Source organism: Stegostoma tigrinum, chromosome 22 (assembly GCF_030684315.1).
Source record: "Stegostoma tigrinum isolate sSteTig4 chromosome 22, sSteTig4.hap1, whole genome shotgun sequence".
NCBI lineage: Eukaryota > Metazoa > Chordata > Chondrichthyes > Orectolobiformes > Stegostomatidae > Stegostoma > Stegostoma tigrinum.
This window is the reverse complement of record NC_081375.1, coordinates 29,625,484-30,778,916: the sequence shown is the minus strand read 5'-3', so window position 1 is coordinate 30,778,916 and position 1,153,433 is coordinate 29,625,484. Positions and strand designations below refer to the sequence as shown.

Genomic DNA, 1,153,433 nt, shown 5'->3' with positions numbered 1-1,153,433 from the left:
GTCCTTTAATTGCCTAAGTGACTGTCTCCCAGACTATTGTTTTCTAAAATTTTCCTTACCACTGAATGACTACTGTATACCTGCGAAGTTCAAAGCTCTCAATCTTTTTCAGACAAGTATGTAACATTTGGGATTCTTTAGATCTCTGAAATAATTGTTATCTCCATTGTTTAAATGTAGGTTGGATACACTTTCAGGATTAATTGTGCTATAATATCAAACAAAATCCTGTTCAGTATTCACATTACTTGTGTTGTCTTAGATTGCAGGCAGAGCTTGTGAGACTGATCTTGGAAATGTTTCCTTGAGAAAAGATGATTACTTTCAAACACTTTTGGCCTAATATTGAATAACTTGTACCATTTTCAATGCCAGAACTATTCTAATGGGGATCCCTTAGGGGACAATTCTGTCTCTTGAAAGGGATGTCATTATTTAATTGTATATTATCTATGAACTGAGTTTAACATGATAAGCAGAGTTGAAGCCCTAGAGCGAGATGAGCTGAATGTTAACATGATAGCCATTGCCTGTTCAGAATTCAAGTGGAGCTACTTTGAAAGAAATTGTGTTCAAGGTGACAAAGTATGAAGTTCAGAATATATTTACCATCAGTGGAGATGACTTGAAGTTTATTCTTGTTTGAAAAAAATAATAATACCCTTGGGTTCTCAAATCCCTTTGGGCTCTTTTTAAGCCAGTGTTACATTGGCAGGAGGGATGCTATGATACAAATAACGCTCTTGCCCACTGAGTGCATGCCCCTGTCAAAATATCTCATCAATGTTAAAGAAAAAATTATAATTAGCCATAGTGGTCCAGGGTGTTAAGATAATCAGTGCTTATTTTCTGTCACTCGGTGGTAAATAATAGATGAGGTAATTGGCTTTCGTAATTGTAGCAACTGGGAGCAAAGCTGTCATTTCAATTTTCCCATTCTGTCTCTATCTTTTGATCCTGGATCTGATGTGAAAGAAGTGTGATTGGGGTGGTCACAGGCCTGTCAATCTTCCTTAAAGCGCTATTTGTAATTCTGCAATCTTTGGGAGCGAACAGCTAGAATTGTGTGACCCTCAGTGGTTTAGACCTAAATAGCCTCTGCCAGCTTGGAGAGAAAAGTTTGAACAGCAGTGTCCCTTGACAGGGAGAAAGTGGATAAATATGGCCATTAGATCTTGGACAAAAAAATACCCACTGCATGTGACTGACTCAAATAGTCAAAACAATTCGCCATCTGTCTCTTGCAATTAGGCTGAAGAAAAAACAAAATACCCATTTCTGTCAGATATAAAGCCTAATGTTTCTAATAGATTTAAAGCGTTATAAAGCACTGCAATATGCAATAAAGCATTCATTGTTTGGAATCTTTGTACGTCAATGTTCTCTGGCTAATCACTTAAAATTTTTAACAAGCCTGTATTTGTCAACTGTAAACTTTATAGCACAGTACACTAGAAATAAATGCTTCCACAATTTTTTGCTGGTACTTCCTCAAGTAACCTACTAGTTTGTGCTTAAAATCCATGACATTTTGTTTTTGTGAGGCAACTAATGGAGTAGTGTAAATTGACCAAGTTCTGGAGATAATATATCTCTCCATCCCAAAACTTGTTGGCTAATTTCCACAAAAATGTAGTGTTGCCATACTCCAGGAAAATTTGGCTGATTGTTGATTAAGCTTTCAGTGTTTGAAGGCCAGTAATGCCAAAGAATCAAAATCTCGTAAGTTATCACCATGATTAAATACTTACTACTTTTCTGAACCGGCACCTTCCCCTGCAACCGCAGGAAATGCTACACTTGCCCCCACACCTCCTAACTCACCCGCATCCCAGGCCCCAAGATGACTTTCCATACTAAGCAGATGTTCACCTGCACATCTGCTAATGTGGTATACTGTATCCGCTGTACCCATTGTGGCTTCCTCTACATTGGGGAAACCAAGCGGAGGCTTGGGGACCGCTTTGCAGAATACCTCCGCTTGGTTCACAATAAACAACTGCACCTCCCAGTCGCGAACCATTTTAACTCCCCCTCCCATTCCTTGGATGACATGTCCATCCAGGGATTCTTGCAGTGCCACAATGATGCCACCCGAAGGTTGCAGGAACAGCAACTCATATTCCGCTTGGGAACCCTGCAGTCCAATGGTATCAATGTGGACTTCACAAGCTTCAAAATCTCCCCTTCCCACACTGCATCCTAAAACCAGCCCAGCTCATCCCCACCTCTCTAACCTGTTCTGCCTCTCACCTATCCCCTCCTCCCACCTCAAGCCGCACCTCCATTTCCCACCTGCTAACCTCATCCCACCTCCTTGACCTGTCCGTCCTCCCCGGACTGATCTATCCCCTCCCCACATCCCCACCTATACTCTCCTCTCCACCTATCTTCTCCTCTCTCCATCTTCGGTCCACCTCCCCGTCTCTCTCTATTTATTTCAGAACCCTCTCCCCATCCCCCTCTCTGATGAAGGGTCAAGGCTTGAAATGTCAGCTTTTGTGCTCCTGAGATGCTGCTTGGCCTGCTGTGTTTATCCAGCTTCACACTTTGTTATCTTGAGATTGACTGCATATTCCTTTAAGGAGTAAATTTCAGTGTTATCCTCCTATGAGGCAGGGATGTGCGAACAGACAATGAATATTAGAGAGTAATACCTGGGTGCAAAATGCTGGGAGAGGCAGACATTCCTAGATTGTGTTCAAAAGAATTTCCAACAAGAAATGAGGCATTTCTAGACCTGAATCTTGGGAATGAGTTGGGGCATGTAGGCCCAATGACAGTGAGGGAGCATTTGAGGTTTAGCATGACGGTGAAAAATGCCATTGGTCAATCCAGGGTAAGAATAATCAGCTGGTGGAAAGCTGACTTTAATGAGGAATGGAACAGGACCAGTTAGACTAGAACCAAAGTTTAGCAGGAAAAAACAGTAGCTCAGCAATAAGCTGTAATCAAAGGGGAAGTGGTTCAGGAACTGTCAAAGTACATTCTCTCAAATGGGAAAGGTGCAATAAGTGAATTCATAATTCCCTGGATATGAAAGGCAATAGATTTAAAAAGAAGAAGAAAAAGTCTAGTTGTAAAAGGTGTCTAGTAGCTCCTACAATTGAGAACCAAGAGGAATATAAATGATTCAGACAGGAGGTAAGGGCAACAAATAAGAAAAACAAAATCAGATTATGAAGAGACACCTGTGGTCAATATAATGGGAAATCTCAAAGTCTCTTAAGTTTGTAGATAGTAAAAGGGTGGCAAAAGAGGAAATAAGGCCAATTAGGGACCAAAAGCAGATTTTTCACTGAGTGGTAAGTAGACGCTTTGCATTGTCTTTACTCAGGGAAGATGCTGCCCAGGTCATGGTGATTAGAGGAGGGATGTCAGTCCCTAGACAAGCTTACTATTGATAAGGAGGAGGCACTGCATTGGTCTTTGGTGCTTAAACTCGATAAAGTATCAGGACTGGATGAAATTAATCCCGGGACTTTGAAGGAAGTCAGAGTGGAAAATACAGAGGCACTAGCTATTATCATTCCATTTTCCCTAGATTCAGGGTGGTGCTGGATAGCTGGAGAATCACAAGCATAATGCCATTGTTCAAAACTGGTTGTAAAGAGAAGACCAGCAATTACTGAATGGTCAGTTTGACTTGTGTGGAAGGAAAATGTCTAGAAAGAATTATTCGGGGTAGAATTAATAGTCAGAAGGAATAATGTGGGTTAACTCTGAGGAATCGATATGTAATTAAGGGAAATTATGTCTGACTAACTTACTGGGTTATTTTCAAGAGATAAGAGGGATGAAAGGGCATGACTTTTTGTGATGCACATGGATGTCCAAAAGGCTTTCAATACAACAATACGCAACAGATTTGTGAAGAAAGTGACAGGTCATGGAATAACAGGGACCTTATCAAAGTGTGTACAAAATTGGCTGAGGAACAGAAAATAGAGAGTAATGATTATTGAGAATGCTCCAAGCTTGAGGATGGAATATAGTGGAGCTCCCCCTAGGTTCATATTAGTGACCTATCTTTCCCTGATTTATATTAATGATCTAGATCATGATGTGCAGGGGATAATTTGAAAGATCATGGATGATACAGAACTTGGGAGAATTGTGAAGAGTACTGTTTTGAGCAACAAAAAGGCATTGACAAGTTGCTGCATTGGGTGGCTATGTGTCGGAAGAAGGTCACTGGAGTAGTGTGAGGCGACTCACTTTCGTCGAAAGAACATGGTGAGACAGCACAAAATGTAGTATTCTGAAAGCTGTGCAGGAGTGAAGACATTGTTGTACATGTACATAAGTAATTAAAGGTGGCAGGATAAGCAGAGAGAGCTGTTAATAAAGCATATGATACTCCTGGCTTAATTAATAAGGGTATAGAGTACAAGCATGGGGAGCTTATGCTGAACTTGTATAGGACATTAATTGGCACTAGATGGAGTATTGTGTGCAGTTCTTGAGATTACACTTTCGGAAGGATGTGAACAATGTTTCCTCACGCTGTTCCAGACATGAGAAACTTCAGTTATGAGGATAGCTTGGCAAACTTGGGAATATTTCCCTTGGAAAGGAGAAGGCTGAGTGGAGTTTTGAAACAAAATTTCAAAATCATGAGGGGTCTAGATAGAGTAGATTGAGAGAAACAATTTCCACTCAAAAATGGATACGTAGAGGGCAAGGTTTTCTAAGGTTTTGCAAAAGAAGCAAATGCAAGATGAGAATTTTATTTAATCACTCAGTGAGTGGTATGGTTTGGAATGTCCTGCCTGAAGTGTGGTAACAGGCAGGTTCGACTGAGGTATTCAAGAAAACAATGGGTAACTATTTAGATAGAAATAATGTGCAGGATTAGGGGGAAAAGGCAAGAGTTTGGCCGTAAGTCAAAATGCTAAGAGCACACATCATGGGTCAAATAGATGCACTATAGTAATTCAGTGCTTTAGTGACAGCATGGCTTGATAATAGTTACCAGCTTTAAATAAAATTTGCAGCCTGTTGGTCCATTGTGTATAATAGGAGGTTTGCAATGGTCATAAGATTTAAAACTACTACAAGTGGTTTTTTTTACAGGTCTCTGCGGTGATCTATTAACATGCAGACCGATTGCTGATCACGATTGTCCACTGCAATTTCCATTTCATCTTTTATTATGGGCCGAGTTTGATGTTTCATACAGGAAAAGTTTACACAAAGGAAGAAAGGGAGCACAGTTGAGGAGGATGGTGAAAAGTACAATTAATATATCAATGTAGAATTGTGTCTTCAGTTAAATATTGTGGCCAGGTTTAGAAAAGGAATCTAAATGGGCTGTTTTTAATTGAAATAATTAGAACCTCGCCTTTTTATTCTGAAAAGTGATTTTTCATGTGGAAGTGTAATTATTTGTTAAATTAAACAACCTACTTTGTTAATTAAGATTGGATGTTAAATCTGTATTTGTTGCTTATCTAAAAATAGATTTGCCATGCTGATGGCATTACTCAGTAGACAAGGATTTTGTTTTAAAAATTGAAAAGTAAGTGATCTTGTAATGTGGTACATTTATGACTGTTGGGTCTAGTTGCCACTTTAAAATGGGATCTCCAGACACACTCTTGTAGCTTTCAATCTCCCAACACTGCATGGACATTGAAATTATGCTGATGCACTTTTATGATCTGTAGTATGCACCAGCTAAAGACTACATTTGAAAGTTTCACAAAGTCATGAAATTCAGATCTCTGAGGACACAAATTCCATTAGCACCCATGGAGGCATGAATTAATGCTGACAAATGCAGTGAGAATGGTTTTTTTGAGATTGACTGACTTTAAATTTTACATTAGAGCTGTGAGTGATATGATGTCTGCGTAATTGTAAGTGCGTTGGATACTTATGCCACACAAATAATGTTAATAAAGAAATCCATAGCTTTCAAGAAGGCTACATATAGCGGTGCCTCATCATTTGCAAATACTGTTGGAAACTTCTCCAATGATGGAATTCTAATGAGTGAATGTTGTTTATCAGATTCTAGCAAAGACTTTGTATGACCTGCTTAATAAATTCTGATATTTAGTTTTCAGTCGGTGTGTGAAAGTTTCTGTGCTCACCTAACTGAATTATTACACAGAGGAAACTATTATTTGAATTTCAGAGCACATCATTGCAAGGGTTACACCCTCCTATCAGAGCAACCACAACAAATTTAATTTATATGCAAATGTTTCATTACTTTGTTGATTTATTTTGAACCAAACAAACTAAAGGGTCTGAAGTAACATGAAGCTGAAGGCAATTCCACTTCTCAGCAACGTTGACCAAACCTATGACATTTGCCTTAGTTTCGTTCAGGTTGGAAAATCTGTTATTTGGAAAATAATTACAACACAGAATACATACACATTCCTGATATAGATAAGGATTACAAAGAATGTAACTTCTAAGCAAATCAGAAAAAAGAAGCAGTATTGGAGTTGAAAGGTTAAATTCTGCTACTTGTGGGGCAGATATTGTTTTCTTTATCACCTGACTAAAACGATGACATTATGTTTAGCACATTTTGATTTTTAAATAGGCATTTCTAGTTTGTCCAGCCTGGACATTCACGAGAATTTTGCATTTCTATTTGTGGTTTAAAATGTTGTCAAGCCTCAATTGAAGAATTGTAAAGCCTCTTTTCACAGCTACAGAAGGAATTAAACATGGCACGCTGAGCTATTATATGAATATTGTTCTAGAAACATGAGTAGAAGTGAAGGAATCATGGCTCACAGCAATAAACAGGGGTAAAGTTCTGAAAAGCATCAACTATAATGAAAAAGAAAATAAGTGTCTTATTGGTAAAATGTCACACTTCTTCTGGCATGCAGTGTTTGCAACAGCAGAGATAATACTTCACACTAAACATGGAGCAGTTTTCCTAAAAAAAAACTGTAAATAAGTAGGAATGCAATGGAATAGCCGAGAATGTTGAAATAATGGCAGTTGCATTTAACAAAGAAAGAAAGATGGATTGATATAGTGCTTTTCATGACCACAGGGCCACAATTTTTGAGTTGTCAACACTGTTGTAATGCAGGAAATGCAGGAACCAATCTGCCCACAACTTGGCCTCACAAACAGCATTGTGATGATAATAAAGTAATCTGCTTTTGTAATGATGGTTTGAGAGCAAATATTGATTAGGAAATTGGAAGAAGTCCCATGAATAATGCCATGAGATCTTTTAATATCCATCTAAGAGCGCTCAACGGGGCTCACCTCAGCCAAGAGAGAGCATTATTAATAATGCAGTTCTTCCTTGCTGCCTGATCAAGGGGCAGAAAAGGGTCTTTCAGTGCATCAAGTCCATGCAAACATTTGGTAGAGCAAGCCAATCGTTTCTATTACCCTGCTCTATCTCCAAAGCTCTGTAAGCTTATTTCGCTCAAGTGCCTACCCAAATTCCTTTTGATCACTTCAGCTTTCAATACCCTCAAAGGCAGTGAGTTCCAAGTAACAATTACTTGCTGGATAAGGAAGTTCTTCTTCACTTCCTCCTTTTTATCTCTGACCCAAATCTGAGCTGTGTGCCCCCAAGTCCTTGTACCATCATCTCATGGCAATGCATGAACCTGTCATAATCTTGTTTAACTTTCTCAGATTTCTCTTGCTCCAAGGATATTTCATCAACACTTTCCCAAGGACCCTCACATTCTTCCTTAAATTTGGTAGTCATAAATGGATACAGTACTTAATTGTGACATAAATAGAGCTTGAAAAATGTTGAGCATAATAGCCATGCTTTTGTACTCAATATATTTATGACAGCCATGATGCCATATGCCTTGTAAACTATTCTCTGAATGTATCCAGTCATCTTCAAATTGAGGCCACTGCGTGTCTAGGACATAATTCTTTCCTTCTTTCATGTGCTTTCGGAATGTACCATTAAGTATATTTTGCCTCCTCCACATCTTTGGTCAAAATAGAGAACTTCATATTTCTCAGTAATAAATTACGTTTGCCACTAATATCCATCTTTGTTGTATTAAAGGCAAATCATATTTTCCTTACACATTCAAATTTTGAGCGATCAGCAAGTTTTTAAATCTTTGCTTTGTATTGGTGGTGGGCTCACCAGTTCGTTCTGTTATGTGTTACATTGCTAATTCTTTTCACATTTTGACATGAATAAACTCACTCTTCTTAATTCAAGAAAGTCTGATTGAATTGGTCCTTGTAAAATGTAAGTTTATTTGGGTAGCCACAAGGGAAGGCATCCTTTTAAAACCAAGAAGTCGATTGAATAACAAAAGTGAGCGTGTTCACCCCCTGAGATGAGGGTTTAAAAGTTACAGATATTCCATCTGGAACTGAAACAAATTGGGGGAAACTTGGCCATGGACATGTTGTAACATTCCAACAGACAAATTATATATAAATATATATATCAAAATCAAGTTATGGTCTGAGCACTGACCCTGAAGAAACATCATTATCTACAATCTTCCAGGTTGAAAAACAATAAATTTCCATGAAACATAATATTTTGTCCCTAAGCCATTTTTTCAAATCCAAGCTGAAACTGACTCTCCTATTTCATTAAGCCTCAAATTTTGATAGCTAATGTTCATTGTTCTTTTCACTTCTGAACTAGTCTCCAGACTCTGAGGTGAGAATGTTACCCACTGAGCCATGACTGACAGCTGTGTTTGCCTTCTTATAGCTCTCTTTGCCACTCAACTGTGAAATGCCAATATCAGCAAATGTGAAGAGGGGATTTACCTGTATTGATTCCCTCTACAGGTAGATATAGTTCTGGATTATTAGGTATCAGCACATTCAATAACTCTTAAAATCGACAGAATTAAATGTAAAGTGAACCAAAAAAGAAGGTACTTCAAAAAAAAGAACCACAGAATCAGAACAGGCTTGAATAGGAACACCAAAAATATCAATTAATGAAGAGAGAATATATTGAAGCAATCAGATATTGAGAATATTTTGAAATTTTTTTCAATCTATTTTTGCAGGAACTGATCCCTATATATTTACATTTGCAGGTTTATAGATCCTGTTTACACCTTATTTGGAAAAGGGAATATGTGCAATTTGTGTTCAATCATATCTTTTGCGTTAAATTTGAATCCTCCTCCTTTCTGAACTTCCATGTTGTGCTAATTTACCTGATCACTCAGTAATTTGGGTGAATTTAGTTTGAGTGATTTTGATTAGATAAAGAGCAAAATAACAGAGGTAAATTAGTAACCAGAGGACTGAAAAGGGTAAGATTTATTTTTCCTCACAGAAGCACATTGAGACATTAGGCTCTCAACCAGAAATAGCAGTGGAAGCAGAATCCACAGAAGCTTTTAAAAGAGAAATGAATGAGCAGTCAAAAATGATGTAATTACGTGTATGAGGAAGGAGCAGAAGAATAAGGCTAAGCAGATAGCCTTTTTCAGAGAGCTGATATAGGTGTAATAGACCAAATGACGACCTTTTGTGTTGCAAAATTCTATGGTTCTACGTAGGAGATGTGAATTTCACTTAATCTATCGTGCTGTGTGAGGTGAGAAATGCAGCATGACAGCAGCTGCTTTTCTGCTACTGCCTACACAATTGATCAAAAGTGTCTCAGTGAAAATGCCTTGCTCAAGTCTGTTCCAACTAAAATAATTTTGTGTGAAAGAACCTTGAGCTGCTTTGTCTTAGAAATTTAGAAATGATGTGCCTTATGATTGGTGATTGGACTGACTTTGACCAACAGGCCAAATAGCGCTTGGGTATTGCTTATTTTTTCATTTCCAAATCGTGTTCTTGCAGCAGATATTTTATATTTATATCAAATGGAAATGTAAGTGAAAGTTTTCTAAGGCTTTTAAAGAACACGAAGAGGTTTTGTTAATTGAGAACTGGTCCATTCATCCTGCTTTTTCCATGGTGCATGTACGATTCCCTCAAAGATAAATGCCTTCCTGTCCAGTCCTGATCTTAACACTTACTTTTTACCCCATATGACTCAAGAAATTGAATAATACCTCAATACCCTCGAATCTCAATGGGTATTTTGAATGGCTAGACTCGTCCATATTGTAGGATTTTTAAGAAATCAGCCAAGAAGTAGTAAGTCATAAGGTCAGTAAGATTATCAGAATTTAAAACAAAAATCAGGAATTAGAATTCCACTACCTAAACAGCCTGATGTTGATTTTGACCTGTTGACATGCTGCGCATTCAATTTGAATTCAGGATGTCTCTGATTATGCATAGGTGTCATGGTTAGCAAGGGTTAATAAGCAGTGATTCTTAATGGTTTAGCATACGAAGCAAAAGTGAAGACAAAAGGGCAACTTCAATTGACAGGAAGGACAACTTTCACATTGGCTCATATGTTAATGTCAACAGCATACATATGGCCAGCTTGTCATTGCATTTACACTGCTCCATTTTCAGTGAGCTTGTGTACTTCAACTGGCCGTGATCAAAAATCCATTTCAACAGCGTAACTTATAGGGAAGCTGTGTATCTGTGCAAACGGTGCCAGCAGACGTGCATCTCCTTCACTGATCGGATTGAAGAATACTTAATGAGGTGCATAGGATCTGGACTAGAAATTGCAAGAGAATGGTAAATCATGCATGGAAAGGTAAGAAAAGAGTAGGCGAAATGAGGTATTTACAAAGATGAAAAAGACATAGAAAATAAGATGTACAAAATCTTTTTAAAAGATTTTTGCAAGTAATTCAAACTTAACGGTCCAAAACTCCCTGCTTGTAAAAGATTTTCTAGTTTCAGCATGATTCATTGGCAGGAATTAAGACTTAACATGTTGTTTTAATGATTTACACTCTGGAAAAGCGAACACAAAATCCAGGCTGACAGTCCAGCCCAATACTGAAAGGCTAAAACTTTGCCTGAAATGCCATCGTTCAGGTGAAATGCTAAACTAATTTCATAGAGTCAAGGTTGACACCTCTGTGAGAATTAAAACCGTAACACCCAAACGGGAGTACCTCACCCCATAATCTGTAAAAGGAGTATGAAAAGTGGTGTAACCTGCCTTTCAGTAACTTCTAGTGGTTAAATTTAAACAAAAAAGCCTGACACTCACTTTAAAATCACAAGTAACAATTTACATATCTAACTAACTGAGAACAAGTTAACTAATTAACAAATCAAATAAAACCTTTCTAACCACTAACTATTCTCGAAAAAAGTATAAAGAAATTTCTGCTTTTGTAAACCCAAATGGGCCATATCAGTTTAAAGTCATGCCTTTTGGAATGAAAAATGCACCAGCCACTTGTACAGTCTGCAAATTAAATGCTTGTAACATCAGATTCCAAAAAAAAAATAACCTGGCATTTGTGTCCTTAAATCTTTCCACCAAATGTCAAAGGATTGTGATCAGTATACAAAATTGTTTCTGATGCATTGTTTGCAACTTAAAAATTAAAACATTGCAAGACCATTACCAAACTCAATAACCCTTTTTCAATGGTTGAATATTTTTTCTCTTTGAGATATTGAGGTTTTTTTTTTGAAAAATAACCAATTGACCTTTCTATTCCACAAATGTCTTTCTGTAGCAACACAGCTCCAAAACCTAAATCACTTGCTATGACAATGACTTTGAAGATTTTTTTAAAAATTGGCATGTCTAAAACTGGTGCAGTAGTTAACACTGCTTTAAAATTCTCAAGTGTCTCCTGGTATTGCGCTGCCCACTGAAATTTCGTGTTCTTTTTTAACAAGTCCATCAGCAGTGGCACCATGCCAAAAAAGTTTGGTACAAATTTGAATCTGCTCAATCCTAAAAATTGTAGCGCCTCCTTCTTTATGGTTGGTCTTGGAAATTCCTAGATGGCCTTTGTCTTCTTGTTCCTCGTTATTATCCATCCATATCTGATGTTGATGCTGAAGAGCATCATTTCCGCCTTCACAAATTCTGTTTTTGCCAAGTTTATGAACAACTTTGTCTTCCCTGTAATCGCTCAAAGTCTTCTGTCAAATGCTCCATGTGATCTTTTCACAAATGAATGAAGATCACTAAGTCATCTATATAGACAGTACTGTTAGTCAATCACGCAACAACTCTGTTCATAAGCGTCTGAAAAGTGGCTGGTGCATTTTTCGATACAAAAAGCATTACTTTAAATTGATATGGCCCATTTGGGGTTCCAAAAGCAGAAACCTCTTTTGCTCTCCCTGACAAAGGTACTTGTCAGTAACTGCGAATTAAGTCCAACTCTGTGATGTAAGTGGCTTGTCCTATTTTTTCCATGCAATTGTTCAGCCTTGGAATTGAGTATAAAGTTAGATTTGGTCACAGTGTTGACCTTCTGATAATCTACACAGAATCGTTCAGTACCATTAGGTTTGGGAACCAATACGATCAGTGAACTCCACTTGCTTTGACTTGGCTCCGTGATGTCTTCTTGGACCATCGCTTCCATTTCCCTTTGAACCTTCACTGTTTTGAGAGGATTAAACTGGAAGAGATGTTGTTTTATTAGAAAAGAATTCCCTACATCAACCTCACATACAATCGTGTTAGTCCTCCTCATTCTATTTCTGCATAGGTCCTCATAACCCTGTAACAAGTCTTCCAATTCATTTCCCTGTTCCAGGGACAGGTAGCTCACTACCGTATCCCATTCCTTAATGACTTCCTCATTATTCACTTTATTCTGAGACACATTAAAATCGAAATCATCTGGATTTGATTCCTCACTCTGAGTGGCACTAACTAATATGTGTTTCTCCAGTTCCCTTTCCCAGTCATAGTAATGCTTAGGCATGTTTAAATGACATACCTGATAATATTTTTTTCCCTATTTGCCATCTTTACCAGATAATTCACCTGAATTAACTTCTTAATCTGATAGGGACCACTAAACCTTACTGTGAAGCGATCTCCTACCATTTGTAACAGCACCAATATTTCACCCCCACGGGCAAATGTATGAATTGTAGATTCCCTATCTGCTCTTGCTTCATTAGGTGCTGTGCCACCTTCAAATGGTGTCTAGCTAATTCACCTACTCTGTTTAATCTTTCTCTCACCTCAGGTACATAACCCAACAGTGGGCTCTCTGGCTTTGGACCTGTCAATTTTTCCTTAATTAATTTTAAAAGCCCTCTTACTCCATTTCTGAATACCGATTCAAATGGAGTAAACTGAGTCAATTTATTTGAGGATCTCTCATAGCTAATAATGTAAATGGAATACCCATTTGGTCATCCCAATCATTTGGATAACTCTGCCAATAAGCCCTGAACATCGTCTTTAGGGTCTGATGCCACATTTCCCGGAATCAGGATGGTACGCAGTTGATTCAAAGTGTTTGATGCCTCAACTATCCATGACCTCCTTAAATAATTTGGCAGCAAAATTGGACTCTTGGTCTGACTGAGTCTCTCTGGGTAGATCATAATGGGTGAAGAAAACAAGCAACTTCTCAATGAAGCTTATTGCCTTGACATTCCGTAATGTTTTGCCCACAGAAATCCGGTAGACACATCCATTATGGTTAGCAAATTCTGGTTCCGACTTTTGGTTTTAGGGAGGGGACCTACACAATCAATTATAACACACGTGAAAGGTTCTTCAAATGCAGTGCTGGTTTTATCATCGCCTGCTGCTTTCCTACCAGCTGACATGAATGACAGGCAAAATTCAACCACATTCCAGACAATAGGAATGTTTCTGTATCTTAATCTAAGTCTCCCTCACTCCTAGATGACCTCCTACACCTAATTTGTTGGCTACCCGCATTATTTCCTCTCCAAATTTTACTGGCAACACAATCTGGTGAACTTCGGTCCATTTCTCATCTGCACTAATTTGCCAAGGTCTCCATTTCTGCTTTAATATTTTATCCTTAAGTTAGTAGCATTCTGAAGTACATTCTGAGTTTTATTTCCAAGTAGGCTTTACGATATGAATCCTTTATTGTCTCATCTTTTTGTTGTAGCTCCATTAATCTTCCAGAACGAAACATCTCTGCCGGATTCTCTACTTACTTAAGTTTTTCCTTTACTATCTCATGAAGTAGAGTGTCAGCTAACTGGACCTCAACTCATTAACCTTTCTCTTTTGTTTTTCCTCCTTGTTTTAGTTTAGGCCTAACAGTACAGAAAATGCCAGGATATTCATGGTTTACTTTCAGCTATTACAATGGGCATCACTCCCACCTGTGATCCAGATATATTGTTGCCAAGATTAAACTGTACCAGTATCACTTCCATGATCTTGTTTGGACTTTCTAGCCTTATCTTACACAGTGGAACAATACTTCTCTTTCTATTTATTCCACAGATTACCATTCTCCCACGCAATATTTCAGAAGGCGTGCAAATATTTTCATCTGTTACTATTAGAGATTGGCCAGTTCCACTATATCTCTCAACATTTTAACCAACTCTCCCTGTTCTTCCTTAGTAAACCTTACCCATACAGGTGAAGTCTTTGAAAAGATTGGGCACTATCTTAATATACAGCCCATGACTAGGCTGAGTATTGTCTTGCATCTCCTCAACTTCTCTTGGGATTTCCTTCACTACCTTAAACAATCTCACTGGTTTAGCATATTTACTGTATCACTTTTCTCAGTGCTCTTCTCAAACCACCAGCACTGAGACTTTGTGTATCCTACCATATTACAGTGAAAACAACTGAAGTCTGTCAACTCTTTTCCATGCTCTTGGAATTCTTTTTTCACACTGTTCCCAGTGTGATCTACATTTTGTTTTTCATTGAAGGATCTCCCTCTTTCCCAATTTCTATCCCTCAAGGAATGAAACTGCTGTAGGAAGCAAGATTTCTATTTATGCACGAGTGCGTATTCATCCTCATCTCTGCAGCTCTTCTCGCTGTTTTAACCTTCTGTTTCTCAACATGAGTTCTTATCACTTCTAGAAGTAAGTTTTTAAACTCCTCCAGCAGTTTAATACCTCTAAGATCCTCATATGTCTTTTCTATCCTTAATGCTCTCATCCAATTATCAAAGTTGCTCTGTTTAATTCTTTCAAACTCAATATAAGTCTGATCGAGTTACTTTCTTACATTTCTGAACCATTGTCTAAATGCTTCTGGTACCAATTTATAGGCACTCGAAATAGCCTGTTTTACTTCTTCATATTTTCCCAACACCACCTCTGAGAGCACTGCAAACACCTCACTAGCCTTCCCTACCATCTTGATCTGAATCAACATTGCCCATTTAGTTTGTGGCCAGTTCATCTGTTTAGCCAATTTCTCAAAGGAAATTAAAAAGGCTTCTACATCCTTTTTATTGGACTTTGGAAAGTTTTTGACATACTGACTTTCCTGCCTTATTGTCAACTTCTGTAGTTAAAACCCTCTCTCTTCTTTTCTTTTTGTTCAGCTGGGTACCTTCTTTCCCTTTCTTTCTCTTCTGCCATGGTTCATCTTTCCCTTTCTTTGTCATCTAACTCCAATTGTCTCATTTGCAATTTATTTTTTTCTAAGCCCACTGCACTTGACTATCCCTAAATGCTTGACTAACTCCATTACCGTTTCAGCTTTCTTATTACCCTTAGTGAAACATAATTATAGCCTGTCTGCTAATTTTAAAAGTGTCACCTTTTTCTGTCCTTCTAAACTTCCTTGGCAAACTTGGAAAGTGTCATTGACCCCCAGACCCTCTTTAGCAATGCTAAGAGCCATTTCCCCACTTTTGATTCAACCAACAAGCAGCCGAAATTAAACAAATTTTTCACTTCTCACCTAAATTTTATTTAGAGATTTAGGACAATAGTTCCCAGGTCTGTTAAAATCTGCTGGGACCTTTCGTATCGCAAATCAGTTCAAATCTGTCCAAATCCCAGTCGCGAGCCTGCAATCTGTAATAAGGTGGAGGTTGACCCCACTGTGATAAAATCAAAACCCCCAAACAGAAACACCTTGCCCTATAATCTGTAAAAGGAGTGTGAAAACTGGTACAATCTGCCTTTCAGAAACTTCCAGTAGTCAAATAAAAAAAAAATCCAGACATTCACTCTAAAATCATCAAGTAACGGTTTACTTATCTAAATGTAACAGTGGGCAAGTTACTGAACTATTAACAAACTGAATAAACCCCTTCTAAGTGTTAAATATTCCTGAATAAATCAAGATTCTGATAGCTCACTGTCCCATTTATATAAAATAGAAATAGAATTTTATCTCTGGAAATTACAGCCAGGTCATGTCTTCTGGAGTGTTCCTTGCGTTTTCCGCCAATTCTTCTGTCAGGAATGCCTTCTACATCGATTTTTCTGCCACGAATATTAACCAGTTGTATCTTTGTTATTTAGGTAGTGCTATCTCTGAGACATAGAGAAAGCTGTGAGAGCCTGTGATGTTTTCTTGGAGAGCTGAGGGTATTAGCTCTGGTGGATGGCAGTTCGCTCTGGGGTTCTGTCCAACTGCCCCCTTCTTTTATACCCTTGATGACATATTGATATTTCTTACAATAAGATTTGTCTTATGTTATAAAAATGATCAGATGTAAGCTTAATAGACTTATTGGTATCTAAGTGCCTGGTTCAAATTGATTGGCTATATTCTAAAGCTTGTGGTCTTGGTAAAAACTGCTGCTTGACCTGCTAACTGTACACTCTTTTGATAGAAATGTTTAAATTCGGGTACTTGCAAAATTTCAAAATGTTGCACACAGACATCCATTTTAAATCTCTAAGCGTAGAAAAAATGAATGATTTTTTAAAGGGACTGTGCAATACTTCCCCTCTGCCCTAGCGTTTTATAAGCATCAAATTCTAACTTTTTGCCTCCCAATCCATAAGTGCTCTACCTAACTTCACGACACTTCATCCTTGTTTGTCCCCTCAGGGGTAAAATGCTCCATTTTGAAGAAGAGTAGTGGGCTGCTGCCCTGATCTCCTGGCTAATATTTATCTCACAATTTCAGCATCACATTAGAAGATGTGACAGCTTGCCGTGCCAAATGACTACATTACAAAAATAAATGTTCTTTGTAAAGCACTTTGATACATCTGGAGGTTAAGGAAGGTGTTATGTAAACCTAAGTCTTTCTTTTGGAACAAAATGCTTGCACTGCAATGTAGACAAACCCTAGCTTTTTTCTGTTACATTTAATGGGTTTAGATCCTGTAAATATTGCAACTTATCACTCTTTCACTGATTTAAATAGCAGATCCTTTGAAGTGTTACTGTCTGTCAAAACCACTGAAGGAGCAGGGAATTTTGAATAGCAGATTCCCAGTTTCCACTTTAGTTGTGCGTGTGCGGTCGTTGGAGGTCCCATTTAATCTTTAAAAGACAATCAGTGATAATAATTTCACTATTATTTTTACTCATGTCTCAATACTTCATTGTACTACAATATCCTTTATGAAGTAGGGGCACTAAAGACTGCAAAGAATATTATTAGACTGGCCTTATTGCTGATTGAGACAACTTCATTTTTCTGGACATGTCATACAATGTCTTGCAGTTTAATTTCAAAATTTTTGAGTACATCATTTTTATTGAGGTATGGTAATTGAAAAAGACCTTGTCCTTCCCAGAAATTAAGAGGTTTCCTTCCTTATGAATAAAGGGATTCTACAAATTCAAAGCACAGGCATTTCAAAAATCTTTGACTGTTTAAAGCTCAATATCCATTTCAAGTATGCAAAAGATGCAGAAAAGTATGACCTAAATTTATTAACCTGTTCTAATACTTACGCCAGCAGATGGGTATCCAGCTGGTGAAATGTCTTAAACTAAATTTAAATCTAATAATATATTTTCTGATTTTCTTTGAAGAGTCTTTGAAAAACCACAGATGCGCAGCACCCTAGAAGCATTGGAACAAATAGCAGCAGTATTTTTTAAAGTAATGAGATCATATGTTTGACCATTGACTTTGCTGAGAAGCAAACTTTCTGTTTCAACTCCTCAGGGACTAAATAAACATAAATAAAAGTTGGTAAATCGTAATTTGTTTATGCAGGAACTCAGTTGGATAAAATCAGTATGTAAATCATACTGGAGTAGAAGTGTGTTTTGAAAATCATTATCAAGATAAATAATCTCAACATCTGCACAAATTGCTCATTCTTCATGGAAATGTAAGCAGAATGCAAAAATGTTAATTTCCTCTTTGAATGTTTGGATAGAAAATGCTCTCAAAAGAAGTTCACCTCTTCAAAGATTAATGACCTTCTGCTATTAAAACAGTATAGGTAACAGTAACCACCTGAATTGAATATCTGACAACAGGAATATCTGAACTATAGATTGTGTTGGAAGAAGCATCATTTTTCTTTCATTCATCTTTCCCCCACACTCCAATTTCCGCAATAGCCTGCATCATCTTTCGTGTCATCCTGCAGTTTCTTTGCAATCTCGTCCTGTTTCTTTCACCATTTTGCACATCCTTCAATCTCCTTCACACATTATGCTGTTTTCTCTCCAGTGGTATACAATCAATTAGGGGTGTCTTTCTCCGGCGAAAGTATGATGTGGTTTTGTTGAAAAGAGGTTAACCATCGATGATAATCTTAATATTTTAACTTTAGAAAGTAAAAATTAGTTCTGTTATGACTGTGACGGGAGAGATGTGTTGATAATCAAGTCCCCACTGTTTCACTAGTCACATCATTAACATGTTAAGGCAATCATAAAAATGGTTGATTAATTCCTTTGTGCACTGATATTGAGAGAGGGATACATATTTACCAGTATTCCTTAACAAGCTTAAATTTAATCCGTTTATTGTAAACAAAACATACTCTGAAAATAATTGTCAAAACCGATTCACAACTAAGCTATGATGAAGCTAATAGTAAACAAAAAGGGACACATCCTCATTGACCAATGGTCTCTCAAAGGAGGAATAAGACACCGTGATTTTTGTAGACAAATCTAAACTTCTGACAGCCATAGACGATGGAAAATCTTTCATACAGTGCCTTAGTTTAGATAGAAATCTATTTAAACTGAGACCTTTGAATAGAGGTCACAGCTCAGTTTTTTAGAGTTGGCAAAGATGCTCCAAACATTGAAGTTTGAAACTTTCAAAAAATTGGTTCCAAAATTCAACCAGGAGACAGAGACAGAGCTGAAGCTTTTTCACATACTGACTGCTGTCCTTCATTCTTCTATTTGATAGCTCTGAAGTCTAACCAATTCCAGCAGATTTTAAATGAGAAATGAATTGTTTCTGTTGCCAATAATGCTTTCATGTTTCCAATTACATTTTATTCCATGTACTTACTTTTCTCTGAGTAGTGTGTTATTCTTGTATTTGTGTGTTTCGTCTGTCTGCCACCAATTTTGGTTATTACACCTGGTTTTGTCTGATATTTAAATCACATCAAATTGGTGAGTGTTGAAATTCCTTCAGGAGTTCCTAAGTTGCTTTGTGAGAACAACACCTGGGTTGCCTGGCACACATTAAAAGACAACATCAACAGAGCCACCTTGTTTGTGCCTAACAATTCCCTGGCACTCACATTTACAAGTACAGATTAGACATGTGCTTAGACAAGTCAGACAATCTTGCTTGCATTACCTCTACTTCAAAAAGCAAAGTACATATTGCATCATCTGCTGCAGCTATTAAGCCTTCAACTCCCTCCACTCCGCCTCCTGAACACTTTGGCTGAGACTCTTCACTTTGCGACAGAGTTTTGAAGGGCACAACTAATGTCTCACTCTCCATATCCATCTTGATTCAAGACTACATCCATATGTTCTCCATGCTTTCATCACTTCAACCAGTTTATGCATTAAAATACTTTACCTAAACATTCTTGGTGAGACAGATAAAGGGACACAGAATTTGGTTTGAGATAGTAAGAACTGCTGATGTTGCAGTCAGAGATAACACACTATGGGGAATGGGCCATTTCTGAAGAAGGGTCCCAAATCGAAATATCAGCTCTCCTGCTCCTCTGATGCAACCTGGCCTTCTAAGTTCTTTCAGCTCCATACTGTATTATCACAGAATTTGGTTTGCAATTCAACTCGATTTTATTATTAAAAAATTGTTGTTAAAACCATGCTGTTACCATTTCCAAAATTCTGACAATATTTACTCTTTACCACCTCTATCTATGTGTGCAAAGAATATTATTATTATTTGATCTTAGTAGAATAGTAGGTTGGCACAACATTGTGGGCCAAAGGGCCTGTACTGTGCTGTAATGTTCTATTACTCACAACTATCCACGTGTTTGAACTGGGTAATTGCAATTTCTTACCTCTCTGAAGTATGGTTGGCTGTCTTCCACAAAAAGAAGGCTTTCCACAAGGGTCTCCCAGGTCAGGATGGATCTTCTCCTGGGCCGTTGGGTTATCGCACGTTCTTCTGCCATGAGTCTTGTTGTGCGTCTTCACTGAGGGTGTGGCTTACAGGTGTGTGTTTTATCTCCCCTTCCTCCAGACCTTTCAGAAAAGTTTGTAGCCTTTGGCCAATTGTGTCATAAGTGGGCTTCAAAGTTTCCAGTGGGGTAGCACCAACAACATTTACTGTTGCCAAGCCAGGGAAATATTAAGTGCACATTCTCAGGCATTGGCTGGAAGTCAAGGTGTCAGGAAGTTGGATTGATACTCCTCCAATACACAACCCTCAGGTTGGTTGTAACTGGTTCACCCAAACCATTGAGACCTCATTGATCTTGGTTTACACTATTCCCTCCATAAATGCTGGCTGAATTTCAGTGTGGAATCGTAGAATCCCGTCAGTGTGGAAGCAGGCCATTCAGCAGACTGAGTCCACACCTATCCTTTGAAGACTATCCCACCCGGACTCATTCCCTGCCCTATCTGTGTAACATTGCATTTCCTATGGCTAATCCACCTAATCTGTACATAGTTTGGCCAATTTTCTGTCAGGTGCAATTTCTCCAGCTGTGAGTCAATTTAAACGGTCCAGTTTTGGACCCATCATGATTTGACATGCCTGGGTCAGAATTAATCCTGTATACACTACTGATTTTGGACACGTTTCCTGTTGTATGTGTTGCCACTACAGCACCGAGAGCTCATGAAGGAGATTATAGAAATAGAATTCTTCCCAAAGATCAGAATCGGAATCCTGCTAAGGTTTCAGTCAAGAAGTGGAGTTTTCAGCAGGTACATATTTGGTGTCAGAAGAGAGCACTACATAGTCCTTCCCTTTGACTTTCACACACCAACTTCCCATGGCCGTCATCACCTTTCCTTTTGTTCTTCTGGAAACATGTGGTACTTGGTGCAGATGGGAATAGGAACCTCCAGAAATTGAGGAGTAGTTTCCCTATGTTGTTTGCATTTAGTAACCAAGGAAAACCAGGCCACTGTAATCCCACTGGGAATAGGGTGAAGTGAAATCCTGATTGGGAGGTTAAGGTGTAAGTGGGTTTCACTATGACACCAGCTTTGATACTTCATTATGCTGAAAGTCATGACGATTTCAAAGTTATCATGTTTGCAGATTTATCAGAAAACACTTGAGTTTATTGTTCCTTCCCTAAAAATGGCAATGGGTTGAAATTAATTTCAGGGTTGCACAAAAGTTTAAAGCAAAGTTGCCTAATGACTCCAATAAATCTCAATGAGCAGGAGTCAAATGAAACTGCAAGACAAGCACAAAACAATGAGTTGTGGTGACTTGTGACGTGGAGTTTGAACAATGCTGGAGATGCATAAATCTGCACCTTTTTTTTAACTGGAAAATGTGATTAATATGTTGTTGGTTCTGAGACGTTGCCTGTCAATGGAAATCACAGATGGTTGCAGTGAGTGTGCGTTGTATTCTGCTTTGTCAGATTGCACTTTATCTCATCCAGCTCATTCATATTCATGCTGTTCCGTGAACCAAATAAGTAATTGCGATAAAAGACCACCATGTGGGGGGAGGCGGTGGGGGTTTCGGGGGGTGGCGTTGGTTAGCATTAGAATTAATCATGTTTCTAGTTATTGTACATGTTTCAGAGCTGTTTATATTTTGAAGGTTAGTCTGTGAACCAGGTAATAACATTCATGGAATATGATCATTCAGAGTCTGGTGATGCGCCATTGAAACAACAAATATCTGATTCTATCATTGGGGCTGTCGGTTATTGCTGTACCCTGACAAAAATGCATACTTGAAGAAAATGAAGGTTAAATAACTGAAAAGCTTCTATGTTTCTAAACTTTCAGAATGTAAATACAGTATACGGATTGTAGCTATATTATTGGCAATTAATTGTTTTTTGGATCTTTGCAGTATTCTGCTTGCTGTGATTATCGACTACTCAAGTTGTTGCATGTATTCACAATGTTTGACTGAAAATAACGAAGGTTGATATTTGCAATAACTTCAACTTCAACTTTTACCTCTATTACAAATATATCAAGTACATTCCAACCAGATAAAAAGAAATATGGCTAGGCTGGAATTCTGAAATGGAAGTTGATTAGTAGCCAGATATTCAGTTCTTAATGTTTCACTTTGGGTGCAACATTTCTGTATCTTTCTCGAACAGAAACTAATTTCCTCATTGTACATTTGACCTTCCTTTGCTGATTTGTTATGAGGAGAGAGTATTTTGAGATTGATATGGAGTACACGACGTTCCCTGTTCTGGGCAGAATTGCTTATCTTTGCTGATAATTGTACTCGGCCACTCCAACTGAATATTCTTTTTAGCCTTTGTTCTGTGCATTTCAAATAATTTGACAATCAAAATTAGTGTAGAGTGGATTGCCACAGGCAGAGAGTGTGATGAAATAAAATGGAAGGAGGAAGCAGGGTAAAAGCTTACCCACTTGAATGTGAAACATATATTTCAAAGGAAGTAGATCTTGAGAAATACAAATTAATTCACAGCTCTGGAGGTTGAATTAGTATTTTGGTGTTCACTGAGGTATTGATACTTATTGGCTATGGGGCCTGTTAAATTCTATATCTCCCTCTGGATTTCTCTGGGATTTTTGTCATTTTTCATCATGACAGCTTGCTTGTGGTTTTTATGCATCATTGTCTCTGATTTGTGGAATTGTTCAGATGGAGAAAGACATCCAAACTTGTTGAGATTGCAACTGAAATTTGCTCCCATTGCAATTCAATTTTCCTGTTAAACTCCTCTATGCTTGGCTGAGCAGGGCAGCAGGAAATTCATAGACCCTCTCCAGACTGGCAGGCAGAGGTATTGAGCCATTTTTTAGACAATCAAGTGGCCATCACTTCTGTTTTTTCATAACCTGAACTGATTGCTGACAATGTCAGGCTTGTTTCCTGAATAGTTATACAGTAATATATTCTGAATACTTAGCATTCCATTCCAGTAGGTAGATATGTATTTCAAACAGCTATATTTGAATTCCATTTAGACTCAATGCGCAGTTTGATTTTTCTTTTCTCTAGCTGCTATTTATGACTTTGTAACAATATATTTATACAACTTAATTGAGCATGATTATAATATGTAAATATTTAGTAGTACTTTCAGCAAGTTGCAGAAGAGAAATCATCATTGTTGTATTTTAAAGCAAAGGTCATGTCAACTTAGGTCTTGAAAGATGCCACACAGTTAGTTTAAATTGTTTTCTTTTTCTTAGCTTGAGGTGGATATGTGTCATTCTCTTCTATTTAAAAATCATTTTTGTTTCTTTTGTAAGTTCCGATAACTGGCAGTTGCACTTGTTTAAATGACAATGTGAATGTACTATGTGGTGGCTACAGAAGTATCTGTATGAGTCTCTGGGACAAGAATATAAGAACCAGCATATTGTTTATGTTGTTACAGTCTGTTTAACTTGTATCAGTAATGTTTGTCATACATTCAGACAAAATTTAAAATTCGTGATAGTTGCAAAGAGAATGGTCTCACAAAATTCCACTGTTTCAAACAAGTGTCTTTTTTTACAACACAAGAGTCACCAAAGCAAACACTAAATATTATCTATAATAAAAAAAAAAAGGAGATTCTGGAAATCTGATCCAAAAACAAAAATTGCTAGAGAAACACAACAGGTCTGGCAGTATCTTAGAGAGAAAATCAGAGTCAGTTTCAAGTCAGTGAACTCCTCACGGAACAAAAGTTATCTGTTGTATGTTCTTCACATGCAGAATGAACTTGAGATAAGCATGAATTAACAGGAAAAGTATCATCAAATACAAACCATAAATGACATGCTAATAGGCAGACACAAACAAGACAGATCTCACAAATTTTCTCATCAGCTTAATCCACTGTCGTATGAAATTGGAGGAAAAATAAATCATTCAGCCCCTTAAGCCTGCTCTGTAATCTCTGTGAGTCATAATGTTTTTCATACTTTGCTTTCCTGACAAGGAATTTCAGTTAATCTCCTTCAGGAGCTAGTCAAATGGGTGCATTTCTAGATAGTCCTGACAATTCACTGACAGTGGTGACATTGTTTTTAGCAAAACAGAAGCTTGTATGTCACTTTTGTAGATCTCATCAAGGCATTCAACACTGTGACCAGGGTTGGACTTTGGAAAATCCTTAAACCTTGGAAGTTTAACCTGCCCCTGATCATAGTGAAACAGTTTCACAAAAATCAGTAAGGTCAAGTCAAACAGAACAGCTACCTCTTGAGCCTGTTCCAAATTTCTTATAGAGGAAAGCAAGAATATGTACTTGCCGTGATTTTATTCACCGTCGTCTTTAGCATGATGCTGCAGCAGGCAACAGGGGTGTAAGGAAGGTGTTCATGTCTGCTGCTGAATGTCAGGCATCCTCAGGCTCACACAAAGACATAAGTCAAATTCATCCAGGAACGTGTTTCTGCTGGTGCCTTTGCTCTCTTGGTTCACAGTCAGTCAGGCCTGCAACATAAAATAACACACTTTTCTAAGGCTGCACAAATCTTTGGACTCAAATTAATTTTAGAAGAAAATAAAGTCTAACATTAGTCTGCATCCCAAGAAGAATGTAGACTACTAAGCATTAACACTGAGGGAACCCAAACTGGAAGCTGCGAATCAGTTTACTGATATGGGTGATTGTCATCTCCTTTGTTGCAAAGTGGACAATAGGCTTTCTGGAGCAAAAAAAACACATTTGTTGGACTCCAGGAATGAATATGGAGCCTCCACAGTCTTTGAGAACAGACCAATCTCAAAGTGAACAAAGCTGTAGATTTCAATACCCTTCTGTATGATGTTGAATCATGGCTTTGTGCCATCACCATTTATACCCTCCAGAGCACTTCCAACCCTGCTCGCTCTGCAGCATCCTCAAGGTCCACTGACTCAACAACACCACTAACATTGAAATCTTGGGAACAGACACCATCACCAGCATTGGGTGGGTCACATTTCAGGGATAAATGACAGCTGCCTGTGCCTCTCTATGTGCCGTATCTATCATTGCTAGTGAGAAGTACAGGCCATGGATTGTGGTGCTTGGAGGTCCTACATCAGGACATTTGAGACTGAGCAAAGAGGCAGCATCATAGAAATGGAGGAGCAGCAGCTCCTTGCTTGCTCTTACTGAGAAGAACCTGCTGGTCACGATAATCATGATGAGGAGCGGGTGTAGGCTACTAAGTCCTTCAAACCTGCTCTGTCATTTAATTTGATCATGGCTCATCCTCTAGTTCAGTGCTGTATTCCCACTTTCTCTTTATATCCCTTTAAGATCTAAACATTTATTAATCTTTTTCCTGAATATACTTGGTGACCTGGTCTCCACAGCTCTCTTGGGCATTGAATTTCATAGGTTGGCCACACCTGAATGAAAAATATTTTCTCATCTCAGTCCCAAATGGCCTATCCCATATCCTGAGGTGCGAATCCTGCTTTTGAATCCCCAAACCAGGGAAACATCATTCCTGCATGCTGACTGTTCAGCTCTGTTGAAATTTCATATGTTTCAATCAGATCCCTCTCTCGTCTTCTAAACTCAAGTGAATACAGGTCCAGTAAAACCAATCCCTCGACATTCAACAGTTTTGCCATCTCCGGTATCAGCATAGTAAACCTTTGGTGCACTCCCTCCATGGCAAGTGTACCTTCTCTTAGGCACGGAGACAAAAACTTTGCACAGGACTCCAAGTGCAATCTCACTGAGGCTCTGTATAACTGCAGGAAGACATTGCTGCTTCTGAACTCAAATCCTTTCGTAATGAAGGTCAATATACTATTTGCCTTCAAATTGTTTTGCTGTATCTGTCTGTTTACTTTCTTTGATTTGTGTACAAAGCTACCTAGATTCCTTTCCACATTCACATTTCCCAATATATCACCATTTAAATAAAACACTGCCTTTCTGTGTTTCACAACAAAGTGTATAACAACACATTCATCCATGTTATACAGCACTAGCCACCGTTGGATCTGGACAACAAGGACACCAATGTCAGATTCCTACTTATTGACTTTAGCTCCACCTTAAAAGCCATAATTCCAACAGAACTCATCTCCAATCTGTTAGACCAAGGGCTCTGCTCCCCGCTCTGTAACTGGATCCTTGATTTCCTGAAGACAATCAGTATGGATAAGTGACAATGCCTCCTCCACAATAATCTTCAACACTGGTGCCCCACAAGGCTGTGTACTCGGTCTCTTACCATACTCCTTATACATTCAGGACTGTGTGTTCAAATGCAGCATTACTCCATTTACAAGTTTGCTGATGATACCACTGTTGGAACTTAAACAGTGAGATAAAGTATAGGACAAGACAGAGAGCTGAGTGATATGGGGTAAAGACAACAATCTCTCAATGGCAGCAAAATGAAGGAGCTGGTGATCGACTTCAGGAAGTGGAGTGGAGGATACACTCCTCTCTGTATCAACGGTGCTGAAGTTGAGATGGTCAAGAGCTTCAAGTTTCGAGGAGTAAATATCACCAACAAGCTGTCCTGATCCGTCCATGTCGATGTTACAGTCAGAAAAGCACACCGATGCCTCTACTTCCTCAGAAAGCTAAGGAAATTCGGCATGTCCACAATGTGTCTAACCGATTTCTATAGATATACTGTAGAAAGCATCCTATGCGGATGCATCATGACTTGGTATGGTAACTGCAAGAAATTACAGAGAGTTGTGAACACAGGCCAGTCTATCATGCAAACCAGCCTTCCCATCCATTAACTTTGACTATATTTCCTGCTGCCTCGGGAAAGCAGCCAACAAAGTGAACAACTCCTTCCAAACCAGTTATATTATCTTCTGCCCGATGGAAGCTCTGTAGCTGTAAGACTCTGTAGCTGCAGTATGTTCTATTACTCTGTTTAAGTAAGTAAAGTACAATTTGCCTTGATACATGCAAAACAATACTTTTCACTGTATCCTGGTACATGTGACAATAATAAATCAAATGAAATCAAAATTATTGGTGCAACCCTCCTAAAGTAAATTTACCTGCAAATTAATCCGAACAGAGACAGGTAAGCATCGATAAATCCAATTACAAACAACAAGCGTGGAAAACAATTAGCAAACCATTTTGAGATAACTTTCTTATATGAAGGGCCATTGCACAAATGCTTTTTATCTTTTGATTGGATTGTTGTTCTGACCATTTATGCAATGTACAAATTCTTGGATAATTTAAAATCCCATGATGTTTGAGAAATGAGAATAATTCCAGGGGATAAAAAATTGAGCAAAGAGGCAATTGAACAGGATACCTCCTTTCAAAAGTGAGGCCCCATGTGCCTAAAGCGCTGTTAAAATTGTCAACCGTAAAGAAAGGCTTTGAATCATGCAGTTTTGTTAATTGAAATAAATAAGTAGCAACACATCTGTAATAATGAATCTTTAATACTTCCCAAATAGCTGATTATCTATTTAACTCATGCAGCACTGTTGTAAAGTTCATTTAACAAATTTTGCAGAGTATGAAAGATATTGAGAGAAGGTCAAAGGTTTTCTTTTCAGTCTAATTTTAGGATCAAGCCATAGATGCTTTGTTAGTGCAAAAATAGAAACTCAGATTGTTAGTGATCGATGATGGGACCAAATATATAAAGGAGTCAGTGAGCCCAGGAAGAGGGATGAGAGACTTAATCTTCATTCTGGGTCATTGCAGTAGTGAAATGAATTTCCATGCACCACACTGGCATTAGCCAACCTAGGCTGGCTTTGTAATGAAACAGTTCATTTAAGTAATTTGGGTGACCATCTGATGTATTGTCAGGGAGAAGGAAGAGGAAGCAATCTTCAATGGAATGGCTGAAAATATATGCCAAGTTTTCTTTTTTAATAGATTCAGTATGCATTGATTTCTGTTTCTTGTATTACTAAAACCCTTCAGCTATCCTGAGTAATGTTTAATACAAGGGTTGCAGAATATTGAATATCTTTTGTTTCGCAATTAATGTAAATTATTTTGAATACAGTGTAAGGGCTTCATATATTATATTTGAAATATAAAGTGGAAAATCAGATATGTGGATTGCCTTGTTGCAGCAAATAAACTTTTTTTACAATGCAAATTAAAAGTTAAACTATGTAGTGTTCACTCATTGGTTGCACAAGAGTATGGAAGACATGGAGAAGCAGGATTTGATACATTTGTTTCATTAGCTGCCATCAAGTGTCTATGGGTTAAAAGAGGAGCAGCCCAGCAGTTTGGCATTAACGAGTACTTTGGCACAGAAAACAGAGTCGTGGCACTCAAATCTCCAAAATCCTAAGAGCCATGTTACATCTCTGTCACTCATTTTCCATCTGAGTGGAAGATCTAATAGCACAAAGGAACTGAAGAAAGAACTTCTGCTTTTAGAAGAAAAAAGGTAGGTCCAGCTTAATGGCTTTTGAATTGAGGATCACCACAGTCAGCAATAACATGGTATCCTCATTAAAAAAAAACAACAAAAAGAAACTGTGTAAAAGTCATCTTGTTCCTTTTGTGGTTTAGACTCTTGATCCACAGACTTATTCTTTTTTGCCAATATTTTCCACCCATGATATTCTTGAAAAATGTTTGTCTTGTCTGTCTCCAACATCCTATTTGTGACTGAACTTTTGAATGTTGGATAAAGAAGGTATAGTTAAGTCTACATATTAGTAACTAATACTCTACTTTTCCACATGTTAAATTATCGTTTTTTTAAAATAATAGGTAGGTTTCTTCTTCTTTGGTTAGGTCACAGTCAGGCATTTACCATCCTTGTGATTAAATTGGCCATTATTAAATTTGTGACAGCTCGTGGAATGCAGTGGCTTGATTTCAGTGCTTTTCCCATCAGGCTTTTGACAGCAAATTTATTATTTAAGTAATGCTCAGATATTTGGGTGAACATACATTTGACATCTTCCCTATTTCACTAGCACTTTATTTCGCAATTTCTTTAAAGTGGAAAGAACAATTGTGGAGCTAACAGTAACTCAGGAGATAATCTTTAGCAGATCGATGCCTGAACCCTCGTGGGAACTCAAAGTAAACTGACAGCAAGGAGCCTGATATTGTGGCTCCTTCTGAGACTAGTACCATAGATTCTGTTTACAGAGCTATAATACAGAATGCACATTTGATCACTTTGACATGTTTATGAGCTTCTGAAGAACGTAATGTAAAAGTAACTGAAGAAAGATCAATGTCTTCTCTCTCAACTGGCACTAGTTGACCTCACTGAATATTGCCCACATTTTCTGATTTTATTATTGAAGCGGAGGCTGGTTTTTCAAATGTTTAATGAAGTGATACTTTTTTTTTCCAGACTACAACCTTTTCAACAATTTCCAAATGATATTTTAGGAGTTGCGAATTTTGTTTATGAAGCAGGTAGCGTGTGTTTGAGTTCAGGGTGCGGATATGTGGATGTGGATACAACAGAAAGGTTAAATGGGTGAGGGAAACTTTATACCAATTTGAAAAAGTGGGCCCTTGTCTTTTGGGAAATTGGTGAGGCCTTTAACCTGGCTACTTTGCCAGTGACCCTTCCCTGTTTTCACTTCAGATGGTGGACCAGCCCTGAAGGATTTAAAAATCCCAGATGATGGTTCTGTTAGAATGGGGCACATTTAGAACATCAGGAAAATTCCCAACTCCTAATTCCTGAAGAACATCTGGTCCAAGGTATCCACAATCCTGGAAATGGCAGGAGACCAAGAGCAATTCAAACATTTGAAGAAGAGGCTGAAGCGAGGACAAGGATATCATAGCATTGTTGGAGTGCTGAATATTCATGGCCATGAATTCCAGTCAATACACTGGTCTAGATTTTTGAGGAGTTTTAGCACGAATATTAATCAATTATTCTGAAATTAGTTAAATGATGCCAATCAAAAAATCTAGACTGTTGTGTCTCATACTTTTTATAACTTGATTGTCAAGATGCTTTATATAGCATTTTTAAAATTTTGGAATATCTTGACTCCCAAACTGGCTGAAATCTTGATTAATTTCTTTAATACTAAATATGTTTATTTATGTAACATACTATATTGCAATGTGCCATCAATAACAATATATGGATTGGCTATAACAGTAAATAAATATGTTTTAAATTGCAACCTCAGGAAATGCTACACTTGCCCCCACACCACCTCCCTCGCCCCTATCCCAGGCCCCAAGATGACGTTCCATATTAAGCAGACGTTCACCTGCACATCTGCCAATGTGGTATACTGCATCCACTGTACCCGGTGTGGCTTCCTCTACATTGGGGAAACCAAGCGGAGACTTGGGGACCGCTTTGCAGAACACCTCCGCTCGGTTCACAATAAACAACCGCAACTCCCAGTCGCAAACCATTTCCACTCCCCCTCCCATTCTTTAGATGACATGTCCATCATGGGCCTCCTGCAGTGCCACAATGATGCCACCCGAAGGTTGCAGGAACAGCAACTCATATTCTGCGTGGGAACCCTACAGCCCAATGGTATGAATGTGGACTTCACCAGCTTCAAAATCTCCCCTTCCACCACCGCATCCCAAAACCAGCCCAGTTCGTCCCCTCCCCCCACTGCACCACACAACCAGCCCAGCTCTTCCCCTCCACCCACTGCATCCCAAAACCAGTCCAGCCTGTCTCTGCCTCCTTAACCTGTTCTTCCTCTCACCCATCCCTTCCTCCCACCCCAAGCCACACCTCCATCTCCTACCTACTAACCTCATCCCACCTCCTTGACCTGTCCGTCTTCCCTGGACTGACCTATCCCCTCCCTACCTCCCCACCTATACTCTCCTCTCCACCTATCTTCTTTTCTCTCCATCTTTGGTCCGCCTCCCCCTCTCTCCCTATTTATTCCAGAACCCTCACCCCATCCCCCTCTCTGATGAAGGGTCTAGGCCTGAAACGTCAGCTTTTGTGCTCCTGAGATGCTGCTTGGCCTGCTGTGTTCATCCAGCCTCACATTTTATTATCTTGAATTCTCCAGCATCTGCAGTTCCCATTATCACTTTTAAATTGACTGTTGTAATGTTAAATTTCTCTCATCTCATATTTCACAGACAGAGTTCCAGTCCAATAAAGTGGGGAAAATGATGAACCTCTGATCAGTGAACATGAGCAAAACATTGAATTTGATTTTTCTGAGATATATCAACACCAGTGGTGGGATACCTAGCTAATCACACCAGAATGGTGTATTATAAAAGCCAAAGAATACAAGTGTCAAATTTCACTCTTGGCTCAGGCAATTAAATAGTGAATGTGCAATAACCAAGTGTGAAGCTGGATGAACACAGCAGGCCAAGCAGCATCTCAGGAGCACAAAAGCTGGCGTTTGGGCCTGGACCCTTCATCTGATGAAGGGTCTAGGCCCGAAACGTCAGCTTTTGTGCTCCTGAGATGCTGCTTGGCCTGCTGTGTTCATCCAGCTCCACACTTTGTTATCTTGGATTCTCTAGCATCTGCAGTTCCCATTATCTCTGATCACAAACAGTGAATGTGCATCAGCTTTTCAGGCTATGTAGCGGTCCCTCATTTTGAAACTGTAATGCCAGCCTAAATGAGCTCTCAACATTTTGAAAGAGTTTGAGGACACAAGCTAGGGAAATCATGATAACATTCAAAAACAGGTTTGTCTGATTTGTTTATAGATGAATAAATCTGGGACTTATTTTATCATTACCTCAAATGTATTGCTTTTGCTCATCAACATTAAACTATTCCAGAGACAGGAATGTGACCAGTTAGTCTCAATATTGAAATGTATAATAATATTTATAAACAGGCAGTTTTTCTGAATCATAAATTTACTTCATTATCTAAATCAAATTTGTAAAAAAAAACTCTAATTAATTTTAGTGGCTGAGAGACAGCTTACTATCTTATCTTGTGCGTACTAAATACCAAAAGTGTTCCAAGTGCTTTCTCAAAATCTTGTCTGTGGTCAATACCATGGGATATCCACTGGTGATTGTTATAAGTTATGTACAGAAATGCCTGCACTTACACAGATAAACATTAGCAAGGGTTGAACAAGTGAGATGGTGAAGGAGAAAATAGCAGGATTATTCAAATTACTTTGTGCCACATTAGGGAAGAAGAGTCATTGAAATAATGCATTTCCAATGGCCAACTCACCCTCTCTCCATCCTGAATCCTTTATGTTTCCAGCCGATAGTTATGTATAATCAGCAGCCACAAATAGGCTCTCGACTGTAAATGTGTTACAAACAAATTATTGTGTAGCATTCAGATGTTTTTTTCAAAGCAGAAGTTCTGAGAAAACTGAAGGAGAATGCAAAATAGTGGCATGCACCATAATTGAGATATTCTCTTATCTACAAAATTATTCATTGTATTAACATGTCAATTCAATGTACAGAAGAATTCATGCAGTAGTAATGGATAAGCACACCACTATCATCACCCTTTCGCTACCACTCCCACTTTATCTGCAGCTCCCCCTACTCCCATATCCAGTCCTGAAGAAAGGTAGTATCTTGACTTCTCTTTTCCTCCAGATGCTGCCTGACTTGCTGTCTTCTTCCAGCCTCCTGTTTGTCAGGTTCGGCCACAATGTTGGGCTGAGGAGTGCCTGTAATTTTGTACCAAAGTGGCATCCAAGCTGTCCACACACATTTTGACCTGAATGCCATTTTGGGGCATTGGCACTGGCATTACAAGTATGGACAAGGAGAGTGGAAATTAGATAGGCCATGGTCCCAAACAATGATTGAATCAATACTTCAATTGTTATACAATGGGTTGGAACCCCAAAAATACTACTGCATTTTTAGCCCTTATTTATAAAATGTGTTTTTTAGAAAGAGGACTGCAATGGAGACATAGTGACTGCTGGTGTAAATTCAGAGATTGGCTTGCTCCAGTGTGGAACCAGTGGACTGTTACACCAACAAGTGTCAAACAAACTTCAAATAGAAAGAAAGCGATATTAAAAAGCCCCTACCGACCCCACTCAGTATAGAAGAGCTGCAGATATTTTGTTTTTCCCCTTCCAAGAATATATAAAAGAGGCACCAAAAGAGAGTTTAAACGCTAACCTGTATGTTATTATTAAGTCGATATGAACCAGAGTGTGTCTAATGTGCTGTGAAATTCACAGCTGAAGAATCCTCACTCCTGCACTACCCAATCTGCCCTTGATCTGTCCAATGCATCGGAGACCATACTGCAAACTGTGAATATGGTAACAACATTGAAAGAAGGGAGAGACCTTGGATGGTGAAGAGGTGAGCGAATGTTACATCTCCTACATTTTCATGGGAAGGGTGTAGGAGTTATGGATGACTGAAGAGTGGATCAGAGTATTTTGAGTCTCCAGTCACCGACAACTCCAAATTGTGATGGATGTGAAATGGTGAAAGGAGAGCGGTGGACATAGTTGGTGGTAGCCGCATGCTGAAGAAGACAGAACATGAGGCATCAACTCTTTGTCTCTCCAAACAGATGCTATCTAACCTGCTTTGGTTTTTCCTGCTTTCTGTTTTTATTACAAATTTCAATCTTAAGTATTTATTTCAATTTATCTTTCCACGATAAAGTATCACTTCATACTATGCATGACTTCCAGGGGAAGAGGACCAAGCAGTCATTCCACTATCAAATCTCTAATCTTTGGTGCCCTACACTAGAACATATGATTGAGTGGCTCACAAAAGCTGCACAATACTTAAATTTTGCAAAGTACTGCTGATGAGGCATTTAGTGTTTCTTAATGCCATTTTTAATCAGACATGGGAAAGCAGGAACTCAACTTGAAATGGGGCTATAAACTATATGGTGCAATGTAGTTGTTGCTACATTGCCCGTGTGTTTAATAAAGCGTTTAGTCTTCACCGGTAATGTGGAGATATCCATTTTTTATGGTTGGCAGGATTTCAGATAGAATTCAATTTGTAGGTGGCAGACTTTATCACATTTTGAGTCAAAACCCTAAGTGTCCTACTGTTTCTTAAGACTAGGAAGTTAATTTGATGCCAGTTGCAGTGTCAGACTCCCTTTCTTTACCATTAGTTTTCTCGTACTTTTGGGACATAATGCATGCATATTTTTAGACTAATTTCAAACACATCTTAAAATTCTGGCATCCTTAATTTTCAAGCACTTACCTCTATAGCTATTTTTTAATCAATTATACATGATAACGACATGAAAGAACATTTTAGCAGTGCTGTGATAAGGAATATTTTTGAAGCCTTTAAAACATATAGACATGCCACTATCAGGAATTAAATGGTGAAACATGAACTTCTGTCAGTCGTTAGTATGAGATGATATGTTTCCAAGCATACATCAAGAAATTCAAACAGATACAGGTTGTGGTGCTGGAAGATACCCACAGTGTGTGTGATATGGGATTGGCTCCAGAAAACTAGAAATAATAAATATTATTCCCGTCATTACAGAGGTCAGAAGTGCAGCTCTGGGAATGATCTATATGCTAACTTGGCACTATATAAATGGAGACAGATGGGATTCTTGTGAAGTGGAATCAATTCAAGAAAATCCAGTAAAAATAAAGGTATGGGGTGGGTTGATTTTTAGCCATCATTCTCCTGTTTTCATACCTGAAAAATAGGCAGCTGCCAATTGAAAATTAGGTTGGGGTGGACCATGGATGATCGATAGCCTTGGCCCACCAGATATAATTTTCAAGATAACGAAATGTGAGGCTGGATGAACACAGCAGGCCCAGCAGCATCTCAGGAGCACAAAAGCTGACGTTTCAGGCCTAGACCCTTCATCAGAGAGGGGGATGGGGTGAGGGTTCTGGAATAAATAGGGAGAGAGGGTGAGGCGGACCGAAGATGGAGAGAAAAGAAGATAGGTGGAGAGAGTATAGGTGGGGAGGTAGGGAGGGGATAGGTCAGTCCAGGGAAGATGGACAGGTCAAGGAGGTGGGATGAGGTTAGTAGGTAGGAGATGGAGGTGCGGCTTGGGATGGGAGGAAGGGATGGGTGAGAGGAAGAACAGGTTATGGAGGCAGAGACAGGTTGGACTGGTTTTGGGATGCAGTGGGTGGGGGGGGGGGGAAGAGCTGGGCTGGTTGTGTGGTGCAGTGGGGGAGGGGACGAACTGGGCTGGTTTTGGGATGCTGTGGGGGAAGGGGAGATTTTGAAGCTGGTGAAGTCCACATTGATACCATTGGGCTGCAGGGTTCCCAAGCGGAATATGAGTTGCTGTTCCTGCAACCTTCGGGTGGTATCATTGTGGCACTGCAGGAGGCCCATGATGGACATGTCATCTAAAGAATGGGAGGGGGAGTGGAAATGGTTTGCGACTGGGAGTTGCAGTTGTTTATTGCGAACCGAGCGGAGGTGTTCTGCAAAGCGGTCCCCAAGCCTCTGCTTGGTTTCCCCAATGCAGAGGAGGCCACACCGGGTACAATGGATGCAGTATACCACATTGGCAGATGTGCAGGTGAACCTCTGCTTAATGTGGAAAGTCATCTTGGGGCCTGGGATAGGGGTGAGGGAGGAGGTGTGGGGGCTTGTGTAGCATTTCCTGCGGTTGCAGGGGAAGGTGCCGGGTGTGGTGGGGTTGGAGGGCAGTGTGGAGTGAACAAGGGAGTCACGGAGAGAGTGGTCCCCAATGGACCACAGATATAATTTTCAGGTCAGCCTGTAATTGATCCAGCAGCCTGATTGCCTGAAACAGGCAAGAGACACCCTATAAATATGTCTGATTCAACGAATATGTTGCAGAAATTTCCTGTATTTCTTGTGTGCCTGGAACTTCTGCATGCTGCTTTTTGAGGTGCTCGTGGCTATGTATTGTCATAGTTGAAGCACAGAAATTGATGGATGTATACTTCACTAGCTGCCACCATCAAAGAATATCTTTAGAGCCTCCACTTGCCCAGTGGGAACCTGTTCTTCTGAAATTTCAAGGTGTCTGTGCAGAGTTTCCAAAGATTCTGGGCATTCTTCATTGCTGCTGTCTGACTGAATGCAAATGTCATTATAGACAACTTCAGTACTCACCTGTATTTTAATTTTGAACAGGAAAATTGTTGATTCATTTGTTTTCAACCTCACTTTTTCTCTCTCTTTCTTTAAAATCATATATTTTTTCTGTGTCTTCTGCTCAGAGCTCATAACAATGGACATTGAGGTTCTGTATTTTATGACATATTGTCATACCTGTTCCTGAAGAGCATGCTTCGGAGGATTTCTCCTCCGCCAGTGCTCTCCCGATTTTTCAGGTGCCAAGAATATGCTTAGCAATGTGGAAAATGCCCTCCTCAGGAGGGGTATTGAACTTGTGGATTCTTATGCCAGTGAAGGGGTTTATTAGCTGTTTTAGGAATGATAACAGTTCATCATAATGAGAATTGAAACTGGCTGTTACTTCTGTTCCTGCTCATACAATTGTTTACAAATGTGACATTTATAAGATTGTTATGATTTGGGATTGTCTCTTTAATATAGGGTGAAATGGAGGAATGAAATTCTGCCAGAGTGGTTTAGTTGCTTTAGGTACAAGACACAGGCAAATCAAGGGACGTTCTGTGAAGGTCGAAGATTTCCATTCCTGCGAACAATGGCAATAAATTCTATGCTGACAGTAAATGGACTGTTAGTCTCCAAATCTCTCAAAGAGGTGAAAGCAAACACTTTTTTTTTATAATTTAAACTATCTTTTTAATCCTATGTTGGAATAGAGTTAGGGGTTCAGTAGATCGCTCATTGGCATTTTTTTGGATACATGGCCCATGTGATTGCTACTGCCATAGAAATGTGTTTTATGAGTTGCAGAAATCTGGTAAGTAGGTATAACAGGTAATAAGGAGGCCAAATGGTATTTTGGCATTTAATGATAAAAGAATGGAATGTAAAAGTCGGGAAGTGTTGTTGTAATGGTATAAGCATTGGTGAAACCGCATCTGGAATAAAATGAAGAGTTTTGGTCCTGTTATTTGAGGAAAGTTAAAATTCCTTGGAGGCATTTTATAGAAAATTTGCTGGATTAATTGCAGAGATGCAAGGCTTGCTTGACGAGGCGAGATTGAGCACTGCTTTGATTTATAAGGATGGGGGGAGATCTAATTGGTGTATATAACATGTTAAAGGGAATTGCCAAAGTAGACATAGCATGAATGATTCCCCTTGTGGGGTAATCTAGGAAAAGAGGCCTTTGTTTTAAATCTGCCACCTTTCAGCCTAAAACTGAGGTGAGGAGGAACTACTATTCTCAAAGTGTCATGAATCTGTGGAATTCATTACCCCAGAGAGCAGTGGACACAGGGACATTGAGTAAATCTAAGGAAGAGATAGACAGATTTTTAATTGGCAATGGATTAAAGAGTCATGAGAATGGACAGGAAAGTGGAGTTGAAGTTGAGATGAGATCTCCCGTGATCGTCTTGGCAGATCCAGCATGAGTGGCTTCCTGTGATTGTCGAAAATTATTTTATTCACATTATTGATCACCTCATTTAAATAATTATATTCAGAATCATTTAGGTTTGTGGAATACACAAAATTTTGTGATGAATAAAATTAATCTTACTGGAAAAATATTGACAAGACATGGATAAAAACTAAACATTTGGCAGGTGGTTGATAGTAGGATGTTATACACGTTAATGCTAAAATAATAGATGTAATTATTGATTGAAATTGCATATTTTTAATTGGCTTGGATTTGCAAACAAGATTTCACTGTAGTAGTTGGAATATTATGGCCACGTTGTTCACTAACCATAGAAAACAAAGGTTTGTAGCCAATCTCACACACGGGTTTGATTCCAGCCTCGGGTAACTGTCCGTGTGGAGTTTGCACATTCTCCCCGTGTCTGCGTGGGTTTCCTCCAGGTGCTCCGGTTTCCTCCCACAGTCCATAGATGTGCAGGCTAGGTGGATTGGCCATGCTAAATTGCCTGTAGTGATCAGTGGTGCATGGTTATAGGGGGATAGGTCTGGGTGGGATGCTCCAAGGGGTAATGTGGGTTTGTTGGGCCGAAGGGCCTCTTTCCACACTATAAAGAATCTAATCTAATCTAATGTCTGTGACAGGTAGGACTTGACCCCGAAGGTAAGGACCCAAAGGCAAGAGCAATACCACTATGGCCAGATTTCCAATAGAAAACAACTACGTGATTTTCTTTTTAATCAACTCAGTTAGAGATCTTAAAAGAACTGACCATCAAAGTTTCTATAGGTATGTAAAAAGAAAATGGTGAAAACTAATGTAGGTTCTGTACGGGCAGAAACAAGGGAATTTATAATGGGGAGCAAAGAAATGGGCTGATTAACTAAATTAATACGTCTATCATTGCAAAAAAGGACACAGATAATGCAGCAGAAATGATGGGGAACACAGGGTTTAATGAGGGAGAGGAATTGAAGCAAATCTATATTAGTAGAGAAATGATCTTTGAAAAATTGATGGGACTGAGGGAGATAAATACCCAGGGCCTGATAATCTATATCCCATAGTATTTAAAGAAGTGATCCTTGAAATAGTGGACGCATGAATGGTCATCTTCCAAGGTATTTTAGCCTCTGGAACAGTTCCTGCTGATTATAGTGTAACTAATATAATTCCATTATTTAAGAAGGAAGGTGGAGGGAAAATTGGGATTTATGGACCAGTGATCCTGACAGCAGGATGACTAACATCAGGGAAATGCTAGATTCCATTATCAACAATTTTATACCAGAGCACTCAGAAAACAATGGCAGAATCAGAGGTAATGGGAGCTGCAGATGCTGGCGAATCCAAGATAACAAAGTGTGAAGCTGGATGAACACAGCAGACCAAGCAGCATCTCAGGAGCACAAAAGCTGATGGTTCGGGCCTCGACCCCTCCTCTCTGATGAAGGGTCTAGGCCCGAAATGTCAGCTTTTGTGCTCCTGAGATGCTGCTTGGCCTGCTGTGTTCATCCAGCTTCACACTTTATTATCTAGGCAGAATCAGACACAGTCAGCATGGACTTTGAAAAGAGTAATTAAACTTGACAAATTCTTCAAGGATCTAATGAACAGATTTGATCAGAGAAGCTGCTGGGTGTTTGTTTCTTTGGATTTTCAGAATGTTTTTGACAAAGTCGCACATAAAAGATTAACGTCTAAAATTAATGGACATGGGATTGGGGTTGGTATATTGAGATGGATAGAGAATTGGTTTTTGGTTAGGATACAACACAGGAGTAAATGGGTCTTCTTCTGAATGGCAGGCAGTGACTCGTGGTGGACCACAGACATTGGTAGTAGACACCAGCTAATCACAATATATGTTAATAATTTAAGTGAGGGAACTCAATCTCAAAATTTTCAGATGACACTAAGCTGGGGTAAATGGTGTGCTGTGAGGAGGATGCAAAAATATTTCACTGATTTTTATAGGCTGAGAGAATTAGGAGGGATCTCAGGGATCTCAAAGAATCCTTCAAAATTCTAACAGGAATTGATAGAGATACAGGACGAATGTTCCTGATTGTCCAGCTCAATATTTTAATCATGCCTTCCCCCCATATTTCCTTGATTTTTTTCAGCCATGAGACCCATATCTACTCTTTGTGAAAACACAATGTTTCGGCCTCAACCATGTTCTGTAGTAGAGAATTCCATAGGCTCAACACTGTCTCAATGGGGTAGTCCAGAATTAGGGATCTTAGTTAAGGATAATGGGGTAAACCTTTTAAGGCTGAGATGAAGAGAAATTTCCTTACCCAGAGGAAATTGAACTCGATGATCGGCCATGATCAGAATGAGATTGAATGGCCTACTCCTGCTCCTATTTCTGAAGCGTTTCTGTTTCTAGTTCCTGGTGATATGGCACTGATTCAAACTATCTTCCTCCCTGGCACAAACAGCAAAAGATTACTTCATTCTTCAATGCCAGAGCATTTAAAAATGAAATTATGACGATAAAATATTGTTTACATCCTATGACATAAAAGTTGTCATGCTTTAATTTTCATGGCAACTATGTAAAGCTGCTAAAAGATCCACAAATGAACAGAAAGCATTGATGTTAAATGTTGATATTACTCTATGCCATACAGTTGTTTGATGACTATTATATTCTGAGGACCGCATTAGACATTTCTCACCTCCATTTGCACCATGTCAGAATGGATGCCAATCTATGATGCTGCTAGTCCAAACAAGAATTAAACACATTAGCATATTTAACAATATATCAAAGTATCCAGTTGCACTTAGTTTCTTTAAATAGAAGATGTGGTAAACTTGAAGCATCTCATATTGATGAGAAGTATCACGCTGATACATCATATTCATCAGCATTGATACTTATCAGCTTACATGTTTATAAGGAGCAATAGTAAATTAGAAAGAGCAGTTGATCAATAACAGCAACAGTTTGTATTTATATGGCATGTTTAGCCAAGTAAAATATCGCTAGCTACCTGGTGGAGCATTATCAAGCAAACAGCACCAAAAAATATATTCATTGAGGTTCTTCAATATGATTCTAAGTCCCAGGCTCAAGGATTCAAATGGCTGGCTCCTATCTTTGATGTTTCCATGCTATCATAGACCTGTGGAGCTTAGCAGGACTTGAACCCTGGCCTCCCTGTCTTGAAGTAGGGAAATGGCCACCATATCACAAGAGCTCCAGAAATCTGAGGTTAAAAGAATGATTTACATTTGAGCACTATTGAAGAAACTGAATCAATTTGCAAGAGGAGAGCGAGGAAATTTAAATCCTGATCTAAATTGATAGGATGGCTGTCCATGAAATTTGTTTAGAGTCAGGGAAAATTGACAGAAAACAATTACAAATGATAGAATTACCAAACATTTATATTTAAGACACAGCAGTTTCTCACTCACTTTACAATGGAATTGATTGCCACCGAAAATAGAAATCAGCCAAGAATGGCAAGGAACTTTATTTAAAAAAAACAATTTGGAAAAGAAGAATTCAGACTTGCAGGAGATAAAATGAGGACACCTTAAAATCTTGAGCAACGGGGTTAACATCTGCCTACTAAAACAAATTGTGTGATGCAGTCGGTGGACAGTGCGTTTTGGCACGGTAGATATTTCTCAGTCCTATCTTTCCCTAATTATACTGGTCTGAATCACGATTCTGCTGCACACTGAAAGCGCCAAAGAGAATGATTTCTTCAGTAAAGTTTGAATTCCACTTCAGCAGAATTTGTTAATTTTGTGTGTTGAACACAAAACATTGTTTCAATTTCAGCCAATTTGTACAAACAATCAGGAAATAAAATAACTTAATTTCACAGAAAGCTCTTTTGACTTTTTGTAAAAATCAGTTTTCCAACAGAATTGAGTGTTTTTAATCTCTTGCCTCTATTTTCTACATGGCTAATTATCTGCTTAGTTTTGATTTTTCCTATCAGTAAGACTATTGCTTTAATCCTGTGTGGTTTGAAGCTATGTTCATACAAATCCTAAACTCAGCAAGAAAGATGTGGTGGTATGTTAAGGAAGATTGATATCAGTGATGGGTGCTCTACAAAAAGGCCCCCTCTGTTCTGTCACTTTTCTCTTAGCTCTGCAAATGTAGAAAGATGTTTTACAAACTGAAAGGTGCTATTAATCAATCCAGCTCAGGGGAGATTAAGACTGTCAAGTTCAAAGCATCAAACGCCGATCACCTGGATTTGATATAGTTGCATCTCTTTCAGAAAACAAGCATCTTTCACAGATGAGATATCCATCATTGTCAGAAAGCCCCAAAGTCTACAAATTTCCAGAATGATGTCCTCAGAATTGTTCTAAGATTTAATAATTCAGTAATAAATTACATATCTTTTGACACTTGATGTATGTATTTCGTTCTTTTTATAGGAATAGCCAAGCTGCAATACTTGCTTGAAATTGTATTATACTAAAATTTCCCTGATGCCATTATTTCCAACATGGTGTAAAGTTGTTGCAGTGCATTCAGATGTGGACCCTGATTTTAGTGTTACCTCAATCCCATGAGCATCAACATATTTAGTAGCTATAGGTCAGTGTACTGAATATTCCAATCTCTGTCAAAACTGACAAATGCCAGAGGTGAGATGTATGACCCATTGCTTTAAGGATGGAATGATTCACTTAGCCATTTGACTAGCAAGTAACAACAGATCCCACTGTTTTGCTACAATTTAACTAGATATTCACCTCATTAATTTTAATTTAAAATTGAAAGAGAAACAGAAAATTGGAAATGAAGCAATTGGGTTTTTCTCTGTGAGGTCTAGCTGGTTTTATCACCACATCTTACCAAACTCACCTCATTAACTACCCACCCTACCACAGTGTTCTCTTTCTGTCTGAATCTAATCCCATTCTACTGCTCACCTTACCCACATAATCTCACCATTGCTGGGAAGTCTGGAATAGATCAGCCTCCTAGTGCTGTCTCTTACAGGGGCATCGTACACCCGGATGAGAATTGTTGATCTGGAGTTGACTCAGACATGGCAGAGAAGGGAAAATTGGCACCCTGCTTTGTGGGTATGGTCCTGGAGATCCTGGTGAAAGGAGTAGTGCAGAGTGGGACAGCCTCTCCCTCAGCACCAGCAGAGGAGACCTTGTCTGAGATTTCAACCTGGGTCAGTGCAGTCTCGGCCATCTGGAGGAAGGCAAAATAATGTAAGAAGAAAGTCAATGACCTTTTCCACTCTGTCAGCCTGTCATCACCTTCCTTCCTCTACCTTACACTCACTAACAATTTACTCATGATGTCGAGAAAGACCTCAATTGTCTACTCATGTGGTTCCGCTAGACTTATCACCATATCCCATGTCATTCAGGCTGCTATAAAATGCAGCCATGTATAAGTATTTGAAATTTACTCAGCTGAGTCGACGGAATGTCTGTTCCGTTCAGGCAAGTTTGGATGACAAGTAACTAAATCTGATGTAAATGGCAATATATGCAAGATATTCCACTTTCTGAAACTTTAGTTAAAAGCTTAGAAATATAACGATGTAATTGCATATCAAATTGATCATTCAGAAATAATCAATCAGAAATGTGGTTTCAGTGCACACGACCACCAAATTAAACTGAATTATTAAATTTAAATTTAACAACACACTTGGTTTTGATATAAAGGTCTTTCTCATAAAATAAGTCAGGTTTTGGATATGGGTGCGGAATGGTCTTGTGTGATTACATTAAGAATCATAATTGTGTGTTTTTAGCCAACTCATTTACTGTACAGTACTGGAACTAAAACTGTACCATTGAAGGCAATAGCACTCCATGCATATTACAGTTGGCTACAATGCTTCAACTGCACCTATTCAAGTACCAGTGGGATTCTTGGTATTCTTTCTACATTTGGGCCCAGTATCAACTTAAACAACACAACACATTTTGTAGCATCTTTAATTACAGAAAACACCCCTCGACATTTCATAAAATCACGAATTGGCGAACAAACACAGTTGGGATCCTAGTCGATGGTAACCAAATCCCCAAATTAAATCTGGCTTGATAGATCATAAAAAATACTCATCATAGCTTAAGTCAGTGGTTATGTATGTTGCATATTAGGTCCAAGTTTAAAATCTTGAAACATTCACACTGCAAACTAATAAATTGCTTTATTCAATGGCAATGAGCAATCAGCAGGAGAAACTGTGATCTCTCAGTCTAATTCAGCTGGCTGCTAAGCTTGATCTAATTAGCAGAGTTATATTTACTTTTGCCAGGATGAAACTTAAAACAGTACAGCACAGTGCAGGCCCTTCAGCCCATGATGTTGTGCTGAAATTTTACCCTTAATTAAACTTGATTAATTAAGGCAAAACAAGACTCTTTGGATACAAAATTTTGGGAATTCTACTCAAGCAAAGATATACATTACAAATGTGTAGCTATTATTTTTAGAGATCCAGCTAATTGTGTATTCCGCTGAATTATAGCTTTCAGAATTCATCCCATGAGGCCCCTGATCTCAGCTTCAAACCCCTTTTGTGGAGATTGTCACATGTGGTTCATTGTCTCTGGATTTCCCCTGTTTTGAGTAGGAATGAAAACCCAGCACCGCATTCAACCCCTCTATGACCATCACAACCTGTCAGAGTCAAACTTTTTCCTCTTCCTCTTCCTCCGGTACATTGATGACTGTATCGGCGCTGTCTCTTGCTCCCCAGAGGAGCTCGAACAGTTCATCCACTTCACCAACACCTTCCACCCCAACCTTCAGTTCACCTGGGCCATCTCCAGCACATCCCTCACCTTCCTGGACCTCTCAGTCTCCATCTCAGGCAACCAGCTTGTAACTGATGTCCATTTCAAGCCCACCGACTCCCACAGCTACCTAGAATACACCTCCTCCCACCCACCCTCCTGCAAAAATTCCATCCCCTATTCCCAATTCCTCCGCCTCCGCCGCATCTGCTCCCACGATAAGACATTCCACTCCCGCACATCCCAGATGTCCAAGTTCTTTAAGGACCGCAACTTTCCCCCCACGGTGATTGAGAACGCCCTTGACCGCGTCTCCCGCGTTTCCCGCGACACATCCCTCACACCCCGCCCCCGCCACAACCGCCCCAAGAGGATCCCCCTCGTTCTCACACACCACCCTACCAACCTCCGGATACAACGCATTATCCTCCGACACTTCCGCCATTTACAATCCGACCCCACCACCCAAGACATTTTTCCATCCCCTCCCCTGTCTGCTTTCCGGAGAGACCACTCTCTCCGTGACTCCCTTGTTCGCTCCACACTGCCCTCCAACCCCACCACACCCGGCACCTTCCCCTGCAACCGCAGGAAATGCTACACTCGTCCCCACACCTCCTCCCTCACCCCCATCCCAGGCCCCAAGATGACATTCCACATTAAGCAGAGGTTCACCTGCACATCTGCCAATGTGGTATACTGCATCCACTGTACCCGGTGCGGCTTCCTCTACATTGGGGAAACCAAGCGGAGGCTTGGGGACCGCTTTGCAGAACACCTCCGCTCAGTTCGCAACAAACAACTGCACCTCCCAGTCGCAAACCATTTCCACTCCCCCTCCCATTCTCTTGATGACATGTCCATCATGGGCCTCCTGCACTGCCACAATGATGCCACCCGAAGGTTGCAGGAACAGCAACTCATATTCCGCCTGGGAACCCTGCAGCCATATGGTATCAATGTGGACTTCACCAGTTTCAAAATCTCCCCTTCCCCTACTGCATCCCTAAACCAGCCCAGTGCATCCCCTCCCCCCACTGCACCACACAACCAGCCCAGCTCTTCCCCCCCACCCACTGCGTCCCAAAACCAGTCCAACCTGTCTCTGCCTCCCTAACCGGTTCTTCCTCTCACCCATCCCTTCCTCCCACCCCAAGCCGCACCCCCAGCTACCTACTAACCTCATCCCACCTCCTTGACCTGTCCGTCTTCCCTGGACTGACCTATCCCCTCCCTACCTCCCCACCTACACCCTCTCCACCTATCTTCTTTACTCTCCATCTTCGGTCCGCCTCCCCCTCTCTCCCTATTTATTCCAGTTCCCTCTCCCCATCCCCCTCTCTGATGAAGGGTCTAGGCCCGAAATGTCAGCTTTTGTGCTCCTGAGATGCTGCTTGGCCTGCTGTGTTCATCCAGCCTCACATTTTATTATCTTGGAATCTCCAGCATCTGCAGTTCCCATTATCTCAGAGTCAAACTTTTCCTGATTTCATGATTGACTCTAGCTGTTGATAGGTATGTTTGGCTGAATTTTATTTACACCTTCTCTTTTCACCTATGTATCTCGGGAATGAATCTTACATTTTATTTTGCTAAATCCAAATTGCATTAATTTTTTTGGGAACTTGAGGTGCAGCACTAAAATGCATAAATGTGCGAATAGAGATGTAAACTAGGGTTTTTCACCATGCTGACACATGTTGGATGTCAAGCTTGTTTGGAAGGGTTTGTTAAGATAGGAGTCTAAATATCAATGAGGAGAGCTTTGGATTTCATAAGGCACTTATCAATCAATGATGGCTGTTGACTGGCATCTCCCTGCTGCATAGTGAGAAACTTAGTATTTCACTTGGGGAAAGCAGAAGAGGATGGGTCAAGGTGGTATCTGTTGAGATGGTCCTCATTGCACTTGTCTCCTGATTCTGTCATTTAGTCTCAGAAACTTTTCTGATTTAGTCCACTGACAGGAAAACAATAGCATTGTTTTCATACTCTTTCGTAGTCTGATGCTGAACAACTCACTAATGACTAGGTCAGATTCTGCAAGGCTGCTATATACAGTCAGATAAAACTTTTCAAAAATTCCTTTCATTAAGCGGTTTCAACAGCACTTCCTTATTACAGAAAATAGTTTCAACTTAGATATTTAACATTAAATGAAAACCCGATCCTTCTAATCTGATCATTGATTCCTTAATCTCTGGATTACTGCCTGAGCCACGTACCAATTGGCATAGGGATAAAAAAGTTAGGGAAGTAAACATGTGGCTAAGGGATTGATGTGGGAAAGAGGGATTCCATTTCATGGGGCATTGGCATCAGTTTTGGAACCGGGGGAATCTATACCATTGGGACGGTCTCCACCTGAACCGATCTGGAACCAGTGTTCCAGCGAAAAGGATAAATAGGGTGGTCAGTAGGACTTTAAACTTCTGAGTTGGGGGGAAGGGAAAGCGAAAGCGAAAGCGACAGGGAGTATGAAGTTAAATGGAAAGAAAAGCAGCAGGATAGCATGTGTACAGGTGGGTTTAAACTCGAGGCAGATGAGAAATACAGCAAAAAGGAAAGATAGCTAAAGACATCTTGGGATTTCCAATATCTCTAATAATGATAAGAAAGTTAGCATTAAGGCACTTTACTTAAATGCTGGTAGTATTCGCAACAAAATAGATGAATTAACAGCACAAATCCTCTTGAATGATTATGATATGGTAGGCATCACAGAGTCGTGGTTGCAGGGAGTTCAGGACTGGCAGTAAAGCATCCAAGGATTTACAACTTATCGAAAAGACAGGGGAGTGGGTAGAGGGGGCAGGGTTGCCCTGTTAGTTAAGAATGAAATTAAATCTACGGCACAGAATGACATAGGCTCAGAGGGTGTGGAGTCTGTGTGGGTGGAGTTGAGGAACCACAAAGGCAAAAAACCATAATGGGAGTTATGTACAGATCTCCTAACAGTGATCAGGACCAGGGGCGCAAGATGCACCGAGAAATAGCGAGGGCATGTCAGAAAGGCAAGGTCACGGTGATCATGGGGGACTTCAATATGCAGGTGGACTGGGTGAATAATGTTGCCGGTGGGTCCAAAGAAAGGGAATTCGTGGAATGTTTGCAGGATGGCTTTTTGAAACAGCTTGTGATGGAGCTCACAAGGGAGCAGGCTATTCTGGACTTAGTGCTATGTAATGAGCCTGACTTTATAAAAGATCTTACAGTAAGGGAACACTTAGGAGACAGCGATCATAACATGGTAGAGTTCAGTCTGCAGTTTGAAAGAGAGAAGGCAAAATTGGATGTAATGGTGTTACAGTTATATAAAGGGGCATGAGAGAGGAATTGATGAAAATCGACTGGAAGCAGAGCCTAGCAGGGAAGACAGTAGAGTAACAACGGCAGGAGTTTCTGGGTGTAATTGAGGACACAGTACAGAGGTTCATCCCAAAGAAAAGAAAGATTATCCGGGGTGAGATTAGACAGCCATGGCTGACAAAGGACGCCAGGAAATGTATCAAAGGAAAAGAGAGAGCCTATAAAGTGGCCAAGAGCACTGGGAAATCAGAAGATTGGGAAGGCTACGAAAACAAACAGAGGATAACAAAGTGATAATGGGAACTACAGATGCTGGAGAATCCAAGATAATAAAATGTGAGGCTGGATGAACACAGCAGGCCCAGCAGCATCTCAGGAGCTCTCTGATGAAGGGTCTAGGCCAGAAACGTCAGCTTTTGTGCTCCTGAGATGCTGCTGGGCCTGCTGTGTTCATCCAGCCTCACATTTTATTATCAGAGGATAACAAAGAGAGAGATAAGGAAGGAGACGATCAAATACGAAGGTAGGCGAACTAGTAATATTAGAAACGATAGTAAAAGTTTCTTTCAATACATAAGAAACAAACAAGAGGCAAAAGTAGACATTGGGTCGCTCCAAATTGATGCTGGAAGGCTAGTGATGGGAGTCAGTCTTCACAGTGGAAGACATGAGTAGTATCCCAACAATTAAGGAGAGTCAGGGGGCAGAGTTGAGTATGGTAGGCATTACGAAAGAGAAAGTGCTAGAAAAGCTAAAAGGTCTAAAAATTGATAAATCTCCTGGCCCCAATGGGCTACATCCTAGAGTTCTAAGGGAGGTGGCTGAGGAAATAGCGGAGGCGTTGGCTGTGATCTTTCAAAAGTCACTAAAGCCAGGGAAAGTCCCAGGTGATGGGAAAATTGCTGTTGTAACCCCCTTGTTTAAGAAAGGATCAAGACAAAAGATGGAAAATTATAGGTCGATTAGCCTCACCTCTGTTGTTGGTAAAATTCTAGAATCCATTGTTGATGATGAGATTTCTTAATTCTTGGAAGTGCAGGGTCAGATTAGAACAAGTCAGCATGGACTTAGTAAGGGGAGATCATGCCTGACAAACCTGCTGGAATTCTTTGAAGAGGTAACAAGTAGGTTAGACCAGGGAAACCCAGTGGATGTTATCTATCTAGACTTCCAAAAGGCCTTTGATAAGGTGCCTCATGGGAGGCTGCTGAGCAAGGTGAGGGCCCATGGTGTTCGAGGTGAGCGACTGGCTTGGATTGAGGATTGGCTGTCTGACAGAAGGCAGAGAGTTGGGATAAAAGGTTCTTTTTCAGAAAGGCAATCGATGACGAGTGGTGTCGGGCAGGGCTCAGTGTTGGGGCCGCAGCTGTTCACCTTATATATTAATGACCTGGATGAAGGGACTGGGGGCAATCTGGCGAAGTTTGCCGATGATACGAATATAGGTGGACAGGCAGGTAGTACTGAGGAGGTGGGGAAGCTGCAGAAAGATTTAGACAGTTTAGGAGAGTAGTCCAAGAAATGGCTGATGAAATTCAACGTGAGCAAATATGAGGTTTTGCACTTTGGAAAAAAGAATACAGACATGGACTATTTTCTAAACGGTGAGAAAATTCATAAAACAGAAGTACAAAGGGATCTGGGAGTGCTAGTTCAGGATTCTCTAAAGGTTAACTTGCAGGTAGAGTCCGTGATTAAGAAAGTGAATGTAATGTTGTCATTTATCTCGAGGGTTGGAATATAAAAGCAGTGATGTACTTCTGAGACTTTATAGAGCTCTAGTTAGGCTCCATTTAGAATACTGTGTCCAATTTTGGGCCCCACACCTCAGGAAGGACATACTGGCACTGGAGCTTGTCCAGAGGAGATTCACATGGATGATCCCTGGAATAGTAGGTTTAACGTACGATGAATGGCTGAGGATCCTGGGATTGTATTCATCAGCGTTTAGAAGGTTGAGGGGAGATCTTACAAGATAATGTATGGCTCAGAAAGGGTTTACGCTGGGAAGTTGTTTCCATTAGGTGGGGAGAGTAGGACCTGTGGGCATAGCCTTAGAATTAGAGGGGGTAAATTTAAAACAGAATGAGGAGACATTTCTTCAGCCAGAGAGTGGTGGGCCTGTGGAATTCATTGCCACGGAGTGCAGTGGAGGCTGGGATGTTAAATGTCTTCAAGGCAGAGATTGATAAATTCTTGATCTCACGAGGAATCAAGGGCTATGAGGAGAGTGCAGGGAAGTGGATTTGAAATGCCCATCAGCCATGATTAAATGGCGGTATAGACACGATGGGCCGAATGGCCTTACTTCCACTCGTATGTCTAATAGTCTTATGGTCTTAATTGTAATTGGACTCCACCAAGATGCAAACCTTTCAAATAGCTTCTTCAAGACTTGGCTCTACTTAGTACAGAGACAGAATGACAGCTTCAACCATAATTTAGACTGACTTATTTGATCTTATTTGTTACTAGAGTGAATAGTCATGTTGATTAGCACAGAAACAGGATAGTGTGATCACAATGAGTAGGCTTTATGTAGATAGTCTTTAAAATACCTTTGCAATATCTTCAGGACAAGTATTGTCTTCTGATGTCCTATTTAACAAACCCTCTACTACCTAGATTTTATAAAGCATATTATTGGGAATACCAACAACAAAGCTACTTTGCAACAATGAATTTGGGGTCATGATTGAAATGTAATTCTGAAGAGGACATACCTCCTCCTTACTGTTCTATATTGCCATCAGTTTCCTCTCACTCATTACTGAGATACTCCTTATACATACAGTTTTTGTATTCTACTGCGAAGGTAATGCTGTCCTTGCAAACAAATGTCACTTCCGGTAACAATTACTTCGACTCTACAGAACAACAGATATTTGGCCCATTGTATTTGTGTCTGCTTGCTGGAAGAACTATTAGTTAGCCCTACTTCCTTGCTCTTTCTCCATTATTCTGTACTTTTTTTTCCCCTTTTTTAAGTGCATTCCTAGTTTCAGTTTGAAAGGTGCTACTAAATCTTCTTCCATTGTACTTTGAGGCAATAGATTTCCACACAATTTGTTGGTTGCCAACTCCCTAACTAGTAAAAACTACCTCTGCCTATCTGCTCAAACAAAACCGGTCTTAAATTTATATTGCTCCATTGTGTGCATATCTATATATGGTCTCCTTTATTAGTGTGACTGAGATACACGTGGTGTCAGACTGGACTGATTGTCTTGCATTGCCCATCTGTCTGGTATGTTCAACCATAATGGCAAATTCATAGACTTGTAGTGCTGTCCCTCCTCACTCTCGATATGATCACAGAGGAGCTATTATCCAGATGATTGCCAACTGGAAAAGAAAATAAGGGAACATAATTCTCATGGATTTTCACACAGCAGGAAGATTTTTGCTTTGGAACATTCTTTGTTCCACTGTTCATGGTAGGCCTGTTATTCTTTAATTTGAGAGTGACTGATTCAGCTCACATAATCACTGTAAGCTCTATGCTTTCAATTTGATGTTTCTTGTTGCATTTTGCAATTTTCCTCTACCCCAGCCTGTCACAGAGAGCTTTTATTCTTGCGTGAAAGGAGGCAGCGTAAATAGTTGGCATCTGTTCATACAATTGGGAGGATTGAAAGAAGAACTTAGAAAATTCCGAGCAGAAATATCAATTTGTGGAAAAATAATTAGGAGAGTTTTTAGGAGGAAAACTTGAACAATTTTAATGAAGGAATGAGGCTAGTGACTCTTAAAGTGATGTAACCCTTTGAAAAGTAGTAGGAAAAGTTTTTTTAGTGTTTTTCAGATAAGCATTGAAATAATGCAATTCGTGACAATTCAGATCAACAGAATGTAATTAAATTCCTTCTACATGATATTGTTATGACAAAATGATACACAGCAATTCTGTTGTTGTCTCCACTAATCAAAGCCACAATAAATCTCCTTTTTGCGTTTTTAAATGAGATGGTGAATTAACCAAAATCACAGTATAGTTATTGCATTTTGTTAGTGCAGAAAATACTTTTGTTTGGATTATAGAAGTGAGACAGTGGTCTGTGTGTAATGTAAAGGACCTTGTTGTTCTTTGAAGAATGTCAGGCAAGGCTTCTAGTGTCCTGGACAAATTTCATCACCTCTCAGTGCAAGACCTGGCTGCACAGAAGCTGACTGCTGTGTTTACTTCCAAAAGAAAGTCAAATAATATACCTTAATGACTGTGAACTACTTTGAGATGTTATATATTACAGAAAAGTTGCTGCATAAATATGAGTTTTTCTTTCAATCCTGATAGCTTAATTTCTTTCCAACTGAGATGAGTCTTGTGGATGATTCCATAGCCTTTCTGCATATTATTTGTTATAAGGTGATCAGAACTGAACATTGGACAGAACGATATCCGACCAAGCCAGAGTAAAATGTCTTCAGTATTGAATTTTATTGATTTGCTTGTGTATTCTACATTCTATTAGTTGTTTTACACTGAGAAAGAAGTTCTATCTTGAAACATTAGGCCACACATACCTGTGATGAGAAAATTACTAATGATAACTTTCCTTGTTCATAGTCCTGACAAAGATAAATAATATATCACAGAATTTTGGTCAGGTTTGTTATTTTCTGGGGAAATCTGCTTTGTTAAAAGGTGAGGGACTGAAAGGAGAGAGTTTCACTCTTACATAGGAAATAAAGATACCAGCTTGTTTATCATGTACTTATTAGGCTGTAATTAGCCATAAATGATACCCTAATGGGTTTCATTAGAGATGACTGCTGTGGTCCCTTAGCTGTGCTACTACAATGAGATCCCGATGAAAAACATTTACCACTTGCGGTGACACAGATAGTCACACAGAGTGCACATTCAAATGAATGTCTTCTGAGGAAATTTCTCTAACCTGCCACAATATGACCTGATGTGTTTATGCTTATTCTTTGAAAGCAAATGCAGACGTTAGGTAATTTTATACAAGAGAAGGAGAGACTACCATGCAAAGACAAGACACTGGGGATTCTAAAAAAGTGAAATAAAACACAAAATGCTGTGAACACTCAGCAGGAAGACAGCATCCATATCCATGCTGAGTGATTTCAGGATTTTCTGTTTTTGACAGAGCCAGTGTTATTTTGGATATCACATTATTGCAGAAGGAAAGTGTATTTTCATATTTTGATTTAAACATCAAAACTTGTACCTGTGGAGATCTTATGGTACAGTAATAGTGCTCATGCCTCTGAGCCAGAGGTTAATGCCCACTCAAGGGCTTGATGGCAAAATGATATGTTCACAATCTGTCCAAGAAGGTTGAGCATCCTCTTGTAAATCATTCCAATGTACTCCAATGGCAGCCAGTCCTGGTCAGCTATGGGATGGAAAGACAACTGGAGCATCTGTCATCACTGTTCATTACTCTGGGTACAACATATATGTAAAAGCGCATATTGCTACTCAAACTCCTTGGTGTGGTCAATTTTCTTGTCTGCTGGACATTTGGCATGGATCATATTGATACCAATAACATGAGCTCTACTCTGTTTTGAATGGGATAGACTTGGGACCTGCCTTCTTATCCTAAATGTGGTGAAGGGCGAAGCACTGTAGGCGAGACCTATCTTTGGGAGAGAACAGAAAAAGTTTGTACATCAAACAAAGTTAGTATATTTTCCATATTGGCACTTCAATCAAGTCCAGGATGTTGAACTTTTGAACTTTAATTGGCTAGTTGCAAGTTCTACACTGGTTCAGTGAGGAAAATTAACAATAAGAAGATTTGGAACGAGAGTCTATTTCTCCATTGAGCACCATTGATCCAATTATATTTAATTAGGTTTGCTGAAGAGCAAACAGTTATTTGTAGTACTGCAGTTGTTTTATACACAGCCTCAGAAACACAAGAAAGTTTTCTACAACATATCTGGCAGTCTTCTACACGGCACAAAACTTCGAAGAAATTTGTAAATTGACTTGTCCGTACATGGGATGACACATATTGCAGCATTCATTATCTTCATATTAAAATATTAAAATATTTCTCCATTGTCATATTGCAATGCATACTTGCCCGTCACTGACAGAGGTAGCTGTATAAATTGACATATAATTACTGAGAACTTTATTTAAGAGGTTGTCAATGGAAAAAAGCTTTCAGATAGTTAAGTCTAACTGGGGATATCAGAGATGATGGGAACTGCAGATGCTGGAGATTCCAAGATAATAAAATGTGAGGCTGGATGAACACAGCAGGCCAAGCAGCATCTCAGGAGCACAAAAGCTGACGTTTCGGGCCTAGACCCTTCATCAGAGAGGGGGATGGGGGGAGGGAACTGGAATAAATAGGGAGAGAGGGGGAGGCGGACCGAAGATGGAGAGTAAAGAAGATAGGTGGAGAAGGTATGGGTGGGGAGGTAGGGAGGGGATAGGTCAGTCCAGGGAAGACGGACAGGTCAAGGAGGTGGGATGAGGTTAGTAGGTAGCTGGGGGTGCGGCTTGGGGTGGGAGGAAGGGATGGGTGAGAGGAAGAACCGGTTAGGGAGGCAGAGACAGGTTGGACTGGTTTTGGGATGCAGTGGGTGGGGGCAAGAGCTGGGCTGGTTGTGTGGTGCAGTGGGGGGAGGGGATGAACTGGGCTGGTTTAGGGATGCAGTGGGGGAAGGGGAGATTTTGAAACTGGTGAAGTCCACATTGATACCATATGGCTGCAGGGTTCCCAGGCGGAATATGAGTTGCTGTTCCTGCAACCTTCGGGTGGCATCATTGTGGCAGTGCAGGAGTGCAGGCAGTGCACTGCATCCCTAAACCAGCCCAGTTCATCCCCTCCCCCCACTGCACCACACAACCAGCCCAGCTCTTCCCCCCCACCCACTGCATCCCAAAACCAGTCCAACCTGTCTCTGCCTCCCTAACCGGTTCTTCCTCTCACCCATCCCTTCCTCCCACCCCAAGCTGCACCCCCAGCTACCTACTAACCTCATCCCACCTCCTTGACCTGTCCGTCTTCCCTGGACTGACCTATCCCCTCCCTACCTCCCCACCCATACCTTCTCCACCTATCTTCTTTACTCTCCATCTTCGGTCCGCCTCCCCCTCTCTCCCTATTTATTCCAGTTCCCTCCCCCCATCCCCCTCTCTGATGAAGGGTCTAGGCCCGAAACGTCAGCTTTTGTGCTCCTGAGATGCTGCTTGGCCTGCTGTGTTCATCCAGCCTCACATTTTATTATCTAACTGGGGATAGATGGATTTGGTGGAATGAATCTCAACATAACCGAATCCTTTATCATCAACTGTGAGATTCAGCAAAGAAAATTTAGAAAACACAGTCTTTTACCAAATAATAAAATCTGAATTTCTATAGGCAGAGTTTAATTCTGTGATGCCTGTGAGCATGTAGTTTTGCCTGCATCATGCCCAGGTGGAAAGTGATTAAAGATCTATTACATTGACTCTGTATATGCGTCCAGACTGAAGAATGCTTTGGGGTATTTCTGCCTCTGTGACAACCTCTTTTGTGTGCAGCTGAATTCATACCACCAATGTCATTCCCAGTGGGAAACCCCCCAATGTTATTCTTCTGAAGGAAGAATTGAAAGAGTTGCAAAGTGGAGGAGTGATTGCACCTATGTCTATTAACTAGCATCCATCTCCAAAAAGATCTACCTACCTACAGTTGACATATTACTCAAAGAAGTGACTTCAGTATCCCAGGATGGGTTGCAACAGCCAACCATATTGAATAAGTCGGGCTTGAATGGTTGGCTGATCCTTATTAGCTAGTTAGTGGCACTAACCCAAACACAACATATCAATTGCAAACAATCTGTGCACCATCTTATGGGATGAAGGTGAATTCATTGCAACAAGTGCAGAAGTGGTTGACAAGAATGGTTCCAGAAATGAGGAACTTCAGTTATGAGAATAGAATGAAGAAATTGGGGCTATTCTCCTTGGAGAGAAAATGTCTAAATGGAGACCTCATCAAGGTTTTCAAAATCATGAGTAGTCTGGATGGAGCAGATACGGAGAAAATGTTTCTGCTGACTAAAGGAACAACAACAAGAATATCTAGGTTTAAAGTGATCTGCAAAGGAAACAAGGCTGAAGTGAGGAAAAATGTGTTACTGAATGAGTAATTAAGGTATGCAATGCACTGCTGGAGCTGTGGTTAAGACAGATTTAATTATGGCATTCAAGAGGGCATTGGTTGATTATTTGGATAAAAGTAATGTGCAGGGAAATTGTGAGAAAGCAGGAGATTGGCAGTGGGTACTGATGCTCTTTTAAGAACATAAAACATAGAACAAAGAACAGTTCAGCGAAGTAATATGCTGACCTATTGTTCTACTAAGATCAATCTACCCTGCACACCCTACATTTTACTATCCTCCATGTGCCTATCCAAGGGTTGTTTAAAAGTCTGTAAAGTATCCGACTCCACAGCCACTGCCGGCAGTGCATTCCAGACGTCCACCACTCTCTGCATGAAGAACCTACTTCTGACATCTCCCCTACACCTTCCTCCAATCACCTTAAAATTATGCCCCCTCGTAATAGTCATTTCCACGTATACACATGCACACACACATCTCATAACCGTCAACAACCTTTTAAGACCAGATTAAAAGGATCGATGATCAATGCCAAGAAAAAATCACAAATCATCTCATGAAGGTAATCATTCTTTAAAACACTACTAGCTGCAAATGTACTCTCGGTACATGGCTCTGCAAATGTGCAGTAGAGCAAGGCGTTTGACAATGCATCGCATGGTGGGTAGCTGAGTAAGGTTAAAACTCATGGGATCTAGGGAGCTCTAGCTAATTGGATATAAAATTGGCTTTACAGTAGAATACAGAGAGTGGTGGTAGGGTGTTGTTTTCAGTCTGGAGGCCTGAGACTAGCAGTATGCCACAAGGATCAGTGCTGTTACTGTGCTGTTATTTGCAATGTTTATAAATAATTTGGATGAGAATTTATGAGGTATTTAGCACGTTTGATGGTATAGTGGACAGTGAAGAAGGTTATCTGGGAGTGCAGCCAGGTCTTGATCAACTGGGCCAATGGGCTGAGGAATGGTTGATGGAGTTTAATTTATATAAATACAAGGTGTTGCATTTTTGTTGCTCAAACCAGGGAAGGGCTTATACCGTCAATGATAGGGCCCTGGTAAGTGTTATAGAGCCATGAGATTAGGGGTACAGGTTCATAGCTCCTTGAAAGTGAAGTCACAGTTCGACATTGTGGTGAAGAAGGCTTTCGGCATGGTTGCTTTCATCAGTCAGAGCATTGAATATAGGAATTGGGAACACTTGTTGTAGCCATACAAGACGTTGCTGAGGCTACATTTGGAGTACTGCATGCAGTTCTGGTTGTCTTGCTGTAGAAAGGATGTTATTAAACTAGAGAGTGCAGAAATGATTTACTAGAATGCTGTTTGGACTGGGAGGTTTGAGTTATAGGGAGAGGTTGGAAAGGCTGGGACGTTTTTTCCTGGAGCAAAAGACTGAGGGGTGATCTGATAGAGGTCCATTGAATCATGAGAGATATAGATAGGGTAGATAGCCAATAGCTTTTCCCCAAGGTAGGGAAGTCTAAACCTATTGGACATAGATTTAAGGTGAGAGGGGAGAGATACAAAAGGGTCCAGGAGGCTATTTTTTTCACAGGGAGGTGCGTGTCTGGGATGGGATGCCAGAAGTAGTGGTGGAAGTGAGTACAATTTTGTCATTTAAGAAACATTTTGAATGATATATGGAAGGGATAGGTATGGAGGGATATGGATGAAGTACAGGAAAATGGGGCTAGTTTAATTGTGAAAATGGTGATATGAGCAAGTTGGGCTGAACAGCTTGTTTCCATGCTGTAGACTTCTATGTCTTTATGATGGTATGACCCTGGAAGCAATGATCATAAGCAGTGAATCCAATTCTCACATCGACAACTGTGATAAAGTTCACAAGTTAAATGAGGTTAAATCTGATGAAGGGTCTAGGCCCGAAACATCAGCTTTTGTGCTCCTGAGATGCTGCTGGGCCTGCTGTGTTCATCCAGCCTCACATTTTATTATCATTGTCAAAAAAAAAGCCACCTTGCTGTGGATGCAAGCCTGATTGGCTGGTATAGTCCTTGTACAGTAAGACTGAACAAGTAATCCATAAATCGATGTGATGACAAACAGATTGTTAATGCATCTAGAGCAAATTAATTTGTAAACAGGGAGAGAGTTGTCCTCTGATCAGTGGCTTCCTTATGAAGAATGATACCTTTCACATGATAATTTGTGATTGTAATGATGTGGTTGTAGACAAAGTGATACAACTGTTGTTTTCATGACTTGCTTGTAGCTGTAATCGTATGAATCTCTTTTTTCAAAGTATCCATAAGTCTTTCAACTTCTCCATTAACACTTGGCCAATGTGGTATGATTTTTCAAGGAGGAAAACTTGAGTAGTTTGTAAATTTACTTAATTATTTGCCATTGAATGGGAAACAAGGATTACGTCTTTCTATTTGAGGGACTCGAAACACAGTGCAAATCTAGTTAAACTTTGGGACAACTGTTTGTTGAAGTCAGTTCAAATACTTCCCCAACTGGGAATCTGCTATACTCATGAGTGACAATAAGCTGGTGTTCACCACACTCCAAATTTGCCAAGTCGATGCTAACTTCTATCCATGGACTTACAGCTACTTCAGGCATACCGAGAATCTGACAACGATTTGACAAGCAGTTGTTGAACAGCACAAACTCTGATTGAGGGTGTGAAATAGGCTGTTAATTCAGTTTTGGCTGAGTTGTAGTCATTGTGCTGAGGTGTCAGTGCTTCAAAAGCATCTTCCAATTCTTCGTCTCCATAATGGAGAAGGAAGGCCTTTTTCTATTATGCTTTGTGATTGTTAAACCTGCCATTGCACCTTCAAACCTTCACAGCCATTTTTGCCAACATAGGAATTTAGATAATGGTTCTGAATGCGCATCAAATCATCATAGGTTGTGCACAAATGTTGCCCTCTTGATCAGACTTGCTGTGACAGTAAATTAACAGGAATCTGGGATCATGCTCTTTTCAAAGAAAAATCTCCAAAATATTCAAGATTATTCCTTTTTGACTGCATGGGTATTACTTATCATTTCTCTGTACTTTTCTGTCAAAACTTTGCCAATTGTTGCAAATGTATTAAATTGTAAAAAAAACCATTTTTACCCATTGGCCATACTTCTGTTTCTGTATTCTGAACCTTTACTTTGTTTTCTTTCCTTTGAACCTTATTTACACAATGCATCAATTTGGCTGTAAATTGCACCCTTTCTAAATGATATCCACACATCAGAAAATCTACTACTCTAGGACTGATTAGAGCATATCTACACCATTCTGTTTTGCACAGTCTATGCTTTAGATAGATCTATTCCAAATCAATGTCTCTATTAATTTGATATTCTTGCTTTGACAGTCATTTCTATAAATTTTAAAAAATTATATCTCTTTGTTTGAAATCTGAAAGATGAATGCCAACATCAGTTTGTCCCAAGTGAGACCCCACAACTCCAATAGTGAATAATATGTGAAAGTGCAAAGCTTAGAAAAATGTGCATTTGAAGCTGACAGCACATTTTTTTAGATCAATCTGTTTAAAATATGTGGAACAAGATAAATCTTAGAGCTGAGCAAAATTGTAGCAGGGAATGAAAAACTGAAATATTTATTCACATGTTCAAAAGTTGCAAGTTTTTAAGAATGCAGAATTGTGAAAATTGAAACTCTTAGGTTCACACAAAATGGAGAAAGTGTTCTGTTTATGGCTGTCCTGTTTAAACTTTCTGTCTATCTCTTTCCTTAATTCAATGTGACTAAGGTTTCGCTGGAATCCTTATTTCCTTGCACGTGCAACTTAACTTATGTTTCCCCACCACTGCCATTCTACTTGCAGAAAGAAACTATCTTGTACACAATCAGCTCATCAACAAGGAGACAAGTGTATTAACGCAATCACTGTTGCTTTGTGAGATCACATCAACAGCTGCTACTCAAATTGCTACCATGCTGCTTTTACACAGAAGTGAAATATTTCTGTTTATTTCAAATATGTCTTGAGATTGCTAAGAATGGTCAAAATAAACAGCACACTTTCAAATTGCTTAAACATGTATGGAAGGCAATTATTTTATTTGGTACAGAAGCAAGTAGGAACAGTTACAAACTCATTACAGATGGAAGGGCAGGAACTGTTTCTATGGCATGTCAGCCACTCAGAGAAAGAGATTCGGGTGCTGCATGCCGGACTCAAAGCAAGTCTCAATGCTGAAGGCAGATGCAGCTTTTTCTTCTTTGTTTTCCAATATTTTCATCTATATCTGTGTAAAGTTATGTGTGGATATCTGCTCATTGGTATAAGTCATGTTTGTAAATAATTTTGGGAGCATTAAAGAATTTAAAGGTAAATTAAGCATTTTAAAACTTCAAGATTCCAAAGACCATTGTAACTAGTGAAGTACGTTTCCAATGTCTTGTCATGTTAAAATACAATAGTCAATTAGTTTGTATTAAGGTCCCACAGGCAGCAATTAAATAATTAAGCAGACCTTCTATTCCTGTGCTGTTGTTGAGGAATAGATGTTGTACAAAACACCATGGAGACTTCCCCTCCCCTATAACCACTATGGAATCATTTGCACTTACTGGAGAAGGCAAATGGCTCATCCAGAAGGTAGCACTTCTGACAGAGCCACACTCCTGCAGTACCACACCGAATTCTTAACTGAGATTTCTTCATTTATTTCTTATGTTCTTCTGCTCTTCCTCGTTCCTTTGAAGTAAAATACATGGTGACTTGCAAGAGAACACAACTGCTGAACATTGTAATCGGCATTTATGCAACTTTATATTGAAAATACAACTTGTAATCCTCACTGATGTGCTTCTTATTCATGATTGCACATTTGTATTGTTTCCTCACACTGTTTCATTTCAGAGAATCAGAGAGTCACTCAGCACGGAAAGAGCTATCAAGTTCCTTTTAATAGCTATAATTATATCTGCTTCGATTTTCTTTTCAGACAGTGAGCCCACATCTGAAAACCTCGACGAAATCTCCCGGTAACAGTTGTCTGGTCAAAGGAGAGCAATATTAGTTTGTTTAGACTTTTCCTATTGCTGCATTCTCTCATGACAGGCATTGTTCTAGTGAATTTCCCCTGCAACCTTTTCAAGGTCTTGCTACCCTCCCAAAAGTGTATTGATCAGAATTGACTGAAGTTCTCCAGCTGAGGGTGATCAATGAATTAGAAAGTTTTAGCATAACCTCCTTACTTTATCTCTCTGTCTATCTGTCCATTGTGCAATGGATCTTGTATGTCATTCGAACAATCTTTTCAATTTCACACAATCATCATCAATAACAATTTATGTTGCATTTCTAATACCATAAAAGGTGCTTTGTCATAAGCATTATAAACACATTATGGCATCAATGTTACAACTCTAATCGGAGAGTGCGCTGGTAATTAAGCTCCACTACTCAATAAAATGCAGCAAAAGTTTAAATGTTTTACTCAATCAGCAATTGTCAGAAATTTCTCTTTATTACTGTTTGCCGGATCAAAACAAATATCCACCAGGCTTCTTTAAGAGCATTGAAATAACTTGTTTATTATGTACAACACTTAATCCTACAATAATAGGTAAAACTGGTTCACAACTAATGCTGCAATGTGGAATTAAACAATATCACTTTAATCCCAAGCGCACATATTCACATGCTAGACAAAACAATACAATTCTACAGAGATAGTATGGGTCTAGTAAAGGGGAAAACCACCCCAGTGCGCCAATAGTATGAAGTCAAAGAATAAAGCTTGGGAAGACTTCTAATGGTCCAATTGATTTCCTAGCATTGAGATTGTAATGCTGATAGTTGTAGAATTGATGGGGATCCTCAGATCAGACCTCAGTTTTGACGAGAAGCAATTAGAAATAACAGGTCAGGTTTCTGAGTTTAACAGAAGGTGAAATTTAAAAACCTGAATAAAAAATTTAAAATCAAGATGTCACTTGATTTGAAACCAATAACTAGGCAAATGGGACGAGGTAAGAATGAAGACGGGTAGCAGAGATTTGGATGACATCATGTTTGTGAAGAGTTGAGCATGGAAGATTGAGCAGAAGTGCATTTGAATAGTTAATGCTTAGGGATGGCAAAGGCATTAATGAGATTTTCAGCAGCAGGTGAGCTGAGACAGATTAAGAACTGGTCAGGTTAGGGAAGTGCAAATAGGCAATCTTAGATATTGAACAAATATGTGGTCAGAAATTCATACCAGGCCAAATATGGCACCAAAATTATGAATAGATTGATTTAATCTCACTCTTTTGTCCGGGAAAGGAATATAGTCAATCAATAACACACAAGAAGCTTGACAATATCCAGGATAAAGCAACTGCTTGATTGGCACCACATTCATGAACATTCACTTGCTCAGCCTGTGCCGTTTCTATTACTATATACAAGATGCACTGCATAAATTCACCATTAATTCTTAAACAGCACCTTCCAAACCCACAACCATTATCATTTCGAGAAACAAGGAAAACAGATATATGGTAATACTACCACCACCAAGTTCCCCTCAAAGCATCAGCCCAGGGACTTGAAAATGGTTAGTTTGCCATTTGAAGCAGTCAGGGCTAAGGGGTCCATATCTCTACAAACTAAGAAGTTGACCACTGTCAATCCTGCAAGTTCAGTGCTACAAAGCTTAGGAGTTATGGTATGTTCATTGGGGAACTGCGTGAAGATCATTCAGGAACCAAATCCATTATCAGTTGGAGCTGTCTCTTGAAGTTGGCTGAGGGTAGGTCACAATCAGTCCTACCGCCCCCTCGATCATGACCCCACCCCGACCACCAAAACATCATCTCCCAGACCATCCATAACCTTATCACCTCAGGTGGCCTTCCACCCACAGCCTCCAACCTCATGGTTCCCCAAACCTGCACCGCCTGTTTCTGTCTCCTTCCCAAAATCCACAAACACGACTGCCTTGGCCAACTCTGTTTTCTGTCCCCAAGTCCAGGAATTCACTACCTACATCTGGGACACCACCCATGCCCTCCACCTCCTCCAAGGCTTCCAATTCCCCAGCCCCCAACACCTCATCTTCACTATGGACATCTAATCCCTGTATACTTGCATTCCCCATGTGAATGCCCTAAAACCCCTTTGCTTCTTCTTCTTCTGCAGGCCCAGCCAGTCTCCCTTCCATCAAATCCTTATCTGCTTAACTGAACTCATCCTTACCCTTAACAACTTCTCCTTCAGATCTTCCCACTTCCTACAGACGAAGGAGGTAGCTGTGGGAACCCACATGGGCCCAAGCTATGCCCGTCTCTTTGTAGGATATATGGAACAATCCCTCTTCCACAGCTACACTGGCCCAATTCCCCCACCTCTTGCTCCATTATATCGATGACTGTATAGGTGCTGCCTTGTGCTGTCACGAGGAGCTTAACAGTTCAACAACTTTACTAACACCTTTCACCCCAACCTCAAGTTCACCCGGACCATCTCTGATACCTCCTTCTCCTTCCTGGACTTCTCTGTCTCCATCTCTGGTGATCACCTCGAAACCGACATTTATTTCAAACCCACCAACTCCCACAGTGACCTAGACTATCCCTCCTCTCACCCACTTTCCTGCAAAAATGAGATGCCCGAATCCCAATTCCTCCGCCTCTGCCATGTCTGCTCCCAAGATGGGGCGTTCCATTCCCGAATGTCCCGGATGTCCTTTTATTTCAAAGACCATAACTCCCCGCTTCGATGTTCAAAAATGCTTTTGACCTCATTTCTTGCATTTCCCACACCTCTGCCCTCAGAGCCCCTCCCTGCCATAATAACAAAGACAGAAACCCCTTGTCCTCGCATATGACCCCACGAACTTCCATATTCAAAGTATCATTCTCAGCCACTTCTACTACCTGCAATCCACCCCACAAACAAAGGTATATTTCCCTCCCCTTCCATATTATCTGCCTTCCATAGGGACCGGTCTCTCTATGGCTCCCCCCATCCACTCCAGACTTCCCACTACCCCCACCACGCCTAGCTCCTTTCCCTGCTACCACAGGCAGTGCTACACCTTCCCCTACACCTCCTCCCTCACCTCCATCCAAGGAACCAAATAAACCTTTCAGATCAGACACAGGTTCACCTGCACATCTGTCAATGTGCTCTACTGCATCCGCTGCTCCCAATGTCGCCTCCTCTACGTTGAGACCAAGTGGAGGCTTGGGGACTGCTTTGTAGAGCACTTGCACTCTGTTTGTGACAAATGATAACACCTTTCAGTCACGAACTATTTTAACTCCCCCTCCCACTCCCTGGGTGACATGTCCATCCTGGGCCTCCCCCAGTGTCACAATGATGTCACCGATAAACTGAAGGAACAGCACTTCATATTCAGCCTCAGGAGCCTACAGCCCAATGGCCTAAATATGGATTTTACCAGTTTCAAAATCTCCTCAGCTCCGGCCTCATCCCATGTCCACCCTTCCCTCTCATCCCTGCCTCCTTGACCTGACACAACATGTCCATCTTCCTTCTACCTATCTGCTGCTCCCACCTCACTGACCAATCCCCAGCACTGCCTACATGCACTCACCTATCACCATCACACCTACCTTCCCCAGCCCCACCTCTCCTCTCTCTATTTATTTTGGAGCTCCCTTCACCACCCTCTCATTTCTGAAGAAGGGCCCCAACCCGAAACGTCAACTTTCCTGTTCCTCCGATGCTATCTGCCCTGCTGTGTTCCTCCAGCTCCACCATCTGCATTTCTTACTATCTCTGAATCAGTCCTGCAGCTCATTTCAATGAATGTCGAGGAGGATGAATGGGGATCACTTTGGTGATAGGGAAGCTATGGAGGTAAATAGGAGGCAGCATGATGAGCTGCTGAGGGGATACTTGTGAAGGGAGACAATGAAACCCATAGATGGGGATACAATGCAGCATGGGCGGGAAAGGGATAATGCAGGAGGGGGAGGGCTGTAATTGACAGTGAATGTCACTCTGCCTTTGATGGAAGCAGTGCACCACAATGTCTGGCATAGCTTGGGTTGAGGGGCCAAAGTGGGGGTAAGAAAGTTAATTAAATAAGCTTGGTGGCAATACTGAGAAGAACAAAGCCAATGGAGTGGACTAGGAGGGAAACAAAGAATGGAACAAGAGGCCTTGTGGGGAAAAGGATAGAATAAAAGGCTGAACCTGTGACTCACTCTGTGAAGTGCAAATGCTGTTTTCCTTCATTCCCATCAAATGTGCAAATGTGGTGTTAAGGAGCCCTGACAAAATTGAAATCAATGGAAATTGAAGGGAAACTCCACTAGCTCATGTCAAATTCTGTAAAAAGGAATAAAATCCTGGTTGTCTGGGACAACCATCACGGTCTCAGGCCACTGCTACAAAAGTTTCTCATTTGGTGTCTTACGCCCATCAATTTCAGCTGCTTCATCAAATTCCCTCAATGGTAAATCAAAAGTGGAGATGTTTGCCAATGATTGCACACATTCAGCTCCATTTACAACTCCTCAATTTCTGAAACAGAACATGACAATGTGCATTCTGACTTGGGCTGATAAATCTCAAGTAACATTCACTCTGCACAAGTGTCAGATAATCTCCGTCAAGAGAGTCTAATTATCATGCTTTGACATTCAAAGACATTCGCCATTATGGCATCAAATTCCAGGCACTTCCTTTCAATAGCATTAGGGTGTACCTGCACCGGATGAACTGCGATAGTTCTAGAAGGCAGCTCACCATTACCTTCTCAAGGGACAATTAGAGAAAGTAGGAACTGCTAATGCTGGAGAATCTGAGATAAGAAGGTGTGGAGCTGGATGCACACAGCAGGTCAGGCAGCATCAGAGGAGCAGGAAAGCTGATGTTTCAGGTCTGGACCCTTCTTTAGAAAATTTTCTGTGTTCATCTAGCTCTACACCTTGTTATCTCAAGGGACAATTAAGTGTGGGCAACAAATGTTGACTTTGCCAATAATGCCCACATCCCATGAAAGAATTAACACAAAAAGTCTAGCAGATACGAAAGGTGCATCATCATAATGCACGATAACCAAGTTGCAATAGAAAGGGAAATTAAATCACTCATTATAACTTGTATTTCAAAGTTATCAGTGCCAAGAAAGCTAGGGTTCAATGGTGTTATGATGCTCAGTTTTGAGATACGGGAAAGAAGAAGGTGAATATGGCAGAAACCAAACATGAAAATCTCTGCTGCATGCAACTTATAGAGTACAAAATCTATTATGGAGCATGAAGGGGACCTGTCAGAGTGAGTGCCTGGACTCATGATTATAAAGGAAGGACTGGAAAAGTCAGAAAAAATAAAGTATACAAGGCTGAATGTTATCATATACTTAGGTAAGTGTTAGTTTTGTTGAGTTTCATGAACAGTTTCTTACTGTAATACCTAATGGGTTTTCTTGCACTATCCATAAATTTGCTTCATTAATGATCATCACCGCCCTATGGTTGCACTCTTTTCTGATGCTAGCTGGATTCTATCACTCACCATGCCCAAAAGAACTTACCACTGCCAGGATATCCCTTTATAGCATTCCTGGTGCCTGGCTCATCTTTAAAATGCCTTTTGCCCTTGGATAAACACCACCAATCCATAGCAGCCCTGCACCGTTTGTGACATTTGTCCTGGGGGTGGATGGGAAGGAGAAATTCGTACCTCATTTTCTGGATGGGCAACTACAGCTCCTGTTGGAATGGGTGGTGCAGAGCAGCGACTTCCTTTAACCCCAGGAACATCTGAGGTTGCTCCTCATGTCATTGTGATCTCAGCCATCTGCAGGAATGCCCAGCACTGAAGGATGAAGTTCAATGCCTCCACATGCTATCTTCATTGCCAACTCACTCACATGGGACACGACCTTTGTCCGACCTGCACCAGCACTAACAGCTGTGCCACCCACTCTGATCTCCCTTAAAAGCTCCTTTTCTTTCATTCCAGGAGAAAACCCTCATGAAAAACCAACGTGGAAGGTGGGGTGACCAATATTGCACTCTTCAAACTTTATGAGGATTGTATTCTGACTCTGACCACCCCTAGTGGTTGGCTGACCATGTCCAAGCCCTTGGACAGGTATCGGAGACTGCCCTTGACATCCTGACTGAAGGGTAGCTTCCTGAACTTGACTGAGAACTGCTCACAACAATAACTAGGAACCATGCTAAGCTTCCTGGAGTTGAGCCTGTGCTAAATGACAAAGCAAGTCAGAAATGCTGGGAGCCTCATTGCTAAGAGAGAGGTGACACTGCAAAACGACTGGGCAAGGCAGGACATGCTATGAGCATCCGATTCTGTTGAAAATGAGTGAGCATTAAGTGGGCAAGTGAGCAGCCATGAGATACAACCCACTCTAATCAATGAGGTGGGTGCATGTGCCTGTGTATAAAATATGCTTGAGGCAGCATAGCAATAATTGTTTCTGGTATGCCTCAAGGTTCAGCTTTAAAGTGCAGGAGCATACTGTAAGTGGATCGGAAATGTGCCATGTTGATGTTGGGCACTTGGCACATGTCAGATGCCAATGGTCATCGATGGAGGGAGCAATAGCTGCTGCCAATGGAATGTGCTCTGAGATGATGATGGTGAGTGTATAAGATGGAAGCCTGGAGGAGCAAGCAGCAAGGTGAAGTCACCAGGCACTTGCGCTGACTTCCATTTTGGAAATTTTCAACACCTAGTTTCCTAACAGTGGGTGTGCAATAGAAAGCTGCATTTAATGAAGTATCGTTTGCAGCTGCTGAGGCTGCTAACAAGCAATAATCTCCTCTAATAGACTCCACACACCACTCCCTCGTGAGAATCTTGCAGTCGACACCCAGAACATTGTAAATGGAAAGAGTTGCTCTTGATGTCAAGCAAGATCTTGCTTGACTTCTCACATAATTCTCCCAGACATTTTCCCAAAGGTCAGATTCAATTCAGCCTATAAGTTAACCTATTTTTTCCATTTACTAGAATAAAAATCATACTATATAATAGAAAATTATACTCTAAAACAGCTGTCATGAATGTGCTTGAAAAAGATATATGATCATAAGGAATGCAGTAGTTTTTCTCATATTCTGAGGTTACATTTCTACATAATTAGAACTTACATTTAATTACCTTGCTTGTTTGAAGATAATGGAACCTATAATGCACAGTGACTGCCTGACCAAACTCTCTAACCTGCATTTGATGAGCTTCTTGTATGCTTTGACGAAATGCGATAGTTAATTGTTGTAATTACTGATACTTGTAAAATAAAAGAAAAATTCAGATTTTTTTTTCTAACTGCCATTTTCTTATTTTCAACATGTTCAGAAAATGACCCAGAAATTATAAATGGAACTTAACAAGTAGGCTGGATCCAGAGACACAAATAATTAAGTAGCAGTTCTCCTGCTCAATTATAGCAAAAACAATTCAAAATACTTGAACATAATCATATCCACCTTTTCTCACTGTTGGTTCTGAACAAAAATAAATGATAATCTCTTTATCAAGCAGATAGAAGTTTTGGATTCACACTGCAAAATTGATGGCTACAAACTCGAAACATGAGGAGCAGGATACTTAGGGATCAAAATGATTTGTGATGGATCTTTATACAAATATGCAAGTAGTTATAAAAAGGTTATATTCTTTGTTCCTTTTTGATTAAGTTTCAATATATAAGATGATGAACAGCAAATAATCAGACAATGTTAAGAAGTGGTCATCTGAACTGTGGAACAAATGCTGCTTCTAATTAAATAAAAGTGTTTCTGAGGCATACAAAGCCAAACTCTGTTAATTCCTCAGATTTGGACAGCAATGTATTTTTTTAAAAAGGTGGGTCATATTAACAAGAGGTGGGACAGGTCAGTCTATAATATACTAATAGCATTCATACAGAGAAGCTAATAAATTACTTGTGTTTCCTCCTGGCGTCTCTTGTACCCCATCCGGAATCGACTTCCCAATCTTTCCCTCTCATTACAGCTTTCTGACAGATGCAGGATGTTTTCTGTATGAGAAAGGTACTTAATAAACACAAGTAATTATTGTTGATTTGGCTGCTAAAATAGAAAAGGAGACACACTTTGTGAAGAGGTATAAGGGAAAGATTTTGTGTTGAAATAATTCTGGGTACAATCTCCCGGAAAATTTATTTACACCAATTTGAATGTATCTCCTTCATTACATTTAGTCTAAACCAGAATTAAATCTTTTAAATGTTCCCACAAATCTTTCCATCTTTAAATTTCCACCCAAATTTCTGATCAATATAGATCTGTGTCAAATGCCACTGCCTCAAAAAACATTAAGGTTGCCTCATGTGGGAGGTCGGACAGCACATGATTTTTTTTTGTCTTAGAATCTAATTTTGTCATTGTTTAGGAGACGAGGATAATGAGAAAGAGTCATTTTCCCAATGTTGCCACAAAGCACTAAGCATTTCAGTCAAAAACAAATGACGGGCCATATACACAGTAAGGTTCTGTCTACTCTGACTTAAATAGATGATCAGTCTGAACCTGAATATTTTTAATGGCATAGTGGTCAGCACTACTACCTCACAGCACCAGGAGCCTGGGTTTGATGACACCCTTGGGTGACTGTCTGTGTAGAGTTTGCACATTCTCACTGTGTTTCCTCTGGGTGCTTTGGTTTCCTCCCACAATCCAAAGATGTACAGGTTATGTGGATTGGCCGTGCTAAATTGCCCCTAGTGTCCAGGGATGTGCAGAGCTGGCGTATTAGCCATGGGAAATGTGGGGTTATGCGTATAATGGGGGAGGGTGGCTCTGGGTCAGTTGGCACTTGTTGGACTAAATGACCTCTACCTGCACTGTTGGATTCTTTGATTTATGTTTTAATGCTGCTTACGTATTAAATACTTACAAAATGAAAATAATCCCAAGGTACACAGTTTACCTTTACAGGATTAATATGAATCAGATAGTTTCCATAATGTAAAAAAAAATGCACACTATTATTGTGAAATTTCATTTCAAATTCCAAGTTGAAGCAGCCTCATTGTTCAATGTGTATTTATTAATTTTTGCACCAGTCATCAGGGCATCTTTGAAAGCAGTTTCCAGCTTAGAGGAACTGCATTGTCTACTTTCACCAGTAAGACAATGTGTCCAATATTTTTATTCTGCGGAAAAGAGAAATGATAATTCCATGAATTTGAGTCTGTGTCAGACCTTGGTTCTAGAGCTTGGAGAATGCATTATCCACTTACTAAAAGATGGTTTTTAAACTGGAAATTATATTTAAATAAAATATCCAAAGAAGAATGTTCACAAGACTACTTAAAACCATTATGCTGTCTTGACCTGGACATTCCTTTAGGATGTTCAAACAATAAATAAACAAACAAACTTTGTGGCATATGCTTTACTTGCTGTTATAAAATTTTATTTATTAGTGGAATGCTCTAATTTAGCGTCCGGTTGAGTACAGATCCAACAACACTATGGAAGCTTGGCATCATCCAGGCAAAGGAGTCTGCTTATTTTGGCACCCCAGCTATTTGCTTTTTCCAACGCCAATGCAGAGGGACAACAGTTTGTACCATCTACAGGACATGTGACATCACCTCACCCAGACTCCTTCATGTCACTTACCAATGTGGCAATCTCTACTACCTGGTAAGACAAGGGAGCAGATGGATAGGGAGCATCATCACCTGCAAGTGCTCCTGCAAGCCGCACGTCAGCCAGATTGGAAATATATTTCCATTCCTTCACTGTTACTGGGTTAAAACCATGGAACTCCTCTCCTAACAATGCCATGTGTGTCCCTTCATCATGGACTGCAGCAGTTCAAGAAATCAACTCACCGTCACATACATGAGTTAATTTGGGGATGTAATGCCTACATCCCATGAAAGAATAAATTTAAAAATTGGTTTTGTGTTATCAGGTTATTCTATTAAATAAAATTGGAAAACAAGAATGTCTACTTTAAAACTGTGCAATTTGTTTTTTTATATAATGTGTTCCAGTCAGTTTTAAAGTTCGATATGGGTGGAAGAGCTCTGGAGAGCTGCATGCTTCAGTCAATGATGGTGTTGCTGGAATGTTAAATTGGACAGACAGAGTAGGGTTTAACAGCCTCCATTAGTGACTTTTTTTCATATTCTGGAGATTCCTTGTGACATACACATATAGCACATCTTTCTTTTCACATGTTGCTAAAGAACTTTTTCAGAAGTCTTTTCACAACCATTAAGATGAAGCAAGATATAACAACATGAAGACTGAACAAAATCAAAATTTCAAGAAAAAGATTACCCATTTTACAATACATAAAAATGCCTTCTCTGAGATGTACAAACAGTAAGGGTTTAATTATTGCAAGTGGAACTTCTAATTTACTACTAAATATCTGGATTGGTCAGGCAAATGGAATATGGCTGAAGTTTCTTTACAGACAGTTACAAACAAGCATCCGTGCAACAATATTCAGTAAAGCCAGTTCAGGTCACACTTTCATTTTTAACTCTGAGTAGTTGGATGTGCTCCTTGGTTGAAAATTGATTATTGTTAGAGCAAAGGAAGAGATTTGGTTTTGGACATCAATTGTGACCTGACCTCCCAGCTCTACTAATAACAGCATCAGTGACTGCACATTTCGGATTACTTTGCCAAAGACTGAGTTTGAACCCTACATCTGAATCAGAACCTCCTGTCCAAACTGGATATGTCTTTTCAGCTCCATCAGGTTGAGCAGCAGGCAGGAAGTGAAATCTGCATTTGAAATGAGGAAGAACATGAGTTTGTATATCAGTACGTGATTGTGTATGTCAACTGTCCTCTCTGCTATCATCTCTCTGCTCCAACTAGGAGGTGGGTTTGGGACAAATTGGAAGAATCTGGAGTGCAGATACTGATTGAATGAATGAGAAGCTGTGACAGTAGGAAAGCAGCAGCAAGAAAAGGAAATACATTTTTCAAGAGCCAACTTCTGACTTAGCGAAAGAACAAATTTAAATAATGTTCAGAATTGTGGTCAGTTTATGCAGAAACCCTGGAAACTAGAACAGATGCTGATTGGGGACTTGCGAAAAATACTGTTCAAGAAATACTGTTTTGATGGTTTGGCTTCAGTTGTTAACTTTATGTTGGCATGATTTTTTTCACACTTATTTGGATACACGGTGAGGTAGAAAATGAGCAAGTGACCATCTTTCAGATCTCCATCGATATCGGTTTGAACTTGTTACAATCATATTTGTTGACTGAGATGTTGGTTGGAATCTGCCCCATCAGCTTTAGTAAAATAATGACAGCAGCAGCATGGAGGATTTATTCAAATATCCCCCCAGTCGCTTCTGCTTCAAAGATGACAACCCTAATTTCCAAATTGACTAACCAAAATAACTGTAGGTAAAAGAAGAACTAATTATCTTGTATAGCAGGCATTCACTGCTCTGAGTTCAATAGTGCCCTCTATGTAGTGAGCAAAACCAGTTATCAACATGGTAATGACAATTTAGCTTCAAATACTATCCTTAAGGAGAAAATGATTCAATGTACATTTTGAGTGCAGGCAGCAGCGGAGGTAAGATGAACCCGGAAGACTGCAGCGAAGGTAAGGCAGTTTTTTAAAATTACTTACCGGTAGCAGGCAGCGGTGTTTTCTCTTTCACAGAAGGAGCGGGAGCAGCGGAGGAAGTGACGAGGACCAGAGGTGCAGTCGGGAAGAAAAGCAGTGAGTACTCACCCTTCGACGCCAACGGCCATTTTGACCATATATATTAATTTTATAGCAACTTGAACTGAGCTTTCTACTGTAGTACTGAGTGGGTGTCCAGATAAGTGGGGTATGGATGCTAGGGCAGTTTCTTGCTCGTCCTGCAGAATGTGGCAGGTGGGAGACATGGCACACGTCTCCGCTGGCTACATCTGCGGGAAGTGCACCCAACTCCAGCTCCTTGAAAACCGTGTTAGGGGAATTGAACTGGATGAACTACGTATCATTCGAGAGGCAGACGGGGTAATTGAGAGGAGTTACCGGGAGTTGGTCACTCCTAAGGCTCAGGACAAGGATAGATGGGTTACAGTTAGGGGGAGGAAAGGGGACAGACAGACAATGCAGAGATCCCCTGTGGGCATTCCCCTCAGCAATAAGTATACCATTTTGGATACTGCTGGGGGGGGATGACCTACCAGAGGAAAGCCATAGTAGTCAGTTCTCTGGAACTGAGCCTGACACTGTGGCAAAGAAGGGAAGGGGGCAGAATAGAAAAGTACTCGTGGTAGGGGACTCGATAGGGGAATCGACAGGAGATTTTGTGGTCAGGATCGGGATTCCCGGAAGGTATGTTGCCTCCCTGGCGCCAGGGTCCGGGACGTCTCCGATCGGGTGTATAAGGTTCTAAAAGGGGAGGGCAAACAGCCAGAAATCATGTTACATATTGGCACTAATGATATGGCCAGAAAAAGGATTGAGGATATAAAAAGTGATTTCAGGGAGTTAGGATGGAAGCTGCAAAGCAGGACGAACAGAGTAGTGTTCTCTAGTTTACTACCAGTGCCACGAGATAGCGAAGCGAGGAACAGGGAGCGGGCGCAGCTTAACATGTGGCTGCGCAGCTGGTATAGGAGGAAGGGCTTCAGATATGTAGATAATTGGGATGCCTTCTGGGGAAGGTGGGACCTGTACAAGAAGGACGGGTTGCATCTGAACTGGAAGGAGACCAATGTCCTGGGTGGAAGGTTTGCTCGAGTAGTTCGAGAGGGTTTAAACTAGTATGGCAGGGGGGTGGGAACCTGAGCTGTATACCGGAGGTGAGAGTTGATGCAGGTGAGGCAGTAGCAAGAGGTAGACCAGCTAGTGGGAAGGATTTTCCTGGGAAGGAACCAAGGGATCAGTTAAAGTGTGTTTGCTTTAACGCAAGGAGTATCAGGAATAAAAGTGATGAACTTAGAGCATGAATCAGTACCTGGTGCTATGATGTTGTGGCCAGAACAGAGACATGGGTTTCTCAGGGGCAGGAATGATTGCTGGATGTTCCAGGGTTTAGAACATTTAAAAAGAATGAGGAGGGGGTGTAGCACTACGAATCAGAGAGGGTATCACAGCTACAGAAGCTTCCATTGTCGAGGAAGATCTGCCTACCTAGTCAGTGTGGGTGGAAATTAGGAACAGCAAGGGAGTAGTCACCTCGTTAGGGGTTTACTACAGGCCCCCCAATAGCAGCAGGGAGATTGAAGAAAGCATAGGTCGGCAGATTTTGGAAAAGTATGGACGTAGTAGGGTTGTTGTAATGGGTGACTTTAACTTTCCCAATATTGATTGGAACCTCCTTCGAGCAGAAGATTTGAATGGAGCTGTTTTTGTAAGGTGTGTTCAGGAGGGTTTCCTAACTCAGTACGTTGACAGGCCGACGAGGGGAGAGGCCATTCTAGACTTGGTGCTCGGAAACGAGCCGGGGCAGGTATCAGATCTTGTGGTGGGAGAGCATTTTGGTGATAGTGACCATAACTGCCTCACATTCTACATAGCTATGGAGAAGGAGAGGATTAGGCAAAATGGGAGGATATTTAATTGGGGAAGAGGAAACTATGAAGCGATTAGACATGAGTTAGGAAGCATGGACTGGGAGCAACTGTTCCATGGTAAAGGCACAATAGACATGTGGAGACTGTTTAAGGAACAGTTGTTGCAAGTGATGAATAAATATGTCCCTCTGAGACAGACAAGAAGGGGTAAGATGAAGGAACCTTGGATGATGGGAGCGGTGGAGCTTCTCGTCAAAAGGAAGAAGGTAGCTTACATAAGGTGAAGGAAGCTAGGGTCAAGCTCAGCTCTAGAGGATGACAGGCAGGCGAGGAAGGAGCTCAAAAATGGTCTGAGGAGAGCCAGGAGGGGGCACGAGAAAGGCTTGGCAGAACGGATTAGGGAGAACACAAAGGCATTTTACACTTATGTGAGGAATAAGAGAATGGTCAAAGAAAGAGTAGGGCCGATCAGGGATAGCATAGGGAACTTGTGTGTGGAGTCTGAGGAGGTAGGGGAAGCCCTAAATGAGCTTTTTGCTTCTGTCTTTACAAAAGAAACAAACTTTGTAGTGAATGAAACCATTGAAGAGCAGGTGTGCATGCTGAAATGGATAGAGATAGAGAAAGCTGACGTGCTGAAAATTTTGTCAAACATTAAGATTGACAAGTCGCCAGGCCCGGACCAGATTTGTCCTCGGCTGCTTTGGGAAATGAGAAATGCAATTGTTTCGCCACTTGCGAAGATCTTTGCATCCTAGCTCTCCACTGGAGTCGTACCTGAGGACTGGAGAGAGGCAAATGTAATTCCTCTCTTCAAGAAAGGAAATAGGGAAATCCCCGGCAATCACAGACCAGTAAGTCTCACGTCTGTCGTCTGCAAGGTGTTAGAAAGGATTCTGAGGGATAGGATTTATGACCATCTGGAAGAGCATGGCTTGATTAAATGCAGTCAACGCGGCTTTGTGAGGGGCAGGTCATGCCTCACAAACCTTATCGAGTTCTTTGAGGATGTGACTAGAAAAGTTGATGAGGGTCGAGCTGTGGATGTGGTGTATATATACTTAAGCAAGGCATTTGATAAGGTTCCCCATGGTAGGCTCATTCAGAAGGTCAGGAAGAATGGGATACAGGGGAACTTAGCTGTCTGGATACAGAATTGGCTGGCCAACAGAAGACAGCGAATGGTAGTAGAAGGGAAATATTCTGCCTGGAAGTCAGTGGTGAGTGGTGTTCCACAGGGCTCTGTCCTTGGGCCTCTACTGTTTGTAATTTTTATTAATGACTTGGATGAGGGGATTGAAGGATGGGTCAGCAAGTTAGCAGACGACACGATGGTTGGAGCTGTCGTTGACAGTATAGAGGGCTGTTGTAGGCTGCAGCGGGACATTGACAGGATGCAGAGATGGGCTGAGAGGTGGCAGATGGAGTTCAACCTGGATAAATGCGAGGTGATGCATTTTGGAAGGTCGAATTTGAAAGCTGAGTACAGGATTAAGGATAGGATTCTTGGCAGTATGGAGGAACAGAGGGATCTTGGTGTGCAGATACATAGATCCCTTAAAATGGCCACCCAAGTGGACAGCGTTAAGAAAGCATATGGTGTTTTGGCTTTCATTAACAGGGGGATTGAGTTTAAGAGTTGTGAGATCTTGTTGCAGCTCTATAAAACTTTGGTTAGACTGCACTTGGAATACTGCGTCCAGTTCTGGTCGCCCTATTATAGGAAAGATGTGGATGCTTTGGAGAGGGTTCAGAGGAGGTTTACCAGGATGCTGCCTGGACTGGAGGGCTTATCTTATGAAGAGAGGTTTGACTGAGCTCGGACTTTTTCATTGGAGAAAAGGAGGAGGAGGAGAGGGGACTTAATTGAGGTATACAAGATAATGAGAGGCCGAGATAGAGTTGATAGCCAGAGACTATTTCCCAGGGCAGAAAAGGCTAACACGAGGGGTCATAGTTTTAAGCTGGTTGGAGGAAAGTATAGAGGGGATATCAGAGGCGGGTTCCTTACACAGAGAGTTGTGACGGCATGGAATGCGTTGCCAGCAGCAGTTGTGGAAGCAAAGCCATTGGAGACATTTAAGAGACTGCTGGACATGCATATGGTCACAGAAATTTGAGGGTGCGTACATGTGGATCAATGGTCGGCACAACATCGTGGGCTGAAGGGCCTGTTCTGTGCTGTACTGTTCTATGTTCTATGTTCTACTCACAGATGGCCAAGAGACAAAAAAGGACTTGAAGCCACAGGAGGGCATATGTAAGTTGGTTTAACACAAAGTTAATCAATGAGGTGGGCCTTGTGAAAAGTCCTAAAGGCAGAGAAGTTTAGGCACTGAATTCCAGAACATGAGTGCTTGACAACCGGAGTCATGGTTTGTGATGAAATGAAGGAAGGGCAAATTCACAAGAGGTCAGAATTAGATGAATGGAAATTTAGGAGTGAGCTTGTAATTGTTATGGAAGACAACTCAGGCACTGATGATGTGATAGTTGATCTCGGTGTAGGATAGGATACAGGCACAAAATGTTGAGATGAAATAAAGCTTCTGGAAACTGGAAGACTGTCCAACAGAACCAAGATGTTGCTTCAGTGGAGTCTCATAGTAACAGAATGAGTATCAGAAAAATTAAAGCTGTTGTAGCCGCAGATGATATTCCAGAAATGGTAGTAGAGTGTACTCACTGTGGAAAGGATATGAGGTCAGCGGCTTAGTTTGGTGTTTGGTAGGGTCAAATTGTGAATAGATAGATTCAGCCTGGTATAGTGTCTGCAACTGAAGATGGAGCCAGAGTGAAAATGTAGAATTTGTGGGGAACAATGGTTTCGCCTCCCCAAGTTTAAACTGCTGGAAATTATGATTTCTCCAGGATTGGACATTGGATTCTTGGGAAAATCTTGAGATAACTCTTGGGATGTGAAGAGGAAACATTGACAAAGATAATTTTGCTGAGATTGCCTGGGTTAGGAGTGAACCATAGGAGGCAGTCCCTACGAATGTGGGGTGACAGAAGAGGAAGATGTGTACAACCTCGTTAAATGCTGCACTAAGGTTAGGGAGGCTAAGAAAAGGTTGCTACCAATATTACAGCCACATGACTATTTCATTGATTTTAGACACTATCTATGAATTGTTCAGCTGATAATGGGCACAGCTCTGAGAAAAAAATTGTGGCTTAATTTGTTCTGCTGGCCAACAAAGTGATATTATTAGGAATTCTAGACAGGATATTATCTCAGAGGACCCGATCCACTCAATTTGATGAAGGTTGTGTGAGAAATGATGGTGGAGGGAATAAAAGCACTGTTTTCAAAACTCAGCATTAAAAGATGAGCCAAGAATAAGAAGGCAAATTGTTTTCTCAGGGGTGATGTATGTTCTTAAATACATCTATTATATGTGAGTTACAAACACCTGGAAGTAAATGAGGGAGCTTTCCTTCTGAGAGTTAATCCACATTGACTGATCATAATGAAGGGTTAAACTGGGAAGTGGTATTTTAGTGGCTTTGTCAATTAATGAAAAAAGTCCAGCTGTTCTGTGCCAAAATGATACTGATATTTTCAGAACACAATAGGATATTAATTGCACCTCCAAATTAATATCTCAAAATTTGTTAATCTAGGCAGGAGGGTAGTTTATATATTAACCCGATTCTCCTCATAAGCATTCAGCATTAAAATGTTGTGACTATTAAATATTACAAATGTTTTGTGATTAATATTTGATTAAAATATATGAAATAGAAATTCAGGAATTGAATCAATGGCAAACATACCCATGCTCTAATATTCATTATTGTCCCTTATTTGAATTCAGAAATTGAGAGTTCTCCTTAAAACAAGGTAGTTTGCTGAGTGAAATCATGCCGTTCTGTTTCAGACTGAAACAGAATTTGCTGCCCACGGGATTAATTTCACATTCGGTTTGTGTGTCAGCAAGTTCAAACAGTACCAGCCCAGAGAGAAGGAAATGTGTTTCACAGTTGGTAATTAGAGAGACATAATGAGAGCTGAATCCCTCAGATAACAGCATTGATACTGTTCAAATTCATCAAACACTGCAGCAATTCCCATCAGGGACTCCCTAGAAAGGTTAGAAATAAACTGGAAGAAAACTACTTTTTTGAATGCTCAGCTAGGTGATGTTACCAACTCTAGTTCAATGCAAAACCACAGAGTAAATTGGAGGTAATCTGATGGTTTATGAGCTAATAAATACAAGCTTCCCGTCTGTCATTGAGCTTAGTTAAAATTTCTGTTTGTGACTGCAAGAAGGTGGGAAAATTGACTGCAGCCATATTTGCGTCTAATGACAGAACCAACTCAAAATGCAGACAGTCATCACTACCATAACTATGTCATTTACATGATGATAATGGACCTGACTGGTCAAAATCTGACCAAAAGTGGAAAGGGTAGGCAAGAGCCATAAAGAGTGCTTAGCCTTGATTTAAATGGAGCTTATTCACTCTATTAAAATTTAATATCTGCTTGAGTGCTTAATTTTCTTTATGATTATTGGGACTTAATGCTACCAATTAAATATTTATCAAGTAACAGTTTACTTGTTCGTGATTGTAGTAACACAGGTCCCTGGAACATGTTCACCCAAAATGCTTTGAAAGATACAAATCAGTCTTGATTTTAACCCTACCTACCCAACAGTTAAAATTAACCAGGAAACTTAACCACTAATATCAGTCTTCCTGAATTTTAAATTGTCAAAGGTGCCTTTGAATACACAAATTCATTCTGATGAAATGCCATTAGGATGTGAATTTAACTTTAATGTAAATAACTGAACTGTTGTGCTTTTCTGCCAAGTACATTCAAGATTAAAGTGATTGGAAGCAGAAGCAATTATTCAAGGTAAACTCCTCTGCATGGTTTAAATTTCCTCATTCCTTGTCATTGCTCTCACTGCCCTTCTGAACCTCAAAGTTTCATGGAACAACAGTAATCAGAAATACTTAACAGCTGATGCCTGGCCAAGAGCATGCTAACTTTCCATTGTGTGGTATTTGAGTGAGGTACCATGGTTAAAATTGCACTGGCCTTATTCTGACACAAGCAGGCTGCAATTTTACAGAAACCCTCTGGCAATGAAAATTCACTTGCATTTCTCAGCCTGTCTTCTCCCAATTCAATAATCTGTCTGAAGCCAACAGAGAGATGTAAGAAGCACGGAGAATCTGTGCACAGTCAGCAACTAATCATTACATCAGGAATAATACTAAGAAACCTTCAGTTTACACTGCTGTTTAAATACGATTGTTATTTTCTGTCATTTGAAGATGATAATTAAGTTCATAACTGCTGTAAATCCAAGATGTCATTGACACTGTTCATTTATGAATTTGCTGTTTAATAAATCTTCTCCTGTGCCTTCCACCCCGTACAATATTCATCACATTGTCTTCCAAAGTCAAGAAAGGTCAAGATAGTGCACATAACACAAGCAAGAACTGAGAAACAGTGACAATGGTTTCCTTTCAGGCATGGGCTGACCTTAAATTACTCAGATATTTGGGCAAGCAAGTGCACATCCTGATTGCGACTGAGTGAGAAATTTATTTGCGAAAAATGTGCAGAGAGGAAAAAACACCCCTACCTGGAGGATGCAATCTACTGCCATTTGTAGCCTGTAAGAGAATTCCAAAATGTAAGTAATAACATTTTCAGACCCTCAAATTTTGCAGAATGCATGAAAGTTTCATTCCTCACAGAGAAAAATATGCTTTGCTGTAAAACCCACCCTTCAGTTGTGCTGGTATTAACTGAGATCTCTATATTCAGAGAACATTAAAACATATGGCACCATATATAATATTGTGCTACAGATGAGTTCACTAATCAAGGATTACTTCAATCAAAGAACTTTCATGGCACATAAAGAAGCCACTCAGTTCATTGCTTCAATGCTAGATCTTTGAAAAGGCATTCATTCCAATACACTGTGGGTTTATTTTTCAGTTATTCAGCCAGTTTCCTTTAAAGGGCAAATATGAATTCTGCTTTCATCAGTACTTTTGTTGAACATTTTAATGTTATAATAATCTGAATCCTCTTCCTTTATTATTTTATGTTCTCTAGTTATTGATTTAGTGTCCAGAAATAGATCACTTTGATTTATCTTATCAAAGCCCATCTTGTATCTTGATATGTGACACCTTATTGCAAGGTAATTGCAGAGTAGTTAACTGACAGTAAGTTCAGTTATCCCTTGTATAATGGTTGTTTCTTTCATTTTGCAACCAGTGTTCTCTCTGCCTCTTCAGCTCCCAGGAGCAGAGTAAATTGTTACCATGATGGAAAATGCACACTGTTCAATATTTCTTCATTTGCAGATCGATTGCTTCTAGTCGTTACTCACACTTAGATAATAGCTATAATGAATAGCAAAACAAGGGCTACTTGTAACTGATGTCCATTTCAAGCCCACCGACTCCCACAGCTACCTAGAATACACCTCCTCCCCCACCCACCCTCCTGCAAAAATTCCATCCCCTATTCCCAATTCCTCCGCCTCCGCCGCATCTGCTCCCATGATGAGGCATTGCACTCCCGCACATCCCAGATGTCCAAGTTCTTCAAGGACCACAACTTTCCCCCCACAGTGGTCGAGAACACCCTTGACTGCGTCTCCCGCATTTCCCGCAACACATCCCTCCCACCCCGCACCCGCCACAATCGCCCAAAGAGGATCCCCCTCGTTCTCACACACCACCCCACCAACCTCCGGATACAACACATCATCCTCCGGCACTTCCGCCATCTACAATCCGACCCCACCACACAAGGCATTTTTCCATCCCCACCCTTGTCTGCTTTCTGGAGAGACCACTCTCTCCGTGACTTCCTTGTTCGCTCCACACTGCCCTCCAACCCCACCACACCCGGCACCTTCCCCTGCAACCGCAGGAAATGCTACACTTGCCCCCACACCTCCTCCCTCACCCCTATCCCAGGCCCCAAGATGACTTTCTATATTAAGCAGAGGTTCACCTGCACATCTGCCAATGTGGTATACTGTATCAATTGTACCCGGTGTGGCTTCCTCTACATTGGGAAAACCAAGCGGAGCCTTGGGGACCGCTTTGCAGAACACCTCCGCTCGGTCCGCAATAAACAACTGCACCTCCCAGTCACAAACCATTTCAACTCCCCCTCCCATTCTTTAGATGACATGTCCATCATGGGCCTCCTGCAGTGCCACAATGATGCCACTCGAAGGTTGCAGGAACAGCAACTCATATTCCGCTTGGGAACCCTGCAGCCCAATGGTATCAATGTGGACTTCACCAGCTTCAAAATCTCCCCTTCCCCCACTGCATCCCAAAACCAGCCCAGTTCGTTCCCCGCCCCCCCTGCATCCCAAAACCAGCCCAGCCTGTCTCTGCCTCCCTAACCTGTTCTTCCTCTCACCCATCCCTTCCTCCCACCCCAAGCGGCACCTCCATTTCCTACCTACTAACCTCATCCCACCTCCTTCACCTGTCCATCTTCCCTGGACTGACCAATCCCCCCCCCCCCTCCCCCCCCACGTCCCCACCTATACTCTCCTCTCCACCTGTCTTCTTTTCTCTCCATCTTTGGTCTGCCTCCCCCTCTCTCCCTATTAATTCCAGAACCCTCACCCCATCCCCCTCTCTGATGAGGGGTCTAGGCCCAAAACGTCAACTTTTGTGCTCCTGAGATGCTGCTTGGCCTGCTGTGTTCATCCAGCTTCACACTTCATTATCTTCAGTCATAGGGGGTTGGTTATTGTGAATTGAATATTCGAAAATTTGCAATGTCTTTAAATTGCGGTTCCCTTTGACTCTGCATTGCTGTTTTGCATTGTGTGGTTAAATACCAAGATGAAGGTATTTGTAGCTGAAGTGCAAACAATGTAGAAATATTGAGATGCTTTAGGATATCTTTTTGAAGGACGTGAAATTTGAAAGGGTTCAGAAAAGATTTACAAGGATATTGCCAGCATTAGAGCGTTTGAGATGAAGGGAGAGGCTGAATAGGGTGAGGCTATTTTCCCTGGAGTGTCGGAGACTGAGGAGTGACCCTCTGGAGGTTTATAAAATCATGAAGGCCATAGACAGGGTGAATAGACAATGCATTTTCCCTGAGGTGAGGGAGAGTTAAAAACTAGAGGGTGTAGGTTTAAGGTGAGAGGGGAAAGATATAAAAGGGACCTAAGGGGCAACTTCTTCACGCAGAAGATAGTATGCATATGGAATGAGCTGCCAGTGGAAGTGGTGCAGGCTGGTACAATTGCAACTCCTAAAAGGCATCTGGATGGGTATATGAATAAGAAAAGTTTCGAGGAACATGGGCCAAATGCTGGAAAATGGGACAGATTTATTTGGGATATCTGGTCGGCGTGGAGAATTTGGACTGAAGCGTCTGTTTCCATGCTGTACAGCTCTACAACTCTACAAATCATGGAAATATATTGCAGTGAAATGTTTGTCACTGGTCTCAATAGTCCTTATATGACAAACTTAGGAATAAATGGACAGAGACACAAGCAACACACCAAAATTCACATACGCCCCTAATTCTATTTCCAAGGTTTTGGTCTGACAGGTTCATTTGAAATCACAAGCTTTCAGAACATAGCGTTTTTGTCAGGTGAACTGCGCGTCACCTGACAAAGGGATTAAGCTCCAAAAACTTGTGATTTCAAATAAACCTGTTGGACTATGACCTGGTGAGTGTGACTTCTGACTTTATCCACCCCAGTCCAACACTGGAAGTTCCACATCAATCTGCTAACTGATCTTACCTGGAGCACCACTTAAGATACTTCATCTGATCTTCTTGCCCCTGAGTTTAGGAAGAAGAAGATTCAATTAATCTTTCTACAACTGATTACTTCAGGAGAAATTAAGAGATAGTAATCAGTTGTATCAATGCAGGAGGAGGGACCAGCTGGATCTAGCTGTTTTACTCTGCAAGGTGAATTGTGAGCTTTATGCCAGGAAGCAGAGCTAGTGTGAGGGTAGTGAGTACCCCAACTCTGTCAGGACAATATTCCATGCCTATAGTTCAGTTCATGCTAGATACATCTCACAAGGACCTAATCATCATCCAAAAATATCTTTACTTTAAGACCGTTGTGTCCCAAGATAAAGCCGACATCCCTCTACAGCTGTGAATCGTTAGTTTTCACTGATTCCTACTCATGTAATCTGTAGATACCCAATTTTCAGCCCTGAAACCAACTATCTTCACGAGTTCATTCCTCGCACATAGCATCTTTTTGAACAAAGGCAACTAAAATGTTTTTACTTTGTAGGTTTGTGTTGCTGAGATTGCGTGATGCAGAGGTTTAAATGTTTGATTGCCTCCATTTAAGCATTCCATTTTGTTGCCAACAGATGCCAGAGAAACCCATTTATCAGCTGATAGACATGAAATATGTGTCAGATGGTGTGAATGGATTGTGAAGAGCAATCTAATTCCCTTTGGTTTTCAACTTAACCCCTGCAGATCAATAGAGCACAATGCTGTTGCTTGCTGAAGGGTAAGGCTGGGATAAAAAGGGTGCATATTCTCAGAACTCCAGTTTATTTAAATTCTTAGATATTTCCAGGCAGTTCAGGCAATCAAAAGTTATCTTCCATTGAGCTTATTAAGATTTGTACTCTTTTTCCCATACTTCAGCACAATCTAACCACTATCTGATTTGAATGGGTTTTGGTTGTGACCTTCCGTCAATGGCTGCAGTACTCTTAGCACTGGCCTCATGTAATAATTACTGAAACTCGTGTGTTTTGGATACGCAGCTTTTGCATGCATGAGAATGATTGATTTCTAGTTCTTTTGTAACATTCTGTTGTATATTTAACTCTTCAGAGACTGCAGGAATATAATTCCATCACATGCACTTGCACCAATTATTTCTGTCAGCACAAATTTTAAAGCTGATCTATTCTGTGCATGATTTAATCTTTTGAACTTCCAATTTAAGAATTTACATCCATAATTAGGGATCTGATGCTTGGAAGCTGAATTTATTGTTTGACTGAGGAGGCAATCTGTATTCCTTTGCCTTATTTGTCCATGATTAACTAAGTATTGCCTGAATAGTAACGCTTTTGTGTCATCTGTTGTCTAGGTTTCAACAGAGCGGGCAAGCAACTTAAATATTGGGAGCACAAACTAGTTTTTTGCTGTACACATTGTTTAAACACATTTGTAGGAAGATATGAGAGTAAAATCATTATATAAGTAAAATCTTACATTTTCTGCATAGTTCGTGAACAGATATTCATTCAAAAGATCATATCTGATTCAATCTGCTGCTACCTTGTTTTCTGATTCCTAAATGTTCAGTCCTATAAGGAGGATCTAATATTACCAGTGTTACTGTCATCTGTTTTCTTACTGAGAAGTAATTGTCCATGGACAGGTACAGATGAATGTTGGATCGATGACACCGAAACATAAATCCTCCCACTCCCACTTGGTATGCGGATTGAAAGGGAACAGCAGGAATTTGTGTATGTTGACCTTCTGCTGCACAAGCCAAGGTGTTAACTTCAATTGTTGTGTCATTTAAGATTTCACAATCAGATGCACGTGTCCTACACAAATTCCGCTGGGATTCCTATAGAAAATAAATGGAAAATCTGTGATGTTCACATTAGTCACTCACTGGATATCAAGCTTATTTCAGTATGTTTAATTCAGGGCACCAACTTTGTCATGTCTTAATGAGTGTATTTGTCTCTTTTCATTATGTATTATCTTTCTTTCACTCCGGAGGTGCATTAAGGTTCCTTGTCTTTGCGGCAATAAATGGCTCACTCACTTATTATGTGACCAAAACAGGGGCCATGCCATATATCAATATAGATGCCAATTTCAAATGCTCACAATTATTTTCTTTTATAAAGGTGCAGTTGAATTTATATCATTAAACTGTAGCATAGAACAAAATGTCCCTACAGATACATTCCTAACATGTGAATGTTCCAGTCTGGCGAAATAGTGACTGTAGAGGGAATGAGGGGGAGGGAGAGCAGTGGAGAGGAGTGGTTGTGCCAGATAAAGGGGTAGATATGGGGATTTTCAACAAACAATGGCTGATTCTGCTAGGTCTTGCCTCAAATTGTTTTATGCATTGGAAAATTCTGTCTGAACTATGTGTAGGTACTCATTTAATGCTCCCTCTGTAGATGGTATATGTTCAGGTGGAAGACTCTGTTTACTTGCTACTGGTACGCATGATGGAATGAGATCCAGGCCTGTGCTCCATGATGGTCTTAAATGGTGCTCCACTGTTCAATTACAAATGCTTTAAATTCATCAAAATGTACAGTGTTTGTGACTTCTTTGTCAGGAGCAGCTGCCCACCTTGCCTTTAAATTTATTCACAAGTTTCCTCTTCAAGATTCCTGAGGCCTGCTCAAGCAGTCATAATGCTGTGAAGAGTTTACACACTGGGTGTCCCCTCTCCATCAGACAAATGAGCCTGAAGTCAGTATTTGAAACAAAATCAGGGCAAGTCTGTTGGCAGTTGGAAGTTTAGTTCCACTTCTCTTACCGACGATGTGGAGTTGTGGCTTCTGTGTTAAATGGACAAGGGAAGGAAATAATGAATTGCCAGAAGAGTGTCACTTCTACCTGACTCCAACAAAAATTCAAAGCTTCTTGATCAGATTTGCCGAAGCATGAATACTTCACAGCCCAAGACGGATAAGCACAGGAGGCACATGGAAGTACCAAGATTTGGATTTTACTGCTGTCATTCCCCACCCCCCCACCACCACACCTCCTCCCACAACCGGAGAATACATTATCCTGCTTTGGACATATTTCTCCATTGCTGCATTATCACTGGCTCAGAACTCTGGACGTCCCTATCTAATAGCTGTTACAACCAGGCCCTTCCCAAGTTATCATAGTTCCGGACAGGATATTCAAAATTGTCAGGCTCCAAGGTGAGGAAGGATGAACTAGCTCCCTTTCTTTATTCATTTGTTCCCTCAGCTGGTTAATTTACAAAGGATTCCTTCCTTTGTGGATACCTTTCTTCCAGATCTGTCTTAAAAGGAACCGATTTTACCAGGCTTTCTAGATTTATGAAAAAGTGAATTCATTAGTTATCGCATGTTAAACAGACATGGACCACATGCACATGTGTGCGTGCGCGTATACACACACACACACACACACACACACACACACACAGGCACTCACACAAACACATGCACATACTCACACACACACAGGTACTCACACAAACACATCAAACACATGCATGACACTCACACACACACACACACACAGGTACTCACACAAACACATGCATGACACACACACATGTACAGGCGCACACACACACAGGCACACGGACACGCACACACATACACAGACACATGCATAGAGGCACACAGACACATGCACAGACGCACACACACACAGACATACGCGCACACACATGCACAAATGTCCAAAGATATGTGTATCAGTCTTTTCGTTGTTTGTGAAGAGTAGATCATGGAACATTAGCAGTCAAGTTTGAGATTTTTGGTTGTGCAGGTTGGTTGAAATTTTTTTGTCCAGTTTCATTTTGATTGGTTTCCAGGTTAGCTGGTCTCTGATAAACAGAGCAAGGGATTGTTTTACGTGCACCACAGGGCAGAATAATGATTGGCTCATCGTTAGTGACATTCACTGCACACTAACACTTGAACCAAGGCTAGTACACATGAATACCTCAGTTCAGTGATGTACACAAGCTAAAGTCGAACTGGTTTTAACCTTTGTTCTTGTGAATGCTTGAAAGAAGAAGGCACAAAACATGCCTGTTTCCAGACTGCTGTATTTTCTCCAATCATGTTCACAGTATAAGATAACTGCCAAGAGATCACAGTTCAGTTTGAAATGCATTTCTCACATTTTAATTCAATTCCCCTGGAGCTTCCTTTAAGCATCATTAGGTCAGACATTCCAGGATCTCTGTCTCCAAATAGTCACTGAATTTACATCAGCAGTCATTTCACTTGGCTGTTGCAGTCCAGTTTTCTGGAGTTAAATACTTTAAATGTCAGTGGGTGACCTGGGGTAATGATCTTTGGTCATGACAGTATTGTGTTGATCGCCTTCATATCCGGCACTGCACTGATTCAAGGAGAAGTAGTGGTGGAGGTGAGAACAATCTTGTCATTTAAGAAACATTTGGACAAGTACATGGATGGGATATGTATGAAGGCCTAAGGACCAAAAGGGGGCAAATGGGACTAGAATATTTGGGAAAACTGGGCAGAATGGACTGGTTGGGTGGAAGAGTTTGTTTCTGCGCTATAAACCTCTATGACAATGACTCTATGAAGGCTCTCTGTCACATTTTCAAAGGTAATTATGTTTAGCCGATGAATGCCAACCCTATCAGTGATGCCATCATCTAAGAACAAATTCTTAAAAATGAGTTGATTGCATATTTGATGCACAATTGAGCAGTAAATTCAATCGTTTGTGGGATACATGAATTGCTTGCTTGTTCAGGACTTATTGTATCTCTAGTTGCCCTTGAGACAATGGCAGTGAGCTATGTTCTTGATCCGATGCTGTCTATTTAGTAGGTCATCTTCATTGTAGGAACATCTGGTCCACATCTCAACACCAATTTACCTGTAATCCCTGGAACGCTTGAGCCGCAGATCTGACAATAACCAACTCCTTGTAGTGTAATCAGATTAGTCTCTTGACTGACTATAATGATACTCTCTGACTGACTGTAGGCCCCCTTCATCCCATTAAGAACTCTTCCTCTTTGAATTTCACTTATCTCCATTTAGTTAAAGCACATGAAGTACACTTGCCATGTTAGCAGCTTTGATCTTGCTGCAATACAATGTCATATAATGACGTATCAGAGATAATGGGAACTGCAGATGCTGGAGATTCCAAGATAATAAAATGTGAGGCTGGATGAACACAGCAGGCCAAGCAGCATCTCAGGAGCACAAAAGCTGACGTTTCGGGCCTAGACCCTTCATCAGAGAGGGGGATGGGGGGAGGGAACTGGAATAAATAGGGAGAGAGGGGGAGGCGGACCGAAGATGGAGAGTAAAGAAGATAGGTGGAGAGGGTGTAGGTGGGGAGGTAGGGAGGGGATAGGTCAGTCCAGGGAAGACGGACAGGTCAAGGAGGTGGGATGAGGTTAGTAGGTAGCTGGGGGTGCGGCTTGGGGTGGGAGGAAGGGATGGGTGAGAGGAAGAACCGGTTAGGGAGGCAGAGACAGGTTGGACTGGTTTTGGGATGCAGTGGGTGGGGGGGAAGAGCTGGGCTGGTTGTGTGGTGCAGTGGGGGGAGGGGATGCACTGGGCTGGTTTAGGGATGCAGTAGGGGAAGGGGAGATTTTGAAACTGGTGAAGTCCACATTGATACCATATGGCTGCAGGGTTCCCAGGCGGAATATGAGTTGCTGTTCCTGCAACCTTCGGGTGGCATCATTGTGGCAGTGCAGGAGGCCCATGATGGACATGTCATCAAGAGAATGGGAGGGGGAGTGGAAATGGTTTGTGACTGGGAGGTGCAGTTGTTTGTTGCGAACTGAGCGGAGGTGTTCTGCAAAACACCTTGCAGAACACCTCCGCTCAGTTCGCAACAAACAACTGCACCTCCCAGTCGCAAACCATTTCCACTCCCCCTCCCATTCTCTTGATGACATGTCCATCATGGGCCTCCTGCACTGCCACAATGATGCCACCCGAAGGTTGCAGGAACAGCAACTCATATTCCGCCTGGGAACCCTGCAGCCATATGGTATCAATGTGGACTTCACCAGTTTCAAAATCTCCCCTTCCCCTACTGCATCCCTAAACCAGCCCAGTGCATCCCCTCCCCCCACTGCACCACACAACCAGCCCAGCTCTTCCCCCGCACCCACTGCATCCCAAAACCAGTCCAACCTGTCTCTGCCTCCCTAACCGGTTCTTCCTCTCACCCATCCCTTCCTCCCACCCCAAGCCGCACCCCCAGCTACCTACTAACCTCATCCCACCTCCTTGACCTGTCCGTCTTCCCTGGACTGACCTATCCCCTCCCTACCTCCCCACCTACACCCTCTCCACCTATCTTCTTTACTCTCCATCTTCGGTCCGCCTCCCCCTCTCTCCCTATTTATTCCAGTTCCCTCCCCCCATCCCCCTCTCTGATGAAGGGTCTAGGCCCGAAACGTCAGCTTTTGTGCTCCTGAGATGCTGCTTGGCCTGCTGTGTTCATCCAGCCTCACATTTTATTATCATATAATGACGTGCCCACTTTGTCTGACTGATAGATTGACTGTTTAGTGTTCCCCAATATCACAAGCTGCTTACTTCTCCCTTTACACTAAAAGGAAAGATAAACTGCCAAAGCTTGCAGCCTGTAGCTCAATAGTAAAGTCAGTTCATCTGAGGAAAGCAGTGAAACAGATAGAGGCTGCCAGCCTCAAATTGAGCTCTAAAGTAAGTAAGTACTCATAAAACAAGCTAAGAGCCACGAGATGAGTGTGTCAATGTCAGTGAAAACAAATCCTGGCAGATGCTGGAAATGTTTACTGCCCCTGCTCGCAATGTGACTTGGCAGAACCCTACAACCTGTTGGTGTCCATCATCTCCAAAGCAGTGTCAAAGATCTGAAACAGTGACAGAGTTGGTCCAGGCATGATGATGTGGTAGGGCTGGTGGTTTGTTGATGTAAATTTGTGTGGATGATGAAGGAGGATGATGTCCATGGAGCCTACAGTGTCATTTTGTAGAAGAAATAGTTGTGTAATGGCCAGACTGGCATTCAATGAGGTACATCTGCTAAGATATGGCTCTGTTTGGAATTTGCACCATCAAGTTCTTGGTGGAGGAGAGGATAAGTGGAACTGAAATATAAATCTGTTGAGTTGGAGATTTAATGAGATGCAAATACAGGTAGTCGTTCAGGGTTGTGAATGAGTTCTGTTCTGGAATCTGTTTGCAAGGCGATTTGAATGGAAATCAGAGCAGAATGCAACTGTTCATAAGCTCAGGAAATGTTCAATTTTGAGATTTAACATATAAAACCATATATGAGATGGTGCTCATAAGTACGAGTACTTGTAAGTTAGACATTTGTAAATTAGGGTCCCTATATACCTGGAAAAAGCTGGACACCATTCAGGGTCAAGATTCTGAAATGGTCACTGAGGGCTTGAGGTGAAAATGAGGAAAATGTTTCTGCCATTGAGAATCTGATATTTTCTGTCAAACTCTGTTTTGCCAATCGACCTCTTGCTACACAAGAGAAGGGGAAACTATGCCTCACATGTACATTTGTCTGACTTTTAGTTCTGACTGGTGTACATGGAGAAAATTATCTTTACAGAAGGAAAGAAAAGTCTAACTTATTTTATTTTTATCTCAGTCCCGAAGCATTACACATTTTTATGTGTGTTACATTCAATTCTGGATATCCTTTACAGAATCTGAGACTTAAATTGATTCTTTCCAACAGGATATAAATTAAATCTATCACAAAATAAAATTTAGTCTCTCCTTTAATTTTGTGCAATTGTATGAGTTTTGGCAGTTTCTGTTTCAGATCTAAGATTTGTTTTGGCAGTGATCTATTTCGAAATATCTTTACCTCCAGCAGTGCAAGTATACAGATCAGCTCTAAATGGCTGATTGTGAACATATGAAATGCATCTAAAAATGATAAGCAGAGTAGATAATTGGAAATTGAATATTATACTTGCAGATTTGAATTAAATAACAGCAGCTCTTGGAACAATCTTCAACAAAAGGAAATTCGTTCTAAAACCAGTAGGAAGCTTGAGTTTCATTCCAATCAAAAATCTATTGACTAATATCAAAGGAGACTTGAACTCTATTGGCACAAGTTATTTTTTATTACATTACTTCCACTGTTCTTCATTAGGTTATCCAAAATGTTTCTTGTTCTTGTCAGAATTATTTTGTCTTCAATCCTTTGCTTAGTTAGATATTCACTGCAACAGCAATGGAAATTGCTGGAAAAACATGGCAAGTTTGGCAACATGTGTGGTCAGAAAACAGAATAAACATTTTGAGTCCAGTGGCTGTTCATCAGGGCTGATTATACCTCGGGAAATGTTGATATTTATGTCAAAGAAGTGCAGAGGGAGGGGAAAGGACTAAACGATGGGTGGAAATGGAGCACAGGGAGAGAGAGAAACAATTGCGCAGTCAAGGGAATGGGTAAAGGTCAGTCTGTGGGAATCATTAGCTGCTTATGGGGACCATTTGTGGCTGATAATAGTTTGTGTGTGGTAGCAGGCTTTGAGATGACAAGGCCTGGTGCATGGGGTTGAGTAAGGGCATGAGAAAATGTGCTCAGTCCCTAAAATTATTAAACTTGATATTGAGTAGAGAAGGCTGCAGGGTTCCCAAGCTGAAAATGAGGGGCTCTTCTTCCAGCTTCTGCTGAGCTTTACTGGAACACTGCAGCAAGCCCGAGACTGAAGAACACTGTGGTGTGTTCAAATGGCAAAAAAAAAACTGGAAGATCAGGATCATTTTTGTGGACAGAACATAGGTGTTCTGCAAAGTGAGGGTTGACCTGCCTGTGCTTCGTCTCACAAGTGTAGAGAAGACAACATTGTGGGCAGCGAATACAATAGTCTAGATGGAGAGAAGTGCAAGTAGATCACTGCTTCACATAGAAGGTGTGTCTGAGGCCTTGGATAGTGAGGACTGTCGAAGTTACATCTTCTGCAATTGCATCTTCTGGTCCACTCTTCCTGCAGTCCCAACATCCCCCAACACCACCACAGCACCTTCACATACAAGCGAAACTTCCTGGTAGGGAAGCAAAAGCCATCAAAAGCAAAATCAATTCCCAATGTCCTTAATAAAGTTTGTACCTGCTTGTGGCCCAACATTACTAACAATGTTAGATGAACAATGTTCTCTTGTGTTGGATGGCAGCAGCAAAAGTGCAGTGAATGTTTGAGCTAAAGTGGGTACTTGTGAAAATGTCTAACCATCAGAGTTGAACCATCTCACTCTTTCTTTCCCTCATCTATTGACACCTCAAATTGTGGGCAATGGGATTGCCTTCAGGAATACACCTTTATGTATGTTTGGAGGAAGACCGGTTGGAGCTGGACTTTGGGGAAACATAACTGATTCGTCAACATCAGAGATGGACACTCAATACAGGATAATTTTTTATGTCCTTATGGAAATTTGCTGTGGGTATAATTACAATGCATAGACAAACGTAAGAAAAGAACTTAATATCAGCAATATAACCTGTGTGGCTACAGAGCAGCACCAACATTCACTGCTAAATAAAGAGCAATGAACAAATAGAGTCTAAGGTCTTCATGTTCCTTTCCCAGCACAGATACTACTAATGGGAAGTGTAATGTAGTTAATTCATCCAAAACATTTCTTGCGTCTGGCATCAGTGTTGAATTAAAGAACGTGGAATTAAGGCTGAAAAATAAGCAGTTTTGTGAGCTGCCTGATCTTGGGTAGACACAATCTGTGGGCAGACACTTGGTTATTGTCAGCATTATGCTATTTGGTGTGCTCTTGAAAGCGCCAGGACGAAGACAGCAGCATCGCTGCTGTCCTAGTTTGCCCTTATTCAGAAGAATTCGAGCCAAAGCCTTTTGCCGAGTGTTGATAGATCCGTTGCAGTGAATCCTCTGGGCCAATTTGTTGCAAGCCTAGTGCCAATTGAAAATCAATTCTGTAAGAGAGGGGGAAGGATATGTCTGATATGCTTGATGCCTCATCTCATGGCTGAGGTAATGAAGCTGATCAAGCCATTCATGCTCAGTCAATTGCTGTTCTAGGTGCATCATCTCGCTATTCCTGTGGGGCCTTTTCTAACTGCAACCATTCAGTCAGGCATTACAAACAAAAACACCAAAGTACTCCAACCACCACCTCAGCAATGCTTGGAAGGACTTAGCATCACAAGGAAAACCATCAACTCATGATGTCTGACCTAGAAGTTGAATTCACCACCTATTTCTTCACTGTTAATGTTCTTACAAATTAGCATTCAATGGGTCTCCTCCTTACTGACCATAACACATGTGTCTGTCCTGCTCAAATATCATTTAATCTAACTTCCGTAGAGTCTCCCGCACGTCTGGATGCTCTGAGTATTGCTGTTGATGTCGCATTAAGTATCATTTCTGCCCCTGTTTTAAACTTTTCCCTCTACCTTTTCCATTGAGAGCAGTGATGCTGGTTCCTTTCACTTCCTACAAATGTTCAAAACCTGCAGCAATTTCTTTTGCTGTGCCCTTCCCTTGCTCTTCCTGGCAAATTCCAAGGAGAACATTGGAACTCCACCTGGAACTTGCTGTCAACTCACAAAATGCTTGATTCTACAAAACAAGATGGCGCCAGGAACAAGGATTGTATACAAGTAGCAGGAAATCCTGTCAAACTGTACTTTCAGCTGGAGAACTGAATGAGGGAACACCAGCCATTACTGAAGGTGGGCAAAAGGGGAAGGGTCACCGGACTCAAAACATTAACTCTGCTTTTCCTTTACAGATGCCGCCAGACCAGCTGAGCTTTTCCAGCAACTTTGTTTTTGCAACCATTATTGAAAGTGGGAACTACAGCCCATTATATAGTTTAGATATGAATTGTTTAATTGAAAGGCATAGCCTTTTATTATATCTTTTAAAAATAACGAGATTCTTAAGCACTGAAGCACATGAAAATAATGATGATGAGGAGAATTGACCTGGAAAATGCTAAATAGGAATTATTATAATAGTGGTAAAAATGGACTATCAGTTTTCAGCTTCTATCATCTAACTTCGTTACCTGAGAAATTTCATGGGCTAAAATACTTTTCAGAAAGAAAAATCATTGACTTTAGATGACTGCAACAATAAACAAGTTGAGCGACATTTCTGAAATAATCAATAAACAAAAATCTGTCAGAGTTAAAATTGATATAATTAAATCTGTATCTTTGGTTGACTTAACACCATTCTGGAAGTTTCAAATATTGAATGGATGTTGCCTGCAGATTATCCAACATGAAAAATTAATGAAGCTAGACCCAGGAGCATACAAGTGGACTTTATTTCAGACACCAGAGAGTCTTTTTGGCCAAGGGAGAAGGAAAATGGATCGGTGGCAATAGAATAGGAAGACTCTTTCACTCTGACTGTTTCTTTCAGCCTCTCAGAAACAGCAACCAGTTTATTATTTAAATAAAATTCCTCTTCCTTTCACTCAAGACAAGCTTGTAATTGACTCCTTAATTTTGACTTATTATCCTTTGACTGAAGTAGGACGTAATTGCATGTTAAAAATAATTTTAAAATATTTCTTGTAGCCAACCATGAGGGGTAAAAAGATAAAACTGATTCACTGCCCCTCTAATTTTATGTTTAATTAGTGTGTTTCAGTTTATTTGCAGAGAAATCAACCCCCTGATCATTTGCTTAGTTATTTAGGCAACAAAGATGATACATGCAGCCACATCTATCTGTATCCTGACATAACATAAAAGACAGAATGGGTCAACGGATCAATTGATGTGAAAGTTTTAAGTTTAAAAGATTTAGACTGCTGATTAATAGAAGGAGGTGCTCTTATGTTCAAAATTTCTCGCAAAATGGTGGAGTATAGTTTTATAACCGGAAGGAAAATTAAGTGGCTTGTTCTACCTGATTGTAAATTGCAATGAGCAATTGAATCCCAACCTTTCAAACAAACTGCTAAACAGGTTTGTCGGTTCAGTAAAACAAAAGATCCCATGGTAATAGTCAAATCAGACAGTTCATCTAAAATTCATCCCTCAAACCGACAGAAGAATTCACTCATTGATTAATTTTCACCTTATGATAACTTCTGTGAGAGTTTTCTGTCACAAAATCGCCAGCTGCATTTGATGACAAAAAGTGACAATTTAAGAGTAATGCATTAGCTGTGACATGCTTAGAGATGGCCTAGGGACATGAGAGATGCGACAGATGTAAGTTTTGTCAATTGAAATTCCCAATGAAAGCTAAGAGTTTGAGCATGTTACGATGGTATGTTGTGGTAGTAGCAACCTTGAGCCACAGTATTATGAAATCTGTCGTTTACTTTCCAGTTAGGTTCTCTAAACTCAATAGGATAGAGATGGTACAAAGGCAAAACTCGGTCAGGGTGTCCTTTCATCATCATTATTTAGTATTTTCAGATGTGTTTGCAGCAATCGATAATCTATTTTGAAGAGGAATGAAGAATAACCAGTTAGGTGTGATCTAGAAAGCTAGTAGCACCTGTCGAACCAATGGTACAATGTTACAGTCAACTGAGTTACTGTGGCAATATGCACTTTACAAGCATGTTGTAGTCTGGAGCAATGAGTAGTGAAGGTAGAGGCTCCAATTGGTTTTCCATTTCACGGCTGACCAAGAATCTCTCCAGCCCTTACTTGCTGCCAATGATGTGAGTTGGAAGGATTTACAGGTTGATATTGCTGTTGCAGAACAGTTCCCCAGTATAAAACCAACAGCTCAGGAAAGAAGATGGGAAATAAGAGGATGGGAAACAAACCGTCTGTGCTGAGAAGAACTGAAAATACATTGCAGCGTAGGAACAAATTACAAGTAAGATAGATTTGCAGAACTTTGCAGAATCTAACCCCAGTTCTCTGGATATGGTAGGACGCAGCAGAAAATCATTATTCTGTTTCTTAATCCTTGCTTAAAATTATTGTATGCTGATTCCTTTGGAGTTAATTGGGAATAATGATTTAATGTTTTGTTTCAGAATATATTTTGTAATAGTCATTTATTCTATTTTTAACGTGTTACAGTATTGCAGGAACAATACAATGTAGAATATGATTATGCGTAGGTTGCATGTGCAAGTAGACAGTAATAGAGGGAAAGGGAATTCAGCGACCCATCCATTAGCGTTTTATAGTGTGACAGAAGCAAACTTGATAAGAGCCCTCATATTCACTCAGCATCCATTAGGTATGCAACAAGGGATAATAGCATGCATCACAGGTTAAAGATAAAGGCGACTACATGGGGCATTCAAACTACTTCATGCATTTACAATTTGTTTTTATTCTTTCACGGCACGTGGGCGTCACTGGTGGGGACAGCATTTATTGCCCATCCTTAATTGCCTTGGAGAAGGTGGTGAGCAGCTTTCATGAACTGTGACAGTTCATTTAGCTCATTTACAATCACAATGCTGTAGGAACGTAACGCCAGAAGTTTTACCCAGTGACAGAATTTTTTTTTGGCAATATTGCTCCAAGCCAGAATGTTGTGCATCTTGAAGAGAGATTTGCAGGTAGTGGTTGCAGCGGTGACCTGTACGTAGTTATGTAAGGTGACTTGGACCTGTACAACCTAAGTGGCCCATGCCTGCCTACAAGATGGCAGACAGAAGCTAAGCAAAACTAAGCAGCCTGCTCACACAGTGAAATACAATGGTACCTTTGAGCAGAACTGCAAGATGGTCAGTAATGGAACGCTCAATGTTCCCATCTGAGTCAGTTCTGACAAAAGGATGCCTTAGGACAGATAAATGACCAATTATAGTCTTATTAATGAAAGAATAATTGTCCTTATAAATGAATAACATTAGGTGCTAGATGAAGTCCCTAAGCAGCTGCAAGGGTGACAGCTAAAGTTATTTTGTAGTAGGGAGTTGCTTCTTTGAAGCTGCCTGCAATATTAAATACTTTTAGTTAAAAATGCTTTAATCATAGAAGTTGGTTTCCATCCATAACCAGAATATAATACAAGCATTAATAAAACATTTAAGCCTTGATGTGAAGGTTAACTAGCCTTAGGAGCTGCCTTCTCTTATGCTCTGAACAAGATAGATTGCTCACAACCCATAAATTTCAAAATGCTAACAGTGAAATTAGTTGTATAATGTTGCACTTCATAATTAACTTTATAACAGAAGTTAACATTATAGTAGTTAGTTAAAACTAATTTATTTTTTATTGACTTTTTATTTTTACATTATGTATTTGGGACAGTGGGAAAATAAAAGGAATAACTGAATTTGATAAAAGATGACACCAAAATACAATGGGTAATAGAATTCGACCTGTCCTTACAGACACACGAGGCTGAGAAAGATCTGAAGGAGTAGAGCCATTAAACTTTTGGAATGTGAATGAATAGGATGCATAGAAAGATTCAAAGCCTTAGAGGTTACAGCGTCTAGCTAACACCATTAGATCATGGGTATGTGAGGCTGTCCATAGAAGTGCCCATCATTGATTAAGAGAGCAATGGGATGAAGTGTACTGATTAAGATAGAAGGAAAGTGACCATGCTGTATTTGATTATTTTAGCAAAGTGTACAAAATGCTGTATTTTCGCTGTAAAAATCAGAGGGTGTCATTGATTTCCCTACCGATTTGGGGGGAAGGTACTTTGGCCCTCTCCTTGCATCAACCAGTTTCTGCTTGAAAAAACATCTTCCACCTGCCTGAATCTTGCCTATCTTCTGAGCTTTTGCCCCTGGTCGCTGAGGTGGGTTGGGATGTGTGCTCTAACAGCGGTGTTCAAATTCATCTACACAGTTTGGTTGCAAAATTGCAAAGTGCTGATGTAAGACACTTTAGGAGTTGCTGCAGTGAATCTTGTATCTGGCACATGCTATATGTTAGTGGTGCAGGGTCTGACTGTTTAAGGTATTGCATGTGGCATTCATCAAGCAGGTGGTTTGTCATGGATGGTGCCAAAATTCAGCTCCGCCATGAATGGGACAGCAGACTTCAGGGACCAAATGGCCTACTGCTGTTTCTTTTTCATATGGTCTTATGGTCTTCTAAAGTACTGTTGGAATTCCATTCATCCAGGCAGATGGAAAGTATTCCATCACACTCCTGATCTGTGTATGCTAGATGATGGTCCAGTTTTGGGAGTTGGGAGGATATTGGAAACATTGGAAATCTTGTATTCACATCAGGGCTCTGATTTTTTTTTATTTGTGCTCTTGCTTTCCAACTTTCTTGTTTTTTCCATGTGCCTCAAGGGAGTGAAAAATTCTAGCCTTTAGGTGGAATCTTATAGGGATGGGAATGATGTGAGCTGTGGCAGAATCAGGTGAGAAACCTGGCAAGGCTCATCTTGTGATCAGAGATAATGGGAAATGCTGGAGAATCCAAGGTAACAAAGTGTGGAGCTGGATGAACACAGCAGGCCAAGCAGCATCTTAGGAGCTCAAAAGTTGACGTTTTGAGCCTAGACCATTGATCAGAAAGGGGGGGTTGGGGAGAGGATTCTGAAATAAATAGAGAGGGGGAGGCAGACTGAAGATGGATAGAGGAGAAGATAGATGGAGAGGAGAGTATGGATGGGGAGGTAGGGCGGGGATAGGTCAATCCAGGGAGGACTGACAGGTCAAGGAGGCGGGATAAGGTTAGTAGGTAGGAAATGGAGGTGCGGCTTGAGGTGGGAGGAAGGGATAGGTGAGAGGAAGAACAGGTTAGATAGGTGGGGACGAGCTGGGCTGGTTTTGGGATGCAGTGTGGGGAGGGGAGATTTTGAAGCTGGTGAAATCCACATTGATACCATTGGGCTGCAGGGTTCCCAAGCGGAATATGAGTAGCTGTTCCGGCAACCTTTGGATGGCATCGTTGTGGCACTGCAGGAGGCCTATGATGGACATGTTGTCTGGGGAATGTGAAGGGGAGTTGAAATCATTTGCGACTGGGAGGTGCAGTTGTTTACTGCGAACTGAGCATAGGTGTTCTGCAAAGCGGTCCCCAAGCCTCTGCTTGGTTTCCCCAATGTAGAGGAAGCCACACTGGGTACAGCGGATGCAGTGTACCACATTGGCAGATGTGCAGGTGAACATCTGCTTGATGTGGAAAGTCATCTTGGGGCCTGGGATGGGGGTGAGGGAGGAGGTGTGGGGGCAAATGTAGAACTTCCTGCAGTTGCAGGGGAATGTTTCGGGTGTGGTGGGGTTGGAGGGGAGTGTGGAGCAGACAAGGGAGTCCTGGACAGTGGTCTCTCCGGAAGGCAGACAAGGGTGGGGATGGAAAGGTATCTTGGGTGGTGGGGTCGGATTGTAGATGGCAGAAGTGTTGGAGGATGATGCGTTGTATCCGGAGGTTGGCAGGGTGGTATGTGAGGACTGGGGGAATTCTCTTTTGGCGGTTATTGTGAGGGCGGGGTGTGAGGGATGAGGTGTGGGAAATGCGGGAGACACGGTCAAGGGGGGAAGTTGCGGACCTTGAAGATGAGGTCATCTGGGATGTGTGGGAGTGGAATGCCTCATCCTGGGAGCAGATGCGGCAGAGGCTCTCCTCTCCACCTATCTTCTCCTCTATCCATCTTCAGTCTGCCTCCCCCCCCCCTCCCTATTTATTTCAGAACGGTACCCACATGGGCCCAAGCTATGCCTGCCTCTTTGTAGGTTATGTGAAACAGTCCCTCTTCTGCACCTACACTGGCCCCAAACACCACCTCTTCCTCCGTTACATTGATGACTGTATTGGTGCCGCCTCTTGCTCCCAAGAGGAGCTCAAACAGTTCCATTTCACCAACACCTTCCACCCCAACTTTAAGTTCACCTGGACCATCTCCAACACATCCATCACTTTCCTGGACCTTTCTGTCTCCATCTCAGGCAATCGCCTACAAACCGATGTCCATTTCAAGCGCCCCGACTCCCACAGCTACCTGGAATACACCTCCTCCCACCCATCTTCCTGCAAAAATTCCATCCCCTATTCCTAATTCCTTTGCGTCCTCTGTATCTGCTCCCAGGATGAGGCATTCCGCTCCCACACATCCCAGATGTCTTCATTCTTCAAGGACCGCAACTTCCCCACGCAGCGGTCTCCCGCATTTCCCGCACCTCATCCCTCACACCCCAACCTCGCAATAACCGCCAAAAGAGAATCCCCCGAGTCCTCACTTACCACCCCACCAACCTCCGGATACAACGCATCATTCTCTGACACTTCCGCCATCTACGATCCGATCCCACCACTAAAGATATTTTTCCATCCCCACCCTTGTCTGCCTTCCGGAGAGACCACTCTCTTTGCGACTCCCTTGTCCGCTCCACGCTCCCCTCCAACCCCACCACACCCGGCACCTTCCCCTGCAACCACAGGAAGTGCTACACCTGCCCCCACACCTCCTCCCTCACCCCCATCCCAGGCCCCAAGATGACTTTCCCACATCAAGCAGATGTTCGCCTGCACATCTGCCAATGTGGTATACTGCTTCCGCTGTACCCGGTGTGGCTTCCTCTACATTGGGGAAACCAAGCGGAGGCTTGGGGACCTCTTTTCGGAACACCTCCGCTCGGTTCACAATAAACAACTACACCTCCCAGCCGCAAACCATTTCCACTCCCCCTCCCATTCCTTAGACGACATGTCCATCATGGGCCTCCTGCAGTGCCATAATGATGCCACCCATAGGTTGCAGGAACAGCAAATCATATTCCACTTGGGAACCCTGTAGCCCAATGTTATCAATGTGGATTTCACCAGCTTCAATATCTCCCCTCCCTCCACTGCATCCCAAAACCAGCCCAGCTCGTCCCCGCCTACCTAACCTATTCTTCCTCTCTCCTATCCCTTCCTCCCACCTCAAGCCGCACCTCCATTTTCTACCTACTAAACTCATCCTGCCCCCTTGACCTGTCCGTCCTCCCTGGACTGACCTATCCCCTCCCTACCTTCCCATCCATACTCTCCTCTCCACCTAATCTTCTCCTCTATCCATCTTCAGTCCGCCTCCTCCTCTCTACCTATTTATTTCAGATTCCTCTCCCCATCCACCTTTTCTAATGAAGGTTCTAGGCCCGAAACGTCAGGTTTTGTGCTTCTAAGATGCTACTTGGCCTGCTATGTTCATCCAGCTTCACACTTTGTTATCAATGTTCATCTTGTAGTCATGAGCATCTCGCTTCCAATTCTTTTATACTTCTGATATGTGGTGTTGCAAATTTCTCACTTGGCAGTGGTGAGAAATTTATTGGAATCATTCCTTGTTAAAGCTATAGTTGTTGGTCCATCATCCCTCATTAATATTCAATCTTCTGTTTTACCAAATGTGACGAGAAAAGTAGACACTGAGAAAACTAGACAGGAGAACCAGGGCAGGTACCTGGCTGATTCAGCTCACTGCTTGCTCCTAAAGCCCTCTATGTTGAATACTGGGCCCTAACACCTCAGGACACACTCCATGGGCATTGGGGCCACATGCACCTCACATTTATATGTATTAGCATCAGATATGTAACAGCCTCTAAAAACCCTTAAGCTCATTTCCGATCCACTTGCAAGATGCTTCTGTGCTTCAATGCTGTACCTCAGGCTGCACTGGTGACTCTCATTGTAAGGACACAATACGTTCAGGGACACATTCGCAACTCACGACTGGACCAGGCTGCATCTCAGGGCTCTTCACTTGCTGTCATAGCATTCACTCACTCTGAGCTTTTATGGATGTTCAAAACGTCCCTGCCCTACCATGCATTGCATTGATTTGCCTCTTTGAACTTATCCCCCGTGACTGGAGATACAGAGCACATATTACTTTCTGCCTTGCTTTGTTGTTTAGCATGGAGACAAAGAGAGGAAGCTTGTCATGGGCTATCAGCAGGACTCAGTCAGGTTAGGGTCCCAGCACTTTAAGTCAAAGACATCGTCCAATGCCAATCCAAAGGCTGGGACACAAGTCTGTTAGCCACTCAGAGCAGTCAGAGTCTGAATGCTTTCCACATGAATGGTGAGGAGTTGATTGTTGGGCAGCCCACCATTTGTCTTGTGTCCTTTTGCCCTCTTGGGACTGCTTTCCTCTCGGAATGAGAGAAAAAATGCTGGGATTAAGGAAGATGAAAGCGAGTGGAACAGCTGCTATTTTTGGATTAGATGGGGATATATCTTGCTTGATTGAGTAGTGAGCACAGGGTGTATACAGGATCAGTGGTGTTGGGTGGGTAACAGCACGTGGGGAAGATGTTGCAAGTAATAGTGATAGAGCATGAACTGAGTTGAATACAGTAGCAGAGATATTGTTTAACTTACATTGACCGAGTACCCCAGTCTGGAAGCAAGTTGTTTTGTCACAAATTTTAAATCAACAAGAATATACATTAGAGAAACAACTCATTGCAGACTTTTCAAACTTGAAACAACTATCTGAAAGCTGCAAAAGCATGTACAATTGCACCAGCAGCTGAAAGAAATAATCTGGCAAATAACTTGTCGGTAATTCATGGTTCCTTTACACAGTATTAGTGATGGACTCCTTCATTCTGACTCCATGAACATTGCAGAGGACTAGGACATGCCTATTTCATAATAGAACCATCCAGGCCAGGAGCGGATTCATGACCTGAGCCAGCTCCCGCCCATTAAAAGGCAATTTTTAAAAATCAAAACCCCTGGGAATAGGGTTGGAAATTCATCAACTGTGACACATTTTAAAGTGTTCTGGATTGATTCCATTGCAGTGAAAGTTGAGGATAGGAGCTTTCATCTTTACAATGTTGCCAGCATGCACTGCAAGACAGTTCTCAACTTTGTAAGTGCCCTGCAATTGGATTGGTGGGTTGCCATGAGGATCTTGACAGGTTATCGATGATTGTATATTAATATCCATGGGTGATGAGGGATGCATGCTTCCGGTGCCCATGGATTTTGCCACAAGATGGTGTTGTTTGGTGACCAGTTTGGAAGATCTTCATAGCCTTTGGCGTGCTGAAGTTGCCAGGTACCTCCTCTGCATCCATGTTGAGAATTCATGGTGTCTAAAAAGCTTCATATTAATGAGGTGAAAATTGCAGTTCATAACAATGTTAATGAGCAATAATTCCCCTTAGTAGGGAACTTGCTGTTGTCCAGTGAGATCTCTCCTTAACTTCCTGAACTTTGTTAAAAAAATGCAGCAAGTTTTTCCCAAAGTTGTGATGAACCTCATTGGATTTCTCACATGATTCTAATACATTTCTCATTACACTCCATGTTGTTCAGGCCATATAAGCTTCCTTATTTTCCTTCTATTTTTGTTTTCCACACTTCTACTTGGTCACGGGATATAATGTAACCCAGCACCTGACGTTATTCCTTCATCTGAAACTGAGCACATGACTGGTTTCAGAACAAGATGTCCTGCTGCATATTCTCTCTTTGCGCCTCTTCCAATACTCATTGTTTTTCATTTTCAGCACATTCTCATTGTAGTTTCATATGATAATTAACTGAAGAATGCTCTTCTTCTACCCCAAGCCGTTGATCTACTGCGTTACACAAAAGCCTACAGTCAGTACCGACAAAAAGTGAACCATCTGCATTACTGAAAACAGTAACGATGGCTGATTTTCTCCTTCTATTCCAGGTTGTGAAGCCAATTGTATTGCTGTACATTGTAGATTAAAACCATTGAATTCCATACAAACAAGAGTTGAATCTGAGAGTTTTTCGTCTACACAGTTTGATTATATGTTGTCTTTGAAGAGATCTTGCTTTCATGTGATGCCTTTCATATCTTTAAAGAATCACAAAATGTTTACAAGCATACTCTTTACCGACAGCACACTGACCCTATGGATATTTAATAAATACATTATATAGTCGGTGTTAACATTATGAACGCCACATTTTTAATAATGCTATCTTGATATCAGAAGGTTTGGAGGAACTAACTTTGAGAGGTGGGAGATTTATTGGTGCTAGTACAGATGATTGGTCTTCATGTTCCAGTTAACATTGAACATTTACCTGTGTCTGTTTTTTGTGTGCAGTTGTGTTCTGCTAGCTATTTAATTTTTGATAAGGTTCCCCATGGTAGGCTCATTCAGAAGGTCAGGAGGAATGGGATACAGGGGAACTTAGCTGCTTGGATACAGAATTGGCTGGCCAACAGAAGACAGCGAGTGGTAGTAGAAGGAAAATATTCTGCCTGGAAGTCAGTGGTGAGTGGACTTCCACAGGGCTCTGTCCTTGGGCCTCTACTGTTTGTAATTTTTATTAATGACTTGGACGAGGGAATTGAAGGATGGGTCAGCAAGTTTGCAGACGACACAAAGGTCGGAGGTGTCGTTGACAGTGTAGAGGGCTGTTGTAGGCTGCAGCGGGACATTGACAGGATGCAGAGATGGGCTGAGAGGTGGCAGATGGAGTTCAACCTGGATAAATGCGAGGTGATGCATTTTGGAAGGTCGAATTTGAAAGCTGAGTACAGGATTAAGGATAGGATTCTTGGCAGCGTGGAGGAACAGAGGGATCTTGGTGTGCAGATACATAGATCCCTTAAAATGGCCACCCAAGTGGACAGGGTTGTTAAGAAAGCATATGGTGTTTTGGCTTTCATTAACAGGGGGATTGAGTTTAAGAGTCGTGAGATCTTGTTGCAGCTCTATAAAACTTTGGTTAGACCGCACTTGGAATACTGCGTCCAGTTCTGGGCGCCCTATTATAGGAAAGATGTGGATGCTTTGGAGAGGGTTCAGAGGAGGTTTACCAGGATGCTGCCTGGACTGGAGGGCTTATCTTATGAAGAGAGGTTGACTGAGCTCGGTCTCTTTTCATTGGAGAAAAGGAGGAGGAGAGGGGACCTAATTGAGGTATACAAGATAATGAGAGGCATAGATAGAGTCGATAGCCAGAGACTATTTCCCAGGGCAGAAATGGCTAGCACGAGGGGTCATAGTTTTAAGCTGGTTGGTGGAAAGTATAGAGGGGATGTCAGAGGCAGGTTCTTTACGCAGAGAGTTGTGAGAGCATGGAATGCGTTGCCAGCAGCAGTTGTGGAAGCAAGGTCATTGGGGTCATTTAAGAGACTGCTGGACATGCATATGGTCACAGAAATTTGAGGGTGCATCCATGAGGATCAATGGTCGGCACAACATTGTGGGCTGAAGGGCCTGTTCTGTGCTGTACTGTTCTATGTTCTATGTTCTATGTTCTTGCATCAACTGTCGCACAGAGTGGGTCTTTTTGTTCTTGTATATTTCTAATTCATTCTTGAGTTCATTGGATTTTTTTATAAAATCTGATTTTTTTAAAAATTAGTAAACTCAGTGTTTACCTTATTATATTTTACACTACCCTGTACTATTTTACATTGGGATATAGGATCCTTTATTTTTACATTTAGAGAGCTGAATTTTGAATGGTAGCATGTGGGCTTTTCTGTGTGCCTGAAGGGATTAATGATTAACTTGTAGATATTTCTGTAGCCTTGATGACCTTTTTAAAAAAATGTTAGTGGAGTGGTGGCTTTCAGATCTAATGGTTATTTGTGTACATTAGGAGAATTTATGACTAAATAAGGTAAACAACTGTGCACCAGGGCTTCTGTTAGAAACTTATGGATTTGTTCTTTTCTAATTTAGCGGTAACACCCATGACCTAGGAAAAGAAGTGTTTTGTCTTAGTTTCAACTGGGAGCAGTTCTACAGAAGCCCTTGATGAAGATGGAGTTATAATGCATTGATACAGAGAAAGGGAGATTTGTTAAAATAGATGATCTTACAGTAAGGTGTTTCATTAAAAGACGAAAAATGTTTGAATGAACATTGAAGAAGTTATTTGAAGCTGCGAGCATTGAGATTCAAGTGTATAAAAGCTTCAGGAAGAGGCTATCTGATTTCCTAGACTAGAAGTTGAAGTCATAACTAAATTATATTTATCAAGATGTTAGAGAAAAGGATTTTACTTTGGTCTGAGGACTACAAAAGAGGTGATTTTGGCTATTGTACAAAGTTTTTTTTGGATTTGTCCAGGAGTGTTTTTGGAATGAATGACTGTATTTAAATGTGTGTTTCAAAATCTCTAACTTGCATTATGTGTAAATTCTTTGGGTTTATTCTATTTTATCTTCGTTTCTTTTGTGAAACAAACTTCAGTTTTATCTTGAAAATCAAATCTACAATATTATATGTCTATGTTTCAGGAAGAGATCACCTGGTTGGAACCAAAACAAAACAACATTGATCTATCAAGCCAGATTTCAATCTAGGATTTGGCTTGTCCAGTGGTAACATTAATTGGGATAATACCAACATCCCAAGGTGAAGCATTGTCAAAAGTTATGCACTATCACCACACCTTGTATGGTGCCACTTCTTACTTGTTTCGTCACAAATTTTAATTTTTTTTTCCGAAGATTTTATCCGATGCATGTACGATTCAACTTTTAACCATTTTTCTTGTATTCAATATCACAAACAGTCTTCATAATTCTCCATTTTTATTGCTTACTTTTTATAATACCTGTCAACATTCAATATTATTCCCTGCCACAGAAAGGGATCAGACATATTGCAATTTCTTTGTACTACTTTGCCCACAACTTTCACATTCCTTCAGGACTGATGTTCTCAGCATTTTGTGTTAAATATGTTTAAGACAAGTGAACTGGACATGGAATTCTACATTTTCCAGGACTATGGTGGAATTTGTGAATGAAGGACTGAATGTTACAGGAAGAAGTTTTAGTTCCAATTGAAATTTTAGCTTTTGAACAGAACAAGTTGTTCTAAACATTTTGTATTGTGTCACTTGCATGTGGAGCCCATGGTCTTAACAATCTGAGTTTCTTGAACTTGTTGCACTACTGCCAGTTCTAGTGTAGAAAACAGTCCTGTGTGCCATGACATATGCAGTCATTTCTCTCCCCAAAAAAGTGGCTAAGTATCAACTTTGGGGAGTTTCATGTAGGGTTTCCCTCTCTGAGCTCGAACATGTTATCTCTCACAATTCTCTGCTGCTTGCCTTATAAATTAGTCACCGCTGTCTTTATGGCCCTGTTTCGTGCTATGTTGGACTGACAAGCATCTATGATAGGCATAATACATTTTTGAGTTGAGGACTGTGAGATCCCACACTCATTCCCAATGGATCTTAGAAGCAGCACTTAGTGAATCATTTAGTGCAGCTGTCTTGTTGATAGCCATGGAGTTATAGTGGCCAGAACCACTTCAGTTCACAAGTCCTGCTTTTGTTCTCTGCCTCTATATTTAAAGCCCTGGGTCATGTGTATATGATTTCGATAGCCTTATCAAATTGTTCCACTACTTTCAAAGATGTGTGGTGAAAGGTCATTGACCTACAACATCAACTTTGTTTCTCTCTCCATAGATATTCTCTGACCTGCTGAATATTTCTAACTTTTTCATTTTTAGTTCTGTTTTCTATCAATCACTGTATTTTGCTTTTGAACAATAGTTTGTGGATGTGAACCCCTGGGACTCTGTTCTTCCATGCTACTAAAATTGCACCATTTAGTTTCTATTACTACTCCTTATTCTTCCTTGCAAAAGACATCACTTGCATCTTATTGCTGCTGTTTTCTCCATTGAATGGTACTGCAGCCATTTATCATTCTGACACAATGTGTATGTCAGAGATAGATCTTTCTATTCTTCCCATCCATTCATCAACATAAGGATCATCATTTCATAACATTTTGTATTTCCTTCGAGTTGCTTGCACACTCATTGAAAGCTGATTTACTGATATCTCCATGCTTACCCATCCATCTGTTCGCTTTCAGGTTCAGTCTATCCGTGGGCACTCACCAGTATATGTTCAATCATGATAATACTTATGTGATGTAATCATAACATCTTAAAAAGTTGCTAGTTGCTAATGAAGTTCTGCACCTAGTTTGTGGTTTCCTGTGGTATTTGATGCACTCAACCTTTGTATTCCAGTTAGCTGGGGAGAGAAAGGGAGTGAACTAGTCAAACACCAGTCAGTTTGAAAAGGCAGATGAAGGACATAGAAAAATGACCATAATGCTTTCTTCCATTTGGAGTTCTAGATTAAGCTTCAGTGACTTAGAAACCCATGTTGACATTTCTCACTTAGTGCAAATTTTCAGGTTAAATGGTCAGAGTGACTCTTTTCCTGACTCTTTTACCCGTTTATAGTCATGCCCCAATAGTAATCCTAAGGGTCTAGCATTTAGATGTAAATTTTATAAACTAGTGGCTATGATAACGTCAGAAAGTCTTTTGTTTTTCATGGCAATGTGTGTGGGTAGGGTGAATGTTGCACAATTCATCGGGAAATTTATCTCCTGCTAAGTGTGTGATTAGAATAAGGTTTTCTGGATTTCTGGGTGCCCACTACCTTATGATAAGGATCAAGAAACATTGTTTCCATTATGGAACTGCTGAACTATGGTTATTCAAATGATATTTGATCAGTTTGACTTCCTGCTGATTGGAGGTCACACTGAAGCAAATTTGAAAAAATATTATGTTCTCACCTGGCCATAAGTTGGATACATTTCTCAACAAAGGACACATTTTAACTGCCAGACAGTTATCCTTCTGAGAACATGAAGCGTGATAAATAAAGACACTGTCATTATGTACAATATATTTGATTTTTATGTATTATTCACAAGTTCAGTTCCCACCAGAAAAAAAAACTGTATTCAACTGGGGGTGTTACTGTAATACCGTAGAGGAAGTTGAATCCATCTATGTTTAATGATAGATTTTTTTACTATTCAATTGCTTCCCTAATATACATCAAATACCTACTTTAGATGTGCAAGGTTGATTACTTTCCCACCCTCCACAGCATTTAGATGATCTTACTTTTAATTAACTAGTAAGCTTTAGTTAAAAATGGCTTATATAAGTGATTTGTGTTCAGTGTAACATTTTACAGGCAGAATTATTAAAAGCACAACTTGAAAAGTCACAGTATGCAGAGAGATTTTCCCAAATTGCCTTTCTGATTTCAAAAATAAACTTTATTCATAAAAATGCCTTTCTATGCATACATTGTGTGTAAAGTTCGGTTCTGACAGTGGCATACGAAGAAACAAAACAAACATTGGAGTTTGACATACAAACTAAAGGCATTTCTTATCTGTACAAGATTATATTTACATATATTTGAGGCTTGTTGGGGTGGGGGTTTGGTGTTCCGATAACTGAACAAACCCCCATTTAGCTTTGGCAGAAAGACATTAGATGGTGGTCTTTTCCCACTGTGCCTTGGTAAAAGCTGCCCCAATCTTTAGGGCGTCCCTCAGCATGTAGTCCTGGACCTTAGGATGTGCCACTTTGCAACACCCAGTCAGGGTTAACTCCTTGCTCTGAGAGACCAGCAAGTTTTGGGCAGGCCAGAAAGAGCATCTTTCATTGAGTTCATGTTCCTTCAGGCACAGTCAATGTTTGTCTTTGATATTTATTCACATATTCCATCAATGACATGCAGGAGAAATCTAGGATGTACCCTCACAGGATGGATGCAACTATTTAACATTTGCAACATTTAAACTGGAGCCATTGGACAGGGGCTTGAATGGGTTGTGACTCTGAGCTGCTGCATTTCAACCTCTGGGACAAATCCTTCCAAATCTGAACACTCAACAATCGCAACATAAAATTATTTGGCTTCTATATTTAACAGTGATTATTTTGAATAATAACTATGAATTTATTCAAATTATCATTCTCTAATGACACCAAACAATGTATATTGAAATAGAAACTGAAATACCGAAGAAGACAAAACATACAAATTGCATTATTAAATTCCTTTCGGGTGATGTTTCAGATTATTTATATTCATTATAAATGAGACCTTCACTGTGAATTTACCTAATCTATGTTTGCTTGATGGACTCCCAAGTCACTGACACTCAAGAGATTGGTTTTCCTCCTGTTCTCATCAAACATGGGCAATTTCCTGTCAACAAGCACAGTGCTTATTTCGCAGGAAATTACCCTGATGCTCTTGATAACGTCAGGTGCTTCCGAGTTTACAATTTGTGTCCTCTATTTCTAACGTAAACATATTCTACATTTGCACAATTGAACAGCATTTAATTCATCGTACCATTCTTTGACTGCTCCATAGTATTGACAGTAACATAAGTAAACATTTTGTGTAAATAATATAAGAATGTTAAATACTTTATTACCGATAAGAATGTACTATATTTGTCAATTTCCATTGTTCACATTGTATTTATCTACATTCCATTAGCATCCATGTCCAGAAGATCATCATTTCCACCACCTCCAGTGAGATGCCAGGATCAGATACACATTCCTCTACCCTCCCTTGTCCATCTTCTGCAGGGACCATTCCCTCTAGGACACACTGGTCCACTCTTCCTTCATCCCCAACTTACCCTGACAGTGCCACGGCACCTTCCCCTGCAACCAGCGAAGGTTTAAACACCTGCCCATTTACCTCCTCCCTCTCCAGTATCCAAGGGCCCAAACATACCTTCCAGTTGAAGCAGCACTTCACCTGCACTTCCCACAATCTAGTCTACTGCCTTCACTGCTCACAATGTGGTCTCCTCTACATTAGGGAAACGAAACGTAGACGGGGTGACTGCTTCACACAACATTAATGTTTTGCTCGCAAAGATGACCCTGAGCTTTCAGTTGCCTGCACTTTAACATACCACCCTGTTCGTTGGCCAACACCTCTGTCTCAGCTTGCTGCAGTGCTCTAGCGAAGCTCAATGTAAGCTGGAAGAACAACACCTCATTTTTCACTTGGGGACCCTGCAGCCCTCCAGGCTCAATATCGTGTTCAGAGATAACAAGGTGTAGAGCTGGATGAACACAGCAGGCCAAGCAGCATCAGAGGAGCAGGAAGGCTGACATTTCGGGCTGAAACTCTTCTTCAGAAATCGCGTTCAATATCACGTTCAATAATTTTAGGGCCTAAACTCTCCCATGTCCTAGCCACTACCCATACACCAGGCCTTCGTATCACATAGTCTGCCATTATACATTTCCTATTGTTAACCGCTCACAGAGCCCATTCATAGCTATTCACCCTCCTAGTCTGATCGTTATCAACTCCTTTGTCTGGCCTTCTCTCCTTTTGAGTTCTATCCCTAACTATTGTTTACACCTTATTCCACACCACATCCCCACCCCCAACCTCCTTACTATGTCTGCACATATAACAACATTTTCCGAGCTACCTGAGGAAGCATCGCTGGACCTGAAACGTTAACTCTGATTTTTTTTCACAGATGCTGTCAGACCTGTTGAGCATCACCTGCTATTTTTGTTTTTGTTCCTGATTTACAGCATCTGCAGTTCTTTCAGTTTTTATTCCCATTGTTCCCTGAATATTTAGCATCAAGAAATTTACAGTGATGCATCGTATTTTTCTCATTCTCAAAAGGAACAAAACTTTGCGCCTGTGTAAAATTGCTAATGTTAATTTGAATAAATTTTCATGTTATAGCTTTACCAGAGGGCAGGTGTTTCAATTGGTTGCTGGATCAGGCTGATGCAAAGTGGGCAGAGGAGCAATCAAAAAGCTGATTTAGCAGTTATTAGCCACGCTTTGTTGCATTCAGTTTTCCCTTCAGCTGTATTTAAAGACTGACAAAGCCAACCTCTCTGTATTCATCCCTGAAAACTGACAGAGGTTTGGGAGGAGATAGCGTCACTTCCCACATATCTTTTGGAACTGGATTTGTGACAAAGTACTGGAGTGTTGACCCTTTTCAAAAATTGGGGGAAGTACAAGTTAGGGTTAGGGTTAGGATTAGGTTTGGGGAATACCATTAACATCTTTGCTTCTGGATCATTCCTGGGCTTGAGTCCCACGCTAGGAATTGACTGCAAAATTGCAAATCCTTCAAATACACCTGATGGCAGGTGTGGGAGTGGGAGAATCTCCCAGTTAGCCCTTCTACACAAGGTAAAGGCAACATGCGGCAGTATATTTCTCATTAGATTAGCCCACACTTAAGGAAATCTCTGATCCTTTCCACAGAAACTAATATGGGAGGAAAGACAAACAGACAGATAATTTCTAGGAAAGATTTGCTCCACTGAACACAGTGGGCTAGAATCAGAATCATTCGAGGTTCCATTTGGAGACTAGAAATCAAATATTGGGATAGAGTAATTTGTTTCACCTGGGTAATTTTGTGATGCCTGTAAAGGTAAATTTGTGTTAAAATAATAGTATTTCATCACAAAACCATGATCTTTTATAATTGGAGATGAAGCCTCAATGACTTTCTACTCCCATGCATGTGAGCTTCTTCTGAAAGATATTCAATTGATTCAAGACTTGATTACATATTCCCAATGTATAGGGTTGTATATTTCATATTTTAGTCAGAGTCACAATGCCTCTCATTTTTATTGAAGCCTATAGCAGACAGAAAAGCCAGGGTTCTGGAGGTAGTTAGGGAACATCTCCAGACAAAGCTCTTTGAATTGGGAAGGGCAGGTGGCAAATCTGCCATTTGTCTCCCTCCCTTCATCATCTTTCAACCTGGAAAATAAAGTGATGGAAAGCCTATGACCAAAGCCTCCAATTGCCCATTTTCAGTTGACTTTGACTTTGACTAGATTTTCAGGGATTCAAACTTCACATCACAAAATGGAATTTATGATGACTTAAACAAGTATTGGCCAATCATTATTTAGAAAGTACATTCAAACTAACTTAAATAAATATTTGTAAAGAAGTTTCAAACTGTATGTTAGTTTCCTGTCTTGTATACTGGACCTTATTATGTTTTTTATTTGTGTTAATTATTTGAAAGTAGTCACAAGAAGGAAATGTTTTTGTTTGCTTGTATTACCATATTTGGGAATACAGTGGACAACACAGAAGAATAAAAGTGACGCGATAGAGTGATTGCAAGTCAGAGACAGATTAGTAATTATCAGAAAGATGGTAGAGTTTTAGATGCATTAGATGAAGGTGTGTATGTCCCATTGTGGGAGAGATAAGAGAAATATGCCGAGAGCAGAGTAATGGTGATGGCAGGAATGAGAGAATGGGTGTCACAATTGGAGCTTTTCTCAGTGGGGCAGCGAAGATTAATGTGATTCTAAATGAGATTTTAAAATTACTAAGGGATTTAAAAGGATAAATCTTCCTCTACACGTTGATAAATTGGGAACAACAGGATGTAGTATTCAGTTCTTCTGCTGAAATGAAGAAGCGCTATATTCAAAGAATTTTATACATATCATTAGTACTGCGGAAATGTCATAGGTCAAAGCCTTTAAATGAGTAGAGTCATTGTCAGCACAGCGTTTACTCACTTTATGGGCTATCTGGGCAGGCATTTTCACACCCTTAAATGAGGTAAACTTTCTGTGCATGATTGTCCTAGGCAGTTTGAATTTCAGCTACCAGTATATCGAACTTTAAAAAAGTTTACTTTCCTAACGTACAGTGAAATCTGTTCCCTCTAAAGTTGAAGTGATCACAACTAATGCCACGAGAACATTCCTTGAAGGAAGGATGATAATATAAGGATATTAATGTTTTCCTTCAAACATCTGACTTTAACGCATCAACAAAGTAATTGAATTAATCTATTCCTCAGTCATTTAACATGTATAGTATAACATTTTAAAAATTGAGCTACAGTCAAACTGTATTTGACTTAATTAGTTATTGCCAAAGAGATGACAGACATGACAAAAAATCACCCAGGACAGGTAAGCCCCTTTGGTTTCTTTCTTTATGCAAAGCTCCAACAATTCACAATTAATGACAGAAATGATGCATCAAGAAAGAGGATGCTCCTTTAGAGGAAAGCAGAGTAAATGTGACAAGTTGTTTATGGAAGGCCTTATGCAGTTATGTTTCATAGGTATTCAGGCTGGGACCACAGGCCTTTCAACTGTATTGGTGCCCTGGACATGGAGCTTGGGATTTCAGGGCAAAATTTCAAAGTTTTCAGATTGCAAAACCTGGAAATGTAGTTAACGGTTAGGATGATGGTTGCACACATCAAGGGGACAAAGATGAGTGAACGTACAAAATGGAAGACACATGGCAGATGAAATTTAATGCAGAATATTATGAAGGGATGTATCTTAGAAGGGGAAAAAATAGAAGGGAAATATAAATTAAACAATAGAATTTTAATGAGGGTGCAGAAGCAAAGCGATCACATGGTGGCTCAATGGTTAACACTGCTGCCTCACAGCACCAGGACCTGGGTTCAATTCCACCTTCGGGCAACTGAATGTGTGAAGTTTGTGCATTCTCCCTATGTCTGCGTGGGTTTCCTTGGTGTTCTCTGGTTTCCTCCCACATGCTGAAGATATGCAAGTTAGGTGGATTGGCCATGCTAAATTGCCTGCCATGCTCAGGGGTGTGTAGATTAGGTGTGTCATAGGGGGATGGGGCAGGGTGGGATACTCTGAGGGCATGGACTCATTGGGCTGCAGGGCCTGTCCCACACTGTAGGGATTCTATGATCACAGGATTTATATACGCAGAAAATCTGAAAGTAGCAGGGCAAACTGGTAATACAAAATGGTCATTGATATTACAAATAGACAGAAAGGGCAAAATTTTATTTTGGCATTGAGGGTCTCGAACACCGGCTAGAGAGTTTGCAAGAATGCAGTATTTTCTCTTTTTGGGAAGGCCCACTACATTAAGTGCCATTTCATTGGGCAGCAGCAGCCCTTACATTGATTCGAGTCGATCCACCATGAATATGACTGAACCTAAGGCAGGAAGGTAGTGGGATTCCCATTCCACCCAAATTAAATGAATTAATGTACCATCTGCCACCAAAGATGCCATGGGGGATGACATTGAAGTCCACCCATAGAGTGGAAAGTCAAGGAAGTGTGGTTTAAATTACTGCTTAGGCTTTAGCTGGACAACTGTGTCCAATTTAGGAAGGATGTCAGGGCCTTGGAGAGGATGCAGTAGAGATTTATTTGAATGATGCCCAAGATAAGGGCCTTCAGTTTATGTGAAGAATCCGGAGAAGTTGGGATTGTTCACGTTATCAAAAGTCACATGACACCAGGTTACGGTCCAACAGGTTTGTTTGAAATCACAAGCTTTCATAGCGCTGCTCCTTCATCAGGCATTGTTCACTTTAGGGCACAGAAGATTGAAGCCGGCTTGAGAAAAAGTTTCAAAATTATGAGAGATTTAGAAAGACTTGATGAGGAGACATTATTTCCATTCATAGATAGGCCTCGTGACAAAACGACACAAGTTTAAAATAATTGGCAAGATTTCTAGTGAGGAGATAAGGAGAAATGTTTTTACACAGTAATTTGTTATAATTTGGTAGGTGCTGTCAGAAAGAGTTGTGGAAGTAGATTCAGTAGTAACTTTCAAACATGAATTGAGCACAGGCTTGAAAAATAGAAACAGGTAGGGACCATGGGGAAAGAACAAGGTACTGGGATGAATTGACTTGCATTGTCAAAGACACAATAAGCTTAATGATCACCTTCCCTGTTGTCTGACTTGACTTATGGATGTGACAAATCGTGACATTGATGTCTAGATATTCAGCTCGATAACATCACTGGCGTCAGCACAATTGAAGCCTTAGGCAGCTGCACAGGTGGTGGATTTTTTTGGAGAGGGCCTTACAACATAACCTTAACACCCTTAGGGGCCCACCTTTGAACTACACCACCTTGGCATTGGCTGGCTGATGGGGATACAGTAATAGACTAATGGGAGCATAAATGTCATCAGCCTGAGGGGAGATCAGGTTAATGCTTTACTGTATCACAGCTGCACATCTGAGTGGTGCCTCAGCATTCCTATTAATCAGTTGGAGAGCAGAATGCTGGACTAGATCCAGTGTGTTTCTTTGTACACTGGCATGTACAGCTTTGATGAAAGCAGTGAGAGTTGCTTAGGTGGATGTATGGATCCCATGATCTCCTGGGTTGCTACTGTGGAACTCAGCAATTGGGTGACTTCTACTTGGGCTATAAAAGGTGCTCTTATGTCATTGCACAGGAGGAATTCAGGCAGCTAGCCTCAGATACCCTCTGCATAATCCAAATTCCCCAATGCTGCTTGAAATTTAGAACAGGTCAAGTGGCAGGATCACCAATGTATTAAACATCATGGAATGTATGTTCATCAACATTCTCTGTTGTTTAAGGTAACAAATCTGAAAGGGCTAATAGAATTGCACAGCATGGAAATAGACCCTGCGATCCAACTTGTCCATGGAACAAGACATCCTGACCTGACCTAGTCCCATTTATCAGCATTTGGCCCAAATCCATTCAAACTTTTCCTATTGATATATCCATCTAGATGGCTTTTAAAGGCAGTAATTATATTCACCTCCACAACATTCTGTGGCATCTTGTTCCATGCTTGCACCACCCTCCTAGTGAAAATGCTGCCCCTCAGATCCTTTTTAAATCTTTCCCCTCTCACCTTAAAGCTATTCCCTCTAGCTTTGGATACCCCACTATCCAAGGAAAAAGACCTTGGCTGTTCACTCTATCCATGCACCTCATGATTTATAAATCTCTTTCATGTTAACCCTCAGCTTCCAACACTCCAGTGAAAAAAAGGCTCAGCCTATTCAGCCTCTCTCGATAATTCAAACCCTCCAGCCCTGGCAACATCCTTGTAAATCCTTTTTGTACCCTCTAAAGTTTAACAACGTCCTTCCCACAGAAGGGCGGCCAGAATTGCATGTAGTAATCCAAAGTGGTCTCGCCAATGTTCTTTGCAGCTAAAACTTGACGTTCCAACTTTTATACTCAGTGTTCTGACCAATGAAGCAAAGTGTGCCAAATGCCTTCTTCACCACCCTGTCTACCAGTGACTCCACTTTCAAGGAACTATGCACCCGCACCCATAGTTCTCTTTGTTTGGCAACAGTCCCCAAGGCCCTACCATTAACTGTATATGTTCTGCCCTGGTTTGCCTCACCAAAATGACAGCACCTCACATTTATATAAATTAAACTCTGTCTGCCACTGCTTGACCCATTGGCCTGTCTGATCAAGCACCGATCGTACTCTGAGGAAATCTTCTCCCACGTCCACGACTCCACGTATTTTGGTGTCACCTGCAAACTCACTAACCATACCTCCTATATTGAGATCCGAATCTTTTATATAAACGATATTCCTTTTGGCATACTGCTGGCCACAGGCCTCGAGCTTGAAAAGCAACTCTCTACTGCTATCAGAGATAATGGGAACTGCAGATGCTGGAGAATCCAGATAAAAAAGTGTGGAGCTGGATAAACACAGCAGGCCAAGCAGCATCTTAGGAGAACATAAGCTAACGTTTTGGGGCAAACCCTTCATCAGAAATGGGGGAGGAGGAGAGGGTTCTGAAATAAATAGGGAGAGAGGGGGAGGTGGAATGAAGATGTGCAGAGGAGAGGATAGGTGGAGAGGAGACAGACAAGATAAAGGGGCAGGGATGGAACCTGTAGAGGTGAGTGTAGGTGGGGAGGTAGGGAGAGGATAGGTCAGTCCAGGGAGGACGGACAGGTCAACGGGGCGGGATGAGATTAGTAGGTAGCAAATGGAGGTGCAGCTTGAGGTGGGATGTCAACCGGGGCAGGTGGGTTTGTGGATTTTGGGAAGGAGATAGAAGAAGGCGGTACAGGGTTGGGCTTTCCGGAAGGACTGCTCTAACTGTGGCTGCCTTGTCTGCTCCACACTCCTCTCCAACCCCACCACACCCGGCATTTTCCCCTGCAACCACAGGAAGTGCTATGCTTGCCCCCACACCTCCTCCCTCACCCCCATCCCAGGCCCCAAGATGACTTTCCACATCATGTTCACCTGCACATCTGCCAATGTGGTATACTGCATCCGCTGTACCGTTGTGGCTACCTCTACATTGGGGAAGCCAAGCGGAGGCTTGGGGACCGCTTTGCAGAACACTCATGCTCAGTTCGCAATAACCAACTGCACCTCCCAATCGCACACCATTTCAACTCCCCCTCCCATTCCTTAGATGACATGTCCATCATAGGCCTCCTGCAGTGCCACAATGATGCCACCTGAAGGTTGCAGGAACAGCAACTCATATTCCGCTTGGGAACCCTGCAGCCCAATGGTACCAATGTGGATTTCACCAGCTTCAAAATCTCCCCTCCCCCCACTGCATCCCAAAACCAGCCCAGCCAATCCCCCCCACCTACCCTGTTCTTTCTCTCACTTATCCCCTCCTCCCACCTCAAGCTGCACCTCCATTTCCTACCTACTAACCTCATCCTGCCCCCTTGACCTGTCTGTTCTCCCTGGACTGACCTATTCTCTCCCCCTACTTCCCCACCTACATTCACCTCTACAGGCTCCATCTCTGCCCCTTTAACTTGTTTGTCTCGTCTCCACCTACCTTCTCCTCTATCCATCTTTGATCCGCCTCCCCCTCTCTCCCTATTTATTTCAGAACCCTGTCCCCATCCCCCTTTTGTGATGAAGTGTCTTGGCCCGAAATGCCAGCTTTTGTGCATCCTAAGATGCTGCTTCACCTGCTGTGTTCATCCATCGCCACACTTTGTTATCTCTACTGCTATCCTCCGTCTCCGACTCTCCAGCCAATTTTGTATCCAATTGGCTAACTCACCCCGGGTCCCATGTGACCTCACCTTATTAACTAGTAAATGTTTTGCTGAAGTCCATATAGACAACATTTATGCACTCCCTTCATCAATCTTCTTTGTCACCTCTTCAAAGAAATCCAGCAAGTTAGTGAGACACGATTACCCATGCAAAAAGCCATATTGACTATCCTTAATCAGTCCTTGCCAGTTCGAAGTCCCCTACCATTACAATCCTATTATTCTTACAGATACATGAGATCTCCTTATGTATTAGCATCTCAATTTCCCATTGACTACGATAGGGATGGGAGTGGGAATCTATAATGCAATCCTAATAGGATCACTACCCTTTTCTTATATCTCAGTTCCACACATATAAAGTCACCAGATGATCTCTCAGGAGTATCTTCCCTAAGTACGGCTGTGATGTTATTCCTAACCAAAAATGCCACTCACCTTCCTCTCTTGCCTCAGTTTCTATCCTTCCCATAACACCTATACCCAGGAACGTTAAGCTGCCAGACCCTCCATGAGCTACATTTCTGTAATAGATATGATATCCCGGTACCATGTTCCCAAACATGCCCTAAATTAATCTGCTTTACCCGTCATCCCTTTTGAATTGGAGTAAATGCAGTTTAATTTATCAGTCTTATCTCGTTCTCTGCCAAGCTCTTGCCTGCCTTGATTATTTGACTTGCTCCCTTTTTCTACTGTACTCTAGTCATACAGTTATGGAGATATACAGCACAGAAACAGACCCCTTTGTCTAAGTCATCCATGCCGATCAAATATCCTGTATAGACCTAGTTCCATTTGCCAGTATTTGGTCCATTTTCCTTTAAACTCTACATAACCAGGTAATTTTTAAATGTTGTAATTGTACCAGCCTCCACCACTTCCTCTGGTAGTTCATTCCATACAAGCACTATCCTCTGTGAAAAAGTGGCCCTTTAGGTTCCTTTTACATCTTTCTCCTCTCACCAAAAACCTTGGGCTTTGTTTTGGACTCTGCCACCCTGGGGAAAAGACCTTGCCTATTCACCCAATCCATGCCTCTCATGACTTTGTAAATCTCCATAAGGTCACCCCTCAGCCTCCAATGCTCTTTCATCTTTTCTCACTAATGTTTTGTTTCCCCCCACACCCTTACAGGTTTAAAGCCTTCTGAGTAGTATTAGCAAAGCTCCCTGCAAGGACATTGGTCTCTTTCCAATTCAGGTGAAGCCTGTCCCTCATACTTGTAATTTCTACCCCAGAAGAGATCTAAGTGATACAAAAAATGTGAATCCATGCTCCCTGCATCAGCTCCTCAGCCAGGTGCTCACCTGCTCTATCCTCCTATTCCTACTCTCACTAGGATGAGGGACTGATACTACTACCCTCAAGAATGTTTCAAGTCTTCGACAGAACTGAGAGCCAAATTGGACTCAAGGTATCAACAGGATTAAGGATAGGATTCTTGGCAGCGTGGAGGAACAGAGGGATCTTGGTGTGCAGATACATAGATCCCTTAAAATGGCCACCCAAGTGGACAGGGTTGTTAAGAAAGCATATGGTGTTTTGGCTTTCATTAACAGGGGGATTGAGTTTAAGAGTCGTGACATCTTGTTGCAGCTCTATAAAACTTTGGTTAGACCGCACTTGGAATACTGCGTCCAGTTCTGGGCGCCCTATTATAGGAAAGATGTGGATGCTTTGGAGAGGGTTCAGAGGAGGTTTACCAGGATGCTGCCTGGACTGGAGGGCTTATCTTATGAAGAGAGGTTGACTGAGCTCGGTCTCTTTTCATTGGAGAAAAGGAGGAGGAGAGGGGACCTAATTGAGGTATACAAGATAATGAGAGGCATAGATAGAGTCGATAGCCAGAGACTATTTCCCAGGGCAGAAATGGCTAGCGCGAGGGGTCATAGTTTTAAGCTGGTTGGTGGAAAGTATAGAGGGGATGTCAGAGGCAGGTTCTTTACGCAGAGAGTTGTGAGAGCATGGAATGCGTTGCCAGCAGCAGTTGTGGAAGCAAGGTCATTGGGGTCATTTAAGAGACTGCTGGACATGCATATGGTCACAGAAATTTGAGGGTGCATCCATGAGGATCAATGGTCGGCACAACATTGTGGGCTGAAGGGCCTGTTCTGTGCTGTACTGTTCTATGTTCTATGTTCTATGTTCTGTTCCTCTCTCCACTGATGTTGCCAGATCTGCCGAGTTCCTTCAGTAATTTTCAATGTTTGCTTCGAAGTTTCATCCAATTTGATACATTAAACAGCCACTGACTGGAGCATTGGGCAATGTTCAGCAGTTTGAAGAAATTCTGGACAGTTGTAGTCGGAGATGGCCATGTCTCCCACAACTTATGTTAACCCCTTGCCCAGTACAATGTAATGTGTATATGGTTACTTGTTATTGAATTCATGTGTCTCTTGCACTGACATTTATTCTTGCTGGTCCTTCTCCAGAAATCATGAGAATGCCTTAGACTCACAGTGGAAGAATCATTTGTGGCAGCACAATACTCAACCACAAGAGATTGTTCTCTGAACCCTCTTCTTACTGTGATACCATTCACCTGTATGCTGCCTCGTTCAAGTCCTCAGCTGAGCCCTTGCCACAGACATGTTAGCAAGCTTGAACACTAAGAAACAGGACCTGGGAGAGGGGGTTCATGGAACCATTAATCAGTGGACCTGAGTTTGGACAGCACCATCTCTTTGCAACCAATCAAAGCAAGTTCATCCATGTATGTGAGAGAGACAGAATCTGTGAGGGACGGCTGCCCCAATTAGAGGTAAAAGATATTTTGACATTGGGTCTGGTTTTAAGAAGCAAAACTAGTTGCTTAATAAGAACACGAAGTGTAGAGCTGGATGAGCACAGCAGGCCAAGCAGCATCAGAGGAGCAGGAAGGCTGACATTTTGGGCTGAGACGCTTTTTCAGAAATGTCAGCCTTCCTGCTCCTTTGATGCTGCTTGGCCAGCTGTGTTCATCCAGCTCTACACCTTGTTACCTCAGATTCTCCAGTATCAGCAGTTCCTACTATCTCTGCTTAATAGGAATGATAGGTTGTGTATGAATGCCTGGCAAAACCATGGTTGTAAATTGTGTCATACTGAAACCTGAGGCTTAATAAATTGAGGTTTCAGTTGGCTTTATAGAGAGTGACACAGAGAATAAAAGCAAAGTGATTATGCTAAGTCTTTATATACAGAAGGTTGAGCCCACTTTGACTTTAGTTTCTGGTTATGGATATCAATATTGACCTTGTGGAGGGTTCTGAAGAGATTTACAAGAAGGGATCCAGCACTGAGGGATTACAGGGAAGCTGAGGTCGTTCTCCTAAAAGCCAAGAAGATTGAAGAGATTTGATGGAAATGTAAAAAAATTATGAAGGATTTAGGGAGAATAACTAGAAACTGTGGCTTCTGGCCAAATGGTCAATAATCAAATAGTTCAGGTTTAACTCCATTTAAACTGATTGGCAAAAGAACAAGAGTTAATCTGAGGAACAACAGTTATATAAACAGTGGTTAGATTTGAAATGCTCAAATGCTCTCCTGTACTCCATATTGTGACAGACTGAAATTTAAATTAGCGTTCAATAGAAAATTGGGTAAATAGAGGCAGAGATAAAGTAAAGAATGTGTGAGGTTGTTGGGCGACTGGATTTCTCTTTAAAAAAAGAGTTGAGACTTGATGTACTAAAGCGCCTCTTTCGAAGATGCACTATTCTATTGTATTGCACTCAAAATGTCTGACAAAGGCATTCAACAGAAGCTGTTAATGTTTAAAAGGGGACCAGAAGGTGAGATCATAGCTGGAAATAAGAGAAGAACCAAGGCCCATGATTTTCTTTCATGGCCCTACTGTTTAATGGGTTACCCTTTTCTGTAGCCTTAGTTCACTTTTGCCCAGCAACTCACCAAAGGAGATTCTGACCATATGTCATCTTCTGAAGTTTCTACAGTGTAGTACAAAAAGGCCCAAGGTGAGGGTCCCCATTTTGTCATCATCCTGGATGTCTCCGTCATAATAGTCTTACCGGACGATAGCACTGCTGTCTCATTGGAGAGACACAACTGGGGTGATTTAACCTGAAGGCCACCATGCCTCAGGCAAGGGGAGAGATTGAGAAGGAGAGTCCTTCATGGTAACCTCATCTGGTGATAGGAGTTGAATCCACACTGTTAGAATTACACTGCCACACAGACCAACTGTCCATCCAACTGAGCTAACAAGGTGTAGAGCTGGATGAACACAACAGGCCAAGCAGCAGGAAAGCTGATGTTTCGGGCCGAGACTGTTTTCAGAAACGAAGAAACTAACATTTCCGAAGAAGGGTCTAGGCCCAAAACGTCGGTTTTCCTGCTCTTCTGATGCTGCTTGGCCTGTTGTGTTCATCCAGCTCTGCACCTTGTTATCTCAGATTCTCCAGCATCAGCAGTTTCTACTATCTCTGAAGGGGCAAGAGATTGGTTCCCCTTCTTTGCTCATCCGCTCCCTCTGCTGGTCACTATGTGGATAACTCAAAACAAATGATAACTTGCCTCATGAAATGCTCATTCAGGGTTTTGGCATTGTATTTCTTCATCTGAAGTGTTTCTCCAAAATTGACACCCTTCCAGTCATGACATCCCAAGCTGTCTCTCAGGCTGAATGTAATCCACACAAGAATTTTCCAGACAATCACATTCTCAACCATCTCTGGCCTTTTTTAATTTCAAAGAAGCCAAGCCAAGCTGTCTTATTTAAACATTTGAAACCTCCATAAGTAATTTGGAACAACAATCCGGTCGTGAACAGCAACTGAGCTGGTGACTGTGACTATTAGATCACATGTTGGCTTTCCTTCATCACTGCTGCGGCATTGCTCTCTCCCTTTGTCTTGAAGCTGTAGTGGTCAAACAGCTGGCAATCATGTGTTGAAAAGTATGAAATGAGAAGAGGAAAGTTAGAGGAAGGTAGTGGGGTGTGTGGATATAAAGCAGCAAATCCATGGTCACACCAGTAATAGCTTCCACATCATGACAGAGAGCAGATAAGATGGCAGTTGAAAAGGAGCATGCTGTGATTCTTGTCGACAGAACAAAGAGCAAAGAAAATTGCAGCACAGGAACAGGCCCTTCGGCCCTCCAAGCCTGTGCCGATCCAGATCCTCTATCTGAACCTGTCGCCTATTTTCTAAGGATCTGTATCACTGGTAGGGGGAGGGGGAATTTTGAAGCTTTTTTTACCCAGTAAGTTTACTGTACTTACGTTCTGGTGACCCAGTTCACATCATGTTCAGAGCTTCTTTGCCCCACCATCAGCGCACAGCACACAAGCCTTCACTTATGAGTAACACTTACATGGCAATCCTAAGCCATGCAGCTGATCTCTGAACCCTAAGTAACTGCTGATGTTTCACTGTTATGGATACACAGTTAAACTACCAGAATCAGTTTCAAAATCTCCCCACCCGTACTGCATCCCAAAACCAGCCCAGCTTGTTCCCGCCTCCCTAACCTGTCCTTTTTTCCACCTATCCCCTCTGCCCCCTCAAGCCCCATCCTCATCTCCTACCTACTAACCTCATCCCGCCCCCTTGACCTGTCCCTCCTCCCTGGACTGGCCTATCCCCTCCCTAACTCCCCACCTACACTCACCTTTACTGGCTGTATCCCTGCCTCTTTGACCTGCCTGTCTCCTCTCTACCTATCATCTCCTCTATCCATCTTCTATCCGCCTCCCTCTCTCTCCCTATATATTTCAGAACCCTCTTCCCCTCCCCCATTTCTGAAAAAGGGTCTAAGCCTGAAACATCAGCTTTCCTGCTCCTCTGATGCTGCTTGGCCTGCTGTGTTCATCCAGCTCTACACTGTGTTATCTCTATACCTTCCTCCAGATAATTTTTGTATATCATAAACAACAGTGGTCCCAACACGGACCCCTGTGGAACATCACTGGTCACAGTTCTCCATTTTGAGAAACTCCCTTCCACTACAACTCTCCGACTCCTGTTGCCCAGCCAGTTCTCTATCCAACTAGCTAGTACGCTCTGGGCCTCATGTGAAATGTTGGATACCATGGGCTCTGTCACTACTGATGATGTAACGCAAAGCACTGTTACTTCTTCAAGGCTCAGGCCTGTCCCCTACCAGTTTGGATTTGCTCCCTTCTGTTTTGGATAACCTTATCTTGCAATAGAGGACCGAGACTGATAATGTGGCACTCCATTTGGGAAGTGTTTATCATAGCTATGGTCATGAGGCAGCAGCAACAGGTGTAAGGGAGGGTCAGGTCAGGTTGAGTATACAGGCTGGTGTTATTAAAAGCCCTGTGAGGTCGAAGAAGAAAACGGAAATATTAGGCATGAGCTCTGAGTGCTCGGGACTGCTGTTGGTTGATTTACAAGTGCGACACAATGAGCAGCGTGTGAGCTTAATAGAGTGATGGCCAGGGGATGTCATGCACTCGCTGATCTGAGCACTTGTGTGAGATCACCACATTTCTTGCAGCTTTGTCACCACGTCCTAGTAGTCAGGTTCTGGGCATGAACCTCAATGACCATTTGCTCCCATTCCCTATGTTGGATGATAGCTGAAGGTATCCATGATCCTGCAGAAACATAGCATCACCTTCTTTTGACCTCCATCACCAATTTCACTTGTGGTATATACTTGAACCTAGGAAACCTCTCTTCCCTAGCTCTCCATTTGTGCAGATTTGTCTTGCAGCTGGTGTCTGTTTGGGTATTCAGCTGTGGCTTCATTGTAATAGTGCTGGTCACCTTTAAGCAGAAAGGGCTTCCTTTAAGAGGAGTGGGCAAGCCGTACCATGTGCAATGAGCACACACAGCTGGGCTTTCTGCTGAGCACTGAGGCAGCCAATACTGTGGAACTCACTTGGCCATATGCTGCATTCATTTTAAATGAGGAAACAGTAGAAGCTTTGATACTGCCTTCCACTGTGGAATGGTTATGTGAGATAGCTGGGTAACACACTGGTTAGCACTGCTGCTTCACAGCACTAGGGACCTGGGTTCAATTTCAGCCTTGGGTGACTGTCTGTGTGGAGTTTGCGCATTCTCCCCATGTCTGTGTGGGCTTCCTCCGTGTGCACCAGTTTCCTCACACAGTCCAAAGATTGGCCATGCTAAATTGCCCGTAGGGCCCAGGGATGTTTGGGTTTGACATGGGAACTGCTGGGTTAGGGGAATGAGTCTGGATTGGATGCTCTTTACAGGGGTGGTGTGGACCTGTTGGGCCAGATGGCCTGTTTCCACACTGTAGGGATTCTAATCTATGCTGAACCAAAGGATATGCAGATTTGGTGCAATGGCCATGCTAAATTGCCCATAGTGTCTCTGGATATGCAGGTTAGGTGCAGTTGATATGATAAATTGGAATTATGCGGATAGAATTTGGTGTGCTGTGAGTCTGGGTGGGATGACCTTTGAAGGTAAGTCTAGACTTGATGGGATGAATTACCTCTATGTGCACTGCAGAGATTCTATGAGATCAAAAGTTATGACTTCTGTGCTTGAAAGCTGATCTTAGTGAATTCTTACTTCTAAATATAGAATGCTCAATGTGTACAAATATTGCCAATGACTTTCACTTAGCATTGACATTAACATATTATTGCTTTCTTTCTCAAATACACTTAAGATGCTTTCCTTCACTGCAAAAGAGATGATACTGTTGTGGTCAATGGAATTTTCCTTATGGGCATACAAGGAAGGAAATCTTTTAATTAAATTTCCTTGGATTAGTTTTTATCTCACATGCTGGACAGACTATATGTTACAGCTGGAATGATGAAAACTAAAGATTATAAGAATATTGCAAATTGAAGACACACAATTTAATTCCTGAATTGTACATTTTTCCTCCTCAAAAAATTATTCATTGGGCAATATACATTCTAAGCCATCTTTAAATGCTGGAAAAGTGTGCATAAAACTCAGGATGTGAAGTCCAGTTTTTTTAAAAAAATCTCTACTCATCAAGAAGCTTTGTTCCTTTTAAATGTATGCTTTAAAGCTTCAATCATTTGTGTTCAACACGTTTTACTTTCCTGTCACTAGTTAGTGTTTTGTTTTTCAAAATGGAGCTTAGAGTAACAAATTTATAGTAATTGGTTTATTTATATTAGTTAAGCACATTTCCATCACAGCGTTGTCCCGTGGGAATGAAACTGGTATTTGACTACTTTTTCTGGAAAATTCTTCCAAGTGTCTTGAGGCAACACTAACGTTTTGTTTTTACGTTTGATGTAGACAATCTATCCCTGAAAAGTATTAAAAATAGTTGAGGATAAACTTCTGCTCTACTTTGAGATTGGAGGCAAAGTTTACTCTTTAGAATTGGAAGTCAAATAAAGAGCCAGTAAAGTAATGGTTGAAATGGAGTATGATCTCAGTTGTGCAATAGGAATCTGACACTAACAGATTGCTCACCTTGGAGACATAAAACTGACCTTGACCAGTTTCCTGCTATTGAAAAGAATGTCTCATCAACCCATTATGGAGCAGAATTGCAAATTGACAAAGTGATCTGAAAGAACTTCACAGACAGAATCAGGCCCATCCTATCTGTCCTAGCTGGCGTAAATTATTTAAACCTAATCAATCCAATGGGAGAAAATGTAAATAAATTGGAAATATGACAGTGAGGAGCATGAAAACAATTACTCAGTCTATGGCTGCATATTTCTCAACTGTCTAAATATTCAAATTTGCAAAAACTATTACTCAACTTTGTTTTCAAATGAAGGGTATTCTAAAATTTTTAATAACTTGATGCTGAATTGTAAACAAATAAATCCCCATTGCAGTCATCTATTTCAGATTAATTTCATCCTTTCACTAGCAAATGTGCTGTAATTCATGTATGCTGCAGATGATTTAGAATATGAACTGTCCCTAAATTAATGCAATAAGGCTTTTAAAAAAATCAGATAATTCAGAGTAAAGAAAATTGAAAAGATCTGAGATTTCTACGATGCCATTTAATTTGTTCAAGATATCCTGCAAAATCAGGTTCTCTAAAATCTGGCTGTGACGTGCTGACTTTTAGTCTCAAATAGATGATCTATGTGTTCTTAAGATTCATCTCAGGATGTCAGCATTGTTGGCTTGGCTGGCATTTACTGCCCACCTCTGGTGTCCATTGTGAAGAGGGTGTTGTGCTTTCTCAGTGAGCTTCAGCAGTCAGTGTGGTGAAGGTGTCCCCATGGTGCTAGTAGGTAGATAGAGCCACAATCTTGACTCAGCAACAATGAAGGAACATCAGTACACGTCCGCATGAGGATAGTCTGTGGTTTGGAGGTGGTGGTATTCCTCTGAACCTTGTTCTCATCCTTTTAGATCCTGGATGCCATGCCTTTTTCTAATTGCTGCTGAAGATGCATGAGTAGATTTCTGAAGAACATCCAATAAAAAGTAGACACTGTAGGTTTGGGATGCGGGAGACAGCGGTCAATCAAGTGAACGGTTTTATCCTGGATGGTGTTGAGCTTATTGAGTGCTGTTCGAGTTACATTCGTCCTTCAATAGTTATAAAATCGAAAAGGCCGTTGGGGTGCATGAATTTCAAAAAGGAAACTTGTAGGATTATCAAATACTTACTTCAATTTCAGTTAAACGTTACAATGCTCAATATTTCTCATGCCTTTTTCCTATTTGTTTTAATGTTTATATCACATCAACACCTGCTCCTAATGAGTTAACAGTGTATGACTGAGTTGGCGTTATATTGCATACAAAGATAGGCAACTTGAAAAGAGAAAGCTCTAACTCAGTGCAGTGATAACACTTGAGATAGCATTTGTGTCGGCTGCAATGTATGATCATTGTATACATGTACAAGGTAAGAATGCTGGAACGCGAAATGAAAAGCTGATTAATGGGCCAAACTGTTAGCAAGAGTGACACACAGGATCTAGCACTCTGAATGAGGCAATAGTGAACAAACATCTTTGGAATGCCTGCATCTAACTTACACTGAATTTGAACCCCTACCAGGAAAGTGAGTTGGAAATAAAAACACAAATTGCTGGAAATCTCAGCAGGTTTGGTGGCATCTATGGAGAGAAATCAGAGTTCATATTTCGGGTCAAGTGACCCTTTCTCAGAACACTGTGGTGAGGTAATTTGGATGATTGGAAACCCGAGCCCACGGCGTTTTTGATAGTTTCAGGAAATTCTAACTTTTTATCTGGATTTATACCACCTTTTAATATCAAAAGCAGTTTATATTTATAAACCTCCTTAAAGTAATGAAATGTTGCAATGCACTTCACAGGAACATAATAAGGCAAAAAACATGTCACTGGGCCGCAAATGGAACTATTACACTAGATGACTAAAAGCTTGGTTAAGGATGCAGGATTTAAGCAATGCCTTATGAAGGAAAGTGAGGTGGAGAGTGTGTGGGGAAGGAATGGCAGAGCTTAGGTTCACAGAAAGCTGAACACTGTCAATGGTGCAAAAACAATAATGAGAAATGTTCAAAAGGCCAGAATGTAATGAACACCGATACCTCAGATGTGTGAGAGGCTGCAGGAAACAAGGGAAATAGGGAGACACAAAACCACACTGTGATTTGAAAACAATGGTAGGAATTTTTACATCAAGACATCACTTGACCAGGATCCAGCATGATTCAGTGATCAAAGAGCGATAGGTAAATGAGACATGGTATGAGTTGGGACATTGACTGCAGAATTTTGTTTGACGTCAAGTTTCTTTGTGGTAGAATGTGGGAGACCAGTCAGGAGTCTGTTCGCAATAGTCAATTATGAAATGCTTTCATTCCATGTTTGCACCTGTAGCTTTCCATTGCTAAATTAAAGAATCTCAAACTACCTCCAATGAGGCCTATCCAATGAGCTAATTTAACAGCAGATTATTCCATGTGTTCAGCATAATGAGACTGTTGTAAAAGATAGCTTTTGGGTAGAACACGTCATTTGTTTTCATTCAAAATTGCTATTACTATATGTGACAAATGAATCAAGTGGGAAATCTATCTGCTAATGGAAAAAAAATCAAAATATGTGTACAAATTGGTTCATTTTAGAAGAATGGGGGTTGGTGTGGTGGGGGTGAATAATCTGCTGCACTGCTCCTGGCAACTGTTAGAATACTGCAACTAGCAGCGCATGGTTTCCATCTATTAACTTCAACAGATGGAAAATCAAGGGCTGAAAGTGCACAATTTTGTGAAATGTGTTTCCATCACCCACATGAGCAGCATAGTGTAATTTCTACTCATTGATTGCCATAAACATAGATTTGGTGAGCGGGTAATTCATGAGAATTTATTCAGAAATTCTGTGCCACATGCCTTGTCCACTCAAAGACACCGTATACACTCAAACCTATGAAAATAAGTGCATGTTATTTGATATGTGCAATTTGTCAGTGTGTGAGTTTGTAGCCATCATAGAGCTTTTATTCCCTCTGTGTAGGGTAAATGTGTGTCCATCAGAGTGAGCGTGATATTCTCTAATCCATTTGTCAATCTAACAAGGATTCACAAACCATAATCTCACACAATGGAAACCAACAGTCTGTATGGACACACAACTCAGTTTGTTAAAACTACTAATCATATTATGAAATCCTAGTTTGTTCATTTCCAATTGGAATTCATGACTGTCAAACAGTACATTCTGAAATTCTAGTCTCTGTACATTGCGTTAAGAGCCTCAGAGTCCACTCAGTCACTGTAGAAATGAACTTCTAAAAGCTTTCAAGGCAGCAACAATCTTGTTCTTTGTCAAAAAGGATGGGATATGTGATATGAAATGTTGGTGTACCAAATCAATGTAAATTCTAAAGGCGTTTTGCTTTAAGTTCATCTCTGCTCATCATTTGTAATTTTAGTAGGCCTCCAAAACAGCACTATTTAAGATTGATTAGCAAAATCATTATGTGCCTGAAAACAACATCAGCTTTGTGCTTGAGAGATAATGGGAACTGCAGATGCTGGAGATTCCAAGATAATAAAATGTGAGGCTGGATGAACACAGCAGGCCAAGCAGCATCTCAGGAGTGCTCCTGAGATGCTGCTTGGCCTGCTGTGTTCATCCAGCCTCACATTTTATTATCAGCTTTGTGCTTTATAACTTTGTGGTGATAAGAAAAAAATATTTTGAGATTGTTTCGCTTTCTACAAAATGCTTATTTCAAATACGGTGGTATCACTGAATTCCTGAAGTGCTGGCAACCTTTGACCTTTAATCAGCATCATGATCAAAGAGAATAAAGTGAATTCATGGCAGTTCTCACAGTGGTGGGGGCTAAGAAATCAATGAACAACATCAATAACCAGGAGGGGTAATCACAGTGAACGCATCAAATACATCCATATATTTTATGATAGTGAACAACAATGAGACAATTTTCTGAATTGTACAACTTTACATGGGTTTTCCAATAAACTGGTGCCATTTCCACCAATTTTCACAGGAAATATGAATTTCAAAATCACTTCTGGCATGATGTTCAATGATAAAACCAAGCATAAAAACACAAATCAACACATACCTCCCTTTGTTAGTTATTTGTGCTTACAAAGCAATGTGATCCTCATGTTAATGACTTCATCAAGTCTCACAATAATTAAAAATACAGTTAACAAAGTGAGAAGTAGCTTTCACTCTAGTGGGGGATACAGTGAATCACTAAGAAGAAACCATAACCGAATATAAACTGAAAATCTTCAGTACTGGAAATGAAGGAAGATTATGTGGATCATTTCAATAAATTATTGTTGTAATGTATATTTAAAAATTTTGTGTAATACTACATCTTTATAGGCTCTTGCTTATTGCTCTTTCATCTTTTATCTCTAAGGTTTGTCGTTTGTATTCCACAAACTACTTCAGATTTGAATGCAAATATCTAGACTTACAAACTCGTGTTGTAATAGTATATAATAGTCCATGACTATTTGCATCATGCTGTGCCTTGGCTAAAGCACATAATAGTACTTGAACAGCTAGGCTGTAAATTCTTATCTCAGCGGGAACACTCTTTGAGATTTTCAAGTAAATTGAAACTATGCTACTTGTCGAACCAGTGCAAAGGTGCCAATTCTTTGTTATGTAAGATAACACAAGAATACCTCATCAGCTTGGGGATGATGCTTGTTCAGTCATGCCCCAGAAAGAAACATGATGGGCAACATCAGAAGTTTCATCTGTAAATATTTGGGAGCAGTGAATAGATGTTCAGGAGCATCACCAACAACATTAATTTGTGCAGTGGCCTTAATGTTGTGAAGCATGTTGTTAGCAAAAAAAAATTTGAATTGGACAGTAAGGACCTGATTGAAACTTTTTTCTTCCGTTTCCTGAGTCGGTGTAATCACTTCCCTAATTGATAGCCAGGGGCTATGGACCCTCAATAGCAGGAAGTCACAGCAGCTGGGGTGCCTCAAAAGTGGAGCCCAGCAATCGTGGCATCAGAATGTCAACCATTAAGACAGGTGAGAAAAAGAGAGAAAGGGTGGAGTGTGGAAGGACTGAGGGAATCAAGGATGGCTGGGAAAGGCATGACCCCTGAAACTGGAAGCACCCAACTCCCTTTCATTAGTAGGTTTTCTGATGTCTGGAAAATCTTGCGGTAGCAATAAATTATTAATTGGGCTCCCAGTCACAGTCTAGGAGTCCAGCGTTCTTATATTAATGGATATCCCCATTTTGCTATGATATCTCTCATAAAAGAGATGTTAGGGAACACATTCACCATATTTATATTTCTCAGTGCCTCCACTCCCATCACCTTTCCCGTCACCTAGAGGGTTAGTATCAAGATGATATCATTTGAAAGATCTGGTGTCCTTGGCTACTTGCCATCTTTTAGGCCATTCTGGTATATAATCCTACAAATAATATATCAGGATTCCTCATGTGTAAGGATAAGATTGCCATTGTATATGTTTCTACAAAGTCAATGTAGCATCATATGTTTCTTGGAGGTACCAGAAATTTACAAAAAAACAAAGGGTTTTGGTGCTGGAAAGAAGCCAGTTTCTGAGTGATAACAAATCACTTGCTCTACCCGTAAGCTATGCTTTACAATAGCCTCATTATGCCAAACAAAAGAAATAATCTACCTCCAGCAGCAAGCTATCAACATTCTGTCAAGATGAATGAAAGCTTTTAGGCTGGATTAGGTGATGGTATAAGTCATTCAACAAACTTGACCCAAGTCCTAAAATTTATTTGAGTTTGTGATTAATAGAATACAAGCGCCACTCTAGTACCTACCTGTTATTTAGAATGAACACTTATGAACTTATTATTGACTTTGCAATCTTCCCCTTGGTAACTGTAACTTCTTTATATATCTCTGCAGATCTAATTGTTTAAGTCAGCCTGCTTTTATCTCAATGACCCTGGAATAAAAGGTTCCACCAAAATTACACAAAAAGTATTTTTCAGGTACAGAGGCACTTTACACTTTTACCTGGATATATTATGTCCTGAGTCTCTCACATGTTTAAGACCTGCATTTAAATCAGTTTCCAAACCTCTAACTGCCCGAATTGGTTCATTCATGATTCCTTCAGTTTAGACCAACTTAAAAAAATCAAATGTTTAGGTTGGTTGACTTTCTTTCAATAAACGTAACAGCACTGTACAAACTGAATTTCCCACTCTGTGCAGACAGCTCTCGTTTTGATTCTTTGGCAGAATTTTGTCAACAACATAGTGACTGAGAAAATAGCAAAATAAAGAGAAGAGTAGATAACAATTCAATTCATATTTTTTAAACTTGTGAGAAATGGATTTTTGCTAGGCAAAGTTATGAAAGGATATGAAGCAAAACCTAGAGGTGAGGGTTACAATACAGAACAGATTGATCTTATGCAATAACAGAATTGTTTTGAAGGGCTGAATAGCTAACACCTATTTAGGCCTATGTTCCTAAATTGATGGCCACCTGTAGCTGAAAGTAAAGCTGAAGGTAATAGTTTTTAATGAATGCCACTGAATGATTCAACAAGAGCACCTAATTCCAAATAGCAATATGTTAGTTGCCTGACAATGTCATATAGTTATAGGTAGTCTTCATGGCGAAGTAAAATATTAAAAACAAAAGCTTTCATTTATATAGCGATCTTAAAACTGTAAAATGTCCCTCTACCTAACAGGACCAGTTAGCAAACAAAATTGACACCAATCTGTATAAAGAATGTTAGAACAGGTATCCAAGATCTTCGTCAAAGAGTTTATTTTAAGGAGCAAAGTAAAGACGGAAGGAATTATAGGATTCTACATTTGTAGCATGCATCAAAATCTTGGGCCTGCGTGGTTACACGGATAGTTCAAACAATCATTCCCCAAAGTTTGCTATAGCCCCCTGGAAAGCAGGTTTCCTGCTGGGAGTTAAAAACTAAAAAATTATAACAGCAATATTGATTTAATCTGACTGTATTCATACATTATTTTCCTTCGGCCAAAAAGAAATGCTTTGCTTTCATTTAAATCTGATTCATCAATATCTGAACAGCTTCACTTCGTGAAGTTTGTAAATATTGGTCAGTCCAAATGAAACATACTAACCAAAGTTATCTTGGTGAAGAATTGCAACTTTCACCATGAAATTAAATATGGGGGATATTGTATTCACATTTTCTGTGACTTTGAGACGCCGAGCAAAATGTCTGCATGAGCCTGGAGATCTTTTATTTATTCTCTTCAGGGGAACACAGTTCTCTGTGGTTGGGAAATGTATTCAGTACTCTCTTAAAGGTTATTCTGTCTGAATACCTTTTTATAAGGACAGGTCTACATATTTTAATCCTGCATTGCTTGCATAAGTGTCTTGTTTATTAAGTAACTTTATTCCATGCATCCAGCACTGTATCTACTGCAATTGGAAAAGGAAGGCACTCAAATGTAGCCATCAAAAACAGTAACAATTACTTAGGCTAAGATAATAAAACGTGAGGCTGGATGAACACAGCAGGCCAAGCAGCATCTCAGGAGCACAAAAGCTGACGTTTCGGGCCTAGACCCTTCATCAGAGAGGGGGATGGGGAGAGGGAACTGGAATAAATTGGGAGAGAGGGGGAGGCGGACCGAAGATGGAGAGTAAAGAAGATAGGTGGAGAGAGTGTCGGTGGGGAGGTAGGGAGGGGATAGGTCAGTCCAGGGAAGACGGACAGGTTAAGGAGGTGGGATGAGGTTAGTAGGTAGGAGATGGAGGTGCGGCTTGGGGTGGGAGGAAGGGATGGGTGAGAGGAAGAACAGGTTATGGAGGCAGAGACAGGTTGGACTGGTTTTGGGTTGCAGTGGGGGGAGGGGACGAACTGGGCTGGTTTTGGGATGCGGTGGGGGAAGGGGAGATTTTGAAGCTGGTGAAGTCCACATTGATACCGGTGGGCTGCATTGGATACAGTATACCACATTGGCAGATGTGCAGGTGAACCTCTGCTTAATATGGAAAGTCATCTTGGGGCCTGGGATAGGGGTGAGGGAGGAGGTGTGGGGGCAAGTGTAGCATTTCCTGCGGTTGCAGGGGAAGGTGCCGGGTGTGGTGGGGTTGGAGGGCAGTGTGGAACGAACAAGGGAGTCACGGAGAGAGTGGTCTCTCCGGAAAGCAGACAAGGGTGGGGATGGAAAAATGTCTTGGGTGATGGGTTCGGATTGTAGATGGCCGAAGTGTCGGAGGATGATGCGTTGTATCCGGAAGTTGGTGGGGTGGTGTGCGAGAACGAGGGGCATCCTCTTTGGGCAGTTGTGGCGGGGCAGGGTGTGAGGGATGTGTTGCGGGAAATGCGGGAGATGCGGTCAAGGGCGTTCTCGACCACTGTGGGGGGAAAGTTGCGGTCCTTGAAGAACTTGGACATCTGGGATGTGCGGGAGTGGAATGCCTCATTGTGGGAGCAGATGCGGCAGAGGCGGAGGAATTGGGAATAGGGGATGGAATTTTTGCAGGAGAGTGGGTGGGAGAATGTGTATTCTAGGTAGCTGTGGGAGTCGGTGGGCTTGAAATGGACATCAGTTACAAGCTGGTTGCCTGAGATGGAGACTGAGAGGTCCAGGAAGGTGAGAGATGTGCTGGAGATGGCCCAGGTGAACTGAAGTTTGGAGTAGAAGGTGTTGGTGAAGTGGATGAACTTTTCGAGCTCCTCTGGGGAGCAAGAGGCGGCGCCGATACAGTCATCAATGTAACGAAGGAAGAGGTGGGGTTTGGGGCCTGTGTAGATGCGGAAGAGGGACTGTTCCACGTAAGCAGAGGTTCACCTGCACGTCTGCCAATGTGATATACTGCATCCACTGTACCCAGTGTGGCTTCCTCTACATTGGGGAAACCAAGCGGAGGCTTGGGGACCGCTTTGCAGAACACCTCCGCTCGGTTCGCAATAAACAACTGCACCTCCCAGTCGCAAACCATTTCCACTCCCCCTCCCATTCTTTAGATGACATGTCCATCATGGGCCTCCTGCAGTGCCACAATGATGCCACCCGAAGATTGCAGGAACAGCAACTCATATTCCGCTTGGGAACCCTGCAGCCCAATGGTATCAATGTGGACTTCACCAGCTTCAAAATCTCCCCTTCCCCCACCGCATCCTAAAACCAACCCAGTTCGTCCCCTCCCCCCACTGCATCACACAACCAGCCCAGCTCTTCCCCTCCACCCACTGCATCCCAAAACCAGTCCAACCTGTCTCTGCCTCCCTAACCTGTTCTTCCTCTCACCCATCCCTTCCTCCCACCTCAAGCCACGCCTCCATTTCCTATCTACCACCTCATCCCACCTCCTTGACCTGTCCGTCTTCCCTGGACTGACCTATCCCCTCCCTACCTCCCCACCTATACTCTCCTCTCCACCTATCTTCTTTTCTCTCCATCTTTGGTCCGCCTCCCCCTCTCTCCCTATTTATTCCAGAACCCTCGCCCCATCCCCCTCTCTGATGAAGGGTCTAGGCCCAAAATGTCAGCTTTTGTGCTCCTGAGATGCTGCTGGGCCTGCTGTGTTCATCCAGCCTCACATTTTATTATCTTGGACCTTCCAGCATCTGCTGTTCCCATTATCACTGATACAATTACTTAGGCTGTTGGCCCTGGAGTTACTGATGACTATCTACTGAGATTTAAACCTCAGAAGGTTATTACATGTTATTGCCCCTGCATGCCTACTCAGTACTTGGATTTCATTTATATTCAAAGTGTAGGGAAGTAAATATCTTAGTAGCAAGAATCTATGGAGGTAGAAGGTAAGTCTCCACAAAACAATGCCACAAGACAGAATTGCTTACATTAAATGTTTTATTTCTTTAAAATTGGACACAATAATGACAGCTATTCTTTTATACTGAATAACTTTGGATAGTTACAAAGCTATTCACGCAACAGTGGGGCTACATCACAAAATCTTTGGATCTAATGAGCATTCAATTTCTAATTTCAGGCCACAAGATAATTAATGTAGGAAATGGAAAACCCTTATTAGTGGCAGCCTTCTGACCAAATCAGGTTATTATTGAAGAATGCAGCTAGCTTTACTGTGCATCTAGTCGCACTATACCTGAATTTAAGTGACTTAAATGAAAACAGTTACTTATTACCATGTCAATCTTGAAGAACACACACACACACACACACACACACCAGTTCAGTATTCCTGTTGAACATCTTGAAGATCTATTGCAACATCATATTCAATTTATTGCTTATTGTGGTATTGACCAGTACAAATTACAGACAAAATTTGGCAACATTATTTTCATCATATCTAGAAAGCTTTTTATAAAGCACCTTACATGCAATTCAAGCATATTTGCTTAAGATGCTTCTTTACTTAGCCAAGATTAACTTCCAGTTCGTGTGAAACCTTACAGTCTTCAATTTTGCCAAAGTTTGGAATTCTGACATGAATTTACCCCAGCCAGCGCATATTAGTGCACATTCTGGAATTTTATCCAACATCTGCAAAGCTGAGCTTGATTTCATGACAGTTTGTGCGAGTGCATTCTAAGCAATAATAATTCTGGCCTGTCCATACTATCCTATCAAAATGATGTTGTTTGTCCTTTGTGTACTGTGCCTTGTTGGAGCAGCTTGTTATTGCTTGGCTTACTTTCTAATGCTGGCCTGAAGTGATGTCAGTGGTTTGTAGATTACAGTAATGCCCCTGGTTTCCGTATGTTAGTTCTTGCACAACCTTGCTGCTGAAATCTTGTATTATCACTCCTACGCCATGCCATTTAAACCAAGGAAGAAATACAAAAATCAAAAAAAAATTGCACACCGCTTTTCAGCTTAACATATGACCGACACTTGCAGGTCTGTGTTATGTGGAAATTGACATCACTTGTTCAAAGACCATGTCTAATTCTCATTTTATATTTGCTAGTCAAAAATTCAATCAGCGATATATGGCTAACGGCTAGTGTTTTGAAGTACACTGAATTATCAGTCACTGTAAGGGACACAATTTAAATAATAGAATATTAAATGTCGATGAACTGATGAGTATTTTTATTGTTTTTGAAGTTCATTCTCAGTTATGTGCATTTTGTTTTCTCTGTATCTTGCTGTGTATTTTTGCTTTAAATTTCATTCTTGTGGTACGGATGCTGCTATAAAATCAACAACCAGCTTCCATCACTGATGATGTGGGTCTAGGCCCGAAACGTCAGCTTTTGTGCTCCTGAGATGCTGCTTGGCCTGCTGTGTTCATCCAGCCTCACATTTTATTATCCATCACTGATGGCCTTTCAGAAGGTGCTTGTGACATTGTGGCAATCCATGTAGTGAAGACGCTGCAGAATTTGTACGGGGCAGCAAACAAGGAACAACAATATTTAAAGCCAGGATTGTGCGAGACCTTAAGGCGAACTGGGAGGTGGGTAGATTGCAGCCACCATTCTTCTTTTACTTGGTCTACAATAATAAAGGAACAGCTTTAGTTCGTTCTAATGAGCATATGTACTTGTCTTAAACATGACATGATAGTAATCAGATATTAGTTGCCTTGGTAAGGTAGACATTGTAACAATATTTCAGGAGGCCTAGGAGAATGGGTATGTCTCTGTCAAGATTCTAAGACGTTCCATATTCCCACTCAAGCCCTTGTAACACAATGATATTGGATGGAGGATATTGCTGATTTTAGCATTAACCCTTTCAGAACCATCCTCTCATACAATAGGGGTATTCTCATATTGTCATTGTCTTCTTAGATGGCCGCAATTTGGATTTAGGAAATGCTGGAGAAAAAAAAGAAACTTCCTGCAGATAATGCACATTTTATCCATAGTACACAGACGGTCTGAATGAATGTCAACTCTTAAGATGCTGATGGGGTTAAATTCAATGTCAATGAACTGTGGATGAACTGCACTATTCGGTATGCTCATTTCCTGTACTCAGTGATATTAATATTACTAGCCTTTTGTCAGTCCAGTCTCAAATGTTGCCCCAGTCGTAGTGCTTCTGCGCTTGGCCCGCTTCATTTTTTGTGAACTGTAATTGGATCTGAACATTGCATAATAATTATTGAACATACTCATTTCTTAGATGGAAGATTATTGATTAAACAGGTGAATATAGTTAGACTGAGAATACTAGGCCAAAGAAAGTGGAGTCACAGGTAGATAGGATAGTGAAGAAGGCATTTGGTATGCTTGCCTTTCTTGGTCAGTGCATTGAATATAGGAGTTGGGAGGTCATGTTGCGGCTTCACAGGACATTGCTTCGGCCACTTTTGGCTTATTGCCTGCATTTCATGTCTCCCTGCTATAGCAAGGATGTTGTGAAACTAGAAAGGGCTCAGAAAAGATTTATGAGGATGTTGCCAGGGTTGGAGAGTTTGAACTATAGGGAGAGGCCGAATAGCCTTGGGCTATTGTTCCTGGTGCACCGGAGGCTGAGGGGTGACCTTATCGAGGTTTACAAAATCATAGCGGCCATGGATAAGGTGAACAGACAAGGTCCTTTCCCCATATTGGGGAGTCCAAAACTAGACAGCGTCATTCTAAGTTGAGAGGGGAAAGGTATAAAAGGAACCTAAGGGACAACTTTTTTCACACAGAGGGTGGTGCGTGTATGGAATGAGCTCCAGAAGAAGTGGTGGAGGCTGGTACGATTACAACATTTAAAAGGCATCTGGATGGGTACATGAATAGGAAGGGTTTAGAGTGATATGGACTAAATGCCAGCAAATGGTACTAGATTTATATAGGATACCTGATTGGCATGGACAAGTTGGACCGAAGAGTCTGTTTCTGTGCTGTATTTCTCTACAACAACATGACTCCATAACTCTTTCAGAAATGTTCCACAGATTTCTTTGTCTACACCATCTTCCTTTTTGTTAGGTATGACTCCAGCCATTAGAGTATTCTTCCAACTTGTTCTGAATCTCCCGTCAGTTTAGTTGACTAGGGCTACTTGACATCACACCAGGTCAAATGATGCACAGAGGTCAAAGGCAGTCCTATTCATCTCACTCTGAAATTTAATTCCTTGGCCTGAGACTCTGTTAAGGCCTGGAGTCAAATGTTCCCAGCGAAACCTAAAGGAAGTATCAGTTGGTAGGTTATTGGTGAATTAGCGTTCCTTGACAGCACTGTTAATGATATGTTTTAATTACTTTTTCATAGGATGTAGGATGTAAAGTTATGGCATTTGTCCAACATTTTGTGGACTCAATGTACCCAGGCAAATTTCCATCTTGTCAGCAAAGTGCCTGTTTGTCAGTCTGCTTGAACAGCTTAGCTAGGTGCACACTCTTACTCTCTGTGCATGATAGAATTAGTTGCGTACTTTTGTCTGCCAATGTGTTGCTTTCTTGTGTTATGAAGTGGAAAAATTAATGTGCTAGATAGCCTAAGTATTCTCCAGTGAACTAAACACCACAAGTACAGGTCAATTGTTAAACCTGGGGCTTGCTAATGCATACAAGGCACACATTAGGACGCAAATGGAGTTGTACAGAAACTCTGCTCACAGAAATTGTTGACTCGTCATGACCACAGGAAAAAGATGTTGAGAAAGAAGCATGAACAGCAATAATTATGCTCACTTTCTAATTAATTTGTTGTTTAATACACTTGCCACCTAATTGCCATATGTGAATTGACCATAGGTATATAACAAATCGAGGCTGTTCAATTTTAGATCTACACAAGACTGAGTTATGTTAATGTTGCAGCATTGGGTATGAGTTTCAGCATGAGTGCCACTTACTGGACCATTACTTGTTGTCCAATCCAAATTGATAAGAAAGAATCAACCATTGCTGATAAATAACAGTCAAACATTAATTAGATCTGCCTATGCCTGTCTGAATATAGATTGGTTGTCGGATTGACATAAAAATATAAAAATTAGAAGCGAACGTACGTTATTCATTGTCTTGAGCCTGCTGTGCTATTTGATAAGATCATGGTTGATTAGACTGTGGCAACTGCATTTTTGTCTATCCACGATCCGAGAGGGAAGGCCAGTTAAAAAAGTAATAATTTTTGCAAGTAATATACTGGTCATTTTGAAGTACACAAGATAAGTCTCCAGGAAGACATTGGATTTGTTACGAATATCCTTACTGAAGTTTAGGAGAATGAGGAGGGACGCTCATAGAAATTTATAACACTCAAATGGATTTCGCAGGGTAGATGCAGTAAGGATATTTCCAATGACTGGGAGTCTAGAACCGGGGTCACCGTTTCAGGATAAGGGGTAGGATTTTTAGGACAGATAAGGAGAAATGCCTTCCCCTAGAGAGTAGTGAGCCTGTGGAATTCTTTGCCACAAGAAACCATTGAGAACTAAACATTGAAAACTTTGAAGAAAGATGTAAAATAGTTTTTAGCACTAAAGGGATCAAAGGATATGAGGAACATGTGGGAACAGGACATTGAGTTGGGTGATCAGCCATGATCGTATTGAATGGCACAGCAGGCTTGAAGGGCCAAATGGCCCAGTCTTGCTCCTACACTCTATGTCTCTGTGTTTCCATGAGTCAGACAGTATACCTCATTTGGTGATTTTACTGGTTTTCCCTACTTTGATGCTTTTGTCTCTGATTGGTCAAGAATCTATCTTACTCAGCTTTAAAAACATTCAGTGACTCAGCCTCTACAGCTTTTCGAGGAAAAAAGAAGAAAATTCCCTTCACTTCTGACATAAATGCGGGCTCCCTATTTTTAAATGTCCCCAGTTCTGGGCTCTGGTCTCCTACCTCCTCCAAAGAAAAGGAAAAACTTTCTTTCAGTATCTACTGTGCCATACAACCCCGAGATCTTATTTGTTTCAAGAAGACCATCTCTCATTTGTATAAACTCAGATGGATACAGGCTCATCTTATCAAACCTTTCCTCACAGGGCAATCCCTTCCTCACAGGAATAAATTGTGAACGTACTCCCAACTGCCTTTATTGCAATTGTGTCCTTTCTTATATAAGGATATATAAGGAAACCAAAACTTTGCACATAATCCAGAGGAGGGTTCAGAAACACCCTGTGCAACTGTAGTAAAACTTCCCTACTTTTATGTTTTGTTTCCCTTATGGTCAGCAATGCGGAAAAAAAGCATCTCACTTGTCTTCCTAAACACCAGCTGGACTTAAACACGAACTTATTATAATTTGCATACCAGAACATCCAGACTTCTCTGTATCTGAGTTCTGCAATTATTTCTTTAAATAATATAATACTGAAAATGTTTTTAGTCATCTGGAAACTGAAAGGCCAAATACTCACTGGAATATGTAAGATAATCTGATATTCTGTGTCTTTTTTTGTACTAGTATCTGTAAGTGTTCTAATCTAGTCACAGAAAAAACAACAGCTAAGACATGGAACTGAGTGTAGGCTTAAATGATGTTTTATCCAGGGATTTGCATCTATAGAATCAGGTAAAATGTCAGTTTTGTATTACCTGCAACCCACCCAAAACCCCAACATGACTCTCTATTGGACTTCAGTGGAGAATAGATGCATCAGTTTCCAAAAGTGCAAATTAGGTTAATATTACCCCATAATTGTCAAAGAGCAGGATTGATTAGGTGCCAAGAAATGTTAGTGTGCCAAAACATTGTGTTAAGGAGAAAAGCTGTCCGAATTGCAGATGAGGGCTGGAGTCATGTTTCAAAACTGATTGGTGTGAATATCTTTCATTGAAATAAAGCCTTTTTTTAAAATATCATGAGTGTTTTAGATTCAGGCCATGGCATCATACACAATTCAATAAAATGGCTCTGATGGTTGGAATATAACCCTGTATCTGTTTCCCTGATGAAAGCATGCATCCTGCTGACTGAGCTGACAAACACTGCAGAACCGGCAATGATAGCTAGTCAAAACAGAGTCAATAAAATCGAGAAGATATCAAAGCTGCAGGATTCACACTGAGCTATTTATTGTCATTTTTAGGTCAGCTCCATAATTTAAATTCCATTTACCTGTGTCCCCTGTATTTCTGGATGTTTTAAAAGCAGCAGCATTTAAAGTTACAAAAAAGAATTGGGCAGCTGCCTCAAAGCTTACTGTTTTAATTATTTTCATGTATTTGTCAGCTCCTGGATTATCTTTTATATTTATATGTGCTATTGTTTAATGACAAAGATATAGAAATTAATATATTTAGAAACTGAATGACGTTGTTAATACTGGAAGGAAAACTCACCAAATTTCCTAAAAGAAATACAGATGGTGCTGAAAACAAGAAGACAGACAACATTTTGATGAAGAATCTAAGTTTGAACCATCATGAGGGAGTTTTAACCTTGAAAAGTTTGAGCCTAGGTCTGGTAGTATATGTGAGTTGTAAAGCTTGAACCCAATCATATCCCCACACTTTTGCTTTAATTGGAAGTGTTGGTGTGGGTGGGTGCAGACAACCAATCAACTAGGAGGAAGCAGGTCAATCATTTAAATAAATAAATAAATATGTATGTTTTAATAAGGTTGTATGCCTCTTACTACAGCTGCCTTCCAGGTTTAACTCTGGCCAGCTTGGCTTCCCAGGCTCAGGCAACCCTAGATCTAAAGGGTGGCAAAGACTGCTGCATATGAGCTAAATGTTTCTCAGCTCATCAAGTTTACCTGCTTCCCCTACTTTGAGATTGTTGGACAGCTTTCGTTCCAGGATTGGATTCCTTCCCCAAAATGTGAATCTCTGACTTAGTATTGTTTCACCAACTCCTTGACGATTGGAAGCACTAAACAGTCTCTGAAGCCCCCATTGCCCCTGCAGTCATCACCAACACCCACCAGTCCCCAAGGATCATTGATCTCCCTGCAGGATTAGACTATATCCTAGAATTACACCTCAGTATCCGACTACACTCCAGCACTGTACTTGGATTGTTGCCCCTTTTATCCAGGTTTGTTCACCTCCATTATTGATCATGTCTCTGCTTAAAGTTCATTCACCTTTTATTGTACCACCACTCCAGTTGCAGCCCCGTCCAGTTTTCCCTAACTGACATCAGCCAAGTCCATCCGTCAAGTTGGCTTCCAGATGATGAAAAAATGCCAAACACTCTGATTTCAAAATTTTGCAGTGCATGGGGAATCCTAGGCCTCCCAACCACAACTTCACCCCAGGCTCAGGACACTCACTCCAGGGAAGATCTGAATTCCTTGACTCATCTGTTTCTCTCCTACATTTCCCCTTGAGGGATTTCAGTATATTTTTCTTCTGTAGCTTGAGTGTCCAGCGTCTGCAATATTTAGCTTTTTGAGTACCAGATGCCATGATTTTTATTTTGAGTTGTCTTTCACGTCCTGTATTCTAAATAAATTGGTGCACAGAAAATTTTGTTCTATGTTTTTAGCTTGTTGGACTGTAATTTGAATAGTTCCAAAAAATATTAATTTAATTTTATCTGGTTTTAATCTGACCATTTTTTCAAATTTGGAGTCTGGCCAGTTCAGTTTAAAATGCTTTGGCATTAGCAGCATTAATTCTGAATTGTGGAATAATTCTCCATGAATTGTGCATTATTCATGAGATGAAACATGCAACGTATTATTCTCTGGACAGTGGGAACAAGTCTATACAGCAAATTACATTAGCCTAGTTCATGATTATATCTGAAAGATCATCATAGCAACAGTGCCAATGTATAATCCAGTAGCATGAATTGTATTCATGTTACGGTGCATTCACCTTTCCTTTGGTGTCTTTACAGCTTGAATGGAACAGACTTTAAAGCTTTTAGTTCAAAATTGCTGTCAAGTTGCTATGCTGGTGGGATGTGCTCATCCGGCTGGAAAGACCTGGGATTAACATTCTGGTGAATTGCCGAACTGAGTTGAGAGTAGGGCTCGAAAATACAAGGGCAGGGGTCGGAGTTAGAGGTGGGGCAATTTAGAAATCTAAAGAGAAAAGCTGAAGCATTATAGCAAAATAGCAATATGAACATACAAGTTAGGAGTGCAAGTCGGCCATGAGGCCCTTCAGCCATTCAATAAGAACATATTTGGTCTGATTGCATTTTAAATTTCACATTCCTTTCTACATTTGGTACCTGCTGATTCCCTGGTTCAACAAGAATCTATTTGTTTCTGCCTTAAAAGTATTCAATCACCCTTGAAGAAAAAAGCTTCCTTCTCTGTCTTAGAAGGGCAACCCCTAATTTTTGAGCGATGTTTCCTAGTTCTGGACTCTCCCACAAGAAGAAACACCCTTTCAATGTTGAACTTGTCAAGACCACTAAGTATCTTAAGTACTTCGATCAAGCCACCCCTCATTCTTCTAAATTTCAGTCAAAAACTGTCCAGTCTGTCCAATTTATTCTCAAAAAGCAAGTTACTCTTTCCAGATACCAATCTATTAAGCCTACACTGATGTGCCTCGAATGTATTTACGCACGTCTCTAAATAAGGAAAGCAAAACTGCATACTCTATTTGAAATGTGGTCTCACAAAACCCTATGTAACTAAAATGTAAAATCTTACTTCCATGTACATTTCCTCTCATATTAGAGGATAGCATTCTATTAGCTTTTAAATTACTTGCTATACCTGCACACTAACATTTTGTAACTCGTACTAGAATACAAAGATCATAAAATTCCTACAGTGCAAAAGCCATCAAGTCTGCACTGACCCTCCATAGAGTATCCCACCCAGATCCATCCCCATAACCCTGCATTTTACCATGGCTAATCCACCGAGCCTACATATCCCTGGAGACTGCAGACAATTTAGCAAAGCCAATTCACCTAACCTGAACATTTTTGGACTGTGGGAGGAAACCAGAGCACCCAGAGGAAGCAGGGAGAGCATACAAATTCCACCAAGACAGTCACCCAAAACTGGAATTGAGCCCAGGTTCCTTGCGTTATAAGGTAGTTGTGCTTACCACGAGCCTCCATGCTGCCATTGGTCTGCAGCTTTGGCTGTTCTGCAGCTATTCTCCATTTAAGTAACACTCTGCTTTTTATTCCTTCTGCAAAAGTGAAAAACTTCACATTTTCCCACATCATACTCCATCTACAAGACTTTTGTCCGCTCAATTGCGTATCCATCTCAGTGTGCAGCTCCTTATAACTACTTTCTTGCTTATCTTTATGTAATCTGCATATTTAGCTGCTACACCATCCTCTCCTGTTCTATGTAGTTGATACATAATTTTTACAATGCAAAGGCCCCAGCATAGACTGCTGTGAGTGTCTATGAATCATAACCCGCCAATCAGAAAAATGACCAATTGATGCATATTTTTATTTTCTGCCAATCTGTCAGTCTTATACCCATTCTAACACTGCATTATGAGCTCCAACCTTTCACACATCAAGCTAAATGACAAATAATTTTCTGTCTTTCTTCTTTTTTGAATTGAGACGACAAATTTACAACTTCCCAGTCTGATGGAATCTTTTCCAAACCAAGGGAATTTTGGAAAATTAACACAAACACATCTGCTAGTACATTTGCTACCTCCTTTAAGACCCTGGGATGAAAATGATCTAGACCGGAGACTTGTCAGCCTATGGTCCCATCAGTTTGCTCTGCACCACTGCCTTACTGATTGCAATTTCACCAAACTCCTCACTCTCTTCCATCTGTTTAATAGTTATTGCTGAAATGATTTTGTACCATCAAACCGAAGGTAGAGAAAAGCATAGGAGTGGAAGTAAGGCCATTCGGCCCATCAAGTCCACTCTGCCATTTAATCATGGCTGATGGGCATTTCAACTCCACTTCCCTGCACTCTCCCCATGGCCCTTGATTTCTTGTGAGATCAAGAATTTATCAATCTCTGCCTTGAAGACATTTTACATCCTGGCCTCCACTGCGCTCTGTGGCAATGAATTCTGGCTGAAGAAATGTCTCTTCATTTCCGTTTTAAATTTACCCCCTCTAATTCTAAGGCTGTGCCCACGGGTCCGAGTCTCCCCACCGAACGGAAACAAATGCTCTCAATATTTATTTTTGTTAGCTTTATCTTAAATTGTTGTAATTATTAGAAGGCTTATAGACCACCGCTATTAATTACCTCTTTCCCCAACTATTCCTCATCTCCACCCAAGCCGATTCCACGTCCAATTTTTCTGAACGAATATCATCTGTAGTTATTTCACCAATGCCACCCTTGATTAACAGATCAACCACTCCACCTTTACCCAGCTTCCTGTTCTTCTTGAATACCAAAATTCAGTCCTCAAAATTCAGTGCCCAATCTTTGTCATCATGCAGTCCCATCTCCATAATGATGAACAGATCATGTATCCTTCAATATGTGCTTTCAATTTGTTTACAATGCAATTATTGCTGTGCTCATTCAGTTATATAACCTTTAGTTTTGTCCTTTTGTTGTCATTGTGACATCTAATCTTGACTGTTGGTATATTTTCTACCCTTTCCTGCCGTTCTCTGACTTTCAGTTCCTATATATGACTATTTTGCTAACTCTTTGGTTTGTAATAAAACTGGTCACAGTGTGGGTCAACATCATTTGCTGCATCATATTCCATTGCAAGTACAATTCCAACCAGTGGAGAACTTATGCCCGATTCCCATTCACTCCAGTTTTGGTAACGCTCTTTACAGTAGCACTCTAAAGCAGCCTGCGCCTCATGGCCCAGCGTATCCTCCACTCCTACTATTATCATCAAGTCAATGGGTCGCTCTTGGTTTGAAAATGAATGCAGGATGACATGCTAAGAGCAGTACTAGGCATATGTGAAAATGAGCTGTCAGCCAGCGTAGGTACAAAACAGGTATACTTGCATGCCAAACATCAAGTGATAGACAGAGACAGTGATCCCACAACCAACAGATCAGATCTAATTTCTGCAGTCCCGGCACACTAATATTGAATGGTGAGGTGCAATTGAACAGCTCACTGGAGGATGAGGCTCCTTAAATATCCCCAACCTCAATGATGGAACAGCCCAGCAAATCAGTGCAAAGTTGGGGCTGAAGCATTCACAGCAATCTTCAGCCGGAATTGTTGAGAGGATAATCATCTCAGCCTCCTCCAGTGATCCCCAGCATTCGAGACACCAGTCTTCAGCCAATTCAATTCACTCCACGTAAAATAAAGAAACAGCTGGAGACACAGGATACTGCAAAGGTTATGGGCCCAAACAACATTCTGGCAGTTGTATTGACGATGTGAGCTCTAGAACTTGCTGCTGTCCTAGCCAAGATCTTTCAGCACAGCACTGGTATTGACCCAACAATGGAGAAAATTGCCCAGATATTTCCTGTACACAAAAAGCAGAGCAAATCCAACCCAGCTAATTATTACCCCATCAGTCTACTCTTGATCATCAGTAACGTGATGGAAGATGTCATCAACAGTGCTATCAAGCAGCATCTGCTCAGCACTAACCTGCTCAGTGACACCCAGTTTGGGTTCTGCCAGGGCCAGTCAGCTGCTGACTTAATTACAAACTTTATTTAAACATGGACAAAAGAGCTGAATTCCAGAGGTGACATGAGAGTGGTAGCCCTTGATATCATGTGTGGCATGATTCGAACAAGTGCGGCATCAAGGAGTCCATTCAAAATTGGAATCAATGGGTGTCAGGAGGAAAAAGCTCAGCTGGTTAGATTTATACTTGGCATATAGGAAGATGGTCGTAGTTGTTGGAGGTCAGTCACTTCAGCTCCAGAACATCTCTGCAGCAGTTCCTCAGAGTAGTTTCCTAGGCCCAACCATCTTCTGCTGCTTCAATAAGAACTTCCCTTAAGGTCAGAAATTGGGATCTTCGCTGATGATTGCACAATGTTCAGCATGATTCGTGACTCCTCAAATACTGAAGCTGCCCATGTTCAAATGCAACAAGATCTGGACAATATCTAGGCTTAGGATAACAAGTGGCAAGCAACATTAGTGCCACACAAATGCCAGGCTATGACCATCACCAGTAAAAGACAATCTCACCACCACCCCTTACACTCAATGTTGTTAACATCACTGAATCCCCCACTATCAACAGCCAGGGATTTACTGTTGGCCAGAAACTAAACTGGACTCGCCATATAAACACAGTGACTACAAGACCAAGTCAGAGGCTTCCTGTCCATCAACTACAAGGCACATGTCAGTAGAGTGATGGCATGCTCCCCACCTGCCTGGATGGGTGTGGCTCCAACAACACTCAAGAAACTTGACACCACCGAGGACAAAGCAACCCACTTGATAGGCGTTACTTCCACAAGCATCCACTTGTTCCACCATGACAGTCAGTAGCAACAGTGCGCACTATCTACAAGAGGCACTGCAGAAATTAACCAATGATCCTTAGACATCACTTTCCAAACCCACCACCATTTCCATCTATAAAGACAAGGGCAGCAGATACGTGGGAACACCACCATCTGCAACTTCGCCTCCAAGCCACTCGCCATCCTGATTTGGAAATATTTTGCTGATATTTCAGTTTCACTGAGTTAGAATCCTGAATTCCCTCCGTTAAGGTCATTGTGGGTCGACCCACAGCAGATGGGCTGCAATAGTTCAAAAAGTTAGCTTACTACTACCTTCTCAAGGGCAACTAGGGCTGACAACAAATGTTGGTGAGCCATGAATGCCCACATCCCACGAATGAATTTGAAAACCCTCATATTGAAACAGCTAACCGCTTTCCCTTTTCCTGTCAGGGTGAGAACCAACGCCAGCTCGTCCTTTCACAGGCAGTTTAGATGGAGAGAAGCACAGGAGGACAGGTAGGCTCAGGAAGTTTATGGTAATAGTCATTAGCGAGTAAGGTCCATGGAAAGAAGAACAGTAAAAGATAAAATTACAAGCTCTTTATTTGAATGCATGAAGCATTCATAAAGAGAACAGATGAATTTGTGGCATGAATAGAAATAAATGGGCTTGACTGAACAGCTATTGCAGCGATATAGTTGCAAGGTGATCAAGGTTGGAAAATAAATATGAGGGGACTTAACATTTTGAAAGGACAAACCGAATAGAAAAAGAGGGTGAGTAACCTTGGTAATAAATGGTGATATAAGGAGAGTATAAAGAAAGAATTTTGGCTCAGACAAAAAGGTAGAATCAAAATGAGTGAAAATTAAGACTAACCAGTGTGAGAAATGTTAACGGGATAGTTTCTAAGCCCCTTACAGTTATTAACTACTGGGCATGACCAGAGCATTAGATGAGAAATAAATTTGAAAGAAAGACATGTAATAATTGTGGCAGATTGTAGTCTTCATTTGGACTGAGCTATTCGAATTGGCATAGGAAATCCAGAAAATGAGTTGTTAGAAACTTTTATGATAGTTTCCAAGAACAACATGTAATGGAACCAATTATTTGCCTTTGTCACCACATTCCCTGTCAGCTCCAGGGAGGGCACAATTGGATCCTTTGTGTTCCTTGTACCAGTACAGCCAAGTCTCTTTGAACATCAATATGTAAGTTTTTTAATGACATTTAAAGAATTTTCTGCTGTCCTACTTTAACTTGCAAAGTTAATAACCTTGAACTTTCCTGCATTATTCTCCATTTGCCATTATTTGGCTCTGCCTCATTCTTGCCTCCCTGTGTCCTCCTCAGATTCCCATACTTCATCCTCATTGCATCATCTACAAATTAGATATAGATACATTACTGTCATTGTCTTTGGCTCAACCTTTTATGTAGATTGGAAATAAGTGTATCTCCCCTGCACTGATCCTTCCTGCACTCCAACAATATTAGCCTGCCTATTTGAAAATACCCTTTTTTCACTATTCCCCAATAGCTGTCCTTTAAACAATGCTGTTATCTATGCTATTATATTACTCTCAAATCCATAAGCCTTAGTTTGGATAATTGGGTGAATTGGCCAGAGAGAGACACTGACTGACTTCTGATAATTAAGAACTGGATGAGAAAGTCCATAGGGGACGTTCTTGACTCACGACAAATTGAGGCCCTGAAATGGTTAACTAATGGCCTTCTACGAGACTTAACTCACTGTCAGCCCCTACTACCAGCCGCCGTGGTAGGTGAGAGAAGTGTCTGGCTTCCCACCTGGAAAACAAGGGCAACATTCCTGCTAGGTTGGTGGGACGACGCCAGTTGCTCCAATCTTGTGCTAACCTTGGGTAAGACCTGAGGGACACACCAATCACCATTCAAAGCCAGCCCTCACTATTTCTTCAATCCTTCTAACTCTCTCTTCCCTGGGATTCTAAACTGCAAGATATGAAAGAAAACTGTCTATCTTTTCTGAAAGGAATGAATATATTTTGGCAGATGATCATTCAGTAAAGAGGATCTTGATTTGATGAGAAGCCGACTAGTCACTAGTTAATTGGAGCTTGATCTGGTGAGATTTCTCAAAGGAGCTGGGGAGTCAATCACTACTGAAGATGCCCACCCCATTACTTTGTGCTTTGACCACTAAATCTCAGCTACAAAATTAGATGCAAACGTAGCAATCATTTAGGAATGTAAATTACATCAGGTCATTTGTTCCAAGGACACTGGAGTACAGGAATGATATAGTGTTGTTCCAATTTGGTTTTGGTGAGAACACACTATGTGACACATGCTCTCATTATCTGAGAGAGGATGTACTTGTCTCGGAGGCAATGCAGAGGGTCCACTCAATTAGCTCCTGTAATAAGAGGGTTGCCCTATGATGAGAAATTGAGTAGGGTGCGCATGCATCGTCTGGACTTTAAACGAAGTAAAGGTGATCCCACTGAGAGGTACAAGTTTCTGAAGGGGCTTCACAAAGTAGACACAAAGGCTTGGTTGTGGACTGTAAAAGATAGGAGTATAGTCTCAGAATAAATTTGGACTGAAATAAGGAGAGATTTTTCACACAAAAGTTTGTGAATCTTTGGATGTCTCTGTAATAGAAGGTTTTGGACGTTCCATTATTGAATGCATGCAAGGATGACAGGTAGATTTTTGATCTCTTAGGGCATCAAATACTTAGGTAAGGCTGAGGTGGTAAATCAGTCATGTTTGTGTGAAATGGCACAGCTGACTGAAAACGCCACATGATCTTCTCCTTCTCCTATCACTAGAATTTGTACCTGTTTTAGTGAATGTAATTTGAAAATGCAGATTAGAAGTTTGGTATTTTACCCAGGTGTAAAGCAAACTGTGAAAAAGGAAAGATTCCCACATTACCCTATGATTAGCAAACATGGACTCACAGCGGAACTGCACTTCAAACAATGTGCAATGAAATTGCCAGAAGATAGCGGAGCAGAATTATCCGATTCTGCCCATTGAATCTGCCCGCCATTCAATCATGGCTGATATGTTTCTCAACTTCATTCTCCTGTCTTCTCTCCATAGCTTTTGAACAATTTCCTAATCAAGAGTCTACCTATCCCTGTCTTAAAGACCCTCAATGACCTGGCTTCCACAGAAATGAGTTCCACAGATTCACCACTCTCTAACTGAAGAAATATTGTCCCCTCTCAGGTTTAAAAAGGTCATCGCTTTCATCCTGAGGCTGTCCCCTGGAGTTGTAGTCTCTTCTACTGGTGAAAACATCTTCTTCATATCCATCCTATCCAAGCCTCTCAGTATTTTGTAAGTTTTAATGAGATCCCCCGAAATCCTTCTCAACCCAATCAAGTACCGACCCACAGTCCTCAGCTGCTCCTCATATGACAAGCCCTTCTTCCCTGGATCACTCTTGTAAGCCTCATGTGGACTCTCTCTGATGCCAATACACCCTTCCTTAGGTACAGGGCTCAAAGTTTCTCACAATAATAATGTGGTCTGACCAGAGCCTTATACAGGTTCAGCAGTGTATCCCTGCTCTTATATTCTACACCTCTTTAAATGAATTCTAGCATTGCATTTACTTTCTTAATGGCCAACTGAACTGAAGAGAATTCTGAGTGAGGACTCCTGAATTACCCAAGAAACACTTGCCATTACTCCTCCGCTGTCTTCCAATTACCCGGAAGGAGGATCCCCTTCCGATTACCTTTGGCCAGCTCCTCCATCATGCTTCTGTTGTTACTTTTACTCAATTGTAAGACCGTTACGCCTGATTCCAATTTCTGCCTTTTTAACAACAAGGGTGAATTCTATCATATTAGGGGTTCCTTCACCTTAAGCTCCCTAATCAAGTCTGCCTCATCGCACATCATCAAACCCAGAATTTCTTGTTCTGTAGTGGGCCCTTCCACAAGCTGCTCCAAAAATCCATTCACATATATTCCACAAATTCCTTTCCTTAAGATTCACTGCCAACTTGATTTTCCCAGTCCTCATGCCTACTGAAGTCCCCCAGGATTTTGTAATCGTGCATTTCTACCCTGCCTTTCCTCACTTCTGATTTATTTTCTTCCCTGTATCCTGACTACTACTAGGAGCCCTGTACATAACTCCCATCATGGTCTAGATTAGATTCCCTACAGTGCGGAAACAGGCCCTTCAGCCCAACAAGTCCACATCACCTCTTGAGGCATCCCACCCAGACCCTTCCTCCTATAAGCCACACACCCCTAAACACTACGGGCAATTTGGACTGTGGGAGGAAACTAGAGCACCCGGAGGAAACCCACGCAGACACGGGGAGAATGTGCAAACTCCACACAGACAGTTACCTGAGTCTGGAATCGAACCCGGGTCCCCAGCGCTGTGAGACTGCAGTGCTAACCACTGAGCCACAGTGCCGCCCCCACCTTTCCTTTGCAGCTCCTCAACTCTACCCATGCAGATTCTATGCCTTTCGACTCTTGCTCTCAATTTAATGTAATTTCTTACTAACAAGGCACCTATCTGCCCGTCTGCCCGTTCTTTCAATAATTTCTTTGGGTATTTAGTTGCCAGCCCTGATTTCCTTGCATCCATATCTCTGTGATTTTCACAATATTGTACCTGACAATTTATTTTTGTGCCACAATCTCATTTATCTTGTTTCATATATTGTGTGTATTTACCTACAACACCCTCAGTCCCGCACTGACTGCCCCCTTCTCATACCTGTCCCCCTAATTGCTGTACCGGAATCAGATTCCAAATCTTTTCCATACTCGCTGTCCTCATACCTTTTCTGGAAACTTTTAATAAACTCTGATAAATCCTCCCTCCCCTCTAGCTTTTTCCATAATTCTCCATGCACCCGAATTCACACCCCACTATTTAGTTTAAAGCCCTATCCACAGCTCAAGTTATGTCATCTACCAGGACACTGGTTTCAGCTCGATTCAGGTGGAACACGTCGAATCAAACAGCTTCCTCATCTCCCTGTACTATTGCCAATGCCGTGTGAATTCAAACCCATTTCTTCCACACCAAGTCTTGAATTCTTTAATCTTGTTGACGGTATGCCAATTGTTCAGGCAGTAATCTAGAGCTTATTGCCTTTTTGGATCTGTGCTTTAATTTAGCCCCTAGCTGCACATATTCCCTCAGCAAAACCTCTTCCTCTTTCTGCCTATATCATTGGGACATACGTGGACCATGGCTACTGGATCTTTCCCCTCCCCCTCTAAGTTCCTTTGTAGCCCAGATGAGATATCTGAACCCTGGCACCGGGCAGGCAACGCAACCTTTGGGTCTCCTGATCCTGGCCATAGAAAACAGAGTCTATTCCTCCACTTATACTATTCCTGATTACAACTACATTTCTCTTTTCTGCCTTCCTCTCCCCTCCGAATGTCTTTCTTTCCATGGCGCTATGATCAATTTGCTCATCTTCCATACAACCTACTCTCATCCACACAAGGAACAAGTATCTCAAACCTGTTAGGCAAGCTCCAGGACTGAGGATCCTTCAGTAATACCTCCTGGGTCCCTCCACCTGCCTCACTTGTACACACACCCTCCTGTCCATGACCACTGACCAAATTCCAGGAAGTTAATCTAATGAGTTTGACTGCCTGCAGAAACGCAGCGTCCAGGTAATTTTCCCATTCTCTGATGTTGTTGCAGCGTTTGAAGCTCAGATTTCAGATGAGCAACTCTGCCAGTGACTATTACCGTTTTAATGCTGAAAAGAACCACAGAAGCAAGAAGCATTCAGTCAAATGAAACTGCTTTCGGTATAGGGTTTCCTGAGATACTGTATGCAGCAAATTACATTTTGAATGCGGTGGAGATATCTGAATTACTTTTTTCCCGTAACGCTGAATGTTTTAAAATAAATACAAGTCTGTGATGAATTTCAGCTATTAGTCTTGCTCTTCAGGTGTAACATGCTGCCTAGTTAAATATATTGACCCATAAATCCCAGTATGTTGGCATACAGAAGTGTTAGGTTTTGATATGTACACCTCAATGGTAGGGCTTCAGGCATCCATCAATCTGGCAGTGATTCTCACTTCAGTGAAGACAGCTCACTGCAGACAGTTGCTGACCTGTTCTTAATGGACATTGGGTCACTGTTCTGTATGCGAGGGAGCTTGGACAATCATGCTTTGAACAGTGGGGAGGCTTGCTCGAGTGGATAATTGAGGTAGCGAGGCAGGAGTGAGCAGACTATGTCTAGTGGTGACTGAGTTAGCTGGTAGGCATCAGGCCTCATATTGGACGTGAACGTTGGTGGGGGAGGAGAAGGTGTGTACATCATTATTGGCAGTGATTACTTGTTGGCTAGGTATCAGGGGAGAGGAAATGGTCGATTGATCATCAGTCAGAGTTCGTGATTGATCAGGCAGGAGTGAAGGAAACAACAGCCATTGAGAATGATCAGCAGCCAGGTCAAGGGAATTAGTGGCTGGATCTTAGAAATCACCAGACAGCCAGAACTGAGCAGAGACACATTCATTCACTGAGGGATGGGGGAGACAGGAACATCTTTGGGGTGTGTGGGCCTTCTTGCCAGTTAGCACCACATTGTACTACACATATTTTTCACCTGGTAAATGAAGTGCTGGAATGTTTGGCAATCGAAAATAGATCTTTTGAGATGTGATTAAAATGAAAAAAGTGAAATACTCACTACTTAAAATTCTGACAGGAAACACCCTTATCACAAGCATAAACATCTTCTTTAAGGCAGCAGGCACAGCGCATTTCTAGACACAAATGTGACCTCACTTTCTGACTGTATGGGGCAACTTGTAGGCTGTTTAGTTCTCCAAAAAATCTAGCTGCATGAGTGAATTTCTAGACCATTTTATCTGTCACAATTTTCTTTTAGTATCAAATAAAAATATGCTGCCGCTTTACGATTTGCTGTCATCAGCTTTATAGGTTCAAAAATATCAATTTTCATTCTGCACTTGCAAGATTGTTCATTAAATGGACTTTGCCTATTACCCTAGAGAAGTTTTTATGTTGTGTTGTCACCAGTGTCTTGTTTCTTCAGCCCTGTAGCCAGAGATGATGATATTGCACAATTAAGGACATCCGTAATTCAATAAATTTATCACAGATTCACTTAGCAACACACCTTGTGCTTAAAACATACAAATTTGCTGCTGAAATGTCCACTTCTGAGTCAGCTCACATGGGAATGTGGGTGGTTTGTGCACTTTACAGTCAACTTGTGTTGGATCTTTTTTCTAGCTTAATGGTTTTATGCAAACAGCTTTTGGAGCTTGTGTGAAACTGTAATCTTCATCCTAACTTTATACATGTAGATCTGGTCATTCGTCATGAAAACCATAGGCAGTCAAATTGCATTCTAATTCAATTGTACCACCTCCACCAGAATTCCTACAATAATGGCACGATGGCTCAGTGGTTAGCACTGCTGCCTCAAAGTGCCAGGGACCCACCCTTGGGTGACTGTCTGTTTAAAGTCTGCAAATTCTCCCCATTTCTGCGTAGGTTCCCTTCGGGTTCTCCAGTTTCCTTCTGCAGCCCAAGGATGTGCAGGGTAGGTGGTTCACCATGCTGAACTGTGTGCAGGGATGTGCAGGTTGGGTGAATTAGCTATGGTAAATGCAGAGTTACAGGAAAGGGGCGGGTTTAGGTGGGATGCTCTTAGGAGGGCGTGTGGACTTGATGGGCTGAACAGCCTGCTCCCACAATGTAGGGATTCTATGGAACAGAATAATATTGTATCCATCCTTGTATTAATGCTGGAGCTGACAAAATGACCAAGAATCTAATGCATATCATAAGCAGTGAATCTAACCTGCATTTATTTATCAGAACAAATCTGACCCTTATGTCTGATAAATTCATGATGGTGTGTTGATGTAACATTTGTAGCTAGGTGAAAAGAACTGTGTCTAATGGGTGCTTAAGTTTTCTCTGAACCTCAGAATGTTGTTCCAAGGGTGCAGGCAGAGACATGCAACAAACATGTAAATTCTGCAGAGAAAAACCAGAGAATCACTGGTAGGGAAAGGCTATCTTGATCACAGCAAGTCAGTCAGCATCGAAGGAGTGTCAATCAAATCAGTCAGGTAAGCATAACAAGACAAAAGCTTCCCTACAACTCTCTGTAACACTGATGCTGCTAATTGCTTGGGATGCTGAGGGTGACAAGAGTGATGTTTGCTGCATCACATATGACCTTGTTGATCGATCTTCTATTTAACAAAATCTTATATTTTTGTATCATTGAACAGAGCAGCCCCTCTGTGAGAAAACTCATATGAAGCAAAATTCAGTGCTTCCATTATTAAATATGCCCTAAACAAAAGCAGCAACAGCCCAAGCTTAGAGATAACGAAAAATTCGAAAAGCTTCGATAACCTCCCAATGTTCATGTAGAGTGTCAAATCCTGATGGACTGTGTCTTGTGAAAGTAATAACCCATGTCTGGAACACCTGCAGTGAAAATGTGGCTAATCTCTTGGCTGCCTCTAGTTTTAATATTGGATCACCTCCTAGCTATCCCTGGTTTGTTTATGATCCACCTTCACTTTCAGGCTGACCTACTTTCTCTTCACTTCTAATTTAAAAGTTTTCATCTACTGGATGCTTTCAGGTGAAAGGTGACACAATTTTGTCTTTAAGAGTGAAGCGAATTAAGTCGTGCAGTCCTCAAATACAGACCAGAATCTGTTTTTTCTCAGCTGTCACTTTAGATGTCTCAGAAAGTAAGCTGTAACTTATACCTCTCCCAGACCTCAAAGAATAAAGACTTGTTTCCCTTACAAAATGGTGCATGAGATTATAAATATATGCTGCTGTTCAATAATAAGGGGGACGGAGACAGAAAGCACTCAATTATACACAGGTTAGCTAAACATCTGTTCAGGGAAAGGTTAGAATCCTTTATTAAAGAAGTTGGAGCAGAATGTTTACGAAATCATGATGCAATAAAGCAGAAACCACATGGTTTTCTGAAAGGGAGGCAGTGTTTGCAAAATTTGTTCGTTTTTTTTGACCATGCATGAAACAAGATAGAAGGGGACCAGTAGATGTGGTGCATTTGGATTTTGAAAAGGCATTTGACAAGGTGCCACGTAAAAGGTAAGAGATTGTTGTGTTGGGGATGATACACTTGCAGTGAAGGGGAATAATGAACTGACTTGCCATAGAGTGGGGATAAATGACACAATGTAACCTGTGGTGCGTTATAACTAACATTTAAGGGAATTTCCAAAATTGCTGTGTATCACCAGACTATGTGATGTATTTGCACATACAGCTGGGAAGAAGATCCCAGGCATGAAAACTAACTTCTCAGATATCATTGTACATAGTACTGCTCTTGCAAGAATTGAGTTACCAGTTCTGTTCATGTGGTTGATGTGTTTACGTATGAGTTAAAACACAACTTGAGGTACGACAGGAATCATTATCATTACCAAGGATAAACTGCATTTCCAGAACCAAAAGCTTTTCTATTATTCATAGCACCACTTTTCACCAGAATCCCCAACCTCACTGTATCATAGAATCCCTGCAGTGTGGAAACAGGCCATTTGACCCAATGAGTCTACACTGACCCGCCGAAGACGATCCCACCCAGACACAGCTTCTACCCTACCCTTGTAACCTGGCATTCCCCATGGCCAACCCACCTAACCAGCATATTCCTGGACACAATGGGCAATTTAGCATAGCCAATCCACTTAACCTGCATATCTTTCGACTGTGGGAGGAAACCAATCACGTAGAGGAAACCCATGCAGATGTAGCGACGATATGCAAACTCCACAAAGCCTGACGGTGTGAATTCAAATCCGGGTGCCTGGTGCTATCAGACAGTAGTGTAAAAAACTAAACAACCGAGCTGTTACTTCACATACTGAAACACTGTTCTTCTCACCATGAATTCCACATATTTATAACTTTTCTGGCAGTACTGGTTTTGACTTGCATATCTCTTAATCTCTCACCATCATAGATTGACTTGCTTCCATACCTCTTAAAATCTTAATTTCTTCACCTACTCCTCCTGGCATACATGAGTAAATCTTACCCACGTAAGTAAACTCTTTAAAGAGATCTGGCACTTGCTACTCAACCAACCCCTGATCATGTTATACATTCTTTGCAATGGTTTAGCTTCCACTGTCCTTTTCTTTCCCACTTCAACAAGACTCACTAGCTAATCCTATTTTCCCACATCTATCTTCGCAGTGCTTTTTCTAAAATGTCAACATTGCAATTTCACATGGCTTACCTTGTAACAGTGAAAACGCCTGAGAGCTCTTTTATTCTCTTTCCCCCTCATGAGTTTCGTTTTTATCCAGTGGTAAACTGTCTTTACTATCTTCAGTGAGATCTCATTTTCCCTTTCCCTTCTCTTTTCCCAGATTTCTATCCCTCACAGCTTGAAATTGATGTTGGAAGACAAACTTGGATTTATGAACCAACTCATGATCATCTGCCATTTCTGCTGCTTATCTTGCAGTTTTAACTTACTGCTCTTCCACATGAGTTCTCAATACTTCAGGAAGAGAATTTTTGAACTTCTCCAAAATAATCGTCCCTCCACGAGTGTTATATGTTTGATTTGTTTTCAATGTCCTTAGCCTCCTATCAAAATTATTTTGTTTGATCCTTTCAAACTCTATGTTTTTTTGATCAGGTTCCATCCTTACATTCCTAAGACGTTGTCTGTAGATTTCTAGTAGTAGCTCCTATGCACTTAGGATGGCTTTTTTCACCTCATTTTATTCCCTAGATACCTCCTATGATAGTGATGCAAATACCTCACGAGGTCCACTACCAACTTTATTTGGATCAACAATACCCACATGGTCACTGGCTATTTTATTTGTTCAGCTACTTCCCCAAATAAAATGAAAATGGCTTCTACATCCTTCCTGTTGAACTTTGGCAATGCTTGGACATACTTAAATCGAACCCCACCAGGCCTTTGGAAATGATGGGATTGCTCTCCATCATTGTCCTCATCACTACTCCTACCTTTCACTGATAGCTCCACCATTTTAAGTTGACTTTGAATTTTCAGTTTCAACTTCAGAAGTTGAAGAACTGTCTCTCTCCCTCTTTCTTCTATTATGGCCTTCCTTTCCCTCTCTTTTTGTTTTGCCAGGGCTATTCTTTCCATTTCATTTTCCTTTGCTGGAGCTATTCTCTCTTTCTGCTTTATTTTTGCTTTCAGTTGTGATTCAAACTGATTTATTTCCTTGCTATCATCAAGCTGCTTCATTTACTATTGAATTTTAGCCAATTCCAATGATTCCAAGGGCATTTCTGGCAATTGTAAATGTTGAGTTGTTGCTGCAATTACCTCCCCTTTTCAGACTGACAAAGGCAACCTCAACTCCAGCTTGTCTGACAATTCCAAAAGCTTTGCCTTGCTCACTTCCTGTAGAACTCCCCAAGTGACCTCTTCTACTCCAGGGAATTCTTAGTGATTGAAAGGGCCATTCTTACAAAGTCACACCCTGTTTAAACCATCCAAATTCAACATCTGAAGACGGAACATTAACACTGGCCACTCACTGCCTTTGAGTCCAATAATGCGAAAGCCTACCTGGAATTAATAACATCCCATAAACACATCCTTGGCAAAGGCAAATTCAATAAAATAGATTGTTTCATATACAATTTCAGCCAAAAGAAGAGAACCCCAGCTTTTAGCTGTTACAGAGAGAGGAATACAAGCTTCCACATCCAACTTCGAGAACCCAGTAACTACTGAAAGCTAAAACTAAAAATTCTGGTTCTATGGGAACTTGATCCCACCTATTCAGACTGCTTCTATTGTTCCAACTTCAGGAAAAAAAACAAGGCCTCACAAACTGGTTATTTTATTATCTTTGAGCAGACCGTTCTGCACCTCTGTCCCAACCTTGCTTCATTAAAAAAAAAGGACAAATACATCTCTTACAGCCATGGTTTCTTCACAAGAGGGAGAAAATAAACTTTGAGGGAAAACTAGTAAATAATATAAAAAGGGTTAGTAAGGCTCCCATGAAACATACAGAATGGAAAAGAAATACAAATGGAAAACTAAGAAATAACAGAGGAGTTGAATGAATATTTTATGTCCGTTTTCACAGTAGAAGACCCGAACAGCATTCCACAAATAATAAATAATCACAGGCATTAAATGAGATGAAATATTTTTACAGTTGGTGCAAATGAGACGGTGTCCTAGCTGAGTGAGTAGGCAGTGCATGGGTCATGCAGGGTTAGTGGCATTGGTGGTTGGTGTGGGTAATAGTGAGAGTGGTAGAGCACGAGCTGCAGTGGTAGCTGGGTACAGTAGAGTGAGTGTGAAATATCAGAGAGGAGTTGATGGTGTTGTTGAAGTCGCAAGGTCCTTTGCCTTTCTTCCTACATTATATGCATTCCTCTAGGTGGTTAAATCTGCATTGAACCAGTGACAACCTCAGACCATGCTGGCATGATCAGGTGTGTGACGTTTCTGCTGGTGCCGAGAGGAGAGGACATTGCATCATCCCATTTAGTAGGTCCTCCAGGTCCATGCCAACAAAGCAGGATACCAAATTTCCCATGTTCCATGGCAAATGCCAGAAACTGGGCAGAAAGTTTTGGACTGACAATGCTTGTCTGGGTGTACAACAGCCTTTTAAAGGGAACATTAGCAGCAGGGATGCCGGTCAATTCTGGGATATTCCAGCAGTATTGAGTTGTTCCAGGAACAGCACATGACAAGATAGGGCAAGAATCGGACGAGGAGGCTGCCTTGGAAGGCTGTAGAGGTGTGTCATTATTTATATCCAAGGCTGAGATAGACAGATTTTCAACCATTAAGGGAATCAAGCATGATGGGGCAAAGGCAAGAAAGTGGAGTTGATGAATATCAGATCAGCCATGTTCTCATTGAACAGCAGAACAGACTCAATGGGCCATATGTCCTATCTATTCTCCCACATGTTGTGGTCTTATGACAACATAGAACAGGTTTTTCGAACCTGTTGATGGGAACTTTTTGATTCTCTTTCTCAGATTCTTATCTGTCCGCTACTCTCGACTGCCTAGGATCAGGCCCCACGAAATTGTTAAAGCTTTAGATATCAACAAACTAGTGCACCTTTCAGCCCAAGATACAAATATGGTCACCAAATGAAACCAGCTGTCAGCAGTCCTTCGCAGTAGTCACGGGTCTATTAAACTGTTTTTGTTCGGGCAACTCAGGTTCAGACGATTTTACATAGAAGTGAGAAACTATACAACATATTCAAAATGTGCGCACATTCACTTTGAGACATGGTAACTGTGTCTCCCTCGTCTTGAATTTGAAAACAAAACCCCAAATGTATTTTACTTATTTTAATCATTCTAGTTTTTTCTATAGTTGGTTTGGAAAGAATATGATTTGGGGACTAAATCATGCATGTGATAGACTGCTTGTTACTAGTGGCATGCTATGAGCTCTTTTATGGCATACAAGTTTCAGTTTGGTAGTATATATCAGAATGTCCTTGAGATATCTTAGCATTAAAACTGTGACAAACATAAAACATGTTTGTTTGTAATGAATTATTTATTGGATTTTTTTTCTCTGGTCACAATTCGTCAGGATTAAATTGAAATTCCGTTGTAGCCTCAGTTCAGTCTGGTGAATAGTAAGGGGAGAGAAGAAACATATTTCACAATGGAATATGAGTTGAGGGGACTTTTTGGCGTTTTCCTTGGGTGAAGACCCAAGGGTCTGCTCAGATGAGGAGGAATGTGATGCACCCAAAGATTTTGAAGAGCACCCTCATAAGAACATTCCAATGTACCTCAGTGAGAAGCCACAATGACCTCCTCAGAAGACAGACACACGACCAATAGTGTACCCTTCGTCCAGAGTGGAGAGACTATGCCATGTTCTTTACAGCCTTCAACACATTAACGATGATGACAAGGATCTCATCAAGATCATCCTTATGCCTTCACTTCTCACCTTCAAACGACCAACAAACCTTTAAACAGACCATCATTCGCAGCAAACGACCCAGCCTTCAGGAGAACATTGACCACAACACCACACAACCTTGCCACAATAACTTCTGCAAGTCATTTCGGATCATCGACGTGGACACTGCCTTCACACGTGGGATCACCACCCACAATGTACATGGCAGATATTCATGTCACACGGCCAATGTTGTCTATCTCATATGCTGCAGGCAAGGATGCCCTGAGGCTTGGTGTATTAGTGAGACCATGCAGATTCTTCTACAACAGATGAATGGACACCGCGCAACAATTGCCTCCCAGCTGGGGAACACTTCAGCGGTCAAGGGCATTCAGCTTCCAATCTTTGGGTAAGCATCCTCCAAGGTGGCCCTTGAGATACTGGCAAATGACTCTTCCATGATCTTTGACAGTGACAAGAAGCTGTCTGACAGGAATGTAGATGCATCTTGCTGTGTAAGCCCAGCATCAGCATTCTATTGTATCCTAACCCATCAGGATCTTTTTGTGAGTGCCCACTCATGCCAGTGACATACAGTGGCCTGATCCCAACATGCTGTTGGCCTCTTGATGACTTGTAGATGCAAGATCTGAATTGGTGATTGTAGCAGACCAAACATGGGGACTCCTCATTGGTATTGTGCTTTCTCTTTCTTCTTGTTGTGTTGCTGTGGTTTGACAGGCTATCGTTACGGGCTGACTGAAAGCAGGAATTCAGAAGAACGAAGCTTGGTGCATGGACAGGAGGTGGAGTGGTCACGCCATCTGCAGTTTGCTCATTGTGCCCTAAAGCAGGATGATGGGTAGCTTGGATGGGGGATGTGGAGATGCAGCCAGTAACACAGGATACATTTGACCCAATCCTACAATCATAAGTAGGCATTGAGCACAATTTCTTAAATGTCCATATCCAACAGAACTGGAATGGGAAGGTCATGAATCATGGATTCCATTACTGAGAATTAGAGTAAGCCAAATTTTAGCCCGAGTGCTAAAAGCCACAGAAAGTGCCAATGCCTTTCATTATCAGTTGATATATGGGAGGAGATCTATATGTACAAATTGTTCTTTTGTAGAACTAGTTGTTCTAATTGTCCTTTTCCACAATTTTATTTCACAGGTTTTCTTAATTAGTGGAAAGAAAAAATGAGCCCACGAATAATGAGTAGGAGTCATGAGCATGCATTTTACTTTTTCATCCTGGTAGAAATGCAAACCAGAAGTTTAAATATGCTTTGCCAATAAAAACGCATTTTTTTTTGGATCTGTTGACTAATTTTCATAGCCGTCTATGATTGAATGCAATGTACTCATTTGCAAATTCATGTTCAAATGACATGTCTTCATATTCTGTGGTTCCAACAAACAAACCGTAAAGTTGTACATAAATTTATATGTTTGACATGAAATATAGACACATCTAGAAGCCAGAGAAAATAATAACCCCAGGACATTTTAATATACATTACAACTCATATGGTGTGCATTCACAAAAAAATTCGAGAGTAACTTTGTCCCTTGTTTGTGGCAGAAACCAATTTTTAAAAATGTCCTCTTTCATTTAAAACTAATGGCATGATCTTGAACATTACTTTCAGAACAATGCATCACAGTATTGCAATAAACAGTTAGTTAAATTTATATCTAATATCGTTTCTTGAAATTGCAGCTTGTTTCTCAAAGGTCAATCAAACAGTAGATGAAGAAACTGTGGATAAAGAATGATAATGTTTTCTTACAGCCTCATCCATTCTATTCAGGTCAGCTGCGTTGAATTCAAAGGTTAGATTTAACAAACACCAGATGTTAATAAGACATGAATTAGGAGGCAGTGTGACTGTATTCTACTACAATAGATGTGTGACTACTTTTTACTAATATCAGTTATATACTCTACTATCGATCTGTTTAATTGTAATAAATACAATTTCAGCTGTTTCAAGGTTCCTGTCGACATGATGAATTATAACCTCTTTCTTGGCTACTTTGATACAGACCAAATTGCTGAGTTTCATATCTAAATTCCTTTAACTAAGGAAATAAATATTTAACACCTACAGATGATGTCTCTGTGACTACAAGTTCAGAATGTTTCAGTGGTAGGTATAGAGTGTGAATCCTTAAATCTCTGAAGTTACTGCAGTGGGAGACATCATAATGCTGTAGAACTGTTGATTTGCATGAATTTTATGATGCCTTGTATAGTTATATAATGTGAGGGAATATCACGACTACATACTCAAAATGACAAAACCCCCTCAACAATTGTTAGAACATTCGGATTTGATTTGTTTATAGATGTTAGGACTAACACTGACTATAGCTGATTTAATTTTTTTTGTATAAAACATCTCAAGCATAGCACAACAATAAAATTGTCTCTTTAAGTTGCAGGCTGAACATTAGTAAATCAGGTGTAAGAACAGGCTCAATCTTAGTAATAGCCAACTCAACTTCTATTCAAACTTCTTTGCTAGATTAATAAAACATCAGAAATGCCTTTTTGCTGCAGTTCAAGCTGTCCTGAGTGTTGACACTATAGATAGTTGCAATGTGCTGACCAATATGTGACTTGCTGCCTGTCCAAAAACTATAACAAAATTACAACATTTTTTCCCAGTGAATTTGATATTGAAGATAACTATATAACAATTAGACTTGTTTATGTAGCAGCAGGAAAGAAATGTGGGTGTAACAATGAGTCACAATTCTATTTGTGTTATGTAACCTGTCAACACATCCAGCATCAATTAGTAAGACTTTCGATAATCAACTCCATGACAGAAATACTTGACTTTCAGGTTCAGATACATTTTAGCAGATACAGAAATTGTGTTAGTAACCATTTGAATACTGAAATTCCTTTGCATTAAACACCCACTTAGGACCTGGAAAACTAGCATTTAAAATTTTGACTAATACCATAAGTACAGAAATGGTTTCATAAGAGCTTTTTTCACTTGTTTCAGGATTATGTTCAGATCAGAAGTTCTGTAAAGTACAGATAAAATAAGCCAATTTGAAAATCTTTGCTGAAGTGAACTGTGTTACATTAACTTAGCATTCCACTCAATAAAAATAGAATTCATTTAACCATCACATACATTTTATATTAAAGGGTTTAGGCTTCAAAATACTTATAATAATAACCATTATTATTATTATTGTTGAGTTGAAAATAGGAAACTACCTTTGGGTGAAATTTATTAGCCGATTTACTCATTGCACCAAACATAAACCTGTGGAAAACTGGGGACCCACCTCTCTTAATCCTACCTTTTTTTTGATCAAATGTTCTAGTTACCTGTGCTAATATCTCTTTATGTGGCTTGATATTAACTTTTTTGTTTGATAATACTCTTGGGACACTGTAGTACATTAAGCACAAACTGTTCCTGGCATTGGGTGTTTGAACTAAAATTTTATGTTGAAAGGTTTTAATTGCAGTGTCCATGCTACGTAACAAGTTTGAATGTGAAGAAACTTAGTGTGTTGTTGCATTTTGGACAATATGTTAAATCGAAACCCCTTTGCCCTCCCTGGTAAAAGTAATAGATCCCACGAACCTACTTTGGAAAAGAGTGGAGTTCTCTCCAGTGTTTTGCTGATGCTTATCCTTCACGCAATATGACTAGAACAGATTATCTGGCCATTATTATTGGTATGTAATCAATAACAGATTGTAGTTATTCAAAACTTTGTTTGACAAGCAGGAAAAGGAAAATTGAAGGTTTTTTTCAGCAAGCTAGAATGGTAAGGAATAGTGATAATGGGAACTGCAGATGATGGAGAATCCAAGATAATAAAATGTGAGGCTGGATGAACACAGCAGGCCCAGCAGCACCTCTGTGCTCCTAAGATGCTGCTGGGCCTCCTGTGTTCATCCAGCCTCACATTTTATTATCTTGGTAAGGAGTAGTATTCAGTTTCTAGCATGCAAAGTATCGGTCATGTCCAACAAATCTGAAAGAAGTTTTGAACAGTTGACTAAGTAGTGGAGAGAGGATTATCTATAGATAGTGTTGAAAAAGAATTATAGAAACATTTGATAAAGCCATTCATAAGAGACCATTAACTAAAGTTATAATTCTTGAAACTGCCAGCAAATTATTAATTTAGTATGAAATAAGTTTAGTAGTAGATCGTGACTATTGGATAAAATGCAAGACGTGACCAATGGTGATCCACAAGAAACTGTATTAGTATGTCCACAATTCGCAATATTTACTAATGATTTCACTGTTGAGGTGGAAAACCAAAAATCCAAATTGGCCAATATGTAAAACTGTATAGCACAGGAGAAGTAAATTACAAAAAAAAATGATATTCTGAGAGTATCAATTTTATGAGAACAATATAAGAAAGGAATAGGTCATTTAACCTCTCAAGCCTATTTCACAATTCATAGAAAACATAGAAAATAGGAGGAGGAGTTGGCCATTCAGCTCTTCAAACCTGGTCCGCCACTCATTATGGTGCATGGCTAATCACTGAACTCAAAAGTCTATTCCTACTTTTCCTCAGATCCTTTGATCACTTTGTTGCTATATCCAATGTCTTGAAATCATGGCCTTCCTGTGGTTTCAATGTACTTTTGGTTGATCTATTTAAAGTTTGGAACTCAATCCTGCAAACTCCAATTGATGTTAAATCAGTTGTAAATTTTAAAGCTGATATTGTTAGGTTATTTTTAATCAACATTCAGGAATAAAGACATGTACATTGAGTTGTGTGGCATATCAACCATTATCTCAATGAATGGTTTATTTGGCTTAAAAAGTTAAATGGCCTATTCCTGTTCTTTCATTCCTATGTGATAGAGCTTCAGGAAAGGATGTAATGTTTAACAGTTTTCTTTGTTTTACAGAGTGCATCACATTGCTAAGATAATTCAGATTTAATAATGTTACATGGTTAAATGTAATTCATTTTTTAAAGAGCAAGCAAAGTAATAACTGGATAAATAATCCACTGAGTTGAGCATTTTAGCAGCCACGTTTTGGGAATATATGACAGACAATTGATCGTAAATGATAGTAGATGCTCACACTTGAGGAAAGACCCCTCAGAGATCCAGGCCTAGATTTACCAAAATGTCTTTATAAGTGCAATGCTGCACATCTCATTCAAGAATGCACTAGATCCATAGGAAACCTTTTAAACAGTACAGAAAATGAAATAATAGATGACACTGTCTAATAAGTAAGTGGAGTAGTATCTACTCATGGTATAAATGCTGTGAATAAGTAAAGCATATACAACAAAGAGAAATGGTCAACAGTGCTGGCTTTACAAGTATCCTGAAATACTGTGCAGCAATCTGCAGAGGAAACAAAGACTGAAATTGCTGGAAAAGCTCACCAGGTCTGGCAGAATTTGTGCAGCGAAATCAGAGTTAATGTTTTGGGTCTAGTGACCCTTCTTCTGAGTTCTGTTGAAGTTTCACTGGACCTGAAACATTAAGTCTGATTTCTCTCCACAGATGCTGGCTGACCTGCTGAACTTGTCCAGAAATTTCTGTCTTTGTTTCTGATTTCCAGGATCTCCGGTTCTTTTGGTTTTTAATTCACATAATAATCTTGTTTTTCAGTGTGGTGGCTGAAAGAAATATAAATCTTCAAGTAGCATTCATGCAGATACATATAGCATCATGACACAGTTATGTAACACCAATAGTAATCCAGAGACGTGCGTTCAAAATTATGAATATCAATCTCACATGATAGTTTATAAATTAGCTGTCTGTTAATTAAATAACTCTTGACTCAAAGAAATGTATCAGTAGTGATGACTTTGAAGCTGTTAGGATCTTATAAAAACCCAATAGGTTCATTAATGTTCTGAGGAAGGGTCACCGGACCTGAAACATTAACTCTGTTTTCTCCTTCACAGATGCTGTCAGATCTGCTGGGCTTTTCCAGCAACTTTGTTTTTGAGGCTCATTAACGTTATTTAAGAAAGGAAACCGCTCATCCTTATTATCTGGTTAGGCCTACAAGAATCACAGCAATGTTGGTCACTCTTAAGAGTTCCCTGAAATGACCACTTAGTTAGATCAAATTGTTAAAAAACGTAGAACAAGGGAAAAAAAATCTTCACTGCAGGAATTTCTCAAAGCATTGTCCCATGTTCAACCATCTTCAGCTATTTTAGCAATGACTTCTCCATCATTATAAAGTCAGAAATGGGAACATTCTTTAACAGTGACACAATGTCCCATTGTGTTCTTCATTTCTCAAAATGAAGGTTAGACGGAGGATCTCAATCGGCGCAGGCTTGGAGGGCCGAAGGGCTTGTTCCTGTACTGTAATTTTCTTTGTTCTTTACTTTGTTCTAAAAGGTGAAGCAGTCTGTAAAACTAATCCTCCATCACATCCAGGCCGGAGCTTGTAAATGGCAGTCAACGCTTGTGTGAAATATTTGTGTCAAACATTTGAGTCAAAAATTGTCAAACAATGATCATTTACAGCATAAGAGAGTATAAATATTCCTTTAGATTGTTCATGGCAATACCATTGTTGAATCTCCTAACATCACCCTTCAGAGGTTACTGTTAGCCAGAAACAGAACCAGACCAGCCATACGAACCCAGCTATGAAAGCAAATCAGATGTTAGGCATTGTATGACAAACAAATCCACCTCCTACACTATCAAAGTCTTTCCATCATCTATAAGTACAAGTCAAGAGTGAGGGTAATAGAATACACTTTGCTTTCTTGGATTAGTACATATACAACAATGTTCAAGAAGCTCAACGCTACAAAGACAAGAAAAGTTCCTTTTATTGGCATCCTCTTCACCATCTTCAACATCGTTTTCTCCAAAATCTAGCCAGTGTTTACACGTCTGTGAATGAATAAATAGTAGAATACTTAGGCAGTTGATGGTCGACCAAGCAGGCCAACAAAGCTGCACTGGTGTAACCGAGAGATAAGAAAGTGGTCAACCCTATGATGGAAGTTCTTTCTGCTTGCACTTATACCATCCAGATTCATTCCACTGTATATAATAGTGACGGATCAGCTAACTTCTGTTGATGTTCAGATGCAACCTGTTCTGTGATAATAGCAAGGCAATGAAAGATATGACAAGTCTCACCTTCAAGTAATATCATGGGCTCTGACAATATCTAATAAAAGCAGAGAACTGTGGTGACTTAATTAGACCCAGGAGTCAAGCATCCTTGATTAATAAATCGCAGTACCAGGTATCTTTTAAGGAGTAGGCAATCTGAATATGATCACAGAAATCCAGGCATTCAAGGTTTTTTTTTACTAAACTTACTAAGCTTTAGCAAAATGCTAATATTGTGTGTTATGAGTAACAGTATTGGTATTCTTATGGTAGATATGCGTTTAAACTACAAAATGGTAGGCACAATTTGTTTAAGGTTAGCTTTCTCTTTGAAGTGAGGATTGTCTTTTAAGTTTAATAAGTTGAATATCAAATGTTATATTGACACTTTAAAAGTACATGCATTTTTAATATCTCTCTAAGATTTAAAAATGTTGCTGTAAAAAATAACTGTAGCAGGCAGCCTAAATGGACAAATGGTACTATTCATTTGCTATTTAGCCTATGATATAATTGATTGAAGAATGTTTGCTGTTTTAGACTTCTGTTGCAATGTTCATTTCAATTTCTCTACACAGTATCCCAATCACCCTTCTGAATGAAAACAGACCTTTAGCTTGCTAACCTTTGATCAACAAATTTTTCCAGTATTCTCATAGATAATGTGGCACAGGCACCTGGATCTCCATTTTCAGTCTTAAGGCAGAGAGTGTATGAACACTAACCCTACCCCTAATCCATGATGAACCAGACTCTCATCTAGACAAAGTGAATAAAATAGGCTCTGGCAAAATTTCAATGTAATGTAAGATTTTGGTGTATGGATAGCACAAGGATCCTGAAACAGGGGTTCTTCATTCTACTGACATCTGGTCTTTGCAACATGAAGAAAAAATAAGTCTAATATGAGGAAAACATAGTAGTTGGAGTGGATTGAGCCTATTGTTCAGGTGGTGGTGTTCTTTTTCTGTCCCTGTACTTCATCAGAGGCCTCTGCCTGACAATGTCATCACTTTCTGACCCACTTCTTGCTGCCATTCTTCACCGTTGCCATCTGTGGCTAGAGGCCTAATTACACACTCCAATGGTTGAGAGTTATTGTCCCAGTAATTGTATGTCGCACTTACCACCTTCTGCTGGGTGGTGGCTGTTGGAGCTTCCAGTCATGGAGCCATATACTGATGGCCATGTCAATCAGCAGAAGCTGTCTGAGGTTCTCCTTTAAGATAGATGACAAAGTTGAAATTGTACTCGCTCTACCTCCCTGGACCTGCAATAAAAACCAAAATTGCTGGCGAAACAACAGGCCTGGCAGTATCTATAGAGAGAAAGCAGAGTTAACGTTTCGAGTCCAGTGACATTTCATTAGAACTGATGGTAGCTAGAAAAAGATCGGTATATATGTTGAGAGGGTGGGTGGAGTGGAGTGATGGATTGCGTTGGAAAAGAGTGAGTGCTGAGGAGGAGACGGAGCCTAGAGAGAAAGAATAATAGTTAGGCAGTCAAAGGGATAGATGATAATGTGCCAAGGAGAAAGAAAATATAACATTGAGGGCCCATAACTGAATGAAAATGTGTTAGCTGGGCTGAAAATTGCCAAAATCATGACAAAGCCAGGGATGTGGGGATGGGTAAAGGACATGGAAGAAAGTATTCAGGCTGTAACATGATTGAACTTGGTATTGAATCCTGAAGGCTGCAGGGGCCCAAAATAGAAAATGAGGCACTGTTCTTCCTGCTTGTGCAGAGTTTCACTGGAGAACTGCAACAGATCCAAGACAGAGATGTTGGCCAGGGAACATGCAACTTTGTTGAAGTGGCAGGCAAGTGGAAGCTTTGGGTCATTTTTATGGAAAAAAAATATAGCGTTCTACAGAACAGTCTCCAAAGCCATGTTTTGTCTCCCCAGTGTCGAGGAGACCACACTGTGAACAGCAAATACAGTAGACTAGATTATGTGAAGTGCAGGTAATTACTGTTCATCTGGGAGGTGTGTCTGGGACCTTGATTAGTGAGAATGGTGGAAGTAAATGTGCAAGTCTTGCACTTTCTGTGTGACATAGGTTGCTGGGGGGTACTATGTGATCAGAGATAGTGGGAGCTGCAGATGCTGGAGAATCCAAGATAACAAAGTGTGGGGCTGGATAAACACAGCAGGCCAAGCAGCATCTCAGGAGCACAAAAGCTGACGTTTCGGGTCTAGGCCTGAAATGTCAGCTTTTGAGCTCCTAAGATGCTGCTTGGCCTGCTGTGCTCATCCCGCCCCACACTTTGTTATCGGGGGGTACTATGTGTCAGGTTGTGACATCCCATGGGAGGTGGTGAAAGGGGCAATTTATGATTGTTTTGATGTGGATCCTGGTGGGATGCTAAGTGAAGACTAAGGGGGAGCCTATCATTGTTGTGAGAGGAGAGGGAAGGGGTGAGTGAAAGTGTGGGAAATGGGTCAAACACAGTGAATGGCCCTGTAAACCACAGTGTTAGGGAGTCCTCAGTTGAGGATAGAGATGGACTTTTCTGAAGCACCTCCCCCAGCCCTTGGCCACCGCCCTGTGGGAGTGGCATCATCCGAACAGATGTGACAGTGATGGAGAAACTGGGAGAGTAGAATGAAGTCGTTACAGGAACCAGTCTGTGAGGATGTTTGATTCAGGTAACTGGAGAAATAATAGATATCAGTGTCTTATGGCTGACAGGACCATTGATCATGTCCAACTGAATTCTGAATAATATATATCACTGTATAGTATATATCAATATATATCACTGTATATACCACATTTCCCAAGCTACTATTGGTTCTGAGGAAGGGTCATTTGGACTCAAACCATTAACCCTGCTTTCTTTCCACAGATGATGCCAGACCTGATGAGTTTTTTTTACCAGCAACTTCTTTTCTTGTTTCAGGTTTCCAGCATCTGCATTTCTTTCTCTTATTCTCTGGACAGGTTTGGATCTCAATGATAAGTATATCGGTGGCACGCCATTGATTATTGCCCCAAATTTCATAAGGAAGCCCCTCAGGATGCTACCTTTGACTCAGAGCATGTTCACAACATCAACCATAGCCCCCTCCAACTGGGCAAGATTGGGTTCCCTCTTGTAGCCAATATTCTGACTAATGGCATCAGCATTATTTTTGCCTGGAGCAAATTGCTGAAAAATCTCAGCAGGTCTGGCAGCATCTGTGGAGAGAAAGCAGAGTTAATGTTTTGAGTCCAGTGACCTTTCTTCAGAGACATTAACTGCTTTCTCTTGGTCCGGTTGTGATCTCCTGTTGTAAATTGCTCGATGGAAGTTATTGCTTTTATAATTCATTTTCCCGGTGAGTTAAACTAATGGATTGAAACTTGTTGTGTTCTGGGAAATGTGAGCAAATAGGATTCCAGACGTTGGCAACAATCAGAATTGATACATAGTGATTGAGGCCTGCTAATCCATGTTTATGCATGTTAAATTAGCATATTTAGATTTATAATATTTAGGGCAGTAATGGCAGCATCTATTGTAAAGGACTTTTAAAGGATTGAAATATTTGAAGTCACTGTCTTTCATTCACTGTTAACTTAGTTACCAGATGAAAAACACTCACATTTTAACAGTTGAGATCTTTCATGACTAAAATGCTCTTTTAAAAGGGAAAAATGCTGACTTAAAATGGTCACACTGATCACCTGAGTACACCAGCTCATAAAAACAACAACAAACTGAACTGAAACTATAATCACTAGAACCTTTCTGGAAGATTTACACATTGAGCTTAAAGTCACGTTGTCTAAGAAAATTATGCATATTTTATGCACCTTATGCAGATTATCCATCATAGAAAAGTAAATGGAACTAGATTTGGCAATACACAAAGGAACTATATTTCAGACAACAGCTTTTGGGACAATCACAGAGAAAAGAATGATTGATTTGTAATAATGTAACTGGAAGGCTTGACCTCTTTATTTCTGTTTTTCTCTCAGCATCTTGGGAGACAGCAGTTGGTGAAAAGCACATCACAGACACCTCCTTTTAATTAATTCTCAAATATATCTATGAATTTCACAACTTCAGTGGATACCAATCATTGATTAACTTCAGGTTTCCATCAAGTGTGCGAACAACTTTTAAACTGAATATTCCAGATTCTTCATTTTTGTACTAGGCACTCTCTCCTTTTTAAACTTCATGTCTATGTTTGCACGTGCACGTATGTTCAAAACTTTGTTTTAATTATTCTTCTTGAAATTAGGAAGCGAAAAAGATTTTCTTCCTTTCAACAAACCTTGTTGCCCATTCATTTATTGTTTGAATGAATTCACTGCAGTTTATTTGAGCTGTGAGTCAAAAAGAAAATAAATCTTTGTTGTGTTTGGCCACATGATTAAAAAGAGAGGAGTTAACATACTCCTCCTCGCCTGGTCACAGCATTCATGACATGGGTACCCTGGAAGTACTACTGCATGACAGACTATAGTAATTGTCAATGTAGTGAGTCAAGAAGTGATCAGGCTGACATTTCAGATATGTTCCTTTCCGTAAATTTGTGTTTATGAATAGTTCAGGCTGGCAATCTTTCATAGAGATGTTTTTACTGAAGTAGATAAAGATCATTTAGTAACAATAGACAACAATCCTTATTAAAATTGTGTAGAATTTCTGGAAATAATTTGCTTGAAGCCATTGATACAATGTTTGACTGTGTGCCAAAGAAATTCACCTGATTGGATTTGAGAAGAATCTAGTGTTAATGTGTGGTTTGAGGTAAAAACACCTCAAAATAGCTTGCTGATGAGTTGTTTGAAGGGTTGGTCAGGATGGTGCCACTGATGTGTAACTCAAAACAGGGATTATACCACATGTAGGAAAAACAACCCTGGAAATGCTCATCAGGTCAGCAAGCTTTAGTGGAAACAGAGAAAAAGAGACAATGGGTTTTGAGTTGTGATGAAAATCATTGATCTGAATTGATTAATTTTGTTTCTCTCCTCAGATGCTGCCTGACCTGCTGATTATTTCCACCATTTCATTCATCTTAGTTCAGATTTGCAGCTGGCATCTGCCATATTTTGATTTACTGTTAAATGGACCAGCCATGTCAAACATTGCATGAAGGAACACAAAGGAGAAACATGTAATTTTGCTTTGTATCTATGGCACAATCAACAAATCATTTCCTTCTTTGCATTCTTCCAAAGATCTTGCAGTACTTCTACATAAGTTTTACTCTATTAAAACTGATGCATGATATTTGATGCTGAATTTTGCTTTAATTAAATTCACATGAGGTGAACTTGCCGTAAATCACGTTTTAATAGCCTTGTACAGTGTTCCATAACTCTTGTACAGTTTTATATGGTAATAATCACATTTTAGTGAGGTTGAATCTCAGCCAGAAGAGTGGGAAGAGGCAGCGCATTAGGAATCAGCCAGGCAGGTGAGGAAAGACAAATTACCAAGCAGTGTCAAACCTGGCATGCTGTGCAGCGCACTTCATTCCTGCTCTCCCAATGTTTTCAACATTCAGTGCTCAAGAGTGAGAATACATTGTCAGTTTCAAAACTGATGATAAATCCAGATGAAAAGTAGTTATGACAAGATTTGGTAGGACCGTTAAGAAATGAGCTCACCTGAAAGATTCTGTTACTTAATGATTTATTATTTGTTTGAAATACGTGTTTGTTGATTCATTTTAAAATGAGCACACATAAAATATTTCATTAGAGATTAATAGTTCATCGAGGCAAGGGGATTTGACACAGGCAAGCAGAGCTTATAAATAATAATAATAATTGTGGTATTGATCTAAAAAAACACTCATACGGGAGAACGAATGTATCAAAAGGATGTTTTCCCTTCTGCCAGAAATGTTAAAACTTAACGTGAATAAAAATTTCACAAATATCACCACCTTGTGCACAGCCTGAGAAATTACCTGTATACCTGCCTCTTTGTAATTACATAGTATTTGTTTTTTGAGAAGCATGTAGTGATGAAGCTGCCATTAGCTCTTGTAAAAATAAAAGCCTTGCTGTGATCTCAATTGATGTCAATGCTGAACAAGTCAGATCCCAGAATGAGATGGAGCTGGACGAACACAGCAGGCCAGGCAGCACCAGAGAAGCAGGAAAGTTGACGTTTCGGGTTCGGACCCTTCTTCAGAAGATTATATCCACTGTCTCTGATTACTCCATAGTGGCATTAAGAGATGCAAATTCGGGTATCAGATGTGAAGTGATTCTGCACAATTTTGGAGATATTGGAGATAAAGAGAGAGGCTGAAATAAGCAATATACACATCAGTGAAACTGGGTGCCAGCTAAAACAAATACAATCATGTATTACATTAAAACTTGAAAACTACTTTCTATTATCTCTTGCTATAATGATTTCCTCAATGAATTTCTTGCTCATTAACTTGCCTCAACTCAAATATTGGTTAGCCGTAAGAAAGTTAGTGGATTGGACTGAGCATTGTCAATCTATTGGTTTGCCTTCAGCTACAGAACATTACAATCTCAACAACAAATAGAAATCAAGGGAAGGGGGTTATTACTGGTGAGAAACCCTGAAAAGTGCAAGTAATTCACAGAGAACTTGATCTGATTGGCAGGTGATGAGAAGATAAAAGTAATGAGTAGAAATTAGTCTCAGCTCATTTTCTAGACGAGAATTAATGCTGCACAGACAGTGTACACCCCAGTCAGGGAGCCCTACTAAAGGTTTAAGAAAAGTGTGAAATTGAACTTCATTAACATTTTTATAAGTAAACTGAGGAGACTTATTGCATCTCCATAGGGAGCTCAGGCATTTTATCAAGAATAGCTGTTTCAATCCACTCTCCAGCAGGGATTTGGAGATATGAAGAGATTGAAACAGGAGTGTTTGGGGAAACTGGAGTTAGGGAGCCCGTCTTGAGGACTGTAGAATTTGGGCACTGCACTCGTTCCTCTTGATTCACCTATAATGATTCCTGTGTATTTATTTAAATCCTTTTTTTTGACTGGTGACTAGGGGCTGCTGAAGAATCCCACATGGGGCAATTCAGATCATTATTAATTACTTTCCACAAATGGGAATGCAATAGCTTGGTTGCTACTTTGACAACAATACCTGATAGATTGCCCAAAACACAATTTGATTGTGATAACATTTGTATCATGCTAACATTCCTTCCCGTACTTTAATTTCATCCTCAATGTTGCATGTGTACTGTACTACTCTGTAATCTCCTCATAACGCGCAATTTTCATTCACTTTACACGCTTGCAATTTTCACTCTAAATTAGTAAACTATGTGGATCAAGCAGCCCATATTCCAAAAAAAAGTTTCATAATCAAATTTGTCTATCCTCTCTCTGCCTAACAATTTTAAATTGATGATGCGTCAACACAAACCCGCAGAGGAGAGGATATACCCTTTCATGATTCCCATTGCATGTGTTTTTCATGTTTAGAATAAAACTCCTGTTCTATCACCTCCCAGCCTTCTCTCTTCTATATGATCTAGAATGCCTCAACAACATGGTTTTCATGACTGGTGCTGTAGCCCAGCCTCAACCCCAACTCCGACATGAAGAGAGGTTGAGTAGATTAGGATTACTTACATTAGAAAGACACAGGTTGAGGGGGACCTTATTGAGGCCTACAAAATCATGATGGGTATAGGCAGGGTGGATAGCAAGAAGCTTTTTCCCCAGTGTGGGGAACTCAATTACTAGGGATCATGATTTCAAGGTGAGAGGGGAAAAGTTTCAGGGAGATATGCGTGGGAAGTTCTTTACACAGAGTGCGGTGGGTGCCTGGATGCATTGCCAGTGAAGGTGGTAGACGTGGGCATGATAGTGTCATTTAAGATGTATCCAGACAGACACATGAGTGGGCAGGGAGCAGAGGGATACAGCTCCTTGGAAAATAGGCGACAGGTTTAGATAGAGGATCGGGATTGGCACAGGCTTGGAGGGCCGAAGGGCCTGTTCCTGTGCTGTAGTTTTCTCTGTTCTTTGTTAACCATCCACCTCTCCACACCACCCTGCTGTAATTCACACAAGAGTGCCTCCTAATTAGCCTGGTGAACCAATGTCACGTCCTGTCTAAAGCTTACATTTCTTCCACAATGGTGCATCGGACAACACACTGTAGTCAAACTTTGTCCTAACCAATGCTGTGCACAGATTACCTTTTTCTTGCATTCTAACTCATATTTATGAAACACAAATTGCTGCTGGCCTTTTTTTAAAAATGGTTTTTTCTATGTGCGCTCGTTCTGAAGGCAGGTATTTGAACTCTTAAGTGTCTCTGTTCAAACACAACCTTCAGCATTTTATCATGCTTTGTTTGTCCTGTCAAAATGTATTACCTTGTTCGTTTGCAACTACTACATTTATAATCCCTACTTTCTGCCAAGCCTCCTACTAGAAGTCTGTACAGCATATCTTAATACCTGCAAAATTTCCTTTCTAATTCTCCAGTAGGATGACAGTTATATAACATGGATCTGCTGGTCAAGGATAGTCACATAACCAGTTTAAACTATTTGATTAATTGTGAATGTGTGAGAATCCTTCCTTACAGAATCCTGAGTTGCTTTTTATTGTGCATGAAAATAACAGGTTATGTTTCATCAACATGACCTCAATTTCTTTCCCTTCCCCTTGACCATTGATACTTCTTCAGTCAATCAACAAGAAATGCCTAAAACAAAAACGGAAATTGTAGGAGAAAGTCAGCAGGTCTGGCAACTCAACTGGAAAGCAGAGTTAATGTTTCAAGTCCAGTAACCATTCTCAGAACCCCATTAATACTGCTTCCACCTCACAGGTGCTGCCAGATCCATTGAGTATCTCCAGCGATTTCTGTTTTGGTTTCAGATCTCCATCATCCACAGTTCTTTATTTTACTATATAAGAATAAATGCTTGTCAGTTCACAGAGTTATACGCACCCTTCAGTCCAACTTGCCCATACTGACCAAGTTTCCTGAAATGAAGTAGTCCCATCTGTTTGCATTTAGTCCATATCATTCAAAACCTTTCCTACCTGTCCAAATATCTTTTACGTATTGTAATTATACCTGCCTCTAACACATCCTCTGGCAGCTCATTTTCATACACATCCCTTTTAAATCTTTCCCCTCTCAACTTAAAGCTGTGCCCTCCAATTTTGGGCTCCCTTAACTTTGGAAAAATACTTTCGCTGTTCACTCTATCTGTGCCCCTCATGATTTTATAAACTTCTATAATGTCAACCCCCAGCATCCGATGCTCCAGGGGCAAAAGTACCAGCTATCCAGCCTCTCCTTATAACTCAATCTTGTAAATTTTTCCTGTACCCTTTCTATTTTAACAGTATCCTTCCTAAAACAGGGTGACCAGAGTTGTATGCAGTATTCTAAAAGTGACTTCACCAATGCCTTGTACAACCGCAACATAATGTCATTGGACAGTAGCTTCTTCGTCGGAGGCTCGCTGATGATGTTACCTAGAATGGTGACGAAACGTCTGAAAACTAACCTTCCAGCTCAGCGAGCAAACTCACATCCAGAACCTCAACCTGAGCTACAAATCTTCTCAAAACTCGCTAGCAACATAATGTCCCAACGCTGATACTCAGTACTATGACCAATAAAGGCAAGCATGCCAAACGTCTTCTTTGCCATATTGCCTACTTACTTTCAAGGAAATAAGCCCCTGAACCCCTAGGCCTACCTGCTCAACAGCATTCCCCAGGGCCCTATCATTATCTGTGTAAGCCCTGGCCTGGTTTGCCATACCAAAATGCAACACCTGGCACTTATCTAAATTAAACTCCATCTGCCACTTCCCAGTCCATTGCCCCACCTTATCAAGATCTCACTGTACTCTTAGATAACCTTCTTCACTGTCAACTATACCACCTATCTTGGTGTCGTCCGCAAACTTATAAACCATACCTCCTCTATTCTGATCCAAATCGGTAATATAAATGATGAGCAACAGTGGACCCCAGAACTGATCCTTGCAGTGCTCTGTCAGTCACAGGCCTCCACTCCAAATAACAATCCTCTACAACGCCCTCTGCCTCTGAGTTTCAAGCCAATTCAGATGATCCTTTTCAACATTTGTCGGAAGTTTATGATTTCCTCACATAATAAGGTCCTGATTTCAATCTATGGGACAGTTGGTGAATAAGTTTAGAAATTTTCAGGGACACAAATACAAATCATGAGCTACTGTCCAATGATATATTTCTGATTATGTGAGGCTTGTTAGTTTGCTTTATTAAAGTTATGAAAGCTATGCTTCCTTGCCTGTTCTCCCTTGCCAGATATCAGTTCAGCCACTATCTTAACATCAGCAGTGTGTCGATAGGATCTGAGGAACCAGTAGATCAGTGCATCTGCTATAAGCTACTAGTGAGATGGGACAAGAAATAATTATTCTTTGGCCATTCTGTGAATACCACTGTTCTATTCGCATTGTCTGCTGAATCTCACATTGAAATCTCAAGGAGATTTACATTTGCAGAAATACTAATCCCAAAGGACAGTAAATTTTGTGTGTACGTCTAGTTTTGCTTGCATCTGATTTTTTTTGAAAAGCAGAGAACTGGCTGCAGCACCAACTAATTATTTAGTGTTTGAGAAACCACTAGGGAAACGTGCACTCTCTCTTTCCTGCCAGCAGTTATTGCTGTGGAACATTTACTTTCTAACTGCTTTTCTGCACTAAACTATTAACAATACAGAGAGTGTCAAGATGATTTATTGTGTGAAGAACAAATAAGCTTTATTCCAGGCGATAGTCAAATTAAATTTTACCAAATCTTTGTTTCGTCATTGTTTAAAGATCTAAATATGGTAGCTCAGTGTTTGGTCTTTTGAGTTAATACTTTTTGTAGGTTTTGCTTCCACTGATCTACAGAGAATAAATGAGATACAAACTGATGCCTTTACGATAACTAAAATTACAAATATGATTGATAATTTTAAAATACACTGCCAGAAAAACATAAGATTTAAATTAAAATGATCCGAATAAAACAAATGCCTGCTACTTTACAATCACAATGTTGATTCAAGAGTGAGTCGTGGAAAATCTAGATTTCTGTCTCTTGGGAGTTTCCATGCAATGAGAGCAGACTTCAATGATGAAATTCATCATCATCTCCACTGCACGAGCTCAGCCTTCAACAACTGATTATTTGAGGGCCGGGATCTCAAACTTGTGACTAGGGTCAAGGTTTACCAGGCTGTGGTGATCCCTGCGCTCCTCATTGCTTTGGAGCCGTGGACAACTTACAGCAAGGACTACAAAGAACTGGAGATCCTCCCATCTCAAGCCGCACCTGCATTTCCTACCTACTAAGCTCATCCCGCCTCCTTGACCTGTCCGTCTTCCCTGGACTGACCTCCCCTCCCCACCTATACTCTCCTCTCCACCTATCTTCTTTTCTCTCCATCTTCGGTCCGCCTCCCCCTCTCTCCCTATTTATTCCCTCTCCCCATCCCCCTCTCTGATGAAGGGTCTAGGCCTGAAATGTCAGCTTTTGTGCTCCTGAGATGCTGCGTGGCCTGCTGCGTTCGTCCAGCTTCACACTTGGTTATCTATAAACCTCTAGTATTGTCTTTGAATCATATCCCAAGCCAATTTGTCTGAAATGGAGATACTAATTTCTTAGACCCAACCTTACTGGTCTGGATATGTAGTTTTATACTTAACACCAGACTCTAGAAATAAATGCCCTCATCAGTCTTATCAGAAAGTCCCAGGAGAAAGGCAGACACTCTTTAGAGATCTCCTCAAAAACATTCCTGAAGAAGCCATTCAGACTCACCACCTCATGGAAGACCTAGCTTGCAACCGACCAGAATAGACAAGGCTCATTTAGGGATACAGCAAATATATTGACTTGTTAGGAAAGTATAGAGACAAAGTTGAGGTGTTGGAGCATGCAACCCTCCAAACTACCCAACCTTTAAAGCATGTCTGCCTCACATGTGGTAGAGTCTGCCAATTGTGCATTGGTCTTATAAACCAGTTTAGAATTTATCAAGCTGGAGTGGAAGCAAGTCTTCCTTGATACTGAATGACGACCTAATAAGAAGTTATAACATGAATTAAATATTGCAAGTCCGAGCTGAAATTTACAGTTCAGGCGGTTGGGCAGTTGATCTCCATTGTAATTGTTTTAGGTGAAACCTTTGCTGATAATGACTATTTGATTAACTCTAGAAGCAATATATCCCACAATATATTGTTTCAAAACCGTAAAATGTATGATAAAAGCAACTAAAACAAACAGGATGGTAAAAGTAGGCATCAAAATCCTAGGACAGTTGAAGAGAAGTTTGGCAAGGAAAATAAAAATCCGAGGATAAGTTAACAAAAAGGTTCAAAAACCTTAGACAGATAGAAACTGGAAAGAGAAAATAGAGTGATGGTAAAGAGGTAAAAACAGTAGTGAAAGGGCAGAAAAGCTTGAAGAAAGTCTCTCTGCAGAAGTACGGTGTACACCATGATTCTAGCTGGACAAACATTAATTTTATATAGGCTTGTTAATGGCATCATCGGATTTGACGTGTGCAATTTTCTTGACATGGGGAGACTTTTTTCTTAAAACAATGTCTCTCAGCGACACTTGTAGCTCTGAAAGAGCTTGGATAAAAGGATAGCTCTCATGTTTCTGTAATCATTTGTACAACCATGTGAGCGAGCAGGTGCCCACAAGATCACACATGTTTTCATGTACCATTGCCTGTGGATTGAGCTGTTAGATGAGGAATCTGTATACTTCTGAACAACATTCAAATCATGAATGGAGTTTGGATTTACAGAAAGGTATTGAGAGAAAAAGATGCTCTTGATGTAGGGAACTAATTTGGTGATAGATTGATCAATGGATAAGATGCAAAATTTCTACTTGAATCAGGAGAAGTAGGCCATTTCTGTTTATTTATTTCAGAATTAATTTATTCCGAGCAAAGGATAAAAATAAGTCATTGTGGCAAACAAAAACTCTATGATGTTAACTTTGCACACACATTAAAGATCCATGCAAAGATCCATGCAAACATCCACATAAACAAGCTCTTTGTACAGTGCTTAAAAAATTATATGTGACTTAATACCATTATGTATATGACATTTGAATGTGTATCATATTTTACTTTATTAGATGTCATGCTTTGCAGAACAGAAATATCTTTTCTCTATTTTAAAACTTTATAATCGTGATCTAAGATATTATCAGAGCACCAATGGTATTTCTTTTTCATTCTTTCACAGGATGTGGGCATCACTGGCTAGGCAAACATTTATTGCACATTCTTAATTGACAAGAGGGCAGTTAAGAGTCAATCACGTTATGGCTTCCACATTGTTAAAGTGATGATTTTGACTGATATTGTATTTTGGATCAGGTATGGTCACTGATTCATTGATGTACTATGTGCTGAGTTTGTATGAAAGCATGTTGCTTTTGTGTGTTGATGGTGTGTTCGAAGATTACCTCATCAGCTTTTGATGGCATTTTCTCCATCAAATGTTCTCCTCATCATCAGGCACTAATTTACCCAAATCCGTTGGCACTTCAGGGAGGAATCCAGGTTTCTTACTCACTGCCTGTGAAATGTCGCTGAGTTTGCCACTTTCTGCTGCCATTACATACATAGCTTTAACACGTGACTTGGCCTGACTTGAAGACTTAATTAAGTAAGTATTGATAATGTGATAAATGAAAGCTGCACTACAATGGGTACAAAAATGACTCTACAATTCTTACAGGATAAATGATCATCTGTAATTCAAGTAAAGAATGTTGGTTGTGTTATTGCCTTCGGGTCCAGTTTTCAATGAATGCTCACACTGCTGGATCACAAATCTAACTCATTCTTGTGCTGTGACTCGAACATGAAAAGTTGTAAGTGAGTGATTTTCTCCTTGTTATAGATTGCATCTCTCCCAAGGCCAGCAAAAAATTATCCTGGGTCACTGGCTGAGAGCTTTCCAAGCCAATGGAATAAATAAATGCAAAGAACACAGTGAAATGTATCACAACAGTTCATATAATTATTTTGGGGATATCTGGCTGAAAGAATTTTGTGCGAGATTGAAAATAAAACATCCTATTCTGAGAATAGCAATCATTGCAGCCTTTACAGGATTTTTGAGAATTACTTTTGAAGTTGCAATCAGATGCTGGGCAAGGTTTCCCAATTTGTTTTGGCTCCAGATGAGATATCCAAAACTATTAAATTCCCCAGTGAGGAGGGATGAACTGGTCTCCTTTCTTTTTTTGCCCATCACCTCAAATAGTCATATCAAGGTGAGTTTAAGAAGCAAACCTTCTCCTGTGGATAACTTTCTCCCTGACTCCAATGAACTTACATTTTAAAGGGGTCAATTTAACGAGGGGTTTCCTGAATGAATGAAGACTGAGTTTATTAACCACTAAATTTGAGAAGAATTAGAAATGCTATCCACATAAACTCTGACTCACAGTAAGAGAATAGAACAAAGAATTGCAGATGCTTGAAATCTAAAACATAAACAGAAGTTGCTGAAGAAATTCAACTTAACGGGCAGCACGGTGGCTCAATGGTTAACACTACTGCTACCTCTCAGCACCAGAGATCTGGGTTTGATTCCAGCCTTGGTGAATGTCTGTGTGGAATTTGCACATTCTGCGTGGGTTTCTGCCGGGTGCTCCAGTTTCCGACCACATTCTAAAGATGTGCAGGTCAGGAGGATTGGCCATGCTAAATTACCCATTGTATTCAGAAATGTGTAGGTTCGGTGCATTAGCAGGATGGCCTGGGTGGCCACACTTTGGAGGGTTGGTGTGGGCTTGCTGGGCCAAATGGCCTGTTTCCACATTGTGGGGATTTTATGATATGAAAACTGGTCTGGAAGCATCTGTGGGAGTGAAGGCAGAACTAACATTTTTAGCCCAGTGAGCCTTCTTCAGAATCCAGTTCTTCAATTCTGAATAAGGGTCACTGGACTTGAAATGTTAACTTTGCTTTCTCTCCACAGATGCTTCCAGATCTGCTGAGATTCTCCAGGAATTTCTGTTTTTGCTTGACAATTAAGAGATGGGTCCAAGAAAAAATGTTTAAGAAATGCAGATCAGTCTCGGCATTGTTTGTGGAAAGTGCGCAATGGCAGTAAAGATTACTGGTAGTGTCGATGTTTTGCGATAAACTGTTGACTTCACAATCTTTAGTTTTGCAGCTTGCTTGAGATTCTGTAGTTTCGATGCCTTTGGAACATAATTCAATTTCAGCATTCAAAATGAGTGAGAGTACTTTGCTGCCCTGTTTCCTTTTCAACTAGCACTCAGAGTTGGAGAGTTATGACCTGCAGCACAGAAATAACTAGGAGATAGTCCTTCGATTGTGATCTGCACTCACAGCAATGCTCATTTCAAGGCTTGTGGACACAAGAGCTTTCAGACACACTAGTCCACTCCAGTAGACCTGAAACTGGCTTATGAACCATTGTCTTTGTGCATTCCTGGAGGGGAAAACTGACATCTCAAAAGGATCTTGTGGCACATTTGTACTACTTCTACCTCTGAGTGTTCAAGTCTTACATGCCCTGGACCTGTGTAATAACATGGTGGAATAGGTTGACTTAAGAAAAAACAATGGGGGTAATATAAATTGCTCAAAAATGGAAAGTTCACACCAATGTACTTAAAACTTTAAAACAGAGAGCAGTAGTGAGAAGTGACTGAGGAGGATTCTGGGAGAAGTCGACTAAGTGACTGCAATTGACAAGGGAATTGCAGAGGACCTGGTCCTCAACAGGAGGAAGAGCATCCAACAAGAACTTTTCCTGCCCCCTGTTCCCCCGCTGATAGAAGGTGTTCTTGCCTACTGGCAGCATATTACAGGGAGGCAAACTCTAGCAGGAGCAGCCATTTTGGAGAGGGCTGTGAGATTAAAATGCTGCTGTCGAGGTCAAAGTGCAGACTTTGGTGAGCGCCAGGCTTCACTGAATAGGGTGAGCAGCTTACATATACAGCAAGCCAAGGTCTTTCCTTTTCTTTTAATCAAGCAGTTTCTGGAGGGGGAGTAATGGCAGTTAGTGCAGTGCTCTGCTCTGCCTGTGAGATGTGGGAGATGAGGCACAAGTCAGATATCTCTGATAATGACGCCTGCAGGAAATGTGCCCAAGTTCAACACCTCTCAGGCTACGTGGGAAGTTTGAACTGGCAGTTGGACTCACTGAGGAGTGTACAGGAGGCAGAAAGTTTAGAAATAAGAGTTTCAGGGACATAGTCACACCAAAGGTTCAGCCAGGTAGGAGATGCAGGCAGGCTGTACTGCGGTCCCCCGGAAAAATACCATTTTGGAACAAAAATAGAAGTTGCTGGAAACAATTTCTGGAAACAGAACAGAATGGTGACTGAACCCAAAATACTAACTCTGATTTCTGATGCTGCCAAGCCGGCTGAGATTTTCCCGCAATTTCTGTTTTTGTTTCAGATTTCTAACACCCACACTTTTTTTTTGCTTTTTTAATACCATTTTGGATACTTCTGGGTGAGTGGCAGTGATAGGGGACTCCATAGTCGGGGCACAGGTGTGCGTTTCTGTGGCCGTGAGTGAGGCTACAGGATGGTGTGTTGCTTCTCCTGATGCCAGGATTGAGGACATTTTGAAACAGGAAGGTGAGCAGCCAGACGTCATTTCCATATTGATACTAACGGCATAGGTAGGAAGAGAGAGGAGTTCCTGCAAAGGTAGAAAGTTGAAAAGCAGGTTGTGATCACAGGATTACTCCCTGTGCCACATACTAGTGAGGCTTGGAATAGGCAAATAATACACTTGAGTGCTTCGCGAAAGAGCCGGCATGGGAGGGAGGTCTTCAGACATCTGGATCATTGGGATCTCTTCACGGGCAGGAGGGTCCTGTACAAGGAGGGCGAGTTGCAACTAAGCAGAATACACACCATGAATGTTTGCTAGTGCCTCTTGGGAAAGTTTAAACCTGCCCAGTAGATCAACATGTGGAGTGATTGGGGAGACTGTAAAGGTTAAATCAAGTAAATCTTATAAGAAGAACAGGCAAGGCCTCCTTAGTCAACATGGTCTAGAGTGTATTTATTTAAATTAAAAAATATAACTAGTAAGGCAGATGAGCTTAGAGCCTGAATTAGTACATGGGACTATGATATTATAGCCATTACAGAAACTTGGTTGAGAGAAGGGCAGGGCTGGCAACTCAACATTACAGGGTTTAGATGCTTCAGGCATTAAAGAGGGGAGTGTGAAATGGATGGGGGAGTAGCATTTATTAATTATGGACTAGAGAGAACACCTTGGAGGGCTCATCTTGCAAGGCAATATGGGTAGAAATCAGAAGTAAGAAACGTGCAGTCACTTTGAGGGGAATGTACTATACAAAGCCAGTGGGAGACAGCTGAACAGATATCTAAGCAGAACATGGAAAGATGTAAAAACAGCAGAGTTGTTGCTGTGGTGATTTTAACTTCCCCAATATTGATTGGGACTCCCTTAATGCCAGGGACTTAGAAGAGGCAGAATTTGTTTGGTGCATCCAGGAGGGTTTTGTCAAACAATATATGGATAGTACAATTCAGAAGGAGCCTACTAGACCCTGTTTTGTGAAATGAGCCAGGTGATTGAAGTTTTAGTGGATGGGTATTTGGGAACAGTGAACATATTTTCATAAGTTTTAAGGTTCTCATGGAAAACGATAAAATTGGTCTGTGATGAAAGTGTTAAATTAGGGGAAGGCTAATTGCAGTAATATCAGGCAAGAACTGATGAAATTAAATTGAGGGCAGCTGTCTGGGGGTAAATCCACAATTAACATATGGCTTTTAAAGGCCAGTTGATCACAGCTCAGGACTAGTGTGTTTCTTTGAGTATTAAAGGTAAAGTTGTCACAGTTTGGGAACCTTAGATGATAAGAGGTCTTGAAAGTTTAATCAAAAAGGAAAAGGAAGCATATGTAAGATTTATGAAACTGAAATCACACAAGCCCCTTCAAGAATATAAAAGAAGCAGGAAAGAATTTAAACAAGGAACTAGGTGGTTAAAGGGGACCATGAAATGTTCTTCAGAAATAGAATTAAAGAGAAAATTTATACTAGGAACAAGAGGGTGAATAAGGAAAGGATAGGTACTCTCAAGGACAAAGGAGGGAATTTATATGTGGAGCCAGAGGAAGTGAGTGAGGTCCTTAATGAGAACTTTGCATCAATATTCACCAAGAAGGACAGAAATGATGGTACTTTTAGGGGCGGGAATGTTGCTATTCAAAGGCATATCAATATTAGAAAGGAGTAAGTTTTGGGTATCTTGACAAACATTGATGGGATCTATCCCAGAATACTGAAGGAGGAAAGGAAGGAGATTCCTAGGGCCTTGACGGAAATCTTTGTATCCTCTTTAGCCACAGGCAAGGTTCAGAAGGCTAGAGAATAGATAAAGTTGTTCCTTTGTTTAAGAAGAGCAACAGGGATAATCTGGGAAATTATAGGCTGAAGACCCTTACATCAGCAGTAGGAAAATTATTGGTGCATATTCTTTGCGACAGGATTTACTAGCATTTCTTAAAGAAAATACTTAGTCATAGAGCCATAGTCAAACAGCACAGAGGGATCTTGTAAGATCTTATAAGTCTACTGCATCCTGAAAGTGGCAATGCAAGTGGATAGTGTAATAAGGAAAGCGTAAAGCATGCTTGCCTTTATCAGTCAGAGTATTAAATATAACAGGTGGAAAGTCCTGTTGCAGCTGTATAAAACTTCAGTTTGGCCACATTTGAAGTGTTGTGTGCCGTTCTGGTTGGAGGCTAATAGGAGGGATTTGGAGGCTTTGGAGATGCTGAAACAGAGGTTTACCAGAATGTTGGGTAACAAGGTGCAGAGCTGGATGAACTCAGCAGGCCAAACATCATCAGAGGAGCAAGAAAGCTGACTTTTCACTTCTGCACCCTTCTTGAGAAATTTACCTGGATTGCGGTGCATTAGCAATAAGGAGAAGTTGGGCAAACTTAGATTGTTTTTGGCCAAGCGTCAGAGGCTGAGGGATGGCTTGATATTAATATATAAAATTATGAGGGGTATGAATGGGATGGATAGTTGGAGTCATTTTCCCAGCACAGAAATATAAAATACGACGGAGCATAGATGTGACATGAGAGGGAGAGAATTTAAAATTCTAGGAGGTTAGTTTTTTTTTACATAGAGGGTGGTAGGTGCCCGGAACATGCTGCCAGGGGAGATGACTGAAGCAGTGATGATAGTAATGTGGCATTTAGACAGATATATGGACAGGCAGGGAATACAGGGCTATGGGCCACAAGCTGGTAGTTGGGATTAGTTTAGTTGTGCAGTAGTCGAGCCCCTGCCCTTGGACCAGGAGGCCTGAGTTCAAGTCCCACCTGCTTCAGGGGTATGTAATAACATTACTGAACAGATTAATTAGAAAAAAAAATAGCATTCATTTCGAATGGCATCAAGGTCAGCACAGACATAGTGGGCTGAAGGACCTGTTCCTGTTCTGTGCTGTTATATGTTCTGTAAGCAGTGGTGTTCAGCTGAGAAGGGAATGTTAGTAAGCCCCTTTGTTATCTCTTCCTGTAAAGTCTCTCCCTGTTTGAAGTTTCCCTGAGAATTTACAGGTGTGACATTCTATTGGCGTCACTCAGGCCTTTGCAAGACAATCACTGAATTTAAATCCATTTCTTTCTGAAGCAATCCTCCTTTTAAAAATGATATATTGTTGAATTAAAAATGAAATATATCTATAAATTCTTCGAGGCTCTAATCCATTGGCATAACAATGTCCAAACATTTTATCTAAATTTGAAGTGAACATACATCATTGCATAAATATTTGCAAATCATATTCCTGGCGTAATACCACAGTACTTGAAGAGTTAATGGCATTCTGGAAGTGATTTTTAAAAATGTGTGCCATTCTTTTAATGTATTGCAAAGAAATGATCCCTCAGTATTCAGGGGAGCTGAAGGTGTTCAAAAGAGGAAAATGTCTACTTTGAAAAATTGCATTTACCTGGGTGTAAAATGTGTTTCCTGCTTTTGGAAAGATTGCTTGACCTTATTCTGTTAAAAAACAAGAATGTGAGCATTGTTTAGAAGGTTCATCCAGAATCACCGAATCGGGCAACATTGTTGGAGGGTTCATATAATAGAAATGTAGAAACATTATTTGTAAATATGGAAGTATATTTAAGATTCCCTATTCCACATTAATACACAAGGCTTAAGGATATGGCAACAAAAATAGGAACATTTTCTAACCATCTGTTTTTTTAAACTTGGAAATGATTGAGGGAAGAGAAATAGCTTAGCATCTGAAGTCGTCATCAGAAATTTGCACCGGATAGCTAAGTCCCTGGAGCTTAGAACAGTGATCACATGCTGAGTTTTCACATTCTCACCAGCGTATTTTAATGCAGAGAATGGGCTCACAGAGGGACTCACACTGTCATCTCTATTAGGGAAGCAATGATTTAACTAAACCTGCATTAGGCGTCTTTTCCCACAGGCTTTCATCATTCTGAAAATCAGTATTCTAGTTGCACCAGTGACCTCTTCTTTTTAATTAGCACAGCTTTGCTACCCATGACTGGAGGCTGAAAAATACAATGAAGTTTCAAAAAAAAATCTGGTTTCATTTAAAGTTACATTGCAGAGGTATAAAATATTCTCTTGTCAGGATTTTTTTGGTACATATTAAGTATACATTGTGACAAAAATTGAAATATTCATGGGAAAGGTTGCCGTTAAGATGAATGGAAATATATCTTTGACAGTCTTTGGAGGCAAGCCATCCAGTTATGAAAGATTTGACTGTCCTGGAACCCTCTGGAATCGCAGAAGCCGAGGCCTGTGAAGGCTTTACTTTGTTTCATGTACTGTTCTGAACTGGATTTCCATTCAGACACCTAATTCAAACAAGCGTGTCTTCACCATCCTTTTATTCTAAACTTTAATTTTTGTACAACTTTGCAATTGCTTAAACTAAAGAGGAGAGGAATAGAAGTAATGTAAGATACTTTTTACAAAATGAGAACACAACCAGTTTTATATTGATTGCTTAAGTGTAAAATACATTTCACAATTTTCACTTGGCTGCGATTTTTCATGGCAACAAACAATGTGCTGTGAGTTGTTGTCAGCGTATAGCACTGCCAATCAGTCGCAAACTGTATTGGTAACACGCACAGACAGCTTGCATGGTGTACGTAGAATTATGAATAAAATGCTCAATATCTGCAGAATAGAAGGGTTTTAATTCTGCAGGAAAAAATTGATAAATATTTTACACAATATGTTTTCTTAAAAATGTTCCAGTGGTCCAAATACCATTAGACTTTCCCCTACTTCATCGTCGGAGTTCAAATAGTTCCAACTAACTGAAAATCTGTGCCGTAAAAATGATGCCCAATTTCTCCTTTTCAAGCATTTAAAATTTCTGAGACCTGGCATAGACACACTGTGTCAAATATTGTAACGGTTCTTTGATTTTGTGAACTGGCCAGGTAGACCTTCTGCAGTTTGTTTTGCATTCCAGGACATGCTATATCTTTACAAATGTAGCCAAGATCAAACAGTGCAGTATTGCACAGCTCACTAAAATATAGTTGCTTTGTCAGCCATACGTTTTTCATAATATTTGAAAATAAAACGAAATGTAAAATAGCATTAATGAAATATACATTTTGTGTGTGATTGATAACTGTTGCCAATTCTAAATGAACGTTACCACCAAACTAATAGCTTCCACTGAGATTTGCCAACATGACAATTAAGGACATGATAATTTCTATTTTCAAGAACACTTACAATTCTTCCATTTGAATTTAGCGTGGATGTCTCATTGACTTGAAGTTACTTTTGCTTATTTTCATGTCCGTATCTATGCAACATGGCAAAACTCTAAAAGTAAGTGTTAGACAAAGCTTGCATGATGCAGGACTTCCTAAGAATCAATTTTTGAAAACAATCAACGATGCAAGAATAGACTACAACAAGTTTCACTTTAGCTCGATTAATGAACCTGTAAAAGAGTTAAGCATCCTACATTCTGTACAGAAGAATAATGATTTTCCAGAACGTATGCTTTGAGAGGTAGTAATGCCATAGTTCAACAAGAAAAGTGAGGCATCTAGGGAATTGGGTGAACAAGATTGGATTGATAGGAAAGCTTGGATAAATGCAATATAGGTGTAGAGAGGAGGAATGTTGAATGGAAAGTGCAGAAAAATATTGAGAAAAGTAAAACAGCTAAGAAGGCCAACAAATGCAAGAATAAGAAAATTTAAAGCTGGTGTGAAAGAAATTTGTCAGTCAATATAAAGCTAAGATCAATGGCGAGAGGCTAAGAAAATCAAATTGGTAAAGAGGATTGATATACAATAATTGGATTCACATAAAGGTGTTCTAAAATGAGAGAATAAGAGACTTAAAGATATGCTTGATAAGTAATTTACACAGGAAAAGTAAAAGTAGAGCCATCAGCTAGCCCGAGGGAATGTGAAAGAATTACAACTGGGAATATGAATTCTATAACTTCAGATTAGGATGTTTTTATTGTAGAAAAGCACCATAAAATGTCTCAAAGAGACATTAGGAGTCAAAAAAAAAACTATACAAGGCCAAATTTACAGAGGTTTTGAGGGGTGAACCAAAATCTTATAATTCTGGCTGCCCATTATCGGAAAGCTATTGGAGCCACAGGAAGGTCACATCAAGTGCTCACTTGAATGTTACCAAGAATGAGAAGTCATTACTCAAAACAGAGAGGCTCTTCTCGCTAATATGAGAAGGTCATCAAAGTATAAAGAAGCTAAATCACAACAAATGATGTCCATCTGTCTATCTTTTATTTCAAAGTGTACGTTCTGCATTAAAAAAAACTCTACAGCAGACATAAAGGGTCTAAATCATATCTAAACAGACTTTGCAGAAATAAAACAAACAAAACAATTTTGACATTTCTTAGAGAGCCTTTACTGTTGCAAAAATACAAAGGCAATTCCTATTTATGCACAAAGATATTTACGTTCATTTTGATGCACTGAGAGGGCCTGATAACTGAACGGAACCTCATTATACTTTGGCAGGAAGAACATTTGTTAATAAACCTAAACACTGATGGAAAATGAAGAGGAGAATTACTTCCACACACTTGCTTTACTGCAAGTGACTTTTAAGGTAGAGGATGTAACATTATCCAAAAGGAAGACTCGACAAATATTTAGAAATCAAGAATATATAGGAAAATTAATTGAGGAACAGGGATTAAAGTCTCCAGGTCCATTTGAAGAGTCAACACCATTGGGGCTCCTTATGGGGATGATGCTGTGAGTTTTATGTTATTTCTATTGTTCCAAAAATGTAGTAAAGTGCAATGGGGGGAGTAACAACAAAATAGAATTGTATTCTATTCGTAATTGCATTCTAATTGGATTCTCCCTGGCACTTGAACTCCATTTGTAATATATCAACTTGACTCCTGGATTGCTGTAATTGTAGGCTGAACTTAAACTTTTCCACACATTTGGCATTGGATGAGGATCAAAGAAGTTTTAGCATCAGTTTGCCAGTACTTTTCTGACACTACTACTGACTTATCATTGACTTTCAGGCTACTTGACCAAATGGGAGAGAATGAATCAAATGATGGCCTGCAGCAGTCTATTTATGCTCGATAACAAGGTGTGGAGCTGGATGAACACAGCAGGCCAAGCAGCATCTTAGGAGCAGGAAAGCTGATGTTTTGAAGGGTCTTGGCCCGAAATGTCAACTTTCCTGCTCATAAGATGCTGATTGGCCTGCTGTGCTCATCCAGCTCCACGCCTTGTTATCTCCGATTCTCCAGCATCTGCAGTTCCTGTTATCTCTGATTTATGCTGATGTATTTACAGGTGCTGTTGCAAGGATTGGACTTGATGTGTGAAGCAAATCTTCAGACAGAACCAAGGCGTTTTGCATTGCACTAAGACTAACCCATGCTTAGTTAGCCCTTACTAAACAAACTTTTTAAGAAAGTGGCAGCAGATGGGATAAGTCAACAAAATGTTTAGATCTTGCAATATTAGTCTTCCTTCCCATTTGAAAGTACAACACATGCATTGAAATGTAAAATGCACATGTATATAAGTTTTCAGTTTATAATGTGACTAAACTATTCAGCATAGCACCTGAAAATTTAACAGTTAGGATTGCATACTTGTTTTCACTGTTACTATAGTCAAAGTATTTTCATCATACTCTTTTTTATTCACTTGTGGGAAGTGAGTGTTTCTGGCTGGCCAGCATTTATCAGTTGCCGTTGAGAAGGTGGTGGTGAGCTGCCTTCTTGACCCGCTACAGTCCACATTCTGTAGGTTGACCTACGATGCACTTAGGGAGGGAATTTTTGATCCAGTGACAGTGAAGGATTGGTGTTTTATTTCCATGTCAGGATGGTAAGTAGCTTGAGGGATCCATTGTTTCTGCTGCCCTTGTCCTTCTAGATGGAATTGGTCATGGATTTGGAAGGGGCTGTCCAGGAATTTTGGGTAAATTTCTGCAGTGCATCTTGTAGATAGTATATGCTGCTGGTGTTTTGATTGCCTTTTATTATGGATGGTCACTGTCTAGCATTTGTGTGGTGTTGCTTGCCACTTGTCAGTCAAAGCCTGAATATTATCCAGACCTTGTTGCATTTGAACATGAACTGCTTCAGTATCAGGAGTTGCAAATGGAGCTGAACATTGTGCAATCCTTGGTGAACATCTCCACTTCTCACCTTATAATGGAGGGAATGTCATTAATGTAGTAGTTGAAGGTGTTTCAGTCCAGGACAAGACCCTGAGGAACTGCTGCAGAGATGTTCTGGGGCTGAAATGACTGACCTCCAACAACCACAACCATCTTCCTTTGAGTCAGGTATGACTCCAACCAGTGGAGAGTTCCCTGCCACTTAGCTCCTGACCTCATTTGGCTCAAACATGGACAAAAGCTGAATTCCATAGGTGGGGTGAGACTGACAGCCCTTGACATCAAAGCTGCATTCAACAGAGTGTGGTATCAAGGAGTCCGAGCAAAACTGGAATCAATTGGTAATGGGGTGTGGGGGTGGCAGGGAACTGTCCACTGGTTGGAGTCATACCTGACACATAGGAAGATGGGCAACAAGGTCTGGACAATATTCAGGCTTTGACTGACAAGTAGCAAGTAACACCACACAAATGCTCAATCCCTCTACTAATGAAAGCTAACACACCATACGCCTTCTTAACAACTCTATCCACCGGGGTGGCAGCTTTCAGGGAACTGTGGGCATGAGCCCCAAGATCCTTCTGCTCCTCCACACTGCCAGGAATCTTTCTGTTAACAACAATGAACAACTATCTTCTTGTTCCATACTGCATACGTTCAAATAATTTATCTAACATCTTTCTCCCTCTGTCTCAGCATCTCCTCCAAATTCTATTAGCTCGATTCTGCCGTCACAACAATGCTGATTGTGTCAAATTGGAATTTGATTTTGGACGTGTGTATGATGTAATAGTTGAGACCAACAGCATTGGATGATTTGTCTGAATCCAAGACCCTGCCTCATTTTGCTGGGCCAGTAGCTTCTGTAATTCCAGCAAACTTCCAGTTTTTTTTTTGTAACGTTCACTTTTACTTTTAACTTTTGCTTTGCGCTGCAAAGTTAATTTGGATTGTAGGAGGTTTCTCATGCTCTCCATTTGTCATTTTCGTTTTTCAAGCAAATGATCTACATGACCCTGTTTGAGGATCTCTCCAATCTTCACTGGAAAAATGAATGCAACCCATCTCTTTACAATTACATATTGATGTAACATGTCTTGCAGAATGCACAGAAGTCAGTGAAGGGCAATGCATGACATGCATTGTTCAAAGTGATTGGGATTGGAGGAACAATTTGTGACAAGTGTAGCTTAGTATGATCTGTACAAAGGGATGGTGTGAGACACATACAGCTTATGTGAGCAGATTGCTTTTTTTAAACAAGGTTACTCTTCACATTGTGATTGCAAGTGTAAGAGCAGAATACTGATCTAATACGTAATATAGATAACCATTTGAAAAGTTATATCTGTGGTACTATGTCCTTGGTAGGTTGCCGGCAAGAAAATTGTCTCCACTTTAGAAAGCAACTGCTGGCATTTTATTGCTGTCATCAGAAGACAGTTTGGCCAGGCATGCTGCTTTCACTCTTTAGTTAGTATGAACAAAATGACTACTGCTGCCATTTTAATTTTGGCAGAAAGTTGTTGGAATATTGATTTACAGCTGGAGTGAGATAATTTCAAAGGGATTTTTCCTTTATTTTTTTCTTTGAGACAGGGCAAAAGTTCACCATTATCCTGAGTACTCCGTGATTTTCTTGTCTACCAATGACCTTGAAGTTAAGTATCTGTTCAATGCATTTCACAATATTACAGAAACAAGATTTAAGCTTTAGTTACACTCTACCCGGTAAACAATAGATTTTAATATAAATTGGAAATAGACATCTGTACAATGTGACATTTCAGGATGGTCTCCCAAGGTTATTTATTGTGGATAAATATACTCATTCTCGCTTTTCCTCACTAACACCCTCTCAGTTTTGGACTCGTCAAAACAAAGTACACAGTGTTGGGAAATAGATTAAAAAATCTTGTACTTAATCACCCTATCAAGTGTTTTCTGGGAAGATATATCAGTGTTCAGTGCTGTGGTAAATTCCTTTCACAGTGTCTCAATGATATGACAGGAGAATCTTGGGAAAACTTAATGGGAAAAGTGATGTGTAATTATCACTCCTGATTCCTTTCACCTGGAGCTGGGTATCGAGCCTTAATGTGCCTTAATAACAATTCCAAGAGAGTTTCCCATTTACATGCTGATGTGATGTTATGATTTCCTATACTTATGGCCTCTCTGAATGAAAATTCCTCATTGAAGCTTATTAATCCACGCAACATGAACAACTCTAGAGAATTCAGTTTCTCTTGGATCAGGCATTTTATTAACTATGCAGATTTTTTTATGAACATATTTTTCTATGAATTTCATATTTCAATTCCCAGTGTATATTTCTAGCTTCCATTTGTATGCTGATAATCAGTGTAGGCGCCAGCAGTTTTGCTGTGCTGTTCAATTGCTTGCCTTACGGACAGCCAGAACTTTCTTTAGCTCAGGCAATCCTTATAAGATCTTGCTAGAAGCATTTTTTAACTTAGCCCCTGACTCCATTCCCTACTGCAGTTGCTCATTCAGGCTGAATCTGCAAAATCTTTGTGCCCTGTTGCACCTTTCTGATCTACTGTTCAGACTGCAATCTTCATTCTTGAAACATTAACAGCACTCCTGCTTCATTCCAGTATATATTCTATTCTTGGGAGTTCTTGAGTATCACTTCAAAGTTTAAAATGCCTGTGAGTCATAATTAGCAAAATTCATGGGATTCAAAGAGGCAGTGATTCAATTCTTGATAATATACTGTTATGGACCAGGCCAGACCCCTCAAAATACATGAAGGAAATAGCCTAGACCCTAACTTTTTCGTATATTAAAGGCAGGTGCTCGGCATTTAATTTCGAATGTAATTCAATAGGTCAAACTGCCGGATTTGAAGCAAAACACACTTTATTCACCCACAATAGTTAAAATACAACAAAAGTAAAGTTAAAAGAAAATAATTGGCATAGCTGTAAGTCTTTCAATACTAGATACAGTAACTATTACTAATTAACTGTTCCAATACAATAACATCTCACAAACACACCCTTGACAAAAGGGAACTTTGGAAAACATCTCACGTGCGACTCCAGCAGCAGGAAGACAATGCCAGCTTTTAGCTGTAACCAAGAAAAGGGAAAAAATAGCTCCCACTTCTTCAAAAGCCCAACAACAACTGCTGATAGCTAAAATCAAAAATCCTGGTTCTGTGAGAGCTTGACCACACCCATTCAGGCTCCTTCTATTGTTCCAGACTTTAAAAAAAGTGCCTCGCAAGCTATTTACTTCACAAGTTTTCAACAGGTGACTCTACACCTCTGCCTTAAAACCTCTCTTCAAGAGAAACTGAGGACAACCTACACCTCTGAAAGACAAAGTATTGTCACAATACCAAACCGAGGCTTTTTCTACCATCATGGGTGATGTAAGAGGTTACATGACCCTATTTTGAAGAGCAAAGAAGTTATGCAGGACAATATTTATTCCCCCAAAAAAAATCAGAAACATAGGATTACCTAACCATCACTACGTTTTTTTTTTAATGAGAGCTTGCTGTGGGCAATTTTGTGACTGTATTTCCAAATTACATCAGTGATTAAAGTTCAACATCCGTTTCATTGGCTGTAAAATACTTTAAAACATCTGGTGTCAATGAACCTTCAAAAACGTGACTTTTCTTATTCTCAATAATTTATAAGAGAGATACAGAATAATTTATAAGAGAGATACAGAATTGGCTGGCCAACAGAAGACAGCGAGTGGTAGTAGAAGGAAAATATTCTGCCTGGAAGTCAGTGGTGAGTGGGGTTCCACAGGGCTCTGTCCTTGGGCCTCTACTGTTTGTAATTTTTATTAATGACTTGGATGAGGGGATTGAAGGATGGGTCAGCAAGTTTGCAGACGACACAAAGGTCGGAGGTGTCGTTGACAGTATAGAGGGCTGTTGTAGGCTGCAGTGGGACATTGACAGAATGCAGAGATGGGCTGAGAGGTGGCAGATGGCGTTCAACCTGGATAAATGTGAGGTGATGCATTTTGGAAGGTCGAATTTGAAAGCTGAGTACAGGATTAAGGATAGGATTCTTGGCCGTGTGGCGGAACAGAGGGATCTTGGTGTGCAGATACATAGATCCCTTAAAATGGCCACCCAAGTGGACAGGGTTGTTAAGAAAGCAATATGGTGTTTTGGCTTTCATTAACAGGGGGATTGAGTTTAAGAGTCGTGAGATCTTGTTGCAGCTCTATAAAACTTTGTTTTGACCGCACTTGGAATACTGCGTCCAGTTCTGGTCGCCCTATTATAGGAAAGATGTGGATGCTTTGGAGAGGGTTCAGAGGAGGTTTACCAGGATGCTGCCTGGACTGGAGGGCTTATCTTATGAAGAGAGGTTGACTGAGCTCGGACTTTTTCATTGGAGAAAAGGAGGAGGAGGAGAGGGGACTTAATTGAGGTATACAAGATAATGAGAGGCCGAGATAGAGTTGATAGCCAGAGACTATTTCCCAGGGCAGAAAAGGCTAACACGAGGGGTCATAGTTTTAAGCTGGTTGGAGGAAAGTATAGAGGGGATGTCAGAGGCGGGTTCTTTACACAGAGAGTTGTGAGAGCATGGAATGCGTTGCCAGCAGCAGTTGTGGAAGCAAGGTCATTGGGGTCATTTAAGAGACTGCTGGACATGCATATGGTCACAGAAATTTGAGGGTGCATTCATGAGGATCAATGGTCGGCACAACATTGTGGGCTGGAGGGCCTGTTCTGTGCTGTACTGTTCTATGTTCTATGTTCTATGTTCTATGTTACATCCGTATCTTTGCTTTTAAGAGACTTTACCTTTAAGCACTCCATGAGCTATGGCTGTAATTCTGTCTACTAGACAGTCTTACAGGGAAAGTGCAGGCAGCTCACTTTAAACTCAATTACTCAAATGTAATGTTTCTTTGAAAACTTATTGTGTGTTTTATTGTTTTAAATAAATTAGGCAACTTAGTTCAACAATCCTTGAGAACATATTGGTTCTTAGACTGATATAGTTATCGAATATGGTGCCCAGTGGCGGACATTATTGTTTAAAGCCTTGAAACAGCCAACAACAGACAGAATTCATTCACATTCAGAAATGAATGGATTTGTGAGTGATAGGCAGCGTGAGTTTGTGCAGGGAAGGTCATGTCTCATTAACTTGATTGAGTTTTATGAGGAGGTGACAAGAATGATTGATAAGGGAAGGGCTATGGATAGTGTCTACATGGACTTTAGTAAGGCATTTGATAAAGTACCTCATGGCAGGCTGGTTCAAAGATACAGTCTCATGGGATCCGGGGTGAGCTGGCTAAATGGATACAAAACTGCTTTGGTCTTAGAAATAGAGAGCAGCAATGGAAAGATGCTTTTCAGAGCAGAGATCAGTAACTTGTGTGTTCTGCAGGAAACAGTGCTGGCACCTTTGATGCTTGCAATATACATAAATGATCTGGAGGGAAATGTAAGTGGCCTGATCAATAAGTTAGCGGATGACACCAAAATTGCAGAGTTGCAGAGAGTAAGGAGGACTGTCAAAGGGCAGAGGGGAGTATAGATAGATTGAAGATTTGGCTGAGAAATGGCAGATGGATTTTAATGCAAGGTGATGCATTTTGTAAGATCAAATTCAAATGCGAATTATACAATAAATAGAAGACCCCTTAGGAGCATTGACATACAAACAGATCTGGGTGTACACAGATCCCTGTAGGTGGCAAACAGATGAACAAAATGGTGAAGAAGGCAGACAGCACACTTGCCTTCATCAGCCAGGGCACTCAATGTAAGAGTTGGCAAGTTATGTTAAAGCTGTAGAGAACTTTACTGAGGCCACATATTGAATTTTGTGTGCAGTTCTAATGTCCACATTACCAGAAGGATGTGAGTGCTTTGGACAGATTGAAAGGTTTACCAGGGTGTTGCTTGGTCTGGAAGGCTATAGTTATGAGGAAAGGTTGGATAAATTGTTTTCACTGGCAAGACAGAGGTTGAGGGGTAACCTGGTAGAGGTCTAGAAGAGGCATAAATAAGATGAATAGACAGAGGTCTTTTCCCAGGTTAGAAAGGTCAACTACAACAGGGCACAAATTCAACTTGAGAGGGGGTAAGTTTAAAGGAGAACTGCAGGGAAAATGCAGAGGGTAGTAGGTGACTGGAAAGCACTGCCAGTGGAGGTGGTGTATGTAGCTATGTTAGCAATGTTTAAGGTGCGCCTTGATGGAGGCATGAATGGGAGACTAACAGAGGGATTGAAACTACATGTGGGTGACAGGTAGCAGGTCTAAATAAGGTCAAGAATCACAGGTTTGGTGGGCTGAAATTCCACAAAAACCCTGAAAGAAGACAGTAGAAGAAAATTTGGAAGAAGAATCTAAGAAGCACCAGCAGGGATAAACAAATGAAAATATTGCAGAAGAGCTGAATAGCGTACACTGAAAAGCAACAAGCATAACTGAAGCTAAATATGCCTTTAAGAAAACAACAGCCTTACAGCCCCAGAAAGAAAATGTGCAGAATGGATGTTGGAAGAAGAACTGAATTGGAGCTGTAAAGGAGGTGTTTTGAAAGATAAAACAAACCAATCAGACAAGAGGAACAATCTTAAAGCCAGAAAATCTTTTTGCTTAAAGTTGGGAATTTTATTTTAAATCAGAACAGATTGTGACTGGTGAAAATTTGAAAATTTTGAAAATGGGGCAAGCACATCTGCTGTTTTGTTCCAAGTGAAGCATAAATTACGACTGATGTTCCTACACTATTTTAAAACTTAACATATTCAGAAAGTCTCACAAGCTCTGGTGCAGTAATATTGCTACTTCTAAAAAAACTCAAAAGCTATACTACAATAGTGTTGCTATATCAAAGAGGTTTAGGTCTTTAAACAATGTATAAATACAGCATTTTAATTTACAGTAAAAAAAAGATTTTAAAAAGCAACAGAAGGAAAAAATTGTGTTTCTGTTGGCTTAATAGCCAGTGAGTTAAGATTAAATGCATTTTGTCACAATATCTGCAAGATTCATTGGTTTAAACCGGGACACAGTAGGCCTCTGAACAGAATTTAAAATGTTCAAACAGAACTACGGTTTCTGGGCATGGATGTGATCAGTGCAGAAATGTAAACCTCTAAGAATTACTTAACAATTGAAAATAAATGTCTACACAAACTTAACACATCAGGATTAATTGTCGAAGACATAAAAGATCCTCAAAGGATAGGGACAACATTAGAAGACCAATTCAGAGCCAGATGAAATTCCTGCATTTTTTGATTGGAATTAATGTCACTTAGACAAATGCCTACATAATCTTTAAACCACTTTGTATGCATATGTAGAGAAAATTGATATGTCAGAGTTCAGAAAAAGATTTATTAAGTAATTGATTTTTTTTCTTCATTCATGGGATGAGGGCATCATTGGCTGGGCAGTATTTACTGCCCATTCCTAATTGTTAAGGGTCAACCACATTGCTGTGGGTCTGGAGTCACATGGAGCCAGACCAGGTAAGGATGGCAATTTCCTTCCCTGAAGTAAGTTAATGAACCAGATGGGTTTTTCTGACAATTGGTAATCGATTCACGGTCATCATTAGATTCTTAATTCCAGATATTTATTCAATTCAAACTGCACCATCTGCCAAGGTGGGACTTTAACCAGGGTCCCCAGGGCGTTATTTATGTCTCTGGATTGACAGTCCAGCGATAATGCCATTAGGCCATCACCTCCCCCAAAGGAGCTTGCCAGAAATATTTGCTTGAAAGCTGAAGATTTATGGCATTGAAAAGCAAATGAAAGATGGATGTAATTGTGAATCGACCCTTGCAAATCAATGAAGCTTACAGAAAATTAATGATTGAAACAATCACAAGAACAATCAAACATAGCAAGGCCCCTTCTGCATGGACCAAGAAAATGTTCAGAGTTCAAGTGGTTTTACAAGGTATGTAGCTGTAAAGGCCATTGAGAGAGGCAATGCATTACAGAAAAGTCTGATGTAGTTACAAAGAGGCATGTACTGACCCAAACAAATTGCTCATAAGACGTGTCTCCAAGCTACAATGCAGACCACCTGGTATTCCAGCAGAGTCATGTTCATGAAGAGATTAATAAAAAATAACCTGACCATATACATGCTAAGGCAATGAGTGGTGAACCATTTTACACTGTTAGTCTCGTGGAAAACAGAAATCTCATTGAAACCATTCAAGGTGTTCAAAAAATTAATTTTGTTTCTGCAAAAACCTGATGACTCCCCTGAAAACTCTAAACCATGTGCAAATGGAGACCTGGAAGTCTTCAAAAAAAACTTTAGCAGAACGTCATTCACTGATTCCAAGCACAGCATCCATAGCAGTGAAGTCCTTTATATATCATAGTGTTTCATTTTGTGGACATTTCTGGACTAGCAACTGCAAGCATATTAACACATTGGAGCCTTACACAACTCACAACCTGGTGACTTACAGAGATATCAGATCCACAATAGAATTGCAGCAGATCATTCAAGAAATAATTGCTGAACCAAATATGAAAGAAGAACGAACCACTTTACTTTCTATTTTAATTAGTGGATCTAAAATCGCTGCACTCTGATTTGGATAGATTATTGAAACTTCAAGAAGAAAATCTTTGAACAACTAGTTGATGATAAATTTAAGCTTGAGAATGTCATCTCAGTGATGGTGATGTTTTTAGAGGACATATCCACTCAGGTGACAAAGTTGGCTGAAGATCTGAAACAGCAAGGAAGGAATCAGGTTAAACTACAAGCTATGCATAATTGATTTAATGTAATGATTGCCATTGTACAAGAAGACTTGGAGCATCCTGTATGTAAGACAGATCGGGCTCAGCATGAGCAGCTACAAAAACATTAAGTTGAGTGTAAAACAATGCTAGAGGAAATAATAGACTATCAAGCACAAATGGAGCCACACAGCACACAAAGGAAAGAACAGAAACTGCTCAGGAAGGAATTAGTTCAGAAACAAATGACAAACATATTCTAGTGAGAGAGCTCTCAGGACTGATAGGGAACTCAATAATCACTGAGGTAGCAAATGGAAGAGATACAGCTTCCAAGAAAAGAAATTGGCCAACAGAAGCACAGATAATAAAACTGATGACAATGGAAATCAACAGCTCCTCTGGACAAAGTCACCATCGTGAGATCTGAACATCACAGTCGACTACCTGAATATTTTAGATCCTTATAGGCTCACATGCTATTACAAATAGTTAAACTTTTTTTTAGAACGAAGGTTGATGTTCTATTTTTGTCTTTAAGAGACCTCTAGCAACTCTGGGTACTGTGCATATACAAGGCTGCAACTCCACCCTCCACCATCAGCTTTTGTGCTCCTGAGATGCTGCTTGGCCTGCTGTGTTCATCCAGCCTCACATTTTATTATCTTGGAATTCTCCAGCATCTGCAGTTCCCATTATCTCTAACTCCACCCTCCTGTCAGTTTGACTGACAATTCAATAACATACATTAAATTTGATTTCTCTGTTTCAATGTTTGCTTTGTATCTTATATATTTTAATGTTTTAAGTATACTAACAATGCTGTTAATTGATCCCAGTAATATAAAGCTTAATGCAGTGCATAGAGTTTTTAAAAAATGCAAGTTGGGCAACCTACATTATTTTTGGTGCCAGTATATAGAATGCCATAATGTTTCAGAATGAGGAGCTCAGTATGAAGTGTTCACTCTCCCTGTTAATTCTAGCAAGAGTCTGACTCAGTGACATTAACACATTAATTTGCCAATGCTTGCGATCACATTAAAAATTTGATGATTTTGCATTCTAGTTTCAATGTTTACCTTTGAAAAAAGTAAATTTAAGGGAAATAGTCTTTTACATTATCGCAAAGAAGAGTGTCCATTAAAACAATTGTGTTGCACTATCAAAATTTCCAAATGTTCACAGCGTAGTTATTTTCCTTTGCCACACTTAGGAGTTGTAGATTGGGCTTTCTTTTGAGATAAAAGTGTTCTTATTCTTAGTTCTTTCTACAGGAAGATGCTGAACTACAGTATCCCAATCAATTAGCAACTAAATTGTTTTTTCCCACAATGGCGAAGGGTCATTGAGGTATGTAAAACAAAAGTGGTCATTCGGCCTTTTGAGGCTGCACTGACCTATCCACACTAATCCCACTTTCTAGCACTTGGCTCATAGCCATGAATGTGGGCATAATTTTAAAGTGGAAGGCAGGAGGTTTATAGGGCATTTCAGAAAACATTTTTTCACTGCGAGGTGGGTGGGAGTCTGGAATGCACTGTTGGTGGGGGGGATAACTGAGACAGGAAACTTCACAAGCTTTAAAGTGGACTTCAACTAACACTTGAAGTATTATAATGTTCTAGACTATGGGCTGTGTGTGTGAAACTGGGTCAATTTAGATAGTAATGTATTTTTGTAGTGCAGGCTCAATGGGCTAAAAGATCTCTGCAGATTCAAATGCTCATCCACATAATGCTCAAAGGTTGTGAGGTTTCCTGCCTCAAAAACCCTCCCATGCAGCGTATTCTAAAGTCCCAACACCATCTGGCTGAAAAATATTTTTCTCAAATCCCCTCTAAAATTCCTGCCCTTCACCTTAAAGTGATGTCTACTCATTGTTGACCTTCACTGAGGGGAAAATTGCTTCCTATCCACCTTGTCCATGCCCTTCAGTCTTGTACACCTCAATCAGATTCCCTCTCAACCTTCTCTGCTCCAAAGGAAACAACCTGAGCTTCTCCAGCCTATCTTCATTGCCGAAATGCTCCATCTCAACATCCTGTTGAATCTCCTCTGTACCCCTCCACTATAATTGTTTCTTTCCTATAGTGTGGTGACCAGAACTGCACATGTATTCCAGCCGTGAACTAACCAAAGGTTTCTGTACAGCTTCAAAACACAACCACCCTTCTGTTACTATCAATGCCATGACTAAAAAAATATTCTGTATGCCTTCTTGATTATTAACCTGCCCTGCTGCCTTCAGAGATCTTTAGACAAGCACCCCAAGATCCCTCTGAGCTTCCTAGAGTCCTGCCTTTCATTGAGTACTTCCTTGCCCTGGTACTTCTTCCAAAGTGTACCAATTCACACTTTTCAGGTTAAGTACAATGTGACCAATCTGTCTCTATCTTCCTGTATCACTATTAGATACACGGCCAATTTTGAACTTATTTCCACAGCAATATTTTCTAGTCAAAAAGAATTAAGTGACCAGTTGTCAGTCTCTTTGTAACTTCCTAAAGATGCCAAATGAATATAAGTTCTTTCTCGATGTCATTGAATTTTCTTGGTAAACACATGGAGCCATTGAAAGGGCTTGCAACTAATTCTTATTCTTGTGATCCGAGGCAATTGTTATGTGCAGTGGGAGGATTGAGCATTATCTAATGTCTACATATGTGCAATTCTGAGCAGGGGTAATTCATTTCTCAGGGAGAGTTATTAGTTGGCGAATACCTCAGGAATCAAAGTGAGTTGAAGAATGAAGTGCCTGAACCAGTCTCTGCTTCCATTCTTGCTATGGTGCCTAAAATGACCTGCCCCCTCCCCTATAACAAAATACAATGGATACAATATACCACATTGGCAGGTGTGCAGGTGAATATCTGCTTGATATGGAAGGTCATCTTGGGGAGGATAAAAAACACCTACACATGCCTCAAACCCCACCTCTTCCTCCGTTACATTGATGACTGTATCGGCGCCGCCTCTTGCTCCCCAGAGGAGCTCGAACAGTTCATCCACTTCACCAACACCTTCCACCCCAACCTCAAGTTCACCTGGGCCATCTCCAACACATCCCTCACCTTCCTGGACCTCTCAATCTCCATCTTAGGTAACCAGCTAGAAACTGATGTCCATTTCAAGCCCACTGACTCCCACAGCCACCTAGAATACACCTCCTCCCACCCACCCTCCTGCAAAAATTCCATCCCCTTTTCCCAATTCCTCTGCCTCCGCCGCATCTGCTCCCAGGATGAGGCATTCCACTCCCGCACATTCCAGATGTCCACCTTCTTCAAGGACCACAAATTTATCGCCGCAGTGGTCGAGAACGCCCTTGACCACGTCTCCTGCATTTCCCGCAACACATCCCTCACACCCTGCCCCCGCCACAACCGCCCCCACAGGATCCCCCTCGTTCTCACATACCACCCCACCAACCTCCGGATACAACATATCATCCTCCGACACTTCAGCCATCTACAATATGACCCCACAACCCAAGCTATTTTTCCATCCCCACCCTTGTCTGCTTTCTGGAGAGACCACTCTCTCCGCGACTCTCTTGTCCGCTCCACACTGCCCTCCAACCCCACCACACCCGGCACCTTACCCTGCAACCGCAGGAAATGCAACACTTGCCCCCACACCTCCTCCCTCACCCCTATCCCAGGCCCCAAGATGACTTTCCATATCAAGCAGAGGTTCACCTGCACATCTGCCAATGTGGTATATTGTATCCATTGTACCCGGTGTGTCTTCCTCTACATTGGGGAAACCAAGCGGAGGCTTGGGGACCGCTTTGCAGAACACCTCCACTCGGTTCGCAACAACCAACTGCACCTCCCAGTCGCGAACCATTTCCACTCCCCCTCTCATTCCTCAGACGACACGTCCATCATGGGCCTCCTGCAGTGCCACAATGATGCCACCCGAAGGTTGCAGGAACAGCAACTCATATTCCGCTTGGGAACCCTGCAGCCCAAAAGTATCAATGTGGACTTCACAAGTTTCAAAATCTCCCCTTCCCCCACTGCATCCCAAAACCAGCCCAGTTCTTCCCCTCCCCCCACGGCATCACAAAACCAGTCCAGCTTGACCCCTCCCCCTGCTGCATCCCAAAACCAGCTCAGGCTGTCTCCGCTTCCCTAACCTGTTCTTCCTCTCACCCATCCCTTCCTCTCAGCTCAAGCCGCACCTCCATTTCCTACCTACCACCTCATCCCACCTCCTTGACCTGTCCGTCTTCCCTGGACTGACCTATCCTCTCCCTACCTCCTCCCCTATACTCTCCTCTCTACCTATCTTCTTTTCTCTCCATCTTTGGTCCGCCTCCCCCTCTCTCCCTATTTATTCCAGTTCCCTCTCCCCGTCCCCCTCTCTGATTAAGGGTCTAGGCCCGAAACGTCAGCTTTTGTGCTCCTGAGATGCTGCTTGGCCTGCTGTGTTCATCCAGCTCCACACTTTGTTATCTTGGATTCTCCAGCATCTGCAGTTCCCATTATCACTGCCCCCTTCCCTATGTTTCTTTCCCTATCATTGTAGCAGCCTATCACAGGCCAGTTATAGAGACATAGAACATGGAAAGGGACCCTTTTGTGCAACTCATCCACGCTGACCAAGTTTCCCAAACTAAACTAGTCCCTCTCACCTGAGTTTGGTTGATATTCCTCTAAACCTTTCCTGTTCATGCACTTCTCAAAATGTCTTTTAAATGCTGTGACTGTACCTGCATCTACCACTTCCTCTGGCAGTTCATTCCACATATGAACCACTCTATCTGTAAAAAAGTTGCCCCTCAGTTCCCTTTTAAATCTTTGTCTTCTCACCTTAAAAATATTTTGAACTCCCCATCCAAGGGAAAAGTCCTTTGCTATTCACCTGAGCTTGATTCTCATAATTTTATAAACTCTGTAAGGTTACCCCTCAATTTCCTATGCTCCAGTAAAAAATCATCCCAGCCAATCCAGAGATAGTAGAAACTGCCAATGCTGGAGAATCTGAGATAACAAGGTGTGGAGCTGAATGAACACAGGAAAGCTGACGTTTCGGGTCTGGATATTTTTTCAGAAAAAAGAAGGGTCCAGACCTGAAACGTCAGCTTTCCTGCCCCTCTGATGCTGTTTGGCCTGCTGTGTTCATCCAGCTCCACACCTTGTTAGCCCAGCCAATCCAGCCTTCCCTTATAACTCAAATCCTCCAGTTCTGGCAACATCCTGGTAATCTTTTCTGAACTTTCTCTAATTTAATAATATCCTTCCTATAACAGAGTGATAAGAGCTGCACGCAGTACTCTGAAAGTGGCTTTACCAACATCCTGTGCAATCGCGACATGATGACCCAACTCCTAAACTCAATCGCTTTAGCAATGAAGGCAGGATGCTAAACACCTTCCTAACCACCCTGTCTATCTGTGATGCAACTTTCAAAGAACTATGTACCAGAGATTCCAGGTCAATACTGTCCAGGCTATGACTATTAACTGAATAAATCCTGCACTTGCTGTTTTTACCAAAATGCAATACCTTGCATTTGCCTGTGGGTGTAAACATAATTGCAGCTGTGGTCTGCTGACAGATGAAGATTACTTGACCAGTGATAGGGCTAAATTTGGACTAAAGAGAAAGAGGCAGCCTTAACTGAATTCCAAAATTCTATTTTTACTAGAGTCAAACGTATCCTTTTTTAAAATTGTTATATGCTTGTTTGCTGATGATTATGGGTGACTGGTTTTTCTACCTCCTTACTATTTCTTGATTAGTAATTTGCATTAATGCTTTTTTCTCATTTGGTATATTTCTGATGCATCTAGTTGTAATTTACTTCTATTATGAATGAGATTAAAGTCAATCGAGTGGAAGCATGATGAAAGGAATGTCTAATGTCTGCTGTTTACAAGTTGAATATTAATTCTTGCATGTGAGTATTAGTCAATTTCCTGTGTTGTTCCTCATGGTGAGTGTTAAAATAACAGTAAACATAGACTATTGGCACTAAACTGTCATCATCTGATTTTAAAACCTGAGACCTTCGTGCAGTAAGCTAATTTTTAAAAGTAAAATAATGACCTGAAATGGCTGCTACAATCACCTGATTATGAACTGAGGCAAGTCCAGGGAACCCAAATGGCACAGAAAGGGACCATTCAGCCCATTGTAACTAAAGTGGCTCATTGAATGAACATCATGACCTCACCCCAATCTCCTGCGTTACCCCATACTTTTGAACATCATTACCTCACCCCAATCTCCTGCATTACCCCATACTTTTGAGCATTATTTTTATTCAAATGATCATTCAATGCCCTCTTGAATGCTTCTATTGAATCGGCCTCCACCACACTTTCAGTTGTAGTTTCCTGTAGTTTCTTGTAGTTTCCTGCTGTCTTATTTCCCACCCTTTTTGAATAAACTTTCATTTGCTATTTTCCAACCCAAAGGGACCTTCCGTGAATTAAGGGAATCTTGTCAAATAAAAGCCAATGCATCAACTATCTCACCAGTCACTGCTTTTAAGACTCTCGAATGAAACACATCATGACCCAAAAATTTAATAGCCAGCTGCTCCACAATGATTATCTGATGATTATCGATTTCTTGAATTCCTCCCTAATTTGTATCCTAATTAAGACTAATGCAAAATTCATCAGTTATTTCTTCATACACTCTTATTAATTTCCCAGCTCGTTTTCATACGATTAACAAGTACTTTGTTTGCCATTTTCTTTTTTAAATGTCTATGCAAAATATTACTATCGCTTTCATATTTCTAGCTAGCTTTCCCTTGTGCTCTGCTTTCCCCTTCTTTTGAATGGTTTAGCCATCATTTGCCAATATCTGTTCAATGTTTAGACCTGCAACCCATACTAATTCAATTATATGCTTTTTCTTTAGGTTTGATATTATCATTATCTTTTTAGGTTAACTATTTAAGTTCTGTATGTCAGTTTAACTCTTCATCACATTAAAATAAGAGCTTCACAAAGATTTTATAATTTAAGTTTTATGCGGTCATGTATTGGTTCCAAAATATGCTTGCCTGTACAGTTTTGTCATACTGTATCAATCCATTAGTGACACAGTCAACATACTGATGGGAAATTTGGGAAAGATTTCTGCAGTGGTGGCAGAATAGCAAAAGGGTGCAGATAGAAAAATATTCCATTGGGCAATAAGCAAAACAAAGGAACATTTTTTTAAATGGGCCACATTTCAGTGCTAAAGTTGAGACTAATGATGCTTGCTTTAATCATGTATAAATAGCACAGCAGCTTCAGCTTGTTACAAATGCACAATTAAAGGCAAATATATACATGTTACATTTTCCCACCATTGTTTTGGTGAAAACAGCATCTTGTTCACTGCTACACCACTTAAATAAGCACTGTGAAGTTCTTGTATTTGCATAGGAGATATGACGTAAACCCGTCATAGAAAAGTAGTCTAGCCAGTTCAAATCCAAGTAGGTTTATGATGATGTGTTGAAGTTTAATTATTGCTAAATTGATCTCCCTGTCTTTGAAAAAGTGTGGAGTTTCATTGTTTCATCTTTAAAAGGTGGAGATTTTACATTGCAGAATATTTTTTGTCTTTCTTTTCTATCTTTTTTGTTCTCTCTTTTTCTTCATCCAACCTTTCTTTCCCTCACTTTGGGCTGGATTTTCATCTTTGAGGTGGATTTTCATCTTTGAGATGGATAGCAGGAGTTTGGAAAATTCCCAGCTCAATTCAGACATCCAAGAAAAAGTGAAGGAATTTTCTGTGCAGAGCGCAAGATATGGTGCAGTTCAGCCAGCCAAACATGGAAAGAGTTTGGAGGCAGCCACAGGGTTTCCACGCAGCCTGTCTCAATGCCCTGTGACTTTATCACTGTTATAACAAAAATGCTAACAGTAACCCATGACCCGCCACACTCTTTCAACTCTCATATTCTCCCAATACCCTACACCTCACTCCTCTCTATGTCAATCTATGCCCTAACACTCATCCACATGACCTCTCATAGCCTCCATACCAGACAGCCAGTGCTTTCTAACAACAATATTTTCCTTGGGGCTCGACTGTTTCAACAGTCTAACTGAGTCCTTGGCTCTCAGTGAGGTTCCATGATGCAATTCTGGAATTAGGTCCTAGTCACCATTTTCCATTGTCCATGGAGCCCCAAGATTCCATGCATTTCCCATCCCTTACTTCTCTTTCTGTATCTGATTTGGCATTTAATTTTCCCCAAAATAGCTTACTCTTTTTCCAAATCCGTGTGATGTTAATTTCACATTCCTTCAAATTGATTGGTCCATGAAATACATAGCAGCTTGCTCCATTCATACATGTCCTAGTTGCTTCATTTCCTTTTTCAATAATATCAACTTCTTTCATCAGCATGCTGCAAAAATGTAAATTTGCCTTTACTTGCAGTGGCAAATTAAACTAACTGTGGATGCTATTGAATGCCCTGTTACAGTGTTGCAATATGGAACTGGACATTGGTCTGAAGTGTTTCATGTTTCTCAAGATTAAGTAAAAGTAAAATACAATAGATGTACTTCCAGGGCTATGGGAAAAGAACAGGAAATTGGGACAAACTGGCTATTGCCTTCAAAGAGCAGACACAATGCACTGAATAGCCTTCTTTTCTACTGTAAGTTGTATGTAAATTGATGCACAAAATGCAGAGTGCTGCTGATGAGCAACAAACTTAAATATTACATATTTCCAAAAAGTCCTTGTAGACCCAACAATAACTTTCAGTCAAGAAACCAGAGAGAGTTGCTCATGGGCATTACAAAGCATGTATTGGTCTTATTACTCAATAAAATGCGAAGAAGAAATTCCATTAAGAAATATTTTCTGAATAATGCTACATTAATCATAAATTGTAACTTTTTTTGGCTTTATTATCTTGAGGCCCTGCTACAAATCCTGTTTCCCAGCTTCTGACTCCATTTGTCTTTCTGACAACTCTCTGAAATTAAACCAAGATTTGTTCACAATTTCAGCTCTGGGATGAGTTTCTGACCTGTGCCGTCACTAATCCTCTCTGATGAAGGGTCTAGGCCCGAAACGTCAGCTTTTGTGCTCCTGAGATGCTGCTTGGCCTGCTGTGTTCATCCAGCCTCACATTTTATTATCTTGGAATCTCCAGCATCTGCAGTTCCCATTATCTCCGTCACTAATCCTGTCTGCTTCCACCTCTGTGATTCTGCCCCTGCCTCAGCTCTTCTGCTGAAGCACTCATCCATAGCTTTGTTACTTCTTGACAATGTACTTCTGGCTAGCTTCCAGTGTTCTGTACTTTGTAAACTTGAAGTCACCCAAAATCCTGCTGTCAATGTCCTGACTTGCCCGAAGTGCTGCTCACCCATCACCAAATTAAAGAATTGCTTCTTTATTAAAAATTTTCAGACTTGTTTTTAAATCACTTCATGCCCTTTACTTGTGCATCTTGACCATTCCTGATTTTCAATGCTCGTGGCTGTGCCTTAATCACTTGGACCTTTTGTTTTGAAATTCATTTCTTAAACATCCTTGTCCAGCTTTTCACCTTTAAGGTACACCTTGACATCTAGATTTCTGATCGTTGGAGAGAGATTTCAAAGAGGAATCCTGGGTCTAGCAGCATTAATCAATCTTTATTGGGAGGTCTGTACCTACGCAGCCCAGAAGGGGTCACTGGGGCGGACCCCAAGACATTCACCCCATCCCAGTAACGTCCAAGATATTCATAGATTCTGTGTTACAATGATTACGTGTAACATTGAGATCAATGCTTGCCATCTCTGCTCTGGCCATTATGTCTCTGCCCAGAGTAGCCTCATCATACTGAATGGGTGCTGCTGGTTACCTTGTGAGGCTGCAGCTGTTTATTTTCCCGAGGTCATCATGACTACGTAATGTTTTGCAAGTGCCCGTTCAAAGCTTTCTGTTTTCTGGTGTTTTCTTGCAAGTTTGCCTGTTTATACCATTCATTATATATCATTCGGTCCTTGCTGTTTACGCTATTTGTCCTTCAATTCTGACTGCTAACGGGATGGAGGCTTCTCTCTACTATCTACGGCCATTTTTCCAGAGGAATTCTGCTAAATTCCTTGACATTAGTTTGTTAGTTGCACTATTAATTTCAGTATAACTTCATGTATAACGTGTAATGACAATTACATAAAGAAAGCTTTTGATTATGGTGGGATCAGACTTTCGTAGAACAGAGTGGAAGCAGGCTTTTCAGCCCAACAAATCTGCACCATACTTGGAGCATCCCACCCAGACCCGTACAAGCTACCTAATCTACACATCCCTGAACACTACGGGCAATTTAGCATGGCCAATCCACCTGCCCTGCACATTTTTGGACTGTGGGTGGAAACCAGAGCACTCTGAGGAAACCCACACAGACACGGGGAGAATGTGCAAACTTCTCACAGACAGTCACCCAAGGGTGGAATCAAACCCAGGTCCCTCGTGCTGTGAGGTAGCAGCACTAGCCACTGTACCACCAACTGTGCCTGCTTTTCTTTTTTACATTTTACTAAATGAGGAGTTTTCTCATTCCGACTAAGATTTCTGAGGCTCTTCATTTTTTTTTCTGGTTGCCATGTATATGAAGGCCACAGTTCTGACTATGGAGACTGCTGCCACAACCAATAGATCTCTTCAGCCATCTTATATTAGCTAAAAACCACAGGCAGCCATTTTATGTTACTTTCAGCCATGGTCAGTTTCAACATTGGTGAAGCATTTGGTTATTTGCACTAATACCTCCAAGGAGTGATGGCATCATACAATGCTTAATGAAACACTTTTGGACATTTTAATTATATCCAAGGCGCATCATAAGTACTAAGTTTTGTGCAATGCTGTTATTACCTTTTTGGTTCCTCAATTCTGTGAACAAGAGTGGAAGTTCAAACTTTGGCCATTTTGTGACCTTAAGGATAGTCAACCTAGTTGTCATTGTCAGAATGTTTTTCACATTTGAAGGAAAAAAAAGTGGTGACAGCCAAATAGTTCTGCTCCAAACTGCCATTATTCGCAATTCATGTTCAACCTGTTATCAAGGTATGACTTGTTTTAGCTCATTCCCCACCTTGCTTTGAAATGCCCCTCGTTTGCTCATGAGTAATCATTTCTACAGATGAACATTTTATGTCCATAAGGTCAGCCAACCTATGTCCAGGGCTAAGGACACTAATGCAATGTACTTGTTAACAACATGCCTGATATTTGACAGAAATAAACAAACAAGTTTCGGTCATTTTTATATTTTAAGTTGTACAGTATCATTTTTAGAATATGCTGTCAGTAGAATATGTTTTTTTCAATACTGCAATAGTCACTCTTTCTTTCCCAGTTGGTATGTAGCATGGACAGCACTGCGCTGAGTTACCACACCTTTAATCACCTGATGTCTAAAGGTTATCGATCAAAGGCTAACTTCGGTCAAACATGCAGTATTTACTAAAGGAAACACAGCAAACATTTCCCTGTGCATAATCTCTAATGTTGCTTTGAACTGTTAATCTTCCACATGCCTCATGTACTTCATACATACTCACCATCATGTTACAACTGATTGGGACCAAAACAATGAATACACTGAGTGGTTTATTTTACTTTTAAAGGAAATTGAATCTCGGTGAAAGGAGATGAAATAGAAGGCAGATGCTGAGCCTCATAAAGATGGTTTCAGAGATAGTAGGAACCGTAGATGCTTGAGAATCTGAGATAACAAGGTGAAGAAGGATCTAGGCTCGAAACGTCAGCCTTCCTGCTTTTCTGATGCTGCTTGGCCTGCTGTGTTCATCCAGCTCTTGTTAACTCATAAAGATGGTCCCTGAATTGATTAAACAACCTTATCTAATGTTGCATTTTCACCCTGTCATGCTCCAACTTTCTTCTTTTCATATGTTTGAATTGTTTCATTTTTAAAACTAAAAATTGAATTTGCTGGCCCAATCTGTATTTGCTTGCTTTTCTCAGTGACTCTATGGAAGGAAAAGAAAAAAGAAAAGCTTCTGAGGATATGCAGATGGCATGGGTAATATTTCATGACAATGTCGGTTCACAGGCGTAAATGTATTACTATTTTACATCATACCATGTCTGATTAACAGCCATTGTAACTGCTAGAAGTTAAAATGCAAGAAGCCAGCTACTGAGCACAATGCCATGTCAGAATCCTGCCTAAGGGAGTGTTACTCGTTTCCTAAAGCTCAGCAACTGCATGGCATCTTCTCATTGTTCAAGTTGGACGCATTACAAGCTGGAAAGCCTTCAAGTAGTTGAAAATGTTAACTTTTATTAAACAACAGCAGAAGTGAAGATAAAAGCAAATATTGACAAAAAAAGTGACATTTGCTTCTGGAAATAATTGGGCTGTTTGGTTCGACCACTTTTGGAATACTGCATGCAATTCTGGTCTCCCTGCTATGGGAGGAATTGTGTGAAACTTGAAACGGTTCAGAAAAGATCTACAAGGGTGTTGCCAGGGTTGGACAGTTTGAGTTACTGGGAGAGGCTGAATAGGCTTAGGCTATTTTCCCTGGAGTGTCAGAAGCTGAGGGCTGATCTTATAGAAGTTTATAAAATCATGAGGGGCATTGATGGGGTAAATAGACAAGGTCTTTTCCCTGGGGTAGGGTAGTCTAAAACAAGAGGTTTAAGGTGACAGGGGAGAGATTTAAAAGGGACCTAAGGGGCAATGTTTTTACGCAGACGGTGGTGCGGGTAAGGAACAAGATGCCAGAGGAAGTGGTGGAGGCAGGTGCAATGACAACATTTAAAAGGCATGAGGATGGGTCTATGAATAAGAAGGATTAAGACAGATATGAGCCAAATGCTGGCAAGTGGGACTAAATTTATATAGGATATCTGGTCGGCATGGAGAAACGTCTGTTTCTGTGCTGTATAGCTCTATATGTTTGCATCTTGATCAAAGAACAAAGAATAATGCAGCACAAGAACAATTCCTTTGGCATTCCAAGGCTGCACCAATACATTTTGCCCTTCAATACTAAAACTGTCATCACAGGATCCATATTCCTTCATTGCCTTCCTATTCATGTATTTGTCCTGGAGCTTCTCGAATGCTGTTAATGTGCCTGCTTTCACCGCCTCCTTTGGCAACGTGTTCTGGGCAGTCACTACACTTTTTGTGAAAAACCTGCCTTGCACATCTCTTTTAAACGTGTCCCCTCGCACCTTGAACCAGTGTCACCTCTTAATTGACCCCTCCACTCTGAGAAAAAGCCTCATACTTTCCACTCTATCCATGCCATTCAAATCTTATAAATATCTATCTGGTAACCCCGCAACCTCTTGAATTTCAGTGAATACAAACCCAGGCTACCCAATCTTTCTTCACAGCTAAAATCCCCCATACCGGGCAACTTTGTGGTAAATCTTTTCTGTACCTTCTCCAAAACATTCACCTCCTTCTGGTAGTGTGGTAACCAGAACTGTATGCAAGATCCCAAGTGTGGCCTAACTATAGTGCTATAAAGCTGCAGCATAACTTGTCTATCCTTATATTCACTGCCCCTTCCAGCAAAGGCAAGTATGCCACAAGCCTTTTCTACTACTTGTGTTGCCACGTTCAGTGATCTGTGGACTTGCACATCCAGATCTCTCAGCCTACCAATACTCCCATGAGTTCTGTCATTCACTGTATAATTTCCACCTGTACTTAACCTGCCAAAATGCATCACCTCACATTTGCCCAGATTAAACTCCATCTGCCATTTTACTGACAATGCCTCCAACAGATTTATATCCTGCTCTGTCCTCTGACAGTCCCCCTCACTATCAGCAGTACCACCAATCATTGTATCATCTGCAAATTTACTAATTAGACCAGCCATGTTTTCCTCCAAATCATTTGTGTAGATCATGAACAGCAGAGGTCCCAGCACCGATCCTCATGGAGCACCAATAGTCAGAGCCCTCCATTCTGAAAACATTCTTCCACCACTATCCTCTGTCTCCTCTGACTAAGCCAGTGCTGCATCCCTCTTGCCACTCAACATTGATACCATGTGACTTCACCTTTGATACTAGCCTGCCATGAGGGACCTTTTCAAATGATTTACTGAAGTCCATGTTGACAACATCAAACACTTTTCCCTCATCAATCATCTTCACCATCTCCTTAAAAAATTTGATCAAGTTATTGAGGCATGACATCTCATGTGCAAAACCATACTATCACTTATAAGTTCATTTGCTTTTAATGGTGTATGATTTTTCCCCGAGAATCTTTTCTACTAATTTCCCTACCACCGATGTGAGATTCACAAGTCTGTAATTTCCAGAATTATCCTTGCTACCCTTGAGCAAAAACAGATTTACAGATAATGACTGAACACTGCTTGCAAGTCATATCCACTGGAGTTGGGTGGCAATTAAGTCTTGTGTATCGAATTGGGCCTAATGCTGTAATGCCCTCTCATGCTGAAGGGGACATTCCTCCTGCTGACTGAAAGATCCCACATAGGTCCCCAGTGTATTCTTGGTGAATGCTTACAACATAGGAGGAAATTAGGTCTGTGCCCTTGTGCAACCTAATGAAATTTTAGACTGTCTTTGTGATTTGTGACCCACAGGTGACACTTCTAAGTTTGCCTGTGATTATTTTTGTTTCACAAACATGACTATGAGCAAGATTGTTTGTGATGAGAATTTGTATCGCACACAGCTGGACAGTATATGCATTTCACGTGCAGTGTGCTATGATTACTGCTGTATGTCGTGTTTAAAGCTTGATTAATATGATTGTCCCTTAAAGGGTCTCACATCAGTCATGAGTGGATGTGTTCGCAGATGAATAAACACTTCCTGTGCCCACGTTGGTTAAGGTGCATGTGCACTGACTGCAAACAATCTTTATTTACAACACCCAATAGAGATGGTGGCAGAAATGGCAGCTCTAATGTATATTACTTTGCTTCTCCAGTTTAAAAATAGGTTCACAGAATGCAATACGACTCAACAGGTATTAGCAAAACTTGAAAACTGAATCAGTTGTGTCACATATTTGTTTCTCTTGTGATTGCTGTCAAAACAAATGTGACCAGTATTGCCAAAGAGTCATTGAGGTCAACAGCATAGAAAAGTCTACATTGGTCAAAAACAATATTAACTATTCTAAGATAGTAGGAACTGAAGACGCTGGAGAATCTGAGATAACAAGGTATAGAACTGGATTAACACAACGGGCCAAGCAGCATCAAAGGAGCAGGAAGACTGACGTTTCAGGCCCAGACCCTTCTTCTAAAGAAGGGTCTTGGCCCGAAACATCGGCCTTCCTGCTCCTCTTATGCTGCTTGGCCTGCTGTGTTCATCCAGCTCGACACCTTGTTATCTCATTAACTATTCTAAGCACTTTCCAGCACTTGGCCCATAGCCTTGTATGCCATAGCACAGCAAGTGCACATCCAAGTACTACTGAAATGTTACAGCAGTTTCTGCTTCTACATCTTTAAAGACAGTGAGTTCCACATTCCAACTTCTCAATCTCCTACCCCTTAACTTAAATCTGTACCTTTGGTCATTGGTTTCTCAACTATGAGGAAAAAATTTTCCTGCCTCCCTTGTCTTTGCCCTCATAATTGTATATATCTTAATCTTGACCCATGTCAGTGTCCTCGGTTCCGAGGGAAGCAATCCCAGTCTATCCAATTTCTCGTTATAATTAATACTCTCCAGCCTGGACAACACCCTAGTGAATCTCCTCAGTAGCCTACCATTGCTATCATATTCCTCCTACAATGTGAATTCTAGACTGCGCATGGTACTCCAGATGTGGCCTAACCAATGTTTTATTCTCTATAAAACTCTGGTTAGACCACAGCTCAAAAAATTCTGGTTAGACCACAGCTGTATAAAACTCTGGTTAGACCAGAGCTCTTTAAAACACTGGTTAGACCACACTTGGAATATTGTGTTCAGTTCTGGTCACCTCATTGCAGGAAAGATGTGGAAGCTTTAGAGGGGATGCAGAGGAGATTTACCAGGCTAAGAAAGTGTGAAGCTAGATGAACACAGCAGGCCAAGCAGCACCTCAGGAGCACAAAAGCTGACATTTTGGGCCTAGACCCTTCATCAGAGAGGGGGATGGGGAGAGGGCTCTGGAATAAATAGGGAGAGAGGGTGGAGAGAAAAGAAGATAGGCAGAGAGGAGAGTATAGGTGGGGGGGTAGGGAGGGGACAGGTCAGTCCAGGGAAGACGGACAGGTCAAGGAGGCGGGATGAGGTAGTAAGTAGGAAATGGAGGTGCGGCTTGAGGTCGGAGGAAGGGATGGGTGAGAGGAAGAGCAGGTTAGGGAGGCAGAGACAGGCTGGGCTGATTTTGGGATGCAGTGGGGGGAGGGGATGGGCTGGGCTGGTTGTGTGATGCATTGGGGGGAGGGGACGAACTGGGCTGGTTTGGGGATGCAGTGGGGGAAGGGGAGATTTTGAAGCTTGTGAAGTCCACATTGATACCATTGGGCTGCAGGGTTCGCAAGCGGAATATGAGTTGCTGTTCTTGCAACCTTTGGGTGGCATCATTGTGGCACAGCAGGAGGCCCATGATGGACATGTCGTCTGAGGAATGGGAGGGGGAGTTAAAATGGTTCGTGACTGGGAGGTGCACTTGTTTATTGCGAACCGAGTGGAGGTGTTCTGCAAAGCGGTCCCCAAGCCTCCGCTTGGTTTTCCCAATGTAGAGGAAGCCACACCGGGTACAATGGATACAATATACCACATTGGCAGATGTGCAGGTGAACCTCTGCTTAATGTGGAATGTCATCTTGGCGCCTGGGATAGGGGTGAGGGAGGAGGTGTGGGGACAAGTGTAGCATTTCCTGCGGTTGCAGGGGAAGGTGCCGGGTGTGGTGGGGTTGGAGGGCAGTGTGGAGTGGACAAGGGAGTCACAGAGAGAGTGGTCTCTCCGGAAAGCAGACAAGGGTGGGGATGGAAAAATGTCTTGGGTGGTGGGGTCAGATTGTAGATGGCGGAAGTATGATGATGGAGGATGATGTGTTGTATCCGGAGGTTGGTGGGGTGGTAGGTGAGAATGAGGGGGATCCTCTGGGGGCGGTTGTGGTGTGGGCGGGGTGTGAGGGATGTGTTGCAGGAAATGCGGGAGATGCGGTCAAGGGCGTTCTCGATCACTGTGGGGGGAAAGTTGCGGTCCTTGAAGAATGTGGACATCTGGGATGTGCGAGAGTGGAATGCCTCATCCTGGGAGCAGATGCGGCGGAGGCGGAGGAATTGGGAATAGGGGATGGAATTTTTGCAGGAGGGTGGGTGGGAGGAGGTGTTTTCCAGGTAGATGTGGGAGTCAGTGGGCTTGAAGTGGACCTCAGTTTCTAGCTGGTTACCTGAGATGGAGACAGAGAGGTCCAGGAAGGTGAGGGATGTATTGGAGATGGCCCAGGTGAACTTGAGGTTGGGGTGGAAGGTGTTGGTGAAGTGGACGAACTGTTCGAGCTCCTCTGGGGAGCAAGAGGCGGCGCCGATATAGTCATCAATTTAATGGAGGAAGAGGTGGGGTTTGGGGCCTGTGTAGATGTGGAAGAGTGACTGTTCCACGTAACCTACAAAGAGCAGGCATAGCTTGGGCCCATGCGGGTACCCATGGCCACCCCCTTTGTCTGTAGGAAGTGGGAGGAATCGAAAGAGAAGTTGTTGAGGGTGAGGATGAGTTCGGCGGATGAGGGTGTCGGTGGAGGGGGATTGGGCGGGCCTGCGGGACAGGAAGAAGCGGAGGGCCTTGAGGCCATCTGCATGAGGAATACAGGTGTATAGGGACTGGACGTCCATGGTGAAAATGAAGTGTTGAGCGCCAGGGAATTGGAAGTTCTGGAGGAGGTGGAGGGCGTCGGTGGTGTCAAGGACATAGGTAGGGAGTTTCTGGACCAAACGGGAGAAAATGGAGTCCAGATAGGTGGAGATAAGTTCGGTGGGGCAGGAACAGGCTGAGACAATGGGTCGACCAGGGCAGGCAGGTTTGTGGATTTTGGCAAGGAGATAGAAACGGGCCGTGCGGGGTTAGGGAACAATGAGGTTGGAGGCTGTGGGTGGGAGGTCCCCTGAGGTGATGAGGTCATGGATGGTGTTGGAGATGATGGTTTGGTGCTCGGCGGTTGGGTCATGATCAAGGGGGCGGTAGGAGGAGGTGTCGGAGAGTTGGCATTTGGCCTCGGCGATGTAGAGGTCAGTGCGCCATACTACCACTGCACCTCCCTTGTCTGCGGGTTTGATGGTGAGGTTGGGATTGGAGCGGAGGGAGCGGAGGGCTGCCTGTTCTACGGGGGAAAGATTGGAGTGGGTGAGAGGGGTGGAGAGGTTGAGGCGGTTGATGTCTCGACGGCAGTTGGAGATGAAGAGGTTGAGGGAGGGTAGGAGGCCTGGGGGTGGTGTCCAGGAAGAGGACTTGTGTTGGAGGCAGATGAAGGGGTCAGTGGACGGAGGGTTTGGCTCCCGGTTGAAGAAATAAGTGTGGAGGCGAAGACGGCGGAAAAACTGCTCAATGTCCAAACGTGACTGGTATTCGTTGATGTGTGGGTGGAGGGGGACAAAGGTGAGCCCCTTGCTTAGGACTGACCATTCATCCTCAGTCAGTGGGAGGCCTGGGGGGGTTGGTGAAGATGCGGCAGGGCTCAGTGTGGCTGTCTTCTCTCTATTTATTCCAGAACCCTCTCCCCACCCCCTTCTCTGATGAAGGGTCTAGGCCCGAAACGTCAGCTTTTGTGCTTCTGAGATGCTGCTTGGCCTGCTGTGTTCATCCAGCTTCACGCTTTGTTATCTTGGATTCTCCAGCATCTGCAGTTCCCATTATCACAGATCTACCAGGCTGCTGCCTGGACTGGAGGGTAGGTCATATGAGGAAGGGTTGAGGGAGCTAGGGCTTTATCATTGGAGTGAAGACGTATGAGAGGTAGCTTAATAGCGGTTTACAAGACGATGAGAGGCAACAATAGAGTGGATAGTCAGACTTTTTCCCAGGGTGGAAATGACTATTACGAGGGGGCATAATTTTAAGGTGATTGGTGGAAGGTCTAGGGGAGATGTCAGAGGTAGGTTCTTCACACACAGAGTGGTGGGCGTGTGGAATGCGCTGCCAGCAGTGGTAGTGGAGTCAGATATTTTAGAGACTTTCAAGCAACTCTTGAATAGGCACATGGAGGATAGTAAAATGTAGGGTATGCAGGGTGGATTGATCTTAGTAGGATAATAGGTCGGCACAACATCGTGGGCTGAAGGGCCTGTATTGTGCTGTACTGTTCTATGTTCTATGTTCAATGCTGTATAATTCCAGTTTCATCTTCCTGCTCTAAAACTCAATGCCTTGGCGAATAACTGCAAATATTCCACACACCTTCATAAGCACTTTATCAACCTGCCCTGCTATTGTAAGGGACTAGTGGGCATGTATGCCAAAGTCCCATTGATCCTGTTGCTTCCAAGGTCCTACAGTTTACATATTCCCTGCCCTTGTTTGTCCTACTCAAATGCATCCCCTCACATTTATCTGAATTGAATTCCATTTACTATTGATCACCCATCTGACCAGCCCATTTACGTCTTTCTGTAATCTAAGGCTATCCGCCTCAGTATCATTCTGCCAATTTTTGTGTCATCTGCAGAATTAGTGATCAATGCTTCTATTGTCAAACCTAAACCATTTATACATACCACAAACAGCAAAGATCCCAACACTGATCCTTGTGGAACCCCAGTGAACACAGGCTTCCAGTCAGAAAACACTCCTCAGCCTTCATTCTCTACTTCTTGCCACTCAGTCAATTCTACATCCAATTTGCTAAACATCCTTGGATCCCATGTGCTCTTATCTCTGCAAAGGGTTTCCTATGTAGGACCTTATCAAAAGCCTTGCTGAAGCTCAAGTAGATGACATCGAAGGTCAAAGGAAGTTGAATTATACCCAAAATGACAATTTATAGCACCCTGATAAACTCATCACGTATGACATTGCTGTTATGCATATTTCTTATATTTCCACCCTGTCTTGCTCCTGCTCACCATCTAGATATAACCAGCTTTCACACAGGCGTAAGAATTTGCCTGGAAATTTGAGTATTAATGTAGTTGCTGGCTCCCATGGCAATTATATCGTTTGAATTTTGCCTGAAATTGAGAGTTTGGCTGCTGTGGAATGGATTTTGCTGAAATCTGGTGGAAATCCCCCTGCCAGCTCTGAAAACAATCTCCACTGCATTATGAATGTACCTCTTTCAGCTAATTCCACGGCTGCAGCTTCAACAAAGTCTCCCCTCTGTGTTATGAAGGGTTCACAGGGATAGGTGGAAATCAGGAATAATTTAATCAATCATAATCCTGTTGAATGGCAGAGCAGGCTTGAGAGGCCAAGTAGTCTTCTTCTTCTTTTACTTTTTACGTTGTTTTTCTTTTCTTAATAGCCCCATTTTATTGTTATTTAAATCTCTTGCAAGCATGTCTCCAAAGTTGCTTTCTAATTTCATGCCATCTTCAGTGACGAGAGAGCTTCTTTAATTTGAAACTGTAAGCCACAACAGTCTCACTTGGCAATTGTTTCCTTTCATGAAATTCATCTCTCAGAGCAATTTCATTTGTTTTGTCATACCATAATACACATCCAGAACCTCATTCATCTCAGAACATTCCATAGTATTTAGGTGTCATGGACAACACTGATCAGACTTCACCTCAAAGCATTTGAATCAAAATAGGAATGAGAAAAATATTTACTTTATCCTCATCTTCAGCTTTATTCATGTTCAGCCAAATATGTACCTTTTATTTGTAATTATTCCTATTCAAGCAATGTTGAATTCACCCATTGTCCTTATGTATCTTCAATGGAAATGTTTATCAATTGTGTACCATGCCTTTTTCCTCCATTAATTTGCAGGACGAAGGCATTGCTGGCTAGGTTAACATTTATTGCGCACCTTATATACCCCCAAGAAGGTGGTTGTGAGCCACTGCAGTCCATGTGAGCCACAACAAACTTTCAAATGTACAAATCTCCCCAAAGTTAAGTCTAAAAATGTGTTGCAAGTTCTTAATTCCATAATTCCTCAAATGGGATATTAAAATGAAACTCCGAGCCTCATTGAAATGCTTTTGCTGTGTATTGAACTGAGAAAAAATTAACATGTGAAGTCACAACAGTTAGTTTTCATTGAACTGGCTTTATTTACATCTCCCCGTCAGAACAGAGGGGCCAGCAAAGCGACCAGCTCTACACTGTACAGAAGGTAAAATAACTGAAACCGACGATCAGGAAGGAAATGAGAACGGGAAATAATTACAAGATCAGTAGAAAATAAATATTAGTTTTAAGCAATTACTGAGATAATTCATGTGTGAGTAATAAAGCCCCTCTTCTCATTTGATTGGGATTGTTATACGGTTTTACATGATTCTAAAGCTACAGCGGCTTTATTTTACCAAAAATCAGCCAAGTGCCAATTTTGGGGTGTTTCACAGAGAGTTTCACTCAGTGAACCCCAGCAAGCTTGATCACACAATGCACTGCAACTCACCTCATTATGTATGCACCATGCCTCAAAGACACCGTTCTCTCTCTGTATTGTACTCACCAGCACAGTGGCAATCCTCACCATCTTCCACAGTTCTACTGACCGAGCCATATTTCAAGTCCAGCATTGAACCAGGTAAATCACTGTCAGCCTGAATAGCCCCTTCTATAGAGAGAGAGGGAAGAGTAAAGAAAGGCTTCTAAGGCACATAAGTGGCACAGGCGGCACTTCATTTGTAAATGTGTTGCTATTTTACATCAATACCTTTCTGATTAACTGCTATTGAAATTACAGCTTTAAGAATCAAGCCACCCAGGTCATCTGTCCTTAGCACCATACCATGCTGGAATTCTATCTAAAAGAATATTATCTCTTCCCTCACACTCAGAATAGCATGACATCTTATCATTTGTTCAATGTGGGAGCATCACAGGCTGAAAAGCCTTAAAACCTTTGAAAATGTCAACTTCTAATCAACAACATAAGTGAAGAAAAAACAAACAAACAAAGCTGCATTTGTGTCTGGGAATAAACTGGGACTGCTCATCTTTTCAGCAAGAACAAATATACAGCCAATGAGTGATCACCACACTCATCTCTCATCCACTGGAATGGAGTGTGAATTAAGTCCAGTGTGTAAGATTGCACCTGTTCCATCACCACCCTATCACACTGAAGGTGATGTTCCTCCTGCCTCAATGTCCTTATCTCCGTCCTTGAAAGACTGTTGCTGCTCTCCTAGCTCTTTTGCATCCATCAAACCCAGCTGTGTACAACATGTTAGGATTATGCAGCATGCTCTGTCTACAATATATCATAAGGTCTTAAATATGGCATCAAAACTGGCATTTTCAGAATGTCTGGGTCATGTCATGTATGTTAACAGCACTTGAGTGCATGACAGCATCAATGCTATTCCACACAGGCATGCTGCATACAGAATGTGGTAAGCAGCATCAAATTGTGAGAGAAAATTCATTGGGGCTCATGAAGGAATACCTCCAGGGAAATTCCACAAAATTGGGATTGCAACGAATAGAAGGATTTCCCCAAACTGCATCAATTTTAGTCTCATCTGAGAATCAATAATTTAGAAATTCAATTGCAATAAATTCCTCAGCCTGTTGAAAATCCTTCATTTTACAAAACCTTCCCTTGAAATTTATTCAAGAAACCAGATCTGCCATGTCAGAGACTGTAAATCAGAGGCTGAGATAATTGTAGATATTTTTTAACCAACCCATTCAGAGATGTTACGATGCACCTCTGGAGTAGGTGGGATACGAATCCAGGCCTCCTCAAAGGTAGGGATACTACCATTGCCCACAACAGTAATACTGTGATTAATTATACTTTCCTTCCTACCACCAAATCACTTTTATTTCGAATGAAACAAAACTGAGATAATGATAATCTGTAACAATAGATTAGTTTCCTCAGTACCTATCTTTGTGTCTGTGAGAGAGTGTATAAGGACATTTGGCTGAGGTACAGTGAGTAAGAATAAAGGGCCTTTTTTTTAACTGCAAAAGCTTGCTGTTTGCATTGTTTCATTTGGAATTACCCACCAAGGATAAGAAAACACAAATCTCTTCCATTACAAAACCTACTGACCAATGGCATTGAGAGAAGCTCTGTCAATGTTAGGTTCTTTCTGAACACATTCATTTTGCAGTACAAGAAAATGCCTGGTTTTCTTTTATTCTCCCCTCAAAGCTGAAGGACATTGAGGTCTATTGTGAAGTATCTGTTAGCAAGATAGCTAACAAGAATTAGGATGAAATTTGTTGTGTTTTCGCTCATATATTACATCTGTTCATGATATCATCACTGTCTATAAGCAGAGGGTCCAATGGTCTTATACTCTATCTTACCTAAAATCTATTGAAGCTTGACACTCTCCTGGGAGCATGCTGTTCTGTTGTAATTAACTAATTGAATACCAGCTCAAAATTTCTGTATCTGTGAATGTAAGAAATATATGGATGTTTAACTGTTGAACACTTCAATGCCATGTTATCCACACCAGCTTCCTTATGTCATGGGGGATACCGTATTCCAGCTAAAAAATAACCTATCGGAGACAGCACCCACATCAAAACTTACATACATTTGGCTATACATTCATCAAGTTGAGTTCGCAGGGGAATCTAGTATAGTGTCAAAACAACCTATATTGTATCAAATCAATGCAAGAATATATATCAGAATTCTTGCCTCTGCTCTATGTATAAGTAAAACCATATATACAAATGCATGGCACCAAAATCTGCTCCCAGAAAATGCAGAATAATCACACACTAAAACAAACACAGCTTCACACAAACATAACCTTACACAAACACAGCTTCACACAATCATACACTAACACAAGTGCTCAATGATTATTCAACCAACATGACTCAAAAAAATTGTTCATCCAAAATGGATCTGCCCAGCTGATGATCAAACTTGGACGGGTCTGAGGCATGTTCATTTTGTAATTTTTAGTCTCACAGTCTCCTAGTCTTGTCTTTTCTGCAAGCACAAGCCTGTTGAACACATTCCAGTTTGTGAAATAACAGATGCTTCCAATGTTAAACAGGCATCTGGTTGTGCTTCCTGCTTGCCCTTGCGCTTCTCTGGTTTCCTGTCAATAGAGGCACCTGCCACAAGGAAATATTCTGTGAGCACCAGGCTACTGTACAAATAGTCTCTTTGAATTAAAATAATCAACTTTAAATACACAGAGTTCAACGGCAGAAAAAGTCAAAGAAAGAGTTAATTGGACAACCTTTCTGTAAAAATAAGCAGAACTGTGGTACCACTGAAAAGGATGAACTACATTATGTTGTGTCATTTGATAAGTACCTCCATAGAAATGTTATAATAAAATGAACCGACTTAAATGGATAAAGAAAAGCCATCATACTTATGGAAATGGATTTCAGTATTGTGCAGGAAGAGACTGTGTTTTTGGTTTTGTTTTGTGGTGTAACATGTTTTTGGCTCATTATGATATTACCGCTACTGGAATGAGGATTGAAATATTGCTTTCTATAATATGCCTCCACTCAACCACTTGCTAAAGACTGTCCAGATGAGCAGTATAAAATTCACTGTTAAATGAACATATTGAATGTGATCTGTCACCTTCATGCTGCTGACTACATGAATGTGCCTGTCACCTTCATGCATAATGACTATGTGTGTACCTCCACCAATTTGGTCAGTTGGTCGAATTTGAGCCAGCCAGCTAGTTTCCTACAGTGAATAGAGGTGAGATTCGGGGTGGAGATGGGTTGAACCACATTACCATACTGCTCTTTTGTACTTCTCATGGATAAACAAAGGGAAGAGCTGTACTTATCCTGGGAACAGGTTACTACTTGCCTGTCTCAGTCAGGAAATATTATCTTGCACAAAAGACAAAGAAAGCTGTGGAAAATTAGCTACAACAGCAAAAACAAGAAGACTGTCAGAAGATGGCTGCCACTATTCAGGAGATGGCGTTGTCACATAAAGCCAATTACAACTTAAAAAGCTTTCTCGAGATACATACCTGTTTCAACATTTCTTGGAGCCCCATACTATTGAATCTCTTCCCCAGCTCTTAGTCTTCTATCTACTTCCTGATCTTCTTTGTAGCATCTTTACCGTCTGTACTCCTGACATGTCTCACTCTGTTCCTGGCATTTCAATCTCTGTTGTTGGAAACTTCTGTACCTGTTACAACCCATTCTCTCTATTCCAATATGCGATACCTTAGCTTACATAAGGCCCTTTGCCATATTATGAAGAACAGAATCAGAAGTAATACTAACATGTAAAACTCAAAAGATAACCACATCTAAAAGTCCCTGATGGTTTGCTTACATTTCCCAATTAGCAATATCAATGTTTTCCAAGGAAACTGGATGAAAGCCATTGTTGCTTCCACAGTTTTGACCTGCCACCTATTTACAGAACCGTAGTAATGGCATCAATCAGTGACTTCCTGTTAAAACAGTTTACTTCTGTTGAAGTGTGACATGGAAACCTGATTGCTGCACTATAAATTTCACATCCTCCCAGCTTAAAAACAGTGATAACACTCAAGTTTGAAATTTTTATAATTAAAATTGAAATGTTCTGACTAGCAGGATCCCTTAGCCAATCCTAAGGCGTACTAATGGAAATGCCAAAAACCACAGATGCTGTGGTTTTAGGATTTGATGGATCTTAGTATGATGCAACAAACTGTTATAAAATGCATTCAAATGCAGAATTACAAAGACTAAGATTTTTTCAAAAAAGTGGAAGTTTCCCTCAGTTTGGGTTTATTAGTGAAACTGCATGTGCACAGAGCACATATATAATTTTACTACAAATAGCATACAGAATGAAATTTTCACCCAGAGTGTTTAATTGCTCTCAAACTGTTTACTCCTGGGACTGTTTTATTTAGCTGTTACAACACAGACAACAAACAGTTTGGGAGACAGTTGTATGCAAACAAATTAAATGCTTAACACATCATTACCCTCCCCCACCTCAACCATAATAATTCCGCAATGCAAAACTTGTCATCGGTTTTCAGCATTTACCGACTTTATTACTGCTGCAAGGGAACACAATAAAATGGGATAGATTTAGGTACACTTAAATGGAAGTTGAAATGTCACTTCTGTTGTGATTTCAAAGATTTTGAGTATCTATTGGGAAACCATTAGGCAGATGTAATAGGAAAGATAAAGCATGGATATCAATTTATAGAGATGGTAGGAACTGCAGATGCTGGAGAATCTGAGATAACAAGGCATAGAGCTGGATGAACACAGCAGGCCAAGCAGCATCAGAGGAGCAGGAAGGCTGACGTTTCGGGCCTGGACCCTTCAGAAATTCCTGAAGAAGAATCCAGGCCCGAAATATCGGCCTTCCTACTCCTCTGATGCTGCTTGGCCTGCAGATATCAATTTATACACTACTCCTCACATTTTATAGCATGAGTGTCTTATTCAATCAAAAAAAGAAGTGTAGGGACATTTATATTTAATAGTTTGTTTAACTTAACCTCTTGTGTTTAGCAGATAAATGTTCCACATCAACAGAAGATGTATATACATTGCAAGGGAGACATCATCAAATATTGGCAGTTTTATTCACTTCAGAAATATGAGTAAGCACAAATGTTACAGCAAATATGGCAGTGTAAATTCACCCAGATACTCTCATGCACCCCAATATGTTTAAATGTTGCCCTTCTGTTGTAAAATTAATTCCAACTGATATTGTTTGACTGCCAGGGGTGTAATATGAAATCTGAATTAGTAGATGGATACGTTCTTCTCTTAACCCCAAAATCAGTGTTTCCCTGAGCTCAACGATGTTGTTCCTTTCAAGTCCAAATACACCATTTGCTGAGCTACTTACCTTCATTGTTAGAAACAAGACTCATCATATTGTGTCCAACTAAATCTCTTGGATACCAAGGTGATCTAATGTGAACACCTGCAGAATGCTAAGGAAATCAGTGCCTAGACCACAGTTATTTGCAATCCTTATTAACGACATAGATGAGCAGAAACAAAAATAGATGGGAATGCAAGTGGCTAGCATGACACAAAAAGTCTACAGAGTGATATAGACTGGTTAAGTGAATGGGCAAAAATTTGGAAGATGGAATATAATGTGGGAAAACGGGCGGTTATGCACTTTGGAAGGAAGAATCGAAAAGTTGAGTATTATTTCAATGGGGAAAGACTGTAGAAATTTGCAGCACAAAGTAAGTTGGGGAGTACTCATGCATAAATCATAATAACCTAGCATATAAGTTCAGCAGGCTATAGGGAAGGTAAATAACATGTTGGCTTTTATTCCAAAGAGAATGGAACATAAAAATAGGCAAGTCTTGCTAAGTCTATACAAGGCAATTATTAGACCACACCTAGAATACTGTGAGTGGGCCCTTATGTAAGGAAAGATGTATTGGCATTTGAGTATTCCAAAGGAGATTTACTAGCTTGTTCTTCCATACAGAAGGATTTTCATTTGTTGAAAAGCTGATTAGCTTGGGCCTGTATTCATTGGAGTTTTGAAGAATAAGAGGCAGTCTGATTGAAACACATAAGATTCTTACAAAGCTTGACGGGGTAGATACAGAGAGTTTGTTTTCCCCTTTGGGAGAGTCAAGAACAAAAGGACATAATCTTAGGCTAAGTGGTTACGTATTTAAGACAGAAATGTGGATGAATTTCTTCTCTCAGAAGGTAGTAAGTCTGTGGAATTGTTGATTGCAAAGTGCTATCAAGATGATATTAATTTTATACAATGTTGAGATAGACAGTTATTTAATCAGTAAGGGGTTCAATGCAAGAAAGTGGAGTTGAGGTTTATCAGATCAGCAATGATCTCATTGAATGGCAGAGCAGACTTAATGGGCCAAATAGTCTATTTCTGCTCCTTTGTCTTATACACATGTGGTTTTCTTTCTCAAGAATAATAAATTCATAATTCCCATTAGTTTTATGCTTCTCTAAAAGATGCTAGCTTTGAAAACCAATTTGACTTTCCTAATGACTTAACCACCACTCAGCTTCTACTCTTCTGCAATTTGCCAATATCTTGTGCTGTTCTATTCACTTTGATTTCTCCATGTTAAATGCTGTGAAAGTTCATGATATATTCTCCACATAACTTACTTCCCATCATAAAACATATTTTATAGTTTCTAATTATATTGTTATACAGATGGCTCAATGTAAATCAACAGATCTTGTTAAAATATTTTGACTTAAGAAAATAAACAAGAATCCGCACAGTATGAGAACATGCAGAGTGAATTTGCTATTAAATGGTCAAGAAGAAGTCTTACTTTTCAAAACCTTTTCTCAATAAGAATCAAATTATATCAAGTACCATAGAATTTCTGAGGTCATGAAAATTTCCATCTTAGGTGTACCTTGATGTTGTCCACAACATACTTCATCACATTCAACACCGCATAGTGACCAAGTATTTGTCCTGAAACAATAGAAAGACTTAATGTTACGTTAGCACAAATCTTTGTTATTAACGTTGTGTTCAAGATGATCCAAGATAATAGCTGCATTTAAGAGCCCAATTTTTGTATGAGGGGTGGCTGTCAGTCTTCTATGAATTTAATAGATGGAATATGACAAGTGCAATAAAACTGGGTACTTTGGGAGAACCACAGGAAAGTTGATAACTTCAAAGATATTCATGCAATGTGAGGAAAATTTACAGATTGTTTAATATTTAAGGCACATTTTAGACTTTACTTGTTGCTTTAGTCTTGCACAATTGCTTTTTGGTGAAGAAAATCAATTCATTTTGACCGAATCATTAATGGGAGATATCTGAACTCAAGAATTTGCATGTCATGATCTATCAAATGGAAAGCTGCCTAAATCAATTGTGATAGCCTGATATTTTCTTATCGTGGCATAGGATTGAACAGCAAATTGTTGGATTTCACATTGAATTAATTAACCTGGATTTCGAATTTAACAGATGTAAATTTGAGTGAAGTTCACTGTACAAGAATGGATGCTACTTCCCCCCACAAAATGTGAATTTCCCTTCTCTAATAGCTCCTATAGACTTTAACTGTCTGGCTTTTCTTCTAAATAAACAATTCAGAAAGTTCCAAGTTTTCTTAAGCAGGGTTTTACTTTTGGGCAGATTGTATCACTGAATACTTGATGTGAAGCTGCCATCTTAGATTGCAGTGGTTTGCAATGTTTTACTTCCCTCTCTGGCATGTTGTTTTGATGCAAAAACTCTCTTCATTGTCCTTTGAACTGGCATTGAGAGATATTTGAATTGCATTTGACAATGTTATGCTGATAATTGTGTGATGGGCCATTTTCACTGACTTACTTATTTATCTCTGATTTGGATTAAATACTTTACAAAATGGCACAGACAATGGAGACTAACCTGCATCAATGGCAAATGGCTCAGTTTTCAAAAACAAATTTCTGCAAGATTGCAGTTAAGATTACAAAACATGTTAATTTTTTTTCAAATGAAGGTTTACCAAATGTTGTTGCTTCTCATCTAGGGAATTTCATTATCCCTCCTAGTTTTTGCTGTCCAGGCCCTCATATTCTATTGCTTTGGTACCTCTATACAGTACATCAGAACCATTTGTTTTCTTTTGGTGTATTAGTTCAGGTGATGCTATCACTAAAGAAGCTCCACAAAAAAGAAAAAAGCGCTAACATCTCTTTATGTATTCCTTACAACAGAGAGTTTGTTGGACTGTAATGAAAAACTCCCATTGTTTATTGATAGGTTGAATATGTCGGCTTTCTCAGAGATCATAGCAGAAGAAAACTGAAGGAAGGGAGCAAAAATGAAGAGGAAGAACTGATTTTCTTCACAATAAATTTCATGTCACGACTGAGTAATTTTCCAGCCAGTTGAAAATGAAGGCGGAAGAAGACTCTAGAATATCCAATAATTGTGATATTCTCATTTATCCTTTCCTCAAGGGAACCTTTGAGATTCATCAGAAACATTGCAACTTTTCAGACAAATGTGTGAATAATGAAGTGCAGACAGAATTGTGAACTTAGAGGGCAGTTGCAAAAGTGATTTATATATTTTTTTAATGGATACACCTAGGTAAAGGATAAAGGCCTAGGCCACATGACACCTTGTGACTTGAAAAAAATAGGGTAAGACCAAAATGATAGACAGTAGCCTTTTGGACAAAAATTAGAATTGGTTGATATTAAAGCTGCTAACATATGTAAATATGTTTTACACCTCGAGAAAGTGTGACTTTCATGCCCATTTTACTCTTTTACTTTTTGATTAGGACTGACATCCTCATTAAGTATTCTTCCTGTTACTCAAAAAAAATCGTTTAATTAGTTCAGCACTGACTTTTCTGTCTTGATGAGAGGTTTGACTGCCCTGTGTTCGACATCCACATAATTGGTGTTTGGTTTGCTGCATGGCTACCTTGGCATTCATCAATTCCACCAGAATTTTTATTTAAAATTTATTTAAAATATGATTTGGTTAAAAGTCTGACAGACCATTTCAGCCACTACTGTCATGCAATGTTTGAGTGCCTGAGGCACACAGAATATAGCTTTCAGAAGAAGAAGTGTCTTTGAACTTAAAATTAAAAAACAGTGCATAATTATTTCTGTACGTGTAACTGAAAACACCACACAGAAGTGTGAAGAACCAGGGTACTTGCTTAATTCAGCTGCAAGAAGGACCTTCATAACCCACCATATATTAGGCAAAAATATCAGTTGAGGGTTATCTAAATGATTGTAATTAATCTCTGACATCCATTGTGTTGTATGCAATCACAAATCAGTTACAACTAAAAGCATTACATACCAAATATCTGAATTAACAATCAGGGCATTTTCAAACTAAGCAGTTCAACATTTTAAATGTAAGAAGGTACCACATTAACTGAAACATTTTTAGCACATAACGCCAAAGAAAATAATAATATCCCGCACTATCTTGTAATGACCACTGCTGAAACATCATAAATGTGCATTGCTGCGTGCTAAAATACAAACTTTATGCATTAATTTTAAACTATCAGACAGCGTTTTGCTTTTATGATGGATATTTCAGCAATAATTTAATGTGGTCATGCAATCCTTAGCAATCATCAACTCCCAAGAATTGATTAAAAAACTTGTCTCGACATTATCATTTCCATTTAATCAAATAAAAGGCCCTTAGTTATTGCATGCATAGTCAACAAATGAGTGCTATGAGTTCTAATCTCTTGTGAGATTTGGGTTTAATTAGTTGGTGTAACAAAAGTAATCTCACTTAAAGCAAAGTTACATCTAAATACTATTAAAGTACTCCCAGATGACAGCCAGGTAAATGCAGACAATGTAATTATAATAGACCCAGATGAAATTCAGGTATTGGAAGATGCAATTATTATTTAAGTTCATGTGAGATTCTGCACTTGTATAAATCATATAATTACAGTAATATCTTGAGAGAACACATCATGATAGGAATGGTGTAATTACAGTCGCAACACACACAATCCAGTCTTGTGTAGATCATGTAACTGAGGTAAATACCATGTGAGATTGAGTTATTTTGGGAAATGCAGAATTACAATAATATATGTAACATCCAGGTTTGTAACAACGAATAACTATATCGCACTAGCCACAGTAATGCCATGAGATTCAGGTATGTATGGGGCATGTAATTGCATCAATTCTGTAACTAGTGATCCTAGACATTCTTAGACTGCAAACTAAATCCGTCAGCTGAGAATATAGTGCTTAATGGGATAGCATGCTTGATAGCCAGCTATTGTACTTTGCTTTTCACCTTTCAGTATGTGAACAGATTAACCTCAGCAATTTTCTTAGCACTCAAGTAAGGAGCAAGTGGTAAGAGTCTCTGTTGCAATGACGAAAGAGCTGATTGTCACTGGGCTTGCAGTAACATTTAGTTGTATCCAGATTCTGTCAGAGTCAGCAGCTAAGCTAGAGGGTCTGCTGGTAATATTTTAATTTGAAAATCCTCTCCTCTTTATGACAAAGTTCATCACCATTTTAGGTACCATCTGACCAGTCATGAGGTAGAATTGTGTAATCCCATCTTTAACTTATGTATAAACCAATAGGGTATCAATTTCAGGGAGTTTCACAGAGGATTTTTCTCCATGAGCTCAAGCGTATTGCCTCAGGCAATTCTCCACTGCTCACCTAACAATATATGCATCACTCCGATAGGGCTTCACACTATCACACTATTTTACACATACCAAAGGCCATTTCACCATAGGCACCACATTTCAGGCTGAGCTGTGGACCAGGTCAATTGCCACCAGATACAACTAGCCCTTCACAGTGAACACAGTAGGATGGAAACAAAAAAGGAAAGCTTCTGACGGTGCATATGTTGCATGTGTGACATTTGTTTGGAAATTGAAGCCCATGGTTCTAAATGCATTGTCACTTTTTATCTTTGTCTGTCTGTTTGACTGTTGGAGTAAGTGTAGTGACAAGAATCAAACTACAGACTACTTGTTAACTCTTGCAATTAATGAAAATTAGTACCTACTATTTCTGATCTCTGAGGGAATGCTGCTCTTTCCCTCTTGTCCAGCATAACAGCTTGTCATTATTGAGGACAGGCCGCAGGCAATGCCCAGGACTGTTTTGATATGGAACCCATGACTTGACTGCTCCAATTACTGAGCTGACCATATCCAAGCCCTGGCCCGATAAGGATGATGCACCTGACTTACAGTATTGGTCCTCCATGAGTGAAGACCATCTTCCTTGAATTGACTCCCCGTTAGATTTTCAGACATGGGCAATTGGTTGAACTACATGCAGTGTGTTTGCTGTGTAAGTTGCTGGTACATGCTGCAGGTGTGACATGGATGTAATATGATACCATAAAGCACTATGTCCATTCCTTTGATTGATCACAGTTGGCAAACATGACAATCTGCCTGGCTGTCAGTGAGTTCCAAGAGGTAAGGCAAGTAAGATGAGCCTGTGAGTTCTGATTTATGCAGAAATGCACAAAAAGTCAGGACAAGGCAAGATAGAGCATCCAAGTCGATTGAGTGAGTGAGTGCTAAGACAGCAAGCTCAGAATTCTGAGATGCACCCTGGTCTGACACATGAATTAGGTACTTGTTCCTGTGTGCAAAATGGCCTGGCACGTACATTACATTACTAAGTGTTGGTGTGGCTCCAAATTGCAGCATAGAAATAGATATCTGTATTCTAAGTCAATTGAAGATCTGCTATGAGCATGTGGTGAGGCTGGTACATGTCCAATGCCAACCTTTGTGGACCAGGATACAGACAGCCAGTGCTATGGAGCATGCCGTGAGATTTGGGAACTTCTGGCCAATTTCAAGGCCCGGAGGAGTAAGCAGCGAGCTGGGGGCTGTCAGTTACCCGCTCTGACTTTCATATTAGAAATTGCCAATGTGTCTTTTCCCTTCACCATGCAGGAGAATAAAAAACTGCATATAAATGAGGTGAGAATAGGTGAGATATTAATGCCTGAAAATGGGTTTCTCACTGTTTACTAGTGAGATTTTTGTCATGCTATTCAAATCTAGAGTGGAAAGCTAGTACTTTCGGATTAGCTTTTCAAATAGCCATAGTAATTTAACTATGGTCTTTTTCCTCAAACCGACTGCTTATCATCGGTGAGCCTGCTAACTTTACATATAAAAATATATTTCTGAAGCCTATTATAAGCAGGAATGGCTCCTTGAGTACAAGACACAGACTTCCACTGATCTGACATGTCTTGAATGAAATTATACTCTGGGAAAGTTTGCTCTTGTGAAATTTATGATTTAAGCTTTGATTTACATAAAGCCACGAGACACAATGTTAGGCCATTATCTTTTCTTGTCAGGAAAGTTATTGATGACCAGTATGAGGAAATATCTTCAGCCATGGACATGGGGGAAATAGCTGCCCTTCCTATTCCCTAACCTAGGTTCCTGTTGTTGAATGAACAGAGCCAAATTGCAAACTATGAATGAGACAATTTGAGAAGTGACACAGAAGGCAAGTGAGCGTAGATATGCTTAAAGGAGACTAATGATTAATCTTTTTTGTTAAGAATTGTTGGCATTCATATTTAATGTTTGTAATTTCTCTCAAACTTTAAAAGAATAAATAAATCTCGACTAAATACTTCACATACAATTTCTATCAGCTTAACAATGGAACAATTTCAGGCAATCATCTTTCCATTTATGTATGGAATCCGCAATGGTTTTTAATTAATGTGTTAATGGTGTTAATGTTCAGCAGAAATTTTCTCCCAAATCTGAGTTGTTTGCTTCCTTATCATAAAGATTAGTTTGTGTCTGCTGAAAAGATTCAAATTGGTTTGCATGCTTGATTTAATTAGCAACATTATCCCTTTGAGAAAAACGTGGTTTGTTCCTTTAATTGAAAAGAATTGCTCTATTCCCTTGAGAAGATTCAAATATTTAAAAAGTTTTCACATCTTTGTGAATATTCATCATTTAAGGCATCTATTTTCTATTGCAAATTGACTATACCTTGGAAGTTTTGCTGAGATAGTCTGTGACTGCGAAGATCAAAGAATGTTTTGAAAACTAACCAGTTATTTGAAGCAACATGTCATTGTTTGAACTGAATAAAAGTTTACAGAGAAACAACCTCTGCTTTAGAATTAACGCAGACTTGTGCACCAAATGATAAAGACATGCTGTAATGTTTTTATTCATTTGTGGATGGAGGCATTCTGGCACTGTCAGCATTTATTGCCCATCTCTAATTGTCTGTGAGAAGCAGTGAACTGCCTTCTTGAATTGTCACCATCAATGTGATGGTATTCCCACAATGCTGTCAGAGAGTGAATTTCAAGATTTTGAACCTATGCTGATGAAGAAGTTGTGATATATTTTTAGCTTAGGATGATGTGTGACTTGGAGAGAAATTTGCAGATGGCTCTGTTGTTATGCATCTGCTATCCTGATCCTTTGGAGGACATGAATTTAAGAGGTGTCGTCAAAACTTTGGTAAATTGCTGCAATGTATCTGAGAAATGGGTACAGGCTGCAACCAGGGAGCAAGTGAATGTATAAGGTGGAGAATGGGGTTCCAATCAAGTAGGCTACTTTATACTGGATGCGTTGAGTGCCATGAGTGTTGTTGAAGTTGCATCGATTCAGACAAGAGGAGAGTATTCCATCACATTGCGGACTTAAGGAGACTGGAGGTGAATTACTTGAGACGGAACTCCAATTTTTGAACATGCTATTATAGTCACTGCATTTATCTGGCTGTCCCAGCTCGGTTTCTGGTCAATGATGACTCTTTGGATGCAAATTGTTTGAATGTCACTTACAAAGTATCAGCATAAGCCCAATATGCTTGTATTTCAGTGGGGCCTTCCTAAAAAATGGCAACGTGGGCCTCTTCTTGGCTGTCCAACTGGCAGGTAAGACATCCAGTATTTCCACATGATTCCACCTCCCGAACAACATGGACTGCAATAGTTCAAGAAGACAGCTCACCACCGGCTAATTAAGGGCAACCGGGGCAATAGCTGTCCCACAAGCGAATAAAAAAAAGGCGAGGGAGTGGAGGAAGAAAAAGGCTGTTCAGAAGATTCTTTTACTAAGCTCACAGAACCAATGATCCATATTGATTCACTTTCAATTCTGTTTGAGGCAAGTCAACCGTGACAAAATACTGCCCAGCCTATTGAAAAACATTGAGAACTACTCACTCAGCTGGTTATGTAAGTAGGATGTTTTAATCTTTTTCTTTGGGCTTATTTTAGTCTGTAGCATTAATAATATGGTCATTTGTCCATTGCCATATTGAGCACATCACTCGTGCTTTCTTTGGCCAGACCACCATTACAGGGTAGATCTAAAGAGTTATGTCCAAGGCTTTCACCAACTGGTGCATGAGGATATTGAGGCCTTGTTGAATATTACTTTCACTCACTTTACAGCCATTCAAAAGTAATCTGCCTTCTGTTTTTTGCTCCCCAGTAGTTAACCTCATATATATCTGTATTATCCTGCATCAACCATGCATTTGCCTAATCCTTCATTCTGTCCAAATCACACTGCAACAACCTGCATCCTCCTCACAGATCATCCCTCCACCCTGCTTTATCTATTCTGTAAATCTCAAAATATTACATTTAGTCCCCTCATCTAAATCATTAACATATATTATGAATAGCTGAGTTCCTAGTGCCATTTCCTTTGATACCCTACCAGTCACTGTCTGCCATTCAGAAAAAGACCAATTTCTTCCGACTCTTCATTCCCTACCCGTTAATCAATTTTCTATCCATCTTAATACACAACCCGCAATCCCATAAGTTTCAACTTTACATGTTAATTTCCTATGTAGGAGTTTGTCAAAAGTCTTCTAAAAGGCCAAATTAAATAAATACATTGGCTCCCCTTGATCACATCTAATAATTACATCCTGGAAGAGTTCTAGTAGATTTATCAAGCATGTTACACATGTGGCCAAGTCACTAATTATGCATAATAAAAACTAAAATAGCTCCAGATGCTGTAAATCAGGAACAAAAACAAAGTTGCAGGAAAAGCTCAACAGATCTTGCAGCATCTGTGAAGGAAAAAGCAGAACTAACATTTTGAAAGTTATGAAACGTTGACTCCCTAATTATGCATGGTTGTTTCTGAAGTCTTGCTTGCTCAGGAATAACATTTTCGAACTGTTCCTCTAATCATTCTTTCAAAAGAACATATACGTTTCACCCTGAAATCAAAAAGAGGGTTTTCTTTTTGGAAATGGGAGAGATCAGCTGGGCTAAAATTGTATCAGAGATAATGGGAACTGCAGATGCTGGAGAATCCAAGATAACAAAGTGTGAAGCTGGATGAACATAGCAGGCCAAGCAGCATCTCAGGAGCACAAAAGCTGACGTTTCAGGCCTAGGCCCTTCATCAGAGAGGGGGATGGAGTGAGGGTTCTGGAATAAATAGGGAGAGAGGGGGAGGCGGACTGAAGATGGAGAGAAAAGAAGATAGGTGGAGAGGAGAGTATAGGTGGGGAGGTAGGGAGGGGATAGGTCAGTCCAGGGAAGACGGACAGGTCAAGGACTTGGGATGAGGTTAGTAGGTAGGAAATGGAGGTGCAGCTTGAGGTGGGAGGAAGGGATGGGTGAGAGGAAGAACAGGTTAGGGAGGCAGAGACAGGCTGGGCTGGTTTTGGGATGCAGTGGGGGGATGGGATGAGCTGGGCTGGGTGTGTGATGCAGTGGAGGGAGGGGATGAACTGGGCTGGTTTTGGGATGCGGTGGGGGAAGGGGAGATTTAGAAGCTGGTGAAGTCCACATTGATACCATTGGGCTGCAGGGTTCCGAAGCGGAATATGAGTTGCTGTTCCTGCAAACTTTGGGTGGCATCATTGTGGCACTGCAGGAGGCCCATGATTGACATGTCATCTAAAGAATGGCCGCACCTCCATTTCCTATCTACTAACCTCATCCCACCTCCTTGACCTGTCCGTCTTCCCTGGACTGACCTATCCCCTCCCTACCTCCTCACCTATACTCTCCTCTCCACCTATCTTCTTTTCTCTCCATCTTTGGTCCTCCTCCCCCTCTTTCCCTATTTATTCCAGAACCCTCACCCCACCCCCCTCTCTGATGAAGGGTCTAGGCCCGAAACGTCAGCTTTTGTGCTCCTGAGATGCTGCTGGGCCTGCTGTGTTCATCCAGCCTCACATTTTATTATCTGAGATCAGCTGGGCTGTTTACTTTCAGCAGTCTTTCCTCTACTCGAACCTGATAGAACATTCTCCTGGTGTCTGCATGAGTATTCTCTAGGTGCTCTGGTTTCCTCCCTCAATCCAAAGAACCTCTTCAAACGAGTCTCTGATGGAAAGAAAAAGAGTCCCAGGACGATTTACAGGAAAACCAACAATTATCACCAGTCTTATGATTTACAGCGAGCCTTTTTAAAGAAAGATCTCCAATATTTGCAGTGAACTTCTTTTAAAGAAAGCTGTTCAGATATTTCCATGAAAGATGAAGTAAATACATTTTCCACTATCCTTCATAGTTTCAGTCCTCCAGGGAATAGGAAATATAAAACATCTTTGTGACATTCAATAGATTGATTGTCAGCCTGTAAGTAATCACCACTACTGAATCATTGCAGCAGCACAATGCAGTTTCTAATTTTGCATCAAAGTTGCTGTGTCAGCAGTCTCTTGAGTCTGTGTTCTGATCACTGTAAAGACTAGTCACTCAAAAAAGTGATTTGAGCTCTTAGCGACAAACTTAAAGGAAGAGCATGACATGGTTTCAAGCTTTAAGTCTTTTACTATAACAAAGGATATAAAAGCAGCATAGTTTTAAACTGTAACTTATTTCACAATTAATATTCTAAACTACGGAGATGACACTGTCATAGAGCTATACAGCACAGAAACAGACCCTTCGGTCCAGATATCCTAAATTAAACTAGCCCCATTTGCCAGCATTTGGCTCATTTCCCTCTAAACCCTTCTTCTTAATTTACCTAACCAGATACCTTTTAAATGTTTTAATTGTACTAGCCTCTACCATTTCCTCAGGTAGCCTATTCCACACAAGCACCACCCTCTGTGTGAAAAAGCTATCCCATAGGTCCCTTTTAAATCTTTCCCCTCTCACCTTAAACCTCTGCCCTGTAGTTTTGGACTCCCCCATCCCTGGAAAAAGAACTTGGTTATCGACAATATCCAGTGCCTGTCATGATTTTATAAACTTCCATCAGGTCACCCCTCAGCTTCTGAAGCTCCAGGGAAAATAGCCCAAATCTATTCAGCCTGTCCCTGCAGCCTGAACCCTCCAACACTGCTAACATCCTTGTAAATCTTTTCTGAATCCTTTCAAGTTTCACAGCATTCTTCCTAAAGCAGGGAGACAGAACTGAATGCAATATTTCAAAAGTGTTCTAACCAATGTCCTGTACCGCTGCAACATGATCTCCCAATACATATACTCAATGCACTGACCAATAAAGGGAAACATGCCAAACACTTTCTTCACTATCCTGCCTAACTGTGACTCCATTTTCAAGGAACTATGAACTTGTACTCCAAGGCCTCTTTGCTCAGCAATACTCCACATGACATTACTATTCAATATATAAGTCCTACCCTGATTTGCCTTCCCAAAATACAGCACCTCACATTTATCTAAATTTAATGCTATCTACCACTTCTCGGCTCATTGACCCATCTGAAAGAAGCCCCACTGTACTCTGAGGTGACCTTCTTCACTGTCCACTACACCTCCAATTTTGGTGTCATCTGCAAACTTCCAAACCATACTTTCTATGTTCACTTCCAAATCAGTATATAAATGATGAAAAGCAGTGGACCTAGCACCTATCCTTGTGGCACACTGCTGGTCACAGGCCTCCAGTCTAAAAGCAACCCTCCACCACTACCCTCTGTCTTCTACCTTCGAGCCAGTTCTGTATCCAAATGGTTAGTTCTCCCTGTGTTCATGTGATGTAACCATGCTAACTCATATCTAATGAGGAACCTTGTTGAATGTCTTATTGACGTCCATGTAGATCATGTCCATGATTCTGCCTTCATCAATTCTAACACTTCTTAATTTCTTACTATAACAAATAACATTTTGCTGCATATATACTTTACAGCACGCTCTCCACAGGGTTTCAGAAATTATTGCAAACCCTTCACATTCACTTTCAGTTTCCAGAGTATTCAAATCTCTGTAGCTCATTGAGTTATAATATCCCTTGGTCATTGAGCGGTGCTTCCCTCATTTTCCTGAATATTTATGATCGATTGCCAGCAGTAAGTCAGACACTGGCAATTGCTCTTCCCAGCTTCACTAAGACAAACCTGCACAGAATTGCAACAAGATGCATCACTTTGATGAGAGACCATACTCACTTCCATGTTCAACCTGATAGCTCACACATAACCAGCAGCTTTCTCCCCTCTACTGAGTATACAGTCACAACCTCTATCTCTGAAAGAGTCTCTCACATTCTATTCAAAATCCTCTGAGACAATCTCTCCACCATGTGGCTGGTGCTTCTTCCATTGTTTTCATGTGTGAATTTGATAAATTTTGTGCTTCTACAAGTTTCAGTATGGTCCCCGTCTCCACAGGAATTAAACTACACTTGGTGGAACTTATGACAGATCACAAGACCCTCTTTACTCCTCTGTGTGGCCCTGAGTTAAAGAAACAATCCAAATCATCTTATAAAACCTAGCATTCATAACTCAAAGGCAACTCCCCATTGCACACAGCCTGTGAAGCAGAAGTGCTCATCAGAACGTGAAAATCCAGCCCACGCTTCAGCTAATCATGTCTTTCCCTTTAGCCTTCCACATATTAATGTGTACACTATTCACTTGCTCCCCTTCCTCCACCCCCTCCAAGCACCCCTTACCCTGTTTCAGCATAAATAACACACTTGTCCAGCTATTTTCAGTTCTGATGAAGATTCCCTGGACTCAAAACTTTAACTCTGTTTTTTCCTTTTCCATCAATATAGCTGAGGTTAACAAAACCTTGGATAGACACTGGCTGCCTCCAGCTTCAGTTCATCTCCTGGTTACTGTGAGTCAGCTTCACTTGTAGAAGGAGAGGATAGAGTTAATGATGAATCCCTGAAAGCAGCTGTGTGGATGTGTGGATCAGCTTTATATGCTGTGCTTGTCAAGAGGGAGAAGCAGCAAGTTATGAGCAGGATGAAGAGGTGGTCAAGTGCAAGCAAATGGCTCCACTGTGAAATATGGTAGCTGTTAGCAGATGAGTGAAATGCTTAGCAATTGTTACCAGGCAAAAACAGATACTATTAGGGAAGCGTTTAGTGTGCTAAAGATTTTGTAATGCTTTAATGTGGAACAATATGGAAGAGAATGCTCACCTTTGCCATTTGGATCAAGGCATTGAAAGATTTCTTGAAAATGAAATTATGTCTTGGGAAATACGATAGCGCGTCGGCATTGTCTCTGTCATTTCTACCCAGATCAGCTACAGCACTGGTTTGGTCATTTCCTGTCTCCCGAGAAGAACATGAAGTGTCCACACATTCTCACCTGCTCCAGTTGCACCGGGTGCCACTGTGTTAGTGAAACAAAGCACCTCTCTGAGTCAACCAGGAGTAGAGACACCTCCCTGGTGTAGCCTGAATGCCACTGAGTACAATAATGCTCAGATGTGTGGTGGCATGGTGGCTCAGTGGTTAACACTGCTGCCTCATAATACCAGTGGCCTGGGTTCAGTTCCCCCTTAGGCAACCGCACTGTGTGGAGTTTGCACGGTCTCTCTGTGTCTGTGCGGGTTTCCTCCCACAGTTCAAAATATGCAGGCTAGGTGGATTGGCTATGCTAAATTGCCCATAGTGTTCAGGGATGTGTAGGCTAGGTGGGTTTGGGGAAAGGAACTGGGTGGAATGCTCTGAGGGATGGTGTGGACTTGTTGGGCTGAGGGCATATTTCCACACTGTAGGGATTCTATGGATAATATCGAAGATGCCGGAAACTGGAGATATAAACAAAGTACTAGAATGTTCAGTAACTCTGGTAATATCTGTACAGTGAGGGTAAGAGTTGTCAACTGAATCCAATGACCTTTTTTCACAACTGGAAAAAAACATATCTAATAGTTTTAAGTAAGTGAAAAGGGTGAGGTCAGAAAAAGGAAAGCATGTGACAAGATGAAAGGCAGGAAACAATAAGTGATTGGAGTTGCTGCTGTAAAGCAAAGGAAATAGTTATGGACCAATAATACAACGAAAGATGTGTCCAGAGGAGGTGTGAATAGCAGGATGCTGAGCACCTGCTGCCCAAGAGTGTCAGAGAAGAAGAGAAAGAAACCGATATGGGAAATGGAGTAAAGGTTACAGTCTGAAATTTTTGAACTCTGTATTGAGTCAGTGGTTGTAATGTGTTTAATCAAAAGCTGAAATTTAGTTCCCGAATTTCTGATGACTCTTGGGACATTGGAGGATAAGTAAGGGTGGGGAACTCAGCATAAGAGAAAAGTGGAGAATTAAAATTGCAGGTGACTGGAAGCTCGGGATCAACTTTCACAGACTGAAGTGGGGTGTCTCACAGAGTAACCAACCAATCTGCCTTCGTCTCCACCTTACACAGAAGATCTCATTATGAGCAGCAACTTTAGAATATCAAATTAAAACTGGCAAAATTAAATCCATTGTAACTCTTGGGAGCAGAAGAAGTGTGTGTGAAAAGAAAGGATGTAAAGGGGCAGATGCTGCATCATATATACTGGAATGAGAAGGTGCTATGAGAAGGAGAGAAGGATTGAGGAGTGGTACAGAGTTTTGAAGAAAGAAAGATCACTTCAGAATGCTGAAAGGGAAAGAGAGAGAAAAGTATGTGATTGGTGTTGGCACTACACTGGAAGTAGTTGAAATGGTGAAGAATTATCATTTGAATGTGAAGGCTGCTGAGGACGAACAGAATCCTAGTATCATTCGACAAGGAGGGAAAGAGATGGGAGCAGAAGTGAGTGGAATAGTTGAAAGCCCAATCAGCCAGGATGGGAGAAATACTTGATGCGGGAAATCATGATGTGGTGGTGCCCACGTTGGACTAGGGTGGACAAGGTCAAAAGTCACAAAATCTACCCTCGTGGAATCAAATATAGAATCACTGCTGACATACTTTAGTCATGGTACCTCATGTTGCTACATATGTATAAAATGTGGTAGTTTTTGCAAACATATGTTCTGTGTTGTGCTATCCAATATTTTAACAAATGTTTGCCAATATGATCTGAAATTTAGTTAAGCTGTGCAAACAATTACCTGCAAGTAGGATAATTGTTCTCAAGAATGTGAGAACAGAGAATAGAAATTGGGTCACTTTGAGATCATTTGAGACAAAGTCTGTGTTAGGTGCTCAGAGAAAAGACAGTACACAAGGCACTACAATCATAATAGATGTCAAACCAATATCCAGGAAGAAATAAAACATTTTACTCAGGAACTTACTCTCCTCACAAAAAAAGTAGTCAACAATACGGCCTAGAATTTCTGATCACGTGGCTGATGATTATTGATATGAGTACGGATTGGTTGCAGAGCATGAAAAAGATACTTGTCTGATAATTATCGCAACAATCATTAACCCAGGGGTTAATCTTATTAGTTAAGCATAAATGGGCCTCATATCTTTGTATATTGGGTAAGTGGAAAGTAATATTTCCAGCTCACTACATGAATGTGACAGGTAGAAGAATAAAAGGTCATGGTGCACATAACCACTTAGGAAATGCCCCCTCAATTCTCTGAGTTCTTAGTACACTGCAATTAATGAACAACAAAGAATAAAAATGTAATTGGTTTCTCTATGAGGAACTGGTTTTAGGATGAAATCTGGCTGAAGGGAAAAAGAAACATAAGTTCTTCGGAGGAGTTCTGGCAGGGTTTGTAGCTGGTGAGTGGTGGGATGCTCCAGGCTCAGTGTAATGACCATTACTATTTCTCATTTGCATCAATCAATTAAACTTGGTGTAAAATCCTCAAAGCCATAAATCATACAAAATTACCTACTCAGTGATGCTTAGTTGGGTTCTGTCAGGTTCACTCAGCTGCTGACTTCATTCCAGCACTGTTCCATAACATGGACAGTTGAGCTGAACCCCAGAGGTCAGGTGAAGTGACAACATTTGATCACAATGACATTTAAATGACTGTGGCTTCAAGGAGACCTAGAAAAACTGGAGACAAAGTCAAATTGAGGGAATTTCTTTTCAGGGTGAAGTCATTCCTACCACAGAAAGAATGGTTGTAGTTATTGGAGGTCAATCATCACTCAGTGCATCACAGCAGGAATACCTAAGAGTAGTGTCCTATGCTCAAACATCTCTTTAGTCGCTTCATCAATGACCATTCGTGCATCATATAATCAGAAACTGAGGTTTTTGCTGATAATTGCATCATTTTCAGCCCTGATACTGAAGCAATCCATGTCCACGTGCAGCAAAATGTCAAAAATCTCCAGGCTTGGGTTGATAAATAATTAATAATATTGGTTAACGCACAAGTGCCAGGTGATGACCATCTCCAACTTGAGAGAATTTGGTCATCATTCCTTGATGATTCAATAACATTACCATCTCTGAACCTCCCATTATCAACACCCTGTTAGTTGCTGTTGATATGAAACTAAACTGTACTTGCCAAATGAATGCTGTAGTTGCAAGAATAGGTCAGAAGCTACGAATTTTGTGGCAATTAATTTAACTCCAGTCAATTCATGAGCCTGTCCATCATCTACAATGCTCAAGTCAGGAATGTGATGGATCATTCTCTGCTTGCATGGATCAGTGCAGCTCCAAATCCACTCAATGAGCTTGACATCATCCAGGAGAAAAAAAACATTTCTTTGTCACCCTATCCACTTATGATGAATACATCAACATTCACTCCCTGTACCACTGACACATGATGGCAGTTGTGAGTACCAACAACAGGATACACAGCAGTAACTCACCAAGACCCTCTTGATAGCTCCTTCCATACCTGCAGCCCCTACCGCCTAAAAGAATCAAGGCAGCAGATGCACGAGCACACCTCCAGCTGCTAGTTCTCCTCCAAGCCTTATATGACTGGTGTCCTACAACCCAAGGACTGCACTGGTTCAAAAAGGAAGCTCCCTAACATCTTCTCTGGGATGATTTGGAAGGGAATGCTGGCCTAGCCAGCAACACCACACCCCACGAACAAATTTTACAAAGTAAGCATCTGTGCAGATGAAAAATGTTGAAGTCTAATGCAGACAATGTGCAGGACTCTGGGTTGAAAAAAATAAGCAATGCACATGCTGCATGAACAATGTTGAAATATTTCTAGCTGAAATTAAAAGAGGCCTAAGAAAGTTACTGGATTGGATAGTAAACAGTTCTAAGCAATGCAGAACAATGACCGATACAGGTAGTACACCAGCCAAAACAGTTGGAAGTAAATTATAGGAGGTTATGTGAAAATTGTGCAGTATTCTTGTTCAATCACACACTGAACACTACATTTTGTTTTGAACAGAAATTCAACATTTTTAGACACCCATGTGCTGCAGTGAAGATGTAATTAGCCGATCCTGAAAAGTGTGAAGAAACTGTGGCTTTTCAGCCTGGACATGGAGCATCCAAAAGGTGATTTCAACAATTCCCATAAGCTTGCAAGTAGTCTGGGACAGATAAAGAATGTAAAGATTTCTAGTGTATTGCAAATTTTAGGTATCTCAATGTGCTTTGCATGAAATTAAATACTTGTGACATGTATTGATTGGAGCAGTGGAGAAAGCACAGCAGCCCCCAATTATTGCACAGCAATTTCCACAAATGACAATTTAATAATGACCAACTAATATGTTTTTGTGGTGTTAAAAGATAAATATTGAGCAGGACACTATGGATAGCTCCTGCGCTATTCCCTGTAATGGTGTGATGGGATTATGTCCAAGTGAGATAGCAGACAGGGTTTCAGTTTAATGTTTCATTTTAAAGATGGCAGATCAGATAGTGTAGCACTCCCTCAGTGGTGCATTGGAACATCATCTTTATGATTTTAGTGCTGAGGTCCTGGAGTGGGACTTGAACATGGAGCATTTCTGAAATGTTACTTTAAATTAACTTGCAAAGCTGGGTTAAGAAGATACCCATTGAAGCATGTAAATTTAATTTTAAGATTTATGAAGAAAGTTCCCCATCTTGCCATGATGCTGTTTACAGTGGACCACTAGGGTGAAAATCTCAAATGCTTTTGAGAAACAGTGAAAACTGCAAGGAGTAAACTGTAAGCTGCAGCAGGATGAGCAAAGCAGTGTGGGTTGAATGGTCATTGTTACTGTAATTATCTTATGAATTTGGGATTTTATCTTTATTGAGCAGACTAGGAAAACATTTCACAGGAATATTTCAACAAATGGGAAAAATTTCTCATAAAGTGGATTGCAGACAGTTGTGGAAGTAACATGTGCACTGGATCAACCCTTCCCATCTTCCCCACTTGCTTTTAGGATGAAAATAAAGGAGATACTATGTGATGCATTCATGTGGTGTCTTTCATCATCTCAGGACATCTAGACCACTTCATGGTAAATCAAGTACTTTTTTGATATGCAGTTTCAGAATGTCAGAAGTGTATTTTGCACATTACCAATGATTTCACATGAATGTATTTTTTAAAACATTCTTCAAAATGCCATTGTTCCCTACAACAGGAATTGTTTACTACTCATTTTATGTGCCAGTGTTTCCCACAGCTCAAATTCTTCCCTCTTTAGCAAGTTTATTTTTTGAGGGTAATTGTCACTTTATTGTTGAACGTATCGTTTCCTAAAACAGATTATTTTCCTTGCAGATCAATGATCAACAGAGCTGTTTTTCTCTTGTAAAACATATGTTCTTACTTTCCTGAGCTAAGATTGGTAACATTGTAACTCAGTGTATCAAGTACTACTCAACACTCGAATTTTTCTCTTTGTAACCACTGTGCCTTGGTCTGGTTTCTCACAACATCCACTTAATAGCTGAACGTTACAAATACTAGGTTCTGATTAGGAAGGGATACAGAAGTAGCCATCAAGGGTTAAAGTCCATTGCTAGCTGTCCTCAATATCAGGCGTATTGAGTGATATCGGTTTAATAACTGGCCTGAAATACATTGTTCTGTTCTGACTGTCACCACCACACATATTCCCCAATAACTTCAACTTCATGTTTTCACATTCCACATTCAAATGTTAGACATTTATGAGAGTTAACCTTGAGATCATGGACACCTTAAGTATCACAAGAGTCACATTAATTAGCTGTATGGCAAAAATAGTTTGATTTGTTCACCATTTACTACTGAAGAACATTCTAATTTCAATCCCAAATGTTCCTTGGGTATACAAATCAATAAGCTTCGCCACACATAATCGCAGCTCAGTACTTTTGGGTTTTTTCTTTCGTGAATTGTGCTGAAGGACTTGACCTACTCGACCAAGTTTCAGCTAACTCACAAAATCTGTCCCTGCCTATTGGTTTCTAATGGAATTTAAATCGTTGCCTGCCAAATGTCACCACTGTACCATCATGAAAAGATTTCATCCAAAATAAGGAACTATTAGAATATTTGACAGGCTATATTTACACTTTTTAAATAAAATCATAGATTCTTCATGAGCATGACAAAGGTAACTGAATAACATGAAGCAAAGCCCAGGTGACTGAAGGAGCAACAATTATTTTCTGTTAATATTTTCAGCTATGCAATAAGAATAAATGAAATGAGGCAGAAGCCCGTTTGAGTCATGCTTGTGTCTTGACAACACTAATTTATCGCCTGGAAGGGTCAAGTTAATTAGGCAGTCACCTCAAGTTGTCGTCAGACAGCACCTGTCAGTTTGTGTGTTTGTGAGCATCAGTCGGAGCTGTCAGAGCTTGCGATGGTTGCTGAGGGGAGATGCTGACTGATCGAGCTCTGTGCTGCTGAAGGAAACTCTGATTGTCTCTGCCTCGGGATGTTAGCAACCCAACCAGCACTTTAACTCTGATCTGTACAGTTCTGTAAGTACAACATTTCATTGTCTTTTGAATGTGGCAAAAGGGCTGTGTGTGAAGGCAAAAAGGGACAAGGGGGATAGAGGGATTGGAAAACATGAGGAATGGAAAAAAAGCATTATAAAGGGATGGACAGCAGATTAAAGATATTTAATAGGAAAAAATGTTTTTCCAACAAAAACAATACCATTTCGGGGTTTAAAATTACTTTTTATGGATCTGTTAGATCCTTGAAAGCACAATATCTTTATTTTAGGATTTAAACACTATTACTTTAGATCCTATAGGATTTGTTATAATCAGAAAAAATCCTGTAGTATTTTAGAACAGGTATCATATTTGGGAGACAGAAGTAATAATAGTGATGAGAATCTGAGATCATTACTGATGGAATGCAGAAGTGGATGAAGAAGGACCGAGACAGAGAGAATGCAATGATGTAAGTGATTATGGTTTTGGACTGGGCTACTCATTTTCCTTTCTTTCTCAGACTGTGAGAGGTGGTTTGTAAAGCTTGTAAGTGTCAGAGGACACACAGATCCAATCTGGCTCCTGCTCTTTTCTCTGAGAGCTGGCACTAGCAGCCACAGGGGCTAAAGGAGGGATGATGAGACAGTCAAGCTGAGGTCAAATACCCCTTTAGCAGGATCAGTGAAAGAGTGGAAATTTATGATTTTTACTTTTATCAGTTCACCTCGATGCACAACTCAGTATTTCCTCAGCTCTGCAAGAGACCTGATGAAAATTGACTAAAATTCATGCCAAAGAGGACAGATCTATGTGATCTCCAAAAATACATGTTACAAAAAACAAAGTTACATGTTAGCGTGAGTACTGAATCAGTAAATTTAAATATTCTTCTGTTTTGTCCTTGTACATGTGCTAATTTCATTAACATAGATAATTTACCTTTTAAATGCAATGCGATGAGGACAATAAAGACACCATTTGCAGTATTGAATTGCATGCAGCTGTTAAGTGTTTCTTCTGTACTGCTCATCAGTTATATCATTTAACATTTTGTGAGATTACAGAACTGAAGCATTTGTATTCTTTCATGCAGGCTTTTCATTACAAATAACTGCACATTTTCTGATGTTACTGAACATGGCTTAATTGCCTTTGCCTGCTGTGCATTAAGACAGCTTTTAAACACTTAGCACAAAAGGAACTGTTAATGCACAACTCTGCATTTACCAGAAGTTGAAACCTCAGTGGAAAACATTCGCATTCCTTTTGCTTCCTTCACCTACCTTTCCATTCTTCTTGCATCATGTATAATCATTTACAGTGGAAATCTTGTGATATCTAAAAGTTTAGAATTGACAAAAATGATAATGTTTATGCAGACGTTTTAGATATAAAGATACATTTTGAGTCCCATAAAAACCAAAGATACATGTACTTAGAATCTCAGAAGCAAATCTGGGCTTCAGCAAATAAGTTGCAACCAGATTTTTATATTTAGCCAGTAAATGTCTCTGTTGATAAACTGTTACAATTTGTGTGATATTTTTAAGTTTGCAGTTTAGAGGGTGTGAGCGATATTTCTATAATATATTGTTATAAAATACAATGAAGGGTTTATGGGTAAATGACTACCACAAAAAGGGACCAGAAAGTCAGCTGGAACAATGTTTTCTTCACCTTTTGGATTGGTTGCAAAGTGGAATAAATATAACCAGTGTTATGAACCTAGCCATGTTTACTACAGTCGGAACAGAATGGATGTTGAAAAAATAGTAATCACAAGCGTAGCACCAGCAGGGAATTGTAAATTCTAGCCAAAAGGCATGTTCAAAGGTAAAGAGAAAACAGACACATTCACAAACACACATGCACACATACACAAAAACCAGCTTAGTTCAGTTTAAAAATTCCAGCTAGCTAGGGAAAGACTGACTTAACCATAAGCTGTTTGATGTGGGATTGTGCGTAGGCAGAATTGGCCCATGGAGAGACTGATATCTAAAGAAATTGTGTAGGAATTTTTTTTCCCCTGCTGCTGAGCCCCAGGAGGCACTACTGACAGAAAAGACAGTAAAGCAGATCTCTTTAACATGCATCTGTGGCTGGTGGAGCTGCTGGATTCTGTGCTAATTATCTTGAGTTTGAACAGTTTCTAGTAGTAATGATTACAGGCAGGAATCAAAAGCTTGATAACAGATAATAATGTCGTATTTCAAACCATGTTAACAGCCAGTGGCAGCAAAAACAGCTCAGATCTGTAATGTGAGAGAAATTTGCAATGATTAAAAAGGGGATGTATACTCAGTTGATAAGGGCATAGAGAAAAGAGAAATAAATAAGGTCTAGAAAGGATGAGGAGGTGAGGCAGGAATTTGGGATGAAAAGAGAGGAAGAGAACAAGAAAGAGGCAGATGTTCTCTTTGTACCTCAGACATAAATTTGTATTTATTGTGTATTGGCCATGTTTAAATGGTGCACAATTACTTGCTGAGACTGTGATTCAGACTACATGGCTTCTTGACATAAGCACTGAATGAGGTCATAAAACAGAAGATTTCACATATTCCATTAAAAATTCTTAATACAAATCTGGCATTTTTTGTGAGGATCAAAATTTTAGTGTATGCAGCAGATTTATGAATTAATACTGCCCATTGCATGACCTGAATCTGGGCAGTCAAACAGGTAACGTATAGAAGATTGCATTTACTTTGCAACGTCTTAATTTGATATTGACTGATTGAGATCTCATTTCTTCATCAAGTGTGTAAAGGCTAAGAGGACCTGCTGATAATTTCCATAGGTTCTCATGAAAAATTGAGTTTGATTAGGGATATTCAATAATTCATGACACGCTTATCGTTGTATGGCTGTATGTAACTGTACAGGTCAACCTGAGAAGATCATGGAAGTAGTTGTTGATATATGGATCAAACAATCTTTTCTTTCTAAGTTGAAATCCATGGACTAACTTTCTCTCAATGGGACCTTTGCCTGCCGTATCGGAAACCTATGGAGTTGCTGTGAATGTACACTATCCAATGCACACTTTGGAGGTGAGATTGCCCACTAGTGGCACAATATCCACAAACATTCCCAAAGTTTTATAGTTCCTGATAACCTCACAGTAACTTACTCAAAATGGCTATTCTCAAGTGTGAGATGAAAAACTGTAATTGATTGACAATGGGAGCCAGGATAAGGGGTGATGGGTAAATGGAATGGGGTGCAAGTTCTGACATGGGCATTGAAATATTGGATGACATCCAATTAATAACAGTGGAATGTAGGAAGCCAATCAGAAGGACGATCTTGAATCATTTTAAACATGGTCATCCTCTGGGTTTCCGTCTGAATTTTTCTTTGTTTCTGACCTGTTCAACTTATACTTGTCCAACAGTCTCAGATTTGGGGACATCGGCAAATGGTGTGCAAATTACACTAAAAAAGGCATTAATTCTGAGAAGTGCTTTGTTTTGATTAAGTGCCCATTAAAATTCATTAACATTTCTGTTTCTGTGGAATTTGTATCCCGCTTAGATTTTGCTCTGAAATAGTGAATTAATGATATTGTTGCAACACAGCAAAACTACACTCCAACGCTGAGACAATGCTTTTTTCGCTATCTTTGATAACACCCTTTATGTCTCCTGTTCTACTTTCCGCATGCAAAGTAATAGCATTCCAGGATAGCATTTTCAGGGAGCCAAAATGAGAATGTTCCCTATTATTCCGATCTGCTAAATGAGTCCCAAAAATTAGCTGATAGCTGTTCTCAAAATATAAAGGCACCGTTTGATTTTATTTCACAAAGAACTGAGTAAATAATACCTTGCAAACTATTCTACTGAAGCATCAGATAAAACAAAGTTTTCCCTCAGTTCTATTTTGTGTGAAGCAATTCAATGATAGGAACAGATAAACCGATGACAACAGTTCCATTCTAATTAAAACTGCGACGGAAGAGAAAGATTGGATCCCTTTGATCTTTGATCTCCAGCTGAGCAGCACAGCTTCTCAGAGCCTTTGGGTACAAAAGCTTCACTGGCTAGTTGAATGTTCATATGATTTGACCATAGGCTTCTTCTTCATCTCAACTTGTGCTGGAATTTTCATTATTTGTTTCTAATTTACAGGATAAGATACAAATAGAAGTGACTGGGGATGCAACGGGTGAGCTCATCAATATTTTTAAAATCTCAATTTGAATGCAGCCCAGCCATGTCGAATAAAAAGTACTTTCCTCTGTCAACAGATAAAAGGATTACATGAAATCTGTTTGATTTATCAGAATCCATTTTTCAAAGTCATAAATTTACAGCAAAAACCTGCCAGAAATTTACCAATAGATGCTGGATTACATGTTGGGGCAAACAGTGCAGGAAAGAATTTGGAGATTGCATGAAACACATAGCCAATTTCAGGTAATAGATAGATTTGCAGTAAATACATCTTAATGTAAATGTGTGTGAAGGTGCATTAGGAAAATGAAAGAATACTTAGAATATGATCTGAATGTAATGGAGTAACAGAAATGTCAGATATTTATAAAAGAAGATTTGCCTGTGGAGATAAGTGTTAAAAAGATGAAATGGTATTTCAGAAATAAAAATAGAGAGTGATGGAATAATCAGCATCTCTGTCAGCATCTGGGAGAGAGAAACAGAGTAACATAGTTAATGTTTTGAGTCAAATGAATCTTCTTTGGATATGGTATTCCAGGTTTTATACCAAGTTCTATTTAATAAATAAAGCGATATTTGCCAACCTATATAACATTGGTTAGGATGCAGTTTGAGTTCGGTGTGCAATTTTCTCGAAGTTATGGTAGTCATAGAAATGTGCAATTTAGATTTATTAAGGTAATAAAAGCTATGAGAGTATAAAGTTATGCTAAGTGACTTGAAAAACAGTGACTACATTCAATGTAGCAGGGAAGATTAAAAGATATTAAAATATGGAATATATTGACGACATGTCATTATCCAAGCTACTGATTACAATATTTTATTTTATTCTTTCATGGGATGTGGGTATTGCTGTCAAAGCTAGTATTCATTGCCCATCCAAAATTTTGATAGAATGGCAATGATAGAACTTTGATGTGGTTTCAAGTCAGGATGCTGCCCAACTTACAATGGAATTTGCAGGCAACGGAGTGCCCATGCAATTCCTGCCCCCGTTCTGCACGGTCCTTGAAGTCCTGGTTTTGGAAGGTTCAGTCAGCGGAGCCTTGGCAACTACAACCACTTTCCTTTGTGCTTGGTATGACTTAGTTAAATACTGTTTTCTTGTCTAAGGCAGTCTCTTCTCAACTCTAGAATGTTGTTTCTCATCTGTAAAAAGGAGCCATATGTTTCTGACATAATTGAATTTGGACATCAGGAACCATGCTACTGGTCAGAAGTATTATTTCATAGAACTGTTGATGACATCTTACAGGACTTTTCTGATTTTGAACAATAAAGCTGTTGGGCTGTAATTGAACAGACAGGACTTGTCATGCATTTTCTGCACAGGACATACCTGGCAATTTATACATTCTGGTTATTTACTTGTGTTGCCCCTCAAATAGCACTGCCTATCTTAGAGTGGAGCTTAAGTCCTAGCAGCTCTAACCATTAGGTTTTCAGGGCCCATTGCCCTTGCCCAATTCAATGTGCTTAGCTGGTAGTACCATGTGGAATGTGTCCAATTTGTCGAAGACTGACGTCTGTAATGCTGGGACTTAAGGAAGAAGCAGAGATGAATCATCCAATTGGTATTTCTGTCCGAAGATGGTTACAAATTCTTCAGCCTTGTATTTGACACTGATGTTCTTGGCTCATCTGTCTTTCAGGGTGGAGCCTTTTCCTGTTGGGTTTTAGTTATTCACCATGATTTACAACTTGTTACGGCAGAATTGCAGTGATTATGGGACCGATTTGATCATATCTGATACATGAGATTGCATGGAGTTTGGCTGCAATGTTGAGGACTTCTAGGTCCACTCACTTCTGACTGTATGTCACTGTGGCACCGCGTCTGGTGGGTGCCCACAGGATATGTATAAAGATAGTGACAGAGGAGTTGTCTAAAGTGTAAAAGGCCAGATTTGGTCAGGATATTGCTTGATTCTGTGAGACAGCTCTCCCAACTTTAGCATGAAACACTAGATGTTAGTGAGGAGGACTGTGCAGGGTTGATATGATCTAGCATGCATTTGTGCCATCTTGTGTCTAGGTTATCTATCTGGTATTCTTGTCATTAAAGCATTCCAACGCAAGTCTCAACAAGCTGATTTTAGAAATGTCTGAATGTCCCTTGTTGATGTTATGGAATGATCACTGCTGTCGCTTTGTTTGTCAGTCTAACATCTGCTTTGGAGTGTCTAAAACCACATATCATCTTGGCAACAAACTCTTGTCCCCACCGCTGGTGTCACCATTTGCATCAGTTGCCTGCTACACGTTCCTACATATTGTAGTGCTATTGAGGGCCTTCCTGTCACTTTTGACAACATCCTTAAATCAGACCTTTAGGCAACTTGCTGGTCAGTCAGCATGGGCTATCTCACTGTGTGGAATATTCTTGATCATACCATCACCATTCATCCTGTGTATATGCCAGCAAAGCCTTTTTCTTGCATGATTACTTTTAGCATGGTTGCATATGTTGGTGCTATTGCACCTATTGTCCAGATGGAAGATCAGCTCAAAGATTCATGGATTGTTTGGCCCACACTTGTAGCATGTTCTGTCGTACTGTTAACGTGAAGAAAACTGTTGTCATGTGCTTTCTCATGCATGGGATCAGAAGCGACAACATACCACTGGAAGCAGTCAGTACATTCTATTACCTGAGATTTATGGTGACAGGCTTCTGTTAACTGGCAAAACAGACATGAAAAATGACAAACTGACCCACAGGACCAACATGGCTATCTAGGAAGCCTTTATCTTTTTGCTGACTGGCAACAAAACATGAACAACTTACAGCTACCAGGAAAAAAGGTTCGATATGGACCATCTCTAGTGTCTATGACACTGACTTGATGTCACATGGAAAGACAAAGTCACCAATGCAGTAGTCCTTTATGATGCTAACTCTGGAATAGAAATTTCTTTCCACCTTCAGAAACTGAGGCAGATAATTTGAATGCGGAAGAAACGTCTTTAAATTCTGTCCAACCATGATATCCCTGTTCTGAAGAGTTTAATGCAGACACTATGAACAAAAGTGAGATATGGTAGTTTGCTGACATTAATCGCCCTAGCATAGACAAGATATGAGCAGAAATATAACATTAAAAAAGTGCACAGAAGATCTTCAAAGTTTATTTATCACTCGTTACAGATTTTATATAAGGGCAACAATACAGACATTGTACAGTACACACACAAACAGATACAATATCATTCAAACAAATTGTGTCATTTATAATTCCATTGTTTTAGTTCTTTGTTGCTGCCTAATAAATTCTAGCATTTTGTTAAACTAACATTTTGTTGCAAGCCTGGCTGAGAATGGTCTACCAACTAAAGGAAAACTGAAATGTTCTCATCTCTGCCTCAAAGACTCTTGACATGTTTTGGTCTGTATCATTAAGAACAATAGCGCAAGAGGGCTGTATGAATTACAATGGTGAGTGTGGCCTGGGTTCATGTGATTCTGTTTTGCTTTATGGGTCAGTATGAGGTAAATGTGTTAAATTCTTTCCATCTGATATTGGAAAAATGGAGACACCTTCTGGTGAACAATCGCCGCTTTGAGAATACAAAGATTATTTGTTTTGAGTATAAGGGACCACAATATAATATGATTCAGCCTATACAGCCCTTTATTGCTTATAAGTGTTCAATGAACTGTTTCTAAAACATCTCCAGATGCTGTTGTTATGATAGCTATATTTCCCAATTTTTCTGATTAATATATGCTCCAAGCCAAGATGCATGGGAAATCTTTGGTCAAGAGACTGAAAAATAATGGTGAACTCAGTTGTTTCTGAATTCTGTCCGCTTTATTATTTCCAAACATTGCCAGTGACATAAGGTCAATGACTAAAATTTTAAACCTTGCTGCATTAACGGGGTAAGTCAAATTTTTGGGAGCCAGGCAAACGCCTTGACCATCTTCATAAAGAAGCAATCAGGTCAAGTGGGCAAAAATGGAATGGGGGGATGTTGGTGAGGTTTTTGTGATAAGATACCCGATTCCTGCCTGTGGCATGAATTAAACTCATCCCCAGTGTGCATGGTTGTATTTATGAATGCTGAAGAAATAACTCAAATAATTTAGAGATGCTCGTCAGTAGTTTCTGCAGGATCACTTCAAATCAGCCAATTCACTGAGAAATCATCAGGCGTTCCAGAGAAAAGGTGGGTGTGGGCAATTCTTAGGATTTCTGCTGCTTGTTGAGTTTGAGTTGGATCACTGGGAAACCCTTACAAAAATTGTTGCTGGCTGCTGGTTAGCAAAGTGCTTGAAAAATATTTTTATCAGTCTGCTTACACATTCAAATCATAGCAAACCTTGTTATGCAAATTCCAATACTGAGAAAGTGTTTGTAAGCCAACAACAAATGGTCAAACACCTTCTTGTTCACTCAATAGAGGTTATCTACAATAATTACAAACAACATTCATCTGAACAATGAAGAATGTCTATTTTGATTCCTCAAGTTCATGTTACAATGTTAATGCAAATTTGACAGAAACCTCTGAGAATTGACTGTTTAAGCTTTTCTACGGTGTTCTGTTCATCATCCCCTATAGTTCTGGTGAAGATGATGAGAATCCCTGCAGAAATTATTGTCCACATGTGTTGCATTTTATCCCTTCACATAGATCCAGATACATTCCACTCTTAGCTAAATGTATAATTCACACAGTAGAATTTTGTTTTCTTTTTCTTCATAAAATAAAACTTTATGTTCTGATACTAGAGCGCTGACAGCACATTTGGCAGCAATAGCAATGAAATAAATCGAGTTGACAAAGCCCTATGATCAAAATGAGCAGTGCATTATTTTATCTCTACTCAAATAAATTTACAATCAGAATATCTTGGGTTGGAAGCAATGTGCAATCACTAATTTCGTTGACCTGCAAACAATTGGCTCAGTGGTTAGCACTACTGCCTCAGAGCATCAGAGACCTGGGTTCAATTCCACCCTTGGGCAACTATCTGTGTGGAGTTTGCATATTCTCCCTGTGTCTGTGTGCATTTCCTCTGGGTGCTCCAGTTTCCATCCACAGTCTAGAGATATGCAGGAGAGGTAGATTGCCTATGGTAAATTGCCTGTAGTATTCAGGGATGTGGAGATTAGGTGGGTTATAAGGGAATGGGTCTGGGTGGGGTGTTCTCAGGGTTGGTGTGGACCTGTCAGGCCAAAGGGCCTATTTCCCCACTGTAGGGGTTCTATGATTATTTATCCAAAACAAGCAGTTGTAAATGTAAACACATTGCATACTAGATCTAATTTCATTAGTTCTTACAAATTTAAAAAATATAATATTATGTGTGAGCTAATTATTTGCAACTGAACATTTAATTTTCATTTTCGAACAAAAGTAAAATTTTAGGCATGCAAACTGTAAAGGCTAATCACCTACATGTAAAAATAAACTTCAATATGACTTTTTTCGAATTCATTCATGTTTGGTGGGTTTTGGGAAGGTGATGGTGAGCTGCATTCTTGAACCAACAACAGTTAAAGAATAGTGATATATTTCCAAGTCAGGATGGTGAGTGGCTTGGAGATAAACTAGTAGGTGCTGGTCTTTCCCTGATGAACTATGCTTTCCTTCTAGAAGGTAGTGTTCTTGGTTTTCGGAGGTATTGACTAACAAACTTTGGTGAATTTCTGTGGTGCATTTTGTACAACATTGGTGTGTATATACTGCTGCTACTGAGTGTTAGCAGCAGAAGAAATGAATGTTTGTGGATGTGATTCCAAACAAGTGGACTACTTTAGCGTAAATATGACCAAGCTTCTTCAGTGTTATTGGAGCTGCACTCAACCAGGAAGGTGAAGAATATTCCATCAATATCCTGACTTTTATTTTGAATGTGTGAATTACTTGACACAGGTTTCCTAGCTTCTGACATGCTCTTGCAGTTACAGATTTTATGTCTAGTCCAATTCATTTTCTGGTGAATGGCAGCCCTTGGGATATTAAAATTGGGGATCAGCAATGGTTAAACTATCAAATGTCAAAGGTGATAATTGGGAGATGGTTATTTCCTAGCATTTGTGTAGCGTGTATGTTACTTGCCACTTATTATCTCAAGATATTGTCCAGCTCTTATTGCATCTAGTCATAGACCCTTAAGTGGCTGAGGCGTTTCAAATTGTGCTGGACATTGTGCAATCATCAATGATCATTCCTATTTCTGATCTTATGGTGATGTGAAGGTCAACAAATGAAGCAGCTAAACATGGTTTGGCCTCAGATGTTACTCTGGGGTCTGTTGGCACATTTCAGGCAGAAAAAAAACCCAATCGAACTTTTCACTCACACTTTGACAAGGTTACCTTGATTTATTTCTAAGTCTATTAACTTCTAATATTATTTTCTGAAAGGAATTTGTTCAGTTAATTTGTGGACACTGCTATTACTTTTTGTTTTCCACCCTTGTTGGTAGCCTGTTTAACAGACTTATTATCCTTTGATTGAATACATTTCAGCTTTGGTGCATCAAACATCCGCATTCCATTGTTAGCTATCATTGTGAACTTGTGTCTCACCACAAGGGATTCTGATTTTATCATCTTTCATCATTACACCGAACATCAATGCACACTTAGCTGCAGATATAGTTATAAACATTTTAATTTTATGAACAAAAACCCGGTGGTAACAAATCAGCTTCTCGTCATGAACTCTGCCTGATTGTCCTTTCTGTTATAAAGTAGTTGTAATGGAAAATTAAGGAGTGCATTGTAACTCATAGAATGAAGCATTGGCGGGTGATGGTATCTTTTCTGATGACCTGCTTTCTAATCTATGAGTTTGACACACTCCATAGTGTGTTTCCAATGTTACATTTTTCCTTTTCTGTTGACAGGTTTTCCCTGTTTTCAGCTAACATTTCCATACACCACCATTTTCCTGTTTTTATTTTGTGCCTCAATGTCTTAATGTTTTTTGCCATTATCTTTTTATTGCCTGACTGAGATTCATCTCATAATCACTTACTTTTAAGAAGGTTACAGGCTAATAAAATAAACAACTTCTTGTCTCTGGTTGGCTGTATCATTTTGTTTTTCTTTTGAACCTGTACTATTTTTGATTCTATTTAAATACTTTATCTTTGCTTCTATTTGTTTTGATACGAGGTCCTGAAGGTCGCCCTGCAGATATTATCTGATCTCCTATGGACAGCAGACATTTTGTGTCTGTATTTCTTCACTTGACCTACTTTCACAAGAGGAACATCCAATCTCTTTGTGGGCTATATCTCCTTAGTTCGAGATTCAATAACGCACGACCATCATATCTTTTTCAAAATAGGGAGATCAAAATAGGACTCAATATCCAAGAAACAATCGTAACAAGACAAAAAATAAAGTTAAAACAACCTCTCTCCCCTTATAAATGGTACTTTCAACTGTACATCCCAACATTCTGTTTACTCTCCCAATTGTCCATAAACATGGCACCAACAGTTTAATTGATTCATTCACCAAAATTTCAAAATCTTTTCCCTATGGTAATGATGCATGTGTATTTTCATCTAATGCTGTAATTTATTGACTGCTAAAGTTTGTGGCTATACCTTGAGGAATTTTATGCCCAATGCTCCTCTGAATACTGTGGATTTTATGCACATCATCATTTGTCACTATTCTAAATTTAGAGTTATCCGCAAATTACAACACTTTGGACATGATTCAATCCTCCAAATCATTTTCAATATTTATAAACAAAAGTGCTCCCAGTTCTGATTCATGTAGTTCACCACTAACAATCTGGTATCGCTCAAACACCTCCTCACACACCGTTGTCTATCACTTATCCACTTGCTGATCCAATCTGACACATTGCCTCTAATACCAATGCAAAATAATGCAGGTGTTGGAAAGCTGAAATGAGATGAGAGAATGCTGAAAATATTCAGCAGCCAAGATAGCCTCTGTGAAGGCAGAAACAGAGTTAGTGTTTTAGGTCAGTGATTTATCGTCAGAGCACAAATTCTTCAAAATCTTTCACCCTGTTTCTCTCTTCACAGATGCTACTTGACCCACAGTGTGTTTCCAGCATTTACTATTTTAGATCCAATGCATTGCCATCCACTTGATGAGGCTGACATGATGCAAAGCTCCATTGCAATCAAATGCTTTATTGAAGTCTGTCTACAACCTCCACTCCCTTATTTGTATCCATTAAGTATGTAACTTCAAATCAATCCAATAAGCACAAATTGTTTCTCCTAAAGTAACATTGCTATCTCTAATTACCTTTGTTCAATTTTATTATGTCTCCAGATGTTCCTTATCATAGTTTCAAACATTTTCCCTACAACTGATATTATATGCTGATTTGTCCACAATCCCCATTGGGAAACTAGGAGAAAATGCTACTTTTCAATCTTCTGATACGTGACCCGAGTTTAGTAGCTCTGGAAAATATTAGTGAGGAGATTTGTAATCTTCTGAGCCAATTCACTCAAAAATCCTCAGATGAAAGTTGCTAGAGCTCAAAGACGAATCTAAAACATCCAAAATTACCTTTCCAAGTTTTCATCTGCACTCATCAGTAAACAGTTTCCACCATTTTAGTATTTCTTCTTCTGTTTCGCACATAAACATTGAATGACATAATTTTCAATCACCTCTTGTAACCAGTTCTAAGCAATTTAACAGTTGCTTCATTTTTTTCCTTGTTTCTGATACATTTGAAGTAGTCAACGTTGTTATTCGTTAAATCTATTCTGTTGTACTCTCTATTTAGCTTCCTTATATGTCTGGTTTTGAGCCAGTTTTCATAGATTTTAGTTTTCAGTTTTTTTTCCGAACATCTTTAAGATTCCTTTTGCATTCATTCCTGAAATAGGCCAATCTGTAATGTGTGAATTTACTGCTTTTCAAGATGAAAAGACTGCTTGTAACTATAGTGCTACAGCAATGCTGAAACAGCAACAGTATTTAACCAGCTGTGATGTGAATACTGTAATATGGTCTCAGGAACTGGAAAGTCCAGTGGAGTCATTTTATCATTTATACAAGGTCATCAATCTAAACCTGGAAACACATTCCAAATTCCATCAAGTAGCTCCAGAAAGATGTGAAAACAACTGCATTGTTGATAAAACCAACTTTGCTTGAGACAGAAGAGTTGGTTGACAACAAAATTACTGTGCGAGAAATTGTTGCCATGTTGAATGACTTGTTACAAAGACCAGTGTTGTGAGAAGAGGCCATTCTGTCCATCTAATGTAAATCATGTCTTATAAGATGTCCCAAATTTTCTAGCTCTAGGATTTTTTGCATATTTTCAGTACATAGAGTCAATTTACTTTTCAGTCTTGACAAATTATACTTGCATGACTAGTCAGCTTCAATTTTCTCTCCACAAGTGCACATTTTATAGACTGGTGCTTTTTAATTGATCATGAAGGGTAAGGAGGTGGTTTTAGAGTATAAGGCATATCTAACCCTTGTGTTAGAAGCAGACGACATTTCAGAACAGTGACTACTGCTAGCATTTTTGTACATAAGGTGCACCCATTTTTGATCAGATTTTCAAAGCTTGAAAGGTCACTCTAATTGCAGACATCTGCACAATAGTGTTTTGATCTTTAGTACTATTGATAAATGACATAGTGTCAAAACATTTTGTCTCGCACTCATCAGGGTAATTCAGAAGAAATACCAAAGTAAATGAAAAATAACATTTATATTATATAGCAGGAACATGTTGTGGTTGGTAAGTGGACTCGGATCGAAGAGGATTGGCATGGAGAATGTAACATTTAATGATTAACGACAGTTAACAGCTAAGCTTCGTTTAAATTTCAAACCAGGTAGGTTGATTCTGACAGTCTTAGCCTGAGAAATATAACAGAGTATGGCTGTCACCTATTTCATTGAGTTGAAATAGGCACAATGTTTACATGCCCTTTCTGTCTGAGAAGAACAGAGCCCTGGATATTAACATATGAAGATTCCAGCACATACAATTCCCTAAACTGTGAGTCTTAATTACATTCCTAAGTTGTTGTCATTGTAATTCTTTGCACACTCAGAAATATTTAGCACATACAGTCAAATTGCAGAATCACATTGACTATTGTATATCATGCGATGAGTTTTTGCAAATGTCGACTAGTTGGATACAATCATTACCTTGCCTGTCGTGAACAGCCAAGAGGATTTGCTAACTGGTATGAAATACAAGTAAGTGTTTGGAATTTACAGCCTATGTACCTAGCATCACACCAATTATGAAATTTAAATACCACATTTCTCCTTTGTGAGATTGCCAGATTGTATTTTAGGCTTGATGACAACATTTCATTCGTGATGAACATCACTGCTACTTACTGCATTGTTATCTGTCTGAAGCAGTTAGCTTCACCTGTTGCTCAAGTGTTTGAGATATCTTACGATTCCAGGGTAATATGAGGGAGACTAGGCTCTTTTCAGGATGATAGTTAATGGCCTTGCATCCATTCATGAGACTATGTGACAAACAGTAAAGATGATCTGATCAGGATAGCCATTATCCCACAGGATGGCTTTGATGAGCCCTATTTGAACTTTAAGTTCATGTGGTGAACAAATAGCTTGCGACCTGTTCATGAGGCTGATGATTCAGCCTATCCTATACCACATGGAACTGCAGGAATACTAACACATCTATTAATCTACCAGTGAAGTCATTTTGCAGTAGACGGTAGTTGAGACCCCCGGATGATTTCTCAAATAGAATATTAAGGAACAAAATCTCACTTGACTTCTCCATTTCTAAGGTGAAATTGAATGGAGGGTGGTGCCCATTATGCCATGTAAGGAAATTTGTACATGCAGCTATGAAGTGAAATATAGCAAATTTAGATTAACCATGATCATATCAAATGGCAGAGCAGTCACTAGGGGCTGTAATGCCTACTCATGCTCCTAGTTCTTATGTTTGTAATGTTCTAAATGTTTCATCCACATTTTGGAGATATACAACACGCATCAGGGTGTGAGGTGGCACTCCATTGAAGGCTCATTTCTCAAGGAACCTAACAAAGCAGTTTGCAAAAGCTAGTTCGATTGGGGTCCATGGAAATACCATCCATACATAGTGCCAATAAAACTGAACTCAACAGCATACATTGCTGAATTCCTAAGTTCAATGAATGCACCTAATGGTAGTTCATCTTGATCGCTGTGATATGGTACTGCAGTGCAAAGATCAAAGGCTCCCTTAAGGCGTGTATTGATGAAAATGATAGCGATGGCAAATAAGCAAATTGACATTACACTGCTATCAACATGCAAGTCCATATGGTGTTTGAAAATATGAGGGGTCCTTAACTGTGTATGTGGAAAACTTGCTCAAAACACATTTTTACATTTCACTCAACCATTTGATCAGTTTATATTGTGCAGACCCAGTCATAGAAAAGATTGAGTGCACAGGGATACTTTACGTGTGTGTCTTGTGCAGCCCATACAACATGGATGCAGCGAGGTGTGAGGACAAATCCTGTCATATATATATCAGCTGGCAGCTCATTGCTCTCTCACAAGTCTAACAAGCAAAGGATGACTATTTCAGTCCCTTGTTCTGGTTGGCCTTGAGGCCTTGCAGTGCTGTCAGACATTCATTTTATATGGGAAAACTGGACAAGTCATTTGGAATCCTGCAGAATGCGTGCACTAGATCAGCTAATGCTGTGTACAAGAATTTGCTATCTGCAGTTGAAACTGGCTTATGGTGAGAGTGCTGGGATTAGGAGTTCGAACTCAGCAAAACCCTCTTCCCAACTGATGTGGGATGATGGCACACCAAAGTTAAAACCATGCACAAAGACAGACTCCTCACTTTCAGTGAGCACATAAGGAAACTTATCACAAGCTAAGTGCATTGTTAGCTATGTTGCCAAACTGCTTTTGCTTGAGTGAGTTTATGGTGCAGGCCTATTTTAAAGGGGCCCTGTTTATGGTATAATCATCTATTCGATCAAATCAAAATTGAAAGCAATCCTGCAGTTTATGTCAAGCGCAGCACAGACCATGGTGTAATTCAATAACCCTATTACTAATCTGTTCAAAAACCCATTCCGTTTTGTGACAGCATCTCAGTTTTAAATTATCAATACTTTTGGAAATTAAAATTAGCAAATCCTTGAGTTTAGTGCACTTGAAGAAATTCAATAGATAGCTTGGTCATACTTAATTTACTTAGGATGGCAACATCACTCAAATTAATAAAACAAATTACATGTTTGTGAAATAGGATGACATCTTTTTGGCTTGAAGACAACCTCCTGTTAGAGGCAGACAGTACCAGTTGCTCAAACCTTTGAGATACCTTACCCTTCTAGGGTGATCTGAGATATACTGGGCAATTTTTGAATGAAAAATGCCGGTGTGGTGCAATTTGTAGGCCACCTATACCAAAGACTTGCTTCTCCCGTTAGCTGTTTACAACAAGCAATGTATTGACCGTACCCAACAAACCTCCATTTGTGAACTCACAATGCATTAGATGTGATTAGACAACATTTGCTAAATAATACTGAGTGTGTGAAGAATTGCACTTAAAGATGAGTTCATGGTTTGGCGAACTTGAGTACACTGCAAGCTCATATTATTGAACAGGGCCACATTCTTTGACGATAGAAATAATGTATATGCCTCAAAAATACCTGTGACAATGATTCATTAGTGTGTTTCTCAGGGCTATGCCTTTTCAAATCAGAGTTAACCTGCTTGGTTTGAAATTTAAACAAAGCTTGGTAGTTAATCATCTGTATAATTAACTGGTGTATTCTCCATGGCAAAACCTTGACCAATCAGCATTAACTTACAAATCAGTCTTCTCATAAATAATAAATGTTTTCTTCTACTTTAGTATTCTACAAATTGCCTTGATGAACACAAGATGAGACGTTTAATCTTTCATAGGGAATACAATTTCTGCTCAATCATAATATCACAATACCTCTTGAATTATTCCAGGATTTCTCTTTCCACTATCTATGTGAAGACTCCACTTTGTGTTAAGTGGAGCTCCAGTCATTGGTTCTAAACTCATACTTTGACCAATTTTCTCATTTGTCCCTTTGTCCTGAAGTCATGTTTTAACTTCAAATAAGACGAGGATGAGCCTTTCCCATTGAGGTCAGTGTTTTTATACTTTTGGAAATGTTCGCCCTAATAAGACTCTCAAGAAAAATCATGCTTTTTGTTTAAGTTTGCAAATTATGTTTTTGAATTATTCTGCTAATTTTAGAAGTAATTTCTTGAAGCCCATTTTGACCTCTCAATACCCTCCATGCTACATTCCCTTTCATACTTTCTGCCACCCTGCAGAACTCCAAGGTCCACACACATTAGTGGCTTTAGGAATACGCCCACAAACCCACCAAGTGGCTGCTTGACAATGCAGCCACGTAGCTTAGCAGGAACATTGCCCCATGAATCACATTTTAAGAGATAAAGAAGTGGCATACATCAACTTAACATTGATTTTCCTTCTTGTACTATAATGTCTGGGTGACAATTAGTGGCAGTGTAACAAGGAACAGAGGTTAATGTTTCTGCTTCATTGCCATAATGCAAGAACTCAGAAACAATCTCCAACTTAGTCAATAATACATGGTTTAGTGACTCATTTGGTTTACTATCATGAAGTATGACAGAATATCTGTGTCTGGAATTCTGTCTGTTTTTGATGTTGAACCATTGTTGGTTGGTACCTCTGTGACCTTTGGTTGACTGGAGTTTGTTACTTTTGATACATTGATGTACCAGAGTTAATACGTTAGACATTACATCAGGGTGAGAGATGAATGTTTTGTAAGATTCAACATGACAATTTGCATTCCAGAGCTGAAGAGGCAACAGAAAGTTGTCAGCTTCATAATGTTGGGGCTCAGAAAAGCTCATGAGGATCAATATCAGCTCAGTGAAGCTGAAGAGCAGTTGCCTGCTTCAAGAGGCAGACTAAACAAAGCCCACAGACTGTGGTGTTCTACTCTGAGCAGCTAGAAAGCTGGGATCATGCTGGTAATTAGATGCTGGAGTGCAGCCTTGCAAATCTAGAGGGATGTAGTTTGGGAGTGGACACTATGCAGTCATTAGACATTCTAATTTTGAGCCTTGTCCTCTGACAACTTTGTTCAGGCCAAAGAGGAAACAGAAAGCTTCTAGGCAGAATAAAATTTGCAACTGAGAGGTACATACTCAAAATAGAGGAACTGAAGTCTCCCATGAAGAAAACAGAATTTAGATAGTTTCCATGACTCACTGATGTCTTGGTGGCCCAATTTGCAGAACCTGTTCTTGCTGTGTCTGTTATTTAATGCATGTATGCCTGCAGATTCAATATTACCTCATCTTAATTCTGGATGTCAGAAAATAAGATAGGTATTATTGACTGCTTGCTTTAATTAAGATTAGATTCCCTTCAGTGTGGAAACAGGCCCTTTGGCCCAACAAGTCCACAGTGCCCCTTGAAGCATCCCACCCAGACCCATTCCCCTATAACCCACACATACCTGAACACTACTGGCAATTCAGCATGGCTGATCCACCTAGCCTGCACATCTTTGGACTGTGGGAGGAAACCAGAGCACCCGGAGGAAACCCACGCAGACACGGGCAGAATGTGCAAACTCCACACAGACAGTCACCCGAGGCTGGAATCGAACCCAGGTCCCGAGCGCTGTGAGGCTGCAGTGCTAACCACTGAGCCACAGTGCCGCCCCTAACTCATGTATTGTTTATTCTGTTGTGGTATCTTCTTCTTGTAATTGGGATTTCTATTCTTGTCTACTTTGAAATAAAAGTCACTGGTCTCTAAGTGGATCTGAACAACATGTAGAGATTTTGTGCAGTATTACAAAGGAAGTCAGACATTATGGAATGGATGTTTATTATTTATTAACAGTAATTTCTTATTCAAACAATCCTCCAGATACTAGAATTAAATTGGAATCGATATAATCAGCTTCTTTTTATGACTACAAATGAGAAATCTTTGAACAATTCCTTTTTTTGTGTTCCCTCTACAATAAACTGAGTTGAGAATGTGGAATATACAGTAAACAATGAGATATTGCTCATGAATTACTCATAGTCAATTTTGTACTGTACAAACATTATGCACATAATATTATGTATACATCACTATTTTATCAGTTTGACTTAAAGTGCAATGTGATTGGGTTATTCCAATTCTCTTTGTGTTACCGGACAAGCTACGTTTTGAAGATTGTGCATAGTTTTCTGACTACCTTACCTCTAAAATAATATTATTGCATTGGATAAAGATCAGAGAACAGCAACAACTGTTTGGAATTTGCAGTTAAGTTATGAAAAATGACTCACTAAACTGTAATGGACAGTCAGTACAAGTTATTTAATTTGGGCAGTGAGTGGTTAATTAGAAGACTTAAGATTGTTTCCACCCATTAGGATTCATTGTTCACTTTAAGTGCCCAGCAGATTGGCTCCAGTGGAGAAAAACAGGCACAGTGTAAAACAGGTGGCAGATTCACGACAGCTCACAGTGGGAAAAGTGAAAATTCATCCTTGGTGGATGAGAAGAAATTGCAGAAAAAGCAGTTAATTCACAACCAATTTACATTGTTCCAACCAAGTGAGGAGGGGTGGAAAGGCTCCCTTCTTTTCCCACTTGTCCGATGGCCACAGAGTTCTGAATTTGGAAAAGAAAGTGACAAATTCCATGCGTAATTATCTAGTTACATATGGATAATACAGAACTATACAGACAGGTTTCCTTGAGGCTGGCAACTAAGGAATTAGTTTTGTTGGAGTAATTCTTGCTTCATTGAATACTATTGAATCTCCATACTGAAATGTCCAGAAAGACGCAGTTTGCACATTTCCAGGGGATAGTCGCCTCTGGTGAGGTCTTCATAGACACCATGCCTCCCTCTCAAGGAAGTGGAATGTGAATTGTATAATAATACAAACTGCGGCAGCCGTTTTTAGTTTCAGTTAGAGTTCTTGTTTGCGTTAAAAACTTTCTTTTTAAAAAGTTCAAAACTGTCTCCAGCCAATGATTTAAAAATTAATATTTGCCTTTGAGACCTAATTAATAGTGGAATCTTCCCTCAGCAGATTACAATGAAATTGGAGAGAAACTAAATGAGAAAAGCACAATAATGCAGATGCTGGAAATCTGAAACATGGAGATTGCTGGAAAAACTTTAAAGAAGTGACATATTGGATTTAAAATGCTAACTCTGTTTCTGTCTCCATAGGTACTGCCACTCCTACTTGAGTTTATTTAGTATTTCTGTGATAAGCTGAATGGTTATTTTATAGGCTCCATTGTGCTCTCTTGCTATCAATATATGATCCTATTTAAGAGCATAAAAATGAAGCCATGGTTTAAAGAAGTGTGGTGGGCTGTCAAGTTCCTTGCAGTCAACCTCTCTGGTTGTTGCTCCCTACATGGAACTTGACAGTCCGTGAGATTTTAGTCCTGAACAAACATGAGTTTTCCTACTTGGGAGTTGATATGAATTTGTATTATAAATTCCATTGATGTTTTACCTTTTCTTTCTTCTCAATGTGGATTAAACTATTGAATTTGTAAATCAAACACTTTCAAAAATTCAAAGAAAAATTACCAACAGCTAAACTAAACATGGGGATCTTTGACTTTCTTCAGATTATCTCAAGTTAACAGACGATACAATTCAGGCTATTCTTATTCTATAAAGATGATTAGTCATGTTGGGCTCCATTTTAAAGCCTGTCTACACTTAAAATGAGTTGGTTTAAATGGTTAGGTAAGAAATTGTGCTCAGTGCAAAATTGTCATTGACTCAGCTAGATGGATCAGGAGCCAATTATAATGGTCCTGCCATCTCTGTTCTATTGCTAAGCTATTAAGTCATGTAAGAGGAAAATATACCTTAATAGTCTTAGAAAAGGAACAAAAATTAATACACAATGTTGTGCACTGTATTGCTGAAATGTTCTTTCAATATTTAGAAAGGTCAAAAGCAGGATTTTCTTTTTATGACTGTGCTGTGTGTATGGGTTCATGTTGATAGTAAACTGCTTGAGGATATATCTTAAGAATCATGCATAATGCTGCCTAGAGTAGCTAATCTGATATTAATGAGTATGTGTACTTGTTACTGTCACTGATTATAATGAAAACTCCTCCTCTAATTGTCAGGGATGGTGAGTAGGTGGTTTGAAAATCAATTGTTCTTATTTTGATATGCTGATCTTGTGTGGATGTTGTGGTGCTGTTCCACCTTCTTTGATTTGGTTTTGTGCTCAAGTGCAAATATTTTTCCACCTCAATGAAGCTGAATAACTGCTATGAGAAATGTCAGCATGTGGATTAATGTATTTCATTTCAAAGCATATCAGCAACCGCTGCGGTTTTAAAGGTTCAAATGGTGTTCTTGACCCCGTTACCCCACCAACACTTTAATGCTCACATCTGATTCATAGACCCCCATTATCACTGTGTCAACATGTTTTCATTTCAAAAGTGGACGTGATTCTCAGTTTGCCTTATTCATTGTCTCTTGATGAAGAACAAACAGGACCCGCAATAAGTTTTATGCAGTGTATACTTACACACACCAATATAAATTTTCATTACCCTAACAGAATTGATGCCTTGGGATTTTATAAATGGTTATGGACAGTTATTTCCCCTGTGCAATGTACATAATTAAAATCAGAAGGTTGTTCATTATGATCTGCTTTTTTTATTTGGTCTCTCACAGAGGAAATCCTTCCCCCATCTTACTTTAGCCACAATAAATATTTCTGCATGTACTTGTTGGTCCTAACCAAGTTGTTTAAGCTTATATTCAGAAAGTGAATATGTATATGTATATTTTTTCATATATATATCAATACATATATGTCATAAGTATGTATATGACAGGGTACATTTTCTTGTCCTCTCACCAAAGGAGAGTAGGAGAGGGAACAAAGGTGCAATAAACAAAAAAATACTTGCTAATTGCTCTTGTACTCCAGTGATTTTCCAGATTCTGCTCTAATTACTTCCCATAACAAGCTTTGGGCTGTGTTGCTGGGAAATCCTCTAAAGTGGGTGAATCGAATGGTGTGCAGCAGTGACCTTACAATAAAAGAAAAGTGACACAGGCAGCCAATTAATGCTGAAGACCCCACAGGAGCATAAAATATGTTCTAGCCTGTTATATTCCAACCTTCCAAAGCAGTGGGAACAAAAAGAAAAGTTAGAAAACATCAATAGCTGGCAAGATAATTGTTTACCTGAGAAAGGGAGCGTGTGTGCAAGTGATGGAGTGTTGAAATGGAGATGGTGTTACATGAAATGAATGCAAGGAACTTTGCCCTGTTCAGCAGTGGAGGGCGTCTTCCCAAGAGAACAGCAATACAGTGTAGATTGCAAAAGGTTGCAGCTCGGTCAATTCTGCGTGTAATATCATATTTCATATCTGTAGACAATGATGGAAAACTGGAGAATATCTATGTAATGTAAGACGATCGGATAATGCGATTTACTATTAAAACCAAGGCAAACTACTGTAGACGTTAGAAATCTGAGTTAAAAACAACAAGTTCTGAAAACACTAGGCAGGCCAGATAATGTGTATTTTGCCTTGCTGTCACTGAGATTTTCTCAATCATAATCCTTTCCACATTTTCAGCTGTGAAAATAAAACAATCATACTAGGCTTTACTTTCATAAATTGCCAGACTGAGTTTAGTTTTTACCAGTTTGTCATAATTTAGTGCTGTGTAATAATTAAGCAAGCAAGGAAAGCTTAGGTGTGGTAAATGTAAGACACCAGTATCACCCTGTGAGCCTTTGCTTGTAGTTGCATTTATCATGTTAGTGAGAATTGCTAATTGTCAAAAATAAGGTCCCATGTCTATCAGTAAGAATAAGTAAAAGAAACGTTGATCCTCCAGAAAGGGAGAATGGGGAGTTAGTAGTAGATAACAAAGAATGACAGATAAATTTAAAAAAAACTTCTGTCTTCACCATCGAAAAAATAATAGTTATTCGGTAATAACTAGTAGGCAGCAAGGATTAAGAAGCAGTAACTTATGTCAACCAGCGTGCTATGCAAAGAAGGCGGAAAGAGAACTCAGTCAGGAGGACAGAGCAAGAAGCATCCACCCAGTCTGCCAGAAATTATAAGTTGGTGCTACAGAGAGATGTGACTGATCCACTGTTTTCTTTAAGATACTTCTGTACTTAATGTGATACCATTCCGTGAAATCTGTGAAAACTTAGAGTCTTATAGCTGGTCAAGACTGAAAGACCTTTAGAGTTGTTCTCAATTCCATCTCCAATTGCAACGGACTTAGTCTACGATTAAAGTTAAATTGAATGCTGCAGACATTACTCAATTTTAATTTCCAAATTAAGCTATGGCTTCATTTTGCTAAAACCCAATGTAGAAAGGGCTACTAAGAAAGTATACTTTGTACTAAAGTAGCATTGTGCTAACATAAATTAGATACTAAGCAAGTCAGCCAGATTCTCCTTTTGCCTCTTTATCTCTTCTGTTCCTAAATTTATTGCCTGAGTGATTTGAAAACAAATCTTTACATAGTTCATTTTCTAGAGTCTTCTGATCTTCAGTCATAGTGTTTTGTCTTAGAAGTATCAGTTCTGAGCATTTAAAGATTATTGTAAGAGTTAAAACAATGAGAATTTGCCATTATTTCTGACAAAGGAAGAAAAATATCTTTACAAAAATTTTTGCCAGGTCATAGATTAAGCTATCCAACAAGATTTAAAGTATTGTTTGCAAACTGGACAGATTGTTAAAGCTAGTGAGGAGGCTCAGTTTATTATAACTAGGTAGAAAGGACTATCAGTTAATGTAATCTATCAGAGAAAGCTTTGAGATGGAATCAATTTGATGAGAAAAGCTGGAGGAAGGACTCCAGAACCTGTGCAAACAAAAGCACATTAAATGAGTCATACATTTTGAGCTTGAAATGTGTTACATCTTGCAGAATTTAAGTTTAGGAAGAAAAGGTTAATGTTCAAGTTAATTTTGCAGGTAGATTCCATAATATTAACATAAATTTATAACATAAATTCAGTACATTATATGTCATATCAAACATGAGAAACTGTAAGAACATAATTTTGATTCCGATCCAGGAATGAAAGAGGGCATTTACGGTTAACATTTCTTCAAAGCCCTTCATTGCTCTGTTCCTGTTGCTTTCCTGCCAATTGTCATTGTAAATGCAGCTTTTATTTGAATTTGAGGTTGCAGTGGATATTGCCTGAGATAAATGAGGACTTTCTGAATATAAGCAAATTGGGGTCATATTATGAGATAGTAAGATGCTGGAGTCTGGGATAACACAGTGTGGAGGGTGTATCAGTGATAATGGGAACAGCAGATGCTGGAGAATCCAAGATAATGAAATGTGAGGCTGGATGAACACAGCAGGCCCAGCAGCATCTCAGGAGCACAAAAGCTGACGTTTCGGGCCTAGACCCTTCATCAGAGAGGGGGATGGGGTGAGGGTTCTGGAATAAATAGGGAGAGAGGGGGAGGCAGACTGAAGATGGAGAGAAAAGAAGATAGGTGGAGAGGAGAGTATAGGTGGGGAGGTAGGGAGGGGATAGGTCAGTCCAGGGAAAATGGACAGGTCAAGGAGGTGGGATGAGGTTAGTAGGTAGGAGATGGAGGTGCGGCTTGGGGTGGGAGGAAGGGATGGGTGAGAGGAAGAACAGGTTAGGGAGGCAGAGACAGGTTGGACTGGTTTTGGGATGCAGTGGGTGGAGGGCAAGAGCTGGGCTGGTTGTGTGGTGCAGTGGGGGGAGGGGACGAACTGGGCTGGTTTTGGGATGCGGTGGGGGAAGGGGAGATTTTGAAGCTGGTGAAGTCCACATTGATACCATTGGGCTGCAGGGTTCCCAAGCGGAATATGAGTTGCTGTTCCTGCAACCTTCAGGTGGCATCATTGTGGCACTGCAGGAGGCCCATGATGGACATGTCATCTAAAGAATGAGAGGGGGAGTGGAAATGGTTTGCGACTGGGAGGTGCAGTTGTTTATAGCGAACCGAGCGGAGGTGTTCTGCAAAGTGGTCCCAAAGCCTCCGCTTGGTTTCCCCAGTGTAGAGGAAGCCACACCGGGTACAGTAGATGCGGTATACCACATTGGCAGATGTGCAGGTGAACCTCTGCTAAATGTGGAAAGTCATCTTGGGGCCTGGGATAGGGGTGAGGGAGGAGGTGTGGGGGCAAGTGTAGCATTTCCTGCGGTTGCAGGGGAAGGTGCCGGGTGTGGTGGGTTTGGAGGGCAGTGTGGAGCGAACAAGGGAGTCACAGAGAGAGTGGTCTCTCCGGAAAGCAGACAGGGGTGGGGATGGAAAAATGTCTTGGGTGGTGGGGTCGGATTGTAGATGGCGGAAGTGTCAGAGGATGATGCGTTGTAACCCGCATGGGCCCCAGCTATGCCTGCCTCTTTGTAGGTTACGTGGAACGGTCCCTCTTCCGCACCTACACAGGCCCCAAACCCCACCTCTTCCTCTGTTACATTGATGACTGTATCGGCGCCGAGGAGCTCGAACAGTTCATCCACTTCACCAACACCTTCTACCCCAACCTTCAGTTCACCTGGGCCATCTCCAGCACATTCCTCACCTTCCTGGACCTCTCAGTCTCCATCTCAGGCAACCAGCTTGTAACTGATGTCCATTTCAAGCCCACCGACTCCCACAGCTACCTAGAATACACCTCCACCCACCCACCCTCCTGCAAAAATTCCATCCCCTATTCCCAATTCCTCCGCCTCCGCCGCATCTGCTCCCACGATGAGGCATTCCACTCCCGCACATCCCAGATGTCCAAGTTCTTCAAGGACCGCAACTTTCGCCCCACAGTGGTCGAGAACGCCCTTGACCGCGTCTCTCGCATTTCCCGCAACACATCCCTCACACCCCGCCCCCGCCACAACTGCCCAAAGAGGATCCCCCTCGTTCTCAGACACCACCCCACCAACCTCCGAATACAACGCATCATCCTCCGACACTTCCGCCATCTACAATCTGACCCCACCACCCAAGATATTTTTCCATCCCCACCCCTGTCTGCTTTCCGGAGAGACCACTCTCTCCGTGATTCCCTTGTTCGCTCCACACTGCCCTCCAAACCCACCACACCCGGCACCTTCCCCTGCAACTGCAGGAAATGCTACACTTGCCCCCACACCTCCTCCCTCACCCCTATCCCAGGCCCCAAGATGACTTTCCACATTAAGCAGAGGTTCACCTTGCACATCTGCCAATGTGGTATACTGCATCCACTGTACCCGGTGTGGCTTCCTCTACATTGGGGAAACCAAGCGGAGGCTTGGGGACCGCTTTGCAGAACACCTCCGCTCGGTTCGCAACAAACAACTGCACCTCCCAGTCGCAAACCATTTCCACTCCCCCTCCCATTCTTTAGGTGACATGTCCATCATGGGCCTCCTGCAGTGCCACAATGATACCACCTGAAGGTTGCAGGAACAACAACTCATATTCCGCCTGGGAACCCTGCAGCCCAATAGTATCAATGTGGACTTCACCAGCTTCAAAATCTCCCCTTCCCCCACCGCATCCCAAAACCAGCCCAGTTCGTCCCCTCCCCCCACTGCACCACACAACCAGCCCAGCTCTTGCCCCCCACCCACTGCATCCCAAAACCAGTCCAACCTGTCTCTGCCTCCCAAACCTGCTCTTCCTCTCACCCATCCCTTCCTCCCACCCCAAGCCGCACCTCCATCTCCTACCTACTAACCTCATCCCACCTCCTTGACCTGTCCATTTTCCCTGGACTGACCTATCCCCTCCCTACCTCCCCACCTATACTCTCCTCTCCACCTATCTTCTTTTCTCTCCATCTTCGGTCTGCCTCCCCCTCTCTCCCTATTTATTCCAGAACCCTCACCCCATCCCTCTCTCTGATGAAGGGTCTAGGCCCGAAACGTCAGCTTTTGTGCTCCTGAGATGCTGCTGGGCCTGCTGTGTTCATCCAGCCTCACATTTCATTTACACAGTGTGGAGCTGGAGGAACACAGCAGGCTAGGCAGCATCAGGGGATTAGGAAAGCTGACGTTTCAGGTCGGAACCCTTCTTCAGAAATGGAGGAGGGGAAGGGGGATCTGAAATAAATAGAGAGAGGGGAGCGATGATAGCAGGTAGTTAGTGGAGCGGATGGGGTGGGAGAGACGACAGACAGGTCAAGGAGGCAGGATGAAGCTAGTAAAGGTGACACGTCCATCCTGGGCCTCCTCCAGTGTCACAACGACGCCACCCGGAAACTGGAGGAACAGCACCTCATATTCCGCCCTGGAAGCCTACAACCCAATGGTCTCAATGTGTACTTTACTCGCTTCAAAGTCTCCCCAAACCCATCCTCATCGCAAGGCCAAACGCACCTCTCATCCCCACCTCATTGACCTGTCCATCTCCTCTCCCACCTATCTGCTCCTCCCACCTCACAGACCAATCCCCACCACTTCCTATCTATACTCACCTTTACTAGCTTCATCCCCACCTCCTGGACCTGTCCGTCTTGTCTCCCACCTATCCGCTCCACTATCTACCTGCTATCACCGCCCGTCCCTCTTTAATTTATTTCAGAGCCCCCTTACCCTTCCCCATTTCTGAGCAAGGTTCCTGAAAAGAAACATTAGCTTTCCTACTCCTCTGATGCTGTCTGGCCTGCTGTCTTCCTCCAGCTCCACACTGGAGCCAGGTTATATTGTTAGTTAAGTTGACACAAGATGTTGCAAAATCTCAGAAGCCCCATTCAGCATCCTACTACCAATAAAATCGAGAAAAATGTACCTTTTATATTGTGACTGGGACCCAATATTCAAGAACGCATACACCCATACATCCATTGACAGGTAGAGGATCAGAATCTATGTACCACTGTGTTGTCCACTTGCTTCGAAAATTTACAATTCCAGATTGTTTCTTTAAGATTTATTTATTTTATTCATTGCAGTGCATCTCCAAGAGAGGAATTCCTCCGAATAGCCTACTACAGGCCTTTTGTGGTTTCCTGTGACAAGATCTGCTGCAAGTCTGCACCAAGGGGCCATATTTTGGAAATTACTATCAATTTCACCATAGCCTTTAGCTTCTTTGTCATTTCTCTATTTAAGCAGCTGTAGGAAATAACCTCTGCATACCTTAATTTACAATGAAGCAGGCTACCAACACCCCGTTTACTACTGTTAATTTTCTATAATTTTCCCATTGATGTCAGCAATCTACAAGGGAAGGCTTAGAGCTTTGCTTGAGTGTTTGGCTTCTCTTGCCTGTGTGGTGCCATCACTCAAAGGATTGCGATCAAAGGACCAGAAGACCATCCAGCAGTCTTCATTAATAGGGAGAGCTGTCATGAGCTTCATATGTAGGTTATCACCAATCACAGAAGCAAGGTGGTACAGGTTGCTACAAATTCCACAGGCAGTGGTGACGGTGCTTTTGCCTGCAGCACTCACTCATTCATCCAATGTTTGACCCTTCCCGGAACGTTACAGGATCACTGCTCAGAGTCACGCTGGCCCTGGTAAAGCCTATGAGCATGCCATATCCCTGCAAACTCTCCATATCATATGTCGAACCAACAACATTAAGATCATTGTTGAATTCGCTATATGACTTGTCAAATGAAGCTTCAGGGAGTTTTGCCAGGTTTAGGAACACCTAAATGTGTTTAAAACACCACTGGTTAAATATGAGCAGCCATATCACGCACATCATTGTCTTTAAGAGAGGGATACTTTTCGGTGAAGGAGCAAAGGTAGAATTCTTTTTTAGGTTAGGTAAATAATGGTGAAGGCAAGGACTGAGCTGAAGAAGGTAGATCAGCTCAACGCTTTGCAGCCAAAATTGTGGGGAATTTGTGAGTCGCTCAATGACTCTATTAATTTGCTCATTCCACTGCCCTAATCACAGGTCCTAAACCTCCTTTCATTAATAGTCCTGTTATATTCCTCACCACTCTTTTAATCTTGCATTAAAGAACACTGAATTCATTCAGGTGACTTCTATATCGATGATATACTGCTAATGCAGATTGAAGCCACCATAAAATCTGACTGCAGTCCAAAGTGATAAAGATGATAAATTTAATTTCTTTCACAATAATTGCCTTGAATTAATTTTTCATCCAAGTGTCAACCCTTTGTACTTTTCTTATAGGAAGAATTCATGACTCCGTTACATATAAAGTGCAGCCCTGTGGTAGTCTTAGCAATGCTAGTGAAAGGCTGCTGTTGGTATCTTGAAATGCTTGTCACCATCTGGATTCTGAATTCTGTGAGGGTCTGACGAGAGTATTATATTTCAGCTGCAGCTATGGTAGTCTGATCCAGCTGACTACATGGTACCATGGTTTGTATTGATTGAGGAATAATGAGAGATGCCTATTGATATGCAGGAAAGCAGAGCTGGGATGTTTAGTGATATCTATCTTGGCAACCCACGAGTTTTGCCAAGGTAGCACATAAAATGTGAGTAGGCACCATTTACATTTCTAGAGTCTGAAAAGTTCAGTATTACTTACACATTATGTGAGGGCTCCACTTCCGCATTTCGGAAGGTGTTCACATGCTCCAATTTAGACTGCAATGTGGTAATAGTGTTTGAGGAGGGACTGTAAAAGTTGGAAGTGAACCATTCCATACTTGAAGACATGGCCCATTGTGCAGAACCTTCTTAACAGGTATCCCATTGGCTTGTACAATTGCTTACAATTCATGAAGTATTCTTTTCAAGGCTGGGCTTGTAGAGTAGGGATGTGACCATGTTCCATCATTCCAAAGGCAGGATAAACAGGACTTAAATGCACAAAGTAGATATAAGCTAACTTATCGACCAGTAGGACCACATTTTCCATTGACTCAATGCAGACAATCTGTGTTAATTTTTTTCAAACCAAATTAAGTGAATCAGGTCAAACACGGGAAAAGAAACCTCCTCCAGCTTAATACCTCATAACCTGTCCCATTCATGATGAATGATGAATCGACCTCTCCTTGTTAAACATTGCTGTCTGAGCAGTTTTTATTGTCCATCCCTAATTGCCAACAGGGCAGTTAAAAGTCAACCATATTGCTATGAGACTGGTATCACAGAGAGACCAGACTGGGTAAGAATGGCAGATTTCCTTTCCTGAAGGACTTTAGTGAACCAGATATGTTTTATTATAATTATAAGTTGTCATCCTTAGACAAGTGTTTTTACTCCAGGCTTTTATTAAATTCAATTTTCATCATCTTCCAATGTTGGGATTCAAGCCCACGCATCCAGAACATTAACCCGGGATTTTTGTTTACTAGCCCAATGACATTAGTCATACTCCATTATCTCCCTTTGGAGGAAGTACTGAGGGATGCAAGGCATGGAATGTACTCACTTTGGATAACTTCAGTATCCTTCACCAGGAATGCTTTGATGACACCGCTGCTGATTAAGCTGACCATGTCTGAAAGGACATTGCTGCAAGACTGGACTAGCAACAGAACTTGCAGGGAATGAGGAAACTGGATGAAACTTACTCCACCTCATCCTCACTAATCAATGTAGAACAGATGTATCTGCCCATGACAGTACTGGAAGGAGTGGCTGCCACACAGCACTTGTGCAGACAAAGTTCCATCTTCACTTTGAGGATATCATACACTGTGCCATGTGGCACCATCCTAAACAAAACACATTTCAAACAGATCTCGCAATACAAGACTGGGCATTCATGAGACACCATGGGCCACCAACAGTAGCAGAATTTTATTCGACTACAATCTGCAACCTCATTGCCAGCATATTCCCCATTCTAACTTTACCACTAAGTCAGAGGAGTCACCATCTTCACAGAAGATGGCAGGGTATGCCAAGAGCAGCACTGCAAATAACTATAAATGAAATGTCAATCTAGAAAGCTACATCACATGACAACTTGCATGTCAAGCAGTCTAAGCAGAAAGTGACGGGCAGAATTAAGCAATCCTGCAATCAACAGATCAGATGTAAGCTTTGGGCTTTGCCATTCCTTGTTAAGTGGTGGTGGATGGTTAAATCAATTTAATGGAGGAGGAAACTCTTTAAATATCCCACCCTCAACAATGGCATAAGTCAACACATTAATGCCAAAGACAAGGTGAATGCATTTGCAACCAGCTTCAGCCAGAAGTGCTTAGTGGATGATTCATTTCAGCCCCCACCTAAGAAACGCAATTTGATTTGCTCCACGCATTGTTAAGAAATGGATGAAGGTACTGGATAGGGCAAAGGCAATGGGCTTTGAAAACAGTAATAGCATTGAGAATGACCAACCAGACCCCGAGCCAACCTTCTTCAGTACAGATAATCAGCAATTCTCCAAAAGAAGGACAAATCGAACTCAGGAAATTACTACCACATCATTCCACCCTTGATCATGAGCAAAGTGATGGAAGGTGTCTTTGAGATTGCCATCCAATTGCAATAACTGATTCACTAATATCCAGCTTGGGCTCTGCTCACTCGGAGACCTAGCTCTGAGGGAGCTGGATCAGTGGCAAAGACTCTCCATTTGTAAATAAAGGGTGACTTGTTGATAGGATACCAGCCTCTGTGGGGTTATTTCAGTGGCAAGTGGTTAGCACTGCTGCCTCACAGCACTAGAGACCTGGGTTCAATTCCAGCCTTAGGTGCCTGTCTGTGTGTAGATGCGCAGATTAGGTGGATTGTGTGTGTGTAGATGTGCAAGTTAGTTGGATTGGCTATACTAAATTGTCCATAGTGTCTGCAGGGGGGATGTTCTTTGGAGCATCAATGCGGACTCGATGGGACAGATGGCCTGCTTCCACACTGTAGGGATTCTATGACTATAACTGTTGTTGAAATTGTACTCAACTAGGCAAGTAGGGAGAATTACATCATTCTTCAATCTTATACTTGTAGATAGTGGGCAGGTATTGAAGTGTTCGGAGAAATCAAAGTGTGGAGCTGGATGAACACAGCAGGCCAAGCAGCATTTTGTACACCTAAGATGCTGCTTGGCCTGCTGGGTTCATCCAGCTCCATACTTTGTTATCTCGGATTCTCCAGAATCTGCAGTTCCCATTATCTTTGAAGTGATAGGAGTTGAGTTACTCGTCTCAGGATTCCCAAACTTTGACCTAGTTTTGTAGCCAGAGTATTCTTATGGTTAATCCAGTTCAGTTTGTAGTCAATGATAACCACCCCGATGTAGATAGTGGGGATTCGGTAATGGTAATGTCATTCAATGTCAAGAAGCTTGGGTTGTGTTAGACTCAGCTCGCAATTTCATTACAGCCATGTTCCAAATTGGACACAAGAGCTGAACATAAGGAAGGCAGTGAGGGTGACTGCCCTTGACATCAAGGCACCATTTGACCAAGTGTGACATTAAGCAGCCCGAGAAAAACTGGAGTCAATGAAAATTGTGGAGAAAATTCTCTGTTGGTTGGAGGAAGATGTTTGTGTTTGATAGCAATGAGTCATTTAAACCGCAGAACATCACTGTGGAAGTCCATCAGTGCAGTATCCTTAGCCTAACCATCTTCTGCTGTTTCCTCAATGATCTTTTTTCCATCATAACATCTGAGCTGGGGATGTTCATTTATGGTGATGCAATATTGAGTACCGTTCACAACTCCTCAGATACTAAACCAGTCCACATCCATATGCAACAAGTCCTGCACACATCCAGGTGTGAGCCATTAGTGGCAAGTAAAATTCCCATTACACAAATAATAGGCAATATCCATTTTCAAAAGGAGAGAATGCAACCATTGCTTCTTGACATTGTATGACTACCATTACTGAATCCCCACTATCTACAAATCTATCTGGGGTTATCATTGACCAGAAACTGAACCGGAAGAACAATATGAATATCCTTCCTACAATACCAGGTCAAAGGTTGGGAATCCTGAGATTATTAACTCAACTCCTATCTCTTCTATACCTGTCCACCATCCACAAGGTATAAGAAGAGAATAATGTAATATTCTCTACTTGCTCAGATGAGCACAATTTCAACAATATTTAAATTTAACACTGAAATAACTCTACAGAGACTGGTATCCTACCACCAAGTCACCCTTTATTTACAAATGGAAAGCCTTTCACCCTGATCCTGCTCCCTCAGAGCCAGCTCTCCAAGTGAACAGAAACTCTGACATTCCTGTTTCTATATGCATATTTTATATATATATATATATATATATATATATATATAATATATATCAGCTGGGGCTCCCTGATTGGACCAGATTAACAGCCCTAATCAAGGAACTCATATTCTTTGAAGTACATCTGGTTGGCCATGTTACAATCACTACAAATACTATGTAGGTAAAAGTAACCTCCTTAACTGACACACTGTCTGACTTTTAGTCCATTCACCACCAATGTACAATGGTAGGAGTGTGTGCCAATTACAAGAGGCACTGCAACAATTTGTAGACAATCACTCCATGCCCACAGCCATTCTCACCTGGAAGGGTGAAGGCAGCACATACATGGGAACACTACCACCTAAAAATTACCCTCCTAGTCACACACCATTCTGACTTGGAACAATATCACTATTTCTTCACCATTGGTGGGTCAAAATCCTGGAGCTCCTTTCCCTGACAGCACTATGGGTGTATCTACACCACATGGACTGAGTGATTCAAGAAGACAGATCACTGTCATCTTCCCAAGGACAAATAGGGATGTGTAACAAATGCTGACCTAGCCAATGATAATAACAACGTGAGTGAATGAAAATAATAACTTTACAGATCAATTTGAATTAATTTCCCAATTCTAGATGAATGAATGGGCATCTAGTTTCTAAGATTCAATAAGAGAATAAGTACATATTTCAATTCACAGAATGTGTTTTATTCAACATTTTAACGGGTTGAGAGCAACTAACAGTACAAAATGTAAATTAACTTTGCCAAGCTAGCTATCATAAGAAAGATTGCAGAAGGTGTCGGTTCAAATTGTCACACATGAAATAGAATCTATTATTCTGTGGTGTTGAGGGCAATTTTAAGACATTCAGCACTCAAATTGATGTATACTCTGGGAAGTCAAGTGGAAATTTTGTTTCTATCTTCCAGTATTGTACTGCTTTTCAACTTAATAATACATCTGATGTTATCTTTTCTGTTCTAGTTCTGATTGTACAATATCCCAGTGAAATAAGTGAAGTCCTAGCAGACCATTTGAAGTTGATGCATAATTCTTAAACCAGAAAAAAGCTAATCCCTTAATCGTCAATCCCAAGCTGATCGTGGATACTGCAGACTTAAGTTGTTAAAAGTAAAGCCTGTGGCACTCAATAGGAAACACTGGCAGAAGCATTCAAATTGTGAGACTATACAAGATTTATGTGAGGTATAATTTGCCATGCCAACATGTGAGAAGAAAGCGGCTTTAAATGGCTGAAATAAATCCTTATACAGACAGAGTAGGTCACAATGAGGAGACAGAATCACCAAAGCATTACGGTCAATGGAAGAATCCTTGAATTCCAGCTTTTCTATAGAAGGGGTGGATAAACTAGCTCTGAAGTAGGTGATATATCAGCTTGCTGATATTTTATAATACTTACTGGTGATTTAAAATCTACGAATCTTTCTTCAACCCCCATCAAATCAGCACTATTAAAAGCTCCTGCAGTCTATCTGCTATCTAAGAAGTCAAGCTAAGAGAATCAAAAATCTGAGGAAAACTGTGCCTTTTCTGTTGTGACAAACAATTTAGGATTGTCATAGAATTAAACTGTAATTTGAAAGAAGTTAATTAACAGTTGCTGTCTGCGTGGATTTAAACCACCCATAAAAGTAACCAGTGCTGATTTGAGATTCTCAGATGGTCAATTGAATCTGTGAGTTTTCTGGGCAGTCAGACAAGTTCATAATGTTTAAATGGCTTTGTTTAGGATACAAATTTAGTTATATATTCCAACCAATTAGGAAAGTTGGTTGAAGTCTGCTTTCTACCCTCAAAAAGTTGGAAAACGGTGCAGAGTGGCTGTAGAGTGCAAAGCCATGTCACACTTGCCCCTAGGTTGTAAGTGAATTGTCGTCAGGGGTATCTGAAGGGTCTGACTGGTGAGATAGTGATGATTTGGAGTGGGTGGATTGCAGGTCCAGGGAAGCTGTAACTTTCCATGCGCCTGTTACAAATTTTCCATTTCTACTAGGCCTCACAATGGCATGATTTTCACTTATCTTTTAAGTTTTTATTCCCTTTGGCGGTTTCAATACAGATTCACCTGGCAGCAAAACTAGAACATCTTCTCTTTGCAAGCCTGAAAATGGCAGCTGGATTAGCATTGTTTTCTAAGGCCTATGCATGCTTTAAGTAATTGGTAATCTACATAGCTGACATCACCCTAGTTTTTTGCCGACTTGAACTTGGGGCCTTCTTGATTTAAAATAGCAGAGGAAAATCACATGGTAGTCAAACAAGAAGAGGCTCGTATCCTAAACAAGATGTTGTTTATTGCAGTTAAGACATTAGTAAAATTTACTTTGTTACAAAGACTATTGGGTGACCCAGATTAACAGGCCTAGACCCTCCAAGATTCTGAGATATTCTGCCTTTCCCACTCAAGTCCTTTTGACATTGTCATATCGAACACAATTTAATACAAGTTTCAGCATTAATCCTTTCAGAACCATTACCTTGTAATGACACTGTCTGCAGCACCCTCCAGGTTATGAGCAAAAGCAATGGGCTTCTGAACTGTTAGATAATGAGTCACCCATCCACCTTCTACCAGGAAGGTAGGTTAAATCCCACCTTTTTACTTATTGCCTGGCACGTATGTCAGTGCACACTGAGAAAGCCAGCATATTAGAAATAGTGGACATCTGTTGGTCCCCCAGCTCCCTGCGTGGAAATTACAATGTATAATTGTGGTTGCTGTTTTTGAAAGTGAGAAAAAAATGAAGATAAAGTTAGCAAAAGAGGGGAAAACTCCATGTTAAAACAACAGGAAAAGGAAAACTGAACAGTTACAAAAATGGTACAGAGTTAAAGAGATGACAGAAAAAAGGGTGAACATTAGACAGGATTACAATGAAGTGTGTATGAAAGAAAAAGAAAGAACTCTGGAATGCGATAGCTGTTGTTGCTTTTGCTTGCAGTTCTTGCCTATGAGTACACATGTGCAACTACCAGCATCTTTTATGATATTTTTAAAAATAAAAACACAGTTGCCTGAGTTAAATGTCCTTGTTTGTGTATGTTCAGTCCTTCAAACAGATTATGTTCACTGTCACTGAATAACTCACTTTGGAAAATACTTGAACCTTGCTTAATTGCCCATCATCCATTCCATGTTGGTTACAGACAGGTGCAGTGTAACATTTTAATTCCAATACGTGACTAGTTTTGTAAATAGCTGGCAAAACAAAAATACCATGCTATTCCCACTGTAGTATCTTTGACTGAGGGAATGAAACTAGATTATTCTGCACAGAAGCAATTTCTACTGGCTTTTACAGGCTTTACAAATCACGAGCGTTGAAAATGATGTACAAAACGAGTTCAAAAACATCAGGGGTTCAAAAGATGTATTAATATAATATTAGTCTCATTTAATCTGCCTAGAAAATCTTGTCTGTTTCTTAACTCACAGCAAAAGAGCAGCTTTATAGCTATAAGCCTCAAACGCATCCTCAGACTTCTATAGTATTCACATTTCTTGCTATCTGCTGATGATCGCTTACACAATAGAATTTACTGGCTCATCAAGGGCACTTGTGTACCTCCATCTTCGCAGGTCCACATGTAACTTAAATGCAACCATGAAACTAATTTAAATTACTTTTCTTTTGCTTAAAAAATCTCAGTAGGACAAGTTAGGTTGTGAAATTTAAAATGAAATAATATCCCTTTGATGAAAACAGAGGCTTCAGCTCATGAGATATATATGATTTGTGCTTGTTTAAGAGAAGAACACATGTTTAACATTGTGTTGTTAATCATTCTAAGTCAGAGAAAGTCTTTGCTTGAATATTAAAACCCATGACTAGATTTCACATGTATTAGAACATAGAACAGTGCAGCACAGTTCAGGACCTTCGGCCCACGATGTTGTGCTGAACTTTTACCCTAAACCTAAGGTCTATCTAACCTTCTCCGCTACCTTATACTATCAATAGAACATAGAACTGGTGGTCCCACCAAGATATTATTAATTATAATTTAAAATATGAGTGAGCAATGATGCTTTGACCTTGTGTAAGAAATGTACAGGCATAAATTACTGTTATGTAAAAATCCTGATCAGAATTATTAATAATAAATAATATAACTGAAATAATGTCAAGAAGAGGTTATCAAACCCCTCTGATTATTAAAATCAAAACACAAACCCCCAATCTGTTATGACAGGTATAGAGGTCCCTTCTAATAATTCAACCCGAAACGCCCAGAGAAACTACCTCACCTCATCTTATCACTTAAACTGTTATGGAGAAGGAATAGTTAACTGATATTCACTTTATAAGTAACAAATACCAATTTACTTATTTAGCCTTAACAGTGAAAAAATTAACAGAATTACTAACAAACCAAACAATTCCCCTTTAATTACCACCCTGACTGAACTAAATTCTATTGGTATGCTACTCCAGTAAACACAATTCCCACTTATATAAACCCAAATATTAAGAAAATAAATTAAAAATATAGTCTCTCAAAATCTACATGCCTTTCTTCTGCTGATCCAGCTGTCAGGGATGTTTTCTCTGTGAAGTCTTCTGTGAGGACTCTTAGCTAGAAGTGTTATGGTATATTTTATGGATAGAGGGTGCTTTCTTACAGAGCTTAACAATTTTTGATGAGAACTAGATGCTTATTTCTCAGATGGCAGTTTGCTCTCACACCGATTTTCAAAAAATACCCTCTCCTAAAATACTGTGGATGACATATCAATTTTCTCTCAAGGTCCAAGGTTTCAAAACCATAAGGTTTAAATTCACTTGGCTGTCTGTCACTAAGAGCTTGGTTTTAAGTTAATTGGCTGATTCCAGCTAGTTTCCAAAACATCAAAACAAGTGCTATGGTTTCCAAACACACAGCCAACTGATGCATTTCAGTTTTAGAACTGGTTGTACATCTTTAGCTATATATATATACATTTTTTTCCTGTATAGATCTCTAAGCTTAGAAAAGCACTTTACCTCTTAAAGGAGCCATGCACTCTTCTCCCTTATCCTTTTTCTACAAATAAATTCTATCTTCCTGCCTTCCTATTCATGATTACTCTGCACAACTTCATAACAGTAATATGATGATTTTTGTTAGAAGACGAGATTCCAATAACAATTAGTGAAATGTGTGAGTTCATGTGAGGATATACAGCAGACGATTTAAGGCTGTTGTTGTTTGACAGAAAAAGAAGAGGACCTTGCCTCAGTTGGTGAGTCAGCAGAACATTGGTGGTCTTACAGTGTCAAAGGATTTAACAAGCAGTGTTAAAGAGAAGTGGTTCTTACTGGTGAACTTCTCACCAAATTGGATAATCAGCTGCAAACTATTGACTCAGGAATGCATGAGAAATTGGAAGTTGAAGTGGAAGGGAGCAGGAAGATCGGCCTGAGATGGAGCAGACTGACAGGGTCTGAGTTAGAGTGAATAATACATTCTGAGTTGCAGCTTATTCCCTGTGGCAGATAGACAAAATAGTGATGCTGTTTTGGGTTTACAGTCTCTGGCAAGACCAAGACAGTGTCAAAAAACTGCAACAATATAGAGAACCTGAAGTGGGCATCAATGAAAAGTTTGAGTCTGATGAGCGGCTGACAGAATTAAAGTTGGGAAGAAGGATTGTGTATGAGGGACACCGTGGATTTTGTCATTGGAAAGGGTTGGGTTAACCCCAAAAGTGGAGAAGAAGTTAATTCAACAAATATTGGATGATGAAACAAGAGTAGGAATATTTGAAGAAATACATTAGCATGGTCAAAATATCCCTGGTCTGCTGATCCAGGCAACTCTGGTTATGCACTTGTTTGGATCTCACTGTGGAAGTTTATGGAATTTAAATTATATTGAGTAAATCTGGAATATAAAGATGAGTCTCAGTAATGGTGACCATGGAACACTTATTGATCTTATAACAATGTATCTGGTTCCCTAAAGCCTATTATGGAAGGAAATATATCATTCTTACTGGCCTGGCCATGAGATACCAACATCACATGAAAGAATAAAAGAAGACGCAGCAACATTAAACTAAGGACCTCAGGTTAGAATGGGAAATGGAGGGATAAAAAAGCTAAGAACTGACTGACATTGAAGCAGAGAAGAGTGGAAGAGAGAATTATAATGGTACTGATAACATTCTATGTGGAGTACAGTCTGTGTTCTGATAACTGAGTTAAAGGGACAGCAAGATGCCATTTTGTTATTACTCAGTCAGTACAGAGTCTTGTGTATTAATTGAATTTCCACTTCCCCCCTCGCACGCCAAATTAAAGTTCATATATATCAATGTCAGCAAATCAATTGTCCCTGAAGTAGTTTGTTTACCTAATGTGTGCAGCAGCGAGCAACACCTTCTTGTCTCACTGGTTTGGGGGTCTAGTTTGGGGCCAGAAATGCAGCAAAAGACGAAGGAGTTGAAGTGAGGGCATTAAGGCCTGGTGCAGCTAAAGTGTGAGGCTACTCTTTACACTACTGCAAAGATGAAAGAGTGTAGAGCTGAAGCACTGGGAATCAATCTTGGCTGAAACAGAGATGGATATCTGAAAATTGCCACAATATAAGTTGATGGAAAAGCAGTGTACAATGAATGGGGAACTGGAAGAAGTGATGAAATGATGGGAAACTGTCAACTCACAATTTGAGTTTTGCTCCAACAATTTGATTGATCTGTGCTGTTTGATAGTTAAAGAAGGATTAAACTTAGCTACTATATTGTCCCCAACACCCCACACATCACTTTTTTATACGATGCAGACATTTCATAGGGAGATGAGTGAAAGGCTGTGCCCTCCTTTGGGGGAGGTAATGGCCTAATAGTATTATGACTAGACTATTAATTCAGAGACCTAGGTAAGGTTCCAGAGACCTGAGTTCAAATCTCTCCACAACAAACGGTGGAATTTGAATTCAATAAAAATCTGGAAGTAAAAGTCTAAATAATAGCCACAAATCATCATCAGAAAGACCCAACTAGTTTAGATTAGATTCCCTACAGTGTGGAAACAGGCCCTTCGGCCCAACATGTCCACACTGCCCCTTGAAGAATCCCACCCAGACCCACCCCCCCTATAACCCACACACCCCTGAACACTATGGGCAATTCAGCATGGCCAATCCACCTAGCCTGCACATCTTTGGACTGTGGGAGGAAACTGGAGCACACCCATGCAGACATGGGGAGAATGTGCAAACTCCACACAGACAGTCGCCCGAGGCTGGAATCGAACCCGGGTCCCTGGCGCTGTGCGGCTGCAGTGCTAACCATTGAGCCACCGTGCCGCCCTGAATTAGCATTAGTTTGCTAATGTCTTTTGGGGAAGGAAACTGTCACCCTTACCGGGTCTGGGCTAAATGTGACTCAAGGCCCACTGCAATGCCATTGACTCTTAACTGCCCTTTACGCAATTAGTGATAGGCAAAAAATGCTGCCTAGCCAGCGATGCCCTCATTCCATGAATGAAAGAAAAAAAAAATCAATTTGTTCAATGCTTTAAAATGAGGTAAAATCACACAAGGTGAAGAGCTGGATGAACACAGCAGGCTAAGCAGCATCAGAGGAGCAGAAAGGCTGATGTTTCGGGCCTAGACTCTTGTACAGAAAATTCTTCAGATTTCTCCAGCGTCTGCAGTCCCTACTATCTCTAAAATCGCATAATTTTGTTTTAATGAAACGAAAGAAAGCTTACATTTATATGGCATCTTTGTTACCTCAGGATACGCCAAAGTGCTTTACAACAAATTAAGTAATTTTTGAAGTGTATTCAGTTTTTCAACGTGGGTAACACAGCAGCCAGTTTATGCACAGACTGCAAGGTGATAATTATCAGATAATCGTCTTCAATGATGCTGCTTCACGGATAATTATTGGTCAGGGCATCAATAAGACGCTGAGATTGTACGTGGCGACATTGCCAATAAGTTAAACTTTAGTGTAGTATCCCAAAAGACTACTAAATACATAATTCATTGGACTTTGTTTAATTGATAAACATCTCACACCTATTATGTCAGAAGGTTTCTGGTTTTAGGAATGTTAAAAGTATTGTCTGGGAGAGGATCTCACTTCAGGCTGTGAATTCAAAGTGGTAAAATTTTACACAGATACATGAAGGCAGTCAGATCCTGGGAAGCTAGTGATCTCCTTAGAACATAGAACATATAACATTACAGCACAGTACAGGCCCTTCGGCCTTCGATGTTGTGCCAACCTGTCATACCAATCCTTGAGGTGCTACAAAACAGAAATCTAAAAGGACATTCAGCCCCAACAAAAGCTGCACAAAGGTTAACGTCTCAAAATGTGAGTCAAATATCCCACCAATTATGGCGTGATGACTCAGTGGTTCACACTGCTACTTCACAGTGCCAGGGGCCCGAATCCTGCCATGGGTAACAGTTTGCACATTGTCCCCGTGTTTACATAGGTTTCCTCTGGGAGCTCCGGTTTTCCCCCTCAGTCCAACGATTTGCAGGTTAGGTGAATTGGCCAAGCCAAATTGCCCATGTCAAGGGATGTTCAGGCTATGTGGGTTAGCCATGGTAAATGCATGGCTCCAGGGGTCAGATAGGAGGTTGGGTCAGGAAGGCATGTTCTTTGGAGGGTTGGTGTAGACTCAGTGGACCAAATGACCTACTTCCTCACTGTAGGGGTGCTATTGTCTTCATGCTATGTTAACGTATGAAGACAAGTTGTACAGATTGATCCAAGTCCAAACAAAATTTTGCTTTGTGTATTCACCAACTATTAAATAAACCAATAGAGCATTTCCTGTTTGCTTATTGCCTTGTCAAATGTTTATCCCCCCAAAAAAGATCTGAATATCTGGTTCAGATCATCCTTGGGTTATTTTACCAGCCAGATATGGATTAGGTAGCATAGGCTGACAAGTAGAAAAACACATAGACCACCATGGAAGCAATTATTACCACTAGTGCCAAGAAACGATTGAATACAAAGCTCAAAAACATTTAAAAGAAACCCTGAGTGAGCAATACTAGCTCCTGCACACTGACCGGCACCCATTTCAGCACCTGAACAACAGTGCCATGTCTGCCAAAGTCAGTCTAATTCTCAATAAAAACTGAAAGAACTGTGGATACTGTAAATCAGGAACAAAAACAGAAGTTGCTAGAAGGGCTCAGCAGTTCTAGCGGCATCTCAGGGTTAATATTTCGGGCCAGGTGATTTTTGTCCAGTCTAGTTTTTGCCCTTTATACCATTGGGTTCTTCTGAACTGCAATGGAATAATGATTTGCTGGCCATTAGCATGAGTAGGGATTCTGAAGGCAAAGATTTCTTAGACATTGTGATATGTTCTTTAATGTAAAAGATGGACAATACACCGTCCATCACATTTGCAAGATTACGCATTTTATGGATGTTTGTATGCTGTCCAAAAAAGAAGACCCCCCCATGCAAATGAAGCATAACAGCTTTTCGGATTTGCAAATTAATTCTTGTCATGCCAGTTAGTACATGGGAAATGGAAAATATGTGAACCAGATTAAATCTCTTAATAAATCTATACTGTATACTTGCATCCATTGGGGATTACTTACAGTGTATTAAAAGTAATGCTATTGCACTATGTTGATGGGGCACCTGTGAAAATACAGAATTGTACAATTGCCTCAATTTTTTCTTTGTAAGTAAGTAATGTTCTAAAGCACACTGTAGCTGTCGAAGTGCTCTCTCTCTCTCTCTCTCTCTCTATTTCCCTGACTCTCCAGACTGATTTAATGAACATGAGATGCATAAAAAGGCACACCCAGTCAATGTTGCAATAATATAAGAAAAAGTGAATCTAAAACCATTTAATTCAGAATTTGTAGTTTGGAGGTTCCCATATAAAAGAGGAAACAAAATCTTTTACTTAGCTGTTCTTGTTTTGTCGAAAATTTCTATCTGTGTGACAATACGCTATGAATATAATTAGCACAGCTGCATAATTAAATCTTTTCATAAGCAATAATTGCTATAAAATTTTGAACATAAACACGAACAGGTGTTGTAATCGTCTGACTGTTTGTCTCTACATCTCACAGCTGAAGTCTACTTTATTAAGTTAAAAAGCTGCTAAAAATGTTTCCGACATAAAACTTTACTCCAAAAGCTCTTCATAAATGGCATGAGGGTTTTCAGCAGCCCCTCTGGAGGGCTATAGTACTAAGGTGAGATCTCCTGTTACTCCCTCTTCACAGAAAGATCTCTCAACCTAGACTTTTTTGAAGCAAGACTTTTCTTCACCAGGCAATGCTGAAGGCAGGAGCAAATTAGTGCAGACGCTGGATCTTCTAGAAAATCTGAAGGATTTTCTGAAGAAGGGTCCAAACCCGAAACGTCAGCCTTCCTGCTCCTTTGATGCTGCTTGGCCTGCTGTGTTTATTCAGCTCTATACCTTGTTATCATAGGTTCATCCCAGTCTGATTTTGATGAAGAAAGCATAAACTAGGTCGTAGGCTCCTCACTTGCCTCTATAAAGGCCCGACTATCTGTTCCAGGAGATTTTCACTGATGCCTTAAAAAAACCAGACAAAATTTCAGGTGAGAACAACTATCCTTGGGGCTGTAAGGATACAGATTTTACAGTGATTTGTGAATCTGGACAGCAGCCAGCCAAAGAAATCCATACCATTCTGCCCACTAATCAAAGTTACCCTTGCAAATACCATTGGAACAGTTTTCAAAAACACAGAGATAACATCGCAAAAGAGTACTGTGCTCCCAAGTATCCATGAAAATATTGGCCCCCTCAGCAGAATTAAAGAATTGTCCCATTCCAAACTAAGGAATCCATTGGTTGCTCCAATCTTTTAATTGGAGTTTTTCAAGTTTATGCAATTTGCTTGTATCAGTCGTTTTTGCCCATCACAATAATCACAACTCAGAGTTCTTTGTCTTAAATATAAAATGCCAACAATTTACATTTACGTTACACTAGGGAATTATTGTTAATCCTTTAGACCAGTCATGGATACAACCTGGGTCCACAAAACTGAATCTTGTGCAACTGTTTAAAATGTAATCATTGATTTTGCTTTTCTATCCTATCACTATTGCACCTTTGGACTCATGTTTGTGTTCTGACTCCTTTGTTCTGAGGATGTTCCAGACTCCACATCTTTAAATAAAGTAAACTAACTGATAATTGATGTATGAACAATAAAAGGCACCAGTTAATCCAAGGCCTTCTTTATATTGTGCGAATTAGTGGCATTTTTGACTTGTTTTTGAAAACAAAACTGTTTTCCCAATACAATAATCTAGTTTATTGTGCAAATAAGAACAGTGAAAAATGTAAATAAGGAAGATATATTTTAATTTGCACAATATTAAAATTTTATTCAAAATGTTTTCATTGCAAATCTCTGCAGATGTGCAATTAATAAAAACATTATCGTATAAGAGTGCATTCAGTTCATGCCTTCCCATATGGAGTGCACAGATGCCAGAAAGTTGCCTCTATCTCTCTGAAATGCATAAGTACCAGCCAGAGGTATCCCTCACAGAATCTTTCAGAAAGAGAGATCTCACATTGAACATACAAGATCGCAGATTCCAGCTCTGGCAGGAAATGCTAGTGAGACACACTACTGCATTCCATTTGGTCAGAGTTCTGGATACTGTTGGATTCACTACGTGACTTTACAAATCCCCCGATGTCAGATCTGCACCTAACCATACTTCTGCTAAATATGCAAGCTGCTCCTACAGTTGATTATAATAGTTTTTACGTGTTAAGAAATTAGCATAGTTTTATTCACACTCCCTGGATGGAGTGCCATCACAATGCCCTCAACAAGTACATGGGTGAAGCATCTGTATGATCGATGTCAATTTGGACAAGGAGTACAGGGCTACAACAGTGAATCTTGTTCCTTCTCTATTCCACCCGATTCTCCACCTACATGTGAGAGTTCCGAAGACCAATAAATGAATGGAAATATTATATCACCCACTACCTATCTAAATATCTTTATGTATGTTGCATTTGCCTGAACAAACTCATCAATGGCTAGAACACATGAGTCTTTACTCTCTGTTCTACCATCCTATTTAAACCAGTATCTTCCCAAGCCAAACTTTTGTTCTATCATTGCTTATGCTACTTTTGTATAGACGACCTTCTCCAGTTTACATATTTATATTTGGAATTTCAACATATCATGGTTCAAGGAAACATTTAATGTTTGCACAACGTAACCATATTTATTTGAATTAATTGCCGTTAACAATGGACTTGATCTTGAAATGTAATCAATTGTCTTTAGTGACTTATAGTTAAAGTTTGCCTCCATAAGAAAAAGAAGATAAAAATGTATATAAAGAGCAGACAGATGGCTCTCTTAATGTGCTTTATAGTCAATTCATATAGGAACTTTAACACCAGCTTTTCTGGTCTACAAAACCTTTGACAAAACTGGCTTTGTACCATGGTCACTACAGTCACAATTGGGAAGGCATGGTATATTGGATATTTTGATTGGGAATCAGCAAGATTACAGTTTAATTCCAATTTTGTCCCTGGTATGACCTTGTCAGATATTTCAGGCTAGTACATTCATTTCCTCCTTCAACAAGTAAGAAGCATTTAAACAATAATGCTGACTGGAACAGTATCCATCAATTCACCTGAGGTAAAAAAAATCACCTTTCTTATCTCCAGGATTGAATTGGTAGACGTTATCTCACTGTATCATTTGATTAATCACATTTTCCTTTCAGGGACTTCATGTTTTAAGTGAGGATAATTGTTGCTTCTGTGCTTGTTGTCAGTAATTGGGAAAGAAAAATTAATACAGTAGCAAATAAAATTCAGTCATCTAACTGAATCTAAACCAAGTTTTGGTAACCTCAGAGGAAGCTTATATATAGTGTGTGTGTGTGTGTGTGTGTGTGTGTGTGTGTGTGTGTGTGTGTGTGTGTGTGTGTGTGTGTGTGTGTGTGTGTGTGTGTGTGTGTGTGTGTGTGTGTGTGTGTGTGCACACGCTTTGTAATGCTCTAACTCCATCACACTGAAAAGTCTCAGCAAAATATGAATGATTTGGTGATTTTGAATGCCAAAATGTAGTTAAAATTTAAAAACATAAAAAAATTGTGTAGGATTTTCCTTGAATCCTTAATTTTGCAATAGTCTTTAATCTCTTGATTCCATATTATCTTCAGTGAGCTTTTGATAAATCTTCCCAATTTTGAATCAACTGTGAAATCTTTTTCACTGATTACTTTATTGTAGGCCAATTTCATTACTGGAAGCATATTGACTCACTGGACTAGAATGTTAGAGAATAAAGGATCTGAAAACTGAAAAATGTAGATCAGGAAGATTTTGCAGCCAAATAGCACTTTGTCCAAGAGATGAGGGCAACATTAGAGTTTGTTGAGATATTATTAGCTGGGAATAGTATGGATGTCAGCCTCAAGGGAAGACAGCATATAATATCCCTGTGTCAAATAGTCTGGCATACTTACAACACAAAACAAAAAGGGCATATATTTGATGTACAGGAGATGACATAAGCATGCATCAAAAAGGGAAAGAAGAGTCGATAAGGACAAGATTTGGGGCTTCCAGAGCGATCTTCAATCAATCCACACAAAAAGCCACAGTATCTGATTTGCTTTACAAAAGTGAACTTTTGACATAAGTATGCACACACCTTCATTTGTTGAGCAGCTTGGATAATCACTTATGTCTTTAGTTCAGTACACAGTGTAACTGCTTGAAGTTTATTTCAAATTCATTCATAGATGTGGACATAGCTGGTAAGGCTAGCATTTATTGCCACTCACTAATTGTTCTTGGAAAGGTGATCAAGAGCTGCCTTCATGAGCTGCTGCAAGTTTGCAAGCATTGCTAAGGTTGAATTTTCCCATTAACTTAACATGTACAAATAAAATAGAAAATGTGAGAAATACTGAAAAAGTCAGTTGAGTTTATACATTAAACAATTAACACTTCAGATTTGAGACCAGAACCTTAAATGTAATATTGGTTCAGTTGTTTCTTTTTAACTGAACAGCTAAACCAATGTTGGGTTTCTTAAATAGCTGTAAATACTGCTGAAGTGTGGCTTTTTGCCTGGGTTGCTAATTTCTGAATGGTCGTGGGTGTTAAAATTGGACCTCACAGTATACTTCATGTGGGTTGAAATGGCGCTGACCTAAGAGGAATTCTGACTTAGTCACTCATTTTGAAGGTGGTTTTTTTTAAAATGCAGCACAGCCATCAAACTGCTCTGTAAAATTTGACACTATTGTGATTTTTAAAAGAATCTGAAGTACTTCTGATTATTAGCTTGGATATTTACTTTTTTCCTCTGTTTAGCTTTGCACATAATTGGAGCCCTTGCTGAAATGCATGTTCTTTTGTTACTTAGCCAAAGAGAAAAACATTAGGCTTCAAAAAAATTACATTTTTTTTACAAAGTATCTGAAAATTATGTTACTTTTATCTGCACAGTTCCACTGTGAGGCACGGTTCCTGTTGAAGAATGATGCAATTTGATATCACAATCTTATATCTTGCAGATTGGAATTTCAGTGAGATGCCATCTTTCTTAATGACTGTTTCCATCAAAAGTCATTTTACCGGTCATTTCATAATCCTCTGGACTCAATGTTGAATTCAAAATATTAGGTTATAATCTCTGTTCTTATTTTGTTTCCCTTTGATGATATTTTCTTTTCTCTTATTTCTCTCTCTTTCCCAATTTGTTTTGCAACTGTACATAAGTCTGCAATTTTCACAACCTCTGGGTGAATAAATTGTCTCTTGTACTACTCATAGAGTAATACAGCATAGAAAAGGCCATTCAGCCCATTGAGTCTGTTCTAACTTACTCACACAAATCCCACTTTCCAGCACTGGGTCCATAGCCTTGAGTGTTATGACATTTCAAATGTTCGTGCACAGACACTTTAAAGGTTGCAAGGTTTCTCACATCAACTACCACCCGAGCAGCACATTCCAGATGCGCTTTGGATGGAAAATGTTTTTCTCAAAGTCCCTCCAAACCATTCACCTTAAAATTATCCCCCTTTGTTATTGACCCTTCCACTAAAAGGAACTGCTGCTTCTTATCCAGCCTGTCAACTCTCCTCATAAACTTACACACCTCAATCTGGTTTCCTCCCTCAGTCTTTTCTGCACGAATTTGCAGAAGTGATGTGCTGGTACAGCAGATAATAATGAAGGCAAATAGAATTTTGTTATTTGTTGCTAAAGGAGGACAGTATAAAAATAAGCATTGGTAAGACAGCATCGGGAGTATTACAGACAGTTTTGGTCCCTTTACTTGAGAAAGGTTGTAGTTGCATTGGAGACCATTTAGAGGAAGTTCATTGAGGGGATTGTGTTATGAAGACAGATTGGCCAATTTAGGCCGATACTCTCTAGTGTTTAGAAGAACGAGAGGAGATCTAATTGAGATATATAAGATGCTAAAGGGCATTGACAAAGTAGATTTAGAAAGGATGTTTCCTCTTGTGGGGATGCCTAGAACAACAGGTCATAGTATAAAGATAAAGATAGGAGATATAAAACAGAGATGAGAAGAAATTACTTCTTTCAAAAGGTCATGAATCTGTGGAGTTCAATAACTCCAAAGTGCCGTTGATGCTACAATATTGAGGAAATTTGAGGAGATAGATAGATTTTTAGTTAGCTATTGGGTTGAAATGTTATGTGGAGTGGGCAGGAAAATAGAGTTGAGCCGAAGATGAGATCAGACTGTGTTGGAATGACAGAGCAGGCTCAAGAGGCTGAATTGCTTATTCCTGCCCTGAGTTTCTAAGTCTGATGTTTAGGTCTCCTTTTTTTAAGGAAAAATATAAACGCATTGGAAGCAGTTTCAGAAAAGGTTTGTTAATACAATAACAAGAATGGGCATATTGTCTAATGAGAACATGTTGAACAGGCTAGGTATGTATTAACTGGAGTTTGAAAGAGTATTGTGTGACTTGATTGAAATTTCTGAGGAGTCTTGGAAAGTTGATTTGGTGAGGGGTGTTTCATGCTACAGAAGAATCTAGAACCAGGGGTCATAGTTTAGAATTAAAAGAGTGCTCTTTAAGACAAACTTGGGGTGAAATTGTACCCCCCATATGTCTTTGAAAGTCTCTTCTTTGACAGATGATTGCGGTAGAGTCTTTGAATATATTTGTCATTGGGAAGTATATCCTTGCTAAGTAGATGGGTGAAAGGCTATCAGAGGAATGTAAGCTTTGATCTTACTGAATTGGCTTGATGAACCAATTTGCCCGTCCTGGCTCTTAATTCAGATGTTGTATGGTCCTAAGGTGCTAAATGTTTCCAGCAGTCTTTCCTTTTATTTCAAAGTCACCTAAACTGTTGGTAAAAAAGCTGTCTGGAGAATTGATTCAGAATGATCTATTAAGGAATGCCATTAACATCTCTTATCGGTTGATCTGACATGAAATCAGTATACAAACTTGCTGATTAAACAAACCAAATGTTCCAGTCTGATTCCACAATAACAATGCCTGTGGGAAGTTAGGCACCCAATATTTCTCATTTCACACTTTATTAATTTTAACAAAGGAAAAAACATATCAGTTAAATATGGTATTCTATATTTTTTGCCCTGCAATTGAAGTTTCATTGCTCAGGATTTGAACACAATTGCATTGCGGAAACTACACCAGTGGGCAGGTAAAGTTACACAAATTATTTTTCCACCAGGGAGTTGTCAGGTACTCAGTTTACCATATTTTTACCTAAACTAAATAGGCAACAACCTTACCCCCTGAAAGCAGACATGACTTTTCTTTAGCTGATGGTCTGAATGATGTCGCTGTTGTAAATTTACTTTCAGGGAAATACAGGCTGAAGATGAGATAGAAATAACAGAGCTGCTCTGGAACCCACAATGACACCTTGTCTCGACACTTACCTTGTACCAGATGTGCAATTTCCCACTGAATTCTTCCCTTTCCCAGTTTGAAATCAGCTGACAGGGTTTTAATGAGGTACAGAAGTTCTAAATTATCTGGAACCTTGAGTAAGTTTTGAGTTCGCATCATTATGCACCCACCAAAATCTTGCTCTGAGTTAGAATCTTTGGGTAGAATTCTTCTGTTCTTGGTGTGGAGTGAGCAATGAGAGGAAATGTGGGAAAGCATAGAGAGGATAAAAAAAAACCAGGGGGCTGCTTCTCACCGGATATCATTAAAGTGCCATTCAGTGTGGAACCATCACATACTGGAAAGCCTTCAAATGCTTTAAATTTTCATTTAGCAACAGTGAAAGCTAACCAAAACAAACAGAAATTGCATTTGCTTGTGGGAACAGACAGCTCTCATTTTGAACAGTAACAAGCATAAAACCAATGAGTGATCAACAACCCCAGCTTTCATCTACTGAAATTGGATGTCAATTGAGTCCCTTCTGGCTTTTTGTGCTTGATTCCACTCCTCCACTCTATCATACAGAAGGTGCTGTTCCTACTGCTCAATGTCCTCATCTTCCTCTTTGAAAGGCTGCTCACACTCTCCCAACTCTTCGGACTCCTTTAAACCGTCTTTGTCTGCTCAAGTTGTGCAGAGCACAGCATGCTAGGATGATGCAGCATACTCTGTTTGGATTATGCTGCGATGTGCCCCACAGTTCAATCTAAGCAGCAGAACCTCATTGTTAGTAAGTTTATGGACTGCTCCACAGTAGTCATTGGTGAAAGAATAGGCAGCATTGTATTTACGTTCCATCACAGTCAACGGGTGGTGTATTGGAGTCATCAGCAATAGCTGGAGAAGGTAACCTTTGTCTCCCAATAAACATCCTGGTAAGGCATCCAGCCCTTGAAAAAGAGCAGGAATATGAGAATTCTCAAGGATATAGGCATCATGTCAGCTCCCAGGGTAGCTGGCACAGACTTCTATGACACGGTACTGATGACGACAAGTGATTTATATATTGATGGAATGGCAGCCTTTCCGACTGATGAACTGAGCTGCATGATAATCTAACTCTCTCAACACAATGTGCATGTTAATAAAATGTGAGGCTGGATGAACACAGCAGGCCAAGCAGCATCTCAGGAGCACAAAAGCTGACGTTTCGGGCCCAGACCCTTCATCAGAGAGGGGGATGGGGGGAGGGAACTGGAATAAATAGGGAGAGAGGGGGAGGCGGACCGAAGATGGAGAGTAAAGAAGATAGGTGGAGAGGGTGTAGGTGGGGAGGTAGGGAGGGGATAGGTCAGTCCAGGGAAGACGGACAGGTCAAGGAGGTGGGATGAGGTTAGTAGGTAGCTGGGGGTGCGGCTTGGGGTGGGAGGAAGGGATGGGTGAGAGGAAGAACCGGTTAGGGAGGCAGAGACAGGTTGGACTGGTTTTGGGATGCAGTGGGTGGGGGGGAAGAGCTGGGCTGGTTGTGTGGTGCAGTGGGGGGAGGGGATGAACTGGGCTGGTTGAGGGATGCAGTGGGGGAAGGGGAGATTTTGAAACTGGTGAAGTCCACATTGATACCATATGGCTGCAGGGTTCCCAGGCGGAATATGAGTTGCTGTTCCTGCAACCTTCGGGTGGCATCATTGTGGCAGTGCAGGAGGCCCATGATGGACATGTCATCAAGAGAATGGGAGGGGGAGTGGAAATGGTTTGCGACCGGGAGGTGCAGTTGTTTGTTGCGAACTGAGCGGAGGTGTTCTGCAAAGCGGTCCCCAAGCCTCCGCTTGGTTTCCCCAATGTAGAGAAAGCCGCACCGGGTACAGTGGATGCAGTATACCACATTGGCAGATGTGCAGGTGAACCTCTGCTTAATGTGGAATGTCATCTTGGGGCCTGGGATGGGGGTGAGGGAGGAGGTGTGGGGACAAGTGTAGCATTTCCTGCGGTTGCAGGGGAAGGTGCCGGGTGTGGTGGGGTTGGAGGGCAGTGTGGAGCGAACAAGGGAGTCACGGAGAGAGTGGTCTCTCCGGAAAGCAGACAGGGGTGGGGATGGAAAAATGTCTTGGGTGGTGGGGTCGGATTGTAAATGGCGGAAGTGTCGGAGGATAATGCGTTGTATCCGGAGGTTGGTAGGGTGGTGTGTGAGAACGAGGGGGATCCTCTTGGGGCGGTTGTGGCGGGGGCGGGGTGTGAGGGATGCTGCTTGGCCTGCTGTGTTCATCCAGCCTCACATTTTATTATCTTGGAATCTCCAGCATCTGCAGTTCCCATTATCTCTGATACAATGTGCATGTAGTCTGTTGTCCCTTTCACCTAGAGAAAACCAGCTATGTTTGCCGCACTGTAGCACCAACCTTGTCACAGGCAAACAGAATTAAAAGGTGTGACTGGTCACAAATCTCACTGGTAACAGCCTTAATGCATTTATGTGATAAGAATTAAGAGATCCACAGAGGTCCCCCATTGCTTCTTGGAAGGGCCCAGTTGCATAAAGCTTTAGTGCAGTTGTCACCTTGATGGCCACCTATCCCTCTCAGTAAAAGGTCATGTAGTTGGCATAATTTTATGACAATGTTCTGGGGCCTCCTCTGACTGAAGTGACAATGCACATTGCTTATCCTGAGGAAATAACATTAAGGACAATTGACTTTGGGCCTCCCGTATATCCTGAGGGGAGCTTCAGCTGTAACTTCTTCATGCGGAGGCTGTTTGGCAGCCACTGGAGGTCAGTGCTGGTCCTGAAGTTGTTGGCACATCTGTTCTTCCTCCATTTCTCTGCACCTTCCTTGCATCACAGAAAGAGTGAAAATAAGCCTTGCTGCGGTTAGATCTACAATTACACTCTGCGGGGAATATCAGAAACTGAACAGGACCTTAGTAATGTGAGCAGTCAGCATTTACGTCATTCACAAATGATCGACTTGGATGGATGGCCTGACTAATGAGTAACCAGAGCCTTGATTGACTTACCATGAGACCTAAATGCAGCTGCATTGACAGTGGCCCAAACTCGGGCTGTTGTGATAAGGACCCGTTGTCTCTTGACACCCCAAGAGCCCAACTGACTGTGTTCAAGCCTGTAGACTGAGTCAAATAATATCTTTGACTTACTGTACTGAGGTTCCCTGATTGATGGTGCCCCCTTGGCTTTACTGAAGAATATTCTGCTTAGACTTTGAGACATGGCAATTTTGGTTGAAGCCCATGCAGTGTATTTACCACTTAAGCTGCTGCCACATGGTGTATGTGTGACATTGATATACCGCGATGCTATCCATTAACAAGTCCACCTGCGTGACTGACAATTGCTGAAAATTACAAACAGCTGCCTGGCTTGGTGCCGATGCTCAACAGTCAATCAAGACAGAAGCGCTGTAAATCTATAAGCTCTGGCTAAGGGGGCAAAGCACAGAAAGCTGAGGCAAGATAAGGTACGACATGACGGAATAACTGTGAGTATTGAAGTAGGCACAAAATGCCCTCAGAGACTGAGTGAGCCGCAGCCTGCTACAATTATTAATGAAAGACTTTCTCCTCATAATTTAAAAGGCAACTTCAGGACCGTATCATTGAGTGGCGACTACCTTATTTCTATGCAGTGCATCTCTTTAAAGTCCAAATACTTTATTAATATGTCACTTCCAATTCACCTCTCCTACTCAGAAAAAAAATGGAATGGATCCCGGATGTGAAAATCAGAGTGGGTACCTTGCAGCTACAATTCACCAGATGCTTGTCCTGGCCATCATACAAGTCGACATTGGCAACCGACCAGTCTCACCACTTCAGTGCACATACTCACAAGCCAACTCTCATAGCACTTCAGGGCCTCAACACTTACATTTGGAGCACAGAGGCACCTACAACCTGTATGTTTCTGTCAGGTTACTTCCTATGCAGTAATGTTTCATACATTGACACTGGATATGTTGTGTGGCTCTCAGCATACTTTCTCAATGCTCCCTCACTTTGTACATACTTTGAGGCTGCCAGTCTCTGTATCACATTCTTTATGGAGACTCACTAACTTCTGCACTGGCTTATAGGCTGCCACGTTTTGTCAACTGTTTTGTTTTCAATTCAGTGGGAGAGTCGGGCAGCTTGTTATGGTGGGGGGACATTGTGCAATGTCAACATCAGGCATAAAGCATGTTCATGCAGTTTGCACAGCAAACATATCACATGTGCTTCAAACAACTGGCCATCTTTGAAAGTCAAAGGCTAACTGTGCTTGGTAGAGTGAAGGTGTTTATGGTCATTTAGAGATCCCGCCACAACATGTCAAAGGCATAATCCAATTCTAGACCATGGGTTAGCTATGGTTAGTCAGGCACTTGATTTTACCAGAGTCCAAGGGTATGTGTCTTTGCAGGGCAGAGATTGGGACAAAATAGGTTCCTGCAACTCAAATGCAACAAGCCCAAGAATTGCAGACAGGTCAGAGCAGGAGCCAGTCACATGGTAATAAAATCAGGAGAATGGCAGTCCACAGAGCCAGGCTAATGTTTTAGGGACATGAGTTCACAGCCCACTGTAGTAGATAGTAACATTTGAATTCAATAAATAAAACTAGAATAAAAAGCCAGCTACATGGTGACCATGAAACCAGTAACAGAAAATTTCAATCAGTTCACAAATGCCATTTCGAAAAGGAAAACTGATATTCTTACCCAGCCTTGCTTAAATGTGACTCCAAACCTGCAGCAATGTCGTTGATTCTTAACTGACCTCTGCGCATGAATAAATGCCCAGACTTGTCAGAAACACTCACATCCCATGGATGAGCCATCCATAAGCCTGAGTTATATATGTGTGCAGTGACAGAGTTCAAGTGAATGGTAGACCCTGCAGAGAGAAGATAGTAGTGTCTACCTTTGGAGGCAACAGAATATTAGTGACTTTATTCATGCACAGCTGGGCTTCCCTGTTAACCCAAGGATACTGTACTGATTTGGGCCGCAGTTTGTATGCAGGCTGCTGGGTCTGCTGATTAGACACAAGGAGTGAGCTTTCCTTTCCTCTGGGCTGTACCCTGAATGTAGAGTCATGAGCACAACAGTGTGAGGGACCATTCCTGACTTTAGGCATCTGAAGGGGTGTGTAGCAGGTTTTTGACTATGGCACCAGCAGCATGAATGCCAAAAGGTCCAGGCAACCGTGACCATTTTTGCCTCTCTGGGTGCAAATTTGCCCCAGAAAGGCACCTAAGAGTCTGGTTAGATCAGTGATGAGGGGAGGAATGGACAATTGTGCAAAAAAAGTTTGCTTGTCCCATGGGCAGACTGGGCGCCATGAATTTCAGTCAGCAAACGAGAAATGGAAAAGTTCTACTCATAGTTCAATTAGAAAATGGACTTCTGAAGGATGACAATTAACTACATCAGATTATTTGTGACCAAACATAAGATAAAGCTTTCTAAAGCTCTTTCATCTCCCTAAAACTCTGTAATTCTACTCCGAAACTAAACTAATCAGTGAATTTCCTTTCTTACGGTGCTGCTGGGAAAATCAAATAATGTGTATTAGGAGAGAGAAAATCACCGCTGTCCAAAGTCAAAATAACAGCCACTAATCACAGCATTCAGTGAATGACAGAATACAAAGATGTCTTTGTTTGAGGACTGTTTAGTTGTAGCATCACAAATTTGTAGACTGCTGACCGGAGTCAACTGTCAAGAAAAATAGATATCACTTAGTTATTTGCCAACCAGTCTACCTTCACAGAATAAAATCTAAAAAAAAAATGATATTCCAGTTCTGGACATATGGCATCATACTAATCAAAAGCATAATAAAAATATATAAAGATGAATTATCCAAAAAGAAACTGGTGTGAATGCCAGAAACAGAAGTAATCCTGTGAATGAGCAGGACACCTTTAGACATTATATAAACTCCACATGAAGTGTAGTTTGTAACGAGTTGGTGCCTATCCACCTAGTCCAATTATTGTTTGAAAATCTTGCTGATCTGTGATAGATCATATCCAAGAAAGGAATGTCGAACCATTTCTTTCATCGTATCTTTTAATGAGAATTGACTGTTGAAGTGCAGCTGGTAACTTCCTCTTATTTAGCCAACAAACCATTCTACCATTAGAATGGGAGAAAAAGAAAACATTGATTTATTAATCTATGGAGAATTAGATAATAAGATACAAATCAATAAAGGTTCTTCTAAAAGTCAAGAATTAGTCTGTTCTCAAGGGAGCTAGTAAAATTTGTTAGAAGGGATTACAGGCAAAGGGATTTTATACTTTGAGCAGTAAGAAGGTTTGAACTGCCAGATGAAAGATAGTGGTTACTTGATTCATCTGACCTGCCTTGCAATGCTTCATGACAGCTGATGCACAACTTCACTACGCACCATGTGGTCTGTAGTGGTAGGATTGTCGAATGAAGCTAGGCTCATGAAAGTACAATTCCCATACAACACGGTCAATCCTGAGAGTATCTGTATTGTAGCAACATGTATACTGGTGTAACCTTAATACTGAACTCGATAAAACAGGAGACAGAAACATTGTGAAATGAACCTTGAAAACATTTTTCTTCGAGCCTCCTGACACTTTTTCTCATTGATTTTATTTGAAGCTTGTGATATTTTAGCGGCATTAAGACCTGTAGTTGAGTTGTAGTTTAGTGACCCGTTTGCTGGAAGAGAAACTCTGTTTTTTTCTTCATTTCCGTTTAACTCTCTCAGGCATTAGGTTTAACATCGGGGTCATTGGAAAGCAGAGTTTCCTTTATAAACAGCATATGTTATACAATAATGACACAAGCCTCTAACTCCAAATATTGATGCCATAATATAATTATGCAACAATAAAATATCCTTCTCAGGTAAATATGCAAACCACTTTATTCAAATAGTTTAAGGTTAAAAGCAAACACATTTCAACCCATCCGTGCAATGAAAATTGGCTGAATTTTGAATTCATTACAACAAAAATAAGGAATATTTGTGACTGAATGAATTACCAGGCTGCTACTCACCAGGGTTCAAATGAAATAAATTGGTAAAAATGTGGCTCCAGCCATTTGTGAATGTCACCTGAAGCCTGTGATTGGAAGATAGCTCTTAAGGTGTTCATTTGTGTCTGTTTTATGTATCATAAACTGCTTTTGGTTAGTACTGAAAGAAAACATAGCTGCTAAATGCACTGCCATTGTGGTTTCAAAGAAATTTACAGTGCTCAAGGAGGGGATACTTCGGATCAGATGACTTTCAGCAAGTTAATGTTAACCTTTGTGCCAGTATTATTGAGGTTAGAGTCATGTGATTCCTGAGTCCAAATTGGCAGATGATTCCTAATTGTGCATTTGTAAAGAATTCTGTGAAGACCTCTGATTTGAACTCAGATTCTGTGATGCAACTCGTGACACAGAGGAGAGACTCCCTCTCGCTGACAGAGAGCAAATGCATTTAACAATTATGTATAAATGCCCTGACCATCTTGGTGCTGTCTAATTGAATTTCAATTGCCAATATCTGGATTTATGATGTTATTTGTTTTGTTCATCCTTCCCAGTGTTATATATAAAACTGGGATTTAAGTTCTGCTCTGACTGGCAGGATATTGAAATGTTTGTGTGATACTGGGTCTTCCCTCCTATTCCCACTCCCCACATTCACCTGCAGTTTTAAAAGAAAACATGCTGACAATACACAACATTGATGAAAAGACATGTCAAGTCAATATTTTGGGTTTAGATGCTCTTTTTGAGCTGTTTATACCTAATCTTTATTTCCTGTTTGTCAGCCATTTCTCGATCCTTGTCAGCACACTATCCCTAATCCCTTGTGTTTCAAATTTACATGCTAATCTCTCATGTGGGACCTAATTGAATGTCTTCTGAAAGTTCAAGTAAACCCCTGATCAACTCTATTAGTTATACCCTCAAAAAAAAATCTGATCAATTTGTCAAGCATGTTTTCCCGTTCGTAAATCTGTGCTGATTCTATCCAATCATGTAGTCTACTACTTAATGTTTTAGAATGGAGTCTAGTATTATCCCTGCTACTGACATCAGGCTAACTGGTCTATAATTCCCTGCCTTCCATTTACCATCTTTTTTAAACAGTTGGGTTACGCTAGCTAACCTTCAACCCATAGGAACTGTTCTAGAGTCCATAGAATCTAGAAAGGTGACCACCAATACATCCACTATATCTAGGGCCACATCCTTAAGTACTCTGAGATGTAGATTATTGGGCCCTAAAGATTTGTTCAACTTTATTCGCATCAATTTCTCAAACATCTTTTCCCTGCAAATGTGGATTTCTTTCTTTCCTTTCTCTCACTAGTTCCCCAACATTTCTGAGACATTATTTCTGAATTATCTCCTTTGTGAAGACCAACTAAAATGTGTACTTAACTTGTGAGCCATCCCTTCTTTTCAGTTATAACTTCGCCTGTTTCTAATGATAAAGGATCTACCTTTGTCTTCACTAAACCTTTTCTCCTCACATACCTGTACAAAAATTTTACGACTAATTTGTGTGTTCCCCTCAGGATTACTGTCATACTCTATTTTACATCTTTATCCTCTATGCAGAGAAGCGACAGACGGAGTGAATGCAGATTCTTTCCAGTTGGATGATTTCATATATGTTGAATAAAGCTTCCACTTCAACAAATAATTTATGATCTACATTTCCAGAATCTGATAAACTTCCATCGATCTATCAATAACAAGAAAGAAAGATTTGTTTATGACATCCCAAAGAAGTTCATTACAAATATTCCAAAGCATAGATGTGAACATTCTATGGTCAAAGCTATAATCATAAGGCCAATTATTTTGACATTTATGCCAGACGCATACTGACCCATGTGGTGATGGTGCTCCAGGCAATATAGTTGGTCAAGCAGTGACTGTCTCAGAGGGAATGTGTTAACTGTGCAGAGATTTTTAACAACATGAATTAGTAAAAAATGCTATATAAATGCAATTGTATTTATTCAACAATTTATTTACTTTAAGCAGGTGACCACACATGCTACCTGCTAAAGGAAAGTTGAAAATTCCCGACTATAGAGTAAATATAAGATGCTGTCCCAATTTTTAAATTTTTAGGAATACAAAAGAATATTAACCAAAAATGGAGACTGGAGGAATTTAGAGCAGCTCAATAAATGATCCAATGTTGCACTGACCAGAAAAGTACTGGCCTCGTTCAGCAATTTGTTCGTTCAGTCGCATGCAGTGGTGGTTTCCAAATTGTCCAAAAAGTAAAAAATTGTTAAGTGCTACTTGACAATTACTCAACATGAGGAAAATATTGAGAAAAATTGTAGGGAAAAGCAGTACAGTCTGTAAACCCTGGGATATCCTGGAAGAGATATGGCTGGTGATTAAAATAAGTTCAGCATCTCTGACAAAAACTATGCTTCAATAAATCAAAAGACACAAGAATATACAAATGCTCCAGTAACCTCATTCATGAAAGTAGGATTCAAAGACAAGATGCCCTAGGTTTTTTAATTGAGAAAAAAATTGTTGCAAGTCAAGGTTGCCTCTATATGACTGCCCTTTTTGGAATGACTTCTGAGGCTGTTTGACAGGATAGTAAATGTATTAATTTATTAATATTACCATCACTGTTGCTATTAAGGTTGTGCAAAATGTAATCACAGCACTACCTGATGTGATTTTCAAAGCGAGCGTCATGGTTTTCAATGCTGTTGACTTGGCCAATTGCCTTCAATTACAACCTATGTGGGAGGGCAACATCCATTATTGCTGAATTATGTCATGTTATAGATGCTGAAAAAAATCTACTTTGAATTGCAATTTCTGAACCAACACTGGGCTTCAAATCACAAGTAATATGTGTCCACATCTCTCAAATTTAAATTAGATCCATTGTAGATCCTGGATTTGATTAATTAAATTGAAGGTTGGAGGAGGAGAAAAGTCAACCGTGTTCCTCAAATCATTTGCAAAAGTTTGTGAAAAGGAAACTTGAGTTGAGAACCCAGTTGCTTGACACTCATTTCATAGCATTTTGCATTCCAGAGAATGTTGTCAATAAAACAACACCAGCACCAACTTACGTAACATAAACACAAAATGCTGCCAGTACTCAACAGGCTAGGCTGGTAGCATCTGTGGAGACAAACTCTGAATCATATCTATTTCCATGGATGCTGTCTGATCTGAGTATTTCTAGCATTTTCTGTTTTTATTTAATATTTCCAGCATCTACAGAATTTGGCTTTTGTTATTACAATTCTACTCAGGCTGAAACGTCCATTTAGAGATAAGAAGTAGAAGCTGGAATTGTTTTCAGGTCCCAAACATACACCCGGGTTAGGGATGTCACTTTTTCGGATCTTTATTAAGGGACCCCCTTAACTGAGAGCACTTTTGAGCTCCTGAAACTTGAGGGTGAATTGGCGACCTTTAACCTTCAGTAGGAGTAACCGGAAGGCAAAGTACAGGGCTAATGGTAAGATTCTTAGTAGTGTAGATGAGCAGAGAGATCTTGGTGTCTATGTATACAGATCCTTGAAAGTTGCCACCCAGGTTGACAGGGCTGTTAAGAAGGCATACAGTGTTTTAGCTTTTATTAATAGAGGGATCGAGCTCCAGAACCAAGAGGTTGTGGTGAAGCTGTACAAAACTCTGATGCGGCCGCACTTGGAGTATTGTGTACAGTTCTGGTCACCGCATTATAAGAAGGATGTGGAAGCTTTGGAAAGGGTGCAGAGGAGATTTACTAGGATGTTGCCTGGTATGGAGGGAAGGTCTTACGAGGAAAGGCTGAGGGACTTGAGGCTGTTTTCATTAGAGAGAAGAAGGTTGAGAGGTGACTTAATTGATACATATAAAATAATCAGAGGGTTAGATAGGGTGGATAGGGAGAGCCTTTTTCCTAGGATGGTGACGGCGAGCACGAGGGGGCATAGCTTTAAATTGAGGGGTGAAAGATATAGGACAGATGTCAGAGGTAGCTTCTTTACTCAGAGAGTAGTAAGGGAATGGAACACTTTGCCTGCAACAGTAGTAGATTCGCCAACTTTAGGTACATTTAAAGCGTCATTGGATAAGCATATGGACGTATGTGGAATAGTGTAGGTTAGATGGGCTTCATATCGGTATGACAGGTCGGCACAACATCGAGGGCCGAAGGGCCTGTACTGTGCTGTAATGTTCTATCTATCTATGAACACTAACTGGTCAGTAAATGAGAGGTTGTTTCAACCTGTTTTCTCAGTTATTATTTTATAAATGTAAATAAAAGATAGTAAACTCAGCCAGTCTGCTGTTGTGGGGTGGAGATGACATCTTTTATAGTAAAGAATAGATTCAAACCAGATAGGTACTGCATTTTTTTAAAAGTTGCAATGATATCATTTTGTCATGCCACATTAGAGTCTAAAGATACTAATCTGACCTTTCGTCACTCTCTCTGTATAAGGGAGTTGGCAAGCAATGGCGTTGCAGGAAAGTCACTGGACTAGAAATCCAGAACCCCAGGCTAATGATCTGGAGACAACACAGTGTGGAGCTGGAGGAACACAGCAGGTCAGGCAGCAGCAGAGGAGCAGGAAAATTGACATTTTGGGTCAGGACCCTGCTTCAGAAATGGGGAGCGGGAAGGGAGCTGGGAAATAAATCAAGGGAGGAGGCCTGCTCCACACTCCCCACTCACCCCACCACCCATGGCACCTTTCCCTGCAACCACAGGACGTGCTACACCTGCTCCACCCCACCCCCTCACCTCCATCCAAGGCCCAAAGCAAAGTATCTATAGCCAACAGGGATTCGCCCTGTATATCCTCCAACCTGATCTACTGTATCTATTGCTCCCAATGTAGCCTTCTCTACATCGGTGAGACCAAGCGCAGACTTGGGATCACTTTGTGGAGCATCTGCGCTCTGCATGTGATAATCGACAACATCTTCTGGTTGCCAACCATTTATCTCCCCTTCCCACTCCCTTAGTGACATGTCCATCCTAGGCCTCTTCCAGTGCCTCAATGATGCCACACGCAAACTGAAGGATCAGCCTTGTATTCCACCTCAGGAGCCTACAGCCTGATGTTCTGAATATAGAGTTCATTCATTTTAAAATCTCCCCATCCCGGGCATCATTCCACATCCAACCCTCCCTCTCATCCCTGCCTCCTTGACCTGACACAAGCTGTCAATCTTCTACCCCACTTCTCTGTCCCCACCCTTCCCACTGACCAATTGCCAATACCCCCTACCTGCACCCACCTATAACCACTCTGCCTTGTGAACAGGAGATTGTGGGTTCAAATACCAGTGCCACCTGTGCCTCACATTGAAGATTTCAATGTCTCTCAAAAGCCATGTTGTGGTGATGTTGATGAAGACAACCTGATTTCTGTCTCCCCTTTCTCCAGAGAGAATCTGAAATCTATGTAGCTGCAGGTTCCCTGAGATTTGGGTGGCACAGTGACTCAGTGGTGAGCACTGCTGCCTCACAGCACCAGGTCCTGGGTTTGATTCCACCCTCGGGTGACTGTCTGTGTGGAGTTTGCACATTTTCCCCATGTCTGCGTGGGTTTCCTCCCATAGTCCAAAGATGTGCAGGGTAGATGGATTGGCCATGCTAAATTGCCCATAGTGTTCGGGGATGTGTAGATTAGGTGGGTTGGACATGGGGAATGGGTTTGGTTGGGATGCTCTTTGGAGGGGCAGTGTGGCCTTGTTGGGCCTGTCCCCACACTGTAGAGATTGTATGATTCTTCCCACCTACCTTTCCCCATCCTCCCTCTCACCTCCTTGACCTGACACAACCAGTCCATCTTCACTCCCACCAATCCACCCCACCACTGCCTACCTGCATCCACCTATCACCATCCCACCTACCTTTCTCCAATCCCTCCCCTCCTCCCTCTATTTATTTTCTTTTTCCGTTCCCACTCCCCAGTTCTGAAGAAGGGTTCTGATCCAAAATGTCAACTTTCCTGCTCCTCTGATACTTCCTGTCCTGCTCTAGGTCATCCTACTCCACACTGTGTTGACTCTGATTCCAGCATCTGCAGTTCTCGCTATCTCTTAATGACCTGGAGACACAAGTTTGAATCCCACCATGGCAGATGGTGAAATTTGAATTTAATAACAATCTGGAATAAGCATCAAGACAAACAATGACTGTTGATTGTTGTAAAAAAAAATCTGGTTCATTAATGCTGTTTGGAGAAGAAAATCCACCACACATCCTGGTCTGGTCGTGATATGATTGCAGACCCACAGCACTGTGTGGTAGGCTCTTAATTTCTGTTGTGGACATAACTGCTGGCCTAGCCAGAGATGCTTATTTTCCATGAATGAATAAAAAGTGGTGCCAGTGTTCAGTCAGTTATATGCACACAGCTTATATAACATCTGTAAGCTTAGAACCCAGATATAGATTCTAAATCTATGATATATTTGCCATGTGAATAGCTAGTGCTGTAAATAGATTCAAGACACCTGTCTCAGTAAGAACCTGACTCTCTGTGGTATATGTTGTATTGACTCACATATACAAATCCGCAAAGCCCATCATGGTACCTAGTTTCTAAAAGCTAATTGTGGCAGATAGTTCATTTCAACATGTGCTTACTAAATGATGAAAAAGTGATGTAAAACTGACAGTCTTTTTCTTAAGGGTCATCCACCAAACCATCTACATGATAAGGTGAATAGACAAGGTGTTTCCATGGGGTGGGGGGAATACAAAACTAGATGGCATATGTTTAACGTGAGAGGGTAAAGATTTAAAAGGGACCTGAGGGTTAACATTGTCATGCAGAAGGTGGTGCATGTGTGGAATGAGTTGCCAGGTAGAGGCTGATACAATTACAACATTTAAAAGGCATCTGGATTGATATATGAATGGGAAGGGTTTTGAAGGATATGGGCTAAATGCTAACAAATGGGACTGGATTAATTTAAGATATCTGGTCAGCATGTAAAAGTGGGACTAAGGGTCTGTTTCCTTGCTGTACAGCTTTATGACTCCATGATTCTATTTACAGCTGAAGTCACAAATACATGCATAATCACTGCACAATAATCAAATGACAAGCTAACTATCTATAGTGAGGCTTAATAGATAAACCATGTCTCTCACTCTTACTTTCAAACAAAAAAGTTAGTTTACAAGAGGTCCAGGATACCTTCAGGTGTAGAAAACTGCTTAAAAGTGATAAAGGACAGACTCAATCTGAGAAAATACTCCTGGAACAAAATAAAATATTTTCTATCCTAAAGATGTGTTACCTGTGTGCAGACATCAATCAATTGCACAATTTTCTTTTTTCCAAAATTGTGCAAAACTGAAGAAGACATGAAGAACTTCATCACTCCTTTTTTTTTCAATGTGAATGCCACCTACATGCACAAACCTGTACTACTAAAAGGGCTGCACTAATAGGGAAAATTAAACAGAAGCTCGCAGCAAAAAAGAAACAGATGATAAATAACAACACTTCACACTACAGTTATGCAGATTTTTGCTTGCATGTCTTAGAGACAACAGAGCTATACAAAATAAAACGTATTAGCATGGACTGGCAGCTCATTCACATTTTCTCAGAACTTCAGTTGCTTAAAGAAAGAATACATTTCTATTTTATGCATTATTGACACTGATTACTGAGTTAAACTTTGTCTCATTTTGGACACTGAAATGTTCAGTAGAAAAAAATTCAGCAGTATTTCTGACAATGGCTGTGAAAGTCCTGACAAAAGTTTTCAGACTTTAGACGATTAACTTAAGGACTGAGTAAATTTCATGATGCATAGACTTGAGTTCATGTCATGCCAAAAACAGCCAGGCGAAGCAATTAACCAATAAATAGGCATATGTTGGCACAAAGATTTGGGATATGATTTCACCAAAGATAGCATATCTGAAAGACCTGTAGAACTGGATATTGTCTTCATGCCCATTTAATACTTCAGAAAACTACTTCGGGATAAATCCCAACAGAACACCATTGTTCTTCTGCTAGAAGAATGATAGAAGTTCAAAGCAATTGTAGCAGGCCAGTAACATCTGACAGTGTTTGATGTTGGAACAATTAATGCAGACTTCAATAGGTTCAACAGAACATCCAAATCTTGCATGAGGTGTGGCTTGTCTTACCCACCAAGGCATTGTCCAGCATTTTCTAGCACATGCAAGCTGTGCTCAGCGAGACGGCATTTTAGTATGATGTGCTGGAACACCAATGACCAAGAGAAACCTGAAGTAGAACACAACACTCCACAACAGCATGTGGAAAAGAGTTAACCAAACTACAATGTCAAAGAAGCTTCCAAAATTACATCCATGGCACACACGCATGTGATAAACTCTGAGAGCGAACTGTAGCATTACAGGTCATGGATTTCAGTCAGGCAGGACATTTGGTAAATATAGCGCACTCATGGCCTTATACATGAAAAGCTAAAACCTTTACCAATATGCTCCAAAATGAATGTTTGACCTGCACTAAATGCCAAGATTGACACATGTGCCAGTGTAAAATCACCCCTTTACAGATCATACACGAGATATACTCAGGAAATTGGCACAGTGTGTTTTAGCCCACGCAAACTATTGACTCACAATGTGTCTGAATACCATGCATTGGCATTATCTAACTTAAGTGTCAATTTAGCTGTTCAGGATGGACCACATGAAATCTTTTCATTGTTGGTGCAGAGCAATTTGGTCTTTTGCAAGTTGCCTGCCTCTAGGCAGTTAAACTGCCTGGTCTCACTCAGGAATTTGGAAGCTGACTGGAAAGTCCCAATCGGCCTTCATTGCCTCCGCAGTGATTGTAACAAAGTCAGCCACGTGAACCTTATAGAAGATGAGTTTCCTGACTGGGGCTGTTAATCTGATCCAAGCATTGATCCTTGGCTGACTGCTACAAACAGTACAGACACACTGTTCACTCTGAGACCTGGCTCTGAGGGAGCTGGATCAGTGTCAAGGACACTCCATGTGGAAATAAAGGGTGATTTGGTGAAAGGATACCAGTTACTTCAGTGGCTTTTCAGAGAGAAAAGCACATGCTCCTGAAGAAATTCACTTGGAACAGTTGTCTTTGACTTGGGGTAAGCATTTCCAACATCATCCCGTTATTTGGGAAGGTTGACTCATTTAATCCTACTGTCAAAGACTTGGCCCAATATGTTATCTTTTCCAGGCAAAAGACATTGGAGCAGATGAAAAGCAAAGAGTAATTGTCCTGACAGCTTGTCAACCTGTAGCTTTTTTAGTCATTAGAAGCCTAACTTTCCCAAAGGCACCACCGGATTTAGGTAAGGAATATTATGACCTCAAGCCTCCCCTAATTTTGAGACACCATCGGTTTTACTTGGCAATTTGAGAACCAGGGAAATCCGTATTGGGATTTTTGATAAGGTTAAGGTGACTGGCAGAGGTATGTGACTTTGGTTTAACTGTTAATGAGATGCTGAGAGACTGGTATGTCGGGTTAACGATGTAAACATGCAAAAGCACCCTCTAGCTGAAGACTGACTGGACTTCAAACAGGCTCTGCAGCTGGCTTTATCACTGGAGACTACAGCAAGTGGAGCATATGAGTCACAGAATATTTGGATGCGAATAGACAACCTGTCCAGTCCGACTGACCTTGAGCAACACCACTCGAATGAAGACAATTGCATAGCCCCACTCAGGACATATTTTGAACAAAGGGAGTATAGGTCGGCCCACAGCAAAACCCCAAAACAAAGCCAAGCCTCAGGCAAATGGTCAAAATTTTCTTCCGATTTGGGCTGGCAAGCCTTTGCAGTTGCTGCTTGTACATGGTTTTGAGACAGCAAAAGAGTCCCACTGGACGTAAATTAGTAAGAGGACTCAAATCCAGGAGAATGCACAACCTGGAAAATCTATCTACATCTGTTTTAGAATAGTTAAACTGCTTAGCAACATCTAAATTAATAACCAGTCAAAATGGTTAAATGGTCACCCAGTTCTCATGGAGGGTAATACTAGTGTAACCACTTCAGCGATCGCAGAACCAGCCTTTAACAAAAGTCGCTTTGGACTTCAACCCTTAAGTTCGCACAAGATCTCTGTTAGACTGAGAATCTATACTGGGGAACTTTTGCATCCTTAGCCAAAGCAAATCCTGAAAATCCTGCCCTCATAGGGACCATTTTAGCTTTATCCACTTGCTAGCAAAGTCATAGGATCATGTCACACTTGTCTTATGTTCCTCCCAGTATTACTCTCATTCAGCTTCAAGAGAATAAAAGCAGACGAAGTGTGCTGTTCATCCTATCTTAAAATTTTCCTGAAACTATGTGTTGTTGCAGTTATCCCTCAGAGATCTGTCACGGCCTAGAAATTTTATGAGATTTCAGTTATGATATTATAAAGTGTAAGCTCAATTTGAAGCGTCTGTTTCGGTAAAATTCTAATGGCTTGATAAAGTTGAATTCTGTACAAAAGGGAAAAAGAACTTGACTTAATTAAGATAATTAAAGATAATAAGTCTTGACACAAAAGGATATGCCTCACAAGCAACGCATTATAGGTTCATTATGATGGTGTGTGTGGTGTGACAGCTCTTAATGGAAAAATAAGTCCTGTTCAATTGTGTTGTAACTGTTCATTCCACTTATTATAAATGTGTGCAATATTTTTGAGAATAAACGTTTTTAAATTTATTAATTATAATGCTATGTGCTTTGGAGGTGGTAAAGAAACTAAAGGTGTGTATGTCGAGAACCCAGCGAAAAGTGAGTCATTAATAATTCAGTCTTTGATTATCAATAAACTGTATTCAGTCTGTACTATCTTCATAAAAACATTGAGCTCCTTTAAAATATCATGTAAACTTTCATAGACGGCTGATATGACGGCAGATGTGCAAAAGGAGTGAAAAGATCAAGAATATTCAACCAACATTAATTTCCAATTGGTATTTAAAATAACCATGTAAATTACCAGAAGACAATTCGTTTCACTGTCATTTAAATCTTGATGGAAAATTTCAATGCTTCTGTTCAGCAGATTTATTATTTTGCATGAGCTCCCATGACTGCCCCCTTCAGAAGACAGACATAAACCTGGTACAGGTTACTTTCCATGTATAAACCTGGAATCCAAGATACATGTAGGATAACTTTGAAGTAGAAATGGAATGTGTGCACTCAGGATGCTTTGCCCATTTGCACCAACATTTGGTGGCCCAAACCTTTGTCCCAAGCTTGTGAGGGCTGGAAATCTGAGATTTAACAAGATTTCAAAATGCCAAGCAGCATCTGATAGATAGAGGACCAGATTTAATGCTATCCTGCACTATTTGGTATTGACGGTATTCAAGGGGACTAAATACCTGCCCATTGTGAGCCAGGAAGCTCACCAGACCATGCTCCAATTAGTCACTTAAGAGCAGATTGGCAGACTTTGCGGCATATCATGAGCCCCTATCCTGAAGCCCCATCTCACTGTGACAGGAGCTATGAGGCAGTCAATGGCTGCTACCTTCCACAATGTGGTTTCACTGCTGGGAGCTGACAATTACTGCTGGAAGCCCCGATTGTGAAGCCATGAAGGTCTGCCAAAGCAAATAGGTCAGTCTTTATTCAGGGGGTCACAGGTTAGTGGTCAAACTGAAAGGGGTTTCAGGGGATTTGAAGGTAAGAAGTTGCAGGAGGTGGGTCACCAGCTTGCTCACTACCTGCTCCCTCCAATTTGGCAGGCTGGCCAACCTAGTTGCTCCACCAGCCACCTTTCCCACCTGCCAGGAAGACAGGTAATCTGGCTTGTTGTGGAGAGAGGCGTTTAAGTGGCGGTTCACTGACCATTTTAGAAGGTTAGTTATTGGTGGATTAGGAGGTTTGCCCATGGACCTTTCCATTGAGAACTTAATTCCTGGGTATCTCGGCAGTGCTAACTTACCAGATTATTTGCTCTTCTTGCCAACATACCCACCACTTCTACAAATGGGAAAATACTGCCCAGTATCAACATTTTCAGATCTGTAACGATAAGAGAATTTGGATGTTGATAGTACGAAAGGAAGGTTATTATCAGAGGACATTGGCCTGAATCTCTGTCCAGATTTTGCCTGAGCTGCTGAGTATTTTCGACATTTTCTGTTTTTATCCCATGATAATATTCAAACCTGTAGCTAATTGGCATGTTGACCTTTTTTATACTCCAGGATCTAGCGAGTTTTGAGAAGATTTGTAGCTCAGGTTGAGGTTCTGGATGTGAGTTTGCTCGCGGAGCTGGAAGGTTAGTTTTCAAACGTTTCGTCACCATTCTAGGTAACATCATCAGTGAGCCTCCGACAAAGCTGCATTAGAACATTATTCCAACGAGCCACCACACACTGCAGCACAGAGGAACTACGCAGAGCAGAGGAAAATCACCTATACAGCGTATTCAAAAAGAATGGGTACCCTATGAACGCAGTCCACCGATTCCTCAGCAATAAACCCAAACAAACAGACAAAATGGGCTCAGAAACCATAACCACTCTCCCCTACATCAAAGACATTTCCGAAATGACTGCCAGACTACTCGGACCTCTTGGCATCAGGGTAGCCCACAAACCCACTAACACACTAAAACAGCAGCTAATGAACTTAAAAGACCCTATACAGACAACAAATAAAACAAACGTCATCTACAAAATACCTTGCAAGAACTGTGACAAACACTACATTGGACAAACAGGCAGAAAGCTAGCCACCAGGATACATGAACATCAAGTAGCCACAAAACGACATGACCCACTATCACTCGTATCCTTACATACAGATAAGGAAGGACACCACTTTGATTGGGACAACGCATCCATCCTAGGACAAGCCAAACAGAGACACGCACGAGAATTCCTAGAGGCATGGCATTCCAACCGGAACTCCATCAACAAACACATTGATTTGGAGCCAATCTACCATCCCCTGAGAAAAAGAACAGGAAATGACATCACCAGCACAGGAAATGACATCACCAACCCAAGGAAACCTAACCAGATAAATAGAAAGCGGGACATAACATCAGTTCTTTGTCGGGGGCTCACTGATGATGTTACCTAGAATGGTGATGAAACGTCTGAAAATGAACCTTCCAGCTCAGCGAGCAAACTCACATCCAGAACTGTAGGATCTGGTAATTAGGCAGCTGTAAGTAGAAATGGTTTGATTTTTCACATGCCGTCAATTGAAGAACTGTTTCAGATTGCTGGTTTAGCTGGGAATACAGTGAGGTCTTGATCTTACAATGGGCAGAACCTTACAGTATTACATGCCATAGAGTCAAACAGTACAGAAACAGGCCCTTCAGCCCAACCCATCCATGCTGACCAAGTTTTCTAAACTGAACTACTCCCATTTTCCTGCATTTGGTCCATATCCCACAAAACCTTTCCTATCAGTGTGCCTTTCTAAATGTCCTTTAAAAGTTGTAATTGTACATGCCTCTACCACTTCCTCTCACAACTTGTCTCATATAAACACTGTCCTTTGTGTGAAAAAGTTGCCCCTCAGGCAATCTTTGTCCTCTCCCCTTAAACCTATGCTTTTTAGTTTTTGATTCCCCTACCCAGAAGAAAGGACTTTGGTTATTCACCTTATCCAAGCCCCTCATGATTTTATAAACCTCAAGAAGGTCACCCCTTAGCCTCCTATATATAAGAATTTATGGGTTTTAAATTTGGAGTTGATGAAACAACTCTTAAGCCTTCAATATATCTGTTGCACAGACTATAACTGTCACACAGTGACTAGTAACATGCAAAAAACGTTCTTGTTTAATCAATAGATTGCAGTTATGTGATTCAGGACATAACCAGCTTAAATGTCACTCTGTAATCTCCCATATTGCAATGTTCTTATTGAAGAGACATTAACTTTGTGTTAAAATACAGCGAACATTTTTGAAGGGAGAAAATTCATGACTTGCAAAGATGCTATATACTGGTGATACAACAATACGGCTGTCTTGATTCATTGTTGTTTTATATTTGTTTCTGAAATGCCAAAAACTTACTTTGCAATGTCAATGCTTTTTAAATCTAATAAAATGGATATATGTTAGAAATGAACAGTGTTATGAGATTTTGTTCATTTCGTGAACTTGCATTAATTTTGGGGAAATTTATTGCGTTATTTACAGCATATGTGATTTTTTTTGCATTCTTCCAGCCGACTGGCATGTTTAGTATACAAACTTGGTGCATCAGGAATCTCAGACAGCTTGAGTGAGTAGTTCCTTCAAAAGTGAGGGATCTCCTTTCACCCACTATAGTATCTTGTGTGAATTGAGTTGTTGAAATGGGAGTAAGGCGTATAGCCATTTAATATGGTCTCTCATCTTCAGTTTATTTGTATGTACTATTTGATTTAAAATTATATAATTGGTAGTTAATATCTAATTTAAAACAAAATGAACTGAAAAACGTCTGATTGCCGATGGTTTGATCAGTTGACTGAGAAACAGTGAAGTTAAAAAGTAATAATGTGCTTTCTTTTGTTATTAATGTAAGGCTGGACCTTGAATGGGCAGAATTTTAAGGCATGTATTCATGTCAGAAAAAGAGTGTTAATAAATGAATAGTTATGAATTTCACCTTGATATAAAGGACACGAAACAAAAATCCTATCAGTGGAGTCGATAGGGATTCCTATTTTTATTATAAGCAGATAATATGGGAAGCTAATTTAGCACTTAAACTGCTTTCTGATAATAACCTATAAATGAAGGGTCAATCCATGTCACCTCAACCAATCATGCTGTGCTACCATGTCAGATCTTCACTATCTCTTGAAGACCTGTGCTGCCTAGGGAGTTGTACTGCTGGTGCACCTCTCTGGGAGTTTGCTGCATTGCAGCCTCTTTCACACTGATTGACAGCAACTTTTAACCTCCTGCTCTTTGCCATTTGTGACTGCAGTTGAAGACTGTTTTCACAGGGAGAAATCCAATAACTATAATAGAATGTGGCATTGGCTGTACTGAGCAATGGGAAATTCCTGTATAATAGCCAAGGCAATAAATGTCTCTTGCTATACCATTAATATAATCTGATATGTGATGCCAACAGGAGAGCTTTTCAATGTTACTCTTCTGATTGTTGCTTGAGAAATGAAAATTACATTCAAATGTGAAACTGAAACATTCAGGTTTCTTCATGGTGACAGTACCTAAGTTGATATTGTCATTTTAAAGTGAATCCTCAGCCTTTATATGATACACAATGCGTTGTAAGTTATATGTAATGATGCTATTGACTAAAACAGGTTTTAAAGTGGACAAGAATTGTGAGGATTCATGGCAGTCTGCAGAATAGAAATAAATGTTTAAAATGTTCTCTAAAAAGGAAGAGTCATCAGATGATGTTGAACACCACAAAAAGGAGAGCCAACAAAGGGACTACAACATACAGCTGAGAACAATTTAGGTTTTTGCATATGGCATAATAATAAAGCAAATATTAATTTCATTTATTGATTCTGCATGATGTTAGCAGAAAGATAATGGAGCTAGCAAAATACTGAACATTTGTAAATTGTTGGTCTGTTTCAGAAAAAGATGCAAATTCAACCAACAACAGGAGCAAAAATTGAGAGGCTTTGTGTTTGAAAGAGGAAATATGAGCTGCTAAGATCAATGCAGTAACTCTAACTTCAAACCTGGAGTGGAGGCATTGTGGATATGTTATTAGAAGAGTAATCCAATGTATGCACAGACAGCTAGATTTACCTGTGTGCTTCAGGACCACAGTTTTGAGAGTAATTAGGGGTCCCAAGTCTGCACTTGTCAGCAGCGAGACCAGCTCAGAAAACTTCTCAATTGTCTTTGTGATTGTCATCTGTTAGGCTCTTGATGCCACAGATCCAATCAGCGGGTTAGCAGCTCTGGAAGCTGGGCAGACCCATTGGGAAGGCATTGCTGCTGTGGCAGGATGATGACTGTGACTTGCAGAATATGCCCTCACTAACTAGCACATCAGGGCAGAGTAAATAAACCTGACAGCAGTAGGTCACCCGAAGGGAGTGAGGGAACATGCTCCCACCAAACCTGGTGTAGCCACAGTTTCTGTTTATGATCCACCCAGCGGACATTGAAGCCTCTGGCACTGTTGGTTCTCTCCGCCTGCCACAGAGGAATATGTTCTTATAAGATGACAGCCTCTGTATATTGCAGCTGCTGTTCTGCTGGTGGCAAGATATTAGCAAGGCCTCAATATTGTCTCTGAGTAGCAATGACAAGCTTAATTGGGTGCCTACCTCCCAGTAGTGGACATCTGATCCGATTTCTAGTCTGCTCTGGAAAAGTTTGTAGTGGTGTGAATACATTGGGAAGCATTCTACCCCAAATGCCAGTATTGTTACAGTGTGGGTCCATTTGTTTCTCATTTATATAAATGATTTGGATGAGAATATAGGAGACACAGTTTGTAAGTTTGCGAATGGCATCAAAATTGTGCCATAGTGGGCAGTGAAGAATGTTATCCAAGATTACAAAGATCTTGATCATTTGGGTCAATGGGCAGGAGAATGCCAGATGGAGTTTAATTTGGATAAATGCGAGGTATTGCATGTTGGTAAAACAAAGTCAGGATTTATATAATTAATAGCAGAGCCGTGGGTAGTGTTGTAGAACAGTGAGACACAGAGGTTCAGGTACATAATTCTTTAAAATTTGAATCACAGGTGGTTAAAAAGGTGTTTGCATGCTTGCCTTCATTACTCAGACCTTTTGAGAATAAGAATTAGGGCATCATTTTGAGGATGTACAGGATGTTGGTGGGGCTTCTTCTGGGGCACTATGCGCAGTTGTGGTTGCCCTGTTACAGATAAGAATATTATTAAATTGAAGAGGGTTCAGAAAAAATTTACCAGGATACTGCTGAGAATGGAAGGTTTGAGTTATAAAAATAGGCTGGATAGGTTGGGACTTTTTCCACTGGCACATAGGAGGTTGAGGGGTGACCTTATAGAGTTTTTTTAAAATCATGAAATGTGGGGGACTTCAAAACTAAGGGACAGATTTTTAAGAGGAGAAAGATTTAAAAAATACATGAGAAGCAACATTTTTGTACAGAGTGCCCATGAGTGGAATGAACTGCCAGAGAAAGTGATGGATGCAGGTTCAGTTACAACATTTAAAAGACATTTTGATAAGTACGGGAATAGCAAGGGTGTGAAGGGGTAAGGACCAAATGCAGGTGGGTGGGACTGGTTGGGTTTGGGAACATGGTCGGTTTGGAAGAGTTGGACCGTGAGGTTTGTTTCCATGCAGTATGACTCTGTAACTCTGTGAAACCCATCACTCCTCCACCAGCTCCTCAAACAAGTTTCATTATCTTGTGCCAATCTTCTGCTTTTTACTGCTTTTTCCCATTGCTTTGCTTGTTATTCCTGTCCAAATACTCATCCATTGCCCTCTTGCCTGCCTCACTTGAACTGGCCTCCACCACTCTTCTAGACAAAACACTTCATACCTGAACTAATCGCTGAGTGAAAGTATTTTTTTCTCACATCACCCCTTGCATCTTTTGCAAAGGTGTATCAGGTTCTTGGTCAGAACTTGATCCTATTATGAGCAGATGTGACTTGATATGGCTCACCCTTCTTTTCTCAGCTCCCTCACCTAAAATCTCGCCATAAACTCTGATTATCAGATTGTATGGTTTAAGTCAGGGCTTGCTTGTGCTACCAGGACAATGAGATAACCAAGTTGAGTTCCTCAGGCTAATAAAATGTGAGGCTGGATGAACACAGCAGGCCAAGTAGCATCTCAGGAGCACAAAATCTGACGTTTCGGGCCTAGACCCTTCATCAGAGAGGGGGATGGGGAGAGGGAACTGGAACAAATAGGGAGAGAGGGGGAGGCGGACCGAAGATGGAGAGAAAAGAAGATAGGTGGGGAGGTAGGGAGGGGATAGGTCAGTCCAGGGAAGACGGACAGGTCAAGGACGTGGGATGAGGTTAGTAGGTAGATGGGGGTGCGGCTTGGGGTGGGAGGAAGGGATGGGTGAGAGGAAGAACCGGTTAGGGAGGCAGAGACAGGTTGGACTGGTTTTGGGATGCAGTGGGTGGGGGTAAGAGCTGGGCTGGTTGCGTGGTGCAGTGGGGAGAGGGGACGAACTGGGCTGGTTTAGGGATGCAGTAGGGGAAGGGGAGATTTTGAAACTGGTGAAGTCCACATTGATACCATTAGGCTGCAGGGTTCCCAGGCGGAATATGAGTTGCTGTTCCTGCAACCTTTGGGTGGCATCATTGTGGCACTGCAGGAGGCCCATGACGGACATGTCATCTAGAGAATGGGAGGGGGAGTGGAAATGGTTTGCGACTGGGAGGTGCAGTTGTTTGTTGCGAACTGAGCGGAGGTGTTCTGCAAAGCGGTCTCCAAGCCTCCGCTTGGTTTTCCAGCCCCCCCCCCCCCCCACAACCGCCCAAAGAGGATCCCCCTCGTTCTCACACACCACCCTACCAACCTCCGGATACAACGCATCATCCTCCGACACTTCCGCCATTTACAATCCGACCCCACCACCCAAGACATTTTTCCATCCCCACCCCTGTCTGCTTTTTGAGAGACCACTCTCTCCGTGACTCCCTTGTTCGCTCCACACTGCCCTCCAACCCCACCACACCCGGCACCTTCCCCTGCAACCGCAGGAAATGCTACACTTGCCCCCACACCTCCTCCCTCACCCCTATCCCAGGCCCCAAGATGACATTCCACATTAAGCAGAGGTTCACCTGCACATCTGCCAATGTGGTATACTGCATCCACTGTACTCGGTGTGGCTACCTCTACATTGGGGAAACCAAGCGGAGGCTTGGAGACCGCTTTGCAGAACACCTCCGCTCAGTTCGCAACAAACAACTGCACCTCCCAGTCGCAAACCATTTCCACTCCCCCTCCCATTCTCTAGGTGACATGTCCGTCATGGGCCTCCTGCAGTGCCACAATGATGCCACCCGAAGGTTGCAGGAACAGCAACTCATATTCCGCCTGAGAACCCTGCAGCCTAATGGTATCAATGTGGACTTCACCAGTTTCAAAATCTCCCCTTCCCCTACTGCATCCCTAAACCAGCCCAGTTCGTCCCCTCCCCCCACTGCACCACACAACCAGCCCAGCTCTTCCCCCCCACCCACTGCATCCCAAAACCAGTCCAACCTGTCTCTGCCTCCCTAACCGGTTCTTCCTCTCACCCATCCCTTCCTCCCACCCCAAGCCGCACTCCCATCTACCTACTAACCTCATCCCACGTCCTTGACCAGTCCGTCTTCCCTGGACTGACCTATCCCCTCCCTACCTCCCCACCTATACTCTCCCCACCTATCTTCTTTTCTCTCCATCTTCGGTCCGCCTCCCCCTCTCTCCCTATTTATTCCAGTTCCCTCTCCCCATCCCCCTCTCTGATGAAGGGTCTAGGCCCGAAACGTCAGCTTTTGTGCTCCTGAGATGCTGCTTGGCCTGCTGTGTTCATCCAGCCTCACATTTTATTATCTTGGAATTCTCCAGCATCTGCAGTTCCCATTATCTCTGAGTTCCTCAGGCTATGGGTGTCTGCACATTCCCTGACCCTGAGGCTATTTGCTCCCTATGTCCAAGTCAGGCAGTAACACTCATTCGTTTACACCTATACATGATAGGTTATTGAGTACAGCTCTTTAGTATAGTGTCTAAATCCCCTTCACATATTTATTCTAGACTAATGTTTTCTCTCTTACTGATGTCAGATTTATTTGATCAGTTACACATCATGACTTGGATTAATCACATCATACCACAAACTCCTGAAGAAATGTTGATGTGCCAACAAGTTAGAAGGTAATGTGAATAAAATGTAATAAAACATGTTGTAATTTAATGGCATAATTTTCTGAAAGGTCTAAGTGCTATGCTAATTTTGGCACATATATTTCAAAGAAATTCTGGAACGTTGTAAAATGTGTTGAAAGCTTACAAAATTCATTGAGATGTGATTTTTTTGCTGGAATATATATTTTAATATACACAGGGTGAAGATGCCTTCAGCTCACCAGCTCAAGCAAAATTTAATTTTAGGTACTAACAAGGGAAGGATCGTGTGTGGATTGAAATGCAACCATGCACGATAATCCATAGTTAAGTAACCTAGACCATGAGGCACACGTAAGCAGTCTTCTCAAGGCCACATCAGTAAAGAACTTGTGTTCATCGTATTGTTGCATTGTACATCTAAAACATGATGTCAGAAATGACACTGAGGTGAGTGTTAGAGCTGTAAGCACAGCTACAGAGTGAAAGATGGAGGTATGTACAAAACTGTGAGTTGCCACTGTAATAAACTAAAAGTGAAGAATAAATAAGCAAACCACATTTCAATTGCTGGGTCAGAGAAAATGGCTGCAGTTTTTTTCCCCCAGCTCCTGTTCAAATTACAGGAGAGATAGGAAACAAAACTGGAATTGTTTCCATGCATAAAATGGTAAATATTTGTCAAACAAACCAGAACAGTTACAAATCACTACACTTTAACATTGTTGGGAAGAAATTGTTTCGAAATATATTCCATCGTAAATCTTTCTGAAAAGTAAAAACAAAGGCTGAAATTTTAAAAGCTTTGAAGACATGCTTCGAACTCCAAGTCAATTTATGCATGAAAATTCCATATTCAATATGAGGAACATAGTGTCAAAGTGTCTCATTGATCAATATATAATGTCATTAACTCAGCTTGCAGAAATGTCTATGTTTGCACAATTAAAGAGTGGTTAAACTAAAGGCAGCATTATATAAGGCATAAGAGATCCTGCATTGAGACCACATCTATTTCGTGAGGAGAAATATATACCCAGGAGAGCAATTGTGATGTGCAGAAGGCATAAATTAGCAGCTGGAGCATATTCATGGTAGAACAGACTACCTCTTGCAGTGTGTTGGCAGATCCCCCAGGCACAAAGAGCAGAACGATCATAGACAAAGGGCAGGATACAAGTACTGCAGAGGACACAATGCAAAGGAGGACGAGGCATTGGGAAAGCAGTGTTCTGGCTACAAGAAACTGAATCATCTCACACATACATTTGACTGGGAGAAAGCACAGAAGGCTAATATAGACGGCCACTGAAGAGATACCAGCTAAAGATTCTAATCGATCACCCAACACCATGTAAAAGGTTGTCAAGTGGATAGGTTAGCCCAGGTTAGTAACTGTTGGAATGAAGTCTGCAGAACAAGAACACCAGGTCAATATTTAGACATCGGTGCATCTTGAACAACAACACCTCTGGAGACCCTGTGTAGTGATACAATATGATAATCTAAAAACGAAACCCTGAAAAGCAACGTTATGGCTGTATGGTGACACCATACTCATGCTGAAAGGACAGATTACTCTGCAAGCCCATTTCAGCTGCATGAATGATTATCTGGTGAAATATGTAAAACAAACGATACTCATCTCTGCCAGAAAATGTCGCGGTCTTGGACAGATAATCCTCAACATGTCAAAAGAAATCTTCAGGATGTTGCAGCAGACTAAACCATTTACAGTAGAACAGATCTAACAATGTATTTATAGGATTAGGATGTCATCTTGCAGGAGATGAGAATGCAAGACCTATTAAGCATGTGCTGGGGTAAGTTCCAGCTGCCCTGAAAGGTGAGATATAAGTGCTGGCAAAGAAATAAATGAAGAAAGTGGCAACTCCTACAGAACAGATTAACAGCATGGTAGCGTTGACACAATCTGAAAAACTGAGAATATATATCAATCCAAAGAATTTAAATAAAGCCCTGAAGAGATTTTACTACCCCATTGCCAACCATTGAAGTATTTTTGCCACAACCTACAAAAACAAAAATCTTCACCACCATGGAAGAAAAAACCAGCAACTTTTTAACTGCATTCTGGACACCCTCTGGGAGGTACAGGTTGTTTCAAATCATTTGGCATTTCCACTGCTTGACAAGAGTAGCTGTGCAGACAACATGAGATAGATAGTGATCTTTCTGGACCCCAAACTATAGCAGTAGTCTCTTAGTTTATGGATGTGCAGTCACAATGGGGAAAGCCATTGCTGACCATGATCAAAATCTAGTGTGATGACTGGACAGAGCTCACCAGGTGAACCTGAAGCTCAATGAAAATATTGCAATAAAAGATGCCCAAAGCCAAGTACGTAGGTCATGAACTGACAGCAAAAGACCTTTACCCAGATGCTGAAAAGGTAAGAACTATAGCAATGATGCAAAGTCCAATAGTATAAAAGCAGGATAATGGTTTGTTCGCAGTGTATGAAATTTAATGTCAACTCATGTTCAAAGATTTCTGCTCGTTTTGGGGAAAAGAACAGGAAGCGGTGTTCACCAAAAGCAAGCAACTAGTAACAGCAATGACAGTTCCGAAATGCTATGATGCTAAAGCTGAAGTTAGCCTGCAATACTCAGAGCAAACCTCACGCAGCAAGTGTAACAGATTGGATTTGCATCCAAGTGAGAACAAACAGACAGATATTGTGCCCATATTGAGAAAGAGTTCTTGGCATTTGCCTTTGCTTGTAAACGTTTTAATCAGAACCTACTTTTAGTGATAGTTGAGTCTGACCACAGCCGATTTCAAACAATTATCCTGCATATGCACCTATCTACTCCAAAGGATCGACAAAAAAATGCTGCTCCAGTTACAGAGGTACAATATGGATATGACATACAATCAAGTGAAGCAGATGCACATTGAGAGCACTGCTCTTGACAACATTTCTGCAATGAAAAATATGAATGATTCTACATCAGACTAAAAAATCTTCCAGATTCAATGTGAAATGGCAGCACTTCATAATGTGGAAGTCATCAGTCCAGCAAAGACACTGAATGTAACACCCTTATAGTTAAATAAAGCACTTCTGAATGTGTTACTAAATTAAGATCCAGTTAATGGAGTTCATTTTTGTTTCCTTATTACAGAAATCAAAACTAAGTGATGCAGATATGCAGTGATTCAAGTTGCATAACTTTGGGTATTGTATGTTTGGTGAACACTTTAAAATTCTGATTCACCTCAGTTGACAAATGACCGTCAAAACCAATCAGTGGTAAAACTGTCCATGTGTACTTGAAATTTTTTTGCACCCCCGATAGGCTTCCTGTTTTCATGGGAGAGGCATGAAAATAGTTAGTGTCCATGGCTGGAGCCTCAAACACAGAGGTGAGTACAGATTTCATTTCTCCTCTTTTAAAAAAAAATTCTCCAGTAATGCAAATAGTGCAGTGCAATTTATTTTTCTCTCAAATCTCAACATGTCAGGCAAAATTAGCTTTGACAAATACTAGACACTACAACAAGATTTTAGTAACAGTTGCCTTAGAACAAAACAGATTTGAATGAAAAAGGCAGAAGTGTAAAAATCACAATACATTGTTAATACTAAAAGTTTGATAAGATACATATTTTGTTAACTTGAAGTAGTGTGTCTTTTGAGAGAAAGGGCTTCTCTGTTATTCACTGATATATATTTGCTTATATCCATTTTCTTTGAGAGACTGGTGATTGAAGAGATGGAGATTCTGTGAGCATTTCCTCAGTGTAGTGTTGTGACATTCAAATTGTGGTGGACTGCTAGCTAAAGCTTTCTCCTCTTTTGAAATCTGAATAATCTTTACTGTTTTATTAGGAAGTAATACCAACTATCATAACTGAGGACTTTTGTTGAAGTGTTTCCTAGACTGCATAATTAACCTATGTTAACAAATGAACTTTAGAGCTATTTTTAAACCACTAACTTTAAACAGAGGTCAGATTACTTCATTAGTCTCTTTCAGGTTATAGTAGCATTTAAGAAATGTTGTGGTTTGCAAAAATTCATCAAAGGTCATCCCTCTAGCACATTGATATTCCTATTAGAGTAACTAATGATGTTTTAAATAATCCCATATTTTTATAAGTCCATAGGTAAAGTTTTTGAATATTTCATGGAGCAAATGCACTTCATTAAAACAAAATCTACATTCTCAACGACAAATTCTTTATCAAATTGCTAGTGGTCTAAACACTGTTAATGAATGTTGTGAACAAGACAAAACTTTAAATTATGTGTGCAAACTGATGTAAATATAGGGACAGACGTTTGCTCAGATTTTGCTTTGATGTTAGTTGCTATTGTCAGACAATGGAATGAATGCGCTTTGAAAGATAGCAAAGTTTCTTTGCTCTGTACCATCCAGCAAATTCCCTGCCTGGAATTTTGTTTATAAAACATTTGTCTGTGTGTTGATGCCAGAACTGGATGGAACTTCTTTGCAGCAGGTGAGTAATTTCCGATTGATATGCTTCCAAATGTCCAGTTTTGTTGGTTTGACATTCTCAGGATGAGTTTCACGATTATATGATCTAACATGTGCAACTTTGTGGTATTGTTTTTTTGATGGTAATGGGTTGTTCTCTTTCCAAAGAAGTGATCTGTATAAAGCACAAGGAGCCTTCAATGCATTTTGATGTACGTGGTTTTCCAGAAGGGGGACTCTCGAACACATCCATTGACAATTGCTAATTGTTAAATTCTTCCAGTCATCAATATTGAATTTAACTGCATGATATTTTGTCATTGAAGCAGGCGCAAGTTCACTTTTTGTTCTGTGTTGCCTTCAGTTATGATCTGAAATAATAATGTTTAATTGTGTTGCCATTCGCTCAATCACTTTTTTATGATTGCTTGAAAGATTGAGTTACATAAACCAATCGAGAAACAACCAGCAGCCCTGGTAGCTGACAACTATGCCTGATACGGGACAGATAAAAGCATTTAACCAAATGATATTTTAGAAATGCTTTTAATTTGACATCATTTCTGTGTTGCATTGTTCTTTATTCATTCATGGGATGAGGGTGTTGCTGGTGAGGCAGTATTTATTATCCAACCTTAATTTGCCACATGGCAGTTAAGAGTCAACTATGTTGCTGTGGGCCTGGAGTCACATGTAGGCCAGACCAGGTAAGGAAGGCAGTTTCCTTCCCTAAGGATATTAGTGAACCAAATGGGTTTTTCCAACAATTGACAATGGATTCATGGCCATCATTACATTCTTAATTCCAGATATTTATTAAGTTCAAATTCCATCATCTGCTACGGTGGAATTGGAACCTGGGCCCCCAAAATGTTATCTGGGTCTCTGGATTAATAGTTCAGAGATAATACCACGAGGCCATCGCCTCCCCCTTCCGCCCAAACTGATGTGCAAGTAACATCGGGATTTCCCTTACAGGCATGCTTTAGTCAGAAATTGGTTATTTTCATTTTATACTCATACTTGGGTAACAGTGTGTAACATTTCTTTGCTAAACATTGTATGTAGTAAGAATAGTAAGCATTATATATTGGCTTGGTGCTTAGCGTAACTAAAGCATTTGCACATTTTTTTTAGGAAGAAATTATGTTGGATTGGTGTTTTTGTCTTCCTCGGTTCTGTGGCATGTTTGAGCACTTGCAAAGTCATCCTTAAAGAACACCTCTCAATGAATCAAAAATCCTTTCCCTGTGTGTCAGTCACATCTTCCACAATAGCACAGTGTCAAATGAGGTTGCAGCATGAGATGTGTTACCTGATAACAATGTCACTGCAACATTTTTATTTATCTTGTAATGTTTTAGAGCTAATGGTGTGGAGATGTTTTGATCCTACAATGATTAGAATACCAACTCTTTGCGGCTATGCTCCCTCCACCAGCTAAACTGTGAAATGTTTAGAGTGGCTGTTTGAAAAGTGAGACTCCTCCAAGAGAATAGTCAGATCTTTCAAACTTTTATCACGGAGTTATGGGTGTCTCTGATGAAAATCAGACGAAGTATCGAAGAGACGGGATACAAATATTCAACACAGGTCAACTCAGATAAAGAAAGGTACCATTGACACAATTTTGTACATTATTTATGGTGAAATTTCATTACTGTAATTCTCTTACCTTAATATTTTGGTTTTGCTTCAGTTAGAAGTTGCATTATAGTCAAAAGAGAAGAAACACAGGAAAAGTGAAACCTTGAAATACTTTTTTGTTTGAGGTGTTTGCTGAATTGCATTTCTGATCTTCATTTTCTTGAAGTTTTTTATTGGATACTTGTGATTTACTTACACGTCATAATGCCACTATTGAATCTTATACAAACTGCTATCCACCTTTAACCTCGTCCTTCAGGTGTCACTAGTGTAAACTATTTTTATTGCATGGAAAGTCTTTCACATTCCTGTAAGTATTCTGCACTAATTTCCTGTAACACTTTCATAATTTACTTAGTCAATTGGTATAAGGTGAATAAAGAGGAGCTGAGAACTAAAGAGTTAGAATCAAATGCATCAGACTATAGAGATACATAGAACATAGAACATTACAGCACAGCACAGGCCCTTCGGCCCTCGATGTTGTGCCGACCTGTCATACCGATCTGAAGCCCATCTAACCTGCACTATTCCATGTACGTCCATACGCTTGTCCAATGATGACTTAAATGTACTTAAAGTTGGTGAATCTACTACTGTTGCAGGCAAAGCATTCCATTCCCTTACTACACTCTGAGTAAAGAAGCTACCTCAATTTAAAGCTATGCCCCCTCGTGCTCGCTGTCACCATCCTAGGAAAAAGGATCTCCCTATCCACCCTATCTAACCCTCTGATTATTATATATGTCTCAATTAAGTCACCTCTCAACCTTCTTCTCTCTAACGAAAACAGCCTCAAGTCCCTCAGCGTTTCTTCATAAGACCTTCCCTCCATTCCAGGCAACATCCTAGTAAATCTCCTCTGCACCCTTTCCATTGCTTCCACATCTTTCTTCTAATGGTATACAAAGGGAAGTAACTGTCAATAATCACAAGGTCCAATCAGTGAAAGAAAGGTAGTGAATTCAACAAATCTTTGGACGTATTGTTCCTTGGTAACTGAAATGTCTATTGCCCAAAATAAATTTCTAATAAATCAAAAACACCAAAGGATTGTATATTTTACTGTTGCATAATTACATTTACATATTGTTTTAGTTAACATAATCAATAAAGGGGTGATGTTGCAAAAGACCAGACTTGAATGAAATCCAAAATTGCGCATTTAGAAAAGAAAGATTGAGTAATCCAAATGCCTCCATGATGTAGTTAGCATAAGCACTGGGCAATTTTAATGCCTTAGCTTTGTTCTGTGTGACTTATGAAGTGCACAGGTTAGAAATGCCTTTATACTTCACAGTTGTGCTGAATTGAGGAGGGAAATTTATGAAATGTCAAAAGATTGGCCCTGATTTGCAAGTGATTCACTGGAGACATTGATGGAGGACGTCAAAGGCTCAGAAGCCTCCAGATGATATCCTGCATTACTATCCTGTTGGTCTGTGCAGAAAAGGCCAGTGTCAGCAACATTCAGTGCAGAAAGAGATTCAATGAACTCACTGGAATAACAATGGAGTGTTGACAACAACACCTGCTGAGAACACTCCTGCATCAATTTCCTATGCTCCATCACATTCTTCAATATGCAACCTCAAGGACAGATCACAATATTTCCTTTCCTTTGCTCTTTTTACATAGTATATTTTATAGCATCTCATGCACCTATTCGCACTTGTGCAACCAACCACCAACTGTCTTGCTGAAGAAGGGTACAGGCCTGAAACGTCAGCTTTCCTGCACCTCTGATGCTGTTTGGCCTGCTGTGTTCATCCAGCTCTACACCTTGTTATCTCAGATTCTCCAGCATCTGCAGTTCCTACTATCTCTCATCAACGGTATTTCTTCTCTTCATATGTACAAATCTGTTCCTGATTTTGCTTCTTCTCCAGTTTGAAGCTTATCCATTCATGTGTCTGTCCAACACTTTTCATCGGTCTTTTTCATCGGTCACCCATAAATTCTCACCTGCTCAGTCTGCAGGATATGAAAGAAATGAGAGGAGCTAGATCTTGGGAAGAGCACCTGAACATGCTTTAGTTGTGCATAAAGTCCTGCAAAGATGATGCCTGGAAGGTGGACAATACTCTAGAGGAGACTAGTCTTGTTAAAAATACATAGGACAGGTTCCACACCCCTTCAAAGCAGCAATGTAGACTCTGGTTAAGTTGTGAGGCAGACGAATACCCACGTGGTGAAACACCTCGCATAAATGACCAACAGCAAATGCTTGTGGAAAGGTTGTCACAGGAAATGAGGTTGGCGGGCAAGACTTCAAAGGCCCAGTCACGAAAATCAAGTTGCTTTCCTCTAATAACATCCTGCATATGTTTGAATATTTTCTGGACTGCAAAACATTGAAAGCAACAGTCTCCAATTCTATTTAGTATGGCGTGCCCAACTCCGTGCAGGCTAATTTGGGGCTTTAGGATCACACCCATTTTGAATGTGGAACACTGGGACAGAATGAGAACCATTTGTGAATTTTCACGTTGTGTATCTGAACTTGGTTCTTCCACGGAGACAGAACAGTGCTGCAAAATAATATTTAACATTTTTTCAAGATCGCCCTTGGTCTCAGAAGAAGTTATAATGACAAATTATCAGATTATAGAGAAGATGAAGTTTTCGTGTTGGGATAAAAATGGATCAGTAGAGCAAACAGAGATCAGCAAAGATAGGTATTCATTGAAATTCTATCGACATACCCGAGTTTAATATGAGTGTTATATTAGGATGCCATTTTAAAAAGTAAACAATAAATCACTCAGAATTATCCAGGATATTATTGTACTTGTTTTACTTCTGCTAGGAAATAAAAGCAATGAAAAAGATTAAATAATGCAAAAGACAAAATGATATTCTGCCATGGTCTCCAGTCTCTGTAAGAGGGAAAAAGTGACAGTGTCACATCGGTGACACAGTTTCCCTAATGTCCTTTTGTGCTGTCTAGGATTTCCAAAACTCCACTGGAGTGGCCTTGGGATGTGATGAGAATCAACAGGTGTAGTGTATCTTTGTCTACAAGGTCAAACAGATAAGTGAAAGGATGGGAGGAGTGTGGCATGCTTGTTTCAAGTGATGTGTTTCGTGGCTGCCATAGGCACAATACAAAGTCATTTACAGCCAACATAGAAGTCACATGACAATGGCACGTGAGCCAGTATGCTCAGAACAATTGAGTTTTTCCAAACATGCCACTTTTCATGAAATGGCAAAAAAATGCACACTTTATCAGTTGATGGTGGTACACAAGTTACCTAATATGTAAGGTCACAAACAAATTTATTACTCTTTCAGAAAAGTGTGTTGACTCTAATCATTCTCATTTCTTTCACTTCCTGCACATACACAATCTTTAAGTTGTGCTTATGTCCGAATGGTACGCATGTTCACTGTTGTTGAGTGAGCCCCTGATGTTTCTCAGGTGATGCTCCTTTTCCAGGATGTGCCTTTCCATGGAGGGTGGTGTTGTCACGTAATTATTGTTGCTGATACGAAATGGACCTCTTGGATTGATGGGTGTTCTGTAATCCTGCACACTGAGCAGGTGGTGAGATCACTTTAATCTGTAGCCTGCAGAGAAGGAGCAACATCTCTAGTTCTATGGTTATGTCTACAGCTATGACAATATGTCAGTCCTGCATAACTGAGGTGACAACTGCTCTACATGGATTCAAAGCTGTTATTGTGGAATAAACTTTGCTAAGAGCAGTGAGATTTTCACTCTGTCTGACTCTCCAATGCTCAGACTGCCAATGACTTAGTGGTTTTGTTGAAGTGGAATTTGGATTTCTGTCATTTCACCTTCATTTTGTAAGTCACTTCAATCACAACTTGTGGATGAAGCAGCTTTTTCACAATTGGAAGAGTAGTTTGGATGGAACAGGCTTCGATGTGGATGACTTTCCATGCCTTCAGTAGGTGTATTTCTCCCCTCAAGGTTGCTTTTTGCAAGTCTGTGCTGGCTTTGCTCAACTGCTTTCTGAGACCTTTGGTATTTTTCACTGCTGTCTCAGACTTTCCATTAAATTGAGGATCACATGGTCTTGATATATGGTGTTCAATTTCCCACCCTTTTATGAAGTAGTTGAATTCTCCACCTGAGAACTGAGAGCCATTGTCACTCATCACAATGTTCAAAATGCTGTAACTATTGATGTATACTTTCAGCCTTTCTATAATCTCACTGGTAGCTGTTAATACCAGCTGTTTTCAGAATAGTAGTCAATGGTGACACGATAATCAGTTCCAGTGAGAGTCAAAAGGACTACACCAAGATTCACCCATCGTCAGTCTGAACCATCGTGTGATATAGGCAGCTCTTGTTTAGCTTTGTATCTATTACAAGACTGTATTGGATCATACGGTCCTTAAATCTTAAAAGAAAGATTATAATCAGGCATGCCTTCTCAATCTGGCCACAGAGTTATTAAATTAGCTTTACGCTAATGCCCTGGATTCAATTGCAACTGGTTCTCCTTGCTGCAAAGACTGTCTCATTAGTTTCACATAACATAGTGATTTCATAATCGACAGCATAATACCTAGCAATGGTTCGAGTGAAAGCTGCTTTCTGTTTTGTGCCGTGACAACGAAGCACGTTCCCAGCAGTGAGTTTGCAGAGAGGTTCACACTTAGATGACAAATTAGGCAAGAACTTTGTGAAATGGTTCATGAATCCAACAAATCATTGCACTACATTCTCAGCTGTAGGTTACTGCATCTCTGCTATAGCTCTCACCCTGTCAGCATGTGCTAAAGTCCTTTCACATGACATATGCACTTGATATCAGGCATCTGTGTTCTGCTAAGGCATCTTCTATTGGGTTTCCTCCTCCATAGAATAACAGGTTCTTCATAATAGCTTCACTCTGGGATGACTACTGACTGTGGTGTGGTGTTTCTGTGCTGATACTCATCTGGAACAGTGGAAATGTTAAATGGTGTGCAAAGCCATCTGTATTACTAAATAGTGTCAGAATGTGGTTAGGAAACTATTACTTTCATCCAGCTTCACATGCCAGTTACAATTTATCAAATCAAGGGTCATTGAGACCTTTGCCTTGGCAGGTCATGGTAACATTTCTTCAGTGGTTGGCATGGGTTCACAAGATCTCTTTATATCTCTATTGAGGTCTTTAGATCTAAGCATTCTGTCAGTTTTCCAGTTTTTCTCACTGCTAATACAGACTGTAGAAATTGTCACTTTCTTGATTACACCCTCTTTTCCAGTTCCTTATTTTTGATGTTGGTTTTGAGGGCAGCTGGAACCCTACCAACAGATGCTGATTTAGTTTCAAACATGCAACTACTTTAAGGGAATATTCCTCAGAAAGACACCAAAATAATATAGACATCTTTGTAATCCTAAAGGATCTATTCAGCAGTCAGTGGCTTAGTGACATTTAGAGTCATAGAGTCATGCAGCATGGAAACAGGCCCTTCTGCCCAAACTGGCCTATGCTTACCATGGTGTCTACTTAAAACACCATAAGTCTGTTCAGGCATGTTTATGGTGACTAGTTCCAGCTTTGGACTTGTTTCAGTTGAAATGAATGGATTTTGCTCAACATTTACTATCTGGAACTCCAGTTCTTTCTCCTTTCCATTATACTGGACTATAAGCTTCATTGGACCTTTTGGGATGAGTATCATTTCATCATATAGCTTAAGGGCCTAATTTTCAGGTCACCACCTTGAGACATTTTTCACAGCTTTGTGAAGCTCATGATGTTGCACAAAACATCATTGCCTCTATGACTCCACATTTCCATTTTATACTCTCCTTCTGTATTCATCATTCTGACAGTCACAAATTGTTTGTCACCTTTAGACTGATGATGCCAATGTATTGTATGGTGTGGAATGATTCATCCGACTTTATTGGTTTATATGACTCCAGAGCCATGGTATAGCTTTGATTTTCTTCTTTTTATTTAAACACTTGTGTGCAAAGTGATTCAGCATCTTGGAGTTTTCTCCATTGACTTCCCCGTACCTTTTATTTGGCATGATGTCTTCCACAATGTTTATATCATGCCCTGTCATCTTGATCTTTCTGTTGATCTTTTTAAAATATTTCTTCCTTTCTTCCCAATTTGTTGTTCTTATTTGGCCTCAAACATTTCTCAGCACAATGCTAAGGAAACATTTCATGAGGAAACATTTTAGTTGTAATAGTTTAGATGGAGCAGATTTTGTCCAGTGCATTCAGAAAGGATTCCTGACACAGTATGTAGATAGACCAACACAAGGCCACTTTGGATTTGGTGCTTGGCAACGAACTGGGCCAAGTGTTAGACCTGTTGGTAGGAGAGCATTTTGTCAGTAGAGGTCATAACTCTGTTACTTTTACAATAGTCATGGAAAAGGATAGGTACATTCAGCAGGGTAAGGTTTATAATTGGGGGAAGGGTAATTACAATTCTGTTCGCCAAGAACTGGGTAACATAAAATGGGAACAGATACTGTCAGAGAAGAGCATTATTGAAATGTGGAGATTGTTGAAGGGATGCATTCTGCATGTGCTCAATATGTTTGTCTCTAGCAGGCAGGGAAGATGCGGAGCCCTTGGTTCTCAAGAGAGGTCGAATGACTGGTTAAGAGGAAGAAGGAGGCTTGTATAAGGTTTAGGAAACAAGGAACGGAAAAGACAAAGTGGGCAGTCTTTTTATGTCTCTTTGCATCAAGTAGTCTTGAGACTTTGAACAGTTTTGGTCACAGTGGATAGAAGTACATGTAGCTGGCTTCCACACTGCTTCTGCTGATGCTTCAGGGCTGCTGCAGTACTGATTTATTGTCATAGTTCTATGAACAAGTCCCTGCTGTGTGGTGGTCCTGACCTGGGGGCTTCTCTGTATGGTGCAGGTCAGGTCAGGCGTAATGTAGAGGGATGACTGTTGAGTACATTATTTTGTTCAAAGACCTTATCAGGCCACTCACTCTACCATTTATTTCTTTTTCCTGCTTGCATGAGGGAGAAAATAGAAAGTCACACTGTAAGAAAAGGAAATGCTTGGAACTGAACACACTGCTGTACTGGGATTCCATTTTGAAGCATAAGAGACAGGTCGAGCTATTCTGTGTCCTTTGCAGTTTTTACAGAGGAAAGCAGAGGGGATGCTTGCCTTCAGTAGCCAAGGCATAGAATGTAGGAGCAAGTAGGTGGTATTACAACTTTATCAAACATTGGCGAGGCCACAGATTGAGTAGTGTCTGCAGTTCTGGTCTCCACACTATCAGAAAGATGATTGCACTGGAGAGGGTGCAAAGAGGATGCACCTGTATGTTGCTTGGGATGAAAAGTATTAGTCATGAAGAGAGCTTTGATAGGCTGGATTTGATTTTCTTGGAGCAGAGGAGATTGAAGGGTGTATTGGATTGAAGTATATAAAATTATGCGACGCATGAACAGGATAGCTTGTGAGAATCTCTTCAATTGGTGGATGTGTCTAAAATCAGAGGTCATATGTTTAAGGTAAGGAATAAATAGTTTAAAGGAGATACAAAGAAATACTTTATCACCCAGAGGATGGCAGAAATATGAAACTCTCTGCCTGAAAGGATAATGGAGGCAGGTATTCCCATAACATTTAGGAAGTACCTGGATGAACACTTAAAACACAGGAGAATAGTAGGCTATGTATCAAGTGCAGGTAAATAGATTAGGATAGTTTGGTGTTTGTTGGTGGGCTGAAGGGTCTGTTTCTTTGCTGCATGGCTCTATTACTCCATGGATTTTATATGGGCAATTCAGGTCTTCCCATATCCCATCCTTATGAGCATAAAATAGGATATGTTAGCATTAAGGTGACAATCTGTCACCATCACTCCAGTCTCCAAAACTACAGATACTGCGTGACAAGAAATCTTTCTTTCTGCATTGTTTGAGTGTCAGCTGTGAAAATTTTTCAGAATATTTTACAGCAGCGACAATGTGGCAGCAAATAAGTGGAAATAAATATCTGCAACAAGCCCGTTGCTGAATGGAGCAGTAGGTTCTTCAGGTATAGGTGGGAGGCTCTGCACATTTCAAAATTCCTTTCTGAGCTCTTTCTTAGTCTTCAATGAACAGAAAAGGACATTGAGGGAGCAGGGACCTTTTAGACGACTGGTTGTGATTGATCCCCTATTATGGCATTAATTATTCTACCACATGAAGTCCAGACCTACCATCCCAGATCCTTGCAGAGTCCACCTTTGTACCTCTAACCGGCCTCCTTTTCTCTGCATGGTTACTAACAGGCCATCCAATGCTTGACTAGATGAGCACAGACACCTAAGGGTTGGGAGGGAGCCCAGCTATTCAGTCTCCTTTCAGTCTCCTTCACCGTTTCAGAAAACGTAGAACCCAAACCAATAAGTGTTTGTGCTCAGCTGAAATGGAAAAGCCAAGTAAAGGGAGTGGGATCTAAGGGAACAGGGAAGAAGGAAGAATAGGGACAGGCTATTTTGTGTAATATATCCATTTGCTGTGATGATATTGACATGACTGATTATCAATATAAAAATGCCAGGTTGTTATGTAATTGCTGTTCCCAAACCAATTAAATCTACTTCTAACCCAATTTGCATCAAATTAATTCCATGGATTTTGAGTGGGTGGTTGGCATTTCAGATACTACACAATATATAGTTAAACAACTCAAAGTGCAATAATAATTTAAGACAATCTGTCTGGAACAAAGGGCTCTTTAAAGGGTTGAAGTATAATATACTTACCCCTTCTTTTTGGACTCTCAAGTACAAAAGGGAAGATTTAAACAGTTGCTTCACTCTTAAATGATAAGTCAAAGTACAAACTTGAGAAAATTTAGTCTGATTGATCACCTAGCTGGAATTCGACTGCTTGAATGCCATATCAGATATCGCAATTTTGGCGAACTAGCATTTAGCTGAGCTATTTGATATTCAAACTGTTTGCATGTTGGTTCCACAAAAAAAACAGTAGTTGCTGGAAAATTCAGCAGGTCTGGCAGCATCTGAGAAGAAAACATTCAGAGCTATCATTTGGGGTTCAGTGACTGAGGAAGGGGCACTGAATCCAAAACACCAACTCTGATTCTTCACAGATGCTGCCAGATGTGCTGAGCTTTTCCAGCAACTTCTGTTTTTGTTCCTGATTTACAACATCCCCAGTTTTTTCAGTTATTATGCATGTTGTTTCTGCTTGTGAAGTGAAAGCACAAACATTTGACCCAGCTAGCAATTTCCTCCCAGAATATCAGGTGGGAGAGTGGAGAGAGATAGTACTTTTCTTTCCCCATCACTTTTGAAACCCTGCAAATCCCTGTTCACAACCCACTTTCATAAGAGATAATGGGAACTGCAGATGCTGGAGAATTCTAAGATAATAAAATGTGAGGCTGGATGAACACAGCAGGCCAAGTAGCATCTCAGGAGCACAAAAGCTGACGTTTCAGGCCTCTCTGATGAAGGGTCTAGGCCCGAAACGTCAGCTTTTGTGCTCCTGAGATGCTGCTTGGCCTGCTGTGTTCATCCAGCCTCACATTTTATTATCCACTTTCATAAGAGCATGGAACTTATGAGCAGGAGTAGGATATTTGGCTCTTTGAGCTTGCTCTTCCATTTAATGAGATCATGTCTGATCTTCCCACATGTCACCATTGGATCTGTAAGTAATAATTTATTAATTGGGCATTCCCTTAGAGATTGTGAATTTTTAAAAAGAAATTTGAGATTCTAGTTGATAGCTAAAAGGATGGTGCAATAAGATTACAAATGTTCTTTGCTGAAACAAACAAACTAAAGGCTTAATTGACCAAATTTTTATTTTAAAGATAACTTTTACTTTAAACTACAGAATTTACTTTTGCCAAAATTGAAAATTCCATTCTCTGCTTATCCTTCAACATATTCAGGGTAGAGACTTAGGCCCAACCATCTTCAGTTGCTTAATCGATGACCATCATAGGGTTGAAGGTGGGAATGTTCACTGATGATTGTGCAAGGTTCAGCAGCACAGACAACTCGGATATACTGAAGCAGTGCACATCCAAATACAGGAAGACCTGGACAATATCTGGATTTGGGATGATATGTGGCAAGTAACATTCACACCACGTAAATGTCAGGAGGTGACCACAGTCTACTCACTGTCAGCTCAAATGTTTCTGCTATTGTGTTCAAGTGTGAATACCTCACCTTCTTCACATGAAAACAACTTGGTCTCCTCTTTCAGAGATAACAAGTTGTAGACCTGGATGAACACAGCAGGCCAAGCAGCAGCAGAGGAGCAGAAAAGCTGAAGAAAATTTTCTGAAGAAGGGTCTAGGCCTGAAACATCAGCCTTCCTGCTCCTCTGTTGCTGCTTGGCCTGCTGTGTTCATCCAGCTCTATGCCTTGTTATCTCAGATTCTGCAGCATCTGCAATCCTACTAGAGACAACAAGGTGTAGAGCTGAATGAACACAGCAGGCCAAGCAGCATTACAGGAGCAGGAAAGCTGACGCATCAGACCCAGACTGGTCTCCTGTTTCATCTTTGTCAATGAATCTTCCCAGGTTCATCATCAACAGCATTCAAAATAGATCACATGAATCCTCCTTTCATTCCTCTATTTACCTGAAATTGAAGAGACAGTCCAAAAACAATCCTGTAAACTATGCACTTGTAACAGTACGGAACGAAATTTTTTACAGCTGTATTTATGAACACAAATTTAAAAATCTGACCTTTCATTGCCACTTAAAATTGGTTTGGTCAAAATTAATTTGGTCATTTTGAATAATTGTCAAAAAGGGAGATTTTTTTTGGCTTCAGGTGGTTAGCATCCAGTTGATGAGCACCAAGCTCGAACAATCAGTTTTCCTCATAATCCTTTACAATATTTTTACAATAAAAAATAAAAAACCCTGAATTTATTGATTGCTCTTATAGATGTTTTAAGAAGATCAATTTTGATGAGTTTCATTACTGTTTCATTTAGAAGCAGAAGTTGATTGTATGACTATGATGGTTGTTCTATCGCAATATTGTCTGAGCTCTGGAGTATGAATACAATGCTTTGTCACTAAATCATCCACTCCCCTTAGGATTATTCCTCAGAGCCCCATTGTGCATAAGTGATGAGAGTTAGGTCCTGAAGCACATTCATTATGGTTGCTAACACTTTCCACACCACCTGTCCCTTCCAATTCTGGTTGCCTAACCCTTTCCTCACAGATCAGCGAACACAATGGTTTTTTTCTCATGAAGTCATTTAAAAACTTTCAGTTGTTGCTGGGTGATATTTGTATAAATTGTAATGTGTGACCTGCAATGGGATCTCTCAAAACTTATATCAATCAATCAAACATACAAACTAACGTCACTTAGAGTTACTTGAACATGTTTTGGATGTTCAACTGCTAACCTAGTGCTGGGGGAATCCAGGTGATGGATAGTTTGCAGGTCCGTAAAGTTCTTCTAAGTACTGGCTCCAGGTTGTAAGAACCCAGGTGAAAGTTTGCCTTTCTGTCTGCTTTTGAGATCATTTTGCATCTGCTCTAAAATAATAAGTCTGGAGTGTGACCAATGCACACTGGAAGCACGATTTTTACTGTAGAAATGAATGGATCTCCCTGGGCATTGTTCAGGGTAAGTTAGATGAAATGTTGTTTTACTGGTGAAAATACCCGGATTGCAGAAAGATAGATTGGGTACGTGTCTTTCTAAGGCTAAAAAAAATTGTTTGGGCAAGGAACTGAGCAATGTGAAATGCTCTTCTCTAGCTTCTGCTGAAGAGATATATAGTATTTTAGCTTCTTCCTTCAGCTGTGAAAGTAACAATGTTTGCACTGTAGCGTTTGTGTATGAGGACAAAATATTTGAATAGTACATATGGAACTCCTGTGAAGTTGCTCATAACAAACTGGATGTAAAAACTGCAGCCACAATGAAATATAATCTGCATTAAGAAACATGCCCCTTTTTACTGTTAACTGTTGTATTGATCTAAATCACTGCCAATGATTTTAATATATTCTTGTTTCAGGTTGCTTGAAATAAGTTAATCTTGACATGTAATCTCCCAACTGGTAGGTTTTATGTAAAATAATAAGTCTACAAGCACTTCAGTGAAGATGGCTTGGTGCTAGTAGAAAGGAATTTATGGTGTTCCTGAAATTGCATTGGAAATGTAAATCAGTGAGCCAATAAAAGTCAAGAGATAAGCATGTGTTATAGCTACTATTGGGTGCTATTTCAGGCTTTTAGAAGTTTGCATCATCTAAAATCTGATCTTTCCAATGGACTATTTTGGAAAGTACAGATTTTGTAAAGTATTTGAACTGTATTTCAAGGATTTTAGAATTTGTGTGTGAAGGTCTAATAGATGGCTTATGAACAAGAAATGGCTCCATTCGATAATTAAGTTTACATAATCTGTACTGTATAAAGCTAACATTATCTTATTACCAATGTGTCTGTCTTTCATGAAGCCAGATTGTGATTTGTTTATAATTTTGGTAAATTTAATTTTCAATCTGTTAGCAAAGATTGAGGCCAATATTTTCTGCTTTTTTAAAATTCGATAGTAGATAGGTTCTCAGTACTTCATTTTCAAGGTGTCCTTGTTTAATGATTAATGCAGTCTAAGATCTTGTCTTATTGGTGAGGTGTTGCTTAAATAACTTGAGTAAAATCTGAGAGGAGTTCTCGTCATCCAGAAATATACTGTTGAACTTTGGACATGGTACTTTCATTCTCAGAAGGTTTGTTATTCTTCAGTTTCAACAAAATTTAATCAGCACTGCACATCCTTCATGACTTGGTTGTTGATGATGACTAATGAATTAAACTTTCTGTTATTGTTTTTATAATTGAATTTACATCTCTTTTCCCTGACCTCTAGCTATGACAGTTATTCCTGTGATTGTTGCCTCATGCATTGCATTTCCAATAGGATTGTTTTAGTGGCTTTATTGAAACATAGTTAGAAAAGCTCACATGATCATCCCTAACTCTGGAAGGTTAAACTGTATGTGCAAATGCTTGTCATGGTCAAAATGAAAACTAATCAACATAATATACTTGTCTGTCTTCATTCTTCAGCACTGGAGAATTAAGTGCTGCAGTAAATTGATGCATAGCATTTATTAAGAGAGCTATTGGGCGTCATATTGAATCTGATTTGTGTAAAACAATAAAAATAACAACAAGATTAGTGCTGCCTGGTATTTGAAATGACATAATTGGATATTAAATGTAGTATCTACTGCGGCAAATGCTTTCAAGCATGTGCTAAGTATTCAACAATATATCTGTTTGAAGCTTTGACTCCAGGAACAAATAAAGCTAGAATTTAGATGTCGAAGCAATAGTGCAGACAAAATGGAAAGAAGCTGCCTGACAGCAATAGTTTTGTGCAGGTCAAGATCCTTTTGAGGGTGAGGGCTATCATAGATACATATGTTGGGGATTCTGTGAAGTTCCTTGTAAATTTTTAAATTATAGCACTATTGTTAGGTACACCTATTATAGTCACCTGAATGACTTTTACCATTAACACTTTAAATTTAAACTGTCACATGCAAGAGAAGCCAAACACAGAATTTTAGCTTTAGCAAAAGGTGTTTTGTAATGCATTTAAAATAGTCAATCTAGATATCTCTCTACACCAGACTGCAGTTGAGGATGTTAAATCAGTAAAGTGATGGAAGGTGTCATCAATAATGCTATCAAGCTGCACCTGCTCAGCAATAACTTGCTCAGTGACGCCCAGTTTGTGTTCCTCCAGGGCCACTCCGCTCCTGATCTCATCAGAGTCTTTGTTCAAACATGGACAAAAGACCTGAATCGCAGAGTTGAGGTGAAAGTGGCAGCCTTTGACATCAAGGCTGCATTGAACCAAGTGTGGCATCAAGGAGCCATAGCAAAACTGGAATCAATGGACATCAAGGTCAATGTCTTTACTGATTGGAGTAATACCGGGAACATAGGAAGATGGTCATGGTTGTTGAAAGTGAGTTATCTCAGCTCCAGGACATCTCTGCAGGAGTTCCTCAGGGTAATGTCCTCAGCCTAACCATCGTCAGGTGCTTCAATGACCTTCCCTCCATCATAAGGTCAGAAGTGGGGAATGTTTGCCAATGATTGCGCAATGTTCAGCACCATTTGAGACTCCTCTGAATCAGCCCATGCTCAAATGCAACACAATGTCCAGGCTTGGCAAGTGGCAAATAATATTCATGCCCCATATATGCCATGTTATGAACATCACCAATAAGAGACAAACTAACCACTGCCCCTTGACATTCAATGGTGTTACCATCCATGAATACCTCACTATCAACATCCTAGGGGTTATCATTGATTAGAAACTCAACTGGTCTCACCACATAAACATCTTGGCTATCAGGGCAGGTCAGGGGATGGGAATATTGTGGTTAATAATTGACATAGTGACTTTCCAGAACCTGTCTACCACCTACAAGGCACAAGTCAGAAGTGTGATGGAACACTCCCCACTTGCCTGGATGGGTGCAGCTCCAACAACAAGCTTGACACCATCCAGGGCAAAGCAACCCACTTGATTGGCACTACATCCACAAACATCCATTCCTTCCAACACTGACACTCATTAGCAGCAGTATGTACTATCTACAAGGTGCACTGCAGAATTCACACAAGATTATGAAACAGCATCTTCCAAACACGCTGCACCTTTTATCTATAAGGACAGGGGTGGCAGATACATTGGAACACCGCCACTTGCAACTTCCCCTCCAAACTATTCACCATACTGATATGGAAATATATCATTGTTCCTTCACTATTGCTGGGTCAGAATCCTGGAATTCCCTCCCTAATGCTAATGTAGGTCAACCCACAGCAGGTGGACTGCATCAGTTCAGGAAGTCAGCTCACCACCTGCTTCTCAGGGCAACCGGGATGGGCAATTAATGCTGGCCATTAAGCTACGTCCACATCTTACAAATGAACGAAGCAAAGAATTTTGAGAATTTATGGAAAATAGCCCTCAGTGTTATTTACTCATTGACACAGAAAAAATGGATTTAATTACCCTTCAACATCTCAAGACATAACACAGTGAACAAAGGAGCCATTCAGGCGGGGGAGGAAAAGGAATGTAGTAGTGGTAAGGGGAAGTAAAATCATGAGGATAGGAGCTGTTGTCTACAGCTGTGAGAGTGAATCCGAAGCTGTGTTACTTGCCCAATGTCAAGGTTATCGATATTGCCTCAGAGCTGATGAGGAACTCGGAGTAGAAGGGAAGAGATCCACTTATTGTTGTCTGCATGAGTACTGTTGACATTTGATAAAATAGAAAAAGATATTCTGCTGAAAGATTTTGAACAGTTTGGAGCTAAACTAAAATGCCAATCCTCCAAGGCAATAATCTTGGGATTACTATCTGTGCTGTGGACAAATTGGCATCGGGTAATTAAAGTCAAAGGGTTAAATGCATGGTTTGACAACTGATGTCGGTGGAATGGGTTTTAGTTCATGAGGGACTAGCACAAGTGCTGGGTAGAGAGGAACTATTTCAGTGAGACGGATTTCACTTGAGTTGTGCTGTGACCAGTATCCCAGCAAATTGAATACCTAGGACTGAAGAAAGGCCTTGCAAGTAAATAGACGTGGGAGGGGGAAGTGGTGTGGGTAGTGAGGGGCAGGGTTTGAGAGAGGATAAACGTAGGTTTATAAAGCAAAGTCGAGACAGGCATATAATTAATGACACTCAGAATGGGACAAAAAGGGGCAGAGTTTATAAGCATATAAAAATAATAACAGATAGGGCCCAACGGGGAGAAAATGGTAGAAAAGCAAAAGCGAAGGCCATTTCCTTAAATGTGTGTAGTTTTTAAAACAAAAATGAATGAGTTACTGGCACAAATAGAGGTTAATGGGTATGATCGTATTGTATTTTCGGAGACTTGGTTACATGGAGAATGAAGATGGAAATGAAATATTTCGGGTTATGAGAGTTTTCGGACAATAGGTGGGTAGGAAAGAATGGTGGGATCACTTTGTCATTATGATACAGAACACATATGATAGCAAAAAGTGATCTCAGATCAGATGATGTAGAATTCATATGGGTGAAATAAAAATAGCAAAAACTTATCTGAGGAGGTAACAAGCATCATAGGTAAAGGGGAGCCAATGGATGTGATATATTTGGATTTCCAAAAGCTGTTCAATAAAGTTATGCACATAAGGCTATTTAATGAGGTAAGAGCCAATGGTGTTGGGTGTTGTATGTTAGCAGGGACAGAGGACTGGCTAACAGAAGACAGAGGGTTGGAATAAACAGCATTCTTGGGATTGCAACCCGTGGCCAATAGAATGCTCCAAGAATCAGTGGTGGGTCATAATTATCTACAAGATAGATTAGTCATAAAGGAAGTGAATATGTTCTAGCCGAATTTGCTGATCACACAAAAAATGAGTGCAGAGGCTAATGTGAGAATGACACAGAATCTGCAATGGAATATAGACAGGTTATATGAGTGGGCAAAATCTTTGCAGATGGAATGTATATGAGAAAATGTGAGGTTATGTACTTTGGCAGGAAGAATAGAAGAGGTGAAAATGCTTAAATAGCAAAAGTGCAGAAATCTCCAGCACGTCTGGATTTTGGGAATTCTTGTACATGTGTCACAAAAAGCTAGCCTCCAAGTACAGCAGGATATGGGGGATGTGAATGGACTGTTGGCCTTTATTTCAAAGGGAATGGAGTAAAAAGCAGGGAGGACTTGCTGTACAAGGCACTAATCAGACCAAAGCTGGAATACTGTGGACAGTTTCGGCAAGGTATACTGGCATTGGAGGCAGAGCAGAGATGGTTCATAAAGTTGATTCCAGCTATGGCAGGATTTTCTTATGAGGAGAGGATGAGCAGGTTCGGCTTATACTCATTGGAATTTAGAAGAATGAGCTGCAACCTTCTTGGAACATATAGGATTATTAGGGGCGGTGACAGGGTCAGTGCCCAGAGATTTTTGTTTGCTTTGGAGTAGTGTCTAGATTACAGGGCGTAATCTCAGAGTAAAAGGTCACTCATTTAAACAAAGAAGAGGATAATTTCTTCTCACAAGGGTAATGAATCTGTGGAATCCTTTACTGTAATAGGCTGTCAATGCTCATTTATTGGGTATATTCAAGACTGAGACAGACTTTAACCAGGAAGGGAATCAAGGGTAACATGAAAAAGGCAGGTAAGTGCAACTGATGATTATCAGCTCAGTCATGATATTGCTGAATGGAGGGGCAGACCCAATGGTGTGAATGGCCAACATCAGCCCCTGTATCCTATTGGCCATATGATATTATGATGTCAGTCTCTAAGATGGCATGAGCGAAATCAACACGTATTAAAAAGAAATTTTCAGGTATTATGGCATAGCTGAGTTTCATTGGTCTAACACTGAGGGCCAGACTGGAGTGATTAAAAAGAATGCATCAATTAATACTTATAGTCTTTTGTGCTGATTAAAAAAAAATGTTTACAAAGTCTGTTGAGTTAAGGAGCACATCAACTTTATATGAGAAGTTCTGACTGTGGCTTCAACTTACCATGAGGCTGCAAGATCATGTGAAATTGCTTTACCCTCTGTGCTGAAGTATACCGACTTAGCAATTTATCACACATTCAGACTAGATTTCCCCTCCTCCCTCAAGCATATAATTCCACATATATTTGTGTTGTGGTTCACTCATTTTCTGAACGGAGCTACAATATAGACCGGAGGAGGGAAGTTGGAAAGGACAGTGATACCTGTAGGGACTCTTGTGCCTTTTGTAGCCTACTGCAGAATATTATTTACCATGTGAGTTCTCCTGCAGGTTTCAAGGTAAATGGATGACAAAAGATGGAAGAAAAAAAGGTGATAACTTTTTTCTCCTTTGAAAAGGGCATTCTCCTTTTTTTCTATAAAAAGACAATGTGACAAGCTGTAATTGCAGACACTTTAGGTACCTTTATATATTATTGGTGAGAAATTCTCTTTCCTAATAAGACTAATGTCTAAGAAGACACAAGGGACCTAAAGCAAATCATCTATTTAGTTCTCCATTAAATCCAAATTTATCCTGAATAATCCATTAAAGCCAATTCAGATTTAATGGGGGAAAATTCTAATACCTTCAGTGATTCTGTGTCACTTTGTTGGAGGTTATTCAAATAATGAATTAGGAAGAAAAAAAAACAAAAGAAGCAACTCTAGAAAGACTATACAGACCAAAAGCTGATTGCTTCTCTTTTGAATTTGTTGTATCTGTGTGGGACTATTCCTGAGCTCAGCACCCAGTGAACATCCAGAAGTCACAGGTTCCAATAAAGTGAGAGAGTATCATTATCTGTTTATTCATGATAGTGTCAAATATGTCTGGAAATGCTGTTTGATGGTGCATCATTCCTCAGTTGGTAATATAGCAATGAAATATTCCTCCATAAATGAGAAAGGTAAGGAAATATAAGTTTTGTTATTAAAATGATTGATTTCCCCTTGTTACTGGATATTGATGCTGTAACCCTCTTGCATTTCAATTTACATTTGATAATATTTTACTGTTGCTGGAAAATAATATGGATTGAGCGAAATAATCTTTACATTGGATAAAAACTGAAAGAACTGCAGATGCTGTAAATCAGGAATAAAAAACAAAGTTGCTGGAAAAGCACAGCAGGTCTGGCGAAGCACCTGTGAAGAAAAAACAAGAGTTAGCGTTTCGGGTCTGGTGACCCTTCCTCAGAACTGTTCTGAGGAAGGGTCACCGGACCCGAAATGTTAACTCTTGTTTTTTCTTCACAGGTGCTGCCAGACCTGCTGAGCTTTTCCAGCAACTTTGTTTTTTATTCCTGTTTTCACTGGATAAACTGTTTTGCTGTTTATTCTTTATCAATAGTGTACCACTCCTGTGTTCCAGAATAAAAAGTTGATATTATTAATACAGTCCATAGCATGCAGCAAACCTTTCAAGAGCTGTATCTGTTGCATTATAAAGTTGCTCAAAGGTAATCAATCCCATCAAGAGTGTCTCTGAAAATCAAATGAAAATACTATCAAAGTTCCGTCAGTTTCTCAGTTCTTCTAAACTCTCAAACCCTGCACAAGAAGTGCATGTAGTCATTTTTTGGCCTGAAGATGTTCCCAGTATTAATGACTTAACATGGGTGTGCAAGACACAATTCCATGTTTTCTGTCATCTGTAAATTTTGAAAGTATGGGGAACAGTGAGGAATCAACAATAGACTGCTAGAGTCCCAAAGAAAAGCTGGTGAATCAGCAGAGGCAGATGAAATGTAACAAGGAATATGAAGTGATGTGTTTGAACAGGAAGAATGAGGAGAGAAAATAAAGGGCATAATTTTACAGGTTGTGTTGAAACAGAGAGGCCTGGGGTATGTTTGTTGAAGGTAACCAGAGAGGTTGCGAATAGGCATCCTCAATTTTATACCTGGAGACAGAGTCAGAAATTGTTGATGCAGCAAGGGCTTTATTTGCTGGTGGAGAGCTGGTGAGAAACTCAATTGCCTCTTTTAGAGAATGTCTGCCGATTTTGTGAACCAGTAGGGAGAATTGGATGATGGACGGTCAATCAGAGGCCATCAGCTACCAGTGAGGAGCCATGGTTGCTGTCAGAATGAAAGGCACTGGAGTCCCAGGATTAAGGAGTGACCCATGGTACAGGTAGGAGATATCCACAGGGGTTTGTGGGATGGGGTCCTAGGGAGAGGAATATTGGGTCAGCAAAGACTGGGCAGCAAGGGTGGTGGGTGCCTCTCAACAGGCTTCACTCTGCTACCCACCACCCACAATCAGATACTGGTTGCCTTTGTTTGAGAGATCTGATTCTCCATCCCAGGAGTTTATAAGCTGGATGCAGTTTTACCTGTCATGATGATTTCAAGTTATGGAGTTTTACAGCATGGAAACAGACCCTTCAGTCCAACTCATCCATGCTGACCAGATATCCTAAATTAATCTAGACCCACTTGCCAGTATTTGGCCCATAGACTTTCCTGTAGCTGAGCTAATAACAGCAGCAGGGGTATGATGTCTTTAATTTTTCATTAATTAGCTGTTTAGGGCTCTCAGTTGGGCATGGGGTGGCATGTCCAACCTTTGGCATTCCCACCCCGCAATTTACTTCTGTTTGAGGCAGGAACCAACAGGATTCAGGTAGATGGCAATAGAGTGTACACATAGGTTACTAAAGCAACATAAAGCTTCATAAATCTCAGATTTGGCCTCTTTTTGGAGTATAATATCTAATTCTGGGCATCACACTTTTTGGAATGTTATGAAGCCTGCAGAGAGGATACAGAAAAGATTTGTGAGAATGGTTCCAGGGATGAGATATTTCTGGGAAAAGACTGGAAAAACTGGAAGATTTTTCTTTGGAGGAGAAGTTGAGAGGAGATTTGATAGAACTGTTCAAAACAAGGAGGGATCCAGACAGAGTAGAAATAGAATTCAAAAAGAAGTTTCCCAATTTTGGCAAAAGTGTTGAGGTAGTTGGCAAATTAAGCAATTGCAAAGTGAGGATACACTTTTATTTTTGTGGTGAATGGCTTGGATCCAGATGCCACTGGCCTAGCTTGAAAGTGGGATGGTGTAGAAATGAAATGGTGACAATTTGTGAGAGGTGGGTATGAGGGTGAGGAGAGGGGTGCTTGTTGCTTTTCCTACTGCCATGGAATTCTCCCTTCTGTAGGGGTGGTGAAGTCAGGTTGGGAGAAATACTCTTGGCAAAGGCTGTTTCCTGGCACAACTGACATTTTAGCAGTTGCTGGTGGATCCCCTGCTGCATGAGGAGATTGCTGAGTAAACCCTGATCACCTCAGAGGTGTAGCCTCATGGAATTTGAGGGATGTCCCCAATAAATGACTACTCTATAGCCAGTAAAGAGGATCCTCCCAACAGGAACATGACCATTCCTGCCCAACCAGGACCCTTCTTTACAGGTGTCTGCCTGGCCGGCTCTGATGTCACAAAACTCCATCAGTATATAGGTGCATTCTTTTATCAGTTCCAGCACTGGATGCTGAAATAACTCCAGAGAGGTTGGCATCATGTCACCAAGTCACCTTTACCGACACGTGGAAAATCCTTGACACTGTTCCAGCACCCTCAGACCCAGCTCTCAGAGTGTCACGATATCTGACATTCCTGTTTTTATCTGTTAGCCAGGGGTGCCCTGAATGCCAGCCTCAATCAGGGAACTCATACTTTATGAGGTGAGTTGAAGGCACTCAGAGTCTGAAGCCAATGTTGGGAACAAGGGGCTCAAAGACCTAGTCCTCTGCCCATTCCACCAAAACCATCCCCAATCCTCACCTTCTTCCCCAGGCTCTCACCCTGTCCTCAGTCGCTCTCACCCTGTCCTCAGTCGCTCTCACCCTGTCCTCAGTCGCTCTCACCCTGCCCTCAGTCGCTCTCACCCTGCCCTCAGTCGCTCTCACCCTGCCCTCAGTCGCTCTCACCCTGCCCACTGTCGCTCTCACCCTGCCCACTGTCGCTCTCACCCTGCCCACTGTCGCTCTCACCCTGCCCTCGCTCACTGTCGCTCTCACCCTGCCCTCGCTCACTGTCGCTCTCACCCTGCCCTCGCTCACTGTCGCTCTCACCCTGCCCTCGCTCACTGTCGCTCTCACCCTGCCCTCGCTCACTGTCGCTCTCACCCTGCCCTCGCTCACTGTCGCTCTCACCCTGCCCTCGCTCACTGTCGCTCTCACCCTGCCCTCGCTCACTGTCGCTCTCACCCTGCCCTCGCTCACTGTCGCTCTCACCCTGCCCTTTATAGTAGATGTGTTAACAGCAGCAGCAGATGTTTCCCCAATAATGGACAGCTGCTGATCTCTCGTTGGTCTACATTCCTCAAGGATTGGGATTTCCTGCTCCAGAATCCTTAATTCCAGGGAACACCTGCCTCTGGTCACTTACATCCCTGAGTAGCCCTTCCAGAATGGAAGTGGTGTCAGGATCCAGCTGCCTGTCCAGCCATTTGACAAGACCTGCATTACTTGGATCAAACTCTGAACAAACTGTGAGACACCTCTCAAATAACAGGGCTGTACTTTTTGCTGGATCAATGATTACAAAGAAGTGTACATGGCAAGATATTTTGCACAGTGCTGGACACTCTAACGAACAGTTATGTCCTGCCATCTCCAACATTTATGCTATCACAGGACATTGACTTGATTGTCTTACAGTGAGCATGTATCTTCCAATGTATCTTCTGAAGCCAAAATCTGATTTATCTAAGTCAAATACACAATAGGTATATCTATCAGGTACTTTCACTACATCATTATCTAGACGTTTGTACTCCAGCTCATAGAAGCTGTTAAGGATGGCTTCAATTTCCATGAAGAACTTTCGTGAGGCAGACATACAGAGGCATTCTAAAACCTGCCCAACTTTTGGACTTCGAACAGATCAGTAGCTATTGTTATGAGATGTCTTCCGACAAGGACACTAACAGCTTGATATCACAAAGCAAAGATAAATACTACTCTGAAAGTAATGAGGTTGCAGTAATTACAGTAAAGAAGCCCTTGGAATTACTGAGCATGGTCAGTCACAGATTCTGCATGGCATACAGCTTGCCAATTGGCCACACAAACACCATCAGTGCTACTTTGCAAACTAGAGTAGCATTTGTTAATAGGACACATTCAAAATTAGTATGGAGAAGATCCAAGGGGAAGATGTGCCAGTAGCACACCACAAATGTATAATACTTGAAATATCTCACAGCCTGACATTTCTTCATTGTTCAGAAAGTAAGGTCAGAAGTCAGACAAAACCAAGTTATAGTCCAACAGGTTTATGTGAAATTGCAAGCTTTCAGAGTGCTGCCCCTCGTCACTTTACCTGAAAAAGGACAAATCTCCAAAAACTTGTGATTTCAAATAAACCTGTTGGGCTATAACATGGTGTGGTCCATTTCTGACCTTGTCCACCCCAGTCCAACACCAGCACCTCCACATTCAGAAAGTAAAGCATTCGTTTTTGATAGTGAACAAGTAAAGTTGACTGATTCTTGTCCCCTTAACTGGTTCATACAATTGCTGCCTGGAAGATCCTTGAGGCATTGATAATCTGGATAGCAGTGACCTCATTGCCATTGAAAGAAGGTTTACTACTCCTTTTGGAAGGGTGTAAATGCTCATGACAGCACTGATCACAGACAAACCACCTATGGATTTTTCCTTTCAAAACTCCATCACTTTTTATTCATGTGCCTTGCACTATAATTTACAAAACAAGGTGTATCGGACCATATGTTAGCCCACATGTGAGTGAAACAACAATTTCCAGAGTCCAATAATCCACATAATTGAGGATATTCTTGAAATGTACAAATTGATGGTTTCTGTAGGCAAGATCTATGATCATATTATAGTACAATTAGAAAGAATCTGACGATAAGGTATGTTTTAAATGATAATTGCACTTTAATTTTATAGACAAGGACTGCTTTTGATTGAATATGAATGAATTAGAATTAATTTTAGGTTAATCATTCCAATATTTCAGACATATCCTCTTGAGGATGATTTGTTTGTAGCTATAGACAAGCTGTCTCCAAAGAAAGTATTTAATTACAGTGAATATTGTTATCCACTTCTAATTATTGGGAGCATCTAAATTCCTTTTCCTAGCTGTAATATACGGATCGATGTGCATCAAACCATGCTGTGGAAAATCAATAGAATGCTTTAAAGCATGAGATGATCGTCATTGGGATAATGTAACTTTTATATTCAATTAGGTGGAGAGTGGAGAGTGGGTGGGTTACAAAGTTGGGACATGAGAATTACATTTCCCTTGTAACATAATGACTCAAAATTTAATACTCAAAATTCTTTTGAGTTCAGATATCCTGGTACAAATCCATTTGGAGCCAGCCTTTTAAATTAATAGTTTTACCACTTCCCATTGGATCTATCCACTGCTTTAAAATGTAAGAGGCAGCCCAGTAGCCTGCTTTATCAAATGCCTGGAGTTGTCTCGTATGCCTAACTCGGCAGACAAGGGAGACTGTTCTCCAGTGGTGCAACCAAGGAAAATCAATCCTCTGGAGTCCATAATCCAAAATAACATTTGTGAAGACTGAGAGAAACACAAACCATGGACAATATTCAGCCCAGTTTAGTAATGAGCAGATTATGCTTAACTGAAATTCTTGACAGGAAATTGCAGAGTCAGCAAACAGAATGTGTTGGATGCTGTCGTGCAAATTTTCTCAAGTATTTCATAGATGCACAATGCTAATTACAAAGTCTAAGGCATGCAGTGTTAATAGAAATGTGGCCACATGGCTACAAAATGACATACATGAAACAGCGACAACACAGCACAGACAAACAGAAATGTTTTGTTTTGGAGTGCTATATGCCCAGAGATCAATGTTAAAACCTCAAAATTACAGGGCCATTGTTATAAAATGAATGCTATTTAATTTTGCCAAAGATATCACGTTAGGGCGTTCTGAAAAGGAGTGCAAGTGATAATGAACTGGGCAGAATAGGGATGTCAAGGATTGCGTTTTGTTGTAAATAGAAAAAGGACAAAATATATATTAAGCAATTAAATTTGGAACAAAGTATATGGGATACCCACCTTTATTAGTTGAGCCATTGAATACAAGAGCAGGCAATTTATGATGTACCTGTATACGACATTAGTTAGGTCACAGCTGGAGTATTGTGTGCAGTTCTAGTTGCCATGTATGAGAAAGACGTGGTTGCACTAGACAGAGTGTAGAGGAGATGTACCAGAATGTTGCCTGGATTTATGCATTTCAGCTATGAAGCAAGACTGTATAGGCTGAGGTTGTTTTCCTTGGGACAGAGAAGGCTGAGGTCAGACCTGATTAAGGTACATGGAATGATGAGGGGCATTCTCAGAGAAGATAGAAAGAAAACTTTCCCCTTTGCAAAAGTTCCAAAAGCCAGGTGGATTTAGACTAAAAGTAAAACATTTAGAGGGGATTTATGGAAGATTTTTGTCCGTCCAGACAGGGTGGAAATCCAGAATTCGGGAGCTCACTGCCTGAAAGGGTGGTAGAGGTGGGGACCATCATTACATTTAGGAAACATTTTGATGATCACTTGAAGAGCCGTAGCATACAAGAAATGGACCAAGTGGTAGAAAATGGGACTAGAATAGACAGGTGCCTGATAATCATTGCAGACACAATGGGTTGAAAGTCTTCTTTCAATGCTGCAAAACTTAATGATTCTATAACTTTGAAAAAGGACTAGGAATTCAAGGGCTGCAGATCTGCAAAGTGGAAGTACAGAACAAAATGTCATAAGGACTGAAACAGAATTTTATATTTTATACAAAGGGACATATAAGATAAAAGCAAAGTAATTGTCTTTAATTAGTACAAACACTGTTTTATAACTCAACTGAGTATAGCATATATTTTTGGGGAAATGTCTAATGCTTGAAGAATACTAGTCACAATGGAAGCCCTTGAATAATATATTAGCAGCCATATGGAGGCTCAAGGAGAAATGTGTTGAATACTTGAAAGGCTTTTTAAAATAAATTAAGATGGATCTGTGTATCACATTCGCAGATTGTTAAACCTATTAAGGGTTATGTAAGGGTTATGTAACTTCTATTTACCGTTACCTGTGCAAAATTAATCTGCAGTGTTTGATATCAAGCAAGGTAGGAAAGTACGAAATCAAGGTCATGTGGTTGTGAACATTGCAGTCACTTAATAAATCGTTCCATACACCCCTCAACTGTGTGCTGACTGAACTACATTGTCATCTGCTTAAGCAATGCCTGAATTTTATTGTTTTCAAATCATTCCATGGTCTGAAGCCTTGTGACTGCCCCCAGCACTACTTCACTCCGAGATATCAGTGTTCCTCTTGCTTTGGCCTCTTACGCATCCTTGATATTAACTTCTCAACCACTGGTGACCATGCTTTCAGCTGCCAATGGCTGTAAGTGCTAGAAAATCTCCAAACCTTTCATCCTCTCATCTCAGTTGCTTCATTTAAGGTGCTCATTAAAACTAAGTCCTTGGACTAAGCTTTGGTCATCTGCTTAATATATGCAGATAATGCTCCTGTGTACTGCCTTAAAATGTTTAACCATGTTAAAAAGGAGAGGTGATGGCTTAGCAGTATTATTGCTGGACTGTTAATCCAGAGACCCAGAAAATGTCCCAAGTTTGAATCCTGCCACAGCAGATTGTGGAATCCCTATTCAATAAAGAATATCCGGAATTAAAATCTAATGATGCCAATGAATTAATTGTCAGAAAATCCCATCTGGTTCACTAAAGTCTTTTAGGGAAGGAAATTGCTATCCTTACTTGGTCTGGCCTATTTGTGACTCCAGATCCACAGCAAACTGGTTGATTCTGGGCAATCAGGGATGGGCAATAAATTCTGCTTAGCCACTGATGCCATCATCCTTTTAATGAATAAAAGAAAGATACTATATTAATACAACGTATTATGTAAACATTCAATTGTTTTAGTTAGAAGTTATGAATAAAGGACTGCAGTCGTCTGCATTTCTTTTAAAAATATTTATTTTACTCTGAATATAATTCAAACGAGAAAAAGAAATGAAGTAATTTTTTGTAGGATAATTAATGGATGGTGAATATTAAACTGTAAACATTGTAGCATTCAACACACTATCAGTTATTCAACATTCATATTCCAGACAGGATTTATACTGATAAAGTGTATGATCATGACAGTCAGATTAAAGTACTCCCTAATCCAAATCTGTCAATGATTACTGTTAAAGCTAATAGATCTATTGATCCTGATGATACACACTATTTGGTAAACTGAGACTAAGAGTAATAATAACTGATTGTCTTTTAGGAGTGACTCTTTGAACCAGTAAGGTTAACATGCATTTATTGAAATCCTGCAGGTAACCTGTAATTATTTTTATACTTTACACATATATAACTACAAATGGGAGGTGTATTAAAAGCTACTGAGTCCTTTAATTAAAAGTCAGCTGCTAGAAAATGCTTTATCTTTGTGAATTTGTCATTGTTTAACGTTGGCCTCAGAAATGTCCCAAATGAATAGTTGGGTTGATCCAGTGAGTACTTTAGCCATTCAGACCAGATGGTCAATCATGATCAAAAACAGAAGTTACTGGAAAAACAGCTGCAGAAGGGTCACCGGACCCAAAACTTTAACTTTGATTTTTCTTCACAGATGCTGCCAGACCTCCTGTGTTTTACCAGCAACTTCTGTTTTTTTGTTCCTGATTTACAGCATCTGCAATTCTTTTGATCAATCATGTTCATTACCAAGTTAACTGATCACAGACTAGGCAGTTTTTTAATGGTGGTAGTGAAAATTGATCTCTGTGCCTCTGATTTAAGAATAGGTTTAAAAGATAGTCGCACTCACATAGCACCTCATAACCTCAAGATTTCCCAAAGTGGATAAAGCCAATGAAATGTTTAGAAGCATACTAACTTTTGGAGAAAGCAATGGTATCATTATAATGTAACTAGATTAGTAATCCAAACCTTCAGCCACATGCGCTGGGAACATGGGTTCGATTCCTGTTGTGATAGATAAAGAATCAGTGGGAACATTGTTGGATGTCAATCACCTCAGTCCAAGGCAGAGTTCCTCAAGGTAGTGGCTCGGGCCGCACTATTTCAGTTGCTTCATCAGTGACCTTTCCTCCATTATAGGGCCAGAATTGGTGATTTTCTCTGATTGCGCTATTTTCAGCACCATTCACAACTGCTCAGTGACTGAAGCCGTCCATGTCTGTATACAGTAAGACCTGGACAACATCCATGTTTGGGCTGATACGTGGCAAGTAATGGCCATCTGTAATGAGAGAGAGTTTAACCATTGGCTTTTGATGTCCATTCGCATTACCATTGCTGAAAACCCAAAGTTAATTTGGTTTCAATCATACGTCATCTCATTTTGGTTGTTTTTAGAGCTGGTGAATAAGAGTGAGCAGCAAAGATAAGACACACAGGTCAGGATCTGGGAGAGCAATGAGATGAGGCTATTGCCCTAACTGATATTGAGCAAGCACTTTACCTACATTAACATTACTCAGGATTAGTACCTATGGCATTTTGCTTCTTTAGGGTTTTGCTTTCTTGTCATTGATTTCAGGCTAAAAAAGACTGTGAACATGTACCCCTCCTGGGGACAATGTGGGAGACTGGGAAGTGTTTCAACTTGAAGTGTTTCAAAACCTTACTAACAGGCCTGTGTCAATGTTTTCTGTCTGTGTACCATTGGCTGTTCCTCTTACATTATTACCAATTAATGTGAAAACCCAATGGAGTCTCTCCCCTGTGTTCTATTCCAAAAGTATACAAGGGACTAAGAACACATCTGGCTGCTTAATTTAATGTTGCTGCATACTGTATTGCATGTGGCCTACATTTTCCTTCTATTTTGCTAGTTACTGCAAACAAACTTGATTACTTGTTATCGCGAGTGATATTTTAACACTTTAGATACAGACTTACTGGGAATTCAGTTTAAATTCCAGTTTGTAATTTATTGTAATCATGGTAAATTATTAAATCTACACTAATTTTTCTTTGCTGAACAAAAAGAAAGAGATGGAAATTTCAGATTGTATAGCGTATAATGTGCTCACAGAAACAGTTAATTTTTCCAGTTAACTAGGCTGCTGTGTTTGAAAAGCCTCAATTTTAAAATAACATTTTTATTAAACAAAAATTGAAAACATAACGATAATGTTGTTTATCTTTTATGATGAAGAGTGGCCATACTCGAAATGTTGACTCTGCTTTCTTCCCACAGATGCTGCCAGACCTTCTGAGTTTCACCAGCAATTTCTGTCCATGACTGTTACATATGTGTTTGTTAATAAGGTTTGTGCTGGCAAAGCCAGCTAGGATGGTTCCTGTATGAAGGGAAGAATGCAAACAATGTGTGCTCGCTGACATCTTGCTTAGGGATAACATTTACATTAGAAGGTGTATTTCTGTGCTTGAGCAGAACTCATAATGGAAACAGAAAAATCTTAGAAATAATCTACATCGCGTCATAGACAGGTAGGAATTAAAAACCGTATTAAAATATGATAAGATGTTTTGTGCACTACTACGAGAATTTGCCTGAAATAGTAACATCATAATTTATAGGTCTGTTCTACACATGCCTCATGAAAAATGTCATAAAATTTATAGGCTGGAAGAATGGTTTTCATTCAGATTCAGCCAGTTCACAACTGATGTGGTTTGACTTCTGTCTGTTTTTTTTCTGGAACAAATTGCTGCATTCATTACAAGTAATGCAAGTTGAATTGAAAGGTTTAAAGAAAATCCCTGCTGATCCCAATACATTAGCTGCAAAGATAATGGATCAGTGCCAAGTTTGAACTGGTCTAAATTACATTAATTCAGATCTATTGGAAAAAAAATCTGTTCAGCCCATCTTACATTCTGATGTGGATGTCCACTGAAAAGAAATGGTGCACTTGAGATGAAGGACAAGTTTCACTCCTTTGTTATGCCTGTTCCAACTTACATAGCCTTTGTCTCTTCTCAATTGTTGTGTGTTGGTTTTGTGTTGTGATAACATAGAATGGAACAGTAATTTATTGTCACTTGTATTTTTTGAAAAAAAGTACAATGAAGAATGTTTGAGTCACCATAACACAGTGTCTGTGTTAGTAACAGAAGGCATAGACAAAGGAAAAATAATAAATTTTAGACAAAGTCCATCTGAGGTCAATATACAGCTGTACAATATACAGGGATGAAGGGTCTAGGCCCGAAACGTCAGCTTTTGTGCTCCTGAGATGCTGCTTGGCCTGCTGTGTTCATCCAGCCTCACATTTTATTATCTTGGAATTCTCCAGCATCCGCAGTTCCCATTATCTCTCTCTCTCAATATACAGCTCCTGGGTTCAGGAAAAGACAGTACCACTGTAGAAAGCTGCCAAGCCAGATGACAATTATAAAGGAAAGAAATAACATTCACTAAACCAGTGACCAATTTAGCAAAGGAGTAAGAACTAAAAAAAATGTAGATGCATGGACAGGCATGCATATTTGAACAGGAAGTGACAAACATTTACATGGTGACAGCATGAGTATCAGGAAAACTCTGGGGAAAATATTTCATTGTCATGAAAGATCATTCACAAAATCGGCCCAATTAATGAGGAGCTGTTAATCAAAACAGAACTAATCAAACATATCCCAAGGGAGTCTAACTAGAAATCAACAAAGTCAATCTAGATTTCTGCAGATCATGGGTGAGACTACATTCAGATATCGTGGTAGTTGTGAGCGCTCGGGATTAAAATAAAAGTATAATTTTAACCCAATTTACCTAAAGGGAAACTACTGAGATTGGAAACCTTTTTTATATTCTGGTTTGATTGAAATTACAACTGAAGTGAATATCAGTTTTCTCCTGAAATTCTGAAAGGAGTGAATAAACCAGAGCTAAATGATGGCTAAATAATTTATTTATTCATTCATGGCACATGGACATCACCGGCAGGCCACCATTTATTGCCCATCCTTAGGTGCCCCTGAGAAGATGGTGGCAAGCTGCCTTCTTGAACCACTGCAGACCACATGCTTAGGCCCCATGGTGCCCTTAGGAAGGAAATTCCAAGATTTTGACCAAACAACAGTGAAGGAACTAAGATATATTTCCAAGTCAGGATGGTAAGCAGCTCAGAGGGGAACTTGCAGGTGGTGGTTTTCCCATGTATCTGCGGTTCTTGCCCTTTGAGATGGAAGTGGTTGTGGGTTTGGAAGGTGCTGTCTAAGGATCTTTGATGCATTTCTGCAGTGCATCTTGTAGATAGTACACAACACACCGGTGGTGAAGGAGGTTGATGTTTGTGGATGTCGAGCCAATCAAATGGGCTGCTTTCTCTTGGCTGGTGTTAAGCTTTTTGAGTGCTGTTGCAGCTGCACCCATCCAGGCAATTGGAGAATATTCCATCACTCTCCAGACTGGTGCATTGTAGATGGTGGGCAGACTCTGGGGAGTCAGGATGTGAGTTACTCAGAAAGGTATAGGCCTGAAACATCAGCTGTTGTGTTCCTAAGATGCTGCTTGGCCTGCTATGTTCATCCAGCTCCACACTTTCTTCTCTCAGATTCTCCAGCATCGGCAGTTCCCATTATCTCTGATACCATATTTCTAGCCTCTGACCTGCTCATATAGCCACAGTGATTACGTAATGAGTCCAGTTGAATTTCTGGTCAACGGTAACCCCCATAATGTTGACAGTGGGATAGCATTGAATATCAAGGGGCAGTGATTAGATTGTCCCTTATTGGAGATGGTCATTGCCTGGCATGTGTGGCATGAATATTCCTTGCTACTTGTCAGCCCAAGCCTGGATATTGTTCAGATCTTGTTGCATTTGAACATGGTCTGCTTCAGTATCTGAGGAGTCACGAATGGTGCTGAACATTGTCTAATGATTGGCAAACGTCCCCACTTCTGACCTTATGATGGAGGGAAGGTCATTGATGAAGCAGCTGAAGATGGTTGAACCTGGGATACTGCACTGAGGAACTCCTACAGAGATGCCCTGGAGCTGAGGTGACTGAACTCCCATAACCACAACCATTTTCCTCTGTGCCAGATACGACTCTGACCAGTGGAGAGTTTGCCCTCGATATCCATTGAATCCAGATTTGCTCGGGGCTCCTTGATGTCAACTTGGTAGAGTGCAGCCTTGAATTCAAGGCCTGTTACTCTCACCTCTCTTTAACATTTAAGGATGAGTTTGAAGATTTATGGGGTAAGTTATGTAGCAGATATGTACTGGCATTTTGGGTATGCCAAGAGGCTAAGTGAGTGGCCCTTAAAGAGAGTGGTTTGCGAAGTTTGAACAGTTGAGATGTAAAAATGATCTAGAGCTTTATTCAGCTGCTAAAAATGGGGAGCCAGAGGCAAAACCCCTTTTATTTTTGGAGATTGCTCATTGTAGACAGAAGAAATAGATTTGAAGTGTAAACTGTCCTATTATTCTGATATATAATTTTGTGTAACAAAGGGGGAAATCATTAATGATAATCATGACCTTTTATCTGGTCTTTAAACTTACACTTGCTGCAACATTCTATGATTCTATGGTATTTCTAATTCAGGGTTGCTGCACCTTCAAATTCATTTATCAGAGAATCAAAACACCTCTTATCTGTGCATAAACAATCTCCATTTAAAAGAAACAAGCAAAAATTGTATATACCCACGTAATTTTTATTTTTGGGTATTACATTTTAAATGTAGCCCTGAAGTGAAACTGCAAACACTTAGATAATGGCTTGGCTTCAGTTTGTTTCTCTACTCTGGTTCAGAATTCATCTCAGTTCCAATTTATGTGTGAATACTCATCACCAAAGAACCTTGGTGAATACAGTAGATTTATGTTGTTGACTTTGCCAATGCATTGGACAAAAAAAGCTAGTAATAGGATAGCAGTTCAATATGATGTCATTATCCTCAACATTCAAGATAAAGGTATTTTGTAATAAAATCACTATAAAGGTGAGTCAGTCAATTTTTCCAGTCATTGCTGCTACAATTTTCATATGATTATGATTGCATTGCCCATTTAGAAGCAGCTTCAAATTCTAAGATCTGACAAGAAAATTATTGTAAAGTATAGGCACTGTGGAGATAATGCAGAAAGAAATTCATAACCTGAACTTTCCCCAATTGAGTTATCCTGGATTTATTGTAGAGCTTGATTCTAATCACTTCAGGTTCAGACATGTGTGCTGTGTTGTAAAAATTGTGAAATTCACATTTCCATGTACACATATGCACAGCACCATTTCTTTTTATTTTGCCTTACCATTAGCACCAGCTGTTGTCTGCAGCTAGAATCACAACAAAAAAAAAGTTTTAAAATAAAATCTCTTTCTATTAGGCAACCACCCATCTCAAAAGATGGTGTATGTGCCAAAGCATTTCAGTTTTTTTGCCACACTGCAACGTTGTGAGTGGCAGCAGTCCAATTCCTGAGTGATAGTCCTTGCCACAGATGGTGCTGACATAAGACACGGGGCCAGGCTGTCAAGCCAGTACATTATTAACTCTTGAGCTTTGATGCACTTTCCCCTTTGCTACTTTCTCTTCCCACCCTCTGTTTTGGTCCCCTTTCTACAGCCTCTTCTGCTCCCTGCTGCAAGGCAGTCCTTGGATGTGCCCTTATAACTCACTGTGAGATGGGAAGAACTGCAGATGCTGGAGTCAGAGATAACATAATGTGGAGCTGGAGAAACACAGTAGGCCAGGCAGCATCAGAGCAACAGGAAAGTTGACGTCTTGGGTCAGAATCCTTCAATAACTGAAGAAGGGTCCCGACCTGAAACGTCAACTTTCCTTCTACTCTGATGCTGCCTGGCCTGCTGTGTTCCTCCAGCTCCACACTGTGTTATCTTGGATGTGTCCTGTTGCTTGTCACGTCTTTGCAATTTACTATATTCATGCTGAATGTCTTTAAATTTCCCTTTAAAGCCAGGCCTCAGTTAACCCAATGACTGTGTTCTCCATATATAATATTCTTTGGAAAATGCCCATCTTCCATCTGAAATAGATGGTCTGTGTAAACCTGCCAGATTTAACCAGTCTGACCTTTTTGTGACTTCAGTCTCATATGTGTTCAACTCTTAATTGACATCTGAAGTGGCTCACTAGGCCACTTACTAAGGGTAACCAGGCACCAGTGATACAAGGTAGAAATTAATGAACTACTTAGGAGTTTGTTGCTAATAAGAGCTTCATGCCTTTGTGTTTTTTTTGTAAAGATACCAGGTTTTTTTTATTTGCAGGTTATTTTTGAAACGGCTTTCACATTCTCATGCTGTGATTAAAGGCACATTTCCTGAAGTCGTATGGTTTTCTGGATTATTAGTCCAGTATCTTAACCACAACTTCACCACATCTGCTAGATTGATTGCCATCATAAAAACAAATCTCTGTTATTGTAAAATACTCATTTTATGTGCCTCAATCCATAGTTAGTATTTCAGAAAATGGGGCATGAAATGAATTGGGATCTTCACACATGTATATGTTTTTGCTGGGTCTTATCTAAATAGGCATGGGTCAGCATCTTTATTTTAATTGTTAGACATTCTCAGAAAACATGAGAACATGTTGCATAAATGAAACTATTCAAGTATCATCTATAAACGAGATATGTTTACAAAAATTATTTCATAATCCTTAAATAACAATTAGTTGAAATAGAAATGGTATGAATATAAATAAATGTTAAAGCATTGTCCCTCTGGTTTGTACACTTTAACTGAAGACTTTTATTAAGTGAAAAAGGAACATTAAAATTCAGGTTCTCTCCAAGTTCTCTAAAGCAGTTTTTAGCAAATTTCGATTTCCATGAGCAGATCAGAACTGGTGCCCTTGAGTTGCTCTGAATCTGAACAGAAGCTGCCTTCCACTTTTCACACAAACAAAATTGCCCTTCAGATTACAAGAATAAGTGGTTTATGCATTTATTCACCATTCGACCTCTGGATAAAGACTCCTCAATTAATTCAAAGCTGAGATACATTAGCCCAGAATTTGCTTCAATGGCATTATAAGTGACAATCACCATAAGTAAAATTGTTGTACCTCCCTATTCTCCAGGGCTGATCCAAAGCCAAAACTTGCTGACAAACAAATGGCAGTGATGATTGTGGTGATCAAAAGAGCCTGACTGCATTTACAGGCCAGATTTCCATTAAAAAGGATTTGCAAGGGATGTAGAACAAAGCAGGTAAATGCAGGTGAGGTACTTATTAGCCCGGGTCAATTAGAATATGACGCAGGTTCAAGACGTTGAATGGTCTACTGCTTTTCCAATGTGGGTTTATTTATGACAAGTACTATTGATAATCTATGGAAACCCAGTTGTATTTATATAATGAAACCAACCTTTGAAACAAACACATGTCAAATTGCCTGCAAGCCTTTGGAAAGTACCTTTCAAAGTTATCTCTAGGGTGTTGTTGATATTTTTCAAATCTTCAATGATCATGGCCAACTCACAAGTGCTTTTAGAATTTAACTGTATCTTTCTGTTGCTGCTTCAAAATCTTTAATGGTAATCCTGAGATTAATTTCACAAGCTGAATAATGATTACCAGAAAAGTGCATTGCTTACAATGACTTGGTCAGTCATCAAGTGAATAAAGTAAATTATCATTTTCAAAATCGATGCACTGAGAATGTATAATTTTTGTACTCTTATCAGGAAAAGAACCACAGAGATTTGCTTTGGCATTATTAGTATTGTATTTGTTCAGTTGTATAAATCATAATGGCCCCAACAGCACCATAGTATTGAATAATACTCTCAGGAATCTTTTCCACCAAAGCTCCACAAGTGATGATAGAACTGGCTAAATTGAGTAAATTGCCCTCACTACTGTATTGAATGGAGAGTATTGCAGAATACATGTTGCAGAGTTTAAATTCCATGATTTCAATGATGTTGCAGCCAGGCTGGTGCTAACATTGCAGCAAATGATGTTGTTGCTGTAATAGTGCCATGAGCTTTAGTTCTAGTATTTATGGGAATCATTCTATTGTATTGCAGATGGTGCTTAGGACCAGCAAATTCCAAGTCAAAGTTTACTTCAACAACATGAAGAATTGCCACTTATAATGTCCCATCCTTTCAGTAAAAAATCAATGCAATTTGAAGAAGCAATTAAACACTTCTGAGGCAAGATTTCCAGAACATATTTTATCTACACACCAAATACTCTGCTTCTAATTTAGTGTCTCCCTCCCCATCCCCTTTCCCACTCGTGATTCTTGAGGCCTTCGATTTTATAGGTATTAAGGCAAAACTGCTTCTACATCAATGCAAGTTTGTTAGAAAAGCAAATGCATGGCTCTACATGCAACTATATGCATAAAGAGAAGTGTGTTTTACCAAAATTTTACAATGTAAATAGAACAGAACTCTAATAACACAGTGTGGAGTTGGGGGAACACAGCAGGCTCAGCAGCTCTGATGCTGCTTGGCCTGCTGCGTTCCTCCACACTGCATTATCCATGCTATCGCTGAGGGATAGAATTCTGCTTTTGTGGCTTTCTTTCAAAAAACCTAGAGTATACCAATACATTTCTGCCACAATCTCAACAGAAAGAGTGAAAGTTAACACAATGATTCATTACATAGTGAGACCCAATATCACACATTACCACACTGCAACAAGCAGAACGTCTTTTGGGGCAGCAAAGGCTTTGGTCCAGATATTGAACAGAATTTACCCGATGCTATTTCAAGTAAAATTATGAATATTTCTTTAAGGGGACACATTTAACTCTGCGCCTCCCATTTCAGCTCCTAATTAAACGGAATTTAACAGACCCTATTGGAGCAAGTACGGTGTTAGAAAATTAGGCAGAAGAATTCGGCCATTTTGACTCTTGAGCCTGTTCCACCATTCAAAAGGATCATGGTTGATGTAATAATAGCCTCAACTCCACATTCCTGTCAACCCTGATAATGTTTGACTCCTTTATCAATGAAGAATCTATCTGCTTCTGCCTTAAACGTATTCAATGACCCTGCCATTTTTTTGGCTGGTGAAATTGGACAGAAGAATGCCTATACAAGAAATGTTCCTAATTTAGTGTGAGGCAGGAGGGCCTGATGTGGGATTCCTGACTGTTGGTTGAGGGATGTCAATTAGGCTCATCAAGGAACCAGTTAAAGCAAATTAAATTATGCCTAAGCCCACCAGAATTTAGTGATGGGTCAGCAATTTACTAAGTCCCACCTCCTCATGTGCCTCCTGAAGGCCACCCATTATGATTTGTGAGTGACCTACGGGGTTGAAGGGTCCATTGTTGATTAAGTGCCCAATCAAGGGACCCTGCATGAGGAACCACTGCCAATACCCTCATCTGGAAAACCCCATCCTTTCCTAATCATCTGTCTCCAGGGATCCAGTGATGGTCTCAGAGGCCTCAGAGCATGATTGACACCAGCTACCCTTCCCTGGAGGCATGGCTAGCAACAAAGAGCTGCTAGTCTCTGATATGGCTGGTACAGAAGTCCTTCAGAGAAGATTTTGTGTTGATTTGATTGTATGGGAGGACTAGCTATGAGAAGGGGAGTAGTTGATGCAAGTCTGAGGGTGTTGTGCTTAAATGCACACAGTATAACAAAACAAGGGAAGGAGTTTATAGCGCACATTGAAATTGGCAGATACAAGTGAGATAAGAGAAAGGGCTGGGATCTAAACATCCAAGGACATCTAATGTATCAAAAGGACAGGCAGATATTGCCTTGTTACCAAGAAATGAAATGAGATTGATAGCAAGAGAGAGATATTGAGTTGGAAGACATAGAATCTGTGTGGGTGGAGTTGAGGAACCACAGGAAAAAGAAGCTGATGAGAGTTGTGTCCAGGCCTACTAGCATGAATCAGAAAGTGGGGAAGATAAATCAGGATACAGAGAAAAACATGGAAGAAAGCACAATTACAATAATCAAGGGGGACTTCAAACTGTAAGTGAACTGGGAAAATCTGATTTGTGGATGATCTCAAGAAAAGTAAAGGGATTTATGGAATGTCTGAGGTGGGTTTTTTTGGAGCAGCTTGTGGTAGTGCCCACTAGAATACAGGCAATTCTGTGATGTGTCATGAGGCAGACTTGATTGGGGTGCTTAAGGTGAAGGACTCCTGTGGGCGTGGTATCAAAATATGATAGAATTCACTCTGCAGTTAAAGAGGCAGATGCTGGAATCAGATGTAATGGAATTACAGATGAGTAAAGGTAACCACAAAGATATGAGGGAGGGACTGGCCAGAGTTGTTTGGAAGATGAGCCTATCAGGGAAGATGGTGGAGCAGCAATGGCAGGAGTTTCTAGGGGTAATTCGGTAGGCACAACAGACATTCATCATAGGAAGAAGAAACATACTAAGGGAGGACAAGGTAATCATGGCTGAAAATGGAAGTCAGGGACAGCATAAAAGGAAGAAAAAACATCAAAATGGTAAAGATTAGTGGGAAGCTAGAAGACTGAGAAGCCTTTAAAAACCAGCAGAGAATAATTGTATAAGCAATTATGGGTGACAAGATGAAATATGGAGATAAGCTGGCTAGTAATATAAAAGAAAACTGTAAGAGAATTTTTTAGATGTATAAAAGGTAAGACAGGGCAAGGATAGACATTATACTGATTGAAAATAAGGCTGGAGCAGTAGTAACAGGGAACTGTTCCTTACCCTAAAACTATGCCCACTTGGTTCAGTTGGTAGATAAATATGCAATGCTACCATTCATTTCAAAAGGGCTAGAATACAAGACCAAAGATGAACTGTTGAGGCTGTATAAGGCTATGGTCTTCCGCATTTGAAATATTGTGAGCATTTTTGGGCCCAATATCTAAGGAAGGATGCACTGGCATTGGAGGGATCCAGAGGAGGTTTACAAAAATGATCCTGGAGATGAAGGGCTAATCGTATGAGCAGGGTTGAGGACTTTCGATCTGTACTTGATGGAGTTTAGAAGCCTGGGAGGGTTTTCATTAAAACATAAATAATACTGAGAGGCCTGGATAGAGTGGACGTAGAGAAGATATTTCCAATAGAGGAGATACTAGGAACTAAGGGCACAGCTTGAGAGTGAAGGGATAACCCTTTAGAACTGAGGTGGGGAGAAATTTCTTCAGCCAATAGTTGGATACCTATGGAAGTTATTGCTGCAGAAGGCTGTGGAGTACCAGTGATTGAGTTATTTAAAACAGAGATAGGTAGTTTCTTGATTAGGAAGGGGATTAATGGTTATGGGTAGAAGACAGGAGAATGGGAAAACATATGAGGAAATTATCAGCCATGACAGAATGTCAGAGCAGAGTCCCTGAGCCAAATGGCCTAATTCCACTCCTATATCTTATGGTCTAACAATGTATGTCAGAAAGGGGCCTGATTGCTCATAAATAGAATCAGCCTCCTGGACAAAAGCGATATGGAGCTCCCACTAGTTCTAGACACAATGTGGTGACACCTGTTTCAGAAACTAAATGCTGCTATTGGAAATCACAATGCTTAGAACCAAAGTACTCCATAACCAGGATGTAAAGTGCATCTGAAAAAAATGATTGTCCAACTTAACAATAAAATCAGAAAATTCTAAAAATATGCAGCAGGTTATGTCAACATCTATGTAACTTTCTGTTTTTGAATTAATCTTAAATTAATAATATTGTTTCATTTTAATTGCATTTGTGCAAATATATTGAGGAAAATCTAGTGGTTAAATAAAAATACACCAATAGTTTTGAGGTGTTAGCAAGATTTTTAAAAAAAGCTTTGGTTTACTTTCTGAGAATTATGGTCTCTGATGTGCAATAAATATATAATTTGATTTAATTAATATTTATAATAAATCTGAATTATTCATATACTTAGCTGATTACACAATGACATCTCTTTTATTTACAAAGCTAGAAGATTTTTCAACTGATTGCCATACTTTGCAGTGCCTGCTGTTTTTCAGTTATCTTTTACTATAACGCAACAACAGCTTCTCATAAAATAACGTTGATAAATGCTTCAGGAATATTTCCCAGAACTGTCAAGGTGATACAATATGTAATATCCTTCCTGCTTGTTAGGCATTCACAGCTTTTTTTGATCAAAATGGAACCTGTTTCCTGCCATCAAATAGGGTATGAAAGAAAGAAAACTGATCAATTACGTCTCATCTCAAATAAGTCTTCTTTAACACTTCACAGTAAATGCCCAGTTGTGAGCTAATCTCTATCAATGCTTCAATTTTCATTTTAATCATTTGTGGGATCTTCCAGAGACAGGTAAACCTTTGTGTTGTTGAATTTCTCGCACTGCAATTGACATATTTTACAGTTCTGTTATTGTGAAAGCTCATTGTTTTACTGGTACTTTTGTTCATACAGTAAAACAAAGAAGGAACAATGTGTTTAGTACGACTGTCTTGACAGTTATGGTAATACAGAGGCTATAAACCTGGAAATTCATCTGACAACAAGTAAATTGTGAAGTACAGCTATTGGAGAGTGGGTTGCAAATGCTGAATGTCTGACAGGCAGGATTAACCTCTAAATTAAGGTTACTAAGCAACATTAAGTACAGGTATGGATATAACATTGACTAGTGGTCACAAGTCATGAATTAGGAAATGAACGAAGTCTGCCATTGACAAATATTAACATTGTCAACATGGTCGAATGAGACCACAAGTTGAAGAAGCTGAAGTAGGCCATTCAACCCATTGAGTCTGCTCCTTTATTCAATAAGATTATGGCTGATTTGATAATCCTGAACTCTACTTTCTTCCTCTCCCCCATGACCCTTGATTCCCTTACTGATTAAAAATTTGCCTATCTGAACCTTGAATATACTTAACAACGCAACCTCAATAGCCCTCTGCAGTAAAGAATTCCACATATCAACTTCCCTCTGAGTGAAGGTTGTGCTCCTGAGATGCTGCTTGACCTGCTGTGTTCATCCAGCTTCACACTTTGTTATCTTGAATTCCTCCTCATCTCCGTCTTAGACAGGCGACCTGATATTATGAGGTCATACCCTCTGGTCCTAGACTCTCCCACTATGGAAAACCACCTCTTTACATCCATCTTGCCATGTCCCCTTAGATGTGTGTATATTTTAGTAAGATCATCTTTCCTTCTTCTAAACTCTAATGTAAAAATTATGTATCAGCTCAAAAATATGAATGAATTCAAATAATTCCCCTTGTTGTGTAGGGAATGAACGTGCCAAATAACAGGCAAAACAGAACTGTGACAGTAAAATAGAAGCTTAGGAGAAAAACCTTTTTTTAATCAGTTCAGATTTGTATGAGAGAAAGCGACGGAAGGTGATTAGGTTAATGCGATTGGAGAAGGTGGTGAAATGTAGGTTGGATGTGTCATATTTATCATGTATTCTGTGAAGTCTAACATGATGCATTGCTGTGTCAATGCAGACTGATTATTCATTGAAGCTAATAGTTCATAGTTCAGAATACAGCACCCAGATGGATGAGTGATATCCATTCAGCAGCTGAGGTCTGCTTACCATAGCACCAACAGACAGCACTCATACTGCATTGAACAGTAGGTCCAATATAACCACCTCCTGACATTGAGAAAATACGACATGAAACAAAAGGCATTAGTGCCAACAAGATGGGAATGGTGGGCAATGACAAGAATGAATATCTCTAGGTCATACGTTCTATTTGACATCCATTCTTTCGGGTTGCTGACCTTGTAGAGCATGTTTTTGCTGTTTTTTTTATGGCAATCCATGTTTTCCCTGGGATACCTCTATGCAGTTGGTATTCAGGATTAGAGGATAGTGTGGACAGTTTGCATTTGTCCAGATTCAAGTTTCTTGAAGAATGTAGACAGAAATCCTTGGTTAAAGGGTTTCAAGAATTCATATCTGTCCTGCTATGCCATCAGGTTACCAAGTCACTTGGTGTTATGCCTGCAATCAATGATGTGTGTACAGAAGTAGAGGAACAACAGTTTTGTGTACAAGTGAATCAATAAGATTGTTTGTGGAGTTTCTACAGTGAAATCCCCATGTAACTGATGTGGCTGTATTTAGAGGAAGCTATAGTCTGAAAGTTCATAAAACTGATTAGTTGTCTAAATCATCATTTGCCACTTTCATTCCTCCAACTAAGGGAGCACTGTGAGTGAGATCATGTGTAGTGCAGTCTGATGTACCAGAACTGGAAAATGCACTACTTAGACAACATGACACAGATATCATTATTGATTAAGTAGCACATGCAGGGGAAAACAAAAAAATGAATATATGTTTGTCTGCAGAAGGCTAAGTCAGTTCAACTTTTAAGTCATGGGGCTGAAACCTATGGTGTTTTGGCTAAGTGTAAGTCACGTTCAGTCAAGTTGAAACAAGTTAGTTCACTATGGCATATATTACGTCCAATTTCTGACCCATCTTACTGTGAACCATTCCAAGAACAGCTCGGCACTCACCAGACATTCAGGAGTCACTAATATCCTGGGCTCAGGCACAGTCTTTAACAGGTGATTGTACACTGAGGCAACCATCATCGGTCCAGAGCTGCCCTGCATTGTTCCTGGCATTTGGTCTGGACATGGCAGACAGTGAGAAATTGGTGCTTTATTCGCGTGATCCTGGAGGCCCTGCTGGACAGTGTGGTGCCAACATGAGACTACCTTCTCTCCAAAGAACAGCAAGACCACAACATCAGACTATATCAGTCCAGTTGCCACTTGAGCAAAGGAAGTCTCAGCCTTTTGGAGAAATGCCCAACAGTGTAGGAATTAAAGTCAATGACCTACTTCCCTCTGTCAGCACTTACCACCATCTTTCTTCCTAACTCACACTCACTCTATCTCAGCCAGTGGGCCCACCTCCCATTAAGGCTCATGTTTTACAACTATCACTATGGTCTGCAACATCTTATCCAATCACGTTCACCCATGCCAACCTGTGACACAACTAACTGTGCATACTCTCCACGCTGCCTATTCACTCACCATGGACAGATCCCCACCTGCACTGACAGTAATAGCTGTGCCACCCACTTTGATCTTCTGGAATACATGCATCTCTCTCATCTGAGAGAGAAACAGCCCCCAGATGGGCAAAAAGAGCCAGGTCAGGTAGACTGTTGCATGTCATTTTGCTTCTCATCCCTTGTAAGGAGAGGATCCTGACTCTTGCCACTCTGAGTAGGCCCTGGACAGGTATCCGAGGCTGTCCTTATGTTATTGTGCCAAGAACCCATGTGTGAAGGCTATCCCTCTTGACCAGACTGGCAGCCATTGAATAATAAGGCAAACTTCCTGGCTTTGAATCTGCACTATTTAGCATGGCCAGTCAGTAGAGAAATGAGTCAGAAATTTCTGGTGCAGGGGAGAAAAGTACTTAAAGGCAAAGCAAAGCGATGCATGGCAGTTGTTGGTGGAGCCAAAGTGCAGCAACAGGGTTAGGGCTAGGTTGAAGTGGAGAAGTGTCCTGTAAGTGGATCGGAGATGTGTTACGATGGTTCTTAGAGAATAACATGACATGGAGCACGTGTGTCTGGTGCCCATGAAACATGCTTTGAGATGTTGGTGCCTGAATTCCAACATGGAGATCATTTGGAGCAAGTAGCAAGCTCAACTCACCAAATACCTACACTGGTTTCCATCTCAGGTTTCCATGATGTCTAGTTTATTGGGTAAGTTTGGTAAGGTCACAACTGAAATTTTGATGAGCTGTGTTGGGCTATCAATGAGGATCTTAACAGACATTAATTGTTGTCAATAGTTGTCAACTGATAACTCAAATCACTTTTGGAAAGCATTAAAAATTGAGCGAGGTGACCTCAATGTGAAGATGCACCTCGCTGGACTTCTCATCAGATTCTTTCACAAATCTTGCCATAGCCCACGTTGCTCAGACTGCAGGATGACTCCACCCATAGATTTGCTCTTATAAAGGAGAATAAGAAAGACAAAACATCTACACAGTAGATCACAACTGTCAAATCACAGAGCTGGGTAGAAGTGAGGCTAATGGGCAATGGAACATCAATCTGTCTATCAATCTTCTGTTGCTTGATGCTGTTCACTATGTTCTCTTACCTTTCCAGATTTTCTATCACTGAGCTTCTTGATTAGATCTTTGTTCATTCTAACATTATGCAGCATAGAGTCACAAGGTTTCCAATTCAGTAGTCTGCCAGGGCATAGAATCACTGAGTCTACAGCACAGAGAAAAGGCCCTTTGGCCCATCGAGTCTATGCTGATCAAAAGCAAGCACCTAATTGTTGTAATTCCATTTCTCAGCACTTGACACAGAAGTGATCCAAATATTTGTGATGTAACTTCAGTACTTCAAATAGTTACACCGTGTGGCTGTTTGCATTTACACTGCACTCACCATGTAGCCAGCATCCTTAAGATGCTAGCCATCTTTTCTTTCTCTCGTCTGGAAATATGAAGCATTTAATGCAGCAAAATGCATTACTTTCTGGGAGGAGCAGCAATAACACTTAATGAAAAATTGCTTCTTTCATCTTGAGGCCTCATATGTATGCTCATATGTTTTGGGTTGTAGGTTTCTAAATATACGAAACTAATTGTGTCCTGTACTTTGAAGAGATCACTACCAATAATACAAAGCCCAGCTGATTCTTCTTGCATTCCCACTGGTCTCTCGTAATGCATACATGAGTGAATGTAAAGTTAAATAGTGCTCCTATTAACTGCTTGTAATGATCAGTTTGAAGACTTGTTGTGACAATGATCTTGATAAACTGTACCATATAGTTGAGGGCATTACTAATAATAATAATGAAGGGCAGCGCAGTAGCTCTGTAGTTAGCACAGCTGCCTCACAATGCTAGGGACGTGGGTTTGATTCTAGCCTCGGGCAACTATCTGTGTGGAGTTTGGACATTCTTCCTGTGTCTGCATGAGTTTCCTTTAGGTATTCTGGTTTCCTCACAGTCCAAAGATGTGCAGGTTAGGTGAATTGGCATGCTAAATTGCCCACAGTGTCCAGGGATTTATATGTTAGGTAGATTAGCCATGGAAAATTCAGGGTTACAAGGATGGTGTAGGGGTGGTGTGGGTTGCTCTTCAGAGAGTCAGAATGGACTTGTTGGGCTGAATGGCCTGTTTCCACACCATAGGGATTCTATGATGATAATATAGTGAAAATTATTGCACATACCTGTATGTTCCTGTGGGTTAGATGAATAATCTCATGCACACAATCTCACTGATTAGCCTAAGACCTTCAAGTATTAGTCCATTTTCATACCCAGGAATATAGATTACACAGCGATTCACCAGTCATTTGCTCTACTATCCAAGAATGTCATTAACTGTATTTGATTCTGCTCAGAATAGCCCATTGTCCTCTGGAACTACAGCAACTTTACCTTTACTGCCCAAGGAGACAGCTGACTGTTGCACTAAGTCAATGGAAAAAAAATACTATGTCACTGTTCACTTATAACAGAGCTCTTTAAATAAAACAGAAAAGGCTGGAATGACTCAGCAGGTCTGTCGACATCTGTGAAGAGAGAATCAGAGGTAAGGAAGGCTTGTCAAAACTGGCTGAAGTTCTCACAAAAAGGTTGTTGACATGGAGTGTTAACTGTCATTTTCTTTTTCAATGGATCCTGCCAGACCTGCTGAATATTTCCAGCATTTCTTATTTTTATTCCAAATTTTCAGCACGCATAGCATTCTGTTTTTGTACTAAAGTTCTTAAAACTTGCCCCTGACCTCAATTAGCGTGAATTATGCAAGATTCTTTAATAGACCCTAGAGAAGAAACGAATACATTTTTTCTTAACAATTGCATTTAATGAACCCTTCACAGATTTTAATGAGCTGATATCATCCACTTCTTCTTCCTTTATCAAAATCATCAAAAACAATTTTATTTTATGAGAAAAACTAAATCCAGCAGCAACTCCAGGAGGTTACTTCAGTGTTTTTCCCTTCCAGGTTTGTCATATCTAGCTTTTGGTTAGATTTTACTGATGCAGACTTAATATTTTTACTTTCCCTAACAAATGCCAATGCTTATTTTGAATGAAATGGAGTTCAATTTGAATTGCATTGGCCACTTTTTAAATGTGAATTTATTAAGAACATCAGCCCATAGTATTGTAGCTCCAAGAGGATACATCATTGCTTTAAGAAAGTGTGTGACAGCTGCGATATCTTTCCTTTTGCTTTTATGTGTGAAGTAGCAGTCATTTAAGCAGCCACTGCTATAACACAAAATAATTAAGCAATCTTAAAGGTTGTCTTTAGCAGGAGAATGTTGAAAAATGAATGTTTCAGATCATGGAGAGAAATGTACTTCTCTTTGCTGACAGATGACTAATTGAGCTGGAGGCAGATGTGTGGCAGGAATCTGGAGTGACAGCAGCTGTAAATGATGGTTGCAGAATGTCCTCTGTCTGACAGCTTTAAATTAATCAACACGATCAGTGGTGACTCCATGGTGTTTAAAATGCTGGCGCAGTCGTTAGGTGAAGAGAACACTGTAGTCAATCTGCTCCCATCTGAGTCATAATATCCCTGTATGGTTAATCACTTAGACTAATTCAATTCTCTCCTTTTTCATTCGGAATGCACTTAATGGCAAAAGCGCAGGAATCCAAATGTGATGTTTTCAGAACAGCCCACCTGCCTAGCTCCATTTAAATTATACACTGTATTTAAGTTGAGACATTGGTGGCAAGTATTAGTTTTACATGAGTTTCTCAAAATAATCACATGATGCTTAATTCTAAAGTTATCAGTCTTACTACAGTATTTTTTAGCTCCGTGATACTTCTCTGTGCTGCCAATTTAAGAATCTGAGGCTCCAGCACCCTGAGACAGGATATCTGTCATTTATATTGTATTTCCCTAGCAGGGACAAAGAAGTCCAGGTCCTTGCATCTGCAGCCAGTCACACACTTGCATATTTCAATCCCACAGGGTTGTAATTCTGTAATACAACTAAATGTTTATTCCAGAACAACTCACAATGTGCCAAAAGGAACCACAAGGTATGCCAACATCTAACTTTGACTGGTATCTAATTACTAGAAGGAAAACTGCTGACAGGCCGTTGGCAAGAAAATGAGATCAGCTCGGCTGTGTCTACTTGAACAGACTGATGCTACTATCAATTCAGCAGCAACTTTCAGAAATGTGATTTTAAAAAAAGTGCTTAAAGTTGTCAGAACAGCTGAAGGTGAGTGCCATTTATCTGTGACCAGAGGAAACACACAAGCTTAATGGACTGAGTATGCAGAGTATCTCAAATTGCTGTGTTCCTCTGGATGATTGGCTGCTGCTAACAGTAAAGCTAGCCTCTTGATGTAGGTATTTTTAATCAACCTGTTCAAACAAGTTATGACACACCTCTGGAGCGGGTGGGATTTCAACCTGGACCTTCTAGCCCAGAGGTAAGGACATGACCTCTGTGCTTTCAGGAGCCATTGCCTTTTGATGTAATTCTTCCACGAACTAAAAGGGGATGATCTGCAAATACAAACCTTCCTTTGCTCTAAGTATTGTTAGTACATATGGGTGGTCACTGCTTCTAGTCATGAAAGGGTATTAGATTTACTCCCATTGTAATTATAACTTCTTGGATACATTCATTACATTTCTACAAGCAAAATAATTGAAACATTCTATGAATAGTTTCATCATTCTCTTACAATTGCCTTTTCAAGTTGAAACTACATTTCACCAGTTTGCATAGATTTAAGTAGTAATCGTTGATAATGGGTGAAACCCTATGAGAACATAAGCCTCTCATTTTTCAGATGGTTGATCTTGATGAAGTCACCACCGAATTTGATCATCTTCCAAAATACTTAGCCTTCCCATAATCCCAACATAATATCTAACTCTTATGAATCCTGTCCCCTAGCAACTGATTCCAACTGTTAATGACTTTCTGTGTAAAGAAAAACTTTTGGCATTAAGTGTCCTTAACAATTCTGAACTCTGTGGAAACATCACAGAAGTTTCTTTTAAATCTTTTCACTTTTATGATATCATTTCTGAAACGTTGCCTTCAGGCTAAAGAAGTACATGGGCTTGGATTTCAATGAAGTCATGCAGATCTGGATATGGTAATTTTGTCCCCATTTCTGAGGGATCCCATTTTACCTGGAGGGGAAAGGGGATGTATTGTGATTTAACCAGGCTGGAAACCTGAACACAGGAGGATCATTTGCACTCAAAGGTGAGTTCAAACTAGAGTTCAAACTAATCCCTTATTTGCTGTAGCAAGTGTCTTAACTCATAGTGTGGGAATGATTGATTTTTAGCACAGATGTAAAGGTTCTTAAAGGGCATATAGGGTCCAGTTGTAAGTTATTAAATCCCCACCTCTTCTCAAATTTAAAAAAACTGCCTGTCTGTATTAGTTAAAAGAAACTCAAGGTGTCAAGTTATTTAAAACTCCAAACCTTTACTTTTAATTAAAAAAACCTGCCTGTGTTGATGAATATTTTAAAAAAAACTGTCCTTGCAATTACAAAGCTCCTTTTGACATTACCCCCAAGAGCTATCACGTGATTTGTAATTCTTGTTTACATTGCACAACCTATTATTATCTCAGTCAGAGGTTGTAAATTGACAGTGAGATTGGCAGTTCAAATAGTTTAACAGGGATTATCTGTCTGGATATGAGGTTATGAATACAAATATTTGATTTTATAACAGGATTACATATATGTGATATTTAAAGGTTATAAATGGGCTGTTTATGAAAAATGTTTTATAACAATAAAGGCCATGGTAGATATTTAGAACTATATTTTATTACAACAGCGACACTCCCTCTAACTTCTTCTGCACAAATTGTGAGGTCCATACGGGTGCCAGTGACTCTGAAACTGGAAATCAGTGCTAGGAATGGTGTTCGTATGCCAGACAGGCTGCATGTCCAGAATGTTGCTCGATATTGCTCTTGAGGTTTCCTCATGGTGAATAATAAATGTTTTGGCTTTGAGAGTGTAAGGCCAAAGATTGTGGTAGTTTGATTTGGTATTAGGTTGCACTGATAGGATGAGGAACTATGGTCTGTACACATAACACCAAGCGCAAACTGCAGGCGATATTTTTAAACTCCCTTAGCCATGTTAATTGAATTTCTGGTTTGGTACCCACAGATTCAGCATCTATATCACATTGTCAACATGTTCCAATAACGTGCGGTCACAGTGCAATAGAAGCAAAACATAAGAATTTGAGCTCGCTAGTGTAGTATGTGTCAAAGTGCTTTCATGATGATCTATCAAAACATGATTTTTTGATCAGAATTAATCTTTAACATTTCAGACTTTTATCTGTATTTGTACTTTGAAGTTAACTAAATTTGTTGATAGATGAAAATCTTTGGAGGATAACACATTAAATTAAGACTAGATACGTTTTGTAATCTCACCTATTTAAAAGATTTTCAATTTCTATTTTTTAATAAACAACAAACAAAAGCTACACTTTCCATTATTTCCAGATCAATGAATGTAACTTCTTGCTAGGCAGGTTATTTAGATCAGTCTCAAAAATAAGATTAGTTTCAACATTTGGCACAAAATGCTATTTAATAAGAACCAAAACAATTGCATTGAATATTGGATGACATAATTCTGAAGTTATCTTAAATCATTTTAATGTCTGTTGTGAAAATGGTGAAAAAATATTGGGGTTGATTTTAACCCTGTCCTTCTTGCCAAAGACAGATGAATACACAAAATGAGGCAAGCTGCTTGTCTATTTTAATTCTATCCAATTTGAAATTTAACCTGTAGGTTCATGCAGGAAGATGAGGTGCCCCCTGAGAGGAAGTTAGGAGCCTTATAGATTAAGATAATCAAAATCCTTTAAAAATGATCCTATTTTCACCCGAGTATGAATACAGAAGTTGAATGACTTTAGCAACAGGAAGTCAGAAAACAGTAGATGATCAGAGGCAAGAAAGTCTGAAGTTTCTTTGTGTGGCAATGAGGAGCAGGAGAGGTTAGAATAGAAGTCAGACCCTCTGCTACACTTAGCTCCAGGCAATTCCCTCCCAAATCCTCTTTCCTCTCACTTAGCTGGAAACCAATGGGGGATTGATCCAAAATTGCCAATCTGTGGCTTCCTAATGAAGAGGATGAGGGATCTGTTGGGCCTTGAGATTACAGGTTTTGGTTGAATGCAGTTCTGCCGCTGCTGATGGCACACATCAATGTCCAATTTTGAGTTACTAAATGTGTTGTAAATCAATCCTACTTATCACAGTGGTGGCTGTACCACACATCATCAGACTTGGGGATGATCAGGGACTATGTGTTGTCATCAAAGTCCTAAAAGTTTCCCATTTGATTATTCCAGCCAGTATACATCAGGTCCTCTGGTTAGAGGTACTTTCTCATTTGGTTAGCAATATTAATAACCTCATTGTGCGTGGAAGGAAACTGAGCAGGTTTTTGCCTTTTGAGCTGTTTCAGACTTTCCTAAATTCAGGAAGTGGTTGACTGAATCAACCAGGGCATTTCCCCAACAACTGGTGACCTTTCTTAGACAGATACGCTGCCACTCAATGGAAATGAAAATATTTCCAGAACATGCAGGGATGAAAGGCTTGAAGTTCTGCATTGCTGTATCCAGCATCAGAGCATCCCAAACACGTTGTAGTCAGTGATCACTTTTGTAATTGTAATGTAGGGAACATAGCAAGCAATTTGAGTACCATAAGTTCCCAAAAACAGCAATGTGAACATAATCAGGTTATCTATTTTTAGTATTATTGTGGAATGGAATCTTTGCCACCCACCCAAGAGAGTCAATAGGTGTTCAATTTAACATCAAATGAAAGATTACATGCCTGACAATACTCCCTCAGTACTTTAGCCCAGATTTTGTACTCAAATCTCTGCCATGTGACTTGAACCAGAGCCTTTTAATTGAGAGGCAAGTGTCCTACCAACTGATTCACGCTGAAAGGTGAAATTTCTGTGTGTGCCTCATGTGTTTTGTCGTAATATAACTATCATACTATAAGGGCCCACAGTGCCTGAACCATTCAAGCGAGTCCAGCAAGAGGATGCTTCCTTTGCAACAAAGGTCATGATGCCACTTTGGCCTCTAAGCATGGGGAGTACCTCAGCCATTCATTGAACAGGCGCTTAGAATGTTGAAGTGGTGCTTCAGATGTTTGGAGCTGTCAAGACAAGAATTGCAATGCAGCCTGGCAAGGATCTTATACCAGGTGCTGGAAACTTGTATCGAGCATAATGTCAGAGTTAAATCATAGCCAAATTCTGGACTAGAACCAATGGGAAGCCTTGCATGACTCCAAGAAGGAACTGGATAAAGAAGAAAAAGGGCAACTTAAAGCTGAGCAACATCTTGTCATGCAAACAATCAATTAGTAATTCCATAGCTCCCTGAAAAATACCAGCACTATCTTTCCTTACATGTAGCCTGTTCGCAGATGCTGTCCAGATAAATTATAGCACTATATGAGACATACAGCTGCCACCTCACAATCAAGGCCTGCAGCTCTTAATGAACCAATCTGCTCCAATTGATGGTGACAAAAGTCTGATTTCCTTTAATGAGGCTAACAAATTCCACTGAAATTAATACTCACACAGATGCTCTCCAGCAGTGTTTCTCTTAAGTGTGTTTCTCCTAATTTGAGTTGTCTTGCATTGTGCCTTGTGTCCTCTGTTTAGCAGGTGGAAGGCTGTTGCTAATTGTTATAATGAGGGCACTGAAGCTAGTAGGCATATATGAAGAAAAAGGGCAACTATATGTGGGCATATGTGTGCAAATGCTAAGGTATCAAGAACAGCTCCCTGAAATAGATACATATTAATGCTAAATGTTAGAGAAGGGAAGTCACCAAAATGCAACTGACCGCTGCTGGCTCTCCCACCCTGATACTGACAGTGTGTGAATATCTAGAGGACCCTTTGTGCTGGTTTCTGCTGTGGAAAGGGGATTCAATGTAAGACTTGAGATATGCTGAGCAAGGTTAATAGGAAGGTACTACAGAGCTGTAAACCAACAGCAGGGTGATGTGAACATACGGATTCTAAAGATGAGAAGGCAACATTTAACTTTTGTGATAATGATACACTGCTTTTACCTGTCATGTGGACAAGTGCAGCTGCTAATATGGAAATAGGAAGAATTAAAGCTTAGCTTCCATTGATGATCAATAGATTTACAGGGGGTGGCAATGCTAAGAGTGCTGTTGGGGTAAGTGATATCATAGAATCCTAGAATCCCTACAATGTGGAAGCAAGCCTTTTGGCTCATCGAGTCTGCACCGAACCTCTGAAGATCATCCCATCCAGACTCACCCCCTCCCCAATCCTGTAACCCTGCGCTTCCCATGGCTTATCAACCTAACCTGCACATCTTTGGACTGTGGCAAAATCAGATGCAGAGAAATCATGTGAGAAGTAATTGTTCCTGTCTTTGCCAGATCTGTAAGGGAATTAAATGTTTTACATCATCGTATAAAGTATCATCGTATATTACATGACGCATAAGGCGAGAATCATTGACCTGCTTTAGGATATAGAAACTCTGCAGAGTGGAACAAGGCCATTCAGCACATTCAGTCTGCACCAACCCTCTGAAGAGCATCCCACCTAGCCTTGGTCCGTTCAGTCTATCCCTTGATTGATTGGGGCTAATCCACCTACCCTGCCTATCCCTGAACACTGTGGGACAATCCACCTAACCTGCACATCTCTGGACTGTGGAAGGAAACCAGAGCACCTGGCAGAAGCCCAAGCAGACACAGGGAGAATATGCAAACGACACACAGACATTCAGACAAGGCCAGAATTAAATCCATATCCCTGGTGCTATGATGCAGCAGTGCCAATCGCTGAGCCACCAGTGCCACCTATAATCATTCAAAGCCTACCGCACTTTTTGCCCTGGGAAAGTGGGTTTTTCCTGAAGCCTTTGTAAGCTATCACTTTCTTTCATAAAATGTCCTGAGCTACCTCTGAGACATGGGATGTTGCAAATGGTCTTTATGACTGTACTAATGCTAACCTGACTCCTGACCTTTGAGAGAAAGTGTGTCTTTTTCCAAATGATGCTAGTGCCATGATATATCCCATCCCACACATTGGTAATTTCTCTGTGATTCTTGGAAAACTCCAGGGCAACTATGATAGATAATGAAGCCTGCCAGTCAAAATAGATAAGGCCTGTCATGATCTTACTTGGTTATCTTGTGTACTCAGCAACAATTTGACGCCTGAGTGAAAATTTGCCCCCTTTTGCTTATGATAGAACATAAATGAGAGTTTAACTAAGATTAGAAAATGAGTGTTGTTCGTATCCAATTGTAATGACAGTACAGCTCTCAGAAAACTATAACTTCTATCATGGATATAAAAATGATGAACTTTGTGATTGTATAATGCTGTGTGACAGTAAAAGTAAAGTCACCCTGGCCCTGCTAAATCATAGGGCTTCTTTCTCTTTAGAGAGAGAGAGATGTCTGATGGTGGTTTAACCTGAGGGTCACTGTGCCTCACCTAAGGGGAGAGGGTAGGTCCTCCATGGTAACGTCAGCCAGAACTGGAATCAAACCTACACTATTGGTACCAGTTTACATTGCAAACCAGCTGTCCAGTCAATTGAGCTAACCAGTCCACAAACTCCAACACCCACCTCTAATGATTTTGTTGACTTGCTGGTTATCTAATTGTAACTGGAGTAGGAGGTGTAGAACTGGAAAGACTCCTGGTTCTTTATCTGTACACCCCAGCATTCTATTTCATTTCCTTTCAAATGTGGTATTTTTATGCTTTGAATCATTCAGATTTGATTGACTTCTTTGAAGTTAAGATTCTTTAAAGGTTACAAATTCTAGCCATTTTATGCAACATACAACATTTTTCACAGGAATGTTTTCATCCAATGTGACAGTAAAATCCATCTTTGCACTTAAAAGAGCCTAAGGGGGAAATATTAGGTGCTGAAAACGTACTGACTAGTTAAACATTACCTCCCATAAATTATGATAGTCTCTTGTGATTTAATATGAATGCATTTTGTGAAACTACCTTTAAGATCACTTAAGATTTTATTTTTTCCCGATCTAGACCTATTTCTTTTAAACACAGCCTGGTTTAGATTGTTGGATAATAATTAATTGTTTCTGAAACTCATGCCACAACAAAACTAACATACAACCAAGTCTGCAGCTGATCAACATCATTAAAGGAATCAGTGTTAATAGTTTTTCGAAATTAAAGCAAATTAAGGTTTCTTGCAGCAGCAGAAAATGAAATTAAGCAAGAGGATTCTGAACAAAGGCTCTGAGGAACTTTTGATCAAATTTAGCAGTTAGTTCTGATTTGTAGGCTCATGCATAAGCTATTTGGCTCAGTCAACCACAGGGCAAAGTTCCAAATTTGGATTTCCAGAATTAGGGCTCACAAAACAGACAGCTGAACAAATGTCTCCACCCACGGTACAGATGTGCTTAACGAATGTCACCACCATAAAAATGGTAAGAAGGCACAACAGAGGGATATAATATCTTGCTTACAATAATAGAGATCTCTCTTGTCTAATTATATCGAACAATATGCACATGGGCAGATCGATATTTAATGCATCAAATTCCCTTAATATATAAAATTCACATACCTTAATCTAATATCAGTCTGTAACATAGAATATTCTACATTATTCTAAATGCTTGTAGTATTAGTAACAAAGTAGATGAATTAATGGCACAAGTCATCTTGAATGATTATGGTGTGGTAGACGTCACAGAGTCATGGTTGTAGGGGGTTCAGGACTAGCAGTTAAACATCCAAGGATTTACAACTTCTCAAAAAGACAGGGAGGTGGGCAGAGGGGGCGGGGTTGCCCTGTCAGTTGAGAATGAAATTAAATCTATGGCATTGAATGACATAGGGTCAGATGATGTGGAGTTTGTGTGGGTGGAGTTGAGGAATCACAAAGGCAAAAAAACACTATAATCGGAGTTATGTACAGACCTCTTAACAGTGGTCAGGACCAGGGGCGCAAGATGCACCGGGAAATAGATAGGGCATGTCAGAAAGGCAAGGGGGCTTCAATATGCAGGTGGACTGGGTGAATAATGTTGCCATTGGATCCAAAGAAAGGGAATTCATGGAATGTTTACAGGATGGCTTTTTGGAGCAGCTTGTGATGGAGCCCACAAGGGAGCAGGCTATTCTGGACTTAGTGCTATGTAATGAGCCAGACTTTATAAAAGACCTTAAAGTATGGGAACACTTAGGAGGCAGCGATCATAATATGGTAGAGTTCAGTCTGCAGTCTGAAAGAGAGAAGGCAAAATCGGATGTAATGGTGTTACAGATAAATAAAGGTATAACAGGGGCATGAGAGAGGAACTGACAAAAATCGACTGGAAGCAGAGCCTAGCAGGGAAGACAGTAGAGCAACAATAGCAGGAGTTTCTGGATATAATTGGGGACACAGTACAGAGGTTCATCCCAAAGAAAAGAAAGATCATCCGGGACCGGGGTGGGGGGGGGGGTGTTGGTGGGGGGTGGTTTGGGGGTGTTGGCAGCCATGGCTGACAAAGGAAGTCAGGAAATGCATCAAAGTAAAAGAGTCAGCCTATAAAGTGGCCAAAAACATTGGGAAATCAGTAGATTGGGAAGGCTACAAAAACAAACAGAGGACAACAAAGAGAAAAATAAGGAAGGAGAGGATCAAATATGAAAGTAGGCTAACCAGTAATAATAAAAATGATAGTAAAAGTTTCTTTCAATACATAAGAAACAAACAAAACGTAAAAGTAGACATTGGGCCGCTCCAAATTGATGCTGGAAGGCTAGTGATGGGAGATAAGGAAATAGCTGAAGAACTTAGGAAGTACTTTGCTTCAGTCTTCACAGTGGAAGACATGAATACTATCCCAATAATTAGGGAGAGTCGAGGGCAGAAGTGAGTATGGTAGGCATTACAAAAGAGAAAGTGCTAGAAAAGCTAAAAGGTCTAAAAATTGATAAATTTCCTGGCTCCGATGGGCTACATCCTGGAGTTCTGAGGGAGGTGGTTGAGGAAATACCAGAAGCGTTGGTTGTGATCTTTTAAAAGTCACCGAAGTCAGGGAAAGTCCTAGATGATTGGAAACTCATTGTTGTAACCCCGCCTTTCAGAAAGGATCAAGACAAAAGATGGAAAATTATAGGCCGATTAGCCTCACCTCTGTTGTTGGTAAAATTCTAGAATCCATCATTAGTGATGAGATTTCTTAATTCTTGGAAGTACAGGGTCAGATTAGAACAAGTCAGCATGGATTTAGTAAGGGGAGGTCATGCCTGACAAACCTGTTAGAATTCTTTGAAGAGGTAACAAGAAGGTTAGACCAGGGAAACCCAGTGGATGTTATCCATCTAGACTTCCAAAAGGCCTTTGATAAGGTGCCTCACGGGAGGCTGCTGAGCAAGGTGAGGGCCCATGGTGTTCGAGGTGAGCTACTGGCATGGATTGAGGATTGGCTGTCTGACAGAAGGCAGAGAGTTGGGATAAAAGGCTCTTTTTTGGAATGGCAACTGGTGATAAGTGGTGTCCCACAGGTTTTAGTGTCGGGGCTGCAGCTGTTCACTTTATATATTAATGACCTGGATGAAGGGACTGGGGGCATTCTGGCGAAGTTTGCCAATGATACGAAGATAGATGGACAGGCAGGTAATACTGAGGAGGTGGGGAAGCTGCAGAAAGATTTAGACAGTTTAGGAGAGTGATCCAGGAAATGGCTGATGAAATTCAATGTGAGCAAATATGAGGTTTTGCACTTTGGAAAGAAGAATACAGACATGGTCTATTTTCTAAATGGTGAGAAAATTCATAAAGCCAAATTACAAAGGGATCTGGGAGTGCTAGTCCAGGATTCTCGAAAGGTTAACTTGCGGGTTGAGTCCATGATTAAGAAAGCAAATGTAATGTTGTCACTTATCTCAAGAGGGTTGGAATATAAAAGCAGCGATGTGCTTCTGAGACTTTATAAAGCACTAGTTAGGCTCCATTTAGAATACTGTGTCCGATTTTGGGCCCCCACACCTCAGGAAGGTCATACAGGCATTAGAGCATGTCCAGAGGAGAGTCACACGGATGACCCCTGGAATGGTAGGCCTAACAAATGATGAACTGCTAAGGATCCTGGGATCGTATTCATTAGAGTTTAGAATGTTGAGGGGAGATCTAATAGAGACTTACAAGATAATGTATGGCTTAGAAAGGGTGGATGCTGGGAAGTTGTTTCCGTCAGGCGGGGAGACGAGGACCCGTGGGCACAGCCTTAGAATTAGAAGGGGTCAATTTAGAATGGAAATGAGGAGATATTTCTGCAGCCAGACAGTGGTGGGCCTGTGGAATTCATTGCCACGGAGCGCAGTGGAGGCCGGGACGTTAAATGTCTTCAAGGCAGAGATTGATAAATTCTTGATCTCACAAGGAATTTAGGGCTATGGGGACAGTGCGGGTAAGTGGAGTTGAAATGCCCATCAGCCATGACTAAATAGCGGAGTGGACTCGATGGGCTGAACGGCCTTACTTCCACTCCCATGTCTTATGGTCTAAATCTCTGAGCAGTACCCACGAAAGATGGAGGGGACGCTGAAACTGAAAGTTTTAAAGCAGATCTGGAAAAGTTTGTTCCACAAAGATTAGAATTAACAGAATAAACTACTGACTCAACATGCCATAGAAGCTCTGACTCCACTTCCCATCTCTGTTTTTCTCAAACCAGCCCCGTGTTAGGGAGAGACATTCAGCAAAGACTGAGTGCTGCTCACAATGACGGACAAAGAATTCCAACATGTTGAATTCAATCCTTAATGATTGCTTCATGTACCTACATCTTGAGAGAAGTCCTTACCAAATATATTGCTGCTACTAAAGATTATTTAGTCATCAAAGTTGAGACATGAGCTTGTAACTCGTACAGTCTCTGTAACCAGGATGTAGTGTGACAGCCAACTGTAGCACAAAGATTTCTATTCCAACTCTGAAGTGAAAACCATAGAGAATTGATGTAGACTTTCAATGTCAAGCTTTTTTAACAACGAAATACCCAGATCAGGAGGTCACTCTAACTCTGATCCATACGTCTGCCTTGTTCGCTTTTATATGACAAAGAGATATGTGAAAGTCAAAGTGCAAGCTCTCATCTTCCACTCCCTGACACTGAGCTGCCACTTTTGCCTAATTCTACTTTGGCCCATGGAATCTCCAATGAATAAAAGCAAGTAGCCCAAAGGTTGAGTGTAGAACACCATGACATGCATGTTTAAATATCAAAAAAAGTTTTTCAGTGTAAAATTTCAAACAGACTTATACAAAGATTGATACTGTGTTCAACAGCAAACACATTTTAATTGTATATGAAGAAATGAAGAAAGAGCTACACAAAATCCTTAAATAGGAAATCATCTATACAAAGTATTTAAAAAATTGTTTAAAATAAATTTACCTTCAGCACAAGTATTGTGAAACATGACTTAGTCAGAAAATACCATGAAAATGCCAGCAGGTGTGTCTCAAATATATTTCTTGTGTCAATATGCAAGCAAGTAAATAGAAATACAACTGAATAACCAAATGTTTCAGTTGATTTTATAAGGTAAACTGTTTAGCCCACATTTACATTCTAGAAATATACACAGTTTTTATTTCTGGAGCATCATTGAGGTAAATGCATGACATAAAATGTAGGAGTTCTTTTATTGTTGGTGTCGTGGAGTTGCTAAGCATTTCACCCTGTTTTTATTGTCCATCTCAGATAGAATGAGTTCCTGCAAAGTAATGTTCCTTAAGCTGAAATTAATTGAATACCCTTGAATAAAACATTTTCTCATAGATTTCCGTAGATTTTACATACTGGAAACTGGGAACACAGAAGATTTGACAACTGCCAACAGTTGCTCAAAATTAGTAAAGGGGCTGGAAAAATTAGGGGAGAGAGATGTTTTGGGGGAAAGGGACATAATGTTTCAGAACATTGACAGAGAATCCAGGGAAACATATCTGAGTACGACGCTTTGAGATCTTGCATGGACATTATCACCTAGCCTCAAACTGTCGACTTATTAACCATCATCATTACCCATCAAGCAGACATTGTCAATTGTAGCTGGGGAGTTATACTGTCTCCGCGGAAGGAAGTTAGAGAAAGCATCAAACTTGAGGAAACAGCATATATTGCACAAAGCTGAGGGGCAAGCCTGATGAATAGAAATAACACAGTGTGGAGTTGGAGGAACACAGCAGGCCGGGCAATATCATGGGAAAATTTCCAGGAAATTTGATGTTTCGGGTCGGGACCCTTCTTCAGAAAGTCAGATGATTAGTCAGAATGTAAATAATGACAGAGAATGACTAAAATATTCATTAGTAGGAGAAATCAGAGTATGAGGAAAAGCTAGCTAGGAATGTAAAAAGAGATTACAATACTTTCTACAGACAATTAAAAATGGAAAAGAGTAACTGAAATGAATAGTCATCTTCTAGAGAGTGAGAATTTAAATTTAGTAATAGAGGAGAGGAGGATATGGCCCAGTGGTATTATTGCTAGACTGTTAATCCAGACACCCAGATAATGTTCCGGGGACCCTCATGCAAATCCAACCATGGCAGATATTGGAATTTGAATTCAATAAATGTCTGGAATTAAGGATCTAATGGTGACTGTGAATCCATTGCCAATTGTCAGGGAAAACCTGTCTGGTTCACTAATGTCCTTTAGGGAAAGAAACTGCCATCCTTACCTGGTCTGGCCTACATGTGACTCCAGACCCACAACAATGCCCTTGACTCTTAACTGCCCTCTGGGCAATCGCCTAGCCACCAACGCCCTCATCCCGTGAATGAAGAAAGGAAAGAAAATAAGGAAATGGCAGTTTATATGAATCAACATTTCGTTTCTCACTTCACCATAGAGGATTCAATAAAATCTAGTAAAGCTGCAAAACAGGAGGTGAAAGGGAATGTGAGGAGAAATTGAAATCACAAGGGAAATGGTACAAAACAAACTAACGGAGCTGTGGGTTGACAAGTCTCTGAGTCTAGTTGGTCTTAATTCTTGAGTTTCAAAGAGGCTATTAATGAGGTTTTCAATAGTTGGTGTTAATTTTCCAAAATTCCCTATATTGATGGAAGTTTTTGTCCTGTCTGGAAAAAAACCACATTTCATAATGTGTTTACATCAAAGCTTATTGCACAAAAGTTATTATTTCTGTGTTCATACATAATGAAGAAGGCGTGCTATCCTTTACTGCAAAGTGATATGAACAGGAAAAGCTGAATGTTACGCTTCAGCTGTGCAAGGCATTGATGTGATCCTATCTCAAAGACTGTATGCCAGTCTGCTCTCCCTATTTAAGGAATGATATAAATGAATAAGATTGGTTCAGAGGCAGTTTACTTGCTTGATATCTAAAATGAGTAGGTTCTGATATGAGGATAGATTGAACAGGTTAGGACGGTTTCAACTGCAGTTTTGAAACATGAGGGGTGACTTGAACTGTGTAAGATACTGAATGGTCTTGATAAAGTGAACACGGAAAGGATGTTTCTTCTTGCAAGTCAGTCAGAACTAGGCATCTCTGTTTTGATATTAGGGGTCACTCTTTCAAGACTGATAGGGAAATTCTTCTTTCTCTCAAATTATTGTATGACTTTGTGACTCTCTGCCTCAGAAGGCCTTGGAAATGCAGTAATTAAATATTTTAAGACAGAGATGAATAGATTCTTCTGACGGAATGCAGAACTCAAAACACCAGCAGGTCAGTGATGGTGGAGTAGGCTTGAAGGAACAAATGGTCTCCTTCTGTTCCTATTTTATACATTTATATATTTTAGAATGATTAGATAGTTCTTTGCTGGATAAAGTTATTCACACTTCCATCTATAAATAGTGCCGATGATGTAGTGCTTCCTCCATTGGTGCTGCATGGAAATGCAGCAAAGAAAGTGAAAGTTTCATATGTTGGTTGACACTTAATGATCATTGATTTGATCACACATATACTGCAAGATCATTTGAGTTAGGCTAGTACGGTGATAATGTGAAATGATATTTCCCACTTGGTACACAGGTCTGGAATGGCTAAGCAGTGTATTGCAGTTCATTATTCAATATTATCCGGTGCAAGATACAGAATGAATCAAAAATGGTCCTCATGTCAATGAGGGTAATGCTTATTGTGTTGCTTAGTTGGTGAACAATGGGAAATTTAGAGAAGCAATCCATGACAAGGATGTAATCTGCTCCTTGCCTTTGTGTGGGCTGTTACTACTTCAGTCCAAGGGATGGATGGAAAATTATGTGGCTCTCTATAATGGAGATGGTATATCTGGTGTGCCTCACATACACTGATGAGTCATTGAATATCTTGGTCAGTACACTGGTTCATGTGCTAAATACCTTGCGTATTCAACATGGTGTAACATGGACATGACAACTTGGCATAATGTTTTTGGTAAATAGGAATGCTTGGCCCTTGAAAATGATTTGTCACAATTTACCAAAGTTGATCCCTTTATTGCAAAAACAAACAGGTTTTCTTAGGTAGTTCTTTCGTACTGTCAAGCTATCCCTGGATAATGATCTTTTGCAACCCTTGTAGTTGCCCCGCATTGACAGCTTCCAACTGCTACTGTACATTTTACCTCTGGCTAAAGTGTAACAGATTAGCCTTGAGAACATATTTAACTTTCTGATCTTTAGGATCAATGTGTAGATCAAAAGGAATGTCTTACTCTTTGGGTTGGGGAATCTACTCAACATGTCAGACACAATCATCTTAATGCCTGGCATACAGCTCACTTCACAGTCATGTTGGTAGAGATCATTGACTAATTAAATAATATGTTCTATCGTAGTAGGTGTGGTTTTAATACTACAAATTGTGATTACACTATGACCTGTGCGTACTGGCAGTCCTACCACTGCTGGACCATTGGCATTTACCAGATAGAAGGCTTAGGAATGCCAAGGTGAGCTTGTACATTGACACTGCAGTGTGATTCTACCAATGCGTTGAATTAGTGATTCATTATGCACTGAGATAATCTCTCCTAATTTGTGCTATGGAGCATTCCTGTCAGGTAAATATCTTTCAGGATTGTAGTGTTAACACATTGGCACTAAGTTCCATGTCGATTTTAGCTTTAAATGTGTTACTCTGCTTTTTCAGAACCAGTCATATTAAAGCGTCTAATCACTTTTTACTGTTGACGTGGTGTGTACAATTAACAATATGGAAAGTTTGGCCATCTTCTAAAAATTACCATCTACTCAGTTAATACTGAATCCCATTGATGTGTTTGCATTTGTGTACCTTCTTACCACGTTTTTTGAACTGCTGTTGTGGTGCTGTACCATCTTGTGTTTTGTTCTGGAGTCTTACCAGGCCTTTGGAACCAGATTTCCTGCATGTGCATGTCTGATGTTCCTTCGTGCTATGAGTTTTATAGGTGCCAAGAAAAGCTGGACAGTTTTTGGGTAGGTGCAACAATCTGCATCTATTATGGACGTTGTGGTTTGGTGAGCTTTTCTGCCTACAGCAATTGAATTACCTACACCAAAAACATGTATCAGTTGCTAGTCTGCCACTATAGCTATATACCTGAGTTGATCCTGTGCTGATGTTGTGGCTACTTCTATGTTCCAAAAGATCCTTTAATAATGACTTTAATAGCTGTAGAAGTGTTGACTATCTCAATGAGCCTCTCTGATGGTTCTGCTTTGGAAAAGTCACGTTCATGCCCTTTGCTGTGTCATAGTGTCACGGACTCATACAGCATGGAAACAGACACTTCGGTCCAACTTGGCCATGTCCACCATGTTCCCAAACTAAACTAATCCCACTTGTTTGGCTCATATCTCTCCAAAACATTCCTATTCATATACTCATCCAAATGTCTTTTAAATATTGTAATGGCAATTGCATCCATCGCTTCCTCTGGCAGTTCACTCCACACATGAACAACTCTCTGTAAAAAGAGTTGCCCCCTACATCCTTTTTAAATCTTTGACCCCTCACCTTAAAAACATGCCCACTAGTTTTGAACTCCCCCACCCTCGGGAAAAGACCTTTGCTATTCACCTTAAGCAAGCCTCTCATGATTTTATAAGCTCCTACGAGATCACCCCTCAACTCCCTATGCTCCAGTAAAATATGTCCCAGCCTATCCAACCTCTCTTTATAACTCAAACACTGTATTCCTGGCGACTTCCTGGTCAATCTTTTCTGAAGCCTCTCCAGTTTAGTAATATCCTTCCTATAACAGCATGACCAGAACTGTACAGAGTACTCCAAAAGGGGCTCAACAACAGAGGGAACCTGATAGAAGTCTACAAGATTATGAAGGTCATGGACAGACTGGACAGTCAGAAGTTTTTTCCCAGGGTGGAAGAGTCGGTTACCAGAGGCCAAGGGTTTAAGGAACAAAGGATAAGGTTTACAGGTGATGTACGAGGCAAGTTTTTTTAACACAGAGGGTGATGGTACCTGGAAATCGCTGCCGGGGGAGGTAGTGGAAGCAGATACTATAGTGGCTGTTAAAGGGCGGTTTGACAAATGTAATGAATAGGATGGGAATACAGGGATACAGTTCCTGGAAGAGTAGGGGGTTTTAGTTGGGACGGGCAGCATAACAGTGCAGACTTGGAGGGCCTAAGGGCCTGTTTCTGTGCTGTAATTTTCTTTGTTCTTTGTTCTAACATCCTGTCCAACATCAGTATGACATCCCAATTCTTATACTGAGCAATGAAGGCAAACACGCCAAATGCCTTTTTAACTACCCAGTTTACCTGTATTGCAAATATTTAAAAAAAGTACCTAAATCCCTAGGTCTCTCCGTTCTACAGACTCAGGACCCTACCATTAATTGTCTAAGACCTACCCTTGTTTGTTTAACCAAAATGTGGTACCCTGCATTTCTCCAAATTAAACTCAATCTGCCACTCCTTTGCCCATTAATCCAATTGATCAAGATTTCTTTACAATCTTAGATAACCATTTTCACTGTCCACGATACCACCAACTTTCCACAAACTGGCCCACAGACACATTGTGTTGTTGTCTGTATGAAATTAGTCTGTTAATCCTGAACTAAATTCTTAGCCTTAGTTGATTTTGAGAATTTTCCAAGCTTTTCCAAAAGATCCTGATGATCAAAGCAAAGACCATGAGTGTGAATTCTATGAAACACCCTAAGACAATATCAAGCAAGATTTTTAGACATCTTAGCTTAGGCTCATCAATCACTTGATCTATAAAATGTAACTCAGTGCATTGTTAAGCAGTTGTAATTCAGCATGTCTGTCACCAAATGCCTAATCCATAATAGGTTTTGTCAATCTATGATCTCACCTGAAAAACATCAGATGGTACCATCTTAAGTCATATGTGCCTTATTCTATGTCAGTATAAGTTAAAGCAACTCCATCTTCACAGCATAAAATTTGTAGCAGCTGTGAAAACTATCACTCATGCACGAATGGTTAGAAAGAGCAGATTCTCCAGCTTTTGTGTTGCTCTGCGTTTTGACTTTGTGTAGCTATTGTAAAGTGCAGTGCAACTTTTTAAAAGTTTTTTTTTCTTTCGGTTCAGGCAGCCTTAGAAATTCCTTTTTGTCTTGAAATAACATATTCTAATCGAGAAAAAAAACTAATTCTGTTTTCTTGGTGGTTGATGCTCTGTCTACAGATTATACAATTGTCTGATAGAACTAATTGATTGAAACATGAAGGAATTAACAGAAGGAATTGCTCTAGGTACCTTTTTGAAGGGAATATAGAATGTTGGAAATGTCTTGTGCTAAAAGACACACTGTCCCTTACTTAGTGTCCAGTCTGAAAAAATTTTCCGCATGGAAACTGATGATGTTGAAGGAAGAGAAATCCTCCCTTTGTTCAAATTGTCTGTTGAAAACTCTTATCTAGTTGTGCTTCAATTAGTTTTCAAAACATCTGCCTCAAAGACATTGAAATATTTTCTTTATGGGCACTACTGTTAATATGTTGTGAGTTTGACTCCAACAGAATGTCTTATGCAATGCAGCACTGTTTCTGTTACCTCTCATGACATAAGGAACTGAACATGGATTTTGTGGAATTGAAAATTCCAACAGACATTTATGACAACTAACTATTATGTTCTGATATTCCATTCCTTTGGAGGAGCTAACAACAGAGCTAACACTCCATTAGTAGCTTATAGCAAAAGATCATGTTTCAAGTGACCTGAGATAAGACTGAGTATGACATTTTTACACTGGTAGGTCACATACTATGATACAGTGATGATAGCATGAGCTTGTCTCTTAAAGGTATATTGACCTGTTAATCGTAAGTCAACAGTTTGGTTATGTCTGGTTATGTAAAGTACTGTTGTACATGTACCCTCCCTGTATATCAATATGAATATTTATGCAAACAGGAAGACCAGTATATCTTTTCCACTGTCAGGATTACAGGGAAATAGTACAACTAAAGTCGTAACTTTCTGCATAATTACAATTGTAACTTTCCTGGAAATAAAGCAATTTTGTGTTGCAATATGTGAGTTGCAGGTTTTTGGTCCTTTTCAAATTCACAATATCAGTTTGCAATAATGTTTAGATGCAACATCATTGGGAAACAGAATTACCTAGGATCACTTTGTTGTTTGATACAACAAAAGTAATGAATTGGGTGCTAGTTGCTTACTTATGCTTGCTACACATAGAAACTAATGTGAGGAGCCTGAGAAATTGGAAATAAAATGTTAAATTATATACAGTAGAAAAATCACAAGACGTAGAGGAGAAATTGTGATTGATATGCAATTACAAGGAACAAATTTTTTTAAAAGCTTTTGAATACCAATTTGAGAATTGGCCCAGAAACAATAGATCAGGCAAAGAATTGTTTCAGGAGATGTGTGGGCATTGTGACAATTAGATTATTTTAGATATCTTATCAATGGACTGTGAATAAGCTTGTGAATAGTAAAAACATTTGTAAACTACTGTTAAGAGAGGGATGATTGGAAATGACCACATCAGCAAAATGATCTTTGAGAATATCTGTTTGATGTAGGTTGTTTGATATATTCAGAAATAACACTTCATACAATCCACCTCTGAGTACCCAGGTATGTCTAAAAAATTTAATATGGAACAAGAATAGACTCATTAAAATCAGTTTTGAGAAAATGCCTCATGAACAATGGGCTGAAATAATCTCCTGATATTAGTCAATGCATAGACACTTATTTGTTGTGAAGTCATGGATCCATCAGCAGTGAAAAGGTTTGGTGTCACATCAAGGTAATACCAATGTCCGTACATTACCTGTCCCAATCCAACACTGTTTACAACTAATTGAAAGCAAAATCAACTCCTGAGGTGTCTATATTCTGATATAGACTCTGACAGCCTAGCAATTAGTGACTGCTCTGAATGTTAAAATAGATTGTATACAATTTAGACTTGTGTTGTAACGTGATCAGGATTGTTTACTGTTGTTTCAATTAAATGTAATTTCAAAGCCTAACAAGAATCTACACAACAACAATGTATTATTCATACATACTACCATAATATGACTATTTTAAAGAAATAAAAAAAACAAACTAATGCAAGAGGCTGGTGTGGGGGAGCCCTACAAATTATGCACTAGAGGCATAATATAAGTGTTCATCTACCATTCCTTGATCCAGTTATTTACTGATTCTCACTTCACTGACAGCCTTTTCTAATCTGTATCCCTTTTAACTACTCATTGTTTTCACTCTGCTATTCCACTGAATATAATCAGACATATCTGGTCCAAGTGAGATGGTATTATCTTTAGTTGAAGAACTGTAAGACATTTCGAATTCAGTGAACCTTACAACTTTACCTTACCTAAAGCTCCTGCTTCCAGACATCTTTAACAGCTTAGAACCTTATGCATTTTACCATTGCTGAGGTAGTCCCAAGTTATTGCATATAATCTCATTTTTACATATTTTATGCACTCAAAATCTGTCTAGTAAAATCTCCAACAAATTTGAATGCTGACATTGCTTTTCTTAGGAAAAGACCTGTGCTCTATAAGTTAATATTAACTGAATTGTTGAATTACTGTGTTATAAATAGATTTTGAGCTTGAGGGTATTATCCCGTTTGACATATGCACACGTGAAGTATGCTTCTCTTGGCAATGACTGAAATGAATGTGAAAACCATAAAAGGCAAGTAAACTGCTACTTAACATCCTGAGACAAAATGGTTGGGTAAGTTACAGAGAAGAGGAAAACAACTCAATGCAGTTTCAATTTACTGTGAATTTGTTAAAAAACCTATGTAAAGATCTTCACTGAGAAAGTAAATCACCCAACATTTGTTAAGTTCAACTGATACCAAGTGAGTCTGTTAGTTTGGCTGGAACGGCAGTTGAGTCCAAGATCCTCTGAAGTCTGAGACAACACCACGCTGACTAGAAGTGCATTGTCAGTTAAGTACAATATACACAGTATACTTCTCAAATTCTCTAGTTAGGACATGAAAATGTTCTGTTGGATTAGATTCATTTCTTGGAGAATGGATCAAATACAGACCAAATCACACTGCCCTGTTTTGCTTTCTATGAAATGAGATCAGTTATTGCCTTTTACTAACTGACCAATAGGCATTGCCTGTGTAGATTTGCACAAGGAAAACCTATTAGGCAAGATCATGTATTCAAATGAAAGAAATGAAAATCCAAATGAAAACCCAAACTTTAATGAGGTCAATGAAACAGGATTAAAAGTTAACAAAAATTGAATAACTTTGGTATGTGTGCTGATAATAGGGTTGTGCATGGGTGTTTTTGTGGGGGTGGTGTGTGAAGTGAGTGGATAGGTGGAGATGAAGCAAGACAGAGAGAATGAAAGCTAGCTGATAAAGGTTAATCATAGGCCATGGAGGAAGAAAAACTAACAACAGGAAACAAAACCACATGAAAATGGGTTGGCTGTGCTGAAAATACTCCATGTGATGACAGGATCGGGAGCTGAGGGTGTGTAAAGGTCATGGAGGAATGTGCTCAGGCCTTGAACTGATTGAACTTGATGTTGAGTCCTGAAGGCTGCAGAGTTCCCAGCAGAAAATGAGAAGCTGTTTTTCCAGCTTGCACTGAGCTTCATGGGAGAACTGCAGCAGGCCTAAGAAAGAAATGTTGCCCAGGGGCCACTGTGGTGTGTTGAAGTGGCAGGCAGCTGGAAGCTCAGGGTAATTTTTATGGACAGAATGTAGGTATTCTGCAAAGCAGCCAGTCAACCTGTGTTTCATCTCCCCAATATAAGGGATTAACTTTATATTTATTATGGACAGCTGTATATAAGATCAAAAACATAGGCAAGAATGGTAATAATCAATAAGGACACAATTAATTCAAGAATAAATTGGCAAATAAATATTTTCTAACAAACCCCCCGTAAGGTTTTCTGCATCTTGTAAATGTTGAATCTTTCCATAAGTCATTAGCAGCTAATAGACCAACCAGTGCAGCTAGAAGCCTTTTTAAAAAAATACGTAAATTATAAACTCTGAAAAGGGCTGCTGGGATCTCATGTCTAGGCAGATTAATAGGTTATGAGCAATCTACAACACCAGCAGTCATTGAGAAGACCTGTCGTCAGGTGCCTTCAACACTTCCATTCAAAGGAAATAACTTTGCATCATTTATATTTGTGTATTCAATTGTCATAGTCTTTCATATGCAATTCCAAGAAGGAAAGACTCACTGTTTTCTTGGATTGATGATATATATATTTTATCGAGATATTTGTTAGTGAAGAGGTCTGGGTTTAAGTTGTTTCTGTTTCTTGTGCAACTTTAAACCCTGTCTATGCTCACATCCAATCACATATTTGATTGTGCTTTTTGATTCTTCCCATGAACTGCTTCTTGAAATTCCCACTGCCTGATTCACTTCAGTTGAATGTGGAGAAGACTGAAGTAACAGTGAATTTATTCACACGGATTGAAGAGTTCATGAACTTGAAGAGTCTGGCAATTTCACATTAGGATTATAGAGCTTGGAAAACTTTTTAGACCTTTTTTTAACACTGTACTTACCTCAACAAAGACTCCTCTGCTTGATTTAGACTTGTTGGTTGGTTCTCATGGGCCAGACTGCTTACCCACCTTCCCGCTTCCTACTTTGAACAATCAGGGTAAATCAAGGTGAGAAATGCATGGCTTTTCCAAGGGCAGATCAAACATTATAATTATCACTGAAGAGGAGAATGGGGAACAGCACAGAATGGAGTACAAGTGAGTCAGGTGCTTTTCAAAGAGGCTGAAGCTCCACAGATATTATACTTCACCTGTACTGCGTCTCAGCCCAAGAGAATTTACAGGAAACCCAGATTATATCCAGACTTCCCATCAAGCCCTCTACTTGGTGATGAAGGATTCATACAATCCTGACAGTGCGAAAGCAAGCAATTCAGCCAACTGAGTCAACACTGACCCTCTGAAGAGCATCCCACCCCTCTAGCTTATCACTGTATCACTGCATTTCCCATGACTAATCCACCCAGCCTGCACATCCCTGGACATTGTGGCCAATTTAGCATGGCCAATCCACCTAATCTGCACATCTTTGAAATGTGGGAGGAAACCACAGCACCCTGAGAAAACCCATGCAGACATGGGGAGAATGTGCAAACTCCACGCAGACAGTCAGCCAAGTGTGGAATCAAACCCGGGTCCCTGATGCTGTAAGGCAGCAGTGCTAACCACTGAGCCACTGTGCTGCCCCTACTGCCGCTGCAATTTCTGCAGTATGTAATGATTTTAGGCAGAAGTAAGGGGTCTCTGCAAAATTAACTGAAGAGTATCTCAGTGCTGCCTTCCTCAGGTCACATTGCTATTTACAACAAATCAACCCATTTTGTAAACTTTGTCATTGGAACACCACAAAGTTCACAGTGTAATCAATGGCACCTGCAATGCATACTGTGTGTTCGCCCAAAAGCAACAGAAGATTTGAATCAGTTGATGTCCAAATAACTCATGACGACAATCAGGGGAACCTCCCAGCCAAGGTGATAAAGGCAAACACTAGGGATCCTGGAATGCTAAACTAAAAACAGAAAACTTCAGTGGCTGTGGCAATATCTGTGGAGAGGGAATTCATGTTAACATTTCAAATCAAGTACAATACTTTGGAATTTTGACAAGAGTATCTTCTATAATTAATGCCCCCAAACAAAATAACCTGAATCACAGCAAAACGAGCATTACATTGAAGCAAATGCAGCAACCTGACTGATGATCAGGTGATACTATTGGAGGCTTCATTCACCGTCCATGTTCTATGGGTGTGGAATCCCCTTTTGTTGAGGACCTGTTATAAATTCAAACAAAAATGCTGTTCACTTGATGATGTAATATATCTCTATACTGCACAGCTGACTTCGAAATCAATCTGTCATTCACTGTACGTCTTTCGGAGACTGACGACAGAGTCTTTCTTTCGGTTACATTACAAGGAGCCCTGGGTTCTGAATCCCTTGATCTCCACTAGGATTATGAAATTTCCTCATGCACTTCCCCACTCTTCAAACTCCTACAGGCTCTAAATCAACCCTCATGACCCCAAAGAACTGAGTTCTCCCTTTATTAGCAGCTCTGTACTGGGGCCAGGAAGGGAGGAAATTTTTTGTAAATTGTAAACTGGCTGAGATTTAAGTTTGAACAGGAGAGGTTATGAGATTTGTGGAGATCACAAACCCATGCACATTTCCTTATCATTGACATAATTGATGAGGAAAACAGAACTGCTTAACATTCCTAGCATAATTATCTTTTATGCTTTCTCTGGAGGTTGTGGTAAATTGAGAGGAATGGAGCCTAGAGAGTTAGAACATTGAAACATTACCTCCTTGGATTTAAGTAGAAAGAGAGAAGAAGCAATAGCTTCAAGGTGAGGTTTTAGGAGAAATGCCAGTGTATGTTCTCATTTTCTAACTAAAGAGCATACAAACCATTTGAAGATTCACTCCCTTCATGCTGTGTGTCCTCAAGTGTATCCGGTTAAAAGCTGCAGAAGTTAGCTATAATGACTTGTCTTTGATAGATATTGTAGATATTAAGGAATACAGAATTACAATGCAGAGTAGAGACAGTGTTCTATATGTTAAACTACTACCTCTGGTGACGGCAAAATAAGGAGTTTTATCATTTGCTGCGTAAGTGTTTGAAATTACAGCTGTGTAAGTGCTTGCCATTAACTATAATATTGAGGAAACATATGTTAGAACAAGTAAAGTAGCATACACTGAACTTGCATTGACACTTCTGTTCACCTGACATGGCGAATTTGTTTGGTTGTACACTCCGTACAAATTCCATACAATTAATCAGATACATTGCATTTCTTTAAGAGGTTGACATTAAGGTAGTTGTACAACGTTCAGATGCGATTAGCACTGGGAAGAATCAATGATAAATCAATTCTGTACATTGTTTAAGGATGGGCAACGTCGTGAGACAGAGTACAAAGTGTCCCATTTTTCAACAAAGCAGCATGCTATTTTGTGAATACCAGCCTCATAAATTTTTGACTGTTAATGGATACATTAGTAAATCAGACTTCTTGATGCATTTAATTCCTTTTGACTTTTACTTTAAGTTTTGAACCATTAACATTTTGAGATAGTTATCTTAGCAGGGTGCCAGGCATTTGCGAAGTAGAAGGGATGCATCGTGACAGCAGCCAGCAATATAGATTTTTAAATCACTATCAGCTATCCACATTGTCATTGTCACGTACATTATAGCAAGCTAATTAAAATTAGCAAATTTAATTCATCAGAATTATCTGCCTAATATTTGCTAAGCAACAACTAAGTACAGAAAATTCTGAAATCAAATTGCAAAGTTCATTGCATGCGGAATATCAAGTTAATATGAAATTAGTTGCACACAAAGTGTTACCATCCTTTCAGATCAAATCCCATTTTCAAGTCTGCCACATATTGTAATATGAAAGAACAGAACTGTTTGGTCACTAAATATTTGAAATTTGGGACTGAATCTTACCAGGCGCTGGATTTCATAGAGAGTTTCTCTCTGCAAGATCTACTGAGTGTTCTCATGCTAGCATCTCAAACCCACTATAGTAACTCAGAAAACTTATCCCCATGCTGCCCCCTCATCCAAGATATTGTAGGATAACTGATGTTGGTGCCACCTTTAAAAAACTGTTGCGCATCTGGTCGAGTGCTAGCTGCTTTACACAGCTTGGAACATATGCCCTGGATATTCAGATAAGGGCAAGTTGGCATGTAAGGACTGGCACAGCAGACCATGATAACAGACACTTCCAGCCTGGTCAGTGGCAGCTAGTCAGATCAGTACAGTCTCAATAATCCAGAGGAACTCATAGCCATGCTGTGGAAAGTTATCTTCTCTGTCCTTCCAGGCTAAGTGCCATCATTTTTTTCTCTGCTACTTGACATTCACACCATCTCTGCAATGCCTGCACCCACCTCCTACCAATCTTTAGAACATAGAACATAGAACAGTACAGCACAGAACAGGCCCTTCAGCCCACGATGTTGTGCCAACCATTGATCCTCATGTATGCACCCTCAAATTTCTGTGACCATATGCATGTCCAGCAGTCTCTTAAATGTCCCCAATGACCTTGCTTCCAAAATTGCTGCTGGCAACGCATTCCAAGCTCTCACAACTCTCTGGGTAAAGAACCCGCCTCTGACATCCCCTCTATACTTTCCTCCAACCAGCTTAAAACTATGACCCCTCGTGTTAGCATTTTCTGCCCTGGGAAATAGTCTCCTGCTATCAACTCTATCTATGCCTCTCATTATCTTGTATACCTCAATTAGGTCCCCTCTCCTCCTCCTTTTCTCCAATGAATAAAGTCCGAACTCAGTCAACCTCTCTTCATAAGATAAGCACTCCAGTCCAGGCAGCATCCTGGTAAACCTCCTCTGAACCCTCTCCAAAGCACCCACATCTTTCCTATAATAGGGCGACCAGAACTGGATGTATAATCTAATCAATCAATAAGTTGATAAATCAATACCACTCTCACTGTTACATGCAACATCCTCCCTCACCCGTTCTCACCCACCCAATCCCCCTCAGACTAATAACCCTACATGGCCTCCTCCACATTCATTCAAGGCACATGCCCATCTTTCGCACACATGTACAAGCCACTTTCATTCCACTCAATCCCTCCCTGTGTCTCAATCAAAGAAAAAGCAGTCCACTCCAGGTTAGATCGGGCCAAGATAGATGGTGGGGTGCCTGCACTTCAACTGCTTACCCCTATAAGGAGACCCTATTGATCATGACTGCCTTGAATGGCCCAAGCAATTATAGACCGGTAAGTCTCACGTCTGTCGTCTGCAAGGTGTTAGAAAGGATTCTGAGGGATAAGATTTAAGACCATCTGGAAGAGCATGGCTTGATCAAATACAGTCAACACGGCTTTGTGAGGGGTAGGTCATGCCTTACAAACCTTATCGAGTTTTTTGAGGATGTGACTAGAAAAGTTGATGAGGGTCGAGCTGTGGATGTGGTGTATATGGACTTCAGTAAGGCATTTGATAAGGTTCCCCATGGTAGGCTCATTCAGAAGGTCAGGAGGAATGGGATACAGGGGAACTTAGCTGCTTGGATACAGAATTGGCTGGCCAACAGAAGACAGCGAGTGGTAGTAGAAGGAAAATATTCTGCCTGGAAGTCAGTGGTGAGTGGAGTTCCACAGGGCTCTGTCCTTGGGCCTCTACTGTTTGTAATTTTTATTAATGACTTGGACGAGGGAATTGAAGGATGGGTCAGCAAGTTTGCAGACGACACAAAGGTCGGAGGTGTCGTTGACAGTGTAGAGGGCTGTTGTAGGCTGCAGTGGGACATTGACAGGATGCAGAGATGGGCTGAGAGGTGGCAGATGGAGTTCAACCTGGATAAATGCGAGGTGATGCATTTTGGAAGGTTGAATTTGAAAGCTGAGTACAGGATTAAGGATAGGATTCTTGGCAGCGTGGAGGAACAGAGGGATCTTGGTGTGCAGATACATAGATCCCTTAAAATGGCCACCCAAGTGGACAGGGTTGTTAAGAAAGCATATGGTGTTTTGGCTTTCATTAACAGGGGGATTGAGTTTAAGAGTCGTGAGATCTTGTTGCAGCTCTATAAAACTTTGGTTAGACCGCACTTGGAATACTGCGTCCAGTTCTGGGCGCCCTATTATAGGAAAGATGTGGATGCTTTGGAGAGGGTTCAGAGGAGGTTTACCAGGATGCTGCCTGGACTGGAGGGCTTATCTTATGAAGAGAGGTTGACTGAGCTCGGTCTCTTTTCATTGGAGAAAAGGAGGAGGAGAGGGGACCTAATTGAGGTATACAAGATAATGAGAGGCATAGATAGAGTTGATAGCCAGAGACTATTTCCCAGGGCAGAAATGGCTAGCACGAGGGGTCATAGTTTTAAGCTGGTTGGTGGAAAGTATAGAGGGGATGTCAGAGGCAGGTTCTTTACGCAGAGAGTTGTGAGAGCATGGAATGCGTTGCCAGCAGCAGTTGTGGAAGCAAGGTCATTGGGGTCATTTAAGAGACTGCTGGACATGTATATGGTCACAGAAATTTGAGGGTGCATACATGAGGATCAATGGTCGGCACAACATTGTGGGCTGAAGGGCCTGTTCTGTGCTGTACTGTTCTAAAAGTGCCCGCGCCCCCCTTGGATTGATTCAAACAAGCCTTTGGGAAAGTGTACTAGGACCCCTAACTGATGGCAGCCATCCCTAGAATTGAGTAAGCATCATCCTCCTTCATCTTACTTCAAAGAAGCAAGCCATAACTGTGGTGAGCCTTTAAACTCTGGCTGAAGGTGCAAAGCACAAAAAGAGCAAGGATAGACAGGGCAGGGAAGCCATGAGCATTCATCAAAGTGAACGTCTGCTGTGATAGAGCAAGAGTGAGCAGCCCTGCCTAAACATGGGCCCAGTCTGGGGAAGGGGGGTCCCTGTTCCTCCATATACATTATCTTTGCAATGAAAGCTGCTGGTCCATTTCAAAAGGTAAAGAGCAAAAGTACACTGCAAGTAGATCAGAGATGCACCAGGATAAGGCAGTGACACTGATACATGTTGGTTTCCAATATCTGTGGAGTTTCAGAGGTTGTTGTCCAACGATTGGGCCCTAATAAGTGTTGGTGCCGGATATCACAGAGGGAGGTTTGGAAGAGCAAGTACTGAGCTTCATTCACGAGGTACCTAATCAGACGTTCTTGTTGAGAAATGTCAAATCTAGTTTCTATCTGGCAAGTGGGAGAATGGTAGCCTGCAAATTAATGAAGTGGGATTAGATGGTAATGAGGGTGATGTTGAGTGATAATCCCTGTTAGCAGATCTTTCACTATGCATTAATGGCAATCTTATCTCTGTGTGTGGGACCTGGCTAGAAAATGTGACTTTTTGATCTTAAAATTGAGAAGGGCCTAGCTTGACATCTCACTCAAATTTCCCAAATTCATCACCACAGGCCACGTTGTTTCAGTGCATTGAAAATCATGCCCTTGATATTGTAAATTTGTGTGATTCACTTGGCACATAGATTTAGAAGGGATATTTTTCTGGTTTGTTATTGCTGTGAATTAAAAGAGGCTGAAGTCTCAATTACTTCAGCATTCATTATACACAATCCCTTCCTTTTTGCTCTCTTGTCACTTTTACCTCCATCTCACCTCTTGTTATATAAGAGGATTATATTAGAATTAGAAAAGGCAGTCAGACCACATCAAGTCACATCCCAGGACAATTATTTTTAATTTTTATTCTGCCCCAAATTCCTTCTCCTTATCTTTTCACAGTACTGCAGTCCATTTTTGATTTGTTTCCAAGTGTTATGTAATCTCTTAGAATTTTAACAATCACTGTCTGCAACCTTAAACATTCAACTTCAAATTTTTGTGACATATTTACATCATTTATTTTATAAACCTGCGTAATTCCAAGACAATCCATATATCTCAGTCGTCCATTGGAATGACAATCATTGATCAGCATTTCTTCTTTCTGCTTCATGAAAGTGTCTGTTTGGATATTTCTTCCTTTACTCCAAGAGTGTTGCATTTTCAAATAGACTTTTTAACTTGCCTTATCAAATATTTTGTGAAAAGCCATGCAATGTAACTTTCCATTTTGTAATGTCCTTTAAAAAAATTCCAATACATTTGTTCACAATGAATTGCCATTTATAAGTTAAGAGTTAGGTAAGAATTACTGCTTATTTATGTTTTAGCATCGTGAGGGACAAATCCCTAGCTGTCTGCTGCCAGTATGTTTGTTTTGGCAAAGAAATGCAATATCCATTTACAGACCTTCTACACTACCCTTTAACTTACAGAAATACAGTCACAGAGTCAACCAGCACAAAAATAGACCCTCCGGTTCAACTTGTCCATGCCAACCAAGCCTCCCAAACTAAACTAGTGCCGCTTGCCTGCATTTGTACCTCTAAACCTTTCCTATTCAGGTAACTATCCAAATGTCTTTTAAATGTTGGAGAGAGCTTGCATCTACCACTTCAGCTGGCAATTCTTTCCCCATATGAACCACCCTCTGTCTGAAAAAGTTGCCCCTTAGGTCCATTTCAAATCTTTCTCCCCTCACCTTATATATAAGACCTCTACTTTTGAATTCCCCCACCTTAGGGAAAGGACATTTGCTATTCACATTATCATTGTTCCTCATGATTTCATAAGCATCTATAAGGTTACCCCTCAACTTCCTGTGCTCAAGTGAAAAAAAGTCCCAGCCACTCCTTATAACTCAAACCTTCCAGTGCTGGCAACATCCTGGTAAATCTTTTCTGAACCCTCTCCAATTTAATAATATTCTGCCTACAGCAGGGTGACTAGAACTGTACATTATACTCCAAAAGTGGCCTCACTAATGTCCTGTACAACCTCAATATGATTTCCCAACTCCTGTACTCAATGATCTGACTAATAAAGGGAAGCATGCTAAATGCCTGCTGAAACGCCCTGTCTACATTTGACACAACTTTCAAAGACCAATGCACCCTGAACTGTTAGGTCACCATCCAGGTGCTTGCCATTAATTGTATAAGTCCTGCTCTTGTTTGTTTTACCAAAATGCAAAACCTCACCTTTATACAAATTAAATTCAATCTTCCACTCCTCAGCACATTGGCCCAATTGATTAAGATACCTTTGTAAGCTTAGAAAACCTTCCTCACTGTTCACCATACCACCAATTTTGGTGTCATCCACAAACTTATTAATCATGCCTTCCGTATTCTCATCCAAGCCATTTGTATAAATGACAAACAAACATGGGCCGAGTACCGATCCTTGCGGAACATTGCTGGTCGCAGGCCTCCAGTCTGAAAAGCAACTCTCCACCATAAACCCCTGTCTCCTACTGTCAAGCCAACTTTGTATCCGATAGGCAAGCTCTCCCCGAATCCCATGTGGTCTAACTTTACAAATTAGCCTCCCATGCAGAACTTTGTCAAAGGCTTTGAGTACTTTAGTTCAATTCCACTTTTCTTTTTACCCTTTGAATCATTTTAAATGTGATTGACTTTATTATATGTTATTAAGGGTGAGCAACTTTATATGCAGGATACTTGTGATTGCACAATCAATTGAGATGCTAGAGCACAATACCGCAGAATAGTGCGATAAGCATTTACACCAAAGCTTCTACACATACCATCTTTCCAATCTTACCTGTCAAAATGTAGTTAGTTACTAAAGAGAGACAGGGTGCTTCCTTGCTGGCCAAGCTAACTCAGTCAGTTTCCCTTTCTGTTCAGTTCCCCCTCACCATTTTTGACTTGGATTGTATGTGTAATAGGGATATGCAAGGAAGGGGATGTGACAAAAAGTACAAGAGAATTGTTGATATATCAAAGTCTGTATGAAACAGTGTGTCATGGTGGCATTGTAATTTTAAAATAATGGTGAATCCCTTCAATATTGCCACTGAAGTCATAGGAAATAATGGCAAAAATGACAGTAGCACTGGGGCGGCATGATGGCTCAGTAGTTAGCACTGCAGCCTCACAGCACTAGGGACCTGGGTTCGATTCCAGCCTCAGGTAACTGTCTGTGTGGAGTTTGCACATTCTCCCCGTGTCTGCGTGGGTTTCCTCCGGGTGCTCCGGTTTCCTCCCACAATCCAAAGATGTGCAGGCTAGGTGGATTGGCCATGCTAAATTGCCCGTAGTGTTCAGGGGTGTGTGGGTTATAGGGGGATGGGTCTGGGTGGGATGATGCAAGGGGCGGTGTGGACTTGTTGGGCCAAAGGGCCTGTTCCCACACTGTAGGGAATCTAATCTAATCTAATCTAATAGCAATAGCATAGCTTTCAGAGATATTAGTGCCATTCCACCAGAGCTCTTGCTGCCAGCTAGAAAAGGACATGAGACAGTTCCAGGTGTAATGGCCAATTTCCTGCATTTACACTAGTTTTATCACTACTTGTGGGAAAAGCAAAGACCCTAGTAAGTCAAGAAATGGTAAGTCTGTTATGATTGAAACCTTTTATGAAACAGATAACTAGTGAAATTTAGCATATAGTGTATCAATTGATGCCACAGCAACACCACCCTGTTCTTTCAATGATTATCAAACAGTGCGCAGATTCTACACTTGTGGTCTCTTTCTGAAAACAAAAAACTACTTTATTCACATGATAACCAGTTAAGTCATTGTAAACAGAAATAACCCCACAGAGGCTGGTATCCCATCACCAAGTTTCCCTTTATTTACACATGGAGATTCCTTGACACTTTTCCAGCTCCCTCAGAGTCAGGATGTCTGATACTCCTGTTCTTATCTGTAAGCCAGAGCTCCCTGATTGAACCAGATTAACAGCCCCATTCAAGAGACTCATATTCTATGAGGTGTACCTGGCTGACCTTATTACAATCACCACATAAACAGTGAGCTTTGTCAATAATCACCACTCAGGACTTGAATTTAATCACAGATTTATCATTTGAGATTTTGAACAAATAAGAGGCACAGTTAAATTATAATTTTACTTTTCTGTATTATAAGGTCTTTGTTCATTGATTATTGATGTGTTGTGAATTACTAACAACATCTAGGACATAACTTCAAATGATTTTTTTGTAAGAAAATACAAGCCTTTGCTCACTTTGCTAACTGAATGTCTGATTGTTTACTTCTGTTTTACAAATATTAATTAGATCCCCATTAAGCAGTATGCAATGTCTCAAGATTGGTGAGACCTCAGTGTAGCTGCTGGCTCCCCTTCTGTGGAAGAAAGAGCAGAGGCAATACAAAGAGTAGAATTCTAAAGGGGGTGCAACGGCAGAGGAACTTGGATGTATATGTGCGTGCATCATTGAAATTGGTAGGGCAGCTTGAGAAAGTAGATCATTAGGCAATTAGCATCCTGGCTTGTACAAAAAGGGGCACAGACAAAAGCAAGGGAACCATAAATCTTATGTGTAGCACATTGATTTGGATTCAATTGCAGCATCATGTCCAATTCGGACATTGCTTTTGTAAAGGGGTAAGGGCATTAAATGGAGTTCCAAAAAGGATTTATTCAAATGGTTACACAGTCAACTTCAGTGATGTGGATAGATTAAAGAAGTTTATGACAGTTAAGCTTGGCATAGTGACATTTGAAAGTAAATTTGAGGGATTCACAATCATGAAAAGTCTAAACCGAGTTAATAGGGAGAAATATTTCTGTTGCAGAAACAGAACCAGAGGATATTGATTTAAAGTGATTAGCAAAAGAGGGGCAACAGTGACATGATAAGATACTTCTTTATGCAGTAGACAGTAAGGATCTGTAAAGCATAACCTGCGAATCTTGTAAACAAGGATTCAATTGAGGCATTCAGAAACCTATTGAACAATTAGCTAAAGAAAGACTGGGGATTGGGACAAAGTAAGTTGCTCTTGCAGAGAGTTAGTTTTGATATGACAGGCAGAATGGACCCCTTCTGCGATAAAGCCATTTTATGATTCTGCATTTCATCACTTCAAAACTCAAATACCCAAGTGCCAACAAGTTGCTTGCCCTACTCATTCAGGACAAAGAGTGCCAGTTTCCTTCACTGTGATGTTATCAGCTCATATTTTCAGCAATTTACTATGCAAATAATTTTAAAACCTAAAAGTGCAAGGACTTGTCTTGCTGATAGCACATGGCAATCTATTCTCCATCTCAGCAAAATCAAGCAAAATGGGATTCATGCAAATTTTGGCATTGGACTTGGGCTGGAGGATTGAGGTGGAATTTAGTTATCATGACAAGCATTATTTCTACAGATTCCAGTCTGCTGAAATCAAACCTCAATATTAAAGTAGAAACAGATTAATTTATTTAACAGATTAATTTTAAGTATTACTGATTATTAAGAATAGTTATGCAGATTATTGCAAAGCTTAGAGTGCTCAATATAATTATTTTGCTAATTAAGTTCTGGTCACTATCAAATTGAGTCAGGTCTATTAGTGGCACATGCACTGCTGAAGATTTTGCATTTTGAAAATTATAACAAAAGAATATACTGAGTTGAGTTATGCAACACTTAAAAGATATAGGGATCCTGTAGACTGAACTAACTCCACAGAGGCTGGTATCTCATCACCACATCACATTTGGTATATACATGAAGAATCCTTGACACTCATCCAACTTCCTTAGCACCAGGTCTCAGAGTGAACAGAACCTCTGTTTACATCTGAGATAATGGGAACTGCAGATGCTGGAGATTCCAAGATAATAAAATGTGAGGCTGGATGAACACAGCAGGCCAAGCAGCAACTCAGGAGCACAAAAGCTGACGTTTCAGGCCTAGACCCTTCATCTGATGAAGGGTCTAGGCCCGAAACGTCAGCTTTTGTGCTCCTGAGATGCTGCTTGTCCTGCTGTGTTCATCCAGCCTCACATTTTATTATCTCTGTTTACATCTGTCAGCCAGAATTCCCTGATTGGACCAGATTAAGAACCCTAATCAGGGAACACACATGCTATGGTTCCACCTGGTAGACCTGGTTACAATCACTACATAAATGTGCAAATATTTTGAAAGTAGTTTAAATTTAACTTTATTCCAACTTTTACTCACTCAATTAGATGCTACACAGTTTTCTTCTGCCCCTTCTTCTGTTTATTGTATTCCATATTATTGACACAGTTTCCATATTCTGAATAGTGTATAGTATGCTATTTCAGAATTAATTTCTAACATTTTGAACCAGATAATTTGGGCATTTCACTTTTTTCAATCTTAAATGCAAAGAAATTGTTTTGAAATTCCTGGTTCTTTCTGCCTATCCTCATTGCCAAAGCTTCTGCCCAGCAGTTGCTTTTTCCATTTCCATGTGTTGTGACTGTACATGTCGCATATAATTTGTGCCCAGGTTGTGCTTGGCTGCCCCAGGCTAAGGCAGTTGCTTGTTTGTTATTTTCTGCATCGCAGTTAACTCTGACGGTAACAAAATGAGACTTGGAGAAAAATAGCCGTCATTAATCATCAGCACTGCAAAGAAGAGCCAGAAGTTAAGGCTCATCTATTTCCTGTCTACTTCCCAGCCAGAGTATATGAAGTAACTAAATGCTACACGAGAGAAATATACAAGTGGAGAAAAAAAGTACTTCCTTTTACTTTTGTGTTGCTAAGAAATTGATGCAAAGAGACAGGACTTTCTCAACTTACTCATGAGTGAATTCTGACCAAAAACGTAAAAGCTCAGAAAACCTTGAAAACCTATCTGAGCATTGACCAGTATGAAGATTACCTGCCTTGAAAAGGCACAGTACCTCTGTCCCTGAAAAGTCTTTGCTAATGTAAATAGGTGTTCCTCAAGTAAACCTAACAATGGATTTGTTTCTCTAAGCCAACTTGATGCTGAGACTAGGGATCATATTAGTCCAATAAGGCTTTTGTTTTGCTACTTATATAACAGTATTCTCAAATACCAAGCAGTGACAATCTGTATAATGGATGAAACAGAGATTGAGTGTCTTTGCTCAGAGTAACATAATATAGCAGCCACAAACTATAAGGGAAATACTTTAGGGGGTTACATTGGGTGATAAATTAAGCGTTACAATCTTGTTAAGGGTAAATAACTTTGGTTAGCTAATGGGCGAAATACAAACTTTTGGTTATTTTCCAAAAGATTAAAATCGCAATATTCTACAGTTTAAAACAGAATATGTTTTACTGTCCAAGATTCAACAAAGCAAGCACTAACTACAACAAGACTCTGCAGCCATAATTAAAATAAGTTAAACATGAATTAACAGGCAAATTGTATTTGAATATAAACTAAAGAAATATACCACAAATGGCAGGTACAACTTTTGTACTGTATCAGTGGTTCATTCAGATTATAGAAATTACTCTTGAGCTAAAAAGTCTTTCAAATTCTGTTTTCCTCATGAGGAATTTTTACCTCCTTGCTTCCCAGGAGCTGTAGTCTGATGTCCAGCTAACAGTAGCATAAAACCCAACATAAGGTTCAAGTGCAGATACTTCAGCTCAGAAGACATTCATCTGTAGACCCTAATCAATCCTATCTGAATGGGTAGATTTATTCACGTTATCGTCCAGTGATAAGAACAGTTGTAGCAACAACTTCTCAGCTTCTGAATCTGGATGGTATCTTTCAGTCTTCTTTAGTTTGCTTGTGCTGCAACAGTGGACTAAACAACTGCTGTTACTCAGCTTGCACCAACATTTGTCTTTTTACATCTTTCAAAAAGTTTTTAATTTCATTTTCCCAACCTCAGTCTGTTTTGGTTTCCTTTGAAATTGGCAAGTTCAGTTTCATACCTAACTTAATTTTTTCACTTTTCCTTATGGTTTCATTTTCAATTCAGTTTCTGTTTATGGTAGCACCTGCTTCAAAAGCATAGAAATTAAATTTTAAAATGTAGATTTTCTTATGGTATCTGTCAGAAAGTTTTCATTTTCAAACTCTCAATATTGGTCTTTAATAAACTGAAACCTCCTTACAGCTGAATTGTTCATTTTTACTGCTTTTGTTAAAGAGTTGAATAGAATTATTTCCTTCTAACTACTGTTTTTTAATTACTTTATCCTATATCACTTATCAGCCTCTTCTAAATCCTCACCAGTTATTTTCCCACAGGAGTAATAAAATACAATTTTGCCACTGAATTCAAACTTCCTAAACATCTAATATAAACACAAATTTGGGATATATGGGAGTAATAAATATTTGGGAGTAAGTCGCTTCAGAAGGAAAGCCGCTCATATTTTAATCAACATGGCTCATTCTAGCCAATGGCATCCATGAATTACTTAATCAGTTTCACTTGCAAACTGTTGGTCCACATTCCAAATTCTCTTTACAACTCACTTGAGTCAACTGCTGCTCATGACATTTTGATTGATACATTGATTATTGAAAACAATTGCCTGAGGTAGAGCTCTGAAACAATGTAATGGATCTACTAATTTAAAAAGCTGCATTAGATCACTGTGGGACAGCCATCAATACAGTATTTGATCTGAAAACATGGTAATAATCCCAACATATTTTCAGATTGTGTTTCATTGGAACCATTGCTAGCATTGTCTCTTGAAAGGTTAATAGGCAAACGTTTGACTATTGGGATTTCATTTGATTACCATGAATAAAAATGTTGAGATGTTTAATAGAGTGCAAACATTACATTATAACTATTGTATGTTTCATAATAACCTGCTCATGTTTGGCAGCATGTTTACACAGAAAGACACAAACAATGAGTTAAAAGCTTTCATGTGATCCGGTGTGTGAGCAGTAATGGAAAATGCAGCATCATTGCCATTCATGAGGTAAATACGTATTCAAGTTGTATCGACAGCCTGGGACCCTGCCTACTACAATGATGTCTACCACCGGGAAGAAAAGAAATTACTGAAGGTAGAATTTCTCAAATTACAGAATAACAAGTAGAATGTCACTCATCCTAATTCATCTTTTAGTTCTTTACTTTGAGATGTTTCTTTACCTATAACATGTGATTTAAACTATAATATACATACAAATGTACATAGAATGTAAAAATTGCACTGAAAATCTCTTTCCTGGGTTATGGTTAATATTCCGTAATCTGCTCCGATATGTTGATGCATGTATTTAACAGATGTAGCCTTGGCTCTCGTCAGTAGATCAAGAATGACAGTATCCGGTAAGAGAAAAACTGAATTAAGGTTTGAGACCTGTGATCTCTCATTCGAGTTCTGGATAGCAGTCTGGCCAGTTGCAAAACTTTTAGTATACATCTGTGTGGGCTCCTTTTCCAACATAAGCTGGCATGCTGGGTGCAATGAAAGTGTTACACTCTCCACTCAGAGAGCCTTTCGCAACCTAAAGCTTAGTGATACCAAGTAACTGAATCTTAGAGACAACATTTGTAATTAGACATCATTAACTCCATTGAAGAACTAAGTTGGTAACATTATACGTTTCAATCCAGTGATGTTGTGCATTAGAAGAAGAAAATTAATGAATTAATGCAATTAGTAATTATAAGCTACAGTCACTGCAGAGCAGAAGTAAACAAAGCAAACATGTTTAGAAAAGGTGCTGGATTAGCAGTGTCAAGTTGGAGGCTATCATTCAGAAGCTGTAGAGTGCTTAGTGAAACTGTTCTTGGAGCATTGCACTTTGTTTTAATCATGGAAATGCAGAAGAAATGTCTAGACCTTGACATGGGAGCTGTGCTGTTGTGAGGGATATGAACATGAACAAGCAATACAACCATTGTTTCGACCAATACTGCCACAATCTATTAAAATCATTCCAATGGCTACTGGTGAGTAGACAGAATTCACAACAGATGTAAGGAAAAAATAATCAAACAGAGATGGAATTCGAAGAGTGAAAGACAAATTTATACTTGTGGGAATATATTATGTGAGTGCTATTCTGCAAGAGCAACAACTTACATTTATTTAGTTCATTTCAAATATTAAGACATCGCTAGGCATTTAATAAGCACAATTTGAAAACCAAGGCACACAAGAAGGAATCAGTCAAATGATCAAATATTTGTAAAAGAGGAAGTTTTTAATAAGAATCATAAAACAATAGGGAGAGATAGACATGCAAGGAAATTCCAGAATTTCAAGGATAGTAAGAACTGCCAATGCTGGAGTCAGAGAAAACACAACGTGGAGCTGAAGAAGGTCCCCAACCCGAAACATCAACTTTCCTGCTCCTCTGATGCTGCCTGGCCTGCTGCATTCCTCCAGCTCCATTTGGTGTTATTCAGAGTTTCGGGGTTTGGCAAATGGAGGTATGGCTGCCAAGGATGGATTCGTTATAACTGAGAATGAGCAAGGGATTGAATCGGGAAATACTAAGACCATGGGAAAAACAGAAAACAAGTGTCTTGGAGAAGAGAGGTGGAAAGAATAAATACAACAGTCAGAAATAATAAAAGTAAGGATGTTGTGGAACTTGAAAAGGTTCAGAAAACATTTACATGGATGTTGCCAGGGTTGGAGTGTTTGTGTTATAGGGAGAGGTTGAATAGGCTCGGGCTACTTTCCTTGGAGAATCAGAGGCTGAAGGGTGACCTTATAGAGGTTTATAGAATCATGAGGGGCATAGACAGGGTGAATAGACAAGGTCTTTTCCTCAGCGTGGAGGAGCCTAAAACTAGAGAGCATTGGTTTAAGGTGAGAGGGGAGAGCTATTAAAGGGACTTAAGGGGCAGGTTTTTCATGTAGAAGGTAGTACATATGTGAAATGAGCTGCCAGAGGAGGTGGTGGAGGCTGGTACAATTACAACTTTTAAATGGCATCTGGATAGGTACATGAATATGAAGGGGTTTAGAGGGATATGGGCCAAATGCTGGTAAATGGAACTAGATTTATTTTGGATACCTGGTTGGCATGGACGAGTTGGACCAAAGGGTCTGTTTCCATGTTGTACATCTCTATGACTCTATATGTCATTAAAAAAGTCAGGAAGAAAAGAAGACCTTACAGCAATGATGTTCTTAGAAGCACAGTGATTGTTGGTGGAAAGGCAAACGTGACTGCCATTTTGAATACAACACCTTCCTCAGAATACTAGTAAGATGAAATGCTAATTCATTTACTTCTATTGATATTGACAAAACTTATTTAAAGGAAAACTGAGACAATTCCATTAAAGTACTGATAACAGATGGAGATGAATACAGAAAGAATTCAAAGCATGTAACAAGCAGAAACAAAGCAAGAGGAAAGACGGAAGAAAATTATTTTATCTTTGAGCAACACCGTGCAAGATGATTTTTGCAAAATGCACCGTGAGATTTCTGTGCTGTTTGAAACACATAATCGGAAAATTCCTAACATCTCTGAAAAGCGAAATGAGTACCACTTAACACATAAGAGAATTGACAAACACCAAAAGACTTCCTGAACAAATGGTGTCTTTTTTATTTTCGGAAAAAAGACATCATATCATCTCTGTTATTGCCAGACTGGATTTAAACAAACAGAATGAGAATGATTTTTAACTAAAGCAGCAAAGCAAGTCTGCTTTATCCTTTTATTTAGAGAACAGTTGAATAACAATTCTCAGTGAGTTAGGGTTTTACTCATAAATATTACTGAAAGGTACTGAGTGTTCCAAGAATAAAAGAATGAGTTCAAAAGATATTCATTGTATATCATTAAAAAAGACCTGTAGTGTATCAAAAAATGATTTAAATTGTAATGAGACACTAGACGCAAGAAAAACACAGGTAAGATCTGGCAGTGTCTAAATGCTGTAAATTACATTTGAAATTTTGTTGTAATTCTTACAATAATAAGTCTTAAGAAAATTTGATTTGGATTTCAAAGACTTGCAGGTCATACAGCAAAATATAGACACAAAAGGCTGAATTTTTCTATATTTTGGTTAAGGAGGAACATTGTGAAGCATGTTTCGATGAGCTATAGTTTTCTCGTGCAATTCTACGGTGCTCATCTTATTGCGTATGCACCAATCCCCGATGGCATTGCTGTCAAACTATCCCTCCATCTCGGCAGCAGAAATCCTCACTGCTATTGAGTCTTGAGGGCTTCCTTACACCTGTACCATATTTAGACTGCAGCACTCTATCAGGTCAAACTCTGCCAGCCAGGAATAGACCTTCACTGTTGTGAAGAATTACCTCAGAGGTAACAGGTTGAGCAAAATTGGTGACCCAATTTGTTGACCGGCACCTAAAGGCGCTAGTAGACGGGGTGTTCCAGAGGAGGGCCATCCTTTTTTCTCAGGACAACCAGAGGAAACCACGGCACCAGACCATACCTGCCTGGCCTGAAGATGCAACCAGAGTCAATGTGGTGAGGACCATCCAGAAGAATTCTCAGCATGCCACAAGAAGGTTAATGACCCTCTATGCTCCACAAAGATAAATATCACGACTTTTTCTTGGCTATCTCTCACTCACTCTGTCTCTGCCTCTGCGACCGCCTCCCACCAAGGCTGAAGGTCAACATTCTCACTATTGCATACAGCATCTTCCCTCGCACAGTCTCACCCATCCCAACCCCACAGGTAACTCACTGCTCCTGCTTTCTATGCTGCATACTGACTTACCCAGGACACCTGACCGCTTTTTCTGCACCTGCGCCGATTCTAACACCTGTGTCAACCACTTTCCTCTCACTCAATCACTTGCTTTGAACCATTGCAGGAGAAAGCAACCCATGATAGGTCAGAGAAGGCCAAGATGGATGTTGGGGGTAGTAGGAACTGCCGATGCTGGAGAATCTGAGATAACAGATGTAAAGCTGGATGAACATAGCAGGCCTGGCAGCATCAGAGGAGCAGGAAGGCTGCTTTCCTGCTACCCTGATGCTGCCTGGCCTGCTGTATTCAAGATGGATGGTGGGGTGCCTAGCATTTGTCTGATCATTTCCTGTGAGGAGAGGATCTGTGTCTTAACAGGAGAGGGCCTTGGCCGGTCCTAGTGATACAGAGACCTCCAGATCTCAATAAACAGATAAGGTGACAAGTGTTTTGTTGCTTTCCCATTACCACTGATGTGGAGGTGCCAGTGTAGGACTGGGATGGATTTTTCCCATTACCACCACTATGAATGTATATTTAACATACCATTCCTTGTTTCTCAACTCAAGTTTTAGGCATTGGGGGTCAGCAGAAACAACCTCTCATGTTCTGTGTTTGAATCCATTGAGGACATTTCTAAAGAGTCGATGTGGGAAAAAGCAGAAACAAAGCAACTTCTCAGTAATGTGATTTGTCAAGAGTCACTGACATTTAACCATCACCACCCAAACATAGAGGACATAGAGGACTCCATCAAGGAGACAATGGGATTCATCTACATGGACCTTTTGTACAGTAGATCCAATTCTGATGTATGCTGCACAAGTCAACTGGCACTGAAACAGTATGAGATAATAAATGTGGTAAGATGTTTGAGACTTTATCTCTCAAAATGCAGAGTGAGCGTGGATTTAGCATATCAGTCTAAGTGAGCACCTTTCTGCCTTGCACTTCCTGTCTATTATATCAAGGTTGAACCTTTCCTCAATCTCACCCAACATTTCTTATGTATTTCTCCCTCTGTTACCCCATAAGACCCAGGTGTACAGTTTATTAGTGGCAAACATTGTGACTGTTGTCTCCTGTCGAAGCCAAAGTGGTGATGATCATTGACGACCCACCCTCTTGTCGTACTTCATGCTCTCCTATGCTTCGTCATCTCCCATCCTTATGGATATTTTCTAATCGACCTGTTCAGAGATATTATTACACAACTCTGAAGCAGGTGGGACTTTAACTCAGTTCTTCTGGCTTAGAGGGAGGGGCACTCTCACTGTGTCACCATAGCCTCCTCTCCTATTCTTATATGTAGAGATCCCCCCCTTTCCCAATTATTGTCCCCTCTATTCTTGCATCTGACATCCAATCCCTGTGGATGACTTCCCCAACTTTCCTCTAACAACTGCTGTTGACTCTCCTTGACTGATTTGGAATGACAGTTCTGACTAATGACTGATAAGACCCCTGACTGATAAAAGTGCTACTCTACAACTGACTTATTTGGTCTAGATCTACAAGACTGACTGTAGCTCACTTCCTGAACTGTAGTGACATGGAATCCTGCCCCGATCACCCCAGACGACTGACCATGCCCAAGCCCCTGGACAGATGGTGAATAGTACCAGTGTGTCAGTACTGCTGACTGACAACATTCCACTTTGATTTGACTGAGAGCTATGCCTCTTAGAGTTTGAAACAAGGCCAATTAGTTGAAGCACATTTAGTGTTTTTGCCACATAAGCAAGTGGAACACATTACCAGTGCATTGTTGACTATCACATAGCCATTCATGAACATACCTGCCATCTTGATTGGTCAATGCTGACAACCATGACAAAAGTACTGTAAGCTTGTGACTTCTGAAAGAAATGGTAATGTGGAATAAGGAAGGATAAGGCAGAGATACTGTCAGCATCCAAGGAAATGAAAAGTGAGTGAATGCTAAGAATGCAAGGACTAGTTGAACTGAAGAATCTGTTTCCATGCCGTTTAACTCAATAGCTCTATGACGCTATAAGAGTACTGAAATACATCCTGTTTCGATGTTCACTTGCTGCCTGACAGCAGCATTGCAAAGCAAAATGTCGGTGAGTTCCAAACTGCATTATTGAAGTGGTGATAATGGGAACTGCAGATGCTGGAGAATCCAAGATAATAAAATGTGAGGCTGGATGAACACAGCAGGCCCAGCAGCATCTCAGGAGCACAAAAGCTGACGTTTCGGGCCTAGACCCTTCATCAGAGAGGGGGATGGGGTGAGGGTTCTGGAATAAATAGGGAGAGAGGGGGAGGCGGGCCGAAGATGGAGAGAAAAGAAGATAGGTGGAGAGGAGAGTATAGGTGGGGAGGTAGGGAGGGGATAGGTCAGTCCAGGGAAGAAGGACAGGTCAAGGAGGTGGGATGAGGTTAGTAGGTAGGAGATGGAGGTGCGGCTTGGGGTGGGAGGAAGGGATGGGTGAGAGGAAGAACAGGTTAGGGAGGCAGAGAGGCACCTTCCCCTGCAACTGCAGGAAATGCTACACTTGCCCCCACACCTCCTCCCTCACCCCTATCCCAGACCCCAAGATGACTTTCCATATTAAGCAGAGGTTCACCTGCACATCTGCCAATGTGGTATACTGCATCCATTGTACCCGGTGTGGCTTCCTCTACATTGGGGAAACTAAGTGGAGGCTTGGGGACCACTTTGCAGAACACCTCCGCTCGGTTTGCAATAAACAACTGCACCTCCCAGTCACAAACCATTTCCAATCCCCCTCCCATTCTTTAGATGACATGTCCATCATGGGCCTCCTGCAGTGCCACAATGATGCCACCTGAAGGTTGCAGGAACAGCAACTCATATTCCGCTTGGGAACCCTGCAGCCCAATGGCATCAATGTGGACTTCACCAGCTTCAAAATCTCCCCTTCCCCCACCGCATCCCAAAGCCAGCCCAGTTCGTCCCCTCCCCCCACTGCATCACACAAACAGCCCAGCTCTTCCCCTCCACCCACTGCATCCCAAAACCAGTCCAACCTGTCTCTGCCTCCCTAACCTGTTAGTGCTAAACGACTACTGTAAAATAGTAAATGTTTAGATAGAAATATGTCACATTACATTATTATATTGCTACAACGTATATTTTGGGCCAGGATTAGTCTTTTGTAATTTGTGATTTGAGTATATGTACCAGGTCATGTTTAGTGGAATAGTACTAGTGTAGGGGGGATATTTTACGAATTTTTATTGTTTAATCCCAGGTTTTGCATTTTCAGAATACAACATTTATATAGATGGTTTCTATTATATTTGAGGTAGATTAGAAATTGATAGAAAGTATGACTTATGAATGGAGACTATATTATGTATTGAGTACGTTAGTTCAGATATCACTTGCTTTCTAATATCATTTTGCCTGAAGATTACATCTGGCTATGACTTTGTTGCATGCAGGATTAGAATCCTTACAGTGTGGAAGCAGGCCATTTGGCCCATAGAATCCACACTGTCCTCCAAAAAGCATCCCACCCAGACCCACCCCCTGAACCTATCCCTGTAAAACTGCATTTCCCATGGCTAATCCATCTAATCTGAACATCCCTGATGGTAAGCGGCAATATAATATGGCCAATATGCCTAACCTACACATCTTTGGTCTGTCGGAGGAAACTGAAGCACTTACAGGAAACTCACAGAGACAAGGTGCAATTTCCACATAGATAGTCGCCTGAGGGTGAAATTGAACCCAGGTCACTGTGAGGTTTCCAGGGTTGTGAGGCAGCTATGCTAACCATTGAACCACAGCAGGGAAGCAGCTGTTCTTAAATCTGTTGGTACCTGTTTTCAAACATTTGAATTTTCTACCCAATGGAAGTGGGTGGAACAGGGATTTATCAGGGTAGGAGATCTCTTTAATTATGTCGGCTGCTTTCCCAAGGCAGTGGCTGGTTTTCATGATGAACAGGGCTGTGTTCATAACTCTCTGGAATTTTTTGTGGTATTGGGTGGAGCATTTGCCATTCCAAGCTGTGTTGCATCCAGTTAGGATGCTTTCTGTGGTGAAAAGACAAAAATTGGCAGGAGTCATAGTGGGCATGCTGAATTTCCTTAGCCTTCTGAGGAAGTAGAGATATTGATGTGGATGAAGACCAGGAAAGATTTTTGGTGATATGTACTCCTAGGAACTTGAAACTCTCAACCACATCTACCTCAACACCATTGATACAAACAATGGCATGTCCTCCAATCTGCTTCCTGAAGTGAATGACCCAGCTCCTTCATTTTTCCGACATTGAGGGAGAAATTATTGTCTTTACATCATGACACTAAGCTGTTTATTTCCTTCCCGTACTCTGTCTGATTGTTATCTGAGATCTAATCCACCACAGCAGAGTTATTAGCAGATTTGTAAATGGTGTTAGAGCTGAATTTGGACACACAGTCCTGAATATATAAGGAGTATAGTAAGGGGGCCGAGTACGCAGCCTTGCGGGGCACTGGTGTTGAGGGTTATTGTGGAGGAGGTGTTGTCACCTGCCCTGACTGATTGCTATCTGCAGGTCAGGATGTTGAGGATCCAGTTGCAAAGGCAGGAGTGGAGTCCTGGTGATGAGTTTGTTTGAAGTTATGATGCTGAAGGCAGAGCTAAAGTCAATAAATTGGAATCTGATGCAGGTGTCCTTGTTTTCCAGATTTTCCAGGGATGAGTATATGGCAAAGGAGGTGGTGTCTGCTGTGGGTTATTGCAATTTACAGTCGAATTGTAGTGGATCAAGGCAATCTGGGAGGCTAGAGTTGATGTGTACTATTACTTACGTCTCAAAGCCCTTCATAATGATGGATGTCAGAGTCACTAGGCAGTAGTCATTTAGGCATGTTGCCTGATTTTTCTTTGACACCAGGATGTTAGTGGTCTTCTTGAAGCAGTTGGGAACCTCATACCATCGTAAGAAGAGGTTAAAGATGTCTGCAAATATTCCTGCCAGCTGGTCTGCACAGCATCTGAGTGAATGGCTGGAGACTCCGATCAGGCCAGTCTCTTTCCTTACGTTCACCCTCAAAATGGCCAGACTGACATCTGCTATGGTGACTCTGGGTAAGGTGCCCCTAAGGTGACATTATTTCACTTCTGTTCAAAATGAGCATAGAATGCATTGAGCTCATTGGGGAGGGATGCATTATTGTTAACAGCTCTATTCAACTTCACTTCGTGGCTCATCATTATCGGCAAGCCTTGCCACAGTCGATGTGTGTTTGCGTGGTTAGTCTTGGGCTCTAGTTTAGTCTGGTATTGTCGCTTAGAGTCCCTGATGGCTTTGTGAAGATTGTGAAGATATTTGCTGTATAGGTCAGGTTCACGCAACTTGAAAGCCTCAGATCTGGACTTCAGTCGGAGTGGATCTCCTGTGGTTTCTGATTGGAGAACACTTGGATTAACTTCTTTGGCAAGTAGTCCTCGACACACTTACTGATAAAATCTGTGATGGTCATGGCGTACTTATTGAGGTTGGCCATTGAGTTCTTGAATATGGACCAGTCCACCATAATGCAGCAGTCATCTGTTACCTCAGACCAGCGCTGTACAACTTTCTGTACTGGATCCTCACATTTCAGTTTCTGCTTGTAAGACCAGAGAAGGAATACAGTCTTATGGTCCAATTTACCAAAACACAGCTGGAGAATGGAGTGGTAGGCGTCTTGATGGTTGTGTAGCATTGGTGCAGGGTCATTAATTGGCCAATTATGTGTCTTAACTGATTGCTAGACAGTAGGTCCAATTAAAGGTCCTTGTAGTGGACACAGTGATCTTCCTGCCTGATTAAATATCATCCCTGATTTCCAAAAAACCTATGAAAAAGGGCATAAAGCTGTACCCCGCACCCCACTTCCCAATTCCCATAAGTATTGTCTTAGCTGTCGTGGGCCATGTCAGGTTCAGGGATATTGGATTAAGCTGTAAAGAAGTAACTTGATTCCCATGTTAAATTTACCTACTCTTTTCTTACTTTGTGAAACAAAGTGACAAAAATACAATCAAAGGGTATGTAGTCTGGGGTCTTGGACTTTATAGAAAGTCCAGACTGTAGTGATGGGAGATGCAAAATAGAAACACCAGTGCTACAGCACAGGCAGGATGGTGTGATCAGAGCTGAGCTGTTCACATTGTATTGCTGTCCTTCTAAATAAAATTAAAGGAGTTTTTGATAGCTATAAGTCCCAAAAAACTGTGTAGGCAGTTGATTTTAATACACTAATAAATGCAATTAATTGCTTGATTCTTATTTGTATTTCTTAGAACAGTAAAGCATTTGTATTTATTTTGTTACTTGAAAATACATCACTTGTATCTAGAGAGTAATTATGCATGTAGGAAGCTTTCAAAAATAACAACTAGCTATTTGAATGATTGTAGACCACAAGACCCTAAGATTTAGGTGCAGAATTAGGCTATTCAGCTCATCGAGACTGCTCTGCCATTTGATCATTTTCCTGCTTTCTCCCATAAACTTTTTTATCTCTGTCCTAAATACACTCAATCACTTGGCCTCCATAGCTCTCTATAACAATGAGTTACACACGTTAACCATCCACTAGCTGCAGAAATTCCTCCTCATCTAGTTCAAAAAGGTCAGCTCTTCATTCTGAGGTTATATCCTTGGATCCTAGTTTCTCCTACTAGTGGATATATCTTCTCCGCATTCAGTCTATCTAAGCAACAGATTTCTGTAAGTTTCAATCCGATCCCCCTCATCTTTCTAGACTCCAAGTACAGACCAAGATCCCTCAACAGTTTCTCATATGGCAAGCTCTCCACTCCTGAGATCATTTTTGTAAACTTCCTCTGGACCCCTTCCAATGCTACCTTAGATAAGGGACACAAAATTGCTCACAATATTCCAAATGAAGTTTGACCAGAGCCTTATACAGCCTGAGCAGTACATCTCTGCTCTCATGTTCTAGCCCCATTGAAATGAGGTCTAACATTGCATTTGCCTTCTTCACTGCCAATTGAACCTGCATGTCAATCTTAAGAGAATCCCGAACTAGGACTCCCAAGTCCCTTTGCGTTTCAGATTTCCAAAGCCTTTCCCTGTTTTATGGCATATTTAACATCCATCAAAACCAACACAGACAAGAACCTTGATCAACTCACTACTTCCATCCTGCAATGAAGTTCCAGGCTACATCAGGTACTAGAAGATTGTCAGTCAAAACACACCCCTCAGATTTTAAATAAGAGCTTCAAAAGCAAACCTGCTGTTCGTTGAGTCTAATACCATCATAGTCTGTCAGGTTTTGTACATCAGCTGTTTTTTAGGAAGGTGGTACACATTGGTCACATTTGGTGGGATGAAATTGTCATAAAGTTCTTAATGAAACTTTCCTGTAACTTTTTACAGTCATCAGTATAATTTCTAGAACTGCACAGCGATAACTTTACACAGGATCTGAATTCAGCTGTCACAACGAATGAAATCAACCTTTTTTAAAAAAATTGATATGCCTTTATCTAATGAGAATTATTTTCTTTAAATTGCATGAAATTTGTTTAATATGACGAACATGACAGATGAATTAATAAAAACGCCATATTCTTATCTGTCATCAGCATCCACTTCATAAAATTTAATTTAAATAATGTTTGCCTTTCATACATCACTCAAGCATAAATAAACAAATACACCAGTTGAAGAAGGACAACAGGCTAATGTCTATTCCCCAAGAAATTTGTTTATAGATGACTGAACTGCCAATGATTGCCCATAGTTAGTTCATGAATTTACTATTGATGTGGGTACAAAACAGGACTGGCAGAGACACTTCAATAACTCACTGCCTGGAGCCATTTAGTGGCCATAACCTGAAACTACATCATGACATTTTTCCATCCCCAGCCTTGTCTGTCTTCCAGAGAGACCACTCTCTCCGAGACTCCCTTGTCCGCTCCACAATCCCCTCAAACCCCACCACACCCGGCACCTTCCCCTGCAACCGCAGGAAGTACTACACTTGCCCCCACACCTCCTCCCTCACCCCCATCCCAGGCCCCAGGATGACCTTCCATATCAAACAGATGTTCACCTGCACATCTGCCAACGTGGTATATTGTATCCATTGCACCCGGCGTGGCTTCCTCTACATTGGGGAAACCAAGCGGAGGCTTGGGGACCGCTTTGCAGAACACCTCCGCTCGGTTCGCAATAAACAACTGCACCGCCCAGTCGCAAACCATTTCAACTCCCCCTCCTATTCCTCAGACAACATGTCCATCATGGGCCTCCTGCAGTGCCACAATGATGCCTTCCGAAGGTTGCAGGAACAGCAACTCATATTCCGCTTTGGAACCCTGCAGCCCAATGGTATCAACGTGGACTTCACAAGCTTCAAAATCTCCCCTTCCCCTACTGCATCCCAAAACCAGCCCAGCCTGTCTCTGCTTCCCTAACCTGTTCTTCCTCTCACCGAGCCCTTCCTCCCACCTCAAGCCGCACCTCCATTTTCTACCTACCACCTCATCCTGCCTCCATGACCTGTCCATCTTCCCTGGACTGACCTATCCCCTCCCTACCTCCCCACCTATACTCTCCTCTATACCTATCTTGTTTTCTCTCCATCTTCGGTCCGCCTCCCCCCCCCTCTCCCCATTTATTCCAGTTCCCTCTCCCCATCCCCCTCTCTGATGAAGGGTCTAGGCCCGAAATGTCAGCTTTTGTGCTCCTGAGATGCTGCTGGGCCTGCTGTGTTCATCCAGCTCCACGCTTTGTTATCTTGGATTCTCCAGCATCTGCAGTTCCCATTATCACTACATCATGACAGCTGACCTGACCTGACTTGGACAATGTTGACATAAGTGTCCTTACTAATTCCTTGAAAGTAAAATATGACTAAATATTCACAGCAACTGGAAGTAAGGCTGATGGGCTAGTAATGTGTGCACTGCATAAAATTTAATGAAATCACACTTGCCTCAAGATATTGACGTCTCTCATTCAATCTGACTGCACTTCCTGCTGTTTTGTTTCATTATTTTCCCACAGAATGTGGTCATCTGTGACTTGACCGGCACTTGTTGTTCATCTTTAGGTTCCTATGGGAACGTAATGGTTAGCCATGTTCTTGAGCTGCTGTGGTCCACATGGAGTAGTGTTCAAGGGTTTTGACAGAGCAGCAGGAAAGGAACAGAATGTCAGAATGGTGTGTAGAATTTACAAGTGATAGTGTCCCCATACATCATCTGCCCGCAACCTTCCAATTGCTGGAGATTGTGGATTTGGAAAGTGCTGTTGAAGAAACCTTATTGAGTTAATGCAGCTCATCTTATAAATGATGCACACTACACAACTATGCATCAATGGTGGAGAGTATGAATATTTAAGGTGGCGGATGGAATGTTAATCAAGTGGGTTGATTTGTCCTAGATTATCAAGCTTTTTGAGTGTTGTTGGAGCTGCACTCATCCAGGCAAATTAGGGGCAGGGTGTTGCTGTTGCTATTGCATCATACTCCAGACCTGTGCCTTGTGGATGTTTGGACAAGTTTTGGGCAATTAAAAAGTGAATTAGTCTGGGCAGAATTTCCTGCCTTTAATCTGCTTTTACGTCCACTGTATTTAACTGACCCACTCAGTTCAGTTTCTGAAATATGCTGACCCCCAGGAGTTTGGTAGTGGAGAATTCAGTGATGGCAGTTTCATTGAATGCCATAGGGAGATGTTTAGATTTTCCTCTGTTAGAATGGTCATTGTTTGCTTTTGTGAGGAGCATATTATTTTCTTGTCAATTAGGAGCCCAAGCCTGGATGTTGTGGAGGTCTTGCTGCATTTACACTCAGACCGCATTCATATCTAGGGACTCAGAAATGATGCTGAACATTGTGAAATCATTAGCGAACTTCCCAGCTATCACCTTATGGTGGAGGGAAGATTAGTGGTGATGCAGCTGAAGATAGTTGGGCCAAGGACAATCCCTGAAGGAACTCCTGCAGTGTTTTGGAGCTGACACGATCGAGCACTAACAACCAAATGTGTTTTCTGCCAGGTATCGTAGAATCCCTACAGTATGGAAGCAGCCCATTCTGCCCTTCGAGTCCACACCAACCCTCCAAACAGCATGTGTCCAAGACCCAACCCCCTACCCTATCCCTGAAATCTTGCATTTTTTCATGGCTAATACAGCTAGCCTGCACATCCCTGGACACTCCAGAAAATTTAGCATGGCCAATCCACCTAACCTGCACAGCTTTGGACTGTGGGATGAAACCGGAGCATCCGGAGGAAACCCACGCGGACACGGGGAGAATGTGCAAACTCCACACAGACAGTTGCCCGAGGATAGAATCAAACCTGGATCCCTGGTGCTATGAGGCAGCAGTGCTAACCACTGAGCTCCATACCACCCAACCAGTGCAGAATTTGCCTCAAATTCCAACTGCTTCAATAGTTCAGAAACTGTGGTTTAGGAAGTAGTGTATTCAGTGTGCCAAATATAAGTGAACTACAATTTGAAGAATCATTCTGCAATTGTATATTTTCTAAATTTTTAAAACATTACACAATTTGATGCAAACAGCCCTCAGTATACCTCCAGCAATTGCTTGGTTATTGGCAGTTAGAGTAAAATGTACAGATTCAACCATTGTATTGATGTTGAACATTACATATAAAATGTGGTAGAGACTGGTTACATAAAGCAGATTATCTATTCAAATTAACGTGAAAATTTGGGGTATCATCCACACAATATTTATTATTATAGAACAGCCTGCTGTGTTGTACGTTCCAATTACAAATTCAATACATTTTTGCACCCAATGATATAATAGTCTAACTTCATTACAACCACAGTCACAGACATCCATTTTCTGAAAACAAATACTGGCAGTATTTATGTCGCTGCCTTTACTATAAGCAATCTCTGAGCAAAAATCATGCTACATGTAACAGCAGTACTATCACTGCATAGAATTATTGCCAAGAGCAAAATCTAAGCCTATCTGTAGAGCTCACATATGTTACTACAGAATTTCATAGATGGTTTCAAAATTCCAGTTTACATGCCCAACAGCATTTGAATAATCTGCAGTCACATAAATATAAAATGTGTGTGGCCTAGGGCAGTTTTGCAAGAAAAAATATTCAGTCATCAAATTGTATTGTCAATAAGGGTTCCTGCTTGAATCATGTAGTAGATGCTGGAAAGAAAATCTAAAACTGCAGTGGACCTTATGCCAAAAATCAACCTAATAACACGAATTTAAGTGTATTTCCTGAAAAACAGAACGTGTTCAGGACATATAATTATTTTCAATTGCATTTCTTTTAACCCTGAGCAGACCATTTCAAAATATACTTGTGACATGAATAGGTACAAAATGTTTAAATTTCACAGTCGACGACATGTACATGCTAAATATGTTCTTTTACTTCGACATGGAATGAGGTTGTTGTTGGCATTTATTGTCCATCTGGACTTGTCATTTAGCTACCTCCTTGAACTGCTGCAGTCTATTTAGTGCAGGTACACCCGCAATGCTTTTAGTGAAGGAATTCTGGGAATTCAACCCAGAAATAGCGAAGAACAGCAATGTATTTCCAAATCAGAATGGTGAGTGGCTTGGAAGAAAATTTTAATGCAGTGGTGCTCCCATGTGTTTGTTGCATTTGTTCTTCTAGATGGTCCCAGTGATGTGTTTGGAAGCTGCTATGTGAGGAGCCTTGGTGAATTTCTGCACTGTATCTTGTAAATGAAACAGACCAATACTATGAATGGGTAATGGAGGGGATTGATGCTTGTAGATGTGACGTCAATCAAGCAGGCTGCTTTGATGTGGATGGTGTGAAGGCTTTTCCCTGTTATTAGGCTTGCACTAAACCAGGCAAGGTGGAAGTACACCATTATACTCCTGACTTTTGCCCTGAAGTTTGAGGACAGACTTTGGGGAATCAAGTGGTAAGTAACTAACTATAGGATGTCTGGTCTGTAACCACAGTATATGAATGGCTAGTATAGTTGTTTCTGGTCAATTGTAATACCAGGATATTGACAGTGGATGATTCAGTGATGGTAATACCATCAAATGTTAAGTGGTGTTGGTTAGACTCTCTCTAGTAGGAGATGGTCATTGCTTGTCAGTTGTGTGGTGCAAATGTTGCTTGCCACTTTTTAGCCCACTTCTGGATATTGACCAGGTTTTTGCTGCATTTGGATGTAGACTGCTTCAGTATCTGAGGAGTTGAGAATGGTGCTGGACATTGTGAAATTATCAATGAACATCCCCACTTCTCAATTCATTGATGAAGCAGGAGAAGATGGTTGGGCCTTGGACACAACCCTGAGTAATTTTTTCAGAGCAATACAGGAGCTGAGATAATTGACCACCAACAATCAATCATTATTTATACCAAGTATTAATCTAACCAGCACAGAATTCTCTACTTGATTCTCATGGACTCTAATTTTGCTAGAACTCTGCTGCTACATTCAATCAAATGAAACCTTGATGTCAAAGGCAGTCACTCTCATCTGACCTCTTTTGCCCTTGTTTGAATCAAAGTCGTAACGAAAGGTCAAGAGCTGAGTGATACTGGCAGAGCCCCAACTGAGTGTCTGTCTGCAGGTTATTGCTAAGCATGTGCTACAATGTGATACCGTTGATGTCACTTCCAACAACTTACTCACGATCAAAAGTAGACAGATGGGGCAGTAAATGACTACATTGCATTTGTCCTGTTTTCTGCAAAAAGGACATACCTGGGGAATTTTCCGCAGTCAGGTAGATGCTGATATTGCAGCTGTACAAGAACAGCTTAGCAACAGATGCAGCAAGTCCTGGATCACAGCTCTTCAGGACTTTTGGTGGAATGTCAGGGCCCATAGCATTTGCACTATCCAGGGCCTTCGGCTGTTTCCTACTATCACAGGGAGTGAATTGAATTGGCTGAAGACAAGCACCTGTTTGATGTCTCCTTTCTCCACACATAGCTAGCTCTACTGTAAAATATTGTTGCTGACGAATGAACACCAATAGTTTATTGATTAGTACACCACTGTGACAGGAGAGACCTCTTACACTCAAAGGAACCAGTGAATTGACCCTATTCCACTTAATAACATGAGTCATCTCACTTAACCCTTAGAACGTAGAACATATAGAACAGTATAGCACAGTACAGGCCCTTCGGCCCATGACGTTGTGCCGAACTTTTACCCTAATCCTACGGTGTATCTAACCTCCACCCCTACCTTATACTTCCATCCGTATGTCTATCTAATAGTCGCTTAAATGCCCCTGATGAGGCCGACTCTACTACCCTCTCCAGCAATGCATTCCATGTCCTGACCACTCTCTGAGTGAAGAACCTACCTCTGATGTCTCCCCTCTATCTACCCCCACTCACTTTAAAACTATGCTCCCACGTAATATTTACCTCCACTCTGTCTATACCTCAGTTCATTTTGTATACCTCGATCAACTCACCTCTCATCCTTCGTTGTTCTGAAGAGAAAAGCCCTAGCTCTCTCACCCTTTCCTTGTAAAACCTTCCCTCCATTCCAGGCAACATCCAGCTAAATCACCTCTGCACCTTTTCCAACACTTCCACATCTTTCCTGTAATGACGCAACCAGAACTGGGCACAGTACTTCAGATGTAGCCGAACCAGGCTTTTGTATAGCTGGAGAATAACTTCAAGGCTCTTGAACTCAATCCCTCTATTAATGAAAGCTAACACACCATATGCCTTCTTAACAACTCTATCCACCTGGGTGGCAGCTTTCAGGGAACTGTGGACATGAAGCCCAAGGTCCCTCTGCTCCTCCACACTGCCAAGAATTTTTCCATTAATCTTGTATTCTGCTTTTAAGCTTGTCCTTCCAACATGAATCACCTCACATTTTTCAGGGGTAAACTCCAGATGCCACTTCTCAGCTCAGCTCTGCACCCTTTCAAAGCCCCTTTGCAGCCTGGAACAGCCCTCCGCACTATCTACAACTCGACCCACATTTGTATGGTCCACGAGCTCAGTAATCCACTTTTCCACTCCTACATGCAAATCATTTACAAAAAATCACAAATGGCAGAGGAGCCAGAACTGATCCTTGTGGTACACCACTCGTAACTGAGTACTGCATTGAGTATTTTCCATCCACTCCCACCCTTTGTCTTCTAAGGGTCAGCCAATTCTGAATCCAATCTGCCACATTCTCCCCTGTTCCATGCCTCCTTACGTTCTGCATGAACCTGCCATGGGGAACCTTATCAAACGCCTTATTTAAATCCATGTATACCACATCCACTGCTCCACATTCATCCATGTGTCTGGTCACCTCTTCAAAGAATTCAATAAGGTTTGTGAGGCATGATCTACCCCTCACAAATCCATGCTGACTATCACGAATCAAACTGTGCCTGTCCAAGTGATCATAAATCCTATTGCTCGGAGCCCTTCCCAATAATTTGCCCACCACTGACGTAAGACAAACAGGCCTGTAATTTCCAGGGTTATCTATTCCCTTTTTTGAACAAGAGAGTGATGTTTGCCTCTCTCCAATCTTTTGGCACTATACCCGTGGACAGTGAGGATGAAAAGATCATCGCGAAAGGCCCTGCGATCTCTTCCCTCTCTTCCCATAGAATCCTGGATAAATCCCATCAGGCCTGGCAACTAATCTATTTTCAAGCTCCTCAAAATTCCTAGTACATCTTCCTTACTAACATCCATCTCTTCCTTGAGCCCATCACATTTCTGTTTATTTTGGAAGATTCTTCCAGACAAGAGCTATTCCCAAAACAAAGCAAAACTTTTACAATTATTGACAACAGCAGATGCCGACCGCCTGAAACAGCGTAAGGACAGCAGAAAATGATTCTGTTGAAGATTTGCATTTCTGAACTGTTTTGTTAAAATGGCACTGCAAACTTACAAATGTTATTTGGGTTCCAGCTGCTGGAAACAGTGTGAATTTCAAACACAAATACTATTGAAATTAAAATGGTGGTTATTGTGGTATCGTTGATTTCAGTCTGAGTGGAGAAGTCTTGCAAACAGTGTAACTAAAGATCGTAAAAGTAGCATATGATACATTAGATCTTCAGGCAGTACACAATGTCATATTAAAAAAATCCCGTGAAACAAATTATTGTTTGGGTCAATAAAGAACTAGCCCATTCAGGGAAATATAGATCAAGAAAGATCATAAGAACATAGGAAGTAACTGGAACAGGATTAGACTATATGCCCACTGGGGTTCATTTATTCACTTAGTAAATTTATGGGTTGATCTTTGGACCCATTTCCACTTTCCTGTCCAGTCCTCATATTGCTCCATTTCCTTAATAACCAAAACTCTACTGAACTTTGCTTTAAAGTTTAAAGCCTTCGCTTCAAAAACTGAAGTCTGGACTTTTGTGGGGTCATTGAGACTCTGTGGAGTTTTATAAATAGCAGGCAGCCTTTTTACCCAGAAGCTCCACAGAATTTCCGACTGATGCTATTTTCACCCGGAGTTGGTCATGATTCTAGCACAAAAGAGACCTGAGCTCAGCACTGTCATATAATGCGGATCCCAGGAAGAATACGACTCTTTAAGTAGGAGATGAACTAACAAAATACAGCTTGTAACAAGGTTAGCAAAATGTGCTTTTTGGTTAGATGTAAGAAATATCATTAACAAAGATGGGGGATAAGGGTTGGTGAGGTACTCATTATGATGACTCATTGCAGTAACAACTTGCCTGACCCTGTTCATTATTGTTGCACTGACGCTGCAGGATTCACACAGGTAGGGATCAGAGAATTCAAAATGCAATCAATCACCCGCAGTGCTGACGCTTTGAGCAAATCCTATTATCCTTGGGGTTAGGAGGTGAATGGGTTGGGGGTCCAAGGAGAGCAGGACTATTTTACTCAAGTTAAATTTGGACCTGTCACCAATTTAGCAACAATAACCACAATATTGAAACAGGAAAAACAAAACTCAGGATATACAGAATAACAAGGTGTAAAGCTGGATGAACACAACATTATTTTTTCTCATTTGCTGATCAAAAATAGAAAAAAGATTTGCATTAATACAGTGCCTTTCACAAACTCAGACCTTGACATCCAATGAAGTACTTTGATGTATGTTGCTGCTGTAATGTAGAAAATTCAACAAAGCAAGAGTGTACAGAGTGAAGGGATAATAAGCAATGATTCCTCATTTTAATGATATTGATCAAGAGGAAATTACTTGCTAGCGCACCAGGAATTACTTACTAGCACACCCCTCTCCTCTTCAACATAATGCCACAGAAACTTATGCATACCACAATAGAACAGACAGACCTTTGTTTAACATCTCGTCTAAATGAAGGCATCTCTGACAGTGCAGCCCTTCTTCAGTGCCGCACGGGAGTGTCAGCTTAAATTTTATGCTCAGGTTTCTGGAGTGGGCCATGACTCATAGCTGTAAGTATGCACAGATCTCACAACACATTACGAATTGACATTATGTTGATTCTACCATGTTGTGAAGTGAAGGCAGGTGAACCATTGTTATTAAGTTCAAAAGTTGTCAATTAATTTAAAATAATCTAATTTGGGCTTGATCTTTGCTTCCATCTCCAGTTGTTACCTCACATATTCATTTTTTAAAAATCTCATATTGTGACAGAATTACTCGGCTGAGTTTTTGAATAAACTTTGATTGTAGGGTCAGATTCGGATAATACCCTAAACACCCTCTTTCAGTTTAAGCAACTCAGCATACAAAGATAAGACCACTTCCCACCCATTTCTAAGGCACTAGAATTGAATGGTTATGACTTGCCAGGGAAAATCAGACAGGCCACTTAGAACAGAGTCTTCTAATTTGGTCAGTGTTCAGACAAGAAGAGACTGCAAGTGAAATAGCTGAGGGGACCGAGAAGGTGGAAGGAGAGGAGCCTCAACCTTTGCAATTGTCCAATAGATTCAACGTACTAAAAGCCTGTAGGGAGAAAAGTAGGAGCTGTATGGTAAATAAGCCCACTGACTGTGGCCTCATGGGTCAGGAAGCTTTGTAAGAGGGTGGTGTTTATATGAATGCAATAGTTCGAGGAGATGGTATAGGCAGAAGGGTAGACAAAATTCTTTGCAGACAAGAGCAACAATTTAGAAATCCTGTGCGAGGGTTCGGTAATTTTACTCTCGGCGAGAGAAGAACTTGCAGTGGAGTGCAGAGCATCCATGCAACATAAGTAACAGCATTGATAAGATTAAGGAAAAGGTTCTTCTTGGAGGAGGTGAGCATCTATGGGCGAAGTTACAAAGCAAGTACTCAGAGGTAATAATATTACATGAAGCATGAGTAAGTTGGTGTAGAGTGAATGAGATTAGTGAATTAAATGTGTGATTCAATGATCAGTGTCATGATAGGTAACAATAGAGAAAGAGTTTTGATTCATAGGGCAGTGTCACTGTTATGGAAGAAAGTGGAAACTGTACCATTTGGACAATCTTCAGCTGACCTGTCTGGGTAAGCATTCTCGTGAATTGTGAAACGATTAGCAAGGGCTTTAACTAAATAGTGGGTGCAAAATTGAAGGTGAAAATATGACAAATTAATGAGAAAAGACAAGACAAAGAGCAAGGTAGGAATAGAGGAAATTATGTATGGAATGTGGCAAAAAGAGGCAGCATAGAAACTTTAAAGTGTGCCCAGAAGATAAGGCAAGAAATTATGAAAATAGTAAAAAGACAGGTCTAAAACGTTTGAGATAACAAAGGGTAGGGCTGGATGAACACAATAGGCCAAGCAGCATCAGAGGAGCAGGAAAGCTGACATTTCGGGTCTACAGCATCGGCAGTTCCTACTATCTCTAAAAGGCTTCTATCTGAATGTACAGAGTGTGCATTAAAAAAAAATCTCAGTTCTACTACAGTAAATATGTTTGATTTGATAGCCATTATAGAGACAGAGCTGCATGATGACAAAGGATATGATCTGAATAGCCATAGGCACATAACATTTCAGAAGACAGAAAGCTATGCAAAGTTGTTTGAGGCTGGGACAGAGTAAGATCTATTAATTAAGAATGACATTGGTCCAATGGCGAGATCATAATCCAATATCTCAGTTCTAAGGATAAAGATGTAGAATCAGTTTCAGTAGAGATATGAAATAGTGAACGTAGGAGATGAGATAACAAGGTGCAGAGTTGGATGAACACAGCAGGCCAAGCAGCATCAGAGGAGCAGGAAGGCTGACATTTTGGGACTAGACCCTTCTTCTAGGCCTGAAACATCAGCCTTCCTGCTCCTCTGTTGCTGCTTGGCCTGCTGTGTTCATCCAACTATGCACCTTGTTATCTCAAATTCTCCAGCATCTGCAGTTCCAGCTATCTCTGAAACAAAGTAGGAGGTGACTTGATAGCATTGTTTATAGGTCTCCTGAAGGTACCACACTCTGCACAGGGTCTAAGGGAAGAAATCATTGGCTTGTAAGAAAGGTACAGTGATAATCATTAAGCTCCAAATTCTCTTTTGATGATATAAATATGTTGTCTTTTACTCAAGGCTTCTGTGAAAAGAATGATTTGGTGTTTTGAATGTATTTTTAATGTTTGTTTTTATTCTGGATAAAGAAAATGGTCTTTAAGGTGCGGTAACAGTACTCTTAATTCAGTACTGTACTGTCTTTCCCACAAATGTTTGGAGGTCTGTAGACAACTCACACTACTGTTTTCTGTCCATTATTGCTTCTTCACTTCACCAGACTGATTCTGCATCTGGATTTCCTCTGCCAATATCCTTCCTTACTATTCTACTGATTTCATCACTCACTAACAAAGGCACTGCATCGCCTTCTTAAAGTCTGAATATCCCTTGGATGTTCAGTTCCCAGCCTTTGCCACGCCACAGCCATATCTCCATAATCACAATCACATCATACCTATTATAACTATTTACACTGTTCATATACCTTTTGCAAATAGTCTATGCATTCAGTTATAGCAACTTTAGATAGACACATATGCTACATGTTTTTGACATATTTACTTTTAGTACTACAGTCCTATATTCTGTTAGTCTTTGTTTTTTCTACCTTCCACTTTTACTTCCTATGTTTCTACCTTTTATTGCCATCATCATATCCCATATTCTTGTTCCCCATTTGGGGTGATAGGTATGGGCACCCAGGTAATTGCATTTAAGGAATCTCAGCCCCTGCAATGTCCATCAGTGACAAAGTTCTTAATAACGAGAATGGGGATGACAGGGAGGGTTAGTCAAGTGACCAGAGGTACATGGAGCCATTCAAGTGAGGAGAGGAAATACGAATGTAGTAGTGGTAGGGGGCAGTATGATTAGGGAGGTAGATATTGGTCTGGAGAGAGTGGATCCAGAAGACAATGTTGCCTGCCTAATGTAACAAAATGTGAGGCTGGATGAACACAGCAGGCCCAGTAGCATCTCAGGAGCACAAAAGCTGACGTTTCGGGCCTAGACCCTTCATTAGAGAGAGGGATGGGGTGAGGGTTCTGGAATAAATAGGGAGAGAGGGGGAGGCAGACCGAAGATGGAGAGAAAAGAAGATAGGTGAAGAGAGTATAGGTGGGGAGGTAGGGAGGGGATAGGTCAGTCCAGGGAAGACGGGCAGGTCAAGGACGTGGGATGAGGTTAGTAGGTAGATGGGGGTACGGCTTGGGGTGGGAGGAAGGGATGGGTGAGAGGAAGAACCGGTTAGGGAGGCAGAGACAGGTTGGACTGGTTTTGGGATGCAGTGGGTGGAGGAGAAGAGCTGGGCTGGTTGTGTGGTGCAGTGGGGGGAGGGGACGAACTGGGCTGGTTGAGGGATGCAGTTGGGGAAGGGGAGATTTTGAAACTGGTGAAGTCCACATTGATACCATTGGGCTGCAGGGTTCCCAGGCGGAATATGAGTTGCTGTTCCTGCAACCTTCGGGTGGCATCATTTTGGCACTGCAGGAGGCCCATGATGGACATGTCATCTAAAGAATGGGAGGGGGAGTGGAAATGGTTTGCGACTGGGAGGTGCAGTTGTTTATTGCGAACTGAGCGGAAGTGTTCTGCAAAGCGGTCTCCAAGCCTCCGCTTGGTTTCCCCAATGTAGAGGTAGCCACACCGGGTACAGTGGATGCAGTATACCACATTGGCAGATGTGCAGGTGAACCTCTGCTTAATGTGGAATGTCATGTTGGGGCCTGGGATAGGGGTGAGGGAGGAGGTGTGGGGGCAAGTGTAGCATTTCCTGCGGTTGCAGGGGAAGGTGCCGGGTGTGGTGGGGTTGGAGGGCAGTGTGGAGCGAACAAGGGAGTCACGGAGAGAGTGGTCTCTCCGGAAAGCAGACAGGGGTCGGGATGGAAAAATGTCTTGGGTGGTGGGGTCAGATTGTAGATGGCGGAAGTGTCGGAGGATGATGCGTTGTATCCGGAGGTTGGTGGGGTGGTGTGTGAGAATGAGGGGTATCCTCTTTGGGCGGTTGCGGGGGCGGGGTGTGAGATGGAGACTGAGAGGTCCAGGAAGGTGAGGAATGTGCTGGAGATGGCCCAGGTGAACTGAAGTTTGGGGTAGAAGGTGTTGGTGAAGTGGATGAACTGTTCGAGCTCCTCTGGGGAGCAAGAGGCGGCGCCGATACAGTCATCAATGAACCGGAGGAAGAGGAGGGGTTTGGGGCCTGTGTAGGTGTGGCAGAGGGACTGTTCCACGTAACCTACAAAGGCTATGCCTGCCTCTTTGTAGGTTATGTGGAACAGTCTCTCTTCCACACCTACACAGGCCCCAAACCCCACCTCTTCCTCCGGTACATTGATGACTGTATCGGCGCCGCCTCTTGCTCCCCAGAGGAGCTCGAACAGTTCATCCACTTCACCAACACCTTCTACCCCAAACTTCAGTTCACCTGGGCCATCTCCAGCACATCCCTCAGCTTCCTGGACCTCTCAGTCTCCATCTCAGGCAACCAGCTTGTAACTGATGTCCATTTCAAGCCCACCGACTCCCACAGCTACCTAGAACACACCTCCTCCCACCCACCCTCTTGCAAAAATTCCATCCCCTATTCCCAATTCCTCCGCCTCCGCCGCATCTGCTCCCACGATAAGACATTCCACTCCCGCACATCCCAGATGTCCAAGTTCTTCAAGGACCGCAACTTTCCCCCGACAGTGATCGAGAACGCCCTTGACCGCGTCTCCCGCATTTCCCGCAACACATCCCTCACGCCCCGCCCCCGCCACAACCGCCCAAAGAGGACCCCCCTCGTTCTCACACACCACCCCACCAACCTCCGGATACATCGCATCATCCTCTGACACTTCCGCCATCTACAATCCGACCCCACCACCCAAGACATTTTTCCATCCCCACCCCTGTCTGCTTTCCGGAGAGACCACTCTCTCCGTGACTCCCTTGTTCGCTCCACACTGCCCTCCAACCCCACCACACCCGGCACCTTCCCCTGCAACTGCAGGAAATGCTACACTTGCCCCCACACCTCCTCCCTCACCCCTATCCCAGGCCCCAACATGACATTCCACATTAAGCAGAGGTTCACCTGCACATCTGCCAATGTGGTATACTGCATCCACTGTACCCGGTGTGGCTACTTCTACATTGGGGAAACCAAGCGGAGGCTTGGAGACCGCTTTGCAGAACACCTCCGCCCAGTTCGCAACAAACAACTGCACCTCCCAGTCGCAAAACATTTCCACTCCCCCTCCCATTCTTTAGATGACATGTCCATCATGGGCCTCCTGCAGTGCCACAATGATGCCACCCGAAGGTTGCAGGAACAGCAACTCATATTCCGCCTGGGAACCCTGCAGCCTAATGGTATCAATGTGGACTTCACCAGTTTCAAAATCTCCCCTTCCCCAACTGCATCCCTCAACCAGCCCAGTTCGTCCCCTCCCCCCACTGCACCACACAACCAGCCCAGCTCTTCTCCTCCACCCACTGCATCCCAAAACCAGTCCAACCTGTCTCTGCCTCCCTAACCTGTTCTTCCTCTCACCCATCCCTTCCTCCCACCCCAAGCCGCACCCCCATCTATCTACTAACCTCATCCCACGTCCTTGACCTGTCCGTCTTCCCTGGACTGACCTATCCCCTCCCTACCTCCCCACCTATACTCTCTCCACCTATCTTCTTTACTCTCCATCTTCGGTCCGCCTCCCCCTCTCTCCCTATTTATTCCAGAACCCTCACCCCATCCCCCTCTCTGATGAAGGGTCTAGGCCCGAAACGTCAGCTTTTGTGCTCCTGAGATGCTGCTGGGCCTGCTGTGTTCATCCAGCCTCACATTTTATTATCTTGGATTCTCCAGCATCTGCAGTTCCCATTATCTCTGTTGCCTGCCTAATGCCAGGTTTAACGACATTGCCTTGGGGCTAGAGAGGTACTTAGACTGAGAGGGGAGAGATTGAATTGTTGCCATCCATACTGGCATGTATGACTTTGATCAGTCTAGAAAGGAGGTTCTGCTGAAAGATTTTCAACAGTTAGGAACTTAATTAGAAAGTCGAACCTCCAAAGTATTAATTTTGGGGTGATGACTTGAGCCACAAGCACACTGGCATTGGGTAAATAAAGCCAAAGATTAAATGTGTGGCTCAAAGATTGATGAGAGCAGGGTGAGTTTCAGTCCATGAGGTACTTAGGTCGAAAGGAACAAACAGAAACAGAAAATGCTAGAGAAATTCAGCAAGTCAGGCAGCATCTGTGGAGAGAAAACAGAGTTAATGTTTCAAGTCCAGTGACTTCTTCTGAACAGTTCTAATTGATGAGGAATCCAGGATGTTGGGGATCAGGCAGGAAAGTGAAATTTAGAGTTATTTGATCAGCCACAATTTCATTGACTGGCAGTATAGACTCAATAGACCATACGGACTTCATCTGATCCTATGTCTTATAGCCTTAGACATGTGGCAATGTATTTCATAACTTATCAATGCTTAATATGGAAAAATAATCTCCTTTCATTCTTTTGAGTATAAACTTTTTTGTCTATAATTTTATGAATTATCATCAACCAGTATAAAGAGTAACATCTGAAGAAGGAGCGAGGCTCCCAAAGCTCATGTTTTCAATAAACCTGTTGGACTATAACCTGGTCTCGTGTGACTTCTGACCTCATCCACCCCAGTCCAACAATGGCACCTCCACATAAAGAGTATTTCAGCATTGATTATTTCAAAGATATAATTTTGATAAAATTTTGAGACCCTTATGAGATTTCATTTTAACCTTCTTTATTCCGACATGAAAAGTTCCAATTTTCTTCACAACCATTAACTATCAATTTGGCATTATTCCAGGGAATCTCATGCAAAGTTCCATGCAAAACAGTAGATTTTTATGAACTCATGTTCCCAGGACACAGCTTCAGATCATATGTGCACACTTGGGAAAGTGGACACCCATAGCTATTTATGTTCCATGTTTGAAAGTACACTGCATGACGTGATTTATCACAGCCATGTGATCTCTGTTGGTATTTTCAATTCAGAAAGAGAAGCCATTAAAGCCTAAGCACAAGAACAATTAATACAAAGCCTCCAACATAGGTCTTTTATTCAAGTCACTTTCAGGTCGGTTCTTTTCAAATATAAATCTACAACTTTACCTGGTAGATTACTTCAAACAATTACATTCTTTTGAATAAAATATACTTTGAATTATCTATGTTAAATGTTTTGTATTATTTTATTTTGTTCTGTATATATTTTTTGCATTTCCCCATTTCAATCTTCTCTCATAGTTAAATCCTAACCCCTGATATTCCAAAGAATAACCCCACTTTGCCACATCTATGAAGAGATTAGAAATCCATGACAGGATCAAATGCAGAACTTCCTTCTATTTATATTGGCTATTGAATTTATTGCCTTATCTTGTTTTTTGGAAGACTGCAGACTAAGACTACTTCTGACTCAGGCTTCAATTACTAAAGGAATGCATGGAATGATAAGAAAATAAGTGAATAGGCACCATAACACAAAATATAACATTATCTGTCTTCTTGTCATTGGAGTTCATGGCCAGTTTAGCTCTTAATACAGTCTCAATCACATATATTAATTTCATATGGCTTTCAAAGGTGAACAGGGCACATAATTTGCACAGAATAAATTAAAGCACTATGTGCATATTCACTCCTTTCTCATTTCTATATGAGTGTATTTTTTTAGTAATACAGTACTATCCTCATGTAAAAAGCAATCAATCAGCCTGCTAATGTAGTTTCACAGAGTTTTAACAAGATTAAACCCATTTGGACTGACAGGCAGAGAGAAGAGTTCGGAAGATTCATTGCTGTAATGTAATGTTAAATGTGCTGGTAAGATTCTCCAAGTTGAGCCCTAGTGCTAAATGCCCACTTCCACTGACTGCATTACACTTGCTGTCTACCGTTCTTCTGTCCTGAATGCTTTCTGCTCGTGCTGGCCAGGCTAACTGCTCACGAATGATTTCATGCAACCTCATACAGTTTGTGTACAGAAACCTAAAGTTGACAGCTTTGGTACTCTGAAATCTTGAGGAAGCTGGAGCATCCATTCTGTATAGTCACTATTGCGAAGATCAGACCAGTGATACTTATTTACTTTCTGTCACCCGTCAATCTGAGGAGCTTGATTCACAACCACAGCACTGCCATGTGTAATGGTGTCAGGCTGCCTAATGAATTTAAAGACTGAAGATTGACTTGTTTTGTCTGTTTGAATTAGCATTATGCAACTTTACTTTTATTGCATTCAATTCTGACATTGAATCTTAATTTTATTCGTATATTATTTGAAAAGCTAAGAAAATTGAGAAAATAGTAATGACCCTTGAATTTGTCTTGAGTGGCCACTTGCTAGCCATTTTTGATGTTCTTCAAACAAAAATCAGGTGAGACATTGAGTTAATGGTGTTTCCTGCCCATCGTATTCAAGACTTGGTAGACTGAGCAGTTCCTGAACAGGACAATGCATGACCTAATTCCTAGGCCTTAAGCTATGTCAGCGGGTGTGAAAAAAGATAAGCCAAGGGCTTGGGACTTGCTTCTACTTTGCAGTGCCTGCATTCTCAAAATTAACTCTCAGACTTGTTATTAGCTTGGCAACAGTTTGAGATTGCTTCTCTGAGATAAGAACACTGCTACAAGCTAGAAAATCACCAGTATAATGAGTCAGTTATGATTTTAGCATCTGGATCTTCCATTTGCTACATTTACACAGCCACAGCAAGTAAATAAAATATCCCTGCTGGGAATTTTCTCTGATCACAACAGCAATTTTGAGAGAAGAAGTAAGAAATCCCAATTATTTTGCCACTTGTTTGAGGTGTCTTGTTCTCTTGTGCTAAAGTTGCTACTAACTGGGAGAAAGAACCCCAGGCAAATTGCTGTCAAACATGCCCCCAGGGTTTCAGTACCACAATATTTCAGAAGTGATTATTAAAATGTCAATATAACATTTCTCCTTAAATGTTGACATTAAAATCATCGACAATGTTTTTAAAATGTTGAAGCCTAAGACGTGAATTAACTCAAAGAACAAAATACACAACAAATTGCTGAACGATAAAGTGTGGGACTTTTCTGTTCCAAAGGAAGAAAACATTGACAGCAATAAAGGTTCACCTGACTGTATCTCTCGACTCCATGACATCCATTAACTCTTTTTTTGGCATCAAATCCTGGTTGAACCAAAACTAGCTCCTGATCAGCATCATACACCAGGGGCCATCCTGTTGTTTCCTTCATGTTCCAATCAAAACTGGTCATGAAAGTTCAAATGTTATTGTTGACAAAGCATCAATCTTCCTGTACTATGCTGCTGTCATACATGTTATCTCATCTTGCCTTTGATCAAAGGATCCCTCTCCCCGCCTCTCTATCAGAAGTGACAAGCTGCCTACACAGTTTCAAATGCTGTGCACATGCCATGTAGCATTGTCACCAGCAACTGGTTTCACCCCAGTGGCACTGACATAAGGCCCATCAAATGGCCTCAGATTTCAACTGGAAACCAAGTGGGAGGCCCAACCATGGGCCATTCCATTCAGAACTTAATTCTAGAATGCCACTAACCTATGTGACTGCATGCCTTACTCATCTCTAAGCCTGACACCAGTAGAATTCTGGCCCACACCTCTGCAACCTTATGTTCAACTCCTTAGCCTTCTTATATCATGGCTCATGTTTAAAAACATTTACTAAATTTATCTTATTGAGGTCTTATTGTTGAAGAGTGACTTAATTTTAAAGATATTGTTGTAAAACATGTAGAAGCTGATAACATTCAAAGATTTGAATTCCCAATTCTGCCAATCAAACAGATGTTCACCTGCACATCTGCTAATGTGGTATACTGTATTCACTGCTCCTGCTGTGGCTTCCTCTACATCGGGGAAACCAAGCGGAGGCTTGGGACCGCTTTGCGGAACACCTACACTGAGTTCACAACAGACAACTGTACCTCCCAGTCGCAAGACATTTCCAACTCCCTCTCCTACCCCTTGGACGACATGTCCATCCTGGGCCTCCTGCATTGCCACCCGAAAGCGTCTCATATTTCACTTTGGAACTCTGCAGCTCAAGGGTATCGGTGTGGACTTCACAAGCTTCAAACTCTCCCCTCCCCCGAACGCATCCCAAAACCAGCCCAGTTCATCCACGCCTCCCTAACCATTCATCTCACCTGAAGCCCCGCCCCCATTTCCTACCCACTAACCTTATCCCACCTCCTTGTCCTGTCTGTCTTCCCTGGACTGACATATCCCCTCCCTAACTCTCCACCTACATACACCTTTACTGGCTCCAACCCCGCCTCTTTGACCTGTCTGTCTCCTCTCCACCTCTCCTTTATCCATCTTCTATTTGCGTCACCCCCTCTCCCTATTTATTTCAGAATCCCCTTCCCCTCCCCCACTTCTGAAGAAGGGTCTTGACCTGAAACATCAGCCTTCCTGCTCTTCTGATGCTGCTCGGCCTGCTGTGTTCGTCCAGCTCAACACTGTGTTACCTCAGATTCTCCAGCATCTGCAGTTCCCACTGTATCAGGCACAAAATGTTGTTTGTGCCATTTTTCAAAGCAGGTGAGCATGTGAGTATAACCAGAAGATATCATGCAATTTGTTGTTGTGTTTATTCAGTCAGAGGTAAGATTAGCATTGGCAAATCTTAACTGCTCGCCACAAAGTCTGGCCTATTAGCTTTCTCACTCCCATAACTTAAAACCATCATGGTTTTAAAATTAATTATGTTTTTACAAACTCTTCATCTGTAATGTAAAGAAATCTTGCAATTCCCAGAGGATCACGTTTAACTTCTTTCCAAATATGCCCGCATGACTGAAACTCTTGGAATCTTTTAAATATGTGAGCAACTTACCTTGTTACTGACAGTGTTCTAATCACACACTTGTCAGGGATTGATTAACTTCATGGACTTTTTTATTTAAAAACAGTAAAACACCATGTAATTTTTTAAACAATCCGAGCAAACCAGCTGATTGCTTTCTGTCTGCAGTTTGCAAACACAAAGCAGCCTAATTTACCGATTTAGTTGCCACATCATATACACATGACACATGGAGTCCTTAAAGGTGAACACTCTTAAAGGTGCATGTACCACATTATCTACAGCCATATTTGGCAACTTGGACCTTCCTGAGCACAGCTCCAGGATTTGGGCGCAGCAATGATCAAGGAAAGGCAAATATTTCCACTTCAGGCGGAGCATGCATTTTTCAGGTAGCCGTGTTCCCATGTGCTCACTGCCTTTCCCTTCAAGTGCTAAAACTCACATTTTGGAAGTTACTGTTGATGATGGTATGGGGAGTTACAGTAATGCATAATGTGAATGGTGCAGAAATGTCGCACCGCTGGTAGAGTGAGCAAATGTCTCACGTGCTGATGGGGTGCAAATCAAGCGTGCTGCTGTAATAAATTAAAATAGAAGAGTCTGGAGAAACTTATTTGGTCTGGAGAGGGAAACAGACTTAACATATGAGTCTAAAGACGCTTGTCCAGAACATAATGAGCTGTCATTTTCTGGATGTTGGAGCATGTTGAATGTTATTAGAGCTACTTTCATGCTGCTAAATGGACAGTTTAGCATACTTGTGATTTGTTTCTTGTGGGTAGTAGAAAGCCTTTGTGGTAAACAGTGATTCATAGATGCAAACAAGCCAATTAAAAATGACATTACTAGCTGTCACCTTTCATAAACCAATTCGATATTTTAAGTTGGAATGACACAAAAGCAGGCAGTGTTGGACATATCGGGATATTGCAATTTGCATTTAATGGGATCAGCCACTCCCTTCAAGACTTTTAAACAATTTCATTGTTGAAATTATATCGCAAGAAGTTAAAGCATTGTGTGCATATATGGAGAATAACATTAGCTTTCAGGGAAGAGCGTTCCTGCAAATACAACTGTAATCCCTCATTGGTGACACTGCGGTATGACAGTTCTTCTGTGCAAAAGTCCCATAACTCAAGAATGTCACAGGTTTGAATTATGACATTATGGAAAACCTTGAATTCCTTTGGTGAGAAATGTTGTTTATTCTGTAGCGGCAGTTTTTTTTTCTCACTCGGCTTTTAAATTGAATATCCCTAAACCAGACAAACCTTCAAGTTCCTGAAACTAAATGCTTCTTTCGCCCAGAATTTAGAATGGCCGACCATAGCCTCAATCATGGAGGGGTGCTGCATTCGTCCATTGCGCTTTTGATTATGAAAGGAAACATTTAGGATTATCACTTTCACTGTATATTTAGTAATATCTACATGATATGTTAATGTGTAAATGCACAGCAAAGACAAGTTCAAGTTCAGCCATGATGTCCTAGCTGCTGGTACTGACCACCTTTGTTCATATGTGGAGAAAACCACTCGAGGCAAATACTGGTACTATCTTTGGAGCTATACTACAGGAAAGAGGCGATGTTCTCCGGAAAGGTAAGTTAAAAATGGCAGAAAAAAGAAAGTTCATAATAAGCGTTAAGTTTCAGTATAGCTACATTGAAAACAAAGTTAAAGAACAAAAAATATCCAGTCCCTCCAGCTGAAAGAGATTCTCATTTAATATGTTGACAACTGGAGGAATTTGAGTATTGATACTTTTCTTGTAAGTCACAAAAAATGATAAATGCTAACTTGAGGCAGGTACGCCTGCAATGAAATATCCTTTAGTGTTATCAAGAGGGTCATGTTTTGCCAGCTAGTAATGTGGAGTCATACAACCAATCTGCAGTCCATTGATTGGAGATTGAACAACGTTGGATTTTGGGCTTATGGGGCATCTAGAACTGGGAGGCATTTCTGGCATATTGGACCATTTGCTGAAAGAAGATAAATAACTTTTTTGTATTTGCATGATGTGTTGTCTTTTTCTTGCTCGACATGCTGTACCTAATTAAAAAGGCACAACAATTCACTTGTGAATTTCTCTTTACTGCCCAAGGCAACCATGGGGTATTTGGACTGATGGCATCTTCCTTATATCAAATAAATTTTTAAGATGTTCTTTCTTCATTAAAATACATTGTAACACAAATTGCCATGAGTTGGAGTACTAGAAACAGCACAGTATGTATTATCTAGCAGTACAAATAAAAACACAAAAGCTCATTTCTACTGGTAAGTGCTGTAAAATAAAGCCAACAGCAGTGTGGAAAGAAATGATAAATAGAACCCTTTTGTCTAATTTGTACAAGACGGCTGTGCATCAAACTGTCAAACATTTCTTTGTTGTTCATGAAGAAAGTTAATTGTCCTATTCACAATAAAATGTCAATATTTAGTGCAGTAAATCAAATGGCAGAGGTATGTAAGTAAAGTATAAAATTCTTAGATTATCACTAAATTCTTGAAGGAATTATATCAACAAATCCACATGGTAATGGCTCACGTAATATTGAAAAATACCAACCTTGTTGAGCCAAGACACTTTCAGGGTCATTTCAATTTCAGTATGATGTGTAGGTAACGAATATTGACTAAGAAAGGATTATTGAGATTTTAAAGAGCTAAAGGCATTGACCAAACAAAATCAAGACATTTTTTTGCTTTGTATGCCTTGAGAATTTATTTATTATCTACTGGAAGCATAGTATATTTGGTGTAGGTGCAAGTAGGCACATCAAGACTAGAATAGACCTTTAGCCCCTCAAGATTGATTTCTCATTCAATGAGATCATGGATTGACAATTTCCTAAATGCTTATAACTGCCTTTGTTCCATTTGCCTTTGGTTAACAAAAATCTATTAATCTTCAATTTAAAATTAACTATGATTATAGCATTAATTACACTTTAAAAAAGAGAGTTCTGAACTTACCCCAGCCCGTTGTCTAGAAGTCTTCCTTACTTTTACTCTTGAAACTTTAATTCTTTAGATGATGCCCCCCCTCATCAGAGAGAATGGTTTCTCTCTATCCAGCCTGTCTCGCCCCGTAATAACTTGACAACATCAAACAAATCAGCCCCTACATTAGTACATCGCAGAGAACATATCCCCACTTTGCCTACTTTTTCCATGTTATTTGGCCCTTGGAGACAAATTTTCATTCCAGGGTTGTAAACCCAACACCTGGAATATTTTTGGGTACTGACTCTGCGCCACATTAATAATGCAATTTTCAAGGTGCCAGTCATTAATTAGCCACAAAGTGAGGTTGACACCCAAATAGGCATAATGCACAGAGGATGAAGGTGCTCTACATGGAGGGGTAATCTCAAGGGTAAACAATCTCAAGTGAAAACAGCAGCAATGACTTATTTTGCCTTTGATTTTGGAAATGGATGAGTAAGGGTTAGCAGGGGGCCAGCGGTAATTTGGGCAGCCTTTCCTAGGTGACTGAAGCATCATTTTTCACTCATGCTTCCTTTGAGGTCCAGATTAAGGCTATGTAGGTGCACATGACTTGCATTTCGAAGAAACACAGCAATGTAACAGACCAAACAGATCTGGCTACAAGTGTTAATGAAGGTTAACAGTCTTAAATTTTCTCAGGAATACAACACACTTGCAGAACGAAGCCTCATAACTTGAGCAATTCTGAACCAACTGCGTAAGCAACTGAGTTTAAACATCCCCTTTTATACAAGTTTTTTACACTTCAGCTATAAGCATTAATGGCCTTCAGTTGTGTTTCTGACAGCTACATTCAAATATCTCCCAGATCCCTGACGTTTCTCGTTCTGGCCATTTGGAAACTGTCAACTGTTGTTCCCCATATTCTTAACAAGCTCTACAATAGGTTTGAGAAACAGTTAATGAGAAGACTACAAGTTGCCAGCTCCTTCCTCCCAAAAATATAATTGTATCGTTAAAGCTTCTGGAAGCACTGATGAATTCCCAGTGTGAAATATTCCAGGCCACCTGCACCCAGAATCCCCCCCACCTCACAAACACCCTGTATGGGTGATTGAATGTTCAGCCCTTGAAGTTCAGAGATTATCCTGGTGAATCTATATGCATTCCCTATATGACCATTACATTTTAATGTATGGTGTCTCGAACTACTCATGGTGCTTCAGATGCCATCAAATCAGAGCTTGGTAAAGCATAACATTCACTTCTAGAAACTAGAATGAAAAGGTGTAAAAGTTTTTAGCCATTCTGATTATTTTCTGAAACTATTTAGAAAAAATGAGGAAACATGCCAATTTAAAGATGCAGCTCAGTACTTTTACTGAAACCGACACAGAAATTCTTCTTTGTGGTATAAAGTCAACATTTTCATCTTCCACTGTACACACCCTGTTACCAATACCAAGAATTTATTCATGGGATATGGTGATCTGCTAGCTGTAGTACTGGATGTGTCCTTAGCTGAATGAGTTCATATCCCACTCCGGCAATAAATCAGACAATTTGTGGACTTGAATCAGAAAAATAACCATGAAAACTGACAAGATTGTTGTAAAATGTCCAGTGGTTCACGAGTGTCCTTCAAGAAATGTTTCATGACTGATTTTTAACATGTTCTGAAGCAAACCACTCGGCTATATAACAAAAAGTCGTCATCGTTTTTTCAGGGAAACTTGAGGTGATCATTACCCCTGTTAAAACCAAGGCTTGAAAGAAAGGAGCAAAAAGCTGCAGCATTTTGTAGGAGTGAACACAGGTACTCGACACTACAATATTTAAGTAACTATAGTGAAGGGAAGATTCACTAGTCATTACAAAAATCTTTGTGCTTTACAAAATGAGCTTAAGCACAATCTGGTTTTGTACAGATGTGGAATGTTAATAAATGACCCAAACCTGAATCTGAATTTGAACTGGCAGTGTACATAACGGGTTCACTGGAAAAACATGAAGAACAAATTGGCCGAGTTCTTTGAAGCCTTGTGGTTCTTGCAGATCTTAGCATCTACAGAACAAAACGAGGGTACAATGAAATATTCCTGGCAGCATCACTGTTACGTGATAATTCTAAAAAAGAAGAGTGTTTGGCCTTCTTAAGTTCATTTAGAATCATAGAATCCTGACAATGTGGAAATTGGCCATTTGGCACCATTGAGTCCACACTGCCCCTTCTAAGATAACCCCACCATAACCAACCTCACCCCTGCATATACCACGTCTAATCCATCTAGCCCGCACATCTTTGGACAATTTAGCACAGCCTATCCATCTAGCCTGCACATCTTTGGACTGTGGGCGGAAACAAGCAAACCCACACAGACACAGGGAGAATGTGCAAACTCAACACAGACAGTTGTGTGAGGGTGGAATTGAATCCAGGTGCCTGGTACTGTGAATCAGCAACGGTAACCACTGAGCCACCATCATTTGTTAATATACATATGTACTGCCAGGCTGTATATCAAATAAGATTGAGACAGATTGTTAAAGTAAATGAGGTTGGAGGAAAAAAAGTAATTTCCTGAGAGGATCATTGAACTAATGATGCACAGCTCCTTTTAGAAATATGAACTTTTCAAAAACTTCAATCTCAGCTTTATGGGGTTTTCAGAGACTTGAGTAGGCTAGCAAGGAGAAAGAAGTTTCTATTCTATTACAAATGATTCCTGTATAAATAGCTTCAAGGGTGTCCAGAAAGGACTTGACAGTGTGTAATGTTGGAAATGGTCATGTTAGCTCATGCCTGTGGTGTTGTCTATTAAGACTGGTCTGTGGCTCAGTTGATAACACTCTCACCGGAGGAAACTGGTTTCCAGTTTCAAGTCCCATTCCAGGGCCTGACCACAAATGTCAAGGCTGATAGTCTGATGTAATAATGAGAGATTGCTGCTCTGTAAGTGTACCACATCTTTCTAGATGCCCCATCTTCTCACTCAGCTTGCTGTGAAAGATTTTATGGCCCTATTTTAAAGAAGAGCTGTGGTGTTATCCTCCGTGTCTTGGCCAGTGTTTACCCCTTGATCAGCATAAAATAGATAAAAGATTCTGGTCATTGCCACATTACTGTTTGTGAGAGAAGCTGTGTGCAAATTGGATGATGTGTTTCCTGTATTACAACAGCGATTAAAAATGAAAGTACTGAACTGTAAAGTGTTTGAGAGTTTTGATGAGCATGACAAGTGCCTAATCAATGTAATTCCTTTTGTCTAACTTTCTAAGTGGCAAAGTGAGTTAATATTGGTTTTAGAAAATATGATGAAAAGATAATGAAAAAAAGACATCAAAGAATTAGTTTAATTTATCTCAGATTCTCTAAATTCACAACTTACGTTTATAAGTAGGAAGGAGCACAATGGTGGGAAAATCTGTTCACAGAATAGCATTTCTGGTGGCACTCTGTAGACTACATTGATTTCTCAAGGACAGATAGCATTACAAGTCGTTATCTGTACAACCCTGCCAAGGTGTTCTACAATTAGATCAATGGAAAAACCTATAATACCTGCACAGGTAGGGATGTCTGCTGCTGGCTACTCCATCAGTGTGGTCTGTGGAACATTGTCCAAAACTGTGCAAATGAATTCTCCCCAATATGTTTCTCACAACTTGGCTACTGTTTAGAAGAATTAACTACATATCTCTATGATTTATAAAAACCAGAGCAATCTAACAACAGTATGTGATATGCACCTTCTGATTACTAAATGTAAAGTTCTTTAATTTAACTCAATAATTCATTTGAAATTAATACAGACACATCTCGCTTGATAACAGTTAATTTAAAACTGTATCAAAGTCCTGTTCAGCATTCTCTCATTATTATACCCTTTAACAGAACTTCAAAAAATTTATGTACAAATCAACTATCATTTGATACAAAAGCAGAGAAGGCTGGAAAAGCACAGGAGGTCTGACAGCATCTGTGGAGAGAGAAACAGCGTTAACATTTCGATATTGGACTCAAAATGTTAACTCTGCTTCTCTCTCCACAGTTGCTGCCAGGCATGCTGCATGTCTCCAGTATTTTCTGTTTTTGTTGTGCATCCACATAGTTTGGACTGTTTTGCTCTTATTTGTTTGGTGCAGTGAGAAGTATTTCAGTTTTGCAAAGATCCTGCTTAATTTTTCAATGCAGTATTAAGCCTGTTATTTTCCTTTCCAGAACACTGGGAATGAAGCAGAATTAAACATTGAAAGAACTAATGCATAAGTAAAAGATGATTTTCAAATGCAGAAGGCTATAATAGTACTGAAGAATATGTCTAAGAGGAGTTCTGTCCCACACTCTTTCTCCTCAATATCCTAATACTGTAAAACATTTCTCTGGAGCAGCAAGAAGGGTAGGTCTGGATAATTTTTCACAATCATTGTTGCTGTTAGTCCAGATTACCTGGCAGGGAGAATGCTTCTGATGGACAGAAGTAATTCCGCAGATTTATCCCTCCCCTGCGATGCAACTTGCAGTGTTCCATTTATCATTTTTATGACCAAGTTGAAAACAGGCAAAACTTACCCAATTATATAAAGCAGCAGAGAGTGAAGATTTTTTTTCCTTTCATCACTTTTCCCAGACTTAATTTGCACTATTTCAGATGCAGTGTCACAGCGGGATTGCTATTTAAGGCACCATTTGTGGAGATTCAAAGATTCAGTACAAGTAAAAGCCAAGGTAAGTTATTCTTCGACAATAGAGGGTGCAGGAGCAGGGGGACTGAGGTGTAAATTGGTACAAATCATTGAAGGTGGCAAAGTAGATGTTAAAAAGGTATGAGATCATAGGTTGAGCTTTATAAGTAGAGGAATGGAGTAAAAAAGCAAGGAGATTATGATAAACACTAAATAAAATGCTGGGCCAAACACAGCTGGAGAATTGTACTTAATTGTGGACATCGCATATAAGGAAGGATGTGAAGATCGTAGCGAGGGTGCACAAAAGATCTGTGACAATGATTCCAGGAATATTACTCTTTTTAGTTATACAGGCGTTGAAACTGTTCTCTTCTGAGAGAAAAAAATTAAGAGGTAATTTGATAGAAATATTCAGAATCATGAAGGTCAGAATGAATAAGTTGGAAAATTTAAAAACTGAAAGAACTGCAGATGCTGTAAATCAGAAATATGAACAGAAATTTCTGGAAAAGCTCACCAAGTCCGGCCACATCTGTGGACAGACATAAAAGTGAACGTTTTGGGTCAAGTGGCACTCAGAACTTTCCAACAATTTCTGTTTTTTGTGTGAAGGAATAAAAGTTCCCTTTGGTGAATATTAGAGAACCAAGTAACATTGGCTCTTTTGCCAATCAGCTTGAACCAATGGTGACAGGATGATAAAGGTTTTGTGGTTAAAATTTGGAATGCAGTGCCTGAGAATTGTGGAAGTATATACAACTGGGGTTTCAAAAAATTGGATAAGGAAGAAAATTGCAGGATCAAGTTGAATTAAAATTGTAGGGAGACATAGCATATTGATTGGCCACTTGTCATGCTGTCATTACTCAATGATTTGTGAAATTTGATTGTCTTTTTTGGGGACAATATCCATCAAGGCAGCCAGCCGTACCAATAAAGAGTATTAAAATCTGTGTAGGTGCATTTTAGTTCAGACAGTAATATATTTTGAAAGGGTCTTTTTTTGTTTTTCTCCTTCTGTTTTCCAAATCCACTTTTGAGTTGTCTTCAAGCCTCTATTAGTGCTGCTGTAAAATGAATTGTGTGCAAATTCTGCATGCTGAGCACAATCTACTGTGCTGTCCTTTCAAGGAGAAAGCTATCCTTCAGATCCCATCAATGTGGCATGATGAAGACCACGCCTTCAGGAGACTGGAAACTGGACTTCCAGACATTGCTCCAACATTCAACTGAAGCATTGACTGATGTTGTGAAAGAATAGTTCAGTGATCGCTTCTACGTTGATTTTCTAAAAATTGTGCAAAACACTTGAGGACTGAATGGCATGTCTGCACAGTAACACACCAATGGTGACACAAGTGTGAGGAACATGGTATCAACGACACTCATGATGACCTTAATAAGCACATACTTTCATCATTCATCATTTAATTTTCTCTTTTCTATGTTGTATATGGTAGCTAGTACTTGAAGGGGTTAACTACATTCTGAGATGAGCCCCACTCGACAGGATATAAAGGACTGTTCCTAAATAAACTAACCAGGGGTGTTAAAAGGCCTTTGACCGTTACCAAAGCTGTGTGAGAAAGTTTCAGTCATGGTTTTATGAAAATACCCTTAAGTCTGATGTCTCATGAGGGACCATAATATAACTGAGGTGTAAGGCAACTGATTGTGAAGCAATATGTAATAAACTTATTGTTCATCAGGACTGCACTTAATTTAAATCAAGGAGTTTGCGTAGGAATCCTGCATCACACGACATTAGTAGCTGAGATTAGCAAGAACGACTAGAAGCAGTGAACTCATCAAAGTTTTGTGGCTTCAACATAATGATATTCCAAATTAATGTTGATTGCTGAGAATTTTGACTTCCACACCAAATGTGTAAGATGTAGGCAGAGCAGCAGTTCTACCAGCTGCCTCATTCCAACTTCAGGTCCAAATCACATTCAGGCCCAGGTGTCATTTTAAAAGGTCGATGGTAGCCATGATGTGGAGATGCTGATGTTAGACTGGGGTGGACAAGATCAGAAGTCGCATGACACCAGGTTATAGTCCAACAGGTTTATTTGAAATCACAAGCTTTCGGAGCGCTGTTTCTTCGTCAGGTGAAGTAAAAGGAAGCACACAAGGTCAGAATTCATGGGTAGAGAGACCAAGGTATCATCCAGATGATGTGAGTGGAGTGTTAACAAGCTGACTAACATCTTTTCAGGTGATCAAAAGTGGCACACCGTGTGAGTAAAATGTCAACAGTTGAATAGAAAGTGAAGGAATGACCCATGATCCAATTAAATGAGGCAGAAAGATAATTTAAAACAGTTGACATGAAGTTGCTGGACCACCTGTGAGCAGGTGTCAATTTAACTGACTCTTGCATTGAGCTCACCACCAGGCAGGATTTAGGAGGAGGGCTGAGACGAACACAGTGGAGGTTTAACGTCAGACACCAGCAGGTCAATGAGTTTGTTTTGTAGGTCCAAGAGAAGTGGTCTTGTTTCAATTCTGTTCAAAAACAATTAACACCACAAAATTTCCTGGGCCACATTTTTGACTTTTTAGCAGTGGCCCACGCTCTCGGCTGTAAACCTGAGGTGAGGTGCATTTCTCATCTTTTGCACAAGATTCCATTTTGCACATTGTCTGTTTCTAGTCAGTCGACTAATCTCGCTTTTACGGCGCATCTGCATTTTGCATCTATTGACTCTTGTGTGTCAAAGGGTCACATAAAATGAAATCCCCAAACCCACTTCCCCTCAACTCCACTAATTTCCAATTCTTGACCATCTGTTTTCCAAGAGAAAAACTGTACATTCCCCTGAGTTTATTTTTTTTAAAAATCCAACTTCCAATCTGTTACAGTGACAAATGAGGCATTTAAACTGAATAAACAGAATTATTTCATTAACTATGTATTTAAAATTGCCACTGTTGCTCAACTGTGTTTTCTGTCACTAAACACTATGTATGGTTTCCCTGTGATGATGGTAAGGATATTCAATTGGAGTCTGTTAGATTAAAAATCCACTAATCTCTCTTTAAATTTCTTCTGTAGCTAAAGCTAGTGTTTTGTTTTGTCCTCCTTCCATTTTGAAGAAGGGTGGAACATTGGCAAATTTTCTACACTCTGGGACTTTTCCAAAATATCAGATTCAGATATCCACTATATCTGTAAATACTACCTTTAAAATCCAGGATTCAACTCATCAGGTCCAGGGGATTTTTCAGCCTTTAGACACATTAGATTCACCAGTACATTTTCTCTCGTGATAGCTACTCCTCTTATTTCCTCCATGCCTTTAGCCCATTTCATTATTCTGTATTTCAGAATACTACAGGTGTCCTTTGTGCTGAGGGCTGTTTCAAAGTATTCATCGAATCAACTATCACTTCCTGGTTTCCCAATTTTTTTCCAATCTCATTCTTTATTGTTTTATGTTCACTTTGGCCTCCCTCTTCCTTTTTATATTTTTTTAAAAAAGATTTTACAGTCCATTTTTAAATTAGTTGCATGTTTTCCATCATAGTTTCTTCCTTCCTCTTTATTACTCGTTTGGCCAACTTTTGTTGCCCTTTAAAACTTTTACAGTCCTCTGATTTATCCTCTGGTTTGCCACATTGTGTTTGTTTCTTCCAATTTGATATTATCCTTTCCTTTATTGGTTAACCATGGTCTGTTTATCCTCCCACTGGAATCCTTCTTTCTCACTGGGATGCATCTTTGTTGTGAGTCATGAGTCTGCCATTACTCTTCAACCATCTTTGCTACTAAACAGCTTTCCTAGTCCTCTCAAGTCAACTGTGAGCTCATTGCTATTTAGTTACCTGATTAAGTTTTACACACTGTTTCCAATACAGGATTGTCACCATTAAAAAATGCTAAGTTTCACCATGTCATGGTCACTGTTCCCTAGGGAATCTTCTACTTTGAGATCATTCATTAAACCAGTCCCATTACTCATTACCTGATCCAAAAATCACCTGATTCCTGGTTGTATGCATAAAATATTGTTCTAGGAAGTAATGCCAAAGACAGTCTATAACTGGGATCTTAGAGGCCTGAACAATATGGATTACGGTGAAAATGGGCACCTGGCAACTTCAAATTGCTGCTTGCTCCAAAGGACCTTTGTGTTAGACAACAAGCACCGACATCTCAGGGCACGGTCTATGAACACCACCACTTGCACCTCACATCCATGGATACTGTTGTCCAATGTGTGCTGTCGTCTAACAACCATCAAGGTACATCTTTGATCCACTTACAGGACATTCAACACTTTAGCGCTGTACTTTGGTCAGCACTGGCAACTATCATTGCAATGCTGCAGCAAGGACATTCTGCACTCAACCAAACGGTTCATGGACTGGGGTTACAATTGTATCAGAGATAATGGGAACTGCAGATGCTGGAGAATCCGAGATAACAAAGTGCGGAGCTGGATGAACACAGCAGGCCAAGCAGCATCTCAGGAGCTCAAAAGCTGACGTTTCGGGCCTAGACCCTTCATCAGAAAAAGGGGATGGGGAGGGGGTTCTGAAATAAATAGGGAGGGGGAGAGGCAAATGGAAGATAGGTGGAGAGGAGACAGACAAGGCAAATGGGCGGGGATGGAGCCTGTAGAGATGAATATAGGTGAGGAGGTAGGGAGGGGATAGGTCAGTCCGGGGAGGACGGACAGGTCAGGGGGTGGGATGAGGTTAGTAGGAAGGAAATGGGGGTGCGGCTTGAGATGGGAGGAGGGGATAGGTGAGAGGAAGAACAGGTTAGGGAGGCGGGGACAAGCTGGGCTGGTTTTGGGATGCAGTGCGGGGAGGGGAGATTTGGCCCCATGTCAGTTTGCCCATGGCTCAGGTATTAATCCTGAGACTATTTCCTTGAAAGTTCTGACATTAGTTTAGCTCTTAACTGTTCAAAATCTTACAGCGAAATTACCAGTCCATTCCAATCAATGTTGTTAGTAACAATGCATGCAGATGACAACAACTGTCTTCCTCCACTCCAATTCTAAGGTTGTCAACAGACCAAAGAGATGCCTTTAATCTTGGTGCCTTTGGGACACAGTCTCACTGCTGCAAAGAACAGTATCTACTGTCCTAATTATACTGTCTCCTAACATGACCACATTCCTATTTCCGCTTCCCATTTGAACAGCTCCCTGCACTGAGGTGCTCTGGCTCAGTTTGCTCACCCTCCCTGTAGCACCCACTCTCCTCCACATAGCTTGCAAGAACCTCATAACTGTTGCACAATTGCTGGGCTGAGGATCTTCAAGATCTGCTCCTTGGGTATCCAGACATGCCTTGCCTACATTTATGCTCTCCTGTCCTTAATTACAGGCCAAGTTTGGATTTGTTAATCTAAGGGGTGTGACTCCTTCTGGGAGCGAAGTGTTCAGGTACCATTCCCCCTTTGTCTGGTGTGGTCCAATGTCTGCAGCTCAAACTCCAACTTCCTCGATTCAGATCCAAAATTGCTCGAGCTGTGCACATTCACCACAGATATGTTCATTGTGGATAACCTTGGTGCTCAACAGCTCCTACCTACTGCAGCTGCAAGAAATTACCTGATCTACCACCTCTATTGCACCTTCTCTAAAACATTAATTAAATCACTCTAGTATCCATGCTCTTTATCCATGCATCCGCATTCTTAACACTTTTTCCCCAAATGTTTAGTTTTTTTTAACCTAACAAGCTATGTTTAGGAAGAAGGAAAAACAAACTAGAGACTTAAACACAAACCAAAGACCTGACTTTTACTTTAAAGCTAGAAATACTCACAAATCCTACTTGCCATTCAGCTGCTTTGCTTAGGCAGAAGCAACCAAACACCCTCTCCTTTCTTTGCTGAAGTCCTTGAGACGCTCATCTCCAGCACTCTATTATAAGGCATACTCAATTGCACAGTTACACTAAGTTGTCTAGTTTATATGTTCTTCCAAATCAAAGGGCCTGTCTTACTCAGTTAATGAGAATCCAGTTTCTGCTATTTCTTAGTTTAGTTGGTCTTTCAGTGCACCCCTTAAAAATATACCTGCTCAAATTTCCCGGCTACAGAATTTGAACTGCATGTTTCTATTTTTATAATGCCAACTACAAATTACAATCTAAATTAGACTATATTAGGTTTGCATAGATTTAAAATGTAAGCACTTTCTCACACAACAAATGCACGCCTTCAAGCCCAGATTCTGACTATTCTCTTTATGTTTTCCCAGTGCTTGAGCTACCAGCAATACAGTCAAATTCTCTCAAAAGTATTATTGGTACAGAGTTACATTACTGGAAGGTTGATCGTGACTTAAGACTTTAAGGGATCAGTGAAGATGTTCTTTATACATGCATTCCAATAGAATGTGCCTTAAACACTTCCCAATGATCATAGATGCAATATTATTTTCATAGAAAATACAGCAAAAAAACAATGTTTTGAGTGGCAACATGTGTTGGAGCATTCCTCTTTCACTACTTGACATTACATTTGGAACCAACAAATGATGTTGGATACAGAGACTGCCAAACCAATTGCTGCCGCAGTTTCCATTGAATGAACAGGAGGATTTTTATGCTGGTTCCTGGTGAGTGTGAATCCACAGCAAAAAAAACATGTCTGCATTTCAATACTAATTGCGACTGAAATTAGAGGTCTCACTCAAAGGCTATAATTAAGAGTATTGTAGTAAAAGGAAATACCTGATGTGTCTAAAGGGAGGATTTTCTGAAGCTAGAGCTAAGGTATAACATTGCTTTACAGCAACTATACTTGACCTTATAATACTTGATCATGACAGCCAATACTGAAAATAGAAATCCGATCCTCGGTATCAAGAATGGTCTTGAATGAATATAAACGTCGAAGTCCAAGAATTTGGGAAAACATCTTAGTTATGAGGGTGTAATATTCTCAGGATAGAAATGATGACATATGCAAGATAATACTGATCATTTTATGAAGATTTTGACTTGGGAATATCCAAACAAATGTAAGCCACCTTTTGCTGCCTTAAAAATCACTCATCCCCTTTGGTTAGTAACTACTGGCTGCATACGAGTGTATGATTTTGTGACGATGGGAAGGCAATAAATCTTTTCCTTTCTGACCCCTTGAAGGCACTTACACAATGTAACAACAAGGAAAAGGACACCCTGAAGTCAATAGAAGTGTTTGCATGCAGAATTGTAACTGATTACCTCACAACTCACTGCATGGCTCCAATTACATTTTTGTTGAAATGTTCTGTAACAAGTTCTTGAAGCCAGAATGGGAGCTTTCATTTAGGTTCCGTTCCAAATGTCAGGATTGTCTATTCCAAGAATCTCATTTGTGATTGTAATGTTGAGTGTAAGATTCAGTTGTTCTGCAGAAAATGTCACATGCCTTCTGAAAGGGCCAACGTTATACACAGACCTTTTTAAGCAGAAAATCATCAAAGATACATTATCGTACACCCGCTAACTAAGGTTTAAGCCATTTTGAATGATCAGCATATTGAATACCACTGATAACCATTTTGTAATTCTCGCTTTTTCTACAGTGAAATATTTCAAGGCAGAACAGGAGACTCTGGTAGATTGACATTAGATAGTTATGATTGAGTGGGCAGCTTCACAGGCCTTTGATTAAAGGTTGAGATGTGAGGAACTTATTGCTGGCCCTGCATGTTAAAGAGTGGAGCTGTTTAATGAGCAGTGTTTTTAATTAGGCGAGGAGAGATTTTAGGTGCGTAGGGATTGCAGCTCGAGTACAACTCTTGCAGCTGTCCCTGGGTCATCTTGAGAGGAAGATCAACCCGGAACTTTAAACTTGTGAAAATGTTTGTGAGCCTTTTCTAAAACAAGGTTTCAAAAGCTGGCTAATTTTTACATTTAATTGCATTTCAGTTGTCGTTCTCAATTTGGAAATTCATGGTCATGTTTTGCTGTCTGCAATAATTTTGGCAAAAAAGTAAAGTGGGCTGCAATGGTAACAGAAAATTATATTTGCCTCCATTCAAAAGAATTTCATATTAAGTTTATTTGCACTGAAAATATTTAAGGTATTTTGTTGGTATGTTTGTGCTGCGTGTCATGAATGTTTGGGTGTTGCTTCAGCCTCTCTCTTTGATACTGTAGCACTGTATAAAAAAACTGGGAAGTTGCAATGAAGTAGAGGATGCCTGCAATACATTTCTGTGACTGTTCGACTGAGCTGTTTTGTTTGAATTGCTATAGACTTTTGACTCTTAGAGAAGACACCAGCGATCACTTTTACCGGGACATGTGTTGGACAGCAGAGTAGCAGCCATTGCTATACAACACTACATGTGTGTTTACTGAAAAGCATTTCCTCACATTTAGCATACACCCCTGTATGATCTTGAAATAGCAGGAATCCATGAGGTCACCCAATCCCTCATGGTTACCTGATGTATCTGGGAGGGGAGATCTCAAAGCCTCATATTAGCAATACCAGTGTATTTTAGTGATGCATCAACATACCGTGAACTCACTGCAACAGATATAACTGGTGTGGTTATGTGGCCAAATGTGGACTTCAAGTCCAACAAGTAGGAGCCTGGAACGCACTGCCAGAAGCGCTGGTGGAAGCAGGCATGTTGGCGACATTTAAGAGACATCTGGGTGTTTACATGAATAGGGAAGGAATAGAGGGATACGGACTGAATAAAGGTAGAAGGTTTGTCTTTTGTTTAGTTAAGGCATGATAATCGGCACAGGCTTGAAGGGCCACAGGGCCTTATCCTGTGCTGTACTTTTATTCTGTTTTGTCTGCCAGCATCTTTGGAGAGAGAAACAGTTAATATTTCGTATGTTCTGAAGAAGAATCACATTGGAATTGAAACATTGACTCTGTTCCTCATATGCAGCCAGACTTGCTGAGATTCTCCATCACTTTCTGTTTTTATTTCTGATTTCTAGCATGCACAGTCTTTTTTGCATTAACTTTATGTCTGTGCTCATTATCAATTTCCATGTCTGGAATACGTAGACAAATGACTCATCTATATGGACTCAGTCTTCTACCAAGTTTCAATTGAAGTCTAACCCACTAACATGCACTTACAACTTGTAGATTCACTTTGTTGAATTGTTCAGCTCTTTTTTACTCGGTTCACCAAAACAATGATTGCCCTCTCTGTATAGAACAACCTTAGCTGAGCTCAGGCAATTTAGTGCACAAATAACGTGAGAGGAAGGATTTAATGGATGAGATGCACACCTTAACTGTACAATTTTAGTTTGTGCATGGAGGGTTGGTTAGTTCAGTTGATTGGAGCATGCTGTTGAATAACACAAACAGCATGGTTCCAATTCCAGTACTGGCTGAGATAGTTTCTGGAGCCTATGTCTTCACTTTGCTACATAGTGGTATTGTTTGCCAATTGCTCATTGTGAGGTCAATGAGCAGAGAGAATAATGTGCATTAGAATAACACACACAATGTATCAATTTTTAATCAAGAAAGGTTTGAGAATGTTGACAACCAGAAATCTCCAAAAATGTGAAAAGAGGCACGTAATGTCAAATTTTTTTTTTGCAATACCTTAAACCATTTACCATCACATGACAAATTAGGCCTCTTTCCCTGCACCTGATGATTCTTAAAATGGAAACTTGTACCTTTCCCGGGACAGGTTTGGAGGTGGTGGAATATTTAACTGGCCGGGAAGGTAGTGATTAAGGTTACTACAATCCTCTGATTTCCATCCAAGGTAAGCCCATGGCAGGATAACCTTCCAACAGGCAAAAATTTAGGCCCTTGAGTGGCTAGTTAATACACACTAAATGTCCCTGTCCCAATGCTTCTGACATCACCATAGCTGGCAGAAGATTCATCATGTGAGGGAGTATGACAAGCAAATCCTAACATGCTTGCTTGCACATCTCTGAGTGGAGATGGGGGACCTATGTTCAAAGGCACTCAGTGCTTGGCTGAGGGGCTTGGTACTAGGAAAGAGGGCCTGCTGAGAGCATGCCATTCTTCTTGATGCTGACCCTCCTCACCCATGACTGCCAACACATGACTCCCTGTGCCTGGGTCCTCCTTGGTCTGAGGGCTTGCTTGGATGTTCTAAAGGCAGAACCCATCGCAGCCCTGGTGGTGGTGGTGATCAGTACAGGAGAACTGCTGACCTCTGTTTGGCCAATAGCTATTGATGAGCAGACTCCCTCCCCCACCACAGATGCACGAAGTACCCGACTGGCACAAGTTGAAGGTGGGGTCAGGTGGGTTCCTAAACAAAAGATAATGTGGCTGTTTTACCCACTGGCCAGCTGGTATTTAAGACCTCTGTGACCACCACAGTTTCCCCTTCATCTGTACATTTTATCCCCTTTTAGTATTAATGCTGAGTGACTCAACCTGTGTGTTCTTCTTTGAATCATTTCAGTCTTCCTTCAAAGTGTGCTAATCCGTGCTTGTGGATGACTAATCTGGGGATAATGATCATTGGCTTTTGAGTGATTGGTCTTCATCATGTATTGTTTGCATGGAATTAAATTTCATTTGCTTTGTCAGGGGTAAGGTCATGATTTCTTTTATTGTGCTTTGTGGATCTGGGTGAAACAAAGGTCGAAATGGAGTACTGGCTTCTCATTCCTGCAAGGAATTTTCTATCGAATTTTAAGGAGAGATGGTTGGTCATGAAGCCTACGGATCCCATTACATCTCAATGAGAAACCTAATGGACATCAGTTTAATATTTCATCCAACAAAGGACACTTAAAACTCTCAATACTCTGCTGCTGCCTCAGCCTATATATTGTGCTAAAATCTCTGAAGTGTGAGACTCCGGGACAAAAGAGCCACAGAAAGCTAATGTGAGGATAATTTCACCTTCAAAGGACATAAAGTATCAGAGGTGATCGCAGAAATGAGTCAGGTGAGGCTGTGGAAGGATTGGTGTATGTGGTCAGGGATTTGAAAGGGAATGCTTTAGGGATGTGGGAAAGCAGTGAAAACAAATAAAACCAGAATTTAGTTTGGAAGAAAACAGTAGAGGTGGAGCTTTGGAGGAAATGACAATTCTGGAAGGAGGAAGAGAAAAGGCCTAGATAAGAGAATCAGAGATGAAGGGGCTGTAGTAGCAGCAAAATCTCATTGATGTTGTAGAGTTGATTTAAATAGACTTGATCAAAAACAAGAGATGCTGGAAAAGCTCAACAGATCCGGCAGCTTCTGTGAAGAAAAATCAGAGTTAACATTTTGGGTCCAATGACCCTTCCTTGGAACTAAATAGGCTTGGTGATGGTTGTACTAAAGACAAGATGTAGAAAGGCCCAGTAACGTCTGAGGGAGAAATGAAATATGTAGGAAACATTTGCAGACTAAAGGTGGTAATTTTGGTTAACTAAATGTTGAGCTGCAGGAGAATAGATTAATTTAAGACTTAATTTTGGTCAAACGGTCTGAAAGCTCAGAAACAGATGAGTGATCACAAGAGCTTATTGTCAGCACATATGTAGAAGCTGATTCAGTGCTTGTAAATGATGTTGCTGAAGGGCAGTATGAAGCTATGGAAAAGGAAGGAACCAGAATAGTTTCTTGGGAGACCATGGAGCTTATGAAAGGCTGGAAGAGAAACAATTCCTCATATGAGAATTGTCAACAAATTAGAAGATTGTGCTCTTGATGTTAAAATAAGTTAAACAGTTCTATATTTTTATTAAAGGTACCAAATGAACAATTAGGGGACATTTGGGAAAGTGATTGTTTCTGATTTTGTTCCCCTCACCTTTTATCAGCTAAGCTTAGTCAGAAATCTGAAAATTGTTCATTAATATAAAATATAGGTAAGTGACAGATTGAAATCCCAAGGTATTTTCCTTTTCTTGTCTCACTGGCCTGTCACTTCGTATTCAATAGATGTTCGAAAAAATTTGCATGATCAGCAGTTGTAATACATTTTGTGACAATTAGCTCATTTCACCAATACCAGGCTGTGTACATATCAGCATTAAGGCATCCACAACAACTTGTATTTGTATATTACATTTATTGTAGTAAACTGGTTCAACCACTTCACAAGAAACATTACAAAATGAAATAACAACAATCCACATATATTTAGATTGTGCTTTTAACATATTGAAACATCCCAAGATGCTTCATGAGGATGTTAAAAAATGAAGTATCACACTGAGTAGAGAGTAGATCAGATGACCAAAAGCTTGGTCAAAGAGGTTGAAATAACTCCACAGAGGCCAGTATCCTGTCACCAAATCACTTTTTATTTACACGTGGTCAGTCCGTGATACTGATCCTACTCCCTCAGAGCCAGCTTTAAGAGTGAACAAGAGGTTGGACACTTCTGTTCTTAGTTGTCAACCAGGGCTCCCTGATTGGGTGAGATTAACAGCCCCAATCAAGGAACTCATTTTCTGTGTGTTCCACCCAACTACCCTCACTACAGAGGTAGGTTTTAAGAAGAGTTTTCAAAGAGAGAAGTGAGATGGACAGAGGGAATTCAGTGCCTCAAACCTATCCAAACTGAAGGTGCAGCAGCAGCAATAGGATAATTATGATTGCAAATGCACAAGATGCCAGGATTATAGGAGCAGAGATATCATGGAGGGTTGTTGGCTTGGAGGGGATGACTGAAACAGAGAGATGAAAGATCATGAAGGGATCGGAAAACAAAGATAAAAATTGAAAAAAAAAGACATTGCTTGATTAGGAGCCAACGTACGTCAGAAAATAGAGAAGTAGGACTTATTGCGACTTCAGACCCAGATGAAAGTTCTACATTAACTGAAGTTTACAAAGATGTAATGTGGGAAATGGTTCGGAGTATGTTGGAATGGTTGACTGTAGAGATGATGCAGGCAAAAATGAGAGTTTCAACAACAGACGAGCTTAAATGGGGGAAAAATCAGCTCGGAAGCTCATTTCATCATCAAATATGATATTGAGCTTGCTAATAGATGAGCTTAATTGCAGCCCATTGCCAAGGAATAAGTAACTAGGGAAAAGAATTTGGTGTGGGGCCTGAAAATAATGATTTCAGTCTTCCTAGTACTGGAGGTCAGATAAACTTTCTGATAATAAAACTAACAGTGAAGGAGCTGTGGGAGGTGGTGGTGAGGTCGAGCCTGCAAACAAATGAGAACTAAAGCTGAGGCTTCAGAAGACACCAGGTAGACATAAACTGTACCTGGAATAGGAGATTCTGTTTCAGAGTTAGCAGTGCAGGAACCTGAAAAGAATCCATTGCAATTAATTCTGTGGTTATGATGAGATAGATAAGAATGGAGCCACATGACAGCACTCCCACTCAGCTTGTTGATGGTGGGGAGATGGTGGAGAGGTTGACGTGGTCAATTTTGTCAAGGGCTGCAGGGCAGGTCGTGAAGGCCAAGGGAGGTAAATCTGCCTGAGTCACAATCATGGTCACAAAGACAGAATTTGTGATTTTGGTATGATGAAGAGATGGCCAAAAGCCTTTTAAGTTTTCAAGTTGTATTAAAGAACTTCTTTAAGAAGGAAAATGAAGTGGAGAGGTTTATGAGGAAATTCCTTCATGTAGGGACTTAGCAGCTAAAGGCACAGGTCCCATTGGTGGACTGATTAAAATGGGGGATGTTCACGTGGCTGGAATTAAAGGTGATGAAATATCTTGGAAGGTGTAGAGCTGGAGGAGATAGTAAAGAAAAGGAAAGGACAGGTCATCAAGGGATTTGGAAAGCAGCATGAGCAATTTTAAGAAATTGAGCTTTGCCTAACTAGAAGCTAGTGTAGCTCAGGAGGGACAAATGAGATAGCGATCAGGATTTGATGCAACTAAAGAATGTCGACTGCAGAGGTTAAATGAATTCAAGTTCACAAAGGGTAGCGTGTGAGATCCTGGCCAAGAGTGCTGCCTATCTTGCATTAAGACTGTCAATTCCTGAGTTAAGGAAAGCATGGATGAGAATTCAGAAGCTGAGGATTTGAGGCAAGGGGAGATTTGGGCAAGTGACAGAGCTGGTAATTGGCAGTGCTACACAATGGTGATGCTATGTGGTAGAAAGCTCAGAGGCAAATATAGCACTGAGGATAATAATTACCATGAAGATGGATGGAAGATGTGTTTCCAATGTAATTACGAGTTTGTAAACCTTTCTGATATGTTAATGGCAGACAAGGAAATAGGAGCTGAATCTGATGTGGAGTGCAACTTCTCACAACACAACCTCTGAAAATAGGCTGGCAATCTGTTCCTGGAAAATCTAGCTATGGAGTCTGATACAAGATGTGTTTTGTCTGATATAAGATGTGTTCTGTCTGCCTCAAATGCTCTTGGCATGAGAAGAGAAAAGAAGACTTGGGTTTGAGGTAGGGAAGCAGGGTTTTACATGAGAGATAGAGCACAATGAGTTGCTGCAAGGATGAGAAAGTGTCAGAGGAGTAAGGGGCAGACTGGAATGAAATTTGGCTGGAAAAGCCACATCATCACAACTGTCTGGGAAAAACTGGTGGTGAAATTTATAACCAAACACGAAAGCATCAACCACTCAGCCACATTTCCATTGAGGCCATGGTGTTGATGCAATTATTGACAACAAATTTATGGACTTTGAGTGAACCGGTATTCTGGAGGGAGATGCAGAAAGCAGTGATGAGGGATTCACCAGTATGGGAGTGTTCACCGCATTAGCACTGGCAAGGATATGCTGGATAGGGAAGAGATTGGCAAGATCAGTTCTGCACCAGCACACCATATGGGAAAGGCAAAAGGGACTGGAATGGGGCAGTTAAGGCCATTACTCCTGAGAAGCAGGCAGCAACAAATGCCATGACAGGCCCTTTGGAGAATAACATAAGAAATTGGAGAGAAGTCATGCCCTATCAAAGAACAAATCATACTGGGAACTGGTAAGCCAGATTGTTCAGATGTGGGATAGGCATTTTGTGGGACACACTATTCAAAAGGAAAGAAAGGGATGGAGACTTAATGACAGGACGGCAAAGATAAGAAGGGAGTAAAGCAGTACAATGATGGACTTGGATCTGAAGCAGCAGCCAAAGAGTGCACATGAATGGACATAAGCAAACTAATCTGTGCATTCAATTACATCGCTTCAAAGAACATCAGCTCAAACATACCTTCAGGATAAAGAGTTTGTTTCACAACAAAACCACTGTAACAATCTCACTGCATGAAGACAACCAGAATTAATTCAGTGCAGCTGCTAATTATCTGCAAAAGCAGCCAGCAGCTGTTATTTAAATGGGGTAAAAGTGTTTACAGGTAAAGCACAGGGGATGGGGAAAAATAATAGCTTCTTCTTTGCTAGTAATGATCAGACATTCCAAATGAGAGCGCCTGCAATTTCTGAGCCTTTTGAGAAAATTAGCGCAGATGATGGGGATGAACAACAAACTGTTGATCTGACCTGAATTTGGCTTTACGGGCCCATTTGGAAAAGAGTGGGAAGCTTGCATAATGAGGTTACAGTGCACCTGGTCATTGAAGAGGAGAAGGGGGAGGAGAAGTGCATTGGTTTCAGAGAATCAGAACTCCCTTTGTATGTGACAAGGGCAAAATTTGGAAAATGTCCATTTGTTTTGGTACATGGTTTTGCTGTGCATGTCTGCAGATGTTGTACACATCCTCTCATTGTAGTAGGATGACAGGTAAAAAAAATGGCTGATGTATGTGCTTGAAGTCACCAATATAAAGGTAAGTGCCCCAAAATAATATGGTTTTGTTTGAATGATTAATCTACTGGATGGAATCTGAACTGTACATTGTGTGGTGGCAGAAATTAAACCCTTTGTTCAGTGTGCAATAGTGTTTGTACATTTAAGGTAGTGAGTGGGCACAGAATTCTGCTGCTGGGCTCCATTGGGTTGGGATGCTTTGCATAATAGCCAGTTACATAGATGTTAGGTTTAAATGTTGGGGACTTTTTGTTTTTTTTGGGGCACATTTAGTTAAAAAGGATAAGTTAACCCCAAAATTCTTGCGCTGCAGAATTGTATGACTTCTGTTGAAAATCAGGATTTTCTTTATCTGTAAGATATGGAGTATTTTTTGACTGCAGTTTAATTCAGCTTAGTAAATGTTAACCTATTCAATCTGAATTTGGATGTAAATTTTGAAGGAATGAAGTAGCCATGTTCAGTTTTGGTACAGGGCAGCTAAAACTCAGTACTCAGGATTTAAATATATTTTCCACACGGTTTGATAGTGTAAATTCTAATATTGGTTGCAATCAGTCAGATTATCAGACCTTGTTAACATGCTGTTTGGTAGTGTATTGTCTGGTGCATGCTGTATTTCTTTCTTTCTCTCTCGCTTTTTGATATAATAGGCTCTGCTATGCAATCGTGGAAAAAGAAACAATTAACTTGCCCACAAGATTGTTCGTGGCTTTCCCGAGAACACCTGAAAAGAGGCACATGTGGATGTTTAATACAAAGCAGAATGTGTGAACATCTTGGTGTTGCAGTTATGAGTAGCTGTGAATCAAGCTACCGAGATCTGAGTACTTGAGCTTTATTAAGAACGTATACTGCGCTAATTGAATTTGATTTCATTTCAAACGTTCAATAACGAAACCAAATTATCCTTGTAGTTTTTTATCGCTTGACATTTTGATTTTTTTTTCTGGGGGTGGAGGGGTGATGGTGGGAAAGAGGATTTCATAGTTATTTTTAGGATGCTGGCTTTTTGCAGCCTTGTGTGCCCAGTTGCAACTTCAGCGTGCTGCAGCAGTGCCAGATAGCAGAGTGTGAGTGAGGTAATCAGCTGAAAAGCAGAGTTTTCTCTCGGGCTCCTTTTTTTTTGTTTTCTTCTTCCTCTCCAGGATTGAGACTGTTCTTACGCGGACACTTTTGAAAGAGCCCTCTGTTTTACAGTCACCCTGAATGTGATGTCAGAGGAGGTGGCAGTGGTTAGGTGATTGGTTGATGATTCTGGAGGGAGCAGCTGCCTTCAGCAGGTTTGTTTCGGTTGATGATGTATAACAATGGGACAGGCAGACGCTGAGGAGTGGGAGTGAGACGGAAATACTCATTAGTCATACATTTCCTACAGAGGAACAGGGAAGCTTCCGTCAGCCAAAGAAACGTGCAAATTAAAGGTCAACTCGGTCACTTGATTGGCAGCATAGTAGCCGGTATGGTGCATTTTACTTTTACGTTGTGGGGAAGGGTTTCTGATGAATCGCTTTTTTAAATGAGGGTTTTTAAAATCCCTTTAAAAGATTTTGTGTGTTTAAAAAGCTCAAACTACATTTATGTGTTATTAATAACTTGTTATTACACTGGCTACAAGAGATTTCACTTCAACTTTTACTGATATTAGTAGTGTTAATTTGTTACCATGATATTTAGCTGCTACAAGGAGTTTGCGGTTCAGCGAAGCATGTGTTCATGCCAGCAGAAGCAATACTGAATAAATTGCTTAAGTTGGTGCTGAGGGGTTTTTTTCACAAAAAAAACGTTTTCTTACGCTGTGTGAATTATTGCACGATTACTGAGCATCTGACTATAGAATAAGGACTTCAAACTGCCATTAAATATTTGTCAGTTTCCTGCCACTGATCAGGCAAAAATTGGTGATTATGGTTTGTATGCAAGATTGTTTTTAAATTCATGTTCTGACTTGTGTAAGCACCGGGAGGAATGATTCTTTCCATAAACGTGTTAAACTTCATCATTTTTCTTTTTTTTTGAACCCCTGATTGAAATTCTTGTAGTTTAGGTGCAGACACTCATGCATGCAGTTCTGTGCAGATACATAAAGTTGTCATGGGAAAACAGTTCATTAAATAGTAACCTATGCCAAGGCTGTATTCATCAGCGAAATAGCTGTCTCCTGGCAAGATGCTCTGTGTGGTACATCTCCAATCGGCTGCGAGAAACGCTTTGAACAGTGGGCTAAATTAAGTTACTTACAACTCTTACAGAAAGAAGCACTTTAAATGGAAATTCATTTCTTCCTTCCCACTTTACTGTAAGTTGAAAAAATGTTATGAACATGGTGAAAGTTTGTATTAACGTTTTTCAAAATGTTGTTGTTGTTTCTCCCCTTCAGTCAGACCTCCTTCCCCTAATTTTTCATAAGGGATAAGGCAGGCTTTCACAGCAATTCTCCAGACTAAAGGCAGTATTCTTCCTCATCTCAGAGTGGTTAGAGCCACTTTTTCCTCCCTGTAAGAAATAGAATGTTTACTGATGGCATGGCTAATATTGGGAACTCCATTATTGTTTCCCCTTTATTATACAGCATCTCGGAACTGTATTGCACTGCTCAGTATCAGAAACTTTTAAAAAGATTTTGGTCTGGATTTTGATGCCCTGCTGGAGTCTGGAATGGAAGTGGGCAGGGACTAAAGATTACTGCTTACACCTTCTTTTCTTTTAATCCCTTTAACCTCAATCTCGTTTTTGCGGAGATAGGATGATGATTGGCAAGGGCACTCTGCAGGCAGCAGTTAGCCAAAGCTTGATGGCAGGGGACAGTTCAACTGCCGAGAGGAAGCCGCCTGGCAGCAGAGCAGGGAGCCAATTCTGACAGATTGAGAGTCCATCCCTGCCTAGCCAGCTGTGCACTGACTGCCCCATTTGTCCTTTCCGAACCATGCAATTGTATGCTGCTGTAAAAGTCACTTTATTTCAATTTTGAAAATGTGGGAGAGTGGGCACTTTGAACATGAAGTGCCATCTCTTTCACTTGCATTGTCATCTGGCATCACCAGGTCCTCCAGTTTAGAGAGCCTGCCCACTGTCCTTCATTGCCAGTGGGCAAGTTTGCCATCCAATGTGTGACACTTTTCAACACAGTGTAGGCTTCCAACCCCCACATAACCCTGACAGCAGAGATCAGATAAGAGCTAAATCAAACCTCTTGGTTTTAGTTGCATAACTAAAATGCTAATTGCCCAACAATTTTCACTCCCTTTGCTTGGCATCAATGAGCTGTATGAAGACAAACTGTTGGAGAAAAACTCAGCAGGTCTGGCGCTGTCAGTGGAGAGCGAAATTGAATTAACTTTTCCAGTCCATTTTAGCACACTTGCCTTCACTGCTCAGTCCTTTGAGTATAGGAGGTGGGACGTCACGTTGAGGTTGTACAGGACATTGGCGAGGCCTCTTCTGGAGTACTTGGTGCAGTTCTGGTCAAGCTGTTACAGGAAAGATATTAATAAACTAAGAGAGGGGTCTGAAAAGATTTACCAGGATGTTGCTGACACTGGAATGTTGGCGATATAAGGATATGCTGGAGTGTAGGAGGTTGAGGTGTGACCTTTCAGGATTTATAAAGTAATGACAGACGTAAATAAAGTCAATGATAAAGGTCTTTTCCCTAGGATATGGGTGTTCAAAACTAGGGGGCATATTTTTAAGGTGAGAGGAAAAAGATTTCAAAAGGATATGAAGGGCAATGTTTTTACACGGTGGGTGGTTCATGTGTGAAATGAACTGCAAAAGTAGTGGATGCAGGTACAGTTACAACGTTTAAGAGACATTTGGATAAGCTCATGAACAGGAAAGGTTAGAGGGATATGGGCCAAGCATAGGCAGGTGGGATTAGTTTAGTTTGGGAACGTGGTCGGTGTGAACTGGTTGGACAGAAGGGTCTGCTTCTGTGTGGTATGTCTGTATGGCCCTTTCTTGGGTCGGAACTGCTCATATTGGACTCCAAGTGTTAGCTCTTGTTTCTTTCTGCACAGTTGCTGCTAAACCTGCTGATTTTTCTGCAGTATTTTCAATTTTTATTCTAGACCTCCAGCTACTAGCAACCTGGTAATGGCTTCAGAATGGGATAACAAAGTGTAGAGCTGGATGATCACAGCAGGCCAGGCTGTATCATAGGAGCAGGAAAGCTGATGTTTCGGGCCTAGACCCTTCATCAGAAATGGGGGAGGGGAAGAGGGTTCTGAAATAAATAGGGAGAGAGGGGAAGGCGGATCGAAGATGGATAAAGGATAAGATTGGTGGAGATGAGACAGACAGGTCAAAGAGGCAGGGATGGAGCCAGTAAAGGTGAGTGTAGGTGGGGAGGGAGGGAGGAGATAGGTCAGTCCAGGGAAGACAGACAAGCCAAGGGGGCGGGATGAGATTAGCAGGTAGGAGAGGAGGGTGCGGCTTGAGGTGGGAGGAATGGTTAGGGAGGTGGAGATGAGCTGGGCTGGTTTTGGGATGTGGTAGGAGCAGGGGAGATTTTGAAGCTGTGCAATCCACATTGATACCATTGGGCTGCAGTGTTCCCGAGCGGAATATAAGTTACTGTTCCTGCCTTTGGGTGGCATCATTGTGGCACTGCAGGATGGACATGTCATCTAAGGAATCAGAGGGGGAGCTGAAATGGCTCGTGACTGGGAGGTGCAGTTGTACATTCCGCTTGGGAACCCTGAAGTCCACTGGTATCAATATGGATTTCACAAGCTTCAAGATCTCCCCTCCCCAACAGCATCCCAAAACCAGCCAGCGCATCCCTGCCTCCCTAACCTGTTCTTTCTCTCACCTATCCCCTCTTCCCACCACATGATCCCAGGATCACGTGGCAGAAGATACTTAGACCAGGGTGTGCAGAGTTGATTAAATCTCCATCTTAAACCATAGATTCTGCTTTAATAACTTGATTTCCTGTATCAGTATATATATACTTGCAGCAGTTCTGGATTTTGGAAAGGTGGAATTGGTTGATACCTGTGTACTTGTCAGCAACACAGAGTTTCTGCAGCAGCTCCACTGGCAAAGAAAGCTATAATCATTGTGCAAAAAGCTTACATGAAGGAATTTCCATTAAAAATATGACTTTATAATGGGAGTTGTTGGAGACTTGAAAATAAACTAAGATGAGGGGAACGAAGGTTTTACAATCAGGATTTTGGCACTTTTTTTTGGGATAATTAGGTGAAATCTTTGTTTCGTTTTTCCAGATACTTAGTGGTTTTTTTTAAAGAAAGCTTGGCTTTTGCAACAGAAAAGGAGAACTGTTGAGCCTGATTTGTCATTTGTATTCATGACTTTGGACGAGCTGCATTTGCCTTGGACAAGTAATCCTAATTAAAAGGTCTGTATCTGAAATATTCCTTTAACAAGCAAAAGATGAGTTAGTGCCATAATGGAGAGAGGCTGTACACTGGCAGAACTGCAGATGTGGTACAAAATAACTGAGACAAAGAAGATCACTACAAGCTGGTGATCAGATCAAAGACAAAACAAAAAAAAAATGAATTATACTAAAGTATTAAAATTGGTAGTAATCAAAGATCAAATGTTAAAAATGTTGTGCATTTTATACATGTCAAGTTTCAAGCACACATAATATGCATTTTAATCAAATAAAAGCAAAGTACTGGAGATTTGAAATATAAACAGTGCTGGAGGAACTCGGCAGATCTGGCAGCATCTGTGAAGAGAAACAGTCAACATTTTGAGGTCAGCATGACTTTTGTTCCAAACTGAAGAAGCCCAGAAAGCCTGATGGAAATTATGCCGTTGACCAAACGGGAGAGGGTTTGGTGGTGAGCGTGTCCAGAGCGAAAGGAAAAGGGAGCGCGAACAGGTAGAAATAGAGAGATATAAAGATGCAAGATATGTGTTTAGTGGTAGATGTGAGCAGTAGAAAATAAATTGGAGTAAACCACATATACAAGACACTAGAAGTGTGGGTGTGTAATCAAATGGTTTTTAGTTATTGTTTTGCTAGTTGACATTTTTGGTTTGTGTATTGTCTGAATTTGCAATGGAAAGATTTTTGGATGGGAGCTTAATGATAAGTTCATAAAGGTTAAAATGAGCTTCTTTGTCATTTTGACACATATCATATAAGAGCTTTCATTGTCGGTTGTCCCTCAGTTTCAGAATGACATTTATTCGTTTCTACTGTGGGAGTTCATGTAACCAAACAGGCTGATTTTTTTTTTCAATCCAGGCATAGGTCATCCCATGAAATAGTGGGATCTAGAATTCAGGATTTGTTCTGTGTTTTCTCATTCCTTCCCTGCTGCCCGTCTGCCTCATCTTTAAGACATTGACACAAAGCATAATGCAGTTTAAAAGACAAGTTGTGATCCATCAGTCACACATCAATTCATCAGAAAAATTCCATCAATAATCTGTGCCCAACATTCTGTGGAGTTGATAGAAGGATCATCAAACAAATGCGAGTGTCCTTCTTGAAAGCAGCTCCACAAACATTTCAGCAAAACACCAATTCTTCAAAATTGACAGACAATGTGGAGGTAAGCCATCTTCATATGCCAGATGGGTCTGGCAGTATCTCTGAAGAAAAAAAAATCAGAGTTAAAGTTACAGGTCCAGAACAGGGGAAGGGTCACTGGACCCCAAATGTTAACTCTGATTTTCTTTTTTCTTCACAGATGCTGCCAGATCTACTGAGCTTTTCAGCAACTTCTGTTTTTTTGTTCCTGATTTACAGCATCCGCAGTTCTTTGTCTTCCTGTGCCAGATCCTGTTGTCACAGCTCTCATCCAATCCTTCGTGGAGGATAAGGAAAATGCTTCAATAACAAACTGGAACACTCCTTTTTAAATAGGCCAATATTGACCTGAGCGTTTGGACAGAGCTTGCTTCCAATCGATAAACCTTTAACTAAATTTAAAGACATATCTCACAAGTTATATCTTAAGCACAAATACCATACTCTCCTCAGGTACTTGTGTGAAAACGTCAGATATTACTGTGTTCTCTGCTTTCGGACATCCTTTCAATCCATTTTTATGCCTTGTTTGTACATTTTCTTGTGTAATCACTTGTTTCAGGGAAACCAGTCAAAAAAATTGAAACTAAAACCGAGTGCTGGAGAAACTCAGCAGGTCTTTACAAATGCTGCCAGACATACTGAGATTTTCCAGCACTTTATGTTTTCATCTCAGATATCCAGTGTATGCAGTACTTTGTCTTTTATATTTAAAAACTTGAGTTGCTTGTCATAAATAGCCTCATTTTAGTTTGCTCATGCTTAAGTCTAATGCTTTTGAAAAGCTGCCAATGTCTGTTCATGATTAAATGGCAAGGGGAACCCCAGTGTCAAGATAAACTGATGTGTAATGTCATTGTGATTTGGATTTGCCTTCTGATCAACCCACCGATGTGAAATAATTATTGGACATTGGAGAAGATCCATTTCCCTTTCCATTCTTTTCGAAGAATGGAGACCTCTCTCATTTTTCTCCCTTATTATGGAAATCTGGCAAAGTAATCTCTTTTTTTTTCAGAAGCAGTCAAACCCTGTTCTTATGTATGCTGAGATTTTGGTGTGCTCAAAGTGCAAACAGCAATGCCAAATAACACTGAATGAAGAAGATAAAATAGTACTGAGATAGCCTAATGTTTTACTGGATAAATTTTAGTGTCTGATGTGGAACAGAATGCTCCATCCTCAATTATTTTTTTCCTTCTTCTGATTTCTTTTGTTAATATGCTGTGAAATGGCTCCTTTTCCACATCTCTCCGGATGATCATCCTTCAGTATTGCGGTCACAGCAGGCAATAGGAATGCAGAGGCTAGCCTAACGGTGTTAACATTATTCTTGTTTGTTTTTTCTATTGGCTTGCTTGCAGAAGAGATCCATAGAAGGCAATCAGAGGAGGAATACCAGTTTTCTTTTTAGCCTTTCTAACCCATGAGTACTGTGGTCAATTGTACAGCCACACATTTTCACTGCAGCAGTAGTGTCTTTCCTTGAATTGACCCGAGACTAAACCTGATTGCTTCATAACTGATAATCCTTGCTGGGCAACTTTAATGATCTTTGCTTTCTAAAGCTTAGGTGTTTTCCTGATGAACTTGAGCTATTGGGAAGAGCATTTCAGTGAAGTGGTGTATCTCAACTGGGCAGCTTTGGCTAAGCATTAGAGAACTTTGCAAGGAAAAGGGCTCAATGGGTATTCAGTGACTCTGGGAAGATTAATGTGTTGATGTTTAAAGACCACATTCTGCTCAATTGTAATGCTTTCATAGTTCAACATCTTGCTGATATTCACTATCTAAATGCACCTGTCAAACATGACTGCCTGATGAAGATACTGAAGGTTGTCAGCATCTGTGAAATTGTGCCATAGCATCAGTCAATGCGTTTAGGAGAGGAAGAGAAGATAAATTGGAGCTGAGATAGAAAATCATTACCACTGATTAACATAAAGGCCGTAACGTGTCAAGTTAAGCATTTGAAAGTACACTTCATCTACGATCTTGGATTTACAAGTTTAAATAATTCAACTTGTGACCCATTTTGGAATTCTGTTTTTGGGAAACGTCCATCAAGGAAATAGAATGTTTTATTTTATCTGACCAGCCTGATTTTCAGTCTAGTTTTAGTGGGGGTTTTTTCATGATTATTACATATTTTGTGTGTCAGAGTGTCTTAAACACCAATTTTTTTTAGACTGTCATTGAAGGCATGTTTACTTGGTCTGTTGCCTTAAGAGGCTATGAGATGACCTGATTTATTTTTGAGTGTACTACAATCTAACATGAATTCAAACATTAGGTAGATTTTATGTCAACTAAAATGCTATCATAACCTTTTTTTCTCTATTTGCTGCATGGTTCATTTGAAGAATCCACCCTCGTACATGTTTGTTTGTAGTCAGTCGTAACCAGAAGACTGTGTGTCTGTGTGACCAGCTGGCTGAGCTCTGAGAGCACAGCAGACAGTGAAATTACAAAAGTTTGGAAAGAGTGATAATGGGCACTGCAGATGCTGGAGAATCCAAGGTAACAAAGCGTGGAGCTGGATGAACACAGCAGGCCAAGCAGCATCTCGGGAGCACAAAAGCTGACATTTTGGGCCTAGACCCTTCATCAGAGAGGGGGATGGGGAGAGGGAACTGGAATAAATGGGGAGAGAGGGGGAGGCGGACCGAAGATGGAGAGAAAAGAAGATAGGTGGAGAGAGTATAGGTAGGGAGGGGATAGGTCAGTCCAGGGAAGATGGACAGGTCATGGAGGCGGGATGAGGTGGTAGGTAGAAAATGGAGGTGCGGCTTGAGGTGGGAGGAAGGGATGGGTGAGAGGAAGAACAGGTTAGGGAAGCAGAGACAGGCAGGGCTGGTTTTGGGATGCAGTGGGGGGGAAGGGAAGAACTGGGCTGGTTTTCGGATGCAGTGGGGGGGGGGGGGGGGGAGTAGAGATTTTGAAGCTTGTGAAGCCCCCACACCTCCTCCCTCACCCCTATCCCAGGCCCCAAGATGACCTTCCATATCAGGCAGATGTTCACCTGCACATCTGCCAATGCGGTATATTGTATCCATTGCACCCGGTGTGGCCTCCTCTACATTGGGGAAACCAAGTGGAGGCTTGGGGAAGGGTCTAGGCCCGAAACGTCAGCTTTTGTGCTCCTGAGATGCTGCTGGGCCTGCTGTGTTCATCCAGCCTCTCATTTTTATCATCTTGGAGGCTTGGGGACCGCTTTGCAGAACACCTCCGCTCAGTTCGCAACAAACAACTGCACCTCCCAGTCGCGAACCATTTTAACTCCCCCTCCCATTCCTCAGATGACATGTCCATCATGGGCCTCCTGCAGTGCCACAATGATGCCACCCGAAGGTTGCAACAACAGCAACTCATATTCTGCTTGGGAACCCTGCAGCCCAATGGTATCAATATGGACTTCACAAGCTTCAAAAATCTCCCTCTTCCCCCCACTGCATCCCAAAACCAGCCCTGCCTGTCTCTGCTTCTCTAACCTGTTCTTACTCTCACCTATCCCTTCCTCCCACCTCAAGCCGCGCCTCCATTTCCTACCTACCACCTCATCCTGCCTCCTTGACCTGTCCATCTTCCCTGGACTGACCTATCCCCTCCCTACCTCCTCACCTATACTCTCCTCTCTACCTATCTTCTTTTCTCCATCTTTGGTCCGCCTCCCTCTCTCTCTCCCTATTTATTCCAGTTGCCTCTCCCCATCCCCTCTCTGAAGGGTCTAGGCCTGAAATGTCAGCTTTTGTGCTCCTGAGATGCTGCTTGGCCTGCTGTGTTCATCCAGCTCCGCACTTTTGTTCATTTGGAAAGAGTGAACAGGTTAGATCTCCTTTTGCCCTGAGAGAATGCTGAGGAATGGCTGGGCAGGTTCTTCAATTATGTAAGCTTTTACTCACAGAATGCTGGATTGCCCTTACCATGGTGGTTAAAAAAACAAACATTGGGATTGGTTTTGGGTCCTGAATCCATTGCGAGGGTGAAACACTCATTGGGACGTTCATGCTGTTCCCATTCTCTGTCAATTGTGCGCATGTTCTTGAATTTGGAAGGCCTTCCAAACTTGAAAGGAGCAACGGGCAGTATTGGAAGGTAAGTAAGAGTGTTTCAACATGAAAACACCCTGTCTCTCAGTTTTCTTCACCTTAAATTAATTGTTTTTGTCTGGCTGCTGATCCATGTGAGAAAGCTCCTCTGAAGAGCAGCTTGTGCTTGCTTATTCCTGGGAACGGTGTTTTGGCCTACTCTTGTGCTGGCTCAGCTAATTCCCCATTTCCAGGCACCTACCTGTGAGTGTAAGAATGTGGAAGCTGACTAGAAAATGCCAGTCAGCCTCCCTTTAATTATCCTCAGTTTGGCACTTAAATGAGCCCACTCAAGTCTGGGTAGGTGTCCTGCCTGTCATGATTCTGTCGCTGCAAAGCAGAATGGAGCCCAAGAACTGGCATGGTAGCTAGCAGAGTTAATTTTCCACCCTACATGCCTCCAACTCCCATTCTGGTGATGGTCAAAAATATCATAGCCAGATTTTCTTTCGACTTTTTTTGGGAAAGGGCAAAGCTACAAGCCACAGATCTTTATCACAAAGAATTCAAATACAAAATTTGGAAGAAACTTTTCTTGCTGTCTGTGTCGGCAGAGTCTTTGCAGAATATAATATTGACAGGAGTAGTTGAGATGAGTTACACACAAGCATATAAGGTGGAAGGAAATTGATGTTCTTCACTGAGCCATGCATAAATGAGCATCGGGCAAATCAGATTAGAATGCATGGCTCAAAGACTGGTGTAGGCGAAGTGGGTTCTGGTTTGCGGGACACTGTCACCAAGACTGGAGAAAGTGAGATTTGTACCATTGTTGTTGGCCAGCACCCGAACAGTGATGGGTCACTGTCTAGCAAGTTGCATAGCTAGGGAAGTAAAGAGATTTAAAATAACAGTGAAAGTGCAAGTTGAAATAAATTAGGATGATCTGTTAGCCTTTAAAGAGACATGGCCCCAGGATGGCATGGATTGACACCCGGATCTTGAAGACTATCGGACATAGAACATTACAGCACAGTACAGGCCCTCGATGTTGTGCCGACCTGTCATACCGATCTCAAGCCCATCTAACCTACACCATTCCATGTATGTCCATATGCTTGTCCAATGACGACTTAAATAGAACATAGAACAGTACAGCACAGAACAGGCCCTTCAGCCCACAATGTTGTGCCGACCATTGATCCTCACGTATGTATCTAAAGTTGGCGAATCTACTACCGTTGCAGGCGAAGCGTTCCATTCCCCTACTACTCTGAGTAAAGAAACTACCTCTGACATCTGTCCTATATCTTTCACCCCTCAATTTAAAGCTATGCCCCCTCGTGCTCGCCGTCACCAACCTAGGAAAAAGGCTCTCCATATCCACCCTATCTAACCCTCTGATTATTTTATATGTTTCAATTAAGTCACCGCTCAACTTTCTTCTCACTAATGAAAACAGCCTCAAGTCCCTCAGCCTTTCCTCATAAGACCTTCCCTCCATACCAGGCAACATCCTAGTAAATCTCCTCTGCACCCTTTCCAAAGCTTCCACATCCTTCTTATAATGCGGTGACCAGAACTGTACACAATACTGCAAGTGCAGCCGCATCAGAGTTTTGTACAGCTTCACCATAACCTCTTGGTTCCGGAACTCGATCCCTCTATTAATAAAAGCTAAAACACTGTATGCCTTCTTAACAGCCCTGTCAACCTGGGTGGCAACTTTCAAGGATCTGTGTACATGGACACCGAGATCTCTCTGCTCATCTACGCTGCTAAGAATCTTACCATTAGCTCTGTACTTTGCCTTCCGGTTACTCCTACCAAAGTGCATCACCTCACACTTGTCTGCATTAAACTCCATTTGACACGTCTCAGCCCAGCTCTGCAGCTTATCTATGTCTCTCTGCAACCTACAGCATCCTTGGTCACTATCCACAACTCCACCGACCTTAGTGTCGTCTGCAATTTGCTAACCCATCCTTCTACGCCCTCATCCAGGTCATTTATAAAAATGACAAACAGCAGTGGACCCAACACCGACCCTTGCGGTACACCATTAGTAACTGGTCTCCAGGATGAACATTTCCCATCAACTACCACCCTCTGTCTCCTTCAGCAAGCCAAATTTCCGACCCTAACCTGTATATCTCCCACAATTCCATTCCTCCGCACTTTGTACAATAGCCTATTGTGGGGAACCTTATCGAACGCCTTGCTGAAATCCATATACACCACATCAACCAGTTTACTCTCATCTACCTGTTTGGTCACCTTCTCAAAGAACTCAATAAGGTTTGTGAGGCACGACCTTCCCTTCACAAAACCATGCTGACTATCCCTAATCAATTTATTCTTTGCTAGATGATTATAAATCCTATCCCTTATAACCTTTTCCAACACTTTACCAACAACTGAGGTAAGGCTCACTGGTCTATAATTACCGGGATTGTCTCTACTCCCTTTCTTGAACAGGGGAACCACATTTGCTATCCTCCAGTCATCTGGCACTATTCCTGTAGACAATGACGCATTAAAGATCAATGCCAAAGGCTCGGCAATCTCCTCCCTGATTTCCCAGAGGAGCCGAGGATAAATCCCATCTGGCCCAGGGGACTTCTCTATCTTCACCTTCTGAAGGATTTCTAATACCTTTTCCTTGTGAACCTCAATCCCACCTAGTCTAGTAGCCTGTATCTCAGTATTCTCCTCGACAACATTGTCGTTTTCTAGAGTGAATACTGTTGAAAAATATTCATTTAGCACTTCCCCTATCTCCTCTGACTCCACACACAACTTACCAGCAAGTTTTGAGGAAAATTTGTAGCTCAGGTTGAGGTTCTGGATGTGAGTTTGCTCGCTGAGCTGGAAGGTTCGTTTTCAGACATTTTGTCACCATATTAGGTAACATCATCTGTGAGCCTCCGACGAAGCGCTGGTGTTATGTCCCGTTTTCTATTTATCTGGTTAGGTTTCCTTGGGTTGGTGATGTCATTTCCTGTTCTTTTTCTCAGGGGGTGGTAGATTGATTTGGAGCCACTGTGTTTGTTGATGGAGTTTGGAATGCCATGCTTCTAGGAATTCTCGTGCGTGTCTCTGTTTGGCTTGTCCTAGGATGGATGTGTTGCCCCAATCAAAGTGGTGTCCTTCCTCATCTGTATGTAAGGATACGAGTGATAGTGGGTCATGTCTTTTTGTGGCTAGTTGATGTTCATGTATCCTGGTGGCTAGCTTTCTGCCTGTTTGTCCAATGTAGTGTTTGTCACAGTTCTTGCAAGGTATTTTGTAGATGACGTTCGTTTTATTTGTTGTCTGTATAGGGTCTTTTCAGTTCATTAGCTGCTGTTTTAGTGTGTTGGTGGGTTTGTGGGCTACCCTGATGCCAAGAGGTCCGAGTAGTCTGGCAGTCATTTCGGAAATGTCTTTGATGTAGGGGAGAGCGGTTATGGTTTCTGAGCCCATTTTGTCTGTTTGTTTGGGTTTATTGCTGAGGAATCGGCGGACTGTGTTCATAGGGTACCCATTCTTTTTGAATACGCTGTATCGGTGATTTTCCTCTGCTCTGCGTAGTTCCTCTGTGCTGCAGTGTGTGGTGGCTCGTTGGAATAATGTTCTAATGCAGCTTCGTTTGTGGGTGTTGGGATGGTTGCTCCTGTAGTTCAGTAATTGGTCCGTATGTGTTGTTTTCTTGTAGACGCTGGTTTGAAGTTCCCCATTGGCTGTTCGCTCTACTGTGACATCTAGGAATGGCAGTTTGTTGTTGTTTTCCTCCTCTTTTGTAAATGTTATGCCAGTAAAGGGTATTATTGATGGTCTTGAAGGTTTCCTCTAATTTGTTTTGTTTAGTGATAACCAAGGTGTCATCCACATAGCGGACCCAAAGTTTGGGTTGGATGATTGGCAGAGCTGTTTGTTCGAGTCTCTGCATTACTGCCTCTGCTAAGAACCCTGATATCGGAGATCCCATGGGTGTACCGTTGGTTTGTCTGTAGGTTTTGTTATTGAAAGTGAAGTGGGTGGTGAGGCATAGGTCCACTAGCTTGATGTTGTCCTTGCTGATGAGGTTGGTGGTGTCTGGTGTATGTGTCTTCTGTTCTTCTAATAGTGTCATCAGTATTTCTTTGGCCAGGTTGATGTTGATGGATGTGAATAGGGCTGTTACATCAAAGGAGACCATTATTTCATCCTCTTCTATCTTGGTGTCTTTGGTGTTCAGGAATTCTTGGGTGGAGTGAATGTAGTGATGGGAGTCTTCTACTAGGTGTTTTAGTCTTTGGTGTAGTTCCTTGGCTAATCTGTAGGTTGGTGTTCCAGGTAGCGACACTATGGGTCTGAGGGGGGCTTCTGGTTTGTGAATTTTACAACCTACCATTTCTATCCTTGATTGGGCCTAATCTTACTTTCGTCATTCTTTTATTCCTTAAATACCTATAGAAAGCCTTAGGGTTTACCCTGATCCTATCCGCCAACAACTTCTCATGTCTCCTCCTGGCTCTTCTGAGCTCTCTCTTTAGGTCTTCCCTGGCTACCTCGTAGCCCTCAAGTGCCCTAACTGAGCCTTCACATCTCATCCTAACATAAGCCGCCTTCTTCCTCTTGACCAGAGATTCCACCTCCTTGTTTTCAGAAGGATAAGAAGCATGGAAAGATGGGAGGCGTGGCTCTGTTAATCAGTAATGGCATTCGTGTGGGAGATATAGATGACCTAAATTCAGGACCAGGGATGCGGAAACCATTTGCGTAGAGATGGGAAATGATGATAAAGACATGAAGTTACTTATTGGAGTGGTGTACAGGCTCCTTAACAATAAACTGATGATAGTGTGGTCGTAACGGAAGAAAAAACTTATGCCTATTAGAAGGTCATAACAATAATCATGAGAGATTATTTTCCACATATAGACTGGAACAGTCAGATAGTTAAAGATAGCCTTGATGAGAAGTACATAGTTTTCAAGGAGTAGTTCCTTAGCACAGCAAATTCTTCAGACAGCAAGACATACTAGACCTGGTGTTGGGCAACAAGATAGGATATCATAGTGAAGCAACCAGCAAGGTAGTGGTGACCATTTCATGATGGAATTTTACATGCTGTTTGAGGGGAATAAGTGTGGGTCTGAGATTTTCATTTAACTTAAATGAGGGAAATTATAGTGGTTATGCAAGCACAGCTGGCCAAAATGAATTGGCAAATTTAAGTTGAAGGATCGGGAAATAGTGATGCAGTGGCATATGTTTAAGGAGATGTTGTAGGGTACACAGATTAGATACATTCCAACAAGTAGGAAGTACCAACTAAAAAGGCGAAAAATAGTTTCAAGTAAAAGCATACAATTGTGTAAAGACAGGAAGCAGGTCAAAAAGTTAGACTGAATTTCTCTTTAAAACAGCAAAGAATGATTAAAATAACAATTAAGGAGGGGAAAATACTAGTCTGTGAGAAAGGAGACCCAAATATTAGAAGTTGAACATGTATTGCATCAGTCTTGGCTATAGATGATGTCAGTAACGTCCCAGAAGCATCGATTTAAATCAGGAAGTGGAAGGGAGGTAAGAACTTAAATTACAATCAGCAGAGAAATGGAACCAAGTAAATTGTTTTAGCTGTGGAGTGACAAGAGCCTGGGCATTGATGGACTTCCTTCTAAGCTATTGAAAGAAACACCTAGTAGAATAGTTGATGCATTGGTTTCAGTTTACCAAAACTCTAGATTTAGCAAAGGTTTCATGACTGTAACTTGGCAAATGTAATTCAAATCTTCAAACAGGGAGTTGCCAACATCAGGAAACTACGGTCAGTTAAAGATGTGTTGCAGGGAAAAGATTAGCAGATAATACTCAATAAGTACTAAAAGGGCACTTGGATAAATTCATGGTAATCAAACAGAATTAACATGATTTTGTAAAAGGGAATCATCGCTAATTGATTTTTGGCGATCTTTTGAGAAAGTAATATGTGCTGTGGAGAAAGAGGGGCTAATGGATCTAATTTACTTAGATTTCAAAAGGCAATTGACACAATGCCAAAAAGATATTGCAGAAGGAAACACCTCATGGTATACAGGGCAGCATTTGACATGGAAAAAAGATTGGCTGGCTAACAGGGAGCAGAGGCAAGGCATAAATGGATTCTGTTTTCACGTTGGCAAGACATAATGAGAGCTAGGACTTCAACAGTTTCCAATTTATATAAATGACTTGAAAAAAGGGAACAGAGGGTTCAGTTGCCAGCTTTGGTGATGACACAAAGATGAATAGGAAAGTAAGTTGATAAGACAACACGAGTTGGCTGCAGAAAAGATATAGGTAGGTTAAGTCATTCGGCAAAGTTATGGAAGATGGAATATAAATGTGATTTTTCTAACAAAAATAAAGCATATTATCTAAAGATTGAAAGGTTGCAGAACTTTAAGATGCAGAGGGATTTAGGTGACCCTGTGCATGAATTATAACAGTTAAGATACAAGTACACCTAGTGCATGTTATTTCAAGGTAAGTTTGGAGACAAAAGTAGGGAGGTTGTTCTTCAGGTTATATTGGACATTTGGAGACCACATCTGGAGTATTGTGCACAGTAGTGGTTTTCCCCCGTTTTTTTAAAAAGAAAGATATACATGCATTGGAAGCAGTTCAAACATGGAAGTTGTCAAAATAGTGGTGTTGTCTTTGAGGAAGGATTGGACAGGGCAGGCTTGTATTTGTTTGATTTTAGCAGAGGAAAAGGAGACTTTACTGAAAGATGAAACCTTCAAGGGACTTGACAGGAATTGTGGAGCAGCTTCTTTTGGAAGAATTAAGAACTACATGTTGCTGTTTAAAATAGAAGAGGCCACTTATTTAAAACAGAAATGATCTCAAAGTCACGAGTCTTTGGAACTCCTTTTCGGAAAAAAGAAGAGTCTTTGCCTTTTTTTAAAAGGCAGAGATGAATAAATTATTGGTAAACAAAAAGGATGAAAGATTATCAGGGGTGAGGAGGAATATGAATTTAAAATGGTCTTATTAGATGGCAGAGCAGTCTTGAGGTCAATGTCCTACTCCTGCCCTTTGTTCATGTAAAAGTAAAGTGAGCAAGGATGAGTGGGGCATAATGCTGGTCTGGACTGGTTGGTCAGATTGGATGGTTTTGTGTGCATACTCTATGTAATTCAATTATAGGACTATTCGTTAGTTCAATAAAGTGTGAATTTGAAAGTGAGTAGTGCGGCCTTCAGGGGCCCATTACAGGAACTGACTAAATTCTTGTGGTGGAATCTAATAATGAAAATGTTCCAACTGAGGTGAGCTGATCATGGTTGGAACTCTGTTGCTTTGACAACATTGTATTTCAGACAGAAAATAACTCTGTTTTGATGCCAGAAAGGTAACATCAATTCTTAGTCTAGTTACAAACTGGTTTTCTTGACAAGCTACCATGGGAGTTAGTTTGTTAGAGGAAACTGTAGCAGTTTTATTTCAAATTCTTGACATTTTATATTGAGTTTTACATGTCGTCCACATTCTGTTTCTACAATTTGTGTGCTATACAAACAAAGCTGCACTTCAAACAGTTCAGTCATGTATTACCACATGATTTTACTGCTTACCTTTGAACTGACTTCTAGGATGAACCTTTTTATGAGACTATCAATGACAATTAATGCAAAAATATTGCCACTCTATGCTTTGAATGTAAATTAATCCCAGGCATGTAGCTAATCTGTTGGGACAATAGCTTTGCCTTGATGAATGGCAAGAACTTAAATGAAACGGCAAGGACATCTGTCCACTTCAGGATTAAAAACTCGGTGTCTGGCAGTCCTCAGTGTTGCCAGTGTGAATAAAGGAAATCGCTCAGGAACGTAAACTGATCTGATCTCAGCAATTCCAAGAGATGACTTTGTGCAGGTAACATTTATATTTCAGAAACAGTTTTAGATCAGTTGAATACAACAGTGAAGGGTGCACCTTCCTAAGAGATCAATGCTGCAGGAGCACAGATTAGAGATGAACTAGTTCTGATTCTGTTTGGATGGCTCAAATGTGCATGCTTAAGTTCTGATTTTAAAACTGTGTGCTGTGAGTGTAACCAGAAACTTGAAACCGGCAAAGAGTCTGCACAAGACATATTAACAAGACACATTATTGTGGACAATACAAATGCATGTTCAGTTGTTATTTTAACCAACAAGCTGTTATCCTTTATTAAAGTCTCCATAGATTCTACTCCCAACACCTGATCACTCTGACATTAGTTGAAAGGTTTGTAGAGCTGTTTTTTTTTGCCATCATAGAAAATTTGTGATTGTTGGAGCTCTCCCACTTTTTCGTATTGATGCAAAGCAGTTTTTCATGCAAGACGAAAGTGACAGTCTAGCTTTGCTGTCAGACCCTCCCACCTAATAGCTGGGTGCAATAGCATCAAAGTGATGTAAGACCCTCCCTTTTAAAGATCATCTTTCACAACATTTTAACTTCAACTACTGTGAACATTTGCGATACCAGAATTAAGATCACCTCTGAGGTTTTAAAGCAAAACATTGCAAGGAATGTTCTTCATGTTTATAAATCAATGTTTTGTATCTGTTTGATTTTCTTCTCTCCCTGGTGCCCTTTTGGCTGAATTTTCATCCCGAGACAGAAGGAGGTTAGCTGGTCGGCAGTTTTCAGTGACTAGCCAATATGCCATTGTGTTAGCCTTTGATTTATTTTCAGGAAGGTGGCTGCTGGGGATGGCAGGGGATGTCATTTGAAAAGAGGGGAGCAGTCAACGAAGGTGCTAAGTGAAAGCTGTGTTCATATATCATATGGATTTTCCAAACTCTGAAATGGCACTGCCCCACCCACACCACTAATCATGAGATTAGTGAGAAGGGGTGGGGTGTCAAGCAGCCCAGCATGGTAATGCTGGAGACAGAGCCATTCCCAATTGTCAGTCAGTCTTTAGCACCTGTTGCCACAATATAGTTTGAGGCATTTTTGGTCTGCATTTCCTTCTTGAGGCAGCCTTACTTAAAGGCGCAGTACCTATCTCATCCAGTAGGGTTCCCAGCCATCCACTGCTTTGAGCACTCCCATTGACCCCTTGTCCCTCACCCCAGCCTCAAGCTGCAGAACTAATTGAACAGAGTCCCTGGAAGTGGCCTCTTAATTGGCCCCCACCTCAAATCTCCTCCACGGTGCTACCTCTGGGATTGAAATTCAGAATTCAGCCTAATGTCAGAACTAAAGTCAAATTCATCCCCTTCACACACCAGCTCATTCTGTCCTTCTCCTCCTTGTGTCCCACCCTATTTATGGCTTTTAATCTGACAAATAGCTGAACATGGAGCTTCTTTGTATTTGACATTACTGAGAAGTGGACAGTTCTGTTATACATTGTAATTACCTGCTGTATATCACGCTTTATTTCCATCATGGTGTAGCTGAGTAACTCATTTTTACATTATGATTACTTGCCCAAAGGCATAGTCAAAGTTAAAGAAAGACTTTGCTAACTTGGGATTTATAAATAACTCCTGATTTTACTTGGTAGCTTTTAGCTTTAGCTGCTCACATGTATGTGGGATGTTATTGGAATAAATTGCATCCAGTTTAACTGTGTACATCTTTTTACATTATGTGCGGTTGCCCTTTTGCAGTTTTTGTCTGAGAAGACACTATATCTGAATGGTGAAGTGAATGCAAACTGCTAATGTGGTATGAAGGTATTAGCTAATTTGGGGGGGGAAAAAGGCCTCCTTTCCTGCATTGAAATGTAAGGACAGATAAATGTTAAAGACTCCATTCCAATACGAAGGCATGAAAATGATATGAACACTTTTTTTTATTTTAAGAATATAGACAGATATAGTGAAGTTAACCATTCAGACTCACTATCAAATGGTATAGACCTCAAATAATCTTCCGGGCAATTATTCATCAATGTTTACAATCTTATGAAGCAGGACGCACATCATTTTAGGAAGGGTAGGAGAAGGTAGAAACACTGTTTCAACTGTAAATATCTTGTATATTTGAACATGTACTTGTTTTTCCAAGCATGATAGCTTGTCAAAAATTGTTTTATTTTCAAGGAAGAATATTTATTTTATGCATGCTTTATGTTTTAAATAAGTTAGTTCCTTTGTGCCCTTGCACAGAGCTCTTTTAGTCCAGCTTTTTAACAACACTTTGATAGTTTTCTAGAGGAATTTAACAACACTTTTTACTTAACTCAATGATAACATTGTGATCCTTCATACTTCAGAAAATATAGCTCAGTATATGTAAAGCACATAGCCTGGTTCTAACTTCAAAATTGTGTGCTAACAGCAGAGTCTTTTAATTTATCATGCTGTCAAAAGAATGAAAAGCTGCTCCATCTTAATTATGTTACTTTCACAACATTTTTAATCATGTGTAATGTTCCTTTGCAGATGGTTATAGGCAAAAACCTGTGCATACTTGAATTTAAAATGTAGTCCTGTTTCCAATCAATCCCTGGTCAGTATTCTTAAGATTGCAGAATGGAGGTAAATGTTTAAATTTAGATTCCTTTTAACTGTGCTGATCATTCTCGTGTCATGTGAGCAATCTGCTGTTGTGTGTATGATTCCCTTGAGTGGGAAGGCTGAAAGGCATAGTATGCTGTCTGCATCTGGTTATACAATGCTGTAACGATTGCAAACATGTGTCTGGGCCACTGATATATTTCCCCTCTGACTAGCTCTCCTTATTTGCTCTGAATACCTTTTCTTTTGTTTCAGCTGAATCTGTCTTGTGATGTGCAAAAGTTGAAATTCTGGATTAGCCCAGCACCACCTCAACTTCTGTCTCACCTCTGCACCCCACTAATCAAACCACACCCCCACCCCCGCCCCAACAGAACTGACCACACACACGTAGCCTTGGAGCCATAGAGATGTACTGACCCTTCGGTCCAACTCAGCCATGTTGATCGGATATTACACATTAATCTAGTCCAATTCTTGAAGAACTGACTTTTATTGGACACCACTGATGCTTGATTTTGTAGGCAAACTTATTCGGACAATAGATTTAGTGTGCATACAAGTGTGTGTGTGTGTGTCCTGCACGCAGATATTTTTAGTCACTTCTCAAACTGGGTCACCTTGTTTATGGAAATAGTTCAAGAGTGCAGTCAGTCAGGTTTGTGGCCAGACAGTGGGTGGAATTTGCAGGTAGCACAATTGACACTTCAAGGAAATTCGATGATCATATGAAAATGAAAGGCATCTTTAAAAAATATGCTGAAGGGATGAGATGAAGAGGGATTGGAGGGGGCTCACATGGAGCAGGCATATAGTTAGGATTGCCTGGCCCAAATGGCGTGTTTCTGTGCTGTAAAATTTATAATTCAATGCAGTTGCACCCCACAGCCCAGCAACATCGCTTGCCCTGCCTCAAGTGACAATAGTACATAGCCCTGTCTAACTTTGCTTTGCAGAATCTCTTTCATTATTAGGTTTTATATATTGCTGAGAAAAAATAAAAACGAATACCCATGTTCTGTCTTCTAATTACAAATGATATCATTGAGGTAAATTGCTTGTTACCTATGAAATTCTTCACTTTTGACTTGATAATCTTGAAAGCATTAATCACTAGCTCTTAAATTTAACGATGGCACAATCTGGGTTAATATTTTGAGAGTAGCAGCTTTCGATCTATATTGGGCCAAGTGAAGAATTGCCACGAGTAAGGGAATGGGAATATTAGTCAAATACAGACTTGCTGCTTGTTCAGTCTCTTCTCTGCATACTTTTTTTGAAGGTCATTTAAATACAAAATTGTTTACTGTTAATGCATCACGAGTACATCGGGATACACAAGCATCTGTGGCTTACACTTAGGTTTTTTTTGACATTCTAACTACATGTGTGTGGAATGGTCATACAATTGATCTCCTAATTTATATAATTTAATACTTGGAGAATCAAGATAAGTAAGAATTTTTCAGCCCAAAGGGGCAGGATTGCAGCAGGGTTTGGCCGAGAATTGAGCACCATGGCATTGGTGTAGTGCCTCCCGTGCCCTACCCACACTGATCCAATCTCTCGATTTACACTGGCTACAGGATAAGTGTCAGGCAGCTGGCTCAGCCATAGGTCAATTGAAGCCCTTGTGAGCAATTCGCAGTCACTTGAAGACAACCTTCTTTTGTAAAAGTTTATCTACAGCAAGGAAGACCAGTGTGTGATGTTCAGCCTGCTTATTAAAAGAGGAGATCTCCAATCAATCCATGGAGAGAATACGAGGAATTGAGCACTTGAGCAATTGCAAAGTAGAAGAATGGCAGAGGCTCACATTTTGTTGTTCCGAGCCACTGCCCATGTCTGACCGTGAATGTACTTGTTGAACAGTTTCTCATCCACAGAAATTTAAGTATTGAGTTAGCCATTGCATTATGGAACAGGGTTTAATGGAGCTCGTGACAAAAAATCTCAGATATCCCCAGTTATATTCATAACATTTTACTGTGTAGAGGAGGCCATTCAGCCCATCATGCCTGTATTGGCTCTCAAAAGAAATACTCAGCTCATCCCACTCTCTACTCTATTTCCGTAGTCCTCAAACTTTAGCACTTTCAAATTTATATCTAGCGCTCTTGTGAAACCTACACTGGAATATGCCCTTCACCACTCTCCCTGGCAGCACATTCCAAATCTGAACAACTGAATAAAGTTGTACCACTTTAATGTACAAGAATAAAGGGCTGAACTGAACACTAGGACAGAAAGCTGGGGGTAACTCTACACCAGCTGTAACTGTCTTTATCAACACAAAAAAACCATGACCTCCTGGTGGCTGGCCTTCTGTCCCAATCAGTGGGTCAACAGCCTTTCCATCCTAAAAGTTCCAGCAGGAATGATGGCCTGTGTTGGCACATCAGGAAGCCTGGAGCAGCAAACATGGAGGAGGCCCAAGAACTCAGATAAATGGGCTATCTTGCCAGGGCCAGTCAGACAGTCCCCAGCAAGTTGCTGAGAAAGTGGCCATTGCTAAGAGTATCATGGAGGGTGGTGTTACATCAGGTGCCCATTCAGGAGACCACCAGCTTTACTGGGTGGTCACTGCATATGACAGACAAACTTCTACCCACTGCTGGTAGAATATCAATACCAGTGGGAAGCCATTAAGCTTAGTTGATTTCTGTTTGGAGTTTTCATTGTCTAAATTTCCTATTTTTTGAATGAATGGCAGCAAGTGCGGAAGGCCACAAGCATTCTAGCCTTACCACCCCCTGTCCACTCCACTTTCACCCATCTTCATTCCTGACTCCAGCCTAGTCCTTTGGCTGGATTAAATTCTACCTACAGTGCGCATTTGGGATGAGGGAGGATGGGGGAAAAAAGTCACTGACAAAACCAATCTAATTAGAGCAAGAAAACCAACTTAATTTGTCTCTGTCCCATGGTGAAATTCAGGTAAATAGATTTTGAAGTGATAGTCCTCCTGTGAGAATAAAAACCAAATTCAACACTGAGGAATTTGATACATTAATCCATCCCATAAACTTCATGGACACCTCTGCAGGATTTCCTTAGGGGAGTGTCCGAGGCCCAAATAACTTAGCTGCTTTGTCAATGACATTCCCTCAACGTTCTGCCAGAAGTGGGGATTTGTGCAATTACAAGCAAAACATCCAGCACCATTTGTGACTCCTCAGATACTGAAGCATTCTGGTCCAAATGCAGCAAGACCTGGACAATATAACAAGCTTAGGAAAATAATTGACAAGTAACATTGGAGTCACACAAGTAACAGGTAATGGCCATCTCCATCAAGAAAGAATGTAATCCATCATTCCTTGTTCATTGTGTTCATTGTAATTACCATAATTGTAATCCTGATTTCAACCTCCTAGGAGTTAGCATAGACTTAAAACTGAACTGACCTAGCGTTTCATAATTACTGTGGCTACAGGAGCAGGTCAGAAGCTGGAACGTCTTTGTCAGGTAACTCCCTTCCTGTTTTCCCAAAGCCTGCCCACCATCTGAAAGCCACTAGTCAAGAATGTGGTGGAATACTCTCTACCTGCCTAGATCTGTAGTTCCAGTAGTACAAAACAGACTTACCACCGCATAGTACAAAACAGTAACCCAGTCCACTAGCTTGAACATTCATTCCCTTCACCACCAACACACATTGACAGCAGTGTGTATCTTCTACAGGATACACTGTAGCAACTCACCATGTTCCTTTTGGCAGTACCTTTATAAACCTGGAAGGACAGCACCTAGAAGTTCTTCTCCAAGCCACATACCATCCTGATTTACAAAAATACTGCCATTCCTTCACTGTTTCTGGGTCAAGAATTGTGGAGCACCTAGAATTTCCTCCCTAACAGCGGGGGAGTGCCGGCAGCACATGGATTGGAGCAATTCAAGAAGGCAGCTCACCATCTCCTTAAGGGCAAATGGGGATGGGTTACTTATGTTGTCCTGATCAGACGTACACACATCTGATCATATTTTTTTGTAGAGGGAAGGACTTACAGTGAAAATTCATCCTTGTAAATTACTCTATTATTATTGCATAGTGAGAAGTCAAAAAACTGATTTTTAATCACCCTAAACTAATTGTCCAGCTAGTTCTACAGTCAATGGCCTAACATTGGACTCAACTGAACCGAGATCCATTTACATACTTGTTTATCTTGAACTTGGAAATAGTTTGGTACAGAAACTAATTTATTGTAATCATTTTAATTCACAAGCTTGTGTTTTTGAGCTAACTACTCAGAAATATGACATTTTACTCTTGCTAAATATTCATAGTGAATAATGAAATGAAACCGACCCATTTTAAATGATCATTTAACAGATTAGTATTTTTAAAGATAGAGATGAGACCTTAATCTGCTGATGATATGTATGTGTTGCGTATAAACTGTGAAGCAGTCTGCTTAATGCAAAAGAAATGCACTTCCTATTTTAACAGAACAAATCTTTATGGAAATAAATTGCAGAGACAGATGTTTCTGGTTTCTTAAAAACATTAAAATCAGGTCTATAAAAGAAGTGACTCACTCAGCCCGAAGATACATTTGTGATCAGTTAAGTGTCTAACTTGAGTAGAGATGGAAGAGGATGCTAATTGAGCTAAATACTGAACATGCTGCAAACACTCAGTGGATCAGGCAGTATTCGTCCAAAGGGAAACAGTGTTCATGTTTGAGGTTTTTCACGTTGTTTAACTTTTGCAGTATTTTAGGTTTTTGCTAATTGAGCTCTGTTAGTTTAAACCTCAGTTTGGAGATGTATACATTCTTGCAGTATTCAAATTAATAAAGGAATCCAGCTGCAAATATGTTCGCATCTATCATGATGCTTTTGCCTGTGAATGGGCGCAATATGGTTGAAGTAAATTTGTTACATCGTCACAATACAATAGCTGTAAGAATTGTATTTTGTCCTTTTTTCTATGAAGAGAGGTTGAGTTAGAAGTGCCAAGCAGTCTATTTCCAAGCCCATAAACAGCTTGCGAGAACTTGGCAATTTTTCCTTAAAGTTGGGACATTTTAAACAGCACGAAGGAGTAGGATCAAGTTCCCACAGAACTAGGACCTCAGATTAACTTTCAGAAGCTGTTGTGGTTGGAAGCTGTTAGACATCATGCTCCCTCTCTCACTCATTCTCTCTTGTGCTCACTCTCACTGTGTCTCTCTCAAACACAATGCTTTATATTTGCCTTTTAAAAATAAGAAATTTGGGATCTAGGTTATCTTATTAATATGTTTTGAGCGGTTTGGTCTGGACTATAACAGTATGGCACATGGTTCTCAAATGTGATTGTGCACATTCCACAAAAATTATTGAAGGAATTTGATGGAAAGATGTTAAAAGCCCAAGGATGAGGAAATTGGGGTTGAAAAGCAAATAAGTAGAGTATACAAGGAGAAATACTAATAACCTGAGAGCAGAAGAAGTTGGAGGGTGTAACATAGAAGTCAGTTTAAACATAAACCGAAATGATTTAAAAATATTAAATTGATTTATTATTGTGTAGAATATCAATGTAAGTAAGCCACCAATAAGACATATGGGCAGGATGGAGACAATTGCACAAGTTTGAGTTTTGTACACTAATTAAAGGAGAGTAGGAAGTAAAGTGATGAGTTAGATGTACAATTCGAAGGCTTCATTACAGCACCCAATACAAAGACCTGGCTGCAAGCTGTGCACCATTTGAGAAACAAATATTCCAAAAGATGGAAGCCTCCCAAAAAAAACCAAGCAATTGAGAAAGGAGGAAATTTATTGATAAAAGATACAACCAACTCTGTGACTCTCTGACTCTAAACCACAGCAGCACAAAGAATCAAATTTGAGCCAATACAAGTCAGTAGTAGGAAAAAGTGTCTGATTAGAACCAAGGATATTTCTGGAGGGATTTGTGTATAATATCCTGACTGTTGGAATAAGGGAATAAGTAAAAATGGAAATTAGGGAAATGTCTAGCAGGAGCAATGAGATATAATGGGATATTTGATTTCTCCCATTCACTGGAGAAACCATGTAACTCATCATAGTGACAGGAAACCTCACTGCCTATTTAGAACATTTTCTATTTCTGTGACTGCCAAAAGTCTTGTATATTTGAATTCCAACACTACCAGCATCTTGGATATTTTTGGATTGGTTGGAATCATCTAGGATGCTTTAGGTAGATTCACTGTCACCAATCCTCCTTTATGGTATCAGTTTAAGTTACTGATACTATGTGTGAAGGATGTCCATATGAACTCTTTGGCAGAAGCAATGCTAAATCTTGATGAACGATAATTAGGCTTATTACGCTAGTATTTAACGAGTTACATGGCTTCTGAGATATGTGATTTTCTCAAACCAATCAATTTCCATTTCAGATTAAGTGCATGTTTCCACCTTTAGCTACAAGCTGTTAAATTGAATGATAGATCTAAAATTTTATGCCTCCTCTGAATATATATCACAGTCCTTTTATATCCTGGTGGAAAGAATTTATCTTGTTTTGCCCGTTAACTGTTCTAGATACAAATGGTCCTTTACAACAAGAGGGAACTGGCCATATTTGATATAGTGATGCATTATGTACAGGCATTTTTTACAAAATGCTATGGCTTTGAGAAGGAGAATTTTGACTCACAAACATTGTAAATTGCAAATCTTAAAAAAAAATTGAATGGGTGAGAAGTAAGTTAATAGTCATAAACTCTGAACTGTTAATGTGTAAACCTGTACACTTGTAGATGCCTGCGGTGGCATTGCCAAAAGTAAAGAGTGCTGCATTTTTCCATCTGAGACATAGACATGTGTGACTTCTTTGATGTAGCTAACTTTGTTAATCCCACATTTATCTGCTTTGAGTGTGGCCAGACCTTTTTATGTATGAAGAGTTCCAGTAACTCCAAGCAGCTGGGGTGCATGTCATTCTTAATCACGCTCTCATTCTGAACAATAGCTGCCTATTTCATCACTCTGAGCAGATCCCCTGCTTTCATGCTGTTCACCATCCCATTGGAAGGGTATGCTGCAATGCTGCACTATCCCGTTGTAAGTTCTCAGACTCTACTTATTTCTCTCTTCACACTAGCATTACTGATGCAGCCATTCCAGCAGCGGTCCTGACATGGCCCTGGAACGGTTGAGTACTGAACGAATCATGTACCATTGAAAGAAAGATGCATTTTCACAGGTACCTCAGACCAGCACAAAATGTTGTGCAATCCTGTTTCCATAATTTGACACTGAGGTATTAACTATTTGCAAGTATTGGTTATTCTAGGACCCTGATGGCCGCAGTTATAGTCACAAGAAGCCTGGATGTGAGGGAAATCTTGTGGTTGGCTGGCTCGCCAAGCTGGTTTGTTGGTCCACAGACATTTCATTACCCTGCAGGGTAACATCATCAGTGCAGCCTCCGATTTAAAAAGCCCTTGTGTTTTCCTGCCTGGTATTTAAACTCTGGTGCCCGTTGAGCTGGGTTACCTCCCTTCCGGTTTTCCTTCGCAGTGGAGAATACGCAGGGTCTAGCTCTGTTTGTTGATGGCCTTCTTAGTGGAAAACCAGGCCTTTAGGAATTTCTGTGCTTATTTCTGCTTGGCCTGTTCCAGAATCCTGGTGTTATCCCAATCAAACTGATAGTTTTCCTTATCCATTTGGGTGTAGATGAGTGAGAATTGGTCATGTCTTTTTGTTGCTAGTTGATGTTCTTATACTCTTGTGACTATTTTCCTTCTTGTTTGTTCAGTGTAATGTTTGCCTCACTCTCTGCAGGGACTCTTTGGACAAGACATTGGTCTTGTCCATAGTGGGTAGTGGGTCTTTGGTTCGGGTGAGCAGTTGGCGTAGGGTTTGTGTGATCCTCTGATGCCCAATGGTCATAGGAGTCTTGTGGTCAGTTCAGATGTGTTCCTAATGTAAGGTAGCATGATGTGTGTCAGGGTGTGCACTATCTTCCTGATGTCATTTGTGTAATTGGACAGACAGGAAGAAAATTTAGCCACAAGAATACATGAACATCAACTAGCAACAAAAAGACACAACCAATACTCACTCATCTAATCCACATTGTTAAGGAAAACCACCTGTTTGATTGAAACAGCACCATGATGCCAGGACAGGGCAAGCAGAGACAAGTGCGGGAATTCTGAGAGGCCTGGTTCTTCACTAAGAAGGCCATCGACAAACACATAGAGCTAGACCCTGTATATACTGCACTGCAAAGGAAAACCGGAAATGAGGTAGCCCAGCTCAATGGACTCCAGAGCTTAAATAACAGGCAAGAAAACACAACAGCGCTTCATTGGAGACTGTACTAATGATTTTACCCAGCAGGATAATGAAACATCTCCGCAACAATGAACCAGCTCGGTGAGCCAACCATCCACAACCCGAGCTACATATATACTCAAAAACCTGAGGGAAATCTGCAATTGCTTCATTCATGTGTTCTATCTCTTCGTGAATTTTGAAGTAGTCGATTAATGTGGCGATCTGGTCAACCTTGCCCTGTTAAGCAGTATTTCGTCTCCTGTGTTAACTAGAAAATGGCATTATTGTTCAAGAAGCACTTTGGAAGTATTGCGTAACAAGTAAGTTAATGGTTATGGTGACTGGGACTTGACCTTGATCAAACTGGAGAGCAGGAGGTAGTAGATGTTTGGAACACCTTGTTAAGTTTTGGTCCCCTTATCTCACCAGACTTGGTCCCAGGATGGAAGAACATAGAACAGCACAGTACTGCACAAGAATAGGTCCTTCAACCCACCATTACTGTGCTGCTCACTGTGCGGTTGTTCTAAAGTAACCCCATCTGCCTGCACATGGTCCACACTCGACACTACCTGCCTGCTCTTGTCCAAATTGCGCTTAAATGTTGCTTCTACTGCCTCACTTGGCAGAACACTGCAGGCACCTACCACTCTGTAATAAACACAATTTTCCTCACACATCTCACTTTAAACATTCCTCCTCTCCCCTTTAAACCTGTGGCCCCAAGTATTTAATATTTCAACCGGGGTGGGGGCAAAGTTCGGCTATCCATGCCTGTCATAATTTTTCATACTTCTGTCAAGTTGCCCCTCAGCATCTGACACTGTAGCAAAAGCAGTCCAAGTTTGTTCAGCCTCTCCCTATTGATTGAGGGTAGGGTAGTAGATATTGGCTTTAAGAAAGCCTTTGACAAGGTCCTTCATGGTAGGCTGGTCCTGAACTTTTAAGCTGCATAGCCTCTCCCTGTAACTAATACTCTCCAATCTCTCTCTAGGCAACTTACTGATTAAACCCCTTTTACACCCTCTCTATCCTTCCTATGGACCAGAACTGCAACAATACTCCAAATATGGCCTAACTATAGTTTTATACAGCTTCAAAATGACCTGCCAACTTTATATACAAAACCCTGAAGGATGAAGGTGAGCTTGTCATATGCCTTTATTTTAACCATCTTATCCATTTGTGCTGTCACTTTCGGGGAGCTGTGGACTCGAAGATCTCTCTGTGCATCAACACTCCTAAGAGTTCAGCTATTTACTGCATGCATTCCTCGTGCATTTGACCTCCCCAAAGTGCATCACCTCACACTTGTCTAAACTCCAGCTGCACTTTCTCAGTCCAACTTTCCAACTGATCTGTATCCTTCTGATTAACTTTTTTTCCCTCACTATCCACAATTTCACCATTTTTTGTTTGTCTACAGACTTATTAATCAGACCATCTACATTTTTATTTAGGTTGTTTTTATAGCAATAACAGAGGTCCCAGCACTGCATCATTGTAAAAAAAACATTGGTCACAGACCTCTGGTCAGAAAATTGCCCCTCCACAACTGCCTTCTGTCTTCCACAACCAAGCCAATTTTGTATCCAATTTGCCAACTTACCATGGATCCTATGCAACTTAAAGTTCAGGACCAGCCTACCATGAGGGACCTTGTCAAAGGCTTTCATAAAGCCAATATCTACTGCCCTACCCTCATCAATTATCATTGACATTTCCTCGAAAGTCAGTCAAGTTTAAGATAAAACCCACCCCCCGCCCCCCCCCCCCGGCCATCCTGGAAAAGTTCATTCTTTTCCAATGGTGAGTAAATCCTGTCCCTAAGAATTTTCTCCAATCATTTCCTTCCCTCTGACAGGGTCTCTTTAAAATTCTGTTAGCAGCAAGGATGTTTTGGCTGGTTTTCAGTCCAAAACACAGTTTCGAGAGAGATTTCAAAGAGTAATGCAGTCACCCCTGCTTTCTGAAATCAGTCTGTCATCTGAAAATTCAAATCCAGCATTCACACACAATTGGGCTTTGTGATCTCTCTCCAAAGAACACACAATGTCTTCCCTAACTTCTCCTTTCTCGTTTAGAAATAATTATGATAGTTGATCTCTTTGGTCTTCAATGACCCAGCCATTATTCCTGAATTCATCCTCCAGGTTTGATGTAGGAGTGGCCAATTAACATGGGGACCACTGTCTCTGGAGCTTTCCATACCAGTGAGATGTTATGTCTCCAACTAATGATGCAAGTTAATTTTGCCCACCTTAGGCTCCATCCAGTCAGTTTTCATTGTTTGAGTGATAGGCCTTTTCAATTAATTGCCTTTTTAAATTAAAAAGTCCAGAATGTGGAAATAGCAGAACTGAGTATTTTATATTTCATATAAGCATGTCTTTGTTACCGCACCCGTTTTTAAGTATATTATGCTCCCTACCAGTATGAGGCAAAATAAAATGTGGGAGAAAAAATTGCTCTAGGGATTCTAAACTCTAATGATACTCCACATAGCACAATGAACCTCTGATTCATAGCTGCATTTGAATGCCTTTAAGTACTGTTCATGACTCTGATTCCAATCCTGGTGGATTTTCTGGTTGGTTAGGCGATGGATAGCGTTCCTGTGATTTGTAGTTAAAATAGTGTTGTTGTCTGTATTATGAAACACAAATTGTGTATCTTAATTTCTGAAGGGTTCTGACCCGAAACATCAACTTTCCTACTCCTCTGCTGCCTGACCTGCTGGAATCCTCCAGCTCCACACTGTGTTACCTCTTGTGTACCTTTAACGCCCCATCTGCTAAAGCTTTTTGCCACTGCTGACTCTGAAAATTGTGTTGTTAAAATGGATCGGGCAGGAGTGTGGTAAGAATGCCATGGTAAGTTCTGTGATACTATGTTGAGTGCCCACTGCCCCATTCCATCATATAGATGGTGGTTCAAACCTAAGCTTTTGTTTTTACTGTGGGCAAAACTGCACTTTTCATTGGACGGATTAAGTATTCAAACAGATTCACCACCACGTGTCAATAAAACCAGCTAACCTCCCCCTCTTCACTGCCCCAGACCCCCATTATCTCCACAATTAGTGTATATTGAGAAGATACCCTGTTTAAAGTATCAATTAAATAGTGCTGTGCTAGTTACTATGTAAGAAATCTGAAAATGTGACAACAAATTAACTACTAACCCTACCCATTTTACATATATTCTTTCTCAGAATGAAAGCATTGTATTGTCTTCGTGGCTGTTGAAATTAGCTATAAGGAAAATTTCAGACTGGTACAAGTTAATTTGAATGTAACATAGAGTTCTTGTACTGAATTGACACAAGAAGATCAAGTCAGGAAATTTCCTGACTCAAACTACAAACCCATCAGAAAATAGGTCACAACCTCAGAGGTCAGTCAAGGTTACCATAATCTTTCAACCTGTGCAAACAGACCTCTGTGGTGAACTAATCCGTTAAATTGTCTTGCTGCTTAGCCTAGCATTCATCAGAAGATCATCTGGAGGAACAGATATCTGGCTGTCTATTTTGCCTTGATAGATCTACAATGGAACATCCATGAAATGGAACCAACCAGGTCAGTAGTATAAGGCGCAGATTTGCAATCCCTTATCTGCTGTTTTGAGAAATTATGGCAGTAGAAATCCTGAGAATAGGACCCACTCTCCATTTTGAAGGACTTCCAAATCAATCCCACTCCTGCAAAAATCCAGTCAGACTTGAGTTAAACCTTTCTGTGAACAAATACAGGAAAATATCTATCTTATCACTGCACCTGAAATCTCCACACTTAATCTATTATCATGATTATATACTTCAGAACGCACATTTTGGTTCGGATATTTCAAAGGAAGCAATTAGTTCCATTGAAAGTATTGAGGCAGTACACACTTTAATTCCAATAGCTAATATTCATACATGTAATCATGTTGCAATTTAATCAGTATCAACGCTTTACTATGGAGATATGAGTTCCTGTTGAGATACCTTTTTTAATGGGATAGATTTGGTTGACCCTAAATCGGTTAGCTCCCTGAGCAAATTAAAAGCTTTACAATAAAAACTGACTGTTTGACTAAACATGATTTTAGGTTTCTTGATGGGAACAATGTTTTGTACTTTCTTGTTTTACACTTGTATTTCGAGCTTCTGTTTTAAACTCTTGCATGAGGTGAATTTTAGTCAAAATGAGAATGCAAAGCATTTGGCTATACAATCTCTGTCTTGAATTCAGATTATTGATTGAACCAAGTGCAGTGTACATCCTATTTACTGTCATGATGATTTAAACTATGGACCATTAATCTTAAAATCTTTGACTCATGTAAAAGCTTTAAGACCTTAGTTTGAGAGAAACCAATTAAAAATGAGCTCGAGCACTTTAAAATGGTTGCCAAAATGACCTGACCTCAAAGTAACCCAAGTTTAATGAGAATTTAGAAAAGAATGTCTAAATGACCTAGTTGGAACTGTCTAGGACACCTTTGTAAAGGCTATCCGAATATGATTAACTGAGCATTGAAATTCATCACCTGCAATGTATAGCTGATAATGACACCTTCAAATGTCACTGGGGGTGAAACTTCTCAAAAACAGGTGTTTATCGGAGTAAAGTCCAACTTCAAATTGTAATGCAAAGAGGCCAATTGAACCCTTCAAACTCTACCCCTGCCCTGACCCCAGTATTTGTATCAGAGGAAATTGGAGATCTCTGAAGATAAACCATCAAAATTGTAAAAAATGTATGGAGTCTGTCATGGGCCAACAATCAGTATTTACCATTGAGTTCCCTTCCTATGGGAAACCATGATTAAAAGCTTGTGCTTTTGCTCCATAGGGCAAGAAGAAAATGTGATCTCTCTCTCTTTGGATGTGGCGCACCTTATTCTGCAGACATGATACACTCGGAGAGATGATCATCTATAAACCAGGGAACTAAAAAAAAAGGGAAATTTTCATTTGTACAACAATCCAGAAGAAATCTAAACCAACTTGGCTGCAACCCCCACGAGAACCATAAAATTAACACTAAAATGTTTACTGCATTCAGTAAAATGTATTTTTTCAATTCCGACTTCCCTCTCCTTATAGCTTTATTCTGTTTGCTTGCATGCTAGTGTGTGTGTACATAACAGAATTTAGGACTGCTTTTAGCCTTTTCTTATATACTCGAAGGAGTTGACAATAAGCCAACTCCTTAATTTTGCAATTTGATTTTTAATTCAATTTTTCCTTTTGCCTTGCTCTTCAGAGCTTTAATGCATGTTTGATATGTATTAGCTAAAATTATTAAAATTCTGCAATACGAATCTTTGGCGCAAAGAGATTATTCATCTCTCCAGACTTTGTCATAACATGACCAAAAATGGTGAAGCATTTGTTTCAATAGATCCATGCTGATGCTTGTGCTCCATGCAAATCTCCTTTCATCACTTCATTCACCTAACCTGCCCAACAAATTTTCCTGCTTCTTTCTCTCGTGTTTATCTCCATTCTACTTAAATCCCACAATGCAATTTGCCCCCAGTATTCCTTGTGGCAAGTTCTGGCTTCTAACCATTCTGAGTGAAGACATTTCTACAAGATTTCTTTTTATCTGACTTTACCATGGGATTTATGAGCAAATATCTTATGATTCCTAGTTTTGGTTTCACTCGCAAGTGGAATAATCTTAATTTTTTTTTGATGGCTGCAAACATGACCAAATTCTGTAAGTGTGGAATACATTCAAGTTATGTTTTTCCTCAACCAAAGTTTACCCTGTCTATCATGGTCTAATGAATTATTGTTAATTAACTTGTCCAAAAGCTTGATTTTAGTTTGTATTTCAACAGTGTTCAGAAACAGATTTATTTCTAACAAATTTGGGTGGGCCTCCTTACTTTTAAATGCTTCAGTCTTCAAGTGCAGCATTCCATTTTCTTCCCAAGACATTTGACTTGACTGTAAGGTGTTTTGAAGTAAATGCAAGGACAGTGAAGGGTAGTTTGTAATAATGGCCTCTTCTGTATTCAGTCCATGAGTATCAGGGGAGAGAGGTTCAAAGTAGTTGGTGATGAGAATTTTTTTTATCCCTCTCTGTTAAAGAAATATCTTAATCTTCTAAATGCTGTTCACTCTTTGGCTGAGGGATGACCATTGGTCAGGATTTCTGAGTACCACAGTCTGTTGACGTGTACTGGCAGATATGGCCATGTTCCAGCTCCTCAGCCCAGAGGTGATGCCTCCGACAGTCAATATTACAGCACATCTTCGATGTGGTATGGTTGACTGGTTGGATTCTTTATCTATGTTTGCTGAAACAAAAGCGAAGGAGAGAATCTATGTTCTCTGAGTTGTAATTTCAATTCTGACTGATGTTGTCAAGTTGGTGTTGAATTGAATATAATTTTATGCAATTGATTTGAACACTCTGACAATTGTTTTAGACTGCACAAGTTGGGAGAGTTGTATGTGAAATAGGCTTGCAGAGAGAAAGGACTTCAGCCTTTACAGCCAAGGGGGATCCTTACAGTCAACCTAATGATACAGGGAATGTTTTAATTGAGAGCAGCACTCAAGTTCAGAAAGAAAAAGTGAAGTACTCGGAGCTTAATATTTTAACTGTGTTTTGATTCATTTTGCCTGGTGAACAGTTTTCCTCCACCAAAACTATCTCAATTTATCAACTGGGAATCTTTAGTCTCAAACCAAAGCATGAATTAAAAAAAATTGTTTGATCATAAAATAACATCATTTTCTGTCTGAAACTTTTGCCTGTGTTAGACAATTTACAACATGCTCATGTTACTTTTCCTTTGATTATCTGCGTCTCACAGATCCTTCAATCTTACAGTTTTATAGCAAGAAATGTCCTAATACCTAAATGTCCAACTGCTGAAGTCCCTTTTTTTTGATTTGCTCCTCTTAATATCAAAGTCATCTATTTGCCCAGACTGGACTTATTGCTGACCTTTTGGACAGCATGGTGGCACTGTGGTTAGCGCTGCTTGCCTCACTGTGGTGGGGACATGGGCTCAGTTCCACCCTTGGATACTTCTCTGTGTGGAGTTTGTACATTCTCCCTGTGTCTGCATGGTTTTCCATCAGGTGTTCTGGTTTCTCAAGTAACACCACAGAGGCTGGCATCCTATCACCAAGTCACCCTTTCTCTACACGTGGAAAACACTTGACACTAATCTAGCTTCCTCAGAGGAGCAGAACCTCTGACATGCCTGTTTATATTGTCAGCCAGAGCTTCCTGATTTGGACCAGGATAACAGCCCCAGTCAGGGAGCTTATATTCTACTGAGGTCCACCTGCATGACCTCATTACAATCACTACAGTTTCCTCACACTGTCCAAAGATGTGCAGATTATGATTGGCCATGCTAAATTTTCAGTGGTATCCAGGGATGTGTAGGTTAGGTGGATTAGCCGTAGGCCTTGCAGGGCTGCCGGGAATTGGGCTGAGTTCCTCTTCTGAGATTTGGTGCATGCTTGATTGGCAAAATGACCTCTGATGCACTGTAGGGATTGTGTGTTTATGATGGTTCTATTTAAATGACCAAGGTAAACTAACCAATCATCACTAGCCAACATTGCTTACAGAGCTAATCTCCTTTACTTGTTCACTCACTCCACACGTGCACTCTCGCTCGCGCTGTCTCACACACTCCGCACACTCTCTGGTGTACTCTAATGATCACTCGTCATAACACATCACTCCGCTAGTCTCTGTTTAAATTGGCTCAATCCTAAACTGTTGGGGTTGGATTTACAAATACTTAGCTGCTTCTCCCTAATCCAGCTGTTGCTTTGAGACTTGGTGCATTCTATCTGGGCTAGTGAAATAACTCATTTTAACATACTGGTGTGAATTTAACATCTGACTTCTGTATGTCAATTCAACGATGCATGCAAAGCTACAATGTCATGTTCGTTTTTTTTTAAAAAGTCTTGCCAATTGCACCTGCTGTTTTGATCAGTCTGAAGCAAAGACAAATTGGTTTGGTTGCTTAGAATTTCTGAAAATCCACAGCTAACTGTCATAATTTCTGGCTGGAGGCTATTTTTTTTCCAGCGCCCTCCAGCATCTGCCTTTATTCCAGGCTCTTGCCAAAATTGTCATTTCACTTCTGTCTGCTTTCCTTTCATTTGTGACTCTATGGGTGGCAAGCAAGAGAATTGATGCTCCTAAAAGAGAAATGTGACATTTTGTCACACTTTGATCCTCCTTTGTGCTATACATTCAGTGATTTATTATTAGGTACCTCCTCTGTTCCTACTGCCACCATGCTGTGTTCTATTTGAATGTTGAGTGATTATAAATTCAATGTTTGAAGGCCTTGTTGCATCCTTCACTGTGATTAAAGCAGTGATTTGATACATATAGAGTGGAATAAAAGATTTTGGTAGGTGCCACTCTGTCGCCCTCAAGGTGTTCCTTGTAATCCCTGTGCATCTCTAATTAATATTCTATTGGATTGCTTTCAAATTCCCCTATATTTCCTGGAGGTCAGCAAATACCCTCTTGTCTAAGAGATTATTTCCCTTTCACTCCAGCAATTGCTGCCTTTTTTTTACTTCATTCATGGGATGTGGATGTCATTGAATAGAATCATTCCTAATTGCCCTGAATGCAATGAGGAGTTAACCACTTTGCTTTATATCTGGAATCATAGCAAGGCAAGACCAGGCAGATTTCCTTTCCCTTAATGGACATGAGTAGACTATATGGGTTTTTGTGACAATTGATATCCCTTACATGGTTACTAATAGGTGAGCCTTTTATTCGAGATATTAAGTCAAGTTTCACCATTTTCCGTAGTAGAATTTAAATACAAGTTCCCAAAACATTAGTCCAAGATTCTGGATCAAAACTCTGGAGCCATTACCGCAATACCATCATCTCTCTTGCCTATCTACTGTATCACCTAAAATTCTGCTGTTAACTTGAATTACGATGAATTTATTTATCAACTCACCTCATCCTGTTCCAACATTTTATTTTTCTAATTATTCCACTCTATGTACATCAAATTACATTTGGATTGCACATCACAGTGCTACTGTCATTATTCTCGATTTAAAATAAATCTTCCACCCATACCCTTGAATGGGCTATGAAAATCTTGCTTCTCTGAATTCTGAAGATATAGGAGCTGATGAGTTACAGTCAATGTGTGGTGCGATTGGTGTGGAATGTGGACAAATTTTGAAGGTGGCCTCAGAGCCAATGGGTTTCTGCCCTTCTTTGGGCAGTGAGTATTAATACTTGTGTTTGTCTCCATCATTTATGAACTTGGAGAAAAATGAGATCACTCGATCTGTCGATTCAACCTCTGTTACTCACAGCAGTTGCAAGGACCAAGCTCCTAGAGCTTACTAGTCACATATCTTGATGAAGGGGCTCAAAATACCAAGATATATTTGTAATCCTGAGGCAGCTATGTGTGAAGTAACTTCCCAAATTATACCAAACTGAAGAAAAAGGTAAATAAAAAAGGACTCTTTTTCTTTAACAATGGAATTATATTTTTGACCTGCTTTCTCATGACTGCTTTATCACAGTTGACTCCGTGGCAAAGTCTCCCCATCTTATAAGGATTTTCGTATCCTCTGTGCTTAAAATTGCTGATCACATTTCCTAACTCACTTTCCTCATGATCTCAAAATTCTGCCACTCTTACCTCTTGGAATCATTCTTCCCTTTTTTTTAAACATGGAAAGGTTCTATGTCTGACCACAGTGTTCTGGTTTCTCATTTGCTGAAAAGACCTTTTTGTTTTTAACCTCATTTCCCTCACATTTCTTCAGAACATATCATACTTTTTTCCCCTGAGTACGTCATCCTGGGTGCTGTACTGTGCCTTTTTGTTTTTAGGATTAAGTTCAGCACTACAGGTATTACGCAGCATTATTGCTTAGCAACCTGGGATTGTTCATTAACATCAGAAACAGTTTTTTTTATAGAGGATTTAGAATACATGGGACATAGTTTCAGCGAATGACAGTTGGATGAAACTCATGTCACCAGCTATATATCATTCTCTGTGCAATTTAGACTACAAAATTCATCTCTTGCTCATCAGTAAGGCTTGCTTTCAAGCCTGTTAAAGTGACATCCATCTTCTTCTGTATAGAGCGCAGCCTGGATTATGCAGGACTGTGGGGACTTCTGGGACAGGCAGATGTGTAAATTATTAAAACCATCAAATCCCTTTCAGTTCCCATTTGACTAATGCACAATGATTTTTCTGGCATTTTAAAATAAGGCCTCAAAGTTTATACAATATCCTGATGTACAAAATTTCAGAAAAATAGATAACTTGCAATTATGTGAAGAGCTTCTAAAAATATTTAATAACGTCACTGAGCTGTCCCAAATACTGGATATTTGCTCAGACTTTTACACCTGTTCAAGGTGCATAACGTTGTATCCAAAATTAGTGTTTTGACAAGTTATTAAACAAAAGAGCAATTGGTATAATTGTATGAGTTAACCTGCAGAATTGATCCTTTCTGTGGAACAAAGATTTTCAGTGATGGTAGGATGGTTAGAGTGTAAATTCTATGCAGTGGTAACAAGGATGCAGTATTTAACCAGGATTTCATTTCAACAGATGGAACAGAATCTGTAAGAAGTCACAACGGAATTTAGAGAGGATGAGTGAGTGGGCAAAGATCTGGCAAAAGGAGTGAATGCGGGAAAATGTGAATTGTCTGTTTTTGTGTCACGGAGTTATATGTGCATAAACAGACCCTTTGGCACAACTTGTCCATGCCGACCATGTGCTTATCTATATGTCTTTTAAATGTTGTAATTGTTCCGCCTATACCATTTCTTCCTTCAACTCATCGCATATATGCACCAGGCTCTGTATGAAAAGGTTGCCCCCATGTACATTTTAAATCTTTTTTCCTCTCACATTAAACTATACCTTCTAGTTTTGTTCTCCCCTACCCTGTGGAAAAGATCCTGTTTATTTACCTTATCTATAAGGTCACCCCTCAACCTCCAACTCTCCAAGGGAAACAAATCCCAGTCTATCCAGCCTCTCCTTTATAATTCATATCTTCCAGTCTCGGTAACATCACTGTAAATCTATTTTTTGTACCCTTTCCAGTTTATTAATATCCTTCCTTTTAACAGGGCAACCAGAATTGTACGTAATACTCCAAATGTGGCCTTACCAATGTCTTACACAACTTTAACTTGCAGTCCCAGCTCTTGTACTTTTCACTACCCTAACTGTGTAGCCACTTTCAAAGAACTATGTTACTGCACTCCTAGATCTCTCTGCTTGACAACACTTGCCAGGAACCAACCATTAACTGTGTAAGTTCTGCCTTGGTTTGTCTTACTAAAATGCAACACCTGGTACTTATCTAAATTAAACTCCACCTGCCATTCCTCAGTCCACCGACCCAGCTGATCAACATCCTACTATACCCTTCAACAACCTTCACTGTCCACTATACCACCAGTTTTGATGTCATTCACAAACTTAGGGACCATGTCGTCTGTATTCTCCTCCAAATTGTCTATGTAAATGACGAGTGGCAGTGGACCCAGCACCTATCTAACAAAAGCATATTGTGCTGAACCATGCAGTATTTTGGCCAAGTGAAAGTTTTATGTAGCGTTTGTTGAGGGACTTTTGAAAAGCTGAGTAGTTTTCCTTGCTGAATCTTGGCAAACTCACTGGGTTAATTGCCAATCCTGCCCCTATGGCATGTATCACCTCTGATTTTTTTTTTCACCTCTGCTCACCATGCACTATTCCTGGAACAACTTGCCATTCGCTGGATATCCTGCAATTGACAGGCATCCCTGGAGCAGGCACTGTCTTTAATAGCCCATTGTGTGTGCACTGACAAGCACTGTCAGTCCAGAATTGCTTTGCATGGTTTCTGACATTTGATCAGGACATGGCACGCAGGGTGAAATCAGTGCTGTGTTTTGCACGCAGGTGCCTGGAACTCTTGCTGGTTGAAGTGATACATAGACAGGACCAGCAGTGGAAGCCACCATACCAGACCTTGTCAACCTAGTCTGAAGTTGCCACCTGGGTTAAAGCAGTCTGAACAAATGGCTAGTATTGCTGAAAGTTCAGTGAACTTTTTCATTGTGCCAGCAGAAGTACCACCATCTTCTCTCCAATACCTGACACATGCCCTCTCTTTCTTCTTCTCTGCTCCTGGATCCACCTCCCAACGAGGCTTATGTATTACCACTCTCACGACTGCCTGCAACATCTTCCCCACTTGCTTTCACCGACTCAAATCCTGGAAAGCAGTGCATGCCCTCTGTACTGCCTACTCGCTCCATCCCCACTTGTACCCACAATAATGACTGTGCTGCCCATATTCATTTTCCATAATACTGACCTCTAATTCCAGGAGGAAAAATAAAGTTAAGCCAGGTGATGTGCTGCCCATCTGATGGGAGAGCCTTCAACTGCTACTGTTTTTAAAAGTGAGAGGTCACTTGTGCAGTTATGGAGAATTTGTTTTCTCGAAAGACTGTTCGTCTCTGAACACTTTTTCATCACAATGTGGACTTAGAGTCTGAATGTTTTTAAGGTAGACAGACTCTTGATTCGAGCGTTAAGGATTATTCAGGGTAGACAGCAATGTGGGAGGAGCAGGCTTGAGGGGCCAAGCGGTCTATTTCTGCTCTTATCTGTAAATTCTTTCACAGAGTGAATTTTTAATGTGGAAGGAATTAGGGTAATGAGCCAGGCCAGCTTTTTGGCTTGGTTTACTTTTCCTTCTAGAGTTGAGCTCTGCTGTGAGACCTTAGAATATCTAATGTCCCGTAGTGACAAAACTGAAAAAAAAGTTTTAGTTGGTTGTAACAAAATATAGACGTTAGTTCTATCTCTGCATCATCTGCCAAGCATAATATACCACACAGATCAATGAAAACTTATCCTACAACCTAATTAACCTCTCTAAACACTGATGTTTTCTTTCTGAATATTCTTTCTCAGTCTCAAATAATAGAACTGTGTACCTGCTGTTTCACCATAAGATCACATGGGATCAAAAGTGAATATATTTTCTGTCCTGCTTCACTTCCGAAACCTAACCTTGGGGTCACACAAACTGCTTTAAGTTTTTTTTTCTTTTTTTTTGCCTTGTCTTGCACTATTTTCTACTATATATCCTGCACTGCCATACTCCTTAGCTCTTTAAGATTTTTTTCATAATCAATTTACACTATCTTGTACAAGTTTTTAATTTTCATTGTGTTAATCAAAATGAAATGATCAGCTTCACGATCCCAGTCATGTTGGTGAAGTTCTGGGTTAAACTAATTTCTGATCAGAGGTACAATATAAAAGAGCAATATTTGGCTCACAATTACATCTGTGCATCAATGTTATGAATATACTAAACTTACATTAACTTATTTATTGCAGGTGAGCTCTTAGTGTCTATTTTATTAAGACTTGACGCTCAAAAAATAAGTTCCTATTCTCGTGAAAATTCTACTGAAACTGGTCTAATTCCACCACCATTTGGATTCCAAAAAGGTAATGTTTGGGAAATTGTGTGCAAAATGCACAGCTTGGGGAGAAAACCATTTGTGTTCTGATCCCTGGAGTTCAAACTGCAATCATGTTGTAAATAGCAAAATCGGCCCATTCATAGTGCAGTTTTTTTTTTATTAGAACTTAGACAGACAACCTGTGTCGCGCAATTGGAAAGCTATGAAATGTATATGATCCTCTTCGTATTGCCATCAATGAAATTTTGCATATTTCCATAGTTGTTAGACTTTGAAGGGCAGACATTTCTTTAACTTCGTCTTCTTTGTACTTTTTCTTGTCTTCTCCGTAATTTGCACTGCCAAGATTTAATACTTATACCTCCACTTTTGAGAATGGGAAAGCATGAACGTAATAACTGAGGATTTGAAATACTCAAAATAAATTGTGTTACTATTGCAGTGGAACTTGAAAGTCTAAAACTACACGGACATGAACACAAAATAGATTAATCCTTACCTGATGCCTTAAAAGGATCACAGCCCGGTGTATCTATGATTTATCCTGTGTAACAGCATTTAATATTAACGTATAATAAATAGTATTACTTCGAAGTCGAAGACTAAAGGTAATTCTTGACTTTAACTTCTCCTTGGCCAGGCTATGTTGAACCCAAACACAGTATCAGATAAAACCATTGATAAAAGATCATGGCAGCTTTGGGAGTCTTTGCTGGAGTAGAAAGGAATTTTAAAAAACTCACTCACTACTTCAATAAATCACTGGCATTGCTTCTGTAAACTGCTCCTGAGAAACCATGAGAACACTAGAAATGTCAGTCTTTTACAGTCAGAAACAGGGGAAACCAGAGGAGCAGTAGCTGTTAAAAGCCACAAGTAGCTCAGTGAGGAAATCCAAATTGAGTACCCAGGAAAGGAGGCCATTTATTGAGCACCGGGAGAAAAAAAAATTGATCCTTGAGCATTTGGAAGTTCTAACAGTGTGTTAACAAATATCAGTGTACTCAACAGCAAGGTTTAACAATGGGGAGTGAAGAGAATTCTTCAGGACAGACTTGTAGAACATCGATTAGAAAAAGGGGAAAAAAATCATGACAGAGAATCATTTATTGCAATTTGAAGTAGTGGTAAACAGTAAGGTTTGTGAAATCTTTAGGCACATCGTCACAACAAGTACATTTGATGCAGTCAGAAAATCAATGAGTCTCCTTGAGAGAAGGCATTTTGAGAATGATCTACTGATAGATCTCTGGAACTCCTTAAGCGATCTTAAAAAAAGGAACTGCTTCATTTCATATCAATGAAGATGTCATATTGTAAACGAAATCTGAACTTTTACATTGAAAGCTGTTGAAGTTTCTGCTATTTTTAGTTTTAGTACTGCAACAACAATCTCTACACCAACAAAGATTCAACAATGACTTTAACCACAAGACAGCAAAATAAAGTGCAGGAAGATCAAAATCCTAACTATTTTCCTTAATTGGGAGAATATTATCAAAATATCAAATGCCTATCAACAATTAAACATGGCAGCAAAATTCACTAGTACCAATCTTTCCACAAGAAAAGAAATGAAGATTTCAAATCTATTTGATTATTATGTTTTCAACATTGTAAAAAATATTTCCTAAGATTTTGAGCAGTTTCAGGATTGGACAGCAAATAAAATCCAAAACCGGTTAACACTCTACTACATGGGAACAACAGATTGTGCGTTATGTAGGCAACAGATCAATGAGAAATAAATTTTATGTTTGACAACTTCAAGAACTTTTAATCACGATTTCAGTTCAAGAACAAATAATAAAATGCTGTCAAGATCACATTTTGAAGGCAGGAAAGTCCACAGTTTTTTAATTAACTTAATTTACTATTAATGAAGCTGTTGAAACTTACAGCAAGAGCACATTTGCAACATGATTGTGTCTTGAATAGATCAGCCGCTGAACATGTTCGTCAATCAAGACTGAATCCAACTCCAGAACGACATTCCAAGTAGCTGAAGATCGAGAGTTAGAAAGTTGTCCTTAAACATAAAACATTAGGGAAGACTACCTCTTTTAACTGACCAATATACCACATGTGGCAATATCAATGTGAAGTCCTACACAATTTATGCCACCGTTTATTGCCCTTGGTGTGATTACAAGAGTGCACCTCAGCAAATACAAGACTGTACAGCCTTCAACCAATAATGCACTCACTGTAGCAAATGGTATCACTTCTTGAAGACCTGTGATATTCTAATGATGATCCCAAGCAAGAAAGCAAAGGTAAATCCATGCCTTAAACTTTGAAGAACAGGTCAAAACTGGAAGGTAACCAGCTTTTTTTTAAATGAAGAATAATAAAATGACAATGCATAGACCTACTTCATTTCTTCCTTGGGGAACTAACAATGGTATCTGACACTAGTAATGGTGCAGTAGTATAGTCAACTCAATTCTCATGCGCTGATATAACTATGGGAGTGTAAGTTCCTTCCTTCAAACAGATTCATTGAATCTCTGATCTAATGAAAGCCAGCAGAGAGCATCCAAGATCAACAGCTTTACCTGAAGTATGTCTGTTCCTTGTAACAGACTTTTTTAATAAACCTATTGAAACAGATGAATCGTATTGCAAACTTTCAAAGGGGTATGAGTTGGGAAAGGGTGAAAATGTACAGTAAATGTTGTAAAAAGAAGTCATCCAAGTGAAGCATTTGACAATATACAGAGCAGTTAATGTTTCATAACTGGATGAAGAGAGGGGTTGTGTAATATCTATAGGACTGGAGCATTTTCACAATGAAATCCGAGCTGCATGTCACTGAGCATAACTGATACATTGTGGGTGAAGTCAGAATCTATTTACAAGAGCAAGTGATATAATTTTACACTAAACTAAATTTTTTGAAGCCTTAAGAGCATTTTGGCATAAACAGAAGGCCAAAGTGGTCCTTACATTGATAGAACTGAGAGATCAGAGTCTGACACATCTACTGTTACATGCTCAGCAGTATTTAGTATTATTACATAACAAGGAGTGTTACTTTGAAGTCTAAGTTAGAAGACTGTTTGAGGAGAAGGCAAAGTTACAAACTGTCTATCTTGAAACCAATCTCACTATGGAATCAATGGATATGGTGAAAGATTACCCTATAAATGATCCATTCCATTGGAATGCATGGAAGTGTAAGATATTTAGGGCCAAGATTAAAGTTGATGCCACCAGGACATCTATGCTTGTCATCAATGTAAATTGAGAATTCAGTTGCACGCTACATGGCATGGACTTGCAAAACTACCCCATTCATTCTTTAAAAAAGATCAGCTCTCTTTGCTATGGTTTCCTAAAGATAGCAAAGATGCCATATCCATAAAGTTTAAAGCTTTTAATCATCACCTTTGTTATTACTCGATCTGTTTTGTAATTTCTGGAATTTATCCATGTGAGAATCCATTTTGGAGGAAATGAAGGAAATGTGAGTGGCAGATTTTAAACTTTTTTTTGTTGTTTTATCTCCATGTCTATCCCTCCCTTTTTATGTATTTATCTGCAAGTTGTACTTCTCAAGTGAATATATCTTCCAACATAGAACATAGAAAAGTACAGCACAGTACAGGCCCTTCGGCCCACGATGTTGTGCCGTGGAATAATCCTAATCCAAAAATAAAATAACCTAACCTACATTCCCCTCAATTCACTGCTGTCCATGTGCACGTCCAGCAGTCGCTTAAATGCCACTAATGACTCTGCTTCCACGCCTACCACTGGCAAACTATTCCAGGCGCTCACAACTCTCTGGATGAAGAACCTCCCTCTGACGTCTCCTCTATACCTTCCTCCTAACACCTTAAAACTATGACCCCTCGTGGCAGTCAATCCTGCCCTGGGGAAAAGTCTCTGGCTATCGACTCTATCCATGCCTCTCATTAGCCTCTCATTACCTTGTACACCTCGATCACGTCACCTCTCTTCCTCCTTCTCTCCAGAGAGAAAAGTCTGAGCTCAGTCAACCTCTCCTCATAAGTGGAGCCCTCCAGTCCAGGCACCACCCTGGTAAACCTCCTTTACGCCCTCTCCAAAGCCTCCACATCTTTCCTATAATAGGGCAACCAGAACTGGACACAATATTCCAAGTGTGGTCTCATCAGGGTTTTGTAGAACTGCAGCATAACCTCGCGGTTCTTAAACTCGATCCCCCTGTGAATGAAAGCCAAAACACCATATGCTTTCTTAACAGCCTTATCCACCTGGGTGGCAACTTTGAGGGAGCTATGCACTTGAACACCCAAGATCCCGCTGTTCCTCGACACTGCCGAGAATCCTGCCTTTAATCCTATATTTAGCATTTAAGTTCGACCTTCCAAAATGCATCACTTGGCATTTATCCAGGTTGAACTCCATCTGCCATTTCTTAGCCCAGCTCTGCATTCTGTCAATGTCAAAGCCTGCAATAGCCCTCGATACTATCAACGGTACCTCCAATCTTTGTGTCATCAGCAAACATGTTAACCCACCCCTCAACCTCGTTATCCAAGTTATTTATAAAAACTACAAAGAGCAGAGGCCCAAGAACAGAGCCCTGCAAGACACCACTCAGCACTGACCTCCAGGCAGAATACTTACCATCTACAACCACTCTCTGCCTCCTTTCAGCCAACCAATTCTGAATCCAGGCAGCCAAATCACCCTGTATCCCATACCTCCTGACTTTATGAATGAGCCTGCCATGGGAAACCTTATCAAATGCCTTGCCAAACTCCATGTACACCACATCCACTGCTCGTCCCTCGTCAACCTGTCTCGTGACTTCCTCAAAGACCTCAATAAGATTTGTAAGGCATGACCTGCCCCTCTCAAAGCCATGCTGACTCCCTTTAATCTCGCTATGCTTTGCTTTTCCAAATAGTCATAAATCCTATCCCTCAGAATTCTTTCCAAAACCTTGCTGACCACAGACGTAAGACTGACTGGTCTGTAATTTCCAGGGAATTCCCTATTCCCTTTCTTGAAAAGAGGAACAACATTTGCCTCCCTCCAATCTTCTGGTACGACTCACGTGGAGAGTGAGGAGGCAAAGATCTTCGCCAGCAGCTCAGCAACCTCCTTTCTGACTTCCTGGAGCAACCTAGGATAAATCTGGTCTGGCCCTGGGGACTTATCAATCTTAATGTTTGCCAAAATTTCCAGCACATCAACTTTCTCAATCTTGATCTGTTCAAGCCTGCTTTCCTGCTCCTCAAAGTTCTCATTCACAACAAGGTCCCTTTCCTCAGTGAAAACCAAAGCAAAAAGCTCATTGAGGGCTTCCCCTATCTGCTCAGACTCCACGCACAAGTTCCCTACGCTATCCCGGATCAGCCCTAGCTTCTCCCTGATCATTCTCTTATTCCTCACATATGAGGAAAATGCCTTCGGGTTCTCCCTAATCCTTCCTGCCAAGCCTGTTTCGTGCCCCCTCTTAGCCCTCCTCAGTCCACTTTTGAGCTCCTTCCAAGCAAGCTTGTAATCCTCTAAAGCTGTGCTAGACTCTTGCTTCCTCCACCTTACGTACGCTGCCTTTTTTTCTTTTTGACAAGAAGCACCTCTGTACCAGTCATCCAAGGCTCCTTAATCTTACTCCTTACCTGTCTCAGAGGTACAAATTTATACATCCCTCGCAACAACTGCTCCTTAAACAGCCTCCACATGTCTGCTGTGCCCTTTCTGTGGAACAATTACTCCCAATCTGTACTTCCCAACTCCTGTCTGATAGTGTCATAGTTTCCTTTACCCCAGTTAAATATCTTCCCCTGGTAACTGCTCCTTTCCCTCTCCATCGCTATGGTAAATGTGAGGCTGTTGTGGTCACTGTCGCCAAAGTGTTCTCCCACCACGAGATCTGACACCTGCCCTGGCTCATTGCCGAGCACCAATTCCAAAATGGCCTCCTCCCTCGTCGGCCGGCATGTTCACATAATGGAAACCCTCCTGAACATTCCTGACAAAGTCGGCTCCATCCAAACCATCTGCAATAAGGAGGTTCCAATCTATATTGGGAAAGTTGAAGTCACCCATAACAACAATCCTCTTACGTTTGCACTTTTCAACAATCTGCCAGCCAATGAGTTCTTCGATCTCTCTGAAACTGCTCTTTGGGGGTCTTTGGAAAACCCCCAGTGAGGTGACTGCTCCCTTGCTGTTCCTAACTTCCACCCATACTGACTCAGTCGACAAACCTTCCTTGGCAACCTCAGCCCGTACCACCTCAGTAGACGAGTCCTCAACAAAGGTTCTTTCAGCTGCCATTACACTGTCCTTGACCAACAAAACCACACCTCCCCCTCTTTTACCACCTTCCCTGACGTTAATGAAAGACCTAAACCCTGGAACCTGCAACATCCATTCCTGACCCTGCTCTATCCATGTCTCCAAAATGGCCACAACTTCGAAGTCCCAGGTACCTATCCAAGCTGCAAGCTCACCTACCTTATTCTGGATACTCCTGGCATTAAAGTAGACACACTTCAATCCAGCTTGCTGTCTGCCAGCACACTCTTGTGACAGTGAGGTCCTGACCATGTCTTCCCTACGCTCATCCTCCTGTGTACTAGGACTACACCTCATTTTCCCATCTCCCTTCTGAGCTAGTTTAAATCCACCCGAATAGCACTAGCGAATTTCCCATCCAGGATATTAGTGCCCCTCTGGTTCAAGTGGAGACCGTCCTGTTTGTAGAGGTCCCACCTTCCCCAGAATGAGCCCCAATTGTCCATGTACCTGAAGCCCTCCCTCCTGCACCAACCCTGTAGCCACGTGTTCAGCTGAAATCTCTCCCTGTTCTTTGCCTCGCTATCACGTGGCACGGGTAACGAACCAGAGATGACCACTCTGTTTGTTCTAGCGCTCAAAACTTCCACCCTAGCTCCCTGAAATCCTGCCTGACATCCCTATCCCTCTTTCTACCTATGTTGTTGGTGCCTACGTGGACCACGACTTGGGGCTGGTCACCGTCTCCCCTCAGGAACCCAAAGACACGATCCGAGACATCACAGACCCTGGCACCTGGGAGGCAACACACCAATCGTGAGTCTCTTTCGTTCCCAGCAAACCTTCTATCAGCGATGAAGGGTCTAGGCCCGAAACGTCAGCTTTTGTGCTCCTGAGATGCTGCTTGGCCTGCTGTGTTCATCCAGCCTCACATTTTATTATCTTGGAATTCTCCAGCATCTGCAGTTCCCATTATCTCTGAAACCTTCTATCAGTGCCTCTAACTATTGAGTCCCCAATGACTATCACTCTCTTCCTATCCCCCCTTCCCTTCTTTGCAAGAGGGACAGACTCTGTGCCAGAGACCTGCACCCAACTGCATGCCCCGGTAAGTCCCCCCCCCCAACAGTATCTAAAACGGTATACTTGTTTTTCAGGGCAACGGCCACAGGGGATCCCTACACTGACTGCTTTCCCCCCCGCCCCCCGCCCCCCCCCCCAACAATTACCCAGCTTTCTTCATACTTAGGAGTAACTGCTTCCCTGAAACTCTTGTCTATCACCGACTCTGCCTCCCGAATGATCCGAAGTTCATCCAGCTCCCGCTCTAGTTCCCTAACGCGGTCTTGGAGGAGCAAGAGTTGGGTGCACTTCCTGCAGACGTATTTGGATAGGACACTAATGGCGTCCCTCACCTCATACATCATACAGGAGGAACATTCCTCTACCTACACTGCCATCCCTTCTAATCCCCTCAACAGAAGGTTTTAAAAAAAAGAGAAGCTTACCTTGATTTGTCCCTGGTCTATAATGCTAGAGGAGGTGGATGGGTGGTAGGGTCTCGGGTTTACACAACGATCAGTTATATAGCTGAGGGATGGAAAATAAAAGTCACTCCCTTCCCAGAAACCTCTGCTCCGCGGCACTGCCGATCGAGGTAAGCTTTTTAAAGAGTCAAAAACGGTGACCCACCGGCTTCCCGACAGCCTCCTGGTCCAAGCTCCCGCTCGCACCGCTGCTGCAACCAGAAATAGAAGGCACTGACCCTCGAGGTAAGCTTTTATAGATTCAAAAACACTGACTGGGAATGGGGATAGACCACCTGACATAAAGTGTGGGGGAATAATTTCTTTCGTTCCCCTCTGCTCTGTGTTCCATGTCATGATCCAATCATAGTCTGCTGGAACTCATCACAGATCACCGCCTCAGGCAGCCCAGGATTAGAACCTGGAGCAATTAAACTCGCACTGCGACATTGCCAGACGATTATCTGTGGAAGTTGTAATACTCTTTGATCTATCATCAGTGAGGTTTTACACCACCATTCTACTTGACAACTGAGGTCTCCATTTAGCAGGAACTAAGCTGCTGCCAGCAGGCAGAGACGAAGTCTTTGCAGCCCATTTTGTTATCATGGTAAAATTAGGCGAACTTATAAGTAGCAAATGGTACAACAGTTTTATTTAAACCAGCAGATTATCAACCGGAACTGTTGATAAACCAGCAAAAATTGTATACAAACATTCTGCAATATATTGTCAGTGATAATGGGAACTGCAGATGCTGGAGAATTCCAGGATGATAAAATGTGAGGCTGGATGAACACAGCAGGCCAAGCAGCATCTCAGGAGCACAAAAGCTGACGTTTCGGGCCTAGACCCTTCTTCAGAGAGGGGGATGGGGAGAGGGAACTGGAATAATGAGGGAGAGAGGGGGAGGCGGACCGAAGATGGAGAGTAAAGAAGATAGGTGGAGAGAGTATAGGTGGGGAGGTAGGGAGGGGATAGGTCAGTCCAGGGAAGACGGGCAGGTCAAGGAGGTGGGATGAGGTTAGTAGGTAGCTAGGGGTGTGGCTTGGGGTGGGAGGAAGGGATGGGTGAGAGGAAGAACCGGTTAGGGAGGCAGAGACAGGTTGGACTGGTTTTGGGATGCAGTGGGTGGGGGGGGAAGAGCTGGGCTGGTTGTGTGGTGCAGTGGGGGGAGGGGACGAACTGGGCTGGTTTTGGGATGCGGTGGGGGAAGGGGAGATTCTGAAACTGGTGAAGTCCACATTGATACCATTAGACTGCAGGGTTCCCAGGCGGAATATGAGTTGCTGTTCCTGCAACCTTCGGGTGGCATCATTGTGGCAGTGCAGGAGGCCCATGATGGACATGTCATCTAAAGAATGGGAGGGGGAGTGGAAATGGTTTGCGACTGGGAGGTGCAGTTGTTTGTTGCGAACTGAGTGGAGGTGTTCTGCAAAGCGGTCTCCAAGCCCTACATTGACTGTATCGGCGCCGCCTCTTGCTCCCCAGAGGAGCTCGAACAGTTCATCCACTTCACCAACACCTTCCACCCCAACCTTCAGTTCACCTGGGCCATCTCCAGCACATCCCTTACCTTCCTGGACCTCTCAGTCTCCATCTCAGGCAACCAGCTTGTAACTGATGTCCATTTCAAGCCCACCGACTCCCACAGCTACCTAGAATACACCTCCTCCCACCCACCCTCCTGCAAAAATTCCATCCCGTGTTCCCAATTCCTCCGCCTGCGCCACATCTGCTCCCACGATAAGACATTCCACTCCCGCACATCCCAGATGTCCAAGTTCTTCAAGGACCTCAACTTTACCCCCACGGTGTTCGAGAACGCCCTTGACCGCGTCTCCCATATTTCCCGCAACACATCCCTCACACCCCGCCCCCGCCACAACCGCCCAAAGAGGATCCCCCTCGTTCTCACATACCACCCTACCAACCTCCATATACAACGCATCATCCTCCAACACTTCCGCCATCTACAATCCGACCCCACCACCCAAGACATTTTTCCATCCCCACCCCTGTCTGCTTTCCGGAGAGACCACTCTCTCCGTGACTCCCTTGTTCGCTCTACACTGCCCTCCAACCCCACCACACCCGGCACCTTCCCCTGCAACCGCAGGAAATGCTACACTTGCCCCCACACCTCCTCCCTCACCCCTATCCCAGGCCCCAAGATGACTTTCCACATTAAGCAGAGGTTCACTTGCACATCTGCCAATGTGGTATACCGCATCCACTGTACCTGGTGTGGCGTCCTCTACATTGGGGAAACCAAGCAGAGGCTTGGGGACCACTTTGCAGAACACCTCCGCTCAGTTCGCAACAAACAACTGCACCTCCCAGTCGCAAACCATTTCAACTCCCCCTCCCATTCTTTAGATGACATGTCCATCATGCGCCTCCTGCAGTGCCACAATGATGCCACCTGAAGGTTGCAGGAACAGCAACTCATATTCCGCCTGGGAACCCTGCAGCCATATGGTATCAATGTGGACTTCACCAGTTTCAAAATCTCCCCTTCCCCAACTGCATCCCTAAACCAGCCCAGTTTGTCCCCTCCCCCCACTGCACCACACAACCAGCCCAGCTCTTCCCCCCCCCCCTCCACCCACTGCATCCCAAAACCAGTCCAACCTGTCTCTGCCTCGCTAACCGGTTCTTCCTCTCACCCATCCCTTCCTCCCACCCCAAGCCACACCCCCATCTACCTACTAACCTCATCCCACCTCCTTGACCTGTCCGTCTTCCCTGGACTGACCTATCCCCTCCCTACCTCCCCACCTATACTCTCTCCACCTATCTTCTTTACTCTCCATCTTCGGTCTGCCTCCCCCTCTCTCCCTATTTATTCCAGTTCCCTCTCCCCATCCCCCTCTCTGATGAAGGGTCTGGGCCCGAAACGTCAGCTTTTGTGCTCCTGAGATGCTGCTTGGCCTGCTGTGTTCATCCAGCCTCACATTTTATTATCCTGCAATATATTGTGATGCCCAAGTATTTATGCTGTAAATGAAGTCTAATGATGAGACCACTTAGAATGGAGATGAGGAGACATATCTTTTATCCAAAAAGTGGTGAGTCTGCGGAATTCATACCACAGGAAGTAGTTGATGCCAAAACATTGAATGTATTCAAGAGGCGAATAGATATAACGCTGGGGGCGAATAGGATCAAAGGTTATTGGGAGAATGTCAGATTAGGCTATTGAGTAGGACGATCAGCCATCATTGTGAAGAATGGCGGTGCAGGCTCAGGGCCGAATGGCCACCTCCGTCTCCTCTCTCCTTTGTTGCTATGTGCATATACCCCTGCATTACTTAGTGCATCATTTTCACGTTGATTTTAGGAGTTATATTGATATTTTTACAAGATATTTTTGAGGGATGTTGATAATTCAAAGCTTCACTTGGCCAGGATTTACTGAGGTTATGTGCACCTCTTGTTTAACCAGAATATTTGACCAATGGGTGCACTCCTAGTCCCATACGTACCAGTTAAAATCTTGCTGTACTATTAATTATAAAGTACCATTAATATATTGTAACGATATGTATACATTGAAAACTACTTATCCAATGGCATTATTGGATTTTTACCATCAGTTTGGTGTAACATTACTGTTTGATCAAAATTGGCAGCATGATTCCAGTGAAGAGTTAAAATAATCTCTCAGTTCCACTTTATTTTAGTTGTTTCTTTGGTTTTAAAGAAAATTGCTCAGATAGAACTGGCTGCTGTTTTAAATAAACTGTGGTATGGAGCACCACTTATTGTTTTCCACAGAACTGAATAGAAACATCAGCAAGGGCAACCACTGTCAGCACATGTCACATGGTGGGAAACAGACCAAGCTAAGCAATAAAAAGGGTCGGACTGAAGAGTGAAGACCCTTGGGGCTGTAAAGCATGAGTAATCGGCCATGAAAACTCAACCAAAGAATAAGACCTGACTCAGTGGGTCATAAGTGAAATTTGAGCAAACCTTTTTTTTAATAAGGGCTTCATGTCTGTCTTTTTAAAACTGGTTTGATGTCTCCACCTGATCACTCAGAGGAAATTATCTTTCAGTTTGCCACATAATCCATTACATGAAGCGGAAAATCTATTTTGAGCGATATTTCAATGGTCCTGGAATGAAAAATTAATGCTCGCCTGATAGTTGGTTTTAGCACACCCATGAAGTAAGTAAAATCAGGAATGCTTTGAAATGTAAAAAAAAATCTATCTCCCAGAAGAGAAAGACCCGATTTTGTTATTATGCTAACAGACTGAGGCTGTTAGTACCAGACATTATTACAGGGTAACACTGATATCAACTTCAGTTTCCCTTTCATACAGTTAAACTTGGAGATGCAGAGATGGCTTTTGGAGATGCTTACTACTTTCTCCACAGTGTGTAATGATGGAAACCTCACAGAAAACCTTGATATTGAAGTCACTGCAATAGTTTGTACCTCAGACACTTGTACACTAGAATCTCAGGGAAGTTAGGAGTAAATAAGTGCTTTATCATAATTGTCACTGAAATCTCACTGACTTTGAAAGGTTACTTAAGTGTAGGATCTCATTATATGTATTGAGGTAATGTTGCAGATTTTAAAAAATCTTTGTTAGTTTTTCTAATTTCTCAATTATTTTGTATTGTCTGATCTGGATTTTGCATTGTGTTCATGATTTAAATTTAATTTATGTGTACCGTTTCTTACTTTCTGGTCCAGTCTGTATGGATTATAAATTATCTTGCCCTGGTATTTGGATCCGTTAATTTTCCATAGAATTTGAGGAAAAAAAAATGCAATTTTCCTGTTCCCACTGCATCTGCATGATTATAGCTTGATCCTGAGCAGATGCTGCAAATCTCCCAACTTCCTCACTGTTAAAATGGGGAAACAGCAGATTTGCATGCTTACCGTGTGGCTGTACCTTTTGAAGGGAAGCTGCAGTAGACGGTTGCTGCAATGTACATCAAAGCCAAATGAACACCAGTATGGGTGTACTTTTCCATAGTGACATATGCAGTATTGGAACCATTAGTGATGTTCATGGAGGGCCAGAAGATCTTCAACAACCATCTTCAGAAAGGAATTGGTGCAGGTGACCAGGAGGACACCTGATTTCTGGACTTGACGTCTTTGTAATGGTGTTCCAAGAAGACCCGTGATTGGTCATGGTAAGCGATTATATGACACATGATATCCCAAAGCTAACATCTCGCACTGCTCAATGCAACATGCTCAATAATTCACATAGCTGCACTTTCTAGCACCCAGAGCTCATGATTAACATCTAGATCTTGCAAATTGTTTACCAGCTGCCAGTCTTGCATCCACCTCTTTTTGTTCCATATGTTGTCTGTAGTTTAGCTGCAGTAGATAAATCACACAGGCAAAGGGCTTTGCTCTTTCTCTTGCAGACCAAGGCAGTAAGAACTGCAGGGTACAAGGGTGGAGTTCTGTGTAGGACACGTTTATCAATATCATGCCACTTTTAAAATCTGCCATTGCTGAGAACAATGAGGATCCCGACACATTCCTGATATCTCTGTCCTTCATTTTTTTGTTTTAAACCCTCTGATCCGCTGCACTCTGCTATCTAACAGGGTGTACAAGCAAGCAGCAGGTGTCGACACCATGGATCTCTTGCTTTGCCCGACAAGCTTCCTTCACTTCAAACCTTGTCCTAATATTCCTCTACTGATTTTCCAGTTATCTGACACCAAAGAACTGCCTCCTTCCCAGTTACAGCACCCCCAATTTGGGGAAAGAAGTCACTCACAAATTGTGGTTGAAGAGACCCTGTCACTTGGTCTGACAATTGGAGGCACCAGCCCATATGTTCCACCACATGTACCTTGGAGACTTCTATTGAGTTAGTGTCAACAAAACATGACTTCTTACCGCATGAGTTTCCAGATCAGGGGTGAATGATGAGCGTATGAACAAGAAGCCAGTGTAGGCCATTTGGCCCTTGAGCCTGTTCTAACAGTTAATCACATCATGGCTGATCCAATAACCTTCCTTTCTGAGAATTTATCCACATCTGCCTTTTAAATAAATTGAAAGTATCTGCTTCTACTGACTTTTCAGGAAGACCATTCCAAAGACCCATGACTGACTGAGGAATAAAAACCTCAAACATTTGTTTTAATTATTACCACTAGTTCTAGGTTCTCTCCAAAGAGGAAGTATCCTCCCCACGAATGTCTGTCAAGGATTTCATGTATCAATCAAGTTAGCTCTTATCGTAATCTCTTCTGAATTCCAGTGGATAGAAGCCTACACTGTGAAACCTTTCCTCCTAAGGTGACCAGGTATTAACCTAGTAAACCTTCTCTGAATGACTTCTGTGCATTTACAACCATTTTTTGTTTTACAGACAGAGAACAGTACTGATGTAAAACTCTGTACGTGACCTTACCAGTACCTATTCAACTGAATCCCTACACGTGTGTTAAATTCTTGTCACAAACAAATAACATGCAAAGAGTTTTCCTAATTACTTGCTATATATGTATACTAATGTTCTGTGATTTGAGCACTAGTACACCCAGTTCCACCTCTGCATCTTGGAGCTATGCAATCTCTGCATTGACATAAAAAAACACTAGGATGGAAATGTTCAGCAGCTCAGGCACTATCTATGAGAGAATTGGAATTAATGTTTCAAGTTATGACCTTTCATCAACTGTAGAGAAAGAGGTGTGAGAGCATTAAGTCAGTGCTGGGGACAGGGTATGAGTGTTGTCAAAGGCAAGAGGGAAAATATAGGACTGTACAAGGTGAAGGCCAGAGGAAATTAAATAGATAAAAGATTTCAATGCAACAGCCAAGAAAGAATGATAATGGCTGGTATAAAGGTGTGTGCAAATAAAGCATAAATTGCTACAGGAAAGCAAATTTAATGCAATGTGGATGTATTAAGAAAGAAGCAAGGTGAAAGTTGACCCATCAAAGCAAAAGAAAAGCTCATGAAACAAGATGGTGGCAAACATTATGATCTAAAGACATTGAACTTGTGTTTTGCCCTAAAGGCTGTCAAATGCTAAATTGAAAGGTAAGGTTTCCACTAAGTTTGCATTAAACTTTACTGGACCACTACAGGAGATGATGGATGGAACGTTCAGCATGGGAGTAAGGTGGAAAACTAAAATGACCTAAGGCCAATTGAACAATTCCTGACTTGAGGATCCTTGTGTTTGACAACAATGTCATACCACCATCAAAAGCATCTGCGTGGAAATCACTGTATTCATTCCTTTTGGCGTGAATTCTGATCTGTCAACATTATGCTTTTTGTCCACGTTCCCCGTCTTCGACTTGCTGAAAATACTATTTATCTTGGCTCCCTTTTGCATCCAATGTGTCAATGGATATGTTTGGATTGATTTTGAGATTGTTTAAGTTTGTATATTAATGTTAATAACCTGTGTTTTTTTATCATATGTTAGAGAATAGGTTTACTGTCATAATTTTTTAGTTTTCTTATTTGCTGATGAGTTTCTTTTATCTTAAATAGTCATCACAGTCAGGAATTAAACTACCTAGAGATTATAGACAATGGAAACTGTAGATGCTGGAGAATCTGAGATACAAAGTGTGAAGCTGGATGAACACAGCAGGTCAAGCGGCATCTTAGGAGCACAAAAGCTGACGTTTCAGGCCTAGAGTGAAGGATCCAGGCCTGAAATGTCAGCTTTTGTGCTCCTAACATGCTGTTTGGCCTGCTGTGTTCATCCAGCTTCACACTTTGTTACCTAGAGATTATATTGATCATATTTAACATTTTGTGATGACATGTAGAATGGTGGGTTCTGATTTTTCAGTGCATTATTCCCATCAGGGTGCTGACATACTTACATTTCTACTGACAACAAACACATAGGAATCAATCAAGAAACACATGGAGAACGGTCGTTTGCTAAGTTGTTTTTCTTCCCTCCTGTGTGTGTGTGTCCTGCTAATAGATTCTCAGCTCCCACTGTACAGGGATTCTACATTGAAACACAGCAGATAACTAGATGTCTCCATCAAGATACTTGCAAAAACCCGCAGGACAACTGTTTCAGCAAAAGTTATTCCTTCACCACTGGGAGCAATATCTGGGACAATATGGATACTGCACATTTCATTGAGCAGCTTGAAGAATGCAAACTGCTGTGACAAGCCTTTAGGAATCTGAACCAACAATGCAATTGTGACAGGGAGCTGCTTGTCCCAGGGCATGAACTGCATGTGGACACAATGAAGAACAGAGGGAGAGAGCTAGGCAAGATCCTGAAATCCAGCCATTCCAACAATAAAGAAGAATGCAGAGCAGACCAGTATTTTCGGACAAAGTTTATGTATCAGTCTTTTAGTGATGTAACAGTAAGATATATCTATGAATACCATCAAATGTAGCATTTAGTCTTTATATGTATTAACCAGTGTTATTAAGAGACCCAAGCCTAAATGCAACACTTGTCCTTGTTTCTCCTCAACCTGATTATCTTGAGCCTGAATTGGTCAATGTGGGAGTAAAAGCACATGACAAAGGACAAGCAACCTTTGATAGGTACAGTGAATTTATTACAATATTTTGCCTGCTTTTTCATTCAAAGCAGCCTTTCTTGATATCATCCATAGAAAACGAGGATCTAACTTTACCAGGCTCTGCATTTACTTGTGTAAATTTTTTTTTAAAGTTCAATTTATGTCATCTTGCAACTTTTTTAATGCAATTTTTAAAAAAAATTGATTTGACACCTGCAAATAATGACATGTGTATATGGAGCAGGTAACAGATTACCCATTATTCCATATTTGTTTGGAACAATTGAAGTGCTAACAGAGAAAGTAGGAACTGTTGATGCTGGAGAATCTGAGATAATTAGGTGTAGAGCTGGATGAACACAGCAAGCCAAACAGCATCAGAGGAGCAGGAAAGCTGACATTTGGGGCCTAGATCCTTCTTCAGAAAAAAGTTAACATTTTATGTATTTCTAATTTCCAGCATCTGTTGTATTTTATTTTTATTCAGCCGAGGCTAATGTCTTAGTTTCAAACCCATTGCAGTAAATATAATGATTAAACAAAAAGTGGAATTGAAAGTAATTCTCAGTAATGTAGCGATAATTGATTGTCATTAAAACTGATCTGGTTTGCCCTTCTGCTGTCTTAACCTTGACTGGCCTGCATGTGACTCCAAAACCACAATATTGTGGTTGACAAGTAACTTCCCTCTGAAGTGGTCTCAGAAGCAACACAGTTGTAGGAAACAGTTGTTAAAAAAATGTTGTAATGCAGCGATTCAAGAAAGTGGTCACCATCATTTTCTTGAGAGTAAGTAGGCATGGTCAACAAATTGTGTAGCTGGATGAACACAGCAGGCCAAGCAACATCTCAGGAGCACGAAAGCTGACGATTCGGGTGATGTTTGCTTCTGTTCCTTTTCTTTTATTGTTCCTATTCCTCTTTAGCCCTAACTATTAGATGACAGTTGCCATTTCCCTGTCTATCTGTAACTTATACTTGTCTGCCTCCAAGAACTGGGCTCCACATTTTCTCCTTCGCGGTGATCAGAAATGATACTGTTTTTGAACAGCCTATGAAACATTTTAGAGCAGTTTCCTTTACAATGTTAAATACAGCCTTGTATTTTTGGATGCTGAATAACTTATTACAAATAGCCCTGCTTTTTTGTATGTTCAATATCCTCTATTATTTTGGCTATGTATCATAAAGTGCCACAAGAATTTGCTCTCTAATCACATCTCTAGATCTTCCTTTTATGTTTCTTATCTCTACCTACGTTATTTGCTGCTTTAGTTTCGCTTTGATTTTATTCAGCTTCTCTTGCTCCCTGCTTCAAAGTGGCCAGCCGTACATTAGTGGGACACATTTTCCTCTCGTCTATTTACACCAGACTACACACAAAATGTAAGTCTTGGCTGTTTTTCTTGTCATGCAGTGTCTCGTCTTAACTCTTTGCGCAGTGACCTACATTCCCATAAATCAGTAACAATATGGGCAATGGCCTTCATTGGTCAGTGCATTGAGTATAGGAATTGGGATGTCATTTTGTAGCTGTACAGGACATTGTTGAGGCCACTTTTAGAAAACTGTATTCAATTATGGTCTCCCTGGTGTTATTAAACTTGAAAGGGTTCAGTAAAGATTTACAAGGATGTTTCCAGGATTGAAGAATTTGAGCTATAAGAAGAGGCTGAATAGGCTGGGGCTTTCTTACCTGGAGGCTGAGGGGTGATCTTATAGAGGTTTATAAAATCATGGGCAGCATGATGGCTTAGCAATTAGCACTGCCTCACAGGTTCTTTTCCAGCCTTGGGTGACTGTCTGTGTGGAGTTGGTACGTTCTCCCTGTGTCTGTGTGGGTTTCCTCCCAGTGCTCCGGTTTCCTCCCACAGTCCAAAGGCCACCTAGGTTGACCATGCTGAATTGCAGACAATGTCCGGGGATATGTAGGTTGTGTGGATTAGTCATGGGAAATAAAGAGTTACAGGGCTTGGGTGGGATGCTCAGCAGAGGATCATTGTGGACTCGATGGGCTGATTGGCCTGCTTCCACACCGTAGGTATTCTGGGACTCTATTATACGATGATGGGCAAAGCAGGATGAATAGCCAAAGCTTTTTTTCCCCCACGTAGGTTTAAGGTGAGAGGGGAAGGAGTTAAAAGGGACCTGAGGGGCAACTTTTTCACACAAAAGGTGGTCCAGAGGAAGTGGTGGAGAGGGATATAATAACATTTAAAAGGTATCTGGATGGGCACACGAACAGGAAGTGTTTGGAGGGAGATGGGCCAAATGCTGATAAATAGGACTTGATCAGTTTAGAATGTTAGGTCGGCATGGATAAATTGGACCGAAAGGGTCAGTTTCTGTGTTGTATAATTGTGATTTGTATAGCTCAAGCTATTCTAACAGCTTGACTAGCAGACTAACAAAGGTTGGCAGTCTAAACTGCATTTCTGGTGATGCTATCTTTTGGTTGTGCTTTCTAAAGTAAGGTCTAATCTTCCCTCTAAGATGGACGTGAAATGGTTTGGTTCCAAATACGAAGAAGCCCCTTCAGTGTCTTTGCCAAATTATATTCCTCAAAAATATCCTTTAAAACAGGTTATTTGTCACCCTGTTGTTTATAGGACCTGACACAAATTGGCTGCTTTGTTTCTGAGACAATTAGTAGGTGTTCCAAGTAGATTTCATAAGTGCTTCAATGCTATGAAGTGCTGTTGAATATCCTTTTTAATAAAATATTTGTTTAGGGTTCTATTATCTCAGTTGAATTGCTGAGTTAGTTAAACTTCTTGTAACACTGCAGCCAAGACACCAGTAAGACTGAGCATTCAGACTGAGAGTCACCTTCTTCTTATTTACATTGAGTGAGTGGTTTACTTCAGTTTTTCTGACATTTCAATGCCCGTTTGAAAATTTCTGACTTTCATCACTTCACCGCCATTTGGTGGCTTCGTTTTCATCGCTGGACCTCCATACTGGAATCACACCCCCTCCTCCCCCTCCTCCCCCTCCTCCCCCTCCACACCCCACGCCCCTCACAACCCCAGCCAAACAATTCCACTTCTCTATCTTACATTCCTCCGTCTAATTCTGTACCTTACATTCCTCCGTTTGTGATTCACCTTAAAACCGTACTCTTTTTGATGAATCTTTTGGTCATCTGCCTTAATATCCACTTAAATAGTTCAACATTTTATTTTGCTCAATGTTCCACTGCAATGAATTGGGCCACTTTTAATGTTAAAGGAGCTATGTATGGTTGAATGCTCGCAATTTGCATCATAATTGAAGTATAAAGTAAACACCAGAACATCTTTCAACAGTACAACTGTGCTGAGGCAAATGTTTTCACGTATGGATGTGACATTAAATAGACTGCAGGCGTGATATAAAGAAAACCCCATCCCACATAGAGACTGCAGAATTGAACGCCTGTAATTTATGCACATTGCTGAGTTCTGTTGCTCAGAGAGTCAGTTTTGGATGCTGCTTTGCATGGATTTGAATCTGATTAAACTATAGCATCAAAAAAAGGCCCAGACAAGTGCATTGTAACATTAAGAACTGCTGAATGTTAGTTCTCTTGACACTTAATTTTATTTTTGTTTCACATGAGTTTTGGACCATACCTTTCCATGACAGCCATGCCAACGTTTGCTGCACATAAGCCTATTTCCAGTTCGATCGACATGGACCCATTGCTACCTGATGCAAGATTACCTGGACAAGTTGATCATGTCCTAAATTTAGTATAATCTTTACTTCACATGTTTGTAACTTCTACCATTTCAGTTGAACTCTCTAGCTAAAATCTAGTTTTAATCCAAAAGCCTATTTACTTTTGGACATGTCAGAACTATCCTAATTCAATTGGCTCAGTTTGCTGCAGACCCCCAGTGAAGAGAGTCATAGATTCCCTATCGATTGGCAATTAGCATCATCTAATGATAACAGATCTTTCTAGTATCAGGACACTGGTACCTGCCACCTCCTTTCCCATCTGTTCAAGGACACAGGAATAATTTGAAGCCTGAACCATAGAAACACATTTCATCCATATCCAATTCAATCTGTCTGTTATAACTGTTTGGGTTGAAATTGAATCTCTTTGTCTTGTAGAAGCATAAACTGAACTTTGTAGTTGCATAACATAAACCTGAAGTATTGAATCTGTTTTGTATATTAAATATCTACATGGAGCACTGTGATTAAAGCAGAGGCCAAATTCCATTCTGTGACAAAACTACTTCTGATTTAAACTATCCTTTTTTTATTAGGGAAATTGGTCTTAGTGAAACAAATAAATGAATGCTACATGACTCCCTGCTTTGGAAAAGAAGGGAAGAGTTAATGTCAGATATGAGTGGTTATATCTTTGGATGTGCTCTTTCCATCAGCCAATTTTCAAGACAGGTTGATTCACACTATAAAGACATGTATAGATCAAACCATCCAGATTTCTTAAATTGACAGCAGTGGAAGACAGTTATATGCACATAAAATAAAAAATAAAGGGAGCTGTGATTCTTTTATGCTTCTGAATAATACCTTAAAAATTCTGGCAATAAATGAAGTTTTATATCTGTGTTTGTGTGGCGGCATATGAACCTGAATTTGTGCATGTTTTATGTACAATGAAAACAAGAAGAACTATTTTGAATTCTATGGTACTTTTATCTACAGATGCTGTTCTAAACTGTTATAAATTAATAGATACTTTTCGAAGTAATCAGTGTTGTGTAGGCAAAAGCAACAAGGTTGAACAGACTCCCCATGAATACCACGTTGAGGAAAGGTGACTGGACGTTAACTCTGATTTCTCTTCACAGCTGCTGCCAGACTTTCTGAGCTTTTTCAGCAACTTCTGTTTTTGTTTCTGATTTACAGCGCCCACAGTTCTTTTGGCTTTTAAGTTAGCAGGTTTATTGCTTTTGCAGCTCATTCAGTGAGTATGTTGTTCAGGAGACAGGGAGCACTCCCTCTCTTAAATCAAAATGCGGAACCTCCCATGCCCTCGTGAGTATACAATTGTCTTTAGTTTAATGTCTCTTCTGAAAAGCAGCAGCACCACTGGCAATGCAGCACTCCCTCAGCCAAGCACCAAGGTGACGCTAATATTTTTAAGCATGTTGTTTTATGGTCTTTGTTATGATGAGATGAGGAAGGGACTGATCTCTCTAACCACCTCTCTGACTTTTTCCCCCTTTTTTATCATGTGGCTATCTCATCAACTAAACTTAGTTAACCAGATCAAAATAAATAGGAGGCGGTACATGATTTTCTTGACAAAAAAAGTAGAGTTCTATTATCCAGTAACCCCAAGATGCATGAGAAAGTGCAACACCAAACACATACGTGCACCACATGTTCAACAAGAAGTGAGGGGAATGAGGGTGCCTGCACAGACTGGAAGTTATGAGCAGTTGCAGTTTGAAGCTTTAGCTCCTTTAAGAGGCAAGAGTGAAACCTGAATCTCAAGGGTTTTGCTGTTCTGTTTCCACAGGAATGGAGTGCACTTCAGATTATGTGACTTCTCAGTGATTATTGTTTCAAGTTGCTTTTTATCACTGCTGCTTTCTGACATTGAGGGAGATGAGAACGTGTAGTATCCTTGCTGTTATCAGTCAATGTTACTTTCTCTCTCCTTTAGATGCTTGCCCTTGCACAGCAGAAATATGGTTTACTTGTACATTTCAAGTTCAACTCCATTATCATTTTTGAAGTGAACACTGCTGATAACGTTTCACCTCCAAATTGTGAAGTTATCATGTAAGTAAAACAAGAGTTGTGAATTTTTGATGCCTCAAATTTATTTTTGAGTGCTTCTTAATCAAAATGGTAATTCCAATGTAGCCACTTTTGTACAGAGCATATGGATTGTCTGGTCCTGTCAGGAGATCACGACAGTCATTTTAGATCAAAAATGACCTTTTTTTAAATTTTTAGTCCATGAAGTTTTCCAGCATTAAAGTAAAATGATGAATGTTGAATAATATAGTCCTCTTTCACCATGACCATAACGGTTCCTTTTATTAATTCAGCATTTAATGCAGCACTTAGTGCCTACCCTAGTTGCCCAGAGGACAGTTCAGAGTCAGCCACATTGTTGCGGGTCTGGAATCATATGTAGGCCAGACCAGGTAAGGATGGCAGTTTCTTTCCCTAATGGACATTAGTGAACATTCAGGTTTTCCCATCAATCGGCAATAATTTCATTGTTATCATTAGACCAATAGCTTCAGATTTTTACTAAATTCAAATTTCGCTATCTACCATGGCAGTTTCTGAAGCTAAGTTCCCTGACTATTACTTGGGTTTTTGGTTAATTGTCTACCATTTAATGTCAGCAGGCTGTTGTCTCCCCTGGGTTAAGATTGCAGACTTGTGATTATACAATTGCTGAGGCATCCTGTTACTTTTGCCTGCAGTTTCACATTATATACTGCTGGAAACTGCAAATACAGATTCATTTTCATGATTTCTTACATGTGGCCTTCACTGCTTAGAAGGATTCTGGCAGAACAGATTATCCAGCCATTGCAGATTCTGTTGATTTTTCCAATCCATCAAAGTCAATATAAGGTAGATTCTAAAAGAGTTGAGTTATTCACTCTGACAAATTAACCTCATTATTATAGACAAAATCTGTTTTGATGCTGAATTTTGAAACATTTAAAGAAATGAAGGGTCATCCACACCACCTCTCACCCACCTTCCTGCGAGAATGTGATCCCCTTCTCCCAATTCCTCCGTCTCCACCGCATCTGCTCCCAAGATGGGGCGATCCATTTCCACACATCCCAGATGTCCTCCGATTTCAAGGACTATAATTTGCCCCTCTGGTGATTGGAAATGCTCTCAACATGCATCTCTGCCCTCACATCCCCTCCCTCCAACAAAAATAAAGGCAGAATCTCCTTTGTCCTCACATACCACCCCACCAACCTCTGTATCCAACGTACCATTCTCCGTCACTTCCACCACCTACATTCCCACCCCGTTACCCAAGAGATATGTCCCTCCACTTCCCAATCTGCCTTTCATAGGGACTGCTCTCTCTCCAACTCCCTCATCTGCCCCACACTCCCCACTAGATCCACCACCACCTGGCACCTTTCCCTGCAACTGCAGGAGGTGCTACACCTGCCCTTACACATTTCCCCCTCCCCTCCCAGTCAAGGCCCCAAACAAACCTTTCACATCAGACAGAGGCTTACCTGTACATCCATCAATATGGTCTACTGCATCTTCTGCTCCCGACGTGTCCTTCTCTATATCGGTGAGACCAAGTGTAGACTCGGAGACCACCTGAGCTCTGTTTGCAACAAACGACAGCACCATCTGGTTGCCAACCAATTTTACCTCCCCCTCCCACTCACTGGGCGACATGTTCATCCTGGACCTCCTCCAATGTCACAATGACGCCACTTGCAAACTGGAGGAGCAGCACCTCATATTCATCCTTGGGAGCCTACCGCCCAATGGCCTAAGCATGGAATTTACCAGTTTTAAAAACTCCTCATCCCATGTCCAAGCCTCCTTCTCATTCCCACCTCCTTGACCTGACACAGCCTGTCCATCTTCTGTCCCACTTATTCACTCCTCCCACTTCACTGTCCAATCCCCACCTGCACTCACCTATCACCATCCCACCTACCTTCCCCAGCCCAAACCCTCCTCTCTCTATTTATTTCTGAGCTCCCTTCACCCTCCTCATTTCTGAAGAAGGGTCCTGATCCGAAACATCAACTTTCCTTCTCCTCTGCCTGGCCTGCTGTGTTCCTCCAGCTCCACACTGTGTTATCTCTGACTCCAGCATCTGCAGTTCTTACTATCTCAGATCTGTAATGTTGGGTCTTCATCCTTTTTTTTGTTTCTTTCCTGCATAGTTATAAAGATAATAACCCACTGGTGACTCCTGGCATCATCAGAAGACTGAGAAGATACATGTACTTTATTAGGTAGTAATCATTTTCTTCCATCACGCCTGTCTTATTTAGCAATGCTTTACCTTGCCTGCCCGCAGAAACAGTGCTAGGTGCAGTGTTCCATCCAGATGTCAGATAACAAAGGGATTGTCACATGGGTGAAGCCTATTTTGTTCTCTCTCTAGCTACGAAAATCTTCAAAGAGCCTTTTAAATGTGAAAGCTACTTTTGACATGCTTTTCCGTCCTAGGAACTCTTATGATCATTTGCCACCATGTAATTCAGATTCATTCAGATCCCCCTTAAAAAAAACTCTGAATTCAGAAGAATGAGGATGATGACTTAGGCTGCATGAACATACACACTGGAATATACAGTTGTCATGCACTTATGCTCACTTGTTCGAAATGCAAGTGCTAGTAAAGCAAAGCGTCTACTTTAGTTTACGTGAAACTGTGACAGTCATGCCACAGGCTATGAACAGATGCAGAGCCGAACTCTACCACACACAAGTGCATGCCACAATCAACAGTGAAATTCTATTTTTCTGTCAGGGCACTTGCGAGCTGTAGTTGCAGATATTTCATGCTTGTAAAGTCTTTACAGTTGTCCTTACATAAACATGTGAAGCAAGTCAAAGATGTTTATTTTTCTCAGGACCCAGTTCATTTCACGTTTTCTGAAAAGTATGAGACACCATAAGAGAGGGCTTTGCAATTTAGCATACAATTGCACCTACATGATTCAACAATACCATCACTTACACAAACAAGTGAAATTTTCTTTTGGTGATGCCATACAGTAACTACAGAGATGCTGCAGACCTCTACAAATATAGTAAGAAGATTTGGTCGTGTGGGAGACCTAATAATCCTCAGGTCTCTGCTGTGCATTACGGGATTGGGGGTATTGTGGTTGTGCTACTTCAATCTTTGAAGCTGCTACATGTACTCTACTGACTGCAGTGTCTGGACCCCAATGTATTCAAAGCAAGTTCAGTTTTCACCTCTGTGCCTGAGGAAGGACATACTTAGCCTCAAGACAATGCAATAAAAGTTCACTGAATTGATTCCTTGGATGAAATGACTTTCCTATGAGAAGATATGAAGTAGAATAGAAGTATGCTGTCTGAGTTCGGAAGAATAAGAGTTACCCCCAGGCTGGGAGGGAATGACTAATTAGTGAGTCATAAAGCGACTTGCTAGAATAAGTCTAGAACTGTCAGCCATTGCGTCAGGATTGAATGACAGTCTTGTGAATCTTCAGATCTCTCCAACCTTAAGAACTATAATTGCTCAGTCATTAAATATATTAGCTTGAGTTATATTTTAGTATGCCCAATAATATTAGATGCACATACTTTTCAACTCAAAGGCAATTGAAAATTGGATGAGAAAGTGATGCTGATTGTATAAATTTAGCTGTGATCTTAATGAATTTGGAGCAGGTTTGATGGGAAACATGGTGTACTGCTGAGATTTTCCAGCAACTTTGTGTTTGTTCCTAATTATGAATGAAAATGTGCTATATGTTTCAGACCTTGCATCCATAGTGTCTTGGTAGCTTCCCTGAACAATGGTTAGAGCGAGAAGCCAGGAAACCACAGACCCATTAATCAATCATTTGATTTTTTGAAGTTATTGGAAACTATAATTTAAGGATAGTGTGACTGAGCATTTGTAAAAGGCAGTAGGGATTTGCACAGTGCAAGTGATACCGAATGAAATAAATTGATTTTTTTTGAGCAAGTAGGTAAAGAGGCACATGGAATGATTTATGGATGTAAATTATGTGGACTTCCAGAGGTGTTTCAAAGGACACCACAGAAGTAACTGTGATTCAAAGCTTACGAGGATCAGTTAGTTCAGTTGCCTGGATGGCTGGTTTATGGGGCAGAGTGATGTCAATTCCTCTACTGGCTGAGGTTAGTGTGAAGGTCCCTTGGAGACTTTTGTGACTTTATTTAAATATGCAGTTACATGACATAGTGGTGTAACTTGGGCTTCCAAGTTCACCAAAGTTCCAAAATGCTGGACCACTTTCAGGAGCCACCAAATTAATTTTAGTTAACATTGAGGGCTTAGCCACATAATTGGTACAATAATAAATCAATAAACACTATATCAAATATTGTGGAGGTCTCATTTATAAGTCACTCGAGATTTTATTTTTAATTACTTCAAAATTATATTTATATTACAGGAACTGCACACTTAAATGTTTCACTTAAATCTTGTAACATTGCTTTTACCCTGTGTTTGCTCAGAAATATTGATATTTTGATATGCATGTCTGCTTTGGTAGGCTCCTGTTGCTAGGTTACAATGTCTAAATCATTCCAGATTTGTTTTAATGTTTGAGCGGATTGAAAACTGAGAAATACATTCCACGTTTTGAAGCATCCATTTTAACGTTTTATTAGGTGCAGTTGTCCATATCCATCGTAACCCAATCATAACTTTGAGCTCTATAAGTACCTGGCTGAGTGTCTCTGGACAACACTCAATCTTTTGGCTGATGTTCTGCAGCGAACCCTGTGATTCCAGCTGCTGTATCAGACTCTAGTTGAGATTTCACTGTGCTCCATCAATACTGTAATCTGGAACTAAACTGTAATAAGTCTGTGTATTCTGGAAGTCCACGGACATTGGAACCCGTTGTACAGGTAAAGGTGACTGGATGGGTATTAGCTTTCTGCCGGTCTGACTTGGGAACAAATGGGGCTCATAATGTTTGGCTGTTTAATGGGAAAAATGCTGCCTTCTACAGAATTGATGCTTCTACACATTCACTGAATTGTATTTAATCAAATAGCATCTGTTCGCTAGTTTAATTTAAACAAAGTGCTCACTTTATCTACATTAGTCCACAGACACCAGCTTTTTATGGATGCATTCTGCGTAACATGCAGGGGAATGTTGTCCTGTGATAAGCAGTCTGAATTCTGTACCAATAAATTAATGATAACCCAGCAATAAAGTTGCCGCTGAGGTTTATGCCTTGTGTTTGACAGTCAACCCCTGCGTTTAGAAGTCCAGTTCTGGTTTGAAACCATTACTCATTTCTGCTACGGGGGGCCTAATTAAATTACAAAATCATTGCTGGTCCCTGCTGGTACAAATTCTGTTGAAGTATAAAATTGTCAATTGCTGTTGCTTCTGTTTTGGTTCTTGCATGAAATCCTTGTCAATCTCTGTGCTTTGGATTGTAAAAAAAAGTCTCCATTCCTTCTACAGACATCTATTTTTGGTACAAAAATTGTCCACTTCTGCAATGAAGACGTCTGAGCCAGTTGCCGAATCATTATTCCATTACAAAGTCACTGTCATTCCTTGCTGGTAGAGGTCTAATTTAGTTATGAGACCATTGTCAATCCCAGCAGCTAAAGGCCAAGTTCAGCAACTGGGTAATTGAACTGACTGATTAATGATGTTCTCACCACTGCTGCTATGATAACATCACTGAGCGAACTTAGCATATACAGAGTCTCCACAGTGTACCTTTTTTGGTCAGGCTCTGACAAGCTGCTCATTAAGTTTAAACAAAATATTGGGCAAAGCAAATTCATGCAGAAGTTTTTATATTAAAGAGTGAAAAGTTATCATTGTAACCAAGACCACATGCTGCGCTGTAATTCATTGAGATACAACATGCTGAAGACTATCACAACAAGTCAGACAGAACTGGTCTGTTTTGTCAGAACTCACTCAGTTAAGCAAGGTAACTTGAATCAAATACTGCTGTTTCATGCATAGCGTAGCCCAAGTTATTAGGATGCAATAGGACATTTGTCATGCTTATTTATGTGCCAGACACACTCTTGAGTCTTTAATTATCTTGGGCTACCTGATGTCAAGTATTAACAGAGGAGCGTAAAAAATACAGAAGCGAAGCCAGTTTTCAAAGCATAGCTAAATTACACCAACTTTTATTTTTCTCAAGGGAGTTTGCTAATCTAATCCATGCATTCCCTCCAAATCTCTCCTCTAGTTAAGGATTGCAAAGCTAATTACAGTGGTGACAGGGAGAGTTGGAGAAAAGGAGAGTGTTCAGGGGCTGGCATAGCAAAGGCAAAGAGCATTTCTTGAAGAAGTATATCCCTGCCCAGTTCAATTGATCTAATTTAACTATTCACATACCACCTGCACATTTCGTTCTCTTCCATCATATCCTTTGCTGAATTGTTCCTTTTAAGATCTCCCATTCTCTTTAAGAACGGCAAATCTATGCTTTTGTTTTTCGTCAAGAAGTAGACAAATTACAATTTTTAAAAAATATGTGGTTTGTAGATCGTCACACTGTGTCAAATTTTCAAGCATTTTCCATGTATGAATTACCTACCATGGACTTCGTTATTCCACCAGCTCACTACTATCTATCGATCCCCTATCTAAAGAGTATAAGGTCAGTAATTCCACTATTTTGCCATGAATGTGACAGGAAATACTATGATTGATCTATCACTCTATGGAAATTATCAAGTCATTCCCAGATTTGTTCACTGAAGGGATAATACTCAACCAATTGTGCTAACTTTAATGTAAATGCTTGCATAATGGATGCGAGAGCCGAGGTTAGCAAAATGAAGTGCATATAAATCAGAACTCCAAGCCACCATGCTTACTAACATTTTGTTATACTGCTGGATATCAGGAGATCTGATCCTTCCACCACAGGGGAGATGGATCAATTGCTAAATTGATCAAATCAAGCAGACACAACAGGGCAGTTTGTAGTAAACTGGTACTGCATGGGATTTTCCTACAGTCAGGACACTGCAAACTCTTTCAGTGTTTCTTGTGGACCAGGAGGTGCATGGTGCCTCCAGAAACTCCTTTTAAGGACGTATCCGGTCCACATCCACCTTCCTGATCACATGGGTCTCTATTTACCCCTATCGCTCCTTCCCCGACATCCTCAGTTGCCACAGCCTGTTCCCAAAGGTCTTTCATGGTGGCTGCCTTCCCCAGCAAAGTCCTCCTGCCCAATAAGAAGGCCAACTGTCCAAACACACAGCAAAAGACAGACCTAGAATGTATAAAGTTTGTTGAGAATTTATCTTTTAGGGACTCTAAGTGCTGTGTTTATATGTAAGATGTTGTGACGGATAATTAGTCTGCTGTGGGCTCGCAAGCTACACACAAAAATAAGTTGGTTTGCTGTATTGTGTGCTTCATAACTTGTAACGTGTTCTAGTGTTTTAAATAAACAAGCACACAACACATGACTGATTTGTCATGACATGGCTGGATTAGCTGGTTCATTGAATCTCTGACCTTGCCTTACCTGTCCCTTCTGTGTAAATGTTCTGCTGATTAGGTGGAATCTGGAGATTGGAGGCAGTAAGGGATCTTGATTTGGAGGTATAGGCACACCAAACCCTTGGCTTCTCACTGCCAGCACAACAAATTGTGGATGGCAAGATCCTTGGTCAATCTTCCTGTCTTGCTGCCAATTCACATCCTTTAATAGCCAATTAAGCACCATTTGATGACCTTCACCCATCTCCATGGGGATTAACTCAGCTGTAATCAGGCGTGCCAATGTAGGTTGTATAGGGGGCTGTGGGGTGGGGGTGGTATCATGCTTACTCAATCAGAGGCAATCAGTACCTGAAAGAAAGACTAAATGTTGGGTAGGGAGGTATCCGCTTGGAACCTCCAATCACTTTACCCCTCTTCCCGTGGCCCATGAGGCAGGAACACCAGTCCACTTGCCTTCGTCTTAGGCTCTCCATGATGTTGGAATTACTTGCTAAATAGGGCCACGTGCAGTGCTGCTGAGCTCTGAAGAGCTTCATGCCCCTGATTGGCTGACACTTCCACTGACTGGGACTTCCATCTATGAGGCTTTGATCTCGGACGAAGAATTGTGCTGGCCTCGTCACTGCCTGATTAGGTACGTCACACAACAGGCCAGACCGAGAAGAGGCAAGAAGGGTCTTTTGCCAGCTCTCCAGCTGCCTGAGAAGATAGCTGCTGTGCTTCTGCAATCTTGAATGACTGACTTCCTTTCTGAGGAATTACATCTGACCCAAAATTAGTTACCTTGTCTGTCTGGAAATTGATTTCATATGTTCTTGTAAATTTAGTTCTTGTATGATGTGCCTCTAACTCAGTAGTCCAGCTTACGTCTTTTATTATGAATACATTTCATTACTAAAAAGGCCCAGATCTTATTTGATTTTGGTTGCATCAGCCACTGCTCAATCTTCATTGGATTTATCCCCTGAATTCTTTCCATTACATCACTTATTTTTAAAGGGAGGACAATCACAAAACATGTCAAATTCTGTGGACCCGATGGGCCAAATGGCCTGTTTCCATACTATGATTTCTAGACTGGTCTTGTCACTGGCAAGCCCTGAAAGACATACTGATACATTATCGAATATGCTTTACCTTTATTAAAAACTGCTTTGCTTTGATATACTTGGCACATGAGGAACTAATGATCCTTGGGAACAAAAGCATTGAAATTGCATTCATCCAGCACTCCCTCTGCCCACAGTTTCTGACCGACTTTGGAATTAGGCATTGACATCTGCAAATCTTTTAGAAGTGTTTAAGCATAGAACTCTTTGATAAGAATCCATATATGTTTGTCAGATTTTCTCATGTGCTCTCTAATGAGAAAACAAAGTTACTTGGCCAAGCGTCAATGGACAACACACTCGGCTCATCCAGAGGCGCCGCTAGCCTGTTCACCTATTCTTCCAGCAGAGGGAGTCCGTGGACTGGTTACTGATGTAAAGTGCAAGGGCAAAGATCAAGCCAAGCCCAAGTTGTTTGATTTGACAGACTGAGCCAAGTCTGAATTTTTCTCAAGTGGACTTGGCTAATGTGAAATTATTACTCACACTCTGGGTGCCCCCACTTCCGCCTCATTAGTTTCTGCGAAGAAAGCTAAGAAAAAGTATTCGGTATTCAATCTGGATTTCATATCAGCCAAATGAGCTCAGAACATGCCTAGGGTGATCACAGGAGAACCTTTTAATGTAGTAAAGATTGCTTCAGTTGCTGAATGTAGCCTTCTGCATTTTGCTGCAAAGTCGAAACCCTAACCTGTGGCTTTAATTTGTGATTAAAATATAAAAATGGATGTGACAAAAAAGGAAGGAATTTTTTCTGGATGAAATAGATTTTCTGAAAGTGAAAGGTGTCTTGAACTCGATTCTCAGGATGTTTCCAGCTAAAGTGTCACCTAATTTTATATTTCACTTCTGTTACTTCCCATCTTCAAACCTGAATCATTTTTTTATATAAGAGAATAAGTTTGATAGACAACCATTAACCTCTGGCACCTGAACCATAGATGGAAAGTCTTCATTTGATCTGAATTTTATGTTTCAATGCAACTGAAAATCAGGTCAGATAGTTGTTTGTTTCCGTAAATTGTAATACAGATTTTACTTTCTTTTCCTTTTGTAATGATTGTAGTTACATTGTGCAATATTTGTGCTGGGATGTACATTTAGGTCTCAAATAACTAGTTTGTGTGTAACCTATTTTAACAGTAGATTGTATTACTAGCCATCATCATCTGTAGCAGATGAGAGCCGCAACTGAGAGTAAATATCACTTATAGCTGCAAAAACATAAATTGCTCAAATCACATGGAAACATTTTAAAGAAAACAGTAAGTGACCGAGGACTGCACCAAGCAATTGTAAGAGCAGTATCTATGAATTTATTCTGTTTCACTGGAGTAGGTATAAATTATGGTTCATACAATAGTGGCTAAAATAGTCCAATTTTTGCTTTTTCTTGGCAATCAAAAATGTATAAGAATCATTCCCATGTCTTATCCTTGCTGCTGTTTTTATTCTGAAATTTCTTTTCAGGTAAGATATTTATCGGGCTTCAGACGTTGCACCCCATTGGATCATTTGTTCATGTATCTGTGATATTTGAAGAAAGAAATGTAATCTTTTAGATTCTTGGTGTTCCTTTTCAAGAAAACATGTGAAATAGCTTGTTCATTCAACTAATCTCTGGTGGCTTAAGCACTGATAGCAAATCCTATTAAAACTCTTAAAATGTTTTTTTTAAACTTCAGTGTTGGGTAATTGGTCAGATAAAAATGTCTTAGATTTTCAAAAAAAGGCCTCAAATTGGGTGTCTTACTTCAAACCAAAGGTTACAGCCTCCTTTTTCTGGTGCCTCAGTCTTTGTAAGTTCGATCAGTGATTAAGGTCCAAGACCACCATTTTCTCAGTGCATTTGTAAAATATATGGCAAGTGTTCTATCCCTCTCTGTGTGCATCTGAGTGTAACAAAGGGCCATAGAACACAGTCAGGCATCCTACCACCTAAACAGCCTGTCTGACGTTTGAATTCGTCTGGATGAATTAATATGGGTCTGCAAATTGACATCAAAGTCATTATATTTGTGTATGTTTAGATAAATGTATGTAATTAGGCACTAAAGTAACATTTTCCCAACATCATAGTCAGAGTGTAAAGGTGAACCTCAGACAGTGGAGTTATGCAAGGCAATGTTGGCAACACCACATCAATAAAAGCAAGGAATCAGAAGAAATGACCTTAATACCCATAATCAACAACATAAACAGGGGCTCTGGGGATCAAAATACATTCTTACCTGTACTCTTAGTTATTTGGGCTCTGTTTGGAAAAACAAATGCAGATGTGAAATTTTAAGCACCAGATAAATTCAGCCAATGGGCAACTTTTGAAGCATCTTAAGGTAATTGAAATTGACAGTCATGACAAGAATTGGTACAGCATGTTCTTCCAGTGCACTTTAACCTCACCTGATCAACTCCAGCTTGACTTGTCATAAGATCCCATTGCATCTGCATTTGTTATCTTGGAGGCATCACAACAGAGAGAAATGACACTGATAGTGGAATGGTGACAGCTGGTGACAGCATTTGTGCTTGGCTTATTTCAGTCCATCAAGCCAAATTTTGCAATATTCTTTGTTGAGAGAAAGGTGTAATAAGTATTTGGGTGTTCAAAGAGGCTGAAATATCCACTATTCAGTGAAATAACGGTGAAAAACATGGATTTCTGACCTTTAGTAGATGCTGAGAAATAATATTCAGGACCGCAGTGTTGTGGTATCACCTCATTGGTCCAGATGAGACCATGGAGATCATAGATTTCTGATCTTCAAAGTTCCCCTGTTAATTTACAACTGAACACAACAAATGGCCATTCAGAGCACTATGTTCCTCTTTTCTCTGACTCCAGCAGCCTTCAGTTGCATTTAGTGGGAAAGAAGGCCAGATGGCAGGCTTTAAAAAAATTTAGCTCTTGGCAATTACAGGGCGGGTAGACAGTAATTTAGGCAGTAGCAATGTTATTTTCCTAATTTTGTTACACACATTTACAATTGCTCCCTATCAAATTAAAAAAAAAGAGTTCCAAGAAATGGAGCAGAACAAGAATCGCTATAAGAATGAGAAAGCAAAGCAAATGGTTTAAGAGCAAGAGCCTATGTGGCAACAATGAGATAAAAGCCTTCTTTCCATGCTGTGATTTTTAACATTAAAGACTATTTATAAAATGTTTTTCTCCATTAACATGCAGTATTTCTTAAGAGGCATGCTCATTATATCATATGTGTATATAGCATGTGACCAGAGGAAATAATGGTATCTGTCTTCATTTTAACTGGGACCACTTGAGGCATGTCATGCTGAGGTAACCAAATAGCTTCATGAACTCAAAGACTGAAGTGCCTGTTTCTGCAATATGTATACATATGAGTAGCTGTATAAACAAAATTCAGTTGAACCTTTCATTATCATTGTTACCCACATCAAGTTCTTCTGGTAGTAGAATTGACATTGCATTATTGTGTGAAGAGTAAATGCCTTGCTGGAGGCAAAACTCACCATGTTCGTTATTGAGATTGGCTTTGGATGACCACCCTTTGAAGACTGTGGTAAAATGCTTCAAAAGAGCCAACAATGTATTGAGCATTATATACATATAATCAACTCCCAAACTTTCAGAATTGAGGTATAAATACTGATTGTATTCCCATTCATTGTGAGGGTTCAGATGATTTTGAACTTGATCTGTCCTTTAAACAAAGATAGCTTAATGCCATTTTTCAGTGGACCTGTAAAGCAGTGAGCAGCAGCAAATTAGGTTCTAACGTTCCTTGTAGGACACCTATTGCAGTTGTCATTGGGAATTGTCTATAGGGTCAGACACACATCAATCTGCCCATTTAACCCAGGCCCAAACTGACAGCTGACCAATTTCTCATCTTCCCACAACCAGGGAGTTTCTGGCTCCCAACTAGTGCTTCCCAGGTTTCCAGCTGCATTTAAATGTGGGTGGGTTTAAACGGTTTAAGGCCTGTGATAACAGCTTTGTGCAGCCAGTGATGCCACATTACCAGTTTTCCATCTGTTTTGGACAGCAGCCAAAGATCAGTTCCAGTTCCATAGTTCCATGTGATTCAGAAATCAATTGAAGCCAAAAGCTAAATAGAATGATGAAAATCCTACTTGTAAAACTAAACATTTTAAACGTAATTATAGAAGCACTTTTTCACATTGTATTTTCACAGTGTAATTTGGATGACTTTGTCTCATCCCACCACACTGCTGTGCTAATGCAATTTTTAAGTCTGCACAATTGACTTTATGAACAGACCGAGGATGGGTTATAACTTCACAGTCCTATGTGGGCTGGACGTTCACCTGTACCTCCTGACATTTTCACAATTTCCTTCCACTGAACCTCACGATAAAGTTCTTGTCACCATCAGTGGCACTGTGGAATTTTGATCGCTGTTGGAATAGGGGCTAAATTCGATCTTCTGCCTTGATTTTAAATGTGGAAATTTAGCTTGTTACTGCCTCTATGCTCAGCGTACTGTCACCTTTCATGATCCTGATTTTGGAGAATGCCATTGGCAGCAACATTAGAATGCAGAGAAACAAGATGTGACACTGAGTCTGCAACACTCAAGCCAATAACATTGCCATTTGGTGGGCAGGTAAATATTGGGAAGCAGTGTGCACAGCTGTGGAGGGAAACAAATACATTTTAGCTTGAGCAAGAAACACCTTTCTTTCTTGCTTCATTGTTTCCCTGATTTTCCTCCATTATCGTACATAAAATTGTGTGAGATGTCAGCTCGAGATAATGTAGTAGGTGTTGAGCACTGGTGCAATGCCTTTGGCTTAGACACAAGCTCCTTAACATGGAGTGTTTATAGTTTTTCCCAAATTGCATGCTATGTTGCATCCACCTGGTTACAAAGAACCATCTTAGTGTTCTAATCCCATTTCCAACATTTGGTTCATAGCCTCGAATGCCTTAGCATCAAAAATGTGCATTTAAATACTTTTAAAATGTTATGAGGTATTCTGACTCCTCCACCCTCAGAAGTATATGGTTTGCATATTATATATTATAGCTGTGGAATTTTACAAAACACTAAATGGACAAACTTGTGCATGGTATTCTAATTTTAGAAGTGTAAAAAGAAACTTTTGAAAGTGTTAAATGTGGTCAATTGGGTACTTCTCAAAATTTACTGTATGTTTTACTTGAAAATGATCATTTGCTGAAATTAGGAAAGGTGGAGAGAAATTGTTGTTTCTATGGGGATCCCTCCAAACAAGGAGATGATGTAGGCTGGAAAACTCACCAAAGGTGCTCTGATAGAGCTTTTGTTATAGCACCAGCAAAGGCATTGGGTGAGTTAAGACTGTGTGTGTTTCTCTTTAAGAAAACCTTAATGTAAACGGGCAACCAAAGGGAAGTCGCCCTAATTTATTTGGCTTTGTAACAGCAAAAGTAGCAATGTAAAAGAGAAGTTTATATTTTTATGGAATGGATGTTCATATTTCACATGCAGTTTTAATCTTGTGATTTGTTTTGGTCTGGTTCATTTTGTAGTTGACGTGCTTTCCTGTCTAATAAAGCAGCCCTCATTTTTTGACATTTCTGTCACCTTTTTATTTACCCTCAGCAGTAAAGCCATCCATTCACAATAATTAATGACTGAAGCACTGTGGGATGGACTTTAACAGCCTCTGTTGGGAAGAAGAGAAGAACTCTTCATTAATCTCGATTACAGAGACTTAACCACCTCAGGCGTTTTATTATATTTTACAAACACACGGCAAGATTGGAACAGCAGCACAGCTGACAGGGAAAATGCAATGTCGAGATTTGGGTGAGGGTGCCCATAGTATAGAATACCTGACACTCACTGATCTGTATGCCCAGAATTCTTCATTACATAGTACATTCCATATTACAAGTGAATTATTACTTTGTTCTGACTTGTTAGCCATTCTACTTGCTCTGCTTTTACAATGCTTTAAAATTGCAACTTTAGATCATTTTCTGTAAAAGCCATTTGTGAATCCTTTTATTCACAAACCGGTATTATAGAAGCTATATGTGGTCGACGACATATAACTGAGTACTGACATTATGCATTCATGGAGGAGTGAATGTGTAATTTTTGTTGAATATAGCTATTAGGTATTTAAATGGAAGCTCGGGCCAGCGAATTAGTATTCCAGTGCTATTCTCTTAACTTTGTTGATCTGCAAATCTCTCACTTTTGTGGAGAATAGAATTAGAGAGGCTTCACGCTGTGCTTATTCACCTGTGAGCTGTATTAGCATTGTACAGCCGTATTTTTCATATCCCTGAGACAGTAAGGTGAACGATTCTAGTCAACTCCTCCTGGGAAAGGGGACTCCTGCATTGAATTTCAATATCCTTCCTTGTCGGAACAAAGAGCAAAGATCTGGTGTAAATATAAACTCCATGGGTTCATACCTCTGTCATAGTTCCAAATGGATCCCGCGTCCTATCTCTGACAATCCAAGAGAAAATTAAATCCTATAAACCTGCTCTACCTCTGGTTATTTTCATGCAGGGAATTTAGATGGCCTTCACCAGGGAACCAAATTATCTGCTGTCTACTGGGTTACAGATGCACACATCACACAAGCGTGTCTTGTGTGGTACTCCTGTGGCATTTACCAACAGCCAAATGTGACTGCTGTTCAGTTGGAGCTTCACCAAATGTTTTGGGGTCAATGGACTGTATGCATATTGCTCAGAGACCACCAGATCTCTCTTCCACAAAGTGTTACATGAAGGACACACACATTATCCATACTGTTATGTGCACTATCATGTTACCTCTTTTAAACTAAGACGTCTTGCATGTTCAGCTCCCCTTAACATTTTTATGTGGCTCACATTGATGATCATTGAGCTGGTGTGATGTATATATCGTCTCATAGCATGTTACTCTCAGAGTCAGAGAAATATCTTGTTTTACATTTGGAGGCTTGTATTATAGAACAATTTATTATGGTCACTGAACTCCACTGACAATTAAATCAAACTTTATTTCTACTATGGTTCTGGGAATTTTACTGGTGTTTTGGAGACTGAACACAGTGATGTGTTTCATGGAAACTGTAAGTCATTGCCTTCATTAGTCTTGTATTCAAAACGTTGGTCTGTTTGTCATTTTGTCTCTTCTGAAGCTGGCAATGCACAGTAAAGTGGTACATGGTGGGTAACATCTGCTACATCCAGAATCTGAGTTTCAAAATAAATATCTTTATCCCTATTCTCTCAAAGTATGCACCAGCAACTAGTGATTAATATTTCCCCCATTTTTTAAAATCAGTGCAGCCTGTTTTCCCCATTCCCTCCATTTGTAGACTCTGGCTGTTAGTTTTGAAGGACTGCAATGACACCATTGTAAACTTAAACAAGAAGAAGGGTTTATTTTGCTTTTATTTGTGGGAAACACTTCATATGGACATGCTTGGAGACAGATATAGAAAGGTACAATCGGGAAAGGATAAAGAGATTATTCAATTACTGACAATTGTACAAGGTTAACAGTTCCTTTCTTTACGATGGAGTGCAAAGCTGGAACCGGCATTCTGGAATTCCTTTTGTGAGGGTGATGTATTGGCTCGCCAACAATTGAGGAGTCCTAGGCAGTTTCATTTATTCAATATTCTCTTTGAAAATCTCTTTGAAAGTCTACTGAGAAAGTTTTGCTGAAACATGACATCTGCTTCACTGTTTTGATAAAATAATGTTTTACATGCAGTGTGCACAAATACAAGTTGATGACTGCTTTTTACAGGACAGAAGTTCTTTCCTTTGTCGTCCAGAGTTAAGGTTGTTGATATCAATACACGTTGAATGGAGCAGTGGCGACCCCTAAGCTGACTGTTATTTGAAAATTTAAGTGATAAAAGGCGGTTGGATTCAGTACTGTGGGAGTCATGTTCAAACCTTCTCGTGAGGAGAAGCAGTTACCAAATGAGATAAAGGCTTTGCATTTAAAGGGCATTCTGTGGAATGGAACAGTTCAAGAAGGCAGCTCACCACCACCTTCTCAAGGGGATCAAGGGATGGATAATAACTGCTGCCCCAGCTAGCAATGCCCACATCTCCCAAGGGAATAGAAAAGAATTGCTGAGCTGTCTATAGCATGTTTCAAAAGTTAAGTGGAAAGTGATGAACGCCTATTTTAAGATGGGTATAATTTGCAATTTTATAATTTAAGGAATTTTCTTGGAGAGTATCATCTCCACGAATGGAGATAACACAACAGTTGGCATGTTAGACACATCAGGAGATGTATTGTGATTGATTGACTGACTTCTCAAAGGTTCCTGGACAGTTATTCTTAGTTTAGTCACATGATTTAAATCTGTGATCTTTGTTACGCTGTTTTAATATGATTTTGAAACAGCCACTAAATACACCTGAGTATATTTATTGAAATGTTTTTATTACCATATTCGTCCACTGCCAGATAGTGGTGGGAGATGATAATAGAAGTTGAGATTTGGCAGCTTGGTGCTAAGGATCTGGAGTTTTACTGCAGAGGAATTGAATGATTGGGGGGGGGTTGTTAAAACTGTGGAGGACGAGGCTAGTTCTGGAAGATAATGTATGGTTTACTATTGGGTTCGTGAAGTCTTGTTTTTCCAATCTGTAATGATAGATGAGAATCTAGCAGCACTGTAATATATGAAAGAGATCACTGCAAACATTTGGATTAATTGTTTTATGATTCATCCCTGAAAAATTATTGTTTTCCTTGGATGTAAATAATTTTACCTTGCTGAATTAAACAAACTCACAGCAGCTTTCATTCATTCTCTGCCTGGGTGGCAAATTTGCATTTAATCTGGTGCTAATCTTTGCATTACTTAGAAAGGGAGAGGAAGGGTTTCTCCCCCAAACCCTTGTCCTTTTTCAAATAACTCATCTCCCACTCATTAGCTTTTCTTTCAATCATATCATAAGGACAATAAATTAATGAGCAAATGACAACATTTATTTGTCAGTTTGTGACATTTACCTCACAGCGATATTTTCTACCTTTTGAGTTGAATAAAAAAAGTCTGTGCTTGCTTCCCATATTCAATCAGGTTGTTGTTGGAATTTGTGATGTATGAGCTAGGAATAAAATTCTGATTAGAAAAATACCTGGATTCTGTCTAACCGGTAGTTTAAACCCTAGCATTGAACGCCTTGAAAATGAGAAAGGGATTTGTTTTATGGCTTTGTGTGGAGACTATGACATTGGCTACTGGGCAATAACTACTGGCAGTGGTCAACCTCAGGGCCTGAGCTAGCAACCAGGCAGAAAACCATCCACTAGCTTTACACCAAGTTTCATCTGATGGAGGCAAGAAGTCAGTGGAGGTTTGTACCTGCCACCTTCCTAATCAATTACAGAAGCCTCCAAACTTGTTGTCGAGGAATCAATACATTTCGCTCCCTGCATCTCAACAAGGAACTTGTCATTCTTGTTGAAGTATGAAATGAAGCTATTTGTTCCTATTCAGAAATTTTTATTTGAACACCAACTATTCCTTGGTGAATCATTTTCAAAAGCACCCTAGCTTGTATATTGGGTGAGAAACGGCTGCAAGGGTGGGTTTGGCAGTGAATAACGTGGATAGGATTTTTATCACTGACACGAGTCCAGTTGCACTGACTGGAACGTGCTGTCAATGGTACGTCTGAGACCTGGTGAATGTTGTAAATCCCTGATCAATGATTGAGAAGGATGAAGGAGAAAATAATAATTTGGTGGAAATATGGTGAATAGAATAAAAAAGAAATATAGTTTGGGGAGAATAAAATGACAATTGATGAAGAGATGGAGCAAAAGGAGTAAGTGACAGAGAAAATAGACAGAAAGGCAAAAAGAACAAACAGAAAAGGAGGACATGGTAACCCAGTTTTGTTTGGGAATTGTTTCATCAGTCGTTGAACATGGTTAGCTCATGAAATATAAAACCAACTGCCCCATCTATCATCATAATCCGGGACAGTGGAACATCCAGAAAGTTGAAAAGAAATTGAGACGCATGATATGTACGCAACCTCCAGCTGTACTGAAGAACTTTACAGCCAATGAGTATGCGTGAAGAGCAGCCACTGTTGTAATGTCATGAGGTGGAGGAATTGTGAGACAAAAAAGGACAAAGTTCACCTAACTGGAATGGGCTTGGAAAAACTTGTGCAAAAATAAATTGCCAAAACAGTTAATCCTCTAGCTTCACAAGTCTCTTTAAGTGCCTCTTATGGTTGCATGATTTGTGAGGGTCACAGATCTTGCCGTTATTAGGGTCCTGTAAGTCATCAATTCCAGGTTCAAACGTCTGCTGTGGGATTGGTTTGCAACAATGTTGTAAATTCAGCAACAGCATGATTGCCATTAACCTTACGAGGGATTCTCCTGGTGAGAACAAACTTTTCGACTTTTGCAAAGCTAACAGCAGAATTTACAATCATTGGTTATTTACAAGAGATTAGAATTTGCATCATATCTCTGCAACTAAAAATTCCTGGATTTCTAGAAATGAATAATAGCATTTTAATAGCAATGGCTTCACAACAATTTTGTGAGTAACTGACACAAATGTTGGATTCTTTGGATTTTAGATATAATCAAAGCTGCAAACAATGTGGATTCCCTGCTGGTTACCATACTCAATATGGGTCTTTGTCTTCCATTTCATCCTATTTTAGTTTATCCCCTGTTACTTCTTCAGCTTTTGACTTTGTCCTAACTTCCCCTTCAATAACTCCGAAAGAAAAGCATAGATAGGCCATGATCTTTCAATCAGCAGCAATGTTTGGAGCTTTACCGCTCCCTATCAGACTTCCACAAAAGTGACACTAATGCCCCTTTTCTCCCAGCATCTTTCAATCCAAAGCTGAAGTAGAAATGGACAGTGTAACGTTGACAGGGTAAGTTCAATGAGTGCACTAGACAGATGGATGGTACTAGCTGCTGCATTCACATTGGGGTTTTGAAAGAATGAATGAGTGAGCGAGTGGGTCAATAGATGTCTGACTGGATAGGCAGATGGTCATGGTGGGGAGTGGTCATGTTGGGTGTATTGTAGGGATCATGGGGTGATTGGAAAGTTGTGCGTAGAGTTACCCAACTTCTAGCCCAGGTTGTAAACTGCCTGACATTTCCAGGGTTACTCGTGCACATCTAGCCCGAGTATCTGCTGTGACGTACACAAAGTTCAGACCACAGAGGACTGGCTCATTGGAAGCTTGAACATATCTGGCATTTCCCAGGCACCTCTCTACATCCAGAAATCCACAGAGTGGTACATCCCATCTCCGACAATCCAGAGACAGGAAGATTTAAGCCATTGATCTAGGGAATGGAATGTAACTTTTTTTCTGTTTGGACTAACATCATTTTACTGATATACGTGGGGAGGTTGTTTATGCTACAGTGGCTTCATCTACAAGAATTGTTGTCAATCATTAGAACCACAACTTCAGGTAAATTATCAAGTTATGCCCAGGCTTTTTGGAAAGGCTGAACCTTTTATAAATAAAAATCAAAGGAAAATTTCTCAATTAAGTGTAGCCATGTTGGTATGAAGTGAGTGATTTTGACTTTTCTGTCACCAGTGGCCAGAGAAGTCAACAAGCACAGTCAATGGTCCTTCAGCCCAGGGTGTCCATGTTGGCCAAAAACAGCCACCTAACTATTCCAATCCTATTTTCCAGCACTTGGCCCATGGCCCTGTAAGCCTTGGCATTGTAAATTCACATTAAAATACAACTTAAATATCATGAAAAATTTTGCCTCTACCACCTTTTATGGTTAGTGATTTCCAGATTCTCACTACCTTCTGGTTTAAAACACAAATTCCTTATCTCTTGTCAACCTTCTGCCCCTTACCTTAAATCTATTCCATTGGTCATTGATCCCTCCATCAAAAGGAAAAGTTTCTTCCTGTCTACTCTATCCATGCCCCTCATAATTTTACACCTCTTAAGTCCCCTCTCAATCTCCTCTGCTCTAAGGGAAATAGCCGAGGCTATCCAATCTCACTTCATTGCTAATAATTTCCAGCCCATCTAGGCAACATCCTGGTAAATCTCTTCTGCCTCCTCGCCAGTGCTATCACATCACTCCTCCTGTATGGGTTCCAAAACTGCACATAATATTTAGCTGAGACCTAACCAACTGCTCTTAAACTTTCTGCTTCAACCAATAAAGGCAAGTATCCCATATGTCACCTTGGATACTTTATCCGCTTATCCTAATACCCTTTATGGACCAGTGTACATACACACCAAGGTCCTTGATTTGACAACCAGCAAGAGAGTAACTAGTAAATGGTATGTTTCTTTTTTTTCATTTTTTTTTGCTCATTGACTGCTTTTTTATCCCTTGTCCTCCTTTTTAACACATTCTTGTGTTCCTAGTCTCTAGTTCTTAAGTAGCTGATTTACTTTGAGGTATTCAGTAAAAAGCAAAATGGAAGATGTGTTGTGATCTGTACAAAAACTCCATTGCAATGATTTGAGTTTTGTTATTTTAAAAATTATCTCATACTCACTTTTGTTCCAGCAGTTCTGTCATTTTACAGTTGTTACTTTGGCCCCTTTTTTTGTGCATGCAAGTTTATTTAAATAGTGGAGAGCTTTGTGAATTTCTTTGAACCTGACACTGTGCCTCATTTGTTTTAAGGTATCCATTCCCAGTTTCAGAACTGGGCAATAAAGCCATTTACTACTTTACTTTGGACTCCTCTGCTATCACAGCAACAGAGGAATTCAGCTTGCGTTTTACAAACATCAACTCGTGAACAAATTGATTTCTTTAAATAAAATATAGTGGTGAGAGGAGTTTTCAGACACTTGTGTCTTTTTAAGGCATACAAGTGCCACACCACTCTCAGAATGCTCAGCTGTCTGTTATCCTTATCAAAATAAATTGATATACCTGCTCCTGCTAAAGGACATTTGCTCACAACAACCACGTTAATTAGATCACAGGCAAAAAGCTTTCAAAAGCACTTGCGCATTAGGAGTGCTTACAAGGAGCTTTGTGAGCAGCATGGAAAGGTTGCTATCTCAAACCCCTCAGCTTTGTCCAGCTAGCAGTCCATCAATGGGGACCAGTTACAGACAGTTGCAAGCTTGGCCAGAAAGTGCTTTATTGTCAAATTCCAAAAGTTGTACAATCACAGCTTAACAGGACAGGCCTGAGACAGGACTGGCACACCCAGATCACAAAAGAAAAAGAACTGACAATATTTATTTATACCTTGAGTCATTTGACTGCGAAAGGTCATTGTTATCTCCATAGGATAGGTTATTAGGCTGAAGGGAGTGTACATGAATGTGTGAGCAAGGTGTTTTCTGATTTGACCAATATTTGTGTGATGCTCTAATGCTTAAAGTAGTTCCTACTTCCAAAGAATGAATATATCTCAGAAAGAGGCCACCAAGTCCATCTTTATCAGCTCTTTGCAAGACCAATGTAACCGTTCCACTCTTCCTACTTTTTACCTGTGACAGTGCACATTCAGACACTGAGATTCATTTGATAGCCACTGTGTGTCATGTTCGATAATTCTGCAAGTTAGTTTATTTAACATGGTAATATTTTACAAGTTGATGAAGCAGGAATTACAGAAAACAATTGATCTTTGTGTGTGCAGTTTGCAAACCCAGAGCAAAATAAAATCACACATCATATTCACACAGCAGAGATAGTCGGAACTACAAATGCTGGAGAATCTGAGATAACACTGTATAGAGCTGGATGAACACAGCAGGCCAAGCAGTATCAGAGGAAGAAGGGTCTTGACCCAAAACAATATAATAAAGTGTGAAGCTGGATGAACACAGCAGGCCAAGCAGCATCTCAGGAGCACAATGTTGTGTTCATCCAGCTTCACACTTTATTATATTGGATTCTCCAGCATCTGCAGGTCCCGTTATCTCTTGACCCAAAACATCAGCTTTCCTGCTCCTCTGCTGCTTGGCCTGCTGTGTTCATCTAGCTGTATACAGTATTCACACAGCAGATGGAATCCTTTCAAGGGGAATTGGCTTTAAAGGCGAATTATGCAACAAGTTGTATCCATTTCCAACAACTCTCCAGCAGTACATTTGAGGTGCTAACCATTTGCTATGGAAAACAATGGCTGAGTTTCTCCTAATTTCAGATCAAGTGCAAAAGTATGGTGGAGTTTCTACGAGGATAATCGTGCACCTATTGAGGTGAGAAAGCCTGCTGGATCTTCTGGTAGCTGATTGGCTGCCAACCAAGCTATCTATTTGAGTTTAGAACCTTGGAGTAGGACATTCCACCCACCTGGAGCTGCCAACCAATTAGAGGCAATAGCTGCAGAACTAGGCAGGGTTAGCGATTGTTGCCCATCCAACACAGTCTGGATTCCCAGGATGGAGGAGCACCAAGAAAGGTGTGTTGCTTTCAGAGTTGGGTTGAGCAGGTCGAGTGGGGAGGAACAGAAATGAGGGAACACCTCCATCCCTCAAACTTTCAACCTGCCCACTCTCCTTTACCACCTGGGTAGGCTGACTCATTCCTGGCCGAAGCTGAAGTAATTGCAGCCTAGGCAGCAGAAAGCCCTTGCCTCATTTTAAACTGTCAAGTTTTATACTTCAGTTGGCAGCAGCATGGGAAGGCTCCATCCACTCATGTTCCCTATGGATTCTTTTACCATTCACCTTAAAGCTCTGGTTCTCGCCACCTCCACCAAAAGAAACTGCTTTTCTTTGTGTAGCCCCCATCATGATTTGAATATCTCTGTCACCTCTCCTTTCAACATTCTCTACTGTGGGGAAGACAGCACTGACTTTCCTAATAATAGAAAATACTGTGGATGCTGGAAATTTGAAAAAGAAAGAGAAAACACTGAAAAATCTCAATAGGCCTTGCAGCATCTGTGGAGTATGATGATGCTGTGGTTTTACAAGATGTATTTTGTCCTGGTTTCTTTTGAGAGAGAGATGTGGAGCCGTCTGCAGTAATGTAAGTAGCTTGTGAGGCCTGGTGCTTTTTTTCAAAGTTGGAACAATAGAAGCAGCTTGAGTGAGTGTGCCCAGCTCTCTCAGACCAGGATTTCTAGGATATTTTTAAGGTTTTAGATTCAGCAGAAGCTGCTGGAGGCTTGAATAAGATGAGTTTTTTTGCACTCTCTCAGGTATAGCTAGAAACTAGGGCTTCTTTTCTTACTGCGAGCGTTGCATGTGAGAAAATCTGTTTTTGGAATTTTCCTTTTTGCCCACGATGTGCTTATGAGATATGACTGTGTATTGGAACAGCTAATTAGCAACAGGTGCTGCATCTATTATTCTGTTAAGTTTTCCAATAGATACGTTACTCTAAGTTCTTATTTTTGTTATAATTTAAATACAGTGTTTAAATAAATTGTGTTTAGCTTAAATTTGAGTAGTTTGACCAGTTAAATTGCACCAGGATCACAGCACTTTATATTTGTCTTTAAAGTAGAAAAGAGTTGCCTCCACAGATTTGTCGTAGTTAGTTTCAATTCTCCCCAGTAGCACCAGCAGTACACCCCACAAGGACATTTTGTCTTTGCCCTATTGAGATGCAATCTGTCTGCTCTGCATATCTCCCATCTCCGCGGAATTGATCCCAATGTCACAGCATCTCCTGCATCATGTCTCCAGGCATGCATAAATCTGCTGTCTCTCCTATTTCTATGCATGGCTATTTCTATCACTAGTGCATGGTTTTGAAGGTAATCTGGAGGTTACAAACTTTTGAGATCTGCATGCTAGTCTCTGCCTTAGCTCCCAAAAATCTGCCTGCAGAACCAGATCCCTCTTTATCTATGTCATTGCTCTCTGCCTCACAGTGTCCACTTTCTCCTTCAGTATGCCTGGCAGCTGCTCAGTGTTGTCCTTGACCCAGCCATATTCTGTACATTGAGAAAGACCTCGCTTTTCGGATATATACAGAATCTCCTTCCACTTTCACTTAGCTATTTTGCCACCAATGCACTTCTGAGTCACCAGTGGGTCCATGCTGCTGTGGCCTACACTTTTTCTCTATTCTCCAGTTGGAAACATAGTCCCATTGGTATCGCAGGATCTTGTCCCAAAGCTTCTGCACTAATAAAAAACAAAATAAAAGAGCTGCGGATGCTGTAAATTAGGAACAAAAACAAAGTTGCTGGAAAAGCTCAGCAGGTCTGGCAGCATCCTCTGAAGGAGTTAATGTGTTGGGTCTGATGACCTATCCTCAGAACTGATGGTGGCTGGGAAAACGTCAGTTTATATGCATATTCTGCATGTAAATGTTAATTCTGTTTTTTCCTTCATAGATGCTTCCAGACCTGAGCTTCTCCAGCAACTTTGTTTGTGTTCTGCACTAATGCCTGGCACTACTTACCCATTCACTCTCTCCTGCCCACTCTTCAGCTGTGGCATAACCATGTCCATGGGCTATCCATGAACCTCTTCACTTCATAGGTGCTTCTCAGTCATATCAGCTATCGTTTAAGTTCCAAAACCCAGACTGTGAACTGCACCAGTTGATTATTTTCTTTAACATAATGATTCTGAAAGAGTTAATGTTGAAGTTGCCTTAGCTCCATCCAACCTGATGATGCGTTTCAATCTTTGGATGGTGATTTGGCAGTTTTGCACAATGTCCTGACAGAGAGAGAAGCACCGTCTCTAGCTCTTGATTGTTACAATTGTGCCCAGTATATGCCTAGTAAATGGTAATTATATCTTGTGCTATCATAAAATCAACTCTGCCTTCTTTTGTAAAACAATTGGGGGTTTATCCTCTACCATTACTACAGGCGTATAGACCCAGGAAGGAAAATTAGGCTGTGCTGGGGCTGGGCTGCATTGCCACGTTTGGAAATTATGTTTCAATTTAATTTTGATAAGGTCCTGTTGTAAGTTTCTGTTTGACTTTTATAAGTTTCTATGTCACAGTATGCCGCAAGGGCGTCCAACCTGTACAATATTTCTTTTAAAAAAAGTCGCAAAACGGATTGGTGGCAGAAGAACACCCAACCACAAGCCAACAGTAGTAGGTATCCAGACCCAGTCCAGCAGATGCCACTTCCTGCACAGAGGGTTGTCTGGGACACGAAGCATAATTCTCGTGTAGGCTGTGATGTGTTCTTCATGCCTTGCAGTACTTCTGTCAATCTAGCTAGTTTATCAAGACTAATTCAGCTTATTTATTCCTTTAATAAAGTTGTTACATGTTTATTGCTATGAATATGACATACCTCCCTAGCTTAAAGAGCAAAAATAAAGCTACAGTATTCAGTAATCAATCACCTGCTTGCTGACATTGACAGAGATGATTTTTAAAAATTTCTACCATATGCTATTGAATACTTTGGGCTTGTCTCTGCTCATTACACCCTCCTTTTTTTCATATTGAGTTATTCCCTCAGATGTTTGTCTCATTGCCATAAAGTAGTTGCTTCTTGTGTAGTAAAGTGAACGTGGACAAGCTTGCATTTCCCAGCCAATGGCTTTTGGGCTGATTTCACTATCCACAATACATCGGTGGGAGACCCTGTTGGCTCCTTCTCTCTGTTTCTAAGAATCAGATTGGACTTGAAATGTCAACTTTGTTTCTTACTCCTCAGATGCTGCCAGATCTCCATACTTTGTTATTTCAGATTTCCAGCAAGTGCAGTGCCTTGGTTACTCACGGACGATAAATTTTGGTTCAAGCTAATATACACAACTGTTAGTGTACTTTGGGCTTCTAGGGTGGATAGATCTTGTTTGTTTGAAAGATTAAGGTACATTCACCAATTTCACAATTGGAGGGTTGCCCATGTTTATCCGAATTGGAGGCTATCACGAGCTTTGCTACCTCAGGCACATTTCAAAATTTGCACCTCATGCCATAACAAGTATGTAGAGAGAACTTCTTAAGATGTTGATGGTTTTATAGAGAAATAAAACAATCTAACGTTTATCAATATGAATTGAATAACTAATCACATGTCCCTCCATGTTCCTGGCAATGGCATCACAGGCACTGTGACTGAATGTATGGTGAATGTGTCCCTTTTGTATTTAAAGTGGCAGCAAACACAGCCGTTCAGTAATGGCGGAGACACTTCCTCTCCTGCAAAGCCACTGGAAAGATGCATTTCAGAGACTTTTTAAGCTGTATTTAATGAGAATGCACATTGTGCATGATGTGTTGTTTGACCATGATAGAAAGCAAAGTCAGAATACCAGTAAATTTTGTTTTGTTACATTTGCTGGTTAATTTGTTTTCCTCAATGAGTTTATACATTATTTAGTTTTTGGTTCTCTCCAGTTTCAACCTCCTGAGAAAACAATTTGTGATTTCATTTGATCACCAATGCACATCCAGCTGCACTTTGACTGAAACACCTTTGACAATATTTAGAACATGCAGAAGATGTATGTGCTTTTATTTAAATGTAGTTCAGGTTTCTAAACTCTTGGAAAATATGACTTTTAAAATGACAATTCCCCTGAAATGATTCATTTTAAAATCTCCGATACTTAAAATGGTACCCAGTAGGCATTTATTGCATAATTTTTTAATGAAGGAACAACAGCAGTTTTTTTTAATCAATGTCTGGAAATGGAAGACCATGATGTTCTAGCATTTTGTAATTGAGAACAACTGTGAAGTACAGCAAAGTTCCTAATAGCTATACTTCACATTTTGGAGTTGAATTGCCCTGACAGGGAGACATGCCATATTAACATAACATCTTGCTAAAGTTTTCAAATGAGAGCTGTTCATTTCTATGTGAAGTAATTCCAATTTTTCCACTGTTGAAGATGTGATCTTCACTGTGCAGGTTATAGTTCTAAATTTGCTTGAAAATAGGTTCATTCTTGTGCGAAAATATGTTGTACTTCAGTGCTGACTACCATTTCACGTTCACCAGTATCTCCATTACCTGATGACAAGAACTGTCTTCTTTTTTTAACCAATGCTTGAAATGCTTCTCGCAGTTCTTTAACTTGCATGTGAATTAACAAAGGAGCTCAGAGGTAGTCCCATACAATGGTGTATGTTTTACAGTGGTAATATGAAACTGCAGTTCTAAACAAAGTGTTTGCAATAATGTACAAAAGTCACAATCAAATATCCACTTAATATTTTTGATAAAATTGCCTACCAGCATCTAAATTGAGGACCTTCCTCTGGTTTTTCAAATGGATAATGCAGTGATTGCATTCAGAAATGTTTGCTATACATGAAGAAATCAATACAAAACAGCAGGGTGATAACTACATATTGTTGGTTCAATTATTGAAGTGTACACAGAGCAGCAATCTAGTTTCCTCAGTCATTAGCTTAAATAATGAATATCTTGCCTGGTGTGGGAGGGAGTAATGCACTTGTGTACATGGATAAGTGTCTAATTCAAAAGTGTAGGAAAGGAAAGGAAGGGAAGAAGGAAGGATGAGTTGTGGTCTGTAAGGTGTAGATGCAAATTGGCAATGCAGAATGAAGGCAGGCTGCCAATCGACAGGGCTTTTGAAGGAATCTCAAATCAGAAATAATTTTCCTTGAACCTCACTACAACACTTGATATTCACATTGTCCCATTTGGTAAAACATCAGAAGTGAGGCAAGTCCCTACTTTAGAACAGGAGGTTCAGCTTTAAGTTCTAACTGCTCTAGAGGTGTGTAATGGCATCTCTGAACAGATTGATGAGAGACTATCTGAAGGGTCAAACGTTATCCCTCCCTGGATCACTAACACCATTGAACTGCTGCTCTGGGTCAGACAGTTCAGTGTGCAGAAGGATGACAAAACCAGAGCCGGTGAAACAGATGGAAGAGTGATTCCAAGAAATTGTCAGAGCCTCAAAAGCAACTTAGGTCATTGACCTATCTCCAAAGCAGGTCTAGATGTTTATCCTTGTAGCTATCGTAGGCTCAGATTCCTTCTACCTGGAAGATTATTTTAAACCATTTCTGGATTGGCCAACACTTCTGTTCAGCCACCCACTGTCAATAGGATTGACACAACTGGTGCTGCCTTGCTATCCACCTCCTGCTCTCTTGTGATGTCCTGCTCACACCCATTCTAATCTTGATTGAAGTCTCACCTGAGGTGATGGTGTTTGGAGGTGTGGATGAATCATGACAGTGTCTCCACTCTGTGGGAATTTCCTCTGCCAATGCAACCAAGGACACTCTACTCCATCTCCACAGCAGACTCTGTGGCAAGCTCAAAGTAATGAGAACTCCATGCGCTCAACAGAGCCTGAGCACAACCTATAACATCAATGTAGCACTTGAAATCCCACTTCATGCATTGCCAGGAGTTTCTTTCAAGACCCACATTTGAAGACTGAAATATCAAATAACACCATTCTTCTTGGTCTTCTACTGCACCATTGCCCAGGATGTACTGCAAATGGCATCCCCATGATGGGTCTAACACTGTTGTATTCATTAAGGTCAGAGGGTGGGTTGTTTTGAGGTTCTTGGCAAACTTGGGATTGGCAGGGCTTCAGAACAACCAAGAAAGTGGAATTCAAAGCGTATGAACGAACATGGCTCATTCATTAAATAACCACTGCATGTGTCTTCCTGCTGCTCCTTAAAGCTCCGTTCCCTGGTTGTGTTCAGGAGCTCTAAGTGAGCACCATATACAAATTGCTATTTCAATCTTGCACAACTGTGACCCAACCCTCCTCAGTAAATGAGAAACAGACAATGTTTCAACACTTCATCTTGAAAGTCAAAATGGTATGACTGGAGCAATAAATTTATTAAATCTTGCGAATTTTGCACTGATTTATGAACATGTTCAGTTGTAAACTTGAAACGTAAAAATATAAGCTTTGGGATGGTAAATGCTTTCCGTTTCAAGTAGAATATTTTTTTAATATCAGGTGTGGTCTCATTTAAATTATTCTTCATTTGAGACGCTGTGTTCTTAATCTGAGCTGTCGCTGTTGAAATCTGATTCAATGTTTCTGACCAGAGTTTTCAGTGTTTTGAAGAACATATTTTGTGTGATGGCTTGGCAATGGCGCATAGCCGTGATCCTTCATCCTTTTGTGTCAGTCACAGTACGTGCACTATGAATTCCATCCATCTCCGTTTCTGAATCCCAAGAATCCAACATCAACTAAGAACCTTATATTGATGATGAGGATGTAACCGCCGGAGACAGAATTGGAATTACAGTACACAAGCAAACATGATTTACTTATTAAGCCATCGGTACGTTAGACTGAGCTCTTTATAGCACCATCTGCTGGCATCATTTCATATGACAGGTTTTGTACTCCAGGTTTAAGCGAAGACGATATACGAATTGCTATTTCAAAACAGTATAACACTATATACAACCACACAGTTCCTGAGGGCTGTGTATGCTATTCGTGGAGGATGAAGAGAGAATGATGTCTGAGAAGAGCATTCCCCCTCAGCTGTTCCAGCATGACACTGGTGAGAGTTATTATGGTCCTCTGTGATGCCTCCCAGCTGAGTTTGCCCCAGATGTGAGGATGCTTGATGTTATAGTGATGCAACTGGCTATTTACTCTGATATTGTAAGGAGAAAAATGTGAAGGAGTTATCATTTTGACCGGAACAGTTAAAAGAACAGAGCAGATATCATGGACAAAAAAAACTTTTCTTTCTTAATTCCTTACGTTGCAAAGTGAAAAATGTGGAAAAAATATCATTGTTGCAGCTTAAATAGAGTCTATGCTTTTTATGATATTCCACGTTTTTCAGTGTAAATGAAGAATCTGAAAAAAGTAAAGCAAGGAGATAATGTTACTGACAAACAAAATCATGGTAATTTACATCAACATGTTCTTGTTCCAATGATTTTTAAAGAGTAGATTACACACAGAAAGTTCCTATGATAGGTTTATCTTGCAAAGTGGTTTGTAGTCTGAAAGTGTCTACAGAATCATGTTTGGACTTATAACCATACTCTTGACATCACAGGCATGAGAGATGCTATCCAAGAGAATTGCAAAACAACAATTGTACTGAATATAATGTAAAGGTAAAGTTGTTTGTAGTCCCAGAGGGCCGTTCTCACATCAGAGAAATGACTGAGGGCTGTGTAACATGAGGGGTCACCACACCTCAGGTGAGGGGAGAGGCTGAGAAGGAGAATCTTTTGCTGTAGCTGACATTTTCAACTGGCATGGGAATTGCACCAATGCGGTTAGCAGCAGATTGCATTGCAAACCAACTATCCAGTCAACAAACTAACTGAACCGTGCCCCCCCATTGAATATGATATAATGATCATAAAGCAATTATGCATGATTAATATTACTAATAATACAGTAGATAAAGTAAAAAAGGAGAAGTAACTTTATTTGAAGAGAATGAAAGCTGTGTGTGTGTGTAAACATACTAGAAAAAAGCAGAACATTTTTATATAATACCACAGACATTAACCCAAACTCAGTCTGCCCATGATCCAAAAATCCCAAAGTGTTAATCCAAACGCAAGTTAGTCAATTTTCTAAAATAATAAAGAAACTTTTGGCATTCATGATACCAGGTCTCTAAACAATTTTACACTGGGGTGGATCTCTGGTCATTCACTTCATCCATGCCTCTTCCCTTCATAATCTTCAATGGTTGATTGTGGTCCACTGGGCTGCTGTATCTTTTAGGTCAAATTTTGGGCTCTGTTCCAGTTTTTTGAGTCTTCCATTTGGAGTTTCTCAAAAACAAAGTCTGAAACAAATCGTGAACCTGTGTCTGAGTTGGAAAAACCTGAATGGCTGTAAACATTCAGGTAATCAACTCACCCATGATGCCTCTCAAATGTCTACCGTCCATCAAGCAAACTCCAATTCATTTTTTAAAACAAAACTGAAGTTGCTGGAAAAGCTCAGCAGGTCCGCGAGCACCTGTGGAGAGAAATCAGAGTTAATGTTTTGGGTCCGATGAGGAAGGGTCATGTGACACATTGTAAGCATCTGCAGTGCTTTCAGTTTTTGTTTAGTATCCAGTTCATTTACCATTCCTTGTAAGGATTTTGTCCTGGTGTGGAGTTCAGTGCTCATTGAGGGTAATCCAGAATGGGCAATTCCTTTCTTAAACAGCACCAACTCTGAAAAATATCCAGTGTAAGAAATAGTATCCATTCAAAATAAAAGTGGAGGATGATATTCTTAGTCACAGAGCCAAAATCCATGGCTCACAAACACAACGAGCACCTATACGACAGATTAAACTTATTCAAAATGCAATCATTCTTTGGTCTCAATGAAAATTTTCAAAGTAAGAATTCAGTTCAGATTTTCTGAGAAGAAAAGTAAGACAGAAGTTAGATACAGAAGATAAAATTGCAAAACTTAGGGATTTCTAGATGTTGATTGACTTACCTTGCAAACCAGTTGTAGAAATATGCATAAGGAATGGTAAAGAAAGTTACTTAGTGGGAATTTTGTTCATGGGAGATGCTTCAGTTCAGTTTGAGATTTAGTGGAATTACGTCGCCTTGTACTGAAGGTAGGTTAGACCACTCGTTCTCTTGAGTTTCAAAGAATAAGAGGTGATCATATCGAAATCTATAAAATATTTAAAAGGATAGTCAAGGTAAATGCAGATAAGACATTTTCCCTTGTTCGGGGAACCGGGGGCACACTTTAAAAGTAAGGGGAATGATATTTACGACCAACAGGAAGAGAAGTTTTTTTTTAAATTGGAGGCTTGCGGATCTTTGGAATTTGATATGATGGTTGCAGGGTTCAGTCTGAGTGTATTTAAAGAAGAGGTTGATAGATTTTTGATACCAACGACATAAATGCCATGGGACTAGAGTGGGAAAAATTATTTCCTCAAGCATGATTGTATTAAATAATGGAGTAGGCTCGGCAAGCTGAATGGCCCCCTGTCCCTGTATCCCTAAGTCACTGCTTTTGAACAATCATCAAAATTTAGAGTTTATTTGAAGAAAAGCCTGAAACCAAATTGTAAAATGCATTGAAGTCTGCTTTTGAGTTTGTATTGTTCGGGTAATGTCCTCAATATTTGTCGTATATGATGGTAGAAAATTAACATCATTATATTACCTTGGATATTAGCATTACTGCCTCATAGTCCCAGGGACCCAGGTTTGATTCCAGCTTTGGCTGGCTGTGTGGTGTTTACATGTTTTTCCCGTCCCTGCGTGTGTTTCAAAGATGTGCAGGTGAAATGGATTGGCCATGCTAAATTGTCTATAGTGTCCCTGGGTGTGCAAGATCGGTGGATTGGCAGTGGGAAATGTGGGGTTAGCGGGATCAGGTGGAGGACCTGGGTCTGGATTCTCTTGAGAGGGTCAGTGCTGTCCCTCCGGGCCAAATAGCCTCTATCTGCCCCGGAGGATTTCTGTTCTATGCTTCTATTAATAAGGTGTGTGCTTTTACCCTTCACAAATTGGTACGGGGATCCGCAAATGTCCGACAACTTATTAATAGCATCAGTTACTGCTGTGCAAATTCCCTCGGCCTTTAACATCAGTCAGTCTTAAGTCAATATGTAATTTATCAGCAAGAATTTAGGGACCATTTTAATTATACATCTGAAAAATAAACAGAATTCAACCACATATATTCACAGTTATGCAAGGAGACTTAAAGTGACCTTGCTTGACTCTCCTAATCATTACAGCACATGCTTTCACAGTCCAGCACCTAGGTTCACTGTTGTATCGGATACGTGTAATGATGATACCAGGCTCTCTCACGCTCACCATCACTGCAATATGTTCGACTGTCCTCACCATAATTACAGGATGCTCCCTGACTCCTGATGTGAAGTACACCAACTATGATTAGTTTAATGAGTAATTAATTAATGAGCAGGTTGCAGAGTAATGGAAATGAGCTGACCTCTGCAAGCACACAGAGGTCTGAATCTCACCAACACAGATACACAAGCTTGCTGGATTTTAATCCAACAGCTGCTTTTCCATGGTTTCTTAACTAGACCAAGAAGATGGACTGGAGTCTTCTCTCTTCTGTCAGATGCTAAGTAGCTTTGTAATTCCTCATTATTTTCTTTTTTTTTGTCTGAAACACTATAGATGGTAAAACTGGCAGAGTGACAGCATCAGTGAATTGCTTTCATGGTTGCATATCATTTCTTTCCTGAATTCACCCAAAATAACTTTTCAGTCATTGAAGTCAATTATTTGAATTCTAGCTAAGGGACAGAAACCCTGAAAATACTGAAGATAATACATTCAGGACTCTCCATACTCTGTACCAAAGGAGCTGCATGGAACACAATTATCCAACTTCAAAAGCTGAAGACACTGCTTAGTGGATAGTTTTACCAAGTGAGCCACATTTCTCCCTTTCTAATAATTTGCTCCTGCCGTCTGATTCAGATGCATTGCTTGCCTATTTTCGTCAGAATACAAAATACCCTTTAAAGTCTATTGCTGAGCTTAATAGACAAATGACAATGATAACAAAGAGGAGGAGTCAGGATTTACCATTCTTCCTTACTGATTTTAATGTGGAAATAATTGGGTGGACGGAGCCAGAAAATGGGTTTGGATGAGCTCTAATGCTTTCCCGCCCCTTTTTAATGTTCATCAGATTTCATCCCTAGAGGATTTTCTGGTGTATAATATGCCATTTAAATATGGGCATATTGCAGGTGTATGCAAATTATAGAATATGACTTATTTCTATCATTTTGTACCATAGCAACAATGGACACACAAAATGTCTGTTCATCCCTGGAATCCAGAGTTGCCATGGCAGCAGAGGGGAATATTTGAAGTGTGAAAACCCAACAAGAAGAGAAAGCAATGAATTCTTGAGGTTTTTTTTGTAAAAAAAGTAGTCAATTACAGCTTGCTCAACAGCTGTATGCAGTGGTGTGACTGCCCTCTCTGAAACCTAAGACGACAATGCTCAGCCTCAACTCCAGGCAGAGTTCCGAGGCCAAGAAAACTGCGAACATTTCAGTAATAACTCTGAAGACTGAAAATCAGCCAGGATCAGGAGCACATCCTGTTATATGGGTGATGTGCCAAATGTGAATATCTGCCAAGCACTTTAATAAGCCTCACATCAGAAAACTTTTTTTAAAAAGTTAAAAAGAAAAGTATAGATCCAACAAACTACATGAAGTAATTACTGCACAACATTGTAAAATGTTTTGGATGTGGATGTCCACTCAATTCTTGCATGACCATATCCTGAGCCACTGTTTAGTTGTCATTTTTGCACAATTTATTGGGTCAAAGCTTGCTGGGAAGGTGATGGTGTGTTAACAACATGTGCTGCTATGAATGCACAAATAGGCCAGCAATTTCAAAGGACGGAAAGATCTAACATGAGCTGTAAATCTCCAGAACCTGCTGGTTGATTTACAGCATAAACTATTTGAGCTAAGGGATGAAGGAAAAAGTTAAATGGCCTGATCCAGCAAGATTTTTGCCCAATCACTTCAAGGTAATTTTTTTTGCACTCCCTCAAGATGAAGGTGATTGTGCTCAGCAACGAAATGGTTTAACACTTGGTGAAACAAAATTGCGACCATCAAGCACTCCCATGTCAGATGAACCGACAAAGGTAGCTTCACTCTGCATCTTTGCTGTGCTGTGATATTATGCATTACCTCAAACATCAAAAAGCACTGACAATTGCACTGTTATAAATACTTTGACTTCTCACTGCCAGTCATTTCTCAATACAAGTTTGCCAATTCAGAATTACATCTTCTCTCACTGGCCTGGGGTGGATAGATCTCATTTCACACAGAAAATTTGTAACATGGAATAAATAAATTAATTATAGGGAGAGGTGGTGGCATAATGATAACGTAACTGTGCTAAAACCCAGAGTCCAAGTTAATGCTTTGGGTACATGGGTTCAAATTCTCACCACAGCTCCTGATGTAATTAAAATTTCAAGCAATTAATGTTTGAATTAATAATTAATTCATCTGAAATTGAGAACTAGTGATGGAGATATTGGAACAATTTAATTGATTATTGGAAAAACCCATGTGTTTCACTACTGTCCCGTCAGAAAGAAAATGCAGCAATCTGGGATATCTATGTCTTCAGACCTATTTCAATGTGGTTGACCCTTAACCGAAAGAGTTGAACAAACCAGTCATTCTCAACAGCCATTTAGGGTGGGCTGTCCTTGGCAGTGTCACTGACAGAACAAAAAAAATTGTACTTGGCTCACACAGCTGAGAATTCAATATTCTTTTTCCTGGGAGCACAGTTAAATGTTTTTTTTTCTCAATAAGGCCTTTTTTTTGTTGCAGAATTAGAGTTGCACACTACTCAGTAGTGTGGGCAATTTTCGCTCAATGGGATGCCATTTTGACATCATGATGTCAGTCAGTTTCTAACTCCACTCTCTCAACTTAGTTGTTGTTCAGCAAACAGGCTTTAAACATTATCTGTCCTTCAGTACATCACTCTTTCTACATTACTACTTTGTCACTAATGCCCACTGCAGACCAACATTGTTTTATCATCCAGGAGGGAAACAGACAAGCAAGCAATTGGACAAATCCAAACATGAGCTTTTATTTACAGTGAACACAAATGACTAAAGACTGCAGTTCATTCCCACAATTCAAACCATGGGCTGAGATCATGCCCAATGACTATTTTACAGTCCTTGATGGTCTGCAGCAGCCAGCTCCCATCTACGGGAAGCAGGTGTCAGGCAGTTTTGTAGAGCCTGATGCACCTGAGGTCGGTCATGGACAAGACTAACTTTCCTCCTCTCCAAAGTCATTGTCCTCTTTCTTGAAAGACTGCTGTTGTTTTTCCCAGCTTCTCAACAGTCAGTACATCACCATGCTGCCCACTCCAATCATGCAGAGCACAGTTTGTTAGGATGATGGATGATTTCCATCTAGAGAAGAGTTAGTGATGGCAGAGGATGCAGCTCAAGGTGGACACCTTCAGCGCTGGTCTGCATTTGGTTGCCAGGTAACCCCAAAGCCTCCATGTCCCCTTTTACCTTGCATTACACAGACAGCCCATTTTCACCCATGCCCCTCATTTAGAGACCTACCACATTGAACTTTACCTCCAACTGTCAAAGCTACCCATTGAACCCCAACATTACAATTTAATGGTGCCACACTGTTGCTCTATGCTTCCCCTTTGGAGACCACAGTGGTGGTCAATGCTAATAAATCTTCTTTTCCTGTAAACTGCCATACTGTGCTGTTCTGCTAGCCCTGATAAACCTTGTGTTCACTGCCACTATCGTTTCCTCTACTGCTGTATCCCTCACCTGAGCCTTGACTAATCTGTGTCTTTTTGCAGTGAATCCCTGCTATCTCTAATGGACCTCCTTAGAGCCCACTCAAAGCTGAGCATCTAGAGCCTCAGGACTATCTTCGACCAGACTTCTGACTGACTTTGAACAGCCTTTGGATGTGACTGACCAGACACTTGACTGCCATTTTCACAGCACCATCTGACACAATACATGATTCCCCTGAACTGCATGTAATGGACCTGTGGGACTGACCATTTCCTGGTGTCTGAATAACTGAGCAACCCCCCCCCCCCCCCCCACCGACCTGGACTGAGAATGAACTCTGACCTACTTTCCAGCATGGCTGTTCAGTTGAAAAAAAACATGCACTGGAAGATGCTGCCAGTGTTAGATTGACACATCAGTGTGCCGGAAAGCAAGGCTGATCCTTACTGACAAATATGATAACAGCACAATACAGCAAATCTTGTGTGCAATTTCAACCTTCAGAAACTGGCATGTCCACTCTCCTTGCCCCTGCCCTGGCTGCAAGTCACTCATGCCTGATGCAGCATGTCCAATCCTAACTTAGTACCATTCTCTGAAGTGCGTGGAGTGCCACTATCTGAGCTGCTAAGTGATGAATCTTGTTTTTCATCCATTCTATGCTCCTCTCGCACTTCATGCCCTGGTCCCAGTCGTTGGCCAGTTTGGCAGCTCTTGCATATCTCATTTTGAAACAAAGCACCAGGATAGATTTGGGTTGATGTAAGGGTTAAAGTAGGTGTTGCACATTACAATTAATTCTGTAATTAGTAAACCACAAGTGGTTGGGACACACGTGGGAAGTGCAATGTGAGAGGGTGGAAGAAACAGAAACATTGTGTCACCTTCTGGGGTTTCAGTCTAGTCCCCACTAGCCTCAGCCTCCATTGTGGTGGCTGTAAAAATGGCCAGCACATTCTCATCTCTGGGGGTGAGGGGATGGAGCTGTGGCCATCCATTCCGTCTCAATACTGTCACTTCAAGTGAAGTGCCAGACCATGTTGCAAGAGAAAAAGAGGTGTGTCAGTGGATGTGATGCAGTCTTTGGCATGATGTGCCTGCTATGGTTGACTAGCCATTAGTGTGTGAGGTTTAGTTGTGTGGCTTGCAGCAGTGCTAGGTTTGAGGGTGTGGTGAAGTCTGATCTAAATTTGCCAAAACCTTCCACACGCCTATTAGAGATAGTGGGAACTGCAGATGCTGGAGAATCCAAGATAATAAAATGTGAGGCTGGACATCTATTAGATCTTCTTTTGCTGGAATGAGAAAGTTGGAGACGAGGCCAGGCAGTGTGATGAATGGCGCAGTATCTAAGGCTAGCGGTTCCTTTATCAGCATGTAACATTTGAAGAAGCATTCACTGCCCTGACCGCTGTGTGAAACTGTTCAGATTTTGCCAGTGATAGCAAAGTATGCAGCTGGAGAAACGCTTTCATTGACTGATACCCATCTGCTCTCATTGCTTGTCTCGCGGTTTGGAGGATCTTCTGGGCCTTTAAGAGAAGAGATCCTGTCTCTTTCTGTCTCTAACTTGAGTGTTCCTTAACATGTTGTTCCATTTCAAATCTTCTTCTGAGTCTGAAAATCTTGAAAGTGAGTACCCTGCAGACAGCCTTTTAAAGAGGTGCAGGCTGGTTTTAAGTGACATTAGCCACTCCTGAACACGGGCCTCCAGCGGGCAGGTTAATTTTGCAGTGCAACTCTTGCACCATTTTTGAGCCTCCTCCAATCTTTCTCCCATTTATTTTGTCCTTGACCCCATTATGATTCCTGGACAATATCACTGTAGGAGGTAATCACTTATAAACCGCCTCATGTGTAAAACGTCTGTTGACTTCAAACCAAATAACGCTGCATGTCATCTGAAATTTTCTTTAAATCCTGCTATGGCTGCAATACAGTCAAAATGTGTGACAAACAATGAACAGCAGAAGAAATATCATACTCAACCACGGCTGTAATCACAACTCAGAATTAATAGAAAACTACAAGGACACAAATAACTGCTGTGATGAAACTCGCAAGCTAGTTTAAAAACAAGTTATTGAAGTATTGTTTAAAGTAGCTATTTAGAATTGCTTTCAAGATTGAAGGGTGCTGGGATTTGGGTGTCCTCATAAACTGCTTGAATCAGTACTGTTTTGTAATGTGTGCCTCTCAGTTCAATACAATACGTTGAAGAGAGATAAAACACATTCACATCACTTGCACACCACTGAGTTGATTTATCTTTGTGCAATACTAAAGCTTGGACAGGAACCAGCCCCAGTCTTTTAAGGAAGCTTTTCCGAGCCCTGCTGTGTAGTCTCCAAAACATGCTCATTTTCAAATTCATTAGCTATATGATCACTTGCAGTGGTTACAACAAATACTTGTTTGTTTGATGTTGTTTGAATGTAATGACAGTCACATTTTGGCATCAGTAAGCAACTCATGTCTGAGGTGACACTGCTCTGTTTAGAATTCAGAAACAGCAAAGTTGATTGGTTTACTGAATGCTATGCCACAGTTGGGCAGGTTGTTCTCATGTATGATATTGGTCATGATGTGATCTTGTCCTTCACACAACAAAGACCAGCAAGAATCACTGATTCATTCAACTCAAATTTAGTGACTAACTGCAGTGGCTGGCTGTTCGCAACAAAATAAAAATCTGCAAATGCAGAAACTGAAGTTGGGTTTGGTTTTTCTTTACCCCTTCCTAAATTTTATATGCTGCCACCAATAGTGGATTTGTTCCCCATATAAGCAATGAATAGAACATATATCGGTTTAAGATTCTAAGCATAGCTGGTTTAAGGGAGGTTCACCCTCCTACGCTTCATATGGGCCCTTTTGTTAAAGATTCTGGAGATTTTCATTTGTACAGTGACTTTTAACACAGTAGGTGGTTAGTGAAAGCACTAACAAAGCAAATTTGACACTGAAACATATACTGAGATAATGGGAAAGAGGTTCAAAAGCTCAGTCAGAAAGGTAGATTTTAATGATCAACTTAAAGGAGTGAGAGAGTTGGGGAATGAAAAATACTGAAAGAAGTCCAAAGCTTTAGGACAGGGTGAAATGGCTGAAGGCACAGCTATCAGTTGTGGAGCAACTGAAATCAGGATGGTGCACGAGGCCAGAATTGGATGAGCACTGAGATCAGAGTGTACGGTTTTGATAAACAGAAGGTGGTTGGGATAATTGAATTATTAAAGGAGTATTGAAAGAGTAAGGGTCACCTCAAATCCTGCAACCTATACACACCAGTAAATAACAAGTTGCAGGGGGTTTGGGATGGTGGTGAATACAAGTAGTATTTAAAATGTGGCCGTTGTTCTATTCTGCAGGGGTCTTCCTGATGCTACTCCCTTTTTGTTTGAAGCAGACAAGCTCTAAAGTTAGTTCTTTCTAGGTGAAATTTTGATTGTGTGACAGCTTGCTTTCGGCACAAAATGGAGACAATCCATGTTAATGCAGGAGCTTTGATCTTCCATTGTCAACATTATTAAGAATCCTTTTGAGGTTTACAAAATCATGAGGAGCATAGATAAGATGAACAGCAAAAGTCTTTCCCCTAGCATTGCGAGCTTATTTTTAAGGTAAGAGGAGAAAAAATTAAAGAAGATTTAAGAGACCAGAGGGACAATTTTTTTCCCACATACTGAAGGTGTTTCTCATGTGGAATGAACTGCCAGAGGAAATGTTCGATGCAGGTATAGTTACAACAGCTAAGAGACATTTGGATAGCTACATGAATAGGAAAGGTTTAGAAGGGTGTAGGTAAAATGCAGGTAAATGGGACCAGTTGACTTTGGGAAAAGTGATCAGCTTGGAAGAGTTGGACCAAAGGGTCTGTTTCCGTCCTCTATGAAATGGATGCAGAGTCTTGGCACTATTTTTGTATAATGGGATTTCAATAGATCTCTGGCTGTTTGTATAGATTAGGTGATATTACCGATTTTATTTTGGCTTTCTCCAGATAGTCCAAACAATGGCAAGTGCAACATTTTGCAGGAGTATTACCTAGAAATGGCTGTTCTTGATGACTTTGGGATATTGTTAGAAATATGAGCCTCTCTTGTACGTCAGGAGACCTCTATATCTAATTTAAAAGTGCCCTGGTTCATTTGTAGGTTTTCTTTTGCAGATGAAAGTTCCAGCTCAGTTGATGGAATCAAAGTAATAGTCCATTTATTACAATTCATGACAAATTGCAAATGAAGTTAGACAGGTTATTTCTCATACAGGATAGAAATAAAAAGTCAGAGTGGCACAATACCAAGTTGCTCATAGCCATTTCAGGAAGTTGAATGTAGGTGTCCCCTCCAAATTTATCCGTTGTTGGTATGAGTTGGGGGAGTTGTGGAGAATTAAGAATATCTCCGTTTCCTCTCATGTCCATTTAAATTGCTCCAATCTTTGTTCAGATTTGTAAGTACTAACGTCAATTCGATCTCGATCTTATTGTGCCTGGCACCCTTTATGTCACATGCCCATGCCCCTGAGGCACCTATTTCTGCTGAAGTCCTGTTAAATGATTTGTTACAGTTGAGAAGTCCCTTTATGACTATGCTAAAATCTGTGAAGAACTGAAGCCCATATTGCTGAATCTATCGCAACATATTAAGGCTTGTGCAGGCAGCCAACCATGCATCTCACAGCTGCTTTCAACTACATGTCTTCCTTTGTATGCTAACAATGAAAAACTGAACTAGTGGGCCAGCTTATGTCCTCCTAGACTGGCATGAACCCATGTGAGAAGGGATTATCCAGACACTAAATAAGGTAATCGGATTAACAGACGCCACTCAACCTTGAGTGTTACAAATATTGAAAGTGAACCTGTACAATATTAACAAATTGTGGGATGTACTTTGGGCAGCAAAATAACCTATCCCTGTCATTCTAAAAATTGTATCTGTTTGCACCAGGCAAATCTATACTTAATTCATTAGATCCACTTAATTTTGATGTAATAAATACACTTGGATTTTCATTGAATGTGTATGTTCTAAAGATACATTAGTTTTAATCCCATAATCCAATAATAACTTTTCTCCTAGATGATACAGATTAGTTGAAAGGTGATAAATAATGTTAAACAAAACATTTTGCTATGCACACAAACGTACCTCAGTTTAGTGCGAACAAACAAGCTGAAAAGACTTTTTTTATCGTTTTGATTTCACTATGATTTGTGACTGGTGAATTTAGTAACAGGCTGTGAGGTGGATCATCTATTGGTTTGTAAATTCTTTGGTAAATTATGGGTGAAAGTTAAGATTTTTTTATCAATAGTATGCCCATTTTAAAATAATTTTAACTTCTTTCTCACATGATTTTGGAATTTATTCAAAGTTTTGTTGTGTTGCAATTGAGCTTTTTAAGAACATTTCTTTTGGGCTTGTGTCTTTAACTAAGATTTAATGAGGTGGGCCTGATGGTCTTGTCAGCTGTTCTGAAGTCTGCCTAACGTTGAAGCTGGTTGGCCTGACTATTTGAGATTAAAGAGAGCCCAGTTTTTTTGTTTTATTGGGAAGAAGGCACAAGGTTTTCATACTTGGAGACCATGGCAGCAGACTTGCTAACAGTGGAGAGGCTGTGAGAATTTCAAATCCCAACAAAGGTGTTCAGAATGTTGGGTTGTAAGCGATTTATGCTTTCAACCATCCACTTCTTCAAATTTAAAAGAAAGTTGCTAGCTCAAGGATAGCTATTCAGTATTTCAACATGAATATGTGATTCTCATTGACAAGCAGATGAGCTTTGAAAAGTGGAAAGTTTTCTAAGATATGCCTGAATTCTTAAATGTGGGTAGTCTGCAGTGAACCCAGGCTGAGGAAAGAAAATAACAAATGTAAACTCTTTGGAGTTAAGAATCATTATGGACTGGTTCCAAGACAATTGAATGTCTACTTAAAGGGCATTGCTCAGTATATCCATGGTAAACTGTGCTTTCAATTGTTTTAACAGGCAAAACGGTGAATGTTATGTTTTTGTTTTAAATTCAAATTACCTAAAAAGAGAGGATTTAGGCATTAGTGCATCTAGTATTCAATTACAATAGACGCCTTAACATGTGAAATCTTGTTTTGTATCATCCTTTCAGCTATTAATTGGTAGTTCAAATTAATTTTGCAAAATAGTTAACCTCTGTGAAGTTCATAACACTGGTATTTTAAGCCTTCTCTGAATTCAAAGGAAGTTTCCATTGGATTTTAGCTGAATTGAAATTCACATACGGTTTGAGTGCTGCACAATCTCTAGCTGAGCTCTTGATGTGCATTTTGTTTGGGGTGTGGGCAGGATGGGGATATTTTTAAAAAAATGCTGCAGTGCAGTGATATTATATTGAGGTCAACATCACCAAGGTCATTGTGATACCTCTGTCCTTCAAGACAGGGAAGTCCTGCCGTTGAGAGCTATTGGGCACTCTGGCCAGCAGCTCTTGCAGTTCCAGAAACTCAGTAAGGAGTAGTGCTAAGATGGCCAGCAGTCTCGCAATGAGGACAACATGCCAACTGGATTACATAAATCCTAGATTTTCAGATGAGGAGGGGGTGGGAAGGGGGAAATTGAAGATGCAGGGAGAGATACAAACTAATGTACTAACTTGGGATGGGTTCTCCCAGCATAGACTGGGCACCCTACAAAGAAGGTACCTCCTTTCCACGCTTTTCACCAGTAATTGTGATAAAACAGTCTGCCCAATCTTGTGTGCCTTCTACTGCCAGTCATATTATGGCAGCGGATGTGGAATTAGGCCCTTAAATGTCCGTCTATATGGGCAATTTAGGGCTAAATCATCCTGAAGGGTGCAGGTTAGGAAGTGCCTTACTCACCTACTCTAAAATGGAAGTAGGCAGGAAGGTGGTGTGCCAGCTTGCCACTGTATCTTTCATAATCCCCGGCCAGAAATGTGTGCCTCCCCACCTCATGGTGGCCGTAAAGCCTAGGCCCTTGCCAATTTCGTTGCTACTGCTTGAGGATAACTGTAATGCTTTCTATCAAGAACTTTAGTATTCAGTTGTGTTCTATTGGACAAGACTGGTGCTGCTGAAGAGTGTCCTTTTTAATTGTTTATATACTTGCACTGTAAATGTACCAAAAACCGATTACTAACAAATTGCAATCAGAATGGGAAGAGAATGAAATCTGATCCCAAATGCTGCTGAACGCAAGTTCTATTGCTGGTTTTGCACTTCAAAGTTTATATTCCTGCAAGACTCTGCCCATATTCAGGTGGCTACCATTCCTTCGCTACTAATCTTGTTGATAACCCCTGGCCGTCTGACAGAAAATGTTCATCCTTATACTTAAATCCATTCTCACCTTAGCTTTCTCTACATTTGTACCTTCCTGTAGCTCTAAAATCCATCCATCAGTTCCTATAATTCCATCGTTCCTTCTATTCTGACCTCTAGTTTATCCTGCTAACTTCAACAATTATTAACATCTGTACTTTTTGGTAGTCTAACTGGCCATATGCTCTTGAGTTTCTCACCTAAGTGTTCTCCTTTGTGAAGTGCCTCGGGAGCTTAAATTACAGTCTGGCAGAAAGTGCCCAAAGACATTAAATGAGTGATGACTGTTCCCATGAAAAGATGTCTTTGAAGTTTGACTTTATCTTTGATTATTTTGTCTTTCTTATATTCAAAACGTTTTGAATAAAGCGATTACCTACTACCTATTTTGCATCATTGTCTGTGTATGTTAGTTCTCTTGTGCTTTTTGAAATGCCTTGGGATTGTGTTCACAAAAAAAAAGGCACTGCATAAGCCCAAGTTGTTGATGGTACTAGTTATTTGTTTGTTAACATCTCCACAAGCTTCAGTTTCAAATTGTCAATAAGTTTTTAACTGAATGACTTTTTGATACGTTATGACCAAACAAATAAAATGTCTATTACAGTCCTCTATATCTCCTGTGTGATCAATACAAGATGTATCAGGAAAGCTACTGTTTCAGTTTTACAGCAACTCTCTTGCATCTCTTCCCATTGTATTGCTCAATGAGTCAGAGATTAAACGATTTCAAGGAGGAAGGTTTGACCAAAGGAATAGAGCAAATCAATAAAAAGAAACAAGGAAAGCAAGTGTATTTTAATTGATACGTGGAGCTTTTTTTAGCCCAATGTAAATCAATATCAGCCTTATGTAGTTTTGCATGCAACGTGAGGAGCATCTCTTTAGTGTAAATGAAAATGTGGTTTTTAATAGCAAATACTCAAAATTATAACTGAGTCTCTTCCACTTCAATAACTGTCTTTGAACTGTGTATATTTTATGCAGAATCTATTTTGTCCAGGTATTTTATATTCAGAATGCAAACCAATTCACTCCAAACTTGAGTAATGATCAAATCTTTTCCCAAGTTGCTACCAATTTATAGTAACAATAATGGTTTCATGCTCTGCCTGTTTACAAAACAACTTTTTTAGAAAACATTTGGGGAAAAAAAGTACACGTCTTGAATTCATAAAGATTTACTTAGCACATACTGGAACTACCAGCTTGAATATAATAACCTAAATTGTTGAAAAGGAAAACTAGCGTCCTAAAACTGGTTTGGAAATGGAATTTTAATTCTTAGGAATTTGATATTGCTGGTTTGTGGCATGTATTGTGAATGACCTATTTTGTTTTTCAATACAAAACATTCTAAAACTGATACATTCTGAAACACCGTGTGTTCGTGATGGATCTGGGAATTATTACTTGCTGAGAAAACATGGCTTTAGGTCATTTCAAATGCATTGGATACAATCTCGTTTTAAGCGTTTTGATTCAGTTACCCAGTCTTTTTTAATTGGTAGATGTTAACTGATCATTTTTATCAGATTTCAATTTCTTCCCAGCTTGCAAGGTGGTGGTACATTACTGTTTGTGAGAAAGTGAGGTCAAAATGTATGATTATTTGCTTTTACTAGTTTGACCTAAAATATTTGGTGCATATTGTACCCTTAGCATTCATAATGCTTTTGTGTACGCTTGTAGTTATCATAATGAATAAGAAGTTACACTTGCGCATCAGCAGCTGATGGGGTTTGAAAGCAAGCAAGAACAGCACACCTTCAAGTTGGAAAAAAAAAGGAAATAAAATGTAAGTGCCCGAACTAACATGTTGAAGCAAGTGTTTTATTTCATTCATCCTTGGGGATATAGATATAACTGTTGTTTATACCACATCAATATACTTCTCTTCAATTATCTTTCTCTGTACAACAAAGTAAAGCAACAGGGGCGAAATCGTTTAATTGTGTCTCCATGTGCAACTCCATTTTCTCTTGCTTTCTCATACCCCCCTTCACTTGAGTAACCCTCATTCAGAAGTATGTTTTTAAAAAAAGCACTTGAAGGCAATGATATTTTCCCTAGGAAAAATGGTTTAAGATTCATTCTCTCCACTTGTCCTTAAACATTTATGAAAGTGTACTGATCTAGCTTGTGAAAAGGTAATACTGGATTATACTCCTGCATGCTGGGCCGTATGTTGTCATGCATTTTGTCAACCTTGCTGGCTGTGCCATGGTTTTATTTTTTAAATTGAATAAAATCCTGCAATTACTTTCTTCAAGAAAGCTTTGAAAATATTCATGGTTTCTACTGATGAAAAAATCATTAATCCATTTAATTTTGAATCCCCATAAAGTCTGAAATAAGAGGTTGAAATATCAATGTATTTATGTCTATTGAGAACGTGGTTCTACATCTGCATGATGCATTGGTGGCAAATGAGATATTTCTAATTAGATTTCCGGTATTATTCACAGTGTAGTTCAGTCAAGTCATGCTGCTCAGGCCTGAATTAATCTCCAAAATTGTGACAACAAAAGGGTTTACAAGGGGCTGCTATGGTTCTTTGAAAAACACATTTTTATTCGACCTAATCTGGCTTTTAATTTTCTGTTTCTGGGGAATAGGCAACGCTGATTGTTGAACTTGGAACAGATTGAGGTGAGCATGAAATTGTTGTAAACGGTGAGCGAACTGATGAGGCCATTACAAGATCCCTCTCTGTTCTCCATCATTCTGACACATCAATAGGAATGAAGTCAAGATGTTGTACACAGCACAACTGGCCCACTAATCTGTTATCACTGAACACAAATGGCTACTAGACTGTGATATGATCAAAATTCAGAGCACTGCTTTTGAGTTCCGCAGTGTAAGTGCTGTCCGCCCATGGTAAGATTGCACTAACCCCCAGTCTTCTATTGTTACTGTCTATCCATTGTCACTGTCTATCCATTAGTACTGCAGAGGATTCAGATTTTAACTTGGAACAATTCAATTGCAAATCACTGCTGTCAATTCCTTCATAATATCCAGATACCCATTTGTTTTATTCACAATAAATCAGATGATCAGCTGCTAGGAAGCCACATGGATCCAAAGCACTGGTACAATTTACCTCTGTTTAAAATCTAAGCTCAGACTTATTTATTTTCACACTGTAAGTGTGCATTGTAATGAGTGCCATGTTAATGGAACTACACAATGTTATTTTAATGATACCGTAAATCTGAGCTTGACGTTTTTTGTTTAGAAAAGCAAACTCATCGATTTCAGGTTGGAGGCTGGATGGGAAATGGAAGCAGGGTATTGGAATGAGAGACTTAGCTGAGGAAATGGAAAGGACATTGGAAATAAAGGGAAACCATCACATTGTGATCACATCCTAGTGATAGCTAGGATTTGTAGGGTGTTTAAGTTGAGTTGTAGCTGCTACTTTGCCAGTTACGAGAAGGCAAAGAAAGAAGGAAGTACCAAATAAAAATGCCTAAAAATGATTCAATTAATTCCACTGTAGAGAGCTTTTCCTCTTTGCAGTGATACAAAGTCAGTGGCACTTTAGTCTCTTAAATATTCAATGTGTAACTTTAACTGAGCAAAATGAGAACATTTTGCCATTGCAATATTAAACAACCTGTGAGCTTTTAAAGAACTGGTCTGTTCATCTCTGCTATAATCTCCCTCTACTTTTCTGAAATGCTTGGTGTCCTGTTTCATTTCTGGCCAACAACTGGCCAATACAGGAGCAGCAGAATCATATTCCAAAATTTGCAACTTCATGGCCTGCAATATCTTTCGCTTTATCATTACCATCATGTCAAGGATCACTGAACAGTGCAGGAGGACATGCAAGGAGCAGCACTCGGCATGCGTAAAGATAAGGTGTCAACCTGGCAAAGTGACAAAACATGACTACAGGTATGCCAAAGAACATAAGCAGCAAGTGATAGATGGATCCAAGTGATCCCACAACCAATGAATCAGACTGAAGCTCTGCAGTCATGCCACATCTAGTGGTGAATGGCGGTGGACAATCAAACAACTTATTGGAGGAGGAGGAGGCTTCACAAATATCCCCATTCACAATGATGGGAGAGCCCAGCACATCAGTGCAAAGGATAAGGTTGAACCATTCACAATAATCTCAGCCAGAGCTGCCAAGTGAATAAGCCATCTCTGTCTCCTCCAGTGGTCCCCAACATCACAGAAGACAGCCATCAGCCAATTCAATTCACTCCATATATAGAGTGCAAATGGTCGGGAGCGCTGGATCCTGGAAATGGGCCCTTACCACATTCTAGCAGTAATGCTTGCCACACATCCAGCTAAGCTGTGCCAATATATCTGCAACACTGGCATCTTGGCAACAATGTGGAAAATTGCCCAGGTATGACTTGCCCAGGACAAGCCCAACCTAACCAATTATAAACAAACAGGACTGCCTGGCAGACCCATTACTCCTGCCCCTCAGAACTCATCTCTTCCTACTGCAACTTGATTTTTTTTTTTCTCCCTTTGACCAGTTCCTTTCCACTTACATCCACAATTCCTCTGATCTTTTCCATCAATTTCAGAATATCCAGTTCACAGGCTCCAGATGCCTCCTCTTTATCATGGACGTGAATTTCTTTTACACGCCCATTCCCCATCAGGATGGTCTCAGGAGCCTCTGGTTCTTTCTGGAAAAAAGTCCCAAACTGTCCTTACCTAGCATCAGCCTGCTTAGCCTGGTGAGGCTTGTCCTCACCCTGAACAACTTCTCTTTTTAAGTTCTGTTACTTTCTTCAGGTCAAAGAATGACCATAGTTATCTGCATGGACCTAGGGTTGATTGTCGCTTTGTGGACACATGGAACTTTCTTTGTTCTGGTCCTACTCCAGTCCCTATGCACAGTTCTTTATCTATTATATTGATGGCATTATCAGTACTGCTTCACTCTCTAGTTCAGAATGAGAGAAGTTAATCTATTTCGCTTCCCATTTCTACCCCACTGCCACTTTCACCTGGTCTGTTTCTGACTTCTCCATTCTCTTCCTTGGCATCTGTTTCCATTTCTGAGGGATAGACTGGCCACTAATATCCAGTGCGAGCCCATTGACTCCACAGTTACCTTGAAAACACATCCTCACACCCTGCTTCTTGTAAACACCTCATTCCATTCTCCAGTTCCTCCGTCTCCATTGCATCTGTCCTGAGAATGCCAACTTTGAAAAGAGATACTCAGAAATGTCCAACTTCTTCCTCAACCAAGGATTCCCCAGCTCTATGATTGACAGAGCCCTTGGCTGAGTTCGACCCATCTCCTGCACTTTTGTCCTCACCCTCTCTCTTCCCTCCTAAAACAGTGAAAGGGTTCTCCTGGTCCTCACTTACCATCCCACCAGCATCCACATCCAGAGGATTATTACCTGCTATTTCCACCACGTCCAGCAGAATGCAACCAACAGATACATATTCCCCTGCCCGTCCTTGTCAGCCTTCTGCAAGGACCATTCTCTCCAGGACACCCTGGCCCACTCCTCCTTCACTCCCAACACCCTCCCATGGCTCTATGGCATCTTTCTTGCAACCGCAGAAGGTGTTACCCAATCCGTTTACCTCGTCCCCTCTCATTTATCCAGTGTCCAAAACAGACCTTCCTGGAGGTGCACTTTACTTGCACTTCACTCAGTCTAATCTACTGCATTTGCTGCTCATGACGTGGTCTCCTCTGCATTGGGGAAACAAAGCACAGACGAGGTGACTGTTTTGCAGAACATCAATGTTCTGTTCACAAAAAAAACCTAAGTTTCCAGTTCCTCGCCACCTCAACACATCATGATGTTCTCTCTGGCCAATATCTCTCCCTCAGGCTTGTCATAGTGCTGCGGCAAAGCTCAGCTCAAGCTGGAAGAACAGCATCTCGTTTTCCACTCAGGAACCCTGTAGCCTTCAGAAAAGAAATATTCATGCTACACAAATGCCAGGTGATGACAATCTCCAATAAGAGAAAATCTAACGATCACGCCTTGATATTCAACGTCATTACCATCACCATATTTCAACTATCAGTATCCTGAGGGTTACTATTGACCAGAAACCAAATTGAATTTGTCACATAAACACTGGCTGCAACATCAGGTCAGGGACAAGGAATACTGCAAAAAATTACTCAGCTCCTGACTTTCCGAAACTTGTCCACCATCCATAAGGCACAAGTAAGGAGTGTGATGGAATACTCCCTACTTGCCTGGATGGGTGTAGCTTCGTTAACTCTCAAGAAGCTTGACATCACCCAGCACAAATGAGCCTGCTTAATTAAATGTTTGTGGATGTGGTGCCAATAATTCCACCACTGTAACAGCAGTGTACAATATCTACAAGATTCACTGTGCAAGTTCATGAAAGCTCCTTTAGATGGTACCTTCCAAAAACACAAACTTTTATCTTGAATATCAAGGGAACAGATACATGGAAACATCACCATCTGCAAGTTCACTTCCGAGCCACTCACCACCCTGACTTGGGAGTACATTGCAGTTCCTTCAGTGTTGGTGGGTCAAAATCCTGGGATTCCTTCCCTAATGTCATTGTCGGTAAACATACAGCACATGGACTACAGTGGTTCAAGAAGACAGCTCACTACCACCTTCCCAAGGGCAACTAGGGATGGACAATAAGTGCATCCAGAAATGCCCATTTCCCACAATTGGACAAAAATAATGAATGTGATTTTCAAATGCAGACCCTTGGGTTATTATCTGGGTGTAGAAACATGTTTCATTGTATGATTGGTCACATTTTTCACTGTGGCAAAGGTCACACCTGCAGTGTGGAAGTTATTAAGTTTTTTTATAGTATTTGTAATTGCTCGTAAAGGTTGGATAAGGTCTGAAGGGCTGGTAAGCTGTAAAATAATAAATCCCAGGCCTTTTTAAAAAGCAAGCTGCCTGGGTCAGTGACAGTCGAAAACATCTGTTCTACAGACAAATGTATTAGTAGGCGAAGTCGGCTATTTGGCCCCTTGAGCTTGTTCCAACATTCATTGAGAACATGACCGATCTGTTTGTTTTGGATTTTATATTCTCATCTACCTCCAATAACCTTAAACTTTTGTTTGGCAAGGGAATTAATCTATCTTCACCTTTAAAAATATCCAAAGACCTTGTCTCCGCTGCTTACTTATGTTCAATGCCTTGTTTAAGAAAAGGATAGCATTACCTTGGTACTTGCTCAGTTACTTACTGTACCTGTGATTCATACACTAGAACACCTAGATCCCTCTACAATGCAGAAATCTGCAGACATTTTCAAATTAAGTGAAAACTCTTCTTAATAGTTGCTGCCAAAATGAACAACTTTGCATTTTCAAACATATATTCCATCCACCAGATTTTGGCCCACTCATTTAACTTATCTACATTTATCCATGAGCTCTTTATGTCCTATTCACAACACACTTTCCAACTTATCTTTGTGAGATGTGCAAATTTGACTATTATATCTTTACTCCTGTCATTTAAGTCTTTGATATAAATTGTGAAATGCTGAGGTCTGAACACTGTGTCTCCTGTCGCACTCCATTAGTCACCTTCTGCCAGTCATTGCAAGGTCCAAATATACGTGTTCTTTATTTTCGGCCAACCAGCTAATCTTCTACCCTTGCTTATATGTTACCTCCCACACCACGAGTTCTTGCATTGCTTAATAACCTTTTAATGTTACACCTTGTCAGATGCTTTCTGGAAATCAGTACACTGTGCTTTCAAAAAGTCTAATAAAGTGGTTGAACATGATATATTTTTGACAAAACCATGCTAAGTCTTCCCAATTTCCTCGAGATTTTCTAAATGCCCTGGTATGAACCCATTATTGATTGGTTCTTACATATCCATCATGATAGAGATGAAGCCAACTGGACTGTAGTTTCCAGATAGCTCCCTCCCTCCCTCCTTGAGTAGAGGAATTATATTTTCTCTTTACCATTCTGATAGAACCTTTCAATAATCCCTCAATTAATGGAAAATTAATGGCCATGAATCTATTACTTCAATTGACACTTCTTCTAAGACCCTTGGATGAGTCAGGATCAGGGGACTTGTTATCCTGCAGTTCCATCAACTTGCACAGTCCCATGTCCTTTATGATTGCAATTTTGCCAAGTTACACTCTTCCTTTCATCTCCTGATTTACAGCTTTTGCTGACAGTTTTTTTTTGAAGACGGAAGCAAAATATTTGTTAATTTCGTCTGCCATATGCCCAGCCCACTTCAACTAGCTCAGCTTTCATGCCTACATAGTTACCCTCATTGAAGTTTAAGGCCTTTAATCGACATTACTGCCTTTCAAACTAAATGTACAATTCATTCATATGGTTGTAACTGTTACCTCGGACAGCAGTCCACATCTTTGCAGAGCACATTCTATGGTCAGTGACCACCTGTATCTATCCATTGAGACTGGCACGGGCCATGTACCAACTCCACTGCACCCATGTGGCACATCTTTGATCCTCTGATATACTGCACGTTGGAACACGCTAGCACCTTTCATTGTAGAGCTGCTGCCAGGAACACTCTTGCATGCAAGGACAGGCGCACAACTCAAGGATTTGATCAGGATTCCTCAGTTGCTTTCTCAGTGCCCATTCACTGCACTCCAGTTCAGAGCTCAGAACATATCTATCTTGTCTTGCCTTGCTATGTCTCTGTGTTTTGTCCTTCATCTAAAGGCTCAGTTTTTCTGTCTAGCCTCACTGTTTAGTACAGATATAAATCCAATATGTTTGCCAGGATGGTGAGCAGGAGGACCTGTTGCTCCATGGCTCTAGACTACATCAATCTCTCACCTGCAACTTGTGCTAACGCCATACAGGGTAAACACACAGCATGTGTTTCAACCAAATAGCCATGTCATAAAGTCTACATGGAGTACTCTTCAGGATTGCCAAGGGAGACAGGGATCTCAGCACCTTTATATTCAGAGCTTTATCCAAAATCAATCCAAGAGGCTGGGACATGGTCAGTTGGCCATTTGGGGTGGAGGGGAGCGGTGGGGACCAGGAGATGCTCAGAGTCTGAGAATGCACATCACTACAGGCTGGGGAATGCACCCCCTGGCAGTCCCGCAGGCCAGTATAACCAGAGTTGGGAGGCATCAATGGTTATTTGCTGAACTGCAGCGTGATCCGTCAGGGGTGTAGTCACTCCCTAATTGGGTTGCCCATCCACTTAATTCAGGGAAGAGGTGGATCATGGTCAGTCCCGGGGTCAACCGAGTGAAAGTCATGGGAAGTTTAGGAGCTGTGATAGAGAAACTGGGAAGTCAGTACTGGGAACTGGAGGCAGCAAACTGGGAGAGAGGGCCGAAGCAGATTTTCAGAGACAAATGAAACTACATTATCACAAAGGAATACACTGATCTTTTGTCAATAGCCTTAAAATGCATCCATTAATACATGTGATGTTAAATAATTTTTGTTTACCATAAATCACTGACGTGTTGAACAGGGCAGTTGATGCATTGTGCATTTAAAGGTATGTTAAGTCCAAATTTAAAACCTATGTGTGCCAGTTTTAAGTGGACTGTAGCCACATATAGGTTATAGCATCCCTACAGTGTGGAAACAGGCCCTTTGGCCTAACAAGTCCACACTGACCTTTGGAGCATCCCACCCAGACCCATCCCCCTATAACCCACACAGCCCTGAACACTTCAGGCAATTTAGCATGGCCGATCCACCTAGTTTGCACATCTTTGGACTGTGGGAGGAAACTGCAGCACCCGAAGAAAACCCGCACAGACACTGGGAGAATGTGCAAACTCTGCACAGACAGTCGCCCAAGGCTGGAATCGAACCTGGGTCCCTGGAGCTGTGACGCAGCTGTGCTAACCACTGAGCCACTGTGTTGCTCCTTTTGCTCCCACTTTGTGAGAGTTTTTTTTTAAAAAACAATTTTGGGGGCATGAAGCACTTTCAATGCTCCTCTCCAATCTGGCTAGATACCCTATTAGTAAACTGCTAGACAGTCTCCCCTTTCAGTCAGTGAGTTGCTGCAAAACTAAACACTTGACTATGTCAGTGGGTCTCTACTGTGAATATTGTTTGGCCTCCATCCACTTCTATTGCTCTGTTTGTCTCCTATTCAATGGAAACAATTGTTTGAAAATCAATGCCAGAGCTTGAAATATTGTCTTCACGCAACTTTAAATTAGGTTTTTCTTTAACCTGAATCATCATTGACTTTGCGACTTTCTGTTGTTATATCTGTTCTTTTGCATATATTGTCTGCACTTTGTAATTTCCAGTTCTTTATCTAATCCAAAATTACTTTTCCAGAACTATAATTTGTAAATTTGTCAAACTGAGGGGAACAGTCTCACCCACTTACAGCCTGATGTACAGCCTGTTAATTATATGGCTGGTGTCGACCACATAACAGTAACACATTTGTCTCTCAGTGAGAGGGTTATCGGTCAGACACTTGAGCACATTAGCCAGATTGATATTGTATTGCCAAAATAGGAAAGAGCTGCACTGTCAAAGATGTTCTTACTTGTGCGATGCATTAAACTGAGACCCCACCTGCTCTCTTGTGCATGTAAAAGGCATGGCATAAATTCTCTTGGTGTTCTGGCCAATGCGTATCCCCCAAACAATAGTCACTTCAAAAATCCCATTTATATGCTTAGTTATATATTTCTGTTTGAAAGATGTTGCTGCATACAAATTGGCTGTTCCTCTCCCTACTTTATAACTAAGGATCCAACCCATTAAGAATTCTAAAGGACTGTCCCAGATTTGAAGTTGTTGTCTTGTGTCCTGGGCTGATTACAACTCAGACACTTTTTGCTCGCTGATTTCAATCCTTTAACTCTTGGTCATGTGCCATTACGATTTACCCAGTGCCCACAACCAAAGTTGAGCAGCAACACATCCCTCCCTGGCCTTTTAGTTTTGTCAGCAGCAGCTCCGCCCTCAGCCCACCAATGGTTGTGTTATACTTTTAAAAAGTACGTAATTGGTTGTAGAAAACAAGATGTGAAAGGTTCTGTAAACATTTTCTTTGTTCATTCATGAGATGCCGGCTTGGCCAGCATTTATTGCTCATTGCTAATTACCCAAAGGGTAGTTGAGAGTCAACGGCATTGCTGTGAGTCTGGAGTCAACATAAGCATGGCAGTTTCCTTCCCTAAAGAACAACAATGAACCAGATGGGGTTTTCCTAACAATCAAAAATGGATTAAAGGTCATTATTAGACTCTTATCTCCCAACTTTTATTGAATCCAAATTCCATGGCAGGATTCAAACCCAAGTCCCCAGGACATGACTGGATTAATAGTCTGGTGATAATACCACTAGGCCATTGCCTCCCTTTGCAAGTACATGAAAGTTCCCTGTCTTTACCAGGTATTGATCAGATGCTCACAATTTTATAATAGTTGCAGAATTTCTTCCACAAGGGAAGTTTAGGCTTCAGAAATGGTCAGATCGTAAGTCACACCCTCCCTGACCCATTTTCAGTTCCAGTTTTGTGGGAGGCAAACAGCGAAGTTGCTCTCAGATAGCTAGGCTGGCTAAGTGTGGGAAACAGAGAACATGTTAATCCTGTCCTGCCTTTCAAAATAAATGTCCAATTCATTCATATGGTGGTAACTGTTACCTCGGACAGCAGTCCACAGCTTTTCAGAGCATACTCTATGGGCAGTGACCACCCTGTACGGATTCAATGATTTGATGAGATACACTGTTACAGATTCTAGCACATAAGAAAGGGGACGAAACTGACCAAAACCTCAAAGAAGCAAAAGATAAAAAGTAATGGAGAATTCAAACAATGATCCTTGGTGTCCTTCTCAAGGAGAACGGTGAGAGAGATTTAATGAGTGAAGAATAGAGACATGCAGCTGCATGCTAAAACAATAGAGGAAGGAAAGCAACATTACAGGGAATACACATCAGAGAAAAGAGGATAGTTATTATAACTAACCCGAATGTTACACAGGTAGCGTTTGATCACTCGAGAAATAAAACAATTTACAACTTACTTTGCTGCCCAAGTATATTTCTGTCAAAACACTTTGCAAATGATTTCAGGAACTGCACATTACCATCATTAAAGTTTGCAATTCTAATTCCTAATAAATTCACTGTTGTTTCCACTGTGCTTCTAATGAAAAACCAAAGCATCTTCTTTGATAGTGTCAAACTTTCCCTTTAGTCTTCCTTATGAACGTGTCTATTTGCAAGTATATAGAAAATAGCTTAAGTGATTTAAATTGGTCTGATAATTCTGCAAAATGTAGATGCTTTGAATGTGATCACTGCTTACTTCAACTGCAGTTGGCCGCCCTCCTCTGTAAGTGGACTGATTACTTAACTAATGTGTCTTAGCCATTTCCAATCCCAAAGTGGATACTACCTGTCAGAGCAGAATAGGCTTATTCTAAATACGTGTTGTAGTGGAGTTTCCACTTTGTACATTTAGGATATTTGCTGAAAACAATATCTTTTTGCAATGTTGAATTTGCATTTTATATCAGTACAAATCCATTACTAGTACCTGAACAAAGAATGTGTTTTCAATATTCACCTATTAGCTTGCCAGCAGGGAATTCAAATGCAGATTCTTGTGCTTTTGTAGCCATCATATCCTAGACATACACACACTGGCAGAAAAATACAGAGAAGGATTACTTCAAAATAACTAGAAAGAGTTGAAGTCATTCAGAGTTTGAACGGTGGATAAGCAGAAACTGTTCCCAGTGATAAAAAGATACAGAACCAAAGGACACATCATAAACTGCTTTTCAAAAGAAGCAAATGCAAAATGAGAAAAATCGTTTTCAGGCAGTGAGTGATAAGGGTATGGAGTGCCCTGCCTGGGAGTGCGGTGGTGACAGGTTCAACTCAGTCATTTAAAAGTGCATTGAATGATTATTTAAATAGAAACAATGCATAAGGTTTTATGGAAAATACTGTCATTGGCATGAAGCAGAGAGCTGCTACAGATACGATGAGCTGAATGGCCTTCGTGTACACTAAAATGGTTCTAAGCTCTGTTATTGCTGAATGTACAAGCCACACAGTTCAAGAATACTCGAAGCAATAATGAGTTCCACAAGCCTATCGTCTAAGTGGAAAATGTAATGTTTCAACACCGGGGTCAGAATACTTTCTGATCAATCAATTATATTTTACCCTAAAAAGAAACTAAAAATGGGACAAATTATAACTAAAATAGTTTTATTTGCATTACGATTAGATTAAGAAGCAGTTCTTGCGGAGGGTACATAATTAAGACCGGCATCTTGTGGTTAGATAGCGGAGAATGGAGAAGGCAACTGATTCACATCAAGGAGACAAGGAAGCCAGTGTAGTGAGATCCTTCTCATGTAAGGATGGAAGACACAGGATGATACGTGACAGAGTGGACCAAAGTGCAGTTGGCTTTCTCTGCACGATGAGACGTGGATACGGTTCGTTGACGTCCCAGAAGATGCTTCATCTCAGCAGATCTATAGTGGGAGGTAAAGTGGTGAGATATTTCTCCATAGGAAGGAGGAAAATCAATGAAGAAATAAAACCAGTCTGACAGAATATATCGTCACATTCTGAGAGAATGCAGCAATCCCTTCGCCATTGTCTAAGAAAAATGTTGTGGCATGGTTACCTAAGAAGGAGTCAAATGAATGTTAAAATGAATTTCTTCTTTCAAAAATAAAAGTGCTTGGGAGGATGTTTGAAGTTCTGTTGACAACCAAGGCCGAGAATCCTTTATATTTTATGACAAAAATGATTGTTGTACATCAGAGCATACTGGTTAATCATAAATCTTTCTGTGTTACCACTCGATTCCATGCTTCAAACAGTGAGCCTGAGGATGCAATAAATGTGGATCTTCTGAATGTGGGAGTAGCCAGAGAGATCAGCCCTCGGTGCATCAGAAGCCAGTAGGAAATAAATTGTGTGCAGTTTAAGAGGGTTGACATGGGAAAGCTCTTGCAGTGGCAAAAGAGCATGACAATGGCCTTATATCTGAAGTGAAATGGTGCAGAAAGCAGACCACAGAATGCAGTCCAGATACCAAGCTGCAAAGTGAAAATGGCTCTGAGGGGGAAGTCTGCTACACTTAATCTCAATTCCACATGAAGTTATTATGTTGTGGATAGTATCTAAGATTGGGATGGTGAAGGAGGCATTTGACATATTTGGTCATTGGTCTGTGCATTGAGTATAGAAATCAGGACATCTTGTCGTGGCTGCACAGGGCATTGGTAAGACCACTTCTGGAATATTGCATTCAATTCAGGTCTGGCTGCTACAGGAAGGATGTTGTTAAACTTCAAAGGTTTCAGAAAGTATTTACAAGGATGTTGCCAGGCTTAGTGTGTCTAAGTTATAGAGAGAGACTGAATAGGTTAGGGATTATTTTCCCTGGAGCATTGGAAGCTAAGGTGTGACATAATAGAGGTTTATAAAATCATGAGAGACATGGATAAGCTGAATAGCCAAGGCATTTTGCCTAAAGTAGGGGTGTTCAACACTAGAGGAGAGGGGTTCAAGGTGAGAGGGGAAAGATTTGAGAGGGATTTGAGGAGCAACATATTCACGCAGTGTGGTGCATGTATGGAATGAGCTGCCAGAGGATGTGGTGGAGGCAGGTACAATTGCAACATTTAAAAGACATCAGGATAGATACATGAATAGAAAGGGTTCAGAGGGATAATAGCCAAAGGCTGGCAAATGGGACTTGCTCAGTTTAGGATATCTGGTTGGCATTGATGAGCTAGAGTGAATGATCTTTTCCCATGCTGTACAACTCCACGCCTTTGTAACAACTATTGCAAATGGGTTTGGTCTAGGGGTGGATACAGAAGGAGGTGTAAAATGTGGTGGAAAACTTATTTGGTTGCATCCAAATTGAGCATTACAACAATCACTTAAAACCTCAATGTTTGTATTCAGTGATCCTGTTCATTCTTGGTTTCAGTAAAAGGACATTGAACTCAAAACTCTAACCCAATATGTTCTTGAAAAATCTACACCTCTGTTTTCCATTTTCAAATTCGTAGTGCTGAATACTGAGCCCTGGATAAGGAGGCACTCACATATGGGCTTGCTGGGTTTTGCTGCAATTCTCAAATGAGACATTCAGCGTGACACTAAGATCTGGATTTTTGTGAAGTTGACTGACACTGGATGCTCATTTCTGTTTTGAATCTGCTCCCCCTTATCTTAAACAATGACCTGTCATTCTACATTGCTCCATGTGAGGAAACATCCTTTCTGTCTCTACTTTGTCAATCACCTTTCACATCTTATAGACCTCAACTAGATTTCTTTTCATTCTTTTAAACTCCAGAGATTATTGGCCTAAACCGCTCAATCTCTCTTCATAAGAAAATCCCTCATCTCTGGAACTAGTTTAGTGACCTCCTCTGAACTGGCTCCGAAGCAAATAGATCTGCCCCTTAATTAAGGGGGCTAAAACTGTACACAATACTCCAAATTCACCCATTCACCTAACCTATCAGTACCCAGTTATAAATTTCTTATTCCTGTTTTCTTCATTACAGCTTTGCCAAATTCAGACTCTGAATTTTTTTCATTGTCTGAGGGTTTTAAATCACATTGTGAACATCAAAAATTTACATGGAAGACTTAAAACTTGTAAAGAGATAGATGAGGTCTATTTAAATTATATGGTATACGTTTGTTTAAGTCCATAATTCCCTAAAACTAAATAAAGGGCTGAGTCAGAATAACACGAAAGTACCTGCTGCTTGCTCTGATTGGTATATTATTTGTTGTAGCTTGGATAAATTCATATTTGACAGTTTCAAATCATTGTGAAATGAAGAGCTAACCTTCATATGGTCAGTAAAAACAGAAGTTTGCATATTTTTATGTTACACTGACTGCTTGAGGGGATTTTAAGTCTTGGATTTCATAAGAGGTTTTATTTGATTGTATCAAGTTTCTATGAATGAGAGCACTCATAGATTAAGAACAAAGAAAATTACAGCACAGGAACAGGCCCTTCAGCCCTCCAAGCCTGCGCCGATCAAGATCCTCTGTCTAACCTGTCATCTATTTTCTAACGGTCTGTATTCATTTGCTCCCTGCCCATCCATGAACCTGTCCAAGTATATCTTAAAAGACACTAACGTGTCTGCGTCTACCACCTCCGCTGACAACGCGTTCCAGGCACCCACCACTCTCTGTGTAAAGAGCTTTCCACGCATATCTCCCCTAAACTTTCCTCCTCTCACTTTTTGAACTCATGACCCCTAGTAATTGAGCCCCCGACTCTGGGGAAGAAGCTTTTTGCTATTCACCCTGTCTGTACCCCTCATGATTTTGTAGACCCCAATCAGGTTCCCTCCGGACTTGGGGACTTGTCCACCTTAATGTCTTTTAGGATACCCAACACTTCCTCCTTCCTTATGTCAACTTGACCTAGCGTAAGCAAACATCTATCCCTAACCTCAACATCTGTCATGTCCCTCTCCTTGGTGAATACCGATGCAAAGTACTCGTTAAGAATGTCACCCATTTTCTCTGAGTCAGCGCATAACTTTCCTTCTTTGTCCTTAAGTGGGCCAATCCTTTCGCTAGTTATCCTCTTGCTCTTTATATATGAATAAAAGGCTTTGGGATTTTGTTAGATCGTTTATTTTATTTTCATTCCTACAAGGCTCTTGAGATATGCTATTGGTAGATATTGTGTGACTGGCTGTGGAGTTGTCACAGAGCATGAGTTGACATGCCGATGGAAAAAGGGTTCGTGAAGATCTCTGGGGGTAGTACTGAGGCCTTGAGGCCGTTTTTAAAATGGGCCAAAGCCTCAGAGAACTTCCCAATCAATGACAAAAATTTGGCCTAGGATCTGTGCTTATTTGAAAATTAGCATTAGACATAAAGTCCATGTTTAATCAGACATCTAATAATTAATCAAGTGATTGTTCAAATATTGTATTGAAAGAAACACATTTTGTATTGATAGCAATTCATAAGATCAACATTCAAAACAAAGGACATGAATTGTGAATATTTTTTCTGAGTCTTTCTCCATCCTGATAAGGAGAAATGAAACATAGAAACATAGAAGATAGAAGCAGGAGTAGACCATTCAGCCCCCACCACTCAATGTGATCATGGCTGGTCATCGAGCTCTGCATTCTAATCCCGCCCTTCCCCATATCCCTTGTCACTTCTGGCCACAAGAGCTACCTCTACCCCTTCTTAAAAAATGCATAACATTTTGGTGTCAGCCACTTTCTGTGGTAGTGAATTCCATAAACTCATCTCTGTCAGGGTGAAGAAATTTCTTCTCATCTCAGACGTTACTTATCCTTAAACAATGAACCTTGAACTTTCATTTTGTTGGATCACTAATTCAAGCATTATTCAAATCTGTAATGTTTGGCTTAATTGAGATATCTTGCTTTGAAATCTATTGCTACCTACCACCAAGGCTCTGGGCCCCATTTGGAACTAGTGTAGGGTGTGGAATTTGTTTGATGGTATAGACTCGATGGGCTGAAGGGACTTCTCCATATTGTATGATTCAATAACTCCTGGAAGCTCACAATAAAGCAGTACATGTCACATTTAAGCTTTTATTTTTGATGGACAATTCTGTCCTTAAAGGAAAAGAAAGAACGATGAAACCTTTCAGAAAACATACAGTTAAGCTATCAGCAAATTCAGGTTGTGTAAATTTGCTGGAATCCAATATTATCTTGCTGGATTTGGTACACTTCGAATTCTCTCAAGGGGATTTTGTGACAAGTTTGCTGCAAGCCGATATTACCTTGCAGGATTCATAAAGTTTCCAATTCTTCAACTGGGAGACTGCCGATTTTAGTATTTTGCTGCAATTATGAAGTGAGAAGTCAGATGGTAAGGCATTTAGGGAGATACCCCTTTTAACCTGTCAGTCGGAATATAAAGCTAAAAGCCATTCAACAACAATTTTTTGATTGATTATAAACAGCTTCTGAAATAACATTACTTATTTTTATAGACAAGCAATATGTATTTTTTTCTTTTGCTTTCTTCTTGATTGTTTACCATTGCAGATTTTTTTTAATAAAGATAGGACTTATTACTAAACAAAAATATCGAAGAATTGTGGAATGGGTTCTGAAGAAGGCTTGCTGGACCTGAAATGTTGACTTTCTTTTCTCTCAACAGATGCTGTCGGACCTGCTGAGTTTTTCCAGCAATTTCTGTTTTTGTTTAGGACTAATCATTTACTGATTTATTTTAAAAATATATAACAAAACACTGGATATATTCAGCAGTCCAACAAAATCTATAGAGAGAAGATTGGTATGCTTTACAGTCCAAATGCATGAAGAAGACTTTTTTTTTGCATATTTTGCATATAAAGAAAACACATTTTTAAACAGTTGCAATTGTACAGGTATGGAATGAAAATTTCTGTCACTTTATTTGTATATGCCATTTGGAGGTCAGTGGATCAGATATTTGACATGATCCAGTTTCAGAGATCAGATTTATACTGTTCTCTGAACTGGTTCCAGTTTAGCATAAATTAGATTGAGGAAAACTATTTTTGCAGGTTGGGAGGCTAGTTATTAAATATTAGAACCATACACTCAGGAGTGAAATCAGGAAATAGTTATACAACATAAGCAATGGTATTAATTTGGAGCTCTCTTCCACAAATGGCAATTGAAACTTGATTTTTAAAAAAAATTATGGAAGCTAGGAATCAAAAACAAAATCAGAAATTGCTAGAAAAATTCAGTAGGTCCCTTCTGAAGAAGGGTCACTGAACCTGAAACATTAACTCTCTGCTTTCTCTTTAAAAATGCCATCAGACCTGCTGAATTTTTGCATCAGTTTCAGTTTTTGGTAGTTTATCTCATTGTTTTTAGCCATATCTGACTTGATTAGCAAAGCTTTGAAGGAATATCAGGCAAAGATAGATATGTAGCATATCAAACTGATCCATATTTTACAACTATCAATTTTCAATTGCCAACATCTGATTTTGATACCTGAGACATTCATGAAAAGGTTTTGAAAAGGAGATCGGCTGATTATTAAATGGCCACAACAATCAGCTGACCACAAGTTAGCCAAGCTTGTAAAGTGAATGAGGAATGGAAACAATTAATTGAATTAGAAGTCACATTTTTAACAAAATAAGTGAAGCTAACACATTATTTCAAGCATGAAGAAAACTTATATTTTTGTTTATACCCATATGACAAATGTTACATGTTCAAGATGAAATCCATCAAGCGGAGAAGAAATTAGCTCAGATGTTGAAATGTGCAAAAACAGAAAGCACTGGAGAAACTCAGCAGGTCTGACAGCATCTATAGAGAGAGAAACAGTTAACGTTTTGAATCTGTGATCCTTCATTTGAACAGTTCTGATGAAATGTCACTGGGCTTGAAATGTTAATTCTGTTTTTCTCTTCAGAGATGCTGCCAGGCCTGCTGAGTTTCTCTGCTACTTTGTTTTTGTTTCAGATTTTCAGCACAAGCAGTTCATTGTCTTATTGAAATTCACAAACAAATTTCTATTTCAGAAATCTGTTTTTGGCAGAATTGGGGAGATGGAATTATAACTGCAGAGGTGGAGAAAGCATTTTTTCTCTTTTTTTTGAACAAACACCCAATGACAACATGTATTTAGGAGAAACATCTAGACACAAATAGATTGTAAATATCAGAAGTATTTGTTACTGTTGAGGATGCAAAACATTGTTTAGTCAATCATGGTCTCAAGTTAAAGCCTCTACGCCTCAAGAATACCCTCAGAATTTTAAGGTAGATGTTTTCTTTTTGTGCTGAACACTTCGCTTTTTAAATTTTCCCATTTGTGCGAATACTTAACATTGCATCTGTATTATTTTGCTCAAGGTTAGTGGATAGGAAAATCATCTTTCCTTTCACTCAAGAAATCCTTGTAATTTTCTTCTTATGGATAGAACAGACATTGGGTAACTATGTTTTGTTGGAGATTATACCATGGTTCTAGTGACTACTAAAAAGAACATACATTTTGCAGATAACTAACAAGGTTGTAAAGAGGAGATCCAATTTACCGTGCTCACCTGCATGTAACAAGACTTTGATTATAGATTGGACATGATTTCATTGAATGCTGAACAGATTTGAGGGACTAAATGATCTATTGATGTTCCTATGAGTGTATGTTAACCTTGAGTTAAGTATCCTAATGTCACAATAGCTGATGTCCAGGTGTTGGATTTGATGTATATTCTGTACTTGTGCATACTCAAAGTGAAAATAAGAAATAAAATAAATACTGGAGCTGTCATGGAATCCCAGTTGGGTGCAAAGCGTAATTACTTTTGGAGTAAACACCAAAACCTTGCTTCCTATATCAAGATCATGAATCAAAAGCAAAACAATATGATCTTGCAAGAGTGAAGGATTACATTTGGTCATAGTTTCTCACACACATAACAGTGCCCGATTTTTGATTCCCTCCTTTGCACCCTCTGATCAAGACTTATAGATTTTGTTATCTCGGAGAATTGAATTCTGTTTATTCTTTTGATCATTAAACACGAATATCAGTCATTGCAAGCTAAAAAAAACTGATTTGGTTTAGCAGCCAAAGGTGTTTTGATAAATCTTCCACCAGACACCAGTCTAAATAAGTTGAATCCAGCTCCATTAGAATGCAGCACACAGATAGGAACCAGTAAACAAGACCGCAGACATGGGTTGCAAACCTGGGCAAACTGAAACAGTAGGTCCTATCATTTTATAGTGATTATTGACACATCCATCAGTAAAAGTGATATGCCTCCTGATTTGAATTCTGAAAATAATCAAGACTCAAATGAAAAGAATTACCAAATTTTGATCAATATCTTTTATTCTATAGTTCAGAAAGATTGGCAGGTTAAAATAAGATCAATTCGTGTACAGCATTAGGATTCAGAAATCAATATTGCTCTAATTTGTGAAAAGGATCAGGGCAGTAAGATTAAAATTTGTTGGCACATTGTTTACACATTCTCATTTCAGGTAGTTATCCGAAAGCACAATAGTTACCTTCTTGTGTGGCCTCATGCTATTGAAGTTCACGCTGCAGAAAACCACTGTAGAAAATCACATTATAGGGAAATTGCTATAGAAAATTGCCATACTGGACAGTAGAAAGTTCACATTACACAAACAGTGTCCACTATTCATCAATCGTGTCACAGCCAATTCGAGTTAACAAAGTACGTGCTATAGCAGAAGTACCTGTAGTTCAAATTTCTCTTCAACTATCTTGTTAGAAATTACATTGTAGTTTTCCTTTATTCCTGTAAATACATCCTTTCAAATTTGCAGCATTTCTGAAGCTGCCCATTTTGCACATTTTCTGTCCAAACTCTGCTCTCAATTCTGTTTTCCTGCATTTCCGACAACTTTACGGTTCATTGAGGTAAATTTTACTCCATTGTTTATTGACCATATTTGGTATGTTTCACCTTCCTGTCCTTTATTTTCGTACTGTGCAACCATGAACCCATTCACTGATGTTTTTTCTTTGGTACTTGTCTCAGTATCTGGGATTTTATCATATTGCAGGGTGGTATGCTGGGAGATATGGGGGTGGGTGCGGGTTGGAGTAGGATGGTGGATGGTATGCCCATTGTCCCTTTGCTGCAGGTAGTATTTTCCTCCTGGCAGAAGTTTTCTTTCACCCCTGAACCCTACTGACACCCTATGAATGGACAATTAAATGCTTTTTGAGGCAGCTCTTAGCAGATGGCAACTTCAAATGCGGAGACTGCCAGATGTGGCCTCTGTACATGCTCATGGCAAGCAAAGGTGTAGCCCTCCTAATGAGCTACCCGTTGATCCCCAGAAGCCCACACACCTCCTAACAAGGGAGCTCCTGCTAAAAGACCCCCACCATCCTCAAGACAAACCCAACCCTCAGTGGCGTCAGCCAGTCATATTGTAATGAGTCCCAACTTGCTTGCATCCAGGGGCTTCTGCCAAGGTGGTTGGTCTGGGGCTGCTGCAATCCCAACGGTGGCCACTGGTGATAGTCAAAGACCCTCTGATTGACTGACAGCTCTTGGGAATGTGCCCATGGCTCCTTAAAAGAGCCTAGGCTTTGACTGCAGGCAATTAGTTGCCTGTGGAATGTAAAATGCAATCAGGGTTTCCATGACTGACCAAGGCAGAGTTGCCTCTGAACTGTAGATGACTGCAACCCTATGAACTCCTAATCTGGCACCTTAATGTTAAACAACAATTGTATTTCTTGGGTTCTCTCTTCCATTTATTAAATTGTAGTACATTTCCTTGTTTCTAGGGGCAACTTTAAGTAAATGCCTTGAATTCTGAGGATCAACTAAGTTGTCTTTTAAAGAAAAAGCCCAAAAGTGGGTAGCTTATGATAACAAATGCTTTTATTAAATTCAGGGAAGTACTGTTGGTAAAAATCCATAGCTTGTATCTCCCTATGCTGCTGAACAATAGACTGAGCCACAGCATTGGAATGGAAATACCTCTCAGAGTTTCATCACTTTACAGGGATTATTACAGTTTCTCTATAATTGTCAAGTCCAACAACTTTTAAAAAGAAATTCAAACTTTCAGTTAAAATCTGAAAGAAAAACACATAAGATTGGTAATTTTAAGACATTTACTGTAATAAAGGACTAAAGGCAATATTGACTAAGCACTAAGAAAACAGTAATTGTTGGAAAAGCTCAACAGGTCTGACAGCATCAATGGAGAGAAATCAGACTTAATGTTTTGGGTCCAGTGATCCTCCTTCAGAACTGGAGTGAGTCCGAACTGTAGGCCATCACTGAGGAACATGATGTGGCTATGGAAACAATGTTTAGCAAATACTTTATCAAATGTAAGAAGCAACAGCAAAATTAATGATGATGGACAAGAAAAAAGCTTAGAACAGGAATCCTATTGAAGAGAGAAGAACTTCTTCAAGGTGGGCATTCCTAGAAGACTTGTGGTAGAGTTAAACACCAAATAAAAACCAATAGAACTGCAGATGCTGTAATTCAGAAACAGAAACAGGATTGGTGGAAAAGCTCAACAGGTCTGGTGGCATCTGTGGAGAGAAATCAGATTTACTGTTTTGGGTCCAGTGACCATTCTTCTGAACTCAGTTTTAAGAAGATATTTGGTTTTCCTACTATCATCTCAAATTGATTCTTCGCTCATGAGGGAATATTTTTAAAAATTAACCTCTAAACCTGTCTTTCAAGTTGAGAGTTTTCTTGGAAACCTCGCCCTTTATCAGAAGCTAACTAATCTTCTAGCTTCTTTGTAACTCTCCACAAATTTGGCCTTTCCAATCCAGGTATGAGATCCACCAACATTGCCATGTGATGAACCACATTGTCTTGCTATTCTCCTTCTACACGATTCTGACAGACTGGCTGCCTCTGAGTTTTCAGGTATATCTTAGAAATATGTAGCTTGTCGAAAGCCATTTCCATGGCTATCCAAATCACATAGGCCTTTTATCCATGTATACATGCCAGTTAGTTATTCCTGAAAACCTAATTTTCCTTTGTTAGAATTAAATAGTTTTAATAGTTTTAAAATAGTTTTAAGTACATCCATTTATAACTTGACATTGTTAATACTTTCTGGGTCTAGGAAACTGTCAATATAGCTACCTGTCTCACATCTGCTTTTGTCATTTTCAGCAAATATGAATATATTGCATCTTCATCCAAAAAAAACAACCTCGATTTTCCCAATAATCACTGGAAGACCCATCACTAAGCCATCATCTAAGTCCTCTTGTCAGGCTGACTTCTGCATGGTGGATTTCATCTATTTTAGCCTAAAGTTAAATTTAAATCACATTATTGTCGCAGGTGCTCATCCATGAAGTGTGTTATAGCCAGGGTCTACGATAAGATGAAACAGGAAAACTTGAGTTCGTATTTGTGAACAAATAGATTGTGGGATCATAGAGCGGTGCAACTGAATGAGCCATTTGTCCCATGCTTCTTGTGTCAGATCTTTGAAAGACCCATCCAATTCTCGCCCATTTCTCAACTGTCAAGCAAGATGTTTCTTTCCAATGACTTAGCCAGTTCCATTTTGTACATTGCTGTCGAATCTGCTTCCACTAACCTTTCATAACCTATGCGGTACCAAAACAAATATTATTCTTGTAACCATTTGTTGTTTGTCACCTTGTCTGGTTTGAGATTGAATGACACCTGGTTAATCTCTGTCCTTATAAGGCCAGCATGATGTCAAGTATCAACACTTGCACAATTTATATTTGTATCACACTTTAATTGACATGAAGAAATAGCAGCAATCACATAAATAAATGGATTAGATTCAGAATAATAGATGCACGTTGTGAGTTACAAGCCAGCAAATCAATGGAGTCATTCAGATAACCGTTGAACTCTCTCGGGAATGGTTTATGAAAGGCAGTGAATACAGAACTTTTAATTAATACCTGAATCTGACTCTCAACTGTAACCAGTTATTCTATACATAATAACCAGATACTGCAAGGTTTATTTATAAATTTTATCATGCTTGGATTTTGCAATTGGCTGTGGGCTATAAGGTTTGCAGTTAATCTCAAAGAAAGTGGTCCCTACTGATCAAGCAATCGCTGTGCAATAGATTATACCTTTTCCAACACCAGTTTTGATTACAGTGTCAACTCATGCTGATTTCTGGCAGCGAGCACTGGTGGCATCAAACATGCGGTTTCCTTACCTCAGACAAACACTCACAATATGCAACTTTTAAGATTTGGGACTTTCAAACTATTTGGAGTAAAATGACCTTTTAAAAAATCTGGTTGACAGCCAACAAAATCGTAATTTCTTTTTTGGTAGTTTCTCTATCCCAAAAATTACCATAAAGAGAAACAGGTGTGGTTTATGTTAAAATTAAAAATGATTTGCTTGGGTTAGACAGAAGCAATGTAAAACAAAATGATAAACATGTGAGAGAAACAAATTATGTTGAGGGAAAGAAAAAGTTGAGCAGAGCAAGGTATTAAATATAGATTAACTGCAGCTTAAACCTGTCATCAGTGAACTTGCAGACGGACCAAAGGCTAATAAATAAAAATGTTAGCTTTCGAAATAAGAACATGACAAAATATTCAATGCGTAAATGGCAGCTCATTGCTAAAAGGTGAAGACTTCATGCTAAAATATCAATCTTAGGATCTCCAACTCCTGCATCATTACCCTAACTGATCAGTTAATTGAATACATTGTGCAAATTACAGCTCCAATTTGGCCACATAATGAACTGCAATTTGCTTTCTTGTCCTTCACTAACCTAGCCTCAGACTTTATAACATTACCTTGTTACATGTTTTGTTCTCCTGGTCTTCACTAAATGTCTTCGTTATTCTTTGCCAAATCTATGTAACTACATTTTCTGACTATCGCTCTAGGCCTGATCCCCTTTACTGTTTGCTCACTGTTTTATTTCCCATTTTATGTCTTATTTCTTTTTCTTTCATGCCATTATCCATGACAGAACTGTCCTTCCAAACCTCCATTTCAAACCAATACAACTTTTGAGATACAGGCGTGGGTCTTTTGTTTTTTGACTTAGTCTTGGGTTGCATTGCGTTTTTTGGAGGGATTACTGTTATGAAGCCTCGCAAATTGTATTGTTTATCTTATCAAACTCGCCATATTCACTACCTATCCCAACCCCTCAGGCATCTGTCACACCCAATTCTGGCTTATTTTACCGCATACCATTCTGTGAACAAATTGACACTCTACAAATGCTTCTGTTTTTCCCATTATTCTCTCACCTCTGATCATCTGTTGCCCTTACAGGCCTCTCTTGAAGCCTCCTGAAAGACCATCGGAGAGGCCACCAAGACCGTATTTGCTCCAAATCGCTGACCAACTTTGATGAAAAGCCCCTAAACGTGACTGACCAGACTCCAGGCTGCGACCTTCACAGCTTCTTACCTGACAATTTGGGATTCCCCGACTATGTGTGATGGTCTAACAGGATCGTGTGCTGAACATCCCTCAGACTGTGCCATGACAGCCCCAAGTGGATAACTGACTATGGCCAAGCCCTTGGAGTAGGTGCAGACTGTGCCAGTGATTGATGATACTGGGGCCTTTTTGACAATTGTTGCCCCTCCCTGACTGGAATGAGATGAGCCCTCACCAATTTCTGACATGGTCATTTGTTTGAATACACATGCATTGCGTTTCCCGCACAGGCAGCAGACACAGTCCAATGTTAGATTGACATTGCGAATGCTGTAGAACAGGACATTCTACTTGACAGGGCCCTGATGAAATGCAGCCTGTCTGTGTTAAAGAACACCTCAGAATGTCAGTCGTGTTAACCATTAGCTCTAGCTTAAGCATCAACTCTCCAAGAGATAGTAGGAATTGCAGATGCTGGAGAATCTGAGGTAACAAGGTATAGAGCTGTATGAACACAGCAGGCCAAGCAGCATCAGGGGAGCAGGAAGGCTTTTTTTTCCTGAAGAAAGGTCCAGGCCCAAAATGTCAGCCTTCCTGCTCCTGTGATGCTGCTTGGCCTGCTGTGTTCATCCAGCTCTACACCTTGTTAACTCTCCAAGAGGCAGGGCTTAGATACTGCAAACAGGCAGGTGGGCACCAATTGAGAAAGTGTTAAGTGAATAAGTGAGCAGCCCAGAGATGCAGCCTCACCCAGGGTCAGCAGGGTCCCTGACTATTTCAGTGTTGGCGTGCCCTACAGTGAGAGTCTGTGCTCCCTGAATGGCCTGCAACTGTATTGGAGAGGTGCTACAATGATTGTGATGGGTTCACAGATACCAGACGCCAATGTCTATGTATAAGTAGTGCCTGATGCCTGAGGATCATGCCCTGACCTGTAGTTTGAACATAAAATGGAGGTCATTTGGAACAAGCAGTAAGCTGAATCTGACACGTACCCACTTTATTTCAATATCGAGTTTTCTCGGAATCTAGCCTGTTTGATGAGTTTGCTAAGATAGAACACTGAATATTAATGAGGTGTTTAACAAGCATAAATCCTCCTGAATTGACAACTTACTGCTGCTTTGTGAGAAACTCACCATGCTGCTTGTCAAAAAGAGAAAACTTAAGAGATTCTCCCAACATTGAGATGGCCCTTTTGAAGCACTTCTGAACCAATGCCACCACGTATATCTCTCAGCTCTCTCTCTCTCTCTCTCTCTCTCTCTCTCTCTCTCTCTCTCCCCCCCGCCCCTCCAGCCCCCCCATCACCCGCCTCACTGTCTCACCTTCTGCCTGCCTCATTCTGCCTTCTGCTCGTCCCCCTCCCTCCCCTCTCCCCTACATCAGCCCCCATCCCCTCAACCCCTCCATCCTCCACGACTCCCTCCTTCTCCCCTTTCCTCTCCCTCTATGCTCCTTCCCCACTACAACCCCTCTCTTTTTATACCTCCCCTCCCCCGCCGTTCCCTCCCCTCTCCATTTCCCTTCCCCTTCACCCCCCCCCATTCTTCCCCATTCCCCTCTCCTTCCCACCCACCCTTGCACCTTCCCTCCCACTACCCTCTGCCTCCCCATTCGCCGTCCCCTATCCTCTCCCGTCTCCCACCCACCCCTCCCTCCTCTTTACTCCCCTCCTACCTCTCTTCCCTCACCCTCTCCCCCACCCTATCCACTCCCACTACCCCTCCCTCCCACCGCTCCCCTTCCTCTCCCCTTCGCACATCTCCTCCCCAACACTCACCTCCACCCCCCCTCCCCTCTGCCCCCTCCCACCCCCCTCTCCTCTCCCCTCCCCCTCGTCCCGTCCCCTTCCCCTTCGTACTCTCCCCTTTACCCTCATCCCACTCCCCTCCTATCTTCTCCCCTCTTCCCCGACCCCCTCTCCTATCCTGTCACCCTCCCCACGCCTCCCCACCACCTCTCCTCCTCTCTCCCCCCACCGTCTCTCCCCTCCCATCTCCTCCCTTCTCACCCTCCCTGCCACCTCCCCTCTCATCTCCTCCCCTCTCATCTCCTCCCCTCTTACCCTCCCCACCACCTCCCCCCTCCCCACTACCTCCCCAATCCTCTCCTCCCATCTCCTTCTCCCTTCCCCTCTGTCCCAGTGCTCTCCCTCCCCTGCCCCGATTTTTCCTCCCCCACCTCCCCTCTTCCCCCTCACCATCGCCAACCCGCCCCCCCCCTTCCCCTTGCCCATCTCCCCCACCCCGTATCCTCACCCCCCTTACCCTTCCCTCTTCTCCCTTTCCCCTCCCCTCTCCGTCCCCCACACACCTCCCCGCCCTCCCCGCCCTCACCTCTCCCCGTCCTCCATCCCCCGTTCCCCCTCATCCCGACCGTTTCCACCTGCTCCCCCCGTCCCTTCCCCCATTCCCCCGATCCCTTCCTCCTCCATCCCCTCCCACCCCCCTTCCCCCGGTCGTCTTCCCCCTCCCGACCCCCCACGCCCCCATTCCCCCCATCCCCACCGTCCCTTTCCCCGTCCCTTCCACACCCCCTGCCCGCCCACTCCCATCCCCACCCACCCCCCCGCCCGCACCCTCCCATCCCCTGTTCCTCTGCCCTCCCCATTTCCCCCCCAAACGGTATCCCCCCCGTCTCCTGTTTCCTCCCCCCCGTCTCCTGTTTCCTCCACCCCATCTCCCGATCCCCCCCGTCTCCCGTTCCCCCCCCGTCTCCCGTTTTCCCCCCCCACACCCTTCCCATCCCACCATTCCCCTGTCCTCCCACCTCTCCACGACCCCACTCTCTGCCCCCTTCACCCTTTCTCCCCTCCCCTATCCATAACTATACATCTCCTCCTGCTCCTCCTTTCCCTTAGCCCCCTTCCCTCAGGTCCTCTTCCCTGCTTCCCTCAATCCCTCCCCCTCCCCATACCCCTTTCCCCCACCTCCCCCTCCCCATACCCCTTTTCCCCACCTCCCCCTCCACATACCCCTTTCCTCCACCTCCCCCTCCCCATACCCCTTTCCCCCACCTGCCCCTCCCCAAACCCCTTTCCTCCACCTCCCCCTCCCCATACTCCTTTCCTCCACTCCCCCTCCCCATAACCCCTTCCCCCAACTCCCCTCCCCATACCCCTTTCCTCCACCTCCCCCTCCCCATACCCCTTTCTTCCACCTCCCCCTCCCCATACCCCTTTCCCCCACCTCCCCTCCCCATAACCCTTTCCTCCACCTCCCCCTCCCCATACCCCTTTCCTCCACCTCCCCCTCCCCATACCCCTTTCCCCCACCTGCCCCTCCCCATACCCCTTTCCCCCACCTCCCCTCCCCATACCCCTTTCCTCCACCTCCGCCTCCCCATACCCCTTTCCCCCACCTCCCCTCCCCATACCCCTTTCCTCCACCTCCCCCTCCCCATACCCCTTTCTTCCACCTCCCCCTCCCCATACCCCTTTCCTCCACCTCCCCCTCCCCATACCCCTTTCCCCCACCTCCCCTCCCCATACCCCTTTCCCCCACCTCCCCTCCCCATACCCCTTTCCTCCACCTCCCCCTCCCCATACCCCTTTCCCCCACCTCCCCTCCCCATACCCCTTTCCTCCACCTCCCCTCCCCATACCCCTTTCTTCCACCTCCCCCTCCCCATACCCCTTTCCTCCACTCCCCCTCCCCATACCCCTTTCCCCCACCTCCCCTCCCCATACCCCTTTCCTCCACCTCCCCCTCCCCATACCCCTTTCTTCCACCACCCCCTCCCCATACCCCTTTCCCGCACCTCCCCTCCCCATACCCCTTTCCTCCACCTCCCCCTCCCCATACCCCTTTCTTCCACCTCCCCCTCCCCATACCCCTTTCCTCCACTCCCCCTCCCCATACCCCTTTCCCCCACCTCCCCTCCCCATACCCCTTTCCTCCACCTCCCCCTCCCCATACCCCTTTCTTCCACCTCCCCCTCCCCATACCCCTTTCCTCCACCTCCCCCTCCCCATACCCCTTTCCCCCACCTCCTCTCCCCATACCCCTTTCCTCCACCTCCCCCTCCCCATACCCCTTTCCCCCACCTCCCCTCCCCATACCCCTTTCCTCCACCTCCCCTCCCCATACCCCTTTCTTCCACCTCCCCCTCCCCATACCCCTTTCCTCCACTCCCCCTCCCCATACCCCTTTCCCCCACCTCCCCTCCCCATACCCCTTTCCTCCACCTCCCCTCCCCATACCCCTTTCTTCCACCTCCCCCTCCCCATACCCCTTTCCCCCACCTCCCCCTCCCCATACCCCTTTCCCCCACCTCCCCTCCCCATACCCCTTTCCTCCACCTCCCCCTCCCCATACCCCTTTCCCCCACCTCCCCTCCCCATACCCCTTTCCTCCACCTCCCCTCCCCATACCCCTTTCTTCCACCTCCCCCTCCCCATACCCCTTTCCTCCACTCCCCCTCCCCATACCCCTTTCCCCCTCCTCCCCTCCCCATACCCCTTTCCTCCACCTCCCCCTCCCCATACCCCTTTCTTCCACCTCCCCCTCCCCATACCCCTTTCCTCCACCTCCCCCTCCCCATACCCCTTTCCTCCACCTCCCCTCCCCATACCCCTTTCCTCCACCTCCCCTCCCCATACCCCTTTCCTCCACCTCCCCCTCCCCATACCCTTTTCCTCCACCTCCCCCTCCCCATACTGTTTTCCTCCACCTCCCCCTCCCCATACCCCTTTCCCCCACCTCCCCTCCCCATACCCCTTTCCTCCACCTCCCCCTCCCTATACTCCTTTCCTCCACCTCCCCCTCCCCATACCCCTTTCCTCCACCTCCCCTCCCCATACCCCTTTCCTCCACTCCCCCTCCCCATACCCCTTTCCTCCACCTCCCCTCCCCATACCCCTTTCTTCCACCTCCCCCTCCCCATACCCCTTTCCTCCACCTCCCCCTCCCCATACCCCTTTCCTCCACCTCCCCCTCCCCATACCCCTTTCTTCCACCTCCCCCTCCCCATACCCCTTTCCTCCACCTCCCCCTCCCCATACCCCTTTCCTCCACTCCCCCTCCCCATACCCCTTTCCTCCACTCCCCCTCCCCATACCCCTTTCTTCCACCTCCCCCTCCCCATACCCCTTTCTTCCACCTCCCCCTCCCCATACCCCTTTCCCCCACCTCCCCTCCCCATACCCCTTTCCTCCACCTCCCCCTCCCCATACCCCTTTCCTCCACCTCCCCCTCCCCATACCCCTTTTCTCCACCTCCCCCTCCCCATACCCCTTTCCTCCACCTCCCCCTTCCCATACCCCTTTCCTCCACTCCCCCTCCCCATACCCCTTTCCTCCACCTCCCCTCCCCATACCCCTTTCCTCCACCTCCCCATCCCATACCCCTATCCTCAGTCCCTCTAAACTAGCCGACGATTAGATATAAATAACGATTGCTGACGTTTCTACTTTTTGCGGGCTACCAGTGCCATTGCTGATTATGTGGAATTGCAGCCCCAGCTTGTGTTTCCCATGAGTGAGAAATTGATTTGTAGCTCATTAGTGAGTAGGGCATAGCTGTTTATTGACAATCATGGACACTAATGGCTGCTATAAAGTTGGTTAATTTTCGAGGGCCGGAATCCTGAGATACATTGAGAAATTGTCGAAAGGTACATAGTTTTATAGACTTGGCTTCAAGAGTAAAACAAAAAAAATAGCAGGGCCACTTTAGCAAATGTATTGGATTGTAGTCTATTTTTAGTGTAGCTGGGAATTATTTCACTTAGTCATTCTAAAATTGGACTCTGCAAGTGAAAAGTAACAGTCTTCAACTGAATATTTCAATTCGGGAATTTGGCTTTTAAATTTCCCAGATTAACTCTGTTATTTTTTACAAAGACCGTTGGTAATTATTGTTTGTCATAACCTTTCTAGTTTGTCCTTTGAAGACTCAGTGTGTCTATTATTATTGTTTTATCATATTTTATCAGTTTTGTTACAATTTATTATTGTTTTTACCATACTTTATCATTGTTTTGTCATAGATAAATAGTTATGAACTGGAAAACAGCATAATGCCAGGCATTCTAGTGCTAATCTGTAATCTAGAAAATTCAAAAATACAGAAATGACTTGATTCCCAAGAATTTTACACAGGAGCGGTTATATTCAGGCAGCTTTTTAAACATTAACATGACAGCTATTACAGTGGTCTTAATTTCCATTCATTTGGTGAGCTGGTAGAGTTCACATCATTCTGTGATAAAACAGAATATACATTATCAAACAAGATTTTATGCTACAATTTCACACTATTGTATCTTGCATTTGGCAAACAGAAAAAGAAATCAGCGCTTTCATAATAATAATAGTCTGAAATTCCCATTACTGGTGAATTTCCCTCTATTTAAGTGAAAACCTGATCAAAAGTGTAGTGTGATAGTTATGTATTGGCTTCTGTGGTCTTTAGTGCAGGTATCTGTATTACCAGTTAAAAATCATAACTACCACTATATCCATGGTTGCCATTGTCTGTACAAAACATTGTAACCAATATCTTTAGAAAGTGTCCATGTCTACTCCAGATCTGATGATCTGGGCTTTACAGACTGATCCAAAAACCAAGTAGTGGCCATATTCTCTTTGAATGGGCACAGTATGAAGGCAGTAGAGATTTGGAAGAAGTTCCTAATTTATAGAGCTTTTAAACTGAGTGAAAGTCATGGCAAAATCTAAGTTTTTTTTTCATTTTGTGCAACTTGTGCTCAAAATGAGTTTGTGGTAAAAATCATAGTTGCTAAGCTCTGTTGCGGGTTAGTACTGAGGTGTTCTTCTGATTTAATATATTTAAGCCATGCTTAATATATAATGCATTCTGACTTCAGGCCAAACTCGAAATTCCTGATATTGTCATCGAGTCTAACTTGGTGGGCTAGGTGGGGGAAAAGAGGGGCTTGCAATGGAGCGAAATGAATCCATATCTCCGAACCAGTATTTCCTTTCTTTTGTTGTTGTGTGCAATGTGCTTATGTTTCAATACATGGTTCCTTGATGTTTTTGTTTGTTGAGCCCTAAACACACATCCTCTGAAATGAGACAATTTCTGAGCAGCCGACCTAATACTTTTTAGCACAATCCTTTCTTGACTTGAGTGGAGGGACTCTTCTTCAGAAACTTCTGAAGAGACAAGTTTACCATCCCAGTTTTCTGGACTAACTGGAAATGTTCCAAATCCAGGTTTTTTTTTGCAATGCTTTCAATTGCTGAAATGAGTAGCTCATAAATGGTGCTGTCACTGAATGGATTTATAGTCAGCTCAGGGCAGTTCTCTGCTCTGTCCTTTTAAAGTTTTTTTTTAATATTTTTGAGATTTATGAGACCTGTTGCACCTATCCTGCTGATTATGAGTAAATCAGGGAGACTTGTGAACCAGGCACTCACATTTTTCAGGAAATTCTATGAGAGAAGAGACAGCAGAAGAGGTTAGAGAATCCAGATTTGATTTGGTTATTGCTAGTGAGCCTGAAGGGCCCTAATTTTCTCCTTGAAGGTGCTAGGATCCAGCAACAGCCCAAATTGTTTTGATTAAAAAGCAGAGTTCTGAAATACAGTTTCAACCTGTCAGCTGATGGTAACTTGATCCTTTATCTCAATGTTATTTATTAAGGTAAATACTCTGAAAAATGCCAGTATTTCTGTAATTGTCTTGGACCAAAAACGGCCATCCCTTTCAAAATTCTGGGGAATGTTAGTATATTTGGGACTGCTCTAATTTTGCCATGAGTGTGTTACCAGCTATAACATACACAATTTTAATTTTTTTAATTTGTGCCAATAATTAGTCAGTAAGGGAAGATAAAATGGGTATAATTTAACTCAAAACAAATGAGTCAAGTGGGACAATAACGTAATAAAAATTTACATCCTCATACTACCTCACCCACTTTCATTATTAAGAGAAGTAGAAACAAGGGTAAGCATCTGTTGCATTCCAAGGAGAGAGATTCAATCTATAAAACCTTTTCAAGGTGTCTGTGTGCCTCCATTTTGAACATGATTTCTATTTTTAACTTTTTGGCTGGTAACCTCAGATCTCTGGAGACCATTCAGATTTTAAAAAAAGACAGGAATCATTGGACCCTTATGTTAAGCAACTTTACAACGCTGCCTGTGGGCAAAGGAGTAGATGTATTTCACCGAAGGCCAACAAGCTATCCAGTCAGCCACGCTTTATAATCTATCTGACACCCACTGCCCAATACTAGATTTTCCTTTCTCCCATTGTCCAATATCCTACCTTGATCTCACCCCCAATCTTTCCGCTCCAAAACCACTGGACATTACTGTACTTTAGTTGTGGCCTTTAGTTGCAGGTTTTACCAGCCAAAAGTCAAACAAAAGTATCAGTCAGGCTGTTTGTGATGAGACCAACAAGAAATAACTAGAATATATCTTGCATTTAAAATTGCAGTGTGTTTGGGAAACCCCCAGTCCAAGTTTCCCATCTGTAGCTCCTCCACAGTGCCCACTCCAATATGAACATATGCCTCAGTAAATATTTGAGTCAATACATTAAGCAACAATGAACGGAATTGATGCAATAAGAGAGTTAAACAGAAATCATTAGATCATGCTGCTCTGCTGTCTCTGGATGACTGTAAGACATGTTGGCACTTGTTAAGAATCACTTCTCCGTTCATTTCTTTGGTTTATATTACAAGTAATTTCGTTTGAGTTCTGAATGGAGAATTCTGCCTTGGCTACCTGCAGGCAAATGGGTTTTCTGAAGATTAACAGGTTGCTAATTTAATTAAATGAAAATATGAAATCTCCTAAGCAGCTGCCTACTAAAGTCACCACAGATGTGTCATTGGAGCAAATGATATGCTACAGCTGTGACACTAATCCCTGTTATCATCCTCCTATGTGTCAGATCCACATCCAGCTCAGAATAAAAGATATTTTCTCATAGAGAGGAATCTGTCATCAGCTAACAATGGAGATTCTGCTCTTTTTTAGGGAAGATTTCCTTTTATTGATAATATAACATCAATACACCATTCAGTAATGTGTAGTACTCTTGCTGACCAAAGAGCTAAGATACTGCAGATTTCCTATGGCTTTGTCAAGATCAGCCCTCTGGTAAAATATACTCAGAACTTTCCAAGTGGTAAACTGGATCTGTGGGCTACATTTCATATAAAGGGAAAAAAAATTATGGATGCACGTATTTTGTGTGTGTGTGTGTGTGTGTGTGTGTGTGTGTGTGTGTGTGTGTGTGTGTGTCACTTCTTGCAATTAAACTATCCAAGTCCTTGGATTTATGAACACAAGTTATCTTTAGTTCTTTCGTGATCTCTAACAAGTATATTATCCTCCAGGCTACTGGTTAATAAAAGTAGAATTGTGGGAGATTTTCACACTGATTTGAGAAATCCACTCTATCCAGACCCTCCTGTTGAAGTAACTGCAGTAACAACAAAATGTTAGAACAGAACCAGACAAGGTCCAGTCAGAATTCTATGATTTACAATTTACAATTTGAAGCATAAATTCCAAAATTTAACTGTGTGACCCCTTTAACCAAAGATAAGCTGTACTCTCCACAGTTTTACGAGCATATGTAGAGTGCAATTAATAGTTGTGTTTCTGCAAATTCAATCTCTTAATCAAAACTCTCAAAGTCTTAATGGAGCAGATCAATGTCAGATAACCAGAGTTATTCCTGTTGCCTCCCCATATGCTTTCCCCACATCAATGCCTGGGTGAGGACACCTTTCAACTAATTAAACCCTTTTAGAAGAAATGTTTACCAAGCAAAAGCTTTTTTAAAAAAAATACAATTTTCAGTAACTTGATTTTTTTTTCACTATTGGAAGTTCCTGCATTTGTAATAAAGAGGTGTGTATTTATCACTTCTGCACCCTTTTTTTTGTATCAAGTGTTGTACTGAACAATCATATTCAGTTTCAGCATTACCTCTGGCATTGGATGTTGAGATTCTAGAGAAGGTCCATATGCATGAAACATGATTGTAATTAAGCTGAGATTTTAGTTCTGCACTTAAGCATTGAGAATTGGAGATTTTTTTTCTTGGAAAGGAACAAAATGCATGGACCATTTGAATTGCAGTAAGTATATTGTCACTAAATGTGGTTAGTCTCTGGAATAGGTATTAAGTGCAGGTATGCGACAACAATAAAGAAGGTGCTTAAGGTTTGTGAGGCGAGGACACTGCAGTTAGGAAGTAGGTTAGTCATTGTTACCTAATGCTGTGTTGTGAATAATCTCTTCCAACTTGCAAGAATCAAGAGTATTCTACCCTCTTTGTTGCCTTTGCCATCAATTAACCAGCGGTTGGAGATATTTATTTAATTAACCTGTTTAAAGATGTTATTACACGCCCTTAGAGCAGTTGGGAGTTGAATCCAGACCTTCTAGCTCAGAGGTAGGACATTACCACCACTCCATAAGTGCCTCTAACCAGTGGATGGATCTTTCTTATTTACCTTGAAAGAGATGTTATTACATACCTCTGGAGCAGATGGACTTGGGCATAGGCCTCCTGGTCCAGGGGAAAGGACATTATCTCTGCACCTTGGGAGGACAAACCAATGGTTGAAAGGTTCATCACTGAATTTGCTTAATCTAGTGCATAGTGAACATAGATCATCTTTGTTTACCTTTTTTATATGTTTTCAGTATGAGTGGTCATAAATTCTATAATGTTTGGACAAACTAGTCACTCCAATTCAGATCACATGTCTTGGCCTAATTGCTTGAATATACTGTTTTTAAACTGCACAGCTTACCACTTACTTTAATGTGGCCAGTTATTCCAATTGTAAATTCAGTCTAACCCACTCTAATCAACTTACTATTTCATGCTTAGCAGAAAGCATGAAGATAGCTATTGACAGTTGGAAGTCCATCCATTTGGAAGGTCTATTCCAATTAAGACACAGTAACAAGGAATAAGTATTTAGCGAACAAGTTACTAGTTGAATAGATTTTTATATTTGAACCTTAGACTTTGATTCGGAATTGCCCATAATAATGACCAAGTAGAAGCACTTCATATAATGAAAATTCAACATTTTAAATACATGTAAAACGAATTGAGAAATTAATAAAATATGTTTTCATGTCCAAATTGATCTGATCAGATCAACTTGCACATATTTGTTGTAATCTATTTACAGTGCATTCATTTATGGAACATTAGCTTATGGGTTTTAAATTAGTCTTCAAATTAAGACGTTGATTTTTAAAAAATGCTTCCAAAGCAGGGAAAACCTTTTGTGTACCGAAATAAGCTGTAAGCATTTGATGTTTCCATGTCAGGTTCCCTTACAGCAATACAAGAACCTATGTTAACATAATTAGCGATAAGGACAGGTTCTCGCCAACTACAGTCTATCCTCATGTCCCATTGCAGTGGTTCAGTAACTGAATTCGTGAAACGATTAAAGTGTATGACGCAGAAGCAATCTCTTATCGGCTGCATTGCCAGATAAGGAAGCTAGAAGAAGTGATTGCATTGATCAAGTAATTATGTGTTCAATAAAGAACCATTAGACCATTAATTCTGATTAGCATCTTCTAACATTGTGAAAATAGGGTTCAGCTCAGTTATCATTTAAGCTGAATAACCTGAATAGTTATGAATGGAACAAAAATAAATAACCACTTTTTAAGTACTTAATGACCTGAAAACTTCATAAAATGTTGATCTGTATGCTGAAAATAGAAATTGCAAACTGTTTGGTATGGGTTCAAATTCAAGAGGTTAAAGAAGAATCTTCTCATTAAGAACAGAAGCTGTTTTAACTTTCTAAACATTCCAATAATGTTTTACCTCAGAAGAGTGGAAAACTATAATATCAGTGAATAAACTGAGATGTAATTCTCTGTTTTTATCATATTTTGTTCCCAATTACAATTTCAAACAACTATTAGCTTTCAAATGACAAAGAATTGTGGACGCTGGAAATCTGAAACAAAAACATCAATTGCTGGAAAAACTCAGCACATCTGGCAGAATCTATGGAGGGAAATCAGAGTAAATATTTTGGGCCCAGTGACCCTTCTTGAGAGCAGACCCATCATTCGTACCAGTAATCCATACTTTCACATTTTCATCTAATGATGCAGAAATTCTGCCTTTCCAACCTTGAGCCAAGAAGGCATTTAGCAAACGTTGCAGAAATCCATTGGAGGATAAATTTGAATGTGTATCTGCCACAGCCATCAATGTGTGTACCAGAGTATTAGGAATAACTTAATTTTGGTCCTTTGATCTACATTTCCTAACATGGGCAAGCTATTCCACTGTACTGGTGCAGTTTGCTGGTCAAGTTGAGGAGAATTGACCAGCTTAGAAGCTAACCACAAGACTCTGGCTCTAAGAGGAGAGAACGGTAAGAAGTCAATGCAGGTGAATGGTGACCAACATTGCTGTGGAGGCACGAGATCTCCTTCTGATCCAAAATTAAGGGTTTTGAAGGAAACCCTGCTTAACCACGGTCTGGAAGTCCCTTTTAAAACCCACCGGTTCAGCCATGTAGAATCACAAGAACTAGTCTGGTTTTATATTTTGGAAGCTACAGGTAATCTTCATTATTTCACAAATGAGTTATGTGCATTGAATCTTATTTTATACATAAATATGAAACATACATTTGTTGCCAGAAACTGCCAAGACTGCAGAAGACGATGTCCTAAAGAATTAGATAAGGTTCAGACGGCCACATAGATTAAACATGGGATGTTGTGTTGTTTAATTAGTCATCATCATGCCTATTTAATTATGGTAAATTTACTAGGGTCAGGTGAATGCAACCCATTAAAACAGGCTACGTTCAAGCTTCCGTAACTGAAGAGCTCATGAATATGAGATAACAAGGTGTAGAGCTGGATGAACACAGCAGGCCAGGCAGCTTCAGAGGAGCAGGAAGGCTGACATTTCGGGCCTCGACCCTTCTTCAGAAAAATCTCATGAATATGTTGCCTGTATATCCAATCTGAGTCAGGGGAATTTGAACTGATAAGATTTCAATTGGAATCATTAAAAATTCAAAAAAAGCTTAATTTTCAGTGTCCAACTCAAAGAATAGCATGACAAAATTTCATATTTTAAGAATTTTATTGCAACAAAAACTAAAATCAACACTGACCAAGTATTATTTAGTATTCAAACTCCAGAAAATATACCCCTTATTAATGTTTTAATACACTCTGAAACTTGACAATATATTTGCAACATGGTCTCCTCAGAATTGCAGTCTTAACATTTACTATCTGTGTTCTTCCAACCGCCCATGGGTTAGTTTCTCCTTTTCTTTTTAACCATCCAGTTACTATCAAAGGTCCTCTACCTCACTGTTCTGAGATGTCCCAAACAGATTTCTATCTAGCATGGTTTAGTCCACTAATTCCTTTCCACAAACAACGCCAGGGCAAATTTTCTAGTGTTGTTTATATCTTCGTAGTTCCAACACTTTTGCCAATGACCATCATCCTACTTGCATTCTGTTTGTGAGCTAACAGAGAAAGTGCATACTGATCACGTTAGCTGCATTCCCTGTGTTTCTCCTTGGGATTGTCTCTTTCCCTCTCCTTGTCCAGGGTTTGTTAATCAGATTGTCTGAGAGTCTATAAGTGTACACGAGGAACATCAATGTCTCTGTACTTCTTGCTCAAGCATTTAACCTGGCACATGGATTTCAGTGGCATTTTGCTTGGTCTTCCTGCCTCATGCTAACCAAAACACGCATGCATATTTTCAGGCAGAGCTCTTCGCAGGTTACTTGTTCCTTTTCATATTGCCATTTTACCTTGTGTTGAAAGATACACTTTAAATCAGGACCATCTCATGAGCTGTCACAGCCTCTTTCAGAAGAAACTGAGGCAAGCACATATCCATGTGATTTTAAGAAGTAGACCATGTCCCAGAGCGAATATCTACTGGGCTAAAATGTTGTACCTGGGATTGAGGAGTTGTAGTATTTGAAAGTCGCAGCATCTTCAGCGATATAATTACTGAACTGGATTAATGAACAGCCGGGGTGTTAAGGGACTCCCTTCGTGACATGAACTGTTTCTCCTGCGGCTGTGAATCTTATTTGGCATTGGATCCTTTCAGTCACCCATAGGGATATCACAGGCTTTAGCTGTGGGGTCATATCACGGTGTGATTAATGGACTGCTCTTCTGCATTAAGGTGATGGGAGAGGAGATGGCGGGGGCAGCCATTCACCCACTCTCCCTCTTGACACTATGACTGGCATGTTGCCTTGCTCATGCAGCATGTTCATACATTGTGTGCTCTAAAATTAGACAGGAAAAACTCAAAATAGTTCTATAACACTCAGCCAAGTAGCATCTGCCAAATGAACACAAATCAGTTGATAGTTTGGGTGCTGAACTAAGAACAGAAAGCTATTCCAGATGAACTACATTTAAAATAGAAACGGCAAGGAGAAAAGCACAAAACAGCCACACAAACATAGGAAAAGAAATGTTAATTCTAAGACAGGGAATAGGAGATGGTTAAATGACAAAATATTTGCAGCAGGAATTGCTATGTCCATCTGTCCTCAGACTTGGGTCTACATCCTGTCTTGCATGTGATCATTATGTATTCTTTACCACATCTTCCTTTGTTTTGGACAACTGCATTTTAAATGTAAGTCATCTGTACCTTTAAATTCTGAGCAAGTGCCAACTATCTTTCTACAGATCTTGCCTGACCCAATATCTGACTTTATTTCTTTTTCAGAATTTAAATGTGCAGTATTTTACTGTGTTCAGTTTTACACTACTTTTTGGTGTTGGTATATCGCATGTCCTATCCCTACATTCTATCGACTTTTTAAACAGGCTGCTTTGTAAACATGACATTTCTTAATTCAACTATCCTGCAGTGACTGCATCAGGACAATCAGATTTTAACCTGGGGATCTAGGAGCATGGATCACTTGGTTTCAGGAGCAGGCTCTGTTGGCATGTTTTTTGGCTTTACTAAGATGTTAAGAGGGACATTCCGAGCTCATAATGAGCAATTGCTTTCCGTCACCTATACTGGAGACTTCAAAACCCTTTTGTGAAGAAAAATATGATGCAGCAGAATCAAATTTCTCAACTTTTTTTTCTGTTAACGTTTTGTTAGAACAATAAAAAAGTCTCACCATTCAAATAACTTCCCGATATAAGAAAAATTAATCCTTTTGTTGATCTGCAAAACTGTAACCCATTATTGACATCCATCTCACCTATGCCCTCAGCTCCACATTCCCTCCTTGAATTTCTCCAGCTTGCTTTCCTTTTAAGCTGGTACTTAAAACTTATTTCTTCAATTAAACTCTTGGTGAGCTAATGGATTTCATTTGGGTTATTGTCAAATTTAGTTTGATAAGGCTCCTGTGTCACCTTGGAGAAATTTTACAATTGTTAGAATGCCAATTAAATGTAATTCTGCATTTAAATAAAATGTCTGTTTAATGTGTATTTTTGTTTTCTATATTCTGTTGTTCCTCTAACGCATTCTTGTTTTGTACTTTAACTTCAATTTTTCAGCTAATATAACCAAACCAATCCATTCCAAGGCATTTTGCATTGAAAATTAGGGAGGCCTTTTAGTGAATTTAAAAGTTAGTTTTCCAGTTGCTTGATAATGTCTAAAGATAAACATAAGCAAGTTGTGGACGCATTAAAAATGTCAAACCTCAGGGGCTTTCACTACACTTGTACATGTCCCATTGACCAAATTTAACCAAAGTTGAATACATTGATCCACATTATGATCAGGATTAAGGATAAAGCAAATTCAGACGTTCTTTACTCAGTAGTAAACATATCAGGGCATATAGAGTCATGGAGTCATACAGCACCCCAATCTGTGAGAAAGAATGGCTTCCAAACAGCAGAACCATTTAGAACAAACAGAATTACTGTATTATACACATTTACCTGTTGTGTATTGTACACACTTCATCTGTTATCTGTTGTAACAAAGATACAGTGAAAAATCAGAAGAATCTATGGTCCAAATAAAGTTTCGAAGTTAAGCAAAGGGAAGAGAGAGAGGAAATAGGCAGGGCCTTAACAGATATCTTTGCAGCATCCTTAGACACGGGTGAGGTCCCGGAGGACTGGAAGCTTGCTAATGTTGTCCCCTTGTTTAAGAAGGGCAGCAAGGATGATCCAGGTGATTATCAACCGGTGAGTCCAACGTCAGTGGTAGGGAAGCTACTGAAGAAGATACTGAGGGATAGGATCTATTCCCGTTTGGAAGAAAATGGGCTTATCGGTGATAGGCAACATGGATTTGTGCAGGGAAGGTCATGTCTTACCAACTTAATAGAATTCTTTGAGGACATGACAAAGTTGATTGATGAGGGAAAGGCTGTAGATGTCATATACATGGACTTCAGTAAGGCATTTGATAAGGTTCCCCATGGCAGGCTGATGAAGAAAATGAAGTCACATGGGGTCCAGGGTGTGCTAGCTAGATGGATAAAAAAACTGGCTAGGCAACAGGAGACAGAGAGTAGTAGTAGAAGGCAGTTTCTCAAATTGGAGACCTGTGACCAGTGGTGTTACACAGGGATCTGTGCTGGGACCACTGTTGTTTGTGATATACGTAAATGATTTGGAGGAAGGTGTAGGTGGTCTGATCAGCAAGTTTGCAGATGACACTAAGATTGGTGGAGTAGCAGATAGTGAAGGGGACTGTCAGAGATTACAGCAGAATATAGATAGACTGGAGAGTTGGGCAGATAAACGGCAGATGGAGTTCAATCCGAGCAAATGCGAGGTGATGCATTTTGGAAGATCAAATTCAAGGGCGAACTATACAGTGAATGGAAAAGTCCTAGTGAAAATTGATGAACAGAGAGATCTGGGTGTTCAGGCCCATTGTTCCCTGAAGGTGACAACGCAGGTCAATAGGGTGGTCAAGAAGGCATATGGCATGCTTTCCTTCAATGGACGAGGTATTGAGTACAAGAGTTGGCAGGTTATGTTGTTATTGTACAGGACTTTGGTTCAGCCACATTTGGAGCACTGGTTCTGGTCGCCACATTACCAAAAGGATGTGGATGCTTTGGAGAGGGTGCAGAGGAGGTTTACCAGGATGTTGCCTGGTATGGAGGGTGCTAGCTATGAAGTGAGGTTGAGTAGATTGGGATTATTTTCATTAGAAAACAGAGATTGAGGGGGGACCTGATTGAGGTCTACAAAATCATGAGGGGTATTGACAGGGTGGATAGCAAAAAGCTTTTTCCCCAGAGTGGGGGACTCAATTACTCGGGGTCATGAGTTCAAAGTGAGAGGAGGAAAGTTTAGGGGAGATGTGCGTGGAAAGCTCTTTACACAGAGAGTGGTGCGTGCCTGGAACGCATTTCCAGTGGAGGTGGTTCACGCAGACATGTTAGCGTCTTTGGACACAGACCGTTAGAAAATAGATGACAGGCTGGACAGAGGATCTTGATCGGCGCAGGCTTGGAGGGCCGAAGGGCCTCTTCCTGTGCTGTAATTTTCTTTAGTTGATTGACACAAGTTAAAGAACAATGTCCCTGTTCTCAACTCTACTGCCTTCTGTGTGTTTTATGCTCATGGACAAATGGTTGTGAGGACTGCGAGTCTGGGCAGGGTCTGTCTGAGAAGTTTAGAACACTCCTGCTGCACTGGCAGTTGAAAGTTTCTCACATTTCATTGGTTAAACCATCTGAATCAAGCAAGAACTGACAGGCCTCAGAGGAAACAGGTGTTCTGCCAACATGGTGATAAGTGAACTGACCAACCCACTTCATCGTTTGGCCTAACTTCGCTGTCACAGTTGCTAAAGCTGTTGCTGGTTGCCTTTCCATTGCAGTGAAGCCACCCTGGACAGTGAGCCTGAGGAGACCTGTGAAATCTTCTACTGTTCGCCCTCAACTAGTCATTCAGTAAACATCATTCCTTTGATCCACTGTTCATTGACTAGTCACTCTATAACTGACTGTTCTGTGAACAGTATTTTCTTGAATTTAAATAATTTCACTGTTTCTATCCATGAACATCTCACTAATTTTAAGCTCAATACAGGAATGCATTCATCATATTATCAAGTAGTGTATTATAGATGAAGAAACATGGTCTATTCGTTACAGCACCAATCTGTTTTCCCCTAGGAATAACTCTGGATTTTCTTCTATTTGAGACTATGGACATTGGTTTAGCTTAATTAGCTGGGTGGTTGGTTGCAAAGCACTATGACGCCAACAGTGTGGGCTCTATTCCTGCACCAGCTGAGGTTACTATGAAGGACTCCCCTTCTGCTCTGCCAGAACAGAAAGCATTTTGAACGTCGGGTGGTACTGATCTGTAATATATCATAATTGTCCGCAGCTGCATCAGAGCATACGTGGTTGTTGTCCTCAAAACACTACTTCCCTGCACTTTTAAGAGTTCTTAAGAAGTGTTGCACAAACTTCATGACTATAATTCATAGTTTCTGCTTCATTCTTCATCCAACTCTCTGGGTGTCAGGGCTTACTTGGTGGAGATTGTGCAATTTAGATGACTTGATTTGCAGTGGTTTCGTGAGCTGATGTTCTTCTGTACTCTCAATGATGTGCTTGGTGTGGGTGTCTGTCAGCTGTAACTAAAAATGACAACTACTGAAAATGCATGGCAAATCACCCAGCAGCTGGTAATGAAAACATAGATTGATGTTTTACATGGGAGCCTGTATTAAAACTGGTAATAACAAAAACACCTTTTATGACAGTGCCCTGGATCTCTGAGCAAGGTAATTTTGTCTTCACCTTGTCCTGAATCTGTGGACCTTGGTCATCCCATTTGGTGGCTTCCATGGTGTTGCTTGCATCACAGTATCAATCTGTATCAGCCTGTTTTTTTTAATGTTCAGTTTGGTGGCAAATATATATTGAAGTGTACAGACTGTTTGCTTCAAGTTATTCCTTTGTCTTGATGCTGTCATTCACCCACAGCGAGTGCATTATTGGTAAAACCAACATGTTCCTTTCCTCAGTTATATTTCTTGAAGTTTGCTTCTAGTTTGGCATTATCTCTGTCACTTATTCTTCCAGAGAAGATGCAGGAATAAAATGTTCTGCTTAAACCTGTATCTTCTCAGCCTCTGACATCAGGTTCCAGGCTGTCATTGCTTCCAGTTCACCAAGCTGTATTGTAGTCTGCAATATACCAGTTGACGATTCATCAGATGGGTTAAACCACTCATCTGCTCTTGCATTGTTTGAATTTCCTCATAAACTTTGCAGGTTGCAGCAGCCTGAGCTCTTTTCAACACTGTTAAGGGAAGAAAACATTTCTGTCAATTCATTATTGTTAAAGTTTTCACAATAACCTATGAGATCTGCAGTGACCTTGGAGATTCCAGACGACCACACCAATGATTGAACTCTTTTGACACCAGTCGTCCAAAGAGCATCCCACCCAGACCCAACCACCTTCCCCTATCCCTGTAACACTGCATTTCCCGTGGCCAATCAACCTAGCCTACACATCTCTGGACAGTGGGAGGAATCTGGAGCACTGAGAGGAATACCACGCAGACATGGGGAGAATGTTCATGTTCCAGACAGACAATCACCCGAGCCAAGTAGGAATCAACTGGGACAGGGAATCAAATCCAAGTCCCTGGCGCTGTGAGGCAGCAGTGCTAACAACTGAGCCACCATGCTGCCACTGGAAGAATTATTTTCCAACCATATACCTACCTATAAGTCATCATGATTACAAAATGCTGTCCCTGTTCAAAACACGCTCGTTGTCAAGCCATTCGACCGTTTATCTGGCCATCCTTCCAGATAATATCAAAGAATAGTGATTTGTTCTTTGTTGCTTTTCCGCTTCTGCTTTTGTGGTGGAAACGTTCTGGCTCACTGGTCATGATCGCTTTCTGACAGCATGAAAGCAATTACTTATGCCACCATTACAATGGATTCTGTCTTCTGTTTGTGTTTTGCCATGAGCCTAAGGAGACCTGTGAAATCTTCTACTGTTCGCCCTCAACTGGTCATTCAGTAAACATCATTCCTTTGATCCACCATTCATTGACTCATCACTCTATAACTGACTGTGTTCTGTGAACAGTATTTTCTTGAATTTAAAAAATTTCACTCCCTGTCCATTTGAAGAAGATACAAATTGAAACATGCATTCATGCTTAAGAGTGAAAACCCTTTATTGTGAATAATTTTTAGTTCTGTACTATCTGACACCCTTTGTATTGCAGAGTTGCTTGTAGCATACCTTTAACCTTGGTGCTGTAACAAATAGACCATGTTTCTTCATCTGTAATGCACTACTTGATAATATGATGAATGCATTCTTGTATTGAGCTTAAAATTAGTGAGGTGTTCATGGATAGAAACATCATCTTACAAAAAGTTGAGTGTTGATCATCTGTTTTCCCCTAGGAAAAACTCTGGATTTTCTTCTATTTGAGACTATGGACATTGGTTTAGCTTAATTAGCTGGGTGGTTGGTTGCAAAGCAGTATGACGCCAACAGTGTGGGCTCAATTCCTGCACCAGCTGAGGTTACTATGAAGGACTCCTTCTCAACGTCCCCCTCACCTGAGGCATAGTGACCCTCCGGGAAAATCTCTAATGACAATATATGGTCCAGTCAGAGAACTTGACTGATTTGTAAACTGTTCTATCTCATTGACCACATTATGAATAGCTTTGTCTCATTTATCTATTTTTTGCACTGTGACTATGTCCTACTTCAGTGCATTTCTGAAAGTGACCTCTTGTTCTATTCAAAAAGCATTTTAGTTAGTATGTGGACACTGCTTGTGTATGAGAGTTTTCATTGCCACCCAAACAATGACACTGACTTTAGAATCTGGTGGCTGTCCTGCTGTCTCTGTTGTAGCTTCTCCCACATGGCTTTACAGGTTTTGTACTTTAAAGATCTCATGTGACAATATTGATCCTATCCTGTCCTATCCCCAATCAGCAATTGAATGGCTTTCTCTTTTTTTTGGCTGTTTTGCAGTCATAAATCTGACAGTCACCATCAATTCCAACAATAAGCCTATCTCTTACTTACTTTAGTTAACTTTTGCTAACTTTAAAACACCATAGTCAGTAAGTTTCTGAGTTAGGCAGGAAAGGTCACATCCAGAATGAGACACAACCTAAGTGATTATGTTGTTCTGGGGAATTTGGAGGCAATGTGGGAATTCAGTGCAGAGGAGAGTTGGTATTTTTTGATTACTTTCTTAGGCTCATAGTTTGTAAGGTTTTTTTTTTGAAAGGGAACAATTGAAACCCAGAAGTGGGGGTTCAGCACAAAAGTGTGACGTCACAGGTAAATCATGAGTTTGGTGATAGTTATTAATTTGACTTAGCTGTTAAAGATTACTTTCAGATTGAAGGTAGTTAGAGGAGATATTTACAGGCTACAAACTAAAGGACCAATACAATTTTTTTAAAAATCAAATTTAGAACTAAGTAAGTAAAACAGACATGTAGGACAGGGTGATATGTTGTACCTGCATGATGTGGGAGCTAGTGGGCCCAGTGTGGTTCATGGTGACCATATCTGTAGCAATTGTTGGTTGCTTGAGAAACTCTGGCTCAGAGTCGATGAGCTGCAGTCTGCGTTTTCATCACTGATACATCAGAGAGGGGAGAGTTACCTGGGTGCTGTGTTTCAGGACACAGCGACACTCTTTAGAATGACTACCTCAAATTCGGTCACTGACCAGGGACAGGAGGGTATGACAATGAGCAAGGCAGGTGGAGGGATCCAGGAGGCTGCTCTAAGAAACCTCAGCCCTTGTTGAACTGTTTGAGATTCTTAATAAAAACCAAACGAACTGTAGATGCTGTAAATCAGGAACAAAAACAAAAGTTGCTGGAAAAGCTCAGCAGGTTTGGCAGCATTTGTGAAAAAACAAATCAGAGGTAACAATTCGGGTTCTCAGAACTGAGGAAGGGTCACCGGATCTGAAACATTAATTCTGATTTGTTTCTTCACAGATACTGCCAGACCTGTTGAGCTTTTCCAGCAAGTTCTGTTTGTGCTTGAGATTTTTGCTCCCTGTGTGGATGGGAGTGGAGGCTGGAGAGAGGATGAGCAAACAAGTAAGGTAGTAGAGGGAGCCATTCAAAAGCAGGGAGAAAAGGAACATGTAGTTACACGCTGGGATAAACAATGTTCTCTATGGCTAGATCAGCAATCCTGAAGGCTGTGTTGCCTGACTGGTGCCTGGGTTCAGGATATCTCACAGCTGCATAGGATAGTTGCACAGGAACTTGGAGTAGGAGAGGAAAGATCCAGGTATTGTGTACATGTAGGTGCCAACTATATAGGTAGAAAGAGATTCTCTGAGGGAACATGAGCAACTAGGCACTAAATTAAAAAACAGAACCGAAAAGGTAGTTGTCTCTGTATTTACCACCCCAGCCACAAGCTTATTGGCACAGGGTCAACAAGGTGAAAGAGGTAAATATGTGGCTCCAAAATTGGTATCGGAGAAATGGATTTGATTTCATGGGACATTGGCGGCAGTACTGGGGAAGGAGGGAGCTGTTCCAATTGGACAGGCTCCACCTGAATCATCCTTGGACCAAAGTCTTGATGAATACCATAACTAGGGCTGTGGATAGGGCTTCAAACTCAATATTCGGAATGTGGGTTCATTGCATGGATAATTATGGAAAAAGCTAAAGAGAGGGAGGGCTCAGCAGATGTTATCAAAGTTTTTAGAACGAGGAATAGGACAGCGAGTATGGAAAGGATTAGGAATCTCATTTCTGACACAGCCAATAAGGGGACAGCCATGAGGAGAGGGCAGTCAATGCAAGACTGAGAGTGTTGTACTTAAATGCACACAGTACACAAAACAAGGTAAATGAAATTGTAGTGCAGATTGAAATTGGCAAGTACGATGATGTCGGTGTCACAGAGACAAAAGGATCGAAGCTGGGAAACTGAATACCTGAGGTTAGGCGCCCTATCAAAGGGACATGCATATAGGCAGAAGTGAGTGGGGTTGCCTTGTTAGCAAGAAATGAAATTAAACCAAAAAAAGGTGGTAATAAAGAGTCAGAAGGTGTAGAATCTGTGTGAGACGATTTGAAGAGCCACAAAAGACAAAAGACCCTGATGGCCATTACATACTGACCTTTGTAGGAATAGTCAGGATGTGGGCAAGAAAATAAATCAGGAGTGAGAAAAGGCATGTAAGAAAGGCACTATTACAATAATCATGGGGAACTTCATTTGTAGGTGTACTTGGAAAATCAGGTTGGTAGCAGATTGCAAGAAAATGAACTCATGGAATGTCGATGAGATTTTTTTGGTAATGAAATGTGAGGCTGGATGAACACAGCAGGCCCAGCAGCATCTCAGGAGCACAAAAGCTGATGTTTCGGGCCTAGACCCTTCATCAGAGAGGGGGATGGGGTGAGGGTTCTAGAATAAATAGGGAGAGAGGGGGAGGCAGACCGAAGATGGAGAGAAAAGAAGATAGGTGGAGAGGAGAGTATAGGTGGGGAGGGGATAGGCCAGTCCAGGGAAGACGGACAGGTCAAGGAGGTGGGATGAGGTTAGCAGGTAGGAGATGGAGGTGCGGCTTGGGGTGGGAGGAAGGGATGGGTGAGAGGAAGAACAGGTTAGGGAGGCAGAGACAAGTTGGACTGGTTTTGGGATGCAGTGGGTGGAGGGGAAGAGCTGGGCTGGTTTTGGGATGCTGTGGGGGAAGGTGAGATTTTGAAGCTGGTGAGGTCCACATTGATACCATTGGGCTGCAGGGTTCCCAAGCGGAATATGAGTTGCTGTTCCTGCAACCTTCGGGTGGCATCATTGTGGCACTGCAGGAGGCCCATGATGGACATGTCATCTAAAGAATGGGAGGGGGAGTGGAAATGGTTTGCGACTGGGAGGTGCAGTTGTTTATTGCGAACCGAGCGGAGGTGTTCTGCAAAGCGGTCCCCAAGCCTCCGCTTGGTTTCCCCAATGTAGAGGAAGCCACACTGGGTACAGTGGATGCAGTATACCACATTGGCAGATGTGCAGGTGAACCTCTGCTTAATGTGGAAAGTCATCTTGGGGCCTGGGATAGGGGTGAGGGAGGAGGTGTGGGGACAAGTGTAGCATTTCATGCGGTTGCAGGGGAAGGTGCCGGGTGTGGTGGGGTTGGAGGGCAGTGTGGAGCGAACAAGGGAGTCATGGAGAGAGTGGTCTCTCCGGAAAGCAGACAGGGGTGGGGATGGAAAAATGTCTTGGGTGGTGGGGTCGGATTGTAGATGGCGGAAGTGTCGGAGGATGATGCGTTGTATCCGGAGGTTGGTAGGGTGGTGTGTGAGAACGAGGGGGATCCTCTTTGGGCGGTTGTGGCGGGGGCGGGGTGTGAGGGATGTGTTGCGGGAAATGCGGGAGACGCGGTCAAGGGCGTTCTCGACCACTGTGGGGGGAAAGTTGCGGTCCTTGAAGAACTTGGACATCTGGGATGTGCGTGAGTGGAATGCCTCATCGTGGGAGCAGATGCGGCGGAGGCGGAGGAATTGGGAATAGGGGATGGAATTTTTGCAGGAGGGTGGGTGGGAGGAGGTGTATTCTAGGTAGCTGTGGGAGTCGGTGGGCTTGAAATGGACATCAGATTTTTTTTGGAGCAGCTTGTGGAAGAGCCCATTGGAAAACAGGGAATTCAGGATTTGGTGCTTTATCATGAGGCAGACTTGATTGAGGTCCTTAAGGTAAAAGAACCTTTGGGGGGCAGTGACCATAATATGATAGAATTCACTCTGCAGCTTGAGAGGGAGAAACTACAATCAGATGTAATTGTAATGCAACTGAGTCAAGTTAACTACAAAGACATGAGGGAGGAGCTGGTCAGAGGTGATTGGAAAGAGAGCCAGCAGGGAAGATGATGGAGAAACAATTGCAGGATGTTTTATGACACAGTGACAGAGAATGGTTTTTAACAGAGATGAAGAATTTCTTCTCTCAGAGGATAGTGAATCTGTGTGGAATTCTTTGCCACAGAAGGCTCTGGTAGCTGAATCATTCAGTATGTTCAAGACTGAGATAGACAAATTTTTGGTCAGTAAGTGAATTGAGGGCTACGGGGAAAAGGCAGGAAATTGGAGTTGAGGATTATCAAGTCAGTGATGATCTCATTGACTGGCAGAGCAGACTCGATGGGCTGAATGGCCTACTCCTGTTCCTATGTTGTATGGTCCTATAGTTCTCAGGACATCTATTAATTGTTCAGCTGCATATTTTGCATATGTACTTCAACATCTCATTTATATTTCAAAACATGTGCGCATGTTCTAATTTGTGATCCACAACCAAATCGTCAGCTTCTGTTTCTGTGGGGTGTCATTTTGAGTTGTTTTCCATTATTATCACCAGCAGAAACAAGGCTAGACTCACTTTGTAAAGGTCAAGGAGGTGATTCCAGCTTCATCATTTAACTGCTTATGTAAACTACAGCTAAATTTAATACCAGTAAACTTAATTTGAGCAGAAGTTGAAAGTTCTGCTTAACACTTTTTGTTGGTAGCTGTGCAGTCACATTAACAGCAGAAATCTGCCAGTACTTGCAAAGTTAAAAAATCTAATTCAGTGTGCTGAAGTACGCTCCATGAAATAACATTAAAATTTACAGCACCCAGATGACTGTTGAATTATTCTGTCTGAAATTGTGTACTGAAACTTGTCGTACTCATGTCACTTAGTAAAGAATTTGCAATTTATGACAGCAAATCAATTCCCACACAACCGTGCTGAAGTTAGCTAAGTTGGCATGCACTCCTAACAGACAGCTCCCCCCCCCCCGCCCCCCCGCCTTGCTGATCAAGTTCTTCGTCAAATTGGCTACTTCTACAATAAGACCATAAGACACAGTTCTCAATGGTTTGATTTTCCCTTCCTGTATCTGCGGTCGTATCTACAGCCATCCAACTTTTGCCAAGATCCTTGAAACATGTGTGAGTGAGGTCTGAATTTCCCCACCTCTTGTTCCTATTATTTCTGGGGAGATTCGTGGAGGATGATCTTCGATAGTCTATACCTTCTTAGGCAATCTTCTACTCTGCAGCTTATTATTCACGCAAGCAGCTCCTTCAGTGCCCACCTAGTGCAAGTGTATAGAGGGAAAGGTGGAAGTGCTTATTGCTGCTATGATTTTGTAACATTCTTGCCACTGCCACAGAATGACAGAAGTGTTATGGCTGGAAGAAGGCCATTCAGCCCATCATGCATGTATTGGTTTATTAAATTCATCACTTAATACTAATCTCTGACATTTTCCTTTCACTTCACTGACATTGGGTCAAAATCCTGGCACTTGTAGAATTATAGAGGTATACAGCACAGAAACAGACTCTTCAGTCCAACACGTGCACCTCCCAGATTGCCTAAATTAATTTAGTCCTATTTGCAAGCATTTGGTCAATAACCCTCTTAAATTCTTGCAATTCATTAGATGCCTTTTAAATGTTGTAATTGTACCGGCTTTGACCACTTCCTCTGGCACTTCCTTCCATGCATACATCACCCATCTGCCTGAAAAAATTGTCCCTCAGGTCCCTTTTAAATCTTTCCTCTCTCACCTTAAACTTATGCCGTCTAGTTTTGGACTCCCCCATCCCTAGGGGAAACCCCTTGGCTATTCACACTACCCATGCCTCTCATGATTTTATAAACTTCTGGAAGGTCATCCCTCAGCCTTTGAGGCTCCAAGGTAAAAGGCCCCAGCTTATTCAACCTCTCCCTGTAATTCAAACCCTCCAATCCCAGTAACATTGTTGCAATATTTTTTCTGAACCCCTTCAAGTTCAACAACATCTTTCCTATAGCAGGCAGAACAGAATTCACTGCACTACTCTAAAAGTGGCCTCACCAATGTCCTGTACAGCTGCAAAATGATGTCCCAACTCCTATACTCAATGCATTGAGGAGTAAAGGCAAGTGTACCAAATGCCTTTTTCACCACCCTTTACCTGCAACTTCACTTTCAAGGAATTAGTCACGTGCACCCTTAGGTGTCTTTGTTCAGCAACACTCCTGGAGTCCTACTACTAAGTGTATAAGTCCTGCCCTGGTTTGCCTTACTAAAATACAATAGCTCACATTTATCCAAAGTAAACTCCATCTGCCATTCCTTGACACATCGTCCTGTCTAATCAAGGCCCTGTTAACTCTCAGATAAACTTCTTCACTGTCCACTGTATTATCAATTTTGCTGTCATTTGCAAACTTACTAACCATACCTCCTGTATTCACATTCAAATCATTTATATAGTTAACGAAAAGCAGTGGACCTAGCACCGAGCCTTGCAGCACACTGCTGGCCACAGGCCTCAGTCCCCAAAATAACCCTTTGCCACCCTGTCTGTCACCTACTTTCAGGCCAATTTTGTATCCAATTGGCGAACTCCCTGTGGATTTCATGCAATCTACCCTTACTAAGCGGTCTACCATATGGAACCTTGTCAAACACCTTGCTGGGGCCCATATAGACAATATCTACCAAGCTGCCTTCATCAATAATCTTTATCACATCTTAAAAAACTCATTCAAGTTAGTAAAACGCGAGTTCCTTTGCAAACAGTACTCTGGTTGTACCTGCATTGCATGGACTGCAATGGTTAAAGAAGGTGGTTCATCACCATTCTCTGAAATATATTTAGGGATGGGCAATAAATGTTGACCTTACCAATGACACTTGCATCTGAGGAATGAATAAAAAGTTCAGAAGAGAATGGCAGGTATGATTAATAACGAAAGGCTGGCCTTGTTTTTGCTGAGAAATTAGGTCTGAACCAAACAAATGCGATTTCATATTTCTACAACCCTGTTTTGTGCTAAAATGTTTCAACTTCGAATTTGTGAAGTTGCTTGTTTTGAATTGGGATCTTCATGTTTTACTGTATTAATTATATATGCCTTCAAATTTCTGTAAAATAGGAAGTATTATAAGTTTTATGTTTATGGTGAGAGACAGATTCAAGCAACCACTGTAAAAGCATATTGTCTAATGTAGTAATCAATGAAAGAATACATTGCTCTTATTCACTTCCAATGTTGTCCCCGGGACTGTTAGATTTTCATCTGCCTCAGGAGATTAGAACATACAACTTTTATACAACATATCATTCCTCTGGGATAAAAATTCCAGTATGTTGACACTTATGGAACCCTTTCTTTTTAAAACACCGCAAGAGAAATGCATTACATGAATCATTTCATTCTTCATAGTAGAGAAATGTTTAGTTTTTATGGAGGCTATTCAGCCCTTAGTATCTGTGCTGGCTCTTTGATGGATCCATCCAATTAATTCTGCTTCTCTGCTCATTTCCATATCCCTCAGTTTTATTTTTTCCTTTTTAACAATGTTACCAAATCTCTCTTTTGAAAGCTGCAATCGATTCTGCTTCTACTAACCATTGCTTTAGGCAGTGCACTCCAGACCAAAATATATTGAAAAATATCTCTCCATTCCCCTCTACCTCTTTTGCAATTGTCTTCCCCTAGCTTCGGGTCCTTCCACCAGTAGAAATTGTTTCTCTTTTCAGCTGCTGCAAAATAGCTTGTTGGATGAATAAAAAAGGGTAAGGTTTAGATATATATTGTAAAGTGAAATTAGAAAATTGTAGTGAACCACAAAATATGTCCTAATTTGAGGTAAGATTTGAACAACCACTGAAATCTTACATGCTGATCTCTAATGTTACTTCTGCTGTCCAACTATTAAAAGAATCTGGCTTGGCCAAGTAATCTTTTTGGGTTCAACACTTCAACAGAACTACACCTGTCTGCAACTTGTATTTGTATTTAGTGTATTATAATAGTCTTTTTACAGGATTGAGTGCCAGTAAAATCAATTCCTGTGGACCCAGTATAAAGAACCATTTAGAAGAGATTAAGCATATGAATAACACCAGATACTGATTACAGTGTGAATATAATTTTGCGATGAATTCATTTATTTACACAGTGAAGTCAATGACTTAGACTTCAAATTTTCTAATTCTTTTCCAGTGTCATTTAATAAATCATTTTGTCCGTTTTCTGATGTATCACTAACACTGCCCTGAGGCTTTCATATTGCCAAAAACAATAAAAGATTGCGTTTGTTTAGTACCTTCCACAACCATTGGATGTCCCAAATTTATTTACAGCCAGTGAAAAACCGTTGAAGTTGTAATATAGAGGCAGCCAGGTTTTTTTTAACATAGCAAACTCCCAACAACAGCAATTGCATAATGATCAGAGAATTTTGTTTCATGATGTTAATGGATAACTTTGACGGTTCTTCAGCAAAACAATGGTCTGGGATTGTTAGCATTCACCTTAGAGAAGAAACAGGGCTTTATTTTAACATTTCAAGCAAAAGACAGCAACTTTCACAAAACAGCAATCTATCGGTGCTGCTCACGTGCATCAGCGTCGATTCCTGTTTGCAGTGTTGGTGTGGGTCTTGAACCTAGATCCTCCCACTTGTAGGAAACCGACCCACACTTTCTGAACAAAATCACTGACTGGAGCACTTTCACTGTATCAAAGGGTATGAACAGTGTCTGATATAGCCATTATGAGATTGAACAACACCAGATGGTTCCTTGGATTCTTGTTAAGACTTTACAAATAACATATTAAAATCATTGTTTTATTCATGTATGTGTGAATCATCCAACTAGAAATTACTACTTCCCACATTTATGATCCTTGAGTGTGTGAATGGGGTGACCAATGGCTCCATAACTGGGGAACTGCTTGATCTTTCTTTATTATCCGAGGAACCAGAGGGAGTGCAAATCAGCAGCCGAAATATTAAGATGGTTCCTCAGCTTTGCCGCAACTCAACTGACTACAATGATTTGTAGAAAGATAAAATATATCAGTAGGAGTTGGCCACTTAGCAAGGGAGTTGATACATCAGGGCTAGAGAAGGCAACTTCAGGGCTCTAGGCTGTGCTCACGTTGGCAGGTAGATGCAGCACCCACATATGTGTGCACACAGGCCTCGCTCATAGAAGAGGCAGCATGCACTGGGCCTTTAAGGAAAAAGTACAAAGAGTTCTATTATGCTTATTTTGTGAGATAGAATCTTGCAGTCCTGTAGCTTTCCTTTTGGTTTCCTGCAGAACATAGATGTTGGAAGTTTTGGCAATGAATTGACATGGAAAATGGTGGGTTTCACGTTTGACTCTAGTTGAAGGTGCAGTTGAGCCGCTTTAGTGAAGATCTGGCTTAGTTCTGTGGGTAAAAGTATAGGAGCAGCCCTCTGTCCTCTATTCTCCTTTCTGCTTCCTTTTTGCCAATGAGTTAAATACGGTGGATCTGAATCTGAAGTGAAAACTGAAACTGCCGGGGATTCTTAGCATAAGTGTGGAGCTGGAGGAACACAGCAGACCAGGCATCACTGGGGCCAAAAGCATCATATTGGACTTGAAATGTTAACTCACTCTCCACAGATAATGCCAGACCTCCTGAGTTTTTTAAAAAATATCTTTCGGTTTTTAGATTTTCTTGTGCTCGCCTTGCCTCCCAGACTAACTGTTAGGTGACTTTAGTACCAGTGGGTTGAATCTTTCCGTATTTGGACTAAGTGTCATTTGTCATTGTGTTTCAATCAGGTTTACTTTCTGCAAAACTCAGCAAATTTTCTCATGCCAGTAATCCCAAAATCTGTTCATTAATCAGCCACTACACTCCTCTGGATTACCCCTTGTCCAGTACCATCCTGATTCTCCCACTTGCTGTCACCTAAAGTGCTCACCGCTGACTGAAAATCCCGGGATTCTTGATGACTTGGGTGTTCTTTAAAAGGACATTGTGCACCCAGTCAAGAGCTGGTAGGCTGGACCTGATCCTGTGAGGTTTACCACAGATATGGCAGACAATCAGTGGCCTATTTTGTGGATGGGTGCTGGAAGATGGGATAATGCTGAGGGGGATTGTCCTCTTTCCAAGAACTGACATGGGAGACTATGACATCAGACACTGCTGGCCTGGCCTGAGGTTGTCACCTGGGTCAGCGTGGTCCCAGCTGTCTAGAAGAATTGACAACAATGCTACAGGAATGTCAATGATCTCTCTGCTCTGCTGGGATAAATACCACCTGTTATCATGCACTCACTCTATCTCTGCTATTGCAGTCATCTTTTTCCAATGCTCATGCTCTATCACACTTGCTGTCATATCCAACGTCTTCGCTTGTTTGCTCTCAGCCACCATGTTTGACACATGCATTGCTGTGACATTGAGATAGGACAATGCCACATGGCAAACTATCCACCCCCTTTATTGATGACTGCTGACACCAGTGACAAACTTCCTGGCTTGCTTTCTGTGCTGAACAGCAAGGCAAGGCAGAAGTAGACTTGAAGCTCTGGCTACTCGGGTAAAATACAAAATAAGAAGGCAACGTGGGATGCTGACAGAATCCAGATAGATATAAGGTGACTGAGCACTGGGGACAGTGAGTAAGCAGCCCTGAACTGCAGCCTGGTCCAGTTCACGAGCTAACCCCAAGGGTCTTTGCAGCAGCATTGCAATGAATGGTGCTGGTATTGTCCTATGTAAGTGGCACGGTGGTATGTCGTAGTGAGGCTGGTATGTGTTGAATGTCAAGGACTTTGGGCATGTGACATATGCACCAGTTGTCTCTGAGTTGCAGGTGTTCAGTGTTCAAGACGGAGGTCCAAAGGAGAAGAGAGTGACCTGATGTTGCTAGGTTGCCACCCAGACTTTCTCATCAGGAATTTTTGACATCTAGTTTCTATCTGGTGGCTGGTCTCTATTTTAATGAGATAATGTTAGGTCATGAGGGTCATAGTGAGCCCATGTGAATAGGCCACCGGTTGCTCACCAGTGAGAATCTTGTCTCAGCAACTGGGACTTGTTTGGAAAATTCTTCCTTTGGTATTGACATCGAGAAGGGTCTTGTTCAACATTTCACCAATTATTCTATGTAATTAAGCACCTGGGAAGATTTAGCTAATGTTTGCACAGGTGCTCTCTGATGACATCAGTGTTCATACAAGATGAGGTTTGAATTGTGACCATTTGCATTTTCTTTGAAATATAATAATTTTTTTCCCTTTACATCAATTCTGTGGAATTTTACCTGCAGCTCTCAGATCTAAGAAACTGTTGTGCATCAGTTTTCATAATGATTGAATCAATAATAGGTGTAAACTTTCCAGGAGTGAGCTGCTGATCTCTCAACATATTCTCAATGGAAGGTCTCAAAAATGTTGTTTTTATTTCATTGTTTAGAGCAGACAAATAGGCGACTTCCTGCCTGGGACAGTTTCATGGATAATTGGAGACAAGGAGGGAGGTCAGATGACTCCCCTTTGATTCCACCTTGTGTTGATGAAGATTGTCCAATTTGTATGAAAGAAAATAGAGGCTCAGATCTTCCAAGGATCAGCAATCATGTTTGGATTTTTGCTCTGCTTGAAAATTCCCCTGCTTTACTAGAAAATGTGGAACAATTTGTTCACTGGGGATATCCACTAAAATGGTGTAAAGTCAGCGGGGGAAGGCAGTACATCCTGCCTTTTAACAGGATAGGCTGCCTATGGTGAGTTTGAAAGTTCAGTTTGAAAGCTTAAAAAGTGGATGATTTGATGAACATTTGAATTGGTAGTTTGGGGGCATGGGTGACGTGAATGGGTAGGACGATTGACATGAGTGGTAAAGGAAAAGACGAGTGAAGCAGCAGGTGGGTAAGGTTGTTGCTGGGATGGGTTGTGGGGGTCAGATGAGTTGGGGATGTGGTTGTGAAGTAGTTGGGTAAGGTGATCAGATCGGGTCAGTGGGTATTAGCAGGGTCAGTGAGAGTGATTGAGTGATCAGTTGTGTATCTATTCAGTTTTGTGATGATGTTTTAATCTGTATCATCCAGTGCCTGGCTAACTAACCATGCTGGTGCATCAGAAAAGTACAAATTCTCTCATACTCCAGATCAGAAATGAGATATTTGTAGGGTGACATGACGAGTGAAGGGATTGGCCATCAGAAATTGAAGCTTTCCAGGCAATGCTCACATAGGTCAGCATTTCAGGACTTGCACAGAGTCCAAGTTTGCATCTCAGTCATTGAATTCAATCTTGAATGACTTGGAGACCGAAATACTTGGGCCAAAGTGTTCAATTTTTAGAAGTTCACAGGTACACTTCCATGGGAATGCCACTGAATGCTACTTCAGGATTCTCAGATCACCAACGAATTATAAATCGGGCTCGTCATTTTTATCACAGATATTTGTATTTATTCTTCCTGTATTTTCAGTGTCTCCTCCCCCGTTCATGTATAGGTTTCAATTTTTTTGGCGATGTCCACCATTTCAAAATACCATCTTTACTGTTAATTTTATCCTCTCCATGAAGCTATTGTATGTTATACATAGTTACATTTCAATACCACATTGTTTTCTGAATGCATCTACGGATAATGGTAAAACATGTCCTGGGACTCAGAAAGCAACATCCAGAACAATCCAGAAGTAAATAGATTTTCTGTATTTAAGGTTATTTGAAAAAATGTTCACCATGCTGTTCATACTGCCATGATTTTAGCATCATGTCTTCAAATTCTTACTGTAAATAATGATTATTTGTACAAACTATTATTAGTATCTGGAAGGATTGTAACATTATTCACATTTAGAGTGAATTTAGTATAAAAATCTAATGCTTCATAAGAATGTGTGGCAAATTATAATAGGTAATTTTGCAGATTTATTTGATAATGGTGGAAAGATACAAAAAAAGGTACCATGAAAGAAAAGAAAACCTGCATTTTTTAAAAAGTTACACTTGCATTACATGCCAAGAAATGATGCAGTGACACAAGTATCCAATCAAAATATTGTCAGTGAGGACTGAAATGAGCCTTCGCAGCTTCACAACACACCTCAACGACTGCACAACCATTGACGTACCATAAGCAAACCCAAGTATGAGTGGAGAAGCCCTTAAATCAGAGACATAGTAATGAATACATCTTGATTAACTTGACATGTAGAAGATCTTGTTTAAAATATATCCTTTCCATGGGCAGGAAGAAATTAACTTTTGTTAATCTAATGTAGATAACTGTCCTCCCCTGGTTTGTAAGATCATGGTATCTGCCTTTCACCATTCGTGAAGATATTTGTCTGTGCATTGAGCATTCAACCTCTAATGGCAAAAAAAAATTACTGGCAATAATAAAACCTGGAGGAAATAGTAGTCCCAAAGTATAAGATGATTGAATCGTAATGGAGCACTATCATTGTGAATTGAAGGCAGTTTGGCTGATGAAGGTTTTATTCATCAGCAAACTAAACTATCCTCTCTCCCTTGTATAGTGTAAGAACAGAACTTTTCACTTGTCTGAAATTTTTATAAATTGAAGCCTCAAATATTACATTATTGATTTTTTTTAAGTTTCCACCTGCCAGTTAGCTATACATAGAAAACTGTGATGTAATTCCTTCTTGAAGAAGCAAATAATCCACAATTAAATTCATTGTCATAAAAAGATAACTTTCGGCTTTATGGTGGTATCGAATATTGTGCATTAAAGGGAAGCCTTAAAATCAGATTGGCTTTCTCTATGGAAAGATAATGTATTGCTAACTTGAATGAACTTTCTGTAGTAACAAGGAGGCTTGATGAAGGTCATGCAGTGGGTATAGTTGGTATGAATTTCAGTAATGGATTTGACAAGGCTCCTCTTGGCAAACTGATCAGCAAAACTAATGCCCATGGGTACAGTGAAATGTCAGATGCAAAACTGGCTCATTAATAAGAAATGAGGATAATGATCGATGGTATTGTTGCAAATAGAAAGAGGTTTCTAGTTGTGTTCCATGGAACTCAGTTTTGTTCCCTTGATGTTTGTGGTATATGTTATTGAATTAGATGTAAATGTGGGAGGCATGATTGGGAAACTTGGCACAAAGCTTGGCAGTGTAGCTGATAATGAAGAGGATGTTTTTTGACTGCAGAAGACATCAATGTTTTGGTTGAATCGGTAGAAAAATGGCAAATTGAATTCAATCTGGAGAAGTGACAGGTTAAGCATTTTGGAAGGGTGAACAAAGCAAAGGATATGTAATAAACAGGAGGTTATTAACAGGGGTAGAGAAAGTGAGAGACCTTGGAATGCATGTCCAGGGTCCCTGAAGGTGACAGGATGGATGGATAAAGTGATAAAGAAGGCATGCGCAATGGTTTCCTCCCTTGGGTGAAATAGAAGAGCAAGGATACAATGCTAGAATTTTGTAAGACACATGGTAAGGACACAGCTGGAGTTTTGTGAATAGTTCTGGTCACTCCAGTATAGGAAGGACCTTATTGCTGCAGTGAGGGGACAAAGGAGCTTTACAAGAATGGCATCAGAGATAATGGGAACTGCAGATGCTGGAGAATTCAAGATAACAAAGTGTGGAGCTGGATGAACACAGCAGGCCAAGCAGCATCTCAGGAGCACAAAAGCTGACGTCTCAGGCCTAGACCCTTCATCAGAGAGCTCGGATGAAGGAGCCTAGGCCCGAAACGTCAGCTTTTGTGCTCCTGAGATGCTGTTTGGCCTGCTGTGTTCATCCAGCTCCACACTTTGTTATCTTTACAAGAATGGTGCCAAGGTTTGAAAAGTATATCTGTGAGGAAAGAGGCCAATGGTTGTTTTCCTTTCAACAGAGGAGGTTGAGGGGTGACTTACTCAAGGTTTACAAAATAATGAGGGACTTGGATAGAGTAGACAGGGAAGATCTTTTTCCCTTGGCACAGAGATAAATTTTTAGCGCCCCAGATTTAAAGCGATTGACAGCAGGATTAGTGGAGATATGAGAGGAAGATTTTCCTCCCAGAGGGTGGTGGATAGCTGGAATTTGCTGCCCAGTTTGGTGGTTCTATTGAAAACCTTCAACCTACTGAAAAGGAACCTGGATCTTCCCCTGAAGCAATGTAAACTTGAAGGCTATGGATCAGATGTGATTACAGTAAGCGATTAGTTTATTCAGCTGGTACGACATGATAGGCTGAATGGCCCATAATGTTACTGCGGCTCTATTGTTTGGCAAGCTGGATGCAGCAAATCTCTGCATTTTTCAAGTGTTAATTTAAACATCTTTCTCTCTTGTAACTTTGTCATAACTCACACTTGGATTAAAACAAGCAAATGTGACATTTTTAAGGGATTGCAGTTTTGATTTTCCATGAGACTGAGTTCCCATTTTCCAAGAAACAACTAAATTTGGTGGAAATTCATTCAATAAAACAACATTGCATGTGTGCAGTTTTGAAATGGAAATAATTTTGATATATGAGCTGGAAGGGACTTAATTTGTGCTCTGTTGTTTATGTATTGGTTAGACTCCTATTAAGAAACGATTAGTTCCCAGCAAGAGGCAGCCACTCAAAATTTTGATTGGATTATTGCTGGGTTGGGAACAACAGGGAGATCATCATATCAGCTTATTTGTTTACATTTGGTGATTACAGTAGCTGTGGGGAAATGCAATTCATCCATGTGTGACCCCAAATCTGATATAATGGGAATTTGGCTATTTTGTCCAACAGAAGATGGATCATCTGTACAGATCCTATCAATGCAGCAAACTCAAATCAGGGAAATGTCATTTCTTTGAAGATATGCCTTTGAACTGTTTTGGAGACCACAGAGTTGGGGAGGGGTGTGCGATCATATTTTTAGAATGGAGTCTCCTCTTAGAAAAATGCTTTTCCATCTGCCTTCCATAAAAGAGTGAGAATACAAAATTGGTGGGGTTGGTAATTCATGGCGAATTACGCTTGTTTGGGATTTTAATAGATCCCAAACTCTTCTAGCTTATTTCTGAGAAGTTTGTGAAGCCAGCAAGGGACTCCTGTATTAGGCTTTGATGGAAAGCAATTAATATCATTCAAAGGGCAGTGAATGGCTTCTTAAATCAATCATTCTTGCTTACCCAACAGTGCAAGGATTGCACACTATGTCCACTCCGCAGTTGGGTCACTGTGATGAGTGCTCAGCTGGAAGAGATTCTTCAATGAAACTGACTATAGCTCCTCCCACCTTTTCAGTTTCACTGAAGAGCTCCAGCCATGACCGTTGTGACACTTCTGTTCAGAACACTTCACTCAGAGTGCTATCGCAGCTTGACATGTGAGTGCCAATCTCTTGGACCGACCTTTACATGGCTAACACTTCAATAGCCCTGAGCAGCACTCAGTCTTTGCCACTGCATGAGAGCAATTTATGGAGCTCATCGTCTATCTCTGAAGAGGAGCAAGAGCAGAAGCCACAACACTGCCTCCTGTATTGACAGCAGCAGCTTCTCCTCAGCTGCCGTCCCACTACAGCACCGATGGGATGGATGGGCCCCACAGATTCATCTATGAGGAGTCAAGACTCTCAAAACTTCTCTTCAAGCTGAGGATCAGCTCTCACGACACGTGTCCCCACCAGTGCGTCGGGGCTCAGGCTTTCACAGCAGATACCGATCGAATTTCAAGCCTCCTTCAACAAGACGCCTTTCCCTGTGGAATACCCATTGCCCCTGGAGGGACACGCCGACTCGGGCTTGCCCCGTGCTGGTCACATGCTCCCTTCTACAAGCAGAGAAAACTGAGGTTGTAAGCGTTTGCAATAGTTTGTGGGAACAGGCGGGAAGAGCAGAATGGCTGAGAGGCCTGGGTACCAGAGGGCAGTCTGCTGAGATTGAATGAGAGTAGGGATGTTAGGTGCCAGAGAAAGAGAGGGAAAAAAATGAATGGTGTAGTCAGAACAAGGTTGGTTTGAGGAATGAAGGAGAATGCTGGTAAAGTCAGAGTGTGCGGCTTAGCGCTTGAATGTGTTGCAGCATGCAGCTGTCTTGCCCTCCTGAGATTCTGTATCTTCTTGGCATTCTGTCTCCAGGTTGGAGGACCCATATTTCTGCTGATTCCTTGCTGACTTCCATTTATTCCTGCTTGGTTGGGGAAGTTGTTTCAGAGATAGCAGGAACTGCAGATGCTGGAGAATCGGAGATAACAAGGTGTAGAGCTGGATGAACACAGTAGGCCAATCAGCATCAGGGGAGCAGGAAGGCTGACGTTTCGGGCCTAGACTCTCCACCTTCATTTTCTGAAGAAGGGTCTAGGCCCGAAAGGTCCACCTTGCCACGTCTCATCTCCATTCCTGTAGTTGCTGCAACCTTAGAAATCCAAGCGTTGGTGAGTTTTTTTAAAATGAAATAGGCTGTGATTAAGTAGAAATTCTTCCTTTGAAAGAATGGATGTATCATCCCATACATCCTCCCTAACTGAGGAGGGCAGGGACATGATTGTGCACACAAATCAATGTCAGTTTCCCAAATGAACATGGTTCCATTGTTCCATAGGGGACTACAGTGAGATGTATCTTCCCATTGTAACTAACAAACTCAAAGGGCATCTATGCTAAGGCCCGTGGATCACACTGTGTTTAACCATTTAGTGGGCAGCACAAATGGACTCCTCATTGGTAGAATATGAACTGTTTGTAGAAATAATCACTGATGGTGAACCATGGAATATCTGAGGCAATTTGTGATATTTGTAATATTACAGTTGCTAAGATGATTCTATTAGTGGTAATGGGGGGGGGGGGGCGGAAATCAGGAAATTGCAATGTCCCACCGTAATAACCCTATAATGTTTCTCAAGAGTTCCAAAACAATTTAAGAGACAAACTTCCTACATTTGGCTAATACAGATGTGGAGTGCTCCATTTCAACAGAAACGTGTAACTGCCAGGAAAGAACATTCAGATGAACTGATTGCGCACAAATTCAGGCCCTTAGTGGTAGTCCTGATTTTTCCACTCAATATTATATTGATGTACAGCACAGAAAAAGACAGTAATTTTTGACACTGATAGTTAATGATGATGTACTATGTTATTTTTTATGAATTTTAATATTTGAAGCTTGAATAATTAATTTTTAAAACAAAATATCTTCGGGATATCCTGTCATAGTTATGAATTGAAAAACAAATCAAAACTTCTAAAGCTTGATCCATCACGCCGAGAAAAATTCTGATTTATTATTCAAGATTTATGTTACAAGAATGCTGCATGCAGTTCTCTTAACCTTAACTGCAGCACAATGTAAATTGTCCATTAAATTCTTCAGTCCTGTTCCACCATTTATTTATATGTCTGATCTGTACCTTACCTCCATTTATCTGCCTTCGATTCATGTCTGTGATGCATTTGTCTAACAAAATCTGTCAATGTCTTGAAATTTTCAAATGCTGCAGCCTTTTGCAGACTATTCCAGATCTCCCTTACCCTTTGTGTGCAAAAATACGTCCTGATTTCACTCTGAACTAACTCAGCTGTGCTTTTTACATTGTGCCTCCATTTTGAATTTCTCTGCAGAAGAAATATTTCCTCCTATCTACCTTTTCAAATCCCACCGCCATGTAAAATGCCTCAATTGGATCTCCCCGCAACATCCTAACTCAAAGGAAATAAAAATAAAGCTTACTCAAGCTGAGCAAAGAATTTGTCCTACTAAGTCCAATATTATTTCTGTAAAGCCTACCAAGGCTGATGTAACCTTTTTGAAGTCTCTAAAACAGAGTGCAACATTTCAGACAGCTGTCAAGTACAGCCCTGGGCAACTGAAGCAAAACGTCCTCCTCTGTAAAACTCCTTTCAGATAAAGGACAATATCCTGATAGTCTTCCTGATTACTTTTTGTGCTATCTTTTGTGAATTTGCACACAGTCGTCCAAATTCCTTTCCTCCTCTACTGTTCTTAATTTCTCACTGGAAAGAAAATGTTCTACTTTGCTGCACCTGGATGCAAAATTGATAACTTGCATTTTGCCGTGTTGAACACCATCTGCTACAGTTTTGCAAACTCCACTTAATCTTTCCTGTTTCTGTCATAAAACTTGTACCTCCTAATTTAGTGGGATCTGTAAATTTGGATATCTAACTGTTTCTTCTTCCAAGTTATTGATTCATGGTGAGGAGATGAAGCAATAATACAGCTCCTTTGGAACATTGCTAAGTCACATAACACCAGTCAGTGATTTGCTTTATTCATTTTTTTCCCTAATGCCCTGCTTCCCAATATATTACCAACTCATGCTGTAAATAACTTCCCATTCCATGAGCCTTTATTATTTCAAGTAATCTCTGCTTCATCACTACCTTCTGGCCCAATTTGAAAACATCCACAGATGCTTACTTGCCCTTTATATAAGTGGCCTCCTCAAAAGGTTTAAGTAGAATTAGTCAGGCATCAACCATCTTTCACAATACTATGCTGACTCTTTTATTCAGTCAATACTTATCTAAGTGCTCAGCTGTTTCACCTCTCAAGACTGGGGCACATACTATGCACACCCTACCACTGTAAAAATGACTGATGATTGTGTAGATGGGCTGTGGGGAAATTGGCCTGTCTCCCTGAATTTCAGCCTCTGACAGTCATGCCCTGTGGGGCATTCTGTGTTCAGCACTAGACACTCATTCCAATGGTGGCTGTCAACAACAGTGCAGTGTGAAATGTAAGTGAATTTTTTCTGTGCCCAAGATTTCCTCAGATTTGCATGAGTGTACATATGCATGGGGTGGGTCTATTAAGTAGAGACAATGGAGGCAGGGAGAGCCCTTCCAAAAAGCAGTAAGTTGGGTGAACTGTTCAGAGCAAGGGATTGAGCTCTCAACGTGTTAAATTATTTTGCAACATTAAAGTAATACTTTTAGCTAGAATGTTGAGAGTTCGTAGAATGGAAACATTGAATTGAAGTGCTCATGTGCTTTTTCTTGTATTACTCAAAACTGACGTTCAACTAACACATCTGTAGTTTTTTAGGTTTGCTCCTGCCTTATTTTTTAAAAGCATTGCTCTTTTTAAATGTTCTTATAGGAAATTGTAACCAACAGATCTGCTATTTCCTTGTCTATTTCTTTTCAGACCTGGAATGGAAACCATCAGATTTTGATTAAGATCCATGGATTTCTCCATTACCTTCTTTTAAAGCCCATTATATTTTTTCATTGACTAATTTTTAGGTCCATGTGTATTGTTTTATTTTTCCCTCTTTCCCACTGTAAAATGATAGACAATATTAAATTAACAAGTCTTCCATTTCCTTACAGCATCTCATTTGTAACTCTTAATAACCTTTTACCAGGAGTGGTAAATTTGTATAATGTTATTCCGTGGGGATCAATGTCCTTAAAAGGGCCGCTAACATTTTCTCACAATAAATACGGGCAATTTTAACTTTTATTGCCACATGAGAAAAACCCTGGCAATGAAAGAAAGAGATAGAGAATAAAAGAGGTGAGGGAGAAATATAGTCACGAGTTAACTATAGCCCAGCAGAAATGCATGGTCTGAGTACAGCAACTACTCTTCCAGAATTTTTTTAAAAAGTTGGTTGCAGAATCATGATCTGGAATCAAGTGTAGACATTTTTTAGGGATGGAAACAAAATGTCAAAAAAAGGCATTCTGAGCAATGACTCATGGTGAGACTGTAAGTCCATCAAAGGCCCTGAAAACCTAAAAAAGGTTTTTTTCATCTCAATGCTGCATGGTAAGACATTTTTTTGTAAAACTGCTGAGGAAAGATCTCCCTTATCTGCTTATTCCCTAAAATAATAGCAGATGTCCCTCCAACCCTTATCCTATTCCAGGCTCCCTGCCAGAAGATCTTTTGCTTTCCACTTCCCTTGAGTCTGTCTGGACACTTCTTTTCTTACTTCGTACTTGTTCCACCATCCCTCCTTTAACAGTAATTCTATATAGTACAACTAATCCTGCTTTCTCATCGCACTACTCTGGTATTCCCAGGGTCTGGCATATCATTCCCATTCGTGAGACCTCCACTGTTCCAGTCTCAAAGGATTTCGGTCAAGAAATCTACTTCCCAAATATTCCCACATCTCAAGATTACTCCTGCATCATTAAATCAATACAGAGCTCCCTCCCACTGATTTTTTTATTCATCTCTGCACCATAACAAATACATCCAAATATAATTCCTCCTTCTTAAAGATCTCAGAAGCCCAAACCTCAAAATTTTGCCCACCTTACAGCATCCTCCAAACATTAGCTCCAGTGTCCTCAATATCTCTAGATGTCTGATAGCAATTTTTTGTCACCAGTTTTTAAAAAGGTGACACAAAATTAATGCATTGCCAGAAACACACTGCAATCATGGCCACAGGTAAAACAGTTTTCTTGAAAATGTGAACACCTGTCATGTCTTTTTCTCCTGAATACTCAATGAACAGTTTGAAGATTTTTTTTAAGTAAAAGCATAGTTTCACAAATTCTGTTACAATATGTTAATATGTTTGTCTTAAAGTTCATCAAAATTAATCAAGACAAAATGCCATCCTATATTGACTTACAGCATGTAATGTTAAAACATCATCGTTGTATCTTCAGAGTGTTCCATACTTTACACCATGTGCCCTTATTTCACTGTGTTGCACTGTGATGTTAATATTGAACAGAGATGATTAATCTATCAGGACAAACATTTCAATGGATGAAGGTTCGGGGATTATTTAACCTGATTTTTATGGAAGTAGTGGCTTGAATTCACTGGAAATCATTTCTGTTACACAATGTACAGCTAACAAATGATAGGCATGAATTCAGATTCAGTCAAGTTGCGCTGTATGGCATTTTGCATGTGTTTGAATGGTTTAATATTGCAATAAATTGGTCACTATTTGGAGAGGGTGGCGGGAAGAGATACACAATAATCTCATCAGAAATACTTTAACCTGTCAAGAAGTAGAAAAAGAAAAGTTTGAATGCCTTGTGTCCAAAGCTATTTTTTATCTGCATTGATGGGAAGGAAAATCCCAGTAAGTAATACAGCTTCTTCAAAGTACTCACAATTTAACAGAATAAAATAAGTTTTTTTTGTCTGAATGTTTCTTTCTTACTTGTGGAGAAGCCCATGAGTCAGACGTCCATCTCTTACGGATCGTTCTGATGGTCGCTGACCCTGTAGAAGCTCTCTATCAGTTGGGAAATCGGTACCCCAGCAGCATGGATCATTGTCATCACATGGCACTCTGCTTATTAACTGAGGCAAGAAGCGATACTGCAATGTTCTTTACTGCAGTGTTATTTTAGAGAAAAATAGCTGAGTGAATAGAGTATGACAGCACAGTGACAGATAAGAGATAATGAAAAAGTGCGGAATATCTAGCCTATTTCTCTGCTGAGAAAGACTTCAAACTTTTCTACTGTTTCCATCCTCTATTTTTGTTATTGCTACAAATAAGTTAGATTCATGAATTGGTGCATTGCCCTTTCTGAGTTCATTTGTCTTTTAAAACACAGGCAGCGAACTGAGCAAAATGTACTGTCCCTTTAGCTCACTATTTCATTTTCAGAACTTGAACAGATCGCTTTCATCTGGCTTTTACCTTCCACCCTAAACATGTAGTCTTCCTATATGCTGCACAAATTGGGAAATTGTGAATGAGATTTGAGGAATGTGCTGCTTTACCACAGCAATTCTTATGACCACATTCATCATGAAATGTACAGTGCATCTGTCTTAATAAAGGAGATTCCCCTTGGAGGATTGTAGAAGTTAGTGGATAATTAAACATCCTCACATTAATATGCATTGTGGATTTGTTATGCCATTTACTCTCGATTATTCTCCCAGGAAGAATGCACTATCTGGATCACTATCTTTTGATCTATCGGTTTTCCAGTTCCCATTGCACCACCTAGGGCCTCACAGAGCTAATTTGGAATGGTTTCCCATAACCAACCAGGGATTTTAAAATAGATAGTTGAGCGTCAAAGGCAATGCATTAAGGCACTTAATTCTTATGAACCCTTTCCTTGTCATGATCATGAAATGCTCAGAGATGGAGCCCTTCATAGTTCAGGCTACCTGTATCAGTGTTAAACGCTTCTAGAGTGGCATAAGCACAGATATAGAATAAGGATCATGCAACATTGACTCACCAAGTTGCCTCAGCCCCCAAATTAGCAGAGTACCTCCTGTAACCTGCCCAAGTAAGATTAGCATTTGGAACCAAACAGAAAATAGTATTACAATGCATGTACATGCAAATCTGGTGCTGATTTGGGATTTCTCAGTGATTACAACCAGTTGACAGAATGAACTTTCATTCAATTGAAATGACTTTTATTTGAACCCGAGTTATGATACCTAACCCACCTCATTAAAATACAGCAGTGGGAACATGGCAAAGAGATATGTGTGACACTTTAACTGTATCTAGCTGAGAAAATGACTTGAGAAAATAGAGAATTTGGTCTGTTTTGGTTTAATGTCCCTATATTCTATAGATTTATTTATACGCCTCCAGTTTTTATTGCCCTTTACAGCTGCTGCCACTTGTTGTAATAGCGTTTTTTTTATATTTGGTCAATTAGTCAGATCATTTGCTTGATTAACTCGTTGTGTTACACTCGTTGTGTTACACTCGTGGTGTTGCACTCGTGTTACACTCGTTGTGTTACACTCTGGGTTCATTGTCAACCCCAGCCTCTGGGGGTAAATTCCATGCCCTACGTTGCACTTGTAACGCCAGAAGTGACTGGTTCTTATGAAATGTATTACCAGTATCACCAATCTAGCAGATTAGAAAGATGATGTGTGAGTGCCTTATGTTTGTTCAATAATATAAGCATCCACATGGTACAAGTCCAGAGATGACAACCTGAACGACCTATCAGTGAAACTTATTTTTCAGAAAGCTAAGTGTTGTCAAAATTGAGTTCATCCATAGGTACAAAAATGAAAAGGTATAAATAAAAAATGAAGAGAATGTGTTTTAATAATTTATAAAAACTGAAAAAGCTACAGATGCTGTAAATCGGAAAGAAAAACTGAATTTGCTGGGAAAGCTTGGCAGGTCTGGCAGCATTTGTGAAGGGAAATTAGAGTTAACGTTTTAGGTCTAGTGACCCTTCATTGGAACTGTTCTGGTCACCAGATCTGCTCTACTATTCCGGAAATTTCTGTTTTGGTTTTAATGATTTATGTTGCTTTATGAAGTGAGGGCCATGTTCACCACTTCAAGGAGAAACCGGGACCTCAAAGTCAGCTGCAAATTTGACCACTAGATCTTTGTTGACATTATGAAGGCAGAGAAAAATAATATTCATTCTCATTCACATGTGTCCAGATCTCTGTGTGAACTAGTCTCCTCCTTCTGAGAATGAAGGTAAAGAAGGAAGTATCACTGTCCTGTATTTAAACTTAAAATGCGCCACAATAGCCCATTTCTTGTACACTGCATAGCATTCCCCATACTCCATCCATCCCATGAAAACACTCAACCCTGGCAATTTCGTCGTGTTCTCTCATCAGACTCTGCAACTTCATCTTCTGTCGGCATTGTTTAGGGTGCTCTATGAATGCATTCTAGTGGAGGTCATCAATATGAAACACCTACTCTCCAGATGATAAAGAAATCTTCCCTTCGCCCCTAAGCAAACTTCGCTCTTTGTTTCTCTCTCTCCCCCTGCTGCTGCTGCTTTCTCGTGCAATTCCTAGCCCTTCTGTCCATCCTTTATACAAGCAGAGTCTTTTTGAGACAAGTGAACTGTCCGGTTTACTGTACTGCAGTCAAGGGGCTATGGCAACGTGGCTGCTCTTTCTGGTGCTAACCCAAGTGACCTTTCGATATTTTTCACTCCTTATCTTCCAACCTGAACGTTCCCCAGACCTCTTCACATAAACAGCCCACACCCCTCCATATCCTCAACACATACAGGGACTTCAAATCTTGCTTGATTTGAGAATTGCATTTAATATTTTCTCTCTATTCAAAACAACACTGGACTTTTAATAGCATTTTTAAATGAAAATGTCTACGCAGTAATTGAGATCTAATGCACCAAAAGTACGAAAATACTTGTTGAATACAATTTCTGCATTATGCAGTTTTCTTTTTCTTTCTTTCTGTGCCTGGATAACGATCACACTCGATTTGCCAGTATAGGCCTTGCTTTATCAGAAACGCGAACATTAGACTTCAGAGGTTTATTATCCCACAGATTGCTTGCTATTATTTATTGCATTTTTATCCTGTGATCATGCAGCTGGTTCATATCAGAAATGTTTCCGAAGAAGGTAATTGCAGAGGAATAATTTTAGAGGAAATGATACGTGTTGCATTATTTTCTAAACATTGCCAGTGCTTAACAATGTTTTATGGCAATCCTCTGACAGTCTTTGCTGACAGATGTTAAACTGACACCCTTGCAGAGTGCATACACTATCTCAAATTTGATTGCCACATCACTGTGGTTTTTAGTGCCCATGAGATGCCTTGGTTGCAATTACTTGAAAAAGAAAGACACTGCTCTCTGCTGACACATCAGTGGTACTACAGTGCCTGTTGGTAAATGGCCAGTGAGAATTTGTCATAACTGTTGTTAGGAGCATATTTGAATAAGAATGGCAGTCATCAGGGTTGAACCAGTCCTTCACCTCATATTATACTATTTTCATATAAAATAATGTTGGCGTGTGTTTAAGTGGAATGAGTTGTTTATGTTTGAAGAGGTCCTGTTTTCAGTGCAAGTTAATTCTCTCGTGCACTGTATCAAACTTTGTAGCGGCCCTGCCTGCTTCTGAATTTTCTATCCCTTACAAATATGGAACTCTTGCTTTAAGTTAAGACACTAAATGGAGGATGCACAGTAAAAGTCGGTAGGAAAACTAAAGGAGCAAAATGCCGCACAGTGGTTTCACGTATAAATGAGAAAGGCTGGTGGAATAAAAAGTCTTTTTAAAAAGTAGCAAAAAGCAAATAGCAGGAAAAAGCAACAATAATGAATGGAGAGAAGACACAGAATTCAGTGGTGTCACATTTATTCAAGAGTTGTAAAATTTGCATTGCGCATGAATATAACTCAAAAGAGCAAGAACCCCCCTCTCCTCCATCAGTTGCTTAAATTCTACAGAAGATGAAGGTTTCCCACAGGGGTATGAAATGACCAGGTAGGAGGCGGCCCATGGCCATACGTGAGAGATCCCTGTTGCTATATATGATCATGCAGATCACAGTTGCCTTAAAGCATAGTACATGAATAATAAATCTCAGGTTCCAAAAAAGTAAAATCAGTTATTCAGGAGTTCTTTAATTGACGTGTATTTTTAGTTGAGCATTTATTGTCTGTCCCAATCATTGCTGCTGTCATTATGACTCTTTAAATAAATGTAATACTAACAATGATGGAAGTAACTTTGCAGAAGATCCCAGTTTGAGCAATTAAAATTAAAACACTTTAAGCTCCCATCACTTTTATTGACTAAACAAAGCCACCTCTGCTTTTATCCACGATCAGTCTACTTGAAGCTGTTACTTGTTACAACTGAGATTCGTTACTTTTAAAATTCAGGCCCACTCCATTCCATTGTGGCTTGTATTCTTTTGTTTCTTTCCTAATTATAGCTCCTCTGTTTGATTCTAACCCTCTAGTTAGTAACTTCACTTTATAATTCAAACTCATTCCAGTTCTTGGGATCAGGTGAATTAAGTGTGTACAAATACTGTACAATGATCACTTTACAGCAGACAGGACTTTTTTACATTCTTTCTGGCTGCAAGTCAACTGTTCTGGAAACTCTCAAAATGTTGAGATAAACTCTGTTTAGATTCTAGGGTGATCAGTTGATTCAATAAATGCTCAGCACTCTGGAAGAAGTGTGCTACATTTATTAAAAGCTTCATGATGTAGACTCTAAATCTAGCCTATTTATACTTTGCACTTCAGATCTAAAACTGGCCTTGAATCCAAAGTTGTCTGATCATATTTCCAGGAACAACTGTTCCACAGACCTGAAAATTAACAATATAGTGCAGCCCTCAAGACTTGCTTTGCATATTTAATCCAGGTTCACTAGGTTTAGACTCAACCTTAATTTTTCTTCTTTAATCAAGAACCATTTTTCTCCTACAATATTAACAGGCTTTTCTATTCTCGACTTATTCTGCCACTCCTTTTGAAACACATTCCAGATCATGCTACACTTCAATATGTTTAGATTAATTGAGTATTGCAACAAGAAATTATTTGAATACCTCATTTGAGGAGACAGATTAATCAAAGATATTTTCAATACAAAGAAGTTGTTTTGGTTTCACATGCTCCTTTCGGATAGTTTTTAATAAAATGGAAATTGCTTCAAAATTTGCTGAAATTCAAAGAAAATCCACAGCTCAAAGATTTCAGCATTTACCTAAAAATCATTGCAAAAGTGAATTTGTATGACAGTGGTGTTCAGCACAGATGAACTGACAGCAACACATTAATGACAACATATGCCTGGAATAGACACAAAACACTGGGAAGAAAATGAAAATGTCGCCAATCATTTTAGTACTGCTGGGACGTTACCTTTTAATTTAGTGATTGTGAAATTTGGGGGGTATGTTTTCATTGGGAAGAAGGTCTGGGATTCAGTCTCTTGACACATCACACGCTAATCATTATTATCATTTAACTGAGGTTGGAAAATGTATTTGTCATGCAAACGTTATTATAATTGTAGTAAATTAGATACATGTGTAATTGTACCCTCTGTAATGGACTGTAATTACATTTTAGCATACAGAAGTGTTCTTTTTCACACTGCTATAAGCAAAGGTTTTTTTTCTTAGGAGGATGTTTATGCGTAGGCAGCCTTCTCACTGATGTGCTTCTGATTTGTAGGACTGTAAGACAGAGTGGAACTAGAGTGTGGACAAAGACAATCCTGCTGTGAGTATGCTAATACTAAATATTTACATGGGAAATCTGTCTCTCTCAGTGTGAATGTGGAGTTTTCTGGGCAGTGTGTTGGAATGTTATTGGGAACTTGCCAGTGATGGTTAACAACATGGCTATTAAGCAGTATAGTTCTTTTTTAAAAGAAAATCTATGTCCTATCCTGAGGCACAAATAATGTTGTTGTGTTTGAAACAGCATGTTCTGGTTAATTAGTATCCGGGAAATCACTGACAGCCTTTATTGCAAAAGACCAGCATTTTGATTTATTATTTTGTTGAAAAGCAAATCTTATTCATGACTTGTGGTTATAAAAGAATAATGGAGTAAATGTTTTGGAGAGGAATTGTGTTAATTCGCTAATATACATCTTTGTCAGTGATGAGCTACTTAATCTATTTTTACCCGTTTCTATGGAAACGAGATTTTATTTACAGTATTTGCTGCTGCTGTTTGACATTGTCATTCTGTCTGAGAATAATGTAGATTGTCCTTATAGGGAGTTGACTGATAATGGAATGATCATCAAAGACAATACTTGACCAAGTTCGTAAGGTTAACCTCTGCCATACCTCAGATTTTCATTTACTCTGCATGAATCTCCTTTCCACTTACAGAAATTCTGTTCATATCTGTTGCACCATGGGCTAGACCCTTTCTCTTTGAATCCAAATGAATTTATTTCCCCTGTATTATTTTTCATCCAATGGATTTCATATTGGCTAGGTACAAATGGAGACGGCTTAAGCCAGAAGTAGAGGCAGCGATAAATTCACATCGATTACAGATAAGAATGTAGATGGAATAGGATTGGAATAAAAGAATTTCCGAGTTAAAACGAGGTGGGTTGGGGAGTGCTGGGTGTAATAGATGATAGTAAATTTATGTGTGCAATGAAAGCAATCACTGGGTTTCATAGCTCACTGAATCAGAACTAAGAAACAAGTTATTGGAAGGGAAATGCTTAAAGAGAGAATGCCCCTCTTTTGTATGTTGGTTCTTAAAATATATAATTTTGATCAGATTTGATAAAGAATTCAATCATTTTGATTTTTCATAAATTGCTCAAGATTTGATTGCCAAATTTGAGTCACATTTAGCTCATGCATACAGATTGATATACTTGCATGCTGTGCTTAACTCTTCAGCATTGCTGGTATATTAACAAAAATAAAACTATTTAACGGAGCTGAAGCTTTGGGTAAAATTGAAAACTAGGCATGTCTGATATTTTCATATGATTCTTTGGGTAACAAGATAGTTAGAACCCGAAAATATTGATGAGATCCTGACACATTCACAATATTATGCTGATGTTATGTCCAGTTCTTTTTCCCATTTCTTCTTCCTGTTATTATATGTATCTTTTCATCTAAATTTGTCACCATTTTAGTTCCAACAAAAAAAAAGAGTAATAAGATGGATCACATTGACTAAAATATTTGAAGGGGTCTGGGTCGAGGCTATAATATGTTGCTAGGTTTAGGTGATATTTATAAACCACTTAGCCTTTACTCTTGAGATTTCTACTGTAACTTAAACCCTTCGATGTGTTACAGTCATGTAATAGTCTGAAGAGCTTAAGGAGATCAAGATTTAATAAAAACCATTCAACCATGTACATCTTGAGACTGCTTTTTCTCAACATATGTTCTGTGTGAAAAGTATTTCTTCCATTTTGTGATAAAGCAAACAGTACTTATCGTTTCTTTCCCCATTTGAGAATGCATCCATTCATTATGGTTTCATTCAATATGCATCTGGTAAGTTCTGAAGTATGAATTAGAAAGGACTAGACTGAGCAAAGTGGGGGTTCGACCTGTTTTACCTCTGTGTTCTTCATGGAGGCTCATTTGAAACAAAAATAAAAGCTATACAAGTATTCTGTTCAATGGATTTTCATTTTAAATGTGTGTTATTTAGTGCTAATTTTAGTTTTGAAAATAATTATTTCACTGGAAGAAATTATTGTTTCCCTTTTGGACATTTCAGTGCCTGATTGTACAAAGCTGTAACATTCATAAAACGAATAGATTTAATTATTGGCATTATTGCAGTATTGCTAGAGAGAATGCTGAAGATTTATTGAAATTTGTATACAGCTATTCAGTTTGGCCCATGGTCCAAATGCAACCGTCAAATGTTTACACTCAAAGTCTTATCATTTGCAAAAACTTGACACTTAATCAGATTGACCATTTTGTTGAAAGACAGTCTGAAACAAGTGTAATAGAATCAGAATTTTTTTTCACATTCAGGAGACAGTTTGGGAATAGGATCTTCTCAGTAAATGTAATACTTTATTTCACAGACTAACATATTAACCAGATAATCATTCTTAAAACACGATGGACTGTGATAAACAGCAATACAATACGATCATGTATTGGTAGGTTTAACTTCCAATTTAGGCCTCTGTTTGAGAAGTCATTTTGGTTTTAATCTTTCATTGTAAAATCTCCTGATGTCATGATCTACATGTGAAATACTCACAACTTAGGAAACATTTCTGATAAAATGGTGAATTATTACCAAATTACTGTTAATTTGCTGCCAAATTAATTGGATTTTGTATGGGGAAGGGCATTTATTCCAACTTACTTTTATTCATCCAGAAATATTGTCAAGTATCATTCCCACCCGCTTTCAACTCTCATCCCAGGCCATTTCCTTTTTAAAGTTCTGAGGTTTTCATTCTTTGGTTCAGTACTCAAAATTTGATTGAAAACAATATGCCTGATTAACATTTTCTACGCATTGGTTTATCTTATTTTGCTCTCAAAGATCATATCCCAGGCTGATTCAGTCAGGCTAAAGCATGCATGATATATTACTCAAAGCATTAACACCATGCAACACCTAGTCTTGTGTTTTTCTCTGTATGATAATGAAAATTTAAAAGTTACTCTTGTTCTTAAATGAGTGGAACCATACACTATATTTAAAAGGTGTTGTCTGATCATTGCACAATTTGATCCCAGTGTCCTCTGACACACGTTCTGCTAATACGGTTGCATTTGTTCAAAAATGTATTGGTTTTCTTGATTGCTGTCTGCATTGGTTAGACATGCCTGCTGGGACTCGTCAGTCTCTTTAGGCCCTATCCTTGGCTGTTTCAACTTCAATCATGGAATATATTTACTGCTTACTTTTCTACATTAAGGAGACCCCTTTATTCTTTTTCCTCCAGTTTTAGGTTTAAATCTACTTCTATATTTTGGAAAAAAGGGAATGAAGAAAAGGTGTTATGCTTGCATAGAATAGGCATTTGGTCTGCATTGAATATGACTGGCCATTCTGTCTGTCCACATGATGGTCTTGTTTTTATTCTCACTAATTTAGGAATCAATTGATCCTTGCTCATCCAATGCCCTGTATAAGTTCTGTGATATTTGAGCAGGAGCAATAGGGTGTATTTCAGTAGTTTTGGGAGGAGATAAATCCGAATCACTTGGTCGTCTTCAACCTGAGTTTCTCTTTAAGCTGTTTAGATTTGTGTGCTAATGGAATACTTTGAAACTTAGCAGCTTTCAAGAACAAAGTTGAATAATCGAGAAAACTGCAATAGATCGGTTTTTGAATGTGATGATTGGATTTACAAAATATAATGTACTGTTTGGAAGAACAGAAATGAATAGTTTGTGCAATTTGAGCAGTGAATTTATATACATATCTGTCTTTTATATGTCTTTCCATTCTTTCAGTCATTTAAAATACTGGCCCTTGCAATTGTGTATTCATTGAGAAGGCATCATTTGTATTGCCTCCATTTAACTGCAGTTTAACGACATCATTATTGAAAAGAGTATATGGAAACTAACTATGTAAGAAAATCAACTCAAACTTTGCAAGTATAAAGGGAATCATTAGATTTTCTCAAATGGGTGTTAGTCAGGAAAGGTTAGAAATAAGTGAAAATATTACGCCAAAAGTTTTGTTCATAGAATGCAATTTTTTGTGGCTAGCTCCACCAGCAGCTTTGGACATGTACATGGAGATGTTTAAATCAGATCAAAGTATTGGAAATTATAGTCTTGGTAGAATTGACACTGCTGCAAATGGTCAGAAGATGATGGTAGGAAGGGAAGTCTTTGGCCTAGATATTTATGTGAAGTTGGCTTTTGGGCAGGAGATTGAATTGCTTGGACAAAACCAGCAAGTCAAGCAAATGCACCCAATTGTCCATCCTCAGCTTGACTGAAGCTACATATTTTGAATCCAAGAAGTGGCATTCTAAACTTTTAAGGTGATCCGATTCTATGTAAAGGGACCATGCAGAAATAAAATGTTAAGGGGCTGGGAGGGTGTTTAAGATGGATTCATACAGAGCATTCACAGCTGAAATAAGGCATACCTGCAATTGCAAGGAAAACACATATTTCCCCAGCAATGAGATTGGTGGAGTTGGCTGAGAAGGTGAACAGCAGGTGCAAGGTATTCCAGTCTGGGATGCAGTGCAGGAGCAACTTACTGATCGAACAAGGTTAGGAATGATAAAAACATTCGCTGATTCATCTCCATCTGTGGTTTAAGCTTTCAAACATCCATCCAGCACTCTCTCCTATTTATCCATCCACTGCCACAACTCACTCAGGGTGCAATTTGATGTATCTGTCACCCTTGCTAATTCAATTATAGCTATCAGTCACTCTCAAGTGAGTCTATCGAATTCTCTGCCACAGAAACTGGTTGAGGCCAAAACGTTGAATGTTTTCAAGAAGGAGTTTGATCTTGTTTTTAGGGATTGATGGAGAAAAGGATATGAGGAGAGGTCAGGTACTGAGTTGGATGATCAGCTCTGATCATATTGAAGCTAAATGGCTGAGTTCTGGTCCTATTTTCTGTTTCTATGGGACTCCTTGATAAACAAGAGAGCACATTTGTCAAAGGGAGAAAGGGCGAGGTGGAAGATGTCACGGTTATTCTAACTCACAGTGGATGTTCTGGAGACTATTTCACATCCTTATATTTATCTTCCAAGGAATTCATGTGAACAGGAAGTGTTGCCAGACATGCATTAGCACACTTCCCCAGCTGAATTCATTGCTCCCAAAATGGCATTGTTCAAGGATATACAGCTATGTACCAACACGAATGCACATACTTCAACATTTCATTGAGTTAGATTTTCACCTGATGACTCAGAAGGCAGAAGTAGGTACTGGGGACATGGGATATCTGCACAGTCATGGCAGCGGATGTCTCCAAGCTCTGCCTAACTGGGAGTATATGCTGAACACCAAGGACCATAGTTGAGAAAGAGAATTCTGGGATTCATCTGCACCTTTTAAGCTGATAGTTACTGATGCACCATGCACACTGTCCACAACAGTGTGGAAGAGTCAAGCTTGATCACTAACAAATTTGTGATATAGCTATTCATGGGAAAGTCTGCCAGGCAGAGGGAAACACCTCCGTGAATCTTCAATCATGTTTCTTCAATTATTCCTGGCAATCTATTAATACAGCTATATGGATTTTGGATGACGACGTATCTGCTGCCTTTGACAAGATGACTTCAATTTGTACCCTAACAGAATTAGCAAAGTGATGGAAAGGGTCAAGAGTAGACCTATCAAGCGGCACTTGCAAAGGGATTGCTCAATTTGTGTTCTACATGGCTATTCAACTCCTGACCTCATTATAAACATTGTCCAAAACTGGAAAAAACAGCCTAAACTCCAGAGATGAGATGAGAGTGACAACCTTGAATATCAAGATAGCATTTGACTGAGTGTGGCATCAAGAAACCCAACTAAACTGGAATGAATGCAAATAGGGAGAAAACACTCTGCAGTTTAGAATCATTACCTAGCACAAAGGAAGATGTGTAGTTGTCAGGAGTCATCCATCTCAGTCCAAGGATATCTTTGAAGGTCTTCCTCAGGAAAAGAGTAAATTTAAAATTTCTCATTGATCTCAGTGATTGCAGCTCATCTGCAGGCATGAAGTTGGGTGACACACCCCAGCTTCTATGGAGCACTCAGTAACAGACTGCAACTTTAGGATTCCTGTACATCTTTGAGAATCTGAAGTTGAAGTCAATTTGAGAGGATTAAAAATGGCAAATGCTGATAGTTGGCTGCCAAGCACAGACACACACACACACATTCAGACGCACACAGATACATAACACACAAATGCACATAATCTCAGAGAAACACACAGAATAAATGTGAGGTATTGCATTTTGATAAAATTAACAAGTGTGGACTTATTCAGTTAATGTTACAATATTATTGTTGAACAGAGAGGCTTAGGGGTTCAGGTACTTAGTTCTTTGGAAGTTGCATCATAGATAGACAGGATGGTTAAGAAGACATTTAGCGCGCTTGCCTTCACTGTTCAGACCACTGAGTATAGGAGTTAAAGTTGTACATGATGTTAGTGAGGCATCTTCTGGAGTACTGTGTACAGTTCTGGTCACCCTGCTATATGAAGGAAATGATTAAATTGGAGCGGGTTCAGGAAAGACTTAGCAGGACATTGATGGGACTAGAAGATTTGAGTTATTAGGGTAGGCTGGAGCAAAAGAGGTTTATAAAATCATGAAGGGGATGGATAGGATGAATAGCAAAGGTATTTTCCCTCGGGTGGGGGTGTTGAAAACTAGGGGGCATATTTTAAAGGTGAGAGGAGAAAGATTTAAAAAGGACCTGAGGGGCAACATTTCCCTCTCACAGGGTGGTTTGTATGTGAAATAAACTGCCAGAAAAAGCGATAGTTGTAGGTACATTTACAACATTTAAAAAACTGGTACATGAATTGGAAGGGTTTAGAGGGATATGGGCCAAATGCAGGCAATTGGGACTGGTTTGGTTTGGAAAACTTGCTTGGCATAAATGAGTTGGACCAAAGAGTCTATCTCCGTGCTGTATTACTTTATGACTCTGTGACACATGCATGCACACACGTGCAATTGGTTGCAAGGGGAATTGACTGGCACCTGAGCTGTCTGTCCCAAAAGGTTAGCTTCCGACTTTGCTTGGGAGGAGACAAAGACAAGTCCAAGACCATATTTGTCACCGTATAGAGCCTCTAGTTGCTGGTCTCCTCACAGCTAATGGCACAGCTCTGCACTGACTTTCTACAAACACAATACCGATGAGGGCAGTTCCCCAAGATTATTGTTGAGCTGTTAGCTGACAGCTTTAAGTCTGCCTGGTGTGCCAAATCAGGCTAAAATGTCTTCATTCTCGAAGCACTATGTAAAACGTTCGATGCTTTGTCTGGGTACTTTAGCAGAACCATCCAACATTGTATGGATGTCTTTGTGTGACAGGGATCCCACTGGCTATTTTTGAACAGGGGAACGCCAGTATACACTGCTGGGATGGGCTATATGTCCGTCTGTCAATAACATATTGAAACACATTTCTTTGAGAGATGTTTGAAATTACAATTTTCAAGTGATACTGCTATCGACAAATTCAAGCTAGCATGTGATGTGATGATGTTCAATTTTTGTCAAATTTATGAATAGTTTATTTCTATGTATTTATAAGTTTCCCTGCTTAATAGATTGTTTTTGAGCTGTGTGGTTCACTGTCATGATAACACTGCCTAGAAAATAAGATGACATTTTGATTAATTACAGTCTGGTCATGTCCTTGGCAAACATAATCAATGTTTATGATAGAAAAACAAAATGTAAATAATAATTATGTCTTTGGGACTGCCTTCAGGCTTAGGTTAAGGGGCTAGTAGATTTCTTATGGTCCTTGATAACTGTCTTAATTTCCACATTTACAATTTAGCTCTTGTTTCAACGTTCCAGCATGTTCAACCAATGTTATTTCTGGCAGTCTTCTGTCTCGTAAGATGATTGCTTGCACTGTGCTGATCAATTCTATATTAAGCATTGCTGAACTGGCTCAGAAGTCCCATTCTGATATGTTTGGCTCTGCTGCAGAGAAATGCACAGGGAGGCTAAGGTGAATGATTTATTGACCTCAGTTTTCTCTGGACATTTGCCTCAGCCAATTCAGCTCTTTGATTCTGCTCGCCTTTTCTCGTGACTTTCTGAACAGTCTGACTGCGGAGGTTATGATTGTCACTGACTGGTGCCCATTTCCAGTGTCAGTAAACAACTTATTATTACCTCACTTCCGGGAGTTCTTGAAGTGGAAGTTTGGAAACCTAGGAGATCATGACTCCATGGCCAACTAGATATTCAAAATGTCTTTGGGCCTTGACTGTCATCTATACAATGTCTTCACAAAGAATCAGCATGTTCCTGGGCCTCTGTTGATCATCTTGGCCTGTCACAGGATACTGAAGATACACCTGAGGCAGCGAAGATTGAGTTGGTCAGCATTTTTTCCTGTCTAGAACATGTTGACCAGGTCATGCCACTATGAAGGATTAGAGAGAATGCAGGCTTCGTAGACTCGCCATTTGCCGTTTTCAGAAATGTTGCTGTTATTCCACACACTCCTACTCAGCTTAGATATAGCAACGGCATCAATAAAGTTGCAGCTGTTAATTTCAGCATCGAGTTAGAGAATGCCAGTGATTGTAGAGCCGATGTATATTGTTATCAATAACCTCCAGCATTGATAATTTGTTAGATGGAAGCCTCCTACAATATTTTTGGTCAACTTGTACTGACATGTTAAGACACACCTCCAGGAAGAGTTGGGCAAAGAACCCAGAACTTTTGGTCCAGAGGTAGGAATACTATCACTGTCCAGAACATCCTGGATCATGTAATTTGTCTTCCTGATGCTGACAACCAGCTCAGACTCAGGACACTTTGGAGGAAGTCTCTGTGATTGCTGCTGCAGCTACTCATCCACTGGTGTTGCAGCATCAGCATAAAGCAACTCTCTGGTGAGAATTGGCAGTCCTTTGCCTTAGGTCTCAGGTGAGTTAGGCTGAGTGACTTTCCTTCGGGATCAAAGTAGACACCCTGCTCAGGTCACTTGAAGGCATATGACAAAGATAACAATGTGCAAAAGAGTTTTGGAACAAGACTACAACCCCCGTGAGTCCATAGTGAAGCTCAAATGATGTTGCTCAGTCAAAGCTGATCTTACCCATCATGTTGTCTTGGAAAGAGAAGATAGTATTGAACGACTTCAAAGACGTAAATGTGTTCAGCCAAGAGCTGCGGCTGACTGGGGCATCATTTGCAAATACATTTTCTTTGATGCTCAGCAGTGAGATGCCCTGATATGAGAGCAATCACTTGAGATTCCTTGTCGTATGGAGTCATAAAGAGGGAATTGATGCAGGTATTACAGGTGTGTTGGTTTCCCAGTGAGCTCACAGTGTGGTATCAGAATTTAGAGTTGCGTTCACAGCAAGCAAGACAAGAACCATTTTGTCTTCTGTGGTTGCTTCTCATATGTTGAGAGGTATTGCATAGGTGATTTCTCGAAGTATATTACATTTCATTTCTGTGCTCTGTGTGGCAATGCAAACAGTGCTTGTGAAGCCATCATGGAGCTCTTGTATTTTGTCTGTGTGTACAGTAAGGTTATGATGATATGATGATCACATTTTGCCTTTGAATGAAAATGGTTGCGTCCCCACCGTAATGCACACCTTGAAGTTGCTGCTGTCATTGTCAGCTCTATGATTGGTGTATATGTCGAGAATGTTATTCTGTTACTCATGTCTGCTGACGATCACAGCCAGGTTGGTTCCAATGTCCTGAAAATAGATAGACAAAGACTTGTTTCCTGCAATGTTGCTTGTAGTTTCGGTACCATTATGAGCTCTGATATTAGTGTGTTTCTCAGATAGATCTATAGTATCAAGAATTGAACGCTTGCAAACTGATCCCCTATTGCATCATTAAGTACAATCCGCTGAATTTTCAATCTTATTAAGTATGGCAGCAAAGTTTAAAATGTTTTAATTAATGTTTTCATTTGCATAAATAACAAGCGTTTTGAATCCCTGATTGAATTAGCGGCTCATATTCCTGTGTGGTCAATCTATTTTCTCTTATTATAAATATTTTTTGAATGATGGACATGAGAGAACAGGCATTATAACATGTTTTGACTATTATGAGTTGTGCCTTTATTTCTTTAATATGTCATGGAATGTGACCTCCACTGGTTGGACAAGCATGTGTTGTTCATCCTTAATTTCCTTGGTTCCTTTTAACTGAGTGGTTGCTGGGACATTTTAGAGAGCAGTTGCTAAGATGTGGTCTGGAATAATATAGATCGCATATTTATCATAAATATTTACAATGGAAACATTGAGACAAGACATAATTTCTTCCAAAATCTGTTGCTCTTTTCATAATGGAAAATTCCCCCACCCATTGCACTTTTAATCCTCAAGGGACTCTGCCATATTGAGTCACCAGTATCATCCATAGGTTCTTTTCTTACTGCTGATGTTTATGTCCCTTGACATTCTGGGTTCACTGACCTTGGTCTCACCCTTTGTCTTGATGGGAGCACGTTTGCACTGTTCTCACTATTTCCTCCTTTGACGCCTCCCACTGTTTTGATAGTTTAACCTGCAAGTATCTGCTTCCAGTCCACTTGGGTCAAATTGCAACCTGAGTAAAATTAATCTCTTCCCAGTTTAGAACTTTTATACCGAACCTATGTCCTTATCCTTTTCAATAACAATTTCAATAATCCCAAGTGAGTCATGGTCATTATCTCTAAAAGGTTTCCTTACTGATACACCTTCTACATGCATGGGCTCATTTCTGAATATTAGGTCCTCGCTATTATTGCACTTTCCATGTACTGGCTAAAAATGTTCTACTGGATGCAGTTTAAGAATGTTTTGCTCTCCCCGCCATGCATGCCTTTGTATAGTTAAATTCCTATTAATGTTTTATTCTTACACTTATTTTGAAGTTTGGCTCCGTATTTTTTCCTTAATCTCTGCCAGACTGTTTGGGACCCAAAGTACACATCCGCAAGATGTTTGCTCCTTTTGTGAGAGATAATGGGAACTGCAGATGCTAGAGATTCCAAGATAATAAAATGTGAGGCTGGATGAACACAGCAGGCCAAGCAGCATCTCAGGAGCACAAAAGCTGACGTTTCGGGCCTAGACCCTTCATCAGAGAGGGGGATGGGGGGAGGGAACTGGAATAAATAGGGAGAGAGGGGGAGGCGGACCGAAGATGGAGAGTAAAGAAGATAGGTGGAGAAGGTGTGGGTGGGGAGGTAGGGAGGGGATAGGTCAGTCCAGGGAAGACGGACAGGTCAAGGAGGTGGGATGAGGTTAGTAGGTAGCTGGGGGTGCGGCTTGGGGTGGGAGGAAGGGATGGGTGAGAGGAAGAACCGGTTAGGGAGGCAGAGACAGGTTGGACTGGTTTTGGGATGCAGTGGGTGGGGGGGAAGAGCTGGGCTGGTTGTGTGGTGCAGTGGGGGGAGGGGATGAACTGGGCTGGTTTAGGGATGCAGTGGGGGAAGGGGAGATTTTGAAACTGGTGAAGTCCACATTGATACCATATGGCTGCAGGGTTCCCAGGCGGAATATGAGTTGCTGTTCCTGCAACCTTCGGGTGGCATCATTGTGGCAGTGCAGGAGGCCCATGATGGACATGTCATCAAGAGAATGGGAGGGGGAGTGGAAATGGTTTGCGACTGGGAGGTGCAGTTGTTTGTTGCGAACTGAGTGGAGGTGTTCTGCAAAGCGGTCCCCAAGCCTCCGCTTGGTTTCCCCAATGTAGAGGAAGCCGCACCGGGTACAGTGGATGCAGTATACCACATTGGCAGATGTGCAGGTGAACCTCTGCTTAATGTGGAATGTCATCTTGGGGCCTGGGATGGGGGTGAGGGAGGAGGTGTGGGGACAAGTGTAGCATTTCCTGCGGTTGCAGGGGAAGGTGCCGGGTGTGGTGGGGTTGGAGGGCAGTGTGGAGCGAACAAGGGAGTCACGGAGAGAGTGGTCTCTCCGGAAAGCAGACAGGGGTGGGGATGGAAAAATGTCTTGGGTGGTGGGGTCGGATTTTGTGAGTTTTGCTTCCACCTGTACAGTCTGATTTGGTGATTTGTCCAAGATATCGCCTTTTCTCACCATGTTAATTGATTATTTCATTATTCCAGGCCTTGGGAATATCTTTGAAGGTATTTGAGGTCAGTGCCTCCAAAGCATGAATGCTTTCTCCAGGCCAATCAGACTACTCTAGAAATCTCTCACTACCATTATCTGCTCTTGCACTGATGCAAAAACCATCAAGCTTTCCCTCCACCACATCCCTGTTGTAAGCCCACCATGGTTTTACCTTCCCCACTAGCCTGACTTAATCTGTTTGTCTGCAGCCATATGCTGCTCATTTCCTACTCAACAAGTCTCCAGCCTTGTTTAAATAGGCTGGTCTGTAGGCAGGATACTGACAGGGGAAAGACATTGGAAAAGCTGTATAATTAAAAACTGCAAAATGTTCAGCAAGTTTGTTATTGTGGGCTTTTCGCTTACCAATCCCAGTTCCCCCGTCAATCCCATGGTCTTCACATTCAGGTTAAAATCCAGACCAGTGTTTGAACCAGCAAGTGTTACATCACGCAAAACCAAATTAAATGCAGAAACAGAAATAGAGTGGGAGAGAAATATAAGATTGAAAAAAAAGAGAGGGAATAATTAGAAGAAGGACATTTTAAGAAATATTAATTTAAAGCTCCAATAATATTTAAAATCCAATGGACTTTGATTTGACACTTGTAATTTTCACAGCCTTATCATTACAGCATCAAAAATCTAGTTGGCTAGAAATGAATACACTCTAATTTTTTCTGGTGAATTTTGTGGCAGTTTTTCACATTAGCTCTAACTTTTCCTGATGTGTTTAATGTAATTATTACGTGCGTACCATCATTCCATATTTTGATGGTTGAGTCTCTCGATTAGACATCACAGCTTCTGGAGGAACAAGGTAATTCAGACAGCAGCTTTCTGATTTTGAGGCTTAATTATGCTCACATGGTCACTAGCTGTCTGATTTACTCCATAATAAGGCTGAGTGTTGACAGCCTTATTGTAACTTTGAGTGAAAAATTGGATCATTAGTTGCTTTTTGGTAGACCCCACGATGTTAATATGGGTGGTCTTGTAGTGCAATAGTAACATCTGTAGCTCTGGACTGGAAGTTTCAGGTTCAAGTCCTACATTGGGAATTGTTGGCAATGGCATGAGTGTTTGTAACGTGGTTTAATAGAGTGATAATCAATCAGAGAAACTTTCCCACCTTTTCCCAGAAAGGAAGAAAAAGCATCTGTTGGATCTTACAGTTAGGAAGAAAGTGAGAAGACTTTTAGTTTAGAAAGTAGCACAAAATTAAATAGCAAATTCTTGTGGGTCAGATATTTGTTTATTGCTAATGTAAATTGTTATGAAAAGGTCATGCAAAAACTCCTCAATTTTAGATGGAGAATTGCCATTTAAAAAAACAGCTGAAGATACCTCAGATAGCAAATTATTTTATTCAAGTGCAGTGACTCATTACGTAGGAAAACACAACATTCAAACTGTTTCAACAATATTGAAGAAACAGCTAAGATGTTGAAAAACTAATTGTCAACTTTTTTTGGTGCTTTTAAGCATATAAAATTGACAGATGGGTGTAAATGACAAACTGGTTCAAAAGGCATGGCCCATGCTGTAATTTCATATTTACTGTAATAACTAGAGCATCATGACTGGACACTTGTCCTCCTCCCATTTCTCATTATATATGTAGAAACATGGAGAGCAGGAGTAGAACCATTGGCCCTTTTAATCCTGCTCCACCTTTTCAATATGATCATGGCTGTTCATCCAACTCAGAACCCTGTCCCCACTTTCTCCCTATACGCTTCAATCCCTTTAGCCCTGAGAACCTATATCCAACTCCTTGAAAACATTTACTGAATCTGCTTCAACCACTTGTGGTAGAGAATTCGATAGCTCACTGCACTCTCTATGAAGAAATTTCTCCTCAACTCAATATTAAGTGGTCTATCATATATCCTTAGATTGTGACGTATAATTCAGGACTCTGTAATCATCAGGACCATCTTTCCTGTGTTTACCCTATCTAGTCCTGTTAAAACTTTATAGGATACTATAAGATTCCCCCTCATTTTTCTAAACCCCAGTGGAAATACTACTAACTGATCCAGTCTATTTCATACATCGGACCTGCCTTCCCAAGAGTCAGTCTGATAAACCTTTGTTGCACTCCCTCCAGAGCCAGAGCATCTTTCCTCAGATAAAAAGACCACATGCAAAGTACATGTATGATATCCTGAAAGAGGCAAAGAATTGTAATAGCATCTAAGAATATAAGAAATGGGAACAGATGTAGGCCATTGGTCCCCTCATACATGCTTCACCAGTCAGCGATTCTATTACTGATCTGATTTGATCTGATCTGATCTAGACATCAGCCACATATTGCTGGCAATGCTTATAATTCTTATCTTCACTTCTCGTTCAAGTGCTGTTCATTCTCAGCCATGAATTTAGTCAATGATGTGGCCTCTGCTGCTCTCTGGGGCAGAGAAATTCGAAGTTTCATGATGCACTGAGAAATGGTCATGTACAGTCAGGAAGGAGTTGCCCTGAGAGTCCTCCACATTGACTCCAGACATCATGGAATCTCATGACATCATGACAAACATGGGTGAGGGAACCTTCTGCTAATTACAACCTATTGTTCACACCCGCTTGCCTGATGAGTCAATACACACCCACGACGAATACCATTTAGAGCACTGAGGGTGCCAAGGGTACAGAATGTAACCTGAGTGAGAAACTTCAAGATCCATCACCAAGAGTTAATACAATTACTGCTTGGCTATCGATGAGATGCTATGGCTCATCATCAACAGCAGAATTGGATACATTTCCAATCTATAACTCAATGGCCTGGCATATTCTCCACTCTGCCATTACCATAGAGTCGTGACAACAGCCCTGGTTCTGTGGAGTGTGCAGGAGGGCATACCAAGAGCAGCCCTAGGCATAGCTAAAAATGAGGCGCCAATCAGGTGAATCTACAAAGCAGGATTACTTGCACTTCCAAATAGCAGAATCAAAGTCCAATAGATAGGGCTAAATAATCCCACAGCTAACATATCAAAACAAAGCTTTGCCATCCTAACAGTTCCACTGTGATTGGATGGACAAAATTAAACAACTCACTGGAAGAGGAGGGTCCACAAATATCTTTATCCTCAATAATAGAGGGGCCCCACCTTAAAAAAAAACAAGCTTGAAGCATTTGCATCACCTTGAGCCAGAAGTGCCAAAGGATGATCTATGTCAGCCTCCTGCTAATGTCCTGAACATCACAGATGCCAGTCTTTAGCCAATTTTAACCACACCACATAAAGAAATTGTAAAGGCACTGAATGTACCAAGACTATGGGCCCCGGCAATAGTACTGAAGACTTGTGCTCCATCACTAGCTATGCACCTAGCAAGGCTGTTCCACTGCTTATAACACTGGCAGATACTGACAATGTGGGAAATTTAGGTATGTTACAAATCAGGGAAATTCACCTGTGGAAATTACCCTCCCTATCAGTCTGTTTTCAATCATAAGTAGAGTGGTGGAAGTTCATCGATGGTGCTATCAAGTGAGATTTGTGAGGAAAAGAAAGTTGTACACTGACTCCAAATTTGGTTTTCACCAGGGTGACTCAGTTCTTGACCTTAATTCAGCGTAGGTCCAGGCATTGACAAAAGAGCAGAATTCCTGAGGTCAGGAGTGGGTGACTGCCCTTGCCATCAAGGCCACATTTGACCAAATGCAGCATCAAGGAGCTCTAACAAAACTGGAGTCAATGGGAATCAGGAGGTATGCACTCTGTTGGTTGTGATAGTTGGGGATTAATCACCTCAGTTCAAGGACATCAGTGCAGGAGCTCCTTAAGAATAGGGTCCTTCCCTCAGTGATCTTCAGCTTCATCAATGATCTTCTCTCCATAGTTTGGGATCTTCACTGATGATTGCACAGCATTAAGCACCATTCGCAAATCATCAGACCGAAGCAGTTTAAGTGCAGTAAGACTGGACCAGATGCAGCTTAGGTTGATCAATGGCAAGGAACATACACACAATGCAATGGCCATTTTTGACAAAAGAGAAGTTAACTATTGCCCCCATTCAGTATCTTTAACATTAACTGTCTCCATTACCAATGCATAGCTGCAACAATGTGTGCCATCTACAGGATACACTGGGGTAACTCACAAGTACTCCTTTGACAGTACCTTCCACACTCTCAAACTCTGGCATCTTGAAGGACAACAGCAGCAGGTGTCTGTAAACACCACCGCATGCAGCTTCCCCTGCAAACCATACACCATCCTGATTTTGAACGATATTATTCTTCCTTCATTGTACTTGGATCAAACCCTGGGACTCCCTTCATAACAGCACTGTGGGATTCCTACACTGAAAGGACAGCATTGGTTCCAGAAGGCAGCTTATCACCGACTGAAAATGAATTTAAAAATATCCTCCGTATTTCTACTTCAAATGGATGACCACTTATTCTTGAGCTACGCCCCCATTTTTTGATTTCTGCATCAAGGAAAACATCCTCTCATCACCAACCTCTCAAACCCCCACAGAATCTTATCTTTGAAAGCCCTTCTCAACTCCAAGGAAAGAACATTAACCAGAATATGAGAAATGCCACGAAAAACCCCAATCTTTCTTGAACCCATCAACTGAACAGTCAAGGGATTCGGCAATGGTAATGCAATTGAATGGTAGGGATGATGGTTAGATTTTCATTTGTTGAAGACAGCCATTGTCTTGACACAAACAGTACTTGCTATGTTATAGCCCGAGGCTGGACATGATCTAGGTCTTGCTGCATCAAAAGGAGAATACATCTGGTAATTGTATCAGAGATGATAAGAACTGCAGATGCTGGAGAATCCGAGGTAATAAGGTGTAGAGCTGAATGATCACAGCAGGCCAAGCAGCATTTCGGGAGCAGGAAAGCTGATGTTTCAGGCTAAGACCCTTCATCAGATCAAGGCCCGAAATGTCAGCTTTCCTGCTCCTGAGATGCTGCTTGGCCTGCTGTGTGCATCCAGCTCTGCACCTTGTTATCATACATCTGGTCATGTCTGCTTAGAATACGCACTTTAGTCCTTCAACTATTTGTTCCACACAGACAAATGCTCCCAAACTTAGTTGGTAAGTGTGTAGGTAATGTGAACCATTAGATTGTGGCAGGCAAAAATTACTTACAGGATCCATTATGAAACTGTTGGGTTTTGTTTAAAAAGAGCCATATGAATGAACATCCTAAATTACGTTGAAGCTAAGTTTTCAAAATGTACAGTTGGTGCAATGTAGAGGAGTGTAATTCTCCATCAGTTACCCCAGGTGTGGACAATTTTCCAGATGAAGGTTTCTTTTTATATTTACTTGTAGTATAGACAAGTGTCTTACATTCAAGACAAAGACAAGAATAGTTAACTTTATTAGGTTTCAAATTTTCTTTTGAATCGTCCCTGCATTTTACTGTTGTTGTGAAAATTTGGTTTAGCATTCATATGCTTTACGATTTAACTTTTAGGTATGGGAATTAAAGTTTTAACTGTAGACAAGAGGAACATGTAATTGAGAGACAAATAAGCAACCAAGAAGTGAATTTGAACAAGCTTCGAGTCAATTATAAATAAAAGCTAGCCTGTGCTTATTTTCAAGACCAGTGTTGGATGCATGAATATTGAACGATGGATTATCCATTTTTGGACCTTTTTAGTAAAACTAGGGTGTCTATCATTATCTCCATACAAGAACATGAATGTTAGAAGTTCTGGAAGATGTTTGTAAAATGCTTTGAGAGATACAAATGATTCATTAGGATTACAGAAGTAATGGGTTGTGTTTCTTACAAAATGGAGTTGCAGTTTTGGTTTTATTGTCGACTAAAGTTCATTGATTTGGAAAAGTAGATAGAAATAAATGTTAATAAAATGTGAGGCTGGATGAACACAGCAGGCCAAGCAGCATCTCAGGAGCACAAAAGCTGACGTTTCGGGCCTAGACCCTTCATCAGAGAGGGGGATGGGGAGAGGGAACTGGAATAAATAGGGAGAGAGGGGGAGGCGGACCGAAGATGGAGAGTAAAGAAGATAGGTGGAGAGAGTATAGGTGGGGAGGTAGGGAGGGGGTAGGTCAGTCCAGGGAAGACGGGCAGGTCAAGGAGGTGGGATGAGGTTAGTAGGTAGATGGGGGTGCGGGGGGGAAAGAGCTGGGCTGGTTGTGTGGTGCAGTGCTGGTTGTGTGGTGCAGTGGGGGGAGGTTCAGCCCAGTTCGTGCCCTCCCCCCACTGCACCACACAACCAGCACTGCACCACACAACCAGCCCAGCTCTTCCCCCCCACGCACTGCATCCCAAAACCAGTCCAACCTGTCTCTGCCTCCCTAACTGGTTCTTCCTCTCACCCATCCCTTCCTCCCACCTCAAGCCGCACCTCCATCTACCTACTAACCTCATCCCACCTCCTTGACCTGTCCGTCTTCCCTGGACTGACCTATCCCCTCCCTACCTCCCCACCTATACTCTCTCCACCTATCTTCTTTACTCTCCATCTTCAGTCCGCCTCCCCCTCTCCCCCTATTTATTCCAGTTCCCTCTCCCCATCCCCCTCTCTGATGAAGGGTCTAGGCCCGAAACGTCAGCTTTTGTGCTCCTGAGATGCTGCATGGCCTGCTGTGTTCATCCAGCCTCACATTTTATTATCTTGGAATTCTCCAGCATCTGCAGTTCCCATTATCTCAGAAATAAATGTTAGTCAGGCAAGCATCTTAAGCAGAGAAAATACTGATTTTATTGTTCACCTTGTAGAATATTGATATGTTTTAAGCTTAATTTAGAATTCTTGATGGGCAAATAAGTTAGAAGAATTGACAGGAGGGGAGAAATTGGCAGAAAACAGCTTGCAATTCTCTTGGAACCAGTTATCTTGGAAGGTGGGATCAGCAACTGTACAGACCGTATGGAAGCCAGGAGCCATTGAGAGTCTGGGATGTACATGATATTTAAATCCCTAAGCAAGAATGCAATGAAGCCTAAATTTGAGAAATCTGCATTGTGAGATTTTAAAGAAAATTTGAGGGGAAAATAGTGACCTAGTGGTATTTATGACTAGGCTATTAATCCAGAGACCTGGGTTGTGTTTGGGGGACCTGAGTTCAAATCCTGTCAAGGCAGATGGTGGAATTTGAATTTGATAAAAATCTAGAATTAATAATGACCGTGTAACAATTGTCAATTATCATAAAAACCCATCTGCTTCACTAATTTCCCTTATGGAAGCGTCTGTGCTACATGTGACTCCAGACACGCAGCGATGTGGTTAACTCTTAACTGTCCTCTTAGAAAGTAGGAATGAGTTATGAATACCAGCAATGCCCACATCCTGTAAATTTTAATAAAAAGCTAAAGCCTGGTGAAAGGTTCCCCATGAACATACATAACTCGGAGAATAGCAGGAATATCAGGGCATAATCAAAGTGATTTCTGGGCAGTTGTGTCATACATTATTGTTTGGTTTCAGGAAATGTTAATGGATCTTCAAGATACTTATAAGGCTTATTATCAAACTTTTTCCCACCCTTTTGATGTTTGAAAAATGTTGCATGCTAATTGAGAATGAGGCGGCCATTCTGCAATAGAAGAGGCCTGTTGAGGAAGTTGCACAGCTATGCTTAGTCGGTTGGAGCTCCATGGCAGCCGTTACTGTTTTGAACCTCATGAACCTAAACTGTCAGTTTGCAACCCTGTGAGAGTCCAGAGCACCCCTCCCACTTTGGGAATCCCTGTTGTAAGGATACTCTGATAAAAGGGAGTGAAGAGCACAACAGAGTCCACGGCATAAATATTTTTTAGCTTAGCCAATGTGACTTTTTTAAATCCAATGAGGAGGTTCAGCTGGAAGTCATGACTAACTAATAATCTTACTACATAACAAACTTAGCTGATGGCAGCCTCTATTATCTTGTATAACTGAAAGTTGATAAAATTCATTGTATCTATGCATGGTGGATTCCTGTTTTCTAGAACTGAGACAACTCAGACAACACTACCTGAAGTAAAGTTGATAGAATTGTTTTTTCCATATGTTGGAACTATGTGAGAAAGTTATGAAATGAACTATTAGGGAACCAATGTATAGAAGGTCAAACAGGCCTGTCACGCATTTATAATTCTTTTTGTGATTTTTTTCCCCCACTATTCTTATACACCTTGTTTCATTCACAAAACTTTGGTAAAAGCTATTGCTTTGAATGGGCAGAACCACAAATAGAAAAAGATAGAAAACTTACATGGAAAGGTTTTACCATTGATATAAAATGACACTCAGAGAAAACCAGATTAAGGACCAAGTAGAAGAGATTCATTTCCTTGAACTACTCCTCTGCGGGCCACGTTGAAATTTAGTTTAAAAGGCATGGAGATATTGCGAACAATATAATAAGGTTATATGTTGCTCATTATCAGAAATAACTCAGCCAGATCCTTAAATTATCGAATAAAGAACAAGTCGTTCGAAAATTTAGAACAAGGAAGGATGAGAGGTGACTTGATAGAGGTCTATAAGATGATCAGAGGTATAGATAGGGTGGACAGCCAGAGACTTTTTCCTAGGGTGGAGGTAGCTATTACGAGGGAGCATAGTTTTAGAGTGAGTGGAGGTAAATATAGGGGAGATATCAGAAGTGAGTTCTTTACTCAGACAGTGTTGGGGTGTGGAATGCATTGCCGGAGGAGTTGGGCTCATTAGGGGCATTTAAGCAGCTATTAGATAGGCATATGGATGATAGTATAAGGTAGGGGTAGAGGTTAGATAGACCTTAGGCTTAGGGTAAAAGTTCGGCATAACATCATGGGCCGAAGGGCCTGTACTGTGCTGTACTGTTTTATGTTCAACATTCTAAGCCATTGGGTAGTAAATTTACGCATTGTTTTTTGAAAAAGTCACATTTCATCAAAGCTTTTTGTTTGTATTCATCGTGACAATTCATGAGAAACGCCAAGGTAACAATTAAACAGCATTTATATTGTCTGGGAAGAGAGTGATGATTGGTTAACAAGTGGACTCTAATTAATAGAGACATTGTCAATGAGACAGCACCAGCTAATGATAGATGATAGTAAACCTCCAAGCTTTGGTTAAATATTAAATCAGGCAGATTTACTCTGACTCTAATTGTCAAGGTATTGTCCTGAGAAGTAAACCAGAGATTGCTTGCCACCTATTTTGTTGAGGTCAGACAGATAGAATACACGTTGTTTCTTTTCTGCACTCTGTTTTAATATAGTAATTTCCAGTGCATCAACTGTGCACACCGCAAGTCTGACTAACAATTCTAAATTGTTATCGGCATAATTATTTGCACACTCAGGATCGTTTAGCAAATGTTACACAAAACGAATAACATCAAATGGTGGACCCAGGGTTTTGGGATTTGGTGGCATGGTATGGTTGGTGTACAGGTGGTAGCTTGCTTGGCACAAATGACGAAATGGATTTGCTATTTGATAGAATCTGCCAGTCTTTGGGATGGGATATGTAGCTGAATTACCGAGCATCACACTAGCTCTGAAATTCATATCTTATTACACATTTGTCTGATAGACCATCTATCTGGATTGACAGCAGCACCCTGAAGAGTGCAAGGTGAAAAAAGTAACCAATTTATTCCAAAAATTGTTTATGTAAATCAAGCAAAGATGCAAAAATATTTAATTATGTGTTTATAATGTACAAATAAATCTAACTATCTTTTTGAAAAATAACACACACACACTCACATATAATACTGTCTCATATACACTCATCCTCATACTCCCTCACACCTCCAAGCCTAGAAAACAAAGGCTTTGCAGGGAGTTAATTTAAAAAGCCAAGCCATGGTTAAATTTAGAAAAGAAAAAGATGAATTCAGAGGTTGACCAAAGATACTTTGTAACAGAAACTGGAATTGATGTTTCCTCCTGGATGGATTAGGGCTGGTGAATTTTCTTTTTCTAGCGACCATGGTACAGATTTGTATTTCTCCTTTAAGAACTTTGGATGAAAGCTGTGTCCTCCCAATAAGTTTGAAACTCTCAAACATTGAGAGGAACTTCAGAGAAGGGGAGAGAGGTCAAAGGCTGTTTCCTCGTAGCAATTTCTCTCTGTATGCGTTCAAATAGCTTATTGACCTGAAAACAGATGGTTGTCAAAACTGCGCAGGAGCAAATGAGCCCAGGGACCTCCCTAAGTCAGAATACATCCCAGCATGTGTGGTCAAAATCAAAAGGAATTTATGTATCTCCAATTTAAAGTCAATTCAGCAGCAGTCTTTGTGTCCATCAAAGTTTCTTTTCAGTGAGGTGGATGTTCACTGTCTATGAATTATATCCATCAATCCACAATGTACCTTTGACCCAATGGTAGGTAATGAGGAAAGCAATTTTGGAACAGTCGAAACAAGTGGTAATATTTCACTATAGGATGCAGTCACAGATTGACTGACTGGTTGTACTCCTTGGGTTCTGGTTGCATTAAAAGCACTGTTTTATTGTCCTGTTTACTATTACAGACTGGAGTCTAAGTCTGCTATGGATGGCTAGTCAAGCGTCAGCTCCAAACAGCAACAACCTGGGCAGTGCCATCTTTATCCCTAGTAACTGCTGATCCATCAGTTTGCAGAGATGTAGCACTGCTACCTGAATCGGTACAGCCATTACACCATCTGAGCAGTGCTCCTGATGATAAACACAGTTGTGTTAAAAACTGGCATATTTTTACACTCTCAAACTGGTCAATGTTATCTCTTTCTGAATGAGTGGCAGACTTGATGTCTCCAACCAAGCAGCTTTTACTTTCAAATCTGCAGTTGTTGCTACTCCAGCCAGAATCTTTGCTTTGGAAAGTGTTTTCGTTTCCTCAGAAGTTCAAGAATTTTATTACCTTCATTCATGGGATATGGGCATGTAGGCCAGCATTTATTACCCATCCCTGATGCCCAGAGAATGGTGAAGAGTCAGTCACACTGCTTTGGGTTTGGAGTCACATGTAGGTTAGAGTAAGTAAGGTGAATCTGAAGGACATTAGTGAGCCTGATGGTCTTTTTCCCAACAATTGACAAGAGTCTATTCTTAAGTCCAGATTTTTTTTTAATCCAATTTCAACCATCTATCATGGTGGGATTTGAACTCAGGCCCCAGAGCATTACCCAGGCCTCTGCATTGTTAGCCAATTGATAACACCACCAGGCCATCATCTCCCTATAAATATATACATATAGCTGAAGATGCTTTAAATTAAAATTTTAGATGGCACTTCTTCCTACTGCTATTAAATTCTATACAAAAGAAGAATCCACACACACAGGCAGGGATAGTAAGCGTATCCTTTGTTATTTATATGCACTGCAAGTGGAGATTTGCTTACATTATGATTATTACATAATTACGCTTTCGGATCTTCAGGATGCTGTTCCAACAAAATTGGATAAAAGTTGTTAACTAGACAATTGCCAGTCATATGTGACCTCTCTTTTTTAAATATGCATATAACTACAATGGTTACATCTAGCATGGGTTTATAGGGCCAGAATGGTTAGGGTTTGTGAATAATCTGAATAGGAAAAGCTAATTGTCAAAGACGTTAAATGTGTATTAAAAATCATTGTTGCAAATATGCAATGTCTAAATCTTTAATCAAATACATTTATGTTGTCCCTTTACACACTCTTCAAACTCTATAATCTACCATCATCGCCTACCAAATCCCACCCGCACTCTCCTCCCACAGACCACTCTTCCCTCATCTTCTTTCACATGCCCGAAGTATCAATTAATTTCTCACCTTCTATTTTTCCAATATCTTTATTTTTCACTTCTTACACATCATTCATGTTTTTCTGCTCCATTAGCTTTTTAAAGGTCAGACTACACCAATGGGAATCATGAGATAAAAGGTTTGAGGGAAATTCTAGGATTACAGGTAGGGTATGGTGTGTGAGGTGACTATTCTGTAGAAGAATGTGGAAGAAATGCAATAACTGGGACAAAACTCGATGTGATGTTCCAACCATTAGTTGGAATCATTTACCCCAGCTTTGATCTGATATCTATCATAGCAACTGTAGATGCTATACCTCCACTTCCTGGTGGTTTGAAATCCATGAGAGGTGGCCAATTTTCTCATATTCAATAATGCATCCTGATCGTAAAAACTGTTGAGCTATTCAACCACTAGAGTTATAATTGTAGTGATTGAATACAGTCTTAGTTTATTGTTACTTGATGTCATATGCATGCTGGGTTCTAGTAGGAGTAGGTGCGTCGATAGTTTTATTCTCCCTTATATGGGGAAAATTATGTGATTGACCTTTAAAACAGCAATTCAACTTCAAAAATGTCCATGTCCTTAAAATATTTTGGATTATACCCTCCTAATTAGCTAACTCTCCTTGAATATATTTAGGTTGCTTCAGAGTAGCAAATAGAAGAATCTACAATAATTCTTTTATACTGGGCTTAAATTTGTTGTCAATATAACTTGTGTTTTAGTGTACACTCATTTCCCTTCAGTGAAATGGAACGTGCAAAAAAGCTCCTCAATAAAATTAGAGAATTGAAGCCAGCTAGGGGAGCAATTGATTGTGTTCCAAATTTTTATGCAATAATTCTGTTTAAATACTTTTCTTGGTGAGTTCAGATAATTGGAGTTCTGTTGCCATGGAGATACAAGAAAATATTTTACAACAATTTTTAACCCTTTCCTGGTCATTTCTTAATCTTTGCCTTTTCTGCTTCTTCCTGGCATCATTAATATGCTTATGTTTTGATATTTTTGAGATTTGCAAATGATAAAGTTGTATTTATTTCATATCTCAAGGCAAAAGATTATTTTATCTAATCTATGTTGTCAAATCTACCTCACATGTGAATTATGCAAAATGTGTCACCTTTACACTGCCGTTTTCATTCAGGTGCATTGCCAGTAGCATGAAATCCAATGACAATGAAGGAACTCCCTACAATGAAATATTATTTATAATATTACTTTGTCATCATGATGCCTGCAAACTGATTTGAATTTATTAGCAAGGTTGAAAGCACGCCAATTGAGTATGGTTCCATAATGACAGATTACATCTGGGATATTCACTACATACAAATTCATATGTATGTAAATAACACTGATTTTATTCTCTTATTTTTATGCAGTCATCTGTTTCATACTGGGGTAAACTTCCACAGATTCTTATGGCCTTCTTATAACTTATAACCTGAGCTTTTAGGTTTCAACAGCTTTCAGTCAGCTGTTCAAGCACGGTGAGATTTTGGAACTAAATCCCATCATGTTCTTTACAGCTGTTGTTTGACCACGTCCATAGAGATCACAGGTCAAAGATCAAATTTTCTTCTGGTGTAACTTAATGCCACATCATGGAGATTATTGATCTTAAAATGTTATAGGTCAGAAGCTGCTGGAGAGGGACATCTCACAACATTAAGCTTGCTCCAAAATCTTTCAGTTTGAAAACAACTTTTCATAATAGGTCATTTAAAACTTTACCAAGAGGACAAGCAACACTTCAATTAAATTCTAGGATTGAGGAGTAAACTGAAGGAGTGTCAATGACAATAGATGAACTCAATGTCAAATCATTTGCAGAAGAAGAGGAGGTGACAACTTGGTGGTATTATTGATGAACTGTTAATCCAGAGACCCAGGTAATGTCCTGGGGACCCAGGTTCAAAACCTGCTATGGCAGATGGAGGCATTTGAATTCAATTAAGAAGAAGACTTGAATTAGGAGTTTAATGATGAGCATGAATCCATTGTAGATTGCTGGGAAAAGGAAAAAATCTGGTCCACTGATGTCTTTTAGGGAGGTAAACTGCTGCCCTTGCCTGGTCTGGCCTACATGTCACTCCAGATCCACAGCCAACTTGGTTGACTTTCAACTGCCTCCTGCTTGGAAGCAGTTCGGGATGGGAAATAAATGCAGGCCTTGCCATTGATGCCCTCATCCCATGAATGAGTAAAAGCAAAGAAGAGTGGACAAGAAAGATTGAACAAAGGCAGAGAATAAAATAGGTTAAGAGTAAAGTAAGAAATTTTATTTTAAAATTGTAAAGATTTTGAATCATCAAGGTGAATAGTCTGAAGGATGAGACCCCACAGTTACAACTTCTCACTTTTTAGCCAAAGTGAGTGCTCCTGAGATGCTGCTGGGCCTGCTGTGTTCATCCAGCCTCACATTTTATTAGCTGATTTAATTGGCTATCTTTGAAAGATATGTTGTTAAAATAGTATTTTTGCGATTAATAATTGGATCACATTTGTGGCACATTTTAAGGGCACTTAATGTGCAATGCCACAACTTTACAAAAACTGTTATTGGGGATGTGAAGAGCAGGATACTGTTTACATGAAGTGGCCCTTGTGGCAGTTCACATTTCACAGGTATTGCTTCTGCGAGACTAGTTGCTGCCTAATTTGCACAGGAAGAACAGCACACACCATTACTTTTTCAGCAAAATTTGGTCCATTATAAAGTATAATTCTCCAGTTTAATGGCCATCATACGTGTCTCCATGTTGAAGGTATCAGCGTATTATATTAGTAACACAGCTAGACATGTAGAAGATAATCAGGTATTTATTTCTATTGCCATGGCAACACTCGCAGGACTGTGCGGAGAGATTTCTGAAATCTGTCTTCGTAAACTGCAGAGACGACAGCAATTCCCAGAAAGTGATACCTGTGCAGTTCATTGAAAGATATGTCAATTTTTCATCCTGCATTCTTGAAACGCTATAGGAAGGCAATCTAACTTGATGGATTCTGGGGAAGTTATGTGCTGAGCACATACATAAAAGTGTTGTTGTGATGTTGTAGATGAACGTTGCTACATATCATTTCCTGCTGTCGTTTCAGATAAAACTTCAGGACTGCCTCCATTTTCCGTCAGCCAAAGGTTCTTTGCTTCTCAGGTCAAAACTTACTGTTCCAAAGTTAAGTTTAGTAGGTTAGATTAGCAGGAGTATTAAAATTTTTTGTTATTTGAGATGACCTCTGGGAAATGTCCTTTGTCAGACAAGCATGGAAAATGTAGAAGCTCAAAAGTCATGGGATCATAGCAAACAATCCCAAGCTATCTTAGCATGTTAAACAGTAAATTGGAAATGTTCAGAAATGAAAAGCAGTTTGATTGATCTTCATCTATACAGCCATGATTTGATGTTCAAAGACTATCCTCTCCAACTCTGCCTTCCACCCCATCACAGCTCCTAAATTACAGAGTTAAAAATAACTTTAGATTAATTTTTTTGAAAAAAACCACCACTGCATGTAAAGCTTAAAACTCGTTTAGGATTCTGGAATTGGCAAAACACAGACCATATATAGAAACTGGAGAATCGTGTTTTTATTTTCGTTTTTGTGTATCTTTGTGCAAATAGTTTCACAGCTCTGGTCTGGGTCTTCAGTGATTCATGCATTGTACTGTTCACTACTTGTCTGAGATGCCTGGTCAGCTGCCATAGACCTAAAAGTTATATGTTTCTCAAGTGTCAACTTCGAATTACAGTGCTTTCTAAAGTTGAAACTCATGGGACAGGCTTCTCAGGTCAACGTATTCTTTCTTTATCTTTTTTCAGAATGCTTATTGAGCATTTCTGTCTGATCATGTTGCAGCATCTGCAGTATGTCTGGATGATTAGATTATTGGAGCACTTTATTTCGAATGTATAAGAAGACAACTCAGAGCCTTGAAAACCTGAGGCAGCGTAGAGTTTCATATCTTCCCTTTCCCTTCATACATGATTTCCCACTCAAAGGGAGTTCTGGCACCTGAAGCTCAGCATTTTTAGTTTAATGAGGCCAGCCTTGGATATAAGCAATGGTCAGTATTCAGAATTATGGCTGGATGCACATTATAGTACTTCCGTCATGTGGTGCCCAATCTAGGCAACAATGTTTTTCTTAATCTCTTCAGAATGTTACTTTTATTCATCAATAAGCACATCAGAAATGTGAAATGTAAGCAGAAAGTGCCCTGCAAACCCTGCAATGTGTGTGGAGAAGGATACAATGGGGGTGGGAGTGTGGGGGAGAAGGGGGTGATGAGGATGCACTCTGTAAATAGTGCACTTGATTGACATGTCACTTTTCCCACTTCTCTGTGATGTACTAGAATTTTTAAAGTGAGAGTGATGGGGCACAGTAGCTGGTAACAAGCACACCTCCAATTACCTGGCTCTTGTAGTAATTTAAGGGCTTTTAACGTACTGGAGAGGGACAAAATGACATTTTCAAGGATTGTAAAGAATAAAGCAAATGATCTGAGACACAATAGTGCAAACCTGTTGGGAAGACAGTGGAAAACCTTCAGTGAATGGGGCAGCTGATGACAAATTTTGTGTGAGAAAAGGGGATAGTCAAACTGAATGAGATGCTCATAGTGGTAACTGCTTGAGTAGGACAGCTTGAGTCTCTAATGCATGAGTGTTTGGGAACTTGTGTGGACCATGAGCCTGCTTGTTGGTCCTCTGCTCTCCTGCCTGCTCCATTGCTCCAGGCAATAATAGTGGTTGCTGTTCCCATTTTAAAATTGCCCTTGAGTTATTGTTTCCAGTTTGCACTTGGGGCCACTGATTGAGCACTCACCTCAATTCAAGGCCATTTAAGGGTCTTCCTTTTAAATATCGAGCCATACCATGGATGCTGCCACAATGTGGAGCTGAGACTGGAACTGATTCAGCCACTAGCGTCCTGACTACAGATTGGGCTAGGTTAACAATGTTTCAGTACGCTGACCTTTCATCACCTTGATGTCCTTTGTTACTTACAGTCCCATTGTAATGACCATCTTTTAATTTATTGATTTAGGTAATGTTCCCCCAGTCAGTTAGAATTATATGGGTTATCACCTTTCATTCTCGACATACTTTCAGTGCTTTATTCTTTTCTTGTAAGTTTTTAAAGAAAAATACCTTCAGATACAGCTTTTCCTTCAGTATGCTCTTTATAGAATTTTGTAGTAGCAGTAGGAGAAATACCATGGTTACCGATGATGAATGTAGTTGCTGTGCTGTTCCTTACACCCATATAACAAAGGGCTCACAGCAGAAAAGAACATTTTAATTGAACATTTTCACAATTGTTTTTAATCACATGCATGAGGAGCTGACCCCTTGTAGTCTTATCACTAGACTATTCATCCAGAAACTCAGATAATGTTCTGAGGACCCAGGGTTTGAATCTTACCATGGCAGATGGTGGAATTTGAATCCAATTTTAAAAAAAGGAGCAATCTGGAATGAAGAACTGACTGATGTCTGTGAAACCATTGTCGATTGTCACAAAAACCCACCTGGTTCACAAATGTCTTTCAGGGAAGGAAATCTGCCATCCTCACCTGGTCTGGCCTACATGTGATTCCAGGCCCACAACAATGTGATTGACTCTCAATTGCTCTCTGAAATGGTCTAGCAAACCATTGAGTTAGATCAATGTCTACTGAGCCAAGAGTGGCTCAGCAGCAGTACGATTGATCGAACTGGTTAGGTCCCAAAGGACATGGCTGCGAGATTGGGTTGGCAGCAGACAGTGAGGGAACCAACAAGAGGTGAAAAAACATGATTGACCTCATTCTTACCAATCTGCCGGCTGCAGATGTATCTGTCCATGACAGTATTGGTAAGAGTGACCACCACACAGTCCTTGTGGAGACAACATCTTGTCTTCATGTTGAAAATAACCTCCATTGGGTTGTGTGGTACTATCAGCATGCTAAACGGGACAGGCTTTGAACAGATTAAGCAATTTAAGAGTGGGATCCATGAGGCATTGTGGACCATCAACATTAAAATTGTACTCCAGTGCAATCTGCAACCCTCATGGCCTGGCACATTCCCCATTCAACCATTACCATCAAGCCATGTTATCAACCCTGGTTCAATGGGGAGTGCAGGAGGGCATACCAGGAGCAACACCTGGTGTACCTGAAAAAGAGGTTTCATCCTGGTTAAACTACAAATCAGCACCACTTGCATGCTAAACACCTTGAGCAGCAAGTGATAGAGCTAAGTGATCTTACTTCGAATGGATCAGATCTAAGCCCTGCAGTCCTGACACATCCAGAGATGAATGGTGAGGGACAATTAAATAATTTACTGGAGGAGGAAGCCCTCCAAATATCCCCATCCTCAATGATAGAAGCACATCAGTGCAAAAGATAAGGCAGAAGCATTCGCAACAATCTTCAGCCAGAAGCACCGAGTGGACGATCCATCTTGGCCTCCTCTAGTTCTCAGCTAATTCAATTCACTCCACGTGATATTAAGAAACGGTTGGAGACACTGGATACTGCAAAGACTATAGGCCCTGACAACGTTCCGGCAATAGCACTGAAGACTTGTGGTCCAGAACTTGCTGCCCCACCCTAGTCAAGCTGTTCCAGTACAGTTACAACACTGGTATCTAGACCCTTCATCAGAAAAGGGGGAGGGGTAGAAGGTTCAAAAATAAACAGGGAGAGGGGGTAGGTAGATCGAAGGTGGATAGAGGAGAAGATAGGTAGAGAGATCCCCTGAGAGATAATGGGAACTGCAGATGCTGGAGAATCCGGGATGCCTAACCTAAAGAAGTTACCCTCTACCCTCCAGGCAAACCTTAGGGGATCTCTCTACCTATCTTCTCCTCTATCCACCTTCGATCCACCTACCCCCTCTCCCTGTTTATTTTTGAACCTTCTACCCCTCCCACTTTTCTGATGAAGGGTCTAGGCCCGAAGTGTCAGCTTTTGTGCTCCTAAGATGCTGCTTGGCCTGCTGTGTTCATCCAGCTCCACACTTTGTTCTCACAGGAACATGGTCATGGTTGTTGGAGGTCAGTCATTCCAGCTCCATGACATCTCAGTAGGAGTTCCTCAGGGTAGTGTGCTTGGCCCAACCGTCTTCAGCTGTTTCATTAATGACTTTGCCTCCATCATAATGTCAGAACTGTGGATGTTCACCGATGATCACACAATGCTCAGCACCATTTGTGACTCCTCAGATACTGAAGCAGTCAATGTTCAAATGCAACATGATTTGGACAATATCCAGACTTGGGCTGACAAGTGGCAAGTGACACTCGCGCCACCCAAATGCCAGGATAAGACCATCACCAATAAGAGACTATTTAACTACTATCCCTTGACATTCAATGGTGTTACTATCATTGAAAGCCCCACTTATCAAAATTCTGGGGGGTTACCAATGACCAGAAACTCAGCTGGACTCTCTATAGAAACATAGTACCGACAATAGCAGGTCAGAGGCTAGGAATACTGCAGCGAGTAACTCACCTCCTGACTCCCCAAAGCCTGTCCACTGTCCACAAGGCACAAGTTAGTACAGTGATAGAATACTTCCCACTTGCCTGGATGGTACAACTCCAACATTTCTCAAGAAGCTTGACGCCATCCAGGACAAGGCAGCCCACTTGTTTGGCACTACATCCACAAGAATCGACTCCCTCCACCACTGATGCTCAGTCACTGCAGTGTGTACTCATAACCTTCCAAACCCACAACCACTTCCATCTGGAAGGTCAAGAGCAGCAGATAGATAGGAACACCACCACCTTCCCATCAAAGCACCTGTCCAAGCCACTTGCCATCCTGACTTAGAAATGTATTGCCATACCTTCAATGTTACTGGGTCAAAATCTTTGAATTCCCTCCCTAATGGCTTTCTGGATCAACCCACAGCAGGTGGTCTGCAGCAGTTCAAGAAGATAGCTCACCGCCACCTTCTCAAGGGAAACTCAGGATGGGGCAATAAATGCTGGCTGGCCAGCAACACCCACATCCAGGTATGAATTTTTTTAAAATGCTGTTATTGAATATTGTTCTGGTGTTTACCGGTATCATTAACTATATGTAGAATAAATGTATATTATTATGTGAATCCGAACAAACAATATCCTGTTCCTGGCACTGGTTTTAATGCCTTGTATTGGTGAGTGGCAGCGCATGTCCATGATAAATTCACATGGGGAGTTCCCCAATCTCAGTCATATTGAGAAAGGGTGAGGCTGAGCAAAGACTGTATAGTGTCCTACATAATTATACATGAAGACTAGACTTCCTTTTGGTTGCCTGATCCCTTCTCTTCTGCCATTCTACAAAAGGAATGCAGAGTTTCAACTTCACTGCTTCTTTTTTTCGAGATTACTTCAAGGAAAGTTGTAAGCGTTCCTACTTAGTTGGATGATTTGTTCAAAAACAAAACACTAGTTTCTTTCACTTTTTTAAAAGCGTGATGTGATTTAAGTGATCTGTTCCTTCAATAATTGGATAATGTTCCCCTAGAAAGGAGTGGAGATTAGGAACTATGAACAACAGCTGGCAGATTGTGTAAATCCCAGAGTTGCTATAATTCAAAGTTAATCTCTGGAAACTCCAATGAGTGCTGGCAGCTGTCATTGATTCCAGGGCATTTTGAGACTTGAAACATCTGGGAAAATCCTCAAACTTTTGTGTAAATGTTGGAGGAGACAGTTCAAGCACAGAAAATGATATTGCATTGAGATTCAATCACTTCCTTTAAAGTTTGTACTGTTCATTTAGAAGCTCAATTCCAGTAGAAGTCCCAATGTAGTAGCATACATAGTAGCAATATAAACGACTTCCTCAGAATACATTGTCAGAAATCACACGGCACCAGGTAATAGACCAACAGGTTTATTTGAAAACACAAGCTTTCAATGCCTCAGTCTTCCTTCAGGTGTTTTACTTACAATCTGAAAGCTTGTGTTTGCAAATAAACCTGTCGGACTAGAACCTGGTGTCGTGTGATTTCTGACTTTGTCAACCCCAGTCCAACATTGACACCTGCACATTAAGAATATATTGGTATTGATTGGATTGGGTCTCAGATTCACAGGACTGTCCACTTTTTCCACTACCAATTGTTAATTTGAGAAAGTTGTTGAAACATATATTTTGTCTAGATTTATATTTGTTTTAAAGAAATGAGCTTAAAATTTTCCACAGGTGCAGTGTACTATCTGTACACTTGTCAAAATTTGGCCTCAGATTTGGTCAGAGCTATACAACAGATGCTAGTAACACAACCTGCAGAGGGTCCTGGGGAATTTTCACTCCACCAGCTTTTCATGCCCTCAAATATCAGATGAAATTTGAAGCTATACAGCTTAATTTTATAAGTGGCAGTGAATTCATACTATGAAGGTATGACCAATCTGATGATGATAACAGCTCATCATTATATCAAAACATAACTTGATAAAATAAAGAAATTTAATTAAGTTGATGAAAATTCCTTCATGAACTCAAATAACTTCAACAGTCAGACTGACATGCAGAGCTACTGATATTGTTGAATATGAAAAACATTTTATAACCCTCAACCTATATTTAGAATCATTGAACTGCAACAGTGTGGAAACAGGCCATTCAACCTATCCAGTCTGTACTGACCCTCCAAGGAGCTTCCCACCCAAACCCAGCACCATACACTATCCCTGAAACCCTGCATTTCCTATGGCTAATCCACCAAGACTGTACATCTCTGAACACTACAAAGAATTTGGCATGGCTAACCCACCTAAGCTGTACATCTTTGGACTGTGGGGGGAAAACTGGAGCACCCAAAAGCAATCCAAGCAGACATGGGAAGTACATGCAATATGTGAAACTCATCATAGAAGCGTAACCCAAAAACAGGAGATGAAGGTAACAAAGTGTGTAGCTGGATGAACACAGCAGGCCAAGCAGCATCTCAGGAGCACAAAAGCTGACGTTTCGGGCCCAGACCCTTCATCAGAGAGGGGGATGGGGAGAGGGAACTGGAATAAATAGGGAGAGAGGGGGAGGCGGACCGAAGATGGAGAGAAAACAAGATAGGTAGAGAGGAGCGTATAGGTGGGGAGGTAGGGAGGCGATAGGTCAGTCCAGGGAAGATGGACAGGTCAAGGAGGCAGGATGAGGTGGTAGGTAGGAAATGGAGGTGCGGCTTGAGGTGGGAGGAATGGATGGGTGAGAGGAAGAACAGGTTACGGAAGCAGAGACAGGCTGGGCTGGTTTTGGGATGCAGTGGGGGGAGGGGAAGAACTGGGCTGGTTTTGGGATGCAGTAGGGGAAGGGGAGATGAAAGCCTTTTTGGGCCAGATTTCACATGAACATAAGACTAGGAGCAGGAATAACCAATTCAGCACTTTGAGCCTACTCCACCCACTCACAGCTGATCTCATCGTGGCCTCAACTCCACTTTCCTACCAGCTCTCAACAACCTTTCAACCTATAAGTAATTAAAAATCTGTCAGTTTCCTCCTTAAATTTATTCAATGTTCCTGCATCCACCACACTTTAGTGAACTCCGCAGATTCACGATTCTTCGCGGGCAGTAATTTTTCTTCTCTGTCTTAAATCTGCTACCACTTAAAACGGTCACCATTTCAATGTCTTGTGAATGTTGTTTAAACTGAAGTTAACATTTGTTTACCTACATTGATTTGAAGATGCTTGACTAATCTGTGTAGTCAACTGATTGCTGTAGTCCTTTCAAGTTGGTAATTTTCCTTTTTAAAACCATTTCAGTCAATAAATAAGATCGTAAGAACTGCTGATGCTGGAATCAGAGATAAGAGTGTGGAGCTGGAGGAACATCCTTCTTAAGGGTCCCGACTCGAAATGTCAGCTTTCCTGCTCCTCTGATGCTGCCCGGCCTGCTGTGTTCCTCCAGCTGCACTCTATTGTCTCAGTCAATAAATGTCCCAGCAACAAAAATCCGGTGATGGAATTCAAAAACCAGTAATCCGTATTTAATGCAATCTTGGTAACATATTCTGTGGAATCTTGATAAAGCAAAAGTCTTTTTCTCTCTATTCCCAGCCTTTTGTGACTTCCTTTTGTTTCATAACTTATGTCCGACCTATTCCAACATTTCTATTTGCTATTGAATGAGAACTGTGACCTGAGCACAAACTATAATCAACAACACAATATTCTTGATAGAAAGATAGAAACAGTTACATTGCAATATTAAAAAAAAATTATCTTTTGACCAGAAATCTCAATCATACAGCACAGTAGAATAGCTGAATTTTCTTCACTCACAATAAAAGTTACATATCAGGGAATGTGGATGTCAAGATGTAAAGTCATATCAAGGTCAGCACAAAATAAGGTTCAGCCTGTTCCTGCCAACGATGCTTGTAAATATATTTCCTCTTATTCTGGGTTCTTTTATTTTGCTCATTTTCTTCCCTCTTGAAATGTATTTCCGGCACACTTGTGAAATGCCTTTTAAGTCAGCAAAGGTATATATTTTCAAACATGAATGGGCCAAGAATGATATTAACTTTGAAAATTGACCTAATTCTCCTGAGATTGGATCAGTCCAGCTGGGAAAGATAAATTATCAGAAGAGGTGTTAATCATGGAAGCTGGAGGATATTGACAGAAGGTTTGATGGGAGGAGACTTGAGTACCCAAATATTTCAGTGGCATTGTGAGGTCTATTGATATATATAATGCATAATTAGCAGGTATCTCTTTTCTGTCAACCATGGCATATTACCCTGAAGAAAAACACAACTTCCTGGAGAAACTCAGCATTTCTGCTAGCATCTGTGGAGAGGGAAACGGAGATAAGGGGAATTGCATGTTAGACACAAAGCATTAACTCTGCATCTCTCTTCCCACCTGAGGTCCAGTACTTTCTGCTTGAATTTCAGATTCCAACATGCACAATATTTTACGTTTATGTGAGTAACCTCTGTGTCTGGCCATGGCTACAATATGTAAACAACTGGACCATTCCTGCTAACAATTCAACAGATCTGCCCTTTGAATTGACCAGCAAATAATGACTTAATGTCAGGCCAATGTGGAAAGACATTGTTGCGACAGAATGCTATTCACAAAATGGGCTGGAAGAAATAACATTCTATCAGCAGGAGATGCGATTGCAGAGATTCAAAACCAATTATATGTCACTTCTAATATTGTCAGGAACCATCTGTGTGGCAATTAAAACACAAACAGAAAAAGACTGACAGAGGCCTTCTTGTGATAAGAAGTAGTTTATTAATACACCTATTGAGAATGCCCAAATGTCAGGCAGGTTTTGAAACAAGGGTACTCATTGACGGAGTAAACAAAAAGTCTTGCCAAGATTCTCACCATGTGACACGGCTGCAGTTTTATTCTTTTATCTATTGAAATACAGAATAAGTGCCGATCTTCACTGCAGCATCTCAACTTCAATGAAAATTCAGCAGAACTAGAAACTACTATTGCGAGAATTAAGCTACTGTGAAGTCCTGCAGAAATTTCCAACCTTCATTTTCATCATTGAACCAAAAAGTGATCATCAAACCTTCATTTTTTTACGTCTTCAAAGAGCTCAGGATAGTTATGCTTTGGCTACTTTGAAACTCTAAGTGCATGCTCCCTTTTAGTAGCCACTGTTTCTTGTACACGAGCATATAACTTGTGTGAATGAATACAATTTCATTTTGTTGTTGAGAAATTTCCATTTTAAACATGATAGGTCTTCTCATGTGTATTCTTGAGAGACACAGTATCAGAGGGATTGAAACAAGGAATTTCTTCTCTAAAGTATACTTGGTTTCAGTGAGTCAAGCAGTGGGGGTGGGGAACAGAGAAACCACCTCCATCTGCCTCTTCTCTCAGTTGCAAAGCATTGTCTCAGGATGCAACCAGCTGTAATGCTAGACAATAGGGTAACAGGGATGACACTAATCCTTGTTACCGAGGCATCAAAGAACAAACTCATGGACTGGCATCCCTATCTCTAATTTAGAGAAAACAAGACTAATTAATTCTAATTCTGGAGCTGGTTTAGTTGAGATCACATCTCAGTACAGATTCAGCTATCAGCCACCTTAAATCCAATGCTTCCCAACCCATGACCCAATTTTGGCAAGTAGCCCAAACCCAGGATCTTTGAGAGCAGGAAGACCGGCTGTGGAAGTGAGGGTAAACGTGTAGCAGTGGGGTGAGGAGGCAAGTAGAGCAGTGAGATTGATGATGAGGAAGGCAGTAAATCTTTGAGGGAGGTGGAATTGCTGTGGTAAAAGGAGGAGATCTATGTATAGCAGTGGGTGTGCAGTAGGGGATCAAAGACCTCAGAGAGGAGCATGTGTGGAGAGCAGAGTTTCAGGCCTTAGAACCAGACAGATAGACCATATTCACGACTAAAAAGAACTTTGAGGATTTAAAAGGGCCAGCTGGTGGCACAATATATCCATCACACTCTCAGTGAACCCAATACCAAAATTTGTCTGGTGAATCCATTGGAGGGTCATGGCCGACAGATTGTGAAGACCTGTCTTTGCCAGCTGGATCCTTTCATCCTACTTCACACCCCACTGGCCATACTTTTGCCAATGACTATTTCACTTTGTAAAGGTGGCAGTAAGTTGCTTTCTTGAACTCTTGCAGACCCCTTGATGCAGATTTACTGTCAGCACTGCAGAGCTACATTAAAGGAATGATGCTATAGTTCTGAGACATAGTGGTGTGAGTCTTGGTGGAAAACTTGTAGGCAGTGGTGCTCCCAAGTATCAGTTGCAATTGTCCTTCAAAGTGCTGATGGCCATTATTTTGGAAGGTGTTCTTTGAAGTTCCTTTATTGCATCTTCTATATAGTGTGCTTTAGACAGAGCATAAAAAGTTGCTGCTGTGTGTAAAGGGATTAAATGTTTAAGGTGAGCAGACTGTTTTGTCCAAGAAAGCATCAAGCATTTTTAGTAGTGTTGGCGGTGTATACATCCGAGCTTTTGTGCTATCCATTGCCTTCAATTGTTTCTTGATACCATGTGGAACGAACTGAATTGCTGAAAGAATGGATCTGTAGTGCTGGGTACCTCGGGAAAATGTTTCTCAAGAGAATCTCCATGGAGTATTCCTTCTATGCTGTGCACATCGCGGTATGGTTGTGTAATAGATATCATTAGTTTTAATTTTTTGCTGTTTTGTCTTCTTCAAAGCACTTAAGGAACATAAGGCATCCTGTGGAACTTAAATGACCAGGGTGTTGCAATTGTTCAATATTGTCTCATTCACATATAATTGCAGCTTAAGGGCCAGAGACAAAAGAAGGAAACGATGAACAGTTTCATGTCGCATCTAATGAACTCACTTCACACAAAAAATTAATTTCAAAAATTGCATTTATTTCACTAAATTCACAGCACTTTCACCCTGTGGATTTATTTTCAAGGAGATGGATTAGTATTCTTTTAATCAAAGCAGTAATGTTCATCAAATTAATGTTTTTATTAATAATGAAATGAAAACTTTAATTATTTTGATGTAATAACACAGTGCACAGATTACAGAAAGCCTTGATATGGAAGACATTGAGCTTGTTCACATTGAAAGTGCACAGTTCAGACTCTTATTTTGGCTAAAATATGATTTTAAGAGGAGCATGGAACAAATGGAATGCCTCCTCAATCTTGCTGGCAAAAGGCCTGAGCTATTTTTGAGGCTGGGCTGCATGACTATACCATGTGGGAGTTGCACATCCCAAACTGATGCTGTATTGAGGAATCGGAGGGGAGGGAAGGGACAAGATGATCACTGAAAAAGTGAACCTAATGCAGCAACAAATTCACATTGGCCTTGCGCAGCATGGGGCAGCATATTTGCTGAGTGCAGACATTTTTTGGGGTCTCTTCATGCAACTAAACTGGGCAGAGGGTGCAAAGTATAGGCTTAACCCAACTTGTGCACACAATTACATTCTGTTTGCACTCCATTTGCAGTTGGTACCAAGGCTACTGTCTGTCGGGTGTCTGTGCCACCCAGTAAATACAGCAGCAGAAAGAAAATTGTAGCTTGAGAAAGTCTTTCAGAACCTCAGGATGTCCCTAAATGCATGAAAATGAATAGCCTGCATTTTTTTGAAAATTAATTTTGTAACATGATAAATGCAGCAACTGATTTGCACATAGCAAGGTTGCACTAACAGCAATGTGATAATGACCTGGTTGAAAGATGAATATCATCCAGCTCATCCAGGATGATAACTTTGGTCTTTAAAATACTGCTCTGAGATCTTACATTTTCAGCTGAGAGAGTAGTTCAGAACTTGTTGGTATCTCTGATATGAAGACCTCTGGGTGTTACACTGCAGTATCAGCTTGGATTGTTGTGCTGTCATCTCTGAAGATGGGCATTGAACCCACAATCTTCTCAGTAAGAGGTGAGATGCCACCCACTGTGACAAGGCTGCAGTTCTAATAATGCAGTAAGCAAGACACAACAATTGTAATTTGAAGTCAATTTCTCTCTGGTTGTGAAAATTGATTTTTTTAAAAAACATCTTTCTACATCTCCTCAATGCAGCTTTTTGTTATAAATAGTAGTGCAGGAAACTATTTGACAGAAAAATGTTGCTGATTCAAATGGTAATAGCGTTAAAATATTTTCTTATTGATGAAGTACAAAAGTCTGTTCATAGTCTGGCAAAAGTAGCTTCAATATCTTGACAGACCAGTTGTAGCTGATTCTGGTCAATGGAGCATTTTCTCTGCTCCAAAAAGACATTCCTGTGGAGATAATGGCAAAATTGTTGCTTTGTAGTTGTAAGTAAAAAGATAAGTGATGTGTCTAATAATAAGCCATTGTACTACTCCAACCAGATTATTCCTGGGAGTAAGGCTGTGAAGGGATTTTGGAAGGTGATGATGGATCGGTAATGTCATTGCAATAATAATCCAGAGACCTGTTCAATGTTCTGGACACTCGGATTTGAATCACATTGTGGATGATGGAATTTGAATTCAATAAAATCACGGATTAAAATTCTAATGATGACATTGAAGCCAGAGTTGATTGACCCAAAAGCCCATGTACTTCAGTAATGTCCTGGAGGGAAGACAAAATTGCATCCCTATCTGGTCTGGCCGAGGTGTGACTCCAGACCCACAGCAATGTGATTTTTAACTGCCCCCTGAGATAGCATAGCAAGCCATTCAGCTGTTTCAAACTGCTTAAAAGTTTCAAATAAAACTCGACAGACCACCTGCTATCAAATAAGTTGCAGAAGCAAAAATGGCAAACTCGGCCTGGCCAGCTCTGCAAAGTCTAAGACCCCAATGTCTGGGGCCTAGTGCCTAAATTTGGGCATGCTGTTCATCGATTAGTCAGGTAACCATTTGAAATTGTCTTTAAGGTAGGATTCCATCAGTATAATAATGTCTTAGACACTACCATCAACATCCCTGGGTATGTCCTGTTCCACTGGCAGGACAGTCCAAGCAGATGCAGTGAGACAGTGGTATAAAGTCAGGAAGGAGTTGCCATTGGAAGTCCTCGGCATTGACTCTCAAGTTTATCGGGTCAAATATGGGCAAGGAAATCACTTGCAGATTACGACCTAGGCAACAGCCTGTAGAGGACAGAGTCCTTGGGATGAACCTTGACAAAAACCACTGCATCTCTATACAGACTTGCTTTGCAAAGGCGCATTCCAGCAGGAGATGTGTAACAGTCTGAACCACCCTGAAATAATAAAATGTGAGGCTGGATGAACACAGCAGGCCAAGCAGCATCTCAGGAGCACAAAAGCTGACGTTTCAGGCCTAGACCCTTCATCAGAGAGGGGGATGGGGAGGGGGAACTGGAATAAATAGGGGGAGAGGGGGAGGCGGACCGAAGATGGAGAGTAAAGAAGATAGGTGGAGAGAGTATAGGTGGGGAGGTAGGGAGGGGATAGGTCAGTCCAGGGAAGACAGACAGGTCAAGGAGGTGGGATGAGACCTGTCCGTCTTCCCTGGACTGACCTATCCCCTCCCTACCTCCCCACCTATACTCTCTCCACCTATCTTCTTTACTCTCCATCTTCGGTCCGCCTCCCCCTCTCTCCCTATTTATCCCAGTTCCCTCTCCCCATCCCCCTCTCTGATGAAGGGTCTAGGCCCGAAACATCAGCTTTTGTGCTCCTGAGATGCTACTTGGCCTGCTGTGTTCATCCAGCCTCACATTTTATTATCTTGGAATTCTCCAGCATCTGCTGTTCCCATTATCTCTGAACCACCCTGAAGTTGCTTTGAGGGCAATTTGAGGTGGCTCATAGACCAGGCAAACTCAAACATAATCTGCAACCTCATGACTTGTACAACCCCAGCCTACCATTACAGTCAAGCCAGGAGCACCTTTAGGCATCTCTAAATACTTGATGAAACTGTAACACAGGGCTACTTACTGTTGCAAAAAGTGTAAGCAAGATGTGATAGCAATTCCACAAGTAATAAATCAGATCCAAGCTTGACAGTCCCGCCATATTCAGTCATGATGGTGTATAAGTGAACAACACATCGGAGGAGACTCATAAATGTCCTTATTCTTAATGAAGTGTGAGCCTAACACAATAATATAAAAGATAGCAGACTTGATGGACTGTAGGGTGTTTGTCTGTGCTGTAAACCTTTATGAAACCATGACTCTACAAAGCTGAAGCTTCTGGATACAGCAAAGGCAATGGGCCAAAACAACATTCTGGCAATAGTTCTGCAGACGACTGCTCCAGAACTTATCTTTGCCTTAGCTAAGCTGTTGCAGGGCAGCTACAACAGCTGGCATCTATCCGCCAATGGGGAGAATTATGCAGGTATGTCCTGTATACCAAAAGTGTGTGTCAAAAACTAGTGTCACTGGGAATCAGAGGAAAACTCTCCATTGATTAGAGTCATACCTGGCATGAAGAAAGATGGTTGTGGTTGTTGGATGTCAGTCATCTCAAATCCAGGACATCTCTGAAGGAGATCTTTAGGGTCATGTCCTTGGCCTAACCATCTTCAGCTGCCTCCTCAATGACATTCCTCCATCATGAATTCAGAATTGGGAATGTTCACAGATGATTGGACAATGTTTAGGACCGTTTGTGACTCCTCAGATAGTGAAGCAGCCCATTGCCAAATTGCAACAAGAGCTGGGCAATATCCAAGCTTAGGCTGACATATCTCAAGTAACATTTGCAACCCAGAAATGCCAAGAAATGACTGTCTCCCACAAGAAAGCATCCAAACATGTCGAATTTGTTGACCTTCTCTAAGGCAAATAGATCCTTCCTTAGATATAGAGAACAAAACTGCATTCTGTATTCCAAATGTAATCTCACCAAAGCCCTGCAGAAGTGTAACAAAATTTCCATACTTTTGTATTCTATTCCACATTCAACAAAAGCCAACATGCATTTTCCCATCTTAATTGTTTGCTGCACCTGGATTTTAATCTTGTCTTTCTTGTGTAAAGACACCCAAATCCCTCTGAACATGACCCCTTAATAGTTTCCCACCATATAAAAATGTGTTCTAATTTCCCTGGCAAAATGATTTACCTCACATTCTGCAAATAATACTCCATCTGCCAACTTTAGCCCACTCACTTAAACTGTCATTATCTATACCCTTTGCAGACTTTGTATCCTCCTCACAACTTTTTTTTTCTATCCACCAAGTATCACTAGCAAGTCTGAATACATTACATTTTGCTCCTTCATTGAAGTTATTGATATCGATTGCAAAAGCACTAATCATAGTGTTATTTGACTGCTAAACTGAAAAGGAGATATAAACCCACTGTCTAATTTCTATTCTTCAAACCAATCTCTGTACATGCTAATAAATTAACCTCAACCAAATGGAATCTTATCCTGAATGTCTTTCATGTAGGACATTATTAAACGTCTTTTGAAAACTGATATATACTACATCAATGAGCCAAGCTTTGTAAACTTTGCTAGTAATGTCCTCAAAACATTGAGAAATTGGATTTTTCAAGCATGATTTTCATTTTATAAAATCATTTGAATTTGCTTAATCATATTTTGATTCTTTCAGCATCGTGTTACCAGTCCCCTAGTTGTGACATTTTCCCAAATACTAAATTTAGACTAACTGATCTACAGTTCCCTAATTTCTGTCTCCCTCCATGAATATTAGTATTACATTTGCTGCTCCCATCTTTTGGGGCTGTTCTAATTCCTCAATTTTGATAGACCATAAGCAGTTCATTCGTTCCTCTGAAGCCAACTCTTTTGGAGCTTATGGGTATAGGTTGTCAGATACAGGAAATTCATTTTTCAGTTCCATTAATTTTCCAGTATCTATTCTTTACAAGTATGAATTATTTTAAGTTCTTGACAATTATTAACCTTCTTGGTTATGCATTATTTTGGTGTAGTTTTTGTCCATTCCACTGTGAAGACCTCTGCATTTAAAAAAAATGTTGCTGCCATTTTCTTGTTCCCTCATTCTAACCTTTTTTCTCTCAGTCACTGAAGGGCTTATGTTTACTTTTACTGGCTTCTTCCTTTTTATATACTTGCAGAGCTTGTCACAATTTGTTGTCACACTGCTGGCTCATTCTCTCTTGAATTCCATGCTGTTGCCCTTTAGCAGGCATCTTTAAGAGGCATCTTGGCAAGGAATAGAGGGATGTGGACCATATAGAGCTAAAAGGTATTTAGTTTATAAAGGCACCATGCTGGGCTGAAGGGCCTTTTCCTGTGTTACGCTATTCTTTGTATTTTGGTGGCAATATCTTGGTTATCTTTCACTGGTAATCAAAATTCTCTGAATCCTCTAGGTTACTACTTTTGGAATGTTACAAGCCTTTTCTTTGATTCCATTACCTCTTTAGTGTGATAAGTGTAAGCAATGTGTTTCATGAATATCTAGGTCCTTTTTAAAATTTAGGTCTGACAGATTTTGTTGGAAATCTAATCTGAGCCTGATTTTAGGATTTACATTTACTATCTCCAGTGATGGGAATGTACCTTAATTTTCTGAAGAAGGGTCTAGGCCCGAAACATCAGTTTTCCTGCTCCTCTGATGCTACTTGGCCTGCTGTGTTCATCCCGCTCTGCACCTTGTTATCCCTATCTCCTGTGGTGCCTGTATGCTCCATGCAACTGTACCATCTGATACTCAGCTGAGGCCTCCCTATTCCCTTATGTAAAAGATCAGAACCAATTTTTTTTTAACAAAGCACTCAGCTGAGACCTCTCTGTCTGTCACAATATACTGGCCTTAACTCACATGCAATGTCCTCACTGAACCATGGAAACAATAGCTCCAAGCATAGCAAGACCTCAGCATACTGATGTAATTTGCCTTGTACAGAGCCAGTGGAAATTCTTCCCCTACAGATTAGGTAAAAATCCCAGAAATGGCAAGGACTAGGTGCAATCTTCATTTTCTAGTTAGTTCTCAGTCGAATTCCACAGAGAAATTTGATTTTTCCTTCCTATTTCAGTGTTGCTAAGATGCATACTATTTTTATGCCACTTGGTGAAGAGGTATATTACTTCAACAAACTTGACAAATATCGATGATGTGCACACCACCAAACATTTCTCTTCAACTACAGAGTCTGTTGAACTGATAATTCCTGTCTCCTTTGCCAGCCTTCACTTGAATGAGACTATTTTTGATCTGAATTATTAGCAGCTTTATGTTTCCAAAAAGGAATTGTTTGAGATTATCTGAACTAATTCTGCTTTACCGCCTTAAATCTCTCCGAAGGGATATCATTAGTTTTCTGTCATCTCTTCCCCTTTGCATTTCCTTATTTTAGGCAGTAGTGTTTTAGTACTTCCCAAAGATTGGCCCAGGATTGTTGTGTAAGTGGCACTGTTTATAAGATGACCTTTCCAACTGCAGCCTGGTCATGTTGCATTTCTTTTAAGGTCAGCCTTGAGGCTTTGCCCCCCAGAGTGATGTTATTCTTAGATATGCCTTATAACTGGGTGCAGGAGGTAAAGTAGAAGGCACAGGTTATGTATGAAGACAAATGTATGACCTCGCAAAGCAGACCCAGTTTATGGATGACAAAGTTGGTAACCACCCAGTACCTTGCCTCTAGTTCATTTTTATACTTAGCGTATAAAGACCACTGTAATTCAAAGGATGTTCTGAGGCTTTTTAGGTTGAATTATACACTAACATCTACAGAAATGAGATTATACACAGCCAAATGGGAAACACTGACATGCATTTTCCCTCTAACACACACACAATTCATTAATTACGCATCATAACAACAGCTTGATTGTTACATTAATAGTGAGCAAGAAACATTTCCTTGACAACAGGTGGAAACTCTTTATTGTTTTAGAATAATTATCTTGGCTTAGCTGGCAGGTGAGTGGGTGTAATTAAACCTAATTCTTGTGAAAAGAGGTGGAGCAGAAAGACAGAATACATCTGTGATATGGATGATTATTGTTACCAACATTTTAAGGCATGACTGTTGAAGCAAGTGTTTATTGTCCTGAGTGGAATTGATTCCAATTTGAAATGTTATGTATGATTTAGAATACATCTGAATTTTACTCTTTCTAATGAATCAGTAAAGAAAAATACAACTTTTAATTTGCAGACTGCTGGAATTTCCAAGAAAGTTCAGTTCTCTCTGGGCTGATTTTTGTTTTAAAATAAAATTGTTTGTGCACTGTGATGTTGAACAAAACCCTAAAATTACAGTAATAAGGCTCCTCAGATGGCATGACTAGTTTGGTTACTTTAGTATTAACCTTTTAGTAACTGAAGTAAGCAAAGTTTTTAAAATATTGTACAGCACATCTTTCCTCTATCCTGTATTTATTTTCTGTCTCTTTATTTTCATTTTGCATACAATAAGTTAGATATTTGAAATGTGCTTAACTGAGATATGTTGTAAAAAGATCATAATGTCTTTCAATTTAATTTGTCTTCGTCTTAAATAAACTTAATTCTGCAAAAAAAAGTCTCATTAAAGCTAAGGCCGCTGTGTTGTTATTATAATTAAAATACAAGGTGGATAAACACATATACATAATAACATGAGAATCAGTGACTGGGTGCTTCACTGTGACCTGTCTCCCTTACACAAATTTCAACACATGGTCAATGGAGGCTGCAGATCTGAGACTGAAACTGAACTGCCACATAACATAAGCTGATAGCAGTTTGTATTGCATATGCTCAGTTAACAAACTGTTTTAATTGTACACACAAAAACAAAGTTGCTGGAAAAGCTCAGCAGACCTAGCAGCATCTGTGAAGGAAAAAACAGAATTAATGTTTTGCGTCCAGTGACCCCTCCTCAGAACTTTTAATTGTAGATGCAGATTTAGGATGTAATTTGACAAAAGTTGATCATCAGAAGTAAAACTTTGTAGGTCGGAGATGTGGATAAATTTCAGATTTTTATTGCATTTCAGATGTGTGTATAAATTAGTTGATCTCATGTTGTATTGCATATAAGTAGCCAGGAACAACAGTTTTTCAGGCGAATTAAGGTTAGAGAGTGAATGATAACTAAACCAGGGTACACATGTGATTTTGTACTTTCATGCTAATTTCCTATGTTTGTTCTTTGTAGTGAGAGCCAACAAAGTCAACTTAGTATCTTATAGTGGTATCCTCCTTCCAATAGGGACACCATAGAAAATACAGGCAAAGAAAGGAATTTTAATCTAGTTTAAAGTTAAATATGCATATGCATGATTTGTGTGTGTATTCTTTGAAGACATCCAGTGTATAAAAAGTATACATTTTGTAATGGTAAATTGGTCCAGCATTTCATTGGTCTTTTCATTGCCACACAGGCCATGAGGGTCCCCGTTTACTTTAGCATTACACATTTGACATTGTAAATTAAGTAAACACATTTGATTAAGATTTAAAGTAATTTGCTAAAATGGGAGTTTAATAATGTGCAACACTAAATTGTCAATTTGTTATTTGTCCATGTTCTTTCATTGTATTCATGGCTTCAAATGAATACAAGAAAAAAAATTAAATAATGTTGTGTGCAGATATTTTGGAAGGATATGGTTCTGAGTTCCTATTAGGAACAAGAAATTTGATGAGAGGGCATAGAAAGTAAAAGAAAATCTGTGTTATTTCAGCTCACTGTCAGTATTTTCATGATGGTAGAAAGAGTAAAATTCAGATATATTCTAATAGAGCTATAATGAAGAAAATGGCTTTTGTGATTGATCACTGAGCCACGTAACAAGCTGACCTGGCAGTTTTCATTTTTTCTCATGGTGTGGATGATTGTGGCCAGACGTCCTTTAGTGTCCATGCCATATTCTCTAAGAAGGCCATGGAGGTCCTGCACCTTGTTACAGCCTGTGTGATGAGTAGTGTTAGGTAGGGAGTTCCAGGATTGTGACCCAGTAATGATGAAAGTACAGTGCAATTTGTTCAAGCCTTGTTGGTGTAGAGCTGTTGGATGATCTTGGAACTGATGATAACATTCTGACCATATAGTTGCTCTTTCTCTTTTTAGTAGAAGCCACAGAGCAGGTAGGAAGGGGAGGTCATTGTGCAATCAGATTAAACAAGTATTGTTTAATCTGATTTGACAGTCCATGTTTTAATTTGAAGTGGAACAAGATTGCTAAGAAAACACAGACCAAGACACAGAGACTAAGAATAATTATTATGATGAAGCATAGTAAACAGATTTGAGAAGGAAGATATGCTGTTAACTAAACTAAAATTGATTAGAACTTATTATTTTTTGCTTCTAATATTAATACATTTGTGTTTTATTGCTCATATTTTGAACATAAACATGTTTCCAGAGATTGCAATTGGTGCATAATGAAGGATAAGAAATTTTTAAAAATCTAAACCAAAGATTGGAAGTGTGTTTATAAGGCTCATATGGAACATTTCAGGCATTGGTGATACTGATAGAAGAGGATCTAGGAGTAATGATGTGTATTGCATGGAGAAGGTTCATGTCTGCACCACAAGGAACCGTTATTGAACTAAATTTATTTACACCTTCCCAACATAGACGGCAAAATCTTAAAATGTTCAGATCTTGAAATATATGAGAAATAAGAAACTGATTAGTTTTGCCTGAGATTAGGTCTGAAATACCCTTTGAACGGAATGTTGGAACCAGATGCAGTGGTTAACTTTCTGGTGAATAACAAACAAAAAACAAATTGAAACCGACAGCAAAGGTCAGGATGTTTAGATAAACTTGTTGTTTCCCCCTCATGGCAATGCACACTGAGAATAAGGATTGGAAAATGCAAGCATTTGTAAGCAAGTTATTGACATTGTACTACAGGTACATGTCCTGTAATCCACACTGAAATAAAACAAAAACGCTGGAAATCAGTGGGTCAGGCAGCATCTATAGAGAGAGAGCAAGCTAATGTTTCAAGCAGGCAGGTGGGACTAGTTTAGTTTGGGATTATGTTCGGCTTGGACTGGTTGGACCGAAGGGTCGGTTTGGTATTCCTCTATCTAGACTCAAAACGTTAGCTTGCTCCGTCTCCATGGATACTGAATGATCAACTGTGATTTTCAGCAATTTTTGTTTTCAGTACAGATACCAGCGTCTGCAGTAATTTGCTGTAGCCCTTTAATCCACTGTTGTTATGAATACATTAAACAATAAATGCAATAATATAGGCTACACTAAAAAGTAAAAATGCTCCTTCTTCAGTTCATCTCCAGATAGTTCTTGTGTTCCAAAAGTAAATATTTAGTAGTTGACCTTTTAATTTGGCTATTTCCTGTTTATTTGTTACCTTACCATTTGTTCACTTGCATTTCTAATTCACTCTCTGTGAAAGCGTGTGTAGTCAAAAAGTATCTGTGTTACAGACTGGATCAGGAGAGATTATTGGATTATTTCTTCTCTTTGCTATATTTTAAAGCGGATGACTCGAGTCTGGAGAGGAGTATTGACAGGTTAAGTGAGAGGCCAAAAATCTTGTAGATGGATTACAATGTGAGAATGGGGAAGGTTGTGCACTTTGGTACAAAACATAGAAGAGCTGAATATTATTTAAATGGGGAAAGATTGCAGAAAGCTGCAGCTCAGAGGCTGGATCATTAAGTATATTCAAGACTGAGGTACAGATTTCTAATTAATGGGGATGAGGCACGATTGTAAAGATGAAGATTGTCAGATTGATTGTGATCTCATTGAATGACAGAGTGGACTCAATTGGCTGAATGAGCTACTTCTGCTCCCATGTCTTGTGGCCTGCCCAACTCTGAGTGAGTATTTCGCCTAGAGCCATTCCCCTACCCTTTTCCCCATAGCACTGAATATTGTTCTTTTCAACCTAATTCCCTCTAAACATCTCGATTAAACCTGCATTCGCCACAGTCTTGGACAGTATGTTCAAGATCCCAACCTTGTGCTGCGTGGAAAGCATTTTTCTCATTGTTTTGCCAGTTACCTTTAATGTGTATTCTTGTTCTCAATCCTGTACATCTCAGCAATGACATTGCTCTCACCAATCATCTATTAGCTCTTCAAAAATATTCCAGTAAGTTAGTTAAGCATTGCATTCCCTCGACAAATCTGTGCTAACTTTCATTAATTAACCCCAATTTGTCTGAGTGACTATTAATTTTGTCTTGAACCTTTGTTTCCAAGAGTTTCTAGATATGTGGTAGAATTTGAATTGCAAATTCAAATGTGATTTCTTTACAAATAAGAAATAGAAACAGCTAAAAGCTGGATGCTGATGTTTTTAGGTTAGTGATGGAAACATTCCAAGTTTTTCCATTAAATTGCTTCATTAATTGTCCAATTATTTGGAAATTATTTGTGTGGAACAAAGTGTTTTTTTTAATGTGAACAATTTGTACTTTCAGCTTTTTGCTTCATTTGTAAGTTGAAGATTGTGTTTCTGGAGTCTGGTGCATGAGGTTTGTTAGATAATTTGTTTGAAGTATTTAGATGATGAAAAGCTGTTGGTCACATAAGCCATGAAATTTATCTGCAGTCACACTTTTTAGCTTTATACGATGAAGAAAACATTATCTGTGACATTGCAGCATTTGCAAAATGAAGACATGATTACACAAGCTACAAAGAGCTTAATGAGACTGAGCAGAAAATCTCCTCACTACGAACAGGCCATTGTGGGTACAGCAGCATATATATTCCTAAAGACACTTCTGCATACATTTTATTAATTCCACAGTTGGCTGTACAACTTTTGTTTGCCTGCTAAACAGACAGTTTGAAAGCTTTGGAAGTATTATTGAAGGTGCCTCTTGAGTGGTCGGTTTGTTGATATTACTGCTGTGTAGTTTGTGTTTATCTGTTTCACCATTTTGATTCATAGTTGTTGAAGTCAACCAAAATATGCAGACAGTTTTTGAACTGAACTTAGTGCTCCTGTCCCTGCCATAACATATTCTGTTACATTGCTTTGGTAGAGGATCTTGCAGTGTTAAGTCAATTTGGGGAGAAATAATATTGTGGTGATTGTAAAATCAATTGCAATTTTACAAAAGATATTGAAATAAAAAGCATCTTCTTCTTATTCAAATTATAATGGATTTTATGATATTTAGTACATTGCTTGTTCCTGAAAAAGTACTGGGATGATCCTTTCTTCATTTTCTGCAAGACAATCTCCATTCAAAGGCTTTATTTGACTTCATGCTTTTTGTATTTCAGTTGTTTCTACACAAGGGAGTATGTTTTCTATCTTGCAAAGTAAAATACTTGAGATGTTGGAAACCTGAAATAAAAACCAAACGTAAATAAGAGTTAATGTTTCAGATCTTAAACTTTGTTCAGACTGAAAACTTGAGAAAACAGGTTTTTCTACGGAAGAGGGAAGGAAATAGGGCATGGAAAGAAAAGCAAAAGGGAAGTGTGGAAAGCACGACAGGTTAATTGATAAAAGGCAAGGCAAAGTGAAATGATTATTGGGCAAGTAACAAAACAGACATATGGCCAGTATAATCTAAAACTGTTGAACTTGATGTTGAGCCCAGAAGTCTGAAAAATACCAACCTGAAGGATGAGTTCCCTGAACTTATACTACACAGCGTAAGGTGCTGCAGCTGTAGAGCTCAGAGTAGGAATAGATTCAAGAATGTAATGGCGAGTAACTAGAGGCTCAATGTTGCCTTTGTGGATGGTGAAAGTTGTTCTGCAAAGTAATCACTCAATCTGCACCTAGATCTCCCACTGCAGATGAAAATGCAACATTAGGAGAAAATATAGCATAATGAATTCAAAGAAGTGCAAAGAAATTGCATTTTCACGTACAAAGGAGTGGTTGGAATCTTGGACAATGGAATGGGGAAAAGGTAGGATTTGCGTCCCCTTTGCTGACATGAAAAGGTGCGGTGGGAACGGGAGGGGTTGTTGGGTTATGGGTGAACAATGGGCCAGGTTGTTGCAAGAAAGTGAGGGAAGATTACCTTTGTACAAGTGAAAGGAGCACGAGAGGAGATGTGTTCAACAGTGGAAGGCGATCTGTTGAATATTAATTCGATGAAAAGGGAGGGATGGGAAGGAGTAAGACCAGAAGTGCAGAAAATGGAATGGATATACTTGCCACATGACTGCAACATCAAGTTTAACAATGTCATGTCATAACCTCTGTCTCTTTTTTTTTGGATTGTTACTATCGATACCTAGATTCTGCTATCTCTGTAACTCCACTATTTAGATTCATTGTTTCTTTCTACCATATTACCTTGTCCTTTTTCAGTGAAGCATCATCCTTTTTGTCATTTAATTTCTTCTGTCTTCCATTTTAGTAAAGACTTTGTTCTAGTTCCTCACCATTTTCCCTATTATAAATTTTCCAGGTGTTTTTAGTCACTCATGGGAAATGGATTTCATTTTTTAGGTGAGCATTTATTGCCCATCTCTCTGTGCCCTTGGGAACATGATGGTGAGCTGCTTTCTTGAAGTGTTGCAGTCCATTTGCTGTAGGCACACCTACATTACTGTTAGGGAGGAAATGGCAACATAGTTACAGTGGTTAGTGGCTTGTAGGGGAGCTTGCAGGTGATCATGTTCTCACGTACTGATTGCACATGACAGTAAGTGAAGGAACAAGAGTAGGCCACTCGGCCCTTCAAGCTTACTGTACCATTCAGTAAGATCATGGCTGATCTGATTTTAACCTCAACTTCATATTAGTGGGAAGGTGATAGCCTGGTGATCTTATTGCTAGACTATTAATTCCGAAATCCAGGTAATGTTCATGGGACCTGGGTTTGAATCCCACCATGGAAAATCATGGAATTTGAAGCCAATAAAAATTCTGGAATCAGAAGTCAAATGATGACCATGAAATCACATCAATTGTCAGGAAGAAACCCACCTGGTTCATGAATGCCCTTTAGGGGAGGAAACCGCTATCCTTACCTGGTTTGGCCTACATGTGACTCCAGACCCACAGCAATGTGGTTGAATCTCAACTGCCCTCTGGGCAACAAGGGATGGGGCAATGAATGCTGGCCCAGACAGTGACACTCACATCCTGAAAAAATATCCGTCATATCCCTGATAACTTTTCATGCCTTTTGTAATCAAGAATCTATTGACCTCAGCTGAAAAAATATTTAAAGATTCAGCATCCACTGTCATTTGAAGAAGGAAATTTCAAAGACACTCATCTCTCAGAGAAAACAAATTTCCTCTTCTCTGTCTAAATGGGTGTCCCCTTCTTTTTAAACTATGACTCCCAGTTCAAGATTTTCCCGCAAAGAGAAACATCCTTTCCATATCACCTCCGGACCTTATATGTTTCAATTAAGTCACTCGCACTGTTCTAAACTCCAAAGTATGCCTAGCCTGTTTAACATTTTCTCTTCTGCTGCCCTTGTTGTTCTATACAGTAGTGGACAAGGGTTTGGGAGGTGCTGTTCACTGCCATCGTGCATCTTGTAGGTCTGCTACTGAGCATGAGTGATGGAGGGAGTGGATGGTTCTGGTTGTGGTGCCAATCAAGCAAGCTGCTTTGTTCTGAATAGCATCAAGAGTATTGTTGGAGATGCACCCATCCTGGCAAGTGAAGAGTACCACATTCCTGACTTGGACCTTTGTAGATGGTGGATAGGCTTTGGGGAGCCAGGAGGCGAGTTACTCGCTGCTGCATTCCTAGCTTCTGAGCCGATCTTGCAGCCACAATGTTTATATGGCTTGTTCAGCTCAGTTTCTGGTCCATTGTAACCTGTCTAGGATGTTGATAGAGAGCAATTCAGTGATCAATAGGCCTTTGAATGCCGAAGAATAATGGTTTCAAACTCTGTTGTTGGATTTGATCTATGCAGGCGCTCATAAGGTATAAATGACACTTATCACTTGTCAGCCTTTCTGGTGAAAGAAATGTTTAACATTGGCCGAGATTGCCTTCCTGGGTTGAATGCAACCAGATCCAAAAGTGTATGTTGTTCTCCACAAGGGTCCCTTGATGTTCCAAATGAATTGACAGGATTCAGACCTGCTCTTAACTGGTCAAATCTGCATATTCTGTGTTTCAGACACCTTCCTTGCCAAAACCTGTGGAGGCAGCTGATAGTTTACGTTCCCAGGTGCTTCTTTCAATTGGACACACACATGAATTCCAAGCTGACTCTATACTCACCCCTCCCAAAAATAGTAGGCGCTATATTTGGGGATAGGATTTGTTATTTCCACCCTGTTCTGCCATTCTTGTTATGGTAGAGAGGTTCTCTATCCTGGTGTAAATCAGGGCCTTCACTTTTTCTCTCTCCACAAATACTGCCAATCTTACTGAGTATTTGCAGTATTTTTCCTTGGGTGAAAATGCTGTGGATAATTTAACGTGAGAGGAAATAACCCTATCCAAGATCAATGCCTCCCTTTCTGTCTGTCAGTCTCACAGCCAATGTCTTTGCTTTGAATTTCTGTAAATGTTCTTCAAGGAGTCTACCCTAACCTCAACAGAAGAGTGGCAGAAATCAATCATTTGAGCATTTTGCTGCAATTCTCTAAGGTTTGTGCTGAACTTGTGATCAATGCTGAGGAGAATCTTTGCACAAACTCTGCCCAGTTTTGTTTAATTTAGTTATTATGCCAAATGCCTAGCTCAAAGTTGTCTGATGCTCAACATTTAGCATTCAGTCTGAAAATCCTTTGAGTAAGTAGTTTCCATCCGTCTCATCTGCTGCAGTGTTAATTTATCAGATTTTAATTTTAAAGTGCTGCAGCAATATAGTTTGGTATTAAGAAAAGATCGACAGGGTCATTGGACATTTCCTGATACTTAAAACTTCGTTGCTGTTTAGACCGTCTGGAGTTGCATTTCCATGGAGATTCTCTCAATCTCTTGGCCTAACTCAACCGAAGCTCTAGAGAAATGTGTAAACATTGATGAATCACGTCTTATGGTTCTCTTCTCTCAATTTGTCTCATTAAAAAATTCTCCAAGTCATGTTATTAATTCCTATCATCATTTTTTATAAACACGGGCTACATCTCTCAGTGCCCGACCTTCAACATAATTTTTAATAAAATTAAGTTTAGCCCTCTCACCATCACATGTTGACATGAAGTGTAATGTCATCTTAAATTGCCTTTGTCTCATACTTTCGGCTCTCCTTCCTCTGTCTCTTGCTCTTAGCATTCTCATTCACTGCTATTTCTCCTTCTGTCTTTCAGTGTTTATCAAGCATATAAACAAAGTACAGTTTGATAAACAAGTGAACAGGGATGGTAATAACACGTAGACTGTAAACTTTACAACTTTCCCTATTGTTTGGCCAAAAGTTTGAAAGTTGAATAATGGTGGGGAAGAAGCTGTTCTTGAATCTATTTGTACATGTATTCACCTTTTTATATCCTCTGCCTGACAGAAGAGGGTGGAAGAGAGTATAACTGGGGTGGGAGGAGTCTTTGGTTATGATTGTTGATTTCCTTAGGCAGTGTGAAGTATAGAAGGAGTCACTGCGTGGAAGGCTGGTTTGCATGATGGACTGGGCTGTAGCTTCTTATGGTCTTGGGAAGAGCAGTTACCAGACCGCGCTGTGATGCATCCAGATAGGATGCTTTCTGTGGTGCATCTATAAAAATGGTGAGAGGCCTTGTGGACATGCCAAATTCCCGTAGCCTCCTGAGGAAGTAGAGACATTGTTGAGCTTTCTTGACTGATGTGTCGAGATGGGTGGGCCAGGACAGATTGTTGGTGATCATCACTCCCAGGAACATGACCGTCTCCAGCTGGAGACCATTGATACAAACAGGGATGTGCTCTCCACTCCACTTCCTGAAGTCAATAACCAGCCGCTTCATTTTCTGGCAGTGATAGATTGTTGTCTTTACACTGTTGAGCACTCAATCTCTTTCCTGTATTATGTCTTGTAGTTGTTCGAGATCTGACCTACAATGGTGCTGTTATCAGCAAGCTTATGATTGGAGTTAGGTTGGAACTTGGTCACACATTCCTGAGTGTATTACGAGTGTAGTAGGGGGTTGAGTATGCAGCGCTGTGGGCACCAGTGTTGATGATTATGATGGAGGAGGTATTGTCACCTATACTTACTGACTACAGTCTGTGGGTCAGGAATTTGAGGATCCATTTACAGAAGGAGGAACTGAGACCTAGGCCTCCAGGTTTGGAGGTGAGTTGTTTGAAATTATGGTGATGAAATCGGAATGCTAGTCAATTAAGTAGTAGCCTGACGTAGGTATCCTTGTTATCCATATATTCCAGGGATGAGTGTAGGGCCAGGGAGACGGCATCTGCTCTAGACCTTTTGTGCCGGTCGCTGAGTTGCAAAGGACCCAGACAATTTGGTCGGCTGGAGTTGATGTGATCTATGACTAATGTCGCAAAACCCTTCATAGTAATGAAGGTCAGAGCCACCGGGCAGTAGTCATTGAGGCACGCTGTATGATTTTTTTTTGCATGGGGCTGATGTGGTTTTCTTGAAGCAGGTGGGGACTTCAGATTGTAGGAAGGAGAGGTGAAAGATACCTATGAATACTCCTCCCAGCTGGACCGCACAGGATCTGAGTGCACAGCCAGGGACTCCGTCTGGGCCAGTCACTTTCCATGGGTTCACTCTCGAGAAGGCTGATCTGATGTCTGCAGCAGTGACCATGAGTACAGATGTGTCTGTTGGGATAGGTAACATTGTTTCATTGACCATCTGTTCAAAGTGACTGTAGAATGCATTGAGCTTCATTGGATAGGGATTTACTGTTGTCCATGATTTGTTCCCCATTGCTTTGTAGTCCATCACGAGGATGTTCGTGTGGTTGGTTTGGGTCTCAAGCTTGGTTTGGTGTTGCCTTTTCCCATCTCTCATGGCTTTTACAAAGGTTGAGCCTGAATTTCTGGTACAGGTCAGGGTTGCCTGACTTGTACCCCTCCGACCTGGACTTCAGCAGGGAGTGAATCTCCTGGTTTATCCATGGTTTCCAGTTGGAGAATGTTCGGATTAACTTATTTGGCACGCAGTCTACAATGCACTTATTAATGAAGCCCGTGACAGTAGTGGCATACTTGTTTAGCTTGGCCACTGTGCTCTTGAATATGGACCAGTTCACTGACTCTAAGCAGTCCCAGAGATGCCCTTCCATTGCTTTAGACCAATGCTACACTATTTTCTATACTGGGTCTTCGCGCATCAATTTCTGCTTGTAAACAGAAAGGACGAACACAATGTTGTGATCTGATTTTCCAAAATCTGGACGGGGGATGGAGCGGTAGGCATCTTCGGTGGCTGCGTAGCAATGGTCCAGTATGACAGAACATCTGGTGGGACAGGAGACCTGCTGATGGTGTTTTGGTAGCATGTTCTTGACCGAAGTCACTGGCTACAATGAACAAAGCCTCGGCGTATTCTGTCTCAAGATTGTTTGTAACTTATACTTCTTTGTACAGCATTATGTACTTATATTGTTACATTAATAATACAATTATCATGCCACTACTAATTCTTCATGACTGCAAAAGGTGGAACATCATTTTTTTTTTCAGATGCTAATCAGCCTGCTCTGTGCTAATGCCATTCTCTGTTACTTTGTGAAGATTCTTTTAACTTTAATTCTTACATCTATCCATTTTACTGTCTATTTCCACATTCCATCCAAACGAGGATGATGGGTTTGAGAAGGATTAATGTGATTATCATAGGGTCTTACCTACCCAATTTGCTTGACAAACACAGTAACTAGCAGTCTGCTGTGAACTCTTGAAAATGTCAGATATTTTGGCTGTTGGCTTTGAACAATATAAGGCTGTAGAAGTTCCTGTAACAGCTGATAATGCAAACCGTTCTGCATCTAAATGACATTTCTGGACTGTTTATAACCCAAGGGAATCACGGAATTTACATGACAAATAATTCCCTGAGTTTGTGATCATTCAGTCATTGTACCTCTGAGTACATTCTTTTTCCTTAGCTAAGGTGAGCAACGCTTATGAAGTGTTGCCAGGCACTGGACAAAATCACCAGCTACTTCTTGCACGTAGATCATTAGTCACTAAGTGTCGTAGATGGCTACAAAACCATAACAATATGGATCAGATAATGGCTTTATACCTTGTTTCTGCATTCAGATGGACAGCTCTGAGTTCTTTTACTATCTATTGCAATGATCTGATCCAGTGCCAGCTAATCCGATTAAGGCCCAGTGCGGTATTTTTTATAAGTGAAAGTGGCAGATGGTTTTCATTAATGCCCATTTCCTTGCATCTGTTGCAAGGCACTAATTCCACTCATTAGAGTCTTACCCAGCATCCTGAATTTCATTAGGAAAACCAGACAAATTAATGGGCTCGTTCTCTTCCAGAAGTTAGAAGCATAGAGTTCAAATTTGATATCCTATTCAAGCTTTTATAAGGAAATCCATTTATTTATACGTTACAGATTTTTAAACTATTCACAGTGATAAAATATTGAAGACCCAGTTCAGATATATCCTTGATGCTTAGCAGTGGTACTTATTATTCAGGAGTGCGCATTATAAAATGCTAATTTTTTAAACCAATTGAATTCAAAAGCACACAACCACAGGGACTGTGTTTGTTTGTAAGGGTATGAATAAAACAGGTTATAAAATATCTTGCTCTTGCTGTTGTATTCTCAATTTTGCATTGGATTTACATCAATTTTCTTGTTAATATATGGCTAAGTTAGCATTATAACACCAGGGGTAGGAGCTGGTGCTGCAATAAGTACCATTCTAAAAATCCAACATGCTGGCTGTATAGGGAAGGTGGTGCAATGCTATTTGAATCTGGCCAACATAAATACTCTTGAAAGTTTGTTCCCCTTCAGGCTGGGAAACCTGGAGAAATAATATGCTTAGGCTTAGCTGAATTCTGTTCCTGTACAGTTACACCCTGTGTCTAATTTTAATTCAGCAAGTTGATGTGCTTTGAATCAGTTAAAATTTCACCCTCTGATTCAGGAAAAACTGGAGCATCAGTTGGTGTAACACAGGAGGAGCACTCAACTGAGCTGGCACTGGTCAAGTAACCATCCATGATGTTACAGTATTTATTGTGTAGGAGAAATAGCTTTCTCCTTTCAACTATTTTTAGAAAAATAAAGTTGCATATGAAAGATTAACATCCCAATGGTGCATACTATTACAATGAGAGACTGAGTTCACTTCAAGCTAAAACTACATCAGCTGGCATAACTGCCCTCTGGGCAATTAGGGATGGGATGGGTAGTTAATGCTGCCTAGCCAGTGATGCCCCCATCCCGTGAATGAATAAAGAAAAGAAAAAGCTGAATATGACCATGGAGGGAGCGTTCACATTGCAGCCTGTTGTACGATTTAATGGGTCTGTGAATCCTGCCATTGCTTTTCCCTACTCCAGTGTGAAAAAAAACTTGTTTAAAAATAACTGAGGAGTCAAAATGATCTGCAGTAAATAATGATAAAATTGGTATTTACGTGGAGACATGTTATACTTTGAGACATCCAAAGCATGACAAAACTTGTGGCTTCCTTCCAAAAAGCAATTTTTGTTTTATAAGCAAGCAACAAATGAATGAGTAATTAGTACAATTTTTAAATTGGTTTTATTTGGGGAGAAGTATATTCGAGGACAAAAAAAATGACCTCCCTGCTTGCCTTCCAATTGATAGTATTATTGTTAGGTGAGGAAGGGGTCTCTGCTCCCCACTTTTCAACTCTTGCTTGGTCAGTTACATCAAATATTTTAAGTTGTTTTTAGCTCAAGTCTACCACACTTCAACTAAAATATCGTCCAGTAAAAAATTAACAGCCAGTCATTGAAGTCTTCTTGAGTGAAGGGAAGAAGAGTTGTTGTTACATATTAATCACTAGAAAAAAAATAATCAAAATGTGGCATCAACCACATTCACAAACACAGGTAATAAGCTTAGAAGAGGGAATGACTAGTAAAAGCAAGGAGAATACTAGTTACACAATTTAGAAATCTTCAAAGGTCTACAAGTGTCACAATCTGAGACCACAGTTGTTTAATTGTCTACTGGTATCCTCAGCAGAGGCAAAGTTTGCAGACAGCTTTGTGCTCTGAGTGAATGGTTGTTCACAGCATGCTGTTTTCGGAGATGATGAGAAGAACAGACTGGGAGAGAGAGGGTGTCTTCTAGTTCTTGCTGATAATTCTACTTTTTTTATTTTCTCTGCTCTCCTGCTAAAAACAAGCAGTTGAAATATCATGCATTCCTCAGTCCATATTGATTGTCTTTCCAAACTGGTAACTGACAGGTCAGCTGTTCATCTCGTAATGTGTGAAGTTATTAGATCGTGAATTAAAACAGAAGATTGAAATTTGTAGATGTTAACTCTGTTTATGGCTTTAGGTATAATTGACCAGTTCAGTGCAAACATCTTTCTTTGTTGCACATGGGTCTCATGAAGCTTACCTCAATCTGTGATTAGATGACCTCTGTAGCCACTCAAGGTCTAGTTTCATCTTTTGAAAAAAAAAATTAGGCAATGGGAAGTCAATCATTATGATAATGAAATAATAAAAGTTAAAATTCTTAAGAGATCTTTTACATTCACCCATAACTGGAGCTTTAATTTACAATCTCACCAGTAATACAGCATTCTGTCAGCACAGTGCCAGAATGTCAACCAAGACATGTTCTCAAATCAGCGACAGATACTGACGACATAACTGATTCAGAATCAAGAGTTCTACCAACTGTGCCAAATTGACAAGCAAATATGTGTTGAGAATCTAGTTGTGATATTTAATGCTCCTGTGAAACTTTAAATTTGAAAATGATAGTCAAAATGGTTCTCATTATCACATATTAATTATCACAAATAATTTTGCATTCAGTAACAATTCAAGAGTCATCCTTTGCAGCATTACGAGTATTACATTTAAGTCAGAAGCAACAAAAAGGCTTCAGAGAAAGCTGCCTATTTAGTTGAATAATTTACAAGGTTCCAGGGTAAATTTCTAAGAGCCCAAGGAATGGCAGATGGATTTTAACAGAAACAGATGTAGTTATATGAATTGAACCAAATATAGTGCATGAAAATTAGAAGAGGTGGAAAAATAAACAGATTTCAGAACAATCATTAACAATTCACTAACAGTATTGAGCCTATGGAAAGCTTATAATAGGATATGTCTCTTGGGGAATTTTATTCCACACTTACTCCAAATTTGACCACGTTTTGAAATGTTGTCCCCCTTTCTGGGTATCTTACTGTCTATTATTTACCGTGATAAGGTTTCAGTGTTGTGTATAATGATGAAGGATTTTACTATTCCAAATTATTGCCTGCCTCTCTCTGGATTAGATTTTGCTCATTCGACAGAAAAAACAATGGCAAAAATTGGAGGCAATTCTTGCGAGTCAAGCTAACCTCTGCACTCAGGCCCCTCGTTCACTTACCCCCCTCTGTGTACTGCCCAATTTTCAGTGAGGCTTTGTTGGATGAGTTCTTGCACTGGGATCAGAAAACAAAAACATTGTATGTTTTGATCTTCAGTGTCAGTGACCCAAACCACATCAGGTGGTTAGTGACTTTTTTTTAGGGGAAAGAAACCAGCTCATGGATGAGGAGAGCATTCATTTGGGGCGGAATCGTTGCCATTTGTAACTGAACGATTAAGGTCAATTAAGGTTGTTAACAAGTCGATTGAGCTGGATAATACAATTTATAGGGAGGTGGGTGGGAATAGCACAGTCTTTTCTTGTGAGTTAAATGGAATGGACAGGAAGGGAGGGCAGAGAGTGAGGATTGTAAATCTCATTCTCTTCTAGTTTCGACAGCTTCTAGCTCCTTATAGGAGTTGAGGAAGCCAGTCTCATCCATCACCTACCCGCCAATGTAAAATAGAGTCCATGGTATGGGTTTCTGACCTCCATTTGAACTTAACAACAGGGTTAAGAAGCCCACAGGAAAATGCCCTTCAAGTCAAGAGAAATAGAGTTTGTTGTGAAATGTTCAAATCCTCTGCGTTCATCATCAAAGTGATAGCAGAGTAGGGCTCCTGATCTAGGTCTTGTCCATTCTGACCACTTTTTTCCCCCTTTATTTTCTTCTTTTGTTTTGTTATTTCTCTCTCCCTTTTCTTTTACTTCTCTTTTCCTTTACTTACCTCTTGCCCTGAGCTTAGGTGACGTCTGTGGCAGATCCCAGCTCTGACACTGTGTGGTGGCAGTGAGCGAGCCCAGAGTGAATTTGAGTGAGCCCTTACTTACATTTCCAGGGCGAGCATGGGACCTGGCATCATAATTGGCAGCGGCTACACTGGCGGGGTGTATGCCCAGCCACGTAGGATGCGGCTGAGGATCAGCGACTTCATTGTTGTTTGGGCCTGGTTGTAGACTGCGGTGGGTGGTGGAGGAGGGATGACGGTGCAGGCGTCTTTGATGATGAGCTGGCTCAGGGCTGCAGTACTCTCTTTAAGCTACGTCTCTTTTTTCCTCCCTTACTCTTAAAACTATTCAAAATGGCACTGGATGATGGCAACAGCTTTTCACTGTTTTTGCTGTTTTTCTCACTGTAAAATACACATGATAATAAAATCATTCAGAAAATTCAAGGTCGGAAAGCTCAGGCAAATTTTAGCATCAGTCAAGGCTTTTGTGCAATCTACCATGTCCAGGGATGAATCAGCTCAAAGCATGCAGCTTGAAAATGCCAGTCACTGTTAAATGACCCACTGATTGTCCAGCTGGGAAAATTAGGACATTGAGGCTTTTTTTAATGGTAATGAATGAAAAGATTCCCAGACAGCAGTGGCTGGTTTGTATCTCCCAGTCCCAGTAATATGTCAGGTCAGATGACCTATCATCGGGAACGGTGTGCCATAGATCGACCTGGTGCAAGCATTCATTACTGCCAGAGAGGATCAACATTTTCCAATTTCCTGACACCAGCCTTATTATTTTCTTTTATAGCCAATTCGACCTTGGAAAGATATGGCTTAACTTTGCCAATTCATTTAAGAAATGTCTGATGTGAAATTAGAAATTATGTAAAGCCTGTTGCTACAAATTAAATTATAATCATTGTTTGTTTTTAAATATAGAACTTAGACTGGTAAAATTATAGACTGACAACATGTAGATACTGCATAAATGTGATGTCTAATGAAGCTTCATAGTTGGATGATTCAAAACAGATTCATATTTAGCGGAAAAGTTGAGAATATTTGTGTGAAAGAGTGGGAGGCACGAAACTCAACTTCAGATGCGTTTTATCACATGTTTGATGATTTCCCAATATCTGGCAAATCAAAGCCTGGATTATTGTCTATCCTGATTATTACTTAGAATATTGCAGTAGATAAGAAAGAGAGATGTGATATTATAGCTGTATAGGACAGAACAACAGTAATAATGACAAATGTTGCATGTTAATGGACTGTAACTTCCATTAATTGTGAGGCTGTCAGTCTTGTGAGGTGTCGATGGACAGGAAATGAACTACAGTCTGTAGCCCCAACTCTGCATCCTAGTAGTTTCTAATAAGCCTTAATGGTGAGACCAGGGCATGTCAATATTTGCTGTTTCGATACAATATACGGTAACAATACACACATGGCAATTAAGATACCAGATTTTAATACAAGCTGCATTTTCAAATGTGCATTCCTTCTTCATCTGCAGTTCCTCAGGGAATTAGACTAAGGATGTTTGGTTTGTTTTTAGAGAGCACAAGAAACAAAAGTTTGCAATCAAGACATTATCCAAGTTTTACAATGATAACAAAAGGTTGGTTGATAACATGGATGGTGAGAGGTATTTTGTACAAAATTATCATTAAAGAAGCAAGGAATATGCCATTAGGTAAAGGAACCACAAGCTCAGCTTAGAGCAAAGGGCATATCCAGGGAGGAGGATTTTCAGTCCAAGGCTGTTTATGATTTTAGACTCTGTTTTACTGGATCATGAGAACCCTGAAGAAAAATTAAGGATGTGATTTGTTGCCATTTGATTCCAGAACATTATACCTGGGGCCCACTAAAATTTAGGAAATAATAAATACACACTTAAAACAACTGTTGAAAATGATCATATTAAACTTCACTTCTTATCATGATGTGTGCGATAATGTTGTGGTTCTTGAAACATGGCAGTCTTGGTAATACCCAGCTTTACATTAGTTCGCTAGCATCAGCATCTTAGGACAGAAAAGTAGAACAGCAGCAATTTCTCAGTCTATTTTCACAACACACAGTAAACATTAGTCCCAGAGAAAACAATGGCACTACCACCTATCATGCTTCATGATGTGGAGGTGCTGGTGTTGGATTGGGATGGACAAAGTCACACAACACCAGGGTATAGTCCAACAGGTTTATTTGAAATCACACCCTTTCAGAGTGTAGCCCCTTTGTCAGGTGTAGTCACTTCACCTAAAGAAGTGGCTACACTCCAAAAAGGTGTGATTTCAAATAAACCTGTTGGAATATAACCTGGTGTTGTGTGACTTCTGACTTTATCATGCTTCAATTTTCAAAGGGTCCATGATACATCACTTGTCACATATTTCATGTGTTCCATCAATTACATATCCAGTGCAGAAAAACCTTCCCTCAGCAAACTTCAACAATAAAAGAATGTGGAGTCATCATCAACAGCATACGTAGCATTGATAATTCACTGATGCAAATTTAAAACAATTGAAACATGTCTCGGAAGATAGACAGCATCAAGTATTACTCAAACAAGACCTAATTGCTGTAGATGCTAGAAATCTAAAATGAAAAGGAAAAGTGTTCAAACAACTCAGCAGGTCTGGCAGCATCTACAGAGATAGAAACTGAGTTGACATTTTGAATCTGATGTGCTGTAAAATGATGGTTTTTGACAGAGGGAGAGGAGCAGCAAGTAGGACAGATGGTGAGGTCAGGGTGCCCTGAGCCAAATTCAAAGAGAATGCCAATAGTGATAAAAGAGACAGAGGTATGTGAAATGTTTGGTGTGAAAAAGAGTGGGTTTGCTGTACTAAGAGCAAAGCTAACAAGGCACAAACAAGACTGGTATAGGTTGGTAGTGGAGGTGATTCATAATCAAAATGAAGATCAGAGGCCATGCTCCCAAGTTGTTAAACTGAATGGTGAGAATGATCGGCTGTAAAGTACCTACATAGAAAATGAGATGGCGTTCCTTCAAACTTGTATTGAGCATCGTTGGAACACTATAGGAGGCCAGGTGGAAATATTGGAATGGGAGCAACATGGTGTATTGAAAATGCAAACAATCGGAACTTCAAGGTTCTTCTGAGAGTGTGGTGGTTTTATACAAAGTCTGAATTTGGCCTCACCACTATAGAGGAGACTGCATCATAAGCAGTAAATGCAGTAGGCTGAAATTGAAAGAAGTGCAAATAAAACAGTGCTCTGCCTGGAAGATGTGTTTGAGATCTTGACTTCCTCCCTCCTCAAGGTTCAAGTGTTACGCACCTTCTGTAGTTGCATGGGAAAGTGCCGTGGGGGGGTGAGGTGAAGAAGATTTGGGAGAGATGGAAAAATGGATCAGGATGTTGTGGAGGGAGCCAGGGTGTCGCAGATGGACTGTTCCCTGTGGTGTGCTGGGAATGCTGGTAGTGAAGGGTAAAAGAAGACGTGTGCATGGTGTTAGCCTATTGCAAATGTGGAAACCAGTGGGTGGAAAGTGAGAACAAGGGAAGCTTTTATTGTTGTTGTGGGAAGGAGGGGAAAGGTTGAGGGGCGAAATATGGGAAATGGGTCAGGCGTGACTGAAGGCCCTGGCAGTCATGGTAGTTGGGGACACTCCTTAGCTGAGGAAGAAGGAGGACATATTTGAGGTACCCCAGTAGAAGTTTACATCATCAGGAGACTTCCAATGATAGAAACAGAACGACTAAGAGAATGGAGTGGTGACCTTTGCAGAATGCAGGTGTAAGGCAGAATAATCAAAGAAAATGTGGGAATTAGTGACCTTCTGGCAGACATTGGCAAATATTCTATCTCCAGAAATGGAAACAGTCTAGTCATGAAGAGGATAGGAAGAGTCAGAAAGGGACAAGGTGAAGGTTAGAAATAGACTTAGTTTTCTTATCACATGACTGCAGTGAAGAGTCTGCAAAATCGCCACTTATGGTGCCATCTTGGGTACATAGGTACCTAGGCACAGGATATTAGGAATAAATTAGAAAAATAAAGAGGCAAAAGTTCAGCATTACTATTCTTCACACCATCTTAGATACAAGGTACCTAGGTACAAAGTCTTAGGAAATTAGAAAAATAAAGAAATGAGAAGATCAGCATTACAGTCCTTCAAGCACCAGGCCTCACCTCCAGTCTGTGCTGACCCCATCCCTCGCCTCTAGTCCACGCCAAACTTGACCTGGGGATATCTGTTCTCACCACTGCTGCAGATGCGGGGAGCCTCACTCTCCGCCATGTTGGGCTCACTCACCCCGCGATGGCTCAGCTCCACCTCTCTGCGCTCGCTGTCCTCCATGCTTATGTCCTCCACACTACACAAATTCACTCTCAACAGGAGGTAAGTAGATTGAAGTCAGAAACGAAAACAGTGAAAGAACAAAATAAAAGTAAAACGAGAGAAAGATGGAAATTACAGAAAACACTGATTACTTTTTCCTAATCCAGCCGAATGCAGAAAGCCATATCAATGGGCCCACGTACAACCAGAATAAGGATGGTAAGTCAGACAAAGGAGGAGGTGGTGAATAAGGACTCTGTTTCCTCCTCGAAAAGAGGTCTGAAGAGATGTGTATCCTGATCTATATTGATGTGTAGAGGTATTGCACATCCATGCTGAAGAGGAGGCAAATCGGTTAGAAAACTAGAAATTGTAGAACTGATATTATGATTCAGAAAAATCGAAAATGTAAGTGGGAAGAGACTGATAAAGTAGGGAAAATACAGTCCCATTAGGAAGAAATAAGTTGAGGGGGGCATGGAGAAAATAAAATGATGAGTCTTCCGATGCAGTCCCAATTATGGATTCTGTGAAGGAGGTGGCCATGCAGTATTGAGGAACTATGAGGTTGGAAGATGTGGAAGGCTGATTGAAGGATGATGTTGTTCTTCTCTGATGTGCTGAATTCCACCTGGCAGAAACTGAGAGACAATTCTCACTTTGTTCTATCCCCCTCTGCATCATGACCCCACCACTGAAAATCAAGGTTAACTGAAATGAGGAGGAATTTTGTCAGCCAATGTGTGGTTAATCTGTGAAACTCACTGCCATAGAAGACTATGGAGGCCAAGCCATCGTCTGTATTTAAGATAAAGATAGATACTTTCTTGATTAATAAGGGAATTAATGGTTACAGGGAGAAGAGAGGAGAAAGGGGTTGAGAAACATATTAGCCATGATCAAATGTTGCAGCAGAAGCAATGCGCTGAATGGCCTAATGCTGCTCCCATATGTTATGGTCTTATGTTGTTTCCAGGATTGGTCTGATCATCATCTCTGAGATTTCCAGTCATGTCTTCTTTGTGTCTTATTGACTTTGCCTTTAGGAAAGAAGACTCATTATTTCCTTTTCACACCTTACATTTACACCTATTTTACATCTCTGTCTCTCCTCTCCCACCTTTTGGTATTCTCTTTGTCTTTGGCTCTGGACACCCTCACCATTTTTCGTCAGCTTTCCTGCTCCTCTGATGCTGCTTGATCTGCTGTGTTCATCCAGCTCTACACCTTGTTACCTGCTGATGAAGGGCTCCTGATGTAAATTTAAAGCACAATTCAATGGTAAACTCTTTTTAGTTTATTCAGAGACTTGTATTTTGGTAAACAATTTGGTCCTTGGCTAAATAGTCAAGTAAAGATATAGAGGGGGACAAAATGGAACAACCTAAACCTAAGATTCAAAGTGTTGTCATCAAGCTTCTGAACGAATATAGCATTGCAGAGTTATGAAGCATGGGTATTGTTCCCAACTCTTGCCCATGAATTAAAGAGTGAATGCCACCCTCTAGCTCAGAGGTCATGGGAGCCAAAGTCACAGATATCTGTTTGCCTTAGGCAGATTGCAAAGCTAAGTTGGCTGTAAATTGTCTGCTCAAAGTATGTGGTCACAGAAAGATTGGTACAAAGATGTTGCTGTCAGTCCAGTGCAACGTAAAAGGTAGCAAGCAAGACAAGACAACCTTTCTACTCTTCACACACATGTCCATACTTCTGCTGGATAAACTGAAATATACATGAGGAAGATTGCAACTACAGTCAAAGGCTTCCAGCAACAAGCTGATGGTTCACAATACCCATACTTCATAACTCTGCAATGCTATATTTGTTCAGAAACATAGTGACAACACTCTGAATCTTAGATAACAAAGTGTAGAGCTGGATGAACACAGCAGGCCAAGCAGCATCTTAGGAGCACAAAAGCTGATGTTTTGGGCCTAGAGCCTTCATCGGAAAAGGGGGAGGGGGAGAGGATTCTGAAATAAATAGGGAGAGAGGGAGAGGCGGATCGAAGATGGATAGAGGAGAAGATAGGTGGAGAGGAGACCGACAAGTTAAAGAGGTGGGGATGGAGCCAGTAGAGGTCAGTGTAGGTGGGGAGGTAAGAGGGGTTAGGCCAGACTGGGGAGGACGGACAGCTCAAGGGGGCGGGATGAGGTTAGTAGGTAGGAAATGGGGATGTGGCTTGAGGTGCGAGGAGGGGACAGGTGGGAGGAAGAACAGGTTCTGGAGGCAGGGACGAGCTGGGCTGGTTTTGGGATGCAGTAGTGGGAGGGGAGATTTTGAAGCTTGTGAAATCCACATTGATACCATTGGGCTGCAGGGTCCCAAGCGGAATATGAGTTGCTGTTCCTGCAACCTTCGGGTGGCATCATTGTGGCACTGCAGGATGCCTAGGATGGACATATCATCTAAGGAATGGGAAGGGGAGTTGAGATGGTTCGCGACTGGGAGGTGCAGTTGTTTATTGTGAACCCTGCAGCCCAATGGTATCAATGAGGATTTCACAAACTACAAAATCTCCCCACCCCCAGCTGCATCCCAAGACCAACCCAGCACGTTACTACCTCCCTAACCTGTTCTTCCTCTCACCTATTCCCCTCCTCCCACCTCAAGCAACACCCCCATTTCCTACCTACTAACCTCATCTGCCCCCTTGACCTGTCCATCCTCCCTGGGCTGACCTATCCCCTCCCTAACCTCCCCACTTAGACTCACCTCTGTGGGCTTCATCCCTGCCTCTTTAACTTGTCTGTCTCCTCTCCACCTATTTTCTCCTCTCTCCATCTTTGAACCACCTCCCCCTCTCTCCCTGTTTATTTCAGAACCTGCGCTCACCACCCCCCCCCATTTCTGATGAAGGATATAGGCCCAAAATGTCAGCTTTTGTGCTCCTAAGATGCTGCTTGGCCTGCTGTGTTCATCCAGCTCCACACTCTGTTATCTCGGATACTCCAGCATCTGCGGTTCCTATTAACTTTGAATCTTAGGTTTAGATTGTTCCATTTTTTGGTATGTACAACACTCATTGTAGGGATTCTGAAGTGGCTTGATATTGTATATTTCCAATGTGCCATGTATGCTTTTGTTCAAAGGTATTTGTGAAGTGAAGGATGCACGTGCTACGTCAAGTCTTTGAGTAAGGTTATAATGAAACCCTGAGAATTCCAGGAGCCCTTTATTTGGATTTCAGTGTTCCATATATATCTTCCTTTCCATTTTTTTTCTTTCTTGCACTCTTGTCCTAACTTTCTAAAAACTGGTTACATTTGGTCACTGGTGAGAAGTACCGTTGGTATAAGATAATATAAATGTTCCCTTGGTGGAGTTTGGCAGCTGGAACATATGTGATACCATTGGGAGAGTAACTGCTTCTCTGCTACTTTTTAAAAATGCTGCACTCAACCATCACCAAATGAGTAAAAGCAAAGTGAGTAATAGTTATCTGCTCATTCAGATCCGTTCTTTTGGTGGCTTAAAATATTGTTGCAGATGGAGAATCATAGAATTTACCTCATTGCTAAATGAGCATTTCAACTTGGTAGGAGTTTCTTACTTTCCCTTTGTAACTCTGCACATTGTTTCTATTATTTAAATAATCACTTGGTGCTAGATATTTCCTCATCCCTCTCACCCCTTTATTTGCTTTTTTGACCTCTCTTCTGAACCTTTGACATCAGTTGGAAGAATTGGTTCTCTTCTTTGGTTTAATTTCCATCTCCTTGGTCATCCAAAGAGCTCTGGATTTGTTTGTTCTATCTTACCCATTCTAGGGATTAAACCTTTGCTGTACTGGAACTATCTCCTCTTTGAAAATAACCTAATTTTCAAAGCACTTTCACAAACCACTAGAGATAATGGGAACTGTAGATGCTGGAGAATCCGAGATAACAAAGTGTGGAGCTGGATGAACACAGCAGGCCAAGCAGCAAAGCTATCTGGCCCAGCTCTGTTCTTGCCCCATTGAGATTGGCTCCCTGCTAGTTGATTATTCTTGCTCTGGATTTACCAATCAATATCTTCTTTCAATGTCGTCTTAAGCATGATGTTATGGTGATCATGATCCCATAAATATCTCCTCACTGTCACTTAATCTACCACATTTTGAAATATTAAGTCTAGCAGTCTGACTTTTCTTGTTGCATCGGACATGTGCTGCTGTATAAATTTCTCCCAAACACACAAGCTCAGCAGGGCTGGCAGCATCTGTGAAGAGAAATCAGAGTTAATGTTTTGGGTCTGGAGATCTTTCCTCGGAGCACTTCATAGATGCTGCCAGACTTGCTGGGCTTTTCCAGCAACTTCTAAGTTTGTTGCTAGGAATGCTTGAGCCTCATTGGTCCAATCCCTGTCTATATGCGGGTAATTGAAATCCTATTGTATCTGCCGAAAGATGTTTCCATCTTTCCGTAATTTCCTTGTAGATTTACACTCAGGAAACTCAACTACCTCTGTGTAGTTGGTGTCTGTTGATCACACCAAACAAAATAATTTCACCTTGTTTATTCTTTAACTGTTGCCAAATTTATTCCATCCTTAAACCACAAACATCCTCTTTGTCCAACACTGCAATCCTCTAATTTTTCAAAACACCACCCTTCCTCCAGATTTCCCTCTGGTACTTTTTGAAATGCAGTATAACCAGAAAGACTGAACTGCTAAACCTGGTTTTCCTTAAATTTGGTCTCTAAATCGCCACAGCATCATAGTTACACAAGACAATTTCATTAGCAATGCTTCGTGTATTTACATACATACGGTATAGCTCTATGTTACTGAGAAAACAATGGAATAATCAATTAAACACTGAGGAGTTGTTGTGCAACTTGCTTGAAGGCCTGGGCTAGTCCAGTGCAGTAAAGTTATGAATCTTAAAATGCTGAGAAAAAATTCATGAGTTAACGTTTGAATATAATTCACCTTTAGTGCTACCATAGAGCTATTAATATTTCATGCGTTGATCTCACTGGTTGTACAATTCTTTAAAATCATGCATGAGAATAGAGTGTCACTGGCTAGGCCAGTATTTATTGGCCATCCCTAACTGCCCAAAGAGCAATTAAGAATGAACCATATTGCTGTGGGTCTGGAATCTCATGTAAACCTGACCAGATACGAAAAGCAGTTTCCTCGCCCGAAAGGGAACCAAATGGATTTTTCTCCAACAAACAATAACAGATGCATTGTCATCATTGGACTTTTGTATTACCACATTTTCTTTAATGAATTAAAATTCTACCATTTGCCATGGTGGTACTTGAACCCATGACAATAATAGCAATTAAATCCAGCAGTAATATTTCTAAGTTGTTACCACCCTTTATTCAACCAATTATCAGACATTTCTTTAATGAATTTCTAGCCTTATCTGGTTTATTTATGATCTTCCTTCTTTAGGTTTTTGCTCCCTTTCTCTCACAGTCACATATCAAACAAAGTCACCTGAAATATGCAAAGTGTAACGTATTGTTATTTTCATGTTAGCATTGTGGTAAAAAAGTAAGGCTTTTTGGCATCCAGAGACTATGTTGGAAGCTATAGATTTGGTGTATCAGCAGCTGTAATTTGGAGAACATGGATAATAGTTTATCACAACTTGGTACAGTTTAGTACAAGAGAAACAGATGTTTGGCAGCCAACCAGGAAGAGAAGCACTTGGGACAATTTATTGGGCAGGACGGTGGCATTGTGGTCATGTCACGGGGCTAGTAATCCAGAAACATTGGCCAATGCTGTAGAGACATGACTTCAAATCCCAATATGGGAGCTGGTGAAATTCAATTAATAAATCTGAAATGTTAAGCCTTACCTGATCTGGCCTGACAGGTGTCTCCGGAACCCTAGCAATGGTGTTGACTCTGAACTGTCCTCAGAAATCTCCTAGCAAGTACCACGCAGTTCAAGGGCATGTAGGAATGAGTGAACATTGCAATGCCCCCCTCCCATGAGAGAGCATTTTACAAATGTTCTGACATAACATAATAAATGGGTCTGAAATAACAAGAACATGGTCTGAGGATGATTCAGCAGCATGTGGACTGAGACGGGGCAGAAATGATGATATTTTAGAGATGCAAGTGGCTAGTCTAATAGATCGGAAGGATGTGGGTCGAACGTACAGTTCAAGATTGAAACGAAGAAACAAATTGTGAAGGCTGTACTTCATCTTAAACCCATGGTAAGAAGGATGATGGAATCCCACCTGTCACTCCAGCTACCCTTCAGTAACTCATTCACATTTTCCATTCATCCACCACGAGAAAAATGTATTAAAGGGTTAAAAACCTCATTGCTTTTTAACGGAGACCTTGCTGCTAAAGAAAACATGATGCATTTCAAAATAATTCACTGGCTGTGAAGTGCTTTGTGATATCTGGAGGAATCTGTAAATTATGTCTTTTGTTATAAATTTAGATATGTGAGTTGTGTGAAATTTCCTGGATTTAACAATTGTTAAATATCTCACATTTTCTCTGCCGTTCTTTCCTTCTGGGTAAATTTACATTGACAATATGTTGCTGAGACAAATAAACAGCCAAAAAAGAGGTGATGTTAGTTAGTATCACCAGCAATAAAACAGCCTTAAATGTAAAAGGTTGCTGTGAGGAACCAAAAAGGATGCATTGTATGGAAAGTATTGCAGTGGAAGGGTTCCAACCTACCCAAATCACCAGTCATCAATGGAGTTCAGTTATCACAAACTTAAGCTTCGAATGAAAGGAAGGCATTAAATCTTCTCAAGCTTTTTTTGTCATTCAGTTGGAATATGGCTGTTAACATAGAAGCACAGGAAATATGAATAGGAGTGGGCCACTTAGTTCTTTCGGCCGTACTTTAGTGATTTAGACAGAAACCCCTCTCTTTCTTAGCAGTTCACAGCCTCCTTCTCATAGACAGACCAGTAAAAAATTGGGGTTGGAGTCGGGATTAGCACCAGCAAAATGGCCAGTGAATGTCAAATAGCTACTCATTTGAAAGCCTGAATTAAACATCAAAAGTGACCCAGGATCAGAAGCAGGGCAGGTTTCTTTGCATTCAGGCTAGGTGTTACTGTACGTTATGGATCTGAACAGACCCCCTCAAAATATTTTAAGAATGTAGCCTACACCTTAACTTTGTCTTATTTTGAAGGTAGATATGAAGCTCGTGTTCCGGATGTGATGTGACTGGCCAAACCACTCGACATTATGCAAAACATAATTTATTTCAACGACGCTTAAAATAGAAACAAAAGAAAGAGGCATTTAGAATAATTTAACTATTGGAAAACTTAAGCCGAATATCTATTACTAATCAACTGCTCTAATATAGTAATGTACCATAAACACCCCCTTGGCATAAAGGTAAATTCAGACACAGATTCTTACAGGCAGTTCTGCAATGCAGGATGAAACTACATCAAGAGAGATTTCAGAGAAAGTAGCAGCTAGGAATCATTCAATGAAGCTCCAACTTTTCTGGAACCCAAACAGCTTGTGACTGCTACAGTTTAAAAAAAAACTTGAAAGCCTGATCTATGAGAACTGCCCACACCCCTCTATTGTTACAATAGTTTTTTTCAAAAAAAACCTCAAGGCCTCCTGAACTATTGTCCAAGGCTGTCACTCGTAGCCACTTCTGTGCCTTTGCCTTTACAACTTCTCTTCAAAAAAATCGAGGACAGAATAACCTTTTTAAAATGACTGCATCATCACACTGTAGATATTTCTATTCAGTTCCTGCTGTGAGACATTATGACACACTATGGAGCAAGTGATTTGAACCTGGGCCTCTGCTCCAGGGCCAGGGGTGCTACCACAGCACCTTGAGAGGGAGTTAGTTACAAATCTTTAATCTCTTCTAATTTAACCTATTTTTCTAATCAATCTGTTGAGAGAAGTTATCACACACGGCTGGAGCAGAAGGAACTTAAACCCAGGCCTCCCGATCCAGGAGTAGCAGTACTATTGCTGTGCCACAAGACGACCTGTGGAGTTAGCTGTAAGTATTTTTAATCAACCTGTTCAGAGTTGCAGTCTCACACCTCTACAGTAGGTGGGACTTGAACCTGGGCCTTGTGGTCCAGAGATGGGGACAGTATGACTCATAAGAGGGTCTGAAGTATTAACAGTGCAGCAGTAGACTGCAGATCATCATTTTTGACTTGTGAGTGCTTTACAATGAAAGTTTTTCCTGTTAGAAAATTGAAATGCAGCTACTGGCTACAGGTAATGGTTTCTGCTGGAGTTTTCGACAAGACTGTCCTTTATCTTTGTGCTAAATGGAAGTGCCTGGCAGTTGATGGTGGTTTGTTGGTGAGGAAGTTATTAGATGAGTTTAATTACTGTCTCCCTGATAAGTGAGAGGTGCTGCATGATGCTGAGGCTCAACACTAACTAAGCATTTTAATTGATTCAATCTTTCATACCGTGCGGTGATTTGAGATAAGACATTGTGGATTCTGCACTGATATATGGATAATTTTTTTTTTGATTTACACTACTTTGGATTGCCAGGGGAAAATAATATGGTTGAAAAGACAGAGACATATGAATTCAACCTTTAAGTGATTCTTCTATAACTTATAAATATTCCAGGGTAGGAATTACTGTCACTAATGTAATCATACAAATGTTTAATGTGCCTGTACCAAATTCCCCTCTCTGTATGAATGGACTTTTTAACCCATTAATTATAAATAAGTTAATAGTGCAGTTAAAATGGCTAAGGGATTAAGCATTTTTACAACTAGTTCATCCACAGTAATTTCTGCACACACTGTCATTTTTTTTACAGTGTTAAAGGAAAATGGCATCATTAATGGGATAAAATTGCATTCAGGTAACGTTCTTTCCATTCCCTTACAAAATATCACATAATTAGACTTGCTGTGAGCAGCTCTACAGGAGATTCTATTGTATGTGAATTTTGTAGCTTATATCTTAAATGCCCATCACACATATTGGTATTATACATCACAGATGAGACATTTGATTGCACAGTGCACCTCCCTTGGGAGAAATTTGGAAACTGTGAACACAATGTGGCAAAAGGCACACATTTGCTTAGTCTGCAGTGGAACTGTGCCATACACAAAATTTGTTCGCATATCTGTAGCCATTCAGGGCACACCTGTCCCCATGGCTGCACATACCGTGAACAGTATGCACTGAAACTGAAGAGTAGTAATTACATGGACTGCATGAGGTTACCAGCTAAAAGTGTATTTCAAGGTTTCATTGAATTGTTTATGGTGGCTCTGCATTTAAGCTCTGCTGACTAATGTGTTCTCCAATACCTCCATGAAGACCATGACCAGTGAGCTGCATCTGGGTCAGTGGTTGATACCACCATCAATATAAAGATTGGTGGGTCGATATTCCTGAAAACCTGTCACCAATCTGATTCGTTGAAAAGAGCACATACTGCTGTGGAGGAATGATCTGGGGTGATCCAATTTCTCGGCCCATGTGTGGTGCTTTGGCATGAGGTAGGAATAGGGGTGGGCCATTCAACCCCCATACCTGCCAGCCATTCTGTCGATCATGGCTCATCCATCTGAGACCTCAATTCCACTTTCCTCCCTTCTTCCCCTCCACCTCGATACCCTTTGGTAAGAATCTAATACCTCAACCTTAAAGATATTCATTAATCTATTGTGCAATCCTGTCTGGGAAAGAGAATCCCATTGATTCTCAACTGTCCTCATCTCCATTTTGAATGAGCAGTCATTCAGTTTTACACTGCATTCCCTCATGTTGGACTCTCTTACAAGTGTTAGGTATGAGGAATAATTTTAAGTCGAGCGTAAAATTTGTGCTACGTGCATTTAGAATGTGGGCGAGATGATTTCAGTTTAATTTTCTCTTAGTTGTTTCTTGGTGCTGGGGAGTCTGGAGACTTGTTTGGTCCATGTGCATTTTTCAGAAGTCTTTACGACTCTTTCTGTGAAGAAATAGGAGTTAGCTGTTCAATACAATGTTTAAAAATATACAAAAGACTAATTACAACAATCCAGGGAGACGCAGAGAATCACAGAAAAACTGAGAAGTCAGTCAAGAAGTATGTGTGGGTGTCCAAGAGAAAGAAGGCTGAAACTTGAGTTTAGGGACTGCATGTATTTTTCTCTAAATTTATTTTCAGTGTCACATGGAGCGGTAATAAATAAAGGAGAAGCTTCTCCCAAAAAAGCAAAATTTGATTAACAGGAAGCTGGGTGTGGCACTGCTCAGCACTGCAAGAATCCTTGGTGTGAAGATGATGTTAACCGTTGACTGAAGTTTGTTGGTTTGTAAGATCATGTCTAGGATAAAAGGAATAGTGTAAATTTTGTGATGTCTGAGTGACATCTTCACAACTTCTTTTTGCTCGGTCTAATACCATTCACGTTTTTCTGATTTGATAAATGTTTTATTCTTTCTGTTAAAAGTACGCTGGCATGTACTTGTGAATGTGTTCAGTATCTGATGTCCACATTAAATTAAAACAAAACAATGTTAGTGTTTACCAAGCCAGATTTCACGCTGAGGCCCTGTTTGTCCAATAATAACATCAGCTGGGATTGTAACACAAGGTGATAGTGTCCTTTCAGGATCCACCCCATCAAGTCCTGGCAGGATCTTAGATCTTTCAATAGGATCACCTCTCACATTCTTCTAGCGTCCCATAGATGCACACATAACCTGGCTGTCCCTTACTCTTCAGATAATCTGTTATCCCAAAAATCAGTCAAGGAAACTCTGAGAAACAAACTTGGATAAAATACGTGCATGTGATTGCAGTCTATAAACACTTATACACTCATCCAGATTTATACATTATTGCAGTATCCTTAACAGCAAAGTTTGGCTAACCATCCCAATTCTGTTGTGACATGAGCATGCCAAAGGAGAGCTATTAATGTTTCTATAAAGATGAAATGAGGAGGTGACACAAAACATCTGGACCTTCTCTCATGGATTTGTACATACTTTACTGAGTTACTAACTTCTGGAGGATAAGGCCATAGCTGTTTGAATTCAGAAAAAACTTAGTAAGATTATTGTTGAATTCTAATTGGCTTCCGTCTCCTTGCTGATGGCATTCCGATGCCTTGCTCAGTACAGAGCCATCATCTCAAAAAGGTCCCAAGAGAGGAATATTGGGTTCGTTGCAGCAATTCCACTGAAATTGTGGAGTGAGAACCTCGACATACAATCCTGTGAACATTTTATCGACTATGCCTTGAGGTGCAAAACCTGTAACCTAAGAATTTAGTGCCACTAAGAAAGTTCAAATTATCATAGTCAGCTTCTCTGGCTTGTAGTTACCCCATAGAAGAAATCTGCTGTCATATTATGTTATGTTCATCTGCCTTGAGCGGCCGTCTCCTATTCACTGTATCTTGTCTGCCACCGATCTGGGTCAATCCCTCGTACTGCATTCATACACTTTCTCCTCTGGAAAAGATTTTTCTGTACATTTTCAGCTCTGAACAAATGGCCAAAATACCCACATTTTCTTTTCCATGTTTTACTTTGTAGAGTTTTTTTTTGCTGTTACAATTTCAGGTACCTCTTCATTTGTCTTTCAATCAACTTTTACCATTCAACTGGACACACCTCAATCACCTGCCATATCTCATGAAATGCCAATGCTTCCCAACTGCTCTCAATTTGTGTTGGTTGGGAGGTGGGTGGGGCATGGGGGCTGCAGGAGTGGGAGTAAGGGATGCTGGGTGTGGCAGGCGCATGTCTCGAAGCTGGATTCAATCCTAAATTTTGTAGGGCTTGAGAAAGGGACTGAGTTAGGAATTTGCAAAGAAGAATGAGAATCTTAAATAGTGTTATTGGTGGATCAGAAGAAAAGGCAGTGGTACAGAAAACGTAGACCGTAAAACTTGTATTGAATCATGCGTTATGGCCTGAGTGTGTACCTCTAAGGGTGTAGTAAAGTCATCCAGTTGATTGAGAGAAATGTTGGAACGGCACCATGTCATATCCCTGATATGAAGAAGGCTTAGGAATTGACTGGACAAGAGCTAGAATTTCAGTATTCACCTTCTCAGAGGGCTACAGAGATACTTCCTTTTCAGATAATCAGCCCTCTCAAGAATTGCTTACTTTGAGCAGCAGCAGATGTGTACTTTTCCTACAGCCTCATCAGCCCTAGCACCAACTTCGAATTCTCAAAATCTCGGCTGATGCCTGCCAAATGTGAGGGGCTGAATTCTCAGGGTAAGCTGAGGCAGATGGTGAAATTTGAATTTAATTTAAAATAAACACTGGAATTAAAACCTATTTTGATAGCGGCCATGTAAACATTGTTAATTGTCCAAAAACTCATCTGGTTGACTAATGTCCTTTAAGGAAAGGTAGCCTGCCATCCATCCCTGGTCTGGCCCACAAAGTGGTTGACTCTTAACTGTCCTGTGAAATGGTCCTCAGCAAGCTGCTCAGTTCAACAACAATTAGGTTTAAGTAATAAAAGCTGGCTCAGCAAGTGACTGCCATATCTCATGAAATAATTTTTTTAAAAAAAGTTTTAATTTGCTGTTTTTTCCACATGTAATAGTAAGTGTCAACTTTCAATAAAATCTAGCCACTCATGAGTCCATGTATCTTATAATTTCTTACATCAAATCAATTAGAATGTGGCTCATCTCCCTTCTGAGGAAGGGTCACTGGACCCAAAACATTAACTCTGATTTTTTTCTTCACAGATGCTGTCAGACCTGCTGAGCTTTTCCAGCAACTTCTGTTTTTGTTCCTGATTTACAGCATCCGTAGTTCTTTCTGTTTTTGCTTATCTCCCTTTCCTGTTTGTTGACCATATAGCTCATTGGTATAACAGAATGACAAATAATTTTGTCAGCACCACTTGGAGCAGCAGCCAAAGGTTCAGAACAGCTGATTGCCAATGGCTTTTGATTACTTTCTCCAATCTATTTAGCAAGACCTTTCACATTGTAAAATCAAGAGTTTTCCATCCGTCCTCTTTATTTGACATTAAATTTGTAAACTAACCAGCCTAAAAACCAAACTCAAATGCAGAACTTTATGAAGACCTTTATGAAATAGATTAAATCTATTGAACAACCATGTAATTACCTCATCCACTAAACTCCAGTAGATTGGTGATGCATGATATTCACAACTGCAGTTGTGAGCTAATTTCCAATATGACGGTGACTTGAAGAAAGAGCATAGACTGTCCTTTTGCACTTAATGCTTTATGATTTACAAATCTGACTTTTCTCAGTTACTGGAATAATTTTTGCTGTCTTCAGTTTCTCTAGTACAATTCCTGCGCTTTAAATTTTGTAAAAACAATTTTCTTGAACTTCTCTTGCTTGTTTGCGGATTATAAATCTGTACTTGTCTGGCTCATATGCTGCCACCTAGTGACATCTCTGAACTTTTCTCCTGTTTTGGCAATGCTAAAATAATGTGCCTAAGTGTTTTTGAACACTGCAGAAACCCATTTAAAATAAGTGAATGTTATTGACAGCATTAAAGTAGTGTTTATCAGAAAGTCTAGCCAACATTGCTACTGTGCTGGGCATTTGAAATCCTAACTTAATCTTCCTGGTTAGCAGTTTAATAAGGTTTATATTTTAGGAGAAACTGTCTCTTTTACTCTACAAAATTTCTTTTTTTTTTCAAGAGTATCTTTCATGTGTGTCCAGGTTATTTTTTTTGTCAGTTTTCTATGACCTGATTGTCTTTGGTTTTATCTTCCTTCCCAACACTCAGATATCTGATAATTCTGTGAAGCTGGATGAACACAGCAGGCCAAGCAGCATCTCAGGAGCACAAAAGCTGACATTTTGGGCCTAGACCCTTCATCAGAGATCTCTGATGAAGGGTCTAGGCCCAAAACGTCAGCTTTTGTGCTCCTGAGATGCTGCTGGGCCTGCTGTGTTCATCCAGCTTCACACTTTATTATCTTGGATTCTCCAGCATCTGCAGTTCCCATTATCACTGATAATTCTGGTCTTTTTGCAAAGACGATTTTTCAGTTGTCTTAGATTGCAAACTTCAGAATTGTCTCCCTAAACCTCTCAACCTGTTTCTCTTCTCTCTCTCTGCCTTTAAGTTGGTCTTTTAAGATTTCCTTTGTAGACCAAGCTCTTGATCACTTGTTTTCATATCTCAATGGTCCATTTTCTTTTTTTGTTGTTGAAAATGTTCCTGTGATGTGTCAGTGTTTGAACGATCATAGGAGTATATCATTTTCCTCCAGTCCCATATTCCGTGGGTCATATCACACATTTAATTCACTTATGTGATTCCCAATATGCTAAATCATATGCTTTCACCTATCAACTAGTTTCCTTTTATACACACAAAATTACTGATTTATTATAAACAAGAAATGTTCAATAATGGTGTAAACTTAATTTGCAGTATAAAAAATATATAATGTATATATATAAAATAAAATATAAATTTACCACTTGAAGTAACCCAAAAGACCCACATAAACAAGCAAGCATTTGTACAACAGCCCAAGGGGAAAAAAAATCACTCTACAGATATTCACTTTCGAAAGAAAACATTTCTGACCAATAGTCTCAGTTCTTGAAATCAAAAGAATAAGGATTGAGGCATTTAGATGGTTGGCATTTTGGCTAACAAAAATGGAAATTACCAAACTCGAGCAGATGTTTCCAATAACTTTTCCATTGCATGTTTCTCAAGAACACGACACAAGAGGGTTTCTTCTGGACATGTTCAGGAGGAGAATGAGGATTCAGACTGCACCAGGGTTCCAGGAATCACACTGAATCTCCATCAGCATTCAAATGAGAAATGAACTCAGTTAACTTGCCCATCACCATCTTATCAATATTTATTCTCAAGGGCTTGGCCTCTGAGAACTGAGCAGCCAAATCCATAATAACAGAAATACTGGTAGGCTGCTTTCATGTTTAGTGAAGCCCCAAATACTCTATTCTACACCCAGCTAAATAGTTCCTCAAAATCTGATGTGGGAATTCAAGGTTTGGTTATATATTGTTTTTTTTCCACCATCTGCCAATAATGGTACATATTAAAAAGCTGGAAAAATGTCGACATGTTCATGCTTGCATTTTCTGGATTCTGACATGGCCTGCTGTAGCAATTTCATGGGGTACCTTCAATATCTCTTCACTGTAATTGAGCAGTACCACTGCCTGGTGAACTACCATCCACTCTTTGTTTGCAACACTGTAATAACGTCTCCATTTCCTCATCAGAATCCCAATTTAATGTCGGAGCATTCTGGGACTCCGTTGGCATCAACATCCATTTGAGTCATTGTATTAGTTTATTTACCTCTTGCTACATCTCAGAGTACACTAATTGAACATTTCCTTCAGAGTAATCAAATTCACAAAGAAGGTTTAAGATAACCAACCTGTAGTGTCAGTTTGATGGCTGGCAATTAATATGTTTAGCTATTGCTTGGATCACCACATCTGAAGGAAAACATAGTAGAAAAATTACCCATAACTGCTGTATTTCTTTGACCTCACTTGGCCTTTCTGGAGGCATTAGCACTTACATTCCAATCAAATTGTTCCCGAGGGGTAAATCAACTCCAGCCACAGATGAACAATGGACATCTACAGTTGTTCCTCAAGATATTTGATCACAGTCCAAGTGTGTCCACGACAAAGATACAGGACAGATATCTTGGCTGATTCATAGGACAACACCATGAAATGCTGAGCATACTGAGGATACTTCTATACCTGTCCAGCAAACTCAACACAACCTAGAGATTGAGCCAAAGATTTGCCTATTGTATGTACCACATTAGATGCGTCTTAAAACTCTATCCAGCAGAACATTCTGTTTTGTTCTACTCACAAATATTCTTCAGGATTAACTTCATTTTCAGAAGCCTCCTTTTTATTTAAAATAATTCTGTTCCACCCTTCTCTGCAAGCAGTTTAAATAGTTGTTTCCCATTTCAAGTTTGTTATCAAATTAAGCATAATAATCGGTGATTAATGAGGTTTAAGATGGTAGAAGCCTTTAGCAGTTTAAGGACGTAATTTGCTGTTTGCCTTCTGTGTGATAGAGGGAGATTGGATAAGAAAGCATGCCACATGCTGTAACTGGATAGTGTTGAGATTTCTTTGCAGTTTTGATTTATATAAAGATGATGTGAGTGGGATGAAGAACCTTTTGTGTTTATTTCTTATTGGATATTCAGGATTACAAAGGATTTGAACAGGATACTAAGTATAGGGTCAAATAAGAACACAGCTTTGATTTAAATTGGACCAGAAAGGCAATTTGATATTATCTGAATAGGAATTTAATTTGATAAATGCTTCAAGATTGTATTATGCAGTGTGAAAGATATGAGTGCCCTCTTAAAATGCTGAAGTTATGGTGTTTTCACTTTCTGGTGAACCCAGCTATTTGGTAGGAACAATAATCAACCAGGTTTGCTCTGGCCAAACCCCAATAAGTAAACCTGTACAGAAAGCATACACTGTTGTGTGTCAGACCTCAAGAGGATTGGACAGATCCTTGTGCTTCAGATCCAGCCAGATTTGAAAGAAAATGGTAAATTGTGGAAATGAAGTACATACTTTTTATTTGCAGTTATCATTCCTAGGCTGCCTTGATTAGCTTAATTAACAGCTGAGTCAGAGAGGCAATAAAATTTCAAGACTGATTGCGCTCTGACTTGGCTGAAGAGAACTCACCAAGGGTGCTCTCATTGACTGATGGTGCAATCTCTGATCTACTGCAGAAGTTCACTAGGCTTTTAAGTCGAACATCTTCCAAACACAGGAACACTGCAATCTAGAAACACAACTGCAGCAGATACATGGGAACACCAATGCCTGCAAGTTCCCCTCCAAGCCTGAATTGGAAATATATCGTTGTTCCTTCAGTACCACTGGGTCAAAATCTTGGAATTCCTCCCTCATGGCACTGTGGATAACAATGGTTCTAAAGGCAACTCACTACCGCCTTCTCATGGGTAACCAGGGATGAGCAATGAATGCTGCCGCGGCCAGTGTCATCCACATCCCAAGAGTCAATTAAAATAAAAATAGATTAATGCTCACAGTCAAGTTTTATACAGGATTCATTGAAATTAATGCAATAAGGGTGCTCATGACTCTATACTTTAGCAGTTAGATATAAATTGCAGAAAAGTCAAGGAGGGGTAATACGTCATTGGGATGTGTTGAACTTGAATTAGTCTTATTCTATCTACATTCAACTCGACTGCCCTTTCAAACATTATGCTATTTAGAATACTACCAGACCTGATTAATTTATGTTTATCGTGTGTATGACCCTGTAACCATCCTAGCTAATGTCACTACCAACAACTCATTCTCTAAACTGAAATCTGGCTTGATAGAGTATATTTTGTTCGGTTTACTGAGGTGGTCTTTCACTGAAGCACTAACATGTAAAGCTGCAGATTTGGTTTCAACATTGAATCAGAAGTTCTTATATGCAGATAAATAAAAATGCTAATTGCATATAACTCAAATCAAAAGATTATGAAAATAATGGTAAAATACAGTCTCAATTATCTGAACACCACCTGTTTACAATACTCAAAAGCAGAGAGAAATCACATCTCTCATTGATTTGACTTAACTGTTTCCTTCAATTCCCAGTCTTGAGAATTTGATAGCCTCTTGCTTGATCATTTGTGCAATCAAACTTTGGTTTTCTCAGCTTCAAATAATCCTGTCAGAGTACAAACCAAGCATTTTTAGTTTGCAACCTCCAAACAAAAACCTTTACATTAAGGTAACCTATTTCTTACTGTTCTAAATTGACACAATCCTCCAATGGAAATTGTTGCATACATGTAACTTCAACGAGGACTTCTACAAACTGAAACCAAAAGCTTTACAAGCATGTATGCCCCTAAGAAAAGTATAATAATTTCTCATCTTTCTGAACTGAAAGCAAGCAAATAATTTCCAGTGTTTGCTTCATCCAGATGTAAAACTCTCATAATTTGGGCAAATACAAGCTATCACTTCAGGAACACAATCTCATACTGGTTTAAAAAAATAACGTAGCTCCAGAAATACTGACAAGTTCATTGTAACACAGAGGAACAAACCAAAGCCTGCCATCAGTTCAAAATCGAAATTCTAAACTAAATGACTTTATCGGGGTGTGTGTGTGTGTGTGTGTGTGTGTGTGTGCGCGCGCGCGCGCGCGTGGCGGGGGGTGCGTTGTGTGTGTGGGTGAGCGTGTGTGGTGTGTGGGTGTGGGTGTTGGAGGGTGTGTGTGTGTGTGTGTGAGTGTGGGAGTGGGTGGTTGTGTGTGGCGTGTGTGTGCGTGTGCAGATATATCCTTACTTTACACTCCTGGCTGTTGCAATGTAACATTCCAGGTGCTGGTGATACATTGCATTCCAGATGCTGAACAGGGTATTTAATTACCAGGCGTCACTGGAAATATGGTGCACATTTTATAGTACCAGACAAAACAAAAACCAAAGGAACTGTGGATGCTGTAAATCAGGAACAAAAAAAAATTGCTGGAAAAGCTCAGTAGGTCTGACAACATCTGTGAAGGAAAAAACAGAGCTACCGCTTCAGGTCTGGTGACCCTTCCTCAGAACCTTCTGAGGAAGGGTCAGCAGACCCCAAAGGTTAACTCTTGTGTTTTTCTTTCACAGATGCTGCCAGACCTGTTGAGCTTTTCCTGCAACTTTGTTTCTGTTGTAGTGCTAAATGTTTGTGTGCCCACATAACGTTTTGACTGAAGAGCGTTATTTTCTGAGGCACCTTTATTTTGTAAGCAGGAAAGGCTTTCATTGTTATTCCAATTGCTAACTGGCTTGCTGTAACTGGAAGGGCAATGTTGCTTTAAAACAAGGGAGGCGATGGCCTTGTGGTATTATCATTGGACTGTTAATTCAGAGACCCAGATAGCATTCTGGGGACCCAGGTTCAAATCCTGCCACAGCATTTGAATTTAATAAATATCTGGAAGTAAGAATCTAATGATGACCATGGATCCATTGCCGATTGTCTGGAAAAACACATCTGGTTCACTAACGTCTTTTAGAGAAGGAAACTGCCATCCTTACCTGATCTGGCCTACACGTGACTCCAGATCCCCAGCAATCAGCAATGTGCTTGACTGTTAACTACCTGCAATTAGGGATGAGCAATAAATGCTGCCTAGCCAGCAACGCCCTCATCCCAAGAATGAATAAAGCGAATAAAGAAGGCTTGCAGCATTTGAAATTGAAATGGAATGGAATGTCACCAGATAGTATCTACAGGAAGAAAAGTCCCCAGAGTTTTAGAAACATTTAGATAGAGAGGAGAAAGATGAAAGACTAGCTATCCATGGAAAATGGCTAGAATCTCTAGAGAAGAGTCTTAGGGCAAACAGTAGGAGGGAGGTGGCAGAGCTACTTGGTGACCCTTCTCCCATCCAGTGTGTTGCGCTTGAAAATATTCACTGAACTGGCAGGTTCATTAAGGTAAATGGCATCACTGGTATCCATGCTCATCAACAAAGAATGTGAGATAATTGGTTAACCACTAAACCTCCTGCATGCTCACAGTGTTAAGAGATAGATGAATATTAGATATCTACTCCTACATTCCCCATTCACAGCACAGTCTTGCCCCACTATTCAGCTGTCCTGCATCCCGATACTGGAGAACAGTGTTGGCATTCTGGAACTGAACAAGGAGAATCACATTTTGAAAGCATGCTGTATCTGCAGATACTTGGGTGAAGGTCAAGGTTTCATCAGTAAAGCCGGATCTCAATGGTTCTTCAAATGATAAGCTCATTTATAATTAACAGTAAAGAAGCCTCATGAAGAGGAACAGCTCCACTCAATCACATAGCGTGTACAAACAGGAAATTCTTCAATTTCTCGGCTATCAGGGATGGGGAAATTGAGGGAGATGGTAGGAAGAGGCTGGTGATGTCTACTGTCAAATGAGATATGTGGAGATTGGCATCGGCATTAAGGGCCACTTGGGCCTCCCTGAAGTACGTATGCAGCTGATATATCCCAATCTCGAGTGCCAGGACTTCAAAGCCGAATAATGAGGGGATATCTCTTACATTCAGTTGAAGAGGTTTCCATGATTTTAGATAGAGTGGAAATGTTTCAGATTTCCAGTGTTTGCAACTGCAGCACAGTGGAAGGAATATGTCAGTTTAAGCTGTTTAGTTTAGGGAAAGCATCCAGTAGATTCCTGTAACAGCCAATATCAAAATGGGGTTCTATTTAAATCATTCCAGAGTGATAATTACAACTGCCTCAGCAGATTTCTTGCAAGACATCCTCAACAGCATCATAACTTGGAAATTTCAGAACTTAATTGGGAACTATGTGGTGAAATCCCATCAGTTTGCTTCGCCTGCATTCAGCATTAGTAGGTTGCACAGAGTGGTGACAAAAGTTGCTTCTCTTCAGGGTCAAAGGAGGCCCTTCAACAACAGTTACAATAAGAAAACTATCACATCAGATGATGGATTCTTAAGTAGAATTATTTCACCCAATGTCTGACACTGTCATCACTCGGACAAAAGACATCAAAAGGAGCACTTGAGAGTGTTGAGGTGGTAGGAATTAGTTCACGATTTGAGAAAAAAATCTTCAAATAAATTCAAAATTCTGTTGTCTTATGAGGAAAAATCAATTCGTAAATGTGTACAACTTGAGTAGAGAGATTCTCATGTTGAGTAAACACTCAGGAGCTTTTGAGAATTATATCACTATTGAGCCAATGAAGAGAATCAAAGGGAGGTTTATGAAGTAAGGCTTCAGTCATTAGACCTTGTTGAGCCTGTTTCATGATAATCGGTGCAACAAAATCCAATTTGTATCCACGTGTTTGTCATGTTTCTTCTGTGTAATTTATTGAAAATAGTTGAGCAAGCTTAATTTATCAAGCACGCTGCTCAATAACTCTTCTGCAGCTCTGCAACCTCCTCATTTTCTGGCACTGGAGAAAATCTCTGGTTCTTCTGCTCTTTGTTGGAATGTTTTTATTTACATAGGCTTTTCAGCCTGACTAAGATATTTACACACCACAAGATATGGCAACACTGTTGTGAAGCCCCACCAGGCATCTTCATCAAGATTAAATTCGACCTCATCATAATTCTTATTGTTTGAAGGAACTAATTAGGGTTAGAATAATTTTGGAAGATAATGTGAAATGGGTGATAATGAATTGAAATTACAACAGTTTTATGAAAAATAACAGGTAATTGTATTTCACTTGGGAATGGAGATTTTAGTCATGAAGCTGAGATCAGAACGTTTTAAAAAAAAGCAGCCAGGCACTCGCAAACCATGTCTGACTGCACAGGACATCCTGCCTGATGGGACATCATTATAAACCTCCATTGCTGAAACGGGTTTTCTGCTTGCAAGAAATCTGAGTTCCTTGACAAGCCCTAGAACCACTTCTCCGAAAATCCAAAATGTCTGCAAAACTCCTCCCATAAAACAACACCAATACTTCCATTAACTCTGTACCAATAAAAGAAATTCAGAAGTGTGTCCCCTTGAAAGTAGATTACTCGCCCTTTAAACACATCAGGGGACATTGTTTGAATAACTGAGAACACTGAGAATAACTGAGAGGATGTTAATTGGTCTTGTGCAGTTCTAAATGGCAGGTCATGTGCTGGAAATAGGCAAAACAGGGGGTTGGTGACACCATTTTCTAACACTGACCTATGTCTATGTTGTAGACTTCCCAACACAAACATTGGCAAGCGTATGAGGGTGAAGTGGAATACCCGAATATTAGGTACGAGCTCTGATTGCTGTAGGGTCAATGATTAGATTGCTGTGCAGTGTCAAATTCAAAGTTGGTGCAAGATGCTATTTGAAGATGTATTCACTGACCTTGACCTCCAGCCATTGAACTTCTTCCAGCACTGCAGCCAGTTCCTGGGGTCAGTTTCCAGAAATTGTCTGAGCCTCCCTGTTGCCCCATCTTAGGGTAGGTCTTCAGAACCTCCTCACCCTCTGCAGGACCATGGTATCAATCCTCCCTTTTACCTCCATCATTAATGCTCCAGTGTCACATCGGACAACTGGGATACTCACTGTTTGACCTGTAGCACCATTTGCTGTGCTTTTTCTTCTGGGCAGATCTCCATAGACAGATACAGCAGGGCCTGTTCCATGAGTGTTGAGCCATTTAGGAGAGCCAGGCTGACTGAAAGGGCTCTGGAATAGTTGTGCATCAGTCCAGTCATTGTTGAGCTCCCTGAGTAAACAGTCAGCAGCATGTTTTGTTCAGGCCTACATACCAGAATCATTTAGATTTAGAAGGTCACCACTCAGAAGGAAATAAATAACTGAAATGAAATACTTTAAACAGCTGCCAACCAGTATGTGAGACTAGTTGGTAATAGTTGAACCTGGTGTTGGGGAAGTTATGGCTTCTGCTTGCTGAAAATAGTTGACACTGATGGTGACCAGTCAGGTATAACCAGTTGGAAATGATCGACACTGATTTAACCCAATCAAATGAAGTTGTCATTTTTAAAACATTTCAGGTTGTACAAATCTCAAGTAAAAGAGAATCTACAAACTAATTTCAAATGAATTAAAGCCGTGAGTGTCATGGTGCTTACAATCCTTGAAAGTCCAATTGAGAAACTGAAAGCAATGCTGACCCTTGCTGTAGGTTTCAGACTTTTATCAGGAAAACACATTTAAATTCAACATTACATAAATCAAACAAAAATGCTTTTCTTTAATTTACATATAACCCAATTAATTTCCAGGACAAATTGCTTCTTCTTGCGATCTTGTGTTAAACAGATAAACTCTTTTTTTAAATAAGTTTCTTGATACATTTACACTCTGTGATTGGTGGGTGAAGTATCCTGGTGGGTTGGGAGAAGGAAAGAATTAAACAGTTTTCCACTGAATTTGTCCAACAAAGCACTAAATATGTTCCAATAAAACTACTGAACACTCTCAATTAAGTTTAAGTAAATCAATAAAGCAGTTCCAAATCTGTCTTCTAAATTAACTGCTCAATGACCTCTCCTTATATTCCTGTAAAAATTCCTGCAACAAAAATAAAAGTAAGGATTTTTCCCAAGTCCAATGGCTGCATGACTACAACTTTATAGATTGTTGACTGCGGACTGAATGATACAGGCAATCTCTGGGTTGCAAGCAGGTTCCATTCCTGAGTCCATTCACAAATTGACTTATATACAAGTCGGAACACGTTACAAGACAATATAAAGCAGCCATTTGAATATACAGGAAACATTCATGTTTCACATGTCTAAAATTACACCTTTGTATGGCTTCACAATTGTAAGTCAGGCGTTTATATATTGGAGACCATCTGTACCTCTCTGTCTGCACAAGCATCTACACTTTATGGAGCTGGTTTCTTACATCTCTTACATTCATACTCATCAACTCTGCTCAGTGTCATTCACAAAGGGGAATTAGGTCTCTGCTTCTGGCCAGTCAACACGCAGCAGGGTCGGGGCCTCAATAGGTGGGGCCAGGAGCAGGAACCAAACAAACAGCTAACCAATCAGTTTTTTGGATGGGAACCAAGGTGAGAAGTTGGGCAAGGGGTGGGGGAGAGGTTTCTGCAGCGGGTATCTCTTCTGTCTCACCAGCAGCAAGGCCTGAAAGTTAAAACTCTTAACATAGGCTGGTACTGCAATTACCAGTCCTGGGCATCCCCCATGCCCAGTCTTTGGTAACCTCAAGGAGGAGAAATCTCTTCACCCAGGGAATGGTGATCCAGTGAAATTCTCTGCCACAGATTGTAGTTGAGACAAAAACATTTGTTTTCAAGAAGGATATTGATACAGTTCTTAGGGTTAAAGGGATCAACGAGTATGGGGAGAAAGCAGGACAGGGTGATGAGTTGGATGATAAGCCATGATCTTCTTGAACAGCAGAGCAGGTTCAAAGGGCTGAATGACATACCACTGTTTCTATTTTCTACGTTTAACCTCGATCAAGCTCTGGCTAACACCTGGTTCTTCCTTGGGCTCTAGTTACCTCTCACCTCTCCTGGTGCTTAGCTGCCCTCTTGCTCTGCTCCTAAAGCACAGTACATTGCTTTCCTTGACTGTTGGCCCAGCTCCACAGGCTCTCAGTCTATTAACCTTCATTTTCATTTGAAATCACCCTCCACTTTGTTCCATTGCAGATTTTGGATAACGTGTAAAATCAAAGAGGTACTGTAGACCCCAAGTTAATGTGTGCATTGCAACTTTATTTATTTTCTCATGATTCGTGTTAAGTGCTGTAAAAGTTTGTGAACAATGTGAAGTGCTGCTCAATTCCTGCTGGTGGCACTGCTGATAACAACCACGTATTATAGTTCGAAACTGCCACCTACAGGATTTCTAAAAACTAAAATCCAAATGTTTTGTTCCTCGGAAGTGTGAAAGGAATTCCATGAAATAACAAAAATGAAGTTTCTGATGTATTATTTATCTACTCTTAGTTTAACCTTAGTATTTTATTAATTTTATATTGAATAATTAGAATTTCAACAATTTTGGGTTTGAATTCCTGTATTTACTTTTGTCCTCTTAAAAAAGCATTCTTCATGTCTCTGTCCTCCCAAATTGTTGTCCCTTTCCAATCTCTGTCTTTTCTCCACATTCTTTGGATACATTTTATCTTCAAGATCCATGCCAATTCTTCCTGGAACTCCATATTTGAATCACATTCCTTTCTCATCTCTGGAACAGTAACAATGTGGCTGTTAACAAAGGCTAATGTGACTAATTTCTAGTCAACCAGCCCTCCTTTTCCTTCTTCCCCCGGCATCAGTAACATGGCTGACCATACCATCCACTTCCATAACCTTGCAATTCTCATTCCGTTGGGTGAGGCTGTTCATGTTTGGTTCCAATTTTAACCATCTAATTGGACCCCAAGAATCATCTGCAATGACTGTTCCCCTCCATTGCCTCTTTCGAGAAACCTACCTCGCCATTTGGTCAACCCTTGACTACCACCAGAACTACTTGTTCCTTTTGACAACATCATCCATAAAAAACATGTATATGCCTGCTGACAAAATCAAACTCAACATCACCATTTTGCACCAACCTCCACTGTCTCTAAATTGTCGGTTTGCTTCACTCAGCATCTAGCTTTGGAAGAACTGCATATTTCCTCCATCTAACAAATGAGAAATCTAAAGCCATTATCTTCAGCCATTTCCAGAAAAATTCTTCCCTAGCTACTGACTCCATCCTTCTCTATGGTAGTTCAGTTTAAAGCTGATCCAGACTACGTACAAGCTTGGTGTTGCATTTGGCCTCAAAGGAAATTTTCACAGCATCACTTTGACCATGTACTGTCACCTGACTTTGCCTTTGTTTCAGCTCATCTACTGCTGAAGACGTCATCCACACCTTCAGCTCAACATGGCCCTGAGTGGTCTTCCATCTTCCATCCTCTGTTAACTTCAAGTTTGTCCAAAGCCCTTTGGTCATTTTCCTAATTCACATCACGCCCGATTCACCCCTGTGCTCACGAACTCACATTTGATCCTGTTCAGCAACATTTTGATTTTGAAGTTCTCATCTTTGCTTACAAACTTTCATCTAATCTCCGCCCTATTTCTGCATTTTCTTCCAGCCCACGATCCGTTTACATGTCTGTGTTTAGCCAGTTATGGCCTATTGAACATCCCTGAATTTAATCGCTTCACTATAGCCAGTTTACTGGGCCCTAAGTTCTGGAATGCTCACCTTAAAATCTGCTGAATCATTTTCCTCCTTTTACAATAATTCTGAATATCTATCTCTTTGATTAAACTTATACTCATCTGCCCTAATATTCTGCTCAGTGTCACATTTTAGCTTACAAAGGCCCTGTGTGACACCGTAGACAATTTAATTACATCAATGGTATATAAATTGTTGAACATTCATAACAAGTGTTTATCTATGATATGATAAAGCTGATGCTTATTCCTGGGGTCCCCGATTTATGAATGTTACATGGGTCCAATTTTAAAGACTCAGCATATGAACATTTCCTGTACTGACAAATGACTCCTTTACATTGACCTGCATGATGTTCTGGTATGCACACAAATTGACTTAGGAATGAACTATAGAGTGGAATGTATCCACAACCTGGGGACTGCATGTATTTGCAAAGTCAATTTTTCTTGTATTTGGACATACGAGGCTCCCGCAAGTTCGCATGACCTAGTCCAGATCCCTTAGCTAGTACATTATCAATGTAGAATGGAGACTTGTTTCCCTTCTGCCCTATCAGTCAGTATACTTGGCAACACTCATTCCGTGAAAACTGACCAACTGGATGTAGTTTTTAGTCTATGTTATCAATACCTGCATACTAGAGGTTTCCCAATCAGGTGGAGAGAAAGAGATGATGGGAACTGCAGATGCTGGAGTATCCAAGATAACAAAGTGTGGAGCTGGATGAACACTGTAGGCCAAGCAGCATCTTAGGAGCACAAAAGCTGACGTTTCGGGCCTAGACCCTTCATCAGAAAAGGGGGATGGGGAGAGGATTCTGAAATAAATAGGGACAGAGGGGGAGGCAAACCGAAGATGGATAGAGGAGAAGATTAGTTAGAAAGGAGAGTCTAGGTGGGCAGATAGGGAGGGTATAGGTCAGTCCAGGGAGGACGGACAGGTCAAGGGGGCGACATGTGGTTAGTAGGTAGGAAATGTAGGTGCGGCTTGAGGTGGGACGGGGGGATAGGTGAGAGGAAGAACAGGTTAGGGAGTTGGGGATGAGCTGGGCTGGGTTTGGGATGCAGTGGGGGGAGGGGACGAGCTGGGCTGGTTTTGGGATGCAGTGGGGGGAGGTGAGATTTTGAAGCTTGTGAAGGCCACATTGAAACCATTGGGCTGCAGGGTTATCAAGCAGAATATGAGTTGCTGTTCCTGCAACCTTCGGGTGGCATCATTGTGGCACTGCAGGAGGCCCATGATGGATGGACATAGACTGGTGGAGAGACAGATTTTGTTCAATGTTGAGCTAGTTTGGGGGAATGAAAGGATGATGTAAATCCACTACCACCTCAAACATAACCTAAGTAAGACAATTGAGACATTTTAATAGTTAATTAAGTATAATGCAAGAACATTATTGTGGTCTTTGAAATAATTGAGTGGGTGAAGTGTCAGTTTGTGGTTCTGTTTGTATAATTGTACTCTAGTCATAAATTTGTGAAACGGATTTCAAACACTAAACCCCCTCTGCTTAAGTGAATGATGAAATGGCATTCTTTGTAATAAATCCTGCTGCAACCTCTACTGAAGGTTCCACGACACTGCTACCACTTCTGGGCTGCACTGCTTATACAGTTTAAGCAAGTTTGATGTGTGAGGATGCCCTTGTTAACACCTCTCCAAGGAAACACATTTGTGTTTGAATCAGTTTGAAAATGTCAGCCTGCCCGATTTAAGTCTCAGATAGGCTTTAGCTTACTGTGAAATTCCAAGAGAAGTGAAATTGATTCATCCTTGATGTCACATCCTTGGGATCACAGCTTATAGGGTTGGTAACCATTCCCAATGCTATATGCTGCTGCATTTAAGCAGGTTTACTGATGAACGTCCCTGGATCTGTCATTATTGGGAGCTGTCTTTCAATTTGAGGTTGACATCTTGTAAGTGTTGCATGTTTCTACCATGAGTCTTCATGAGAACGAACAGACCAAGTCCCTATACAGATTTTTGGCCACCTGGGGCACAATGTCATATGAGATGACCAGATCCGGAGAACAGGATGTGCTCCCTTTTATTCTTTGATGCCATTCCACTTCATCATTGAAGTATTTGGACTGGAAAGATGTTGCAGCTTGATGGACAGGTTGTCATCATTTGAACAGTTTTTAGCAAGCTCCTCCCAGATATTAACATGAATGCTGTCATGCTTCAAGGAAACGTTCACAAATTTATCGCACTTTCTTTGACCTCCTTTGGAATGAGCTGTTTGAAAACTGAGCAAGCAGTACTTGGGAGGGAATATAATTTTCAGCCATTCACACACAGTGCTTCTCTATTCGTTGTAGTAGTTTTTCCTAAATGCTCGTCAATCTGACTTCAAGAAGGACATATTTAAGGACTGTATTATTTTACTTTGTGTTTTTACAAACAAGGGGATGAAATGAGAAAGACGGCTGTGTTAAGAACCAGTGTGTTAAGAAAGGCTGCCGATGATTTGAAAGCAAGTAACCTGGCATTGTGTAAATAACTGTTTGAACAAGCTATCATTGAAGTTTTACTTACAGATGATTTGGAGCTGACGGGATGTACAGAAGTGGTTTTTTTAATTGGCAAAAGGAAGTTGTTTGGTCTGTGGACTAATGACTAGTTATGACAGAGATCTTTTGCCTGCCAAAAACAATGTGATTGCTTCTTAGGTAGCTAGATGATTTGGAGATGGGAACAAGCTGTAGCGAAAGAGAAGTGTTCAATTCTTCCCCAGCTGAGGAGTCGCTTCTGTTCGTTTTGCAATCAAAACTCACTGCCAAGCTTAGGAAAGCAAATTTATCTCTCTTGTAACAATTGTTATAACCTGTGACTTTTAATTGATAAGTGAGAGACTTCTATTTTATATCATGGAACTGGCCACATGGTGTCACTTACCAATTCATAGAAGCATCCAAAGATGACTGAAGTAACATACTGACCAGCAGGAAAGTCAGTTGGATCATTTCAACAACAGAGCCGGGGAACCAAGATGATTCAACTGTCTTTCCACATATTTTCCTCTCTGCGCATAATCTATTTTCCCTGTGTGTCTGTCTGCATGTGTAAAGGAGTATTTGTCGGCTTTTAATTAGTAGCATCACATGCAGATGCTTTACAACTGCTTACCTATAGCTAGCGTTTACTTATAAGAAATAGTAATTATTGTTCAGTGCATAATCAATGTGATCATATCAGATATAACAACCTGCTACATCTAAGCATAGCGCTAAGTGGAGGAGAAGAAATAACAAGGATTTTCTTGGTCATTCCCTTAGTCAATAGAAAAACCTGGTCCATGATTTCTATCAACCTTGTCTGAAAGCCAGGTAGTTTGGAGATCTTTGTGTACTTTGTAAAACCTTTAATTTTTGCAATGCTTTGGCAATAATGTGTCTTGATTTCTAGCACATGTGCTTTGTTACATAATAATTAACATTTGTCCAATAGTCCTCCCTTTGAATCCAGGGGTGCAGCAGATGCATTGCTGATAGAATTTCTGCAGGCCACTTATGTGTCACTGAAACTCAGTTCAGGTTTTACTGCAGTGCAAGAGTGTGGTGATGGCAACTGCTCTCTGCACTAGCATAGCTGTGACTTGCTTGTTGTCAAATATTCATTGCTGTAGTTTGTAGCAGGCTGAAGGGAATAGAGCTCTGGGAATATCCATCAGTCATAGAAGAGATGAGACAAAAAGAACAATTCCCCACTCCTGCTTTAACACTTAGCCTTATTTTAAACAAATTCTTGACAAGATAAAGGCAAATCTCCACGGGAAATTGTGTGATACCATGGACAAATATGTTGATTTATTAAATGAAATTTTGCAGAACCTGCTAACAGACACTGTTAGACTCTAATACTATCAAATCTCTGGTGGAGTCCTTCTCAATGTACTTATGCAAATGAGGGAATCATGAAGCAATAGTAAGAATTGCACATTGTATTATGCAACAAACCTATGTCAAAATTCTGAAAATAAATATCAAGGTTAATATGAACTGACAATATTTTATGGAATATTATGATAATAAGTCAAGTAAAGTGCTTACCAGGCAATCTTACAAAGTGGACTTCATGTAAATTAGCTTTTGTGATAAGGAGGAAAATTCCAAAGAAATTCAACTTGAAACCCATAAATCAAGTTTCTGAGGAGTTCGTAATTTAATTGTATAAATTTAAATGTCCATCAAGTTTCCTGAACTTGAATAGATAAAATATTAAACAGTATTATGAGGAAGAATGTGCAGATTCAAGGCAGAATGTAGGAGACGTGGTATTCTCACTTTTAAAATTGGAAGTGCATTTTTATGAGGAAGTTTAATTTTCAAATTTAGAAGAAACTTTAAATTTAGAAAAACTTTCAAAATATAGTCAACCATTCAAAAGACAGATGAAGATGCAAGTCATTTTTGCCTTATCTATCCAAAGCCAACTTTTCTGTTAAGTAAGTTAAGAAAGCAGTTCAAAGCTATTATAAATGTTAGCAATCCTATTACTTCCAGATGGATACAGAACTTTAGTTAGGCCACACTTGGGACATTGCATATTGTCCTGGTTACCATACTACTAGAAGCATGGAGAGATAGCAGGAACTGCCGATGCTAGAGCCTGAGATAACAAGGAACACAGCAGGCCAGGCAGCATCAGAGGAGCAGAAAAACTGACATTTCGGGTCTGGACTGTTCGCAGGTGCGTCAGAGAGGGTACAGGATGTTGCCTGGTATGGGGTATCTTAGCCATGAAGAAAGTTTGGGCAGACTGAGCTTGTTTTCATTGGAACACAGGAGACTGAAGGGCGACCTGATAGAAGTTTATAAGATTGTGAACGTTTTCGATAGAGTGGAAAGTATGAGGCTGGAGGAGTCAATTACTGGGGGACACAGGTTCAAGGTTGGAGGGAATTATTTTGAAAGAGATGTGCAAGTTTTTTTACACTGAGTGATGAGCACCTGGAACGCGTTGCCATAGGAGCTGGTGGAAGCAGACACAATAGCAGCCTTCATGAAGCAGCTGAACAAATACATGAAGAGGAAGGGAATAGAGGGATATGAATCCTGTAAGTGAAGACAGTTTGAGTATGGAAAAGCAAAATGTCTTGGCGCTGGCTTGGAGGGCCGAAGGACCTTTTCCTGTGCTGTATTGCTCTTTATTCACTAGATAATAATATAAAAATGGTAGGCTTTCAGTTACCGGGCTACATTTCAATGTACATGATACCTTTTCGACCTATTTTTGATGCAACTCTCTTGCATTCACTAAATTCCTTGTACTCTATAGTAACACTTATAGATGTGTTTCTTTTGGAACTAATACCATCCATTTATTATGATTTGTGTTATTAGCACCCTTTTAGCTTGTCCTAGATCTCCATATTACTGGTATTGCAATAGCCAGTTTTACGTACAGTTCTCTTGTGAAGCATTAAGGAATTCAACTTCTTTTATGGTTGTCCATGATCTCATCCTTGTCAGCATCTCCTTGATTTTTTTTTCTCTGACAGTCCTCTTGTTGTAAAAGTGGAAGAATTTCTTTTAATGTTGGATGTTTTCACCGATCCCCATTGTCCCTATCTTCATGTTTGCCTCCTGGACAACTCTAAAATGCTTTACTAAGATAATTTTACTTATCCTAATCTTCCTCATCTTCCTTTTTATTTTGCCCCTTGTATTCACTTCAAATTGTTCTATTGATCTAATTACCATTGTGTTGAGTCTGAATGTATTAATCCTATTAAGCTGCCTAGTCAGCAGTTTTCCCACAAAGATGTTAGTCCTCAGGTGTTCTGAAATGACCTACCCCAGCCGGTTAGCTTTATGGACTTTCCTGCACTGGGAGGAGATCATTGAGCTGAAATTTCCAACTTTTATTTCACTCTCTGCAGACAGTGGCTGACTTGGTATTTCCTGCATCTTCTATTTTTAATTTAATTTCAGATTTCAAACATATCTAGTATTTTCCTCTTAGTTTCAGAGTAGTCTTTAATTTCAGTCACTCTGTTCACTTGTTGTATTCCAGATCACATTCACTTGATCAAATTAAAATCCAGTTATTGTCAGCCTGGAGATTATGGTTATTGTACAAAATGATTATGCCTGACAATGTACAAGTAGTTTTGCTATAACGCGTGTTTCATAAATCCGAATTGGCTGTAACTTGATTGAATAGTGGACGCTGTTTGGATAATGTGAACTTTCTACAGTACAGTGTAGCGATTTTCTGTCGCAGTTTCCCTATAATGCAACCTTCTATGGCAATTTTCTATAGCGCGAGGCTGCAGAAGAACGAAACTATCACGTTATAGGAGAACAACCTGTCTGCCAACAGTTTCTTCAACATATCAAACTCAAGGTTTTGCTGTGATGTATTCTTCAATTCAGAACTTAAGCATAGTTTGTAATTTCCCCTTTGATGCTTTTTCATTTGACTAACAACTAAGCCATAAACTGTTCATTGAGCCTTGAATATCACATGATTTCCCTCCTTTTACTTTCCTGGCATAAGAGTAGGGAGTGATATATCATCAGCTTCCCAGTTCTGTTTTTTGTTTTATGTAAAGAAAAGGTATTGTATGAAGTAGTTTTTGTTCATCATGGTATTCCTCCACGTGAGTATTTACTTTACAAACAATTCAGCATAAACATGAAACTTTCCGATCTTATCCGTATCAGAATTTAACTTGAGAGACTAATATGGTTTTTGGTCATTTTTGTAAAAGGAACAAATGTATAATAAATGTGATTAGAAGTCCAGAAACAGCCCCCGACAGACTTGGCTTATTTTATTCACAATATATAGTCTAATATTTACTGCATCTAATTCATATTAAACTGTTCTCTTTCTAAAGTCACCATTGAGCATCTATTTAATCATTCATTCTGTCTTAATATTTCTTCTAGCCAAACCATTGCCCTGCATAAATATTTCCATGATAATATGATAAAAAAATGATAACATGAAAGTCTATTGGGCTGTCTCTTGGGCATAATTCAAGGCAACAATAAAGAAAAAATGGTGCATACATATTAAGACTTTGCAAAATCAGCGACAAATTTCTGAGACATTAAAATCATTGTTATGGAAATTTAGAAAGCTGAAGAATAATCTAGTGGTGCCATTTAAAACTTGTATTAGCAGCAAGACAATAAGAAAAATAAAGTATTCTGTATCCTGTATCAGTAGAGTCATTATTATTATTATAATTTCACGGACAGCATCAAGCTCTGCCATATTTTTAATTGTTCAGTGTAAACCATGTGACTATTGGTTCAAAGACAGAATTGAAGCATTTTTTCAGCTATTCCTATTTTGCAATAACTACCATGGCCAAAGTAATCAAGCAGAAATTCAATTGCAGTTTTTCAATTTTTCTTTGCTTTAAAACACATTAATTCACGAATTTAAGAGCAATAGCTTGGTTGATGAATTTAGTATGCACAATATGACGAGGATGCTCATTTAATTAGTGCCTCGTTCATCTTTGAGTAACTTGATTTTAATGGAAAATTGCTTTGGAAACTTGTGGTAGTATTCACTGTTGTTTTTGTTGAATGTAGTAATCAGTTTGTTAATAAATAAATCATGTTGAAATGATTTGAAAACAGGTATATTAATATCCTTGAACACTAAAGAGCAAACTTAATTTTAAAATCCTTTCCTAAGGCCTGCAAGTGAGTTCAAACAATTCAACATGAGGGTAAGGATTGGTTTCTAGAATATTGTTTTCAAGGCAAAATTGGTTTCCAGCATGATGTTTTTAAATTGGCACAAAAATGTCACAGAAACTCAATTTTCACTGAAAGCAATTTTGTTTAAAATTCCTCAGTCCTTTGAGCTGATTTCTGGTGAATTTCACGAAAGGAACCAGCGTGACTCCAGTATATGTTGCAGGGCACCATCTGGAAAGTGATAGAATCCTTAAAACTTTATACACAAAGAGGAATAGATAAGTACAAAACTGTATAAATATAACATGATGCTATGCATGATAATCACAGATTTACCAGTCCATGATCCTATTAGTTAGATTAGGTAAGGGCAAACAAACAAGTCTTCTTTGTGTACTCGTGTCAAGGATAGTAAGGCAGTCCAAAGTTCTACTGCAGCGTGGTAGTATGGTTTCATTTTTGTCGAGTGTTCAACTCTGCCTACACTGTGGTCTTTAGGTCAGTGACGTGCAGCTCTGTGACACCATCGCAAAGTTGCTCTACAGTCCTCAAGCCCTTACACAACAGTAACAATGAAGATATATCTTGATAATATTGGTACTTTTTCTTGAGTTTACTGTCTGAAGGCAGATCCCTTTGTGATTGTTCAGTAAATCACAGAAAATTCTGGAATTTCTATTCTGGTTGGAGCAAGAGGCCATCTGTTGTGCCAGAGCAGGGTTTCAACCCATGTTGCTCGCACAAATATGATCTCTTCACTAAGCATCTAGCCAACAGAGCAAGCTGGATATTAGTGGATATAATATGTTAACCACTTATGTGAACTGTTTAACTATTTATGAGACTTACTTAACCTGCAAATCTTACTGAGCTCAACCATCTCTATTTTGGTTAGTCACATTATAATCTAATGCTCTATGTTCACCTAAAATATTTATAATTATGTTATCACTTATAACCTTTCTTTAACTGACATACTTGCTTATGAAAGTTGATTGTCATTTTGCCTTTCTGCTCATGGTAGATTTTATTCTACATTTTGAAGCATCCTCTATGGCAAGTTATTCTTTGGTTGAATTTCCAAAGCTCACAATCTGACCATTTTTCCGTGGTTCAGGTTTGAAAATGTCTTTAATAACTGCATCAAAACACCTTGCAAATACTTCCTTTGGTAATACAAATAAAATTGCATCTCCATCAGTCCCTTAGGAAAGTGAAAATAAACAAAAAATGAGAGTTTCTCTGTTATTTGGGGGAAAAAATGAAAATAAAAGGAACAACTGAAATTTGTGTTCATAAGACTGCAATTGAAAGTAAGTAAAAATAACCAGCTCCACTTGTGCAACTTTAATGTAATGTTGGATTAAAACAATTAGTTTCCTCTACTGCTTCAGTATATCCTTCATTAAAACACAAGGTGGCATCTAAGGGAGATAGAACAGCCTCCATGTGCTGACTGGAGAGCCAGTGAGAGCTCAAAGCTTTTAGGGAAAGCCCTCACCATTAAGTAGCACGTGGACAGCGGCGAGTCTTCCCACCTACAGAGAGCTGCCAGTTAGTGAGAGGCCTGGAGCACTAGCAACCAGCAGTGGCTCTTGCCCACAGGACATCTGCCTGGGGATGAGACCATCGCTGCATCCCAGGCCACAGGTGAGTGGCTGGCAGGAGGGCATTTTGGGGGATGGTTGGCAGCAAGGGTGGGGCCAGTAGCTCACAGTAGGCATCTACTGCCAGACACTTGCCAAAATCAGCTCCCTCAATCAGACAGCAATTACTTGTGAATGTGGGACACCTCCTGCCCAAGATCCCACAGGCTGGCTTATCAAACATGCTTCCCCACATGGTCAGCCCCTGCCTGCCTGACTCTGGCTTTTCCCAGTGATAATCGGCTGAGGCTCTTGTGGGTTTTAATTGCCCACTTAAGGACCTCAATCGGCAACAGAGCAGGAAATTCATCTTCAGACTTAGGTGGAATGCAGGGAGGAAGTCAGTGAATTTCCCAGCCACAACCACACATGATGAAATGCTTCCCTGCTGCCAATGTAAATTGGGCATGGAGCATTAGAACCTCCCTCAGAGTTGATTTTGCACAAGTTACAGACAGAGATTGACAGATTGAAGGAAACTATAGTTGTAATGGCCTTTAATAAAAGTAAAAAGAAATATGTATATAAATGTATAATTATGAGTTTTCAATAATGGCAGTGATTTTGCTGTCTTCTGTATCATCATAAAATTGAAATTATTTTTCTTTTCGAGTTCCCAGTCCTTTCTGTCAACGCATTGTTCATAGGTCTTTTGTGAGAGTTGTTTTTCTGAACATGGCTCTGTAATTTTACTGCATAAAGCTTTTGCAACCTCAAATCGTACAGTAAGGTTCAGGGGCTTTGCATTTGTCTGAAGAATATGAAGTAAAATGTGTTTAATTTATTAATTTATTTCAGGCGTCCCAAAGGGTATACTTTTAAAAGGCACATTTCCACAGGAATTCTCCCAGTTGTCTGCCATAACTTGATGGAGAAGCTGGAAATTAGTACTTTCTCTGCGTCATCACGGGTTTCTGTAGTTCGTTGTTAAAGTTATCACAGATCGGGGAGACATTCACGGAAATTCACCCCACTGGACGTTAATTTGAACTTGTAGTTATTTGGAATAATTGCTGTTACATATAAATACATCTGAACATTCTATTCAATTAATTTTTTAAACTACCTGTTACAAAAATAAGTTACCTGGTGTCATCCAGTGATCAGAAATGGAAATGTTCTATTTTCTAAGATATTTCTGTACACTGTTTTTCCGCATCGTCTAAAGACAGTAGAATTAACACATTCAGTTTGGGTAATGCTGGTTAATGCAATGGTCCAGATTTCAGTGTCAAAGCAATGTTGATTGGATGAGTCATCGTTACTTATGAACGAATGGTCCACCAATTTCAACTAATGAACATGTACGTTTAAACTCAACTATCCAAATGTTGCCATCCATGTTATACCATGTTGCCATTACTTCTGTATAAACAGCGTCTTCCTCAATATTGAACTTCAGCTGCTCTGAAGTCTGTCTTAAGTAGCAGAAGCACATTAAACTTGCCACAGAAAAGTCAAAGGACTTAATTTCCAAACACTGATTTAATGATATAGAATGTTTTAATTACTGACTGAATCTTTCTGACACTGAAAATTAGCTAGTACAAATGTGAGGTCTTATTCATGTAGTTTGAATTGTTGTTGGAGTTTTTGTTTTAAATTATTTTGAATATGGTTTTAATTTTTCTCTCCCACTCCATTTACTTTTCCTCTCTTTATTTCCCTTGCTGTATAGGATATGTATTGAATTTGCTCACAAAAATCCTACTTCCTTCTCAGTCTTTGCACTGTTAAACTCATGATACTTAGATCTTCTTGCTTAAAAAAATACACAAAAGCTTGCCTTATTCCCTCAGGTTCCAGACATCTGGTTCCCCAGTTGTACCATTATCAGCTTGCTTTTCAGCAGTCTGCTGTTTAAAAAAAAATGGGAAACCTAAATCTCCAAGTGCAAGCCTAACAATGGCATACACCATTTGATGCTCTCCTGCAGACACTTATAAAATAATAAAATAATACAATATAATACAATGCAATGCAGCACAGGAACAGGCCCTTTTGCCCATCAAGCCTGGGGTGATTCTTCATCCCTATTGAGACCTGCTTCTGATTGCCCATGTGCAGTTTCTGTCCCTCTATTTACCTCCTGTTCATGTGTCTATCAAGAAACACCTTAAACATTGCTAACATGCCTGCTTCCACCACTTGCACTGAAGGCGTTCCAGGCACCCTCCGTCCACTGTTGGAAAAATTTTCCCCACACTTCTCCCGTAAATCATCCCCCCCGCCTCACCTTGAACCTGTGCCCTCATGTTGTTGACCTTTCCACCCTGAGGGAAAAGCCATCTGACAATCTACCCTGTCTATGCCCGCATAATTTTGTAGACCTCTATCAGATCGCCCATCAGTCTCCATCTTTATGGACCAATATCTTTAATGAATCCTTATTTCTTAACTTTCTAAATATAAATTTCCTAAATCCAGCTGCATTCACGCAGGAGCTCATTTACTCTAGAGTGTGACAAAGAATGACTCCAGTGTGAACGCACAAAGCGAAAAGTCAGTTTTCTAATTGGAGGAAACAAAGCAAGTGCAGGTCATGAAACTTCAGACGTTATACGCTGAGTAAGCAATGACTCCACTGACTGAACTTTGGGTTGAGGGTGGAAAACAGGAGCTGGAACTATTTCAAGGTCCTAAAACTGCTTTTGTGGATGGGGTAAGGTAGTCACTGTTTTCATCAAGGTGTATGTTTAGCCTGAAGGTAGGTTCCTTGTCCCATTCACAATGATGGATAGGCTCTTGAAACTAGAGAGGCAATCAGAGGCCTTTCCACTTCAGATCAACAACCAACTGCAGTAGCTAGGAGAGGCCTTATTCTTGGCAATGTTTTTGAGAATTACATTTACTAAATTTTGAAAACAGCAAGGGAACCACTCTGAGTTGGGGGAATCTCTCTGCAGCATAGTTTTTAGCTGCATCCCAATTGAAGTAATGGGGCAGATTGTAGCCTTCCTGGAGCAGGGCTTTGGCCTGCTGCTGGGATGAGGTAATTGAATACCCCATCCTTATCCTTTCCACAGTTTCTTTTGCTTAACCTTACCAAGGGTCTTAGATATTCTTTCATATGTGTTATTTTTTATTAGTTTATCAGCTAAGATCGTCCAGCCAGGGATATCTGCATCCTGTCTGAAATTGAGGAAAGATCTCAATTTCCTTATGAGTTTTGATTTTGTTTGAATTTATAATTGACACAAGAAGCCGTTGACAGCTTTAATAGTTTGATTGCATTGGCAGCTCAAAATCCTAACTTTTTTTAGCAATTTCATGTTGACCACTTGCATAATGAGCTGGATGCCTGGGGAGACCTGCCTTGGTGCTGAACTCAGTTTGAGGAGATTGATAACAATTGTTGTCAGAATATTGCTGCAGTTTTTGTTCCCTATTTGATGTTTTTTTTATGGCTACTACTTGGCTGCATTTATCTGTTCCTGCTCCCTTTGAATCACAAGCCTGCATTTCTGCTTTTAGAAAGTACTGGAAGAGGACTAACAGAGATAAGGTGAGCCTCTTCCTAGGGTGATTAGTATAGAAGCACTGGTATATAGCCAGAGTTACAACTATCTCCCATTCACTGCAGGTGTGGTGTCATGGAGGCTGAGGCGACCAGAGAAACTGTTGCAGAGCTTTTTGGCATGTTGCAAGTACGCTGAGCTGATAACTGTCACAGGAGCTGTTGTGAACACTTGACAATTAACCGTGCATAAGCATGAACTCAGATGCATTGTTTGCTCAAACTTCGCAGTACACCTTCTAATTGGACATTCGGATCAGTTGCAGAATTTCCAGAATAAGAAATCACTTACTTAAAAAAAATTTCTCTAACATGGAGTTGAGCTGCAAAGCCATTTTTGTGCTCAGGCAGCCAGTTGAAATCAATGCCAGATGCAGGCAGGAGACCATTCAGAAGAATTAGCTCGTTAAGAGAATTAGATGGAGTAATCCATGTGGTACTTATTCATGAGGCCATTTTCTATCTTGAAAATACACTCAGTGCTTTAGCCCAAAATTCTTAAACTTGCATGCTTAGCAAGAATGATGCCCATTTCAATATAATTCACAAATTCCCCATTCATGCCACTTGATCTACTCTACTGTTCAACTGTGTGAAACCCTGCAAAAAAATAAACTGCGGTAGATAAAAAAGAACAGTGTCTGAACAAATGTTAATGAAAATGGGCCAGTTTATTGTGGGAAAGAGAATATTTTTGAATGATGTTCAAAAATTAGGCATACTATTATAATAACAATAAATTGGGAAATCAGGCAGCATCTAAAAGAATAATAGACGTATATGATATTTACAATATAAAGACATGGGTCAAAATTGTATTGAAACATTTGAGACATAATTAGATATATTTGGTGGAGAAAGAATAGATTCATAGAGAGATATGGTGAGAAGATGATGTTGAGATCAATGAACGATAAGGACAGGATTGTTATGCTGAAATGCCTGCTGTCCCAAAATATTCAAGGTTCCTCAGCCCACTTTGCTCAAGTGGATTTACTTTAATAAATCTATTTGTCACCAAATTCAATCCTGTTTTGGCACACCATATTTTGTTAACACAACGGTGCTTCCCCTGTTGATTTTGATGCAGGGTTGTAATTTCTGTTTCTGATACTCTTCATCCAAATTTCTGATATTGTAGACACCAAGAGAATTCATGTATTTGTCGTTGTAAAGTGTTTAATATACAAGGTTATTTCCCAATAGAAAGGAAAACTTCAAGGCTAGATCTTTATTCATGAAAGAGCAACATAATCTTGAATATTTGGAACTTGACCAGGGTTAAGTGTGGGATTTTGTACAATTTTCCAAGGTTGATCCATAATTATAAGCAAGTGTGCTCCCTGGAATTGGAGTTTCCACCAAAGCAGAAATTAGTCAGCCGCCAGGAAGTTCGATGCACTCAGAAATTGATTCAATTTTCAGGCAGGACCAATGGGCTACGGTCATGAGCTAACTCTTCATTAGGGCATCACACTCACCTCGGGCTGGCATAATGCCAAGTGGTCTATCTGACATTCAAACTTGAAGAAGATTTCTAAGAGAATCCAGTCTCAGTGGAAGGGGAGAAAAAGCAGGCAAACCAGTTTTGAAAAATTAGGAAAAATATTCCTCCTCCTTTGGGCCATTCAGATCTCTTTTGGCCCAAGAGCCAGTTGATATAGGACATGGTGAGCATGGTGTGCACTCGGTTCAATCAGGATTCTTTAGATGCCCAAGGATCCTGCTTTAAATGTTTCAAAGAACCCCTTCTACAAGCAGCGAGTAGGCCAGATTCCTATGACAACCCTGCAAAATGGTGAGAGCAACTCTGATACCAGCAATATTAATCTACTTTCTGCTGGTCAGGGGATATGAATATTCAGTCTGTGTTATGGATTTGAATGTTTCTGGGCAACATGTTTGTAACTGTGGATATCTGCTGGCAAATTTTTGACAAACTTGGCACCGATCCACTGCATGAGTTGGTTGCAAATTCGGGAGCTACTACGTAGCACCATCACCATAGAGTCAACATTATAGTGTGCCAAGTAATATACAGGGAAACACTTGAGGACATATACTATCACTGGTCAAGGAGCATTATGGCAACATACCAGATTTATAAAGGGACATTAGCAGTAGACGTTGATGCAACAAGTAGTCAATCTCTGTATGTGACTATCTGTTGAACAGTAATCCTGAAAACCATTCCTCACAACTATTCTGGATATTTTGGCTGTTAACACCCTCGTTTGGTGTAATCTTCTTTCACGCATGCCATTAAGGTTTAAAACATTGGTGCTGCTCAAGATTCATTCAGTCATCACCGGTTATTATCGTGTCAGCAGTTCTCTTGACTTTCTGTAGGATGTGGAGTCTGTGCATGCACTCAGCCTCTGCCAATGTGAGATGTGTGTGTGCATCACATCTATGTAGCAGCACAACTTAGGCCCACCTCCCTTTGTCCTCCTCGTCCTTAGTATTTATATATTTGTCGTGGATAATTCTCACTGGGAATCCCATTGATGGTATGAATTGTATTGCAAGAAAAAGGAGAAACTAGCAGCAGGAAGAACAGGCCTAGGAGTAAGAAAATTGGTCAAACATTTTTGGAATATGAATGCCAAATTCAATGCCTATCATTACGTTGGTGTTGGCAAGCTGCTGTCTTGAATTGTTAGAGTTTACGTAATATAAATACGCCCACAATGCTGTTCAGCAGTTCTAAAATTAAGCCATTGACAGGAAAGGGAAAAGGTAATTGATATATTTCCAGGTGCAGAAAGCTGCGTGATTTGGAGTGTAATTGCGGGGATATTTCCACAGGCCTGCTGGCTTGTCTTTCCATGTGGTAAAAGTCATGGGTTTGCAAGGTGCTTTCGAAGGGCTATGTTGCGTTGCTGCAGTGCATTTACACAGTGAATTTAACTGCTCGTAGGATATGCTACTGTAGGGGCCTCTGGATAATAGACAAGAGTCTGAATGGCCGAAGTCAACCTCGATGATTGGTAGGGGTTAATATTGAAAGTTATGCAGCTCGTGCCAATCAAACAGTCTGCTTTGTCCTGGATGGTGTTGAGCATCATTATGCAACATTCACTCGGCCAGTTGGTAAGTACTCCATTGCACTCTTGACTTCTGTCTCATATCTGGTGGACAGGATCTAAGGCATGTAGAGTAAGTTGATCATTGCAGTTTCCAGCTTCTCATTTGCTCTTGTCACTATGATATTTATATGGCTGGGCTAGTTCAGTTTTTGGTGATTGGTATTCCCCAGGATGTTAATGGTGGGGAAATCAGAGATGGTAATGCATTTGAATACTGAAGGATAATTAGGAGACTGTCTCCTGTTGATATTTTGCTTAGCTGAATGTTACCTGCCACTTATCAAACCAAGACTGAATGTTGTTCAGTTCTTGCTGCAGATAGGCACAGAGTTCTTTAGTATGAGTACTTAGTTGATGCAGAACATTGTGCAATCATTAATATACATCCCTATTTCTGATCTTGCATTGATGTTGCAGAAACTTCTGCAGTGACATCCTTTTCTTTCTTTTACCCTTCTACAAACTTAGCATGGAGCTGAAATTCCAGCAACCTTGGACCTTAATGCTCACTATTCAGACCACAAGCTTTCTTCCTGCATGCACTATCCCTCTCCAGTATAAATATATCACCCAAACACCTGCTGGTTCAACTTGAAAATACTCCTGGTACTGAAAGTGGCTGAAGATAAACTGGGGATGGCCCTTCAATCACTTTCCTGATCAGGTTTATCTGATTTAGATCTGTAAGCCAGGTGAAATCTCTGTCTCTTTCTATACCGCTTTGATTTTTCATTGATCTAAGATACACAATGAAAAACAGCAAACTACCTTGTAAATTAGTTTATGCACAGATTGAAATCTGCAATAACAAAGCATGTCTCACTGACCAAGATACTCTAAACAGCTTTGCAGCATAGCGCCAGCTACAATGGTGGGTGTGTTATCCTTGATTACATGGTTATGGGCAGAACAAAGAATTGCTGTGTAGTGCACTGTGCTATCCTGAATGATAAATCAAGACAAAATTGCTCGCAACATCTGCAATGAGTTGTATTTCTAAATTTTCTCACCAGGGGTCAGTAGTAGATTAGCCTTTTCTATCTAACATTATATCGAAGAGATTAACAGTTCTTTATCCCATCTCAGTGTTATTTAACTCTTCTAATCATACCTAAATAAAAAGCTGGTTTATGTTTTTACCTATGTACATTGTTGTATATTTTTCATTCTTTCATGGGATGAGGCCATTACTGGCTGGGTCAACATTTATTGCCCATCTCTTGAGAAGGTGGAGGAGTTTATAGGACTGTTTAAGATTCCTCTCATAGTCAGTTAATTTTGGTGTCATTCTTTTTTTTGCCAGATTTTCTTCTTCTATTCTGTTTCTTCCAGTAATAAAGTTATTTGGGAGTGAGCAGTTCCTTCAAATACACAGTCCAGTGGGCATATGTGGGTAGGTTTGCCACTCTTGTAAAGCAGCTCTAAAGACCACAACTTTCTATATGAACTACATAAAGGATTTGCTCCTGCAGGGGTCTCTGAATAACAATGAAGAGTATTGCATTTCTTGAACTGCATGGACAAAGTCTTAGTTTGTGCTTGAGACTGGTGCAGATCAAGAATTGAGGCTGTGATCATCTGTCTCTTTTTTGTTTTCTGTTCACAGGTCCGTGATTTTTATTCACTATTTTTGTTGGCAAAACTCATCTGTGGTTTGTTTAAAAAAAGGTGTTTTTCTGTTGTAATAGAGTTGTGTTTTCCTTAAACATCAAAAGCCATGAACACATTTCTCTTGGTGCATTTAAAACATTTAATCACAAGCTTCCACTGACATCCATAAAGCAATTTCTTTCCCATCTATGATGTAATTCGATCCTATTGATTAAATTACCCTTCTGTAAATCGATGCCAAACATTTTCAGCAAAAATGAATGCTGAGTCAAATTTTGTAGATATTCACGTCCACCAACTAAATGCTAATTTGCCCAAATGTTATTCATTGAGATTATAAATTCATGAGCAGATTCATGCATTCAATTGTAAAATAATTGGAGAAAATGAAATTCCAATTCATATGCATATTTTCCAGCAATAGAATGGTTAATATTTCGTTAGTCCAACTGTTGTTTGTTTTATCTTGTTTCTTAGGTGCCAGAAATATTTTAATGGAGGATATTTCTGAGATGTGTTGAATGTTTTTAATCAATCTGTTTAGACGTATTGAGACACACCCCTTGGTCGTTGGGACTTGAACCCAAGCCTTTTGGTTCAGAGGTAAGATTGCTACTATTCTGTCACAAAGCTCCCTAAAGTGGAAGAGGGTCAGCACCTGCCATAAAACATGGTAAACTCCCTGACCAGACCCCAGACTGAAGCTGTAGCCTTGCTGTTATTAGCAACACACTCTAATCATCTGAGTGAACCAACCATCACTGTAAGGTGTTGCTGGTGGAAGAATTTATAAGTCTCTCAGTTAGGAACTGGTGTACAATGTTGTTGCAAATAATGCAAAAGCAAAAGTTTACCCCTAACCAACCACAGTCTTCCCTTTTATCTACCAGACGGTAGCTTTACAGATTTCTGGAATGTAAAAAGCAATTGTTTTTTGTGTATTGACAAGTTCTTTATCATTCTCGCATATGGTTTCCCCCAGAGTGTTTCTTCATGACACCATACAAGAATATATGAAAAAATATATAGCTAGATGTCTCCTCTGCTGTATAGTACATTAAACATCCAAATAGGTAGATCTACTTAATATACTCAGATCATCGCATGTGTCTATTTATAATGTATACACGGTCCAGAGTAATAGATGAAACTACAGAGAACAATTTGTCTTTCCTTTTCAATTTTTTCATTCTATCTGTTCCTTGCCTAGTCACTGGAACAGTACAGAAACTAAATACTGTCTTTCTCTGTCCTTATCTTCCCAGTCACTGACACTTTGGAAATGCTCGAGTAGTTTAGGAAATGACTGCAATCTAACTCAACGTTGCTTCCATCCTTCTGAATCTTATTACATCAGTACAGTGGTCATTGAATAATGAATTAATAATCAATTGCCCTTGTAACTGAAGAAATTGCAGTGGTTGATTCATGATTTGGCTGATGTTTCAAATGCAACATCTTTTACAGCCATGATTCTTTTTTTAGAATTGGAAACATTTTGGAGGTGATGTCATTCACATCATGAAAAGTCAGCGTCTGAATTTGGAAAATGGTATTGAAATCTTTAATGGTATGGCAAGAATCCTGGGCCAAAAGCCAATTAAATATGAAATCTGTCTATGGTAGACCGTCCAAGCCTTTGCATTTTGTTTTGATACAGTTCCCATTTACCTTTTGCCTTCAAGTGAACATGAGCTCATGATAGAACTAAAACGAATTGGAGATAATTCTTTGGATCATAGGGTAATAACTTCCCCTGAAGCTCCCAATTTCCCATGAGTATATGATGTAGGAAACAAGCAGAGGGAGTGTGCATTCTCAGGTGAAAGGTTTAAAAGCCGAAGAGTGAATGATGAGCATCGTGCCAACAAATAACTGAATAATTGAATTAAGAGAGTCCCAAGAACTGGCTAGAAGCCCATTTGCTTGATGAAGAAAGTGAGACGTGGCATGATGGTGATTTTGGAAGTAACTTATTAAAACGGAAGATGATGAAAGAAAATGACAACCACAACAAATTGGGACATTGACCAGAACTGGTATCACTAGAAATAAATAAATGTCAATGTGAAAGGTGGTCTATTTTTAAATATTTGGTCTGGATTTTGGCTCAGGTAGCAGAGTCAGAAAATTTCCTGCAGGTGGGGAATAGAAATGCAACCCAGTTGATGAGATCTTTGTTCCTGACAGAGCAGAATTGGGATGGAGTTAGGTCTGTTGTCCTTGGACGCTGAGCGCCAAGGCTGGAAATTTAAAAGAAAATAAAAACAAAAAATTGCGGGAAACATAAGAAACACCTGGCAGAAAATGTTCACCAATGCTGATATTAATTTGAATACTAGCTTTAAACTTAATAAACCCTAAAATGTTCAACCTTGTGTCAGATCATCTTGCTGTAAGTGTTACTGCTTATAGCTGAAGTGGAAAATCCATTTGTAATCTTATTTTCTGTCAAGTGAACTGTTGCAAGATGTCCCCATCTGATGGAAGCATCAATAAAGGCCAAAAACAAAGGCTTTTTTTTGGAAGAGTCCAAACTGTTAGCATTGAAGTATTCAGCTCCACTTGCAATTCCTCTATGAATGAAGCAGGCCCTGTGAGTATAAAGTAAAACAAGGGGGGCACATTGGGATTGGGCCCATACATGGTAAGTAACATTCAATCCACATAAATGCCTGACAGTAATCATCTCCAAGAATGGAAAGTATAACCACCTCTTGACATTTAATGGCATTATCATCATCAAAATCTACCACTCTTAATATCCAAGGCTGTAATTGTTGACTAGGAGCTTAAGTGGACTTTCTCTCTTTTCAGATACCATGTTCTCAGAAGTTGGTTGTGATAATTGACTTTGTTATGACTAGATGAGGAGAGGGTATCTGCTCCCTTTTGTTAAACCCCCTCTCAACTAAACGGAACAAATATATTTCTGTTCGTTCACACTTCAATTAAAGCTCAATTAACCAGTTTAAAAAGGAGGGGCCAATTCCAAACTTACATTGAGTGAAAAAATGAAAAACTGTATTACTTGCTGAAACTGAAAAAAAAATCATAAAACGTAACATCAAATGCAGAAAATAATTATAAATAATAGGGTTGGGGGGGTAAGTATGTAACAAACAGGGAGATAAAAAGTTTAAAGTCCTTTAGTTGTAAGAATGAAACCTGAGTCCGCAGCTGTTCAGCTGTTTTCTTACTTCTTCAGCAGGAACAACATTTGCAGAATTCCGGAGATCCTGGTGAATGGTCATTTACTCAAGTTGCTTTCTCATTGGACACACCTTTGGGGGGCGGGGGGTGATAAAGCATAGAGAGAGGGTTCAAACCTTACAGGATCTGTGGCAATGAATCAATTCTTCCTTCTTTCTCTACTTTGCGAAGAAAGCTACCAAAATATGGTTTATTTATACGTTCCTAAGTCTAACTTCATTGTCCTTTTCAAGCTGGAAACTCAGCAGGCAATCTTCTATCTCCCTATTCTTGATCTTGCTGCAGAAGTATGAATTAAACAGGAGATGGAAATTTCTTATTGTTGTCCTATTTGTCTGGTTTCAGTCTTTGGATGAAATGGTCATTTCAGTGCGGTTGGTTCAATGTATCCTACATGGGATCCATTCACTTGCCCCAATCTGTGGTCAGGTAACCACAGAAGCAGCTTGGATCAGTAATTTTCTTTCTAAATATCCTTTAGTTTATAAAGGTGTCAGATACTAAAATCAGATGATGGGAGTTGAATATTAACTGTCAGTGTTACCATTACATAAAAGCTTTCATGAGATTGACCCATGATTATCCTTGGTATTTACTTGGAAATGACACATTGGTACTATGAGTGCAAGAGCAGGTGAGAGGTAACGTATTCTGTGCCAAGTAACTCAGCACCTGGCTCCCTTTCTGTCATTTGCAGGACGTAGGTCTGGCGTTTTATGGCATGTTGTCCTCTTGCCTGAATGAGTGCAGCTGTAACAACACTTACTGAAGTTGGACACCATCCAGAAGAAAGTGGCTTATTAGATTGGCACCTGTCCAGCCCAGGTAGACTGTAACTACAGGATTTCTCTTCTAAAGATGCTCTGAAGCAAGTTGTTAAGCTGCTTTTGGACCACGTCACAAACTGGTGACACCTTCCACCTTGAACAACAATGCAATTAGCACATGACAATGCCACCACCTTCACGTTCCCCTCCAAGATGTACACATCCAAATTTGGAAATTCATTGTTACTGTGTCAAAATTCTGAAACTCCTCTTTACAGTGGAGTGTCTTTACCACATGGACTATCCTGTCTGAAAAGGTATCTCACCTCTAACTTCTGAGGGCAATGAATGCTGGTGTTCTCAGCGATGCAGCCATCCCCTAAGATCATAGGATGCAGGATCAGAATTAGGCCATTTGATTTGGATGAGAATGTAGAAGGCATGATTAGTAAGTTTTCAGACAACACCACAAATGGTGGTATTGTAGAAAGTGAAGAAGGCTTTCTAAGATTACAGAGGGATCTTCATCAAATGAGGCAATGGGCTAAAAATGGCAGATGCAATTCAATCTGGATAAATTTGAGGTATTGCACTTTGATACAGCGAACAAAAGTTGTGCTTATACAATTAATGGTAGGGCCTTTGGGTGGTGTTGTACAACAGAGCGACCTAGGGATTCAGGTACATAATCCTTTAAAATTTGAGTCACATATAGACAGGGTGGTTAAAAAGGCATTTGGCATGCTTGTCTTCATTGTGCAGTCCTTTGAGTGTAGGGGTTGGGCAGTTATATTGAGGTTGGAGAGGACATTGGTGAGGCCTCTTCTGGAATACTGTGTCCAGTTTGAGTTATCCAGTTACAGGAAGGAGAGAGTTCAGAAGGGATTTCCTGTGATGTTGCCAGGTGTGAAATGTTTGAGTTATAAAGAAAGGCTTAATAGGCTGGGACTTTTTTCTTTGGAGCATTGGAGGTTTAGAGGCGACACAATGGAAGTTTATAAAATAATGAGAGGTAGAGATAGAGTAATGGTAGTTGAAGACATCAGAAACAAAATTTTTACACAGAGCGTGGTTTGTGTATGGAATGAACTTCCTGGGGAAGTGATGGATTTGGGTACAATTACAGAGTTTCAAAGGCATTTTGATAAGTGCGTGAACGGGAAAGATTTGGAGGGCTTGGGCCAGGAGCAGGCAGGTCTGACTAGTATAGTTTGGGATTATGTTCAGCATGGACTGGTTGGACTAAAGGGTCTGTTTCCATTCTGCCTGACCCTAAGATTCTAAGCCTACACTGCCATTTGACGATGGCTGACATGTTTCTCTGCCCCATTTTCCTGGCTTTCTTCCTGTAACCCTTGCTCCCTTTACTAATCAAGAATCAATCTAACTCTGTCTTAAAAACACTCAATGACTGGCCTCTACAGCCTTCTGTGGCAATGAGTTCCATAGATTCACCACCATGTAGCTGAAGAAATTCCTCCTCACCTCAGATCTAAAATGTCGTCCCTTCATTCTGAGGATGTGCCCTTGGGTTCCAGTCTGTCCTCCTAGTGGAAACCTCCTCTTCATTTCTACTCTATCCAGGCCTCTCAGTATGCTGTAAATTTCAATGAGATTCCCCCCTCATCGAAATAAAATACATCCCAGAGTCCTCACCTACTCCTCAAAAGACAATCCCATGATTGACTGAAGGAAAAGGTTTGTGTAACCCCATCCAACAGGAGACACATTAATTTCTATGATGTAATCCTCACTTTAAGTATGGTGGAAGATCACCTGAAATTCTAGCAATATATTCTATTGCTGCTGCATAATTATGTTTCTACAATTTTTATTTGATATAGACTTAATTAATTTTTATTCTTCAGAAAGCATTAACTGCACTAAGTCAGGGTACAGGGACCACATGTAACTTGTCAAAATGTGCTTCTGTGATCTTCACCAGCCTTTCTTCACCACCTGCTCTGCCCAGTCCAAGAGAAACAGATTGTTGTTTACTTTCAGTTCCTATGTCTCACTGATGGCAGATAATGTTCAGTCAAAAAACTGCTCTATTCTGGAATTCTTTGACTGGTTTTGTCTGCTTTACAAGCCCCCTCCTTTGCTAACACTGTCGCAGGTGCATGATTTTATGAAATCATAAAGCAGGGTTTGAGCCATTAGTTGTGTGCCCAATGTCTTTAACTGGAAAATAGCAGCTCGGTTGATCAGTAAAACTGTCGCATTCTTAGTTCAATACTCATGGCAAATGGATAAAACCATCGGTATGTGCAGCTAAAAATTCAAGTAATATCTTTAGTGAGTGAAGATTTTCACCATACATTGCTTCTAGCTTGACTACATGGTTGTTCATGCGAGAAACCACACAGATGTTCGTATCCCCCACACCATGACAGGTTTTGAAAATGGCTAGCCTGATCACCACCTAACTTGGGCTTCTATCTTCATTAGCCTGGCCCGAAAAACAGCAGTGGCATCAAAAGCACTGTCCCAGGAAATTCACAGTTGATGGATGCAAGGACTCTGCAATGAAAGACCAACTGTGTCAGTACCTTACTGACAAACTGGAATACTGAACAAACAGGAAGCATAGAGTATCCACAGCACCTCGTTTTTCCATAAATTCAACATGAATGCACCTGTGAAGCGACTCTAGGTTTCTCTTCCAGGGAACTTCAAGACTGTCCAAGAGCTCAGGAGCTACTAAACACAAGGACAAACCATTTCTGAATTAGAATTGGCACCAAAATGCAAAGGGAAGAAAACAGATCAACAGACAAATGAAGACGGAGGTCCAATAGAAATGAAGTGATGTAAAGAACAGATGATGGCGACAAAGAGTTCAGGAAATGCAGCAAATTGTAGACTGCTGTGGCACGTGGATTCTTCAGTATGATAATGCCATCTGCGGCCCAAGTACCCGATGATCTTCTGAACTAAGGCTGAGTGGTGCGCATCAAGTACAGAAAGGCAGTTAATGCATATTGGAAGAAGCATTTTGAGGTTCTTGTTAACTAAGACTCTGTCATCAAAATGGGTGCACTCAATCTCATCCCAAAGCGTGCTACACATCTCCACTTGAGCACAGTGCCAGCCCAACAGGTTGTCTGAAAGCTGAGGACCAACAACCCTGTCGGCTCAGATGGAATTCCCATTGGAATGTTGAAACAAGGCATGGAAACTTTTCTGGCTCTTATATGTAACGTCATCTGAAAAGAGGAGAATGTACCAACAGATCCCTGAGATGCCATAATTGTCACCAGCCACAAGAAAAAGGTCAAGCCCAATGTAACAATACAGAGGCATCTCCCTCCTGTCCACCAGAGGGAAGATATAATTCTCCTCAATCACCTATTCCTGGTACTGGATTGGCCTACTGGAATCACAATGTGGATTAATTCAGTCAAGAGACTTGACAGCAATACCTAGCCAAGAAAAATAGTGAGAATTAGCAGCCTTTTTTTGATGATCATCTTTGGACTCACCAAAGACCTTTCATTTCGTCAACCACAAAGGATTATAGAATGTTACCCTTAAATTTGGCCAACTGCAGAAATTCATCACCAATCTCTACCTGCTACACAACAATGTACAAGTCTTAATCCTCACCAATTCAAACAGACCCTGTATGTGCGCAAGCAATCTGGGGTCAAGGAAATCTATACCATCACACCAACACGTCTCCATTTTCCTCACATGTGTCATTTCCAAGAAGCTTCCCACTGGAGTGGAACTTCTCTCCAGGATTATTGAGAAGCTGTTCAATGTGCATCGCCTCTAGTGCTGAAACAACATGACCTCAAACCTGGTCATTGAGCTGTACTACACAGGTGATTGTCACACATGCACAAAATGGGGGCATTCATGGAAGCATATGGCCTCAGGTTAAACTTCTGGAAGACAAAGAGCCCTGACCAGCTGGCTCCTGTCACACAACACTGTCCCTGGATTTCAACACCTGTAGAAAGCTGTTGGACAGCATTGATCAATTCCTGTATCATTGGAGCCTTCTTTCAGTGATAGCAGACAGAGATGATAATCACCTCCAGTGTTCTATAGCAGACTTCAGGCACAAGAGGACCAAATTATTTGATGACAAAGAGTTCAAGCCCATTACCAAACTTGTGGTGTATAGAGTAGAGCTGTTAGATCACCTCCTATATGCATTGGACACTAGGACAATATAGAAAAGATATTTCAAGTTGCTAGAGAACATACAAACTCGGAGCAGAAGTAGGCCATTTGGCCCCCAAGTCTGCTCCACCATTCAAGATGATCGTGACTGATCTATGTTTCAGATTCTGCATTAGCCTAAACAGTTTTTGATTTACCTGCCTAACAATAACCCATGTGCCTCAATGTTACAATTCTTCAATGGCCCTGTTTCCAATGCCTTTTGAAGAAGAGTTCCAAAGTCACAGAATCCTCTGAGAGAAAAAAAATTCTCCTCATCTTTGATATAACAAGGTATAGAGCTGGATGAACACAGCAAGCCAGGCAGCATCAGAGGAGCAGGAAAGCTGATGTTTCGGGTCTAGACCCTTCTTCAGAAAGGGGGGAAGAGAGGGGGATTCTGAAATTAGTAGGGAGGGAGGGTGAGGCAGATAGAAGGTGGACAAAGGAGAAAATAGGTGGAGAGGAGACAGACAGGTCAAAGAGGCGAGGATGGAGCCAGTAAAGGTGAGTGTAGGTGGGGAGTTCGGGAGGGGATAGGTCAGTCCAGGGAGGATGGACAGGTCAAGGAGGTGGGATGAGGCTAGTAGGTAGGAGGTGGGAGGAGTGGATAGGTGGGAGGACAGATTATGGAGGCAGGAACGAGATGGGCAGGTTTTGGGGTGTGGTTGAGGGGAGGGGAGATTCTGTGAAGTTCTAATGTGCAAGTTGCTACATGTGTGAAGGCATTATTTATTGTTTAGTAAAATGCAATATGGATGTCGATTTGGGTGCAGTGGAATTTTTCGAATATAGTTCTCCAAATACACAACAGAAAGGTATTGTTACATTCATCTTGTTATTATTTTGATCTGCTCATCAGCTAGGTATGAATAAGAAACAGAGTTGGTTTGAGCTCTCACCTACTATTATTGCACAAAGTCAATGTTGTTGCAATAATCGAAAAGATCTGGGAACTGACTTTAGAAATAACCTCCATTTGGATGAAATAAAACTGTGCCAAGACATTTCAAACAAAAGTATGATTTTATTTCTTGTTATTTAGACACCCTGCAGTGTGCACTTTCAGACTATGTGCAAAGATGACAAATGCTTTGAGATGAGTAATAAACAGATGCAAAAAGTGAATCTGGTTCTCGGTGAAATTTAGTTTGAGAGTTTGCTGGATCCATGGGCCTAAACAAGTGGTTATTTTGAGCAAGGTATTTCCAGTACTATCTGCACTCTGGCAAAATTGCAATAAAGCCACAGCAGATTCCACTATCTGAAAATACATATTGTCTCGAGACCATCCTGCTGTGAAACTTCAAATTCTCAAATAAATTAATGCACTGATGATCATCACCATGGAAACCCATTCCCCTGTTTAAATGACCTTTTGGTGCAATGTCCGATGAATAATTAGACTTTCTGTGCAGAGAGAGAAAAATAAAAGATTTTAACCTTCATCTCATTTCAGAAAAGGTGGAAATGAAGGTTGTTGTAGTCTTTGTTCTGTGAGCACGTTATCTGCTCGAGTGAGCACCAGACACGTGTATCGTGGATAGGTAATAGCTTCTGTTAATTGTTAGTCTCAACTTGTCAGGCCGCATCACACGAGTACTGGATAAAGTGTTCTTGTATAGAAGATAATTGAATATCAAAAAGAGACTTTGTTAATTTGATTATGCAGAGCTAGGCCTGAATTGTTCTTCATCAAAGAAGATTTAATTTTGACATGCAATTAAATTATGCTGCCATATCATTGTCCAACTTTTCACATTGATGAAACCAAGGCTGTAGAGTAGTTATGTAGCACTCAGTAATAAAATACAGACTATGTGGGTGAGAAATTATCTTCATGCATACATAATTAGGTCAACTGTGGTGCTTCCTATCCTCAGTAGTGTTGTGCTGAGCAGGTAAGCTGAAGTGGCATCTAGATCACCTTTGAAGTCCCAAAGAGAAGTTCAACCCACAGAAATAGTGAAACCTTCATGATATCCATTTAGTGTCATTTAAGAATGAAAAAGATGACCTTAAAAGTTACAGCATCCCTTTTTCAAATGCCAAATCATCTACAGGGAACAGAGTTAAAACCGTTCAAACTCATTACTTATTTCATTTAGGAGCATGAACAGCTATCTGAGACAGGAGGCTTTCATCTTCTCTACCTTGATTTTTGTGTTATTCCTGTCTTCAATCAGAGAGGTGTAACCTTTATTTCCAACTCTGCATGATACATTCAAGCTCAGGTCGCAGAGTGAACGAAACAGCCTTGTTGTGCAGTGTGATTAAAGTCCCTGAGCTAGACATTGAGCAAGGCTTGAGAGTGAGTACAAGAGTTTACTTTATGCATCTGCATTCATATTTATCATTTAACATGGACAATTAAACAAAGCTAAAAACTAATCTTCCTGCTGATACTGTGACATGGTAAAACTTTAATATGCAAATGACAGTATTATTTGTTACAAGTGTACTAATATTTTGGGCATGGATGGAAGGCAACTCCTGGACCCAATCCTTTAATATTTTTTGTGATCTCCTTTCATTTTGCTAACTATTTATCATTGATGCGATTTTCTTCAACATTTTGTTTTCATAAAGCAATCAGCTGTTAGGGTAGTGTGATTAATGTAGCACAACAACTGTAGACTCTACTGTACCATCATAAGGAAGGCAAACATAATAAACAGTGATTGTGGAGCATATAATATTGTAATTAGTGCAGCCTCACCAACAGCCCCCACCCCCACCCCACCCCCAACCCAAGTCCAGCACAAATGGTTCTGATGCCATCAAAAAAAGGGCTCTTACGAGATAATTCCTTTATCTTTGAGTCTGAGATAAGGGACAGACAATAGCATGCTTCGCTGACTCGTCTTATTTTTTAACTGAGATGAGAGCATTATATAATTATAATGAGTTACAGTAATTAGACCTGTGCTTGTTTATTTGTGCTGAATGCACACTTTATGTTTCAGTTGGTTGGCATTTTGTGTTTCCTTGATTAAATACAACTTTGAAGTAGATATCCTTTTCCTAGATTGAAATCAATAAATAGTTTTGTTCTTTGCTGTGTGCAAGTCATTAGCCTCATTTCTTTCCTGTAGAGGAGGAGTCAGTGTTCTTAATAATAGTTTCCAAGGCAAAGTGCGAAGGAAGACAGGAACAGTCTTAAAAATGGAGGGAAAAGTTGTACTCTGGAAATCAGGATGAGGTTAAATTTAGATTTCAAATTCTAGGCATGGGGAGGTCCAAAGTATAAACTTGCTGACTCTGATGATGAATTAATTAAACCTGTTCAGGGAACTTAAGGTACTTAATATCACAACTGCCATTCTTAGACCCAGGCAATTCAGCTGTTGCAGCAATGATATCTAATTTCTATTTGTGTAACATTAGGTTTGGAAGACTGGCAAAATAATATTCTGTTGTGCAATTAGTGAGTAGAATGTAAGTCAGCATACTAAAATGCTTGAGTCTTATCAATAATTGAATTTTGAAAGCTAACCAAAATCTTGATATAAACTCTGGTCCCAAGACTCCATAGTTCGTAATGTGACTTTTCAAAGCTTGCCTCCATCTGAGCCAGTTGGTATTTGCGAGGTGCAATGGAGAAGTTTATAAGACTGGTTTCATTTTAGGACATTTTTGCATCATTTGCCCTGAAGTCTCCAAGCTTCCCAAAAACCTCTGTCCCTAAATCAGTGTCTACAAGGCTGAGACCATGCTTCAGATACCATAAGACAATAAGACATAGGGGCAGAAATTAGGCCATTCAGCCCATCGAGTCTGCTCTGCCATTCAATCATGGCCGATAAGTTCCTCAACACCATTCTCCTGCTTTCTCCCCGTAACCTTTAATCCCCTTGTTATGAAGTACCACATTGGCACCAATCGCAAGGCTGCGGGAAAATCTTAAAATCAAAAGTTGGGACGTCATGTTGAGGTTCTGCAGGAAGTTAGTTTAGCTTAGATTATCTACAGTGTGGAAACAGGCCCTTCAGCCCAACAAGTCCACACTGCCCTTGAAGAATCCCACCCTATACCCCACACACCCCTGAACACTACAGGCAATTTAGCATGGCCAATCCACCTAGCCTGCACATCTTTGGACTGTGGGAGGAAACCCACGCAGACACGGAGAGAATGTGCAAACTCCGCACAGACAGTCACCTGAGGCTGGAATCGAACCCGGGTCCCTGGCGCTGTGAGGCTGCAGTGCTAACCACTGAGCCACCGTGCTTGGTGAGGCCTTTTGTGGAGTACTGTGTGCAGTTCTGGACACGCTGTTATAAGAAGGGTACTATTAATTGGAAAGGATTCAGTAAAGATTCACCAGGATGTTGCTGGTAATGGAGGGTTTGCGTTATAAAAATAGCCTGGATAGGCCTGGAGTGTAGGAGGTTGAGGGGTGACCTTATAGAGGTTTATAAAATGATGATGGGCATAGATAAGGTGAATTGCAAGTGTCTTTTCACTAGAGTGGAGGTATTCAAAACCATGGGCCATATTTTTAAGATGAGAGGAGATAGTTTAAGAAAGGACATGAGGGGCAACATTTTTTACACAGAGGGTGGTTCCTGTGTGGAATGAACTGCCAGAGGAAGTGGTGGATGGAGGTGCAGTTACAACGTTTAAAAGATATTTGGATAAGTACATGAATAGGAGGGAAATGGGCCAAATGCAGGCAATTGGGACGAGTTTAGGTTGGGAACATGGTCAGCATGACTAGTTGGATGGAGGGGTCTCTTTTGAACAGATTCCAATGCCGGTATATCCTTCCTTAAATACAGAGACTGAAACTGTACACTCCACCGAGGTGTAGCTTCACGAGCTCCCTGAACTGTTGTAACTAGAATTCTCTGTTTTTTTTAGTCTTCATCCTCCTGACAATAAAAGGACAAAATTGTACTTGCATTCTTGATTACTGGCTGCAACTGCATGCTAATTTTCTTTGTTTCAGGCACTAGAACACCCAGAACACTCTGAGTTGCATTTTAATCCATTTAAATCATTGTCTGCTTTTTGATTCTTCTAATCTAAGCGCGGGATCTCACACTTACCCTACATTAAGCTCATTTGCTGAGGTTTTGGTTGCTCATTCAACCTTTCAATATCTCTTTCCAGGGTTGTTATGTTTCTTTCCACTCTACAAATTTGTCTTCCCTGTTACCCTTGCTCATCTGATTTGTGCAGTCGATATACAGATTAAAATCACCCATAGAATTTATAGTACCCTACTGACATGGCTCCATTATTTATTAACTTATACTTTGTTCTCCAGTGATGCCATGTTTTGGATACTTGGAGACAACTCTCACCTGTGACAGCTTTCACTTGCTATACTTTGTTTCCATGCAAACTGATTCTACATCATAATCTATTGAACAATATCGCTGCTCAACTCATCATTTCAAAGAATGGAATTCCTCACTTTTCAGATATTCTACTGCAAAAGCTTCAACTTTCATTTTTACCCTGCTGTCAAAGTATGGAGTGTAAGGCACCAGCAGAGATGCCACCAAATTGACTCAAAATATTGTACTTGGGGGCACAGGAATTTCCCAATGGTCTTGATTCAGTCAGCTTCAGGCTGTCAGATGCCAGGCCAGCTCTGCAGATGCAAAAATGAACAAGTCCAAAAGATTATAACACCAGCGGTCACTATTTAAAACAAGCCGGATGCACTATTTAAAACAAGCCAGACGCGCTTTCGCCGGGCACTAGAAACACCTCATTTATTTCATTTAAACTTATTCATTTGAGAATTTCCTCACAATTTACATATGCTATAATGAACAGCGGGGTACAAAAGTGCCTCAGGCTGACTAGAAACAGTACCCAACACCATTATGGGGCTAAAGTCATGCACAGAATGAACTCCATTTTGTAGACCACACAAAATGAAAACATAATTCCAACAGCAGTAATGTTCTGGATGTAGGAATGAAAAGGGGCTTGCACGAGCCAATCATGAGAAACGTGAAATCAGTCATCGAAGGCCAAAATGTCAAACAGCTTTTGCAGAAGTACTTGTTCCTGAACATTGACACCTAGCATTTTTGATGTAATAGAAAATCTTTACTATAGAACCTCTTTACAATATTTTCTCCTGCAGTCATTGCACAGATTATTATTTTTCTCACAATCAATGAGTGTGATCAGAAATTAAATTTTTCTTAGCCTTTTAAATTTAAACTAATTTAGATTCGGTCTTTGGATTTGGCGTTAATTTCCTGCTTATGAAATGTTTATGTGACCACTTTAGGACAATATGCACAAAGTGATTGGGTGAATAGCATTGTGAGTGTGGTGTTTGTAGCTTAAGTAGTCTAAACAAAATGCTGAGTTTTATTTCAAGCCAATTGATTGTATCTAAAAGCAATCTTAGGAATGCTCTGCTAAGAAAGCATTTTAAGAGTGACTCACTGCTTCTGAATGGCATATTTATGATGGTGTGCTTTAGCCTGGCTGATTCAGGGGATTTACAGGACACTGCCAGAAGTGAATGAATCTGACATCAACATCACAGCTGTAATTGAATCATACAGATACATTCACAACATTTCATTAATAGCCTGACATAAAGTGATTTTAAAAATTTCAGTGTTCACCAATGTTACTTTAGAAGGGAAATGTCAGCTAGCTGTAATGGTGCTGGAGTAGCACAATGTGGATGCTGTTTTCAGATTTATCCATTTCACAACAAGCACTTGTCCACATATTTTGACAGAATTTCCAGAATTACCAAAGTATTTAACATGAATGTATTTGCCATCCATCAAGTAAATGTTCTATAGTGCCACACTTAGAGAGAACAGAAATTCACTTTTGGTAATTTTACAAGAACATCAAACCAGGAAAACAGAGAGATCATCCAGAAATATTAACTTTGAGTACAAAACTGTCAGTTGATTTATCGGAAAATAAAACCAGAGACCTGAATGATTAGTGCGAGTCACATTAACAAGATCAGTTTTCAATTCTTGACCTTTTATGACATGGTCCGTATTGGCCCTCAACTTAACGAAAGAGGAAGTAAAACCATCTGAGACCAGCAAATAGTGGAGCATAAGTGTTTTCTTACTGGAGTAAGAGAATGAAGAACAAACTATAAGATAATGGAGCAATAAACAACTGTCTGTTTGAGTGACAATATAAAAGTTACCAAGCAGATGAAACACACAGATGGAAAAAGAAGGGGAGAAAATGAAATTTACTCTGAGGTAATTAGTGAGTTATTTAAGTCAGTTGTACAATTAAAAAAACTGGCTGAACACTGCAGGTTGCCTTAATTGTGGTATCGATTCTACTATGACAATATTTCCAGCAAATTATGCCAAGTTATATTCATTTATTAGGCCAGTTGGCTCTCCTGAAGAGGAAAACCGAGGAGATTTTAACTTTACCTACACAGTGGGACTGCTGGGGTCAGATATATGCAATGTTCAATTAAACTTTCTGTTGTCTCCAATCAAATTGTGATTGGCTGGCATAAGATAAGGCCGGTCAGTCCTTTCCCATTCGTTCACTGCAGATGGATTCAGTCAAAATTAAACCCTAACGCAGTACATAATGGGGGGGGGGGCCTCTTGAGAGGCAGCAACAGTGTCTTTACCCTTGAACCGAGAGATCCAGGTTTAAGTTCCACCTGCTCCAGAGGCATGTAGTAACATTTCTGAACAGGTTGATTCGAAAATTATGTTAAATTTTACAAACAATCTATAGCACTTGAGCCACAACAGACCTACATCTGTGCTTGTGGCATACTGATACCAATCGCATCTAAGTTTTGGCTGTGTTTTGTACTTGGGTAACATGTTTTACACTTTACAGAAGCTGGTACTCAGCTTCAAATGTAGTCTATAATTGTAATTCAACATAATGAATAAATATAACCAATGAAAGGCATGGTTTAAATTAAGCAGATGAATGTCAATGAAGAACAAGCTTTGAAAATATTATTTTAAATGTCCACTGCGCTTTCCCATTTCAATTAATTAACTGTGATTTAAATGATTATTGTGCAAATGATTGATTTTGTTTATTGGAAGATGTTACATGCCAGTTTTAAATCCAGTGCACCAGTGCAGATCACACAAAAAAATGGAACTTGTGCATTTCCAAAATAATAGATCTGTGATCTTAACATTTCACGTAAGAATAGAACTTAGAGGTGGGAAATGATGGTGATAAGCTATTGATTCCACCTTCTTTTTAAATGGAACAAGTGCCTCAGTGGAGACCGCTGCATTGATGAAAAGAAAATCAGGGTCCCCTTCAGGTGGGATGTTAACCTGAGGTCCCCTCTGCTCACGTGACAAGACAAGCATTACTGGTTCTGCAGCACTTTTCAAAGTGCAGGACTTTTAAAGTGGCTGAAAAAGGCAACTAGCACCTTGTAGAAATTTGGTCATGTACAAGAGACAACATTTGTTAGGCTGACCTGCCACCCCAGCTGATGTTCATCTTGTAATTTGTGTGATCTTATGTTTTTGCAAAATGGTTGTAATGTTTGATTACATAATTGCCACTTCTCTTCGATTGCAATTAATTGCGAAGTAATTTGAAACTGTTCAACATTTAAAATGCTGTAGAAATAAAGATAAAGTTGTGGTGGTTTTACAGGGCCCTACGGCTGCTCTCTCATTTGACAGAGATAACTGGTGATGATTTAACCTGAGGGCCACCATGCCTCTGGTGAGGGGAGGGGTTGAGATGGAGAGTGCTTCATGGTAACCTCAGCTGATGCGGGATTGAAACTATGCTGTTGTTAACACTGTGTCACAAACTGGCTACCCAGCCACCTGAACTAACTGACCTTCTGTTATGTAAATGCAACTCTTTTCAATGAACAGTCATCTTTTGTTCCACTATTTTCACTGTTCCATGCAAAAAATGCATACTTATTTTGCCTGGAATACCTGGCTGTATATTTTTTTAAAAAAGTAAATGTTGGGGCGTCATTCTAAAACTCAAACAAAATGTCATCACTACAATTAAATGATGATCTGATTGTACCCACCTGGCAATTGTCTGTGAAAAGTTTGACTGTAGATTCCACATTGTCCATTTCAAATCTATTGAATGCAATGCAGTGCCACTCTTTATAGGGTTACATGCCTCTAGCTAGGATTCCGAACTGCAACATTCGAACATCTGCCACGTGTAATCATTTTCCCAAAGGTATATTTATTACAAGAGGAAACATATCTGTTCACACTACAGCATGAGTATGAGTGAAAGCCAGATGAATAGTCTTTCAGGAAATTCATGAAAGCGGCAGCCCATAATCCTGAAGCATATCTTATCAGCTGCCAGTATCATTCCATCTACAAAAGATGATACAAAAACAGAAAACAATCCATTTCAAATGTGCTGCGTCCATATGGCACACCCAGTAATTAATGAAGGGGCAAGTCATTGGGAGATGTAGCGTGTGCCTCGCCTAAAATTACCAAATGTCACAGTGGGATGTTTTTGGTATTAGCATTTGTAGCTGAGACTATTGAGTTGGTGCACACTTGCACACAGGAGGTGACACAAGTTCCCTCTGTCACGAGCTGGTAACTTCTGGGTAGCATGATCAATGGTTAGGGCTTTCCTATCATGTTTACAGAATCCTTGAAGTGGAGCTTTGGACATCCTACCGGACATATGTTTCTGGTTACTTCACCTTGCAGACAGTCTCAGATTGCACAATTATGTTCTATCTTGCAGATATACCTCTGTTTGAAGCCACCTCTGTTTGATTAATGTGAACAAATGTGGGAGCTCTGCCTTTGAACGGTATATTACATTAGTAATTTCAGCGTGCCAGGATGTGTAGATTTTCATTACTGACGACGGTATTGCTCCTCTCAGTCTGGAGATTACTCTCAAACCGTTTTATGCTGTCTCTTATCTTTTCACCATTCATCAAATGCTGCTGTTTCTTCTTGGGATACATCCTCTGAGTTTAAGTCCATTCTTGAAAGGAAGGTGCCAACCAGCTTGTTGAATGTCAATTTGTGCCTTCATTTCAATAATTTTGAAAAAAACACTATGATGTGTAATTGCTTGACACCTTCCCCAAATGACAGTGAAAGATGCCTGTTAAAGTGTTTTAACAATTAGAGGCAACGAGCTAATTTGGTAATGAGCAGGCAAATGAGACACTTCATTTTTTTCTATCACTGTATCAGAGAGATGATGATGATGAATGATGCAGAGTAATATGATGAAAGGGCTGAAGTTGGAGAAATGGCAGTGATAACAGTGCTAACATTAGTAGCAATGAGTTGCAAGCTCAGTAGGAACAGTAACCCTTTATTGTGGTGTATCTGATGCAAATGTTTATTTGACAGTTTTTAAAAATCATTTTTAATCCTTCCACCAATTGTTGATTTTTTAGTGTGATTCTTCATATCGCAAGTCCTCCTTTCTCAGATTGTTTGAAAAATTAGTTGCAATTCCCACATAAGTCCTTTTGGGAGTACAGCCTTCATTCTGGTCTTGATGATTTAAATGCATGGCAGCACTATTGTGATGGTTTCAAGTAAAAAGTCATCACACTGAGCAATAGGTCGAAACTTTAGATACCGTTTGAACTTATACTAAGTAAGTGAATTCAGCTGCCGAACCGGTTTTCCAACCAAATAACAGATTTTCTTACAGAAACTAATTCTGAACAGATTGCATTGTGCCATCTGGGCAGGGCTGTTTTTACGAAGATTGCTTAACCCCGTTCTGTTTCTTATTTTTATCAAAACTGTCATTATTTTGATGATAACACCTTGTAATGAATGACTAGGTCTTTCAATGTAGGACAAATGGCAAGCAAATTGCTGCAGGCAAATATAAATAGAATTGAACAAATAACAGCAAGTGTGGAATCGTCCATCCTGAGAAGAGCAAGTCATTCCTTTTTGACTGTGATATTGATTGCGTTGCTTTTTAATCACCTGTATTCTATATGGTCAGCAAATTCTATTACAACGCAATTGTCAGTTTCTTGGCTTAGCATTTCTACACTTGATCTGTACTGTGGTAAATGTGATGAAGGTACTTGCTTCACCCAAATTGAGGAGCAGGAATCTTGCAGCACTCTGACACCACTCATTATTATCAGTAACTTCAGTGCTCCACAATGGCTGCTCCCACCTGTTTACTTTTTATACACTGCTTTGCAGTCTGCAGGAAAAGAATAGCTTTTATATTTCAAATAGGTGCAGACCAGTGAATGTGATGACGGTAAGCTATCTCACTTCTAAATGCAACCACCCTTCTCAGACTGCAGAGATATTAGTTGGATCTGTTTCATAACTATGAAATTATAACTTCAGTACTATCCGACAAGTTGCCAGGGCTTAAAACAGGCTTTCATAATATTTATAACAAGTTGAACATCAATTCTGACAGCTCAGAAATTTTGTTTGGCATATCATGGCAGATGCTGCAAACAGTCATCTGGATTTCTCTCTTCAAAACAACCAAGCATCAGCCAGTATTTTGTCAAATAGCTGAGGTACCTCTTTGCCAGTTTTTTTCTCATCGCTGGATTTTCCAATGAAATCCCCTTTCCAAGCCTGGTTATAACAAGAAAAGGGTCACAAATCAGGAAAGGATGACAGATCTGAAACTGTAAGGAATGTTTTGTACCACCTACCCACATCCATGGACAGTTGTGAAAATACCTTTTGTTGACAGGCAATTAGTGGCAGGTAGAAGTTTCTCTCACGAAAGGAAATTGTGACGTGGAGCTTTTGTGGGAAACATTCACAATGAAATGATGACGTGTGTTTAATACCTCTGGACAAAGAAAGTGAAGGCAAAGTGCTTAATAGCTAGTTCTGCATGCTAAACTATACCTGAAAAAGTACTACTAACCTGAGCTGGCAAACCTATGTAGAAATGGCCACAGGACAACGTCTCCACAGGGTCAACAAAGAAGCAGATGGAGGGAGTAAGATTGCATTCACTGCAAGGTTACCTGCACCTACCATACAACATGGGGCTGGCATAGCTAGTGACAGTAATGGTCAACTATGGCTTGAATCTGCCTTGAAGGTCTGGTGCAATGCTGAGCTGTGGAGATGGCATGATGGAATGGGAGAGGAAGGTAACCCTCCTCATAGGTAGCTCTTGTAACATCAGCTTTCGTAGTCATTAAGTGGTTTGGAAAATGGAGGAATTCTGGCTGGGAGGGGAGCTTAATCCCATGCTCCTTCAATCTTAATAGATTATGTTGATGTGTTGATGTAACATCTCTCCTAAAATGCAGGAATTCCATCCTTGACATGTCCCCTTTAATTTTAAGTTTAAATCTCCCACGTTGCCACTCCAACTATTAGTTTACACTTTCGACATATCCAAATGTACACTTGAAGCCACACTGGTGAACTAGCCAAGTTGTTATCCACCGAGCAGTGAATTTGAAGGAGTTATTGGATGTGATGGAGCTAAATTGTGTGAAGATATTTGACACTGACATGGGATAAATGACAAAGTGTTCTTTATTGCTGAAAAATGAGCAGCAAAGTGTGTTGGAGAATGGGAAGGTGCCAGAAGGGAAACCTGTTGCAAGTACCGTCCCACAGAAATTAATGTTGGGGCTGCTGCTGTTAATTTTCCAGCACTTAATTTAGTGAGTGGAATATTGTCCAATGTGTCCAGGTTTGCCTTTAACACCAGACTGAATGCGGAAGCCAGATGTAGCCAAACAAGTTGTGAAAATTTGATGTCTGGATCAATGGGCAAAGAGGTGGCAGATGGTGTTCAATACTGATAAGTGCTGTCATGAGATTAGGTAGTAAAGTAAAAATGAGAAAAACTTATTAAAGGATAAAATGTTTGAGGTTATAGCACAAAATCAATCTTGAGTGCTTCTAAGATTGCAGGAAGCAAATAAAAGGTATAGATATATAGTTGTAGATTGTGACTTTTAATCCAAAAGGGTGGTGTTGAATATCCTTCCTTTGTGAGGATGCATTTCCGATGTTCAATTTTAATCTCCTTTATTGCTGGAGAGATGTGATGTTGTTGGCAAGAGCACAGAACAGGGAAGTTGGACTGATTTCTAGACTTAGAGGCCTGAATTAGAAGGAAAGGATTCTATATCTTGGCCTTTGGTTTTGGAGAAAAGAAGGTCGAGGGAGAATTTATTCAAGTTTTCAACTTTGACACATATGAAGAATTCGGAACCAGAAAGTTTATCCATGAGGAACAGGATTCAAGGACAGGAGGTAGAGTTAACATTAGGGGTATGTAGGATTTTTTAGTCACTGGGATCCAATTGAATCAGTTTATTTCTTAATGAATTATAAAAAATGCACAAGTTTCAATACTTTGATTTCTGTCTTTAAAATACACATTTAAATTGAAATTCTTTTATTGGAAGACATACCTCCTGAGAACATTATATGAGTTTGCAGTTGAAGTTGTGAAAATATCTAATTTCATGATTCATATGTTTTAAGAATATAGCTTTCAACGGGGAATATTGAATTTTAAGCATATTATAATAGAATCACCTGGTGTGGAAGGTCGCTGAACAGACTTAATAATTGCCATTTAGGGGATGATCTGTGTTTTTGAAATAAGATTTGATTCAGAAGTGGGAAAATATTAAACAATTAATGACCCCTTTCTCAGAATCTTGATGATTAAATGTGTGCATCTTTTCAAGGGATTTAAATTATTTGTGTGATTTCCCAGATCAAAAAAAATTGCAAAGCAACTGGTGAAGAAGGAAAGTCTTAAAGTATAACAAAGTGTGAAGGTGAATGAAGACAGCAGGCCAAACAGCATCTTAGGAGCTCTAAGATGCTGCTTGGCCTGCTGTGTTCATCCAGCTTCACACTTTGTTATCACGGATTCTCCAGCATCTGCAGTTCCCATTACCTCAGGTCTTAAAGTACATGTACTTTCAAGTCAATGGACAGTTTTGCAAGGTGAAATTAGTTTAAAATCACCACCTGGGCATCCCAAAATTTGCCATGGTGGTAGTTTGCAGAGATCTATCTTTTTGTTTTGGGTTTTTCCATGTGTTTTTTTTCTCAAGAAATCAGGCAGGTTCCATCTGAAGCTGGAACGTCTTGGAAATGGGCAGAGTATAAAATATGCCAGGGGCTATAGACTAGAAGCCAGAAGGCTTTGGAGCCCATACTTCAGCTGGAGTTTCCACAATCATGAGGAGCACAAGAGGAGTTAGAGAGTTGCCTGGCCAAAAGGACCCCAAGATATCTTATTCCTCCTGAAAATAGCAGGAATATTGAAGTGAATTCCTGAGACCTGTGGCATGCCCTGGTTTAGTCCCTTAAGAATTGAAGGAACTTGCAAGTTCCTGTAATGAGTTGGGGAATTGCTGGATGAAAATAAAAGTACAATGTGGGAGCAACTCCTGAGGCTTTTGGACTTAAAGAATAAGTATGAAACAATAGCTCTTGCTTTCTTTAATTTTTACTCAATAAAAGCTATTTTATAAAACATGAAACATTTATCTTTCAGTTAACATCTGGGAATCCATTTTTCTTTCTAAAAAATAATGCTGATCCCTTGAGATTGTTACTAATGAATACGTGCCTCCTTTTTTCCTAATTCTGCTTACTTGCAATTTTTTTCAAATATATCTTTGCAAAGTCAAAAACATGATAACATGCCACATAGAATGACTGAATAGTAAGACAGTCATTGACCTCCATATCATCAGATAATAAAGGAGATTTGTGTCAAACAGATTTCCCAAACACTGCACATTTTCTCTGAGGTAAACCAAAGCCTTCCTGCCTCTGCCATTACAGAGGATCCACTAGACTATAGTTATCTTCAGTTAAACATTTTAAAATTTCTGCAGTGATTTCAGAAATGCTGTCGTCTCCCTTCCACTCAATCAGCATTCTATCCTGACTGCTCTTCACAGCCAATGCATGCTCTGGCAACACTTTATTAATCTGAATAGTTTTGATTTGGGTTGTTCAGTGTACACTTTGGAAAGTAAAGACCCTTCTCTGATATCATTCCTCACCCAAAGGTAACTCTTGAGACTATATCTCTTTCAAATAAATCTTTACACTGAGAAATGAGGATTGTTTGAGAATATTAAGTGTTATCAGTTGTGTTGTTGTCCTTATGGCCATTTGTCGACATTTTGGCACTGGTGAACTGTCATCTTGAAAACAAACTGCAGCCCATGTTGTGCATGAACAATGCCGTTAGAAAGGGACTTGCTGGATCTGTTTGAAATCTATCCCATTCAGCACGACCACACAACACAATGGAGGGTTTCCTTGATGTGAAGATGGGATTTTTGTCTCAACCAGAACTGTGCAGTGGCCCCTCTGACTGATTATGTCAGGGACAGATTCAGCGACAACAGAAAGATAGGTGATGAAAACATTTATGAAATCACAGCAGAAGTTTAAAACTGTTTAACTGAAGATAACTAGAGCGAAGTGATTTGCCCATGAGGAGGTAAAGTACGTACTTCGCTTTGTTGTTTCCTCCCATCTAATGTGGACCCAGTCTAACAGTCTTTAGATCTCAGTCATTAGTGGTGCTACCAAGATATTTTTGGTAAAGACATTCATTGAAATCATCCAGAGTACATTCTGTGCCCTTTCCACCCTCATTGCATCCTCCAGATAGAGGAGAACTCATTCATCAGTTGAGAGGAGAGGTGAATGGCAGTAGATGGGACCATGCAAGAGGTTTTTTTTGCCCATATTTGACCTGATTTTATGAGACCTCATGAGGTCCAGAGTCAATATTGAGACCTCTCAGGTCAATTCACTGCCCACAATATGCCACTGTACCGCCCTTCATTAGACTTTGCATTGTGCATTCCTTTTAGCAGGTTTTGTGGCAGTTTGATACAACTTAGTGGTTTGCTGGGCTAGTTCAGAGGGCATGTAAGAGTTGCATGTAGCCCAGACTGGGTGAAGTGGGCAAATTATCTTACCCTGAGGGGCACTGTTGAATTAATTATATTTTTGCAACAATTGACATTGGCCCCATTCTTTTACAGTTTATTAGCTTTTAATTTCAGATTTATTAATTGAATTCAAATTTCTCTAGTTTCTGTGTTGGGATTTAATTCCATTTCCCCAGGCCATTGGCCTGGGTCTCTGCATTAGTAGTTCCATGGCATTACAAGTGTGTTGCCACCTCCCCTCAAAAGGATAACTCGTACTTCCAGATTAAGCCCACATGAGTATACATCCTGAGAAATGACAATTTCACTTCCCAAACAGTGAATAAGGGGGCAAAATTAAAGTTCCTAAACTTTATTGGCGAACACAGATGCAAAAGAAGGCAGAGTGTGAAACGTGTAGTAATTGAAAGAAAACCAAATATATTGCAAAGACAAGTTCAAATGGCCTTGTTTAATTTATTCCTGCCCTGTTTGCCATTTGTCAAAAAAGTTCACAAATAAACAGGTTAAAAAACATCGTATCAGAGATAGTAGGAGCTGCAGATGCTGGAGAATCCGAGACAACAAGGCGTAGAGCTGGATGAGCACAGCAGGCCAAGCAGCATCTTAGGACCTGGAAAGCTGATATTTTGGACCTTGACCTTCATCAGAAATGGGGGAGGGGAAGAGGGTTCTAAAATACATAGGGAGAGAGGGGGAGGTGGATCAAAGATGGATCGAGGAGAAGAAAGGCGGAGAGGAGACAGACAGGTCAAAGAGGTGGGGATGGAGCCAGTGTAGGTGGGGAGGTAGGGAGGAGATAGGTCAGTCCAGGGAGGACGGACAGGTCATGGGGGCAGGATGAAGTTAGTAGGTGGGAAATGGGGATGTGGCTTGAGGTGGGAAGAGGGGATGGGTGAGAGGTAGAACAGGTTAGGGAGGCAGGGACAAGCTGGACTGGTTTTGGGAACCTCAGATAACCGACAAAACATGAGCTTGAGTAGTTTTTAGTATTGTTGCACAATTAAAAATACAGGTCCCAAAACAAACCTTTGTGTATCCAACTACTGTGGAAACATTGCCCTAACTGGTTGGCACATTTTATGTTAATGATTCAGAAGAAAGTAAAACTGGTAGGCTGTGTAATTTTTTTTAACAATGAAATATTATCTTCGTGCATCTGATTATCAGGAGGTGGTAGCATAGAAGATCATGGCAGGCTTTCCAAAATGATTGTGAATTCCCATTTAAGGGGATAGAAGATTCTCAATTCCAAGATCATAATCAGAAGACTGTTGAGTCGTATTGGGAGAGTACACTAGATGTACCAAAACATTACCATGTTACCATGCTTCCAAGCTACTTATGTGTAGGTGCCCGTCAGTGTGCATTTGGCCTATCTCAAGCATCTTTCTTCCTGAATTTATCATTGCTTTAACATTGCTGATATTAGAATCTACTTAAAGTAATATTTTTCATCTTGCTAGTCTGATCATTTATCATAACTTGTGAAGGACTATTTACAGGATTCTGTTACTTTGTTTCACATTTGCTGTATTTGCTTAGTGTTGCAGTTGATCTCTAGCTACATTCCAATTAGTAAACAACAGGACCACTAGAGGGCAGAAGAAATGCATGTTCACTTAGTCAGGGGGACATTTACAAATACATATGGGCTTCGACTTTTTTTTAATTGAGTAAGATCCAATACATGCCCTGTCCATGATCAGTACAGGATACGCACCAGGGACTGGGGCTTTATGTAAAATTTAGTGCTTGAGATTTGAGGTATTGGACATGTAACTCATGGATGGCATGAGTGGCTGCTTTAACTGAGTGAAAATAAACACAGACAAACACGCACACACATACTTATAACTTTCGGCCTGCCTTTTCAAACGTGGAGCAAACCTATCGGCATGAATGTAGTTGGAGCTCAAAAGCACAACATCAACTATAATCATGTCGTGTGATCCTGTGTTATCAGAGGAGGGCCTTGAAAAGAATAAGCATTTCTGACATGTACTCTCTATGTAGCTTCTGAAAAAAAAAGTATGGGACAAGGAAGCCAGAACATGACAAAGGCTGCCAATTAACAGTATAAATCTAAAATCAAACAAACAGGGATCACTCTGTAATATTTAGTATAAGTCTATAGTGTGAATGTTAAGCTATATATTTTTGTTTCCTTTTTAAGTGCTTCTAAACATGTAGTAAATTGCTATTATTCACTGTTTCTGTTTCAGCGCTTAATTTTAGCTTGCATCGAGACATTTTTGCGTTATGTGTTCAGGGCTGATAAGCAACAATCAGCACATAGCCCAGGGCACATATTGCAGAACATTTTAATCCCACTAAAATATGATTAAAATTTAAACTTTGCCTATTGTTTAAATTTTAATACCTTGCATCAGCTCTCAGAATGACCTTCATGCGTAGCCTTTACTAAAATAAGATGTCACATGGGTGTTTAGCTTTAAATTATCCTGGTTTAGTAAACGTTATGACAGTGTAACACAAGAATAAAAGATCAGAAAGGAGCTTAGAAAGTAAAAGGAAAATGATGGGCCTTTCACCATAAATAAAGTATCATACATATTTTCCAAATACTGCCTTTGTGTCTTAGAAGTTGTCACAAACTAAATATCTTTGGTGTGAAATTTGCCATGGTACAGCAACAAATGGGACTTTGCTGTTAAATAAATCTTGCTCATTTGATATCAGCATTATGGGATAGGCCAATGGCCTGAGAGTGACAGATGGAAGTTAATTTACTTAAATGTAGGGTACCACATTTTGGAAAGACAAATCAGGGCAGGACTTACAAATTAACAGCAGGGGCCTTGGGCATGTTTGTGAACAAAGAGGCCTTGAAATGCACGTTCAGAATTCCTTGAAAGTGGAGTCACAGGTAGATAGGATAGTGAAGAAGGCATTAGGTATGCTTTCCTTTATTGGCCAGTGCATTGAGTACAGGAGTTGATAAGGCACATTGTGGAAAATCTCTAGCAATGTTTAAAACTGTGAGGATTGAGGCTCCACACTTGGTAAGATGTGATTGGAGAGAGTCTGACTGATGGTAACTAACACAGATTACAAAAGTCAAGATAACAAAATGTGAGGCTGGATGAACACAGCAGGCCAAGCAGCATCTTAGGAGCACAAAAGTCAGTTAGATTTTACCTCTCTTAAATTAATATAATGTAGCGAGAGTACTTTATATTGACCAAATACAAGGCATTTTTCACTAACTCCTTGCATTTGAATTGAACCAAGATGAAGAAGTGTGATTTTGAAAACTAATGGTGCTGTGGATAATTTTCATTTTTGTATTTAATTGTGCTACCATCTGAAGTTGCTGCAGCATTTGTGTTGAAATAATGGTAAGCTCTATGGAAGACATTATAGCTCTGTGTGGCTGATGCAAGAACTATAAAGAAACATTTTAGGAAGCACCAGTTGGCAATGGGTAGACAAAACTAAATCCAATTTGAGCAGTGAGTCAGGCAGGCCAATCTTCTGTCACCCATGCAGGGTTATGCTAAGTGAGAGTAGACCCAGAAGATGATGTAGGTAGAGTCAACAGAGAGATGTGGCGGATTCATAGGAAAATACAGCATGTGAAATTTAAAAAAAAACACGCTCATAGCCAGGACAAAGAAATTGCTCAAGACTGTGGAAGGCCTGGTCAAAAGAAAGAGAGAATATTTTTAGGAGTGGAACATTACTGAAGCAAGGACCAAAGTTGTGGCCCAAAATGGCAATGGAAAAATCAACATTAGAAGTACTAAGATAAAGGCAATAAACAAAAGCAAGTATTTGGTTTCAACAATAAATACAAAATTTGCATCCAAAAATGAAATCCAGGTTAGATATAGTAAGAAGTGACTTAAGGTCCTCAAAGTCCAAGTGTATCGGAATGAAACTGAGAAACCATCTCATACAATTACTAGTGTGCAATGTGTACTCAATGGCTGCAAGAGTTGGATTCTAAAGAAACAGGATGAGAGGAAGGTACCAGCTTTTGAAATATGAGCCTGGCAGAAGATGCTCGGGATCTGTTGGATGGGCAGAAAGAGAAATAAATGGAAACACACAAAAACAGAAATTGCTGGAGAAACTCAACAGATCTGGCAGCATCTGTGGAGAGAAAACAGAGTTCATGTTTCAAGTCAAATGACCATTGTTCAGAACCCTTATGACAAAGGGTCACTGGATCAAAAAGTTAACTCTGCTTTCTCTCCACAGATGCTGCCAGATCTGCCCAGTTTCCTGAGCAATTTCTGCTTTTGTATGTATCACATCACCAGCATCTGCAGTTCTTTGCTTTGTTATAGAAAAATAAGTGGGTAAGATCAAGAGTGTAAGTCTTGCAAGCAAAAGATTTACTAAATGCAACTAGAGACAGACAGATGTTTAAGTATTAACATTGGAAACAAAGATCTGAAAACCTTGTCTGGACAAACAATTGGAGATAAAATAAAGGAATATTCAATATGTCGATTGCATTGAGATTTGGGCTGAGGAAGATTTTTTAAAAAGCTAATGAAGAAATAAGACAATACCCACTGCCACACTAAGGTTAGAATGATACTGAATGAACAAATAATGAACACAATTGGTCTGATATTTTGAAAATAAATTTGGGGCTGTTGGACTTGGCTGTCTGAAGGCAGCATTTCTCTTCCCCTCCTCGAAGAGCTTTATATTCCTTCTGTTGTTTACAAAATTAGACAAGATGATCGTTCCTTTGCCTTCCCATGTGGGACTTGTCACTTTTGTGCAAGCTGTCAAAGGCTTTGGATTGACCCTCGAATCTCTGGAGCCCAACTTTTTTAATAGATGGGCTCTTGGCGTTCTGTAAACCTGCCTGACAAACTCTGACTGCTACAAATTGCCTCATAAATACCATTGGCTCAGTTTTATTTTGAAAGGTCTTAAATGGTATCAAACATCAAAAAAAAATACTCTTTTGATTTTTCACATTGAATGCTTCAGTTATAGATATATTCCCTTGCAAGCAGAATAGGAGTGCAGTCTTGATGATATTAGTTCTTCAGGAGAGGAAGAAAAACACTATAGCACTCCACGTCTGTCCCTATCTCTTGCACACAGAATTTGCCAGCAGCACCTGAAATTTACCAGGACCCAAGAGAATTTTCCAAGTGCTGCGATTGAAGAAGGTTCTAGAAATATAGAAATGACGGTTGACACCCACCCAGCCGTGAATGTTAATGGACATATAACAACCCACTGAAGGACGAGGCTCCACAATTATCCTCATCCTGAAGAGATGGCAGAGCCCAGCACTTCATTGTAAAAGCTGAAGCTGAAGCTAATACCAACCTGTTCATTCAGTGGGTGATATATCTTGGCCTCCTGACAACATTGCACCTACAGTACTGAAGGTCTGGACTCCAGAACTAGCCAAACTAATAACCAGAGATAATGGGAATTGCAGATGCTGGAGAATTCCAAGATAATAAAATGTGAGGCTGGATGAACACAGCAGGCCAAGCAGCATCTCAGGAGCACAAAAGCTGACGTTTCGGGCCTAGACCCTTCATCAGGCTGTTCTAGTACAGCTACAAAACTGATGTCTACCTGACGATGGAGAAAACTGATCATGTATGTCCCAGCCACGAAAATGCAGGACAATTCCAACCAGCTACTTAATGCCACATGCCAGTGTTGTCACTGTACTGAAACAGCTTGGCTCATGCTTTTGTTTTTGGAGCACATTCCTATTCCTGGAGTGAAGTCCAGGCCCATAGCCCTTGTCTTGAGACATTATGTGGTTGCATATGAAGTGAATCAAAATGGCTGAATGCTCGCACTGGAGGAGGAGAGAAACGCTGCCTTCAGACAGTCAAGTCCAACACCCCCAAATTTATTTTCAAAGTATCAGACTAATTGTATTCATTATTAGTTCATTCAGTATCATTCTAGCCTTAGTGGGGCAGTGGGCATTGTCTTATTTCTTTGCTAGCTTTTTAAAAAATCTTCCTCAGCCCAAATCTGGTACTGGGGAGCTCAGGAGAAGGCTGATTATACACTCAACATTTCTGACAGAAGATGCTTGCAATACTTAAATGCTGTTTTTTACATTTGCTGGGCTCTCCTGCCTTACAGGATACGGGTATTTTGGGAGCATGCTCCAGTGAGTGTTTAATTGTCCACCACCATTCACAACTGGATGCAGCAGGACGACAGAGCTTAAAAATGATGCATTGATTGTGGGACCATGTGTCTCATGCAGCTTCCACATCTTGGTTTGCAGTGTGTTCCTCAGTAAAGGACTCGCCTTTATCCCCCTCCACCGGAACAGCAATGAATACTGCTCAATCCTTGAAATTGGACATCTTTTCCCTGGCCTCTGCCTCCGTGCTTACTTCTTTAATTGCAAATCTAACACCACCACACCGCGCCCCCCCCCCCCCCACACTACTGACCCCCTCACCCGCCTCCAACACACTCCCTCTTCCTGGACACTATCCCAAGGCCTCTGACCCTCCCACAACCTCTTCATCTCCACCTGCTGTCGAGACATCAATTGCTTCAACGTCTCCATCCCTCTCACCCACTCCAACCTCTCCCCCACAGAACGTGTAGCCCTCCGCTCCCTCTGTCCTAACCCTAACCTCACTATTAAACCCACGGACACGGCAGGCACAGTTGTAGTATGGCACACTGATCTCTACATTGCCGAGGCCAGACGCCAGCTCTCTGACACCTCCTCCTACCGCCCCCTTGATCATGACCCCACCCCCGAACATCCAAAACATCATCTCCCAGACCATCCATAACCTCATCACCTCAGGTGAACTCCCATCCACAGCTTCCAACCTCAATGTTCCCCAACCCTGCACTACCCACTTCTATCTTCTATCTCCTTCCCAAAATTCACAAACCTGACTGCCCTTGTCGATCCATTTGTCTCTGCCTGCTCCTGCCCCACTGAACCGAGCTCCACTTGTCTCAACTCCATTTTCTCCCCTGGTCCAGGAACTCCCCACCCTCCATCTCTTCCAAAACTTCCAATTCCCTGACCATCAACACCTCATCTTCACCATGGACTTCCAGTCCCTATATACTTGCATTCCCCATGGATATGACCTAAAAGCTGTCTGCATCTTCCTCTCCCACAGGTACAACCAGTCCCCCTTCGCCACCATCCTTATCCACTGAACTGAACTCGTCCTTACCCTTAATGACTTCACCATCGCCTTCCACCCCAAACTTAAGTTCACCTGCACCATCTCTGGTACCTTTCTCTCCTTCCTGGACCTTTCTGTCTGCATCTCTGGCAACCACCTGGAAACTGAAATCCATTTCAAGCCCACTGACTCCCACAGCCACCTGGAATACACCTCCTCACACCCACCTTCCTGCAATAAATACCATCGCCTATTCCCAATTCCTTCGCCTCTGCCGCATCTGCTCCCAGGATGAAGTGTTCCACTCCTGGGCATACCAGATGTCCTCGTTTTTCAAGAGTGCAACTTTCCCTCCACAGTGGTAGAGAATGCCCTCGACCATGTTTCCCACATTTCCTGCAACTCATCTCTCACACCCCGTCCCCGCAATAACTACAAAGACAGAATTCCCTTTGTCCTCAAGTATCACCCCATCAACATTCAGATTCAATGCAGCATTCTCTGCCACTTCCGCCACCTGCAATCTGATCCCATTGCCAAGGATATAGTTCCCTCCCCACCTTTACCTGCTTTCTGGATGGACCACTATCTCCGCGACTCCCTCATCCACTTCACACTCCCTACTAGCCCCACCACCCCTGGCACTTCTCCCTGCAACCACAGAAAGTGCTAACACCTGCCTTTACACTTCCCCCTCACCTCCATCCCAGGCTCCAAGAAAACCTTCCACGTTAAACAGATGTTCACCTGCACATCTGCTAATGTGGTATACTGTATCAGCTGTTCTCAATGTGGCCTCCTCTACAACAGGGAAACCAAGCGGAGGCTTGGAGACCGCTTTGTGGAACACCTACGCTCGGTTTGTGACAAACGACTGCACCTCCCACTCGTGAACTACTTCAACTCCCCCTCCCACTCCTTGGACAACCTGTCCATCCTGGGCCTCCTCCAGTGCCACAATGATGCCACCCGAAGCCTGCAGGAACAGCACCTTATATTTTGCTTGTGAACCCTGCAGCCCAATAGTCTCAATGTGGACTTCACAATCTTCAAAATCTCCCCGCCCCGAACCTCATCCCAAGACCAGCCCATCTCGTCCCCTCCTCCTTGACCTTTTCTGTCTTTTCTCCCACCCATCTGCTCCTCCCACCTCACTGACCAATCCCCACCCCCACTTCCTACTTACTAGCCTCATCCCCACCTCCTTGACCTGTCCGCCTTTACAAGCTTCAAAATCTCCCCATCCACAGCCTCATCCCAAGACCAGCCCATCTCATCCCTGCATCCTTGACCTGTCCATCTTCTGTCCCACCTGCCAGCCCCTCCCTCCTCACTGACCAACCCCTGTCCCAACTGCCTCTCCTGGCTTCATCCCCACCTCCTTAACATGTCCGTCTTCTCTCCACCTATCTGCTCCTCTATCCACTTTCGATCATCGCCTCCCCCTCTCTCTTTATTTATTTCAGAGCCCCCTTCCCCTCCCCCATTTCTGAAACAAGGTCCAGACCCGAACCATCAGCTTTCCTGCTCCTCTGATGCTGCCTGGCCTGCTGTGTTCATCCAGCTCCACACCCTGTTATCTCAGACTCCTGCATCGGCAGCTCCTACTAACTTTCTTGGTTTGGAAATAGCCCTGTGTTGTAGCTTGACAAGGTCAACATTTAGTTTTTGGATATGTCTGATGCTGCTCTTGGCACAACCCCCTGCACTTATCATTAAATCAGTTGAATCCCCTAGCTTGATGCTAACAGCAAAGTGGTGGATATGCTAGACTACATGGTTGCTGATTATGTTTGAATAAAGTTGTGATGTTGCTGGTGGCCCACATGAGTTCATACATGCCCAGTCTTGAGTTGCTAGATCTGCTTAAAAGTCTCTCCCATTTGGTATGGTGGAAGAGTCACACAGCACACCAAAGGGTATCCTCATTGTCAAGATAGGACTTTATCTCCACAAGGTGTGAGGAGTGGTCACTCCATCCAATGTCCTGGACAGTTTCATATGTGGCAGGCAATTGGCGCAGATAAGATTTTTCCTCTTGTTGATTCCCTCACTATATACCAGCCTTGCAGGTGTGTTCTTCAGGATTCATCCTGCTTGGTCATTTTACTATCAACCATATTGCTGTAGGACTGGAGTCACATGCGGATCAGATTAGTTGTGGATGGAAGATTTTCTTTAGGGGATATTAGTGAACCAGATAGGGTTTTACAACAATTAGACTAGACTGTCATGATGGGATTTGAACCCAGGTCCCCAGAACACCAGCCTGGGTCCTTGCACTAGTCATCCAGGTGCAATATCATTATGACACCGTGTGCCCCATTTATTCATGAAGTCCTTGTAAGGTGGGTAGAGAAAATCTTTGTCCTAGTAGCTATCCTGCCATGTGTTAAATGTGGTGTGTGCTGAATTAAACTTTGCCAGTGCTAAATGTGGGGTCATTAGAAGATGTTGTGAATTGTGGTGCACAGTGTTGGAGTATGGAAAGGGGTAGAGAAGGGGATATCTTGAATAGCATGAGGAGAGAGTAGTTAAGGTGAAAAATAAGATTTTTTTTCTCAACGACCTTTATTGAGGTCATTAAACCTCATTCTTAATTTAAAATGTCATGTTTCGAGCATGTCAGTAGTTTCAGTAGTCAGTTTCTGGATGGACCACTATCTCCGCGACTCCCTCATCCACTTCACACCCCCCACTAGCCCCACCACCCCACCTCCTTCCCATTGATCTCTCTACTGTTGTGCAATCCTCTACTCTAAACTGAAGAGTTGAGTCCCAGAATCAGTCTGCCTTTCAGTATATCTTCCCAGAATTTCATTATTTACTTGTGATATTTCCTGCCCAAACTGTGCCTCAACATTAAAAAGACCTGATTGCCTTTAAATGGCATTGGTCAAATGCGATTTTGGCCCCCGCAAATACATGTCTAGCCATTGGAAAGCACAAGTAATGGCTCTGATGAGGGGTCATTGGATGCAAAACTTTGACCCTGCTTTTTCTCTGCAGTTGCTGCCAGATCAGCTGAGTTACTCCAGCAATTTCTGTTTTCATTTCAAATTTCCAACATCAGCGTCCTTGGGTTCACTTAACCGAATTGATTTGAGTTGTACTTGTATTGTTTTCTCTTCATAAGGCTTATTAAAAACAATCTCCAAAGCCAAGATGGGATTTCCCGTACAGGAAATAGCATTAATAAGCAAACAGCAACAGCTTTTCCATATCACAAGTAGTTTCAGCAGCCTAGCCAATAAAAATTCTGTCTGCAGCCTATTTCTGTTTCTTCTTTATTCCATAGGAATGTCTTTATACAACAGAGCCCTCATCCTCCTGATTATTTGTGTTCATGTCAACATTCTGATGGATTGATATTTCATGGTCTCTGAACTAATAAAAGTAAAATCCTTCAGAAACATGTTTTTCTTTGGTAAGCAAGGATACCTATTAACTTACTTCCAATAAGTATAGAACTGATATGATTCTTTAAAAAGACAACAACTTGTCTATTTAAGGCATTTGCTTTGAAAAATCCAAGTCAAAGCTAGAGCATTAGGTGCATCTCAACCATGTAGGTATGATTCAGAATGTTGAACTGATATTTTCACCTCATTTTTCAAATTGAAAAATAGTGTAACTCCAGTGAGAATAATGTGCCTTGCATCCCTGCCCTTTGACTTGTTTTGCTAGTCTAGTTTATCATACTACCTTTCATCTTTACAGTATGAGATTCACGTGGGCACAATGTACTTTACCCATGTGAATGTTCTTTATGATGTACAGGTTCTTCAACTAATGCTCTTAGGACGAGAAAACCTCAAAGCAGCCCTGCTGACTATATGTAAAACAGAGCAGCAGGCACGAGGTGCTAACAGTAAAGGTTTTGTTGTAATGAGAGAGGAATATCAGTGGGACATTGCATCTAACTGGGTTTTGAAAAACATTCCTATTCTAAATGAGTCTTGGTGTCAGAATGGCTTCATGCTTCCAGCAGTATTAAATCCACTGAAACACGGAGGGTGGGGAATGTCCGTGTTGAACAACGTACCAGGTAATTAGAAATGCCCCGTGGAATATGAGCCATAGATTTGCTTAGCATTCATTCCTGAGTCACTGTGGTGGGTAAAAGGAAACTGAATAGAAAAGCAGCAATTAATATTAATTCCAAAGTTATTCATGAAATCAGAGATTTTTTTGTTAAACTTGTGCATTAATTAATGAAAGAACACCCTACAGTGAAAGGTACATATCATTAATTTTATAGATAAGATTGCCACCATAAAATAATGTCCCAACACAATTTTACTCCTGGTTTCATCACCAGCGTGCTTCTGGGTAGTTTCTTATCATTTGCTACATTAATCTTTCTTCATTGTTGGATATGGAACTTACTGATTAAGGAAGTGCTCCCAGCTGCATTCTTCGATCACAAACATTCCTACAGTAACTTAAAATATTTAAACTTTGCCATTATTTTGGCAGTTTCTCTGACAAGCCTCTGAATTGTCAAAAAACAAACTCATTTTTTTTCCAACTGTTTGCTAATCTATAATCCCCAGTCACCGACTTCAATTTTAAAAGCTTTTCTATGTGGGCATAATTTTGTCAAAATTAAAAAGATATTTTTCCTTTCCCTTCTCTTTCACCATCTCTCCTGAAGATTTTAGAATCCTAAATACTTAGTTTTTGCACCCATTCTGTTGGAGATTTCTGATACAGTATCATCATCATCGACATAATTAAATCCTCGAGTTAACCAACTTTATCTTTCATACTCAATGAATTTACATGTGAACTCTACAATCTTGACCCATTTGTTAGTTCTGTTATTGTTTTTCTCCATTACAATAGTGACTAAATTTCAAGGTTATTGCATCATCTGCAAAACATTTTTGGACATTCTACAGTCATGAAAGGTACTATGTCAACGCAAGCATTTCTTTTTCCCTGTCATATTTTTTCTTCCTTTCAATTTCCTTTATTAACTGTGACCTAACTGTCCCAAGTAGGATTCTTTTGCCACGTTGCCCAGTTCATGTTTTATAGTCAAGCAATCCTGATCAAGATCAACAATTCCTGCAGCGATTTCCAAAACCAGTGGAAGCAGAATTTCTGAAGAAGGGTCTAGGCCCGAAATATCAGCTTTCCTGCTCCTCTAATGCTGCTTGGCCTGCTGTGTCCTTCAGCTCTACACTTTGTTATCTCAGATTTTCCAGCATTGGCAGTTCCTACTATCTCTGAGTAAGCAAAAGCTGCTGTTGCCCATTAAGGTGAAGTCAGACATCCTTTCAAGTCGCTGTAGATCAGGACGAAAGGAAGTTACGTAATGAGCAGCAACATGCTTTCTTGCCAACAAGCCTGTCCACCTGCTCTCCAAAAATAGTTGGTGGGTAGCTTGGACATGTAGCTGGGTAACACAAGTTAAAAATAATCACACATGTCACAGCTGTTGCAGCTACTATCGTGTATTAGGGTGTGGTTGTTTCCATAAAACATCCTAGATGTCAGCCAGCAGTGCAAAATTGCTACCCAAAGTAATTCTGAACTATAACATCCCATCAACACTAAATCTTTTCAATTCGATGATCTCTACTAATCTGTGGAGGAGAGCACAACGTCTTTGCTAATTTGTCACAAGTCATTTCTGGAGTTAGTTTTCAATTCGCTCCTAAGACTTAAACAAATCAGAGGAATGGTGGCAGAACAAGTTGTAGAGCTGGATGAATACAGCAGGTCAGGCAGCATCAGCGGAACAGGAAAGCTAACATTTCGGGTTCAGACCACTTAAGGGCTTCCTCCTACTGCTGCTCAATTTTTGCAAGCAGTAGATAAGGAGATGTTCTGTGAGACAACAACCCAGCAGTCCACTGGGGGTCCCTCGATGCCTAATTGTGGCATCTAACATTGAAAATGGAATAAGGCAGAAAGTCATTCCTTGTCATCCTAATCAACTCCTCTTCAGTGCCCTCGCTAGCCACCCTTCTCTCAGTTCCTACTTATACTTACCTCTCTTCAAGGTTGCATTGATAGTCCCTGAGGAAAGCTGCTGTGCAGTCCTGATGGTGGCTGCAAATCCCTGTAGTGCTGCCAGTCCTGGAGAGCTGCTGGCCCCAGGTCAGAAGGCGTTGGGTGCAGAATTTCTGAACTGTATTAGGTTTAATTGAGCAGTAGGCCATTAGTGTCCCATATAAGTGCCTGGTTGTTGGAAGTATCTACTGGACCTCCCAGAAATAGTCAATGCAGTGTCCCCACTGGCCTTCTGGGTTTTAGTTGGGAACTCAACCGTAAACATGAAACTCTGCCCAATGTTTCAAGTCAGCAAGTCCTTACCAAAACTGATTCTTGATCACAGATATCCTTGTGTACATTGAAATAAAATGACCATTGACTTTCATTTAATTGGCATCTCTCAGAGTAATCTTGACGTCACTGTGAGTGTTATGAATTAAACAGCGTGGCATTGCGACCCTTGAGGGTCATGTGTCTGTGTACAGAGACAGTCACTTCTGAGGGCAGTACCATCTGCAACGACAAGACAAATGCAAAATGAATACAACTCAAGGACAGAGGCAAACTTTTTATTTGCCATTAGTTTCCTAACTTACACAATTCGCTGTCAGAGCGCAGTGCTATGATCTTTTGTTGGCCCTGAAGAGTTTTGTATATTGTTGAGAAGAGCACGACAGTTGGAAACAAAGGTACAAAGTTCTGGACATAATCAAAATAATGAAAACTGAAAAAAAACTTGGTTCTGAGGAAAGGCCACTGGACCCAAAACATTAACTCTGATTTGTCTGATATTGCCAGTCCTGCCGAGTTTTTCCAGCAATTTCCGTATTGTTTTCCCTTCAAAATTATAATATGTTCCAGTAGCTGCTGTTCTTCAGCACAAATGAATAGATACCTGCTCAACAGGCTGTTCTAAGCTGGTACAGTGTCTACTGTCATGTGTTTGGCGCAGTATCAAACAATGGATTTGAAAATGTCGACAGTCTTAAATTTTTATGCATCCTTCCAGACAGCCTGCTTGACTTTCAACTATATGTCCCAATACTAAGATGATTATAGGTTACTCTGCTCAGGTATTTGACTCAATTATTTATGTTGGATTCTACATAGTGATCTGAACAACTCTTCAAAATTTTTGATGTAGAATTCGGTTGAAGATGTAGAATTCCCTCAGATCATTGTGGCTATTTGCAACTTTTGTTCGAACCCCTCAATTTCCTAACTGGAAGGAGTTGGAATAAATTAATGTGTGGCTATGTGTGACGCCAAACACATTTTTCTTTGATATCAATGCCTGTTAATGAGGCAGCTGCAAAATGACATCCTTGCATTGCGCTATCCAGACAATTCACGAGAGACTAGTGATAGCACTGCAGCCCTGGATTGCAAGAGCAGGAACACAAGACTCAGCACAGATTAACAGGTATAATGAGATCCATGGAATTCAAATTGTTGTTAAATTACCGCCTTTTGCATGCTGCACAACCATGCAATTCCACAGGGAAAAGTCTTTTCAGATGTGACTGAAAGCTATAAATAGGAAGAAGGAACAGCTCAAAACAGTCCGATTATGCTGTTGTTGCCAGGGAGAACAAAGAGAACATTCAAGATAACTAATTGCGTGCAGCACAAGGGAACTGCTAGGAAATCATTACCAGTTGCTTTCAATAAACAAACTAGTGTAAATATCCAGGACCATGATGCAGTTATGAATATTATTCCCTGAGGTTTTCAAACTTTGTTTCCTTCAGGAATGAGATATGTCTCTCATAATACAATCCTGAGGCAACATCTATCCACAGACTGCAGCCAACACTGATAATGTGTTAAAATTCCACAGGGATCCACATTTCTAGATTTCTACATACTAAAAATATGATGTGGAGGTGCCAGTGTTGGACTGGGGTGGACGAGTTGAGAAGTCACATGACGCCAGATTATGGTCCAAAGTTTTATTTGAAATCACAAGCTTTCGAAGCGCTGCTCCTTCACTAGGTGAAGTCATTGCTCCTTCGTCACTTCAGCTGATGAAGGGGCAGCACTCCGAAATCTCATGTTTTCAAATAAACCTGCTGGACTTTAACCTTAAAAATATCAGAGATTTGGGGATTAAGCAGGAAAATGTTGTTGAAGTAGAATATCAGCCATGATCACACGAGTGGCTAAGTGAGGTGAAAGGGACTGAATCACCTCCTCCTACTACTTCTCAGGTGCTGATCATCTCTCAAATGATACAGTAAATTTTTGGCAGAAGATTCACAGTAATCCTGGGCACACAGCATTTGCAGTGTCTTTTGGTGGATTTTTTTTACCAAGTTTACAGTCGTCAAAATGGTAAGCTCTTTCAGAATGAATAACAATATATTATTGGCTCAACATATACTTCTCATTCAATATGTATGTATCCTCTCACTCATCATTGTTTGCACAATTTGAAATAAAGATTTGCTCACATATACTTCACAGATAATGGTGGCGAGCTTAGTTCTACTGGAACTTGAAGACCGAGGTAACATAGCAAAGAGAAGAAAGAGGAAAGGGGGTGATTGAATAGAGGTATTCAAAATCATGGAGTTGATTGCAAGGAGTAAAAATAGGACAGATTGTTTTCAGTTGTGGGGGGGAAGTCAAATTGAAGGTCATAGATTATACAAAGTCACTTTTAAATTCTGGAAGAAATTCAGAAAAAGAAAACATGTTCCCAGAAATTAGAATCTGAAGTTTGCTGGTATGCAGAATAGTTGAGGTGAATAGCAGAGATGCATTTCAGGTAAAGCTGGGTAAAGTACATCAGGAACCAACAAATTGGTAAATATGCAGATAGGGTTGGAATGAAGCAATGAGTAGGAAACACACATGGTGCACAGAGCAATTTGGGCTGAGTGGCCTGTTTTTATGCCATGCATTTTATGTCAAATAAGACAGATTTTGTGGAAATGTTGCATGGAAAGCAGAAGTCCTGCACCTCCATGCCTCCTGTAGCTAGAGGCAAATTGCCCAAAAGAATCTTATTCTGAGGCTTCATGGTGCAAATTCTAAACCGATCTGCTGTGATTTTCTCTTTGGACTGTTCGGAAGAAAGGTACGGAAATGAATATATGAACCATTTTGCCATTTTCAAAGGATTCTATCACTGCAGTCAAATATATCATGTTAAGTAAATATTAAAAACATGGAGGAAACACACAATGAGTTCTGTTCTGCCTGGACAAGGCTATCTTCATTGTAAGTAGTCACTGAGAAATTTGAACATGTTTATCTCATATTTTTCAAAGAAATTTCAGAACCAAGTTTGATTTGAATGCCTCTGAATGGGATTAGGTTCCTTTGGTATGTGTATTTTAATCTGAGAACATTTAAATTTACATGAATCAGTTGCTTTATGTAAAAGAAAAGGGCAATACATTTGGTTGACCAAATGTATTATTCAATTTGCAATTGCCTGGTTGTCAATATGGTATTACAATTATTGTTTCTACCTTTTATTTCTCCCTTGAGCTTCGAAGTGAAGCTGCATTTGCCTTTGTTAATTTTAGCAAAAAAAAGGATTGCTGGTATACTCTTTGTCCTTGCTTAGCACTCTGCGAATTCCTAACCTTCTAAATACGGATCAATAGACATTAGTGAAAAATGAGAGAGCCAATTTTCATTAATGTTGAATTCATGCAGCTTTCCTCAGACACACAGTTGAACCAAGAAGTATTTTGTGCCTGGTCAGACCTGGCATTATTGAGTTTAATGAGCGGGAAAATTTTGAAGTGTTACCACATCAAGTAAAAGCTCAGACAGTGCAGATGATCATGGTGGGTGAGGTAGGTGGCTAGATTGAATCTGCTACATTACTTGAATTCCAAAAGCCAGCAGTTGCTGTTATTCATTTTCACATGCAAGGATGAAACTGAGCCCCAATGCCTTATTGTGACACCGTTTTATACTGCTTTCATGGTTATATTACTTGTAGAAATGGTTCAATGAAATAAGGATCCTCAACCCAATTAATTCACATTTCAAGATTGGAAATCAATCAGAAGGTAAGCAAAGGTATGACTAGAATCATATTAACAAGCTGAATAAGTCAAATACTGGCTTTATTAAATGCAGTTCCAAGATTTTTGCCCATGTTATAATAATACTTACAATTTGGATCACGAGTTAACAACTGGCAAGTAAACCAAGTTCAGTTTCTTATTACATGGGATTTCACAACTTTGCATGAATTTCAAAATTGTGCCCTTTTCGTGGGGGAAAAAAGATGTCTGCCTCTTTTGTACAGGAATAAAATAAACTGGAAAAACATGTGATGGAAGTTTATCAACCAGGAAAGTTAACTCTGATTCTTTCTATAGATGCCTCCTGACCTGCTGAGATTTTCCAGCTTTCTGCAAAAAAGGCTGGCAAATCTCAACAGATCAGGCACCTCATGCCACTCTGGGACTTGGGATTCCCCATGTGCCATCGCTCCGGGACTCCCCCAGCCCACGCGCTCGCTCTGCTGCCGCTGTGGGACACAGCCTATGCACTCAGGTCCCACCCGGTCTCTATCTCCCTTGTCTCCTTTCTCCAGGTAGGGGTAGTTAAAAGTTTAGGTGGGGGCGGGCAGAAAAAAAGTACTGCAGGGAGGAGAAGAAAAAAAAGAAAAAGGGAAAAAGAAATGGAACTGGTGAGCAGAGAACCTCCGACTGGAGTGTCTTCCCCTGCTGGTGAATGAGTTGTTGTAGGTAATGCTGGAGGCTGTTGCAAATGCAAGTATTTGACATGTTTCGGTGGATGTAGCTGTTGGGATAGCCATTGCTTGCAGACACTTTGTACAGCTCTGGGTTCGCAACCACTGGTGCCACAAACAAACATGTTGAAATAGAGATAACAAGGTGTAGAGCTGGATGAACACAGCAGGTGAAGCAGCATCAGAGGAGCAGGAAGGCTGACCTTTCAGGCCTAGACCGTCCTTTAGAGTTGGGGAAGGGGAAGGAGATTCTGAAATAAATAGGGAGAGAGGGGGAGGCAGATAGATGATGGAGAGAGGAGAAGATAGGTGGAGAGGAGACAGACAGGTCAAAGAGTTGGGGATGGAGCTGGTAAAGGTAAGTGTAGGTGGCAAGTTATGGAGGAAATAGGTCAGGCCAGGGAGGACAGACAGGTCAAGGGGATGAGGTTAGTAGGTAGGAGATGGGAGAGGGGATAGGTGGGAGGAAGGACAGGTTAGGGAGGCGGGGATGAGCTGGGCTGGTTTTGGGATGCAGTGGGGGAAGGGGAGATTTTGAAGCTTGTGCAGTCCACATTGATACCATTGGGCTGCAGGGTTCCCAAGCAGAATGAGTCGCTGTTCTTGCAACCTTCGGATGACACTGTTGTGGCACTGCAGGAGGCCCTGGATTGACATGTCATCTGAGGAATGGGAGGGGGAGGCCCTAAGAAGACTTTCAACATCACTCACCTTTACTGGCTCCATCCCTCTCCTCTGACCTGTCTGTCTCCTCTCCACCTATCTCCTCCTCCTCTCCATCTTCTATCCGCCTCCCCCTCTCACCCTATTTATTTCAGAACCCCCTTCCCCTCCCCCATTTCTGAAGAAGGGTCTAGGCCCAAAACGTCAGCTTTCCTGCTCCTCTGATGCTGCTTCGCCTGTTGTGTTCATCCAGCTCTATACCCTGTTATCTCAGACTCTCCAGCATTTGCAGTTCCTATTATGTTGAACTAGACCCCATCTAAATACCACTACAGATCAAAAGTGGAGACAGAACTACCCACCGTAACAGACCAGACCATATAAATTCAGAACAGAACCAAACAACAGCTCTTCAACAGAGGCTAAACAGCATTGAAAATGCCACCTAGAACATGGACAAAACATTCGCACGAAAATCACTGAGCGAACCAACCAGCCACAACCCAAGCTATGGATCTTCGCTCAAATATTAAAATAGATGACTGCTTGTTTTTACAACAGATTGACTACTTGAAGGGGGTTCACATTTTTGAATAAATTTTATAATTTTATTTTCAGGATCAGATGTGTTTGATTGAGAGTTACATTAGTTTGTTAGAGGTTTAATATTTTTCATCTCAGCTTGACTGAAGTTCAGACAGTTTAAACACTGTGGAGGCCCCAAATAGTATGGGGTGGCACGTCTGCTCGGTGATTAGCACTGCTGCCTCACACCACCAGGGATTCAATTCCACCCTTGGGTCACTGTCTGTGTGGAGTTTGCTCATTCTCCCCGTGTCTGTGCGGGTTTTCTCTGGGTGCTCCGGTTTCCTCCCACAGGCCAAACTTGTGCAAGGTAGGTAGATTGGCCGTGCTAAATTGCCTGTACTGTTCAGGGATGTGTAGATTAGTGGGTTATAGAGGTATAGGTCTGGGTGGGATGCTCTGAAGGCCAGTGTGGACTTGTTGGGCCAAAGGGCCAGTTTCTATACTGACTCCATGACTTGTGAGGACTACCCATAATTGGTATTTGGTACGTGACTACAGAGGACCCATAGCAATCATGGAGGTAACTTTTGAGGTGAACATTTCTTTTGCATAACAATCTAATGAATCTTTGACACATTGTAAAGTCCTTTAGAACCAAAGAAGTACATTGAGATAGAGTCTCCACTCCAAGTAAACATGATAGCCCACTTATTCAAAGAACAAAATCTTAGTGAAGAGTGTTGGTTAGGAAAGCAGAGGAAATTTTGCTTTGCTCCTCTTTCAATAGTTTAGTGGAATTTTTGTCATCCAGGAAAAAAACACCTCCGAAAGTAAAGCAATACATTAAAGTGCACTGGTCATGTTCAGGCTAGGTTAATCTTGCATCGTTTCACAAAGTGTCTTTTCTTTCTTTCTAGTCTACAACACTCATATTTGAAATGAATGATCCCTTCGATAGCATTAAAGAATCGAAGTCCAATCCATCAAGACACATCTGTAATAACAGCTCTTTAGCACATCTCAAGCAACTAATGAGCCACTTAACCAGTATAAATTTTGCAAAATGTGTTAATTTAGTTATTGAATATGCAAATGTAATATTAAGTAGTTCAACATAAGTGAAGCAATTTACTGATTTACGCAGGAGGCATGGCATGTGTTCCTGTACTAAACTAGTTTGTGTTCAGTAAACTATTTTGTGTTAGTGTGATTGAGATAGTTAAAAGTTTAATATAAAATGGAGGACATTGTAACTGAGAACCATATTTTAAATGTTTTGCCAGGAATATGCAAATTGTCCTGTCTTGTTTCATTTGGGCCATCATAGTGTTTACACTGTATGAACTTCAGGCTTTGCAGTTCATTTTCTGAAAAAGTGAAGTAATTAGAACTTACCTCTGGGCTCCTCCAAGCATAAAAGAAAGATCTGTGATCCATGCTGCCATATAGTTCATAATTACCTAATAAGACATGCACGCACACCAACAGGTAGGCTCGTGTGTCTTTCACTTTACAAGAGTAAGCAGATTTGTCTGAATTATGTGAGCATTTGTGCACTGGGTTCATTCTCATTGTCATGGAAGGCAAACTTTGTACATTTTCCTTAAAGTTCACATCACCAAATGTCTTTTCCATACCATAGGACAATAATGTACTGCTCAATAGCAATTTCCAGACTTTGAGGTGGGCAGGTCGCAGTGGCTCTGATTAGGAGAGAGAGACCATGGCTGTGGCTAAATTTTTGCATGGACGCTATCACCCTCGCCTCCGTTCTCTCCAGGGTTGGAAAGCTGTGATAACAAGATTGATGTTTCGGGTCTAGACCCTTCTTCTTTTCTTCTTGCTCCTCTGATGCTGCTTGGCCTGCTGTGTCCATCCAGCTCTACACCTTGTTATCACAGATTCTCCAGCATCTGCAGTTCCTACTATCTCTGGAAAGCTGTGATGTGACTTTCCAGCTATCAAGCTGCTAAATGGTTAAGGACAATGCACCTAAGCTCACATGGGACAGTATCCCACTCTGATGGATGCCAGCCAGATAGTTAGCAACTCTCAAGATCCTGCAGGGCCACTGAGAGTGATGGCCGCTGCTGGGGCAGAAGCACGAGGATTGATGATGGAGACGAGATTCAAAGGTAAATTGTGGAGCCTTCGCCAGGGTTTGTCTGACTGGCTGTAATAAAGTGAGAGGGGTACACTTCAAATTCTTGCCTTTGTCTCTCCTCTTGGAGAAGGCAATGGAGAAAAATTAGTTAGCGATTTGGCACGATACGGGATAAAGACTATTAATTTCTATTTAGATTTTTGAAATTAAAATTAACAAAGCACTTAAAAACAATTTAGATCTGGATATTTGGAAGCACCCATTTTTGCGAAATCACATAGAACTTTTAATATTGAAATGGCCTAAGGCATGCTTCAAGCATGACTGAAGCAGCCCTTTTGTTTGACTATATTAAATATGGCAGAAAGTGCACACACTTTAAGATTTGGCTTCAAGAAACAGGTGCAGCTGCTATCTTGACCACAGACTATTAAACCAAAAATGTGTTGCAGAAAAATAATTTTACTTTTTATTGAAAATTTGAATCAGTAATCATTGATAAACATAATCTTAACATCAAACACATTGCAGTCAGACGGCAATGCACTATTTATCTGCTCATGCCCTTGCAAAAGAAGTAATTTTAAAAATGTAATAAACATATTTAAAAACAGAGACCATACATTGAACAAAACAAATATAAAATCCATTGGAGGTAAAGTTAGAGGTAGTATTAAAAATTTAAAATGAGTTGTTGCGTACACATGCTGAACATATGTGATCACATGAAGGAGGCCAATTCAAGAAAACAATGAAACTATTTCCCGTTCAATGATATTGATCAAATTAACCATAATCCAGGAAACGTTTATGGAAATACATGAGTGGAAAACTTTAACAGATTTACTACCCAAATTAATGGAACATATTTTCATTAAACTCCTGCATTTGAGAACTAAAAGGTAGACCCAGAAATGAACATATTAAAGCTTATACAGCATGATGGAGAGACTGTACCTGCAGCCCTCATGGATCCGAAATTAACTATATTAAACTGCAGCGTGACATACAAAAGCAAAATATTATGGATGCTAGAAATATTAAAATAAGAACAGAATAGTAGAAAAAATATTATGATGTAACTTGATCAATCAGAAAAGTGAAGTCTGGTTCTCTCCACTGTATGGCCCAACACACTGGCCAGCCTACCCGACATTTGAGACATATCGGAACTGACTACAAGACTCCCACAACCTCTTGGAATAATTGTAGCACACGAACCAACAGCCACACTTTGTCAACTGCTCTCAAAGACAAAAGGCCCATATGCACAATGAGCAGGAAGAATGTGATATATAAAATACCATGCAGTGACTGCGAGAAGGAATACAAAGGACAGATGGGCAGGAAACGCACCACCAGGATACACAAACACCAACTTGCAACAAAATGGCACGGCCAACTGCCCCTTATTTCTATTCACTCCAACAAGGAAAGACAGTAGTTTAACTGGGACAGCATAACAGTATTAGGACAAGCAAAATGAAGACAAGCACGAGAATTCCTGGATGCCTGGTCTTCAACCACTGGTACCATAAACAAACATGTTGAACATGTACGTACCACTACAGAGCATAAACCAGACACAGAACTACTCACCATAACAGACTGGACCATATAGAATCAGAATGGAACCGAATGACAGCGTTTCAGTGGAAGCTAGACAGCACTGAAGATGACACCTACAAGGGGAACAAAACGTTTGCACGAAAACCAGTCAGCTCAGTGAACCAACCAACAACTTCAGCCATCCATTTTGCAAATCACATTAAAGATAAATAATCTTTTAAAATTCCTTAAAAGTGTCATTCAAAATGTGAATACATCACCCTGCAGCAATAAATGGTTTTTGTACATTTGAAACTCAGCCTTAATGGGCTTTGCTATAATTACACATACTGGAAAAATATAAATAATAATGCTTATTAAAAATGAAAACCCAAATGGTGTCGCCTTTCTAAGCTGCTCCAGTCATCCTGTCAACTGAAGCAGGTAAGACATTTGTTTCCTAAGTGAAAGCAGCTGAAGGTTTTTATTTTCATTTTAAAAGGACTCTGGACTTGTAAATCACTCAGATTATTACTCTGAAGAGCGAAAGTAATATTTTCCTTCGTTTTGTGCATGACAGCACTTTTATCCAATGGCAAAATGAACTACTGAAACTGAAAAAAGTTTGTTTTTATATTTCAAAGAGGGTCAATAAAAGAATTTCCTATAGTGTGGAAACAGGCCCTTCGGCCCAACAAGTCCACACTCCTGCTTGAAGCATCCCACCCAGACCCATCCCCCTATAACCCACACACCCCTGAACACTACGGGCAATTCAGCACGGCCGATCCACCTAGCCTGCACATCTTTGGACTGTGGGAGGAAACCGGAGCACCCGGAAGAAACCCACGCAGACACGGGGAGAATGTGCAAACTCCGCACAGACAGTCGCCTGAGGCTGGAATCGAGCCCGGGTCCCTGGCGCTGTGAGGCTGCATTGCTAACCACTGAGCTACCATGCCGCCCCTTGCTCTCTTGCCATGGACGTTGCCTGACCAGCTGTGATTTCCAGCATTTTTTTGTTTTCAGCAATGATGTAATTTTGTTCCCCATTAGGGATTCCCCTGTGGTTAAAATCCCTTTTGAAGGGAACATGCATCCCCTATTTGCTGCAGTAGTGCCACAGAGGGAAATTAAACTGCTCCCCACCCCATGTGCTGCTTGAGGAATCCTGCAAAATCTGCCAGAAACAGGAATGACAGTGGGAATTCCAGATTTGGTTCTGGCTTGCCATTTTCAGATGGTTTCCGAGTCATTTCTACTCGTCAGACATCCTGTCCAAAGTTTCGACAGAACCAAACAAAACATTAGCAAGTACAAAGGCAGAGGAAAGGGGGAAGAGTACAAAAGGAAAGATCTGTTTTAAGGTACAGAGGGAAGATTAATTGAGAAAAGTAGCGATTGCATAAGGCAAAAAAGAGATAATATGACCATTTAAAATAAAAAAGGAGAGGTGAGAATGAGGAATGCATAATCGTCATCCACAGCTGCTGTTCAACAGAAATTGCCAGAAAAATCAACAACAACACAAAGGAATTCAGGCAGAGTTTATGATAATCTTGGAGTTCTTAATTGTTGCAGTGTTCTCACTCTTCAGTTCTCCAGTTCAGACCATTGAGGTTCATTTTTTAACACTACGGGAACTGCCCTGTAATGTCATAACAGGTATAGTTCTCTTCTGATTCCTTTACAGTTCTTTGGCTGCCTGCCTGTGCAATCCTCATTTAAGTCATGTAGCAAACCACGCAGCGTCTGATTCATGGTCCAAACATTGATGTGGTTAGAGCCCAAAGCTCACGTCCGCCCTTGTGGTTTACCACAGTAGACGCTATTTATCAGAAAATACTGGGCAGTGTTGAATCACTCCCCATATTTTAACCATTCTATTCTGACTCAATTTTTGATTTTATGGTCGTGAACCATTATAACTATATGTTTGAGCTGTCTTATGTAATTGCAGTTCAATTTATCTAACACCCAATCTGTTTGGTGGTGTTCACTCTTTCACTGTTCCACTTCTGCTATTCTTCTCCTTTACTTCTGTTTAGCTTTCTCTCCTCCTTTATTGTGGTCTCTCTCTACTTCTATTCTCAGAATGCTGGCAAAGCTACATGTATTGTTGCCATGTGAAAGTGGTGGTGGGCTTTATTCTGGAGGGTTTCACTGGTCATTGCAACTGCAGCCAGATGACTTCAGGTGACAGTCAGTCAGACTCCTGACCTTAGTCTTTGAGGAATCAGGAGCTAAACCACTTCTTGCAAAATACCCAGCCTCTGTCTTGCTTTAACAGTGATTATTGGATGTAGGTGAGATAACAAGGTGTGAAGCTGGATGAACACAGCAAGCCAAGCAGCATCAGAGGAGCAGGAAAGCTGACGTTTTGGGCCTTGACCCCTCTTCAGAAATGATTTTGATGTAGCTGGTCTGGTTAAACAGCCTGTCATTGGTGACCCCAGGATTTGTAGGGTAGGGTTTCTGCAATAGTGGTGATGTTCTTTGTAATACAATGGAATCAGCAAATTATGATGCAACTAATGATGTTACCCTAACATCAGACATAAACAGATCACAGCAGAAGATGGAAGCGTCTAGATGAGAAGAGCTTGGATGCTATACTTGAGAGCTGTATTCAGTATCCAAAGAGTGTTACAGTACTTCAGGATAAAGATGAGCTAGGAATGCTTGAGACCAAGGGTGGCACAGTAACACAGTGGCCCACACTGCTGCCAGAGAGTCAGGGACCCTGGTTCGATCCCAACCTAGGATGACTGTCTGTGCACAGTTTGCATGTTCTCCCTGTGTCTGTGAGATTTTCCACTGGGTGCACCAGTTTCCTCCCTCAGTGCTAAGATGTGCAGGCTAGGTGAATAGGCCATGGTAAAAATTGCCCCAGAGTCTCCAGTAATATGCAGGTTAGATGGGTTAGCCATGATCAAAACCCCATGCGGGGTTACTGGGTTGGGGTGGGGGTGATGGGTCTGGGTGAATTCTCTTCGCAGGGTAGGTGCAGACTCAATGGACCAAATGGCCTCTTCTTTACTCTAGCAATTCAGTTCAAAGAAGAAACCTAACCTATAGAAAAGAGAGCAGCTTCTAAGAGTGTATGTGTCAACACCTTGCACTCAGAGATAAACAGAAGTATTATCAATTGATGCAAATAGCAGAGTTTACAGAAAAATAGCATATGATATTATAGGAGCTGAGGGAAATGGTCAGAGGTAGAAGTAGTCAATATCACCTGCTAATTGTCAACTAAATTTATGTGTAGATGCATGTTATAGGCCACATGGGTTGTGCTGTTATCTGAGGAGTTCTGAATGGATCTGCCTGAGTAGGAGAAAGTTGGCAACAGGCCAGCCCTATTCCTGTTCATAGGATAGAGAAAAATCCATACTGAAGCAGCTGAAGATGGATGGACCAGGGTCAATGCCCTGGAGAGCCATGTACTACCCAAGGGCTCAGTGATTTTATCACTGACAGCTACACCCATTTTCCATTTCTGTGAAGGGTCTCGACCCAAAACGTCAAGTTTTCCTGCACCTCTGATGCTACTTGGTCTGCTGTGTTCATCCAGCTTCATACCGTGTTAACTTCCATTTCTGTGTGTCAAATGTGCACTAGCCGCTGGAGAAAGTTTACATTCATCCCGTTGACCCTAGAGATTTTTGATACAGTGCTCAGTCAATATTGCCTTCATATCTGAGGTGGGTACTCTTGCCTATACTGGTGTTAAGATGCCCATTATCAATGTCAAACAAATTATGTCACACAAAGAAGCTCTTGCTATGAAACCAAGGATGCACCATGTAGCCTCTCGCTTATGAGGTCAAACAATCATATTTGAGGATAGTGATATGAACTCAGCATGTAGATAGTGTTTAACACCTTGACCTCAGGTGATAACCTTATGGCATAATTACCATAGACTATCACTTTCCATGCAACTATAGATACAGGCACACACATATAAGCAAAACAAAAGTATTCCCCTCTGACTAGAATTTGTAGTTGAAGGACTATAGATGGTGGTTCATTTGAAATGACTGAGGAGATACTGGAAACGTTTATTGTTTACAAAGGAGTTACCAAAAGAACATTGGAACTTTTGGTTTTTAAGACATACTTCTTAGAAGTCACTGGCTTCAGCTAATTGCATGGACTAATTTACTGGAAATCACAAGCTTGGCTTTATAGCAGTCAGGAGTTAGTATTTGCTTTGGATATTGTTTGGTGGTCCGTGAGGGTACAGCCTGGTGAAGGAGGGAAGCTATCTGTCTCATCCTCTGCTTTTCTGAGGAAATGCTTTTGAGGTTTTGGGTGATAATTGAAACACTGATACAGCTATACTCTTCAAAAGCCCTTTGAAAAAGTTCTTGTTCACATTTCCTGGGTGAACTGTGTCAATGAGGATCCCAGTGACAACAGCCTGTGTTTAGTGACTTCTGTCTACATATATCAGGAAGCTAACTGAAGCCTTCTTGAATACACTGAGCCCTATCTTTTCTTAAATTGAAGAACTGACTATTATTTGGCCAAAGTGTTACCTTCCTCAAAAGTAACCACCGTGTAGAAAACCATTGATTTACTTATTTTAATTATTGTGTGGGGGTGATATTTAGAATGTTAAATATTTATACATTTATACTTCAAGCTGTGTGTTAATTCAATTTACATCTTTGTCAAATGAGTATTGTTTTGTAGTAAATCAATCACTTTATTCTTTTTTAAAGAAATCTGATTGCTGGAACTTCTTATTCAAAGTAAATGTAGAAGACATTCATTCACCATGCTGGGAACTGGGTAAAACATCTATATCCATGATGTAATCAGTGTAGACAGGGGAATAGAGAGAGAGAGAGAGAGAGAGAACAGAGCACTCACCCAACTAGAGGAAATGGTGGCAGAATAGTAGTATCCCTGAATTAGTAATCCCATACTAATATTCTGGGAATGAAAGTAGGTAGTGAAATTTGAACATAAGCAACCTGAAAAGTGACCATATCACCACTGTTGATTATCATTTGAAATATAAGACCATAAGACCACAAGACATAGAAGTGGAGGTAAGGCCATTCGGCCCATCAAGTCCGCTCTGCCATTTAATCATTGCTGATGGACATTTCAACTCCACTTCCCTGCACTCTCCCTGTAGCCCTTGATTCCTTGTGATATCAAGAATTTATCGATCTCTGCCTTGAACGTCCCAGCCTCCACTGCGCTCCGTAGCAATGAATTCCACAGGCCCACCACTCTCTGGCTGAAGAAATGTCTCCTCATTTCTGTTTTAAATTTACCCCCTCTAATTCTTAGGCTGTGCCCACGGGTCCTAGTCTCCCCACGTAACGGAAACAACTTCATAGCGTCCAACCTTTCTAAGCCATACATTATCTTGTAAGTTTCCATTAGATCTCCCCTCAACATTCTAAACTCTAATGAATACCATCCCAGGATCCTTAGCTGTTCATCGTACATTAAACCTACCATTCCAGGGATCATCCATGTGAATCTCTGCTGGACACGCTCCAGTGCCAGTCTGTCCTTCCTGAGGTGTGGGGCCCAAAATTGGACACAGTATTCTAAATGGGGCCTAACTAGTGCTTTACTAATTAGTGGTTCATTAATGTCACTTAGGACATAATCTGTTCAGCCTGAAAAGTTCCTCTCACCAACATCTGGGGAATTATGCCAAGACTGGGAGAGCTATCTACAACCTAGTCAGCAACATCCTGGTATAGTCATATACAGGGAATCATACTTTAAAATGTTGCAGGCATCATTGTCACCACATGACCAGCATTGTAGGATACAATCAGGAAAGAGCTGTATGAGGAGTACTCAGCCAGGACCCAAAGAGGTCTCATGGTACCAGGTCTAACATGGGCAAAGAACGTCATGCTGATTACCACCTACCGCCTTCCTTTGGCTGAGAAATCAATGCTCGTCACATTGAACACCACTCGGAGGAAGTACTGAAGGTGGCAAGTGCTTAGAATGTACTCTAAGTTGGGAGCTCAGAAAAAGTGACTTTGAACAGATCTAACAACTCAACTTTAGGCATCCCTGAGGTACTGTGTACTATCAACAGCAGTAGAATTGTATTCAGCCACAACGAGTAAATCCACAGCCTGGTATATTGAGCATTACCATCAAGTCGGTCGATCAATCTGGCTGATCAACCCTAATTCATTGAAGAGTTCGAGAGGGCATATGCAGTAGAACATTTGGCATACTTAAAAATGAGGTGTCAGTCTGGTGGAAATTATAACACAAAATTACCAGCATGCCACACAACAGTAGCAGCATGACTATAGACAGCACTAAGTGATTCAGCAATCATTGGATCAGATCTAAACTCTTCAGTTCTGTCTTATTCAACCATGAATGGTGATGGAAAAATAGATAACTGGCAGGATGTGGAGGATCCACAAATATCCCCATCCCCAATAATGGAAGAGCCAAGCAAAAAGCAAAACTGAAGTACTTGTATCCATATTTAGCTAGAAGTTCATTAGAGCCGTTCCCTGAGGCCTTCAGAATCACAGGTGCCAGCCTTCAGCCAAATGATTCCCTCCGTGTGATATCAAGAAACAATTGAAAACATTGGACATTGCAACAGCAATGGGCCCTGACAACACTGCAACAATAGTGTTGAAAACTAGTACTCGAGAGTTAGTGACACCCTTAGCCAAGCTGTTCTAGTACAATTATATCCCTGGTATCTACGTAACAATGTGGAGATATCTCCTGTCCACAAAATGCAGGACAAATTGAACCCAGCTAATTCCAGTTCTGTCAGTATCCTCTAAATCATCAGCACAATGATGGGAGGGGTTGTTAGCAGCACTTGCTTAGCAATAACCTTTTTACTGCCAAGGTCTCCATCTCCTGACCCCATTACATAAGTTGTAGTCCAGAGGTTACCCAAGAGACATTTTGGAGATTAGCATTGAGCAGAAGTTGAACTGGACATTTACTTCCTTCACAACTAACAAGCCTAGTCGCAGTGTGTACTATCTACTGTAGTCACACACCAAGGTTCCATCAAGGCAAGCTTGCAATGGAAACCTTTGTAAAGAAACTCATATGGAACTTAGCCAAAAAAAGTAAGATTTAGCTCCAAGTCTTCTGTCACCATATAAAATCATTTCCCCTCATAAATCTAATACACCATCCAATGCTGGATTTGAAATCTGCAATGTCTAATTTTCTTGCCTTTTTCAGAGCCAAGATTTGAATAGATCCGAGTAATTTCCGTTCACTTATGTTGCATCTTAGTCTTCCAAATGCAACCACATTCTGGGCTTTCCTCCATTTGCACATTTATTCTTAGTCATTTGCGTAAGCGGTACAGGAAGCTTCCCCATACTCTAACATTATTCTCTAATACCTGGAATTCCATAGCCACTGCACAATTTTTGTAATTTATAATTTGTACTAGCTGCAACTTCAATGGTTTTAAGTTTGAACTGTGCTGTGCATCCACTGGTCTTTCCTGATATCATGTTGCCATGTTGGAGCCTAGACTCAACAGGAACACAGCACACATTGGTGAAGTGGTAGCTTTGACATCATCTGTTAATGTGTGCACATATGAGGAGCCTTCAATGTGCCAGTCTATAGACCTATCAAGTTGAGTAGCAGCAGGGCAAGTTTGACTTTAGCAGTAGGTGGCTGATAAGGATAAAGAGTTTGGTCTTTTTTAAACTAAAATTCATAGAGCAATTTTGCACAAGATACATGAAAAATGAATGATACTTTGGCCAAAAGTCTGGGGTCAACATAAACATGAAATCTACCGTTTCTGAAGTGCTTGCAGGAAATTAAATATCCCTATAGTGTATTAGCACACAAATGAGTAACAGACATGTTAATTAATTATGGGTAGATCTGACTGTTTTCAATTCTACCATCTGGTAGGTCAAAAATGAAGATTTTAATGCCACTTGTACTGATTGGCTTCAATAATTGCATCGGTGCCTGGCATTTTGGTTTCATGTGTGTTAATAGTAGGTAATTGGCAGTATTAGTTTTAAATTAACAAAGACTGACAGAGGAAACATAACGTAAGTGATGAAGCACTATCTAATTAGTTGAAGCATTTGCAGTTGAGTGAACAGCAGTATTTGTATTTCTTTTACCTCAGCAAGAATATGCTAATTGACCTATGTCATTGGTGGTATCTACATTTTGAATAATACCCTCTGATCGCCTTTGTGCTACCTGGAGCCATCAAGATCAATCAAACTGTGAGTTTCTACAATACAGAATCTTTCACAGTCAAGGGGGTAATTTTCGAAGTCTGTCTTAGTTCACCATATCCACTGTGCCCTGAAGGACATAGCTGCAATGCTAATTAGAATTTTCAGATTCAGAAAATTATCGAACTTAAGCAATAGGCAGCAGTGGAACCGTATCCACTGACAAAGGAGAAACTTACTCTCAGGGAAATGATCAATATGTGTAGATGTGCTGTGGTTGTAAATTAACAGCTTCAGCACATAGTTGAAAGAACAGACAAGTTTGTCCACAATATAGAAAAGAAGCCCAGTCCTATGCATTATTGTGATAAGCAGACCAGACCTGTCTACAACGTTGTAGATCTTCCAAGTGCAACAATTCAGAAAAAAGACAAACATCCACAAACAGCCAGTAGAAAGATCAAGACTGTAGGACACATTGTAAATATTGTGAGTCCATCCTATAAAAGAAGACATGTCCAACAGTGTTAAAGCAGTGTTTTAACTCTAAGAAGCTAAACTGTTTTACATGCAAGTGTTTAGCTAAGATGAAGACGAACAAACCTTTAAAGACTGTAGACACGGTTACTGTTACAGAGTTGTCAGGCAACAGTTCTGACAAATCAAGCATGAGTGCCAGAGAGATGGCAAATAAAGAATTGGATGATTCAATCTACACCTTAGAACTGTCAAGTCTAAAGGGAAAATACTAGTTTGTAAATATTGCAATGAAGACAGCACAACGAGAGCGTCAAACGAAGATGAATTGCCAGATGGTGCTTCCTGCAACATTGATCTTTTCAGACTTGTACAAAGTTACCAGATCGTGATCCAAAAATGAAACCCTTGAAGGCAAAGTTGACGCTCTGTGGCGGAAAAATGCTCATTCCAAGAGGACAAATTAATCTGAGAGCCAGTGCTACAGTCAGATTCGAGACTTAGAATTCCAGATATTAGACAGAACACAAAAGACACTCGTCTCACCAGAAGGTGGTTGAAAGCTCTCTAGTAACCTTAAAGGAACTAGAAGAGACTTAGTGGGCAGAAACTTCTCAAGTCTGAACAAAGTCTCCATGCACCTTCATGGCACATGTCCGATCTGCTTACATTATACTTTTCCACGACCATGCTGCAGTTTGGGTGAATTGGCAACTCTAATTGCAATACTGCTGTCAGGACTCATTGCGCACAGGGACACGTGCCCAGCTCCGGGACTGCACCAAGCTGCATCTAAAGGCAAGGATAATAAAGTGTGAAGCTGGATGAACACAGCAGGCCAAGCAGCATCTCAGGAGCACAACCACCCAAACCTTCTACAACAAAAGTTATCGAGACACGAAGCTGGGCACAGACGAAAAAATGATAAATGAGACTGGCGATGAAACAGCTGATGCAACTGCCTTCATGGAAGGAGTTGTTATCGAGGCAGTATGTGACAGAACGTCCGCCTCGGAGGTAATCATCCACTATCCCGTCGATGGGCTGTTCTGCAAGGACTGCGACACCCTCTTCCCCACGGTGAGCGTGTTCAAGATCCATATGACTAAAGTGCACGGAATAAAGAACATCCGAACAAAATGTTCACGCTGCGATAAGGCAGGAGAATACCATTCAACAGCCTGCCATTATCCCAAATGCAAAGGAACGAAACAACCCCCAACCGGGGACTTTGCATGCAGCGTGTGTGATCAACGGTTCTCAACACAATCAGGCCTTGGTCAACATGAGAGGCACAGGCACCTGGTTCTACGGAATGAGAAACGCCTCAAACTGGCACCCAAAGTCAAGGGCAAACCTGGGAGAAGTGACCGCGTATGGTCATAGGAGGAGGTGGCACTCCTGAGGGAATTAGAGGCGAGATTTGCAGGATGCAAATTTATAAACAAATCCATCGCAAGCATCCTGAAAACCAAAACACCAAAGCAAATCTCAGACAAGCGCAGGCTCCTGGCAAACACCCCAACGGAGGTCCAGACCATCTGCTGCCAACGATAGACTCACACGATTCTGAGGCAGAGAGTGACCAGGAGAATTCCGATGATCAAGCCCAATGCCAAAGAGCCAGCCGAAAAACACCGGCTTCGATCCCTAAACATCGGGACATAGATGATCAGCTTACACAAGCTGAGGAGCTCTTGAGCGCAAGGAAGGACCCGGACACGCTTTCCCCCGGAATCGGACTAGTGGAAAGTATTACTGACCTACTAATGAATAGTAGGAAAAGACAGGACAAAACTGCATCTAAAGGCTGCTCACTTGCTACCCCAGAGTGGTCATTCACTTCACACCTCCTTGGTTGCTCACAGCATTCATGCCTTTGTTAGCTTTTTAGTAATTTGGCCCTTCAGCTGTACAATTGCTGCATTGCCTTCCTGGTTAGTGCAAACACAAAGCCAGTCAGCTTGTCACGCTTGCAGAAATCATCAGTCAGGAAGTGGACATGTTGGCGTACAGCACTGTACTGCATCAATCCCTCACCCACACCTATGTAGCAAACACACTGCATGTGCTTTAAGCATACAGCCTTATCTTGAAATAGAAGGGGTGGAAGGAGCCTTTGGTCAAGTCAAGGGAGAAAACCTTCATTTGGGGTGTCTTTACACAGTTGGTCAAGGGCTGCCTCTGATATCCACTTAGGCAATTGGGCACAGTCAGTCGGCCAGTTGGGATGGCAATGGTCAGGGGCTCCAAACCTTTGCTGTCCAGGGGCTGGGTCATGGTCAGCCTGTGAATCTAGTACAACTAGACTGGCGAGGTGCAGGAAAACAGTTGGTCAGCTGCACAGATATCAGTCACGGACCTGGTCACTCATTGTCTGATTAAGTCACTCAAGGTGCAGGCCATGGTCAGTCCAATGGGTCTGTCCCCTAAAAATCAAAGGTAAGTGGTTATCAGGAACCACAGCTCAGGAAGAAGGCTGGGGGAAATGATGTAACAGGGGCAGGGAATTGTTGGCAGAATGCTGAGATGCAGGGGGCTGCCAATATTGCAGGGGGCTTTCTCAATGTAAAAGGGGTGGGGATAGGGCAGGCAATAGACCATGGGGTGAAGGTGTTATGTGGGAGGGGTGATTGATGTTGATAAGCAATGCCCTAGCTTCCTTGAGGAAACAGCATGCACTGCCAACCCTGGCATATTTGCTTGCTATGCCTGGGGCTGCAGGAGGGGTTTAGCAAAGTCAGCAGGTGAGGACTCAGATAGACAGGTTGGGTAGGGAATTTAGGGAAGTGCAGAGGCGATAAAATTGTTGGGGATGACTACCAGGATGGAGATGTTAATATTTGTGGGTTCACAGAGAGATAGAGGCTGAGCCTGAGACTACCAGGTTGAGGAGTGAGTTCTAGATAACCAAGTGTGGAGCTGGATTAACACAGCAGGTCAAGCAGCATCTCAGGAGCACAAAAGCTGACATTTTGGGCCGAGATCCTTTATCAGATGTTATCTGGATTCTCCAGCATCTGCAGTTCCCATTATCACTGAGGAGTGAGTGCTGTTGCTTTTCATTGTGCAGTAAATAACAGATGCATAACAGAGAGGAATATAGCTGCAGCCACACCCAGAGTGAGAAATAGGTACTGTTATGTTCAGTGCAGATTGCACAGACTCACTGACCATGCAGCTGAAACACATCTGCAAGCACTGCACACTTTGTACAGTCCAGCTCCTGAGCTGGTCATGCAGACAACAAATGAATCCGACTAAAACCTGTGAAGCAGTTGTTACATTTGCCTACCTGGATAAAGGGAAACTTGTCCAAGAAACAATCACTTGAGGTTTACCCAAATAGCCTGCACATGGTGCAGGAGCTGATAGCTTCATGTCGTGGACTGTGGAACACCATGTAGCACTTAAAATGTGTAGGTACTGTCCATTCAATATTGTAGTTGTGGCTAGACAGAAACTCGTACATACAGATGTAGGTGAAAAGTGAAACATATATTTTCAAATGTGAAAACCTATCTACATTAACATGACACCCCTGCCACCTATTTGCCCTCAGAAGGTTTACTTCATTCTTTCCTTCGGCTATGTCTCAGTGTTGTCCCAGAATCTGTAGCTTCCGGGGTGTGGGGGGTGGGGGGGGGGGGAGCGGTGTGGGGGTGGTACCCTGCTTAGCCTTGAAGGTTTGGTTAGGTGGCCCTGGAGTCTCTCTATCTACAAGGTCCAGGCAGGGAGAGTCCTGGAGGCAAGTGCACTTTGCTCAGATTGACCTCCCACAGGGCTGAGAGCAGCAGGTAAAGGTGGAGGCGAAAGGCTCACACACATTTGGAGCAACCTTACTGTAGATTTCTGAGGAACCTGTACCTGGTTTCTCTTCTGGCTGGGTGTCTTTTGGATACATCCTGTCTCCTTGTGAGGAGAGACTGCCAGAGAGAGCTAAGGCTCCCCCAATCCCACTTTCACCAACACCACCTCCCACTACCACCCCTCCCCCCCCCCCCCCCCCCCCCCCCACCAGCCCCCCATTGCCTTGCTATTGACACTAAGTGCCAATGATTAGAATGATGGAGTGCAGGTCTGTGCTCATAGCCAGCAGTCTCAGAGTGTGCTGGAGCTGGGCCTTCATGGCAGCCTGTCCATGGAGGCAGCCGGATGTGCTCACATGTCTGAGGCAGTCATATTGCTACAGCCCTGCAGCCTTTGTTTCGGGTTGTCCAGTCTCCCCTGACACACCTGCCCGCTGCTCCTGCGTCTACCTGTGCTTGTCAATGACGGCACTTTATTGCCAACTCTATGTAGTCCTCTTCTGCCTGGGCCTAAGCGAGTACCTGGTCTCTAACAGTTCTCTGAGTGCCAGCATGACCTGGACTGTTTCCTGTTTGGCCAGCCGCAGAGACATGCCAGGGAAGTACTCATGAGCAAAGTCCCTGACTGTGATCTAAAAAAAAACTACCTCCACCATGCCAGTATCTGAGCTGATGAGAGCTGCAGGAGCCAGCTTTATCGGTGGCGCCTCTGAGTTAACCTTGTACTCTTACTCAGTGCAAAGTCTTGAGGGACATGACTGCGGACAGCAAACACCATGGTCTTCTCACTGGTACCTGCCAGACATTGTCACATCCAAAGGGTAAATATTTTGGCATTTTAACTTGCGGTACACGATGGAGATCATTGGAGAGCACCTCCACGATAAGCAGTGCTTCTTGCTTGGCCTCTGGGACCTAGAGATTTCTACATCCCCCACGGGCAGCGTCGGGTTTTGGCAGCCAGTGCCAAGTTCATCTCCTTCTGGGGGGTGAGGAGATGAATATCTGTCATGTGACCTCCACCATGAGACACTTACTGCAAGTGGCCATCCAACAACCAGTCCGAGTAAGCACAGGGTCCAAGTAATATTGTACACAGTGAACATGGAACGATGGGATTTTACTCCTGTACACTGAGTAGTTGCAAAAGCGTCCGGATTATCAGTACAGAGATAGTAGCAACTGCAGATGCTGGAGAATCTGAGATAACAAGGTGTAGAGCTGGATGAACACAGCAGGCCAAGCAGCATCAGAGGAGCAGTGTTTTGGGCCTAGACCCTTCTTCAGAAGTATTCAAAAATTTCTGTAGAAGGGTCTAGGCCCAAAACGTCAGCCTTCCTGCTCCTCTGATACTACTTGGCCTGCTGGATTATTAGTCCAGTGGGATTACTAAGAGCACTACTACCTCCCTGTATTGGCCAAAGTTTCACACTTTCTTATGCTGTATGTCCACTTGGATATACTAGTGTAATGATACACATGGGGATCAAGGGCAGTGTTGCGAGCTTAGGCTGAAGGGAGCTGGGACTTGTCTCCGTATTGAGCACGCATCCAATGTCTATACAGTATTTATCTGTCTGCAGTCTAAGGTGTCTCTAGGCTTGCCGAGATTCAGATCCTAAAACCTCTTAAATGTTTAGCTTCCATTTCTCTGAGGTCTGAACTAGATCAGCCGAAGCCTTTAGCTCCAAGAAAGTCAATTTGTTTGACAAGTGTCGCAGAAATCGCAAACGTGTTCACTTGGCTTCATGACTGAAGATAAAAGAATAAAACCAATCATAGCCACGCTGAGAATGTAATGGATACCGAGCAAAATTAGATTTGTATGGCAGGCAGGACTCTTTTTGTGACCTTTATAGAGCGCAGCTCGTGCTAAACCTACTGCAGGAGGCACAAACATCAGTTGCCCTGCTGAGATGTTGTGAATTTAGGCAGATATGTGACACAATGTTATTGACTTGGACATCAATAATGTCCAATGCCACCTCCTTGGAGACTGATTTCTCTTTGTGGTTCATAGAATGTCAACACGGAGTCAATTCAAGCAAAAATAAATAATTATGCTTGTATTTGGACAATCTCATAGCACTTCAGGCACTGGATTACTTTGAGTGCAGTGACAATTGTTCTGTAGACAAATGTTGCAGCCACTTCCAGTCCCAATAACAGTCAACACTGAGATAAATAACCAAGCTAGTCTGCTCTTGGTTAAAGTAATAATATTCTAGCTCCCTACTCTTAATGTTCACATTATTTTATGTGCTTCAAAAATCTGGCTGTCAAATGCAATCTTCTATTATGGAGTCTTTTTGTTTGAAAATGTGTGGTTTGGCTTTCCGTCAAGCTAATTTATTGAAGGGAAATTGCACCTTTCAGCTTTGAAGCCTGCTCCTTGGCTATTCCATTAATGCTTGGATCTGTTAATTCATGTGGAATCCTTCAGCAACTGTTCTATGACCTTATAACCTGCCCTTATCACTCGGGGTTACCAGAATCTCTTGGGTGAACATGGCAATTTATACAATGTATGACATTGTATAAATTATTATATCAAAGTAACTCGTGGTCAAGAGTCTAATTTTTGGCAAGTTAAACAGCTTGAAGGCTATGAAATTAAGGCTTTGTTTCCTGCCTAATATAACACCAACAGGAAATTTCTATGGAAAAGCAAAAACGAGCGCATTCTTGGCTGGGTATTGTTATCTGTTATGGTCACCAGTCACTTTCTTAACAGCCTGAGCTGAAACATTTTTAATCCCTCTTAGTAAGAAAACAATGTGTTTTTTTTAACGATCTAGGTACTCAGTGAGCAGCTTATTTGTGATTCATTTAGTTTGTGTAATTTAAAATTAAATGAATTTTTCAGTGCCAAACAACATTGAACAGATTAAGCTGTGCTGCAATAGGTATTTGAAATAAGTGTTTCTTTTTCTGGTAACACTTCTTCATAATATCATCAAGAATGGATTGGTATTGCATCCCTTCTGTGACACCTCTCTGCACACACATCTCTTGTGTTGGAACAACATCTTGGAACTATTCATGCAGCAACTAAATTGTTTAGAGCAAAGATTCACAAAGTTGCACTGATGAACTATTGAAGTGCGTACAGACCCTATTTATGTACACAGACTGAAAACATGGACTAAATGTTCAAAGTGTGGCAGAGGGAGTATGCCAATGATTTTGCACCATTGGTTGACATGCCGGTCTGCCAGCCCATTCCGGTTTCAGGTCAATTTTGTGGGAGGCTTCATTGGGCAGGCTGATGCTACCCACCCATCGGAGGCTGGTGGTGTGTTAGAGGGCACTCTTCCAATGACAGCAGATTTTCCAGATGGTGAAGAAGGTAAGTGTCAAGCCAGGATTCAGTCTGTGAACCAGTGCCGGTTTCCCAGCAACAGCCAGGCAACCACTGGACTTGGAAGGCTCTCTTTAGGAGGAAAGGTGCCACGCAAATAAATGTCGGCAATCACAGCAGTGCCCGTGGTAGCTGGGATGGAGGGGAGACTTTCCTCATTCTTTCTAAATGCTCTTAAACTTTCCAGCATTCTAAAATCCCAATTGGTTGCTGGGTACAAGGAAGTGAGACATCTTTACGCCTCTCTATATTCTTCAGCAGTGTCTACTTCCAACATTGGGGTTACCAATCTTTCTGTGCTGGACAGGCTCCTATTCACCCTGCAGCCATGGGCACTTGCTTGCTGGGTTTAATGGGATAGGGCTATAGACTTTTAAATTGTCCGCCTCCTCCAAAGTCTCACTTGGCGTCCCACAAGGGGTATATATGGGCATTTCATGCTGATGGCAAGATCAGGATTCCTTCCTTGCTAATATTTTGGGATTGCCATAGATAAGAATTAAAAAAAAGGCCAGGATGTTAGATGCCTTCAAGGCAGAGATCGACAAATTCTTGATCTCACAAGGAATCAAGGGCTACAGGGAGAGTGCAGGGAAGTGGAGTTGAAATACCCATCAGCCATGATTTAAATGGCAGAGTGGACTTGATGGGCCGAATGGCCTTACTTCCACTCCTATGTCTTATGGTCTTATAGTTGCTACAACTTCAAAATTCTGACAATTCTTCTCTGATAAACCTTTGAAAGACATTTTCCTTTTGCTTCAAACTGAATTTGTTCTTCTGAAGATGTGACATTTGATTCTTGCTTATAAATTATGGCTTGGCGTAATTTTATTTAAAACAAATTCGGTGTGAGTGGCTTGGTGTTTTTGGAGGTACATATTTCTACTTTGCAGTTAGAAAAGCAAATTTAACGTCTACCTCAAGAAATAATTTCTGTTGCCACACTGCACATTTAATGTACCACAGGTCTTGCCTTTGTTTCTGAACCTGCATTCAAATCATTTTAGCTGCACAGACCCTGGTGTGTTATCCAATGAACCAACCTTTTCTAATGTGATTCATATTAAGGGTTTTACAACTCATTTTCATTTGTATCAACACAGACGGATGAAAAATCTCATAATTACTCACAACTTTCAGATTGCTTTAGCATCACAAATAGCTTTCCTAATGAGCTAATCTCAGAAATGGATTTGAAAAATTTTTCATACCAATATAATTTTAAACCGCTTACAAAATAGGATTAGAGGCTCTGTTCCTGGTTATTTTTCCAATTAAAACTTTGCGATGCATTTGTAAGGCTGAATGGTTTGGGATTTTATTCTGTCCCGCATGTTGTTTGTTTTCATAAATTGCTGACACCACTAACCCTAGAAATTGGCAGGTGTTTTCAAGAAACCTCTGAGTCTCTGTGCTAATTTTTCAGGGTTGATTTTAATAAGTCTGGGCATGAGCCAGCTCTAATGTAGCTTCTGCCTCATTGCCAGTGGGGACTGTTTGGATCGTATCTTTACAGATGTGTAAGTCTCAGTAACATAAAAGATGAAATATTTATTTATTTTTTAAAGAGACAGGTTCTTAGCTTGCCAGGCTACTCAGCTGCATTTTAGCAATCTGAAGTAATGTTGCTCATGAGTCCCTGAGTGTTGGATTTCCTCGCCTCTTTTAGGTTGTAATCTGGAGCTGTGTTCATAACTCACATCCTTTTAGATATGTTTGGGATGTAGCTCAAACTTGACATTTTTGTAGTTTGTGTAACATTCACCTCTCTGGCTTATTTTGTCATGTTATTTTCATCTCCTGCCATTCAAATATTCATCTTTTATCGTTGCACCCTATCATCCTCTGTTATCTCAATCCTTTCATTTTATCCTACGTAAGAGAATAGGAGCAGAAAATTAATTTATTGCAAAAGTGCAGAAACAATTCTGCTCAAGTTTACACCCTGTCTGTCCTTGGGCAAGAACCTGAAACAATTCCACTTAGAGCAGCACTGTCCATTAAAGATTGCAGTCTAAAGAAAAACTGGGATGCAGTTCTAACAGCAAATTAATATAGACATACACATTACATTAAACCTGACTTTCATATGGACCAACTCACAAACAAAGTGGACTATGTTAAAGATGCTGTGTCAGCAATTTGCTTGTACAATGGAACCATTTATAGTCTGATCTTGTTGACTTCTCAAAATTTTAAGTACATCATGAATTTTGTACTTTTGGAACAAGCTGAACTCGCAATATTGGGAGAGGATTCACGTAGCTGAGCTTGAATAAATGCTTCCAGAAAAAACCTGGACAAGCTCAGTGCTGCGGGGAAACAAGTCTCAGGGCAACACATTTCTTCTTTTATGTTCTTGACCTTGTAAATCTTATTAAAATAAAGTAATTAATAAATTTGCAGCCACTTGGTGTGTGCCCAAGAAAGACTAAAATTTAATGTGTTCAAACATAGAAAGTTGTTCAGTTGATAGCAAACAGTGGGCTCAGCCAAAAAGTCAGTACCTGCAAAGATTCTATAGTAAGCTAATTCTGGTTAGTCCAGGATGTCAATCAAAATATTGTCAGTCAATCACTAACCCACTATCCATGTCGCATTGCTCTGTGGTGCAGCACATTGGAAAAAGGAATACGGTGCACCCTGTGTCACAGTTTTCACAAATTGTCTTTCTTTATAACTTGTGCTTCAGTGACTTTAATGTCTGGCAACTTCTTCTGCAGAGTCAACAGAATAAATGAATTTAATTTCCCTGAACCCTCAGTTACGGAAGCACAATAGGCATAAGACAGTTAAGTGAAAATAATAAGGAAGAAAATTCAGGGACATTGAGGCGAAAAGGTCTCGCTCTGTTTCTCACTTCAACCCTTGCTTGACAGTTTGCATTCGATGATAAAAGCTATCCAAAACAGATGTGTTTGAAAGTAGGGTCATTGTTTTACAACAATATAGTAGTTTGTATGTTCTGAGAGTAAAATAAAATACATTTTTCATACATACCTGAATTTTTTCTTCAACAAAATAACTTTGGTATTCATACTTTAATAAGCTGTAATTGATGTAATATCAGCTTAGATCACAAAGTCTGATTACGTGATTAACCCACGAGGGAAATACACACTTTTTTTACTTTGAGATACCAATTTCACAGAGGAGGACTTAGAGTTAACCTTTTCTTTGTGGGATGTTTCACTCTCTATGATGTTGCTTTTTAGATCACAGAAAGAGCAGTTGCAATTTTTCCATTATGCACACGTGTAAGCATAATGTTCAAGAAAATGCTTTATTATTAACAATATAGCGAAAATTGTTTTTGGATTTAAAGAGAAAGAACGTGGATGGCCAGTCATCATCTAGCCCCACTATTAATGTTCACTGAATGACCAAAGTGGTGCTGTTACCCACTGTCGATTAAAATATTTCTGATCCTAGACTCTGAAAATAATTACTGTCAAACACCATTCCTAATTGAGATCTGAATCTCACCTTATCTATGTTTGCGATGTGTTTTGAGAAAAAATATTCATAACTGTGGGAGAAGTGTGCAATCTACCACTCAAATTTACTTAATTCAGATTATCTGCTCATTCAGGTATTCTTAGCTTTGAATTCCCACTTTGTTGTGTTATGTTTGTGGTTTAATTTGAATTGCAGACCTGAATGCTTTAATTTTCTTTCAAGTGCAGAAATGACTTCAAATTATCAGGAGACTGCTTGCTTTCACATGTAACTTTTTTTTAGACACAGAAATAAATAATCGCAAAGTCAGTCCCATTATCTGCCATAATATGCGGTTTTGCACATTGTGTAAGATGAGGGAATTGGAGCAAAAGTTGAAGTTATTTGAATTTCATATTGAAACACTAAGTAGATAATGTTCTGTAGGCCTTAGATTGCACCACCACATTGGAATTGTGTGTATGTGACAGAAGCAACAGTCATACCTAACTGCCATTGATGAGTTTTTGATGAAAAGCTACTTCAGTAGGATGTTTTGTTTGTTTGCAATTTAGCTGTGGTTAAATATACAACTACAGATACCTGCCAAAAAATAAAACCACTGATTGCAATGAAGTGCAGTATCTAACCTTTAAGATTAAAATCTTTCCAAATGTTTACATTAATGAATAGATTAATTGAAGCACACTGATAATGTTACAAGCTACTAAATTTAACTGATTTATAAGCTATGCTTCCTGCAGGCCCATGTGGACCTGTTGATAATGTTTCCATTACAGTTGTGTTGCAATGACATAATAGATTACTCTATTGTTTGTGATCGAACTGCCTGCATCTAATACAGTTGGAATCATCAGTGCTTGAAAAAGCATTTATAATGCAGCACAGTATCTCAAACGAACAAGACCAACTGTCTAGGAGGATGTCATGTAGCCACCAGCTAGACAGGATGCAACATGATTTCAAGCACAGAACCTAATTAGCTAGAACAGTACAGTACACTGGCTAAAGGTCTATACAGCTTTGTGGTCTCCTTCTAGCATTGTGTGAATAATTTCCAGGGCTGGTGATATAATGGCAATTGCGATTTCTTACATTATTAGTGCTGAGGGTGACTGTTACACACTTGGATCAAAGAAGAATTTGTAGATCTTTTAAAACTAAATCTTTAAAACAGTCAACAATTAGGATGAGGTTCAAGAATCCCTCCAATAGCATTAGAGATAACTAAAAATGACTGGAAGTTTGGGAGGGGGAAATCAGGCATAAATTTATAAGCTTATGGATCTCTACTCTGTGATAGCAAGGAGAAAATAATCATGAATCAATTCTTTGTGGTTGTCTTGCACTGATGCCTCTTAAATTCCCATTCACCTCCAGCTCGCGCTCTCGACACACCTCCACATGTTATACCCATCTTTTGAGTACGTTTGTGGAAACTGTAAAAAGATTATGAATCCTATACTGAAGGAGTAACTTGAGGGAAACGAGAATCTGTTTGAATTCAGTATTGGGTTAAAATGGCATTGCTGAATGTCAGTTTCCCATTGTGTGAAAGTCGCAGCCCACTCCCTTTCCCCTGTCAGCAAGTATTGAATCTGACAAAAATGGGGTGGGATTTCAGGGTCCCACTTTCCACTTCAAAGCTCCATGGAGTCTCTCTGCTCCTGTGAAAATCCTGGCACTGAACACAGAATCTAGGTTGACAGTCCCTGTGTTAAGCTAACATTGAGGGAATGTTGCACTATTGACACTGATGTCTTTTGGGCACAATGATGTGATCTCAGGCGGTCTGAAAAGATTCCATGGCCCTATTTTGATGGAGGACAGGGAGTCCCCAGCATATGGCCAATATTTAATCCTCGTATCAAATTCAGTAAAACAGAAGATCTGATCATTATTATTTTGTTGGTAGGATCCCGCTGAGCACAAATTAGCTGCCATGTTTCTTATTTTACAACAGCGACTAGATTTAAATAATTCATTGGCTGTGAAGTGCTTTCACATGTCACATCTCGAAGCCATGAGCAATGCCATTTAAATGCAAGTCGCTTTTATTTCCGCTACATCTCTCAACTTTAAATGGTACTGCTGAGAAAAGCAGCTGTGATATGGCAACAATTCTAAACTGGCAGAAACGGCTAAGTTGTAGTTCTGTCGACAATTAGAATCATGTCCTTACTGCTAACCCAAACTCCACTTTCAATCTTTTGTAGAATAAAAAATAATGGTTATATTCATGTTAACAAGCTTAATAGTAGATGCAATTTAATGCATGTATGCCAGCAGATAATTTGTTGTAGAGGGAACAAGGCTGTTAAGAATTACTGAATATGCTTACAGTATATATTGTGCATAAATTAATGGCCATGAAAGGGTATTAGAGGGTGCCAATACAAGCAGCTTCTAAGTAGTAATATTTCCTGAATAATATTACTTTGTCATGGAGTACTTTGAGATATCCGAAGTATGAGAGGATAGTGTATACAAGGCCAGTACTTTCATTCTTTACCCAGTTTTCACAGTTGCTCAGCCTCTTCTGTTTGGAGAATATCATTTGAACATGGTATAGTGGTGGCAGATGTGGCTTGTTGTCATCATGTGACCTCAACCTCCACTGTAACAGTTTGTAATTTGATTTCTGGCTCTATCAAGTACATTGCTAGAAGCATGGTGTCAGAAGAGTCCAGCTGAGATTGCGTGAACTTTCAGAGCTGTAAGATACCTGTCAACTGGGGCGGCTCAGTGGCTAGCTCTGCAGCCTCACAGCGCCAAGGGACCTGGGTTCGATTCCAGCCTCGGGCAACTGTCTGTGCGGAGTTTGGACATTCTCCCCATGTCTGCGTGGGTTTCCTCCAGGTGCTCCGCTTTCCTCCCACAGTCCAAAGATGTGCAGGCTAGGTGGATTGGCCATGCTAAATTGCCTGTAGTGTTCAGGGGTGTCTGGGTTTTAGGGGGATGGGTCTGGGTGGGATGCTCCGAGAGGCGGTGTGGACTTGTTGGGCCAAAGGGCCTGTTTCCACACTGTAGGGAATCTAATCTAATCTAAACTGCAGAAGGACAGCAAGGAAGAACTAAAACTAAAGTGTGCAACTGTGAAATGCTGGCTGCTTCAGGATCACCGAATTTCTCACTGAGTCTAGCTATGAAAGTGACATTTGAGACAGAATTGAAATTTGTTCCAGTTTCAACAAAACTATCTATGTAAGAATTACAAAACTTAATAAAAAGTCTGCGCAAATAAAAATCACAAGTTTCTTATCAACTTCTAGGGAGAGAGTGCTGCAAGCTGCATTGCACCATAGAGCTCACTGAGGAATAGAGAATCCAGCAAAGAGAGACTTCAAAGGTATACTTTGTATCCATATTCATAACATTCCTGAACAATGTATGATCAACATCCAAGCTCAGGAATAGAGAAACATTATTGATCAGGATACAATGGTACTGACTCATCGAGCTAAATTCGAAGTGTTTGCACGATTTAAAGATGATCTCATCGGAAATTATGCCTTAGGCATAAACCACACCTCTGTAAGGGCTCGTCTACTAAGAGAGAAGAGACATATTCTCAGGAAAGCTGTCAGACTATGCCGAAAGTTAATCATTGCCCAGGTCATATTATTGATTGAACAGATGAGACTGCCCATTACACTGAAAGAGAAATTCCAGGCCATATTATAAGAAATGACAAAATATTTGCAGTAGAACAAGTAGAATGATCAGGACTGGAAGCAAAATGTAAATATTTTGGAGGGCGCCACACAAAATGAACAAAGTGTGTACAGTGTAGGGAAAGCAGATCTCCAGTTGTAAGAAATTGAATCACTCAGCACATGAGGTCTGGCGAGAACAGAGGTTAAACAATCATTTAAACCAGGCTGCTGGAGACATTGCACTTCATGAAATATGAGTTTTGCAAATCTGTGCAAAATGGCTCAAGATGGTGTCCCAAAAATGATACAGTTCAAGATAATGTTGGGACTGTATGATCCCAAGAGGTCAAACAAAGCTGAGTGGCCAATGCTGTGGGAAGAATGAAGAGTTGGAGTTTGAAAGGGGAGATGTTCAGCAATGCCCACTTATTGTAGCTGAAGCAAGTCTGAAGCTTGTGCTACTGACCCTAAAGATGCTAGAAGAGATTTGCACTGTTCTGCTTTTTTTTAATGAAAGTGGGAATGTTTGGAGAAATTGACTTTCTATGTAGTCTACTGAGTGGCTTGCAGCCATTAAACGCATTATGTGAGACATCTTTCACCCCGAGCTGTTGTCAGTGCACTCTTAAATGTTAATCTCACATCCTCCCATAACCACGCCCTATCTTTCCTTCCCTGTCATTTATAAATAAAAAGATTGCACTTCATTGTGAAATACCTGATGTTAAGCTGAAAGCCTGTCCTTCTTTGCTAAAAAGAAAATGCTTTTAGTAATGAGACATTCTGCCACATCTGAGGTTTGGTATAGAAGCTCTTTAGTTTCACTGAATATGAAATCTCAGGTACTAATCAAGCATCATAGTACCATCGTAGTTTCACTGGCAACTGGCATACGACTTACGTTATCACAAATCCTGGAACTAGCAATTTTCAATGTGAGACTTCTGTGGGTTGCAAGGAAATGTGATAATTCCAGATAAATCTAGCAAGTTCACAGATATTGGGAAGGATTTATAAAGGCTAATACAAGAGGATGTGCATCTAGGCATGAGCACAGGTCACAATCAGATTGTGCTTTTACAATATTTGCCTGTTAGGTTTGATAGACAGGCCTAATTAAGCAGGTGGCAGTGATCTGGTGAATTTCATTTGCTCCTATTGCTGTGCCCCATTCGAGACACTGACTGCACTGACATGCTTTGCAATCTTTTTTTCCTGTGGTCTGATTGCTTCAATCATACAAATTGCATGTTGTAACTGCCCTTTATCTTCCTTGTCAAGTGTAGCTCCCTGTTTACTCTCCACACACTGAATCGATTTATCAGGGAAAGTTCCAGCGGGCGCCAGAGGCTCAGACTCTGCTGTTTCAGCAGCTTTTCTCTTGCAGATAGAATGAGGCAATTGTGTAACCTGTGTAAAACAATGAGAAACTTTCCAAATGAAAAAATTGAGCTAGCAAATTTCTTCAATATTTCAGCCTATTTGAACTCCTATCAGAAATTTTATATTGACGTATTTCTAACACAGTCCAAAGCTACGAACATACCGTAACTTATTACTTCTTGTTTTTCAGTTCCATATAATTTTCTGTCTTGATGACAGAAATAAGTTTTAATTTTATGTGTCTGCTGTGTAGGACCAACAAACACAAAATGAAAAAGGGAAGGTTGGTTCACATTGTTTGCTCATACATTTCACCTAATTGTGGACTCCATTTCACAAGGAAAATTTTACTTAAAAAACTCCCTACCACTAAATAAGTTAAATGATACTGAAAATTCTGTCCTTGTTCGCTAGGCAACCCATTGTCCTCCATTCGGTACAACCTGACCCATTGCACCAGTTACACAGGAACCACTGGAGTAGATTTTCATTGGCAATGCTTACCGTCACGTCCTCAGGATGCTGTCATTAGCCTAGGGTGCACGGCTCCTGCCGCTTTCTGCATCTGGAATAAGTGCAGCTGTTTCTCTCAGATTCCACTCTCTGAGATCTTGTATCAAAACACTTGGTAACTACAATGTCAATAAATACATGACGCAAGAAGTTCATATGTATCCTACTCATTTCTTCTCCGTGTGGTTCCCACATATCAGAAAAGGCCATTCACCAGATATTGCGAGTAAGTGTAGCTACTGAGCGTGATTAGAAGAGGTGTACTTAGAGAGTGAGAGGCTTAGGGAGAGGTTTGAACATTTCAGCCATCGAAGGGGAAAGATAAAACTGTAGATTGTGAGTTATAGAGTCATGCGGCATGGAAGCAGAGCCTTCGGTCCAACTCATTCATGTTGACAAGGTTTCTCAAACTGTACTAGTCCCATTTGCATGCATTTGGCCGATATCTCTCAAAACTTTTCCCAAGTATGTACCTGTCCAAATATATTTTAAATGTTGTAACTGTAGTTGCATCTATCAGTTGGCAGTTCATTCCAGACACAAACCAACCACTGTTGAAAAGGTTACTCCTCAGGTCCCTTTTAAATCTTTCTCCTCTCACCTTAAAATTAGGCCCTCTAGTTTTGAACTCTCCAACCTGAGAAAAAAGACCCTTGCTAACAACCTTATCTGTGCCCCTTATGATTTTATAAACCTCTATAAGTTTACCCCTCAACCTTCTACAGTCCAGGGGAAAGAAAGTCCCACCCTATCCTGCCTATTTTTAAAACACAAACCCCCAAGCCCCAGTAACATTCTTGTAAATCTTTACTGCATCCTTTCCAATTTCATAATATGCTTCCCATAGCTGGGTGACCAGAAATGTGTACAGTATCCCAAGGTTATTGTTGATTCAGATTAGGATTGGTATCGGGTTATTGGAGTTCATAGGCAGAGGGGGGAAGTCAATGATGTTGGGAATACTGCTGGATGGAAATCATGGAAGTCTGGGATGTCAGTTTATCTGAGTGAGACAAAATGCTCCTGTTCATTCAGGTTCCTAAGTAGTGCTGTAAAAAAGCATGTACTTAATAGTGCCGGTATGGAGTAGGATATTTAGGATTGAGATGAGAAAGTATTTCTTCTCTCAGGGAATGGTCAACCCTCAAATTCACAACCAGAGCAGGCTAAGGAAATCAGGTCAAAAAAGAGATCGATTGCTCTTAAACAATAAAGACACCAAGGGGTATGGAGAGAAACGGGAAATATGCCATCGAGATGGACAATCATCCATGTTCGTATTGGATTGCAGAGCAGGCTCAATGGGCAGAATAGCCTACTCCTGCTCCTAGTTTCTGTGTTGAAAAGTAAAAGCCCTGTAAAATAGAATTGTGCAGCATCTTCCAAGCAGACCAAAATTCACCTCTTTCTGAGTGTTAAGGGTGGTTCCTGTAGCATTGAAACAGGCCACAGGATTAAGATAGGAACTGAAAGTTGATAAACTTTTAAGACAAATAAAATGTTTCCATGAAACAGCTCATCAGAGTGGATGGGTTGCCCATAGCCTTGAGTGCAATCTTGCTGTGCCGTCAAAGATCTTGGTCTCTGTTTGGAGACGGGAATCTGCGGCTGCTGCTGGATGGATAGAATTCAGAGTCCCAATGGATCAAAATCAGACCCCAGGTAAAATATGTGGAAGAGGGTGAAGAGTATTACAGGGTAGGATCTCAGGGTAGGTAGTGGGCATTGGATTGTCTTTGAGCACATTCTCCACCCCCTCACCCCGTGGTGACAAACATCCCCCACAGCCTACCTGTCGAGCATTCTGCATGGCGACAAACTGCAGCAGCTCAGTTCATGATGGAAACTGCAGGATGAGGCCTTCAAATGGTGGCAGAGCGAGGAGATTGACCATGGGCCTTCAGGTTCAGTACCTCACTTCAGTAAAAGCATTTCTGTCCTCTTAAGCTTGGCCCCAGTGAAAGCAGAAGATTCGACCGTTACTGTCACCTCAGCGAAAACTGAAAAGGAGATGGTGAGATGTGCTGCATTCCTGTTTCAAATTTTCAACTTTCCACCTTAACTCAAAGCTTGTTGGATATTAAAATTACCTCTGCCTAACTAAGAATAATCTTTTGCATGCTGTTCAGCAGCAGGAAGAGATTTGCTTTGTAAGGTGCTTTGTATTATTTAGGATAACTTCAGCAAGTTTGTAATCAGCTCTTATGGCTAAATATGCTGTAATTGTTCTTTTACAATTGATTTGCTGCATTTCCTAGATATTTTAAGGATTAAATCCATTGTCATGCCCAAACCAATTTCTAAGCCTTACTGTGATGATTCAATTTCATTTATTGAATACTTATGATACATTTTTTAAACAGTGCTGTCTCATTTACATTTCTTTAATTTAAATTCAATTTAAATTGCCTGCACATCTTTAACTGCCTATTTGATTGCTCTACTGTGGCAACCCACTTGATTGGCACTCTATCTCGCACCTTCAACACTTAGTCCTTCCACCACCAATGCACATAGACAGTAATGTGAATAATTTACAAGTACTGTAACGGCCCACTATAGTTTTTTGAGAAAGTACATTCTCAACCTGCAATCTCTACCATCCAGAAGGACAAGGGCATACCATGACTTGCAAGTTCTCCTCCAAGCCACAAACCATCCCGACTTTGAAAACTGCCTCCCTTCCCTCAGGGCACTCAGCCAAGAAGCTGCAACAACCGTCCCGAACAACTTTGTGGGCTGATCAACAATACATGGACTGCAGTGGTTCAGGAAGGCCACCTTCTCACCATCATCTTCTCAAGGGCAATTAGGGATAGGCAATAAATGTTGACCCAGCCAGCGGCACCCACATCGTATGAATAAAAAAAAATAATTGATGTTTCTAGTACCCCCGCCCCTGCAACCTGAAACATAGGAATCGTTGCTTCATGTAAGGCTTCAGTCAATACCTTCCCAGTTCACTGTTGCTTCTGCCAGTTCTCAAGACCTTAGTTCTACCATGGATATCATTGGCATCAAGTTTAATTAAGAAAATTTGTATTGTTGAAAGTCTAAAAAACCAGTACCATCAGCTATTTAACTAATCGTATCTTCCTCTGGGAAATTGAGAAGTTTTCCTTATTCTAAATCCAGACTTGCTGATTCCTAGTAAATTGTTGTTCGCTTAATTCTCCTCTGACTTACTTCATTCTGAGAATAGATTCCATTATTTTCCTTGCTATTGATACGAGGCTAAATGATCCTATAATTCTCTGTGATAGATTGATTGTTATTATAATAAGCATTTTGTGTGCTTGCTTTTAATCTAACCATTACCTATAATTGTTTCCTGGCAAATCCACTGGCTAGAAATGTTCACTTAAGTTTCTTTCAGCTGTCTAGAATATATCACAACATTACATCCCTCTAACTTTCCAAGTACATCTGACATGTTTCTGGGGGCATAAAAAACATGATGTAGACTCACTGATATTTACAGCAGAAAAAGAAGCTGTTCAGCCCACCAAGCCTACGCTGATCAACAAAGGTCTGACTATACTAACCTAATTTTCCAGCTTTTAGTCTAGAGCCCTGCTATTGGGATGATGCGAGTGACTATCTCAATATTGGTTAAATGTTACAAGGGTTTCTGACTCAACAACCCTTTCGCACAGTGAGTTTGAGACTCCCGTTATCCTTTTTTAGAGAAAAAAAATCTCATTTGTCCTCTCATCCTCTTATCTCTTTCCTTAAATGTATGCCCCTAGGTTATTGACCCCTCTATTAAAGTAAAAGTGATGTTCAGCAGTGATGTGCTAGAGATTAAAAAGAGACAAGGAAAACTCAGTATAAAAACAAAGTACTTACCTCGAAGTGAATAGTGTATTATAATGTAAATGAAAGAGTTTTTCAAGACTGGACCATAGCCACTCTTCAGGTAAGGGGAAACCTTCCCAATGCGGACCAGCTCATAAATAACTGAGAAAAACATCTAAACATTATTCAAAAACGAAAACAAATCATAACCCAAGAAAACCTCTCCACCCATCTTACCCACTCCAACCTCTATCCCCCAGAACGTGCAGCTGTCTGCTCCCTCCGCTCCAATCCCAAACTCACCATAAAACCCGTAGATAAGGGAGGTGCAGTTGTAGTATGGCGCACTGACCTCTACATGGCCGAGGCTGCACGCCAGCTCTCTGTCACCTCCTCCTGCCATCCCCTTGATCATGATCCCACCCCTGAACACCAAACCATCCACAAGCACATCACCTCAGGTGATCTCCCACCCACAGCCTCCAACCTCATTGTTCCCCAACCCCGCACTGTCAGCTTCTATTTCCTTCCCAAAATCCACAAACCTGACTGCCCTGGTCAGCACATGGTCTCCGCCTGCTCCTGCCCCACCGAACTTCTCTCTACGTATCTTGACTCCATTTTCCCCCTCTTGGTCCAGCTATTCCCCACTTACGTCCGTGACACTATCCACACCCTCCATCTCCTCTAAAACTTCTGATTCCTCGGTCCCCAACACCTCACTTTTACCATGGACATCCAGTCCCTATACACCTGCATTCCCCATACAGATGGCCTAAAAGCCCTCTGTTTCTTCCTGACCCGCAGGCCCAACCAGTCCCCCTCTACTGACACCTTCATCCGCTTAGCCGAATTCGTCTTCACCCTCAACAACTTATCTTTCAATTCCTCCCACTTCCTACAGACAAAGGGGGTGGCCGTGGGTACACACATGGGCCAAAACTTTGCCTGCTTCTTTGTCGGTTATTTGGAACAATCCCTCTTCCATACCTACACTGGCCCTAAACCCCATCTGTTCCTCTGTTACATCGATGACTGTATTGGTGCCACCTCGTGCTCCCACAAGGAGCTCAAACAGTTCACCCACTTCATTAACACCTTCCACCCCAACCTTAAGCTCACCTGGACCATGTCTGATACCTCTCTCTCCTTCCTGGACCTCTCTGTTTCCATCTCTGGTAACCACCTGGAAACTGACATCCATTTCAAGCCTACCGACTCCCACAGCTGCCTAGAATACATCTCCTCCCACCCACCTTCCTGCAAAAATACCACCCTGTATTACCAATTCCTTTGCCTTCACTGCATCTGCCTGCAGGATGAGGCATTCCACTCTCAAATATCTCAGATGTCCTCGATTTTCAAGGACCGCAACTCCACCCCACACAGTGGTCGAGAAAACCGTCGACCGAGTCTCTTGCATTTCCCACAACTCATCCCTCACACCCTCTCCCTCAAACCCCACCCCCACAACAATAACAACCAGAACAGAATCCCCTTCATCCTCACATACCACCCCACCAACCTCCGGATCCAATGCATCATCCTCCGACACTTCCACAATCTGCAATCCAACCCCACCACCCAAGACATTTTTCCATCCCCACCCTCGTCTGCTTTCTGGAGGGACCACTCTCTCCAGGACTCCCATGTTCACTCCACACTCCCCTCCAGCCCCACCACACCTGGCACTTTCCCTACAACTGCAGGAAGTGCTACTCCTGCCCCTACTCCTCCCCTCTCACCCCCATCCCAGCCCCAAGAAGACTTTCCACATCAAGCAGATGTTCACCTGCACATCTGCTAATGTGGTATACTGTATCCACTGTTCCAGATGTGGTCTCGTCTACGTCGGGCCAACCAAGCGGAGGGGACCGCTTTGCGGAACACCTACCCTTGGTTCACAACAAACAACTGCACCTCCCAGTCGCACACAATTTCAACTCCCCCTCCCGCTTCTCAGACAACATGTCCATCCTGGGCCCCCTGCAGTGTCACAACAATGCCACCCAAAGGTTGCAAGAACAGCACCTCATATTCCGCTTGGGAACCCTGCAGCCCAATGGTATCAATGTGGATTTCACAAGCTTCAAAATCTCCCCTTCCCTGTACTGCATCCCAAAACCAGCCCAGCTTGTCTCCGCCTCCCTAACCTGTCCTTCCTCCCACCTACACCCTTGTCCCACCTCAAGCCCCACCCCCCATCTCTACCTACTAGCCTCATCCCACCCCCTTGACCTGCCCGTCCTCCCTGGACTAACCTATCTCCTCCCTGAACTGACCTATCCCCTCCCTACCTCCCCACCTACACTCACCTTTACTGGCTCCATCCTTGCCTCTTTGATCTGTTTGTCTCCTCTCCACCTATCCTCTGCTTTGTCCATCTTCTATCCACCTCCCCCTCTCTCCCTATTTATTTCATGATCCCCTCCCCCCCTCCCCCATTTCTGAAGAAGGGCCTAGGCTGGAAACGTCAACTTTCCTGCTCCTTTGATGCTGCTTGGCCTGCCGTGTTCATCCAGCTGTACACCTTGTTATCGCTGAATTTTGGAGCTGTCTAGGATGTCGTTTGTACCTAAAGAATTAGAAAGCAAGATAACAACTTTTCTCACAGCTCGCCTAGGAAAATATTTCCTTAACGTAGTGTATTCCATGACGCTTCTGAACATGAGTTTAATATTTGTGTGTGGAAATGTGGAAAGGTTTTGGGAGTGCAAGAGAGGTACTTAGCACGCCGAAAATCATTTTCAAACAAAACTTTCAGAGGTGTGTTCGGAGGAAATGATGTCAACAGTTGTGGATGGTTTCTTGTGAATTAAAGTGTTTCTTTTCTTCCCCACTGCAGAGAGGTAAATAAATGTATGAATTCATCCTCACATTCCATCAATCAGTTTGCCGTCATAACTGCTCAGGGGTTTCCATGATTGGGCAGGGATGTGTTAGCAAATAGCAAGTCCCAGCATGCTCATTGAATGCCGGTAACACTGCCAGTCATTCCAATACATTAGATTGTGTAACTCCAGCTGTGAGATGTAGTAGTCGTCTTCATTAAACTCAGGAAGCCTTAAGTACATTTTAGGATTACACTGCACAGATTGTTTGTGCACAGTGACAGTGAGACTTTCTTGACTTTGCAGTCTCTCACATAGTTTCTCAATGCAGCTGAACCTACTTGAAACCCACTGAAATGATGCTCAACAAGCCCCCAACTAATCCGATTAATTGTGCAGTTTTAAATGCAAGAAAGCGAGTTGTGTAGGTAAACCTATCATCTCCTTGTGCATTTTAGAATTGTATATGTCTGCATGTAAAAGACATAAGGCAAACTTGTTCAGTTCAATGACAAACTAGAGGACAACTTTCAGGCGATTGCTCAAAATTGCCCTCATTACATTTTAATGTGGAGTCTCTGACCCGAGCAGGCCCGTCTGATGAACTTTACAATGGTTTTCAAATGATTAATCATTTGCAGCAGCTATTTGAAATGGCAGATCAACTGTTCCTTTCAAAGAAGGAGAAATAACTGCAGCAGAACTCTATCAGTTCTTTACTCACTTGTATTGTTTTAGAGATTCTTGGAAGAAGTATACATGCTTATCGTGGCAGGCACAGTTTGCTACTATAAATCAATCTGAAAATGCTGCTGATTCACCATTTGGCTGAGTGCCACCACAATGCGAGTGGCATCCACAAAGTCAGCTTCTCACAGCACAAAACCTCACACACCTCACCGAAACAACCACCATCTCTGATACATCCATTCTTGGGATTTATTAAGGCAGTTTGACGGGTTACACTGGAAGAATGCAGACAATGGCTAGCAAAGTGCATTTAATGAAGGCAAAAAAAAATTGTTGATTGGAGGCACTTGCAACTTCCTTCAATAAAGACAACGGGGAGTGATGCCACATAGACATTTAAAACAAGGAGGACTCAAGTTTTAGAGATAATAGGAACTGCAGATGCTGGAGAATCCAAGATAATAAAATGTGAGGCTGGATGAACACAGCAGGCCAAGCAGCATCTCAGGAGCACAAAAGCTGACGTTTCGGGCGGGTCTAGGCAGGACTTCTATTTTGTCTCTTCATTATTCCAATGACCCTTTTAAAGCCTTAAATTATAATTTCATATTTATGTCCTAGTTCCTTTTCTTTAATGTCATTGTATTTGTGTCTTAAAAAATAATGTGAAGCATTGAAAAGAGTCACAGGCTGATTAACAGATTTGTAATATAAGGCCTCTTTCCATGATGGTGGTGTAGTTATTCATCTCAGGTTTGATGGTTATCAGGGCCTTTGCCAACCTGTGCCAAGAGGGGGAAATGAGCTGAAACTACCAGACACATCTATCCTACTTTCTGTTAGTATAGGATTCACTCAACTGACTGGGATGGCCTTGGGCAGCGCTCAAAGCCTACGTCTTTTGATACAGAGATGAGAATGTTACACTAAGCCAAAGGCTTGCTCTCTCCTGGTGCTAACTCCGTCTGATTGTCAGGCAGCCTCAAATCTAATCACACTGTGATCACTCGTCCTGGGAGGCTGCACTAATTCCATTAAAAAGCATTCATCACCATCTTGACTGTGCCATCTGAAAGTCCCTTCTCATAGCCCTGTATTTAAACGCCAGTTATGTGAAAGATTGTTTCAGTATGAGCACAGATTAAATGCCCTACCCTTGGAGAGAAAACTATCTGTGGTTGTGAAATTAAACTGTAATTAATTTTAAAAATTTGGTTTCTCTTATCTGGGAATTGATGTAACTGCACTTTTCCCAAAAAATATTTTGTTTCTCAAATGTGTAAAACAGCATGGCACGATAGATCAAATTTGACTTTACATAAATTGCAATTCAGATGCATTTCTTCGAATACTGCTAATGGGGTACATCACTACACCCACCTTTACAGGCTCTATTTACAAATGTACATTTATATTTCAGGTAAAGCATTTTGTACAGTCTGAGGGGTTTTATACATATTCTAAATCCTTGGTAAACTATGGTGAGATGATCTTAGTCAAAATGGCTTTTCCCCAATGTGATATTGATGTGACTGCTCCAAGCTTTGTGCAGGAGGGCCAATAACTGCATGTCAAAAATTAATTTGAATCAAGTTACCTCTGACTTACACAGGCCCTCTGTGAAATTCAACTACCCGGATTGGAAGATAACAAAGTGTGAGGCTGGATGAACACAGCAGGCTAAGCAGCATCTCAGGAGCACAAAAGCTGACGTTTCGGGCCTAGACCCTTCGTCAGAGAGGGGGATGGGGAGAGGGAACTGGAATAAATAGGGAGAGAGGGGGAGGCGGACCGAAGATGGAGAGAAAACAAGATAGGTGGAGAGGAGAGTATAGGTGGGGAGGTAGGGAGGGGATAGGTCAGTCCAGGGAAGACGGACAGGTCAAGGAGGTGGGATGAGGTTAGTAGGTAGCTGGGGGTGCGGCTTGGGGTGGGAGGAAGGGATGGGTGAGAGGAAGAACAGGTTAGGGAGGCAGAGACAGGTTGGACTGGTTTTGGGATGCAGTGGGTGGGGGAGAAGAGCTGGGCTGGTTGTGTGGTGCAGTGGGGGGAGGGGACGAACTGGGCTGGTTTAGGGATGCAGTAGGGGAAGGGGAGATTTTGAAACTGGTGAAGTCCACATTGATACCATTAGGGTGCAGGGTTCCCAGGCGGACTATGAGTTGCTGTTCCTGCAACCTTCGGGTGGCATCATTGTGGCAGTGCAGGAGGCCCATGATGGACATGTCATCTCCAATTCCTCCGCCTCCGCCGCATCTGCTCCCACGATAAGACATTCCACTCCCGCACATCTCAGATGTCCAAGTTCTTTAAGGACCGCAACTTTCCCCCCACAGTGATCGAGAACGCCCTTGACCGCGTCACCTGTATTTCCCGCAACACATCCCTCACACCCCGCCCCCGCCACAACCGCCCCAAGAGGATCCCCCTCGTTCTCACACACCACCCTACCAACCTCCGGATACAACGCACATTCCTCCAACACTTCCGCCATTTACAATCCGACCCCACCACCCAAGACATTTTTCCATCTTCTCCCCTGTCTGCTTTCCGGAGAGACCACTCTCTCCATGACTCCTTTGTTCGCTCCACACTGCCCTCCAACCCCACCACACCCGGCACCTTCCCCTGCAACCACAGGAAATGCTACACTTGCCCCCACACCTCCTCCCTCACCCCCATCCCAGGCCCCAAGATGACATTCCACATTAAGCAGAGGTTCACCTGCACATCTGCCAATGTGGTATACTGCATCCACTGTACCCGGTGTGGTTTCCTCTACATTGGGGAAACCAAGTGGAGGCTTGGGGACCGCTTTGCAGAACACCTCCGCTCAGTTCGCAACAAACAACTGCACCTCCCAGTCGCAAACCATTTCCACTCCCCCTCCCATTCTCTAGATGACATGTCCATCATGGGCCTCCTGCACTGCCACAATGATGCCACCCGAAGGTTGCAGGAACAGCAACTCATATTCCGCCTGGGAACCCTGCAGCCATATGGTATCAATGTGGACTTCACCAGTTTCAAAATCTCCCCTTCCCCTACTGCATCCCTAAACCAGCCCAGTTCGTCCCCTCCCCCCACTGCACCACACAACCAGCCCAGCTCTTCCCCCCCACCCCCCACCCACTGCATCCCAAAACCAGTCCAACCTGTCTCTGCCTCCTTAACCGGTTCTTCCTCTCACCCATCCCTTCCTCCCACCCCAAGCCGCACCCCCAGCTACCTACTAACCTCATCCCACCTCCTTGACCTGTCCGTCTTCCCTGGACTGACCTATCCCCTCCCTACCTCCCCACCTACACTCTCTCCACCTATCTTCTTTACTCTCCATCTTTGGTCCGCCTCCCCCTCTCTCCCTATTTATTCCAGTTCCCTCTCCCCATCCCCCTCTCTGACGAAGGGTCTAGGCCCGAAACGTCAGCTTTTGTGCTCCTGAGATGCTGCTTGGCCTGCTGTGTCCATCCAGCCTCACACTTTATTATCTTGGAATTCTCCAGCATCTGCAGTTCCCATTATCTCTGATACTATTTTAACCCCACATTGGAACATCTTTTTTCAGTGTTTACTGTCAAAGTGTCACTGAATGCCTCGTTTATGCTCATGAGCTCACTGCAATTATAATTTCTTAAAATTGTTAAGGTGCGTTTCATTCTTTTAATTTTTCTAGCAGTTGACTGTGGTGGCCTGGGTGCTATATTTATTTTTAACTTAAATGTTTTAACTGGTTGGAAAGAGGGTAGTTCTGTGTTGAAGCAACCTCTCCGCTACTGAGAGTCTGGCACAGCATGCTGTTGCTGTCAGAGAGGCCTCTGAGTGGTCCTTTAGTTTCCAAAACCCAAATACCACTCCTACTTGCATGGAGAACTTTTCCCCATGGCGATGTGCATTCATATGGAAATCCCAGGTTGGCGATTGTTTCCTTTCTGATCTGGTGTCCTGTAACAGTCCCAAATTCTGTTCTGTTCCTGCCCCCTCCCCCCATGGAGATAAAATCTAACCAGCTAATTTGAAGGTGTGCCTGAGAGCTGATCAAATCAACATAAACTGAATGATATAATTGAAGTTGAATTTTAAAAATTACCCTCATAGGAGTGGGCAACAAGTCATGGTCTCATCAGCAATGCCCAAATCCTGAGAAACAGTAGGCTTAAACCCTTCTACATACCTCTACAGATATTATTGCTGCACAAGCCAGATCCCAAGATGAAACCTGCTTTAATGGATCATATTTTGCTCTTTCAGAGAAATATGAACATGCCAGGCTGTTGATTTGGTTTTAACAATGGAACAGAAGTTTGTTGTGGAAAAGAAATCAAAATAAAATGAAAGAAAACAATCCACCTAGATATAACACATTTTATAAGATTTCAAATACCTGGCAAAAATCAAATCCATCCCACAACACTGTCACTTTACATTTCATCAAAATACAGGGATATTTTCCTTCCCTATCAAATCAGCAACTGGCTTAAGTGCTTCTGTTCAGCTCCAGTCCTAGTCCTGAGATCTTAGACCTTCTCAACTTTGAATAATCAATGAAGATTTCAAACCAAACACTCCGTGGTTTGAAGTATTTACAAACAATAACTCTTACAGTGAGGTAAATGATGGAGCTAATAACCTAAACTTGCCTTTGATTACACTAAGGTCTTCTTCAAAGGGAATTCAAAAGCTTTTCATGTAATTAAAAAAACTGCTTAAACTAGCTTTTGCTAAGCTAATGGCTTAAAGTGTTCTTTCCTCTCCTGTCAGAAACCCCATATTTATTGTTTATTCATTCATAGGATGTGGGCATCTCTGGCTAAGCCACCATTTGTTTCCGATCTGTAGTTGCCCTGGAGAAGGTGATGGTGAGCTGCTTACTGAAACCATTGCAGGTGAATAGTGCAGGAATACCTGCAACTCTGTTGGGGAGGGCATTCTGGGATTTTGATCTTGTTATACTGAAGGATCGTTGATATACTTCCAAGTCAGGCTGGTGAGTGGCTTGGAGGGGAACTTTCAGGTGGCGGTATTCCCATGTATCTGTCGCCCTCATCCTACTAAATAGTAGTGTTGATGGATTTAGTCGGTGTTCTGTAAGGATCATTTGTGAATTTCTGCAGTGAATCTTGTAGATGCTACACAGCGTTGCTGTGAGTGTCAGTGGTGGAGGAAGTGAAAGTTTGGGATTTGGTGCCAATCAATTGGGCTGCTGTGATCTGAATGATGCAAGGTTTCTTAGGTGTTATTGACGCCGTGGTCATCCAGGCAAGTTGGGAGTATTCCATCACACTTTCCACTTTTGTCTTGTAGACAAGCATTTGGGAGCCAGGAGGTGAGTTACTGGTCATTTGGCTGATAGCTCTTGTTGCCAATATATTAACATGGCTAGTCTAGTTCAGTCTCTGATAACTGGGAATACTTAGGACTTTGACAGTGGGTACTCAGTGATGATAATGCCTTTGAACATTAAGAGTTGATGGTTGGATTTCTCTTATTGGAGATGATAATTGCCTGATACTTCTGTGGTACAAAACTTACTGTTCACTTGGCGGTCAAGCCTAGCTGCACTTGGAGATAGGCTGCTTCAGTATCCGAGGAGTTGCAAATGGTGTTGAACATTGTGCAATCATTGGCAAAGATCCCCACTTCTGGCCTTTTGGCAGAGGGAAGATAAATTGAAGAAACAGCTGAAGATAGTTAGGCCTAGGACACTACGCTGAGGACCTCCTGCAGAGATGTCCTGGAACTAAGATGACTGATTTCTAACAACCACAAACATCTTCCTATGTGCCATGTACAAGTCCAACCCTTGGAGAGTTTATCCCTGATTCCCTTTAACTCCAGGTTTGCAAGAGTTTCTTTGCCACATTCGATACAATGTGGCCTTGATGTCAAGGGTAATCACTCTCACTTTATCTCTGGAATTCAGTTCTTTTGTTCATGTTAGAAACAAGGCTATAATGAGGTCTGGCGCTGAGAGGCTGTTGCGAAGTAAGTGATGCTTGATAGGACTGCTGATGGCAGCTTCCATCACTTTACCTCTGGTCAAGAGGAGGCTGATTGGGCAGATATTGGCAGGGTTGGATTTTTCCCACTTTCCATGTACAGGACACACTTGGGCATTTTTGCTCATTGTTGATTTGATGACAGTTTTGTAGCTGCGCTAGATCAATTTGGCTAGGATGCAGCATGTTCTGGAGCATGGTTCTTCAGTACTATTGCCAAAGATTTGTCAGGGCCAAAGCCTTTGCAACAACCAGTGCCTCCAATCATTTCTTTATTTCATGTGAAGTGAATCAAATTTTTGAACACACGTTTCTACAATGCTGTGTAACTCTGGAGGAGACAGAGATGGACTGACCAGTCAGCACTCCTGGCTAAACACTGTTACAAATATTTCAGCCTTCTACTTGCAGATTGGTAATGATGAGGCCAGTAAGTTTTGCCCTTGTGATGGTTCCCTCACCACCTACTGCTAATCCAGTCTGGCAGTAATGGCCCTTAACACTCGATCAGTTGAATCAGAAGTAGAGCTAAACAACCTTTGATGATGGACGTTGAAATTGACCACTCAGAATCCATTCGGCTTCCTTGCCACCTTCAGTACGCCTTCCCGAAGGACTTCAACACAAAGGAGCACTGATTCATCAGCCAAGGAGATTTGTTGGAGGGCTGGTGTGCGGTAATCTAGCACTTGCCTGTTGACCTGATTCAGTGAGACCAAAAGGGGTCCATTAACACTCCAGGACACCATCAGTCATCTGCTGTCTAACACATTCTAGTTTTAGACATTGTTCTAGAATAATTCATCAAGTTAATTTTTAAACTTCTTCACAAAAGATTAGGACCAATGCTTGCTTACTGCTAGTTTGATATCTAAGTCTGATATCTTAAATGATATTCTAAATATTTCATGACATCTATTTATTTGTAGAAATCCTGTTGGCTAATTTCATAAGATGCATTCAACGCAATAGTTGATTGCTAATACAAAAGGAAAGCAGATACCCATTAACCATTATAATTATTGTGAAGGGTCTACTTGAAGATGTTTTTTGATTCTAAATATGAAGGTGGATTGACACATACAGTAACAAAACCCCAAAATCTTTGTGCAGAAACTTGTTGATAACAAAGTTAGATATGGTCAGAGATGGCTAGGAATATCAAGGGACAACATCACTATCATTGTAACGTTCCTTTGTGCAGCTCTGGCCAATATATATTAAGGAAAAGAGACAGCTTGCAAGTATTAAAAGAAAAGAGTGAAACTTGTCTTGTAGTATACTGGAGATAAATTGCAGGTTATTGTGCTGTGTGGTATCATTTCAAGTGTATTACCTAATGCTGTCAATGGAGAATGAGAACAGCTGAGAGTGAATGTCTCAGGAGAGGCCAGTGAGTTATGATAATGGACAATCTTCTTACTGTTTGCTGCACTCGCACATTTCAAATCTGAAACGACAGATGTTCCATAATCATACATCAAGACAGAATTTGAAATGGACAACTCCGTGATGTGCTCCCACATGCAGTTAACTTTTTTGCAAACTAAACAGAACACGGATATTCAATTCCATTTATACTCAATGAATATCCTGGTCTTTTCATACTTGTTGTGAGACAGAACCATTCAGTCCAAGTACAGATGAAGTGTCATATTCTTACAGATCAAACCAGACTGCAGTTTTTTGGGGGTGTGCAGAATAGCTGACATCTATTGAGTGGACAGTGGTGGAAATCATATCTACCTCGGTGAGGGAGGGTGTGGGCTGCAGATTTTGTCACAGATGAAGGTTATTTGAATTAGGGATGTCTTTGATGATTTAAGGTCTAAAATTTTAGGAATAAAAAGGACAAGCAAAGTGCTGTATTCTAAATTCTTTGTCACTGTTCCCTTTGCTCTGAAAGGCAATACATGTGGATCAGCAGACCTGAGCAACTTTTTCTTACTCTCCACTTAACATTGCAATGCATTATAATGCCGCATAATTTGAAAGAAAGAGAGATAAAAGAAGAGATAGGGTCACAAACAAGGATGGTAGGGACCAGAATTGAGTGAATGTTACTCTGTCAGGGTCAAAAATAATATTATATTCCAAATGATCCAGAATATTGCTTGTTTTACTTATTAAAGCCTGCATACCAATAGGAAATGAATATTGAGAATCTGCAGGAGCTAATATACTGCTAATCTGGACATAATTAACCTTTCAGTAGATCTAAAGTAACTTCTGGTTGAGGAACTAATCTTATGGAAGCAAACTGATTTTGATCATATTTTCCTTAATCAAAGCTGTTTTGAACAATATTGAACAAAAGCAGGCCTTGTACTGCAGTATGAATCATGGCATGTTTTACCTCAATTTGTTCATTACCTATTTTGCAGTCTATTGTGTATGCATTATAAAACGTACTGTTTCCAAAGTGTTTCAGGTAATGGCTAAGTTTGGTTTCTGTGGTATGTTTATAAATTGTGCAATTTAAAGAACGTCAGACTTAATGAAGTAAAACACAGCATGCTATATTTCAGTTAAAGCCGTGCTGACAGGCTAAAATTATAACAGAATATTAAGTGTATTTTTCTGCTTAAAAAAAAGTTCTGTTATGAAGAAAGCAATCAGTTATCTTTGAATAAAATCATGGGAAAGAATAATATTCATCAACAACATTCATCTGTAAACCTTTTATGCAGACAGAACACTTTATCTGTACCTGCAGAAATAGACAATTTGATTATGTGGACTTGCAGCAATATAATTAGCTACAGTCAGAGTTTTCTGATTAAAAGCTGCCTGGAGTCAATAGTCTCCTTGATTGTCCAGCAAGGTTCATTGAGGATTACCTGGTTGTTACACAGCTCCTGAAATTCCATAACATGGTGCAGTGCTGTGTCAGTATCTGTGAATGGTAACTTGACTGTGTTGAGTTTTGTTTTGCTTTATGTTTTAAGGATGAAATTCATCCACTCCTGCTTTTCATTACCTTTTAAAATAAATTGGTGTTTATTAGTTTGAATATTAAGGGTGGGCTTACTTACAATAACAAAGCCTGGTGGGTCCAACATTTTTCAAGTGGGTATGCAACGAAACCAAGTTCTATTTAAAGGAGGTTATAATATCTTCCATGGTCTCGAAGCATGAAATGTCACACACGGGCATCTTTAATTTCTGGTCACCTTAAATCATTATCTTTCACAAGTATACGTTACTTGATATTTTGTAGGTTAACTCAATAATGTTTGAAAACTGCAGGGGACTCGATTCTAAGGGCTATGAAAATTCCAAAGAAAATCTGGCACGCGAACAGGATTGTTTATCAGATAAAATGTTAAATCAAGGTCCCATTTGCTTTTGGGAGATTTGAATGAACCAGTAGCACTAATTGGAAGGATAGCAGTTATTCCAAGTGTCCTAACCAATGTTAATCCCTCAACTCACATCCAAAAATAAAAACATATTGACTAGACATGACCACTTTACTGTCTGTGGGAGTTTTCAGAGGACAAATTGGCTGTCATGTTTCCAACAATACAACAAGACTATTCTCATATTTACTTTTTTGGTTGTAAAGCCCTTTAAGATGTTCAGTGATCATCAAAAGTTCTTATTGTATGCAAAACTTTTTCTTTAATTTGCATTGAACATGCTTCTTTTTGTACAAATATATTAATGACATCTGAAACTGGAAAAATCAATACTGGCTGTGTCAAATTATTGTAGAAAATTAGTGTGTTGGGTACAGCATGATCTCAGAGTACGATTTTTCAATTTTTTTGTTTAGATCAAATTGTAATTAGCTATTAGCTTTAGAATACAATGGATTAAATGCAGATGTGATGGAAGTCTCTTACAATTTTGGTAAAGACCAATAATTTATGAATATTATGGTGCACTTTGCGTTGGATATAACAAGTGAAGTTTAGAGATAATAAAATGTGAGGCTGGATGAACACAGCAGGCCAAGCAGCATCTCAGGAGCACAAAAGCTTTTGTGCTCCTGAGATGCTGCTTGGCCTGCTGTGTTCATCCAGCCTCACATTTTATAATCTTGGAATTCTCCAGCATCTGCAGTTCCCATTATCTCTGATACAAGTGAAGTTTATCCCACTCTTAACATCAACTGCCAAAAGTCATGTCTCAAGTCACTGTGGTTTAATTTAAGAGAAAATATTATCACACCAATTATCTGTTGCCCTGCAGCAACAAAGACACTTATTCTTTTCCATTTATGGACTATCCAAAGTGGTGGAGTCAATCAGCCCTGCTCACATATTAATTTAGATGACCCTCGAATGTCAATGAGAACATTTTTCACACCATGGTAATTCTTTTTGGTATCTCAAAGAAGAGGGAGACTAAAGATGTAACATAATTGAATGATTGAAGGGGATGTTCAGACAAGTCTTTATGAAATGTCTCTAACTGATTTTCCTAATGGAGCTTGAGCTTCATTTATCAGACTCTGTCCATGGTTTGGGTCCCCATATTTCATGTCCTTTTGTTACAACATGCCGGAATTGGACACTCTTGTCGGAACAACTGACCTTTCTCTGTTCATGTTCTTGAAATGTTCATGTGTGTATAATAAACAAGAATAAGCAGAATAAATAAGTCAAAGTCATTGACTTATTCCTATTTGGTAAAAAAAACAGGCTTTCCTCAAAAAAGCGCATTGAGCCAAAAGAACACCTTGTGCTCAACAAGGTTTATTCAATATAACAAAGTGTGAAGCTGGATGAACACAGCAGGCCAAGCAGCAACTTAGGAGCACACAGCTGACGGTTTGCTGCTTGGCCTGCTGTGTTCATCCAGCTTCATACTTTGTTATCTCGGATTCTCCAGCATCTGCAGTTCCCATTATCTCTGATCACAAGGTTTATTCAATGGTTGTTACTTTACCCTCAGATAAGCAAAGAGACAATGTATTACTTCATCACATGGAAAATCCAGCTGACTACCAATGAAACAACTTCATTTACTCCTGCTCAGAATCTCCTTTCAATGTAATTAAGGCCATTTCTGAATGTCCTAACTTTTGATCTTTCTGCTAAGGGACATGGATGTGCTATGAAGTCTTTGAAATGGTACTGATTTAGAATGGAAAGCAAAACAAAGAACTGCGGGTGATGGAAGTAAGACAGACAAACAGAAATTACTGGAAAAACTCAACAGATCCAATTTTGAAGATGGGTTACTGGACCCAAAACAGTAGCTCTGCTTTCTTAGGTACTGCTAGACCTGCTGAGTTTCCCTAGCAATTTCTATTTATGTTTCTGTTTTAGAATCGATTTATCCAACATAAAATAAACTATCAGAAATTCTAGATTTCATTTAATTGAAATGGGCCTTACTATTTCCCTGGAGCACACAGCTACATAAGCCTCTGATACACTCTTGTGGTGTTTTGACTTTTATGGTCTGTGCACAATACAAAATCTGGTGTAAGTTGTGGGTATATTTATATTAAACCAGTGTAGAGGAAACCAAGTGAACAAAGTGTGAAGCTGGATGACCAAAGAGTAAACCAAGTGTTAATTCCTGAACAGTCTCTGGGATGAAGCAAAGACAGGCTATTCTCTTTAAAGTGTCTCTGCTTTGGACCAAATTCTAATTTCATTATACTTTGGTCTTGTTGCAGTGTTAAACCACTTATGCTAATGCTACAGTTAGAGCATGATTATGTCCTAAGTGTATTGTATTCTTTGAGCAGTCTGTTTATATATCCATATGGTAATTTGCATTAATAATAACAGCCCATTTAAACTTTTCACAAAGCAGAAAAATGCCTCTCTGCAAATTCCACTGACCTGAGGGGATAGGATACTAAATGCGTATCTCAATGCCAAAATAAAATGAATCAAAGCAAAAATTATTCGCTCTGTACTTCATGAGCATTAAGCCACAATGGTACTAGCTTGCACTTTAGTTTTATTTATCCCATATATAATTTCAGTTGGTTCATACAGATATTAAGATTTATGCTTGTAGAGTACATTTAATCCTTTATCATTAAACATTAAGAAATGTTTAATGGAGCATTTTTTATATAGATTGAGGCTTGTAACCATAATTTACAGAGAAATCTAGTTCCAATGCAAGAAGTCCGAAACCACTTGAACTCTATCGCTAAGATGCAAAATAGCAGCATGAGGGCTCTTGGACTGAAGTGTAAAGCATTATAGATCTGGCATGCAAAGTTCAGTTTGAATGATGAGATTTTTGAAAAGTTTATAAAAGGACCCTAACACAAATGGTATGATTTATGAATATTAAGTCCAACTACTTTGTCTGTTTGAAAGACACCTTTGAGATTATCCTCTATTTCCAGTGTGAAGTGTAATGCTCAGAATAGATTTACTTGACCATTGTTCATGTTGATTACTCTTTGCCTTTAAAATAATGATTTGAGCTTATCCAATCCTTAAAAATAAAACATTAATTGAGGTTATTATTATACAACAGCTCCAGTCCTTTGAACGGTAACACAGGGCACCCTTGATCTTGGTGAAGACCAGGTTCATATTGAGGCAGCATTCCTCCTTTAGAAGGAAAAATGTAATAAAAGTAAAGTTGAGGATAGAAGTGAAAGAATACAAGGAAATGACCACAAGACCTGATTTTGGGGTCATGTGTTTTTTAATCGACGATTCAGCAATGACAGTGAACCGTGATGGTCTGAACAATGTGGAGAAGACAGGAAGCAGCGGTAGAACATTTAGTCAACTCATTGAATCACTACATCTCAGGATTTAAAGGAAAAATACAGAGAATGTCTGTTCATTTTAGGATGCAATGTGGCTCTCACTGTCCCATGACAGATTTTCAATTGACTGAGCAGTCTCATTCCGGAATGTTCCAGCCACTTTTGTTGTGGCCATTGCACTAACATCAATGTCAACAGCAGACAGCAGAACAGCATGCAACAAATATATGTGAACACACGCTCTTGTCAAAGAGATAAGCTGTTCCAGTATTTTGAATTCACTGTGGCTCAGTGGCTGTGCTAATTCCTAATATGCCATTTTAATTTCCCTACCCCTGTGGAAAACTATTACATCTTTCTCTGAAAGTTCATTAATGAGGCCATATCATGCAACAGCAGGTTTTAAAAGTGAAAAAAAACACACTAAATCCAATCCTTTCTCGGGTGGAAGACAGGGGGGTAATGCAGAAAGGAAACACAACTAAGGGTTGCAGCTGACTGCTTCTCCACCAGTTTTAGCATCTGTCTCCCGTAATGTTCCCATTAAACAGTGATGGAAAAGTGCCCCCACGCAGCAGTTTCCAGTCATCACTTAGCTTATTAAGGTTAAAAGGCTTTAGTGCTGCATTCCCACATGGACAGTTGAGCAGATTTCACAAGCGGCCTCAATTACCCTCCACCCAGATAATCATTTCTGGTTTGCATTCAAACTGTATGCAAGCTTGTGTTACAGCAGGAATTTTTAAGGTCACTGTCCTTCTCTGTTACTTGATATATAGAGTGTATATTGGAGGCAAAAGTAAACACTTATCCTTTCTCCCAGTAACTGCAATGCAATGAGCTCATTCCACCACTGTGATTTGAGTTAAAACCACTGAGGCGGTGCTCACAGCAGATTTACCCATCAGTAGCTAGGTAAGAGCCTGGGGCACTTAACTCCATCTCATCCTGCCTTCATCTTTGAGGCTCGCTTTCACAGCCCAGCTTAGATTGAGGGCACTTGTGTCAAGCACCTTTTTTTTTAGCTGAAAAGCCTCACTACTTTCCAACTGTAACGGCAAACACTGATTCTAAATAGACTCCAAACGTTTAATAACCCTCTCCCGCTGAGCCCCTCTGCCTCATACAAGCTGCCCATCTCTCACTAACCCATGAAATGGAGTTCACCACAGAGAATTGATTGGCTCCATAACTTCTTTTTTCCTCTCTCATCTGTCGAGCTTGGATCATGAAACAGTGGATGTGAATTTTGGAAAGGACAGGTTCTGTGTTGAGACAGTTAAGCAATCCTAATGGTACTCTAGTATATTTTTTATACAGAGAACTGTATGTTTTAAAGTTTACGTGAGAATTTTTGTATTTAACATGTTCAATGAGTCATTTCTGAAGGAAGCTAAATAGTTCATTCAGAAATATGAAAATCTCTGTACAATGACAATTACTGTTATCAATGTGATTGTATGCACAGAAAATTCCTTTCTTTCCTGTTTCAGTGAAGATGTTAATATATTTCACGTAATCTGGTTAATATTCATATTAGAATAATGGAATGACACTTTGGTTAGCAGCACCTATACATTATCATTGGCAATTTCTATCTCACACATTTACCACCTTCCACCAAAATTGTTTGATGGAGGTTGTGTGTTTCATATTTTGCATCTGTCCATTTACCTGAATAGCACTAACTTCAGGTTAAATAAAATACCATAGTAGGATGCAAATGCTGCTCAGTTCAATGCCATTATTTGAGTATCACCTCACAGTTATCGAGTCTTCTGTAAAAGGTACACACTCAAAACGGAAACAGCCCAATAGCAGACTGTTGAAGAAATTGCAAAATAATCCTGTGCTATGATGTTGAAACAAATGAATATCCAAAGACAATGAAACAACATTAACTTTATGCATCACTAAGATTTTCTGTAGAGATCGTTAGAACTGTCCAGTGAAAGATCTGAAGTAATTAGAAATCTGCATACAGTTATGCCGCAGAAAGTCATTTAAATTTACGTTTTAAAAGAAAACTTTGCATGGAATTAGAGCCTATGAATTTTGAGTCCTGAACCCTCGACAAGTGTTGATTATTTTGCTTTTGTTCCAAACGAGTAATTTTATAACTAATTACTAGTTCATGTCCTGCATCCTGGGTAAGAATAACAAAGATGATGAAACTGATCATGCAGTGCTGGCACAAAGATGGCAGGTCTCCTACTTAGCTGGCTGCATTTGACAGCAGATGATCGCACACAATAACACAAGATACAGTCACTAGGAGGGAGAACAGGAAGGTTTAAATGAGATTTAGGGAGTCGTAGCTCATTAAAGTGCTGCTGCTTTCTCTTAAGTGGAACTAAGTGGATAGCTATTTCAGTGATGGGTCGAATTGCTTTTGCTCTACATCAAAATGCTATAAAACTGTCTTGCAGATGAAAACGAGCAGGAAAGCAGGTTGTGTCTTGCGATATGACAAAGAATTTTAAAAAATAACACCGTTACATGCTGTTACAAATAGGTAGTTTATAATTTTGTTGTGTCTGGGGACTGTTGATTAGTTTAGAGTGAAATAGAGAAGTGAGGGAGCTTATGTGACCTGCAAACATGTTTGAAAACAAGGCTGAGTGGCTTCATTGCTATGGGGATAGTGAGACCTAATTTGTTTCACTGGGAATATGATACTACATGTTCATACCTGTACGTAATCAGAAGAGGTTTTCTGTTGATTTTGAGCAGACTGTTCAGGTTGGATTTTCATTCCTGCAGCAAGTGCTCAAGTCAGAAAATTCCAGGCTCTGTGCTCCTGCCTCCAGAGCAAAAATTGGCTGCGGGGTGGCACAGTGGTTAGCACTGCTGCCTCACAGTGTCAGGGACCCAGGTTCAATCCAGCCTTGGATGAGTGCCTGTGTGGAGTTTGCACATTCTCCTCCTGTCTGTGTGGGCTTCGTCCTGGTGCTAGGGTATCTTCCCACAGCCCAAAATGTGCAGGCTTGGTTGATTGACCGTGGTTAATGTGGGTTATGGAGTTAGGGCAGGGGCTGGGTCAGGTGTAGAATGCTGCTCAGAGAGTCAGTGTAGACTCATTGGATTGACTGACCTATTTCCACACGATAGGCATTTTATGATTCGATGAAAAATGAGTGATCCAAGGAAGAAGCATCCAGATTGGCCAAGAAAAATAATATGTCTGAGGATTGGGAGCAGTTTGGAATTCAGCAAAGGAGGACCAAGGGAATGATTAGGAACGGGAAAAATACAGCGCAAAAGTAAGCTTGCAGGGAACATAAGGACTGAAACTAAGAGTTTCTATGCGACGTGAAGAGAAAGAGATTGGTGAATACAAATGTAGGTCCGCTATAGGCAGAAATAGGTGAATGCATAATAGGAGAAAAAGAAACGTTGAGGTTGGTTGGCTCGCCGAGCTGGTCTCTTGTTTCACAAACATTTCATTACCGTGCTTGGTGACATCCTCAGTGCAGCCTCTGATGAAGAGTCGGTGTGTTCTCCCGTCTGGTTTTTAAACTCGGGGGTCTGTTGCGATGGATTGCCATATGTTCGGTTTTCCTTCATAGTGGAATGTATATGGGTTCGAGTTTGATGTGTTTATTAATAGTATGCTTCATGAAGTGCCATGCTTCTAGGAATTCACATGCCTGTCTCTGCCTAGCCTGTCTCATGATCTTGGTGTTGTTCCAGTCGAAATGGTGGTTCTCCTTATCCATGTCGATTGAAATAAGTGAGTATTGGTTGTGTCTTTTTGTAGCCAGTTGGTGTTCACATATTCTTGTACTATCAAACAAACAAGCCAGTCAATGTGGTATATTTGGACTTTTAGAAAGTGTTTGACAAAGTCCCACATAAGAAATTATTGCGCGATATTAAAGCGCATGGAATTGGGGGAAGTGCATTGAAGTGGATAGAAAACTGATTGGCAGAGAGGAAACAAAGAATAGGAATTAATGGGTCCTTTTCAAACTGGCAGTCAGTAACTAGTGGGGTGTCACAGGGATCGGTGATGGGATCCCAGATATTCACAATATATATGAATGATTTTGATGAGGGGACAAAAAGTAACATCTTCAAGTTTGCAGATGATACCAAGTTGGGTGGGAGAGTCAACTGTGATGAGGATGCAGAGATCCTTCAGCATGATCTGGACAGCTTGGGTGAGTGGGCAAATCAATGGCAGATGCAGTATAATTTGGATAAATGTGATGTTATTCACTTTGGAAGCAAAAACAAGGCGGCAGATTATGACCTGAATGGCTGTAAGTTTGGAGACAAGAATGTACATTGGGACCTGGGTCGTCTTGTACACCAGTCACTGAAAGTAAGCATGCAGATGCAGCAGGCAGTAAAGAAGGAAAATGCTATGTTGGCCTTCATTGCGGGAGGTTTTTGGGTACAGGACCAGGGACGTGTTGTTGCAGTTATATAGGGCCTTGAAAATTGTGTGCAGTTTTGGTCTCCTTTCTGAGAAAGGATGCTCTTGCTCTTGAGGGAATGCAGTGAAGGTTTACCAGGCTGATTCCATTGATGGTGGGATTGATGTATGAGGAGAGATTGACTAGGTTGGGATTGTTTTTACTGGGTTCCATTGAATGAGGGGGATCTCATAGATACTTAGAAAATTTGAACATGGCTGGACAGGATAGATGCAGGGAAGATGTTCCTAATGGAGGGTGTGCCCAGAACCAGGGGTCACAGTCTGAGAATTCGGGGTAGGCTATCGGACAGAGATGAGGAGATATTTCTTCACCCAAAAAAGAGTTGTGAGCCTGTGGAATTCATTACCACAGGAAGTAGTTGATGACCAAACATTGAATTTATTCGAGAGACAGCTAGATATAGCACTTGCGGATGAATAGGATCAAAGTTTATAGAAGAAAGCAGGATGAGGCTGTTGAGTTCGACGATTAGCCATGATCATGATGAATGGCCTCCTCCTGCTCCTATCTTCTATGTTTCTGTGAATGCAGCAATTTCTGCTCTGAGGAGGTGAGCCTGTGACAGCGTCAAACCCATTGCCCCAGTCACAAATTGAAGGCAGCCACAAGAGCCACCCAGTACCAAGGCAGGCTGTTCAAAAGATTTGCTTCATTCTTTGAAACTTTGACTGTGTGGTCATGTTAAACAGAGGCCCCCTTACTCTTTACCCTCTCCACAGGCTCATATATACTTGACCATTCCCCCAACATTCCCCAATCGGGTCTTGGACACTCCTTGCCAACTCAAGACCCTGACTCATCCCCATTGTCTTTTATTTGCCCCATTCCAACTTGTTGTTAACTTTTGCCAACTCATGAGCCTCTACTCATCAATCTTTGCCTTTCCACCTTCCTTGACAATTCACTTCTTTCCATTGTAGGTGGACTTCAGGTCCCAGTCTGAGACCAAATAAAGTTCTAACCTCTGTGGTAAAGTTGACAATTTCTTTTTGAAGAAAAGCTCCCATTCATGATACCCAATGAATCCAAATAAAATGCTCGAGTATTTATTCCCTTATAAAATGAAGCTTTGCATTCATAATCCCATATGAAAGGGAGCTACTCATTTAATAGTCTGTTTGAGACAGATCAAATTTGTGAACTTGCAGCAACCCGTTTATTTCCCTTCAGTGTGAGAGTTGGGGGTTATGTAAAGTAAACAACATAAATAATGCTATAGTGGTAATATTCAATGTTTCAGCAAAGTGTTATTGAAATTCTAGAACAGATTTTTCCACCCTTCACAGACACAGGCAGGCAATTATTTTTCAAAGTTTAAAGGGCTAAGTATTTAAATTGCTTGACAGTTCTACAAACCTTACCCACCTGACAAGAATATGCCTGACCTCTGTAAAGAATTTTATCTCCTGCACTGCACCACACAACCAACCCAGCTCTTCCCCTCCACCCATGGCATCCCAAAACCAGCCCAGCCTGCCTCTGCCTCCCTAACCTGTTCTTCCTCTCACCCATCCCTTCCTCCCACCCCAAGCCGCACCTCCATCTCCTACCTACTAACCTCATCCCACCTCCTTGACCTGTCCGTCTTCCCTGGACTGACCTATCCCCTCCCTACCTCCCCATCTATACTCTCCTCTCCACCTATCTTCTTTTCTCTCCATCTTTGGTCCACCTCCCCCTCTCTCCCTGTTTATTCCAGAACCCTCGCCCCATCCCCCTCTCTGATGAAGGGTCTAGGCCCGAAACGTCAGCTTTTGTGCTCCTGAGATGCTGCTTGGCCTGCTGTGTTCATCCAGCTTCACACTTTATTATCAGTAAAAATGGTCTTGGTTTTAATTCAACAATGAGTTATATCTCTTCCAACCCACCCCATCTCTGGTGAGAAGGTAATTTGTTAGAATGACCAGTGATTTGACATTTGAAAGGTCCTCAGAATATCCACAGCTCCACAAATATTGATACCTTGGTCTTCAAGAACCACAGACAGATGTTAGGAATGTCAAACCATATAAGTAGTTCAATGTTAAACTGTCTGTTTAGTTCCAAGATGGAATGGTTTTGGGAGAGCTTGAACAGTTCATCAACCAAGATACAATGTTCATGTATTTCATGTTGCCCTGGAGACAGACCTTATCTACAACCTTGTCAGGAGATTTTCATTCATTTTAGAACCTGAATGGAAAATATTTTCTGTCATTTTGATCTCCACTGCCTACTGAATATTGTTAAGACAAGGTTGTTTTTTGTTCAAGTAGAATAAAAAGAACATGCAATCTTGATGTGTGATCTTCTCAGTTAGTCACGAGATGTCAGATATCTTTTTAAACCTGATCAGACTTGAGATCATAATCCTTAAGGCCTACACAGATTTGGTGCTGTACTGTGCCCTATCTGTTTTATTGTGTTAACAAGCAGTAATATTGTTTCAGTAGTCATAGTGAGGCTGAAATGAGTGGAAATTATGTTTTATTTGATGAAGTTTTTGGCAGAAACATTTGTCATGTTTTGGTTTTGTCATGTAATGAGTTGAAAATACCTTCCACTGGAAACTGTATTATTGCTGCGATTTTTTTTTGTCATGTGTACCAAAATACAATGAAAAGCTTTCTTCTTGAGCGGTATGAGCAGATAACAGCAAGCAAAGGATGTACAGATCAAAAAGAGTTAGAGGCATACAGGTTACATGATTTGAGGCTAGAGACTGTTCAACAATCTGATAACGGCTGGAAAGATGCTGCTGCTGAACCTGTGTGTGCGTGTGTTCAGGGCCTGATGGAAGAGATTGTAGGAGGTCATTACCAGGGTGCAATGGGCCTTTGATGATGTTGGCCACTTTTCAATGGCAGTGAGCCATGTAAATAGAGCCCATGGGTGGGAGGTCAGCTTCCATGATGGTCTAGGCTGTACACACCACCCTCTGTGGTTTTGTATGGTTCTGGGCAGAACAGTTGGCATACCAGGCCGTTATGCACCCAGAGATTATGCTTTCACTGGTACATCTGTAGAAGTTGGTGAGGGATCTGATGCATGCACTTCATGGTCTCTATGCTATAGCAAAGATGTTATGAAATTTGGAAGAGTTCAGACAAGTTTTACGAGGATGTTATTAATGTTGGAGGGTTTGAGCTGTAGGGAGAGGCTGAATAGGCTGGGGCTATATTGACCAGAGCGTTGGAGGCTGAGGGGTGACCTTAGGGGTTTATAAGATCATGATGGGCATGGATAGGATGAACAGCAAAGGTCTTTTTCCCAGACCGGGGGAGTCCAAAACAGGAGGCCATAGGTTTAAGGTGAGAGGGTAAAGGTTTAAAAGGGACCCGAGAGGCAACTTTTTCACGCAGAGGGTGGTGTGTATGGAGAGAGTAGCCAGAGGAAGTGTTGGAGGCTGGTACATTTAAAAGACATTTGGATAGGTATATGAATAGGAAGGGTTTAGAGGGATATGGGCCAAATGCTGTCAAATGGGAGTAGATTAATTTGGGATATTTAGTCAGCATGGATGAATTGGACTGAAGGATCTGTTGTCATGCTGTACAATTTTATGACTCTATGACTCTGTGACTGCCTCATTGTGTAATCAAAGGCTCTTGATTGAGCCTTACTCCTTCCATATCCAGGTGCAAATCTCTGGACCTGTAAACATGACTGGTGGCAGAAGAACAAATCCACATTGATATCCCGGGATGTGAACGTGCTTGTTTAGCTAGCCTCCTCCATAGCCTGCAAATGGAATGATGTGCCGAAAGAGATGCTGATATCTCCTCATAGCAAGGATGCAATGAGTATTCTTTGGCAAAGCAAACACAGGTGACAGATGTGCTACAGCTTTCAAAAGCTCTTAGTAAAGCTCCAATAAGCTTCATTTTCTCTCACAACAGCAATATAATGCACTAACAATGAATCCCAAGCAGCTACACAGAAAGTCGAAAAATATCAATACGCATTTGCAAGCAGAGACTCAGCTTGTGGTAAGAGGCTGTTCATGCTGAGTATGTTTTACATGGCAATTGAGAGCCTGGGGCGTAGTGAGGTATCTCAAACATTTTTTGAAACACATTTCTCAACTCTTCTTTTTTGTCCATGTTAATGAACCTACTGTAAAACAGTGGGCAAAGTCTGACCAACAAAGCAGACTGGAGAACATTCTGCTTTGTTCCCTGGCCCCCAACACCTCATATTCACCATGGACGTCCAGTCCCTGTACACCTGCATTCCGCATGGAGATGGCCTCAAGGCCCTCCGCTTCTTCCTGTCCCGCAGGCCCGACCAGGCCCCCTCCACCGACACTCTCATCCGCCTAGCGGAACTCGTCCTCACACTCAACAACTTCTCTTTTGACTCCTCCCACTTCCTACAGACTAAGGGGGTGGCCATGGGCACCCGCATGGGCCCCAGCTATGCCTGCCTCTTTGTAGGTTACGTGGAACAGTCCATCTTCCGCACCTACACAGGCCCCAAACCCCACCTCTTCCTCCGGTACATTGATGACTGTATCGGCGCCGCCTCTTGCTCCCCAGAGGAGCTCGAACAGTTCATCCACTTCACCAACACCTTCCACCCCAACCTTCAGTTCACCTGGGCCATCTCCAGCACATCCCTCACCTTCCTGGACCTCTCAGTCTCCATCTCAGGCAACCAGCTTGTAACTGATGTCCATTTCAAGCCCACCGACTCCCACAGCTACCTAGAATACACCTCCTCCCACCCACCCTCCTGCAAAAATTCCATCCCCTATTCCCAATTCCTCCGCCTCCGCCGCATCTGCTCCCACGATAAGACATTCCACTCCCGCACATCCCAGATGTCCAAGTTCTTTAAGGACCGCAACTTCCCCCCCACGGTGATTGAGAACGCCCTTGACCGCGTCTCCCGCATTTCCCGCGACACATCCCTCACACCCCGCCCCCGCCACAACCGCCCCAAGAGGATCCCCCTCGTTCTCACACACCACCCTACCAACCTCTGGATACAACGCATTATCCTCCGACACTTCCGCCATTTACAATCCGACCCCACCACCCAAGACATTTTTCCATCCCCACCCCTGTCTGCTTTCCGGAGAGACCACTCTCTCCGTGACTCCCTTGTTCGCTCCACACTGCCCTCCAACCCCACCACACCCGGCACCTTCCCCTGCAACCGCAGGAAATGCTACACTTGTCCCCACACCTCCTCCCTCACCCCCATCCCAGGCCCCAAGATGACATTCCACATTAAGCAGAGGTTCACCTGCACATCTGCCAATGTGGTATACTGCATCCACTGTACCCGGTGCGGCTTTCTCTACATTGGGGAAACCAAGCGGAGGCTTGGGGACCGCTTTGCAGAACACCTCCGCTCAGTTCGCAACAAACAACTGCACCTCCCAGTCGCAAACCATTTCCACTCCCCCTCCCATTCTCTTGATGACATGTCCATCATGGGCCTCCTGCACTGCCACAATGATGCCACCCGAAGGTTGCAGGAACAGCAACTCATATTCCGCCTGGGAACCCTGCAGCCATATGGTATCAATGTGGACTTCACCAGTTTCAAAATCTCCCCTTCCCCCACTGCATCCCTAAACCAGCCCAGTTCATCCCCTCCCCCCACTGCACCACACAACCAGCCCAGCTCTTCCCCCCCACCCACTGCATCCCAAAACCAGTCCAACCTGTCTCTGCCTCCCTAACCGGTTCTTCCTCTCACCCATCCCTTCCTCCCACCCCAAGCCGCACCCCCAGCTACCTACTAACCTCATCCCACCTCCTTGACCTGTCCGTCTTCCCTGGACTGACCTATCCCCTCCCTACCTCCCCACCTACACCCTCTCCACCTATCTTCTTTACTCTCCATCTTCGGTCCGCCTCCCCCTCTCTCCCTATTTATTCCAGTTCCCTCCCCCCATCCCCCTCTCTGATGAAGGGTCTAGGCCCGAAACGTCAGCTTTTGTGCTCCTGAGATGCTGCTTGGCCTGCTGTGTTCATCCAGCCTCACATTTTATTATCTTGGAATCTCCAGCATCTGCAGTTCCCATTATCTCTGGAGAACATTTCTCATGGGTTATCCATGTAGGAAGTGAAGTATGCCTTGTGTTTCATTCACGCAAAATACAAGGAAAGGGGAGGCAGTGCACATTGATACTTCAGATGCTGAAGTAATAGCAGTTCTCCCTTGTATTTTTTTGATATTGGTCTACTTCCATACTTTGTGCCTGGTTTCTCATTCTTTATGTTTATTTTAAATTTGGGAATTGTTGAAGTTGTTGGCACAACATCCACATAGCCAGATCTCCTACTACTTTAGTGCCAGCTAGCAATGTTGAATAGGATCCTCAGGCCTTGTTGCGGTGGTTACGGACTCATTTGAACATTTTCATGAGTTAAGGCCAAGGCTGCACTGGACATTCCCTTTTTCAACCTAGATTTGACCCAAGGGACTTCTGAAGAGATGTGAGGATTTCAGAGTTTTTTTTTCTTCTTTTTAATGAGGCAAAATGTTCTCAGTAATTATATACATCATTAATTTTGGCACTTTACCACATTAAATCTCGCCTGATGTTCAGTTCTTGCTGCTGGTGAGCTTAGAGGCAGGAAGGATGTTTAATCAGGCAGGAATGTGGCTTACGTGAACCCCACCACCTTCCCACTTCCACCAGCTTGGGAAGGCCCATGATCAGTCTGTCTAACTTGTTGCTCATTGAGGCTCTGATGTGGTCAATTCATCACTATTTCAAGGTCTTGCCCGGCTATCACCAGAATTAATACTCAGTCAAAGCCACTCAGAACTTGCTTAAGAGACTGAACATAAGGAAGGCAATGGTATGTATCTACTGACAGTCCCTCCCTTGCCCTTGCAGCCAGTCTCCCTGTTCCCCTGTCCCTTTAGCCTTCACATTAAATTATGTGTTTATTTTATATTTTTCGATCTCATTCTTTTTGATAAGTTTTAACAAAAGTTTAAACTTTATGCATTTAGAACATGTTGCACAGGTTACAATAATTACCTTTCTCCTCAAATATCTAGACAACTGCACTATGCTGGAGCTCTTCAATCTTCCGTTGCAGTCCTATTCATTTTCTGCCACTACATTTTGCTAAATATAACAATGTTAGACCAATTATAGGCCAGGAGCTCCACGCAAATAGTCAATATGAGATCTCCACACAGGGTGGAAATTGGCAAGCATTGCACTGCCATGCTCAAGTCTTGACTCTATTGCTGGAACTACTCTCAATCCTTTCTTTTTCTCTTAGACTGTTTCCGAATCTTTTTGACACTGTTCCCTTCTATCTTTTTCTCATTTACTTGGTCTGCCTCTTATTGATCTTAGTTTGTTGCTTTGCTCGTTTCATGTTTGTTTCCTTTTATAAAAGTGTAAGATGTGCAAATAGAAGGCAAGCTAATATGTCGGAAGTCTATCTTGAGATTAATGGAAGAATACAAAGGAGCCTCAAGTTGAGAGACTGCCTCAGATACTTGTGTCGGGAGGAAAATTGAGGGTAAAGGTCAAAACCTGGGCAGAAAGGGAGTATTGCAGTATTAGACTGGGAATGATTAATGGCCTGAGAGAGAGAGATTTGAGCTGGGCTTGGCTGACAATTGCAAGCTGGCTAACCAGATCTAGTTGTCACAGTAGATCTGGAACTATGGCCTTGAGTGCTGGATATAATCCAGAAAACACCATAGTGTCTAAATGGGAGAAGACATTTGAAGACTTCAGTTGGGGAAAGGAGGGAACAAGATCTTATCCAAAAGAGGGGAGAAGAAGCATGCACTTTGGAGAAGACAAAGATGGTGAAGCCGGAAAAAGAACAGGAACCTGTGAGATTGGATGAAGGGGCAACAGTAAGAAGCCCAAATTTAAGAGCAAATGATGGAGCAGTGTGGGAAAATCTGTGCCTGTGAGACCTGAGGGTATCTGAGACCTTGAAAACAATGGGGCCTTTGGCTTGTAAGCAGTGAAAATAATGACCTGATGAGTTGATGTGTTATTGTTGCTGAGAGATAAATATTGGCCTGGTTGCTGGAAAGAGCAACTCTGCTGTCTTTTGTAAAGCTGACCTGGGATCTTTTGCATCCAGCATACATTTTGTGATGAAGTCTCTAAAGTAGGCCATGGATGTACAATCCCCAATCTCTCAGGCAAGGGAGCGAGTCGGTGTAAGTTGCCGTTTCCACCAATGTTGAAACAATGGTTACATTTGAAAAAATCCACGCACAAATACGTGCTCACACATCTGTTGCAAAACAAGTGTAGAAAATTAGGTGTCTTTTTCAAGGTTATTGAGAACTAAATTGAACAGCAGCAGTGTAACATAAGAGCATACCTTTAAAGATATACCTCCCTTGTAGTACCTTTTTAAGATATTCTTTCCGATGCATTTTCTTATCCCAATAGCTTTTAATCTCCTTCATTGTGCATGTCTTTCACCACGATGTTCTTGCTTCTATTTTCCCCCGAGCATGTCAATCTTAGCTCTTCTAAAACCTTCTCATTGTCTCTCTGTTTGACAATTCCTTCTCTGACCCTGACATTCTAACATCTCTTCTTTTGCTGGTTGTATCTTTCTGTTTGTCATTTAAAGATATCACACCTGAGTGTCTGGCATGCAAAAATAATGCTTCTCCAGTGCCAAAAGAAATCATTGCAGTTCAAAAAGACAAGAAATTATTCCTGTGAATGATATCCATTTGACAGTGGAAAAATGGATGAAGGCATTACTGAAAAGTTGACAATTATTTGGAAGGGGAAATCGATACCTCTCTGATAACTAAAATTGAAACACAAGCCCCCAATCTCTTAAGCAGAAGTCAAGGTCCCTGTCTAATAATTAAACCAGAAACACCCAAAGAAGCTCACCTCACCTCACCTTGCCTAATCTGTTAGAAAGGAGTGCTTAAATGAAAGAAAATCCCTGATATTCACTTTATAAGCAACAAGTAACAATTTCTTTATTTATCCTGAACAGTGACCAAATTGACAGAACTACTAACAAACCAAACAATTCCTCCTTAGCTAGTCACTTTTCCAGAATAAAACAAAATTTTAATTGTCTGCTGTTCCAATACAAATCCTACTTATATAAAGCCAAAATAATGATACAAAGAACTAAAACTTAATCACTTGAAATAACAGCCAGATACATCTTCTGGAATGCTTCGCGCCCACTCCACTGATCCTCCAGTCAGGAAAGCCTTCCTCTGTCGAACTCATGTGTCAGGAATGTTCACTAAGAGTGTTGTAGTACTTTTATTTGGATAGTGCTTAGTCTGAGATCTTAGAGATTTCTGTGAGACCCAGTGAGTTTTATTTTCTTTCTTTAGAGCTGATATCTGTTGAGAGCTGTTCTCTGAACAGGTGGCAGTTTGCTGTCATCCCGATTTTCAAAAACCCACTTCTTATACACCGCTGACGATCTGTCAATAGGTCTGAGGTTGTGAAAACTGTCAGATTTAAGTTCAGTTGGTTTTCAATCTCTAAGCGCTTGTTTTAAGTTATTTGGCTGATCTTCAAGTCAGTTGTAAAAACATCAATAAAAAAGCCTATGGTTTCCAATCACATAGCCAACTGATACCTGTTTCAATTTCAGAACTGGCTGTACCTATTCAGCTACCTACAGACACATTTTTGTTTAAGTCTCCCAGCTTAGAAAAGTACATCATCTCTTAAAGAGACTGTGCACTCTACCCTACCCCCACCATCATTTTTGCAAAAAAAAATTCTGCCTTCCAATTCACAAGTACTCTACACAACTTTGCAACACAATATATTGCCATTCTCAAAGAATACATGAAACCAAGATCTACTGTTATTTATTTTGTCATAGAATCACAGAGATGTACAGTACGAGAACAGACTCTTCAGTCCAACATGCCTCCCAACTCCTATATTCAATGTAGTGACCAATAAGAGCAAGTATACCAAATGCTGCCTTCACTATCCTATCTAACTCTGACTCCACTTTCAAGGAACAAGAACTTGCACCCCAGGGCCTCTTTGTTCAGCAATGCTCCCCAGGCCCTTATCATCTAAGTGTATAAGTCCTGACCTGATTTTCCTTGCCAAAATGCAGCTCCTCACATTTATCTAAAGTGAATTCCATCTGCCACTTCTTGGCCCATTGGCCCATCTGATCAAGGTCCTGTTTTACTCTGCCTTCTAGAGTTAAATTTAAATTTGAGGGATATCAGTAATGTTCATCGATTCCAAGTTGCTAATGACTTCACAACCATTGCAGCTTCTCCACAGAGGCTGGTTTTTAATTCTGACCTTTGTGTGTCATCGAAATGTAGCAGAGTAGGCCATTCAGCCACTCAAACCTGTTCTACCAGTCAATGAGTTTGTGGCTGATGTGTAGCCTAAATCCATGTACCTGTTTTGGTCCATAGCCCTTAAAACCATTGCTGAACAAAAATTTATCTATTTCAGATTTAAAATTAACAACTGATGTGGCATCAACTGCTGTTTAGGGGAGAGAATGCCAAACCTCTATCAACCTTTGTGTGTAAAAATGCTTCCTGACTCCTCTCCTGAACTGGCTGACTCTAATTTTTAGACTTTGCCCCCTAGATCTAGAATCTCCAAACAATTGAAGTAGTTTATTTTTACCTCCACTGCCTTTTCCTGTCAATGTCTTAAATTGCACTCAAATCACATGTTAATCTTCCAAATTGTAGAGAAAAAATTCTCCTCATAACTGAACCCATGAAATCCCGGTATCAATCTTGTAAACTTACATGCTACTCCGCCTAAAGCCAATCTGGAACATCCTTCCTCATGTGCCTCAAAAGCAACCATTGCCATCCAACAGCTTCCCACCAAAACATTTAATAATTGCCCCCTCTTCCAGCCCATCTTTCCCTAATTTGCAGAGCATTCCCACTTCCGATTACTCTCTGGGGAATCAAATGACAGGCATATATGGATAGTGGTGTAACCTCTATCTCTTTGTGATGCTCTAAATAATTATTATACAATTGTTCTGTCATCTGTAGTATTCAGTTGGTCAGCATTTGATTGCATGCGTCTAGTATTTGTTCTCTGTGCGAGAATACTGAAAAAGAGAAACGCAACCGTGAGCAAGCAGCTGGAAACATGACAGAAGATATTCTAAAGTACAGAATGAAACTTCTGGTCAAGCAACATGGCATCATCTTGCATGTCTCTGGGGCATAAAATTACAAGTTGGAGCTTGGGTATGCAGCAAATGATCAAAATGTGACTGCAAACTTGCATCATCTCTTTCAGACTCAAAGCTGATCAAATGGTTGCGCTTATGATGTGGTTAACAAAACAATGTGGAAAGTGAGACGCTTGGTAGTGAGGACAAGACATACTTTGGGGATGATTATGAGGATGCATTTCCAGCAAGTCCATGCTGCTGATAATCTGCTCCATCAAGTTGATTATGCAGAATCACAATTTCAAATTCATAGATCTTAGTACAACATTAGAGATCGCTATATTTCAAACATTATAGCCATTGCTTAGAATAAACAAACAAAACCAAAGACATTATTTGATGTATGCGTTTGTTGATTAGAATAGTTTGTTTTAAAATGCGATCTTTTTAGTTTTAAGAAGATGTAGTATTTGCTTTGTTTTTTATAACATGCATTTGGTATCTGCTGTCTGTTCTCTTGATGTCGTTACTGTAAAAGAGAATGTAAACTGTAGGCAAGCAACAGGATACACGCAGGCAGAGATAATGGGAACTGCAGATGCTGGAGAATCCGAGATAACAAAGTGTGGAGCTGGATGAACACAGCAGGCCAAGCAGCATCTTAGGAGCACAAAGGCTGACGTTTCGGGCCTGACCTTCATCAGAAAAGGGAAATGGGGAGAGGATTCTGAAATAAATAGGGAGAGAGGGGGAGGCGGACCAAAGACGGATAGAGGAGAAGATAGGTGGAGAGGAGAGTATAGGTGGGGAGGTGGGGAGGGGATAGGTCAGTCCGGGGAGGACGGACAGGTCAAGGGGGCGGGATGAGGTGGTAGGTAGGAAATGGAGGCGCGGCTTGAGGTGGGAGGAGGGGATAGGTGAGAGGAAGAACAGGGTAGGGAGGCGGGGACGAGCTGGGCTGGTTTTGGGATGCAGTGGGGGGAGGGGACGAGCTGGGCTGGTTTTGGGATGCAGTAGGGGGAGGGGAGATTTTGAAGCTGGTGAAATCCACATTGATACCACTGGGCTGATACCTGCAGGCAGTAATTTTTAAACATCGAGAATGTTTCTGTACACATATATAATATTGAGTGTATCATCTCTGCATATCTCTGTGGCTTAAAACGCCACGTTTTTTTATATGACCTAACTCTATTTATAGTTTTCTCTTAAGAATATCTTTGGTATAGGATTTACTCCTATTAGTTGAACAGTTGTTCATGCAGACAGATCCAAAAGGTTGTTTCATGTAGCAGATGTAGTATAGGTATCTCTGACCAGATTAATATTCCATATAGGGGAAGACGGGTCAACAGACAGGCTAATGCTGTTTCTTTGGTTGGAAGATACATGAGAGATGAATAGTTCTAGGCATCCAGAAGACAGGATGACTTTGAATAATCCAGGATAGCGCTGGCACATTCTTTATATATTCAACTGCCTACAAAAAGGAATGTTCAGTATGGAGAGCTGCATGAAAATAAGTCTGTCTGCAGTCTAACAACGGAAATGATAAGGCTAGTGAGCAATTATATAATGAGTTATATTTTAATACACTTGTACATCTGTGGGATTTTTTTTGCTTTTCAGTAATGGCAGACGTCTTCTTCTAGCCATTGTGTGCTGTGAGAACCTAAACATGTTGAATACATTTGCCATCTTGCTACAGTTCATCCCACATGGTGACATTTTTCTTAATGTAAAACTAAATTACACGTGATTTATATAATAAAGGACTGTTCGCAGTGGCAGTTTGGCGATTCTCAGTAAGGCCACACTTTGTGCACTAATATTCCATATAGAAAATATCTCTCTAAGTCAATGCAAACTTTGACTAGTTAATCTTGTTTTTCTTTGTTCATCAGATTTTGTTTCCCTCACTCTTATCTGCTCACCCTATTTTCTTTTCTTCTGTCCTTGCCATTCCTCATATGGTTGATAGAATCAAAGACCCACAATGTTGGTCGCATTTGACATTTCTGGTTCATTGCTTTTAGACTGAAAATTCTACAGCCAGAAAGTCAAGAGCATGCACTTTTTTAATGCTTGTAGCTCCCAGCCATCTGTCAAACCACGGGCGAGCTCCATTTCATCCTGATTAATAAGGCAAACCTCTTCTCACTAGCTGCAATCTTTAGGACCTCACGGCTTTCTGGCAAACTTACCAGCCAGGGTGAAGTTTCTGTCAACTATGAGGACACTTTCATTACATAAGGAATAATTTTTCTAACTATGTCCTCAGTTTCCTAAGTTTGCCACTCCCTGTGTTTCCCAGGCAGGACAAATTGTTAAATATAAATGCACTCCAACTAAGGACTATGTTTAAATTGTACTCAGTCACTTCAAGTATTGTAAAGACTCTAACTGAATTTTTAATAGACAACTACTTAGAATGCAAGAATTTATAATTGATCATCAAAGATTTTCTGGAAAGCTGCATCTTAGTTGCATGAGTCTGAGTATAAATCAAAGTTTGTGGATAAGTTCAATAACATCCCCAAGGTAAAATGGCAGAGTATTCTCAATTCTGCAACACTTTGTTAAAAAATTGAAGACATTTTTTAAGCCATTTTTCAGCTTTCAAATGTGGTGCAATTGAATTCATTTTAATGTGCATACTATGAAAAGACTATTGACCACTGAAGCATTTTGCCATCCTTTTATAGTCTGCCTAAGGCAGTGTAACAGCCATTCAGACTTTCCATTTCATGACTGTTGTATAATGTCAGGGAAATTGAATTTGCTGTCATTATTGAAGGAAATATGCTTGTAGTTTTAACATCCAAAACTTTGTTCCAATTACAAAAAAAGCTCTTAACCCTCAAAACACTTATTAAAGAATTTGATGTTGCGCTCAAATTCATTGCCTCAATATTTACCAGTTGAAGCGTTAATTCATAATTAAATAATATTGCCTTTAAACTCATGCTGACATCAGTTGAACAAATTTAGTGTCCATATGAGGCAAATGAATTTTATGAAAATCTGTGCATCACAGTAGCACAGATTTTAGTTCGAATTTCCTTGTTCCACCTTTTTGCTATTTCAGAAAAATGTTATGCCGCTAAAAGCTATAGGGTGGTGGGCATTATTTGATTGAAGGACTGAAATCACATGTAAAGCAAGTCAACTAGGACACTGGAGTAATGATTAGGAGGCAACAACCTGTAAGGCTGTATCCCAAGAATTAACCAACATTCAAAGTAAAGAATCATGTCTTGTGTTGTATTTTGCCATTGGTCTTGAACCCTTTGACAGTTTTGCAGGTAGTGCGGAAATCAAGTGCAAAGCACAAGCAGGTATGTTGTCATTGACATGGCACATGGGCTGTATGTCACTGGATCCCTATTTTCTTGCGGTCTGGAGTTCCAGAAGTTGTTCTTTACACACACATTTATTTCTCCCCAACTCAACGTGCTTTCTTCCCAGTAGCCTAATTTCCACTAACAAGGTACTGCAAAGCCTCTAGGACTTTTTATTTGGAGTAAATGACATGGGGGAGGGGGTCAAGAAAATATATTTTGTTGGTTAATGCAGAGAAAATGTTTGAAAATCTCAGACAATCAGGCAGCCTCATTCGAAAGAAACAATGTGAAACGTTTCAAGTAAAAGGCCTATCATCAGAGTGAAAACAAAACAGTTACAGACTTAAAGCGAACACAAAGGTGAGGAAAAAGTGGGGCCATAGGGGACAGCTAATGGTGGCGGGTGAGGCAGAGGAGGAGGAATGTCTTTGATATGAGCATATTAGACATGGTTTCTTCTCTCTCACTGATCTTACTTCTGGTTTCCCTCATTTTGACTCCATAGTTGCTTAAAACCTATTGCATCTGCATGCATCAACCAGTTCTGACAAAAAAAGTCACTGAACTAAAATGTCAAATATATTTCTCCCTTGTGTCAGACACACTCGGCCTGCTGAGTATTTCCAGCATTTTTGCCATATATTTCAAATTTTCAGCATCTACAGCATTTTGCACTATGCTTTCTATTTATTGTTAATCAGCCCTGTCTAAATTGTATCTTCTTGTCACTTCTTGGAGATGTAACAAAATTGATATCAGCTATTTGACAATCTCACAACTTTCTAAGAGGCTATTCATTTCAGGACTCCTGCCCAAATTCTTGAGGACATATGGATTAAGAGGAAATTTTAATGACTTATATATAACGTTGCAATTCCCCCCATCTGGAGCAGCTCCTCCCACATAAAGAGTAAGTAACGCAGGCATAGAAAATTTGATTAATATCATGTCTACTAATTAGCTTATGTGATCCTCCAACATCAGCAGGTCCAAGGCCATTTAGTATGTCAAATTAATTTGCAACTCTCATTTCCATCAGCAAGAGGTATTTGTTGGGCCCACCAATTGTTCCACTTGTGCCTTACAACTTATTGCAAAGTGTTGATTTAAATATAAAACCAATGTCAATTGAAGTGGGATGACAGGCAGTGATATTTCTTCACTCAGCGTATTACTTTTCTAATCATAGTACATGCAATGTAATTCCTGAAATCCTGTTGTCATTTGTATTAGCTTCCCAGTCAAGTGTTTGTTTAGTGCTTGAGAAAGGCTTAATAATGGTAAAACAGGTGTGTACAATTGAATGATTTGTGGAGTTTGCTAATTAAGTTGCATTGTAAAAATTTGTTGTGCAAAATTGTTCACACACATCATTTTATTGGATTGTAAATGAAAGGCGATTTTAATCTTTCATTCAATACTTTCTTATGTTTAATTTCAGATATCACTTCCTTCACAATATGCAGATACTGCTGGAAAACTCAGCATTTGTTGTCTATTGTCCTGGAATGGAGTGCCTTGCTTGGCCATTTCAGACAGCAATTAAGAGCTAACCACATTGCTATGAGTCTGGAGTCACACCAGACCGGGTGAAGGCTGACCATTTCCTTAAAAGACAGTCATGACCCAGATGGGTTTTCACAACAATTGGTGATTGTTATCCCTGGTCATTATTACTACGATTATGTTGTACATCCTGAGGAATCAACCACTAACTGATAATGGTTGTGGTATAGTGCTGTCACTCAACCTCTATCTTAGATATTTATGTTATGATACACTTCTGGAACAGTGGGACTTGTCCTCAGGCTTAGAGGTAGGGGCACTACCACTGTTCCAAAAGAGTCCACCAATTCATGAATCAACTTCCTGCTGCAGCATTGAAGATATTTTCTAATCAACCTATTCGGAGATGTTATGACATCCTCCTGATTGATGTCATACCCAGTTCATTCCAGTTCCAGATGACGTAGCCAAAGCTATTAAGCTCCCAGCTGAGACAGGATGAATGGGCTCCCTTTTTTTTATTCACTCATCACCTTTTTTGGTTACAAGAAGTTCAATTTGAAAAGGGATCCCATATAAAGGGAATACCTTCCTCCCATCCCTAAGTTAATTTGTGTTTCAAAAGAAGTCAATTTAGCCAAGCTGTCTTACATTAACAAAAGGAGCAAGAGTTTATTAATTAATGCACTTAAGAAATATAAATGCAATGCACACAACATTTAGAAATATGAGATAAGTCTAAATAGATAAAAGTATAATACAGGTTGTACAAATTAGTTTCTGAATTGTTAGTGAAGTGTGAATACTTGAACTTTGTGACAATGGAACTTATTGATAGTGTTATATTGGTAAGTAAATAATCATCTTTACCATCCTTAGTTTTGCAAGTTAGTTTAGATTCTATAGTCCTGATGCCTTTGACTCTGAATTCCAGCATTCAGGTTGAGATTTTGCCAGAGTCACTGAATTTAAATCTGCAGTGTTTCTAAAATAGTCCTCCTTTTAAGAACAACTTTTGGAATTAATATTCAGAAATGTGTTGAATTACTGTGGGGTTCTGATCCATCGTCATAAAAATCCCTCTGGGACATTTCAACTTTATCTACTGATCTCAGAGTAGTTGTTTCAGAGCTGAAACTTGAATTGGGGCATCCCCAACAAATGATTCTTCTCCAACCCTCCTTACCTGCTTAGAGGTTAAGATTTTAGTCTGGTGGGTTGCTTTTGGCCTGCCTTTCCTTTCATGAGTTCTGCTGATGGATTCACTGTTTAATTACTTGGAGTAGTTGAATGATTGGGTATTCTTCAATTGGCATTTAAATTAGTAAACTTACATGTCTTCTGAAATTTCTTTCTCCTGGGCTGAATAGATTTTTTTCCCCCTCCCATTACTGCCTTGAGGTATTTATTATTTAAGCTGTGATCCCACAACTGATTACCATATCATATATGCTTTGGAATCAATCACTGCCTCCCATTGGTCTCATGGAGGTCTGTACCAATTCTCACTTCAATGTTGGATCCAAAGGCTTGTTGCATCAACAGTGGTGGAGGAAGAAGCACTTGTGAGTCTTAACAAGAAGAGGCACTTGTCTTAACTATAAATGTAGAAGTTGCATCGTCGTAATAGGTACGAGTTACATTTAGGCGTAATTACTAAAAGTGGAATCTCCCAGCCACTGAACAGTGTGGGCATTGGTGATAAATTTGGAAGAATTGTGAGAGAGTGGTTATAAGAAGCTTTCTGCAATTGAGAGAATAAAGTCCCATTTTCCAACCAGCTGTTGAATGGTGAGACGGGATTCTTGCTAATGAGCAGTAAAAGTCCTATTTCCATATATTAGCTTCCTTATCATTGCGCCATTATGCCGCATTGCTGTCCACTTCCCCATTCTCCCTCCAGCTTCCTGATAGGATGTAGGAGCAACAATTCCCGACATAAAATTCAGAGCAGTTACCTGGATACTCCAATTCACTGGCTTGCTCCTCCATATCCCCATCTGTCAGCTGTACCTGAGGGTACTTTCTGTGAGCAGCAACCACCTGTATACAAATCCAACAGAACGTCCAGATTCTCAATGAAAAGTGGGATGCAAATTGACCTCTGTCAGGCAAATAAAACAAACCATGAATGGCAACTGTGGACTGTCAGTGCTTGACTGGGTCCACAGCTGGGTATTAAAGATAGCATCAGAGTTAATAATTCCGCGGATATCCTGGCAGCAGCCAGTGCTTTCTCTTCTGGGGGTATATAATAATTGGGGCACCATAGGGGAGTGGCACATCGGGAATGTGATTCATTTGGGAAGATATCATGAGAAGACTGAACAGGGCAGGCAGAGAAAAGCCCTCCATGAAGCTCACCAAAAATGACACAGTCAATATCTGGTAAGATTCAGCCCTAGGCTGTGTAGAGCCTTGGATGATATGTCATATCCCATCAGATCTCATGCTAGTCTCCTGATTCTACATTCAAGGCTGTGTGATACCATCTGATTGGAGTTTAATGCAGTCCAGCAAAAATCCTTTCAGAACTATTGCCTTGTAGAAAAACATGCTTTGTATTAATTCAATTTTAAATTCATTCAGCTGGTGGGCTGAAGCTTGAACCCATGCCTTCGAGGCATGAGCTTGCGCCTTGAGAACACAAATCCAGCGACAACTGAGTTTCCAATATTTCCACTCTAAGATCACCTTGTCGGATAGTGCAGCTAACCCATCTACGTTTATCATGAATTCCATTTGCTTGCTATGATTCTGAGGTTGGAAAAACTTGCATTGTATTTGACGGCAAAATCTGCTTTGATATTTTAATGTGCACCCCTAATCTCAGTGCTAGTCTACAAAGCATTCTTCTATAAAAGAACATAATTGTTAAACAGAGTCTGATTTTAGTCACATCTTAAAAGTAAGGTTTTAATTAAATAAGCCAACTTCTGTCAGGAGCACCAGAGTTACTTTACCTGTCTTCCAAATTTCTGCACTCATCCATACGGTCTACAGTGAATGATAACTGCATAACTCCATTTAGTACATGCATTAGAGTTTCCTGCTGTGTTATTTTATGAAACAATGCAGTCTGTATACAGATGCAAACTTAATCCATCATAAGACATAAAAACATTCAACGATACATTAGGTTGCAAATTTGTGTTAACCACCTCAGTATTTCTCCTGCATTCTGTAATAACAAGGCTCAATCAACTCTGTTCAAGGCTTGCTCCTTATATTTAAAAGTGTATTCATGGGATGTCTCACTGGCTGGACCAGCATGTACTAACCACCCCTGGTTGTCCTTGAGAAGCTGGTCATGAGCTGCAAGGTATTCATGTCAAAGGTAGACTGATCAACAAAAAGGAAGGCCTAATTGGCCAGCAGGCCTCCTCTGACTGTCACACTCATCTTCTACTTTCCAACAAGTAGTTTCCCAGCTGGCAAACTCCCAGCATTAGCTGCGTCTGATCCCATTCACCTCTGGGAACGTGCTTGTAGATTTCCTTACGTATATATAAATCAGCAGACACAAGTTTCTGATTGATTAACTGTGTAGAGCATCGCCAGACATTTCAGTGCAAATATCCAGAAATACCATGTTTGAAATTTAAGGGCCGCTACTGGGATATTCTCGCAGAAAAGATGACATGGAATTCTATAAACTGGTCTTTTCCATTGTGCTATCAGGAGGTAGTCAGTATCTGATTCATATGGTAAATAGCAATGTAAAGGACACAACAATTGGCAGGACTTATTTTGTTGGAGTCAGCAGAGCAGTTTCATTTTCAACATGATGGTGCCACAAGCAGCTGACTGATGGCATTATGACATTTCCTATTTGTTTGCAAAGACACATAGGTCTGCACACAATTTTTCATGGAGATGTTATCATTTTGTCATAACATGCAAGGAAAAGCTTACAGTGCTGTACACAACACAAACAGTATTGCTCAGTCAGCTTCATTGGTCCACAATTGACTCTTTACAAGGTTAAAAAGAGCAGTCACAAAATCTCATCCAACCTTACCCGACCCATCAATCTTGTAATGCAGCAGGTAGTGCCCCTGCCTCTGAGCAAGAAGGTCTGGGCACAAGTGAGCTGAGGGGAGACTGGGAACTTACGCAGCAGAGGCTGGATGTCCATGTCCTTTAAGCATCCTGTCCTGGGGTGTATTTTAATGAAATATCCACTGAAGAAATGCAAGACCTCAAAGGAATGCATTATCCAGTCCTAGGCATACGCAGGATAGACACTAACGTAGAAGAAGGACACGATTCTAAGTGCAGTTTGTAATTTCCATCTCTAATACTTTGAAGCCTATTTTCTGTTAATAAACAGTTGTAATCTGCAAATTTCTTGCACGACAATGCAGCACTTTCTTAGTATTGCACTGCATGGTCTGTCTACGACTTCGCCCCAGAAGCTTTTGGTTTAGATATGATCATGAATAATGGAACTGTAACCTTTCCGAACTACATGACTCAGTCAATGTTTGAATACATCTGAGCTTCACAAATTAAACTATTCACCTATAAAGGATTAAAGTGCACAGGAATCTCTCCCTCAGTTGTGAATACTACTGATGAAGGTTTGGCATAGTGGCACTATATTTATAGTGATAAACACTTGTGAATCTTGCCACAGTCAAATTTTCTATGCTTTCTTTTCTTTGCCTTCAATCAAAATACACTTTTTACGTGATATATGTATTTTCTTACCCTTGGAGTGATTGATTCAAATTTCATAATCCAACAGCAAGCTTTTGTGTCTTTAAAAAAATGAAGATTATTTTCATTCTTACACACTTGCAGGTTAACATAATATATAATGTCCCACATACTTAGTTCACCCACACTGCCACACTAAAAACAATTAGGTACAAATGGAGAAAAAATGATAATTATAAAAATAAAATTCAACTTACTCTTTATATCCACACAGGCCTGAAGTTTCTTAGTTGTGTTGATGCATTGGTTGCTGAAAGTTGTGAAGAAGTAGAGATTTCTCTGCAATTACAAAAGTTCTTATCTGAATGGAGTATTAGCTCATTCACTCTTCCTCTTTCAAGTTATTGCAGTCAGATTGCAATACTTTGACTGCTTACCTGACCATTACATTTTGTTCGATTTACTCACTCTCTGATTGAATTCTGATGTAGGCTTTTTTGAATTCTGTTTTTACTCACTTTGAGCCAGGAACAGAAATGGCTGCCATAGCATGTTAACTCAAATGTACCATTAAGTCATTGTTGAAATAAACAGTCTGGGCCATTGCTTCGACAAGTGTGGTTTAAATCAATCAGAGGTCTTCTTGTTTGAAAAAGCCAACTCATATATTACAAATGAAACTGTAAATAGTTTTCATTGTCTTATCATTTTAACAAACAGTTAGTCATATGCAAAAGCATTCCCTCCTTGCTCTTGCAAAAGACTTCTGGTGATCAGCAGAAACATATTTTCCAGAGAATCAAAAGGAGCTTGGTTTGCTCAGTTGGCTGGATGGCTGGTTTGTGATGACAGAATGATGCTAATGATACAGGTTCAATTCTTGTACTGCCTGAGTTCCCGACGAAACACTCTGTCTTCTTCACGTTGCTCCTTGCTCCTTGCTTGAGGTGTGATGACCTTCAAGTCGGACTTACTCAAATGAACAAGCAGCCTATTGTCCTTTTCATTTTCCAGGCAATATCTTGAAAAATATAGCTTGAAAGATTTCTTATATTATCATTAGAGGGGAATTTGGCCGCTCAGTTGTGAGTGTATAAGGAGCGCAGTAGCAGGTTGATTACACAGCCTTGCGGGACACTGGTGTTGAGGATTATCGTGGAGGAGGAGTTGTTATTATTCTTACTGATTGTGGCCTATGGGTCAGGAAGTTGAGTATCCAGTTACAGAGGCGGGAGCCAAGAACTAGGTCTTAGAGTTTTGGAGATGAGTTTGTTTGGAATTATGAATGCGGCTCTGCCTTCAACTCGATAAGTAGGAGCTTCATGTAGGTATCCTTGTTATCTAATGTTGCAGGAATGAATGTAGGGCCAGGGAGATTTTGAGGGTAGTGGTGATTAGTGATAGAGGCTGGAATTGCAGGTCCTGGTTAAGAATTAATATGTGTTGTCAGAGCAGCAAAGCGCCTTGGCCTCATTGGAGAGGATGAAGCAGACGTGGGCAGGGGAGAAAGAGTCTCATATTATGGAGGATGTTGGAGAATGGATTTTGTAATGTTTTAAATTACCAGATGATACAAAACTTAGAAAAATCATAAGCGATGAAGGTGATAGTGCAGAACTTCAAAATAACAGGCCAACAGAATGGGCAAACAGGTGTCAGACAAGACATAATACAGAAAAAGGAAAAGTAACTTTTAGGAAGAACAGGGAGAGATAATAAGGTTAAAAGGGTAAGGTTCTAAATAGAGTGCAGGAGCAGAGCAAACAGGCTGCATATATGAACAATTAATTGAAGGTGGTAGGATTGGTTGAGAGCACTTTGTTAGCATAGTGCATCCTAGGTGTAATTAATTGGTGTAGACAGTATCAACTGGAGTATTACATCCAGCTTTGAGCAGTGCATATTTTTAAAAAAAATTCGAAGGCATCAAAGATAGTGCAGAAAAGATTTGCGGGCACGTCCTCAGAGGTGAGGAGCTACAGTTGTGTGGAAATGCTGGAAGAGTTAGGCATTGTTTTGTTTATAGAAGAGAAAGTTGAGAGGAGATTTGAGTGAGGTTTTTGAAATCATAAGGGATCTGGACAGGGTAGACAGGGAAAAATGCTGTCAGTCATGGAAAGATTGAAAACAAGAGGCCAGAGATTAAAGGTAATGGGCAAAAGCAGCAGTAGTAACATGTGAAAAAACCACTTTCTCTCACAGTGAATGGTAATGATCTAGAATGCATTGACCAAGAGTGGAGTCAGGTCCAATCAAGGTATTTGAGATGGGATTCAATTGCTGCTGAATAGGAAGATGCGCAGGGTTTCAGGGAGAAAACAGAGGAGTGACACTAGATATATTGCTCCTATGGATCCAACAGCAAACACGGAAGGCTAATAGCGTCATCCTCTGCTGTAACAATTCTATGATTCTGTGACCTTCATTCAAGTCCAAATAGCTAAGTGTAATTGAGTGTAACACTCAGGGTTCCATTGTGTTATGTAGATAACATCTCATAATGTGCCTGGCACACAACTTATGCAGAGACCAACATGATTATTTACTACACAGTTACATATGGTGCATTTTGATGACAGTAATAACATTGCATCAAGTCTTTTATTTCTGATACAAATCTTAATCCCAACAGCTAACCTTTACACATCATCAGATGCATAATTTTGTCAAAAATGGTTTCAGTTCTTTTCAAGAATCTGCAAATTTCGGAGTTTCCCAGACAGCAAAGTCAGGAAACGGATTGTTCTGTCCAGCCCTATCTGCAAAACAGGAATGATAGCTGTGTTGTGATGGATTTTGGCTGCAAGCTGAACAGTTACCTGATTGACTGGACACCCCTGAGTACTTTTGAACATTTATTATTCATCCCACTTGTCTGTGTGTCTGTCCTATGCATGACAGCATTAGCTCTGTAGCATCTTTGGTTCTTCACTTTTCCCCTCCATGCTTCATTTCCTCAATAGTTTTAACAAATAAACTTTCTTGAGCGGAACCAGAGAGTTGTTTGTGCTCATCAAAGTGACAGACGTCCCAGCCAGGGACTAGAGCTCGCTTTTCCAATTGGTGTCAACATCAAGCACATCTGCACTAGTTGCACATAAACCTAACCTAACTCTGTTCCAACAATGTGGCTTGCCCCAACTTCAAAAGACACCCCCTACTATACCTCTGTCACTTTCCATTCCTCATATTAGCACGTTCCTGGTCGCTCTGAGAAAACCTGTCAATTAGTGCTACATTTGTTCAGGTGCCTGGTAGGGAACTGCCCAACCTCATTTCTCTCAAAACCTATTTCAACTGTTGAAAAGAAAGCACTTTGATTCTTCTGTCAGCCTGGGCTCCTTTTGAACTCATGTTCTGTAAAAGTTCTAATTCAGTTATGAGTGAGTAATTTTAATTTTATACTTTTGATTCCACACCAATTTTAAAATAACATGCATTAATTATCTTCACAACTGTTCAAAAAGGAGGACAGGATAATTCATGCAACTGCTTATATTAGTAAACATGGAATGAAACATTCAGGTCACTTTACCATGGCTTTGAGCTTGGAGGATGTGGATTAACCATTGAATTACTAACATTTACTGATACCTCTATGTCCCTACTTATAACATACAAAATGCTGTGGTATATAAGTCACACGCAGAAGTATATTTTTCTCCCATATGACACTGTGGTCCTCCACATACTTTGTGTTTTTCCACTGAGTGTATATTCCCTTTTTTATATTTGCCTACAAAAATAATACATTAACACACACTTCACTACACTGAATTGAATCTACCATCTGTCTCATTATTGCACAAACCTGTGTACATGGGCCTCTGTCTATCACTGCACAATCCTCTTCAGTGTTCTTGGATGTACAGCAACTGAGCCGGGTGGCTCTTTTAGTTTTGTTTTTAGTATTATTTACTTTTTAAGCCTAATTTCCTTTTGAATACTTGGCTTTAATGCTGTCTTTTTCACATTCCCCTTGATAAGAGACCTTTCCTTTCTTTCAAAATCCCTCCTCATCTTCCAGTTCATTTTTTTCTCTCCCTTCTACACTTTTTAGTTCATATGATGTCCCCAGGTTTACATAATGTTCTTTTATTTCACCTTACTTTTGCTCTGGTCTTTTAGAATCATAGAATCCCTACAGTATGGAAACAGGCCCTTCAGCCTAACAAGTCCACACTGATGCTCAGAACATCCCACCCAGGCCCTTCGCTATAATCTGCACATCCCTGAAAAGTGGGCAATTTAGCATGACTAATCCACCTAATTTGCACATCTTTGGACTGTCGGAGGAAACTGGAGCACCCGGAGGAAACCCACGCAGACACGGGGAGAAAGTGCAAACTCCACACAGACAGTCGCCCAAAAGTGGAACCGAACCAAGATTCCTGGTGCTGTGAGGCAGCAGTGCTAACCACTGAGCCACCGTGCCGCCCGAATGGTTTTGAATCCCTGCCTTTGATGCACTGGCTCTATACTGTCTTGAAATGCAGCTAAGCTTTAACTTATTTACCTGGAATTTAATATCTCGCACTGTTTAATTTTTTTTCTTTCCAAATAATTTGTCTAGGCTAAGTCCCCTTTCCAAATAGTTCATTCTCAGTCTAATGCCTTTGTTTCTCCATCTTTACAATTCAAATGAACCTAATTAGTTTATGATAAGCTTTTCTCAACTGTTCAGGTAATTTATTTAAATAAAGGTTGAAAATACTTTAAAGAACTCAGCAGGTCTGTCAGCATCTGTGGAGAATGGAGCAGAATTAACATGGCAGGTGTGTGACCTTTCTTGGAAACTGTAATTTTTTTTAAAAAGGGCTTTGAGAAGTGAAATGTGAGGTGAGGGAGGGTGAAGAATATGCAAAGAAGAACAAAGAGGAAAGCCTCGGGTGGAATCGAGGGCAAGAGAAAGTAAATGACAAAAAATGAACAGCTAAACGGGAGTGGAAAAGCAGCAAGTCAGGAAAGGAACAAATCTCTGTCCTGCAATATACATGTGACAATGCAGAAACTTCCAAATGCAGTGGCAAAAACTGATGTTTCTGCCAGAACTGAATGCCGCATGGAATATATAAATTCTGACAAGGAGCTCCATCTTTTTGAGGATTTTTGATCGTTTTCCAACCCTCCCTGATGCTGGGCAGAAATGTAAAAGCAGATTTTGAGCAGCTGGGAGTTTGCACAATGACACCTCTTCACTCTGAAGCAAGCTGCATCTCACTGGGCATTTCTGGGAAATGAATATGACCAAAGATGGTTAATCTAATTCATTGATGTTAGGAACTGTCGAAAATGGAGCCTTTCTTGCAGAACTTGCCTGCGTTCGTGTTAATAATGACACTGTGTGGAGTCAATAAGCCGGTCAGTTTTTTTTTAATGTCTGATTCTGTCCATCGATAAGTGATTAATTACATGTTAGAATGGCAACAACCTGCATATACCAAGTTCTTTTAATGTACAGACCTGAGTAAGGATACAATCTAATACTAGATGATATTAGAAATCCCGCAGGATGAGCAGTTCAGTGACAAATAAAATTCAATATCATTAAGTGTGAGGTGCTGCAAACACAGAAACACCACAAACTCTGCAGAAAATTGGCAGCTTGATGTTGTAGAGAAGGAAAGGGATCTAGGGATACAGGTGAACAAATCATTAAAATGGCATTACCAGTCAGCAAAGCAATTAAAATGTTAACAAATGACTGTGATTGATTTCTAATAGATATAGAATTCAAAAATAGTGAAGTTGCAGTCTATATGCACAGGACTGTGCCCAGGTTGCACTTAAGAATACAGTACACCATTTCAGTCTCGTACCCGCTTAGTTAAATCTTCAAATTTATGAAAAATTAGCACTCCTTTTTAAAACATGGAAAATGCGCAGAAGCAAGGAGTTGAAAGGTCAGGTGGCCCTCCCACTTCTCTACTGAAGGACAGAAACGCTGTCCCAATGCTAAAATTTAGCCTACTTATTCAGTCAGCAAATTAAAATGTCAGCAATATTATTGGGAGTATTGCATTGAGAAAACGTTGGAGTGCAACAGATCTTTTCTATGGAGTTAACAGCTGCTATTGTCCAAATATGAAACATTGGCACAACGGCCCCCACAGACATGCCGGCTACAGAACGGAATGTCACAGGATATATGTGAGGAAGACCGACTCGATCACAAGGCAATGTAAAATGCAGAGACCCAAATTTCATTGTGTATCCTAATGGGTGGGCAATAGGAAAGCAGATACCATGGTCACCTGTCAGAAACCAGCTCGTGCTAAAAACAAGCATATACTGACAGACACCTTGAGAGCTGCCTCTTGTTAGTCAGTGTGGGAGACAGAAACTCAAAAGAAAACTAGATCTGGCACAGTAAGAAAGGAGCAAAAACACAAATAACTGGAGAAACTCAACAGGTTTGGCAGAATCTGTGGAGACGAAGCAGAGTTGATGTTTGAGGTCCTGTGAACCTTCTTCAGAACAGCAAGAAAAAACCCTGCCTAGAATCTACTAATAGATAGAGAGGTGGGGATAGCTTTTTGCCTACATTTGAGGAGCTAGATTGCAAATTCAAAAACAAATTACAAACCCGTTCCTGCAAGTAATAGGCCACTGTGAATTCATTGTCAGAATTTCCAACCTCCCTTTTCTAGAGTAAATCTGAAGGAATTATTAGACCTGCAGCATTGTAAGATTCCATCTCATAGAAGTGAAATATAACAGTGAATTTTGGATCTTGAATTGCCTAACCACGTACTGCTTTCCTTTTGTAATTACCTTTTTCTAATTGGTTGGCATATCTTGTATGTGAGTGGACATTCTAACACATAGATTCAGCTGGATGAGCTATCTGCATTCAGTTGAGAATTGGAAAAAGAGAAGCCTATGCTACCATTTTCCCCAGTTTGTAACAGATTGTGGATTTGTCTATTTGATTGGAAAAATTATGTAATGAATAAATTTGAAGCTACAAGTAGAATTGATTTTGTTTTAAACTTAGCAGTTTTTCTTATTGCATTTTGTTCAATACCAACAAAAAGCACACCCAATGTCAAAACCTCTTTGTAGGTAAGGGTGAGATAACTAAGAATGCATTAAAAGCATTAACTACTGTGTTGAGGACTTCAGAACTATAGTCAACCAGGCAGAAGTAAATAGGAGGCCAAAAACAAGGAAGCCGAAGATTATGCAAATTCTAGTTACTCATTTCCAGATTAAACCAGAGATGAGGTGGGACAAATGTGGAACCAAGAAGTAATATAGTGGGAGACTGCTAGATTATGGGTATTAATTAAATGCTGAATAATAATGAGAACCCAGGGAGTCATCCACAGTTGAAGAAGGAATGCTCAGAGGTCATGTATAATTCCCAAAAGCCTGTGCTTTTGCTGCAATAAGGTAGAGAACACAAAAGCCAACTGGTGGTTACTGAAGGAGAAACCAATGGTTTTTCTTGGGATTCACAAGGCCACGACTGGCAAGGGTGCCCTAATAGCTGGCACAGTGGACAAGTTTATGGTCATAATCAACGTGTTTGACTCCCTCAGGAGTACAACTATGGTTGTGATAGCTTGGCAAAATCTTTGAGGGTTACCAGGATTTCACTATACTCAGTCATTGGACAACTCTTTGGTACCTGACAACAGCCCTCTCTGTCCTGGATTCAATAACTGACCCTCCTCCTATTCCTCTCATCAAACACTAAACCTCCCATTACCCTCGCCCAGAACCTGACACAACCCTCACTTCTTCCTCTGGGACTAGCCACTCCGTCTGACCCCCATGGGATCCCACAACAATCCAGCCTCCAGCCAGACCTAATATCTGCCATCCAGTCAACGTACCCTAAAGAATTCAGCGTTTAAATTCTGAACTTATGACCCTGGCATTCTGTTCTGTCATTTTACCTACTTTGCACCCTGCCACCCTTCACCTTACCCACCTGCCATCCTGTTTACCTAGCACCCGATTCCACATCCACTTGGCATTTTAGCACCCTATCCTCCCAGCACACTAACGTCATCTTCCTCTCACACACTTATCCTTTCACAGCAGCTGTCAAAGTGGCTGTTTGTGATACTAGACATTAAATCTCAGAATCTGACAACCGACTGCTGTGAAAACAGGGAGACGGTTTGCTGCGAAGGTCCTGTTAGAATTAAAAGTTCTGAAGGAACCCTGATCGGAATTTCCTGTCGGTAATACAGAGCTCTTCATTCACATCAGAAAGGAGCAGAAGTCTAATTGCCACTCGTCAGAAAACTGGCCCAAAGAATGCCGTATCAATAGGGATAGGCAAAGCTTGGTCAAACAAATAGCTTTTAAGGAGGGTCTGAAAAGGAGAAGTGAGAAATGAAGAGACAGACGCATTAGCAAGGAACCCAGAGTGTGTGGTCCAGATATGAAGCAGATGGCTGTCAATGGTGAAGGAGGAAAGCAAATTCATCGATGAATATTATTAAAGCAAATAACAGAGCATTCTTTTATCTAATAGACATCTTTACAAAATATTTCTCAGCCTTTCGCCCCTTATGTAACATGTTTGTATTCATTTAATTACCATCTGGTTGGCATGTGAACCTTTGCTAATAATTAATTCACATTGTTTATTGAACAAGGGAAGGATGGAATATTTAAATACTCGAGAGTTTTCAGTAACAATAAGATAATTCATTAAACTGGTCTTGATTGTAGTATGTGAGAGCTCTTCTACTCCAAATAATAGTACCTTATGTTACAGTTTTGTGTGAGTTGGTGTCTGAATGTTGTGCTTCCTGCATAGATAATACTTCAGAGGTGAAATAACCTTTTAACTGTACCAACACAACACAAAAACCTAAACGATAATATTTTCAGTATCAGCCCATTAAACTCCCACAACCTCATGTTGTAATTAGGCCTCTGTATTTGGAAGCTAATGAAGGTGTTGGAAGTGCAGATTGTGAAGGGGTTGGGGGAGGGTGTTGGAGAAAATTGGTACTCGAAGCAAATACAACATTGCTTATGCAAATTACCAGCATTAAAATGGTGAGGGAACTGCGCTGGTGACATTAATCTTACAGGCAACACAGTTAAACATGACAATGGTAAACACGTCGCGCATATTCCCTCTGCTTATCTGCCCTTTCCAGGAGCAGCCCCATTCGTTTTCTCTTTGCCATATTTGCATAATTACACAGAACAGCATTGTTGGTACTATCTGGCTGGCTGAGCGCTAGCCCCAACCATTGATTAGAAAATGATTAGTTAGCAGCAAACATAGGAAAATAAGTAATTTAGTCCCAGGGAATTAGTATATCAATGAAGGCATAGAAGCATTGTTGACTCCCAGAACAAAAGTAAAGATTAAGAATAAGTGTAAAGGAGAGGAAAATGAGGCTGAAAGAATGAGGTGCTAATAAGAGGTGGTACTTTCAGAATATGTATAATAGGGAGCTAGGTTTGTGATTACTCTATAGAGCTTTGCAAGTTGCTGTAACAGACATAATCTTCTCTGTACAAAGTGTACATATATACCTAACTGCTATTAAGTTATAGTTTCCTCACAGTGAGACAGTGTGTCCTATTGTGTTCTTTTCTTACTATGCATGTCCTGGTGACATATGGATGTTGACATGAAAGTATTTCGTGATATTAAAAAAAAAGTTTGAGTGCTGGTCGCCAGAAATAATTAGAGGAGATTTTGTTGATCTGTGAGATGATTGGTATGTGTGAAAGTAGTGTTGTATAACTGGATGTGAAATTGAGGGCATATCAAAAGGGATATTGAGTCGATTTATGAAAACATTGGTGTTCTGGCTGTGAGAGAGATGTTCAAGCTTGATTTGTGAGTAAGCTGATACATGTGAGATGATGTACAGGACTGGTGGTTTGCTGCATTTTGATTTCATCATAAGGTAGGTAAATGACACAGTGACATAAAGGAACTGTCAAGTGCACTTACTGCTGTGCTACTTCAAGACAATCAAAAGTGACGATGCAGACCATTGAGTGGTGTGCAGTTTCAATTTTAGTAATTTGGATGAAAAATAAGATAATTAAAAGGATATGTAATATCAGCAGAAAACACTATTTGCCTGAGCTTAGCTCTATTCTCAAAAATTCCCCATTCAAGAGCAGGCTGAAAGGACCTAGTGAGAATGAACCAATGACGTCCTTTAAAGCTCTTAAGGTCATTGATGGATAATGTAATAAACTGTTTTTATGACAACAAATCAAACAGAAGTGAATATTTTGTATTTTAATTCATGGTTTACTGAGATGCAGGCATTCAGCAAAGGGGCTATTTTGGAAGTGTTGCCACAGTACTGACAGCTGGAACACTGCGAGAATCTGGCTTACCATGGCTGTCTCGCAGCCCTGTCAGTGAAGAGAGAGACTGAGAGCCCAAATAGCATGGAGTGAATTCACATGGCTTACATTGCGCAGCATATCAGCAACTGTATCTACAGTGGCAAAACCTGATGTTTAGACAAGGCAAAGGATATATTTTTGTCTGTTATGCAAACAAGTAGAGTCAATTAGGGCAGAAACAGACTCTTCAGTCCAACTGATCCGTGCTAACCAGACATCCCAATCTGACCTAGTCTCATTTGCCAGCATTTGGCTCATGTTCCTCTAAACCCTTCTTATTCAGGTAGTCACCTAGATGCCTTTTAAAATGTATTTGTACCTGCCCTTACTATTTCCTCTTGTTGAGGAAATAGTAAGCACTTCATTCCAGATACACATTGCCCTCTGCATGAAAAAGTTACCCCTCGGGCCCTTTATTTTAAAGCTTTTCCCCTCTCACCTTAAACCAGTGTTCTCAAGTTATGGACACCCCACTCTAGCAAATAGACCTTGACTGTTCGTCCTATCCATGCCCCTCATGATCTTATAAACATCTATAAGCTCACCCTCAGTCTTCGACACTCCAGGGAAGACAGACCTAGCCTGTTCAGCTTTTCCCAAAAGTTCAAATTCTCCAATGCTTGTAAGATCCTGGTAAACCTTGTCTGCACCAATGTCCTGTACAGCCATAACATGACATCACAACTCCTATACCCATGCACTGACTAATGAAAACAAGTATACCAAGTGACTTCTTCACCACCCTGTCTACCTGTAACTCTACTTTCAAGAAACTATGCACCTACGCCCCTTGGCCTTTTTGTTCAGCGACACTCCTCAATACTGTACCATTTACTGTATAAATCCAGCCCTGGCTTGTCTTACCAAAATGCAACACCTTACATTTATGTAAACTAAACTCCAAATGCCACTCTTCAGCCCATTGGCCTATCTAATCAAGGTCCTGTTATACTCTTAGATAATTTTCTCCACTATCCATCCCAATTTTCACACAGTTAGGTGTCTCAAAATTACTGAAGAATGAAGAACTACTTTGTAAAGAATGTTGTTGTTTGAAGAAATTTTTGCAAGCACACTGGGTGAAAGCAACATCCCCATCCCACACAAGTACTGCACTGAAAAAGTCAGCCTACATCCTCAGTTTGAACACTCATGCTTCTGACTCTGAGATGAATCTGCTGCCATTGGCATGGAACTGGCACAAATATAAATGCTGCTTCCATTAGTGCTGCGGAACTGTAAGAACCATTATTTATTTAAGCTCTGAGATGCAGAGGCATCCGGGCTCCTATGTATGAATCACATGTTAAGTCCAGCAAGTAATTAGAAAAGTTATTAGAATTAATCATTTATTACAAGCTACTTGCGTACAAAAGTAGGAAATTTTTGCTTCAGTTATACAGGATACTGATATGACCACATTAAGTTTACAGGGTACAGTAATAGTTTCCTTATTTAAGGAGCTATGCAAATATATTAGAAGCAATTCAGAGAAGGCCTAGAGTGGATGGGTTGTTTTATGAGGAAAGGTTGGACAGCCTAGGCTTCTAGCTGCTGAAGTTTAGAAGAGTAACAGGTCCGTATTAATTGGAATACATAAAGCCCTGAGGAAACTTGATTTGAAACATGTGAAAAGAATGGTTCTTCTTGAGGCTGAATCTAGAATAAGGAGGTCACTGTTTAATCAAAAGAAATCACCCATTTCAGACTGAAATTGGGAGATGTTTTTCTTACAGAGGCTATGAGTCTTTAAAATTGTCTTTCTCAAAAGGCAGTGAAAGTAGAGACTGAATACTTAAAATAGAGCTGGACAGATTCTTGATGAGCAAAGGGGCTGAAAGATTTTTTGAGTTAAGCAGAAATGTGGAGTCAATAGATCTGATTGAATGGCTCAGGAACCAAATGGCCTGCTCTTGGTTCTGATTCATGTGTTCACATGTGAGCACCACTTGTCTTACAGTGCTACTCCTTGAACATCACCATGGGAGAATATTTCTTCTAATATCCATGAAAATAAACTGTAGCTGTCGGAGCTTTGGGAATTGCCTGCAGCCAAGGTTGGACGATATCAGTCTTGGGAGATGGTTATGGACGAGGTTCTTTGTAATTTATTTGGCCACTACATGGACCTTTGAAACCCAGAGGCAGCAGCGGTTTTGGGAACCAGATGTCAGCGCACCAGCAAGAGTTGGGGGGTGGGGGGCGTGGAGTGTGGAACATCCCAGAGGGAGTGTGGGTTGAACACCTTGCACTACATAGATAAATCACCCAAAAGGAAACAGATTTATTGGATCATGGACAAACATTTGTACTTAGTATCTGCATGTTTTGCATGTCTCCTCCCTCACCAACAATACGACTGCCATCAATCCATGACAGAATTTGTTTTTGGACATGTTGTGATGCACCTCCATGGCGGGGGGACGTGAACCAGGATCTTGCAGCCCATAGATGGCAATACTCCCACAAGTCAGAGTTCTCGCAAGCCCCCAACCTCATCCACCCTGCTGCCACCACCCTGCCCCATTCCACCCCAATCCCTGTCACCACTTCATCTCTGCTGGATTCCAGGACAGATACTATCAACATTTGCTCAAGGGTCATCCAGCAGCTTTCACCAAAGATTATCTGGTTAGATTGGTGAAGTGTTTGATATCTACACCAATTAAGTGGCTTGCTAGCTACTTGAGAAATATTAAAGGATGATGAGTGAAAATGTGCCCTTTTTTGTTGCGTGTGATGAATCTTTTTAATGCATTAAATAAAATAATTGTTGCAGTTATTTTGTACCTATGAAATTGTTCTACTTTGTTCTTTTTATCTCCGTTTAAAATAGTAGCACTTAGTAGCGCTGAGCTGAGTGGCCTCAAAAAAGCCTGAATATTTTGCATTTCTTTTTATTCCTACCTTGAATGTGGGTGTCACTTGCTAGCCAGCATTTGTTGCCAATCCCAGTTGCCCTGAAGAAGGCGGTGGTAAACAGCGTTCTTGTATCATTTTTAGGAAGGGAATTGCTGGACTTTGGCACTGACAGTTAAAGAACAGCAATATAATTCCATTTCAGGATGGTGTGTCTTTGGGAGAAATCTGAAGGTGATGGTATTCCCATGTATCTGCTGCCCTTGTCTTTCTGAGCTGCAGAGATTTTGGATTTTAAAAAGGCTGTTATAGGATGCTTTGTGGGCTACTACAGTCTTGGAAAAAGTATACACTGTTGCCACTTTGCACCAGTCTTGAAAGGAGTTGAAGGTGGTGGATGGGGTGCCAGTATAGTGAGATGCTTTGTCCTGGATGACATTGATATTCTTCAATATTGCTGAAGTTGCAGTCGGCCAGGCAAATAAGAACTATTCTTGTGCCTTATAGGTGGTAGAAAATTATTCTGGATACAGGAGGTGAGTTACTCATCACAGAATTCCTAGCCTTTCACATGCTCTTGTAGACATTACACATACAAGGGTCTTCTGAGGAAGGGTTACAACCCGAAACGTCAACTTTCCTGCTCCTTCGATGCTGCCTGGCCTGCCGTGTTCCTCCAGCTCCACATTGAGTTATCTCTGATTCCAGCATTGGCAGTTTTTACTATCTCTGACATTTTTCATTTAAGCAAGTAAATTAGTGTTCTGAAATATCTAATTAAGGAATGAAAGTGATCGATTTAGCATATAGCTAGTAACATATATTCTCTAATACTAATTTTATGTTGAAAGACTCATAAATATATAAAATGTGCTTTTGATGTACAAGTGACAATTTGTTTTCTAATTGGCTTTATTTACATAATTATATCCAATTGCACAATTTCTCAATATTATCTGTAATAGTATGATTAACTAAATTTGATCGAGCTGTGTGCAAAATTCTGAGATGTCGATGAAAACTGATTTTCTACTTTACTTTCTCTATATAGTGCCGTTATAATTCTTCGGCTATAGAGTATTCATACAATCCACATCAGGAAGCTTGCACATAAGAATTCAGTATTCAGAACTATTTTAACATATGTCCTAACCAATTTTCTAACTTCCTTCTTGCCATGAAGGATATTTTTCAGTGTTCAGAATCGTGATATGGTGGAATGTGATCTGAATAAGACTGACTACCATATTCAGTTTGAGAGAGAAATGTGGATCTAAGACTAGTGTTTTAATCTTACATTACTACAACAAGAAGGGCATGAAATATAGCTCGCTACAGTGAGCTGAGAAAGTAGATTAATGAATGATTGATTTGTTGTCACTTGCACTCTGCACGAAAAACACACTAAAATACAATGAAAAGCTTCAACTGTCATTACAATATGGCACCATTTTGAATAGCTGAAGAATAAAAAGATATAGCTGAAAGAGAATCCATCTTTCATTCTGCCACCTCTGCTGTGAGTGCTGACCCAGCTCACCAACGATACCCGGACTGCCACCCTTCCTCTGCCTGCATCAGACTCACCAACTTCAGAGTCATCATTCTTCAGGCACTATCCCTTCATTTGCTGGGCTCACCTCGCTAACAGGCCACAAATGCCAAGTTCCTTGCTGGGTCCACACTCACCCCGCAACCAGGAACCCCCAACTCTTCTGCCACCGCCTCACCACCAACGAGGACACCCTGGCTCCAGGCCGACACAACCAGGAAGTGCCAGCACTGCCTTGCCAAAGGCTAAGAGTCCCCACTCCAGGCCTAACACAACCTGACTCTGTGGCTTTGCTGCCAGACCATGAAGAGTGAGGCATACATCAATGGAGATGCATTGGCAGTGGATATGCTGTGATTTGGAAATCTAAATACAACACATTCACTCATTCTCTATCATTCACAGCACAGACTACTTCTTTGAAGAACTCCTATAATTTGATTAAATAAGATTCCACTTTCATTGATTCTGCCTGATTACCTTGAACTTTTCTAAGTGCCTTTATATAATGCCTTAATAACAGATTCTGACATCTTCTCTATGAAGGGTGTTGAACTGACTTCCTCACAGTTCCCTGTTTTCTGTCTCTCATGTTTTTAATAAAGAAGTTACCTTGACTATTTTGCACTTTAATGGAACCATCACTAAGTCAAGAGGATTTTAGAAAATTAAACTAATGCATCAAGCATCTCATTCATCACTTCTTTTAAGATCAAAGGTGAAGCCAATCAGAACCAAGTGAGTTATTATCTCATAGTTCCAATAATTTATTCAGTCACGTCGTGGTGGGAAATCGAATCTCTAGTTTCAATATTTACCATTTTTGTACAGGGCAGTTATAAAACCACAATTAAAGTACTGTGTGCAACTTTGATCCTGTTATTTGAGAGAATATATGTGTTTTAGAAACAGTTCAGAGATGGCTCACTTGACTGGCACCTGGAATGGAGAGGAATGATGATGAAATGTCAGACTGGCTTGACCAGCATCCACTGGATTTTTGAAGAATAGAAAGTGAACTTATTGAAAAATACAAGATCCTGAGGTGGCTTGACAAGCATGAATGCTGATAATATGACGCCCTATACAGGAGAGACTGGAATTAGCAGGGTTTACAAAATAGATCTCATGTTTAAGGCAGGGATGAGCACCATGAGTCTTTGACACTCCCATCCTCCAAAATAGGTGGAGACAAGCTTGTTGAATATTTTTAAGGCTGAGGTAGATAGTTTCTTGACTAACAAGTGAGTCAAAGGATATAAGAGCTGGTCAAGAAGGTGGAGGTGAGGCCACAGTCAGCTCTCATTGAATAATGGAACAGGCTTGAATGGCCTACTCCAGACCCTAATTCATAGGTTCTTAAGGGCACAAATCCATTCATACATACGCCACACTCTGAGTATCACTGCCACAATGAATGGGGAAAGCATTCTTGCTGATCAAGGCACATGTGGGGACAGGGAATGGAGTTTACAAGAAAGTGTTAGGGCAGCTCACCACCAAACATTGTGCCCCATGGTAGAGAGAGGGGAGGTGAACTGCATGAGGAGAGCATGAGATGGACGTAATGCCAAACAACTTGCGAGAAGGGGATAGCCAGTAATTCCCACAGTGTGTGAATGCATAAGAAGAAAACAGCCGGGACTGGAAAACTACCTACCCTTACTTTTCATCAGTTAAAATTGTCCTAAGCACACATGCCTTGCATTGGTATGCTTTGCATTTTGACTGGCCTAAGAGGAGTTACCATATAACCCTATGACGCTCCCATTCCATAATATGCGGGCTAATATTTTAGCAGGATATCTATTAAAAGTTTAATTTACTAATTACATCTTCAAAAACCTGTGTGTTTAAAATTGTGGCAGCACAATTTATATGTGTAACGTTTGGTTTACTTCATTCCACAAAGGGGAGTGATGATATATCTTTTATTAGGAAATCTAGGCAAGAAAATAGAGGTTAGAATTACTCGCTTTCTTCTTGCATCTTGAGTGAGCTGTGTGGTGGTCTTTTTTTAAAGCTGGATTTCATACTTTTGAGAGATATCCTGAAACCAGAAGTGTGTTTGTGGAGAAACAGGCAACTGGTCAGTGATGACTTGTGCATTTGTTTGAAGTAGCAGCTCTATCATAGAACTGAAAGAAGAGACAGCATTTAGGACTCCGGCCTTCCAAGAAGCCTACCAGCAAGTGAGATCTCTCCCTGTCTCAGTCAATAAGAAACAATGATGAAAACACTGCATAAAAATGAAAGAACTGTAAATATAAGCCGGGACTAAGATCCTGCTGAATTGAGGGTTACCGTAGTCGATGACATGATATCATTACCTAAACCTTAAAAAGAAATGTACTTGATCTCTGATCCACTGAATTTATGCCTTTTTACCTATGCTTTCCATCCATCATATTCCTGTGAATATTGTCTTGTCTGTTCATCCTACCTTTGAGAGAATCTGTGTTTAGATTTAAAGGAGGTATATAGTTTAAATTTATACATTTGTAATTAATAATTTATTTATTCCACACATTAGAATATAGGTTATTATAATTTTTTTGTTGATCATTTACAAAAACTAGTGTGAGTTTCTTTATTTTAGTGATTAAATTGGCCATATTTCATCAGAGCCATGGTCCCACCAGGGTCATGACAGTCAGCTGTGGAATAGCAAAATGACTGCCATCTGGGACTTCATTCTTTTGAGAAATGGAGCAACTTGTACATTTGAGATCATTTGTGAAAAGAAGTTGCTTCACTGTGGACTTATGGCAAACTATGAAACCCAGTCCAAATGCCAGAACTTGCATGAATTTTAAATTTAAAAGGTAACAGGGAGTTGGGTTGAGGCAGAACAATATCCATGGGTTAGTTGACACAGTCAAGCACTTTATAATGAAATATTGCTTTGTCAGTTCATGGACTGGAAGGTATCAACATGAGGTGATATTCATAGTTCATCCAATCTGGTCAGAGGATTATGCCACCTTGTTTATGTAACCTTGATCAAAACCTCAAATCTGATTGTTCAAATATAAAGTGAGATCAAGAGTTGGGTTATGTTTGACTGAAGTAAATAGCTCTGTTATATTGCATGCTTTACAGCATATCAATTGCAAGCTGAAACAGAAGTGGATTTGCAGCTTTGGAATAAAGAGGGATCTGATTTATTCCACGAAGTGATTAAGTTGTTCATGAAATGGTACAATCCTGCACTTTACAACAAAACATTCATGAACAATTTCCTCTTCAACATACTCCAACAGTATGGAGCAATTTTTGAACTGAATAACAGCACTTCAAAAATAAGTTTTTCATAAGACCCAGTGATAATGGGAACTGCAGATGCTGGAGAATCCAAGAAAACAAAGTGTGAAGCTGGATGAACACAGCAGGCCAAGCAGCATCTCAGGAGCACAAAAGCTGACGTTTCGTGCCCAGACCCTTCATGAAGGGTCTAGGCCCGAAACGTCAGCTTTTGTGCTCCTGAGATGCTGCTTGGCCTGCTGTGTTCATCCAGCTTCACACTTTGTTATCTTTTCATAAGACCCAATCTGTTTAACTATTGGTTAAGATTCTGGCAACTTTAAACCACACATAATCATTGATATTAAGACATTGAAGGGAATAAGATGGCTATGTATTAAGGGTAAAGTAATACTGATCTTGATTTAGTAAGATATATGATATTAAGAACTGAATAAAATTGAATTTACATATGTGGTTGCTTGACGCCGGACCAATATTCCCTTTTCCAACAGGATTAAAGCAGACCATGACATTATCAATTTGCTGTTTGTGAGTGATTGCCATGTACAAACTGCCTGTGCATTTTCTACATTGCAGTAGTGACAACACTTCACATGTTTCTTTCCTTTTGAACACTTTGAGACATCCTATGATTGTGAAAAATGCTATTCAAATGGAAGCCTTTGTTTCTTTATTTCCATTAACAATACTCAGATATCATCAGCTTCCATTGTAGTCAAAGGAGTGATTCCATAGTAGATTGACATTTGTGATGCTGCCCATTTATATGTTACTAAAGCAGAACACAAAGAGAAGAACTGTTTGGGAGGAATGCAGAAACCACGCCTGCCCCTTTTTCCTCCATTAGCAGCTCTGCACTCAGGTATATCACAAATGATGAAAGTACTTTCAATAATGTTGAAGATGCCCTGGAAATAACAACACAACCGCCTCCTGCTTCAATAGTTAACTTATTGCTGAAGCACAGCATGATCATTCTCAATGACCAACACTTACAGGATCTCCTCCCTTAAGATCATGATGTCTTTCTCCATACTGATATCTTACGCTATATAGAATAGTGCTGCAAAATTGTGTAGGCATATTGTAGATGCCACCATCTAACATTGCTATAACATGACAAAAGCAGTATTTAGTGGAGATGACAAGGGTTCTACCTGTTAGCTGGACATCTATTGAGAGACCTCGATCACTTTTTCTGGGAAGGCACTTTACTGGGCATGGGTGGACCTTCCCCAGATCCAAGGTCCTTGAGGGTGAACTTCCAACCTGACGTCATCAGCCAGCAAGAGTCAAGCAACAATTCATTGTTCAGCAACTCCACTGGTGAGATGATGGCTACTCCTGGTGCTGCACTCACCCGAGAATGAGACCATTATGGACCCAGGCACAGATTGAGTAAAGATAAGAGGAAGGTAATGAGGGAGGGGTTCAACAGCAAGGGCAGGGGAGTGGCTCTTATGGGGTGGGGCTTCCTTGATTTATTTACCCCCACCCCTGTTGGATTTCTACAATCAAACACACCAGGATTTGCAATTTTCTACAATCAAACATACCGGGCTTTGCTTCTCAGGCTTCCTGCATAGAGACTGCTCTGTCCACACTGGATGAATACCAGCAGCAACAGCAGAATAGGGCCCTCATGTGGATCAGGGATAATCTACAGTTCATCTTGCCATTAACATAATCAGCGCAGAGATGAGATGATGAAGAGGCCCCACCAGATTCTCTACCACCATATTTACACATGGGAGATCATTAAATTCTACAGTAAATATTGTTCAGTAATGGCTTTGGTTGCATGTGTCTAATTGAATCAGTCTTCCCATGATAAACTGAAGATATACAAATATGTCACAAGTAATATTTTCACTGCATGCTCCATGATGCTACATCTCAACAGAACTCTGATCATGTTTGGCTATGTCAACACTAAAGTATTGTGCATTCTGTAGGAAGCAAGCATCGACGTACACACATGTTTTGGGAGGTACATACCAGCCAACTATTAACAAAATGATAGCTACATTAATACACTGTATTACTGTTACTCCTGAGGTTCCATTGTGTATTGTACCTGCATCAAAATCAAATAATGACTTTTTCATGTTAAGTTGATGACACTTGTTGTTTGCATTACAAATGTTTCCTATTCTCTCACCATCCTATCTTCTCTACTACTCCATAGCTAGCAATGCCCATTGTGCCTACACTGTGTGCAACAAACTTCTACCTACTTCTAGCACTTTTACAAGCCCTGAAATGAGTGGATTTGACTCCTTGCTTTTAATTTGTATTCTTTTCTCTTTTGTTCTGCAAGAAAGGTTCATGATTTGTCTTTAATGAAATTTTGACGATGAAAATATGTTTTTTTTCATTTTGTTTTGTTAATGTTTAGGTAGGAGTAGTCCTTACATCAGCATTTGTATGAGTCAGTTTCACAACCTCGAGAGAAAACTTGCTGAATTTTTAAGGTAGTAGGTTACAGATTCAAATCCCACTCCAGTACTTGAGCACATAATCTATGCTATCTGTTCGGTGTAGTACTCAAGGTGATATTTCATTTTCATTGGGAAAATTTTTCAACTGGAGTATTAAACTAGGGTCATGTCTTCCCGTTTCATTATTTTGAATGCATTTTAAAGATCCTGGGGCACAATTTAAAGAAAAAAGTTCCATCATTGACGGAAGCCTCTCAACTCTTCATGACTCTGTTGATTCTCTGAAGGAGCAGTTTACCTAATGTCACTCCCTGCCTTCTTGCAACCCTGCAAGCCTGCCCTTTTTCAGATGTTAATCTAGTTCCCTCTTGAATGCCTCAATTGGCCTGCCTCCACCTCACTCTCAATCAGTGTATTCCAGATTCCAACCACCCACTGCCTATATACATTTTCCTCATGTTCCCATTGCTTCTTTTGGCGATTACCTTAAATCTGTTCTGTCTTGTTCTCAATCACTCCCTATCTACTCCATCCAGACCCCTCAATATATCGAAAAGTGCTATCAAATAGAATACAAGAAAATTGTCTTGATTGTTGACCAGCATTCCTCTTTGAACAGACATCGTTGAAAATACAAATTAATAGGTTATGCATCTAACTAGTCCTTGCAAGGCCTGACTGGAACCAATTTTTTTCTTTTTGTTTTGCAAATTGCTCTTCAAAATAGTTAGTTGTATGTGGAGCATTTTGAGACATTTCTGGGAGATTTGCTGCTTAAATGTGGGGTTTTTTTAAAATCAGATTTACACTCCAGTAATGTATTCATCAGATGATGTAGTCTGCAACAAATTGTGGGAACTGAGACAGATAGCTTGTCACATCCTGGATTATTAAAAATGGGAGAGATGATTTACCCACAGAGCTCTCAAAGGTAGCCAGAGTGGACTTTTTGTTGGTATATTTGAATTCTTTCTAAGTGAGGAAACTTTGTACATTACAACTGTGTTTACACTTCAAAAAGTTTTTTTTTATAGGATGCAAAGCACTGCAGTACATCCTGTTAAAGTATTAGATGTCTTATAAATGCAAGTAGCTGCCTTTCTTTAACTTGTGGTGGTGATCATGACTTGGTTGGGAAAAGAATGCTAAGTCGGACTTTTCAAAGAGTGACAAGCAAACGCATTTTATTATCTTCCCTGCCCTGGATAGAGACTTCACTTGTTTGGCTGGGATTTCAACTTGTGGCTGAAATATTCCTCCCGTGCCATTCTAACTCCCTGTACCTGTTCCATGACTGCTTGTATCTTCCAATGTTCCTCACTCATGCCTAGGTCTATTTATAGCCCCAGTACTTATCTTTATATCCTCATGGTACCTCATAAATCCTATGCCAACTTCTGCCCTCAATCCTTTATGTGCCATTGTAACTACAGGCTAATTTAGTGCCAATTTTTGCCAACGCATGCTCCTCACCCATCATCTCTTAATGATGTGGGGGTGTTGGTATTGGAATGGGTGGAATGGGTCACACGATACCAGACTATTGTCCAACAAGTTTATTTGAAATCACGAGCTTTCAGAGGTAAAGTAATCACTTCACCTGATGTAGGGGCAGTGCTCTGAAAGCATTTGTTTTCAAATAAATCTGTTAGACTATAACCTAGTGTTGTGTGACTTATGACCTATCTTCATGCCAACTCACTCAACATCATGGGAGACATCAGGAGCCATGCAATGTGTGCCTACTGGTGCTAGTCCCTCTATTCCCTTTATTTTAAAATATAAACAATTAATGCACTGAACTTCCTTCAACCAGTTTGTTATGACTTTTTTTCCTTGATAAGCTCTCAGAGTTATCCATCAAACTGTTCACTTAAACGTCATCCCACTCAGAAAATGATAGGCCAGGTCAAAATTTCATTTGAAATCAGTCATGCAGCACAAAACTTAGAATCATTTTGCCAGCAGGAACATTGATATACCTAGCACTTTCCCTTTTTTATAAAAAAAATCACCTTTTTCATGTTTTAAGCCCAACAGAGTTAAATCCCTTGACAGCTGTGACTGTTCAGCAATTCTTTGACAGTTTGGCAATTCCAATGCAGTTATACGCCTTTTAGGCAAATTTATGTGAACATTTAACAATCCTGAAAAGTACCTGAGCTCCCAAAGTGTGTCTGACCACCTTGAAGTGCACCTCCTTCTCTGAGGACCGTAGGCAAAGGGAACCCCGAGCTGACCAAGCAGTTCACAAACTCCAGATTTGCTGTTAGCATAACAACAATGTCCATTCTGGACTCTGTGCTGAAAGAATGACAAAATCTCCATTCATTGGAAGCAGATGTTGATGGCAATGGCCAGTTGCATCTGTGAAGTATGCATGCACAAAACTCAGTATTTGCTCAACCCCAGCCCTTCCATAAAAATGTGAGATGACATTGCCAAAAGTGAGTTTTGAGTTTCCAACCAATTTTTGCCAATCTTTTCATGACAGGGAGGCTCTCCATTACAGCAAATAGTCTCAGATGATTTTCTTTAACCCCTTTGTTTAAGCCTATGGGTAGTGATGCTTCGAAAGTTGTATTGTAGGGTCACAGTACCCTGGCAATGTTTTGCATCAACCCTTCATAGATTTATTGCAATCCCCATAGAGACAGATAATTTAAGAAAGATATTTGACTTAGAGTGACTGACCGGAAAAATCACAGGACTGGATTCATGAAGACTGACCTATCTGAGAGGTTCAGGCATAGCTTACGATAATCCTGCAAACCATTACAATGATTTGTTATAAATTCTTGTGCTGTCAAACCCGCATCTCTGTAGCAAATGTAAAACACATGGACCTTTTATATTCAACTAGAAATGTTAATTATCTTCCTCTAAACACTTCCCTAATTCCATTCTATCTTGATATCAAATAGAGAGTTTAATGTATAAACCATGTATAAAACCTGAAATTCGTGATGTCTTCCTGAAACTGAATGACTGCTTAATGAATAAAGTCTATCCGTAGTTATCACAGAAACCATTGCTATTATCCAAATCATGCAACTTTTTCCCAGAAGATTAATTCCCCCCTCAGCCACAAAATACACATAGGATGGATGCCTTATCATATGAGGAAAAATGAGATTGACTGAGCCTGTACTCACTGGAGTTTAGAAGAACGAGAGGGAATTTCATTGAACCACATAGAATTCTGACAGGATTGAATAGACTGGATGCTGTGGTGATTTTTATTTCCCTGTCTAGGGGTCCAGATGAAGGATCACGGTCTCAGAGCAAATTGCAGGCCATTTTGGACTGAGTTGAGGAAGAAAGATCCTCGCTGAGACTTATACCAACAGGAAGACTCTGGAGACCATGTCACAGAGTATATTTAAGAAAGATCTTTAGAGGTGAGACATGCCAAAGGGTATAAGGAGAGCATAAAAGTATGGTGTTGAGATAGATGGTCAGCCGGCATGGTGGTACACTGGTTAGCACAGCTGCCTTACAATACTAGGGAGCCAGGTTCGATTCCAACCTTGTGCAACTGTCTGTGTGGAGTTTGCACATTCACCCCGTGTCTGTGTGGGTTTCCTCTGGGTGCCTTGGTTTCCTCCCACAGTCCAAGGAAGTGCTGGTTAGATGGATTGGCCATGCTAAATTGCTCCATAGTGTCCAGGAATGTGCAGGCTAGGCTGGTTAGCTGTGCTAAGTGTGGGATTATGGATAGGGTGGGGGTGTGGGTCCTGAGATGCTGTTCAGAGAGTTGGCACAGACACAATGGGCCAAATGGCTTCTATCTGCACAATGATCATGGTGAAAGTTGGCATGGATACAATGGGCTAAATGGCCTACTTCTGCTCCTAAATTCTGTTCCCCTGTAGACTGGGCCAGAATGTCTAGATCTATTTATCAGCCATTGTTGAAATTGTGAATTTCAATACTTAAGGGTCAGCTTTTAGTAGACTGCACGTATCAGTTCAATTCTACTGCTCTGTATACCAAACAATTATTTGGAACACTATTAGTGCCACTGTTCCTTTGTGTTAAGTTGGAATTGGTATCTGGAGCCCCACCAACACCATTTTGACTAGACACAATGAACACCAGAATACAGGTTTGTTTTTGCACAATTCACAAGGCAAGAGCACAGATCTAAGTTACACAATTGCCTTCTGCTAATCTGTCCAATTATTCTAGTACAAAGCACTTAGCATGACAAACGTGATTGCAGGAAATTTGGTGGACAAAAGCATTAATATAGAATAATATTGCTTGAATTGCATTTCCTGATTTAATTCCAACTTCAGGATTTTAATAATATATATGTTCATTAAAAACATTTGGAGAGGGAATGCTGTGGACTAATAAGGCCCAGGACGGTTCCATAGGAAAGCAATGAATACAATGCTTCAAGACATTTCCATTGTGATTATTGCTATCAATCCAGCTGTGTCGATCAAATGACTAACTGTGGCAGGTCAATCGCAAGGTATCATATTTGCACCTCTTCTCTGAGGGGAGGATATTTCATTCTTGCAAGATTCTCTTGGCTATCTGGGAATTGGTTAACTGAAGGGAAGAACTTGTGTGATTATCAAGAAATATATAGTACTCGACTGAATAATTTCAGAAGAAAATGAATTCTTTTGTCACCACTACTTGCCGTGCCTCTTGTTTTCAATGAGAATGATGTACCATGATAGAAAAACTCTATAGTTTTAGTTTAGTGCAATACAGCATGTTTGAAGATTGAAGATAGTACTTTAGGTCATACAACACGACTTGTGTGAATGCATGTGTCAGATGTGGCTTAGCGATAGCTCCGTGTACTTCTGGGTTCAAGATCAAATCCTGAATTTGAGCAGAAGAATCAAAGTTGACACTTCAGCTCAGTGCTAAAAATGTGCAACACTGCTGGATGTGCCATCCTTCAGCCTGCTCTGGTCGATGCCAATGTTGTAATGGTGTTTTTTATTCTAAAGGAAAGCAGGAAAATTCTCTTTGAGGTCCTGGCCAATACTTCTCCATAAATCGGTACCAGAGCATTAGCTATCTGGTCATCATCCCATTGAAGTTTGTGAAAGCTTGCTGTCTGCAAAATTGGCTGCTGTGTCTCCCGCATTACAGCGGCAACTGTACTTCAAAAGTACTTATTGGCTGTAAAGAACTTTGAGATGTCTGGTATCCAATTAAAGCACAATATAAATGCAACCCTTTCTTTATTTAATTTTGAACTCTTTGCAAGCATTAGCTAAATAATGACTCTTGTGCAATGGAGTGTCAATGTAATCTTTCCAAATATCTTATTATCATGTTTTGTTTTTTAAAAATATTATCTTGTAGCCATCACTTGTCATAAATGTTAGTGCCTTTCTGCATGAGAGATTCCAGATTCTTTGTAATTCTCTGGATGTATTGCACTCTGCAACGACACACCAAACAGAATCCAACAGCTGATCGTATTATATAAGGATAATGAACAGAATTGTTTTATGTGCAATATTCTCTTATTCCTTTGAAGATTGCACTGTACAACTGCCAGGAGGCGAGTAAAGTCCTTTGTTTTCATTTTTCTTTGATTTTTTTTGGTATATGAGAATTACATAATGCGTTGTGGTTGGGACTATTTCTGTTTTGCATTAATGTATGACATTAAAATAAAGCAAAAATCATTTTGGGGTCTATTTAATAATGGAATCATTGACCTTGAAAGCTGGACAGAACGGTCCATATTGATATTAATTCAAGTTATTTTATCTTTGATTTATCCATGAAGTAATTACAAATTGCCCTTTGAAGTTAGACTAAGATAATACCGTAACAGGTCTTGCCCTGACATGATGCAGCTTTCTAACCAATACGATTGATACAATCAAAGAATTTGATATGTCTGACAATGTCAGCCCCCTCATTTCCACTCCCCACCCCCAGAAAATACCACCTCTTGCTAATGGAGATATTTCTGAAGCTTGTCCATTAGAGGGAGCTATAAATTTAAACTATCACTGTACTGTGTCAGCAAGCCATGAAATAAATTCATATTAAACTAGAAAACTCCATAATTTCTCATATTGTTTTGTGTTTGTAATTGAAGGAAAAGAATTTCAATACAATTTGAACTCCCATCACAGCACAGGAGCAATTACTGAGAGTCATTTATTATTTAAAATCTCATTCATTAAATATTATTTACAAATAACTGTGAGCTTTCTGCAACGGAGAGGGGATTGGAAGCATTCATGGACATCAGCAGAATAGACATGAAGCTGCAGGAATTGCTTTCGTATTGCAAATGAGAGCTCTGGCCAATAAATTAAGAAGTCACATTCTATGTGCAGATTACTTCCACCCTTCATGTGCTGAATTTGCTCTGTTTGCTGGAAACAGTTTTCTTTGCTAAGCCTCTCCAGCTAAAGAAAATCCTGCCATATTCATACACACTAAGATCCTGATGAATCACATTGTCAGGGCAGCATGAAATTGTACCTAAAGCACAGTGTTATTTTATCAGCTTAGATCCTGATTACGTTAAGTGAGTTTGAATAAAATGCCACTGTTTTATATCATCATATAAAATGACGTGTAGTCTAAGTCATTGTCAGTTGTTTTTAAAGTTATAACTATAAAAGCCCAAAAGAAATGCACGATGCAACAGATGATAATTTAATAAACTGTGAACTATATATATGACATAGAGAAGATCAATTTTGCCCAGTGAAGCTCGAATACATTCAAGGGGATTCATTCTAGCTTTAGAGAAGGCCAAATCTTGTGGAAAGTTTCATTGCAAGAGTTGAAATTTCACAATTACTTTAACGTCAACGTAACACAAGCTTGTCTAGTCATAAAAATGACCAGAAAATTATGCCAATAATTGCACAGCAGTACTTTCTCTGTCTGTGGGTTTAAAAAGCAGCAGTCTCAGTAATGCTGAGCAGCAGAACATGCATCCTGTATTTTATTTCCCTTTGATATTGCCTTTTATATTGAAACCTTGCTGGCCCCTTTTGAACACTATCGGCACTTATTCATGGTAATTGAAAGTGAATGTGTCAATACATATGACAGACTTGCAGGCTTCAGATTAAAAGTGTATGTGGCATCTTCTTGCCAGGACAATGGTGGGTTCAACAATTAAGTTCGTAATTGAAAGGACACTTGGGATTTTGGGTCACTCAGATCTTGCAAAGTTCAAATCCTGTTAACTCATTCTTCACTGTTCCTAATAGAAGAGATTCTCTTTCCATCACAATTAAAAAGTGGCTGAATAAACTGCAGGATACAGATGTATAATACAGATGACGTTTTTCCACCTGTTTCCACTCTGCTATATTTTCTTCCACTTGATGTTTGTAGAGAATTTTTTTATAATTAGTGCAAGACCAAAAACACAGAAACAGAAAATGGAAATGAAGTACATGGAGATAAAGGTCATAGTCCCGGCAGGCCAGACGATTTCTGTCTCAACAAAGAGAGACGACTGGTGCCAAGTTTAATCTGAGGGTCACCATGCCTCAGATAAGGGGTAAAACCTAGAAGGTAGCACCTTCGTTGTAATCTCAACCAGCGCAGCAATTGAATCCACTCTGCATTACAAACTAACTGTTCAGCCAATTGAGCCCTTAAATGAGGGTAACATATTGATCAGCAGATAAGGTGTTACAGCCAAGTGTGAGCTCAAATCAAAACTTTCATTAATTTGGACCATAGCATCAGGCCAAAAAACAGCAATGCCAAATTTTTTAACTGTTTCTCTAAAGATTCTCCATTTTCATCTTAAATGCTACCCACTGAAAATAAATGAACTGAGGGAGGGGGCATAACTGACAAACCAGCCAAGCATCTCTAAGTTGACATCTTGTGGTACATCATCAGTGCTTTGGGGAGAAATGGAAGTTTCTTGTTAGGCCTGATCACAGAATATTGAGTGTTGTACAGTTTAACATCACAACAACATAGTCTGGAGACCTTGGGGTATCTTCAAGAAGATTCGTTTCATGCTTTTTACATAGTTGAATGAATGATACTCTAATTTTCAGCGTCTTTGCATAAAATTGGCTGAATGTTATGAAACTGCATTAAATAGGTCAATTTCATTTCTTGCAGCAGTGCAGCATGGTGCAATGTGTGAGAATTTCTACAACAGATCAAGGCAATACAGTATCTTATTATTCTCGATAGCATCATTCGGTTTTGTCAATATGAGGAGTGTAATGAAGCATGAAACATTTAATCCTTTAAATTACAAAATTGACCCTGTTTTGATAACACTGTTCCAAATATTTAATTGGGTTTGAAAAGTTCAGTTTTACTTTTATTTAGTGATTGAACTTGATGCTCATGAAGCTGATGATGGTATTCCTAATTGCCTGCATAGCAGGAATGGCTGGGTTTGGTAGTACACTGGGAATCTGGAAAATTAGCTTCCCTGCCAGAATCGCAAGATTGGAGTATTTTGAAAGATACAGTATTTTGAAGGATGTCAAGTGACTATTTAGTTCTGATCCTTAACGTTGGGATTGTCTGACCAACCCTGAAGTGGAGGAGTTTGATCTGAACAGGGCTCCTAAAGCAGGGTTGGATGGATGTGCAGTTCTGGTGGGCAAGCTTTGAGAATGAGAAGGAAGTGTTCCTGCTCTTCCTGGTTCACAAGTGGGGCTGTCAAGCCCTTAGATTATTCCCTCAGCTACCTTCACTTCGTTTGTAGTAACAACCTCTCCCCAGGTGCAAAAAACCTAACCAACTGCAGCTGAACTTTCAAAGCTACTTTTTAAATCCAAGGCTTGCAGCCTCATTGACATATTTAAAGACCCATTTAAATGAGTCTACTGCCCATCACTTCTCTCTTCCTCAGCATGAAGCTAGCTTCCCAATTACCTTAGAATCTTGGGTTTTGTAAACTGCCATCCCATCTCATCTACTCTTAGCCAGAAGCTCACTCATCCTGCTCAATATTACAGTAGCTTGATTCAGTGTAAAGTCCCATCTAGTTAATTCCAACAACGTATCTTCCAAAGTAGCAATGAACGCCATGAAGTTGGCTGAGATTTTAACACCTGTCAGCAGTTGTATATTTCATAACAATGCCTGGTAAAACTGTATAGAGACCTCCCATTCTCGGGCCATTCCAGTCAACAGATCTTTTCCAAGCAGTTCCTTCAGGTAAAAGGTCAATGTTTAACTTACTGTGCCAATCTCTGTCACTCCTAACTGCTATAAGTGTCAATCATAACATTTTCCAATTTGCCAGCTCTGACTGTAAAGTCTTGTGCTTTATACCGATAATTCTCAAGATCTTAATCCATTTAGTTTTCAGTCACAGACTTGGAGTTCTTGAGCTCCATGTTGAGCAGCTACTATTAGCTTGGAGAATGCAAAGAGAACTTTGGGAAGGGCAGATCTTCAACAAAAACGATGTATTTACATATTGCCTTTGATCCAGGTTAAATATTCCAAGGTGCTTCATAATGGAAATAAAAATGGAATTGACCCACAAGCAGGGAATATTGGTAAAAGTAACAAAATTCTGCATAAACAGGTAAAGGCTCAAGGTTTAATACAGGTACATCTTATTTCCACAAGCAGCCTGACAATATCAAACTAGAACATGGGATCAAGAAAAGGTATTGTGAGGTTGGGGCTGAAGGGACCTTACTGTATGTCGACAGATGGTGTCCCCATAGGAGAACATATCAGTTTGAAGGACTGGGACGATGTTGAAGGATCGTTTCTTCAGGAATTCCACGTAATAGTACAGGGACAGACAAATATGCCATTGCTCTGGGTGAGATTCAATCTGTAAGCGCGCAACCATCTGAGGGTTGTCCCACTGATGTGGATAAAGGAGGAGTGATCTTCGTGGAGGATAGTGTTTTCTACCTGTGAAAAACTGCAGAGAAGATAAGGAAGGACAATGCACCATGGTAACAATCACAAGTCATTTACACACTTTAGAGGAAGCAGAAGTCTAATTAGAAAGATCGAAATGAGGAGTTGTAGGAAAAATTGGCTCATACCTTGGAAACAATTGGGGATGAGGGATTAACCTCCATTGACAGAGAAGGATAAACTTATGTTTATTTAGAAAGAGAAGTGATAATGATGAAATAAAAACAGACAAAAACAGAAGTTGTTGGCGAAATTCAGCAAGTCTGTCGGCATTTGTGGGAAGAAAGTGGAGTTAATGTTTAAAACCAGATGACTCTCCATCAGAGCAATGCTGGTTTTGAAACGTTAACTCTGTTTTTCTCTCAACAGATGTTGCTAGACCTGCTGTGTTTCTCCAGTACTCCCTGTTTTTGATCCAGAATTTCAGCACCTGCAGTTCTTTATTTTTATTCAAGTGATAATGGTTGTCAGCCTGTGTTACTGTTTCAAATGATTACAGGTATTGTTGGATGTACAGTGATGTATGGTCATTTGGTGAACAAAGGTTCATGTTTGTATATGATCCAATTGTTCACTGTAGTTGTAGCCTAGACTTCCACTTGAGTAAAGAGCATTTGAGGAAGGTAATAAATGGCAGTGTTCAAGTATAGCAATTATTTCAAAAATAAGGGGAGAAAATGGAGACAAAATAAAGAAGCATTGATTTCCACTTTTCAGGAATCATCAGTTTTGATTTAAATCTTGCAAATGAGTCCACTTCGTACATTTTATATTTTGTTATTTTATTGGCATATCTTTAAAATGGGCAAAGTTTTTACAGGGCACATTTTAGTTTTCTTGGAAATACAAGTTGAAGCTGTGGGGTGGAATTTAATGAAATCCCTTGTGGCAAGTTTGATGACAGGGTCATTTAGTTAGGTCAGTAGGAGGCAGGCAAGCATCTAACATCTCTCCCAGCTCCACCCTGATTAAATCTATGGTGGGAAGGCCAGAAACAGCCTTCCTGCCTAATGCTAATTGAGGCTTCATGGTGCTGCCTCTGGCATTCAACCAACAGCACTGTTGGCGGGGATGGGGCTTTGGGAGTTTCACGAAGAGGGAAGTAGGACAGGCAAGTTACCCCACACCAGTTTGCATGCTTCCCGGGAAGAGAGGTGAGAGCATGTTGGTGGATGTCACCCATTCAAAAGTACTCAGTGCCTGATTGGGGGATCCAGAATTGGGTAGTGGTGACCTGCTGACCCTTATCCATCCTGCCAGCTCAACACCCACCTGCACCCACCTCTGATTGACTGTGCAGATGGGAAAACCCACTGCTGTGCAGTGGAGTGATGTGCCTTCCTTAAAAGAGGTGGTATAGGGGTCTCACCGGTTTTGCAGCTGGCAGGCAAGAGTCCTGTCACCTCCTATAAATCCCATCTTTGAAATCAACTAGAAGGTCAACAGAAAACCTGATAAGAAAAGGCTTATTTCTACCAGAAAAATAGGCAAGTTATCATAGTGAGAAACTGATTTGATCAAAGCTATATTTCATTCAGGAAGCATTGAAATGTTAAAGCATTTGATCCAAACCTCCTCTTACTTACTGCCCTTATTAACTGCAGAGGGTCAGTTAGCTGGATGGCAGGTTAGAGTTGCACAGTGATGCCATGCAGTGTGGGTTCAAATCTCACGCCAGCATGCATTACCATGAAGGACTCTCTTTCTCAACTTTGCCCCTCGCCTGAGGCATGGTGACCCTCAGGTTAACCTACCACCAGTATCTGTCTGAAGAGAAAGCAGCCCTATGGTCCATTTGGAGTATAACAACTTTATTAACTGTGGGGCACCTTTACTCCATCAGCAAAGATGTGGGCAATTTCCTCCATTTCTCCCCCTCTCCTCCCAGGAACCGGATTAACAGAGCATTCAAAGTAGAATGATACATTTGAAATGTATAGTTACAAACGTTACGTTCTGCTCTCCCTTCACCATCCACCCCCACCCCTCTCCACTATCATCTCCCCAGCAGAGTGCTGTGCCATACAACAGGGGTGCAAGCAGAAGCTGCAGGTTTGGGAATGAAGTGCCCTCCTGAGGGTGGCACGGTGGCTCAGTGGTTAGCACTGCTGCCTCACAGCACCAGGGACCCAGGTTCGATTCCACCCTGGGGCGACTGTCTGTGAGGAGTTTGCATATTCTCCCCATGTTTGTGTGGGTTTCTGCCAGGTGTTCTGGTTTCCTCCCACAGTCCAAAGATGTGTAAGTTAGTTGGAGTAGCCATGGTAAATTGCCCATAGTGTTCAGGGATGTGTAGGCTAGGTGGGTTGGCCATGGGAAATACAGAGATAGGGTAGGGGGTTGGGTCTGGGTGGGATGTTTTTCAGAGGGTCACTGTTGACCCATTCGGCTGAATAGCCTGTTTCCACACTGTACGGGTTCTATGATTCTTTGAAGATAAACTGGCTTGTGGTATATCATTAAGGAGCAGGTTAAATTTGCCAAAAAGCAGGATAAACAGTCAAACATCTTCTAAGAACAGCTCTCCTCTCATAGCTAATCCCTTAATTGAGAAATGAAGAGTTGCAAACAAGTATTGTTCCAAGAAGTAACTTGAGCTCAGTCCATTGTTGTCAAGAACACACTGTCCAAGTTTGCTGAGACTACACTATTAGCAAAAATATTTTTAATGACTTTGACTTTGATTATATTGCTTCCTTGGAAAGCAGCCCAAATACAGCAAAAGAATATCTCATGGTATCTGAAAGCTGCTATGAAATTTAATGTTGCAATAAAAAGAGAAATAATTAGATAGGGATGTGAATCCAAGTCTGAATCTTCCATTCTTGGCGTCTTTTGGGAGTGGGGGATTGCAGCCCAATTTGCTGGGCAAAGAACTCTTCACAGACATTGCTCATATCCAGCAGCTGCACACCAGACGTGTGAGGTGCATGGACAAGAATCCACACTGAAGAGGCAATGAATGAATCATGTCAAGAATGTCATACGTAGCTGCGCTGTTGCAAAGAATGCATTTCTCGACATCTGCGGAATTACTGTTGTCAGTGATAGTGGTGGATAGCACAAGTGTTTTGTGCAGCAATGTTTTAAAGGTGTTGATGCAGGAAGAATCAAGAATAGAAACTACTGCTGAAACACGGGTTTCTGTACCTTTCTGAAATCAAGGAGATTGCACCATTGCTTCAGTTTTAGCGCAGTGACAATTTAACATTGCCTTCCCTAGTCTTTGATCAGCCCTTTCATTACAACCTCAAACAGTTCCTTTCACCTTAACTGCAGCAGGTCAGCAAGCACTTTTTTTCTATGAGGAGAGACTAACCCTGATCAGCATATGTACAAATGCAAGAAATATTTTGTGCATGCCCTTTTCGATGCTGGACCCTCCTCAGGCAAAGTCAGGTGCGTACACCATAAATAACATAAGTACAGTTCAGATAGAACACTATTAGCATCAAAACTTAGCCAAGGAGGAACATTGAGATTCCGTTTACCACTGCATTGCAGGTAGCTTCAGCAGCTGTTGGGGAGAAATGCGGGTAAAGAATCACCTCCAAAAACTAGCACTGGGCTAGAAATTCTGTGAAAATGAGTTGATAGGGGAGGAAGTTGTCTTGTGCAATAATGAAGTTAAAGAGCCATTCTCACACTTAACCTTTTTCCCATATTATGGAAAAAGAGAATCGCACAAGATCAAATTCACTCCCATCGTGGCTTAGCCTGGAATAAGTTTATTCACATTTGTGGGTATTGTCTGTTTGCAAGTCGCTGTATGCTATACAATATTTGTAAAATGCTTTCATTCCTTGTTTCCCTTCCCAATTAAAAAACTGTTTATCTCAGCCTTGAATATACTTGATGACCCAGCCTCCTGTTGTAAAGAATCCGACAGATTCATGACCCTCTAAGAGAAGAAATTTCTCCTCATCTCTGTCTTAAATGTGTGGCTCCTTATTCTGAGATTATACCCTTTCCATAAAAGTAAAACAATCTTTCCACATCTACACTGTCAAGTTCCCAAAAATGTTACATGTTTCAATAAGGTCACCTCATTTTGCTAAATTTCAATGAGCACAGGCTCAATGACACAACCTCCCCACATAAGACAGTCCCTGCATACTCAATAATAGCCACGGAGCCTTCTCTGGACCATCTTGAATGCCAGTATATCTTACCTTGGATAGGGGGTCGAACATTGTTCATTGTGTTCCATCTGGAACATCACTAATGCCTTGCATGGTTTTCGCAAAACCTTGCTTTTTTTTACAGTGTGGAGCTGGATGAACACAGCAGGCCAAGCAGCATCTTAGGACCACAAAAGCTGATGTTTCGGGCCTAGACCCTTCACCAAAACATCAGCTTTTGTGCTCCTAAGATGCTGCTTGGCCTGCTGTGTTCATCCAGCTCCACACTTTGTTATCTCGGATTCTCCAGCATCTGCAGTTCCCATTATCTCTGATCATAATTTTTTACAGTACTCCCTTTGAAATAAAGACTAACATTTCATATGCTTTCCCCTTCGCCTGCTAAACTTGCATGGCAGCTTTTTGTATATCTTAGGTAAGGCCTCCCAAACCCCCCGTTCCATAGCTTTCTGCTGCCTTTCTCTGTTAAAATGATATTCAGCTCCTCTATTCTTCCTGCCAAAGCGTACAACTTCATATTTTCCCACATAATATTCCATCTGCCAAGTCTTTGTCTTCTCACGTAACCTGTCTATATCACTGCAGAATTTTTGTGTCATCCTCACCCCTTGCCTTTCTACCTATTTTTGTATCATTCACAAACTTGCCAATAGTATATTCACTTTTCTCATCCAAGTCATTAATATATATTGTGAATAATTTTGGCTCCACTCTAGTTACAGGTTGCCATCCTGTATATACTATTCGTACCCCAACTATCTGTCTTCTATTAGTTAACCAATCCTCTTTCCGTTCCAACACGCTACCTCCAACAGCATGGGCTTTTATCTTATTAAGTATCCTAATGTCTGGTAGCTTATTAAACACCCTCTGAAAATCAAAATATGTCACTTCCACTATTTTCTCTTGATCTATCCTGCTTGTTAACACCCTAAAGAATTCTAGTAAATGTCTCAGGCACAATTTCCCCTTCATGAAGCCAAGTTTAGATTCCCTACAGTGTGGAAACAGGCCATTCGGCCCAACAAGTCCACACCACCCCATGCAGCATCCCACTCAGATCCACCCCCCTATAACCCACACATTCCTGAACACCACGGGCAGTTTAGCATGGCCAATCCACCTAGCCTGCACACTTTTGGACTGTGGGAGGAAACCGCAGCACCCGGAGGAAACCCACGCAGACACAGGGAGAATGTGCAAACTCCACACAGACAGTCGTTCGAGGCGGGAATTGAACCCGGGTCCCTGGCACTGTGAGGCTGCAGTGCTAACCACTGAGCCACCGTGCCGCCCCAAAGTTAATTGTGCTTGATTGTATTATGTATTTCTAAATGTTCTGCTATTACGTCCATTTCAATAGATTCTAACATTTTCCTAATAACATACATTAAGCTTACTGGCCTGTTTTTGTCTCCTTCCCTTTTTAAATCAAGGTGTTGGTAGTTTCGCTATCGTTAGGAACTTTTTCAACGTTTAAAGATTCTTGCATGATCACTATCAGTACACCTCCGTCGTTACTTCCTTCAATTTCCATGCGTGCGTCCCAAGAGACAAATTGGTCTTTAGCTCGAATAGCTTCCCTAGCCTTTTTCTCTAGTGATAGTTCGTTGTACTTATTTCCTCTCCTCCTTTTGCCCCTTGATGATTTAATAATTGCATAATGCTATTCATGTCCTCTGTGGTGGAAACAAATGCAAAGTATTTATTCAACTCCTCTGTTATTTTCTGGCTCCTCTATTCTTCTCGAAAGGTCCTTTGTTCACTTTGATTTCTCTCTTCTTTAAATATATGCAAAGGAAGCTGTTGTTGTACTTGCAAGTTTACCTTCAACATTTACTTTCTCTATCAATATGATGTGTTTAAAGTTTTTGAGATTTGCAGCTCGAGTTGTGGATGAGGCTGCAGACTTGCTCACTGAGCCAGTGTGTTTGATTGCAGATATTTCATCACCCTGCTAGGTTAACATGATCAGTGCACCTCCAGTGAAGCGTTAGTGTTCTGTTCCGCTTGTTATTTATCTGCCTCGGTTTGCTGGGTAATTGGTATTACTTCTGGTTTTGTTTTTTTGTGGTTTGTGTATAGGGTCCAGTTCAATGTGTTTGTTGACAGAGTTCTGGTCGGAATGTTAGGCCCCCAGGAATTTCCTGGCATGTCTCTGTTTGTACGTGCTCTTATGGATGTGTTGTCCCAGTTGAATTCGTGCCCTTCTTTGTCCGTGTGTATTGAGACCGGTGAGAATTGGTCATATCTCCAAGAACCACCAAGAGACATGACTAATTCTTGCTGGTTTCAATACACACGGACAAAGAAGGACAAGAATTTGACTGGGACAATGCATCCATAATAGCACAAGCCACACAAAAGACACACTAGGGAATTCGCGGAGGCCTGACATTCCAACTGAACTCTGTCAACAAACATAATAAACTGGACCTGATTTCCAAACTGCTGAGAAACAGAACCGGAAATGATGCCAACCACGCCAGCAAACCGAGGCATATAAATAACAAGTGGGACAGAGCACCAACACTTGGTGAGGCACACCGACGATGTTACCTAGCAGGGTGACAAAATGTCTGCAACCAAACCCACCGGCTCAGCGAGCAAGTCTGCAATGTCAAACAGTATTTTTAGTTGTCTTTTGATTTTTGAAAAACTTTCCCAATCCTCCAGCTTATCAGTAATTTTTGCCATGTTGTATGTTTTTTCTTTCAATTTGAAGCTATCCTTAACTCACCTAGTTAACTATGTTTGGCTTATCTTCTTGCTCATATCCTTCTTTCTCACTGCAATAGTCTTTGCTGCAAGCTATGAATTACTTTATTAAATTGCTGTCAATATTCCTCAATTGTCTTTGCTGGTAAACCCATTTCTCAAATCTATTCCAGCAACTGGCCTTACTTAAATCTACTTTTTTATGGACGGTGTTTCCTAGGGCATCTTTTACTCTGATAACACTTATTAAAACTGCTCATTGCATACTACAAGATCCAAAATAGCCTGATTGCCGCTTAGATCCACGTCATCTTTTCTAGGAAACTATTCCAAATTCAGTCTATGAATATTTCTTCATGTCTCCCTCTGCCAATCGGACTATCACAATCTACATGAAGATATCACAGAAGATTTGCAGTGGCCCAGCTGATTCAGAATCTTCTACTTTAGCTGCATCTCATTAAACAACTGAAATGCTGACCAAGTCCAACCTGGTTTCAAACAATTTGCAGCAACTTGTAGTTTTGCAGATGATGGATTATGGATCACTTTTCAGAAGTATTGAGGAACCACTGAAAGATTCAGCATATGTTTGTATGACTGCACAACAGCAAATCACGCACTCCTTGTTAACAGCAGATTGTGAGACTAGGAATAACCATACAATCTGACCACCTGGCCAAGATAACTCAGTAAGAATTTACATGTAGTTCAATTAAATTTATCTGCCCATGGTATTTCTGATTATGTTGAAATATAGTGAAGAATCAAAGGCATTAAGTTATCAACACAATTTCTGTGCTGAGAATTTGGCAGTTGAGTGCGATAGGAGCAATGATTAAATATAATGTGTTGACATTAATGCTCACTATGGAGTCCTGCTGATAGCCTCTAAAGTGGGTTTGGACCTCGTCTTCATTGGTCAGGGAGACCAGAACTATATCTGGCCTGCCACCAGGGCTGTTCTTAGCTGCCATTCAACCAGAGGCCAGCAGCTTGATAACCACTCAGAGTACTGGTCACAACTAGGCCTGGACTTACAGAAGCAGGCCCAAAGGACCAAATGGCCTGCTCCTCTTTTCTATGTTTCTATAAACACCCATTGATGTACATGTCTCCTAGTAAGGAGGCTAAGAGTGCCTGAGCCAGTGAAGCAGGGCATTGTTAAAAGGTATAGGTCATGGGGGACTGGTGAGGATAAATGGTACCATTGCTGTATGGGTAGCAAGTGCCCAGTAAGGAGGGCCCTCTCTGGAACCCACTGTATGGTTGCCATGCTTTACCAAGTGGTCACTTTGTATGGCTGACTCCAACGGAGTTAGGGTGTGGTCCCTAATTGGCCTTTGTGCAGGAGGACTGCCTGCCATTTTCCCCACCACTGGCAAGATACCATGGTTGGGAAAGTGACGGGTATGCCACCCACTTCCTTTCTGCACTGTTTTGTAGGCCCCCCCCCCCCCCCCCCCCCCGACTCCCAATGAGTAGACCATCTAGCCCCATTGTTGTGTTTGGGATTAGATGTCCACTGGAATGCTTCTGGATCAGAACAAAAACAGATTATACCAAGCCTGTTTAAAAGTCATGCCTTTATTAGCCTTGCCTACAATTTGGTCAATCAGTTGTGAACCATCAGGGATAGAGCAAGAATACATTTATATAGCACCCTCCACATATTTAAGGAATCCCAAAGCTCTTTAATGTTAATGCTTTACTTTGAGATGGAATCTTGTTGTCAGATATGATTCCACTAATGGTGCGATAAATAACAAGTTAAGCTCTTTCATTGGCATTGATGACATATAAAATACGAATCCTACGCTGTCATATCTTTGCAAGAGTGTGATAACAGGATGTAAATTCAAAGCATGGCTGATAACATGGTGCAATTGCCGAGTCTGATTAATAATGCAGTGTAATGCCATTTTTTAACAAGATTGATTTGAACTAGCCGCTTGCAGTTCATGTGTGGATTTTACACAGCTGTTAGCACCGTATTGTGTTGCCAGTTTTTGGTTTTTAATGGGAGCAACTTATCAATAAAGAAAATGCAAACCTTTCCCGATATTGCAGCACTTTTGCTATATTTATTTGCTGTAGATGGGTTGCTGGTGCTACGCTACAGCTTCAGATTTTGTCTAATATTCAATGGGCAGTGCAGTCCTTTCAGTGTCAGCTTGTATTGGTGCAAATATCATTATCTCAGCAAAGGCTCTCAGCTCGCTTTGTTTCACTCCAGCAATGATATAACTGGCCTTTACACAGCAACCTTGAATAAATGTTGCAAGACCTCTGGTAGGCCATTGAACCACAGAGGGATAATAGATCATTTCCTATCACCCCGCTAAGACATGTTATGGCATATCTCTGGAGCAGGTGAGAATGAACCAAAGCCTTCTGGCTCAAAGATAGGCACACTACCATTGTGCTACATGATCCTTTCCACAGAGAAGTGTAAAACGCTCAAGCCTATTTCTTTTGATTGTCTAATGATCCACTGGCGATTCTGAATACTTTCTAATTAGCCAGTTTAGAAATATTATTACACATCTCTGGAGCAGGTAGGATTTGAACACAGGCCTCCTGGACCAGGGGGGAGGGAAATTACCAATGTGCTGCTTGAGCCCCCCTCCACTAATGATTCCATGTATTAGGTCTTAATTAGTGGTTATTGATGCATATTGAAACTACATCTATCATTTGAACTGGACAAGTGTTCAGTACTTCATATTGATGCTGAAGATTGACCAACCAACTCATGAACAGAATGTGGAAGGGCAAAGAGGTCTTTCTGAGCAAATGAACATTTTCCATGAGATAAACTCAACACAATGTCCAGTGCTTGGTAATGTTTCAGCTAGTTAAAGCCCTGCAGTATTCTAAAGCATTTCTGAAGGTAGCTAAACCTTGGGAGTTACAAATCTGTACTTAAATGCTGCAGGAGCTGTGCACACCATATTGAACAAAGTGAAATTTTGATTTTCAACAAATGGAGATTTCCACATAGAAAACATATGGCTGATCAAAATGAATGACCATATTTAAATATTCCTGTAACATGTTAAAGCACTCTAAGGTGGCTAAATGCTTTATGTGATGGCCAACTTGTGAAGATCCATTTATCCAAAATAATAATCGCTGATTTGGATTTAAAGTTAAATTTATTCTGATGTTATTTGTAGACAGAGCTTATTCACTGAATTGGTTTGTCTGATTCTGAATCCTGCTCTTAATACTTGTTTGAACTTGGCAGACTTGAAGCTGCTGCTGGAATCTACCAATCTTCATTAAGAATGTTAATGTTAATCAATTGCTTTATTAATATTTACCTATCAGTGTGCATCACATAAACCCAAACCATTACCACAAGTGCTGCAAAACATTTTGGTTTGGTAATTTTTCTTCATAACATGCACATAGTACATGATAATTCAGTAATTTGTTTTAAGAGTTACCTATGTGAAATCAAACCAGTCCTTGCTGAATCTTTGCTTGCCATGGATATTCTTTGTAGATTTCTATCAGCTGCTCCTTAGTTTGTCACTTCTTATCATTTGTCATTTTAATTTCACTTTGAATGTCCAGTTTTTTTTAAAATTGGGATCACCTTAAAGGGACTATGGCATTGTGAAAACTATTCAGTTCATTTGTTGTGCTTGGGACAAGAGGTGCCAAAATATTAAGATTATGATCTTGTAATATTTTAATATATTCAGAAAATATTTAAACTTGATAAGTCAGAAGCTTGAACACATGCACCAGCAGGTTCAAGAAAGCTTCTTCCCTGCCATAATGAAATTAATGAATGGACAGTCACGCTTCAAATAACATTGATCTTGCCTCATGCATGTCCTGTGTGGTGTAACATGTGTGGCTTACTCTGTCAAGTTGTTTTTTTCACCCTATAATCTGTATGTCCTTGCTTTCTATGATCTGCCTGTAATGCTCGTAAACAAAGTTTTTCACTGTACTTAGGTATATGTGATAATCAATCAATCAATCAACTTCATATATAACAATAATATTCTTTGTCATTAAAGGAGAATAGGCCACATTTATTACAAGTATGATACGAATAATATTTTTCTTAAGACTTGTCTTCAGCTTTTTTTTAAACAAGTCTTGAATCCTCCTTCATTTTTGTAAATGCCATAGTTTTGTGTGATCTCTATTTGGTTCACAGAGATGACCTTGAAAGTGGTAAAATCAGTTGAACAACTGTGACATCTCAGAGCACAGTGATTCATTGCTACAGTCTTGTATAACTTCAGACAAATGTTTGGCAGATATTTTTACGACAGATTAATATTTAAGTATTACAATAGGCTTTTTTTTGAAGATCATTTTAAAATTTGGATACTTTAAAGAGGAGTCTTAAGTTCTGTTGCTCATCTGATCTTTATTCAGAGTTCTCTTACCAGGCATGGGAGAGGCCAAACACCACTCCAAATCTGGCTTTCATGTGGCCCAATTGCCCTCTTAATAACAGCTCAAATTGGAGGAGAAGTCAATGACGTTCAGCTGAGTACAACATTTTTATACCTTTATTATAACAATAATTACATGTAACATTGATGTCATTGTTAGCCACATCCGCCTAATCTATACATTCAATCCAGTACATACACAGTCAATGATAGACACCCTTATCAACCGTCAATGGTAATGTAATAAGCATAATCTCATGATGTTTCCTAAATACCTCCATCATCTATCTTTGAGATTTTACAATACATTAGACAGTTATCCTCCTTCACAGGCATTTGCTGGCCACACCATATTATTTGCCAAAGATCTAAACGTATGTTTATCACTAAGAGCTCTCCCAAATGCTCAACTAACTTTAGTATGGAAGATCAGGTGACACAGCTGATGGATTGAGAGCAACCTCTCTCTCATTACAACCTGAGAATTCAGACAGTTTTTCTGATTTACAGTTGCAATTACAAACCCCACTACTCTCAAATTATAAGTAAGTTTTAAACCAGAGGTTAGTTTTTGAATGAATCTTTTTATTATTTCTACTCAACACTTTCCATTCCTAATTTTCTTTTCTTAATAGAAAGCATCTATTCAAATTCCACTGATGAGGTTGAAATTCAATCACTGCACGAAGCCATTAAACGAAACTTGTTTAGATTCCACAAATAATGAGAGGACATAACCACATTTTCACTCTGTATTTTGTAATTTATCTCTGTCACTTTTCTCTGGAGCTTTGGGTGTAAGAGTCTTCAATTAAGCTGCAATTGTTTATCTCTCTATGTTTTAGAATTACTTCACTTCTCTTGGAACTTGTCTGTTTACACCATTTATTGCTGTATCTTCCCTGCCATTGAGGGGGTCTCTTTTTACTGTCGACGGTTGGTTGGTCATAAAAATTCAATTGACCTATTCACACTAATTTATTGTTTGCATTCCTAACTTACAATTACCTGAAAAGTTCAGAGTTTTCCTCCTACTTTTTGCTAAATAACAAAGTTGGGACTGTGGCTTGACTATGCCTTTCAAAAGAAACACTTATTAAAATGCTTATGTTTACAACTGTCTGTCTACAGAAACCCAATTAAATTCCCTAATGTTTCTTGTCACCAGTACCCTTTTATGCCTCCAACGGGACCTTTCATTTTCTTTTCCAGTCACTCTGTATGGAGACCATAGGTCTGGCTGTGAACATCTGCTATATGTAGCTGCCAACCCTTTTCGGCCCTCTCGTGTCAGCTAAAAAGCTCTAGGTGGCCATCTTGTCAACTTTAGTCATGGGCTACTTAAACACATTATAGTCAATAACTTGACAAAATTATTAATAGAGCCTTTGGTACATTGAAGATGGAATATAATTATTGGAATATAATCATTTTTTTCCAGAAACCTTGAGTATTTTTCCTAAGTACAACACAAATACAACCATTTCAGATGCAATGTAACAGAAACTATTCAACCTTTGATCACTCAGAAGAAAAGCACAAGACATATACAAACTTACATACAATCTCCTACATTGTGATGCTTCAAAGCCTATGTGTGTATAATACCATTTTGATCTCCAGCTGTTAAGCTTACAAATATCTTTAATTGATAAGTTGGCAAGTCCATTAACAAATCCAGTGCCTCTCCTGTCCAAATACAAGCTGTGGTAGTTTTTCCAGCAACAACACAAGGTATTAACCTCAATTAATACAAACGCTGCATGGTTGCAGTCTTACGTAAGTGATTTTAAAATATTTGAGTTGTCATGCTTACAAGATTGGTTTTAAATGTGAGAAAATATCAAACTCCCACTGTGGTGTTGTTACACATAAAACTGCAGGAAATAAAACTGGAACTATCAGAAATGAGAAATCAACATGTGGACAGCAGTATTTTTATATGGCTATTAAACAAAATGAGTGGCTTTCAGTACCCAAATAGGAGTAAGATGGTATGTTTTTTCACTCTACCAGAGTGACAAAGTGTCATTTAAATGGTATGGCATGAATAACACATTTTTATGGGAAAATATCATTATGGCATAAGCCTACTTTTAAGAAATGAGCAACTGACATTAGACAGAGGTTGATGCAAATTTTGTGATATTACTAAAACACCATAAGATGCTGTTCCAGTTGCACCAATGCACTGTTTAATGAGATGACTACTCTGAAAAAGAGCCTTGTTGAAGTTTAACTTCATACAACCCACTTTACTGAAGTTACTCGTCTTTTAAGATTAACTCTTGTTTGTACAAAAACACTTTCGGATCTGGAGGAAAGCCATAACATACCTCTAATAGATGGTTAACAGTCAGCTAACAATGAAGGATAAAACAGTTCACTGAATTCTAGTAAACTTGGCCTGGTGTGTTCACCCACCTCTACACTTTGTTATCACTGAATTCTAGACTAAGTTTCTTGCGCAGTGATGATTATTAAGTAAAATCTACTCAATTACATTGAATCAGCTTCATTTATGTTGAAGTAAAACACAATTTAGCACAGATGATTCGTTATAAAAACAAATTGCTGGAAAAGTTCGGCAGGTCTGGCAGCACCGATGAAGAAAAATCAGAGTGAAGATTTCAGGCCCGTTGACCCTCCCTCAGACTGGTATCAGTTAGGAAAACTTTTTTTTATGTAGAAGACAGGGTTGGGGAGGGGGTACGGAATAAATGATAGGTGGAATAGAGCCCAAATAGTGAAAAGTACAGTGAGACAGACAAAGATGTGGGTAACAATCAGCCTACGAGAATGACTAGCGACTCATGGGGACTATCAGTTGCTAACAATGGAGGCTATCAGTGGTGTGTAATAGCAGACCATGTGATAACAAGGCCTGGTGTGTTGGGGTAGGGTAAGGAATCGGAGAAGATGCCTCCACCTCTAAAGTTGTTCAACTCAATATCGAGTTCAGATGGCTGTTGAGTTGCTGAGCAGAAAATGAGGCAATGATCTTCCAACTTACATTGAGCTTCACTGGGGCACTGCAGCAAGCCTGAGACAGAGATGTTGGCCAGGAAACAGGATGGTGTGTTGAAGTGGCAGGCAACTGCAAGAATGAGGTCTTTTTTGTGGACAGAACATAAGAGTTCTGCAAAGCAGTCACCCAGTCTACGCTTTATTTCCTTAACGTAGGGGAGACCACGTTAAAATCAGACAATGCAGTAGACTAGATTGAGTAAAGTACAAGTAAAGTGCTGCTTCACCTGGAAGGTGTGTTTGAGCCCTTGGACAGTTCCTGCCTAATATTCACCGAAAGAACTGCAAATCAGGAACATAAACTGAAATTGCTGGAAGAGCTCAACAAGTAGTCATAGAGTCATAGAGCCATAGCGCCAAACAACATGGAAACAGGCTCTTCTGTCTGGCATGAGCTATGAAGAAAAGAAAAATCAGAGTTAACATTTTGGGTCCGGTGACCCTTCCTTAAACAGTTCTGAGGAAGGGTCACTGGACCCGAAATGTCAGCTCTGAGGTTTTTCTTCACAGAGAATGCCAGACCCACTGAGCTTTTCCAGCAACTTCTGCTTTGACTCCTGCCTGATATTGTTGCGTTTCGCCTTCCCCCAATTTAACACCTTTGCCTGAGGATGCTCTTATCTCTATCCATGATTTCATTGGGATGAGTGAAGTACAGTGTTGATGTGAGCTCTCTGTGTGTCTAGGGAAACCATGATGAAGCTTTGCTGAATGCTGGAACGGAATCTGAGGACTGCTGAACTGTGAAGTGGCTGCGAAGGTGCAAGCCACTCTGCAGCTCTATGTGTCTGCCTCCTTCCAGAGACTGATGGGTAACACATTTGGAATCTCTCCATCATTGTTGTGCCATAATATTATCAGTGAGGGGCACTGCTGGATTGCCAGTTAATCTCCAGATACACAGTGGCCTTCCAAAGATGGCATAGCGCAATAGTTTTATCAGTGATAACGGGAACTGCAGATGGCAGATGCTGGAGAATCCAAGATAATAAAATGTGAGGCTGGATGAACACAGCAGGCCAAGCAGCATCCCAGGAGCACAAAAGCTGACGTTTCGGGCCTAGACCCTTCATCAGACTCTGATGAAGGGTCTAGGCCCGAAGTGTCAGCTTTTGTGCTCCTGGAATGCTGCTTGGCCTGCCGTGTTCATCCAGCCTCACGTTTTATTATCTTATTATAGCGCAATAGTTATTGGTTTTCTGGAAGATATCCACTGAAAGGCAAGTTGTTATGGGAACAGTGAGTGGTGAGGTGGAGACTGGAATCGGATGTGATGGACACCATTGGGACATTGAAATTACCAGTCAATGAGGTGAGCTTCTCAGAAAATGCTAAGAAAGCCTGTGAAGTCTCACAGTCTGAAATTCCTCTAAAAGCATAATGCAACTTGGCCAAACAAACATAAGAATCAGCCCACAGTAATCGTAATGATATGAAAGTGAAATTGGCAAATGTGAATTGGGAAATGAAGTGAAAAGGCAGGGCAGTAGAAATACAGTTGCAGACCTTTATCAGGATATTTAGTAACATTCAATCCACCTCGTGCACAAGAAAGAATCTCTGAGAAGGATGAATCAGGGGGAAGCAATGGCCAAGTGGTACCATCGCTCGAATTTAATCCAGAGACCCAGAAGACATTCTGGGGACCCCGGTTTGCACCATAGCAGATGATGGAATTTGAATTCATAAAATATCTGGAATTAGGAATCTAATGATGAATCCATTGCCGATTGTCAGGAAAACCCATCTGGTTCACTAATGTCCTTTAGGGAAGAAAACTGCCATCCTCTCTCTGATGAAGGGTCTAGGCCCGAAACATCAGCTTTTGTGCTCCTGAGATGCTGCTTGGCCTGCTGTGTCCATCCAGCCTCACATTTTATTATCTTGCCATCCTTAGCTTGTCTGGCCTACATGTGATGCCAGACCCACAGCAATATGGTTGACTCAGTACTGCCCTCTGGGAGATTAGGGGTGGACAAAACATGCTGCCTGGCCAGCAAAGCCTTCTTCCCAGTAATGAATTTTTTAAAAAAAATCATCCATGGCTCAGTAAGGAATAGGGAAAAACACAACAGGATTCTTTGAGGTTAATGGCAGGTCAGAATTTTGGATAGATTTCAAGAAACCAATGAAGAATTACATAAAATAAGAAATTAGTATCACAGAAAACTAGCTACAAATATAAAAACAGATAGGAATAGTTTCCATAAGTATTAAAAAGGAAAAGTGTAATGAAACATTTCTTAATCTTCTACAGAGTGAATCAAGGAATTAATAATGAAAAATAAGGAAGTGGTGGAATCATCATACAGTTATTTTAACTCTGCCTTCACTGGAGAAGAGTTATAAAAGTTTCTGAAGATACCTGAAAACCAAGAGATGAAAGGGAGGGACCTGAAACAGTCACCATCACTGGAGGAAAGTTACAGGGGTATTAGACCTAAAAGCTAACAAGTCCCAGTATCTAACGACTTTATTCCTTGAGACTTAAGACAAGTGGCTGCAAAGTTAGTAGAAACAAGGGTTATAACCTTTCAGAGGTCCTTAGATTCTGAAAGACTCCCAACAGCTTGGAACATAGCTCAGATATTACCTAAATGTAGGAAAGAAGGGAAGCAGGAAATATTAGGCTGCTGGTGTAACAACTGTTGGAGAGAAATTATTGTCAAAGATGTTTTGAAAATTGTACGATGATCCAGTCAGCATGTTTTTTTTGAAAAGGAAATTCTGCTTACCTAATTATGAGAGTTTTTTGAGCTAGTAACAAGGAATGTGGAGAAAAGGGAAACCCGAAACTGTGGTGTAATAGATTTCCAAAAGACATTGATAGGTTGCTACATTACTATATTACTGTATAAAATAAAACCTCATGATGCAAAAGGTAACATACCAGAAGGATAAAGAATTGGTTAGTTTACAGGAAGCAGTAAGATTAAAAAGTTCAGGACGTTTTTTGGGTTGACTATGGCTCCAATGAAAGAGATGGTGTTGTCGGTGAATATGTCAAAGATTGTTGAAAAAGTAAGTTCTCAAATAGAGGCAGATGATGAAAATTGGGGTATAGATAGATTTAATGAGTGGGTAAAAAAAATGACAGATGAAGTTTATTATGGGAAAATGATGAATTTCTTCTACTTTGGCAGGAAGAGTAGAGAAGCAGTATATTTTAGTTGAAAGAGCTTGCAGAACTTGGTGGAACAAAGAGATCTGGATATTTTAGTATATCACTCACAAGAAGCTAGCATGTAACTACAGCAAGTGATTCAGAAGGCAAATGTCATGCTGGTATTTATTGCAAGGGGAATGGAATATAACTGTAGGCATGCTTTATTTCGCTGTACATTCTTTGGTAAAGTCTACTGTTTACTTCATAGAGTTTTGCCTCTCCTTATTTGGGGGGAAAAAAACATGAGAACCAGTTTCAAGAAGGTTCACTATCCTTATACCTGTGCTGAAGGATTTATCTTACAATGAAAGATTGAACAAGGTGAATCTTTATCTATTGGTGTTCAGAAGAATGAGACGGGATCTTTTGGAGGATCTCAAACATCTGCAAAGATGTTTTCTTTTGTGGAATAGATGAGTACCAGGGACACAGTTTTTTTTTAAAGTTTCCTTTTATGAGGTGGAAATGACCCCCTCAAACAGGGTCATTAATCTGAAATAAACAGTGAAAATTGAGACAGTGCATTCACTCGACAGGATTAGATAGATTTCTGAAACAAATTAGTTGAGGGAAAGAGATAAGAAAATAGAATTGAGACCACAATCAGAGCAGCTGTGATCTTACTGAATGGTAGAACAGGCTTAAAGGACTGAATGGCCAAATGCAATTCCAAAACATGATGTTTCTCATTCGTTATGTGGGTCTTGTTTAAAGCTTTGAAAGGGTTGGGTGATATACATCAGTTGAAGCTGCCGACTAATTAGGGAGCCGATAGCCATTTGGTGAAAAAATCAGTGGATGGATATGGGCTGCGAATGCTGTTCTGTGTTCTTGTTTTCAACTCTGGAGCTGGCTACATGAGCCATAAAGGCATTTTTAAGTCCTCTGCATTCCTTTTGAGCTGAAGAAGTTATTTTCAGAAATAATATTCAAGTTGAAATAGTTCAATTGTTGCACTTGACTGTATTGTTCTCACATGGCTTTATACCTTGCTTTACATGTGTAAAGTTTGCCAGTTATGGATCAGAATGGATTAGGGAAGATTGTTGAAACATCGCTTCACAGATCTCATCAGCTAACTGGGATAAAAATAATATAATTAGACTGCCATTGATATTTGAAGTTCTGTGTATGTTACAAAGTCTCTTGCCCCTACCCTAAAACAACAGCATTACATTTTTATGATCTTACTTTTCACAATCTTTTGAGTCTTTCTGTTTGATACTTCTTTAAAATGGCAACACAGATTGTTATGACAGTGTTTTCTCATCTGGGAGCTGTGCTTGAATCCTATCACGAGAATGATATAAGCATTGTCTCTTTCACTTCTGTTAAAGGGCCCAAGTGAAGTGAATTTGGCAGTCTCAAGGCATTTCTCAGCAGCAATTGATGAGTCCCACCAGACACAAAAAAAGTCAGCAGTGAGGACTAAATAATACTCACTGTGCAGTCTCAGTCAGAAGAATCTTGAGGATTGATATTATATGACATCAATACATCACACTGGTACAGGAGAGGGTGATAGTCTGAGGTCAGGCACTGGGCCAATTATCGAAACTGTGTGGTGGAAATTCTATGCTGCATCTCCCTTTGCTGGCATCTAACCACAAATGCTTGATGTTGTCTCCATGTCTTAAAGAGAAAAAAGATGTTTCCCCCAAGCTACTATCCATCAGTTTAATAGGCAAACACATTGCAATATAAATTGTAAACCAGGTGAGAAAAAAGAGTGAAGGAGTGTTACCAAAATATTAGTTACTCATTTTACTTCTTCAGAAATAAATACTGTGGATGGGATTTATTTGGACCAGGGTAGAATGTGATGCATGGTTGTTCTTTCATCTACATAGGGTATGGGATTTATTAGATACGCATAAAATAACAGCCTGTCAGAAGCCCCTTTTATGGAGGCCACCTGAAATTCAGAACAAAAACACCACTACAGTGTGTTTCACAGTAAGGTACAGTGGTAACCATGACAACTTTACACTGCTTTGCTCAAACCTAACTATATCTTCCAAAAACATTTCATAAATCCACAAAACGTATATGTCCTAGAACTGGCTTATATAGCCACTATCAAAATAGAAAACAAAATTTCACTGACATATAGTATAATGACCATAGTGCCAACACAGCATTGCACGGTAGAGATAACACAGTGTGGAGCTGGAGGAACACAGCAGGCCAGGCAGCATCAGAGGAGCAGGAAAGCAGGCGCTTTGGATTGGGACCCACCTTTGGGTCCTGACCCGAAACGTCAGCTTTCATGCTCCACTGATGCTGCCTGGCCTGCTGTGTTCCTCCACTCCACATGGCGTTATGTCTGATTCCAGCATCAGCAGTTCTGACTATCTCTGACAGTATTGCGCTATTCTAATTGCTAATGGATCTCTTAGATCAACATCACCCCTTTTAGGCCTCAGTAAATTGATGAGAGCTGTTTTGATTGGCTCCAGTGACTCCTATCACACCCCACCTAGTTTCGAGGGCAGCATCCATCATTGCATTGCCTGCAGTCACAAATATGCCCTCGGACTGTCAATATTCCAGGTCTGACCATGACATTGCTGTGTGCAACCTTGAAGAAAGTCATAGAAACGATTTAGAAAATAATTTTCTTTGTTGTTTTATTTTCATATTACTCGTTACACATTTAAGATTATTACAAATAAGAGAACAGATCATCATGTCTTATCCAATTGTGTAATGAATCTTTTTGCTTTTTATTTCGCATAGCGAGGCAGTGTATATTGGTTGGTGGATAGCAGATTGGGTGGACAGGAATGTGATAAAATCTAAAGGGATACATTTATTCAGTGTTGGCATCCTAACTGTGGTCTCTGGTCCTCATGGGGCTGCAGATACTGAATGGTGATGATCCTTTGTGCAGTATAATGAGAATACAAATGCTAGTAGTATGATGACATATACAATGATGCAACATTGACATCAGCTGTGATATGTTATCTGAGAAGACAAGATGTATTGAAGAGCTGTAATACAAAGATCAGCATTCTATATAAAAGAATTTATCCAAACATCTGAGAATCAGCCAGTAGTGACTCTTAGGTGAGGCTGTTGCAGAAATGCAGCACACTGATAGTCAGGACACTAGAATCGAAGGGAGCAGCCCCTTTAGTACAGGAGTGAATCACAACCCTCAAAACCTCATTGTAGGTGGAATTCCTGGCAAAGCAACTTAGGATTGTATCTGTGGAAGGAGATCAATCCATCATTCACCTCAAACCAATTTCAATAACCAGTAGCTGACGGAGGTGGTGTCCTATCTTTTAAGGGAATAGGAACCTCAACCTATTCAGCTATTAATGAGCCCAGAGCATCACTGCAAGCTTCCTCATGGGAATGTCTTTGGCCACATCATCTGCAGCCCCTTCATCAAAGATCTTCCTTCCATAAATTCAGAAGTGGGATGTTTGCTTTTGAACGCTCACTGTTCAATACCATTCACAATGACTCAAACAGTTAATGTCCAAATACAGCAAGACTTGGATAACAAATGACATTGAGCCATAAGGGTGCCTGACATCAGTCACAGAAGCTAACCACCACTGAATTTCCCATTCTTCTGGCATGTGCCATTGACCAGAAACTGACCGAGAGCACCCATATGAGTAACTTCGATTCTGTCTCCTGAAAGCCTGTTCACTATCCACAGTGCAAAAGTCAGGGTTGTGGTGGATTACTCTCCACTTATCTGGATGGGCAGAGTTCCAACAGCGCTCAAGAAACTCAACACTCGCTTGTTGGTCTCCCCATTCACCACCTTCAACAATTTTTCCTCCACCACCAATACATCAGGACAGTAATGTATGTCATCTACAAGATGCATTGCAATTACTCACCAAACCTAATTTGCTAACAAATTTCAAACCTGCATCCTCAATCAGCTAGCAGGGCAAAAAGGAAAATGCTTGGAATTGCTGTCACTTGCAAATTCTTTTCCAAATGACAAACCATCCTGATTTGGAATTATATCACTGTCCTTCATTGTTGCTGGTTTAGAATCTGGATCTCATTCCCTGATGGCATGTGGGTGTACCCACACTGCATGGAATGCAGCGGTTCAAGAAGGCTGCTCCTCTTGTGGTTCCAACATTGCAAATGGATGGATAATGCTGCTCACATTAGATACCTGGAGATGCTTGTAGCTGGTGACCTCTAACTGTTCAACTCTGAGAGGAAATGCTGTACGAATGTAACACTTCAGTGGCTGTTTGGGAATTCAACCCTTTGAGCTTCCTTCCCCCATAATTGATACTCGGTGTGAGGCTAACAGCAGTGCATTAAAGGGCATATTGTGCCACTCGTTGGTTGTGCTGCTACTGGCTTGAAACTGAGGCTTATCACTATGACTATGCTGCATGAGACTAGGTGCACAAGATGAGTATTTCTGGAATGCTGTTTGTGGTCCACCAATTCCTCAAAGGACCAGTATCCCAAAGGCTAGGATCAGAGATTCGTGCATCAACCTAAATTACAAAGATTGATGTCACTGGCCTAGAAATTCAGGAGCACTCACTCATGGAGGCTGCTTAGCTTGTGCATGAATAGTAAGATCCACCAGGCTCTAGGTGTTTGCCTGAGACGTCATTTGCATATCTCCAGTGTTGCAGGTGAAGGAAAGAGACAACAAAAATAATTGAGATAACAATGGATGAATACAGCAGGCCAAGCAGCAACAGAGGAGCAGGAAGGCTGATGTTTCGGGTCGAGACCTTCTTCAGAAATGGATTTTGGAATTCAGATTGAATTTCAGATTCTCCACCATCGGCAGTTCCTACTATCTTTGTAACAAAAATAATTGTGTTGTTCTGTGATGCTATCAAGTGAAATGAATTACTGAGTGTTAGAATAGTTTTCACCTTTCAGTTTAGTGTATATTGTATCATCGAAGATGCAACAGTCCCTTATTGAAGGGCCTTATTAATAATCATAATGGGGTACAACTGGAGCAATGAACATTTATTGACTGATGAGCATTGCTTCTCTTAAGCTTATTCAATTTTCCATTTCTTTTTAACAACAGGAATGTTGCTGCAATCCTCAAAAGCTAATATTAAAGTTAACATAAGCCACTGTAAATATAGTGTTCATTTTGTTAAGTATATAAACTGCTCATCTTTAATTAGATTTGATAGCATTTGTTTCTTTTTAGTTTTATTTTAAACAAGCAGAATAGTAATCGCCACAAGAGCAGGCTTCTTTGAAGTGTAACTAAATGTTCACAAAGCAAAGAGCTGTAAACACTACGCCATCCAATTCCACACTGTAAAGTTCCAAATGAACGGCAGTTGGAGAAAAGATACCATTTATCTGACAAATGAAAGTGGTAATGAGCATGGGCTATGCAGATAGAGCTAACAGCTCTGCCAGTTCACACTAGCTATGAACAAACACACTGGCAACTGTATAAAGGGCAACTGTTGAAGGGAGGGTGTTACAAGATGGCAAACAAGGGGATCATAAAATTATAATTACATTTTTTCGACCAGACAGCTCATTTGTATGCATGAGAGAGAGTGTTCTTTTAGAGATCAACAAAAAGACCATTTTATACATTTTTCCTCAATCTTGACAACCGGTACATTTCCTTACAATGTGTTTATCTCATCACTTGATAGTTAATTCGAATCATTATTGTCTGTCTTGATGATGATTAGAGAAGTATGGCATTACCAATCAATACGCTTTCAGAATAGGACTGTTAACTTTGTACAGACTGGTGATACATTCTTTTCATTATTTTTATTCATGTGGATTAAGATTTAACACATAATGATGCAGACACAGCAATGAACTGTGCTTGACTAGTCTGCAGCTTGGACAGTCAGGACTACAGTGTTCCCTGTCCCTTGTCTTGGTGTGTAAATTCTCAGTGGATATATCTTACCAATGGAATAACTACTTCCATCTGTGTCAAGCCACACAAACTAAGTTTATCTCTGGACCCTTCAAAGAGTTGATTTAAAAACCGTGCCATTCTATTCGTAAGAAACCAACTCAAAGCAGGGGAAAGAACCATCTGGCAAGAATTTGAAAATAACCCAAAGGAGAGAAAGTGTGACATGACTGACTTTAAATTTTTTGTAGTTTGTGGTCGATTTTAACATGTAATTTTCTTCAGAGACATTGTGTTATTGGTTTGCTGACTCATCAATCTGAGTGTGCCTCTTGAACTAGAAGCTGTGAATACTGCAAAATTAATCCAAAATATGGCCAGTAAAATTGTGGTCAAAAAACTCCACAGAGCCAATCAACTGACAAATCTGATCCAGACAGATCTCTCGGATTTTGTAGCAATTCCACCAAAGTTTAATGATACAGTGGTCCATGAGATTCGTCAAACTTCACAAGGCTTTAAATTTTTCACTGTTGGATGCTTTTGCCTCAACTCCATCATGCCTTAATGGCTGCTGAAGGAATTAAGTAGTTGCAAAAGAAGCCTGCACTCAGCATGGAAAGGATTTGTATTTGCCTGTGATGCCAAGCCACCTGGTGCGAAGTGCCACCATCTCTTTATCTCTCAGCAGGAATCCTAACACCCGTTCCTAGCTCTCTCTCTAAGTGTTGTAGCTGGAGCTCCCGTGACTGATAGAACTGCAGTTCCTTCCTACAGCAACATAAGAAAGCAATCAGTCAAATAAGCAATTTACTGCTGCAATTAAAACAAGCGAGAAAAGTTTGAAGACGGCACCTCTACATCTTCAGACACCAGGAAATGGACATGCTGTTCTGGATGTAACATATTTCATATATTGTCCTCTAGATGGTGAGCAGACTGCAGACTTTGTCATTACTCAAATCTATATATGGCAAGGCAATGGGAACATATCCACATTCCTAAATCAGGTTTTATAAGGTTGTTGTTAATACCAAATGACATGAATTGTGTTGTCATATCTTCTAATGCTGGCAGTGGTTGGCTCACAGATGCTCACTCGCATAGTCAAGCAGCTGCAATTGTTCACTAACTTGATTTGGGACCGCTTGACTGGTTTTATTAACGAAGCGAATTAGTGCTGCAAAATTAAGAGAAAAATGACTTACTCAGTACTATTAACAACACCCAACCGTTCAATCAATGCGCCTTATGGTTGTAATGACATGGGAGGCTATTGGTTGTCGCTCGTAGAAAATATTTCAGCGTAAGCCTGCCCAGGAATGGGAATTATGATTTGCTTTCTACCACTGCACTAGGTAAATGCGAGCCGATGCTTTTAAAAAATTCATAGGGCAACAGCTCTTCACAGAGATTTATAGAGGAATGACTACGGTTTGTTGCTATCACTTGCATTTCACTAAATGCATAATAAAAATAATAGACACTATTTGCATGGCTGCAGGAAATAGTTGCATGGCAAAATAATTAGTTATCAAGCCCTTTAATGAGCTCTTGTCATTGTATTTGAATTTTCAGCAGATTAAACACCTGAAACAGTTTGTTCCCAAACCTCAGCCATGTTCACCACAATGGAAAGTTTGTATTACTGAGTGCTTGTCATATTTTGTTCTTAATTTTATTAAAACACAAAAATATTTTGTGGCACCAGACAAGATTGGTGATGCAACGACATCAAGGTGTCACTAATCATGTCACTATGCTGTCCTCTGTATCTAAATAGCATAAAGTTTATTGCTTTTATAATGACACTTTATTATGCCAATGACACCCTTTAAAGACTTTGAAGACTGAAGTTATAGATTTCAGAATTATCATTATTATGTATCCCAAAGAATACCATTCCTTTCTGTGTTATTTTATAGTGCACATTTGCTGGTTACTATTTCCATAATTTTGAAAACTTGGTAGTAACCACAGAATGGCTATGGTTCAGTATCGAGCATTAATTTAACGGCAGTGTTCCTATAATTGCCATTTAGTTCTTCTAATCAACAAGAAAGGTATTTTGAAAACACAGACTAGGTATTTACTAAACCCTGTGATATTTTTGAAGTGGGAGTTTAGTGCATGCTGGTGATGTTGAGGTTGACCTGACAGCAAGCGTTGATGCCAGTAAATATTTACTTGTTTAACATTATTATATTTATGCTTTGTTGCCTTTCAGTGCTGTGTTGTCAGCACACCCCAGGGGTGGCTGGTGTTACCTTAATTGGCTCAGATTAATTTCTCTGCACCTGCCACCTGACTGCTTAACACCACCATTCTGAAGCTAAGCACTAACATCCCAGGAACATCGTAGGCAAAGCAATTATACAAATTTATCAGTTGATGCTGAATGACATATCTGTAATATTTACATAGCGCTCTCATTGTATGAAAAATGATCATGTTGCGAAAGCACATTGAGATAAAATAACTGCATGTGCCACAACTGTCTGTCTTCTACCACAATATGAGTCTGTCAGTGAGTGGAAAAGGCAGATGAGAGGGACAAACATGAAAAGACTGAGAGTGAGCATTTTTGCTGAGCCGGCTGACTGGGATTCTGGTGTAAATGTATTTTAAAGACCAGATGATTAAGAATTTCCTGGAATACACCTTTGGAACAAAAATTAACTCACAACAGTGTCAAGGGCAAACAGTGATGGACATGTTTGAATCAGTTAGGAAGAGATGTGATACTGCTGTGCTTTATTTGGAGCTGTTGCAAAATCCTTAAGTTTTCTACTTTCCATGGCCAGTACAGTTTGTTAAAGAGCATTCTTTATTGGAAAAACCCACAACTTTTGAATTTTGTGGCTGGAAACCCCAAAAACTGACCTTCCGATAAAGAAGATTGAAGCTGTATTCCAGTGACTTGGGATCACAGTCAAAGTTGACTGCATATTTGCATACAGAACCACACCTTTTTTTGAATTTTCTAACCAATGTTCAAAGAAGTTATTATACACCTCTGGAGCAGACTTAAACCCAGACCTTCTGGTCCAGAAGTATGAACACTACCACAACACCTTAAGGGCACCCAAACCTTCCATATTGCAAACCCATTGAAACAGAGACAACCTGTCTGCAATCTGGAACAATTGCTTTGCAAGATTATGTGAAGGGGAACTGTCCAGTAAACCATGAGCAAAGCTTCAATCACCCAAGTACTCAACTGGTTGGAGAAAATCCATTAGATGTTATTGCTTGCACAATAGGTCTGTGGCAATGAAAGTAGTGTGCTCAGGCATAATCTCATGATGTAACTTCAATACAGTAACCATAACCGTGTGTGGGTCTCATATTTGACTCCATGTTTTTGAGTTTAATTTGAATAAATGTGAGGTATTGCATTTTGGTAAAACAAATAAGCACAGGACTTGTACAAGTATAAGTAGGACCTCGAGCATCATAGAGTCCCTACAGTGCTGAAGCAGGCCATTTAGCCCATCAAGTCCATACTGACCCTCCAAAGAGCATCCCACCCAGGCCCACCCCTCACCCTGTCCCCATAATCCTGCATTTCACCTGCAGTGTCGTAAAACAGAATCATAGGAGTTCAGGTACATACTTCTTTTAAGTTTGCATTACATGTAAGAAGGCATTTAGCATGCTTGCCTTCGTTGCTCTGACCTTTGAGCATAGGAGCTGGGTTGTTATACTGAGATTGTGCAGGACTTTGGTGAGGCCTCTTATACAGTGCTGTGTCCACCTGTTATAGGAATGATGTTATGAAGCTGGAGAGGATTCAGAAGAGATTTACCAAGATGTTGCCAGAAATGGAGGATTTGAGTTTTGCGGAGAGGCTGGATAGGCTCAGACTTCTTTCACTGGAGTGTAGTATGTTGGGAGTGTGACCTGATAGAGGTTTATAAAATTGTGAGGGGCATAGATAAGGTGAATGGCAGGTGTCTTTTTTCCCTAGACTGGGGGATTCCAAGATCACTGGGCATATTTTTAAGGTGAGGCGAGAAAGATTTAAAGACATGAGGGGCAATTGTTTTACACAGAGTAATTCATGTGTTGAATGAACTTCTGGAGGAAGTAACGGAAGTGGATACAGTTACATTTAAAAGACATTTAGATAAGTACATTTTTTATTTCATTAAGGGGTGAGGGCATTGCTGGTTAGGCAGTACTTATTGCCGAACCCTAATTGCCCAGAGGTAAGTTCAAAGGCAACCACATTGCCGTGGGTCCGGTGTCATATGTAGGTCAGACTAGGTAAGGATGGCAATTTCCTTCCCGAAAGGACATTAGTGAACCTGATGGGGGTTTTCCTGACAATCAACAATGGATTCGTGGTTATCATTAGATTCTTCATTCCTTTTTATCTTATTGAATTCAGATTCCACCATCTGCCATCGCAGGATTCATACGCAGGTCCCCAGGACATTATCCTGGGTCTCTGGATTAACAGTCCAGTGATAATACAATGAGGCCATTACCTCCCCAAATGAATAGGAAGTGTTTGAAAGGATATGGGCCAAGCATGGACTGATGGGATAAGTTATGTTTGGGATTATAGTTGGCATGGACTGGTTGGACAGAAAGGTCTCTACCCATGCTGTATGACTCACTGGCCGGTCAGTAAGAAAAAAATCATGTGACAGGCTTACATGTCCTTTGTGTTTTTAACCACTTGTGTTCTCTGCAGAATGGAACAGGTTAACTACATCCCCATATGAGTAAAACCTTGATAGGATTCCCTCTCATTCTCCCCTCATGACATTCATGCATCAACCCCTGTCTACTTATTTTGACAATCCGAGTGTGTAGGCAAAGATGTTAACAATGACTTAACCCAGCAGTGACTGTGCACACCAGATGAATTTCTGGCTTACATTTAAGCCACCTCAATGCTGAGAGCACGAAGGAACTAAGTTTAGTCAGAAATCAAGTAACCAACCTTCAAACACCATTTTAATTTTACGCTGTTATAAGTTGCTCAATGTATCCTCCCAATCTTTAATCTATTTCTGAGTGTGAACTTCACAAGAGTGTGTTTGTGAAAAAGTTAGTGTTTACTTACTATTTTAGTTGGGTTTGGTTAATTATAATTTAAAAGTAATCCTCTTTGCTCTTTGGGCAAAACAAGCCTGTTTGTGACTTTTGGTCTTATTCTGTAAATAGGTAAACACACGTCGAATTTGCAAATATATCCTTTTCGTAAAACCTACTGTGCTCATGCGGGAGACGGAAAAGAAGGAAGTCTTTCAACCCCTCCTGACTTGATTAAACAGCAGTATGTGATTGTTGAACATGATTGAAAGTGGGAATAGAACATAGAAAATGAACAAAAGTTGCTCAAAAACAGTGGCAAAGGTAGAAATAGGGAAAACTCGGCATATAAAGTATGTGGAAGAATTTTTAAATCAGTGATGAAATAATGGTAGCAAGTTAGACAACTAAAATCCAGTCATGCAATGAATGGAAACAAGCGTGAAAAGAAGGAAAATAATTTTAATGGTGCTTAATAAAATGATTGATTTCTTGTTATATATAGACATTGATATCAAGGAACTGCGTCATTATGATCGGGTCTTGGTTGTAGCAGATCAGTGAATCAGGTAATTTGTGGGCAAACAGCAGGAAAAAAAATTCATGAAATTGTTTCGCCTAATGTTCCAAAAGGAATGTCAGCTTTACCCTTGACTCTAGTGCTTGCTACGTTACTGTCTCTTAATACTCTTTGAAATGGCTTATCCAGCTACAAAGCAATTGGTAGAGAGCTCAAAGGTAATCTTCATATCTTCAACTTTCAACTGCATGTCTGGACAAGGTACAATAACTTTCTATTAGGAACTAGCTGTTTTGCTTTTTGGTAGAAAGCTCGCAACTTAATATCCAGGCAAGGAGTCAATCTCCACTCAGTGGAACAGAAAACCCAGCAAAGCATAGTTCTCCCAGATTCTATCTATTTGTTGCCCTTACAGAAACTTCCAAGTGCTTTTGCAGCACAGTGGTGATGTTCCTATCTCTGGACTAGGGGATCTGTGTTCAAGTGACACCCGTTCCAAAGGTGTGTAATAACATCTGAACAGGTTGAGAAGAGAAATTTCCAGTTTGGGGTAACAGTGAATCTTTCACCTGTTTCTCCACATCTGGATATGATGTCTACATAAGTTCCCAGGTGATCCGCAGAATTCTGGCCATACCATTGGTATGGAGCAACCATAGAAGTCATTCTAGCTGAGAATTGGAATGAATTTCCCTGTGGGCCCAGGCTCAGCAGGAAAATCTCCAAGACAGTCAAAAGACTTTGAACAAAGATTCTCCTTTAGTTTCCCTGGGAGCAGTTGGCCTTTAAAACCGATCTATTCACTTGACCTTCATTGCAGAGTCAGACAGCATGTAGAGCCACACCAACTTCGCTATGACAAGAATTCCTCAGGATAGAGTCCTAGGCCCATATTCCTTCCAACAAAGGATCAGAAGTGACTGTGCAAGGTTCAGCACCCTTCATGACCACTTAGATACTAAAGCTATACATGTCCTTGTGTGACAAGATCTTTATAACAAACAAGCAAAGGCTGATAAGTGGCAAGTAACATTCACGTCACACAAGTGCTAGTCAATGACCATCTCCAACAAGAAAGAATCTAAACATCTTACTTTGACATTCATTGGTGTTACTTTCACTGAATCTCTCAAAATCAATATTCCAGGGGTTCCAATTGACCAGAAACTGAACAGGGCCTGCCATATCAATATTGTGGCCTCCAGATCAGGAAAAAGCCTGGGAATTCTGCAGTGAGTGACTTGTCTCCCGCCTCTCCATTGGCTGCTCAGCATCTACAAGTCACAAGTCAGGAATTTGATTCAATACACTCTACTTGCCTGGATGAGAGCAGCTCCATCGATATTCAAAAGGAGTGACACTGTCCAGGAGAAGACAGGCCACTTGATTGGTGTCCCATCTACCATCTTCAGAATTCAATCCCTTCACCACTGGGTAACAGTATGTACTGTTTAGAAAATGCATTGCAGCACCTCACCAGGGCTTGTTTGACGGCACTGTCCAAATTCATGACTCTTACCAGGACTGGACAACTTGCACATTCCTTTCCAAGTCACATGCCATCGTGACTTCTAACTGTATTGCCTTTGTTCACTGCTGCTGCATCAGCATTCTGCAATTCCATTTCTAACAGCGCAGTTGGCGTAGTTAGTCCGAAGCACCACAGTAGTACAAGAAAGCAGCTCACCACCACTTTCTCAGGGGCAACAAGGGATGGGCAATAAATGCTTGCCAGCCAGTAATGTGCACACCTCATGAAGCAGTGAAAAAATGTCACTGCTATCCCCCCACACGTCCAAATGTCTAACTGCCCAGCAATTCAAGGCAGGTGAAGACCTCATCAACAATGTACTAAGGATCCTGTTGCACCAAGTGTGTCATCAGAGAAAAACTGGGAGACTCTTTCAAGCTGTCCTTCTTCTGGCTTCATTTAAAAATTGTTGAATGGTAATTTGCCCCATGGAATCATTGGTTTTGCTGCCATTCCTGTGCATTTATTCAAGTCTCTCATTATTCTGTGCTGTTGTGAAAACCAAATTGAAACCAAATCATAGCAAATGTTGAAGAGAGACACTGCTTTGAAGGATTGGAACATACTGCCTGATTTAGATGAGGAACAAGGGTCTCCAGTAGGGACCAGAGACTGCAGGTGCACCAACTCTGAAGTATTTGATCTAGAACCATCATCACCTCAAGGTTTACTTTTGTACAGATTTGTTTGCCTTGGACACATCAAAGAAGACCAATCTCCCATATTCTGCTGCAGAAGTTTGTCTGTCACAGAGCTGTGGCTTCTAAGATAAAATTTGCCTCCAGTCAGTGCCTGCAAAAAGAGATATCTGGAGAAGATTTCATGTCTATATGTCCTTCTGATCAATCACTGGGAACATGTGCTACACTCATAGTGTCTGTGGGACATTCTGTCAAACACATGACAAGATAATGTTTGCAACTGGCAGCACATCCAGTTATTTTCCTGTGGAAATAAAATAATGAATGGACAAGTCACACAGTTTTCACTAGTAACAAAGTTCCCTCAAGTACAGAAATTATAATTAGCACACGTACGCATCAGCACCTTGTTTATTAATCCCATGACCCAAATGAACTGAAACATGTTCCATCAAGTTATTGCTTGATTGGTGTTTGACATTAAAAGTGTTTTCTACATGCCAGAGGCCATTATTGATGATGCCATAATGTCTTTATTGAATGGCCATTCAAGAGAATACATTATTTAAAGGACACAAAATTGGTGGATGGCTCTTGGAAGAAATGGGTGGCCCTGTGCTTCCATAGTCCTATGAAATCCCTGTAACAGCACAGGAGCATCTTAGCTAGGATATCAGCACCTGTTAAAACGTCTACCCCTCCACCTTCTGGATGAGTATTCTATTCAGTATTTGCCCAATTAATAAATGCACAGGAAAGAGTACAGTTTTTGTACCACTTTCAGAAAGCCTGGAACAAATCTTAAGTTTGAGTCATGGTTAATGTACCACACAATTTCAAGCATGCTTTTTCCTAATGGCAAACATCTTACAGACTTAAACTGAGGTGCAAGGAGCCAGGGTTTCTGCAGTAATTTGGCTGGTAACTGGTAACTTCCATCCATGCAAATTTTCCTGTGCCTCCAGCCCAAAACAGGACCACCTAACAGTAGCAAAAGGCCTTAGTCTCAATAGCACCAAAAATCACTTTGATGGCCTCATTTCAATTAGTAAACTAATCTGTTGTTAGCGCAATTTCCCTCTTAATGAGAAGCTGTTACTTGATAATTTTTTTATATTGACCAGTCATGTATGCAAAAGAGCAAGTACTCTGTGTAAACTTTTCACTTATTGTTTGACCAATTCAAATTAAGCAGTAAGGCTCCCACAGGAAATCAAATACAATTCGTTGTCTGATCTACAATGCAGTTGACACTGTGACTTGGTCTAGGTCATGCATATTATCTGAAAATCAGCACTTCAATCTCAAAATTCTCCATCACCTTCATTGTCTTCATATAAGTTTAATACGATTTGAAAGAAGAATGAGTTCAGTTTGCTGGAAGGAAAACAAGTGAAATGGAATTATTTAATCTTGTGTTTTGGAACTGCTCAAACATTCAGACATAATGCATATAATTGGAACACTTTTTTTATATGAAGAAAACTTCCATTATCCAAAATATCCTCCAACAGCTACTGTTGAGAAATAATATTAATGGCAAGCAATGAAAGGAATCCAGTTGATATTTGTGACTTCTGTAAAATGTATGCTCATTCCTGTTTTCCCATTAAACACAAAACCAGCAGCACATAATTAACTCTCAATAAGAACTCAATTAAAAATTGAAAAATAGAGCATGAATGCTGAAGAAGTCGTCTTTCTAATGCTCGGACTGAGGGAAACAATTGGCAAAGGTATGCCAAGCTTTTTATTTAACAGTAACAAAAAACAGAAGTTGCTGGAAGCTCAGCAGGTTTGGCAGCATCTTTGAAGAACAAATCAAGAATTAATATTTCAGGTCCGGTGACCCTTCCTCAGAACGGGAGGAAGAGTCACTGGACCTGAAATCTTAATTCTGAATTTTTTTTCTTCAAAGATGCTGCCAGACTTGCTGAGCTTCCAGCAACTTCTGTTTTTGTTCCTGATTTGCAGCATCCACAGTTCTTTCAGTTTCTATTTAACAGTGCTGTGCCTGAACTGGGAGTGTTTGATGCTGACACTGGGTATTCCATTCCCCTAGCTGTGACATTTCTCACCTTGACAGTCACAAAAATTCATGCATAAGAAGATTTGAAAAATCTTTGGAGACTAGATACTTAATCTGAAAAATACCGGGCTCTACATTTCTGAAGATCTAAGATGAAAATACTAATATTAAATGCCATCTTCAAATGTGAGAGAAAATATTTTTATTTTCCATTGCTTATAGAGTTTCAATAAAATGTGCTACACATTTTCACACCTCGAATATTAAGAATAATGCTAATTACGAAGACATTAGGTGGCAGTTGCTAAATATTCTGGAATGCCTTGAAGAATCTTTACCTTCATGTATCCACCCTACCCACTCCACTGACCAATCCCCACCACTCCCTACCTGCACTCACCTATCACCGTCCCACCAAACTTCCCAAGCACCAACCCCCCCTCTCTATTTACTTCCCAGTTCCTTTCCCCCTCCCCTGTTTCTGAAGAAGGGTCCCGACACGAAACGTTAACTTTCCTGCTCCTCTGAAGCTGCCTGGCTTGCTGTGTTCCTCCAGCTGCACTCTATGTTTTCCCTTATAAACAATTAAGGATATGCTAGGAAATCCAAATAATTTGTCAGGATCTGAGTATATGCTGAGTATGTATTTAAATTATATTTATTGTGTCCTGTATTCTGTGTGCCAGTCTGCACTTCAGTTTTCTGTGTAACATATGCTATACGATTGAATTATAATTATTTAAAAAGAACATACTTCCATTTACGTTTCACTATCCTTCTCTATTTTACATTCACACCACCTCTTGACAAAGCAGGCAGTTAGATGATCTGCTCCCAAACTACTCTATTATAATCTTGAGTCTTTGTGTACACAGCAGGGCATGGCATCCTCTGGTTTCTCTTCTCTCTGTGGCAATGAGACATTGAAGAACTGGTTGTCTCCTTTTGGTGATGCGATGGAGACCAGGAAAACTGCTCTATCTCGTCTTCTATCCTATTACTCAGTGAATAATGTTTTGGATTGCCATTGTGCTTCTGCTTTGGTTGTTTTCCACCATTTCTTCTGTTTGTATAAGAAGTAAGATACAGAGGTATGTTGGTCTCTGAATTATGAGACAAGTAATTGGATGTTAAGACTGCATTGCTGAGCACTTATGTAGCAATTTGTTGCAGGTCTGCGCAGCTGCTGTAATATCCACTAAGGCCTCTATTCCAGGGCTGTGCTTTGGGACTTCTGGTGTAGGGACCCATGCGAAGATACATCTCCCACTTTTGACTAACAGGAAAATAGGACAGTGATAACTGAAAGGATCAATGAGCAACTGGAGACAGAACTTGTGGTTTTCTAGAATTCTGTCAAAGTTTTGTGTGCATACACTTAGCAAGATCACAACCTTGCTTTCCTAAATTGCACAAAGGGCTATATGTTAGCAAGGCTTCCAAAGTTGCTGCCATGCTAACAGTTTGATTTTGACCTATCAAATAGAGCAACAATAAACAGTGAGCATGTCAGCAGAACAGAAATCTGGTGTAATGCATTATTAACACGTGAATAGGTAGCAACTCTACTGGTGAATTATTTTCTCTCCTATCCTCATTCCAATTTTTTCCCTGTTCTCTCTGTTTCCACAAAGGAATCTCAGAATTTTTAATGCATCTGGATCTTTGATTCCTGAAAAGAGGAGGGGTTCTGTTGTTTTTTAGATGTGGAACAATATTAGGTAAAGTTTCCATAGTCTTACCAGACCATCGGGCTGCCCTTTCATTAGAGAGAGGTGACTGGTGTTGATTTAATCTGATAGTCACCACACATCAGGTGAGGGGAGAGGTTGAGAAGGAGAGCCCTTCATGGTAACCTTAACCTTTTACCCACACTGCATCACAAACCAGCCATCCAGTGAATTGAACTAACCAACCGCCAGTAAATATGGAAGCTTGAAGCTTCTCTCTTGATATATCATGTTTAACGCTACCTCCTTTGCCTCCATACACTCACTGGCTCGCTCAACTCATGCCCCTCAAACATTTGAGAATGCCTGTTGTAAGTTGTGTTTCCCAGAGTGCTGGCAGAACCCCAGACTCAGTGGTTAGCACTGCTGCCTCATAGCACCAGGGACCCAGGTGCGATTCCAGCCTCAGGTGACTGTCTGTGTGGGGTTTGCACATTCTCTCCGTGTCTGCGTGGGTTTCCTCCGGATGCTCTGATTTCCTCCCATAGTCCAAAGATGTGCGGGTTACGTGGGTTGGCCATGCTAAATTGCCTGTAGCGATGTGTAGATTAGGGGAATGGGTCTGGGCGGGATGCTCCGAGGTTCGGTGTGGACTTTTTGTGCTGAAGCGCCTGTTTCCACATTGTAGGGATTCTTTGATTCTAATGTGACTGAACATCTTCAGCTTCTTGGAGGAGCTGGGTAGAGTTCAATGTCTGGAATCAATGAGGCAGCCTTGTTGTTACTCCCACTATGTCAAAATGCCAGAACAGCTGCAAATACTCTTTCCAGAGTCATGCAGTGAATTACAGCAGGGTGCACTTGATGAAGCACAGAACACAATTGAAAGAAAACAAATTTACATTTAAATAGCGTTTTCCGCATTCTCACAATGTCACAGAGCACTTCACTGTCTACATGCTGCTTTTCAAATGTGGCCACTGTTGTGAAATAGGAAAGGTGGCAGCCAATTTATGCAAAGCAAGCTCCCACAAACAGCAATGATCATATAATCTGACTTGGTGATGTTGCTTCAAGGATAATATTAGCACAAGACATTGGGGATAACTCCACAGCTCTTCTTGTAAAGTCGCGTGCTCTTTACTTTCTGCTGGAGAGGGCAGATGGGGCATTGGTTTGGTGGTTTATCTGAAAGATGAGCTCAAATAGGCAAACGTGAAATTGGGGCAGTTGCCATCTTGTGGGTGGAGGGTTGATTGAAAGTTGTTAGTTTCTCTTTAGTAGAAGGATTGGGAACCAGAGGGCACAGATTAAAGGGAAATGACAAAAAAGAGTAACAGCAATTTTAGGAAAACTACCTTCATGTAGCAAGTAAATAAAATGTGAGGCTGGATGAACACAGCAGGCCAAGCAGCATCTCAGGAGCACAAAAGCTGACGTTTCGGGCCTAGACCCTTCATCAGAGAGTCCTCTCTCTGATGAAGGGTCTTGGCCCGAAACGTCAGCTTTTGTGCTCCTGAGATGCTGCTTGGCCTGCTGTGTTCATCCAGCCTCACATTTTATTATCTTGGAATTCTCCAGCATCTGCAGTTCCCATTATCTCTTCATGTAGCAAGTAGTTGGGATTTGAAATGCACTGCCTGAGAGCGTCAAGGTAGATTTCTCTACAGCTTTCCCTACAATCCTTGGAGAAATCAAATGAATTGAAAGAAATAAATCCCCAGATAACCCAATGGAAGTAATGAGAAAGATTTCATTTTTAAAAAACTTTTATTGCAAAAATAAAGGCAAATCACCCTAAATTAAGTGTGCAGTAACAAACAATAGACGTGATGAATTTAACTTTAAATTCGTACAATCCCAGACCAGGCCATCAAATTTCTGTCACAAACTGTTAAAGACCAGTAAGTTTTATTTTTAAAGTAGTCAAAAGTGTGAGATCCAAGGGACTAAAAGAATGAAGCCACCAATTTCATGGTTTTGAACAAACAGCAATAAACTTTGCAATACAGTATTAGAACAGTAATACAATATATAATACATGTACAATTTAAACTCTGTCACCCAGAATGAACCTGATACTGGATGTGAGTTTGCTCGCTGAGCTGGAAGGTTCGTTTTCAGATGTTTCGTCACCATTCTCGGTAACATCATCAGTGAGCCTCCGACAAAGCGCTGGTGTTATGTCCCACTTTCTGTTTATCTGGTTAGGCTTCCTTGGGTTGGTGATGTCATTTCCTGCGTTGGTGATATCATTTCCTGTTTTTTTTCTCAGGGGATGGTAGATTGGCTCCAAATCAATGTATTTGTTGATGGAGTTCCGGTTGGAATGCCATGCTTCTAGGAATTCTCGTGCGTGTCTTTGTTTGGCTTGTCCTAGGATGGATGTGTTGTCCCAATCAAAGTGGTGTCCTTCCTCATCTGTATGTAAGGATACGAGTGATAGTGGGTCATGTCGTTTTGTGGCTAGTTGATGTTCATGTATCCTGGTGGCTAGCTTTCTGCCAGTTTGTCCGATGTGGTGTTTGTCACAGTTCTGGCAAGGTATTTTGTAGATGACGTTCGTTTTATTTGTTGTCTGTATAGGGTCTTTTAAGTTCATTAGCTGCTGTTTTAGTGTGTTGGTGGGTTTGTGGGCCACCCTGATGCCAAGAGGTCCAAGTAGTCTGACAGTCATTTCGGAAATGTCACAGTAGAGCGAACAGCCAATGTGGAACTTCAAACCAGCATATACAGGAAAACAACACATATGTACCAAATACTGAACTACAGGAGCAACCATCCCAACACCCACAAATGAAGCTGCATTAGAACATTATTCCAATGAGCCACCACACACTGCAGCACAGAGGAACTACACAGTGCAGAGGAAAATCACCTATACAGCGTATTCAAAAAGAATGGGTACCCTATGAACACAGTCTGCCGATTCCTCAGCAATAAACCCAAACAAACAGACAAAATGGGCTCAGAAACCATAACCACTCTCCCCTACATCAAAGACATTTCCGAAATGACTGCCAGACTACTCGGACCTCTTGGCATCAGGGTAGCCCACAAACCCACCAACACACTAAAACAGCAGCTAATGAACTTAAAAGACCCTATATAGACAACAAATAAAATAAACGTCATCTACAAAATACCTTGCAAGAACTGTGACAAACACTACATCAGACAAACTGGCAGAAAGCTAGCCACCAGGATACATGAACATCAACTAGTCACAAAACGACATGACCCACTATCACTCGTATCCTTACATACAGATGAGGAAGGACACCACTTTGATTAGGACAACACATCCATCCTAGGACAAGCCAAACAGTGACACGCACGAGAATTCCTAGAAGCCTGGCATTCCAACCGGAACTCCATCAACAAACCCATTGATTTGGAGCCAATCTACCATCCCCTGAGACAAAGAACAGGAAATGATATCACCAACGCAGGAAATGACATCACAAACCCAAGGAAACCTAACCAGATAAATAGAAAGTGGGACATAACACCAGCGCTTCGTCGGAGGCTCACTGATGATGTTACCTAGAATGGTGACGAAACGTCTGAAAACGAACCTTCTAGCTCAGCGAGCAAACCCACATCCAGAACCTCAACCTGAGCTACAAATCTTCTCAAAACTCGCTATGAACCTGATAAATATGGGTAATAGACTGTGATCAAACACCCCACAGAGCACATTGAATAGCAAATGCAATCAAGCCAGATCCTAGCAATTACCTCAGAGCTTAATGGCACGGTCAGTCATTAACTCTTACTAAACTTCATAAAAGATTGCAATTCTTCACTGTTGCTGATGTGGCCTTGAAACACCATCACAAGTTCCATTTGGTCATGGCTACATTAATGATTGCCCTTATTCTGGTTGATTACTTTCCTTTTGTGTGTCTGCACTTACCTTGAACTCTGAAACCGTACCCCAGATCTTATTAATGACTATAACAGCAGTTTTTCACAGACCGCTATCTACATTTGCCACTAGGCACCCCAAATCTCATGTTGTTCAATTGCACCAAGCAAATGCTGCTTATGAAGGGTTCAATCCCCATTGTCTCAATTGGGCTGACGTGGTAATGCTTTCAGGCTTCTCAGCCCCTCATGAACTCCCTCAACAACCTTCCCACATTCCCAGATCCCCATGATATTTTCTGACTGCTGACTCCAACACATAGCTCTGTGCCAATTCCTAAAACTTCTTTCTGAGTTCTTATAGCACAGTGCCATTCAGTTGTTGCTGGCTCCACACAGTTTAGTTGCCTTCCCAGCAGCCCCACTAACAGCAGCACTCCTAACATTGTGCCTCTACCTTTCTCTCTATGTATTGTTATGAAGGAGGTTGAAGAGCTACACCATGGGTCACAACATGAAATAAAAGATACTTTTTCCAAGGTTACCAATCAAATACCTGATCTAATACCAGACTTTTAAACAAAATATCAGAAGAGAATGGAGGCTTTAAGTGATAAAAATAGACTGGATAGGCTGGGGTAGTTTTCATTGGAGTTTAGGAGGTTGAGGGGTGACCTAATGAAGGATTATAAAATCATGAAGGCCATAGATAAGATGAATAGCAAGGGTCATTTCCCTCGGGTGGGAGAGTTCAGAACTAGGACACATTTTTAAGGCGAGAGGGGAAACTAGTCAGTATTCAAAACAACAGAATAGCAAGCAGTTATTACCAGTCACATAATTTCTAGGAAGCTTTGTTAAAAAAATTCTCAAATGTTCACAATAACGTTTCAATAACCTATTTTTTAAAAAAATTACTTGAAAATTTACTTTTAAATTCCTAAATCCTCAATTCTTCAAAGATTAGGTCATTCGATACAAAGTGTTAAACAATTAGATTAACACAAAGCATTTTTGTTATACTGTATTTCTCTTTCTCTAACTTACTGGTTACAATCTTCGTATTTCTCTTCAGTACTGTCCTGAGTGACCCATCAAAAATCTTGCACTCAACACTCCCCTGTAGCTTGGCAGAATTGAATGTTGCCACCTAGTAACATTTGGAACTAGCCATTCCATAAATGTAATGAGTCACAGATTGCTGGCTTGCTCAGTACAAACATGGATACAAAAGAAGATTTTGACACAAAATATTCAATACACAGAAGATACTCAAGTTTCTCAGGGCCGCTCTGAGCATGTGTGTGACATCCCATGGAGTCTCAATGTCCTTTAAACTCTGCCTCCTGCATGGAGCGCCTCCCACCTTCCTCAGTCACTGGATTTGGCCCTTAAATTGTTTTCACTGACAACTCTACTCCACCCCTGTTCGCCAGAAATGATAAATGCCAAATGAGGGAAGGAACCCTCTCTCCTTTTGATCACAACATCACTGCTGGTGTAGTTATTCTGCATTTTTTTTTCACCTGACCAACCAATAACCCCCCAGGTTCATGTTTTTGTCGTTTCTAGTAAATGCGCTTTACTGAGCATCAGCAATTCGCGGCACATACACAGGTTCCACACCTCTTTCGCCAGCTCATATGTTGCTTCACCAAGAGGTCCTATCTGTCCTCCTTCCTGCTGGCCCAAAGAAACCTGTCTTTTTCATTAGAGAACCCAGAACACAGAAGGTTTTGTGTGTTCTTTTGTAGCTCAACAGACTAAGACCAAATATTTCCAAACAGCCTCTACTTGTAGCTGTTGATGCCCTGACTTTCATTTCTGAAATGAAACCTCAAGTCACTGGGTTACCTCTCAGAAACTACCGCAAGTCAGGTTTTCCACTTACATGTGCCACCCCCAAACCCTCTTTTGCAAAGCTTAGTTTCACTTTGCTTCAGGAAATATCCAGAGAACGAGTTTCTTTCAAACTGTAGAGATCATCACACATGATAATCGGGTAACCACTTGAGACGGCAGAAAGGATGGGGAAGTGGTACAAGTGAAATTGATCTCGTGGAGAGCTAGCACAGAGTGGATAGTCCCAATGGCCTCCACTTGCTCATTCACCTTTCAAAGAGCCTATGACTCCAAACACTATTTGTCATGAAGCCATGAATCAAGGTTCCATCAGCCGTCCCAGAAGAATATTGTTAACTTGCAAATTATGTTGCATCTTGCATGAGTTATCTTGCATACTTTGAAATGGAATGCCTGTATGACCAAACTGCTCATTTCGAAGTATTGCTGCTATTTTTACTGGTTACTCCATCTGGAATCCATGGGAAAAACAATGAAATGCAGTTATCAACTGATGTTTGGATTGCATTCCTGCTCTTTCTTGGGGATAACCAAATGTACAAAATGTCAAGGCAGCCATCACATAGACAGCCAGTGAGCAAGTGATCCATGGTTCCAAACCCGGGAAATCCCTCCATGTCTGCAGGTATGGAAAAAATAATGATGTGAGTGAGTGAAGGTGTGGAAAGCAGAGACTTTCACACCCTGAAGATGGAGCTGGTCATCTTAAACCACATACTAAACAATTGATACTTGTCCCTAAAGTGCTATCAAGGACCACCTGCAAAAGACAGTGTTGGTTTGTTCTTGCAGGACATTCTCCCTTACCTGGATAACAGTGTACGGTCAGCTCCAAACATGCAGGGAGCTCTTCAGGGGAAAAAAGGAGTTGAGATAGATGTATAATCATGATTTTGTTGGTTGATGGAGAAAGCTTGCAGAGGTGCAGGGCCTAGTATTATTGCTAGAACTATTAATCCAGAGACCCAGGTAATGTGTGGGGGACATGGGTTCGAATCGCATCATTGGTAGACAGTGGAATCTGAATTCAATTTTAACAAAAAAAAGTCTACAGTCTAATGATAATAATGAAACCACTGTCAATTTTCAGGAAAAACCATCCAGTTCACTGATGTCCTTTAGAAAGGAAACTGCCATCCTTACCTTGTCTGGACTTGATGTGACTCCAGACCTAAAGCAATGTGGTTGACTCTTGATGGACAATAAATGTTGGTCTAGCTAGTCAGGCTCATATCCTCTGCATGAATATTCCAAAAAAACTTCTTTTTTATTTGCTTTCATGGAATGGTAAAGCCAGCATTTATTGTCCATCCTTAATTGCCCCTGAACTGAGGGGTTTTCCAGACTATTTCAGAGGTTAGTCACCAGTCGAGCACATTTCTTGTGGGTCAGCAGTTACATATGGAACAGACCAGAGAGGAATAGCAGATTTCCTTCCCTACCCCACAGGGTTTGTTTTGACAGTTATTAGTAGTTTCATGGCTTTAATTCTCAGAAATGTCGAGTCAACTGTTTTATGAATTGAATTCCAATTGCAACTGCCACAGGGGTATTTGAACCTGTGTACCTAAACTGTTAGCCTGGGTCGCTGGTCTGGTGAATTTATCACCCCACCATGGCCTTGAGTTAAAGCGAGATGCCTGTCAGTGTAGACTCTGTACAATTGCTTCTCCCTCAGTGAACCCCTGTAGGCGGGACAGGCAACAAACTTGAATGTAACATTTTCAGTAAAGATTGCTTCTGAAAATGTATGAAAATACAATCATCAGAATACCACTGCTTGCCTGTAAGACTTAACCGTTGAGCATTTGTTACTAAAATAACCAGATGAGGCTAAATTATGAGGCCTGCACATATCAATGCATTTTGGTACCATTATTTCTCCAGAAGCCTCCCACACTTTATGCCCACTTACAGAGTAATAGAGATGTACAGCACAGAAACATTATGTGCAGCAGGCATTCACAGGAGTAAGTGGCACTCAAAGTATATTACTCTATCAGGCAGAAAATATGGCATTATTAATCATCAATTACATGCATATTATTCTCTGAAAGATTGTCCATCTCTTTCAGATAAATGTAATTGATATTGGAGCTGAGGCAGTGCAATGAAAGTCACCACGTCAAGTTTACTCTTAGTTAGAAAGAAGGAAGCGATGGGAGAAATGAGCCACTAATCGTTTGGGTAACCAGGTAACCAGGAGTAATTTAAGGAAGCTGGTTGAGTGCAGAAAACACATTTATTAGTTGCTGAGCAGCAACCTGTTTGGTTGGGAGCGTGAGGGTGGGGAGTTGATACAATGATATTATCTCGGCAGAAATCTGGCTTCAGTTTGGGAATGTATTCACTCCCGTTCCATCCTTTCATTTATCAAGGTGTCAAGCCAGTGGGTTCTTGTGTAGTAAAAATCTGTGGTCGTCAGCGCTTTTTCTCTGCCGCACTCCTGCCTATTTACGTTGATGACTGGCTTCGCCTCTTGTCACTGAGGTAGAAAGCTGCCGCAGATTTTTATATCGAGCTTGTAGCTCTAATAAAGGATTGTAATAGTGCAGGTAATAAAGCAGGCAGCCAGGCATTCCAAGGAATAAATAGACATGGCCGAGCTGTGAATGGCTTTGAGGGAGGAGGAAAATGAGAGGAATTGGCTGCAGAGAATCACAGATCGTGAGGGGAAAGAATTGATGTAATTTGCAACTGCGAAACACAAAAGACATTCAAAAGAAAATATGTGAGAATTTGCACTTGTTCAAAAATAAGATGCTCCGGAAAATATTTCACTTAATTCATCTTCGACCAAGGGCTTTTTACACAGATCTGGTTGATTCACATCGCTACGCAGGATTACAGCCTTATGTCAGACTGCAATATCCTGACTGAATTATACTTTATCTGTGAAACAGTGCTTATTGTCGGGATTTAGACAAAGTTATATTATGACGTGAAAAAACAACATTGGAAAAGATATATCCAATTAAACATAATTCAGAGGGCAGCTTCAATTTCTTAGAAGTGCAATGCTGAAAATCTCACATTGCTCCCCTCGATTTTCCTTAATGGTGCTCTCACCAGTAAGAACATGTGAACAAATTGTTCTTCAGTGACCACCTCTTTAATGAAGGTACCACATGGATATTTTGCACTTAGCACAACTAATTGAGCAGTACACATTAAAGGACTTTGCCATTCGTGTTACCCACATTACATTAGGGAGCAACATTGAACATACACATAACACATCTCTCTCAGACCGTCCTTGCACACGCACAACCTTAAAGTCCTACGGCATGCAAACTGACCCTTTGGTCCATGTTCACCATGTTCCCAAACTAAACTAGTCCCACTTGCCTGCATTTGGCTCATATCCCTCCAAACCTTTCCTATTCATGTCATTATTCAAATGTTGTTTCAACGTGTAACTGTACCTGCATCCAACACATTCTCTGGCACTTTATTCCACATATGAACCACTCTCTGTGTTAAAAAAAAGGCCCAATGTCCTTTATCATGTCTTTGTCCTCTGACCTTAAAAATATGCCCCTGGGTGTAAACCCGAGGGAAAAGTCCTTTTTCTTTCATCTTATCTTATCTATGCCTCTCATGATTTTATAAAACTCAATTTGGTCATCCCTCAACCTCTTACACTCCATGAAAAAAAGTCCCAGCCTATCCAGCCTAATTTTACAACTCAAACCCTCCATTCCCAGCAACATCCTGGTAAATCTTTTCTGAGTCCTCTCCAGTTCAAGAATATCCCTCCTACAACAGGGCAAGCAGGATTGCATATAGTTCTCCAGAAGAGGATTCACCAACATCCCATATCATCTCCACATGATATCCAAACACCTCAACTCATAGCTTGGAGAAATGAAGGCAAGCATGCTAAACACATTCTTAACCTCCCTGTTGATCTGTGATGCAAATTTCAAAGAAGTATGTATCTGAATCACTGGGTCTCTCTGCTCTACCACACTACCCAGGGCCCTACTATAATTGTACATGTCCTGCCCTTTTTTGTATGACTGAAATGCAATACTTCACATTTATCCAAATTAAACTCGATCTGCCACTTGTCAGCCCATTGACCCAATTGATTATGATCTCTTTGCGATCTTAGATAACCTTCTTCACTGCCCATTGTCACCTCTCAGTCAGACAGCTTGTAGACACACACAGCTCTCACTCAGGCAAGTTTAAAACAGGGCGGTTTATGCTGCAGCTGTATAGGGTGCTGGTGCGGCCATATCTAGAGTACTGTGTACAGTTGTGGTTTCCTTCCTTGAGAAAGTGTGTACTAGCACTAGATGAGGTGAGAGGAAGTTCACTAGGTTGATTCCGGAATTGAGAGGGTTGGCTGATGAGAGGAGATTGAGTAGACTAGGACTATGCTCATTGGAATGTAGACCAATAAGGTGGGGGGAGGGTGTCTTATAAAAATGTATAAATTCACAGAAGTAATAGACAAGGTAGAAGCAGGGAGGTTATTTCCACTGGTGGGTGAAACTGGAACTTGGGGGCAGAGCTTCAGAATAAGAGGGAGCAGACTTGGGACTGAGGTCAGGAGGAACTTCTTCCCACAGTGGGCTGTGAATCTGTGGAAATCCCTGCCCAGTGAAGCAGTTGAGCTTACTCGTTGAATGTTTTTAAGTCAAAGATAGATTCTTGAACAGTAAAAGAATTAAGGGTTATGGTGAGTGGGCAGGTAGGTGGAGCCAAGGCCACAAAAAGATCAGTCATAGTCTTATTGAATGGCAGATCAGGTTCAACAGGCCAGATGGCCTACTCTTGCTTCTATATCTTATGTTCTCTTCTTATGTAACTTGTGCACGCACACCTTTCTCACTCACACAGCTCCTACACACTCGCCTATCTCACTCAGACTCTCATGCTCACACATACCTCTCACTCTCAGGGACAGTTTGTACACACACACACACACACACACACACACACACCTCTCTCACTCAGATTTGCATGTACACACATCTATCACTCAGAGACAGCTCAGACACATGCATACTGCTGTCACATCATGCAGGATCTTTGCAGATGGTGCTGAGACTTGGGGTGAGTAATTGGTCAGGTTTCCATCAGAAAGAAGCCTGAAGTGAAGTTCTGGATGGATAGACCCAGGGGTCAACTTTCCTGACCCACTGCAATTCAAACCCCACAGTTATTAATTCATGGCCCACTTTCATAGTGATATATGTGCCGATCATAGCCGCGTACTGCTCTCTCTCTCTCTCTCTCTCCCTCACTCACTCTCTCTCTTTCACTCACAAACACACACACACACACACACACACACACACACACACACACACACACACACACACACACACACAGCTTGTACACACATTAATTATATTCCTTCTCGTATTCTCTTCTTGGAATTCAATGTCGCTGGCCAACATTTCTTGCCTATCCCTCGTTGCCCTTGAGAAGGTGCTGGTGAGCTGCCTTCTTGAACTGCTGCAGTCCTCCTGCTGTGGGTTGGCCCATAATGCCATTAGGGAGGGAATTCCACGATGTTGACCCAGTAACAGTGAAGGAACGGCGATATATTTCCACATCAGGATGGTGAGTGGCTTGGAGGGGAACTTGCAGGTAACGATACCTCCGTGTATCTGCTGCCCTTGTTCCTTTTACGGGGAAGTAGTCATGGATTTGGAAGTTGTTGTCTGAGCATCTTTGGTGTATTTCTGCTCAGACATAGCTCAAAATGACAGCATTAATTGTTGCAAGGGAGTTAGGGACATTTCTTTATTGTGGGGTAAATATTCAAATCAGTGTCCCTTATTGTACTCAGTGGTCTGTGAGACATGGCTGAAATCGCAGGCTCCCACTTTGCTTTCCATAAATTGTGGAGGACATTATCCAAGATCCCTTCCAGCAAGAGTAATTGAACTGTTGTAGCTCCAAGCCTTGGGAGGACTGTGCCAGCTAATGTCCTGAGATGGTCCCATATGGGGACAGTAGTCCCTTCATTTTCTGACCTAAACATCTCTATTCCCACCACTCTCAGGGCAATAGCCTCTTCGCTGTTGAACTCCTTTGTCTCGCCAACCCCGCCCTCTGTCCTCCTTTGGAATCCGCCTACACTTTCATTTGTCCCCAACACCACTCTATGCCCAATCCCATCACCCTTGCCCATTCAGAACCTCCATAGAGGCTGCCATTCTTCTTTTTAGCTTGTGTCATAGAATCCAACAAGGGAAGCCACTGCCCAACGATGTAACTGCACAGAACTACCTTTAAAAAGACATCTACTGAGTGCCACTAGGTTCTTGCATGCCACTAACTTCATCTTGAAAATAGGACGCAATGATAACAAGTTTTCATAAAATTAGTGTTCTTAACACGCAAATGTATTACAAGCAGGAAACTCCACTGGGACAGTGAAAGCCTCACACCCCAGACAGTTAAGTTCATCTCCAAATTTTCACCTACTGTCTCAAAAGGGAAACTTCAGGTCCTGCCTAATTAAGTCACCTCACCGGCCCTATTTCCCACTTTAGTAGGCTCCATAAAATCCCCTGCCTTACGCCACCCTAGATTACATTGTTTGCACATAACTCAATTAGAAGAATTCAACCAGATTGGATAGAACAGAACCAATAGATGTGTTGTACTTGAATGTCCAGGAGGTATCCAGCGTGGTACCCCACAAAAGGTCAAGTCATAAGATAAGAGTGGATGGAATTGGGGGTAGTATTTTGGCATGGATTGTGAATTAGCTAATGGGTAGGGGGAACAGCAAGTGGGGATAAGGGATTTTGTCTCAGGTTGGCGACCTATGACCAGTCAGGCTCCACAGGGATCAGTGCTGGACTGCACTAGTTACAATTTGTATTAATGACTCGGAGGAAGGAAATGAATGTACTGTAGACAAACTTACAGGTAACGTAAAAGTAGTTGAAAGGTAGTTTGCAAGAGGGATACAGTTTACACAGGGATATTAATAGGATATGTAAGTGCGCAAAAGGAGTATAATGTGGGAAAGTTTGAAGCTGTTCATTTCAGAAGGGAGAACAATATAACAGAATAGTATTTAAACAGGAAAAAAAACTGCAGAAAGCTGCGGTTCAAAGGGGCTTTGGGGTACTTGTGAACAAAACAGGTAAAGCTTGCACATGGGTGCAGCAGGTAATCAGGAAGGCAAATGGAATGTTAGCCCTTATTAAAAGGGGTTAGAGTATCAGAGGAGGGAAGTCTTACTGCAATTGTACAGCGTGCTGGTGAGACCACATCTGGAGTACTGAGAGTAATTTTGACCCTTTTATTTCAGGGAAGATAACATTTCATTGGAGGCAGTTCAGAGAAGGTTTACTTGGTAGATCCTTGGTATGGAGGGATTGTTTTATCAAAGGCCAAACAGGAAGGGACTCTACTCATTGGAGGTTAGAAGAATGTGAGATGATTTCATTGAAACATGTATGATTCTTAAGGGGCTTGACATAGTAAATGCTGAGAGGATGCTTGCCTTCATGGAATTATCTAGGGCCAGAGGACAGAGGTTCAGAATAAAGGATTGCCAATTTAACTCTGAGATGAAGAGGAATGCCTTCTCACAGAGGGTTATGCATCTTTGGAATGCATTCCCACAGAGAGCTGTGGAGGCAGAGTCCTTATGGACATTTAAGGCTGAGATTGCAAGTTTCTTGATCACGAGGAGAATCGAGGGTTGCGGGGAAGGGGCAGGAAAGTGGACATAAGGAGTTTTGAATCATCCATGATCCTGTGGAAAGGCAGAGCAGGCTCAAGGGGCTGAAATGGCCCACTCCTGGACGTCCACTTCTGATCTAACTGCCATTGCAGAGGTGCTTTTAAAACTGAGTGATAGCAGCATTTGAACAGGGATACAAGTTACTCAGGGCAATTTAATGCTGAGTGTTAAAAGAAAAGTAGAAATTTGTATTTCATGTCTTTGAGTAGGTCTTAGAACCAGATTTGCGACTCCCCATGTGTCTGGTGCTCTAAGGAAATTTAATACTTGGATTCTGTAACCAGTTCAGCCCAGCCAGGCACAAGTCAACCAACACAGGGGAGATGAGACTGTGCCACTGAAGTAGATGTTTTGGTGGAGAGGATCCTCTGTATAATGATCATGAATTTGACATGTTATGTCTGTTCAGTGTCATTTCTCTGCTGGGGAATTTATTTCTGTGTGTCTCAATGCGGTGGAGCAATTTGGACCACAAGTTTGGAGCCAATTACTCTCAGTCGCCAGTTGAAATTTGGCATGAAAACTCAAGTATGTTGTCAACTTGGAAAAGAAGGGCTGAATCTTTTGGTTTTCTTTTAGCTCACTAATGGTCCCAAACGGTCCCTGATGACAAGTATTTTGCCAGATGGAGGACAGCTGAAAATCTGCACAGAAGATAAGGGAGAGGCTATTACGCTTGCAAGACCTCATGTATTCTCCTTTCCTAGCCACATTAAGTAAAACGCACCAGGCATCATCTTTGGCACAAAAACAGCAATGCAGGTGCAATGCTCCCAATCTGGGAGATCTGAGATTGGCCTGTAATTGGGCCCCATTTAAATAGTTTTGACTCAGCTCCCAGTGTCTGAAACCACATTGTTCGTGAGCCCTTCATCAACAGTGCATTGCAGGCTGCCTGCCCCGTAAATAGAGTGCCAGGAGGTATACTTCCACATTAGATGCAGGTAAATATTTTTAAATTGGCTCACCTGACTGGCAGCTCAACGAGCTCTCTTAAAGGCCTTCAGTAGGATTTATTTACAAAGTGGCCTGCATGCTGCCAGCAAACTGATTTCTTCAAGCAGGCGCGTGCATCCATTTGCAAACACTAAAGGCCTCTATTACCCCCTGATCTGAGCTGTGGACTCTTCTTTTGATGCCTACACCAGTGTAGAAAATAGGAACAAGAGTAGGCCGTGTGGTCCTTTGAGCCTGCTCCACCATTCATTATGACCGTGGCTGATCATCCAACTCAGTACCTTGTTCCCACTTTCTCCCCATACCTTTTGGTCCCCAAGAACAATATTTAAGAGCTATATCTAATTCCAACTTTAAAACATAGAGGGTGTTTTCTGTATTAAATGCTATGCTCATTTTCCACCTTTACAACAAGCACGGTATCAAATGAAATGATGCAAGTGATATTGTTCCTCCATACTATTCATTTTCATCTACATAATCTTTAAACCAACAACAAAAGTCTGATGTGAAAATAATGTTGCTCTACGTTGCATTATGAACTTGAAGCGTATTCAGTAAACTCTTGGCTCAAATCCTGCACACTTGCATAAATTGTTTCTTCACCACAAGGGGGCAGCAATTATCAATCAGCCATTAATCTGCCTTTCTACCAGATGATGCCTCTATTTCTTTTTGACAAAACAATTTTGTGTATGTTTGGTATAGTTACGGACAAAACCAATCACATTAAAAGGAAAAGGATTCCGTGCAGATCAACTGGAACATTTTGGTCAACATTGATGTCATTCCAGCAGAATTAATTGCCTTTGAAACTCTAAAACTGTCCATCGTTGAAGCTGCCAATAAATTTAGACATGATCTTTCTAAGACAAGAAACTAAGTCCAAAGTATCAGAGCAGTTAAGAAAACGTCATGTGGATATGGACCATGCTTCAGATGTTGTGGAGGATACTGAGAGATCGAACAGGGTGACCAGAATTGCCCTTCTGCCACATAAACCCAAATCCTAACTAATTTCAACATGTTTTCAAATCAAGCAGAATTTTTCAATCAAGAAATTAGGGTTTCTGCTGAAAGTAACCTGTTAAATTTGATTAGTTTAATAGTTGTAATCCCAGTTGATTCCCAGTTGTAATCCATCCTTGATAGGCTTGTCTGTGTGTTAAAGTGTTCCACAGAAAGTTTCAGACAGGAAATGTAAATATCATGTAGGAAGGGGCCAGATTTTTGTGTTAGCAAATACGTATTAGGATTCTGAGTGGGATTTAGACCCAAAGGTCCTCAGACCTAACTGTGAGCCACAGGGTTGGGGGAGTAGTAGCTACTTTTGATTTAAATAATGAAAGCGAGAAAGCAGATTTGCTCCTGCCTGTGGCACCATCAGAGACCGTGCTGAAACATTTGAGAAAAACGGCAACAAATTGAAATGATATTCAGAATGTCCTGAGGGAATTCTCAACTCAACTTCCCGCTGTTATTAATTGATTTCAAACTTGATAGATTGCCTTATGAACATACAAAATGAAAGGCCAATCCACGTTCACTCTCTTAAATTATATGTTCCTGTGTAAAGCAGCTTGTAAAAATAACACAGTCAATTTTATAAATCTCAAAATCTTCAGGACGGAGCACTAAGAAATCTCTTTATTTTTAAAATTGATTTTGTTTTGGGCAAGTGGGTGACGATACCATGGTGGGATCTCATTTATGGAGGAGGAATGAGCTGCATTTGTAGAGCGTTTCTCATAACCTGCGGTTGTTTTGAAGTGCTTTTGGGGATATGGATTTGAATCCCTCCATGGCAGTCGATAAAATTTGAATTCAATAAAAACCTGGCATAAAAAGCTACACTCAATTATTGTGAAAGCCCATCTGATTTGCTAATTTTTTTAAGGGAAAGAAATCTGCCATTCATTCCTGGACTGATCTTCATGTGACTCTGGATCTACGGTAATGGTTGATGACTCTTAATGTCCACTGACCAATTAGGGATAGACAACAATGCCCACATCCCATGGGTGATTTTAAAAATGAAATTAAATGCATTGCTCATTCCTGAATACTTAAAACACAACAATGCAGTGCTGGATTGGAGTCATATATAGAGACAGCAAGTACCCATCTCTGAAGAACATTAGTGAATAAGCTAGGTTTACACCAAACAGGCCCCATCACAATTTTTATCCATTGTTTCATCCATTACCAGCCCATAAACCAACAGATTTAATCACTTCAATTTCCCAATTTGCCATGCAGGCATTTAATATCTTAACCTCTGGATTACTGGTCCATTAGGGGAATGATTTATTTTTTTGGGAACACACATCTTCACATTCTCAGGTTTTATCAGCTGCCTGTGAGCCTTTGATAGTTGATTTTGAACATAAAGAGTGTAAGGCAGGGATGCTGGTGTAAACTTTTACGGATACTGATGTGTATTTTGCCTCCAGTGTGGCATCTTTACCTGATGAGACAGTACTTGGGTACCCCTTGTGATATAACAAGGATATGGTTACCGTGGTGTTGAGGACTCTAACAGATCATTTATTACAGGTCACACTTTATACAAACATTACTTTCACAGACACCTAGGTATTAGTTTTTGGCTATTCAGTTACAAAGGATTGCATATCTTAATCAGCTTGTTATATTTCAAATGGCCTAAATTAAGATGGAGACTGTGACCCTTGCACCCTCATGTCACAGGTTATGATACAGTGATGAAAATATGAGTATATCTCTTAAAGGTATACTGACAGACTGTGAGAATAACATAACAGATACAATCTAATGCATTGGCAATGCCATTTAGCATTGTTGAGACAAATAAGCAATATGATACTACCGTTCTTAATATCAACCCAGGAAAAATACCATCTGGAGAGACAGTTCAACACTGCTGATCCTGATCATCCTGGCAGCAAAAACTTACAAAGCAAAAGTAACCCCTTCTTAATATAAAATCACATTTCAGTTAGAGACCTGTACACAGCCCTCTACTGAAGCGTTTCAGTACATAGCGTGGGCTTTTCCTTTTTCTCACTCATAATATCACACTGTAGTAGTCATGCAGGACTCAGCAGTGTTGGGGAGAATGCTATTAAAATGGAGATTGGCTTGTTGCAATCTCATTCTATTTGTTCATTCAAACACTCAGGCTTAGAATTTTGTCTCATGCCCCCAGTGAGTGAGCAAGCCTAACAGAGACAGGATAGACTCAGGACGAGTGCAAGGTCATCTCTGATCCCTGGGCTGCAGAAGAGCTGGAGGGGAAATAAAAACTTTTTTGTTAATCAAACAGTGTGGATTTGACAGGAAATCATTCCACGGAAAAAAAAGATCGAAATGATATGTAAAGGGATCAAACCTGCCACAAACTGAAACTCACAGATATCAAATGCACTCTTAAGTGGATTTGCCAATGTTTCCACTTTCTGTCATGGGCTTTATTAGAATAAATTGCTTGAGGCTTGCGGGAACAGTTTAGGCTTGACGATCTTACTCTTTGAGAGGGTAACTTCTTCAATGGGTGAGCTTTTTGATGTTATTCCTTTGATCATCTTCACTGTTTTTTCTTTACAATTCAGAAGCAGCTCAATTGTGACTGAATCAGTGCTGCTGTCATATTTATCTGTGGTTTAATTTCTTTCCATGAATCTGCTATGTGTCAAACCAAAGTGAAGAAATAAAGAGCCTGATGAAAGTACTGTAAAATAATGTCACTTTTTAAAAGTGAGAAAAGATCAATGTAACATGAAAGGACCTAACTGCACCTGAAAGAGACAAGTCAGACTCACTCTTTCTCGTTTTTTTAGTATTACGATTCTTTAACTGAGAGTTCTTCCAGTGATTAACTGAACTTATTTCATATTTCTGGTAAAACCTCTCACAATGTTATCTAATGTTTCCATTCATGTCTTATTTGTCCTTGTAACTATGTCTGAAAGTTACCTGCTCATTAGTGGAGGTGCTTCTGAAATTATATTTAGTCTCCATTGAATCCTATTCGCTGAATTCTACCCCCTTCTGTGGCTACTAATGTTAATCTCCTTCACAGCGCAAAGTAGCGACTCACCAAGTATTCCCAAAACCTTGATTGCTACCAACTTGAAAAACAAGGCAGTGTCACCACTTGCAAGGTTTCCTCCAAGTCACATGCAATCCTGAATTGGATATCTGTCACCGTTTGTTTGTTGCCACTTGGTCAAAAATTCTTCAACTCTCCCCTCAGTAACAAGGAGATTCATTAGGTTGGTTCTGGAATTGAGAGCATTGGCTTATGAGGGGACATTAAGTAGATTGGGACTATACTCATTGGAATTTAGAATAATGAGGGGTGGTCTTATAGAAACATATAAAATTATGAAGGGAATAGACAAGGTAGAAGCAGGGATGTTGTTTCCACTGGTGGGTAAAACTAGAACTAGGGGGCATAGCCTCAGAATAAGAGGGAGCAGATTTGGAACTGAGTTGAAGAGGAACTTCTTCAGCCAAAGGGTTGTGATCTGTGGAATTCCCTGTCTAGTGAAGTAGCTAGGCTACCTCGTTGATTGTTTTTAAGGTAAAGGTAGATTTTTGAACATCAAAGGAATTAAGGGTTTATGGTGAGCGGCTGAGTAAGTGGAGCCAAGTCCACAAAAAAAAATCAGCCATGTACTTATTGAATGGCAGAGCAGGCTCAATGGACAAGATGGACTACTCCCTCTCCTATTTGTCATGTTTTTATGTAGCAGTAGTGATTATAGCAATTCAAGGCAGCAAATCACCATGAGTTTCTTGAGCAATTAGGGATAGGAAATAAAATGTCTTAACAGTAATGAAATGAACTTAAATGAATAAATTAGAAAAAAAGAACACTGTCAAGAATTTGTGTTTTGTAAATATTTCTACCAATTGTAGCATTTCATCTGAAGGCAAATATATTGGCATTGTAAATGGAAATAGTTAACATTTTTAACAAAGCTTAAATTAAAAGGTAATTCTACTGTAATTTAGAATGGAAGTAGTAAAAGGTCACTTAGCATTAGGGTTTGTTTACCATCTGTGCTGCCAGCCTGCACTGGTATGATTCTGGTTTGTACTGTTCAGTCCTTTGCTGTTCTGCTGTTAGCTGCCAAGTGGCCCAGAGCTGATTGTTGGTAATTCAAGTTGTAACAATGCATTTGGATTTGGAATGCCGGTTTCCTGAACTGCAGAACCAAAAGCTTGAATTTGGATTCTTTCCTTATCTAAAGTAAGTTTTATCCTGGAGCTTCAGGACATAGAGCATGACCTGGACAAAAGTGAGGTGACAACTAAAATTCAAACTGAAACTTAATAGATGGATTAAATGTTCCTGGAGCTTAAAATGCACAGAATAAGGGCCCTTATTTTCTTATATTTGGAAGCTATTGGTTATTTACCAATGTGGTAAACCTTCCCAGGCTTTATGGAAGTATTGCATGAAAATCTAGATGAGAAGCATTGTTGTTGGTGAAGATTTGCTTGGTCACGTACAATTTGTATTTTTTACAGCACTTTTAATGTAACGTAACATCCCTTCTACACAAAGCAATCCGAATTAATTTTGTAACAATTTACCAGGTGATTCAAAACATAATGTGTCCAGTTTCATAAAGAATAGTAGTAACATTTTGAAATATTAAATGGTGCAGAGAATCACCTAACATACTACTGAACATATATTTACACCATATTGTTCCATGGAGGTTGTTAGAACTGTCAATAGGTTATTCAAAAGTAGAGCTTCACTGGAGCCTGGGAAGTCTCAGACTCCATAAGCATTAACTGTTGCCTTTGTCTCTTTATTTTCTGCCGTAAGAGTGGATTTGGTAAAGTTCTGCAACTGGCTGATATACCCTAACCAGAAAGTTGTGCATTGTGCAATTGAATTGGAAAGGAAGGAAATGTGAAAAGAGAACACAGGGCACTGTGCAGTCATGGATGTATAATGGATCAGTACATGGCTCTGTGCTTGTCATCCAGTTGTACAAAAATTCAAAATTACAAGGAATTCAATACAGCATATTATCTCTGAGATGTACAAAATGGGAGATAGCTGACCTTTATTATTATTTGCCAACTTTAAACTTGCTGTATACAGCATAGGGTAATGTTTCCTTTTCTTTCCGATATTTATCTTGTCAAGCAAACTGTTGAAGTAAATTAACCATATGGAGTAATATGGACTTTGATAATAAAGAATGAGAATAACTTGGTAAATGATTTCAAAGTGCCTGTCAAACAGAATTATCTATTGTTGGACAGATAAGAAAATAATTTGTGCCTATTGATGTTTAAATATACAGTTCATAGGTCTGAAAGGTACAGAGCTGTATTTTAGCCTGTTTATCTAATGTATATTTTAATAACATTTCATTGATTTTTACACCAATATTTAATCTTTCAACATCAGCATCAGCAGTTGAGGAGCAGAGCATTCCAGGTGTTGACCAAGATCTGTTCCCTTTTTACATGTATAACAAAGAGGGCAGCTTAACGTTTCAGATTCAGTGACACTTCTTCAGAACACTTCCTATGTTCTGGACACGTTATGAAGAAGTGTCATTGGACCCAAAACGTCAACTGATTTCCCTCCACAAATGTTGCCTGAGCTGCTGAGCTTTTCCAGCAATTTCTGATTTGCATCTGTGGTTCTTTCACCTTTATTCACTGCCCCCAACATCTGGAGCTCCCAACGACCTCCTTCCCAGTGAACCAGGTAACCATCATTACCAGAGGCTGTTGAGATAGCTGAGTCAGGAGGGCACCATCCTCACACCGATGCACTGCATCCTCCTAGAGTATTGTATTGTCTTCCCCCGCAAGGCGAGGCAGAAGTAGTATGTGGAGAGAAGTTTGTTCAGAGAGGGCAGTAAGCCAACATTTGGGCAGGGTGACTGCACAGGGTGATTGAGAGATACCACAACCTTAAGGGTGAGTATGAGCATTGACTACACAAATGGGGATGTGAAGATATCAGCTTCTCTAAAGGCACAGCTGAAGTCATCAAAGAAAAGGACAACAAGAAATTATGGGCCTGATTTTCCAAGGAGTGGCAATTAACCAGGTTGCCACTCTGGTCATTCCCTTTAATGCAGTGAAAAACTTCTGTATTTTTGACAAGAGATTCCAACCCTCTCCATCACACTGGGAGATTTCCTCGTCTCTCTTGTAAACTAATTGATAGAGATTGATTGCCATGATTAGTTAACAACTCCATTATGTTCCTGACAGTTTTCTCGAAAGCCTGTGACACTTTCGAATTTTTATGTAATGAGCCCTTTGCCTGTTAAACAAAACTACGTGCAAATTTTTTACATATGCAAATATATTTATGGTGAAATTTTGACATGATTGGTCCTGCCTGACCTAGAGAATATCCGCACACATATTCAGTGGAATTCCAGTATGGATATGGTAGTGTAATGCAGGCTTCAGAGTAGCCTGCTTCTTTATTTTAAGTTACTGGCATCTGATAATATAGGTGGGATGCCTGGTCAAATTTCTAACAGGGTCCCTGTTACAAACGGATAAACTAAGGCCTGACTTATGTTTAATTACAATGAAAAACATACTGACTGATAAAATGCAATCTGTATACAGATTCTTTAAAACGCAAATTTAGCCAGTAACTTCATAACTAAATTCAAGCAGGAACATAGTTATTATAAACTAAACGAGAAATGAATGTAATCATTAAATTGCGTTTATATTAATTACAAAATTTCACTCATTACTGCACCATTTAATTAAATTATGTACTCAACACACTTAGAATATGTTGTACACAACCATTCCTTGAATGCCTAGCCCTTATTCTTGATATTTCACAGCTCAAACATTTTAATAGTCTATATCAGACCTGCCTCAAAGGTGTTCAGCAAATCAATGAACTCTAACACCACAATTAATATCAAAAACAGCTCTGAGGAAGGGTCACCAGATCCGAAACATGAACTGTGATTTCTCATGACAGATGCTGCCAGACCTGCTGAGCTTTTCCAGCAACTTCTGTTTTTGTTTCTGATTTACAACATCCACAGTTCTTCCAGTTTTTACTGCAATTAATACATTTTCAAATCATTACAAATTCAATGGAACATATACGTTATGCTTTGTGTTGAAGAAAATACTCACAGAGCATTTGTTTTGCAAGGTACAAGAGAAATGGCAACAAACATGTAGCATAACATATAGTGGTAATTACATTAAGTATTTAAGTATCATTGTGAATTAATATCTTGAAGATGTTGTCGCTTTCCTCATAACACATTATGGTTTTGACACAGCTTCTCAGGTAATACAGTTATCACAGTTCTGGACCTTGCTTTTGCCACTCGATTTGATTTATTACTGTCACGTGTAGCAAGTTATAGTGAAAAGTGTTGCCTTATGCGCTTTAGAGGCAGATTGTACTATACAAGTGGATTAGGGTGAGAGAATGTAGTGCAGGGTATAATGTTACAGCAGCCGGGAAGGTACATGAGGATCTATATCACCTCTACTGCACCAGAAAGCTCAAAATGGGAGACAGTTGCCCATGCTCATCCCCAAAGCCTCATACACCATCTTCACTCATCGAGACGACCTCTCTCCTTTTATCTCTACCAATCTCTTGCAGGTCATTTTCACCTACCTCTGATTTCACACTCCCCTGTTGTATTCTTCCTTGTATTTGCCCACTCTCAACCCATCATCTGCATTTTTATGCCCAGCTCTGTGTCATGCAGCTACCAGTTCTCCCTCAGCTATAAAGGATGCAAACCTACTGCTCATGTGAGAGAGAGTCCATATTACAAGAAGTATAGTTTGCAGATGACACCAAAATAGTGGACAGTGAAGAAGGTTATCTCAGAGTCGCAAAACGTCAGCTTTTGTGCTCCTGAGATGCTGCTTGGCCTGCTGTGTTCATCCAGCTCCACACTTTGTTATCTCGGATTCTCTGTTGCATTTTGGTAAGGCAAACCAAGGCAGGACTTATACAGTTAATGGGAGGGCCCTGGGGAGTGCCGCTGAACAAGGAGACCTAGGGTTGCAGGCACATGGTTCCTTGAAAGTGAAGTTGTGGGTAGACAGGGTGGTGAAGAAGGCATTTGGCACACTTGGCTCCATTGGTCAGAATTTTGAGTATAGGAGTTGGAATATTGTGTTGCAGCTGTACAGAATATTAATGAGGCTACTTTTAGAATACTCTTTATTCTTTATTCATTCATGAGATGAGGGTGTTACTGGTTAGGCAGCATTTATTGCCCATTCCTAATTGCCCAGAGGGCAGTTAAGAGTCAACCACATTGCTGTCGTTGTGGAGTTCACAAATAGGCCAGACCAGGTAAGGATGGCAGTTTCCTTTCCTAAAGGACATTGGTGAACCAGCTGGGTTTTTCCCAACAGTTGACAATAGATTCATGGTGGTCATTAGACTCTTAATTCCAGATATTTTATTGAGTTCAAATTCCACCATCTACTATGGTAGGATTTGAACCTAGATCCCCTAAACACTATCTGGTTCTCTGGATTAACAGCCTAGCGATAATATCACTAGTCCATCAGCATACAATTCTGGTTTCCCTGCTATAGGAAAGATGTTGGTAAACTTGAAAGGTTCAGAGAAGATTTACAAGGATGTTGGGATTGGAGGGTTTGAGCTCTCAGGAGAGGCTGAAAAGGCTGGGCCTTTATGCTAGAAAATGGGGCAGGATCAGGTTAGGCTATTTATTCGGAATGGAGGTGTTGGGCCGAAGGATCTGCTTTTGTGCTGCGTAATTCTATGATGCTATAACTGCAGATGCTAAAAATTAGAGAAGAAACACAGAAATATCTGGAAAAACTCAGCAGGTCTGGTAGCATCTGTGGGAAGAAAGCAGAATTAACATTTTGAGTACAGTGACTCTTCTTGAGAACTGATTGTAGCTGGCAAAATGTTGGTATAGAGACATTGAAGGGGACGGGGAGCACTACAGGACAGGTAGAGATGGAGACCAGATGGAGTGGGGGTGGGGGGGAGTGAGAGAGAGAGATAGAGAGAGAGAGAGAGAGAGAGAGAGAGAGAACATCACTTGAACAGACAAAGGAATGGGTCAGGTTCAGCCTTAGAGAATGAATAGCTGCTAATGGGAACCATTAGTGGCTGATAATGGGCTGTTTATGGTAGCAGCCCATGTGATGATAAAGCTTTGTGTGTGTGTGGGTTGGGGTAAGGACAAGGGAGAATGTGCTCCAGCCCTAAAATGATTGAACTCGAAATTGTGTCCTAAAGGCTGCATTGTTCCCAAACAGAAAATGAGGTGTTGTTTTACCAGTGAGCACTGCAGAGCTGTCAGCCAGGGAACATGGTGGTTTGTTGAAATGGTAGGATATCACAAGTTCAGGGTGATTTTGGCTCAGAGAACTTGGGTAAAGTGGCCACCCTAATCTATTGAGGAGACCACATTGTGAGCAGCAAATCCAGCAGACCAGATTGAGTGAAGTGCAAGTCAATCGCTGCTTCACCTGTAAGTTGTGTCTGGGCCCTTGGAGAGTGAGAAGGGAAGAAGTAAATGGGCAGATGTTATGTCTTGTGTGATCACAAGGAAAGGTGGTGTCGGGATGTGGAGAGGTGTTGGGAGAGGAGGAGGAGTGAACAAAGGTATCCTATAGGGAAGAGTCTCACGGTGATCTTTGTCCATTCCTTTATCTGCCCTCCTGTTTTTTTTCCCTCTCTCTGGGTTCCATCTCCAACTATTGTTTAGTTCTGAGGTAACAAGGTGTAGAGCTGGATGAACACAGAAGGCCAAGCAGCATCAGAGGAGCAGGAAGGCTGACGTTTCGGGCCTAGACCCTTCTTCAGAAAATATTGTTGAGTTCTTTTGTCTCTCCTCTCCTCCTATTTAACACATCAACTAACCTCTTCTCAGATACAATCAGTTCCAAAGAAGGACCACTGGACCTGAAATGTTAATTCTGATTTCTCTTCACGGATGCTGCCAGACCAGTTGAGTTTTTCAGCAACTTTTGTTTTTCTACATTATATTCCAATTTTTTTATGGGAGAATTATAAAGCAAAATTTGTCCAAAGCCTTGTAAGGCAATATGACAGCAGTTTGCAAAAGCTTGGTCAAAGTGGTTGGTTTGGTTTTATGGAGTATCTTAAAGTGAGTTAGACAAGCTGAGATATTTAGGGAGGAGATTTCTTAGAGTCTGTAGCCAGCTGAAGGCTGTGAATGACGGATCAATTAATATTGGCGATCCATACCTCTGGGCCTGGAGCATAAACAGAAGTTGCTGGAAAGGCTCAGCAGGTTTGGCAGCATCTGTGAAGAAAAAAAAAATCAGGGTTAATGTTTTGGGTCTGGTGACCCTTCCTCAGACAAGCCCTAGTGCTGAGGAAGGGTCACCAGATCCGAAATGTTAACTCTTGCCAGACCTGCTGAGCTTTTACAGCAATTTCCTTTTTTATTGCTGATTTATAGCGTCCGAGGTTCTTTCAGTTTTTATTCTGGGTCAGGAGGCCTGGGTTCAAGTCCAGCCCTGCCCCAGACGTGTGTAATAAGTTCTTTGAACAGGCTGATTAGAAAATGTCTTAAACTTGGGCATGTGAGAGCTCGTGTGACCAAGTGCTGTATTGAATTAGCTTTATTGACACGTGTACTCGAATGAGCAAAGTGAAAAGTTTACAAGTCACCACATAGGACATTATCTTAGGTACAGAGTGTCTAGGCACAGATTCTTCAGTACAAGTTTATAGGGAAAAATAAAGAAATAGAAGTCCAATGTTGCAAATTGTAGAAATAACTTTGAAAATAGAGAAATACAAAGTTTACGACAGTGCTTCCAACCCAGTCCATGCTGGCACCTCCAGTCTGTGTGGGGCCCTGACTCCAGATCAGGCTTCACCTCAAGGTTCTCAAGGCTGGGAAACCACTCTGGAACCACCTCGAGGCTAGGAGTCCACTCTGGGCTGAAAGACAACCAGGGGTCACTTCGGGACCAGCACACTGGGACTGTAGATCACCAGGCTGGGAGATCACCACGCTGGGCCTGGAGATCACCACGCTGGGCCTGGAGATCACCACGCTGGGCCTGAGAGATCACCACGCCGGGGCTGAGAGATCACCACGCCGGGGCTGAGAGATCACCACGCCGGGCCTGAGAGATCACCACGCCGGGCCTGAGAGATCACCACGCCGGGCCTGAGAGATCACCACGCCGGGGCTGAGAGATCACCACGCCGGGCCTGAGAGATCACCACGCCGGGCCTGAGAGATCACCACGCCGGGCCTGAGAGATCACCACGCCGGGCCTGAGAGATCACCACGCCGGGCCTGAGAGATCACCACGCCGGGCCTGAGAGATCACCACGCCGGGCCTGAGAGATCACCACGCCGGGGCTGAGAGATCACCACGCTGGGCCTGGATATCACCACGCCGGGGCTGAGAGATCACCACAGCAGGACTGAGAGATCACCACGCTGGGGCTGAGAGATCACCACGCCGAGGCTGAGAGATCACCACGCCGAGGCTGAGAGATCACCGCGCCGGGCATGGAGATCACCGCGCCGGGCCTGAGAGATCACCACGCCGGGGCTGAGAGATCACCACGCCGGGGCTGAGAGATCACCACGCCGGGGCTGAGAGATCACCACGCCGGGGCTGAGAGATCACCACGCCGGGGCTGAGAGATCACCACGCCGGGCCTGAGAGATCACCACGCCGGGGCTGAGAGATCACCACGCCGGGCCTGGAGATCACCACGCCGGGGCTGAGAGATCACCACAGCAGGACTGAGAGATCACCATGCCGGGGCTGAGAGATCACCATGCCGGGGCTGAGAGATCACCGCGCCGGGCATGGAGATCACCGCGCCGGGCATGGAGATCACCGCGCCGGGCCTGAGAGATCACCGCGCCGGGCCTGAGAGATCACCGCGCCGGGCCTGAGAGATCACCGCGCCGGGCCTGAGAGATCACCGCGCCGGGCCTGAGAGATCACCACGCCGAGGCTGAGAGATCACCACGCCGGGCCTGAGAGATCACCACGCCGGGGCTGAGAGATCACCACGCCGGGCCTGAGAGATCACCACGCCGGGCCTGAGAGATCACCACGCCGGGCCTGAGAGATCACCGCGCCGGGCCTGAGAGATCACCACGCCGGGGCTGAGAGATCACCACGCCGAGGCTGAGAGATCACCACGCCGGGCCTGAGAGATCACCACGCCAGGCCTGGAGATTAGCACGCCGGGGCTGAGAGATCACCATGGCAGGACTGAGTGATCACCATGCCGGGCCAGGAGATCACCACACCGGGGCTGAGAGATCACCACGCCGGGCCTGGAGATCACCACGCCGGGCCTGGAGATCACCACGCCGGGCCAGGAGATCACCACGCCAGGGCCAGGAGATCACCACGCCGGGGCTGAGAGATCACCATGGCAGGACTGAGTGATCACCACGCCGGGCCAGGAGATCACCACACCGGGGCTGAGAGATCACCACGCCGGGCCTGGAGATCACCACGCCAGGGCCAGGAGATCACCACGCCAGGGCCAGGAGATCACCACGCCGGGCCTGGAGATCAGCATGCCGGGACTGAGAGATCACCACGCCGGGCCAGGAGATCACCACACCGGGGCTGAGAGATCACCACGCCGGGCCTGGAGATCACCACGCCGGGGCTGAGAGATCACCACGCCGGGCCTGGAGATCACCACGCCAGGGCCAGGAGATCACCACGCCAGGGCCAGGAGATCACCACGCCGGGCCTGGAGATCAGCATGCCGGGGCTGAGAGATCACCACGCCGGGCCAGGAGATCACCACGCCGGGGCTGAGAGATCACCACGCCGGGCCTGGAGATCACCACGCCGGGCCTGGAGATCACCACGCCGGGCCTGGAGATCACCACGCCGGGGCTGAGAGATCACCACGCCGGGGCTGAGAGATCACCACGCCGGGGCTGAGAGATCACCATGGCAGGACTGAGTGATCACCACGCCGGGCCAGGAGATCACCACACCGGGGCTGAGAGATCACCACGCCGGGCCTGGAGATCACCACGCCAGGGCCAGGAGATCACCACGCCAGGGCCAGGAGATCACCACGCCGGGGCTGAGAGATCACCATGGCAGGACTGAGTGATCACCACGCCGGGCCAGGAGATCACCACACCGGGGCTGAGAGATCACCACGCCGGGCCTGGAGATCACCACGCCAGGGCCAGGAGATCACCACGCCAGGGCCAGGAGATCACCACGCCGGGCCTGGAGATCAGCATGCCGGGGCTGAGAGATCACCACGCCGGGCCAGGAGATCACCACACCGGGGCTGAGAGATCACCACGCCGGGCCTGGAGATTAGCATGCCGGGGCTGAGAGATCACCACGCCAGGGCCAGGAGATCACCACGCCGGGCCTGGAGATTAGCATGCCGGGGCTGAGAGATCACCACGGCAGGCCAGGAAGTCACCACACCGGTTCAAGAGATCAGCGCACCAAGCCGGGAGACCACGACATCGGGCCGGGAGGCCACCACACTGGCTGGGCCAAGAAAGAGGCCGCCTTGGTGAGCCGCTGCAGGCTGGGAGTCTGAGGCTATGAAGAGAAAAGAGAGAAGAACAACAACAAAAAGAGAAAAAAAGGAGAAAATTAAGATAAAGAAACAGGTGTAACGGACAAGCCGCAGCTGAAGCATCCTACCCTGCCGCTACAATGACCCTACCTCTGTACCAGGAGGCCTGGGCTCAAGTCCCAGCTGATTCAGAGGGTATGTAGTAACATCTCTAAACAGGTTGGGTTGGAATTTTTTTTAAAATTGAGGATATTCAAATGGCCAATGTTAGGAGAATGGGAATGAAGAATGTTACAGAGTTTGCGTGGTGCAAAGTTACCTCAAAGCATAGGCAGATGGCAAAATGCAACCAAAGGAAGCCCAAGAGATGAAAAATAACTTGTTCTTTTAAACCTTTACTATTTCCCGATATTTTGAAGCTGAAAAGTTGAAAGTTTTCGGTGCTATATAGATGCGGATGTTGAACAGTGCCTGCAGTACTTGCTGATTCAACATAGGTTTTGAAACTAATTCTAAACATGCAATTGAGCAGCTGTTGTTTTAGCAGCTAATATTATGTTACACATTTTAGCAACACAGCCAAACATGTAACAGATACTGACGGTAATATTGATACATTTTGTAAGGTTTGGCTGTGAGCTAAGATTTAATTTTGGCCTTGTTATTCTCCTCACCCACATGTTGTCTCCTAATGATATTGTACATAGAGATAGGGTCAGCCTCTACACAAACATCCAGCTATACCTCTCCACAAGCCTTCGCAACCTCTTCACTCCCTCTGTATTGTCAGACAGCGTCTTGTATTGTCACACAGCGTCTCTTAAATCTAACGTTTGATATATTGCTATTTCCTGCAGTTAAGCGTTAACTGAACACTGTGCACTGAAGACACAATTGAACACACACACACACACACACACACACACACACACACACACACACACACACACACACACACACACAATGCAAGCCAGCTTACCCACACCCCCATCCCTCACTCCTTTCCACCCACTTCAGACCTGGCATCACCTCACCCCTGTTCTGGATCCACCGCTGTCCCTCCCTGCACTCTGGACCTGGTGCTTAACTTGACTCCTCACTCCACTGACATCCAACACCCTTTCTCTCCAGCATGCCACCCAATGGACCCAATATCTCCTACCCACCTTGACGTATCATGAACACTGCATCACTGACCTGGCCTCTTTGCTATCTTGCACGCTGGTACCCACCACTTGGCATCCTATTCATCTGGCACCCCTGTAGTACAGTGAAGTTATGCACTTTGCGGTGGAAAACAAAAAGGCAGAGTATTATTTAAGTGTGATATATTGGGATATGTGGATGTACAAAGGGATCTAAGTGTCCTTGTACTTCAGTCAATGTAAGTAGAGAGGCACGCACACCAAGAATTAAGGAAGACAATTGGTATGTTGGCTTTCATTGTTGGAGGACTGGAGTTCAGAAGGACGGATGTTCTACAGCATTTATACAGGGCCTTAGTGAGACCACATGGAGGATTGCATGCCTTATGCATTTAGTTTGACTCTGTCTTCCCTGTCTATCAACCTACTCTCAATCCATGCCAATATATAAACCTTATCCCATGTGTTTTAATTTTGTCCACCGACCTCTCATGAGGGACCTTAACAAAAGACTTCTCTAAATCCAAATGCACTGCATCCAAGCGTTCTTCCTTAACTATTCTACGACCCCAAAACCTCCATAAGATTTGTTAAGCATGATTTGTTTTCATATACCCATGTTAATGTTTTCCAAACATTCAATTATCACATCTTTCATAGTAGGCTTCAACATTTTCCCTCAAATAAAGGAAAATACCGTGCATGTTGGAAGTCTGAGAGAAGCAGAGAATACTGGAGAAACTCAGCAGATTAGTTTGAAAGAAGTCTTACCAAATTCAAAACATTAACTGCTTCTCTCTTCACAGATTCTGGCAGACCCATTGAGTTTTTTCAGCATTATCTGTGTTGGTTCTATCTTTTTCTCCAATAACTGATGTTAGGCTGACTGGGACTATAATTCTGTGTTTTTCCCCCCTCCCTTTTTAGATAGTGGGTTTACATTTGCCTCTGTCCAGCCTGTAGGACCTGCTCCAGAATCTATAAAACTTTGGAAGATGACTACCATTGCACCCAATATTTCCTGAGCCACTTCCTTGAGTAGTCTGGAATGTAGATTATTAGGCCCTGGTGACTAGTCAGCCTTTAATCCCATTAATTTCCCCAGCACCATTTTCTTATTAATACTAATATCCTTCAGTTTTGTTCCCTCACTAGACTCTTGGTTATCGAGCATTTTTGGGAAGTTATTTGTCCCCTGTTTTGTGAAACAGACCAAAGTATGTGATCAGAGATAGTAGGAAATGCAGATGCTGGAGAATCTGTGATAACAAGGCGTAGAGCTGGATGAACACAGCCCGCCAAGCAGCATCAGAGAAGCAGGAAGGCTGACGTTTTGGGCCTAGATTCTTCTTCCGATATAAGGGAGGGGAAGTGGGTTCTGAAATAAATAGGGAGAGAGGGGTAGGTGGATAGAAGATGACAAAAGGAGAAGATAAGCAGAGAGGAGACAGACAGGCCAAAGAGGTGGGAATCAATTCTTCTGCCGTTTCTTTGTTCCTCATTACAATTTCTCCAGCTTCTGACTGTACATTTGTCTTTGCTAATCTTTTTCACTTCACATATTTGTAGAAGCTTATTGTTACAAGTGCTGAACTGACATTCTCAAGATGAACTAACATTCTGAAAACGACCTTTGATGAAGTGTCCCATTATGCTCAGAAGAAATCGAACATAACTGCTGCATTTATTTCAGAACCATCAAACACTTTAATTTTAATCCTACTAATATTAATTTCACACAAATACTAGGTAATGATACCCTTCAACAAGAGGAAATGTAATGTCCTTCCTTAATGTTATGTCATTACCAAATTCAAGTCCCCCAAAATCAATATCTTCAGAAACATCACTGACCAGAAACAATGGAATTCACTGAACCTAATGGAGGAACTTTGGCTGGGTGTTGTGCTGTGGCTCATTTCCCAACTCCACAAGATGTCTCCTACCACCACCAAGAAACAAGTCAGGTCTATCATGGGGAAACTCTCTATTTGCTTCAATGGGTGCAGTTACAGGAACAGTCAAGAAGCTCAACACTGCTCAGAACAAAGCAACCCACTCTACGGGCATTCTAGCCATCAGACTAACTCTCCACAACTTCCATCACTGATGTACAGTAGCTGCATTCTGTACTATCTACAAGATGCATTGCAGCCATTCACAAGACTTCTTAGATAGCACTTGCCAGACAAAACTCCCACTCTCTAAAGAACAAGAATAATAGATACATTGGGAGTTGCTTCCAACTTCCCCTCCCAAGTCAGGATAGTGTGTGACTTGGAAATATATCATCACTCCGTAAATGTCCAGTGGTCAAAATCCAAACCACATGACCTAATAGAATTTGAGTTTATGGGTAAAGAGTACAAAAGTCAAGAAGTTGTAGTGAATCGATACAACATTAGTTTATTTTCAGCAAGTATATTGTGTCCAGTTGTGGGACTATACTTTACAAAGGATGCAAAAAATTCAGTGAAGGCAATTTACTAGAATGTTTCCAGCGATGAGGGATCATAATTATTTAGGGTGACTAGAGAACTTGGAGTTGTGTACCTTCTAACAGAGAAGTTTAAAATGAGGTTTGGTCAGAGTATTTAAAGTCTTAAAGGGTTTAGACAATTTAAAGAAAAATAATAGTGAAAATGGCAGAAATAAAAACAAAATTAGAAATGTCTAGAATATCTCAGCAAGTCTTGCAGCATCTGTGAAGAGAAAGCACAGTTAATGTTTCGGATCCAGTAATCCTCCTCCAGTTCAGAACTGAGTTTTTCCAGCAATTTCTGTCTTTGCTTCTGATTTCCAGTGTCTGCATCTCTTTTTAATTTTTTTTGTTATTATAGAAATGCTGGTGGATGAATGGTCATTGACCATGAAATGTTAATTCTGTTTCCCTCTCAAAAGATGCTATTAGACCTGTTGTGTATTTGCAGCCTTTTCTGTTTCACTTCTGTTATCCAGTATTTGTAGCATTTTTCTTTTGTAATTAGGAAGAAGCTATTTCCTGTGGCTGAAAGGTAAAAGAAAACCTAAATATATAGATTTAAGACAATTGGCAAAAGAACAAGAGAATCATTATTAGAGTGGTTATGATTCAGGATGCAGTGTTCGATTGGATAGCGGATACAGATTCAACAGTAGCCATTGTAAATGCCTGAAGAACTAAAGAAAATGTCAGGACGTGGGGAAAGATGTAGGAGTTGGTTTAGCTGGATTGCTGTTTGAAAGAATTAGCACAGACCCAATGAGCCGATTGGCCACTGCTTTGTAGAACAATACAATAAAACTAAGAATTGTGGAAATATCACCGCCTCATAGCACTTCAAGAACAAGCCCTGTCAAAGGCAGACGCAAAGTAATGATAACTGTTTAGCCCAGCCAGTGAGAGCTGTAACCTGAGTGTGAACAGTAAAAGAAAAATTAAATAGAAGTTACAATTTTTATGTCCGGCAGCTCATCCTTAGTACATGAACTAATCAGAGTAAGGTCATTGAAAAGGCTACTGAAATATTTAGCCTCTAATTCAGGCAAGTTTCAATACAGAATTGAGAAGTGGTGCCTCAATTGCATAGATTGTCAACATTTTCTAGAGCTTGGTATTGAAACCTGGACAGAGAAACTCAGCGAAGATGAATTGGCTTTGGAGATAGACATCAGATTCACCAGAATGACATCGGGACCAATATTATGGGGGCCTCTTGAGTTTAGAAGGCAGAAGGGTAATCTGTCTGGCCCTCTAAAAGGTTTGGTAAGTTAGTTAAGGAGAAATGACTTCCTCTGGTCAAGAAATCCAAATCAAGGAGCAATAATCCCAAAGTGAAAGCTACGTCATTTAGAAGTGGTAAATTGAAGATTTATATTTCCAGATGAAGAGAAGTAGAAATAGGGATTTTGTTCCTGCAGAAACAATCTCAGATTTGGGACAAATCTCCAAAGGGAAAAGCCAGTAAGGAAGTAATACTTGGGAGTGAACATACAGGTCATGCTGGTGCTCCATTTTGATGCATGCTAGACATGGAATCTCATCCTCCATTTTACTCGTTTTTCTTTTTTTTGGGCAAGCATATCACATGATTAAAACAAAGGGATGTAAATGGTGTTGTGGTATGTATTGGCCGTGAACTAAAAGAATGACGGAAGATACTTGAGGGACAGAAAGACATTACTTTTGTCTAGGGCCAGGCCCATCCCAATTTGCCATTGAGAAGGTGTTAGGGGATGAGGCTGCCTTCTTGAACTGCTGTAGCCCATATAGTCTCGGTACTCTTAATGCGCTGTTCGGAACGGATTTCCAGCATTTTGACCCAGTGCCAGTGAAGGAATGCTGATATAATTCTAAGGTTATATGATTCGTGGCTTGGATGGGAACTTGTAGGTAATGTTCCTGTGCAACCGCTAACCCGGTCCTTCCAGGTAGTAGATGTTCCAGGTTTGGAAGGTGTTGTCAAAGGAGCCTTGCTGAGTTGTTGCATTGCATCTTGTAGATGGTCCACATTCCCCTCAACACTGATGCACAGTGACAGGTGTCCAATCTAGCAGGCTCTTTGTCCCAGATCATGATGGACTTCTTGAGTGCTATTCGAGCTGCACCCACTCAGGCAAGTGGAAAGTATTTGATCACACTCCTAACCTGTGCCTTGTAAATTGTGACCCAGCTGATGTGGACGGAAATTTTCACTGCTTTTTACATGCAGAATCTGTCTGTAATTTCACGGGCTCATTTTGATACTCTTCTCCCGAAACCTAAACTCCAACCAGCAAAAACAGCTTCTTTCTACTATCCTATTGGTTCCCCTTTAAACCATGAAAACTTGGATCAGATCAAACTCAATCTATTAAATTCTAGGAAATACAATCTTTTTTGTGTAATCTTGTTTCGTAATTCAATTCTTGAAGTCCAATTCTTCCTCCAGAAATTTAGACTTGGGAGTGCCAACATGCTAACCTCTGCCAGGCACACCCCCCTACCCTTGCCCTCCTCTGCTCCTCAGAGGACTGAATTTGCACTGAATCTGATGTTTCCTTGATGAAATGTCAATTTAGCCATGTTTTCTGTAATGAATCAGCGCCATCTTTAAAGTCCATCACACACAGACAAGCATTGTCAGTTCAGAGCTGCCCTGCATGATTTCGGAGACTAGCTTTGGTCAGAGCAGATGATGAGAATTTATTACCCATCTTTGTGGGCAGGGATCTGGAAATTATGCTCGATGAGTTATTGTGAAGGATGGCCTTCCTGTTTTCCCAGGCCAGGCAGAAGATGCCACGACTCCAATCCTGCCAGGCTGGTCCAAGGTTGCCACCCAGGTCAATGTGGTCTCAACTGTCGAGAAATCTCCATCAGTGCCAGGAGACAGCCAGCCCTTCTCCACTTTGGCAGGGTCAGTGCCATCATCTTCTTTCTGCTACCTCACTTTTACTTTCTCTCTGGCTTGGCACCCACTTCCCACCAAGAATCACACACTACAGCTCTCACTGTTGCATGCAACATTTCCTCTCCCCTCCCCCCAGGCCTCCCAAACCCCCCATACTGTTAACACTGCTTACTCACTCATTCAGGGCACCTCACTACCTTTTCCACTTTCACCAGGACTAATAGCTATATGATCCACTTTCATCTCCCTTAATACCTCCCATTCTGTGACTCCGGGAGAAAACAGCCAAAATATAACAGAAAGAGCCAAGTCAGGTGTTGGACTGCCTAGCATTCAGCTCCTAACTCTTTATGAGGACAGCATACTAATCCTGATGACCCCAGTGGCTGATTGAGCCCTGGATTTGTATCAGAGGCTTCCCTTAACATACTATGCTGCATGCCACTAACTGAAGTGCATTTCTTTTGACTTGACTGACAAGTATGTCAAGCCTCTTGAGTTTGTAACAAACACCAGAGAGTGCTGGAGAAACTCATCAGGTCTGGCAGCATCTGTGAGGAGGGAAATAGAGTTAACATTTCAAGTCTGATATGACCCTTCTTCAGAATAGAAAGGTGTTGTAAAATAGTTCTTTTTCACACTTTTAATAGAGAAGGAACAAAAGGGCAGACAGTCTTCAGGCCCAATGCAAAAGATAAAGTGGATGTTAATAGTGGAGAGAAAGAAAAGCAGGATGTGAAAAGGATGTAAGTTAAATGTGAAAGCCAGGGAATTAGTCATTGCTGATAAGCGCAAAGGAAACAAGACACAGATGTGACATAGGCATGAGAGAGAATGGGGTGAAGAGAACAGAAGAAAAATGGGGAAAAGACATAAAGAAGTCAGATTCTGAGGTTTTTGAGTTCAGTGTTGAGACCCATGTTAGTGCTGAAGTGGAAAATGAGGTATGGTTCCTTGAGCTTGCATTGTGCTTCATTGGAACATTACAGCAGACCCCGGACTGAAATGTTAGCTGGTGAGCAAAGCGGCGAGTGTCTGGGAGGGCAGGGTCATTCCTGTGGTTAAAAGGCATTGTGTCTGAGATCGGGAGCAAGGCTGAACAGAAGTGTTGTGAGTCTGATCACAGTGGCAATGGGGCAGAGATGCAAGGCAAGGTTTCTCATTCTATAACTTAAGTCATTCATAAACGGTTAAGGGTCTTAAATCCTTCCTGGTCACTGAGTCACGTCTGGTTATTTACATTGTCTATCCATTATCCTCATCTCTGTCTGCTAAGCACAGCCACATACCAACCTGGTGTATAATTTGCCTTCAAACCCATGCATATCAATTTTAGTTAGCAGTTTCTTATGAAGCCAATCCACAGATGTCTTCCGGAACTTCTCATAAATCGTACCCATAGATTTCCCCTTGTCAATTTTAAAGCAGTGATCCAAAAAGATTCTGTCAGATTTGACAAGCGGGTTCTAAGTCTTTACTGACCCCCACCAGGTTTCTTTCTTAAAACAAATGAAAAATGTCAAGGTGTTCAGTTCCACAAACTATACTAAACCATTCTAATGACTTCCTGGGAACAGATGTTAAGCTTAGTGATCTGTAAGTCCCTGGGCTCCCTGAGTCAACTTTCTTAAGTCATGAAATGTCTTAAGTAATTTTTAATCTGAAAGAACATTTCACATCATGAGAGAGCTTTGGAAAATTTCAGTTCTGGCAATTGTAATGTTTCCAGCTACTTCCTTTAAAATCTGGGCCCAGTTTCAGGCAGAGATGCACAAAATAGTTGAATATCACTTATCACCATTCAATCTTTAGTGTTGTGCATAAAAATGTACACCAATAAGTTATTGCAACACGTTCAAGCTGTTGCCTGCCAGACATGGAGCTTCAATCCCAACAAGGAATCACATCCTGTAAGGTTAGGCAAGAGGATAGGAAAGTCCAAGCAAAACAAACAACAGAATGAGCTGTTTAATGCCATAATTGTGTTAGACAAGTCATTGTTGGAAACACAAAAATTGATTTGATTTATCATTGCCACATGCGCCGAGATAGGGTGAAAAGTATTGCATAGCATGCTAACCAGATGAATCACGCCTTATTTACGTACATCAGGGTAATAAAACAGAATGCAGAACATTGTATTACAGCTACAGAGAAGATGTAGGTCAGCTCTAATATACCAGAGGTCCATCTATAAGTCTGATAACAAAGGGGAAGAAGCTGTTCATAAATCTTTTTGTATGCTTTCAAACTTTTCTATGTCCTGCCATATTGAAGAGTGTAGAAGAACACATAACTAGATGGGAGGAGTCTTTGATTACATTGGCTGCTTTCCTGAGATGGCAGGAATTGTAGACAGAGTCATTGGAAGGAAGGCTGGTTTGTGTAATGAACTGGGCTGCATTCACAACCAGGTATTTTCTTGTGGTCTGGGCAGAATAGTTACCAGACCAAGCTGTGATGCATCTGGATAGGATGCTTTCCATGGTGCATCTGTAAGATTGCAAGTGTCATTTTGGACATGTCAAATTTCCTTAGCCTTCTGAGGAAGTAGAAGTGTTGGTGCACTTTCCTGACTGTGGCATTGATGTGGATGGACCAGGGCAGATTGTTGATGATATTTACTCTGAGCAATTTGACACTGTCAATCATCTCCACCTCAGCACCATTGATACAGAGAGGGGCGTATCCTCCACTCCACTTCTTGAAGCCAATGACCAGTTCCATTGTTTTGCTGATTTTGATGGCGAGATTGATGTCTTTACACAATGTTGCTAAGCTCTCAATCTTCATCCTCTACTCTGTTTTGCCATTGTTGAGATCTGACCTACTATGGCGGTGACATCAGATTTGTAAATGGAGTTAGAGCAGAATTTGGCCACAAGTCAAGAGCATATACACAGTATGGCAAGGGGATGAGTACACAATCTTGCAAGGCACGATATCTATTAATGTTGTGAATAGATGTTGTTGCCTATCCTTACCGATTGCTGTTTGGGGGCCAGAATGTCAAGGATCCAGTTGCAGAGGAGGGAGCAGAGCCTCTTGGAGTTTGGAAATGGGTTTTATTGTAATTATGAGTTAAAGCTAATAAATAGGAGCTAGCGAGTTTTGAGAAGATTTGTAGCTCAGGTTGAGGTTCTGGATGTGAGGTTGCTCGCTGAGCTGGAAGGTTCCTTTTCAGACGTTTCGTCACTATTCTAGGTAACATCAACAGTGAGCCTCCGACGAAGCGCTGGTGTTATGTCCCGCTTTCTATTTATCCGGTTAGGTTTCCTTGGGTTGGTGATGTCATTTCCTGCATTGGTGATGTCATTTCCTGTTCTTTTTCTCAGGGGATGGTAGATTGATTTGGAGCCAATATGTTACTTTTTGGATTTGGAGCCAATCTACCATCCCCTGAGAAAAAGAACAGGAAATGACATCACCGATGCAGAAAATGACATCACCAACCCAAGGTAACCCAACCAGATAAATAGAAATCGGGACATAACACCAGCGCTTCGTTGGAGGCTCACTGATGATGTTACCTAGAATGGTGACGAAACGTCTGAAAATGAACCTTCCAGCTCAGCGAGCAATCTCACATCCTAATAAATAGGAGGCTGACATGATTGTCCTTGTTATCCAGATGTTCTGGGATGACTGTCGGGCCTGGGAGACGGTGCCTGCCGTGGACCTATTGTGATGAAAGGCAAATTGTAGTGGACCAAGGCAATTCGGGAGGCTGGAGTTAATATATGCCATTACTAACCTCTTGAAGGACTTCACAATATAGATGTCAGAGCCACTGGGTAGTAGCCATTAAAGCACGTTGCTTGAGTTTTCTTTAGCTCTGGAGTGATAGAGGTCCTCTTGAAACAGGTGGAGAAAGGAGAGGCTAAAGATGCCTGAAAATACTCCTGCCAGCTTGTTAGTGCAGGATCTGAGTGCCCAGCTGCGGACTTGGTGCAAGCTAAGGGCTTTCCACGGGTTCACCCTCAAGAAAGTGAATTGTGACTGTGGGTATAGGTGCACCTGAGGTTGGGGGAGAAGGTGATATTATTTCACCGACCTTCTGTTCAAAATGAGCATTGAATGCATTGAGCTCATCGGGGAGGGATGCGTTATTGTTAACAATTCTACTCGACTTCAGTTTGTAGCTCATCATCATTGTGTAAGCCTTGCCGTAGTCAATGTGTGTTCGCGTGGTTAGTCTGGGACTCTAGTTTAGTCTGATGTTGTCTCTTGGAGTCCCTGATGTCTCTGTGAAGATCGTACCTAGATTTGCTGTATAGGTCAGGGTGACCCAACTTGAAAACCTCAGACCTGGACTTCAGGAAGTGGATCTTTCAGTTTATCCAATTGAGGAACACTCAAATTAACTTCTTTGGCATGTATTCTTCTACACACTTACTGATGAAGTCTGTGACAGTAATGGCATACTTAGTTAGGTTGGCCACTGAGTTCTTGAATATGGACCAGTCCACCAGCCCCAAGCAGTCACCTAGCAGTCAGCTGTGGAGAGAAAGCACAGTTAACATTTCGGGCCCAGTGACCCATCTTTAGAACTGGACAAGGGTCTAGGCCCGAAACATCAGCCTTCCTGCTCCTCTGATGCTGCTTGGCCTGCTGTGTCCATCCAGCTCTACACCTTGTTATCTTGGATTCTCCAGCATCTGCAGTTCCTACTATCTCCGCTGCCAGACCTGCTGTGTTTTTTTTCCCAGCTGCTTCTGTTTTTGTTTCTGATTTCCACATATGCTGTTCTTTGGTTTCATCATTGGAATTGGAGTTGCATTTGCCATCCTTAAAATCCAAATACTGTCCATCTTTTAGACTCCTTATCTCTGTTCACATTAAGTTTTAGGAATGAAATAGCTAGATTTGGCGATGCTATGGCTTTAAGAGGTTATTGTGTCCTAGTTTCTTTTAGGATAGAGATTGAATGAGAGGTGAAGAGCAGTCTGTAATAAACAGCTTGGGAGACCTTGATCTTTTTAAAGTTGGAACAAGGAAAGCAGCCTGGCTGGGTATGGCCAGCTCTCTCAGACTAGGATTTCTGGTTGTTTTTCAGTTTTTAGGATTAACTTAAACTGTTGCTATTAAAGACTTAACAGGGCAGAAGTGGTTACAGATGGAGGCTGGGGTTTGTCTCTGCTGCTGAATTATCTGTGAAATAAATCTGTTTTTCTGAATTCGCCTTTTTAACCAAGGGATGTGTTTATCGGATGTTATTAAATTGGACCGGTTAATTAGTTACTATATCTATTATTTGGTTGAGCTTTCCAATAGAACTAAATTATTCTAGGTTCTTCTTTTGTTGTGTTTTAACTACAGTGTTTAAATAAACAGTTTTTTGCTTAACATCGAGTAGTTTGACCAGTCAAATTATATCTGGAAGAAAGCATATTACATTAGCCTTTAAAAATAAGAAAAAAAGTTAGAGTCTAGACTAGCTTTTTAAAATATTTTGAAGGGATCTGGTCTGATTCATTACAACGGGAAGAGGGTAAGGAAGTCCACACTCAACTAAATCATGTTGCTGCATTATTTCTGTGGTGAGATGGTATTGCAAGCTGCCTCATAGTTTGAATTCACTCCTCCTATGATTTGGCAATGAACTCCAGTGTGAAGAATGCATCTAGGGGCTGGTGAGGGCCTGTCTCATCACACAAAGTGCATTTTAGTGGGAACTTGGGACAGCTGTAGGATGCCATGGATTTCATTATTTGACAAAATAGATTTCTCTTTGCAACAAACGAGGACCTGGAGAATTTCCTGTACAGTACTATCATGGCAAGATTTAATGGAAGTTTTGAAAATCCCACTGTACTACAAAAAATTAATTGTTTTTAATGACCTTGGCAGGAGGAGTTACAAGGTTAACATCTTTATTATCATTCAATGGTGTCTCTTGGTGGGACATGTCAAGGGCTGATTCCTGAATTGAAATATTATGATATAAAACAGTTTTGTGTTTCTTGGTGTTACTATTTTGAGGCATTTAGAATTGCTTTTTTACCTCAACAGTTTAACAGTGGTGCATTACCTGGGAGTACTATTATCCCACAAGCTGGAATTGTAATTGAATTTCGTGAAGTTCCATATTATTTTGCAAAATCTCTTGAAAACCAAGCAAGGCGTGTAGACTTAAAGCACCTAATATCTTCCTTTATAAACAAAGAATAACTCAAGTACAATCATTATCAAATATTAACAACTAAAATGTATAAACCTATACACAATAATAAAAAAAAACAACTGTGCAACAGGCTAATTACCCTTTATAAGAATGGCTTCAGACAGAGTTCAAAAATACCTGTGAACTTAATGAATAATGTTTGGATCGGTGCACAATTTTATCACATTACAAACCTTTTCTATGAGTTTATCCCTCAACTAGGCAATAGAATCTGAATGTCTAGCTCTGATTGAATGCACTATTCAGAAGAACAATGACACAGTTCCAGGATCATGACATTAATTCTTTAAATATCAATACACTAATACTTCTGTTAACTCCATAATGTACATCAAGCACATAGAAATAAGGGAGAATATTTTGTGTGATATGCTCTCAGTCACTAGGTAGTGCTGTCACAAGGTTAATTAGTCTCATGAAATAATGACAATGACAAGAAACCATAGCAACTTTAACTCTGAAAGAAACTAATCATACTATCATGGCAAAGAGGAACAATAATGTTGTAGAGAGTCTTTAACAAAATATGTACCCCAAAACTGTACTTTATGTATGAGCCATGGATTTTCTGTTTGGTTTCACACTGGTACTTGCTGTAATTGGCATAGAATACCCTACAAGGGACTTGCTATCTGTGTGAACAGAGCAAGAAAGCGTGTGTTACCTCAACTAATTAATGCAAATAATTCTTATTGAGGCACATAAAGTTTTAACAGGAAGGATAGTTTAAAATATTGAATTTAATGTTAAATCATGTACAGGAAGTACAAAAAATCATAAAAAATAAAGATTTGTTTAACAGAGAGAAAAATAGAAACTATTTTTGAAAACTTCCAAAATTATTTTAATTTAATTCAACTCCAACAATAATTTTTGACTTTAAATAATGAGACTCCATACTTATAAAGGTTATGAAGCCCGAGAGTTTATTTGGCAACAATTAAGAGACCACACCATTGAAAACACTGGAATGGTCAAGCCCTAACTTAATCTGGTGACTTCAGTGAGAATTCAAAACATTTCATGTCATTCATTTCATTTCATGTTCTTCCATGTGTGGTGAGATTTTTGATGAAATACAAACAAGGATTTTTGAAAAGCAGGGCAACCTAAATAGGCAGCAACTTTTGGATTTCTGCATTTCAAAACGTTTGTGCCCATGCCAGAGATTACTAACCAAATTACACTTCAGTAAGACTGCTAATAGTCTCAGCATTATTCCTAGCATGAAATCCAGGCCAATGTGGATTTAGCAAAACTACATTAAAATGGATTTGAAAGTCTAAGAGAAAAAATTGGAAATAAAAATTCAAAAGGTTATTGATAAATATTCCAACAGGTAGAATGATAGTTAGAAAATAACCATCTTTAGTGTCAGATCACTATGAGATTAAGGAATGAAGCTAATAATAGAATGAGTTTAAAGAGTAATTTCCCACAGTTTTGTAGAACCACTTTAGAACGGTGGGTGAAGTTTATTGTTTAAAGAATGATGGTATTAAACATATTATTCGAACATAAGGAAGCGAACCTTCGAAAGCTGATGTCATATGTACAAGCTTTTTGGAGAAATGGTGATGGTTGAGAATCTAATCTCACACAATTTGATAGAAAGAAAATGTGGCCCAGTGGACTTTCGGGTGAAAGATGTGACAGCTCTGATCACAATAGGAAACGGGTAAAAACCAGGAATCTTCAGAGATGTTATCCTTCCTTAGTGTTTGAAAAACATCTAAGTAGAATGTCACAATGAATCTCCCTAGTGATCTGGCCCACATCTACATTTCTTTTGCATGATTACATCTTTTGTCCCTTCTGCACTAAGTGACAGAATGTGTGGTTTGAGTAAAAAGCTGTTTTGTTCATTTGTAAGGTGAAAAACATACGAGGAATAGGTAGGAGTCAATCATTTTAACGTCAAAATTAATGGTACAAAATAAAGAGTACATTATGTTACATCAAATCCGATTGATCATCTTAGGTAACCAAAAAGGAGTGGACTGGATTTTGTCATAAAAATAATGATGAAGTAAAGCTCGCAATTATTTGTGTCTAACGCAGATGACAACCTCTGGCAACTGCATGTGAAAAATTAAATAGAAATCTGGAACTTATTGCTCGAATTAGGATATTCTTCCATAAGTTTGTGAGAAAAATCGTCAAGACATCAGACTTTACCAATAAATATCTTCAAGTGAGTACCTTATTTGTAGAGAATAAATTAATATTAGCATGTTAACACTTATTCTCTCTATTCAAAACACTCTGTTAATGCCATAATATGACTAACTTACTAACATATAACCTCTCTGGCACTGATAATTCATTTATATTAATATGGAGTTCCATTCCTCCAAATTTTAATTATGTTTGTAGCAATTTTTAAAATTACATTTTTCTGATGGCTTTGCTCCATCCCATTCCAAATATTCATCAGTTAGTCTTCTATAACTGATTTGACATCATTATGTTCCTTGCAGTTCCTGTTCAGGCTCTATAATGCTTAATAATTGTTCTTCTTCAACCTGATTAGTTAAAGAGATGTACAGTTACAGATGCCTTATGACAGCCATATACAGTTGTGTGGCTGGCAGGAATTTGTGGAGCAATAACCCATAGAAAATCAACAAGTTTTTATCCATGGTTAGGCAATGTTTATTTACAGCTCAGGAAAAATCTGCTCTCATTTTGTAACAATTCCTGCAGACAATCTAGGACAGATGTTCCCTCCTACTTGAAAAAAATACTTGCATCAATTGACTGATTGTGCTTTAGGTGCCTGTATTTCTTTGCCTCCTCTGAAATTTGACAGCTCTGTCATCCTTTAGTAGAAAAAAAAAATTATGTCCCAAAGAAGTACAGTACCCCTGCCCAACTTGGCAAAAGTCCCTCCAATGTTCATATGATTATAATTTTGTCAGTAGCACTGGGTGTGAACAGTCATTGCAATTTCAAATTATTTTTCATTGTCTCCAGGATATTATGATACTTCGGCTAAAACCTAATACATATCTGACAGGTCTGTTGTCCAGTGAATTTAATCCTATTAAAGCAAGCTTTAATTTAAAAGCACGTTAAGATAACTCATATTTAGACATTTTTAATCGAAAAGTGGTCAGAAAATGTGGACTCATGACAGCTGCTTGCAGAAGCTTAACTACTCAGGCAACCTCCCAGAATGAAATTATGCCGGTTCCCCAGTAAATATTGGAAGTGTTAATCAATCATCCCAGTGTCAATTTCACTGACTGCTGTGGCTGTTTAAGATTTTGAATGCCTCACATAAGTGTGCAGTGTTGCAGTATTGATCATAGCCAGTACTGCTCAGGCAGAGAGGACAAATTTGTAACAAATGACATGGGCATGGATTTGGGGTGGCACGGTGGCTCAGTGGTTAGCACCGCTGCCTCACAGCACCAGGGACCCAGGTTTGGTTCCACCCTTAGTCAACTGTATGTGCGGAGTTTGTATATTCTCCCAGTGTCTGCATGGGTTTCCTCTGGGTGCTCTGGTTTCCTCCTACAGTCCAAAAATTTGCCAGTTAGGTGGCTTGGCCATTCTAAATTGCCCATTGTGTTCAGAGATAGGGGGATGGGTCTGGGCGGGATGCACTGAGAGTCAGTGTGGACTTGATGGGCCAAAGGGCCTGTTTCCACACTGTAGGGATCTACTGTCCAATAGAACTGATGCCAGAACAACTGTGACACAGTAAAATGAAGTTAATATGTCCCCACATAATTTTTTGCTGACAACACCATCCGGTGGGAATTACCACACAGTTTCTAATCTGGAGATATGGAACGAAGTTGCTTAAAATATGGAGAATAGTTAATTAGTTAAACAGAATCATCAGGGACTTTAAAATATCATAATATGATGTAATATATTGTTAATTATATCTCTAATATGTAATTTTAATATATTGTAATTATTTGTGATTTTCAATTCTAAAATACAGGAAATGGATTTATGTTTTCAGTTCTGTAGAGGTGACATTTTTCTAGGGGGTCAGACAGTTATTTTTAAGCAGTGTATTTAAACATCTCTTTCAAGATAGTTGAGTTAGGTGACTAGCAAGGTACATGGGTAGTTAACTAAGAAAATGTTTACAAAGTGGAACTTTTCCAACAACAGAGATGCTTTCCGGTTCAAAGAACAGAAGCAGTTTTCAGTTAAGGAATAGTTTCATATTAGCAGAAGGGTAGTTTGTTTGTGAAGTCCTCAGGCTGAAAAGATGACTTCAGATTTTTAACAGTCCAAGGAAAAGAGCTGGAAGAAGTTCTGAGTTTCTCTTTGGATACAGTGAAAACGATTCAGTGAGTTTGTCTGCAGTTTTCTTTTTGTCTCTGGGAGAGACAGTGATGGAGAGAACCACATCTGACGAATGAGTGAAAAGTCCGGAGAGAAAACTTACAAACATTTCATTTGAGAAAGAAATAAAAGAATTAAGAAAGATAGATAAATCACAAAAATTTTCTGCTATGAATATTGGTGGGTGGAACAATAATTGGTTTTATTTTGCTATTTATGCTAAAAGTTTTCCCAAATTGTCAAATACGAAAGTAGTTTTTTTTTTCCCTTTGTCTAATAAACTTGCATTCTTTTTTTAAAAAAGAGTTGGCAACCTTATGTGAATACGGTCAGTGACTGAACACTACAATAACTAAACTCGAAAAATTAATCTTATAATCTATCAAGCCAGATTGCACTCGGAGATCTGGACTGTCCACTATTACCATCAACTTGCATCACAACAATAAAAACAACAAAAATAAGCACAGAGGCACTTCATTCAACCCCTTGTATTTGCTGTGCCACTCAGTAAAATCACCACTGATCTTTTATCTCAAAACCATTTACTCACACTATTACCGTATTCCTTCATTTTCTTAGCACCCCGAAATTTATTGGTCCCTGCGTTGAAAATACTCTGAGCATCTACAGCTCTCCAGGATTTTGAACTTGCCAGACTGAAGAAACAGTAATAATAGGCATCGTTCTGGTAAATTTTACCCAGTGCAGCATTGAAATTATCAAAAGGAGGTCTGAGAAGCTAGTTGAACTATTTAGGGCGGAATGTCATGATTCTGCAGGGCTTCAGTGAGTTATTTACCAGGTTGTCATCCCACAACACTGAAAAGTGCTAATTTGTGGGGGGATGTGTGGTACATAAGAATTTCTTTTGCCCCTCAAATGACCTCTGAAGTTGGTTGTGTAGGGGTGGGAGGGTGGTAGGGGGAGCAGTTTGGTGGTGGGCAAGTGTGATGCCCCATTTAGGATTTTCCCTCAACAGTACAACCTTCCCAGGGACCTTGAAGCAGGAATAACCCAGCACACTTGATTTTTTTTAAAGGAATTACTACTAATCAGCCTGTTCAGAGATACTACCACACACGAAACTGGAATTAAGCATCCAATGATGACCGTGAATCCGTTGTCAATTGTCAGAAAAACCCATCTGGTTCACGAATGTTCTTTAGGGAAGGAAACTGCCATTCTATCTGGTCTGGCCTACATGTTGCTCCAGAACCACAGAAATGTGGTTGACTCTTAACTGTCCTCCTGGCAATTCGAGATGAGCAAGAAATGCTGCCTAGCCAGTGACACCCTCATCCTGTGAATGAATAAAAGAAAAATCCTCTAGAGCAGATAGGATTGAATCTGGGGTTCTCCTGGCCCAAAGGTGGGGACACTACCACTGTTACAGCACACTTGATTAGCTTTGGGACAATGTGGAAATAGCATGGGTTCTGCCTTAGATGCTCATGAATATCCACACACATGAAAACGTGCAAACTCGCCATAATATTTTGAGAGATATTTCGTGTAATTTTTAGAGATAATTTCAATATGGCATTCATCGAAGGAGCAGAGTCATTTGGAATATTGGGGAAATTGTAACAAAGGTGAGTGATGAGGATTGTGAGCAGGAGGTAGTTAGCGTAACAGGTCATTGTTCAAAAGTGCATTGAGAAACAAGCTTTACCTCACCAACTTGCAGCATCCCCTAAATTGGGAGAAGGAACAGGAGACCAACCCCCTCCTATCACAGTAAATATGTGATGGAGACAAGAGGCTTTGGATCGAATTGACTGCGAGGCTTCATTGTAGGTGGTTGCGTATCCTAGTTCAGCAAACTTCAGCAAAAATCACAGCTTGCAGTGAGATGAGGATAGCTCCTGGAAGCAGACACATTGGTCTTTACTTGTGGACCCCTTCCATACAAAACACCCTCTATACCTGGGTATTAAAGCAACTTTTTGAATCAAAATGCGCCCTCCCCAGCCCTCCTTGGAGATCAGAACTACCTGTGGCCTCATCCGGAGTGTCTCCCACTTTATGGGAAGTAAAGTCTATCCAACAGGTTATCTTCCAAGAGAAAGCCTCGCAAGATCAAAAGTCACAGAGCTCATGAAGAAAGCAAACTGCCACGTTACCCAATCTACCAGACCCTCCAAAGGCCCACTCTCCAGCATGAGATTGCCAAAGATTTACACCACTTGTCTGCCTCATGTCTTCAATTGGAGTTGACTGATTGATAGTGATTGATTGTAACAATTCATCGACAACTCCATTATTGTCTTGGCATGCCATGACGAGGATGGTTGAAGGTGAAGCTGGCGTCTTGTACCCCCTAGCAGTTCCTGTGTCCCAATACAGGTCTTTGGCAGCAGTCATACTGCCCTTTATAAGCAGAGTGGTGCCAAGCTGTTCAAATCCACTGAAAATATCATATTATTGATATTTATGTGTGGAAATTCAACAAATATATCAGTTAAGTGTTCATTCTGGGCATTTTTCACTGGAGGCAAAAAGGATCTTGCCCTCTTCACCTGGAGAAACAGTGAGGGCCCCACATCGCCATGTTGCAGGAAAGCTTGCCAAATTAACTACCAGTCAGGTAGTTAACTGAGCAGAAGTGGGCCATCATCAGGCGGTGGTGGGCAATCCCCAGGATCAGAGACACCTGTGGGAACATTGGTTGCAGTTGGCTATGCATCCATATAAGGTTCAGGGTCACATTGGGACTCAGGCTGCAAGTGACTGATGGTAGAACAGGAAGTTGTTGCAGTGATGGGCGGGCGGAGGTGTAACTTGGGGAGAGGGATGAGGGGTCAGCAGCAAGGGCAAAGTGGTGACTCTTAACAGATCTGCTCTTTCCCAATTCAAGGACTGACACACAGGCACTGAGTGCCTCTGAATGAGTACACCCTTAACTTTTCCCCACCAACCATTGAAAGCCCACAGTGATCTCAGGCAAGGCTTGTTTCTCAGGCTTCCCGGAGAGCACATTTCTTACCCACTGCTCCGTTAGTGCCAGCTGTGGTAGAATGAGACCCTTAAGTAGGTATTAATACCCACTTTGGCAAGGAGGCTGTCCACAGCCTTGCTTCCCCAGACCAAGTGAAGTAAGGAAAGGAACAAAATGTAGTTGCTACTTAGCATCCTCCCACATGATTAAAGAGCCCACCCCTCCCCAACATCAAGCTCATTTTACGGAAGACCATTAAAATCTATCCACTGGCTGTTCCATTATGAATGTTATGAATGCTAATTCCTGAAACTTTGCATTTAACTACAATAACATTTATATTATACTCTGGACAAATTTGTGCTAGCTGCGAATCAGACTTAGTCATTTCTGGCTTAAGGAAAAGATTACATTCATGGATTTATAGCTGTTCCTGTAGCTCTGACATCCTAACAATTTCTTGGAACCACTGAGGCCCCTCTCACAGGAGGTTTCTGTCACCTGTGTATTTGCACTCAGTATATGTGGTTATGATGCAACCCACAGAGTATTGGTTCAGTCTTTGCCAGGAATATTTTAATGTGCATTGTCAACATATCCCTGCCAACTCTCTCACTGCAGTCTCTCCTGAGGAATAATCTGATTCATATTTATCTAAAGTATCTCTGCAGAGGTCCAGTGAGGGTCAGGCACTGGAGATCAGTTGTAAAATAAGGCATGGGATGAATAAACACAGATTCCCCACAGCAACTTCAATCTTTTCTGCACTTGAAAAGACTTGTATTTGGTGTAGTGGGAATGAGGCATCCTGTCAGCATATGTAACAATAAAAGGGAGAAAATTTCAAATGTACAGGAAGAGGTTGTTTGAAAGATAATAAGTAGCCTGCCCCAGATCTATGGCATGTATATTACCATTTCTGCTTCAAAATGAGTTGCTTTTAAGCAAAACTGAAATGTTTCTTTTTTTGCTAGTTGTTTGTTTTTAATATTCTTTGTCATTTGAGTGCTGTTTAAACGTTTTGTGGAGTGTGGATGCAAAAGTCAGTGTACCAATAGGAGGTACTCAATGGAATTACCACCATTAAGCAACAACACCATCAGTCTGTTCTACCTAATCTAATGTTGCTTATTTCAAATTATCTAATTATTCAAATTGTTTTGCATTAACTGTGGATAATAGTTCTTCATCTTGATTCCGTTTATTTCCTGTCTATTGATCTATCTACTTATGTAAAACAAAATCAAGTTTGTTCCACTTCAACAATCTGGATGTTTTGGTTTTTTGGGGAGATGGCCGAAGAATGGTGTGAGGTGACTGACTCATTCAGAGAGCCAGCACAGATGTAACAGGCCAAATGGTCTCCTCCTGTGCTGTAACAAATATCAAATAGTATTTAAATATGGGAGAGAAGAAAAAGCTATTATTTCATTGGATTTTCATGAGCAGGATCTGGGAATGGAAAAGCGTATGTCAATTTGTAGTCTTTCCTCATCAATAACAATGAATTGCTAAATGACCCGAGGATGCCCCTCCCTTTCACAGACTTTGTGGTTTTAAAGACACAGGTTGCTTTAAGTACAGATGCACTGAATGATATGGGTGCATTGCTTGATATGATAGTCTTGTTAGGAAATGTTCAACCTAATAAGGGGATTGCCTTGGGACCTTCAACAACTGAAGATACAGCAGGTACATCATTCGTGCTAAATGAATCTTCTATTGCAAGTTCGTTAGAATGTGATATATTGTTGGTCTGAGTATTAACCAGTTTTTGAATAGATAAGCTGCAGATGTTACCTTAAATAAAGCTGTTGGACTGTAAAGTTAATTTGTTCTGGAATTGATATTTTCACTGCACTGGTAGTGCACGTATTCTCAAATTTGCAGCAAGAATTGTCCGTGACAGAGAGCAGATTTTTTTTTCAGAAATCTTAGAGTTTCCTTACATGATCAAACAACATTTATGTTTTCAACAGCTTACAGGTGTTTACTCATAAAATTAGCTCCCCTAAATATAACTTCGAGTCATACTGTTCATCCGTTAGCTGAGACCTGATAACTGTTGTTTAATGGACTGTTGAACACTATGGCTGGAATCTTCATCTGTGTTATGGTCTATGGTGAGATGGGAGATAGAATCGGTTGAGAAATCCAGCAAAGTGTGCCTCAATGTGGGGAGCATCGCACTCCATCACTGAAGCGTTTATCAGGCATTGTGGCAAGATTCTTGTTACTTAGTGGCCAAGAACCACTTCAGGGGGATTGTTGCTTGTGAAATGCCTCACTAACAGACCACATCATGCATTAATGTTCAGCTTTCTATTTTACCAAATGGGCTAAACAAATGAGACAGTGAGAAAACATGACAGGCAAACCAGAGCTGGTTAACAAAGTGTGGAGCTGGATGAACACAGCAGGCCAAGCAGCATCTCAGGAGCATAAAAGCTGACGTTTCGGGCCTAGACCCTTCATCAGAGAGCCTTCAACAGACCCTTCTCTGATGAAGGGTCTAGGCCCGAAACGTCAGCTCTTGTGCTCCTGAGATGCTGCTTGGCCTGCTGCGTTCATCCAGCTTCACACTTTGTTATCTTGAGTTCTCCAGCATCTGCAGTTCCCATTATCACCAAACCAGAGCTGGTGCCTGGCAGACTTGGGTCACTGCTTGATTCAAAAGGCCTCCAAACTGCCGAGCAATATGGATACAGTGGCTGATCAGAGATTAGGAATCTTTCAGACACAAACTTGGCAATACTATATTCACAACCTTCACCCAACTATTTTATAAATAATTGTAACTCCAACAGTGATCCTGTGGCACTCCACGAGATATGCGTTGCTATCCTGAAAATACACCTTCATCCCAACTCTCTGTCTTGGATCCAATCCTTTATGTTAATATAATACTGCTAATACATAGGAATTTAATCTTATTTAGTAGCCTAACAAGCAGGGCGTTAGGAAACATCTTTTAGAAATCTGTGTATATTATGCCAACAAGTTCTTCTTTATCTATCTTATTTGTTATCACCTTAATGAATTCAAGTAAGTTTCTCACACATCATTTCCCCTTCATGAAGCTCTGTTGGCTCTGAAAATATGAATTACTAAATTTGTAATAGACTCCGATATTTTCATCATTGTTTCATTTACTTGTAGTTTCCTGCCTCTAATAGCCCTTGAGAAGGTGATGAGTCACCTTTTTGAACTGCTGCATTGCATGTTCTGTGGGTTTACCCACAATGCTATTTGGGAGGGAACTCCAGGTCTTTGACCCAATGACAATGAATGAACACAAAATGTTTCCGAGACAGGATGGTGAGTGGCTTAGGGGAGAACTTTGGAGGTGGCGGTATTCCTATGTATCTGCTGCCCTTGTCCTTCTAGATGGAAGTGGTTGTGATTTGGAAGGCACTGTTTGAGGATTTGGGGTAAATTTCTGCTGCACATCTTATAGCTAGTACACACTCCTGCCACTGAGCATCGGTGGTAGAGGGAGTGGATCTTTGTGGATGTGGCACCAGTCAAGTGAACAGCTTTGTCCTAAATGGTGTTAAGCTTCTTGAGTGTTATCAGAGCTACACTCATCTGGGCAAGTGGGAAGTATTTCAGCACACTCCTGACTTGTGCCTGATAGGTGGTAAGCAGGTTCTGGGGAGTTAGGAGATAAGTTACGGCAATATTCCTAGACTCTGACTTGGTCTTGTAGCACACTATTTATATGGCTAATCCAGTTCAGTTTCTGGTCAGTGACAGCGCCAAGGACATTGACGGTGAGGAACTCGGTGATGGTAATGGCATTCAATGGCAAGGATTGGTGGTTACATTGTCTCTTAATGGAAATGGCCATGGTGTTCTTTGCCACATTTCAGCCCAAATTGGATAGTGGCCAGGTCTTGGTGCATTTTGACATGGACTGCCTCAGTATCTGAGTCACAAATGGTGTTGAACATTGCGTAATCATTAGCGAACATCCCCAACCTGACTTTGTAAAGAAGGGAAGGTCACTGATGAAGCAGCTAAAGCTGGTTCTCCTAGCCATTTCCTGGTTTTCAAATATTATTGCCCTAGCCTCATTCCCTAAGTGGCAGATGATCACTTTGGCCTCTCTCTTCATTTTTCTCTGATTAAAGAAGCTCTTACTATCAGTTTTGATAGTGTTTGCTGGTTTACCTGCAAAATTTATTTTCTGTATTTTTTTGGCCACTTCTTGTGGGCTTTTAAGATTTTTTCCCAACATCTGGCTAACCACTAATCTTTGCCACATTGTATGTTGATTATTTTTATTTGATACTATTCTTAACTTTCTTTAGCACCTGCAATTTCTCCTCCAGTCTACATGCCATCCTGACTTGTCTCAATCCGCCTCCCCCCTCTCCCTATTCATTTTAGATCAGTTTAGAACCCTCTCCCCATCCCCCTTTTCTGACGAAGGGTCTAGACTCGAAATGTCAGCTTTTGTGCTCCTGAGATGCTGCTTGGCCTGATGTGTTCATCCAGCTCCATACTTTTTTGTCTCATCATCCCTTCACTTTTGCTGGATCATACCCCGAAACTTCCTTTCTAATAGTACTTTAGGCGTTCCTACACCTAAGGATTGTAGCAGTTCAAAAAGGCAGCTAACCACTGCCTTCTCAAGTCTAATTTAAGGTGGCAATAAACAGTCACTTAGCAAGCAACACTCTCATTCCATGAGAAAAAGCTATACAGACTTCACCCACCCACAAGATCATTTACATCTACACCATCAATACCTGACTTCCGCACTATTTAATAAGGCCCTTACAACAGCCAAAATGGAGTCCTAGCGCTATGTTTAAATGACCCTGCTAAATTTGGGTTATCCTCCTTTGTGAGTCATTCCCCTGCCCTCCCTCCGACCAACAAAACTTGGATCTGATACAAATGGTGATGGAACTCCTGCACCTGAGTACCGCATAGTATTTTTAATGGTTCACAAAAATCTCACCCTTGATATCATGCCCATTTGATATCGTGTAATTCTGCCAAGCTACAGCTTTTCCGATATCCAGACGGAATTTTGTTCCTCAATTTTCAGGTACTCTGGACAGCGAATACAACTTGACCCTCTTCCTTCGGCTGCCAAGGAGGCTGGATAATTATTAATGTGCCTCGGCATGCCATAGAGAGCAACCCTCCTGATGTGTTTATCAGTCCTACTGAAACTTTTCCCCCTTGCAAATTTTGTTTCTCGAGTACCAGATTACTCTCACAGATGATTCCCAAATACACAAACATTTAAGAATGCCTATCGTTTCTTCAAAATCTAATTAAGATTGCAGTAGAGCACCCAGGTAAGCAAAACCAGACTCCTCTGTGATATACTTACAGTTACTGAATTATTTTATGCTTCAGTAAATCCAATTCAATTGGTCTTGAATGGCAGTGCATCACAGCAGACCTCAATATGAAGCAATATTGTACAAATAACACCCATGAGAGTAATCTGATAGTAATATTTAGAGATGCATATTTACTGGATAACATCTTTTAGCTAACTCCTAAGGTATATAAAGTAGTAAAGGTTCATTGCTGGACTGCGTCACTTGGCGTGCAGCAGGAGTTCCGCCTGTAATAACAGTATAGTCCGCATCCCATTCTAATTACGTGGTCAGATAACGAACAGATGAACAGATTTTCCAAAATTAGTTTAGGTTTAAGACCTTTTGGCTGGTTGTCTTCTGGCAAAAATAAAACACTTTTGAAATTTGCAGTCCCAATTTCCTCAGTTATCAAACAAAGAAACATTCAGAATTTATTTTGCCTTTTTTTTCCCCAAATGGAGCCAAATCTCGACAATTAATCCACAGAAGAGTTCCTCTTACGAGTTATTAAGTTGGAATGTTTTGTTCAGCATCCTGCAACAGTGTTTAATTGTGTCGAAAAGATATGTTCCTTCTCTGATTCTATCAGAAGTAAACTGCTTTAAGAGTCACCAAGAAGAACTGAAACAATAGGATTTCAGAATTTCACTTTTGTACTTAAAGTCTTGTGCTGAAGTCTGTCATTCTCAATCATTCATTCTCAATCATTATATATATACAGTCAGTGACTCAAGATTTAAACAATATGCCTGAATGCTCGGAAAGTGTTTACTTAATCAGTATCTTGTGAATTACCAAGGTCAAAATCTTTAATTTATATTGTTTGTGAATGAATCACTGCCTTTTCTGGTTAGAAATTACTGGCTTTAAGTATGACACAGCAGAATCCTTAAGTACTAAATTATGAGTCACTATTTGAATGACTAAGAAGTCTTCGTGGCTTGTGAGACTTCATTCAAAACGTCCTGCCAAAACTTTGATTTCCAAAGAATTTGATTAGAGGAATAAAAGAATGAAGGAACAAGAGAATTGAAATACTTTGAGATTCTGGAAAATAATGCTCTGTGCAAGGGATTATTAAATACATCTTGATTCCAGCACATTAAACCATGTTACAAGATGAACAATGTATTTGGAATAAAGAAGTCACAAGAGGGCCATATCATCATCGATAATGTAAAGAAAGAGCACTTGGGAACAAGAGTAAAGCTGATTCTGGAAGATAGATTTTCAAATTCCAATCTCATATTAGGACTGTCAATGCATCACACATAAAGTGTGCCTGATAATATTTTGCAGTTCTTCATGATTGGGCAGGAGGTAGTGGAGTTGACAAAAGCAGGCCCAATAAATTCTTTGTAGGTTACGTGGAACAGTCCCTCTTCCACACCTACACAGGCCCCAAACCCCACCTCTTCCTCCGGTACATTGATGACTGTATCGGCGCCGCCTCTTGCTCCCCAGAGGAGCTCGAACAGTTCATCCACTTCACCAACACCTTCCACCCCAACCTTCAGTTCACCTGGGCCATCTCCAGCACATCCCTCACCTTCCTGGACCTCTCAGTCTCCATCTCAGGCAACCAGCTTGTAACTGATGTCCATTTCAAGCCCACCAACTCCCACAGCTACCTAGAATACACCTCCTCCCACCCACCCTCCTGCAAAAATTCCATCCCCTATTCCCAATTCCTCCGCCTCCGCTGCATCTGCTCCCACGATGAGGCATTCCACTCCTGCACATCCCAGATGTCCAAGTTCTTCAAGGACCGCAACTTTCCCCCACAGTGGTTGAGAACGCCCTTGACCCGCATTTCGCGCAACACATCCCTCACACCCCGCCCCCACCACAACCGCCCAAAGAGGATCCCCCTCATTCTCACACACCACCCCACCAACCTCCGGATACAACGCATCATCCTCCGACACTTCCGCCATCTACAAACCAACCCCACCACCCAAGACATTTTTCCATCCCCACCCCTGTCTGCTTTCCGGAGAGACCACTCTCTCAGTGACTCCCTTGTTCGCTCCACACTGCCCTCCAACCCCACCACACCCGGCACCTTTCCCTGCAACCACAGGAAATGCTACACTTGCCCCCACACCTCCTCCCTCACCCCTATCCCAGGCCCCAAGATGACTTTCCACATTAAGCAGAGGCTCACCTGCACATCTGCCAATGTGGTATACCGCATCCACTGTACCCGGTGTGGCTTCCTCTACATTCGGGAAACCAAGCAGAGACTTGGGGACCGCTTTGCAGAACACCTCCGCTCGGTTCACAATAAACAACTGCACCTCCCAGTCGCAAACCATTTCCACTCCCCCTCCCATTCTTTAGATGACATGTCCATCATGGGCTTCCTGCAGTGCCACAATGATGCCACCCGTAGGTTGCAGGAACAGCAACTCATATTCCGCTTGGGAACCCTGCAGCCCAATGGTATCAATATGGACTTCACCAGCTTCAAAATCTCCCCTTCCCCCACCGCATCTCAAAACCAGCCCAGTTCGTCCCCTCCCCCCACTGCACCACACAACCAGCCCAGCTCTTCCCCTCCACCCACTGCATCCCAATACCAGTCCAACCTGTCTCTGCCTCCCTAACCTGTTCTTCCTCTCACCCATCCCTTCCTCCCACCCCAAGCCGCACCTCCATCTCCTACCTACTCACCTCATCCCACCTCCTTGACCTGTCTGTCTTCCCTGGACTGACCTATCCCCTCCCTACCTCCCCACCTATACTCTCCTCTCCACCTATCTTCTTTTCTCTCCATCTTCGGTCCACCTCCCCCTCTCTCCCTATTTATTCCAGAACCCTCACCCCATCCCCCTCTCTGATGAAAGGTCTAGGCTCGAAACGTCAGCTTTTGTGCTCCTGAGATGCTGCTGGGCCTGCTGTGTTCATCCAGCCTCACATTTTATTAACCAATAAATTCTACTCTGAGGAAGCTTTTAAAAGTCGTAAAAGATTTGGAAAACGTCTGGTGCTCGGAAGGGCAACTTCTGACAGACTCAGCCCTTCTTATCTAGCATGAGGTACAAGCCGTGCAATCACCTGCACCATTTTAAGTGTAGTCCATAAATGACTGTGTTCAATGAAGAAAGGGATGCTGACCAGGTGATAATTACAGAAGTCAAACTGTGAGATGGCCAATATGGGGATGAATATTTGAATACTACGAAATGAGGTTGAAGCAGGATGTTTCTGGGCTGTAAGCAAATATTTTTGGTAATGGACAGTATCCGGGCTTAGGAAAAGCAGAGCAAGTGTAGAACATTTAGCTTCTCAAGCCTTCTCTGCCATGATAGTTTATGGCTGATCATCTACTCCAACGCGTTATTCCCAAACTGTCTCCATATCCTTTGTCATTAAAACAAGAAATCTTTCAGTCTCGATCTTGAGCTTACTTAATGACTAGACTTACACCATCGTCTGGGCAATCACAAGTTTTACATTGAAGACCAGGCCATTTGGGCCACCTTGCCTGCACCAGCTCATTAAACAAGCATCATTACCTTGCGCCATTCTCTTGTTTTTTGAACCATACCTTTTGCATTTTATTTTATCCAAATAATCATCAATGCCTCAATTGAAGCTGCCTCCACCACATTTCTAGGCTGTGCATCCCACACCTGAACTACTCAATGAGCGAGTAAGCTTTTCCTCACTTCACTCTTGTTTCTTTTCCTGTTCATTTTAAATCTGTGCCCTCTTGTTCTTGTTCCTCTTTAAAAGCGGGAACAGTTTCTCTCTATCTACTCTATCGGACCCATTTGTCATTTTGAAAACTTCAATCAGATCTCCTTCTCAGCTGCCTATTCTCCAAGATGAACCATCCTTAGTTTTTATCGTCATAACTTCCTCAAGAAACTTTATCAGGTTTGTCAAACTTGATTTGCCCTTCATAAATCCGTGTTGAATCTGCCCAATCAGACAATTCTCTAAGTTTCTGGTAATCACATGCTTTTGTACAAGATTTGAATATTTTCCCTATCTCTGACATTAGCCTAATATGTTTATAGTTCTCTGTGTTTTTTTCCTTTCTTGACAGTGGGGTTATATTTGCAACCTTTTAATCTACAGACCCTGTTGCAGACCTAATAACATTTTGAAAGATGATCCTTGCTGCATCTACAATCTCCAAAATCATCCCTTTCAACAGCCTAGGTGAAAGTTAGCCCATCCCATGGAGTTTACAACTTTCAGTCCCCTTAATTTTGTCAGTACTACATTTTTACTAGCATTAATTTATTTTAGTTTTGCGCGCTCACTAGATCCTTCAGCTTAATTATTTCAGGGAGACTTCTTGTGTTTTACTTTGTGCCAATAGCCACAAAAGTTGAAGGTGATTGCAGAGTCAAGAAGGTCACTGATTTGTTCAGTGTCATGTTGGTTCTGCGTAAGCAGTATAAATGATGACAGAAAAATAGTTTCAAACCAGTCAACAATCACATTGACTGTTGCTCGGGGATATAGCCCTAGAGTGTGAGTATCCCATTTTAATTCAATCAATCAGTTTTGCTTTTTGCAATTACTCCAGGTTTTCTTGGGATTTTGTTTCATTGCTGAAAAATGCCACATTGATGTCCCTGAGCTCAGTCATGCCACTTTGGTGCTGCTTTCATATTCTATGCCACTTCACGTCAGCTGTGCCACCTCTGTGCCTCTCCACTCCACATATCCTGCATACTCACTGACCCAGAATGTTGTATGTTCTATCCACTGATCCCGATCCATATCAATGGAAAATAGTTTACGTTTGTTTGGGAAAAAAGTGAATTTTTTTTACCATCTAATGAAAGCCTCTACATCACTGATACTAAGAGATGATCGCACATGAATTAAAACTTCATGATGCTTATAATCCTATTTCCTTATTATAAGGAGCCAGGAAAGAGATCAAAATCCCAATTTGTTATTGAAATTTTTTGAAACTGTCACTCATCCTCAGGCAAATGGAACAACAACTGTGCTCAAACACATTAGCACTGGAAACTTAGTGAAATATTGATAATGGCTACAAGTGCCTAAACAATAGAATTATCTGTGGAAACGAAATAGTATTTCAATTTCAAAGCAGAGTGCCTGTCAACCAAAATAGGGAAGCGGATGATTAGCTCTTTTCAAGTCACAAAAGCAGGCATTTTTAAATCAGCCAGTGCTTTTTAAATCACAATGTGAGGGATGATAGCACGAGCTGACAGAAAATTTGTAAACATTTTTCAATGCGTTATGGAGCTAGTCCATTGGGAAGGTATTGAAATGCATGCAAATAATTGCACAGAATTGGTCAATATGAGGATAAACTTTTCTTGAAAGTAGCAATCCCTATGATTCATCACAATACGAAAAACATATTTACATTACAACATGGCACTTAGCAGTAAGACTTGAAGTGTGAAAACATGTTGCACTTACCTTTTGGAATGGTCCATATTCCTCAGCACTTTTTCCACTTTCTTGACAAGTTCTCAAACCTGCTTCCAAAACCCATACAACCAGTCTGAAACAGTAGCTGGAAGGAAATCTGATTTTCACCCCCCCTCCCCGACCCATTAAAAATCTCAGACAGGGCAGATGTGCATGTGAAATATAAACTGGAAGAACTGAGGAAGGGTCACCAGACCCGAAACGTTAACTCTGATTTCTCTTCACAGACGCTGCCAGACCTGTTGAGCTTTTCCAGAGATAATAAAGTGTGAAGCTGGATGAACACAGCAGGCCAAGCAGCATCTCAGGAGCACAAAAGCTGACGTTTCGGGCCTAGACCCTTCACACTTTATTATCTTGGATTCTCCAGCATCTGCAGTTCCCATTATCTCTGAGCTTTTCCAGTGATTTCTGTTTTTGTTGCAGGCGTGCAATTGCATTCATTTGTAATCCGTTAAAAAAAACCAAACGACTATGACACACAGTCAGAGAAAAGGTAGATTTCCAACAAAAGATGTGGCCATTCTCATTGTCTTGAATAGTACACTCTGGATGTTTTGCAGTAAATCTTCTGAAGGGTGATGGAATCGTTCAGACTAGGTTATTGAGTTTGACATGAAATTTGCACAGTGCACAGGGAGAAGGCATTAAGCATTGACATGTTCTGGTTGTCAACAGTGATTTTCAGAGTAGAACATAGACAGGTTGTCAGGGGAGGCAGAGCATATGGAGGGTTATCAGCCAGTGCTTCTCAACTGTTCTCAGTCTGTTGATCAAAGGGGCATTCACTTAATAGAAACACCTCTCAGATATGTCATGTGTAGAAAATAAATTTATATCATTGTATAATGCAATGTTAGTGTATTATTTTTACAAGGTAAAATAGTCACTCAATCTCTATGTATTAACAACCACAGCACATTTGAACATGTTAAAAGAGCTAGGCCTGGAAGGAGGTAACTAATAAAGTGTGCGTTGGGTTACAGCTGTCCCCTGGTGAGATTTTGTTCCTGTCTCCATCAGGCTGACCCTAGCTGAAGTTTCCTTACCCGAGAGCTGCTATAAAATGCGTAGATGACAGGAAGTCAAAAACTTGAAGCATACCGTGGACCTGGACCTTGGAGGAGAGAGATAGGCAATGAAGTTAACAGAAAGCAGGCAAACCAATTGGAGCTAATGAGAACTGCAGATGCTGGAGAATTCCAAGATAATAAAATGTGAGGCTGGATGAACACAGCAGCCAAGCAGCATCTCAGGAGCACAAAAACTGACGTTTCGGGCCTAGACCCTTCATCAGAGAGGGGGATGGGGAGAGGGAACTGGAATAAATAGGGAGAGAGGGGGAGGCAGACCGAAGATGGAGAGTAAAGAAGATAGGTGGAGAGAGTATAGGTGGGGAGGTAGGGAGGGGATAGGTCAGTCCAGGGAAGACGGACAGGTCAAGGAGGTGGGATGAGGTTAGTAGGTAGATGGGGGTGCGGCTTGGGGTGGGAGGAAGGGATGGGTGAGAGGAAGAACCGGTTAGGGAGGCAGAGACAGGTTGGACTGGTTTTGGGATGCAGTGGGTGTGGGGGAAGAGCTGGGCTGGTTGTGTGGTGCAGTGGGGGGAGGGGACGAACTGGGCTGGTTTAGGGATGCAGTTGGGGAAGGGGAGATTTTGAAACTGGTGAAGTCCACATTGATACCATTAGGCTGCAGGGTTCCCAAGGCTTGGAGACCGCTTTGCAGAACACCTCCGCTCAGTTCGCAACAAACAACTGCACCTCCCAGTCGCAAACCATTTCCACTCCCCCTCCCATTCTTTAGATGACATGTCCATCATGGGCCTCCTGCAGTGCCACAATGATGCCACCCGAAGGTTGCAGGAACGGCAACTCATATTCCGCCTGGGAATCCTGCAGCCTAATGGTATCAATGTGGACTTCACCAGTTTCAAAATTGGAGCTCGGTCTTGAAGTGTCCAAGGCGAGTTGGAACAATGTGTGTCATTCACAAGTATTTCTGGCTTTCTCTCTCTGGTGCTAATCTTGAGTTGCTCACCTCTGGCCAAATTGATGCCTAGGCTCAGTACCTACTTCCCTCCATCCTTCATCACAGAATTCAAAGATCTGATCATGGTATCCCTGTTTTCTGCTCGTTTCATCTCCTGCTTCTCCCATCCCAGTTCCAGGACCACAAATTGTTCCCTGCTTCTAATGTTCTGTTATCTTTACATTTAAACTTGTAAATGAATGTTTTTTCCATTCTTGACCTCTAGTTTGAAGTGTGCAAGATGAGTCAGATCAGAACATGCATTTCACAAGTTTTATTTGTTCTTACTTCTGGAGTCAGGATGGAACAGAGAAACCAATTTTGGCTCAGCCTGATGTCAGGGAATCAATATATACTATATATACATAACAGAACCTGTAATTGTAGACGTGTCTTCAACATGTAGTGTTGGTAATAATTAGACACCTAAAAACTGTACTGGATAGCTCAAAAGGTGAGGAACAGAGAAGCAGGTTACAGATAAAGAGAGCAGACTCGAGCTAGGAGGGACAAGACAAAATTGAACAAGGGAGAGGTCAGTGCTGCTGACGGCAAAGATGAAGGAGTAAGGATCGGGAATTGATGAACTGATCCTATGAACCAAATAATCATACGCTGGTTGATATGTTACCGGCGATAATGACATGTCTAAAAATGGGTGTTCAGAAAGACAAAGCTGAAAGTTATGATTTTTTTGGTGAAGTGTGAGTGGTGTTGAGTTTGGTGAAGTGATTTTATGAGCAAGCTTTCTCACTGTATCTTGTCAAATTCACAGCATTAGTTGGTGTTTCAGCCCTCGTGACAAGTGAAACAAGTGCCCCATTTCACCAAGTGCCGTTCCCAGAGCAATTCACCACTTATTGAAGATCCCAGAATTGACTGACATCCCTGGTTTAAAAGGCCAATGTACACCGAGACAAGCATTGTCAGTGCAGAGCTGCCCTGCACAGTTCTTGATATTTGCCCTGGACATGGCAGACGGGGGAAGTCTGCACCCTACTTCACCGTCTGCGAACTGAGGATCCTGCTGGGTGAGAGGGTGCATAAGCAGGACTTTGTTAGGACAAGCAGTGATCATGACACCAGATCATGTCAGCCTGGTCCCAGATTTCCACCTCAGCCATCGATAGGGACATTCAACAATTGTACAAAAATGTTAATGCCCTTCACTCTTCCAGCTGTCTAAGTGCCACCACTTTCTCTCTGATACCTCACACCCATTCTATCTCCACTACTGCACTCAGCTCCCACCAAGGCTTATGCTTTATGCTCTCATTAATGCCTGCAACATCACCCTCACCCAGTCAAAACTGTAACACTGCTAATCTGGTACACTTTCTGTGCTAACAAAGTGTAGAGCTGGATGAAAACAGCACCTTGTGTGCTGCCTGTTCACTTGCTTTGGGACACTTTCCTACCTTCAACAATAGTAGTAACTGTGCCACCTAATTTTATTATCCATAATAGCTGCGTCTCTGTCATTTTCCACATAGCTCAGGGCCTGATAAGATCTGCCCGTAGTTCTTGATTTAAGAAATATTACAAGGAAAGATGCCATAATTTCTGCTATTATGAAAGAAATGCAAAGAAGTGAATCTGTAGGCGAATATACAGATTGTTCAAGCTTTTGATTGCCGTCTTTAAAACACAACACACCTACCTTGCAATGTCTGAGGGAACCTATCCACTTGATTGACTTGACTCGAGACGCAGTTGCAGATTCATGCCATCTCTTAGAAGCTCATTTCTGTCAAGCTTTACTCAGAGACTAGTAAAGGAATGGAACACTTTGCCTGCAACGGTAGTAGATTCGCCAACTTTAGGTACATTTAAGTCATCATTGGAGAAGCATATGAACGTACATGGAATAGTGTAGGTTAGATGGGCTTGAGATCGGTATGACAGGTTGGCACAACATCGAGGGCCGAAGGGCCTGTACTGTGCTGTAATGTTCTATATGTAAGCTTCAACCCAGGGTCAGCTCTATCAGTGGCTGTCAAAGTCACTATAGTATTTATGCTTGGACTATTCCAAACTGCCATAAGGGATGCTGGCATCATCCGTCAATCTGCTGTTCACAGATGCATCAAGCATGCATTGTTTGCCAGAGCAAACAATTTCATCACTTTATTCATGGGCAATTGGCAGCAAAATGAGACACAACAGTATTTTTCACATGGCGGATTCTCCAAAGTCTGTGACATCGTTGAAATGTGTTTGACCCCAAAGAGCTCCCGTACAAGATCCCTTTGCCTTCACAAGCCATAACATTCAGGCCTTTGGTAACCATCAAAATAGGATCATGCAGTTGAATGCACATTCTCCACTCAGTTGACATGAGAGTTTCATTCTGTGGCAATATATTGTATGAAATGATCAAGCCACCAAGAGGCTATGCAGTCGTATTACAGACAATTGAGTAAATACAGCACAGAATTTGAGTCAAGTTTCATTGTAATAAATGGAGAATTTGAAAATCTGGAAATAAAATGCAGGTTTCAATAAAAGTGACCATTAAACCACAAGACCGTAACAACAACCCAGCTTAGTTCACTGATTACCTTTGGGGAATGTGGCCTATCACCATTACCTGGTCTGACCTGTGGGTGAGCGCAAATTCTGAGCAAATTATTGTGGCTGGTTAGCTCATTGAGCTGGTTCATTGTTTTTGCATAAAAACAGCAAACCTCCTCGGTGAGCCAACCAACCACAACATCCACAACCCGATCTGCAGATCTACTCTAAAACCTTAGCGGTCTTAGCAAATTAGTTGACAAATACCTTCTCTGTATATGATCATTTGAATCTTACACTTAAAATGATTGCAACTTCTTGCTTTGCATGACAACAAAATCTTAGGAAGTGCCCTTGTATTTACAATGTTTGAGTAACATCAAACAAGAGATATGCTGACAATTAAATGACCACAGTTGTATGGCTAATGCAAAATTGAGGGGTATTATTCCTGAAGAACCTTTCCACAGTATCCATTCATGCATGGCCTTTTGCGATAAAAAATTGGTTAACTTCCGCAATAATGTTCATGTGTACGAAAGTAGACAGTGAAAGCCATCACTAAATAATTCGGCCAATCTGTAAATTGTACATCTTGTTGGGAAATACTGTCTTCCTGTTAGAAAGCTTTTAGTGAAACTGTGGTATGAAGCTGCATTATGCTCAGAAAATATACTTGCTTTTGCTTGTTGAGAAAAAAGAAATAAATGACAATCATTTGGACTATACGAAGCTTTGGTATAACTCAAATAATGATTGCATAAATTACAACAAGCCTAAGTAATATCTAGATATTAAATATGTGATATGCACCAACTATAAATAGTGTATTCAAAACAAACTTGTTGACTCAGTCTTTAGATGTTGTGAAGAAAAAAACACTTGCTTTTCTGCAGTGAATCTCATGATTTCCAGATGCTCTAAAATGATTTACAGCTAATGAAGGACTTTTGAAGAGAAATCACTGTGTTGTGAAGAAATGTGACAGCCAGTTTGTGCAGAGCCAACGAATGGCAATGCGATAGTGACCATTGTCACATCCATGCAGTGGCACTAGTGGCTTCAAGAACAATTGACACTATTTTTAAAAGCAAAATGGAGATCAGCAATCTTTTTTGAGACATGGTAAAGCTGAATTGTTCTGCCTTCTTGTTTTCCAATTGTGAGAGAATCTGTGCTTTTAAGATTTGTATATTTTTGAGGTAGACGCGAACTGGAAAAGAAACAGAAAAGGAGAATATAGAAAGGAAGTTAACCCTCAATTCTCTAGTCAAACAAAAACAATTTGGATTTAGAAATCAAAATTTCTGGGCAGGCTGAAACTGGCTGAAAGTTAGCAATTTAATCCAAACAGTTGTTTTTCTAGTGGTGTAATACAGGCAAGATGAAGAGCTCCAGATCCAGGAACTGAGGGTCGGTTGTTGCAGAGTTGCTGTTCCTTGAAGACAATATTGCTGGATCCAGGTCATTCAAACCAAGTTGAGCAAATTGTGTCAGTCGGTGTCATTTGGGTGAAGACCATGACTGTAAAACGTGGCTTGGTCATATGCTGCTGTCAGCTGAGAATCAGACTCAACCTCAGAAGAAGAGGAATTAACATTCTTAGTAGAGATGATTAAGTGTCGAGCAATGAAACCAAGATTAATTATCCATATACTGTTTACACTGCTGAGTAAAGTGTCAATTCATGTGTAACAAATGTTGATTCTGGACGCAAGTGTTTTGTGAGTTATCGAAGGAAATATTTAGTGTTTGCTTTGTTTGATCCTTATCCAATTAAAGTTCCTCTGTTTTAAACCATGGAATCTTGTAATAATTTTTTTTACAGTTTAGAAGACCCATGCTTCTTTAAAGTTGCAATACTCAGAGTTAAAGCATGTTATTTCCCAATAAACAAAAGACATATTTGTGCTTAGTCGAGAAGTGCTAAAAGAGGAACCACCATCACATCCCACTCCTGTCCGTAACATTAGATAATCTCTTTTCTTTGCCACAGTGATGCTGATTGAGAGATAAACATTGGCAAGAGTCGAATACTGCCTCTTGTCTTCCAAATTGTACCAAGGGATCCTTTTTATTCCCCTGAGAAAGGAGACAGAGCCTTAAAATTGCTAGCTCATCTGAAAGGTAACATCTCCAGCAGTTTATTGCCTTCTTGGTACTGCTCAGGATTGTCAGTGTAGATTTATGCACTCAGGAATCAGGAGTAGAATTTGAGGTGGATAGTAAAGAATCTATCCAACGTGTCAATCAGCAATTCATTTTCCATTTTACTTTCACTAATTTATCAACAAAATTAAGCAAATCATGTATTTTGTAATTTATTACAAAAGAATATTGTGCGTGTGAAAGCATTAAGTATTGCATTTCTGAACATTAATTTAAGAAGTGTAGATTTATTAGACCAGTTGACTCAACAGAAAATAGAAATTCTGAACAAGTTATTTTGAGCAGCCGAAGATGTCATAAAAGAGATGTAATTATGCCAACTGAACTCGGAAAAATATAGCTTAATAAAAGAAATGCTTCATTTACATAAATGTCCAAGGAGCACAGTGACATTGTGACTCTTGCTGGACTTGTCATCCATGAATTTTAGTTCATTTGATTTCAGGTTTTTTTTTACATCTGGAAATAAAAAAGTGCCAGTGACAATGTGACCCAAAGTTTCAGACTGATTTCAAAGTGAAACTGGAACAGCAGGGTGAGTTAATAAGACTTGTAAAGTATAGGGAATTTATGATTATGTAAATAACAACACAGCCAGGACTTTGAGCCTGCTGGCAGAGATTACAAAGTGGATAGGAACCAAAGTTACTAACACTGGCTGGGGAGGGGGGAGCGGGTGGTCAGTTTCATGACCCCGTTCCTAGCCGTTTTTGCCGAGGTGGTTGGAGGAATGGAATGGCCACCCTGCCCCACAAACTGGGTAGTTGCTTAGATTCAAAAGACAGATTGTTCGTTGCAGTAAAAAGGAGGCAGACAGTTCCCAGCACCAGTGGGTGGACGTTGGACAGCCTGTGGCTGCAAGTCAAAACTCCAGGAAAGCCTCAGGACCCCCACTGCCCATGAATGGAGCCAGATGGTATTCATTAGAAGGACTCTTGCACCCGTCCTAATGATGGTGTGGCTGCAGAGGCCAGTTTTATTAAAAATTTCAAAAAGGCTGATGACAGCTCTCTCTGCACTGAAACAGTATCACAGTTATTTGTTCCATTCTATTTGGAACTCACTGGTAGCCAGAGACTCTGGGAGACAGCAGAAATTTTTTAAGGAAGTGTTCCAGAACTCCCCAAAGAGATCGAACAAATGTGCTGACATGCAGGAAAAAAATGGCTTGTGACTAACCAAAATGGAGAAGGCTCATTCATGAAGCCACCAAACGTATCGACAGAGATAATGGGAACTGCAGATGCTGGAGAATCCAAGATAACAAAATGTGAAGCTAGATGAACACAGCAGGCCAAGCAGCATCTCGGGAGCACAAAAGCTGACGTTTCGGGCCTAGACCCTTCATCAGAGAGCTCTCTGATGAAGGGTCTAGGCCCGAAACGTCAGCTTTTGTGCTCCTGAGATGCTGCTTGGCCTGCTGTGTTCATCCAGCTTCACACTTTGTTATCTTAAACGTATCAACAGACTTTGTTGTGACAGCGCCAAGGTGAAGTTGAGGCATTGGAGGGAACACACATGCCTTCAAATAACTCAGGTGGCCAATAATTTATGATCAATCTCCCCATGTGTGACGGAGTCTGTAAATCACGCATTGGACTTATCAGCCATCTCAGAACCCACTGAATTGAAGAGTCACAGAGCCATACGCAATGGAAATAGGCCCATTGATTCAACCAGTCCACCTAGTTCCACCAGCCTGCATTTGGCCCATATCCCTCCAAACCTTTCCTATTCATGAACTTATCTAAATGTCTTTTAAACAGTGTAAATGCACCTGCATCCATCACTTTCTCTGGCAGTTCATTCCACACGTGAACCACTCTGTCTAAAAACAATTGCCCCGATGTCCTTTTTAAATCTTGCTCTTCTCACCTTAAAAACTACACTAGTTTTCAATTCCCCCCTCCCATGTCACTCACCTTATCCCTCATGGTTGTGTAAACCTCAATAAGGTCACGCCTTAACTTCCTACACTCCAGTGCAAAAAGTCACATTCTTTCTAGCCTATGTTTATATCTCAAACTCCCCACACTGGGCAGCATCCTGGTAAATCTTACCTGAACCCTCTCCAACTTAATGACAAGCTTCCTATAATAGGGCAACCAAAACTGCACACAGTATTCCAAAAGAGTCCTCACCAACATCCTGTACAACCACAACATTGTTAGGCTATAAGAACATAAAAAAGAAGGGATTCAGTCATGAGAGTAGATAAGAGAAGCTGGCATTGTTCTCTGCAGAACAAAGAATGTTAATTGAAATGATAAAAATTGTGAAGAGTTTCAGCCTCCAGGTTGACAGCAGAGGAGATAAATTTAAGATAATTGGCAAAAGAAGGAGAGGGAGCAGAAGTTTTTCTTTTTTACAGTTATTATGCTGTGGAAAGGATGGTAGAAACAGGCTCAAATTGGTAACTTTCAAAAGGAAATTGGACAAGTATTTGAAAGAAAAATACACCAGTTTATGGGAGAAGAGAAATGGACTGAGAGTAATTTGATAGCTTTTCAAAGATTGGAAAGGACATGATGGACTGAATGATCTCCTTCTGTAACATCTAAATTAATGAAATACGATTTCCCCGATTTTTAAAAAAAAATAATGTGCATTGCAAACAGCAAACTGATGTGAATCATTTAAAGAAATTGTCATTCAGTTAACTATGTGCCCATTTAAATGAAATCTTCAGTTTTATTTCAGTCCTGAATTAACAATTGTTGCTCAATTATTTTTGCAGAATCCTGAGTGCTGGTACGAGGCTGTCCATGCCATTTTCACCATAAGACTCCAATAATCTATAGGGTAAGCGATATTTAGAATTATTGGTCTATTTAGTTTTACGTGTTAGTGACAGTGCAATCGTGAACGTTGAGGTGCTAATTTATTTTCTGTCTGAAATGTTATAAAATCCTACAGGACCAGAGTTCCTGACTCTTCTGGCAAACATGACACTAATTGGATTATTAACAATGCCAAAAATAGATGTGCCTTATAAAAACTTGCCTGCAAAAGTTACAAGCATGTGACCTGTAGATGTTTTTTGTCACTTACCTTTCGGCAACATATTGTGCAAGTCTGCATTCCACGTTCCTAATATTTAAAGAGGAAACGTGTTCCACTAAGTGTTTACATAACCCTAAATGCATTAAGGAATAGTCATGTGATTATTGGTGAATCTAATCGCCGGTTGGAAGGATCATGTTTTATGTTGAAGTCCACAGTTGTACCAACTCAAAATCTGCCCTCTTTCTTTCTGACTATCTATGGTTCCTATTTATTCCTTCTGGAGCAGAGTCTCACGATATTATAGAAGGGCACATGTGAATATTATATCTAATCTCATGTTATGTTTACAAAGGAATTTTAAACAATGGAGGATAATCACAGGGCATGGCTGGAGGGACACCAGTAGATTTACAGCCTTTCTCTTATTAAGGTTATGCAACAGTTCGGTGGTACATATTTCCTCTTTAGCTACACTCTCAATCATTATTATTTACTCAAAATAGAATTAGTGACAATATTAGTTGTGGCTGTTGTGAAGAGTTTCTGTTTATCCAATAAACATCATTCCCTGTAATTTTAATCTAATCCACCAGAAGGGTTGAACTCTTGTTTTGAAACTCTCCTGAATTAGCACTGAAGCCAAATGCAGGTGTGATTTATGAATCAAAAACAGTACTGTTCTTACTGGCCTAGTTAATTGAAAATTGGGGCCATAATAGTAATCTTATAAAAATGTTGGTTTTTAACTAAGATAATAGTTGTTATTGGTCACAGTATTACTCCTGATAATTATGTCAAATTCTTGTTTATTAATCTGATGTGGATAAATTATTCTGAATGATTTTCTGAATTCCATTAGTTTCATTCATAATGCTGATTGCTAACTGCATAAAAGATTTCGTGTTGTTGAATGTACTTTTTTTTCTCATTGCTGATTACAATTGTGATCGAGCTTTTGCATGCCATTAATACTGCCCATGACCAAAACAGTTCTTGTATTGTTGATAGCTGTTCATTGACAGTCTGGAATTATTACAAGAAAGTATCATTATTTGAAATGTAGTATGTACAATGCACCCAACACTCTGTTTTTTAAAAGTGAAATCTTACAAATGCTAACATTTATCCTTACATGGTCTGGCCTGACAAGTGGGACTTTTGAGTGCTTGACAACCAACCAAACAGTTAGTACATGAGATTTGAGGGGAGCCTTCTGCCTGAAATTGCTTACTGAGGGAGGGAGTTTCACTGGTTCTTCATTAAGCCACTAGATGGAGCGGAGGATTTGGTCTTGTTTCACATCAAAAGCTCACCTCCTCCTAAAAGATCATTAGTGTTGTTGGCAGTGGTCAAGGAGACAGCATCACCCAAACTGTCCACTCTCCCAGCTGAAAAATGAAGGGATGGTGTTGAGCAGCTCATAGCATGAGGGAAAAGGCAGGCAATTCTATTATCAAGGAGACAAACTATTTGTATTTACCCTGAACTAGAGATAGCCGATCACGTACAAACTACAGGATCCACACAGCTAATTTCAAGAAACAATTTCATTGTTAAATCAAAATAACATGTGCTGGCCTAAGTATGATTTACAAAACTTGTAAGGACACACATGACCTGATCTTATTGTACTATTATTCCATGCTGCATTTTGAAGCAATAATATTTCAGCCAGTAGAAATGCACAGGTATCTCGGCACTGTTTCATGTTGGACTGTCTTCATCTGACTAGTATTAATAATGAGAACTGTATATTGCCAGTTGTCCCATCATAGAAAGCATTTTTACTATCTGTAATTTCTAAGAATGGCAGTACATTTCAGGTCTTTCAAACATTCATTCTTTGTCTTCTATTTATCCTGTTATTCATTTTCACCTAACCGTGAGCGATTTGTTCTCACAAAGGGTTCAGGGCTGTGTCTCACTCTTCGATATCATTCTTATTCAAAAGGTGCAAGAGGTTCCAAGTGGAGAAGAATGGAAACTATTCCTTTGGGAATAGGCTGGCCTGAGCAGATCAATACATGACCCTGAATGGTGGTGTTTGCATTACAGAGATAGTTCAGTATATTTTCTGTAGAATCATATTTAGGCGAGGAGGAAAATATATTCAGCATTATTCAGGCAATCACACACAAATGCTGTTTGTGTGTTGTTGCTGACTGATAGCTGAATAATTCCCCACTCACTAAGTAGCAGTTCAGTTTATACAAAAGCAACCAGAAATTGTAATAATTAGAATCATGATGAAGACATTTTAAAACAATAGAAAATACTTGGATATAAACTGGTTGAAATGGAATATAGGAACAGGAGTACACATTTTTCTCCCTTTGAGCCCGTTCTGTGATTCAATAAGATTATGATAAATCTTTAACCACTTGGATTTAACTGCCTCTATTCCATATCCCTAATGCCTTTGTTGTTGGCTAACAACAACATATCAGACTCAGATTTAAAATTCACGATTTATTATGTTGCAGCTGTACAAAACTCTGGTGCGGCTGCACTTGGAGTATTGTATACAGTTCTGGTCACCACATTATAAGAAGAATGTGGAAGCTTTGGAAAGGGTGCAGAGGAGATTTACTAGGATGTTGCCTGGTATGGAGGGAAGGTCTTACGAGGAAAGGCTGAGTGACTTGAGGCTGTTTTCGTTAGAGAGAAGAAGGTTGAGAGGTGACTTAATTGAAACATATAAAATAATCAGAGGGTTAGATAAGGTGGATAGGGAGAGCCTTTTTCCTAGGATGGTGACGGCCAGCACGAGGGGGCATAGCTTTAAATTGAGGGGTGAAAGATATAGGACAGATGTCAGAGGTAGTTTCTTTACTCAGAGAGTAGTAAGGGAATGGAACGCTTTGCTTGCAACGGTAGTAGATTCACCAACTTTAAGTGCATTTAAGTTGTCATTGGACAAGCATATGGACGTACATGGAATAGTGTAGGTTAGATGGGCTTCAGATCGGTATGACAGGTCAGCACAACATCGAAGGCCGAAGGGCCTGTACTGTGCTGTAATGTTCCACGTTCTATGTTCTATGTTCACCATCAATCAGCATTTGCAAAGAGATCCAAACCTCATGTGTTGGCAATGATAGCTGCTACCCCAATTTCATGGACTTTACATCCTGCACATACAACTGCAGTACCTGTGGCATCACTGCTAGTTATGACAAATAACAATTTTTTTGGCTGCCAAACAATCACTGGCCCACTCCCAACCTTTTCCACTTCACTCGCCACCCTGCTCCCTGTCGCTCTCGCCACCCTGCTCCCTGTCGCTCCCGCCACCCTGCTCCCTGTCTCAGTCATTACCCTGCTCCCTGTCTCACTCACCACCCTCTCACCTTCCACTTGGTGCTCCTCTACTTGACCCTCTTTCCACCCTACTCACACTCCTGAGCCTTTAGTGTCTCATACTTGGAGTAAAGTCTCTCATGGGACAACGACCAGAGCAATGAGCGTTGGGACTGTGTTGGGGATCATGCAGTAGGAAGCAAAAAAGACATGCACAACCATAAAGTCAGCCACACCAATTTCCTCTTGTGCTTTACCTCATTATACTGCTGAAAATCTTGACTTGAAACTTGGATGTCTACCCTAAGCCTTAGACTGTCCAACTACCAAAATAGTTTTTCTTTGTCCTTTCAACGTGCTCCCTGAACATCTTGAAAATTTTGATCCAATTACATCTGATCTCTTCTAAATTCTAAGAAACCTTACAATTCAATGTTAGCAGATTAGATATCATTCTGGAAAATCTTTGCTGCACAACACCCAAGGCCAACATATCCTCACAGGTTTGTTACTTAGAACTGTTCACTGCTGGATGTTTTCCTGTGAGGTCTAACCAGGGCTATATATGAATGACACTTGATGCCATTCTAATTACATACTGTTCCTCTAGAATTAAAAACCAGGAATCCTTTAGCTGTTTTAATTATCCTGTCTACTCATTCATGACACTCTAATGATAGTTACATCTAGACAGCCCAAAGTCCTTTGGAATACCACTGTTTCTAACTTTTCACCATTCAAAAAATTTGTTCTATCATTTTAAGTTTGAAGTGATAACCTAAAAATAGCCTGCATTGAAATCTATTGCCACAATTTTGTCCATTTACTTAATTTGGCACTATTACTTTGGAACATTACATTCAAATCTGCACTGCTTATGATATTGGCATCATTGAGTCATTGGTAGATTTTATTATGATATTCTGTGCTTTCATCTAAGTCCTTACAAATATTGTGAATACTTACTGCACTAACACACATCCTGTGGGACACTACCAGTCATGTTCTGCTTAGTAGAATACCTCACCATTATTCCTGTTCATGTCTCCTGCCGTTCAGCCAATTTTGTTACCAAATCAATCCTTCAGTGATATGAGCTTCAGTTTTAGCGAATAGTCTCCTGTATGGGACTTTATCAAATGTCTTTTGAAGCCCAGACAAGTAACACGCACAAAGATTCCCTTGTCCACAACTTTTGTCACCACTTCAAAAAGTTCAATCAGATTCATCGTGCATGATCTACGCTTTACAATCAATGTTAGCTGTCTCTGATCAGCTGAATGTTTTCAAGGTCTTCAGGCGCACTTTGCTAAATGATAGATCCTAGAAATTTTCTGATAACACAGGCTAAATAATCTGTAATCCTCAAGTTTCCTCCACTCATTTCTGCTAAATTGCAAATGGCATGCAATTTTCCAATTTTAGAAATACTTCCTCAATTGAGAAAACTTCGGAAGATTATAATTCAGGCATCTGCAAAGTTTTCAAGTATTTCCTTCAAAGACCTGAGGTGGAAACCTTATGGCATTGTGATTTCGGCACTCTTTAGTTAATTTAGTCAGTATTCATGTTGTTGTGATATCTGACAGAACAGCATAAACGCTCAGAACAGGAGAAGGCAATTCAGCCCATCAAGCCCGCTTCACCATTCAATATGACCTCGGTTAGTCTCACCTCAGCCTCAACGCCACTTTCCTGCCTACTCTACAACATTTGCCTCTTAAAAATCTGTCCATCTCCTCCTCAAATCCATGCAATATTCCAGCAGCCACTGTACCTGGGGGCAGTAATTTCCATAGTTCCAACGTCCTTTGAGAGAAGTAATTTCTCTTCATCCATTTTAAATCTGCTACCACTTATCCTAAAATTAAGATCTCTTCTTCTAGATTGCTCACATAAGGATAAATTCTTTCTGTGTCTATGTAGTCAATCTTTTTTACTATCCTATGTGCCTCAATTAGATTTCATCTCATTCTTCTAGACTCTGAGTACAGGCCGAAATTGTTCAATTGGTCTCCATAAGACAATCTCCTCAATTCTTGAAACAATCTAGTGAACTTCCTTTGAACTACCTTCAATATAATACATCCTTCATCAAGTCAGGGAACCAAAATTAGATGCAATACCTGAGTGCAATTTCACTCATGCCTTGTACAGTTGCAGCAACACCTCCCTACTTTTACACTGAATTCCTTCCTCAAGAAAGTGCCAAAATTCCACTTGCCTTCTTTATTTTCCATGGTTTTTCATGATTCATGTGTGAAGACAGTCAGATCCTTCTGCAATGAAGCACTTTGAAGTTTTACTCCATTTATATGATAAGTTGACTTTCTCTTTTTCTAAACAAACTGGATAACCTTACACTTGTCCTTGTTAAACTCTATCTGCCAAATTTTGGCCTGCACACCTAACCTATTGGAACTTACCTTCCCACCTATTGTAGTGTCATCTCCAGTTTGCCTGTCGTATTTCCTATCTCTGCATCCAAGTCATTAATATAGATTTTAAATAATTGGGGTGCAAGGATCAAACCCTGTAGCACTTATTATGACACAGAGACAGACAGTCAAACCAAATCAGGCTTTCTACTTCTGTATTGGCAAAATAGTGAAATTTCAACTTTCAAAGATCCTCAATATTTACTCCAATCGTTCCTAACTTTTGAATAAACAATCCCACACTTTGTGAATAATTAATTCCAGACATCGGTTTTGTATCTTAAATAAACAACTTAATTTATTAAATATACAATGACTTCAGCAAAGAAAAATTAAGTAGGGTAATCTAATTAATGTTACCGCTTCAAAGCCAAAGCATTTATTATCAGCTCCATTCACACAAAAGACAGAAACATTAAAAAAAAGTGAAAGAATAAATAAAAAATGTAACAAAACTGACCAAGATCTAAGCCCGAAACGTCAATGTTTGTGTTCTTTAGATACTGCTTGGCCTGCTGTGTTCATCCAGCTCCACACTTTGTTGTCTCGGATTCTCCAGCATCTGCAGTTCCCATTATCTCTGACCAGATTACTAAAGTGGTTTTCACAATGCATTGTTTCACAGGATAAATGTGGACTCTTTGGTTCCTTTTCAATCAGGATCATCTTTCCAGTTCCCTCAGGTTACTGCAGTGATACTTCCTACTCAACTTTCTGATTCCTGGGCTTCCAAAAGCAGGCAAGCAAGGTTAGGCAAGGAGCTTTTAAATTTTCAAATGGTATCATCAGCAATCAAAATTCTTTTCCCTAGAAAATACAGTTTAAAAAATCTCCAACTCCAACACCACCCTGACAAACTGACCATCTTTTCCTGCAGCCTCAATTACTGTTCAATATCTTCCATCTGTTTGAACATTAATGCTTCTTCTAACCTACCAGAACCAATGACCTGGTACTGAAGTTGTCAATAGCCAACTTCTGCCGTTTAAACACAATGTTCTTCCTGAGGTTGCTGCGTCTGTAGGAACCCTTTAATCAAGACTTAGCCAGGGAATGAGCCTCCAGTTTTAGACTCTCAAACGAACAAATGCTTGTTTGGCCTTTTCTTTTCCTTTCACCACAGGCTGTTTCCCAAAGCCAAAAGGTCATGTTCAGCTCACAGTTCCCAGCTTCAAACCAAAATTGATTTAATAAAGTAAAAGTAATGAACAATCAGCAAGGGTTTTAACACACTTCACTAGTTACACCTTGGTGATGAGAAAAAGACTTATTTATCTAAACTCTCTGGTTTCTGTTGGTTAACCAACCTTTAATCCACGCCAATATTTTACCCTTAGCCCCATGTGACCATACCTTAAGTATTAATCTTTTATGGGGCAATTTATCAAATGCCTTCAGAAAATCCAAATACACAATATCTACAGAATCCCGACTATTCACCTTGCTTTTCTGTATTTTCATGAACTCTAGCAAAGTAGTTAAAAATGATTTGTCATTCATAAAATCATGCTGAGTCTGATGGATTACATTTTGAATTTCCTATTACTATTTCTTTAATAACAGATTCTGATAATTTTCCAACAACAGATATAAAACTAACTGGTCTGTAGTTCTCTACTTGTTGCCTCCCTCCTTTTTGAAGAAGAGCATTATTTAGTCGTCTTCCAATCCACTAGAGCCTTTCCCACATCCTGGGAATTTTGGAACATTATAGCCACCATCTCTGCTGTTACTCCCTTTAAGACCATAGGATGTAAGCCATCAGGCCTCGTGACCATTTTGCTTTCAATCTCCCATAGTTTGCTCAGTACTTTTTCTGTAGTAATTATGATTGTTCTAAGGACTCCGCTTTCTATAACCTCTGCATTGCTTGTTGCTATTGGGATAGTGCTAGTGTCCTCCACGGTGAAAACTGAAACAAAATATTAATTACATGACTCCATCAATTCTGTGTTCCACACTGTTAACTTCCCAGTCTCATCTTCATGGGACCAACATTCAAATGAGCTATGCTTTTCCATTTTATATACTTAAAGAAGCTTTTACTCTCCATTTTTATATTTCCAGCTCACTTCCTTTCATAATTTTCCTTGGATGTTTTTGTTACTTTTTTAGTTGGTTTTTAAAAGTTTCTCAATCATCTAGCCAGCCGCTGGCCTTTGCCTTATGGCATGTCTCAGTTTTTGCCCTAATGTTATCTTTAACTTGCTTGCTTAACAAACTGATGCTTTATCCCCCTCTTTAAATATTTATTTCTCTTTCTGGAATAGATATTCAATTCATCTGAATTAAAATATATTTAAACATCTTCCACTGCTCATCACTGTCCTAACTTTCAGTCTGTCCACATGTCTGTGTAGTTAGGTTTGTTTAATCCCAGAATGCTAGTGTGGGACTCCAGTTTCTCCCCTCAAACTGAATTTGAAATTCTAGTATGCTGTAATCACCCTTCTCATAGAGGATCCTTTACTATTGTGATCATTAATTAATCTCACATATTCCTCCAAGAAACAATCTCTGATACATTCAATGAACTTTCCCTTGAGGCTACCCTTGCCAATTTGATTAATCCCGTCTGCATGCATACAAAATTACCCATGATTATTTTTGTACATTTCTTACAAGCATACTAACTTCTTCCTCCTTTGTAAAGACTGATGCAAACTAATTATGCGGCTCTCCTCATTTCATTATTTTCATTGATAATATCACCTTTATCGGTTATAAGGGGCCCAATTTCCTCCTGACCACCCTTTTGTTGCTTAATACAATTGGAAATGTTTGTGTTGCTTTTTATATTTTGTAAGTGTTATTTTATTCACCACTTTTAGTCATTCTTACTGTCTGGTTTGTTGCCCTTTATTGTTATTTTTAATTCCCTGTTTTGTAAGATCTGGGTTGGATTTTACATTTTTGTCTGACTTTTCATTTAGTTTTATGTGATCTTTTATCTCTTTAGTTGTACATGCTATCATTTTTGGCAAGAAGCACCCATTCCCTTCAGGCTATAAATGATTCTGGATTACATTAAGTATTTTCTTGAATACATTGATTGTCTGTTGTTTTAATTAACTGATTTCCCGCATCCTCTATGGGCAGTGTCTGTCTCATCCCATTGAAGTTAGTATTCCCAAGTCTCAAATCTTAATGACTGTTTTCTGTTTCTCCCTTCAAAACACTTTTCTGAATTCAATTATATTATGACTACTATTGGATAAATGTTTGCGCACTGTTCCGATGTTAATTAAATCAAACTCACTACTCTTAACTGTATGTAATATGGAATGGTGCCTTATTGACTCAAGGGCAGATTTCAGCAGCAAACCATTCTGGTGATGCTCAAGAAATTGATTAACTTTCCAGCATGTGCTTATTTGCTTGTCTTACCCTATTTGAAGTTGAAAACCTTGAATAAAATCACTTTCCTTAAATAAATATTTGTTCAATTTCTGCATTTATACAATCTACCATTTCACAGACTCTACCAGGGAGCCAATTCATAACTCCCACTAGAATCTTATTATCTTTATTTCTTAATTCTACGCATAAAGTCATCACTACCTATTTATCTTTCCTTATTTCAGCCCTTATTTTCAAAATGATTTCATTCTTAGTCATTAAGGTTGCTTCTGCTCCTCCACTATTTTCCTCATCTTTCCTGTAGATATTACAACTTTATAATATTTAGTTTCCAGTCCTAATTAACTTGTGGCCATGTTTCAGTGTTAGTTAGCATGTTACACTCTCCCAAGTCGACATCACTACAAATTCTTCCTAGATTTGTGACGCAGCTGACAACAATCGGATTTACCCATTCCCCGCATTAAAGTGTTCCTCAGCAAGCTTTTTTTCACAAAGTGCCTGAGAATGCAAGAGGGTACTAAAGAATGTCTCTCAACTGATACTAATGACACTTTCAACCAGTTACAAATTGTGCTTTGTTGCAAATAAAGTTATACAGATATTCCATAAACAAATCGAGGACATGGCCAATTGAGTTTAGATGAGGAGCTATCAAACAATTTTATGCTAGCTTTCTCCACAAGCCAGAGAAGAGTAAAGTGCTTATGAGCTCTCAAAATAAATTAATTATAACATGTGAAGTAAAGGTGAGAAGTTGGTTGATACAGTTTCAGAAATGAAGGGAATTTGTAATAAAAATGATAGCACAATTATTATTTCATTTTTTGCGGTGATTCTAGGCTACAAGGTGACCAATTGGTCACGTGAATTCATCATCCATGACAGTCTAGTAAAAAAATATTTATTAGACATCTCATCTTGATTAGTTTAGTTAATTAATCTTAACGGAGGAAGGGAAGATCTGTGTAGCCTTTTGGCAGTGCAGAAATGCCCATAACTTTGATTTGCTTTGAACAGCTGTTGTGGTTGCATCTTTATCCTACTAGTCTTTGGAGATTTGTGAAGCCAGCATTGAAATCAGAGCTATCCAGTGTGTTTTGCCTAAAAACTTTAAATGAAATTCTGAATGTTGGACCTTAATTACAAGTTCCAAGCAGTTTGATTGTAATTTTTCCAACATCAAGTAAAAACATGAATTGGATTGGATAGTGAAGCCTGGATAATAAAAAACATATGTTCATTATTTGTATTCATTTGCCATTTTAAACACTTTGTTTTGCGATAACTGAAAATGTCACCAAGAACCCAAATCATTCACTGCATCCTAAAGGCTGGGTAAGGTAGTGTATTATTAATGAACTCATTGAGGCTTGAACAAATGCAGATTGGCAGTAACACAAATGATGAAGGAAATTTGGATTTTGGTCAGTTCTAAAGCCAGCAATAAGAACTTTACAAGTTCCCTCGGAAACACTGTCATTGGGTTGAAATATGAGCAAATACTGGGCGATACTGTATTCTCAGCTGAGTTGTTCCTGCCTGTTTATACATTTTGGCTCCACAGAGATTGCCATCAATTCATACTGGAATGACTTGAATTGAATGTAATTTCCCTAACCATAGCTATCAAGGTCTTTTCCACAATCCAGGGAGCACTCAAGTACCAATTCAATGCATAATTTTTTTTGTTTGCTACAAAAGCAATCAACATCCCTTGCTGTGGATTTTTTTTCTTCCTGTTGTATTATGTTCTCTGCTTTATTGTCAGCTTCCCATCATCCATATACCTTGAGCCAGCTGTGAAGGGCTAGTTTGCAGCCCCCTGGCAATGCTGCCTTTGACCTAACTGGGAGAAGCTACATGAGAAAGGCTTTGAATGACTCATGCTGTGATTCTGTTTCCTGCCTGTGGGGAACTGTCTACTTTTTGCTCAGTACCTCTTCTTGCTGGCTCAGCTAAGATCAGAAATGCAATCCTCTTCCATGGAGAAAGATACAGTACATGGGACAGCCAGCACCAATGCTGGAGTGCTGCACCAGTTTGAATGAAACTCCTGTTTTGTAACCCCAGGCCATTTCTTTAACCAAGCATTGTTTTCATTTTAATAGCTGATAATCAATTTCAAAAACACTTGCGTTTATGCTTAAGCAATTAAAGTGCATCAATTATAATTTGCAAAAAGTACTTATGCAGCTGCAAAATAAATAGGACTTTTGACAGATTTACTTTGAACAAGAGCTCCCAGTGATAAAGACCACTCTTCCCAGCCTTTATAATGATGTTGGCCTGAAGCCTATTACAGGATTGGAATATGAATCAAACAGAATACAATTTAATTATTGATTATATTTTCTCAGTCTTCCTCAGTTGAAGGCCAAAGATACTGTTACTTCAGCAATAATATGAACCTACAGTAGCTGTAACCATTTTTAAAAAGTCCGGCTTTATCGTGTATTAAGTTAAGATCAAGGGCTTTCAAAATTTATTGTTTATAAGCCAGACGTCCTTGTTTGTAAGTAAGTCAGCCTTGAATATTTTGAAGGGCAGCAAAGCAACAGAAAACAAGTCTCTTACTTTATTCGGTTTTAATGCGATAAATTTTCCATTTCTCATGAAACTTTTAATATTAGAATTTCACAACTGGAAAATTTTTTAAAGTCTTCACCAGCTTCGTTTCACCCAGAACTGAGAGCTTGGTGAGCGACCTACTGTTAGGCTTCTGTCAAAGAAAACCACTCCAGACAGAAACCACTATTAGGCAAGCAAGAGTAATCCAAGTTTTTTTAATCCATCAAATGTTTCCTACTCTACCTGTGGCAGAAATAACACCTTACATCTGAACACATCCTCACACAGAATGACTGTGCTGAACAGCTCAGCACTGAACTCAGTAGGTATGCTGGGTTAATGGTGATGGGACTTGACTAGAAATCTAGGGGTTGTGAGTTCAAATCTAACTGAAGTAAATTGTGAAACTGAATGCAATACATTTGTGAACCAGTGTCAGCATGAAAGCTATCGGAATGTTTTATAGTAAATTCTACTGGCCGCATAAGTACCTAAGGAAAAGGTACTTGTCATTCCCTACCCTGAAACATGATCCTTATTCACAGAATGTGATTGACTCTTACTGCCTCAGAACTAGTCTAGGGATGGACCGTTACTTTAAAAATGTAGGTTCAAACACTAATTTAATCCAGATTTATGTGTATTAATTAATACATCTAACACCATTGCAATAAACGAAAGATTACTTCTGGTCTTAAGTCATTAGATTTGAAACAGGCATATGATTTACCAGGCAGCAGTGGGAACTGAGGTGTGAAGCTCAAATGGTAAATGTCACAACAATGCTACTTGTTAAACGTTCTGTTCAGTTTACAGGTAGTGGAACCTTTTCTTTTAGCCTGACGCTTGAAAACGGAACAGAAGTTGTCAGTTAATGTTCCTATTTATCTAAATTGCACTGCAAACTATTAAACAATTATGATCTTTAAAAACATGAAGTTATCAAAGAAACTTACCCACATAGTTCATGATGTATTTTGTTACGATCACTGCTGCAGTCACACCCTGTCTGGTGTAATATGATAACTGTCAAATTTGCTGATTTCAGGAATTTTTTTTTGATGGGATTTTGACCTTTTTGGTAATAGTAGGTAGTCTGGCAGCACTAAGACCATAGATGACCAAAACATTCCCTTAAAATAAGTTGAACATCAACATCAACTATATAGATAAGAGCTTTAAATTAAAAATAACAACAAAGCAAGATTGTTGAATCCTTTTATTTCCCTTCTTAATGTTATAAAAGTAATATCTCAATATCTAAGTTCTGACTAATTGCTAGGCACCTGATATCCAAATTCTCACCAGTGCTAATACAAACTGATTTCCCAATTGGATGAAAATTCTACCACTGACAAGCTATAGTATCTGAATATATTAATCATGACTATTACCACTAAATAATTCCTTTTTTTCTAAATTGTTGATTTTGTTAGATATAATTTGGGTAGCTGGAGCAAATACAATCCTGCATTTATAGCAATTTTTGAAATTAGATTTCTCCATAACATGACACTGATGATTTAAATGTTCTCTTTACTAAGTTCATGGAAAACATGACACTTATATTGTTTTGAGTCTGATCTAATGTCTTCAGAACTGAGTCTTGCCAGACTTGAAACATTAGCACTACTTTTCTTTTACAGATGATGTCAGATCTGCTGAGTTTCTCCAGCAATTTCTGTGTTTGTTTCAGATTTATAGCACCCATCGTATTTTGTTTTTATACAACATTTATTTCAGCATCATTTGGCAGGGTCCACATTAAATTCTGGAGAAAAGCCGAAGCCCTTCATCCTGCTTTGAATGACACACTAATCTCATAGATCACTGATGCATGTGCTGGAATTGAAGAATGTCTCACTGATTCCTGTTCATATGCTGGAATGCAAAACCTACCCATTCATTTCTGTGACCTGTCCTAAACAATAGGTGTTTCCACAGCAAGTACTTGAACACTAAGTAATCTAGTGGAAATCAACAAAACCATGCAGATAAGAGCATGTCACCTAATTGCCTGCATCCAATTCATGGGACACTGGTACCCTTACTGGGAAAAGAGAGCTGTTCTATGGGACAGGCTTTATTTGAACTAATAAGTTACATAACTAAGATTGAAGATAGGGCTATGAACTAATTGGTGGTGGGGGGGGTAGGACTCAATTGAACATAGGTACAAAATAAGTCAAAGAGAAACAAAAGAGCAAAGCTGAAGTGTAGTGAAGAGGTGAATGACAGTCAAAGTGTGACAGGAAGGGGTTGTAAATAAATGCAGAAGGATGCTGCAAAAATTGAAACCAGAGAAAACAGTAATGGCTAAAATGTCGAAGCCTCAGGCTCTTTATCTCAATGCTTACAATATTTGTAACATGATTGATCAGTTGAAGGAAAAAAATGAAATGAATGGATTTGACGTAGTTGCAGGATAACCAAGACTAGGAATTCAACATTCAAGTGTATTTGACCTTCTGGAATAATAGGCAAAAAGGAAAAGGGGATGGGGTATTTGTTAATAATGAAACATTCAATGTGGCAGTGAATAATGATGTAAGTGCAATAGATGATTATGTGGAATCAATTTGGATGAATAAAGGGTACAGCAAGGGAAGGAAGTCATGGGTGACAGTTGTCTATATGTCCCTGAATAGTTGTCTCACTGTTAGACAAAGTGTAAATTCGGAAATAGTAGGACATGTGTAAAAAGGGCACTACAGTTATCATGGATGATTTTAATCTGCGTATTGACTGAGCAAATCAAGTAGGCAAGGGTAACGCGAAAGATAAATTTGTACGATGCCTCAAGGATTGTTCCTTACAGCAGTATATTGCAGAATTTAGGCAGGAACAAATTATTTGAGATTTTGCAATGTGTAATGAGGCAGGATTACTAACGAATCTTATAATCAAATATCCTACTGTGAGTAGCAATCATGAAGTAATAGAATTTTTAATTTAGTTTCAGGTAGACCAACTTGGGTCTCAAACCAATGTTCTCAATTTTAAAAGGGGCTCACAGAGGTATGAAGGAAGAGTTTTCTACTGTGCACTGGGAAAGTCAGTGAATCAGTAGTGGCAGACTTTTAAACAAATATTTCATAACACTTGGCAAAAATCTTATTCCTGCCAAAAACAAGGAGTTGGTAAGAAAGATGAACCACACATGGTTAGGAAAGGTAGTCAAGGAGAATGTGCAATCAAAAACTAAAACATACAAGTTGACAGAAACGAACGGTAGACCCAGAGGGTTAGGTTCTTTTTAGTACTAATAAGTTAGTAAAGGGAGAAAAAATTGATTATGAAAATAAATTCACAAGAAATATAAGAACAAACAGCAACAGCATCTACTAGTATATAGAAAGAACTAGAGTAGCTAAAGTATGTGTAGGACTCTTGGAAAGTGCAACTGGGTAGTTAACAATGAGAAACAGGAAATAGCAAGTAATTCAAGCTAATATTTTGCATCAGTCTTTGTGGTGGTTGTCACTACAAAGATCCCCAAAATGACAGATAAGAAAGGTTACAACAGGAGGAAAGGTCTTGTAATAATCTCTCAATCAAAGGGCAAAGTATTTGACAAACTAATGGGACTGAAAATGGAGGTACTGATATTGGACTGGGTTGGACAAGGTCAGAAGTCACATGATGAAATGTTACAGCCCAGCAGATTTTATTTGAACTCAAGCTTTCCAAGTGCTGCCCTGTTATCACTTCACCTGACGAAATTGCAGCGCTCCAAAAGCTTGTGATTTCAATTAAACCTGTTGGACTATAATCTGGTGTCATGTGACTTCCGACCTAATGGGACTGAAGGCAGACAAATCACTAGGATCTGTTGACCTGCAACCAAAAGTTTTAAAGGAAGCGCCTGTCGAGGCAGCAGATGTACAATCAAAATATTCCAGAACACACTGAATTCCAGGAGGGTTCCAATGGATTGGAAAACTGCAAATATGATACCTCTGTTCTTAGGAGGCAGACAGGAAGCAAGAAACTCTAGGCAGTTAGCCTAACAGCTGTCATTGGGAAAATGCTGCAGTCCATTATTACAGAAGAAATAGCAGGACATTTTGAAAAGCTTAATGGAATCAAACAGTCATCCTCATTTTGTGTAAGGGAAATCACGTGATGAATTTGTGAAAGGTTTCTGAGGGTATAAAAAGCAGAGTTGGTAAAGGGGAACCAGTAGATAAAGTGTATTTACAGTTCCTGAATGTATTTGATAAGATGTCACATAAAAGGTTATTACACAAGATAGGAGTTCAAGGTAATAGGAGTAATCTACCAGTATAGATTGTCCATCTTCTACATGTTAATCAATCTGCAATCAGGATTAATGGATATTTTTCAAGGTGGACAGATTTAACTGTTGGAATACAAGGATCAGTCCTACGGTTTCAATTAATTAACATCTATATTAATAACTTGGATAAGGGCAAAGCGTGTAATATATCCAAATGTGCTGATGATATTAAAATAGGTGGGAGAGCATGTTGTGATGCGGAAATAAGGACTCTTCTGTGAGATATAGATACGTTGAGTTGGTGGGAAAAGTAAGCAGGGCAGATAGCGTTTAATGAGGGAAATATGGGATTAGGCATTTTAGTAGGAAGAATCAAAAAGTAGGCTATTATTTAAGTGGAGACAGACTCCAAAATGTGCAGTACAAAAAGATCTGAGTATTTTGCCTGTGAAATACAAAAGGTTAGCATGTTGCTTAGGCATTAAGAAGGCAAATATAATTTTTGTCCTTGTTGCAGCTGGGCTGAAGTTTAATAATAAGGAAACTTGTTACAACTGTACAAGGTGTTGGTGAAGCCACACCTGGAGTACTTGTGCAAGTTTGGCCCTTGTATTTAAGGAATGATGTACTGTGATTGGAAGACAGTTTAAAAAAAATCACCAGGCTGAATCTTTGGGTAAAGTAGTTGTCTTATCAAGAACAGCTTTGGCCTTTATTGTGTAAAGTTTTGAAGAATGATAATACCCGATTCTCATGGGGCTTGACAGGATAAATGTTGTCAAAATTTTTCTGTAAGTACAGGAATCTCAAGATTGGGGACATAGTTACAGAATAAGAGAACACTCATGTAAAATTGAGGTGCAAAGCCAGAGGATAGTGAATATGTGGAATTCTGTACCCCAGATCGTTTTCAAGGTCTCATCATTGAAAATATTTGAACATGAGAAAGATAGAATTTTAATATTTGGGGAGTTGATGCTACTATGAACTGGCAAGAAAGAGAGTGTTAAGGCCTGGGGCAGAGCAGCCATGATCTTGTTGAATGGCAAGACTGCCTGAGGAGGCAAATGGCCTACCTCTGCTCTTGGCGGAGTTGATGGCCTAATGGTGTTAACATTAGACTGTTAATCCAGAGAACTGGTAATGTTCTGGGTACCCACTTTCAAATACTGCCATGTGAGAAAGTTGGAATTGTATTAAATAAATAAATGGAAGTAGGAGTCGAATGATTACAGTAAAGCTATTGCTGATTGTTTGCAAAAACCCATCTGGCTCACTAATGTCCTTTAGGGAAGGAAATTACAATCCTCACATGGTCTGGCCTACATGTGACTCCCAGACCCACAGCAAGTGGTTGATGCTTAACTATCGTCTGGGCAATTAGGGATAGGTAGTAAATACTGGCCTGGCCAGTTACGCACAGATCCTGTGAATGAATAAGAGAAAAAATATCTTATTTCCTTTGGTTTGGCCATGGTTCATATCATAGTTATCAAACATCTTTAACATATTTTTAAAAAATCATACCTAACAGGATAGTTTTTGTTAGCCTTCTAGGCCTTTTCCACTGTTTTTGAATCTTTTCATAAGACAGTAACCATTTTGGTGTTCCCACACTCCACGTGCTATTTTTATGCACTGCCAGTCTATCTCCACTAGCCTTCATTGTTTTGACTAACTGGTACTTTCCACTATTTCATTTGCAATTGCTACTTACTAATCAACTTTTTCGCCTTGATTTTGTTCTGTTAATTCACACTACAAAGTAAACTGATGGGATTAAAGGCAGATAAGTTCCTGAGGCATGATGGCTTTTACCCTAAGGTATTAAAGAGGGTGGCAGCAGAAATAGTGGATATATTAGTTATCACATTCCAGAATTCCCTAAATTCTGGAAAGGTACCAGTGGATTAGGAGCACTCTCATATGAGACTCTCATTCAAAAAAGGAGAAAGGCAAAAAGTAGGAAACTATAGACCAGTTAGTTTGACCTTTGGAATGGGGAAGTTTCTGGAATCAATCATGAAGGAGGAGACAACGGAACACTTGGAAAACAAAGATCAATTCACCAATGTCAGCATGGTTTCATAACGGGCATGTCATGTTTGACAAACTTACTGGGGTTCATTCAGGATGTAACTAGCAAGGTAGGTAATGGGGATCTGATAGATGTGGTATATCTGCGCTTCCAGAAGGCATCTGACAATGTCCCACATAAAAGACTGATTCAGGAGGTTAGATTCCAAGGAGTGAACAGTAGAGTATTAGTTTATATAAAAGATTAGCTGGCTGACTGACAGAAAACAGAGTATCAACGTAAATGGGTCCTTCTCTGAATGGCGAACGGTAATTTCTAAGGTTCCACAGGGTTCAGTTCTTGGACTTCAACTATTTACAATCTATGTAAATGATCTCCAAGCAGGGACAGAGTGTTGCACAGCAAAACCTGTGGAGGATGCTAAAATAGTTGGCAAAGCAGGCAGTGGTGAGGAGACAAAGAGTTTACAGATGGATATTGATAGGCTAGGAGAATGGGCCAGAATCTGGCAGATGGAGTTTAATGTGCGAGTTGTCCATTTTGGTTGGAAAAGTAACAGGGCAAACTATTATTTAAGTGGGAAGCAGATTCAAAGTGTGTCAGGGATCTGGGCATCTCAGTGTATGAATCACAGACAGTGGGTATGCAGGTACAGCATATAATAAGAAAGGCAAAGGGAATCCTGGCATTTATTACAAAAAGACTGGATTGTAAGGGTAAAGACGTGATATCGCACATTCCTAAAGCATTGGTGACACCACACTGGAATATTATGTCCAGTTTCGGTCTCCTTACTTGAGAAGGATACAGTGGCACTGGAAGCAGTTCAGGGAAGTTTCACCAGATTGCTTGCAGGAACGAAAGGCTGTCGTAAGAGGAGTGATTGAACAGCTTGGGTTTGTACTCAGTGAAGTACAGAATATTGAGGGGCAATCTGATTGAGGGATTCAAATGCTGAAGGGGATTGATAAGGTGGACATTGAACAGATGTTCCCCCTTGTGGGACAGTCACAAGCAACAGGTCAGAGGTATAGATTGTGAGGAGTTAGGTTCAAAACTGAGAAGAGGAGAAATTACTTCTCCAAGAGGATTGTGAATCTGTGGAACTGACTGTCCGAGAATGCAGTAGAAGCAGGATCAATCAACAGATTCAAGAAAGAAATAGATAGGTTTCTGATGAAAAACAGCAAAGGGGGCTACGGAGAGCAGGCAACAAAGTGGAGTTAAGACCAGGATAAGCTCAGTCATTATCATGTTAAATGGCAGAGTGGGTTCAAAGGACTGAATTGCCTATTCCTGCTCCTAATTCCTATGTTCCTCTATATTGAATCACCCGTAAACATATTTTATGTTTTACACTTATATAACCAACAGTTCTCAACATCATTTGAAGCTCTTTACTTTGGGTATGTGGCATTGTGAGAAGCCTCGCATTTGTTTCCCATTCCTGTTTGATTTTGGACTGAATGATTTCCTAGGGTATTACAGAAGGCAGTTAAAGTCAAGATATTGCCAGGTTTAGGGGCACTTTTAATTCAGAACAAGTAAGAAAAACTAATCCTGAAGTGCATTAGTTAACCAATTTTGTTTTAAATGGCAATCGATCATAGTTTCTCATCTAAATTGCTGAGATGTGCTTTTAGTTCTAAATTAATTAATTTAATTGAAATTCCATGAGCTGGGATTTGAGTCGCTCTATCCAGGACTTTAGCCTGAGTCGATGGATTATTAATCCAGTGAAACTACCACTACACCATCATCTGTCCATGTTTCTCAGCATGTGAAAACTACATAAATATTATCTTCCCCCAAACATTAAACTTTCCTATGTGATGTATTATTATTTGTAAAAGTTTAAATATCTGATTTCTTGCCTCGGTCATTTATAACTATTCTAAGCAATAAACACTATGGCCTAAAATGCAATTCTAAACATGGATGCACAATACAAATGATCGTTAACCCATATCTTTTCATTCTTATTTATTATCCAATGTCCTTTTTAATCCCAAACCTTTACGTTAGCCACAAGTTGCTTATGGAAGTCAAGGTATTTAACACTTGTCATACCACCATCAACAAATTCTGTTACATCAATAAATTTGTTCAGTTTCACTTACGCTTTCATAAACTAACATTGGTTTAAAATAGCCTCTGCTCTTGCTAAATCTTCTTCAATCGCTTGTTTTACAATCAACTCCAATGGTTTGACTGTAATGGACGTCACACTAATAAACTGATAATTCCTAAGATCACAAGTTTGACTTTCTGTTTAGGAAATGGAGTAGCATAACCTATGCATTAATCCTTTGGTATTATGTCTGGACATTTGAATTGCAGCCACATTTCCCCTTATGCACGTGTTCATTTCTTTCAGCACATCTGAATTGTTCACTGGAGAATATTCATGTAAATGACTTGATGATTGATCTTTCTTACCTCTGTGAAATTGGGCACATGACGTTACGTAAAGAACTTGCACCTTTTAATAGTGATAGCCTCTTTTTCTTAAGTTTCTTCCACATTTGGTTCCTCTTCCACTGGCTCACCCTTTTAACTTATAAATACCACAAGCTTCTTGCTGGCATTGAAAATCACTATATAGCCGATCATACCTTTGTCACAAAGAGAATGAATTGCAGAAGGATTGAGGTTCACTAAATACTAAAATGAGCTTTCTGCCTTTTATGAACAAGTAGTTAATGACTCATAAGTATGTGTCTATATTTTAAGGAATTTGCTTGTAAATTGACTCTTTTAAATTAATTTCAAACTCTCAATTTGATTTCTACAAAGCACATGTCATCATACAATTGATTCAGGTGTGTGGATGCATGAGAGTTCTTTAGATGAGAACAAAATAGAGAACGGTAAAAATCCCTCAAGTGTCAGTCATCTCATCTTTGCTTTTTATTTTAGCCATTTAGCAAGACATGCTTGCTTCAACTTGCTTGGGAATGATTTTCTTTTAGCAAGCTAAGTTTAAAACATTTTCATATTCTTGCTGAGGCTTCACTATTCATTCGGGGCTTACCTAAATACAAGAATATTTTGTGTGGTGGTGCTGATGGATGAGATAAGGTGACTTATCCTCTCATTGGTCAGGAGTTGAGTGGAGAGTATGCAGTTTGTTATGTCAAGCTCCAGTGGAGGGCCTAGTTGGGGAATTTGGATCATCGGACATGGAACAATTTTGTATATTTCACAAAACATTTTTTTCTCAATAATTTCACTGAAACCCGTGAAAGCTTTCTTACTTTGTCCCCTGTGATCTACAGCCCATAAATTACCTTCCTGTGAAAATGAAAAGGAATCATTTTCAGTTAGGCTTGCCAGTAATCATCTTATTGTATAAAATGTACTTCTACTGTGCTACACAATAGAAGTGGGCCTATGCAGCCAGAGTTTTATCACATTGAAACAGCCAGGCAGGTTTCCATTAGTTGCACAGATACTTAACAGCACAACTTGCCCAGCATCAGCCAAACCAATGCAAAAGATTGATGAGTTTCAAGAGCAAAATACAACTAACACGAAATAAGGTTCCATGATGTTTTATGCCTGTTGTTTTTAAAAACGTGCATTAATGCCTGATCTCTCAAACAAAACTGTTCATCACTCCTAATGGAATGAATCACCAACACCAATTTCTGAAAATTGCACTTATATCAAGGCCTTTGAGGAGGGCCTTAACATCAAACTTTCTTTGTGGGCATGTTTTAAAGTTTAAATTTTTACAAAGGTATTTGGGAAGTTACACCCATATGATGAGTTATTTGTTCTATATACTCTTTTCAAGTCATTTCCAGTTATTCAAGATTAGGTTACTGAATGATGCAATAAACACAGAATAAGATAATCATTTAATGTGATAAACCCCTCTTCTGTATTAACTGCACCAGACAACCTATCTTAAATATATCAATAAATATTTTAATGCATTCTTTCATCTGTCCAAGTTGATTCGTGCACATTTTATATTAATCAATAAGCTAACGTGAAGCTAAGCAGAAATGATATGAAATAAAATGTCTCTTAAAACAAGCACAATTTATGCCTGGACCACAGATTGAACACAAAGTTGAAATTCCAGATGCAAATTTTCAAGGCTGATCCTCTACATCCCCAGTGTAAGCCTGAAAGCATGGTAGCAGTTACAAATCAGTTCAGGATCAAAATAGACCAGATGTCAAACTTGTCTTTTGAGTTTTCATCTGATCTCAGGGTTAGAGCATTTACTAACCTCAAATATTGGCATAGGAATGTGTGGGACCAAAGTGGGAGACTAGTTACTTAATGTTCAATTTGTGTAGCCTTTTAAACTTGTGGAAGAGCATTTGTGGGTATGTACTGTTTTAAACCAGTCGTGCCAGGCTCTTGAATGGGGTCTTCTTATTCATTCGTGAGATGTGGGCATGGTTGCAAAGGATTTATTACCCATCCCTTGTTGTGCTTAGGAAAGTGGTGGTGAATTGCCTTCTTGCATCACTACAAAGTAGTTGACATGGTGTAGACACAGCTGCTGTGCTCTCGGACAGACATTTCAGGATCTTGACTTTGACATGAACGTAGGAAATATAAGTCCAAGTCAAGACGTTGTGGCGCTTGAATGAGAACTTGCCGATGGTGGTGTTCCCATTGTATCTGCTGCTCTTGTCTTTCTAAGTGTGATGGGTGTAGGTTTGGAAAATGATGCTGAAGGAGCTTTGGTGAGTTACTGCAGTGCATCTTGTAAGTGGTACACACTGCTGTCACTGTACATTGGTAATGAAGAGAGTGAATGTTGAGAAGGTGGTGATATAGTAGTTCAATTTTAATTAATCAAAATCACTTTAAAATATAACACTGGGCCATTTGCTAGTTATATTGATGTGTAATAAGAAGTTTCCTGGTAAGTTAAGAGAAAAATGAAGAGCTATTAGTGTGCGCCCATTATCTAAACCTAGGTTGGTTTATCCTCAATAGTGACAATCTACTTGAGTAATTTTGCAGCCGTGCTCATCCAAGCATATTCTGTGCATTCCACTGCACCCCTGACTTGTTACCCTGTGTGCTAGACTGCAGCATTCCTTCTCATTTTCTTTGTGGCTTTGTAAGCTTCCGAGGCTGTTGTACAGCAGCGATTTCTGGAATCAGAAGTTGGCATGTCGATCAGCATGTGCGAACATCAGAGGGGCTATGTGTGCACACAGCCGTGCAATTTAACATAGAACATAGAACATCGGACAGTACAGCACAGAACAGGCCCTTCAGCCCACGATGTTGTGCCGGCCATTGATCCTCATGTATGCACCCTGAAATTTCTGTGACCATATGCATGTCCAGCAGTCTCTTAAATGTCTCCAATGACCTTGCTTCCACAACTGCTGCTGGCAACGCATTCCATGCTCTCACAACTCTCTGTGTAAAGAACCCGCCTCTGGCATCCCCTCTATACTTTCCTCCAACCAGCTTAAAAAGTATGACCCCGCATGTTAGCCATTTCTGCCCTGGGACATAGTCTCTGGCTATCAACTCTATCTCGGCCTCTCATTATCTTGTATACCTCAATTAGGTCCCCTCTCCTCCTCCTTTTCTCCAATGAGTTAAAATATTGCTAGATAGCTTTTGTGGAGGCACAAGGTGAATCATTCATTCATCAAAGTGTTTCCAGCCTCTGGCCTACTCTTGTAGTCACAGCATTTTATTTTATTATTCATTCAAAGGATGTGTTGTTGGCTGGGCCAGCATTTATTTTCACAGCCCTAATTGCCCGGAGGGCAGTTGAGACTCAACCACATTACTGTGGTTTCATGTCTTCAGGTCAGTTTCTGCTCATTGGGATCTCCATAGAGTTACAGAGTCATACAGCACAGAAACAGACTCCTTCATCCAACTCATCGTGCCAACCCCAAAGCTTCTCAAACTAAACCGGACTCACTTGCTTATGTTTGGCCCATGTCCCTCTAAACCTTTCCTGTTCATGTACCTGTCCAAATGTCTTTTAAGTATTATAACTGCACCTGCATCGACCACTTCCTCGGGCAGTTTATTCCACATATGAACCTCTCTCCGTATCAAAAAGCTTCTCTTCAGGTCCCTTTTAAATCTTTCTCTTCTCACCTTGAAAATATGCACCGCCCCACCCAGTTTGAACTTAACCACCCTCTGGAAAAGATTTTTACTCTCCACCTTATGTCCTTCATGATTGCATAAACCTCTGTAAGGTCACCCCTCGACTGCTTATGTTCCTGTGGAAAAGAGTCCCAGCCTATTCAGCCTCTCCCTAACACATACCCTCCAATCCCAGCAGCATCCTTGTAAATCTTTTCTGAACCCTCTCCAAATTAGTAGTATCCTTCCTATAGTAGGGTGACCAGAACAGTCCACAGTACTCCAAAAGGTTGGCCTCACCAATCTGTATAACCGCAACATAACATGCCAACTCCTCCACCCAATGGTCTGAGCAATGAAGGAAAGTGTGCTAAATGCCTTCTTAACCACCCTGTCTACCTGTGACACAGCTTTCAAAGAATTTTGTACCTGTACCCCTGGGTGTCTCTGTTTGACAACACTACCCAGGGTCCTACCATCATCTGTATAAATCCTGGCCTTCTTTGTTTTACCAAAATACAATACCTTGCATTTATCCAAATTAAATTCCATCTGCCACTCTTCAGCCCATTTGATTCAAATGATCAAGTTCCCTTTGTAATCTTAGATAACCTTCTTTACTGTCAACTAGACCAGCAATATCAATATCATCCACAAATTTACTAACCATGTTTCCTAAACTCTCAAACAAATCATTATATAACTAACAAAGTGGACCAAACACCGATCCTTGTGGAACACCATTGGTCACAGTCTTCGTGCCTAAAAAACACCCCTTCACCACCAACCTCTGTCTCCTACTGTCAAGCCAATTTGTCATTCAATGTCATTGAATTGGTAAATTCTCCCTGAGTCCCAAGTGATCTAACTTTATTAATCAGTCTATTATGGGGAACCTTGTTAAAGGTTTTAATGATGTCCATATAGACAACATCCACCACTCTGCCCTCCTCTATCTTTTTGGTCTCATCATCAAAAAACACAATTAATTTGTGAGAAGTGATTTCCAAATTCAATTGTTGATGAGTAAGTGAACAATGATACTGCCAACGAATGTCAAAGGGAGAGATTTAGACTTTCTCTTGTGATATGTGTTTTGATTTATGGGCCTAGTGCAAAATGTAGCCTGGACTTACAAAGTGGAGCACTTTTCTTGTGGTACAGGAATCTTTTAGTGACGTTTACAGAGAGTGAGAAAAAGCACCTTCTGAAGCAGCCTGTGCAGTGTGTCAAGCTCTTAATTGTTGCCCTTGCAAAAATTCTGTTTGTTGTTCCAGAAGAGATGGCAAGATGGAAGTAAGTGTATGTTTAGAATAGCAATAAGTGGACACGGCATCAGAAGTCTCCTGTTGAAGAATTTTTAGCTTTTATGGAGACTGAGATAGCTGCTGTCCAGACTCTAGAATCTGAAGTGTGGACCTTCTTGAAGAGGCTGGTGGATCACATGGATAAGGGTAATTCCCAAGCAAACTCTGTTATCGCATGATGAAACTTTTAATCTTTCACTCTTTAACCTGTACAACATGTGGCATTGTGAGCAAGATTACCGTCACCGAAGTCTTGTTTTTAAAACCAGTGACAAGTTCCTTATATTCTGTCAAGAAGATTGGAAATGTGGTTCAATCAATAATATTTATTTGAATACAGACTTTACCTTTTAGCTCCAGTCCAATTGCTAGGTGACATTCTTTATTGTGGTAGCAACAATCAGTATATTATTTGGGATTCCTGAGCAAAAAATATTCTGAGTACGTCCCTGTGTGTAGAAGCTCCCACAAGTACCCTTATCCCACAGAAGTCAAATACTGCTGAATAAAAACTGCAGATGCTGTAAATCAGAAACAAAACAGGAATTGCTGGAAAAGCTCAGCAGGTCTGGAAACAACTGTAGAGAGAAATGAGAGTTAATGTTTTGGATTGAGTGACCCTTCCTCAGAACAAATGCTGGCAACCTTAAATTTAAGGAAAAGTGTTGGAACAATCCTGACTGCATCTGTCAAGAAAGGAGCAGAGTTCTGATGAAGAATTATACTGATCTTGAGCATCTCCAGCATTTTCTCCTTTATTTTTCTGTACCATTCCCTCTTCCTGCTAAGTGGTCTGTGGCCATGCTATGGCTTTAAGAGGTCGCTTTTGTCCTTTTTTTAAAGAAAGGTTTTAGGACAGCGATGCCATGATAGCCATTGAAAATCGTAAAGTAAGCTCTCAGTCTCCATCTCAGGCAACCAGCTTGTAACTGATGTCCATTTCAAGCCCACCGACTCCCACAGCTACCTAGAATACACCTCCACCCACCCACCCTCCTGCAAAAATTCCATCCCCTATTCCCAATTCCTCCGCCTCCGCCGCATCTGCTCCCACGATAAGACATTCCACTCCTGCACATCCCAGATGTCCAAGTTCTTCAAGGACTGCAACTTTCCCCCCACAGTGATCGAGAACGCCCTTGACCGCGTCTCCTGCATTTCCCACAACACATCCCTCACACCCCATCCCCGCCACAACCGCCCAAAGAGGATCCCCCTCGTTCTCACACACCACCCCACCAACCTCCGGATGCAACGCATCATCCTCCGACACTTCCGCCATCTACAATCCGACCCCACCACCCAAGACATTTTTCCATCCCCACCCCTGTCTGCATTCCGGAGAGACCACTCTCTCCGTGTCTCCCTTGTTCGCTCCACACTGCCCTCCAACCCCACCACACCCGGCACCTTCCCCTGCAACCGCAGGAAATGCTACACTTGCCCCCACACCTCCTCCCTCACCCCTATCCCAGGCCCCAAGATGACATTCCACATTAAGCAGAGGTTCACCTGCACATCTGCCAATGTGGTATACTGCCTCCACTGTACCCGGTGTGGCTTCCTCTACATTGGGGAAACCAAGCGGAGGCTTGGAGACCGCTTTGCAGAACACCTCCGCTCAGTTCGCAACAAACAACTGCATCTCCCAGTCGCAAACCATTTCCACTCCCCCTCCCATTCTTTAGATGACATGTCCATCATGGGCCTCCTGCAGTGCCACAATGATGCCACCCCTAGGTTGCAGGAACAGCAACTCATATTCCGCCTGGGAACCCTGCAGCCTAATGGTATCAATGTGGACTTCACCAGTTTCAAAATCTCCCCTTCCCCTACTGCATCCCTAAACCAGCCCAGTTCGTCCCCTCCCCCCACTGCACCACACAACCAGCCCAGCTCTTCTCCCCCCACCCACTGCATCCCAAAACCAGTCCAACCTGTCTCTGCCTCCCTAACCTGTTCTTCCTTTCACCCATCCCTTCCTCCCACCCCAAGCCGCACCCCCAGCTACCTACTAACCTCATCCCACGTCCTTGACCTGTCCGTCTTCCCTGGACTGACCTATCCCCTCCCTACCTCCCCACCTACACCCTCTCCACCTATCTTCTTTTCTCTCCATCTTCGGTCCGCCTCCCCCTCTCTCCCTATTTATTCCAGTTCCCTCCCCCCATCCCCCTCTCTGATGAAGGGTCTAGGCCCGAAACGTCAGCTTTTGTGCTCCTGAGATGCTGCTTGACCTGCTGTGTTCATCCAGCCTCACATTTTATTAACTTGTAGGGCCTTGTCTTTTTTTAAAGTTTGGAACTATAGAAGCAGTTTGAATGGATGTGGTCAAGCTCCCAAAGAACCAGGAATTTTAGTTTCTTACTTTTTCAGTAGTAGTTGTCGTTACTGGGCCTGTTAGTACAGTATATCTGTCCCTGCTGCACTGTCTGAGTTCTGTTGATGTATTTCCCCTTGGGCTGCTGAAGTTGCATTTGAAGCAATTTGGTTTTCACCAAGGGTATGTCTATGAGATGTTTGAAAAAGTTTCTGTTTAGTAGCTAACTAATTTATTATTCTGTTATGTTTTCCAACAGAGTTACAACTAAGCCAATTCTTTTCTTTTTCTCCCCTCTTGTTCTGTTTTAACTATAGCATATGAATAACTTGTGTTTTGCTTCACATAGAGTTGTTTGGCCAACTGAATTTTCTGTGGAATGTAATACCTTACATTTACCTTTAAAATAGGGAAAAGTTAGGTTCTGGAGTCTCTCCCTTATTAATTTATTTTGAGGGGATTTGGCCTGGTCCATAACAGGCCTCTTGTTCCACAGTGTCGCAAGATTGCCCTTCACTATCCTCCTTTAAGTTAGCATCACTGTCACTTGTGGAATTCTCTGCCAAAGAAAGTGATTGAATGTTTTCAAGAAGGTTTCTGATATAGCTAAAGGAATCAAAGGTTTGGAGAGAAAGCGGGAACAGGATAATGAGTTGGATGATCAGCCGTGACGTGGAGATGCTGATGTGGGACTGGGCTGCACAAGGTCAGAAATCACATGACACCAGGTTATAGCCCAACAGGTTTATTTGAAAACACAAGCTTCCCCAATGTAGCCCCTGTGTCAGGTGACTTCACCCGATGGAAGTAGCTATACTCCAAAAGGTTGTGTTTTCAAATAAACCTGTTGAACTATAACCTGGTGTTGACTGATCATGGTCAGAAATCACACATGATCATAGTGAATGGTGGAGAAAGCTTGAAGGGCTGATTGGCCTGCTCCTGCTCTTATTTTCTGTCTTTGTGTCTGTAACTATAATGCTTGTGTCAGATAGTTCCAATTACTAAGCTTTTCAGCATCAAAGATCCTGTCTGACTCTGCTGCCAGAGGATGGTTATTCACTTCTCTCTTTCTGCACTGACGCTGTGTCTTGAATTATCTATTGCTGCCTGAAGGGCAATCACATTCTGGAAAGTTAATGCTGAAACTCCTCACACTGCCTGTTGCTATGGAATATGGCCAATTGCACATGCAGCACAATGCTGTCATGCTTCAAAGATTTGATTTTCTACATTTAATGCAATTGTCCTGCCCCAGATCCATGTTGACCTAAAAATCACACAATCCGAACCTTCAAATTCACTACAATTCCAACTCTGACTTTGAAATGTAGATGTTCCAGACTGAATTCTCACTAACACAAATCTCTCACAAGGATCAAACTTTGTATGCTCACTTAATACAAGTTCTAATTACAGGGGAAAAAAAATGACCTGTCTGTTTGACTTCAATGCTACATTGCATCTCAAACTGAACTCTACTCTTCAAAGCTTTCACACTCCATTGGTCCCTTGCAGCTCAACATTCTCTCTTAATCGACTGGAAAGTTAACTGAAACATTTCCTGGATTTTAGCAGACCAGCAAAAATTGAGGGAAAAAAAATCGCTTCCAAAAGAAGCTCTTAAAATACAAACTTTTGCAATTGCTCAGGGTTTAATGAAACATTGAGTAGCAAACCACAGTGTTCTTCAGTTGTTTACAATTAAGATGCATTTTGAAGCACCCAGTTACACTACCTAGCCACAGTGGTCGGGCACAAAGGTTAAAACAAAATGTTGGTGAGTTCAACACACATGCAAGTCAGCTTCCTGTACCTGCAGTTAAACTGACAATTTTACCTGACATCTTACCATGATTGGAAACACATGATCCTCTGGGAACCAGCTACAAATGTGTGCCAACTTTGCAAGGACATCTGTCTTGTAGAGATTGTGCGTTGTGATGCCGATGACCACCACCTTCTGTTTGAGGCAGTTTGCTGCCACCATTCCTTTCCTTGACTGGGTCTCAAGGTCATGGAAAATTATGTGAGTCTTAACAAAAGCTTAAACAAGATGCAGCTTATTGCATGGTAGCAAGCAAGTACATGTTGCTTGAGTAAATTAGACGTTATTACTAAGACTAATGGGGGAGCAGGTGAATCTTGACCCTGCAAGACCCAAAGATGTTCTGCCTTTTCCCATCCAAGTTTTTATGATATCTTTGTGTTCAGTGGTCCTTAATGGACTCTCCAACATCCAATTTTCCGAAATCTTGACTTTATACAAAAGGAATGACAATGCAATGATTTTTAAATTTGACAACATGTGAGATCCAGGCAACTTACTAAGTGAATAAAACCACACAATTCTGTGCTTTAGAAGAAACAGCAGTAAACCTTACTATACAACACTAGTCCAGTAACACAATCTATCATTTATCACTTATTTCTAACATCCAAAATTAGCCTTTGATTAATGTGGGCAATAGACTATGATAAAACACTCTACAGAACACATCAAGTAGTATTTGCAATCAGGACAGAGCCTATGGATAACTCAGCATTCCCTCAAATGTTAATGATATGGTGGGTCATTAAATCTCATTAAACTTCACAAGGGAATATAATTCTTCACAATTGCCAAACTTGACCTTGATGCTTCTTTTCAGGAACTGCTTCAATATGGACTATGTCAATGATTGCGCTCTTTCTGATCAGCCACCCTCCATTCGTGGGTGGACTTCAAAACTGCACTCCAGGACGATTTGACCAGTTGAATAAAGTAGGTACGGCTTGTGAGCTTTTCAACCCCCAATCCTAGCAGTACCAAGCTATTAGTGAAAACTGAATTCTTGTGAACCCCACAGCTCTCAGAATGTTTCTAGATACCTGAGTCCAATAATTGGCTACCTACTCACTCCTAGAACTTCTAATTCAGTTACCTTTTCAGCAGTAAAGCTGAAAGAAACACTGCCTAACATGGAAGCGTCTCTCTCTCTCCTCTCACTTACTGACTTTAGTAGCAGCTGTAACCTTTGTGTTCCTTTTTCTTGACCTGTTCTAAGACACCTGTGGGAAACATTTCACCTTGCCCCTCCAGTATTTCTAAGCAGAATTAAATGCACATGATGTATTTTGGACAGTAAACACAAAATCATTCAGAATTCATTGGGCCCTGATTGTTACATTCTCACAGAATGCTAGCAAATGCTGCATCCAACTAAAAAAGGATTCAGTTCAACATACATATCAGACATGTTGCAGAGGTATTTGTATGCATGGCCACCCTTTCATTGCCTTCCCCAGTGAACAGCAGCCTAGTGTCACCACACTGCATCTCTAAAAGTACCAAACTGTTTGGTGAAATCTGTGTGGCTGGCTAGGCATAAGGTTCCGAGTAACTTCTGTCCGCATTTGTATTTAGGTGGCTGCATCCTGTTAAATATTGATTTCAACTGGTTAGAGGAAAATGCTAACCTTAATTTTCTGTTTTCTCTTCTTCTGATAAGCTGCATCAGGTCCCTCATGCATTTCCACAAGGGCTGGGCTGACCTTGCAAAATCCCACACGCTCAGGCAGCACAACAATAGCAAAACCTAAGCTTGTTTGAGGCTGCTTACTTGAGCTTAAAATGCATTATTTTGATTGCGGTGGTCTTCTGTGCTTTTCTTTTCTCTTGCATGGTAGATTTCAACTGCCACACCCGGGATGCTTTTGGAATCATCAGTTATCATATTGTGATCACTCTAAACTGAAAGGCATCGGTCAATCAAATTAGAGCCACCCTGTCACGTATGCTGTCGGGGCATGTTTACCAGCTGTTTGGTAAATGCACTTCTGGGCCAATAACTTACAATGTAATGCCACTATGATTGGCAGAACTAGCTTGTTAATGGCAAGATGCTGAAAAACAGCATTTTTGTGCTTAATTTAGAAAATCTACACTTCAAACACGGGTAATTTCAAAAGAAAGATAGACAAGTTTAATGGACTGAAAAATGATGCTTACTTAACAAATCTGTCCTTCTGATGAAATTTTCCAGGCTTTGTATTTAATTGATATGATATGTGCAATATTACTAACAACAACTTGCATTGATATAACATGGCAAAACATTTGAAGGCACTCTACAGGGGTATTATCAGACAGAACTTGACATCAAGGTGTCCAGGGTGATATTAGGAGAGGTGACTAAAAGCTTGGTGCCAGCAATAAGTAATTATTTATCTCCACTCTCTCTCAATCATACTGCATTTTCTCTTCAGGTTGGTAATATCATTTTTTTTTCACTTGATGTGCTTTGTTTTTAGAGACTAGTTTGAAGTTTTAATTAAAGGAAAAACATGTTGTTCACACCTTACTCAACTGATTTCAGTGCTAATTTGTCCTAAGTGTCTAACTGGCAAATAGCTTCAGTGAGATTAAGACTCGCTTCATGAACTGACCTCACATATGACATGGGTTGACAGGATTCTCACAGATTTATTAAGTGAAGGTTTTTTTTCCCTGAATCGGCTAGCAATATTTTTGCTACAGAGATTGTGGTTTAAGATATGGTAACACACAGAGACTTAATGAACTTAGTAGCTATGGTAAGTCTGACATAAGTAGAAGATAGCTGTCACTTTTGGTAGCTTCATCATTGCGCTTTGTGGTTTTTCTCTCCATTTAAAGTACATCCATCCATTCATTTTATTAATTTTACTCAAAACCCAAAAGATATCATTTTACTTAGCCGAAGGGCGAGTTGTTACCGCTGTAATTCTAATTCAAGATCCTCAGCTGAGTGAGATAGTGTGAATCAAATTGAGTTGTTTTCTATTAGCTGGCTGCTGAGAAGAGGGGAATTGGGTTCTGGCTGGGCATGACACCATGCTGGTGATGGCCATTGTTTTGAAGGATATAAATCAGTATCTCCCTCTGTGAGTAACAGGCTCAAAGGTACAACTTTATTCCCCTTAATCATACCAATGACAGTTTCTCAATGAGTTATAGAAGACCAATGAAACATTTATGAAGTATCTCAAAAAATGACCACAATTATGTGCAACCCTGCTGTAACTGGTGAGAGCTAACAGCTCATTCCCACTCATGGGCACTGTAGATTTGTTGATATATTTGCCCTGAGACACATTCACTACCATATTTCAAAATAGTAAAGAGGTAGAGGCCAAAAATTTAAATGAATGATGCACTATTACATTGCTCCAATTATTGAATGTTAGGTTCGCTCTGCTTGAAAACAATAGCCTGATGCTTTCAGCTGCTGGGCAAAAGTGACTTAAATCTATGGTAACAAACTGGAAATTGGCATTTGCCTGCCAATGCTTCTGAGAAATCATGGGAGAGCATCGTGGTTTCCTGTTCTGTACCCTCACATTGCAACATCTCATTCGTTATTGGTGAAGCCAATCGCTGTCTTTTTTTCAAAATGAAAACCGAAAGAACTCTGAATGCTGGAAATCAGAAACAAAAACAGGAATTGCTGGAAAATCTCAGCAGGTCTGGCTGCAATCAGCACAGTCAAAGATGTGGGATTCTATCCTGTAATGATAGAACATAGAACATTACAGCCCTCGATGTTGTGCCGACCTGTCATACCGATCTCAAGCCCATCTAACCTACACTATTCCATGTACGTCCATATGCTTGTCCAATGACGACCTAAATGTACGTAAATGATGCTCCAGCTTTAAGAGATTATGTCCTTTATTTTTGAAGGAGAGAGACTGGGGGACAGGTGAAGATAAACAACTTGTGAGGTCTTGGGTTTTTTGTTTAAAATTTGAACAATAGAAGCAGCCTGAGTGCGTGTGGTCAAGCTCTCACACATCTCGCATTGTTAGTTAGCTTTCAGCAGTTGCTGTTGTGGGCTTGAAGAAGTGGAAGCTATTTCTCCCCCTCTTTCAATTACAGCCAAAAGCAGGGGGTTCTCTTCCTCGGCTGCTGGATTGCATGTGAGACAAACTCTGTTTTCTAAATTGGCCTTTTTGCCAATGGTGTTTTTGTGGGATATTACTGTGTTATAACAATTAATTGAGGTTAGTTACTGTATCTAGGTTAAGTTTTCCAATAGAGTTAAGGTATTCCAATTTCTTTTGTTTTGGTTGTAATTTTAACAACTGTGTTTGAATAAATTGTATTTTGCTTAATGTCCAGTAGTTTGATCAATTAAATTGCATCTGGATCACAACGCCTGATATTTACCTTTAAAATAAGCAAAGGTTAGGGTCTAGGCTACCTTCTTGATCTATTTTGAGGAGGTCTGGCCTGGTCCATAACAATCCCAACCGCCAGAAATGGTACTTTTCACATTACCAGGAACTCAGAAGTAGAATTAGCCATCATCAGCTGAAGCATAATTGTTGAAATATACCTTAAGCCCAAAAAAATCTTCCAGGGTTTCTATTTATCACACATTACTCGGTCCTTATAGCTACAACCTTTTGTTATGCCAGACATTGATTCAAAAAATCAAACTTGACACTTTATTAAGCACAATTATCAAGACCCACTTGCAGCAAGTATGCTATAGTTGAACCCATCTATTTCTGGAGTCCTTGCAAGAGTAAAGGATATCATTAAATTACCTGAAGTTATACAGTTTACTTGACTGGTGGCGTCAGGTTAACAGAAAACAGTACTCAGGATTTTGAACTTGACAAAAAACAAAAAAAAAAATCAACTTAGAATTCTACCAGCTTAATTTCTATCCCCTTCTCAATGCTTACACACACATGTAGATAGACACAGGCAAACAAACAAGTATAGGTGTTAATGGGAGGAGAGAAAACACAGTTCAGCAGTATCTGTCCACTGGATTTGATGATGTGCTCCTTTATCTTAAACATCCTACTGGTCTCCAGTCTCCTTTCCAGATCCTTTCAGTTCTTTATGAAAGACAAAGGAATGTCAATTCATTAATTGTTCTGTTTCACAGTCACTGGTTAGAGGTGTAATGCTAAAAGGTAAAGCCACCACAGTCTTACCAGATCACAACATTGCTCTGTCATTAGAGAGAGATGACTATTGGTGGTTTAATCTGAGGGTCACTGTGCTTCAGGCAATGTGAGAGATTGAAAGGAGAGTCCTTCATGGTAACCTCAATGAACCAACAGCAAATGAAGCAGAGTATAACTACCTATCTTCCAGATTTTCTTTTTAGCTACTTCACTATAGAGAGAGAGAGAGACCCTATCTCCCTGCAGTCTGGAGGCTTCTGCTGCTCTATTCTTCACACGCAAGTTGCCCGCCTGCCCAGTACCCATTCAGAGGGCCATTGTCATTCTGATAACTGCAGGGCCAGCTGTGTGGGTTGAATTGTACAAACCAATTACCAATCTCTCTCTGGGCAACACTTGCTTTGACACGTGCACACCCACGCACATGCAAAAGCAAACACACCATGATTTACATCCCCCCCCCCCCCGCCAACCTGACCCTTCTGCTTGAAGGAAGTAACTTATTTTTAGAAATGCAACAACTCTTCCTGTAGTCCATGGTTCAAAGAAATGTCATTGTCTTAGTTTAATCCACAAGCCAAAAACAACAAAAGATTAAACAATGACAGTACAATAACACACAGCACTATACTCACTGTGTGCCCATGACAGTGTTGCTAAATTCCAAACAAGCGCCATCTACAATTTTGCCGATGACATCGCCGTGGTACGACGGATATCAGACAATGAAGAGTGAAATGAGCTAGAGGGGTTGGTGACATGGTGCAGTGATAACAACCTCTCAATGTCAGCAAAACTAAAGGACCAATCATTGACTTCAGAAAGAAAGGAGGAGATCATGCCTCCAACCACATCAATGGAGCTGAGATTGTGAGGGTAGAGAGCGTCAAGTTCCTCGGAGTGGTGATAACCAACAACCTGTGCTGGTCCACCCCTGTGGATGCAACAGTTAAGAAGGCACAACAATGCCTCTTCTTCCTCAGGAGGCTCAGGAAATTTGCCATGTCTGTAAGGTCCTTCACCAAATTCTACAGATGCACAATTGAAAGCACGCTGTCCAGGTGCATAACATCCTGGTACGCCAACTGCTCTAATCAGGGCCGTAAGAAACTACAGAAGGTGGTATGCACAACCCAGACCATCACAGAAGGCAACCTTCTATCCATGGATTACATTTACATGGCTTGTTGTTGCAGAAAGGCTGTCAACATCATCAAAGACCCATAAAACCAGGGAAATGCTCTCCTACAGGCAGGAAATACAGAAGCTTGGACGCACACACAGGCAGGTTTCCAGACTGATGAATGGGCTCCCTAACTTCAATTAATGCTGATCTTTTTAATGTTGATCGTACCTTGTATACATCTTGTGAGACATAACCTGTCTGCCTCTGAGATATTTTTTCACCCTACGATCTATATTTCACTGCTTATTGTGGTCTGCCTATACTGCTCATAACAAAGATTTTCCTTGTACTTCACAATAAAAAATCAAATCAATGAAAATCAAACAAAGTAGTACGAAAGTGAGGATGAATTCCAATGCACGTTCATTCCCTTACATCTTCAAGACCACAAGAAATGTGAAAAAGAATCATAGAATCCCTACAGTGTGGAAACAGGCCCTTTGGCCCAACAAGTCTACACTGACCCTCAGAGCATCCTGCCCACACCCATCCCCTATAATCCATCTAATCTACACATCCCTGAACACTATGGACAATTTTAGCATGGCCAATCTACTCTAACCTGCGCATCTTTGGACTGTGGGAGGAAACGAGCACCTGGGGGAAACCCACACAGACATGGGGAGAATGTGCAAACTCCACACAGTCACCTGGGGGTGGAATGGAACCTGGGTTCTTGGCATTGTGAGCCACCATGCGCCCCATAATAATTTCTCTTTCCCCAGATTCTAGCAGCATTGTTGAGATCAGGCGCAACCTCATGAATTGTCTCATCCCGACAGCTCCAGCAATCAGCTGCAAACTTATTGTCATCAGATATTAGGCCTCATATTACATGGGAAACTCCTGTGACGAGACCATTATAAATCAGGAGTTGAAAAGCATTTAGCACAGTGTGAAAAGTCATCTTATTCTGTACTTACAGCATAGAAAGCATTCATGGTGAAGAGATTAGATATTTAAAGCAATACAAACTGTTGCGCACACAAAGTCATCTGTTAATTTTATCAGTCCCTTTGGCCAAACTGCTAACATTTTGGATACTCTGTAATAAAATCTCATTTCGACATCGAAATTTTTAATACTTCTCAACTGCGTTGCTGTGTGCATCCTTTTTATATGGATGTTAATCCATTAAAAAAATGGTTTGTGACTGCTTGAAAAATAGTACATTACATATTCACGTGAACCTTTGTCAATTAAGACCTCTTTAAATCTGCTTCAGTGCTTCTACTTAATGTCTGTTCATATTGAAGAGCTTTTAAAATTAAAAAGCTTTATAAAGAAAGTGAAAATAAAATGGGTTTAAGTTATAAAACATGAAAGGACTATATAGTGATTGTAAGGTAAAAAAATTCATTATAAAACTTCTGTGCACATAGCTAACTAAAAGAATTTCATTGTGAAATATCACACTACTTGTTTTAAACAAGTCAATGCCACATCCCCATTGTGTGGAAATAGTTTGATCAGTCTATCTGAAGTAAATGATGATTAAGGGGTTCTGACCTTTCAGCAGACAATACCACTGACCCAGTTTAGGCCCCGATCAATCAGCCACTCACCAGATTAATAGAGATGGTTAGAATCGATTCTTCTACCAAGTGTTCAAGCATCTGATAGGCTTCACTGGATTAATAAAATAGAAAATAAATTAATGGACAGGACAGGAATTTGCTCAATACTAGTGTTACTGTTGCATTTATCATCCAGCACATTATCTATAAAAGAACAAGATCTACTCCTCCTGTACGCTGATATTACGGTGCCTGTGAAGGAGAGCAAAATAAGTAGTTTAACTGTTTGAACATGCAGACAATACAAGTTTGAGATCTCGATTTATATATACGAAACCTTGTCACTTCCCCTTTCCTTATGCTTCCCAATGCTGTAATCTGCTCCGTGCTTTCTTCGTCCGTCAGGGAAGGTGGACAGTCTGGGCTGCTAATGTCTATGGGGCTTTCATTAACGCTGCCCCATGATTAAGCTGTCGAAAGACTCATTGCTACAAGGCAGCTTTGCCATTTTCTTCCTACCCTGGAAGAGAAACATTTGACTTAATGAAAGGGTAGGGCAAAGAACTAGAACAGTTCTCCTGAAAAGGGAAAGCACACTCAAATAAGAACTTAAACTGAGATTCATTTTTGCGGCTATCAAACTGTCCGAGTTACTTCTAATTTTGCAGGTTTTTTTGTCATTTTATGCTTTTGTTGCTTGAATTTGGTATACGCTTGAGTGAAACATTGCACTGTCTATTTTCAAGGCTTTGCGATACTGAATGCTCTTTGCAGCTTCAAAATACACATTTTTATTCGATGACAACTGATCTTTTCTAAATTTCTAATGTTAATTATTATCAAGTAGAATTATTAGAATGTGTGGGATAAACTCACCCTGCGTAAGGAGCTGAATGTATTTAGCCTGTTTCCAAATCTCTGATGATTATTATCTCCTGGGAAATGAGTGGCAATCTGTGGTTATGCTTCCCCACTTTGAGAAAGTAGCTTGCTTTCTTACAGTTACTGCATTATGGTCCAGCCAAGATCACATAATTCTTTAACCACATTAAACATTTTTTTTGAAAGGGAATCATTTTTGATTCAAGAAGGAAGAATCGATCTGTCATAGCATAAGTAAGATTTTATTCATTCACGGGATGAGGGCGTCGCTGGCCAGGCTGCATTTATTGTCCATCCCTGATTGCCTGGATGGCAGTTTTGAGTCAGCGACATTGCTGGGGGTCTGGAGTCACATGTAGGCCAGACCAGGTAAAGATGGCAATTTTCTTCTCTAAGGGCATTAGTGAACCAGATGGGGTTTTCCTGACAATTGGCAATGGGTTCACGGTCATCATTAGACTCATATCATTAGATATTCATTGAATTCAGTTTCCACCATCTGCCATGGCAGGATTCAAACCCAGGTCCCCAGAACATTACCTGGGGATCTGGATTAACGGTCCAGCAATAATATCACTAGGCCATTGCCTCTCCATGATTGTAATAAAACATATAAAGTGTTTGTACTGGTTCACTCCCGGTGTGGAAAATGTAAAGGCACAGTGCTAATATCACTAGATTAGTAATTCAGGAGTCCTTTGGGGCTTGAGGGCTGTTTGACGAAATTTAAATTCAGTTAATAAAATGTGAAATCTATTCTCAGTAATGGTGACCGTGAAACTGTCATCAGTTCATAAAAAAACCCATCTGATTCACTAACGTCACTCGGGGAAGGAAATCTGTCCATCCCTGCATGGCCTGGCCTACATGTGAGTCCAGACTCTCAGCAATGTGGCTGATTCCGAACTGCACTCTGAAATGACCCAACAAGCCATTCAGGTCACGGGTCATTAGTGATGAACAGTAAATACTAGCCTTACCAGCAGTGTCCACATCCCATGACAGAATATATTTTTAAGAAGTTTGCAGATGACACCACAATTGGAGGCATACTGGACAGTGAAGAACATTACCTCACAGTACAACAGGATCTTGATCAGATAGGCCAATGGCCGGAGAAGTGGCAGATGGAGTTTAATTTAGATAAATGTGAGGGGCTGCATGTTAGAAAGGCAAATCAGGGCAGGATTTACACATTTAAAGGTAAGGTCCTGGGGAGTGTTGCTGAACAAAGAGATCTTGGAGTGCATGTTCATAGTTCCTTGAAAATGGAGTCGCAAGTAGACAGGATAGTGAAGAAGGTGTTTGGTTTGATTACCTTTATTGGTCAGTGCATTGAGTATTGGAGTTGGGATGTCATGTAGTGGCTGTACAGTACATTATTTAGGTCAGTTTTGGAATCTGCATGCAGTTCTGGTCCCCCTGCTTTAGAAAGGATGTTGTGAAACTTGAAAGGGTTCAGAAAAGATTTACAAGGATGTTACCAGATTTGGAGGGGGGAGTTGTTTGAGCTACGGGGAGGGGCTGAGTAGACGGAGGTTATTTTCCCTGGAGCATTGGAGGCTAAGGGGTGACCTTAGAGAGGTTTATAAAATCATGAGGGGCATGGATAGGGTAAATAGGCCAGATGATTTCCCTGGGGTGCGGGAGTCCAAAACTAGAAGGCATAGGTTTAAGGTGAGAGGGGAAAAATTTAAAGGTGCAACTAACAAGCAACTTTATCCATTGCAGAGGGTGGTGCATGTATGGAATGGTCTGCCAGAAAAGGTGGTGGAGGCTGGTACAATTATAATGTTTATAAGGCATGTAGATGGATATGTGGATAGGAAGGGTTTAGAGGGATTTGGGACAAATGCTAGCAAATGGGACTAGATTTATTTAGGCTATCTAGCCGGCACAGACAAGGTGGACTGAAGGGTCTGTTTCCATGCTGTGCGGTTCTATGATTCTATATTTTGAACTTTCAAGCATGGCTTGTGTCTTGACACAGCATTTTAAAGCATTGAAAATACTGGCAACGTGTTGTTGGTTCCGGTGAGACAATTTGAGGTGAAATCATGGAGATATTTTGTGAAATATTGAAATGCTTCAACTCATCTTGAGATTTTTCAGACAGCACATTGTCACTTGGTTGATTAAGATATGGGTATCAATGCAGTCAAATGCTATTCTTATTATGTTGGCAATATACCAGTACTAAAATGCTGATGAAAAGGTCTGTTACTTTATTTTACTGTGTGCTTTGACTTAACTTCTGTTTATTAAGTGAATCCCAGCTTGGTGCAATAATACTACCTACAGTTCACAAAATGTGCACATCACTAGGATGATAACAGTTCACTCTCCCGTGTTCCATTTTCTTAGCTATTTCCATTAAACCTTTCACTTTCAGATGGCCTAGCCTCTTTTTTTTTGGTTCTGAATTAAATGTCCTTCCACTTGTCATTCCATGAGTGGGAGGTCAAGACATTCAAAAAGATTGCCAAAGGCACAAATGTTCTGAAGATGTACACAAGATTGACCTTCTCACTAATTTCATCACTCACCTCGTGAGTACAGCCCTGGCTTACATTTACAAACCTTCGATATGGCAAAAGCAAACAGAAACCCAGAAATTCATGGGGCACTGTGTTGGAGTTTGAACAGTACACACCATCTCACCTCTCTCAAGCTCCTTTCAACCCAGCAAATGACTACGGTGACATATATATATATATTTATATATTTAGTATAAGGAAAAATTCTAGTAGTTATTAAAGAAGTTACCAAGCTTAAGGAAAAAGCATGGGCTGAATCTGATATTCTTTTGGCTACTTAAAAGTTGCATTCAGTTTTACTTTGAAGGATTTTTACCAAGAGCTTGAGCAAGTTTTTTTCCCACAATTTCTCACTAAACTCACCTTATTAACCAGCTATCCAACTACAACAGCATCTGTTACAGCCAAATAGAATCCTGTCTTACCATGCATTGTTTTTGGAATGACTCACTAGTAACGGGATATCCCAGAATTAACTGGCATCATTTGGGGTGCGAGCCATCTTCAAAAGCTTGCCATGGACCAGGACAAGTGCTGTTAGTCTGGAGTTGCCCTGCACGGTTCCTGATTTGTTCCCTGGACATGGCAGACTGAAGCTAATCAACGCTCCATGTTGCGGGCGGAGACCTGGATCTCCTGCTGGCCAGGGTAGTGCCCGGGCAGGAGATCCTCTTTCCCCACGACTAGCAGTGGAAGCTGCAACAACAGACCATGCCGGTTTCAGGCTGCCATGTGGATTAAAGCAGCCTCATGCCTGGAGGAACACCCCGCCGTAGATTAAAAGTGATCAGTCTGTTTGCTCGCTTTATTTGGCACTTTGGACTGTGAAGACAATGAGTTCAGTGACGTCAAGTCAGGAAATATCAATGTGCTTCAGTTTTCATGGCGTATGAGGGCATGGTTCAGGGAGAAATATAGTAGGACTGGACCTGCAGGGATTCATTGAGGTTACTGACGGCTGCATGAAAAAATACAGATATCCTCAGTAAGGAACAGCTAGCTAGAAATCAATAGGTAGCCAACAGTTGTAAGAGTTGCAAAAGGGGAGCATTCTTTTAAATCCACACACTGTTTATATTGTGAAACAAGATAATATAAGTGAAAATAATAACAAAGAAAAACTCTAATGGCTTATGTTTAGGGTCTGCTTCAGATCAAATCCAATGTTTGTCTCTGGATTGACAGTATTGGAAATTTCCAGTTTTAATTTCCAGTTATTGATTAAAGGAGAGGCAGTGGAGTAAAATGTGAATGGATTTCAAATCATCTGTCTCATAAATAGGCTTATTACGATATATAATGTATTTAGAGAATTTTACTTTCTTAAAAAATGCAATAAATATTCCAAGGACTGTGGATTTCTCACACTCGTGACAGTACATTTTGAATACGTCAACACGAACTAATTATCTCAAGACAGTTTTCTGAATTGCACGTTTTTTTGAGTTAATCAGACCCTGAACAACAGTGCATTAAAATGCATCAAACTGTGTTTCTGTCATGAGGAACATATTTTAATTCTATAACATTAATGCATATTGAAGAAAGTTTCCTTTGAGACCTCTTTCACCTTGTTGGCAGAACAGAAAAGCTAATCATTCACTTGTTACCTCTATTTTTCAGCTTCACTTAATGCAGCATTCTTTCAATACTATACTTTAAATTATGGGCCAGGGTTTGGGAGGAGTGACAGTATCACGCAGAACATCAGTCCATCCCATTTCTTATGAGAGATTCTGATCAAGGCTCCTTCAGGAATGCAGAGCTAGACTTCCATTCTGCCAGTTTTTTGGTAGTGCTGAATTGTCAGAGGAAAGATGACCATACTCCCTTTCACTCCCAGTTGCATATTCTGAAGTTTAGAGATCTTGATGGCTGCTGTCAGATGATAAGGCCAGAAGTGAAATACTAGGCTGCTGGAAGCTTGGGGTGCCAGATGAATAGGGATTATGATATCAGTGGGTAGGGTGCATAGTAAATAGTGTGTCAGTTGAATGGAGATTAATGGGCCATGGGTAAAATGCCAGCTGGGTAGGGGTTTTGGTACTAAGGTCAGTCGGGTGCCAAGTGCAAAATGGGTAGGGAGCCAAGTGGGTAAGTTGTCAGGATGCATGGTGGCAAGCTGACTGGAAGAAGCAGTGTTGAGAATAGGTCAGGGAGGGTGGAAGAAATCACGTTCGTCAACAGCAGCAGGAAGGATAAGTGTCAAAAACTGTGGAGAAGGGAGGATACAGCAGTGAGGGAGTGGGTTGAGCAGCCAGAGAGACATAGAAACATGGAAAATAGGAGCAGGAGTTGGCCATTCCATCTTTTTGGCATTGTTACTCCATTCAGTATAATCACCGCTAACTATGCAATTAAGTCCCAGTTTCTGCATTCTCTGCACACACTTTGATCCTTTTTTCCCTAACAACTATATTTAATTCTTTCTTGAAAACTTAGAATGTTTTGACTGCAGCTGCTTTCTGTGGCAGAGAATTCAACAAGCCTGCCATTCCCTGGGTGAAGAAATTTCTCTCCAGCTCCATCCTAACTGGCTGACACCTGTATTCTTAAGCTGTGACACTGTAAACCTGATTGTTGAAGCAGGGAAAGGGAGAAACATATTCAATGGCCCAGGGAAGGGATTTGAGTGGGGATGTGGTGGAGGGTGGATTAGGCCTGGTGTTGGGGTTAGGGACATCCCTTACAGAGGACATGGGTCGGTGGTTGGGGGGCGGTGGTGCAGGAAGAGAGGTCTCAGAACCAGGAATGCTGGTATAATCGGGCGTGGAGCAGAGCAAGGGGCTCCCAGTTGTCAGTAAGTGTCAGTTCAGGATCTGGGGGGGTGTAAATGGTCAGGAGGTGGGTGAAGTAAATTTTGGGTCATTTGAAAGATATACAGGAATTAGACAATGTACTTAATAGACTAACTTTTCTTGCGAAACTATTTACTTAATTACTTCATATTTGCTTAATTTCTTTGATTTAAATTGAGACTTTCAGAGGATTTCAAGCATAGAGAAATTACCCAGCAGAGTCTTCGATTTCCCAGGCAATTCTTTCAGAGTCTGCTTTGATGAGGAATTTGTGGGGGCCCCCATGCATAACCCTCATCTGCACTGGAATAAAAACTGTCCGGTTAGTGGAAAAGAAGGCTCATGTAATCAGTCTTCTCATCGCACTAAGGAAGAAAAACAAAGATAATGAATGCCTATGTTTAATTGAAAAACTAATTTTCACACAGGAAAACAAAATAGCTGTATTACAGAGAACCCAGGAATAACAGAGGGGGGAGGCTCAGCAGCGAAGAATTGAGAACCCCTGTGTAGGAGGCACTTGTACTTTACTGATATTCCCCTGCCTGTGGAGTCCTCCCAGTTTACAGGAGAGTACTCAGATGATGTCTGCTGCGCAAGCAGCAGCAAGATGCTCCGTAAGCAATCCCACAAATCAGCATCCTTCCCTGTCCTGATGCTAAATGGGAAGCATCCAAGTTGGGACAATTCAGTGCCAGCTGAGTACACATCATTATGCTCATCATAGTTGTGTAACTGCTGAGGTTAGCCTGTTCTTAGAAAGGGATCATCAAGATGAAAGATTTAAAAATATGAATTTTTACCTATCTTACTTCTTCTGTCCTGTTTTAAAACATTAAAGTCAATAGAATAAATGCAATATTTCACCACAGCAGTGTATTTTATTCATGAGAAAGATCTTCATAATTCATGATTGCCAAAGGCAAGTAAGTTATGGATCTTTTATGCTCGGCAGATAAAGTGAGTGATTCACCAATACCAGCCCAATATCCCAAAATAAATAGGCATATGATTGGAGGCAAATTACTGCTGGTTACATGCAGTGAAACATTTATGTCTTGTTAGGATGGCTAACATTGAGATGTGTGTGTACGTGTGCCCCTGCTTTTCTCCAGGCTCTTTATACTGAAGTTAAACAATTGCTGCCTGCATTCAGTTGCGTGCCCAGCAGCAAGGTGGTTTTGTTTCTGTACCTATTTCAAATTGTAAACAAAAGTGATAACAGCAAAGATTCACTTCGCTTTGCAACTTTTTAAAACAAATAGATTGGATCCTGTATTTGATATGTTATACTGAATCTTCAATCATTAACTTTAACATTTGGCGCTATCCTATTGCATTGGTATTAAAACTGGTCTTTCAGGAACACATGGGAGCCATCCTTTCTCACTTGAGTATTTCATCCCTTTGAGCATGTTATGCTAAGAACTGGTCTTTATTGGATTGTAAGATGCCTTAAAACCCACTTGGAGAAGTAAAGGAAAATGATTTAGGAGAGATCAGGAAAGGAAAGAGAGACTTGTACAGCATAGCTGAAACATTCAAGGAAAACTGAGGAGAGGGCTTAAGTCATCTCAGGATAAGAAAAGTCACTAAAAAGAGCTTTAAAAATGAGCACTGCTGTACGTGCGTTCAGGAGACATTAAGATCTAAGTCACCTTTGAAGTAACACATTAATAAGATTGCTTAGCATTGGATTGGTAAAGGTAATTCAACTGTTAAACATTGAGCCTATTGTTAAGGAGTAATCTGGATCATATGGATGGCCTTGAAAAGGAATCTTGTGGACCAGAAGATGTTGACCACGAAAACCATGCAGGTGACTTTTTTTTGTGGAGAGAACTTTTCTTCGAATCTATGACAATTCAAATGGGAACTGTGTAATTCTACATTTCAACTCTTTCTCTGACAGATTCCATACCAAACATAGAATATTACTTTTCTCTGTAAAAAACAGTAAATTTACAGAATACCACACATTGGCAGCAACACTTACAGGAAAATGGGGAGGAGGGGGACAATCCTGGACATGGAGAGAGCCATACCATTTTAATGCTTACATAAAAACACAAAGTGCAGAAGAAACTCAGCAGGACTGTCAAAAGAGAAACAGAATTATGTTTCAAATTGAGTTCCACTCTTCTTTGGAACTGAAAGGATTTAGAAAATGGTTATTTTTGTGCTATTGGTCCTCTAATTTAATCCACCACTTCAGTAGCCATTGATTCTAAAAACAGTTCCTCCCACAAAACGTCACCTGTATAGTTTCCATAGTCAACATCTTGTAGGCAACAAGACTCCTTTTCAAGGCCGTCCAGTACTTTCTTCCTCACACCACTGCACGATCCAGATCGATCACCCGTTATCAATCAGCTCTCATGATAGCAGTTACATTGCTGCTATTGTCTTTACTAATTCAATCCAAAACAATCTCAAGAATGGTTTGCTTCAAAGGCAAGTTGCATCTCTTTCTGTCTCCTGGGATCACTACAGCAGTGCTCCCCTTCATAAATAGAGTTAAATGATCCATTTTTTGCCCCTGGGGTGGCTTCAGCCCTTTTCTCAGCTTTCGCCGACTGTTGTAAGTGTGTCGGATGCTGTGCGAGTCTATCTTTTGTTTTCTGATTTCTCCAAAATCTTTACTTCATTCTGTTCAGTGTGAGGTTCTTTCTGTGGTCAGTCCTTAGCCTCAAAACAAGAATCATAACAGTTTTGCTCTTCACTCATGCCACCAGACTGGCTGAGCTTCTCCAGCATTTTCTGTTTTTATTTCAAATCTCCAGCATCTGCATTATTTTGCTTTTATTAGATTATTGTACTTTCTCCATACCATTTTTTTCCCTGTTTCCCACCTGACTGTCAGTTGGATTTACAAGCTGGCTTGCCAAATGAGGCTACAGCCAAGGGACCCAGGAGAATGTTGTAGGTTTGTTGTGACTGAGGTTGGTTTGGGGAGGCTTTGGATGAGAAATATGAACAGGAAATGGAGAAACATAGCAGAGTTGGTGATACCAGGGAAGGGTTGACATTGACAATTGGAAGGAACAGAGAACTGTGAAACATCTCATGATAAATGATAGGAGAGGCCTCCTAGCAATAATAGTGGAGTGGATGAGAAACAGTGGGAGGTGGTAAATGCCCCAAAATTGTGGAGAAATGAGAATTATGAAATATTGCATGGTTGTGTGGAGTTGGATAGACAAATGGGAGAGAACGGGAAGGCATGAAACATTGTGGACTGGTAGGATATGGGACAGGAAGGGGAATGATCAGAGGAGAAAGTGCAGGAGGAACACTGGCACTCTTTCTTGTTCACAAACAGTTCAATAAAAAGTACTCAATCTTGTGTTATGTCTCACATCTGCAATATACTTTTAAGGGACGTACTCGTGATCTCATCATTGGATCAAGGCTTGAGACCTGATGAGACAAAGGTTTCAGTTTCCATCTCACTGAGTTCACTTCAAGCACGACATGCTGAGGGAAACACGCTACAGCTGATATCCGAATTGCTTAGTTTTAGCTAAGATGCACAAGGTCCTGCAATTGTAATGTACGTCAATACCAGGAGCTATCATGAAAGTCTATTGAGCCCTTCAATATTACATAACCTACATCTCATTCCTCTCTTATGGGAACTCATGTAAGTAATGCCTGATCAGGTACAAATTCCCTGCTGATGGTAAAAGTCCCCACTGCTATGACAAATTGTGATGGCAGAACAGATCTCAGTTAGTAGCAAGGGACATTTATAAAGAAATGGCCCTCAGATTCCTAAATAGCACATCATCTATTTATTTAATCCAGCTTCTAAAGACTCACTGTAACTGTCAGGTTTTTGCAGAATCTGTTTGAATCATTTGGAAACAGCAACTCAGCTGACATGCCCATTCTTCAAGCAAATTGTTTGGAAATACATCGGGGTTAATGCAGAAGCTGGTTCATTCATGGCAGTTTGGGGTGGGCTTTGCAAATTTAGGGATTCAACCCATATCGCCCCTGGCCCTCACTCACTTGTTACAGAACCAGGGATAAAATTACCACTAATAACCATTATTGCCAGAATAAGGAAGGTTTGTTGGCTGGAGCAATGACAGATCTAAGGAATCATGATTATTAATTTATTAATACATTGAATTCTTTCAGCACCAAATGATTGCTGAGCATGTCATGCTGAAAATATCAGACCTGAGATTGGTAATAAGTACCCATACTGAGTTGACAGACAGATGAATTATGAATGTAAAATTAAACGATTTATTTGAAAACATAAATATCTGATATTCAAATGCATTATTTGATTTAATAAATGACAAAGCATACATACAGAATGGAAAGCCACATATTGTAGGTGTACAGCTCCATCTTCCAATGTTCCGTTGTGTATTAACAATACATTTTGCATATTTGATCAAAAAAGATTCTATGCCATTATGCTGGCAGTTTGACAAGCACACATAATTTGTCCAGGAGCCACAAAAGAATGCAGATAGCTTTGTATAAATACAAATACATACACGTATATCGAAGTTTCAATGCAACACACTTTGATTAGATGTACAGCACCTTATAGCTGTTATTCTAATTTGTAATGTGAATTGTGGGAATTGTGGCAAATGTGTGAATTGATTTCTGTCAATTCAGTAGAAAGCACATAACACACACATTTGTAATGTTGGGTAAGTATTTGCATTCCTGAAGTAAACCTTTGGGATATGAATTGATTGCATTTTACACCTGAGTGGGAAGAAAGGATGCATTTCGTATCCTTCGGCCAAAGTGCTTCACAAGCAGCAAATTACTTTGGAAGACTAGTTGCTCCTAGTTTGTAGATAGGCATGGCAGTCAATTTGTGCACAGCAAGGTCCCACAACTTCCAATGAGATACACAATCAATCTATTCTAATGGTAGTGCTTGATGGATGATTAATGTCCGAGACACTGAGACTTAATTTTGTTTCTCCCAAAAAGTGTTATGCTTTTCAATACAGCTGGGTGCGAGCTCACTGTCTCATCTGTCAATGCAATGGTCACTTGCAATATCATGTGTCAGGTTAAATTTATGTCATGAACAGCTAGAAAGAGGGGCTTGATTCAGTGAACTTCTGATTGAACTGCTGTAACTTTGGTGCTACATTATTGGGTACAAACCTAAATCCCATGTAGTGTATCCATTTTTAGACATGGAAACTGTTTTCATACACAGTCATTCTTCAGTAACATTGCTCAAGTCTAGCCTGGAATTTGTTGGTTAGGTGTAACGTTCAGTGCAGTGTCTTTTCAATTCAAATAGTTGTGAATTAGAAAGCGAAGGAGTATAGGAAGGTGACCATGGTCCATTGAGAAATTACTGAAATTTAGAGTGTTCACTACAATGCGAGCTGAGACTTGGGAGTAGTTGATCAAAATTTGAAGATGGAATCTATCAAATCCTGAGAGACAACAGGGACATTGTTTATTTAATATGTCAAGGATCTGGGAGCTGGGATGACAGATGTTCTGAAATTTTGCTGTTAAAGTTCTTACTTCCCCAATTATAAATCTGGAACGTAGCTTTAAAGCATGAGTGTATTTTCTAGTAATTGGTCGTGACAGTGGCCTTTCACTGAGCTATGGCACATTTGCAGTTTTTAAGTTTTGGCAGCGCTGCCCTGGACAGTATTAAATTAGCCATGATTTCAGAGGAGTTGTCCATCACCTTGATATTACACTGACTCTGATGCATTCTGGAAATTGTAGTCTGCCGTGTGTCGTTTACAAAACAGAGCTGGGAGATTCTGAAAACCAACTCCTAGCTCCTCATTTAGGAAAACTTTACGTGCACTGTGCACTATGGAATACAGCAGAAGAGAAACTTCAAGCAGCAAAAGAAAGATTATGCTTGCGCAGAGTAAACTACTATGATGCATTGGCAGCATTTGTTGCTGTAAGTATTTTCAATATCCATGCTGCAGTGATTTGGAGAAGGTTCCTATTTTATCGATGGAATAAGGCTTTCCTTGATTGGTATGCCATCCTACTCACTGTCACTGTCAACTCAGACAAAGCAAAGCCAGGCAGATACATGTTTAAACATACACAGAGTATTGTTCTCCAGCTTCTATTTTACTGGTGGAACTTCAACATTTAAAACAATTAAAGGAAGTTCAACAAAGTGCTTACAGACATGTTTAAAATATAATTTTAAGACAAAGCATTGTGAGATTATCACCCCAAGGTGGCCTCGAACTACTTCTGATGACCAACTGGCACTCAAGTTTGATTACCATGAACAGTAATGATGCAACATTCTGTAAAACTATGCCAGATTGGTATAATCTGCCTTACTATATTAGTACATTGATTAAAAACCGTCAATTAAAATCTTGTTAACTTTTAATCCATCACAGCCAAGAGAGGAAAGATATTAAAAGGTACACTTGGAAATGACCATACAGTTGAACCAGTCCTCCATTTTGAAGCGTTCAAAACAAGACAGAGAAGAGTATATTATTCACATTTTTTTTCTCCCGAGAAGTCCAGAGGAAAAGCAGTAAATGAGCAAGAGCCACAAGAATTGAACTGGCATTTTTAAACAGGCAGCAACTCCCAAATTTGATCATTAGCATTCCTTCCATTAATGAAATGTGTACTTCTGCAAGTATACTTGACTTGTCCAAACCGATTTCTGTATATTTTAACATTAAACAGTTTGATTGAATATATTGTACTAAAATGCAGACTCTGCCGAGCCTTTATCTTTCTTTTGATGTCAGATATCCTTAATCAATTGAATTAATACAAAGGTATTTGCTATACATTGTTCTGCCAAGAATCTGTATGGCAACTGCACATTGTACTGACATTATTACTATTAATTGTCATTTGCTGTTTATAATTCCTGCTACAAGGGGATGAAAAAATCCATTGCCTTTTTTGGAGGCCTGATATTCTGAATTGGGTTTGAAAGTCATTTTTCTAATTATATTCCTGCATCAAATATCAACAGTGAGAGTCCTGAAATGAGAAGGACAGTTGTGAGGGCTAGCAGCAACTTTACTAAGTAGGAGACTGAAATAAAGAAAATGTAGCCTAGAGAAATCACATTTTACAGATCATTTATACGATCTGTAAGATTTATAACACCCACTGCAGCTCAGCATTATTGATATACGATCCAGATCGTGGGCTGAATTCACGAATCACTGCGTCTTTAAATCAATCACATCCCACCTACCGCTAGAACAAAGGAGGCTGGAGTTCTCAATATCTGCCATTGTACAATGCTAATTAATAACTTCATTTCATCAAGGTGTGAATGTCAGTATGCATACGTATTAATGAGGCTATTTTAACGTGTGTGGTATTAGAAGCTGCAACTTCTGGGTGTCCTAATATTGCCATTTGATGCCAAAACTAGTTCAAAGCTTTGCTCAAGACTCAGTGGAGGGAAAAACATTCTTGTTACAGTCATGCGCTGATGAAAGGATGGCTATAAATCCATCAGAGAAAACAAACAGAAACAGAATCACAAATAGTTATGTTACAAAATGTTTGTTAATTTGTAGTATAGAAAGAAAGAAGAGCATTTTGATACAAACTTAGAAAGTCCTCAAAAAATCCCAGGAAATAACTGTTGCTTGGAAGGGAAACACAGCAATTAATTCACATTAAGAAGATCTCGCACATTGTGAACATGTTCACTGGTCAATATCTGGAGTTCTGCTTGAAGAAAGACAATTAGACCGAGGCTGTTGGCTGATATTCAACTAGGTTAACAAGTTTGTTCTTTTTCAAATATTCCGTGAGTTTGGATGTTTAGCTGAAAAGGCAGGCCTGGGTTTTGCTTAACCAGAAATACAAATGTGGTTATATTACAGTAGTATATAATAATGGCTTAAAGGTCTTGGATTATGTACTGTAGAGCTACGTGGACTTAGTTAGAGCCGGGAAAATTCTACAAAATATAAAATAAAGGCTGGGTAGCATCCTTATTGATACGCTTTATTTTCCAGTTTAGAATTGGGAAGGATGAGTTAAAACAACAAAAATAAAGGAATAAGATTAATTGTTTTTCCCTCAGAGTGTTGTGACCATTTGAAATATGTTGTTGCTTACTCTAGTGGATGCTGAGTCCCTGTGTATCTACCAGAGAAAGCTGAAACAGTTCCTGGCTGGGGCAGTGATCAGGTGCCACTCAGTCCACATAACCTCCCGGCATGGTTTTGATTGTATACTTTTCCTTCCTTGGCCAAAGGCTAGAGGATGATGGTCATATGTACTGCAGCACCAATCACTACCAGCTAATGGTTGGAAGGAATACAGTGTTGCTGCCAACTTTCCTCTTCACAAATAAACATTAAAAAAAGTTACACAGCCCCTGATGGGGATGTAGTAAGAAAACTCGAAAACCAAAAAGTCAACAGAAACATATCACATCAATTAAAATGTAATCTCTTGGTGTGATGATGCACTCCTGCCCCTGCAGTGAACACACAAGTCTCTGTTGTACTGGCAGACACTGCATGCTCCTCTCTATGGACCCTTGAGTGCAGTCATGACCACAGAAGAGGGGCAGACAGCTAGGCAGTATGAGCCCACCCGTGGCCCACTGTCTGGAGTTGTTGGTGGCCACCATGACCTGGCTAAGGATCAGATCCATAAAGCACTTCTCTGGTCTGCCTACCCCAGCTTCTCTATCTTCCTTTCTATACTGGGTCTAAAGGGCCATTTGGGATACCATGCTAGATGATGAATCATTAGTGAATCTTAGCGAGAAGAACGTTTTGCTTTGGCAAGAGGTAGTTTATTGCATGACAGCAATACCTACTGATTACATTGGCCAGTCAGATGTAATCACTAAGACTATCAGGAGACAATGAGAACACATTCATCTTCATTGAGATCGTGAGTAGACTTTTTCTTCAAGACTACATCATCATTATACTTGGTGGTGCTTAATGCAGTCTCCAACATTAACCCATTCAGAATCGTTATATTTACCAAATGTGAGGGAGGACAGAAGGCTTCAGTCATGCTGTGGCCATTATTCGGTGTTGCCCACTTGATGGAGCGGTTCGCATCTTCCTGCCCATCAATGTCACATGTTCCAATCACATGGTGTGAAAGATTAGTGTGCTTTCCATGATTGCATCTTGTATGGGTATCAATTAAAATAACAATAAATCAGTAAACTTGCTGTTCCAAAAGTGTCTACCATACATTCTCCCTGCAGATTGATTTACTCTATAAGGATGAGGAATGGTGTCACCAGGCAGAGATTCAGTGTTTGTCAAGTGCCACTCATATGACTCAGCACAAAGGGTGAAATTACTTTTTGTGATAATGTTGGAGCATATTAGCCCCTTGAAGAAATATTATGGATTCAAACAATTAGCCTTTCACCTCTGGGAACCTATGAAGTAACAATTGGGAAGTAGTCAATGTATTGTCACAGCCCATGAGAAATTGGGCAATTGTGGGTTCAAAACAACTTCCTCCAGTCTCATAGACCGCAATGCAATGTTTTTCGTTTTATTTTTCTCTTCTCCCACACTATTCTTTTTGACCTGAGAATATAATCACAATTCAGAAAAGATACATATTCTGTGCATGACTATGATATGATTCCAGAGTATCAGGGGAAGCTAACAGCAGCAACAGTATCAGTAATGTTTGATTTTGCTATTGATCTGCCACCATGATGTGAATCTTTGCCTCCAGCAGGGTTTCTTTTTACCTGATGAGGCAATACTTACATTTGTTCCCTAACATAAGAATTAGATGTAGGTACAATACTTAAAGCCTCAATGGATGTTTACTACAGCTTCTAATAAGTTTGTGATATATACACACATTTATTTGAAGCTGTAATACATATTACATATAATATGTATATTATAATCATTGGAACTGCAGTAACTCATCTAATATTAAGCTCTTGTCGTGGCAAGTAGCAACATGCTTCCATCAGTATATCATGAATCCATGGCCTCAGTTACATTTATATTTTATATGGATTGTTACATATTTGTAAAGGCATTTATACTCTGGGGTTGCATGCCATGGTACAGTAATGATATCATGAGCATCTCTTTTAAAGGTATACTGCATACAAGCTTTGAGACATAACACAACATGCGCCTTTTTCCAAAGGAAAAACAGATTGCCCAAACAGATATACCTCATTGTAAATAAGCAGATTTGTCTTGGAATTGATGATCTGTTATACGGTATGAGACTGTCTTCTGCAGATTTTACCATGGCATGCTACTTGTAAAGGTACATGTCTTTCAGGATGTGTTATGGTAATATGCTGGTACTCACTGCTGTTTTAATTTTAGCTTTTAGGGTTTGTCAACATGCCATTTCAGGACATATGATTTAATTGTTGTAAATGCCTCTAACTACCTTTATATCCTTTAGTCCTAAACCTCAAGTAAAGAAAATCGCTTGTCAATCATCATATAAAATGTAGGTGAGAGCTTGTTCTCAGAATGGTGAAATTCATCAATCAAAGGTTAAAAACATTTAAACAAGACTAGATGATTCATCTAACTCAGTTAGAAGAAAGAATCTTTAATGATTACAATGAAAATCGATTCAGGGATTAAAACATTATCTAGCTGGTAAAGGAGAAGGGGTGTAAGCCAGTGGGAGCTGAGGTTAGCTCTGGATTGATGATTGGAGAATGAAATGTTCATTTTAGGGACAGAATAAAATATTAGCTCAGAAAAGTTAAACAGGTAGTCATTTCTGTAGTTCAGAATGTGTAACCCGCTGACTTATGTTTAGACAATTTTGCTTTTAGTTTGTTTATTACATTAAAAGTCTTAAACCTTGAAATTTGCTGTGATCTTTCTAATCAGTTACTAGAAATTTAAATGTCTTCCTAAAAAACGATCAAACTCTATGAAAATTATAATACATTACAGGAATATAAAATTTGCATCTGGAGGGATAATTCTAATGGAAGAATTCTAATACATAAAAATTTATATTTATTGTAACAATTTATAAAATCCTCATGTTCCATTACTAATATTGAGTCAGAGATATTACTATGAAATAGAGCATATATAACATTTACTCCAAATTTTTTATGACTGATCAAAAATTGTTTGTAATATCATCATGCTTTTGGGTGTTTCGATGGTATTGTTCAAAAGAAAATCTTTACTTCCAACTTACAAAACTGGTTCCTAACTTTTTACAGCAGCAATTTTTTTATCATTTGGGAAGTGAGGTTAAGGATAAGAGGTGTGTTGTAGTGCATTTGGTGAATGGAATACCTTGCTATTAAAACAAGATATCTGGACTGCCTTGAATAAATTGCATTCAGTTCAGACAGATTGTGAGTACTGCTGGTTTTTATTGTTTTGAGATTCAGAGTTAGGTTTGCATTTCAAGATTGAGCTCTTTTCAGAAACTTTTTCCAGGGACATTAAACTGCCCTTTCAGACTACTCAACACCTTGAAATAAGTATTGTATGCAGAGTTAATTCATTTCCATGCTGTGAATGTTACTTATATCTTTTGAAAAATCCAACATTGCAACTCAAAGCAACTTCATAATATTTTCCAAGTTGATTTAGTGGGTTCACGTTCTCATTTCAGCCCTTCATGACTATTTTCATTTTTGAATAAGCTTGTTAAACCTATGGCTGTTCTGCTTACTATTTACTGGTTAATATTGTGCATACCTATTTAGCTATGTTTTGTCGGTGATTTATGAATATGAAGTTTCAGATGATGAAATGCAAGTGTGATACAGCACTTGGCATGCATTGCAATTGACATATGATGTATATCAATGAATAGAAGCTTTTTAAATATTAATAATATACTTCCTGTTGCTTTGCTCATGATGAATCTGAGGTTGTTTTGTTTCACTGGTATGTGTTAAGGAGCTAAGAAAGTTGGAAAATAATCATACCTCCAGTGGAGGAAAATAATGGGATGACAAATCAGACTTCATTACTTGAGTTTGACAGAAAACTTCAAAGAGGATGAGGATTATAAAATCAGTTAAGCCTGGCGGATCAGTCAGGAAAACCAGCAAACAAAAACAGGGAGTAAGTCAAAATGGAGTTTCAATGGATGCTGTCCATTAATACATCAGCAACAGACAGGGTCAGCACTCCACTGAAGTTATTGTAGAAGTTTCAGGAAGCCTGACTGAGAAAAATGCTGTAAAGATGTCATTATCATAATGCAAGACTGTGAAAGAGCAAACATTTAAAATGGTCAAATTTGACAAGGAAAATCAGCAGAAAACACATCAACTGTTTATTCACCATGCAACTTGGAGTTCAAAGGGAAAAAAATTAATAACTTAGGTTTGAAACATTACTCCGAAAAATCTTCAAAATTGCATCTGAAGTATATTTCTGATCTGATCTGAAGAGGCACCCCTTTGATCAATTATGAATATCACAATAATTTCTGCAGTTTATAAGTTCTATTTTTGTATTGCAATAAGAGTTTATTATTATCACAATGAATATAAACAGCACAGTTATGCCACCTTGGATTAACTAAAACAGGAAATTGATAGTATTTGAATGGGTCACCTTAGTCAATCTATTGAATGTTATTCTCCAACTGATTTTCAAATGATTGATAAAAAATAAGGAAGTCATAAATGTTGTTGTATCATGAAGTAACTGAACCTTGCAGTATAGACTAAGGAGTTCATTCTGATACATGCTGGGAAATGTAGAGTTCTTCCGACTTCTTACGCTTTTAAAAGCTTTCAACAAAACCTTAATATTCATAGAATTCCTTCAGTGTGGAAGCAAACCATTTGGTCCATCGAATCCACACTAACTCTCCAAAGAGCATCCCATCCAGACCTCGCCGTACACCCCGCCATCTCCACAACCCTGCATTTTCCACGGCTCATCCACCTACACATCCCGGGACACTATGGGCACTTTCCCATGGCCAAATAATCTAACCTGCACATCTTTGTACGGTGGGAGGAACCCAGAGCACCCAGAGAAAACCCACACAGACATGGGGAGAATGTCCAAACCCCACACAGAGAGTTGCCTGAGACTGGAATCAAACCCCAGTCCCTGGCACTGTGTGACAGCAGTGCTAACCACTGAGCCACTGTGCCACCCCAATAATATTAGCATTCACAGATAAAAACTCTATTTTTGTAGAAAAGCATAATTGTGACATTATGTTGTGTGTGTGTGTGCGTGTGTGCGCGTGCGCATGCGCATGAGTTATTTTCTCCCTTTTTGCAAATTTAATTTTGCAAGTTTGATCTCTCAATTGCTGTGGCAAAAATTGCAGCAAATATTTATTTCAAACTTTTTGAGAAGTTTCATTTCTTATGTCTCAGCTGTGTTAGATTTACGTGAAATTGCAAAGCAGCGGACGAGTTCAGACAGGTAGAGAGATATATTTTCAATCATTTTTGATATAAGTCCATCAAAAACTGTGACAGACCAGTACATGTGGTTACACCTGTGCTAACGCACTGTTGTTGTATCACTACGTGAATATCAGTAACATCACTTGCAAATCAGAGGATTTCTGTTTGTAGAAAGACAGAAAGAAAAGGACATGATAAGAATATTGTATCATGATAAATATCATGTAAGATTATAATCCTTTCGGCTAGGTAGGGGAGAGAATATTTTTGGTTTCATGAAATGTTTGAGTTCATTTTTAGACCGGTCCGGAAAGGAGAAGCCTGACTGTGTACGGTTGTTGTGTCAATTAACAAACCATGGACAGTGTAAAACATCTCCAGGAGGTAGAAAGTACAAATGATTCTTATTTTAAAAATCATTATTGAAAAGTTTAAATTTTCATCAAGTTAGAAAAAGCTCATACTTACTTAATTATTTGTTGTTTCTTTCCATGCATTTGCCTGTAGTTTGCTATGAAAATGTGAATGAAAGTCATAAACAGATTTTCAGTCTCTAGGGAATCAGTTGTTACACACTGCAGGATAACAGATTTAAAACAAGGTCCGAACTCACACTGAAGGAAAACTTGACATTCATTACCTACATTCCATTAACGCTCACTTCACTGATTATTAGGACCCATATTTATACAACCAATACCACCCAGTTAACACTGGGTTAATATTTCCATTCCATAGCATCCGTTTAGAACTGATGAGATGTTAACTGCGGGGATATGAGGAAAGGTCAGGAAAGTGAAATTGAAGAAGAAGGTTAGCCATGATTATGTTGAGTGGCACAGTCCAGACTCAAAGAACTGCCTGGTCTTCTTCTGCTCCTATTTCTTTCCCATATCTTTATCATGTGGAAAAAAACCAGAGCTCACAGATGAAGATACACACTAATAATCCAAAACAGATTTGAGGAAAAACTTAGTAAACCAGAGAGTAGTAAGATTGGGAAATATGTTATCTCAAGGAGTAGTTGAGGCAAATAGCATGGATGCATTGAAGGAAATGACCAGATGATGGAGAAAGGAATAGGGAGGTATGCTGAAACAAAAAAAGAAATTTCTGGAGAAACTCAGCAGGTCTGGCAGCATCTGTAGACAGAGAAACAAACTTGACATTCCAATTCCAGTGGCTTCTCTTCAGGACTGATGGCAGCTACAAAAGGTGAACTATTTATGCTGACGACAGGGATTGGGAAAGTAAAGGTGTGAGTGGACAGGTGGAGAGGGAGCCAGGGAGAGAGACAGAGAGAGAAAAAAAATAAGTTAGGCAGATAAGGGAATGGTTGATAATAAGCCAGGGAAGGAGTAATGCTGATGATGGGGACAATGACTGGTGAAAATGGATTGGCTGTACTGAAAGCAGTCAATGGTGTGACATGATCTGGCGTGTGGAGACAGTTAAAGGAGATTGAAAGAGATGTTCAGGCTCTAAAGTTATTTAACACAATATAGAGTTCTGAACATCACCTTCCATGTCCTTTACCCACACCCCAGACCAAGCTGGGCTGAATGACTTGTTCTTTTGCTGTAATTGTGGTATAAGGTAAGGTGAACAAAAACAAAACAGTTAATGAATAAGAACTCCATGGAATTGTTACATAAGGATATAATTGAAAGCATGTGATCAAGAGAGAAACATTTTAACCCCCTCTGGTAGTGTTGGACCTTTGGGACAGTGGCCCGATTTTTTTCAACGATGAAGGAACTTTTTTCTTGCAAGAGTCGGTGCTTATTCCAGAAGTCATTACTTCATGCTGCTAACAAGCTCATTACTTGATACAACCTCACTCCCTCCTTATAAATCATTGTATGCACAAATCCCAATAATAAATTTGTATGTCACCTAATAAACTGGAACAAATTTAATTGAGGTGGAATACATTCATTTGTTTAATTATCAGTAACAATCTCATATGAAGAATGTAGTAATCAAAAATAAATGGAAAAGTGGTTTAAGATAACTTAAGAATTCTATGTGCTTTTTATTAACAGCCTTCTCACCTTATCCAGCAACATCAAAGATTTGTATGCATATAACCCTTTGTTTTATTTTGTTCCTGCACTTCTGTTGTCATTTGTACCATTTAGCTTAGTTTCAGCTCCTTGTTTTTGTTACAAACCCAGAGTCTTTCTTGCTTCACTATGTTAGATTTCCACTGCTGCAGATAGGACTTTTCAGATGGCAGTCATTGCTGTGCTGCTGTGGAAAATGTCAGGAGGAGACACCTTCCTGTTGACGTTGGAATCCAACAGCCAATTAACACGGGAGTTTTAGCAATAGGCGAGAGACAGCATTCTGGTCCTCACTTGGGAACAAAGTACTGCCTCAAAATGCTGCTAGCCAAACTTCAGGTCCCTCCAAAACCCCATCAGAAATGATGGCAACTGCTGTGAAAGGAGGTTCCCTGCAGCCTACAGAAGGAAGACCAACGATAATTTAAAAAACAAGAGAATTGCCACAAAGAGGCAAAATCTTTCTGAAGCAAAGCACTGAGGACATTGGCACTGCCTTCCCTCCTTATGCAATCCATTCTTTGTTTAGAGAAAGCACTTCCTGTCTTGTACTGTTGCTGAGAGGTGACCTAAATTTAACTGGCAGCCTCCCCACCTGTCCCACCAGTCTTTGCTTAGCAAAATGCCAATTCCTGGGTAAAATGGCTCTTAATAGGGCCTGCCCATTTGTCCTTTGTTTGTCCATTCCTATCCACTTTATGTTTATTTTTTGTTCAAAAACGAGTGCCATTGGCAATTTTGAAACACAATGTCCTCTATATTCAATTCCAGATTGTTAATGTACATCACCTTGCTCTCGGTAGTCATTCTTAAAGAGCTTCTGAAAGTTGAGAGGTAAAACATTTTAGGGAAGAAAATCCAGAACTTTGAGCCTGAACTGATGAAAGCAGGGAATTTAATGATAGTAGAAAAAAAATCGTAGCAAGTATGAGATACAAATTTTGGAGGAATTTCAAGATCGCATGGGGATACAGGGAGGAAGAAGTCACCAAAGTACTTGAACATAAGGATGCAAATTTTAAATGTGAGACATTGCAGGGCTATGATACAATGCAAGATAACAAAGTGTGAAGCTGGATGAACACAGCAGGCCAAGCAGCATCTCAGGAGCACAAAAGCTGACGTTTCGGGCCTCGACCCTTCATCAGAGAGGGGGATGGGGTGAGGGTTCTGGAATAAATAGAGAGAGAGGGGGAGGCAGACCAAAGATGGAGAGAAAAGAAGATAGATGGAGAGGGGAGTCTAGGTGGGGAGGTAGGGAGGGGATAGGTCAGTCCAGGGAAGATGGACAGGTCAAGGAGGTGGGATGAGGTTAGTAGGTAGGAAATGGAGGTGCGGCTTGAGGTGGGAGGAAGGGATGGGTGAGAGAAAGAACAGGTTAGGGAGCCGGAGACAGGCTCGGCTGGTTTTGGGATGCAGTGGTGGGAGGGGACGAGCTGGGCTGGTTTTGGGATGCAGTGGGGGAAGGGGAGATTTTGAAGCTTGTGAAGTCCACATTGATACCATTGGGCTGCAGGGTTCCCAAGCGGAATATGAGTTGCTGTTCCTGCAACCTTCGCATGGCATCATTGTGGCACTGCAGGAGGCCCATGATGGACATGTCATCTAGAGAATGGGAGGGGGAGTGGAAATGGTTTGCGACTGGGAGGTGCAGTTGTTTATTGCGAACCGAGCGGAGGTGTTCTGCAAAGCGGTCCCCAAGTCTCTGCTTGGTTTCCCCAATGTAGAGGAAGCCACACTGGGTACAATGGATACTGTATACCACATTGGCAGATGTGCAGGTGAACATCTGCTTAATGTGGAAATCCATCTTGGGGCCTGGGATAGGGGTGAGGGAGGAGGTGTGGGGGCAAGTGTAGCATTTCCTGCGGTTGCAGGGGAAGGTGCCGGGTGTGGTGGGGTTGGAGGGGAGTGTGGAGCGGACAAGGGAGTCACGGAGAGAGTGGTCTCTCCGGATGGCAGACAAGGGTGGGGATGGAAAAATATCTTGGTAGTGGGGTCGGATTGTAGATGGCTGAAGTGTCGGAGGATGATGCGTTGTATCCGGAGGTTGGTGGGGTGGTGTGTGAGAATGAGGGGGATCCTCTTTGGGCGGTTGTGGCGGGGACGGGGTGTGAGGGATGTGTTACGGGATCTATGCATCTATGATACAATGCAATTCAGTCAGCATCTGTGCAGTAATGGTGAATGGGACTTGATATAATTTAAGACATGGGGAATGACGTTTTGTATGAATTGCAATTTACAAATGGTGAATGCCAATAGAAAGTCAAGTCTGGAGGTAACAGAAGCACACAAGTGTTTTATCAGCATATCTATCTACTCTTCTGATTAAAGCAGGAAGCTGTAAAGGGCAACAGCAAATTAGGAGTCAAATTAGGCTTGTACGATAGAAAATTCTTAAACAGGTTTATACAGATCATACCCCCATCTTCCACCTTTCTGCTGCACAAATATTATCCAAGCTGAAGCCTGAGTCCTTCATATAACGCAGAGTACTGCACCCAATCACTTAAAGTCCTATTTTATATGTTTTCAATGCTTTTATTCTTTTAAAAAGAAATGAAGGAACTTTAATTCAATTTGCAGGAATAAATGGGAATGTATTATTTAGGTGGATGCCTTGACACTCAAAACTTGACAATATCAGGTTAATGACTACGGTTATGATCAGGTATTGGTTTGTGAGCAGTAGATCAGAGGGAATCACAGTCATGTGAATCACAAGAATAGATGGATAGTCTGTAATGAAAAGTTACTGATACAATTTTAAGAACTCAAAGGCAACTGGGATTGCAAACAACACAATGCAATGACACCTATTTTGGAAATGAAACTTGAAGATCTCAGAAATAAATATTGTCACCTACTCTGAACAATGATACAGAATTTAACTTACGTGTAATCAATATGTAACCTTAATTTTGGCATTAATGCTTGATAGAGTGGAAGTGATGTAGAAGTCAAACCGTGTATTTAAATATTTCTTGTAATTGTTACACTTGTAGCACATAAGAGTAGGACTTTGAAGAAATGAATCCTTATGGAAGGCTTCTAAATGTGGAAGAATTCACAAAGTCAGGTTGATCTTTGTTGTTCAGGTGGGAGAAGTGTCAAACAGATAAAGCGTATTTTTTAATTGGGTTTTTATAATGTGTTACATTTTCGCATGATTAACATCAATGTGTCATTTTTTTGTTGAAGTAGATTGAGATAAAAATAGAAACATTATGGTTATACATTTTTGCATTTGGAAGTGTTATAAAATTAAAAATTTCTACATCACTCCTGCTTGATCCTCCTTTAAGGACACAGTCACAATAAATCCTATTTCATACTTGAGTAAATAATAGCTTTTTTTATTGAGTTTGATTCTAAATATCCATGGATTCTAGTAGCCAGAAACGTCTATGGACTAGAACATTGTTTTGTGATCAGATTTTACAAGACTTACTGATATATAAACAATGAAACTAGTTAACTAATCAACAAAACACAATCAACATTCAAAATACCCACTGTTAGATATTTATCACTGTACAATGTGTCATCAGCCTACAATTCCTTACAGAAAATCTATTGGCTCAAATCTTCCAGAATTTATTTTAAAATTGACAGGTAACTTTTGAATTCTGTGGTAATGGGGATGATGTCAAGTCAGCCTTCTGTTTTTAGAAAAGCCAGTCACTGAAGGATTGCTTACCAGAGGAGCAATACAGTGCATTAAGATTCTAACAAGTTAGAGTAAATGAAGCAATTGCCGATTAGTTTCCAAAGTACTTATCTCATTAAACTAAATGAATTATTGATTTGGCAACACTCAAGCTTTTAGTGTGAGTTCCTACGTAAATAGGATTCTACCTAAAGCTTAAACAGGCAATACTTCCTCTCTGAGCTTTATATTATGGATGTCTCAAATTGTTTTGCCTGGCATATTTTACAAGTTTTACATGATATTTCCATCATTGACTAGGCAGCTGGTCTGTTTTAAATGTTCAGTGCATGCGTTGTCTACTTGGTCATTTGGCCAAACAATGAGGTTGATGTCACATGATTGTTAAATGCCACAATCTCCTTTTTTGCAATAATAGCCCATGATGCAGCCCAAACATATGTTTCTTACAAATTTCAGTACTGGCAACAGTTTTCTTATCTACTACATTTCACAATTAACTCTACTGCAATTTGCCAAGGGTGAAGACTACATTAGATATGTTGTCAAATTTGAATTTAATAGAGAATACGGCAAAATTAATCATTATTATAATTTTACAATTCTAAAAGCACAGGAACATAGCAAGGGGAGGATGTCATTCAGCCACTCGAGCCTGTTCTGCCATTCTTTCAGATTATGGGTGATCTGTGTCCAAACTCCATATGCCCGCCTTGGGCCCATATCCCTTGATACTTTTGCTTAGTAAAAACATGTCAATCTCAGATTTAAATTTAAGAATTGAATTAGCATTGCCCACCATTTAAAGAAGAGATTTCTAAGTCTCCACTACTCTTTGTGTGTAGCAGTGCTTTCAAACATCTTTCCTGAATGACTTGGCACTAATTCTTACAAGATGTCTCCTGGTTCCAGAATCTACAACCAATGGAAATAGTTTGTCTTTTTCCACGCTGTCTTTCCTTAATAATAACCTGTAGACCTGGTTAAATCACCCCATACATTTAAAATTCTAGAGAATAAAGTCCTAATTTGTCTAATCTCTCCTCATATCTTAACCCCCAAAGTCCAAGTACCATCCTGTGAACCTGTGTTGAACTCCCTCCACAGCCAAAAAAACTTCCTAATTTGTGATATTCTTCTAATTTAAAAAAAAAATCAATAACAGAAATGTGCAGAAATGTCTCATATCATAATGCATCACAAAACACAAACTTGAAATTTCAATAGGTTCATACGTACAAACAAATGCCAAAAACAGTTTAATTTCATGGATTTCTTTTCATTTGAGAATATTAGTATTAATATGCAATTAGGCTGCATGATTTGGTTCAAAATAAATTGTCCAAATATGTGTTTAAGATGAATAAAACATGTTATGAGAATTCAATGTCCTACAATTCATTTATTTACTAATCAAGAATGATGGGCTTACACTAACCCTGAGGAATACCTTGGTGTCAGTCATTGACCTGAAGTGTTAATACTGTTTCTCTCTCTCGATAGAGACTGCCGAACTTGTTCAGCACATATTCTAGTTGAAGCCAGTCTGACAGCAATTGCCAAATTAGTGTTGAATCTGTGGGCAGTATCTCGCTTTAATGCAGTTATGACCATGAATGGCACTTGCTTAAAGATGATCCGCAATGTTTCTCAAGTGATCTCTTAAGATGACCAGATCTTCTTTGAAGGTGAAATGGCCTCTGTCCTGTTTTATCTTGACTTAGTTAAAACCAGGGTGGAAGAAGTAAAAACACAATGCTCTAATACATTTAAAGTAGAAACTCTCCCAAGTTCATTTTAACCTTCTAACATCCTAAAGTCAAATATATCTCCCATCGTTCTGTCCTTACTTTAATGATGGGCTTGACATCTATAGCATAACCCTTGCCTCCTTTCAGCTTGCAACTTATTTATTGATGGACTATTACCAATTTAAATTTTTAAATTCAAATTTAGATTTTGTTTTTTTTAAACAAGTATTTGAAGGTTTTACAATCAGAGGACTAATGGACATCAGCACTACAGCCTAATGAAGTGTGTATTTTGATGAAAGCAATACTTTCAGACAAGTTAATTGATTGGCTGGTACTGAGCAGGCAGTTCACTGGTTTAGCGAAAAATGCCAGTCAAAGATACTCAAAAAGACATTGAAGAATGAGGGAAGGGCATGGTTTGTTCATGTGGCCAAAAATGAACATTGCTAGCGAGTTTTGAGAAGATTCGTAGCTCAGGTTGAGGTTCTGGATGTGAGTTTGCTCGCTGAGTTGGAAGGTTAGTTTTCAGACGTTTCGTCACCATTCTAGGTAACATCATCAGTGAGCCTCCGACGAAGCGCTGGTGTAATGTCCCGCTTTCTATTTATAGAATATATTATAAATAGAAAGCGGGACATAACACCAGTGCTTCGTCGGAGGCTCACTGATGATGTTACCCAGAATGATGACAAAACGTCTGAAAACTAACCTTCCAGCTCAGCATGCAAACTCACATGCATGAATATTGGTCTTTGCTGACTGCCAATGATAACACCACTTTAACTTTTAGGTAAAATATTAACATTTTATGTTCTATAATCCATCACTGTGACACTGTAATACATTTAAATGCATATTTTAATTAAGTTTTTATGTTATTATTATTGCTATTATTTGATATTCATTAAGTTTCAAATCAAAATAACATCTGTAACAATCTGGAAGATATAATTTGAGTGATATTGTTAACAATTACTGTTACCAGATTAGTATCTCTATAATATACATAAGCAATTCCACGACTGACTTGTGTATGGTTTAGTTGTTGAGATTTGGCAACATGGTGTGAACATTTATGCCATTGTGTAACCTTGGTGATACAGTTTAACCTGCAGTGGAATTTGGCAATCTGTTAATTGTTAATGCTAGAATACACCAAATCATTTCACTAAAGCTTTGAAATTCCTGATGCTTATGTGTATGTGAAGGGTGTTTTGATGGAATCAGTTCGATGTAGCCATTGCTATTATCCCAGAAAATTACAATATGCTCCTGATGTCATATTGCGAAAGAAACATTCTGAACTGTCGTACTTGCCAGCATCTTCTCCATTGTGTGGGCGGTGAGTGTCTCCAGCTAATCTGTATCTATGGCACAAGCCAGGAAACCATCACAACTATCTGCAATAGATAGATGCCCCGAGTTATTTGTCTCTTGAAAATTACTCCTTCGAAATTTAGGTCTTTAAGATTGTTTTCCCTCTGCTCTTTCTTCAGTGCAAGGAAGCATGACTGGCTCCTCCACTTCCATGCAGTTCCTGGTACTTTGTCTACTGCCGTTTAACATTCTCTTGCTCACCGTATTTACATCCTCTCCTCTATAAAGGTGCTGTGATGGGGTGAGTGATACTGGAGGGTGAGCTCTTGATCAGGAGTTTATAGATTGTTCTTCAGCTCATTTTCAGTTATTCTAGATAATTATTTTGCATCTGGTGAATACTCTTACATGACTTGGAAGTGATTGAAGACTTTCCCATTTAGGTGGTGTTTTGATCTCTATAGAGACCAATAATTTCTGAAAAGATCCTTTGAATTCCTGATGACCAAATGAAAGAAATCATACAAGATTTCAAATTTTACCAGAACAAAGAAACTAAAATTGACATTGATTAAGCACTTAGAATAAAGAACTAATGCTGTAAACCATAGAGAAGATAATTCTTATTAATGTTGCAATCCAACTGATAACCCAAAATCCATGTGTATATTTTTGCAGCTCATTCTCTGTTGTATTGGGTAATGGCTTTAAAAGAGTAAATATTGAAGCTGAATTCACTCCATCCAATCTGATGACCCAGTCGTTGGGTGGAGATTGAAAGGAGTTTTACATTAACCATCTTCGGGACTGATGTATTCTGTAAAGCTCCTGAGAATCCAGAGTAATTATGCCTGAGTAGCAATGTGAATGTACATATTGGTATCATGCAGTAAACCATCTTGTTAACTAAGACAAATGTCGCTTCTGTCTCAACTCACCGGTGGTCAGTCCTCCACCACTGATAGTTGAACAAGCCATAGACATTGTACAGACAAAGGAGCATTGGTAACAGTGAAGTACATCAAGCATACCTTTATCGTGTTATAAAAGCAAAATACTGTGGATCCTGGAAATATAAAAGGAACACAAAATGCTGGAGAACTCAACAAGTCTGGCAGCATCTGTGAAGAGAGAAACAGAGTTGACATTTTGAGTCCAGTATGATTTTTTGTTTTGCAGAATGGAAGAAGAGTCATATTGGACTTCGTGTCAATCCTTACCCTGTAGTACATACTCCAGAAGTGACAGATGCCATGAAGTGCCAACAGTGACATTCATGGCAGATATCACACTGTCAACAGGTTTAGTTTTTAAAGGAAACAGTCCAGAGGCACTCCCAGGTTCCAACATGTTCGTATTTCTTCAGTTTTCTGAGGTTTTTACTCTCAGACACCCGAAAATGCCCAAACTGACTTTCAGCAGTAAGGCCCACTCTGGTGATTCCTTCTCCTGGTTTACCAGGCCAAACCTTTAGCATTCTTAAATGGCTGCAGCTTGCTTTACCTCAGACACTGGACAAGCCTCCCCCAGCATTCTGCCCAGGAGCTAACAAGGAAAACTTCCTTTTCTCTTAGTAGACTGCAACAATTGTTGCAAGTCTCACTATCACTCTTTGTACCTGGACAATGTCCTTGAGATACAAAGTTTTCAAGAGCAATAAATCTGCTTTTGCCTTTGTTTACCTTTGTTACACTTGGCATGTACATTTTAATAACACTGGACCTTGACTCTGGTCACCATGATAACTGAGCCAAAGGGTACGTGTTGGACAGAACTCAAAACAGATCACATGATACTCTCCATCACTCCAATATAGCTTAAATTAAAGAGACAGTACAAAACACAACTAGATTTTAAATGCCCACATTTGTAACAGTGGCAGTACAATGACAACTCACCGCAGTATAAGTTATCTGCTTTGTCCTACGTAATGCTATACAATCCACACAAAAGGCATAATGGTGATCCATATTCCACCACTTCCCCTTGCAGCACTTCTTTACCAACTTTTCAGTGGAAAAATAACTGGTAGAGTTAATATTTAATTCCACCCATTATCTCCTAACATTTCATGTTGAACATGGCTTCTGGTGCCCTGAATGCAACGATTTCTTTTCATCCTTGTGTGTTTGGAAAAGAATGCATCATACTTCTTGTGACCTTTTCCTACCCTGTATGGGTATTTGGACCTGATGACTTAAAGAGGAAACGTTATAGTAAAATCATAAGTCAAATGCAAGCAAGCCTATCCACAAATTCATGTTAAATAAAGCTTTGGGATTGTTGAAGAAGGTTCTGCATAGCCCAATTTGCCTTCAAATGCACTCTCTGTCATTTTCAAAAATCCTATGGCCAGTTTAATGGTTGTTCTGGTGAACATCCCTTTAGCCCACATGCATCTGTGTGGGCCTCTCAAGAGGGGACAGGAGCCATCTTTTGAGGGACTGTCCCTTTTCTTTTCAAATCCATCCATGCACTTTGCAGGTTGCACCAAGTTTTGAAGCAATCTGGTGCAGCACAGCTCTTGTTTTGTTCTGCAGATCAGTTGGTCATTGTAGAACTGGAAGCTCTTCGAGATGATGGACACCATTGGCCAGTTACTGGGTGATCTGGTAACTACATGTGTGTTTAATCGGTGATAGCTTTCACCTGCAGGAATCCAGCAATGAAGACCAAATTCAATACGCTCTGTCCCTGTGAGGCTGGGTCTGTTTTAAAAGAAAACGCAATACAGCTGTGGTAGAAAAGGCATCAACATCTTACTGGATGCAGTGGTATGCAACCATGTTTCGGATGCTTGTAAGATCTGCAGCTGATCCTTGAATGGATCTCGAAGGAAGACATTCAGTGCCACAGTGACTTTGACAACTGTTGGCGGAGCACAATGAACAGTGCTTTGAGGAAACTGGGACACGTGGTTGACCATCTGCCTGGAGAGTCACCATTTCCTGCAGCATTTGGTCTCTGTCATCTCCAGGCTTCTCAATCTTTAGTGCACAATCTCTGTTGATGGTTTAGCCTCCATTGCCCTCCGCAGTCCCTCCTTCTTTCCTGCCTTCCTGATTCCTGGTATTCTGTCCTTCCTGTGAATGATGTAGCCCTCAGCGCCAGAAGGCCTCAATATTGGCCACTGTGCCATTATTGCCTGCTGAAGCCTTCCTTTTGAGCCAAAGCCAGTTTTCTACCAGTCTGAATTATCTGAATTGGAGAGAAAATAGTTTCCTTTCCTGTCCTGCTCATTATTGCCCTGATATTGGCATTGGCACTGATACTTCTGTGTCTCCCTCCCTCCACCTCCAATCCTTTCTTCGGGAGCTGTAAGCCCAAAAATAATCCTGTGGTATCCAGTCTTAACAGATTTGGTAAAGAACAATTAGAATATGACAAATTTGCAACAGAGGGCAGCAGGGATGTTCCTTAACTTGTACATTGCTTTATTATAAGGAACATGTCAACAAATTAACGTTATTCACTTCAGATAAATTTGGTTCAGAAATATATTAAATCATAGAACTATACAACTCAGGAAAAAAAACACTTTCTTGGCTGTTCATGCTTCAGCCAGTTTGTCCTAAGTTTCATCCAATTAAACCAACTGCTCTGTGTCTTCCCCATAACTCAGTTTTTCTTTTCCTGTACAAAGTATTTATCCAATTTTACTTTGAAAAACTTCAAAGAGCAGTCATATTGGACTTGAAACATTAGGTCTACTTCTCTCTCCACGGAAGCTGCTAGACCTGTAGGGTTTCTCCAGCACTTTCTGTTTTTGAATCATTAGCAAATACTGCCAGAGAGAGTGAGAAATTGTGTCATGAATTAGTGGTAACTTCACAGTTACTGCCAAGCTTCGACATTGAGGCAAGAAGAGAAGAAAATGGGTGACAATATTGCCAAATAGAAAGTGAAATTGCAGCTGTTGTTATCATTGCTCCAAGCTGTGCCTGACTGCGAAACTGTCCTCATGGTAGATTCTCTGTGCAACAAGAGATAGAAGGAGTGTCATTAAAATCAAATTCTTCTTAAATTATCTGCGATGCACCTGTCTGAACAGATGTTGAATCTTCCAGTAGAAATAAAAGATTTCATTGATATTTCAGTATACAAAGCAAAATACACCACAGGAGTCAGAGGACCATCCACAGCTTACCAGAATGCAAGCCATACTAAAGTAAGTTGATTAATGACCACACCTCACTTGCCCTCCTTCCAAGGTGAAGGAAGCTACATTTGTGTGATTAATAAAACAAATTTGAAACTGCAAACATCTGAAGGGTAGGGAATATTTGTTTTCATAAACTGTTTTCAAACGAGAATGTTTGGCTGTTTGCCTGTCTCCATCATTTCACCTTTTATAGAACTTGTCCTTGATCTCGCCTCTGAGTTTAAAAAATTGAGAATTAAAACAACATTCTTGAGAATCTATTTTGACACATCAGTGCACTGCTGAGGAAGTGTTGCATTTTTGGAAAGACCTTGTGTTTCGGACGATAACCATCTACTCTTTCAGATGGTACAAAAGCTCATGCTTATGTGCTAGTGGTACAGAGTTCAAACTGCCTCCATTTTCACTAATAAAAGGACTTCAACCTTCAGTGTATGAGTCGCAAATCTTCTGAGAGATGTTAAATGCTCTTGAAGAGTAAATAAGGTTTGTAGGACTGTTATTGTCAGGCTAAATTTCCAGCCCTTTAAAAACTAATGGAAGCTATGTCTATGAGAATTGATACAAATTGCATATCAGCAGTTTTAAAAGTTGTGTATTGACATAAACCTAGTGGCTATCGCTATGCCGTTATTCAAGTTGCCTCTTTTCCACAGCCTAGTATTATCTCAATCGGGCATCATGAATTGACAGTTTGATTGATAGCACAAAGAGGTCATTAAAGAATTAGCTGCCTTTGATATAAATTTTTAAAAGGGAGTAACTGGTTGAGGAATTTAAATGTCTTAAATTAGATTTTATAATTCAAAGGTTTTTTGAATGCAGTTAAAGCTGTAACTAAAATGTGACATCTATTGTTCACAATATTACATGACTCCTGAGGTCTGCTCTTGAAGGATATTCGGGGAGTTAAAATGAAGGCCTTTAAAGGCAAAGGGTGGGTGGGAACATGAGTTGCTATTAAATTGGCTAGTGCCTATAAAAAGCCAGGGATGGCATGAGTTGGCAGAGTCGGTTGGAGGAGGGAGAATGTATAATGAGTGAGGTCCACAGAACTTAATATTTACCAAAACAAATGAGAAGAAGTGCCAGAGAATCAAGATGAGAGTTTTGTGAGCAGCCTGTTTTGGTACTCAGTGACCTCTGTTGGCACTTCTAATATCATGAGTGTTTGGCAAGCCTGACTCCATCTAGCACCCCTCCCCCAAGGCTGGAGCATTGAGTTGGGAAATTTTCTGAGTCGAGCTGGCTGTCTCAGGCACAGAATTCCAGACCCATAGCTCTGGTTTTCCATATTGATAAAATTGGCACAGATTATGACCCTGAATATTTTCACTGATGCATTCAGTAGTTGTAAATTGATTACTCTTGCCACAAGACCTCTGATGTTAAATCTGCTGAATGATGCAGTGTCAGCAGAGGAGACTTAATTAGCAAGCCGTTGTTGATGCATTTTTCATTTTAAAACTCGACTTCACTTATTTGGGTTCCGTGATTTGACCACAACCAAATAATTCCCTCAGCGGAACTGACCTTCTGGAAGCTAGTGCTTCTCAGTTAGTGTTTCAAATACATCAGGGTAGCAGCCATTTCCAGAGCAGAGAATCCATGCCAATGGCTCTTCCCCTCCAAATCACTGCCTTTCCAAAACCAAACCCCAGTTTTAAGGTTGTGTCCCAGCGGGAATCTTACAAGATGGTGAAGTAAATTCAATGCATATATTAGGACTGTTGGATCATTAAGGTAGGGATAATTACTCAGCATGTTCACCAGATGGTATTGTTCTAGGATTCATAATTAATATTACTGATAACTACTTCAGATGAAACACTTAACATTTCTCTTTTATCAGCCTTTTTTTTAGAAAATCAGTAATGCACATTCTCCTCAAATATTCACTGTTACACATTTGTGTGCCTTTACCCATTATGAACTGTAAATAGTGAATATGACTGAAAATGGGCAATAAAAGACTTAGGACAGGCATTATAATCTGCAAACAGTTGTGCCTTTGATGGAAGGAGATAAAATGAATGCATTACTGTGAGAACGAGCTAAAGAAAGCAGAAGTATGAAGGCAGATGGAAATACTCACAGAAACAATAGTGGACTGAGATTCATGAGAATACAACCACATCAGAATAAGACATGACAGCACTCAAAGATTTTGTTCTTATATACATGAGAACTTTAACTCAGATACCTGACATCTCAAGAGAGGGGATGACGGCAAAAAGAATATAACCCTGAGTCAAAGTCATGGAGTTGTAGGAATCTGAACCAGCATATCTGAAAATATTTATGATCATTTTATTCCAAAGCTCTTTTTGCTAATTGAGTTGAGTTAGGAAGATTTCAAAAATTGTACTAGAATTTCCTTTAGCAGGTAATAAGGCTGTTTTATTCATTCACCTCTCCCTAGACTACTTTGCACTTGAAAGGATGCAGTTCCTTGCTAATTGGCGATCTATTCCTTCAGCTTTTTGGAATTTTCAGCTTTCTCCTAGGCAAATTTGACTGCTTGGACTTCTCTCTTTATTGGTTTCTGGTGATAAGTGACATATTCGCAATTTCACTTTGTGCTACAACTTTTTGAATTCTTCTGAGTTAACTTGTGAATGAAAATCTGAGAAACCGATATCTAGCACTACACTTATATAAAAAATACTGCAGATGTTAGAGGTCTGAAATAAAACAGAATTTGCTGAATTATCATACTCAACTGGAAATGCTAACTTTGTTTATTTGTCCACTTATGCTGCCAAACCTGCTGAGTATACTCAGCACTTTAACTCAGTATTGTTTTTTACCTTGCAAATGAACTTTTGAGATATATTTATTAGTTTTTGTGAGTTTGTTATTGAAATACATGGAATCAATTTCCCATGAATTTGAGTAATACTGATGATAAGATAGTCATTCGCGTTTTACTTCAGGCAACTATTTATTTCATGAGTTATCAGCTTATATATCAATTCTCCGGTTTTTAATAATTAGTAAGCCGTTGCAATTCTCCACGCAAAATTTCAGTTCCACATTCATCCTCAGACAATGCATATTATCGTCACTCTTCTCAAGCAATATCTGCTATGTGTCTTTGGTACTTTCTTCATGCACAATTGCAGTTAAGCCAATGTGTGCCGCTTGACTGAAATGGAGACCCCCGCAATCGTTTGCGAAGGAAATGCTCTGCATTTTCCTCAGGGCTGAAGTTTAAGCAATAATGTCTAGAGAGTAATAACTAGTCCACGAGAGGTGATTCATCTCTGTTGATGTTATTGCTGAAAACCAAACCTAATTAGATGAAAGCTTGTCTCGCTCGTACCCCTAGCTAGTTTGTTTCTGGGACTGCTCATGTGAAAAGAAATTGAGTTTCTTGCCTGTGGTAGCCGAAACCATAAGGGACAGTTTGGCAACAGAAAGTAGAAAAGTCTATGTTTTAGACCTGACCGAGCAAATGTCGTTTGCGATGGAGCCGCTATTCACATCGAAACTCCGATGTTAGAAAGACATTAATATCTTAATTAAGGGATCTGTTCCTCAAGGAAGCTGTCTCCTAATTTACAAGTGAGAGTTTAGCTGCGTAGCAACATTCAGATCTTCAGTTCATTTGGATCAACTGAATTTCCAGTCATAGTTGGGAAACTAATCTCCCCAAGCATGCAGGCTTTTTCCCCCTGTGGTTTAAAGATCCTCAGGGAATCTGATATTCCAGCACGTTCCCTTTCAAAACAAAAACAATGTGTAACTAATATCTTCGCGATACGGTTTCCGTTGTAAATCACTTTCTGTAGTGACTCGACTCCTGATTTTAAAAGTCCCAGGCACAACTATGTAAATTTCCGGGCCACTTCAGGGGACGGAGCCGAAGTGTACAATGATAATGCAGGCGTCGGAGATATCCATCTGAGCGGGTCTCCCTGCGCAATTATGAAGTTCCCGGGAAAGAAGGCGCACGTTCGGACTTGTATAGCAGCAGTTACCAAGTCCCAAGAATCTGCCGTCTCTTGTCCCGGAAGGTCATATTCCTTGCTTCCAAACTGAGAAATAATTGTTCCACACTATTCATTTTACTTCTGACTGAGCTTCCTTACTGTAACATATCTGACTACAACTTTAGCCGAAACTGCATCATCTGCCCTACACAGCTGTGAAACGGGGAGTGGGATTCTAGGTCAAAGCGCCTCTATAGAAAGTTCATTGTTAATTCCACATTCTACGCCATTTACTGTACATCAAAACTTCAATTCATGGAGCTGCGGATCTGCCTGTTGAAGGTGGACGGCGAGTTAGAGCAAGTTAGAATAGCAACAGAGCCTTCTATGGGGGTGTAGCATGAATAGAAATACCGCCTCTCATTCATTCTCAACGCCTTCTGAATGGCTGATTATTCTCCCAAAAATTAAAATCGAAGGCTTCAGTTTCTTCTTACGAACTTAAACTCAATATCTTCCAGCTGCACTTCTTACAATCCAATTATACCTTTCAATAACAGATCTTTGGAGCTATGGGGTAAAGATGGAATAATAAAAAGTTTGAGGGAATAGCAATCTTGGCAAAGAGACAAAATTACGTAATATGCTTTTGTCTCACGTATTTCTTGTGTCACCATTCTTGAGTGTTATGAACTGGCCTCTATATCATCCAATACCGACTCTGCACAGTCACTTGTGTCCCGTTGATGCAATCTTGACGTCAAATACTGTTCATTCTATCCCTAGCGAAAAAATATAAAGGTACTAATCAATTTGTGATTTGCTGTACAGCTTGTGTGATTTCTATCCCACTGTTTCCCAGGTATCCATGGAACAGGAATAGCCACTGACCCTTCTGAGTCAATTTGCCGTAAAAGAAGATTATGGCTGACCTGTACCTTGTCTCTAAAGTCTGCCTCCCCATAATATCATTTTATACTCTTGGTTAACAGAAAGATAGATTTAAAATTATTAATCCAGGCAGGGTTTTTTTTGGAAAGTGTTTCTACACTTTTACCAACATCATTCCTGAATGGACCTGCTTTAATTTCTAAGGTTATGTCCCTTAGACTTAAACTGTGCTACTGTCTACCCTATCAATTCATTTGCAGATGCTGAACACCGCAATGAAATCAGCCTTTAATCACTTTGTAGATTGCAATACATCAGTTACAAGACATTTGACTCATTCACTGAAATATAACTAACTTTGTTCTGTAACCTTAAATGTCAGTCTCCTTAATGACACACACACATTAAAAAAAAGTTAAAGTTTTAACTTAAGTTAAAAAAAGTTCTAAGTCAGAAATACAGGCTTTTCAAACCTTTAGGCTGTTTCTGCTACTTAAATAGAACCGACCTGAATCCTAGCTTCCTGTATCATAATGTAATCTTAATTACCAAGGAAATCTATCAACCTTAGGTAATTACTAAGTATCTTAGGGTGAAATTTATTGTGTTGTGTTGTGGCAAGATTGGAATTGGTGGGTGTTTGATCAGGGAGAAGGGTGATAATAGGAACTCCACTGCCTTCCTACCCCTGTCCAGTCAGAATCTGAAGTGGGAACACTCTTGGACTGCCTTTCCTGACAATGCCAGTTGAGGCCCTGAAGTGGACAGCTAATGGTCGCATTTGGGCCTGATCTCTCTGTAGTTGGAGGTCTTGCCAAAAAACCAGAAGACCATGTGATGTTGAAGTAGAAGTAGGCTATTCAGCCCATTGAATATCTCCACTATTCAATGAGTTGATTGCTGATTTGATACCTTTCCCTATCACCCTTGATTCCCTTAGTGATTAAAATTTTGTCTGTCTCAATCTTAGTATCTTAGTGACCCAACCTCAGCAGTCCTCTCAAATAAAGAACTTCACAGATTCACTACCCTCTTTGAGAAGAAAATTCTCCTCATCTGCACTTAAATATCTGATCCCTCATCTGAGATTGCACAAAATAAATAACCAAAGGACTGCGAATGCTGGAAATCAGAAACAAAATCTAAAATTGCTGGAAAATCTCAGCAGATCTGAGATCTGTGGAGAGAAAGTAAAATTAACATTTTAGGTCCAGTGACCCTTCTTCAGAGCCATTCTTCTGAACTGTCCATACCTGAGATCAACCGAGTTAACTCTCTCTAAACTGCCTCCAATGCCTTTATATCTTTCCTTAGATAAGGGGGCCAAAACTGTTCACTGTATTCCAGCTGTGGTCTGACTAGTGCCTTATACTGTTTTTGGTAAAAGTTCCTTTTCTTTTCTATACCATTCACTTCAAAATAACATTCCATTTTCCTTCTTTATTGCCTGTTGAACTTGAACACTAGCTTTTCACGATACATGGATAAGGATCCCCAAATCCTTGTGCTCCAAAGCATTCTCCATTAAATAATATTCAGTTCCCCTATTCCTCCTATCAAAGTGCATAACTTTCCATTGTCCCACATTATATTCCATCTGCCACGTTTTTGCCTACTCACCTAACCTACGTACATTATCCTTGCAGACTTTTTATGCCATCCTCACTACTTGCCTTTGCACCTGTTTCTCTGTTATCTACAAACTTGGTTATTTCTCATCCATGTCATTAATATATACTGTAAATAAATGTGGCCCTGCTCTGATTCCTTGTGGTCCCCCACTAGCTGCAGGTTGCCAGCCTAAAAATGTCTCTTTATCAAAACTCTCTGTCTTCCATTAGTTAGCCAATCCTCAATTTATTCTCATGTACTACCTCCAAATCTATGGGTTCTTATCTTATAAAGTAGTGTAATGTATGGTAGGTTATCAAACATCTTCTGAAAATCCAAACATATTATACCCACTGCTTCAACTTTATCTATCTGGCTTGTTACCTCCCCCAAGAATTCTAGCATATTTGTCAGGGATGATTTCCCCGCTATGTAGCCATGCTGACTCAGCGTAATCATATTATGTATTTCTGAATGCGCTGCTATCCCTTACAATAGACAGTAAGATTTTCCCAATAACAAACATTAGGTTAATTAGCCTGTAGTTACCTTTTATTTTGTCTCCTTCCCTCTTTAAATAAAAGTACAGGAATCCTGTAAAGGAAATCTAGCCTGGGTTGCTTGTCCTCTCTTTGGAGGCACAATGCCTGGTCAGAATTGGGAAGGGTGGGATCTACTGAGAGGCACCCCTTACCTTTGTCAAAACCTACACTTCTTCTAATTCCTTCCTCCAATCGCTGGCCTGTGCCTGAGTCCCTGGGCTACAGTCGGTTGCACTACTGCCTCCAGAAGGACACTGCCAAGAAATGAACAAATATCATCTTGTGATTTGCCGTGAGCTTTCATTGACCACGATCCCTTGGAAACCCCACTGCTATCTGATTGGCATTTAATGTGATGGACCATCCCAAAAAGAAGTGATGCATGGCTTCTGCTGGTTCTCCAGCAGGGAGAACTCCTGACTACACTAAATTCCATCCTGTGTGGAAATTTCCAAAGCAGCTGGAGCATCTGCACATGACAAAGATTGTACCATCTAACATTAACTGCCAAGCAGAACATCGGACTTGATAACAGACTTAATCAGGAAAGATTACAGCTCAAAGTTTAATTTCTTTGATACAAATACTTTTGCACAGCTTAAATTTAAAACCAATTTCTCATTGGGAGATATCAGAGAGCGAACTTTTCTTATAATTTATTCAAACCTCTAGAATCATTGCACATTCTCATCTTTTGCTACTCCTCGATGATTATTGGATTGAGATCAGCTAGCTCTGCCCTGATTAGATCCATACCTGTAATTTTCTAGACTGTATGCTTTGTGTGCTCACTGGAACACTGAACAAAATCATTGGAGTGATGTTCCGTTTCCATCCTTGCTTACTAGTTTTCTGCAGGAAAAATAATATTGGCAGGAAAGCCAATTATCTTGAAATGTTTCTACATATTGATATTATTGAAGCTCATAATACGAAATGTTCCACTAATCTGCAGTTTCAGGCATGTTGTCTAGAAAATTCAATCATTTCACTCAACAGGTTTCCAAAATCAATATGAAAAGCTTTACAATTCTGCAATTATAGGTCTATGAACCTAAACTGGAAAACTGGTTGTTCCATGTTAAATAAATTTGTTTAATTGTTGCAGAAGATATTATCAATCTTCAGACTGTTTGATCCAACTAATCCATATTGATGATTGACTTTGAAATGAGTTGCAATCCTAATATCAGTTGCTGATACAAAATACAATCATGTGCTTGCCTTGATCTGACATCCAGATAAGATAATAAAACAGGAGGTAGTCTGTAGTAACAGTTTCAGCGGGATCAATTTTCACTCCTTGCTTGGCATTATCCACCTTTTAATAATGGCAATAATACCTCAAAATTAAGGCAGTAGGTTCACCATTCTCTTCACACCAGCGATGGTGCTGACTCAAATGTGGAAAGGAGCCTGTTATATTGTTGTTTGAAGTACTTTGTCAATTCAGACAACAGGTTCCTTTAAAGTAGAATCTGGGGTCTTATGGGTCAAGTGACCCTGGACTGATGTTTTGAAAACATTATGGTGAACTGATAGACAGAAACTATATTTCCGTTGGTTAAGATGTTTGAGACATAACACAAAACTTAGAGTCAGATCTTTTAGGAATAAAGGTAGAAAATTGAAAGGGTGGTTATAACTCTCTCTCATGCAAATGTTATTTTATACTCCAGGCGCTCCATAGAGGGACAGGGTTTTTTTTTTGGCCTTTTCACCGATCAGGAATGTGTGGGAGAAGTGAGCATGTGGGTTTGTCAGGCTGGCAGGATTTCCCCAGAGTAAAATGTGTAACCACCTGTACTCACAGTTCTATAGGACCAATATGTAAAGAAGGAGATGTTCCATATCTGTGAAGCCCACAACTCCTTTATCATCCAATTAGTAGGTGGCCATGACCAGGAGATACCCCTCAATCAATGACCTCTGTATCCAAGTAGCAGCCATTCCCACCAGCATTGAGCCATTGCAAAGGACAAGAAGCTGGCTGTTGGATTGCAAAGGCTACTCACGAGTAATGTTCCTGCAATAACAGTTGTATTGTCTGGACCATTTGGGGTTATGTAGATAGCACTCACTTGAATACAACTCGTTGGTAATTTGGTTTACTTGGTGCTGCCCAAGCTTGAGCACTATTGAGAGGCTGCAGCTTATCACCAGGAATTTCAAGGTTATCTCAGGTGGAGGAAAAGGAGGAGTAAGGGAGTAAGATCCCAAGATCCGTTTTGTCCAGAAAGGCTGAATATGAGCCGATAGTCAGACTTTAGTTCCTCTGAGGTGCCATCACCACATCAACATTGCTCCATAATTCCCCAGCTATCACGTCATAGTGACCTCAGCCCAGAACCAATAGAATTGTTTCATGATAACTTTCTCCAAAACCACTTCCAAAGCACATTGGAAATTGGACTCTTTGTGGTAATTCCTTTTGTGCCTAACTTGTATGCACTAATGCTAGTGCCCCTGTACAGCGCTACCTCAGTAACAGGAGAGCTGATTGATGGAAAGCTGTTGATTTTCAATGGGGGAAACTGCAGATGGCCTAAAGAATGACATTGCATTAAGTAGCTCTGTCCATGAAAACTCAGCTTTGGACACCACCACCTTTGGACTGGCACAGCAACTATTTGGCCTAGCCAGCTGAAAGACCTTTGGTGTCAATGGCAGGGCTGGGAGCAGAAATGACTTCAGCTTTTGAATCATGGAGACACTGGCAGTGGGACAGTTCCTCAGCAGTAGTTTGAGACGGCATGGCCACACACACATGGCTTGTCTAGCATCATGCTTGGATCACACGATTTCAGTCTGGGACATTGGCTGGTTCCTGCTTATGCTGCAGTAGAAGCTGACAAAGCAGCCAGCAAACGTACATCATGAATGGGTTGATAAGTGCTTTCATCTCAACATCCAAATAGTTGGGCTGCAAGCTCTGCATTGTCAACGTAAACCATTCTGCTCAGTCAGAGCTGGATTTCCTAATGCTCCTTGTGACCGACAAGGATGCTTCATGACAAACCTCATGCAGTGTAAGCCCGTCATTTTTATTCAATGTCATTTTTCTGCCGAACTTTCCAATCTATCTGTATTCTGCTGTAATCTCTGATGGTCCACTTCACTATCTGCTACTCCACCAATCTTCGTGTCATCTGCAAACTTGCTGATCAAACCACCTACACCTTCCTCCAAATCATTTACGTATATTACACACAACAGTAGTCTCAGCACAGATCCCTGTGGAACACCACCGGTCACAGCTCTCCAATTTGAGAAAGCCCCTTCTGCCACTACTCTCTGTCTCCTGTTTCCTAGCCAGTTTTTTTTATCCATCTAGCTAGCACACCCTGGACGCCATGCGACTTCACTTTCTCCATCAGCCTGCCATGGAGAACCTTATCAAACGCCTTACTGAAGTCCGTAAGGAGCAAACCTCGTCTAGCTATTTTGAGCAAACTAAAAGTGTGAGTTTATTACTTAGTAAACATGAGAAGAATTAGCAATTCAATACATATACAAATAGATGAGAAATAAGAGACAAGACCAAAAAGGTAACATTTGAAAAAATGTACAGATTGGTCTCAGAACTGTTTGCAAAGAGTGGTTAATTGAATGTTGTGGACATTTCCATGGACGTTACTGGTAGTCCTGAAACTGATAATTAAACAGTCATTTTTTGAGATTCTTGATTTTGTAGGCTGATCGAAAATACTTTGTCCCAATTCCTTTTTAAAATCTGGTTTGCAGCACTGCCAGTGAGAGACTCTGTCTTACCTGTAGGACAGGGGTATCTTAGTGCTAGTTCTTTGACCGTGAGCTCTGTAAAATGCTCCAACACAAGAGCATTCAGTACTTCTAATTTATTGCAGCAGAGTTGAAACTGGCTATCCTTGTGTATTTTTCAAAGGGAAGAGTGTCCATGGTTTGCATATAATTTACAGGGATGGCTTGCAGTTGAGCAAATTATGATCAAGTCATGATCCTATACAGAATTATTGTCAGCTAACATCAGAATTTAACTCTGTTGTTATTTTATGTCAGTAGCAGCCCACCTTTAAAAAGCATATTTTGGAGTTAAGCACTAAAAATATCCACAGTACTTTGGGGTTCTGACCCATAAGACGTGACAGTGCAATAGCTGAATAGCTAGATTTGTGTAAACTGTAGGACGAGGAATGTCATTAATAGCATTGGTCGATGCATGAGAGTGTATCTGAATATTAAACTTGAAGCCTGATTGCTGATAGATGAGCTGTGGGTAGTTCCCAGTACTGTGGGTAAGAGATATGATTTAAAACTGTATTCACTGATCATGACCACTCATATTAGGTTGTTGAACATTTTGGAACTGAAGCCAGGTCCTCAGGGCCAGAGCCCAGGACCACCTGCTCCCACTTTTTTCTTAGTGAAATTGAGAGGTCCAGTGCCCCCAGCGAAACACAACAATGCTCACCTTTTCCATTGACTAACATGTCCAACACCAGCCCAGGAATTTGAGAATCTTCTATATGGCTAATTGCTCCATTTTCTGTCCTATACCTTCCATCCAAGGCTTTGCGGACTGCAGTTAATGAGCAGAGAACATGAAGTTTGTGTGTTGTCTGTCCCAATGAGGTGAGAAGTGGGCTAATCACCAAAACCATCTCAATTTCTGAAAACAAGCCATGTCCAAATTTTCTCCTTATCAAACTAACCAATTTAGAGAATGAAATCACTCCATGTTCAGTAGATCTGTAAAAACAACTGCAAAGTTTTATGAATCAGTCCACAAGGATAGAATCAGTTCAGGAAAATCCATCATTTCACATTGTACAAATCTACCTCGTGAACTTGTAAAAATTCTTACTCCACGTTTAGTAGGTACAAATCTAAACACTATATCATTTAAAAGTTGGGCAAATCCTGTGACTTTGTCTTCTGTTGGCATTGTACAAACAAAATGGAATAACCCTGGACTGACCTATCCCCTCCCTACCTCCTCACCTATACTCTCCTCTCTACCTATCTTCTTTTCTCTCCACCTTCGGTCCCCTCCCCCTCGCTCCCTATTTATTCCAGAACCCTCTCCCCATCCCCCTCTCTGATGAAGGGTCTAGGCCCGAAACGTCAGCTTTTGTGCTCCTGAGATGCTGCTTGGCTGCTGTGTTCATCCAGCTCCACACTTTGTTACCTTGGAATAACTCAGTTACTGTTCCACAGATCTTCACATTTAGTCTAGGAAATCCCAATTATTCTATTTGTGGAGCTGTGGGTCATTTAGCCGGGTTTGAGAACTGTAGATGGGGATTAGGCTCCTGCTTCTTAATATAATGACAACACGACAGATTTTGAAACTGCGTGAATATGCTACGTAATGAAATAATGTCGAAAGAAAGTGGTGGTATCTAGGATTGCTGCTTAGGAACCTTTGCATAGTTTTCCTGGTTCATATCTTTTATCTGGTTACTACTGCTTCACAGTTTCACTTTAGACAGGGAAATGCTCAAGTGATATCAGTAATAGCACGTATTTTAGTTGCATTGTGATGGAATTTTTTTGAACCACTTTCAATTGCCTCTCGAGCTTGCAAGTTTCTTCTGCAGTAAGAAACTTTTGCTTCCTAAAAGTAGCATATGACCAGTAATCAAGAAGACTCAAGAGGTTCAGTAAGGTACAAAGACATATACAAGTGGCAGTCACATACATCACTTTTTATGGAATTATATCGGACACTATTAATGTATGTTTCAAAGAAGTATCTTTAAACAGAAATATTTCTCTTTGATCAATCGCTTCAATATTCCAATATGAAAGAAAACACACCTTTACAGAAAAAAACATTTAAGCCTGGAACTGCACCGAAAGGTGCAGGCAGTTACCTATTGCTCTGTTGTTGCTGCAGGTGTGATAGTAATGTTACTTGGGGCATACCGCAGTGCTCTAAAATCAAGTAGCCCCTGAAGTCAAGTGGTAAACTCACTTAAAAAGGGAATTAAGGTCTTAGAACATGAGTAGGAGCTTGCCTGCTGTTTTGAACTGAACTGTCCAGCATTTTGCATGTTCTGATAAGTATATAGTGGTTAGGCAAAAAGCAACAGCAAAGATAACACAGCCTGTGCCACTCCAGCTCTTTTCAGCCCTGCAGATTGGCAGGTTTCCAAAAGCACACCATCTTCCAAACTGGAGGTAAGCAGCCCTGAGGTACGTAGTTACAGGCTGAAACCCATTGGCCAGGTACAAATGTCAATATGATCTCTCCTCTTGGCAGGTGTACTGGGCAGTCAGCCAAAGCATTCTGGCTAGTACTCTGGAGAAACATCATTGCAATATATCTATATTAGAAATGTGCATACACCATAGACTGACACTGTTTTAGCAGTTTATAATAGGTTAATCATATTACAGTTTGTGAAATTAGACTTAAGGTAGAGTTTTCAGAGAGGAATATCCCTGTCTAATAAGACATTAACAAATTTCACATGACAAGTTTCTGATGCCTTGATTTCGTAGGTGAAAAATCCATGTCAAATTGGTAGTCACAATTGCCCAGAGATAATGGAACTGCAGATGCTGGAGAATTCCAAGATAATAAAATGTGAGGCTGGATGAACACCACCCTACCAACCTCCGGATACAACGCATCATCCTCTGACACTTCTGCCATTTACAATCCGACCCCACCACCCAAGACATTTTTCCATCCCCACCCCTGTCTGCTTTCCGGAGAGACCACTCTCTCCGTGACTCCCTTGTTCGCTCCACACTGCCCTCCAACCCCACCACACCCGGCACCTTCCCCTGCAACTGCAGGAAATGCTACACTTGCCCCCACACCTCCTCCCTCACCCCTATCTCAGGCCCCAAGATGACTTTCCATATTAAGCAGAGGTTCACCTGCACATCTGCCAATGTGGTATACTGCATCCATTGTAGCCGGTGTGGCTTCCTCTGCATTGGGGAAACCAAGCGGAGGCTTGGAGACCGCTTTGCAGAACACCTCCGCTCGGTTCGCAACAAACGACTGCACCTCCCAGTCGCAAACCATTTCCACTCCCCCTCCCATTCTTTAGATGACATGTCCATCATGGGCCTCCTGCAGTGCCACAATGATGCCACCCGAAGGTTGCAGGAACAGCAACTCATATTCCGCCTGGGAACCCTGCAGCCTAATGGTATCAATGTGGACTTCACCAGTTTCAAAATCTCCCCTTCCCCAACTGCATCCCTAAACCAGCCCAGTTCGTCCCCTCCCCCCACTGCATCACACACCAGCCCAGCTCTTCTCCCCCCCCCACCCACTGCATCCCAAAACCAGTCCAACCTGTCTCTGCCTCCCTAACCTGTTCTTCCTCTCACCCATCCCTTCCTCCCACCCCAAGCCGCACCCCCATCTACCTACTAACCTCATCCCACCTCCTTGACCTGTCCATCTTCCCTGGACTGACCTATCCCCTCCCTACCTCCCCACCTAAACTCTCTCCACCTATCTTCTTTACTCTCCATCTTCGGTCTGCCTCCCCGTCTCTCGCTATTTATTCCAGTTCCCTCTCCCCATCCCCCTCTCTGATGAAGGGTCTAGGCCCGAAACATCAGCTTTTGTGCTCCTGAGATGCTGCTTGGCCTGCTGTGTTCATCCAGCCTCACATTTTGTTATCTAGTCACAATTGCCCTTACAGTTAAGAGAACTACTTTGCAATACCTGATGTCTATGCTCACTTTTCTATATTTTTGATTACACGTGTTCTTAAATACAGCTTAACCACTTTTCATAAAGGATCACTTTATCTAATGAGATTTGTGCGGGAATTAAAAAAAACCAAGTGCATACGACCAGTACAGGAGAATTTTACAACATGATTAATTTTGAATATTATTGCCCATTCTGTGTCAGATTTTTTGAAAATTTGCCTAATATGGGTATATCGACTGGTTGACACCAAAAGAATAAGAAAACATCGCAACAGTGCTTAATTATTGGCTTTAACAGTCAATCTTTGGGGACTGTTAGAGCAAAAATGAAGGCAGATGCTTATTATTCATCCAGTACATATTTTAGCAACAAGGGAGAGTAGTTCCTCTTGTTAGAAACCATCACACCTATCTCGTGTTTGTAGTGGCTGTCAAAAAAAAAGAACATTTCGAACAAGATTTGAACCCTTGACCCTGTGCTAAACTGGGATATTCATGTATGAAAAAAATGCATTAATATTCTAACTTTCTTGCTCTCAGAATTGTGATATGAAGATGACTAAATCCATTATATAAAGTGTGCAGTTTTCTCATACTGCATATACTTTAGTATGTGAAAGCATATAATTCCCTGTATACTTTGTGTGATCACATTAATTTTGCTATCATTTACTATAATGTCATAAGGCAGGCAGGCCAGTGATTTGCTTCTTCTCAAATCATTTACAAACACCAACAATATGGTTGATTTCAGATAGTTCTCAAAATTGTGAGTTTTCCTTTTCTGATTGTTCAGTCACGTCTGCACCACATTGGGTTTGAAGAAAATTTAAGTCTGTGCGCGTAGGTTTTGCAAGAAAGGATGAAGGGAATGAAAAGACTGCATGAACTGAGTTACTGTTCAGTCACTTCCCAAGTCTGCACAAACTGTGAGTTGCATCTAATCTAATCAGTTGAGAGAATTGAAGGTGAATTATGGCAAGTATGTCCATGAGGACTTAAGTTCCCAGTAGATGGTTTTGCAATAATTAGGACAGGCTAGCAGTAGGGCTTTGAATGGATTGAATATCTATGAACATTTTTGGCCTTGATTTGTAATGTATTGTTGAAGTATACAGTTTCAGCAGAGTTACTGTTATCATCACATTAAGTGTAAGAGAATGTCTTATATAGTTGCAACGTTATTGTTATGATAAAAGTGGAGTTCAGTGTAAAAGAGTTGACAAGTTATACAAATGTGTGATAGAACAGTGGAGATAGAGCAGAAAGAAAGAGACTGAAAACGAGAGATTGAGAGGGTAGAACATGACTTTAAATTGAGGTGACCCTTCTGTGCTATGCCAAGAGCTAATACTGACTAAATTTAGTGGAGAGGGAAGCAAAAATAATCAATGAGAGGACAATAAACTACTGCTCTCTAAGTGGCTTACTACAAGAAGGAAAGAGGGAAATGAACATGGCTAGTGAGTGACTGCCTCATAGAGAGGATGCCAGGCAGTAGGGAGATGATGAAGTGTGCTTGGCTGGTCAGCGAGTTAATGGTTTATGAGGCTGCTTGTAAACTGCGCATGTATTAGCCAGGGAATGCCTTTGTGTGCATTATTAAACAGCATAAATCAGTTTCCACAGGTCCACTGCTGCATAGACTTAATTACTTCAGCTTCTCTGCAATATTCTTGAAAAGCTGTTTTCACAGAACAATTCAAAATTATTTTATTTGCATTTTCTTATGAACAATGAGAAACAGAAGCAGCAATGGCTTTGATATTTTACTATTGATTAATCTTAGCTGATATGCTGTTACTGAGGCTTAATGTTGTGATGCACTTATGGCATTATTCTGTAAGCTCTCTCACCCAACTCCTGCTGTGGAAATTATGTTGTATACATGAGAAAATGAAAGGAAAGCTTTGTGTTTATTAGTGGTCTGAACCCACATCAGAAAACCTTTTGACAGATGGCAAAATGCATGCAGTGCTATTTCTGAAGAGTGAAAGGGAAGAAATTACATGGTCAAAAGTGAAATCCAAAATTTTATTTCACAAAACTGAAGTACAATTCAAAATTGTGAAACTTACTTCGTAAATCAAATCAACTTTTGGATTACAGGAACTCTTATGATCCCAATTTCTTGCTGCTGCTCCTTTGATTTCTGTGAAGTGTTTTTGAAAATCGGTCCAAGTGGCCGGCACATTAATATTTAAATGAGACAAAGTGGCCCAAGAATGTATATCTATATCATACCAGCCATCATTTAGAAAATGGTAAGCTCTTTCCAAGTTTTGAACTCCCTGTCTCATGTCAAAATAAAATCTTCAAATATTTGTCCATGAGCTCCCCCAATGCCCTGTCAGTTTATGTGCTGAGCAGTGATCTGGTTCCACTCCTAATTCTACACTGTTATAAAATTTCATACAGAATGGGAGTGAAAACATTGCAGTTGGCCTCAGTGCCTTAGGGTAAGGAGGATTAGCAGCACTGGAGAATGCAGGCAGAGTGATGTAGTGCATTGGCATATTGCTATTTCAGCTATGGGGTTCAGAATTCAAACAAGACTGATGCAATGAAAGTGTTCCTCACTGCAGCCTATAAAAGGCCCTGTATAAAATGCATTTGGGCCATCAGAGTTACTTTGGGAGTGGCTGATATGGAAGCTGGAAAACAAAATCCAGTACAATAAGCTACAACAGATAAGAATAGCAGAACTCTCAATTGCAAACATTGATCATCAAAAACGGAAAGGAATTCCATTGTCCAAACCAGCGATTCTTCAAAATAGAAGATTTATGTCGTAAAGACTGAAATTATCAGAGATGTGCTTTTTCGTCTGAGTTATGTAGGACTATCTTTCAATTACTGCATTTTCACCATTGGAATTACAAGAGCTGATCACATCATTTTTAAATTACGACAACAATGTTCTCATTTAAACTAGGATTAATTATTCTTAGGCTTCTCTAATTCTGCTTTTATGATATTCATAATATCATATAACATTTTCAATAGTGTGTGTATTTGGAAAGCTGCAAAGGACATTTTATATTCAATGAATTCAGAATGCATTACAACTCTATTTGAATGAAAAGAAGCGCACATGCAAGTTTTTCAAATTAACACTTCATTTAAAATGGGGGAAAGATAAATATATGTTTCCCATATATTAATTTGTAATTAATGACTTGTATTTAATCCAAAAAATCAGATGTATGATCAACTTATGTCACACATTATTCAATGTAGTTCATGTCTGGTCAAATTAACCCTTTAAAATGAATATAAGAAACACCATACTGGTGCCTTTTGGACTGACTGAGCAATTCAATTTTTCTGCACCAGCCACATATGCTTTATATTCCCTTCAAATCCATAACAAAATCGATCAGGTCTCTATCATGAAGAGAGCATTCACCATTCTCTGGGACGAAGAACCCCAAGAATCCTCAATTGTTTGAGTAAAGAAACTTTTTTACATGTCATTCTGAAATGATTCCATCTTGTATGACAGTGAACACCCCTCTTTATTCATTATTGCATTACACTGGGGACTTTGTGACATCTGGAAAACACCACTCATTCTAAACATCATATTCTAATTTCAATTCTGTGTTACTGTTAATTGGTTCAGCAAGGCAGCATTCCAGGTGTTACAACTGACTACAACACCCTGGGTTCAGGAGCAGTGGTAAAATAGCTGGGATACCTGATTGAACACTGAATTATAGATTATGCATAAGTGAACATAATGGTTGTTCATTTTATGATGGGAAAACTGGCAGGAATGGGTGGAATGTCATTTTGACTGCTTATCCATAGTGACTCTGTCTTCAACAGGGTAATATGTTAAAACACAATACTGACACCCAACTCACATTCCCATCTTCAATCCTGTCAGTTTCCCAACCGACAGGTTAAGTTAAAATTGCCTGTTGGTGTAGCAAGACAGACTAGGTTCAAAAGTGATGCCCTCCACTTTAACAGGCTGCTGCCACACAATTATTAGTTTTACAGCTGAAGAATGGGCATTTGGGTGAGAGGATCACTGGAATTTAACAAACCTTAATTCAATGGGAAAAGATGGGCGGAAATCGAAGAATTAAAAATCCTGAAGAGATTGGGAATGATATCCCCGACTGCCAGCACTATTGGCGAAATATAAAATAATCAACCTCTTGTTCAGAGTAACCACGTAAACATAAAATCTACTCAAAGGACTAAAACCACCTGGTTAATCACAGAAATTGAAGTGAAGTTAGTTTCCTGGGAGAGAGAAATCTGTACTTGCTTCGAAATCCAAACTTTGAAACCAGTCCAAAGAAATTGCACCAGTTTTACTTCCTCTAGCATAGTACCAAACACCTTTATGCGATTAGCCGTAGATGCTTTTACTACTGTATTGAAAGATCAGGCACGTATTGAAAGAGTTCTTTTACATGTACCAAAAATGCTGAATTTTTTTTTGCACGATTGACGTTAAGTGCCAAGCACACACACCGACTCCAATGAAGCAGTTACTCTGTTAGAGGAAATGATCTTTGCAATCTTTTTGGTGCAGATTTTCAATTTATTCTCGAGTCATGTGCAGCTGTCAACTGTCAAGAGCTAATTCACACGTGTAATTATTGTTTTTATTTTTCCCTTGTGTGAATTATCACTCTCCTGGGTAGTGAAATTATTGCTCATTCCCAGAAGGAAAGAAACAGCAATAACTGCACCGTCCCCTCCGCCTTTGCCTGACTGACCTGCCCTCCATCCTGAACCCCTACTCCCCCGCACACACACACACACACACACACACAACCACCTGTGAAAGAGTTATGCGTGTGTTTATTTTCGTATTTTCTGGGAAACTGGAGACAAGGCAATAAATGAAATGCTACCCGTCAGTGACCGAAAGTGGAATGTGAATAGTTTCCTTTTGTTCATTTGCATGGCATCTCAGCTGCATGTTGTATTCACATTGCCAGTGGCAGCAATCTCTGGAGCAGACCACAAGGCAAACTTGGTGAACTGCATGATTTGTTCTGTGTTCAATGGTTGCCGACAACCTTCTGAATCGTTACTACACACTAAGCCATTGTGTTCCGTTCGTCGATACACTCACATCAGCATTTTCAATAATTCTTAAGAAGAAACAATATGACTTAACGCATTCCTTTTCTTAAAAATTGAAATTTCCACTTTTGTTTTCAATCCCACCCCCGGTCACTGAGTAAGCTGAAAGTTAAATATCTCGCTACGGCAGCTGTGTATAGAATTGTACTGTCTGCCCTAATCCCCCTTTGAGCGGGAAGCAATCTCTCCTGCTTTAAGTACTCAATTATTTAAAAGTGTTGTTTCCTTCATGCTCGAAAACACGATGCATTTCTGTGATGAAAGGGAAAGCAAATGTTTCTAAGTACATGCATGTGGGTAATTCTGAGGTCGGCCCGTTCCAATGCTGAAAATGACATGCAAAGTGCTGACACAGGTTAAGTGGTCCTGGGAGCAAGCGATCCAGCTGGCCAAACGCTGTCTCCACTCCAGCTGACCATGTGTACAGCCTTTCGTTTTAAAGCCTCCAGTATAGTGTCTGCACTCTGATTGGGCCGCTTGGAAAGACCGAGACTCGCAGCCCCATCATTTGAAAAACACTGCCGGGGGTGGGGTGGGGAGCGAGACTACAGTAATCAATTTAACCAGTGCTTTTAATATTATTTATTATTTTAATCTGTTCCATTTATCTGCATTTTATTTTACTGCATCCGATATCCTACCCCCTCCTCCCCGAATCAACCCATCCACCCACCCCCCCAATCCCTCAATCCCCCACCCTTCCAATTCTTTTCTCTCTCTCACTTTTTTTATGCTCTTCTTGATAGTTTGGAAACACAGCTACACAAATCCGGAATGGCTTAAACTGCTGTAAACTGTCATATGATTTCAGTTTCAACTGAATGATTTAGTTCTACCAATAAGGGACAGCAAAAACAAAACGAGAGCCATACGATCGACTGTGACCACACAAGCTCAGCTGTGAGAGAGAGAAAAAAAAGGAAACGGTTGCTGCAGATCACAGCTAGTCTAATACTGCTGAGAGAAGAGAAACAAAGAGAGGGAGTGAGACAAGAAGAAAAAAAAGAAGAGAAACACCCTACCTTCAGAGGCAGGGAACACACGAACCAGTGAAAGAGATTCTGGTGTTCGCTGCAGTATCACTGCATTCCCTCCTGTAGAAGACAGTTTGACTATCCCGGGTTTCGAAATGATGATGTATTTCTGGGTAGGTACACCTTGGAACTGTTTTTGTTTTCCACATTAAGCAGCTCTCAGCTTTGTTCAAAAGACACTGCTTAGCTCTAGCAAATGCTGAATGACAGTCCGTTAGTTTGCAGGAGAAAAAAGGGTTAATGGTAATAGTTGCCTCCTTTCAACCCATACATTTGCATTACAATAGATACCTAGGTTTGAAAACTAAACCTACTAGATGTCACAATTTGATCTATGCTTTTTACCGTTATATTGTGTGTGCTGAGGAAAACTTTGTGAGTGTGCAAGAGTGCGCGATGCAGCAAAATTCCAGTGCAGGTGGAAGTTGCCAGAGAGCTACTGCATGCTTGGATTTTGACGATTCATCTGAATGCGATTGATCAGTGATCTTTGGCTTTGGAAAAGAAACAATGTTGAATGGGAGCGGCTTTAAAAGAAAAAGTTCCATTTTTTGATTGTTGAAATCTGAAAAAAAAATTTCCCGAGGCACAGAAATCAATGCACGGGGCCTTCCATAGAAACATGAATTTGTTCTACAATTTTGGACTCAGTCAAAGTGTTATGTAGCTGTCTGTAGGCTGTTAGTGTAATGTAGTTGGCTGGTCTGTGAGTGTAATCAAATGATTTAGCTGTTTTTTACTTTCTGAAGACATTTAAGCAGAGATTCATGGAGATAGTGGCTTATCTGATCACTGACACCATTTCTTGTGTTATTAAAGGGTAGGAGGGCAAGTGAGGCCCACTGAAATGTGTTAATTCGGCCCCCTTTTTCCATTTCCTTCCAAGGTTAAATCTGTCGCAAAATGTACTCATCTTTTTTTTTCCTGTATCTTTCATTCAGTGCTTTCCAACTAGCAGCATGAAAAGCTTTTGTAAAACAGATACGGTAGAAATTGAAATGACTGGTGTTGGTAAAAGTGGTATTCTAGTAGACCTTTGACCCCATGCTGCGCTGTTTTAATCATATTCTTAACAGGAATGAATTTAACCTTCTGAAAATGCTTTCTAAAATTCATTATAGCTGTTTTGTGATCATGTCTTGTATATTTTTGTGCACAAGTTTGTAAGAACTCCCTGTGATTATCCATATGAGTAAAACATGTTTTTCATGTGATATCAATAATTCACTCAGTGAAGTAATAAACTGTAAGGAAATTTTAATGTGAAAAAGAAAGTTTTAAGAATTTATGATGTTGCTGTTAATGACTCAGAAAAAATGTGTTTAGGACATAATTAGATTGTCGTTTCAAAACTGCTATTTTTAATGACATACTTCTAAGTTATACCTGAATTTGATCTATGGTGGTCACAGTGTATGTGTTTCTAAAAACTTTGTGTTATCAGTATATGTGCAGTCAACATACAGCTCTGTGAAAATACTTCAAAACTGGAAACTAGTATGGGACTTAGTGCCTCAATAAAGTCAACAATGATCTTAAAATCAATCTATGCTGTAGTCCTGACATGACAGTGCATACATCAGCTCAGACTAGCACTGTCATGTCAGGACTTACCTCTCTTGAAGCATTTCACTTCATTGTTAATACTTCAACAAGTTTTAAGGTTAGTCTGAATAGTGAACTTTTTTAAAAAAAATTATGCAATGTATGATAAAAGCATCAGTTCAAATGTCGTAAGTTTTTGTTTGCCTTCTAGAGAATCTAGCTTGCAATGAGTGGTTGTATGGAAATATAAGGTTGATAGCAGTGATGTGTCTGTCCCACAGTGTATCTGAAAATACTTTGATTATTTCTTTCCATCACAGTAATTATATTTGATCACTGTGTGTGTTTGTGTGTGTAAAAATTCTTTTTGCTCCCTTCACAGCCATAACTTGCAAATTTACTTGTAGGAATACCGCACTGTTCTCTTTTCCTGTATGTATAGGTGCATAGTGAATGCAGTGCCTGCAGTTATTGCACAGATAGAAATGGAGATGTTGGTACTTTATCCATATATTGTTTATCCCTTTTGTTACCAGTCAGACTCTGTGTTTCTTGCTGTGCCTCAATTCCCCTCATTATAATCCATTTAAAAACACAATCTTACAAAGTGAAAGTGGAGATTAAGTTGCAAAGGAGGCAACATAATGAGAACAAAAAATAAATCTCACTCATTTTCATTTGAAAAAGAAAAATGCGGGAAATCTACTCATTACTCGAAAGTGTCAAATAGGCTGTGAAGTGTGTGCACTTATTTGAAAAAACTTAGCGTATTTCAATTCTACTCTTCGGTATTTCACAATAAAACTAGCCTTTTTTTCACAATTGTGGAAATTTGGCTGTGATCTTGCATTTGTACTTCTGTGTATCTATGGATTCTGAAAATTGTGCCCTTTGGGATTTATTCTTTAATGACAAAACAGCAACTTTAAAGGCATTCAAAAGCTCATTTGTTCTGAAATCTGTAACATTTTTATTTCTATTTGCAGCATTGCTACTCTGAGGTTTTTTTTTTGCCTACATCAACCAACATGATTTAGTTGGTCTTCCAAACATGAATTGAATAATTTAGGAATAAAAACATTAACTATTTTTGGTTTAGAGCAGCAGCGGGGCCCAGTCCAATACATAGAAATCAAAGTCAATACAGCATTATTGTGCTGAGCAATATAATGATGATTGCAACACTTCATCAATATTAACATTAGTGTCATAATGTCCAACCTAATAAAATTAATTGAAAACTTCTACAAGCCATCAGCTTAAATTCACTGGTCACTACAATATTCATGTATTAGAATAGTTAGTGTAATGTGGTAATTTCAGTCATGCAACCATATGTGACTGAACGTTTCTTAATGATATTTTAAGAGATATTGTTCTTAAAAAATCTGCTAAACAATAATTATTAGTAATCAGATATTCCTAGCTGTTTTAAGGGAGCAGCTTTTCTGCAAAATGTCAACAAGAGTGACCATTCTATAAAGGCTCTGTAGCACAACAGTACAGCTGATTACCAAATACTTGGGCCTTCTGTGTTTCTCAGTCTGCAATAATGAAGCTACTTCCTTCACAAAATATGGAGCTTTTTCTTTGTTAATATATGTTGATGGCTTTTTGTTACTTTATTCTCCTGAATCAGAGGTATACACTGAAATTTAATGTATAGGAAATATGGTCAGTTGAGTCAAGAAAACTAGAGTCAGAAAAATACCATGAGACAGTTCTGTGTTTGTTCTGTCTTTTTTTGTTGGTGCAGATCTGTGTTCTGTTTGGAACAAGATTGCGAATGTCATTTTTTATTTTGCCATGTAGAAAATCTATAAAACTCAGACAATACTCGATGAATTCAAACATAATCCCCAATCAAATGGGCATACATAATTTAAAGAAATCATGATTTTTCATTATTAGTGAGTGCATACCTTATGAGCAATTCATCTCCATGTTACAAACTTTGCCTGCTTAAGGGCCAAAAACAAAAATTGAATTATGGTTCATGGAGAAGGTATACCAGATGTGTAAAAGTCCATATTTGTTCTAAAACTAACTCATGAAGTGTGACTTAAATTTTTCGTTTAACATTGGACATGTGTGTTAAAGGTAAAGTTGCCATACTTGTATTGCACCATAGGACTGCTCTGTCATTAAAGAAAAATGACTGGTGGTGGTTCAACTTAAGGGTCACCACACTTCAGGCAACGGGAGATATTGAAAAGGCAGGACATTCGTTGTAACCTCAGCCCATGCAAGAATTGAACCCATGCTGGTGGCATCACTGCACTGCAAACTCGGTGTCCACCTCACGGAGTTAATCAACCCTTAGACATGTATGGGCATGCACTGAGAAAGGACTGTTAGCGTCAGGAACTAGAATATCTCCATTCCTACCAAAGTTAGGCTTCATAATGTTCCTCACTCTAATTCACTATCATGAAGGTCAAAAATTCTACAGCTCCATTTCTGTGCTTTTCCAAACTCCTTGTTGACCTGAATTGCTGGACTGTAGGTATCATATCCCATTTCCCGATCCCTCGTTCATTACGCTGCTTAATGTATGCACTCAGATTCCCATTCTGCTGCTTGACAAAATGCTTCATCAGTATCATGCTGCTATGTTAAAGAATGCCCTGGGATATGAATAAAGTGAATGAGGGAGAGAAAATTAGGGTGCGTGAAAGTGAAGGGGGGTGGGGGAGAGAGAGAGAGAGAGAGAAAGAGCATAGACACAGAATACAGATAAAAATGGAAGCTTAAATTCTTGCTATTAAATTCACCAGCAAAAGTAGTATGTAAACAGGAACCTCTTGGCTTTGTTTGACTTATTGGCTGCAGAGTGCAAATTGTAAGAAACTTCCAGTTCTGTTGTTAAGGCACAAGATATAGTATGAGCAGCGACTTTAGTGCATCATGCCATAATGTTTACAGTTTCCTGAAGTAATCAAACTACATGTCATAATTCATTTAGCATCGATTATCTGCTAGATTCAGACATTAGAGTGTGAAATTGTTATTCTGCTGCGAGCTGCAATTTCACAAAGTCTCTGAATGGTAACCTAATAGTACAAATGAGCATTATCACAGCAGAGCTCTGAGCAAGAATGTAATCCCTGTTAACAGCGATAACAGAGTGACCTGTGGAAAGCCTCCAGATAGGATCTGTGTTTCTGAAAGCAGAATTTGTGTTTAGGGCACAGAGGGACAAGAGAAGGACTAAGCTGGAGACATGATAACATGAGATAGTACTAAATCCTGAAAAAGTAGTAACGAGCTGCAAATAGCAGGAACATGACAATCACAAAGAAAATGGCATTTCGTCGTACATATATTTATGCAAATCTGCATGACAGAAGAAGAGATATCAAATAACATGTCACACAATAAACTTGATGTAATAATCCATTCAGTTTTTATTTTATATTTTTTCCAGTACAATTATCCTTCACTGTGTTAAGGACCGTTGTGCTGGGAAACGTTTTGCTTTTTCAGTTTGCAGCATCCACACCAGGGATTTCTGCCTGAAGTTGAATTAAGAGCTGTGTGAGAACACTGCCTAAATATCAACCACAAAGACCACCCAGTCCTATACCTGTTACCTGCACCATCTCTTTAAATGATGCCAGCAAAATTCCTACATTTTGGCTTGTGTGGCAACTAGTTTTAAAGCAGTTTACAAGATCGTCTTGCGTGTCAGCTGGAGAATAGATTAAGACAACCAACAAAGATTTTTTGGCAAAGCATTTTGCCATTTTTTTTTCTGGTTAGTGAGCTGAATTTGTTATTCCTTTGAAGTGTTCTTCAGAATTCTGAATAAAAGATTATTGTATCTGTTGTTGATTTGAGCATTTTTGAATACTGACCGTAGCTTAGGTAATCAAAGTGATGCTTCTCTATGAACTCATTAGGGACAAGTAAATAATTATTTAATTGAATAATTAATCTTACTCTCGACTTAATGTTTTATGTAGTTGACATCTATGACAGCTGTTAATATGCATGGCAAAGGAAGGTCTTTCATCATTATTTATTATGCAGAGCCTTGTGGGTTTTAAAAAAGTTGTAGCATTAACAAAACTGAAAAGGCAAAAGTTTGTAAAGGGATAAAAGAACAGCTTTAGCAAACGACTGTAGTTTGGAAATCACTGTGAATTTATTACCTGTAATCTTCCAGATTGTTGCCCCATTAGTGGTTTCATTAATAAACTCAGGTTTCTCAGTTTTAAACTGCATTGGGTACAAAGCCAGATCAAGACTTGTGTCGCAGCATAGTGGCTTCAATCAGTGTACACCGCTCAAAGCATGTATTAGAACTTAAGATGCATTCAAAAATAAAGTGAGTGAGCCATTGGTAAGATTGGTAAGTTGCATTCCACCTTCTCTGGAGACAGGCATCTGTAAGCTTGAATGAGTAGAATATGATGAACTTTTAATTTCAAAAATATACTTTATTCATAAAAATCACTTATTAGGACATACAAAGGTTCTAAATCATAGCTGTGCAGTCTTTGCAGAGAGGCAGAAAAACATACAAAACATTGGAACTTTGACATTTCTCAGAACTTTACTACAGTTGCAAAAAAAAGGCATTTCCTACTTATGCAGGACATTATTAATGTCCATTTTGAGGCACCGGGAGGGTCTGACAACTGAACAACTGTTTTACTTTGTTAGGAAGACCCTTGACAGTGGTCTTTCCCCACTGCACATTGGTGACAGCTGCCCCAAGCTCTAGTGAGTCCCTCAGCATGTATCCTGGACCTTGGGATATACCAGTCTGTAACACTCGGCCGAAGTCAACTCTTTACACTGGAATGAGTAGAATATTATACTGAATGTCATGTAACAGGTGAAATGTTAGGACCTGTAGCCATTTACCTAGGACTCTGAAATAATAAAATACCTTTGGAATGATGCTGAGCTGTACTCACACTGTCATCTTTAGCTTTCTATACATGATGAGGAAGGGCCACTTGAACCCTCTGACTGGGACTATGCTGCTAGCATTTCTTGGACTGTTCAGTCACAGACATGTATAAAAGTACCTGATTGTTGTGTTTTCCAGACTCCAATCTGTGTCTGTCCCTTGTTGGTAAGGTGAGGAAGTCCCAGCTTATTGCAGGAGCTTCCTCTTAGCCTCTGCTGCGCTATTTAAGTAACGTGCTGGTATGGAAGCGGATGACATTTTCAACGTGTTGAGAGAAACAAATGATGACAGGTTTGATTAAAAGTAGCTGTTTCTGTTCTGACTCCATTACTGTTCAGCATGTTAAGGACTGTCACAATGAGATATTTACTCATTGTGGTTAGTAACGACTTGGCAAAGATGGAGAATGGCAGAGCAAAGCGGAAAACACAAACTGGGGAGATTTTACTGGGAGTTTGAATGTGTTAATTAGTGTGTTCTGATACCGGGATAAGGCTTTGCTCGTGCATAGTTTTCTGGGCTGTCACCGTATGTTTATTTCTGAACTATTACGTGGTTTATTTGTAGCTGTTAATTCAAATAATATTTGGTTTGTTCCTTTTAAACTGAAATTGTTGTAATTTCCTGACTGCTATAAAGTAATATGTGTAAACATGATTTGAAATTGTTAAAAATAATAGCAAATATACTACAATTTTGGACAACATAGAGTCTGTGATTTAGGTTACTTTTCCCTTGGCCTTTATAGGTTGATAAGAATCTTGGATTGCAACAAATTTCCCAATCCCTATCCAGGAGAGAGTTAGATTTCCTAGTTGATTTCATTGCCTCCAGACAAATAGGAAAAAATGAACGAGAAGCTTCCATTCTGCAATCTATACTTAAAACTGCAGATAAATGGGAATACAGGACATGATCAATCTAAGATCTGAAGCCATCACTGATCACACTGCCTCTGACATCTTCTGTCATACATAAAAAAGGCCAAAAACCTGCTGAATAAACTCATGTCACAGCGTGAATCCTTGACCTCAGGATAAAACTGATGCAGACATGGGAAGAAGAAGACCAAGGGTGGATGTTAGCAGCTGTGTGTGTATTTACGTAGCTTTTGGAGCTACTCAGAACCTTTTGCGATTTGCAGTTTCATGACCTCCTCTTTTCCGCATTTTTCCAAGTGGTCTATGCTTTTTCCTCGGGTTGTGGAGTCCAAAACTAGAGAGATTAGGTTTAAGGGGACAGAGGAAAGACTTAAAAAGGACCTGAGTGATAACTGCTTCACACAGAGGAAATCGTAGAGGCTGGTACAATTAGAACATTTAAAAGGCATCTGGACAGACATTTGCATAGGTTTAGAGGGATATGGGCGAAATGCTGACAAGTGAGGTTAAGTCAGATTGGGTTGAATGGAGGGGTCTGGTTCTGTGCTGTATAACTCAATTACTCTATATTCTGGTGCAAACCACAAATTCCTCCTGAGCGTTTTTCTGTAACTCTACACAATAGACCAGATAATGAAAGTTTGAGAATCCTCCGTTCACACTTACGCTGGGTCTGAAGCTTTTAATTAAAAAGCAGTATCCAATTTGTACAATAGAGCAGGTCACATACAACAAGCCTGCAGCCGCACAGTAAAGGTCGAAGGTCAACAACCAGAGCATGGAGGAAAATCTTTCCATGTTTGCACTTCTGAGTGGACACTTTTATCTGAGGTCTTTCCCAATTTTATGCTTAAAATCAGATTATTTTTAAAACTTTTGCTTCTTCATGTGAATATTGGTGGAAACCAGCCTCTCCTCAGACCTATTCATTGACACATCTGAGCGCTACAGGTTTTGCTCTTGGGGAATTGGACATAAACATTGATGACAGGCTTAGAGTAGAAGAGCAAATGTTTCAAAGGTTTGCAATGCTTTTGACAGATGAGATTCAGGCTGGTTAAGTGTTACTCAGTGTGCGACGGAAATATGTTTTGTTTTAGCATCAACATTGAGTCAAAGGTTTAAATATTAGGGCAAATTCTGTGGATGTGTTGCTGAACTCCCTTCTTGGACAAGCTCAGCAAGTATTTTCACTGCTAGTGCTCCAGAATTTGCTGTGTTTACATTCTGCTGTTGATTTGAGAATTGGGATATTTGCTGTTAGCTGTTATGTGTGCCTGATGACAATGGGGAAACTACCTCTTGAGCAGATAATCTGCACTGCCACTAGCATCTTACTTATGTTTCACCATTGACAGCAGGGTCAGTGTCCCTCTAAGTTCCGTTCAGCAATATAAACATAGTACAAAAATACTGCTGATTTTAGCTAGTTACAAGCAAAATTGCAAAGAGACTGCTGTGAAGTCTGTGGAATGAAACTTTGCTAAATGTTCAAATTGGAAAGTGAAAATGTTACATTTCTGACTTTATTTGGAAGTAGTGTTGGTGTTCTTTTTGATCTAGTTCAATTCAACATTTGCTTCATTACAGCCAGGTGAAAAGGGGTGAACCGACTCCCCTTTTTTTCACTTTTCCAGCTGGTTCGCAGTAAAAACTTGAATTACCGTCAGCAGGAGGCTGTACTGTTCTCCAATTAAAATGAAATTCACAGTTTTTACTGACCTTTAATCAGCAATATGGAACCAATAACAAGTTTTCCTTGAGTGAAAATGCAATTTGATTACCTGCCAGTACTTAGTAAAATAATAGAAATGCACAATCAAGGAAATGGCCTTTTGCACCCTGCCCCACATATGCACATGCATACACACCCACCCCTCTCTCTCTCTCTCTCTCTCTCTCACACACACACACACACACACACAAAGGAGGAGATGGGGCTCAGTACTAGGAAGACACAGCTTATAATTCTTTGTGTGTCTTTAAGGTTTTAACCTGAGACCATAGTTGCATAGTTGTTATTCTTAAATGCCATCAGTCGTGACGAATATTGCAATTACCTTTTCTGTTTCCAGTTCCTTGATGCTTATATGGTACTACTAAACTGGATACTTTGCATCTAGGTAGAGGGTGAACCTAATCAACCTGTGTTCGGTTCTGCATTTTTAATACCATTTCTGATCTATCAAAAAAGAATTCCTTGAAATAGCAGCTTGTTTGCATTTTCCATATCTTCTAGGGTTATGCTTCAGGGTTTGACAATTGCAGGCAAGGTATCATCTTCAACAGTGAGCATTCTTGTAATGGTGTAAATCAAACAGGTGATGAGGACCTTTTCACACTTCCCACAGGGCCGAATGGATTATTCTTCCTCTGCAAAGATGTCAATTTCAGCTAACACAGTCTGATCTCATTATATCGGTTTCATGCAACCTTGCCCACCTGAGTTGATCTGGTGATCGCTGTGGCCATGTTAAGTCAGTGCTCTGGGTCCTCTTAAAATCATTTCAAGTGATGAAAGTGTCAGGTATTAAATCGGCTGATGGAATTTAGAAATCCATAGTCCATATTTTTATATCATTGTGACAATTTTTCTAAGTCTCTCGTTAAAGCGTCTGAGTATATTTATCACAGCAGAATAAGAGGACTGAACCTAACTAAACCTGATGCAAACCTTTCCAATGGTGACCAGAAGATTGAATATACTTTTCAATTGCCTGGCAGTTTCCTAATAGTGATCAGGAGAAAAAAAAGCTAATGATGTAAGATAATGCTAAGTTTAGAGAGTGTCACCATACTGTGAAATTTGAATGAATCTTTAAACATTTTTTAATATACCACTGCAAAATGCCATTGACTACAAAAGCTGTACAGTCTTCATCTGTTGAGGGCCAGACTTAAATCACAGAATGCACAATCTGAACATAAAGTTATTATACTTTTATGTCCTGAAGTCCATGGACAGAGATTACTACGTTCAATCTCTTTGAGTCTATGTATATTTGATCTCCTGAAGTCCTGTGTTGCAGGTTTATTACATTCACTCTCTTGCAACCAGTGTGCACAGGCTATTACACTTGATCTTCTGCAGTCACTCAGGTGGGATGGGTGGTGTTTGTGAGCAAGATTTAATGTGTTTGGCCATTTGGATTTTACCCAAGAGATTTTTCTGTATTTAGCCTCCCACAGTCCAGATGCTGTTCAGGCTCTATTTTTAGAGTCTCTATACCACTCCTGTTCTATAAACCCAATGTAATTGCACACTTGGGCCTTGGTAAATCCTGTACTAATGTTAACTTTTGGGTATTCAGAAGGAAAGCGGCATTTACAACCCAGCAAAAACACACACACACTCAGCACATCTGCTGTCAATATTTGGACAGCAATATTGCTCAGTCCTTTATTTGACAGATAACATTAATGAATTTTTGGAACATGTAAGATGAAGTTACAGGAGGGGTTTCTGTGTTAAAACTCAATCGTTTTTTTTAACTCTGAATAAAATAGCATGCCTCTGAGTTGTAAACAGTCCATTGTAATTTGTAGAGGCAGCAATATGAAAATCAAGCCTATCAGTTCTTGTGAACTTGACGGGAAGTATGTCGATTTTCCACCCAGCCTTTTGATGTTATTCGGTGCCTGTAGATGTGCTATATACCTGGTAACTCCCAGTTGTTGCTTTATTAGGTTAGAGGGTGGAATAGTTCAAATCCTCAAGAGAAATGACCACTCTTGAGTCATAGGGAAAGATTTTATTCAAGTATATGGAAGGGAGAAAATGTATCTCGGTTCTCAAATTACTTCTCAATAACACATCATTGCAGTATACATGTATAATTATCAACAGGCATGGAGGCCACTGTTATCTCAGCCCTTAGCCATGGTCTGTTAGGTTCTGTGTTGATTCAACTGTCCTGTTTTTCATTTGGTTCTCCTTCTATCCATTGTGCTGCAATGGATGTTTACACAGAGTTTTATTGTTTCAACAGCTGAACTGTCATTCTCAAAATGACCCTTGGTCAAGTTATCCATCATCTCAGAAGGAATCTCACCATAACTACTGCACTTATTTGAAGACTACCGTGCAATTGCTTAACTAAAATTAACCTCATCCTCTCTATTTCAGTCCCTCCTTTTTACCTGTTGGACAGTTACAACATGATTCAGTTGGGATGTTCCTGACAGTATCTACTCACTAATAGCTGTAGGGTACAACTGGAGTTCAGTCGCCTTCAGATCTTCAAATTCACCATTTCATTTGGTTTTACCCAAGCCTTAAAGACCTGCACTGGGCCTAGAATTGCTATTTGCATGAGATGGCAAAATCTTCATAAATGTTTCCAATTTTCATATTCCCTAGGGTAGAGGGTCTTGGTTGAGGTGAAAACAGGGGTGTATTTCTCAGTGTTACAATCTGCACCACCTGGTGTACAATCCTCTTCTGGCAGCAGCAAACACAATGCTCTAGTAATCTAACCGCACCCTTGGCTAGGTTTATTTACACCCCACCCCTCCTGATTGACTGATTGGATTTGTTTGATGTTCCTCTTGGTGATGGCTAGTGTCCTCCCCCTTGCCAACTGAGCAATATTTCCAGGCATTGTCAATATTTAATGAAGTATTACACTATGCCATGAATATGTAGCCAGTGAAGGCCATGCCTGCAAGATCCATCTCTCCCACAGTTGGTAGGGGAGGTTGGGTGTGGTTAGTGCTCGGTGAGCAGAAAGTGGGATTATTGTCACACTCCAGTTCTCATGAGAAGAACATTGTCTGACCTGTCAAAGAGCGTCACAAAATTAGGGAAATTTGGACTGCGTTAAAGGCGTATTCATGGGAACAAATCATTCCATTATGGCACAGGTGTCACTGGTGGGTTTCATTGTGGAACAGGAGCAGATAATGCAATGCTGCCACTCAGTAGAGCATTCTCACTTTGTCATCAACAGGGTGCCATTCACACCCTGGAGCTGTGTATCCTGGAATGCTATTAGGTACACTACCCAAGCATTTCTACTTGCAAGGATGCAACATTTCAGCCTGTTGTATATACTGGGGAACAGGACCAAGTTTTCTGTGCTCAATAGCCAGTGTAATTTTATCTGTAAGGTCTTGATGCAATGTGTAGCATTCAGACTACTGGAGAATCAGTTGTATTAATAATGATCTGGAATGGTAGTTTTAATCCTCCTACTAATCCACTACCAACCCTCCAGTTGGTCAGTCTGTAAGTGCATCCCCAATTGCCCAGTGAATTGGGTGATGAACCAGAGAATATTACCACTCAGGTTCTACTTCTTAATTTGTTGTCTAACTCTTCATACTGATTGTGCAAATCTGCTTACTTGTGGCGTTGGTAACTACATGGACCACAACAACTGGATCCTCTGTTTTCTCATTCAAAGTTCTTCTCAAGCCTTGAGCAGATGTTCTCAACCCTGGCACTGGGCACACAGCACTTATGTCTAGACTTGTACTGTCTGCTACGGAGAGCAGTACCCATTTCCCTGACCATACTGTTCCTTATTACAATTTTTGCTCCCCTGACGTGAATGCTTTCCTCTATCACAGTGCCATGGTCATTTTAACTCGTCCAAACACGCTGAAGGAATCTCAAACCTATTTAATGAGTACAAAGGTTGAGACTCCTATATTGCTGCTGTCTGAGTCCCCTTAATTGCAGTCACATTTCCCTTTCCTTGACCAGTGCCAAATCAGGAGACCCTATCCTAAGGGATGGGATTTCTTCCTGGAATAAAGTGCCCTTTTCCTGATATGCCACGGTATGCACAGCTCAACATCCAGCTCACTGACTCTTGAGCCAAAGTTCCCACAGCCATTGACATGGGTTTAGACAGAGATGCATCTTTATTCAAAGCCAGATGATCAATTGTCAGTCTGTGTGCTCCACCTAGTTTCAGGACACACGACATAGGTAGCATAGTTGTGGAGGTAATCTTTGCAGCATCTTTCTCTCAATTAGTTGTTGAGCTGGGACCTCAATTTGCTGCTTTTGCTTCTGGTTTAACTCAATACTGCCGGTGAGGTTGGCATTCCTCACCAGGCATCACTACTGCATCCATTCTTGCATTTCCACAACTTTGTTTATACCTAGCCCACGTCCCTGGGACCTGGAGACTTAAAATGTGACATACGTCACCTGTTGTCCGGTGTTGTGTAATGGATTTTAGTGCCACTGTTAGGATTGGGTTAGCTACAGTAACATGTTTCCCCATCAAATATTATTCCTGTCCCCTTGTAATGACATGTTTCCTCCAGGGATCCTTTCGAGCTCCTATCTCACTTGACCCATTAATTTTTGACATTGTAACTGCAACTTTTGGGCACACCCAAAAATGTGAGCATCATATTCTTGATCTCCATTAATTGTGCGATGATTAATTTATAATTGACAGTGAGGCACTTGTATCAACTAACACCATCATTTCCCTGATAATAAAATGTGAGGCTGGATGAACACAGCAGGCCAAGCAGCATCTCAGGAGCACAAAAGCTGACGTTTCGGGCCTAGACCCTTCATCAGAGAGGGGGATGGGGGGAGGGAACTGGAATAAATAGGGAGAGAGGGGGAGGCGGACCGAAGATGGAGAGTAAAGAAGATAGGTGGAGAGGGTGTAGGTGGGGAGGTAGGGAGGGGATAGGTCAGTCCAGGGAAGACGGACAGGTCAAGGAGGTGGGATGAGGTTAGTAGGTAGCTGGGGGTGCGGCTTGGGGTGGGAGGAAGGGATGGGTGAGAGGAAGAACCGGTTAGGGAGGCAGAGACAGGTTGGACTGGTTTTGGGATGCAGTGGGTGGGGGGGAAGAGCTGGGCTGGTTGTGTGGTGCAGTGGGGGGAGGGGATGCACTGGGCTGGTTTAGGGATGCAGTAGGGGAAGGGGAGATTTTGAAACTGGTGAAGTCCACATTGATACCATATGGCTGCAGGGTTCCCAGGCGGAATATGAGTTGCTGTTTTTGGATTTTTTCCAGTTCCCTCTCCCCATCCCCTTCTCTGATGAAGGGTTGAGGCCCAAAACGTCAGTTTTTGTGCTCCTGAGATGCTGCTTGGCCTGCTGTGTTCATCCAGCTCCACACTTTGTCATCCAGACTGTAACCATCCCAGTTCCATACTGAAAGGCTCCATTTGCTACATTCCCCAAGTCTACATTCTAATCTGAATTGACCTAAGGGAACAGTTGCCCTGCAGAGGCCCCAGCTATCTTTGGACAGGCTGATCCACCTTAATCAAGTGTATTTCTTGCTTCTTTAGTAGCTTGCCATTCTTTTAAGTTAACCTACCTACCTCAGGCTTCCCTGATTGACCACAATGGCAACACTGGGATGAAAACATTGTTCCCTTCTCTTTCTTTGCTTTCAACAACCTTGCCCACTTCATGCTTGTCTGGAAGCTTCACAGCTTTCTTTAGTCATTGACACCAAACATTTTCGTTTTTATTTACCAAAAAGACTGATGAGTGATCCCCTTGTCTGCCATGATTAGAGTTTGGTTTAATGTTATGTCTCTTGCTTCTAGGAATTATATATCTCTCTTTTTACCCTATAGCTGTTCATTAATTTCCCTAGTTTACCCTGAGAACAATATCAGGCCTTTGGTCACGCCTCAGTCCTGCCACTGTGATGCTTCACCTGCAGGTTCATTCTTTGGTCTGGGCCTTCATATTGACCTCATCAGTTCCTTGTTGCAAAAGCTAACCACCCTTTTTAGTGAGCAGTAAATATACTCACTATTGCCTGATGCCAACATTTGACCAGTGCAAATGGTTAAGTCTTAGATTCTGTCAACTACACCAGTTGTTGAGGTAGTAAAGGACCGTTCTTGAGCCTCTATGGGTCAATGAAACAAAGAATTCATGTATTCAAACACATGCAAGGGAGAAGATCTTAGTTACGCAAAGAGCTTTACAATAGTATAACATTTATTGCACATATCTCTGTTCTCAACTTCATGCAGGCCCCTGTTATCTCACCCTTTAGCCTTGGGTTTGCAGCTTTCCACAGTGATTCAACTACCCAGTCTGTTCCCTTTTTTACCTTGTTTTCAATTGCAGTGATTGCTTACTCAGGCTCGTGCTGTTATGACTGCTGAATTCACATTCCCAAAACCACCAATGGTCAGTGAATGCCAAAAGAAATCAAGCATAACTGTAAAACTTACATCAAGATTGTCATGCGCTTTAACTTAAACTCAAGGCTCGTGTAATTTTGAAACAGTGAACTAACTTTATTGTGCAATTGTCTCACTCTCCCAAAATCTCCAGTGAAGGAAGGAAAGAGGAAATATTAAGAAATCCCACAGCAAGATGACCTGCAGAAGTAGCAGTAGAAGAAAGGGGAAGACAGAAAAAAGGGGAAAGAAGAGGAAGGTAGACAAAAGGATAAGATAGTAGCCCCAAAACCATCCTGGTGTTTTACATGACATGCATTTTGCAATTTCTAAGCTTCAAGTACAAACCTGTGGCAAAAGCCCAGTGGTACTATCCCTGGCAGTGGGAATGGGACATGGGAAAAAGTAAAATTTGAGCACATTTTCCCCAGAATAAATGCATGATGGTTTTGCAACAGTATTATAAGATACGTGTCTCAGGAGCTGCATAATCTTGCAAACACAAAGTCACCATTTACAAAGCACGAGTTGCATAATTACAGAGCTTGTCAATATCAGAGAATTCCATCTTTAGTTTCAAAATGTGGTTCATGACCAAAGAAATAATAAAACATGGTAAAAAACTGCTTTAAAAAGGTTAGGGCTCCATTTAATGAGACCAATACATTAAAATAGGTTGCATTTTAAAACCACAATGGTAGAGCCTCAATCAGAGTTGATAAATAATTAGATGTGAACTTAATGTAGCCAATTAGACTGTAACTCTGTTATGAGGGTACTCTTGATGCCTATAATTAAAGAATGACAGAAGAATTAAGAATGATGTGCAGGACTTTCTGATATCCAAGCTTCACGTAAAAGTTATGTTTAAGTTAATATTCAGGTTTAAAACAGTGAGAAATATGTACTAAAAATTATCAGACATTTTAATTATTATATTTTGTAATTTGATTTATGGGAATTCTATAATTCAACCCAGAATTTCTTGGTGTTATTAATCTTTTAACAATTGAGTTCCAGGCCACAAAATTTGCCTCCATAGTTCTAATCGTCTCTGGTAGTGCTGTTTTAGTGCCGAAATCATACCTGTGCTGCTTCTGTTCACTTTTGGGATGACTCACAATGAAGTCTAGCTTGGTCAAGACATTAACACAGCCGTTATGATCCCTTGGTGAAATGGACAGATTGTGACATAAATGCTCACCCTGATTATGCTTCTGCTTTAAACATGAACATTGAATAATGCAAGGTACCCCATTTCTCTCAATCCCAATGCTAACTAAAGGGATCATCAACAACTTAGGTAATTATTTCATTCTTTTGGCTCTGTTTGGGCTTGTGGCATTGTTGAGTGTTCTGAGAAATTTGAGGAGCGTGTTGGTTCTGACTGTAAGGTGTTTAGATGCGGCACTTTCTCCTCGTCAGGGACCCCAGAGAAGGAGTCCCAACTGGGCTTCAGCAAGAGAGGGAGATGGTACAGAGGTGTGAAATACAAAGACAAGCTGTTTACAGAAACGGAAAGGCAATAAGGGCTCTTGGCATTAGACCTCAGTTTAGGGTCGTCCAGAAGCATTTTTCTTACTTTCACCTGATCCAGGAGAAATTTGTTCAGTAACTTACCAAGGACGGATCCACAGTTCTCTGCCATCTCCTGCAAGAGAGAAGGAAGCATCTGTTTGAGTATGGCACAATGTATTTGTGCAGTGTGCCTGCCACAGTTGAATTGCTGACTGTGTGTAAGCTTTGAGATGGGAGCCCATGGAAGTGAGGTATCAGCCATGATTGGTGGAGGTTATTAGCTGGTGAATGAAGGCATTATCATAAATTGAGCAGTGTACTGTGAGCCTGGTGATACAACCAGTAAGATATGTTTAGCACATTCTCTCACCTTGAGGTCATTGAACTACTTGTGGCAGTGTACCCAGGACCTTGGTGCTAAGTTGCTGACATTAACCACACGGGATACCTACTTTCACTTTCTTCTTAGTATTATATATGCATGGAGGGGTCCCGAACCCCTGAGGGAAGAGGACCAGTTTCCTACCGTACAGCTTGCTCCAATAAAACCTTCAGCCTTGCATCAGAGAATGTTGCAATCTCCTCCCTGGCCTGATGTGCCACCTTTCAATGTTCGTCCTGTTTTCTTACCTCCCCTTTTCACCATCTCTCGCTCCTGCCATATGCCTTTGCCTATAAGAAGTGCAAGCTGGCGGAATTAGTGCTTGCCTCTCACGAATCTGGATACACTGCTTATGCACTCAGCCACTCAACGGTTCATTCATTGACGGGCTACATGCAGGATGTATGACATTTGTGTGATGTTTGTGTTACTTTGAACAGATGCACACTGCAGTTCCATGCACAGTTTTAGAGAATATCCAATTTACCTTCCTTGGCATTTTGGGATGATAAAGCATGTGAGGCCTTAGAAAAAGTCGATCAGTTTTGGTTTTATTACTTCCGCGGACGAGTCAGTTTTCTTCCACGTCACCTATGTTTCAGTGGTTGTCAAAGTGCTCGCCAGCATTTTGTTCCCCAGGCTGCCTGTTGATTTGATATTTGCATTTTGATGCCGGTAATCCTCATGAAGAATTGGACAATATTCCAACAGAACATTCACAGTTATCGATGCACATTATCAAGAAAAATCAGACAACGCGCAAAATTCAACACGTCATAAATTTCCTCAGTTTTGTTTTACAACATCTAGCTAAGTCATTTCAATGCAAATTTTCAACAAATTCTGCTTATTATTATTCCATGTTAACACTTCTATATGACATTTTAACTAGGCAATCTTCTCCCACCAGCTAACCGCAAGAACCTGGATTAAACTGAACTGATCAGGACGGCATGGTTATAAACCAATAGACCTTCGAGCAGGATTACACAGTAATCAAGCAGCAAGAGGGAGATTCCTGCCTGTAAGAGCCCAGAAGCAGAGTTTATATTGCAGCCTGAAGTGAAATGCAGCTAATGAGCAGCATGATGGCTCAGTGGTCACACTGCTGCCTCACAGCAACAGGGACCTAGGTTTGATCCCAGCTTTGGGCAACTGTGTGAAGCTTGCACCTTTTTCCCATGTCTACATGGACTTCCTCTGGGTGCTCCTCTTTCGTCCCACAGTCCGAACGTGTGCAAGTTATGCTAAATTGACCATAGTGTCCATGAGTTTGCAGAACAGGTGGTTTGGCCATGGAAAATACAGGGTCACAGGGATGGGGTAGTGGATGTGTCTGGATGAGATGCTGCTGGAGGGCTGGTGCAGACTCGATGGGCTGAGTGGCCTGCTTCTGCACTTTTGGGATTCTATGATTCCACGATAATCTGATAACAAAATTTACTTGCCCCTTAAACCTCTTTCATTCATATGTGATGCAGTATTTGGGAGCCAGCAATCCGTCGTCACCAAACTGCTCCAAAACCAGCAGGAGATAAATTGCATCGTCTCGGAACTGGTGAATTGTCACTGTGAACACCGTGCAGCTCATGAAGGTTTAAAGGCAGGTTACTCAGCTGAGCTCTGGGCCTGAGATAATGAGTGTAGGATAAAAAGGAAAAAATATTAATCTTCATAAATAAAATGGTACTCATTCATGAACAGATCACAGTAGGTTTGTGTGCAGTGGGGATAGGTGTCGAAATTCTGGAAGTGAACCTGATAGGATTTTGATATGGGTAACTTGGGAACAATATGAAGGATTGAGGGTTTCCTCACCCGCACATTTTCTAGTAAAAAAATCCCTTTGACACAACTTGAAAACAGAAGTGCGCCACAGTTCGCCGGCTAACGTTACACTGAAAATTACAGGGACATTCTCCGGACCACTGTATCATGAAAGCCTCCACATTTCAGCTTGTTGCTGTTACAGGGTGATAAAATAAAATATTCAATTTGCCTGCATTGTCACCTCTAATACTGAAAGAAGCATCAAAACAATTTCACTGGACTCATAGTGCTTCGTTGAATTTTTCTTATGACGTTGGATCATTTGCACGTTTTATTTAATTTATTTTTGAAGGCATATGGCAATATATGATAGAAAAATTAATAAAATGTGGGCAGAATATTGATGTGAATATTTTGCTTGTGGTTAGCTAGTTTTCAGTTTAAGTGGATTTCTTTATCATTTGGAATTTTAAAATTACTCTATATTGCAGGCTTAATCTTATTTCCTATTTGAAAAGGCTTATACCTGAATCCAACTCAAAGCTTGATCACTGTACCTTTTTGAATATGTTAGCTTGGGATGGATTTTCACTATGAAGGTGGAGAGCTCAGATTTAGAAATTTCCAACAATCACAACTAAATATCACATAAGGAAGGTGCATTAGAGTCAAGCTCCCTGAAGCCAGAAGCAAATCCTGGTTTGCCATATGAGCATATGAGTGCCAAGTACACTGGTTAGAAGGGTCGCTTGGGCCTCTGGGACTTAGCCCAGTTGTTATAGAAGCTGTTGGGTTTACTAGTCATCACTCCCTTGTCCCAACCACCCCTCGTGCCTCATCGTGCTCTTGTGCCACCTCCATACCAACCATGCTTCCAGCTACTTTGCATGACTCCAAATACCTTCACGCCAACCCATTCCCTTTACCTACTCCTGCATATCACCCAATAGTTCCCATGACACCTGCGCAACTACACATACAGTATTCCACATGGAAAACCTCAGGCGGGGATGAAGAAAATGATAACAATGCAACTCTCAGTTGTACAAACTTGATATTGAAAAGATCTTGCATTAACGTAATCCATTTAAAACTTTTAAATATTGTCGAATTATTAAACTCTTCTGATAGAAAAGCAAACAATCTTCTATTAAGACTCCCCATCCAAGACAGCTAATCATTTAATAATCTTCATAAAATGTCAATAAAATTACTCATTAGAATCTCTTGCTTTGAAATTCTAAGCTTTTGAAACTCCACAGCGGGGTCATAATGAAGTGTCAACAGGACCTCATGGACAAGTGGTTAAAAGTTTATTTTCGAACCATCATCAGACTATCAATCAAATTAACCTAATTTTTAAGGAAATTTCATAGATCTTCAAACATTTTAGTTTTATTTAAAGAGCAGGGAGCTTAAAATATTTTGAATCATAATACTTTAAATGTTTTGTTCCCTTCAAGAGCATTTACATCTCTGCCAATAATTCGCAATTCCCACATTCTGAGTTAAAGCCATTGGCTCAACCAAAAAAGCACATTTCTGAACTCTGTTTTAAGTTCAAATGGCCATATTACATTCAGGTTTCCTGTCTGCTTGAATTATATCTTGCACCTTATCCTGATCTGCAAAAACATAAAGTTTTTCTTTTGGAAATGAGTTGTGATCTTCTGCATCTGGGGTCTGCCTGACATTTTTAGCAGATTGTCAGAGTCAGGAACACTGTGTTAAAAACTACCACTTTATCTTTCTTCAATGTTGGTTTTAGTTTCCCTTAAGCCACAACCTTTTCTCTTATTAATGGGGCAAAATATCTAGCAAAACACGCTGAAATGGAATGGAAAAAGATAACACATGCAGTTGAACTGACCTTTTAAGTTTATTCTTTTTCATTCTCTGCTTATTGTAAATCTCACAGGTAGCCCAGGATGAGCCACTGCAGTCAGCCGGCCCAAAAATAGGTATTTTGCCACTTAGACCATTATAGACTTCCCATCAATGTGTGCAGCACTAGGACCCCATTTGAATTGACATGCCAGTTGCGTTTTCAAATCTGATTTCTCAGAGAAATCCCTTAGAGTTAAATTTATTCTATAACCCCTCCTACTGGTAAGAGTGCAAGCACGGTGGACCAGATCTGAGTTCCTTGGTCTCACAGGATTGTTATTAGTGCAGACTGAGATCATTTGTCCTTTCACATGTACGCTGGCCCTCCAAATGTGCAGTTTGCCTAATGTCATTCTCTTGAAACTCTGTACCTTCTTTCTTTTTAGGTAACTGTTCACTTCCCTCTTGACTGTCTTGCTTGAGCCTCCCTTCACTAGGCTCTCAATCATCTCATCCTAAATCTTAACCATTCACTTTGGATTATCTGAATCATGTCGTTCACCAAAATTCTTCATTCCATGCACTCGTCATGCTTCCGGATCTCTTCGTTACCATCTCTCTTTCAACCACTCGTGAAACTTGTCTTAAAAGGTGACACGATCCCTGGTTTAATAATAAATTCAAGTAATGCTTTTCACAACTTCATTGTGCTTGGCATTAAAAAGTTTTTCTGACTCTCCACGCTAGAATTCTATCTATAATCTTCTCATTCTACATCGCAGGGTAACTGAAAGTGGGAAGTAGACTGTGTCCCCATCTTGCAGAAGGTTAAACACATGTACGAAATTGTTCTGTATTGAAACAAAGATAACAAGGTGTAGAGCTGGATGAACACAGCAGGCCAAGCAGCATCAGAGGAGCTGGAAAGCTGACATTTTGGGCCTAGGCCCTTCTTCATTTCTGAAGAAAGGTCTAGGCCTGCAAAGTCAGCTCTCCTGCTCCTCTGATGCTGCTTGGCCTGCTGTGTTCATCCAGCTCTACACCTTGTTGTCTCAGATTCTCCAACATTGGCTGTTCCTACCATCTCTGTAATGAAATAACATTGATCTTTTAGAGATTTCTTTCTAATTATATTAATCATACAAGGCATCAACCTATTGAGTGTGCACAGTGGCTTTTACTTCAATATCCTTCCTTTAGCACAGAATTTAAAACTGCACACTGTGAAACTGTTATCAACCTTTTAAAGTTTTATATATATTTACCACAACGTCTCAACTTTAATATTCTTGTATTGCATTTTATTGCATCATACCATCTGTTACAATTATGAGGTAAAGACCATTGTGTTTCGGGACTGGACTTTAAATTTATGGTACAATGGAGGGATTGCTGACCTACTCTGAAGGCTGACAGCTAGATTGGTTAAGGGTTAAGGTGGATACAGGTAGTTTTACTCAGAAGGATGGGTAAGGTTGTTACACTTGGATACAATGGCAGAAGACTGCGTACTAAAAGTGGATATATTGTGACTCTCCAAGGAGTTGACACTGTCAATTTTTAAATGGTTATACTTTAAACTGTCCATTTGTTTCTGAGATAAAAGAGAATTGGAGTCGCAAGAATGTCTAATTAGCATTTCCAGCTGGGCGTATGACCCATGTGATTCACATTGCCATGGAGGTGGGCTTTCAGAAGGGAAGGGGTTATCATATCCCTAAAATTTCACAACAAAATTATTCCGTCAGGATCTGGGAGAGGCAGAACAGCTGAAGCTAGTGTGACACTGCTTTTCATTGTGCAGAAGTGCAATTGGGAGATCGTGCTCGGATTGAAAAGATCAAATTCATTAGAGGTGAAGACTAGGCTAGATGATTTGTCTAGTTGGGCTACGGGAAGAATATCAGTGGGAGTGTGGGGTGTATGGGGGGAGCCTTGTGTGAAAGACTGTTCTGAAATTAAAGGTTCTCATGCTGAGAAAGGAAAATAATGGAAGTAAACTCTTGTAAACTAAGAATAATTTTGAAGTGGTTTCAGGAGAAGCAAATGTCTATTTAAAGAACTGTATGGTATTTACCTGGAAATTATATTTTCTGTTGCGCTAAAAGAAAAAAAAGGGGAACATTATGTCTTGTAGTTTAAAGTGCAAATAGCCTCCAGAGAGCGTTTAGTCAGTGGTGGTTTTTATCTTTAGTTAGCATGAAAGTCTTAAAATTGAAATCTTGTCACAATATAGTTTCTGAAAGTATTTGATCTTTGTCGAGATCCTAACACCTGTAAGGCCCTTATGAACATGCTTTAATTTTTGTTTGTTTCTAACGTATTTACTCATTCCCAAGATGCTTAAAATTTGAAATTGTTTCTATTTTTAAGAATTTATACATTTAACTCTCTACATTCACCTCTGCTTTTCAAAAACACAATGTCAATATCTACTCATATCTCCCAATTTACTTAAAAAGTCGCTACATTGTCAGAGTTGCTGCCTTTCAGCTGAGAGGTTTAACTGAACTCACCGTATTCTCTCCAGTAGGTATAAGATATTGTATGATACTAGTTGAAGCAGACCATGATTGTTTTCTCCACTGTCCTAGCTAATGCTTATCCCTCAGACAACATTACTAAAAACAAATTATGTGATCTTTTAGCTTCTTGTAGCTTGTAGGATTTTGTTTTGTGTAAATTAGCTGTTGTGTTTGTCTACATTACCACGAAATGCGTTTTCACTTTGGAAGCATCTAATTGGCTGTGAAATGCATTAGACTGTCTTGGTCATGTGAAAGGCATTATAAAAAGGCAAGATTTCTTTGCTGTCCTCCTTGAATGACTTTTTGCTTCCTTATTTGTGTATTTTCCAAGTCATTAGCCCTCTTCCTGCTGATACCTGTAAAATTGGTCCACTTTCTCCAAATCTTGTACCTGTATGTAATAGAGTCAGATTCACGCCTTTGCATTTGCGTTGACAAGTGTCATTTAAGTGTATGTCTTTTCAGATTCTCATAATCAACAAGATCATGTGAATGAAATAGTAAAATCAAAAACATGAAGCAAAGTCTGAAAGAATGTTAATTTTTAACTGCTGCTACTGTTTAATCAAGCTCAGTAAATGCAGCTTTCGTCTGTATTTTAACATAGAGGGGCTTCTGATGGCATCATGCCACTTGCATGTTCAGAAAGGAAAAATAAAAAAGTGAATTTAAAATGTTACATTTTAAAAGCCTCCCAAGTAAAAGCTGAAGGCCGAAAGGAATGCGATTCCACATTTGTAGTCGCTAATTATCAGACCTGAGAGGTTGATCACTTTTGTAACGAACAGTTGCAACATTGCTCAGAGAAAAAGAACCAAGACTTGAAATAAATAGCTTAACTTTGTGTGGCAAGTTTAATTCTTTCTTACTGCACAAATGCAGCAATTTCATACCATTTGAGGCAGATAAGTTGCCACGTTCATTAGCCTAAAAGCACAGCAATGCAAACTTTGGATATTCACGATTAACCATGCATCTGCTCTTGACAAGTAAACAAATGTTTTTTATTATATGGCTTAATTTTTTATATATGTGTCAGGAGCATTGATATGGCACATGCAGGGAAAGTTTTTCAATATAATTAGAAATAGTAATTTCTTTAAATTTGGCTCAATTTAATAACAGCACAACGCTTTCATCAGTCTTCCAGACATTAATTGTATCAGTCAAAATTGGCACACACAGGCTGAGAATACTTAAAAATTTCCACATCAACAAAGAATAAAACCTTCCAAAATGATTACAGTGAAGCTCGCAGCTTCGTGCTGTAAATTCGCTGCGATAAAATGCCAAACTGATCCTGTTGGTTTGGTGCTGAATACTACACATTTCACAGGGAGATGTAGACTCGACAGTTGGACAATTTGCCAACCTGATGGCCAGCCATGAGAAAATAGCACTGTGCATCTCAACAAATCTAACTGTTGGGGTAATGAGCTGGGAGAGAGTTCCCCAGAGTCTGCTTGTAGCAGTCGACAAGCAACTTGCCTATTAAACTGGTAAAAAAGAGGATTAAGTGCTTTCACTGAAAACACTATCTGGGTTTTGTACATTTCTGTTTGTGTTTATAAATGTTTGTAATTTAAATTTTAATGAATTGAATATCTCAAGGTTAAAAGGTGTGGAAATTAGTGGCATATAATTTGCTTCTCTTGCTGTACCTTTTTTTAAGATGATTGTTTTTCATAAATGGCTCACCACAGTAATCATAACACAGCCATTATAACAAACACCATTAAACTTTAAAGACTCTCACTATCCATCAGCACATTTCTTCCATTTGGTGCTGATAACATCATATTCCTCACTGTGTTTTTAAAGCTGTGAGCAGAGCAGTGAATGTTGAAACCCACATCCCACAACAAGGCCAAGAGAAATGATGTGGTGTTAAATGCTTTCTGAAGAAGGGTCTGGACGCGAAACGTCAACCTTCCTGCTCCTCTGATGTTGCTTGGCCTGCTGTGTTTCTCCAGCTCGACATTTTGTTATCTCATTATCACAGCATTTGTGGATAGGTAGTGCTAATTCTGCTGATAATGTCAATTGTCCTAATTCTGTCAGTGGTAGCATTGTGAATGCTGTTCCGAACAATTGACGAAGCTTCTTAGTTGGCTCTTAATCCCGGAAGTGACGTTGACCACCAATACTTAGTGCCTCCTATTTAAGTTTAATGCAAGGACATACCAATCTTAAAAACTTCCCAGAGGAAATTTTTCTGTGCTATTACAAAGTCATTGACTGACTTTAAGGCCACTTTGACATAACAATCTAACCATCGTCCCTTAAATCCAATGGTATTACCAATGCTGACTATTTATATTAATTGGTTACCATTGATCAGAAATTGAACTGAATTAGCCATATGAATTGTAGCTATTAGCTCCTGCCACAAGGGCAAGTCAGAAGCTAAAAAAGTGAGTTAGTAACATTATGATTCCCCAAGGTCTGCCCACCTTCAACAAGGCACAAGTCAGGAGTGTGATGGAATACTCCCCATTTGCCTGGATGAGTGCAGCTCCAACAACACTCAAGAAGCTTCACACCACCCAGAATTAAACTGCCTACTTAACTGGCAAAGCATCCAGAAACATTCACACACTGGCAGCAGGTGTGTACCATTTTACAAGCGATTCGCTAAGACTTCTTCGCAGGCAGCTTCCAAACCCCTGGCCATTATCTTTTAGAAAGACAAAGGTAGCAGATACAAGGCAACACCAGCACCTGCAAATTCCTTTCCAAGCCACCCACCATCCAGTAATGTCCATATCCCTGAATGGTCGAAACATGCCAGAGCAAGACCAGACAATAAAAAGTGATGAAATGCATGTATCTCATCCAGAGTCCACCACAGGGAAAGTACACATCATGTGGAAATTAGCTCTAAGAATACAGATCATGATCTACACTGCACAGAACCCTTGGAAAACTCATCACTTGTGACCCATCATCATGTGGAGAACTTAGAGTCTCATACATTCTTTTGTGGTATTAGGTGTCAATGAGAATTTACTAGATATTCCTTCCTTTCCTCTTTGGGCTCGGAGAGGTGGCCCCATTATCTTTTAGTGTTGAAGAAGGACCAAAATAAGGATTTTTGGTTCGCTCCAGTATAGAAGCTGCCCAGTGAACATTCAATATGAATGTGCACCAAGAATTCACATTCTTCAGCATTTTCTTGCTGCTTATGTTGTGCACATTTGCAGAAGGTCATAAATGATCATGAGTTTTGACATTTAAAAATTGTGCATTCTGACCTATCAACTGTAACTTGTTTGGAACAAAAGTTAGTTTGTTTACTTTAAAAGTGTTATTTATTTTGACACAAATATTTCTTAAACTAAACACATCCCCACATGTGTAAGTAAGTTGAGAACATTCTCAGTCACTTTGCCCATTAATTTCACTCCCAATGTTCCCTCAGTGTTGACAGCGATGATGCACAGTAGTATTTGATCATCCTCTTTGAGTAAGATTTCTTTTTGTCGCCTGTGACTTTGTAAAGATCATTGCATTTATATTAAATTCTTTAGTGCACTGTTTTCATGAAAATGGAACACTTTTAAGGAGCAGATTAAGGAAATCAAAACAGTTGTCAAAGGTCCTTATCTGCCAACGTTTGAGCAACATAATATCAAATCCCAGGTGCTTTGTTGTTGCTCCATAGGCTAATGATGAGTTTGTCATCTTAGCAACTGAACATCTTTTCATCTGATTTAGTCCAAGAAATGTTGCCAGATCTGTTTTACCAACTGCATTTATGATTTGTTGCCTTGGACATACAACTGATCCATTAACGCTCAACTGCCACCAGATAGCACTGGCTCTCGACAGTGTTAGCACTGGATTGACAAGCAGAATTATAATCCAACGTCAAGTTGCAAACAATTCCAAAAAGCATCATACTGGACTTGAAATGTTAACTGTTTCTTTCTCTCTGTAGCTGTTGCCAGGATTGCTGAGTTTCTCCAGTATTCTCTATTTCAGATTGCAAACTGCTGAATTTCTGCATAGTTAATAATTAGTGTATCACAAATGAGATGGGAAAGGAGCATTGAGCTACTGTTTGTAGAATAACCACAAGGTTTACTTTGCCAGTGCGAGCCACCAGATGGGGAAAATTGCTTGAGTTATCAAAATTCTTTTACGGACAAAATATGCCAGATTGTTAAACCTCATTTAGAGAACTCTGTGCTTGTCTCCTTCATAGCCCAGCGTTGATGGTTTCCCATAAATGAGGTTTAGGCCACAAGTAAGAACACATATGTGATAGAAAGGAACAACCCAGCTGATTCATCAAACCTACAACACTCCATGATTTGTAACTAGACTACTTGAACGCCACCCTCACCTCCGAACCTTGTAATCACCTGAGAGAGTGAGAATAAATTGAAAACCTCTGGAAATTTTGTGTTTGCCTGCCTCAGGTGATTCATGCTGTCCTAGGAGATGACATGAACGATGAATGTTAACTTGAGAGTCATGTCAAAAGCATTGACAGGAAAAGTTTGCTTGGTTAATGTTATATGAATTATTGTAAGTGAAAGCATTTTCATTGCTGAAAACGTAACTTCACTATATGCACACTTCATTCTCGCACTCATACTAGAACTGAAATTGCTTTTTGCACTGATGCATCAATCTAATGTGGAGTACATAAAGCATCTTAATTGAGATCACTGAGGAACTAAAGGGTCACTTAACATCGTGGTCAGTGCTTGTTTATAATCAGCTGTTCATACCGGCAGAGACCTCTTGATCACTAATTTCTACATAAACATGAATTACATATTGCAAGAAAACTTGGCCTTACCTCAATTATACTCCTATACTGCCGTGGTGATGCATTATTTTGTGGAAAGGAATTGCCTATTTCAAGATCCACCTGTGGGCAGTTGCAGACAGTCCGATCATTGATTAATTTTCATATTCTGTCATCAAAAGTCAAAAGATAATATCATTCAGTACTCACTAAATGTATGTGCTGCATGTTCTTACAGCACATGGCAGTTGTGGAGAAGCTGTGATTTGAAGTATTTTCATTTTGCCAGTGATGGGGAAATCCAGCTTCTTGGTGGATGGTTTTAAATCTGTCAACAGCAACCACACTCTTGAAGTTATATGGGACAGTTAATAGAACACACAGTACAAAACATAAAGGCCTTGGAAATTGGAGCAGGAGTCAGGCTTTTGGCACCTTGAGTTCACTGGGCCAATCATTCAAATTGTGTTTGATTTGAATGAGGCCTTAACATCACTTTCTTGCCTGTCTCTCCATAGCTTTTGACTCCTGTCAATCGAAGACCTGTCTAACTCAGCTTTGAAATTATTCAATGACCCAGCTTCCATTGTTGTCTGTGGTGGAGTATTCCAAAAATTGATGCTCACATTGCTTCGTGGTCATAATGAACATGTTGACCAACAAGCAGCTAGACTGACGGACAGGTTTTGGATTATGATAATCAATATCAAAAAGACATTTCAAAAAAGACAGGCGAGAGAAGCATATGGCAAGTTGAAACAAGGAAGAACATTTAAGTGTTCTTCAACAGAATGCGTGCCATAAAGTGAAACAAAGGAAGAACAGAACAAATGGAATCCGAGTGTAAGGAGATTTAGGTGCAAACTGGAATCTGGGATTGAGAATATTGTGCAAATTAGGCAGGATGAAGGCCATTGAGTTTAAAAAGAACCTCAGTTGATGATTGCCTTGGCAGGGGTCATTGGGCAGCTAGCCTGAAGCTGAAAAATGGCTAGCCTGAAGCTTTGGAAAAATACTCTTTTCATAAAAAGGGCTGAACAATGGAAGCCTCAGTCCAAACACAATAGCTACCGTTGTTGAAAGAGCAGAAAAAGGAAGTGAGTCATATTTTACTCGTTACATTATGCAGAGGAAACTACCCATTTAAATCTGGCAGCTGGATCTGTCTGTGTCTGATTTTGGTGACCCAGGTGTATGAAGCATGATGTATGCACATTAGTCTTGAAAGGAGCAGGTTAAACTTGGCGGATATACTTAGATTGGCAGGATACTTTTTGGAAAGGTGAAGCACCCCTGTGGATATGGTCCTGTCAGAACATATGGGGAGAAGGTGAGGTGCCCTTTTAGCGAAGTATGTTGCCCTTTGGAATTGCTAAAAGAAGACAATGAATGTACCTAAAAAGTGCATAAACCCATAGGAACTATGAAGCTCATTGGAATTGTCAAAAGTGTAAAAAGGACCTGTCATGAGAAACTATTAAAATTCTCGGGAGAAACTGTAAAAAGCAACAGCCATTGAGCAGAGGAGTTGGGATGTCATGTTGCGGTTGTTCAGGATGTTAGTAAGGTCACTTTTGGAGCACTGTGTATAGTTTTGGCCATCCTGTTGTAGAAAGGATATATTAAATTGGACAGGGTTCAGCAAAGATTTACCAAGATATTACTGGAACCGGAGGGTTTGAGTTATAAGGACAGGCTGGATAGGCTGGGATTTTTTTTTGCTGGAGTATTGGAGGTTGAAGGATGACCTCTAGAAGTTTTAAAACCATGAGCAGCATAAATAAGGTGAATAGCAAATGTCTTTTAGCCAGGGAGGGGAGTTAAAATGTTGGAGGCTTAGTTTTAAGGTGAGAGGAGAAAGATTTAAAAGAGACTTGACTTTTTCGCACAGAAAGTAGTTTGTATGAGGACTGAGCCGCCAGATGAAGTGGTAGATGCAGTTACAGTTACGACATTTAAAAGGCATTCGGACAGATACGTGAATAGGAATTGTTTAGAGGGATACAGGCCAAATGCAGGCAAGTGGGACTAGTTGAGTTTGGGAAATTTGGTCAGCGTGGACAAGTTGGAGTGAAGGATCTGTTCCTGTTTCAGACAATGTGCAAAAAACATCCAACCTTCAATTTTTTGAAAAAAAAAACTAATGCTGGTGTGAAAGTAAGTTGTTCTCAGTATTTCATTCTGTCTGTTAAGTGAGCCTAAGTGCACTAAGGGGTTATGCTGGTAGAGGGGGTCATGAGATGGCATGAGTTTCAGCAGGGAGTTGGGAGGATGAGGGATCTGATTTATGTTCTCTGGGTTTTTCGAACAAGCTTTATCGCAGTGCTGAGCTTAGCCTCCTCTGCAACCCAGATCTGCATCCAGCAGCTTCCATAGTCTTCTTGGGCCACACAGCTGCTCCACAACAAAGATCCCAACTTCATGGGAAGTGTCCCCACTCTGTAAAATAAGGTGCAAGCAAATGAATGTGGAGGTATTATAATTAGCAATGGGCAGAATTTGGGATGTCCATAAGTAAAGCTTTGGAATAATGTAATGTATGTTAGTAGGAGCATGGATATATATTTGAGTGGAAATAAGGCTGAAGAACATTGAAAGCATCTGACGTGGGAGTCGACTAGATTTAATGGTGCTGAGGATATACATCAGCTTAACATTGAACACACCTTTGTTTGTGATTAAACATTGTTTCCTGATGGAACACTTCATCAGATGAATGGAGGTGGGTGGGTAATTGGAGTTTGAGGTGAGAGCTGAACAGAGTTGCTTTGCTCCTGCAGATGTTGAGTTGGAAGAAAGTTTGCACATCTGAAGGTTGATGCCACCTTATTAAGTTGAAAAGCAAATGGTGGTGAAGCACCAATCAGTTGTTATGGAAGAAACCATGAACAGATTATCATCTATGCTAACAAAGTGTGAAGCTGGATGAACACAGCAGGCCATGCAGCATCTCAGGAGCACAAAAGCTGACGTTTCAGGCCTAGACCCAAAGGTGCAAGCTTTTGTGCTCCTGAGATGCTGCTTGGCCTGCTGTGTTCATCCAGCTTCACACTTTGTTGTCTTGGATTCTCCAGCATCTGTAGTTCCCATTATCGCTGATTATCATCCATACTTTTCCAACACTGCTTACATGGAAATAAATGTTCCTGCCAAACAAAGAAATAAAGGACTTCCAAGAAAAGCCCTGGCATCTATCTACAGTAAATGTATAGTTGGTGAGAAGACTATACATACTGATGCTAGTGACTTACAGGCTTTATTGGGAAAGGAGATAAATAGAACCAAGCTAGGGAAGTGTCATTAAAAATGCCACAGAGAAGTAGCCATCAAGGTACATGAATTTTTTCCTTTATTCATTTGTGGGATGTGGGTGTCACTGGCTGGCCAGCAGCTCTTGCCCATCCCTCGTTGCCCTTGAGAAGGTGGTGGTGAGCTGCCTTCTTGAACCACTGCAGTCCTCCTGCTGTGGGTTGACCCACATTGCAAATAGGGAGGGAATTCCAGGATTTTGACCCAGCGACAGTGAAGGAAAGGCGATATATTTCCAAGTCAGGATGGTGAGTGGCTTGGAGGGGAACCTGGAAGCGGTGTTGTTCCCGTATGTCTGGTGCCCTGGTCCTTCGAGATGGAAGTGGTTGGGGTTTTGGAATATGCTGTCTGAAGAACTTTGGGGAATTTCTGCACTGCATCTTGTAGACAGTACACACTGCTGCTACTGCGCGTCGGTGGTGGAGGGAGTCGATGCTTGTGGATGTAGTATCAATCAATCGGGCTGCTTTGTCGTGGATGGCGTCAAGCTTCATGAGTGTTGTTGGGGCTGCACTCATCCAGGCAAGTGGGGAGTATTCCAGCATGCTCGTGACTTGTGCCTGCTAGATGGTGGACAGGCTTTGAGGAGTCAGGAGGTGAGTTATTCACTGCAGTATTCCCAGCTTCTGAGCTGTTTTGTACCCACGTTGTTAATGTGGTGAGTCCAGTTGTGTTTCTGGTCAATGGTAACTCGCAGGATGTTGATAGTGGGGGATTCAGTGACAGTGACACCATTGAATGTCAAAGGGCAGTGGTAAGATTGTTTCTTATTGGTGATGGTCTTATCCTGGCATTTGGGTGGCGCGAGTGTCCCTTGCCATTTGTCAGCTCAAGCCTGGACATTGTCCAAGATCATGATGCATTTGAACATTGACTGCTTCAGTATCTGAGGAGTCATTAAAGTCTTTGAGCAATTGCACAGGCCTCTGGTGATACTGCACCCGAAATACTCTATACTGCTTTGGTCTCATTATTCAAGGATGATTTTGTGCCTTTCCCTCCTGGGAAATTGGAATTGAAGACAAAGGTGAGCCATGATGCATTAAATTAACGATGACCCACTTGTATTTCTTGTGTTCTCAAAATAAATTTTATATTTTAAAGTACTCAGAATACCCGACTGTGTGCTAATCGATAAATAGGAGCTGTGCTAATATGAAAGGTACATCTCAAATTGCGAATTTGAAGAGTTGGCCTTAAATTCACTTTCGTTGTAAAACAATGATACCTATTGTTGTGAAGCTCTGGTCTCTTCTAAAAATAAAGTTTGTTTCGCAGCACTGGATAAAGTGCTTAAAAAAAGGATGGTAACAGAATTGGGTGCCTGGGAAGACTGAATAGACTATTTTCCCTCGGTGCCTTGACAGAGGCTTTGTGAAAATCAAGAAGTTTCTATTTGTGCTGGAGTGTTATACTAGGGGCTGTAAATATAAGACAGCTATTAACAAATGCATTAAAGAATGCAAGAGTTAGTCAAGGTAATCAGTATTGAAATTGAACTACTTAAGGTAATTTCAATATATTCAGACAATAGGGAAAATATGTTTCCCACCCCCTTGTAGAACCACTGGGGTAAATGGAATAGATGTTTTAGAATGAAAGCTAGATAAGTACATGAGAAAAGTGAGTAGAATGATATGACAATGTAGGGAGCTGAAGCAGAAAGTGGGAGAAGGCTTGTGGGGCAATAAATGTTGGCTAACCAGCGATGCCAGGTTCCACAGATGAATAAGAAAAGAAAACATAATGCCCTGTTTCTATGCTGTATGAAAATACTTCTTGTAATCATTACGAGCCAAGTTGTTATGCAAAAATGCATAGAAATTTTAAAAATGTGGTCATTCAAACTGATTAGTTGTTTTCCCTCTATGTAGATAAGTAAGCTTAATCATGCTTATTCACCTTGTTCACCCGTCCCTTCATTTCCTTGGCCTTGATCCAATTATTTCCTACCTAATGTTCTTTGTAGACTTAATTTTCCATCCCAGCTGCTAACCCTGGAAGTTAATTCACAGCTTCACTTTTTCTTGCTTCTGTTTTGTAAATTGTAAATCTTTAAGCTCATATTTATGGCTACGTGTGTTTAATCTCTCCGTGACTGGAAATGGGAGAAAAAGTCTCATTCTACCTTATTTCATATATGAAATGCTTCTATTATATTATCCCATGTCCTGCATTGACAATGACAAAGAGCCAGTTTTCAAATTTTCCTTTGCACTTGCGTTTCCACAAATCAGGCATCATCCTGATTAAGTTGTTGTGTATCCTTGAGAAGACCGTGCTGGGTGTTCCATCGGCCTAGAGTCCAATGCTGCACACTGTACTCGAACTGAACTCTTACAAAGATTTTAAGTGGATTCATCATTGCCTTTTGACTTCTAAATATGTCGGGTGATAAAACATAGGTGCCACATGATAACATGGCTTTGTACCTGAATAAAAACTGATTGTTGTTGTGCTGCATTGAGGATATTATGGAATAGTGGTAATGTCACTGGGTAAGAATCTAGAAGCCCAGCTAATGTTACCATGATAGCAGCTAATGGAACTTAAATTCAATTAATTAACAAATACAGAATTCAGATCTATACCTGGAAATTGGCTGAGTGAGGAAGACTCTGTACACCACTCAAAGTTAGTTTACCCAGATGTATAATTACTACATCAGTATCTGACATGTCCCACTTCTGCCAATGAAGGAAATGGGACTGATTATGATTTCGACAGGAACTTTATCTGCTCCAAAAGTGTGAACCCACAGTTTTGGGATCATTAGCTGACAGAGTAGACATAGGCAGTCTTGAGGTCTGTTTAACTGTCAGAACTTGAAGCTTTTAAAATCTTTAAACTGAAAATAAGAAACCTGGCTGCAGTTATCACCAATTTGTCTTCTTTAAAAAAAATCTGCTGGATTACTTTGATTGGCAGGCCAGGTGGTGAAGCATCTGTTTGAGCAGCAGCAACTAAAGTTCTTTGTTGACATCTCCCAACTTAGTCTGTATACTTAGTTGAGTTGGAAAACCCATAGTTATTACAGTGAGGTGTTCTGAGTTCACAGCTTGGCAACTTAATAAGACCAATTAAGGAATGAGTCACATGAACAAAAGCCTACTTGTTTTTGTAAGAGATACTTGAAAGGCATTTAAAACTTAGCTTGATAGTGAGGCTGTGAGCGTTGATAGAGGCAAGAGCCACCCGTCTCATTTGCATGGGGCCATGAGACGCCATGGTAGATTGAGTGTACTGTGACAGGGTCTGAAGAATGAGAGGTAGAGGACCTCAAATCTTCTGATAAAACCAAGACTCAGTCTCAAAGAACCAAAGCGGGTTTTCAACTTAAGAAGAACCAAAAGAACTGCAGACGCTGTAAATCAGGAACATAAACAAAGTTGCTGGAAAAGCTCAGCAGGTCTGGCTGCATCTGTGGAGGAGAAAAAAAGAGTTAACGTTTTGGGTCAGGTGACCCTTCCTCAGTTTTCAACTCATCTGACGTGGTGCTCTCCTGCCCTATGACATCTGAGTAACTGAGCAGCGAGGTTGAGTTCATCCTGCATCCATTCCCTCAGGGAAAATCTTGCAGTTTGGGGAATCTTTGGCTGACACAACTCCAGCAAATCAGGAAATGAAACTACTCACCTTAGTTGATGAAACCTAGCCCTTTGTCCCGGTAATGGTGACCATCGCCATCTCACTGATTGTATCCAAAAAAAATTCTGCTTCATTAATGTCCTTCAGGAAAATAAATCTGCTGTCCTTACCATAATATGTGTATTACAGATTTAAAGAAGCTTTGACTACAATGATTAAAAATTGCCTAGTCTATATATGATTCCAGAAACTCAGCAACATGGTTGACCCTTAACTGTATTCTGAAATGACCAGGCAAGCCACTACTCAGTTGTACCAAACTGTTAGAAATACTTGTTCAAGTAGTGGTTCAGGAAGGCAGCTCACCATCACCTCCTTGGGAGCAAACCTTGGCTTTGCCAGCAGTGCCCGCAGCCTGTAAAAGGATGCAGCTGCATTGCCAGTTGGACCTAAATGTCAAATCGCAACAGTACAAGCTACAAGTTTTTCTTCAATTCACTCGTGGGATGTGGGCATAGCTGGCTGGGCCAGTATTTATATGACTGCATTATAAAGGTGCTACCAAGAACTTGGTGTTGTTGTGCTACATTTTATAGGTAATTGAGTTTGAAGGAAGTTGTTGTTTAAAGTTTTATATTCCAAATGAGCCTTAAGAGTATAATTTTAGTAAAAAACATTCTTACAATCAAGAAAGAAAAAGAGAACATTCATTTTTGTGTGTCTTATACATATTACAATATCATATATTTCCATGCATTTAATTGGAGTGTTCGTTTAATCATTGTAGTCAAAGCTTCTTTAAATCTGTAATACATATATTATGGTAGAATTTTGCCTATTACTGCAGGGCTTGGGGGACTAAAACACTGATATTTGGAAATAACAATTAATAGAACTATTTTTTGGCATGAACAGTATAACATTGGAACTGGAAATGTGCAATTCAGTGAGTTTTGCAATTAAACTGTCTCTATTGCAATAAATGAAAAGTCAGTCACAACCTCGTATGACAGTCATTTATAATATACACCCACCTTGCTGTATTTGAGCTGCTTTTTTGATAAATAATTGTTCAAAATTATGAAACAAATTTATTTCAATTTTTTACTAATGCTTCAATATTGATATTTTATATCCTGCAAGTTAATGTGTCGTGCTGTCCCATCTCATTAGATTAATGCTGATTTTGAATGCTGCTGTTTGGATCAAGCGTTTGGTGCCATATGGAATAATGGAACACGGAGTTGATCCAATGTACACATTTTTATGCAAAAATGCAGTTTGTTCATATCAGTTAAGCAGATTGGATAGGACATAAGAGGAGCACAAAATATGCAGCTTTGCAAAAGAGCATCTTGAAACCTAGTCTAAAGCAGCCTTGGTCATTTCTAATTTATAATTGTAAAAGTAAAACAGGATGGGAGCAAATGATTATGAAATCTTGTCGAGCATTTTACAGCTACCAACAATAATTCGGCTTTCGACAGTTAATAGTGCTCTATCAATATATTTTAAAACACTAACCTTGTCATATGTGGTGATTAAGCATTAAATTACTTTCATGTTTTGGGGGGGGTGTCGTTAATGGTATTTTGTCAATAAATGAAAATGCTAACCTTGCAAAATAGTAAATGTAGTGTCCTAGTACACTTGTATGCTTGTGTTTATAGGATTAGAAGTATTCTGCTTGAATAAAATTGCAGGTAATGGAGCTGGTGTAGATTGACATGCATGGGTCAGAGTGTCGGGGACTGACATGGGTACTGCTTACGTAGGTGTACATAAGGGTGCTGTTTGAATGGACCTCAGTGTAAGTGGTTTCTGTGTAGATATTTTGCAGGTGCTTGCTATTAGTATAATTCCAATATGGATATGAGGTGTTTTCTGGTCAGTAATGTTATGGCTGTTTCCTTTTTAGGGAGTAATGAAGGAGTTTCCTTTATGGATATTAATGTGGTTTCCCTTGTCTGAATATTAATCTGTGTGAGTTGTTTTATGTGGATATTGCTGAAATGCTTCCTTTGTAGTTTATTTTCATCAAAACACCCATTACTATTCCTCAGTGATCACGAGGTGTCAAGAGGTATTATGCCGAAGAGAAATATCTTACCAGCCCTGGTTCATTTGAATCAAGTGCAATGAATGCACTAGCAGAATACTAATCTTAATTTTTTGTAATATCAAGAGTATCTTACCAAATGGCCTCGCTACAGGGCAGAATTTGGCAGATGCTTGACACTACAGATTTTCTAAGATGGCAGTTGGGATCCAGATCTAGAAGTCCTATGCGCATTTTTGGGAGATTCCATTTTTACTGGTAGGGGAGATGGAACAATGCATGAGGTTCATAGACTCAAATGACTGATCAGCTGAACGACTTAAAATCTGTGCATAGCCAAGCAGGTTGGAATGTTTTTGCTCCAGGAATATACTCAACCCTTGATGTGTTTTCTACCGGGAAATGTAAATACTTTTAACGGGTAGATGAGGTTCATGGAACTATCATGCTGGAACTTATTTAAATGGCCTGATCTTCAAGAATTGAAAATAACTGCCTATCTGTGTTGCATAAAGAAATTAATTCAGATACGTCACTTTCAATCACTGTTCAGAGAATACTAAGTGTTATCATAATAGCATTATTAATGCCTGACTGCTTTCCTCAACCTATTATAATCACAGTGGGGACATCAGTCACAAGTTGATTGAAAGTTAAACAGAGTTTTTAAAGAACGAACTACATTTGAGGTAGAGTTATAAAGTCACATGTTTGATTTTATCAAGAGTTAGCCCTTGAAGGGATTTAGAAGTATTGAGTGGTGGTTCATGATAGGAGAGTTTTTGATAAACTGAAATCGAATTAATATTTCATTTCAGCATGACTTTTCAGATCTGCCAATGGTAGACACCATATGGTGAATGAGTTAGCATTGAAGGTGTAAGTGCCAAGGGTCCTGAGTCAGGGTATGGTTTGTGGTTAGCCTCGATCTGTAAGGAGCTATCAGGGTGTCTGGAGCAGCATGAGTTGATATGAAGAGCATGAGATGTCTTTGTGGTTGTGGTGGGTAGGCAAGAAGGGTGTAAGATGTATATGAGGTCAGGGAATAAGTTAGAGTGGATGGTCATAGCAAGTGGGTGTGGGATGAAGAGGTGTGATGAATGAGGGCTGGAGGACCTAATATTTAACAAAACAATTGGGATGAAATCCCAGAGAACCAAGGCAAGCTTTTTAATCAACTCACCTCAGTGGTCTGCGTGGCTACCTCCTATCTGCAGTCTAGGTGCAGGGCCAGTGGTCCTGAATTCATCTGACAGCCCCTCCTGAAGAATGAAAATTAGAACATTTGGGTATATTTCTCCTGATGTGGGTGCCATGAACCAGGAAATTTGCCAACTTGAATTACCATCTGCAGGAATGAAATTCCAACCCAATCCAGCTGCATATTATTTTTACATAGATTACTGAAATATTCAGATTATGTAATCCCATGTTTTGGTTGATTCCAGTTCATAATCAGATATTACTGATCTGTTCGCTCGTTAAGATTTTCTAGTGTTAGCATTTTGCAACAGTGCATACACGTGATTGATGTGTGGTAGCTGACACACAATTTTAAACCTGTGCAGATGCAAATGAAATTTGTGCAGATACTGAAGCTAACGAGTTGATTTTACAAATTTATTTCAGCTTTGAGCATTCAGTGTTTTAAATCTGAAGTACTCAGTATGCTAGTCAGATTTTGATTTGGATTCAAATGAGCCTCCTGTTAAGTCTAACTGCCTCGACCTGTCTAAATCCATATATGACTTAGAAGCTATTCTAAGAGCTTCAATACTTCCATTTCAGCAACCTTTGTATTGCTAATTTTGGTGAGAGTGCTGAAAATGGCAAATTAAATCCAGAATAGATTTTGGGAAAAGTGACACAATTGTACAAACTGGGTGCTATGCCTAATTTACAGTTGGTTTCCAGTTGATGTTGTGCAACTCAGAAAAACACTTTTGGCAAATCTTCTGTCGACCTGCTAAAATATGCTTTTCTACAAATACTGCATTTGCTGTAGTACATCTCAACAAATTAACGTTGGTGGAAAAATAGTTGGAAGTGTGGTTGGGCTTTACTTAGTACAGATATCAGTCATGTAACTCCAACATTCTGTAATTTGTGAAAGATTCGGAGGAATTGAACTGGGAATGGCAAATGCCAGTAAAATGCTATACCAACAAGGTCACCAGATATGTTGGCCAAGTTCTCAAACAGGACTACAAATTGCCAATAGGTAACAACAAGTGAAGTCTGGCTTAGTTAAGGTGAGAAGGCTATAGATGCTGCACAGGACTATATTGTGGTATTGTGCTGGATAACGTACTTCAGAAGACAGTGTGAAAAGGTTCAACAGCTGCAGTGAAATTATCCACTACAGTGAAAAATAAATGCTATCCTATTTCAGACAAGAAGTTTATGAGGTGACTGATAGATAATATAGCAGCACATCTAACAGTAAATTGTTTTCTTTACGCGTATCTTGAATTTCAAACTAGGTTCAGTGTAATCTTGGCCACCACTTTTTTTACTCATTCATATTTATTACAGTGTAAGAAGAAGCTACGAACAAAATAGACTGAGTGACCTGATCGCCACAATAATTCTTCCATTCATAAGCTCTCTTATCCAAATAACAGTTAAAAAACAATCTCTATTGGAAAAAGATTATTAGCTATTTCTTTGTAATGAGGATTTCATTTCGGTGAACTGGTAGCATTTTCACTGCTGTACAAGAAGGGTACAGAATTAGAAACTTAACCCCACTGATAGTTTCTACTGTGTTATAGTCAAAGGCCTGCATTATCGGCTACGCTTTCTAACGTTTGTTTCTGTTCACAATATGGGCTCGATTTGTAAACCCTTAGTAGGTGAGCAAGAAAGAATCAAAAGGTACATAGATCCACAGTGCTCGCTGGAGTGCCAGTTTCCCAGTACCCTGGGTCTTTTTCTCAGAGAAGGATGAATGAATACCATTGAAAGACTTATTCTTTTAATTCATGTCAGGGATGTGGACAAACGAAAAGAAACAAAGAAACAAAGAAACCTACAGCACAGGAACAGGCCCTTCGGCCCTCCAAGCCTGCGCCAATCAAGATCCTCTGTCTAACCTGTCATCGATTTTCTAACAGTCTGTGTCCATTTGCTCCCTGCCCATCCATGTACCTGTCCAAATATATCTTAAAAGACACTAACATGTCTGCGTTTACCACCTCCGCTGGCAACGCGAACCAGGCGCCCACCACCCTCTGTGTAAAGAACTTTCCACGCATGTCTCCCTTAAACTTTCCTCCTCTCACTTTGAACTCAGGACCCCTAGTAATTGAGTCCCCCACTCTGGGAAAAAGCTTCTTGCTATCCACCCTGTCTTTACCCCTCATAATTTTGTAGACCTCAATCAAGTTCCCCTTCAATTTCCGTCTTTCTAATGAAAATAATCCCAATCTACTCAACCTCTCTTCATAGCTAGCACCCTCCATACCAGGCAACATCCTGGTGAACCTCCTCTGCACCCTCTCCAAAGCATCCACATCCTTTTGCTAATGTGGCGACCAGAACTGTACACAGTACTCCAAATGTGGCCAAACGAAAGTCCTATACAACTGCAACATGACGTGCCAACTCTTGTACTCAATACCCCGTCCGATGAAGGAAAGCATGCCGTATGCCTTCTTGACCACTCTATCAACCTGCATTGCCACCTTCAGGGAACAATGGATCTGAACACCCAGCTCTCTCTGTTCATCAATTTTCCCTAGGACTTTTCCATTTACTGTATAGTTCGCCCTTGAATTTGATCTTCCAAAATGCATCACCTCGCATTTGCTCGGATTGAACTCCATCTGCCGTTTATCTGCCCAACTCTCCAGTCTATCTATATTCTGCTGTAATTTCTGACAGTCCCCTTCTCTATCTGCTACTCCACCAATCTTAGTGTCATCTGCAAACTTGCTGATCAGACCACCTACACCTTCCTCCAGATCATTTACATATGTCACAAACAACAGTGGTCCCAGCACAGATCCCTGTGGTACACCACTGGTTACAGGTCTCCAATTTGAGAAACTCCCTTCTACTACTACCCTCTGTCTCCTGTTGCCCAGCCAGTTTTTTATCCATCTAGCTAGCACACCCTGGACCCCATGTGACTTCACTTTCTCCATCAGGCTGCCATGGGGAACCTTATCAAACACCTTACTGTAGTCCATGTGTATGACATCTACAGCCTTTCCCTCATCAATCAACTTTGTCACGTCCTCAAAGAATTCTGTTAAGTTGGTAAGACATGACGTTCCCTGTACAAAACCATGTTGCCTATCACTGATAAGCCCATTTTCTTCCAAATGGGAATAGATCCTATCCCTCAGTATCTTCTCCAGTAGCTTCCCTACCACTGATGTCAGGCTCACCGGTTGATAATTACCCGGATTATCCTTGCTGCCCTTTTTAAACAAGGGGACAACATGAGCAAGTCTCCAGTCCTCTGGGACATCACCCGTGTCTAAGGACACTGCAAAGATATCTGTTAGGGCCCTGTCTATTTCCTCTCTCGCTTCCCTCAGTAACCTGGGATAGATCCCATCCGGACCTGGGGACTTGTCCACCTTAATGTCTTTTAGGATACCTAACACTTCTTCCTTCCTTATGTCAACTTGACCTGGACTAAGCAAACATCTATCCCTAACCTCAACATCCGGACCTGGGGACTTGTCCACCTTAATGTCTTTTAGGATACCTAACACTTCTTCCTTCCTTATGTCAACTTGACCTGGACTAAGCAAACATCTATCCCTAACCTCAACATCCGCCATGTCCCTCTCCTCGGTGAATACCGATGCAAAGTACTTGTTAAGAATGTCACCCATTTTCTCTGACTCAGCGCATAACTTTCCTTCTTTGTCCTTAAGTGGGCCAATCCATTCTCTAGTTACCCTCTTGCTCTTTATATATGAATAAAAGGCTTTGGGATTTTCCTTAACCATGTTTGCCAGCAATACCTCATGTCATCTCTTAGCCCTCTTAATCCCTTTTTTCAGATTCACTCTACATTCCCGATATTCTTGCAAAGCTTTGTCTGTCTTCAGTCGCCTAGACCTCATGTATCCTTCCTTTTTTCCCTTGGCTAGTCTCACAATTTCACCTGTCATCCATGGTTCTTTAATCTTGCCTTTTCTATCCCTCATTTTCACAGGAACATGTCTCTCCTGCACACTAATCAACCTCTCTTTAAAAGCCTCCCAAATATCAAATGTGGATTTACCTTCAAACAGTTTCTCCCAATCTACATTCCTCAGATCCTGCCGAATCTTGGTATGGTCGGCCTTCCCCCGGTTTAGTACTCTTCCTTTAGGACCACTCCTATCCTTGTCCATGAGTATTGTAAAACTTACGGAATTGTGGTCGCTATTTCCAAAGTAGCCCCTACTGTAATATCAACCACCAGGCCGGGTTCATTCCCCAGCACCAGGTCCCGTATGGCTCTTTCCCGAGTTGGACTACATACATACTGCACTAGAAAACCCTCCTGGACACACCTTACAAATTCTGCTCCATCTTGACCCGTACACTGAGTGAATCCCAGTGAATGTTGGGAAAATTAAAATCTCCCATCACCACCGCCCTGTTTCTCCTACACCTTTCCATTATCTGTTTACATATTTGTACCTCTATCTCACGCTCGCTGTTCGGAGGCCTATAGTACAGCCCCAACATTGTTACTGCATCCTTCCTATTTCTGAGTTCTACCCATATTGCTTCACTGTTTGAGTCCTCCTTGGGGCCCTCCTTCAGTGCGGCTGTGATATCATCTTTGACCAGTACTGCAAATCCTCCACCCCTTTTACCTCCATCTCTATCCCGCCTGAAGCATCAATATCCTGGGACAACTAGTTGCCAATCATGCCCTTCCCTCAACCAAGTCTCAGTGATAGCAATAACATCATACCTCCAGGTACCGATCCAAGCCCTAAGCTCTGCCTTGTCTACTACACTTCTCGCATTAAAACAAATGCACCTCAGACCACCTGTCCCTTAGTGTTCATCATCTGCTCCCCGACTACAATTCCCTTTAGTCACACTGACTCCATCATCTAGTTCCCTACAGGCTTTAGTTTCTACCTGTTTTCTGTCCAATATTTGGTTCCCATCCCCCTGCCACATTAGTTTAAACCCTCCCCCACAGCATTAGCAAAAGCACCCCCAAGGACATTGGTTCCAGTCCAGTTCAGGTGTAGACCGTCCAATTTGTAATAGTCCCACCCTCCCCAGAACTGGTTCCAATGTCCCAAAAATCTGAACCCCTCCCTCCTACACCATCTCTCAAGCCACGCATTCATCCCAGCTATTCTTTCATTTCTGCACTGACTTGCACGTGGCACTGGTAGCAATCCTGAGATTACTACCTTTGAGGTCCTACTTTTTAACTTGGCTCCTAACTCCCTAAATTCTGCTTGTAGGACCTTATCCCGTTTTCTGCCTATATCGTTGGTGCCTATACGCACCACGACAACTGGCTGTTCGCCCTACCCCTTCAGAATGTTCTGCAGCCGATCGGAGACATCCCTGACCCGTGCACCTGGGAGGCAACATATCATCCAGGAGTCCCATTTTCGACCGCAGAACTGCCTATCTACTCCCCTTACAATTGAATCCCCAATGACTATCGCTCTTCCACTCTTTTTCCCGCCCTTCTGTACAGCATAGTGCCGTGAACCTGGCCACTGCTGCCTTCCTCCGGTGAGCCATCTCCCCCAACAGTACGCAAAACGGAATACCTGTTTTGGAGGGAGATGACCGCAGGGGACTCCTGCACTGCCTTCCTGCTCTTGCTCTGCCTTTTGGTCACCCATTCGCTATCTCCCTCAGCAATCCTAATCTGCGGTGTGACCAGATTGCTAAACGTGCTATCCACGACCCCCTCAGCGTCGCGTATGCTCCAAAATGAGTCCATCCGCAGCTCCAGAGCCATCATGCGGTCTAACAAGAACTGCAGCTGGACACACTTCCTGCATGTGAAGGAGTTGGGGACATCAGCCCTGTCCCTGAGCTCCCACATTGAGCAAGAGGAGCAATCTAGCTAGCTCAATGGAAAATTGGACCTTGCTGGCAAAGCCAACATTTGCAGTCCATCCCTCATTGCCTGAAGAGCAGTGAAGAGTCAATGACGTTGCTGTGAATCTCGAGTCACAGACCACATTTAGGCCAGACCAGGTAAGAACATCAGTTTCCTTTTCTAAAGGACATGCTTAAGGCCTGTATCATCAGTCAGTGGGTCCATGGAGGTTTTTGGGAACAGTGCAACTGCCTGAATGTGCCAGACCTTGGTCCTGGGGAGAGGTATGGACAGCTCAAGGCAACTTTTCAGGCCCGACCGGTCTTCAGCAGCTGTCACAGCCAGTTTATGATGGGATTACCACTCTGCGATGACCATTTCTTCCAGTCTGGAAGGCTTCCTATTTCACCATCTTGCCTACTGTTCTATTGGGTAGAAAACCCATTCTCTGGCCATTAATTGGCCACTTCAGGGAAAACCACAACTGAGGCACTATTCCCCATAATTAACCGGGTTCTGAGCTCAAATTGTCTTAAAACTGGGCTTATAAAGCCTTTGGAGCAATCCTGCAGAGATATTTCTGTTTTCTTTTTCTTTATTTAAGCAGCATCTAATGACCAATAGTCAGTTAATATTCGAACCAAACCAAAATTCATCAGCACAGTGCTGCAGCATGCTTTAGTAGTGTTTGTTTTTGTATCGTCCACAAATTAATCACTTGCCTCCTTCCCAAATTCCTAAATCTTCAGCCCAATTATCTCTAAGAATAAGAGAGCTTCAGCATCGATCTGTGTTGTGCCTCTCCTGTGTGTGCACCTTACTGCCATACCAAGAATTGTGTTTACTGAGGGAGGTACTAAATTTACATGGTTGTCATAATCCATAAAATTACCTCATCTTTATACTTGAGTTAAAGAAATTTAAATGACCTTTTATGTTCAGGTTGACTTTTCCTGGTTCCATAATTACAGGAAGAAAACAATGGGAAGGAGCATTGAATATGTTACAGCATGTGTGTATTTTTACCCTGTGCGTTCTGAATTTCCACCTGCTCCTCAGCTCAGTCTTCTGCCCTTGTACTGGAGTATAAATCTACTTAGATCAGATCCTCTTGATTACCTTTCAGAGTATTTATTTTTGGCATTGCCCTCAAAGTAAGTGATGTCATGCAGTTTAACATGAGAAACAAAGTAGCTGAACTCAATCTTGTCATCAACCAATGCTTAGGGTTTTCAAGCAGGAAGCTGAGGCCGGACGCCAACTCTCCGACACCACCTCCTATCGCCCCCTGGATCCTGACCCCACTCCCGAGCGCCAAACCATCATCTCCCAAACCATCCACAACCTCATCACCTCAGGTGACTTCCCACCGGCAGCCTCCAACCTCATTGTTCCCCAACCCCGCACCGCCCGCTTCCATCTCCTTCCCAAAATCCACAAAACCGCCTGCCCTGGTCGACCCATTGTCTCCGTCTGCTCCTGCCCCACCGAACTCATCTCAATCTATCTGGACTGCATTTTCTCCGCCTTGGTCCAGGAACTCCCTACCTACGTCCGTGACACCACCCACGCCCTCCACCTCCTCCAGAACTTACAATCCTCCGGTCCCCAATACCTAATTTTCACCATGAACGTCCAATTCGTATACACCTGCATTCGCTGTGCAGATGGGCTAAACACTCTCCGCTTCTTCCTGTCCGACTAGTCCACCTCCACCGACACCCTCATCCGCCTAGCCGAACTCATCCTCACCCTCGACAACTTCTCTTTTGTTTCCTCCCACTCTCTACAGGCAAAGGGTGTGGCCATGGGTACCCGCATGGGCCCCAGCTCTGCCTGCCTCTTTGTAGGTTACGTGGAACCGTCCGTCTTCCGTACCTACCCAGGCCCCAAACCCCACCTCTTCCTCCGTTACATTGATGACTGTATCGGCGCCACCTCGTGCTCCCAAAAGGAGCTCGAACTGTTCATCCACTTCACCAACACCTTCCACCCCAACCTCAAGTTCACCTGGACCATCTCCAACACACCCCTCACCTTCCTGGACCTCTCTGTTTCCATCTCTGGCAACCACTTAGAAACCGATATCCATTTCAAGCCCATTCGACTCCCACAGCTACCTAGAATACACCTCCTCCCACCCATCTTCCTGCAAAAACTCCATCCCCTATCCCCAATTCCTTCACCTCCGCTGCACTTGCTCCCAGGATGAGGCATTCCACTCCTGTACATCCCAGATGTCCTCATTCTTCAAGGACCGCAACTTCACCCCCACAGTGGTCGAGAATGCCCTCAACCGTGTCTCCTGCATTTCCCGCAACTCATCCTTCACACCCGGTCCTCGCAATAACCGCCAAAAGAGAATCCCCCTCGTCCTCATGTACGACCCCACCAACCTCCGGATATAACGCATCATCCTCTGACACTTCCGCCATCTACAATCCGACCCCACCACCCAAGACATTTTTCCATCCCCACCCTTGTCTGCCATCCAGAGATACCACTCTCTCCGTGATTCCCTTATCTGCTCCACACTCCCCTCCAACCCGAACCACACCTGGCACTTTTCTCTGCAACCGCAGGAAGTGCTACACTTGCCCCCACACCCCCCCCACCCTCATCCCAGGCCCCAAGA

General features: G+C 40.5%; 1 long non-coding RNA gene across 1 annotated transcript; it reads left to right on the top strand.

The window, feature by feature from the left end:
- The first annotated feature begins 251,263 nt into the window (after positions 1-251,263).
- Positions 251,264-1,108,857, top strand: LOC125463629 (uncharacterized). The gene is made up of 4 exons (XR_007249877.2): positions 251,264-251,391; positions 655,742-655,789; positions 1,015,622-1,015,686; positions 1,106,263-1,108,857. It is a non-coding gene; the product is annotated as an uncharacterized LOC125463629 (long non-coding RNA).
- Positions 1,108,858-1,153,433: the final 44,576 nt, after the last annotated feature.